At 34.2% G+C, this 1,107,618-nt stretch overlaps 19 protein-coding genes, 4 long non-coding RNA genes and 2 other non-coding genes across 58 annotated transcripts; 10 read left to right on the top strand and 15 right to left on the bottom strand.

Moving 5' to 3' along the window:
• Positions 1-83,045: 83,045 nt before the first annotated feature.
• On the bottom strand, positions 83,046-151,968 carry Asta-r1 (allatostatin A receptor 1). 5 transcript variants are annotated; one of them, XR_012992624.1, is made up of 8 exons: positions 150,531-151,968; positions 145,793-146,767; positions 143,206-143,335; positions 138,350-138,610; positions 135,924-136,172; positions 100,337-101,134; positions 99,921-100,086; positions 83,046-83,107 (listed from the first exon to the last, which is right to left on the bottom strand). XR_012992624.1 is itself a non-coding variant. In XM_076315635.1 (6 exons), the coding sequence occupies exons 2-5, from the start codon at positions 146,230-146,232 to the stop codon at positions 135,924-135,926; spliced, it is 1,080 nt and encodes a 359-aa protein (XP_076171750.1). In that variant the 5' UTR covers positions 146,233-146,767; positions 150,531-151,968; the 3' UTR covers positions 100,301-101,134. The 5 variants fall into 5 exon arrangements, 1 of the variants encoding a protein (XP_076171750.1); XR_012992623.1 differs by lacking the exon at positions 83,046-83,107 and having other exon boundaries at positions 99,192-100,086; XR_012992625.1 differs by lacking the exon at positions 83,046-83,107 and having other exon boundaries at positions 99,192-100,086; positions 100,474-101,134.
• A 4,515-nt stretch (positions 151,969-156,483) lies between these two features.
• LOC143148872 (uncharacterized) lies at positions 156,484-173,627 on the bottom strand. 6 transcript variants are annotated; one of them, XM_076315655.1, is made up of 5 exons: positions 173,495-173,627; positions 171,819-171,903; positions 167,022-167,153; positions 165,135-165,227; positions 156,484-157,758 (listed from the first exon to the last, which is right to left on the bottom strand). In XM_076315655.1, the coding sequence occupies exons 2-5, from the start codon at positions 171,898-171,900 to the stop codon at positions 156,623-156,625; spliced, it is 1,443 nt and encodes a 480-aa protein (XP_076171770.1). In that variant the 5' UTR covers positions 171,901-171,903; positions 173,495-173,627; the 3' UTR covers positions 156,484-156,622. The 6 variants fall into 6 exon arrangements, with proteins under 6 accessions (XP_076171770.1, XP_076171769.1, XP_076171772.1 ...); XM_076315654.1 differs by lacking the exon at positions 173,495-173,627 and adding an exon at positions 173,274-173,331; XM_076315657.1 differs by lacking the exon at positions 173,495-173,627 and adding an exon at positions 173,067-173,172.
• A 2,540-nt stretch (positions 173,628-176,167) lies between these two features.
• LOC143149366 (uncharacterized) lies at positions 176,168-177,322 on the bottom strand. The gene is made up of 2 exons (XR_012992759.1): positions 177,042-177,322; positions 176,168-176,968 (listed from the first exon to the last, which is right to left on the bottom strand). It is a non-coding gene; the product is annotated as an uncharacterized LOC143149366 (long non-coding RNA).
• A 259-nt stretch (positions 177,323-177,581) lies between these two features.
• Stg-1 (stargazin related protein STG-1) lies at positions 177,582-238,435 on the top strand. 3 transcript variants are annotated; one of them, XM_076316458.1, is made up of 9 exons: positions 177,582-177,700; positions 204,158-206,059; positions 222,752-222,844; positions 224,738-224,881; positions 226,199-226,287; positions 226,729-226,884; positions 231,566-231,778; positions 232,535-232,710; positions 234,566-238,435. In XM_076316458.1, exons 2-8 carry the CDS (start codon positions 205,720-205,722, stop codon positions 232,697-232,699), a joined length of 1,200 nt encoding a protein of 399 aa, XP_076172573.1. In that variant the 5' UTR covers positions 177,582-177,700; positions 204,158-205,719; the 3' UTR covers positions 232,700-232,710; positions 234,566-238,435. The 3 variants fall into 3 exon arrangements, with proteins under 3 accessions (XP_076172573.1, XP_076172576.1, XP_076172575.1); XM_076316460.1 differs by lacking the exon at positions 177,582-177,700 and adding an exon at positions 201,913-202,009; XM_076316461.1 differs by lacking the exon at positions 226,729-226,884.
• A 28,161-nt stretch (positions 238,436-266,596) lies between these two features.
• LOC143149543 (uridine phosphorylase 1-like) lies at positions 266,597-276,663 on the top strand. 2 transcript variants are annotated; one of them, XR_012992819.1, is made up of 7 exons: positions 266,597-266,912; positions 270,728-270,851; positions 272,760-272,921; positions 274,136-274,321; positions 275,365-275,697; positions 276,010-276,217; positions 276,326-276,663. XR_012992819.1 is itself a non-coding variant. In XM_076317042.1 (6 exons), exons 1-6 carry the CDS (start codon positions 266,815-266,817, stop codon positions 276,097-276,099), a joined length of 993 nt encoding a protein of 330 aa, XP_076173157.1. In that variant the 5' UTR covers positions 266,597-266,814; the 3' UTR covers positions 276,100-276,313. The 2 variants fall into 2 exon arrangements, 1 of the variants encoding a protein (XP_076173157.1); XM_076317042.1 differs by lacking the exon at positions 276,326-276,663 and having other exon boundaries at positions 276,010-276,313.
• An 8,478-nt stretch (positions 276,664-285,141) lies between these two features.
• On the bottom strand, positions 285,142-428,433 carry LOC143149542 (uncharacterized). 6 transcript variants are annotated; one of them, XM_076317034.1, is made up of 6 exons: positions 428,153-428,433; positions 355,245-355,447; positions 346,287-346,535; positions 308,830-309,043; positions 302,218-302,352; positions 285,142-295,758 (listed from the first exon to the last, which is right to left on the bottom strand). In XM_076317034.1, exons 1-6 carry the CDS (start codon positions 428,284-428,286, stop codon positions 295,554-295,556), a joined length of 1,140 nt encoding a protein of 379 aa, XP_076173149.1. In that variant the 5' UTR covers positions 428,287-428,433; the 3' UTR covers positions 285,142-295,553. The 6 variants fall into 6 exon arrangements, with proteins under 6 accessions (XP_076173149.1, XP_076173150.1, XP_076173155.1 ...); XM_076317035.1 differs by having other exon boundaries at positions 302,218-302,349; XM_076317040.1 differs by having other exon boundaries at positions 428,149-428,249.
• Trnap-ugg (transfer RNA proline (anticodon UGG)) lies at positions 356,118-356,189 on the bottom strand. Its single transcript has one exon. It is a non-coding gene; the product is annotated as a tRNA-Pro (tRNA).
• On the bottom strand, positions 356,489-356,560 carry Trnap-ugg (transfer RNA proline (anticodon UGG)). Its single transcript has one exon. It is a non-coding gene; the product is annotated as a tRNA-Pro (tRNA).
• A 1,741-nt stretch (positions 428,434-430,174) lies between the features above and the next one.
• LOC143149283 (uncharacterized) lies at positions 430,175-431,670 on the top strand. The gene is made up of 3 exons (XR_012992739.1): positions 430,175-430,389; positions 431,000-431,250; positions 431,376-431,670. It is a non-coding gene; the product is annotated as an uncharacterized LOC143149283 (long non-coding RNA).
• On the bottom strand, positions 430,614-435,643 carry LOC143149281 (uncharacterized). The gene is made up of 3 exons (XM_076316504.1): positions 434,894-435,643; positions 432,838-433,036; positions 430,614-432,169 (listed from the first exon to the last, which is right to left on the bottom strand). Exons 2-3 carry the CDS (start codon positions 433,006-433,008, stop codon positions 431,822-431,824), a joined length of 519 nt encoding a protein of 172 aa, XP_076172619.1. The 5' UTR covers positions 433,009-433,036; positions 434,894-435,643; the 3' UTR covers positions 430,614-431,821.
• Positions 435,644-435,774: 131 nt separating this feature from the next.
• Usp1 (ubiquitin specific protease 1) lies at positions 435,775-442,007 on the bottom strand. Of its 6 annotated transcripts, none has more exons than XM_076316500.1 (8): positions 441,950-442,007; positions 438,833-438,963; positions 438,264-438,443; positions 437,940-438,178; positions 437,621-437,850; positions 437,044-437,558; positions 436,785-436,977; positions 435,775-436,701 (listed from the first exon to the last, which is right to left on the bottom strand). In XM_076316500.1, exons 2-8 carry the CDS (start codon positions 438,870-438,872, stop codon positions 436,143-436,145), a joined length of 1,956 nt encoding a protein of 651 aa, XP_076172615.1. In that variant the 5' UTR covers positions 438,873-438,963; positions 441,950-442,007; the 3' UTR covers positions 435,775-436,142. The 6 variants fall into 6 exon arrangements, with proteins under 6 accessions (XP_076172615.1, XP_076172613.1, XP_076172614.1 ...); XM_076316498.1 differs by lacking the exon at positions 441,950-442,007 and adding an exon at positions 440,396-440,574; XM_076316499.1 differs by lacking the exon at positions 441,950-442,007 and adding an exon at positions 440,405-440,574.
• Positions 442,008-449,050: 7,043 nt separating this feature from the next.
• LOC143149273 (uncharacterized) lies at positions 449,051-449,896 on the bottom strand. The gene is made up of 2 exons (XR_012992734.1): positions 449,787-449,896; positions 449,051-449,238 (listed from the first exon to the last, which is right to left on the bottom strand). It is a non-coding gene; the product is annotated as an uncharacterized LOC143149273 (long non-coding RNA).
• A 352-nt stretch (positions 449,897-450,248) lies between these two features.
• Positions 450,249-451,286, top strand: LOC143149272 (uncharacterized). Its single transcript, XM_076316489.1, has 3 exons — positions 450,249-450,452; positions 450,536-450,717; positions 450,792-451,286. The coding sequence occupies exons 1-3, from the start codon at positions 450,276-450,278 to the stop codon at positions 451,087-451,089; spliced, it is 657 nt and encodes a 218-aa protein (XP_076172604.1). The 5' UTR covers positions 450,249-450,275; the 3' UTR covers positions 451,090-451,286.
• Positions 451,287-451,358: 72 nt separating this feature from the next.
• Rpp21 (ribonuclease P protein subunit Rpp21) lies at positions 451,359-453,472 on the top strand. 2 transcript variants are annotated; one of them, XM_076316273.1, is made up of 4 exons: positions 451,359-451,570; positions 451,961-452,069; positions 452,151-452,242; positions 452,341-453,472. In XM_076316273.1, exons 2-4 carry the CDS (start codon positions 451,965-451,967, stop codon positions 452,636-452,638), a joined length of 495 nt encoding a protein of 164 aa, XP_076172388.1. In that variant the 5' UTR covers positions 451,359-451,570; positions 451,961-451,964; the 3' UTR covers positions 452,639-453,472. The 2 variants fall into 2 exon arrangements, with proteins under 2 accessions (XP_076172388.1, XP_076172390.1); XM_076316275.1 differs by having other exon boundaries at positions 451,361-451,925; positions 452,008-452,069.
• Cad87a (cadherin 87A) lies at positions 452,641-903,327 on the bottom strand. 2 transcript variants are annotated; one of them, XM_076316271.1, is made up of 30 exons: positions 903,202-903,327; positions 902,651-902,784; positions 840,461-840,523; positions 746,663-746,698; positions 647,680-647,735; positions 512,181-512,398; positions 487,123-487,380; positions 473,063-473,197; positions 469,447-469,639; positions 464,974-465,284; positions 463,461-463,619; positions 463,175-463,362; positions 461,655-461,817; positions 460,451-460,895; positions 460,043-460,234; positions 459,683-459,936; positions 459,476-459,608; positions 458,390-458,605; positions 458,016-458,315; positions 457,684-457,928; positions 457,297-457,590; positions 457,031-457,228; positions 456,290-456,512; positions 455,672-456,216; positions 455,430-455,605; positions 455,220-455,355; positions 455,028-455,152; positions 454,475-454,576; positions 454,187-454,400; positions 452,641-454,107 (listed from the first exon to the last, which is right to left on the bottom strand). In XM_076316271.1, exons 2-30 carry the CDS (start codon positions 902,689-902,691, stop codon positions 453,991-453,993), a joined length of 5,736 nt encoding a protein of 1,911 aa, XP_076172386.1. In that variant the 5' UTR covers positions 902,692-902,784; positions 903,202-903,327; the 3' UTR covers positions 452,641-453,990. The 2 variants fall into 2 exon arrangements, with proteins under 2 accessions (XP_076172386.1, XP_076172387.1); XM_076316272.1 differs by lacking the exon at positions 840,461-840,523.
• A 489-nt stretch (positions 903,328-903,816) lies between these two features.
• On the bottom strand, positions 903,817-909,884 carry His2av (Histone H2A variant). The gene is made up of 5 exons (XM_076316420.1): positions 909,742-909,884; positions 909,519-909,596; positions 908,078-908,191; positions 907,323-907,452; positions 903,817-906,546 (listed from the first exon to the last, which is right to left on the bottom strand). Exons 1-5 carry the CDS (start codon positions 909,742-909,744, stop codon positions 906,485-906,487), a joined length of 387 nt encoding a protein of 128 aa, XP_076172535.1. The 5' UTR covers positions 909,745-909,884; the 3' UTR covers positions 903,817-906,484.
• Positions 909,885-910,921: 1,037 nt separating this feature from the next.
• Positions 910,922-926,133, bottom strand: Sparc (secreted protein, acidic, cysteine-rich). The gene is made up of 6 exons (XM_076316170.1): positions 925,978-926,133; positions 917,203-917,285; positions 916,740-916,961; positions 915,117-915,335; positions 912,579-912,929; positions 910,922-911,485 (listed from the first exon to the last, which is right to left on the bottom strand). Exons 2-6 carry the CDS (start codon positions 917,275-917,277, stop codon positions 911,429-911,431), a joined length of 924 nt encoding a protein of 307 aa, XP_076172285.1. The 5' UTR covers positions 917,278-917,285; positions 925,978-926,133; the 3' UTR covers positions 910,922-911,428.
• A 6,785-nt stretch (positions 926,134-932,918) lies between these two features.
• On the bottom strand, positions 932,919-939,067 carry Rin (ras GTPase-activating protein-binding protein 2). 2 transcript variants are annotated; one of them, XM_076316391.1, is made up of 9 exons: positions 938,850-939,067; positions 937,513-937,627; positions 937,252-937,432; positions 936,751-937,125; positions 936,202-936,684; positions 935,876-936,056; positions 935,263-935,519; positions 935,013-935,178; positions 932,919-934,902 (listed from the first exon to the last, which is right to left on the bottom strand). In XM_076316391.1, exons 2-9 carry the CDS (start codon positions 937,608-937,610, stop codon positions 934,757-934,759), a joined length of 1,887 nt encoding a protein of 628 aa, XP_076172506.1. In that variant the 5' UTR covers positions 937,611-937,627; positions 938,850-939,067; the 3' UTR covers positions 932,919-934,756. The 2 variants fall into 2 exon arrangements, with proteins under 2 accessions (XP_076172506.1, XP_076172505.1); XM_076316390.1 differs by having other exon boundaries at positions 937,513-937,695; positions 938,850-939,066.
• A 1,002-nt stretch (positions 939,068-940,069) lies between these two features.
• On the bottom strand, positions 940,070-952,292 carry Sqd (RNA-binding protein squid). 8 transcript variants are annotated; one of them, XM_076315840.1, is made up of 10 exons: positions 952,030-952,291; positions 948,686-948,721; positions 948,318-948,358; positions 947,997-948,124; positions 947,645-947,791; positions 947,427-947,558; positions 947,069-947,336; positions 944,233-944,304; positions 942,332-942,447; positions 942,011-942,151 (listed from the first exon to the last, which is right to left on the bottom strand). In XM_076315840.1, the coding sequence occupies exons 1-9, from the start codon at positions 952,152-952,154 to the stop codon at positions 942,380-942,382; spliced, it is 1,017 nt and encodes a 338-aa protein (XP_076171955.1). In that variant the 5' UTR covers positions 952,155-952,291; the 3' UTR covers positions 942,011-942,151; positions 942,332-942,379. The 8 variants fall into 8 exon arrangements, with proteins under 8 accessions (XP_076171953.1, XP_076171954.1, XP_076171956.1 ...); XM_076315842.1 differs by having other exon boundaries at positions 947,111-947,336; XM_076315838.1 differs by lacking the exon at positions 942,332-942,447 and having other exon boundaries at positions 940,070-942,151; positions 952,030-952,292.
• A 1,603-nt stretch (positions 952,293-953,895) lies between these two features.
• On the top strand, positions 953,896-962,255 carry LOC143148972 (uncharacterized). The gene is given in 11 exon segments (XM_076315836.1): positions 953,896-954,034; positions 954,371-954,517; positions 955,088-955,266; positions 955,420-955,626; positions 955,760-955,981; positions 956,198-956,390; positions 956,516-956,726; positions 956,825-957,131; positions 957,333-957,478; positions 957,548-957,764; positions 962,040-962,255. Coding segments are annotated over 11 exon segments (2,184 nt in total).
• Positions 962,256-967,392: 5,137 nt separating this feature from the next.
• LOC143149613 (uncharacterized) lies at positions 967,393-976,421 on the top strand. Its single transcript, XM_076317181.1, has 3 exons — positions 967,393-967,496; positions 969,500-969,785; positions 976,286-976,421. Exons 2-3 carry the CDS (start codon positions 969,519-969,521, stop codon positions 976,349-976,351), a joined length of 333 nt encoding a protein of 110 aa, XP_076173296.1. The 5' UTR covers positions 967,393-967,496; positions 969,500-969,518; the 3' UTR covers positions 976,352-976,421.
• A 4,563-nt stretch (positions 976,422-980,984) lies between these two features.
• Positions 980,985-999,655, top strand: Cht (choline transporter). Of its 2 annotated transcripts, none has more exons than XM_076316298.1 (7): positions 980,985-981,284; positions 982,080-982,401; positions 983,435-983,805; positions 985,592-985,896; positions 989,156-989,435; positions 992,940-993,157; positions 994,118-999,655. In XM_076316298.1, the coding sequence occupies exons 3-7, from the start codon at positions 983,532-983,534 to the stop codon at positions 994,832-994,834; spliced, it is 1,794 nt and encodes a 597-aa protein (XP_076172413.1). In that variant the 5' UTR covers positions 980,985-981,284; positions 982,080-982,401; positions 983,435-983,531; the 3' UTR covers positions 994,835-999,655. The 2 variants fall into 2 exon arrangements, with proteins under 2 accessions (XP_076172413.1, XP_076172414.1); XM_076316299.1 differs by having other exon boundaries at positions 982,038-982,401.
• A 2,917-nt stretch (positions 999,656-1,002,572) lies between these two features.
• LOC143149088 (uncharacterized) lies at positions 1,002,573-1,007,560 on the bottom strand. Its single transcript, XM_076316161.1, has 3 exons — positions 1,007,234-1,007,560; positions 1,003,618-1,004,323; positions 1,002,573-1,003,050 (listed from the first exon to the last, which is right to left on the bottom strand). Exons 1-3 carry the CDS (start codon positions 1,007,313-1,007,315, stop codon positions 1,002,720-1,002,722), a joined length of 1,119 nt encoding a protein of 372 aa, XP_076172276.1. The 5' UTR covers positions 1,007,316-1,007,560; the 3' UTR covers positions 1,002,573-1,002,719.
• Positions 1,007,561-1,055,423: 47,863 nt separating this feature from the next.
• LOC143148821 (uncharacterized) lies at positions 1,055,424-1,068,993 on the top strand. Its single transcript, XR_012992610.1, has 4 exons — positions 1,055,424-1,055,838; positions 1,058,266-1,058,454; positions 1,067,073-1,067,116; positions 1,067,206-1,068,993. It is a non-coding gene; the product is annotated as an uncharacterized LOC143148821 (long non-coding RNA).
• An 18-nt stretch (positions 1,068,994-1,069,011) lies between these two features.
• Positions 1,069,012-1,080,228, top strand: Vacht (Vesicular acetylcholine transporter). Its single transcript, XM_076315523.1, has 3 exons — positions 1,069,012-1,069,130; positions 1,070,327-1,070,516; positions 1,071,655-1,080,228. The coding sequence occupies exon 3, from the start codon at positions 1,071,814-1,071,816 to the stop codon at positions 1,073,575-1,073,577; it is 1,764 nt and encodes a 587-aa protein (XP_076171638.1). The 5' UTR covers positions 1,069,012-1,069,130; positions 1,070,327-1,070,516; positions 1,071,655-1,071,813; the 3' UTR covers positions 1,073,578-1,080,228.
• The last annotated feature ends 27,390 nt before the right edge of the window (positions 1,080,229-1,107,618 follow it).

Here is a 1,107,618-nt window from a genome sequence, read left to right as displayed (position 1 = left end):
GTCATTAGATACTGTACATGTACTTTATCTATGATAATACTTTTTACTTGTCCTTCGTGTGAAATTGCTGCCGATAAGTGCCTTTCAAATTTCTATTCTAGTTCTTGGAGTAATTTACATAGAATTTAATGAGCGAAGTTTCTGAGGAAATGTTAGACTACGTTGTTGTTAACATGTTTCTTGGTCATTTTGTTTACGTGTACATACCAGAAGCATCGTCCTTCGCTAATTTTGACCGTGAAACGTAGCACATAGTTGATACCAACATTGTTTAACAAGGATGTACGCACATTATGGAAATTGTTATCCATTATTCGTGCACCCTCCTGCCAGTGTGAATTTCGTCGAATTGGATCCACGTACTGATGCATGATTTGAATTACTAATAATGATTCAGAGAATCAGAATATATGGAACCATTGATAACTTCCGACGGGTCATAGCCCTTGAAATCAATGATTGAATTATCAAGCGTATAAAATATGAAATAAATGTTACAAATTGTGTTTCACGTGTACTTTGAGTATTATTAATATTTTTTAAAAGTACAGTGTTTTAATATTCGAAAAGTTCTACGTTACATTGATATACTTCATGGAACTAAGTGTTTTTTAAATACATGTATAATTCTATTTATTAATATTTATCTAACAGATTTTCACGAGAACGAAAATTGAGTTACATTTTTGACAATGGAGAATAAAGCTCAATTTTCGTTTAAAATTGAACTCTTATACTCGATGTATCTCTATTCACTTGAAACCCTAGCAATGTGCCTTAATTATTGAATATATTTTATATGCTTCATTGTTATGATAATTTTTTACGTTATTCTTAAACTTATTGGTAACGAGAAGAACTTTTTCATAGACTTATTAGTATGATGTTCTTCATCATTCAACTGCAGTTTTCTTACTTTTATCGTGTGGACGGTAACTGAAAACAGTTCACGTATTTGATATGCTGAAACATTTCCTGCATAGATTACGTTAATTACGAACACTGTCCGGAATGTTTATTGCTGGTCCTATTTCGTTCCATTATACCGGTGTGTAAAATGTATTATTGCTCGTTGTGCATCATTGCTACTAATTCACTGTTACGAATTATATGTACGAGACGATTGCTTTCAGCAAAAGCTGTGAAAAGTTTTTCGAAATATTGAAATACTTAGATAATTAAATCTAGTGGGAAGTGATTTATTGTATAATGAGGTATAATTTAACACCGATTTAGACTGACATCGGAAAATTAATGTTGATTGTCGATCGTTTATATAAGTGTTACAAGAATGATAAAAAATAGAAAAAACTCCTAGTTAGATTTTTGATTCCAGAGGAATTCTTGGGGATTGATTTAAAAGTCGATTAGCGGTGAATGTTACATAAAAAACTACGAGTGATTTACCGCAGGTAATGTTATTTATTCGCGGCAACCTTTCAACGAAACATTTCTACAACGCTGTGAGAAATCGAGACGGAAAAATCGATATAATTGATGTTTGGCTTATTCGAAAAACTGTAAATTGCAAATTTAGCATAATTTCGTTTGCATTCCTGGCGAAAGCCTGTTATAATGGAGTAACAAAATAAGCTTGTAATAAATTATGCGCAGCTAAATAACATGAAGCCGTCTTCGACAAAGCCTAGACTAAACCTTGTCGAGAAATGTGATCCTACATTAATTACTTGGTTTTCTACAACAACGGAACCATGTTACATAATATCGACACACGAAAGATTTTAAAGTATGGATTCAGTTGAATAATTTATGCTTTATCGTTACAGGAATTTGTGCCTTATTTTATAAAAAATTATATATTATAAGTGACATTTTGCAAATAACTATTTCTTTCACTCAGTTTCAGTCTCGTGTAAAAAGGATTTAATTCGCTCCTTGCATCCAGTCACTTTATTTGCTACATTATAAAATTGGTAAACGCACCTTTAACAGTAATTTACCTATCAGTACTTACAATTTCAATCTTACGTAAGGTAAATTGCTCTTAATCACGGTTTTCAAGCCGCTTACGTAAAGCGAATCATTTTTATGAACCTGAACATACACACGATTAATACAAGGCTCACGATGTCTTTAAGTTTGTTTCACAATTTCCAGTACGAGACAAACGGCGTAGCTATTATTATTAGAAGTATGTTATCTAAAATAAAATCGTAATTTCGTTATGAAAACTTAGAAAGATGATCGAGATGAAATTAATATGAATTCATAGATCGATGTATCTATTTCTGCATTGGTCGATGAATCTATTCCTGCTGCAACCAAGAATTGAAACTGTTCTAGAATTAACTGTTTCGTACTGTTATTCATTAAAGATACTTGGTGAACCAGTTACGAAGAATCGATATAGTTTCACAATTGTCATAGATAGAAAAGTTTTTCTTATATGTCGGTACCGGTTATGAATTCAATATCGATAATATTTTAAATGGTTATAAAATGGCTCTGATTTTTGCTCAAGTTCTTCAGTTTAAGTATTAAGAGAAAGGTGTGATTCCTTTGAAAGGATATTAATGACCTTGAAAACTTTGAAACAACGATCTTAAGAATAATGATCATTCTATCCTCAATAGAACTAAGTCCTCAATAAAACTAAGTAATTTTCAATTTGGTAATTTTTCGTGAATTCTAATCGAATGCAAAGTAAACCTCAAATATGCTCCAACCTGAACAAAGGAGTAGTAACAAAATACATAAGAAAATACAAATATGAATATACCTATAACATCTGTTAGGTAATTAACTTTGATCATTGAATGAATTGTGCTCCTTAAACAAAGATCGTTACATTGTTAAAATCTTATTTGTAATTCTTATTCGACTCGATTACAGTTCATGTCTTTTTATATGCAGCATATTTTTCACTCAGTGTATAAGGTACTTACTAACTCTTTCAGGTACCATGTACATCGATTCTACTCAAATTTTCTTTATGCCATTGAAATTCTATATACCATAACGGTTACCATGATTTTTCCGGAATTTACACTAATTTAATAAAAATATGTTTCGAACGAAAGATATTCAACACTTCAATGGCAATAAGTTGCAACAGTAAGTATTTCAAAGAATCTATTATTCGATTAAATATTCTTCATGAAAATACAGATTTCTTCTTTAAAATTATAAAAACGCTGAAGCAGTTTTCCTTTGAGAGCCACTGAATTTCATAAAAATAAACCAATGTTCCATATTCGCTTTTAATTTCTTCAAGAAATGGCTTAAACTGGCAACGGTTGAGCTTTTCTAATCGTATTAAATTAATGGCTGAAAGAACTGTTTTTATCACATTCAGAAATTTACGAGATCTAACACAAAAATTTTTCTAATGCATCAAATGGTGAAAAGAAATGAAACCTTTTTCTCTCAAGTCGAGGGATTTTAGTTCCAATTTGTCTTTAGCAATTAGCTTCACCTTGTGTCCGACCATTACTGGAGACTCATCTGTTATTATACTTTCAAGCTCAGTGCAAAAAGGGTTAAATTTCTGCACGGATGCTTTTAGTTCATTAAAAATATCGTGGAAAGTAATTGTAGTTTTCAATCTTCGAAGACAAAGTATTTGTTCCGTAATAATAAAGGTCCTATCGATTTAATGAATGATAATTGTTAACTGAGCTGTATTTTGTATATTGGTGCTTTCGTCGAGAACCAACGAAAATTAAGTAAAAGAATTATGTGTCACGTAATTGTTCTTCGGGACAAGTTAATATTACTGAACACTTTTTGTTTCTCTAGATACAACTTTTCAACAACAAAGGATAAGTGTTCCTTGATAAATTCTCTATCAGAATAGCTTTTAAAATGTTTGCCAATTTTCTTAACTACAACAAAACTTGCGAGCACTAGAATAAGAAAATCTTACTAGATTAAGAAAATTGTTGGATCAACTTTTGTATCATCACTTTTGTAATACCTCCTTGAATTTTAACATATTTAGGATGCTTTGTATCGCAGTAGTCCTTAAGATTATATCCTTTACACACAGAAATAGTTTCGCAGAAAATTAAACACAGAGATTCCTTCTCTAATTCAATAAACAAGTAATTTCTCCATCGATCGTGAAGCACTTAAACTTATAATGTAAACGCACAAAGACTCAGCTAGCTAGTTGAAGTTTGCAAATGGGCTCAGATCTTACTTCACGATTGCTTTTGCCGGAATACTTTCTCACGAACAATCGAAATTAATTTGTTTCCACAAATGAAGTAGTGTCTATAGTGGTTGAAATGGTAACTTTTGCAACATACGTACACACATTTGTCTAAAGATATTTGTAAAACGTATGTACATACGAGTTCATCGTTTAATTCGTTGCATGAATTGTTTGTTCAAGTTGTGGTTCATATGTGATCTAAATATTCCTCAGTAGATTTTGCATGAAAGTATTCATATTCACTATGACCTTAGTGATCTATTTGAATAATATCCTTGACGAATGGTTACCTAACGTGCGAACACACATTAATACGTTTATCATCTCACATAATCTTCTCACCTTGTATAGTTCGCTAGAAAACAAAACAATGATCCTCAATTGGTGTCCTCGGTTGACGTCCGTTCCTCTCGTCATAATTATCCATGTGTAAACTAGAAATGGTACTCGACAGACTGCCGTTTATCGTGCTTAAAACTGTAACGAAAGTATCAGGATTTCCAATTTGAGTGCACACGATGGTGTGGTAATGCATGGGAATGAAAGGAAATGCGTGTGGTTTGAAGAAAATGTAAAGTGTTTGGGATAGACGAGCGAGTGAAGTATTTCTGAGGCATGAAAGAAAAGTGCTTGAAGTGAATGGCGGTGTATCCGAACTGAGGTGCGAAAGACGAGCAATTGAAATGGCGCCAGACTGAGGAATTTTGGATGAACGTGACCAGATGTATGGAGTGAGAAAAAAGCGCTTTTTGGATCACTTGTTGTTGGAAACTAGACGAAACTTGTCGTGTCGTATAAGAAAAGAGTTGCGTAGCCACACAACTCTTATATATACAAATTGTATCTTATTATACAAATAATATTGTACTTATTTCATACAATAGTAATTTCTACAATAGTATTGGTTTAACCTTTAAATGACAAAATAGATTGTAGTCAATTCAATTGTCATAGAAATACGTGGTCATGATAATTGTCTATTTATGGATACAGAGCCACATCTTTCAATTTCACGAACTGACATGTGAAATGCATTTCTCGGTGTCATAACCAGATGTATATTCGCCATCACATTGTATGGTATCGTCACACCGTCATTAAACATACAGGACAGTTCTTCTTAGGTAAATGGGAGGACTTTTTGATCTTAGGATGTCTTTTGGGATTCAATACTTGTCGAGGACATATCTGTACCATACTTCTGCGCCATATTATTTCACATTATTTCATAATTAAATGAGGTTTCTTAGCTGAATCGATATCTCATCGTTCTCTGTATCTTCTTCGTTTCATTACCATTTCATGGCATATCAGTTCGATTCCTGATGCCAAGTGAGCAACATCACGAATTTTTTTCTCTCTTCGGGGCAACATTTGTGTATGTGCACGACGAGTCTCTTACCTCAGTGTCCTCTTGTGTATCCTTTATTAGAAGTGTACTCAAACTGTGAAACTATTTAATGTGTGAAACTACAACTCATTTCTAAGTTGGGATGAGCTCTGTCTCACTCCCAACTCATCTACCGGTAGATCTATCACAGTCTTCTACAAGTCACCAAATCATAATGACAACAAATGTACTAAACAACTACTCCCACTTCCATGGCAAAATGAATCGCTCCACGGACAATTAACAGCCAAGGGCAAAAGAAGCCCAGAGCAAGCCTCACGAAATGTCAAGCAAAAGGTACTCATAACAAATACCATATTGGTATCAAACAGATTTATCACGTTAGAAACATTGGAAGTACCTGAAACTACTGAATAATAATCTGTCGTTAAATTTCCGACCCTTTCGTCTATTTCCCTTGATGATGTTCTGGACATACAAACCATGACCAATGCACTGGCACTAATAGTTAAAACGAATGAATATAACCTAAAGGATAATAACGACAAAGTAAAAATAATACGAAAATCCCCAGAAACTTATAGAAATATAATAAAAATTTTCAAAACTTTAAACTCAAGATTCCATATATATCAGTTCAAACAGGAAAGATCATACAGAGTTGTCTTAAAGCAACTATACATTCTTTGTGTATAACAACAAAGTAAAAATAATACGAAAATCCCCAGAAGCTTATAGAAATATAGTAAAAATTTTCAAAACTTTAAACTCAAGATTCCATATATATCAGTTCAAACAGGAAAGATCATACAGAGTTGTCTTAAAGCAACTATACATTCTTTGTGTATAACAACAAAGTAAAAATAATACGAAAATCCCCAGAAGCTTATAGAAATATAGTAAAAATTTTCAAAACTTTAAACTCAAGATTCCATATATATCAGTTCAAACAAGAAAGGTCATATAGAGTTGTCTTAAAGCAACTATACATTCTTTTTCAGTTTGGGGAATAAGTTCGTAGCAGGTGGGGATTTCAATGCCAAAAACACTGTCTGGGGATCAAGGATAATGACAACAAGAGGCAGAGAACCCTTAAAAAGCATGCAAGCACATAACTTAGAACACGTTAATACTGGAGAAGCCACCTACTGACCTACGAATTTAAATAGTTTTATGTTAATATTACTATTATTGTTCATGGCAGAGCGCGTGTCGCTTTTGTTCCAGTTTGATAATTGTCACAGTGGTTACCATGACAGTAGAAGTCCAGAATGAATGTATAAAATAAGACCTTAATTTAATACATCCGCGAAAAATTGAACATTATCTATATAAAACATTTTTCGAAGTGACTTGCAAGTAAACACAATGTCTGAGTGTTCGTGATAGGATCAACTTGATGGAAAGAAAGAGAGTAAGGTTTCCCTACCTTTTATAGGCTGAGACCCTCTTTCGAAAACGGTAATTTTTTGCGACTCACTCGCTTCTAATATTATACATATTTCAAAAGGAAAGGTAGGTTGAATAAAAAATATCGCATTACTGTTTTTAAATTTGTTATCGAGTACACTTACGGTAATATGAACATTTATCAATCGGATACTGTGTAAAACTCTCTTAGCGAACATTTAAAATACTTTCATATATTAATATTGAACGTCATCCATCCATAGTTCGCGACTCATGCTTTTGGAATGGTATACAATATTACATCGAAGTAAACATGCATACCGAAATACGTCAATAATTTTCGATCGTCAAACTATATTTTAAAAAATTTCTCACAAATTGGCTACACGCAGAAATTTTTCCACAAAAAAAAATATAAAATTTTCCGATTACAAGTTAGATAAAAGAATACATTTGCTCGGAGTACTTTCGACGTATAGATTGAGTCGTGTCGCTGGGAGTTTATCGCACGCTAAAGAGCTTTCGCGATAAACCCCCCCCACTCCCCTGTGCAAGTACTTACAACTTCTCGCTTCGTGGAACGAAATATTCGCGTGCGAAATCACCGTTAAAAAGTTCCTAACTTCTAATGTCCACGTTCGGTCTATATATCCAACCTTTCATTACCGGCTCCATGAAATCTGATAAAGTTGGTACAGCCTTCGAATTTTATGACATGTTTGGGGAGGGGGGCACTTTCTTACTTAACTTTGATCGTAGACATTAGTAATGTATTTTATGATGATTGATAATATTGATACAAAGGGACAGCTAACAGTCTCGGTAAAAATTTTAACGTTACGTCTCATTTTTCACGACTGATTCAAAATTTAGATTGAAATAATAGAAAGAGAATTAATTTATTCAATACTCAATGGCTTTAAGAATATATAAGTATTGTCGAATTATATCATATTTCATATCACATATCGGACCTTTTCCTTGAATCCCCTATTCGTAATTTTCTTCTCATTTTCAGTATTTTTAATTCTAGATTTAGTGAAATTATTAGATTCGAATTTAGAACTTGATGATGGCAATTATGCGAAGATCTTTTACAATTTAACCGTTACTTTGGTCATTTAAAAGTCGTGTATGTACGTAACTCATTGAACGAACAGTTGATTTGAAATTCAATCCCCTTGAAAAGTGAAATGAAGGTGACTTTTTATCGAATATCGACACAAAATCGCGTGTTTTCTTAGTACAATAAAAACAGACATTTTGTATTCAGTGAATCAAACGTTACATTTATTATAGGTGATCACGAAGCGCCGCAATTTTATAAAATAAAATTCAATTTCATGGGAAGAGACGAATAGTTATGATCACCAACGTCATGCTGTATTTCGAATATCGTCGTGGGATTTCACATATCTCCAGTGCTGCAATTCGCGTTAGATTTTTACAGTAAAAAATCTGTTTCAGTAAAAGTACTATAGAAATTGAATATAAACTTTATGTTAGACATGACTCAAATAAAATGTAGATTTTTAGACGTTGATACTAAATATCCGCGAAACATAAATGGAAAGATTTACATACTATTTTCAATTTTTGTTTACATAGAAAAAATTAACGATGCAATAATATTCGGACTACGAATATTTTCTTTGATATATCGTAGCGAAAGAAACATTTTGGTTACAAAGTCTTGTAAAACATTTCACACCACCTGTGGCACACAATTAATGTTTGACGTTGCAGAAGCACCGCAGCAGAATCATTTATCACTTATGATTTAGTGTCTCTATGTAACAATACTCTTATTCTAATGGAGACATACTTCGGTTGAAACAGTTATCCTATAATTCTCTCTATTATTTTGTATTTAATTGCTGCTACCTTACCAAATGAGTCAAATTTTAATTGTAAATATAACATTGTCGTAAAACTGTAGAAAAAGTACACTTAAAATTTTAGGAATCGAAGAAAGCCATTGTAAATTTTAATTGTTGGTATTTGTTATTTTGTAATTTACGTAAAATCGTAATTCTACAAATGTTACATACAGCTTTCAAGCAAATAATCCGCCATTGCCAACGAGTCATCTCATTTGAAATATTTGAATCTTGAATTGACGTTGTTCGATTAAAAATACTAATTTACCGTTTTAATCGGAGCAAATTGAATCGTTAACGAAAATTTTTACATTCTGAGTCGAATTGTTTTCCATGAAATCGTTTTTTGTAAGCGAATTTGTGTATCGAAATTCATTCAACTTTCAATATCCAAGTTATACATGTCAGGGACAATTGACGTTGCTTCCATTTCAATGCAGTACACTTTCGGTACACGTTATCAAATGACATTCGATGAATAACGATTACAGAGGCCATCGACGCGATATATTCTGCTCGTGCCACTACCAGGAAATACTTCAACTAGAGAATCACGCTTGTAGTCGAGGTTCCTTTCTAGATTGTGAAATGGAAGATATTCGCTGAAGGGACATGGCACTTTCGACATGGATTTCCAAGCTTTCCGTTCTGAGCGTTGCAGTTGCCACGAAGCATCTTCCTGGAAGTGACGTATTTGTTAAAATCGAAATTCTAATCAGCTTAAATTAGTTCAAAGGATGAGATTTAGTCATGTTCAATGCCCGTGTCGTATGATGTTGCACCATCCTGATGACATTAGCCGATTCGAAGCTAGAATTTTGATTCTAAATCTAGATCACGAACACGTTTATCGAGTGAATAACAGAAATTTTAATAAATATAAGTACACCTTCGCACAAACTCATATCATTTTACTTGTAATTTCGGATAGAACAATCTTTCTAGAAGAAGAATTCTGATTTTACAAAGGATTGAAACATTAAGGAAAACACAGACTGTTATGTTTGAATAGATACATTCCAACTGCAAATTCACTGTTTCGTAATACGTCTTGAACAGAATTTAGAATATCAGAAAAATGTGAATTATTTAATTTTATCTCATATAGTAGTTGTTCCTCTGCCATATTTGTAAAACTCACTTTTGTTTCTATCTTTTTATTCCTTTCTTTTAACACCACATTTTGAAAATTTTTTAAACCTACTAGAACTTCCTCGGCAAATAAACTAACTCTTGTATCAAGTGTAGTGAAATTCTCTGGAATTAGAAAATCATTTTTTTCTTCGTGTGTATAAAAAACACGTGCGTTGTATGGAACAAAAATGGAACAACATTTTTCAAATGTTTTTATATACATATATAATATATATTAAGACATTCTTCTCTACTTAGTCTTTTCAAGATGCAATTTGATTGACATCCAAAAATACATGTACTAGAAATAATACTACGATTAGTATTTGAAGTCACAGATGAATTTCCTGCTGCCCTTTGTCCGATGTTTTCTTCAACAACGTTAACACTTTGTGTCGACGAACTAGGATGTTTTACTTTAATTTGATAGCATACTTTGGAATACCACAGTTTGTCAGACCAGTGATAATTCTTATGTGCTAGTTTCTTGAGTGCCTTAATGTTCTCTAAACGATAGGCTAACGAAAATATAAAACTGTTCGTACAAAAAATAATGGAATATTACATTTAAAAGATACAAAAGAACATCTTGAAGGAACCGCATCGCCCATGATAATTTATCTAGTCGAACACGTACAATGACAATCTTAATTTTCCGCTCTCTTTATTATTCTCACTCAATACTTTTATTTCGAATGTGTTCTAAATGTTCCCAAAATGTCTGCTGCGGTAAAATCTGTATGCTCAAGAATGTTCCAGCTACTTTATACGATCCCAACGAGCTTCACTCGCATGCGGATCAGCGGAGATTCGACAATACCTGAAATGCAAACTCCCGATCCAATCCCTTCTTCCGAAACGGAAGTGATTTCCATCGAACGAACGCCGCACATACCGCGGAAGTCTTCTCGCTTTTCCGGCATAGTGCCTAGGAACCGTTTCAGAGTGTCGTCGTGGAAATGAGATCTCTCGTCGATCAAGGTGAATGTCTACAAAATGGAAGCCGACATCGAAGGCGGATACGACAAACCGTAGTAATTAACAGATGTCTCGATTGCAAGTACCATCGGTTCTCTACAAATTGTGGTCTGGACGCGCGTATGACACAGATACTGAAAAGCGGACGTAGATGAACTCTGCGGTAAATCTAACTATATGGTTTCAGCGGTTAGAATTTCACGTACAGCAATGTAGTTTCGTACAGTACTCCGCAAGTATCGTGTCTAGGTGGTTGTCGTTAGTTTCAAACAATTTTCTCGTATTCTGCAACCCAGCGTTTCCCGACGTTCAAGCTCCAATCCACTGGATCTAATGGCGTTACTAACGAGCACCAGCTTGCCACGAAGAGTACAGTTAAGATATTGATACTGCGCGCAAGGATAAGGCAAATAAATATATTTTTCGTTCATTCATTTGTCCCTCAACTTTGAAGAAGCTCTCTCAGAATCTCTCATTTTCCGATTTCGATGATAAGTCTACAACATTAGACTCACTCTTCCTTACACGAGGTTCAATACGTGATCTTAATAATATGTTTCACTCTGAATTCAAATGTGCAAAACCTTTTTTTTCTTCCATCGCGTAAAGTTCTTGAGTGGTAGACAGTTTAATATTCAATAACCCACATAATCCCATGTATTTACAACGTGTGAAATGTTACCTAAAATGAAATACTTGTTGATTTCAGGAATATTTCGTTTCGAGTGCTTAGCAGTAATCAGCCAGTATATGAATACTTTATTTACCCTGCTATTGTTCTTTCACTTAGAAAATGTAAAATTTTCAAAATGGAGTTGCATAAAAAGTATACGCGACAGGAAAAAATAAATTTGTACTTGTATTTGGATTCAGCGGCAAACATTATATAAGAATCTGTGTAAATATTCGTTGTAACAAAAATCGTGTTCATATAGTTATTTATCCACGAGTTCGCAGATATTCTCCAAAATAACATCTAGTAGTACAATGTTGGCGTTGATACTTGTATAAAATCGTAGTATAGTTGGAAAGAGGTGATTCCTCGTGGAAAAATAAGCCAAAAATAGAATAGAATTTTTTCATACGAGGTTTCGTTTTCGAGATAATCGAGTGTCTATATTTGTTAAGTACGCGTAGACGTAACTAAACTCGATTATAGAGTAAATAATGCGGCAAATTCTATCAATTTATCGATTTCAATAATATAGAAACTATGGAAAATATTGCTTTTGGTATCATAGATAAATTTTTGTCCAGCGAATTAAAGAAGCATGACAACAGCTTCGAATGCCTGTGAGATATTGTGTTCTAATTGGAAATGATATTGATCATCTTTAGAATAAATTATTTCTTTAATGTAACTCCACAAATAAACATTTAAAGCAGCTGAAATCTGGTGATCTTAGAAGCCAAGCACCTGTTCCAATTCAACAGTTCTACTACTGGTTTTTATAACACGATAAATTTTATAATTATTAATCTCATAGTTGTACAAAACAATTTTCATTCAACGATGTTTGCTTCTCTTATTTTTCGTTTGCTTTCGATCTACTTTATTCTCTCATTAGAAAATGTTACTTTTCATTTCAGGGAAATAACTTAGTTTTCAATGTTTTTATTATTTCATGTTTATTTCCATGGTCTGCATTTCTTTACTCTCTTTTTGAAAAATGTTACCTGCCACCATTGACAGGTTTCAAGAGCACCGTAGCATGTAACTATGCACCATTATTTGAAATATCATCTATGCTCGTTCGTTACGATAGAGCTGTACGATATGGATCAGCTTGGTCGTTTAATCTTCACGTGAGCGTGTAATGTTTGCGGATAATGCAAATTAGGCAACGCGATGTAGTTACGCATTACCTGCTGCTTCGATTCTCCAATACCGTTGCGCGCAACTTTTTGCCGTTTAATGAGCGAGGATTTTCATGTTACATTTTCCACGAGACAAAACACGAATTTCCCATGTACCCTGTTCCCACTCGGTGCACAGGTATATACAACTTCTGCAATTAATGGAAGTGGAACTGTTCTAATCGAGAAGTACGACCACATAGGTTCGAGTAAGTTCGTTTCGACAATAGAAGCTGAGCTCGACTTAAATTAGAGTTTTAATGAAACAAAGATCACAAAAGTAAAGAAGGTGTTTCCGATCAAATTCCATAAAGTAGTACGTTTAACTTTCGCGCGAACAAATATAGAATAAGAAATTTCAAGGAACAATTTGAAAGGAAAGAATACGTACGGAAGAAAATTATGTTTACAGGAACTGCTTTACAAAACGACTATATCCCTTTCAATCAAATTTTCACCTTTATTGCGATTCAAACAGAGTTCTAAACAAATTTTCCGTTTTACTTGAACTTTTAAATCATTCGTGATCGAAAGTATACGTAAGTCTTGAAACACAATTTGTGAATTGACGGGTTTCGTTAATTTTTACACAAGTAAGGTTAGTTTTTCGTGTAATAGAGTTTCATATATTCCTCGAAACGTTTCATTCGAATTAGACAGAAATGAACTATGAGGGCACCATTGGTTCTCCGTATTTTCTGCATATTCTTGTGCTTTAACAATGAAATATAATATTTTTTGACAATTTTATCGTTTCACACATTGTACGACAACGTACTACGATTCCCTGTTACATTTTATTAGCGTCGTATTCATTTATAATGTTGAAGTTCATTTCGACGATTCTCTAAGTTTTTTACGTCACTTTGGTACGCAGCAAACGAGCGAGTCACATATTTGGAAGATATTGTCTCACATATTGCCAAAAGTTGTGACGGGTATTTTCAAGCTACGAACTTATGGCATATAACACGAAAACACATTGAGAACACCTGTTTGGCAGATATGTACTGTCGCAATGATACACTTTTTGAACATTTACTTCTTGAACAGAAATGAAATATTTTTAACATCGTTTCGTAAAAAATGTTAAGTATAATTAGGAAGCCGAATGAAATTAAACTGCAAAAAGAGATGCGATGTACGAGCTGTATTTAAGTCTCAAAACTATTGGCCGCTTTTAGTATTGATTTCGCACGCGTCATAAACGACGGACTAATTCGATTAAGGTGAATTTCACGCCTCGACGGCTCTCGCTTATTTCATTATTTTCTAATACCATAGATGTGCACTGAAAAAGTACTTTTCCAACGGTCTAATTAATACGTCATATTTTCGACCGAATTGACGAACAAAGAAACTGGGAAAATACAAGATACGCAAACCATGAGAATAGAAAAAAAGATTACAAGGGTTACAATTAAATCATTAATCTGAAAAGAATCACAAAAATTGAATCTGTATTTCATTATATTTATCGAAATTTTATTTTTAAGAAATTAACGTTCTATTTTTATCTTTAAGCACAGAAATTTACCGAAAGGTATTTTGCCTTCTTTCGCGTTATCGATACAAAAATATTTTGCAACTGATTGTAAATTTATAGAAAATGTATACAATCTATGAGTTTGACACTTGATGCCTCTACAGCTGAAAGAAAATTTCGCCCGTAGATTTTTTAACGCTATCAGAATTTATCGCGCTACGTTTCGATGGAAACAAAGCGATCGAAACATCTGTTTGCGACAGGGTGCATCGAAGCGTCTCAAACAAGTGGAAATTAAGATCTCTTGACGGGATTATGAAACTAGCGTGCAGATGCAAGTGACTGCACTTTACTCCACGGAAATACGTCAATTTACAATTTTTACTTCCACCGTCGTTTCAATAATGCGTGAATTGAGAATTACGATCCAACGTGATTAAAGTCTGGCGACGAACCAAGAGAAATCCTGAGAATCTTCGAAGACGGTTCCCGGTTTAATAAATGTACATCGTCCAGGCATATAATGTTCCCGATCGGAGAAATTGTTGACAGAAGTTTTCCCTGCGTTTCAGAGGAACACTAAAATCGAAACTTTTGCTTGCCTCGAACAAACTTCAATTTCGGAGTTTCAACGAGGTTTCCGTCGAACAATGACATTTCCGCCGAATTTTAACAGTCAATTGGGTATTGCGTGGAAAATAAATTTTTATTAGATACGTATATCGCGTGATTTCATTCGAAGTCCTTTGTGCTCGTTCGAGGCGTTCAATGACAATTCACGAAACCGTAGATTTATGAAAGCACGAATTCATTTTCGCGGCGTGTACGGTCGTCATCGTTATCGACGAAATATCACTCGTTTTTAATGGCGAAGGGAGATTTTTGGGTTACACGGTTAAAGCTAAATTGACGTTGTTCCGACGACACGATAAATTCCTCGCCTCGTTCTGAGTATAACATTGTTGCAAATATTTTCTATCCATTATGGAAAATTGCTCGACATTGTTTCGAAGACAGCAGGCTACTTGTATTACATTGTTGCATTATGATATTTATAAGTTTCACGGTAGATACGCTTTATTTAAACATTAAAATAATCGAACGAGAAGTTTATCCTTGACCAGTGAATCAATTTGGTTGAAAATGTATGAAGTTCAACGATTACTACATACAAATATAATATACGGAATGAATATATCAATAATCAAATTTTTTAATACGAAATTAAAAATTATAGTCGTCGTATGATGGTATAAATTAATATTTACGAAAGATGATCTAAAATCATAATAAGTATTATGCATCAAAATTGAAGAAAATACTTTGTTCAGCTTCGAACTAGTTTCAAACAAGTTCTTCGTGGAACTTTGAAAGGAGGCATCGCTCGTACCATTAATTGAAATTCTCGCATAATTAATTCGCATGGTATTTATTACAACAGTAGATCCTTATCATTATGCTTACACTATACATATCCTTTGACAATATCTTCAATGATCAAAGCAGAATTACGAATTACAGAAGAAATACTACTCCCGAACAGGAATTACATCATTCGAATGATTGTACAATGGAAATCCGATATACTCGAAACATGTATTAAATGTTTAAAGAAACTAACGGATACCTTGATATTTTATATTTCTAGGTGATCAAATATCGACAGCCATTTGTATTTTATAAAACTGATTAGTAAAGATCATCGTTATTAGTTACGCAATATTCCGAGGTTTTTAATTGTTATTTGCTTTAGTTTTCAAGTATTAAATGTTTCTATAAATATTTTCTATAAATGGTACAAGAATATTTTATATTTCATATCGAATTGGTAACGAATATTAATGTCTAATTTCAATGTCAAATAAGAAAGTTAAAGAAATATATTATTGTAGTTGGTATTCCTTCTTGATGGACAAATATATGATTATACTTACTTTACATAAAATTAAAAATAATTAATTAATGAAACGTTCTTCGTTATTCCATATCCGGATCAAAATGTCCAGTACTAAAATCGAATAAAATATTTGTTACTAACTCAGCTACTGAATACGAAATGCTAATTCATTCGACGATTACCGTTGAAGCAATTGCACGATGTCCTGTATTTAGAATAGACGTATTCTATATTTTACAACAACGAAGCCAACTAAAAGTATTCTACATACAATTGCACAGCCACGGAATACAATACGAGAATACTTTAAACATTCAACTACAAATAGTATACGAGATAGAAAGGTATTCATTATTCAAGTACTGTACATGTCGTTCTGTTCTTGAGAAAATCTAGCCAAAGGAGCTTTGACAGGTGGCTTCTCGTGTGTATCTGAACGTAATCTTGTCACTCCATCGAGCGAAGACACCAGACCGCTGTAAATTATCCTTTTATAGCACATACCCTCTACTGTCTACCAACTCTGTAAATCTATAAGATCTTCTAAATAGTACATGAGCTTTACGACTCAACGCCTCGTTCTAAGATATCTACTGGCACGGAGAGAAACGAGAAGCAGATAAGAAGTTCACGCGGCAGGAGTCCTTTTCATCCTTACCTTCGACCTTCTTTTCATATGCAACGAAGAAAGCAGCTCGGGATGCAACGGTGCACAGTATTCAGGCGGGCTGCCAAGCGCGGCAAGTTTTATCGTTCCAAGCTACTTTAATTTTCAAACGGTTAGACTCTCTTTATCGTTTCTTATTTCCTTTTTCCTAATGAGCGTAATCTGTTTGTTCCACTCGATGTATCTCGCGACGGAGTTTTCGTTACAACTGACGATTAAGTCTCGAAGAAATTCGGAACATCCCTTCCTGTATTTGTCCTGACATTTGCACCAGAAGAAACAAGTTGTACCGTGGGTCGTGTGAAATCTAGTGAACGTAATTACGAATGATTAATTATCACGATCGGTGCGAAAGCAATAATATTTGCGACGATTATGATTGATTAAACATCCAACTATGATTAATCTCAACAAGTTAATGAACTTCTCGCTATAAACATCGTTTGGTAAGTGTCTATCTTTAATCAATTAAACGAAGCGAACGGATTGTTAATTATCGAATAATTCGTCGAATATTACAGTTCGCTTGTAGCGCGACTCTCGTTTCGCAGATTACATTCGATAATATATGCGACTTCGTCGTTTCAACAAAGGGCATATTTACAATGTGTGTGTTAAATAATACCGTTACAATGTTGTTGCATAAAGTTTAATCGATATGTTTAAAACTACGTTAAAACATATTGTACAATATCTTTCCCAATCTCGATAAAACGATTTAGCATTTATCACGTCGCTTTCTTACTTCTTACTTTTCGATTAAAAATGTAATTAACGTCAAACGAACTCGAATTGTACGCATGTTCGACACATAATTTGAATTATCGTCTAATAGGAAAGAAGCTACGCCAGTGTCGAAGAGGCTCGATTTATTTTTTATTCATCCACGCGTTCTATGTTACCGAAGAATATACTTTCCTACGTCTCTGGTTCTTGTTTATTCATAATGAACTGGAAACAATAGGACAAGGCGATACATTAGAACCAGGCGGTTTGCCAATTTCAGAAGCGGTGCCGTTCTGACGTCGAATACGATGGCGCCATTGTTTGACAGTCGACAGCCAGGCCATATTTCTACCAGCAATTTTCAACTCCTCCCAAATTTCCTACTTCTTACTCCTTTTTCAAGTATGAACATAAATCACCGTTGCGCTTTTTCAGTCGCCATTACCTTTTCGTTTTTTTTGCTGCTAACGAACTATATTGATCCCTAGGACAATGTAATTTTTTTATCTTTTTAATTACACGACACACGTACGCGGTATAACGAAAACTCATTACGTGGGTGAAGAAATTTTTCAATAAACAATTCTTAAATATGGTTATATTCGCGCACAAGTCGGAAACAATTAAGTACGTTTTTAAAACGAAAATCCTTTTTCCAACATTCTCTCGTGTAATAGTTTCTGGGAATTTGAAGAAAAATATTTCAATTATTTTTATTTTTACGATCATTATAACGAGCGGGACAAATGTTCCGTTAGTAGACTGGAGTAAAATAATACTAAAGCTTCTTTAATTAAAACCAGTGTGTCTCTCGGCACCGTTATCGCTCCCTATTTATTCAGTTCTACACAGAGTTATTTCCAGAAAATAATCAATTATTAAAAACAAGTTGTTCGTTCAAATTTAAAATCTTGAAATTTCTAATTATTACATTCCCAAATTTTATTCAGCACTCCATAGTTTGGAGAAACGTAAAATAATCCGCTTTGTATCAGGATATAAAGCATATAAGCAGGGAACGTAACGTTCTTATTTCACAAATCGATCCTTTTTATCTCAAGTTGAAATTATAGTTTGCACAAAGAGTGTAAATGGAATTCATCGAGAATGATTATACGTCGACGAGTGTATTATCGTTAGCGGGTTTTCCCGATGAAAACGAGACTACTTATGTTACAATAGAGCCGGTGAATAGAGAAAATAATAGATTATAGAGAAACAAAAAGCGTTCAATTTGTTCTCTGGGTGACGAGAATCATCTTCGATACAACCAAAGCTTCGTGAAAATATTCACCTTGCGTTACAGCATGACTATTTGTCCCGAACGAGAGTCAAGACAACGAACGTTTGTACATATCGCACGGGCGATATTGTACGAATCGAATCGTTTCATATCTTGTTGCGTTGTAACATGACACGTAACGAAACGTAAACGTGGCGTATACATTTTGCAAGCACACGACCGGTTGATATTTTCTCCCAAGTGATCTCAAGTATCTGCGAAAAGAAAATCAAAGTATCTCAAGTATCTACGAGAAGAAAATCAAAGTATCTGTGAAAAGAAAATCAAAGTATCTCAAGTATCTGGGAAAAGAAAATCAAAGTATCTCAAGTACCTGGGAAAAGAAAATCAAAGTATCTCAAGTATCTGCGAAAAGAAAATCAAAGTATCTCAAGTATCTGGTAAAAGAAAATCAAAGTATCTCAAGTATCTGTGAAAAGAAAATCAAAGTATCTCAAGCATCTGCGAAAAGAAAATCAAAGTATCTCAAGTATCTGCGAAAAGAAAATCAAAGTATCTCAAGTATCTGCGAAAAGAAAATCAAAGTATCTCAAGTATCTGGTAAAAGAAAATCAAAGTATCTCAAGTATCTGCGAAAAGAAAATCAAAGTATCTCAAGGATCTGCGAAAAGAACATCAAAGTATCTCAAGTATCTGCGAAAAGAAAATCAAAGTATCTCAAGTATCTGGGAAAAGAAAATCAAAGTATCTCAAGTATCTGCGAAAAGAAAATCAAAGTATCTCAAGTATCTGCGAAAAGAAAATCAAAGTATCTCAAGTATCTGCGAAAAGAGAATCAAAGGGACAATGTCGTTATTCGTCCGAATTAAAAAAAAAAAAGGCAAATTGTGTACGCTCTGAAAACATACGATAACAGAGAACTTGCGTTTACAGTTTACATTTTTTTAATGTAAATCATCGCCGAACGATCTTGAAACACTTGTTAATATCGCTCCAGTCTCGTTCAATCTCAAATTGCACGCTAGGTTAACAATACAGCCCGCGATAGCAACTTTGTAGTGCGTGTTAAAAATTTTTACCGCGTATCTTGAACACCGAGAAACACGTGAGTGGTTGTTACACGTTAGCTTTCGTATCGTTATTCCAGGAGGAGATAATAATAAAAAGACCACGTCGAGATTTTCTGTATTGCTTCGCGCGGCAAACTGTATTACTCCGTTACGAAATAGAAAAAGGATCGTAACGAAAGTTGCTCAGCGCGTAAAGGGAACGAGAAAAATTAAAACGGATCTTGTCTTCGATTGAAACGAACACAAATTTTGGAAAGTGCACGACAAACACGTTTTCCTTTTCATCGTGAATACATTGCCCTCGACGGTGGTACAGTTGTTGAGTACTGTGTTACATTTATCGATGTTGACGTGTTCATTTATATTGGACAGTAAAAGAGCCGCGTTCCTCTCGATAGTTTTGATACTGTTTCAGCACTGAATCTGAAAATATCAATTTTTCGCGAATTCGACGTGTTGGTGACACTTTGCTCTTGTATTTCATGGTTCGTGCACGTTGCCGTGGTATAATCGTGAATTTCCATGTTGTTGGAAATACCGTGGATGTTAACGATCGTCTGTATTGGTACGGGTAACTTATCGATAAGTTTCGATTTATCGGTTGCATCGTCAATAAAACGGTACTGCAAAATAAAGTAAGAGAAATAAAGTAAATAAAATACTCTGCTACCCCTTATTGAATGGCTCACCATCTAGGGCATCATATTGTAGTAGAATCTCGATTGTTGCAGCTTTTGTGCAGTTCTGCAATGATCGAGTTTCCTGCAATAATCAAGGTGACCAATTCAGGAGAAAGTTCCACTTACACGGTATATCTCCACTATCTATGGCCGATATGTCTAAGCTAAGCTCCAGAGCTCAGGTATCTTCATCCACTGTGTCTTGCTATTATGAAACTGCAACGAAAACCGATGCTATTCTATACATTGCACACCAGAAATAAACAAATATTTATTCGAATTAAAGACGACGAATAAAATAGACGTATAACGATTTATTCGCGATGTTTATTCGATCGAATGGGTAAATTAATTATCTTTTTGAAACATTTCATTTTATAATACAAATTCTACAAAAAGAGTTGTTTATTCTTTATTAGTTATTCGAAAACTTTATCTACATAAAAATTGTAGACGTACAATACACGTACAATACCAAAGTTTTCTGTAGAAATTAATGTATGGTTTTTTATTTTACGGAGAAACGCGCAACCGGATTTCGTTAATTTCTTTGTTTCTCGACAATAGTCGAAAAGAAACGAGCCGTGTTCCTCTTTATTTATGAACTTGCATGACCTGTGGGCATTGCTACTAGTTACTTCATCCCTCTCGAGAAAGAAAGATCAGTTCTGGTAGGAATTGCCTTTGTTTAACTATAATTAGTAACAATGAGAAAGCCAAAAGATTTCATTCGACTCTCCAAAGTAGTATGTATTTATATTTGTTTAGTCAGACAGTTTAATTTTTATAAACTATAACGTTCTGGTTCTTTTCCAGGAATTTATGATTTAGATTAAGAAACACATACACGACACAATTAAAAAGGAATATTTTATTTATAGTAAAACAACTTCGTTGAAATGGATAAAAAACAAGTCAACATGTGTTAAAATAAACAACGGTGAAAATGCCAGTAAAGATGCAAATTGAACAACGGAAATTCTAATTTCAAGAACGAACAGATAGAGAAATACTTATATTTGGAGTTACGAATTACGTAACTCCAAAGAAATATATACTCCAAAGAAGTATACTATTCTAAAGAATCCTAACAAACCTTTTCGTTTTTTCTGTATGTAATTCAGTGTAATTGAATTTAAGGAACTAATTGAAATTAGTTTGTAACGAAGGCAATGAGTAAAATTAACTAATTGTAAGAAGATTTCCCAGCTGGTTCGGTTAATTGCATGAAATTTATTCTGTGTATATTCGTTGTGAAGATAATAAGTTGGCGTGAAAATTCTATTTTTCTCGTTTTACGACATGTGATAAAATTGTCTCTCTTTTTTCACTGCATCTTACATTTTACGTTACTACAGTTATAATTATTGAATAGAATTGTTTAACTATACTAATAAGTAGAAAGATTACGATAATTCAGATACAAATGTGCCATCGATGAGTTACGTTTGTTCGCGTACAATATTATATTCAAGTTTCAAATGTCATTTCCCCTGTTCGTGGATCTCAGTCATTTGACATTGTTAAGGTCCACGGATGTTCAACATTGCACCAAAACGGGCAATATATTTTCACTTGAATAAGGGAACCTGTATTCATTGAGCCAGTGAGACAGCAATTTATTAAGGACAAGGCGCTGTGCATTTAAATATTCTGGAATGAATAAGCGAATGGAACGAAACAAGAGATTGAACGTGTCGTATTAAACTTGGCTTAAATAGATTTTTCAATTATGAAAAAAAATTCAGGATAAAGTATTTATATCGAGTTACTACTACATTTTATATTGGTAGTGGTTAATGTATTTACACTTCCAACAAACTTCTCCGAAGAAACGAAGTTGTTAAACGAACGAAATCAGATGATTATTCCGGTAATAGACTTCGAAAGGTTTAGAAACACTGAAACATCGATCGACGCTAATTAATTGCAAACTGTGCATTCTAAATAAATTTCAAGCATAGAACGTTATCAATTATAGTAGAAACTGGGTGAAAATTAAACTCGTGTTCAAAATTGTGTTCATACGTATCTATAAATATATTTTGATGTAAATTTACTGTACTTTGGCACGAAGACGTTCTCGTGCGTTTCGCAAGCATTGAACTCGACAAACAAGTCGAATAGAAGAACGAGAAGAATCCGTTGTAAAATCTCATTCAATGAGAGATCAAGATTCAGAACTAGACGAAGGAGCATCCTCGGAAAGTGCTTGGGAATTTTCATCACTGGCTGATCATTTCCATCTGTCGTTTCATTCGTTGGACGACGAACGAGACGATAAGAGGAACTGTTTCAAGTAAAAAGTGTTCATTAAGTTCGACTTTAATTACTGTTGCTGCGAGTTAAGTTAACAAGTGCTAGTTGTTAAAGCCGCTTGAAATTCTCGTTGCCGTCAGTATTGTCTAAAGCTTCATTTTATAATTGTTATTGCTTCAGCGAGTTATTCTTCTGTTTTCGTACAGAATTATGCTTTCGGTTGGTCTCAATAAACGTCCATCGTACAAAGGAACATAGATTAATTCCATCTTTGAAACTGCAACGAAGCCACTCCGGATGACCTATTTTTATTTCAGAAACTTTGCAATTCTCGGAGACGTATTCGGTGAAGAATTCATGTTTCCTGACGTTAGAGAACGTGTTATTGAATACGGTAGAGTGTTCGTTAGTCGAACCTCTGTTACCCGAAGGCGCTACTATCCTAACATTTTACTATTCGATGGTTCTGTTATTCGAACGGAGCACGTCCCCGTAGAATTTCCTTCTTCCTTTTCAAACACTCTTCTATGTATAATATAATAAAGCCCACACGCATTGCAATTTATAGTACGAGAAATCGTACGATTTATTTGATACGACTGTTTGAACTATAATCGTAACGCGTGAAAGGATTGCCGTACGACTGACTTCATTTATGGCATTAAAAAGGATCAAGTAGGTAATTTAAAGTAAACAAATGTTCAATCCCGGATAGTTAAATATATGAAAAAGTGTGTAATTTAACAGGGTTAAAGAAATCAATTTCTTATATCTTTCCTTCACTTTCTATTATAGATGTTTATATTATTATATTTAAATCAAAATATAAAATGCTCAATCTCAAAAAAGCGAACATCCTATTATTCGAAAATTTTTAACAGTACGGATAATGGACATTTTATTGTATTCTAAAAAAACTCGTTATACGTTCGACGAGACAAGGTCGTTTCTTGTGAAATCGAGTACTCGCAGATTTTGCAGGTAGTTGGTAATCCTGATTTCGTAACTCGATTTTCACACGAATGGATCTACCTTCACGAATGACTGAACTATTTAGGCGGAACGGTAATCATATTAACCATTTCATAACATACAGGGGCAAATGAAATTGCAATTGAAAACGTCTGCATCGTTGCCTGATGTTCGATTAAATCCACAGAGCCAAATGAAAGCAACAAACTAATTTTTCTGAGTCTCGAAGCGATACGATTTTCTATCGCCGTGTGGAAACACACGCAATTTAGATACAAATTTGCCAAATATATGAAAAAATAAAAACGATGAATCTGCCAAGTGAATTAATGTTATAATTTATTTTTTAATGTCTGCTACAAGAGTAGTTTAAATTTAATTTAATTTGGCAATTAACGATATGACCACAGTGATACATATTTTTGAGATTACGTTTTATAACGTTTGTTATAAAAGAAAGCTCGTTTGGACCCTGAGAAAATGTTATACTTGTAACATTTTCAACGAGTACGAGTTCCTTTTAATTTTTCCTACTCAATTCTTCTTTCGCTTAAAATATTTCTCTTGAGTGTGTAAATGATTATTGGAACTTAATTACCGATAGATATAATTTGCTTATTACATTAAACAATTTTTAGAAAACTTAATTATCAAATTCTTCGAAACTACAAAGTTCACATTATAAAATCTAAAATTAAAGGTGATATCTTATTATTACTGTATATTTTGATGTATATTGACGCATCGCATTATTTTACTGGATTAAATACAAGATGAGACACTAATACGTAAATTAAAGAATATTTCTGCCCAACAAATTTCAAGGTACGTACGTTTAATTCAAGCCTGTATCCTTTTGGAGGGAAAATGTAATCGAACACCATAAATTCTATCCGTATTTCCCACGAACAGTGATTTATAGCTGACCTAAATCTACGCATGGCCCTTAATCTACATCCGCGATTCTTTAGAGGTGCTATTAAGAACATTTTCCTTAAATCATATATTTCAGAGAGCGCCATTTTATGGGATCGTAAAATTAACTTCACCCTTGACAATTTCCAGAACACGGGAATATATTACTTCTATCGAAAATATAGAATAATCGCTCGCAGACAGCTGACAACAATAGGCTGAAAATCTTGACTGTGATACATCGTTGTATTTTTTACTTTAAAATACATTGTTAATTACTAATCTAATTTTATAACATATTTTGTGAAACTTCAGTTAAGATTGTTCGAAGATAATGTAAATTATATTGCCGACGTATTTGTAAACTGTTTTGTTGGGTAGCTAAATTATAGATGCAAGGGGTGCAACTTTTCTACCTTCGTGCTGTAATAGCATAATTTGACAGTCGTAACAACAGTAATTATAATGCTGCAGAGAACCTATTTCAAGACCAAGCGGCAAATCCTAATTTTGCTCCAGGTCCGTTTCAAACTTATCTGGAGCATCCATTGCATTCAGAAACGAGAAACTAACAATAAGATGGCATTTACAGAACATAAGCAACATTGCTACGCAAATCGAAGGAGATAACCCATATTTTTGAAAGAAGAACAAATTCTTGATCATTTTTGAAAATTTACTACATGAGAACCATAAATAGTGTGAACTGAAAATAAATAACTGAATTAGTCTTGCTATGAATAGCGGCATCATAAGTAATTTACAATTAAGAATTGAAGACTATTACGATTTATACAGATTGAAAATAGGGATAAATTATGATACTTAGGTGGACCTGAAATAACGGAATGAATAACTTTTAATCGTTATTTCAAGAAAATGTAACAAAATAATTTGAAACGATAAGTAAGACTTTTGGAAACGATATATTCAAAGACATTTATTAAACTAACTCTAACAAACGGAGTAAATCGCTAATAACCATAAGAAGTCCATGCGACTTTAAATATGTACAAAGAGAAGGAAATAGACGAATACAGCAAAGAATAATATTTATTCAAATGCAAAGAAATAGAATAAATTAAATTTAGATACGAAAGTTGCAAAATTTTGTGTAAATAATTTCGTCAATAAAAATGCAGTCATTTCTAATCACTTTGTAAAGCGCTGTAATTCAAGGGAACTAGAAAGGAACTAGTAAGGAAGAAAATTAAAATTGTTAAGTTTACATTACATACTAATTACTCTTTTCGAGTAAATTTATTTTTTTTAGTTTATTCCATTTATACTTGTAAATTTCTCGTCTCCTTCTAATGCAAATTAGGGTGTAGAATATTTTCATTTCATCGTTTCACTTGTTCATAAATTTATATTTGCAGACGTGATCAGATTAGTATAATCGCTCTGTGTTTGTTCTACCTGGATGTATTACGCGTGGTGGGATTACGAAGATCCTTTCTAGTGTAATGTCTGTCATGTTGTAAGTTTTAGTTGCTTTACTCCATTGTAGAATAGCCTTGAGAAGTTGGTACGAATTCACGTTTGTTTAAGAAAGTATTACAGTACACTGGTTTATTTGACGTAGCTACTAGGTAGCATTTGAGCTGAGCAATTCCATCTAATTTTAAGAGGGATAGCTTTATTTAAGAGTGGATCCGGTTTTAAAAACTCTCGATTCAAGCTTGTTCTATTACGAATCGTATCCACTGCTTTAACATCTTTAATTATTCGCTAATGAATAGATAATGAAAACGTCCATTTTTGAGATTATTATTCATTTCTAAAAGTCGATCAGTATCTTCTGTTGAGCTCCCCAATTATCTCTCGTTGCCCTCAATCTTATGCAATCCCTATGGCGACGCAAGCCAGAACTTTCCTGCTACATTATTAAATTTTCCGCTACAGATAATTGAAAAAGCTATTATTCGCGTTCAATCGCTCTACACGTTGGGCGTTTCGGTTTCTCCTGACAAGGATACCGTTCGAAAATCTTCAAAAGAGACTAGCTCTTATCCTTTTTCCGCTACCTTCCCGCGTGTTGGTCGAAACACGCCACGAAGATTGGTTCTCCGAGAACAAAAGCAGCCGACAACAGCTGCCAACAGCAACGAGAAATCTATAGCCGAGAAAGCACGAAAGAATTAAGAAACACGAGATTGTACGATACCATTAACGTAAAATGCGTTTCCCTCCAACCAAGATTTGATCTTGCCAATTGTACATGTCAGCGCAGGAATACGAATTTTAGAAGATACTGCGCAGCAAGTCACTTTGCATTCGATGTAATCCCTTTTCTTTTTCTATTCGAATTAAATTAAAAGGTAATAAGACAGTAATGAACATTTAAGCAAGAAGCAGTGTCGAGTTTTTGCCCTCTTTACTCTCCTTTCGATCGCTGGGTCAACCTCCACTCAACTGAACTCATGCTGGTATTGATTTAGGTCTGACGTCTATAGAGATTATGGTGTCTATGTTTATATTTCCGTCTCTGTATGCTCTGCAGGACACTTGGTCTAAAAAAAGAAAAAAGGATCTAGCGTCGTTCGTTATAAATCGTTTGTAATAAATGTATCGGGTAAATAGAACTTCGAGGGAAACTTGGTACGTTATTTATTTGAATCAACGTTTCGACCTCTTGTGTATTTAGGATCTCGTTTAGTAAACAGTGATAATATAGAAAGGAATTGAGGTGTATAACGTATTAACGTAAATTAAATTCTTATCTTATTCCAAGGAGTATTGTTCGAATGTGTACAGTGTGAATTGAGAATACAAATGGCCAAAAAAATATTGAAAAAATACTTATCAAATTGGTATACCATTAAATAAAATAGTTTGTTTACAATTGTCAAGTTTGTACAATTAGTATAAATTGCTTAAAATAATAGAATTGTGGAGAAAAATCAAAAATAAAAATAAAGAAGATAAGAAATGTTCATCCAACGACCACAATTCATCGCATAATCGTGTGAACACTGTAACAAAGTTTCTCAATCTATTATTCTGAAATAGTTAATGAATGTGACTTTATCTGGCATTAATATATAGTGAATAAAAGCAGAGCATGTAATCGAAAGAACATTCATTTGGATACAAATACAGTTGAAGTATAAACGGACGGATTACATTCTAGGAAGCGAGAGAATTGTATTCCAATTAATCTGTGAAATCTCTTATGCGATCGAATGCAATTTCGTACATACAACCGGAATTGAGAACGAGCGAAAGTAGAGTCCAAGAATAATGCAATAATCGCAGCCAAATTTGAATTTGAATATTAAATCGATGAAATTTTCTTCGATTGAATCTGCTTGCACGCTAAGTACAAAATTAAAAGGATTCATATTTTTATGTTATTAGACAAGCAAGAACGAAGAAAAAATATTATTATAATACTTACGATAAATCTATAAATCTTACATCTACAGATACGAATTCGCAATTCTACGATATTTTGCAATAAAAGTACCGAAATCTGAGAAGGAATGTTTTTTATTTAATATTACCAATTTATACAAGCAAGCTGCCTAATTTTTAAATCAAATTTACCACGAAGAGTGTATAAGATTTCAAAGTTTATAAAATGCTGGATGTGAAACTTTCTCATCGGTGCACAGTGTGGAAGGTTTCGTTTTATTAGCTGAAAGTGTTAAGCACTTGTGGTTGCCGGAAATTAACTCTGGTTCGCGCGAACAGGAGAAAAAGGGGCAAAGCTAATTACACTTTGGTTGTTTTGGCAGAGTTTACCACTACACGTGTTGGTTGTTTGTTTCCACATACCATCCATGTTTGTTTAATTTTGTATGTTCGGTTTAAACGAAATTTAAATTTTTTACTTAACACCGTGCAGTTTTAAATTCAATTTTTGAAGAGGGTCAGCAAAATGACCAAAACGTAATTTCCGACCCTTTCTCCCATTTCTGTTTCCTCTTATACGTTTCGGCCATAATTAACATCCAACGACCACAATTCATCGTATAATCGTGTGAACATTGTAACAAAGTTTCTCAATATATCATTCTAAAATAGTTAATGAATGTGACTTTATCTGGCATTAATACATAGTGAATAAAAGCAGAGCACGTAATCGAAAGAATATTCATTTGGATACAAATACAGTCGTTCTGAACAAAAAATATTATATACATCTAGAGATCTATTTCGTTTCTATAATCAATTACATCGAAAATAAGATATTGAGCATACTTATGGTAAAACAATAATTCTAACGTACGTACTTTATTATTCTTCCGATTTTATACCAAATTTACAGATACTTTTCAAAATGTCGACCAGCATTTGCCGACACAATATCAACTGTCTACATAATGAATTATGTTACGAAGATAAACACTGTTTACGTTGGTTTCAAAAGCAGGAATAAATGTTTCCAAATGTTGAATGCAACGTTTGTGCATATTTCGTCCACGTTTAAGTCTTTATTTGACACAAAATATACGTATAGTGTACATGATGTTGTTTGTTCAGAATGATCTGTTGAACACGTAGGCTAAGTTTGTTCAGTATCCCATCAGACCCTTTCTAAACCCCAAATGCATCGAGTGTGCTCATAATTAACAGACATTGATATTCGGCATGATTTTACACGTATTGCAAATAAAAGCTGTAAATGTAAATGAAGAGAGATTCATCTATATTTATGTGTGTATCGAATATTAATTTGGAATAAATAAATTGAAGGCGATACACAGTGCAGTCACATGCGTATTATAAATAAAAGCTGCAAACGTAATCGAAGAGATGTTTACGTAGAAATATATGTATAAGTATTAATTGGTCGAGTATTGATTTATAATAAATATACGGAAATTGATATTCCACCGATATTACAAGTCTTACGAATAGAAATTTCAAACCGTAAATGCAGAACCATGTGTCCAAAATATGCAAAATAATTTTTATTCGATTACACTTTCATACGATACTCCTTGTGAATTTAACAAATAGATAATAAGAGAACATGTTACGAAGGAAAAAGAGAAAGAATAATTGTTACGTCAATAACATCTATACAGTGTTGAAGATTCTACCAATTATTTCGTGCACTAAAGGCCTCCATTGTTCATGAGAAACGAAGCTTATTTTATTTCACAATTTTATTGCCACCTCGTGACGCGCACTTTTAACTGCTGACATTTTTGTTGAAAACGTAAAATGTATTTTTTACGGGCTCCACGAAATGGAGGTAAGTGAAACGCGTTTCATTCGTAAAAAAAAAACTGTTTTCCTTTATCTTGGCTTGTTGACATTACGAAACGCACGAAAGAAACGATGTATGAAATAAATTTGATCAGGCCCTGATACAGTGCCTTCGTAACTGCAATATGCGATTTGAAAAATGTCAAACTGGCCGGCTTCGAAGCATCGTAAAATTTGTCCAATTTTTGTCGCGCCGATTGGATTCCAACATGTTCCCGACGTTTCGTCCGAGTAAATTACATTGTTCCGTGTTACACAAAAGTTTCTCAATTGATCGAAATTTACAGCTTGGTCAGCCACGCGCCTAAAACTTTCCGTCTCGATTCTCCGAACTAAGCATTTTTGCGCTGTTTCTGTGAAATTTATCGGCCAGTTTCCGCAACAACGAAAAACCATTCATCCTTCGAGAATTTGATAAAGTTCAGCATTCGATCTGTTTTCGTAAACCGCTGCCAAGATTGGCATTCGTTGCTGGTCGTTGTTTGCATTCTAAAGAGGAAAACAAACAAGCTCGCAGCGTCGTCGGTTTTCTTAAACTTTACCTTATATCGAAGCCTTCGCCACGAAAATTAAATTCAATCGTGTAGTTGAATGTCAGATTTAATCTTCGTTTTCATTCAAAAGAATCGACGTTAAAATTAATACGTACAATAACAGAGTTTAATTAAAAGCCTTGACTTCGGTTCCACGATTACAAATACGAATAAGGATAATTTAATGAACGTAAGAGGAAAATAATCCTGGAAAATGTGCTCTTTTGCTACCTGTACTTACCTCTCTACACGATTACCATATTCCGCTATCAACAAAGAACAAGTTTCGTAAAATTGTTGCGAGTTCTATATTTGTCCTCTATAACCGTGTTCCTGATAATCTTTCCCACCTCTTTGTTTTGAAACGCAGAGCTTGGAAACACAAGAGAGAAATTTTCCTATCCTGTCTACACGTATGTACACATTATCGTTTCCACGGACTCGCAGTGGACTCATTCTCGTTTCCCCATCCGGCTAATTGTACTTTAGACACTTGCACTCGGTGTACGTATCGATCATTTTTACACGAGTTCAAGTGTATCCTATTCAAAGTCGATCTAGCACGTGCGAGCAGTTGCTTCGAATTCTTGTACGATTGTTCGCTGGTTGGTTTAATCTTAAAGCGTTATTCCTTTTCGTTATACATTCAAAGTAAAAAATGTCCGAAACTTGTACTTTTAATTTTATAATACAACGATAAGATTCAGAAAATACAGAAGCATCCAGTTGCGTGTATTATAATAGATTTGATTGTAAAAGAAAACAACATATATACTGCGAGAACGCAGTGAGTTGAAAAGATTCGGTAAGGTTACGAGTAATTATAAGAAATAAAATAAATAAAGAAGTAAGTGAAAAATAACGTGTAATTGATACGTTCGATGGTTGGAGTGAATAAGTCTAAGATTTCTGTGGGTAGAAATATTGGAGGGTGTGGATTGATTATTGACAAAAAGGTTTCCAATTTGGAATAAGTGACGGTTTCATATATATTTCATATGGATAGTTTTCTGCGAGGAAAAATTTCCAATAAACAAGTCCATGAAAATATCAAATTAATTGATAAAAAAACGGTTACTTGTTTCATCGAAGTATTTTTATTGCAACAATAACGTACAAATATAGGAAATATACATGTTACGTTTGAAGAACTATTAATATTGCAAACGGTATGTTTACAATAGGATATTTTTTGAAAATATTTATTGTTCGAAGCCAATAAAATTCATTAAACCAACGTAAACTTTTATTCGTGCAACTGTGAATATTTGTGTTGATATTTGCTATATAATTCCCTCGATTAAAATTGAATATTTTTAAATCGTTATTAATAATGTGTCCAAAGAAAACGAAAACAAATGTCAGCATTAGAGAATTAGTAATCAAAAATGAAGATGTGATGTGGTAGTGATTGTTAAAAAGAAGTAAATCTACTATCTGTAACGTTGTAACAAAATTAAAAATCGAAAATTCCGTCCTGGTCGGTCAAGGCGACTAATCGTAAAAGAAAAGAAATGTAATTATCCGTGTAGTAAAAAATATTGTTTATACCTATTGTTTGATATTCTTCAAACATAATCTGTAGAAATCTACCACTTGTATGATACCGCAATTGAATTATTTTAAAAATTATAATATAATTTGACTGCAAACGCAAAAAATTTGAAATTTATTTTTAGATTAACAGCTATAACGTAAAATTTTAATTCGAAAATATGAACAGTTCATATTAGTCATTGCTCTAACGATTTTGCTCGCAATATACAAGCAGATTAAATGGAAAGTAATACTTGACTTTAGTTCAAATTAGTTTATTGTTATCATCGAAACGGGCAAAGTAAAAAAAATTGTTTCGTTCAGTGATTGTTTTTCTCTACGATTCGATTTTGACAATTAAAGAATATCCAAACGTAATAATAAGCAGATGTTCATAATGGTGAATGAAGATCTACTTCAAGCAGCAAACTTCTGTTGACTTTGAACCTCGAAAGTTCGGGAGATGAAGGCTTAAGCTAGCATTACGAAGTTCGCGATTCTAGCCACCGTGTCGGATGCAAGTTGTTGTCAGAGATTATGAGAATCTAATGCACTGAACTAAGTTTAAGATGAATGCGCATTGATCGTTAAAGTATACTACGCAAATATAGAGTTCTACATACGGTTCAGTTTTTCATAGGAATGTATCGATGGAGAAACCGACAAATATTATAGCTTTGGTGTTACTACTTTGTTATATACACAATTGTTAATTTTCAAAGATGACATCTCAAGATTAAAATATCGAAGATATAGTAATTTAGATGACATACGAAATTTGTTAACGAAATCTGTTTTATATAAATATTGGTAATATGTAGAATCTACCTTGTTAATTAAGTAGCTCTTTACGGTATAAATTTCATAAATTTTATGGCTTTTAGTATAATACCTATAATTTCATAACAAATTTATAAAGAATAACAGAAGATATGTATCAAAGAAACTAACATAATCACGTATTTATTATGTTAATATCGGTACACAAAAATTACTGTTGCTAAAATTAAAAAGTTCTCTTCGTTATAACGTATCGAATTTAGTCCTCTTTCAGAACGTATTGGAATTTCGTGTTAATTAAACGATGGAATGAAATTGGTACATACTTCAATAATGTTCAAGTCGTTCTCGTCTCGTCTCTGCTATCTCTTTCTTCTTTTACTTCTCTCGTTGTCAATAGACACATCAATGAAGTAACAATCTCTAACTGTACATCCATCGCATCGTTTCCAATGCTTTCAATTAATTTCAATTGGAGTGTTCCTTTTTTAATAATAACGAGAATATTACATTTTGCTACCGAGCTTTACAGAAATACGTATTTCGAAATTCTAGTTCAATTTTTTATATTTCTGAGTATTTAATATTGAGAGACATTTAGTTAGCGTCGTACGCATGACAAAAAAAAAGTAGTCAAAGTGAAGGCTAACTATTTGCACGATACAAAATATCGTTTTGAATAAAATATCCTCTTGACAATATACCTCCTTCCTGAAAAAAATTTTTGACAAGAAACTATTGTATTATATTTTCAAATAAAAGGAACTTTCGAACCTAATTGTGTATAAAATTAAATTTATTTTACTATAATTGTAAACCGAATATCAGATAAAAATTATTCTACACGATATGTACTACACGATAGCAGGAATAAATGTTAATTTCCCAATTTATCTTAAGAATGTGAAATATAGAGAATAACGCAATAATGAAAATAATAGGATTAAATTCATACCGACATTTACGTTTCACATTTTGTACGACAAATAAACGTTGCAGTCATAAGTTTTTAATCCCGGTTAAATAATTGTACTGAAAAAGAGATCAACTTTAACTAGCAGTAATAAACTACACGAAGGATATTCGCTAATCCCTTAGAAATTTCAAAGTACATTTATAAATTAACTGTACCGAATACGTTCGTATCGAGTACTTGTTTGCTCGTTGAAATACTGAGTCTTCCCCAAGCAATTTCAATTTAGTCCGAAAATAAATTATGGTCGCACAATACTGTGGGGAATTCATAGCGAAAAATAGAAAGTGTGGTGTATAAATTATGCATTTGAAGAAAGGAAATGTGGAAAGTCGAAAATATGAAAAGTTGTTAGTGTGAAATAATTTAGAAAATTTAGAATAATTTATTGACTATACTTGTCGATATTATAAATAACTAACGATCGATTATAAGTTTTAAATAAGCCATTTTTATTATTAACGTTTTGACTCATACATTTTGAACTGTCTTCAAAATAAAAAAACTGCATAATCTATAAATATGAAATTAAGTACTATAAACATTTGAGAGGAATAGTGAGAGTGAGAAAATAATATGGGAATAGGAAAGAAATTGGAAAATACAATAATAGTAAAGATAGGTGAAATATAGAATATTTGAATTGATAGATATCGATAAAATAACAACATATACAATTTAATTTATAACATTACATTACAGTCTAATTCGAATACACGGTCTAATTGTTACTAGAAAAGAAAACAATCAAAAAACTTCTATTATAACATCTACATTATATTAAATTGTTGTTTTTGTTTTACCAAATAAGACACTTGTTTATGAAAATAGTTATCTGGATATGTAGATTGTTGGCATTGGTAAAACCTTCCACGTGCAAGGGAACAATAGATTGTTCGCGAGAGTGTAATCGAAAATTTAAAAGCTGTTACGCGGGTAATGAAAATGTTTGCTATGTCGCGAATTATAGTCACCGAAAATTGTACTTTCTGATTCAGTAATATCAACAAACAAAGTGGCAACCGGAAAGATACGAAACTCTTCTTTGCAATAATAACACTTACCGAGTTTTTTCGTTTTACAAAAACGAAAAACAATATTGGTCAAATAAAATTTCATATGATTATCATGTATTTAATATTTCTGTATCTTACTGAAAAATTGAAATTCGTCCAGATCTCAGCATAGAAAATTAAATAATTTACCTGTTATGAATTCAATCAAAGAGGAAATGAACAATTTATTAATTAAATTATAAAACATGTAGAATTTATAACTCCTTGCGTAATATCTCCAACTTTCTTATGAAACATGATGTTATGAAGAGTGCATATGTATTTAGGAGAGCTTATCCTCTACCGAAAGCTGTTTCATAGTGTGAAACATGCACTCCAGAAATTTATTTTTTGTTAGATGAAATTTTACAATTCCAACAGGAATCCTGCAAATATGTACTTGAAAAAACAGAAATCTGAGATCAGTCTGGAATCGAGGGGGTATCCTCTATTTACTAACAAAGAACATGCTCAAAGTGTTCCCTACCAATTTTGACGAATCTTTGGAGATTTGTACAGTGGCCAAAAATAGGGGATTGTATTTTTTTTTTTTAGCGACGGTAAGTCAAGCTTATAGAAAAAAACTACCCTCCAAATATTTAGCCTTCTGATGCTATCTTTAAAACTGTTGGACATATAGGGAAGTCTTTTACACAAAATTTGTATAGTTTTCGACTGGCCATAGCATGGTGCAGATATAAATGAACAAAATATTAATAAGAAAGTAAAAAGATTATTTGTAAACATTGTCGTCCATATTACACTTATAATGTTGACTACTATCTATCGCCTAAAAGAGATTTCTAAAAATTATTTCATAATTATTTTATATTTTTAATCGTCGATATTTACAGTATGCAGTATACATAGGTACTAGATAAAGATACTTGGCGTTAATTATAAATTTTAAATAAAGACAGTTCGCTGTATTGTCTTTTTAAATATTCTGAACATATAAGATGACTTTTCTACTCTTTTATTAATTTCTTTCACCAATATTATTTTCCATTAAAAGTTTAAGAACTTGTTAAAAAAAGATTTCCTTGTATCTCCAATAATTTTGAAGGTAGCATTAGGGGATAAAACTTTGAGGGTACTTTTAACCCCTTAAAGTTGAGTTGCGTCGCTAAAAAAATATCTATCCCTTCTTTTTGGCCACTCTACAAACCTGAAAAGTTTCATCAAAATCGGAGTGGGACGTGAGGGGCACTTCGCGGATATTCCTTGTAAGTACAAAACACGGTTTGAAGGGATGGAACTGAATTTTCCGTGCAAAGCTGGCGCTTTAATAAATTTATGCAAATATTGTTGAAGTTGGCTAATTCATCCAATATACGGATACATTGACTCTTGGAAGACCGATAATCCAAACATTCCTTACGTTCCTTCGTCTTCAATGTATACGTCGCCAGAATCTGTAGACGGTCTTGGCTCCAAGTAATTGTTAACCTAAGCTCTTTATCGTGTTGTTACAAGATATTTTCCGCAAGAAAACGTACTTGCACGAATGTGTGGCTTTACATTCGCGAAGCTGTACGTTTCAATGTTTATACTATATCGATCCAGCAATACTTTGAGAAATTCAGTATTAGTTTATTCTGCTTTTTACAAATGGATAAATGTTAAGAGGGAATTTTACAATGTTTCTAGAACAAATAGAAACTAAACTATTATTTATCTCACTAATTTTAAGTAATTATTTTTAATATGGAATAATCTGCAAATATTACAGTACAAGCAAGTTGTAAGTTAACAATTACGTTAAATACTAATATTATTAACTGCAAGGATTAGAAGTACGTTTAAAAGTGATCGTCAAAAAATATAATAATGTAAATTTTCAAGCACGAGATGAAAAATTTAACTGTCCAATTCAATGATTGTGGTAAATTATTCTGTTTACTAATTAAATATTGATATAATTTGATATATTTATAGTTATGCTCGTACGTGTTCGCTGGAATTATTTTACAAGCAGCGAATACGTGTCTACTTTCCGTTTGTTTATCACCGTATTGTATGCAGCATCCTTTGTATCATTTCCGTCATTATCTGAGCGCAGAAGAGTAATCCTGTGCTTTCATTATAGTTGCTCGTTTACAGTTCATTATGAACATCCTCCAATGTGAAATTCAGTGTTGCTTAAGTTTGTCATAAGCTTGGCTATTCGTTATTACACATCCAACCATGCGTCTCAAATCCAAAAAAATTATTAACTAATGTTTAATTAATGTTATGTTATAAAAAGCTCTTCGTCTTCAACACAATGCAATAGTACGACATAATATTAACAACAGTAAGGCGAAACAACTGCGTAAAATATATACGATTGTTTAGAACAGGGGTTTTCAACTTTTCTTTTTCGCAAATTATAAAATTGTAAAATAAATTTTATTGACGCTTCAATTTATGTGACATGAGAAGAAAATAAATTAGAAAGGTGTGATCAAGCAATATACAAATATATACATTTAAGGTATGATCAAGCAATATACAAATATATACATTTAAGGTATGATCAAGCAATATACAAATATATACATTTAAGGTGTGAATACTCTACGAAGAAAGTCTTCTATACAAGCGTATTGGGTCAGACGTTAGTCAACCTTCGTAAGGTACAATAAAATGACTCGATACTGTCCTCATTCTACTTACATGGAGTACCACATTCCCCTTAATTCGAGACTGTTCTCTTTCTTTTTCCCTCGATGCACTGTGCGTAACAATACACTTACAAATTCATATAATAATGAATGAAAGAAATTGATTTTATCAATAAAATGTACAGAACGTAACTTTAACTATTTTCAATATATTCGTTGATACTGCTTTATTTTTTAAATTGATTAATCAAATCGTGTGCCATTAATGACCAGGACGCAACGCAGATCATGTTATTTTTAATTCTTATTAAATTTGAAAATTACGTTTCGTCATAAGATATGGCCTTGAAAATTCTAAGAAACTTTTTTTGTTTCTCCTACGTCAATCGGATGATTTTGTAATTTACTTTAAAATTTCAAGCAAGACATTAAAGAAACATTGATTTCTTAAATTTTCATTTCTTTTCAAAATTCTATAATGTTCGTTTCAATGTCTGCGGTGCTTATGTTTCATGAAATGTTTCATTTAGAAAAAAATATTTCTTGAAATCTTTCACGAATTCCACGGATAAAATACTTCATTTAATGCGTGAGTCATACACTGTTGACATTCACTAATTTTTTCAACTGCAACGAAATGTTACTCCTGCCGTAATATTCCACTATTCAAAATCTAATACATACGTATCACATTTTATCAGTCCACACCTTCCAAATAAATATTTACTTTGCGATAAACGTTACATACTATATGGAAGTCACTACTTGTAATCTCATTTTCTAAATTACTTCTTAAAAATAAATAAACTGGGAATCTATCTATAATAAGTAAATTTCAAAATTTAAAATTGTTCAATTTTATCGAAGGAAATCATTTCCTCAGAAACCACGTTCAAGTAAGTTAATATACTAGATTAAAATTTTCTTTTTTTGAGAGAGGAGAATGAATGGTCCACACGTGATTAATACTACCCGTATTACCCTTGTCTCTGACCTCCATTACACCCTCGGTTATCCAGTAATAAGATTTTCCAGCAAACTACAATCCATTTATAGCTTGACCCTTATAGCCACTAAAAATTTTTCATTTTCTTTCGGTTTTCTCTTGTGATAGACCTTTTTCTCGAATAAATTGCGGATCCTTTTATATTGTACAGAATTCCTTGAACGCGGTACAACCGAAATTCCAACATTTAGAAACCTAAACCACGCACACACGAATATTCAAAGACTGTTCCATTGGTAACAATGATACTGTGAGCTCAAAGAGGTCCCTCTTGGACGATGGATAACGCGTGTTATTTCCCGCAGTGAAGCGTGATCAAAAGACACTGCAGTACCTGTATTCCCGTTTCGATTTGTCGCTACGACTGAAATCAATGAAAAAAGTTGATACGGCTCGGAATGCTTCTTGGCATGTTCGATTATCGACGTGGAAATGAGGGTGATTCAGAAGGGACACTCTCTTTTGAGATAACTAAAACTATTTGCTTCATAGCAAATAAATGAACTTGGGAATTCTTCGACTCGATGTCTGATCATTCTGTGCTTGAATCTTCGAATCACAAGATTAACAAACTTGACCAAAGTGACAATAATATTTTTCAAATTTAATGAAAGTCTTTACATTTTGAGTTTCTTAATCGCTGGAAAGATTAATATTATCATTGCTGGTACTGTAGTAATTTAAAAATTCTCATTTTGCAAGTCAGACTCTATGTACAATAGCTTTCAATTATCCGTAATTTATGTAATGTAAATTTATTACAACAATATTACTAAATTTCTACCAGAACACTTAAGAGACAGAAATATATAATTATTTGTTGATGGAAAGTGTGTTCTTAGAGAATAAGACTTGTATAATTTTCATCTTCCTCGCGTGTCGTTTCAACATGTATGTTGTAAATCATTTTTCTACAGATCAATTGAATTCAATTTATCTATCGATTGATATGTATTCGATTCCGTTTTGTTTTCCTTTCATCGACATTGATTGAGAACGCGATCAAGCAATGGAATTGGATTAAGAGTTGTTCCGTGTATTTGACACATGAAAATGCTACAGTATATAAACAGAACATATGAAGTTCTGCTCAATACAAGTTTTACTCCTTTTTTAGAGATAAAACATCGAAGTAACGTCTTTTATAAATTAAAATTGTTTTGGAGACAAAATCTTCTTTTATAAATAGAATTCCATATAAATGTGATTGGTATAAATTTAATTGACAATGTAATGCGTTATATAGTGGGAATTTCTTTTGTTTCATATCAAATGTTATTGCATGATTCTGAAAATATAGTGGAGAGTTGCACAACTGGCGACTCAGTAGCCACACTTGGCTATTACGTTTATTTCATTTGCTTTATACGTAACTCATGGTAGGCTCGACTTCAGTGGTGGGGATGTTACTTTGGCTACTGTGACCAGACCGAGTTACATAGCTCTGATATAGTGCGACCAGTCTAGTACTCCCCAGAGTTGTTATGGGTTAGTTTACGCAGCAAAAGGTCTCCTAGAGAATTAACAATATGTACTCCGTACATAATTTCCGTCCGAGTTAGTGAGTACAATGAATAAAAACTATTGGGTTGTTTGGAAAGTCATTTCGTTGTTTTTGGTGACAATGAAATACGATTTTTTTAGAGTGTATAAACATTTTATCAAATTATATACTCTCCATTTTGGAAAACGAAATGATTTTCGTTTGAAAACATTTGAATAGTTCCAAATTATTTTCTATTCACTTTTTGAATTCATGGAAATTTCTCAAGTAATACGTTGAAAAAAAGAATCAAACATTTGCTAATTATTCAAAAAAACCGTTCAAATGACAAGAATAACGAAACTAGAATCATTGTTTGAAGAAAAATATTCGATGGAATATACATAAAAGGAAAAATTAAGAAAATATCGATCGATGTCAAAATGTTAAAGTTTAAATATCGCTATACACAACCTAGAATTTAATATATAATTACACATAACTAATAATTTGTTAATTTTATATAAGATTCATATTTGATGTTAAAAATGTGTCTCAAGTGGTCACTAATGTATTTTCAACTATTAAATAAATAAATTTTAAAATTGATAAATTTAAGTAATTCTATTTGTTATAAGCAATACGTATTTCGGCATTTGATCCAATTTCTTTATTTTATCAATGCCAAACGAAAGCTATTGGAAATAAACAAACGAATACAGATTCCCTTTTCAAGTCACACCATTTGGAGTCACATAGAAATTTATGGGACTCCGATCTATACCGAATCATTGGATTCGAAGCATATCGTTCACACTTAATTCAATGTAATCACTCATCGAGCCCAATTAAATTCAATCGTTCAGGTTCTACATTCAATTAGGTTTTACTAGAGCTTCGTTTGAACCCTCGAGCGTTCCTTCCATTCCGATTGTAGTGCCACGTCCTCGGTCAAGCATAAATCTTTGTTTCGCCAGGGAAAAATTGTTTTCCCTCGTCGAGATCCAGCTTTCTTCTACAGTGTTATCTTCCCTCCTTAATTTCGCGTCATTGCTTTTTTCACATGCTTTCATCCCGTCGTCTATCTGGCTCCCATGTTCCTGGTGCCATTGATCTTGTTAACCGCGCAACGAAGTCTTGTTTGACCTAGTGTGAGCGAAAAATTAGACTTTCCCCCCCTTTTTTGACACCAAACATTGATCCGTTCATCCCTCCGTGTCCTTCCTACGATCTTTTATTTCCTTGGTATTCACTTATCTTGCCCCTTTTCCAACGACAACGAACCATTTCTCCTGTCCGTTCTTTCATTCTGCGCCCCTGCCGCCCACTCCTACATTCACTCGTTTCCTTTGCAGAGACCGATTGTAGTTGCGCAATCCGACTTTAGTGGCTAAGAGTGGCAATCGAAACCACGATCGGAGATAAAGCGTTTAAAATTAAACGTGTCGTTTCTCGCGGTTCGTGGAAACCGAGATACTCTGTTGGTTTTAACTCGGTTGGTATATTAGTTCGTGCAGAAAATGGGGGAACGTAAACAGTTGATCCGGAAAATGGGAAAACTCGTTCTTTCTTTCACTTTTGTTGCATTCGATACACTCTGTGTAGGAAAGGCCTTACCGAAATAGCACGGTTCTATAAAGTGTAGAATAATATTAAGTTTGCATAAATATTCAATCTTTTAACTGTTCTGCTCGAGTATAACACAGCACGAATAATAATAGTATTCTAGATGCTCGAGTTAAAGAAAATACCAGTCGTATAAACTGTTTTATCATTATTATATATATATATTGTACTGTAAGTACAATTATTAAAGAATGAATTGTAAAGTTATTTCGGCACAAAAGTTTTTCCTGTCATTGATTGATACAGCGGTGAAAAAGTTAAACAGCTCCATTTTTCGCAAAATTTTTGCTGGCGAAAAAACTTTCGTTTATTACAAATAATTTCCCGTGAAATATTCTTTTCAGAACTCGATACAAATGGAAATCCGATGAAGGGAAATCCAGTAATTATAATGGGTCTGGCTATGTCATAGCAAACGGTTATTCTCTTTCTCGTTAATAACAATGGCCACGTTCCTTCTTTTACTTTTTTTTATTAATTTAATTTTGAGCCATTATTTTCTATATTTAGTGTCTAATTTTCCAATAGCAGTTCACAACCATTGATATCCCTCTAGTTTGATCGTAGATAAACTATATTATTGTACCATGGAATGTAAACCAAAATTCGGAACACCTGGTATCCCCTGTCTTTATTTAAGCCAATATTGTTCTCTCGTGTGGGTAAAATGCACTTTTGATATCCTGATATCAGTTCCTTCAAAAACGGATCAATCTCGCATCGCTTCAATGAAGCGTGGCAACTTAAAATTCAATTCACCCAATTCTTTTTCGTACGGAATCCAAACATCGCATTTGTTTATCGTTCGAAACTTTTTCGAATACAAGTAATCCAATTTTTCAGAAATTTTTAATATTCTGACCATATATCGCGACGAATACCGCAAAATACTTTCAATGTACGATTATCATTGATCTAAGTCGATGTTTCAAGCGAAACTCAGTAGCTCGAAACTTCAACCATTTCGAAATCTGTACATTAACGCACAACGTACATTGGAATCATTAGCGAATATACAACTTTAATAGTGGTTTAATGTATTCCTCGATATATTATTGTCTGGTACGTTTTAAATACCGCTAAAGATTCTGATATTTCTGCAAACTTAATTACATTTTCCCAATATGTTCTCTTTACGGATAAATTAGGTTGTTCTTGGTGTATTCTTTTCTACCTCGAGCGTATCTCTGTCATAATTCTATAATAATTATGTGTCTCTTTGATATGTTTGAGTTGTATACGTCGACGTCGCGTATGATATCAGAGCTGTTATTTCAAATCCGCGAGATGTGTCAGTGTGACGTGTTCTGATTTTATCCCAGTTATTATGACTCGTAAGTTAATACGACTTTCCACATCACAGAAATTGTTCATCCTGTATTCCATTTTTACTCGTATATTCAACTTGTTCATTACTGTCTGGAAACGTATTACACGCGGAGCGGAGAGTTCGGGGCTCTGCAGTCGATGCAAGTTTTGCTACGTACGTTTCAATTTTGTTTCACCGTCCGTGCTGCATTTTCGCCTTTCTCGAAATGAAATCTACCAAGAAGAATCGATTCATCGAGCCAAATGTTCTTCGTACAAGGAAACACGGTCCGAAATGGAAGCAACCTACATCGAAAGGACTGTTACGAATTCACCACCGCGTACGTTGCTCTATTTACAAGCAGGAAGTTCAAGGGGTATTTCGTACGAATCACTGCTATACCTAAAGAACCAGAACTGACGGTTAGTAGACACCACGTTTTACAAGAACTTCTTGTAAATTGAGGGAAGCGTCGTTCACGACAGGGCCGAATTCAGACGTTTCTTTCGCCAGGAAAATCATACGACGCTCGTAGTTATTTTCTTCCCCGTGTTCTCGTGTTTCTCGTTTGCGTAAAATATTTAAAAGCCACGAGACAGGAGTTTCCTCCCTCGTTTCGGTGCGAACGTGTCGTGAGTAACCCATCGCAGTTTTCAGAATATTTCTAAAGCAAAATCTATACGGGCTGTTTAATTAGGAGACTTTCTTCGCAAACGAAATTTGAGAATTCTTTCTACAAAAGCCTATGAATTGTAAATACTCGGCTAGATGCAGTGAATGAAATTTTCTCTAACTCTGAAATAATCGAGGTTAAGTTAATAATAGTAACAGAGTCTTTGCATCGTTTGGTACATATATTTATTTTTATAATTACAGATTAATTTCCATTCTTTTCTCTTCTTTTCTTCGCCCAATACTTATCCAATGTTACTTTTTTCATATAATCTTGGCGCAATAAAAACGATTTATTATTATTATTATTATTAATCACACGATTAATCATTACTCTAGATATTGTTGTACATGTTAATTACAGGACAATTAACAAGCCGTTTGGAATTGTTCTCAAGAATTTGAAAAGATGTAATTTTTATTTCTTTACAATGTTTATTCGAAACATTATAGTCTGTGTCGCTAATTTCTGTATGAATGTTTAACTAAATTTCAAAAGTTGAGTCTCCGATATGTACTTAAGAAAATTACTAATACAAAATGAGATTAACGCATATTCTGGAAAATAATACAAGCAGTCAACTCACTGGATATTTTATATTTCTGAGGGTGAAATATTCAGAATATAAGAATTGCATGGAATATTAAAGAATACAATGAAAGAATTATAATTGTAAAAATATTTATTCTACGAAATTTTCGTACGAATTCTGGCTGTGTCGTTGGGACACGCTATTAAAAACGGAAAATCCAGTAAAAGATTGCACTTTTAACATTGAGCGGCTGAAGTTTCTCGTATTGAAACGGGCATGGATACTGCCTGTTTAGAAGAGTTGAAAATATTCAAAAAAAAAAAAAAAGAAAAAGCGAGAGGAATTTCGCTCCGTGTCCATGGGATAAGCGCAAAATTATTAAAATGGTCTCTCTCTCTCTCTTTCTGTTGCCATTGAGGAGAGTCCCTGTAGTGTTATCTCTCTTTTTCGGTTTCCTATTTGTGTTTTTAGTTTTAATGATAAATACGTCGTTGCGTATAGTCGAACCGCGTGCATGTCGAAGCATTAATTAAATTCCAGCGATGCTGTGGAACAGTTCTTGGATCGTGGGGAAAATAAAAGTAAGGCGTAACATACCAAGAAGTTCCATATTTCAGGATGAGTTGCTTGCATATTTCATAATAAAGGAGATCCTATTTTTGCGAAAGTGTTGAAGAATTCAGAAGGCCAGTCGCTTTATTGCACGAATGACTTTGACAATGAACAAGATCCTGAATTATTTACAAGCTTCAATATGTTTTGAGATTGCCATTCGACGACAATATTGTTACAGTAAGTACGTAGTATTTCTTTCATCCCCGATAATATTCTGATTTTACAAATTCGATCAGAAACGTGAGTAATAATATGTTTTTCGAGGCAAACTATGTAAAAAATACAGAGATATTTTTTTTTTAAATTGATTTTTTCGATACAAACTAATCTTAGAGATGTACTTGGTATAATTTGCTAAGATTTGTTTATATCGAAGAAACCAATTTTTTTATTCATGTCGAACAAAATGTAGAACGAATTTGTTTTAAAATTTTTGAAGGCTACTTGCTCAACACTCTAATGATGTTAAGAAATTAATATTACGATTTGGTACACGGTTTTACAATAATGTAGCTAATTGTAAGACAAGCTCAGAGATAGAGATTAAAATTTTCATAGATTTAATTATTTTACTATATATATATCAATTGTTTTAAATTATATATTTTTCGTAAATATTTAACCTGATCGGACAACATTCGGTACTACTTTAAGCAATGTCGTCTGTTTATATAATTTCGCGATAGGAAAACATATTTTTCCAAAAAAGTACATTATTAACTTCAAAAACTTGGAGCCACGTTTGATGAATCTACGATTTCCGAAAATTATATTCACCGTGTTGAATGAATGCTATCTATCAAAAACAGAAACGATTATATAATTATCAAAACAAAAGATAAAGTCTTTCAAGTATTTGACACGCGTTTCGAAGAATCTCATCAAATTTACACACCCAATTCGAGATGAATATTATTATGAAAATTTGTTTTTTCAGTGGGATCTTCGAGACTCGAATATTTTTTGTAGGAACGACTTCTCTGAAACTTATGATAAGTGATTCAGATTTATACTTTCGATGAGTCAATTTCATTATGAAAAGCGTGAAAAATAAGAATAGGTGTTTACGGAACACGGTGACGATAGTCTTGCTTTGTTTTCCGAAATTCGTAGCACAAGTAGTTCCCGAAATCACAATAGAAAGCAAGCACAATCGAGTTAATCAAGTAATTGATATTTCACAAAAGGCTACCGATCAATACTCTCTAACCATTGGTGTACAACACGAAAACGTTCAGTCTTACAAACAAAAGTATGTCAAATTCTTGAGAAACTAATCGATTTTTATCAAAATAAACCTACCAAAAGTATTAAGTCTATAAACTTTTATCAAAATAAACCTAACAAAAGTACTATACATACAAACTTTGACCGCAGAAATTTGTTCTTTTCTTAAAAGGACGCCTCCCAGAAATGTATACACGCCTGAAATAAGTGCTTCCTCAAATGTATAATTACTCAATTTTACTTACTCCTGAGATAAGTGTTTCCTAAAATGTAAATCATCTGGTTTTTCTAATCCCGAGAAAAATAATTTGTCCCTGAGGAGGTTAATAATACGAACGAAAGAGTATCCGCTTCGAGTAAAAATAAAGGTGCCCTTATTTTATCCACAATGATGTACCAATAGTACCTACAAGCCGTGATGAAATTTTTCCACTCGCGCGGCGGAACGTCTCCCAGAAGGACTAAACATCACAATAGGATGTTATCATTGAAGCCTCACTTGTGCCCCAGCGATTGCTTGCCCCTTCCTCTTTCCTGGCCTTCGTCGGGCCGCTGCAATTTTACGATGTACGTGGCTCGCATTCCAGGGTCTGGCGTTTGCCAACTAAATTTATCGTCGCATAGACCGACCGTAAATGGGAAAAGATGGACTTTAATTGGAAATATTACCCCAGAGATTTTTCGATTCGACTCACTTTTTACGATCAACGTTTCCGTAAAATCCAAACTTTTTATACGATGGATACCGTCGTGAAAAATTATTCCATATTCGTATCGTCTCGACACGATCAATTTTTTGACGAAATAACGTAAAGTATATCCGAGACGGGTAAATTACCCGAAATAGAGTACAAGGAAGCGAACAGTAGGACAATTAATCCTCACTATCGGGTACACTCCAAATTGTTACACGTTCCGTCGCGAAGACGCCCTGCTATGTAATTAATTAACGATTAACTTTTGGACCAACTGATTAATTTCGAAAAGTCTGTTTGATGTATTGTTCGTTTTGCGGTAATAGCAAGAAACTACCGATGACTCACTATTCACTAATGAATAATGCGTTGTCACAACCTGCTGCTCCTACTAAATGAATAAAAAATTAAATACATATTTTAGAAGCTTTTTCATTAATGACACCATACATCTTTAATATTCTTATCAGGGACCGATCTACTACTGGTAACTACTAAAGCTTCGGCTTTTGGCCCCAAGAATTCGTTATTTGTTAATTTTTAATTTAACTACCACTCAGAAGCGTAGATAAATTTGTTTACTTTGAAAAATAGTTTAATGCGATTCGTATAAATAATCTTCTGATTTTGATTTAATCTAGGTGAATTTATTAGATTGAATGAAAAAGCGAAATTTTGTATTAAATAATTTAATAGTCTCGGATACATTTCTGTTGATAATTAATCCCAGGCACAAATTAAATAGATTAAGGGTATATTTTTTAGCATTAATACTTAAAGGTTACTAAGGAATAAAGTAATAGAATTTTTTAAATTTGATCATTCTCGTAAATTGGTTTATTTGTGTTTTGAAAATCAATTTGGTGGATTTGGCGTATTTGAAATAGAAACAAGGAAACTTAGAAGGTATCCTTGGAAGACACGACTGGTTCGAATTATTGGAACGCTGTTATTTCAGTAAAACAAACTTTCTTACTTACACTTCAGTACTCATAAGACCCGAAGATGGAACAAAGTTTAAATGTAAATTTGTCGCGCTCTGGAGCAAAATATTTTCATTCTGAACTCGCCTAAAATCTTCCTGGCTTTTCAGTCAATTCGTTCGATATCATTGCAGTAACTCCCGTTTCGCTGCGGGATTATTTGCAGAGTCATCCCCGCTATTGTTATTATTCATACAACACAAGCAACCTGTTGACTCGTGCGATCAGACCAAAGTGTACAATTTTATAAAAGATAGATTTACAGATCCTTTGCTACAGTTTCATTAATTTTGAAATTTACATTAATTTTACTAACAAGAGATGTTATCAGATGGGTAATTAGTCTTGTCTTCCTATTTCGACAATGGGTATTAAATATTTTTTTATTCACTCCTCTTGAAGTTCAAATTGCGTTTAGGTATGGTACAATTATAAAATTGTATTAGACGCGTTTATATTTGTAACATAATTCGTGCTCTACAAAGTATACTTAGTCTGTTTTAATGTAATTAAAAAATAGTCAATCTATATCAGCCAATAGCACACAATGTTTTTTAATGGAACTCTAAGAAGAGAGGGAAAACTAAGAAGACGTTCTTAAAAAAAATGAAATCTTTTCTGGCAAAGAATTTAGATACCATGAAACTATACATTGCCAAGATCACATTTCTGTAATAATATTTCTTACAATGATAAAATATACACGGCAATATAAACAAATATTCTCTTATTTAAAAGAGTCTTAACTTTATAACCTTTAATTTTTAAATTCAAATGTCTTTTTAAGTTCTTCCCTTACCTAGTTAGTACATTAATGTATCTACTATTCGATGTTTCTTTGCTATATTTTTATTAAATATTACAAGTTCTATAAAGTTTCCCTAAAAGGGGTCCACATTCTAGGCCGAAGCTTCGACATAAAAAGAGAAGACGTTCAAGGTACTCTTCTGACAGCCTAAAATGTCGACGTTGATCCCGTTCTACGATAGAAAGTCATAAAAGTAGGTGGTCGAACTGTTATTCACGCTATTCTCGACTCTACAGCCCTCTTTTCCTTTATGTTTTTCGCGCCCGTGAAGTACAAACGTGACTCTTTATTTCCGGGTCAATACCCCGCGCTAATAATGCTCGCTGATCGTAATTTATTTATTCCACCGATTACCGATCCAAGTGCGAGTGTGATCGTTTAACTATAAATATTGGAGGAGCGCGAATCACTTCGCGCAACAAAGCTGTCAACGGGGCTGAAACAAGTCAAGAGAAAAATTACTATGGAGACGAGATCAACAAACGAAGGGACACAATAAAGAAAAAGAAGATGGAAGAAAAGTGAACGGGACGAAGAAGTGAAAGGCGGACTGCTGCGTTTCGCCCCCTTATGAAGTACTTTATTATTGCAATGGTACCGCCAGCGAAATTGTAATTACAGTTTTAATGAGATTTTCTTAAAGGCATCGAAGATTTCCTCTTGCCCCTCCCTACCACCAACGAGTTCTATTCCACGCGAAACGTTTACAATTTCTCATCTAAAAGTATAAACAACTGAGGGAACGGTCAGCTAAATGAATGGTCGGTTTAACTGACGATTGAAGATGTCAATGGAACGCTCCGTTCTGTGATTAATTAACAAAAGAATGTCGCTGAGGTGTCACCTGAATGATCAGTTACGCAATGTGTCGTATCGTAACAGTTGATTTATGGAACCAATGGTTGCAGTTACTCGTGTTTATAATCCATTGCCAAGAAGGTTACTGATTAGTCTTAGCGCACATTACAACTATTGAATCTATTTAACTCGCATTAAACACGGTTAATATTATGAGCAACAAACCGTTAATCAAATATTAATTTTTCTATGTTTATTTTAATTAAAATTTGTTCAATTCCTGGTGATAGAATAATCCTGCCATTTACCAGATTGACTAAACTGTCGATCAACAGAAGATAGATAGTAGCTAATCGATAAGGTAGACTTTAGAAAGCTATTTGTCGCTTTCTCTAAATGTTTTCAAAATACATACTTCATAAGTTTGCAGAATGTTCTGTACCGAATGGTTCCCGTTGTTTGAGGACAAACACTTTGCTCTATATTGAACAGATATACACAAGTAATCAATTATCCACTTATTAAATCATGTTCCATACCATCAAACATGTTCATTCCCCATCTCAGAAGCAACTTGCAATTCATACGATCGACAATCAAAATTCTTTTAAAAATTAAAAATCAGTTACACTTAAACCGTCAACGAATAAAATTTCTGTATATTTCTAGCATATAATGTATAGGAGGACCTGCGAGGTAGCCAAACAAATTTTTCAAAATATTCGACACGTAATTAAAATGCGGTGCATATACAATTGGTGCCTATCAATATTGGTAACATTAAAAGTAATATAATGCACTATAACGAAACAATAATTTTTCTGTAATTAATTATTTTTTTGTAATTCTTCTCGAAATGAAATAATGCCGCTATTACATATTGAACAATTCAGGTTGAGCTTTATAGTGCTCATGAAACCTCTACAGTAATCTATCTATGCATAAATAACTAGCACATACATTACACATTCGGTTTCAAAACTATCCGTATATCTCAATAACTAGACACATAGTGTAAATACATAACTCTATTGGTCCAGAATCACCTGACAAATACAGAGATAAAGTTTCTTCCACGTGCACACCTTGTATATTAAAGTGTAGTATAGTTTACATTTATTGAACATATAATATAAATTCTCGAAGCTTACAAAGTATTAAAACCTTTAAAAAAAATGTGTATACAACAGAATAGTTGATTCTCTGATTGTTTCGTACAGTCTTTATGAAATCACAGGAAAATGAACTGTATTGTTGAAACGATTAGAGATATTGAAAATCGTTCGAGCAAAATTGAAGGGATTTTAATGTTCTACCTTCTTACATCAGCATTATCTACTTCTATATCTGCATTTCCAAAGTACAGTTTATAGTCTTCTCTTTCTCAACAATTATTTTCGAAATGAATTTTGGAAATTAAAAATAAAGACTATCGAACAAACACCATTGAAATTTTTCGTCTATACGTATTTATTCGTGTTTCAAATAATTATGAAAACAAAAATGTCAAACAATTATTTCCAATATTGTATGAGCGAAAGACCGTAATGCGTAGTGTGTTTCGAAATTTCTGCTTGACTGGCAACATTGATTGGGTTCTTTCTAGTTATTCGGATCAATTGATCCGAGTATTTTTTTTAACACACGTGAATGATGGACCAGAATAAATACCGTAGAATAATGTTTAACGAAATGGAAACGTTTGAAAATATAAAATTCGATTATCAGTATTAATTGTGCAACCTTCACCAATCATAAAAAGGGAATATTGTAGACAGCAACATAGACCTAGACCAAATAACATGTACTTTACCGGTTCAGTAGTTTCTAAGACATTGCTCCCACCAGATTGAGAATCATCGATTTGAGAGAAAGTTTTTCGTACAGTTACAAGGTGACTAACGATCGATGTACGGCACTTATCCTCAATCTGCTACATTCAGTCGAAGGGCATCGAAATCAATGTTTCTCTGATACATTTTCCAAATAAGTGCGCTAATGGCGAAGAAAATAAAAAGAGAGTTAAAGATAAACTTCTATAAACTTTAGAGCTATGAAACATTCTAACTTACAAGTTGATAAACGAAGCTTTGCGACTATTACATTTCATGATCAAATATTTGTTTTAACTTTGAAATGAATGCCACCATAAAATTTGTAAATACTCGCAGCATGCACAGTGCACTTCATTAAATTCAATAAACAAAATATACCCAATATAAATTTTTCTTGTATGTTTCTACATACATAGATACTCTCACCTGATATTATATAATTTTGACTTAAGAAACGATCTTATACATAGAAATAACGTAACGTATAACTGTGTCAATTTATGAAACTCTCTTTAACACTTTACGACTATATTTTCAAGATCTTAAAACCTTCAAAAATGTAGAGATTTAAAAATCAAGTTTTTGCACCTTCTAAATCAGAATATCGCTTTAATGTACAAATTTCTACAGTATATATATATATATATATAAATACTGTAGCATGTATTATATAATCGGAATTGAAACTGGAACGGTCGTTCACGTACAAATAGCGAGGCTTTCAAAAGCTTGTCAGCTTTATAACGCATTTGCATTTAAACCGCTTTGGGACGTCGTGTTAAGACAGGAAAGGATAATGATAGGCCTCACTTCGCGTCCTTTTTTAGTGAACAGCATTTCGGTGCAACTGTTTCCCATTACGTAGTTTCATGTGCTCTGTGATATCGGGACCAACACTTGTAACGCCATTCGACAAAAATGCCGAGAAAGTATTTTATACAAAATGGAAGCAAGAATACATTTTTTCTAAATCAAATCATTGTAGTACAATATTTAAAACGCAGATGTTGGCACATTGAAAGGAAAAATGAAGTTGATTTATAAATATTTTTGTTCAAGGTATATTTTTACGATTAAAGAAGTTATTTGAATATCTTTTTACTAAGAATTCTCTTTTAGTAAAAATACTACTCAAGTTATTGATTTCGACCAGAATTCTGCGAAGAATAAAAAATATAGAACTACAAAATTAATACATCGTGCAAGTCACGTACGTAGATTTCGTAGACTGCCGGTAATGTAAAAATAAAATGATACAGTCCGCTACAATAAAAAAATATCGCTCTATTTCTCGAATCTTCCTCGACAAGTTTTATACTTTAGAAGAATATAACTTGTAGATCAACCACTGTGAGAAGTCGTCCACGAATCTACACTGTTTGAACGTTAAAAAATATTATTCGTATTCAATATTCACAATATTGTAAAAATTGTAGAAATGATAACCGAGGTTTGTTGCACAAATCTTGAAGATTTTTAAGTATATACAGTTTTAAAAATACTCAAAATGCATAGCATATGTGAAAAACAATGGCTGCAAAAATGCTGTAACTTCAGAGACAGTCGTATTATGCAATGCAACCGGAACTTACTGAAGTAGAAATGCATGTAACGACGAAAATAAAAGCTAGAAAGCACGAAAGGTGCAGCCCCGAATGTAGGTCTACGATAGTGGTACCTGCATTTTAAGAGAACGAAATTTAAATAAATTTTACGTTCAACAACTTTCTACAGTTTGCACTAAACTTCCGTACTTTAATTACCAGCGATAGTATAAGCCACATTCTGTTCTATAAATCCAAACGAAAGCAATGTAGCTTGAAGTGTAAAGTACTTACTACGTTAATTTCAACAGACAATTCGAATTCAAGCGGACATCAAATTTATAGTTCTGCTGGTTGTAAGAAAATTTTGTTACTACGTTTTAATGTGAAGTTATTTGAAGTACGATATTAAACACCAGCCCTGCACTATGAAACTTTGTTAATCAGAGCAATGATTGAAATTCTTAACGTATTATTAAAGAAGTATACTTCCTTAATGAAACGAGAAAACAATATGAATTCAAAAATGTTGATATTAATCTCTGTTTAATAACGTTAAACGTGTCAATATTTTGTTAGTACAATTTTGATAGTATACTATCGATTATAATAATTAATGTAGTATTGATTACAATCGGTGCTCGAATCTGAAATATTTGACAGTATATATACTGTTTATAACTTTTTAATAATTGTAAATAGGCAAAATCGTTTAGGTTCTTTTTAGGAATTCTCAAACATTTAATTACACAATTCTTTGACAAATTTTATTTATTATTTTTCTTCATTTTCTACTAAAAGCTTAAAACATTTTTAAATAAAATTAAAGTAGAAATTAGTCTTTGATTACTAAAGCAATTAACGTTTACTAAAATCGACTTTTCAAGACTTTAACTTTTTAACCCAAGTTAAAGCCTCTCTTCAGAATAACTTTGTATTGTATTCTATGTATAATTAAAAATTTGTCTTTATAATATATAAATTAGAATTATATTTATAATTAGAGGTTGCAGCAATATATTTTTTACATATTAATAAGTACTATTAATATTACAGTTTACATTATATATAATGGACATTTCTTGTCAGGAAAGATTTATTTTTTCTTATTTCATCATTTGTTTACGTTCAGCTGTAATAACAAAAAAAGGAATTGAACTTTAATTACACGTTAATAAATTTTAAATATTCTAGGAAGAAAGTAAAACGATTGTATCCTTTGCACAAAATTAGAGAAAGTGATGTTAGACCGACTACCTGAATATTTTTCATTTTTTTACAGAAGGACATTGTAATAAAATCTTTGAAAATCATTTCCGTCAACTTAATTTTGATCTCTGATCTAACGTATTGTCAGAATGTATAAAGATCTACTCTGCACAGAAATATAACTGCTGTATCGTGTTTTTCGTATCGAAGAACACCCAGTGCAATTACATAATATCATTGTATATATGTATATTTGAATGTCTCAAAGATTTCTCTCAAACGGTCGCATTGTAAACAATGTGATCATTAATATTCAATAGCTATTATCGCGAATAATTTATAGACAGACAATAGTGTAGCTGGTAATTATTCTAAAACACCGTCGAGTATTGTCGAATTATGAGAGCTTACGAATAGCCAGGTTGAATTTCAATGAATTGCTCGCAGATGGCAATAAAGGATACATTGTTCTCCTTTGAAATGTCGATTTTCGATTTCATCGTTGCTTTGTACCGAGGTATGAAAGTTCAGTTCCACCATTAATTCATTACTGCAAAACAATAAATGTATTCCAGTAATTGACACAATTATTATCGATACAATTGGCCAAATTGTTGATACATAGATGGAACGAATTCGATATTTACAATGAACGACTCTAAATTGAAATACTATTAATTGTGTTAAAAGAATATTCCGTATCACGCAATATTACTCTCAATTAATGTCTAACACAATAATATTTTAATTTAAAATTACCTTTTAACTATTTACAATCCGCACAAAATTCTACAAAAATGTAATAGAAGCTTTTAAAATCCGCTCGAATGCAATAAAAATTCATTTGTCCGCTATTTTCTGCAGCGGTGACGTGGTTTTGAACGGACATACATCCACTGTGACACTCGTCTAACACTGGCAGAATATTAAAATAATATAGTTTCAAAAATGGGTCGCGATTGGCGCAGTTTTTTAAACTGACATAGGAGGAGGATAGAGAACTGGATAAATCGAATTGCTGCAATCCAGTCTGAATTTTATACAGGACAATAAAAAAGATTTCTATGTGTCGCCGTAAATGCATAGAATGAAAACTGCAATTTGAAAAAGCATAACCGAACTTAAAGAGATTTTTACGTGGTAGTGTGTAAAATTAAATTTGCGAAAGAGAAATAAAAAAATTCTATTTCTTAGGTTCTCCAATTAATATTTCGCAAACATCAATTTTTCTTTTTAAGTTTATCAAAATTAAAGAAGAATTTAACATCGCCATAGAACATTTATTCACCACTGAAATCGCAGTAGTTCAATCGAGCAGCTTCACAAAATGATACAAGCACCTCGGAAAACTTTACTGGTGCTATAACATAATTCGAATTAGAGTTCTCTAATACGACAGAGAATAAGGCGATGAAGTCCTAATAGTACTTCCAACTAATTCCTTTCAACTAAGTAACTACCTACCCTTGAAATTAATAGCTTGTTCCTCAGACTGCGAGATTCTATTATCGAAACTGTATATACGTAGATGAAAATTTTTACGTAAATAAGGTACTTATTTCGAAACTCGTCTGTAGAACAATTATTTCAATACATTTCATTTTAACGTATCGGCTTTGCTCCCTTCATTCGCGTGTAATTAACGAAACTCTTTTTAAAAAACAATTTTCAGAATATGACATTAGAAGCCAAATGATACATTTATTTCGAACATCATCTGTCGAAAAATTGTTTACAATACGTTTAATTCTAAGATACCACCTTTGTTTTCCTCGTACTCGTTTATACAACGAAACACCTCTTTTAACGAGAATTTGCGAAACATGACATTATCATAAAGTAAAAAAGTACGAGAGCTGGAAAAACGTTATTCTTATGTACAAGGTGTATCGTAAAATGTGGAATCTACTTCCGGTTTAGATGGAGAGGGGAGGGATTGGGGGGAGGGGGAACATAAAACGAACGAAAAAAGGTCATATAAACATATGCCCTGTTTATCTTGTCTCCAAGCTGTAGGCATTTTTATACTCCAGTAATTGCAGCTGCTTATCTTTATAGAAAGTGCTCGAAATGTTCACCTACAGCTCGAATGCAAGCCTACAATAGTCGTGTCCTAAAGTTCCTCAATTTTTCAAATATTTCAGTTATCTGTCGGAATTGCTGGCAGCCTCCTCGTACACTTTGCCAAGGTATCTTAACACTGAAAATGGATGTCGAGTAAACAATTATTTCCAAGTGCCTCTGCAAAATAAAAGTTCAGAGACCGAGCAGGTCAAACTGTAGGCCATGTACAATGGCCTTTTATAAGGAAACCGTTCGTTCGAGAAATATCTACCTACTCGGTTAAAATATAGCGGTGCTCGATCTTGCATAAAACACATGCAACGTATAACATCCAGCTGGACTTATTCCAATAAATCTTTCCATTGATTACTCAAGAAATTAAAATAAAAATGACCTATTAATATTTCATTGAAAAGAACACGAAGTTATCGAGCATCGATTTAGTTATATTAATTCAGCTTTTAATTAAGAATTCTCGGCGTAGAAAAATGGCTAAATCTCGAAGGCAAAGTCAAATAAAGCACATGTATGTAAAAACTTTTTTCAATGTTTTTATACTTCCAATTTGTCGCTGAAATCGATTCCACGTGTTACGACACACCATGTGTATAGGTTATATTATAGGTTATCTGTGGAAAAATAGCTAGCAATACATTTAGTTTTAACACATTGACTCTCCTCTTTTCGTTCGAATTAAAATAATGAAGCTATCTTCAATGTGAAATTTTAGAAAACGTGGAATCACCATTTCTTTTTTATTTTAAAGTATTTTAAAGCACCGGTTTTTATTTTACTACTTTTCGGCACAAGTTAGCGAAGAACGTAAAGTGGACTTCATTCACGACTTATGACCCTTATCTGAGGTTCTCAGATTCTCTCTACCTTGATTTCTTTTTTTACGATCAGCGCTTGTCAATCAAATTTTATTTTATCTAGGCGATCAGCTGAATATATTTTCGATCTCCCTTGTATGTATATCTATTTATATCTCACTCGTATGTTGGCATTTTTATTTTTTATGGGTGATCGTTTTTAGGAATCGGATCGATTTTATTATTTTATGATACTCGTTTCTCAAATAAATTTTTATATCATTTCAATACATTCACGAATCGCTTATAGTCTTTGAGAACACCGATAAAGCAAATAATTTAACCAAACGTTTCAATTCAAAGTGCAGATCCTCTTCAGGAGGAAAAGGTCTTTATTAAAAAAATATGTCGATTCCAATTATAATCACTAACATCTAAGAAATCAACGAAAAAACCAAGGAGCACTTTTCTACAAATTATTGGCTACTAAACAATTATTAGATACTTTTATATCAACTTTTAAAGCAGTACAGTGCTGTAAGCAACGTTTCAATTGAAAGGAAATGTTTATAAAGTTATTACTTATAATATTCTTGTAGAAATTATGCTATACAGGCTTACACTTTATTAGTGTTAGATTAAAATTTTCATTTTCAAAAATATTACATTTTTTATATACTTTTTTACGAAAAATTACTTCCTTCCTTGAATTACCATTAAGTACTTTATATTTTATTTAACAGGGACATAATTTACCGATTTCTATCAATACAAGTATGATTGAATTCAATTTCAACCGATATTTATTTTCTTGGTACTCGATAGAGAAGACAAGAGAATATCGTTGAAATATAAAAGAAAATTTAACCAACCATGGAAAATTTCTATTTCTCATTCTTTTTTTTTCGTATTTACATATATCATGTCTTGTACGAAAACAACTTCGTATCTGTTTCTATAATTATAAATATTTACATGTACCTGTTTACGAATTCTGAATAAAAATGAACTCATTTGCGGCACCCTATCGTATTTCTACTTTAATAACACGTCTTTAATCTCTGTGTAAGTTAATCGTCACGGAAATATTTGTTATTTTTTCCATGGAATTTTGATATGAAAAATAAAAACATTCCTAGAATTCTTTCAGTTTCGTCACTGTTTTACGTAATTATGCGCATAATATTAGCGATGTTCCAATCCAATTTTGCCTCTAAATTCTAAGCTTAAAATGACATTCGCGCAGGCGGTAATTATTCAACAAGAATTTCCGCGATGCCATTCTAGCGTTCAACCGGTGCAATGGGGACAAAGTGCGGTCGCCGAGATCGACGAATTCTCAAAGTTTGAAACGTATTCACGAAGTTCGATGAATTAATTGAGAACATGGTCCAGACTTCATTATTGCGCGACTTTTACCATGCCAGTTAAGAGAGGTTAGCACACGGAGTGCCTCTTAAAATTCGAAACCGCATTCATGGTTAAAAATTAACGAATCATCTCTCAATAGAAATTCTGTCATTTGTTATCTTCCCTAACGATCCGATAAGATTGAAACATTCGCGACGAATGCGCGATATTATTTACGATGTAAATTATAGATCGTTACTTCGAAAGCCTTTAAGTTCTGCAACGCTTTTATACATATTTGAACAAAATGTTCTACTTGTGCAAGCACACTGTTAAGTGGGTAACTATTGTCTTTCACGCGCCTAATTGCGTTACTGAATATCACAATTTCCCTGGAGAGTTTAGTAGGATTAATGACCGAAATTGTTAACACGACATTATGTATTATTATGTGGCTCCATATAGTAGAAACTATTCTCTTTGGTAAGTTATATGTTACGTTGTACCGAGGTACATTAATTATTGTTGTTAATATTTTATATTATCGGCCAAAAGTTTGGGTACGTGTATTAATATGTGAAATACTTCTTAATATTTATTAGGAATGTAATACGAATGTTGTATTACTCTTTGTTTACATACATAGACACAAAAAATTATTAATATTTTCGAAACAATAAAAATTTGTCGATACAAACTGTTGCATAATACTGAAAGACTGTAGTCATCCGTCTAGAAAACAGTATTAATGTTAAAACTACAAGAGAATGAAACTCGATACTTTGCTTATCGGACAAATATACACTCGTCAATTTCGTGCCTGAGAAGATGGTCTCTGAACGAATAGGTTCAGCCATAACTTCCATGCAATCTCGGCGCGCGTACCATATAGAGATCGCAATATATATCGGTAAACCAGTTTATTGTGGAAGTGTTGGCAGTAATTACGGTTTCCAGCGAAATTTGCACCGAAAATTCGCCATTTTTATACAAGTATAAACTAATATATGTATAAGTAATTTTGTTAGAAAAAAATAATACGGAATATATTTCCTGTGCGTACACCTAAATCGATATTAATCGAAAATTCTGTTGAATTACGAATAATTATAAACTAACTAAATTTGGAATTTCTAATATCGTACATAGTCTCTCAGATATTGATCTGAAATTTAAATTACACCTAATATTCAAAGGCCACAGTATGCTGGTCGAAACTTAACAATAAACATTCCATTTAAACTCTCACCGTTAACATAAATGACCGTTAATTTACTCTGCACGATTATTGCTCGATTCCCTCTTCCTGACGCGAAAAAGTATTTCTAACAGTTTTCCCTTTGTTCTCGTAAGCAATCCGGGCGAAATCAAAATTCCCATCCAGCCTTGCGAAATCTCGGATAACCAGAACTCCCCCAGAAACTTGGAAACTTTTCGAGCTCCGTATTCGAGTATGTTTCCCCGATGGTCGCGAAAACTTATCTCTTTGAATTTTCTTTCTCTTCCATTTTCCATCCGTTTGTCTTCTTATCGCCCACCCTCCTTGTTCCTCTCTTTTTCTACCACAATTCCCTCGTACCTCCAATCTTTCAATCCCTTTGTCACCTCTGCTATGCTCCCCCTTGTCTTCGCCCCAACCCCTCTTTACCATTTGCGACTGCACTCCATGAATTTCCCATTGACCACCGACGACGATTCACGTGCAACTCAAATACTCCAGATCGTCCTGAACCAGCATCCCCCTCGTTTCTATTCTGTCGTTTATTCTTCGAAACTTCCATTTCCATATCTGCCAATCCAAGCTCGTGGATAAGAGAGAGAGACCACCGCGCGTAGTCCATGTTCCAACTAATCTCGCTAATCCCAACGACGTTCGGGCATCAACTAAAGCTTCGAGCTTTTATCCCTGAACACTTTCTTTCGTCCCCCTCGTGTCGTCGAGAAACGTCGCCCTAAATGACATGCAACTTGTCTCCGGGTCGAAAAATGTTTCCCGATACACGACTCAGTGAATTGAATTCGTTGTTTTTTTAACATTCTGAAATTGGATATTGTTTCAAGGAAAGGCAACCTCTTGGTTATATCTAGAAAGACTTCTGTGGTCTTCACCGACGTTATACGATTTTAGGTTATTTCTAAATGCGCAAGTATTGATCTTTGCAACGGGATATCGACTATTATTATTAAAACGTCGATTGACAATAGGAACAAAATAATTTGTCAATTATATTCAACCTTTTCACAGTTCAGTTCGTCAGAGACTAGGACCAGGCGTCGAGTACCGAAGTGTCTCCAGTGGTTCTTAACCTTTTTAAGCTCATGACACAGTTTAGAAGATGATTCTTACCAGGTTCGCTACCGTCGTTCTGTTGTAAAACTATTAACAGTTATGTAAACACGTCCCGTTACTTTGAAAAACAATTTCGTATAATTTTGATCAACGGGTATGTAATCTCTATTCCCAAATGAAACGTATTCATCCATCATATTTCCAAAGTATTTTTTATGGCTTGATAAATTATCAAGAGAGTGGGGGCATATTGTGCCTAATTTCAAGAAACAACTTTATTAACATTTATTTTTTCATACGTTTGAACTCAAAATATTTGGCTGATGTTTAAAGTATTGTCGATATCTTATCTATAACAGTTGGTATGATCTTTAAGACATGAGAAAGTTAAATTTTATCTCTCCGAAAGAGCACAGTTTGTCTTTCTTCTGTGTTATACGTTTGTTAATGGTTTCTAATGCCTCTGTTTACTGTTCCCAGTACAGCACTAAATTTTAATTCTTGAAAGTTTCACAATACCTCGTGGTACATTCATTCTTGCTTTAAAGCTCTATACCTCTTTCGAATGTTAGATTATATTATATTGCGCGCTATAATGAGAATCAATGGTATAAAACATTTGAAATAGAGGGAAGTAAATTATTCCACGTACATCTATTAAACCGTGCGGTTAGAATGCGATAAAAATTAAGAACTTACTGTATTATATGTTTAATTTCAATTGTTTCTTACAAACTATTAGGTATTTTTCTAGGATTTCGTAAATAGTTATTATCAGTTGAAGGGAAAGACGAGAAAACTCTTCAATTTTTTGATTGTATGAATAAACATTTACCGATAGAAATAATAACAATTTTCTCTACATTTCGACCAAAAGGAGCTGCTTTCGAAAAACGAAACTATATATGTATTTATGATTCTATGAAAAATTCTTCAGAACAAAGTTGAGGTTAGAAAAATATTAATAAAATTATAGAATTCTTTTGTAAATAAATAAAATTATCCATGGACTCTTGTCACAGATTAAAATAAAGTGGTGAGCCAAAATCTAAAATTTCAAACATAATTCCTATCCTTAGGATATTTATAAGTTATTTACTGTTTCTTTCATTATTTAGAATTATATTAATTTTATTTAATGTATATTTATTAAATAAAGTACGTCAACTTCTAAACAATTATTAAACTGCACAAACTTTAGAATATTTTTAACATTTTTAATTTTTTACTCTGATTTTACAAATTATACAGGGGTGTTAATTATCAAAGATATGGTACACCTGTGTATTTTAAATCAAGAGTATCTGCATTATCCAATTAAATAGCGTCGAGTTCTCTCAGTGTTATTCAATTAGAATTTGGAGGAATGCTAATGAACATGTTAGGTTATTTTATTTTCACCGTTTGTGTGTTTTAAATAAATACACGATACGAAATAAAATATTACCTCTGGAACTAAAATAAAAATGAAATTTGTGTATGTTCATATTTAAATAATGAAATATATTTTCACCGTTAGTAAAATGCAAGATACTTTTGGTGTAGTATTACAGAATAATAGAGACTTGTTTCCCTTTGAATGTTATCATTTCTCGAATGTAACGATATCTTTATAACAAAGAAAGAAGTAATTTATACATTTCATAAACGATTCTTACCATTATATACTCCAATTGATTTTATCTAAAAAATCTTTTACTCAAAATATAGTTAAACAAGTTTTTGAGCGCTTAATTAACCGATGTTCGAAATTTCGACAGCATAGCGAGGATTCCGCATTATGCTAATTAACCTAGAACAAGAAGATCAACAAATGTTAACATGCATGAAGATAGAATTATTTTGACGTCGGTAATTAGGTATGTTTACAATATTTTCTCAGCTGCAATGGGGAGAAACTAAATTTACAGTGTTTGTTCATCCTTCCCTCGAATATAAATGATTAGGTAATTCATAGAGAAAACTCTATAAATAATTTTAAGATCAATCTCGTTATTCCTTTTATTGCAATGGTGAATTGACACACATTTTCAAACATGATGGTTGGAAACTAGAATTTAACTATTTAAGGATGAATAATACTACTTAAAGTTGATAAAAAGTGGACACGTAACATTTTATTAAATATATTCTTTAATCATTTTTTCCAATCACCCTATATGTAATAATATAATTTAGATGTTTACAGAACTTATTCTGTGAAATTAAGAATCATTTTCAAATATAATGGCCGTTGAACATTTCTATAAGAGTATAAGTAACTTTGACTAATAAGTGAACAATTCAATCATTGTCGCTATATAAAATGGTAATGTCACTTTGTAGCATTATTGCAACATTTATAATTTTATACCGTTAGGACATCTTAGTTTACCAAAAAAAAAAGAAACGATTACCTACAAGATCAAGATGTTAACAGCTTTTACTTGAATTTCTTAGTCATAAATAAAAGTAAAATAACAGGAACATTAATTTTCGTATTGATTCTATATTAATAACAGGAGTTTATTAATCTCCCATCACAAGTCCTATTTGATTACAAAGGTTTTAAAGCGATATAAACATATCTCTTTTTCGCTTCAAACAATTGATATCCGCGTTTAAGAAGACCTCCACGAGCGTGCTGCGTTCCTGGCAACGCCAGCAAATCCAATATGAGCACATAACGAAAGTTGGTGGCAGTGTGTACTATACATTGTATATTATACAAACGCAAGAGACTGTTTTCGTCGCCAAAATGTACAGTGTCTACACTCGAGCCAAAGAGACGAGTCAGCGGATGTAAACAAATATAAACGATCGACGCATGGGTAAGCAAAAACAAACTTATGGTTTGTCGTCTTCTGTTACACGAACACCAAACAAACGTTTGATTTTCTTGACTGACACGTCTTCTTGGACCGAGTATAAGTATGTATTTACCTATTAGTTCGAAACTTGAAACGCATTGTTTGCAAAAATTATATATAAATGTTACCAGAAAACTATAAATCCGAAACCAAATGCAAAAATGCAGAAATCAATCATGGAACATGAAACATGACATACATTATTAGTATCGATGATACTAGAGACAACTAATACCACAAAGAATAGTTAACAATTACTTACACGAAGCAAAAAGTAATCCGAGATAAAAGCGCATAAATTAAATGCAGAAAAGTAATAAATTCTGTAATAATACAACTGAAACTTAAGTTATAGAGAATACCTCAATGAAATATTATTAACCATTATTTATTTCCAACGAAAATGTTAGCGAAAATTAGATGCAAAGGTTGCTCAGAGTCCATATTTCAAAATGCAATTTTAAAATTTTATAAATTAGACGCAAGAAATGAATGAACTATTAAGTTTTCACTGGCACAGCGATCTAATTCATTTTAAAAGACAAGAGTTTCAAGCGAGAAAGTATATCTTTCTCACTTTATTAGCTCACTATTTCTGTCTAAAAGGAACTCCATTATTGTGCTGCGTTCTTATTAACATCACAGCGGATTTATTAGGAGTACATAATCATAGTTAGTACATCATGTATCTGTCTTTCATTCACAATCGCCTTTCTTCGTCTAAGGCCTCTACTATCCTTTTATGTACCTGTTACTGGAAGACTGATTTGAATAAGAGAACGTAAAAATAGTAAGTAGACCAGTTCTCTGTCCTGTATTCCAGATATTCTCTCTTCGTCTAGAACCTCCATCGACATTCTGTGTTGCTATTAATAAAGAAGCAGAATTCACGGGAGAGCATAACTAAAGTAAGCAGTAGTATCTTTTCTTTCTCTTCCTTATTCCCTTTCTTTCTTTACGACGAAGACCTCCAGTATCATTCTACATTGCTGTTACAGATAGCTGTTTTTCGCCGAAAATATTCAGATGGCAGGCCGGTATGCGAGATAAATTCAGGCTGGTTTCTAAATAAATAAACACTTTAAAAACATTTTTGATAACTACATCCAGCCTGAGTAAATACATAAAAATATATACTATATATTTATATAGGGTAATCGTTAAAATAATTTATCAGTCTATAGTATTTCGATTTTATTTATCTCATTTGAGAAAACATCTTTTATCTAATTTATTTAACATAACATATTAACACATATTTGATACTTCGTTTTAAATTACATAATCGCGTTCATAATTGTAGAAATTGTGTTCAATTTTCGAAAATTACTATCAACAAGAATTTTGTAATATATCTTACCAAACATAAATGTGTCATTAATATTTATAGATTGACAAGTTAAAGAAATATACGATACATAATGAGATAAATTTAACGTACGTTATGAGAATAGTGTATAATGATTATAAATTATGACTAATTTAAACAGAGTGTATGCAAGCTTATTAATTTATATATGATGTATTATACATACAGATGTGGAATTCATAATAAGTGAAAACATACTAATTTATTTTACATACATGTCATATATTTCTATGCATTTCTAATATTGCTACATAATAATAGTTTTCAAACCATTTCATTTACAATTACTAACTTTTGTAGTCGACACAAGCAATTTATTATTAATAAAAATTTTCGATCAATAGTTTATCGTCATCTACAACACACAGTAAACAAAATATAATCTGAATTTTATAACAAATTTTTGTTATGCAAATGTAAAACATGTGATGTATATTTTAATGTTAATAATTGAAAGTTATCTGAAATTATTATACTTACGTTTTTTTCTTCATTTCTTAAAGAAATATTTAGATACATATTTGAATTATTGTGTTTCGCGTGTGACCATAAATTATTGCTTTAAAACGGTTAATAATAATAATAATTGCTAGAAAATTTAGAAATTTTTTTGCATTAAAAAATCATGAATTCTTAATATTTTTCATAATATGATTGTACAATATTCAACTTGCGGTTTGCAAACATTTGGTAAACTTGGACTGTAAAATGACTTGCGTTAATGGCTCTTAATTACGAGCAGGAATTTTAGCGATGACACGATTTAATGTACACTTAAATTTATACTTAAAACACGATCATTCAGAAGTAATTCAAACAGCAGAGAAACGAATAACTACATTTATTAAAAGACATTAATATTTATAAAATGTTTTAAAAGAATATTCAAGACTTGGTTATGTGTTAGTCATCCTACGTTAGAAAATTGACTCTGTCAAATCTGAAACTAATTTTCGGTGTTGATAATGCAAGTTTCCTTTCTCTATTCATCGATTGAAGCATAAAAAAAAAATGATGTTACATAGTTTTATTTCTATGTCTGTAAAAGGTGTTCCAACAGTACTTGTCCTCTTTCCATTTGTAATTTACTTGGTACATTCTGTGCGCGACTTTTCAGCTGTAAATACAGCGTCACCCGTTACCATAAATACTATGTACATCCGTGCCTCAGGAACCCTGCGTCATCTTAGCTTCTGTGTTCACTACAAAACTTCCTAAACCTTGACCCAGCCCATTGCGCTTTCTCCTACTTTCAAAATTCTAAAAATCTAGTATATTTCCCCAGCTCAGTAGTATCGGATTATTTTCAAACTGTAAATTTGGACTGATTCCTTTTCAAATAATAATTCGGTACCAATTTATTTCTATATGGACATTCAAGCACTAAGTACATGCTCATTTCTAAGTTCACGTTCAGCATGTGTACTGTTTTCAATCACTATGTATCGTTACTACAATATTTAGATCCGTTTCTACATTCGAGCCTTAAGAACCTTTTCCCTAGCCTATTACAACCTCTTCTAGTTCCAAAATCCATCAAATCCAATGCAACTTAACAGTTCAGTAGTACCAGTTTATTTTCAAATTGTATGTCGATACCAGTTTATTTTCAAACTTTACATCAATATAAAAAGTTTATATTAACATAGTTCTGGAATCGCTTCGTTTTCAAGTTACAGTAGTGTAAAGTTACTTGCAACTACTGTTGTAGATGAAGAAAAGAAAAGAAAGAAAAGTAACGTTGTTTCCAATCTATGTTCAAAAGATACAAAGTTCAAATTATAATTTAAAATTCTTAAAACGTGGTTTGTACTGTATACGTTTATGTACCTGAAAAGAATCAAAGTAACACGATTGAAACATCCCGACGCTTCGGAAAATTGAAAGAAAATAATGTATATACATCGATATCGGTTCATTTCTCGATCAACATTGAAACACCAAATCAGTACCAGTGTGGTTCCCAATCTTCGTATTTTTATTATTTTAAATTCGAGATCAACCAGCCTTTTCTCGCGTAACCGTTTGCAAATTTCTTTGAAATACAAGTATGTATATTTAACTAGAAAGAACAAGTGCGATCTTAGCCACAGTACATGCCATGGCAACGGTCGAATAATGCTGAAAGTCGGCCGCGACAACATAGTTGCGTTGTTTAACAAGATACGTGGTGTTGTGGAGGAACAGTTATCACGACTCGTGTCCCAAAAAGTCTAAAGATAGACCTAGGCCAAGGGGTCAGAGGTCAAGATCTTAGTAAGATATAATTTAGTTCACTAATATATACGTTTGTTGTTGTTATTGTTGTTAAAGTTGGCGTTCAAATTTATGAAAACTCTCTACCTCATTCCTCGTACAAATTCCATTATTCGTTTCTAGATCCGCTTTGCATCTTTCTAGCGCAGAATAGCATCCTTTTTCAAAAATTCCTGGCTTTGTTCGAATCCTTTGACAATCCAAGCGTATTTTATTCACTGAATCAGAAACTATAGTAATCTATTTTCTCTTGCCAGCTTCCAATGTTAGCCAAGCATCGGTTCGTTCGCGTACTCTAATTGTCCAATACCGATAAATCGTATACATCTAACAATTAACAGCCTTAGTTCTTAAAATACAATTACCGACTAATAATAAGTCGTTTTTCATACGATTATTTTACACGTAGCTCGAATGCTGCTACAAATGGTATACTAAAATTTTCCACCTATTAGTGATGACTAATCATTATATTTTTTTCCTACAATTGTTATACGGACGATCATTCGATTTCCTATGAAATAAAATTACAAAAGCTCTTGTAACAAACATTGATTTCGTGTTTTTTACATTACAATTTAAAACAAAATGTTTGTCGTTTCTCTGGTAAATTATTTTTGTTCTTGTCAGCTGGCCTGATTTTCACATTTGACGATTGAATAATACGCAAAATGTAAAAACACTTCAGCTTGAAATTCATGCTAAAAGGGGTTTCTAGTGTTCGAAGCCCGGTTATTCGGAGCGTAATAAAAATTTTCGGACATTTGGCTATTTCCACTTTGTCATTTTATACGTTTGTTTATGGCGGGGAATAAAATATTTAGGATATATACTGCATTAAAACAATCGTGTCTAATTAACAAAAGTAAACAATTTAATTCTTTAATTTATAGTGTGTTAATCAGAGCATATGATTTTGACATTATATCAATATTTGGATACTACTTAAAACTCCTAATTGATGTAATAGTTTCTATAAATAAACAGTATTTTAATGTTACAACGAGTATCCTTTCCAACAAATAAGTTTCTCTAGACTTTGAGCCACGTTACAAATAATTTTTTTTAAACGTTCTATTTTATTAATCACATTCCTGTTATAATCATTATAAAGACGTTTCCTTTAAAATTATTAAATTGTTTTCCAATTTTTCGGTTCAATTCCTTTCATAAATTTCTTAGTGGATTCACGTTCGAAGATTGGATTGTTGGATTTAAAAGCTTTAGACGGAATAAGTATTCTTGTACAATACAGATTGTACCTATGGGTTCATTATCCTGCTAAAGCTTAAATGAATTATAAACCCCCATATTTATTGCATTTTCACTTAAATTAAATTTAAATCCCATTTTACTTTAAAAGCTTTAAAGATACATTTTTGTCCAATACAATGAATAGTGCACAATTGCTTTTTAAGTTTAATGTCTAACCTGTAAATTTAAAAATATATCTAAGATATAGTTAATAACTAAGAAAACGACCTCTCGAATAGATAACCCATTATTTTTAAATTTACTTCCATTGAATAAATGATGAATAAATGGTTGGCGATTGATTTATTACTTAATTTCCGGTTATTTCTTTTCCCCCTCAATGGCTCAAATATAAATATGCAAAGCTAATTTAAAAATGTGAAATTGTTCGAATCGATTTTGTCTATTACTTTTCAATTTACTACTATTGAATAAATAACTAATAAGCACTGAATTTTCTTCCATAACGAGAAGAATTCTCCAATATAAATATGCAGATCTAAGTTAAAAATGTTTAAGTATACACGAGATATATAGTCAGTAACCAGAAAAACAATTCTTTTTATCGATTCTCTGAGATTTCATTTCTTAACGAATCGATGTTAGTAATTTCGATTCAGAATTAAGTTTTTTATAAGAATCGAACATCCGTATTACGTAACGTAGAATTTTGTAAGGTTGCATCGATCGTTTTACAAGGAAACAAATCGTAAATGTTCTTACTACAATTTCGAAGTGATCCTTGTATAATTCTGCATCCGGGGGCCGAGAACTGTCGATTGTACGAGGCCAAGTCGAGTTTAAGGCATTCGACCAGCTACTAATGATTGCACGATCAAGATGCAACGTCATTTCCAGCAGGAGAATGATTCGATCCACTATTCGTGAATCAGGAAGGTTATAACGAGCGACAATCAGCGACTGCTTCATCGTTGCACATTCACGCGCTCCAAACGGAAGAACGATTTCGTTGTTAACAGGATTTAGCGAATTTTCGAAGCTTGAAAATTATACGCCATTGTTCGTATTTTGTAATCGGGGATCACGCGCACTTGCCGTTTAATATTTTCACGGGAAACGTGATATCGTGTCGCGAACCTGACGAAAATTTGATCCCACTGCCTGCAGATTTATAACAAAATGTTTTGCATTTCGGTAAAACGCGTTTTACATGAAATTTCTGCCCCACCTATTGCACTTTCCATGACCGACAAAACTTTACAATGTACTTTTCCATTAGACGCGGTAATGACATATTTTTTTTTATTCAAAATATGCAGAATACCCGCACACCAGCGAACAAAAGTATTCGATCACGCGTCTGGAACAATTATTTATTTTCAATTACTAAAAAAATGTGGACAACGTCTTTGAATTTTAATATATTCTTTACATGTAACACCGGTAATTACGGTCGTACAAGCAGTTGTGTATTTTTATTCATTGACGTCAGAACAAAAATATATATTCTTGTAAACGTTCTCGATCCTAAAATATTTAAAGTACCTAATATTATGTATTTATTTAAATATTACAAATTTTGTAAGTGACATTTTCACGTATAGTTCGAAATAATAAAAATGCTTAAGTGGGCAGAGTTCGCGAGACCCTATGCATAAATGTACATTAATTTTTCAAAAATACTGATATTTTACAACGGTATTTTATACACTTGCTCTTTTATCATTACGCAGATGTAACGAGTAATCGAGATAGTACGGTCGAACTGCCTTTTAATTTTCATCTTTAAACTCGCGTGTATTTTTTTTTAAAGAGATTTACTGTTAAATGGCGCTAATTACAGAGTTCCAATTTATCTCAAATTATTTGGGTCGATTGAATGCTTTGGATTCAGATACGCTGCGTAAATTGGACTCGTCGCGTTACTGTTTTAATCGAACGTGAAAATCCTAGCAAATCTCGAGGCGTTGGAAAGGATCAAGGATCGCAAACTTTCCCAAGTTGTCGTAACATTATCGGCTTTAACTTCTGCTTGAAGCTTTCGCAAGCACGGCGGTTTGCTTCATTGGAACTTTGTCGACTGATATCGATGCGATAAGAAATACTCTTTCTTTGTCGAAAGTCGATCCTCGCAACGATCTCAAATATTGTTTTTACATTATTCCGTCCGAAGAAGTAGGGGAATATGTTTTCAAAAACAACGCCTTATGCATGAAAAGTCAAAGAATTTCTGAGATATTAAATGAATTTTCCAGGCACACTTCCATGTATATTGAACGAATCAATTTAAAATTTTAAACCTTCGGAAAAGGTATTCGACGCGTATTAGCATTTTTATGTTGGTGGCCGTCTTCAAAATACAAAGGATAAATTTGTTTAAAAAAGCGTTTCAAATTTTAAGAACCGTATAACTAATATTACAATATAGGAGATAAAATAAAAATTAAAAATGGTCAAATTGTACCTAGGTTTACGAAAAGGAAACATTAATCTAGTAAGTACATACCTGATAAATAAAAGAATAATGTTAAATAACCATGAAAAGAAAAGAAATTTTTTGTTTGTATCATATTTTCTTGAAAAATACAATGACAACAAATTCCTTCCTATGACGAACTATATTACCTTCTTTAATTTTCCATATAAATGCAAACGACGTAACAATAACATCATTGTCGACAATAAAATATCCTGCATCGATCAAATTCGTATAAAATATTAAAAATGAATTACGACCCCATAAATAAAATTTCGTACTTACGTTGGATAGAATACTTGGATAGAATAAACTAATTTTTTATATTCTTTTTTGTATCTTTTATTTAGATTAATATCACTTATCGCAAAAAATAAGAAACCAATAGCCAATACTTATGAATAATATACGTATATACATATGTATATATTTATTCGGATTATCGTCGTGAATTGTTAATTTTACAGTCTCACGAACATTGTCCATGAATCTTTCAGTTTTTATTTAACCCTCGTAGATCGAAAGGCACGAAGTTTGATAAAAAGATGAATCGCGATGTTTGATAAAAAGATTAGGCCGATTCGAGTGAAACATTCATAACAAACAAGGGGAAGTTTTTCCTTGTTACTTACTATAGAAAACCATTTTCAGCTATCCCAACAACTGCTCGTTTCCCCGACGTTTGGAGAATTATAGATCGAAAGAGGAAATAAGAGGTTGTCATCCATCCGACAATACTTATTCCTGTCACGTACTCTTATTGACTGGTTGAAACAGCCAATTTTCTTACACGATAGCATCTGTTATGTATTTTTTATTCAAAATACACGATATATTTTATGCAGAAGCAATTAATTAAATCAAATTTTCATCGTCTTTCATACTTCAATTAACTTAAAAAACTAAATGTATTTTAACAAATTTAACGTAGGAGAATTGACCAAGTTGTCACTGTCAATAACAATTTGCTATGCATACATAAAGTTTTACGAATTTTTCAATCACGACACTGGCGTTTTATTTTTCTAAACTTATTATTTGGAACTATTATTTTAAATTTTAAACAAACTTTTATTTGTGCTTATTATGCAAGATTATGCAAAGAAGATTGAAAATGCTATTTTTGAATCTATCGTTAAAAGAGAGTCTTCGGTTCAGTATACCGAGAATCAGTAATATGATTGAAATATCGTACAATCGAGGAACTTTATATCTACCTGAAAATAAATAATTGCAGCGTTTTTGAAGAAGCAAAGAGAAAATATGATTTTGATATTTATATACACTTCTTTCTTCCTTTTCTTTACTCTTTTTTAAACTTCTGAAATTTGTCTGTTAAAATTTGAAACTTCTTGAATGCATCAAAGTCTGCTTAATAATTATAATGAATACCAAACTAGAAATAAGCCTCTCAAAAGACGTAACAGTACTATAGGAAACAATATGGGACATTCCTATCCTCTTGAATCTAAATAATCCTCTCTCTGCAAAATATGACACGTAACAGCGATAGTGACGTGTAATCTAAAACTATATTACATTTGATGTGATGATAACATCGTTGTATTGCAATATAATGAACTGGAACGAATACGTCACAATACCTTCCAACAATAAAAATGTGATTTATGTATACAATGAATAAGATTTCATATAATTTTTTCTTCTGTAAAGAAAATAAAGAAAGAGTTTATTTAACTTTTTCATAGAATTTAATTTTTTTTTTAAATTGACACCAAATATTCTTTTAAATTTTTACAAACACTTTATATACGAGAAAAAATAAGTAATTGTAATTATTCATGGCGCAATTTTGCTCAAAATAGAATCAGATCTCCAGATGAGAACATAAAATTTAATATAAAGTTTCATTGAAATTCATTCAGTCATTTAAGTTCAACCGTGTGACGAGATAAATATATGTATGTGCATATGCATATTAAAACCAAATTTCTCGAATTTTTTATTTTGCATAGATTACATTCTTGACAATCACTTATTATAGTCGTTATTTTTTACTATCCATAAAATATTTTACAAACGATTAAAGTTCAAATTCTTCGCATTATAGATGTTCGATGAGAAGCAAAAATAGTTAAAAATACGATTGCATTAAAACTGGGACCTTTAATTTTTAAGTAAAAAGGTTCTCATAATGTTTGAAATCTTAAGAATATCATTGTAAACTATAACGGGGCAAATTTTTAGCAAAATTGTCAAAGTTATAGAATTCTATACAGTCTGTGACTGTACGTCAAACTTTGAACCCATTTTTCCCGAAAAAATATTTTCATGCTCCTTGTCGTAATATCTTGGGAACTAAGAGACCGATTAACTTGAAATATTCTCCATTTGTAAGGTATATATCCCTCTATCGCCCGTACAAAAATCAACTCGATATCTCTCAAGTTTCTTTTTACCGCTTCAAAAAGTCATAAAATTTTATGCAAAAACTGAACTCTTTTAAAACGCTGTAATGTCTTGTAATTTTCACTTTCTTTTTATTTATTCCAATATGAACTATAACCATACTTACCGAGATTAAAATGATATTTGATTTTACGTGTTCAAACAGGTGCGTCCAATTGTTTTTTTCTAAAAAATCTCAAAAATTATTTAATATTTAGAGCCGAAAACTGGACAAACTACTTAAACTAGTTATGATCTTCCTGAGCCAACAGAAGAATTAATTTCCAAAATTTCCGTTTGACAATGAGACAAAAGTTTTAGTTACTTTGCATTGTATAGAATAATAATATCTATTCGACGGAAAATGAATTAATACTTAGCAAATTAATATTTACGATTTCTTTTCTACAAGTTTTCAGTCAAAGCCTTGCTTCTCGTTCCTTCCATAGTTATACTTATTTTCGTTTAATATTTTTATCAATTATCAGAATATTCGTTATAATCTTTTCTATAGTATTCAATTTTTCCAATAATAAATAAACATATTTCCATTATTTCTCCATTACTACAGAGCATAAATCTTTAATAATTGGCGGACAAAACGTAATTTTTTGTTAAATATAACCATTTATCCAGTAAAAACGAAAGATCAACACAGCAATGGTAAAAGAAGGAAAACTTGATACACTGTTTTTCACATGAATATTCTTTCGCACCAGTTACTCGTTTCGCGTTTGCTTTGTCAATTACACTGAGGGGAACAATATGTACAATCTACGATTCAATGCGAGCAATTTAAATTTAATGTCAATTTTATATTGAATGTTATTATCTACAATGCGAAATTTCTACGACAATGTTGCCGAATGCCATTTGTTTAACTGAGCATTTACAAGAGTCGCTGATTTCAAAACAAACAATCTATGTATATTTTCTCGGTAAAAAAGTTCATTTAACAACCATATTAATAATATCAATATGTACCGTTCAAAGGCTCTAATAATTCTGATGTATTCAAAAATGTGCCATTCCTAAGTTATAGTGTTTCACTTGAAATGGAAAGTTATTTAAATGTATCGTTCATAGGCTGCGGTGTTCTGATGTATTCTAATGTGTTGACTGTAAATGAATTCTAATGTTTATTCATCAAACTCGGTTCGACCTGATCAAATTCAAATTCTCTACCACTATATGTCGAGGAAAATGTATTTAGGTGGGTGGATGTTAAAACCAATGAAAATTAAAACGGTTTCACAATTATGTAACACCTGCAAAGTGAAATGCATTCGTTCTGGAAAAAACTTACGAAGGAGCGTTGCACTGGAAGCCCACTGTTCGAGGAAACTGTCCGGTAACATTGCCATAACTCTTTTCCTCGTGTGTGGGCCTATGATGTGACAAGTAACGTTGAGAATGAGAAACTTAGTTGATATTTTTCAATTGTACCCGAGTCCTTAAAAATAGAGACAAATTCTGTACGCTCCAACGATGACCTCAAAAACAACACGGTACTCATCGACATAGCATAAAACCAGCCATGTGGCCTTAACATCGTTAATGTTTTCGTATAGGCTTTGTAATCAGCACAACCATACGGTTAATGGTATTTGGTCAACGGTAATTGTTACACAGACGATCAACAAATTGACCAAAATAACTTAAAACCGTGGTACGTGGCGCGGTTTATTTTTGTGTTTTCGAAATAATAATCGGATAAATACAATTTCAGCTACGTAAACGCGTGGAGAGTTACAGATAATTATTAATTAGTCGGGGGTGGGTGCGTGGTAAATCGAGCAACACTGCTTTCCACAATCTTTCTCCAATATTATTTACAAGATAATCAATTTCCAGCAACGACGAAGGTAAATATTACGTTTTAATATCTCCGAAGCGATATACCGAGTAGGTTAAGAGCGCTTGAAATGTGTTTGTTTAAACTGTTTACTGGCAACATTTTGTATAACTGTACCATTTTCTGTATACAGAAATGGCCTCTGAATCTTTTGCTCGAAAGTGTTTTAATAAAGCTATCTTAGACTAGAAACGGTGATGGAAAACCTCGTTCGAAGCAAAATTGTTTAATAGAAGGAAAATGAATGTAGAAATTTATTTCTTGGTATATATACGTATATTGTTACCACACTTTAATATGTTTTCTTTTCTACCATGTCGAGTATTGCTTGATAATTATAATACGTTATAACTATTTATTATAAAGTAAACTATTCGAAAATTGAATTATGCCAGCCACAGAAACGGGGACAATATTTTCTGACTGCAATACACCGATCATTAAAACACAGCGGCTACATTGCTCCGAATTCCCGTACACGAATCATTTACTGCAGTGGCTTTCACAGTCAACCGTTAGAAAATATTGGACTGTTCGAAACCGTACGATCGAATAAGAAGACTTGCGCCGTAGTGCTGTTTACGTTCAGACACGTCACAATACGAACAGAAATTCCAATAAATTGGCCGTTAATAATTACGCGATATAAGCAATTATTAACGCGATGGAGAATTATTGGTGACAAATGTCTCTTATGTAAAATGAATGCATTTTCCATCGTAGAATATTGAAGCTCGTAGACTACGTGTCGTGCAATTTTCTTTGATTTCAGACCAGATCGAAATTTGTGGGCTACGTGTCGTGGAATTTTCATTGATTTGAAATCAAATCGAAACTTTGCGTTTCGTTTCTAAGATGGAAGGAGGATATGGTGCGAAATTCGATCCTTGCCTCGTTCGAAACCACGACGAAATGGAAGAAAATATATTACCTGGACGAGGTGTCTTCTCGCAATGACAATCGGAGACTGAATAAAATTGGATAAATGATCAAGGCGGTCGTCACGGGACGCAATTTGTGTGTAATGATCCTTACACAGTCGGTAACTGTGTTGACGTTTTAACGTTGCACGCTTTATCTTCTCTTATGTAATCTCTCAGTCCGAGTGACGCGTCGTGTAGGGCACATTTCAAGGTCGTTTGCGTCTCTTCGATCACATTACTTATGGCACGTTACGACTGCTATAGAATATTTCGATAGAATATATGCCACAACAGTATCGCATAAATTACGCCATTCCGAGCTATGCTCGAACCCTACTCTTCTTTAGAAGAGAACTATTTCGAAAATTCCTCAAAGACTCCCCGAGGTAATTCAATTAATGGAAAACCTCGTTTGAAGCAAAATTGTTTAATAGAAGGATATTGAATATAGAAATTTGTTTCTTGGTATATATACGTATATTGTTATCACACATTAATATGTTTTCTTTTCTACCGTGTCGAGTATTGCTTGATAATTATAATACGTTATAACTATTTCATTTCGCATTTCCAGAACAATGTTGTAGTAATATTATTTTGATGTTTCATCCATTCATTAGGCTCCGTTCAAGAATAGAAGTATCGTAAAATTTGTAATGCAGCGTGTTTCTTTTAAAAATGCTTCCTATATCGTTGTCATATTTCTTTTCATTGTACATTATTGTCAATCACGTCTTAAATGGCATAGTAATGTCTTTAGAATTTTTTATCAAGTAATAAAGAATGCGCTATCAAAATCGCGCATAAAATATACAAATGATCACGTATATTTTTAATGTTACAATTTTTATCTGTAAAAATATGCCGCTCTGGAAGCCTGCAAAGTTTCATAGAAATTATGGGAGACACTTCACGGATGTTCCGTGTGAAATCGATGCCCGCGTTAAATTTGAAAAAATCGATTTGACAGTCTTCGTGTTGAACATGTTTTATAAAGGTTTCAGAGACAAAAGTAATTGTCTGAGTTAAGTTCAGGCTGGTATTAGAACTGGAGACATTATTAAGGAAGTGCTGCACCTCGGATTTCTAATAATTACATCTTGAAAACTCAGACTGGTGATGAAATCGTTTGTGCTCTGAAACACTCATGTACCTGTCCTCTTTAACACACTTCACGGTCATTAAAATCGGTGAAATCATTAGTAATATGTGTAATTAACGGTTTTCAATTTATCTTACGACGAATTCATTCATCACCATTGAAAACTCTGTAATGATAAGGAAATTTAATAAATAATAACGAAGAATCGTGCGAATAAAGTATAATGTCGAAACAAGAAAGACAATGATCGACACACATATATTGTAAATCTTTCAAAAACGGAAACAAATTTCGGTTTTAACATTCTCGATTACCGATAACATCGTTGTTTAAACTATGTGTACGTTGATCATCGTCTCTCTCCTATTAATGCTTGCGAAGTATAATGTGCCAAGAGAGAGCACATTAGCCTTGAGATTTAAATGCTCGATAGAACTTTTGCGAGCAATTAATATTCAAACAGTTCTGCGTCGCCCTCGGATTCTAAATTAACCAAAGGAAAAACCTCGTGGAAAAATTTTCGAACGAGATGCATATGTGTAAATCCCCGACACGATTCCAAGGATTACCCGTGTAACTATAATGAAACCACGAAAATTCTGAAACTGGAAGGACAATCTTGCTGAACGTGTGGCGCGTTGGGGGTGGTCTCCTCTTGCGAGTAACGCCAGATATGAAGCAGGTGGATCTCGTTCCGTCGAATGATACCAGGCCGTGGTGGAAGCCGGTATTATACCAGTCGGCGACCATAACCTTTCACTGCACCGCTCAACTCTTAAGCGTTTTACGCTTTTTTTTTTTTTTTCTTTTTTACAATCCACGTTTCTTCATCTCTGACAAAATGGGGAAACTCATATAAAGCAGGGTCGACGCCGCATCTCGAACCGTTCCCGCGATGATGGACGTCGAAATTGACGTGCCCTCCTTCGATTTAACTTAGCGATGAAATCTCTCGACAACCAGTTCGCCGTGAATCACGCGACCCCGTCCTTTGACCCGTTTTTCTCAACGAAGGATGCAAGCATCCCGTTGAAAGTGTCCTCTGTGTTCCGCCTGTGAACGAAATGTTACCAAAGCGGAAAGTATTTCATTTAAATTTCTGTCGTTGTACAATGAGAAATAAATTATCAAGAAACTGCTTTCCTTTGAAATGTACGTAGAGAATGTTTCGAAAACTCTGTAACAAGAAATCCTCCGCGATGCTCCACTAACTTTATGTTAAACTTAATCGAATTAAAAATTGAACATTTCGAATCTTTCGCGATGGAATAAATTATAGTATAACTTCGTATTTCAAGGATAAGTGAAATTTGTATTAATCCCAACCTGATATACTGACAGATGCAGGAAAGTATAGCGAGGTACGATCGATCCATTTGATTACATACGAAGGAGAAACAGAGAAGGAGAAACAAGGGAAATCAAACGGTTTACGGCCAGACACAATCTGTAATCAACATAAGAGAAAAAAGCATTCCTTTCCAGATTATTTTGGAAAAGAATTGTCCAAATTAGTAGGACGTTTAGAAAAGTGTGCCAAGTTAATAAAAATTTTAATAACAATTATATTTCAATTGAAATTAAAATTACGATTAATTAAATTATTCATAGGTACAAAAATTGAACGTTTGTTTTCTTTTGCTCTTAATTATCGATAGTAATATATAGTTCTATATTTCGAACTTCAGATTTCCGTCCTTTTTAGAAATACATTAATCTTGAAAATAAAATTAATTTCAAATTAAAGACGAAAAGAAACAAAATAGGTACACGATAATTAAACAGAATATTTACTTTTGAGAATATTAAAAACGTAATGTAAAGAATAATTAATATACAATTTTTTTTAACAAATTATTAGTCAATTCAAAGAATTTATAATAATAAGTATATTATTATAATAGATATGTCATTAATTTACGAAATTATATAATAATCAGTACTTGATGAATTTATGGTTTCGCGAAAAAGTTATAAAATCATTTTACTAAGATTACGATTAATTGCTATCATACTGATTACCATATTTAAACTTCGATACTGTACATGTTTTTAGAGAAGAACTTTAAATCTTTTTTCCTATGTAGCACGAAATATCTCTTTATACCGTGAAGTTTAATCAAACAATTATGACAATTAAAATAAAAACACTCGCAACAAATAAGAAGAGATTCTTTTTTATTGCGAGAGAATGTCAGTTTCGACCCTTGATATTGTACAAAACTTTGCGACGAACTTTTTTGTAAGAGAGTTAGCGAGACACTCGGTACACAGGGAAAATCAAACAAGGATTGAGACTCTGATAGAAAAAAGCACAATTGACAATTTACTTAGCGACTGAAAAACTCATTTTGTCGTGTACAAAGTGTCTATAAATATTTACACAAAAATTAGGTAACTTCATTATTTTTAATCGATAAATAACAAATTAAAGGAAATTATTTCAAAGATCACCGTAACTGGTATCTACTATAACTCCAGAATTGTATTGCATAAGTCTAGGAGAATAATTACGCTTCCAATAAATTGCATAACATTCGCTTCCTGGTTTGGAACTTTGGTGTAAAAGAGTTTTACAAAAATAAATTAACGTTTCTTCTAGAGTTTCCTGGTGAATTCGTCAATAAGGTTGACCCAAAAAAATATTGCAACAGACCTCACCAAGTTCTGACCACTCTGAGCTTCGAGTATTTAAGTAAAATCTTTAGTACAGTATAAATGTGTGTCATTTGAAATAATTGATAAACAAGACAACAGAAGCATATTCCTGAATCCGATGATCAAAAAGGAAAACTTTGTTTATTTTTGAAGATCACGTTAAGGTCATATTGAATAAATATAAAATATCATATTCATTTCTAATGAATTTAAAATGTCAAACAATTGATTCATTTGTTGATGTTTCTGTCCTTACATGGCGCCGACGCAAAAGTGTAGTGTTCTAGTTAAAAAATTACTAGATGACCTTGATAAGACTTGAAACAATTCTAAAAGAAAAGTGTTCGTGAAAAATAACGACGATCTTATTACAGTTTTCTTATATCTCCTACCGTTTGAAAATTATTTTAAACGACATATTTTCTTTAGTGTACCTGCGCACATAACTTGCAAAGAGTTTATGTTCACGAGTAGCTGTATAATACAAAATATTATTATACAGGTTCGCGATTAAAGAATAATTTTCTGTGTTACATTTACGATTGTTAAATGCACAATAACTTTCAAGCGGAGAAAGAATTTCAGTTCCAAGTTTACCAGTAGTACAAACGTATATTAGGGTTGACTTCCCCTACGTAACATTACCGTCTGTGATGGAACGTCGAGTACCGTCGAGGAAAATATTTTGTCGTCAGAAACGTCCAAGATTATTTCTCGTTATGAGCAACAATACTGTTAATAAACGTTGCCTTTGCAGCACGAAAGAAATATTCTCCAAAAACATTCTTGTAATATCGTATCGTTCCGAATAGAAAGAAAAGATCAAAATACAAGGTCATTAATTACGGACCCGTCGAAAACAAAAGAGACATAAAAAATTTCATTCAGACAATGTATCCGTTACGAAATGGCGCATAGTAATAACGTTTGCAACATTACGAGTGATTAATTATGTGGTGTGTTTAACAGAAATTACAAACAATGTATAACCACGGTAGAAACGATTTATCTTTCCGAGCACGAAGTTAATAATTCAGTGAAACGCAGCGTTTTTCCAAATATTTTTAACACACTTCAACTTTATCCGTTCATGAAAGTCCATATCTTGCGACATTTTGATAAATTAATGTAGAATAAAATACATCTGTAGGACTGCTACGTGAAATAATACAATTACGTCGGTGATTTTTTGATCATCGAAATTCTGGCAGTAATTTGCAGCGTGGTAATTACGAAATAACAAACTTCGTTTAAATCCGTATCAAGTTAACGCTTACAATGTTTAAAAGCTGTATCACCATAATTTAGATCACGTATCAGTTGCTTCGTAATAAAGTTACTCGTATCCCAGCCACGCGAATTTAATAAAAACGCATAAACAACACCCGAGGCGTATGTGTTACTTGAGCAAAAACCTAATTTTCGCTGCTTCATTCGCCACGCGCTTAAAGTCTACTATACGCTTGCCCTACCGCCACTTAAGTGGAGAATTAGGAAAATTGTCGTCAGGATTACCGCGCAAGAGTCTCAAAATGTACTTCTAAATAATAGGGTTAATACTGAAGAAGTTAGCGAAAAGGCTCGTGAGATTTCCAGGTTCGTAATATTCTACGACACACGCGAAACACTGTATTTTAGCATCATCCTGCAGAAAGTTAAATAAACAGAATATTATTTTCACGAAGAAGTATTATCGACAAGTACTTTTTTGTTGTAAACAACGTTTAAGGGCGTGTCAACGACCGAGGTTGTAAGCGTTTATTGAAACATTAATAGTGGTTCTTGATACACGTTTTACTACCATTTCATATTTTCATAAAATTTTCGTTGCACGGAATTTCCAACGACATCTTTCAAAAATATCGTATTCAACCTGAATGAAGCTGCAAAAGAAACATGTGCTTCACCGCTGAACGACCAACCCCTTGAAAGTATTTTCCAGCGTCCTCCAAAGACACTAAATTCAAACTACTGAATCAGTGGAACGATGAATGAAGAAAATTTCGCATCCTCATTTGCTTTAGAAATAAACGAAAAATTTTTCGGTACAAGTAAAAGTAAAACCATCTCTAATTATTATATATAGTAATAATTGTTTAAATTACGTATATATATTTAACATATATATGTTATTTACATAAAATAATAGATTGATCGTTTATACAAATATAAGTATTATTCATATTTGATGACTTCGAATATATCACAAAATAGAAATGCAAGATCGAACGTCATTTAAAAAAAAATAAAATATTCTAACCCTTAATACCTGCAGGCAATTACTGTGGACAATATATGTAATACATTGCAAGGAGAATAAATACCAGTAGATAGCAACACTAGTTTATTAATCGATGTAAAGTTAGAATTTACATATGTATTTTGACACAATTCGCAAATTTTTCTTACCGTGTTAGGATATTAAAAGCACGTATAAATTAACGAAGGTATGAAATATTCTCTTATTGTGCTTTGCATCTTAAAATAGTTACCTTACGAAGAAATATCTAACAAAAAAGATAAATGTATCTTACAAATAGACTTTGTTACCCCGTACGGCCAACTTTGAACAAGTATTACGATCATTAGTAATACTCGTAATATGACTTTATGGAATTATGGATTTAGTATATCCTCGTAAAATGGATTTATGGAAATACTTTCAGTCCTTTTAAAGCTTTCACAGTGACTTGTAATCAAAATTAAAGCATTCGAAGGCAATCGCGAAAATTACGTTTGTTCACTCAGATTGGCGATTCGTTATAGTATGTGTCGTCGTTAATCACCACCTAAGCACAATTCGTGCAATGTTAGATATGCTTTTTAAATATTTAAAAAGATATCAATAGCGTCCCAATACGGCTAAATTTCGAATATCAATTTTTGCGAATATTTGTACGACAATCGCAGTTCGTACATCGTGAAGCGTGTTCGTTGATCAATATATTTTAATAAATAGAAGTTTATGGCTAATAAACATTTATTATGAATATATAGGCGCGAGTTTTCTATTTTTACTGGAAGTTCTTTATTGCCTTGAGTTGTGGCGGATATTAAACTCCACCTTTGATACATAAGGCTTTGCAGCCGTTCCTTTTACAGCTTGCAATTACCGGTGCATACGAAACGACACGTCCCTTCGACTTGCACAGATGCCACTGTGCACACACTTGCACTTTTCTCGCCTACATGCAAATACGTCGTTTAGTTTTAAGCATTCTATTCCAGTATTATTCCTTGCCAAACTTTCAGATTTCTTCCCCCAAACTTTCACGTCCGTTTCATACCCCTGACGTTAACAATGTACCACTTTCTTTACATTTTACCTAACATTTAAAATTACAACGTATTCACAATCGAAATTGAACAAAGTAATTCTAACCATGTTTCTTCTTTACTTCATTTTTACTTTTATTGCATCTTTTCGTAATAAAATTTTGTTGAAATTTATTTGGATTACTATACTTCTCTTTCTTATAGGTTAAAATAAATAAATAAATAATACAAATATTACGTACGTGTTGTGTCACGATATAGATAATTTTATCCATTGTAGAAACTGTAATATATCCAATGTACGAGTTGTTGCCAGAAGAAACGCGTAGAATCATAATTTATTGCACAACTTAGTATATGAAATCTATAGTAACTCGCATTAATATTCGGACATCGTGCTGCTCGAGAACTTTTTCATCGTTTATCATAGTATTACCGCTATGAATTACTGTTATCTAAAATAATAAAGTAATTATTATAGTTAGTAGAAACGTAAATTTTAATTATTTGCGGCATATCATTTTTTGCATAACAAACAATGTACTACATTATATCAAAATTCGATGTCGAGAAAATATTCAGACACCACAGTTTAGCTGCAGAAATAAATTATTAGAGTACATTGGCTATGACGCTAGTACAAATTGTTTGTAAACATAACGACGTTTAATACATCGCGAAAACTCATTATCAGTGGTGCAGATAAATCCGGCATTAGTAGAAATTGTATTTATGTAAATGGAACGAAAAGGGAAAAGTACATCGTTTGAAAAAGAACAACTCGTACCAAGAAAGAGCCAAATTATTAAATTTAAGCGAGGCTATTGTTGCGGACAATATGCAATATTATTCTATTAATGTTGTTGAAAAACGAAAGAAAGCCAGGTGATATTTAACGGAGTAAAGAAAGAAGCAAATTAAAGTATAATAAAGGGGAAAAGTTCTCGAATGTACCAGAATAAAAAGTCATTACTTTTAGATCGTTATCTAGATTAGGTCCGTGTTAGCTCTCAAATTCGATTCTAACGAGTAAATAATTATTGTTACTTGAACATCGGATTTAATCTAACCCAGATTTAACCCTCTAATAAAAGGCCATTTGCGAGGCTGGTAATAAAATTAAATTGCTAAATATCCATTTACAATATTTCTCAATGGTTTAATTTCAATCGCGATAAACCTCAAAGAAGAACAACCACGTGAACTCGTGCCCTGTACGACTGACCGTAAATACTTTTGGATTATAACGTTCCAGCCCCGTGGACTAAAATGTTTGGGAACCGCTGGGGGTACACATTTTCTTAATCCAACAGCGATAAATGTTCCCTCGCTTTATTTAAGCGGCGGTTACGGTTTACCAACTCGGGGAATCGATTAAAACGAAATCGTGAACGGAACGCTCAATAGGAAACAGCTTAAAATAATTAGACGGAAGAGGCGCGATTCCACACCCTCTTTATTACCGTCCTAAATACAATATATCAGTCCCAGATGCACCGAAACTCGTAATCGTATGCGCGCGCGAGACGTAAGAAGAACCAACATAAATACACCACCGTATATGTAATCGTTCCCAAGGGGTGAGGTCCGTTGTTTTCTCTTTCCGTTCCAGAAGCTCGCTTGTTGCTTCTCAACCCCGAATGCCCGCATTCAGTCGTGTCCTGGTCTCCTTCTCCCTTTGTTGTTGCCAAGGACAGAGTTCATCGATCTCTTGACAGAACATAAAAGTCCTACATTGGCGGAGAAAGAGCTCGGGAGGGGATGGCATTCTTCTTCTCCGCGGGAAAAACGCTTCCGGGTATTTCAATGCTGCTCTGTGCACGGTCTCCGCTCTTATCGTCCGTCTTGAGGATATGCGTTGTTATTGCCAAAACGGTCCCCCTCCAACCCGCCGCGTTCGTTTCGTTCTCCATTTTGCCGCGAAAAGGGAGTTCGATAAATTCGAGCCAATCGCGATCGATGAATTCCGCGACCCGCTGTTACGACACAACAAGGCTTCCCACTCGCTGTATTATCCAGCGAGATTTTATGGGCCAGTGTGTCATTATGATTTAACATTCGATAGCACTGGGATTTTTACGATACAGCGCGTCATTACGCTGCAATCATTGTGATATAGCGCGTTATACGGTGTCGCTGTACCGAGTTCTCCGATACAGTAGGTTAGCACTGTATGAAATAAGGTGGGATCACTATTATCCGTATTGATAGAGAAGATTTTTTAAATAGGCGGGAACACTTTTTTGAATAGTGGAACATTTGCTTTTATGAAATCGATCGTTACCTGTTTCTGGCACGATAACATAAATCAGTGTAGCGGATAAATAAAAGTAGCCGTATTTGCATCGGTTACCGTTTAGTAAAAAATCAAAGGTAACGATGTGGACTTTTATCTTCGTCGAACGATGAATAGCACGTGTGTTTTATTTTTTCTTTTTCTTTTCCTTTACGTGTAAAATTTATGTGGAAAGATACGAAAGCTTTAAAATACATTGATCAATATTTTATACGAGCGAAATTTAGTAACAGCTGATTTATTTCGTATCGGTGACTTTTATGCGAAACATTAAACTTTGTGTTTGGATTTTTTATATGTAAATTCTCGTCAGACAATGAATAGCACGTGTTTTTTTTTTTATTTCCGGGCATATTTTTATAGAAAAAGGTAGAAAAACTTGAAAGTAACACGAACCAATGTTGTCTGTAAACGGCATTTAATTACTTTATTTTGTATGAGAGATTTTTATGTAAAAAACTAAACGTAACGTTTTCACCGAGCTTCCTTTTTTCCCTTCATGTATAGTTTAATAAGAGAAAGTTTTCTCAACTACTGTTGCTATTTAATGTTAATAAATTGCTATTTAATCCATAAGTTGTCGATGAGAATAAAGTGGCTCAATTTTATTCACACACCACATTAATAACATATTGTGTAATACATTGATAAAATGTTTTAAGAGAAAAATATTATAATAAGAAAATGAAAATATCGCCGAAAACAAATCTGTTATATGCTTCAAAAACTCTTAATAAAAATAATGATAACCGTAGCTTCTTGCCATTGTTACATTTTTCAATTTCTGAATTAATTTCTATTTTACTCCTATATTTGGATCTACATAATTCTCCGTCGATCCACGACAAAATACAACAAAATGAATACAATTAGTTTGTAAGTAACTTCATACATAGAATACAAAATCAAAAAGAAACAATATCGTTCGATCCTCTCTTTTGACTAAATTAAAGAAATGAAATCTATGGGTCATAATTTTTTTTCGTAAATCATATTATTTCTTCGATACAATTAGTTGTATTACAGTTTTTTTTATGCCACGAATCATCTAAGCCCTTTTTCCAAATGTATACAAAATTTGGAATCAACATAATACATCTTTGACACTGCTGTCACTGATTTCATCTCAACTATTCACTTCTTGGCCATTATTGAACATCTTTTTATGTTTTCATTAAATTTTCATACATTTTCGCATATAATTGGTCCGCTTACGGCATTCTTTCGTTTCTGCATCGAACAAATTACTAAAATACAACAATACTAAATTATTCTCCGCCACTAAAGTTTATCGACTTGTTGAAGTATGGTAATGGGAGATAAAGTATCTACTGTTTCCATTTATTCTAAACAGTTTTCAACAGTATGCTTCCGTTTTCTTTATACCGGTAATGATCGATTTTGCAACAATATATTTTTACGTCATATTTTTCTTTAATTGTCAATGGTACGTGTTTCTGCTTTGTAGACTTTACGATATATCACTACGTTAAACGTAGTGTGTCAATTTCACTTTGTACATTTACATCGAGTATTGTAACAAGAAATATACTCTTCGTATAATATGTTTATGCAACAGAATGTTCATGTATTAAAACGTTCGTATAACAAACGTTCATATAACGAAGGTTCTCCTTTACTAACGTTTTAATAGGAGCGATATCCTACAAGGCACTATGTTGGCACAATACGTTCGAGCAGAGTATTCCGATGAAGCACTCGGATAACGAACGATCGGATAACGAAGGTTCTACTGTTCTCAATGTATACCTGCCACCTTTCCAAAGAAATGTTACAGATCGTTTCTCTAGCTCCGAATTTACAATTTAATGATTACCGTTATATTCAACGATAAGCTACAATTCCAAATTACTCTACAAGAAATTGGTATTCATTCTTATTCTAATACAGAATAGAAGTACACGCATCGTAAAATGTTGCACTTACTCGAGACACTGCACAACTCTATTGTGTTCTTCGTTCTCGTTGTTTCCAAACAAGTCCAGTGAAAATGTCAATAGGATTAAAACTATTTTGTTTGTATCTCGATCTCGGTACTCCACGTTGTACCAATGCAAATACCGTCCTCATGAAATGGGAGATAAAGGGATTGCATTTGGCGAAACGGCCGTACCCTAAGTAATTCGATATCCGTTTACTCGGGTACTCTTTTCGTTCTAATTAAACAAGTGTACATTAATTTGTAAATTTTAGTGCCATTCCAAACAGCCATGCTCGGAAATGATACTTGTCGGCACTCGCCGAAAGAGACATATGTTTACGTAACATATTCTTAGTATATCCTTAGAAAGGAATAATGGTGTTTTAAAAAAAATATTTGAGGACATCGTGCTTTTTAATAAATAATATATGAATCACAATAATTAGTAAGTTTCGAATTTTTTTGGTTCCCTTTGGAACATCCTGTAAAAGAATACAAAGATAAATAATGTTACTGGGAGAAACTGTGTAGAAACACTGATTTACAATAATTAAGAATTTTGAGTTTGCATTTATTATACTGAAATGAATATTTAATTTCGGCATTATTGGTTAGATTTGAAACGCAGTCACTGATAAAGTGACCGCATTCGTGGTGTCTAGCGCTTAAAATTCGTAATATAAATTTACATTTAAAATAATCATGTGCATAATTGTAAAGCAAATCGATTTTCTTTTTTTTTATACTTTTTCAAAAATTTGATGTGTTTATAAATCGCATTATTTCTCTGAGATCCGTAACCCTGGCCATTGATGTTGCATAATCTAGTGCGATGAATACAATTTCAACACGTACATTGACCTATTAAAAACAAACATAAAATATGAAATATCTCGTAAAGTATTATATCTTTACGATGTTCATATCTTAACAGTTTTATATGCAAAATGACGAGAAGAATCGATTTATGTAAAAATAGCGCATACTTTATTTGCATTTTGGCACTAATCAAAAACATTATATCATCAAAAAATAATTTCGCATGGAATATTCAACATTTTTCTCAATGAATTTTTCGTATTTTCATTTAGAAAAGAGGTACAGCTTGACATAATTTCTGAAATAATTTTCTAGATCTACTCGAACCCTGTACGCTGAAATTTCAAAGGCTTTTTCTGTCGAAATGATATTTTTTAAATTCATTGACGTAATAACTCGATAGACCCCACAAACGAAATTTGACGCATATATATAAAATAAATGCCCTATTATTGTCCGAACAAAAAGTAATTTGAAATCGGTAAACGGTATTTTAACTATATGCAAAGCGTTAATTAATATTTCAATCAATATTTGAGAATTTTTTTACTTATTTTGCTTCAAAGGGTAGCCATATTTATATCAATCCTTTCATTTAGTTTGATTATAATAAAAATTATCGTGTGTAATTATCGTGAAATTTATTATTTCCACAAAATCAATCTTTAAAACTGAAAACATTTTAATAGCTTGGAGAAACGCACATGAATATAAGTACAAAGTTTAAAATTGATATGTCTAGTAATTATTCCAAAATAATTACAAGTGTCTCCCGAGATTTAGAGCTTCAAATTAATTAGACACCTTAATCGTTTCGTAACAAAAAAGTTTTAATAAACGGTTCGAAATTTCACAATGTCATAGTGTGTACAATTTTTGCAATTAACTTGCTTCATCCGCATCTTCTTCGGATGACTGTCCATTTCCGAAGTAATTATTCAGAAAACCGTACAGAGAGTGGAAGAGAAATGGAGAAATTATGAAACTGTTACTACTAGAGGACTAATTACTACGCGTTAAGTACACATTCCCGCGTAATGGTGGAAAATGACTGCTTTAAGTACTTTTTCAAAAGGTAACATTGTTACAGAACGTGTATGTTGGGTTTTACAATGGCTGAAAGTGTCAATATATACACGTATACGTACCGAGTGCCTGTTTTATCTGAACACGTATTTGTATAGCAATAGAACAGAGTGGTTTGTTTTAACAGCGATACAACGATATTGATAAAAGGCAATTCTTCCGAATTTTACGAGCTTCCATAAATCGAAATAATTTAGTGCTGCGGATCTCTGAATATGTTTCAACGAAAGCTATCGTATTAAGAATATAAAAATATAGTACTGTCGTTTAAAAAAATTAATTCGGCTTTGAAATCTCCTCTACCACTCCTATGGAAAAATTATTCATATCTTAACAGTTATAGAAAATATCCTCTTTGAGGATATCCTCCCATTTATAGAAAAATGTTTTCTTGACACCTTCGATTCCTCATGAAATATTTCATCATATTCCGATAAAATAGACACCTTGTATGCAGTAGATCTTTGTATACCGCCGGGTATACGTTCCATAGTATAGGAAATCGCGTTACACGGGTCCTCATTGTACTCTATATACTTGTTCGTATATGGACTTCCAGATTGTGTAAAGGCCGGATATACCTACATAGAACGATTTAAAAGTTCCACACTCTTACGTTTGCAGGTAAATATTTTGGTCATTCAAGGTCACTTTGATAGGATATATTTACTAGAAAAAGATCCAATGTTGTTCTCCTAAGTGTAATTTCGATTATAATATGTCTTTGCAGGATGATAACATATCGATTCCTGATGGTATGTGCAAAATATTAGGTATAATTATTCGATAATTTTAAAGATATATACGATTAAAATTGTACACCGTTGGTAATATGCTACAAATTGAAGCAGTGTTATCGAAGTAGCTTTTGGTATTGCAGCCCTGGAATCTGTTGCGCCGCAAATCCTCGACACGTGAATGCATTTGGAAACACTAATGTACCATAGAATGAACTCTACGCTAGGGTACAGGCATTTGGTACGTATACGTTATCGTTTCCCAAAAACACATTATACTCGATGTTAACCATTTGAGATCCTTCCTTTGTTAGTACACAACTTGGCAGTATTGTCAGTGCGTCACAGATGCGTCAAGACTTCCGATTTGATCAAACGCGAGTCATCGATGATGCATTAGCAATGGTACCGCCTTTGGCGCACTGACAGAACTGACAAGTTTTGCATCGTTTTGTGTACAAAAGTGTCATTCGTTTGAGTAATTGCGGCGCGTTGACACTAGCACGTACTATTTGAAATGTGAACTATCCTGCCGTAATACGATTCCCAAGGAAAGATGATGATGCATCAGCTGCAATCGAACGTTTCGACACTTAGGACGATTCTTCAACTTCACACGACACAATGAAACAATGGATGAAATTGTTTCGTGCATGGAGTGAATTGTTCGAAGATTATCTTCGCAACGATCGTTCATAATCTGGAACGACAGGGATAGCAATAGCATTTACGGAGTAAGAAACTATCGAATGGTAGACGATTCACGATCAAGAAGATCATCGTGAGAATTGATCAGTCTAAAACAACTGTTTCAAGAATCATCCGCAAACAATCTACATCCGAATAAAGTAAGAGTTAAATGAACAGTGAAAGTTCCTTTGTCAGTTAAAAGGACGCAGCGATTCGATCAAGGAGTGTTCAAAAACTTCGTAAAGGCTGGCGAACTGAAATTTTAGAGTCAATTGTAACCGAGAGACTGAATCTTCGTCCTTTATTGTAATCCTCTTTTAAAACGAGAGTCTACAGAATTACGTCGACCTAGCGAGGCCCCTCCAAGAAAGCCGAAGTCGGTCATCCATGAATAAAGTAATGGCGATCATTTTTTGGAGATCATGTGATGTTTTTTTTTTTTTTTTTGAAATGCATAATTTCAATCGATTTCATGGAAAAGAGTACTACATGAACGGTGAATATTACATTAACTTACGTTTACCGAGCCAACTATGTTCATTCATAGAAGAGAAAGGAGGGAAACTCACTGAGGGCTTTGCCACTTCCGTGACAATACATCGGTTCGTACGGTACGTATTACAAAGGGAACAATAAAGTAATATAAATTTATCGAGCCTGCTTTACACGGCTAAACTCAGACACGAGAGATTATTTGTTCTCGAAATGAAGAATCAGCCTTTGGCGCGGAAAATTTCCAAAATGACAAAACGCCGAAATCGATCGTGTTGAATCATTTCGAAAACAGAGATAAACAATCGCGATATTTTACGATTGTTTAATTTTTCAATATGAATAATATAATACAACGTTAAAAGATTTTAAACAGAGATTCTTTTTGGCAGGAGAAAAGTCGTATTAGGAAATTTGTCCCATAATTGTTACACTCAAGAAATGATTGCAGAAGAACAAAAAGACGCTCGACCCCTTTGCGAAGAGACACGTGGTGAAAGTAAGAAAAGTCGACACAACTTTATAAAAAATGTATAAATATTTTTTCACCGGTGTACAAATGTATTATAACAAATGTATTGAAGAGGACTATAGTATGTAGGGCATACTTTTCGACATAGTAAAAGACCTTGCATGGTTAGGCTGGGAACTTACTGGAGCTTATAGTGTCCGTATCGTGTAACAATGTTACGTTTCAGAAGAATATCTACAGCAGTCATTTTCCACCATTGAGCGCGGATAAATCCTCGATGAACAAGTTTTGCTCCCGTATTACACGTTCGTGGTCTCCCCATTTTGTTGGGCATCTTGAACAATTCCTTGAAGAAAACAACATAGGTGAATTGTATTCGCTGTAACATTCTGACTTTTAGACGCGTTTAGTACAATTTTCCGATGATATTTCGATCCAATCACCGTTCGTTCCTGCTCCTAAAAAATGTACAAATACTATATAGTTAATACACCAAATGTTTCTTTTTGGTTAGATACCCAAAATAATAATCGTAAATATTCTTTAGCGTAATATAAATATCAAAAGAAGATATTTATTCAAGCGTATTCATTTTTTATTTGCACACGTTTCGATCTGTTTGATTTTGAGTCTTCATCGCTACGAACAAAATTGTTATTATTCTGAAATGTAATGGAAACAAATGCCGACGGTATGGAATGTTACAAAACTTCGTGGAAATTTCAATTCCGAAGATGCATAAGGCATTAAAAGATGCGACATATTTGAAAATACTTATGTGTACAGGAAAAAGTAATTACGAGTCGCTGCACTCGAATTAAAGTTCAACATTTTAAAAGTGTACAGGGTTGAGTCTTGAGGAAGTTTCACGGAATTCTCGGCTGCGAATAAAATAAAATGCAAGTCATTGTACTAAATAGAGGGAGCCGTGGAACAAAATAATTCGAAACGTTCGTGAAGGAACAGTGAACCACGTGCTTGTGGTTCATAGATACATATCTTCTTTGTAGTACCACGAATGACCATTTTCGAACATCGTCATTTTCAAGGTTGCAATTTCTCCTTCGAGAGAGAGAGAGAGAGAGAGGAAAAATTTCATTCGCTTTGACCTTGCTATTTCGAGCTTACTATTTCTGGTTGCGCCATAATCAATGTAGCCTTGTCCACTGTTAATGCATGCGGTTTCTAGGCGCCCTACTAAGCCCGACAGTCACTCAGGCAAAATCGTCAGAAGACAACGTGATTAATAGCATTAGCCGTATATGCATGCGCGAAAAAATTGAGTAACGTGTAAACCGATAAAATGCACGTAAGTGTTTACGTGAGATATCTACTTATTAACCCCTAAACGGTTCGTTATAAATGATGCGTTATGGTCAACAAAATGTTTATTTCTTCTTACGCATCGATGAAAAAGATTGTTGTTAACCATCGCGTACGAGGACAATGGCATATCTTCGGATAAATAAATGATTTGAGTGAAAATTAAATTAGAATAAGTAAATCAGTTTTGTCATTATAGTATACACTTTTTTTTCATCATGAATTTCCACACGCATATACCTTTTTGTTCAGATTTAATTCGTATTCCTCCAATACTTTGTTTAACGAGGACTACAGGCGTTGTTCGAGGCTTCGCGTAAACATTTAAAAAAAGAAATCATTAATTTACCTTATATCCTTAAAAGGTCGCTAATTTGTTTGGAAATAGTGTCAAAATAAAATTGCTTTATTATATAAATGTAATGTCAAAAATATTCTTCGATTTTAGAAAAGTTTCTTGTCGGTATAAAGTTTTTTATACAATTTGTTGGTGGGTGCAACAAGGATTGAAAACAGTTATGATATTGGTTCCGGTTCTCGAAACAGTTACAAACAATCGAAATAATGCTTTAACTGTTGTGAGTGGAAAAAGGTTCCGGCCGGTATCGATTCTGGTTACAGCTTGTTAGTAGATCGGTTCTTTTCGATTCTGAAACGGTTTTATACCGGTTCTGAAGAGGTTCTCTATATCGGTTCAATAGTGTTTCGTCGCACATTGAACCAATTTGATAAGAGTGATCAATTTTTATATTTTCGTCCACAATATTTATGGGGGTATTAAATCTTCGTTCGCGAATTAAAGTTGAAACTTTCAACTCGAAGCAATTCCGAAAATTATTGTTGACAACTTGCATGAAGATAAATTGGTAATAATTGTATCTTTAAATTATAAATAGATATTTTAAAACAGGGACTTATATAACTTATGTTCCGCTCGAATGACTAATTATGTGCTTTGATGATCGGTTCTCCGAAGTATTTCGAACGATCGTGTATTCCAATAGCAATCTTATAAACAAACAAAGAGAGGTTTTCGAATGCACGCAAACGTGCAATTCAATTTTACTTTTAATAGAAAAATAATTCTATAGACATAAATAAGCCTGGAAAGATTATTTTCGACATTGAAATTATAATGACGTTATGAAGATAAGCAACAATAATGACGAACTGTAAAACTTTGTTAATAAACAATTTGTATCATTTATTCAGAATATATAACTGATGCGTATTGGAATGGTATCGATATCTCAATAATAGTATCAATGCAGTATATAGTATTATTACATATTACTACGTATTTATCTTCTTCCATTTCATTTCTACTCCCTATTTCTCACTTTTACTGTTCGTGCAACAGCTGCTCGGAATCGTATGTGGTTATAATGTAATATATACTATACATTGAAAAGTGATGGAGATGGATCCTGCACAACCAATATAGAACCGTTTCAGCAGAAAAAAGAACCGATATACTAACAGACTGCGAACTGCAACTGGAATCAATATCGACTAGATCCTTCTTCCACTTGTAACGGTTAAAGGATCATTTTGGTTCTTCGTAATTGTTTCAGTTAGAACATTTATAATATAACAGTTATCGACAGTTATTCCCGGAACCTTCCCAATCTTTGGTTTCTAATCAATTTACGATATAAATTAAATAATTAAAATTTTATTGCCATACTTTTATTAAATGTTAGAAGCTACATACAGTTATTCCAAAGAGGAGTTTCAACTTAGTTCGAAACTTATTAGTACAAAATAAATATGTCAATGTTCTCATGAGCGAACAAATTTACTACAATTCCATTCTATTTCTCATATAAAATTTAAAATGCAAGAAAGATAGACGATTGTAATTATAAGCATCACGGATCTTCGAGGTAAATTCTGAGTTAAATAAAAATTTGTTGCATACTGCCATTCGATTCGAAACATTGATTTCAAGATTGCATACTTTGTGTGTGAAACGTTTATCCTTCAAGGGAAAGAGGTCTTTACTCGTCGATAATGACGAGTTTCCAGAATACAGACTCTCGCATCAGTATTCCGATAGCAGTATATTGTTGATCCTACGCTTCGGAACAACTCGTACGGTTTACCGCAATGCTTCAAAATTCTCACGGCGGTATCCTTATAATGGATGAGACGACGTTCTCCGCTCAAACCTGTGGCTTTAGAATACCCAAACCCGGGCTGAATATTGACAGGATCGCAGATTTCGTATCTACTCTATTCACTCATTTCGTTCATGAGTTACAGATATTCAGGATTTCTGTTACTGGTAATTGCTGGACATATGCAAATATTTCTATAGATAATAATCTTTTTATTTAAATTTTTCTGAAACGCGTGTAAATTTGTTTCAACGAATAGAAAGAAAATTAGGGAGCAGAATATACAAACGCGAAATTAACATCCTCGAATTGGTTACACAATATACAACACTCGCAGAACGTAGTGCATATAGATTTAGACCATAATTTCAATTTTTTAAATGTTGAAACAACAGAAACGGAAAATAACGATTACAGAAGGTTGTTTCGTGAATCGTTTCACATAATAAAGAATAACATGGTTAATAACAGCAGATTACAGCAATGCAGATATGCAATTTAGTTTCTTTGTCGCATATAATCGCGCTACAATTTTGATTGAATATAATAGTTCACAATTGCCACTACTTTGCACACTGATTTTCAAGATGTCGTTTAAAAAAGATCACATTGAATGATTTGAACGTGATTATTTCATGGATTTTGACATTATTTTTTAACAATTTCTCGCTATTCCGGGACCATATAATAAATCTTTCATTACATCAAAAACGTTTCATTGTTGCGATCTGGCTTCAAGGCGAGTAGTTCTTACCTCCATTGAAACGTTCAAGTGACGTCTCTCCGCAGCACTGAAGCGCCTCTGATCTTTATACTTGGTGAAATCTTTTACGTCTAGCACAATAGTGAGTCCTGGTACTTTCATAAACTTTAATATTAAGTAGAAACTTTCGCTAAAAGTTGCTCTTCCTGTATGAAAAGCTATTTCTAAAGTTTTTAAACGCCACTATGTACAATATATATTTACTTCGATACAATTTACCAAACGATAACAGTAAAGGTTTCGTTGTGCATCCGTCCCAATAAATCATGCTTTTAAATATTTTTGTAAATCGGATTTGAGATTTATTACGCAGCTTTTAGATCTCTTCCCAAATACTATACCAGTATTTTCTAAACTGTGTCCCGTGAAACATTAGTGTTCAGTACAATGTAAACAATTATTTCGTGCAAAATATAAATATATGTATTGAAAAATTTATATCTCGTATACAATACAACTTCTCTTAAAAAATAAATAAAATGTATTATACTTTGAGCACATTTGTACGTTTTTCATATTAAAAAACCAAACAATCAAAAATGAATCCTAGTATTTGGGAATATATTATGAGTAGAAAACTATTTACAACATTTATGGTGATGCTAATATTTAAGATTAAAGCACTCTATTTTCGGGACACGTTCTAAAAATTGTACACTAACTAAAAATGAAAAATTGAAAAAAGCGATCTTTCGAGCACTTTCAAAGGTGAAAGTTCCCTTAAATTACAGATTTTAAGAAAAATTTATGTTTAAGACAAAGTTCGAAATTATAGATTTTTATCCAAACGTCAACGATCAAGTTAGAAGCTTAAAACGGTTGAAAATTTACGAGCGAATATAAAACGTGAGAAACAAAGCTGAGAAGGGATCGCAGCTTTTCATGAATGGCTAACGGTATTGTTTATAACGGACGGGGAAAATCTGTTGTGCTATCATGGTAGCATTAACCCTTTGACTGCAACGCACTTTAACCCAGAACCATCGGTATTGTGCGACGCGATATTCGTATGACAATTACTGGTCAGTATCGCGAATGTATAATAGTTTGCGTAAACGCGTAAGGTACTCACTTATGAATTAAATATAAGGTAATAAAGTTTGAGATTGGTGATAAAATACACTTAACGCATAATAGTAAAAATAGTGTAATTTATTTAAGAAATAAAATTCAAACGATACGTTGTAAAACATGAATCAATACGCAAACCTACGTCACAATCTTTAAATCGATATCTACTTTCCTGTCGAATTTTATGTTTTGTACATACAATACATTTTCGAGTTTGATTCTTTTTTTTCGAATTCGAATTAAGATATGTCGATAAAAAATACCTTTTAGTGAGACGCACTAGATTATTTCCACTTTTTGCCGTGAGTTATATTTGAAGCCTGTAAACATGTTTTATATATTTGTGTTATCAAATTTAGGTCGCAAAATGTATTTGTTTATACAAATTAAATGCATTCCAGCCGTTTATATCTAATAAGTGGAAAAAATATTTCTTATACTTTTTCTCATTTTTTCTTAGAGACTCAATGGTATGTAAGTATATAATAGTAATAACCGTATAAATGTTATCTAAGATACTCGTAAAACAATTATAATATTGCATACACGTTGGTTTTCTTTATCGATAATTTCGTTTGGTAAAGAATTCTATTTGTACCTAGGATATCAGCAGAATGAGACTTCCTTTTTTCTTACAATTTTAAACATATATAATACATGTTTCCTCGACCGAAATGATACTTTATTTTTTTTTTGTAATTTTGATTCTTTTTAATTGTATTCTAAGCAAATGTCTTGTTTAAACAAGGTGCGGAAAACAAAATTGGACTTGAATGTCAGTTGTCGATATATAAACTATGATCTTTTCCAAAATAATTTTTCATCAAAGTCATCGTTATATTACTCGATATACATAAATCTCCTTAACGTAGCGAAATTTCAGTTTAAGAATCTGAATGTACAATAATATCTAAAATATAATCCGTTTTACAGTCACATGCAACAAAACTTTTTCAAATCGACTGCATTTGCCCGGAATCAACCGTTTACATTTGTTTAACGACTATTTTGCACCTCGAATTTTTTGCATCGAAATATATTTTCGGATTAATTATTCCGAGTAGCCCGACGAATATTCGAAAATAATGCTACTGTCCTAAATTAATGATCATTTATTCGTTTACTAAATGTTTACGATTTTGAAAATTTAAAATCAGAACTTGGTAAGCAAAAAATACATTTTTTTCCTCGTTAAAAAAAGATAACTAATGACATTCTTTTCTTCAGATAAGAAGGAGAATACCGTATTTGAGAAATCTTGTTCCTCATCTTCACCAATAATACTTACAGATACTAGTTTTCTTTTCTTCTGTCCTCAAACTCACGGCCCGATTACAACGGCAGCCAAATCTAGACTGACATCGAAAGAATTGTCGATATTCACTTGTTTATTCGGTTGCTATGCGAGATTTAATGAGAAAAATTGATTGGTTATATATATATATATATATATAAATAAAAATTAACGGACCTGTGAAGCTCGTATATATATACATATTTGGTATAAATTATATTTATGACCCCGAAACAGCGTACAAATACGTTTTTCGTATATATTAATGGCACTGAGGCAGCGTATACGTACACCTGTCGTATGTATTAATGGCTCTAAGACATCGTATATATACATCGTTCGTACATATTAATGATCCTGAGGCGGCGTATATATACACCTTTCGTATATATTAGCGGCCCAGAGACAGCTTATGTATACATATACCCTTTTCACAGTCAAAGTGTTAATATTCGGTAGCTTCGATGCAGATTCAATCGTACATTATATTTTCCCGCTGCGACTGTGCAAGGCTAATCTCAGCAACTGTAATAACTTGGCTTAACTGTCTGGGTAGCGATCGAAGCACCCCTTCATGCCGCGAACAATGGATGAAAGCTCGGAAGCTGAAGATTAACTGACTAATGACGTTTTTTTGCGCACGAGTTGGCTTTATTAAGGTGATTATTGGAGCTCGGTCTTAATACCCATCATTACGTGTACTACTCGCGGTAGCCGTGGTTCTCTTTTCCAGAACATTAGCCAGCACGAGAAATGATTTGATTCTCTAACGTCGGTACATCATTAGTCTTTTTCTCGAACGTCAACGTATCACAGTTCAGTCTACTCGTCCATAGGGTTTCCGTATGGATATTACTTTCGACTAACGATGCTACACCCTGGGACACTGAGAAATGGAACTGTTATTCGTGTTCAACCGTCTCACCGGATACGATCCAGTAGAGGGGGAGATGGCCAAACCATCCGCATTATGTAGAAAGCAGCCCATAAAACGGAAGCTTTTGCCGAATCACGGGCAAAATGAATTCTGGCTGCAAATTAAGGGTTGGATAGAATAATCCATGACGTGCATATTCTGGTCCTTCGAATGCGCACTGTAATACATTCAATGTCAACGGAGAAACGTGTGTTTCGTATTCGTAAGTCGACATTTGGGATAAAATTATCCACGTTCACATAATAGAGTAAAAATGCATTTCGGATGGAATTTAAATGACACTAAATTTCAATTTACGGCGTAAATGGTAAAATAAACGAACAAAAATGTGTCTTTTGTACTTTCGAACCGACATTCGGGATAGTTACGTTCTTATAATGGGTGATAATGGATTTCGGATGCGAGTTAAACAATATTTGATAAACATACAACATAAATGACAAATTATATGAATAAAAACACGAGTTTGCCGATATTAAAAGAATAGCGAGGGCATATTTATTTATAATTTAACGTTTTCGTTTTATATACAGATAGCCCTCTTCGAGAGAACACGCTGTGTTCACGCTTTAACTAAAAATATAAAATATGTGTTTCGGCCATAATGTTCGATAACTTTTTATTTCAATCCCGCAAACATAAATACCAATCATTATTACGGCATGAATATAACACTTTAAACGAAAATTCGTGATCAAGTTCTATTTGAAAGGGAGAAAAGTGTTCGCATAAAAATTAAATATAATAGCGTTGACAAATTGCAAATGTTACAGGAAATATTGTTCAAGAGAAATAGCATACACTTGGCGCGTAAAAAGAGGGACGAAGCTATTTCGGAAGTTGTTGAAAACTAATGGAAGCCCAGGGTTTATACTTTCAAATTCGTCGACTGAAATAATAAGCATAGATATTCGTACTCGGTCTAAAATAAAATGTGTATCCAAGAAAACAAACTTCACGTGCTGCACATCATCATTCATTGACTTACAGCACTCTCCTCGCCAAGAATTTTTTAAAAGACGCGCTCCTTCGTGAATAATAATTTAAAGGTAAGACCTACTTCCAACAGTGAATTGTAAGAAGTGATAAAAATAAATCCTCGTGAAATATTAAGTTAAAACGACAGTGTTATTCCCCAGACCGCAGTGAAATGGAACTGTCGTTCGCACTTAAAGAGTCCATTTCGTTGATCTTACTTGTGCAACGATGATGCTTAATAAACGTACCTCTCAACCTTCCTCCTTTGACAAACACGCCCGGTATGGAAATTTTTAAATTAAAAATTTCCTTCTTGTTATAAAGTAACAGAGTTATTTAGTCTCAAAGAAGGCTTGAGCGTTGCTCTGAATATATTATACCAACAGAAAATACAATTTTCTCATCGTAAAAGACCTGAAAGAAAATAAATTTCCATGTATCGACTGTTCATCGTGTCAATTACTTATCTCGTAAACGGAATGAAACTGTTTCTCCATGCACGACTGATCGAGGAATTCTTTTTTCCAAATAATATTCGAACTTAAATACACTTTCTGGTGAATAAAATTCAGTTTCGAGATTTTCAAGAAACCACCCGCGAAATATGAACGCGAAAGAATCTCAAAGCTGGTAATTACATTAGCGTCTTTATTGATATACGTACTTTACAATTTTCATTTGGACAATTTCCCAAGGAATCTCGAGTTTTCTTAACCCTAACGATCTTAAACCTACGGCGGTTTCGCTGGAAAAGAAACTCTCGTATCGTAAAGAAAATCATTTTCGAAACGTGTACTTTACCCGCAATGCCTTGATTCCACGAAATAGGCAGGGGCTCATCTGCCGTGATCCGTAAACTCCCAAAGTGCTCCTTCGACATTACATGGCGGCAACAAATTTATAATTTAAACATTAAAATTCTCGGCCGTAATAAGCTCTTTCGTTTTCTTTTTCTTTTTCATTTTTTTTTTTCTTTTACAATCGTTGAACAAACAATAAGCTGTTGCTCGGTCCTAAATCTAGGTTAGTAACCACACTTTAATCTATTTACTTTGATTTTATAATTTCTTCGTTTTTCGTTACCTCGCAGGCGCTATGTACACGGTCCTTTTTACAGTGCACGCGTAAGTCCCACGTAGTTCACGACTGTATAAAATTTCACCTTCGCGCGTGCGACCAAAACTCTTGATTTTCAATTCGTGGAGCATTCGTTACGTTCAGCTGCACTAGACATCGATGTCACGCTCGATTAATTACCGTTCGTATACGCTAATTAGGAAGATCGCACATCATTGTTCGGTATAACTGTTTTACGAAACGATTGTTGCACTTCGATGACAGAAGCACGCTCGAAGTAGTACAACCCTCTCGTGAAACGTCGAAAATCGACGGTATTCCTTAATTTATAATAATTAGCACGACGTGTTTTATTGGACGAATTAGCCGCCGAAGGATTCGTAACCTGAAACAGTAAACACATACAAACACATATAGAAGAAAATGAAATTACTTTAATCAGAATTTCTTTAACATAAAACACGCCTCATTTATTAATAAGTTCGATCATCAATGGATTTTATCAATGGCTTTTTTCTACGATAACAGATACACTCTAATAACACATTAAATATCAAATATTCTTTTTTTCAAAATTGATATGCATTTTCTGTATGTTGTATTTAAAAAATACTCTATTCAAGAGGAAAAATTATTTTTTCACAAATAACATTCTTTTCCAAGGTTAAAACGTGTTCTATAGATAGAACACTGGCACTTGGAAGAATCTAATAATATCGAGACAATTGCATATCATACAGTGTAAAACAACAAACAAAAGCACTGCAAACTTATATACTTATCAAATAAACTATTGCTAAATATAATATTACTTTCATTCACTGACAGACATATTATAAAGATGGTTACGAAAATATTACAGTGCACTTTATTTGAATCTCAACTTTACAGTTTAGAAGTCATATGATATACAAATAAATTTTAATACCATTAAAAACATGTTTTTCAAATGCTCTTTAAATAGAACAATACGTACTAAATGACAGACGACTAATTATATTTACCACTTAAATAAATCAAATTTGTCACGCCCTAAAAAATATCTCTACTTTTGTACCAACAGAAATGTATGATTAACTGCACAGATTACATTTTTCCATTAAATTATTCTCGAGAGGTTCCAATTTACAGAAAATACTTTAACCTGGGTTTCATTGCTCGGTAAAAATATACCAATACGTTCAAATAGGATATATTAAAAATTATAAATATTATTTGACTACAATTTTAAATAACAAAATATATCCATGTAGAATTTGATTACAATTTTCATCAACAGAAATTAAATAATGAAATCAATAAGTGTTAAAACGTTATTGTATATTTAAAACCCTTCGAATTAAATATTGAAAAAAAAAAAAATGAATTTAATTACGCTGCATTATCGTAAATGTCACATATGAAATCTCCTTTATTATGCAATAAAGCACTGTATTGTCTTTATGTTTTAGAAGGGGTGAAAAGAGAATTAAAAATAATGCTTTCAGTTGTTGCAATTATACGCTCGCAGAACGCATAAACAAGTAAACAATAATCGGCTTCGGTAACTGTTGCGTCCATAAACTCTTCCTCGCTTTAAACTTCAATTTAAATAAACGAAAACATAACTTTTAAATAGACAACTTTAGGTAAAAGTAAGTGCGATTCAAATATTGATGTTAAACATTGTTTAAACTGAATATAAAAGTACATACTTTCCTGCGTACACGTTGTTTTAGAAACATTTAACCGTATAGCAATTATCAAAAATCGATTCCCTTATTTCTCAATAATTTGATTTCATTTCTTTGCTCAAAATTAATATTTCTTCTTCGGTTAATATTTGTAAACTGATTTGTATTTCTTATATTGTAATTTTATCTTATTAAGTATTTGACCATTACATGCTCTTATGAAAATTTTTCCACCTATAATGAATGGTAAATAATTATAGAAATTAATATTGATACAAAGTAAATGTAATTAATTGATGCAAATTAAATGTAGACATGAATGGGTGCCGTAGAAAGAAATAACAAAATAAAATACATATTATAATATTCTTTATTAAAATATTATAATATTTCATTTTGTTATTTCTTTCTATGACATCTATTGATGGCTACATTTAGTTTAGATAAATATTAATTTTTACAATTATCAACATTCATTATATACAGAAATAATCATTTCTTGTGAACAATTCAAGTGTAAGTAGAAAAACTCGTTTGTAAATAGTATTTTTATAAACGTTGACCATTTTATTGACCTCAGTTAAATCATTTATATGTTCAAAATAAAAATTTTTCCGAAATTTTCCACGCAACTCATTCAGTTTTATCAATGTATTTAATTTTGACTCTTAGTAATTTTATGAAAATATGAACTCATCGAATCAGAGCAATAGCTAGCTTGTGTCGACAAAAAAGCTTTCCACTGATAAATAACCAAAATAAAGTTCTGTTAGTATTACGTGACCCAATATCCAAACTGTGTTTACTCGTGAGTCTAAAACATAAAAAATAAAATTTCTGAAACGTGAACTGATAGAATATATTGATTTTTGTATTCGAAGAATACGCGAAAATCGTAACGTAAACATAGTTCGTTTAACATAAGACTATAAAAACTAGAATTATGAAAAGAAAAAAAAAAAAAAAAAAAAAAGAAAACGACGTAAGGAAACACGCAAGGACCAGTGTAACTACAAAATTGTTCTCTGTACATAATTTCTCATCGTTTTCCTTCGTAAAAAAGAAATCGAAAACATCTGCTCGGATCGTTTTAAAATAAGACGTTGCAACTATTCCGAGTTATTATTGCTGCCTGTCGCCCGGAAATAATTTGAACAGACCTGGCCGTACTAAAAATAACCAGCACGTTGGATTTTAACGAGGGATGGTGAGCGATTGAAATTTTTAAGCGGCCATCTCGTACGACGTATTACGAAAGTACATAGGCCGCAAGTGTCGGGCAAAAGTGGGCAGACTCGATGATGGGTACACAGATCGATGACGGGAAAGTGCAAGAAAGATAACCACCTAAGGGAGAGAAGCTAAAGAATCGAAAAGAGTGGAAGCGGGGAGACTACGCCGAGAGATACGGGAAGAAAGACAGTGTAAGGGTGTGTGTGTGTGTGTGTGTGTGTGTGTGTGCGTGCACGACACAGTCCCCTCTTACTCGTCGAGTGAAGTTTTCCACCGGTTTCACGGCTCGGCCTACTTTGGTAAGCCTCCTAACCCAGAACTATAACCGTGGAAACATCGCGAAATTTCGGTCGGATGACACAGGGACGTTCTCGCGTCCGAGCTGTAAATATTTTTCAATTAAGGGGCCCGTTCAGTTTCGAGGTAAGAGATATCGATCTTCTCTCTTGCATCGTTTTCTTTCAAAGATTTCGTCGTTAGGAGCATTGTCGTGGGGGTATTACAGCGAAATTCGATAAATTGGCGATGTTATAGAACACTGAATTGATCTCGAGAGTTCAATACTCTTACAGGTTCTAACATTGTACGTCAAACTTTAAAACCGTTTCACTCGGAACGACAGTTTCCAAACTGATGTAATAGCTTGGAAACCAATAGACCAATTTACTTGAAATTTAACCGGCGTGTATAAAGTAAATGTCTATAAATTCGATATCTGTAAAAGTATTTTCTTCTTTTATCGCTTGAAGTAGCTACAAATTTCGTACAAGAACAAAAGTTTCCTTTTCCTCTACATACTGCCATTTTACAATTTTCGGATTTGTTTACTCATTTCGGCTCGCAAACTATAACCATATTTATGAACCATACGAATTTTGTTTAGGATATCTAGAACATGAGATATCGTGATCACCATGGACATAATTTGTTTTTGTAAACATCGTGTGCAACAGTTTATTATTTCGATGAAAAGAAATTTTGTAATTAACAAATTCTTCTTGCTTAGGAAGACGTAAATACCTTTAAGTACAATGTTTGAAAATTACGTGTCCAATTGTTTCGTTAAAAAAATCTCAAATAGCATTTTATTTTTAAAACTCCGAACTAAGCAGACCTCTTAAGGGGTTAGGCTACCTCGTTCACGTCAAAACAGAGTGTTTTCATAAATTTGTTATAACAGTATTATACGTCCGATTAAAATAAATGTTGCCTTTATGAATGAAATATATAATAAGCTTTTAAAAAATAATTTTTTTTTCATTTATATTAAACGTGAATAAACAAAGTGACATTGTTTTCATTCGTCGCGTGGGCGGCTTGCACGGTACAATGACGTTTTTAATTCCAGGTTCCATCGTTATTTGAAAATTAGAAGTTAAACAAGATTATTATCCTTTAAAGTTTTTCCTACCGTGTGACGGAAACAATTTTTGAAATTCAAAAATTTGTGCTAACTATGTCATTTAAGATAAAACAAGCTATTTTCACCAACAATTTTATTTATGTTTCAAAAACTAATTGTAAAAGGGAAAATGAACATAGCAGAACAGATAACATCCATTACTAAGATTTTTTCAGTGATAGCGGTAGTATATTATTTTTGAGAATCCTGTGCTTTTATACAAAAAAAAAAAAAAGAAATTTCGATTTTTTTTACCATAAAGGTAGCACATCCCTTTAATGTCGTCGTTTATTTGTCGACTATGCCCTAAATAAGAAAATCACGCAAAACACACTTAACTTTCAAATTAGTTTATATCAAAAATATAGTAAATCGTTCGGAGTAACTCAGTGTAAAGATCCATTTCGGAAACGTGAACCCCTGTTGATATACGATGATGCTCGAGCGAATATTTCATGGGTAAATTGAGGATTTGTAATTAAAGCGATCAAGTAGTTCCACCGTTATCAGTCCTTATGTGATATATAACCGAAGCAAACTTTGATACATACATTGAAACGATAATTAGTCACATGTTCCGTGTTAAATTAGCAGCAGGCTTATATTAAGCTCTAAAGTTAGCTTAAAATCTTATCATTTTTTGTTTATCAACGTAAAAAATAAAGTAGAATCTCCATTATCCGAACTGACAGAGAAACACAACTGTTCGATTAAGGAAATTTTGGAATAACGGAATACGTACTGTTTTTCCTATCATTGATCATTTTTGTAGGATTTCTTAAAGGTGAAAGATGTATCAGAAATATTAATTCTACTAAGACACGAGTAATGACAAATAACAACGTTGCACCTCGAGTAAACTTCTCCAGGTACTTTAAAATCGTAATCAACTGCGCGTTACTCTTTAGCCCGCGACGTAACGTCCTCGTCTCAAGTCACACTACAATTGACCACACCCTAAGACACGCTGGACTCGACAACCTCTATCCAGGGACATGCTATTACAACCACCAAAAACGAGTGAACCCTCGTTCAGGGCGATGACCCTTTTTATACCCCAGAATTTGGGGTCTACGTGACTTATGTCACACGTGTTGGAGATGCTGAAGGTGTAGATTGGCCGTGATAGCTCGTTCAGGTGATTGTCAGACGACAACCAGACGATGGGCCTCTATTGTGTCCGAGTCTGGGACCTAACCCAGACCTAACGACCAGTTATGATCTCGCACTGCAAGTCCCTGCAAAATTTTATAACATACCTACTTACATGAAATACCATGTTTGTTATTCCTCGAACCATTTAACCATTTAACCTCTTTTTCTGACACTATGAATGCTTCGAAAATTGATACTGAAGATATTCTAACCAAAGTTCCTCGATATCGTATAATTTTTATTCTTCGGTGTATTAATCGTCGTTAGATTGTTTTAGTGTCATTGTTGGTAAGAAATTTTTCCAATAAATCATTTGAGATGGTTGTAGAAGAACGCTTCTGTAAGCGAAGAAACATTGTACGAGAACATACTCGGTTCTGATAACAAACGTGGCGCTAAATAATTCTCACGTTCGAAAAGATACGATAAAATAAATAGATAAAATGAAATAAAAAGTGTAATTTGTAGTGGCTCGTTTAGATTATTACACGCGGAACTATTATTGTCTTCCTACGTGAATGAATATAGATTACGACGTGAAAAAGCAAACAACAAAAAGGTAGTTACGTGAGTGTAGTCGAGAGTGAACCAAAAGTCTGAACTAATTCTACCGGAAACGACGGCAAAAGCAAGGCAAACGTCCATTCTATTTTTAGGTATCACCGATGACTCATTCCATGACCCGATTGAGTACAAGCACTTTCCATTAACCGTCACCCTACTTTTCCCATTTAGTGTTAATTCCATGTGAATTCGTTTACTAGTTCCACAAGCTGAACCACCTCGGTGTGTTTCCTTTCGATGGGTTCTGTCTACCCCAACTAAAGACGCTTTCACGGATGAAATCTTACGACGATTACGGGGCAACTGAAAGTAATTCGAAGCGAATCAATATTAGGAAGATGTTAGTTTTCAGCACTAATTCGCTCTGGTTTTAAGTTACACGCGGTTTGTCTTTTCCAAGACGTTTATAAAAAGGTAGAAGTACCAGGTAAGAAATATTTTTATTTTTGAATTCGAGATCATTCAAAAGGAAATTCCATCGTACCAATATTTTCTTTTTAGTCACGAAATTGATAAATATTTTGAATCAATATTGATTTTAAGTCTTGATTATTTCAAGTAAAATAATTCGTCTTAGTAATCACCTTCAATATTTAAACATTTACGAAATAATTTCCTTGGACGAAGATTTTATCTCCTCCCTATATAAAGAAATTTTTTTTTTCGTGGAATAAATCTAATGTATAATCGAAGTATTCCCAGCTATAATATTATTCTTTAATAAATGATATAATATAGAATCGATTACGTATTCTGTATCTTTTATCCCGTAAACCACATCTGCAAGTTAAATTCAAATGATATACGATGGCTGATGGAGGGTGACAGCAACACAGGTTGGCAATGCTGATAATAGGCAACCAGAAGATAAATGTTGTGTCTACATACAGTCGAAGGTGTACAGAAGCATTCTACACCAATACTAACTAATGGCATTGGTGTGATACCCCAAATATGTGAATTATTAGTCATATGTTTGTGTTTCAGAAGTTTAACTTAGCATTGATCATTTTGCACAATTTCTACCTTCCAGAGATTTTACGGTCGCATTTAAACTTTACTTCTTTCAATGCGTAATAATTATTAAAGAAATTAAATTCTGCTGAAATAAAATGTTTATTCATTAACCAGAAAGAGTAAATTCTATTCTTGACGTTGTGTTACAAATTAATGCAGTTGAGAGCATAAATTTCAAACATATTTTAGCCCGGGGGTTAATTTACCCTTTGTTACCGCGTCTCAAGTCCCAAGTGTACAATTATTTTATAACAGTGAAAAATATAAAAAGCCATTTTTCGATCAAATCAACATCGATCGTTACACCGTCGTATTGTAAGCAAACATACGTAAAATTGAAAAAAAAAAAAAAATGTTGGCCAGTCGCAACAAAATCTCTTTGGTATTGAAACTCCAAAAATAAAGAGAAAGAGTAGGTATACGAGTGACAAAACTTAATTAATTAATAAAAACAAAAAATACCTGGTTCAATGTTTCTTGACAATATACTAATACACATATTTAATTTCTCTTTCAATGAATAAATAACTTTCCGTTATGAACAAGTCCAATTTTCCACTTTTGAACAGTTTCACCTGCAACAAAAGTACTTAACTTCACTAAAAAGTTTGATTAACCGGATAAATTACATCTGGCACTTGTAAAGAGAGCATTACTATGGAAATAATGGAACTGAATTATGGAATAAAAAAGTTTCGAAACCATTTTTCGAACTTCAGTAGTACGTTTTCAATCGTGTTGGTACTTCTCTTTCGAAATCGTGACATAAATTTCCCTGCAAGTATATTACATCTAATTTTCGACTATTTAGAGAAACCATTTCAATTCCTTTTCACGGCAGCTCGCGTTCGTTCCATTTAACGAAAGCGATCTCTTTGGAATGTAAATGCACCTCCTGCATTCCGAATTTTACGGTCTAAAATGTTGCAAACCTACAGGCATTGTAAATCACCATAACCATAAACAACCCCGAGGCAAACTGTTTCTCGAGTACTTGTCCCACTGCTTAATGCGAAGCGATCAACTTGAAAATAACCCGATAAGGATTCCATCGTTGGATATTTTTTGATATATTACGAACATAATTTTAATGTTTTGTCCACCAGAAACGATACGGTGGTAAATTTATTAAAGCATAATTTAACTGCTACAAGATATATTTAAATATGAAGCATAAATCGTAAAGCTATGTGTACTTCGTTCGATAAATATATGATATTGCGTAACAGGAAAATAACTCTTATCATTTGTTGATATTTTAAATATTAAATATTAATTGATCAAGAATTTCATTTTAAATCTAATATATTTTTAGACAAATAATAAATTTCTTTTAGGTATATTTTTCCTTTATTTACTTTTCCCTCTCTTTGTTCTTTCTCCTTCTATCACTTTTTCTAAGTTTTTAATTAAATAAACTCCTAAGCTTCTCTTCGTCACATGCATAATTCAACAATTATGAACATTTGCGCTTATACCTCGTATTCATCCTCGTTTATATTTAAATTTGTTATTCTATATCATTTTTTTTACTTTTGACTAATATTTTATTTTTCTTCCATTCACGTAATAATCTTTTCTTACACACATTTGTATTTCGTTTATACTGTTACTCGTTAAATTCAATTTTTACGTTATATTTATACAATTACATTTATATTATTTCTTGTAACATATTGTACCTGGAGAGAATCCTACGAAGAGAATTTAAACATTGTTGCCATCGAATCAAATTTCAATATGATTTGCAATTCTTGTTGTTCTAAAATATCAACAAGAAAATATATTAAATTATAATTATTTATGACCTATTTGATTCACTTCGAAAAATTGTTTAAGAAAAAACATGCGAAATAGTTGTATCCCATTCAATTAAGTAACTAATACCTTGTGATACTTTACAATTTAGTAGAATGCAATAATAAATAAACCTTCGTTCTTACAACCAATAAAATATTAATTTATTTCAAAAATTCCTATCAAGAATTAAGAACCAATTAATAAAATCAACTTCGTGTTTCATATCTTCCAATTGAAGTCGCGCAGATTTCTACAAGACAACAAATGGATCAACGTAATCAATATCCGAGAAAAGATTTGAAGAAATGTAAAAGTTGGAAATATTCAATTAATCGAAAGCATCGCAATCTCGAGATCGAAGGAAAAAGTTCAACTCGTTAAAAGGACATTAAAAACAGCTTCAGCGTGAACCACTTCCAGTTCTTGTTTAATTTAATTCCACGTGTACACGCGAATAAAGTCATTACGTTCTACTTGCATGGAGAATTGATTTATAGAACAAGTCGTTTCACAAATGACAGGGAAGATGTGAAGTGGTACAGTTTACACAGATTATGAGTTCGGACTAAAAATCGAACCAACGAGGACGTTGACATCGATGTACTCTGAAACGAGTACATCAACAGAGAATGGTTAATTAAATTTCCGTTCGCGTCAATCTTTGCAGAATGCATCGACCTGATTAAGATCTGCTTGCAAGAGAATACAGTTGTCTCTGTCCAACGATAGTGGTCGTCGTTGAATTTACAATAACAATATTCTCACCCCTGCAAAACGGGCAATGATTAGAGAAATCTTGAAAACTTCTGGCGTCTTGGTGCTTCGTTTTGTGCGTTGTAAAAATAAATGTAAACGAATACACGTTTCACCCGAGAAACAAATTCAAAGACAAGGAAACTCGGGAAAGGAAAATGTTTTCACGGAAAATTAAACGGAGTTGGGTTCCACGAGTTTAATTAATTCGTATTATTATTTTTTTTTTTTTTTCTTTACTTTGGTGCAGTTGATAAATATTTGTTCGTGCTAACACGTTCAATTTATTCGAAAAAATCAAGGACAACCCCATGCCATTGACAATATGTCCCGAATGTATCACCGCGCACGTATCTCGAATAAACCAATTCAGACCGTATAATATAATTTAAAGCCGTCAAACGGCAAACATTTTTCTCGACTTGAAATTTATCACGTGCATCGTCCCTACGATTTCTGGTACGTGTGATACGTGTGCGATTCAGTGAAGGATTCTTACATATCAAATCCTACGTGAGCTCAATATTCGAGTGAATTCAGGTATCTCTAACACCTTGTCAGTTCAAATTCTACGAGACACCAGATACCGAACAACACGCCGTACATTCAATAATTCCATGAACGGAAAACACGGTTTAACAATTGAAATTTGTTTTATCAAACATCTGATAATTAAAAACCTGTATTTCGTTCAGTTTGACATCTCACTTTGTAAAACAGAAATTCCTACCGTCGTGTAAAATTTAATCTGTATACATTCAATTAATACAATATCAAAGAACGATTTGATACAGCGCAATACGTTTTATGTTTTTGAAAATAATTGATAAAAATAATTGAACGCGGAGATATATTCCAATGTCCAGTGTACCGATAAACAAGACCGTTTCACGAAAAAAGAATTTATTTTTCCGCGTATTGTTAACATCAGAATAAATATTGTTTTGTTAACGATTGAACAATGTGAAGAGAACGAATCATATTATTTCGATGATTCGTACCGTGTTGTAGTTTCTTAACAAGACACGTGGCTAGGAGCTTCATGCTGCGGGCACCAAAAGACAATATCGTTCTTGAGACCGTCGTAAAGTCTCTACAGTTTGCATATATAGTTTTTAAAAACTCAAGAACAGTTAGAAAATCTCTACTTCTTCGGGCAAACGAATTATTTTGGTAAATTTGTTTATTATTCTGTATTAAAGCCACATGGCCGAGTTTACACTGCGTCGATGAGAACACAGATGTCGTTTCTAAGACCGTTGATGGAATATTTCAAATTTGTCTATATCTTCAAAGTCTTGGCTAGGGCTGGGAAATATTAGTTAAGTTCCTTGAAAGAAAATACTCCAGTTGTAGCTGCTTTCGACTTTTTAGGTGTTTCTAGGTAATAAGAAAACCGCCTGGATTTTCATTGGTTTTAACACATCCCTATCTAAATAATACATGTTCTTCCATGGATGGTGGGAGGTAGCATGAACTTGGTCACATCGAACTTGAGTTTGGTATAAAATATTTAGAATACTCTTGAATTATTACAGTCTACGAACGACACATTTGAATACACTGACAGCCTCCGAGCGGCACATCAGAATACATCAGAATATCACAGCTTACGAACGACACACATTTGAATTCTCTTAGAAGCTACGAACAGGTTAGATACACTGGAATACGTCAGAACCCCTTCAGAATGCCTTTTATCGACACGGATTTTTCTTCGTTATTATTAAATATAGCTGTTAAATTAGCTATTTTACAGATAAAACATAACCAGAGTATTGGATTTTAAAACAGCGACTGAAGGAATTTAATTGTAACTGTAATTCCTTTATAAACACTCGTCACAACAACCTGGAAACCTCGAAGAATAGAGATTCTGACAATTTGCATTGGTAACTGTAACTGCAATATCACAATTTTAAGTGAATTGATACAAAGCCCCAACGAGCCGTATTTGCATCGAAATGAACTACTTGCACTAACAATTTACATTTCCAAAGTGTAGTTAGCGAACAAATTATCTTAGGATTGAAACAATTGAATTGGAACACTTGTCTTTATTTTTTTCTTCTAATTTTACTATATTTGGAAACATTAACGAAAAACAAGAAAACGCATGAAAAATCAAGATTAATCGATTGGCGTCTATTTTCAATTTTGAAAAACGATTCAAAGTTTTTTTTATCAAATTTTGGTCTTTTGGTATCTACGAAACAGACTTGGCAACAAGTGTTTAAAAAGAATGAGATAATATTCATTAAGCAAACAAATTTTTGTTTAATGTACCTACGCCTTTTTTTTTAATAGTTGCATCTTCTTCATCGCGACGTAAAAATAATTGTTTTCTTTTCAATGCTAGTACATTTGCTTATAAAATGACAGTGTAAATATTGGTGTTAATGTGACTGAAAAATAGTTTTTAATACTGTTGACTGTTGTAAAATAATTGTATGTCTGCGATTCGATGTAAAAAGACCAAAAGACAAACTGTTCCTCGGTCAAAATGAGTTTGACGTATCTATCATGAATAACGCAAAGAACAGTAATGGATTATTGCACAATAGAGGCATACGTTTTAGGCTCCAATTTATCCAAGAATCTCCAAAATCAATAAAAATAGTTGGTATTTCATTTCACAATGTTAAATCACAGATTAGGTTTATTTACATACGAAATTATTTAAGAAATAACGTTGACCGGATCAATTAAAATAATTTATCAATCATGTTTATTGAAAGCGAAATTAACCAACAATTAAATTATAGAAATATTATTGATAAATTTTTTGTTAAAAAAACATAAAAAAAAGTACCACTGGGAAAATAACTACACTTTATTGCTTCGAACGTAAATCTAGTTGCCTTATTATACAAGTAACAAGTTTAAATTGAAATTCGTGCCCAGCATTTACTCGTTTAAATTTCAATATTTTAGATCAAATGGATAATCCACTATCGTGCGACTGTATTTCTCTTCTCGAAAAATGTGAAGTGATACAATTTATTTACAATCATTAATCAATCATTCATATTCCTCAAATTTCTATAATGGTTTTCCATCTGTCTACCAAGTTTAAAATCCCTCCTTTATAAATCCTTCACTTTGATAAGAAAAATTCCATCAAACACCTGCTGACTGCGTCAACATTTTGTAACTCCTTTCCAGCGAAATGAGTTTGCAAACTTCTGAATAAATAATAATTCGGCGAAGACATGTCTGAAAAGTGAGAAAAATGAATCATTCGTAAATACCCGTTCTAATTGAGCAATATGTTTCAATGTTTGATTTGCCACATACAACCGAGAAATTTGTACAATGTTAACTGTAATCGTTCCAGCTACTGATAATAAACTTCTATATCGATTAAAATAGAAAATAGGGGAGGGGGGATGTCTTTGGTCGATTCACGCCCTGCAATGGATTTTAATTAATTTTCTTTATTACGAAACCAATTTCTTGCTTGTCGCAAAATAAATACAAAATTTCCAAAGATACGACTCTGTGCACTTATTCGTTAATTACAAAATTCCAATACCCACGTAATTACCCTGCGTTAAATGAAAATACTTACCAGTTTCAAGGAAACTAAGCACCCGCATAAATACACACATGCACGTATATTTATGTAAGTTTACTCGATCCAGGTTCGTCCAAGGTGGATCCTAGCGAATTATGCGCTCCGTGGAGCATGTACGCGCAGCTTCTACCATTTTCTCCGATGAATTTGTACACACACATACAAGTGACGTAAGCAAAGAAAAAAAAAGTTAGAATACAATCTTCCACGTGCTACGCCTTGTTTTCACTTCACTCAAACTTTTATAAAATGTATACGATGTCGTAAAAATGAAACCTGTTACGGGATGTACTTTTATCCTGCCTCTTTTCTTTTTCTTTTTAAACGACGAACGAAACTGGCTCACCTAATTCATCCACGATGAAAGACACGCCACTCTGAAGTTGGACACAATTAATTGTACGCGTCTCTGGATTTTATGCAACTTGTACTCGCAGAGAACATAGATCAATTGAAAATCTTCGTTTTAAAAAATATTAGTAATATTTTAAGAAATATTAGTTTCTATTCATTTTTTTTTTTTCTTTCATCAGCTAATATTCATGAATTTACCGAATTTTCACGAAAATAAGACAGTGAAGGAAACTCGGGCCAAACGAATGGACAAAATTAAAAATATAATGCAACGAAACTAAAGATCCATTCGTACGAATATATCTGACATTTCCTTGAGCGCCAAAGCATATCTGCACTGGATTAAACGAATCAATGCTTAAGCACGATTACCTAACAACTGTAAAGGAATAATTTTCAGGTGGATTAGTTTTAAAGTAGAAAGAACGCAATTTAATACCAGGATAATACTAAATATCGTTTATAAATATATATCTGCTATGCATTTTCGTTTTCGCTTCCAATGAGAACGCATGAAGTGGCTCAGGACGTAATCCGTAAAAAGCACTACGAAAATGAACGAAGCAAGAGACGACAAAGTAAAAGGATGAATACTCAAACGGCAACACTCAAAGAAACATGAAAAAGGTCGTATTAATAGAAGGGTCCCAAAAATAGATGATGAAAAATGAACGAAAATTCTATGCGTAAATTTATCATTCTGAAGAACAAGCTAATATCCGCTCAAAAATATTCATCGCATACAAAATGGTTCCATTTCCATGGAAAGAAGATCTGCGGATTGGAAATTACTACTGAATAACCTCAGTTCTCTGAAAGTGATCTATTTGTATAAAATGAAAATGTTATTGTTACACTCGAGAAGACTACTATAGTCAAATTATCGAATTTTGATCGATCCAACTATTCATCTACCGGTGAACACTGAACATTTCATCAGTTGTAAATTTTGCTTCGTTGATTCTGACAATTTACAATAAAATCTCGGCATCCAATTCTTTGTCCAGATTGAGTATTGATCAATGTTTAGAAATAATAAACCAATAATTTTGTTCTACTCTGCTCTTGGAAATTATTTTTCGAATTTATTTCTCAAAACTTTGGACCTACATTGGTCTTCTTAAAAAAATGGATCGAGATTAAAAAGAGTATCGTTTCTGTGTGCTTCGAGAAAACGTTGCTCTTCAATTACTCCTAAAAGAGTCCAAGTAACATGAACGAAACTTTAAGTGTATTTGAATAATTATTTACCGATTAACTTACGCAACTAATGATATTTTCATTCGAAAAATATTCATACTTCGGTAACATTAATTCACCATTTATACGAATTTGTTGTACGTCCAGAAACTTCTAAACTATATCCGTAGAATAATAAAGATTTAGAGTTTGGATTAACGGAAGAAAGTTAGCAGCTATATCGATAGACTAACAGAGATTCAACGTTAAGATCAGTAGAAGAAAATTAGCAGAACCGATAAAACAAACGACCCAGATTCCTTCGTAGTTTATATAGATACAAAGATAATTAACAAATTTAATTATATTTCGCATATCCGACTTACAATTTCCGCGTATTGTAAAATGATCTCTCTCCAGGTTGAGCCACTTACGTGCCACTCTGTAGAATTTTATCTACGTTTCTTCACAAATTTAGTAATAAATATATGTCAGTGGGAAAAGCCAATCTAACTTCGTGAGACTATAAACCCGGATGTTTACACAAAATAAGTGACTCTTCCTACTTTTTTCATTTCTGCATTAACTGGAAGGTTTCATTAAATAAAAACTGATATCTCGTCGCTGCACTACTCCAAGGATTAATGGCCTCAGCAGTGTTAATCTTCTCTGTGTGTTATTCCTTCCGTTGCCTTGCTCGCTTTCTTTATTAATGAAAACATCCATCGGATTGAAATTGATGTCAAACCATTTTGTTACATTATACCTTAACACCGTAATACCCGTAATTTAAAAGACAAACGCTTTTTCCTCCTCGTTTTATACATACTCCACACACAGTAAAATTAGAAGGATTCATTTTCGTAGCTGGAAATAATTTGGTAATCTAGAGATGTCTACATCACCGTAGGAAACCGACAAATCCCTCGTATATTCAACGAACAGTAGTATCGACGATGATAATACCGTAACGATGATCTTCGTAATAATAGAACAGCAATACAGAACTAGAAAAATAATCGTTTCTTTAATTTCATAGGAGATCGATCGTTTGTAAAATTATAAATAAATGTTCGATTACGATTTATTAAAGAAATATTTAGAAGCCTTCCGCTCGCATATTCAATTTCAAACCGCAGCGAAACATGCTGAAAACTAGGAATCGGGACATTGTGGAGGAAAGTTAGTTTTGAGTCCAAGTATGCAATGAAACATCCGCGGTGTTTCCGTCCGTTTGTTATTGCAGCACCATTCAGCAAATGCTCCGCGGTCGTAGTAAAAATAAACCATAAAAAGTAAGACGTTTGTTTTAGAAGACGCAACTTTACTATTTCCGTGAAATGCGTTTCCTACGCCTCGTCTAACTCGAAGATTACGTTGTATTCTTTTTTTTTTTACGAGAGCTGAGTTAACATAGATCTACGAGTAATATGCGAGGAATTGGACGCACAGGGTACACGTTCAGCGACTTCAGCATGCAAAACAACAAAAACGGAAATAGCATCGGAGCTTCGTACGAAAGTTTCAGGCATTAAAAACATTACGGGGATAATATCATTTTCTTGCTCGCAAGTTTTGCAGGATACTTTGCGATATGCTCGCTCGAAGTCGAAAGAAAAAATAAGAAAAATAAAACGAAACTTTGACTCGTATGACTTAAATAAAGTAACGCATAGAGCTTTCGTTAACCTAAGAATATTTCCGTTCACCTTATCTCACAACTTTCCATCCTGTGTCGAGTTGCTTTTCTCCGTTTTAACGAGTTCGATATTTCCTTATTATATAAACTTTTTTTATTTTAAATATCTCTACAACGCGTGGAAATTTAAAATGATATTCCATTTGAAAATGATAATTTAAGCAGTCGGTGTAAAGCCAGTCGAAATAAGTACAAATTTCCTAGATAATTAATCTTGAACTAGAAATAGGAGTCCAACAAATGCCAAGGATTTCCTTAATTAAAACAGCACAATTCGTACCTCTGCCAGACGTCGCTTAATATACATCTGCAGTTCTACTGGAAGCAAGTCTTTAAAACAGGAAATCGTTCAGAATTAAATAAATTGCCTATTCACCAACGAAACTGGATGTAAGACACCTAACTTTGTTTTGTTCGGTATAGATTTACTAACGATTTAATTTGCTTCGACAATCTCGAGATACAAGTTGAGGTCTAATTGAAAAACACGCAAACATTTTAACGGTGGAACTTAACAATCTATTCATCACCTATATACTATAAGTATAAGGTTATACTTATACTTAACTACTCACTAAGAAACATTCAATTACGGTCGGTCTAAAGTATCGTGCGTATATGGTCGAGCAACAATTACGATTTATTATACAAGTCTCGGAATAATTGTAATCTGTCGCTAGAAATTTGTTGTTACGGACAACTGACTTGTTAGGGTATTTCTTGGGTAAATTGTTACGAAAGTAGCCATAATCGAAACAATCGAATACATGTATGATGCCAAGTCCGGCAAAAAATAGTATACGTAACTGGATTTCTGGTAATTAGCGAATCAGAAAGTAGGTCGTGGAGTGTTAATTTAATAGCTAGACGGCCTGTTAATTAGCAAACTTCTGAAGAATACGATAAAATGAAGGTGACAAAGTTAATTGGAAACGAAATGTAAGCATTCGCTGTTGATTGCTATTCTGTACATGAACGACTATTTCGTAATAAATGAATGTATCTACTAATTGAAACTATAGTTTTAATTTCTCGATGTCTCACGCTAATTACTATGTCATACTCAATAATTACTTTAGTAATGGACACTACTAATTAATTAAAACACCAATGAGACTTCTTTGTCATGGAGTAATATTGGAGTTGCTGACAAACAAGAAAAATACTGTACAATAAGGGAATATTTGCGAATGAAAAGAAAGCTAATAAAAAACGTTGCGAAATTGTTTCCAATTAGATGATCGATTGCACTAAACTGAGTAGTTTCCAGAATGAAAATTCCAGTAATATTAAACACGTAAACTCGAGCGCAAGTAATCGTGTTTGTCATTGATCATTGGATTGATCGATCGGGTTGACACAAAAGAGATATTGTTGAGAAAAAGGGAAATGAGTGTCGGTGTCGTCACATTCGCGCGTAATTTCGCAAACTGTAATCAATACCGTCTAAACACGAACACCGAGAGTAATCTTTAACAATATTGTCCCTCGACAAACAGAGAAGTGACTCGTGTTTAATGAATTATTAGTTTCTCGTATTGTGCACCTTCAACTATATACAAGCACGTACACGCATTAAAATCGAATTACGAGTACGAAATGAAATTTCACGTGCACGTAATTGAATCCCTTGAACTAAATTTTACTTTGCAATGGCGCTAATTGGGTATACATTTCGTGCAATAATGTGCGGAAACGTAAAATTTCTCGCTTTGTGAACGGCTCCGACATTTTTAAAAAGGTCGTAATACATTCGTCATTAAAAAAGAACGTCTGTCGGGCCGGGCACGTTTGAAGTCAAATGTTTACGATTCTTACTAAATTTTCCCCCCTTTGCTTCGTGAGTTCGCGATATCGATCAGTGACACGTTTCAGATTGCCGGATGCGGGTTTGATTAAAGTGCGTTGTCTGTTCAACGGTGTAATTTCGGTAAAGGCGCGAAACTCATAAAATTCGAATGACCGAATCGTAAAGCTTTATCGACAATTTAAAGAAGCTATAGCAAAGCACTGATCCTTTTCTACTCCTCAACTTTCGCGGGGACTTTACGCCTTACGATCGTGGTGTCTATGACACATAAAATGTAGTAGTAGTACTGATACAAAGTAGGAGTATTAAACTTACAGGACTTTCGACGTTAGTTACTAATAAACTACACGGTAACCTACAGTTGACCTCCGATATAATGCACACCAGGGAATCGACAAATTTTCCTCGTTATAACTGTTATTAATGAATCATCTATATCGGCGGTGAATTAAATTAGTCTTTTATGTTTTACACTCTCAGAACATTGATAAAGAATTGATAGAAACTATTTGAAAGAAAGTTTAATACGATTACATAGATAATAACGCCATCAACACCACCGTCAATAATAATAATAATAATAATAAAAAATAAAAAAAAATAATAATAAAAGTAATAAGTACGTTTTTATTATACACATTAAAGTTTCCCAAAATTTGTACGTTTTATCCATGTAGTAGACTAGGTATAAAAGTAACCAATACGGGAATATGCGTAAATTAAAATCATTTTTTACCATGACTTTTTACTCCGTACAATCATGATCTCGCTATACCTGCGTTCGTTATAATTGAATTCGATCGCACATTTGACTTTACAGTTTGTTAGATTCGAACTATACAAAGCTAAGTAATAAAAGTTTCTTTTGCAGACTTGTTATATTTTCTCTTATCAGGTTAGATATTTAAGAATACAATATTTCGTTATACAACAATCTCCAGTTATTTGAAATAATTGTTCCCCGGTTGGACAAGATGGAGCCATTTCCATCACAGTTTATGTTTCTTCGATATAAACAACTAAACATACAACAGTAATAAGAGAGGCTATGAACGAACAGCATCAAAAGCTCGAGATAACAATTAATAGTAATTGACTTGGTAAAAACATTATCTAATAATTTACATATATTTGTAATTCAGTTACGTAACTGAAATTTGAATATGAGATAAAATGTTAATGTTATACAGACAAAATTCATTTTCTTGTGAATATTTAGTTTCATGGTAGAATAACTTTAATCGCTGTATGGTTGATCGGTGAACCAAGCGGTTATTCAAGAAAGTGGCACGAAACTTTTATCCATGCACTAGGTAAACTGCGCGATAGGACCAAAGAAATGGATACGTAAAGAGCAAGTGCTGAGTTTGAATGTTTTGTCATGTGAAAAGTTATTTCGGGATTGAGACGATAAATTTTGGCAACCCGAAGAATGTAAACACAGAAGCGAATGCGAAACTTCCTACATTCTTCTATGATTTATGCGACTGCTCTACCCTACATGACACCAAGGAATAGAGATGTATTCCGGAAGCAACTAGGACATACAATTTTCACAAAATCGCACTCTCTGCATTTTCTACTGGAAAAATTTACGTAATTTAAGTAGTAAATCACAGCAACGAATTTTACCCGTAAAAATGAACAATAAATTCTTCGTTCTTTACGATTGGATATCGCAGAAATTTTTGTCGAAGTATTCAAAACAATTATTAAAGGGAATAACAGTACAACGTCGAAAAGTAAGATCGTTGTAATTTATTATTTACGCCTGCTACTTTTTTTTCTTATAATTACGCGATATAAATAAATCCCTACGAGAGGAAGACATAAAAAGAAAAAAGAACAAATAGTATCTCCGTCGAAATCGATCGTCCACGATTTATGGCTGTCAAGTTTTTAGCCATTCGGAGCATGTTAAAAATAAGTATTTCTGGCAGTATAATCCCGCAACAGTGTCGCTATCGTCCGGTTCTGGTATTTTGTAGAATAATAATTCATAACATGGATTCCATTTTTGACATCAAATTTCTTCTATCCTTTAACGAAAAATAAAAACGGATAAAAACCGATGAAAAAGAGAGGAAAAACGTTGAGCGGTGATAAATGATATATCCGAAAATATACAATAAAAATTTGTGTTTGGTTTCAAAAATGACAACCTCCGCGCTTGATCATTTTAACGCACAATCGAAGATACCGTGCAATTTGATTATTCTATCGAATTTTAAAATAAATTTTCGAGAACGTATTTTTACGTAATTGAACTATTCAAAAGGATGAGAAATGTATCGTCAATTTCTCGCGATTAGCCTCTCTTAGGTATTCAAGTGTGTAAATGTTAATTATCAATTACCGTTAGGGTGTATTAAGCAATGTACATTGTGAACTGTTTGTTGAATATTTGACCTATTAATTCGTTTGCAAATCTGACTTGCGTAAATTCGAAACGTGTTGCTCGCCACCTGACGGCGACACGGAACCGAATTCGTTAAATACAAACAAGCTACCAGTGGCTGTATTCGTTTCAGCATACCCTGAAATTCAACATTCCACAAAGTTTCAGAATTATTTAGCTGAAAACGAAGCGCCGTAGAACTGGAATACCTAGTCGTTTATTGGAGGGAGGAGAACGGCACAGTTATCTGTGTTAGTCGAAGCTCGGTAATGGTTCCATAACGCAGAAAGTTTACGTTTCGCAGCATCGGTAAAGCATGAAAACGGAAATGCACGAATAGAGAAGAACCTGAGAGGGGATTTTGCGGCAATTTATCGATATTGTGATATGCCCCGCGAGCAATCGCATACAAAATGTCACTGGCTGATGTTACTTCGTTACAGATCCAATAATGGCCGACGATACCGGATGGATTACAGTTTACGATTATGATCGACCGCGGATTGATTTTACTCTAGGAGGTTGCTCTAGAGAATTTCACAGATCTTAAACATCTCGACCTACATTTTTCAAGAATAATTAAATATCAGCGTGACGTTAGTGTTCTTAAAATACATTTCGACCCCTAGTTCGAAATAGGTCTAAATCAGGAATCGAAACATTAATGTAAAATAAACTTTTCAAGAATAATGACATATCACCGTGGTGTTGGTATTCTTAAAATAAATTTCGACACCTGGTTCGAAATGGATCTGAATTAGGGATTGAAACATTAATATAAAATGAACTACGGACGTTCGGAATGTATGTATTTATCGCAATATTTACTTGTCTTTAACGCGACAAGCAACGTACACGTTTCTATTTCCACGGTAATATGTGACATATAAATCGACTTAATGAATTAACGAATCAACTTGATAAATTTGATTTCCTCTTATTTGAAAACGGATTTAATAATTGTTCAGAGCGAGGTAAAGAATTCTTTGTTAGAAAGGAAATTTCGCTACTTGCCTCTAATCGAGAGAACTGAGACTCAATGGATTAAGAAATCCTTTCGTTTCTCCTCGCTTCTTATTAAATCTTATTTGAAGCAATGAGAGACTCGGCTCGCAATTTAAGATTAAAATGATCGCAAGATGGTACGTTGTATTAAACATCCTTACGTTTTTACACTGCTCGTTGTGTCGTTTAAACATTCGAAGGAACAAACGAAATGTGTGTGTTGTCGACTCCCCGATACGGAGAACGAACTGTATTTGGAGCAGCAAAATTATGTCAGAGTAATTACAGGCTTGTCAATTGAAGCTAATATAAATTCGAGATAGGACAGTAATTTCATTTATGTTATCGCGTGAAGTTTTTTAAATTCTTCGCGGAAATGAATGATATATGCGAAGCGTATCTTTTCTAACTCGCTAATGTAAGAAACGTACCCATATTTAAAGCAGGAGAATTATGTCAGGGTAATTTCCGCGTTATTAATTAAAGTCAACGTTCGTAGAAGCCCCTGTCTAACAGCACGCGAAGTTAAATGTTCCGTATGCGTGTTTACCAGCTACGGGAAAAGAGAGCGGGAGATAAGGCAAGGAACGAGTCTCTTTTCTCGGTGTCGTGTAACTAAGCCCGAACCCAAATCCGTACTGTCTTACTACTTCCTGTGACAAATTTTCCCCCAGCGGTTAAAAATAACGGTATTACGCCCCGAACGTCAGCATGCAACACGATAGCATCACCGATTTTACTTCCCGCGTATTTGAATGGAACGGTTACAAACTCGCCGAGCATTCGCAAACTTGAGAGATTTTGAAAGAATTTGTAAAAAATACCGCAATCTTAGAAATAATTTAGAAATTATTTGAAGCATAATAGAAATTATATATATATAGAGAATAATAATATATAGATATAATAATATATATAGAACAAGGAAAAAGACGTTAAGTAAATACTGTTACGAACCAAATCGTAATTTGGATGCATTTCGTTCTACAATTTTACGATATATTCGATTAAAATCTCTCGAATAAATTAAAAATATCAATTGATTGAAAAATTTCTGAACAAGAGAGCCAATGCTTTGCAAATAAATAATTTTCGAACGCAACATTGCGCGAGGGGAGCACTCAAATCCGTGTCATAAATAAGCAAATCGAGTCGGAGCCATCATCATAGAAATAACTCGAGAGAAATTAAAGTGGCGAAGATTTCGTGTCGTGTTGTTCGAGGCGTCTATTTATTTTTTCTCCCTTTTCTTTTTTACAATGTTTTTTCTGTTTCAACTTGATCTCTCTTCGACAACTTCGATGGCCGTTTCGCTCGGGGAAAGAAGATCAAAGAATAATAGCTCCTTCTTGCTTCGCGAAAATGCTTTTAAGCAGTCGATAAAACCACCGAAACGCAAATAATTCATACGATATCTGCGATTAAACGAGAAGTTACGTTGTGTTCGCAGAAGATTACCAGCGATCTGGTATATTGCGTGGTAAAAATGTTACACAGTAGCGGAGAAAAATATAAACGCGCTAAAAGCGCAAAGAACGTTAACGATACCCAGTTAGTCTATCGATACTAACCGATACGACGATCCAATGTTCGACATTATCATCGGCAAAAACATCAAACAGATATTTTAACGAAGCATTTCAATTTCAAGATCGTGCAAAACAAGCACCTTGAAATAACATTTTAAAACCCGTGGCTTTAATCTACATTCCGTAATATATTGAAAAGAATTATTCAAAGCTGTCCTTTTAAAAGTAAATTGCCACCTTTATCTACCGATTGGTACGAATAAAAAATTATATTGAACCTATCCTGAAATATTTTACATTTAAATATAAATGATACGTTAAAACGTATAAATATTTAACATCGCGATTGAAAATTCCGGCCATTTTTTAATTGCTCGGCAAACTCATTAATACTTCATACGTCAATCTCCGATCAAGTTTGTCCACTATCCTGTTTCGATAGTAATTATCTATCCTGCGTTCGTATTAATAACAATTCTATCGATCGTAATGCAAGTAACATCGAGTATCTTCGTACCTTAGCTCTGTAGCAAAAACGATTAGTTTATAAAATCGTACATAGTGTATCGGGACAATATCTATGTAAATACGGTCGTGAAGTGGCAGGATAGTCGGTTGAATATTTGTTCATCGATTTCGTGCGAACGTTTTCCTTCCAAACGTGGAATGGAACAACATCGCAATAAACTGCGAGGGACCGAAATTTCTCCCGAACGAAAAGGAAAGCAATCGGAAAGAGATAAGGCGCGAATAGGTGCATTCCGTTTCTCTCGCGATCTTTTCGTGAAAAGTCCAAGCTTCCAGCGAACAGTACTTCTAAAATTAGCACCATTCTCCCTCCGGTTTCATCCCTCTTCACCAAGGCTTATTATCTTCTTCCGTAGACTGAAAAGCAGGATTGCAGAGGTTGACCTGGTATCCCGCAATGTTCCCTCCGCCGTCCATAAGGACTGATACTCCTGCTTTCGCATTCTGCTCATCGTGGGCGATCAATCACAAAGATTTGATAAGTTCTGATAAAGAAATGGCAATACTGCTTCCTCGACTGTATTTCATTTTTACAAACCCTTTGGACGCTGATGATATACGATGTATATTAGTTTCGAGGGTTGAAAGAAATCGATTTAGGCCCCGGAAATCAAGAAATTGTGTATTCATGGTATGCGAATGTGTTCGATAAGTCTTTTCGGTTGGCATATTTCTCCGTCCACGTTTTTACATCGCGAACGAAATAACGTACAATAAGAAGTTTTCGTTCTTGTTGAAAGAGAAAATTCATTCGAGCGAATGGTCTGCGGAAGAATAAAAAGGTAGATAAAATTATGGAGTTCATCGATTTCAACGGAAACAGAACGGAATGACGATTAGGCAATTGTTAACAATGTTCTTGTATTTCCTTGCTTCTGTCAAAGAAATAGCCATGTAATGTGATTCTGGTAAAAAATTAACCGAAATACAAAATTCAGCCTGTTTATCGATCACCGTTTGTCAGAAATTTGCGATAACACAAAAGAGAGGGCTGTGTCGTCTACTTGAAACTTTTCGCCGACCTAGAAGAAGACACATACTCTTCTGCCTTCATACTTCATTTTCCCTTTTGTTTCTGTGCACATTTAGGTTGCCCTACAATTCGCGTCTAACAAGAAGCAAATCGTTTTGTTTTTGTCCATCGGTGTAAAACAAAATTCCGTAACAGAAACCTCTTCGTGCTTGATAGGCCGAAATATTCCATTGTTTCTTTTAAATACAAATTAGATTTTACGTGTAGGAAAAATTGTAGAGGAACTCTATTTTGATCAATTTTGTTTACGCCAATGAACAGATCGATTTTATATTCTTACCGCGAAAACAATGCATTATCCACGAAACGACTAGTAACATTGAATAATGCAAATTTATTCAAATAAAGAACAACCGCGCGTTATTGAAAAATAGAGATATCGTGCATTTACAAAAATCGATAAAGCCCTTGCAATTACCCGTCACTTTATTTATCTACGATATATGGTGACTGAATTTCTTTTAAGCCGACGTATAATACGTGGAACAGAAATTTTGCACTAATGCACTTACTACTTGATTTAATTACTACGCAAACAAGGTGCGACAACAACCACGTTGGTGTTAAAATCTCATCAGCGTCTCGTCTACCTATTATCCTCTTCAACGCACATTCAACGACTCGTTTAATCTTCTCCCTGCGTATTTAAAAAAATTTAGAGAACATTGAGTGCCATCTAATAGCTCGAGAGTAACTCGTTAAATACGAGTCACAGTTATTCGAATTGTACGTAGAAATAAATCCATATTAACGCGCACTTCCTACAAAATTCTCCAATTCGTTGAACGATCAGAAACCTAAGTTTTCATAGGATCATGACGTGGAAATTTTCGAACAATTTTTCACTTAGAGTCTTGACAAAAGCTACGGTGGCGGATCACGATCTTTTCACGAGCCATGAGGTTGTACGAGAAGTAATATGTCAATTTTTATGCAGAAGGAAATAGAAGAGAGCATAAGGTCCCAGAGCAATTTTCAGATACGATCCCTAATCGCAACAGACATGTGTGCTCGTACACATTATTCGCGAGGATTCAAACGCAAGGAAGTTCTCCGAGGTACACTTCACTCTCACAAATCGTTCTGCACGCTCGCTACAATTTAAACGGAGAGAAAAATCTCGGAACGAATTTAAATATCGCGCACTGGTCGAAAAACCTGCACCCGGCGTGTAAGTTCTTCAATAGTACGAATCCCTTTGGTATTTCAAAAAAACAATCACGGTTCAATTTACGCACTTTTAACGTAATCTGATTTCGAATCTCTGTTCTCATCCTGATATACAGCGCGGCCTCGTTCCTTTTACCACCTTGGTAAACGCGATCCGATTTCCAACCGTTTCCACTTTCCGTGCCAAGAATTCTTCCCGTTGCTGTGTGAAACCCGGTGCAAACATTTGAAAATACTTGTTTAAGGGTAATATTGCATAGACACTTTCATTGAATGCGGAAAATTGCGCGTCTCTCGTTGAATATCGTATCTTAGGGCACTGTATCCTTACGAGGGGAATAAACTCGAAATAACGAAACCGCAGATCAGATTTTACGCGCGCGTTTCCCGTCGTATATCTCTCGACACATTTACCCTTCTGCATTTACAGTTCTATATTCCGAATACATTGTTCGTAGGATTTCATTTTTCATCGATATCTGTCTTATAATACATTCTCTATCCTTCTGTTCTTAACATACTCATTAATATAGAACTGTACACATAAGAAGAATTATAAATTTATTACGATTATAAATTCTTCGCGTGTAATTCTATAATTTCATATCAAATTTCTAGTTCATTTTTTTTATAGTTCATTACGATCATAAACTTGTCCTGTACGATTCTATATTAATAAGAATTCTGATTAAGAATACAAGTATACGGAATGTGAAGCAGATAGCGATGCAGAAATATAATTGAAACGTTAATCGATTTTAAACATCTTGCGACTCGTTGACATTTTTATTTCAATTTCGTATCAGAAATGAATATCTGAAACGAAAGGCGTACATCGTTTAAATTCATCGATCGATCGAGAATGTCAGAGGTAGATGGTTAAATGATTAATAATGAATTTCTTACGAACTTGTATTTAAAAATGTTTCTCATTAAGATGGAATCGTTGATCCTTTCAATTGCATTACCCCCGTTATATTTGTACATCTTCGTCGTTTTATCAGTATGCGGGACAGGTACTTATTTTCCTTTTAGACGCGTTAAATGAGTCAATATACTTCGGACATTTCTTCATTTTCCTTCGAAGTTAGACACCCCATAAGCGTGTATGGTCTAATGAAAAAAGTTTCGAAGCCTTTGATTCAGGGAAGCTGCATTAACATCGATAACACTGACGCGACAAATACAAGGAATATATATCCAATTTCATATCCGTGCGTACCGTCTGTGAATCCAAGCTTATTAAAATCGTGATCAGACATCTTGACGATAAAACCAGTTTAACGAATCCGATTAAAATTTAAACCGACACGAATTCGAGTAAGTTTGTTAGTGAAGGAATAGATCATTATACCTTATGGTACTTACTCGAAGAACAAAGAACTCTTATCAAAAATGTTACATCCAGCCTAGCTGGAAAAATAAACTGAATCTCGTGTATAAGGAACGAGGGAAATAACAGGTGTTCGCATTATATTGTAGTTAGGTATACCGTCATATTTTATATCTGGTACATTAATAAATACAATAAATACATCCGTTATTTCTGCCGCTCCACCCATGCTTTTTTCCCCCATCTCTTGCACATGAGAGATGTAATTTATTTTTCTGGCCACGATGGTTACGTCCGATCTTATTATCTCGTTCACGCGCTAATTATTCCGTTGTGTTTCTCACGAATGACTGACAAAAGGGAATAAGATTCGTACTTGAAAACTAAAATAGAATAAAATCACGAGGACATTTCAATAAATTTTATTCCGAAAAATTACAGATCTCTGCTCGAAAGGAACATTCATACACGTTTGGTTCACCGATTACGTACTCGATGAAACACGCGATAATAATCGCGAATTAAAAAAAATTCTATTATTTAGAATCGAAGAAGAACAAAAAAATACGAATTAGAGGCCAAGAATCGAAATTACGAATAAATATTATCCGTTAAAAATACGTAAAACTTGAATACGATGCAGAATGGAACACGAAGGCGTTCTCTTTGGAACAATTTAAAAGTTTTCACACGCGTATATTGTAGGAGGAACATGCTGACCGGCAAGATGTTTTACTCTTGCACGAAGCAATTTGCGAAATATCCGCAGAGAAAATTTCACACATTTGTTTATCGAGCAAGAACACTTTCTCGCACGGACGATTCTGTCACGTGTTAAAATAGCGGCCGTCCATGTTCACGAGAATGTATGATACTATATAGAAGACTTAGGGTATTAGACGTCTGTCACCGTGTCGACAAAGTTGTTCGCAAAATACGAAACGTGTAAGCAAAAAATCAATCGAGTGGAGGTCGACTTCTAAGTCAATACAGCCCCCATCGAGAAATAACGTCTCCCTGTCAATCACGGTAACGCATACATGTCTACAATATTTTTAGAAAACTAAACCATAGCAAAATGATAGGAAACAAGCAAAAACATCATAATTCCATTTTCTATTCTTCGATCTCAATACGCTTTATCTGGATTCCCTTTTTCGAAAAACTTTTCGCGTTAGGCACGGTTGAAAGAATGCAAAAGCGTAGTACGGAAAAAAATCCAATGCTCACCTCTGAACCAGTAGGAAAAATAGAAAATTCTATAGCCCGAATCACACGGACAACAAAAACCTATTTGTTTTTTTTTTTATATTTCATATAACTCGATTATTCGATACCTTTCTCGTTCGCTCGAGCAGAAGGGCTCCATAACATTGGTAATAACTTTTTTACAGGTTAAAATTTGTTAATAGAATGTAGTAGATTTATAGTTTGATATACGTATTTGGATGATGAATAAACATTTGATAATTGCCTTCTTTCTTGGTTATTTATATATGAATTAATTAATATTCGACTTGAGCAAAATGGGATCGGACTATAAATACTGCTATGAGAAAACGTCACATGTTAATCTCGTGTACTTCCCTGTGCAATCTCTCCTGGTTTTCATTGAGTTTCCGATCGGTCACCTTATTACAATAGAGGGTTAATTCGTCTGTGAAAGAGCGATAAGTACGGTAATTTGTGTTTTCAAGTAACAAAATCGGGACTATCAATTCACTCGAATGCAGGCTATCAACCAATTTCTATCCCGAATTGAGATCGAGCGAGATAAAGCAACAACGAACGAAGCTCGTATTACGTATATACGTATTGGTGTGTTGATTACTAATACAAAATAAAAATTTGTATATTTGTCATAGTATCTTGACGAAAGTATTACCAATGAATTTACGTTGTTTTCCCGATGAAAACGAATCCAAACACGACTTTGTTCGAAGATGCATGTATTTACGAAATTCAGAAGTGATTCGTTCGATTCACAAACACGATCTTAATCGAATTATTCTTAATTGTATTTATTAATTTAACGACGATATGAAAAATTACGAAGACGCAACGCCAAATTTATTAATTTTCATTAGTAAGTGGAATTTGATCGAGTACGCGATAACGATTACTCGCACTGGGTAAACGTAAACAGTAAGAGGGATCGTTGCGTTGTAAATTTATTGCTCGAAGTCGGGAATTACTGTACATGTAAGACGAAGTATATACTTGGAAAGAACGTACCGAGGCACTTGAATCGCACTCAAGTGACACAGAAAGCGATACCCTGGAGGAAACAAACGGTCAACGGTGTTTCTCGCTAAACAGAGTCGTACAGGCTAGCAACCCTCTTGGTGTGCCCAAACCCTTACCGTACTAACGTCCAAAAAGAATACAGAGTTAGTCCCTTGGATTTTGACATCCGGTGGTAAAGTGCGTTATCGTTTTCACCCCTTACTGTTTTTACGGCCGCGCTATGTTTCTTTCACCAAGCGTACGTGTTGCGCGTGTAAGTTGCTTCATCGGGCCACTTTGTATGACCCGAAAGGCAAGAGATCGGTAAAAGTTTTATAACGAGGGAGACAAAACGCTTATGCCAGGTGTCCACTTGAGAATTTTGCCCCCGAGAGTCGCTATCGACAATAAGAGCCCTTTCACACGAGTATACGAAAGAGCCTCTATACTGACAGTTAACATTCATATGCCTCGCTCCAGTGTGTCCGTGTGAAGGGACCCTTACTCTCAATGCAGTGTCCACTAGAGAGTCCTACTCTCGGAAGCGACTCTCGAGAGGAAAACTCTCCCGTGGACACCAGACCTTAGACTCGGATCTGTAACGACGAGAGGAGAGCAAAGCTTCCTGGTGGACATTGGACATTAGAATCGGATTTGTGACGACAGGAGAGCAAAACTCTCCAGCGGCCCATTGGATATTAGAATGGAACCTGTGACGACAGAAAGAGAGGAAAACTTCCTAGTAGTTATCAGAGATTAGAATTCGAATCTATAACGAGAGGGGGGAGGTAGTGATTGCTAGGTACAGATGATTCTAATATTATCGCTACTTGTCGAATGAGAAGACTAACGTTCCAACGTTATACAAGCGTCTCGGAATATCGTCGAGAAATGTTAACGCCCCCGCTTCCCTTTCAATTTCGTCCAGCCGTGTACCATCCACCCTTTTCTTATCCTGCAAAACCTCCGGGAGCAGTTCACTCAGATGTTGCGAGCGCTTGTGATTTATGTGTATACCTATTCCACGGTCTCCCGGTAGTCAAGCTTTTACAATGTAAGTTACGTTGCGTGGTGCCAGCAAGGATGAAGACTGTGAGCGAAGGATCTGGACAGTGAGTGAAAAAAAAAAGGAACCGAGTCGTTTCAGTTTATATCCACGGCAGGTGAAACAAAGCTTCTACGTTTCGCTAGCCTCCAATGAGCGCGAACGATGCTTTTGGTGCCTGCGAGTTCGTGGATATCTCACAGTAGGGGATCGATATGGACGGAACTAAAAAGAGATTTTCATCGAAAGCATTCAAACGAAACCGGGGTATATCTGGTTTATCTTTGTCGAGGCTGTGTTCAACGACTGAATTCCACTGTAGATCGTACGAGTTTACGTACGCTTTGATTAAAATATTGATCGACGATAGATAATACGTTACGTGGCTCAAAGACAAGGACTTTTTCAAGGATCGTACGAATGCGCGAAAAGTAATACACGAAACGGATACAAGAATAGGAAGTAACGGAGAATAAGACGGTAAACATGAAAAAGAATGGAAAGAAGGTAGAGAGGTGAAACTAGTTCACGTGGGTTTGCTGCCAGATGACTGCAGTGAGATATATGCATACGCGCCAGCTGACTAGTTGCTGAACGGTGACACTTGCTAGTGGAAAACAAGATGGTTCTCGGTAATGGTCAAATAATTGTGAAATAGATTATACGCGATTAACAGAGATTTTCAAATACTTATTTAATATACAGAGTGCATTTAACGTTACCGTTCCAAAAATCTTCGTTTACTTCGAAAATACGAAGAAACGTCTAAGGAAGTAAATATTCGATTTAGAGAGGGAAATATTATAATTGGCAAATCATTTTTCTCGGGATTATACTTTTCAGGATTAGTCATTCACGTTTCTTTATATAGTCTTTGAGTATGAAATTTTAAAACGCTATAGCGAAATATTTGTGACAGACACTTCGAAAACAATTGGTATTTGTTGAAGATCTCTCAAAAGTCAAATTATACATTGTTCATTCACCATCGATATTTCAAACGTATACAAAAAATAGTGGTATTATTTAAAAGAAAAAGCTCCCAAATCACGTAAAGTATGACTTTAATAACCGTAAAAAAAATTATTTGTCCATCGTAGTATTTATTCCTATGGACTAAACAATTTCTTCTTTAGACATTTCTATGTATCGTAGGAAAAACAAATGATTTTTAAAGTGATAACATTAGATGCTTCGCCTTCTAGTATTAAAAGAAAAAGTCGTGATGCAATTGTACTAATATTTGTTTGTCAATACACTGGAGATAGTTAACTGTAAGAAAATACAGAGAATATGTGTCCTGATGGAAACAACGATAATTGTTTTTTTACACTTTATATCTACATTTTTATAGTACTGTAATTTATATTTTTTACTACTTTAATGAGTGTGATCATTTCAAAATATTTTTTATTTTAACTTATAATTCATACCCGTAATATTATCGAAACGCTGGTAATGTCCATAACATTGGATTGCTCGGAAAGTTCGTGTCGATTTTCGATAGGTGACATTAGGGCAATTTTGAATATATCAGAACGATTGCAAACAATTGACACGCGCGGGCGCGCACACACACACATATTCTAAAAGGTGATATTTCAAGTATCTTCAGAAAAAAGTTTGATTAGGATAGATTAATTTTTGTAAGTTTTATATACTTTTTAATATAGAAGGAAACAAAGTGCATTATAGGCATTTGATGCTTTCCTTTTACCGGAAAAGGAAAAATGTCACACAAGCAGCAAAAAATATATATGCTGTTTACGATGAAGGTGCTGTATCTGAAAGAACTATGAGGAAGTGGTTTGCTAGGTTTAAAACTGATGATTTCAACCTTGATGATCAAGAACACCCGAGTAGACACTTCACCACTGATGAAAATCAGATCAAATCATTGATCAAGATTAATCCACGCTATACGAAACGTGCATTACCAAAAATGTTAAAAATATAAAAAACTACCATCCACAAGTATTTTATGAAGCTTGGATACGTAAATCGTTTTCATGCATGAGTTCCCCACAATTTAACGGAAAACAATCCGATGGACCTGCATTTCTATTTACAACTCACTCTATAAACGCAATTTTAAAATATTTACTTGGTGTAGAAATTGTTAAAAAAGAAGCGTGTGTAGCAAATAAATCGGAAAGAATTATTGAAAAATTAGTCCAATGTCCGAAAGGGAACGTTGTGATATAACGGAATTAACGTGTCAATGTAAACTAGCGAACATTAGAAAGCAAACAGACGGTGACATCGAAATGATAAACCATGGAGACTGGAACATGATTTCACGTAAATGGAATGGATTTCCGAGTAAGTGATGCGCGTGCATGAAAACCATTAACGCTTGAATTACAAAACTCAATTGCGATCTTAATTCCTATTTTAGCCTATTCTTCGTCTTCTTCTAAAATTAACAATCTGCAGTGTATTAATAAATTTCCATACAACGGTGAAAAAATTTCTGAGATTGTGAATCCTACGTTTATTGATCGATTTGTTTCTCTTCTGCAGAATGTTAATTATTATGTTCAAGGTATAAAAAGGTAAGCAACGAAAGACTTTTATAAATAACACTTTGTCAAAACATACCTCGACAAGTTTCCTCTTGAAACGTTTGGTTAAGACTGTTTTTCTAGAAGAATAAATCTTTCAATTCAGGTAGTAAAACAAAATCGACAATGGCAAAAGCTTCTCCGATTGCAGCGAAAATGGAACTATGCGTTTAAACTTCGGGGATGAGTTTTATTTTTGTTTGAAATAAATAAAAGTGATATTATTTATTCCATTAATTCTGCGGCGCTATCGCTGTGTTACATCATTGGAAAATCTAATTGGGAATATTTATTAATAATTTAGTGTCCTGTTACAATACATAAAGTGACGTAAAAATGAAACGTACACGTATAAACCAGTATACTCAAATAGATTAAAAATATGTTAAAACACAGCAAATATCGTCTAAATTTTAAACAATAAAAGGAACACGCAATAGATTCAGTAACGCTCAAGATACTTAATAGTTAATGATAATTGACTGACAAAAAAATTCAGCAGAAAAAACATTTTCGCAACTAATACCAATTCCGAACATTGTAAAACTTTCAAATCACGAATTAATAAACAAGAACGATACCTTGAATCACAATTTCTTCGAACTTTTACCGAAATTGAGCAAAAACGTGAAAAACTTGTGTCGAGTCTAATAATTTGCACACCCTCTACCTCGGAAGGACGCTTTGAAGTATGATCGTTAAACTACGGGACAAATGAAGTTCACTTCGTCAAATGCGCAAATTTTTAATTTTATTTTCATTCAACTAACTGTTACATACGTATGAAGAAAGTTAATTTTTTTTCAAATTCGTAACGGACGAATTTATCGAGTATTTTGCAACACGATAAAAGTATATTGTAGGATATATTCTGATCCTCGTGTAGGATGAGTTATGCTAGGGCAACTACGAAATCGGATGAGATGCATACAGAGTGGGAGATGAATTTCGAAGGAAATGTCAATTATTGCATTCCCTCGATATTATTTATCGGTACGATTGCAAAGGATATCGACGAAACGCCCAGAGGCAATAGTTCGACGTAAAACCGCTACACACGTTCATCATATGGGGACGGAAAATGTAGGAAATTGCACTCGCAGTGAACGAGGAGTGTAATTTACACGAACCAGAGAGCGAGGCCACTGTAACAGAGACGTTCCTATGAGCGCAGCCTCGATGGCCTTGGATTTCCAACTTGAGGATCTACGCCTACAGCGACACAAGTAGCGCCTGAAGAAGCGAGTAAAAAGGAAATGTGTTTTCAAAGCCCCCTGGCTCATCCGGGAAACAAAGGAAGTTTTTTCGCAGGTCGAAGAGCGAATACGGTAAAAGATGCGTTTCGTTCTCTCGCTATTATGAAGAGCTAATTGTCTCCGAAGTAATGAAACCTATCCCGAATTTCTGACCAAGAACAATAGTGTATTGATTACAACGAATTTCAAATTGATCACGCCGCGCGTGAACCTTGCGACAAGGTTCTATCTCAGTTAGTTCTTCAACTTGATTGAGTAATTTTTATAAATAAGGGAAACTTATTGCGACGAAAATTAGAGAACCCGAACATATGAATATGAATCGTACGGTTCGTGGTTCTGTTACGAAACGAATGATTTAAATTAGGAATGTAAGTATGAAACGTCGAAGAAAGGAAATTCTACGATATTTGGCAGACTCGTTTAAGAGACAGAATTTCGTTGCAAAGAAAAGTGTTTACTGTAAAGATCTAACAAGAGCAGACAAGTGTCTTTGGATTACTAATTGTCTTGCTCTAATTTGCCCTGATTGTCTTTCAAATAATTAATCGATTGTTGCTCTTGAAATCTTCAAAGGAATTACGAAAGTCGAAACTATGGATATACGCTAACACGATTACTTCATAATTCAAATAGTTAATTCATAATTTATAAAACGAATACATAAACAATATCGTACATTCGGGTTTAAATACTCGCTAACTACTTTTATTGCACACTTTAAATTCCACTGTACCTAATGTGTTTTATCGAATGTAGTGAAAATAAAAAAAAAAGAAACCATTTGACGAAATGGTAGTACGTTACGTTATAGAGAGAAGAAATAAAGCTTAAAAGTTCCGACTATGAAAATGGAAAAGATATGACTCACCTATAGAATGTCACCAGTACTGGCAGCTCTCGTGGTTCTCGTCAATGGTCCCAACTGTCTGTTTTGATCCGGCCGAGGCTTGCAATATATAATTTTCCGAAAAGCTTTCCGGAAACTGTCACTGAGGAAGGCGTAGAGAATAGGATTGACGCAGCTGTTCGTGTACGCCAGAATGTGACTCGCAATTTGCACCATTATCGTTGCCGACGTCAAAGGATACACGTTCAATGACTTTGTTACCAGGATTACCTTAAAAAAAAAAAATACAGAGAAAATGTTGGATTTGATCAAGTTTAAATACACGAAGTTAATAATGTACTGAACTTAAGAGACATAGAAATTTTTGAAGCTTTCCAATTAAGTGTTCGAATTTAGAACTGAGATTAAACACAGTTATAAAATAAAAATTAAAAAAGAAAGAAACAAATGAAGTTCAGTTAATAACAAACTGTTGCTGTCGACGAAAGAGGAAGAAGTAATTCGATCACTCCGAAATTTTTCACATTTTACTCAAGCTATCCTATTATTCCTTGTAAATATTTAATTCATAGTTATTTTGAGTGACATTGTTCATAACTCGAATTCGATGTATACAAAATTTTCGTTTGTAAAGCGAAAAATCCGGAAAAATACAGTTTCCTACAGCGTTTGATACATGGTCAATAATTTTTCAAAAGCAAATATTTTCCAGAGAAAATTCGATAAACTCGGTAGCTTGCGGGTACTTTGCAACACGTCAGAACACAATACACTCGATATGAAACAGGAAATAGGAAACAGATGAATTGCGAGCGGAATTCACTGTATACCACTTTTGGATAGCAGAATCAAAAACTGTACCAATCGAAACGGTTATGACATTATATTGCACGAGCAAATACTTTTGCGACTTCGTTTAACCGTTGAACGCGTATATTTTCCAACACCGTGCACGAGATTATCTACTCAAAGGAACCGAAATGTTTAAACGCGCACTTTTAATTTCTTCATACAAATGTTTCCTACTTAACGTCAGTCTATAAATTCTTGTGAATTAATGGATCCCTTTAAATTGCTATGCGTGCTTGCTGTTCGTAAATTGGATTCCATATTAGTCAAGAGTCGCTTAATTTAGCGGATTACTCGAAGCCCTTTTATAAAGTTAGCAAAAGAAAGACACGAAGAATTATCAATGAATAACAGATGATAACGAACACGAACATTTTCGAATTCGCTTTCAATCTAACGTCTTTTAAAAGAAGAAAAAGTAAAAAAACTATTGCGGTACATTTACAAACAGTATACAATCATTCGGACGATCATTAATGAATATCAAGCTCGAGAAGAATAACTTTTAACGAAACGTTATTACGCCTAGTCACGCCTAATTTTAATACGAATAGCATTATTCGTCGATCGATAATACCTCATTCCCGTATTACGTATTATCCACGAACAGAGATGTGCATAATTTCATTCAAATAATAGATGATGAATAAATACTCTGTGTAACTATTTATTTGTAACGAATTTAAAACAATTTTATTCGTTCGTTAAATAACGCATCGAAATTGGTTCATCGTTCTCATTCGTTGTTCGAAATTTTCATCTAAATATGAATTTTATCCATGCCACGAAACACCGAATTCCACCGAAAAATGTCCGCGTGATCGAGTCTTTTTCCATTAGGATTTGAACAAATTAAATCTACTTCAAATAATAAAAATATGCAACGTATAATATTGTTCTCGATAAACACGCATCTTCTCAATACTATTTCATTCGTATTACGTCTTTGCTTTTAAGTATTCACCCATAGTCGCTAATAACCACCTAGTGCAGCTTGATAACAAAATAAAAAACGGTAAAAACCAACTGAAATGTTTGAATGCCGAATAAAACGCTTCTTTCCAATTTGAAATCAATTGTACTACCTTACTATGATAAAACGATCTCGACAAATTGGAACGAATTAAAGTGCCCAATGAATATGATGAAAACTTTTATTTAAAAAATAATGGAGATCGAGGGAAGTAGATTTTATATACCATTAACAGGTCCACAGTCCGCATCTATAAACACGAATATTACCGTGAATCTCCCTTCTTTTCTGAATCGTAGCCATTATTATCCCTGCCTTTATAATCCCGGAGCTTTCGGTTTAATCGTACAAGTGATATTTGTTGAATTGAACATTGTCTCGGGTCAGTGGATTGTCAATGTGTTTAAAAACTCATTATCTAATTCAATATAGATTTTCACTATACTCAATGTGATAAGATGGACTACGACACTTTGTATAAAAAATTCGATAATTGAACAAAAATTGTAAGCTTTCAAGTGGAGCTCGAAATATCACAGTAGAGATACAAATATGGTAATTACATTTCGGATCAGCGCATAGCTTGAAACTTTTTTAGTGTTATAAGATACAGTGTTATGCTAACCTGTATAGGACACCAACAAAATGCGAAAACGCCAACGACGACGAGCACCAGCCTCGTGACGCGTCTTCTTCCGCGTCGACTTTCGGCGCTGACACGGGCGGCGCGCCACAGTCGGACGAGCATACAAATGTAAAAGAAGCATATCAGCATCAATGGCAGCAAGTAGCTCATCAGGAAAAACGACATTTGGAAGACCGGCCAATCATATTGCGGTAGGATTCGACAAGCCGTCAGGTTCTCCGACGACGAGCCGTCCATGTCCTGAAATTAAGGTGAGTCTACATATATAAAGGAGCGGTTCTTGACAGAAGTTTCGCTAAAAAGTAAACAATTCGCGAATGTCTATTGTTTGACGTTAATCGATTCACACATAGTACGAAAAATTGACGTTTGAATGAAACGTGACAATACTTAGAATTACACAGTGGCGTGAAAAAAGTTTCAAGACAGTTACTCTACTAGGTTTACTTTAGAGGGAGAAGCTACGATGTATGTTGGACAATATAAAATACAACGAGAGTAAAAAAATAAAGTATGATCAGAGAATATCATCTTCGTTTAGAAGAAATATTTTCTTCCCTCGTAATAGAGATAGAAAAATTCATGTTTTCAGTTATCCGGGGAAAGTCGAGTTTCGTTCTAGAAATCGAGTTGAATGAAACTAATGAAAATTAATACTATTTATGTTGCTTTGTACCATCGTGGGAGCATTGTCGATCGATTGGTGAGATTTTCTCGGCGACAGTGGGCCCAAACACTACTTCAGTAGTTCATAGTAACTCATGAGAGGAAGAAAAATTCAGTGTATTGCCCGATTCGTTATATTTATCTTCGTGGACTTCGATATCGGAAACGTATCTAACCGCATTGAATAACACTTTCAAAGAGACGATTCATTCTCATGAATGGAACTGATAGCTCTTAATAGTAATCGTTACGTTGAGAAGTGTTGTTGCGGGATATATGTATCTTCTCAAAGCAACATCTGGTCCCTTATCCCTAAAGATAAATATCCGTTTCTGGTTCATGTTATACTATACGTACAATCTCTTTTGTCTACCTCGGAGAGTCGTTATTTTCAACTATGAAAATAGTGAGATACAAATATAGAAACAGGCATACGGATGACCATCCATAATTCTGTAAGGATGAGAGTTACGAACTATATATGCTCCAAATTTCAATAAAACGATAAAGAAGTTATTTGCCTTTTCGTTAAATAAGTTTCTTCTTTTAAATAAATAGACTAAATACATACACTATAAAAATACAGTTCCGTCGGTTCAACAAAATTCCCTTTTTTTTTCTCATATTTTCTTAATTCTATGTACATATTACAAAGATTTTAACAAATAGCACACTGAAAATTATAAGATTTATGTAGTATAGATCAACAAGTTGAATAAGATCTCTAGGACCGGAAACTCTTACCTGACCCCTCTACCTTCCATAGTCCTACTTCTTTTAAACATTATCAGATAAGACCTGATAGATCGGCTATAAGGCTAGGCGACAGTCTTATCGCTCGGTTTCATCTTAACCACTATTTCTGTACGTTCAAGCCACACCTGCGAAGATCTCGATGAATTTGCCAAAAAAACTTGATTAATCCATCGATAATACTCCCACGAAGATACAATGACATACATAACAATTTGGATTTTGAAGAATCATAAAAAGTGGTAGATGTAATTTTCATTTCTTTGTTCGGTAGTTTCTTACTACGTTAATTATATTTTTTTCTTTTTTAAATTAGATTCCCACCTTTAGATATCAAAGATAACGTCAAACAGTTGGTGAACTAACGTTAAACAGAAATTTATTACCACTAAAAGCAACGTTATTAATTTCATTGCACTTAATCGAACAAAAATCAATTCAATTATCCTCGAATTATTGCAATTGTCCAGAAACTTTTACGTGTTACTATAATTCTATCTGGCAATTGTTACCGACAACAATCAAGAACGTGGTACAAATTTCTTGGTCAACGAGTTTTGTATTATTAATCGTTTGATTACATGCGATTGCATATTCAGTGGCTTACTAAATGCAAATCATTATTTAGAATTCTATATCGATGCATCAATTGCTACGTATTGCGCTCAGGGAACTAAAACATAATAGAGGTATAGTCATTAACTGATTGCAGAGTGAGTTAGAAATGATGTCTGTACTATGCTTGTTAAGAGAATCTAGGATAATTTCGTAATACAAACCAATGAGCATTATATTTAGGGATATTCAATAACATTTGTGTAAAATGTATACTGGAGCAGCTTCATAAATGATCATATTTGTCACGTTATTGATAACCGTATGTATTAATTGTGTACCAATTATAAGGATACTAATCAACACCAATTGGACGCATTCAAATAATAAATATTAATGTATTTTACATTTTGGTGTAAAGTGTAAAAAGAACGTTTCTACATAAATTCTACATGATGCATAAATTAAAATTATTTTCAAATTAGAGAAGAAGGTAAAGAGTATTTATTTTAAACCGTAACGTCAATGGAAATAGAACATTTAGGTATTTTTTTTACGATCGAAGAAGAAGTCTACGTTAAATCTACTTTAAAAATTTTTCAAAAATTTGTGCCAAAAAATTCAACAATTACGTGTCTCTAGACTACTTAATACTTCGTAACTGAAACGATGTTTATAATACATTTTACAAAACAAAAATATTAAATTTTCTTACACGATAATTTGAAAAACCTGAATATTAAGTATCAACTAATTATTTGAAAATAAAAGAAGCTATTCTTTAAGCAGAAAGAAATGAATCACTGAGATGTAAAAGTGTTTCAATTTCGATAATTCTTACGATTGTAAAAAGGCAAGGCCATCATGACATAACAGCTTTATATTTACGAAATTTTTGACGGTAAATATTCGAGTATGAACGATTACAGTTGCTTGGCTGGCTTCGTTCATTCCATTCGAAAGTAATTACAGTGAGAACACTCATTGGGGAATTACTGGCTAGATGGCATTGGTAGATTTTCCTTCTATCGACTACAATTTTGCCGTATCATTACCGGAATACAGTTTGAAAAAGATTGAATTGGCTAGTTATAAAGCTTTATAATAACTCATATCAAAGCATAAAGACTAAACTGAAGCAGCATACACCAAGTAAATAATTTTTGCAGCCTCACTTGGTTCGAATAACATACGTACGACTACATGCACTCACAGCCAAAAATATAATATTAAATATGAGAAAGAACATACAATATCATTCTACAATTAATTGGTAATACTAAGAAAATAGTAATTTTCTCAAACAAACAAATACAATTTTAAAGAAGTGTATATTGTACACGTATAATTACGTGTCGATCGTTTGCTCTGGAATCATGTTAAGATTTTTATAAACTATCATTCAATGAAACGTAATTTAAAATATAAGTATACATGGTTAAGACTGCAATTTTCTTGTTTATTTTATTTTATTTACGTAAAAGCAAATCTAAAAATTAACAATAATTTTAGTTGTTCTTTTACATAAGATTTGTATTTTTCGAGAAAACACTTCTACATTATACGAGGTATTATTAAAACGTTTTCGAAAGTGGACGACGTCTTCTAAACATTTCATTTGGTTATCTTCAATTAAAGGCTAGTATCCCAACTAAATAAATAGTATCTATGCGGAACGTAAAATCCAATGCGCATTGTTTGAAAAATCGTGAAAAATACAAAGTACTTATGTTCACGCACTAGAAACTCTAGATCAGAGGTCGGTAACTTTTCTGAACCTTGACTCAGATATGATAGACGATACTTTTGATTACACAACAAATTAAAAAAATTAGAATCATCTACGAAACTAATAACATTAATAAAAGTTTGTCGAAATATTTATTCCTCAATTAAAAATAACGGTGAACAATCTTTCTTAATTCTACTTAATGATTTTGTTTATATTATATTTGATTGTTTATTTTAACTAAACATTGTTCGTAATATTTAGCTCTACATTAGTAATTTTCAAGCGAACATAATCGTTCGAATATTCTACGGTAAGACCATTTCAAAAATTGTTAATTATATATTTCATTTGTGGAAATGTTTGATCCGATTGTCGATTGCTCCAAACTAATAGTTAAACAGTTAAGCGAGAATTTACGGTTGTTATTACTGTATTTCAATAAAACAGGAACCAAATAATTGCATTCCACACGGCATTCCACGGTTAATTGTTATAAAATTAACATTTGTTTGTCTGTGCTGTAAAAACTGTAGACAATAATTTAAGTAGTCTCATATTGTGACCAGTGGTGTGCGTTTTGTGTCATAAGTATTTTTTTTGGTACCAGTAAGTTCAAAAAACGAGCAAAATTTCGAACAGTGCACTTTTCGGGCAATCAAGTTCTTAATCATTTTATGCTACCGAAATCCACTCGTTGAGAGTATCAATGCAATCGATAACGAATAACTGGATTGAAGGAGTCAATCAAAAGAACTAGGCGTACTAGCTGGACAGAATTTTTCGCGTCCATGCGATGTAGCCAGGCAAATCGAATCAGCCTGTGCATAAAAAGAAACTGAAAACATCCTATCTGAAGTATTGAATCCAATTCCGGTGACCGATAACAGAAGAAAATTAAAAACTGAAATCGGTGGGCGTACAACGAACTATACAATTGAATGAATACTATTAGCAGAATATAAATTTTGTTGTTGAATTCTTAATTGGTATAAACTTGTAAACGTTAACTCGACCGATACAGTTGAGATTGTTGAGGAATATAATGGAGAAAATTTAGCAATCAGAGTGCTGTAACATGTATCGTAGAATTCGAGGATGATTAATTTGCAATCATTTGCAAATGACTTACCTCGCCATGAACGACGAGGGCAGGTGTAGAGATCGCGAAGATCATCGCCCATGCGATGCAAATAGCGAGGATCGCGTGATTTTCAGTTCTCCATGACCTCGATGTGACTGGATGAACCACTGCCAAATACCTGAAGCAATTAAAATGCAATTTTTATCTGAATGGTCTCGGGGTTACGAGCAGTAACAAGCGACGTATGTTTCACGATTGATCGATTACTAAATTTCCAAAATATTCTGTTAATTCTGCTGTTTTAATTGCGCGATGTAACTAACAAAAGTATAATGAAGATAAATTCCTGCTCTTAAGGTCTCTTTTAATAAAGATGAACTGCCGTTGAAGTTGCATGGATCTCATTCTTATACCAAAACGGTAGAACGCGCTGCAATTCATGAAGGGTCTACCATTCCTTTGTACTATGATTATTCAATTGTATTCAACCGAAGTTAATTTGAAGACTAACCTCTTTTTCTTTTAGGTGCAACAAAAGGGTTTGCAAATCTCTCGCTTATTCACAGAAGAAGTATTTTCTGTATTGAACAGTCTAACAAAAGTTGGTACACGAAATATTGAAATTAGACTGTATCTTAAATCACTTAGATGATAGTGTAATTAGTTTTATTGTCAAGAGAGCAGTAAAACACGAAAAAAATTATAAGGAAAGTTTCGAGCATTAAAATACAATTGCTTTAACGATTAATATTACTTGTAACATTTTCGGAACTGGTTACGAAACATGTAAAACATCATGTTCCGATCAATATCAAGTATGTTTCTTTTCCAAATGTTTTATGTATTATGTACCAAGCAACATAAATGAACAATCGTTCATGCTAATTGACTTGGAGAAACGCCAATGGGTTAAATCATACAGGTTACTAGAGACTCACGATCGACCTAGTTCTTAATTGCAAGCTTATAGCACAAAAAAAAACTATAGTAAACATAAACGAATATGTATACTTCATTAATTGACGAAACTTGTAACGAGTTTTCGAACAAATTTTTGATTGAATATAATATTCCTACTATGTTTCACAAAATGAAAAATGTGCTTGCAGTCACAGAATTTTTTAGTCCATTTAAAATACCATATTTATTACCAGATCTCACCAATAAGCGAAAAACTTTCATTTTTAATCGTACGAATAGTATATTTTTCTCGAAAGAACGAAGAATTTTCCCAATAATTATTTTTCAACATCTTCGACTTTCATTTAGAAAAAATTATTAACCCTTTTTTCATACAAATGGGAGTTAATGGATATCGGTAATTTATCTGTAGCTCAAGCTTGGATAATATACACAAATGTTCCGTGTGGAATTCTTTTTTTAACAAATGAAACTTGATGAAGAAAAAAAAATCAAAATTCTTCGCGCGTTCCGCAGACGAGCGTAAACAAAGCTTTGTAAATAAATCAATATTACTGCAATTCTAGAATCTGGTGCTTGCAGCTCACGGAGAAATACCGTTAGCGATCATTCGGAGCGTTGAAATGTAATAAAATAAAAAAAACTTGGAATGCAATGTGACGCGAAGAAAATTCTGCTACGGAATAGAAAATGGGCGAATCGCACGTTTCGAAAGAGAATCAAGATTCTTTCGTACGTATGACATTTACAGTCGCAGCACGTGATTCTGCAGCTGGCATTACTGCGCCATGCGGTACATGGAAATGTAACCGGAAATACTGCTGATATTTATGGGGCAAGAATGGGTTACATCTTCACACGTTACACCAAGAATTGAGTTTTGCTATATGGCATCTTCCTTTAAGTACGTACCAACAAACTACAGGTTATCGCTGCACCACCAAATATAAAATCAAATATATATAATTTACTTATGAAGATACTCCTAGTATTTCGTAAATACGAAACAGGTACATTTCGTCGATACCCTTTTTTCTCAAATAAGGCAATTACTTCGCCATTAGAATCAACTGTATAATTCTACGAGTCGTTACATTAATTCTGTTTATTAAATTTACACAAAATACGATAGTTCATTATCCGAATGCATTCCCCTGTGTTGTGTAATAAACTATAATTATTCTCGCGTATTAATATGTACGCAGCCATAATTTCCAGGAAGTCCAAAGTGATAGTTGAATATTAAATTACCAACTTATGCCAATACTTGGTAGCATATTTCGTTTAGAAATATTCTCACCGATGCGTTTCGTGTAAGACTTTTAAACATAATGAAATATTGAAAAATGTAAATATAGTACACTTTATACACAGACGGAACACAGAACTGTAATTGATAATCCAGGGAAAGATTAAAATTAATATTTTATGAAAAACACGTACGAATATAATGCTTGCTCAACATTTCAAATAAATAAGCATTTCGATCTACGAAATGGTCGTTTATTTATTGACAATTTCAATTTGATAAACATGAAATTACAACCATTTTTTATCTATCTCCGAACATCTTCGGATATTAACAACTATCTATCGTACGTAATGAAATATGAAAACGTTTTATTCCGGTCATGTTTAAATTATCAATGAGTGGTTGACTGCTCGATAGATCAAAATACTTGTTTATTGAATACTTTAGAAAATTTAAACTCACCTGTCAAGGCTCATGAGGACCAAAGTGTAAACACTGGCATAGGCAGTGACGATGATAAGGTACTGAACGATTTTGCACCAGATGTTACCAAAGGGCCAGAAAGGTAGGACGAAATCCGTCGCGGTAAATGGAATACAGAAAATGACGAACAGCAGATCAGCCACGGCTAGATTGATGATCAGGATGTTTGTCGTTGATCTCATGCCAGGGTTTGCAGCGACAACGGTAACCACCAGACAATTCCCGACAAATCCAAGGATACCGATCATACCGAAAAATATTGGCACCACCACCACTACGATTCTCTCCACTTGTTGTCGATCGAAACTGTATTCAACGTCTTCGACATCTTTCTCTGTATCGTTGTTGCGCATCGAATTCGAAGTTTCCGTAAAATTTGTGACAACGTTGTCCCAAGTGATCTCCATCTCTTGAAGCATTATGTATCACAAAAGATAATAAACTAATTTGAAGTTTAGACCGTAGGAAAACTCTTTTACTGTATTCTTATGATTTCTACGGATGCATATCCAACGTCATTTTTCCATGTTTTTTAGGGACGTGTTCGTTTTATTATTCCAATTGTTTCAATAAAACTTGAGCAATTTCATGTTTCAACAATGAAGCTACGAAAGCATGAAAGTTTTTTTATCCCTCTACTTATTTTCGTAACTGTGTCGGATTTATGTAACAATTTGTATTCTTCTAGGTCATTTAAATATTTCAGATGTTTCTTACATACACGTCCACGAGTCAAATCATTTTTTAATGCTTTCCGCTTCCATCGTTTGACCTCTTAGCATCTTATTAAATAAATCGTACGTTTTCGAAAATGGGCTTTCCTTCAAGTTCATCGTATGCATATTTTTTAAAAGAAATTAATCTTCTTCTTTATTCCTGCGGTTCCAAAGCTATGTTGATTTTTCTTATTCCAGGCAGAGACCAAGTTTAATCTTCTATTCGCTGTTCACATACCTGAAAATGCAAACATTTTCCGTTAAGTGGAATTAAGCATACATCGAATTACTTGTCTTACGAAAACGTTTCTGATAAAATCTTAGATCAGAATTAAAATGTAAATTGAATCGAGACATTAAACATTTTTTAGTAAAATATTCTTCACCGAGAGTATAGAGAATAATTGAAATAATGCAATGTACGAACAAATTCTAACATTGCAAACGGAATACACGCTACAATTTGAACAATGTTTGATAACACGAACCATTTGCAATTAATTCAATTTTCAAAGCCACAATTGCCCCGATCTCTTAAATTAAACAAAATTTTTTAAATATTCAAATATTCGTACAATTGATTGACAAATCATTTTATCTGCAATTCTTATTTCATTATTGGCCGTTTAAAAAGTGATTTGTTTAAAGATTTAAATCAAGTTATATATTTGTAAAAGCATACATACAAGTATAAACTCGAGCCGTTTGAACAATATTCAAAATTTAACAACTCGAACAAATACGACGAAATCACAATGCAATTTCGCATCGGTTGCGGTTGCAGTGCAACTGATTTTACGTAAAGTGGCGATCGAAGCAAACACATTCAAGTCAATGGGAGTGGTTCCCTTGGAAGCGAAATGATCGCGCGATATTGCTGATATTGTAGGGTGAAATAAAGATCAGTTCCGAGTTAAATGGAATGTGGTAGCACGAGTAAAGGGAATGTGAACAGTGTCGAATAACATTTACTTATTGTTAGTCGCAGGCCTTAGAAAGGGAGACTGGAACGTCTGAACTAATACGATTTCCGATTCCTTCTACGACTTATCTTTCTTTCTTCCTACAATAGTTCGTATTGGGTTTGTCTTTGATCGCGCACTATTACGCGAAATGACACTTAATAATATATTTACATAATTATAACAAGAGATTGTACTCTTTTGGCTCGAATTGTATAAAATGGAATGTGACTAAACCAAATTTTATCGATTTTGAAAGCGATACGTTATATTTAATATCAATGTTTCAGTCGAAAATTAAGACTCTCTTCGGAATAATTTCGTATAATCTTAATCAACATATGTATCATTAATAAAAATAATCATTAGGTAAGGAAAGAACAAACGAAAAAATAAACACTTACGAATTATAATTGAAGCTCATAGCGGTAAGACTTTATTAAATCAGAAAATATTTTTCACTTGTAGTTTATATCGTATTATTGCAAGGAATATTATTACAATAATGCGATACTAATATTCATAAAATTATGATTCTCTTAGTATCCTTTCAAACAATTTTTCGTAATCAGTATATTTTGAATTCAAAAGGTTAACTGACATCATTTACTCAATATTTTCATTTTTTATTAATCATGATTTACTTCAATATAAAATTTTTTGGTACATAAAGTTCCTCGTCAATATCTATAATACCGATAGAGCAGGTAAATCTGTTATGTATTACTATGATTGAATACCAAACCGCTCCAAATCGCTCGTATGTCGTCGGAACAAAACACCACTCATGTGTTCACACGAAATCGCTAGCACAGTGACCGCAGCCATATGCGGCTGAATCGTTTAGTTACCTTTAGTAACTGACTAGTAGCTTAAATTTCCCAGAACCATAAAACTTTCGAAAAAACTAAAATTAGACACAACTATAATTACACATTCTTTGTGTATAGAAACTGCTGTTCTATTATTGTCATAGATTTTTACGCACATCAATCAAAAGGTTAAATTAGTTATTCAGATCAATGAAGATACCTATTGGATATAAATGTAACTCAAGGACTCACTGTAGTTTATAGAAATAAGATATTAAAAGAAATCACATTTTTGCACTAATTTAAATATTTACAACACGTAGTAACGTGAAAAATATCATACTGCAAAACATAGATTTAGCTAGAATAGAAAATGAAAATTATTGTCGTATAATCTTAACGAATATCTAGTATGTTCTGTGGCATAAATAATATTTTTCACTCCTTGTATATATTAAGCAACTGAAATTTTCTCGATTCCGTGTAATTATTACAGTAGGTATCGTACACCTCTCTAAAAATTCACAAGTGTTTCCACAAAAATTGAAAGAAACAGAAACTGACCCGTTTTGGGTCATGTTTGACTGGTCGCGGTGCCTTATCGAAATTCAGGTCACGTTAAGAGCACGTGCGATCTCCACTTCTGTCTCCATTAAAAGAGTGCTCTATTTAATCCTCATTCTCACTTAAGAAAAACTAAATAATATAAATTTAATGAATTCACGCTCTAGATATCATTAGTTAAAACTAATTATATAATATGCAATTTGAAGATTAAATATCACAAAGCAATAGAAAATCTACGACAAAGCAGACACTTACTTTATACGCAACATGTAACGTCAAGCTCGAGAAGACACTAGAGCGACGTTTTCGTCGTAATGGAAATTATGATAACACGAAGATAGTAACGATTGTTGTCATTTAAAAAATTTTAACACGATCATTAATATTATATTTAGCGAAGAATGAAATCTCAGCAATACAAAAGTTTTACAATGACAAGGACTATTTAAAAGTTGTTTTTGTAACTTCAAGTTATAAGATTTCTATAATTTCTTCCTACTATTATCCATCATTTTACCATCCATTGTATACACATAATGCGAAGAATTTTCTTTTGCATCGAATACGGAATATTCTATCTATTGAAATTTATATTCAAAAAAACCAGTGATATCCTAAAACATATTTCAATTTCTAGTGAATAACGATGAAGTAACTATCTACTGCAAGAAAACATAATGTACCGGGTTGAAATGTAAAGAACTTCCCTCTTTCAATTTATTCGCTTTTTTCGTGTAATAAATCGCTTCGCACCACTCACTCTCTTTTTCTTTCTTGTACTTTTCTCTTCTTCTCGAATCACGATTAAATAATCCAGTCTTGACAGAATAGAAAAGTAATGTAAAGTCGAAAAATTACAACTCCACGTTATTCAATAGTTCTACCCTTCTTCTCTACGATTGTCACAGATTGTGCAGAAAAATGTTGAAGCTATAATTCTATTTAAATTCAAAGAACGTAATAGAATAAATGCATCTAATTTTATATCGGTCACCGACGTTTTCAATTTACTTCAGTAATACGATTATCGACAATTCGATAAAAGTATTATACTTTTTATTTCCGGTAAAGCAGATACTTTCAATTTATTGGTATCGGCAACACAGTAATTATTATTTTCGACGCGACAACGCAATAAAGCTGCAAACAAATAACGGTAGTGTTCGCGACAGAAGTGAAAAGTTCAAACGAGAAGTTAACATTGTGATCGTAGCAATTGAGTTTTCGAAAAGTTATAAACAACTTTGTTTTCATTTTATAGGTTGATGTTAACAAAGCAGTTACATTTTTCATTACACCGTCGAGTACTCGAGCTATGAAGTTAACTCGGACACCTGCAGTGATGATTTGTTCCTCAAGAATTTAAATATAAAATAAAATTATTACTATTGTGAAAAGAAGAAAATCCAAGACATTGTGTAAAATCGTAAAATTCTCTATCGTTTCGTATTATAATATGAACGAAAAGTATTACCAAAAGTTTCCATTAAATTTCAAAGTAACGAATGTCGTTTATCTTAACGTCGTTGGGGGAAAAATCGTGTTTCAAAAGTCAGTTCAGAAGCCGACAGATCGGTGGTGCGACATGTGACTTCGCACGACAAGTTACGGCATTTCGTCTGGCCATTAATAAAATTTATAACGATCTTCATTAAATTACCTCGGTCCTCACGTGCTGATATCGAGGGGCTTTAACGATCCTCCGCCCTTCCTTTTAGCGGATTAAGGCTGATAAGGCGTAACTGATGCAGATAGATCGATTCATGATTGGTGGCTCAACCGCTGCTAATTGCTGTCGGTCTCGCTCGGCAAATATGTTCTTGATGAATATCGTTGAAACACTTTTACCGTTGATAACATGACGAAGCGAAAACATTCAAGCGCTTGATTTTTCACACCAAACCGTAGCACGCCGTTTTCACACCCGAGTATAGCACTTTATCGCGTTATCCCATCACAGGCTACTTTATAAACAAAGACCAAACATTTCAGTGATTTATTTTAACGTTGATCCGTTTCAACGTAAACGCTTATTAACTTAAATAGGATCGTGGCTAACCCTCTCCCTTCGAGGAAAAGAAAAGGCAGAAAAAAGAAAAGAACACAACTTTGGTTTATCAAGCGCGTTAAACACAAGAATATAAAACAGCTAGCATTCGGCCTCGCACTTTTATAGGTCAGCGTTACTTGATCGTTCTTGCGTTACGGACGATGGATATTAAACTTAAAAGCCCGTGATGTTTCCTTCTACGCTCTCACCGACCAACTTTTAACGACGGTTGAATACGTACATCAATACGCGAACCGGATATTTTGCTTTGAAGCGAAAATTATTGTACTCTAGTTTACACATTGACATATTAATCATGGAGATGTATCAACGTGTATTTTCTCGTTGCAAGAATCAGAGACGTTTGACTTGTGGTCGAGGTTTGTAGGAATCATATTGTCCCGTAACTTTAAACGAGGTACAATTCTTTTCGTGAAATCGTTAAAGAAACAACGTATCGAACGGTAATACACAGTGAGATCCAAATATAAAAGAGTATTGCTAAAAATATGAGGTAATAGGTGCGGTACAAGAAAACACGTGTTCGGGTAGCATCGAACTTAACAACGATCAAGGATTAAAATTAAAACTGCATCCGATCTCGTACAGGTAAAGTTTCGTAGCCCACGTCACTAAAATTGATATGTCGAATTGTTTATTGCAATTCACACGATTGCCTATTTTCTATCTACAATTTTTTTTTTTTTTTTTATTCTACTTCAACTCTATTCGTCACGATTTCGGACGCGCCAAAGATATCATCGTTCCTTTCTATCACAATTGTCCGAAGTGAAATTTTCAATTCACTTTTGTCGTGACCGGTACGCGTACACGATGAACCGAAGACCGCAAGATAGATACGCAACCCACGGTGGATGCGGCACGACTGTACGGATCGCAGAAACAGAGACGAAGAAGTATCGCCTTCGAGTTTACCCGAAATAGGGATGCGGGATTATTCTTTGAGGCAGGGTGCAGGTGGCATCTAGCACCCTTCGTAGAGCTCGACAAACTTATCGATCTTCTCTCTCGGCCGCTAAAATCGAGACGCGACTATACCTTCGAATAGTAACGTACAAACTTTTCTCAAATCGAATGTAAAAGAATATCAATTGAGAAATAAGTATGCAAAATAGGATAAATGTTAAACTCGAACAATTAATTCTTGAAATTGCCAAACATTCGTTTAAAAGTACATTGAAATTAATATCTTCTTCGTATGAAGTACCTATGCACGCACGAGTACATGTGCAGTTAATGTTCACTTTGATGTATTCGTGTTGCAATTTTAAGACATTTCAGGTTTCCCCTCTATGGATATTAAAAATTGGCATCGCTGTCTCTAAATGAATTCTTAAAATTTGTTGTTCACCGTTAAGTTTGTGAACTGATATTGCGGTGGTTGATACACGTAACAGAATCAATATAACGATACAACAGACGAGGTGTAGGAAAGAGATTCAACGGAACATTCCATCACATGACTCGGGATATTAAAATCACAGACAGTGTATAAAATGGACGCTGCAGGAAATGTATGCATTTTTTTGCATCATACTAATCGGGGGCTAACAAGCCCTCTTACCATTTCTGTATCGCTTCCAACGTTATCGATTCGAACTAGAATAAGCTATTAAGAGCACTGTTAATTTAACAAAAATCAAAATTAATTGCTTCCATGGCAATAGGATTAACAGATAACACAGACCTTGGGAAATAAAGGTATGGGAAATTAGGGTAATAAACTTACTCCTGCGTATCATTTGTGGTTCTATCGAACCGATAAGTCACAGAAAATATTATAACAATAAATTTCATCCATTTCCAAAGGCGAAGCATGGAACATTTTAACAACACCAAACTAAAAATATTTTCAAAGTTACAACTCCTCCGACAACTTACTAATATTTTCCAAGTTCTATTTACTCTGAGATCCACTTCTGGGAATATTTATGTTCTTTTTAAAGCGAGAAATGCTCAAATAATACTTGGAAGTTTAACATTTCTTTCTATGCTTCATGATTTATAATCGTATAAAAGAAAAGCAACAACAAAATTAGAATTTTTCCCCGATGTTACAAATAAATTTATTCAAACAGATTAGATTCATATTCTTACAATTCTTTAAAATATTTAACGTTGTTACGCGTTAAAAAAATTTTCTTTGTCATAATGCTACATTTACTCATATCTATTAAGAAATTATTCCAAGTTCAACACCTCTTTGTCGGGAGTAATATCGATTACCGTGTCCAACCATAAGGAAAAGTTTCTGGGAGCAGAGAACCAAAGAAAGATACACAGATAAAATCAAAGTTTCATCGATCTCCCTTTCGATGCATTATAATCTAGATTTCTGCCTTGTTAGAATAGAAAGAATCAACTCATCTCGTTTAGTTCTTCCAAACAATTGCATTATCAAATAAAAGACACGTTGTAAACCGTAGAATTGATCCTAGAGGCAATTGCGTTTTCTCTTAGAAATGGATGCACTAGAGAACAGTAACTGACGTTTAGACCAGCTACTCGACCAATCGGATACCAGCTGGCTGATACTAGCTAGGTAGCTTGTACAACAAGCAATAGTGACAAGCAGTGGTAACACCGTTTGTCAGCATTGGTGAGCACTCCCCAATTCGGAATTGTACTTGTTTTCTCCTATTTATTTCACTTAATTGTTGGTTTCTACGTAACCATATACAACCGGCAACTAAGTTTATTTGTTTATTGTTATGAATGTTTTCTCACTCCTTAGTTATGTATTAAGAACTAAGAGGCTTTATAATAACATAATGCTTGTAATTTTTAATCGCTTACTGCAATTCAAGTCCTTATTCCTTGAAATTGTATGACTCTTTATTTTAGTTTATATAAAATTATTGTTCAATCGCTTGCTATTTTTACTTTCTAATTATTTATGGACTTCGACCAACTCTTTAGCTAGATGTGACATTGAACGAAGATGATTTATTATAATATGTTTTGATTCACTGTCTAATATTCCAATTTTAGTAGAGGCTATTCTGTGCAATCGTTTACTTTCATTATTTTCATCATTCACTGTGCATCATATTAAGTATGTTTACCTAAACTTAAGCTTTGTTTTAGGCTCGTCGCGAAGACGTGGAACGAAGACATTGCATTTACCACAAGATCTTTAGTTTTAAGCTCGGTCCAAGCCATTTTTAAAGCCACCGTGTACAAATTTATACCAAACAATTATCGAATAAGTAACTTCTTCTTTATTCGCTTACTCGTTTTACGATCACCGCTGTGTGTTGTAAATAATCGGCCATGTAACTGGTCCAACTTTCTTCTAAAGAAAGATAATTCGAAAATTGCCAAAATTAGGCAAACCCTCTCTATTATCAAACGTCCTAAGTCGTTTCAACGCTTATGTGACTCACAACAAGTTGCGAAAATATGGCGTGCCTGCTTTGGTAACATCGATCATTTTGCTTTGTAATCGGGTTCGGTAAGAGAAAACGGACCTAAACCAACTATACGGTTCGCGTCCTGTCTTTCCCAATTTTGCCCATTTTTTTTTGATAATGTAATTGCTTGACCGAATTGAACGAAGAGATCGAGGGAACTTTGATTCCTTCTATCTTCACAATTTAATAATCTCGATTGTAATGAATGTAAAGGGAGATCGATGAAACTTCGATTCCATCTTCAAGGGTCGACTGAAAAGTAACACACTCGTGTATAATTCGAGAATAAAATAACGTAGAAAACGACACAAGTCACCAGTATGTAACTACACTCGTTCTGTACGAACCTGTGAAACGTCGTTTCGGTTACATTAATCGTTCATAATTAGTCTAATTCACAATAATGATGAATAGGGACGCGATGTTGTCACGAAGAAAAGAAAAAGTAGTGATTGAATTTTTAATCGCTGAAAATGTTAATTCAGTAAACATTCATCGTTGTTTACAAGTCATTTATAGCAATGAAACTATTGTCCGAAGAAAACAATGTCGAACTTTTTGTAGACCTAAAAATGAACATAGAAACATTAAGGAAATTGAGAAGACGTGTATATAATTCAATATAATTTTACACACATGATATTGCATTGTTAATGTTATATCAAAATTATGATTTTATAATTAATATTTATATAAATACACACAATTTTAAATATATATATATATATATATATATATATATATATATATATATATATATATTGTAATATTATAATATATTGTATCGTAATATTTGTTTTCCTTCCTTTATGCAATCTTAAATGACGAGGCAAAGAAAGAGATATTAAAGTTCTAAGTGTTATTTATATAATTCTTCCTTTAGAATATAAAATATAACGTAGGGTCTGAGAACAGATGGAACATAGCAAATCTTAATAAACTGTTAGAATAAGTATGACTAAGAATATTTATAGTTCCATGTTGCTAAATTATCCGAAGTTTCCTACAGTTACTATCTTTATCGACTTCAATAGTTCAGTTGGATATAGTTCTCAGAAACACCGTTCTTAAACGGAGAGGTCACTCGAAAACCACTTATATTTTACGAAGTCGGTATTTCAGATCGTCTATCATAAATCTTATCTGTAGAGTTGAACATTATTCGAACAAAAATTTGCGGATAATACTTCACTTAAAATTTTATATCAATGGTGTTGGCAAAGTTCGACACTCGATGCAGCACAATATTTTTAATTTATTTATAATGATTATATTTTAATAGTGTCTAAGACCTAAGAGCTAAGTCCTCCAGGAACTATAAATTACTTTATGCGAAAATAAAACTCATAAGAAGGATAAGTAATACGATACATTAAGTATTAGAACAATTTGAAAAGACGTAAGAAATTTCTTTGAATTTTGTGATTCGAGCGTAAAATTTATTCCTATCGTATCAAGCATTAAATTCCCAATTTCTAATAAATACCATTCATCAAATTTTCGATCATAATTTGATCAACTTTGTAAATTCACTACATTCATTTTATACTCTGGTTATCAACCGAGAACTAAAAGCCAATTATGCGATATAATATTTAAATTTCGATTAAAATATAAAATAAGAAAATATTACTGAGTTCAAAAATTCTCCTAAAATTGAAACTTCTTTTGTAAATTAGAATTCGAGATTGTCCCGTATTTATAGATACTTGCAGTTTCATAGCAACGATGGATCAGCTATTAAACGCACCTAGAATAGTTTAGTTAATTACACAGGGACTGATACATGAACGATGTGCCATGGACACTCCTTGCATGATAATTAAATACCAGGGGAATATGACTCTAACAAGTATCTCCCACGCAAGTGTCACGTAAAGTGAAATTTCGCCAATGCTTTCAAGGCTTATTATTTTATCCATTACTGACAGCATTACAAACCATTAATAAATAATACTCAACAAACTTTATACCAATCGATATATTTCGTTAAAATCAATGGTATAGAATTCCGACTATTAAAAATAATATTATATTACAATAATAGCATACACATAATTAAACTGAAAATAAAACTGTAGAATGTGCACTACAATAAACAATAGAAAGTAAATGTCGTTAAACACATATTGGGTAAAACACAAGCTTTATTAAAAAGTTTATTTTCATAATTACAAATTAGTGTCATTATAAATGGCGACTGATACAAGAAAGCAATATTAATTATTCAAATATACTATAACTGACGGTTGCATTACACTAATTAGATTAATGTCTTCCAGTAACTTTATCTACAATCGCTTGAGTCAAAACTCTACCAGCAAGAGATTTAGCGAAGTCGGTTATTTGATCAATGGAATTGGTTTTTTTAGTGGTACTCCGATACCCTCCTTGTGGATATTCCTGTGGATAACCTTGAGGATATTGAGGATATTGACCATTGTACGGGTTGTACTGATAACCATATGGATATCCTTGAGGATTACTAGAAGGGTAGCCACCAGGGTAGCCACCAGGGTTGCCACTAGGGTAGCCACCAGGATAGCCACTTGATCCTGAAGGATAACCAGATCCTGACGGATATCCAGAACCTGACGGATATCCAGAAGAACTTCTCGACGGGTATCCAGAATTACTTCTTGACTGGCTTCCAGTCTCTGATGGATATCCGGAAGAGCTGGCTGGATTTCTAGATTCGATCGAATACCCAGAACTTCTTGAGACATATTCTGATTGCGTCGGATAACCAGAGTATCCGGTTTGTGTCGGATTACCGGAGCTTCTTGAAGGGTATCCCGATTGTGTTGGATAACCGGAGTTTCCTGAAGGGTATCCTGATTGTGTCGGATAACCGGAAGAACTACTCGAAGGATATCCAGAACTACTTCTTGACGGGCTTCCAGCCTCTGATGGATATCCGGAAGAGCTGGCTGGATTTCTAGATTCGGTTGAATATCCAGAACTTCTTGAGGGATATTCTGATTGCGTTGGATAACCAGGGTATCCTGATTGTGTCGGATAACCGGAGCTTCTTGAAGGGTATCCCGATTGTGACGGATAACCGGAGCTTCTTGAAGGGTATCCTGATTGTGTCGGATAACCGGAAGAACTACTCGAAGGATATCCGGAATTACTTCTTGTCGGAGTTCCAGACTCTGATGGATATCCTGATGCACTACTGCTGGAAGGATAACCGGAACTAGACGGATAGCCAGAGGAACTGTCTCCAGATCTTTGTTGACTTCCTGAGAATGGATCAGAGCTTCCCAACTGAGGATATCCACTACCAGACCGGCGTCCTGATTTAGTCGATTCAGGTGTCGCGGATTCCGTGCCATCGTTGCTCTGTCGCCTTGCGACTATCTTGTTGTTTCCACCATCAAACTCTGCTAACAATGTGGTATCTATCTCTTAATTGGTTAAAAATATTCATAACTTGATGCCCCCATGCCATGCTGAGTCCAACTTATTTTTACCACGTTTCGTGTTTCCACGTATATTAGTTTCTTCCCATAGCAGCTATTGCTTTAGCAAGTTATATTGGCGCAATTGTGTGAATTATTGCTCATGTCTTGATTACCAAATTATTACAATAGCGTGTTATTAAGCCATTTACATATAACACCATTGTCGTTACATTTGTTGATATAATTAATAATGATTGAATGCTTTTTGATGCGTTACTTGAGAAAGGCGTGCTAAATAGCAATTTATAATTTAGTCGTGCAATTTTCACATTTTCGTATTTATTACTGTTAATATTAAAGTAATGTTTGGTGATACGCAGTTTCGATCAATAATTGGATGTTGATGTTTTAGCTACGTGTACAGATCTAAAAAATTCGAATATCCGTTTGTAATTTTATTTTTGATCTTTTCAACCTTGTAACGTAAGTGCTATTTTATAAAATGAGGTATTTGTTGGAATCTAATGAATTACCAGTAACATAGTCAAATTGCTGAGAATTAAAATATATTTAATACACTGTATTTATACTACATGTAAAAACATTTTAAGTACTCGTTAAGAATTACGTATGTAATATAATATATCTATATGTAAAAGTAATGTTATACAAATATATATATAAGGCAATTAATGACATGGCACGAATAAAGAAGAACCCACAGTTATCAACAGTTAAATAAGACATTTACAAAACTACATCTATTGTAATTAAAATATTTCCTACCATTTTAGAATTGTATCAGCGAATTGAAAATTATACAAATATGTTTCCAATAGTATAACGTATTTAAACGTTTATTTTCTATGATATCTCCGTATGCTGTTTCGTATTTCACGATAACTGTAGTTTCCATAAAATAAAATCTGGTCCCAAGGTAAAAGTTAAGTAAAAGGTACAGAACTTGTAAAATTTTGCCGAATTCACAAATTAACCGGAGAATCTCCAGACTCTACTGCCTCGATCATCGACATATGTATGGGAAGTGTAATAACCACTACCACCCGGTTGCATACGACTCCTAGGAGTAGTTACATCACGCGATCCATAATTATGATCATTTCCGAACAACCGATCAAAAATAGAACCGCTTCCAATGGTGTTCCTTGGCCCCGCGTGACCGGTGCTCTGATCTCTTTTTCCAAATCCAGTGCTCGTAGCTTTCGGTCGTGGGGGTAGATGTGGTGGGGCATGTTTCGGTCGTTGTGTAGAATCTGCTGTCAAATTGAAGACTGGTAGTCAAAAACTAACACACGAACAAACGCAAAGTAGACTTAACGCGCGCAGAAAACATTTTGTTTGAGGAAACGGATTGGTTAAGAATACCCATAAAAAATATAATTTATCCACCGACTACGTTTTAATCACAGTTTTTATTAAGATTAAAGCTTATCAAAATAATTTGTTAGTTGATATTACATGCTATTATCATTATAAATATTTTGGTCATTCTTTTAAAGCATGCATCGTAATTGATGTTAGTTCTCTGCGTTACACGTTTCTATTTTGAACTTCCACTCTTCAATTTATACTCCTTCATATTATACAATGTTGCTTATTGTTAAAGTTTTATGCTACGAAAATGTATATCATAGATCATAAGGAAATTACATGCTACGCAACGTAGTTTTAGATAAAGGAATAACTATAATTAAAATTTTAATATTATTAGCAGATACAAAATTATAACGGTAATAAAATTAATCCATTTATGCCTGGCGTTCTATTTCGCCTTTAAAAAGTATTCCTTCTATTAACAAACAAATTTTTTCCATGAAAAACGACTCAGCGTCGCATTTGCACGCATATGATATCTTTTTGGACAACAAAGTAATCGATCTTTAAAAAATACAAAAAGAAATTTTCATTTGAAGCACAAATGGATTCATAAATATAATAAATAACGGCAAATATTCTGTAAAATATGTACAAAAATATGAATGAAAACCTATTAATGTTAAACTGAAATATAAAAAAGAAAATATTAAGGAAATGATAAAGCGACGTGTAGGATGATTGAAAATGTTGCTATTAAGAAAACAACTTTACTTGTCGCTTAAGAACTGTGACCTAGAAATTACATCTTTCTACGTCATTTATCAAAGTAGATAAGAAAGGTCAGTGTTCGACACGATAACGAGATCAATGGATGTGCGTCGATTATGCTTTGAAGAAATTAATTGTAAGTAAAGCATGTTTCCAGCTTACGGGAGCCACATGTAACGAGAAATGACAGGTATTAGAGTAAACCCGTGAATTAGTAGAAACAATATTATTTTTATTCCAAGTCAACAATTCATACGTGTATAATGGTACAATCACAATCATCGCATATATGTATATGTGGGCGCGCGCGTGTGTGTGTATCTACACACACACACACATATATTTATTAAATATAATTTGATATTAGACACATATACATATATGTATATACATCTCGGTGCAGAAATAAGTTTATATTATTACATAAATAAATTTATATGCATGCATATACATATATCGCCGGCACTAAGGTTAGGGAAAATCATTTATCGGACGGCAATAAATGTTTCGTTCGTAACGAAAACATGTTATCAATACGTAGTTGTGCACCAGCTAAAATAGAGCATAAAAGACATATGTGACATATTTGGTGACACTGTTCATTGATTCGAAGAAATTTAACAAGTTTTTCATTCATTAAACCCGCAATATCAGGTACCAAATTAATCCATTTAGTAGAATTATTCCACTTGAGGAATCGGTCTCAGCTTGGATGTTCGTATACATAAATACGTATACCTTCTTGATTCATACTAACTTTGAACCTTCCACTCGTTCTCTTCCAACAATCGTGTTGAACGTTTACACAATTCGATCATGAAATAACGAGTTGAACAAGCAGATTTGAATAATTTAAATTTGATTCAAAATATTTTGTTCGAAATTTCTAATTTTAATTTATAGGAGTTCTTCCTAATACTACATTGCCTAGATGTTTTATTTACATAGCTGCACAACTAATTGGATCTAATCGCAGTCATATAATTTCCTAAATCAGACCTAACTCAAACCTGGTAACCATTTTTATTATTTTGTCTTTTTGTAGTATTACTGCAATCGATAATCAAATTTATTAAATAACATTTAAGCAGCTAAGAGTCTACTGTAGAAATTTGTGACTTACAATATCATCAAGCAACGATTAAGTCAAATGAAATGATGTATCAAAATAAAAGTAGCTTGCACCTCAAATAGCATGATTTTGACACTAAACCTACCGACATTTCAGTTTACTTATTCCTACCGCAAATGACCGGCCTTTAAAACAACGTATATTTCTTAATATAGAATAAAGATAATAGTCAGTTTGACAGCAAAAAATATAGTTTCTATTATTTAGAAGTAAATAATGTACATTTTATTAGTTTTCACTGCATTTGTAGCAAATAGGCTTCTCGATTGCATATTTTCCACATACGTATTTTTTACATTTTACTCTTTTTGATATTTGGCAGCAGTTCTTTTCTCAATTGAAATAAAAGTTCTTGTCTCAGAACTCCTGTGGTTTCTTTATACAAAATTGAAGCATTGAACTTGACTAAGTGGTTCATTTGACCGGTCGTGGTAGGTTTAGTGTTAATCAGTCGAGTACACGTCAACACTAACCATCGTTTTGAAAATCTTACATTCTCCGACTGATTAACATAGACATTGTTTCCTATTGTCGTTTATCGTAAATGCGTTACGTAAAGGCATATAATGTGCTAAGGGACGTATTGCTGGAAGACTCGTAATAAATTAATTAAAATATAACGTTACAATTACAATTTTAACGATTTCCTGTTAAAAATTCTATCTAAAAAAAAAAAAAAACACATTTCAAATACCTGTAACAATGCTCATTGCGTATTGTTGTTTAATATTATAGTTTCAAATATAAAACAAACATAATTGTGAATAATACTATCATTGAAAAACAGACAAATTTATAAAATAAATGAAAGGTAATTGTTCTCACGGTAACATCTTAATATTAATGAGTATATCGGTCTTTATTTTGTTAACTGGTAAATAATAAAATTGAATAAAAGAAACGGAACCAGGTCTACCTAACACAGTAATTCCACGAATCCCTTCATATGACATCTTAGTTGTATTATCTCCAGCAGTTTACTTTTAGACAAAGAGTATCAAAAATACATTGATAAAAACAGCGGGGATTAAATTAATTCACTACAAAGTCGAAAGTACTGAACAAATGCTAATTTAACACACGGAATTTCAATTGTTGATACATTACTTGATAACGTGGCTCCAAATTTCTTGCAATCGCCGGAGAAACAAAATGAAAAATGATCATCTATCTTGGTTTTATTGCACGTACAAATATGTAACGATATTGCTAAAATTACTATACCGAAACGTTCCTCGGGGATTGAAATGTGACAAACAAGTGACTATCGTGCAATGTTCTTCCGTTATTCGAGAGCGTCAAATATTCAGTTAGCAAAGAATTGAAGCCTGACACTCATAATCACGATCTACTGGCAACAATCACAACGAGGCTCATCAAACAAACGGAAATTAAAGATGCAGACTGAGCAACAGCGGTGTTCCTACGATAAGTGTATACGTTATCGTGATGCATGCGATTCTGAGTAGGATAAACTTGGTAAGGATAATGCTGCTGTCCAGGATATTGTTGCGGATATCCTGGTGCGGCTGGATATCCAGCAGGCTGCGCGGGATACGCAGGATAGTTCTGTCCAGGATATCCAGGCATAGGCATCCTGTTCTGCGTCGGGTATGGCGGATATCCTAAGTCTTGTTGTCGATTTCCGTGGTTTGACGAAGGATAAGGCGGATATCCGCTGTTAGAGCCGGTGTTACTGGGATACGGTGGATAACCCAAATTGCTGCCGGAATTCACTTGACGATATCCTCCTGCTGGATCAGCAGGTTCAGGGGGTGCATTAGCATTCGCGTAAGGGTTCGAATTGCTAGCACTGTTGCTGGTCTTATCGTGAATTACATCGGTGCGGGTACGTTGTCCATTTACGTAAGAAATGCCCGCCGATTCGTACCCTGAAAATATTGCCCTCTTCTACGTCGTTTTTCATCTCGGATACAATTCGAATATCAGGAGAGGGATTAAACAAAAGAGAAATCAAGGGAACGAAAAATTTGCGGAAAATATAACACCTTTTAATCTACAATGGACACCTCCTTTACAAGTACGATCGGATTAAAGTCAATTGGCCTCTATAGGTTACATTCCAATTGTGAATCAAATGGTAATTCTTGTTTTAACACCGTATCATCTTGTTCGTCTGCTTAAAAGACTATAGATAACTCCTTAGCAGGCTAGAGAGACTGGTTGATTTTCATCCGAATATCACTACATACATATAGGCTAAAAACCTTTCAGGGAAAATTGGAGTCATTTTAAAGTGACTCGTTTTAGTGGAGTTAGCTTAATGGAGGTGCTGCGGGAAGTACTAAAAATTGTGCAGTTATTTCTTCCTGTGTTACAAATGCAAAAATTATTGAAAAGCGTTAAAGTGAACGTTAAGAGAATACACCCATGCTACATGCAATTGCCAGTGTGTTACTAAAATGCCGAAAACGAAATTGGACACAATTCGTTTTAGTAATATTATTTCATATCGCGTATGTAGATACGTTCAAACTAAGAAATTCGTTAATGTGCTTCCAATTTTTCTTAACTTCAAATGAATAGAGATAACACAATAGGATTTGAACAATATCATATGATTAATAATAATTTAAAAAATTGAAGAATACGAAAACGTAAAAATCTGTAACCAAGTTATTACGTAGAAACTTTCCCCGTAAATACAGAATATTTGTAAAACAAATTCCTGTTAAAGAACATTTTGGATTAAAACTGCATGGTAACGTAAACTTAATTCTTTACTGCATAAAGCACTTCTACAATGTCAATTTCCTTCCTGCTAGAGCAACACACTTTTTCTTTCGTACTGGCAGAATGCTAAAGGTTTATACGTTCGAGAGCAATTTCTTCAAAGTCCCATAACACTGCGTGAGTGTACGCGTATCTACACGTTTACGTGCAGAGGGTGACGATAATGGAAAGGTCGTGTTCGAAAAAGTTGAGGCTAGAAAAAATCTGCTATGCAGGTTCTTGGGGTTCTCGACATCACATTACAGCCCACTTTACACCTACCAATACGCCTCAAAATTACAAAATAATATCTCGATGTATCTTTGTCATTAAATTCTATCACGCTGCAGAGTTCTACTCTGTCCATAATTCGATGTCAATCAAATGTAATGGAAAATAATAAAAAAAGCAAGATCGTATTAATTTAGTAATGGCTCAATGAGAACAAATAATTACATTTGGCATAATACTAACATTGTTTATCAAATTATATGGAAGTTTTGAAATATCAACTAAAGAGAGTGTGTCGAAACAATTTGACTAATAAATCTCATATTTGTTTGTTTCATAGATCAATCCGTATTTCTACAAAGAAACATTTCATGGAAATAATACGAAACGAGTACGACATATAAGATTAACTACACCGGAAATGCGTACTCAACATGATTTTCAGGTTCGTACACTAGTGGACAACGTGTTATTGCTCAAATTGTATTCAACCCTTTTATGTGCGAAACTGAAGTAAAAAATTTACAGATGGAATACTTCCATCGTTAAAAGAAATCGCATTACATAATAATCAAAATAACAAATTAAGAAATAAATTATACTCGGAAAAACAATTTTACTAGAATTATAAAACAGTTAAAAGGCAACGAAGTATAAAGCTACTTTTTATGCAACAACACAAAAGATACAAACGATCAAAATAGCTTAAAATTCCATTTTTAAATATGGAACTAAAAAATTGGTTCAAGCAATTTTTACGATTTCTATATACACGGATAAGTTTTTTAATTAGATAATCATCTTAAAACTCGTTAATTCAATATATTTAATGTATTTTCTGTTGTGCCAAATATCGCAAGTTATATTCGGTCACGATCAATCATACGCAAATGAAATCGATATGGTTTTCCCCGATAATTATTAAACGATTAAATATCGAATACTTGTCAGCAAAATTTCAGACTAAATGCATTGGCAACTTATTTGAAGCGTATACAGTGATTTCTGTCGCTATTGTACGATCCTTCGAATCAACCATATGAATCAGTTCCATGCATTTTGCTCGCTGACATTCAGCCGTGCTTTTCAATTTTTGTGCTGGTCGAACAACATGCACACACAATCGACCGCAGTGCCATCATATAGGACATATGAGAATTTAAAAACTCACCAATTGCGGTTGATTTCTTCACGCATGTTGGCATACCATTTTCAGTTTTGCAATATTCATTTTCACCGCAAACAATGCTGGCACAGTTAGCTTCTGTAAATGAGACACATTAAATGTATGCGTATACAGAATAATTCATATAAACTTTTGTTTTGCAAATTATAAAAAGATCAATCTCACGAAAAATATCGATTTCGAAGAGAAACATAATATAAATAGAAATGAGTGTTTCTTAGACTCAAATGATAAACAAATGTTAAAGTCAATTTGTTTTCTCGGAATGGAATCTGGACACTGCCAGGTGAGTGCTAACTCCTACACAAACAACTAAGTGACTTCAAATCCTACATAGTAAAATATATAGCATTGAAAAACAGAATTGACTTTGGGATCTCTAACACCTCCAGCTACAACCTAGATTCTTCCCTCCTTTAAATTAAATACTTTTCGCATAGATTGTTTCGTCATATTTTCCAACTTTCACGATGAAAAAAATAAACGTACCAATATGGTGAAACCAGATTGGAATCAATAGACCATGAAACTACATAAACATATCGTACAATCATAATAAATTTCAAAAGTCGTGGTTGTTAAATACATGTGTAAAATACGATAAAATTTATTAAACACGTATTCGGATGCAACTGCAAATACTACCATTATTTGATTTCAATTGTAGCGGGGCAGATGAACGCGATAATTGACCTAATTTGTTTTGCATTTATTGAAATGTTAACGCACTATTTATTGACATTATCGATCACAAAGCACATAATTTCATATGCGGTTAGTCGTCAACGTACGCACATTGGATTAACATTTAATGAGTTCATAATTGATAGAAGGATTATATAGGAATCAATAATTTGTGCATTGCAAGGGAGGGAGTAGGAAATATCTCACAATACAATCTCCGATCAAAACATAATAAATTGCAAATAACTACCAATGAATCATACATTTTGCTTGTGCGTAGATCAATGTTTTCCAAAGCAGGGGGCCTTACAGAGGACACAACACTATCCAAGAGGAGCGCGAAAAGAAAATTTTAATACAAAAAATCTCTTTCTAGTAATATACTTATTGTAGAACTTTGACATCTCGTTCTAGTAATATACTTATCAGCGGTATTTTAAATACACCACTTATCTCATTTAATAAATGTGTACGTTCCTATATTTCAGTCCAAGAAAAGTATAAAAATACATTACTTGGATTTTCGTGAGTTTTCATTTTGTATCACATTATTTACAAATATGTAATTTATTGAATAATAAATTCATTTTTTAATGCGAGAATTTTTCAAGTATTTAATTTGGTCGGAAGGTTTCTTTAAACGATCTTTTATATTCGACAATTCGATCAATTAAAATCAATCGAAACAACCTAATTTTGAATTAATTAAAATAATTATCAACAAAAATTCTTTGTCTATATATCTCTGGCGCAGAAAATCCTCTTTTTTGGGAGAGGAGATGCCTTCCAAAGAGTATGAAAACTTTTGGTACAGATCAATAACTGTGACAGTACATTGTACAGTGCAAAGCTTTAGACTGTTATCGACGAAACATTAATGGATTAAAGCCAGCAGCATCTTATATGGATGTATTTATGAACAAAAATTATTTCTCAATCTGTATACATTGCGAGAAATTTCTAATTTGCAAATAGCTAGCACAACGTACCGAATTCCACCCTGAAACTTAAAACTCTCGTTTGATGCCACGTTTGATGTTATGTATAATTGTACACAGTTAACAAAACGGATCTCTATCCTGAAAATTGGCAAACGATTATCATTTCTTCCCGTCTCGTACCTAGCATCCATTCTTGATTGAGATGGTGTATGAAATATATTTATGGAAAGGTCAACCGCATTCTTACCGCCTGGATGAGCTTTCGCACAAGTCGGATAACGGCCGCAGTTATCTTCTTGGTTGATCGAGCAAGGATCCTCGGCCATCACACAGACCTCATCCCTTCTGCAACCGATGTCCTTGCATGTCCTCCCATATTCTGTGGACAGAGAGTAATTTCTTGCAAGTTCTCGTTTAGTGGCGAAAGTTCGAGTAGTAAGCCATGATCTCGCGATTGGATATGGTTCATTAAAACTTCGCTTCGGGAGAGGAACGTGTCATAAATGGAATTTATATCGAAGCCTCCGATGTTCGCGATAGTGCGAGTCATTTGGATACTTTAATTTCGGCCAGCACGAAGAATCGACGAGAACGATGCGTACTTCGGCAAAGTACTTCCATTAAATATTTACACGATCGTGGATCCATACTGAAGTATAAAGTGTACGCGAGCGTACTTCCTGAACTTTTGTACGACATTAATGTTTCAAAATGTTATATAGCCGCAACACAGAACTACGATATTTTTCTATTGCGTTAGAAATAAAATGACGGTCACGGTACTATTGTTTCCGATGCGATAAACGTTATTTCGTTCCGAACAAACATGAAATTCTTTGGTGCATACATTTTATTTATCTTACGACAAATTTACATCGATATATATATATCAAGTTTGGCTTTTAGAACACGTACGTGTATGCGAAGTTGACCGTGTAACGTGAAACTATTAAACGGAGTAAGTATACTTACATTCAAGTGACTTCAACTCAATATTCTGCATCCCGGGCCAAGTTTCGCCCAAAACTTCAGACAGAAACTGTGTAACTAAGCCTAACGTAATTAAATTTACGTGAACCTGCTGTTTAGTGGCTGAAATGCAACTCGGTAACCAACCAAATACGATCCTTGACCGCAATTAGTGATCTAAGCATACTCGTATGTTCAAATTACAGTTTAGATGGTATCCAATGTCACGAGGAAAGATGTAAAATTTACAAATCATAAGATCACTCTGCAAAAATAACTAGCTTCCTCAAACTCATAAAATTCTAGATTCTACTTGAAATTGATTTAACGAAAAATGAAAAACATTGTAAATCTACAAGACGATATGAAATACTTTGTACAATACGAACAATTTAAATCTTAAAGTGTAATTAAGCCGAGAAACTAATCAAGACTAAATTTTTTATAAAACGATTATAGATATTGCTTCAATGGCGTAACAACCCCAATATTATTTTTGAGAATAATAACATTTTCTTTCGTATAGAACAATCTTAAAAAATTGCACAATTTCATTGCAGCTATTTTGCTACATAATAAGTATACGCTTCAAATTAAAGCTTCTTGCAGCAAAAATGCAACGTCTATTGTGCATTTACCCGATGTTATCCAACCGAGCCTCGTGTCAGTGTAACGCCACTAATCGTAATTCTATTCGAGCACCACAGTGTCATCCCCATATAACCCCATCGATTCTCAATTATCCAACCAGCCAGAGAAGGAGAAAGCCGCGAGGTAGAGAAGAGAGGAACAGAGAGAAGCAGCTGCCGAGTTAACGCCCAGGTTCGTGTTACCCATAACTGCCTACGTGTTGGAAGGGTATGGAGGAAAGGAAGGGAAGGGTGTGGTGAAGAGGAGGAAATATTAAAACTAGGCTAACGATTCTCGCCAAAATTGTCTTTATGCGTTCATCACGTTCAAGAAGAAAAGGATTAAAGGAACGATAAGGACAATAGTGGTATTGAACTGACGAAAGAAAATTTTCAGAGGGTATCTAATCTTGCATTACACTTGTATGTTTTAAATACTTTCACTGAATAATATAATGTACATTAACCGGATGAGGTATCACATATTTGGTCAAAATGTAAATACATGTGCAAATTAGATTTACAAAATAATATATTAATCGTGAGCCCACTATCTTGTGTAAGAAGTTCCTGTTATTTATATGCTAATAGGTGATCTGTACATCGGAACCATATTAAATGAAGAACAGAGTTACTATAAGGATATCGCGATTCCATAGGGGACATCGCCTACTTCTTTGAACTTGATGTATTCACTTAAATTTATTTTTGAATATAGATGAATGATGTAACTCACGCTACAAACGAACGTGTTTAAATATTCGTTTTTCAATTTTATATTATACTATACATAAAGTTTTGTACGCTTTAACAAGAATTTCAATAAATGAGTATGAATAGATTAATATACTTTCAGAAGTATCAATTGTTTTTTTTAAATTTTTATACTCCTTTTTAAACATCCCTCTTCCAAGATTCCTTTTATATAAAAATATAAGTGCTTGTAATAATCGAAGATCAATGCAAACATAGTAACACATGTTTTTAGTATCTTCTTGTATGAAAATAAAATAAATATACGATTATAGTCGTTACACTTTATATGGTCATTGATTCTACACTTGCAATTAAGGTCAGGCAATTAATGATACGCAATTAATCATACATACTACGGCCCTGTTTAATAATTCTATATCGGCAATACAGAATCATTGGTAAACAAATCAATCAAATGAAGGAAATAAGCCTAAGGCATCGCAATAAACACGTCCAGATATAATTATTCTTTTAATTATACTACGATGATCGCGGTGGTATTAAAATCTTCACAAATTAGGCAATTTTCGTTAATTACATGAAAAAATTCTGTGCATACTTGGAAAACGGTTCATTATAAGTTGTAACATTATAAAGAATTTAAACTTCATATACTGTCCCCCACGATTACTTAATCATAATAACGAATTTGCTCGCTCAACAGTAATGGGAAATATATTCACATTATCAGCTATTAATTTTCCTTTATTCTCAACATATAATTTTCAACGTGTACCATTCAACGCATTAATTTAACAAAATATTCTATCTCGAGAATTCTTGAACTTCAATCTCATTTTATTGAGTTGCATTTCTTTCAAGCGACATCAAATTTGTTATGAAAACAAGCGAGGAAAAAATTATAAAATAATTTAAGAATCACTTTGGATGCTATATTTAATCTCCACCGTTTTCACGGTAGCTTAGGCGACTGTTTTATAGTCTAGGGATAGGCAAAAAATTAAGTTTTTCAAGTTCGATACAGCAAGTTTTACGAGCTCAGGTAATTAATTCTCGAAGTTTTGATTACATTTCGAACCTGCGACCTTCCTCTCGTTCAACGAAATGATCTCGTAGTTTTTCTTATAAAGGCTAGTGTCAGCACTAATGTTAATGTATGTAAACTTAATACGATTCAAACGAAAGATTGGTCTTAACTACATATGTATCACATGGAAGTAAAATACCTCCAATCTTTCATTTTGCATTAATATATCACGCTTCCTCGAAATTAAAAGATAAACTCTCATTAAGTTCTGAAAAGAAAATGGCCTACTATTTTATTTGTGTTTACATTTCCATTTACCCGTCACCAAATTATTTTTAATATTAGAAATAAATTTTGTCACTAAAGCACAAAATTTCATCAAAATTTCAACGTCTACAAACTTTTTATGATTCATAGGATAAATGAAAAATGTTAAAAGTGAGAATAATTTTAAAAGAAAACCGCGCAAAAATATTACTACAGCAGATAAATTAAAATTCACGTTTGTGGCTTTCTCAACGACGAAGTAGAATTTCAAATTCTTCAAAATTTGGAATCATACATAGAAATTGAACTTTCAACAATTATCCTCAAACAAAAACCGTGGGCAAGAGTTACAGCGCGTAAGAGAGAAACAAAAACGGAGACGGGCAGTTTTATTGCTGTTGCGCAAAACTGGCGAATAAATCGCATGATAGCACGAAAAGGGTGGAGATATAATTGTTAACTCAGTGAAAACGATTAACGAGATTCCACTGCTGGTAAAGCGAATTTGAATACGTCTGAAAAAGGTATCTTTCTGCAGCCTTCGACAAACGCTGATTACATAAAACCGCCACTTAAAGGCAATTCTCGAAAAATCCCTATTATTACTCGTTAACTTACAGCTTTAGTAAATTTGTTTCCTAGTTTCGTTTTTGCTATTGCAAAACTCGACCATTTCGAAAAATTGTTTAACTTCGTATATATTTAATTTTATACCGTATATATTTAATTTCATAACAAACTTATTGCTATGTAATTGAAAAAGTCTGAAGATCGCAAAAAATACGTATTATACATATAATACAACTTTTTGTTCTTTGATCACGCTTATGATATAAGGGAAGAATATTATTACAGAGCAAAAATTGAAAATTGATATTTTTTAATTATGCAGTAACTTTAGATCGAATTCAAATAATTAAAATTTTCGAATATCAAGTGTGTTATTTAAAATTAAGATCACGACAATTAAAGAAACAGGAAAATTAAATACACAAATATGTAATAGGGAATAATAGGGAAACACCTTTATGTTGCAGTGTCTGGTATCCACCACATTCCTTCTTAAATCGTTCGATTTCCATCGCGGCTTCCTTTTCCCTGTTTAACAAGATTAGAAAGCGGAAGAGGACAAAGGCGACGATTACGGCGAAGGTCGATGTAATTATATCGATTGAGTCGGAGATTAAAACTGAACATTTGTTTCCATTAAGTCCAATTAAACCTAATCAAACCAAGCGATAGTCCGGAGCTATTTCATAGTCGATTCTGAATGTCACAATTTTAACCAGAATTATAATACTGTAAACATTGGTTTTGCGTAACTAGTTGAATTGACCTTTATAAGTATAAATTTTAACAATTTCTTCGTAAGAATTTTTTAAATTAACACATGGATCAAATTTGTTTAAATGTCAATTATTGTTTCGTCACTTACTTGTATAAGACGTTGCATTCGGTATCGAAGAAATAACCAAGATCGTCCCTAAGAGGACACCCAGTGCAGAGCTGGAAAACATTTTCTGGAACAGAAAAATTTTCATTAGTATTTACATTCATTTATAGTGTTTAGTGTAATTTTTATTTCCGATTTCATTTTCCCGACTAATTTATTACAGTTTTCCTGATTTGTTTTTAACACGGGTATTTATCAGTATTCAAAAATATTAAAGTCTCGAAATCGCAAATTATTATTCAATTTACATATAGAATTGCATTATTTAATATATAAATAATAATATACACGATACTGCATTTCAAACTATGGAACTGGAACAATCGTATTCGTAAAGTTTCACAGTATCAATTTCTCAGTAAATGACATACAGAGGAAAATAAATGTCGCATAAAATATTTCTATCTACGAGCTCTCACTTACAGCAATCATGCACTTTGAGATCATAAAAATCCAATATTTGCGTCGTAGTGAAAAAATACAATGATAACACGTATATACACAACGGAATATAATTCTGATTACAACATTCAGAAATTCGTAAATGTCGCAAATAAAATCATACTTATAATCATATAATACATTAATTCAAATATTACTGCCTAAAGAATATTAAATTTAACGTTTTTGTAAACAAATTTAATAACTTATAACTGGTAGCATCTTGTTTTTATCGACAAAATTAAAATTAAGAAACGATAAAAGAAAGTGAGTAAAAAAATTCTTAAAATATGTCCGAAATTAATGTGAATGGATGATAGAAATATTCGTCCGCAATTTGAGATCTTGACAAACATTTAGAATTCAAGTATCGATCGCGACCCTACCATCTCGTTTTCTCCAAATATAGTATCGATATAATTTTAACAGGTGAAACAACACAGAGAATTCTTTTTAGAATTTCCAATTTGTAAAAGCAACAAACGAGAAAAACCATTTATAGTATGAATTTATACAAACAATAAAATATTTCAAATTTTAATTCCGTAATAGTAAAAATAGAAATAAAACAGAATAAAATGAAGGAAAATACATACAAACTTAATATGTAAAATTACAAAGCAGATTAAAAATTCCTTAAACAATTCTAGATAAAATTAACGAAAATCAATAATACACACAACAAGTAGATGTCTGAGGCTAATGTCTAGAATGTTCAAATTGGAAACATTATTTCCAATTTCATTCACTAAACTTAATTCGTCGAATAATTGAAATGAAAGGTAGTACGGTATTTTAAATTTGGGCGCCAATTTCGATGTTGAATCAGCCAGTCATGCAGTATCCTTTCTCATTCGTCCTCGTCTTGTATTTCCTAACCTCACTTGTCAGTCCTACCCGTGGAACGGTTGTATCTAATCTCATATGCGCCAAATAAAAGCAACCGACGGATTTATTCTGCATGAAACGTACTTGTGATTGAACTAGTTTTCTAACCTTACAAATCATCAGCAGCCAGTAGCATTTATGACATTGAAATTACATGTTTCAATTGAATGACCTTGGCAAGCACCACATAGATAGAAATTTCAAACTGCGTCGTTCGTTGCAACGCGTGACAACGTTTCGCCTTTACTGTCTTATACGTGAATATTCTAAATATACCTTCGTATATATATAAACTAATAATATTACGTTCATGTACACTATAAGCTTACCTACGAAATTTCGCTCACGCACAACGTAAAAACACCCACTCCACTACGTAGTCAGTACAATACTGAACACTTCACAAAATTCAATCGTTACTAACCTGACGTTGCTGCAAGTCAAAGAGAAACAGGCGATGAAGTTGTACGCGAAAGAAAGAGCGGGAGAAGTATCGAGAAGGAGAACGACATGGTACGATATGACGTAAAAGGAAACAGAATACAGCGTTGAGTGCATATAATCTCTTTACCAACCACAAAAGAAGCAAAATATAATCTCTCTCGAGGCAGAAGTAATTCCCACTTTCGGGTGAAGCTTCGAAAAATAATGATTGACGTATGATGACATATCTGGTAAGGTCTCAATCGTACGAGTTATTATAAAAGTTTAAGTACTATTCGAAAGTTGAAATTTTAAAATCTTTGAAAGCTTCAAACTTTTAAAAACCCTCGAACTTTTAACGATTTAAAAAGTTTCAAATAATTATTTATATAATATATATTCTTAACTGTATTGAAAATTTTGCTCTTATTTTTTTCATACTTGTGCCCATTGTTTTTCTATCCTTGTTTCGAGTGTAGATGAACCGAATTTTAAGCGTAAAATATTTTAAACAACTTTGGACGAAAAATCAATATCTGTGCAAAATCTTTAGGTAACTCCGATAGTTTTACAGCACTTATAAAACTGAATAAGGTTTAAGCAAAATTTTTAAGCCATCAAAGCTCATTATTTATTCTTAAGTTCCTCTCGTAAAATTAAAATTTTTTCTTTTGAATCGACAAAGTTAAAGTCCCGCGCTCATTGCATTTATTCCAGTTTTCAACTATAACTAGTTTAGTCTCTCCTTGTTTTCCGTTTTAATAATGGAAATGCAAAAGCGGTAGAGTAATTGTTCTTAATAAAAAAGAAACTTTATCGATATTAGTAACTCGTCAAACTTAGCCTACGGCGCGTATTCCCAGAATGCAAATACCGTCATATGAAAAATGATTCGCAGCTTTTAGAAATTCAATTAATTTAAACACTCATTTCCGTTGCTTGTGCTCAAGAACCGATTGGAATATAAAGAAATACTTGTGACCAATTCAATGTATACGTTGAGTCATAAAACTCTGCATTGCAATTCTGTGATGTCACATTCTTGTTGTGACGTCGTACGATAGGAAAACAAAATTCTATTGAATTATTTATAAAGAAAGAACACTAGTTTAGAAATTATTTTGCTTCGCTGTGAAAATTCTGTAGTGACACATTAGTAATATTATATTGTTTACAATTACATTAATTAAAATATTTATTAAAAAATATTTATTATTTTAAAAAATGTATAATAGCAAAAAATGGTTCGTGTTGTCGTTTTCAAACAAAAAGAACTCAAAGCAAATTCTTTTGTTAGGCTGAGAAAAACGATGATACACTATTTTAATATTGACAAAGTTATATTATTAATCATTTTTGTCTCCGTTCAGCCATCTATAAAGTTATGATTTTTAATTTTGAAAATAGTGGGAATATTCATTACTTTTCATCTACTAGAAGGGCCATTGAAATTAATTTTATATCAAAGTTTGTTCGTGTCACGTGTGCAACGTACTATTTTATTGCATATTTTCGTGCTCGCATGGAAATGATAGGTATTACTGTACAAAAAATTTATCTTCGACCGAACTGTGCACATTTGTAACCAAATATTTCAGAAAATCAAATTCGTCGAATAAAATTCATTTTCCTTTTATGAAATAGCTAAACTCATCGAAGCAGAGTTTCTGCGACGGTTTGTAACGTAGTAAAAACAAAAATGTGTATTTACCATGTAACACGCAAGTAACTTTGTACGAAATTAAACGAAAAAGACACGTATGTACATGTATTTAGTTTTACATTTATCAGTGTTTAAAAGTTTTAAATTCTGATTAAAAAATATTCGTTTCGAAATATTTGCCCGGAAAAAGTTTTTTATTAATGTTCTTTTTACATCTCGTATTCGTATGTTGACCTATCATACCGTCCTCGTGATTTCACACGGCTGCTTACAAAGAGAAGCTTCATGGACGAGTATTCGCAAACATCTCACGTGTCAGACCGTGTTTATCTTGACGGATAATCCATGACTACCTGCTTATTTTTTCCCTTTTATGTTGTACGTCAACAAATTTTATAAATATTCACACCTTATCATCGCAAAATAAAACTAACGAAATAAAGAATTTCATCGTTTGATGTGCTTAACGTGTCACTGCTACTATTTCCAATAATTGATTTTACACTTTTATTAATATTTCGTACTACAACTACGGCTGAGAAGTTCTTAATTGGTAAAACGAAGAAGTTAAAGTTAAAAAGCGTAGTTAAAAGAACTTAGGAAAATTAAGAGAACGATTAGCGCAGGTCGTCAGAGTTAATGAAATCAGATATACCTATGTAAAGTGTAATGTGTAAAACAATGAAGTATGAGCACCATTATGGTATTGTTTTTACACTTCTTGGGAAAACGTAGAAAAATTTCATTCAAGTCGCACATGCCCAAAAATTGTAAATCGATATATTTCAATTTACTGTTCGATGATACGTGAAAATGTTCCTGATTTCACGGTTTAATACAATCTGTTATTAGCATGCTCGTGTTATGTACGGAGTAGCGATTAAAAATTCTTACGAAAAATATCAGAAATGGATTCACGTCAGCCTATCATCCGACTGTCCACTCCGTTTCCAAACTTGCACCTTCAATTGATGCAGTCACGTAACCGAGAAATCTCATCGACAGAGAGTTCCGTCAAACCTTCACGTGTCGGAACCTTTCATCCTCGTAGAAGGCCCCCGTACGTTAGCACAGGCTTTTCGTGCTTTCAATGGCAGGATGTTCGATCTGGAGACTGCGCAAAGGTCTTCGTGGTTCGACATTGGGGATAGAAACCTCGAACGGAGGGAACCTGGGGAGGAAGTTTCGTAGAGACGCTTTTGCAGGATGAACGCTTGGTGATGGTTACTCTCACAGTCACGCGCACTGGGGTCATTTCCCTTCCCCGTTCCTTTTCCATATAGACGCTCACGCATACTACCGATATATTACATCTCCTTTGTCTTTTTTCACACGTATTTCATATCACATAGCATATTACACATCGTCCCGTGTACACGCACGAGTGCGTAAAAGCTACGAGTCGTCACCTTATTTTGCTCCCTTCGAACCTATCTTAGAGGAATTACCAACAGCACTTGAAACTGCCATCGCTTCTTGATCCTCTTTTCAACGCATCTCGTTTAAACTTCTCTGGTTTGATCCTTTCCTTTTGCATACACTACAACGTCGACCTAGCCGGTTTCCCATTTATCATCAAAGTGGACGCGTACGTGAGAAATTGTATCTCCAACAACCTCTCCGCCATAAAAGTTTGGCTTGTTTGTTTCCTCCAAACATACTGCACGCTGTACACCAACGCGTAGAATGGTCATAACCGTCCTCGAGCCACACGTGTCTTCATAAAAATGATGTAAGCTTGCATATATGGAAATAATTCCCAACTCCTGGCCTCTTTCAACGTTACTTACTTTAATAGCTTAAACTTCACCATTTCCGTATATCCGTACAACGGTGATCTTCACGACCGTGGGCAAACAAGTGTTCGCTCTTTTTCTTTTCCTTTGTATTGTTCACTCGTGGAAAGCACCAATGCACTCCGAAGGACCCGTTATCCCCTGTGGTTCTTTCTCCCGATATCCGTGCGTTTCTCCCGCGTGAATGCGCGCGCGTCTCACCGCGATTTCGAGAGGGTGCTGCGCGGCCGACGGGCGTCGACCGGTAGTCGAATTCGTAGCTTCCTCCAGGCAGGTACGCTCGTTCCTCGCGCGACGAACTGACGCTCTTTCCTCCGCGATCCTTTAAAAGCTCTGGGAGGACTGCCAGCCGAGAGTGGGGGTGTGCACACCGTTTTCTTCTCGGCCGAGCTTTCAGTGTTGCTTCTCGGTACACGAGTTCGCGTTAACGATCGAGGAAGCGCGGTACTGCGAGTGTCGCAGCGCCGTGTGGACTCTGCTGCAGTCAGTGATCGTGGAGGGTGCTGAGAGCAAAGGGGTGAGAGAAAAGGGATGATCGTAGGTGCGCGCGCGAGAGAGCATCTTACGGTTCCTCGTGAAGAGACTGTTTCCTTGGGAAGGAACTAAGGACAACGTAGGGACAGCGTAGGGACTCGTCGAGTGGAACTTCACAGGTATGTTTGAAGAAGCCTGCTTTTAGCAACCGGAGGCAAAGCTTCGATCGTCGATTGTCCGTGTTGGTCTTTTCCCAACGTTTCGCTTTCTTCGTGAATTTTTTTTCACCCATCCGAATGAAACGCGTGTATACTTTGTTAACGGAAAGGTTAGAATTACATCGACCGCTGTACTTGCACTTGTTTTTCGCGGTTTGTTTTCTTACGAACTTTTTAGCCACCGCACACTGTTACAGTGAACGCCGGCTGAATAAATATGGCTTTGTGCTTAAACGTTCCTAGAGGACTTTTAACGTTTCACGGAATAGTGCTGAAGTGGATTTTGAATTTTTGGTTTCCTCTTCTAAGCCGCTGGAATCTTAAATCAAGCGAACCGTTAAAGAGGCTTGATTTTTAATTATTTACTTTCCGTTTCACCGTTCTGCTTTCGATGCGTTTTTCTTAAGTTTTCAAGGGACAACTTCCCATAGCTGGTTGCCGTTAAGGTACACTAAATCAAACCGGCTGTGTCGATAATTTTAACGTGATATATAAGCCCCATGATATACTGCAAATGGATTTTCGTCGAGGTATTTCAGTTGGTATTATCGGAACGTTACGGACATTCAAAACTTGGCAATTGTTGAAGTTTGGTTTGCGATGCCACTCACAGGTGGTTCCTTCTTTTTCTTACGAACCCTTCATTCTGCGCTTTTTCAAGTAGAAAGAAAGTTTTGTATTTCAAAATTTGTACGCAGATAACGTACCTTCGGGGACGAATTTTCGAAACTTGGTTCAATAGAAAGAAATTGAGCAAAATTATAATTTTAAGTAGTGAATTTGTAATATTACGAGGAACATGGGAAATAAAAAATAAAATATATAAATAGAATATTTTAAGAATGACGTTCATAACTGAGGTCAAATATTTGAAAAATGTTTAAAAACTCCTTAACCTCGTTTTTTTTTTAAATCACACCCAGCTAGAAAATATTGTGCGTTCAAATTGTGCACGTGAAAAGAATATCGTGATAAATGTTCTTAATGGTAACAAAATATTCATACGAGAGTTTTATCAACTGATTGTATGTTCGGTGTTGTAATATTCTTCGGTTCGTTAGTCGAAAATTTAACGCGTGTAAAATATAAACGGTCGCTACAAATAAATCGCGAATCGATCAAATAGTAAACAGAATAATAAACAGTTATCAGTAATTTAAGCTGCCTTTAATTTGAATGAATACGTAATTTACGTTAAGGAGTAAATATACTTTCGTGTTTTGTAAAATATTAGGAGATATCATAATTTTATTAATTTAAAGAACGACGGGATGAACAATCAGGATTTACTGTTCGCTAAAGCTGAGTTAAATCAAGATACTGTGAATAAATAAGGAGTATGCTTAATCTGGAACAGCTACGTGAACATTCTTCGCTCAAAATTTACACCTGGAACTAAGATCGTTAAAATATTTTTTTCACGGAATAAATTCTCAAAAGTAAAACGCACAAGACACACTTTAAAATCTTTGCTAATGACTATAAAGTAATATTATTTTTATTTTTAGATAATCTTTTTCTTCTTTTAAATAATGTATGCGATGTTTTATAAATTTTTATAAATTGTATGTATTACTACGATTCGATGTATGCTTGATTCTATCGATTACTATTTTACGAAAAATTGAAGATACAATCTGGGTGTTACACATAGTAAATTGAACGTTTAGAAATCATTAATTTGCATATCGTGCAGTCACGGTCCAATTGACGTGTCCCAGCTTGTAGAATATATCCGTTGTTTCAATTTGTTTGAAAAGTACGAGATTTGAAGGGAGTACTTCGTATCTATGTCATTCGCAATCGTACCTTTGAAATTGTAAAATTCTCATTTTGCTTCGCTGTACTCCTTTTTATAGCGTTTTTTATTTGAAACTTCTCATTAAACTACCGCGTGTTCGTAGTGCTCCATATGTCCTCTGTTGAAATACACGAAATGATTTCTTAAAGATACAGTTATAATTGTTTAAATTACGAAAGAATAGATTTTGCAGCGTTCAAATTAAAGCGTATCGATTATATGGTTATAATTGTTGCACGATATTCGTCGAAGATCATGATATTATTTTGTAAAAATAGCTAGTGATTAATATTATATCAAAAACCATGAAATTTATCAAAATTGACATTGCATGAAATTTCCATAAAAAAATGCAATTATTTATATTATTTCACTCGAACCATCGGAATATAATAAAATTAAAGGAAGCTTAATTTATAATTTATTCCTAACCGAGCGAAATTATTTCTTATCTCTATGTAGAATTATTTACATTTTACCCGACAAATTTATTGGCAATAATGCCTTCCATTTCGTTTCCATACTTTGCGCACTTCAGAGACGTTTAATTGCCACTGCAGTGCGCAAGAACTACTCGCCATAGCAGTAAAAAGAGGTCGAGATTTTTTTGTGTAAAAACTTTCACCGCGATCAAAATGGCATTTCGATTCCACGTGATCAAATTTAAATGATTATCAGTGGTAAAAGGAGAAGAAGTTGATATAAAATCAATGAATGAAAATGGAATGCATCCCAACATAATACAAATTTAATTAATATTCCTGTACATAAACGTAAAGCAACGAAAAAGAAACATAGGATAAAAGTGAAATAAAAATATGTTTTATTAATTTTACTGGTCTTTCGCCATCCGATATTAAATTAAAGTAAATACATCCTGTGTACTTACTTCGTTTACTTTTTATACTTTTAGCAAAAATATAAATTCAGTATAAACGTGAAAATACACAAAACCTTTTAAACTGTTATTTATTGTATTCTTAAATTCAATATATTTTCTGAATTAAATATGAACTGAAAGGCAGATATTGCATACAGAGATAAATCGAAGTAAAAAGAGTCGAATGTTAATTCGAAAACAATAAAACATAAATCTCTTTTGTAGCTCGACTAAAAATTTCGACTATCTCTCACAAAGACGGATTGTACTGAGAATTCAACGCTTTGTGTCAATTCAAAGAATGAGATAAAAAGGACAAAATTACTTCATTTATCTGCGTCTGCAGATTGCAACCTAACGTAATATCAGTTTGAAACATTTACACGAGTCGCCAAATTGCTTATACATGTACTTGTACGCGGAACCATATTGCACACGTGTGTACACGTTCGTACATACATACACGTAAGTACAAACAGCAACCAGAAAGTCTGCTGCGCTTTTAGTCCAGGAAAATCGCAAACCGCAGCTCTCATTATTCCATTTGCTGTCGGAAAGTTATTTGTACCCTCAAAATTAGAACTGCCGTCGGAAATAGAATTTATTCTCTTTTTGTCGTTTGCTGTCACCGCGAATAACAATTGTAGGAATGCAGAAATGTTCTTCGTAAAGAATGTTATGGTATACGCACGAAATGGCATTGAAGAACGGTGAAACACAATAGGAAAGTGGAATAGCGGAATAGGACCCTTCAGACAATAGGGAAATATTGAGATGTCGGAAGTTTTAAATGTAGTATAACAAACACTATACGTACATATAAACGTAAAAAAAGCGGAAAACAAGTTGTGAACTATTTTTCATCAAATCAAAAAGAAATTGTCATGTACCTATATTGCGTAAACATACAACACGTGATCTAGTTTACTCTTTGTTTTTATATATTATTAAAAACATTACAAAACTATATGAACGTGTTAAATATATGGGGAGGGGGCATTAGAGATTGTTAATTATGAATGTAGAAGATAATCGAATTTAAACGCTAAATAAAAATGCACGACGTACGAGTTTTCAAACGATTAAATTTCAAAAGCCTCTGTCAGATTCCAAGACGAAAGTGTATTAGATCTATTTTTGAAAAATGTTTCCACCAAGAAATAGTAGAATTGAGATAGTACATCATCTGTTCCTTCGTAACTTGTTCCCTTATGATTGATATAGCAAGAAAATGACAAAAAGGAATCGAATGTAGCGCGAGTTGGAAGACTTCCCTCACAATTTGATTTAATGTGGAATACCTGGCGTTTCCATTCAAGGATATAGAACTCTGAGGCAAAGAGAATTATCCAAACCTTGTGAATTCAAAGGCAGATTCGTGCATATCAAATTCTCCTACCCTTAAGAACTTCTCGGTAACCCCGTCCTATCGTGCAATCAACAGTATTATTTATCGACGTAAAATCAGCGTGTAGGTTGCTTTGAGATATTTGCATGGTATACATAGTATAACCATTTTGATCAGTAGTGATATAATTGTAATGATTTCATAAAGCTGTAACATCGTAATAGACACAAGAACGTTTCTTATAGTGCTTATTAATAACACAACCTATAGACAGAAGGAACGTTTCTTATATTGCTTATTAATAACACAAACTATAGACAGAAGGAACGTTTCTTATATTGCTTATTAATAACACAAACTATAGACAGAAGGAATATTTCTTATACTGCTTATTAATAATAGAAACCATAGACACAAGAACGTTTCTTATACTGTTTATTAATAATACAAACTATAGTCTCATTATTTTTGGTTTAAAAAGCCACACCTACAATACAAGTATACGAGTGAACAGTTTTTATCCCCAGGTGTCTTGGGTGTTTCTCCTTCCCCAGCTATTAATTGTAGAAGAAGTCCGGGATTCTGGGTAATGTCTCCGTTGAGTGCAGGTTTATAACGGACCCTCGGACAACATCGTTGTCTTCATCAGGGCGCCCGTAGAATCGACTTTTTTTCAGGTTTTAGCACGGTCACGAAAAACAAACAGAATCAGTTGATGAACTATTGCAGTGTATCAGTTCGTCGGCAATATCAAACAATTAGGATACAGGTGAATACATCTGATATGATAAAAATGGAATTTTACGTTAATGGCAATTAAAACCATACTATTATGTCGATTAAATAAACGTACGAAAATAATGATTAAATTGTTGTTAATTCACGTATCAAACTCAATAATTGCAAACGTAGCATCGCTTTGGCGCAGATACTATCTCATTAAGGTGTATCAGGAAACGAAATAACTAATCGAACTGTAAATTTGGCTATATTTGCTGAACCTCACCCTTTCACCTTTTTTCTGCAGAATACAATAATCTCATAATTTATTCTGTCACCGAAGAGAAATGATTAAAATATGATTGAAGTTATTAAAATATATATATTACAAATATCATCGACGAAGAATGAAATAAATGTTGAAAATCCATAAACATAAGTAATAGAAGAAATTTTATATCATGATAGCACAATATCAAATTTTGGATATGAAAAGATTATTTTAATAAAAAGTAGCAAATAATATTGGCAAAATATAAAATAAACCACACAAAAGAAACTCATGTAAAAAGCGTATTCAATAAATGTAAAATACATATCATGTAAAATACACATTTATCCAATTATTTTCAAAATTGAACATAAACTGATGAATTCAATAAATGTAAAAGCGGTCGATTCTCGCACTAAATTCGCACATAAAGGAACTAACCACGTCGAAAACTAATTAAGACAAGTCGTTAGTAACCATTAGTAGTTGATAGGACTATAAATATATATAATAGACAAAATGGTATTTATACCAGCCCATACATTTAACATTATCGTTCATATAACCACTGCGCCGAAGTATGTTTTTCTCTGTCGTTGCTTTTTGCGCGATTAAGAGGGAAGTGCTACTTCTCCAGTCGGTCTCTCACTCTAGGCACAAACTGAGGTTTTTGTCCCTTTGTCAACTCGCAATATATTCATTAATGGATTTTCGATACGTAATGTCGCACTGCAGATCATTTGTAATTTGTAATCTCACTTCAAAAAAATGTGGAGAGTTTGCCCCTTAATCGCATACAAATCGCCTATCTTAGTCACTTCTCCCGATTTTTTTTTAAGAATTTTTTCAAGAACGTGTCGTGAATTACAAAAGTGATTGTTCATATTCTTGTACTCCTTTATCTTCGTTACTCGATTTTAATATTCTAAGTTGGATTTTGAATACAACATTGTAATCTTTCGTAATTGAATAAGATCAAAAGATAATTGGGAGATTTGAATACCAAAATGTACAAGCGACAATTATTTCTTGAGCACTGCTGAACACGTTTTGTCTTTATTATTAGAAAAGTGCAAAGTGTCCTCAATATTTTCTCTTTGTCTCTTTCGATGTATCGAAAGTACGAAGATGCACTGAAATTGTTCGAAAAATTTTCACCATCGAGCTTACAACTCATTCACCAGCAACTGTTTAGTTTTAAATGCATAACACTCTCTATATTCATGACGATGTTACTTAGAACTGATTGAGCTAATAATTGGAATAATTTAAAGAGTAGAACAATCACACGTTGTATTGGATAGTATTTCTGCATGTTAACAACAAGGCACACGTAACGAGTCAAAATATTAATTAAAACGCATGGGGACGCAAAGAAAAAAGGAAATTTTTGTATTGATAAAATAAAATCAGCTATCCTCTGGTTTGATTTGTCTTAAATGGTGTCTACGAGACTAAGCCAAACCATATCGCGCAAAACTAATTTAAGTTCACCAGACGCGAAGTTGTATGTTCTAACGGAACCAGCGACACAATGCACACACCCTCTGTTCCACTCGATTTATGTTTCGTTTCTAATTGCTTATTGGAGTTTCTTAACTGTTGATAGTACGGCAAGAACCAGTTAACACGTTGAATTGTAACACGAAGACGTGTTACGAATAATGTTAATTATTCCTTTCATGGACTATGCGAATTTGCGGAACGGTTTCTACGAAAATCTGAAATTGCGATACAGTTATTTCCTTCGAATCTCGGAATTAATTAATTCGAATCGTTAAAACGATCGTTCGTCGAATGGAAATTAATAATACTCGTGGGAGTTAAATATTTGTCTATTTTCCTAATTTAAAATATAATAAAAAATAGAGAATAAGTTTCAGTATATTTTTTGTCTCCAATTCTAGAGGTATTATTGCAAGCATTCGGAGAGTTCATTTCAGAAAATTGCTTTGATTTGTTCCCTCGGGTTTTATGTTTCTCAAATCTGCTGTGCCTGAAGTTACGTTGAACTTCATAGCGCGAGAAAAGCTAGAAAATGGTAGAAAAAATCTTTGTATGCGATAAATATTGCGGTAGCTATGAAATATGCTGAGCATTATTCTAGCTGGTAGTATTCACCCCACAACGTTCCACGTGAACAATTTTCCACGCTGCGATACTTAACGCGAACATCATTCTATGGGCCTGCACATTCTACGACGTGTTTAACATGTATACACCCTGCGACATACTTTGCATATCGCAGGTCTTTTAATATTCACGGTACCTACCTGTAGTTCTAATATAGTCCACTCTACATTTATCACGCGCATACATACACGGTGAACCACTAATTTTTTGTTTCGTTTATCACCTCAAAAATGCTAAGACGAGTTCAGAAATTATGTTTCTTACCTTCGAAACTAAGAAGAGAAATGTTTAAGAAGAATGTTACTTCACATTACACATTGTATGGTTAATACTAATCATTATTGATATCCGGTGCATGGCATTGCTTATAAAAAAGGATTTGAGAGAAGATTATTTGGAAACTGGTCTATTTTACATAATTTATTATAAATATCGTTGGTCAATTCTAATGCATTTCTACAGTTGGTGAATAAGTTAATACTTAGTCCTTTCGATTACATTAAAAAGTCTTCTTAGCGTCGATAGAATATTTTTATACACTCCTAAAATAAGAGTCCATAGTTACCGTAATCGATCTATGAAATGAAATATGCGATCCAGAACTTAATAACGTGCTGTTATAGCGTACTAGGCTAAATAACTATTCGACAAGGTATTTCGAAACAGAATAAAATGATTCGAAATACGTGTTTAACGCAGAATTTGAGTTCTTTTTCACTAAATATTTTGTCCGGATAATAAAAAGAATTCATTTTAATCTGCTTTTCGAATTTGCCTTTATATCTGCAAAAGGACAAACTAAAATAATGTACAGGATTAAATTCAGAAAGCTGAAACCGACGTAAAAAATTGAAAAAAAAACGAGTTATAAAAATGTACTATAAGTAACTTATAAGCCCTTCTGAATTAATCATTTACAGAGTGGGGAAAAAGTGGTAGTATAATCGAAAAAAAGGATAACATTTTTCCGTGTAGAAATAAATCGAAAATTTACAATAAAATTTATATTGTACATGAGGCCTCATTTTCATAAAAATCTAGTTTGAAAATTTGTAAAGTATAGTTGTGGAATAACAATTTGATACAATTACTACGTTTGTTTACACGTATGTGCATGATCGAATTTATTTATGGGATACCGGTTCGCAACTAGTAAGTGTCAATAAAATACGAGGCACTATCAACAATCTTGAAGAACTTAAACAAAAGAATTTTGAAGAATTTCAAGACTTAAAAGTTCAATGGATATTACCGAGAGTCCATGCACCAATAATACGACAAGTACAACTGAGGACATAATAGAGGACGGTGCAAGAACCAGTCCGAATAATTTCTCATTTACTAAGTTAATTAATTTTAAAGCGTATCTTGTATTTGATTAACCTTGTCAATTCATTCAAACAAAAAGAAATTACAAATCATATCGAAAAACAATAAGAAAGTTATTGAATTCCATAAGAATACAAAGCTACTAAATAAACTCTAACAATTCAAGAAAATTTGTTAATAATCATTAGTAACGTATTCCGTTATAAATTTATACAACTAAAAAAGGATTTTATTAATCCCTATCAATCACGAAACCATATACATGTAAACAAATATAATTGTATACATGTGTATAGACAAATACAACTGTTGAGAGAGTCATTCGAACAACTATGTCATAATTAACACAGTAGACTGTCGACAAAACTCTTTAAATACAATCAAACCTACCAATATATATCCATAAACAAACTCTGTATACTAGCAAATTGCGATTACAATGTTGCAAAGGATTAAGTTGCAAAAGTTTCGCCATTAACCGATTAAACAAACCAATCCTGCGTAAAGCTGGTCCATAAGCTTCTGATACACACACGTATTCGATGAATTTCCAAAATGAATTTTTGTTTAAATATAACCTCGTATAAGCAAATTTTATTCTAAACTTTCAATGTGTTTTTATGCAAAGCTTTTTCACTCTACTACAATTCCTGTCTAACTCTGTGTAGAAGCAGAATGTGCTGCAATTTATAGAAATTATTGAAAAAGTTAGTTACAATTAATAACAAACAAAAACCTACAAGAATTTATAAAATTACTTTTCTCGTTTTAGCATAAAACATTATTTATAACACTCCTGTACTTTTCAAGCGTGGTGGAAATATGTCAATAAAAGGTTGAGCAAGGAGAACTAGGACTTGTACCATCTGATCATAGATAATGAAGGTATACTGTGTAAGTGGAGTACCTTCTCATTGGATTGGTTACCTCGATTATGGTATCTACCTCGATCGTTGCACGAATTTTCAACTTTGTTTTCCTGTAATAATTAAAGTTCTACCGCAAATGAATAATTCTGCACGTAATATGAAGATAAAAAACAATATTAATATCAAGCATTACAACCATACACAATTATATTTTTTCTTGTATACTATTTACAAACTTTCCCTAAAATTTTCATTGCCTGGAAAATTCACTTTATATTTCTATTTTAAAGTTGACAACTCATATTACTTACTCATATTTTGGTACCTTTTTTACTATTCTATTGTTTTGCGATTATAGAGATCATTATACTTTCCTTCGAAACGAAAGATTTGTACTATAAATTCATATTTTTAAAATATGATTACAATTGTTTATTCCTAGATCGTCTACTTTATTTCTGAAGACGATCTTAACTTTGTGAATCAAAACGGAAAATACAAATGCTTGACGACTGCTAGAATTGTCTTCCTTTTTCTTCTTTTTGCTGAACACGTCTCACAAAATAATACATTATTAATAATCACACTTTTGATGCAAATACCTACCCCTATACGTTCCATCGACGCCATGATCCATGAGATACACCGAGAATAGAAGTAGTCGATTTTACCCATAAGAAGGATTGGATTCGAAACACCGTATCCTTCCTCGCGCAGACCCTCCTTTCGTTTCTAAGTAAATCGAGCAGAATGAGGGTATTTTAATATATATATAAAATGTTATATATATATATAGGAATTTGTGAACCCCTGCCGCCCTTTCGCCGCGCACAGAACACTCTCCGCCTTCGTTTCGCAGTTGAATTTCAATTTATTAAAATGCCAGATCCCTCTTGAGCAGGGCTCGGTGATCCTTTTTAACGTCGCCGCTTCGCTTTCCTCTTTATATCGCTTTCCGGAAGCTGGCACGAAACGCCGTGGCCACGCCGGCTCGAATGTCTGAATATAAACAGCGACGCTTTACAATTCATGACCCATGAACAGAACCACGACTGTTCTCTGTTTCTTCGTCGTCTTACCAGTGGAACATTGAGCTTCCTGACCTCTCTTTTCGCCGTGAAAAAGACTACATACGCGATTATTCTCGACCATGGTCCCGTGATTTGTAAGGCCCTTTAAGAGTTTGACATGGCAGTCGTTAGCAGCAAATTGAAATCTGTAGAGTTCTTTGAACCCTTTGATAGTTCTCCTACGATGTTTCTTCTAATAGTCCACGCGACTTCTGTAATTTCGAAGTTCCTACGTTTACTTTCGAGAGTCAGCGATTCAACGAACTAACTGTAACGGAAATGTTATTCCCACGATTCAGAATGAACGGAAAGATCAAAGAAAAGGGGATTCGATGCGGCAAACATTCAAAGTTAATTAAAATTTCGGCTTGATCTTTTACAATACTGACTCTCGCCATATTGCGATTCCACGATGTTTATTGTAATCGTTCTTTCCGCAGTATAGTACTGATGAAAAAGTTCGAAATGTTTCATTGCGTGAAATTGCGCTCGTTAACTTCCGCGGAACTCACAGTTGTTGTTACATTGTTTGGCAAAAGTCCTTCAAACTGGCCCATTCAGAAAGTTTTTCGTTTCTTTGCTTTCGCATAGAACTCCGTACGTGCACGAGCATGATTATCAGCGCCGAGAATGTTGGCCCTTAGGAAACAGCCTCGAACTCGAGAACCTTTCGACGACCAAACGAGCTACTTGAATGCAGACGACCTTTGCCGAACGCTACATCGACGGATACAAATTTAAGTGCAAGTCAATGACTCGATTTTTGAAACGTTTCTATAGATATCTTCCTACTGTTCCATGACTGTCATAGTCGTGGTCTATTCGTTACATTTTTCAACAAAATTCAAACATTAATATCCGTACCCGAACATTAGACTTCTTTGCAAACGCAGAGCACTTTTACACAAACTGCGTCGCAAGTTATTTTCTTTCAAAAAATATACTTTACGTTTTCTGATAAGATATTACCAAAATTGTGCGACACATACCACAAGTCGTTTGGAATTTACATTTTTCGCATAAGATTATTCTCGAAACACGAACATCTTCACAATTCGTTGGCTAATGTTCTATCATCCTATATTGCTTACAGAGTAACAAAAACGAAGTTGTCTCAGAAACAAAAATGGTAAGACAGATGATTGCGTTCCTGTGCGAGCCGTGCTATTCGTCTCCGGCTTTCTCTAGACATCTTGCAACAAAACTGTCGCAGACACGACAGTGAAATAGTGACCTTAGAAAATTTCGTTACAAACAGTAATACAGCTTATTCTGTGGAACGAAGTCTATAGATTGCTGTGGATTGAACAAGTTCCATTTTTAAATCATTTTTTCCATTTAGTTCAACATTGATTTTCTTAAAAAGTTATTTCCACGATGTGCGTCATGGAAGGCAATTTGTAAAATAATATGTAATCACAAGTTGAAATAAAAATATAAAAAAGTTGACCCATTAAAAGCAATTGAAGTCGTAAGAAGTTATTTGATAAACGTTTTCGATCGAAAGTTTACGGCCATCTGTAAAATGCCAACGAAGGAGTAGGTTTAAAACATATTTGGAAAATCAATTCTTTTGAGATTTCCTTCTCGCTATATAACATTTTTCAGAGTTTCACAATTTTACCATATATAAAACTGTACATAATATTCGCTTATCGATATCAAACTCGTGAGTTCTATAAACGATTTTTCTTTCTCTATTCCCTTTTTTTTTTTTTGTTTTTCATGATTTATTACAGTGTTTCTTTTTCGAGATTATTGTTCGAGTTATTCTTTAAAGTTTATCGATTCGTAGTAGAACACAAACTTTAAATAAGTTTCTAAAAAAGGAAGTTTACTCGGATCGTTTACTTGTCTTACAGGGATCTCGATAAATTTTCGGCCTTTTCTCTCTCACAGAAATTTCCTATGTGGGGACACACACGATTATAAATGGTGGGGACACCGACCCTTGGGGGTTGACCTCAACGCCTGTCGGGTCGCTTGCAGAATCTTTCGACGACCAAAAATATCACTTGAATACAAAAGCTGTACGAAAATATGAATCTAAACGAGTGTTGTTTAGAAATAGCAAATTACATAAATTCTTAAGTTTTGAACAATATAATTAAACCATATTTGTATACCCACGTTTACGTTTTACTTGGCGACACTATATTTTACGAACTTTGTTCGCCGTTAATATAAAATTACGAAAAAGTAGAATCTAATTTTGTAATTTCGTACTTTATCCTTCTCTTAGTGGATCACTGAGCTTCAGCAGTTCGATGAACCGCTTTCCATGACAAAAATTCTATATATTTTATTGCATATTGTAAGTTAACTTCTGTTACAAAAAGAAAGTATAACTTTGTGTATAAATTCTCCGTTCCGTATCTGAAGTGTTCCATATTACAAAAGTTTGACGAATTTGTATACACAAAGTCATAATTTGTAATTGTATCGCAAATACAAACGCGGGTAATAAAATTGTAGAGATATCGATGAATATTTTATATTGGAAAAGATATTATATATACGTAAGGAGGATTTGAAAATTCAGACTACTGTTAATTGGATAAATTTGATAAATCAATACCGAATAATAAATTTAAATGTAAAAGACGTATAAATGGTAATAATTAGTTATTTTAAAATACAATACACAAAGTTTGAGAAATGATGAATCTTTGATACTTTTGTTTAAATGGTCCTCGAAATTCAAAAATCAGAAGTGTTTTAACGTATTGAAAATTTGTACCAGCGTTGCATCGTAGAAAACTGAATTCGATAAGTTCCAATTTTGGTTCTCTGATCTTGAAATTATAGCACTGATGTTCATTTGACGATATTGAAAAGCGTCTTTAAAATATTGGAGAGTCACGTTGTAGCTCAGCTGCACGAAACGATCGACCACGGGGTAAAGGTCTGGCATCGTGCCGCACTCCCGATATTTTTCATTAAAAGGAAAAAGAGGGAGTAAGAAAAAGGAAAACGCAAAGTACTCGGCCAAGTTGAAGCAAAATGGCGTAAAAACGGATCTCTGTCAATTCAACGATGCTGAAAGAAATATTACGTTGCCAAATGGATCGTCTGATCGTTATATTTTTTCTTCGCTAATTCGAATTATCGAAATTCGAATTTTAGAACAATATAAGATTGTGTATGTTATTTATCAACATTAAAAAGTTTTATTGATTTCACAATTTCAGTTGTTTGTGTTCGTAACGAATTGTGATGATTTTAAAGATTTTTACAATTTACCTTATTTATAATTCTTTGTCCTTAAGCAAAATTTGTATCTTAACGCTATTGAACATTTGAAATAATGGCACATTTTTCAAAAACTACGTCAAAGATGTTGATACGAATATTGTTACAAAAATCATCGTGCAAGTGTCGAACGGATTATCGAGAAATATTTCAATTTGTGATTCTTTCTCTTGAAACATTTACTATTCTCGTCACGATGTATAATTATATCCACAATATTCTGTTTGGGTTGCCTTCCTTTGATAGAAGCATTCTAACGAAATTTCGTAGAAATGTCGAAAACGGGTCGAAGAGATGGGACTGAGTCTCTTTTAGTCTATGTAACAGTTAATAAAAGAGTGGCAAAAGGTGGCAGTGAACGACCTCTCACTTGAGGAAGGATGGATGCTTTCAGCTTCCTTTAGTAAAAATCAATTTCGCCAACGGCTACTTATAATCCGATTAATTAAAAGCTAGTCGAAAGGGATATAACGCGGGACGCTGGAAACCTGAAATACGAAATATCATGTGGCGTATTATGAAATAAAAAGGCTAGGTGACTCTTATGGGCTTTGGAAATGTGGCATAATTTAATGAATGTAAAATCCATCTATTGTTAAAACTTTTCCACGCGGTGTAAAGTTTTAAAGTATTGTGTAGGAAATTACGTTTCAATTACGTATAGCGGTGTTTAAATAGGTAAATAATTTACACAGAATCGATAGGTAAACTTTGTACCATGTCCATCCTGGAATATGTACAATTTGTACGATAGTCACACATATAAACAGATCAGTATCTCTGTAATTAAAATTCTGGCTACTGCTAAGAATAAGTAAATATTTTTGGAGAGGTTCATACTTTCTCTCGGATTTTCTTTTTAAAATGGTCTTAATTACATATGTATATATATTCAATACTTAATTTTTGGCACATACAGATAATGTCGAAACGTTAAGAAAGCGCCTTATTTGATGTAGAGTATGTTTTATACGCCGTGTGTAAAGCTATTATAAGGGTAAATACGTGGCTAATGGAATACGAGATAAGAGACACAAGGGAATTATTGTACAAAGAGGAAGGGGAAATTGAATTCTACTTAATACATGTTAAAGTACAAAACATGAACTACTTTACTCATAGCTTATTGTTCATGTGATATATGGTGTCCATACCTTCATTTTTAAGAATAATTTTGAAAACGTCTGAAATTCAAAACCAATACTTTGTTTTTCGATTTTATAGTTTCATGTTACTTCAGTTATTTAAGGAATATCTGTTTTACAATCTATCTGCAACACGAACAGTGTTGCTTACATAAGTACTTACGTCTTCTAATAAATTCAGCTTGAAATTTCTTGCTTTAATCACTTGAATGTGTGCGTTTTCTAGAGTTGGTTAAAATTTCAATTTCCTTCTACGAAGCAAAGGAATGTTTCTTCAAATATACTGCCACCAAAGCAAAAGCTTCCAGCATCGTTTAAATTATTTCGTTCTCATAGCTCCATTCGTACATTATTTAATCCAAACGTAGTCTTGCACATGATTATTTTCTTGCAGAAATGTACTGAACATAATTCTCCTGTTACCTTAGCAGAGTTTAATTTGAATATTGGAATCAAACAGTCGCCCTTTGAATCAAAAACGTTCGCTCAAATTTCCATATCTCCGATTCTTCTCCACCATCGATTTGTTCGAAACCCATTAAAGAAACCTAACCTTATGGAGTAAAAAGTGAGGGTCATATACAGAATATATTTGCAAGATTGAATTAAAGATATTAACTCTTTCCCTATAACGTTTGCATATCTTTTAATAATAATTCCCAAATATTTGCATTTCTTTTTATAAATTCCGTTATTAACTCGTGGTATTAACTAATATTTATTGTGGTTATTAAACTTCCAACCAAAAGAGTAACATCGTGTTAAATATGACATAATTTTATTCCATTAAAAGAATAATTTAATTCAAGATTTAGTGCCGACATTCTTTCTTCTCCATAAAGTATCAAAACGCCGTTTTCAGTCTACTAATGAGGCAGCCAATCACTATCAGTCATAACTTCATTAAACCGCCTTTGTTTGCCGATTCATTTCCCACAGATTTTACGAATCAGCGGAATTATTTGCACGTTACTTTATTATCTCTACGTTTCCTTTTCATTATTTGTGTTTAACGAGGCTTCTTGCTCGCGGCTCTGTTCAAACAATCATCGATCGATGCTATTGAAAATTAATTACAACTTAATTATCATTAGAATTTTCAACTGCTTTCCTGGTGGTATCAATCGTTAACTAATTTTGTTATTTTTCTGTGAATTTTCGACTTTGACACCTGCACACGTTCTATATCTCATATGGAAAATCAAATACTTATAAGAAACGATAAGAAGGAAAATAAATTGATCATTACGTATATCTTCAAGTATACATAATTCAATTCCTCAAAAAACGTGTCACAACATTGGCAAAGAATTATAAATTGAAAACCTGTAGTCGGTCCAACGACTGATAAATAATAAAGTAATCTAACTCCGTTCAATAAATAATAAAATTAATCTAATTTTTAAAAAAGTGACGGAAAATTACAAACCTAAAACAAATCGTACAATATTAAGTACAACATGTAGCTTTTTATGAATTTTCTCCGGTTGTAATATTTATGAATTATTTGAGATAATTGGATCCTGATAGAAGTAAAAATAATATTTCTCTATTGGAATTTTTTAAATTTTATTTATCGTGATACAAAAATAAAATTTATTAAAAATTTGTATTCATTTAAATTTGGATTGTGGTCCAAAGAAGGCAACCTTATCAAATAATGAAAAACGTATAGATGAACTTCTAGACTAATTTTAAAATGAAAACAGCATCTTATAGTTGAACGAATGGACTTCTTAAGGAGAAAATGCAATAATTACCTATTAAGAGATTGAATACTTGTTTAAATATATTTGAATATATTGTAACAAATATATTGTTAAATATATTCAATAAATAGATTGAATACCTTATTTAAATATATGATATCACTAACTCTCACCTTTGAATAATACATGCAGAAACGAATTAATTAGTCTCGTCGTGTATTTATTGGAGAAATTTTCCCTGAATCTGAAATTACAACAGGCAACTTACCCTTATACTGTAAATCTATCTCCCGAGCTATTACACAATTTGTACGATATTTAAAAACGCATTTCCGAGATGTCTCGTTGAAATAAGATAATATTGCGAATTTGTCAGAAATGTAACGCCTTCTCATGGAACAGTTAACGTTAAAATATTCTTCCGGTGGACCATGACTACTTGTTTCGGTAATCGTAATGAGTAATGGAAAAATCAATTACAATCAGACTCGAATGACGTGACTGTAGTGATACCGCTTCCGCGATTACTTGTTCTTTAACCGCATGCTTCGAAAGTGAGCAGCTCCGCTTGCACTTGCCGCAGTTCCGCTTCATCGTTGCTTCATTATCCGTACTTAACGAAGCTTTTCTGCAAAGCACCACGATCGATTCGAACCAGTTTCTCGTGGAAAAATAGACCATCAAGCCTCTCGGAGGATATATTCCCTCGTTCCTAATTTAAACGTGTGTATCAAGGGAAAGAAACTGTATATTCGGTAATATCTCTACGCTGTAACAAACGTATAGAATTAAATAAATGTCTTTTGCATATTTTGGGTCAAGCGTACACCTCCATAATTTCTACTCTTATAATGTATTACCTTAATAGGAATTCTCTTTATGAGTTTTGTTTAGCAATAGTAATTGCCATGAAATATTAAACTATCTTCTTATCTCAGAACATTATACAATAATATCGCAATCTTTATGTTCGTACCATTGCATTTAGGATAGTTGAATAAGTTTTATCTATTTCAGCGTGTACTCGTAGAAAATATAAATATAGATGTAAATAGATTAAATGAAAATATTGGAAAAATAACACGATAAAATACCATACGAACAATTTCGTGTTCGTAAAGTTGCAAAGATGAAAAGAAAATCTAAACGTAGCACTTAGTGTGTTTAACTTTAAATATTCGTAAAGAAATGCAAACAAAATGTTTGGAAATGGACACATCAGAACGAAGTTTATTTCTTTTTGTGAACCCTGCCAATTTTGAACTTTCAAGTGCACGTCGCTAAAAAGAAGTTTGAGAAATGCCACTTTAAACTACGTGATGAGAGCAGAGAAGAAGCATTTGCATCTCAAACGGCTCAGATTAAGAAGTTGAATCATTCCCATGATGCATCACAGTACAGGAGTTTCTTACTGTGTGACCAAATGTTCTTCGCAAAGTAAGTGGCACAAAACTTGCATAGAATACTCAGCATGAAAAGAACCTTTTAGAGAGTTCTGACAAATTCTAACCGTGGACCCTTCAAAAGTATTAGACGTTACTGAAATATCTTACACGATCAATTGGACGAATCGTTCATTTCTGTTATCTAAGTTTCATTTTATCACTTTGTTTCACTTTTTTTAATTTTCTTCTCAGTGAAAAAATCAGTTTATATTCATACTCAATTCATAATAATGACGACTGAAAAGTGTATTATTATGAATTCTTATTATAACATTATGGAGGATTGGAATTAAGTAAGTCTCCTTTTTGTAAATTAGTTTTGTAGAATAGGTATACGGTAGAAACTATTTCGACAAAAGAGGTCAACGAAAACATAAACCTATAATATATTATGACATAACGTTTGTGATAAATCTTTCTGATACTTCGATATTATTGATGACAAACTACGTATAGTTGTCAATGAACTTCTAACATATCACTCAAAATGGAAGCATATTTTATGCATTGCAATGCTTATTTGTTTTGAATACACCACTATTCGTATCCATGGAAAAAGTGCTTTCTTTTCCGTGAAGCACGTAGAGCAAATAAAACACGACAACGTGATATAAGAAACACGAATCTTCGTATACCTTTCAATATTGTATGTCCGAAATTATTGATGTTTTCATTCATACATTGTCATCTGTCTAAAATAAAATATAAAATATTCTCATAAATTTAATATATATTTAAACCAAATTCATTATAAAAATCTGTAATAATATTAAAAAATAAATATGAACTTTAATTAATATGACGCAAATAATGTACCGAAATTCGTAAATATTTTCAAATATACTTGTTAGAGATCAAAAAAAAAATTCTCCGAAATTTGAGTTTGAATCGTGGAATGAAATACTTCACAATGAAGAAATAAAAGAAAAATAACTGTTCCATGGAATAAACATGGCCAATTGCTATATATTAATTTTATTCGTCACCTTTTATTCGATTCAAATTTTTATCCACCTCTGTTTTTATCCAACTATATTATTTGGCATGTAATCGACTAAATTTCTTAGAATCGAATTAATAAAAAGGATGGCATTTTTTAAAGGATAGTTCAGCAATGAAGTCGTGTTATCATTTTAACCCCTTAACCCACACGACCGTGACATTTCCGGGTACACTTGATCATTGCAGTCACGGAAAACATCAGAGCTAGAGTTTCATTTCATGATACTATATGTTGTATTAAAAATCGAATCACTCTTCGATCATAGAGTGTACAGCAGCTTTTCTCTTGACAGTTTTCTCCTTTTCGTATAGTTTAGAATTTTATTTCGTCGATGTTATTATCAGTATTGTTACTTTTAGTTATTAATATTATATTAATTAATTCTTTTAGAAGATATGTCCACAATAATAAAATATGAACAATAACGTACTTCTTTATAAGCATATAATACACAATTAAATAAGTGCTTTTGCAAAGACTATGTCGAGGGGATTTTGTATTGTATTTTAAAATATACCATACATAATTAAACGTTTAATATTCGTGGGATCGGTAAAATTAATAATTTTTGTATGCTCACTTTTTCTCTACACCATTAATATGGTAAAAATACTTTAAACACAACTACGAATGGAAAACCCGTGTTACAATATTTCTAGATCATACTAGAATGGAAACAAATTTATCATTTTTGGCTGATGAAGTGGAAGAACTCCATACGTTAAGAGGTTAATCACCTGTTGAGCCGCAATACCTAGTCCCAGCATTCCAAATATGGTAACAGTTTTATTAATGGTGTGCGTACTTTGGCACAGTAACGCTAAATATGTCTCTGTCCATGCTGAAACCTTTTTAATTTGTATAGAATGGTTATGGAAACAGTTATTTTCAAACATATGTAGTTTAAATCAATTCATCATGGAAATTGACATCCTTCATAAGCCATGGTTCCTTGACACACTTTATTTTCATACATCTCATTTCAAATACTTGATGTCCTCTCTACAAAACTCTATTAACTTTAAACAATAAAGACAATAAATGAAAAAATAAAAAACCAAATAACATTATTTTGCAGTATAAACTGTTATGTCAACATTTTGCGAACTTCTATAATAAGATAATTCAGAATAATATGGATTTTAATACTTTATACGTAGCGGCAGGAAATGTTTTCTTCTTTATTTTTGTGCCTGCCATAAGCGTTAACAGTATTATAGCAACGTATGAACGTTGTTTTCTTGCTACTTGTCGTTCAGCTCGTATTTAAAGTACGAATCTCTTACTGTCCCTGTTTCCAAGGTAGAATTATTTTTCCTCGGGCATTATTTACGCACAATTATGGTACATTTATGGAAATGGATCGTATTATATGCACGTAAACAATGGAGAGATTTCCTCATATTTTTATCTTGCTTTTACAGAATACAGTATTCTTGCACTTTAATTCGGATTTTCTTTAATATAGTGACTGAAGTCGTTAAATAATAAATCTAAAATAAAAATTTCACATTCCTGTGATATTTACTTCATTTTTCAAGATAAACTCGAGTATTCCCACATTACTCCGAGTTTCACTATCGAAATTTACGGCACATAAGCGGTCGTACAAACGGATAGCATCGTACAACATTTTGCACAGGACTCAAGGGAGGTAGAAACGCACCTCTCCGTAGCTTCTTACGAAAATGCCATCATCTGGTTTTGCAACTTCGTCTTACAGCCAACTCTTCTAACTCGGAAGAGTCACTCGAGTATCAAGCATCCACTCGAAAAGTAGAAACCAAAGTCACATGTTGCGACACGAACCTCTGCAGCCAACCTAGCAGTTCCATTGCACGTTCCATGATATTCCGATAAAACCGCAATGTGCATTCGCACCCCGTAAGCAGACACCGACGTTACTGCACATTGCCACGAAGCACATCGAATTACTTCGGAAATTTTCCCGGGACGAAAATAATTCTTAAACGAAATTACAGCCCGACACGCGTTTCCATCCAATTGGTTAAATTTCGTACATTACACATATCTGTGCAGATGACACTCCACGTGTAACAATCAAGAAATGAAACCGGTATGCCGTGTACATGTCAGTTAAATGCAACGTGTGATGGACGAAAGAAAATCAATGATGGATGTAGAATTATTATGGCCTGAAACTATCAATTCGATTTGAGGAGCCATTTCTTTTTGAAATGATTTACAAAAGGCAAACGCCATTGCTATGAAAATATATTTATCCTATTACTTACGACCAGAATGCGCAATATGCAATAATTTTACGAATTATCAAAACAATGAGATAGCGAAAGGTTGCATGTACAACAGACTCGTTTGGGGAAAAATTCTCAACGAAAAAGTCTGCGAAGATATCGAACTATTCGATAAATAATTCTATCTTTTCATTTAATTTGACAAATGCACCTATGTTGTTAGGAATAAATTTTCAAATATTAAGCTTCAAATAAATTTGAGAAAACATTTGAAGGTTATTTATACGAATCGTACCATTCTTCACGAACAGAAATAATTCTTCTTCTGTACTTCTAAATAGTATTACAATTAAAGTAAAAAATAAGTACCTTTTGAAGATCCCTTTTAAGCTGATACTCCATTAGTTTCATGGTAATTGCGACACAACGATGATAATAAACATCGAACGCGAGTGAAGAGAAGAGAGATAAAATTAAAGAAAAAGTGACTTTTGGAAGATTATTTGTGATTGCGGAAAAAAAAAAATTTTACATAAGGTTGATTCAGAACATAGAAGCTATTTTATAGCGAGAACTCGTATCTAAGTATTTCTGGATTCATTCATCGTTGATTTTAACGAGCGTCTGTGTCGTTAACAATAGATTTAGAACATTCGTCTGAATTATTGAAGAAGCACGTACAGACTTAATTAGGCCAGCCTTATTGATTCGACGTTTAATCTTTTATATCGATACAGTTGAAACGAAGATAAACAGAGAGCCACTTTAACCGTTTTCTCCTTTTAATACTGGAAGAATTCTGCTTCTACGGAATCGAATTTTGCGACCAGAAATGGCCACCAGTAATTCAAGTAGCAAGAATTCGAGTCTTAATCAATAGACGTACTTCATTTAATGAAAATTATGAAGATTTTAAATGGGACTCTTAATTAGGTTAAATAAAGTAGCTTAACTTTTGAATGGTGATGATTCAGTTAATTCTGATTCAGAATAATATCTTACTCTAATTGCATACATACATAATTTTTCATATTACTATTAGACGAGAACAAACAAGCATTTCAAACTATATTTGAAAATATAGTTGATAATTTTAATTTATTTATTAATATTTTTAATTTAAAATATGATTAGCTACTGATACATTTCTTTCGTTTTTGGTCGACTTTGGTTTGGTTGTGTGTACAATATTCGAAGCATCTAAAAGCTATTGTATGTTCAGCGTTCTTATTTCATTTGACACAAATATAAGAAATTCTATTCATCGTTTAAAATTTATCTTCTCCTATAACTTAATATTAAATTCTTCAAAACATTCTTCGATCTCTAAGTTTAATTCTTTTTTCCGAAGTTCATTAGTTTTTAGATGTAAAATTTTCTCAACATTTTTCGAAGTTTAATCAGAACATTCATAACCATCATAATATTCCAGCTGTTTCAGATTGCAAAATTAAATTTCTAATCTTCTTGTTCTTCCAGATATTTTTGTAAAATATTAATTTTTAAAAGCAATTTTTGGTTAGTAGTTAGATTGACAAATTATTACTCTTTTTGAGACGAAACACTGTATAGAGTACTGTATTCAATACGGTATTCGAAGTAAATATCGGATCTGGAATATTTAAATGTTCTTTGTTCTATAATTTTCATATTAAATAGCTCGTCTTTCTATATTTTCTTCAGCGAATATTCACTGTTTACCAATTTTTCAAACACTCGTACTCTATAATAAAGATAATAAAAACCGTAAATAACTTTAACTATTTCAGACACAGCTTTTCCCCACAAAGCACTACGTTATCTTGTTCGATGTTCTACACGTTACCGCTATAAAGACTTTTAAATATTTGACTTGACATCTCTAGTGACCCAGCTATCTCTACGCTAAAGCTAAACACTAAACTCTTTACTTACCGAATAAAGCTATGAACTTTAATAAGCTTGTAGAAAAATCTTCGATAAAAGCTTGGCTTTTACATGAAGTATTTTAATATTGCATACTTTTAATGAAATTTTTCACTCTACTTTAAGCTTACAAAAAGATCCAGGATAAAAGTCCACAGATAAAAGGTATAAAGTCAGGTTTGTAGCTTTGTGAATTCGTACAGAAACGTTGTAATTCTTCTGTCCCATTTATCATTTTTGTAGAAAATCTTAGAAAAATGGTAACTTCGGTTTCAAGATATTACTTTACGTTAACGAAAACTGTATCCTAAAAATTTAGTTTTCAGTGTATTTAAAAAATGTCCATAAAAAGTGATCACAGCTCGTTTTCCAGGGGGACTATCTTTCCTATCTCCGGAGACTCGAATCGAAATACCACAGAATCTTTGATGTTAGCTTTCGTTGAACGTCAATTCTACGATTTTTTCTTTTGTCTCGATCGACTTCTGCCACAGTTGAATCGAAAGATCCGGCCATGCCAGTCTGGGCTTCGATAATCCTCGCGGGATAAGAGTCCGGGTTAAGGGTGGGTGGTATGGGGTGGGTAACGCCTGATAAAAAGTCGCGACCCGTGGAACCTTTGAGAGGGCTCATCGTGGCGAGTTCACGGATTACGCTAATAGGAACTCGGTGGAATTTATACCAGCGCCGGATTAAAAGTTCAATTTCTGTTCGTAGCCCCAGCAAGACCGAAACGTCGATTCAATTACGATTAAAGGATTAACAAGATGCGTGAGGAGGCACGGTCCCCTTTCTTTGTATCTCTCTTTTTCGCCCAGCTGCCCCTTTTTCTCGCCTGAAAGCTAGAATATGCCCCGTCGAGGATCCTCCAGCACTGCCGAGTCGACTAACTCAAGAGGGCATGATAATCCAACGAGGCTTTGACACTTGACTATCGCGAGGGACCTCTCACGGAGTTTTGCATGTTTCGTTGTAAATTTGCGACGCAAGTTTCACTCGATGTTTCGATCGTTTTGTTTTATTGTTTATAGCGCATCGAATGGAGTTGTACAGATTTCGATCAGTGTGTCAGAGATCGTTGGATATGCGAAAGACGGTCAGAAAGATCTCCGTACGCTGATATACTTTCAATATTTTAATCTTCCATAGTATAAACGATATAGATGGTAATAAAGTACGTACGTATATATTATTTTTAATTGTTCGGGTACACTACAAAAGTTATACCAAATTTGATCTTAATACGATGTTTTCCAATAAAGTTTCTCCGATATTTGTAACTTCGTTGAAAATTTTTAGCGGAATTTTCGCTCAATGATTCAAGAGTTTTATGTGTTTGTTTACGATGCATCGAATGAGAGAAATTTCAATTGGCGTGTCAAGATGTATTTACACTCTGTTAAAAAAGTTTTCATACATTATACTTTCAATATTTTAATCGTGTGTAACATAAATGATATATTAAAATTTGATTTCAATTATCTGTGGACGCTACCAGAGTTATAACAAATTTTATTTTGATTCATTTGCAAATTTATCCCGTTTCTGTTAAGTTTATCTCAGTAATGAATTTAGAAAACACAACGTTCTGTGTTTAAACATTTAAAAGCAATCACGGACATCTGCATTTGAAACTTTGTACCATAAATTTTGTATTTCTCCTTTTATTTCACTCTTTACCTACTCTTTACTTAAAAATCATTTTTGGCAACATTTTTATTTTATCTTTGTTACAATTTATCGCCTTTTTATGAAGTATTATAGTAAATGTTATTCTCTATAGACCTTCGTGCCGGCGGCGTGCAATCTAGCATTTTTTTATATTGATATAAAATAAAAATTCAAACAAGTAGTGTTATTCGTAATATAAATACGCATCGCGTGAACCTAAATCCTATTTAAAAACTATAAAGTTAATAGCAATACGCGGTTCTGGAATTTCTCTCGATTCGACTCTCAGTTTTCAGTCCACTTGAAATACTTTTCGCAGCATGCAAATACTTACTTTCGTAAATAAATTGTAAAGTTACGAAAAGGAATTGTCGCTTCGAAAAATTGTAAGAACCATTCAAAATTCTAACTCTTCGGTGCAATACCTTTTAGAAAAATAAAGAGAAATCCAATCTATCCAAAACCATACGAAGGTTGTTCTCCAAAATTAGTGTCACGTCATAAACGATTATGATACGTTAGAGACAATAAAGCGTGAACCCAAAACAAGTGTACCGCATATAATCGCAAGGGATTACAATCTAAAAGTAGCATCTGAAACGGTTAGTAATGTAATCAAAAGAGTAGGTAACGATGGTCGCCTAACCAGTAAATACACGCGATCGGTTCAACTCAAAAAAAACGAAATCTAAAGTTCGCTAAATCACGTGTTCATCAAGGATTACACCTTCTGAAATATTATATTATATTCAGTGATGAATGTAAATTTAACATTTCGAATTCAGTGGAGGAAACTAGAGTTTGAAAGAAGCCAAAAACACAAATGGAGTGCCATTTAGGTCCTACAGTGAATTATGAAGGTAACGGGCATCCTAGCCTGAAGTTGTCTAACAAGTACGGTTGGAGTGAGGTATTCAAACGTTATGGATGGCATTATGAATCGAGAAGTTTCTTTGAAAGAAAATTTAAATCAATGGTGCGGGAAAATTAAATTTTGAAGCGTCACCTATCTTTCAACGAAATAATAAACGTAAATATATGATAAAATAGATAAAGGACGAATTATTAAATAATAAGTGAGACTGAGACGAACAGTATATCATTTGAAATGAAGGAGGTTTAAAATTTGAAATACCATTCGAGTGAAAAAATACACGGTTAATCGTTGGTAGAAAAATTCGTTACTATGGTACAAAATGGGATGCAAGAGACTATTAAAACGAAAGGAAGATCGAGTTGCTCGTTAATTACAGAAATTTCGTTAATAAAAGTAATAATGTTAATAAAATGCATTTCATTGCATTTTCGTCATATTATTCTTCTAAATGAATCTAAATGAATATGTAGACGAATATAAATTATTTTTACTTTTTCCGATAATAAAAATAAGTATCATTTTTTTTCAATCACTTTTTCATTAAATTCACAAGACGCTAAATAAATGCCAATAAGGTGTAAGGGGACTTTCTCAACCGACTGTGGATAAAATTGCTCGAGGGATTCGATTCATATTCAAGAATTTATTCACGGTTATCTCAGCGTTGAAATGTTTATGAATTTCGACGATACGTCTTAAATTCAAGAACTGTTTCATCTAACAATGCCAAGCGTAATTCATAAATTTTAACCAGACCGACGCTTTCTGTTGCAGAGTTTCAGAAAGGACTAGTACCATCGTGACGAACTTCGAACTTCGAACTGTAAACTTCGAAGTGCGACCCTTGACGAAGCAGACTACGAGCAGCTTATCGAAGATACGGCAACTAATGTGTTCGTAACAAATGGAGAAAGCTCTTTACCTTTAGCACTTAACGCAATATTTGAAACTTAAATTCGGATCTAGAATTCTCGTTACAAATTACTGTAAACTCACGTTGAAAAATGATAAACGAATCTTCCGTTGAGAAAGAAACCGATGGATCGTTGCTAATATCGATACACAAATTCCAAAAGTTTCTTTCGATATTCACGTGTTCATTTTTCTCAAGCTTTTAAAATATGACAAAAGCATTGTCAGCGGTTTCATCGATACAGCGATAAATTACAGTTGCTAAAACGTTCGCGCGACAAGAGTCTATTGAAAGGCAGTGACTTGCTTCACTCTCAAGTGGTTCGTTTAAGAATCTCGGTTCCCAAATCCTTCATCAACCATTCAGAAGCTGCTAGACTCAAAAGCCTATTCTTTATCAGCAACTCCGCTTATACCAGTCATTCGAAGCTTCGTGAATCAGGTTTTTTTTCATACCTTCTCGAATAAAAGAAGAAGAGAGAAAAGGTAGGAAAACGAAATTCCAGCTCGCACATTCCCACGTGAAGACTCCGCTGGAAATAAATTGTTGCTATTACTTCCGCTTGATTATCGATGAAAAGCGTTAACGGGTGAATCCAGCACGAACCAATTTCCGATATCGACTTCGTTTCGAACTTTCATCCATAACTTTGAAAATAACAACCTACGAAAGAAGCTTGAAATAAAGAAAAAAACGACCATTTGTCTTTCTTCTGGTGTCGACCAAACGCTCCAATTTATCAATCGTTCGAGTCTACGAGATCGTAGATGGCAAAATTAGAAACTTCATCGTGAGACATTGTCAACTGAAAGTATTCCCAGGAATTTTCGAGGCGACGAATATATTGTACAAGTCCTACTGTTGTTCGTTTTTAAAGTACAGCGCTGTGATTTCAACATTCATATCGATTTAATCGTGATAATTTATCGAAACGAAGAACTCTGATGTGCCGTTAAAATCGAATATTTGAAAAAGAAATATTTAAAAAAGGAATATTTGAAAAAGGAATATCTGAAAAAGGAATATTTGAAAAAGGAATATTTGAAAAAGGAATATCTGAAAAAGGAATATTTGAAAAAGGAATATTTGAAAAAGGAATATTTGAAAAAGGAATATTTGAAAAAGAAATATTTGAAATAATAATCTCTTAAAGTTTCTCAAGATTGAGACAAGGTTTCTCAAAATTATAATAATGTACACTTGCCGGAAAGATTCAATTATGTCGATGAAATGAAAACAAACGAGGCCTAATACAGAAGGTCCTGAAGATAAGTGCGTCGTCAGACTTCTATTTGCATTTTCTAAGTGTTAATATCGAGAGGAGGAATTGAAGCAGTACTAGTTTCAAAAGTACTCGTGAGATCAGAACGAAAGCTACCAAAGGATAAGATAAACTTCTTTTTACTTTTGCTGGGATGCCCCCATGACAAGAGGGAGGCACGTGGTGATGTCTTGTTGTTGCTGGTGCTGCGACGAGCTTGGCGGTGCCAGTTCTTCAAGTGCTGGTGCTGGAGGTGTTGTTACTGGTGCATCTGGAGGCAGTGTTGTTGTTGGCAGTGACGCCAATAACGCCGGCGGTGGTGGGCTTGGTATCGCTTCCGGTCTTTCTGCGATGCTATCATTGGTAGTCGTCACTGTGGCCATCAGCACAGGAGAGTGGCTCCTCACGGAAGAGCGACTACCGAAAACCTCTTCGAACACTTCCGTGGAACCTGACAGCAAAGTCACCTACAGTGGCCTGTGGAGAGTCTGCGTTGCTATAAGTACGTAATTTCTCGTTTAACTTGAGTATCTTTAAATTGGATTTCAACCCTTTCACAGTTCACTTCACCAGAGACAGGAGCAAAGTGCACGTGAACTGTTTTAAGTACCATAGACATGGGATGGTTTATTCTGCATGTACCATTTCTCTTTTCTCTCTAACATATTAGGTTCTCTCGTAAGTAATGGCGCATGTACCAACAATCAGCGATGTTTATAACATAAAGTGTATAGTATTCAACTTCCTACTTACGTAATTAACTTTCAAATCGTCCGTGTGTCGTAAAAATGAGAGCATTCCAAATCTCGGAGGAACACGTACGAAAGCTTATGGTATTCAACTTTCAATATGGGTTCGTTTTTCATTATTTTCTTTGAAAATGTTAATTTTAAAAGGCGTTACTAAAACTGGAAAGATGATGTTCAAGTATCACGAATAAATTTTATTTGGTTGAAGAACAAATACGAATGACCAAAACTCAATAATTAATACTTTACTCTAAAACATAAAAACTCGTATATTAATTCATTTTCGTAGCTTCCTTTTTAGAGAAAGAAGGCAGGGATTATATTTTCCGATACTTCATTACATAGATTTATGAATTTGAAGAAAGTATAAATATAAACCTGAAACGCTGCGTAAAACAGGGAGAGTATTTTAGTATTAACAGAATCCGTAATACGATCCATTTCTCAAAGCAGGATACAACATTCCTTTTAATTACTGAAATCAGCTTATAGCGTAATCAGCTTAGAAAGTTCAAGGAAAACAACAGTAATAGAAGTTATAAAGATTATCTTCAAGCGAAACTGCTGAAACTACTTTACCATCGTACGATAGTCGTGATTTCTTTCTCTTACAAAAACAGAAAGGAACACGAATGGTTTTAATGAAAATTTAATTTAAACGACTTTTTAATTGGTATTGATTGCTGCGTTTACAAGATATGGAATATATTACATAATTTTATAATTTTATATAAAATGTGATTTTTTAAACATTCTGCTGGTTTGCGTTAATACAGCAGAACCTCCATTATTCGAATGTTGTGTTATTAAAGTAAAGCTTTGTGAATTCTTCTTTATAAAAACATTCTGACATAACTGTCAAGATTATTCTCGAGTCTAATAATTTAGAATTAAATTAAGAACATTCTCGTGTGAAAATGACATCAAAGTGGAATTTTGTACTACCAACTGTTGAACCGTAACAAAGCGACGAGTGTGTTGTAAAATTAATAAGAATGTATAATATTGGAAGAACTACAATTCTTGGTATTCAAAATATCTTTCACGATCCTGAACGGGGGTTTACAGAATTGTTTATTTAGGGTTTAAGAATTGTTCATTTTCTATTTTATGAACAAACGTTTGTCAGAATAGAAATTCTCAATTTCCTACTGTAATTATAAACATCACCGTTTTTGGTAAATCTTAGTATTACATCTCTAATATTGTCTAAAAAAGAAATCGAGTTCTGAATTCAATACCAATACAGATTCTGACCTAATGGGTGCAAATTGAATAAATTATAGAGAAATAGCTATCATTGTCGATTATTTGATATGCAATAAGATAAGAAGCATACTTCCCGTTTTCAATTGTCCCGCCTTCCTCTCAAAGGATTTTTAAGTTCACCACAATGCTATGAAAAAGCATTACTGAGCATTTTCGCGAAACTCGCGATTTTGTAATAAACTATCCACTTCTACAGTGTTCAGTGTGTTCGAAAAATGATCTCGAAATAAATGCGACAACAGAAACAATAACGGAAATTGAAAAACTCATAGAGAAACGATTTCCCGCGATCGTAGAATGTTGTTTGGGATCTTCGACGGGAGTGCATCATCTAAGCACTTCCACCAATGAAATCGTGTCTAAGGAAATCTAATTCGACGTCGTTGGAGCTTTTTGCCGAGGCGTGAACCGCGTCAAAGGGTAAAAGCGGCGAACACACGTGTGTGCGTTAAAGCTCATTGACCAAAACGAACCACCACTTTGAGAACCGGAGAGGTCTCATAAAGTTCGTACCCCTTTCGTCCAAATGCAATTGTAGAAAATTATGCAGAGTGAGATCTTCTATGACTTTCATCCGTTACATGATTTATTATTCGACGTATTTAGTATTTGATGTATATCGCACATTAATTGAAGCAATTAACGAAATTAATGCAGGAGATAAATTGCATTTAAATATATTCTCAAACGCAGCAAATATGTATTGCGCGTCCTAAAGTTAAACGCCATTTGCAACCAACTCTAAGAAAACACCGAGATAATCACAAATCGTGAGATAATTCATGGGGTGATATTGTTTATAAAATGCTTCTCAATAGTATTCGATTCGTGTCACTTTAGCCCTTGAAACAGTGGTTTACAAATTTTTCAAAATCACCCCTTTAAAAAAAGAAGAGAAAATTTGACGCCCAAAATACTTGTATTAATATAATAGTATGATTCAATTATTCGCATTCTTTTAGATTAGAAACTTTCTGCCGTACACCCTCAATTAAATTATAAAATAACCCCTAAGAGACCCTGGTCTAAAGCCATTGTTGCTAATAACCATCCAGGGGCAGTTAATGGAAGGCTAAACATATATATATATGTATATATATATATATATATATATATATATATATATATATATATATATATATATATTTTCCTACAATGAAATTCAAATTTGGACAGGTATTTTGTTGTGCCTAATTTTACAATAAATGTTAGCACGTTCGTTAATTCAGCAATTATTGTTTCGTAATTATTGACAATTCTCGAAACGACGATGAATTACATTGTTAACAGTTGACCCACAGTTTTTAACGGAAATCAGTTTTTGTTAAATGACGAGAATTAGTTTGCTTCTTCAGAAGAAACAAGAACCATTTGTTGCGAACATCTGAAAAATATCCTGTAATATGTACTTCTAAAGAACTTCGGACCTCTTTGAAAGAACGTTTTGTCCGGCGAGTAGAGCCATGAAAGGGAATACTACCTGTTCTAATTAACAGTTCATACGTAGTTAAATTGTGATTAGCTTTTTCCAACAGATAGATAAATAATTCTAGACAATTATCTACATTATCACTTTTAATAATATGAATTTGCTATTTTGGATACACTGTTATTAATTAATTAGTTCTAAAACAAAGGTAAATTGAAATTGATTGGAAAGCTAAATTTTATTTATAGAAATTTTCACGTGGAGATGTGTGTGTGCTTTTTATACATTCTTCTTATTTTCCTTTATTCGGTAATTAATTTTCCTACTTCATTGTTCCTATATATTTAATTTTGTACAATAAAAGTAAAGTGCTTAATATTCCCGTTAATGTTATCTGTGTGGACGTCAGACCCATCCGGTCAGATGATTAAATTCAAATCTGCATAGAGACGTGTTTCATTATTATCGATGGCACTCGTTGAAATCAATATTATTTTCGTATTCGTGTTACGTTAACCACTGTCCGCAAATAAATAACAATTATTAAATAATACACCATCTTATGATATGAAAATCTATACCTTGTCGATTGATATAGTTTTAGGATTGAACAATTTAAAAATATTGTATTGCATTGTGATTACAATTTTAATATTGAAAATAAAATTGTTCACAATTGTTTAAGATCAAAACAAAACAAAACGGAGATCAACAACTTTAAAATAGGTACCGAGTAAAAAGTATTTTTTTAAATAATATTAATCTATCTATATATACTGTTATATAATTATCCTGGTTTTACCATTCATTTTTAATTTGTTGCGGCAACGAATTCAGATTCAAATAATGGATTACATTACGTGTATTAATTACCATTACCAAGTAATTGCCCGACATTTATAAAAATTTAAAATACGGAAACAATTAACAGAATATGGATTTAATTTTCAAATGTCCACATCCCCTCGACATGGGAATTAACTTCTGATTTCTGACTCTCTCGGGTACCGCGTACTCCAAGGTTTTCTACCTGTTCACAAACACTACCAATAACCTTTCCTGATATTATTGTACACCACTGTTCACTGTGCACATATTTTATATACAGCGGTTCTTCGAATCTTAAAACTTCAATTTCTTAATTACGATTCATTTTCGATTGTTGCAATTAATTGAAAGTTATAATAGTAAACGATGAAAACGACATACAATGTTGCAAATATAATTTGGCACCTTTGTATTTTGTTTCACCTTAAGAGAGTTCTGTCTACTAATTAATATTAAAATAACTCGAATGGTTACTAAAATAAAAATATATCTGAGTCCCTAATGCGGTAGCACGTTGAAAAGTGCATTTTTGTGAATAAGATAAGAAATCATTAACCAAGTTTGAAATGTGAAAAAAAAAGTAACTGATCTTCAAATTATCGTAATTGTTTAATTACGAAATAATTCATTGTGATACTAGATCCTGTAACATACAGCAATTTGAAGAATAATTAAGATACTACTGGTATTAAAGGCATTTGAAGATGAAAAACACCATTTCGAAATGTTAATCGCTGATTATAATGAAACTTTCGTGGATTTATATAACAGTTAAAAATATTAAACACGCATGATTTTTTATCAGTCAAGGTCCATGTTGAAGGGGTGAAAATAGTCCTCGAACATCTTCGGCTCAATATCGTGTAAACTAGAATGTTTAGTCAAAACATTCTAGTTGCAAAATTTTGTGATTTTAAAATTCGAATGTAACTATAAAAAGAATTGAAACATTTTTTCAAGATACTGAACCAAATAATTTAATCATCTCCAACTTTAAAGATTGTGTTTAATCTTTCAACATAAATCCTGGCCGATAAAAAATCATACGTGTCGAATATCTTTGATTATTCCACAAATCCACAAAGTTTCATTACAATCAGCGATTAACACTTCAGCATGATCCCTTGACAGATACAAACAGTGCAAATAGCAGATTCTAATAATAATTAAATTCTTCTTAAAACTACTCCCAACTCAGAATTTATGCCATTTCGTGAGAGAGTGTGAACGATCCTGAAATAAAATATTCCAGATTGATCAAAATTTTTAAAACACAGATTTATCATTTCAACGACTCCGGATATCGCCTTCCATTTCACAGTTCTGACTACTTTGCATAGCCGTCTATGAACTTTTCTTAATACTTAACCGACAAGAGTTACGAGATCCCCGAGGTAACGTTATAGTAACTAAAGAGTTAGTGCGTAGAATTCTCATGGCCGAACACGAACGTCTGTTTCTGCTGACATCTGCCCTTCTAGGCCCTTTGACTTTCATTGTGCTGTAGCTGCACGAGAAGTTGGCTGGCGTCCTATAAGCTAAACTGTTGCAACGTGCAGTCTTTGAAATGATGTCATAGTACTGCGCGTCCTCACACACCTAGTTAAATTTGTCCGAGTGAAGTGTTAAGCTGTACTGGTACATACTTACATTCGTAGAAAAAGACTAAACTAATTGAATAGACGTGTACTTTGAAAGGGAAAGTGCTAAGTTGTTTAATAAATTTTACCGTTTTTTCCATTGTAAAAAAATACTATGACACTTCAACTTTGAACAACTGTAAGTATACGAACGAGTCGACAGATCTACATGAACCATCTTTAGAAAAATAAAGCAATGAACGTAATAGTTCCATTTCTTATCGAACGACAAAACCTATCGAGCAACCTATTACCACGAGATTGGCAGTTATGGGGTTACTTGACCATGAGAGAGGAAAGGGAAGATTCCTGCCTACATGCGTTGCACTAGAACGTTCAGATAAGGCTCAATGGCGACGTGGGAATTTCCCGAAGTGCAGCCAACGTGCCAACCAGAACTGCAGCAGTGTCGCTTCTTTATTACTGCATCGGTTATATACTATTTTTCCAAATCGTCGTTCTTCCCAATTAATTTTGCGCCTTAACTTAAACCGACACAGTGAAATCGTCCACTCGTATCACTTTACGCAGACACATTGTCACTGTTTCGTTAAATTGGGTACATGTAAAGATCTAACGCGTAACGAGAAACGCGAACGAAACAAAACACAATAAAATGAGATGCAAAACGACGTATCTGACAATGAGATGCGAACTCTATCGTTGCGTCTCACTTTGTTGTGTTTTGTTTCGTTCGGGTTTCTTGTTACAGGTTGGACTTCTATTTACACGTGCCAAATTAATCAATAGTAACATCTCCATAAGAATGTAACAGTCACGTCGCAAGTGATGCAAGTGGACGATTTTTCTTACGCCATTTTAGCTTATAAGACCAAACTTCTCGTGCGCCTACGATACTCACGAAATTGTAACTTGAACTACTTATTTGACAAACTAAGGAATAATTATTTCCACAGCGGTATTCGAAGGGAAACTGAAAATCTTTTACATATATCTTCGAAATATTTGCGATTAACTATGGTGTTTCGTTCATTGTTCTCTGCCTTATCTTTCTTATCACTATTTGTTAAACAAAGTTTAGTGTATATTATAATAATTCAAGAATTATCGTAGTTCGTGTGTTTTTTAATATTTTAATTAAACTTTCCCGCTTTTTACCATCGTTAGAGATAAAATATTCAGAAAATGAATGCACAGGTAAAATAAAAAGACCTTGAAGGATAACGCCAGTGGTACTGAAAGCTCGTTTGAATTTTACGAGCTTTAAGAAAGATTTTCAGTTTCTGTAAATTTCAATGATGAAATGCAACAATGTCGCGAGAAAGGGAATTAACAACCATTAAATCTTACGGTAAATTAAACAAGAAATCGACCGAAACAAAGAAATTGCTTTCCATTGAATTTTAATGCATTTAAATTACATCGTTACTTTCTTTCTCGACGTTGTCGTGACAAATGAAGATTTTATAAAACTATCGGCGAAAATTATGTAACACCCAATTTTTATAATAATTACAGATCCTACGTAAATTACAAAAGAGTGTCAATTCATAGTTATTATAACAATAACTTTAAAAATAAAACGTTTGCATACGTATACAGATTTCTGCAAAGAAATTCCGGTTCATCAAATTCTAAGAAATCGATATCTTACTAGCTAATGTCTCATTTTGAATTTAACGTTTTTTATGCAAAATGTACTAATAATTCTTCACAGGAAGTGAAGTACAATTAAAGAAAGTTTCTTTCTTCCTAATTTAGAAAAACATGCTGTTTCTAACTTCACCTTGAATTACAAGTGTCACATAGTCAAGAATGCTCAAAGGATAATGAGTTTTCGAATAAAAAGAAAAATATCTCTGCGTTGTTATACGAAGCATGTAACACAGAAAACAATGCAAAAGTTTCGTTACAATTTAAAATATCTCGATACTTAAGATTTTTGTCGTTATCTGATACACATGCCGCTACATAACACAGTATATAATCTTAAGTAAAGTTTAATCAGTTTAACAATATATACACGCACACTTTATCCCCAATATTCGAGAACATACACCATTTGAACCCTTAGCATCTTGTATTTTTCTATCGTGGTCGACAAGAATTAACAAATTTCCAAAGAGGTCTCGGATCCGCACCTCTCCTTTAACTAAATTGATAAATTTTAACAAAAGTAACGCGTTCGAAATGAAACCTTTAAGAGGTTACGCTTATACTGTTATCGTTTCTTTCGGAGAAGCCGAAATGAAATATGTGCTCGTATCAATCGCGCAATTTCACTATTCCGCGCCACGGGCACGTGTACTTTTATGTAGAAGAATATTTCTCGCGAAACAAACACGAATCGTCACGGATTCCTGCTGCAAACACTTCTCATCCTTCCCTTTATCCGGCCATCAGCAACCGAGATTTGCCCTCCGCAGAGACGAGGGCAGAAAGCATTTAACTGGTAATATTCGCGAAGCGTTCTGTGATTCCGGTCCAGGCTCTGTGGATGGGAATGACGCTGTGGGATGGGACCCTGGTCTGAAGGAGACGAGCACAGTGGGTAGGAAATGACTCGTTACCGAGGGCACCGGAAACCGCTCTCCTTCTGCTGCCGCCATCAGTTGGTCTCCAGTCGTTCCACGCCTACCAGGAACGATGCCCCTGGCTATGCCAGCAGATAAAGAAAAAACGAGTAGCAGAATTGCCGATGGGGGAGACTTCGTCCTCGTTCAACCACCGGATAACTTCTTATCGCGGTCGAAGGGACTCGAATTTTGCGGACTGAAACAAGAACGAAGAGAGACAGATAGAGTAAATTGCGTGTGGAAGGTGACGATTCGCTGGACAAGATCGTTCGTTGTCTTTTTTTTCTTTTTTTTTTCCACAGTTTTGATTAGCGCATGTTTCACGAATGTCCCTGACACGGATGTTTTAGCAACCATATCTAGTTTGTAAACACTAATGTCCAATGTCCTAGCCAATTCTTTGACTATAAATCTCACGAGGCGACTTTTCCCCGACAATGTTTGTCCTTCCTAGGGTTATTTTTTCGATGTTATTCTTGGAAGGGTAGTACAGGGGCTCGTTTGGAATCCTATTTCTTTCGGTCTTTTTGTAACGCGAATCGTAAATAAGAATGTAAGACATCGTGAGAAATAGTCGGCAGAAGAAACCGTAAGAAGCTGTTCGGTAACAATGTTTTCGTAACGATTAATCTTTCAATAAGCTCGACACTTCTGATACATTGAAAAACGATACAGAGGAAAATTGTAATTACGATTCTTTCGCTGACAGTAAACGGTGTAATTATTACTTAATTTTTTAATTGCGTTTGCCACCTTCTTAGAGAAAATCTTAAAATTACCGAGAGCCCTAGAATTTTGTGCCGATCTTACCACGAAATATAATGATTTTCAGTGAAAACTTTCACAAAGGATTTATGATAAATTCTGTTAATCTTAGTACTTTCCATACGCCTCAGTACACAATTTTGCAACTTGTTGCGGAAGTCTGCCAAGTCTTTTTGTTCCCTTGTACTTAAGAAGGTTGCCAGAGCGTTTATCACTACTTTCCTTGCTAAAGTGATCAAACTTGGTAGATCCAAGTTAGATAGTTATGTATTAATGTTTTGTGTAAAAACTATTCCATTAATTTTCCCTGCTAATTATGTAAACTCATAATATCGATATATGTACATATTATGAATTAAGTACGTTTTAATGTTTCTTTTGTATATTATATACTTTCTACAAAAGTTAGTTTCTAAGGTTTTCAAGCAACTAAGATTGCAACATTGTCAAGACATATACAGTTTAAATGCCCAATGAAAACTATCAAGCGTATTTCTAATAGGTAACATGTGTAAATATTAATGAATGTAATTTGTTGACAATCTCGCTGACAGTATCACCGAATTATCTTATTAAAACTGTATAAATATAGATATTCGATAATTAGTTTAGACGTTATCTGTAGTATGTCATAGATATCTGATAGATCACTGTGACGTGTCCACTAATGGCTACTGATAAAAAATCGTCGTATCAAAATGTGCAACATTTTCTAATTAATATGTTTCCAACCATTTGTATTTCTTTTACGTTGCGAAATATTGATTTCGTTCCTGGCGTTTATTTGTCTCTAAACTCAATCTTATCAATAATCGATCGACTAACTAAAGATACCCACTTTAATCTCATTTCGTTCGCAAGGAGAAATAAATATGATATAAACGAAACAAGTCCGGTTTTAAACAAGCGTACATTTAAAATTATGTTTCGATACTCCGTTTTAGTATTATCGGAGTTTTATAAATTGAAAGAATAAATTTTAAATAATTTTTTAAATTAAATTTCATTTAAATTAAACGAACTAACTTGTATTTGGGTGAAAAACAGTATTGGTTGTATCAAACGTAATAAATCAAACTGTAATTTAACAATAAAAAATCGTCCTACAAAATTTAGATCACCGAAAAATAATTTACCTTATACAATATTGATAGAATGATAAAACAATTATAACTCGGAAAACCATTGTTCTTCTGTTCAATTTTCCACAAAGTACTTTAAATACAGATAAAAAACTTGAAGGTATTTTAAACAACGCAATAATATAATAGAATCGTAGAAAAGTATTTCTAAAAATTCACCTACTTCATCGTAGGTGCACTATAGGCATATTACTCTTCGATATCAAAACGAGAACTGCAGATAAATACGAATCGCTGACATGAAAACTCGTGGGCTGTGACAAATGTTTTCGAACATTTAATAGAACACCCATGCCAGGCTAGTGTCTTCGTAACATATCTAGGTAGCTTGACCCTTTTGTACCAATTAGCCATGCTGATGTTAAATAATGTCACACCGGAGAAACGGGCCGTGCAATGAAGCTGCCTTTCCTCTCGTAGTTGTAAATTGGATGATCCTATTTCGTTGTAAACTTCACCTCTTGCCAAGCCCTCGTGTAACTCACTGTGAATCCTCGTACCTTCTTTAAAAGACCATCGGAAAATCGAAACGTCGCAACCCCTGAATAAGGCGAAGAAGACTCTCTGGTTTCTCTTTTATCCTTTTTGCAAACTCGAGGCGACTGAGAAATGAAAATTCTTTTAATTAAAATGCTTAGGATACGCTCGCCAATTATGATCGTAGATTGAAAAAGTTTTGCTTCCTTCGAGAAACTTCCAGAACTCCACTCGTTGTCGGTTATCCAAGATTTGTTACTTTTCTGTGTATGTCGAGAAGTCGCGTGACGTGCAGCGGCTAACTACGTAACCAGTTCTGAATTGCTCGAAAAGTTCTCACAATAAATGTCATCTTTAAAGTTTAACTGGACGCAGCGATAATTCAAGTGGATTTATCAATAGAGGAGAAACAATGTAATTATACAGACGTATGGTGTAAGAATTACAGAAGGGTATCCAAAGTTTTAGCGAGTTATTTGTAGTTCTACATTGAAACTTCGAAGCTTCGAGAGATTGTTAGAATGCTCTTTGAATTATATAACACAGGAAATTGGATTTGGCGATGACAGTATCGAGTGAATTATTTCTCTAGCTTTTGTTTCGATGTCCTGTGTGTTGCATTTCCTCCATCAACGATGATAAATAATAATTATGACACAGTACACGGAAAATTTGAACTAAACAGACCATCGTTGCGCATTATACGGATAATGTGAACATATTGTAAATGAAAAAGTATACAAAATACAGGGAAATATTGGCAAAATGTAAGATACTAAATTTACCATTAGCGTAAATTTTTCGCGAATTTTCATAACTGTCAGGGCACCTTGTAGTAATTTTAATTATATCCGTGGTTCATCGGTTCTCCTTTATACGTTTGGTTTATGGATTAGTACCAACGATTTAGTGCACTAATTAAACGGAAATTGTGTTCAAATTTTCGGTGATAATATTTATCATACCACCCGTTAACCTTTAAAATATAGTAAATTTAATGCCCGTACAGCCCATAAACAGTTTGAATATTTGACAACATAATTATGCAAGAGAAAATTGAGAAATATGGAACACAAGTAAAATTCACAAGTTACGAGAGTAGAATTCTCAAGTGAGCAACTTTAATTCTTCATTACCGAGACTTCGCCCTTCCTGGGAAAAAAACGTTTTCGTAAACTTGCGCAAATAAATCTCAAATCAAGACAGAACCAATGCGACGTTTACATGTTACACAACATACACTACAGGTCAAAAGTTCACTACAATTACTAGGAGAACACCTCTATTATTTTAATCTTCTTTTAGACATGAACAATACGGATTATTTGATTACCGTTCCCTGTCTGTGCACCCTTTGTTTTGTTTATAACTGTTGGTATAATGAGGTTGTTGGTATAATTACCTTCCAAAACATATAATCAACGTCAAAAGAAGACTCCTGTGGAAGCTGATAATGAATATTAGAAGATCATTAATCGAGATATGATCGAAAGATTAATTCAAAGGATGCCTCGAAGTGTTCAAACGATAAAGAAGTCCAAAGCAGAATATTATGACGAAAAGCCATTTAAGAAAACATGTGGGCAAAATTATTTCACAACGTGGATTTGTGTGTGAACTGTATATATCCTTACCAAAGTAGAGTAAGATCTCTAAATAATGAAAAACAATAATTTTCTATCGATATCTTTTGAAGGATAATCGCCTAACTCTGTGTAACATACTTCTTACATAGTGGACCCAAACTTTTGGCCAGGATTGGAAAGAGCAATTTCAATCTAAAGACTGCTATCCGGATGCTCGTGAAATATTTTCTACTCGGATATCTCATGAGTACCACGTACCCGATTTCAGCTAATACCCCTAATATCCAATAGTTTCAGAGGTAACGTGAGCACGCTGCAACTTTGAAGTGGATTCCGCTCCTTAAACTTGAGTTACCGCGGTTAAAAGAATACTTATCTCTTATTTTTGGCCGCTCTACATACCTGCGAAGTTTCCTCAAAATCGAGAAGTACTTCGCAGATGTTCCTTGCAAGTGTACTGGTTTGGTGTGTATATTCAGTCCGGATTTGTATGCGAGCGAATGCAAGGAACCCTGAACAACGATTGAAGTACGATGTATAGTTCACGATAACTCCTCAGCTGAAACTTTGGAAGATAGTTCTATCCCCTAAATTTGACTTACCACGGTTACCAAAATACGCAACCTTTATTTTTACTCGATCCACGAATCGGTAAAATTTCATCAAAATTGAAATTTTTTTTTCACAAATTCATATATTACTAATCTCAGAAATAACAAATTTTTTAATGCGTTTAGGTTGTTGCAGTATTAGTGATATGTAACGAAAGAAATAATTCAAATTTTGTTAACGGTGTAAAGTCAGCAATGTTTTTCTTTCCTCTTGAAAAATTAGATTCTTGGCACGTACATTGTTCTCTCTAAAGACTCTTCAATTAACACTCGAGGATACAAGCACGACGCAACGCGTAACTTGATTCTACAAAATAAAACAATTCTAAGGAATGATGTTAAGACGAGCAATTACTCTCCTCTTTAAATCAAAGTAACGAGGTAAAGATCACTTCGTATGATTATTGTTGTAACGAGATTATACGTTTTGAGTCAAGCTGAGCTAGATAATAAGTAGGTATTATATTTAATACTAAAATTACACAACACTTGAACTATGTACGATACTACGTAGAATGACTAAAATACGTTATCACTATTTCACGGTAGAGATGTTCTTAAACCATCTGGCTGTAGTTTCGCGAGGGCGTGACGTGTTTCTGGAGAAAATGCAGACGAGAGGGAAAATGTTGACTTTCCTTGGCATTTTGGCATTCTCAACCGCACTTGGTCTAATAGACAAACGTAAACCCGTGATTACGGCCAGCTTTCACACTCGTGGTCTTTAGTCGTCCAAGAATATCAAATGTCACTATTTTGGAGATTAGCTAACCACACACTGACACTCTTTCCGCGAAGTAAACGGATTCCGTATGGAAAGAACGCTAGTTAACGCGATATAAAAACGTTGGCTCGTAACACCATTGATCGGTGATTGCAAACTGTAAAAGTATCTACTCAATAGTAAACCAGGAGTGTTTGAAAAATTAGTACTCTCGAGAATAGGTACTTAAGACCCTTGATGTCTGTCTCTAGCAGTCGCAAGGATGTTTACTCTTGGTTCACTTTCGCTGCTCGAGCTTAACGAACAATTCCATCGGCCCGGTGATCAAAATTTCCACGATCCTAAGATTTCAGGACTCGTAAGTTTTCGTTCGTAGAGGTAAGAAGAGCTTCGCTATTCCCTCGCGGTGCACTCGCGTGTCGCGGAATCGAGAAAGCAACGAAATGGGATGTTGCCAAAGGATCGCGTACATCCGGTTCCACGGTCACGGCTCAACAACGACCGCGGTGCAGCGTTGCACCGCGATGCACACCAACGATAAGCTATTATTTCTGTTATGCCTCTGCTAGTGGGTACATCGACAACGAACCTGGAATATCGATTCCCAACTGTCGAAGGGAGGCAATACGGCCGACTTCCGGCGCGAACCGGAAATGACTGTTCCACGCCTGCCAACCCAATTCCCCGTTCCCCATTTACCGGGCTATGGACCCCGCCAGCTTGCCACGCAACTGTAAAAGCCAACGGTTTCGTATTCCCTCGTGGCTGGTTTTGAGAAACGCTTTGACTCCAGAACACGCCACCTGGAGGTTTCTCCGAAATTCTGAATACAAATGGAATTTCCATCCCGGGCCAGCACCGCGAGCTTCGATCGCTAATCGCGATGTCACCTTTTGCTGTTACAGAGCGTGTAACGGTTGGAATTTAACGACGCTCCACCGATGGTAAATACACTGGAAACACGCTCGCGTTTTACCACCTATTTCCGTTTAATTTCGCGTTCATAGCGCGGAATGTTCGACGATTTTCCCCGCGCGGCGGGATTATTCAGTTTGCGGTGGGTACCCTTTAATTCCGTCACGAGGTTTCGAATACATTATTAATCGATTTTTTTGTTGCGCGAGAAAACAACGTAATTCTGGTCCCGTCAGTGTTGCAACAAACGCGGAATCGTATAATTTTCCAGACGTAATTAATCGTAAGTGAAATAAATATGTTACCGGAAATAAATAGACCGGTTCGAACCTCGGGAAACGAACGACTCGGGGCAAACGTTCGCAGAATTATTTTGACCCGTAGTGGAAATTTTACTGTACGTAGATTTTGAGAAGATATCGTACGGTCTGAGTTCAAATAAATACACAAGCAATTGTTCGCTCAGCGACTCGACGTATCAAATAGATAAGATATTTCTATATCTTTTGTCTCTTTCGAGTAGATTCTTATCCATATTTGAACAGAGTGCAACAACGTCTGCGGCTGGATTGTAATGATTCTGTGTCCGTTCGAGGATTGAATAACTACGATGACGTTCGATATCATGACCGATTATATCGATAAACTTATAAATAGTTCGATGAAATCAACTTTCTTGGTGGTATTAGAACGAAAACCGATTTGACGTTTCATTCGCGTAGAAACGCAATGCGAAGTACACGAGTTGTTCGAGAGTGGCATCGATCCTGTTCAATCGAATCGTATAAAACAGAATCGTTGCGGCGAACGTGAGACTAATAACCCAGCGTCAGAGGCGTTCAAAGTTCACAGGTCACGGGTTACCTTTCTTTGCTAGATCCGTTTCAATTAAATTTCATCCTGCGAGCGAGACGAAAAAGGTTGTAAGCTTCAACGATAACAAGAACGGTCGGATAGTTTACTGGTTCGGAACATACAAATTGCATTCGTCCACGGTTTCCGCTTTTGATTTTGAATTCGTGTAATATTTCCTCGGCGATAACTTTTGAAGCAATTTCTGTTTTCACGTAGTCAGATTGCCGGGGAGAAGATTACATTTCCAATTCCTTATTAAACTTTCTTCGTAAGACTTCCCCTTGTAATTAAGTAAAAACGCAGCTATATTCCGGATTATTTTAAATAAACGACAACGCACCGAATACCGAAACAAATTCGATATACGTTACACTCGTGAAGTAAAAAATATATCGTATACGTGGATCTTGGTGAAATTATACGAACGATGTATATTCTTTTCTTTCAACGATTTTAATTCGCTATTCGGATATTATCGGTTTCTCGAGTTTCTCGAATAAACTCGATATCGGTTTGATATCAAGTATCAATTTTTACAAAATACAAAGGGTTTATTCCGTCTCGTCGGAGAATCGAATAAATTATTACATTTGCCGAAATAGTATAGAATGCAACCATTCGTATTAAATATTCGTATCCATACGTTTCCCATTAAATTTAACTGATTCCATTACCGTAGGTATAATAATTCATTTAGTCACAGTTTTAACAAAGCTTGTTCAGCGAATTTGCGTTCTGGAAAAGAAAAACCAAAAGGTCTAGCGAAACAAAGATATTTTATTCGAATTAAAAAGCAACTGAACGGACATTTAATAATTACAAACGGTATTGTTTTTAAAATTAAATCTTTGTTAAAGACGTTTGTATTCCGTTACATAAAATGATACTTAAATTTCAAATACAGACTCACAGTTTCTTACGAAGGCCTTAATTATCGAATAGTTAAAGTAGCGATACACAAAATCAATTTACTCAACAATCATCTAGCTTCGTAAATTTTACTTAAATCGCGTTGAATTCAGTTTCAATAAATTGTTGTTTCCGTACATTGCGTTCAATTTCGTAATCCTTATTCATCGATCGTGTATGATTAATTTCTCATGTAACACGTGTCGAACGTTACATTTGATAAGATATATTTGATCCAATCGAGTCGAATCTGACCAAGAAACATTTGCTTTTTCGTGCCGGATTTGACACTATGCATTGTATACCTTGCATTTCGTCAAACAAGAAGAAACCCCAAGAAATAAATATCTATCCATTCTTATCTCGACCAATATCGAATAATTGCCGTTGAGAATTCATATTTTCTCGTATCGACAAACGAAGTTGGACAAATAGTTCAACCATTACCTTCGTAATTACTAAAACGTCTACCGTTACGCGTTTTCTGCGACACGTATACAGAATGCAGCGATCCGTAGCATAGCTAACGACCGTTCGTACCTCGGTGACGTGGTAAAGGTAAAAGAACGATAAAGACGTACCAGAGAGCAAGAGAAATGCGCTCATCCGTGTCAAATTGAACCTGAACACATAACCGAAAACAGGAACGAATTTACTTGGCCATCGGGCAATTTCCCGCTCAATATGCTTCGGAAATTTGCATATCGCGACGACGCGATGGTACCAGCGTACGAATCACTTTCTTTTGTCTTGTGCAGGCTCCCGCATGGAATACGAGTGCTCGAGCATCGACTATTTTCCGAACGAGGAGTACAGTCCGGATCCCAGCGATTCAACGATGGCAATACCATGTGAGTACCATGAAAAACGCACCGTGAGACAGATGGAATGAGAAACGTGTGCCTCTGAAGGGGGTTGATTAGGTGTCCTCTGTCTGGTACTGAACCGGAGTATGACACGTCCGTAAAATATTCGGCGGAAAAATGCTTTCAGCTGGGAGAATGCACCTCCCATGATAAACTGGATCCGACAATTTGTCTATCCCGATTTTTCCCCCTTTCTCGCACTTTTTTCCTTTCTCCTTTTTCGCCAGACTTCGAAAGGAATCCTCCAAATGATATGAAATTGGTGGAAAATTCTTTACACGATTTTTAAGCGTTATCGAAAACACGAATTTTTATCCCGCACCTTTAGACGAAACGTAGAAAACCGAAAGTTTTTTTTTATTAAAGAATGTACAAAATGACGAACGAGATTATATTATAGAAAACACTATTAAATATTTGATAAATATTTTATAGTTGTCTATAGGTATATACTCTTCTAAATAATGTTTTAAAAATAGGAACCTCTTATAAATAATGCTTTAAGCGACAGGAATAAAATTCGTTCAATTTTTATGACTTGTGAATCACTGTTGATTTTAGGCTGTCTGTACTTTCAGCTTTTACAATTTGGGATCTAACTGCGCTTTGCAGGCAGAAGCAACGTATATCGCTATGGTACAACTGTGCCTGGAAAGCATATCGAAGTTTGAACTAACATTGTATATAGCTTATGGTATCTCTCATAGGCGTATGAAAAAATTAATGTTTTTATTTCTGCTCATATTTTCCAGATACAATCCAATCTCTAATTACTTTGAATTTCTCCGGCGTCGTCCAATAAACTATAGTCTCCTCGCCTTTTGATTATATTGCTCTGTTATATCTCTGAGGAATTTAATTATGAATATTTGTTTAACAACTAATGTAGAAACTAAACGTACACGTGCATATCTGCTAATATCCTCGGTGAAACTGAAATTGTAGCTTTGAAAGTAAATATCTTGGGTAGTACAAATATTCATCGATGCTTTCTTAGATACAGTCATTGAAATTAGTAAACACGTGTATCAAGAGATTAACTTTCATAATAAGAACTTGATCGAGTGATAATAATTGTAAAATCAATTGAAAATTGTACCTGAGAGAAATCTTTATATATGAACTACAAAAAGGCAAGCAAGTACTATGTAAGAACAAAGTAAATATCTTTCTACAAGCTAACTCGAGCTCTTTATAAAGGTTAATTTCTTTGTTCACGAGTCAATTAATTCCAGGAAAGACGATTGTAACGATTACAGTAAAATAAGTTTGCCTTTTACAGATATCTTTTATTACATACGTAGTTCCTCCTGATTTTTTTTTTTGAGTTAACGATTTGCATATATATATAGTACTTGTAAAATATTAATACATTTTCGCCTTACTAATCACCAACAAAGTTTGATCATTTTCTTTTTCTTTGCAAGTATCTTTACTCTCTCTATCCCTAAGAAAGGAAATAAAATACTTGGAAAGACATACAGGTTGGATTACATCTATAGATTAATTTTCATTATTTTTGTATACCCAAAGAGAAAATACCCCATTTTATGATCAAAGTAATAGCAATTATATTTTGTTGAAAATCAGAAGTTTCTCTAGTCGGTCAAAAATTGAAATCTTCGTGCTGTATTATTATTGATTACGTTAAATCCTGAAACACCTTATTTCTTACTCGCGGCCTCGTTTCGCAAGGCGCGCCCCGCCCAAAGGATTAAATATCTGTCGAGAATAATTTTTGATGCCTATTATTATCGAGTATCTATCGCAATCGTTTTAAATTCCTCTTTAACCGAAGAGTTTCGAAAGGCAAAGAAAAAAATTCGGCCAGAAGTTCTCCCATTTCTCGAGCCTTTCATACCTATATTTTTTACGCAGATGCAGTTACCAAGTCGGCGATGTTCTTCTTTGCTGCGACATCGCTGCTGGTGGTGGCCGAAGTTTGCTACTTCACTGCTCACGTTACTCACCCGAGACACAGACTCTGCGTCTTTGTCGCCGGAGTGGTCTTCATAGTTTCCGGTGAGTAATAAAGTACACCGGTTGATATTATACGCAATACTTTATGTACACCACTCTTCTAAAAAAGGGGTTATGAATACCAGAACAACAAAAACTATGAGGACCTGTGATGCCCCTGTTTGTTCGTTTACGTAACGATAGAAATATACGTGATAGAGGCAAGCATAAAAACGAATGGAATCGTTGTGAAACTTTGTTTTATGCCCATGGTTATCGTAAAGTCACTGTTACAAGATTTTTCACGTTTCGTGAAGAACTCGAGTTGTTCTACTTCGTTTAATATAACTCGCGTCGGTGAATAACGGTATGAAAAGCTGTAAACTATAATTTTATCGGTGCATCGCTTGTACGTAAAAGTATCATTGATCGTTTCTATGTAAAAGTATCATTCTTATTGAGGTTAAAATTTGATATATTTTTCACGAGAAGTTGTTTTTGTTTTCTTAAACCTATCCCGAATCAAACATATCAGTACCAAATACTATATTCATTTAATCCCTTATATTTAGTTAGCTTTAGACAATTTTCCATAAAGTAGACTATCTATTTATTTTAAACATTGATCCAAAATAATACCAGAGATTTAATTTATCGATATAACGTTCTAAAATTCGTTATATTTACTTTTAATTTTGTCATTGGAAATTGATCGGTCTCGTGTAACAACTTTATTTTCGTGAAATACACATTACCTTGCGTCAACTTTTTAGCGTTTATTGATATAAAGTAGTCATTAAATTACCAGAGAGTCGACATTTAATATGTAAAGAGCTTGTTTAAACGTTTCGTTTTATTGAAACCGTGTATCTACGTTATAATTGTAACGCATATTTTTCCTGTACCACTGTACCAACCTTTTTAATCATTTTCATTTCTTCTATAATTTATTATTTGATATCCGAAATGGAGAATAACAGAAATTCATTCATTTGTTTTCGCTGTTAATAAATATTATTCCAATCGTGACTACAGTTTAAAGAGCTTTACAATGTTACATTTACGATGAACATATATTATAATCGTTGACAAAAACGATTGTTTATTTTATTCGCTCATATAAAGAATAGATTTATAATTTTACGAATCGAGATTACAACATTTTTGACAAACACATTTTCTGAAAACGAATCGATTAATATTTTATGCGACAACTAACCTTGTAGCTTGATTCCATAGAAAGGTGGATTAAAGTTTAAACAATCGCGTCACCGTTGCTCGATCGATTATTATTAAGCTGGTCAGTCTCCGTGAAATTGTCACGAGACTGTTGAGGAGAGATAAGGGTTCAGTTATTAAATCGGTTTCCTTCCCTTTCAGGTTTGTTAATGCTGGTGGGAATGGTGATGTACATATCTGTGTTCAAAGCTGAAGTTGGTAGTAAACTTAGACCAAGATCGTCATTTCAGGTCAGTTAAATGTTACTATTTTTATAGTTAACGATCGACTTAATTGTCCTATACCCGTTACGAAATTTGGATATCTTTAATATTTCTCGGACTACGATGCACGAAAAATGTTCAGAAAACGTACATGTGCAAAGAACGTCGTTTTTTCGTTGAATTTTTAATAAACGGCCACGTAAGGTTGTAAACGGTATCCAAATAAAACAAGATACCAGCAGATAAAATAAAGAAAGTGATACGACATTTATTACGGTAATTTTTAATCCGTATACTTTCATATAAATTGTGAAATTCAACTGTAAAATTTCACAGCCGAATATATAACCGACGAAAGTATGATACGAAATTCTTGATCTCATATTTTCTTCGGTAGCTTTTAGATTACTTCTTATCTGTAGCGGGCTTGTACGAATGAATATCTTCGCAGCAATCTTGCGATTTCAGGGACCACCCTTCACCTACAGGTACGGATTCTCATTTCTGCTGTACGTGAGTGGCTTCATCACGACCGAGGTCGCTGGCACTTACGCCATTTTCTTGTATATTTCTTGGCACCAGAGAGAACTGGTACGAAGAGATTCCAGGCGAAAAAATTACGGGGTTGGTAGTATTAGCTTCTTTTCCACGACTTCGTAGGATCGGCTCGACCGTACTAAGAAACTTGGACAGAATTAACATCCGCTTAAAAGTTTTCATTATACCAATTGGAAATCGTTAGTCTTTATTTGGCAGAATATCAAAATGATGGAAATAACTTTGGTCCAAGTGGTTCGTTTCGAGTATTATACAAATCGGAATTTTATCTAATGGTAAAATACTATAACATTCACAATCGTATTCGTTGTGCATCTTCCTTTCTATAATCTGTAACTTTCAATTATAATTATTGTTTGCACATGGTTAAGTCATAACTGCATTTTAATTAATCGTTAGAACGTCCTAGAAAAGTTTCCTTTTCCTGTTTAATAATTTACTCCATTCTGTTCTTGCTGTACATAAAATTCTTGAGATTCTTAAAAGTTTTGGAAAAGATAATTTATTCTCTAAAAAATTCCATTACAATCTCGGGATTTCCACTGCAAGATAAAATCCCTGTGTAAATAAACTTCCTACTTATTGTTAGTTAAATATTCAAGTGATTAAGTCTCTCGTGTACGAACTGCAAATTTGGACTTGAAGTTTATCTTTATATTCGAAGTTTTGGGTGCGGGAAGTTCCTCCATAACACTTCTGTCATTCTCGAGTGATATTCTGCGCTAATTACTCTGTTTAAAATTCATTCGCTGTTCGTTGTATATACTTAAAAATTCCATGAATGAATTTTTCGAAAGAACGTGACAAATTCCATTACCAAAACCATTTAATAAATTTGTTCTATTAGAATATCTCGTAGGAAATATTCTGCCCATGTTGGCTTAATTAATAAAAACCCCTATCTGCATATAATTTCGTAAAAACCGTATAAATTTCTATTTATAATGAAAAGATAACAAATTTTCCATCCCAACCATCGTTCTACTATATTAGTCTAAATTTGACAAACACTCTCTAACTCTGAAATAAAATATAATCGAAACATTAATAATAACGTTGATTGTACGAGCAAAGATCTAAAATACAATTCAGGAGTATTTCCTTCGAATCGTTTTCGCACGATTTTCACGAGCACAAGTTGCGTGGAAGAACCAGTCCGGAAACATTGAAATCCTTCGTTCTTCGCTTCTGCGCAATGCTTTTCACAATCGTGCTATCGAACCTTACACCGGCTATTAGCTAATACAATGTAAATTCCACGACTCGTTCTAACTGGATTACTGTCTAACGACTAGACTTAAGTTACATTTAATTGGTAAACAGACACCGAATGAAAACGAAACGAGATACGAAGTAGAAACAAGTGTTGGCTCTCGGTCCCCAAGTACTCGAGATCTCATTCGCGCAATGCCATCGTGCTCTGAAACAAGTGACACTCTTGACTTGACGTTCCTAGGTAGTTTCGCCGCGTAAGGCGAATACTTAAAGCATCGGGTTCTCTTTATGACGGTGCTTCGAAAATTTCGTACGAGGCACGCTCGAAGGCAAAAGCACACATATCCAAGAGCACCTAATTTGCCAAATTGCTCTGGAAGCGCGGAACAGTGTCAATCTAATACCGCGAGTAATTGGCATCATACTACACGCATCCACGAGTAACTAACAAAGACATAGTGTCCAAAACCTGCAGTATAATCGCATTAAGGATAATCTGTTGCTACATACTTACCTCTACTACGATTGAACCTCGAGCCACCTGCTCAGACGATCAGATTTTCATAACGAAATCTGACAATCTTAATAGAACTAGATATTTTCAGCCGCAAGAGCTAATCCTATACCCCGTCCGCGTAACAGTGGAGTATCGAAATGTTGAAAGAATTCTACTGCGAAATGATAACGATGAAAATAGAACATTTGGGAAACGAATCGAGGGATCGTAACATACTAAAATATGCAAAGTACATGCAAAATGGACAATATCAAGAGCAATCGTAACGACCTATTGATTATACATATCTGTTGAATGTTTTCTACCAATTCTTTGCGGTCAACTTCGACGACATCAAAATGGGACAGTTTAAAATTAAATAAACCCTGTCACCTATTTCACCATGGTCAATCCATGATCAATGGATATCTCCAATATCTCCAATATCCAAGACAGACTCGATCGCAATCTCAAATGACTCATTCTCGCTCATTCGGGTGTGGAAATTGTGCACTTTGTGTCACTAGTGTATTTCGATACAATCTGAACTCATTACCGATACAGCTTGGTTACTGAGAAAAGTAAAAAGAAAGAAACTGACATACGAAGACACGATACAGGAAAATGGTACAGATTTTTCTGTAGGTTTTTAATTTTAATGAAAAAATCATTCTGGTTGGTCTCTGTCCTTTTTGACCTTACCGAACGAGTAAAAACATATATTGGGGGTCCCAAGGGACTTCGGTACGATAAGAATGAAGAGAGAAGCAATTTGAGAATATACCAAAGATTCGAGTAAACTTAAGGAAAGAACTATGCGTTGCTTCAGATCCTGCCTTAAAACACGCTTGTTGGTTGAAAACTCTCTCGGTTAGAAGGGAAAATATCGAAAATCGATGAAAGAAAACCACTGGAAGGGTTGAGCTATTCCTTCGACCGAGCCTCGATTCTTAATAAATTAAGAACGAAAATTTCGATCATTTGTTCACAGAGATTCTGTTACGAAACAGAGGAGTACATCGTTCTAATGCATTGTTCGAACGATCGTTGTAGTTTTTTTAATGCGTTTAATAATCAAGCTTTGTTACGGTACGTGTATATCATATTTATATAGTATCACATGTTGCAAATCATTCAACTAAACCCCACGACGTTAAATTTTACGTGAAAGCAGCAATACGTCGCGGATAAAATCACTTCCGCGGTAAAATCTCTGTACGCGTGGTTCGTGCTGCAAAAAACTGTGTACCGAGATGAATAAAGGAGCAGGATGAACACTGGGTCGACAAAAATGAAAAATAAACAGATACTAAATACAGAGTGCAAACACGAAAGATGCACGAGAAAAGCAGAGAACGAAAACACGAAGGAAAGGGGGAAAGAACAATTCACGCTCTACAATAATCCATAATCCACCGTGTGTTAGCCTACAGCTTAGAGTTTCGTTCATCCTCGCTACGTCGTTCGAAGTGCAATACCTTCCATTTTTCAAAAGATTCGAAGTGAAATAGGTCAGCCATTCATCGATCATTTATCTTTTCTTCGCAACTTCACCGGTACCTGCAAGAAACATCTGCGAAGTGCCTCTTACCTTGCCCTCCCCCTTCCATCGATTATTGTAAAACTTTGCAAGATCGTAGAGTGATCAGAAATAAGAGATACGTAGATATCTGTTTTAGCCAAAATTTGATCGATGATGTCTTGAAAGCTATTGAAGGTACAAGGAAGCTTTTAAAACAAATTGTTTATGATCTAAGATGGAAAATATTATTGGTGAAAACAATGAATGAAAAAGTAAAGAAATCACCTTTATCAAGCAAGTTCTCAATATTTTTGAAAAGACGGCATAGGAAACCGTATTTATTTTAAATTCACACTTAGTCGTATGTATTTTTTGTATATTTTGTATCTGTATGATGGCAATTAGAAACATAAAATGAGTAATTGTAGAAATCTTCTTTAAATGATAGAGTGTACTTTTGCATCATATTATAGCGCGTTATTTTCCGTCCGAATTTTCTATGCAATAATTTTGAAAACAACATGAAACTTTTGAGGGTAGTTTCACCGTTAAATTCGAGTTATTCGTCGTTAAAAGAAAATACGTATCTCGTATTTTTGACCGCTCTACAAACTTGCTAAATTTCATAAAAATCTAAGGAGGACACCTTACGGATGTTGCTTGTCGGTATATCAATTTTTTACAGGTAGAATTATAATTTAGTGCAACTTTCACGCGTACTAATAATAATTTCATTATTAATATCGTTACGACGCGCTTTTATTATTAATTCTAAGGTTGAATGCAAATTTTTACCGGAAAAGTAAATTACAATCAAATGTTTCAAATACAAATCCAGAATAATATTTATATTTGAAAAGTGATAGATTTTCTCGTTTAAGTAAAGAACTTGAAGAATGTAAGCATTTCTTAAATAAATAATTCAATCATTACTTACTTAAACTGTGAGAGTATTGTTAATATTTTGTGGAAAAAACGATAACAATGTTAACGGAACGAAGGTTAGAATTTCCTGTTATAAAGCGCACACGTGATAATTATGCAGATTGGGGTTTACTGTATCTTTTATGCATTTAACCTAGTGCCTCCTGCTACAATAAACCTTCAGCGTTTCCCACATTATACGCAATTTTGAATACAAAACCGTTATGATGTTCATCTAAGTGGTTAAGAAAAGTCGTTTTAACATTACGTAATATTGTTTTTCACGATAGACACGTATGAATAACATGCGATTAATTCTTGAAATTTTAGTAATTACAGAATTATTAATTTTCACGAAAACGTAGAGAAATTTTAAAAAATTAACCAGTTTTATTAGTATAGGTACGTAATGCACAGAATAAATAGGTTTGTTCGTAAAATGTGAGCACACTTACCTGTATCGTAAAAATTGATTATTTAATAACGAAATACGAATTTTCAAATCACCTGTCTGCGTTTCACATTTAAACGTCTCTTGTTTCGTCTAAAGAAACTTCAACTTGTTCTGTATCTACAACATTTACTTTCAGGGTGTGTATCATTTGGACAATCATCACGTACACCATGCAAATCATGCGACCATTGGCCACAGTGGTTTCCTTTGCGAAAGGCATCAAAAGAGATATTTCTTCGGCAGGGATTCAGTGGATCACGTCGACTTCGACGAATTCCTGCCTCCTCTTCCAAATTTGGATTATCATGATTATTCCAGACAATTTCCTAGGGACCTTACCACTCAAACGGTAAAAAATCCCCTTTCTGTATGAAAATTCGAAGCTTAAATTTTCAATTCGATCAAACTATTTGCCGTGTTATTCCTTGCGATAGAATTGCTAATTAATATAAAGTAGAAAAGAATTGAGCAATATTTTTCGTTAGTCGCATAAATCAACGGTGTCCATGTATCCATGAATAAACTTTAGTCTGAAAAAGAATATTGCTAACCTTTTAGTGACAATAATATTAAATAAGAGAAAAGAAAATGATCAGAAGAGAGTATAGTTTCAAATGAACGCATAACGTAAATTATGACTCTTTACTCGGATAATCGTTATTCGCGGTAAAAAGTAGTTAAATAATATTTTTTTCATCTATTCGGAACATTACAACACTTCGTTTTGAAATGTACTTATCGGAGCATAGAAATTAACAACGAATATCATGTTTTGATTTTATACATAAGATAAATTTTGCAAAGCTTCCTTTTCTCAAGATTATTCTCTTAAATGTAAACTCACGTGATCTAAGATAATATTATTATTTTGTTTACGGTTTAGGTTTCTCTTCTGAATAACTTTGCCTTACCTTTGGACACTTTAACATCTCGTTTAGAGTTTTCTAAGTATCGTAATGCACTCTACGCCGATTACGTTCAACAAAACCCTTAGAATTGAAAAGATCGTTTAACGCGCGCCGATGAATTAATTGTAATTAAATGAACATCGACAAAGTTTCCATCGAGATGAATTTCGGTTCAAGTTTGCGATTCCATTTTACAGGTCAGTACGACGGCCGATGTTTTACAGGAAGAAGAAGAAGAATACAGTCCAGGTGTTCAACCTGAGTTCGTAACTTTCGACCTTGACGAACCCTTACCACCACCGCCGCCAATCAGAGGTAGCGAATGGACTTTCGGTACATTGAGGAAAACAACTCCTGTCTGATACACCGTCAGGTACAACATTTACTTATACTTTTTATTTCCTTTACCGTGTGTATTTTGACCGGAAACTTAATCGTACAGTCAACAGTTTATGACCGGAAACTTAATCGTACAGTCAACAGTTTATGACCGGAAACTTAATCGTACAGTCAACAGTTTATAATCCGTACCAAGATCTGACATCACACGATACTGATGAAAAAGCTACATTATTACAAATCTCGGAAAAGTTATCATTGCAGATATTCATAACTTGGCAACAGAACAGAACTGGTGTTTCAAAAATAATACCGTCTCTTACTACTATACAGTTAGCTTCAAACCAAGCATACTTGATCTTTCTTCTATTTTTCGTAACTTATTACAATTAATTTCGATTTATCAAAGATAATTAATTTTAAACAATCGAGTTGACATTCTCTTTCCCTCGTCTTTCTTCTTGCCTTTTCTTTCCGTCTTTGTTGATCCCTCAACGTCGGTGCAACTTTTCGTAGCATTTTTAATTTACACTTTTGTAACCTTTACGATATATATCTTCGATCTGTATAAAAAATCTGTGTTTATCGTCCGTTAAACAGTGTTCCTTGTGAGGGCAAAATGAGCTGGTGTACATCCAGTTTATCTCAGAAAGACACGTTGTTTGAAAACTGTAGTAGCATGTTTGTCAAGAATTCACGATACGTTGCGCCTGATTGCCAGTCTAGTAAAATAACAGATTCTAGTAGCTGATTGCCTACAATGTTCCTCTATATGAGAGTCGTTATGTATTCAATGAAAACTGATGTTGGCGATTCATCTGAATAATGCCGTAAGGGATTTCCTCTGCCCGTACGTGGTTGTTACGAAAATTTGCAACATCTTTCCTTGCAAGCACTGCTCCGTCGGCGAGAAAAAGTATACGAAATAAACTGTGTATTTATTGCACGCTGTTCAGCATAGTAACGGGTTGTAAGGCTGTCAAACTGTCTGTAATATACTGTGTGATGACGCGAATGCATTATCTCTACTACGAATGTAACAGAGTATGATCGAAATACGCTCAGAAAGAATACTAGTTTCTCTGGTACTGTGATTCGAACATACTAGGTTGTTCAAGAAGTTTTTTCGTTCTATAAGTACTTATTGAACAGTACTAGGTTGTTCAATAAGTTTTGTCGTTCGATAAGTACTTACTGAACTGGACTAGGTTGTTCAATAAGTTTTGTCGTTCTATAAGTACTCATTGAACAGTACTATATTGTTCAATAAGTTTTGTCGTTCGATAAGTACCTATTGAACAGTACTAGATTGTTCAATAAGTCTTGACGTTCGATAAGTACTTATTGAACAGTACTAAGTTGTTATCGAACGACAAAACTTATTGAACAACCTATTATTTGTAACTTATAAACAGAGATCTCTATTTCGCGTTGAATAGTATAGTACTAGTACTGCTACAATCCCTTGCAAAATGTAATGTTTTTGTAGTACAAGTGTTCAAAGATTGTACGAGTTTGTCGTGCAAAAACTTAACAGTTGCAGGTGGTCTTTTAAAAAATTGAGCTTTTAATATTTAAAATTTAAATTGTTCGACAAAACTTACCAAACAACCTAATACTGTTCAATAAGGTTTGTCGTTCGATAAAACTTATTGAACATTATAGTACCAGGTCGCTCAACAAATTTTATCAACAAATTTTATGAGATCTCTATTTCACGTTTAACAGTGTAGTGCTAGGTTGCTCGACAAGTTTTATCGAACGACAAAACTTATCGAACAACCTATTAGTTTTAGGAATAGAGCGTAACTAACTTTTCGATTTCGTGTACAACGTGTACCACGGTAGAATGAATATTTTCTTCTTTTTTTCCTTTTTTTCTTGCGCAGGTATGCGAGGCTGGTGCAAAGCATTGAAAGCGACGAAGAGGACGAAGCGGAAACCGAAGAGGACCATGACATAGCCGGCGATTAAACAAATCGATTCGCTTTTTAATGAGATAGCTTGCAACACGATCGCAAATATTTCATCGTTCAAATTCATCGCGAGCCCGTGCAGAAGCAGACGAAGCTCGAAATGAAAGGAGCGGGAATCGATCGATGCGATATCGAAACCTCGATTTGAAAAACAATTTATCGCAGTTTCTAAGAAACTGTTTCACGGAGAATAATTCAGTTCTCGTAAAAACGTGAGAAATAAGTGCATAAAGGAACTGAGCAAGTCGACGAACGACGAAGTGTGACAGTTTCGTTTAACGTGCTCGTAAGTTTTTATCGTGGTGAACGCGAAAGACATTCTAGGGTTTACGATGGTGACTCATTAAACGTGAAACTTGCAATTGTTCGAACCTACGGGCAATCAATGATCGAAGAAATTGTTGAAAAAGTTGCTCGAAGAATATACGAAAACCTCGGTAGGCTTCATCGACTTCGTCCAAAAGCATAATCGGCTGAATCGTTTGCCAGCCACGATCGTTGATTACGCGTGTACAAGGAGAGTATAATAACTTTGTTGAAACAAGCCGTCCCTTCGTCGTAAAATATGTAAAGGAAACGATAGAAATTCTTCAAACAAGACGAACGATATGAATTCAAGATGACGCGCGTAGCATATAAACGAGCTTAAATAATTAATTTATTTGTTCAAGAAGTGGACTGATCGTTGAATTGATTCATATTTTTGAGACGGTTATTGATATCCCATTGTTCGCACAACGTGTAAAAATTGTTTACGCGCGACTTGAAAACGAAATGAAAAATTTTAACGACGAATAATGTTTCTTTGAACTTGCGTAAAAGATGTTTATATCATTTTATATCCTGATTGTTAATACGATAGAGATTTCCTAGTTAACGTTATTCGTATTTGTTGCCGTCACCTTCGAGCAACAAAGACTTTCAAAAGACTGCGACATAAATCTGCCAAGAATTTATTTGAAACAAATCGAGACTGGAAATCGATTGATCTATTATTGCGTAAATACCAATGTATTTATTGACAATTACAATAACTGTCATACGCGTAACGTTTTAATCTTAATACAATGGAAACCGATAAAAATTCAAATTCCTACATACTGGATCTTCTATTTAAATTAAGATTCCTCTGATACAATTATAGCACGGTGACAACCGTTCTCTAGAAAATATTCTTTTCTCTCCGTTACAATATCGTTCTCTTTTTTTCTCGACGAATACCTACCATTTTGTCTTTCACGAAAGCTATTACAGCAACATTTCGATAAGTTTCGATAAGAAACTTTCGAATAGAAAAATTTCACACGCAAAAAATAAATTTTTCACCGATTAATTTCAACAACTTTACGAACGTACAACTAGCTAACTTCAATTCTCGAACAAAAAGACTATGAGATCCAGATTAAAATTAATATAAATTTGTCGAGTATCAGATCCATCCTATTCGAAAAGCGAACACTTTTCATATTCCTAAACGGAATACAACAATTGATATACAATTACAAATTATGTATGCATGTGCTATCATATGTTACCGGATACTTACTAACTTTTCACCTCCATTTTCTAAAAATTTCTTTCTCCGCGCACTTTTGTCGAATTCTTTCGAATTCGCATTACCGAACAAATCAAGGAAGAAATGCCTTCGAACGCGATAAAAACGTTTGCGGTAGACTTGAGTCGAAATTAACAGAACACCGAGCGAGAAAGTCCTCGAGACTGAGAACAAGGAATTGCCAATGATTTTTGACGTATATACTAGCTTGTTCCATAAGTTTTGTCGTTCGATAAAACTTATCGAACAGCGCTAGGTTGTTCAATAAGTTTCATCGAACGACAAAACTTATTGAACAATCTATTAGCATAAAATGATATATATCGACTGTATCATGAACGTGTTCATAGTCGAACTAATTAAATGGAATTTTATCCTATTCACTGTACAAAATGCATGACGATACCAATGTTATATATATATGAGAAGTTTTAACAGGAATAACATAGTCGATAAGTTTTTTATACTATAGTCAATTTTCCACCGAGATTTTGGGAGTCACAGTTTATATACCAACTTAGCGATCAATGATAAATGAAAGTTATCGCGGTCATCGATTAATTGCGAGTCAATCTAAAACTAAGCAAAGAAATACAATTGAAAGTCTGATCAAAGAAATGCACACGCGGCGTGGATGTCTTCGTTGCCAATTTTTTAACCAGAATGGATCGCATCGGTGTGGCTTTTTATTCTAATGTTGGATATTGTTACAAATTTTGACGCTGCCGATTATGCGTCCCATTTACAACTGACACCTTTTGTAATGTAATCTAGTGTAATTGCGCGAGACACGATTTTGACAAATCCGTGCTGTTTCTTTACTTTTAAAGAATAACTCTCGACAGGCATCGCGACGGTCGTATAACGTTAACCTGTTCTTCGAACTCTAAACTAAAACGTGTAGTTTTATCGATCGATACAATATTAAAAATAATATTTAAGAAAATTGCCCAATATTAATATTGAACGGTAGGATACAAACTAGAAGCTTTATTTTTTTCGCGTATTTTCGAAATCGCTCAATATTTTTAACGTATAGATTTTATAGCAATCACGAAACAGATCGATATTCTTTTGAAAAATAATTCAATCGATGTAACGTGCTTATATTTGAAAAGAGAATGTATTTAAATTATATTTTGGCTTGTAGATTGCGTCACGTGTTTATTTGAATTCTGATTCTTTTGCGAAGATACATTCCAAGTAGAAATCGAAAGTTTTTATTTTGGTTGCTCGTTACATTTGCAAAATTGTTTATCTTCGTTCAAAGGATGTTACAAACAATCCAAAGAGAGCCAAATTTTAACACTAAACATTCGGTGTGGCTAGTTTGATTTTTTCTCGGATATTTTCGAAATGGTTTCGTACATCTTATACGAATACTTCATAAAGAAATGATCGAGGAGGAATAAGGTGGCATTTGTTATTACGATATTTTAATTCATATTTATATGGCCGTCGCAATGCGTAATAACGGTATTATTCTCAGAGTACTCTCGTATTTGTTTGAAAATTTCGACAAATACTTGTAAATAAATCCACCATTTGCAATGGAATTTATCATAAGGTATGAGACCCATTGACGAGGAATGTTTGTTTTGTATTATATATTTGTAACGCTCAAAATTGTATCGTTAATTATGAGACACCAGTAATTCGTGGTAGTCCTCGAAACGAATAAAAAAGGTCGAGCAATTTTCGCTCGTCTAAGTGTAAAAAAGATGGATTAATATAATGCATATAGTATTCGGCCTCAGTGTAGGAAGGGAAAAAATGTTTCTCGAAACGTTGCCATTGTTTATAAAGTAATCCATGTTCATTAGCACGTAATTAAAATTTATCGTTTATGTATTCGATGGTGATAAGCTTGTCCCAAATTTACAGTTTGTACAATAAAGATTCTTCGAGTTGAACATGACGTAACGTTACATGAATCGTATATTCGAACAGAGGGAATTTTATTTAACATATCTATATTTTTCTATAAGACCCTGGAACAATACAAGTTTACATCTTCGTTCGTCGTTAATTTAACATCGGAAAAGTGCTTTTTAAGAAGTCTCTCGATTCTTTCTAACTTTCTGTAATTTACGAGTGTGACGTTCAATATACTTTTTATATTTCGTTTGTAAATAAACAAATGTTACATGAAGTACTTAATATGTCTGTAAAAGAAATTGTAAACAAGTTTGTATTGGAATTAATAATAAAGGACAAATTTTTTTATTCTTTTTTTTTATTTTTATTTTATTGCGCAGACTAGGCAAACTTAGTTCTATCTTTAAATAAGAAGGAAAAATGATGTTTTTGTAGATATGATTTACGCATAATATACTAATTTTTTATTCTTAACTCTGTGCAGAAGCATAAATCCAAAAATTATTTAATTCTTAGTTCAAAATTTAAATAATCCGAAAAAGCCATGTGGCGTCATCTACAGCAAAATGTCCAAGTTTGTCGAGAAATAGTTCGTCGTCGAAGTGGCAGATGGCGACTTTATACTTTTTTTCTCTTTTCTTTTTCATCTTGGCCCATATTACTGTGGTCGACACAAAGTAACGAAAAATTTGTCTGTAAAAAAAAAAACAGAATTGACTTCTGGAATGACGACTTATCTCATTATTATCTCCCAAGTTTCTACTTCTAAAGGAAAAAACAAGCGTTCAGATTCCTAAAACCGTTTGAGTGTGTTCAAGGAAGTATTCAAAGAAAGTATTCCGTTATGTGCTTGGTCCCTGCGCAAAGTCCTGATATAGATTCGATTTTCAATCATTTTCAATGATGTAACTAAAAGTAAACTTAGTTTCAAGTTTTACCGTTTATAGCGTTTTCTTTAAATTTTATTTATTCTAAGATTATCGAATGCATAATGATTTCTTTGTACGAGCAAAAGTATGATTTATTATTCTTCTAAACACAACAATTATAGCCAAAATTGTAAATTTTTATTAATTGTAGTTATTAGTTAAATGTTCGAGATGGCGTTTGGCAACTTTTAGAATTTGATCGAGATTCGAAGTAAGAGATGATTTCTGACATGTTCAATCTCACAAAACAATTTCTTTGAGAACAAAGAATATTTCAGCCATGTGATATTTTATATTATCATGCACACGAAGATATTGTTAATAATTATTTCAGCCATCATCCGATGACGATTATTGATAACTACGTTTAATAAAGATTTATAATTTTGGCTATATTTGTGTCCAGGAGAATAATAAATCGTACTTTTGCTCGTGCAAAGAAATAATTTTTCATTCAATAATCGAAGAATACAAAAATGTCAGAAAACGCTATAAACGGTAGAAATTAAAACTAAGTTTACCCTTAGTTACATGATTGAAAATGATTGAAATTCGAATCTGTTGCGCAGGGACCAAGCACATAATGGAATACGTTCTTTGAATACACCAGATAAAGTATTTTTAAAGCGTTAATAATATCAGCCACAACATGCTGAATGAAACATTGTCTAGCCTACATATGCTGAAATATTCTAGAGTTAAACTACATTTGTTATTACGTTTCATTAATATATTCAAACTTTCAAACATTGGCTATGTTCCAATATTCTTTATAGTCGCATACCTCGTCCATGGCCAGACAAATAGTATTAACCCGTATATGGTCAGACATGTGGATATGCGAGTGTATTGACAGCAAGTAGAAATGCGGTTATATGGTCAGAAAATTAGCCATGAAGAAAACAGTGCGTAAATTATTGACCATATTGCTGGTTAGAGTAAACATTTGCCCTTGCAATAAGTGCAAGACCATTAAAATGAGATAATTTTTAACAAAGTTACAACCATTTTATGAAACCCTTGCATTTTCAGTCCTTGCTGTTCCTTCGTTACTCGAGCACTGTAGCAATGCAGAATTCAAACAGGCACAACTTTGTTAATACTGAACGCAGACTATTGTTGCAATAATCAAATTAGAGCTTAAACTTTTCGCTTCGTTTCCATTGTGCGCTATCTTATTGTGGCCTACGAACAAGTAAGGAAATCGCCACTTGAAAAGAGTGTTCTTAAATTCTAAAAGTTGCCTGCTTTCTAGGTGATGTTTTGCCCATAAAACAAAAAGTTAGTAAATTATCGGCCAGATTGGCGAATACAGTAATCATTTTCCGATCATTTGTTGAATGATTGTTCCGATCATTCAATTGAACCATTTCGGTAATTAATTACTGAAAACTAACTAATGATATATGATGCCTAAATAAGATGCACATTGTTCGATCAATATTGGGAACATGCATAAATGTTAGTAACAATCGTGGAAATGAACAAACATTTACTAAAACCGTTCGCCTTCGCAGATTTCGCAATATCATGACGTTTATTTATCATAATTATCAACAATTGTCGTAGGACCATAGTTTAAACAAATATTAAGAATGTCCTAGTATAAATAACGGCTTGAAAGCCATCAATTTCTTGACATATTCTTTAGATCGAACAAAGACAATCGAAGTAACCATGCGATAAAATAAATGAATGTTTCTCTACATATCGAAATTACAGTTTGTATGTATGCAAATATATTCTGACCGCGCAATTCCAAACCTTTGTGGCGTGGTAAGTACATGTGTTGCCATCTATTGGAGAAAGGATTAAACTACACTTAAGGGGTGAAAACACCTGGCGGAAAAACGCTCAAGTTTGTCGAGGAATTGTTCTGATTTCCACAAATAGATGGCGCGACAAGCACAATTTACCGACATAAGAGATAAGTATATCCTTTTGTATGATATTCCCTACCGTGCGATAAAATAAATAAATACTTTTGTACAAACTTTTGTATGTTTCATCTTTCGAATAAATGTAAAATTAAACCTTCCACGGTATATTCTAGCGTTCCTTTATACATTTAAAAAAATCTTTAATACCTCGAAATCAAGGCTTCACGTATCGATTATCAACTCACAAGTGTTTATCACGACGATTTTTCTATATAGAAAAGCGATTAATCAAATTTCAGCACTTTTGAGTATAAAATACAACTTTTACGCGTATTGTGTAAATTATGAGAATTAAATAAATGTTAAATTATTGGACTAATGCACAATTATTACTTTTCATTCTTTTGAACATTACTAAACAAGTTTTTGTATTGAATCTCGATCAAAATCAATTTCTAAAAGTATAATTATTTATAATGCATAAATAAGATATACATTGTTCGATTAATATTGGGAACATGCATAAATGTTAACAGAAATCGCGAAAATTAACAAACCTGTTCTCCAATAGAGAACAACCCATATAATTACCACGCTACAAATGTTTGGAATTGCGCGTTCAGAATATATTTGCATGCATACAAACAATAATTTCGATATGTAGAGAAATATTCATTTACTTTATCGCGCGGTAGGGAATGGCTTTCGAAAGGAGACACTTATCCGTAATGTCGATAAATAATGCTTGTGGAGCCATCTATTGATGAAAGTCAGAACAATTCCTCGACAAACTTGAGCGTTTCTCCGCCAGGTGTTTTCACCCCTTAACTGTAGTTTAACCCTTTCTCCAATAGATGGCAATCCATCTAATTACCACGTTACAGGGATTTGTAATTGCGGGTTCAGAATATATTTGCATACATACAAACTATAATTCCGATATGTAGAGAAATTTTCATTTATTTTATCGTACGGTTTCTTCGATTGTATTTGTTCGATCTAACCAAATATTTCAAGAAATTGATGGTTTTCTAGCCATTATTTATACCGGAACATTGTCAAAAATTGTTTAATCTACGGTCCAACGACGGTTGTTAATAATTATGATAAATAAACGTCAAGATATTGCGAAATCTGCGAAAGCGAACGGTTTCGGTGAATGTTTGTTCATTTCCGTCATTGTTACTAACATTGATGTATGTTCCCAATATTAATCGAACAATGTGCATCCTATTTATGCATTGAAAATGATTAAGTACCTCATAGAAATTAATTTGGATCGAGATTCAAAGTAAAACGTGTTTCGTAAAGTTTTAAAGCAGGGAAAGTAACAATTGTTCATTAAATACATTAATTTAACATTTGCTTAATTCTTATAATTTGCACAATACGCGTAGTACTTGCATTTTTTATTTAAAAGCGCTGAAATTCAATTAATCGCTTTTCTAGATACAACAATCATAGCGATGAACGCTTGCGAATCGATCATCGATACGTGTAGCCTTGAGAATGTCAGTTTGATCTCAACGAAAAATTCCATCGCTAGCAATGTATATTTCGACGAAATGATATTTTAAGCCTTTATTTATACTAGGACATTGTTAATAATTATTTAAAGATATATCAATGTAACATTTGATTAATACTTGGAAAATCGAAATGCATGCCTCCTTGGCGAAAGTGTTCTCCTCATACCAAAGGTTGAAATTCAAACATAAATTTTAGAAAATGTTCGATTTTGGGACTCTTCGTGTCAGGAGTATACGATATGCGAGGAAGTGCCACGATTTCGCGGATTTTTAGAAATGACGTCAAATTCTAAGAATTTCCGCGAATTGAGATTTTGTGGGATTTTCGAAGGAATTTCTGAACTTTTACTAGATCTTTCGTTGATTTTTGGCTTTGGTAAGTGGAGGACATGATACTCGAGAAGGTATTTCTATTCCGGGGATTTTTGGAAATGTCGTCAAATTCCAAAGGTTTCTGCGAATTAAGATTTTGCGTGATTTCCGATTGAATTACTGAACATTGACCAAATTTTTCGACGATTTTGGAACTTTGGTAATTTAGCAATGTGGTAGGATCCAGTTAAGGAATGGGGGGCAAATAATGGCTAAGAAGAAGCTTTTGTTGTTACTAAAAATGACTTTATTGAAAGATATCAATACATCGGTGATACAATCTCATTCTTTCGTTTAATTAACATTCTCAAGCATTCATACGCACTATAAAAATGTTACTTTTCAAGGTATTTAACTTTTTCTTATCTTAAATAACCATTCGAAATTCGCAGCCAATTAGCTCGATATTACTCACAGCGAGTAATACCGATTACCAGGTCTCACCACGTGGAGGTTGCTGCGAGCGGAGACCCGGAGAGAGATAGATGGAATCAAAGTTCCATCGATCTCCCTCGATACGCGATACAAACAAAGATACTAAACCAAAGAGATGGAAGGAATCAATGTTCCTTCGATCTCCTCGTTTAGTTCTGCCAAGCAATTACATTATGGAAAAATTAGGCAAAATTGGGAAAGACGCGACACGAACCGTGCAGTTGGTCCTACTAGGTCTATCCCGTTTCCCCTCCGTGGTTCCGATTCCAGAGAAAACGAACGACGCCTACCACTCCCCTAGAGGAGTGCCCCGTTTCTCCATCTTTACGACGAGAGGGTCTTATTTTGGAGGCTTTCGCAGGGACCGGCAAAAATGCCTGCTCCTGTGCTCGCAACATGCCCCCTCTGGAAGCGGACACACCGGAAGAGACGGCGATAGACCGTTCGGACTACTTACACGGCCGGCCACTTGCTTGTACAAGAAGCAGTGGTGACCGGACCGAGGAACGAGGAAGCGAGCAAAATTAAGCTAAAGATTGGATAATTGCTTGGCAGATCACAGCCTTAAAACTAACTTATTCTAACTGCAGAGATAGAAGGAATCAATGTTCCTTCGATCTCCTCGTTAAATTCTGCCGAGCAATTACATTATGGAAAAATTAGGCAAAATTGGGAAATACGCGACACGAACCGTGCAGTTGGTCCTACTAGGTCGGTCCCGTTTCCCCTCAGTGGGCCCGATTAAAGAGGAAATGCACGACGCCGTCCACTCATATAGAGTGCCCCGTTTCTCCCAACTCCGCGTCAGGAACCACGCAAAGCGTGGACCTGACTCACGAAGGATGACGAAGAGAGGGTCTTGTGGCACAAGGGCTTCCACAGGGACCGGTGCGAACACCTGCCCCTGTGTTCGCAGCATATTCTCTCTCAAAGCGGACGCACCAGAAGAGACGGCGATCGAGCGTTCGGTCCACCTCCACGGCCGGTCACTTGCTTATGCAACAAGCAGAGGTGGCCGGACTGAGATACGAGCAAGCGAGCAAAAAGAAGCTAAAGATTGGATAATTGCTCGGCAGATCACAGATATTCGTACATGGTGACCTTAAAACTAACTTAGTCTATACTTAGAATTAACAGTCCCGCGGAGGATGCAATACATCAGTCCTCTTCGTTCTTCGTTCCTCGTTTTCCGATACATTTAAGAGAATGTATCTAAGAGAAACCTAAGAGAAACCTAAAGTCAAGGCATAATAGAAAATAGAAATAAATTTCGTTAGTGGAAAAAAAATAAACATGGAAAAACAAGTAGAAATTAAAATCAGAGAACGAATGAAATGAATTAGACAAAGAAACAATTAAAAAAAAAAGAAAGGATTGAGAGAGTGGTCGCCAGTACTGACCACCGCCTACCGGCGGCCAGTACCGGTTACCAAGGTGGGGGGTCCCCCTTCCGTAAACCTAAAACGAAGAGATCCGTCCACCTCGGAGGCTCCAGGAAGAATGAAATTTTAAACAACCGGCGGCTCCTTATATACTTACCGCAAGGTCACTTACCAGTGACTTACCGTTACTTCCATTGTCTTTGTTCGATCTAATCGAATATTTCAACAAATTGATGGCTTTTTAGCCATTATTTATACTAGAACATTGTTAATAATTGTTTAATCTACGGTCCTACGACGGTTGTTAATAAACATGATAAATAAACATCAAGATATTGCGAAACTTGCGAAGGCGAACGGTTTCGATGCATGTTTGTTCATTTCCGCGATTGTTACTAACATTTATGCATGTTCCCAATATTGATCGAACAATGTGCGTCTTATTTATGTATTGCAATTAATTAAAAAACTTATCGAAATTGATTTTGATCGAGACTCAATGTTAAAACGTGTTTCGTAAAGTTTTTAAGCATGGAGAGTAACAATTGTTCATTAAATACAATAATTTAATATTTCTTTAATTCTTATAATTTACACAATACGCGTAGAAGTTGTGTTTTTTACATAAAAGTGCCGAAATTCAATTAATCGCTTTTTTAAATAGAAAAATCATCGCGATGAAGACTTGTGAATCGATAATCGATACCTGTAGCCTTGAAAATGTCAGTTGGATCTCAGCGAAAAATTCCTTCGCGGACAAAGAATATTTCAACGGAATGATATTTCAAGCCATTATTTGTACTAGGACATTATTAATAATTGTCTAATGTATGGTCCTACGATGGTTGTTAATAAATATGATAAGTAAACATCAAAATATTGCGAAACCTTCGAAGAAGAACGATTTCGGTGAATGTTTGGTCATTTCCGCGATTGTTACTAACATTCATTCATGTTCCCAATATTCATCGAACAATGTGCATTTAATTTATGCACTACAAATGATTAAGTAACTTATAGAAATTGATTTTGATCGAGATTCGAAGTAAAAACGTGTTTCGTAATGTTTTAAAGCATGGAAATTAATAATTATCTATTTGGTACATTAGTTTAACATTTGTTTAATTCTTATAATTTACACAATACGCGTAGAAGTTGTATTTTTTACTTAAAAGCGCCGAAATTCAATTAATCGCTTTTCTAAATAGAAATATCATCGTGATGAACACTCGTGAATCGATAAACAATGTGTGTAGTATTGACAATGTCGGTTGGATTTAAATGAAAAATTCCATCGCGAACAAAGAATACATCAACGAAATTATATTTTAAGCCATCATTTATACTAGGACATTGTTAATAATTGTTTAATCTGCGATCCTACGACGATTGTTAATAAATATGATAAAGAAACACCAAGATATTGCGAAATGTGCGAAAGTTACTAACATTTATGCATGTTCCCAAAATTGATCGAACAATGTGCGTCTTATTTATGTATTGCAATTAATTAAGAAACTTATCGAAATTGATTTTGATCGAGACTCAATGTTAAAACGTGTTTCGTAAAGTTTTAATACACGCAAAGTAACAATTGTTCATTAAATACATTAATTTAACATTTGTTTAATTCTTATAATTTACACAATACGCGTAGAAGGGGTATTTGTTACACAAAAGTGCCAAAATTCAATTAATCGCTGTTCTGGATAGAAAAATCATCACGATGAATAATTGGGAATCGATAATCGATACGTGTAGCCTTGAGAATGTCAGTTGGAACTCAATGAAAAATTCCTTCCCGAACAAAGAATATTTCAACGAAATGATTTTTGAAGTCATTATTTATAACAGGGCATTGTTAATAATTGTTTAAGCTATGGTCCTACGGCGGTTGTTAAAAATTATGATAAATAAATATCTAGATATTTTGAAATCTGTAAAGGCGAACGCTTTCAGAAAATTTTTGTTTGTTCACGCGATTATTCTTAACATTTACGCACATTCCAAATGTTAATATTAGAATTTGCATCTTTTTCGTGCATTATAAATCATTAATAACTTTACAAATATTAATTTCGATCGAAAATCGAGAAACATATAAATATAATGTTTTACTTTAATCTTCGTTCAAATTTAATTTCTATAGGCAAATGAATTATTTACGAGTTAGAAATACGATGCATTCTGTAACATAAATCTTCGAAACATGCATAAATGTTAATAACAATCGTGTGGATAAACAAAAATTTACTGAAACCGTTCGGCTTCGAAGATTTCGCAATATCTTGACGTATATTTATCATAACTATTAAAAACCGTCGTAGGACCATAGTTTAAACAATTATTAACAATGTTCTAGTATAAATAATGGCTTAAAATATCATTTTATAGAAATATTCGATTAGATCGAACAAAGCCAATCGAAGAAACCGTGCGATAAAATAAATGAATATTTTTCTACATATCGAAATTATAGTTTGTATGCATGCATATATGGTCTGAACGCTCAGTGACACACATATGTCACACGGCAATGAAGTGAGTTGCCATCTACTGGAGAATTGGTAAACTACACTTAAGGGGTGAAAACACCTGGTGGAAAAACGCTCAAGTTTGTCGAGGAATTGTTCTGATTTCCACAAATAGATGGCGCGACAAGCACAATTTACCGACATAAGAGATAAGTATATCCATTTGTATGATATTCCCTACCGTGCGATAAAATAAATAAATACTTTTGTACAAACTTTTGTATGTTTCATCTTTCGAATAAATGTAAAATTAAACCTTCCACGGTATATTCTAGCCTTCCTTTATACATTAAAAAAAATCTTTAATACCTCGAAATGAAGGCTTCACGTATCGATTATCGACTCACAAGTGTCTATCACGATGATGTTTCTATATAGAAAAGCGATTAATCGAATTTCAGCACATTTCAGTAAAAAATACAACTTCTACGCGTATTGTGTAAATTATGAGAATTAAATAAATGGTAAATTATCGCACTAAATAGACAATTATTACTTCCGGTGCTTTAAAATTTTACGAAACAAGTTTTTACTTTGAATCTCGATCAAAATCAATTTCTATAAGTTACTTAATCATTTATAATGCATAAATAACATACATATTGTTCGATTAATTTTGGGAACACGCATAAATGTTAGTAACAATCGCGAAAATTAACAAACATGTTCTCCAATAGATGACAACCCATATAATTGCCACGTTACAAATGGTTGGAATTGCGCGTTCAGAATATATTTGCATGCATACAAACAATAATTTCGATATGTAGAGAAATATTCATTTACTTTATCGCGCGGTAGGGAATGGCTTTCGAAAGGAGATACTTATCCGTAATGTCGGTAAATAATGCTTGTGGAGCCATCTATTGATGAAAGTCAGAACAATTCCTCGACAAACTTGAGCGTTTCTCCGCCAGGTGTTTTCACCCCTTAACTGTAGTTTAACCCTTTCTCCAATAGATGGGAACCCATGTAATTACCACGTTACAGGGATTTGTAACAGCGGGTTCAGAATATATTTGCATACATACAAACTATATTTCCGATATCTAGAGAAATATTCATTTATTTTATCGCACGATTTCTTCGATTGTATTTCTTCGATCTAACCAAATATTTCAAGAATTTGATGGCTTTATAGCCATTATTTATACCGGAACATTGTCAAAAATTGTTTAATCTACGGTCCAACGACGGTTGTTAATAATTATGATAAATAAACGTCAAGATATTGCGAAGTCTGCGACGGCGAACAGTTTCGGTGAATGTTTGTTCATTTCCGCGATTATTACTAACATTTATGCATGTTCCCAATATTGATCGAACAATGTGCGTCTTATTTATGTATTGCAATTAATTAAAAAACTTATCGAAATTGATTTTGATCGAGACTCAATGTTAAAACGTGTTTCGTAAAGTTTTTAAGCATGGAGAGTAACAATTGTTCATTAAATACAATAATTTAATATTTCTTTAATTCTTATAATTTACACAATACGCGTAGAAGTTGTGTTTTTTACATAAAAGTGCCGAAATTCAATTAATCGCTTTTTTAAATAGAAAAATCATCGCGATGAAGACTTGTGAATCGATAATCGATACCTGTAGCCTTGAAAATGTCAGTTGGATCTCAGCGAAAAATTCCTTCGCGGACAAACAATATTTCAACGGAATGATATTTTAAGCCATTATTTGTGCTAGGACATTATTAATAATTGTCTAATGTATGGTCCTACGATGGTTGTTAATAAATATGATAAGTAAACATCAAAATATTGCGAAACCTTCGAAGAAGAACGATTTCGGTGAATGTTTGGTCATTTCCGCGATTGTTACTAACATTCATGCATGTTCCCAATATTGATCGAACAATGTGCATCCTATTTAGGCATCATAAATCATTAGTTAGTTTTCAGAAATTAATTGTGATCGGAAATGAATGTAAAATATTTGTATTCATATATTTCTCGATTTGCAATCAAAATTTATGTTCATAAGGAAATTATTCATTTACAATGCAAAAGAAAATGCATTTTGTAAAATTAATATTCCCAACTTTTATTTTGCAAACCATTAATTAGTTTACAAATATTAATTTTCATAAAGAATCGAGAAATATATGTATACCAAACTGTTAGTTAAATTTTCCGATAAAATTTAATTTTCATACTGTAACATAAAAGTTCGGAACGTGCAAAAATGTTTATAACAATCGCCGAGAGACATAAACATTCGCTAAAGCAATTCGCCTTCGCAGACTTCGCAATATCTGTATGTTTGTTTATCATAATTATTAACAACAGTCGTAGGACCATATTCTATACAATTATTAACAATGTCCTAGTAGAAATAATGGCTTAAAATATCATTCCGTTGAAATATTCTTTGTCCGCGAAGGAATTTTTCGCTGAGATCCAACTGACATTTTCAAGGCTACAAGTATCGATTATCGATTCATAAGTCTTCATCGCGATGATTTTTCTATTTAAAAAAGCGATTAATTGAATTTCGGCACTTTTATGTAGAAAGCACAACTTCTACGCGTATTGTGTAAATTATAAGAATTAAAGAAATATTAAATTATTGTATTTAATGAATAATTGTTACTCTCCATACTTAAAAACTTTACGAAACACGTTTTAACATCGAGTATCGATCAAAATCAATTTCTATAAGTTTCTTAATTAATTGCAATACATAAATAAGATGCACATTGTTCGATCAATATTGGGAACATGCATAAATGTTAGTAATAATCGCGGAAATGAACAAACCTTCACCGAAACTGTTCGCCGTCGCAGACTTCGCAATATCTTGACGTTTATTTATCATAATTATTAACAACCGTCGTTGGACCGTAGATTAAACAATTTTTGACAATGTTCCGGTATAAATAATGGCTATAAAGCCATCAAATTCTTGAAATATTTGGTTAGATCGAAGAAATACAATCGAAGAAATCGTGCGATAAAATAAATGAATATTTCTCTAGATAGCGGAAATATAGTTTGTATGTATGCAAATATATTCTGAACCCGCTGTTACAAATCCCTGTAACGTGGTAATTACATGGGTTCCCATCTATTGGAGAAAGGGTTAAACTACAGTTAAGGGGTGAAAACACCTGGCGGAGAAACGCTCAAGTTTGTCGAGGAATTGTTCTGACTTTCATCAATAGATGGCTCCACAAGCATTATTTACCGACATTACGGATAAGTATCTCCTTTCGAAAGCCATTCCCTACCGCGCGATAAAGTAAATGAATATTTCTCTACATATCGAAATTATTGTTTGTATGCATGCAAATATATTCTGAACGCGCAATTCCAACCATTTGTAACGTGGCAATTATATGGGTTGTCATCTATTGGAGAATATGTTTGTTAATTTTCGCGATTGTTACTAACATTTATGCGTGTTCCCAAAATTAATCGAACAATATGTATGTTATTTATGCATTATAAATGATTAAGTAACTTATAGAAATTGATTTTGATCGAGATTCAAAGTAAAAACTTGTTTCGTAAAATTTTAAAGCACCGGAAGTAATAATTGTCTATTTAGTGCGATAATTTACCATTTATTTAATTCTCATAATTTACACAATACGCGTAGAAGTTGTATTTTTTACTGAAAAGTGCTGAAATTCGATTAATCGCTTTTCTATATAGAAACATCATCGTGATAGACACTTGTGAGTCGATAATCGATACGTGAAGCCTTCATTTCGAGGTATTAAAGATTTTTTTTAATGTATAAAGGAAGGCTAGAATATACCGTGGAAGGTTTAATTTTACATTTATTCGAAAGATGAAACATACAAAAGTTTGTACAATAGTATTTATTTATTTTATCGCACGATAGGGAATATCATACAAATGGATATACTTATCTCTTATGTCGGTAAATTGTGCTTGTCGCGCCATCTATTTGTGGAAATCAGAACAATTCCTCGACAAACTTGAGCGTTTTTCCACCAGGTGTTTTCACCCCTTAAGTGTAGTTTACCAATTCTCCAGTAGATGGCAACTCACTTCATTGCCGTGTGACATATGTGTGTCACTGAGCGTTCAGACCATATATGCATGCATACAAACTATAATTTCGATATGTAGAAAAATATTCATTTATTTTATCGCACGGTTTCTTCGATTGGCTTTGTTCGATCTAATCGAATATTTCTATAAAATGATATTTTAAGCCATTATTTATACTAGAACATTGTTAATAATTGTTTAAACTATGGTCCTACGACGGTTTTTAATAGTTATGATAAATATACGTCAAGATATTGCGAAATCTTCGAAGCCGAACGGTTTCAGTAAATTTTTGTTTATCCACACGATTGTTATTAACATTTATGCATGTTTCGAAGATTTATGTTACAGAATGCATCGTATTTCTAACTCGTAAATAATTCATTTGCCTATAGAAATTAAATTTGAACGAAGATTAAAGTAAAACATTATATTTATATGTTTCTCGATTTTCGATCGAAATTAATATTTGTAAAGTTATTAATGATTTATAATGCACGAAAAAGATGCAAATTCTAATATTAACATTTGGAATGTGCGTAAATGTTAAGAATAATCGCGTGAACAAACAAAAATTTTCTGAAAGCGTTCGCCTTTACAGATTTCAAAATATCTAGATATTTATTTATCATAATTTTTAACAACCGCCGTAGGACCATAGCTTAAACAATTATTAACAATGCCCTGTTATAAATAATGACTTCAAAAATCATTTCGTTGAAATATTCTTTGTTCGGGAAGGAATTTTTCATTGAGTTCCAACTGACATTCTCAAGGCTACACGTATCGATTATCGATTCCCAATTATTCATCGTGATGATTTTTCTATCCAGAACAGCGATTAATTGAATTTTGGCACTTTTGTGTAACAAATACCCCTTCTACGCGTATTGTGTAAATTATAAGAATTAAACAAATGTTAAATTAATGTATTTAATGAACAATTGTTACTTTGCGTGTATTAAAACTTTACGAAACACGTTTTAACATTGAGTCTCGATCAAAATCAATTTCGATAAGTTTCTTAATTAATTGCAATACATAAATAAGACGCACATTGTTCGATCAATTTTGGGAACATGCATAAATGTTAGTAACTTTCGCACATTTCGCAATATCTTGGTGTTTCTTTATCATATTTATTAACAATCGTCGTAGGATCGCAGATTAAACAATTATTAACAATGTCCTAGTATAAATAATGGCTTAAAATATAATTTCGTTGATGTATTCTTTGTTCGCGATGGAATTTTTCATTTAAATCCAACCGACATTGTCAATGCTGCACACATTGTTTATCGATTCACGAGTGTTCATCACGACGATATTTCTATTTAGAAAAGCGATTAATTGAGTTTCGGCGCTTTTAAGTAAAAAATACAACTTCTACGCGTATTGTGTAAATTATAAGAATTAAACAAATGTTAAACTAATGTACCAAATAGATAATTATTAATTTCCATGCTTTAAAACATTACGAAACACGTTTTTACTTCGAATCTCGATCAAAATCAATTTCTATAAGTTACTTAATCATTTGTAGTGCATAAATTAAATGCACATTGTTCGATGAATATTGGGAACATGAATGAATGTTAGTAACAATCGCGGAAATGACCAAACATTCACCGAAATCGTTCTTCTTCGAAGGTTTCGCAATATTTTGATGTTTACTTATCATATTTATTAACAACCATCGTAGGACCATACATTAGACAATTATTAATAATGTCCTAGTACAAATAATGGCTTGAAATATCATTCCGTTGAAATATTCTTTGTCCGCGAAGGAATTTTTCGCTGAGATCCAACTGACATTTTCAAGGCTACAGGTATCGATTATCGATTCACAAGTCTTCATCGCGATGATTTTTCTATTTAAAAAAGCGATTAATTGAATTTCGGCACTTTTATGTAAAAAACACAACTTCTACGCGTATTGTGTAAATTATAAGAATTAAAGAAATATTAAATTATTGTATTTAATGAACAATTGTTACTCTCCATGCTTAAAAACTTTACGAAACACGTTTTAACATTGAGTCTCGATCAAAATCAATTTCGATAAGTTTTTTAATTAATTGCAATACATAAATAAGACGCACATTGTTCGATCAATATTGGGAACATGCATAAATGTTAGTAACAATCGCGGAAATGAACAAACATGCATCGAAACCGTTCGCCTTCGCAAGTTTCGCAATATCTTGATGTTTATTTATCATGTTTATTAACAACCGTCGTAGGACCGTAGATTAAACAATTATTAACAATGTTCTAGTATAAATAATGGCTAAAAAGCCATCAATTTGTTGAAATATTCGATTAGATCGAACAAAGACAATGGAAGTAACGGTAAGTCACTGGTAAGTGACCTTGCGGTAAGTATATAAGGAGCCGCCGGTTGTTTAAAATTTCATTCTTCCTGGAGCCTCCGAGGTGGACGGATCTCTTCGTTTTAGGTTTACGGAAGGGGGACCCCCCACCTTGGTAACCGGTACTGGCCGCCGGTAGGCGGTGGTCAGTACTGGCGACCACTCTCTCAATCCTTTCTTTTTTTTTTAATTGTTTCTTTGTCTAATTCATTTCATTCGTTCTCTGATTTTAATTTCTACTTGTTTTTCCATGTTTATTTTTTTTCCACTAACGAAATTTATTTCTATTTTCTATTATGCCTTGACTTTAGGTTTCTCTTAGGTTTCTCTTAGATACATTCTCTTAAATGTATCGGAAAACGAGGAACGAAGAACGAAGAGGACTGATGTATTGCATCCTCCGCGGGACTGTTAATTCTAAGTATAGACTAAGTTAGTTTTAAGGTCACCATGTACGAATATCTGTGATCTGCCGAGCAATTATCCAATCTTTAGCTTCTTTTTGCTCGCTTGCTCGTATCTCAGTCCGGCCACCTCTGCTTGTTGCATAAGCAAGTGACCGGCCGTGGAGGTGGACCGAACGCTCGATCGCCGTCTCTTCTGGTGCGTCCGCTTTGAGAGAGAATATGCTGCGAACACAGGGGCAGGTGTTCGCACCGGTCCCTGTGGAAGCCCTTGTGCCACAAGACCCTCTCTTCGTCATCCTTCGTGAGTCAGGTCCACGCTTTGCGTGGTTCCTGACGCGGAGTTGGGAGAAACGGGGCACTCTATATGAGTGGACGGCGTCGTGCATTTCCTCTTTAATCGGGCCCACTGAGGGGAAACGGGACCGACCTAGTAGGACCAACTGCACGGTTCGTGTCGCGTATTTCCCAATTTTGCCTAATTTTTCCATAATGTAATTGCTCGGCAGAATTTAACGAGGAGATCGAAGGAACATTGATTCCTTCTATCTCTGCAGTTAGAATAAGTTAGTTTTAAGGCTGTGATCTGCCAAGCAATTATCCAATCTTTAGCTTAATTTTGCTCGCTTCCTCGTTCCTCGGTCCGGTCACCACTGCTTCTTGTACAAGCAAGTGGCCGGCCGTGTAAGTAGTCCGAACGGTCTATCGCCGTCTCTTCCGGTGTGTCCGCTTCCAGAGGGGGCATGTTGCGAGCACAGGAGCAGGCATTTTTGCCGGTCCCTGCGAAAGCCTCCAAAATAAGACCCTCTCGTCGTAAAGATGGAGAAACGGGGCACTCCTCTAGGGGAGTGGTAGGCGTCGTTCGTTTTCTCTGGAATCGGAACCACGGAGGGGAAACGGGATAGACCTAGTAGGACCAACTGCACGGTTCGTGTCGCGTCTTTCCCAATTTTGCCTAATTTTTCCATAATGTAATTGCTTGGCAGAACTAAACGAGGAGATCGAAGGAACATTGATTCCTTCCATCTCTTTGGTTTAGTATCTTTGTTTGTATCGCGTATCGAGGGAGATCGATGGAACTTTGATTCCATCTATCTCTCTCCGGGTCTCCGCTCGCAGCAACCTCCACGTGGTGAGACCTGGTAATCGGTATTACTCGCTGTGAGTAATATCGAGCTAATTGGCTGCGAATTTCGAATGGTTATTTAAGATAAGAAAAAGTTAAATACCTTGAAAAGTAACATTTTTATAGTGCGTATGAATGCTTGAGAATGTTAATTAAACGAAAGAATGAGATTGTATCACCGATGTATTGATATCTTTCAATAAAGTCATTTTTAGTAACAACAAAAGCTTCTTCTTAGCCATTATTTGCCCCCCATTCCTTAACTGGATCCTACCACATTGCTAAATTACCAAAGTTCCAAAATCGTCGAAAAATTTGGTCAATGTTCAGTAATTCAATCGGAAATCACGCAAAATCTTAATTCGCAGAAACTTTTGGAATTTGACGACATTTCCAAAAATCCCCGGAATAGAAATACCTTCTCGAGTATCATGTCCTCCACTTACCAAAGCCAAAAATCAACGAAAGATCTAGCAAAAGTTCAGAAATTCCTTCGAAAATCCCACAAAATCTCAATTCGCGGAAATTCTTAGAATTTGACGTCATTTCTAAAAATCCGCGAAATCGTGGCACTTCCTCGCATATCGTATACTCCTGACACGAAGAGTCCCAAAATCGAACATTTTCTAAAATTTATGTCTGAATTTCAACCTTTGGTATGAGGAGAACACTTTCGCCAAGGAGGCATGCATCTCGATTTTCCAAGTATTAATCAAATGTTACATTGATATATCTTATAGACAGTTATTACTTTTCATATTTTAAAACTTTAAGAATCATCTCTTTACTTCGAAGCTCGATCAAAATTAATTTCTATAAGTTTCTTAATCATTTGTGATGCATAAATAAGATGCACATTGTTCGATTAATATTGGGAACATGCATGAATGTTAGTAAAACTCGCGGAAATGAATAAACATTCACCGAAACTATTCGCCTTCGCAGATTTTGCAATATCTTGACGTTTATTTATCATAATTATTAACAATTGTCGTAGGACCATAGTTTAAATAATTATTAACAATGTCCTAGTATAAATAAAGGCTTAAAATATCATTTCGTCGAAATATACATTGCTCGCGATGGAATTTTTCGTTGAGATCAAACTGACATTCTCAAGGCTACACGTATCGATGATCGATTCACAAGCGTTCATCGCTATGATTGTTGTATCTAGAAAAGCGATTAATTGAATTTCAGCGCTTTTAAATAAAAAATGCAAGTACTACGCGTATTGTGCAAATTATAAGAATTAAGCAAATGTTAAATTAATGTATTTAATAAACAATTGTTACTTTCCCTGCTTTAAAACTTTACGAAACACGTTTTACTTTGAATCTCGATCCAAATTAATTTCTATGAGGTACTTAATCAGTTTCAATGCATAAATAGGATGCACATTGTTCGATTAATATTGGGAACATACATCAATGTTAGTAACAATGGCGGAAATGAACAAACATTCACCGAAACCGTTCGCTTTCGCAGATTTCGCAATATCTTGACGTTTATTTATCATAATTATTAACAACCGTCGTTGGACCGTAGATTAAACAATTTTTGACAATGTTCCGGTATAAATAATGGCTAGAAAACCATCAATTTCTTGAAATATTTGGTTAGATCGAACAAATACAATCGAAGAAACCGTACGATAAAATAAATGAAAATTTCTCTACATATCGGAATTATAGTTTGTATGTATGCAAATATATTCTGAACCCGCAATTACAAATCCCTGTAACGTGGTAATTAGATGGGTTGCCATCTATTGGAGAAAGGGTTAAACTACACTTAAGGGGTGAAAACACCTGGCGGTGAAACGCTCAAGTTTGTCGAGGAATTGTTCTAACTTTCATCAATAGATGGCTCCATAAGCATTATTTACCGACATTACGGATAAGTATCTCCTTTCGAAAGCCATTCCCTACCGCGCGATAAAGTAAATGAATATTTCTCTACATATCGAAATTATTGTTTGTATGCATGCAAATATATTCTGAACGCGCAATTCCAAACATTTGTAGCGTGGTAATTATATGGGTTGTTCTCTATTGGAGAACAGGTTTGTTAATTTTCGCGATTTCTGTTAACATTTATGCATGTTCCCAATATTAATCGAACAATGTATATCTTATTTATGCATTATAAATAATTATACTTATAGAAATTGATTTTGATCGAGATTCACTGCAAAAACTTGTTTAGTAAAGTTTAAAAGAATGAAAAGTAATAATTGTGCATTAGTCCAATAATTTAACATTTATTTAATTCTCATAATTTACACAATACGCGTAAAAGTTGTATTTTATACTCAAAAGTGCTGAAATTCGATTAATCGCTTTTCTATATAGAAAAATCGTCGCGATAAACACTTGTGAGTTGATAATCGATACGTGAAGCCTTGATTTCGAGGTATTAAAGATTTTTTTAAATGTATAAAGGAACGCTAGAATATACCATGGAAGGTTTTATTTTACATTTATTCGAAAGATGAAACATACAAAAGTTTGTACAAAAGTATTTATTTATTTTATCGCACGGTAGGGAATATCATACAAATGGATATACTTATCTCTAATGTCGGTAAATTGTGCTTGTCGCGCCATCTATTTGTGGAAATCAGAACAATTCGTCGACAAACTTGAGCGTTTTTCCGCCAGGTGTTTTCACCCCTTAAGTGTAGTTTACCAATTCTCCAGTAGATGGCAACTCACTTTATTGCCGTGTGACATATGTGTGTCATTGAGCGTTCAGAATATATATGCATGCAACTACTATAATTTCGATATGTAGAGAAATATTCATTTATTTTTCGCACGGTTACTTCGATTGGCTTTGTTCGATCTAACGAATATTTCAAGAATTTGATGGCTTTCAAGCCGTAATTTATACTAGGTCATTGTTAATATTTGTTTAAACTATAATCCTACGACAATTGTTGATATTTATGATAAATAAACATCATGATATTGCAAAATCTGCGAAGGCGAACGGTTTTAGTAAAGGTTTGTTCATTTCCGCGTTTGTTACTAACATTTATCAATGTTCCCAATATTAATCGAACAATGTGCATCTTATTTATATATTAAAAATGATCGATTCGCCGATAGCAATTAATTTTGATCGAGCTTCGAGGTATAAACGTATTTCTTCATGTTTCAAATCATGGAAAGTAACAATTGTTTATTAGATACATTAATTTAACATTTGTTTAATTCTTATAATTTGCACAATACGCGTAGAAGTTACATTTTTCACTTAAATGCGCCGAAATTCAATTAATCGCTTTTCTAGATAGAAAAATCATCGTGATGAACACTTGTGAATCGATTACTCGCAGCAACCTCCACGTGGTGAGGCCTGCTAATCGGTATTACTCACGACGGAAAATAATTCTTCGTCGCGGGTAGTACCCAGCTAATAGGCTGCGAGTTTCGAATAATTTTTATCATTTAAATGATGAGTTCTTAGACTACTTACTTAAATTATAAGAAATATTTCTATATAGCAACGTACGTATGGAACTTTCGTGATGCATCAGAATGTATGATACTTAAAATATTACGATGAAAGTAACAATATGATAGTAACTGGATGAAATATGTATATTACATTAAATAAATCAAGCATATTGAGAGTATCTCAAACGTTTTTTTAATTTCAACTCCCTTGTCCATTTCCTACATTGCTATGTATATCTTCACCAATAATAGAATGACATTATATCCAAGAAAATGCGAAATAATAATCCCTCCTCGAGTATCACTTGCTCCTGATACCAAAATTCCAAAATCGACGAAAAATTTTAGGAAATGTGCAGAAATTCTTACGAAACTCCTGCAAAAGTACAATTCGCGGAAATTTTTGGAGTTTGACGTCATTTCTAAGAATCCACGGATTAAGAATACCTCCTCGTCTATCATGTTCTGATGTTCTGTGATACCAGAGTCGCAAAATCGAACATTTTCTAAAATTATTTCCCGATTTTCAGGCTTTAGTATCCGGAAGAATATGATCGTTGAGGAAGTAATCATTTTTCGCGGATTGTTGGAAATGATATAATTACTAAGAAATTCTGTGAGTTGCAACTTGCAAATCAGTTCCTTTGACTTATAATTCAGAATCACATAGAGAGAGTGGAAGCAAAGTAGGAAACGAAAAAAAGGTACTCCGTACCGTATATACCGTATAACGTATAACATATAATGTATACCGTATATTTTCCTGAACCGGATGACTAAATCTACAAACGCGCAAAGTTTTAACTGAATCAATGACCCGAAGGATTTGTACTCTTCTTGTAAGGTGCCTAAGAATGGAAATTCCAGGAAAACAAGTGGATCAATGGATTGTGCTTTATACAAATGATACTCGTGATTTTTTCGTGAAAAGCGATTTACTTTTTTGTGTTATTATTTTTTGAGTGCAATTGAAATCTTTAGTGATCAACTGCATAACTTCTATGATTTGTACATTTTTTTCGCATGGATACATTTGTCTGATTCGAATACATATGAATTCAGTCGAGCATTTTTCACTCATTCTGAGCGTTTTGCTTTCACTTGCTTGTTCCTATTTCTTACATAAAACTTCCCAAATATTATTACTTACATAGATGACAGCTTTTCCGTTGTCGCATAATATGTAATAACACAATATAAATACGGATAATTCATCCCATACGTGTACTTTATCTTTGTCAGTTGTGAGATAAGGCAAGCAGCTGATAATGTGAGTCTTACTCACTGTAGCTGTATTTCACTCACTCTTGGTAAATTCTATTCGAATTCCTCGTTGAGCACCACTTGCGAGGCTGTCCTTCAATATGAGATCGATTCTTGGAATAGAAGCACTCCTATTCCCGAGAACTGTTACAGTTTCTGCTGAAGTTAGCAGCCATTTTTGAATTCTTGTTTAATGAGAAAAATGTCTGATATTATTATTATTATTATAAATAGCTGAGGTAAAGGTATCGGATTACAAGTATGAGTTGTATAAAATTTTAGAACAGTATTCAGTCTATATTTCAGATACTGTTCATTCTAATAATCTTAACTTTCTGTTGTAATCTTATCTTACATTTTTGTTACTTTCGTGGCACACCCATCGACTTGTGATTATCTTGCATTTTATTGTGAGTCACCTCAACATTATCTATCTAAAATAAATGCACTTACCGGGATCAAGTATCATTATTTTATCGCGATTAATATTTTTCACTCTAATTCTTTAATCATTTCGAGGTGAGAAGAAAGCACAGTTGTGTTTAAATCCATACGTATTGCTGCTATTGGCTGAAGACAATGATAAAGATCGATGGCAGTTATTTTAATTCGCAGAAGCATTAATGTAGTCTTTGAATGAACGATTCGTTCATAGGCTAACGTACACTGCCAGCCCACTGCTAGGTAACGGTCTGTTAGGTTAGAGGCATATACTATAAGCGTTGAAACGACATGCGTCGCTTTCAAGGTACCATGTTATGTGCGTTAATTTTACATCGGTACATATCTAGTGTCGCAAAAGGAGATCCAGAACGAAGATGCGAGCTCATCGGCAAGGGCTGCGAGAGGCCCCGTAGTCAGTCACACCTCTGCTTTCTCTGAAGGGAAAACTGGTCCCTTCCCCTAAGAATATAAGGTAAAGGCTGCGCCGGCGGCAGACGATGAGATTGAGTCTCACAACCGCCTTTTTATGCGGTGTTTTGGAAAGAAAGGCGGTTTGACAGTATACCTTTACACTCCGGCACTGTGATACGGATGGAGGGAGAAGAGGCATTTCATTCCTGACGAAGAAATTAGATTTGCTTGGATTTCGTTCTACATGGACGGCGAAGGGGCATCAAATGTAATGCTGTTTATAGTTACTAGTTCCCCCCTCCCAAAATCGCATGGGTACAGTTATTGTAGGAGTTTTAGTGGGTAGGCATCACATTCGGTATCTCCAGGTGCGGAGAATCCTAGACTACACCTCGATTCCATCCGAAAAGGGTCAGGAGAGACTTTAAAAAATTTCCCCCACAGAAAAAAGATCTCGCATGAAAGTGCCGAAACAGAATGATTTCTTTACTATTTATTACCGCTTCAAATGGCACTATTTATTACCGCTTTCTCGATAACTGTCCAGGTATGGTCTGAACTCGCAGACCATACACCCCACACTATTGTATTTCATCAATTTTTTTGATTGAACGGTACATGTAAAGTTGGGTCTCGGTTCTAAATTCCACAACGAAACACGGTAACACACTATGAGTTACAAAAGTTTTGATTAAATGCGTTATAAGTATTTTATTCTCATTACGAGGTTATTAAACCAGGTCTTAAACTAATGCAATGTCTTGCAAGATAAGTATGTGGAAATCTTATTTATATTTTGTGCACTACCTTCACATTATCTTGAGTCAGTGCCAGAACTGTTGTCCACCACTGATTCCCTTCTAATTAACGAATGAATTTTGCACTATATATCTGATACGCAATACCTTAATGCGTTGTGAAAATCGGTTTAATGTGTTTACTACAAATGAACATTGTTTCTTCAAACTAAATTGGGAATTAAAAGAGTACGTGTTCTAAATTTACGCTTCAAAAAAATGAAAAAATAGATGCCAGTGAAACATATTCGAGACACTATATAAATGTCTAATAGGATTATTAATAGAGATTAAATACGTTTGTAAAATACACGTCAACGGTGGTTTTCAAAACTTGTAAAAGGTGTTCTTCAATGTTATAGCAAAGTACAGTTTGGTCGATCGAGAAGAGAAATTTTGTAAAAATTTTTGGTTGAGAGGAAAGACAGGTTACTGTCTAATCATTGAATGTACGCATGCAGTGATGGAATTTTTATACTCGATGCAACAAAACGAGTCAGTAGATGTAAACAAATGTATGTGATCGACGCATGGGGGAGACAAAATCAAACTCACAGTCTGGCGCCTTCTATTAAATAATTGCCACACTAATATTTATTTTTCTATATTGATTCGTCTTGTTGGACCGAGTATAGTTTGCGCATTTTTACAATACCACGGTGTAAAAAAGAGAGACGGACCGACTGCATTCAGATTCTTATAATTTTAAAGACTAGGATGAGAAATAATTTGTTAAGTGAGTCGAGTGTTCTGGTTATCATAATCGGTGAAGGTTGAATCGTTATATGTGTAAGCGTCGTTTGTTCATGCAATCATCATTGTTCATGCACTTTATCATTGCGGACACTTCGGAATAATTTTGTGTTATCACATATTGAGTGCGTAAGTTTTGTGTTGCATTGACCAAAAACGGTGCCACAGTTGATTTCAAATAACAAAAAATTATACTTAAGAATGGTAGAGGATGTTGTGTGCGAGGATGCTATACTAAGCAAACAGGATACTTTTTTAAAGTCTGAACTTTTAGGACATAATGTAAATGAAAAATCATATAATCGCGAAAAACCTTTTAACCCAAGTTATACGAAAAATGAAAACGCTGTGCGTGATGCTGTTGGAAATATTTATGTAATATACAGTCTACTTGTGCCATAAAGCACAAGAGAGTATTTATAAGAATCGCGGGGATACTGGAATTAATTCAATGAAAACGTGGTGACTTATCTACTTTCACAAATTCAATTAATGAATTTGTGAATGAGTTGTTTCAATTAAATTCAGTGAATTTAAAAAAATTCTTTTTCTAAATACACGTCTATTCCCTAAGAACGAGTCTCGCGCAATCTTCGTAATCGTGTTCGCGTAATTGAACTATTCTTACAGATTAGAACGTTGTTGTACCAATTTCCGCAGACAAAATTTAATTGTGATCGCCATACGATTAGATTATTCTACAAAAATTACGAGTGCACGCTCGTTGTATATGTATGCAGTTGATCTTTCGCATTGACTGTTCGGTGCGACAACAATAAAATGAGATTTGTGAATGCACGCTGTAATCAAGTTTGATTGCTATTTCAGCGAATACACAAGCGCGGTTCCTTTTTTTTTTTCTTTTACGTAATTTTCGACATACTTCGTTAGCTTTTGAAAACTTCTCTTCGCTTTACAGTTGGATAGAATCTACGTAATGTACCACTGTCGTCGGGAGGAGGACAGCATTTTCCTCGCAACGAAAAACGCAACAACTCGTTTAAACGATTCCTCGGAGTATATTGATTGTCGTATCTAAAATTCCGGTATGGAATGTTGAATGCATTTGGAAGTGTGATGTGCGTCGTTTCCCAGTATGATAATTCGGTGGTATCTTCTTTAAAATCGCTCGAACCGAACCGTTTGAGAAATTTATGTATTTCAACATCTGGCAAGAGGTCGAAGAATGGTCCGGATCTTACGATAAACGAATTAAATTCGATACTTCTGTGGTAGACGAATTGTCAGCGAATGTACCGTACGTTTACTCGAATCGTATCGATTCTCCCGCCATGTTGTAAAGGCTTGGTAACGGTGGCCAATATGCACGACAAATAATACCGTCTTCCTAATGTACGATATTCAATTGACGTTTCTTATTCGCAATGGTTTTGGTTCAAAGAAGAAAAAAACGTTCTTCTTTCTCTCGATTGGAATTACCGCCGCGAAATTCAACAAGGAAAGCAAGGGATATAAGTATATACGAAGCGTTCGTTGCAAAACATTGCGCAATGCTTCGGCGTATAAACTAACAACAGAGACGAACAAAACGAGTGCATTTGTATTGGGTCGTTTCATACGTCTTCGTATATTTTTGTTCGGGTAAATTGTATTTGAAGAAGTATACGCATAGTCGTTTTCTTGTACGATTTTTTGCCATCGTTGTATCAATTCTTCGATACCTTTTTTTTATAGAGAGCAGTCTGAAGGTTATCTCTAAAATTTAGAATAGTTAGAGAGTATATAAGAAACAATTGAATACTTTATTACAAAACATTGTTATAACGCCCATAAAGAATTTAATACTTTTGTCAAATTTAAGAATATGAATGTCAGTTTGATGCATTTCAATAAATTCATTAACTACAACATAAGTTGCTCTTCTTTCTATACATTGTTCCTATTCCCTTCCTGATCCTGAATATTAAGTCAAAAGATTTGCAAGTTTCAACAGGCGGAATTTTTTGAAAATAATGTCATTTCGAAGAATCGAAATGAATAAGTCCTCAGCGACAATGTTCTCTTGATACCAAAGTCTGAAATTCGGGCATAAATTTTAGAAAATGATCGATTTTGGGAGTCTTGGTCTCAGGAGTATACGATATGCGAGGAAGTGGCACGATTTCGCGGATTTTTAGAAATGACGTCAAATTCCAAGAATTTCCAGGAATTGAGATTTTGCGGGATTTTCGAACGAATTTCTGAACTTATGCTAGATTTTTCGTCGATTTTGGGCTTTGGTAATAGGAAAACATGATACTCGAGAAGGTATTCTTATTCTGGAGATTTTTGGAAATGACATCAAATTCCAACAATTTGCGCTAATTGAGATTTTGATAGATTTTCGATTGAATTTTTGAACTTTAGCCAAATTTTTCGACAATTTTAGAACTTTGGTAATTTAAGAAATTGGAGGCAAATAATGGCTAAAAAGAAGCTTTTGTTGTTACTAAAAACGAATTTATTGAAAGACATCAATACATCGGTGATACAATGTTCCCAATATTAATCGAACAATGTGCATCTTATTTATATATTAAAAATGATCGATTCGCTTATAGCAATTAATTTTGATCGAGCTTCGAGGTACAAACGTATTTCTTCATGTTTTAAATCATGGTAAGTAACAATTGTTTATTAGATACATTAATTTACCATTTGTTTAATTCTTATAATGTACACAATACGCGTAGAAGTTGCATTTTTCACTTAAATGCGCCGAAATTCAATTAATCACTTTTCTAGATAGAAAAATCATCGTGATGAACACTTGTGAATCGATTGCTCGCAGCAACCTCCACGTGGTGAGACCTGGTAATCGGTATTGTTCGCGACAATACTAATAATACAGTATTATTTGAAAATTATTCGGACTGGAGAAACGATGGGTTGAAACGGACAGCGTAAGGATATGGCGACCGATAGACTTCAAAATGTAGACTTCTTTATTCGAGAGCTTGGTATGTTTGTATACGTGTTATATTAAAAAATAGTACGGACTGAAAAGTTTCACACGGTTAGTTTTCCGAGTAAGTCTTATCGAGAGGGCGTTCGCCGAATTCGAGCTTGGGAATCGGAATGCACTGTTCCGAGTGGTTCAAGGTAACGAATATATTCGTAGAAATTAGATATTGGGGAATTCGTCACACTGACTACTCTATTCCTTCGCGACAGGACGCGCTTTGACGACTGTTCTTGATTGCCAATAATTGCCAATGATGCACAAACGCTCTTCTTTCGTACTTTACTATATATCCTCGCATGTATTCATTCCCTTTCATTCTAATTCTCAATCTCTCTCACTCTATGCATCTGGTCACGTACGCTGAAAATTTCCTAGTACGGCACAATTTAAGAGTGTATCTTTCTAATCAGAGTATAGTATTAGTTAATAGTCCGTTTTGAAGCCAGTGGATTTACGTAATATGATCGTTGATTTATGTAATATTGACTATAGTGTGGTATTTCACATTTCATTAGAAGTATTGCGAGCTCCCGAAGTAATTCCAAAATACTACCAAGGTAGTAATTTGGAATCTACACTTTTGATGTTCGAATACTATGCGTGTCTCACAGCTAGATACCATGAACTCAGATTGGTTTAAGCATAATTTTATACATCGATAATTTATTTTCAAATGTTTCTTTACCACGCCTTTCCCCAATAAAAATAGTTCTTTTGAGTTGTTCGTATTTGGATTTAATGTGTATCTTGCACGTTAATATTCTATGAAATATGCATTCAAAATATTTTACTGACATGGAATGTTTAGCAATTCGAAAATTCAAAAAATGTTGCTGCACAAATGTATATTAGTCGATAGGTTAATATGAAATAAATTATAATTGAAACGGAAAAGTAGAGTTCCCAAGTGTAAAATCCCTGAAACGGATACATCGAAAGTAGATTGACAGCCGTTTACGAAGTAATTGTCATTATCGATGCGTTTGAAATTTTCTGCCGAAATTCCACAAAACACTATTATAACAATCGAACTTTTTTTATTACAAGTCACGGATGATAATTTATTTATAAATTTCATACTTTTAGCGATTAGCTTAATGATTTATCCATTTTTATAAAAGGTTTAAGTATACAAGTGTCAGTATACTGCAAAACTCTTAGTGTTTTAGCACTTTTTAATTTATAATTCTCTATTATAAAAACCGAGATTAAGTTCAAAACGGAACTTTCGACGCGTTCAATCACATTGCCACAGAGCATGTGCCTGTTACGTTGATTAAGCGCTCTTGCCGACAACATCAAACTGCAAGATGGCATAAATAAGCGTTTACACAATCAACGAACGGCGTGGTGGGGACACAACAGTGGAGACTCTATCCGCCAAGCGTTTAAAGGTTCCGCAATATAGTATGAATTTTATTCAGTCACCGGTACTGGTCATTATCGTTCAGTGTGATATCTAAAGAGTTTGGAAAGGTAACCAATCAGTCGAATTTACATGTGGTATTTCGGTAACTTCATTGAATAGAAACAATCTTTGACGATCGCTCGAAGTTTTATTTCCTCGCTAGAACACGCTACCAGTGACGCTTTGTTTCGCGGAATAAACAAGACCTTTTGTCCAGAAAAATGCCTATTTGTAAGTGTGAAAACCGATTGCTAGAGAAGAATCACGTGTGCCAGTTAAAGTCCTCTGTCAAAAATAATGAACACGAAAAAGAGACAAGGTATGTATGCTTAGTTATATTTTTCCTTTTTCGTACGGCGCAGGGGGGGGGGGGGGCTAACGAGGAGTGTGCAAGTCTATTGAGTAGTTGCCTTTATAATGCTGCATTTTCTTGAACCGGATGACTAAATCTACAAACGCGCAAAGTTTTAACTGAATCAATGACCCGAAGGATTTGTACTCTTCTTGTAAGCTGCCTAAGCTTCGATTTTATACAAATGATACTCGACTTTTTTTCGCGAAAAGCAATTTACTTTTTTTGTGTTATTACTTTTTGAGTACAATTGAAATCTTTAATGATCAACTGCATGACTTCAACGATTTGTACAGTTTTTTTCGCAAGGATGCATCTGTCCGGTTCAATCGAGCATTTTTGCCTCATTCTGAGCGTTTTGCTTTCACTTGCTTGTTCCTATTTTTTACATAAAACTTCACAAATATTATTACTTAGATAGATGACAGCTTTTCTGCTATCGCATGATATGTAATAACCAATATAAATACGAATAATTTATTCCATACGTGTACCTTATCTTTGTCGGTTGTGAGATAAGGCAAGCAGCTGATAATGTCTTACTCACTGTAGCTGTATCTCACTCACTCTCGGTAAATGCTATTCACATTCCTCGTTATGCAGCACGTGCGACACTGTCCTTCAATATGAGATTGATTCTTGGAATGAAAACACTACTATTCCCGAGAACTGTTACAGTTTCTGCTGAAGTTAACAGCTATTTTTGAATTTTTGTTTAATGAAAAATATGTCTGATATTATTATTATTATTATTATAGATAGCTGAGGTAAAGGTATCGGATTACAAGTATGAGTTATATAAAATTTTAAAACAGTATTCAGTCTGTATTTCAAATACTGTTCGTTCTAATAATCTTAGCTTTCTTTTGTAATCTTATCTTACATTTTTGTTATAAAATAAATGCACGTACTAGGATCATACGCATTGCTGCTATTGGCTGAAGACAATAGATATAGATCGATAGCAGTTATTTTAATTCGCAGAAGTATTAATGTAATCTTTGAATGAACGATTCGTTCATAGGCTCGTACGCAGTTAACTAAATAAGCCCAGGTAACGGACGATTTGGTTAGAGGCACATAAGCGATGAAACGACTTGCGTCGCTTTCAAGGTAACATATTATACGCGTCAATTTTACATCGGTAAATTTATGCGAAAACGAACGTTGTTGGAATGAATCAACGAACGTTTTTCATTGGTTACGGAAAAATACAGACATTTATTGAATTAATATATTTAGTATACAATGAGGAAAAAAATATAACGTAATATTGATACAGAATTACTTATTTGTTCAGTACAAATAAAAGAAGTAAGTCGTTAAGGAAATCCAAACAATGTGAAATTCATATGAATAACATTTTTAATTACAAACCTAAATAAAAGAAACAAGATTGTGCGAATACAATCTAATATAATTTGAATATAGTTATTACTAACCTTACTATACGGTATATTCAAAACTAACAACAACAACGACGACGACAACGACAACAACAATAATAATGGTAGTATCATTGAATTACTAGAATACTATTAATTCTACGAATACAATTAATGTGTAAATATGAATATATGTGTTAAGCAATAATAATTGTTATAAACAATATACACAAAATTGTTGATATAAAAGTTTTTGTGTAATGAATCGGGAAAAAATTTACTTTCACAATTAAAAAATTGAAAAGTACGTATCGTACAATAATTCTGTGATTCAATTACATATCGGTTAATAATTTGGAAATAATTGGTAAAATATCTTGATACTTTATACTTTGTAACGTTATCCACTTCGTCCGATGCAAAATCTCAATAAAAATACAGACCTACATCACAGCTCTTTCTGTACCTGTGATATGTTTTATTATATTTACGATAAACTATTTAATCTGTAGGTTAATTTCGATTACCTAATTTTCCGTGTAGTTTTGTTTCGTCATGATAGTAATCATTGTGTCTGTCTGATTCGTATTATCAGATTATCTGATACGCAATACCTTAATGCGTTGTGAAAATCGGTTTAATGTGTTTACTACAAATGAACATTGTTTCTTCAAACTAAATTGGGAATTAAAAGAGTACGTGTTCTAAATTTACGCTTCAAAAAAATGAAAAAATAGATGCCAGTGAAACATATTCGAGACACTATATAAATGTCTAATAGGATTATTAATAGAGATTAAATACGTTTGTAAAATACACGTCAACGGTGGTTTTCAAAACTTGTAAAAGGTGTTCTTCAATGTTACAGCAAAGTACAGTTTGGTCGATCGAGAAGAGAAATTTTGTAAAAATTTTTGGTTGAGAGGAAAGACAGGTTACTGTCTAATCATTGAATGTACGCATGCAGTGATGGAATTTTTATACTCGATGCAACAAAACGAGTCAGTAGATGTAAACAAATGTATGTGATCGACGCATGGGGGAGACAAAATCAAACTCACAGTCTGGCGCCTTCTATTAAATAATTGCCACACGAATATTTATTTTTCTTTATTGATTCGTCTTGTTGGACCGAGTATAGTTTGCGCATTTTTACAATACCACGGTGTAAAAAAGAGAGACGGACCGACTGCATTCAGATTCTTATAATTTTAAAGGCTAGGATGAGAAATAATTTGTTAAGTGAGTCGAGTGTTCTGGTTGTCATAATCGGTGAATGAAATCGACCAAAAACGGTGCTACAGTTGATTTTAAATAATAAAAAATTATACTTAAGAATGGGTAGAGGATGGTGTGTGCGAGCATGCTATAATAAGCAAACAGGATTCTTTTTTAAAGTCTGAACTTTTAGGACATAAATGAAAAATCATATAATCGCGAAAAACCTTTTAACGCATATTATGCGAAAAGTGAAAACGCTGTACGTGATGTTGTTGGAAATATTTATGTAATGCAAATATTATTAATCCTTTAGAGGCCAGAGTTTGTCCTAGTCATATTTAAAATTTATGCTTAGATTTTCAGGCTTTATATTTTTAATTATTTTTATGTTTCATTTCAATACTAGTTTAAGAACGCAGTACTTAGAAAAGAGAATGTGTCTTTTAAACTATACCTTAAATTTATTCGGTTACAGCTATAATAAACAGCTAAAATATAAGGAATATGTAAAAAAAAGTTGCCTTACAAATAAAATAAAAATTAAGAAAGTTTTGCCATTGCATTAGTATTGTGATTTGTTTCCTCATACAGATATTCGTTAGCGAGGGGGACATCCCTCTAATAGTAGGGATAAACATTTTAATTGAATAATAGAGATCTCTCTCACACATTAAAAGTAGTTACCGTACTAATATTCGATTATTTAATTGGCTTAATATGAACCTTATTTAAACTGTTAACTGTAAATGTTTTTACAATAATCTCAAAGTGTAAACTCAATTTTCATGTTCAATATATTTTTTTACTAAATCATAGTTGATAAAAGAATCTGGAAAAGTATGCGTAGCATCTTCAAACATTCTAAATTGGGATTACTATAAAAGTTTTGATAAATGAGATACAGAAATAGAGTCATTGCTAGATAGTGTAAAGAAAGAATATAAAAACTAAAAAAATATTCGAGTTCTCGAAATATTTAAAATTTTTGGACAAATAAAAGTTCATTCTTTCTCTTTAGTTCTATTTGATCAAATTTGTCGTACAGCTTATTTTGCAAATTGGAACAACATTTAGTATAGGCAAGAGTTATTCAAATTATTCATTTCTTCGTATAAAAGATAAGACGTGATATTCTTTCTATCAATAACGTCTTAGTTGCGTTTCTTATGTTTCTAGATACCCAGATGGATCTGTGCGTCTGCGAAATCCTAACATTGAACTCAGTGCTCAAGATGTACTGTATCATTTAGCTCTAGGCAGTGGCTCTCATAACCTCGTGGAAATGTTCGGTGACGTAAAGGTAAATGAAAGTAGTACATTCTTTACGTGCCTTAATCTTTCTCACACGATTCTCTGCTACGAATCTCTTTTACCGATATTTCTTGCATACCCAGCGTTGTATGTATTACCTTGCCTATTGAAAAAACGAGATTTTATTGATACATTAAACTGTAATTAGTTAAATTGTAATTCTGACTAAATTTTCTTACAAATTTAGGCCTAGCTTGTATTAATATGTTCATTTTCGATTGACATTTTGCTGCACGTACGTTTCATTTGCTTATTCCAGTGAACACGTAAATGTTTGCATTATCTGCGAGTGACGTATTGTAGTCGCAAGGCAAATTGTTAAGCTTCACAAGATGATGTGCAACGTAACGTGAGAGAGTAAACTTGAAATTCCGTCAATGATGTATTTCACGGCCGTATTTACAATTGACATTGCACAAATTATGAGTAGAGGGGAAAATGTTGTAATCGAAACCAGTTGATGTTTACATATGTTTACTAGATAGATTCATAAATAATATTAGCAGTGTTCAGAAAGTAACGACCTATTAAACATATCTATCCATTACATTATAACATTATACATGCAGTAAAAGACAAAGAAAATAGCTAAAATTACTGATTTCTGCTGTTATCAGTTTTTAGGTGCTAGTTTTATTTTACGTGAGTTATATTCATCCCTTCAATTTATCCGATAAAAAAAAAATGCATATTAATCATTACAGCAAAATGTACACTTTCCAAATTTTAATCAAAAATTAAAAGGAAACGTTTGATTTACAAGGTATAACCTATAATTCGAACCATATTTCACGCGAATGTATGCCGTGAAATAGAACAATGTTACAGTTAATTATGATACATTTTCTTCTATACGTGAGGGGTTTGTTAATCAACAAATATTTATCTTCAAATTTTTGCTTTACCGGGCGAAATTACTTTCCTGCATTTCTGAATTTCTTCTTGCAAAAATTTGATTTGAATAAACGCTCTAGACAATCAGTTTGAATAAATATTTAATGACTCTAAAATCAGCGGAACAAGCCAGGTTCGTTTCCACATTATGTATAAATTATGTTCGATTAATTGTGTAACAATGCGTGGTATTATGTTACGCATTAAATATTTGTTGGATACGTATTTTTCCTAGCTCTTTTTATGCTATCAACGAATTTGTGCTTCCAATATACTCCAATATTTCACCATTAGAGAAAGTAGTGTTTTGTGACCCAAATAAAATAGTACTCTAAAATCGGTATGTGTTTCTCAAATACACAAAGCTGGTAATCCTAGAAATATTATTTTGTATTGTATAGACTTCAACTGTGTGTTTTATTCATGGAAAGAGCAATTCCGCCGTTGCAATTTTCAAAGAAGATTGAAAATCAAGAGACTTCGAGAGTACTTTTTAGTTTTATTCGATGCGCTCGACCGTTCAACCGTTTTAGTGATAGGAAAAGTTCCTTTCTTTAATTTCACAATTTATTGTGCAATAATTACATCTCAAAGGTACAGAAGATACGAAAATTTGTTTGGGGCAAAAGTTATTCGATATCAAACCGTCAGATCGTGCTGTGATTTATTTGTCGTTTCAGTAACCCTCAAATAACTTGTAAAGGTCAATTTAGAATTTTTTAATTGAAACCTATATTTTCTACTACATATTGTTGTAGCTGACATCGAAGCACACTCATTGTACTACCTAAACGTTATCAAATGGGGTATATTTACAAATAATAGACGAGAGGTAGTATCGTTTATCTATTGTTTCTTAATACTTCGCTTTGTGTTTTAAACGTTAGTCGCAAAAAATGAAGAAACTTATAAAATATTACGATTTGCCTAACGCATTTTCAGCAGTGACAAAAACGATGGATAGTGGAGTAAGCCTTACACAGATATATATTCTTTTTTCCAGTTTGTGTGTATGGGTGGAACACAAAAACGTATGCAACAGTTTGCTAATTACATAAGTCAGGAAATGGATGTGAAACTACCGGTTGGAACGACTCTTCGTGATATTAGTCAGGATTCAAACCGATATTCCATGTATAAGGTCGGACCGGTACTTTCCATTAGTGTAAGTATATTATATTTAAAAAAAATGTTGTGGTTCAAGTATTTTACAGCAATATTTTCCAAATTGTGTGTCGTGCGATTTGAACAAGTATCCCATGAAAATGGTAGTAAACAATCCTCTCTATGTATATTTTAATCTCATGTTCTTTTTTCTTTCTTATAAAATATACATGAACATTAATTATATATATGTCCACTTAAAAATTCGCATAATATGTAAATAAACGTAAGTGATTCGTAAATATATTGTTAGATCAAAAGTGTTTCATGTCTAATAAACTTTTTTTCTATTTCTCATTATTGATTGATCTGTCACTGTTTTTATATGACTAATGACTACGTGTACACTAAGTCCTTGACTTGTGTCAGTAATTTGTTCCAAATCTTTCTGCATTCGTTGAATTATATAAATAGGTTAAGGAGAACGTTACATAATAATGCTTGTTTAAATTTAAATAAATCGATTGTTGATGTTGAAATTGTCGCGAAACATGTGGCGATTTTATTCTAAGAACTAGAATAAACTCTCGAGCTCAAGTTTCATAGCCCTTGACAAGAAAAGAGAATAAATATAGTGATTGTAAGCGAGACAAAAATAATATGCGAGGTAAGGATGGTCGATCGCGAACATTTCAAAGGAACATTACACGCATTATGGTGAATTGTTTAATTAAAAAAATAAAAGATACATTTTTCCACTCGATCTTTATAATAATGGTATCACAATGGATTGGTGAGGTTCTCCCGATTAAAATGAGTCCAAACAGAACGTGAATTTTATTCATAATGATTTAAATACCCTGGGTAGCGAAAATAATAGAATAGTGGTAAAATTTCGCCAATTAATGTGGTGTTTGGACTTGTCGGATTTTTACCGACAATATATTACCAATTTTTTTATGCAATTATTATAAAAATCAAGTTTGCTTGATTTATCTTCTTAAGTTTTAATTTTTGAACGCGTCAAAGTGTCCTAACCCCTTAAACAATACTAATACTCTCATTCTGCAAGAAACAAATGTCAAGTGCCTAAAACTCTACTTAAACATCTTGCTAACCTAGAAGCATCGTATCTTAAAAAGCTAAAAAGCATTGAAATGGTTAAGAAAAACATGAACTGGCTATTCGATAAGAACTCCTAGTTGTAAATTCAACACATTCTTAATATTCATGCGATGTTTAAACGAGCACCGAACGATCAAGTTTCCTGTTTAGCATGGAATTGGCATCGCATCGCTTGGAGTTCTTCTCCATGAAATTATGAAGCTGATGTACCACGCAAAAGTGAAGGATCCGGTATTTTTTAGAATCGGCACTTGCGGTGGAATCGGCCTTGAAAGCGGTACCGTCGTAATTTCCGAAGAAGTAGTCGATGGAATGCTGAAACCTTACTTCGAATTGGTAAGAAATTCTTATTGAAATTGTGAAACATCTAAATGTCATGAGGATATCAATCGTTTCTTTAATTTTATATCTGTTAAAATGGCTGATAAGCACTGATAAGCAAAGGCAATTCATGTACCATAGGTACATGATGGAATTCTTGTACCATATTCTAGAATAGCAGAATAGGAATAATATTATTTTAATCTGTAATTGGTACAACTAAAGAAAAACTTGTGCCTGCCATATCAATAAAACCACAGTTTATTATTTCTGAAATAAAGGTATTTAAGTTGTAGGCATCAACTTACAAGAAGCAGTAAGGTGTATTTGATAAATGATTTATAAGTTGCATAATTTTTAAAATATAAAATGCTATTGCTATTCTAACTCTTAAAATATAATTCTTAAAGAAAATACATTTACTATCTAATATGTAACATTTCTACAAGTACAAATTATCATATATGCGTATGGGAAGAAGAATATTTTCGAAAGTAAAATTTACTGGAATAAAATTTAATACTTTGAAGTCAAATATAAGAAATCCTATTTTAATTATTGTTCATTTTGGCAAATACAAAATGTATATTTATTTTATCAAATTGTTCGATAAAAATTTATTCAATCGAAATGTTTAACGTTATTCCTCAACGAATAAAATGATTCAGCTGTTTAAAGTAATTGCTTTCCAATTATGAAACAAGATTGTATATTTATATGTGTTCTGGTTCAAAGATGTAAACACATTTAAAAAAAGTTAACTCCTTTTTGCACTATGCATGTAATTAGATGAACAATAATTTTTATATCTAATCATAGATCTTTTAAGTACAAAAATTTATAAGCTAACCAACGCGGATAAAGTGTATCAATCTGTTATTTATTAAACTCTCGTAATCGTCGTTTCTTCTCCAATAACTTAATAGAATATGCAAATAATACTTCGAATATTAATAATGTATATTCAAATGATAAAGGTTCCATTAGCTGACAATGTGCTAATAAAGCTTGTCAATGTATTAAGTCAAATCCTTTCTAATAAATAAGTTTATTTTTAGCCTGTTCTTGGTAAATTGGTAAGAAGGCCTGCCAAACTTGATCAACAACTTGCTCGCAAAATAAAGGCACTTGCGAATCCTGATGATCCTTATGATACTGTAATCGGTAAAACATTGTGTGCTAACGACTTCTATGAAGGCCAAGGTCGGCTGGACGGCGCATTTTGCGAGTATTCTGAAAATGATAAAATGGAGTACCTGAACAAGTTGTATGAAGCCGGTATAAGAAATATAGAGATGGAAAGCGTCCTGTTGGCAGCTTTCACACATCACGCTGGGATTCAGTCTGCTATTGTCTGTGTGACATTACTAGACCGTCTCAAAGGCGACCAGGTAATTACTCTGCGAACAAATAAATTTATGCGATTAAAATTATAGGAACAGATTCATAAGCTTATTTTTGTTTGCGTAAATGTTTGTCTTCTTACGCAGAATAATATAATCACTCGTATACGATTGACATTATTATATATTTCTAATAATCCATACGGACACACATGCGTATCGATCGCTGATTCAACTCAAATTCTGCTGTTTGTTTATCGATTTACCGAAAACAGTCGCTAATTCGCTGCTTGAATTTCCACGATTCGGCCGCGAAAATCCGTTCCTAGATTAATTTTTAATCTGTTACTATGTTCGTAGGTAGAGACACCGAAGGAAATTTTGAAGAAGTGGGAACAGCGACCGCAAGAGTTGGTCGCTCGTTACATAACCAAAGAAATTTCTAATTAGAAGGGCACCTCCTCCACAAATTTCATAAATCTAGCCTAATAATAAATCGCAAGAAATAAACTATACATATTATACGTTATACCATATTCATTATACATTATTCGTTATATGCTATAAGGTATGCGTTATACACTTTATATATTAACACTTTATGTTATGTTTAATATGTTTATTTTAATATATTTGAATAAATAGATGCTAATACTAACTGCAATATTTTTTGTAGATACTGTATTAATATTGTATTCACAGTACACGAGTGTCTAAAATATAAAAGGTATATTTTGTCAGTAGCTCAGAAACAAATTTAGTAGCTTGCAGATTTATCGAAGAAGCAACAGAACGATTGAACAATACATACAAGTTAGTTCCTCTTGTCGCCCACACGTTCATTGTATAATTTAGCGAAGAACTTTTCCGTGTAATGGCAGCAAGTCTCCAGGCGGCAAACATTTTCTAGTCGATATACCGTGCGACCATAGAGCACAAGAGTGTATTTATAAGAATTGCGGTGATACTGTAATTAATTCAATAAAAACGTTGTGACTTATCTACTTTCACAAATTCCAAATGTATTTGCAAACATAAATAATATTTATTAAACGAGAACATCGCAACTGTACATAAATTAGTGCATTAAGTAAATTGAAGTTCAAATTACGTGAAATATAATAGTTTAGTGTCAAAAGTTCGCATTGCTGTTGTTAAACTGATATTCTGGAATTCGGGTAGTATTCTACCGCATGTTGTACTTGAGTGTTAAAAATAAGAAATTCAGGACTTTCAAGGGAAATAGTACTCATCGAATGGAGGAAAAACATCCTAAGAAACGTGAATTGGAAAATTAACATTTTCGGGATTACAAATAATTTTCTGTTTCGGTCGAAGCGCGCTATTTTCTCGTCTGGTAGTCAATCGCAATATGAAAATAACGTATTACCTTACTATTTCTTTTGTTGATGTTTTCGAAAGGTTTTCTGTGTTCTCCTTCCACTTCTACAACTCTTTCAAAAATTTCTGGCTTCTTTCGCTCTGTATGCCATACTTTTAAGGTAGTATCCCCTTAGAAAGAAATCAAGAGGATTTCAATTGGATAACCGAGGAGAACCACCGAAATTCTGATTTAAGTATTATCGAACACTGAGTGCAAAACGAGCTGGAGCATACTCGTATATGAACTATAAACTATTATATATTGCACCTAATGCCCGATTTTGTGAACAAAATCGAAGTAGCGAAGTAGCTGTTTCCAACTTATCGTATTTATGCCGTGAAAAATATTCTCTCGACTCGCAGAATAATACTTTGGTAAAACTTGAGAAATGTTGAAGTTGGATTATCTCGCCGACTGTGCTTCCCGAAAAACAAATTAATGTTATCAAGATCATTGGAAGTATAAATGATGAAGTTGGATTGTATATAGGTATGTATTTGGTCACACTTGACCGTGGTACTATTTCTTAGTTGTATACAGAATGTGTTACATGTGTCGGTATACTATACCTTTTATTAAAAAGTCCAATGGTGTAATTCCATACACAACTCTGTTTTTAGTCCAATGATGGGTGTATTTAAACTCGTGTAGTCCCCTTCCCGCCTCTGATCTTTTCACCACTGCTTGTGAATAAAGAGAAATGGAGAGAAGTGGTGTACGAAAGGAATACTCGGTTTAAGGATGCAAAAGATGCACGTTTATTCGGTAAAATAATGTACAAATAAATAAGTGTGTGTTGGGGATGAATACAATACGCTTCATCAGTCGTTCTCATTGTTCTTTTTTTTTTTTTTTTTTTACATCGGTGCGCATACACGGTTGCTATGCGTAATGAGTCTCACAAGGATCGAGTATCGTTTCTGTTTCCTACGCTCTCTCGTTCTCTTATGGACTCGTATCGGCGTTTACTTTTACAAACGAAACTAGAGTACATGCGTAGAAAATTTGTGGAACCGACGTCGTCCATCGAACACGAACACGAAAATCGACAACAAATCATTGTGAACCGACGGACTAACATTCGCGAAAACCCCGCGCTATCGAAGAATTCGGACATACGATCTCCCTTTGCGGGGAGTAGAGTCAGCTTTGCTTTGCTATTGGTCGGAACGACGTCTCTTGAATAAAAGGGGTGACGAAAGGAGCGTAATATTTGTTTTTTTGTCCTTACTATATTGGAGCTTTAGTCATGTATAGCGATAACCATTAATATATGCATACGTAGATGTTTTTTCGACACAGATACCGAGTATAGAGCACACTATTTTCTTTTTAAATCGATCATGAGCAATGAACGGTAATAATAACGGTAAATAACGATAATCATAGCGATAACAATGACAGTAACTAATCGGTAATGATTATTAACGTTAACGATTACAGTAACTGGTGTAACACTAAGCTAAGTGGATCTTTCAAACGATAGGGAGAACCTCGAACGCAAGATCCTACATCTTCGATACGTGGAACGTTTGCTCGATCGTTCTAAGAAACAGAGCGGCCCTCGTTGTGGAGTCATTTACCGTCGAGATGCCTCCGTTTACGACCGAAACTCACAATCTAAAATGTGCCCCATTCACTATATCGTTGGTTAATTTACCAGCTACGCGCTATCGAAAAAATAGGCCGTATTCGTTAACCTCTATCCAATCTATGTAGTATAAAAAGAACCGTGAAAGTACAAAGACAACGTCACTGTCGATGTAAGAAATCGTTAATGCTCGGTTAATTGCATGATCGATGACTGTGCACGGCCATTGCGATGGTGTAATAACGGTAGTTGAAAAATTCGCCGAGAGAAATGTGAGATCGTTTTGTCGTATTTCCGATCCAAACGGAAGTCCTCGGTTTTCGGAGTTAGCAGACCCAGGCCATAACACGAACCGTTCAGATCGTTAATTTCCATACAAATTGATTCAGACCAGATACGTAATTCGTATACAAACGGATTTCAAAAGATCGATTCGTAAGCGTTTCGGGAACATTTTATGTTTACGATTGTTCCTTTCCGAATGGAGAACGATATTAATATTAAGCATTCTTTTTTTATTTCTTAAAAGGCTCGCTCGACACTTTTCGCTTCGCTTAATAACACATTGAAGACAGGTTGACGCCAATTGGTGTCTCGGGACCGCACGTGCATGCGGTATCCTTAAAAAACGTTAACTACCATAGAATACCCGATTAGTAAATATGCTCTCCACAAGCATATCGAAATGTATACTATAAAAGCAAAGCCTACTTGTATCGACAAATATATTATTTTCATAAAAAGAGTGGATAAAACGGATCAATACTTCGTCGAACAGACAAACGATAACAAAAAATGGCGTTTTTTATACTGACTTGTGCATTGTTCAACTCATTCCTAGTATGTAAACAGATAAACGCAACGAAGAAAAGTATCAAGATTTTTACTTTAGTTGGTAAAAAATTGGGTAAGTGACGATTCTGAAGCAGAAGAAGAAGATACAGTTCAAATTGCACAAAATGGAACGTCTACATTTAGTAGACGTGCTGCTTATGGCGATCCAGTAGGAAGATTGTCTGGGAATATGCCGCAGTATATTGTAGAATAAATTGTCACCATTGAAAAGTAAAAATATCCAAAGAGAAAATGCCGTGTATGTACTGCAAACGAAAGTAGAGGCGACTCGAGATATATTTGTAAATTTTACTCAGTACCTTTACATCGAGGAAATTGCCTTCAAACATATCGCAATGAAAAACGTTACGAGAAGTATCTTCAAATGTGCTCGTTGACTTTTCATAAAATATTTTACTGTTTAAATACTATACACTCTTTTGAATCGTATCAATTATTTATGAAATAATTTAAAAAATACGTGAGAATTCAGGATGTATGCTTGTCAAAGCATACCGTCATTAACGTGTTAACATTACAACTTTTCAATCAAAAATTCAACAATTTTTTATAAAATGTGTAATATTTTATGTTGAAGACTTGTAATAACATCATTTTCAAAGTATTCGTACATTTATTATTTGTAATAATGTGCCTTCGAAAGCATATGGTCCTAAATGTGTTGAAAAGCTCGAATTCGAGAACATCTGATCATTCCTGAAAAGAGGATAACCATTTTTTTTTGCCGCAGCATTCCAGTTTTAATTTTATAAGGCTTTCCTCTCTTTGTCATATACGCATTGATCATTGTCGGGAAAAATGCAATCTATTCGGTGATTAACAATTTCGATTACTGTATAATCGAGTCAGTGAACAATGATTATAATTATCCAGTAGTCAATAATTTCGAATAATGCGAATAACTAAAATAATCCAAGAAAATGCGATTATTGGTCACAATTTACTTGATAAGTAATCGACGATAAGTTGATAATAAATAAGCTACGGTAATCCTTCGTCGAACGATAACAAATTGCCGATTCATAGTTAACAGATTATAAATGTTATTTATTATTGCCGATTAATTGCGATTACTTTTATAAAGCAATTGAAAATGCTGAAAGTCAAATACATTTTTGGATATTAATCCGAAGATTGAAAAAGCAACGAAGCAGAGACTTCAACGGTTATTAACAATTATTTCTCAACGATGTATAAGTTTATACGTACTTGTTATGGAATCAATGACACTAATAAGTTGCAGCTTATTTGATGTACTTATTATTTCAAATTAATCGATGTTTCAATTATTTTTAAATAGAATTGCTATAAATGAAAAATTGAAATGTTACATCCAATTATTATTTGGACATCTTCGACAAATGTTGATGCGTTTAACGAAACCCTTTAAGTTTGACGCGCCGAAGAACCTTGTTTCCCTAAATTTTACAGATTCGATAACAATTTAAGTAGTAGCAGTATAAATGTAAAAAAATCTGAACGTTTATGCAATATTTTATCGTTTTACACAAGTATGTACAGAGTGGTCCGTAATTCGTGATACAATGAAAAGAATAGAATATTCTTCGTGCAAAAGTAAGGCTGATAACAGAAACTAAGATATTTTTCTACGAGAGTTTGCTTCTCTAAAAATTGATTTCGACCAATCGTATCTGTGTTTCCATTCGTCTTGTATTTACGAAGAACGATAAAGCCACGAAATACAAGTTCTTATATGACACTTATTTACAATACTATATTTATTGTTCCGATCGTTTAGCTGTTCGAAAACTTGTATGATCTATTTTTTTTTCAAACACAGATCATCGAGATACAACGAGAAGCGAGTTGTGACGTAACGTCTCTAAATGCAAACAATAGCAGACAAACATCTATAACGATAGGAATATGGTTATGAAATTCGAGTCAGACACTTCTTTATTACACTTTCTAATACCAATTTTGTAGAAAAAGCAGCTTCCGTGTGGAACGAATACAAATGAGTATCCGTCCGATTTTTAATTGTAGTACGAATCACGCAACACCAGGTATTACTCTTACAAGTAGAGAAACAAAAGTGCAAACGCCTTTTCTGAAACTCTAGAGTTTGGCGAACTATTTAAAAAGCACTGACTCTTTGGACATAACTGGCCACTTGTGTTTGAGATAAAAATCTCAAGGTCTTACGTCGATAAAACATTAATATATCTATAGGCTTAAAGATCTTAGTGAAAGAAGCAGGAAAATTGTACACCATTTTTTTCTACGGTCCACATTTATGACTAAAAATGTTCTTCTATACTCGTACTGCCAATTCATAGTTTCAATACAGCATTCCCTGTATAAACGCATCAAAGGGGATTCAATTTGTACAGTTATCCGAAGAAGGTACACCTATACCTTCGTGGCCCTATTGCATACCTATGAAACCATAGTGATCCGTTTAGGAGTCCATGCCCATGGTCCAAATAGTAACCCATTCGCGCTAATTGTCTAATTAGAGACCAGTGATTCCTTTAGTGGTTCAACTATATAGTTGAATTTTTAATAGTCCACTTTAGCATCTATAGGCCCCTAACGTCACTGCAGTAAATTCTTGATTTACACGGATTCGAAGATATGCGATTATGCTTCCACTTATGACCTTCTACATATTTTATATGCACGTGCAATAGTTACATATTAAACAATGTTTTCCTTTCTTCGATTTTTCTTTTTGGCAAACGAGTGTGCTGCACGTGTCTATTTTATTTCAATTAACTTTTGAAACAAAGATTGCCCGCCAAATGTGTCGTAGACGAAGGAAAGATCAGTCTGAGAAAAATGACAAGATGTATGGAATCAGACATTTCTCCTTACTTACGGTACCACCATTCAAGATTCACCTCTTTCTTTTTAGAATAAATTCTATTTATACGATTTAAATTACAAACGTTTTAACTTAAAAACTTCGTAACGAAATAATCGCATTAGTCGAGGACTCGTATTATTCAGGCAGATAGGATATCCATAGTGGTTAGGCTAACATTCTACGGGCTTATGAGTGTCCACCTTAACAGCCCTTATTGTGCATAAGAAAATCCTAGTGACGTTACGTTAGTGGTGTTACGTTGACTCGTTATTTAATCGAAATGTAATACCTAATTCATCGTTGAAGAGATCAAGCCTCTGTCAGCTATTCGGAGAACAATGTACTTGCAACTTACAAGGGTTAACTACCGTTTGACGTAAATAAAAATGCATTTTTAAGCACAAACTCTTGTTTCGAAAAAGAATAATGTAAGCCATTTTTGCTCGTTCAAGCGAGGAATGCAAGTCTATCTAGAGTGACCAGTTACGTTTCAATGGATGTGTTCCTTAAACTCGTCGAATCATATACACCATTGACTCAGAGATGGGAAAAATGTTTACCTAGAAAAAACCTAATTATTATTAAAATGAATTATTATTAAAAGTAACAATAATTTTCGATAAAAGTTTTTAATAACAAATAAAAGATTGCCTTTTCGTCCGTTACTCGTCCAATAAAAATTAGAATTTTAATTACAGAATAAAATCGTTAGACGTTGAATTTATTCGCCATTTTTTATTCGAATAAAATTTTGCTCGTCTCTATTCCGGCTCCCTCCTTAACGCGCAGTACCCTTCCAACTTTGTACAGAAGACACTTTTCGCACGGATACGAAAAATATTCAATACAAGAAGAAGATTTTCGAAAGGACGTTCAATTACGATAGATCTTTTGAAATCGCTTTGCCTATATTTTTTTTTATTTGAATTAAATAACGAAATTTTACGGCTACGCGTAAGAAAAGAAATGTGTAGACAGACGGATAAGTACACATATACACACATGCATACATAAATATATAAATACACACCTATATACATAGGTATATAGGTATGTATATATATATATATATATATACATGTATATACATAGGTATATAGGTATGTATGTATCGTGTGACGCGCGCGAAAATCAGGGACGATTTCGACTGGCGTCATATACATATAAAGTATTATATAATAATACAACTACCATATATTTATGTGAATACATACATATATTATATGTATACGTAACTTGCTTGTATCGTTTAATCAGCCTCTTTCATCGTCAGCTATAAAACCGATGTCTAGATGAAATACGCGTAATTAGTATCGTGTGTATATAAGAGATGCGACTGATCAAATGGTGAATCTCGTTCGGTCTAATATCGTAGCTACGAGGATCTCGAAATGCGTGTTCGTATCGAACGTGTCGACCGTGATCCCATCGATCGCCCACGGATTTCGCCGATATAATGTATTCTCTTCTCGCATCCTTAAGTGATAATTTTAATCGCTTAAATCGTAAACTTCTTATAACTCGCCTTACGTTTCTACGTTTTCTTCTATCACAATTATTCATTTTCTAAAAACGAAAGGAGAAACGCGATTCGTATTCGTGTACCGTGGGAAACTTAAATCGGTTTCAACAGAGACGTTTAAAGTCGTCGCCCACTTGACAGCATTGGACCAGCAACGTTTAATTGTTCACGCGTTGTTACTGTTTGTCGTACACTTAACGTATCGCATTAGCAACACATCAACGTACCGTAAAATCCGTACCATTCCGCGAAAAGAAAGAAACGTGACAGAGTTTACTACCGAAGAACTGGCTTTAATATCATTATGACTCGATAAAAATGAGAATAATGAAAGAGGAAAAAGAAGGTATCGGAGACACAGGAATCTACAATATTAAGAAAATTTGGGGGCGAGTTTCATAGAATATAATCAATTACTGAACGACGAAGAAAATTTTGATCAGTATTTCTGTGCGTCTTTCGTAGGGTACAAAATTTTACTGGAAAAGATTGAATATTTGATAAAATGGGAAAACACTAGATTTAAAGAAGCGATAAATATCAATTTATTTTTGAATGTTTAAAAATTACAAATTAGTCTAACTGTTTATAGTATAGGATAATGGAGATGACGTTTTTTCTTCTATTTCTTTGATCTTAATATTATACAGGATGAATAACTGAAAACATTTTCTTCTTTGCGTATGTAATATTGTAGGGCGTAAATTGTTTTACCGTGGCCGCCAATAGGTGTGACCGACATAGGAACAGAACGCGACCAGCATGCGATTGTCACCTCACCGGTAAAACGTTCTCGTTGAGAATCTCGTTGCTGTTGTGAGGTATCAACCGACATTGACCAAATTTTTCCCTTGTAACGCACCACAACAATCCATACTTCAATGATGACAGTATCTAAATGACGTCAACTGAACTTCGCCCTAGTCCAATCTCATCTACCGTACCTAAACCCCACCAACAAGACAAGAAGAGTGTCAGGTGAAAGTTGTTTGATTTTGAGTTTGAATTTTTGTTGGTGGAGCCATAGTGGAGATATGACGGTTAAACTTGTTTTTTTAAATGGGATGATATTGTTTTTGATTTATATTCTGATAGAGCCTTTCAAGACGAATACAATTACTTATAAATAAAGATCATTCAAGATTAGATACTTTTCTTTCTATTATTACAAGTAAGCAGGTTACTCTGGTGGCCTGTTTTAGGTGCTTCACCCTGTATATGGTTTTGTCTCATTGGTTGGGTTTAGGTACGGTAGCTGAGAGTGAGCTAGGGTGAAGTTTGGCTCGACGTCATTTAGACACTGTCATCCCTGGACTATGGGTTGTTTCGGTGCGTTACAAAGACTAAGTTCGGTCGATGTCCTATATATAACCACATGCGAATAAAGAGCCAGTTTAATTCTTAATAGCAAGTACTGCGCGCCAAGCTTTCACTCCGTCTTTATATTTTTACCTTCAAAATGTTATTCTACGGAATTTCTTAGTCGAGTATGCGGTGTTACGCGTTTACCCAGGACCGAACCGTGACACTGTCGAGGCGATGCAGAGCAGCGTCGATGCTGTGCTATTACGGATAAGTGGACGCATCTAATACATTTAACCCTCCGAGTACTGAATTTCGCAGACATTTCACTGATTAAATATATTTGTTCTTGTTGGAGACTCGAGCTCATGCGTATATCCAACATATTGACGATCAATAGAGACTCAAGCTCCTCGCGAACATTACATCTCTTAAGGTTGAAACATTCATCGCTGTATGTCCATTCCTATAGTCCACCCAAGGAGAAGAGATACCAATGTTTAGATTAATGTCTGCGCGATCTGTTAAATGGTTTGCAGCTATTGGTCAATTTTCTTAAACTCCAGAAACTACTTTTACTCGATTATAGAGGACTCTTTGAACGGTTTGAAAGAACGTTCGGAATTTACACTGCGTGTCTTCTTTCGAGCCACTTGCTTCGATTCGAATCGTTTGATTTCCTTCAAGTTGCTCGATTTATTCGAACGATTCGATCTTTCTTAAAGGAACTCAAGATTATTCGGTTGGTGGTGGTGGTGGTCGTAGTAGTAATGGTTGCAATAGTGAGTAGTAGTTGTAGTTCAAATAGCAATTTAGAATAAATTTTTATTTAAAAAGAATTACTTTTTCTAACTTATTTCATTAACCCATTGCCAGTCCCGCAATTCTGACGAAATCGCTCCACAAAATACTTACCAGTATTTTTTTCATAAATTGGTTGGTTATGTTATTCTGATGATAAAAAAAAGTGATTTGAAGTGGTAAATAAGTATTTTTTGTTGTAACAAATGAGAAAAAATTATATGTAAATATTTACATAACATTTTATATTAATACAAATTATAAATATGACTGAAAAATTTAATTCAGTGTAGTAATGGGACGTATAGTTTTGATGTAAATACTATATATTTCCTTGTAAGCCCGTGATTGTCACGGGTTAATTAATCAGAGAGCACCAGGATCGTCCGTGATAATCACCGACAGGATTGGCAATGGGTTAATCCCGTTATTATTCTACGTTTATCATATATTTTTGTAAGAAGTGATCGTTCGAAAAAATGGTTCCTTTATTATATGTGCCGTTGATTGTACAAGTAATTTAATTGTGAATCAAATCATTTAAATTACAAAAAAAGAAAAATGAAGAAAAATGTTTTACGTAATTATCGGGTCCGAGTACTGTGAAGTCGGCCTTGATCTGATCATGGGCTCATCACGTGCATTCGTCGCGTTCGGTATCTCATTTCGCTGGTCGAACTGTACTAGGTTGTTCAATAAGTTTTGTCGTTCGATAAAACGACAAAGACTAGTCAGACTTGGTATTATCTTGAGAAACCTTACGGGTCAAACGTGACTCTGGCGCAACACTCGGGGAGTTAAATTGTGTAATGGAATGTTAAAACATCGACGTTGATCTGATGCTGTGTGTATGCTGTGCTGTTAAGTGGACAACTACCTTACCCATAATTTCGATCCACGAAATGTACGTCGTTCTTGTTCGATTCCAGAACAAAGGAATGCATCGATTCGATAGGCTTCCGACGCGCGACGTGTCGACGATGTTCATTCGATTCGAGTAATAGAAAAATGGTGATGATGATGGCGGTGGCAATAATGGTGGTCACTTCGTGTCAATATTATTTAGTTTCGGTCCGTCTGCAAACGATACGAGAACGTTCGGACGATTTCACGGAGACAGGATGGTTTTCGTTTCGTGACTATCCCTAAAAATAACAACGTTATTTTTGAGCTTCCGATGTGTAGCATCTTCGACGAGGAATAACTCTTAAATAATTAATAAGACGTTCTCTCTCCCTTATAAAGACCGCCATCCGATCGACAATGTCCGATTTGGATGAAACTTGGCACCCAAATGACCCGTCGAAAGAGTATTAGACTCAAATTTTCTTATATGCCAATGTTCGTATTCAAAGGGGTGCAGCAACCCTCAAACTCGCGGACGAAATATCTCGATAACCAGTGGAAATGAAAAAATTCATCGAATATGAAAAATGTTTGATGTTTAACGAGGAATTGCAAGATCTTGATTAACATTTCACCGAGTCGTAGATGTCGCCATCACGATCAATCATATATTTATTAAAAAAGCTTTGCCCATGTGATGTAATGAAAATCTTTAAACTCGTTGAAAGATTTTTTTTCAAACATTCGACGTATTTTTCATGTCCACAATATTGCTTACAAAGTCGAGGGTAGTTCTCATTCCTCGAACGCAAATACCAGTCGATCAAAAATTACGCGCTTAATATTTTTTTCAATGCTCCATCGGCGTGCCAAGTTGTATCAAAATTGAACGTTGCCGATCGAGCGATATTCCTTGTTAGTTCGACGTATTCGTCGGTCGCTGTTTGTCGGATGACTCCAAGTGTGTTAGCGACCGATAAACGCCTTGTGAGCTTCGTGTATCGCTAAAGAAATACAGTCGAACTCGGTTGCAACGAGTACTGAGAGACAAACAAAATTTTCTCATTATCACGTTACATCGGTGATAAGATTTAAAAAAATTCTTAATTATTCCTAAAAACCAAAAGAAATAGCGTAATTAACAAGGAGAGTGCAAGATCTTCGGATCACCGATTTTGTTAAAATTTTGCAGAATGGTAGACTTGGTGCCCTATTGGTGAAGCTATATGATTATGTGGCCCATTACTCAATAATTCTTTTAGATATTTATAACTGCAAATTTATCATTCTTTAAATGTACTTCTATTCGGAGTCAGTTAGTCACGAAATTATTCGTACACTCTATTATAAGGAAATTCTCCTAATCTATGAATCTGATTTTAATAAAAGTTTATACACACGTAGAGGATAATAGTACATATATGGAGTAATTTTTTTGTCTATAGAACATCTTTCGTGTTATTTTTTTAATGTAATTTTTCTTGGCACTTTTTTGCCACAGAACGACAGGGCAATAGAGCCGAACATTTTTCATATGAAAAGTTTTATTATATTTCGAAAAATCGAAAAGAAAATGGGACTGTAAAGGCTGATTTCAACTGATTTCGTACGTTTAGAGAGTTTACAACGATTTTCGTTTTCTCTGTAACTTCGCAATTGTGCGAGATGAAAAATTGTTGAATTTTCGGAGACTGATTTCATTCTCTCCAGAATATTTTTGTATTGACTAAGAAAGGTGCGTCATATGCAACTCAGTATGCAACACAGTATATGCTTTACACGTATATAAATTTTCATTAAAATCAGATACAGTTTGAAGGACTTTCTTATTATATAGCGTACGAATACCTTCGTGAGGTACTGTAAATACGAGGTCGTTGCAAGTGAATTCGATCGTGTTCGTCGCGTCTTTTGGCACACGGTTTTGCGTAGACAAGAACGCGTCCATTGCGAATGTAACTTAAATCACGCAGAGAGCATTTAGGTCGATGACCGATATTCTTCCTTCGATCGGACGCTTTCGAACGTCGAAACGTTTCTATTTTACACTGCTTCGTACGCTTGTTCTTTCTTTCACCATGATTCCTACGAGTGAGTTACACGCGAGTATGTATACTAGACCGTTACGATTAATGTAAATATATTGTCGGATATATCAGAAACCAGTGTCCTCCTGTAGTAATACGTTTGCGGTATTGAATCCGATTTTACGCATAATTGTTCGACCCGCGCGTTTCTACGGAAGAGTAAACACAGTTACGCGCTTGCTTCGTACAAATTAAATATAATCGTGGAGTTTATATAAATACAGTAATTATCGTTGAAAGAAACGTTTAATCTTGTTTCAGCCTTACACGTAAACATTTTCGCACATAACGAGACTTAATCTCGATTTTTAAATGATTCCTTGGAACTTATTTCTTTGAAGCTTTATTGTACGTTCCGTCCTCTGTGCTTCGTCCGAATATATTTCTAATCGCGATTGAATGGAACATAAACTTTTATACGGTCCTCTTGCAACCGAGGGGCCGAATTGAGGGGGTATTGCGGTCTAGAATTTAAGAAAAGTCTATTTCTTTTTATTTCATTTTCTTAAAGAGTACAACTTTGAGAATATGTGTGCAAAACCATTTGCTTCGATTCGTGAAAATGCCGATGATATGAATGCATTCCTGCTACGTGTGAAATTGATAAAAGAAACTTTAAATTCGTTTTTTCCAAAACGATATCTCAAAATCTAGTTGACCAATTGATTTCATATTTGGAGATAATCTTCAGTAGATATGCCTTTATCGCTGGAACCAGAGATTCTTAACAATATTGAGTTTCACAATTTCTTTCAACATGCTAAATACAAAATAAAGCTGAAAAGTAGACATTCAAAATCTAAAGTTTCGCCATTTTTTTATTTATCGAGATTTTGACTTCTTCCTAGTTCTTGCTGTAACTATATCCTTCTTAATGAAGTTACTTTCTCACCTCCCGTTTCTGACAAGCGGATTAGCTGGAATCGTGGAAGCCAATGGAGCGTCTTTTTTAGAAGAGCAATCATTTTTAACATTGTTAATAAAAAAAATACTTCATGTACTTATAAGATGGATCAACATATTTGGGAAATTTCGCTACAAAATAGTCTACCTACCATTAAAAAGAAATTGTAAAAGGAAGCGAAAAAATGACAGTCTAGATAACAATACCCCTTTAAGAATCGTTGATCGGTGACCGAATAATTTAGCGCGTGAAAGTTTGTCGCTTGTAAGGAAACAATTTTCCTTGACCAACGATCGTCATATGCAATAGTTCGATTGATGTTAATGGTACGATCCATCGTGAACCGCAAACGTTTTACTTCAGTACCGCAAGATAATCTCGGTGTAACGGTTCTGACGATCGTTTTCTCATTCGACGTTTCGTCTTAGCTACGTATTTACAGGACTAGAGTCTTATTTAAAACCTCGTGTGCCTGCTCGAGTACCATTCAAACTTCGCCGCTATGGAAATTTGAGTTAAACCGTCCGTTTAACCCGCGAAATACTTGTTGCACGATGAACTGTGGGCAAATCGAAGCGATCCGGATGAGAGTTGTGAAAGCTGGTACGATACCATAGTCATCGAGCAGGCAGTGAATTCTGAGCATAATACATGTTACCTTAAGTTTAGTATCTTAACGACTATGTGTAATTAGCGCCCACGATAATCCGCGATTTGAAGCTCATCGTTCGACGAGTTACCTTCGTTATATCGATCGAGCGTTGTTTCACGGAGCACCATCGAACTGATTTACAATGAATTCTAATAGTCTTTTTTTCTCGATTAATTCCACTAACGCGTTTTAACAATTACCGTGGGCAAAGATCGTGGCTAGATCTAATCAGACCGTGGAATTTTATAACTCGTCTAAAACGACAAACAAAAAGGAACAAAAATCGTTTATCTTTCCTCGAGAAATGCCTTCTACCGTTTCGAAGTCTGTGTCTGTCGTGGAAATTGTGGTCGCTCCGACCCTCCTAACGAGTTTCTGAGCACATTTTGCTTTCTTCGCGCCTTATTTCTTGTTTCCTTTTTTTAAATACACACGTATTCACTAAGAACGAGTCCCGCGCAATCTTCGTAATCGTGTTCGCGTAATTGAACTATTCTTACAGATTAGAACGTTATTGTACCAATTTCCATAGACGAAATTCATTTCTGATCGCCGTACGATTAGACTATTCTACGAAAATTACGAGTGCACGCTCGTCGTATTAGTATGTGGTTGATCTTTCGCATTGACTGTTCGGGGCGACAACAATGAAATGAGATTTATGAATGCACGCGGTAATCAAATTCGATTGATGTTTCCGCGAATACACAAGCGCGGTTCCTTTTTTTTCTTTTTTTTCATTTTCGTTTTCTTTTACGTAATTTTCGACATACTCCGTTAGCTTTTGAAAACTTCTCGTCGCTTTACAGTTGGAAAGAATCTACGTAATGTACCACTGTCGTCGGGAGGAGGACAGCATTTTCCTCGCAACGAAGAACGCAACAACTCGTTTAAACGATTCCTCGGAGTATATTGATTGTCGTATCTAAGATTCCGGTATGGAATGTTGAATGCATTTGGAAGTATGATGTCCGTCGTTTCACGGTATGATAATTCGGTGGTATCTTCTTTAAAATCGCTCGAACCGAACCATTTGAGAAATTTATGTATTTCAATGTCTGCCAAGAGGTCGAAGAATGGTCCGGGTCTTACGATAAACGAATTAGATTCGATACTTCTGTGGTAGACGGATTGTCAGCGAATGTACCGTACGTTTACTCGAATCGTATCGATTCTCCCGCCATGTTGTGAAGGCTTGGTAACGGTGGCCAATATGCACGACAAATAATACCGTCTTCCTAATGTACGATATTCAATTGACGTTTCTTATTCGCAATCGTTTCCGTTCAAAGAAGAAAAAAACGTTCTTCTTTCTCTCGATTGGAATTACCGCCGCGAAATTCAACAAGGAAAGCGAGGGATATAAGTATGTACGAAGCGTTCGTTGCAAAACATCGCGCAATGCTTCGGCGTATAAACTAACAACAGAGTCGAACAAAACGAGTGCATTTGTATTGGGTCGTTTCATAAGTCTTCGTATATTTTTGTTCGAGTAAATTGTATTTGAAGAAATGTACGCATAGTCGTTTTCTTGTACGATTTGTTGCCATCGTTGTATCAATTTTTCGATACTTCATTCATAGAAAGCAGTCTCAAGTTATGATCTAAAAATTCATGTACATCTTACAACAAGTCGGTGGTCTCTAAAGTTTCTCAAAGGTACCCTAACCCACCCCTTTCACAGAAAATGGAGAGAAATTCTGCCCCAAATATTTCCAGACAAAGAATATTTTTTATCTTTATTGCGGTCAATTTGAAATTAAGTTCGGTTACGATTTGAAGAACTTTTCGCTCGCTGAATATATAAAAGATTATTCAAAAAGTGCCTCTATCCGAATTAAATGGTTTCAAAACGATCGTACTGATGAATTATATTTAATGCATCGTACAAGGTAAAAAATTCGATGCAAAACACAAAGTTACAAAAATGTGTGTAACGGTGGCATTTATCGAGCGAGATAAGGTATATATTTAAGATGTATAACCTCTTCAAGTACACATGTATACGTTTGATTTTTTATTTATTTTAAATTCTGTAACATGGTGTCAACTGCTAATAATACTTGCCAATAATGTAACGCGACAATATCGTCGCAAGGTTCAATTAATAACGATTATAATTTTAGTTTACATTCTACGAAGCAATTCATCCCTGAAGAGGTTAAAACGATACAAAAATACATTCCTAGAGTCGTTAAAATGAATGTTCGAGCTATCCACATTTTTCTCCCTGAAAAATGTTCTTTCCCGTCCTCTAGGTATCCCACCACCATCTTTGGAAAGCGCTGATTTTAAATTCGTCGAGGATTTTTAGTCTTGAAGTTGTATCAATTTCGAAATAAATGCTACCGTAAGTTTTGTCGATACTTGCAATAGTCCGAGTATTATACCCTTTATCGAATTCGAAAAGCAGGGTAATACGAAAAATATCGAGCATCTTGTTCGAGCTGATTTCAACGATCGTTACAAGAAGACCGAATATAAACCTGGTAGGCCTTACGTATATTTATTTACATGGGGCTAACTCGGCAAGTTTTCACGGATAAATACACGGAGACTTGTAAAACGACCTAACGCTTAGAAGCTCAGCACGATGGATTGGTCGATCTCCTCTATTTTCGTCCCAGTTTTCCATCTAAACAACACACGACCCGATCGGGGGAAATAGTCGAGATTTAATCGCGATCATTCTGCTTCTGGTCTCGGGGCTTCCATTTCAACCCTTTCGATACTAACGGTGATTATAGTCAGCTGTCGCTATACATCTGCTGCATCCTACGGGTGACTATAGTCATACATCACTATATATACTCACTATATCCTACGGGTGATTATAGTCACCGATCACTATGCATTCGCTATATCCTACGGATGATTATAGTTACCCATCACTATACATTCGCAGTATCCTATCGATGACTATACTTACCCATCGTCACACGCTTGTTGTATCTTATGAATGACTACAGTTACTCGTTCAAATTTTACATTGATTCGCAACTTTATTGGAACATAGCATAACTCATTATCTCCGCGATTACCGATTTTGTTTAGAAGCATATGTTCTCGTCTTAAATACCGGGTACAATAGCAGTGTATTTGCGATCAATTTCACCGTATCGAAAGGGTTAAAGCGTTAGCGGATTTTCGTGCAGTAAAAGCCGCATAAATTTGGGCCAACTATTAATATCGGTAGATATTAACGGTAAAGCGCGACCCTCTTTTTCATTTGGCGCACTGCTTAAAACACCGCAGAATCCCGAGAAACCTTGCGAAACATCTTGCAAACGCTCTTCTGTAATCGACGGGGACACTTTAAGCTTCGGTGAAGTTCGGTGAAGAAAACTTATTCTTCGTACACGCAGGTGGTTGCGTATACGCCATCTCGGACACCGACTCTGCCAATAAGGTTAAATAAATCCGTTTAACACGTTCCGTGTCACATCTACCATCGATGGTATACGTTAAACTTTCCATTCAGGCCTTGTGACATATTTATTACTAATATATTTAGCAGTAAATATATCGGTAATTGGTATATTTATTTAATGCGCTAAAACCATATATAACAAGTTTAAGACTGTAAAATGTATATCCACCAAACGAATCAGGCATTATGAAAAATACAGTATAGAATAAAGCACGTTAAAACAAGGAATGCATGAGAAGAATTTGTTCAGACAATTGCTGCAAAATGTCACTACTCTTGTAGTTTGTTGTCTTTTAACAGATGAAAGAATAAACTAATGAAAGTTAATAAAAGGAGCTTGTTTTCCAGCAGAGACAAAAGAAAAAGACTAAAAAACAGATGAGAAATAAAAAAAATTGTTATATCCGTACATTTATCTATTCCCTCTTTTGTTAAATATTTTATTTTCCTCTTTTTTTACTCGATAAATTCGAACACGGTAGGTTCTATTTACTAACCGAAAAATTAAAACTAATTATAGCGCCACATGTACCATGAATGGCACACGATGTGATAACTACTTTATAAAAATTAATTACTTGTGCATTGATAATATATCAATCTTTAGTAAAAACATCAAATGGCCTGAATGAAAAATCGAGCAAAAACGACTCGTTACGGAACGTGTTAATAGTGTTTGTCTGTTTTTTTTCATCGATTGGTTTGCATCTCTGGTGCAGCTAACGGAGTCGGTGTCAACAGAGCCGCGACTCGAAAAGGAAAATACCTTCGATCGACGTACATTTGTAAGAGACCAAGAGGCACAGGATGTCTATTTCTCTCTCTCTCTCTCTCTCTCTCTCTCTCTCTCTCTCTTTCGCGCGTGGTAGAATCGAATTTCTCATTTTACACGGAATCGCGCAAGATTTCACCAACCACTCGCAACTGGGAGACGCAACGCTACGACAAACACGAGTCCTATGCGTATTCGTCAACGCTGTGTTATTCGACACGGAGAAACGCATTCGAGAGATTACAAAACACTTTGTTCCCCGATGAGCGTAACCGCGGTTCTCCCAAAAATTTCCAACGCGAGTGTCGCGTGTTCACGGTTTAAGGTACTTTTGGTTCCATCTTCATCCGCGGCGCGTGCGCAATGACAGACTAAAAGTGTTTCCCGTGAGATAGCACGGGACGAATCGGCCGAGGTTCTAAGGCAATTACAACTCGACGAATCGTTCCTGTCTCGATCGCCGCCCCACCAACGCGAATTATCCGCCAGTCGATAATTGAATCTCTGCCAATAGCGTGAATCAACTCGGCCCGTTGGCCCGTGTGTTTCCCTAAGTTCAATCTGGATGCCTGCAGTCGCGCAATCGGGAATCCTGCTTCGACGACGGAAAGCTGACTGCCAAGAATGATGAACACCCCTCGTAATTGCGTGCAATTACCGGTCGCTGTAGCCACGGCAGAACGAAGGGGTTGTTCTCGGTTGCTAGTTCTAGTTTCGGCTAGAAAAGTTGCAACGCCGTGACCGATACTCGTCGCCTTGAAACTCGAGGACCGATTGCCCGACGAGAGTCGTCCAGGTTTGGTAACCTATAGGTCTGTTCGTCGCGCAATTGATCTCTGCCCTTCCCTTCGCTTCCTCCTTCGTCGTCTTCCTAAATAGAGGGCGGTTCTTTATCGCAGCGATGCACAAAACCGTGCTGCTGTTGGGGTCATCCGCTCGTGTGCTCCGGAAGTAGTATGCTGACCGATTTGCGATTCGCTGACCCGTTTGTGATGTTTGTTGCGTTCGTCGTCGCGAGGGCTGACGGTTGTCGATGCAACGGCGCCACGACCCGTACTTCCGGTCTTGGGGAAGCCTCCCTGAGCGGGCTACCTACGTTCACCAGGTTCTCCGGATTCGTCAGTGCCGATGGTCTGGAAAGAGAAATGTTTCATTTTTAGTGTGAAGTCGAAACGATGATAAGTCAATAATACTCTCCTTGGTCTAAAGTCTTTTCTCATTTACGTATTTGGTAACATGCCAATTGTTGACGGGGAAATATGTTTGAACCAACTCGTGTACAGGATCGTCATTACTGAATTCTCATAAATGATCATTTGTGAGGGCTTGGTCCAATGAGTAAGGAGGATAAGGTAAAACGAACCATCTTAATTCTAACAGTTTCTCTTTGGTGATTCTTCTCGTATGTAGTGCTGTCATAAGGAAGCACGACGCACAATCATCGTTCAAAGATGATGGAAAATATCCTTCAATTTGCTTATTTACCGCACCGTTCCGACTACTTAATCTCGAGATATTTGCGTCTGAGGATAATAAAAATTTCCGAAACATTCGGTAATTAAAATTCCTACTTAAGTAATAAGAATGAAATTTAACCAATTTAAGCACATGGAGGAAAACACTGACTCGACTAATAACAATTGTGAGAATTGTAGCCAATTAGGTAACACTGTTTCGATCGTTCGCAATAGTTTTCGATCTATCGTATTTCTTGACGTTCAGATTACTGAATTGTGGACATTGTTTTTGCAAAGGCTTACCATCAAGGGTTTATGGTGTAGCTATGTGTTTCGAGTCTGCCAGAGAGAATTAAATGGCTACGGACTGGGTCTGTCAACGATAATTAGAAAATGTAATTGCTCTGCCATAAACCGTTTCGCTTTAGTCTCACGGCGGGCTTTTAGTACGGTTGGACTCGTAAGTCTTAGCGAGGGTATCGTTGTGGAAGTTTCCAGGTGCTGGGAATTGCCAAACCAGGTCTGTGCATTTTGAACACTCTGGCAGTGTCGCGACATCTTCTAGGTTCAATCGTGGCGGACATTTAGTTAGCCCCGGCATTATCTTGGGTCCTTCGTGATTCGTCATTTACTCGTTGCCTCCCATCCTTAATTTGGAGGAGTAGAGAACACCGAGGTGATATCGCCCTTAGTTTAGTTTTGTATCGCGGTTCGACCCAAGTATTAATTTACGACACGATTCGACTCAGGTTTTATTGGGTTGTTCGGAAAGTCATTTCATTTTCCAAAATGGAGAATATATAATTCAATAAAATGTTTATACACTCTAAAAAAATCGTGTTTCATTTTCATCAAAAAAAAACGAAATGACTTTCCGAACCACCTAATAATAAACTCAAAGTAGAGTATGCGAACCTCGATTAAGCACAGTTTGTAAGACGATCTGCATCCAATTAGGGATATTTTAAGGATAATTTTAATAATGTACGAAATATATGCACGAGTTGATATAAAAATTCATCACGTTGATCGCGTGTAAAATGAACAGGTACTTATTTTCAGTTCGTATTAGAATCGTTAACCCAGTACAAAAACCCTTCTAATGCAAAAACAAAATTTTTAATCGAAACAACTGTATTTCTTCAAAGTGTCGTCATATTGTTACTTCTAACTTTTGTCAATTTATTTTATTCTAAATCAAAGTCACACTCGTAAAATAATAATCTACGTTATAAGTAATATTGCCTGAAATATTTTCACAATCATTGTAAAATCAAGATGATAAAATTATTGTTTTCATACTAAAGTGTGAATACCATCCCCACAATCTTTGTTTGTGTAACAATATTGGTATTTCTAAACTTAAATAATAGTTTCATTAATAAAACTTAAAAGTATAGTTTCATTAAAATTCATTAAACTGTTTAAACGTGTTCGTGTCGACAGATATATATATTATACGTACAGTTCGAGTTAGTAAAATCACCCTATATAATGTGTAGATGGTATGCACTGTGCCTTATCTTCTGTCATTTTTACGAAACATGAGAGCATGTAAGCTGTGTTATCATTTCATCGTGCATGATATTATTTTGACATATTGAATGTCATTAGTAATCGACGCAATAATCGCACGCTGCTGTTAACGATAACTCAAACATTTCGTGGTATTGTTATGTCCTCCCTCGAGCAGGTACCCTGACCCTTCCTCTAAAATACTTTGTACAGAAATGTTCAGTTATGGCCTATCCTTGGTCAGAGAATTACCTATTTTACCATGAGTATCGCATACACATCCCGTTACGAAGCAATGTTTCCGTGTTCGCATTCGAAAGAACCAAAAATGTCGTATTTAGCGGCTGCTAAGTACATGAAAAAGTCAAAAACATTTGTTAGCAAGTGAGTGAATGATATTTGGAGATAAAAAAAACGTCGATGACCTGCCAGATCGTGGCATTGGACCAAAAACGTTGAAAAAAGAAAACAGACCGATACAAGGGACATTCGAGAAAAATCTATCTTTACTTGGTGGGCAAGTAATTGTACGTAAAAAAGGTCTCGGTTTATCATGTGAAACCATAAAAAGACGTTTATTGGCCAATAGATGAAATTTCGTAACACATTTTAAAAAATCGCGACTGTGCGAGAAACCTGTTGAAAAAAGATACACTTGGGTAAAAACAAATTTGAACCGTGATTGGGGCAATGTTATTTTTTCCGACAAGGCTTCTTTTTGCCCACGTCCTTTGGTAACTCGTACCTGGTGCACTCCTGCAAACACTCATGCAATGGATCGTTAAACACTCGTTAAAGTTGCACGTTTGGGGTTGTTTCCGAAACAGAGATTCGGAACTTTAGACATGTTTACGGACAACCTGAATACTGCCAAAATGGTTAGAATCGACCGGAGGACCAATATACCAGAAACCAATCGTCAGATGCAAATTCGATCGAAAATGTTCGGATTATTATAAAATCTCAGCTCCGAGGAAAGAATCTACATAGTTGAGCAGCTTTTCCAATAAATTCGATTCGTGTGGAGATCTATGTTCCAAAATTGTGCAATTGAAACTTGTAGAAAGTGTGCCTCGGAGATATCAATTAATTATTGATAAGGAGGGCGATTCGACACTATATTAATAGTAAAAGAATTTAATCTATATCACGAAGAAGGTGTGTATTATTTTTCGATTCAATATCTCAAATAGTTTTCGAATTTTGCCGTACACGCTCTTGTTAGATAGAATGTAAGTGCTGTTTGTATTCACCTGACTAGACATATGTCATTGATTTCGCAATAGTAAACGGCGCGACGCAACACTCTAGAATTCACGTGCCAGACTCGTATACAGGAAGCACACGCGTTAACTAAACGCATGAGAGTTCGATTGGCGGTCTGAATATGCAACAGCAATGCCTTGCAACTTGCATTCTAGATAGGTCAATATTCTTCTACACGCTTTGTACTTCGAGCTTTGTGTCGATCGTCGATATGCCCGCGTATCGCATTGCACTTTAAACATTCACAAAACCATGAATATTAATAAGCAACGAATGCGTACTATGGAATATCGATGCTCGGAGCTTTGTTAACATTTTTCAGACTAGTCTGTGTTAACGCGCGGAATATGAAATATCAGCCTGTCTCGTAAGCACTGTGATTTCTCTATGTATCTTAAGCACGAAGAAATCAAATAAAAACGGTCATTTTTAATCATCGATATGTTGAGTATTGTTTTTTTTACCATCATATTTCATTTATTAAGAAACTTTCGTAACGCTTCTTTAAAAAATTCTGTACTTTCGAACCAGGAAGTTTATCCAGTTACGAGGTTAAGTGTTCCGTATCGTTGAACTTTGTATTGATTGAAAAACTAAAATTAAACTTTGTTTGAAAAGTATAATTAACAATATCGGTTCAGAGTTATATTTTTTACATTTTACAGTGCTGTTTCAACTGTGTAAAATCGATCGTTATCACGGTCGAAGAAAATTTCTCTGTGATTCGTTAAAAACAGCTGTTTCCTCGCTACAGCGTTATTCAGTATCGTCTGGAGTTAGAATTGTTGTACAGAACTCATTTTTCATCGCTGGAAACAATGTAGCCTAGAAACGGATGACTATATAGTTCAGTAGCCTTCCGAATGGAGCAGAAATGTTCATGCGGAACCCATTTCTTAACTCGATCCTTGTTCAATCTTTGATAAGCCTCGATGCACATTACTGCCAGTGGAATGTAATCTTTCCGGTATTTCCTCTGTGAATAAACGTGTATCTACTGCAATTAGTCTTTAATTCTTCTTTACTGAGCTCGAATATTCGATCTGAACTTGACACATCGAAAAACTCGAAAATATCTTATATTTTTCTTAGGAAAACCTTCATTGATTCTTTCTTAGGACAACAATATGTTCATCGTACATTCTACAAATATTTTTAACCATATCTGTAGCTGTATTGCTCTTTTTCATACAGTATAGAATGCTTAAAATGACTTTTGTGTACGTTCATTATTTATTTCGTTTTAAATAAAACGCAAAGTAAACACGAATTCTTCAGATGCTCGATATAGACCGACGAAAGAACAGTTTTTTAAAAACACATCAAGAAGTTTCTATAGATTCGCAGTTCTATGCATTAAATGAATATGACTGCTGTATAGGCAAAGATTTTACACATAAGAAAAGAGGCAACTTCGAGATGACGAGAAAGAAGAGACGCAACAGTGATTCGCTGAATAGTATCAGTTTATAATAACAAATAACGATTACAGTTGTCACAACTACAAAAAAATTTTACAAGATAAAATATATATATTATCATCTGATCTCTACTTCTCTTTTTCACTTTTTTAATTATATATTTATTTTCAATAAAACGAATGCGTTTCCAAGCTTTGAATACCTTTGGAAACTAAGATGTGCATGAAAATATGTATTAGCATATTGTTGACAGATTTGGAGAAAAGGTGTTTCGTTTTTTTTTTTTTTTTTTAAATCACAGAACTTGTCCAGCATCTTCTAGATACATTTTTAGAAATGATGAAGATACAAATTTCAATTTTGTTACTTCTCCAATTTCATATTGAAAAAAACTTTGAATAGTGAATGAAGACAGTAATATTATTCCATTTGTTTTTTTAATTATTAGGTGAAAATAAAAGGCACGAAATGTGTTCACTCATTATTGTACGAAATTATAACACGTTGTTTTCATCCATGTAGTGTCGCTGTTTTAGAATCGTGCAAATAATGAACAGATAATTATGTTCTCTTTCTAATGGAATACCCTCGTGCATACTACTCAAAACGTAGTATAATTTCCTATTATTCTAGTTTCATTTACTAAGTATTGTAGGTATGAGATCAATATTTGTGTGACTGGGTGTGAATAAAAAGTGTTTTGAGACAGAACAAACGGCATCGAGCGGATGTTTATAAATTACAGTAAGATATCAATTTTGAGAGTGTGCATGGATCATTGGGAACGCGTCTTGAGTTTCTAGGCTGAAAGAACGAATTAATCGAAGAAAAAGGCTTTGTTAAGTGTAGATGGATCGTGGTCAGAAAATCGAGACGTGTGGATTGTAGATGAACAAGGGAGTTTCATTTTTAAACATTATTATTATCAACAAAGAGGTGCTATGTCGTTAACCTGCCTAAATGCTTAACATTCCTCAACACTATGATCTGTCTACATATGTAATATTAACATGATTGCTCGACATTTAAAATATATTTTTACCCTGTTTCTGAAAATGAATAAACACTCCAAAGTAATTGAATAGTTTTCTTAACTCAAACAAAATAACCTGTGCTTCATAAATAATACATGATAAATATAGAGCGCATTAATTCTGCTATTTTTGACGAAAAAGAACGAATAACTACGATTATCCAAGAATTTTTTAATTTTTGAGGTATTCACAATGGATACATTGTTTTATTTTCTTTTTTGTTTTGAAGGTCTAGATGAACAGTTATTATATGTCGACTCACATATAACGTACAACACTAGACAAAAAGTATTCGTTGAAACGAATCAATATAATCGTAGTAAAAATTATACAACAGTTTATAAAATTATAAGTGTTTTACTTATTTATATTCTTTATTTTGTAAATAAACGAAAAAATGTATCATGTTCATAGCTTGTTTAAATAAAATCAATTATTTTACTCTATATCTTTCACTCAGTAATAAAAGTGCTTTCTGTCTCTATTGTGTAAATAACATTCTCTACAGTCATGCCCAATAAACATTTGATCGAATAATCTTGCTAGGACTTGTGCATCTGTAAACTTGTAAAAATAGGAAAAAGTCTATTTCCGGTTAAGTTTTTACGAAAAACGTAGTCCTTTGTAAAGCAAAACGATTAAAAAGTTTAACGCAAAGAAAGTTTAAAGAGACTTGTCCCATGGTTTCGAAGAACAAATGGAATTCCGAAAAAACTATTTTTGAAATTTCTTGATAGGCCAAAGAAAACTCGTCGCGTGTAAACTTCTTATGGGCCTTCCGCAATTTTATTACGGTATTTTATAGATTCCCTCAACCGATATTTTGTGCGAAACCTCTTTCATTTAAATGATATTTGCTCGACACGAAAGAATGCAACAAATAGAGAAAAATTACCCACGTGTGTTGCGGGGGTGGCGTAGGCGTTCTTGATAGAGGAAAACTGGCGACTTCTCTCGTTACCGACAGCGATCGAATCGATCCGAATGTTTGGTCCGGCGATAAATTAGCACCAACACTTTGCACCATCCCGCTACTGAAACAGAGCAATCCATCGACATCAATTAAATTCATAGGACATACAATTTTGCGAAACATTTGTTATATTACGTATGTTTATAGTTAACTTATAAATTTGTCTTTGCACATATACACATAATTTATCTATTGCATTAATTTTGCACCCCAATGTGCTTTATTACACTCAACTATTAATAACGAGGCTTTTAGTTTTACATATATACGTTGCTCCGTATACTGTAGGGCACGATTTAGAATTTTAGCATCTTTCTTGTGGCTAATTTTCTAATCTTCCGTTATTTTTTCATCGTCCGGTCCATTTTGAACAGAAGCGATTACAGTACTCCTAGGACTACTGGAAAAGTTCGAGTTCGTTTCAATTATCCGAAAAAAGTCGAGTTTTTGTTTTTCAGAATGAAGAACCAGGAGTATACTCTCTGACAAGAAGAATGAACGAGACAAACCGAGAGTGAAAGAGATAAAGCAATAGCGAGTGATAAAGCAATAGACACTCGTATTATCAGCATTCGACGGCTCGTAATTGAGAACGATGAAACGTGCTGAATCTAATAAAAATTTATCTCAAGAAAGAAATTTATTTGAAATTTATTTTACTTCAAAATATACGAGCTTTGCGACACCATTTATAGTATGACATTCGAGAAAGTAATTTCAAACTTTTCTGTTTCCTACAATGCCATTTATGAAGGATTTTAGGTAAACGTAGACAGGAGGATTGCAGTTTCTTCTTATAGAAAGATTGCGTAGATCGTTTGATCTCTAATTTTAGCTAACCAATCGTAAAATACCTGAAACAGTCGTTCGAATGATCTCGAAAAGTAACACCAGGTATGGATCGATATCCCTTCCATGGGAGGCAGGTAGGAATTTCTGTAGCCATTCCCATTTGGATGCGATGGAAGGGAAAATACTTGGACGAAGTGGATAGTTATCGATATATAGCGGCAAAACCGAGCATTTCGAGATACCGAGTTATGAATTATTCAAAGCGAGGTGGCGCGGCAGGATGTCAAAGTTGTAGCTGACAAACCGGCTTCCCCTTCGCCGCTAATGCATTTTCTCTCGCCGAATTGACGAAGTTTCCGCGAAGAAAAGTTTCCGCGGACTTGTTAAACTAATGCGTTTCCTCTACCGTCTAATGACGTATCGATGCAGAATCGTTAACAAAACTTTTAATTGCGAATGAATTTACTTCCCTGTAGTACACACGGTAGAGATTCGCTTGTCCGAACTTGACTTCTGATGAATAATTTAACACACACACACAGAGACACAACGTACAACATACGTATATAACGTAAAATACAAAATTATAAAAATATATGTACCGGAGTAATATTTCAGTTCAGTTTTTCGTGCTGATGTACGCTTTTCGCTGCGCTATTTATTATTATGACTATTATTTTTTCACAATTTTCTTCGAATACTCTCTTATTTAGACATTTTTCTAGATCTGCAGAAATCGTTGGGGAATTTTTTCAAGGACAATTATAATTTCTCGATGAATTCTTCCTTCGAAATTTCGATTTCTAATTTTCTACTGCTATTTATATTTGCATATGAAAATTTTATACCGAAAATTTTAATCTTGATTAAAATGGAAAACAGTTTAAAAATGTGGAATAAAATCAAATAATACGATTGAAATAAAATCACCCGTTGTTTTATTTAATATTATACTGCATATTTGGAATTCATACCTTGAACTGATAAATCCCCAAAGTTTATACATGAATGACTTTTAATGCAAGATACTTTTCTTACGCCTCATTAAACACAGTGTGTTTCATAACACGAGGGACGTATGTTATTGGAACAGGGGGCCCAGAAAAACAATGAAAAAGTTCATACAAACATGTATCCTATTTGACCTTGTTCCTGAGTTGTTGCCATTTTTGTACACCAGTAGTATACGAGTATATGTTTGCTTCTTTTTTGTTTACCTTCGCAGGAATTGCTCGAAATGGCCAGTGTCGGCCCAAATGCAAACTGTTGCTATTCACCGGACATGCAATAGTTAAATTTTCATAACACTCATCATTAGATTGAAAAACGCGTTATTCATCGATCAGGGTATCAATAACAGTTCAGTACAAATGTATAGGCAGGAATAATTGAGGATAATCTAATCAGACTTGTTTTTTTTTTTCAATGGAATGTTAAGAGATTGATCTTATGTCAATTTCTCGAGTAATCAATTGAATGAACAGATTGGAAGAAGTTCCACCCGATGTTCTATAGCATATGGGGTTTAGGCATGACGATGCGTTATCACATTTTAGCCGAGTTGTCAGATAGTTGTTTAAGGAATCGTTTCTTAACAAATGGATGAGTTTTACATGATCTGTTGCTTAGTCTGTTCGTTACCAAGACTTAAATCCAGGTAGCCACTTTGAACACTTCCTACAAAGATACACACCTGCACAGTAGATAATGGAATATTGACATAACTCAATGACGAGGTCGAATAGGGCACTTGTTTATATGAAACGTGTTAATTCCATACGTTATGACACATTTTGTATATGCTTTTCTAGTTTGGTAATAAAATCTTTATGAAAGTGTAAAGCAAATCGATATTTTTTCTTATTTTTAAGTCTTAAAAGCATTACCCTGAGAAGATTATGGTGACATTTTAAAAATTGGCAATATTATTGAATGGTCTAATACTGTAAGTCAAATACGGGCACCACGTTTCTTTTTTTAAATTATATTTTACAAGTTGATCGACGTAACATATAAACGCTTTTCTTTCTCACTTGAAGGAACTACAAAATTTGGTGAATAAAATTACTTTTCTTTTAGGTACTTTATTCTAAAAAATTATCGAGTTTATATATTTAATTTGTTTCAGACGATACATTCATGTACGATAAGAAAATTTTTGATTGTTTGCGTAGAATTACCAGAAGAACTGTTATCGTGTCAATCAGGGATATTTTTTTTTTTCTTTCTTCTTGTACAAATAATATTTTACAAATATTCACAAATTGATTCAACAAATATTTATTGTCTACATATTTTATGAATATAGAAAATAAGTGTAATGGACGATTATAAATAAGAGCTTTAATATTTCTAAATCGTACTAAATAACTCTAAGTATCAAGGTACAATATTCTACTTATTTCGCGTGTTACTTTTAAAATACGAATAACATTTTTCTTGGTATTTTGTACAGTAGCAAAATACAGAATAGAAATCAAATTAAGAGCAAAACTCGATGATCTTCTCGATTAAGTAAAGAAATTAAAATTCTAATTTATAGAGCTTTAAATATTTCGTCGTAGTAACGTTCAAAGGTTGTACAGAAATACAACGAGAAAATTTAAATTCGATAAAATTGTATGCAAGAGCAGCTTGAAATAGACTGTAGACTAACGATCTACGGGATATCGACGGACTCTTTTACGTGGCTATGTCTCCTTATCTGCGGTTGGATATAGCTCCGTATAAAGTATAAATGAGACACTAGGTCTATTTTTAGTAGTAATGCCTTTTAGGACTGATTATTTCGACCATCATTTCCGTAAAAAATAAATGAAACGATTTCAAGTGTTTTTGTTGGAAAGAAACTTCGTAGATGGATAATTAATTAACATGATTTTATTCGCAATTGAATCCCAAAAATAGTGTTTTACAATCCCCTTTATTACAAACAGTAAGTACTGTAAATAGAAAAATACTTCTATTTTCAAAGATCAAATATTGCATAGCAATATTTTACACAATTTAAATTATAATTCTAGTATATAAGCACTAAAGATACAGTAGCTGTATCTCAAGAATAGAAACTTTGCAAAATCATATTCGTTAGAGTTATTTTCTTTCTTTTGAGGTAGAAAATATGTTTATAAATTTAATGACATTACTTCTAAGTTATCCTATATGTGCAGAAAATCACATCAAATTACTTAAATTTCTAACTCGTTATAGTATTGTTCAGATTAGTCTGTATATAGTATGCAATGATTACATTTAACCAAAAATATTTTTTTATTGTTTACGAGGATACGGTATATATATGTAAGAAATCTTCAATTTTTCCGATTCAGTTCTTTACCTCGAAAATTGAGGAAATCGAATAAAAAATTTAATATTTATTCAATACTGGCAGTCATAAATATAAAATCAGATCTGGTTAACTTTAAAACACGTTGTGATGAAGGTTTAGTAACAATGTTGCGGAAGTAGAAATTTTTGCTCTAAAAGAATGAAATACACATGTACTAAATAAATATTTGTTTAAAATTTTGTGGGAAACGTTGAAGTGTTTTCAGAATTTTTTACCCAATAATTTGTAACTTCGAACCAAATTAATTTTTGTCGCTTTAAATATTTCTTTTGAAAAAAATATCGTGTAGAATAAATCTTGAAAGAAGCAGCACATCACCTAGACCAGAAGTGCACTTTAAATTATCGAAGAATAATCTAATTTGCACTCAGTGCTTTGAAACCTTGAAAAAAACTTTGTTAAGCCCCTGAAAGTTTCTGCGGCTTGTCACAGCGCCATCGAATTAATATTTAATATCGAAACGCAATCGATTCTCCTAAAATAGTGCTCAACACTGTTAATGGAAATTTAAATAAACTAGTTCATACAGCGCGAGTTAACTTTGTTCCGAAAATGTTATTGTCTTCCTTTAAAGTCTATCCGAAATGTTCATTTTTAGCACTCTTATTCACGCGTGCATGTTTTATCAATGCCTGTGCCTGGAACCAACACAATCGACGTGGCCTGAAAAATTTGTAAAGCGTTCGAAAATAATAGAATAAAATAAATTTAGTTGCAAAACCAATTTCAAAACATGAAGTATGGAAACAGAACACATCAAAGTTTGCGTACGCATAATATTATACAACGTGACTGTTGTGAAAAGTGTTACTCGAAGGGTTCTAAAACCATTCTTCTACGCAAAGTAGGGTAAAGTGGAATGGCCATGTTAAAACATTTCATTGTCGATTATAGCTCAGTGCGTTCGTTTTCTTGTGAGTATCAAAGTGAAAATATTAAACTTTTTATAAAAATAAACATTTTGCACTGTGCGAAGTGGAATACATATATGTAAAGAAAAATTAAAATGTTTCATTTAGTACAGATACATTGTTAAGGCGCAAAAATAATTTAGGTATAAGTAACTCTGTAGAATCAAATTTGAATGCCACGTGTGAATCATTACCGTCAACTTTCAAGAGGTTCAATGTGAAAAACTTCAACCTTCCACTTCCACAGGTGGTAAAACACAACCGTTAACATAACATAACCGTTAATTTCGTTAAACGTCATTTTGACGTCGTGTTCATATAAGAGCTCGAATTGAATATCGAAGAACGAGTTAAAGGAACAAGAAAAGTCAAACAATTTGAAATGAAAAGTAGAAAACGATATCGAAAAAACACAAAGAAGAAAACAGTAAAGGAAGAACGTCTCAATGACCGATGCTTATTTTACAATAAGTTATTCAGTGACTCCACAGCACAGAAGGACTGAATACAATGCGTTAATTGTAAGGATTGGCTCAATGAAGACTGCACTAGTGTAGAAATTAACAAACTCGTCTATCTACCTCTAGATTTCATTTTAATTTAATGCTTTCCTTATTACATTTTTTGTTATACGTATTATTTACATTCTTCCTGTTTTATACAAATTTTCATCATTTTTTCTATTTTCCATATTATTATTGTATATAAATTTGAGTTTCCACTGAAAAAGAAAGTAAAATATTCCACTTTACCCTACCATTTTTCCAAAAGCGATATATCAGTAATTCCAGAAAACCTTAGTTTTTTCATGTATTAAATATTTTTTTTAACTTCAAATCTCATTTTCGTAAAGTTAAAGGTCCACTTAAGACTCCTGTACAGGAAAGTAATTTTTTTTATCTTCGTTTTGTTGGCAGTAAAATTAAAAAAGAAATCGTTCCACTATACCCTACTTTTCTCTACATAGGTAACATAAATAATAAAAAATGTACTTCCTTGGCAAAGTTAACTGAATAATAACTTTACAGAACAATATTTGAACAAAACAAAATGACATTTTTAAATGACATCATAATTTTTAAAACGAAACTGCGCAAATTTTTATTACAGACAAATCTCATCTATAATAATCCTTATTCTAGATTTATGGAGACAATACGATTCTAGTACATATTCAAACAGTAATATAACTTCTATAAAAAGTTTGAAAACGCATTAAGGAAACTAAATTTCAAAAAAGTTTCAGCCTGAATATATTATTAGCCGTGGTGCGCTGATAATTATGCCGCAACTTGTTCGCGTGTTATTTCAGTGCTCTGAAGCATAGGCTGTTGTATAAATAGTGCTATAACAGAATCTCGTGGCTAAGTAAAGGGTAGACGTACAAATTAAATCTCAAAATTCAAACATTCTAATGAAAGAATCAAATCTGTGCCAAGATTGAAACTATTAAACGGTTTTGGGGAGAATGTAAATAAGATCTTACCTGACTGAACCCGAAGTAACTAAGAACGGCATAGGCGTTGGGCATGGACTCAGGGGCGAACTGCTCACCGAACTACGAGTGCTGCTTAACACAGAGTGTGGACATTGCGGTGGACCGACATGAGCACCGCCAGATGCGTTTCCACCTTTACTCGAGGAACGTCCTTTCAGGCAGGGGATTTTCGACCAACCACTAACATCCTTGCCCGACATACCTGCGAACAAACATGTTCATTAGTTGTGACTGTTGCAGCCATTTAGATATTAGGACTAGAGCAACAGAACTTCATTAATCCTCGAAAAATGAACTGCGCGACACTCGCCCGGATAACCGATATTGAATCATATGTGACCTGTAGTAAAACTATACACTTACGTATATATGTTATTGTAGTTAACGTTACGTAGAGTGTTTTCTTTAACACGAGCATCTAAAATATCTCCGTTTCTTTGAAGAACACGAAAAACGTCAAAAGAGAATATCGTTCATTTTCAAACGATCGATATTTAGATGAGCAAAATTTAGACTAAAAAATGAAGTAGTGGTAAGTTGCGTCTATTAGTCTGTTTGGAAGAATAAATGATCCTCTTGGTCGGTCGCCTGAAGTGGTCGTCAAGACATTTAGAGACAATTGGTGATGATGTCCTGATTCAATAATGATTGGAGGTTTTCGTCCAATCAGACACGGCTGTTATGAAAGTTTATAATACTATCTCTGATAAAGGCAGCCTTATCGGTTAATAAATGTGTGATATACAAAAACACGGATTTGCTGTACATTTTGTGAGAATCTATTGGCAAAACATTACTCTAGAAATGACACGGATACAATCATTCATGAAGAACTTTCCAAACAATGGAAGCACTAATCTGTATCTATGTATACGTCTGTGTATACAGGATAAGTCTTGTAACGTGACAACTTCAAATAACTAAATTATTTGTTTTAATAACTTAAACAAATGGAATGACTGATATTCGGAAAAAGCATTAAATTCTGCATGAAAAAGTATTACAGGTATCAAATAAAGTTCAAAATTAATCATTCCTGAGATTCTCTCAAAGTAAATTTTATTTTAAGCAATGTTCAAGCTATTGCCAAACAAGAACTACTCTCAGATCGTTCAATGCATTTGAGGAACATAAACAGTTTCAAAGATCTTGTTCGACTTGAGTTCATCAAATTTTGCACTTTTCTATACACTTTAATTAATTACGCGAAAAGAAATCGGAACTTCGAAATCCGACCTTTCCTGAAATCTACTCCGATTCGTTTGGAAAATAACTATCAAATTTTATAAATTTACGTGGAACCATTTTTAATTTATATCGATACAGATGTCTTTCTCCCTCACTCATTTCATTATTATTATATAGATATTCGACAAATGACGATACAATTTGTTCTGGTATTAATTACATCTTTATCATTATCGTGGTAATGCGTGAGAATGAAAGGGATTGCGTGTGGTCCGGAGAGAATCTGAAGTGTTTGGAATAGACGAATCAAGAATAGACGAGTTTGGAATAGAAGTGTGAAAGAAGAGCGATTGAGTTAGCGCCGTACTGGAAAATTTTTGGGGTACGTGACCAGACGCATGGAGCGAGAAAGATCAAGAATTAGAATGAAAGGGAATGAATGCGTGTGAGGATAAAAGGTGCAAGAGAAGAGGGTTCAGGGTGGCAGTAATTGTTGGAAAATTGTCGAAGCGTGTTGTGTCGCGTAAAATAAGAATAGCGTAGTCAGCATAGTCAGCGTGGTTAGCGTAGTTATTAATTGTATGCTTTGTTAGTGTTTCGTTCCTCCTACTACCTCATTCAATACACGTATATCCTAGAACTTTGTTCACCCTTATTTTGTAACCACCAGCACTAGATAATTCCTACATTATTAGATCTAATTTTCTATTAACATTACATGTATGTCTGGAAAAAGTATCGCAGAAAAAAGAACCGACTTCTCTGTGGCTGTGTAAATAATACGTCTACAATAAATGATTAACGCACTGATGATGCATTATTCTTGTTTCTATCGGGTTGAATCGAGTGCAAAAGAGTAGCTTCGTGCCAACAATTGAGAATATAAATCTGCATCGGCTGGTTTCATAAATGGTCTCTCAGGCACTTTATAGGCCGTTTATACATTATTCATCAGAAGTATCGCGTGGTGCTTGTTAATCTTACAGCACCGTTCTCCGTTGCGCGGAATGCCTGCTAATAAAATTCCGCTGGCAAATTAAAATTTCTTAAACGTCGGAAGCGGAAGCTTCGAATACGACCGAGCGACCTTGACCATAGAAGATTTTCGTGTTGCAGCATACGAAATGCTGGGTCATCGTGATGAACGATAGCAAAAGTGGTTTCTTACTTTACCGCGAAAGCTGCACTTATCCTTCACAAAGGCCACAACCAAGTTTCCCGCGGAACATAGAAGTGGAAGTGGAGTTTTAATGGCGCGGCAAGCGTTTCTCTTTTCGTACCTTTGAGCACGCAAGGATTGTGAAAAAATTTTTAATTACTTCAATGGGGGGAATTTGCGTGATACTCCGTCCGCGTTGGACACTGTATTTAGCAGATTAATTGTTGCAGTCTTCCCTAGTTAAAAATATCCTACCTTCAATTATACGTATGTATCGCCTTCCGCTAACTTGAAGTCTCGCGAGGTGGCACAGGGGCAAAAAGGGTTCGGACCGCCCATCCCCACCCGAGCCTTACTTTCTGAACCTTTGCCACGCACTCTGCCATAGTAGTAGGAATAAACTTCAAATACGTTAAATGTAAATATAAATATAAATATCAAACTCGGAGACTATAAACTACGATGTTTCATTTGTGCTCATATTTAATGCATAAAACGTCCGTTGTATCCTACAAGAGTTATTTAATGTAAAAAAAAATATGTGATGTTAACAGTTTTTCTATAGGTGGAATAATGAAGACGGAGTCTTCAGGAGTATAAATTAATTTTCCTTAATGGAATCAAATATTTTGTACGATACAATTCGACTTAACTCTAGTTATTTTTCTCAAAAAAGTAATAAGCCACGTTTCCCAAGAAAACGATATTCCAAAGGTATTAAAATTTGACATTCCTATCACCACATACAAGGTGTACATCAACACATGAAAGATATAACATTCATAAAAAAAAATTTTTTATATCTAAATTTGTAGCTGATCAGAAACTGATTTTTTTATCAGACTATTGGAAGTGTCTGAAAAATCGTGGCGACAGTTATGTGCCGCAGACGGCATATAATTTCTTTGGAAATAAATGAAAAATTCATTTTTATTTATTTTTAAATTATATTCTTATTAAATCATTTTTGTTCCTAAGCAGAATTTGATTTACTTCTACTACTAATTATATAACCCTATATGCTTTCCTAGCATATTGTAAAAAACTAGCAAAAATTGTTGTCTTATGTTAGATGTAAGTATTTTATAATAGTAATATGTTGTATCTACATCAATGAGGCTCTGCCCGCCGTGTGTTTCTCATTATCTCTTTCTATCTCGCTACCTTTTTTGTCAGTCAATTCACACGTGTCTGTAATTGCCGCGACGAATAGCGAACTAAAATTGAATGTGTGCGTGAGAATAAGTATAGCCCTTCCATTTTTGTCACATTCTTGCAACGGGACTTCAAATCAGCAGTAAAGAATATTTCAACCTCTAATTCGATAGTATCATGCCCGTCATTTAAGAAAAATATTCTGCAAAAGGTGCTTACGATTTTAAGATACGTATTTAGATTTGTCGTAAACTGTTGATTCAATTTTTTTAATATAATTCATGAAAGGTGTAATAATTTGAGTGTACATATTGCTTGTCATACTCAAATATTGTAACAACTGCAGTTCCATCGAGTTTAGTTTACATTAAATATATAAATAAACGTTTTGATTTAGGTCTTCTTCCATATACGTAAATATGAGTGATTATATCTAGAAATATACAAGGAACACAATTGCACAAAAAACACAACATATGTATTATACATTAATAACATTAATAATAATTAATAACAGAAACTCGAATATGGTAAAGTAATATTATAGAATAAAATGGACGCTCTTGTGGTATATTTCATGTTTTGCTACAACGATACAGTGTACAATTAAAAGTTTCGTACTAGACATTTTCACATTAATTTGTATCCTATGTCCTTGTATAATTTAATTATTTGTATAATTTTATGTGGCTGGGATCATGAATGCTTTATTAAAAACTTAATAATGAAACTATGAAATATGAAGAAAACGATAACAAATTTCATTTGAACGTGATAAAAACGGAGTAAGAATAAATAAATGATGTTTAGGTTATCTGTTACAAGCTATATTTACTGTTTTGAAACGGTTCGGAACGATTACTGTTGTTTACGATATAAGAAATCATTCTATTTCAATATACTTGGGTACATGTAATTTAAATCAAATATGTAAAATATTGGACACATAATCAGAATTGATTCTCAAAATATTATGATACGCATTTTATACAAATTTTTCATTAAATTGATAATCTATTATAAAATTCGTAACTTTCGTAAATATAATGGAGCAGATGACAGTTATTATTTTATAGCACTTGTCGTGTCCACATTATACATGTTAGAATTAATTCTCAAACGCAATTATAGATATATGTAGTAAATGATAGTTTAATCCTTGAGTCGATAATTTATAATAGAATTTAAATATCGCGTTACCGATGTTAAAGTATTATTCTTATTTTATCAGTACTTGTGCATATGTTACACGAATCAAAATTCGTGCACAAACATAATGATATACGTCATTTAGCGTGCCGCGGCGTTTTGTAATCGTCTCTAATTAATAAAGTTCCATACTCTTACGCAGAGCAACTAAGCGATCATTAATTATAGTTCTCGCAACTTCCTAATATGTTTTATGGAGAAGAAAAGCAATTATGAAAAACTGTACCTGTCAGTTTTTGCTTTTAATGTGAAATTTTTTACACACATAGACTTAACTGCACATCAAAAACTTATTTAGTTTTACGATTCTTTTCAGTGGACAATTATCATTTGCACGTTGTATAAATATTATTTGTAATTCTACGTGTGATCGTGTATTATAGCGTTCAATTTTTTAATATGCCATGATCGTGTTCCTACTAAAGTCGTAAGCTCCAGACTTTCCATGGAATTTATAGGTGATGATACATATCGTCTTATCGTAATATTCATTCTCTTGCTGATCGTAACACGTCTATGACACATCTGGCAGTAGAGATTGTACTTTCCAGGTATTAAAGAAAGCCGATTATGTCTTCAGTGACGAACGAAAGTGCAAAGATGTACAATAATAATGTTCTTACCTTTATTCTAGTTTGTTTAAAAACTAATGACTTAATGTAACTATACCTACCAGTTCCGAGACATGTGTTCATTAACACCTTTTTATTTCTTTTAACGAGTTCCATTAATTATAAATATTGAAGAACTGAATAAATACTGCATGTCTAGATTGCGCGATTAATCGATCCATTATCGTGTCGCTATTAATTCTACAAAAAGGATGGCTACTGATATTAATGATAAAATCGTCATAAAAGGTCATATTTATTGTTAAGAAATTAAATATCCCGGCGCAATCTTACATTAATTACTTGATCAGTATCAATAAGTGACACCACGTGTGTGTAGATACGTAAGTGTGTTCATTTCAGTTCTCGCATCTGAGTCTCAGTTGTTTTCGAATTTGTGCAATCTCTTAGTAACCAAAGATTTGTTGATTTCTTTTTTTTATCGTTTCCTTTTATGATTCTGGGGTATATAACTCTCCTTGTGTGGATGTTAACGCTTCAATTTGATCTTTTCTTAATTTTTTCGATATCATTTTGACCTCTTTGGTAGAACTCTCTGTGGCGCACTCTACCAAGCTCAACCGCTGATCGTCTTCGGATAAAGCCCACTAGCGCACGTTGACTCCGCTCTCAATATCTATTGTCTACATTATTTTCAATAATGACCTGGCACCATCATTAAATACACTTACAGCAATATTTGAAGCAATTTCAACTATAGTTGAGCCACTATGAACTTCTTTCGGTATTATTTTCCAGATCAATTTATTCCGATTCAGATCTTCATATATAAAGGTTTTATTACTGTCAGAACCTCAGAAATAAGTGCCTTTTTCGTATCATGTTTATAGGTGCTCATAATCTTCTCTGCTTTAGTTTTCTGCCAAGTACATCGCGAATCAATGATTTCAGAACAAAATGTGTGTTAAGGATTTTCATCCGTTGAACTGCAGTGGTAAAATGTATTTCAAATTGCATTTTTCATTTTCTAAACTGAGTCACAATTTTTTCGTGTAGCCAGACCATAATAAATAGGTAATTTAATCTTTACACATTGTCTTGTACCAATACATTTTTGGACATGACCAATACACTCTTTTTCGTTTATTTGAAATTTTGATCATACGCCGAAGCATTGATGAGTACTTTGTATGTTTTAGAGTCACTATACTCAATGTAATTTGAGTAGATAACCCCTATAACGTTCTTGTGATCTCATAAACGTTTCTTTTAGTGCGTCGACCTCCATTTTTTCTGTAGATCCTTCATACTTGATAGGGCAGGTTTTTTCATGTTCCAGTTTCTAATCTTCATACTCGGTCATACCAGTTCTTGATACCATCCAATGAGATTTGATTGCCGAAAAAAGAGAAGTAAATCCGCGTTTCTTCCAAGTCTCGTTCCCAGAAATTGTTAGACGCATATTATCGTTACCATTATTTTGTGCTATCAATCTTTGCTCTTCTTTTGCAGAATTTCTAAATGAAGTTATACATTATTACATCGTATATGCTTTGTGCAAATGGAATTGCTAAGTCCATTATGCTACAAAACTTTTCAGCGCCATTTAGACCAACACCCAGTAGCCTCGTTGCATAAATAAAATGTCCATTTATTTGGTAGGCAGAATCAATATACGGACACGACGGAATCAAAACAGGATTATAACCATTGCAAATAATTATTATTTTGAAACTCAGTCTACGAGTGCTTTTACATTTAAACTTCACATTTAATCATCACATTTTGTACATTTCACGTATTGTGAAATTATTGTAAACACTGTATTATATTAAGAATTTTGTACCTAATAGTTTTATGTGCGGATACAAGGACATCCTCCGCTATTTTTAATTTCTTCACGGAAAAGCTCGTACTCGTTTCTTCTTTCTCAACTTCATATCGATTCTTAGGTGGTTTTTTCTTCTCGCACCTATCCTTTCGATACTCTCCAGAACAACGTAAATCGCGAGATTTTTTCATTTTGATTTTTCTAACTACAATGATTAAACTGCTTCAAAATTCTAGGATACACCAAACGGAACAAACTGTTCATCACGAGTGACAAAATGGAAATGAGAATATCTTGAAACATGAAAATATCATGATCATCTGACAAGTATAAAATCAGTGGGAAAACCTCTAGATATCAATCGATGGGAAAACTCTAGACAAACCCCTCCTTCTTGTCCTAAAATAACATCGTTTATTTTACGAATCTTTAAATAAAATTCGAACAATATATAGTTTAAATATCGTACAACTAAATAAGCATATTTTTGAAAAATCAGTGAACCTTGGTTCGAAACAGGAAGGGTCTATCGCAATAAAAGTAAATAACCAAGCTGCTATAGTAATGTCAACAAACCCAGAGTTTCATAAGAGGGCGAAACACAGGTGCACGTTCGCATCGTATTCGACAAGAACAAAAAGCTGGAAATGTCAATGTTACCTATGTAAATCAGGCTACGGATTTATTTCGAAAATCTTTGGCCTGGTTTGTGTATCACGATGTCTATAGCAGACAAAGATAACGACTGGAACAAGAGAAGCTATTAAGGAATCAAATGTCCTATCGTAAACTTACATTAGTTACTTAATAGATATCAATAGGTGGCACCACGTGTATATACGTGTTTGTGTTGGTTCTCACTTGTTTTAAAATGTGCAATTTCTTAGTACACAAGACTTGTTTATTTATTTTTCACCGTTTTTCTTTTTTATTGTTGTAATCAGTGTAAATATTAATACTGATTTATTTATAAGATTCGTGTACCTCATTACGCGAATAAAATAAAACATTCATATTCTTATTTTTGTAATTTACGAAGAGTAAGGTATTTATCGCAAAAATGTTACAGCGTTAGTTATATGGTTACTTTTTCGTCCAAAACAATTTAACCAGAAACTTTTGAATATGCCAGCTTATGGATCCAGTACACAATAACATTTGAAATGAGCAGCGTTTGTACGTGCGTTTATACAGCGCAAGATTTTCACTTTTTTAGAGAACTTTTTCACTTTTTTACTCCGTGTAAGTTTTTAAGAAAGTTTTCGTTTTGTTCTATTGGAAGAAGGGTTTGCGGACAGACAAGAAAGAAAGAAAAAAAAAAAGACGAAACGGGGTAAACGACTGTTCAGAGAATAAGTCGATATTGTACCATCGAGGCGGATCGGCCGCACAATAAGAACCAAAGAAGTACGATGAAAGTTGCGAGTATTGGAAAACCGCTGCAGGCAGACCCGACGAAATCCTAGAATGAGGATTTCTTCGATACAAACAAAACTAAGATGCAACGGTCTACTGTGCTTTTCTCCTTGAACTTCCTACACTCCAATAAGTTTATTCTATCACAGAACCGGACAGCCTGATAGGAAGGGAATCCGTTTCCGAGTGATTCACAAATACCTTTGTTTCGCAATGGTGTTCCATTAAGATTTCAATTACATTTCAAGCAATTATGTTGTCGTAGAAAAAGCAATTTTCGCCGTTATTGTGTCTGAAAGACTTTTAAATAAAAAATTAAAGTAAGGAGATTACTGTAAAGAGATATCACTCAAACAGACATTCCATTTAATTAAATGTCTGGCGAATAGCTCTGCCAGTTAATCGTTGCAAGTTATTACTAAAAATGGATAAAAATGGAAAGAATCACAAACTAGAGAGAAAATGAATTACAGAAGGTTATAAGAAAAATTGTATTGGGTTGGAAGGAAAGTCCTTGCATTTTATCCGACAGAAATTTGAGCTATATTTTTTTGAAGAATAAGTATTTATTTAATACTTTTTGCTATGTACACGTATTTGCTGTCTGCTAATGACCAGCATGCTTTGTAATTTCTTGAGCTTTAGATCAATATTTATTTGTACAGAGGTATTAAATTCTTCGAGAGTTCGGAATGTTTTCAATAATAATTTCAGAGTGCTAGGATTAGGGTCCCATACATACGATGGGTGATCAAAGATTTTGAAATCTAATTACTTAATTAACGTAATACAAGGCCAAGTATTATTCTGGTAAAAGAGAATTTCTTTAAATATTGAGATTTGTCATCATTTGTCTGCAATAATAAGATAATTCATGGCTAACAGTAAACATCGGAATTGATCGTTTGTTTAAGTTGGAGATACTCGTAATGAATTATTTCTCGCATGTCCCACCAAACACAGCTCATTATATTTTTTTAATAGAAAGCTTTTATCAACGTGGGTTCTCGTGTTTTACTTATTGTAGCTGACATTTTCGAAAAAACGTTATCATTATATATCTGTTTTTCGTCGCACGTTACAAATTATTACAAAATTTTCTCGTTGACAAGCATGAAGTGAAATACATAATACTCGTCGTGCGCGATCGTCTTAAATATACATTCGATCAATTAACATTTATTTTAATTTCTGTAGGACAGAATTACTTTAAAACATTGGGATAATTAGCTACAAAAAAAGAACAGAAGATTAATTAATTTTTTTATGATACAATTTTAAGACCATATTTTGTACCAACCAAGATTTTTCTGTTACGAAAGTTTGTGTTATACGCTCTTCAATTAAATATAACTTTAATAGAATATAAAATCGAATACAGAATGTTACATCACCATCCCTTACGTAACTAAACGTTACTGACAAAGAATTTGAAAAGTGGGCGAATGAAATTGAACGTTACATCATCGCTGGATAACCAACATTTGGTGGAGAAAATTTTTCGATCTTAATAAAAAGCTACGCGACATTTAACTACTTATGCGTTGAAAGCAAACCTGACCCATTTCTTTCGAGACGTTTGCAACGTCGCTTTCGTTGCACTAATCGTCTTTCGTCCTTAGCTCTACTCCTGTTTCGCGTTCTTCGACAAGAATACCGACAAATAAATATTATGCACACGAATGTTCACCTTTTGTATATAACACATTTTATATAATCTAAAGTGTATCTAACATATTTGCTTATGCAAATGTAAAGAATACTATTCGATGTGTATTTTATCGCATTATCTAAGGTATTTCTACACTGTTTAATGTAAATTTATTATTTCATACTACTAACCATATTGTGTTTAACTTTTTCACTGCTAAATTAATCAGTGATAGAAGAAACTTCTGTATTCAATTTCACATTTTATCTTTTAATAATTGTACTTATGAATATACATAAAGATTTACTAAAAAAAAAACTTAAAAATTTTACAGAATTCTATAAAAAAATGTATATACTTGATATTTTTTTTTCAGTATACTTAAACGTGGCAATTGAAAGACAATATTGCATACAAACATAAGTCTGCAAATAGTCCAAGTTGCAAACATTTAAGGTTGTAGTGGAAAGGCTTCAGCATGTAAATAAACTGTCATACGAACATTATTAGAGCCCAATGTACCTGAGCAAATATTTGAGTAAATATTTGAGTAATGTTTTATAATTTAAATCGTGTAAAAATTATTTAACATTAGTCGGGTGATAATTTGAGAATCATTGTGAATTGTTTCACATCTAGTATCTAAAGAATAGCGTAGCAACGTTCAACATAGCCAAAACTTCTTCAAGATTCTATTATGTACAAAAACGCTTCGACTCAATGACAAAGCATTCGTAGACCTATTTTTTCATGGCACTGTTTTTAATTAATACACTGACAATTCGTATGTACCTGTCACGGAAGTTTGCGGTGTTCTGTCTGCGAGGTTTGAATACGCTCTCAATATTGACATTAATTGCTACTGATTTGTTATATTCACAAAGTAGAAACATATATCTTGGAGAGTGACTGACGAAATCTGTGATCTTGTAAGTGTACTACAATCGACTAAAAAAGCTTGGAAGTATTCAAAGAATTGAAAACAAAGAAAGATGTTTGTATACGACTCCAGTTTTTCTATCGAGGTTTAAAATAAAAGATCTTTTGCACAAAATTATTACGAGGAATGAAAATTGGATAATGTACAATAATCCAAAAAGAAGAAAATCGTATGTTTATCCGAACAAAGTATCTATGTATATCTACCATAAAACTAAATATCCATAATAAAAAAATGTTACTCTGCATTTAATGGGGTATGAAAGGAATTATGTACCATAAACTGCTCAAGTCAGGAGAAACCATCAATATGGAACATTACCAAAGTCAACTTATTGACTTTCTTAAGACTGACTTAAGACTTTAAGATTGACTTAAGACAAAAAATCATTTACTAGTGAAGGGACTAAATAAATAATTCTATTAGACGATAGCACACGACCACATGTGGCGAAAACAACCATAGAAACAATACACTCACTAGTTTGGAAAGCTCTCCCTTGTGCAGTTTATTCATTTTTTTTTTTCAGATTTAATCCTTTTCAGTATTTTATTTGTTTCATTCCCTTCAGCATCAATCAGATTCCTACTTTCGAAAATCTGAAGATGTCGAAAGAAACATTTGAATATATAAAGTAAAAAACTTTTAAAAATTAATGTTTACATAATCATTTTCCATTCGTATAATATAAATTTGTTAAGATAATATGGAATTCGAATATTCCCTCTTATGCAACTGGCCATAGGATTAAAATTTGTAATGAAATAATCCTACTATTGTATGAAAATCTTTGTATAATTAAAATGTTATAATGAAATTTTCTTTATTATCAATCCTCCATAGCGAAGGGATAAAAACGACCTGAAAGTTGGGATTAAAAAATCTATCTGATACAATATCTCGAAAACTCTCAAGCATAAAAAAAATATTTAAATGTAAAAGTCAAATATTTTAAACATTGAATTCAATTATCTAACCAACTTTTAGACAAATCTATTCGTTTAATTAATAATTTAAATATAAGTAGTAAAAGCTAACGCAAGACATTAAAGATGTTGGAATACTAGTTTACCATATGTTTTTCAACAGTGTTTATTAAGAGAGATTGAAAAGTATTTGACAGTTTAATGAAAATGAGATGCTACTGAAAGAAAATGAAATATGTGAACAGATGAAACGCAATAAACTACAGTTTGACCAATCTTGTGGAACAAATCTTCTAACCATATATCCAATACCCTAAAGTACAATCTGAGTTCACGTACATGTCTTTCAATAAAATTCTTCTACTCTGCCCACTTGCACCACCTACGTGCATTGTTGGATAGATTTCACTGACGTTCTAATCGTGCCAAAGTTGTCACGCATTGAAACCATACTATCGATAAATTTCCATACATTTATTGTTCATTCGTAAATTAAATTTACAAGTATGTAACTGCTTGAATATAAATACGATACTATTAGTTCCTATTCTGATACTTCTGTTAAGGATATTTTAATGTCTGAAGTACAAATTCAAATTTTAGAACCTAAATTGTACTTGAAAGAAACAAATTATTGTTTTACCGTTGAACAAATTTATGATGTATTGTATTTTTTCCAGTATTATGGGTTTGTATTGACCTCTATCGATATCATATACATATATTCTTATGGTACTTTTAATAATTCTTTTTTCGTACGTATAAAAATATAACTTTATACAAAAGTGACTCTGTAATTGCTAGGAAAAAATAATTAGAAAGTACTTTCTTCAATATTGTAAAAAGTAATAAGAATTTCCAACTGAACATAGCAGCAAAACGTAGGTGACCTAATTAAATTAAAGCTAAAATGCTTCTGAAAATGCTTTTTTTAAATCCTGCTCTTTAAAATCTCCCACCCGTCTATATAAAAATTGCAATTTTTCAGTATTACACCTCACAATATCTTAGTTTCCTTCTTTCTTCCTAATTTATTAAAAGTAGGAGTATGTAACTTCATATTTATTTATTTATTTACTTCAGAAAAATTATGTTGAATGTTACAGTACATCCTTTCGTTACAAAATTTGTACATGTGCGTTTGTATCGTATTTACAAATAACTTTTCTTGCAATTTAACGCTGCATATTTAACATCAAATTATTAAAAGAGCGAGAGAATTCCCAAAACAATGTTCACCTAGTTTCAAGTGAACAGATTAAATTTATCTTACACCGTATGATAATACATATATCCACACTTTTTACAAAAGTTTATTCATTATTCTTTTGTTTATATAGTTATGTTATTTCTTTCAATGACAGTATGAATTATTAATCAAGTATACAAATCTTTTGATTTGATCAATTTCCTAGTACTTTCTCCAAATTAAATCATTTTGGAGCATTGAGCTAACATTTTAAACACGAACACAAGTGACACGATTAAATGTCGTATGTTCAATCTAAACATATTTAATAAAAATGTTGTTACCATTCATTCTACAATACTATCATTTTTTAAACAAATTTTGTATTGCGTGTAGTTATAAACATATTCTGTACAATTCCAAACTGCTTCTCACTTCTTTCGTAACGCACTTGCAATATTGCTTCGTTCGATTGTATATTACGTACATTTTATTTTATTTTCCAGAAGAAAAAAAATAACTTATCGATAAAACGTATAATAACGTATCGATAAAATTGTATGTAAAAATATTTACTTGTGAATAATATAACTACAAAGAAATCTTTAACATATAATTTGTACAATAGTATCGGGTTTCGCGGCAATGTGGAATAAGTGACGTTAATCAAGGGTAATCTGCGTCATCGTCATTGTTCCTATACTATCGGACAAACAAGAGGTACCAGATACCTCAGAAGGGATTAAGGATCAAGGAAAACCATGGATCCGGACGAATGGCGGAGAGATATCGTAAGATCGAGGGCAACAGATGTCATGGACCCCAATGGCAGTGCACGTCCTAGTTTACCAGGCACGTACAGTCAGGTACAGCGGTGTCGTCCATAGAGACTTCATTCTCTTGCGCCGGTCCCGTTTAATGATTTATAATTTCCAAGTGGCTTTATTCAATTCTTTACCTCCATCTGACACAATTTGTATCTTATTTGAAACACTGATCCTTATCAAGGTGAAAAAAGAAACGAGTAGCACCGAATTGTAAATCATTTTTGCTGTCGTCAACTGATAGCCACCCTTGTACTCCACACGATTATTAACAGAGTACACTTTTCACTATTCAAATTCTTCGCTAATTGTAAACTAATTCTTCGTTACAGAAACGTGACATTCTACTTTTTAAATATTGTTTCATTTATATTAATTTTCTCAACGACATTATATTCTTTACCAACCACGTTAAATATATTAGAAAAATTTAAGTAAAGATTATCCTGATTGGTTTCCTCGAGCAAACACAGTAAGCGTAATGTTAATTATTTATTAACTAGTATGACGTTTCGATTATAAGGGAGTATTATGCTTCTTAGATCTAATAGGATTTAAATAACATCAAGAATTCGAAAGAATAAGAAGAACGTTAAATCAATTAAATAGTTGCGAAAATTAAGCAAGTCTAATTTTTCTTAATTTAATCCTAAACTTACATATAATCGATAGATACCAATATACATAATTATAGAAGAATATGTGATACGATATAAGTCATGAATATAGTCGAATAGAACAAAATTAATTTTGAACTTGATGATCTAAAAAAGAAAAAAAAAAAATACGTGATACATTAGGTCATAAAAATATACTATAAATGAACGGAAATAATATCTTTGTAAAGAAACTAAACAAAAGCGGTCAGAATGAAAAGTCTTACGATCATTCATGGTCTTCATAGTTATAAAACCTAAAGAATTAAATGCCTCTCATAGATAACAACTAATGTATGTTACAGGGCAGCACAAATGACATTTATAACAATAGATAAAATCATACGAGCAATAACAATATAAACAATGTTACCTCAAACTGAAAAGTTTAAAATGTGAGATTCAATTGTTATACGAAAAGGAAACAAAATATTTCCGCCTTATAGATGACTTAAGAAAACTGAAAATATGAATTATAGTAATTGGTTATTATTAAAGTCATACGAGAAAATTTCGTGATTCGATTAATGCTACGATAGTTTCAATAAAATTGATTCTTTAATCAAATAATCCTAGAGTACATTTAAAAACAATTTTGTAGCAATTAATCAACAGAAGTAACAGTTTATACTAATATAATTATGTAATACAAACCGTCTTTTCACTATAAATAGATAGAATAAAAAGTTAAATACAATATATTAATATTTTTGTAGACAATCGCCAGAATTTACATACCCTGCCAAGTGCATTCGATTAAGTGTGACAAGTAAGTAAACAATTACAACCTAAATGATGATCGAGTAAATAAATCGTATATTGTTCACATGTAACATTTTTACAAAACAGTGTTTAGTCTCACGAAATTATCTGGGTTTCTCCTATACGATCGTTAGCCTAAAGTCATCAAGGAACCTGTTCTTGTAAACATAAAAACAATTGAAAAATTCTGAAAGTAAAGAGAATTCAACAGAAAAATGTGTCAGTAAAATAAGGATTATGGATAATAAAAATTTAAAGTATAATATGGAAAAGTTCCTTGCTAAAAATTATTACGTAGTTTATATTGGTCCGATAATAATAAACGAATGCGCCTCCTTATAATGAAGCATGCATTAAAAACAAAATAAGAATAGAATAGTTTGAGGCAAGAGAAACAGAATACTATATAATATAGCTACGCTTCAAGCCTTGTAACGCTTTATAAACAATTTTTTCCAAAACATAGTAATTGTTCTACTATCTAAACATTATTCTTATTCAAACAGAAGTTCTTTAACTTGCAAATTCTTATTTAACTCTAGGTTAGTTGGAATAGTAAATATTTTATAAATATCACATTTTGTTAGCATGTAGAAAATTGAATTTGTTTTTCTATTTCGGTCAACAACGAACTGGAACATCATCTATGTTAAATTTCTTCTAACATTTCATGATTTCATAATTAACTCATAAATCGTTCAATATTTTTCTGATTTATACCTCTATGCGTAATCTATTTTCAACAATTCTTACCTTTCTTCTATATAAAATTATACTTTTGCTTCATTTTAACAACTCTATATTTAACTGTATTATCGATTTCTTCTTATCGACAAAATGCAGTTTATAGGGATCTGTGTAGTAATCGTTTTTTAAATTTCTTCATAAATCATGGTATGTATAATTTATATCTCATCGGATTTATTATTTACGGCGCGGGATGGAACATATCGCAGAAAATTTGTATTTTTTAAAAATGCACACAATTTCAAACTGTTATCCACATGATTTTCGCTTCCAAATTTTGTATTTTCAAATTACGATTTCAACGTGTTTTTAGCCGTATTGCGAGTAATTGCATACAGTTTCGTTGACTGAAATTGAATGTGTGTCAACGACGGAATGAAATCAGGGATTATTAATCTGATCTTGACCTCAAACAAGTACCGTGGCAAATGAGAGCGAGCGCGAAACGATGCTTAAGCAGCTGTTTTATTGATCGACGATTCTAACATGACGACAGAACGTGAATAACGAGGCTTGGGAACGTATCAGGAAGGATTCGCTAATCCTTTCGCTGCAGTAAGGCTTCGGTAAAATGCGCTTGGTTTCTGCAAAACATTCAACCATATGTTTGTGCCTTTGTAGAAGTGCAATGTTGGCATATCGCGTCATGCAGATCTTCGGTAATTTAATGTAAAAAGATAAAGGCATAAATGGCAAGGAAATACATCAATATGAGAAATAATAGCTTGCAATGAATAGAATCGATGAAAAATTATGGAAATAAAAAATTTGTAATGATAATACTTCGTGCGTATATCCTGAGTCGTTTGAAAAGAATTGTTGAATTTAGCACTGTTTTAATAGTGAATCTTTTAAAGTTTTGTTTTATAATAGATCAATCTGTACTTTAATTCTGAACTCCAAGGATCATTCAGAATCAACAGGATTTTTTTCGTAATTATTTAATTTAATCAAATTTTTGTTGCACGTTCAAATCTTGCATTTCGCGAGTGTTCTTCAAGCTTCCTTGTAAATTCATTTACATATCTATTACACTGATAAATAAATAGACAGAAACATGCGAAACAGATGTTATGCACGTTTCTAGTAAAATCGTACTTTTGAGATTTTTATTGTAAATATTTGGCAACATTATCACCCAAATTCGAAAATTTGCATTTAGTTTGCAATGTGTCGCACTTAATTGCCAAGATAACTATTCCACTATGAGAATACATTGGCAAATAAAGTTCTCTTAGAATTTTAAGTGCTTAGTTTATTATCACCGCAGGAACTATCTAAATAGCATCGAACACGCAACTAAAGATACAGAAGTATAATTATCTAACATCGAACCAACTATTGAGAAACTGAATCTAAGTACAGGGTGATTCATAAATACGTACCAATACTTCAAAAAATGAATCTACACACTGAATAGAAATGTTATAAGAAAATATTATCATGAGTATGTGTTTGGACGTACACACTATCAGGTCACTTTGTAAGTTTCGATTATTTCTCTGTACAAACTTTTAACAGGATGCATACATAAACATAGTTTCGCTAGTTCAAAGTGCAAGGTGTTCAATCAATTCTTTACATTCAATCGGTCATATTCAATCGTCAAAGTTGATTTAAAAGAGATTGTTGATATTTATTAGTCAAAAAATGAACGTAAGAAAATTAATATTGTGCACAATGTGTTTGTTAAATTTGATAAAGAAGAATACGATACATAAATTATTGTGGATATCAACAAAATCTATAATAGCATTTACTTTGAAGCTGAAACAATTTTTTAAAAAACACAAACTTCAACTTTTAACTTGAATATAATAAGACTAACACCTGATATGTTCTAAAGAATAAACTAATTGACTTTACGGAAGATGCATCGATAAATGAATTTAGAAATGGAAAACAATTGTATGATAAATACACATTCGTATGAAACGAGAATTAAAATTTATAAAAGTTAGAAATACTTTTGTTGGTTGATCTCATAACAGACATATAGATAGACCCATTCAACAATATCTTACATGCAAGAAGTAATGTGATTTTATTTTTTTATATAAATGTACGTACTAGAGTGTTGTTCAAAATAATTCAATATTTAATTTACAATATTCAAAAACGAGACTATATTAATGCGTTTGCTTTCTACGTATTACACCTCACTGTAATCGCAAATCGCTTCAATTTTATTGCTCATCGATTGTAGCCAGAAGACAACCTACCTACTCAATATTTTTATTATTAACAATTTCAAATGATATGGTGTATCTACACTTTGCTTGAGGCATTGTTAAAACTTTAAGTGTCGCAAATGCGCATTTCGTACTATTGCTGTTTCGCGAGAAATAGTGTCTATTGTTTTCGAAATGTCTGCGAGAATACCTCCAGGTCGGATTTTATCCTGTGAAGAGTTGTTTGGGGAGTTTTCTGAAAAGGTTTCGCGGCGTTGTCTGAAGGAGTCTCCCGACGTAAAACTTTTTACGCTTCCATAATTAGTCGACACGTTTCAGAGTTTGCTATGGAGGAAGATTTTTAACGATACACAAGTTGTTTTCGGTTGGGAAATTTCCGTATTAATACATTGCTTTTCATGGTTGAAAAAATCATACTATAAGTAGTCACATCAGAGAGGCATGAAACTGATGAAGATGTTTGTTTTAAAGGACGATTAGGTATCAACGTTTTTTTTCAGTTGAGTGATATTGCATTTATCGATGTGAAGACACTTGTTCTTCGAAGGAACATACATTTATCCATGCAATATTTTTCACGATTAAAAAATAAAGTTTATTAGGTTGGTGTTTTCATTTTCTTTGCATATTTCTTATCCTTCGATCGTGTAATTATCTTTACTGATAGAAATAGTATACAGCATATTTTATAATAGAATTAATTCGTTTCAAAGCGTTACAAATCTTTCGAAGTATTCCGAAATCTGAGAATTTCAAAAGCTTATCAGCAACTCTTCGATAATAGTACTTTTAGTACTTTTGATGGAATACAATATTTTTAAAATGTAACATACTCCGTGATGTGAAAATTGAATTTTTTTTGTGAATTTTATTGCAACTGCATCAGTAGATTCTTTCAAATAAACACTTTACTGTTTACCACTGGATAACATTTACCATATTAGACTAATATCACTCTTTCATGATACAATATTGCATTTTTATTCTTGAGAAGTAACTATGTTCAACTGCAAACACATTTGACAAAAACGAATTATTCTTTTGGATAAACTTGACGTGTAGTTAATCTAGTTATTTTCAACCTTTCAAATCCATCATATTATGGCTATAATTACGTGTCTCATTGTCATTGTACAATTCAATCATTGTCAGGTAACGTTTATAACGATGTTATAGTTTTACTTGATATGCTTCACTTTCCTTTAAAAAAAGGAAAATCATATACGTTAAGCAAATATTTCAAGAACATATATGGTTCACAAGTATAGGTACAAATTAATCGAATAATACAACTTATGAAAAGAAATAAGAAAATATTAATAAGCATAGATACTAGATCAACTAATTATTGATGAGATTCGACCTTTTTGTTTATAAGACAATAGTCTTTCGTCTCATTATGCATTCTGTAGACTAAAGAGTCTAAGAGGAGAAGAAATAATAAGATAAGATTGGAGGCAATAGTGGATTGGTTATAGGAAGAATGATGAAATAACAGAATGTTTAAGAAGAGTGGATAGAATAAAAGGGGAGAATAAAAAGTAAGTAAATACGAAGTGAAACCAACGGTAGATATTTATGAAAAGTACGATAAGCTATGGTTTAGAAAAAGAAATAGGATATAGCGAGGACGTGATTTTGTAGGAGACAAGAGATGTAAACATTCATTATATATAATGAATAATAAGATGTGTGCATGTGAGTTGTATGCATACATATGTACAGGGTGTTCCACTTAAGTTGATCCAAGAAAATATCTGGTAGACAACTAATTAAAAAAAAGATGGAAAATGTCTTTCATGATTTTGAAAAGTTTTTTATTTTGGAATTCTATTCTATGTAAAAATATGCATAACTTTTGTCTTAAACATTGTTCCTCTAATGTTTATTTTTTAATATATTTAGAGAAACATCTACAAAATTGTTAAAGTATTATATTAATTTTTTACATTTATTACATTAATACATTACTGCATCCGTAACAATACAATGCAAATTTTGTTACAGGAACTTTTGATACTTCAACAGTGGTTCTATCAAATAATTAAGACATTGCCTATAATTCTGTCTCACCCGATATGTCACCAACCTTTCTGCACGGATCTCTATACAATGATTCATCGATGTTTGCATAATTCTGTCTATTACACATTTGATGTTTAATTTTATTACGGATCGTTACCTATATAGAAAGGCATCTTCATTGTTCATCTAATCTCTAATTACTAAATTTTGCACGAGGTTGAATTAACAGTTACGCTACATCTTGTTTCCGCGAGCAATAACTCGATGTTAACAAGATCCCTAGCTGCTTCTTGAGAAACAGAATCTACGAGTACACCTGCACTGCAAATATCCCTGAATCTCGCTTCAAAGCCTGTTATCACGACTTCGCCGAGCTTTATCCTGCAAATTATCATTATCCGATTTACAAATCACGTTTATTCCGCATCGACGATACGTGCTGCACGCAGATCGACCAGATCGTGTCGAGAATCAGTCGGATCTTTAAAATTCAATTGCCCTTTAACCGGAATATCCCCACTCGTGTAGAATAATGCGCTAATATCCGAGAACGATATCCGAACAACGGTTCGCTAGAGCAATTCCGAATACGAATGAATTTTTATTTCTGCCAATTTTTAAAAAAGTTAAAAGTAGACGAAAGAATATTGATCAGACCAGTGATTCTCAAAGGGATTGCATTAAGTTTCTTTAGGGTTTCAAAAACTCATGATTGCGATACGAATAATATTATCAAAATATTATAATAATACTATACAATATAGAGAAACATATATATATATATAATATTCACATTGCACGAATGTTCGATTGAATTTCAAAGCAATTTAAAAGCTCAGACTAGATGAGGAAATACTAAACAAAATTTGTATAATAATAGTAGACATTAAAAAGAAATTTTTACAGTTTTGGGAAAAGGTCAAATTAATTTCATTAGATTTCTTGTTTCTTATTAGATTGAATGTGACTTTAGTCGAATATTCTTTCTTCTTTACCTACTATCGAAAACTTGTAATTATTTGTGTTTTGTAGATATACTGTGAAGAAAAGTACCTTTTCCTCATTCCTAATAATGTTACAACTGACTATTCAAAACCTTGCGAAATAGTTTGCATCAACCATAAGAATTCCACAATACAGTGTCAATATATGTGATATATTTGTTACGTTATTATATTTTTATATTCTATATTACATCTTTTGTATCTTGGTAGTTTATTGTATGTTTCGTATTAATGTGTTTTAGTGCATAACATTGCACATCATAAAACAATTGCATTATTATTCTTTTTCATTTTACACTTACAATATTACTTTTCCAAATAAAAAATTAGTATATTATTATTTGTAACAACTAACAGGAACGATGAGGTTGAGGAACGATGGGGGGTACAAACAAACAAAATTTATATTAAAAAGTTGAATTAATTTTTGTTAATTATTATATTGTTGTTGGAAGAAAAGGTCGTACCAATTATATAGAACTGGATTTTTCTTTCCAAATATAGATAAGTATTTGAAAATACAAGTGCCTACAATTTACTATTTTTCATGAACAAAAGTACTGTTTTACATAATCAATAGATATCCGTCTCATTATCGTTTTATCAGATTAAAGATAACATAAAGTAAAACGCAAAAGTTGTCCTTAAATTGTTACATTTACAATCAAGTAATATTCTCCTTGCCTCAACATTTCAGATCGTCGAAAGTAAACATTTTGCTATATTATTTCAGCCGTATTAGTCGAATGTAATCCACGAACCCTTCACACAGCAGGATATATTGTACTTACATTTACTAAACTTCGAATCAACAGTACCACCACCGTATAATATAATTAACTTATACGACTAAAGTTCGAGTCGTCGAAAAAACTGATTCGCCCTTGTAGGTCATTAAGACAATTAATCTAATCCAACATTTTAAACACTCTCGAAAGTTTGCAAGACTTTCGATCGAAATAGTTTGAATCCCGGCACTACGAACCAAAGCTGAGCAAAATTCTTATCTAGATACAAATTTTCAGTAACCAATAAAAAATACACAACTTTTTATTCATTACTGGTAAACGAAACAGTAAAATTCAACTTATAAGATGATATTATATCTCCTGTTAAACGAACAGAAATTTATCTGAGTATATTTTCTTCTTTTATAGTCGATACGTTGATTTAATATTTTATGCAGAGAGACATAACATGGGACAAGTATTATTGGAAAGCATATCTTTCAGAAACAATACTATCTGATCAATTATCTAACTATCTTTAAAATTGTCTGTCAACGATGACTCCAATTGGTGTATATTGAAGTTAAAGATACTATGTATACGTTTTACTGTACTTTGACTATGTTGTTCCAATTCATAATATTTTATTTCGATAAAAATTTTGCCCAAAGTATCCATCCTTTCAGGGAAATCAAAATCTAACCACAGCTGCAGTGTGATTATTGAAACTTTCTTATCACATGTTGATAAAATAACTCATTTGTACGATGTGTACGAACATTTTCAGGTCAAACAAGTTTCTCAAAAAAGAAAAACGAGTACCTCAATTAGTCATTCTTAAATATCGACAAAGACAGTTTTTGAGCTAAGTTCTAGGACCTTGCGTGTCACGTGTCGTTCTATACGTTTTTTTACAACAGTTCAATATACTTGTTATCGCTTACGATACAAGGAATTTTATCGGACGTGGTCTAAGTCATTTCCTTTGGGGAAAAAGAGGAGCACGACACGTTTTATCGAAATGATGCTCACGTGGGGGGAAAAATATCACCATACACTCTGAAAATGTTGTTGTGGAGGTAGGGAGGGGTGGAGGAGCAGGAAGAGGAGAAGACATCGCGTTTCATTGACGCGTCAAGCGAGGCAAAAGAGAACACTCTGAAAAATGAGATTTCTGAAAAGAGAAAAGGAAGACAGACGTCGGGCTCGCGTTGCAACGAAGAAAAAAAGCATCGAGCCTTGTAGCCCACGGTTTCGTCCTTGGGACGCGTTGTCTTTTTTTAAATTCAAATAGACTCGGAGGAACACTGCGCGCAGAGATGAATACAACGCCCGTGCGAAAGAATGCAATCCATTCGGATCGAAATTAAAAGAGTGGAACTGAATCTGTACACCACTCGGGGGCTTGCCTTGACCGTAAAGCGGGACTCGTCTCAAATATTCTACGACCGTGTGTTATTAAATGTGCGATCGAATTCAATCCTGGAACGGAGACGGGAAACTAGCTGAATCGGTTATTCGAGAAATCTCTCATGGACGTTGGCTCTAAGCAGCTCGAGTTCGCTGCGAATTCGCGTTCCGTGGAAACACGCAAGATCGAAATGTATTGTAGAAGAATTCCTCGGGTTCAGGTATCCAGAAGGCACTGGTGAGCTTGTTTTGTATATCGAGCATCGTAATTCCATCAATATTATTGGTGTCCTAGATAATGTATTATTCATATCGAGTTCTCGAAAGTTTTTCTATGAAATATTTTGTTGAAGTACTGCGCAACACATTTCCTAGATTCCTGAAGAAGTCTTAAAATTTCGTGACAAAGCGTTGAGAATTTGTGCAATAAATGAATTGCTCAAAACAGTCCAGTAAATATTGTGTTTCTTATCGTTGTTGCATTTTAACGCAAACCGGTACGAAGAGAAATGTTATTTTATTTATGAAAAAATATTTTATTGTACAAAAAATATCGTAACTGTAACAAAAAGTAATATCAAATACGATGATGTATTTCTGTTTCTCATTCAATGTCTTTATTGTTTACATATGTATGTAAAGGTGTACCTACATATGTGTAAGATAAGCATAAGTAAAATGTACCGACAATTGTACAAATAGTCGAGGTATAATTAAGGTGTTGTTAATTTTTTGGCATTGAAAGGCTGCATATTTCAAGTATAAACAATTTTGACAAAATCATAAAGATAATTATCCAATTACCTAATAATTACCTAAATATAAATTAATGCTTTTCGAGGAATCTCATAAACAAGCAAATGACTTCTTAGATTATGCTGTTTATTTTGCGCACAACAGAACAAAGGTTAAATCGATAAGAACAATTAAGACCTTTAAAAATAACGGTGGTAAAATTTTAATTAATTAAAAAAACTTCACTTGAGAATGTATCTTCTTCTCATAAGCAAAAAAGACACCTAATTGAAAAAAGTATTTGAAGAGGCTGTAGATTCCCTATCCCTGGTCTATGGTCTTCTACAATACCATGCCTCTACCATGTTTCAACTTCTACTAGTTTTTTTCGTGCAAAAAATTTAACACATTCACATTTGACATCATCAGCGTCGTTGAACTATTTTCTGCTTAGAAAATACGCCACCGCGAGACGAAGTGATAATCAACGAACAAAGTATGAACTAACGATTGGGTGAATTATATTTAGTTTGAATTATAGACACGAAAGTATCGAAACGAAAATAAATAATGAAAACACAAACGAGTACACTTTTTCGTAATCGGTAGAATAAAAGCTTTCACGAAAATATGATATCGAGGGCAATCTCACTGTATTACTCACAATGATAACATATAAAAAAAGTATAATTAAATTTCTGGAAGTATACAAATTTTTCATAATATATAAAAGTAAACTTTCCAATAATGTACAGTTTAAAAACGGTCAGAATGCGAAGCAACTAAAATAATGTAATATTTTCTGGAATCCCAATAAGAACCAAAGTTACCTGTTTTTAATTATTACGTGAAGATATTATGTATCTAACCGATGACACTACGGATTCGGGTTGGTTTGTAAACAAAGTATACGCAATAAGTTGAAATTGAATTTCTTCAGGGACGAATTATTTTATCCAAAATGAAATGATCGATAACCGAAGTGTGTGACCCTTGGTATTTCAATCAAGGATCTGTGGCCTGTGATCACAAAGCAAACCAAAACATCGAACTTAATTAATGAAACAATTGAAATACCAACAGTAATGTTCTAAAGAGGTTTTGACTCTTGATCATAGATTATCATTGCAAAGACGTTCAAGATGATCAAACAATTAAATATTTTAAATGTTTAAAAATCTCATGCACTGTATGATTACAAAATGAAACTACTTGTATTACAACCACGTCTGTGTATAATCGAAACTGTAAATTGAATTTTGCTTGCAACCCAATATCTTTGGGAAATTTTGATCGTGAACATAACCGTAACAGAATATTACCCATGGAATAATGAGAGAGTAATTCCGTATCGTGAATCTAGTGTAAAGATCATCACTTGAAAAATTGCTGTACTTCGATAAACAAGAAGAAATTCTTTCTCGATTCGATAACAAGGAACCGTTCCAAACAGTTAATCGCCGATTTTACTTATCAGATTTGATGATGATCAAAAATATTTAACACGTGTTTCTTTTTACTTGCCAAGGTTAATTAAATAAAGTAATATTAATATACTATAGGTAATATTAAATAAAGTAATACAAGCTGTGTACATTTATTTATACATATTTCAGTCGAATATACCTATTCTATTTTTCCTAACGAAATAGTAATTTATTGAAGAATTATACGAATCAAAAGTTTTCAATGAAAGAAAATACGTATTCGTGGCGTCGCTGTAATATCTGAAACTATAATAAAAGGTAGAAAAAATCCACTTTTTTTGAACATGTAAACTAAAAACCCCCCTTAAGAAATCACACGTGTTATAGTTTAAATTGTGATTAAACATAGGTCAAACTGCACGCGTAAATAGACGAGTGTTTTCTTTTTCCGAAAGAATAAATTACACATTATCGCTTTCAAAATTAAAACACGATATGTTTGATAAATATTCAACAAATTTAACAGAATATCACTTATTTTCTATTATATAATGAGTAAAATATTGCAGCTATACAATTTTATTGATATTCTGGTTTCATTAAATGCGTCCTTAATTTCTTGTAGCAAATAAACAGACATTATTTATAACTCTGCAATTTGTCGTTAGTCACACATAGTTTGCCCATACGTATCAATAATTATGAATTAATGGATTCGACGAAATTGCAACAATTAAACAGCTGTAAATTTACCGAAATATACAATATACAATGTTGTTCCCGATAAGATTGCAGAAAAATATCATCATTATGTTACATTAAAACAGACATCGTTCGTTTGTGAATTCGGCCATCAATTCAAGGGTAGGAAAATACTAGGGTGTAATTCTAATAATCTCGTTAAACTTATTGTATGTAATTAATTGTGCAGAGGGTTTGAAAATTAAATGGGACAAATACATCAATAGTTTACCTGGATAGAGCGAACTAATATCCCACATTCGCTTCCTATTGGCACGATCACTGCTGATCTGCAAAACATAACCTGCGGAAACTTAACGAGCCTTGGCCTTGCTCCCCTGACATGATCAGAAGATTCTATCGTTGGCAGACTTTTGATTTAAGGGGGTCAATGTTGCTTTCGTTGCATGTTCTTAAAGTTTTGAGTTTAAAAGGTACGCCTTTGCAAAACTATGTGAACGTTGAAAAAGTTGAAGATATAGGTACTTAGAATAAAATGGCGCGCAGATACAAAGAACTGAAATAGATATTATTCAAATAATTGAGTATTCGAATATAAAATATCTTGAATAAAAATAAAATTGAAGAAATAACGATGAACGTAAAGAGCTTGATTTACTAGAGTCCACGTCGCACTATTGAAATAGTACAAATATCCAGATACTTCATTCGTGCACAAAATGTTAGAACATTCGAGTATTTAAATGGTATTCAAATTATATTCATGGAATATTTACATCACTGAATTGTTCAAATACTCGAATAAAGGAAAATTCAACAAATAGTCACAGCCCTTGTTCGATATAGAAGTTTTTCAAGGAAGAAGTAAGCATACTTTTTGGCCCTGAAAAAGCTGGTTAGTCGCAAATATCAGAAATTGTTTGCTAAATATATAAAACTCTGCAGCAAAACTGAAAATACATTTTCTCAAATTGACGATTTTTAAACTGACGACCATGATATAGCTCAAAAGCTAGTTAACCGCTCGACTTCAAATTTTGACTACGTGTGATGTAAAGATTAAATTTTCTTTTTAATGTTGGTGTTTTAAATTTATTTTACTTTAAACTGAAGCTATACTCCTGTAGAGTAGTAACGTGTCTGTATTTTTCGTTTCCAATTAGTGGATGATGTACAAATAGGGTCACCGATTACGATGACATTTTCGATTCGACACGGATACATTACTAATAACTCACGTATTATTAAAGTAAATTGCAATTAAAAAATTCCAGTAATATCTTCATACCTACATTAATCAACACAAAATGTTTCAGTATTATATATTGTGTATTTTCGTACACGAGAGCATTCCAGGAGTATACTGATCTAGACGATAAAAAAGAAAAAACGAAAACCATTGAATACAAATCCAAAGTATCAAAAGCTTGCATAGATATTTATTCATGCTTCGACTAATTGTAAACTAAATTTCAAATGATTATTTTGAATATTCTATATACTAGAGAAAAATATTCTACATTCAGCCCTTCGCATGGATAAATTGCAGCACTTACTCAGCGATGTAATTATAATACATTCTACTTCAATGTTCACAAGATGAGAGTAATATTACTGTTATAACTGTAATCTTTTCCGCTTGTTACATAAAAAATACAAATTATAATCTAAAATTTTCGTTATTATATTCTAAATATATTCGTTAATATATTCTAAAATTTTGTTTTGGTTTAGATCATACATTACGAATTTGACTCGTAATTTGGACCAAATGGATTAATTGACGAATGTTACCCACAATTAATTCCAATTTTGTTTTAAATATATACATGTCTAGTTATCGTACAGACGATAACATAGAATATCGTTTAATAAAATGACGGCTTTTCAAAGTGTAAAATTAAATTTTCAGTGGTAATGTTACAACTTCCAGAAGCAATAAAAGGACTGTAGATACTGGCGTAATTGTGGTTCACATAATAGTGAACCATTTAGTTTATACGTATGAAAATGTGCATATCGGTCGAATTGGTAGTTCTTGTTGTTATAGTATGTATAATATATAACCAATGGTCACGTAAAGTTGATAAATTCTTACACAGAGACTTACAATCTCCTTTATCCTAGGTAATTTCATTCTTAGATTTCTTAAAGAAAAGGTCATGACTGCACTTATCTGTTAGCCTTGTCTTTAACCTTTAGCTGCCAGAATTAATTACCATCCATAAGACCTCAAGGACGATAAGAGAGAAATAAACGAAGAAAGAGAAAGAAAATATATTTTTCGATGCAATTTATATACACATATTTGTAACATATATATTTTGTTATTTAATAAATGAGAAACAAAATATCCATACGCGTGACGGTTCATACGCGATCGGTTTTGTAGCTAAGGGTTAAAGAGGAGGAATATTTTCGACAAATTTGGTACGCGTTTGAAAAAAGAACAAACAAAGTCAAATAAGAAATTATTCACAAGGACTAATGTATATTCCACTAACCTTCAACCGATAAGGTAAAATAATTATTAATTGTAACAAATAAATGTGTGAAATATACACTTTACCTAACTATTGTAAATATTATAAGCAACTACGAATAGACATTCTGTAATAATAAATTAAAAAATTATAAAACTATAAACTGCAAAAACAGAGTAGAATATTTTTATGCGAGTAGTATATTCAATGTACTACTTTTTTAACATTCGCCGTTTTTATAATTTATAGTCAAAGTTCAAGAACAAATTGAAGATGCACCCTGTTATAAACACGACCCATTAACTTTTTCTTAACTAAAAATAATATATCGATCAACGTCATCTATCAATCTGGTGAAAATGTTTTCGTGTCATATTATTTTATTCGAAATAAACATCAGTATTATATTATTAAAAAATTCAATTATGAATACTTATTCACTATTTTATACGCCAGTTTATCTTCAGAACTTAAAAGAACATTACATATCGCTAAATCAAAACTTAATGTATCATTCACAATTTTCGCGCCACGTATTCCAATTTCCAATCTATATGATTTTAAAAACGTGATGTTATAATAAGTATCTACAATATCAAAAAGTTTACAGTTCTGCTAATGCACGTTATTTATACCAAACGCGCGAATAACTTTGAGAAAGAAACCCAGGACCTTCGATCCTACATGGTAAATCTGCGTTAAGTATTTCACCGTGTAAATCCTCACAGGGGACACAATCACACGGTGAGAAATTGAATTCAGTGCTTTGCAATTCAGATAAATCGTCGTGATGGACACATAGAGGAAAGCACGTGCAACATCAAACTCTGGTATTGCAGTCTGCAAACGTACAATGACTCGCACAATTATTGGTCGGTGCTAGCAAGAGCTTCGCGGATAAATGTGAAATGTAGAAGTACGGAAAGTATTCATATTTCTTTCTTGGCATAGTTACTTTGTATTTTATGCAGGTAGAATCCGAAAGAATTACATTTTATTCGAATGTGGAAAGAAGAAGACACAGTGTCTTCTCAGAAATTTAAATGTCACAAAGAGAACCACACACTTTGGAATAAATCGTGTTAAAATGTTTAAAAAACTGTTTCATCTCCATTGTTTAGTATTTAGTTAAATATCTTATTTGTTTTAATAATTTCAATGACCCGTTTGGCACTGAATCCATTAGCTCTACATGTTGTTAAGCTCAATATTATGTAATTGTGTTCGTAATTTATATTAAAATACTTGATAAATTGGCTTTGTATTTCACTGAATATTTTCGTATCGGAACATTAGGCTTATCTTAGATTACTTTCATTAGGTTGAAATGTGATGCATTTTATTTTAATAATATTTTAATAATCCTATTAATTTTAATATTCTTCCGAATCACTGATAAATTTTCTTCAAGCTTAATAGATACCGAGTCTTGGAATTTTATATACTATTGAGAAAAGTTTAACGTTTACCAATATCCTTGTAATAATGAGAACATTGTATCGTTGCTAATCACCTGCGTCAATTTTGATTACCTATTTCTCTTATAAATAATAGTCATAAGTAACTTTCTCTTGGCAATGCTACTATTGACACCGCCTTTTAGCGAAGTACGTAACACTTTTTTCGTAGAAGATACATTTTCGCAATTGAAAAACATCTCTCGATATGGCAATGATTTTTACTTTTTGTATCCTTTATTGTATAAGACTTTCTCCGGAAAGATCACTGCATTACAAAATTAGCTTATGAAAAAAAAACAAAGTTGTTTTGAATATATAATAAAATAAAATTCACATTTAGAAAGGTGGTTGGTCATTATAGGTAAAATTGTAACGGAATTAAACTTTACTGCAATTTAATAAATCTCGGCAAACTGAGATTTACTAAGTTGCAATAAAGCTAAATCTAGGAAAAAGTGAGATTTATTAAAATGCAGTAAAGCTGCATAAGCTAACCCAGGCCTCCATAAAGTTCACAGCTGTTTTCCTCTTAACGTCCAAGGGGTCTTTCTAAATACAAAATAAACTTTTAACGTTGGCCACAAAAATGTATATATATAAGAAACAGTTAAAATGCTTGAAAATAAAATATTTATACAATTATTGAATTAAAATCTGATATATTTACTTTGTAATACTTCAAACAATACTTCAAATCAAACAAATACTGAAAATGTATTTGTATCATTTTTTTAATGTTTAACAACCATCTCTTCGTATACTTTCTTGCCGAATATTAATGAAATTTATTGTTAGAAATGTAGTGCATACATAACTGATGTGAATAAATAAAAAATAATAATAGTGGCAAAAGGTTACTTATTTAATTTTCTTTTGCGAATATTTACTAATTGTCTTACTTCTTACTAATTGTCAACTTAACCATATAATTTGTGGTTTATAATTATCGTACGTTGAAACAAAATTAATCCTAGTACATGATTTCTCGATTTACACCGACAAATCTTGAAACATAATCATTTAAAAAAATCATCGGTTATCCGATTTCCATTTGATATAGTTTTTGCATGTTCATCACTGAAAAACTTTGCAACCTTATAAAATACTGAATAAAAATATCAAACGTTTATTTTACTTCAAATCTATTCAGATATTGTTTTTTGTGGTATCTCGAAAAGTTAGTTAACACAGTTAAGACAGTGTCTAGTTAACGCAGAAAATTGTTACGATGGCGTTCTACGTGTATTTTTCTTTATCTCAACAAATTACTTACGAACGTATTACGGACGGAATTGACAAACAACGCAACAAATTTTCAAGAATTTTTGTTTCCACTTAATGGTCTGGCTGCCTTTTCTTGGCTAGGTTTTTTAAAATTTTAAACTATACTACTCCCTAGGCTCCAAATGTTTAATGCAGCTTCCGTGCACGATTCGGTGGTTTTAAGAAATGTATAGTCGGACCTTGCAGTTTACACCTGACCTACATTTCAACGGTAGGTCGAGATCGTTGCATTACTTCAATTCAATTATATTTTATAAATAAACATTTTTACGAAACTTTCAACTACGACTGAATTGCGTGAGTATAAACTAAATCAAAAGGATTTGTTTGTTTCTCTAGTTTATAAAAGCAACTTCTGTTTTACCGAAGTGTATCATTACTCCACGTTTCGAGTATTGAATTTGTTTTCTTTTAGGAAAAAATAATTGCTTAAAGATAAATAATACCGTAATTAAATTACAGATACGAAATATAAGATAACCTTGTAACCTAATCATGTGTTTTAAGTAACATATAACAAGGTAATTAAACAAAAATATGCCGCAATTTAATTAGAGATACAAAATATAAGATAACCTTGAATGTTAACAATGTATCTTGGGTAACATATAATACAAAATAATTATATACCCAGACAAGTGATCATCTTTTAAGCTTATTTTATTTTTCTTTTTATGAAATTATTTTTGCCCATGGAGAACCAAATTCTTCAATCGGTCATTTAAATGTCCTTACGATAATATGGTAATAAGTAGTGTATACAAGATATTCGTTAAATAATTTTATATCTAAATATCTCGAGAACAACCCATTTTTGGAAAAATACGACTGTCCTATTTATTTTTTATTTGTTGAGAGGTTTCAAATATATTTGGTGGCCAACTTTGTTTTTGTTAAATAGAGTCATACGTTCATTTTTCAAATACACTTGAAAACACTGAACAAATAGAAAATAAATAGTGCAGTTGTATTCCCTCCTTAAAACCGAGGAATTTTTGTATTTAACATTTTTCCCGAAAATGTGTCCTACTCGAGATATTGAAATATAAAGTTTTCAAATAAATACTCCGTATATAAAAGTACAATATTCTAAATTTATAAGTTTATAAAATCCTTGAAATATTTTCGATGGGTTTACCGACCAAATACAAAAGAAAGGGTTTTCATCGTGTATAAGAATATTGTAATGGAAATGAACATATACATTTGCAAAAAAGAATGATACGAAAAAAATCGTCGAACCTTTTCAAAGTGTCAAATTATTTTCATAAATCGAGTGTTTGTCACCTATCGTACAAGAAGATACGAACGGATACTTTTTCTAGTCATTGTTAAATAATTGGGGAAAGAAATGGTTAAATTTGCCAATCTATGTGGGAAACACCTGCGCACAAACGGATCGAAGTTTCTGTTTCGGTCTTGGATACAGAAGGAGAAGCTGCAGGAGTCGTAACACGTCCAACTGACCGACGGGATAATTTGATAGACTCGTATTAGCCTGAATTCCTACAATCCAGTTAGCTACCCTAACCCTGATCCCAGCCTCGTCCTGAATTTGGAGCAACTGACATAAATTGGCGTACTCTGTGATAACTCAACGTTTCGGATAGGTTTCCTAAGACACATCGAATCAACATCTCACAGTAGAAAACTGTCAAATGTCTCCAAGAAAATTGTACTGTTTCAATTTAATCGAATTATCAAGAATCACAGCTTGGTAGACACAATGCGACAAATCTTGTTAATCAAATAAGAATCACAGAAAAAATAAATAGCTCCGTTCGTCTGTGAATTGTAGGATTATAAATGGCTATATAAGATTTCTTTGTATCCGAGAACGATGTGCAATATACAGTGCGTCTTCAAAATCATGGTACAACCGGCCGGATAGTGATTCTACGTGCAAAAATAATTCGAAGATAATAGAACAATATTTTTTCATTTAAGGTTCTGTTTCCGAAGAAAAATGAGTTTGAAAATCCGTCAGATACTCGACTATTAACTGTAAGTTTTGACTTGTATTTTTGTTTCTTCTTGTATTTGTATTTGTAAATATAAGAAATGTTATTATTTGTATTCCGTTATTGTTTCTAGCGCTCTTACTGTCGATTTGTACTATTAGACACTTTTGTGGCTTCACAATGTCTACATACACAAATTGAGAATATATGTAGACATACTTCTTTGTCTAGAGGCATGCAGTAGTAATGGATCTGCTGCAAATCGCTTGTACTGCTTGAAGGTAATTTTTTTTACCAGTTGTCTGTAACGATGTACGTGGTAGGTGACAAATGCGTGTAAGCAATGAAAATTAAGTTTTGAATAGCGTGACTAATAATCTTGAATCAAGCACAAGAATTATTTCTTCACTGCATGGTATTGCAAGAACAGTTCGTCATGTACTACGAGATAATAAAATGCATCCTTACCATGCACAGAGAGTGTAATAACATAAATGCAGCGACCACATGACGAACGAATGGCTTTTTGTCATTGTCGTTTCCATAACACCGTAACAATCAGTATTTTTTAATGTGTATTTTATGGACAGATGAATCCACATTTGCACACGATGAAATCTTTAACATGCATAATGCTCATTGGTGGTCAAATTCTAATCTTCGTATTGTTACTCGAACAATTCATTTTCAAGATAGATGGAACATTATTGTTTCAACAGGAATCATTGGAACCGATATTTTCTTCTGTTTTCTTCCAAATCGCTCGAATGAAAGATACTATCTCAATTTTCTATCCAATAAATTTTCTTCTGTATTAAGCAATGTACCTTTGTCTACAATATACACTTTAATTTTTCAACGAAACGAACTACTGCATTATACTCGATAAATTGAAAACTTTCTAAATGATCGATATGAGTGCCGGATTGGTCACAATGGTACCACAAATTGACCAGCTTGATCGCCCAATTTGTCATGCATTAATTTTTTTTATGATGTACTATTAAACAAACAATTTATTATAAGAAGTACATAACAATTTAATACAACTAGTAGAGCTGTGTATGCAGCAGCACGGTCAACATTTTGAACATATGTTACTACATTTATAAAATGATTTTAAAAAATATTAGTTTTAACATATGCACAAAAACATTGATTTTGCGAATATTTTCAATCTTGAAAGGTCAATTTCAGACAATTTTTGTTCATTTATATCCGTAATTTATTATATAATTATATGAAATATAGATTACTTATACAAAAAGGAAAATAAGTATTAGAATATTATTCCTTTTGGGTCAAATACGTTCACTAAATTTAATATGTTTAGAATAAACATTTTACAATGAACAAACATGATAAATGTAGAAATTTGTAGCTAGCTATTGATTATAGTAGATTGACCACACCTCGGATACAATAATATTTTGAATACACTGTACTGTATAAATTGTCCAAATTGGAATTCATTCACTATAACCCGAACGTTCGATGTATTTAAATAATAGACTTTCATGTGCCGCACCAATTAAAATATTTTGATTTCTAAACTGAAACTGCATTTGTTTAAATTCGATATTTTGTGTTTCCTTGTCGGTCCGTCACAATACAAATATGAACACATATATATATATAAATTTAAATGATTCAAACGAAACAAAGTCACTAACGTTTCGACTGTACAATAACACTTCTAATAATATTTTTATAACATATCTTCTGTTTTCTGTACATCAGAATAGCAACAATTATAAACTATTGCCTAGAAATTGTTCGATAAAAATGATCTTTTATTGAGTATTTTTTTAAGTGTTATCTTTAATTGCGTAAAGTGGTCAAGAAGCAAACTTTCATAATAATTATTATCCGTTTCTATTATTTTAACATTTTCAAAATCAAAATTATACTCTAAATCTGAAGTATAAAACTGAATTATTATATACAATTCATTTTATTGTTCATGTTTGTCTTCTAAGTATTCTCCAACCCTTTCAGAACATTACTATCTAATCGAGCCGTAACATTATACGTTCCATATGCTTGTTCGTTTGTAAAATGTGAATGAAAATGGTATGTTTTTGCAACAAAATTCGATCAAATAGAATTAAAAAGCGTTAGAATACCATCTATGCGAATGTCGCTCTTTTAATAAAAACAGAGTAAATTTGCGTTATTCGTAACAAAATAACGTTCAATTATTATAACTTGATGTATCGATCTCACGTTAATTAGTTTTACACATAACTTTTTCTCTGTTCAATTATCGTAAGTGGTTCAAAACTCAAATATACCGTTAGGTTGAATCCAGTATATGAAAACAATCAACAGCAATTGTACGATAGCAGAGTGCGAGTTGCACGGAAAAATGTTATTTTTTGTTCCGATAACATTCACCGAATCACAATTGGGTCTGATAGGAAAATATAAATGGAATATACATTTGAAGCTTCCATTTGAAACAAATCGAGTATCGTACGGTTCGTAGTATTCGTACATTACAGCTGAACTTTAATCGGCGTCGTTTCACGCAGCAAGGCAGATATCATAATAGAAAGAGCATTAGATTTGTTAATAATAATAGAATTGGGTCTACCATAGTCATTAAACACAACAATTAAAACCAGATTAGGTTAGAGTGATAATATGAACAATATCCGAAACTACCACTATGCAACAAGCGATTAAAACCGCCAATAACGATCGTAATGAAAAGGGTATGTATCTTACCGATATAGGAGAAATATAATCCGTACCGTTAATAACCTAAATGACAAACTACGAAGCCTCGTTTACGTTACAAGTAAATGAAAAATTTCCCGGTACGAATATAAAACCATGGCGAAACCGTACTCGGGAAAAGAAAACAATTAAATAGGCTTGAAATTGGTCACACGAGTTTCACACATTCTTATTCAATTTTCAGAATAAATCCTCTAATTAGGCATGTATTCAATAGTCCACTAATAATGAAACACAGTTACCTTTAACTCCATCGACTACTCGAAATAAACTCAAATTGGAGCGAACTCAAGAAGGAAATTTCAAAATTCATGATTAATCGTTGATAAGATTTTTCAGGCTGGCAAAAGTAGTAGTATTTTTTACCGAAAGTAAGTTTCTTTGGGCTTACTAATTAAAATAAACTGAATTTATGAAATACTTTCTTTTTAATAAACAATCACCTGCCGTTCTCCTTAGTAAAAATTGACTTCAAATTATTCGATTTATAGTGATTAGATTCTAGTACGAAATTTCACCATACTGCTATGAAATAAAAATTTTATTGTATTATTGCAGTCCATACTTCAGCGAATCTTGCAAACAGATTGTATTCGTATATTCGATATTAAAAATGTCAAAGTATAGTAAATACGCTCTACAAACTGATATTAAAATCTTCGTTTATTCGCGTCATACTTTCGTAGAAAAACGAGGATTCCACTTCAAGGGATGAGATTACCTTTCGAAGCTGTATCCTTCCAGTGCAGTGTTAAAAAATATAATTATACAGGAGTTTTTCAAAGAACTGTATTCTCGGTGGGAAATAACCCGGTACTCGCACCGATAAAAAATATTACCAAAATGTAACAAAAAAATTCGTGTTGACAAGAAAATAAGATACTAATCCGAATTCGTTTCAAACTGACATTGTATATATGTTGAAAATCGATAAGAATTTATTAATTACATCATTACGAGCTTGTGATTTCGCTAAAATTCAATGATTCGCTACAAAGTAAGACAAAACCCACAAGTGAAACGTTCTTTCATGTCGTGTTAAGCATTAATAAACGAGCACAACTCACCGAGCATCTTGACACCCTGAACAGGACTCAGGGGGTAAAAATCCCCGTGAAGAGGGCAATGGAAACCGACCCTGCGCTCCCTTCTTCTCGCCCTTCTAGTGAGCATGCACAGTAACACGCCAAGGGCGAGCATAAGGGCACCGACCACAATGCATATTGGCCCCAGGATCCGGGAGTTCCCCGTGAACGCGATTCTGGCTGCATACGAATCCTTGTCTTCGTCCTCGCCAGGTCCGCGATAGGAGGCAGCTGTAACGAACAGACAGACGAAACGAAAATTAATCCTACGCTCGTAGCCATTTTCTCGCCGACGGCCTCTTTATCGCGGTAATTTTTCCCTTCTTGCCGCTTCGAAACCCTCGCTTTTTCACAATGCACGCGCACCAGCGAGGAAACATTTAGCGCAAAAGCCCCTCCCCCTGCATTAAACGAGACCTCGTTTATGCGACGAGGGAATTTTCAAGCCAACCGAAAAACTTGCTTTTTAACGAAGATTCGTAATTCGACCACTTCTCGCCGCTTTCTTGCGGAAATGCAGCGTTTTCGGCGTTGCATTATAAATATTCCAAAATTTAATCTCCGAGAGTGCTTGTAGCTACATTTACGGTTCGTGGTTGCACGCATCATATTGAATTTGCTGTAGATACCCCTGCTCGAAAAAAAGAGTAATCGAAAGGAGAGAGTGAGAAAGAGATTTTTAATTAAATAAGTGAAGTGGAAAAGATGAGGTGAACTTGTCTCACTGTATCGGTTCGTAGTTATTGTACAGGAATTCATTAATTTTCCAAGAGAAAAATTACACGTAATTGCCTGTTCTTGGAATTCTATAAATTGTAAAACGAAAATAATTATAAATAGAAAGAATTTAATGTTTAATATACTTTTTGAAAAAGTACAACAATATGAAAATTGAATAAACTGAGAAAGATAGCTATTACTTTTCTAGCAGTAGCTTACAGAAAAATTAATTACGATAATATTTACATTAGTGATTTATAGTGATTTGGTTATTGCAACGTTTTACTTCTATTCTTTTAACTCTCTTTGGATAGAAATACATGCCAGAAAAGATATTTATAAATACACTATATAAATATACACGGGTAAATAACAGTATTGAACTGAATATAAATAAAAATAGATATGTTGTTGTGAGAGAACAGCAAGTATCAAAATAGAAATTTATGTATAAAGTAGAAGAAAGTGAAAATTCCGAAAATATCAGTTTCGAAAAGAAAGGAAAGAAAAAAACTTAATCGCAAAAGCTTACTGTTTGAATAACAAATAATCAATAATTGAAAAATTCAGTGTCTAAATAGTTCTAGTAACCACGGTAATATTTAATAACAGAATATGATAATTATTTTTATGATTTTTCAAACGGATTATTCTACTATGATATAGAGCATTAAAAATTACAATAAGTCAAGTCTAAAATGTGAAAAAAGTTTGCGAAAAGTAAAAGTAATAATGAATGAATTGGAAGTTAGAAAGTTAATAGTTACCTTGTATCAGAACTTGTACAAAAACTTGAAATAAATGGCCACAAAATGAATAACTTGTTTTAGAAGTGTAAAAACACGAGGCAAATAATCATAAATCTAAGAATATAAAACAAATTCTCGTATAATAATACGATAATCGCGTGCGAATACAAAAATCGAAAGATGAAAAGAGTAAAATGAAGCAGAGGTCTGACAGGTCTGCCACATTAAAATTAATCGTCTCATTGTTCTAAATCTTGTAATAAAAAAAGAATCGAGGAAAGAACTAGTTTCACTATTTAATGAAATTTATGAATCAATAATATCTATACACTTTCCAAAAGAGCTTATTTATTAAATAATATAGGTACATTTTTCAAAATAGGAATATAATAAAATTCAAAACATTGTAATATAAGATAATTAAATATTAACAAATGAATAAATAACAATAATTAGTTCATACGTATAAAAATCTACAGTAGTATCACACAAAAGGTGCACGATTACTGATCATATATAGTCGTATAATCATACATATACATATACTATATAATCCAACAAATAAAAATTTTGTCATGTTTTGTAATATTTACTGGGCAATTTTTATAAAGTTTCTTATTCCAATTATGAATTTAGAATTCCTCTAGCGCCCTTAATTTTGTAAAAACTTAAAAACGGAAAGCATTAGAAAGTTTGAGCAACCGACTAAAAAGGAGCCAGCCAACGTATCAAATTTTTATACATTATCTTTACATTTTTATAGAAAAGTCGTTCTCTAGAAAAATTTGCTACAAAGTATCAGATTCTGTAGGCATTTCTAAAAAGAAACCCATTCAGAAAATATGCTCCAATGATTTTTAACTCAAATAGGTCGAGAGTACAAAAATTCGCACGTCGAGCTCTTTTTTAAACTTTGATAAGCATTTCCAAATATTAAATACCATCGGGTTTAATGCAAATATATGTTCGAAAAACTCTCTTTTATCTTTTGAAGTTAAATAAAATTTTCATAGTGTTTTTAGTTTTCACGTACTTCCTCATTTTTTACAAAACCGTACGTTTCTACAAAAACTTATGTTTTTATGGAAAACCGAAAATGATAAATTCTGCTTTCAAATTCGCATACGAAACGAAAAACTCTAAATATCGTCAAATGAATATCTGCTATAATACAAAAACTGTACAGAGTGGTCCGTAATTGGTACAAATGAGGCCAAGGAGATTTTATGGCCCAAAGTAAGACGAAAATCAAGAATGACAAAATTGCATCGGAGACATCCTTGAAAATTAGTTGAGTACGCGTGCACTTAACTAATAATTGACGTTATTGATTTCATTACAGACCACTGATATTGCCATCTTTGTACACGAGTATCAGTAGTCACGTAATAATGTTCCAATGCAATTTCGTTATTCTGGATATTCGCTTATTTTCAAGTCATAAACACCCCATGTTTCCATTTATGCTATGAATCATGGTCCACCTTGTATAAAAAGAAATCTTTACGCAACGCTTACACTACAAGTTTTTATTCTAAAATCTATTTCACTATCTTTCTTCAAACCGTTATCGAGCCAAACACGATCAATATTCCGTTTTGTTGTATTCTTGGCTATAATTATACTCATACTTTACACGAGATTGAGCCATTATTTCGTTTCGAATCGATAAAATTGAAAAAATCAGGTACACGAGAAACGTGTACGTTTCATCGAAGTAATTCGGTGCATATATTTCTTTGGTAAATCAATGGTACGTGTAAATAAGTGTGCAAAGTTTGAAGAAGAAACTATTATCATCAGCGTGAGAGATAAAAATTCTCGTAATAAAAAAATCGTCATATTTTGTCCCACCAACGTTCTGGAGTAAAAGATCCCCAATTAAGACAACAGAGGAAAAAGTGTACCTGAGCGCTATTCTTCGTGAAAACACAAAAATGATCAACGCGCGATTTTGATAAATCCATGGACCGACGCCAAGTGGAAATCTCAAAATCCCAGGGATAAAGAGTTTCTAGAGTCACTGAAAATCTTCACCGGGTGTCTGCGAAGTCTGCTTCTCGTTCGTCCAAGATGAACGTGCGATTGCCTCGATTTCGTGATTCGTTTGGAGAAGCTCACGAGACTCAGATCGGGCTCGAAACGCGGAAGAAAGTGCATGAAATCTTACTTCTCCCGGTAAGAGAATAACGAAGAGACCCCGTCTCCTCTCAACGCGGTGAGAGTCACAGTAATCTGCACTTTACCTTTCGTATTTTTCCGAAGGATGTCTGAGGATACTGATTACGTCTTAGAAGCATGTGGGAGAGTTTTAAAGAAAGTTTCCTGCGAGATACAGGAGAAAGTCATTCTCCTCGCGATCTTTATAAGGGAAGAATCTTGAGAGAATGGCGCGATTTAAGAGATTCGTACGTAACGTCTCGTTCTCGATTTCATTGTCCGCGATATCGAGACGAGAATCCTCTCGCGTAGGCGAGCGAACTGTATTCGATGCAATAAGATGCTACTTTAGCTCGAGAACTAATTCGTCGATGAAACGATTCCTTTTTGTAAACTGAATACTTTTTATAACTTTTATAACCGCTCTAATAGGAATTCTACCGCGAACATAATTTCCTCCTTAGAAGTTCCCAAGCCCTTTGAATTGAAATTGTTAGTATCGATCATTATTTGCGGAAAAACTTGATTGTTTCAAAGATCGATTGGAAGAAATTTTCATTAACGCGATGAATAATGGACTTACGTATTAGCTTGTTGCTTACAACACGCTACTTAGAAATTTGTATTTAATCGGAAAATGAATTGACGTATGGATCATTATAAATCGTGTTTTAACCTTTGTACAATGTCCTGAAGAGGTAACAAATTACAATGACAAAACGTAAATAAGAAACGAAATGCTCGAGATAGTTCAACGAAAATTATGTTTTTTATTATTAATGTATTTCTTAACACTCGTTAGAACGAAATAATATTTTATTGTATTTGTAAACAATTCTTATTACTATTGAGTTGCACGAATCTCATCCGCGGATTTCATAAGGAATATTAAACCTGGACACTTTTAAAATACTATTTTAAGCAATATGTTGTTCTTTTTCATTTTTGAAGCACAAGTTCATTACTTTATTGCCAAAAGTCATTTAGAAAATAATAATTGTGCATCTGAAATAATGAAACGTTAATACTCTTAGAAATAACAGATGTGTTCTCGAACCTTATAATAGAAGATATTACAAATCTGTTTACGTCACTGAAATACATACATTATGATTCAAAGAATAAGAAATTAGTGTAAGAAGTATACTGCATTTATATTTTACACGTTCATCGTGTATAAGTACTCGTAACTTCATCGTAATGATACATAGAAATCACAAATTTCTATATAACGTTAAAAGTCAATGGCGATATTTTAATTTCAAAAACATTGCTACAAAGACGTTCACTGTATCTGACGAGACAACACGATCTATACGGATTACGTATTTTAACGCGTTTCTAACGCCAATCGTTTAAAACTATACTGATGTTATCGGAAATAAATAAAAATAATATTATATATACCTTACCGATTACTGATTTCGTTTAAATCTCTAAATATACACCAGAAATAACGTAGAATATAGGAAAAAGAATTCTATCCGTTAAATGTTAGAAAATATTGAAAAAACCGATGTTCAGTATAGCCAGCAGAAAGGAATGTACACAAATGTAATCTTTTTCAGTGTGAGATTTCGTGAAAAATGGCAGCGACCTTTTCTATACGTTGGTATACAAAAGTTCACGGAGAGATTAAATATCAACAAGTTCGCGGTGTATTGAAAATTTTGAAATTGTCCAATGCACGATTTAACATGGAGCAGCTCGTTCACGAGCGAAGAAGGAGCAAATGACAGGGAACGAAAGGGAAATGGGCTACAGGACCGGTCCCATCGAGAGAGCCGGAGGCAAGAAAAAGAATGGCGACGAAGGTTGGGAAGGACTGACCGGTTTTGATAAATCGGTTGGTAACAACGGTCCAGACCCGTATCCGAGAAACCGTGGCCAACAAGTAAACGGCCAGCTGTTGCCTGTTGGTGAACAGCCGAGCCTTGCCTTTCTTTCGTCGCATTTCTTTTCTCTCTGCATTTTCTTCTTCGGCATCGTGACATAAACGCTACATTGCCATCGTCGAGTTCGATCACCTCGAAAAATAGTGCTTCTCAAATGGTTCAACGTAACGAGCACAGCAGAACAACCGGTTGATGTTTCGAGATAAACGTTATATGGGCTCTACGTTTCACGAATTTCATCATCATTATTCTTGGTGTACATAAGAGGTACACGTTGAATATCGAAGAACCTTCCTCGTTGATAAGTTTCTACGTCTAGCTGAGTTTATTTCCAATTTTCGTTAACTTTTTCAGGGACGAATCATTTTTCCTTCGAAAGTTTTCAAAATACTCGTATGTCATTTATATCGACCCGTGACATTTAACTATTTTTTGACGATTTTGACGTGTCGCATTACTGGAATAGAGAATTGGTAACATTTCGGATATTTTACTCGTATTTTCTATTCGATACTAATTTCTGCGCAAATTAATATAGAAAATTGTAACTCAATTTTAGAAATACTTGTTACTAGGTACGCGTTACATCTTTTACCAATATGTTTATTCTTAAGCTTGAGTTTAAACCTTTTTATAATATAGTGCAAAATATAGTACGACCTGAACAATCGGTTCTCCAAATCGTATATATCGGTTTTCAGATCCTCCCTGGATAGTAGTAAGTTTGTAAATGAAAATAATAAAAGGTATGGCGAAGAGAAATTATTTTACCAATATACGTATATATCATCGATAAATTGCTCATCGAAACGTTAATTTTGTAGATGTATCGTGATTATTTGAAAACTTACGATCAAATTGGGAGACAGATTAAGAGGATATTGCGTCGTGACATCGATCGAAGGTGTATCGATTGCAAACTAACAAGTAGACGACTACGTATGTATGTAAGTGGTAGTTACTTCATCGAGATTTGTAACAGCATTGCAAAGGAATCGCAAACGTTAACGGCTAAAACAGACGCAGAATACACAATCTTGGTCAACCTTCGATTTCTTGTGCACAAAATTTATCGAACAATCGTTAACTGTTCTCTCTAAACAAGTTTCTTATTTAAGCGTTGTATACATGAATCGTCCTAGCGACTTCCTAGAAATCGATTTCACTTCGTATAACTTTGTCATTCAAGTATTTACTGTCAGCTCAGCTTAGAACAAGGCTTCTTATTTGGTACAACTAATCGAATTCCACGAACACGTCAGAGGCTTCCGTCAGATGAGTATAGAATGTTAAACTGCAAATAGACAATAGTTTTTATTATCTTGAAACGCGTGTTTCTTGTTTTACGCGGGTTCCACTCGACGCTATCTAATATTTAATAGCTTTTCATCGTAATTAATTAATCTTTCCGCTAAATTATCGAGAATCATCTGTTTAAATTAAACGAACAATGGTTTCAGATTACTTTTCTTGGCAGTTTTAAAATTTCTTACAATAATAGAAATTTTATTATCTAAGTTTTCAATACTGGATAATTGTTTCCAAAAATAATAATCTCTGTTCCACAGTACGTACTTCCTAATCCATTAAGTATGGCGAAATATTATTTAAAATATAGTCTTTTAATATTATTCTACCATTTCATGCAGTATTGTGTACTGCATGATATATGGTTTGAATTACAATTAAAACAGAAAGTCACTGAACGTTCAAACTGTTCGTAATAAATTTTCAATTCGCGCACTGCACTAATCGCCAATTGGTTTACTGGAATCTCGTCAGACTGACGAGATATACCGAAAATTACATTTTACACGCCCCAATGTCTCTGGAAGGATTTACTCGCGCCATCTGCTCGTCGAAGGGATAAATTGTTCTATTATCTATTTCGATGCACTTTGTAACGTTGAAAATGGAGAAACATATTCTCGTATACCAAGTGTTAAGAAAAATTTAATATATTTTTTTCCTAAAACTTCAAACAACTTTCTTCCCATGAAAGTTTCAACTTTTTTTTCCTTTCTTTTTTTTACCAAGTATCTAGATTCGAAATTGAATTTTATATGAAATATATTAAATGTAAATCAAAATAACAAAAGCGAATTAACAGTTTTCTCTGCAAATACTTCCTTCTATGTTTTAATATATTTTACAAATAATATATTTTTAAAAATAAAAAATATGCATTTCGGGAAATAAACATTATCCGCAAATCAAAATTAAATAGATGTAAATTTAGATAAACAGCTCCACTTTTTGATCGCGTATACAATTATTTTTTTAAACCGTTCATCCCATTTCATGTATCCTTCTATTAATTAATTATTCGTTCGAACAAAATGCGCTGTGTGTCTTCATTTACAAATAATAAATTTTCAAATTTTACGAAATAGTCGTTACTTCATCAGAATAGCTTATTAAAAGAAAAATGTAAAGAAAACGAATTATAAAATAAGCAACAACACTATCTAAAAATCCAAATAAAATAAATAATAATGTCATTAACATGAAAAGTGTTAATGCTTATATTAATATTTATTCATAGTAAAAACGATTAAGAGTCTATCATTTTAATCATCTTCAGTACAAAATTAAATTTTTTACAAGAAACCTAAAACAAAATATATGGAAGACAAATTATTATATAGAGGAAAGTGCTACTTACTTAAAAAGTTGTCAAAAATAAAGAGTAAAATGTATAAAAATTGTATACGGTTGTCTAGATAAGAATTACCGGTAGTATACCCAGATTAAAAAGTATAAAAATAACTAAGCACAAAAATAAATTTGACAACGGTAAAAATAATATTATATAACTAATTTGCCATATGATTCGTACTGTTCCTATTTTTCTGAAAGCATGTAGTGCAAATAAAATTCTAGGAAGATTTCGAAAGACATAATAATGTAGAAAAATTTAAATTTACATCGAAAATAAGTAAAAAAATAAAAAAATAGTATCGATAACTTTACTCTTTCGCGCATCAAGTACCTACTCTCTATCGTATCGCTTCTTTACATACTACTTGTGTATTCATCGATATTACCGAATGATTAACATTGAAAAAGCAAATATTTTATTACTTGAATACACTTTTCTTCGAACTATCGTGGACCAGATAATAGAGGCTTCACTGAATTATCATGTGAGTATTATGTATTCCCCTAACTATATTCCATTGTTTCTTACCTGAAACAATTCTTATCGAAGCAAGTTATACACGAACAGTTTGCGTTATTATCGCATCCGTCTCGACGTTTACTCGATACGAAAACATTTGCATAATAGCATTAACAAGCGCCAAGGACCCTTTGTTCCTTATTTCGTTCCAATATTAGCAGACAATTGCGACAGAGCACAATGGTGTCAATACAGAATATATGTAGGCAGAAACAATAAGGAGGAAGATACAAACCAGTGAGCACAGCGCCGACGAGCATAAAGAGGAACCCAAATGCCGGAAGAGCAATCTGGCAGTTCGCAGCTATTACAACCCCCGCTACCATGAGGCCACCCTCGATCTTCTCCACCCTTAAGCGTGATATGGGGGTCGGACATTTTAATTTCGCACCGAGTCCACCGCTCAACGTACCCTCCTCGGCCGCCATGGTGTTCGGCCTAAAATGATAGATAAGAAAATAATATATTTAGTTGATTAGTTTTAACCGATATGTAGATATGTGAAACAATGCTTAAATATTTCTCAAGAGAGGGAAGAAGAATATTGGATATTCATAACTGGAAAATTCAAAATCGTTAAATTATACCATATTTTGTAACATTTAATAATGATAAATATATATTTTATAATATTCTATTTTATTCGAGGGACATGAAATATCTAATTGTCCTCTTAAGCAACGAACTTATCAGTGTGAATGTATAAGACTGGCGCAAGAAAATGATTTACTATAACAGTATTGTGTAGGATAAATAAAATATCCCTTTTTGTATTTTAATACAAATACATGCAATACACGTTTCTACGAAACAATTCGAAACAATTATAAATAATTTTCTATAAATGTTTTGAACGAAATGAGATTTGCTACAAGTTTGAAATCAAAAGATAGCAGAGGCAAATATTTATTATCACAAAGTCGTTAAGATACTTATGAATACGCATAAATTAAACATAGGTATATAATATTATAAAATGGACAATACTTATTATTTCTAAGCATTACCATTATATTTTTACAAAAACTTTACATTGAAAATATATACTTTGAATAATAATGATAAAATATTCATGAAACAATTAGGTAAAGAAAGAAAAAATAAAAGTGGGCTCAGCCGGGATTTGAACCCGGGACCTCTCGCACCCAAAGCGAGAATCATACCCCTAGACCACTGAGCCGCTTACGTCTTCCATTGCTTCATGAGCAATCACAAATGTTTATTGATATAACACTTATTTACAAATATTTATTTGTATACTTTGTTTAATTCGATGAAAACAATTAATTGATGTACGAATATGTAATTGACAACTATAAAAGACAAAAATATTTTATTTATTTTTTCTTTTTTCATTAATAACACCTCCATGATGTGCTTATTTATTTAAAAAAAAATGTTCTAAAAATTAAAAATACGATATCTATTATTGTTAGAAAGTACTTACATAATATTTTTTTTATAACCAAAAAAAACCCAGGGCTCAGCCGGGATTTGAACCCGGGACCTCTCGCACCCAAAGCGAGAATCATGCCCCTAGACCACTGAGCCGCTGATTTAAAGTGAGCAAAACTATAATGATATGTATCTAGCCTCAATTTTATCACAATAAAATATAATTTTTTTTTATTTACATATTTAAAAGTGTATTGAAGTAATACTTTGAGTAATTAACGAACAATATTTCACAAAATACATTTTTACAAATATCTTATACTACCATAGCCAATAATTATTATTAAACTTCTAAAGAAAACGCATATACATACGTATTTGTAAGTACTTGTTATATACATATTAATGTAATACTTAGTGCGCTTTGTGCATTTAATCAATTCCACCTTTCAATAATATTTGGGACAATAAAATTTACATTTTAGTATTTCCATCTGCTAGAAACAATGTAAAAACGACGTTGTTAATTTACTTTATGAACAACTAAAACAATGAATACAAAAAATAACACATGAGTCTCAATGAAAAATCCTAACTATTATATGAGTATTATATAGACATAGTATTGTATTATAATGATTTCCAAGTAATGAAAATTAATTATTAAAAGGAAATTGTCCCTGCTTTAAAATTTTTTAAGCTGGTTTCAAGAACTTTTCTGTCCTTCACAGAACTTTGATATAATTTCGTGTCATATTAAATGTAATAGTGTTTCATATGAATAACAGTTAACTGTAATACATTATAATGCTTAAGAAATGGAGATATACATACAACTTTCTACACATATAACATATTTACTGCTTAATACTTCCGGGTATAAACCGTGTTCTTTTGGAAAAGTATTACGACGTTCTGCTAGCATTGCGTCTAGCTTTACCAGGTCAGATGATACACCAACACTGGTGTCTGTCTTTTGCAGTTATCATCTATTTAAGATACCAATGCTCGTGTCACGGACTACTAACTACAGAGTTTCAATTCGTCACTGTTATCGTTATACTTTACGCAATTCATTTGCTAATACTACTGAAACATCAAAGTAATTATTTATAAGTTTCGTTAATTTTCCTTTAAAAGTGTATTTATAGTCACTGAAAATATTCACAACGGCAGTCAACTTTTGTAGCGTGTGTCTGCAAGATTAAAAATATTCTATTATACTCCACATTTTCCACCTTCAACAAGTAATTATAAATTAATGCATTAATGGTTACTTATCTGTTTGCATTATCTGTTCTGCTTAGTAATTTATATTTTGGACGTTACCAAATATATTATGGATGCACAAATCAATAACATTGTATACTATTCAATCGCAAAATTGAAGAATTTTCTATACGATAAAAGTGTTAAATATTTCACGTTCCATAACGTACAGTAACTCAATAACATGACGTTCTAACAGTATTAATAAAAGTGAAACGTATGAATGGAAATATTTCGGGGGAACAATGAAAACAATATACTCGTAAATAAGAAGTACTTTTATCCATGAGTACAATGGTGAACAATGGATCATTACTTTGTATTTGCTTTAATGGTGAATACGAAACTGTATGTATATACATACATATGTACTGTTATAAATTATAGTAAATCTCTTGACGCAGACATATGTACGTCATAGACTACCTTGAAGAGTATGAAACATAACATAATCAATCTAATGGAATAACAAATATGTTTCAATAATTTAACGATTCAACTTGATTTATCGATCACTTTTTTAACATTAGTCAAAGAAACATGACATTGCCATTGTACAATTTTTACAACCTGACGTACAATATGAATATTTTGGAAATTCATGCATTTTCTTAGTATACGATATGCAAACAAAAAGAATTAAAATCATGTTAGTACTTTTTTAAAGATGGCATACCGATATTGAATTAAAGAGATTTAAATATTATTATATACGTTAACATTAATTGTGTTAAATACTCGTTTCTTCTTTCATTTTTTTAATACCTCATTGTACATTTCGGTACGAGAATCATTGGAGCGAAGAGGCTAAAATTTTACGAAAACGTTTCTAAAAACTAGAAAAGCAATACACGATATTAAATCTTTTAATGTTCAAGAATTTATTTTAAATTCTTACTGAATGTAATCGTAGAACATAAGATATTTATGAAACCATTTGTTCCTACAAAAGATCGTGTTCCATCTTATGTAATGATATCCCACATAATTACGTAACTAAATGCGTAACTGAATCGTATTAATTACACAATACTGTAATGAATGAAAATCCATTTACTGCTGCTCAAACGTCTTAAAACGTCAGCTGTTTTTAACAGGACTCTAGTGATTAACACGAACTTATGGGACGACCTAATAGAACGAACATATGTATTCTAACGGAATATCAAAAATACAAAGAAACAAGAAAAAAGACTCAACCAATCAAGAACTATCCAACAGCAACGTAACACAGAATCACACAACAAAACATTACGAATTCTAGAAGAAACATTATAAACCTCGTATAATTAACCGATTCAACGATTCACCAATCTCAAGGAACTAATTCATATATCCCATAGTATGTCATTACAAAATGACTTGAAATAAAACAGAATGAAAGAAAAATTTCACTCATCTTTACCTCGGACTATGTTGGAAGAAGTCGAGCATGTTTGGCTGGAAAAAGTAGGCCTCGAATTTGAAGATTTATACTTTCGAAATCAACACGCGCAATTGTGTCTACAAGACAAAGACGGCAGTGGAAAATAGCGTGAAATTGTTAAATGTTCGTTGGCTAGAAGTGCAGTGTTTACGGGTCCGAGTAATTGAATCGGCCTAACGTTGCATAGCCGTGCCTGCTCATTCTATCGTCAAGCCAGAGACGACTATGGTACATCTTTGTGGAGGAAAGTTAATTAGCGCAGATGCCCTTTGCGGGCCACCGAGCCGACAAACTGCGCATTCCATCGGTCTCGCTAGTTCCGACGGTTGATTAATCATGTCGAAAGTCAACCTTCCATAGCATTACGAAATTGTAGTTAACCAACAGTCTAAACAGATTTAAAATTATTTTGACAAATCGCGTTGAAATAACCAATGTTGTATCAAACGTCGTGCACGTTTAAGGATGAATTCTAGTCCAGAACTTTGGAAAAATCGATTTTTTTTTTTTGCGTGTGTTTATTTATAGTTAATCTTTCGATATTCCGGCTAAAAATTGTAGCATACTTACTCCAGTGAGGCTCTTCGACTCCAAATGTATTGTAGATAAATCCATGTCTACCGAACCACACCAGTCGCTTATACGATTTATTAGAAACTGTCGATAAATATTATTTATTTACTAATTCAATAATTGAGACTGTTATAAAAAGTACTTCCACTAAAAGAGTTGCAAATAGTAAGAAACACGGGAACACAGTGCTCTGGAACCAAGAATGTGCCAAACTCATCTACCTTAGAAAAGCATCTTTTAAAATGTGAAGTTACTCGCGTAGCCTAATCGATTAACCCGAATGTAGATGCATCGTGTATTTGGACCAATGTTGAATTCAACGGAGGTAGCGTCTCGGATCGTATAAGTAAAACAGAGGACGCAATCAACAAGACTAGCTCCTGTTGGATTCCTACTAACCTGCATACCTGATTTCCTTATTCAGTTAATTGCAAAAGAAACCAGTTACTTAGTTTCTCATTTGACCTTTACAAATTTAATCTAGCCCTTAATAGTTGTAGCATTATGACCACGCCAATATCTGATCAAAATTGTACACTACTTTATATTATAATTAAACTTATTTAATTTGATCTACTCGATGAAATTTTTTTGAACAACACATTTCTTTCTTCCCGAAAGGACAGTGTTCTTTATCGACGAGAGGATACTATTCCTAGTATCCTAAACTTGATTCTCTTCGATTTTCCTTGACTTCCAAAGAAACTATTTTGATCTACTTCAACGAAAGCAAGATTTGCCCTAGGTACTTGCTCTATTAAAATTAAAAATTGTATAATTAAATCAAATGCCTCGATCCACTTTTTTGAAACCTTTTTGAAGCCAGCTTAAATTCAATGACCGTGTTAAAAATATCCGTAACAAATATTTTAATAGACTGAATATCTTGAAATTTATAAACTATATAAGATAGGGAGCTAAAATGTTACAATGCCCATATTGGTTACCCTGTAAAACAGGTCATTCGTTTGCTCATTGATTACAAGTTTTTCATTTATTTTCCTAAATTTGAGCATCATATACTAAGAATTAAAAGAATTCGGTTTGCAGCTTTACGTACCACATTAAGATACAGAAACAGTACCCCTAATAATGTTCTCTTAGAGGAGTCCAAATACTATTTGCTTCGATAAAGAGTCAAATTCTTATGTAACAAGTTCTTTATTAAAAATCTATCGAACAGATAATCAATTCTGTATAGTCTAATAGACACGTTTTCTAGGACCTTTAGTCGGAAAGACTTAAGAGAAAAATCACACACTGTACTCTCAAGTTAAATTGATGTTCATATCTGAAAACAACTGTACTCTTTCAATTAATCGTTTAATCAATTATAATGTACTGCGTTTCGTGATTGAAGTAAGCACTGATATAAGCTGGACCTTCTTAAGAACTCGTACGATTTTAATATAGCTTTTCTAGATTATTTTTCAATAGGTATTCCTAATTCTATCTCGTTGTTTACCGATGGCAGCAAAAATAAGAAGGTCCGTAATTTTTGGGGCAGTTTGCCCTTCAACGGATTCAAACTATTCATTCTTATTAGGTTTACATAACCATTTATCAGTTTTTTCATCGGAATACATAGCAATCAAAAGTACCATTGCTTTTAAACAATCTAAGCGTTGAGTAGTAAACTTTCTATTGGATATTCAAAAACTTGTAAAATTCGATCTTAAGGACAAAAAACAACTTCTCTTTTCCTGGATTCCTTCCCGTATTCTAATAACATTCATTGAAAAAGTGGATGCCTCGATAAAAAAGGCGTCGATACTCGAATTATCTCCTAATATCCGTTTCTCCTTTTCCGAGTTCACTCATAGTTTTCGAAAACAAGTCAAAGTTAATAAGGAGAGACAGATTTCAACGCGTCCACTTCATTATAAGTGTATCACCTTTCGGTGAAATTACACACCGTATAAAACTAATCGCAAACGACAATTCCTTAATAGAAAGATTTATCTGAATCGTTTAAAATTATTTTCCACGTACTGTGTAAAACATTCGTAGATTCGTGTGCCACAAATATTATTCGCTGTATCTTATTAACGAGAAGTCCTGCTCTTTGCTTTTCCAGCCTAAAAAGTTTCGCGGAAAAGTTAGTGGGATAAGATGGAGTATCATTGTTCGCTGAGATACGAATGTACCTGGTTTCATTACGTTCTCGTGTGGAGCTTGTTTCGCAAGGAAACCAAAATCCGTTATGAAAACGGACGAGAAGCGAACGCAAAGAACGTCCGTATCGCGGAAAAATTTCGTCGAGTTTCACACAGTGTACCCCGACGAACCAGTGCCGCGACGATCAACAATGTGGCATTCGTGTCGAAGAGCTTGAAAAGAGCAGGGGCGTCGGTTTTGCGCGACGGAGTTAAGCTCTCGAGCTTTGAGCTTCCGTCGCCCAATTAACGTCGACCAACCTACCCGCTCTTCATTAAGCAAGCCGACCTCTTGCTCCGCATAATGAAAAGGGTACCTCGTTAAATCCACGTCGATGTATGAAAGGAAAAAAAAAAAAAGGAACAAAAACAGAACGAAAATCCTTCCCGATACGCTTGTATAGTTACAGGTAAACAAATACCACAATTTTTTTGTGTGGACAACCATTATGCGGTTTGCGTCGAGAAAATCTCCGCCATTCACTGAATCCTCCTATTTGCAATATCTTTTAAAGAAAAGATAGAGCGGCGCTTTCTAAACTTTTCGAAAGGCGCTTCCTTCAAAAATGAGAGATAACTTCTCTACATCCGTGCTTCTAAAAAAACAAAATTTGTACGTTAATTGCAGTCGATTGAGAATTAAGTTTTCGTTATCGATCCTGACTGATTGAATTTTTATACCCGTTGAATATAAAAATGATTTCAAGACAGGACTGAAATTAAATAAAGCCACTACGTATTAGACACGAACGATGAATAATATCTTCTCTGATCCTCTAGTGTTAATAACTTGGGTAATACGATGTACGTGTCTGTATATTGAACTGATTCTCGTGAAAGATGTACGTGGCGCATACTTTTCAAAAGTCACGATGTATGTATGTACATGTTCACAATACATGTTGAAATTGACTTTGCGTTAGATGGATAATTTCACGTGTACACACTAATTACGAGTTTACCGTACTATTACTATTCAACCTCAAATTTTTCGTAGAAATTATTATACTCGAGACTGGTCTATGTGTAAAAAGATATTTTTATACTAATTGAAATTTTTCGCAATTTTCAAGAAACGAAAGTGAAATTGAGTAAACGCTACTCAATAAAACGAGTCTTTTTTTCCTGTAAATAATCTAAATTATCTTTCAAAAATTCGCCGAAGAACGAACCAATATCGGACTTATGTATTCAGTACTCACCCAAAACACTTCCTCGATTTTACCTCGCTGATGTCTACATTCAAGTTTACAAAAATACGCAAAACTTACTTTCGCATAAAATAAACAACCCTTGCACAGTACACAGTACTGTTTTCTTTAAACGCGACACTTTAATTATTGTACCTCGTATTGTATGTTCAAACGTGGAAAAATATATGCTCCCAACAAACTTCAATAATACGCATTCTTCTGCACTTGCAAAATCCACACACGGCCCAATACCTATTCATTCGATAAGCAGTCTTTGAAAACGTAAATCATAAAACGCGCGAGAATAACGAGCATGGTAACAATTAACAGCCAAAGTGTCCACGATTGAAAATACACTACTGCAAAAATAAAATATCTGTATCTATAAAACATAAACTAAAATACGATCGCGAACACTTGGATGCAACCACATACTGGTGAAGAACTGTAAAAGCTGATACGTGGAAACCACGAACGTCAAGAATTTGCACAGGTTTCGTAACTAGACGGATCTACATAGTTACGAACCAACGATGCTCGATCCTCTCATACATGACACAATAATTCAGGATTCAACGGAAATGCGCTATTTTCTACAGTAGCTCCAAAAAATATTCGTACACTATACTATAAGGAAATTCTTTTTAGATTCGTACATTATATTATAAGGCAATTCTTCTTACATTCATCTGTAATATTGATGCTAATGAAAGTTCGTGTGCATGTAGAGCACAATAATGTATAGAGAAATGTTTCTTGTCCACGGGAAATTTCTTTAAGCAAGTCTCGAAAGTTTTAATGTTCTTTTTTAATTTTTTAATGCAACAGAATGACAAAATACTAAGAGTTGAAAATTTTTCATATGAAAAGTTTCCATTTCGCACTATTACGAGATTGTATTTGAAAAATCGAAGAGAAATCGATTTCAGACGATCGAAGAGCTTGCAAAGACTATCATTTTCTTTATAACTTTGTAACCGTGCGAAATACGATAAAAATTTTCTTAGAAAAAATCTGTTCAGCTTTTAGTGCTCTCTCGTTCAACTGTGAAAAACTTCTCCCAGACAAATTCTATTAAAAGAAACGAAGAAACGTTGCATTTTCAAATTTTAATTTCATCCTCTTGAGAACATTTTTTGTCGACAAAAAAAAAATTGTATCATTTGCGGCCCAGTGTGCTTTACACGCACACAAACTTTCATTAAAATCAGACTCGTAGGGTTAAGGGAATTTCTTTAGAATATAGTGTACGAATACTTTTTTAATCCACTGTGTATTTAACTATACAGGTTTTCCGTTCTGAAGAAACTTGTATAGCCAACCTCGTAAAGAGAAAGAAAAGGGGAAAAAAAAAGTAAACACAATTTGAACTGTCGTGCATACGGGACGACATGAAAAATATAACGGCTCGATAGATGAATTGCGATCGACATGACCTCATTCTAAAGATCTCGACGAGATAACCCATGTATACTCGACTCTTGGCTCGCTCTTTGCCCCATTTACCCGGATGTGTCGGTCGCCGGGGAGGAAGTGGGGTAACGGGTATAACAATTGAAGCAACAAGAACGAGTACCACTTATTCTCGGACCGTCGCTATAAATAAATTTCGACGGCGGTGACTTAATTTATCAAAATCATTCCTATGTTCAATCGGAACGTTGCTATCAGTTGATCAAGATTTATACATAAATATGGAGCGTGTTCCACTTAATATACGGAAAGTATTACAAGTTATTATTACAACTTATTCTCTAAATAACTGGAAAACCTCCGATCCGCAGTGGTTCAGTTATCCGGGGAAGGTGAAGTTATTGTTCGAGCAATTGATCACTTTTACCTTGGCCTGGGATCGAGTTACGAATAAGCGAGATAAAATAACAACGAACCAGTCTTGCATTACGTACGCTCGGTGACCGAAACTGCAAAATAACTTGTCTCGATTGTCAAGATATTATTCGATTTTAGGAACCATTTTATCTTTTGTTTGTTAGGGTTATAGGTCTGTAGCTGTCTGGCTTGGTGTTGCTCTTATTTGATTTGGGGATGAGGATTACTGTGGCTTCTTTCCATCTGTCAGGAAACACGTGTTGAGTCTGTATGCAGTTGTAGATAGGTAGGAAGTAGTCTATCGCGATTGTTGGTAGTTTCTTAAAGAGTAAGTTTGGTATGTTATTCAGTCCAGGTGATGAGTTCTTCTATAGTTATTTTTTACATACTATAGGGTCTGTGTGGGTGATTTTTTCATAGTTATGTGGAATGGGGTAGTGCTCTATGTTTCTATTATTGGTAACTATTTCTTTTGTACTGGCTATTTGGCTGATTCTAGAAATTTAATTTCCGTTAAGACATTTCATCTTTTACCAGACCCTTTCTGTGGAAATTTGGTCGGTTACAGTAGATGTGTATACTTGCCATGATTTTCTGTTTTGGTTTGTTTGATTATTCTTCTAAATTTTGCTCGTTGTATTTGAAATCGATAAGGTTCTTGATAGTTGGCTGTTCTTTTTGTATCGTTAAATGCCTGATGATTTTCCTTTCTAGTAGTTTAACATTCGTCATTCGACCATGATGTATTTTATTTTCTAAGGGATCTTGTCTTTGTTGGTCCGAAGGCTTCTTATACTGCTGTAATAATGATTTGTTCTAGTGATTCTATAACTTGGTTAATATAATTTAGGTCTATTTCATGAATTATTTTCTGTTGTAGCATATTGATGACGATTAATGGGTATTTGAATCAGTCCATTCTTTTAAGAGCCTATTTCGGCGTAGGTTTATTTGGAAGGGGGTCGATGTAGTCGTCATAGATGATTTTGATTGGGAATTAATCACTGTCGTACAGATCCTCTATGGTATTTCACTCCATGTATTGAGCCAGTTTACTACTGTTAATGATCAAGTTCATTGAACCAAATCTTCCGCCACTGATGTTAAACATTACTCCAAGTCTGTCAAACATGCCTCTAAGTCTTTGTAACATTTTAATACACAACGTAAACAATTTTTAGAAAAATATATTCTACCCCTAGACTATTTAGCAGAGGATGCATTGTTTATTAGAATAAACAACATATTAAATTTTTCTATTGATGATCTATGTACTTAATGCTCACATTACTAAGTTAAAAAGATTTATATCTTTATTTAACTTAAAATTTTGCGTTAAGATTGCGCTATTTACTGGTATTTGTATAATGAATAATATCATCTTAGGAATTTCATTATTATGTATTATCACAAAATTATACACTCTATGAATATGTAGTTGATTTGAGTAAATCTAGCGGAACAGGCAATTACAACAATCTAAGTCTTGGTTTACTAACTATGTATAAGGAAGCTCAACTGTACGTATTTATTTCAATCGTTTAAGAATAAAAGCAAAAGCTTAGTATCGTAAACCTATTTAAATTGTAAGTTTTCTCTACCGTCTAAATTCACAAAAGAATTGGTATCTACATTCAATGGCTCATAAATTACTGACAATTGTTCACCATAATGGATTCTCCATGAAACGTGTAATCACTAAAGAATTAAAATTAATTAGTAGAATGACAAAATTAAATTTTATTTTCATGTAACTATTTGTATTGAGTATGAATGTAATCGTATTATAATATCGACAAAATAAAACTATTGAAAATTCTTTGATTATAATTTTTTTGCTGTACGAATATTCTTGTCCATCCCTGTATATTTAGCCAGGGATCAATGAATAAAGATACAAGTTCATACTTATGCAGAAATAAGGTAACTACTGAGCTAAAATAGATTAAGAATAATCTTGTAAGGTCAAGGTCTATTGAATCTTGAATTCTAAAGTAGTGATGGTCGTCGAGGTGTGCTTTTCATAAAATGCAGAAATTTAAATTACTAATCTTGTTATATGATAGAGGAAAAGATAGGATTATGAGATACGGTAGAAATAGGGGACGTCAAAATGTTGAATTATATACAATATAAAAATATGTAATAACGAATGGAACGAAGTACTATTTAGTCGATTTCTGCGACACTTAGTAAAAACTGTCGTCATTTGCCGTCATTTATTTGTTTACCAAACGTTTCGTATTTCTGACGCGACGCAGTTATTTTGTGCGTGTCCATTCCAGTGCAACTTTCTGTTGTTTATCCAGTGTTTTTTAAAGCAGAAAAGGAGATAAGTTACTCTGTATCGATCGTAGTTTAAGAATATTAAAAGAACTTTGAGGTCACAAAAATGTGAAATGTTGACCTGGTACTAATACGAGACATTTGATTGCTAGGAATATGAGAATGTCTCATAGTACTACCACATTATAAAAAATGTTGCTATAACTATACAATAAATTCTTTAATCACTTTTTTAGATGCCACGAACAAAATTAAATAAAATGAATAAAAAGTAAACAAAAAATTATAAGGAGATGATATGATTAAGGCTATTCAAGCTGTTAAATTGAAAGAACTTGGTTACTTGAAAGCAGCGAAAAAGTATAACGTTCCTCGATCAATTCTTGACTAGAATGTGCATAAAAGTGGATGATGAAAACACAGTTGAAAGCATAGTTCATACTGAATTAGGGCGAAACACCGTTGTTGGAGATGAACTGGAATATCAATTGGACGATTATGTTTTACAAATGAAATCTAAATTCTTTAGCCTTACTTCGAATAATATCAAACTAATGGCTTATCAATTAACTACCAGGAATAACATCCAGCATTCCTTCAATAATATTATAATGTGGTAGAAGAGGCTGGATTGGTCATTCTCTGTCACGTTACGTGGACAAAATTTCATTAAGAAAACCGACAGATACATCCATAGCTAGAACTCTTGGCTTTACAAAAGAAAATGTCAACGCTTCCTTCAATCTTCTTGATCAGGAGTGCAACAAACATAATTATGTTGCTGTTCGAATTTATAATGTTGACGAGACGGGACTTACTGTGATACAGTCTAAAATAACAAAAATTCTTGGTCTAAATGGAAAAAGACAAGTAGCAAGTTAAACAGCAGCAGTTGAAAAATAATTTTTTAGAAATCGTGCAACTGATATTCATATATCTGAAATGATACAATTATATGTACCACGAAGAGAATATTGTATTGTTTCCTGCACCAGATTGAAATCGTTACGAATGCCATTTACGTAACAACTGTAAGTTTCACTCTTATTTGTGTTTCGCCAAGCGAAACATTTTAAGCAGGGATTTAACATCAGAATTACTTCGATATCAGTCATTTTTCGTTTAAATTATACCGAAAGCGTTTATGATTCCAAAAACTACAAAACCGTAAAAATATGGAAATTGAAATCAATATCGATATTTTCTTTATTTGCATCGTCTCAATATGATAAACATTATGTAACATTTCAAAATATTTACTTAATGTAGATAATACAGATAGTGCGTTATGGGTGCAAACTCTTATCAACAGAATTAGAACAAAGTTTATAAAAATTATACGGAAGAAATGTGTTATAAAAGCGTATTAAAATATTTAGAAAATACAATATATTTGTATTTAATTAAGCCACAATTTAGTTTTTAATTACGCGTACACGCTTTGAAATCACAAACATGCTGAATTAATATTAAAAAAAAAAAAAGACAAAATTAATTCAATGATAAATAACATAAAGCATCAAAAGAAATTCCTTGCACGAAGAATTTCCCAATTCATTTTATTTGTAATTTATTTACTCTTTATTGATTTTACCTACACTCATCTTTACAAATTGAAGTATAATTTTCTAAAATTGATCATTCGTACCAGTTAAAAAAATTTTAATAAAATTTCCTGAGAAGGTTTAGAATTTTTATTAGTAATACCAATCGAAACGAAAAGTCTGGTTTTACTAGAATTGATTTAATTAAACAAAAATTCGAAAGTTCGATTCAAAAAAATAATTGAAAATTGATGAATACTTTTTTTATTACCAAATAATTTTACTGCCTTTTAAAATACTTATATTCGATGCCTTTTAAGTTCAAAATTTCCATCAATTCCTCAATTAAGGAAAAAGGAAATAACGTTGCACACGGATCAGCCGAAAATATTTCTTAACTTTCACAAATTTTAAATTACATTGATGCATGTATATTGACACGTGCACAATTCGATGCAGTCGACTTTTGAACGAAAGAAAAAACAAATATTGCGCATAAATCGCCTACAAATTACATTGCTAATAATGTAAGCGATCTTGCGCCTAATGGGATTACACAATAAGTATGATTAATGGAGACACATAAGACCTTATGTATTCTCGTTAATAATATGGTCGTAGTTAGATCACCGCAAATTTTCATTCAGAATACAAATAATCATCAATTTGTTTCATTCCGTTTGCAATAATACTTGCTCATGTAACAAGCAATAAAAGTACATCACATTTTTAACACACTACAATGGAATTTTCAATATCTGAAATATAATAAAAGGAAAGTCACTTCTTTTTACGTTGATTGCAATCCTTTATATTGTAGAAATAATAGTATAAAGAACCGATTTTTGTTTACACATGTATTTCCAATATATTTCTACCTGCCACACTGATATTAACAAATTTTTTAAAACATATAATGGAAAAAAGAAAAAACACTGTAAATTGTGCCTGCGTATCACGAATCACTAATTTCTGTTGTAATTCCATTTAATTTTAAGTATATACGGGCTATCCATGAAGATGTATTCCTTACCCCTGTTTTGAAATCTCGCGGGCACAGGGAAAAAGAGGGATCGGACCGCGCATCCCCACCCAAGTTGCTCATTCTGAGCCTTAGCCACAGTCTCTGCCATAGTAGTAGGAATAGATTTTAATTGTGTCCCTACTTCAATATATATATATATACATATATGTGTGATGTATTGACGTATTGAGTCGAAAAACATCTGTTTTATTTCATAAGAGTTATTTAATATAAAAAATAACATTATGTAATATTCATTATGTAAGAGAACAATGTTCCAAAGGTATTAAAATTTGGCATTCTTATTACAGCATATAAGGAATATAGAGCGAGCAGAACAATAAAAATCAAAAAATTCAGTCTTTTCTTAAAAAAAAGTTTACATCTGTTTAAGAACGCAATGAATACATTTTGTCCATATATCAACACATGAACGCTATTATAATTATCTAAATTTGTAGCTGACCAGAAACTGACTAATTTTTGTCTGAAACATTTTATCATCAGACTACTGGAAGTGCCTGAAAAATCGTGGCGACAGTTGTCTTCTTTTGAAATGAATGAAAATTTATTTTGATTTATTTCTATATTATATTTTTATTCAATTATTTTTATTCCTAAAAAGAATTTTTTTAATTTCTACTAGTAATCGTATAATCAATGTTTTCCCAGCATATTGTAAAAAACCAGCAAAAATTGTTGTCCTGTATTATGTATAACTAATGTATAATAGTAATGTGTTAGAACTACGCCAATAGGGATCTACCGATCGCGTGTTTCTCATTATCTCTCTCTATCTCGCTACCTTTTTCATCACACAGTCCACGTGTCTGTAACTGCCGCAACGAATAGTGGACTAGAATTGATTGTGTGTGTGAGAATAGGTGGACCTGCGTTGATATAATATATACATAAATTTTCATATTTTTTTCATTCATTATTCTTATTATTATTCGTATTATATTTTGTAAAAATAATCAATTATACACAATCTTATGTGAGTTTACGTTAGGGTTCGAATGGACCTAGAACCACCATTTGTGTAGTCGCCCTTCGAATGTTAAATGGACATACTGAACCACACTGTATTTAATTTTGAAACCATATAATTAGGGAAACGTTTGAAGTTGAAGTTTAAGCAAAACCGGAAGAAATATTAATCGGGTGAATTATCTTTTCGATTGTATCGCGTACTTCGATGCAAGGTTGTTCTTTGAAATAGAAAAACTTTTCCTTGTTCCCATAAACGGTGAAAGAAGGAAAAAAATCAACGTGCACCGAGAAATAGATTTATGTTGGATTTCAAACTGTCGCCAACGTTTTTTTTCTTTCACAGACAAAGCGTTTAATCCCATTCGGTGCAATGTGGAATAAAATACACGTCAGTGCTATCAAGAAATCAGCTATATTACGAGAAACACTATTATTCAGTTCAAAGGGAATGTTCTATGCATTAGGCAATTTTCTATGAATCATTGTTTCTATTTATAGAGAATGTAATTTTCTCTATTCAGAAAAAGCAATCTCTAAAGCAATGACAATGAGAATATATATCTCTTTCTTTGAAGTTAATCGCGTTAAGATTAAAGTTATTTAACCAACGAAAGAATAGAAATGTTTGTAATAGAATGTTTAAAAAGATTTTTTGTCACGGGTAATTATTAACAGGATTTTCGAAATGTAGCATAGTTTTATATAATTTTTAAATAAATCATATACCTGTGAAATTACTCTGTCTATTAATAATGCCACTTTAACACGTACTGCTGAATAGTTGTTAATGCTTTGCGGTCGTATATCGCGCTAATATGGTCAAAGTAATTTGTAAAAATATATTTTCTCTATAAAAAATATTAAAATGATGGAGACAACTACTCTTTGGAAAGTTAAAAGTTTTTATAATAAATTCATAATATTTCGTTTTTCAGCGAAACAAAATCAACGATTTTATATATATATATATATATATATATATATATATATATATATATATATATACAAACATTGTTTATTGTTTATTGTTTGAAATATGATTTCGTATCTACTATTTATTGTTATTTTCAGTACATATGTAACATCTTCTTTTTCGAGCCATTATAATATATTTGTTTGTTTTTCTAGTTCCGATGCAGCATCATTGCATATTTGAAATACTACTTCTTCACTGTATAGATACTGAACGAAAGAACATTTTCAAATAGTATTTTCTAGCAAAGGAAATATTGTAATTTACTAAACAGATTAAAAATGAATTTCTGCTTAAATCTTTTAATTTATATTACCGTTCCTTTTTAACGGGGCTATATAGGAACTTCTACGAATGAATCTACAGTTTTAAGACTCTCTACCCAGAAAGGATTCTGAATCATTTGTTCAGACCTTCCGACACGTAGAATTAATTAATTACGTCGTTTCTCAAACAACCGGTCCATTTGTGACATCTAACGATGGAGTTGTAACGATGGGCGCTGGTTGGTGTATTGTGCCATAAGGGGGAGATGATTTTAATGGCTTCACGAAATGGAGTTATTCCCGGCGTGACAACCGTGCCATTATGCTTTCTTGCGCAAAAGAGCGAAAAACTAATTAACCTGAGTGCTGTTTCTTTGTAATTCTGTAGCTGTCTAAGAAAATTCGTTGAATATTGCGGAACACAGAGGCCTTGTAAGTACTTAAAGAAAAATTTTTTCAGTATTCGTAAACATTTCGAATAACTCAAAACAACCAAAGAAGAGTTGACACTTTTGCCAGGAACTTTAAGACAAATTTTCGAGCGTAAAAATGCAGTCATCCATAATAGGGGAAAGATATCATCAAGTATTCTATTGAAATTATAAATTTTTTTTGTGAAATTTCCATAAATTTCGTTAACTCGGTTTACATAATAAGGAAGAGTTAACAACGTCCTTATTAACAATAAGGACAGTTAACAAATATCCTTATTAAAGAAATTCTTTACGATTATGTCTACGAAAATGTTTCCTGTTACTTTAAGTAATCGAAATGTGATTAGAATTGCGATTCCGCCTCGTAAATATAAACAACGTATGGCAATGTCTCCAAGTAATAATGAATATCACATTATTAATGGAAACATCGATAGAAATAGAAATTTCTCATTGTTTTCTCATAATTACCTCAATATTATTCATTCATACAGAATAACATAATTATGTATACATAGTATAAGACATAGTAAACATAATAATTAAAATTTCTCTGAGGAAGTTGACGAACTTTACCATAAAAAGTGAAAAAGTTAACAGTTCCAAGGAAATATGTAGTTAAGAATGCCCTTGGAAGAAAGTTGTATATTGATCGAAAAATGAGGAAGTTTCTTTGAAACAAAATAAAGTACTCGGGTTGAAAACTTGTTTCTGTATTTGAAAGAAGAACGTTATTAAAAATAAGTAAAATCTAACAATTATTTGAATCCTTTTTATTCGTGAACATTTAACAATAACAAAATGTATTTTAGTTAAGAACGTAACGAAATAGAATAATGTGTACAAAGTCAGAAAAGTAATACGTGTTGCAATTGTATGCAAAATACGCGTGAATTAAAGTTATATGCTATAAAAATCTATTTCAAATCCAATATCAAAATTGGTAAGAAACATTTATCCATTCGTATCATATTACGATTTTATCTATCAATACTTTCCTGTGTATTCAAGATTAATTAAAATTCAAATTCTAGGAAAATATACACCAAACAGGATTGGTTAGTACGTTATTATAATTTCATATTTACTCATTATTGTAGTTCCATGGAATTTTATCGATTTTCTCGTGTAAACACTAAGGTGTATTTACCGGAGATCGAGCAGAATCCAATATGAACGAGAAAAACAAATGTATAATAAAGTATAAGCGTCGCGTCAGTGCGCACCTATACATGTATTAAAAAAATTACAATTATATTACTAACAATACCCGAAACTTCTTGCATAGTATTACTCGTAATAATCTATAATATGAGAACGTATCACTGCAATAACATTTTTTTAACGCTCAGCGGATACGCAGTTGCAAGAGGAATGAAAGAAACACTGTTTCGAAGGCAGATAAAACTATAAAGCTGATATATTGACAGTGTTGAATCAGCACACTATAAAATTGCACGGTTTCCAAACACAACCATATCCGTTCCTCGGTCGTTAAGTCCCGATTGCAAAATTCCCGATACTGGAACACATTTATCTCTCAGTCACGCGAATGACCGCGAAACAAAGGCAACGACACGTCGAAAGAATAATACGCCCAGTAAAACGAATCTAACAATAAGTAAAATGACCTTGCACAAAGAATCGTGAGCGCAGCAGGTCGACGACCGGTTAGTACGGCTCGCAAGATGCAACAAGGAACGCCTTTCTACAGCCTTGACTGCAACCTCCATTACGTTGCTGCCAGCTTCGTCGTCACGTGTAAACGTGCACCGAATGACGTATCACTGTCGCTCTCCGACATCATGCACGCATACGAACCTAACCCAGACCGTTATTGCATGGATAGATATTTTTATAATCGGTCACAAGGCAATCGCGATCCATAAGTACCTCGTATATACCGACACGGTGGATACGCTTCCCTTAATTGTGAAGCGTGTGTACGTTCGCACGCCTCGTTACGTTCGTTAACCTGCAATCGATGCACCTGATACCGCGACGTTCAAGAGAATTTTGTCTTCGCTCGCGCTCACGTGTTCGAGGACAAAAAATTGAAATAAACTTCAATGAACGCTTAAAGGAATATACAGTAGAACGTCGATTATACGAAACGTCGATTATCCTGAATATCGATAATCCGAATGACCAATTATCTGAATACACAACGAGTCACTTATATATGTACATATTTCAGCTACGCGTTTAACGATGTCTATGTTATGGAATACGCATTCTAGCTTCTTCAAAGGCTCGAGTTTAGTATCCTGTCTGAATTTAATGCGTTCGTGCGTATAGATTTTACTCGTACGATAAGCGTTGAGAGAAAACTATTGGTGTTGAAATTAGAACATAATTTGGACATTATTGAACGTTTAAAAATAAGGTGAAAGAGCTTCTGATTTAGCAAAAGAATATATATGGTGGGAGATTCACGATTGGCAACATTAATAGCAGTGATACAAAATCGTTAAACTTTCAACAGAAATTGGATAATAAAAGTTTAAAAACAACAAATAACGAGGCATTGGAGTACCAATACCAGGTCCATTGATTCAAGAAAAAGCTTTTGAATTGAATGTAAAATTAGGTGGGTATCTAAGAACGTTTAATTTTTGATGTTGTATTTTCCTTATTATTAGGTATGTATTCGCTTACGTATAAATCGTTCAGGCTAAAGAAATTGCTTAATTTCTAATCGATTTATGACATAATTAAGAATTTGATTCTTTCAGACCGATTATCCGAAAAATCGATTATCGAGATAAATTTGTCTCCCAATTAAGTCGAATGATCGTTTCTCTACTGTATACACTCTACTATATTACGTAAAACATGTTGAATTCGATTTTAATTCTTTTCACAAGAAAGGTTAAACGACTCAAAAATCTCAAAACATTAAAAATTTTACAAAATGTGTCCATGAGGTAAAAACAATTCCTCGAAAGAATTTCGAACGTTTGCATTATCGTGTCCAAAACGGTAAACGACATAGAAAACAAATTAAGTCTAAAGTTTTATAGTTTTTAAACTCTACGAAATTTTTTTCAGTCATGATCAATTATAATTCCGTCATCCTTAGCACTTTTTCTTATTATATCCACAAGTTCTTATTCATGACTTTATAACATTTACTATATTTATTAAAACACTTTCAGTAGTATACAAGTTTACAAAATGTTTATCGAAGACTTCCGCGTAACAATTGAAAATTGTATTACTTGTATTAGACTGTATTAGAAAATAAAAGTGAGCATTTCTTTTATATAAAAACTGTTAATAAAAAGTTCTCCTTGCCTGATTGCGATTCTCGCTCATCAGTCATAGGTCATACGTCATCAGTCATTGCGTGATTGACCTCGTGAATTTGATTTTATGTAACGTAATGATAACAAATATTTTTACCCAGGATATACTCGTAGCACGTGCTCTGGAAAATAGTACTGTTTACGAAAATTGAAATATTCTGTAACATTTTACTGATAATGCACTTGCAATATTTTTATTCCATCCTTATTTATTATTCAATATTCATAACACTAAAGCTTTCGTAAATTGAAGTCTTTTGTAAAATAAAAAACACAAAATACATTATAAAACAGAGTTACAGCAAGCCTTATTTAAGCCTTTACGTGGATACATCGTACGTGTGTGATTACTGAATTTTTTTCAAACGAAGGGCCAATTTTGTTCGCTTAAAAATTTTTACAATACACGTCATTTATATAATGGTAAAAAATTTTTAAGAGGATATATATATCGAAGTTATCGATTGTAGAATGTATGCATAAAATTTTCATCGGTATAGAATTACCTTGTACATTCATTCGTGAAATGATCACCTAGTGGCATAAGGTAAAAACGCCGAAAATGAAATAATGACTGATAATGAGAAAATGACGGTTCGGTGAGACGAGATTGCCATTATCTCATTCTTCATCCTTTCTGACGACGTGTTCATGGATGGAACGGTCACAAAACAGAAAATTGCTAGCGTTGCACCAACCGTACAATATTCTAATGCACCGTCATCTTCTAACGCATCATGCTAGCGCCGCTCTCTCCCTTATTTACGAAACAACTGTACAAAACGTAATTCGCCTACATCAACAAAATTTCACAGCTTATTAAAAAGATAAAAATAATATTAAACCGATTGAGAGAAATTTTATGTTTCTGAATGGTTCCACGTGCATTTAATAATAAGGATTATGTTTCACAATCTATGTTATTTGATAATTTGATCATTCGTTTTTCACGGTTCGCGATACCTCGCGTTTAAAAATGTTTTAAAACACAAATGATTTTAATTAAATCAATACGTTCGTGCTGCAAAGAAATACGAGTAGCTCCTGAATTGGCAACAATTTCACGAATGTGTAAAATATCAGCTTCTTAATGTACAACGTCGTACAAATGAACGAGCGCAAATGTACTCTGTGAAGCGATGAATGATTCCATTACGAAATACCATCAAAATACAATTTTTCATATTTGTCATTGTAGATTCATAAGGACACTATCGGTAGATCGGCGAGACTTTTCCGATAAAAGTACATCCAAACACGACCGTATTTGACCTAAAGCTTTTCAGAAACAATTGGAATGACTACAATTATAAATACTCCAAATGAGGTCGTATTTGGACTCACTGAGTAGAAAAGAAAATCCACGATCCTCGTCAACGTCGACTCCTGAATTCGGCCTGTATGGTCAAAGCGTCATTCAACACTGGCATTTAGCAACGAAACGAAGTGCCTGTCCACACGCGAACGAATGACGTGGACGGATGTCGAACTGAATTGGCGCAATGACCATAACCAGGGCCTAATGCGGCAATGGATGTGCGACCTTTTCCTTGTCGTTTAAAAGAATGAAACCGAGCGGAACATTATACGATGCTTCGTTGTACGTAAAGAAACTGCAAGTGCATGAAAAGCGTGGTGAAAATAATAACAAACATTAAGAAAATAACTGTACGCGTATGTGAATACACACTATTTTTGATAAAAATACGAAACAAACAACGTAATCGAAGATAGGTGACGATTACCGAAAATTTACCCCGTGTATGAAATAAGTTTTGATAAATGTAGAAAAACTAAACTGATATTTTAAATTTCACTGAGAAATCGAATAGAAGGATACGTTCATAACACATTAGTGATTTTATAAGAAGATGATTATTCGAAATCAAATTTTGAAGTATCGTTTGAATTGGTAATACATTTAGTCAAATTTGAACAATGGTTAGAAATTCCTGGCAAGAATAAGAAAATTTCCCATGTACAAAATTTATACACGATTTGTGTACGATTTTTTTACATAAATAGTTTCCTTTTTTCTTTTTTAGTTTTTCTTGTTTTCGTAAAACAAGAAAATATAGAACTGTTTGTAAAAATATATTTCCAAACGTAAATCTCGTTTCTTTTATTATTCTCGAAACAACACATTTTGTCGAATTTGTTCATGGTTCAAAGGAATAACATTTGTCGATTGAATAATGTAAATACTAAGAATTTGAGAAACATGAAAAATATATACAGAATTTAAACACGAAACAAACCTCTTAATTATCTCTCTTAGTTATAACAATACGAAAATATATTTCATATCTCATTTGAACGGTTTTAAAGGCTGATGTATGTTGCAACAAATTTTTGTTTTCGATATCAAATTTTTAAAACTCTTACGAGCATTGTTGTACTTGGTATTAATACAATTCTAGCATTGCATACCTAAATAATATCGAGCGCTACTATTATCCCAGAAATCATTGGAACAGTATCATAACTCTGTTATTGGTCATTTTAAACGATGTATCGCCAAGGGCGACATTATTTTATCCATTTATTATGAAAAATCGGTGATTCATGATTTATATTCTATTATACATCATTTTAGTGACATATTATTGGCATAACAGAATGTATAGTAAAGTCAAGCTGTTGCAATAATCTGTAAAAAGATATGTAACAAAAATATCGGTGAAATTTTTATTGCAACATATTTATGCTTTAAAACAATTTTAATTACTCCTGAAATATTGTTTCGTATCGTCACAACTTAACATAAAATATGCGACAGAATGATAAAATGAAATTTATAATAAACATGGTTCGGTACTTCGAAACGCCAGTTTGTTTCATTCATTTGTTAACTGAAATTGCTCAACTGACGAGAAATAAATCTCTTTTTTTTATTTTAATTATTGTTTCATTTCTTTAGCCTAACTTAACAATCTTACTAGTATGTTAGAAACATGTATCAAAAATATATTCTTCAATTTCAGATTCTTAAATAAAATTACAAATAATCGCCCATATTTTCCACCTTGTATGAAAGAATGAAATACATTTTTCTTCATTATGCTTTATAATTGAGCTACTCATTAATAACACGAAACGTGAAGTTGGAACACTGTTTAAAAATTACACAAATCTTTCACAGATGAAAATTCAGATTTCATTATTCAGAAAATCTTATTCATCGTACTATTATTATGATATAATTGCATTGTAATAATTTTACATTATATGAATATTAACAAACACTCAAAAAAAACAAATACTTAAGCAGAACTTAACAAATAGCAAAATAATTGAAAAAAAATCTATAAGAGTACATTTGTATGAACATAGAAGAAAGTAAGCGTTAAGTGAAAAAACAGATGTTTACACATATAATCAATCGAACAAAGGAAGAAAGTCAATTGTAACCGGAATGGATGCCTGCTACTCTCTTCACTCGTTTAGATCCCGTTGTACGAGTAGCAGCATGTCGAGAATAATAAGGTCATAGCAATATACCCTGTCGCGACCTTGTCTCTCCACTTCCACTACCGCACTGTCGTTACATTTTTCTAGTTCACTGACCAGTACATCTCTCCAAATAGATATCTGCGTTATCGATTAGCCGAATTTAACTCGTACAACTGTTATTTCATCATTGACACGCAATATATTAATAAGAATTATATTTTTATTGTTCCCCAACTTTTTACGAATACATAACTCTTTTTCGTTTCTCTATTTAAATGATTCGCTCAATTAGAAAGAAGAATATTCACAGTTAAACCCTTTTCTAAATTTTAAGGGACGAGTAGCTGAAAATATTACAATGAACGATTTCGTAGTGAGATATCTAAGATTAATAGCAATTATAACGAAACATTGATAGTGTAATGCGTGAATGTTAATTTAAAAATAAATATACCCCTTTCACGTGACATAATTGTGATACCCAGAGGAAAACGAGTGACAAAATCCTTAATTCAAACACTAAAACACGTTACTATACATACTCCTAAATGCTTGGAAATTAATAACAAAATACTTTTTCTTGTAAATGCTTTCTTTCGTTTACGTTTTCCTCTCAAATTTCCTCATCCGTATACCTGGATTCTAGAAATTTATATTCGACTGTTTCTATTTTCGTATTGTTTGTATCATCCATCCAACGTCTCAACAAGTTTTTCCATTGGATAAATAAGAATCGTATGTATCGTTCTCTGTATGTCTCTGCATATCCTCTTTTGGAAAAATGCACCGAGCCCTTTAAATACTCCCCTAACGCTACAGCATAACTTGTCGCGACACAGTCTTTGCCCATCCTTTTGGAATATTCTACTTTTATTAAATTTGATAAATAACTAAAAACAATTAATAGAACTTAAATGTTAAAAGACGCGTTAAAGTGACTGGAAGTGCGAGAATGCTTCTTTAAGATTTACTTTAATTTTGTCTATGTTTTAAATTAATGTGTATTAGAATTTTCGCATGACCTGCAGTGTCATTGAAATTCTAAATGCGTAGCAAGACAAAGTGGTGATAAGACTTCATCAGAGCTTTGCTGTATCGTTTCCAGATAATTTCCTTGTTGCTCGCATACCTCTTTAATAATGCTCTCCTTACTCTCGAGTCTATAAAAGTACACGGTACTCTGTCACGGAGATTCGTTGATGGCGTACGTGAATGAATATTGATAAAAATTACACATACGTAGCATCGCATGATGTTCATATATAGCTATCCAATGCCAAATTAGCTGCGCATACGCGCGAGTGGAAGGGTACGTTAAACTAACGTCACAGATCTTTAACTTTTAATTGCTTTCCAAGTTACCTCAGCGTTTCACGGAAGGAAAGAAATTTTCTCTAGCAATTTAGAATGTAAAAAATTTCGTTTCTTTGAGCACAGTTTATTTTGAAATTAAACTTCTACAATTAAGATAGGCTATGGTGAATCGGAACACTTTCCGTTCGATGGTAAAAAAATTGGTCAAAATATTAAATATCTAATTTTTTTTATTATAAATAATTTACGAATCTTTTCTCTGCAAATACGAAACGAAAGATCAAGAAATATCCGATTCGCCTTAAATTTTAAAGCGAAGTGGATGATCCGAAGATGTCTGAAAAAGTAACAATTTTCGTAATAAAATCTTTGAAATCGACTTAAGAAAATATAATTTAACGATAATGAGGTCAACTGGTACCACTTGGCACATAGATAGCAAATGTATTGTCTCTTTTTACCGCCTCTAACATCACAATTCTAGTAGCACCATTCTTCACAGATAATGCACTATATCCAATCTTCTGAAGGTGGATAGACACATTTTTCACCACAGTAAATATATATAAGTATTTACACGAATTAGAAAACACATCGGTAGTTATATTTCAAAGAATACGTGAAGAATGGTATCACGATAGAGTGGCGAGTAAAAAAATCTTGTACCTCAAATCGATAGAGAAAAAAGTTTACAATTTACTAAAAGATATGTAAATTACGAGTAAAATTTGTAGAAAAATTTTCATTTTTCGATAAAAGAAAACAAACTGCATGGACAAAGCCCAATACAGAACATCATGTTCGCAACACGTGTCCCACAATAAAATACGGAGGCTCGATGATGTTATGCAGATACATGAACAATGAACAATGAACAATGAACAATGTACAATGTACAATGTACAAAATGAAATATTGAAATATTTTACAAAAAAAAATTAAACAATCGATAGAAAAGTTATAAATACCGCGTGTATACTACTTTCATCAATGGTCCGAAATATGTATTGTATTTAGCGAAAAAATTGTTACTGTCTGATGTACCAAAATTATTAAAAACCCCTCCCTAATTACCCAATCGAACATGTCTGGGTAGAATAGAAATCAACATCCTTAAATCCTAATTTTACAAATATAGAATAATTAAAATTAAAATTACGCGAAGAATGAGAAAATACTTCGCTTTATTTCATTCAAAACTTCATCAAATACAACAAAATATTTATATTTAATTATTCGAATGTATCTACATATTTGTAAGCTTGTGTGTAACTTTTTCCTGTAACAAAATCCATCTTAAATTATTACACTGGATACTACTTTGGTTGTGCATTTACCTATCTGCATTAATTTATTATTTGAGTGCTCATAATTCTTAATTCTTATCTTAGTTCATAATAATATCTATTCTTTACTTTCATGTTCGAATATATAGGCTGTGCGAGAATGTGATTATCAAACTTTAATTGTATGCGGTACTCGTCACTGTAAATGAAAGAACACGAAGTGTAAAAATCATTCGTTATGAAGTTATAAAACGTCCTGGAGTTAAACCCACTGGACTTTCATTCCTTATAATCATTCACAGAGTACCATGAATCATTCACAGTACAACAGGTAAAATGTAAAAAGAATTGAAACTGCGGAAATAAAAGGAATATGTTCAAGAAAATTTGAATTACTAAGACATTTTTCGAAGAAACTGACTAACATATTCGCTGCAGTAAACCGCACATACTATATCGAGTATACATTATAGACAAAGGTAACATTTAACTGGAGAAAACGTTGCCTAATTCGAAAAAAAAAACATTTTTTAAGCTGTTACTTTGTTTGTTATAACAAACACCGCATAAGTCGAAATGTGCATCTTTGCACATTCTGAATAATATTAAAAATAAAAATATTTACAGACACCAAAATATTTTTGTTTAGAAGCCATAAATAATAATTTCATTGAATTTAGCAACGCCGACCACAGGTAAATCCAAGAGTCATTTTTTGAAGGTGATAGAAAACGGAAGAGACATTTGTACAAAAATTTAATCTTAAAAATCTCTATTGTAACAACGAACATAATTATACCACTGACTTGTATGTTTCTTCGGTAAAAAAAAGAGAATAATATTAGAATATTATAAAGTATATGCATGTAATTAATATAATAATTGCATTTGATTAATATTACAATTAATAATTATTGTATTATAATTTTATAATATCGTAAGAATCAATATTTTCTTGCTATTGATGGGTGAAACGTCTTTCAGATGATTTGGACAAAATCCCGAACTTTAAGTAGTATGTAATCCTGTGACACAAAAATGGGGATAACACGCGGAAATAGAAAGGATTAGAACGCTCGAGGGAAAAGTACAAAATGAGATACTTTTCAAATAACTGCAGACATTCGAAAACGTAACAAGATAATAATCGTTTCCTTCCACAGTGCATGGAATTAACAAAAAAAATAAGACACGTCACTTACATTACCAAAACTGACAATTGTCAGTTAACTTTTCAACGTATGTGTACTAAATATTTTCTTTTTATTGTTAATTTCATACTATACGCTCTCCAAGTCCTGAACTTGTTTTTAACGCTTTTAGATGTAAACAATATATTAAATTCGTAATATTCTAAATCACCGACAAAGTTATTCAAGATCTACACATACAAAAATGCTTTTAATAAAAATGTTCTGTTCTTTATCAAAGTATTTCAAAATTCTCGAAGATATGACCAATCTTGTGATTGAACTATTAGTGTGATTAAACTATTGAACTTGGTTTACCGATTCGTTTGCAACATTGATCAATAGTTGTCAGCTAAATAAAAAATAACGACTCGTACATTTTTTCGAGAAAGTAAACTTTATGTATAACGATTCGAAGCAAACGTGAAGCTTTTTACTTTTCAGAAAAGTAAGTATAATGAGACAACTGCATGCATTATGCTTATCTATTGGCAGTTTCGACATACACATTCCTGCGAGTATGATTATTAATGTGATCATCATTCCTCGAAAATTTTTCATATCGTTACATATAGAAAGAAAGAAATGACAAATGTCAAGATAATCTCTCCTTTTTTTGCAATATGTATAAAAATGTTTACCAAAGTTAGAACGTTATTTCTTACGAAATTTATTCGTGCATGTAAACAGTGGTTCATAATGATATTACTGAAGTGAAATAAATGGCGAAAAATAAAAATATTAAATCGATAATTAAAAATACAGGTGAAACTTAAATAATAAATACGAATGAATGTGTATTCTGACAAATTTATGGCCTAGTGTGCAAAATCAAAATATGAAATGTGTTAGATAATAATAACAAATACTTTTTAAATTTTCGGTGGACGAAAATACAGAACACAAAATAGTATCATACTTAATGGGAATCATCACTTATTGACGCTATCATTGCTGATTATTAGCACGATTTTTGCAATTGTATTTGAAATTCGTAAAGTATTAAAGACCATTCTTATAAAGAACTGCGTTATTTAATAACAACTTTATTATAATTAAATTTTTTAACAAGTTTTGTCAATAATATCAAACAGTATGATTTTTTAGAGTCCTTTTTATAAAAAATTTATAAATTTTCAACAAAAATTCAAGAATACTTGGATATGTTGCGTTTTGCAATAATAATTCTTTAACGGCGATACCGTTGACACCTAAAATAAATACCCCTACTTCACTATTGAGATCCATTAATTCTTTCCGTATGAGGAGAAAGTCACTAGCCTGTGGCACCAACCAAGAACCCTTTCCTTCCGGTAGACATCTTGATTGGCGCCTATGGTGGTGACTTTCTCCTCAAACGGAAAGAATTAGTGGTCAGCATGGGTAACCCAGGGATATTCATCTCAGACGCAAATAATACCTGCTAAAACAAATCGGTAATGAATGAAATTCTCAATTTTAAGATGTATTTTAAATAATAATTGTTCGATGTTTACAGTAGCTCCTAAACAAGTTTGTGATTCAAATACAATACTTTTTCATCATTTGTATTTTAGTAGGAAAAAATGGTTGTATTCCTCTTATTACCGACTGTTCTGTTTCCTTTTTCATTACATTCGATGCACAAGAGATTACAAATCTCTCAAAAAAAGTAATTTCTAGAGTTTCATTCAGAATATTCTTATCAATTCACCGCGTTGTATATTACTCGCGAAAAACATTTCAATTCAGTTCCGAATAGAACCAGTTTACGATACTAGATAAAACACCACAAGATACAAAACAAAGAGGGAAACGTACCGGGTACAGTTATCGCTGGAAAACTGCGACTTCTCAGTGTGAAACGGCGTGCCGAACGTCATAACCGAACAGGTAGGCAATCGCTCTTGTCGTTGCTGAGAATTCTTGCTGATCCTGAACCGTTTATTGTTACCGGCTGAGTAACCACGGCCGCTAAAGAGTTCGGCTAGTCAGCTGATCGCACGATGTTTCATTGCTTCGCTAGTAAGCATTATAGCTGGAATTTTCGTGGAATCGCTCCCCTCGTTCGAGGCGCAGCTACTAGACCACCCAACCGACGTTCGAATCACAAACGGCTCGAGAAACTGTAAGCTCGAACTGGCGTCCAACGATCAGTCGCGTTCTTTATTCGCGTTTCACGTTTGTATCGCTAAGCGAACCCCACAGGCTCGAACTTGAACGTGCCTTCCTGCCGAACTGTTTTCCCAACACAACAGGTCGTTCTACGTGCCTCTCATACAATCGTGTGTCTCTGGCAGCACGATCACACTTATTCCGTTTGGTGGCGCTATATCACAGGTATTTTTCGCACATTGAACCAACGAACCGTTCACAATAAACGTTCAAAGATTTGTACACAATCACAGCATCCAATGATAGAGAAGACGGGTAGGTAAATGATCGATCGTTACGATCAAATGCGACAGAGATGTCACGAGGTTCGATGCAGCGTCTGCACTACTGTCACGAGTAACGGTATCGAGGCGCGGTCGGTAAATACAAATCACGCACGGAAATTTAACGAAGCGACACTCGATGAACGCAGTAAGTGCAACGACCTGTCACTCGATCTTTTTCCTTTCCACGCGTTGCGTCTTGTAGTGTTCGTCCGACATTCGATATTCAACAATTCGTTGTTGAATTACGCGACAAAGGAAACAGCGGAGCGAAAACGTGTGTGCTCGAGCATCGGTTACGATATGCAGCGATTGTGCGACTGTGTAAAAACTAAGAGTATTCGATGAAAACCGATCACGGCCGAGACGAACCGAAAGGTACGAACCAACTCCCGTCACGTCTAGCATCCGACTGGCTCCGAGTAAAGCCGGCCTACGAACGCGGGGAACGTTACCACCCCCGTGACCCCTCACCACGCACCCTGGACGCGCCATCGCACTACATACTACGGACCGTGTCACTATCCTCAACCCTCTGTAACAGTATCTCGGCACCGATATCGGACGTATTTCAAACACGCATCAAGTAGCTCCTTTCCAGTTTCTTCGCGTTTCTCGTATCCCTTTGAGAGGGTCACCCTTTTCTCCGCTTTTGGAGAACGGGTTCGCGTGACGAGAAATTGTACGGCATCGGTTTCGTTGCTTTTTAACACGTTCTAGGTCACCTATTTTTATTTCCTCCAACCTTCCACAGAAGCCTCTGTACGTCGCGAGTAATTATTAAGTCTTAAATCTGCAACGATCTCGCTACATATGTAGCTACCGTGGATGACACTAAAAATCGTCCACCACCTTTGCCTTTCTATTGTCCTTCATATTCTAATTTATAAGTGCGATACTTTTGCTTAGTTTTACAATGTAAACATTTTCATCCATACTGTTTCTTGCTTGAAATTTGTTGGCAATATCAATGAGGAATTGAGGTATGTACATATATAATTATAGCTATGAAAATCAGCTTACGCTAAAAGTCGTATATCTATATAATGTTTGGGAATTTCCTAAACTAATATGCGTGTAGTGAATTGTATTTGTGTATTTCTCGTTTAATAAATATTATAATACTTCATTCAGTATCATTATTTCACTTTTAAAATGTTTGGTAAACATCAAAAGAAGCAAAAAACAATGGAAAAATGGAACCTAATAATTTTTCTTTAGAATTGAAACAAAAATTTCAACGTGGAATAACAAAAATTTTAAATAGAAATAAGACTACTCTGCAAAATATGTTTAACAGATACAAGAGTCTTAGATGAATTGAAACAAAGTAAGATGAACATTTGTATTGATCAAAATGAAAGATACTGTATTTTATATCAATTTTTTTCAAAAAAAGATTCAAGAGAAAGAATTCCGAAGGTTTCTGCAGATATTGAAAAGTATGTAAACGAAAAGATTCATGTAGAAAATATCGTGAAAGTATTGCGAGTTAACAATTATCATATTCAAAAAGCATAAAGCAAATCCTACATACATAGGTACGAAAAACATATGGATTTTTCATTTTAAAAATTTCATTGTAATGTTTACAAACGAAAAGAAATTTAATATATACTGTGCCTCATTTAAATTGTTCATAATAATACAGCATTTCATTCTGTAGCCCTTACCATGTATTTTACTGATTGACTCAATTTTTTATATCAGATTATAATGTAATTGTTAAATGTTTACTGGGACAAAACGAAACACCCCTACTCCACTAACGTAAAGTAAGACGTTATATACCTATGTAGGTAGGGAAAAAAGAAAATATTTTTTAATATGTATTTATTCTTTCGTGTAATTATTAATTTGTAGAATAAAATTTTAGAAACTTAGATAAAAATGACAACTTACACAGAAGAAAATTAAATGTCATCATCTTTTAAATCCTTCGAAATCGTATTATCCACGATCAAATAAGTTCTGATTTGTCTACTAGTTACGAACAAAATTGAGTTCAACAAGTTAAGTGGTCCATCCTGTATATATAAAGCGTATACAAAAAAAAATAATCAAACCAATTGGTTTCTTTTTACAATTAATATTTAAGCTTCATTATTATGTACCTATTAATTATGTATGTAGAAGAGTAATATTTTATCAGGATTGTAAATACGTACAAATCCGTATTTAATAAGTTTACGTATTAAACAGGTTGTAATGTGTTTTCGTTGCAACATGTTTTCCTAAATGTACCTGCTTTGTTTTGAAGTAAATAGTACATTTGATATTCTATCTGGTTGTGTTGATAATGGTGATATTAACAGCATTAAACGTATTGAAACTTATATATGTACATATATGTATGTTATATCTTCATGGATATCACTGTAACATCGCATAAAATCGTCACGGCATACAATACATTTAACCGCTATTAAAAATAGTTATTGCTTTATGAAATTACAGCAAAAATGGGATTTACGTTTGTATATCATTAAATATTTAATGAGTACCAGACTGATGCATCTGATAAACATATTTTAATCGCTTGAGGCACGATATGAATCCTTTTGATACGTTATTCACAATTTTCTATTCTTTTATAATGTGTACTTTTTTTTATGTATACCCGGTATAAAGTTTATCGTCGTATTATTTGCATCCAAGAGGTTATTAGTGACAATAGTTCAACTCATTTGCGGACGCACTCGCTCCCGCGCGAATGAAATACTAATGAGAAGCATTGTATTTTTCAAAAACAATTTGTTCTTATATTGGGATTCAAAATATTTAATGCGTTTAGAAATAGTAATTGGCAAAATTGTTTTGAAAAGTAAACATCTTTACGTATAAGTCAGATGCGACCAATCCCAAATCCGTTTAATATTGTCTTCCCTTTCCGAGTATTTTATTTACTTATATTAATTATACGTTTATTTCTCCAGCACAAGAGGCGCGAAATTTTTCCATTGATCGTTTCAGTGATTCAGAAGTTAGTATTGCAGTATTTTTGGAGGTCACAAGACGATATTTTTGAAAATTGATTCACTTTCAATAGATTCAACATGTTATTCAGGAAATAATAATAAAAGGATCTATTGAACGATCTAGTTTTCGTAGTTGATCAGGCTGAATTTTATACATTTTTAAAAAGATCGTTCAAAATAATGACTTATACATTTTTATTTTAACCGATTTAAATTGATCGGTCGAGTCAACCATATTTCTTTGAAAATGTGGCTAAAGGAATTGCAAAGTAATAAAAGACGTGCACTCATGTAGACTGCATGCATGATGCGCGGCATAAAAACGAAGCAAATGTATGATGTAGCCGCAGGTTACGTAAACTTCTAATATAACGCAGGTGGTACTTCTAAATCAGAATACTGTTCTATGGATTTGAACGCAGCAGTAGATATATGAGAGAAAACAACGTGGTCTTTCAGCGTCCTTTATTTAATTGTTTGCGAAACCAAAACAGCAACTTCATCTGTTACGTACTTCTTTTTACAGCAATAATATTAACCTCGGTCAATTTACGAGTAACAAAAAGTAAAAACCTGTATTAAATTTATGTTAAATAAAAGAAGATAAAGTTGAAACAAAAGTAACTCTATTTAGAATTACGATATTTAATAGAAGAAATACAATTTCTTGAGAAACAGTAAGAGAAATAGAAGAAACGTTAACAATCACAAAATTTCTTTATTTTTCGGCCTCTGTAAATGCACTTAGTAAGTCGTTTCCATCTATTTTCATGAAGGTTATACATAATATCTTCAGGATACGAATTGTAAGCTCGACGTATTTTTTTCAGCATATCCTACGATTGAATGTCTAACAATATACGTACATACGCACATGTATTGATTGAGCTCGAGGAGCATCTCAAATTGTCATGTATATCCGTAATATATCAAGCACGTAAAATGGTCACATATATTTTAAGAAAAGAAATATCGCATAACGTTAGAAAACTTATTGATGATGCAATCCATATCGTCTATCGAGTATCCCACGTCAGATCATTACTTCCAGTCCCTCGGTGTAGTCCCTCGGAGTCTGACCTACCCCGAGATAGGAAGATATTTCTGAAACGAGTGAATTAACGATCGATAAAGTGGTTGGAGGGTTGAAAGATCGAGTGATTACAAAAGCCACGGAAAGGAAAGAGGATCAAAACTGTTCGTCTGTGACACCAATTCTCGACGTCTTCTTTCTTTAACAAAGCTGAGCATAGTTTATATATGGAATATTTCGTGTTCTAACATAACGTGCGTAAGGCCGATTAATTAACGAAATACAATACAACTTCCTGTCTTAATATACTGACTTTTTCCTTTCTCTTATATGCACAGCGCCTGCTTCGTTTGATTATTCACACACCCGAAACTTCAAACTGCTTTATAGTAAAGTTTCAATGAATGTAGTTATGTGTGAAATATTATTAACAAAGAAGAAAATAAATTTTATGGAAATTTCAATGTACAGGCAAACAAATAAATAATTATTATAATAAACCTCTTTGGAAAATTCCACACTGTATCCGTGATTTTCGAAAAATAGAAAAAAATGGCACCGATAGTCCCCGACTAATATTATTCAGGACAGACTTCATCCAATTTTATTTTCACAGAATAACGAACATGTTTTAGAAATTCTCTAGCAGGTTCAATCATTTGTATATTTCTTTATTTTTATTTATACACTTAACGACTAACGACGTATCAAAGAGGAACATCAAAAACATAATATAGTACAGGAACATTGCATTCTGTAAAAACAAGATGAAAGAGCGAAGTCTTTTCTACAGCCAAATCGGGCTTAATTCGTATTAAAACATTCAAATTTCTTTCAAAATTAAAGATAGTCGATCGAGTTAAAAGAAACATTGTTAAAATTAATTTAATCCAATCTATAGTTAAAATGGTGTAAAGTTCCCGAATATTATGGGAATTCTTCGAAACTGAATCTTGTATCTCTACTGTTCCCAATATGACATGTATATTTAACAACACTTAGAATTCGTGCTCACGCAATAACATATAACATATAATGCTATTATTGGTCTGATAAGATTGTTGATCTAATTCGAGCATCCACGCTACTCCCTTCGTGACGCAGGAGGCTAAAAATACTAATAATATTATTCTTGACGAAAGAATGACTGAAGAATCAATTCTCCTTTTATGTCTGATTCAATATAATATTGATAAAGGAAGGATATAGGAATGTATGAACGTTTTAAAAGTGTATAGAGAGAGCAGAGACGCTGATAAATGAGAGAATGTACAATTCGAAGTGGACTGACTAAAAATAAAGGTGAAATTCATCGTTAAACATACCTACTTAGAAATCCCACTCTCTGCAGTTGAACCCATCTACCTTTTGCATTACCAGATTTCGATGATTTAATTTTTCTGATTTAACATAAAAATGAATAAAGATAAAGTTCCCATCGATAGCAAAACCTCAAGACTTCCCTTAAAGAACAATACAAGATTATACAGAGTGAGTTACATAACTTGTTCACCACGAATAATATCTGAAGTATGTGTTCTACAAAAAATATTTTACACCGAAATTCCACAGTATCGAAAAAAACATATGATGCTGAAACGATTGTTTAAAATAACATACTTTTTTTTTATGAATTATCAAGATAACCTTGAATTTTTGTAACGAAATATGTATGTACTTTTTTTAATAAGAATTTAAAAGAGCAATGTATTTTCTATAAGAAAGAATCAACCTTTATTTGTTATAAACTTAATATTTAACTTTAGAGATATTTGCAAAAACATTGTTCGTGTTCGAAATGGTGCTTGTTGATTTCTTTCTTGTAATCGTATTCTTCGTCGTCACGTTCCGAATGTACTGGAATTTATCTGCATGTGTTTAGGAAAAGAAAGCCGAAAATAACAAAAACCGATTGCCAAACGAAACACACTGACCTCGAAACAACACGTGTAAAAAGAACTGCGGTACTTTGTCAAAGTGAATTTCACATTAAACGGAAGAAATTAGAAATGAAGTTTAATGACCTTGAAAAATTATATATGATCCTTGTTTACGGTGCTTGTGATGAAATCGCTAAAAGAAAGCTAAAGTTCATTACGTTCAAAAGTTTACTGAAAGAAATCAACCGCTACCACGAATTTTTTTTAAATTATGCCACTCTTTATGTAACCGTGATAGCTATTACATAAAATGGGAAACTGATGACTAATAAAGAAAAGAACATTGCTGTTTTAACAGCAATAAAATTAAACCTACATGCTAACACACGACAAATTTTACAAGGTTTGGGTATACAAAGTTACCGAAATATATTCCGAATTCTTCATGAAAACAAATACCATCCGTACCAAGTGTCTCTTCGGGAGTTACACAGAATCCATTTCATAACTCGCCTACGATATTATCAGTAGCTTTCAAGTAAAATAAACGATAACTCATTCTCCCTACGAAACATCCTATTCACCGATGAGGCAACCAATATGTGATGAGGCAAAAATTTACCAATTAATCGGTTTGACGTTTTAAAAATAACGCGAAATTCAAATCGACTGCTGATGATTATATGCGAGGATCTTTTTAATTGTAAACTTGAGTACTTACAATTTTCGGTTACTACTGATGTTCAATTTCCATTCCCACGTATTAATCGCAATTTGCATAGAATGCAGTTATTAAGATTTGTGTGTAAATCTATAGGAACCATTACTCGGTTACTCCAAATGTACAAGTAGTGTGCAATCGATGAAAATTACATTCGCGATCAAAATAAATCGTTTTATGATAATTTCTTATGTGCAGCAGATTTAACACTTATTAAAACTTATAAGGCCGATTTGGATAACAAACATAATACACACGTTCATTACGAATACTTTTTAACAATATATATTCATTATATATGTTTCTGACGTATAGGTATAAAATAAGAAAAAAAAGTTTTTCCAGTAACACCCCAGTAACTCGTATAATAAATTGAGCCCTTCAACTATTTATAAATAACGTTTCTTATGCAGCAAGTATCCCTAACTGTAACAAGCATTAAAACTGCTTCTTTCTCGCTTACTTTCGTTATGTTTATTCTCTTTTATTGTTAAGGACCTCGAGATAATTTCTGGAATAAAATCGCCATCTGCTACACGATAATTTTAATACCAATCTTCAGTTTACTTAAATTTAAGTTCTTTTTAAACCATTGTCAAAACAGAGAGTCATGCAACCTTTACATGTAAATTTCGTAGAAGACCTGTTTGTTATACACCCAAAAAGTCAGTAAATTTAATTCTAATTAAATTATTTAAATTTGAACATATTTTTGTTTTTTTATTGCTATATTTTATATCGTATTACTGGCCATCGAAAAAATACGTAACATTAAATTCAAATAAAAAAAAATATATTCACCTATATCAAAATACAGACTTTCCGTGTATGGTTCTTCAAAAACGCTTCAGATTTCATGTAGTAAAACTGCTGGTTGCCCCGTGTACACCTAGTTTCATATTCTTAAACCCGATATTAGTATTTCCCTTACTGTGGGCATAGGTACACTTTTCAACAACAAAAGAAAATTAATATCGTTGAAATTTGATCACGTCACGACTTTGGTCAAAAATTATGTTCCAACCTCCGGTATGTAGCTTTGCAACATCTGCTGCACCCAAAATGCATCGGAAAATATCACAGAAGATCGTCATCAAAATTCGTCTAGTTTATAATCTTTAATTATTACCAATTCAATATGTAATTGAAAAAGTATATTCTTGTTTGCTCTCTTTAGATCAATGAATCAGTTGGGAGTAAACAAAATAGTTTTTCATTGATTATGAATACCATTATATATTTGCTAAGTATTTATTAACCAGTACCTTTTTATACGATTATGCTTTTTCTCAATTCTCATTTATTCGTATTAGTGAATTATATCAAAATGTATATAGCGATATTTTTCGGTTGTGCCTTCATAATATTATACTTGTAGAAAGCAAAATAGAAATATACTATTAATGTTTTCTTACAAGTGTTTTCCAGGTTGGTATGAACTATACTTACTCATAATATATACTCCCTCGTTGCTTTTATTTTTGTGATTAATACTTGAAAATACGCAGTAATTTATTGACAAAATTATAAGAATATAATAATCGTAACACATTATTAACCATTTTGTCATACTTCAAGGTATCCTTTTTTGCGTCATAATAATAATTAGAGTTTCCTATTTATAATACAAAAAAAATTAACTGGCCACTCGTGTCTAATGGGATGGTTCTTAAATTTTAACTTTTAATTTTTGTTTACTTTAACCCTTTAATTATGCCACCTAGTAAAAAAATTATATGTGCAAAATTTTAGATTAACTGGTCAATAAGAACGCGTGCCGCATCGATGTCAAAGTTTCAAAATTATAACAATTTTATGTCAATTTTGGACATGCTTGTATCTCGTTATTTTAAAAATGTGCGACCATTTCTTTTAATAAAAATACAATTTCATAAATATATATTAAAAGCATGGTGTATTGCTTCCCACAATATATATATATATATATATACCTGTATTAGCTACCTGAGATACGAAGCGCATTCTTTTAGGGATTCTATCAAGTACCCTTCTCCTTTCTCTGTTTAGAAAGGTCTTTTTACTATTGTAAAGGGAGTCCTACTTGACCATCCTTAGTAACAGTAAGCGTTTCTGGTTTAATTCGTGCTGAAAGTTCAAGGTGTGTGTTTCATAGAACGATGTTCAAAGAGAGAGAATTAATATAGAAGAAATGGAAACTAGAAGGGCTGATAGAATATATCTGTTAGACCATTACGAAAGTCAAATTATTGGGACCAAGCTTCCTAGTAATGCTCAAGTTTTGCGAATATTATTTTATAATTTACAGAAAGTACAATTAGACCTTCGATCGAGTGCTGTAATTGTGATAAAAGAAGTTGTCTTTTGATAACAAAATTAATACAAGCAGAACGAACTTTGATTGACTCTTTTTAAAAATTTGTAACTTTTGTAAGATTTAATTATTATTATTTTTTTTTTTTTGCTCATCATACAAAATTTTATGAAAATTTTACATCATACCAAGTTGATCCACCCTGTAGAATTGTATCAGAATTGGCAACAAGAATGGAAGAGAAAAATGAAGACAAGGTTCAATGATTGCAGCAAATAAAAGTTTAATGAAAAAGAAGCCACGAAAAACATTTCAAATAAAAAGACTAGAGTCACGATAGCAAGAAATTATTGCAATAGCAAAATGGTAGAAGGTAGATATATTTCTCAAATATATTTTTAATTCCGAATGTGTTTTAAACCATTTGCAGGTTTAATGTAATTTTTTTTCGTATATTACAGGTTTTATACAACTCGAGTCAACCTTATCTAAGGATGAATAAGAAATTTCCATGCAATTCACACTCGAAGATCGTATCATAGATGTGCCTGATTTTTTTGACGAAGCGTGATCGAGTCAACTAAAAAGGTCGAGAGGAAGGCAACAAGTTATGAATGCAAAACTTGTCACCATATTAGATAACTCTAAAGTAAGTGATCGAGATGCAATTTGCATCATACATCCTATTGCTAAAGCATTACAAAATAATTTCAATGATTTGATTGTTAATCGGTCTTCGATTCAATGTTACCGCTCCATCAATTGCGAGCAAAGAAGACTAAAAAATTACTTGAATCGTTTCAAGAAAATTTGCCAAAAATTATAATTGTTCGCTAAGATAGGAAACTGCTGCCGCATTAACTGGTAAAGGATCAGTTGAAAGATTACCTGTAAGTAATCATTACGTTCAAAAAGAAAAACTGCCAGGAATTGCTGCTATTGAAAGATGCATTGGAAAAGTCGTATTATAATTATTAGAAAATTAGAAAATGACAGATAGGGTTACTCGAGCAAGCTTTATTATATTTTCTGTACCGATATCGTGTATACAAAGTAATTTTTTAAGAAGTGAAGTAAACTTCAAAACACTTCACTTTTTTAAAATTCTATCACTTATATTATTATTATATTCAAAAATGGAGATAAAATTCACTAAATTTTGCGCGTGTTCTTTCTTTTCCTTTGAGTACTCGGTAAATTTTACCACTCTCATGAATGGAAAAAAAATTAAGAATAGAATATCATCGAAACGTTGATATACCTTAAACGAGAATGGGATAGTAAATAGGGGTAAAGAAAATATAGAATATCGATAAATGAAGATCGGTCCATCGAGTATGGTAACGAGAGCGTAAAGACTCGTCGGACTAACAATTTCCACATTTCCACAATAAATAGGAAAACCGAAATAATACCGATATTTATTTCGATTTTTGGTAATAATCGGTTTCGATGTAACATCAGTTTCCATGTAAATAGCTCTGTTGCTATAATACCAGTATTAAGTATCTGATTAGTGTGTGGCAACATACCTGTCAAAAGTCAGACTTTTTTTCATGTAGATTGAAAGTACAAAACAGTTATGATAAACCAAAAGAAGACGTTATCACGTCATCCAGCAACACTCGTACATCGTTGCTTATAAATATATAAAACTGACGTAGTTCATACTACGTCAATGGCTAAATATCAGTTATAACATAAGACCCAGTAGGTAGAAACGTATGTATATGATGATACTACATCATTGTACGCAAAAATGTTAAACATTCAAATTTATTTAGTTCTAAAGACTAGTTTTATGTCTACTTGTAGACATAACAATAAAAATTAATAACTTAAACTAGCTTAAACCGAATATCTACACAAATTTAAAATCTTTTCTTTTGAAGTACTAACACGAGATTGGTTAAAAAAAAATAGAAACATATGTATAAAAAACAATACTTCCTTATTTACGTTGACTACAACAGTGATTAAAATCGATCCATTCTCTCATAAATAATTTAAGAAATAAATATTAAATATTTGTATTTGCTTTTATTTGAAATTAAAATTACGAAGACAGAAATTACATCTACACAATCTACACAAATTTAAAATCTTTTCTTTTGAAGTACTAACACGAGATTGGTTCAAAAAAATAGAAACATATGTATAAGAAACAATACTTTCTTATTTACGTTGACTTGACACAACAGTGACTAAAACCGATCTCATAAATAACTTAAGAAATAAATATTGAATGTCTGCATTTGCTTTTATTTGAAATTAAAATTACGAAGACAGAAATTACATTGTTTGATTTGAATAGTTCCATGTAACTTTACACGTGCCACGCAATCTTTAGTGCTGCATACAACAACAAAACTGTTAAACCGTCGTATTTTACGTTTTACGTGTACTTGCTAGATACGCCGAGCAATCAATAAGGTACGGAATACCAGTGTAAAAAGAATTTTCTGCAAGCTCACTCAAATGCAAAATAAAACGCAGTATAATTCCCATGATACGTAAAATCGTCCCTGTAAAAGGCAAAGGGACGCGCTCGGCGATACACGAAAACTTTTCGCGGCCTTCGAGTGTATCTCGTGGGTGTTAAAATCTTCGATCGAACTTGCTGACCGAGATGTTACAAGGACTATTTTGCAGCTGCAGCCGTGGGCCACGCGTACTCCCGTATAACGTTACAAACGTCAGAAAGAAGTAGCACGAGTATAACAATCTGTTAATTCTATTTTTAAAGTATTGGACTTTGTAATACACAACAATCAGCAACAAGATTCTCTGCTGAAAATGTAATCTGCTTGTTAAAATTTTCATAAAACTGTAACTTCGTGAAATTAGAGTAATGTTTTGAGCAAAAAACACATCTGGTAATAACTTTTTTTTTTAATCTTTGTTTCTTGTTAACGAGTTGTAAATTGCAAGAAGTTTTACTACGAAAGATCTATTTTCTTTTATTTTGTAGCAAATTTCAACGAGTACTTTTACATCCTCTTATTATGAAAAAATCCACCCGCTACAAAGCGTCAACTTTGTTCCTTCGAAACATAGCGCATTAAAATTCTTTTAATAAAATTGAAAATTCGCTGGCTTAATAGAAATGATTATTTTCTTTTTACATTTCGTTTTCTAGCACCGTAGATGCTTTTAAAGGAGATCAAAGGAACGGAATATCTTAAAAGGAGTACCGATCGATACAGCGTTCCTTCCTATTTGAAATATGCAAAATGATGTAAAAATTTCTCGAAAAATAGTCCTGTCGTTCGATTAAAAAATCACCGCAAGCAGTGTTTTCGAAAATAGAAACGTGTTTTGTACTATAAGAAGTGTAGGAAAGAAAATTTTGAATGTAAAAAAAAGTATAGATAACTTAAACATCTATTTCAATTATAATCAATTTGTTACGTATAAAATGCGTGAAGTTTCTTACAATTTGATGACTGAAAAATAGAAACGAGTATGTCGCAATACTTTCTGTCACATCATGTTAACCCTAAACGACACCAGGTCACCGTTGACCCAGAATTTGTGCGTAGCGAAGAAGCGACAATGTCTGCAAACCCTACTCGCTCTTATCTCTGTAACATAAACAACTGACTGCGTGGAGAGTTCAAACGCCTCCAGCTGGCAGTATTCAGTATAACAGCGAAAAGAAACGATCGAGTAAATATGTTGGCTTTTTATGAATTTTCACAACGAGAAGAAAATCATAACGATGAGATGTCATCGGATGGAGAAAGGGATGCAAGTATCGGTAACAATGAACCTAAATTGCAAGATTCTGAAAAAGATGTAATCCTCTGCAGAAGAAAATGATAGTAATGATGAGCGGGATGAAATTATTTCTGGCCGTAAATAGAAGTATATTGCTCCTAAATATAGTGATCCACTACATAATATCTCTCAGGATGCTAGTTTGTCTGAAATCAGTCAGATTGTACAAACGGAGGAGGACTGCTTCAAATTATTTATAAATCATGAGATTATAGATATTATCATTATACGAATCAAGAAGCTGATGAACATTATAATGAACAATCTAATGGAACGTGGAAACCTGTAAACAAAACAGAAATATATATGTACGTTTATTGGTCTTCTACTCATAACTGGTCATTTTATAGAAGCCCGAGAAAGTAAAAATCATTTATGGAGACGCAATCCGGCTTTGTCACGTTCTGTTTATTCCGCTATAGTGTCTCGAACTAGATTTAGCGAAATTTTATGATTTTTACGGTTTGACGATGGAAATACAAGGACAAAAAGAAAATTGAGGAATAAACTAGCACCAATTCAGCAAATAACAAATATTTTTCAAGAAGTCTGTAAAAAATCTTATGAAAGTTTCCACAAAGCGATAATAGATAAATGGATGATAATAGATGTCCTTTTAAAATGTTCATGCCTAATAAGCCTGAGCAATATAGGTTGAAAATATGAGCACTTTTTGATGCACAAACCAATTGCTGCTGTAAGTTATTTTTTAATATTTATTTCAATTTTGTTGTATTTTTAGATAATTTTGACATTTATTTAGAAAAAGTGGTATTTGCCTTTTTCTAATGCTTTTTGGAAGCATTCTGAACGTACAATAACAACAGACAACTCTTTCACTGACATCAGCTTAGCTGAAATTTTATTACAAGACAAAATATATATATAGTGGGTACTATGCGGAAAAAGAGAAATGATTTGTCGAAATCATTGGTTCAAACACACTCACGTCCAAAATACTCTTCAAGTTTTTTATTTACTAAAAAACTAACATTAGTTTCGTATGCACCGAGACTCCGCAAATGTGTTGTATTCTTATCAATCATTCACAAACAACATTCCATTTCTGAGCCGGAAAATAATTATAAACCCCACATAATAAATTATTATAATTCCACAAAGAATGGAGTTGACGTATTGGACAAATTAGTTTGTGAATATTCGTGTCGGAGAGCCACAAGACACTGGCCTCTATATTTGTTTATGCATTATATTGATTTAGCTGCTTATAATGCATTAATCATATGGGCAATAAAAAATCCGGACTGGGAAAGAAGAAATCCCAGGAAGTCCAAAAGAAAGGTATTTCTGTAAATTTTGGCTGAAGCGTTATACAAAAATAATATATTGTATTGTTCGGAAAGTCATTTCGTTTTTTTTAGTGAAAATGAAACACGATTTTTTTAGAGTGTATAAACATTTTATTAAATTATATATTCTCCATTTTGGTAAACGAAATGACTTTTCGAACAACCTAATAGAATAACGAGCTAGCGATTTTGAAAACAGACATCTAAAGTTGCAAAAACATACACCTTGGCCATTGAAACTATAGCAGAAAACTCAAGCGACGAAAGCAATCATCGTCGACTGAATCGCGAAAAAAATCCAGATGCTATATCCGTATAGACAACGATAATAAATATGCTACCAAATGTGCCAAATGTTCGCGATTTATATGCAAAGAACGTGCGATAAAACATAATCATCTTGTATGTACGCAGTGCACGTAAATAAAAAATATACTGCTGGTGGTCCAGACAACCAATCTCTTTCGATCTTCATTGGTGCCAGAGCTTGTGACTTTCTGTTCGTACGGAAAAACGTACTGGATCTCGACAACAGTTTTCTTCTTCGACGCCAATGATACATACGTATTTATGTATATGCGTTGTATATACATACATGCATCTGTATATTGAAAAACATTACTTTTTTTTAATAGTAAAATCGTGATTACGGAGTCTTGAAATATGTTTCCTGCAAACGACATTTCTCCGAAATTGTTCACGGCTACAATCCTTACTTACAAATCGGAAAGTAAAAAGTGCTACTAGATAACACTTATAAAATACCAAATGGCAAATCAAAGTTGAATTCGAATATATATTTTCTTATGTGAAATTAAATTGGGATATAATGCAGTGACGACTGTTCGTAATAAGAGAAGTGGTGGTAGTATTTGTACTATTTTTCAAATGCTTTAAATACTACGATAGAAAACTTTTTGGCTCTGGTTTTATGCCTGTTATATCTATTGGCAATACCAAGACAGTAGACAATCACCATATTGTTTTTTTTCTATCTTGTAGCTCGGGTTTAAAGTAAGGATCTGTTGGTTTCACTGCTCCTAAGGTAGAATTGGTTATTTTTGTTTCAATATTACTTGCACACAATTTTGATACCATCAAAATAATGAAATCGCCAAGCAGACCTTTTAACATCGGAAGTAACAACTATTTATTGATACATTGTTCGTTAATCTAGGTACAGGGAACTCTATGAAAATTTTCATTTTCTTAAGAGCCCCATGTTTCATTAAGAAAAGCCCATTTGGAAGAAAATGAACACCAATATTTTATATTGGAAACATGTGAACGCATTTTGTATTCCTATATTTAACCATCTTTATTATTGATAAGAAATTATTTAAGAAATAGCGTTGACCAGATCTATCAAAATAATTTATCAATAATATTTATTGAAAATAATATTACTCGACAAGATTATGAAAATATTATTAATAAATTTACTGTTTCAACGAACAGAACAGTACCATTGTAAAGAATTACATTTTACACATTTTTGCGTTGTTGGCTTTGTTCTAATTCTTTTATCATAGATTTACAAAATTAAAATTCGTGTCTCGTTTAAATATTAACATTTTAAAATGTTAAGCGGGTCCCAAAACTTTGTTTGCGCTTTCACACATGTCGCATGTGCGTGCGGGTACTTATGTGTGTGGCGTGCATGTCGTTACATACACGTAGCATTCATTTGATGTATACATCGCATGTTTTACATAAGGCTCGTGTGCATTGTGCATATACAATATATGAACCATGATAGCATATAACAATTGAAACTTTAACAAAGTTTCGGTGGAAAAATGTAAAAAAAAGTTTGACGACGTACACATGTAACAACTACGAACCGATCACTGTAAATATGAATCGTACACAAGTTACAAAATATTATAAAGAATATTGTGCAAATTTACCACTGATCTTCCTTAATATTTTACTTCTCAAATTTAATATCTATATTATTCTGTTTCTTCAGTTCTCACTTTTTTCTTTTAGTCCTACAAAAGGAGGTATAATTTGATGACCGGAAAAATTTAACATAAATATTTGCGCTGCACTGCTCGTAGAATGAGTTTTACCATGATCAGATGCAGCCACAATTACCTGCTCGTAATAAAACTTTTTATTTTATTACTCATTAAGAATAATGGTTCTTTTCTACCTCTTACATATCATTATTAATGATTCCATTATTACTAAATATTATGATCGAATAAAGTATCCTCAGATATTTTTAACATTTTAATTTTAAATCGAATTTCCATTGGATTTTTATTGTAATGAAAATATCATAATATGTTATATTACAGTACCTCAGAAAATATTGCATGATTTTAGACACTTTGCCTCTTGTTCTATTTAGAGCATTTTTCGACATAATGTAAATTTTACTTTGGCAAATAATATCAAGTAATTGTACTACTGCATTGTCGGAAAATATACATTACTTTTCTTTGCATTTCCATTATTCGTTTCCTTACGAGTTATTTAAACTAACTGCTTATTACTCGATACATAGAACTGATGCTACATAATTCATTTATTTTCTTCATTGTCATACATTAATGTTCTAGACCTATTTCGTCTATTACCGTGTAAATACTTAAATAAATCGATTAATTAATGCATAGCTCCATTCGACATGCAATGGTCCCAATTGCGATTCACCTATGCAAAATGTAATTATACCTTAGGTACAAAGTATTAGGATTTGATACAGCTCTTTAGAATAATTAAAAATAGCTTAGAATAAACACATTATTTGAAAAGTAGTAGTTTCGGAGATTTTTAACTTTTTAATTTGTAAGTTCTAGTTCTTTATGTAACTAGATCGCAATAATAAACCACAATTCTCAGCAAATATTTTAAATGATGACTACTCGTTTAAATATAGGTACTACACCAAATGTAAACAGAAATAATTCACAATAAGATATGTCCATTCCGAGGTCATCACCTAATTGTTGACACTCTGGAGATATCTGTCATTTCGCAGTAAGTATAGCCGTATAAAGAACGCCTAACTTACGAATTAACAAACTGAATAAATACAGTACCAAATAAAAGTATTGACACAGGCAATGTTTTATAATACATTCAAGATTGATTATCTTGAACGAACTAACAATCAAGAAAAAGTGATAATCTTTGTTTTTATAATCTATATTTCTGTAAATTTTGGCTGAAGCGTTATACAAAAATAATAAATATTATAATAATAATAAGATTATCACTTTTTCTTGATTGTTAGTTCGTTTAGTTAATCGCTTAAACGATCAAATAAGATATAAAAATAACGATCAGTGATTTCCTTATTTTTATCTCAAAATAACAATGAACGTTTCTTGAAGAAATACAATATATTACATTCCATCTCTCGCATGTAAATCAAAAACGAAAAACGAATACATCAGGGGGAGTAAGATCTGGCAATCTTGGTGGCCAAAGACTTTCAGAGATTACTCGCTCGTCGAAATAACTCTGTATTTCTCTCGTGCTTATATTAGATATACAAGTTACTCGATCTTGGTGAAAGTAACTTTACGTCAATTCGTCACCTCTTAATCGATTTACGAATTCGTTGAATACGTCCAAGTAGATTTCAGTGGTAATTGTTTTGTCAAACAAACTACGAGACAAAGTGTACCACGCTCCAATTTTCTTCGAATGTAATAATTGTGTGGAAAAACCCTATATGAATTTTGTTCTACCCATACACACGTGTTTTACAGATTCATGTACCCCCTTAGAACTTGTTAGATGAAATTTTCCTCGTCGAGAAGTTTTTTACAACTCTTTGACACGAGAAATGAAGAAGATTAATTACTCGTGAAAGTCGTCTTAATGACTTTAATGGAAATACCACTAATCCGCGTGCGAATCACCAAGTTTACCAATTCTTTGTATTTTTTTAACAATTTCTGGATGTAAGATTTTTAAGATAAATTTGTATCATTGTATGTATGTAATCGGGCACACGCTGTTCAATTGAGTAAATGTGTATGTGCGTGTCCGCTAATAAATTCGAATCGATTTCCAATAAGTGTAAGCTCGATAAAGGTCGATTCTAAACTAATCATTATTATTTTTGCACTGTTGATCATACATCTCGCATACAGCCGTCACCGTAACGATAATCACAATGTTAGTATCAGGTGAATTGCGGCTACTACTTTTGGGGCCTCTCGAGACAATCATCCGATATAATCCATTAACAAATAACATATAGGGTTGGGTACATAAAGCTTATATACGTACTGACATACATGTATATATAGATATACTTAGAGTTACTCCCACTGCGAACGTTTAATATCAATAAAACAAAAAATGTTTCTTCTTAATACTTTCCATTTACTTTTATTCAATATTGTTTATTACATCACGCTACTTCTATTTATAGAGCAGTTGTGTTTGCCATTTATTTAGAAACACGAAAAAGCTAAAAAAAAATACAATTAACCATAAAAACCATAAAATCACTCTTATTCCTCCACAAAAGAATAAACACACATATTTTCATTCCAAAATACAATCAATTAACATTTTATTTAATAATCTTTGTGCTTAATTTTCTCGTTATATCGTTACTAATATTACTCTACTCCAGAATGAATTTTTCCTTCAGTTGATTTATGTTATATTTCATGTTTTCGCAATCTTATTTTTAGTTTTGCCCATCAATTTTTCATTCGATTGTAACACTACGTCAGCATGACCCACTTTGTATATTACATGTTTGAAATGATTATCATTATACGTTGAAAATAAAAATTCCTTGGAAGTTTTAAGTTTCTCGAACTTCTTTTTAATTTTCTTTCAATATATTCAAGTATTGTGCATTTTTCAATCAATTACAATGTCGTCGACAAACGCAAATTCTCCAAATGCAAAAACAGTCGTATAAATCCAAATCGTCATCTCTCCCAAAGTTCAAGATCATTTCTTGAAAACTCTTTTGCAAATTTTGTTCTGCTCGTTTGATTTATTTTATCTGTATTTCCTTCCATCTCTCGCCACATTCTTTATCAGAATAATTGTAATTTCTTACTTTTCTGAATTCTCTCGCAATTGCGACGGAGATCGGACCAGATTCTCAACACTCGATTGATTTTTGAACCCTTTCTACCACTTCGTAAAATGAAACGGTTTTTCTAAGAATTCAATATTATCATATACAACATCATATGAATTTAACATTATCTTTCTTTCCTCAGTTGTTGTTTCCTTCAATTATACGGAGATTATCACTTTTTCTTGATTGTTAGTTCGTTTAGTTAATCCCTTAAACGATGAAATAAGATATAAAAATAACGATCAGTGATTTCCTTATTTTTATCTCAAAAATAACAATGAGTGTTTCTCGAAGAAATAACAATATGTTACATTTGTATTCATTCGCAAAATGCTTGGAAAATATATTTTACTTATTATTTCTTCATCGTTTTATTTATATCACTGGCTCTTGTTAATAAATAAACGATGACTTGGAATTCGTAAAATATGAGTTTATAGATCAATTAACTCTAGTTAACCCTAGTTCCGGTAAAATACCACTAGGAAGAAACAATAACATGTACTTATATCCATCTAGAGAATGCTTAGTTAGTAAATATATTTTGCTCATTATTTCTTCACCGCTTTATTTATATTACGGATTCTTGTTAATAAAGAGACGATGAATCAAGATACGCGAAATATGAGTTTATGAATGGATTAACTCCAGTTAACTCCAATTATTAACTACCGTCACAAGCATTATATTCTAAAAATCATGTTGCATCAATACTTTCTACCAGCACTAATATGTTTTTTTTTTTTTTTTCAAGATTGACCAACATCCTCGTTCCAATAGCTACGTCCTATCCTACTTGTAACGGTAGCTTCGAAACTTTATTATCACAGACATATCTCCTGTTCGCTGCAGTTTTTAACAGCAAGCTGTCTAATATTTTCCTGACCCACTGTACCTCCATACATGCTCTTTCCAATGCATTCTGTGCATCTCGTCCCTTGTGCGCGCACAAGTGTTCCGAGCGAGATCCCTATGTTCCAAACCCAGTTAGCTCAGTTCTGCGACGCAACAGACCAAAAGGAAAATTCTCTTCAAGCTGTCGTGCAACTAGTACATTCGTAATTGTCGTCTGGAACGTGGTGCCTCCGCTGTCGATGCAAATGTTTGGCCGCGACAAACTGGGTCGACACAGCAGCGTCGGTCCACAAAATCATCCACGTAGCTTTCGATTGTCCTGCTTTTTACCAGCGAGCACGAGGAAGTTCCGATAGGCGGACCAGGGCCTCTGTGGCCACACCAACAAAGAGAATTCGGCCTATCGAAAGCTGGCTACGTGCCGAGAGAGTCGAGGAACACAGGATGCAGTTTCGACCGAGAACGCCCGGAGTGCATTACAGCAGGAACGATGTGTGTCTGCATCGGTGCACTACATCATACGCCAAGTTTCTCTCATGGCGGGATGGTAGCCACTGAGTGATGAAAACCCGAAGGAGATATGGATGATGTTACACATTCGTAGATCTTGGAAAAGATTTCATTTCAACAACATTTTAAACGAGCTTGAAAGCGTGTTTCACCAATATTTTTCGACTTCCTTGAAATACTCTGCTACTGCGTGTAAGATACTGGAAACAAGACATTTCGTTGAAACAAAATACTACTTTCAAACTTTCGAAAGTAGCGATTGGTCTGATACGTGTTTCGATACCATCGATACATTTACGTTACAAATTTATACACGTGCATATACATTTGGATTGAAAAAGTACTCGCGCGATATATTATAAGGATATAGTTATGTCTATAAGTAATTTACAGAAGATAATAATAGAATATAGAAAAAGGAAAGATTACTAATCACAAGAAACATCAGAATATTTAATCATCTTAAGAATGTCCAACGTTCTAAGAATCGTCATTGGGACAGAAACCGAAATTGAAATTGATATTGATCGATGACGTATATCAATTTTAAAACGATCTTGCCATGTTATATAATTGGAATATTTATTTGAAATTTTAGTGGTTATTTACACGGTATAATATTTCAAATACTTTGTAAACCAAATGTAAATGCATCTATGTGCCAGTATCCCTGAAGAGATTAAGCGTTACGGAGAAACGTTCCACACCACCGAGATGACAAACCAGACTAAAATAGCTAGGCGACAACAGCTGACAGAACAAGAGGATATTTCTTAGAAGGAAGTAAGTTTATTATATGGCTTTGGAGTAGCTGATTAGTTGCGAGTGTAACTTATTAACTAAAAAAATCGATACAAACTTTAAGTACGGTATTCTCAGATCCACGTGTTTGAAATTGGCATACAGAAAATTGGAAAAACGATAAAACAAATCAACTTCGTTCTTTCATATTATCAAAGAAAATACATTCACAGGATACCGAACCTAATTAAAATTAATAAGTAAGAAACAGATATTTTTTAACTCCAAAAATTTCGAAAGATAATTATAAAATTGTCATCACTCTTTTTTTGTGAGAATAGTTATACGAAGAAATTCGTACTTAATATAATTTAACTTTAATTGGTCATGTCCCAAAGTGTTAAAATCCACACTGTAACAATATGTTTCTCTCACCACATTACGCGCTATAGTGTACAAACGAGATTATAATATCGATTTTTAAATTATTAATAAAAACATGTATAAAATTTAAGAAAGATTCGAATTATACTGTTATATATACATATTTATGGTATTTCTCTTGGATACTGAACGAGAGGGTATTGAATCTGATTAGTTACATATAAATCCACTATTGTAATACTATATATAAGTACATTGTATCTGAATTTATGGATTCGAAATGAAATTTTAAAACCCCAAAAATGTCGAATTTTAAATGACTTTCAAATTGTCTGGAAACTATTATAAAATAGGTTTGAAAGCCTTAAATGTTTTTAAAGTCTTCGAAGACTTAACTGTCGTGAAAACATTTAAAGTTTCGACAATCTTGACACTGCTTGTTAATACCTATCGATAGTGAAAAATTTGCTCGTTCGTTATACAGCTAGCTGCATAAAATTTAATCTACATAATTGAACGACATTATTGCCAATATAATCTTGTTTTTACATTTCTTATAAATATTTCTAACTTTTGTTTACCGTATTACTAAGGTTTGTAATACTTTCAAAACGTTCAAAATAATTTACCAAACTTTCAATCAGAACAGTTTTGCAATAGGTTTGGACATTTCTGAAGTATCATTCTTTGACTGAAGGTATCTTGAAATGGTTTGAATACAATCACCAATTCGAAGAGCGAGCCTAGGATCTCTATTTCCTTGATAAAAGCAAAACAAATACATTCCGTGTATCCTGTATGTCATAAACTCAAAGCACTCCCAGTTAGCATGTTCGTGCCTCGAACAGAAAAATTCTCAACAGATAAATCGATCGATACTCGTCAGACTTACACTCGAGACGTTAAAAGGGAAGGTAACAATAACCAATATTGTGAAGTTCGATTATCGCTGAAGAATTTAGTTTTTCCTATGTAGAATGATATGAAGCTTGTCCGCAGTATCCTTGAACTTTCGTTTCATCGCTCGACAAGCAGTTGCAAATGTTCTAAAACTTCGAAATGTGCAGTCACGCAAGGCACGACGACCAGTCTTTGTGGATCGTTCACGTTTAATGTGTAGTTTTGTGAGAAAATATCGAGCAGTGTATTCTTATAACCGAATGAAAACATTAAACAAAGAAATGCGACCATCTGTTAATGCTTTGTCTCGCGTTATCGTGGTTTAAACTTGACGAATATTTTCAATCGAATTGATACCAAACTTCGTTCATGATATAAACGCGTCAAATGAACTTTCGTATTCTGTAATTTCTATATAGAGTATGTGTATGTGTATGTATTCGTTACATCAATTTCTGTTCTACGATATGTAAATAAATATGCAATACAAATTATTACACTAATATAAACCTGCTACATGTTAGTAGCAATCTAAAATATGGATAATTTTTAATAGTATTTTATCGGATATGAAACACGTAGAAAATTTGTTACGCGTTGTTTGTTATTACTTTGATTAACGACGACTGATCAACAGTTCAATTCGTATAATTTTATTAAATGGAAATTTATACACGCTATTAAAGTAAAACCTCGATTACTCAAAAACTATTTAACCGATCCTTTGAACATCCAATCAATTTTTTCATCGTAAATCTGTTTTAAATAATACAAATGTATAAACATTTTATAAAAATTTGAATAGAACCGTTAGTTTAAAAAAAGACACGGAATAAGCTACTTTCAAAGACAGAAACGACTCGTATGAAGTAACAATGACATAATGTAGAAAATGGAGAAAATGCTTAAAGCTTTAAATTATCGAAGAAATGATAGGAAGTTGTAACAAAAATTAAGAGTTTGCATGAGTTCTAATCTGAATTGAATTTTTTGAATCGTGGTAAATTAAACATTTGTTGTTTCAGATAGTCATGCAAACTGAAATAAAATAATAAAAACAAAAAATAGATGTATACATAAATTGAAGTCATTCGATTAAAACAAATTCAATAAAAACCTCGAACACTGTTAAAATACATTTTCTACTTTATTTCTATCGAAAAGGATTGTGAAAGGGAAATTGTCAATATATTGTCGAAATAATCAAAAGATGTATAAAAAGTAGTTAAATATTTCGAGGATAGTAATTTAATTTAAAACCATTTTAAAAAATGTTCAAGTGTCAAGAAGAGTGATACAATATAGGTTTTAAAAATATTAGCTTATTAAATATTGGGAAGACTAATTATATCGATCGTTGTGATTCTAAAAACTGGCGTCTAACTACGATTTCTCCAGGAAAACAGACGCAGAGGAAATGTTGTGAATTCAGCAAGTGACGTTTTCTAGAAATAGACTGCGGACCTCCCAGAAAGACACGAAGAGATTTAAATCGTCACATCTGCTGGAACAGTTTCGTAAAAGAGAAAATCGAGTCGTTAAAAAAGTACATCGGCGTCTGATAAAGGAGGATGTTAAAAATGCCCATTTTTGGTACCGCCTGAAAATGTAAAATTAATGCAAGATATTTTGGAGTGTCTCCCATGGAACAAACGTTATCACTTTCCCGAGAAACGATGGGAAAATTGTCAAAAATGTACTCAAACTATCGATATAATAATAATCGAACTTATGTACGTGTATTTTACATTTCGTCGTCTTCTTCTTCGAACTATCCTCGAAATATTTAACTACTTTTTATACGTCCTTTGATTACTTCGACAATATATTGACATTTTGTAATGAATTTCGATTAATCAACTTGTTCAATTGTTAGTGATTTCCAAGTTTCCACCACAGAGTATCGACAGCTACGATCCGCAAGAAAAATATCACATTCTAACAATCTTAGTCGACAATATCAAAGTGTCTTAGAAATAATTAATAAGAATCGTTAATTAAAATTAATAAGTCTTATTGATTAATAAATCAACGAATTAATGAATTAAAGGTAGTAATCGAACAAATCAATACTACATTCGAATAAATAGAAATTGTGAAGAATCAAAGGAAAGAAATATTGTAATTAAAATAATCAAATTTGTTTTCTTTTTTGGCTCTGAGATCTAGCTCTTGTTTATATCTCAACCTCTCACCATCACAACGTATCGGGAATGTATTTATGATAAGGATCGTATGCTATAGTTTATACATTGCTAAAATGCCACCCTTTGCAGATGCACCTCGGAAACCGTTAACAGTTGAATAGACTAATCATCCGGGACTCATTACGAAAAATCGTTACACTGTAGAAATAATTAATGAACGTGTAAAAAGTCGTTGTAAGTATTTTAATGAAAGTATCCAAAACACTACGGTATTAATTCGTACACGTGTGAGAAAAATTGTGAAAAATTTATCAGCTATCGTATACTACTACCATTTTCACCGAGAAAAAGATTTCGCATCAACTGTATAACTATTTCATTTGTATTTTCAAATTATTATTACTACTACTTTTCTTTCGTACTCGTTCAGAATAATATTTTTTTAATGATATTAGATCCAATATTCGCATCGTATTTTAAATATAGTAAACAGTGTCTTTGAATCATAACACAGATAAAGTAAATATTATAAATAAAAATCAAACGATTCGTTGTAAATGGAACGAAACAAAATGGAATCAAAGTATATTCAATAAGAATGTACACGTCGAACATTATTTACATGACACGAAGACACATACGCTGACGAATTAAATTCTCGACTGAACGCTGGGTTAGCCTTAAAACTTTCCAGATTGGTAACAAAGTTACATACTTATATACATATGTATGCACTGTACAATATTATATGGCTGGGACTATTCGAGTAATATAATAATCGAATATTTTATACGAATTAAATTTTATATAATTATTACGAATTAAATTCTCGACTGAACGCTGGGTTAGCCTTAAAACTTTCCAGATTGGTAACAAGGTTACATACTTATATACATATGTATGCACTGTACAATATTATATGGCTGGGATTATTCGAGTAATATAATAATCGAATATTTTATACGAATTAAATTTTATATAATTATTACGAATTAAATTCTCGACTGAACGCTGGGTTAGCATTAAAACTTTCCAGATTGGTAACAAGGTTACATACTTATATACATATCTATGCACTGTACAATATTATATGGCTGAGACTATTCGAGTAATATAATAATCGAATATCTTATAGGTCGATGCTATGAATAAATTTCGAATATTTAACAACTCGAATATTTGAGTATTCGAATATTCGTGTAATTATTTCAATATCATTGTTCGAAAATGATGATTCAGACAGAACGATGAAGTCGAAGAACTATGATTTATACGTAGATCACATCACACTCTGTAAACATGTACACAGTACGAGTATCCGCATACTCATTCGATGCACAAATAATTCAACAACGATACTAAATAATCAAACACTCGAATAATATTCGAATTTTGTTCGAACATTCGAATACAGAGAAATCGGAGAAGCAGTCTCAGGGCGCAGATTTACTCGCGGCGTGTCTCTAAAGCGGTCTCTTAAACGGTCCAAAAACTGACAATACATTTTCTGTGATGCAACAAATCATTTGGCTATAACTCTGGAGAGGCGAACGTTGAGATGGAAGTAGTAGACGGATGTATGCATTTGACGGGAATCACAGTCTATTTTCGATGCCTGCCACGGATTTGGAGCATGGACATTGAAATAAATTGCGTTCGATCGCGGTCTGATTTCTTCCCCCAACAGTCGAAACCCGATTTTACACGATATTCACAATTTTATCTCGAATTATCTCGTATCGTTAACAGGCGCGTTGCGAAATAAATATAATGATTACTGGCAGGAGATTAATGAGTTCCCTGTTACGAATTCCTCGTCGTTGCCGAAAGTAACTTTAACGATAATTATTGGCGCGCGTTACGTGAACCGATATATAGAACGTTGACTTAATTTTAGCATTCGTCGGTATGTAGATCCTCGAAAATATTAGCGCCGGATCTTTCGAAATTATAAAACGCGTGTCAGAATTCCGGCTAAACGGTGATCAAGCGAATTCCGTTGGAAGAACTGATCGTCACTTCTGGACTGTACGACGCGATATCTTAATCACAAAACACTCGTAAATTTCCTGAACGAAGAACCGCGTCGTTCGCACTGAATTTATTACTCGCATTTTTGTGCACTTTCATTTTCCAGATAAATTTCAATTGAAAACATTGGTCCGAACAATCTTTTACTTTATTAAATTTTTACAAAGGAGAATGACCGTTTAAATATCACATTATACTATTATATATAATATTATATTCATAACCACGAATATGTTAAACGGGTAGCAAGTTTCTTAACCGATTCGGTTTCAAAGTTGAAGTAAGAAATATAGTTATCGTTGGGTTTAAGAATAGAATCACAGAGATGATAAGATTTCATAGTTTTGTATTAGATTCGATACAAACTGTTCTTCCAAAAATCATGATTCAACCCGGTTGGCAAAGAATGAAACGAATCGCGTACAAAATCAACGAAATTTTCGGGAAATACAAAAATAGATAAAACGCGTCGTCTCTTCGAAATCGTGATTCGTTGTACGAACATTTTTCTTTCATCCGAGCGTTCTTAATTTTCCTAGTACGAGACCAAGTTTTCTTTTATGCTCCTGGATTCTTGCGTTGAATCTTCTTCGTAGGTTCAAGTATTTTTCACAACGGCACTACACTTTGCGTGACAATCCTACGAACCAACCGGAGTCCAATAGAGTCTCAGTATCATCGTTTACGTATTTAAAAGTCTTCACCGGTTCATTGCGAAGGGACCATCGCCCACCACGGTCCAAACTTCAAAATTGATCCACTTAATGATTATGTAAAAGAAAAGCAAACGATTGATCGTGCAAACGACATCGAGAACGTTGCTCTCGGTGGACGCGCCGAATAAGAGATCCCGAAGAACCGGCTCATCGACCAAGAAACCTTGCCTCCATGTTTCATGATCAACATTCGTATTGTCGTTCGTATCAGGAACTCGGTTTCTCTGGTCCTTCAGCGAACCTGTCAATTCCTGCACCCAATTCTCGATCGTTTGGAAAATCGAATAGAACTCGCCCATGATTCTTTACGATCAACACGCGATAATTAGTCGAAAAGCTACCATCGGCACAACCGACGAATAACTGATCCCGTTGGTTCCTCGCTACGCGATGGTTCCTGGTGTGAATGCCAACTTTTATGTACCTTAGCTTGTTACCTAACTGTTCTAGAATCGTCATCGGTTAAAAGTGCCTGCTTCATTGCGAAACTGGCATGCACAATGTATATATTGACACGGCGCTTGTCAATTCTAACATTCAATGAACATTTGGTGCAATTTCTCGCGGAACTGTTGAATGTAGAATACACTTGCAATGAAACATTACTCAGGCTCGAAACAGGTGGTTACTTTGTTCTGCGAACGTTGAGACATCGTCGTCCCGCCAATGTTGATCGAATAACAGTTTTTATGGGAACTCCTTGTTATTCAAATTCTGTTCGAAGATAGAGATAAGAAATATCGGAATATCGTTGTAGACGAAATAACAGGTATTTCCAAATACCGATTTGGTATTAAACGAAATAATGATTTAAGAAGTTCCGTTTAGTACATGAACTCGGTAACATCGATTTTATATAGAAACGAATAAAAAGATGCAGAATACAATTTTTTTGCATGGTATCACTTGATTATACAAAATGCCCCGTTTACGTTGTCACGACGAAATATCTTCTAGACGACTAATTAAAAAACGAAAAGGTGGAACGTGTCTTTCACGATTTTTCAAGGTCATAAACGTTTTCAAGATCATTTCGAGGTTACCAATTCTTTTCTTCTTTTATCATAAACCTATATTTCTTTTTATTCGCGTAGAATCGTATTCTACGTAAAAATATACATCTACAACATTGTCTGAAACATTTCCTTGTAACATTTTTATTTTTTAATATTTAGAGAAATATCCACAAAATTGTTACAGTATCAACACTCATAAGGGCCCACTCACACAGTGTCACTCGATTTCGAAAATCGTTTCTATGAACTTCTCAGTGTAAGGATCAGTGATACAGTGTACGTGTTTGAAAATAATAAAAGCGTCCAGTATTGATTAAAATCACGGATTAATAGACACTAGTTTAGACCGTTCATTTTCCAGTAACATCATTGTTTATTTAGGACGTAGGCTGTAGACAGCGTCAAACATAATCAGTGCATACATTATCGTTCGATAAAAATGAATTTCCATTATTTCAATTGGAAAATGTGACCACATTGATCACATTGCTCTAATAAGAAATTCAGTTCTATTCAAAGTCACTTTGCATAGTTTGGCAGCCATTCCACATAGTTTTTGCATAGAAACAAACTAATTTGAATTCCATGTTGTAAAAAACATACTTATCATTGTTATATATTGCATCCAGTAAAACTAAAATTTATCGTTTGTTAGTATAAGATTCCAAAATAAATGATTAAGACATAGAGTGTGTCTCACAAACTTCGTCCACCTGAACGTTTCGTCATTTCAAACAAGATAAAGCTAATCAGTATTTCATGGTGAATAAATAATGAAATCTTTGCTATGAAATATACAGGATGAGATACAAAAAAACAAATGATGTACATGAAACAGTTCAATTTATATGGGCATTCATTTTCCGCATCTGCTTAATATTAAATTCCTATTACTATTACAGTAGTATCATTAATAATTTCAGAGAATAGTTATTAATCTTCCAACAATCTTGTTGCATTTAACATAAAGTTACTCAGGTAATAATACTGTATTAAAATAATCTTCTACTCTGTTACAATTAATTTTAGAAATATAGAAGAATTTATCGTGTTTTTATAAAAATCTTGTTAAAACAATTTTATGTTCTACTAATGATTAAAACTACTTAATCGTATCAAACTACACTGTACGTAGATTATAAATAATCGAACTCCAAATTACACTGTACAAATATTTTTTAATAAAAAACAATGAATCTCACTAAATAGTGCATAAACCTGCACTATAAGAGATGAAAAAATATATTTTTGTATTCTAATGATTCGAATTCGGTATAAATGTTTATTTTGGGCGAGTAAAATTTCTATTCTATACTAATAATCTTAAATTTTCTTCCGAGTAAATTTCTCTTGAATATTCCCGCACTAGAGATAATTATTTCAAGTAAAGTAAGACGTATTCAATGTAAATACGTTGAAAATAAAGGTAGAACGCAGCTCGTCGAATAATGCGACCAAATTAAAACTATTTTAACCTCGAAACGAGAAGACGATCAAACAATTTCTCAACATTCGGGAGAAAACGTTTTCCAATAGAAGCCTTATTTCCAAGTAATGAGATGACTGAAGATAACCCAATGTCCTCTTTTCACCTGCAGCGCGTTCAATTGATTGAACAGCTCCACTTATAATTGAAGTTAGTAAACGCATCTTCGTTACTAGTTTATCGATCTGTAAATTCTCTTATCGATATATGGATAGGCACTAACAGATATATTAAAAGAAGAACTTCCTTGAGAAAATAAAATCATATTGGATTTCAATCACGGCACTATTAACGAGGTAATTCTTCATTAAAAGGATTTGCTTCAAGTCATTTGAATACAGAGCGCTTTAAAATTATCGATGCAATCTTATCTGGTTAATGGAATTCATGAAAAGAAATGAGAAAGATTTTACCGAACATGTTCGCAAATTAATCGCTTTTTAGAAATTCAACTTTGTAATTTGCAGTTGGCGAAGCATTTAAAACAGGCCACCTGAATAATTTACCAAGAATTGACGATAGAAAAAAATACATCGATGTTACTTGGTTTCCAGAGAGGCAAAATCTGATGTAAATATAATAGTTTATTTCTTTTGTAGGTGAATATGTATCTACAGGAGATGTGAATGTTAACTTTGCATAATTAAGCTTAACTTCATTTTAATTTTTTAAATGCAACGATAAATTTGTTTCTTCAATTGCATTCTATTAATAGTAGTACCTCTTGCATTTTAAAACGCAGTGGCGTATAGTTAAAGATCATTCAAGGTCATTAAAGGGTCAACTAAGATAAAAAATAAAATATTTCTGTGATTATAGGTGTATATTTAGATAAGTACACTTATGTTGTACATTTCATATTTACCTGTATTCATGTATGAACAATTTTCTAATCGTGTCGGATTTAAAATTGTTTACCATCGTAGTTGATCTTCAACGACCTTAAATAACCTTTAACCATAGAACATTATACGCGTCTCTACTACCTTAAAACGCTCTACTAAGAAGTAAGAAAAGAAATATATAATTGCACTTATAAAAACGAAGTGGACTTTCGTATCTTTTCCGACACATTTTATTCTATTGTTAAATTAGGGAAATTATTTAGATGATCTGTTTTAAATACCTCCTCGAGTACAGAATGAGTGAGATAGCCAACGGGCTATTGATAACGATCAATACCTCAGGAACGATAACCATGGTGCAGAGTAAAAAAATTGGGAATTTCTTTTCGTATTTGATAAAAATTTAACTTCTTAAAAAAAACTTGAGAAAAAAGCGTAGTTTAAAAGACAAATTTATTAACAGAACAGAAACATTTCGCCAACAAATTATAACAATGATAGAAAAAGGATTTAATTTCATAAGAAATTTCATCGCAGACTTGCTGACAAATCGTTTCGGGCGTTGACACCGGGTCATACCTATAAATAAAAGGGCCAACAGGGTGCATTCTAGGATCTCGAATGCTCCTAAAATAGCGAGACTGTCGACGGGACAAAACGGAACATCTACACATCGCGTCATTGCGCGCTATAGGGAATCATCCCACCAGAGAACAACAAAATGTTTCATATCAATATACATTTTATGTACTAAGATAATCTTGTTGATGAATATACACGTCAAACTTCCTATGACATTTCCAATATAAATATGATCAACCTCGCTCTGCTCCACGCGTGGGCAAAAATTGAACGTGCAAATAATCGAACACGAAATCTAATTCTTTCCACAAATTTATTTTTTATTTCTAACATTTTAGGAAATCTGACTACATGAATCACGATAGACTGACGAAAACTGTCATGTAACAGGAAACAGTACGCACCTTTGCAATACACGAAATGCATAATTTAATACAATGGAGTTAGAAATCTGCGAGTCAAACGAGCTGAAATCCCTTTCGTTCTTTCGGAGTTCTAATGGTTTAAATTTCACGCGATATATTTTGCAATAGATAAATTACTCAACTGTGTCTGAGATATAAAATAATGGTTAAAAAAAGTTTATATTGTTGAAAGTCCTAATGCACAATGATCTGTTTTATTTTCCAAACTGAAGTCGATAAAGTATTGTATATAATTTGTTATGTCGCATGAATTACTGAATTTAGAACCTCTTTTATTTTGTTTTGTACTCTGTTGTTTTCAAATATCAATATTTAACAAGTATTTATAGTAATAAATACAGTAATCCATTTTTAATTTTAATTCATATACATTCAAAAAGATTTTCATGTCATAAGGAACTTTTACCTCGTTGAAAATTTTTTACAGACCAAATGGACATATTTTTACGCATTTCTTGTAGACATACCTTTTTTTCAATAAATTTACACTACTTTCATAATGAACAGTTCTTATATTCATTGTCAAGACCTTGACCGTAACTTTCAAAATTGCTCCTACTTCAAAAGAATTCTACATGTTAACCCTTCGAAAGAGGTGTCTGTATTATATGTGGCTATGTACATAACCCGTAGTCGTTCTTTCTATGAATAGAGCAGACTTTGAATGCAGCAGGGCTGGTTCATGGTTACTAGCGAAATATTTGTTACCCCAAGGCTGTCAAATGGTATAAACTTGCAAGGACAAACATTTTCAGGTAACAATGAAGTTCAAAAAGCAGATACAGATTTTGAAATCAAAAAATATCACAACTATATAAAATTCTTAATTACATTTAATAAAATCCTCAAACCTTTTGCAATAAATCAACTGCCATGTTAAGTAATCGATTGCAATAATAAATTTTTATGTAATTAATTCTTATTAATTGAATGAGAAGGAAGATCCGAAATTGTACCATGCTTCACCATTATTGTATTTTAATATTACATATAAAAAATAGAAAAAACTATAACATTTATATATCGTTTAATAATCATGATAATAATTACTGTAATTCAAATAACCCTATGTAGGTATGTAAAATAAAAATAGAATTGTAAGTGTCTTACAAATGTAAATATTACTCTATTTTGTTTTTCTTTCTTTTCTATAAATAACATCAGTCATTTTTCTATTCGACCGATAAGAAAGCCATTTCAATTTTTACCGTCCCAATATTTAATTATTTATTTAGAATTTTTCCAACTTATCTTTGAATAATGATTATTTTAAGAAATATACGATATATATAAAGTATATAACAAAATAATGTAAGCCCAATGCCCCAAAATTTACATGCAAAAGAAAATGTTTATTTAATGAAATTTATATTTAATACATACGATGTGGCAAAGTAAGTTTATAAATAAATTTGGCAAATGATATCGAATAACCTCGTCTGATAAATGTAGGTCATTATTTTGGTCTTTTCTGAAACTACAATACAAATGAAACTTTTAAATGTCTAAAACGACTTTATCTAGAAAAAGATCATGTACTCTGTATGATGTCTCTTACTAAACGCTACTACTTTTATTTGAACCTTTTTTTGTTGCTCTCCTATGAATTATTTTGGCAATATTCGTATGAATTAAAAAAAAATGGAGCACTCTTTATTATAATGTATCTTACCATGTATTATTGTCTATATAATTACTAGTACGCCATATATATTTATGTTCACTTACACTTCATTCACTTACGCTCAAATATATTTCAAAAATTATATATAAGTAATTGTATTTATATCATTTTCATAGATAATCATGTATAATTATAAAAAATGAAATTGAGTTATGCATAAAAATATACGATAATGCATAATGGATCGCCGACACATAACATACAAGTACAGACAATCCTCGCTAAAAGTTCGCATTATTGCCTCTTTAAAAATTAAATGTAACATTTTCAGAAAATGTATAAAAACTCTCTAGTATCACTTCGAATATTATACTTTTATGCTAAATTCGTATATCCAGGGCGTTGATGTGCATACATTTTATATATTATTAGATGTTAATCATATGCAATCTAATAATGAACTCGAACATTAATGTATTTACAATTTTTTATGTTATAACTGTCATGTACTTGTATTGTCCTGCGACGTTTCTGTTCCTGCTGTATGTTCCATACCCAGAGTTGAACATTACTCGAATAAATCTTATTTACGTAACTTTTCGAATAACTTTCGAATAAAATTTTATTCGAATAATATTTCAGCACTGTTCAACAGTACAAGATTTTTAATATATTTGTGATGATTGTTTCAATACAATGCCTACCTTGTTGAATCACCTATAATAGGTCTTCAAGTCCTCCGAAAACTGTAAACTATGCTACGCGAGAATGAAACTGATAAGAAGCCTAGGTAATACGATGCGGATTAAGTATTTGAACAATTTGAAAAGACGTCAAGTACCCATATATGTATGTAGATACCTAGAGTGCAATTATTACAATTTTAAGTAAAATTCTTCATTCCAGCGAAAAGACACTTTTAAAATCCAAAATTATGAACAAATAACATTGGATTATTATATCAAAGTAAATGTAAAAGTAAGAATACATATGTTATTATATGAGAATAAATCTAAAATACGAAAAAAAAATTTAGTATGTAATACAAACTCCAAAACCAGAAAAATTTTAAATTTGAAACTTATAAACTACATGAATTAACTGTAATATTTTCCAATGTAATGTAAGTAATTACTCGCTGTTTTAATCAGTTTTATGTATACTGTGCTGATATATTAATTAAAAAACTATTGCAATTGTCATTACAATTGTCAAATAGAAATACTTGCTTTATTCCAATAAAAAGGAACCGTATATATACCATGTACAATCATATACAGACGTTCTGTTCTTGCTTGCAGTAACCAAAATTACATAATTTTGTCGCTGTCAATTTGTCGCTATCTGCATATCTTTAGCAAATGCCGAAACCCTTTGGTAAATCTAAAGCTAGTTCGGTTCGGTATTGCATGTCAATGTCGCATGTCATGTCACCATCGCCTGACGTCATATTTATTAATCGTTGAACTTCTTCGAATAAAGAGTAATTTTTTCTCGAATAAAATTGTTATTCGTTATTCGCGAATAAGTCTGGGTGATTTATTCTTTATTTATTATTCGTCATTCGAGAATAGTTTGCTCAACTCTATTCAAACACATGTTTGATTACATCGTTTTACACCGTGTGTTGACTAATTGAGTTAACTATATTGATTTTAATTTTTTTTAATTTTCCTATTCTTACGAGTACTGTGTTTTACGTTTTAAAATTTTCACCTCTAATACTTATCTTTTTATTTACTATGAGGATGTGCTCCGACAATGTTTGTAAGATTCAATGACTAATAAATGTAACAATTCTGTAAGTTCTACTTTTACGTTTTCGATTATTTTATTCCAAAATATGCTTCTTTATCATTTACTTTATACGTATCTAAACATACAACTATTTCTTTCGAACTCTAATTTTTAAATTGTTTATATTTAATATAATCGTAATATAATTTATAGAGAGGATCCATACGATTGAAACGTAGAAATGTAACGTAGATTACTCTTATTTGCTGAACAAGCAAAATCACCTTAAATAAATGTAAAATAATGTAGATAAATTTATGTATTACTATCTAAGCGCAAAAGAACAAATTTTTACTTTCAATCACACTCAAATGTTTTTAATCCCATTACCTAGAATGTCCGATTATTTTAGAAATGCTGCATACAAGTTAAAAATAATATTTTCTATATGAATTAGAATTTCGTTCCTGACTCTCCTCGCAAAGATGTATTCTAACATTCCGCCGTAACATCGTAATTAATTTCCAGCAAGTAACGAAACGAATCGAATGCTATACGCAAAGTTAGACCACGCGATTCGCACGATTAGATCGAACGACAACGTTCGGAAGCAACTAATTTCAAGCAATGTTTAAACGCAGAATGTGCGTCAAAGAATTAATACAATACAACTCGAAAGGGTTGAGATGATTCCTGCGGCCACTTCTTCCGTCCGCCGATCCTATCCAATTCTCTCGAGCATTGCAAGGCGATGGAAGACGGAGGTTGAGGAACCCTTGTTCCTTGCTCGTCACGGTAGGATATTCTGCCCGAGGACAGACGAAGAGAAAAGAGGGGGTTGAACAGGAGCTAGAAAGGAGGAACCGTGGTGGGGAGAACTGGGAGAAGGCACGGGAGGGAGGAGAGGGGAGGCCGCCGCTCGAAGATAATATGACACAGGGTGGGGATAAAAGGAAAGATCAAGGAAAGAGACGTATGCGCGCATAGAAAGAGGACGCGACCAGAGCCAGGTATACGGAGACGGACGGTGGAAAAGATGAGGAAAGAAATTAGATAAGGAGAGAAAAATGGAGTGCAGAGGAGAAAATAAGGGACAATGAAAAGGGACGAAGGGCAGAGGAAAGGAACGAGTGAGCGAGCGAGGTAAAGAGACAGGAGTTTGACGTGGTGAACAGGGGAGGGGTGGGATGCGAGGAAGAACGTAGAGAGAGCAAAGTGTAGATTGCATGACGGGGAGAAGGAAGATGGAGAACTGCTGGCTGCTGCAGATCGATAGAACGGAGCTGCGTGATACTCGGTTTTCCACACAGAAAACCAATAGTCGCGATGAAACGTCGTGAATAAGATAAATACGTGGATTACGTTGATGAACACACTTCAAGTAAATTACAAGCACGTTTCGAGGTCTGTGACGGCACTAAGTGAGTCACGTATTACGGCCAAACGCAGCATAAAATGATTTTTATGCGCCAAATATAAGCTTACTGGCGAGCTCTTACTGGAAACTGTTGCACCGCGAGATCCGCATTAACTCTGACATCACGGTACACACGCAATTATTGTTTGTTTTACCGAGTCCGAGTCTGTTACGTTTCCTTAAACACAGCAATATCCCTGCAATTCATTTACTTTCGTCTCTGTCTGAAGTTTTATAGGTTTAGCTATAAATCTCCTACTACATATTAAGTGATGGTAGATGTGTTATTCAGGATGGTACAAATGTTACAAGACTTTTCTACGAAATAATTAAAAGTGACAGGTTGAATTCTACGACTTTCTGTTTAACAAAACTGTCTGTACATTTCTCGTCGATTAACAGCTTGCGTCAAACGGGAAAAACATTTTCTAAAAAGCTTTTTTCGTATATTTCATTTCATTTTACAGTTAAAACAGTATGACGACAAATATTTTTCTTAAATCTAAAACTTCTGAAACCTCAACAGGACCTATGCATTTCTAAATTATTTATAGCCTCCTTTTCTTTCTTCAATTTTTAACTTCTGTTTACTTTAATCATAATTTACGTCAAAAACAAGGGAAACACGAACTGTAAATATTATAATGTGCTGACCTGATGAATTACTAATTGTATTTCCAATTTATTGGAGTAAATATTACTCTGGAAGAATGGAACGTAGAAACATATGCCAATAAAAATTATATTGTTTTTAACATGCCTTTCAGAAAAATTTGTTATTTCCTTCATGTAAAATTAGCATACGTATGTAAAATAGTCGATTATCTTTATTACACGATCGTTTGTAAAGTTTCTATTCTTTCTGTACTTTTATTTATGCAAAGCGGACATATACGAAAATTGTTTACAAATGGTATTTTTTTTTTCATAAATACTAAAAGTTGAACCTGATAAAATTGAGATTCTAGAGGAATCCTACATGATCCCAAAGGTTAATCTTAGATCGAAGGGAGTACATTTGGAGAACAAAAGAAATCACAAGAAATATTTTATACTTCTGACATCATTTTATTAAATAGATAAAATAGAGTGCATGAAATTACAAGCGCCTACTTATGTACATGAAAACATTTAATGACAAAGATATCATTTGAAATTTATAAAAGTATTATCATCAGATCGCCAAAGCTTTTCTAATAAAAATACGTCAAAATATGACCTCGTGCAGATTATTGTTAATTATAAGTTATTCAAATCGTTTTTTTGAAAACGTTCAACTATGTGTGATTAAAAATAATCCGAATAGGGTCATGATTGAGCTTACTTTCATCAGAAATACAGCACAAATTCACTCGATAATACAATACTTTCACGGCGTTACTGGTATATTGAAGTAGGTATATTAAAAGTTTATTAAAAAGAATAAATGTTGCATGAAATTCTTTCTATGAATACATTTTGTATATACAGGGTGAACGCGATCATCCTATATTATTCTATTATTAGTAAACCGATTGAAATCTTTTTTATGCGACACAACATAGTTTAAAACATGCTTTAGGATGATTATAGTACACTTTTTATCTGTTCTTTATTTCTCAAAATTGTTAAATACACCTTCAGTTTTTTATAGATAGACCTACCATTTTGTTTTACACCCATCTTTTAACGAATGTTTATTATTAAATATTTTTTCTCCATCGGAACTGGAAAAACAGCATAAAAATATCCGAGTGAAAAGACTTTTGTATAATTTCATTATCTAGATACTATAAGGTTTGCTATAATTTTGTTATAGAGTTTATAAAAAAGCTCTAACAACGCCACAGAGAATTGTAAATGTATGCTTGACTATAAGTACAAATGTCGTAGGAAGAACTAAACAGTCATTTATTTTCTGTCAACGCGAGCGTTTGCAACTAATGATTACCATTTTAATCATCGTTTCAACTAAGGTAAAGGATATTTCTTTTACTCTTTCTTCAGTCCAGAAGAAATATTTGTTAGAATACTCACCGATGTTCGTTTTAACATCCGTTAAAAGATGGATATAAACAAACTTTTATTTTTAAACGTTATACATATAACTATAAACACTTATTTATAAAAAATGAAAGGTCACTTTGAAAACTTTGGGAAAAAAACTGATAAAAAGTGTATTATAATTTTTCCAAAGAACTCTTTGCCTCTTTGAAGCATAGTTGCTAAACATGTGAGATGATACAAAATAACTAAAACTAAATTAATTAAATATTTAATTATGAGATGGAATATTGACAATCTGACCATGGAACTTCTGTGAAATTTATTTAATTTTTCGTGGTGGGTTGAAAAATATCCCTATATTCATGTACATATCAGAATATTAAAACTACGAGACATTTCTTAACCCACTATGCTCCGAATAGTTAAACCACGTTAGTTCACACACGAAATTTCTATCGATCCACTAACAACAGAATAATTTAACGTAACCACGTTACACGGTTCACCCTGTGTACACATTTCGCAGTCAAAAGATTAATAAATCCCATCTATCAAAGAAAAGGAGAAATCTTTTTGTTCGACCTAATGATTCCTAAACCGGTAAAGAGCATTTTTTAAAATTAACATGCAGACTAAGAAAGAACCTAGATAAATAACTACAAATAAGAGCAACCATGAAAACTAGGAAGTGAAAATCGCCTGAAAATAACATACTCGAAGCGAATCTCACAATTATCAATAACAGAATATGTAAGCGAAGCTAATTTATAACAAGATGTGGAATAAAATTTCATCCTTCAACGAAAATTATGTATGCACGTATTTTTCATTAGATCTTTATGATAATAGTTTTTGAGGAAAAAAGTGGTAAAAAAAAGTAAGGTCCTTAGAGGTTAGGCGAGCGTAAAGCGTGAAGAACGAGCATGGGTGACCGGTCGCTAAGAGATCCAAGTATGTGATAGAAGCAAGTAAGACAAAAAGGGGTAAGATCGTAAAGACAGATACTATTGGAAATGATCGGAAAGGTATGGAATATATACGGTACGGACAGAAAATATAGGGATCGAAAATATGAGCCAAGAAATGGAAAATAGGGCGAGATAGTGGTCGAAGAAGGGAGAAGGAAAAATGAAATAATTATACATATTGAAACGTTATTACTAAAGGATTCTTAAAATTTTGCTGACGAAAATCGCGTCACAACACGACATACTTGAAGGGACGTATATTTGCGAAATTCAGAAATGATTCATTTTACATACAATTAAAAATAATTCAAACAAAGTCGTGTATGGATTCAACTTCATCGGAAAAACTACGTCGCCCCATTAATAATACTCTCAGGAAAATATAATGAAACGTTTAAAACCTTTTATTTAGCATTAATGCTAGCTGTTGCACCATCTCAATTCAAACTCGAGATAATAAGTGCTACGTAAACCGCTTTCAAATCAACTGGTGGCCCTGATTTTGTCACTCGAAGACAGGAATTACTATATATAGCTACAGTCGTACTGAATTCACGAACTCTTTACAGTATTAGTTAATCTATAATACAATACAATATGTGTAATCGTACGAAATACTATTGTCCTTTAAATTATCAAGATACTTTTTTCTCTAGATATTATTAACCATTTAACTTCTTACACGTAAATCTGAAACAACATGCACATAAATAAATTTCGTACAAACTTATTAAAAAAATCTTTAAACATTCATATTTAATATGACTTTCTTTTTTTTCTTAATATTTGTTTGATTGATACGACTTCTTGCTACGTTGTTCCTCCTATTGGACAATTACATTACATTTGTGCCATAAAACCCACAAAGTTTACGTTTAAATTCGTAACTACGACGTTAAAAAGATTTATCGTGAATGAAGCCAAGCGTAACGAGCTCCCACGTAACGAACATTACTGCGATAAACTATCTTTCCGTCCTGCAAAAAAGAATACAGGAGTCCTTCTAATTAGGGACTAATGTAAAATATCTTGCGGCCTTGGATATCGTACGAGTTCCCGTGTGGGGAACGCACAGTTCCGGAGCCAATTATGCCACTGAAGACATGGTGTAAAGTAACCAGCCCAGAATCATTGGTCTCCATGAAATACACTACATACATATACATAACACACACTTATAATCAACATAAAAGTATTTTATCTCTACTATTGCGCAATACAACTAAAAATGCAATATTTTATAAAGTAATAACAAAAGCACAACGTTTGTGAATATCCACTTGGATAAAAGAAATCTCACAATGAAAATCGTCCATCTACGTTCGTTTCAAGGAAATTAAACGCTAAGATTGTCATTGCTGTTTGCTTTTACCCGCATTTGTTCGATTTAGTAGAATTGTTAAATTTTCAGTATACCGGATATGAATTCATTTCGTACATAATTTTCCATTGTTTACAGTAAATAACATCACTGAATTCTAACTTATAGTCAGAATTCATAGGTCTGATTTATAGGTCATGCCACATTTCTATTATTGATTATTTCTAAATTCAATTTTTGTAATCTCGTGGTTAAGATTTACCTCGATTTCAATGATAAATAAATAGCTTTCGTTTTCTCACTGTCGTTCGCTTTTTTTCTCGATAAAGTACTGTAATGAAAATATACTGACTTGATAATTAACATTAAAAAATAATTGACTAGATATGCGTTTAGGTAATCCTCAAATTCTAGGGGTGAATCATTTTTAATACTCTCTGTTACACATTTTAAAACGTATTACCATACTCTTTACATTTAAATCAATAACAATATTAATAAAATATAAAATTGGTCGTAGAAATATCATATTTCCAAAGACATTTTATACACAAAAATAGGAAGGCAAGGATGATGAATAATATTTAGTCCAAGTTATTGTATGTTCAAAACTGTTTAGATTATTGACTTATCTTCTTCTACACATTTAACGAAAAACATTAAACACTCGATAACAGATTCACTATAATAACCTTGCATGTTGTAAAGTTGCATGTTTTCGAGCATTTACGATGTTTAATTGTTAGTTTTCTTTCTTTGCAGAATCTTGATTTACATGCTGCCACAATTATAACAGTTTCAATTTATTATTCATTTCTTTTAGAAAATTCACTTTATTATACAATAGAGAAATTACTGCTTTAAATAATTTACATATATTACCGGTAATGAGTTCTCTCAATTTTCATAAAAGTAACTTTATCAAAGCAACAAAATATGAACTCTTTTAATATTATTCTGCTCATCGTAAATTAAATATTTTTACCAATAGTATTATATTCCTTCACTTGGAAGGAATACGGTACACAAAAATTCCAAAAATATATAATTATACAATCTTTCGACGAGAAAATAGTTCATCCAAAAGTATTTTTATTACTGCAGTCATATTGTTGCCACGATTATTTTCGTTTGTTTCGTTTATTAATATTAACGCGATCATTAATAACCCAATCAATCGTACGTAGTGTCCACTACCCGCATTATTTCCATGTAATTGTCGTGTCCTTTACAAAATACACGTTTAATATTAAAAGCACTATCAATATCAATCAATAATCTACGATATAAATTCATTCATTTCCATTCCATTCGAATGACGCGAGTACATTTGACGCAATCGCTTTGTCGGAACGTGTAATAGGAATTAAAGGCCGTAGATGTCGTAATGCGATTCACCACCCATACGGTGACGCAAAAGAAACTCCCCGATACAGCCTACAATCAATGACGTCATGTTCGGTCAGAGTTCACCGGTCAGTGACCTCTGTTCGTTCCAGTCACCTGGCTGGCAGCACTGACAAAAGGCTTGCCGTGGCTAATATTTCAGCTGCACGACATTTCGTGGAGATCAGTTTCACTGCGCAAACGTACCGATTAAATCAACCATACCACCTCGTAATTGTGTACAAAAAGCAACCCGATACTCCACATACCGAGTGCTACAACATTATATTAGAACCATCTATGCATTGACTCGTGAACTGTCCTAATCCTTTCGTCCTTGTTACACCTATTGCAACATCGATACCGATTGCTGCGAAGGATCGCATTATAGAGTTGTCGATACGCACCGAGTTTCTTCTGACCACTATACACACTGACCACTTAAACGAACACACAAACATCGTCCACGTAAACACGGGTTTTATTATCGATCAACACGCGATTGCACGTAATGTTCACTTCGAACAATCGAAATATCACACGACAGTATATATGTATATAGGTACATTCTCGAAGGAAAGTGTCATCGACCATGAAATTCTCGAGGTAAGAAAGCGAAAAAAGCATGACAGTCCGAACTGTGAAACGTGATGTTCATCTACTTACTTACTTGCTGCCGGCGTTCCCTAGCTGACAAGACGATGACGATTCGTCGCTGTCATTGTCGTCAGCTTCTTCTGTCGGGGGTTGCGCTGCGGCATGGCTCCTGTCGCCGGTCTCCAGGTCAGCGACGAGAGTGTACATCGACAACTTTTAGTTGATCACGGAACCTCGCTTCCTGGACGACATTGCAGTCGTGCCCGCGAATACAACGTGCTAATCACTTTACGCGTGTTGTTCCTCGTGTCACACCGTGAAAATGTAATCGGTTAGATCCGCGAAGAGGGCCAATTTCGTTCACGAACCCCTGTACATACACCCGATCACAAGTAGCGCCCTCCCGCCATCAAACTAAGTGATTGTGTACAAATATACGCCGGTGGCACCACCTTGTGCTCGTTCACCGAAAATTCTCAGACCGTTATAAGCGATCGATGCGTGCACCCATGCAAGTTGTACGTTAATGCAAAGAAATGCTTCGATCGTGTTCTCGCAATAAAATGGGAAGCGTACTTAATTTAGAACTACGATTTGTTGCCGAATAGCTTTAATTGCTACCTTTAAATTTCATTAACATCAGTTATATCGGAAATAGTGGGTAAAATTTTAAATCCATCGTATCGAATATATAGTTAATAAATACACAAGAAAAACGATACAATAAGTAAAAACAAATACATTAATTTATTCAACCTAGAAAGGTCAGTGAATAGAATCGATAGTCACTACACTCGTAGAACACATTAATCGCGCACGATAGTATGCATGCCAGTGCATAATTATATTGCAAACATTAATGGAAAAGTACTATTTGAAACAATCGAGTTTTAGTAAATCTGTTATGAATATATGTATGTATTTAATTTGCGGTTTTTTTTTCTGGAATACAAATTTCAATCTCGTACAAACAATCTTTCAACATCGTAATTATACGAAATTGTAAATAATAAATAAACGAGTAACAATTTTTCCCTTTTCACCTTTTTAAAATTCATAACAATATGTATGCATTTGACAAAATTTATCATCAAAACTTGACGACATATGTTTGTGATATATTTTCCTCGACAACCTAAATAAGGTTCGTTACAAACAACTAAATAGAGGTAATTGTGGTTAACGATAGAAGAAAAATGATCGTGCACAAGATACGTTAGCAAGATATACCTCGTAGACACAATACATATTTTTGAATGGCGCAGCGACCTCCACTGCCTCCCAGGCAAAGAAAATTATCGTTGCTCCAGTTGGGTGTACGCCAGCAAATGTAGCTCCTTTTTAAGTTTGCCCTTCGAGCGTAGCCTTGACTTTCAGGCCGTGAAGCGTGTACCGGTAGGTATCTTTAGCAGGTACCCTGCACCTGGTCCCTAAGACGTGGTAATTGGAACATCTAGATACAGCTTTTTACGTTTGTCCATGTTTGTTCTCTAGCTCTAAAAATATCTACGGAAATTAATTGACACGCTACGTTTGAACCTTCATTTTATGATAACAAATATTAGTGATCACTTCAAACTTCAAAGTAATAACAACTATTGTTTTAATTACAATTGTTTTTACATTACAAAAATTTCAAATAATTCTCTTCATGGTTTAGTACATTACGTGAACTTACATTAGTAAATACAATCGAACTCGATTATAATAAGTACGGATATAGAGAGATCACAGCTTTAACGAGCAATAAGTCATAATAATTTTAATTTATTCGTACTCCCATATAATAATGTTTCTTATTTATAACAAGTGTACCAAATGGATATACAAATTTTAGAAGATTTTAAAAACAGTAAAGTAAATTCTTTAAAAGATATATCAATCTCCAGATTTATAGTAAAAAATTTGATTGGAATTATTTTTATTATTAATAAATATTGTTTGCAAGCGTACGAATTTAAAATTACAAAATAATTATAAATAATTGTGTTTAATGTTAAACGTATTATAGTTTACACCATACCTATTAATATAGATAATATTTGATTATGTAATCACATAATTATTCTTTAAATGTATCTTTTTAGCAAATTAGCGAGAATCGAACAAAATAAGAAGTATATTTACCTCTACACCGATATCGCGAGTAAAGATTATAACGAGAATTTATCGATCCTTTGATGCTCATTATAACTAAATTCGACTATGTATACGTAATTGAGGTAGAATTGACTCTTGTAAAATTTAAAGGATATGATTCGTGTTACCTGAAATCATGTTATACGAGCCGCGTAGTCCGTACATATTAAGGTACGTTCTTTAGTGTAATAAATGAAAGCTTTCTAAAATATAATAGAGATAAATTACTTTTTACATCATTCTGAAACGAATAAGAAAGAAAAGTAAATGTCGTGTAAAAATCTTTTACACAATTGGGAATCAGACAAATATTAAAATGCAAGAAATGTCCACTATAGTTTTCTTTTAATTTGTCCATTTTTGTTCGACAAAAATTAAAAATTAAATTACACATATAGTATAACAATATTGAAGTATAATTACTCGTGTAATTACTCGTGAAAAAGAAATTTCAAAGTTAACAGTAAAGATATATTTTGTATTTTCCATAAATTTATAACCTAAACTGAACAAACATAGGTGTACAACAATTAAAGAGTAGACAAACCTTCATTGTACGCAAAAAGTATTGTGCATTAGTTGCATAAAGTAATGACAATATAACATACAATGGTATTCGCTCCAAACATTGTTTTGCTTAAAATTTGACATTCGTTCTACATCTATGATGGCTTATACAACCTCGCATTACACTCGTACTTAACATAAATTGTGATACAAAAGTATTATAATCGTAAAACTTGTAGAATTTGTATGACATTATATTCTTTGTCAAACACAGGTATTTCCAATACAAAAATTATGTCACGCGTTCCGAACGCACTTTAAAATATTATGTCAACTTCTTTTGTTCAACGTTGATCACCTCCGATGAAACATCGTTCAACATATACGTTTTATCTCTCCGTAAGGACACTTCGTTAAATATTTTTATAGAAATCAGTAACTATATACGCTTCATTGCAATGCAGATCAAACGTTAAGCAATGAGCAATGAAATCACGAAAATTATGATGTGTTTTACAGAAGCACGTAAGTATGCTTCGAGGTAGACATGTTGTGAATTTTATTTATAAGTCAAAATAAATATAATACAATAACTGTTCTACACGATATGTAAAATATCGATTACAAATCTAATTTCGTTTGTATTCTAGTGCCATTGATTTTTAAGTAAAAGTGATTACAATTGATTTGAATAAAACACATTTACTTAAACCTGATTAACGTACTTATTAATGTAAACATACGTATTAAATTGATGTGCATCACCATCAAGTGGTTATGTAGATGAAAGGTATCTATCAAAACTACTTAAAAAAAAACTAGTCGAAGGAAAAGGTACTAGCAACGCGATATTGAAAAACATATTTATCGGCAAATGAAATTAAATTCATCGACTGTGATAGAATCGTTGGTAATCAGTAATTTTCATTGTTACCAGATCGCACGCTAGACATTGTCACGTATTTCATCGCATTTTTAGAACTTCTTGAATATTTAGCTCTACAGAAATGCATTTTTTTGACTGATTCTTAAGTTTCAAAAGGTGGCTATCAATCTGTCAGCGTGAATGTTATTACAAAGGCAGTGCAGTATGCAACTACTTCTCTTTCTTACGCTCCGAATCGACTGTTTGCTTGGTCATTTTTGCATTCAAATCTATTTTATCGATGCATTCACTTTTAGAATTATTATCATCTTGTTCTTCTGTATTATTCGCACTCTCCTCTTTTGTTTCCTCGTCCTCCAGAAGGTAGTCCCAGTCATACGACTTGTCACCACTGTCACGCACCTTGCTCAATTCCTTTTTCAACATTTCCAGACATTCTCTACGTTCCTTCCATTTCTCTGCCTGTACGGGATCTATCTTTATATCTTCGCCGCGTGTTTCTTGTTCAGATTTTTCTTTCTCCTCGCACTCCAATATATATTTTTCATAATTCTCGACCTATGGCAAAATGAACTTTTGATACATTTTCCACAATTCTATACGTTTAAAAATCCCCAATGCTCAAAATCATAAATCCTCGTCAAAAAATTGTCAATTCTTTCATTCAAGTTTACCAACTCATGTTTTTTTTTTAATGGAATGTAAGTAGAAATCTTCATTGAAATATTAAAATTAAAAATATAAATAATTTACTGAATTAAATAATATGAATTAATAATTTTAAAGTGATCCACTAGAAACAGAACATCTAATTATTTCAATTAAGTACTTGAAGATACAAAAAAATGCACATGCTAAAATATTAATTACAAAAATAATTCACTTTTTTAGAGTAATCAAGTTTATCAATATTCTTACAAATGGAACCATATTATGTCTCGTATACTATCATGCATATTCGGTTGCAGTATGTCTTACTTTTATAATCATTATTAATACCGTTTTTATAGTCAATGATGAAGGTTTCTAAAAGGAATTCCTTAAATTTTAATTTGTAGGAAATTCCAAATACACAGCTTTGTAATTTAATCGAATTAAATTTTTCTCAAACATAACTTATTGAACTTAAAAAATTTAATCAGCTTTGCAGTATCTTTAGTACGGAAATCTTATTTCTAATACTGTAACGATGCATAATATAATGATCTTATAAAATATATAAATACCTTATCTTGCAACATACGCTGCACATCATTTTGCCTTTTCAGGTGACGTGGTAGCCAAAAACATGCCTGAATGAGTCGTAAGAATATCCAAAGAGCTCCAGCAAGAGCCAAATATGAACAGGCAGTGAACACCATACTTACAAAATCGACCGATATCTGTTGATGCTTCATATTGATAATTTATTATTTTTAACAATATCTGTAATCAACAAACCAGAGTAAAATCATGTGCAATCTGAATTCGATTAGAACGTTAAACATGAACAATTACTTTATATCTATTAATATCTTAAACTAAATTTTAACGGATGCATATCATGTTTGATTAATCTTATTTTAATGCCATGATAATTTAATTGAATGACCTTTCAGTTCACGTTCAGACGACAGCTATTATAACAAAATTTTTCGCGTTAGATTGCGTAGAGACAAGGATACTTCAAATTCGTGAAGTTTTTCTCTTTAACGGGAATCATATATTTTTCAATATGCTTAATTGTAGCCCACGTTCAGATGAGTTCATTGACCATAGTCACTTAAGGTCAATCAAGCTCACGGATAAGAAAAAAGTATTTCTGATGATTTGCGAAAATTTACTATGGACAATGAATTCATTTGTATGTAAACTAAAAAATAAAAATGATCTGCATTAAAAAATACATGATTCTATTTAACAAAGAACCTTCTTTAAAAACCCTTTTATATTGTAACATATAAAAAAGTACATTTGATCATAATATATATACAAAAGAATATATATATATATATATTTTTTAAAGTTTGTCAAATTAATAGAAGTATAAGACTTTTCGGAAAATACTGTTATATGCTAAAACGGGACTAGTCGGAGATGGTATGGATTAAGTATTAAATTATAGCAACTACAAAATAAATTAATGTACGTAGTAACTGCTATCATAAATACATATATTTATAATTACTGAAATAACAATAAACGACCAACATACGAATTGTATTTCTAATATAATTTCTTCAAAATTTATTTATATAATGAATATTATATAAATATATAATACGTAATGTTCTATAAATTTATGGAATAAATGTATAAATCTTGTATTACATTTATATTTATCTAGCTCGAGGATTGTTAAAAATGAAATATAAGTGAAGCAACCAGTGAACATTGTGAATAGTGAATTAATAATTTGATTAAAACAAATTACCATAGAGTGTGACAATATAGTGTGCATATAATAAATATCAATAGTATTGTGACATTCATTTACTCGTCGACGATACTCTGTGAGCGTATTGATTGCACTTGCTTCCTTACAACGATAAAATGTGTATTATGCATTGTGATTCTGTGCTTCCACCACTTTTACCACAAATTTTTCATTAGGAATATATGACAAGTTATGTGGATAACGAACGTTAATTCGAATTTTTTACGAGATTGCAAGCGATTTTCGAAGATACAAAGTATTTTACACCAAAATATACACCTTTGATAAAGTTCTTATATTACACTCACCATAAATTGACGTTAAATATCTATTGTTGAGTAAATCTCAGGTACGTGGTTTACTCGGAAATTATGTAAATGAAGAGAAGAATTAATTCGTGTAATGATAATCACATGATAAAAAAAAATCTATATTTATATATATAATTTCTAATATTGCGGTAGCATTTGAAAATCTTACGTATTGTAATTAATTATTAGAAATTTAAAACAAATTTTCAAGTAACAGAATACGTAATATTTAAAACATATAACCAAATATATATTTGCTAAATATTTATTAATATAATCGGAAACTTCATTTTAATGTTTCTGAAATACCTAATAATAAACACATTTTTCTTTCGTAATACTCAATGAAACAGTTTAATTGTCATATATTTATATTTAATTTACAATTTGCAACGTCTAATAATTAATAGAAAATAAATATTAAAAATATACATTCGTGTTGTAACATACGTTAATGTTCTAGTTTCGTTTGAATTTCCTTGTTCGCAGCGCGCAAATTTGATTTCTTATGAGATTGTTGAAATTTTTAACTTTTTGTTTATTCAATTAACTTACCTTTTTAAAGAAATAGTGGTGCTATCATATCCAAAGTGGAAAAAACTACTTAGAAGAAATAGAACCTGAATGTGAAGCAAATAGAAAAGTAGAAGAAACTGCAATATGTCAGGCTGACAGGTGAAACACGACTATTCACTACTGACCCCTATCGAAACAATCGATATATGGATATAGCCACGTATGATTAAACTGACATCCTAACATCTTGCAAATATTTCAACGCGAACAGGATTATCCGTATAATTACTTATTCACCGTTTTCTGTCCTGTTCCGCTTTGCTATTATTCAGTAACAGCTTTTTCGCTTCTTTTCACTTATTTTTCAAATATATAAATGTGTATTCTACACTACGTATAATAATAACTAATCTTCGCATATGTAACAATGCTTTAATAATGTTAAATTACGATTAAAAAAAAATTTATGTTAGATTTACATTCTCAACTTAAAAACTTTAAATAACATTTAATTCTTGGGTCGTTACATTTTTTAAAATTACTATCTTCTCGAATACCATTGCTCTGAATAACCTGAGAATATGTACATATACCACTTTGTGAAGTTTTACTCCTCTTTCGAAACTTAGAAATTAGTAACATAAAAACAAAAGTAAGGAAATATACATATCATTTAATACAGCCAAAAAAATATAAAAAATATGCAAGAGATTGAATATTACAATTTTTTTGTTCGAACATTATTATAAATTATAGGTAATATAAAATAATACACATTAAACAAAGAAACAATGCCATTAATGAAAATGTATAATGATGACAGCTATGACATAAACTTACATTATTATCATAAATATCATATTTATGCTTTCAGTTAAATACGAAAATATCTACAAGCTAAAAAGAATAAGAAAATAAAATGAAGAATACACACTTTTATTTTTACAGAGATAAGTTAAAAATAAAATACTCCACGACCAACTAACATTAATCATCTAAATACAAATTGACACTTTGTGATACTGATAGCAAGACTTGATTAGCATCATCATTTAAATTGAACAACTTACTGCATATCACTTAACTACCAAATTCTAATCTTTAACGAGTTTCCAATATATAATTTATTTTCTAGGAAATTATACACGCTCATCTAAGCCCAGTAGAGTACATACAGAGTAAACAGATTTGGAATGTGTGTGACATCACAGAGCAATCATTAATAGTGAAGAGGCCTAATGTATTTTTAGTTTTGATATTTAATACATTTTTATGAGGAGAATAATGCTTATGTCATGGACCTCACATAAAACAAGAGATAAGGAGTAGCAGAATTTCGCGGATTTGGCGCTAATTTATCTTCCAATTCTCGTAATGGAATTACATGTACTGCTTCATCATCACATTCCAACCAAGTACTAGAATGTTTGTGACGTCGAATGCCACAACAATCCATACTACGACAACCGAGCCTTATTAACTGTTCCTTAGTTTCACTAGCACTTGGTTTACTTCTGAAGTACTTTAATATACCGGACGTTTTATCCGATGAAGATGAATTTGTACTTGTACTGCTACTACTCTGACCAGAAGTTTGTCGCTTACTATCTCGATCACATTGGAAATACTCCGCAAATGCAGATTCATCAGGTAAACGGGTATAAGCAACATAGTGACCAGCTGTCATTGTTGCACCTTGGTGCATAATTACAGAATAGAGTTTATACACGTGTCGAGATTCTGATCTGCCACCTGTAGTTCCACGAGATTGATCATTGTTGCATTCTTCACAAAAACATTGTAAGGTTAATGGTGTTGGCATGTGATTATTAATTTTTTCCATCGACCTAATGTAATACAATACATACTTTTTTGTATAAAAATTTTGTTTATTCAATTCAATAAGATAAAAGAGGATACATAATCTTACCCTGCTGCGGTAGAAAATCTTTTCAACTGCAGTATAAGAAGTCTTGGTAAAGATGGAAAACATACAGCCCTTCGAGCTTCATTATATTGAAGACAACTAGCACACCAATATTTATCTCTGCCCCAAAGAAGTTCACTAGTAACTACCGCACGTTTATATACTTCACTACTATCCATTGATCTTCCTTCTTCATCTAGAAATAATTTTACCCACATTCTAATTATTGCTGATCATTTAATGTAAACATAATTAACATTACCTGTTTCGTTTGATCGGTCAATATCAATAGGCACACATATATCGCAAAATGTTTCTTTCCTTTCTGTAACATGTTCACATTCAAGGCATGTGGTTTGCAAAAGACTAACTCCTTCAAAATCTTCAGAAATAAAGCACTTTTTGCTCTCTGGTCTACGACTACTAATATCTCCGTTACTTTCCAAAGATTCAGCATGACCGTTTTCATATGGTCTGGAAGATGCTGATACACCATTTAAATTCGAATGTACAAGACACAATGAACTTCCTAGTGTTGTTATCTTTTTCTTTTTTCTAGATTTGCAAATGCTTCTCTTATTAGAATTATTACTTTCTGTATGCATATCTGCTAAATGTTCTGTAGAAAAGTCTACTAATCCACCATTATTTTGTCCAAATTGACTTTCTCTATGCCTGACCAACAACTGAAATGTTTCCCTGATGTTATCAAGTAAACACACTAGAAGTTCATGAGCATCTTGCTGTTGATTTCCTTCAAAGATAGGATTGACATCTCTAAAAAGGAGGGAAATTACAATACATATAGGTCCAATTCTTGCTTTCACTATAATATATACCTAAGAGCTTGTAAAAATGCATCTGGCTGATATGGTTCACTGTTTTCTCTTGCTTCGGATGCACGTAATGCTATAAACAATTCATGTAATTTTTCAGTAGCTATTTGTATTCTATGTTTACTGTTATCTCCAGTAGGTCCAGCCAGAGCTAATAAATCTTTGCTACTCCAACTACGACTACCACTTGAAGTAAGTGACACACCAGTTCTACCCAAAGATGATGATTTTATCTGCCATAAAAAGAATATAACTTAAAATACTTTCACTTCTTTATATAAAATTATGAAAAATCACTTTTCTTGGATAAAGTAAAACTTACTTTAGTTTGGAATTGTTTATCATTTATATTAGATAAATCAGTAGCTAAATGGTGCAAATTATGTAGGAAGGATGGTGCAAATCGTAAAGTATATATCACACTGTTTAAGAAACATGTATTTCCTAAATTACACAAAGTAGCTATTTTTAATCCTTCTGTACCATTATTTGATACGTCGTAACTTCCATCTTGATGATTGTTTAGCTGATTGCGATAGCCATTCAACATTTTGCTTGTACCTTTATAATCAATAAGTGTAAAATCTATAACTTTATATTAATGTAATAAAAGGTTACAATTTATTAAATAATAATATTTACATACTATATGTAAAAGTTTCTCTGTTCAGAAGGCTCTCTTTAACTAATATCTGAGGAACCTGAGAGATGTTGGTAGAAATTGTACGTTCACGACCAGAAAGGGATAAGCAAAATTTCTTTCTAGGAGGAACTGAACGTTTATCCGCGTCTTCTTCTGTATCTAATACTGTCATTTTCTGTTGACCTGAAAGAACAATAAACTTTAATAAACCAGTGTTAATGTGAAACAGAAATTTGTTTTCATATAAAATCACTTTAATTTTATACGTATAATTCGGTAATATTATTTTACTTGTAATGACTTTCCATTCATATTAATTTACGTACATATTAATTCGTATCCATTGCTCTAATTTACACTATATAAATATAAAGGTTGATTTCGAAATTCGTTTACTCACGTATTGTTCGGTAGGGAAGTCATGGAACAAATGAGTTTGTTATTAACCTTAGTTGATAAAAAATATCCGTATGTACAATCAAACCACAAAATGTTCTTTAAATAACGTGAACTACATTTCTACTGATGTCACACGAAACAGTTTTGTTTAACAATATTGCAGTAGGCATTACCCGTTGCACCTAATATCATAAATTCCTGAATCGCGTTCATGTGCGGTTACAATTTCACATTTATATAGCTTTTCCTTTACTGTCACACTGCCGTCATAGCGTTCCCCTGGAATCCGCTACGAGCATTACGCCTGAAAATGGACGTTGGGTATGAGAAGTGTATAACAAATACCGTATATTTAATAGGTCAAAAATACTTTTACGTTAGTTTAAATCTGAATTAATTTAAGAATACTTCTCCGACATTACAAAATCTTGTCAATTGACAAGTAATCTGATTTGTGTTACAACTACATGTGTAGGCACATATTTCTGCGAGAAATAAACTCAACATTTTTCATATATTTTAATACTTGTATATCATTCAATTTTATTATTTCATTTTACATTTACTTATATATTTTTGTACAATTAAAAATTCTGTGAAGTAAAAGTTTTTAAATATTTGAAAATCTTTAAATGACGACGAAACTTCAAGCAACGAAATCGTTATAAGTGTTTGTTTTTATTAATGATTTTACTTTAATTGCTTAGATATTGATTAAAGTATCAAAACGCGTAAAAATTATATCCTATTTTTGGTTTACTCTAATAATACATATAATTAGATTATACTTTATAGTGTTTTCATTTTTAATATACAAGTGCTTGACAATATAACATAAAATTAATGAAAAAGTTTATAAAGTATATTTTCTTTATAAACTGTATATCTAATACATTTTTTGTTTTTCCTTATAATTCAATATGTATACTTTAAACTTTTTTGCACAGAACCAATAGCATTTTACATAATATATAATGTTCTCATATATAGTTACCTACAAAAGTAACATTCATATATGGTGTATAACATATGAAGTAGGCAAATATTTTTGTAGATAACGTAAACTTTAATTAATATATTTTAAGTTAGAATTTATTCAATTTGGGAATTATATAATGAATTTAAAAATTGTGGGAGACGAATGGAACAAGATAAGCATAAATTTCATCGGAAGAACTTGTTTAATTTATGTATAACAAATTAAAATTTATAATGAGATCAAATGGACGTCTAACAAATTATTAATTTATTCTACTTAAGTTTGTGCAGAATAAATACTGACTTAGGGTGGATACTTTTGGTTCTATCGTTTTGTTATTACCACAGATAATACTTCTTTAGATACACTGTGTACATTCTTTTAATAGAATGCAACCTTAATTAAAGTACATATATTAATTAAAGCTTATATCAAAGTGAATTAAAACTGATTTAAAATTAAAATTTTAAATTGTTTAAATATGTAAAATATATGTATTGGATAAGTAGATACTTTTGGAAGTAATTTATATGAGCCTTGCCAAAAAACTTAGACGTTATCCCACAGAAAGACATTAAAGCAATGTTGTAATATTCTAAATAAAATTTCTATTAAAATGTTTAATTTAATGGATTGTTGTTATAAAGTTTAAGGACATTCTTATGATACAGGTATACGAAAATATGTTCATGTAAAATAAAAAGCTCATATTCTTTAATGTCTTTTTTGTAGGTAGATGATGCAAGAAACAAATTACCATTCATACTTAATCAAATATTTTTTAGTAACTGACGAAAGAAGCATTCTAAGTTTTGCAGTATTTGTACTCTACATTTCTACATCGTACGTATAAGTCTTTTTTAAGTTTTAATTTTTCCTAGCGAAAACCAGTGGAGATAATGATAATATCCTATTTCTACACTCATAGATATGTATTTACGATGTAGTTTTAATGGCTATCTTTATCACTGCTCTGGCGCCATCTATCTGTTCTTCCATTCAAACGCGCCAATTTAACTGACTTCAGTTTCGATTGAAACAGTCATAAATTATAACAATGAATTATTATATTATATATATGATTTGTATTTTGTGTTATTTTATTTTTTATAGTATTTTATGACAACTATATATCTTCCATAATATTATTCTTAAATCCCATTTATTGTCAGATCTCTATTCTGTAATATTTACCTTTTGGTCTTATGATCAAATAACACTTGGTACTTAGTTTGGTATAATTTAGGGTCATTTAAGGGAAGGAAGTAAGATAGAAAACAAAGAAATCTATTCGCAATACTAGAAATGAATTTATTGAAACAGATTAGAATTACACTGTGTGTTAAAATTTGAAACTACTTTTTTTTTTATTATACTTCATAGCATAATTATTGAAAGGTGACTATAACAGTGGTATTATTTCAATTCACATATAGAAATAAGCAATACGGATTACTTTACTACCGTTTTTAAACTATGTACTTTTTGTTTTATTTATAAATAATAGTGCAAGCAGTTAATTCTCCCAAAGCATGTATTGAACGATTGAGAAATATCAATGTTGGAAAAACATTCGTGGAAACGGTTAAATGAAAATTGGAGAAATATTACTTGAAATATGATCGAAATATTAATTCAAAGGATGCCTAGAATTTACCATTAATAGATGGTAAATGTTCTAAATAATAACTAAAATTTTATTTATTTAATTCATAAAATAAAATACACGTGTATACAATAAATATCGAAGAATGTAATGTCACTATAATTGTATTCAGAATTTTAAATAAGTTGTGGTTATTATAAGCTTGCTGAAATTCTGTACACCATACTCCATACAGCGTAAACCGACTTTGGTAAACAGAATATAAATATATCATTCTAATTATTTGAGATGCAAGTAACAGGAAAAACTTCTTATTCAATCTCTTAAGTGTTTTCCGAAAAATATATTCGTACAAGATTTATCGTGATTTTTGTAGATTTAACTATATGGAGGAAAAAAACGAGAAAAAATGAGTGGAGAAAAGGTATTTTTTTAACGGATAAAAGTATAATCATTTCCGTCATTTTTTACATAGATATAGCTAAAAGACCACTCTTTAATGCTATATCGGTAGATTTGAACTGATCTCTATTGATATAAAAATATAGTATCCAGTTTTTATGCTCAAATTTAGTCCGTGGATTTAAGAATATATATCGCTTAAATTTCATTAATTTTCAATCAGGTTAAATATTTAATTTATTTTTACTGTTTTGATGGATCTAAACTACTGTGGGTCGGGACGCTTGCCATATTCAAACATACTTTCCTCGGATGTACAAATCGTAGTCCAAACGTAGTCATCAGCCATCGCCAACCACTAAGACTTTTTAGTTTCACTCTCCCTCTTCCAAGACCAAATCTACTCTGAAACTCCGTCACAAATTTATCAATAGCAGGCTATAATTTGATTATCCAACCTCGACTCTTTTCAAATACATGTTGCCACTAACAATCAGAACTGACAGTAAGCTGTATGTGAGTCCGTGAGCAAATTCAGCGGGGGAAGCCCTGACAAGACGGTCGCCACTTCATAGGATACGGTTCTATAATCATTGGCTCCCCTCAACGTCATCACGGCGGTTAGGTCGCCCACCCAATCCCTCAGGAGCTCCAACTTGCTATGCTTACTGTACAGGTCTGTCAAACCCAAAGTATACCTGATGCCAATCATACTGGCAACGACCCATTCTGAATTTCTTCTCTGGTTTTGTGAATGGTATGTGGTGACAGGAGGACCAGGGGCCTTGGTTTTGAGAATGTAACTCTATAAATTCCCAACAGGAGGTACAGAGTTCACGTCACATGCCTTTGAAGATTATTATAACATCGAAAATATACAACGTGTAAAGATAATGACGGATATATCACGAGGAAATTGGCAAGTGGAACGTGTCAATAGGAATAAATAAATATTTCTGTACAAACTTTTATATGTATCATCTTTCGAATAAATGTAAAATTAAACGAAATCAGCATAATGTAATTTCTCTGCATTCCAGCCTTCCTTTAAACATTTCAAAAAATCTTTGATACCTTAAAATCAAGACTACACATATCGATTATCGACTCACAAGTGTTTATCAGGATGACTTTTCTATATAGAAAAGCGATTAATTGAATTTCGGCGCTTTTAAGTAAAAAATACAACTTCTAGGCGTATTGTGTAAATTATAAGAATTAGACAAATCTTAAACTAATGTACCAAACAGACAATTATTAGTTTCCTTGCTTTAAAACTTTACGAAACACGTTTTTACTTCGAATCTCGATCAAAATCAATTTCTATAAGTTACTTAATCATTTGTAATGCATAAATAAGATGCACATTCTTCGATTAATATTGGCAACATGCATAAATGTTAGTAACAATCGCGGAAATGAACAAACATCCATCGAAACCGTTCGCCGTCGCAGCCTTCGCAATATCTTGACGTTTATTTATCATAATTATTAACAACCGTCGTTGGACCGTAGATTAAACAATTTTTGACAATGTTCCGGTATAAATAATGGCTATAAAGCCATCAATTTCTTGAAATATTTGGTTAGATCGAAGAAATGCAATCGAAGAAATCGTGCGATAAAATAAATGAATATTTCTCTATATATCGGAATTATAGTTTGTATGTATGCAAATATATTCTGAACCCGCAATTACAAATCCCTGTAACGTGGTAATTACATGGGTTGCCATCTATTGGAGAAAGGGTTAAACTACACTTAAGGGGTGAAAACACCTGGCGGAGAAACGCTCAAGTTTGTCGAGGAATTGTTCTAACTTTCATCAATAGATGGCTCCACAAGCATTATTTACCGACATTACGGATAAGTATCTCCTTTCGAAAGCCACTCCCTACCGCGCGATAAAGTAAATGAATATTTCTCTACATATCGAAATTATTGTTTGTATGCATACAAATATATTCTGAACGCGCAATTCCAACCATTTGTAACGTGGCAATTATATGGGTTGTCATCTATCGGAGAACATGTTTGTTAATTTTCGCGATTGTTACTAACATTTATGCATGTTCCCAAAATTAATCGAACAATATGTATGTTATTTATGCATTATAAATGATTAAGTAACTTATAGAAATTGATTTTGATCGAGATTCAAAGTAAAAACTTGTTTCGTAAAATTTTAAAGCACCGGAAGTAATAATTGTCTATTTAGTGCGATAATTTACCATTTATTTAATTCTCATAATTTACACAATACGCGTAGAAGTTGTATTTTTTACTCAAAAGTGCTGAAATTCGATTAATCGCTTTTCTATATAGAAACATCATCGTGATAAACACTTGTGAGTCAATAATCGATACGTGAAGCCTTCATTTCGAGGATTAAAGATTTTTTTTAATGTATAAAGGAAGGCTAGAATATACCGTGGAAGGTTTAATTTTACATTTATTCGAAAGATGAAACATACAAAAGTTTGTACAAAAATATTTATTTATTTTATCGCACGGTAGGGAATATCATACAAATGGATATACTTATCTCTTATGTCGGTAAATTGTGCTTGTCGCGCCATCTATTTGTGGAAATCAGAACAATTCCTCGACAAACTTGAGCGTTTTTCCACCAGGTGTTTTCACCCCTTAAGTGTAGTTTACTAATTCTCCAGTAGATGGCAACTCACTTCATTGCCGTGTGACATATGTGTGTTACTGAGCGTTCAGACCATATATGCATGCATACAAACTATAATTTCGATATGTAGAGAAATATTCATTTATTTTATCGCACGGTTTCTTCGATTGTCTTTGTTCGATCTAATCGAATATTTCTATAAAATGATATTTTAAGCCATTATTTATACTAGAACATTGTTAATAATTGTTTAAACTATGGTCCTACGACGGTTTTTAATAGTTATGATAAACATACGTCAAGATATTGCGAAATCTTCGAAGCCGAACGGTTTCAGTAAATTTTTGTTTATCCACGCGATTGTTATTAACATTTATGCATGTTTCGAAGATTTATGTTACAGAATGCATCGTATTTCTACATCGTAAATAATTCATTTGCCTATAGAAATTAAATTTGAACGAAGATTAAAGTAAAACTTTATATTTATATGTTTCTCGATTTTCGATCGAAATTAATATTTGTAAAGTTATTAATGATTTATAATGCACGAACAAGATGCAAATTCTAATATTAACATTTGGAATGTGCGTAAATGTTAAGAACAATCGCGTGAACAAACAAAAATTTACTGAAAGCGTTCGCCTTTACAGATTTCAAAATATCTTGATATTTATTTATCATAATTTTCAACAACCGCCGTAGGACCATAGCTTAAACAATTATTAACAATGCCCTGTTATAAATAATGACTTAAAAAATTATTTCGTTGAAATATTCTTTGTTCGGGAAGGAATTTTTCTTTGAGATCCAACTGACATTCTCAAGGCTACACGTATCGATTATCGATTCACAAGTGTTCGTCACGATGATTTTTCTATTTAGAAAAGCGATTAATTGAATTTCGGCGATTTTAAGTAAAAAATACCACTTCTACGCGTATTGTGTAAATTATAAGAATTAAAGAAATATTAAATTATTGTATTTAATGAACAATTGTTACTCTCCATGCTTAAAAACTTTACGAAACACGTTTTAACATCGAGTATCGATCAAAATCAATTTCTATAAGTTTCTTAATTAATTGCAATACATAAATAAGATGCACATTGTTCGATCAATATTGGGAACATACATAAATGTTAGTAACAATCGCGGAAATGAACAAACATTCACCGAAACCGTTCGCCTTCGCAAGTTTCGCAATATCTTGATATTTATTTATCATAATTATTAAGAACCGTCGTAGGACCGTAGATTAAACAATTATTAACAATGTTCTAATATAAATAATGGCTAAAAAGCCATCAATTTGTTGAAATATTCGATTAGATCGAACAAAGACAATGGAAATAACGGTAAGTCACTGGTAAGTGACCTTGCGGTAGGTATATAAGGAGCCGCCGGTTGTTTAAAATTTCATTCTTCCTGGAGCCTCCGAGGTGGACGGATCTCTTCGTTTTAGGTTTACGGAAGGGGGACCCCCCACCTTGGTAACCGGTACTGGCCGCCGGTAGGCGGTGGTCAGTACTGGCGACCACTCTGTCAATCCTTTCTTTTTTTTTTAATTGTTTCTTTGTCTAATTCATTTCATTTGTTCTCTGATTTTAATTTCTACTTGTTTTTCCATGTTTATTTTTTTTCCACTAACGAAATTCATTTCTATTTTCTATTATGCCTTGACTTTAGATTTCTCTTAGGTTTCTCTTAGATACATTCTCTTAAATGTATCGGAAAACGAAGAACGAAGAACGAAGAGGACTGATGTATTGCATCCTCCGCGGGACTGTTAATTCTAAGTATAGACTAAGTTAGTTTTAAGGTCACCATGTACGAATATCTGTGATCTGCCGAGCAATTATCCAATCTTTAGCTTCTTTTTGCTCGCTTGCTCGTATCTCAGTCCGGTCACCTCTGCTTGTTGCATAAGCAAGTGACCGGCCGTGGAGGTGGACCGAACGCTCGATCGCCGTCTCTTCTGGTGCGTCCGCTTTGAGAGAGAATATGCTGCGAACACAGGGGCAGGTGTTCGCACCGGTCCCTGTGGAAGCCCTTGTGCCACAAGACCCTCTCTTTGTCATCCTTCGTGAGTCAGGTCCACGCTTTGCGTGGTTCCTGACGCGGAGTTGGGAGAAACGGGGCACTCTATATGAGTGGACGGCGTCGTGCATTTCCTCTTTAATCGGGCCCACTGAGGGGAAACGGGACCGACCTAGTAGGACCAACTGCACGGTTCGTGTCGCGTCTTTCCCAATTTTGCCTAATTTTTCCATAATGTAATTGCTCGGCAGAATTAAACGAGGAGATCGAAGGAACATTGATTCCTTCTATCTCTGCAGTTAGAATAAGTTACTTTTAAGGCTGTGATCTGCCAAGCAGTTATCCAATCTTTAGCTTAATTTTGCTCGCTTCCTCGTTCCTCGGTCCGGTCACCACTGCTTCTTGTACAAGCAAGTGGCCGGCCGTGTAAGTAGTCCGAACGGTCTATCGCCGTCTCTTCCGGTGTGTCCGCTTCCAGAGGGGGCATGTTGCGAGCACAGGAGCAGGCATTTTTGCCGGTCCCTGCGAAAGCCTCCAAAATAAGACCCTCTCGTCGTAAAGATGGAGAAACGGGGCACTCCTCTAGGGGAGTGGTAGGCGTCGTTCGTTTTCTCTGGAATCGGAACCACGGAGGGGAAACGGGATAGACCTAGTAGGACCAACTGCACGGTTCGTGTCGCGTCTTTCCCAATTTTGCCTAATTTTTCCATAATGTAATTGCTTGGCAGAACTAAACGAGGAGATCGAAGGAACATTGATTCCTTCCATCTCTTTGGTTTAGTATCTTCGTTTGTATCGTGTATCGAGGGAGATCGATGGAACTTTGATTCCATCTATCTCCCTCCGGGTCTCCGCTCGCAGCAACCTCCACGTGGTGAGACCTGGTAATCGGTATTACTCGCGACGAACGATAATTCGTCGTCGCAGCTAGTACCGAGCTAATTGGCTGCGAATTTAGATTAGTTAGTTATTATATAAGAAACAATTGAATACTTTAAGGAACAACATTTTTACAATGCGTATGAAAGTTTGAGTATGATAATGAAGCGAAAGAATGTAATTGTATCTGTGATGTAAGGATGTGTTTGAAATAAATTCATTTTGTGTAACAACAGAAGACTTCTTGTTGCCTATTATTTGCTTCTATTTCCTTAATCCGATCCTATCATATCGCTGAAAATACCTAAAACAACACCTCCTCGACTATCATGTTCTTCTGATACTAAAAGCAAAAAATAAGCGAAAAAATTTTAGCAAAAGTACAGAAATTTGTTCGATATTCCCGCAAAACCACAATTCGCGGAAATTCTTGGAATTTAACGTCATTTCTAAGACTCCGTGAAATCGTGCCACTTCCTCGCATATCATGTGTTCCTGATATCAATGTCTCGAAATCGATAAAAAATTTTAGCAAAATTTCAGAAATTGATTCGAAAATCTCGCAAAATTTCAATTAGCAGAAATTCTTGAAATTTGACGTCACTTCCAAAAATCCCCGGAATAAGAATACCTTCTCGTGTATCGTGTTCTCCGGTTACCAAATCCGACAATCGACGAAAAATCTAGCAAAAGTTTAGAAATTTGTACGAAAATCCCGCAAAATCTCAATTTGCGAAAATTCTTGGAATTTTACATCATTCCCAAAATCCCAGGAATAAAAATACCTTCACGAGTACCATGTTCTCCTGTTACCAAAGCCCAAAATCGACGATAAAATTCTAACAAAAGTTCGGGCATTCATTCGAAAATCTCGCAATTTTCGCAAATTTCGCAATATCTTGACGTTTGTTTGACGAAATATCATTTCGTTGAAATATTCTTTGTTCGTGATGGAATTTTTCATTGTGGTTCAACCGGCATTGTCAAGGCTACACGTATCGATTATGCATTCACAAGTGTTCGTCACGAAGATTTTTCTATCTAGAAAAGCGATTAATTGAATTTCCGCGCTTTTGCGAAAATTATAAGAATTGAAAAATGTTAAATTAATCTATCTAATAAACAATTGTTACTTTCAATGCTTTGAAACATTGAGAAACATGTTTATACCCAAAGCTCGATCAAAATTAATTGTTCTGGGCGAATCGATCATTTTTAATGCAAAAATGTTAATAACAATTACGGAAATAAACAAACATTTAGCGGAACCGTTTGCCTCCGCAGACTTCGCAATATCTTGATGTTTATATATCATAATTATTAAGAACCGTCGTAGGACCGTAGATTAAACAATTATTAAAAATGTTCTAGTATAAATAATGGCTTGAGAGCCATCAATTTCTTGAAATATTCGTTAGAACAAACGAAGACAATTGAAGAAACCGTGCGATAGAATAAATGAATATTTCTCTACATATCGAAATTACATGGATGGCCATCTATTGGAGAAAGTGTTAAACTACACTTAAGGTGTGAAAACACCTGGTGGAGAAACGCTCAAGTTTGTCGAAGAATTGTTCTAATTTCCACCAATAGATGACGCCACGAGCATAATTTATCGACATTATAGATAAGTAATTCCATTTGTATGATATTCCCTACCGTGCAAGAGGATGCTAATTCCACTGCTAACTTAGCTTTCTCAAGTAAAAGTATATTTTAACTTACCTTTAACTTAAAAGTAAGTTATATATATATATATACTTAGTAAATAAAAAGTAGGTACTGTTGATTTATTGAGTACAGAATTTAATTCATAATGGGCTTTAAAGTGTTAGTCTCAAATCTATAGGTATTTACTTCAATGTTCTATTTATCAAGTCTGGATTGCTACATGCTACTATCCATTTTAGGCAACATTCTGTCTACGTCTTGATGTTGAGAAGAGTTTGCATTCTCTTGTTTCCTAATCTGCTTATTCTAAACAGAATAAAATTGTTTCCTATTCCTGAATGGTTATCCCATGTTATATTTTCTGCAAACAAACAATGTATATATTATAAAAATAATTTATAATCTTAGTTTCATAAAAGTAAATATACCAATACTATGAGTATATTATATTGTTTATAATTTATATCATAGAAAAATAATAGAACATTATACTATACTACAATACAATTTTCAGAATACGATTAAAATGATTAAATAATACCACCACAAAGATTATTCACTTTGTACAAACGTGTTGTACCTTTTTCAATGCTTTCTTACAGTTATTATACTTCATTTATTCATGATTAAAAAAGTATTTAAAAATAAACACTTCCTTACGTTTCCAATTTCTTAAAGAGTTTGAATTTTAACGTTTCAAACTATAATTTCGAGTTGGTGGTCCTAAATTTCATTGATATTCAAATATATCGTATTAGTAATCACTGATGCATTCTAAATACGAGTGTGTCTACTAGCGTTACCTATTGTTGCTAGACGAACTAAACTGTAGCCTTTAATCACTAAATTAATCGCCACTCAATTAAATTATGGGATATCTGAATCAACTTTAATGAAGTAAGTACTTACGCCTCCAATATGTGCAATATGTGCTGCAACAAACGATTTATGTTAGAGGACCTCTCTCTAGTTTGAATCTCTCTGACATGACTCTCTATTTGAAATGTATTTTATGCAAAATACCATCTTAAAAATATCAATCTCTTTTATAAAGAACTTTTGTACTTTTTATATATTATGACGATTAATAATATATACAGGAAAAGTGAAATTAGAATATTACCAATTTTTTAGTAAATTATAAATATTTATTAACAAAATTGTTTTAGGTAAAAATTATTTAAATATATTTTAGTTTAATTATAGTTTTATTTATCTTTTAAGTTTTATGGGTAAAAAAATACAAGTTTTGCAAATAATTATGAAGTTAGTTACATATTTGGGGAATTTTATGTATAATATTGGCTGAAATGATTACAGTTATTTTAAAAGCAGTTACTTAGCGTTTAAATATCCAAGCTATACAAAAAAACAGGAATTTGATACTCGTATTGTATAATGTGCTCAAACTATTTTGAGAAGCTCAATTTTAAAGCACGGCAGCTTGACGATGGTATTGAAAAATTATCTAAGATATGGGAATTGCCACAGGTTTTAGTTGGATGCTTCACAGAATATACTGAAGAAACAGATTCTCACCTTAAAGCACTATGGAATACTATAGAAAAGACACAGGTTTTTAACATGAATCAATTTATTGAATTTTATTAATTATATTTTATTATTATTTAATATCCTTTTATGTTTTATCATATTAGAATGGTATAGAGGAAGTTTTATCGAGCACAAAAGAAGAATTTAAGTCACCACATTCAGCATCCATGAAAGAGGTTCTTCGAGAAACACAGAAGCAATATGAGTTATTGAAAGAACAGAGTGATAGCTTAGAGTCTGTTTTAGCAGAATATGGATATTGTTATGAAAGTAATATCCCAGATCAGTAAGTTTTTATTTTGTTACAATTTTACATAAAGGTATTTATTATTTTAATAACGTACTATTTGTCTTTTACAGAACAAATGTAAGTAATAGTAATTTGTCTAATGAGTACTCTTATAAAGAAATGAAAAATTTGGAAGACGAGGTTAATACTGATCTGAGTTCGAACTGTGAAGAAAAACAAAAGCAATTACCATCACCAGCTAATAGCAGTTATATATCACATTCAATTACAACACCTATAATTAATAGTTTAGCATCATTTTCAGCAGATACTCCTATGCTGTATAAAAATTATATATGTACTCCATCAAGGGAACGTCCAGAGGAACCAGTTTATTCCAGATACTTTTACGATTTATTGAAGAAATGAATTTGAAAGTTACATAATTGTCACCTGTACTATTTCAAATTTATATATTTTTTATAATTGTTATCATTGAATGTTTTTTGATAGATGAGTATATTATATTTTAATACAAAATTTGGATAAGAGAAAATCTTTTCATTAAATATTATAAAATAAGTAAAAAGTACATTGATTAATTTAGTAAAGGTATATTAATTAATTTTATAACTTTGGATGACAGAACAATAGTAATGGAAAAATATTACTAGTAAACGAGAATATTGTACCACCATCAATCTCAACATTTATACTAAGACTGAAAAATGCAATTAGAAATGTCACAAGTCAATGAAAAGCATACAAAAGAGATATACTAACAAATATTTCACAACTATATAAATAAAATAACATATTGACCTTTTATTGATATTTAAAAACAGTATAAGATAAATCTTTAGTAACCAGCATATAGTAAAGACCAGCGGAAAATTTAAAATGACCATAGGTAAGTTCGCGATTAGTGATTGGTCTATTTCTCTTAGGACCTATTATGTTACAACGAATGAACGAATATGTACGCTTATATCGAATATCGATATGTATGTAAACTAGTATCGATATTGGAAAAATTGTCACGTTAAATATCGATTCAAAATACGATGTATAACAATACAAGATAACCTGTATCTACATCAATATTAGATGTTAAAATAGTTTCGAATCAATCTTATTATATATAAGTTCTAAAAATTTAGCTTTTTATGTGATTAGCTAATTTTTATGATAACAAAATTATACCTTAAAAGAACTTTCGGCAAATAACAATCAGAATTTTGAATTGAATTTAATCATAATTATGAGTAAGTACAAAATTGTAATTTTTGATATTTTTAAGACACATGGAATATACGTATTTAAATATATATTTTACAATTACTCTAGATACAGATACAAAATTATGTCAAGGCAAAGACATTTTTGAAAGAATGAATTATCTGTATCAGGTAATCATATTTCTTGACAGTTTTTTATATTCTACTATTGTAATTACTAATATAAATAGATTGAAACAAATTTCTATTCAGGCAAGCCACCTAATGGCATTAAAAAATAGAGTAGCAGCATCATATTATGGTAACACAATGATAGGATGCGCAAAGAAATCAGTTTTACGAATGTAAGTTTTATAAATTAAAATAGTACTTTTACTTAAACAATCAATATTGCTTTACGAATGTAAGTACTATTTTAATTCATATATTCCTTGTTTTTTAGAGAATCTGATATCAAAAAGACAATTTGTAAATGCTGTCAGTGTCCACTAATACCTGGTGAAACAGCAAAAGTACGATTAGTTTCAAAACCTATAAAAGCAATAAAATGGACATGTTTGACATGTTTGAGTATTAAAAAATATCCTACAAATAAAGGCTATAAATTATGGACTGATCAGCCCAATTCAGTAATTGAAACTTTTAATTATGCACCAAAAATAAAAAATAGTAATTCTAATTCTAAGACAGAAAACAAACATTTGGATAAAGGTGTATGCAAAAGTAATAAAAAAGATTAAATGTACACAGATTTGGATATTTATTTTCACTTGATGTAAGATGTGATGAATGTCAACGTACGAATATTTTTTTTATCAATGGCTTACATAAAATATGTTACAATAAATTTATAATCAATAAACAGATATTTTTACGAACTGGAATATTTATAACCATCTAATAATATCATGATACTGATATTAGTTTTACATTAAATGCTCATAGACATAACATGATCATCATTAAGTTATTGTTTTTGGAGTACATGATATATTGTATGGTGAGAGCCATTCGCAATAAATTTTGCAGACCCCAATGCACACGTGTTTTGCTGAGGACGGTTTAAGTGATGAGAAGTGATGTGGCCTTTGCAAATAACGCAGAATGATTATGTTCTCACATAATATTGAAATTTGATGCGAATGGCTCCATTTAACTAGCTATGATATGACTATATCCGCCCATCGCCAATGAGTCGTACGAAATCTCAAATGCAAGTTAATCATCACGTACATACGTGGGCGTAATCAAATCACAGATTATTCGGATAAAATCAGTCATTTAACCCTAACTTAAATAAATATAACATATATGGTAAAGAATAGTTGTACGTGAACGTATGATATATGTCGATATCTCGATCAAATTTTTTTTCTTATTACAAGTATCGTTAAGAATATGAGCTTGTTCTTTACCTACAACACTTTGTTGTGTTAATGCCATAATATGACATTCATTTGTTCATGTAGAAAGTAATGACACTATAAGTACGTTCTTTTTTTTCACTTGTAAAACGTACGCAAGTTATATAAATACTAAACTAGTGAGGAAGTAATAAAAAAAACTGCGCTGGACGGAGTCTACACATTCACTTATATACATATATCTGTCGTGCCAAGCTTCGGTCGTTAAGCTATTTCACAGTGTCTATTATCTAGCATTTTTGATTTTCCTAATAGTGAATCTAACAATTAGTTAGATGAAACCACAAGGTTGGCAACGCACACATATACACATGCACACACCAGCTACAGGGAAATATTTATTCCAATAATATTGACTGTCATTCATCATTACTCTTCATTTTATATTCTTCATTGTTGCAGAAGAGTTCAAACTGAAATAGCAAAAGGTGCACAGTTAGGGTAGAACTTTTTGAGTAATTCGGGATATTTCTCGCTCTTCTTATACACGCGTCTACTCGCAGACAAACCTAACGATATTATCAGATTATTGTCGAAAAGGTGTGTGCATGCGAGTATTTTTTTTTTCTTGAAGGCGCGTGCAACAGTTAGAGCTGTGAATAAAGAGCTACAATGTATGGTGATGAAGTTATACATTGATTGAATAAGGGATTGGCGTGAAACTTAATTTATACTAATCCTGAAACAAATTGGGGTTGGCCATCACGATCAAGTGTAAGTTGTGGCATTACATTTGAGGATGGCTGAAAGGTAGATCCTTGGAAACCCATGGCTGATTCATAAAGCTGTAAAACAACGTATAATGTAAGGACATGATCTTTAAAATAGATTTGATGGTTTAGTGTAATAAATTTGGTCACATACATTGTGATTTCCTGGAAGTGTTGTATAATCTGGTGTAGTTGGACGGTGCCTGTTAGTAGGCAGTGGACGTTGTATAGTAGCATAAGTATTATCTTGAGATGTGTCGCCCATACCAACACTTACACCACTTCCCCGTCTTTCTGTCCCTAGGCCGCCTTCAGGTTCGCTAAATACTTGCATTGTTAACTCTTGTTCTTCGTATAGTTTGAGTTTCCTAGAATCGTTACAGTAGCGATATATTGTATCATGTAGTAGCATGTTTATCTAAAGGGTTATACTTTAACTTACTGTTCAATCCATAAAGGATTTTCTGTTGTATTTAACTCATCGATAATTTGTTTCTTTATTAGGCCATCTTTTTTGCGTATATCATTTGGCACAGTAATTACCCTAAAATGTCACATAAAATAATGTATTTAAAATGTACAATAGTACATATTAAAAAATTAAAGTACAGTAGTGGTCGTTTTAACGACTGCTATCGGGACCAGAACGGAAGGGTGAATTCTACGAATTTTACGAATTTAACTGAAAAGAGGAAAGGGGACGAGTGTAAACAAGATACAGGTAACTGACACGTATTAATAAATTCCAGCGTCAGTTGTCTCTGTATATCAGAAATACGAGGTTCCCTACTACCGTTTCGAATCAGCTTTTATGCCATTGGCTGGAACAAGAGTAGTAGAGCGGAACCAGATCTGAAGATTTGGTTCTTCCTCCACTCTGTGACTCTCTCTAATCACTGTATGGTAGCAGGTAACGTCTTGCTCGACGCTTAAAGGTGGGCATAATGACGGACGCTAAAGCGAGCAACTACTGTACGTATGTTTTTAAAACTTACCAATGACGCAAACAACAACAAACTACTGTTACTGTAACTGCACCAACTAATAAGACTACTAATAAAGCTATTAAAGCTGCCAGTGCAGGATCAAAAGGTTCCTCCTGTACTCCAGCATAAGCAGGCTGAAGAAATTTTATTGTTATTGATCAGTTTTATGTCATTATATTTCTGGACATGGAAGATACTTACCACAACATTTTCAATAGCAAAACCTGCATAATAATCTTTTAAGAAATCATACTTTGCATCGATAACTTTAAGTACTTGCGGTACAGGAGCAATGGTTTGAGTTTTTGGTTCCACAACATGTAAATACATATCACACCTATAAAATATATTTAAATATTATGTTCTACATATTATGTTAAAAACGTAATCCTTTTAGAAATACGGTCTTACCATTCTCTACGAATGTGACCTGATGCATCTACGTGATACCGGATGTCATCAACAACAACTCTGTTTTGTGTTGCATTCGATAATTCTGATACAATCTCATCACGTTCGCGATTTACTTCCTCGGGAGGTCGTGATAGGATAACTCTTATTAACTGTGAAGGCTCAAATACCCAAACCTTTAAAAAAATACAAAATAAAGAATTTAACAATTAAACGTACACGAAAATATCTATAAAACTTACATGCACTCTCGTCATGGCGTATCTCTCTGGAATAGCAGTTTCTTTTGCTATAACTTCAACAATAAATCTGTCTTGATTATATTCGGCCATATATCCACTTGTGACGAGTTTACCATCTTGAGTTACATTGAAAGGACTCGGAACTATAGAGCCGCTAGGTTTTTCTGATCCATATTTGTAGAGATTTGCACTGGTAACGTAGTAATGAAGTGTACCATTATCACCGACGTCTAAATCTGATGCAGTCACTTTTGTTACGAAATCGTTAACGTTTGCCATCGAATTGACACCAGCGTAATAGTCATTACGTTCAAAAATGGGTGGGTTATCATTTTCATCTAGAATGGTTATTGTTACATTTACATGTCCATGATTTATATTTTGCGTTAATGGACGACCTGCATCTATGGGATTTATATAAATATCAGGATCATTGGAAGCTAGAATCGACAAAATGTATTTGTCTCTGTTTTCACGATCAAATGATTTATTTGCATAAATACTGCCATCGGATTTATCCATGTAAAAAGCATAATCTTCGTTTCCTGAAAAATATTTTCGTATAAAAACAGATTCTGTAACATTTTTCAATAGTCTTGAATTGACGTTGCTATTTACCAGCTTCTATATAGTAATATACTTTGGCGTGTCTGCCTTCATCTTTGTCTTCCGCGGTTACTTTTCCTACAAAGTAACCTTTCGGACGATTTTCTGATAAGTGAAAATGATATTCGTCATAAAATTGCGGCGCATTGTCGTTTGTATCAACCAACTGTACCGTAAGGAGTCGCAAAGTTTCGTATGCCGTAGGAGTACCGTGGTCAGTAGCTACGAGTACAAGCTGAAACAAATTAACAATAAAGAGATGTTAGTCTCAAAAGAATACTAAATAAATCAAAATAATATCTTGATATATTATATTCAAATAATTGTTATGATGTAAAATATGATAAATAATATAATATAACAATTAATATAAGTATTTTACTCATTCTCACTAATTCAGATATAGATAGACATTGTACACTGTGCTATTAGTCTATTTCAATACACTTTCAATTATTTTATCGAAAGAAGCAAAAAGAAAGAAACTGACATGCCAGAACATGATACACAAAGATCGTTTAGATCTTTCCCGACGTTTTTAGTTTTATTGTAAAAATCATTTTAGTTGACTTTTTTCTTTTTTCGTCCCTATCGATCGAAATTAGTAATAAAACATTTATAACAAAAATATAAAAAATTCCAAAGAATATATATTTGATAGATATGGAATGATATAAAAAAAAAACATATATTGGAGTCCCTGAAGGACCTTACCTCGATATGATAAAGGTAAAATATATAGTCGCAATTTACCTCGAATTTACTCTTTGCTTCACGATCGAGAATAATTTTCGATCTTAATTCGCCTGTTTCTTGATCTACCAAAAATTCTTCCGTCTCTTGAGTATTTCGATTTCCAACTTTCAAGTGATAACTCACGCGTCCATTTTCACCAGGATCTCTATCGATCGCTTTCACCGTTAATATCAAATAATTTGGCACACCCGCGTTCTGAAACAGTTTTATTCAATGTTTTTATAATAAATAATTTTCAATAAATTAATTACTTTCTTACGTACTTCGGGAACTTCAACAGTAGCGTTTGTTAATTCGGGTATAACAAACTGAGGTTTGTGTTGATTCACTGGCGTTACTCGTATATCAACGGAGCACTTATCCGAGTGCGGCCCATTACCAGCACCATCTCTTGCTTTTACTTTAATACTGTAAGAGCCAGCTCTACCAAGAAGTGCTGTACCAGGATATAAAATTCCCGTTTCACGATTTAAGGAAAACGATTCGTTCTCGTTTCCATAAACTATAGTGTACCAAACTTCTCCATTAATTCCTTCGTCATCATCTACAGCTCTTACCTTGTAACGAAGACATTGTGTATCAGTATCTTTTGATATTTGATTTCAAAAAGTTTTTAGTAACTTTGAGGTACTTTTATGAAATTTAGTTACCTGCAAAATTGGTGCAGGAGGATTTACAGGTAAGTTTTCAGCAACAGAAGCTCTGTATCTGTGTTGGGAAAATATTGGTCGATTGTCATTAACGTCGATAAGTTTTATGAGTACTGGGACAGTGGTACTTCGACGAGAATTTATATGAGCCCCATCACTGGCCATTACTGTTATAGATATTTCTGGTGTCATTTCTCTGTCAAGAACGGCCGCACCGCCAACAGTAATTTCCCCAGTTTCGTGTCCTGTAATTTTATACGAATGAATATTTGCAAAACAAAGGTCAAAGAAGGTGAATTTATTTAATTTTGTGAGAGAATTCGTAAAGTTACCAATATTGAAGTCAGCAGCATGGTCACCGATAAGGCTGTAACTAACTTCTCCGAATAGACCTTCGTCGCCGTCAATTGCTTTCACTGTAGTAACGTGAGTGCCTGGGGGCGAGTTTTCTTTTACAGATGCATTGTATAATTCTTTTTCGAATTTAGGATCTTGGTCGTTAACATTTATTACAGTGACTGTTACTTTCGCAGCTGCGGACAATTGAGGAACTCCAGAATCATAGGCAACTACTGTGAACTCCAATTGTTTTGTTTCTTCGTAATCGATAACTTGACTAGTTCGTACAATTCCTATAAAGTATAGAAATTTTACTAAATTTTTCTCATTTCGCTTTCTTCAACAAAAAATAGGAAACGCGAATAACCTGTAATGTTGTCTATAGTGAAATAGGGACTCGGAGGTTCAATCGCGTATCCTGCTATGTTGCTATCCGTGTCTACTGCTGTAAACGCCCCCACAACAGCCCCTGTGGGTTGTTCCTCCTGCATTTCTATTAAATATCGTGGATTTTCTCTGGTCCATGGTTTCAAAAATTCCGGAGCCATATGATTTACATCGATAATTGTGACTACCAGTGTACCTGTTTGAAATTAGAGGAAGATATTAAATATCAATAATATTGCTTCCTCGATACCGTACTATTTTTAGAAATACACTTTTTTCATAAGATGGTCGAATGTTGGCCAATGTGTATAATATACAGTGTGAGGCATTTAAAACTGTTCACACGAAAAATTTGTTCACGTTTAGTAATGGACAAATCTTGCTGGTTTTCAACCAGAATAAAATCCAAGGTCGTTTCGTAAAGCGTTGTGTTTCGTAGATGGTTGTATAAATTAGAGATACGAAGGCAACTTGGTTTTTTTGAATGAAACGATATGTGTTCTTGCTTACCTTCTAATCGAGTTTTTAAGATGCGTACAATGACATATGGTCGAAGGTTAACTAGTGATCACAAAATGTAAACAAACGTGTTCAGTCTTATATCAGATAGCATCAAAACGAATAGCAATTGAACTCTCTTTGCAGAATCTTCATTAATCAATTATTTGAAGTTTGACTTACGTCATCCTGAAAGTAATCCCTTTCTAGATTGATACATCGATCTCAATGTTTCAATGATTCAAACGTTTTGTTGGTAATCATTTTCTCCAAGCGTGTTAAGCATCTCCTCTACCGATTCGCTGTGTACTTTTCCAAGTATCGAAATGCTGTTTCCTGAGCTTTAGTTTCATTGAAGAGAATAAAAAACAATTTGGCACAAGGGACCAAATTAGGTAATATTTCGTTTGAAATCGAGCAAGATTCGTCGAAAGAATTTGTGTCGTAACGTAAAAGAGACTTTTATCCGATAAAGATTATCATAAAATTGCTGATAATTGGTCATGTGAAAAACCTCCGTATATTCTATAAATTAATTTAATTGTTAATTGTATTTTTCATTTGGTACCTCTTCCTTGTTGCAATGTGGGTGCTGTTGTATCGCTAACAACGACAGTGATGCTCACGGTTGCTGCACTGTCACGATCTAACGGTCTAACGACCGACACTTGGCCAGTTGCACGATCGACCGCAAAAAAGTCCTGCAAATATGATCAATATTCGGTTACAAAAGTACTTGATAACGAAGACGAAAGAACAAAGCATTCGAATATACTTTGAAGGATTTGCTGTCGTTGACCCTTTGACCGTTTCTATCGATCGCGGTAATCGGCTCAGAAATGGCAAAATTTAATGCGTTCAAGTTAGCACTGTCCGGATCCGTAGCTTTTAGCGATGTAAAGACAGTGCCAATAGGTGTATCTTCCGTGACTTCGGCTCGTTGAGTTTCCGGTGTAAAGTACGGAGCCTTGTCGTTACTGTTCTCAACGTTTATCATCAAGGTTGTTGTTCCAGTTAAACTAGGGGTTCCTAAAGAGAATGAAATTATGATTATCAATTATCGATGATTACAATTTTTATGTAATTCCGAACACGGTGAAGTGAAACGAGGTGAAGGTATACATGTACTGTATACCTTTATCGAGTGCTATTACTTCCACGTGGTACGTATTTTTGTTATCGTAGTCCAATTTTCTGAATACCGTTACCACGCCTGTCGTTTCGTTAATAGTGAAGTCGTCGAAAGCTCCTTTTTGTATTCTATAAATCAGGTCCGCGTTAATTCCCGTGTCAGCGTCAGTCGCTGTGACTTCCGCTACGACCGTTCCTAAACGAACAATATAATAATCCGCAGATGTAACGGTAGACGTAAGAGACGTTCCTTACTAACCGTATATTGGGTTGTTCGGAAAGTCATTTCGTTTTCCAAAATGGAGTATATATAATTGAATAAAATGTTTATTTTCACAAAACAAAAAAGGAAACGAAACGACTTTCCGAGCAACCTAATAATTGCAATAATTTAATTGAAAAAATTACGTACCAATCGGTGATATTTCTGTTATGCTAGCAGCGTACAAATCATGGGGAAAGATCGGCGCATTATTATTGACATCGCGAATCGTAATGTTGACAACCGCAGAATCGACAAATATCCCATCGTTCGCTTGTATAACCAGCGCGATCCAATCATGGGTCGAATTTGTTAAATCGACCGGGCCTTTATTTTTAATCGTGATTTCGCCAGAATCTTGATCTATAGCGAAGAATCCTATTTCATTGCCGCCTACTATCGTGTACGTAATTTTCGACGTTTTATCTTTGTCCCTGGCCTGTACTTTTAGCTCGGGTTCAAATTTCTCGGCCCCTTCGTCTATCACGGCGCGGTATTTATCTTGCAAAAATCGTGGCGGACTGTCATTGGCGTCCGATAAACTAATACGCAACGAGACGCTCGTTGTTTGTCCTTGTCCGTCATTGTCGGTCGCCTAACGAAAAAGAAAACAAGTGATTAAAGTAGATTGTAATTTCACCAAACTTAATTTTCACGATTAGCTGTCTCTTAGAGTTCATATTGAAAAGTATGTAAAAAGTATATAAAAAGTAAGGGTGTACGTAGAGTGAGTTTGGAAACTGTGCCGGTCGATACCTCTTTTCTGAGTGGATGCAGAGAAAATTGATAAAGCGAAAAGTGCAACTGTCCTTCTTATAAAATGGACGCATATACATTCTTTTGACAAATTCCAGTTTAAAATTTTAAACGCGTTTCATTTTCAGATCACTTCAATAACCTCTTTAACCGTCATGCGTTCTTCCGTTTGGCTGTAGATTCAAGGTATTCGGATAAAAGATATCGCGCATGTATGGAACTCGCGTTCTTAACTTTATAATACAATGCGAGGATTGACGAAATACAAAAGCATCTGTTACAAAAGCTTTAATGACAGAAAAAGAATACGTTATAAGAACGCAATGGGTCGAAGGAACCCAGGGAACGCATCAAGGTTTACGCATCCATAAACAGAACGAAAACGATCGATTTATGTAGAAAATCTATACGATTTCAATTAGAAAAAGAAAGGTACAATTGTATTTGGCACGTGCGTTATAATATTTGCAGAAGATCTGGGTGTTGAAATACGAAAGGTTTACTCCATCAATTTCACTCTATCCCCAACCAAAGAAAGAAGGACGAGACTTTCAGTTTCTAGACTCTCACTCTGCATACAAATGCAAAAGTCACCCACTTTGTACGTGAGGAAATATTCCGTTTGTTCTTCGTAATCTAAGCAAGGCGATACACCCGGTGATGGGCAAGAAGCCACCGCAATAGTCCCGCTTTTCTTGTCTACGGAAAAATGTTGAGCTCCTTGTCCGAGTAATTGGTAAGCGATTCCAGCTGTACCGAATCTGGAGCACAATTCGTTGAGAAAAATGTTATCACCGAATCGAATTTGAAAGAATGACTATATACAGTCTGTCTAACAAGACCGTGTACGACAAAACTCGAAAACTATTTGGGATATTGAGTTGAACAAAAATACACATATTCTTCATGATATGGACTAAGACGCTTTATTATTAATACGGTGTCCAATCGCCCTCACTATCAATAATTAATTGACATCTCCGAGGTATACTTTCTACTAGTTCCGTTGCATAATTTTGGGACAAAGATCTCCACACCGGTCGAATTTGTCGGAACAGTTGCTCAACTGTGTAAATTTCCTTTCTCCTAAGCTTGAATTTTATAATAGCTCAAACATTTTCGATCGGATTTGCATCTGGCGATTGTGAAGGCCAATCAAGCACATCGACACCATTTTCTTCCTTCCACGCAGTGCACAGTCGGCTTCGATGCTTCGGGTCGTTGTCTTCTTGTAATAACCAATTTTCATTTCTCCTAGTAAACCACCTTTGGGCAGCCGGTAATAAAGCCCTCTGGTAGATTTTAACCATTTTGGCAGCATTCAGGTTGTCTGTAAACATGTGTAAAGTCCGGAATCTCTGTTTCGAGAAACAACCCCAAACGTGCACCTTTACCGAATGTTCAACGGTCCGTTGCACGAGTTTGTTTGCAGGAGTATACCAGGTACGAGTTACCGAAGAACGTGCCCAAAAAGAATCCTCGTCGGAAAAAATGACGTTGTCCCAATCGCGGTCCGAATTTGCTCTCGCCCAAACGAGTCTTTTTTCGACACGTTTGTCGCAGAGTAACGGTTTTTTAAACGTGCTACGAAATTTCACATTATTGGCCAATAAACGTCTTCCTATGGTTTCGCATGATACATTCGCACCTTTTTTACGTAAGATTACTTGCCCCCAAAGTAAGGATAGACCAGGATTTTTCTCGAATGTCCGTAGTATCAGTTTGTCTTCCTTTTTCGATGTCTTTGGTGTAATGCCACGATCTGGCAGGTCATCCACGTTTTTTACCTCCGAATATCGATCCACCCACTTACTAACAAATGTTTTCGACTTTTTCGTGTACTTAGCAGTCGCTGAGTATGACATTTCTGGTCCTTTCGGATGCGAACACAGAAACACTGCTTCGTAACGTGACGTGTATGCGACACTCGTAATGTGTAACTCTCAAAATATGTAATGCTCTGACCAAGAATAGGCGATAACTGAGTATTTTTGTACAATGCATCTTAGAGGAAGGGTCAGGGTACCTGCCCGAGTGGCAATTTCCCAGCTAACAATTCATAGGAAAAAGTTTTGCCGTACACGCTCTTGTTAGACAGACTGTAAGCAATTGTCTCACCGTCCGCTGTCGCGGTCTTTGGCAGTGATCGTTATAATTGGCGTGCCCGGCGGTGCAGTTTCCAGTACCACGGCTGTATAAGAGGGTCTACCGAAAGAAGGTGAATTATCGTTTGCATCCGTAATGGTGACAGTTACGGTCGCGGTGGAAGAAAGCTTGGGATTTGTGTGAACCTCTCTCGCCACAACCTGCAAAGAAAATCAACGGAATATAATTTTTACCGTTTTGAGTTACAGTAACTGGAACGGGAATACACAGTTCGCGAACGCAGGGTCTGTTAGTTTACCAAGATGATGAATTTGCGTTGATTCGGATTCTCGTAATCGAGCGAGCCATTTGCGACACGAATGTTCACGGAAGTGCTTCCAGTTGCCATAGTCGGTTCGATGGTAAATGCGCCATCCGTGATGTCTTCCAGGCGCAAAGAAAATACCGAGTTCAGGCCCTGTAACGGCGCAATATTATAAATTTTCGAAAGTACGTTGCAATTATGTATAAACTTTCACGTTGCGTTACGTCTTCGACATCCGAGAATCGCGTATACATCCGAGAATCGTGAACCAAGGTAGAAGTATTGTTTTATTAGATTTTCACTGAACGAAACTTTGTCAAATAATTTTAAAAAGCGCGGGTCGGTAGTGAATTCTTGACAAATTGCTTTTATATACCGTACTGTGGTACGTAATTCAATTTGGATCAAACGATGGAGTGAAATACTTAATTCGGATGGGATGTATTTAATTTAACGATTTTAGTGCAACAATTTCAATAGTCATCGTGCTGCGAAGAGAATCGATGTTACAATTGTTATCCTTGCTCTTTATTTTGGCTAGATGTTTGAGTTATTATTTACAGTATCGACGACCTTACCGATTTCAATGATCTTGATACACGTTAAAGGGAAAGATTTACAAATGTCCCAGAGCGATGAATAAAGGTTTATTGGTAATTATCAATTATTCTTTTCTTTTTCGGTAATATATGTTCAAAACGAAGAGTGAGCGACCTATAATCGAGGATATTTGATGACCTTTCCGTTCGAACATAAGTACATCAAGGTCATTGAACTCGACATGGTCGTTAGTGTTGTAAATAATTATCGAAATATGAGAAACTGTTATTTATGTTTTTAAGTACGATTAATTTGTTTTTAAAATATAAGGAGCGTTTATTATCGATACGACGCTTTTATAAAATTTGTTATTTTTAACAAATAACTTAATAACTTTGTTATTTTTTGTTCGATACAAAGTTGCTCTTCTCGATGACAGAAAGTCATACAATAAAATTTTATTCTACCATTTCGATATGTTTCTATAGAGAATTATCATCCCTCTTGCTAATTACACTACAATTACCGGAACACTGTATAATCAATTAAAGCAGATACTTCTAGAAGATTTACAAATTCTAAAAGTAGAGATAGATAACATTTTTATCTAGACAAAAGTTTTGAACAACGAACAAAAGGTGAACACCTTTTTATTCGTTACTCGTTGAATAAAAATAAGAATTCGAATTGTAGAACGAACTATATCACAATCGATAAATAAAAATGTAACTGCCCGAACGAATCAACGTCTCGACGAATGAATCAATCGTTGCATGTACGTTACTTTGATCGAAAACAAGTTTTACCCATTTGCAAAATCTGTGTTGTACTTTCTCGATAAATAATCTTGTAACGTGGAGATCGTATAATAGAACCGTAACCGTATTTTAATTGAGGACGAAACGAAGAATCAAAGAATTGAAAGTGGAGAGGACGACGAGTTTGAGAAGAATTTTGATAAACTTACAACGTCAGGATCCTTGACAGTCATGTCCAAATGGGGCAGAGGTGTACCATTCGGCACGTTTTCCGGAATTTCGATATTAAACTCGCGACGATTAAAGGCAGGCGGCTCATCGTTGACATCTTTTATCGTGACCGTTGCCTCCGCCGTTGAGACTGTCGTGTCGTCGTTACCTGGCATGCCATCGATCAATTCTCGCGCTCTTACCGTCAGTGTGAGTACTCCGGTCGAATCCTTTAACGCTTCTCTATTGAGTGGTTTCGCCGTTCTCAGCTCGCCGGTTTCGTCGTCCAGTAAGAAATAGTCGAATGGGTCTGGGGAGAAATTTTTTTCTTACGAAACTAGTTTACAATTTTGGAATTATATTCGTGGTAATGCAGGAGAATGAAAGGGATTGCACGCGGTTTGAAGAGAATTCGAAGTGTTTGGAATAGACGAGCGGACGAAGTGTGAAAGAAAAGCGATTGAGATAACGCCACACTGGGAAATTTTCGGCGTACGTGACCAGACGCATGGAGTGAAAGAGATTAAGAATTAGAATGAACGAGAATGAATGCGTGTGAGAATGTCGTGAAAATTGTCAAAGCGTGTCACGTAAAGAAAGAATAGCGTAGTTAGTATAATTATTAATTGTGTGCTTTGTCGATGTTTTGTTGCTACTACTACCTCATTCGATACACGTATATCCTAGAACTTTGTTCACTCTTATTTTATAACCACCGGTACTGAATAAATTCCTATATATTTAATCTATTGCGTGGCTTGTATGGCTTCAAATTAGACAATTTCTGGCAACACCTTTAACGCATTATCCATTACTTGATAAAATACAACAATTGTAGCAAATACAAACAAAATTTAAGTTTTATTTGCAAGGTCGACGACTGTCCATATTTTGTTTATTTTGGTAAGCGTTACTTGTTGTTATCTTCCATGTATAAATTCGCGAATCGCTATTATTTGTAATTCAATTGACACAAAAAATAAAATGTCTCAGCAATGTGCCTATAAGGTAAAAAGGGTTGCGAAACAGTGGGAGATAGTAAAATTATTCACGAGTAAATATATCATCAGTTGACGAATTTTAGTTTCGCTAAAGAATGTTCGAACGTGTTAATTTTTTCTTCATCGTCGTGCTTCGATCGTCCCTGGTCTTTCAATGGCTGCAACATTTTAACGATATTAATTTTTAATATCGGGTGACGATCTGCATTTTTTTGTAGTACACGTTCAACTATTGCCCTAATGGTTTTCTTTTTGCTGGCAGCGTAAGGGTATACTTTTTAGATGTTCAATGATATCTGCAATCGACTTTATCGACTCGCAAGGAACATCTGCGAAGTGTCCTATCGAAACTCGAGTCTAAGGGATGAAACTTCCCCATCTTGAAAACTGTTGGAGATACGAGTAAGTTTTTTCAACAAATTCTTTATGGTTTTTATCGGAAAAGCACGACGTACCTATCGATAAAAAAATTAATAAGAAAGTGAGAAGCTATTTTTTGCAAAACTTTCCGATACGTCCAAGTAGCTTTCAAGGTAGCATTAGAGAGGTGACAAATTGGACGGTAGTTTTATCCTTTGGATTTAAATCCCAGAGCTACAAAAATACGTGTTTCTTATTTTTGGCTACCCAAAAAATACGTCAAGTTTCACTAAAATCGGCGTCGAACACTTTGTGTATGTTCCTTCTTTGTTGAAGCTTATATCGATATTTATAATTTTGTTAAAGCTTGTACCGTTGTTTCTAATTTTGTTATTATTGCGTGGAGAATCCGAAAGTTAGCTCGAATAAATACCAACTTTTCGGCTACATTTTTGTGGAAAGTGAAACTAATATAGTGAGACAGATATGCACGAAATATGTAACGTGCATTTGTATGTACTATGTAATTAAAATATGCAAAATTCATTCAAAATACCGTTACATGTTTTCGTTACTACGTACGATAAAACGTGTTTTGATTTTAATCCTGTTTTCCTATTTGTATCTTATCAAAATATTTACATATATATATATAATCGCATACACATGCGTTGCCTAATGATAACGCCGATAACTCCAAAGCATTCAATGCGTTAATTGGGGAGAGTTAATTTGCAAAATCCAGTCTAGCAACTCTTAAGCTCTTGTGTTGAACTATCGTATCCTATATATGGACACTATGATTCTCAAACGTTGTCAATTATAATTACAATAGTAAGGACTGATTTTTATTTAATGTTACAATTGAACACAATTATGTTCTTACGTTACGATTATAGTACAATTTAAATCGGTTGAAAGCGAACAAAAAAAAAAAAAGAACATTTAAGAGGTGCAACAGGGGGACAAATGTTGTATTTGCATGCACTAATATGATAGTGCTTTCAACATTTGTAGCTTTTTTATAAGGTCTCCAATAATAAAACTATTGCTATACAGTAATCTTGCAACATTTGCATAAATAATTTATTTATAGAATTAAAATTCATAATTTTTATTTAATATGATATTTGATGTATTGTAGTATAGAATTGCGTTACTATCGCGTTACTATCGGTTTGTTTTTTGAAGAGGGTTCGAGAACGAACGAAACGTTGAGAAATAAATAAAATTATTACTTTCGAAAAGTGCTTTTTATATTAAAAAACTTACACAATGATTTTATATTATTTTTACAAAGACTAGAAGCGAAATAAATATAAACACGGAACAAGTCTGTCACGCGTGGTCGTTAGTTAAAAGCCAACATATGGGGTTAACCACTTTTCCGGCGTATTTTTTCCGGTAGCTAGTTTAAATGAACATAACATTTTTTTCTTTTATTTTTTTGAACATTTAGAGGTAGTTATTTCTTCATTTTAATTTTTATTATTCTATCCGTGCATTAGCGTTAGTATTAAGCATAGTTTCACTCGATTGTATAATTGCTAGAGTTCATTCGAGGGTGAACGTTATGTGGTTAGATTGTAACGATGGAAATGATATGGAATCAATACTATCGATACCAACTCGTACATCGTAATCTAGTACCCATCGAATAGTATTAAATTTGGTACTTCCACGAAGCTAACGATATATGTTTGATAATTCCACGAAAGCAGCGATGAACATTTGATGCTTCCTCGAAAGTATCGTTAAATTTATGTATCGTGCGTGACCGTTTTGATGATATTTGGAAGGAATTCGGGAAGAGTGGGGAGTGCCCGCCTCGTTTCATACCTATTTTTCGTTGTAGCGTTACGATTGGCGGAAGTTCTCACACATACTGATAAGAGTGCTGACAAAGAAAAGAAATGAGATACGTCGAGACAAGTGAAACGGTGCAAAGCGAGCGGTGGATTTTAAAACATTGACGTAGATTCGGATCCAAGTGGAATACTATTATTAACGCATTATAAAATTTCTTTACTGTTTATTAGATATAATATGCAATAATAGAAAATCTAACTTTTGTTAATTTTATAAAATTCTTTTGACGAGGAACAAATTATTTTGAATGAACATTTTGAGTTCGAAGACAGTAATGGAACATAAATGTTGTAAAATAGTTTACACAATGCGTAAATAAATAAATATATCAGTAATATAATATAATGGAACAAATTAAAAACACGTAACATGATATATAATAATATTGAAACTTTTACTTAAAATGTTTAAAGAAGCCATCTAAGTTTCTTTGGAATATGAAAAACGCGTCTATTATAAATTATTTGTATTGCATTCACAATTGAAAGTTAATCCAACGCGTTTTTTCAATGAGTTCAAGAGGTATTCAATTTTATGATTATAATGATTTCATTTCTGCTCGGAATGCATCGCTAACTGTCGTCTTTCAGCTTGAAAAATTTTCACAGCTATTTCGAAAATTAAGGCTAAGCGGCAATTATTGTTCAGATAAAAATTGTTCATTTTGCGGATTTTATAAATTTTCAGATTTTTACCAAAAACCAGCAAAAACACATTAGTTTCCCAAGCTCCAGCGATCTGTATTTCCTGTTAATGCTAAAATACAGTATTTGTTTAAAAAACAGGGAAAACAAGTTGATTTGGGGGAAAGTAACTAAAGTAAACTTTCACACTAAATATATAAATGAATAAATAAATAGAAATATAAAGAAAATAATCACATAAGAAACTCTAGTAGGATCCCCGTATTCGCTGCTTTTGCAATAAGCAATTGAACGAAACCTCTACAAATACAGGGATCCTACCACTATGTTAATAGTGACCGTCAGGAACCGAAACGTAGCTCTTGCCTCTGTCCCGTTTTACATATCATCTTGTCTGTCACGCATGATACCTAGTCCTACCGTAAATTCTGTTACTTCAGAAGTTACTTAAAAAACATAACCAATCGAAAATTGCTAGATAGGTACCGAGTACTCGATACCTTTACACACTCTACAAAGTACTTTGATATCGAAATGTTCGAGTATCGTCGATACTGGATATTAAATGGTCAGAGAACGAGATACAGTTTTGACTTACTGGTGACCAATTCGTAGATCATTTTCCGTGGCATTCCTCGGTCGCCGTCCCTGGCTTTGATAGTCATGACCAAGGTTCCAATGGGATCGTCTTCGCGCACCACACCCGTTAGTGAGTCCAGAAATTCCGGCGGGCTGTTCTGTATGTCCGCCACTTTGATTTCTACCCCCGTGGTTTCATTGTTCAGTCCGTCCTGTGAAGAAAATTCATGTCTGCAAAAAGGCATTCGTGACCCGACCTCGGGTCACCTTTCTCACTATTGCGAGCTAGGTGGCATTTAAAGCGTAGTCATTTAAATCCCGCCCACCCTCAACGCGCGCTTTTTAAATTTTAACGAAAGCTTAAATTCTAACGAAAGCTTGGCCACCGATTTAAACAAATTACGTTCCAAAGGAACTCTGAAAGATGACACCGATCCTTTACAGGCGGGGAAAATAAGTATAATTTGTTGTTTTGAAGCGGGTTGGCTTATCGTGTCGACACAAATGCCGCTATTATGGTAATTTGATTGGTAAAACACATACGAAACTTGGGTTACTTGTCAATGCCCAAAAGATGGGTTCAATCCCGATTAAAATTCAATTTGTATAAATAGTATAAATAAATCTCGTTTAAAATGTTCTGGATATTCGAGTTAAAGAAACACCGAGTATGCGAGCTCTTTGGTTGTTGTTGACAATGTTGGAAGATTTCTTAATTCTTTATTCGATCTTTACATATACCTGTAGATTTAATTATTACAATCTAAAGTAGAGATTAATTCAACGGTGAAAAGTTAAAAGAATCTCTGCGTTTTGTCATAGAGCGTTGCGTTTTTTACTATCCTTTATCGGTGCAATTTGCGATTAATTGCAGGAAGTCTTTTGTACGAATAGAAATTTTTGTAAATAAAATACACGATTTGTCGCAAAAATAACCGAACGTGTTGAAAATAGCGCAACACGGACGATTTACACTTTACAGTGTTGTACTTTCACTTTACAACACTTTACATGTCTCATAATTTCACAAGTTATTGAATTTTTTAATCCATTCAATTTCTAAATAGCGTTGCCCGTAGCAGGTGATCTTAAGAAACGATGCTACGATAACTGAAAGATCAGTGTCGTACGTGTATGTACGTATGTATATGTATATGACACGGCAGTTAAAGTGTCAAAGTGAGATTTCCTATTAGCATCAGCTGTGTGCGTTTAACGTACGCTTGTATACTGATGCAATGGAGATGCATGCTTCTATCACCGTTTTTCAATGTACGCGATTGCATTGGATGTGTGCATCTGACAGATGCTTGCTCCAAGAGCAGTCTAAACGTCACGCTGCGATCTGTCGGTCAGAACTAGAGCCAAAGGTTTCGTTTCATAATACATAATTCGTAGATACGTACGTCACAGCCTTTTGATGATGATTATTTATTTATCAATAACGAATAAACCGAGTGTTACAAACTACCGAATATTATACAACATATTTATCAATATTTATTTATAACTGTTGTAATTATAGTTTGTAATTTTTTTTACAATCGAAATGTATTATTTTAATACATTTATATATATTATATATATTATAATACATTCATATATTCTGAATTTTTGTCGGTAGACAAAAATTCTAGTAGTTCACTTCTAGCGAACTTCTAGTAGTTCTTTAATTATTTGTAATCTATATTCGTATAGTTGTGTTATTTGATTTCTGCAAAAATGTATTGCTAATAAATAAGAATTTAGTAACATAATCCGAAGAAAATGAATTGTCAATTTTTTATATTAGTGTAAGATTTTGCTTCTGATAGGAAAGTATGCCAATATTTGATCTTAGCGATCGATACTTAAATCGCGATATAAATTTTAGTTAATGTAACATAAGAAATAGTTGCTTTTTTATTTTATTTCTTCTTGACGTATATTTCGCCATTGGATTAGGAAATTTTATCGATATGTAATAAACATCCCTTTTATCACATCATTTTCTCAACATAACTTCATTTGAATATATTAACTTCGATTCTCTCTTTGAAAGTTTAAAATCAATCACATCTTTTTACGATCTTTACGTAGTATATTCGAACAAAATGTTTCTCTTTGTAATAATTCTTTGCAAATTGCAATTTTTCTTTTAATAATCCAAATATTTCTTTTGTCATATGTCTTTGAACTTTCTGCTTATCCCGAGCTTCGCAATACACGTTCACTTTGATAACTGTACCATCGGATTCAGTTAGCATGTACGACTTTACATATCAATGTTTCTAGCGAAAAATTAATTTTATTGACAATGTTTGATACAAATACGAAGCGGTTTTATTTAAAAGTATCTATGAAATAATTATATCCTTTGTTTTTAGTCAGTTGTTTGTAACCCAAGCACGTTCTATAAGTTAAAAGTTCTACTTTGATATTGCGATTATAAAAAAAAAACACCGAGCGTTTATTTATATTCAGTACGTTTTCGATCTCAAATGTGGGTCGTTTACAGTAAAATACATTCTACAAATTAATAATCATAATGCAATTAAATGATAAGTAATTGGAATGTAAACAATTTGGACGAAATTAATAATCTTGAAATTAAGTTGTAACAAATGTAGCTAATTTAAAAAAGTGCATATGGAACATGATTTTTTTTTCATATATGTGATACACTAAACAGTCGTTATTGATTTAATATTTACAATCCTACTCTATTTGCATAATAATATTTATTGTAGTTATTTATAACTACTTTACATTTGAAGCTTTCTCTTAGTTATTATTATGTTATGTTTATTATTTCGTATAGTAGAATGTATTTTACCGTAGAAGAACTACACGGAGAGTCAAAATGTTCTGAATACAAATAAATGTTCAGTGGTTACATACATAAAAAGTGGTTTTGATTAGTTCTAGATTTCCCTACCACTATTGTTTAGTAGAAAATGTCAAAAATTGATCAGCCGGTTGGCTGATCAATGGTCGACTTGTTCTACTGAATTGCAGGAGTCGGACAGATGAGAAACATTTTTATCCAGATACAAGTTTCGGATAACGAATAACGAATCAATAACTTTTGATCCGTTACTTGTTGAATAAAAATTGGAAACTAAATTATGTAATAAAATGTTTTATAGTAAATAAATAAAAGTTCAATTATCTGATCGAATAAATGTCGCGAATAAATAGCTTAAATAAGAACCAATTATTTAGTTTTTACTTCAATACTACTTTCTAGACAAATAGAAGCAACAATATTGTATAACAATGAATGTTTTTTACTCTGACGAAGTTCACGGATAATAATTGTTAAGAAAATTCACAGCGATAAAATGTTTAAATCCAAATACAATTATAATTTTCATCTCAAATTATATTTAAATAATATCTAATTACTGTGCAAGTTTTCAGCAAAACGTACCTACTAAAAAGGTGAATTTATTTGAAAGATCAGAGGGTGTTGCAAATTTTTTTACAAAATAGTAATTGGTCCTGATCGCTCCTGTCGCGGTTATTTCCGCAATCTGCCGCGTATCCGGATTCATGATAAACTCGATGTTATGTATATTGGGCGTCTTATCATGGATAGACGATGTGCGTTCTCCTGACAGCATAATTAAAATCAATTTTCAAGCTCTACTCACGCTCGCTTTCAGCAGTAGTTGGTAAAAGGGTCTCTCCCTGTAGTCGAGTGGCTGCCGTAACACCAGGGCACCCACGTACGCGTTCTGGCTTTTCTCCATGTTAACGATACCGAATTTTTCACAGGCGTCGAGAAACTGCAACAAAATCATAATATTGACCATAGGTCGACTTCGAGACATTCAATGTTCTGGTATAATACTTTCGGGTTAATTCTTCGGTGATCGATACTTTTTGTCGCCGTTCAATTGAATAAACACGATGGTATAGGAGTTTAATTGATAGCGTCAGATTGTGTATTTAATTGTGTGTGTATTGAAATGGAGTTAAACGAGTCGTTATGAAAGTAGTATACGTTCATTTGTGTTTCCCAAAAATATTGATAAGCGCTAACCGATTCGTTAGATGCTTTTGGGTTAGATTTATACTTAACAATTTGTAAATTTATCAGAACAACGACTCGCACTATATTTACTTATTTTCAGATCTCGGATCATATATTGCAACAAATCAATGCTACATGTTTTTTATTTAATCTCGACATTCTTCTTATTTTTTGACCGTTACATAAATTCAAATATTTTCATTTTTGACTACTATCACTGTTACAGTGATCAAGGTTTTTGAAATAATCATAATGTACAGGCCATCTTCATAACCATAATTTCTTGATAACAACAATTATGTTCGCGGACTTGCACTTCTTTCATTATAAATAATTTTCTCAAGTTGTTTAGCAACTAAACTTAAACCAACCTTATCACGAGGAATTTTTTATATCCTTGAAAGTGAAATTTTTTTATGAAAATAATTCAAATTTTTCAAACATTACTTGTAGATATTCTTTGTCCATTTCTTTAAAATGGTTCACTATCAAAATGAACGGCTCAAACAATGACAAGCATTTTGTTAATTCATTTCTAAGATGATACAATCAGTATTTGCATGAATTTATAAAATTTTCGATGTACAGCTTTTTAAAAAAAGAATTTCGAAATCGTAACAGCAATAAGTATCATACACATCCAAGATCTGCTAAGACAGTAAATAATTACTGTTACAGGAATGCGTCTTATATTCTTGTAGTACATAAGAAGTCATTTTTTTGGTATTAAAAAGCGTACTGTTGCGTTTCGTCTTGTACTTGCAAGTAGACTATTCGATAAGGCTTCTCTAGCAAAGATCCTGTTTTAAACGTAAAAGGTAACAATTGGAAATAAATACGAAACCATTTAAAGAAAAATAACTGTAGGCAACAATCTTTAATCGTGACAATTATCAATAAGATCGAAAAAATCAAAATTTTGTTTATTTTAAATTCGAGTATTAGTTTTATATTAAATTTCAACTTTTCTTTTTCTCTATTCAATTTTTTTCATTCAAATGGTCACTGTTAGGACCTTTTGACCAAATACGAAATTGGTCCCAAAAGTGGGATATTTAGGAAAAGCCTTATCGAAGAATCCACTAGAAAAATTACTTATGTGCTAATTGTGAATTATTATTAACGAAAGTTTTATACTGTCAAAATCCTAATACCCTTTCTTTGTCATTTTGCAATTAGTATTAGCATTATGACGAAACATTGTGGATTCCATTCTAAAACCGGCAATATTATGTTAATAATAAGAAATAATATTGCAATAATTGAAATAAAAGATTCAATATTTTATAGTATGCAGGGGTGGTTAAGAAGTTAAAGTCTTTTTCTAAATAGTCTTCTGAAACTACAATCTGCTTTGGATGATAAGTGGTACATAATGCAGCGACGGTGTTTATAAATGATTTTTTTACTTCCTTACTAAATTGTCGACCGATGGTAGTTATACCGTGTTATTCTCTGTCATAAATCATGTAGAATTTGTTAAAAATTCTTGCTTGTGCATCTCATAGTTTTGAAGATTCGCATCAGAAAGTTGAAGCTCAGGAGGGTAGTTTTTTTACGCTTTAAACTCGACTTACAGTAGCTAAAAAATATGCGTATCCTTTATTTTTGGCGGCTCTACAAACCCGCCAAGTTTCTTCAAAGTCAGGATAGAGGAAAACAACTTTGCAGATGTTCTTTGTTAGTAAAAAAAGGATTCTCGTATGCAACCATTCCGGCATTAGTAAAAGTAGTATGAATTACTTCAAGAAAATATGCTTCTCTACGATACAGTTAAGTTGATGTGTAATTTTTATTTAATTAACCTTTCCATGTAATCACCATTTTCTTGGTACCCCAAGAGTTTCTGCTTAGATCAATGGAACACATAGCAACGATTTTGTTTCTACGTCTTTTTTTTCCATTATCTTCTAGCCTTTCTACATCAAGAGCTTTCACACGAGATTCGAGCGAGAAATAATAATCGAGGATGAAATATGCCCACAAGTCGGTATGATACGAATGTAATTTTTTTACTATTTTGAAAGTTATCGAAGTGCTTCCTAATATGCCTTATGTTACTCAGTGCGATTCGAAGTAATTGTTTTTCTAGAGCAATTTAGCGAAAGATGCTTTCTAATATCGCTCCACTTTACGTCGAAGGAAATTAATCTCGAGTGAATAGTAAAAATAAATCAGTCGAATTAAAACATGAATAACTTTAATTTAAATGTTGAAATAACTGAGGTTGAAATGTTACAAGGTTGACAGAGGTACTTAGTGGTTGTCGGTCAAGACAAACCCTTTTTAATTACTGGTCACGTCGGCTACGACTATGTTTTCTTACTGTATTGTTTAGAAGGTTCTTTGGATTTAACTAAATAGCATTGAAGCTATTAACGTAAATTGCTCTTTTCTTCTTAAAGAAAAGTTTTGCTGTTTCCACGAATTGTGCGCTGTTACGCTGTACTAGTAGGATCATTGGGTTATTAGTTTACGAATTGGAAAATATTTCACACATTTTCAGTTCTGAAATACATTAAGTTTCTTTACTATCGCTGAATATCAATTAAGTGATATTCAGTTATAATTTGTTATAATCCAACGAATAGTAAAATAATATCGAAGATTCGAATGATTCGGAAACAGAAGTCATCCATGAATCCCTCGAAAATTTTGTAGCCACAGATGTACAATGTGGAATCAACAACCACTGTTTCATCACTAAATCTTAGATTGCAATATTATTCGGCAAAGAAGTATTCATGGCACGCGTGCATTTATTGCAATATTGCCCATTCGTGATGCATTTAAGTGCATTTTCTCTAATGAAATAATCGATATTGTTATAAAACATATCAATACAAAGACAACTAGTAGTAACAACTCTACAAAATGATCAAAGACTTGGAAAAACATTACTATAGAGTAATTCCATACTTTTATAGCCAAGTATGGGTTTGAGAACAACAAATGATAAAGTAGCTCCGTGTATGCGACGTATGGATCATATCAAATTCTAATTTAGTAAAACTATATAAGCATTCTGCAAGTTTAACAATATCTACTGTTTTCATTAATAGTTTTTCGGTTACAAGAACAGAATTTATGTAATGTATGTATGTATTATATTCCTTCAGAGCTAATTAAATATGGCATAAAAATGTGATGGATAGGCGATTCCAGTAATTATTATTCACTGTCTGGTAAAATTTACATTGGAAAAATTATGGATGAACGAGAGAAAAATCCAGGAGAACGAATTGTAAAGTAATAAATGAATAAATAAACAAATTCCAATTAAGTATTTTGTATTCTATATAATTTATTCATAAAATATTCCAATACTTTTATCTATAGTTCACTTAACTACAGTTTTTACTTCAGCAATTTTCACTACATGGGTACCCATTGGTTTGTATTTTTCGTAGATTTAAGGACGATTTTTGATAGAGTGGACAGACGAATGTCGTGGAAAATACCAAAAAGAAAAGGAGTTAGAAAAAGCATAATAAAAAGAGTGAATGATGTATACGAAGATATCAAAAGTGTAGTAAAAGTAGGGGAGATAAGGACGAACAGGATAAGGGTAACAAAAGGAGTCAGACAGGGCTGTCCTTTAAGTTTTCTTTTATTTATTTTTTTAATATAAGACCTAGAAGAGATAATAAAGAGAGGGTAAGAACGGAGGAACAAAGATCGGTCTGAGAAGATGGTACACGTCAGCTTATGTAGATGACATGGCTGTAATAGCAGAAGAAGAGAAAGAGACGGAGAAAATTTAAAAAGGGCTGGAAATATGCATAGAAGAGAAGAGATTAGAATTAAACATTGGTGAGTCAAAGATGATAGCTTTCGAGAATAGGAGTAACAGAAGAAAAAGAAAATGATTGTGGAATGAGAAGCAAGTAGAGGAAGTGAAGACCTTTGAATATTTGAGATATACGTTCCAGAAGAACGAGAAGAATAAGAGTTGTGTAAAGAAAGTTGCGGGAAAAGTGATGGCAATGTTGAGGAAAATGCGGAGAATTTAAGGAAAATTACTTAGGGGAAACATTAGAAGAAGAATGATGATGCTAAATGTACTTGTGAACAGTATAATGATGTATGATGCAGAAGTATATGGGTGGAAAGAATGTAAGGAATTGAACACAATACAGGGAAGATATGTAAAATGGACGTTAGGACTCGATAAATGTATACCAAGATATATGGTAAAAGAGGTGATGACAATGGGAAAGATCAGAATGGAAGCTACAGAAAGAGCAATGAGATACGAAGAAGAAACGAAGGGTAAAAATACAGGTACGATGAAGAGAGAAATTAAACGAGAAATAGAGAAAATGGAATGGGAGAATGGATTCTGGGAATTAAGATACGAGAGGGAAGAAGAAGCGAGAGGTGGATGGAGGAAGGAGATGACGAAGCACGAAGACAGAGCGAGATGGAGAAGAATTAAAGAATCGAGATCTTTTAAATAATACACGTGGAAAGTGACAGAGATTTTGTCAAAATGTCTGGAAAACAAGGATAGGAGATCAAAAGAGTCACCAGGATGAGGTACGGAAATGAATTCAGAGGTGATAAATTTTGAAAGGAAGAGAGAAATAAAGTATGTGGAATAAATTGTGCAGGAAAGAAGTAGAGACAGAGAAACATGTATTGAAAAATTACAGGTAGAAAAGGGAAGGTAGCGTAGCTGAGGTAATAAACGAGGAAGGGCTAGGATAGAAAGCTGTAAAAGCAACAAAAGAAATTAGGAGGAGGAACGCAGCAGAAGAAGACAAAAGAATGTTAATCAAACTGAAGATTATGGGGTAGTACAGAAAATTAAAGACGTTAAATATTGAATAAAATGTATGGTCACGTGAAGTTAAATAAGAAAGTAGTAATAACTTGAGCTTTTAAGAATAATAAGTTCCTACGATATTAGTGTAATGAGTTAGTATAATATAATAAGTTGTAGAATACATGTATTTATATTTATAAAGTTGTTTTTATGTTGTTATTCGCATGTACATATATATTTGAAGTCAGCCAACTTCAGAAGAGAGGGTAAATAAAGAATTTACTAATACTACTAGAGCCCTTATTTAATCATTATAAGCAGTATTCTGATTCATTGATTAAGTTAAATACAATTACATATTTAGATAATAATTATATTTAATTACGTTGCGCCAGTATTTACTGAATGGTAATTAAAATTTAATCTTGCTTAATTGTTAAAGATTTAATATTAAATCCAGTTGAATCCAATAATATGATGCCGCGTACAATCTATTATTAGTCTTCGAAATGGAGGGGAGTTTTGCGTGGTACGGTAATCTACTAAATCGAATATTTCAGATTTATAATATTTTGAATTAATTGATATTTTTACAAAATTTTACAGTGAGCATTTTACGACGTACAGTGTGCTAAAACATCCAAAGCGCAGTCAAAATTAATAACAGTAAAAACAAGTTAAAGGTGGTTCGAAAAATGGCGCACACTGAAGTTCTTAGGGTTGAAAATTACGAAAATTCGAGTCTTTGATTACGAAAATGTCAGATTAAAGTTTCAATTAACCGTTCACGAGTAAACAAACGTTTTCGTTTACAAAATAACAAAGCGCGTAATTTAGTTGTAACATATTAATATTATTGGTGTATACACACAATGATGTTAGCAAAGGAGGAAATAATGTACCATTCGACCGAGAAAAGAAGGTACAGCGTGTTGACATCCCCCCTCTAGTGTTAGCTGCTACTAATCGAAGCGAGAATGAATTTTTAGGTAAGGTGCATTGGCGTAGGCTCCCAATAAAAGCGTCAAGTATTCATAAACAGAATAATTTGCTTGCGATTTAGATACTAGCGCTGATTCGATAAGTTGCTCGTAATGAAAAAATGGATACAACTTAATATGCGTAATAATCATTAATATTTTGAAAATTATTTGTAGCGAAAAGAACTAATTTATATTTTTTGTATTTATTAAAAATAATATAAATCTGCTTATACTCATTTATGTCAAGATAAACTCTATATAATTACAATTTACACAAAAACAAGTCATGTTAGTATTAAAACAAGTATAACTTTTATGTTTTCTTACATTACAAATTTTCCGGAGAGCTGTTTCATAGAACGAAATCATTCCTACGATATTAATCGTAATCAAACGAAATCATTCCTACGGTATTAATCGTAATCAAACGAAATCATTTCTACGATATTAATCGTAATCAAACGGAATCATTCCTACAATATTCTGTTTCTTAATAGCTAACATTTTGATCAGAAGACTGCGCCAATGCCGCAGTCACCGTCTTTGGCCAATGGCGATTCGTGCTTGCGATCGTAAGAACGGTAATAGACTACGACAGAAGTGGGGATGATATAAACACGCTGTTCCTTCTTGTCACAGTCGAATGATATCTATTTTTGCACACCATTCATCTTGTATTAAAATGTATTGTTTCATTATTATTAAGTGTATCGAAATAAAATCCATTATTGTAATTATATTCACGAAAAATACATTTTGTTAATGAAATATTATAAATATAATAAAATGATCTAGAGAATAACAAACGATAGCGTTTTAATACAAGTAGAATATACCTCCATCTGAGGATACGTCAAATTGACGTCAAGTCACCATTATTGATAGGGAGTCAATTTGACGTCACGTTACCACCAGTGCTATAAAAATAGTGCTCAGGTTAAAGTTCGCCACTGTAAAGTCTGTGAGCCATTAGTTAAAGGGTTTTACAGTTTTATTGGTTGACTAACGGCTCCCTGAATTTATCGAGTGAATATGACGCAAAGGGGTATGGGGTTATACCTGCTAATATTCCGACCGCATCTTTCGGGTCCTCGCGCGGAACTGGCAAGGGTAGATAATTTCCATGTATCCCGGTGATAAACGTATTGGATATTTTTCGAACAAAATGCCCGGATATGGCTGCTATTTTTCTCGCGATTTGATCGCTTAAAAGCTGCGCGCGGTATGCTCGGTTACGACCCCAAAAGACGATATAAACGGTTTTACGGGACGTATATTTCGAAAACCGGCGTGCTATCGAACTCTGTGCAAACATGGAAGTTGACACATTTGAAATAGCTTCGCTTCTTAGGAGATTCTGCACCGCCATGATAGTCCAGCATTACAGGAATTGATACGAGTTCTGAATAAATACAGTCCGTGTGACTAAATATTTACAATGATGCCTAATTTTATGGATATACTTCAGTAACTTTGACAAAAAGTTATCCGAAACATGAAAGTGGTAATCGAGAACGAGAAATTTTAATATCATCAACGATGTGTGAACACTTTAAATGTTTCCAACCGCAAAATTTGTCTGACAAAATCAGTCTTGCGAATTAGATCAACCTTAGGTAAAATTTTATCCAAATAAATTAACGTGTAACAATTTATTTGTTATGCTTATTCGCCAGGAAATGAAAAAAAATGTAAGAAAGACTACTACATATTGTCCTAATTATCCAAAATTACCTCAAATGTGTTCGAACTGTTTTGGCGAATGCCATGCTACGTGATATAATGTTACATTTTATTTTAAATATAAATTTATACATAGTATATATATATTTTTTATTTTTTTATTTTTATTTTATTTTATACGTATACTTTTATTTCTTTTGTATATTTTCTATATTTTATATTTACATGCACTAATTTCATTAAATACTTCTGTTGCAAATTAAATTTTTATAAATTATTTGTAAAATACTATTTAACTGGACGAAGAAGAACGTCATCCATTTGTGTGTTGACAGCACCTCACGGAAGCATGCCTGTCAGCCAGATATGAGTGACGTGGCGACGAACGTGTTAAATAGTATTAGGTCGTCTCCTAAGTTCGTGACATTTATTTTTCTATCGTATAAAGTAGTATTTTAATCTTATCTGTGAAGCTTACGAAAATATGTAATCGCCCTCTCTTTGCACCTGTTCTCGCTTTTTAGGCAACGACATAATTTAATTAGTATACAATTTCTTTGGTTTCTTATCAAAATATTTTTGTAAAGTATTTTCTATTGCGTTCACATTCTCAAATTTCTTTCCAGCTAAATAACGTAACGATCGAAACAGATAGAGGACCGATGGTGCAATGTCCAGAGAACAAGATGGATGTGATAAAATTTCCCAACCAAATTCGGGTAATTGTCTTTGTTCATGTTGTGTAACATATGGTCCGGCGTTATCGTCATGGAAAATCACATTACCAAGATTCATAAGTTTTGTTTTCCTGAAATTTTTCCCTTGAATTTTTCAAATTGAACGTAATACAGATCAGTATTAATTGTGTAATTTTGTGGAAGCAGCTAGAAAGACAGAATTGCTTGGAAACCACACTATACAGAAAGAACTTTGGGAGGGTGTAAACAAAGTTTTGCAACTCGTTCTGTTGCAACTCGTTCTGTTGACGATTGCATTTCGTACCCATACGTCCAGCTTTGGCATCGTTCCCATTTTCTTCAAATGTCTATGTACGCATAATTCTGACACGTTTAGCATTTGCGACATTTCTTGCACTGACAAATTTCTCGTTTCGATCACCAGATTATGAATTCTGTCTTCGTTCGTCTCAACTGGACGTTCGGCTCGTGGTGCATCTTCCGGATTAAAATTTCCCTTCGGAAATCGATCAAATCGCTTCCTGCGCGTACGAGTCGATGAAATACCTTCCCCATAAACGACACAAATGTTATTTGCTGCACTTGTCGCCATATTCCTTCTTCGGAACTCGTGTAACACGAGATGAACACGCATTTCACTCATTATTTTATCAGACATTCGATATATGATTTTTGTAACTTTACGATCCGCGGATTTCAAATGCCTTCTACAGACTAAACTGAAGCGTAAAAGTTTACTCATTTAATTTCTTCTATCTTTGTATGTTTATAAAACGTAATACAAGAAGTATGAATACACTGCGACACGAACTTATGAGACGTTCTAATAGTTTAAGAAATAAGATACAAACGATCCCAAGCTTTGAAACAACTTATTTTGGAGTATAAACGACGCGAGCTTAGCCGTATACCTACCTGGGTACTGTAACGCATCGGTCCTTGGTTGAGGGTCTTTCATTGTTCAAAGCGTGTAGAGCCAATTTTATGGGTTCTAACGGTACAAGGGTCGACCATTGTGTCTTCCTCTCTTTTTGTAAATTTGATTTCAACGTTTCAGTTAATAGAACCGCGAAATTCTTGTAGCCGGTCTGGTTTTGCCAGCGCAGCAGTGAATATCGTTTCGATAGAGAGATTTGCGTTCCGTGAAAAGTAATCGTTATGGACAAGGCGAAAGGGATAAATAAATAAGGTTCACGAGTATCAACTACTTGTGTAAGCAGGCCACGACAAGGAAGCACCTACAGAATCCCCGTGAAGTTGAAGGTAAAAACTGAGTGGTGATGTAATGGAAAAATCCATAAAGTGGTGTGCCGAAGCCAACTACCCCTATCACACCCATAGGCACTTTAAAATGAAAAGTTATGTAAAAGGATGCCGTCGGAAAGTTAAACAAAGCATTTTTTTGTTTTTTTTTCTAACATTGTTTATTGTACTTTATATTGTGCTAAAATAAACCGAAAAAATTTATGTCACACAAATATGTACTTTTCTTTATCGTATTGTAAGCCAGGACAAAACGCACTCCTTTCCTCTTCTATCTCTATTAATCCTCTCTTTTCCTTTCTCAGTCGCCATACTTGGATGTTTTTTATTTTTATTCGGTACATTGAAAATTTCTTACTTTTCTTAAAATTTGTATCCTTTTGAAAATTATTACTTTCTGATTGGTTTACGGTGTCCGTGGTGACAAATTTACAATTTCAATTAAAACAGGCAGCCTGGAGTGAAACTTGCAACAAAAGATCGTAAAAGATCTTCTAAGTGTCAGTAAACGAGACGAACCAATAAAATAGGTAGGTAAGCATTTATATTTATTAAATTTATTAAGTTGTAGAAAAATCATTCGATTTTATATGTAAAACTTTAAGATTCATCAGCCACGTTTTCTCGTTATCCAATCGAGCACGTCTGTGACTGGAATTACTTTTTACTTATTGGAACAATTTTGGATCGCGGTAACAAAAAAATTCCGAGGTCAAAAGGTAAGGATCGATCTAGTATACAATGATTTACTCGTAAGGTATACAAAAGCTTGGGTGTTTGGTGCTATTACGTTATTAGCTATAAAGCAATATTTGTCTACTACCAAAGAACCATTCGGAGCATGCTGAACACACAATAATGTTAGATCTGGCCCGTGGGGTAGTTTGCTGATTCTTGGATTAGAAGAAGAAGAAGAATAAGAAAGTTCCACCAATTCGCGCTTCCAGTAAGGATAAATTCCAGTTCGTTACTAAGAGAACAAGGAGATTACTCGGATATTATTGCAGAAGTTAAAGGAATTTTCAACTGTAGGTTTCTTTCGGAATATTATTCCCTACAGCACTGTTTGCTGCGCGTAAGCGAGCTTATTAGACAAGTGGTGCGGATAATTTAATGGAAAACTGTGAATTACGAAGTGTTGCCCCGACATTCTTACCAAGTTAAAACAAACAAGAACGTTTACTGGTCCTTTATATCCACCAGGTGTTCCACCATCTTACGTTTTATACCGTTGAACGATTGCCACGAGGAAACGCTAACAGGCATTGTTTAATAAGCTACCTATTGAGCATTATCGGTGTTCCTCTTAAACTTGAGCGGAGCGTTTAAAACTCTTAATTAACAACGTCGAGGGATCGAAGTGAAGCAGAAAAAATTTATACATATTATGAACGCAGACCGACCGAACACAGAAATGTTGTATTGTTTATAAAGGAGCCCATCTCCGGGAGATCTCTGTCTATATATATAATAAAGAACACTTTAAAATGTTGGTCTATAATACCGCAAACAATCTGTATAAGGTGTTTAAGAAATTTAAATTTGAGAAAGATAAGTTTAACGCTTAGAGAAATACGATTTCTCTTCGAGTTCTCCAGACGTTTCAATTATATAATAATTTCACTTCTAATAAGTGCGACTGTACAGTTGTTCGTGCTCATTCTCAATACTCGCGTAACACATTCAAAATATTTCTTTAATTGAGCAAATAACCAAGAAATATTACTTGGTAAAATTACTAAATAACTAAGTAGTATCACATAGTTGTGACTTGAATGATATGGCGAATGGAACAGAAGTAATATATCCTTTTCACATCTTTCTTTGACAAATAAGATACTGAATATTAATAAAACATTAATATTGGTCGAAGCTATTATACGAAGGATGTTTCTGTTATTGTCCAACATAATATTTACTATATCGATTCTATTTGTTGAGATGATAAAATGATACCAAGATATTGCACATATAAGAGGAAAGGTGTACTTTGTTCCGTTGTCTTGGTTTTCACATGAGAAAATTAGCAAGAATCAGAGGACCAACTCAAATGCTACTCGCAACAATTACAATCACCAACATTTGTTGGATTTCGTTTTGAAATATCTTTACTCATAATTTCATATATCAATATAACATTGCTTTTCGATGCTATTGATAAGCATCGGACGTCCAGATAGAAAATAATAAAATATAAAGCTCGCGGTGTGTTTTAATCCGAAACGATACTTTTAAAGGCACTTTCGTATGTACGTCGTGTGACAAAAATCGATTTTCATCAAACTAATCGTCGAAGGGTAAACCGAAACATGTAAATACGCGTGCAACGGTTTTTCGGGGTGGAAAACTATTTGGAAATGTTGATTCATAATAAAAGTTTCGATAACATCGTATCGAAGTTCTAAAAGTTGGCAATGGTTGTATAATTTTAAGTCACGGAGGGCGTCAGAGAATATGCAGCGTATTAAACAGTAAACCATCCAGAGGTTAATTTCGCAGACGCGACTGCAAGGGAACTTGGATTCATCTTGTGGCAATTAATCTTTCTCCTCGGACATCGAGAACGTGCACGAAAGGAGGAGATTAGCAACGAATTTCGTCATACATTAATTAAAAGGCGTATACACTTTTAATGGATTCGAACGGGGGGATAAAAATTTAATCTCGGTTAAAATGATCCTTTGGCAATGTTAATTTTTAATAAAGCAACGTCGATCGGACAGTACTCCCACTTGGTTCTTACTGAAAAGAAAGGGTAACTGCGATGTAGACGATTTAATGAAATCCGAGGAATTATGAAAGAGTTCGGTACTCTGTTAGATGTCAGGAACAAAGATGTACATTTTATCCTAGGTCTGCATTTGCTAGGAGCACACGAAGGATATTCTTGCATCTTTCATCTCGGGCTGCACGATAAATTCGGGGTAATAGACCTTTCTGGTGCAAGTTTAAGCAACCACATTGCCAGAGGGAAGGTGATGTATAAAATATCATCGCGTTAGTAATCAGCAATGCGGTAGGATTAATAAATTTCCTCGATCGCGTTCCCTTCGACATGGATTAATACGTAATGCAACAACAGTGGGTTTTCAAGGCGGATTATTGAATAACTTTTCGTCGGTGCTGATTATAATTGTATTCGTTGGTAAAAATACACGTCCGAAAGTTCTTGCCACACTTGTTGCAGAAACGATCGAATCGTGTCAAAATTGTGTCAAAGGAAATAAATAAATGCTTTTATATAGAGACAATTTAAATATTATTTATTTTTAATGTTCCAACCCTAGTTGCGCATCCTTTTTAAATATGTAATTATAATATTTTATTAAAAGATACTATTTACCTATTGACAAACATGGATTTAAATTCTACAATAATTTTAAAGGAAATAAATTGTACATCCGGTTTACATTACGTAGAGGGCAGTCAATATCGTTAAACGATATTAACATGATGGTAATATGTAAATGTACGTCCTGAAAAGTTTACACGTTTGAATCAAATTCGTTGTTACTATAACGGAACAATAAAATTATAAATCTAGATGTGCATAAAATTTGAACAACAGTACATTAAAATTTCAAGCAATAGTCTACGGAAACTAAAGTTTGTTTTAACTCCGGTTCAAATTTATTTTAACAATATTCATCAGAACAGTTTAATTCCAAATGTTTAATTACGTGCGAATCGATGTTTCGGAGCACGAGCGCAAGTGGCCGAAAGCTTGTAGAATTTGTAAAACAAATATTATACACAGCAAATTACTTTTGGAGATTAATTATTTGACGAAACGAAATTTAAGAGAAAATCTAGCAAAAGAGGATAAATCATATTTATTTCTATTAAAAATTATCTATTTCTTGGTTAGTAAAATTTTATTCTTTCTTTTATTATGAAAACTACTTCTATCTTATAAGAGCTTCGGAAAATTCACCTGGGAATTGCGATTGAGAAAGGTACTTAGAAGAGACAGTGGATATTTTATAATTACAAGTGCTTTATTGTATTTCTACAATAATTTCACTATTGCCTGCATGAGTATTCATCGAGATATTTAAATAATAATTAACGTAATTCATTACTATCGTGTTTGAGGCATCTATAATAAAAACAATATATATCTTAAAAATTGTTTGAAAGCTTTTGTAAGTCAGGTTTCGGTACCAGCAATTCGACTTTCAATAAGAAGAAATAGTGAGAATAAAGGAAAGTTCGATCTGGAAGTCGACCAGCAATACGTTTCCATGCGATATTAGCGGTCTAACGAGTATTAATGACTCACCTGTGGCTGGGGGACGCAGGTTAGATCTATGATGTCGCCCAACAGGTCAGGGTCCATTACTCTAATACCCGGAAGAATTGTGGAGCCAACTGGAAGGTCCTCCGCGGCTACTGTCTCGTACGGTACGCCCAGAAAGTGCGGAGGATTATCATTTTCGTCGAGAACAATTACGAATGCATCGACACCGACGATGTTCGGTTGCTGACCCTCGGGTACTTCGTCTTCTAACGTAACACGGAAGCGTATTGTCTCATTTTCCTGAAACAGACAAGAAACGTCTAGAGCAGTGCTCGCCAACCTTGAAAGTTATAGTAGCTACTATAAAAATCTCGTAATAATTGGTGCACACATACAAATGTAAATGACAAATAAGAGAAATATGACAAAATGACAGAATTGGAGTTGCGAGCAAGGAATTGCATTAAAATGAAAGAGCTCTACTTCTATAAAATATATGTATTTAAAGAAAGGGCCTTGTTGTTCAAGGACGAGCAAATCTTCCTCCCTTCCCTCCTATGAATTTGTTTAAAATTTTCCACATATGTAGATCTATATATGCGGTTGCTTTTAATCCCCGTTGTTATTTTTTCAAGTGCTATGAAAATCAAAATGAATTAATAACTTTTTATCGTTAGAATTATTTTTATAGCCTTCACTTTGGAAACTATTGGTGTATATTGTAGTGAGTCTGTATCGTAAACGATCGAAATTACCGCACAAATTTATAGTTTAATATTTTGACGATATTATTGTAACGGTGTAAGTAATCTTCAAAGATACACTGTTACAATAGGTATGCATAAAGTTTCAGTGGAATTGTTTTGGAATTTTGATGGTGCAGATGAAAATGATCATTACAGAAAAAGAAATATATAATTTTATTAATTTAAAGAATCTACGGGATATTAATTATGAAATGTATAAAATTTTAAGTATCTTCGATAAATGGAAAAGAAAAATTCACTCTTCTAGCTAAGTTCATCGAATTACTTTCAAACGCATCTTCTCTCGATTTGATTTTCTACTTTTAGAATTTTTTACAGTAAAATATTATAAATAACCAAATATGGGGTAAGTATAGTGTTCAGGTAATACGATTGAAATATATTTTGCTGTAACGAGAAAGTGCTTCAAACCGGAGTAATGTCCACGAATAATCCTAGATGATCAGCATTAATTAGAAGAAAAATAAGAGCAGAGAAAACTCCAAACTGGCGGCTTGTTCCAGAGTAACATCTCGTTTGAGAAGTTTCAAAGTTCAACGAACAGACTTTTTTCACCCGTGCATAAAAAACAGCGTCTTCAAACTTGTCTTGCGTTAAACACTATTTGTGTTTAAGTTTTCGTGGCTCCATAAAGACTTTCCGAAGAAGTCTCCGTCGTGGCCAAGTAAATCGCATTTTCTTTTCTCGGCAGTAGAAAAATATGAGAAATAAAAAGAAAAAGTATGAAAAGGAATCTGTTCTCCTACCATAGAATTTTTGTGGTAAACATCTGTAAGTATATTAATTTGATTTACAAGTACGGGTAATAAAGCGAGTAACTTCTTCAATCTGCGTTCAGAAATATATGCAAATAAAATGGTGAATGTCGGTAATGAAAACGTGTCTCTAATTACTAGAGCAAAGCAAATGTGATTTTATTTAAGAGAATATTATATTCAATGTTTTGATTAGCTATAACGTCTGCAATATAGTATAAATATGAGAAGGTTATAGAATAGGAAAAATAAATTATATAAAAATAAAATAAATTATAGATGACAATTCCATAATACAATGCTAATATTACAATAATGTTGACAAAAGCATTTTTATGACTATCCCAAAAGTTGATTGAACAGCTAGAAAACATTACGAAGAAGGAATTATTAAAATTAGTAAAAGGGTTACTTTGAGTTTGAGTATCATAAAGAGGAGCTTTATATCTAGATATAAATTTCGAATAACGAATACAGAATAAATAACTCTTTATGCGTTACACGTTGAATAAAAATAAATATTTGACTGTCCAAAATGAATAAACATTGCAAATACGATACTACAAATCGTTATAGTACAATGGTTTTATTCGATTAAAATTTTGCCCATCTCTGATCAAAACTTTGAATATAATATTCTTTCAAACAAAATTGCGTTTCTTTTTGCTCTAATGACCAAGTATACGTGATTTCATTATTGACATTATTCGTAAAATGTACGAGAAATCCACATGGTCGCGTTTGACTCTGAAAAATACTAAACACTGAATAATATGTCGTAGAACGTTCTTATCACGTAAGAAAGCTTTGGTCATAAATATCCGTTGGAAAATTATGCCCCGAAAGTATTATCGAAAGCAAATTTACTAAGAACTTAAACGACCTGTTCAAGTTTCAAACTTCCATTCCGCGACCATATAGAGAACGATATCCGCTTGAAGAGTCAAGATCGGTTCGTGAACGATCGATCTCGTAAAAGAGAAGCTACGTAACTCTGGTTTCTCACGTAGGAGCTTGAGCACGTTCGCGACCAAATCCAAAGGCTTCTTTGAGGGACAGTAAAACTTCTGTAGTAACTTCGTACCACCGAACGTGCACCGTACTTCTTCGTGTATGCGTAGCGACCAAGTCAGAACGACAATGGCTTTGGACGAAGTGAATCTCAAGTGACGTCGACCTAATTGTGCACGATCGTACGTGCAAGTACAACATGGAGCAAATAACGCGACGTGGGGAACGAAAATCGATCGAAAAAAATTCCGAACGTAGTTGGATAAATAATCCAACTCTTCTATTTGTAATTATTCGTCGCTACTTGGAGCAGCCTTATCATATTGTGTTTACTTATCGATAAAGTAATACCAATCAACGTAAGTAATCACTTTGTCTTTAAGGTCTGTGTTTACTTATTAATAGAGTAATACCAAACAACGTAAGTAACCATTTGATCTTTAAGGATACTTCAACAGTACCTTTGCCAGGGCGTTCTTCGGTCTATCCAAATTTTTTACGAGTCTTTCAGACCAGGATCTTCAACTTTAACCATAGCTTACAATCGAGTAGATTCGAATTTGGGTTACTAAAGGGTCAGTCTTCAATTTAAAAGGAACGCTTGAATGTTGCGTAGCCACTTTTATGTTGCTTTTGTTTCGCGAACTGGAGTCTTGGGAAATTCAATTTTGTCCTTTGAAGAAAGTTATATTCAGAAAGTTATATTCATTTTACTACTTTCTTCTAGCACGTTTTTTTTTTTGATAGACTTTGTTCCTGCTTTTAAAGTTTTTCTCTAAGAAACGAAGACGCTTTGGTCCTCTGGCAGGACTAATTTCAATCCACTTAGGAACGATTATAAACTGTGGTCAGAGTCGGAGAATATAGTCTTTAAAACTTTTTTATGCAACAATTTGAAATTAATTGAAATCATCCTGCAGTAATATTCAATCGGAGAGTATTAAATATTCTTAACAGTTAACATCTAACAAAGTAGATAACGATATTAATAATGGTGCGGATTTTGAACCGTTAGAAGTTGTTAACCTGTACAAGTTGCAAAATACCAGGTGCTTATTCTTCTTTCATACTTGTGTTAATCGATATTTATCAAAATTGTTTACTAACAAGTATTATGTTTTAACGATTCGAATGTGCCATAGTTTATATTCAATGCGTCATAATCCTTTATTTAGTTTCGTTTTTGGCACACGTTTCACATTCCTGTATTTACGCAAACCTTTCATTCACATTCCTCGTAATCCTTTCAGAGAATTAAATACAAAAATAGCACCTAGAATTTAGATACTGCGTTCGATCGGGTTGTATTAATCGATCAATGGTTCTTTAAACAGTTCTGAATAAATAATTACATCCACGATCTAAAATACATTAGGAAATACCATCGTACAGATTCATAACTATACATTTTCTACATGTATACAAAATGCGTACTCGTGTACACATGTACAATAGATTGCAAAATTATCGATTCGAAAATATTACGTATACGTATGTTAACACCAGGTCTCAAAGGATTAACCTAATTCTTCGCTAATTCCACAACGATAACAATGCATTAACAATACGTTAATGCATCACTTTTCGAACGATCATTAGCAAAAACCGTGATTTTTCGGTTTCGTATTTGTTAGATTAAAAACATTTCGAATAGAAGCTCTTTAATTATGCATATTTAAATGCGATACCGCGCACCGTGAGCTCTTATGGCTGCGAAACGTCCAACGTAATAAATTTTTACATTAGTCTCAGTTCCATTTACAGATTCCATTAACGTAGATCCGCTAAAATGAGTGCAATTCATTTTTTCGCGAGGAAACTGACGCATCGTTTTGCTCGTATCTCTCTTCGCTGTTTAAACAAACCAAAATTTATACAAACGAGAGGAAAAAAAAACGGAGGTGGCGGGAAAGGGGGAAATTCGGTTGTTTCTCGTTTCCAACCCCAGAACGGAACAGGAAGCGAAGAGAGACAGACCGTGCAATTCAACATAACGACTGCAATTTACTACGAGGTCAAGGATCCAAATACGCGGTACGGTCTTATCATGCGTGTCACGGTGCTGGACAACCCCGCCTCTCATAATACACGAACAATTCGCGACCACGGTAATTTTGACTCGACGAACCAGAAGAATTTCCGGTAATTGTGGATAAAGGGACACACCTCACCGATTTTTTATGAAATTTAAATATAATATAAAAATTAAACTTACACGACAACTTCCTTCTGTTCGTATTAATCGTCGCTCGGTTTTAGTTCTCGAGATTTTTCCAAAGAGTTGTCGATGTAGAATACTATTAGAAAATAGTATTTTAAAGAAATGTCACTATTAAAATTAACTCTGGCTGTACCTACCGTCTATTGCAGTATACCGCGCGGGAGAGATGCATTTGTCAAAAAGTTCAAGATCGTATGAGATCGGTGTTGATCGGGGGTATCTTACTATATTCTCTGGTCGGGTAGATTAGAGTGTCTAAGTTCACTCATTATAAGTACTTTAGTAATTTAGTATAAGTAACTTTTGTAATTTTAATCTTCTATTAGAATTTTTATTTTTACATTAAAGTGTAATTTGTTCAAATTTTCTTCTCCATGTGTGGAAAATAATGATAATAATAACAATAACTATAACAATAATTATTATTAAATGCTAAAAAAGTTACTAATTTTTAAAAACAGTCAGTCATAGCTGGTCCATTTTGTACATTTTGATTGTCGGTTGTCGCGATGTGTTTACGAAAACTAGACGAGCGCCAGTCCTTCGTTTATGCACACGCTGCCATGAATATGCAGGTAATAGGTAGAATTTATTATGTAGTAGCAGCAGTTTTTCGTGAAAATTTTGAAATGAAAGATCGAGCGAGAGCTATGCATTATACAGTGGCTCAAAAAAGTATTCGTACGGTTTATTAAAAGAAAATTCTTTTTACCTATAAGACTGATTTTGTACAGTATAATAGTGCATATATAGAAAAATACTTTTCTCCACAGGAGATTTCCTTAAGTAGATGAAATCAGGTCTCGAAGATTTTAATATCTTTTTTACTTTTTCTATGCAATTTTTCTTGAGACTTTTTTTGCAATAGAACGATAGAGCACTAAAACCTGAACATTTCTCACACGAAAAGTTTTACTCCATTTTACACTATTACAAAGTTGTATTTAAAAAATCGAAGAGAAAGTGGCACTGTAAATGCTGGTTTCGGTCGATTCTTGCAACGACTTTCATTTTCTTTATCGCTTCGTAATCGTACGAGATACAACAAATGTGTCCTTACAAAAAATGTTCAGTTCTTAATGCTTCATCGTTCCACTGTGAAAAAAATCCCCTCGAAGAAATTAAATATTAAAAAAAAGCAAGAAATGTTGAGTTTTCAGGTCTTGATTTTATCCTCTCGAGGACATTTTTCGTCGACAAAGAAATTATGTCACATGGGGCCCAGTGTGCTTTACACGTGCACGGACTTTCTTGTATTTTATGGGAATTTCCTCGTTTCGAGCCACTGTAAGTTGTTCAAAATCTTCGTCCCGATAGCATATTTAAATTTTGTCACAATCGGTGTACACCTTTTATGTACAATTACTGAACTTCCTTTTCCGTCTGGGTACACAACCACGTTTCGTTGTGTTTCTTCGCAAGTGTACGTGTGTACTCAGTGGTCGTGTCTGGGGCCAACCTCGGAGGGTTTCCTACTTCTCGCCGGAAGTGGTACAGTCACGCGACTCTTTTCCATTCCTCTCCGTCACACTTCTCCGTTCCTTTTCCCTTTGGACCCCTTCCCTTCTCCTATTCCAGCTCCTATTCCTCCTCTATCCGTCTCTTGCGATCCTTTCCGTTTCACATTCTCCAACGTTCCCTTTTTCCTCTTTGATTCTCATCGATCCTCTTTTCTCCTTCGCAGGATTGTCCCGTCTTCCTCCCGCCGGGTCTTTCCCTTGTCTCGTGTATTCTCTCTTTCCTGTTACCTCTTTCCAGAGGTCCTCCTCGCGATTCCAGATAATTCTCGTCTCATTTCAGAGTTTTCTGTCGGCTGCAGACGCAGAAACGGAACGGCGCGTAGCCCCTTTCGCAGGACACAATGCAGAGGCTACGTTCTCGGTTCGGTTCGTTCCCGGTTTAGGGACGCGGACAGCGTCCCACCACCTTCACGGCCATCGTGTATCGCGGGTACGTGGACTGAATCGCGATCTCGCGGACAAAAGCTCGACGGGCCGTGCTTTGCTCGTTTTTGCGCTTTTATTTCGACGGCACGGTCACGATACGAGCAGCCCGTGTACGAGCAGCGAACAGTCTCCACGATCGGCCGACTTCTGCTACGATGGAGTTTATCGGCACTGTCGCGACGAGGCGTTGGTCGTGCACGACGAAATTTCGGCGAATTGCACCGTGATATCGGCCGATTATTACACCGGTACCCGATGTCTGTACTAACAAGAAGATCAAGCTGCATCAATCACCTGACGGTATACTTTTCGTTCCGGCCGCGTCAGACGTATAATTGAAAAAATTATATTCTTCTATCGATAAGTTTTGAAGATCATAAAAGAGTGTACTTGAATATTATTTAACGAAAAACAATTTTAACGAGTATTATTAAAACAGGGTACACATAAAAATGGTCGTTCTTTGCAGGTGCCACAGAATTTTGTAACTTGTTTTTTCAACTTTCTGGCTATATCTCGTCCAAATGCTACATTTTCTTCGTAGCATTTTTTACAATATCTTCAAACGTTAGACACTCTTCAAGTTTTTCGTTGCAGTTTATGACGAGATAGTTGAGGTATATTTATATTTCACAATACGTAGTACGGGTTGCGATAAATATATTCAACGAATACATCTGAAGTATTAAATGCAGTTCTATCGCAAGCTTAAACAGATCTTTGGCCACCAGCCGGCAGCATATCGGTGAAGTCGGTTACCGCGGCCTAAACGGAAAGGAAGATAAAACAGGCACGGCGCTTAACGTGTTAAAAAAAAAGAATTAAAAACGAATAAAAAAAATACATTTCAGTCGTGACTGAAAACAAAACAAAAATAAATGTAAAAACTATTGATTATCCGATGTCAAATAAATGTATAAATAAAGGCACAATTTATGTGCAAAAAATAAAATTATTTCAATCAAGAACTAATGAATTTGAATAAATGAGAAGAAAAAATATATTAAAAAATGCTAAAACTCGACACCTTACCGCTCAACTTAGAAAGTACTATAACTATTCTGTAATTATGCACAATGATGAAACTTTAACGATAAATAATTAGAAAACTGGATAAACTCTTATAAGTAATCTAAGTAAATGTACAAGTGTCATCTAGATTAGTGCAACGAAAGTCTTGCGTTTATCTTGTAAGTTAATATACTCGGTCGAGCAGGTCTTTTATTTTTACAAAAAATTTTCCCGCACTCGGTAACCACAGTTCGGTTAATCACCGTGTTCTTCGACATCCGTTTCGACGTTCCTATTGGTTATCATTAATAAGTAAATGGGAAACGCAACGAGGTTTCGATAGTGTTGTGTTTCGTAATGTTGCTCCGCTACCGTGATCCATCTATACAGGAACGACACGTTGCGGCTTCCATCATCAGCTTATCGAGAACCGTCATCACCGGATCACGTAATTAATGGCAACTATAATGAGAACGTCATGGTTCATCGGCGAATTTCCCATCAATGTATCGAACGCCATGCAAAGGGAATTATATACGGTTCGGGCAAATGCCAACCACGTTTGTGAATATTTTTCGTCCCTCACCAACGGCGATCTCATCAATACGATTGCGTAGGTGCATGCGCAGAGAATCTATAAATTGTCCTGTAAACGTGGAACGGTTATTTGCGTTGTGAAATGGTTACGGTTACGGTTACGGTTACGATTACGCAAGCGGTGCCATACATTGGCACGTTTGGCTATTATTAATACATTATACCCGGCTTTATAATTAAATATCGTTTGCTCCGGAATTTGTTTACTTTTGACCTTACACAAATATCGTAGTCGAGAACCATTCGGACGAAGACAATGCCTGAACTGGCAATACGCGCACAAAACGTTAATTTAATTTTTACAACGTTCGCCCTGAACAGGCTAAGTAATTTACTTTTTTTTAAAACACTCATCTTATTGATCTTAACGGACCACTTGAAATTTTCCTTAAATCAAATATACATATATTATCGTTTTGTTTCGAATTGGTTATTTAAACGATTCACTGGTACTTTTTCGAATGTTCTGCGAATACTTGGTGTTCCGTGTTGTCCAGGTTATCGAAGAAAAGTGTCGAATAAGGAGAATATAAATATTCAGGATGTAGCGAGTAATGTAAACATCGCTGTAAAAGTAAGCCCTGAATACAAAAATAGCTAGAGCATGTACATGTATATATGTAGTTTAATAAAAAATATTGAGTTGTAAAGAATAATTATCTCGTTTTTTCGGCTTAGTGGCGTGTTATCGTTTTTTTGACTCTTTGTAAACATTCTCACACACACACACACATTTCTTACACGTCGCTTGGCAGGTGATACTTCCGCAGCCATTTAAAATAAATATTTTTCGCTATTCGTGGGTTCTAATATCTTTTGTATAATTATAAACTCGTTGGATACATTATGATCTTTTTTGAGCGCATTCCGACTAATCAACGTTCTTTGTGTAATCGGCTCTCATCGTCGTTGATTACTCGTTTGGGAATAATTTCATTTGTATCGCGTATCAGCAGCATTTTTCGATTTGTCCACGTTGCATCTAAATATCGAGCTTGTTGACCATCCCAAGTTCAACGTAGATGCAACTCATGACTGATGGAATGGCGGTCACTATCGATAGTTTTGATTTTGTACGTATCTGTAGTGACAGGTTGACGTGAAATGGATATTTGATATTAAGATTTTTCTTTACGAAAATAAAGAACCATTTTTTTATATGTATTGTCTACAGCATCGGTTCTATATACGGCGTAAATTTCTTGATAATTTAGTAACCCGTTTTTGCCTTATACTTGGAGTATTTTACAATTAATTCCTACAAGGAAATTATAAACAAAAGCGTTGGCGTTAACAATTAATATGGGTGTAACCTTAAAAGTTACAGTTGTATGTAATATATTGATATTGATTTAAGTTACATAATAAATCTGCTCGCCAGATTTAACGGAGTGAACCATTCTTTAATCGAGAAAAATGGGTTGGATGGATTAAGTTAGCAGCCAGAGGGTTTTTGTGACACGATAGTTGTTTTATGTGGCGTTGGCTAAATTGTGATATTTCTTGCTTAACTAGGGGCATTGATAGATCTCGATGAATTATTTTGTTTGAAACGTTCCACGGATCGTTACATATGTTTCGCAGAGTGACAGATTGGAATCTTCGTAATATTTCAATGTTTGAATTGCTGGCTGCACTCCATAAATGTGTGCCATAAGTCCAGATTGGTTTAAGGATAACTTTATATATAATTTGCTTTCAAGCATCAGCGTTTGCCTATCATCCAGTATAGTTCTTTTACCTTCAGTTTCAGCTGTTTACATTTAGTTTTTATGTGTTTTTCCCACGTTAGCCTTCTGTTAAGTATCAGTCCTAAATACTCTGCAGAATCATTTCAAGGAATATCGATGTTATTTAATTTAACCGGTGAGTATGAATTTTTGCGTAGGGTGTAAACGATATGATTTGATTCAGATCCATTCACTTGGATGTTTCATTTAGTAAGCCAAATTATAATATTATTTAGGTGATTTTGCAGGTTTCTGGAAACTTGAGCGGGGTCTTTACGAGAGGTCAGCATTACTGTATCGTCTACGAACATGGCTGTTACTACATTTTGTGAAATTGGGACGTTTACAGTGTATAACAAATATAAAATAGGTCCAAGTATACTTCCTTGTGGCATGCCTGAGTGAATTTCATATTCAGAAGTAGGTATGTCTTGAAACTTAATTTTGAATTTTCTGTTGATTAGATATGATTGGAGAATATGATAAGAAGTATGTGGGAGCGAATTCTTTAATTTATAAAAAAGACCAATATGTCAGATATTGCTTGTTTGATATCAAGCAACCCGGCTGAATCATATCTTTTTTCTTCCGAGTCTTGTCTTGTGTAGTCAATTAGCCTGTGGAATTGTTGCAAGGCTGTATGCTTGTTTCTAAAGCCGAATTGGTGTTCTGATTTCAGATAATTTAGAAGTAATTTTTCGAATAGTTTTGATAATGTTGATAGGACATTAATAGGACGGTACGAGGATATTTCGTGTTCGAGCTTGCCGGGTTTGCTTACAAATTTTCCATTGTATAGAGAAGTAACCAAGTTGCATTATTACATTAAATGTAGAACTTGACAGGGAAAGACATTTCTTTGGTAGATCTTTAACCATCTTGCCAGTGATGAGGTCATGAACAGGAGCTTTTGTTGACTTCAGGTTGATGTTCATTGATCTGATTTGATGATACATAAACGGTTTGGCGTCACAAATCGTAAATGCAGGATATAGAAAAAGCAGAAAATGATAAAAATTACACAAAAGATGCTATAACCGAGTACTTACTGTAATATTAAAATAAAATGAAATATTTCCTAGAGAATTGAGCTTTTGGTGTCCCCACATGTTTTAAAAATAATGTAACCGTCTTTTTGCGTAAATCGATTCTTTAGCATTTATTTTCACGATAGGTATCGAGATAGGTCATTGAAAACTCAGAACTCGAGGTGAAAGAATAATTGTACTTTGCAATAGCACAGATATTTTTGGACAAAAAGTTGTATCGTATAATAATACAGTTAAACTACACTAAATACTTTTCTACGATTTCATCGTATTTTCGCTTAAAACGAAGTTATAGACTAGATTCAATTACCAGAATGTAATTAAACGTAATCGAAAAGCGATGTTTTGTTATCAAATTGAGAAAATGGGACGAACATACAACCTAGTATGTGTAACAGGAATGGATCATTTACAAAGAGAATTTTTGTTTAGGGTTTAACGTTACGTTTCCATTGAACGACATCCACTTACGAACTACTTTCTGAATAGTAATTAGCACATATATTCCCAAAGTACCCAGACAGTTGAATTACAAAGATTACCCTATATCGAGAAGTATTAAATCAGTCCGAGTGTCTTCTTTTTTGTTCGCTAACTTCAATGAATAACAAATAAACGATTGGATGTATTTTTATCGAAGATGTTGTTCAACTGTTGCTAACATATCTTCACCGATGCAAAACAAATCATTTCTGCAGATATCGTGCAAATAGGTCATCGACGAAACATTCATCGCTTCTGGGTCGTTCTGTTTTCTTCTAGACCGTTGTGTAGTTCGTAATGATAAACGGCAGTTTTTTCATTTATGTCCTAATTGGGTCGAAACCGTGTTATCTCGTTTCGTATTATGTAGGTCGAGAGCTTCATCCACCTACTTTTTTCAAGTGGCTTGAATAATACGAACAATTTTTCTTCGGTAACTGGCCTGGTTTAGGCCAACAAGCAAATTTGGTATGGGATGGTAGGTCATGCACGAGGAAAATACTCATTATCATATTTTTCGGCATTGCAACATTGTATTTAATCGTTTGACGTTTGCTGTATTGTTCAGTGTCGGCTACAACATTCTCCGGGTGATCGACAAAATTTTTCTCTGGATGACTGAAATGAATTTATTCCTCTGCTGTAAAAGTAAATGCAGATTACAAAAAGAAGAAAAGTTTCGAACAAACGCGCGTACAACTTTATACTTTTTTCGAATTACATCTGTTACAAATGTTGTTAATTATCTCATGCGTGACGCGTGATCTTGATGGTCATTCGCTAAGCTTTGGTTCCAAAAGGGACACAATTCGATGTAAATTGAGTTTTTGTGTATATGGATCTGATCTGATATCGATATCTTTTTCATTTACTTTTTAATACAACGTTTTTATAATAACACGCACAACGATTAAACTGCAATAATGTTTATTTAGTATTCATAGAAACGTGTGCCCTGGCAGTGTCTCATATTGAAGTGATTATCGAAGACTAGTAAACTATGTTGCGTTATTAGCCGAAGTTGCTGATTGTTAAATGAAGAGCTTGGAACACCTAGTAGCTACTGTAACGCGAACGACAAATATTTTTAAAGTTAGCTGAAACAAAATTATTTGTGGCTAAGTAACCGCCCAACTTTTATAAACGATCCTCGAGCGAATTTTGATCTAGGATATGAAATATTTTTACTGCGTGAAAAAATATGTCCATAGATATAAAGTTTGGTAACTCTTACCATGTAATATATTTACTACTAGATTTTGTTCGACCACATTTTCAGTCTTCATTCACTTCAGTTAACCGATAAGAAAAACCTGATGAGAAATCTCACGGTTCATAAACCGCGCACTAAACTACGTTCTTTGGAGTCTTATCTACCCTCCAAACCCTTGGAATTATTTGACACGATGCTTGAAAAGGCTTATCGTAAATAGATACAAAAGACGACGTCGATCGGTGTAGTTCCGAAAGTGCACACTAGTGCACACACTTGACGACGATCGATGAACAGCGAGTGTGTAAGAGTGCACTATAAATAATAAATGATGTTCTTTCAAAATGTATTTTATTATTAAGGACTTTAAGAATTATATTTCTTATAAGGAATCTAAGAAAGATAGAAAAAATTATTCTTATATAATGTTGATATCGAACGGACTTGATATTATATTTTGAAGAATTAACTTTCTTTTAGATTATTTGAAATTACTGAAAGCATTTCAAATGGATACAGATTATTGTCTCATTTTTATTTTAACATTGTCAGTCATGAAAAATGCGTTCGAATGTCATCTTGTCACCTGTTCCACTTGAATCGTCGTACTTTTGAAAAGTTAGAAATAAAAGTAAGAAATAGTACAAAATGTATTATTTTACGATACCATGAAAAAGTACATGTTTGATTTTGAACGAAATATGTATAATACTACGTAAACGAACAGTATTATAACTGTAAGTAATATAATCCTTTTAACTTGTGGAAATGATTCAGGAATATAAAAGTTTTCATTAACCTGAAAGAGTAGAGTTTGTGGACAAATATGTATATTAGAACGTCAAATTGAATGCTAGAATAAATACATATAACACTGTACTTTGGAAGAATCTCTAACGCGTAATGGGGTAGAGATAACGCTGGACAAAGCGAAAATAGTAATTGTATAATTCAACGTAACTTTGTAATTCTATGATTCGAGGGATTAGAATAGCTACGATACTGAAATCGTTGGTAATCACCGGTTCGGTTACAGCTTATGTAAATTTACATTAATTAGTCTCTAAGTTGAAATATATTGTAAATTTAACGTGGATACTTGGAAAATATCGTACATAGTCGAAACATTAACGATTTCTGGTAATTTACACAACGTGTTTATTTAACGTATATAGATTTATAGACGAGACATCAGTTTTTAATTTTTGTTCTTTTAACACTTTTACGTTCTAGTTGTGCCGAGTTTTATCACGATCGAGGTATTCTCCTCGTTTTCCAGTCAAGCTTTTCACGCTCGTACTTTCAATTCCTCGAACGTGTAAATAGTAGTTGAAGATGCGTACTCGAAACCGTGAAACAATAGACGATCCGTTACAAAGCTCAGGTCGAACTTTTATATCGCAGTGACCCCGATAACTGAGATTAACGATCCTTTTTTCCTCGTTGGTGCCCAGCCAAGTCGTGGCGACGTTAATTATTTAGAACACCCAGGACGTTGTAAAATTATTTGTAAATGGAGACTACTTATAAAATCTAGAAAGATAAGCACGGTAATTTCTTCTTTCGAGTGGTCATTTTTATGGCGGATTCGAGCAACGAATTCATCCCTTATTGGCCTCAGCTCGGGATTAAAAACGCTATCTATCCCGATTTTGTCACTTGAAAGCAGATTTTTAGTTAAATGATTATTGATCGATTAATTTAGATTTTATTCTTCGAGTTATAACGTTCAGCAAACACCGTGAGATGATCTTTTAGATTTTGCTGGATCTATAAATTTATTTGTATACGAAAAACGTTGTCATAAAATATACCAGCCCAGATATAGATACCTAATATCCGGTATTATACCAGATAAGCTTCATGAATTTATGACATTACGGATATTGTTTTTGGTAACGGAATCGCGAAGATCTCACGACACCAGTTGCATTTTAATTTACCAGTTGCATTATGATATATCTTTTCTCTTCATATCCTTTTGTCGGATTGACCTGTGATACCAATCGTCGAATAAGAATGAAATAATATTAATTATTTGTTAGAAACCTTCCAGTAGTTCTTCCTTTCGACTATATACTCGATCCTTGGTTGCCCCGTATGTATGGAACTCGTGTTTTTAATTTCATTACACAATGAGAGATCTACAGAAATACAAAAGCATCCAGTCGTATTTTTACATTACGAATAGCTTTAATTGTAAAAGAATAATATATTACGAGGTCGCGACGAGTGGGAAAAGACTCGAGATTGAAGCAAATAGATCAAGATTAAATCTTTAGCAGACAGTGATTAGCAGTATCGAAGTAAGAAGTATAATTCGTGCAACAGATGATAATTTATCGCGACTTCGAATCAGAGATCTGAACGAACAGCGGACAGAGCTAACAATTGTTTTTCACGTATTCAGCTCTCCCTTGGTTGATTTCGCTTTGTTTATAAATCATAGACGAAACCAATTTGGTACTCTTTTGCATTTACGTCGCGGAAAGATGAAAATTTATGAATCCTTTATGCCGTCAAGTTGCTGTTTTTTCATTACATTCCGGCGTAGTCGCGAAACAGTGTCCACCCTGTTCATCAACACGAGGGATCGGTTTTCATTGTTTAGCACCGGGGCGCAATATTGGATAGCTTTGTGGTAAAATTATTTAACGCTTGCCTGGTTCTATCCTCGCCCAATGTAAACAATACTTGACGATTCCCACTGCAATCTAGTGGACAAAGGGCGGCTGACTCTTGGTGCGCTTTTATTGCGAGTTTGGTGGGCAATAGACCATTGGCTATGAACGAACCACCTCACTTTCTGCTTCTCTTTTGACTTTGTACGATACGCCTCGGCAAACGAACAACAGCGTTATTTAACACGGATGTCGGGTAATTGCGTATACAGATTTCCAGAGAAAACACAAAGCGTGGAAATATTTTAGGATTCTCTGCCATTGAAAACGTAACTTTCCTTTGATCTATACGAGCTAAACATCAGTAGCTGCTGAAATTACTTAAACAAAAGTATGAGGCTAATAAGCTACGAAATTGTCGCTGCGACAGCAGTCGTAAAATCCGTAGTCCAATAACACAGGGGATCTGAACCGTAAAAGAACCTAAGAACCACCTCCGGTTCTTTGTTGGAACAGACGACGGAAGAGAGTTATCCATAAACAATAGAATCCAATGTCAACGTATAACGTGATAATAGAACCGAAGGGGAGTGAATGTTAACAGTTTTCAGTGCCGAACAAAAATTTTATCTAAGCAAAAAATATCGAGTCAAGTTGACGGAGTTTGGTAAGGTTTCAGGGAAAAAAGTGTAAAAATTTTGTAAGAAATGATAATTTCAAAATTCAGGAAGTAACGTATTAGAAAATAAAGGGAGAACAAATTAATAACGAATGTATTTTAATATTTTTTGACAATCGTACCGATAATGTTTGTTTGAAATTATTAGGAAAAATCGAAAAGTCGGTTACCTTTTATAAAGAGTATTTACAAATAAGGAACGTTATAATTTGGCTATAGCTCATAAATTGTGTGAAACATTATTTATAATAACATAATTATTTATAAAATGTCAGTTCCCGTCAATAAAAAGTATATCGCTCAATCTTGAATACGTAAGTTCGAATCCCATACATTCATTGTACTTGTTCAATTTCTATACTTTATTTATTCGTAGGTATTCTGTTAAACTGTGGTCGAAATGTCGAATACTACGTGAAAATCCATTTTTTATACATATTCCTACGTATTGAATAAAATCAAGTAAGCGCAATCAATGTTGCTGTCAATAAACGCGTACGGGCTCCCGTGTTTTTATCGGGGCTGGGAAAAATCAATTTGAGACGTCCCGTCGTTTCGATCCGTTCTTAACGAGAGGTGAAAAAAAAAAATTCTCGGTTTTGCATAGAGGCGGACGAACAATTAACTATCGATGGCCAATTACTTTCAGGCCGCGGGACACGGACCAACGTAATTGCGTTAGCTTCCGGATTTACATGGAAAAATCACGAGCACGGGAAAAGAAAGATACAAGAAGGAGATATATTTTCGAGCAATCGTGGAAGTTTACGAGCGTCGTTGGTCCACGGTTCGTTTAACGAGGCAGAACCGATAGAACAAGATCCAATCGCCTTCAGTTGCCGATTCGCGGCCCGATTCTCGCTTTGCCGACAAATACAGAAGCCGATCGAGCATCCGCTTCGACGAGTCCCGAATTTTGACCCTTGATCTCCTCGGTTCGTCGCTCTCTTCCATCTTCCAACTCCGTCTCGCGTTCCGAGTTCGCGTCCATTGAAATTCGCTTTCGGTTCCGGAATTAGTTGAAAAGTCGCGGGAGGGAGGGCCAATCGTCAAAAATGAATCGAAAATTAAAAAGAAAAAAGAATTAGCGTCTCTTCACCTTTTACAAAATGCGACCCAGAGTGAACAGCAGTCCGTAAAATTGTAAATGGCAAATACGAAGAGATGAAACAATGATACTGCTTGTATTATTTGAAACAAAGTATACCGATTATTTTAATCGACGAGATACGTAATATCGGTAACCTTAAAATTTGTATTCAATTTAAATGTAATTTAGATTTTCAATTAGTTTTGACTCCGCCACCGCGATGGATTGAAAAGTACCGTTCGAAACATTAACCTTAGAAAGATCTAAAAACAAAAAAGAAGAGAGAGAGCTACGATCGAAACGTGCCTGAAATGGGAAAACCGATCCATATTCTTTCCCTGTTCGCCATTCTCATTTATACGAACCTGACTGCCCCACCCCTCTCGGGCTAGGTCTGCATAAACGTGATGAAATTTATGGCCAAAATGCATCGAATCGTTCCGGAAACAAAGACGAGGAAAGCCGCTCCCACCGCGGCCAAATTCTCCAGAACGATAATTAATTATACCTGTTCGTCGTTTTTGGACTGCACTACCCAGATGGACTTCGCAGCCGTCCCCGTCACTCTGTGCCCGAGAAATTCGTGATTTATTTCCTACCCGCGAACAGCTCCCTTTCTCTCTTTTCGCCCATATTGTTCCTCGATCGCGCGAGTAACGACCAGCCCCGCGTAATCGTTTTAGTATCCGGGTTCCGATGATTCGTTCGCGAGGGCGTCCTTCGGCCAGACATTTTGACGAGAATTAATCAATCCCGTCGTTTCAAAACGGGCCTTGGCGGAAATCAACGAAACCTCTTTCGTACTGTTATACCAAACCGTAATCATGCTACGATACCTACCGCGTTGCATTCTTAGGATTAATCTCTGTTCCCATGCGAGCCAATTCATAGAAGTCAGATAACGTAAGTCAGCCAAAACACTTCTTAGACCAGCCTACGTGACTCCCTGTGGGAACCTCATGCTGGGATCGAATTCTTTCTTTGTGATCGAACGATACAAAGACCCGTCGAAGACCACGAGGGTCACTCTTCTAAGTCATGTCCAAGTGCTAAGTACGTCCGTGAAATTCTTGTCAGTCGGTCTATTTTAATAAAACCTCAGTAAAGTGCCAAGGGATCGTTGAATTCTACACGAGTGTTCCTTCAACCCTTCCCTCCTGCATAAGAGTACGCAGCCGCTTCAAATTTGTTCACATTCGTGGATGTATTAGGTCATCCAAAAATTTCGTGCCCCTTTTCACGCTGAAGAACAAGCGAATATTTTGAACTTATAATCATTATATACGAAAATACATAATCTTCTTTTCTTTCTACCACTTCTTTCCATTTTGTAGGTAAAGTTGTCATTCCATCGGTGTAAAACTTCTTGGGGGTTTTCTTTTTATTAAAAAATATGAGTTTTATTAACCCTTTCCACTCGAGAGGCGATCCTCGATCGCCATTTAATTCGATGTACTTTCTCCAATTTGGAAAATCATCGTGGTTTGGAATTGGAATTAAAGTTCAATCACTACTTTCTTGTAAGATGTAAACATATGTATACGAAATGTTGAAATGAAAGTGTTCCGTTTTAAATTAATTACACGATTTGAAGGATTTCATCGAGGTGCTGGTTTCTGGTAGCGGAAAAGCTTCGAGTGCAAAGGATTAACTTTTTGCTCGCTGAAAAGTGTTGCAATTCTTGAGAAAAGTGATAATTGGATGGCGCAATATCTGGAGAGACTTGTATAGCAACGAGTAACGAAAATGAATTTTTAGATCCGTCATGATCTTTTCTTTGTCGTTCTTAAAATTTTCAAACTCAGATGTTACGCACTCGAAGGTCGTCTTTAGACTGTCCTCGAATAGTTCTGGAAGTAGAATGTGCATCCTATCGTTATTAGTTTGGAGAACATGTCACGAAGGATGTTTATGTTACGCAACACGAACATCTCGGATGACTTAGTAACATTAGGTCGTGTAAGAAGTTCGTTTGCATTTCTTTACAAGAATATTAAATGATGACAATATTATATAGAACCTACATAAATCGATTTTAATGAAATTGGAAGTGGAAAGGATGAAAAGGTCCATTTTCCTTTAAATGTCGTCATTTTTACAATTTTTCGAATTTTTAAAATTATGTATGTTAATGATAGAGTTAATAATATTGCTCAAGTTTGGATTTTTAAATATTGTTGAAACTGAAATCACCAAGGTTATGATATCGTGCGCGTCGCTGATAAGATCAGTGTCATTTTATTTGCTCAAAGCTTACTATATAGTTTATTTGTAGTGAAACATTTATTTTAACCAAGTGCATAATATCGTTATAAAAATATATAACTATGGATAGTTATTTCTTTCTCGTTGATTTTTGCATACAAATATATATATATTTTGTATGTTACGATTCGTTCAAAATAATCTGCTTTATATAATATATGGGCGAAGTTTGTTAACTATGGTGGACAGGAGGAGTAAAGATAGAATCTTTGTGTTTCAAAACTTTGCAGTTTGCAAAATCAATTTATTTGTCAACATACTGCTAAAAATTGTATTGTTTTCTGTACAGATGATTGAAATTTGTTACATCTAAGAATTATCATTTAGGTCGAATGTTGATGCATTTAATAAAAAAATTCTTCGTAACGCCGATAAATCTTACAATTATGCTCGCAAGATCGATACCATTGAGTTAATTTAAAATATTGACAAGCAAAAATTACTATCGATTTGATTTATCGGATGACATGTTGATAAGACCAAGTACATTTATTAACCGTACAGGTAACCATAACAAGCTGTGGTTCTATGGTTGCCGGTATATCCAAAAAAGATTCTTCAAATCGAGTTAATTAAACGCAGGATTTCTACGGGTGTTTTTAACATTTAACATTATCCGATTTTCCCAAGGTATATTTGAGTTTCTGGTGTGCTACCAGTTTCTACGTCTACGTGGTGTTCGTGTAAAATGCAAAAACGTGGAATTTCTTCTTCCCTCTCGTCATAAACCTTCTTCCGTTTCTGAATCCGTGTCTATCCAGTGGGCAGCCATTCGCGTAATACGCAAAAATGAACGTGTGGTCGACGAAACGTTATACTGTCAACTAAATCCTCATAAGATAAGAAAGAGAGGCAATATTATTGTTGAAGCGGCGATAAAGCTTCGTTAAACTGTCGTGGAAACCAACGTTGGTACTGAGCAGTATGTTGCGTGTAGAATTATGATGAACGTGCGTGGCAATCGTGTTGCTTTAAATTGTACGGGAAGAATTTATGTTCAGGTTACGTGTAAATCAGCTTGGGGTTCCCGAAAGAGTTATTTTCACGGTTAATATCGTCATAACATGCTGCATAAATCTTCAAATCCTGTCATCTTGACATACAAAACGAAAATTGGGAGCCGGCTTAAAATAAGCATAATGTAATGTTACACGAGGATTGTGCATAGTCTAATCTTTAAAAATTGTGATTTTTCATGAAATCTTGAAATTTTGACTTTGAACTTGAAACTTTTAACTTCTGTAATCTTCGTATTCGAATAAAAGTATAGAAATTGAGGAAAATAGGCATGCATGCTTATATATCACAAAGGAATATTCAAATCAATCAGATTTTTGAAAAAGCAGATATTAATAGTCAAACTTGTATAAATATTTATTCGATAAAAACGTGACTATTATTTATAAACATGACAAGAACGAAAGTATAAGGTGAAATCAATTTTTTATTATTACATATTTCAATTTCAATAATATTTTAAAATACTGGGTTTTCGATATAGACACCTCGATCGCGTTATATTCGAGGAATATTTGCAAGAAATATTTATTCTTCGGTCAATTAATTAAACAAGAGACAACGTACACAGAATTATTGTTCAAAATTTACACTTTTAATGTGTCTATGAAACATTTTGATTAAATGTATCGTCAGAAAAAAATGTCCAAAGGTAAGTTTTTTTTCAGTTTAATAACTGGTGTTTTATTTTAAGAAAATCATTCTACAGGAAGTCGAAAGAAATGAGTTTTGGAACAACTTATTTTTTTCCTTGAGTGTAAGATTTCAAGTATATTTTCTACCCAGTTCCATGAGGAAACTTGAAAAACTAACGAAGATATGAATTTCTTGTGGGAGCATCACGGCTCAACGATCAAAGGCGAGAAACCTTATCGCTTGAAAATTTTAACCTTACAGTGTACAATATTTATTTTACAGACTGAAAAATTGATCATGTCACGAAAAATAAGGGGAAAACAAGATATGTACATTTTTGGTAATTTTACGGTGTATAATGCATTTTTTTTGGCAACTGGAATTATAGAATTATCGAATCGTAAGTAATTGCAAAGTAAAAATATTCTCGTAACATAACCTTTACGATTCGATGTACTGGTTAAAAACTGCTTATAAACAGGGATAATTAAAATAATGTAAAACAATTATATTTTTGCTCATTTTTTTATCCGATACTTTTGTTCTGAACTCTCTCCAAAAATTGAGAACGCAGTTTTGTTAAAATTCGTCAGAATGAAAATAGAAAGAAAGAAGTCTATAATTTAAGAATATAATCAAATTTTTTATTTCGGGTAAATTATTATGGAGATATACTGTCAATCAGCCATTTTGGGAGGCCAGATGTGTATTTACGTCGCTGCGATGTAATTAGAAATTTCACAAATAGTATGTCGTATTATATGTATGAAATTATGTGTCACCATAGTGATGTGTTCTATTTTCAAATATGTACTGCTTCAATTGAACAAATTTTTAATAGAAATTCAGAAGCGAAGCTATCATTTTGGTCGATTTGATTTTTCTAAAATTATTCGTACAAAATTGGACTCGATAAAAGTAGTCGAAAATTGAATAATAGAGTTGTTATACGATAATGTATTGCTACAAAAAATGTTCTATGAATTCGTCCATCCAGAACTGAGAAAATTGGAAAAATATACAAAGCTATTCTTTCCTTTGATTAGAACAAGATCTTGCAATGTTTTCTTTCCTATGGAATCCTAAAAGTGTATATTATTAATAAACTGTACACTTCTTCCTATCGTGCTTAATGCACTTTGTTTTTCTATAACGGTGTCCCTCCTCAGATTAGAACAAAATTATGATCGTGGCAAATGACTGCGTGATTGTGAAATACATTTATTATACGTAAACACTTGTCACTCGGCCGTGATACAGAGAGAACGAACTCGCAGGACGCATGATATTGCATAGATAACAACAGAAGTGACGTCATCGGAAACAATACATACTAATCACACGCTATATGTTACATGCCGATGAATAGCCATTACTCTCCAACAGAAACAAATACGGACAAACTGAGTGTCTACAACACGACTCCGTGTTTTCGCGTCATAGATCGCGACAAAATAAATGCTCGATCTCTGGGACTATTGGCAAACGTTGACGATAGTAAAACCGACTCGAGAAGTCGCAAACATGGAAATTAATCCCGTCAGCTGCACCATTTTACAGAATGCAACCGCACACGGATTTTGGTCCGTTTACCCATCCGGACCAATCGGCATTGATTTAATCCAACCAAATAGGCTCACCGTGGATATTCGCTTCGTATTGTTCGTGTCTGCGTTAATTCAGCAATGTGCGTAATAGCCGGCAGCATTAGGCCGCTTATCCGACGCCCCTTTGACAGAGTGGCGTCGCGTCGCTTTCCACGCTTCAAAGTAGTACTCTCTCCTATAGAGCAGCGTGTCCGAACTTAATTACGTGGTCAACCTACCGTTTAACACCTCGCCCTATGCAAGAATTTCTCCGCGTCGTCATATCGATGATAAGAGACACGGTTAATGGAATTGTCGCTTTCTCTCGTGGTGGTCTGTGCTTCTGCTTCAAGTGTATGCAAATTTCGAGCGCTGACAGAGGAGACGTCGGTCCTGTTCGCTCGTTTCGTTCCGCGCGTTGTTAGGGGAAACGACGCACCGTGAAAGCTACCCCGAATCGCCCCTTGAGAAAATCAGTGTTACAGGTCTTTCTGATTTTTCCCAAGTTATTTTCTTTCTTTTTTTTTTGCACAGAATAGTGTAAGAAACTGTTGTGTAATAAAGGTGAGTAAAATTTTAGGATATATGTGTACTAAATAATAGCAATTGTGTTCACAAGGGTTCCAATAAAGATTGCGAAAATCAGTGTTACATCTTCAGATCTTTGTGATTTTTCGCAAGTTTCTTTCTTTTTTTTTTTTGCAGAGAATAGTGTAAGAAACTGTTGTGTAATAAAGGTGAGTAAAATTTTAGGATATATGCGTACTGAATAATAGGAATTGTGTTCACAAGGGTTCCAATAAAGATTGCGAAAATCAGTGTTACATCTTCAGATCTTTGTGATTTTTCGCAAGTTTCTTTCTTTTTTTTTTTTTGCAGAGAATAGTGTAAGAAACTGTTGTGAAATAAAGGTGAGTAAAATTTTAGGACATGTGTCTACTAAATAATAGCGATAGTGAATTGTGTGCACAGGGGTTTCAATAAAAATTGCACCGTGTCATACCCAAAAACTATGACTCCAACGATAAATTAATGGCGTTGGAGAACTTTTGAAGCAATGAATCGTTAATAAAGGTAGACCCAATTAAAATATAACTTTAACTAATTTTTTTTGTCTATTTTGTCGTGATGTTACAAAGTTGTATTAGGCTCTAATCTAGCTCAGATGGATATGTCACGACGAAGACTCGCTAAGGGTGGAGTCATGGTTTGTTTTTAGTAAATTGGACTTTCATTGATCTCGACTTCATCCTGTCCGTTCCCGAAGGCGTTACTTTTATCACCCAGGGAAAGGCCCAGTGAATTTAATAGCCTGGGAAAACTAGACATTGTGGGTGTCCAGTGCTGATTCGGGGACTCACAAATTAAGCTACGCTCCTGGTCTCGGCGTCTGTTTATTGTCGCCTCTGACGCGTGCTCAACAATTATTTACAAGACGCTGCAACTTGACACCCATTCTGATCATTTCCAAATACCCGCTTGCATATTCCATTGAGGACAGGACAAATAGAATAACAGCAACACAGACACAAATTATAACTACGTTAGCTACACAAACTCTCGCTAGGTCCGACTCGACCTGTTTCGACTAATTTTCAACCAATAATGCATCAATCTCTCGTAGCCTATATTCTCAGACGCATTCATTCTCTTTCATTCTAATTTTTAATCTTTCTCACTCGATCCATTTGGTCACGTTACCAACATTAATGTTCCTAAAAGCCGCTAGATTCTTAAATTTGATTACAAACTTCTCTATTCGAAGTTCTAAGTATCTATGGTGGACGACATTTATGCAAATTATCAACGAAATATATTCTAATTTCTTTTTTTCTTTACAAAGTAATCATTCGGAACACGTCAGAACGATTATTTTCAAAATTATTTCGTGAAATGCGACAACGTAATTGTATATTAAAAACGAAGTAACCGTGAAACAAGGTTATATGTTTTTATGTTATCTGACTTGTTATGAAATATAATGTCAATAGATAAATAATTATTCGAAGTTATTCTGTTCAGATTATTCAATTATATATCTGTATTGGAATTCTGTACGCGCAATTTTTGTAACGAAAATTAAAGTATTTCGGTTTGCCTTCAATTTATTTGCAAAAATTTGAGAATTGTGTTACTTTTGATACGGTAGATTTATATTAAAGAAAAAAGATTAGATTTATATAGTAAAAATAAAAAAAAGGGTGACTCGTCGAATGACAATATCGTCAAAGTTGATTTTAGCACAGAGAACTTACGCTCGTCGTTTCCATTCAAGAGGTTAACAAGCATGACATTGAACCGATTTCATCGCTACTCAAAAGTATCGGTAATCGATTTATAAGCAACAGTCTCTTCGTGACTCGTTCGTCCGAACAAGGTTCGTTTACAAGAGAAGAAATAAGAAAACAAGAGAACACGCTTACCTCGCGATTCAGCGGCTTCGCCAATGTGATGACGCCAGTGCGTGGATTTACGACGAAATAGTCCGTGAGTTGTATACCATATTTCACCGGCGATCCTTCGGGATCGTAACCCTTAAGGACGAAAACTTCCGTACCGACTTTGGTTGATTCTAGGAGCGGTAGTCCCGCAGGGTATCCCGCGGCTTCTAGGATAGGTGGTTCGTTTACATTGTTGGCGCCTGAAACAACAGATAAACCATTCTTATTTTCAAAAGTTCGCCGGGAACTCGTGTTTACGTTACGTTTACGTTAAATATATAATACATACGTATACATCAAACGTACGGGACAGAGATGAAATAATACTCTGAGCTTCTCTTTACTTAGGACGCTAAGAGTTCTAGAGCAGTGAAATCTCCATTATCCGATTTACTTCGGAGGTATAATTGCTCGAACGAAACAGCGTAAGTGACGTTGTAAATTTACAAAAATATCATTTCTAAGCAACGAAATAAACATATCGTTAGTATGTATATAGTTATTTCTAAGCAACGAAATAAACATATCGTTAGTATGTATATAGTTATTTCTAAGCAACGAAATAAACATATCGGTAGTATTATCGGTATACGAAAATCCATATACCTGGTATTTTCCTACAATTATTGTTACGATAATTTATTATATATTTTCATTCCTCTGTTCTTGTAACGGATTTTCAAACGTAGCTGAAAGATATCGGTATAATAGCGGTGTCTCGTGTTTCGGGTGTAAGTTCTCGAATCAGACTGCCATGTTTACGAAACCTTTTACGAGTAAATGCGGTGAGACGCGTCGATTGGAGATTCATAAAAGCACCGAAGCGTCAGGAAGCATCATTGGCGTTAATTAAAGGCGTCGCGCCTCGACAGGACGCCGATCGTCCCTACAGTCTGTTTCATAAGAGTGTCGACGCGATATATGTGAAAAAATTAATTTTTGTCGCGAACATTTTTTACACAGATCCCAATTGGGTATATTTAAAAAACTAACGGACATGTTTTCTACCAACTTTTGGGTTTACCACACAGATAGAGACCTCTACATTTTTCAATTCATCGAATTACTGCTTTAAGCGTCAAAATACATTGCCATCGAAGTTTATACTTTATTTTCGATCAAACATTTTTAACTAGATTAATATTCGGAGACTAGGATTGCCAGTCCAACGCATTGATACGAGTACCATTTTTCACTTGCCTTTTTGAAGAAAATCCTCTTGAAGAATTAAGAAATTACAATCCAACAAGTACAATTTAATAATTTTTACAACATTCGAACTATCTGTGAATACGTATAAAGTGTCGAAACCACGAATATTAAAATAGTACCCAACATGCACTTTCTGTGGGTATTTAGCACGTCATTGGATAACACAATTTTTACAAGCAGACTAAATTTGTTTAAGAAGAATCCAAGTCCAAAAAAATGATTCGTCGTTAAATACAACATTATTTGTTGTTAACATTTCCGTGAGTCCACTTGAAAGTCCTTTCTTAAAAAAAAAAATGAAGAATCACTCCATTTTCCTTTTTGATACTAGTTCGTTTTGAACCTCGATTAGGGAGGTCATGGATGCATTTAGTGGCTTTATACCGTTCTAACCACTTATTAACAAATTCACGGAACTTGTGTAAATATTCCGTTGTATTTCGACACTCATTTTCGGAGACTTTCGGTGATAATGAGAGAAGACCATTTCAAATCGTTTCGAATACGTTGTACTTATCTCGTAAAGAAGTTTATATTTTCGATACGCGTTGGTCTAAAGTCTTTTAGTGCCAACTGAGTCTCAATTAGGCACTGCAAGTGTATACACTCCATGAGAAAATAATAAGATACCTCCTGATTTTTCAACGATGTATTTAAATACTTTGTATAGAGATATGTAAGCAGTGTGTACCGTCCTTACTAATGTACGAGAAAGTGGTCACTCTCTCCACTGTTTTTCGAGAAATATATCTGTTTATGTAAAAAACAGATGCGGCAAAATGATAGGACACGATGAAGAAAATTTTCGTTCAGAACGTGTCTATATAGATGTGCAGGTGTGTACGAGTAGATTTCAATGAAATTTCATATCGAACGATAAATATTTTATTTTCGTCTCAATACCCGATTAGATTTTCAGTAAAATCGGCCCATGGATATAATAACGATTGTCTCTTGCAATGTTTTTCATCAATCAGATATATGTTTGATCGTGAAAAATTGTTTTGAACTTTTCGAATACATATTAAAGAGAATTGAATTTTTGCATAAAAAGTTTAATAAAAGAAACATGAAAATTTAATTGAATCGAAAGTGTATTATTTGAATCATATCAGTGTATACTTGTTATATATTCGCAGTCCGTCCTTCATTAAATATCGAGTTTCAGAGATATCGCAACCATGCATTTATGAAACAGACTGTATCTCCGACTGTGGATGCTGCGTATCGATTTTAATAATTAACAGCGCGTAAAGCGAAACAGATTATGATTGATCTGTGCGTGGCATCGACATCGATTTTTACGTACTGATATTCGCGGACCTGTCGATAATCAATTTCGGTTGAGAAATACTGGGTCTATCAATCCTGCAATCCTTTTCCGCGAACGTTCAATCGACGCCACGATTCACGTCGTGAATAATGAGATTAGAATGATCTCGGGCCGTGTTTCGTGGAACGACCAAACATCGGTACACGACGCGCGAGTTCGAGAATGCAAATAAACTACGATGAACCGAGACGAATTCTTCAAGTAGTCCAAAATTGTGTTCATCAGAATTTTCGATTTTCACATTTCGACCTGTCCAAAACGAATGCATCGTAATCGAGAACATAAAGAAAGAAACACATTTTTAAGATCTCCTGATCACGTTTTGGCTATAAAAAAAATTTTCGTTCAGAACGTGTCTATATAGATGTGCGAGTGTGTACGAGTAGATTTCAATGAAATTTTATATCTAACGATAAATTTTTTATTTTCATCTCAATACCCGATTAGATTTTCAGTAAAATCGACCCATGCATATAATAACGATTGTCTCTTGCAATGTTTTTCATCTATCCGATATATGTTCGATCGTGAAAAATTGTTTTGAACTTTTTAAATACATATTGAAGAGAATTGAATTTTTGCATGAAAAAGTTTAATAAATCCTTTCTCTAATTTGCTGTGCCAAAGGAATCAAAAAATTGGAATATGTCGTAATACTTTCCGATCAAAAAAATATACACGAATTATGAAAGCATTTATCTAAATGACACGAATAGAACTTATTTATAGTTTTTTATATTCTCCCTCATGTTATGTATTTATTTCGTATTACATTTACACAATTGTATATATGTTGCATATATGAGAATCGAAACGTTGTGTTAAGAATTCAATTATCAATATGGTTTGTGATTTTTGTTGCACTAAAATACAATAAGGTAGGAATGGTCACCTTTATTTTTACGCAAAACACTTTAAATGTAACTTTAGAAGTGGATATTGTAAGTTTATTCTGCATAATTATTGCTGCACAAATTGTTCTGAAACGTAGGAGATGTCGAAATTATTTCATCATTGGTAACTTTATGAACCAGTAGGGTTCCAAACATTTGGCAAAGAGACGTAGCAAAAGCAAATAACTTAATTTTAACTAAAATGAACAATTAGACAAACTCAGACTGTGGAACTCAGAGTGTGGTAAACAAATTTAAGGAAAATGTGAACCTTTTTTTCCTTTCTTTCTTCAGTGCCATTTCCACGAATCCATCAATACGATGCAGAGTAATTCATTGTCAAAGTTTAGCAAACCACAGGCAACACGTATGTGGCGCACGCACACACATTGTTTCAGATATTCATCGAATATTACGTAAATAAAGTTACTTTTTAATTTTCTTTACAATTACTCGTACATGTCGAAGTGAATACTTCATCGTGTAAAAGACATCAATGGAAGTAAAAGAATGTCAAAATGTGTTTAAAGTTATTTTAACTACAAACTATTGAATATTTCAGTATTCAACATTTTTTGGTCACACGGTATTCGTAGTAGTTTTTTCCAATTTTGTACACTTATTTGTACATATTTCAAGAAAGTATTGTATGTGTTTTCAAATTCTATTTAAAACATGAAATTCTGTACCTTCGTTTTTAGTACGAGAATAGCTACCGTCCAGTTATATAGCCGAAACTATGAAAAGGAAAAAAGAATTTGAAAATTGTTGGAACAACGACACGATAATGGAATACAGTGAAATTTTATAGAAAGAAATAAAACGTTTGAACGAGAAAAAAAGATAGAAACAGCGATAACATTTTTTAGATCTTTCGTTAGATCGTTACGATTACGGTACTTTATCGATGCTTCGTTTTACGTATAACTTAAGATAATCTGATGGGGGTCGTATTTGGACTCATTTTAACCAGGAAAACCACGCTAATTCTATTCGATAACACTCTCGCAAAGATACGACGAAAAATATAAAAATGTCGAGTCTCGTTAAAAGAATCAATGGTGTCGAAGAAACTGAAACTTAAATCGAAAGAACAATTCTGCCTTGAAAAATTGCCGTGTTTTGCAAGATCGGTGCAAGTGATCACCCTAAAAAAAAAAGATGGACAAAGCAGAGAAAGCTTCTCGCGCGTAGGTTCCCCGATCTGTTAATTCGCCGGGAACGAGGCTTGCTTCGTAAGTCTGAAAAGTCATCAAACTGTTCGAGAGTTGGAAATGTAGCTTCGTCATTGCGGTCTTGCCAGAACTTTCGAAACTCGGCCAAACTATACCGAATCTAATAAATACATCAAGCTTTAACGTCGAGACTAGTTGCCTCTTCGAGTGCGGGTCTCGCGGAACTCTTAGCGCTCTTCTTCTTGTTTTCCGCCCTCTTCCCTTTCACCCTCTCTCTTTCTCCCTTGCTGCGAGGATCGCGGAAAACAACAAGAAATTCTAACCGTATACAAGGACATCTGTGGTTTTCCTCGTATGGTTCCGGTCGTTGTCGCGGAACAACGAACGTCGGGAGACAACGATAATCGTTAAAGCGTCCCGGATCGCGTTTCTTGCAGGACTCCGTTGTCGAGGATTCACGCCGGTTGCACAGAATTTTTCTCATTTCAAACCGCGGAACCATGTAACCGTTGATTACTACTTTTTTTCATTATTTTTGAAAGAGAATTGAGACTATACTTGTCATTCTTTCCCCCAAGCTTTGGTAAAGTTACCACTTGATTCGTTGCTATTACAGTGGACCGAAAAAGTATTCGTGCAATATATTATGAGGAAATTCTCCTGACTGACAAGTTTGGTTTCAATGAAAGTAGATGTGCAATGAAAGAACATACCGGGTTGTATATGACGTAATTGTTATTGTCGAGAAACAAGTGTTCTCGAGAGCATAAAATCAAGACCCGAGAGAAAATTCAATATTTCTTCATTTTTTTTAATAGCGACACTCATAATGTGTAACTCTCAAAATATGTAATGCTCTGACCAAGAATAGGCGATAACTGAGTATTTTTGTACAAAGCATCTTAGAGGAAGGGTCAGGGTACCTGCCCGAGTGGCAATTTCCCTGCTAACAATTCATAGCAAAAAGTTTTGCCATACACGCTCTTTTTAGACAGACTGTAACTACGAAATTACATGTCGGGGCATTCCTCGCTTGATCTGCTCGTAGGTTGGATACCATAAGTTCTAGCGTCAGGCCAGGTGATTATCCATGCTGTTGCTATGCAATCCACCGTTGGCCAGCGTCAGTGCTGTCCGATCACTCCTACCAGAGTGTTTGGGCAGAGGTATTCTCATCTACTGAAAGGTTTGTACCGAAAGGTGCAAGTGTTGTCCAGACATGGTTGCTTCGGACAGTACCTGCACCGTATAGGAAAGGAAGCATGGACGCGCTGCTGACATTTTCCTGGCGACCAAGACACGGTGCAGCATACTTTGGATATGTGCCCTGTTCGAGCGGGTGAGCGCCGTATCCTGGTGGAGATAATCGAGGGCGGCTGCTCTCGTTGAGAAAAAGAGAAACTGGATGGTCTCCTTCTACGAATATGTAATGTCTTCCGGAACAGAGATGCGAGCTCGTCGTCGGGTTGGCGTCTTCCTCCAAGGGATATAAGATAAAGGCTACGCTGATGTCGGACCGAGGATGAACCTTTTATCACCATGCTGCGTGAAAGTGGGACTCACGCGTTGAGTCCTTTGTGCGCTCCCCTTGGAAAGAAGGGCGGTGAAGCAACGTGGCTTCTCCTTCTGAGGAAGATGCAGCCCACGCGTGGTCATTGCGTCACAGGGGAGGGGGCAGTGGATATTATGCTGTTTATAGTTCCGAGTATCTCTCTAAAATCGTACGAGTATGGTTACCGTGAAGATTTTAGAGAGTAGGCTCCGCACTCGAAGATGCTGGGTGCGAGGAATAACACACTACTCTCGTCCTCTTCCTGAAGGCTCGGATGAGTTTGGAAGATTAGTTTTGCACGTTATGTATGGTGAATTAGAACAAAAATTGAAAAATTCTGTTCGAAATTGCGCAACAAAGAATGGCAGAAGTAATCTGTTCAGTATATGTATCTAGAGATTCATAAATTCCGTTAAATGATTCAACATATACTTGCGTGCAGTCTGTTTCTAGATCGTATTAGCATAATCTTGGATGTTTATATTTATTTACCAAGCTTGAAATATGCTTTTCCCAAGCTGTTACCTGCCTCGCTTTTCAGAAATTCATTTCTCCTGATTTAAAGCGGAACACCACCTTGACGGGTTTAGAAAATCCATTATTTTCTTTTACATGTTTAAATATTTCGATATCCTAAGAAAACTTTCCCGAAATGTTGAGGTAACATTCGAAACAATAACGTAGCTCTAAAATATTTCGTGAAGTATATCTTAACGTTCAAATAAATCGCTCAAATCTGTTTTGTGTTATTGAATTAATGCCATACGGTCAATACGTAAATAAAATGAAAAAATAATGTATCAATTGCGTTAAAAAACGAGTGTTTCGATGTTACTTGAATGCAAAAAGAGAACTGTGGGTATTGGTGATCAAAGAAATAGATTCTCGCGAAAGTAATCGATAATTTGTGAATTTATTCTTGTGTAACTGTTTTAAAGTAACAATTTAATAAATAATAATTTTATTTCTCTATTACATATTCGTAGATACAATATTTATATTACTAATAGGTTGTCGATGTCTTCCCAATGAGAATACGTTCGAATATCATTTCGTACAAACTACTTTTAACTATACGTAATTCTCGTCCCTCCTGAATCCTGAATCTATGTGAATCGAATTGAGAAGTTTGAACGAGGTCGTATTTGGACTCACGGGGATTATTCTACGTTTTTCATTTGTCCCCGTTTTAGTTTTCTTTTTTTCTTTTTCTTTCATTTTCTTCTCTCGCACTCTACTTCGTACAGTCACTTGCTCGTATACATTTCGCTGGCATTACAATGCCTTCCATCGGAGAATGGCACATGCCTCGAAATATCAGTTTCTGGCAGAAGAGTATCGTTGTCACAACTTGAGACAACTTTGTCGTCTAGATAAAAGATGCTGGTAACGTTACCCTCGTGTGTAGTACAAACGTCTATTTATCGTCTATTTGTCGTTCAACTTAGATACGATACCGATATTAAGAAGAATATTACATACGCGTTAATTGTAACAGAAACAAAGTTGCAAAGTTTTCTTCCTTTGCAAGCTTTGAAATTGATACAAATTTCTTCGATACTGTTTAGAAATAGTTCTAATTTGTAAAACCTTCAATTTAACGATGCAAAATTCTGTAACCTGGTAGAAAATGTAATCTCAATTACAGAATATTATTCCAATGAATTATTTTAAGTATTATTTAAGAATAAAATTCCAATAAACTGTCAGTTATATTACATTATCTGTTTCGTTTCATATTACAGACTGTACGAGGTAATCTAAAAATTATTTGTATTCGGAGATGCATCCTGTTAAAAAGGTACTCCGAATACAATGTAAAAATTGAAAAAAATTAAACGAAACGATTGGTCGCAAAGTAAAGGAACTGATCAAATTGCATTGATTTTGTTAGAAAATCGACGGTATAATCTTATTACAAGACCTACGGTACAATCTTCGATACAGTGTTTGACGTTTATGAAAAGAGCATTAAAATTTAATGCGAAACGGAACGGAGATGCCAACGAAAACCTTGAAAACCAACAAAACGGCTGCGGGATCTTTCTTTCCTTCGCTAACGTTTCCATAATTGATATCCACGGAAGGAACCCAGAAACCAAATGGAATTATTGATGACCAACTGGCTCTTTCTATCGAACTAAATCGTGAAACACGAAATTGAAAAATCAAGTTTAAGAAGTAGTCATAAAAGTTAATAGTGTAGTCTTAGTTTACAAAGTGTTGAAATTCTTACAGGGATAATGTTATCAATACGAATATCGAATAACATTATTCTTTCGTATTTTTGAACGATGTTATATCATTCCTACAATACGAATAGTTTTTTTAACAGTAGGTACATCCAAATATTTCTTTTTCCTCAAAATTTGGGTCATAATATTTCTTTTTCATAGTTGTTTCACAGTTGAATTTTTGTTGTATTTCGCACGATTACAAAGTTACAAAGAAAATGAAAGTCATTGCAAGTTCTGCAGTGTCATTTTCTTTTCGATTTTTTAAATACAAAAATTGTAACGATGCGAAATAGAGCAAAACTTTTCATATGAAAAATGTTTCATATGAATACGTTCATGTGAAAATATTTCTCTATATATGCTCTACACGCACACAAACATTCATTAAAATTGGTTTTACAGGTAAGAATTTCCTTATAATATTCAAAAAAAATACTTTTTGGAGCCAGTGTAGGTGTTTCTTACAAACTAAATCAACTTGTTCAAGTAACAAGTAATTTCATGTGTAACAAGGAATTACCTAGGAAGTTTCAAATGCATTGTAAAGAGGCTACTTCTCAGAAATCATATTTAAATATTATCAATAAATATCTGTTAAAAGAACAATTCTTTATTAATATTTGTCTTAAGGTATTACAATATAATTTATTTGCCGAACAAATGGAATCGTTAAGTGAAAAGTGTTTCAAATATAATGAAAATCGAAGATATATCAAATCAAATCAAAGCTAACATGTTATACGTGTTATATTAGTGAAATTTGTCTCAGTGTTTCATTCTTAATTATTGTCGAGAATTTGTATTTATAAAATATAAAATACTTTTTACGTTACGAGAAACTATTTACATATCTATCAAAGATTAAGAAATGAAATTCTAAAGAGAAGGTAGATTAAACGTTACATACATGGAACAAATACGAAGTCGAAATTTCAAATTATTCTCTTGCAACGCCTATAATTTATTAGTTAGCGAACACTGCCTATTTCATTCGCGTTAGGATTGCTCTCTCATCATCGACATCGCGCACTTCAGACAAAATTTTTAATACTCGACGACAAGTAATATCAAAGCTTTTTTATTTGCCGCCGGAAGTAACTCATTTCGAGGTTCCCAGTCAAAGGAGAGGCAAGACTCATTTTCTCGTGCATCAATCTGTTTCCAGAAGATGTAATATTCTCGTCTTCTTTTTTCTTCTCGTGAACATCTTAGACTGTCTTATTCGCAATTCCCTTATTTAAAGATACCAATGTGTATTTAATTACCTCCGTTCTTTCAAGACTTTTTGCAATTGTCAATAGGAATCGCGAACAATTGTAACAAAAATTACACAGAAAACAGGAATTGAAATGTGATAAAAGCAGAAGAACAAATTCGTTGAACTAATGGATAAGAATTTTGTGACGTATTGGTTTACGTGGACGACGATGCTTTATCTTAAAATACAATCGACGCTGTGCAATAAATGAGAAAATAATTACATTATTGCAACCTGGGGACGAACTTACACGGATTTTCGAATTTTATTCATTGTTGTCCTGGAACGACCACTCTATAGGTATTTATGTCGTTGCAAATTGTATGTGATTTTGCTGTATATCTTTATCCATGATACTGTTAATTTGTTAAAAGTATGACACGTTGCGTTGAATACTATTTGTTGAATTTTGTGACTCTACTAATTGGAATTTTGTCTTAAAGTTGGTGTAACATTCAGAGAATTCGACGCATTTAAGGATAATATATTTAATTGTAATTTATCTATTGCATTTGTCGCAAATTCGAGGATTTGTTTTGGAAATTGAGCACAAATGTACGAGATTGGCATGGTTAATTCTAAATGTATTTAATATTGTAAAGCTAATTTTGATTGTTATAATTTAGCGCAAAACTGGCAATGTATTCGTCCACGCTTCAATAATAATACTATAGCAGAAAGAGAGTGGAGCCAATTATTGACGATTGGCAAGTACCATAAGAAGCGTGCGATATTTCAAGAACGTAAGGTATTGTTACTGACTTGAGAAGTGTCTTCGTCAAGAATTTTTCAAGTATTCGTGGCCAAAGAAAAAAATCTTGTTTCGTGTAAAAGAAAAAGTTAATTCTTACCGAACGCAACAGCTGACGGTGCATCTCGCGTCTTGATCGCGCGGCAACTTGCATATCGTTGCTTGCACGTAACGAAACGGACGTCTTTTCAAAACGCGTGGTAACTGGAGATGAAAAATGGATCGTGTACGAAAATCTCTAAAAGAAACGAACTTGGACCGAAAGAGAAAATCCAGCAGAACGAGTTGCAAAACGTGGTTCAAATCCTCGGGAAATTCTTCTTTTTGTACAGTGAAACTACTAAGGAATTTTGTTCTTCGAACTGCTTCCACAAATTCGAACAATCAACAACGACCTGTATTGTGTTCAGCTTGAAAAAAGAAACAATTCCAAGAAAACGTACAAAACTTGTAAATAGTGATAATGTGATTTTCCATGACATCACCGGACCACATGTTGCACAAAATGTACAAAAAGAAACAGATTTACATGAATTTGATCAGGAAATTTGATCCCGTCTGTTTCGATGGTTACAATATTATTTAACTGCCAGGAAATTTGACAATGCGAAGGCAATTGAGAAAATGCTTTACAAAAATATTTTGATAATAAACCAAAGAAATTTGATACCAACGGGATTACGTCGTTTGCGTAAAAGTGAAGAGGGCGATTACATTTTTTCGTAAGTTTCATAAACGAGATTAAAATATTACTTTATACGATGGACAAGTGAACGGCACGAACCACGGGATGATCTAATATTAAATGGCCCCATCGGAAGGTGGTAGATTTCGACCCAGCAATTATTTCCCTGGCTCACCGTTCGGACAATATAACGCACTCCGGTCTACGAACAATCAGATAACTCGACAAGAAATAAGATTTCATGAATTCCTCCTATCCGAGGATCTTGAGTTACGAGCGCATCCGTCAGCATCCGGAAATTGAATTCGCTGGAAGTGGAAGTATAAAAATAAATCTTAAACGCGGGAACTCGGGGAAACCTGGCCCAGACAAAGGAACGCTGCTTAAAGGGTAAGACGAAGTACGTTATGAGATAAGGGAAAGAAGCTATTAGGAATTGATTCTGTCTGGCAGTCAAAGGCTTTCAGCGATTTTCCCGAAAGATGGTGGAGGCGTACGAACGGCCGGATCAAAGGGAACAGCGGACTTTTGACGGGAAAAGATAGTCATTAGCTTCAATGGTGTCGCGTAAAACGTGCTGGGAATCGTCCCGGCACTGACGGGGCCATCGATTCAAAGGAAAATGCGATACATGCTCGAGGGAGGCCGGAAAATCGTTTTATCGTCTTTGATAATGCAGCGGCCGGCTGACCGGTGTAAGCGTATCGAAATTCTATCGACGCGCAAAGAATTGAAAGTGACGGCACGGTTTTATCCTATCCGAGCCGCTTACTGCAAGGTGGAAACAATTTTCGTGATGCGAAGAATTAACGGGTTTCCTTCGGCTGACACGAGTTTATCGTTCCCGCTGTCGATTCTACCCCGAACAGTGTATTCGATAGAGGTTTCACCAACGATAGCGACGAACGAGAGAGCTTGAAAACCAGGATCGAGTGAAAATGACAACAAAGCTGGCACATTTATCGGATAACTTCAAACGAATGTTTAGGAAGACGAAACATCGTCGATAGACTCGAAACTAACGCATTTACGATATTTAATGTTTTCGTTTAATTTTGTCGATCCTCTTCGGAAAGCCACCGTTCATTCTTAGACTGAAATATCGCACGATACAACTGAAAATTATTTAACCCTTTCATCGATGAAAAATGAAATTTATCAGCTGTCGGGAAAGTTTCTACCTTTTCAATAAAGGAGTAAAATTCTGTCGAACTGTCCATCAAAATTGAAAACTTTACACAACCGGTATTTTTCTTCAACTTGGACTTCTTGGAATAATATTATTAGCTACGTTAAATATTGTTATTATAATACTTATTATTTTAGAAGGTTAGGACTATAACCACACGTGTATACAAATTTTAATACCATTAATCATCGCGCTGATATTACATATAACAATGACACAAGTTGCATCATTTCCGGTACAATTTTAACAGAATTTCAACTATTGAAATATTACAAGGTTACGCACATATTATGAGTACGACGTATCGTTGTCGATAACGTTTTATTTAAATCATACAAGTATGAATTATTTGGACAACTTTCTTTATCTGGAAAATTATTATAGAACGATTTACGTAAATAATCATTGTTCATTTTTATGAAAATTCGACTGCAAAAAATACAAATTTATTCAAATAACGTAGAATTGTAGATACTCGAATATTTACTCGTGTGTTCGTTTTGTTTGAAAAGTGTGAGTTTTGTATTTCTTAGATGCTTGTCATATTCGAAATATAATACATATTATAGCACGTATGGTCCGAGCAAGTTTAGTTTATTCAATTATTCTACCCTTAAGGATTTCTTTTTCAATTCGTATTCGTGTTTTCCTTTTTTTGTTCAATGTCAATTTCGATTTGGAATTCATAAAGCGTATAAAGGACTGACATTATCATAATTCTGTATAAATTGCACAAGTTTCGAATATAATTGAATACGGATGAATGAAAATTGCTCTTGCTTAACCGAATAATCAAATTTGTTTGCACCGGGAGACGAATACCTGTTATTTTGCAAACAGCCGAACCGTACCGTGTCAATTTCAGAAATGAATAATTAATCAGTTCGTTTGGATATTTAATATGTTTCGCAACAAATCAATTGAAAGTACTAAATATAATTTTACATCACAGATAGAAACCACAAATATTTCAATATTTCATTCATAAGAGTTCATTTATATACAGACGATATCGAATGCCATTATTATTAAAATTAATTTTAATCGTAATAATTTAGTACGAAACTGTCAGAGCATATTCCATGTGTAATAATAATACAGTCTGTATTAATGATAATACGTCTTTATTGTATCAGGATTGTATACAAACAAAATAAAGTATAAAAGTAAAAATAAGTATATATTACGGTATAAAGGCGAGGTGCTGTATAAGTTGTTAATAACTTAACGTCGGAAACAATGCAATAAGAACACATAGATACATTTATATAATTATATATATGAGTATAAATACTGCAAGAATATTGAAAGGATATAATTTTGGTTCAGATAAGAGCAATAATATGAAATAATTCTACATTTATGATATTAATTTCACTTCAGTATATTACAATTCTCTACGCAAATGCTGATTAATTTTAGTTGAAAATTATAATTTATACAATCGTAACATATCCTGAAGAGAAATAATTGATACTGTCGAAAGGTTGGTACAAAAAAGGAATTATTCCGTATTATTGTTTTTATAATTTAAATATTGAACGAAGCGCAAAAGACCAAGATTTCACAGTTTTAGTTACAAATACATTAGCATATTAACAAAAAAGGGAAACAGACCAGACAGAAGAAAGTTGGTTTAAAATATGAAATTCGAATAGTAAAGATTAAACCAGAGAAAATTTTTTGTACAAATTGGCTATATTCTCATTTTCTTAAATCTTACGATTCGTCTCTGCTATTAAAAATTCGCTTTTGTTTAAACTGAAATCAGTTTTAATAGATACTTCCATGTTGCACTGTATATACACATTCAAAAGTTCGTTTTTATTCAATGAACAACTGTAAAATCAACAATTTTCAAAATATTGAAAAATATAGCTTTAAATATATAACTAAAGACTTTAACAGATTCATGTTTCAGTAAAGTTTGAAATGTCGATCGTTAATTTTTCTCATTCTTGCCAGTTCTTTCACGGGTTTTATTAAATACGCGAAACAGAATCTGGTAATAAATAACCTTCCGTGACGTGTCCGGAAATAAAAAGTTTCTTGACATAAACGAATAAATGTACGAACGAATAATCGATCTTACGTTTGTGCCATATTAAATCCCATATTTTGATTTATGATGTGTTGTACGGCCTTGAGAAAGCATGCTTTTAATCAGAAAGTTATTTCATTTTTTGAAGCGTAACATTTCTTATTCAGGGTTACACAGCAGTACGCAGAAAGGAAAGAAAAATCAGTGTGTTGTATGAAAAGTACAATTAACTAACGCGAACAATAATATATGTTCAGTACTGTTCAGCGTTGTTTCGATAATCGAGAACTCTAACTTTATTAATTCCACTTTTTAATTTAATTTCTGAAAATGTAATTAAATCGGTTCAATCGATTGGTTCAAACATTTGTGACAACGGTTGTTCGAAAAGTCATTTCGTTTTTTTTGGTGAAAATGAAACACGATTTTTTTTAGAGTGTATAAACAGTTTATCAAATTATATATTCACCATTTTGGAAAACGAAATGTCGTTCCGAGCAACCCAGTATTGTATAGTGTACAAAACTGGTACCGGAACTTGCGGAAAACGGTCACTGATCGTTTTCCCTTTGATGGCGAGTATGGAAGGTACCGCCACACATTTTACTTTATATAACGTTTTAGATTCAATTTATCGAGCTGTCTTCAAAATAAAAAAGATTTCCTACACACCTACAACGTAATATTTGAAAATCGACTTAATGAAAAGAAGACAATACTTATAAAAGAGGTAAATACAAATATAATAGATATTGGTTTACGCAAATTTCCATGGATTAGTATTCTTGGTAATTATTTAGGAAAGTGGAGGGGATCTCACTGATTTCGACAAGTTTTGAATATGTTGTAGAAATCAATATTTTGAACTCCTATGCACATAACTGCGGTTGTATCGGCCTTAGTTTCCGAGATTTTGACAAGAAACTATTGCTATTACTACAACGAATACTGCCTGTAGCTGAATACGTGTTTGTGACAGAGTTGTGTAAGCGTTGAGTCGTTGATTGTTTACGATTTCTATAGATACATCGAGGCGGTCGGTCATAGACGTTTATAACTGGTATACTTAAAAACTGGCTCGAAACTAGTCCATTAAATTGGTTACTAGGTAGAATAGTTAAGTTTAAGGAAGGTTTGGTTTAAATTTGTTTATTCCGGGCGCTTCGAGGTGGTCGACTACTCGATCGAGTTATTAGATACACCCGTTTGACTGTTGGTCGTCATGTTGTTGTTACAGATAAGGAGTGAACGTGAGATAACGCGTACAGAATCAAAAACGTGTACGTGTAGACAGAATTCAATGACGTGATTAATCAAATATTAGATTGTTCGGAAAGTAATTTCGTTTTCCAAAATGGAGAATATATAATTTAATAAAATGTTTATACACTCTAAAAAAATCGTGTTTCATTTTCACCAAAAAAAAAAAAAAAAAAACGAAATGATTTTCCGAACAACCCAATAGTAACAGCGATCTTTTGGAGGAAAAATTTAACTAAGTTTACTATGTTTACTATGTAAAATTTTACTAAGTAATAATAACTAAGTCTACTGCTTAATGACAGTTATACATATGTACCTGTAGGAAAAAGTTATCGAAAATGTTGATTTCTACAACATATTTAAAAATCGTCGAAATCAGTGAGACTCCCCTTTTTTAAACAATTACCGTACCCTTTTATGAGTGCTTTTCTCTTTTTATTAACTCAACTCTGAAATATTATGTTCCGGGTGTGCAACGAACTCTTTTTATACCAAATATGGTCCGAAAAATCGAGTAAAAAATGTTATATGTATATCAACCTTCCGGATCTCGTTTATTATATTTAATTTCACCGTATGTAACTTTTAATTTTAATTTAATTCCCTCTATCATTTCTAAGTATTCTACCGTTTATTCTTTCAACATTATATATTGCTTTTTAATTGTTTTTGAGGATTATACGGAACCTGAAAAAGATCGTGCATCCTCGTGATAAAAACGTTTTTAACAAAGAATTAATCCCAAACGTTATACGCTCGATAAAATAAAATCGTATACAATTCTCTCGCAAAATTTACAATATATTGTATACTCGCATGAACGAAAGAAAGGAACAACACTCTGCTCGATACAGTAATAAGTTTAGATATTAGTCATTGGAGGTGTTGATATAACGTTTCACGATTTTACAGTTCCATTTTAGAGATCGTGCAGTCACATTCGAGTTGCATTTCTGTTCTGTACATTTTCTACCTACTTTCTGGACTGCAGCAGAATATTGCATAAAACAGAAGACGGGTACGTATATTCTTAAACTCGATGGCCACGGGTGACGCAAATATACGAGCATTTATGTGCTGATGTATCGCGCGAGCTTTTAAGGAAATTGCATTAACAAGTCTAAAATAATTTCCCGACCGACAGCGCCGATAGAAAGGGGTGGTTTCGGCGCGTACCTACTTTTCCGCGAGGTTTCGTTCTATCCTTATTTCCCCTGCCGTCTCGTTTTTCCCCTCGCTTCTTTTCACGCTCGAATCTCGTTGAAGCACTTTGTTTGATGGTGAAGACGCCGCGAACATGTCGCCGAAAATCCGATTTCTTCCGCCGGCAGACAGCTTGGAAAGAGTCATCGTGTACTTTTCCGTTTGTTTTACTTTTCTTGCGAAAGAATTTTTCGCTAAAAGTACCAACGTTTATTAAGCTCGCGACGCGGATTTCACTTCTTTCCTATTTTCAACGTTTACGGTTTTCGTGCACTTTCGCGATGATATAAATTCAAATAGTTCATTCATGGTTAGGCACCGAGCTCTTTACAAAGAACTCTTAATGAAATATTTTGTTCAGAGACTTTATGAAAATTATAAAACGAACTTTCAATTTTCACTTCCTGGAACTCGCATGGAGCCTCAACGATAACTCAGTCAGTTACTAATAAGTTATCGAAGCAAAATGAAATGGTGTTTCTGTTTTTTATGTTATCATTGTAAAACTGCTTTAATCGATTAGATGTGATTCTTACGCTGAAAATGATATCAAATGCAATCCTATAAAAATTATTTTGAGTTAGACTGAAATAAATACAGTTTATGTAAGAAGAGTATGTTGCATATTACTTATTGATCTAATTTTTCGCAATCCAATTTATATTTATTTATTAAATAGGTAATCTTTATGAAAATTGAATAACAAAATTGTAATTATTTTACAATATTCTAATTAAAAGAAAACAATTACTTTTAAATAAATAAGCGTTACACAAATAAGGGAACACATTTTCATTATTCTAATGAATTGTGTTATGATAAAATTGATCGTTTCATTTAAAAAGACAGAATCGTTGTTTTAACTCTTTCGATAGAGTGAGTGACTGTAATGATTTTTCGTTGATAAATTTGATTGTTTTTCTTGACATAATTCAGTATATATAACAATTATTTGTGTAGGAATTAAGTACTGATTATTATGAAATAAAGGTGAATAAATTTTTAGGATATACGTGTATGGAATGAGGTAGTAGTAGGAACAAAACATTAACAAAGCACTCAAATTATAACTACGCTGCCTACACTATTTTTATTTCAAGCGACACGACACGTTTCGACTATTTTCGAACAATGACTGCTCTCAAACACTCTTCTCTCGCACCTTATATTCTCACACGCATTCATTTCCTTTCATTCTAATTCTTAACTTTCCTCACTCCATGCATCTGGTCACGTTCGTCCAAAATTTCCCAGTCTGGCACGATCTCAATTGCTCGTCTTTCATGCCTCGAAAACACTTCACTCGCTCGTCTATTTCGAACACTTCAGATTTTCTCCAGACCACATGCAATTCCTTTCATTCTCACACATTATCACATTAGTACACAATCACTTATATTTTTAATTCTTGCTGCATTTATTTAAAGTTTACCGAATATTAGTAAATAATAATAATAAGTAATAATAAGTAATAATAAGTAATAATAAGTAATAATAAGTAATAATAGTAATAGTAATAATAAGTAATAATAAGTAATAATAAGTAATAATAGTAATAGTAATAATACGTTTTCATTGTACTAAGATTGTATACATTGAAAAGCAAAAAAATAGTAATATATTATTGAGGAAAGAAAAAGTGAAAAGAAATAAACGAAAATAAATAATTAATGTATAAAAGTATCTGAAACTCGATAATAAGGCGAGATGCAGCTGTATGCTGGTATTAATCAAACATTGGAAATGCCATATATCGATTCCTTATTATACTGAACAAGAACAGGCCGTATAGCATACAATCAGTTCGACCGTAGTGAAATAGTTACATTTTCTCTGCCATGTATCCATAAACAACCTATGGTCATCATATTATCATTCTTCAAAACAATATAACTTTTGTTGCAAGTATTTGAAGTAGAGAGAGAGAAGAGAAGAGAAGAGAAGAGGAGAGAAGAGAAGAGAAGAGAAGAGAAGAGAAGAGAAGAGAAGAGAAGAGAAGAGAAGAGAAGAGAAGAGAAGAGAAGAGACGAGACGAGACGAGAAGAGAAGAGAAGAGAAGAGAAGAGAAGAGAAGAGAAGAGAAGAGAAGAGAAGAGAAGAGAAGAGAAGAGAAGAGAAGAGAAGAGAAGAGAAGAGAAGAGAAGAGAAGAGAAGAGAAGAGAAGAGAAGAGAAGAGAAGAGCCAAGCTAGGACGGGAAAGAATCGAAGTTTAATGGGAATTCCCAGCAGTGCACGAATTTGCATGGCAAATGGGTAATTAACTGGTAGATATGATCATGAGATGCACGGGCTTCCCAGTGTAATCATTACTCTATAGAGCACTATATAGACGATGGAAACTGATTTTTCAAATATGTATTGAATTAACAGGAGTGCAGAAATTATAATCGAGTTTGAATAATTGCTAATACAAGGCTGTAATTCGCATCGGTTTACGTTTCAATGTAGAAACGAAAATAAATCAATAGTAATATTGTTGCTAATACTCAAATTTGTTTTACATGCAATTAGTCATCGTAACGAGACAATGAGTGGTCTATTAATTTCAGAATATTGGCTACGTAATAATTATTTCATAATGAATGTTTAACGCTATTGCCGTTAATTTTCATAACGCGAAAGAATATATTGCATAAATTTTGCAATCTCGACAAGCTGTCTGTAATATTACACAATTGTTGATTCGCATAATGAACGGAGAATACCATATTAATTTTTAAAGACTGGTAAAACAGAAATAATAATTTTACGATACAGAATAATGTTAAAAAGCTGCAATTTCGAATTTTGATGTTAGTGTAAAATTTTCACAGACTCCTTATTCACAGGTTCTATAGAATTTAGCAAACGTAATTACTTATTTCTTATTCGATTGGATAGTTACGAATGTTACGATAGTATTAAATATTGTGAGTACAATTTCAGAGTAATGGGGGATTTTTTAATTTAAACAACAAATTTGTATCGTTTTAATAGTATTGTCCTGGAAAGCAAAAAAAAAAACTATAATACTTTTTCTAAGAAATTAAAACTTTTATTATAGTTAACGTAGCCAAACTTTTTTTCATAGTTAATATGTTTCAACGTTACCTATAGTACGCATACGAGAAGATTGCATCTGATTAAAATTTAAAACGAAGCACTTTTCAATCTTTATAGAAGTGAAACTCGTTCATATTACATATTTTTATAACAAATTTTATACATATTTTTATAAGAATTTTACTCTTTCGTATTAAAAAAATATTATTTACGTACAATGTAAAATATATGGAGTCATAAGTGATTTCTGTGTCTTTCGTACTCGCATTATTTTTTTTTTTTAAAAGTCACATAACAACTTCATCTAAAATATATTCCCCGTTATTAAATATAAATGTTTCCCCTTATTTGGTAACTTGTCAATTCCTGATGCAACAAAATGAGCTTATTTGATGAAAAAACGTTCCAACGAACTCTTATACATAATTGTCTTTATTAAATTTTTGTCCATTTGGAGAATTTTGAAGGGATTGAAATAAATGATAAATAATGATAAACACACTTTTTTCGAATTCTTGTCACACGTGGTCTAGCATTGCCGTACAAAAGCACGTAATTCTCTTACGATGAGCAAGTACTGATCGTTTTGTTTTGCAATATTTCTCATTAGGCATCAGAAACTCATAATGAATTATTCCTGCGGTAGAATGGTTATCATAGAGTATGCAATGATGCAGATGAGAGATCTCTGCAAAGTGAGAGATATTTATACGGAAGGATGATTATGACGCGTGTGTATGAAAAACGTTGCATACAGAAATTAAAATTCGTGGTGTGAAATGACTGTAGCGAAGTATAATCTGTGTGGTTTGTATATGCAATGGCTTGGAGAGCGGTTAGCGAAAAAGAGAAAGGAGCAACGAGAGAATACAGGTGTTAGAGAAAGAGAGAGAGAGAGTAGAGTAGAGTACAGAGAGAGAGTGATGGAAAGTTATTGTCGCGGTTAAAAACGAGTTCTATCATTATTAATAATTGTATCATTTCACTTTTAAGTATATTGGTCCATTATCCATATACTCACAATTCCTTTTTGATTCCATCATACGTAAAGAAGAATTTTCTTTTTATGAAGGATGGTCTTGGATTTTGGCTCTGGTTAATGTTTTTTATCTAACTTTCGTATACGATCCACTTTTCATCTCCCGTAATCAGTTATTCAAAAATGGTTCATTTCTGTTCATAAACAGGAGCGAAGTGTCTGGTATAAGAATTCATACGTAAGTCCAGTTTGTTGATTTTTTCTAGTTTTTCCAAGCATCGATAAATGGTAGATTGAGATGTTTTCAGCTTATTTGTTCATTCTCCGATTGTTTGACGCGGGTTTTGTTTTACTAGAACTTTCGAAATATTGTCATCGGTGTGCGTTGACCCTCTCGACTTAGGCTTAGAAACTTGGCAAACCAATTCCACATTGTAGGTCCTACTACTACACCTTCACCGATAACGTTACATATTTTTTTTGTGTAGTCGCACTATTACCATTTCGAAACTGTCGCAACATTATGCGGCGAATATGCTGTTTCAATTTCCCCATTTCAGTTACACAAACAATTGTACTGGCTTGTTACACTCAAACTCTCCAAAATAAAGCACAATGGCGAGAAGGAACAGTTCAAAGGTCATTTGAAAATCGCCAAGAAGTTTATGATCTATCATCTGAACCGATAATTACTTATGACTCAATTCGATAGAAATTGCCTTTCTAAATATTCTTTAAAGAAACACAAGAGTTTACACACTACTTTTATATCACTCCATTTATATCAAGAAATTTTCACTGCCTCGATGAAGTTCTCGGAGAGGGATTATTAATAATTTACGTATAATTATAATTTTCATCGCAAATTGTATGTGAGTAATTAATTTAAATAAAAGTTAAGATCCATTGAAAATTGCTTCAACCTATCAGCGGTTCGAAACCATCGGAGGAAGAAAGCCTCGGAGAACAAGAGCAACATTTGTCGCGTCTTCAACGGACAGTATTTCCGATAAATGTAAACACGTAGATGAGTATTCGCTTTTTCACGAATTTCAGGCTTCTTTTCACGCGTGCGTAATACGACAGGACTACATACGCCGTGGAACAAGTTCCTGTGCGCCCGAAGTTGTTCGCCATAGTTATACCAGCAAAGTTTCGATCACTGGAAGCTAACTTTGACCGCTCACACGCGTATGTGCACACGAACGTGAAAGTTCCCGTGGCAACCATGAGTCTGCGGTACAAGTAGTTAGACATTGTGTGCGTGTACCCGTCGCAAATTGAGACAATTTCGGAATACTGCGGCCTTGTCCATGGCGAACCTAAACATGATTATTTCATCGTTCATCGAGGGATATCGTGGCAATGGAACGACAACGGACACAATTCGGTGATATTATAACGCGAATTGTAACGAGATCGGGTGTACCCTAATTAATCTCTTCGGAGGATACGCGTGCGTTCGGTTTTGAGACATTTCAAATACTGTAACGTTAACAGGTTGCGGTGTGATGGGTTCGGAACAATAATTCTACCTATATCGGTTGATTTTCGAGCCTCGCTAATTCGTATGTACGGGCGATGGAATGATTTTTTGAAAATTAAAATTTAATTTTGAATAATTGAACGTCAAAATTGGGTAGTCTTTTTGGCGATTCGAGTATTTACTTCCATTGAAATTAAATAATTTAAGGGTGCATCGCGCAGAGATATACCGTGTTGCAGTACGGGATCAACGATGACACTTTTCCTTCGAAATGTGATGGAAATACTTCATTTTTTTACATCGTTAAACTGTGTGCTATTTTAATCTCCTGTCAAACCATTTTACACAAATATGTTTCTCTAATGCGAGTATTCACCCGATCATTTTTGAAGAAAAACGACTTATGTTTTGCTGTGCCAAACGTATACGTTAAGGTAGAGAAGACGCTTCACACTTGACTTTAAGGATTGCAGTTGTGAATAAATATCCATAATTAAATTGGGTATTATGGATCAGCAGCTGTTTGAGTTTTAGTTTACTTCAAACGAAATAACTGAATATGTGAAAACACTCCTGATTCGAAAAATTGTTTCTTTTATTCTGACGAGAAGAGGGAGGAAAGAAGAGTAAATTAGAAATTATAAGAAATAATGTAGTTATCTAAACGAGAACCAAGAACGATGAACTCAGTTATATAGTAAAAATATAATATGAAATATGTTATATTTGTGCGATTATGAACACAGTTACATTATAAGTGGTGTAAATATTAATAGAAGAAAATACCGAAAAATTTGAATTTCAAATCTATGTTGATTGTTTTTACTTTTTCTAGTGTATGTTTTACGTTTCTGAAATATTGAATCTTTTCTTAAAAGCCTGTATATTTCTTGAAAATTGAAAGTGAACGAATTATTTGCTTGGCTCCTATAGAATACTTACAAATTAATGATTGTTAGTTGATTCAATTATTCTGTTAGCCATGTTAAAGACTGTTAGCCTTATTTTCAAGACTTCATAAATTTAAATCGTAAGCAATATTCTAAGATTTGCGAAATCTTTAGACCACACTTATTATTAGCTTTAGAGACTGTGCAGGTTTAAAAGTGCTCGGATAACTACGTTACTCTCTTACGTCTTTAGAGTTGAGACGTTCTCTCAGCGTTAAGGTATTCTCCAAAAAGTGGTTTATAAATTCTAATTAAATTTAACTTCAAAAAGTAACAAATACTGCTTCCTTTACGCGGAGTTTGCCTTAAGAAGAAATTTGAAACCGAGAGTCAGTGTTTTGTGATCAATTTACAACTTCGTCTTCTTCAAATGAAGGTAAGTTATCTCAATTAGTATTTGGCTTCGATCAGTTTGTAAAATTATACTATTGTTCAGAAAAATTAATAACTAAAGAAAATTCATTTCGTAAACCAATATCCGTTATTGTACATTAACAGAGATAATAAAAATTCGTTTCACCTTACGGAAGTAACTCCTCTCTTTTTCACTATTCTTTATTATTGTTGTCAGCATTGTTTTAATAAGTTTATGCAATTTTTCGTCTCGACGCTATCGTATTTGTTGATTCTGTTATAAATATTTCACAGACTCAGTTTTCGACTTCTTAAGTTTTCTAATAAATTCATTCCATACTTAGTTTAATAGGTGATTCGATTATATTTCTTTGCATATTTTATTGTTTCTGAAGATCTACAGATATCGATGGAGAATGTTGTTCTAAATTCTAAGGAATTAATCATAAAATAAAATTTCAGGTGTTAAGTCTAACCTTATGAATAGGAATTTAGAATTAGAATTTTTTGACAAAAAGTCTTAATTTCTTATGTAAATGTAACGATAAGTGAAAAAAGAATTTCGTTGCAATTTTATTACTTGGAATCTTTGATAGTATTTTTTTCTCATTAATTTATCGAGAAAAGGGCAGTTAGTTAGTAAACACACTTTAAGCCTTGCTTAACAACATGAGCTCATTGTTTTTAAGAAAATGTTTGAAACAGGATGCAAGGAGAAAACTTCACCCTCGAGAAGCGAGTAGTTTACATATAGCACCGGTATTTCATGTTTTACGACTAAACGCAAGATCTTGTATAATGAAAGTTTGTAGTCTGATATTCATTCAATTAAGATGTAAGTTTAACGCACTAAGAAATAAAGTTTGAAAGTTTTAGCAAAGAGGACACCCTTGTTTGATAATAATTTTAATTTTCAGATCGATGAATTTTACCGAACAATTTTTATAGGAGATTAACAATATTGTAAAAGTGCTAGTACAGAGAATGAAGTTTAGATGTAAATATACTATTTCAAAGAAGTGTTAAGTATTATTTACAAATATGCATATTTCTGATTATATAATGTATCGCTTTTGGTGTTTAAATGAATCGAAGTTTAAATTTTAGCAAACGTCAATGTTTTCCTTTATTTGTCTTTATGCATCGTCGATTGGAAATGATAAAAGCGTGATTGTGATTCCATTCGTTCGTAGCAGGATGAAAATCGAACATTGTATAAGGTATACATAAACAAAATATATATGGAATTACTCTGAATCTTGTTCCTACGTTACATGGATTAACGAAATAAAATATTCCAATCAGTTCTGCAAATTAGCATGGACCTAAGCGATACGAAAAAAACATTGTATCATTGAAAAGATAAAATGTAGTAAATTGAAATTTGTCTAAAAATGTTCATGCTTATGATGCGTGACTACATTACAATTTAAATACGTAAATATTTGTTATTTCTAAAGAATATTGTAATATCCTTATATTATAATTTTACTGGGTGTTTCAATCAAATATCTAGACACTAAGGATCGAAATAACAAATGCGAAACTAGTTAAATTTCTTTCTGCCAGATTCGTTATTGAGTTATAACTATAACTTATTGAAGGGAGAATTGGCACGAGGACTTTAATTTTAATTTCTCGAAGTTTTACGTCGCTTTCGCGAATCAATAAAAAAGAGTCTGCGAGTTCATAATGGAAAAACTTTTCAGATGAAAGCTGATGGACAAGTTTCATTCAGAATCAACGAACGTCATTTTCATTTTACCATAAACACACTAAGATTAATAAATTGAACCCGATCTAATAGGAGGAGGTTCTAGCTTTCAGTTTTATGCTGAGTTATTAAGTATTTTCAAACAAAATATAATATATATATATATATTTTGTGTGTGTGTATTAATTTATATTTCAATTTATGTTTTAATTTATTAAACTTCAACGACAAATATCCAGTTCGTATAGTGTAATAATGCTTTAAGTTAATCAGTAAGAGCAATTGAAAATGAAAATTTATTCTTATAACATACGTTACCAATTTTTCTCACTAATCATCCTTGCAAGTCCATTAAATTATTTACTAAACAATAATTAATCTAATAAATCAATATTTCTATTTCTATTTTATTCTTATATTTATAATCGAAAATTAATGGAATCAAGATTTTTATTTTAACGTTCAGTGCCTTAACAAAAATTGGAACACACTTTTCAAAATTTATCCTTATTATTTTATCTTCTGCTGTAAATACTTTCTATTTTTCGCCACTTTTTCTAGCTAACATTGTTGTTTATTAATAAAAGTAATGCAGAATGCTAAAGAGAAACCACTTTAACAATACATCGCTGATCACAGCTTAAATCTTTGTCGATTTCATTTCTGCACTGTGTTCCTTTTTTCCTATATATTCTTTTCCCACGTTTCTTTCGTTTTTCAGAAGTACGCGCAGCACTCCTGTTAAAATTGAACTCTGGGAAGTCGTTAAAGGAAATATTGCGCATATAAAACCTTGAAGCTTAATTTGTTTTAAGCGTAAACCGATAACAAAATCCCACTGGATACCTCCATGCGCATTATCGTCCGATACTGGCGATATTGATAGCACTCATTGTTCCGCCTGAAATGCGTGCTTCAAAGATTCTATTAGGACGATAGGAAAATAACCAGTTCGATATTATCGTGCTTGCTGGCTCACGAAGCTTCCCCGCATTCTCCTCTTATCAGACCTTTCTCGAATCAAATCTATTCGCCTTTACGGTTACCATCTGCAATTTATCGGGAGAAATTGACGAAACAGACAGACGAGACACGGTCGTTTCGTAAGTAAATATTTTCACCAAATCGAATCGATGAATCTGTAATTGTACAGAGCAAATCACGTGGAAGGTTTTGTCCATAAAATCAGGTTTTTATCTTATTACCAGTCTTCCCGGGAGCACCGATTCAATGAATTATTCTGCGATCGTAAATCACAGAATATCGAGTATACACAAAACCGATGTTTCCAGCAGCAAGAAAGGTTTCGCGAAATACATTACGGCCTCCGACCAGCATGACATACATGGTAATAGATTTATGGGCGATGCAAATGACACAGCGAACGATCGGGTAGAGAGAAGCTAGATAAATTTTACGTGTAAAATTGTTTTCTTCGCTGAAGAAATTAATGGCGAAAAATTGAATTATTCGTAACGGGGATTATTCCGTTCCGACAAACGCGAGCAAGCGTTCATACGGGAATGATTTAAATTCGATAAGTGTTAACGAGTTCGTCCACGAACCCGCAATTTTACCCTATACATTGGTGCACGTAATTTGAATTATTTCTCAAAAACTTTCAACTACGCGTAATTAAAAACAGTCCGGAAAAGATGGTCAAACTATTGGCAACGATTCCAGAAAGCTGATATTTCATCCAATATACAAATTCTTATTTTTATCGATACACATTCAACAGTCGTTATTAACAAAGTCGATGTTTCGAAGTCATTGACAATTACCATTCCTCTAACAACGGAATCACTTTTTAAAGGATTAAGCTTCTTCGACTGTAATTTGTACGAATTGAATTGACTTGTAGAGGCGGGCATTGTACGCATTTTTGAAAAGAGAAAAAACTGATCGTGTTTTCTCGTCGACCAATTCGTATACGTTGGTCAAAGTTAGTCCCGACGGAGTCACGGGACTTCGGAACAAACGTGCACTCAGGGAACGTCGCGGAATTATGCGACGGATGCGGTAGGCAATGCACATATTGTCGAGGAAGTTATACAATCGAGCCACAGCTGCGCCATCGTTTGTCCAGAGAGACAATGACATTGTTGACGCCGCAGTTGAAATTAATGTCGTTAATGCCGTGATTTCTGCAACGACGTTCGTTGTCCAATGAATATCTATCGGGTTCGGTCGACGCAAAATTCAAGATCGGCGTTGCATTAGCGGTTGAATTAAAGCTACTGTTGCACGTGTCGTCTTTTACAAGTGAACGTATTATTATATCAATTGAATCGCATCGACTTCTTTGGAAATGCAATAGGATAAAGCGTCAATGATGGATAAAGTTCACGAATATTAGATATTTCAAGTCAAAATGGTCAATGGTTCTTTATACTAATGTATCGAAAATGTACTAAAGAATACGTTCAAATCGTTTTATTAGAAGAAAAATTTGTTTTTGCACCGTTGAGGACAAATGCCACACAGAGAATCTCTAATTGGGCACGTTCTGGTTTCACAATTAAACAATTATCCATAACTGGACAGATATCCATAAGTAGGAGTTTACCTTACGATTTGAACGAGTGAACGGATCTGGGAAATTATTAAATCTTCCCCTAGTTTTCCTTTTTTCTGTTTATTCGAGATTAGGTTAGAAACAATGCGTTAGTACGTCGCCTCTTTTGCACAGTTGTTTGCATATTTACTTATGTTTATATTTACTGCGTTCTATGTACGTCTCTATATAGGTGTACATACCATAAAGGTGTGAAATAAATAAATAAATAAATACTACCAACGCTGTAGATTTTCTCTACCGCTTTACCTACTCAATTGTACACATACACAGTCTATTTTCTAGTTAAAAATCTAAACTAGAGATTCTGTGCTATAGAAGTACATTTTCATCTATTAAGGAAACGTTTCACGTACAAGTATCTTACCAAACAGCATTAAAATCAGCAAAACTGTACAATAAATGCGTATCTGTTACTTTTGCATTCGTGAAGTCTGTCATTAACGTTATTGCAGAACTGTATTAGAAATTAACACACGCATTGCTCTTATCTGGAAAACACAGACCAAAGTAGTTTGTACAGTATTGCAAAAGTGTTTGTACGCTGTTGGTAACGTTAAACACGAGGTATACATTGTAGATGACAAACAGTCGAGTTTGATCCGTTAAGTTAAAAATAACTGAGGCATAAAAATACTTGTATCTCGAAAATAAGGTCAAATGTGACAAATGTTGCGTAACTTTTTTTTTTTCCGTTATTTTTGTGCGATGATTTTACCCCCTGTAAAGTAATAGCAGTAGCGATACTTGTAAGAGTACTTGTAATTCGAGAATAGTTCGCTGTTGCTATATCCGTTCGCTCTCGATGTATCTTTTTCACTTTCGTCGTTCAATGGTACACACGAGGTTAGGCTTCTGTCCGAAATAATAATGGCTACCTACCACGTTTCCGAGTGTCTTGGCGGTCACGATTTTATCAGTTGAAAGCGGGAGTTATTCTATTTGGAAAATGACAGAAACTTTAACAAACAAAGTCGCGAACCCTTATCTCCTGAATAGCACGGAAGAAAGAGTTACAGTTTGTTCGATGGATTTCTGCGATCGAAGAAACCCAAAGAAACCAATAGAATCGCAAATAAATTTCCCGCCATGAATTGCAACACGTTTGCACGAAATTGACATATCACAATCAATAGCGTTTCAGATTTTGGAACGAGTTATCCTTTATTACCGAACGTGTATTCAATGCCAAGTAAGGAAGTAAATAAACAAATGTGCGGTGAAACGTAAGGTGAGAATTGTAGTACACCTTTTTGTTGTAAAAGCGTACGAAAAATTGACCGGAAGAAGTTTAAAAAGAAAACGTCCCTCAAACTTAGTAACCGAATAGTAAAATATTAGATTGTTCGGAAAGTCATTTTGTTTTTCAAAATGGAGAATATATAATTTTATAAAATGTTTATACACTCTAAAAGAATCGTGTTTCATTTTCACCAAAACAAAAAAAACCAAATGACTTTCCGAACAACTCAATACATAGAACGAATCTTTATGAATACGGTTAATTGTCTAGAAACGATATTTTCCTCTATTTTCAGCAGAACGTAACTACAAATTGTAGAAACACTCTTGAGCCCTCGCTAAACGTATGTTGATCGTGTCGTTTGGCGACGCGTTGTAAATTCATTCAGCTCTGTAGCACGTCGTGTACCAACACGAATAATACACTGTCTTCCACGACTTAATGTAACAACACCGTGTTGAGATTGAAAGTAGGACCGAGCTTTGTTGTATTACTACAATACATTTATGTTTCTTTTGACGCGAATATCTGGAATATCTCAGTTGACCAGACACATGGAGTGAGAGAGATTAAAAATCAGAATGAAAGGGAATGAATGCGTGTGAGGATATAAAGTGCGAGAGAAGAGTGTTTAGGAGGGCAGTCATTGTTGGAAAATTGTCGAAGCGTGTTGTGTCTCGTAAAGAAAGAATAGCGTAGACAGCGTAGTCAACGTAGTTATTAATTGTGTGTCTGTTAATGTTTTGTTCCTTCTACTACCTCATTCAATACACGTACATCGTAGAACTTTATTCACCCTTATTTTATAACCACCGCCGCTAAATAAATTCTTACAATACAATTTTCGAATATTTGTTTCTTCTCCACTCTACAACTACCAGAAAGAATGCGTTCCTCATCGTAGTCCTTGTTACGAGTTCGATGAAAGTAACAATTACTTTCGAGACGAGGAAACAATCCAAGCAAAAACTATTCGCGGTGCTGTACTCAAGAAAGGAAAAAAGAACCAGCGCGACACGATGCTCGGCAACGTACATACTTCGTGCGAGGAGTATGAGAGGGTTCTCTCGTTTGCTACTTTTAGGTTTATGAAACTGTAGGTCTATGAAACCTCCCACAGTCGTCACTGGGAGGAAACTCGACTGCCTACCGTTACCTCCGACTTCTCGTACTAATTCCGATCTGTATCTAATAGGTTGCTCGATAAATTTTATCATTCGATTAGAAATGGAGCTATTAGATTCGTCGTTTCATTTTTCTAAAGATGGTACTACTATTTGATGAACGTGTGCGAAGTTTCGTGTAGATCCGTCGATTCGTTCGTATGTTTACAGTTGTTCGAACGATGAAGTGTCATAGTATTTCATTACAATAGAAAAAACCACAAAACTTATCGAACAACCTAGTACACGATCCTTTACCGACTACTCAATGTCCTGGTGAACTTATAAAGCAGGATCTACCAGAATGCTTTATCGACGAGTTCACTGGCTAGCAGAGCTAGCGAAAACAAACCGCGCAGCTCGATGTGACGGGACAAACTCCAAACGGTCACTTATCGGTGAAGGATTCGAGTCGCACTCGAATCCTGATTCGTCCAAGTTAAATATAGCGAGGATTGGTGAAAGTCGCGACGATCACCTAATCCAAACTAAGAACTTTACTTGAAAATTATTCGTACTGGAGAAACGATGGGTTGAAACGGACAACGTAGCGACAGGTAGACTTCAAAATGTAGAATGGTTTATTCGAGAGCTTGGTGGGTTTATATACGTATTGTTATCTTAAAGAACGTAACTGTAGGTCCAAGTTAAATATAGCGAGGATTGGTGAGAATCGCGACGATCACCTAATCCAAACTAAGAACTTTACTTGAAAATTATTGGTACTGGAGAAACGGACAACGTAGCGACAGGTAGACTTCAAAATGTAGAATGGTTTATTCGAGAGCTTGGTGGGTTTATATACGTATTGTTATCTTAAAGAATGTTCTACGGTGCTATGTGAAGTACGGGCTGAAAAGTTTCACACGGTTAGTTCTCGGAGTAAGTCTTATCGAGAGGGCGTTGGTCGAATTCGAGCTTGGGAATCGGGATGCACTGTTCCGGGTGGTCCGAGGTGACGAAGTCATTCGTAGAAATGAAATATCGAGAGTCGTCACACCGACGTAGTTGTCCAAAGTGTGGAAGCAAATAAGAATTGGCCAGCGAGAAACAGTCCGTCGAAAGACAAGACGACGATTCAAACGAAGTATGGACTTTAATGGGAATCGCAACGCCATGGATTCTTCACGGCGAAGGAGGTTTTCAGGGCGAGGAATCGTGCCAAGCGGATCGTCGCGCGGATGGTAGCGAGGGCCGCCAAGTACTCTCGGGGGTACCATTTTACGGAATTAATCGCACCCAGTTACAAAAGAAACTCCGTCCTGTTCGACTATTGTGCGCCTCTCCAACTTGGAAATAATTAGTTCAAGCACCGGAACGCTTCCACCCTCTTCCAACCTTTTCACATGTAACGCACCCTTCCCGCTCGGACAAACCATCGGGGGGAACCCTTAGGCGCTTTTTGGGAAGATGAATTATCGGTCGGTTATAGCAGATACTCCTTCGAAGAAGTTTCGAGACGCGTGCCATTCAACAAGATCGAAACCTGTACTCCACGGAACTCCAACGTTAACAATACGCCGCGCCGTTATCGGCACGAAGATGGAGAGTTAAAAAAGGAAGCCCCATCGTAAGGGAAGGAAAGTTACGTACTCGAGTTGAAATGAGCAACAGCGCCGGCAACTTCCTCGTGGCTTAAACGCAGGCTTCGGTTTCGAACATGTTCTTGCGCCAGAAGAGAAATTGTCACTATTCGACGACGAGGGAACTCGGAAATGGGGGTTGGTAGTAATTCGAGGAGGATATTTTCCGAAATACCTCCATCTACGTGATTCGTGGAAATGGGTGAAATGTTTCACTTGGTGTCGAATCATTTATATCACGATCAGCAAACACGGAAAGATAATAATTATACACCGAAGTCTGGACACTTGGCTGATATATTCAAAATCAAGCGTTTAATATATTTTTCGTGTACAATTTAAAACGCTATTGGTTGTTTGCTCGTTACACGTCTCTGATATGATTCTTTGGCTTGTACTGCTCAATTCTTTTCGTCACCTTGCGTCGACTACGTTAGAAAACAAAAATATCTATAACTAAATTATTACCGCTGCAGTACTATTCCAGAGATCAAAGTACGTAAAAATCTGTAAAGAAATTACAGGCGGACGGAGAAGGTATCGTTGAGCTCAGAAGTCAAAAAAATTTTTAAATTATACCATTTCTTCGTTATAAAATGTTTACAAAATATTATCTGTAGTCTCTTGTATCTTTGAGACTGCGTTCCAATTGAAGATCGTACAGCGACAAATCTGGTCGATCGAAAGAAAGAAAGGATAAAAAAGATATCGCGCAAAACTAACCCAATTATGTCGTCCATATAGAATGGATATACTATGTAGTATAATCCACTTTTAAAAAATATTCTTCGTATTGGTACTAAATTTTCTTAGATAAGAAAATCTAGCGATAGTTTCGTCTTACGTTATCATTAAACTTAATAACCTTAAAAGATAAACAAATATTTTCACTTTAGATATAAATTGGTCAAATAAAAACTTAGCGATATCGAAAGACGTTGTAACTTCGTCACTTGTGAAATATAGTATAATCAAAGAAGATGTAACCTGACGCTAACATGAGAAAATTGAAAAAATAAAAACAAAGGAATCAACGAATTGAAGCATTTTTTCACATGTTCTTTCTTCGTATCAACGTAGATTCGTTTGATTTTTACGCAATGTTCAACAATTGTGGACAAGTTTTCTTCAAAAGAATCTATTTTACATTTAATCTCGATCGATGTCTGCTTCTGATGATATTTTGAAGAAATTTTACAAGATTTTAATTATCGAGCTACGAAACTGAAACTCTTGAGATATTATGCATAGTCAGGCTATTCTCATGGCATGCTAACGAAGGACGCTTCCGAGAACGAGAAATTGTAATTTCAATGAAATCGGATTACAGCTATCGTACGAAAGGAGCTATTCAATGATTCAGAAACTACAAACCGAGAGTATCGAAAGACTAGCTCTGCGCCATGCAGAGAAATATTATCTGTAATACGTTGGAGAACGTAATTCCTGCTTCGCTATTATCGAATGTGACTGCATCGCGATTGCACTCTAGTTGATATTCACCGTGTTAACAGAGAGGCGTATGTAACTCGAGAATCGGGAGAAGCTAATTTTTAGGATTTTTTCAACGACGAAACTGCATTTCTAATAAAACTGTTCCAACGTGTGCCACAAAGAGTATACACTTAGAAAAATAGTTTCGATAATTTTCATTAAAAAACGTGAACGCACGTAGGAACCGTGTTAAATTCCAGTGAAATTCGTGTGATAATTTTTGCACCGAATTTCAAGCGACGGGATCAAGGTACGTTCATGGAATTGAATTTTATTCGTTAATCAAAAGCCTGGTAATAATATTGTTTCGCCTCGTAAAAACATTCCCTTGTAATAACGCTTGACGTGTAACGGTAGCTTTAAAAATTCCAAGAACAAAGAGTAATATCACATGCAACCAATAAAACCTAGAACAATAAGATTTGAAATTGCCCAACTGTGTAGACGTAAATAATTAATTTCTTTGCGCGCGAACGTCAAGTAAATTGTACGGCAAAGTATACGATCGAACAAACGTCAGGTTCCATAATTTTGCGCCAAATTCGAGCAACTTTGTAACGAACAATGCCATGCAACGAGTTCATTAATGTTAGTTTCGTTACTCGACGAATAAAATGCACAACGCACACAGGTACCGATCCATATCGCTTTCGGACATAATTAAATCTCTCGTCTAACGCGGTGGGAATTTTGTCTTGTTAAAAATGTACGAACATAGATCTTTGAGGGGATGATTACATTTCGGGGTCAAATGCATCCGAGACATTCCAGAGGAATCATTATTTTAACGGCGCGTTAATGAGAATAAAGGCGAAGACAATGGTGCTCGCGAAAGATTTAAATCGGAAAGGCTGGGCACGTTGAATATTAAGACAGACATTTGTTCCTCGCATTTCGCGTTATTCAGCAAACGGGGTAAAACCGTTGCAAACTTTACGCTTCGCTCACTGCGTATTTTGTTTCGAGGAAAGAAGCTTTCCGCGGGTGCTTTCGTTTTATCTGTTATTAAAACGAAGCATCTCTCAGATACGAGGGCTTTAAAAGCGACCAAAACCCTTAATGAAACAGTCACGACGATGAAACATGTTTTGTGCATTTCTTTTTTTTTTACTCTATTAGAAACAGTGGATTTGCAAATATTGAGTTTGGATATTTTGAAGTTTCAGGGGAAAAAGTAGTGCTATTGCTCCGTGAAAACAACAAAATATTACGTTTTATTAATTTTTCTCGCGTATAATGATTCACGGGGAAAAGAAATCGATTAAATTAATGTAACATTAATTACATTTTGACTAACGTGTTACGATAGGATGACGGGCATTATTGCATAGAAACAAATCGATGATGCGATGTGTTTATACGCATTCTATTATATTTACTACATATTTGAAATCGCTGAAAGCGATTCATGTTGCTTCTATCGGTACTAGTAACTATTGGTTAGTTGTATGTATAATCTAACTCCATTTTTCAGTGATGTCGGTTTTGCATCGATAAATATGACCATCATTTTGAAACGAAGTAGTAACGGTAAGAAATTAATAAAAGTTACATCTATCATCTTCAGCGAAGCTATCCAGTAAACATGTTTATGTGCATAAACTTTTTAATGAAGCGTTTATTCGACTTTTTCTTGTTTCTACTCAAAAAATATTCTGGCACTAGTTGGCCGTTAAATCCTTGGGATACTTTCTATAGAGGGTGGGGTATTTAATAGGAAGCACTTAAATATTTCCCTTAACGAGTTTATGTAAAGATAGAAAACATTCTTTCTCAAGTTAATTTTTGCATCAAATTTTCTGACCATTCATATTTTTTTTGTAACGAAACTATACACTTTTCCCTATGGTTTCCCTATAGAGAGCAAAACGTCAAGTTCGACCGTCTGCAACAATGTATCCTTTTGCACTTACGATGTTTTTTTAATGTTTAGGAACAGGGAAAATCTTTCCCCTATTAGGTGAACCATAATTTTGGGAAATAGAATACAGTGGCGATGTAAAGATGTAAGTGTGCAGAAAGGAATCGAATTTGTTCCCTGAGAACACGTTAATCCAATTGTTTTCTTTCGAAATGAATGACAATCCTGTGTGTAAATAAAAACGAACCAATGCCCCGAAGACCGTTTCGATGGTGTCTCAGTTTCACATATACAGAATCGCTCCCACAACGAAGGCGCAACACGATACCTGTACATTTGAACGAGATAGAAGGGTAAACACTTCATGCAGGGACACGGTATATTTGCAATTTTCAACGAGGAGGAGTCCCTCTGGACTTTTCTGACTGGCCTGCTCCATTTACGTTGGTAGCCATTTCGTTCGCGGTTCTCGAAGTTAAATCAAATAGCATAATTTAAGTAACGCTGCAATCTCAAATGGATGGGTCTCAACAGGTCGCAATATTTCACGACTGCCCTATACAGCTACTGCATCAGGAAAATATAAAGTGGAATTTCTGACGAAGTAATTCCAAGATTAAAATATAGAACTCAACGAACACACAGCTTAGATGTATATAATGAACTTCTGCAATAACAAAGGATAGTAGATCCCGAATCGATGTCAAATTAGACACTTTTGATAAATGGAACTTGCAAAGATTTTTTTAACGTAATTGAGTTTACTACTCTATAATAATAGTAATAACAATAGTAATAATAATAATAATAATAATACGAGTGACAAACCAGACTAAGAAAAAGGTTGATAACGTAAGAAAGCGAATGAGAAGATTAATATAATTTGCGAAAGGAAACCAATCAGAATCTAACAAAATAATATACAAATAACATCAATAATTTATAAGTGGAAAGAAATCTTGGATATAATTAACAGTTTTCTTTTAAATGCAAGAACATATGTACATACATATCTATTTGTGTATGCAGATAATTGTAGTATGCATTTCTTAACAACAGCTATCGCACTGTAACGTGTCACTGTACACTGTAAAATTGTATTTTGTATTGATAAAAACTGAAGTATATATAATTGCAATAATTAGAGGTTGTGATACTCGTCAAAGAAAATTATTCGAAAGTTAACCAATCTAACTAAAAGTAAAAAAGAAAAGTTCGTGTCGTGGGATGTGAATTTCAGAATTTCCGCTTATAAACTAGTCGTTCGCTGCACTCGCTCGATTCATCTTGTAAACCCGTTAAACGCAAAGGACTTTTATGCATAAACTCGTAATTGCTTTTTAAAAATATGTATCGCAGCGAAATATTCCACGTAATATCAGCATTCAACGTTTGATCCGAAGTTGAGCTCGTTATTTAGCTATGAAATGTCCTTAACAAATGCAAATAATAGAAACACAATTCAAGTCGTCGAGACGATTACGAAATTCTTAATTCGCCGAATGCAATTAAAAATACAAATATATAACGGTAGTCTCGTTCAATCCGATCTCGTTTTCGCAATCGATAAACGATGGTGTTTTCCTTCTCCCGATTTCGATCCAACTTTTTCCTACACGTTGGAAACAGTTCTCCGCAATTTATAGTTGGAGAATTCTGTTTTCTCAGCCTTTTATTAACGAGTCGAACGAGAAAATAAAGCCAATTAAAACTGGACTAGACCAGCTACCCGACAAAGCAGTTTAGCGTCGATACTTTTCCAATGTAATTACCGTTCTTCGTTTCGGGGGGTTACGAGATTTAATGTAAATATTTACGAACATCGACGTCGTTACCGACCAACGATAGCCTACCACCGAATTCAGGGGATTTGCATTGAAAGCCGCGTCTCGAAATTAATCCGTGTGCATAGTTTCGACGGGGAGTAACGAAAGAGAGGTAAACAGGGAGTAACGGATTGCAACTATTCAGAGCCCAGACAATTTTCGTGTCCGCGGGCTGGGTTATTAATTCCTGGGGACTTAAATACTCGTGGAAAAAGCCCCTGGCTGCGGCGCATGGAGTCCTGCATCTTTCAAGATGCTTGACACCGTCCGCCGAGGTCGAGTGATACTGAACAATCAGCCGACGTGATTTTCACACCGAGGCCACTGTAACCAACTGTCAGGCTAATCCGTAGCTTCCAGATGGACGTTGAAGTTCACGAAAGTGACGAAGGTAGTTGAACACAGCAACGTATTGCTCTACAGAGAGAGTGCAACTTTGCCCGGAGAGTTTCGTACACAGTGACTGAAAAAAGTATCCTTCAGACTGTATTATAAGGAAATTACCCTAACTTACAAGTCTGATTTTAACAACGGTTAAAATGACATAATTTTTTTCTGTCGACGAAAAATTTTCCTTAGAAGATAAAATCAAGATCTGAAAATTGAACATTTCTTTACCTTCTTTCGTATTTCAATATTAAGCTTCTTAAACTGTAACGAACCATTATAACGATTAAAATCTATTTCAGATTTTGCAGATATGTGCCTTTGCCTCCCCCTAAAGTAAATATTTATCTATCATATTTTGATAGTTAAATTTCACACGAAACTTGGCTCGGTAATTACTGCAGTTCGTAATCAATTATTAAAGTCCAACGATCGAGTTTAAACAACATGCACTTAATGGATTGGTGTACTATTTTATTATAAATAGATGACTGAATTGTTTTCGCAATAGATGGCTGGATGTTCCACAAGAACGGTTTCCGAGCGAGTGTTTCAGCGCAAGTTGTTGAAAGATTGTCTGTGCAATACAGTGGTTCCAAAAAATATTCGTACATTATATTATAAAGAAATTCTTCTTACCTGAGAGACTGATTTTAATGATAGTTTGTGCCTTTCGAAGCGGTGAGTGAAAAGCAAATTCGGTACATATCTCGGAAACTATAACTAAATTTTTGAAGAAAGGTTTAAATAGCAAAATTGTGTGTGTTTTAAAGCGCGAGTTTAACTGTGTAAACAATTTTTTACTTCTTTTCGAGACATTGGATCGAATATGTTTTCCACTCACAACTTTGAGGATTCGTATCATTTGTTCAAAATTAACCGTTTTACGCAAAGTTTCATTAAAATAATGATCTGTTGTAAGCTAGTATACGAAAGTGTTTGTATATGGTCGATGAGTCCTTGATATCTCGAATTTGTTGCTCATTCTGTTCTATAAAAGTTAAATTACTCAAATTCAGTTCGATTCGATAATTATATTCTATTTCGAATACTTTCTGCGCAGGTAAGTGTTACAGACTCCTGGAGTACAAAAATGGTTCGGATACAAGAAATTTACAAATTGATACGATCTATTAATTTGTAAATAATTCATAGCCAAAACGTTCGAATAGTAGTTTAGTACTTAATCAAAATTGCAAATGTGTTTATTTCGAAAGCGATTTAAGCTTATTTTCGGTCAACAAAAACATTATGTTATTTGGATAATGCTTAAAGGAAGAACCGTATAATTAATTTGTGTATGTATAAAGAGTTAATGCAATATCGATTTCAAGAAATGCGGCTCAACTCTTGGTTCGTTAAAAATCATACATCGTTTTTTTTTATTCGATGTTCTGCAAATGTCAAATTATCAAATTATTTAAAAAAATTAAATAATAAATAAAACGAAAGAACTTTCTACAACAAGCAGATACATTGATTACGAGGTACTGTTGCGAAAACAAACCGACCGGAGGTCTTTTTTTTTTTTATTGTGGATGGAGCGGTAACCATCTATGAAAATTTTAATTCTAGTTTGTCGATGGCATGGTGCGTGCACATGACGCTGAGGTTTGCAACCAGACAATTGCAACGATCAATCGTACGTGACTATAAAATACGAAAATACCTCGCACAACAGTGCGATATCTCCTCCCAAAAGTATTGTATTTCGAAAGGATTCAGAAAAAAATTGTTTACTGTTGCATTATATGAAATATAATTTGTTTCCTTACAGAAATTGGTAATATCGAACTTCTTAATTGTGTCCGAATTTGATCGATTTTATCGAAATAAAGTTAATACGCTTTTAAAACTTATATTCAAAAGTTTTTTCAATCATTGGGATAGAATTTCCGTACCTATTCAATTCACAGTTACAAAAAGTATTGGTTTCGGAATGCGATAACGCATAAAAATTCGATGAAAAGCATCTGTTCACTGAATCAATGAATTCAACGCACAAAGCGATAAGTATAATAAAAATTGATATTATATATGATGGTATTGACTTGAACAAAATTATCAACGAATAATGGAATCGAATTTCGAAATCCACGAAAATAAGGAATAAATATAGATAAATCATAGATAATTATAATATAATAAATTTATAGAACAAAGGTCGTTTCTAAGACCAAACCCAGAACGAATCAATTGTTAATTATATCGGGGGACAATAAGCAAAATGCTCACTTCTTTAAAGAAAGAATTGAGCTACTAAATAAACTCTAGCAAAAGTAGTTAAAAAGTTGTGTGATAAAACAAAAGAAATTAAAGGAAGAATAGAATTTACGATGTGGAAGCGACCATTCTGTTGTTATAAAAAAAAAAACTAGTTTTATGCATCTATTTGCACTTTGTTTTAATTTGCACATTTCCCACCAGGAAATTCCCAAATGCTAATTAACATTTGAAAATCTTGAAGTTTCTTCCAACTTTCGGTAACAACTAATGTACTATAAACAAATTTTACCCTAGACTTTGGATATATCTGCATTGCATATCTGTCTTCCCGAAATTAGAGACGCGCACAATATGCTCGTACTGCTTATTTGCATACTTTATGCAAGAAATTTGCGAATGTACATATAGTAAAATTGAAAGAATCACCCAAACAATTCCCATAGATATTCTCGTGCCTCCATTTGTATACCATAGACATTCAAGAACATTTCAGAGGAAAGAATTGCTATGGAATGTATATTTAATAAAATATTTTGAAAAATTTGTACACTGAGGGTAGAATTTTTGAAACATTTAAACACAACCAATTGGATCTGAAACATTAAAGTTGAAACTCTTACTTCTTATGCACACACGGAAAATCTTTGAATTTATGTATATAACATTTGAATGTTATAAATTTATTTCTGTTTAAATAAATTACAGAAATCAATCTTTTTTTGTCTATCAAAAAATGTTTTGTCAGTATCGTTAGATAGTCTGCAGTAGTGTTTCTTTTTTGGTAGTAGAAGCAATTTGATCTGATATGGAAATTCTTCTTTCTTGAATGCAATACTTATTCGTTCAACTTGGTTTTATTTATTGGGAAAAACCACCTCTAGGAATTTTAACCGACATTTATTGTGTAATAACGTTTCTGTCTCGAAATCGGGTAACATTTGTGTAAATATTTTTCATGTATTTTCAATAAAGAGAGAAGTAATGCTTATGTACAGAATAATGCATGGTAAACAGAACACTTAATTATACCGTTTGGATAGAAAGATATGGAGGATAAATTCTCACAGAATAAATAATAGTTCTCGAGCGTATTTTGGCATCTAGTGACTATATTAGAAATACAAGCAAAACTATTTAACTTGTTGTTATCTATTTGTTGTACCGTTGTTACAGTCGATTAATTTTAATTGCGAATAATATCTTTTATTTTCTAAATAATCGTTTCCATAAACTTGACGAGAGCCAAATATTGAACTATACATTGCGAATTAATACTGTAAAGAGTTTGCGAGGATGACGCATATTAAGTTATACTACTTTAGAGAGCATTACACGTTACATAATAGAGTAATTATTTGATAAGATCGTACACAATTATTCAAATACGACAGTATTTGCGTACAAAATTCTATTGTATACAAAACGAAGATCTCGTGTTTTGTTATGGTTTTTACGAAACTTATAAAATGACAAAACATCATTATTTGTAAGTCGTACGAAATGGTAGTGTCTGACCAAAACTTGCGAATTCTACTAAGTCGCATTCAAACCTATATTTTTTCAGTTCATCAAAAATGAAAGTATACTGTATTAAAAATTGATTTTGTACTCTTCTTCGATACACAAGTGAAGTTACTATTGTCGAACGAAATAAAAAATCCAAAATGCATGCATTGTACTTAACACGGTCGATATAATACCGTACACAATTTCTTGCAATTAATCCAATTGTCGCAAATACTACAGAAGTATTACGTAAAAACTCTAAGCACCGCATCTAAAACCACACTCGCCACACAATTACCAAATACACCGTAAAAATATGGCACAAGCTATGCTCACCACTAAAATATTAAATACCTTACACGCACCACAAAAATACCACTAGAACATACGTACATACATACCATAGATCGTATACACTACACAGAACATGCAATGTACACATCGTACAAATGCTAGTTAAATATCACACGCGTGCGCATCGCAAATATACATACGCATATGTGCGTAAAAGATAGGCTTATTATTTGTACAGCGATACTATTACTATAATTGAACACAGAAACACAAAATGAGATTATACGGTTCAAATATAAAACATCGATACCCAAATTCTGCTGAATTTCTTTATTAGAGTTAATAAGGCAATGCAATATATAATAATGGTACATTATTATTTTCACGAATTGAACAGATATTAACATTTATTAATGAACAATAATTAAATATTTAACGGTTCACGCTTTATTTTAAAGCAAGGAAGAATACATAATCTTTCGTTACTATCATTGCTGTAACCTCGCAAGTACGGATGGACGAGGTTATTATTGTCCCCCATAAATGTGCCAACCTTCGTTTTCGAAAATTTGGCAAGTAGCTAACTGTCGATCGAAACAACCAGCACCATAAACCAAGACTCCACACGACATCTCGTTGATGTCCAATGCACACGTTAATTACTAGTTTTAGTAATTGAACCAAGACCAACGAATCCAGTGAAAATGTCCGCCCTCGAGACCTCCATTAAGCAAACCTACCGATCGCGAGAAAAAATACTGCACTCCGTTAAATCGAATTGCAGTAAAAAGAGCGACGTCACGAAGGTACATCCTGGTACTTCGAGCAGGATCTAACCGGTTGGATCATTTCGAAGTTATTCGTTACATTTTGGTCCTTCGAATCGGATTCCACATCTTGGATCCAACGACGACAACGCTCTACAATTGCAAATATATTACCTCACTAAAGCAACTACAATTTCGAACGTGAGAAAAATGAATAATTAAAACATCTCTATTTCTCTCTCTCATCACGATTATACAATAGAGCCTAATACAATTTTGTAACATCACGATCGCAGAAAAGGTCGTGACAAAACTTTGTACAGTCAAGACTACAACAAGATCTCGTACAATCCAGAAAAATACCGTTAAAGTTATATTTCGATCTGTTATAGATTTATTAACAATTCATTGCTTCGAAACCTCACCAACGCTATTAATTTATCTTTGAGAGCGTTGCCTTTGGGTATATACAAGATTACCTGCTACTCGCATACCGTACAATTTTCATTGGAATCCATGCGATCATAATACACCGACGGTCGCCAATTTTTTCCACTACCTCGATTACTTCGCCACGTGTCTAGTGAAGGTGAAACGCTTCTCGGGTACACCTTGTTTGTTCCATACGGGTTTAACATTCATTGCACTATGGTAATCCATTCTGGTGTTCGCATCGAAAAGAAGCTCGAGGACCGTTCGATCCCGGTTCGTCGTAAAAAGGTAGGAATCACCTTATTCGGGAGAATATTTTCCCGCTAGTGTCCATATTTGCCCGTACTCGTCTTATGCAAATGCGTAGGATGCGCAGCACGGCGTTGAAACCCTGCGCTGATTAGATTTTTCAGGATGGAGCTGTAATTACCACGGTGGGCGTTGGTAATGAAGCGACAGGCGAAATTGAACGTGACTCTATTCGAAAGAAATCGATGAGCCGCACAGTCAAAGCTAGGCTAAGCGACAAAAAGAATCTCGCAGGGATCCTTCCTTTGCACCGTAAAATTAACGCAACGCGAAAGAAACGGTCCCGTAAGTCGGCAATAATTTAAAAGCTTTCTTCCGATGACTCCTGTGGCCGAACTGGGAAAAGAGAGAGAGACAGAGAGAAATGGAAGAGGAGAACGACACTTTTTCCTCGTCCCCTCTTCACGCGAGCTTTCGGCTCCGTGCTTCTCCAGACTCGATCGGTTCCAACCCGACCAAGGACCTTTAATTGCCTCTCCAGAAACACTACCCTCCCCTATTTTCAACGAAATCGGCGACGTCTGCATTTCTGAGACCGCTCGGCCAACGAAATTGAACCTCCTCGTGGTTTATCATCGGCATAAGAGAGACTATCGACATAAGAACTCGTAGAGATTCTGTTCTCGTATCGCGTGGATATTCGCGCGCGAATTCATCGAAGAACCGATGATCGTTCAGCTCGTTTCAAACATATTTGCTAATACGTCGAACGAACTTTGTTACGAATACAAACACCGAAGGAAACAAAGGACCAATGATAGAAGATGGAGAATTTCGAATCTCTCGGTCAATGTATCGTGCGAGTTTAAGCGTTAATTTACAGTCTACCGTTTCGTGTAGAACTTTTTTACAACGATTGAATAAAGGTCATTTTCTAGTTGTGATATTTTTCCCTTCGATACAGTTGGTGTGCAATCTGTGTTTCAAAAGTTAATCTGAAACACAGGTTTCTAAAGACAGATTTGAAAACTTTTTTTTATATCTAACACAATATCTATAAATGGCGATATATAAAAAAAAATTTATATATATACACACATATATATATATATATATATATATATACACATATATGCGCAACTTGTGGCTTCCCTGTATCTCGTTTTAAAATTTCAGTCACTATTGAATAAAAAGTGTATCGAGTTCAGTTTCTATTGCTTCTAGATATATCGTCGAATTCGTTTTTTCACAGAAAAAAAAAAATGACTGTGGCTTTGAAATAGAAGATAGCCAGAGGATGTGCACGAAATATATTGTACAACATACGATAGAATTTTTCCCGATAGTTTTCTCAATTTTTCAGAGGTTATTTTTACGATACGTAATTCAGCGTTATCCTGTTGTTAGATAACACATTTTCTATTTACCAAACTCAGTCATTCTTGTTTCAAAGCGACGCTCAAATTAACCGGTTAGCTTCGGTAAATATCTGCTATAAGGAGTATGTGATTATCCCACCGTATAAACAACGTAGTCTCTGTTGGATGCAACCCTTGTTTTATAGTATGTGTCGGTAGTTTCTTAATTTTATGCTTAACGTTGTTATAATTCTAAATTTTGTTAAATCGATGAAACGTTGTATCAAAAAAGGTTAAAACGAAATATCGAAACGTTTATAAAATACGATAATATTTTCGTAAAGACTGTTCTTGTTTGGTTTTCCAATTCACAAGTGTTGGAATTTTATTAATTGTGCAATTCTTCTTCGTTGTAGCGTGAGTTGTCGAATTAACGTAGTAAATAGTACTGTACATCCGTAATAGTGGGTAGTATGTTCCGCGTGAGTCAACATTTATGTAAATACGATAAATTTAATTTTAATTTCAAAACTTAATCGAAGTTAAATAGGTCTACATATTCGTCTTTATGAAAAGAAAAATTAAAAGAAGAAAGACTAATCGAGATGTAAATATGGAAAATATGTATATGGATATCACTGGGACTGCAACTGCAAATCGTTAATTACATATTATAATTGTTTTGCAATTGTCACGTATTGTTGCACAATAGGTGCAATATTTTTATAAACGAAATAAGAGTATTTGTGGTTCTCTAGAGAGGATGTAACAGCAAATGGAAATAAAAAATAATTATAATGCATGAAACAATTTTCTTTCGAAATAATGTTTTCTACTTAACGAAACAGACATTGTATTATACTGTGAACAAGACATTTTTATTTTGAAATATTAAGTTTGCAGAATCGCCCAGTTAACGAGAGCTAAATTCCAAAATATTGGTTATGCGAGCGAAAAACACAATCCGCGTTAATATCGAGAGAACAATTTCAAATAGATATTATCGAGTTCTATCTGCGTACATGAACCGTAAAGTTTTAATGTGTGTCAAAATTTTCATTCGACAAATGAAGAATACAATATTTTCGCTCGAAATAAAACCGTACGAGGATGCGTTAAATGTTTAGTTTCACAGTTCGTTTCAGCGAGTATAAAGTTTATTTGAATTTTCAGCAAATTTTTGAACGTTTTCATGGATTCGTTGAAAATACATTTCAGAGACAGATCTTTAATTACGTTTATCTCGAAACATTGACTTCCAACAAAATGAGAATTATTCCGATAATTAATTTAGAAGAAAAACGTATCAGAAATTGCAAAATTCCTGTAATCATTTTGGAAGGAAAACAGAATAAAGTAAAATAATAGGTACGATATTGATTCAATGTGGTATATTCTTTCGTTTTATTAATTAAAATATCGTCAACTTTGTATCTTCTGCTTTTTATTCGGAACACTTCACAAATTTTGGGTATAATTTCAAGTGTGAATTTAGCACTCAAGCGAAAAGAATAAAAAGGTGCGTTTCTACTGTCTGATTTTATTTTAGATTTACATACATCGTTAGAAAGAACATGGCTCAAGTGTTCTTTACTTCTGTCGATTTTGATGAAACTATGCATGTATGTCCAGTGGTAAAAAAATAAAGGGTACCTATATTTTTACTCCCCCAATACTATCTCGGAAATTATTGTAGAAAAGTTTTTAATACAATTTCAATACAATTTTAATAGAAAATAACATCGATAAAAGATATTATAAACTTTTAGACAAGAAACGATAATATGGATCAAGTGCACTAATGTCTACACCGTGTCATTTTTCATCAAAAACCGTATGGGATTTCTTTAAAAGACTTTCTCGTACATCCGATAGTGTTGAAAATAACATCAGAATGTTGAAAGTTTGGAGAGTAGTTTTATCCTTTAAACTCGAGTTATCTACCGGTGTTAGAAGATACGTGTCCCTTATTTTTGGGGATCTGCAAACTTTTATCAAGAACTTTGCGGATGTTTCTTGCGAGTGTTCCTTAGTGCGAGTATTTCTGCCTCACTTTGATTTTGTGATAATCTCATAATAATCTCTAGTTCTTCCTCCATCGAGTATAAATAGAAATTTTCGTTAGTTCCAACGTGCGAGGGAGGTTTCTAATTGCTGGAAGAAAAGTTGAGAACGTTGAAAAATTCGGTGACTCGGTGTAAGTAGGTACGTTTAACAGAGGTCTTCGGTTCGGTTGGGATTTAATTGTAAACGTGTAGAAAAGCATAAAAAATTCGTTGAAAAAAACTCCTTTGTATTTCCAATAATTTTCAAGATGGTATTTAAACATCGTTACCGCTGTTGAACAAAATTCATATCTTATTTTTAGCCGTTTCACGAACCCGCGAAGTTTTATGAAAATCGGGGAGAAACACTTTGCGAAAGCTTCGTTAGTGACGCGGATTAAACGTTAATACGATTAATTCTATACAGATTGTCTCATCCGGAATTATATTGTTCAGACATTATATTTACATGTAAACTTTCAAACAGCCCTAACAGAGGGATTCTGAGGGGTTGTGTACCCCATATATTTTACAACTTGAACAAGCGAACATTCTTCATTTATTTCTGCTTCCTGGAGTATTTTCATAAACATTCCATGGGAACACCCTTTTACTCCGTACAATTTAAAGCCACCCTTATAACCAATTGACTTCAAGAATATTTCGCGCACTATTTCACAACACCCACACTCTCTGGACCTACTCTTAACTCTATTATATTTAACACAAGTACCGAACAAGATTTGTATATTTTCCATTCACGTTCGGGTTGTCCTCAACATTCCTCCAAATTATTATTTAAACAAAAGACACGTTCAATACTTCGATTGTGGTATAATTGTTTTACAGTATTTACAATGTCAAGAAAGTTAATTTGAACAAAAGAATTATAATTATTTGATGGAACTATGCAAAATTTAGCAGCAAAAATATTTACTTTCAGGTGTTTCATAAGTACATCAACTTCAAACATAAAGTATAATACTTTATTTCTATTACTTCTTTCTTAAAGGCACCATGATAGGTAGAAATATTTTTTTTAAATATAGGAGTATTATTAAATTTATTCGTTTATATTTTTTAATACCGGAGGATTACTTATTTCCATCGTTTTTAATATCGGAGAGTTATTTATTTTACATCTATATTGTACAAGTTGTAAATGCAGAAAATAAATCACGAAAGGAAAAACCCCAATTAAATACGAAGTAAATAGAACTAAATTAAAATATCAAAAATAACGATGGTTCGTGTTTGTAAAATAAAACTTTAATGCCGTTCAACCATCGTTCTTTTATTAAAAGGTTTTCAACTTTGTGTTACAGTCATCTTCAGTAACACATTGTAGTAGAAAAATCTACAAGAATAGGATATAGTTGGATATAATTAATTAAGTTGAAAGGAGAAATGTGCAAAGAAATCAGTTGTCTACTCTCAAAATGTAACACGTACGATACAACTATACTAGCTTCCTTTTGGTTGTAGCAAAGAAAGTAACTTGACTGGTAGTTTTATGGTTAGAATTGGTATGATCGTTAAGAAGATAACTCTCGAGGAACATGTGGCCAGAATTTAAATAACACGAGAGAAGTTGTTAGACCGAATCCAAATGTTACTTAAGTTTAAGGCCCGAAAGTAGGACGACCCCTTTATTCCTACAACGAATTCTCGGAGTACCAAGCCGAGTCGTGTTCGAGCAACCGAAACTCGTATCAACAAGGTGGGTTTTGTTTTCAAAAATTTCGTGTACCTGACCGACATTTGTATTCGGAACTTCTATTCCGGGTTCTTCTTCAGACTCTCGTATAAAGCCAACTTTATCCACGGTGATGTAAGCGAGTGACTATCACGAGTCGACGAGACGCGACGTGTAAAATATAGATATTTGCACTCAATGCTCAGGATCTCGTTTATAATCTTGTTGACTATTTGTGAATTTAGATGGTCTGTTCTCTTGAAAAAAAAAACATTTCTAGTAGGTGCTTTGTGAAGTAATCCGTGTAACTATTGAGTTGTTCGGAAAGTCATTTCGTATTCCAAAATGGAGAATATATAATTTAATAAAATGTTTATATATTCTAAAAAAATCGTGTTTCATTTTCACCAAAAAAAAATGAAATGACTTTCCGTACAATCCAATAGTATAATATCAAAGTGGTGCTAACTCGAGAGCAAGGATAGATAAGTTAAATGTGTATACAAACTATGTTTGAAACATTTTGGGCATACAAACTTTTTTTAAAAACGTTTCTGTTTTTGTGATATTTCTATGGAAACATATTTTTACCATTAGGAACTTTTTTTAAAAACTGTTTTCGTGGAACATGTATTTGAGCTTTTGTTTAATAAAAGTGATGGATACGGTCAGTTTAGAATTTTGGTAGACAATGTTTTACAAGATAAATAAAACTGTACTGTATTTACAGTAAATACATAGATGTTAATTCTATTTGACGGTATGATATCATTATATATTATATTATATACAATATAAAAACGTGTTACTAATATATTTATTTTCTAAGAAAGGTATAACCCAATGTACAATTAAGGTATTGAACCAAAAAGAGAACATATCGAAAATAACGTTCAAATAATTTTTGTTCGTTATTTAATGGAAGTCAAATATATAAAAATTCTATAATATAGTATACATATATACGATACGTTGTAAATACTACTATTAGTAGATACATTGTATTTGTACATACAAATATTAGTCACTTTCTGGTATACGTTTTTTTATTGTGTGTAAATATTAATAGAACATAAGGAAGGGAAGATCCTAATTTCAATTATTATGGCGACATACATGTACAAGTATTATGTATATGTTTCCTTTGTTTTTGAAGATTTTTTTTATCATTTTATCATATATAATTCTAAATTAGTAACATATTTTCGTTTATATTAGTTATATATTAGTTAAACACATTAGTTATATTTATTCTACTTGTTTATTTTACGTTTTGAATTCCTCTTTTTGCAAACACTCATCTTTACCAAACTTATATCGCCTTAGGTGGAAAACTCTGTTGCATCTAATGTGCACGTGATGAGCACGTGATCAAATCAGGGTCGATTTCACGACACTGGAACCCAATGATCGCGTAGGATATTTTTTCTAAACTTCATTTTTACTTTTTATAATTTAGATTATTCGATGTACAGTTAAATTATTGGTACAATCAACGGTGCATATAATAAAGAAACTATGTTTTCGAACAATCACTTTTTAAACAAATATGCCATAAATATAGGATAATAACGGGGGATTAATGGAATAAGTTAGAAAAAGTCATTTGTTTTTATTAAAAGTTTATTCTGAATCGCTGTTTGAACTACTGTTACTAGTATTATCACGACCACCACCACCAACCGAATAATGTCGAGTTCCTTTAAAAAAGATCGAACCGTTCGAATAAATCGAGCAACTTGAGAGAAATCAAACGATTCGAGCCAAGTGGTTCGAAAGAAGACGTGCAGTGTAAATTCCGAACGTTCTTTCAAACCGTTCAAAGAGCCCTCTACAATTGAGTAAGAGTCGTTTCTGGAGTTGAAGAAAATAGACCAATAGCTGCAGACCATTTAACTGATCACGCAGGCATTAATGTAAACTTAGATATCTCGTCTCTTATCTCGTTTACATCTCTTTGGATGGACTATAGTGTGTTTGTGAAGCGCGCAATTGAAACTTAAACTATCGTCAGATATAAATTTTACTATCGTTTCGAAAGTGAAACGTTTTCCAACACTGAAGAAAGCGTGGATAAGAATTTCTTCAACCGAAGCTGAAGTTACACACACGCTATAGGGTGGGCCAATTTTGTCCGATTGTTTCTAAAAATTTGTAACTTTTGTAGGGTTCAATTATTATTATTATTTTTTTTTCTAGATTATAAAGAACTTTACGAAAATTTATAATGGCTATTTATACGCGTTTTACATCAGTCGTTCGAAGTTGGCCCAACCTGTATAAAATATACTCTAAAATTACTGCTCGGAGAACAATAAAATTCAATTTTATTTCCTACGTTATTATCGTTTCCAGAAACAATGGTTGTAGCTCTGTTATTTCTGGACATCTTGGAACAGCCAGTCCTCGATTACCATTGGAATTCGATTCCCTTCGACGACGAGGGTACGACGCTCCTTAATTTTTCGTTAAAAAACTTTCCTACGAACGAACAGACGAGGCTTAATTTTCGCGGAAGAAATTTCAATGCTGCTTTGTGCTCGTTGCGTGGGTGGCACGTAGAAGAGAGACGCGGGACCGAGGGAACAGAATGAGAAAATAAACGGGACGGAAAGAAAGATCGAGAAAAGGGGGAGGTTATACAAAGAAGCAGACAGGAAGACAACGGCGGAAAAGTTTCGCGCTTAACGCGAAATCTTTGGAGAAACGGGCTGGAAAATTCTTTTGGATTTCGTGACTTTTATGGGGCAGGGGAACGTAGGTACCGACGACGTCGGCGACAACGACGACAGCGATAGTTGGAAAGGCGTAAAAGGGTGCTAAACGGGAATGAGAATGGGCATGGCCTATCGCAGTGCTCGACCATTTCGACCTTGACTCACGGACTCGTTTCATTTGTCTTTCTTACCGGGAAGCGGTTTAATTATCTTCTTCTGTGTTTTTGACTCCAAAAAAACGATTTCGAGAGTTTGAACCGTGATCGAGTTTCGACGATAAAAAAGTAAAAGACGCGAATTGGTTGTTTTCGAGCTGAAATGTTTCCTTTATTTTTACAGTGGGCGTAGGAAGTATTCGTAGACCGGTCAATTTCAAATAAAAATTCGCGAAATTCGTTTGTGCGTACTTTTGGAAATCTCTTGAGTAGATGCAGTGCTAAAGAAAATTTTGCATAATTTACAAAATTAACAAGAAAAAACGAAAAATCGGCGGAAGTGTACGAGCAATAAGTATTTGTACGGTTTCTATTTCGAGCTGCTTTAAAAAATGTTTAACTTTAAAAAAAGTAAAAGACGCGAATTGGTTGTTTTCGAGCTGAAATGTTTTCTTTACTTTTACAGTGGGCGTAGGAAGTATTCGTAGACCGGTCAATTTCAAATAAAAATTCGCGAAATTCGTTTGTGCGTACTTTTGGAAATCTCTTGAGTAGATGCAGTGCTAAAGAAAGTTTTGCATAATTTACAAAATTAACAAGAAAAAACGAAAAATCGGCGGAAGTGTACGAGCAATAAGTATTCGTACGGTTTCTATTTAGAACTGTTTACAAAAGAATTTATAATGTAAACATATTTCACTGTTGATTCGTAACTATTATTAACGTCGTAAGTATCTTTGGATAAGTTATCGGCACCAGATGTGTTCAAAACTTTACAGTATTCAAAATTATCGTTGAAAAATGGAACGAAAACGTGTGGAAACTTCGATAGAAGAAAGAAACATTATTATTATTAATTTACATAATCATTGTGAAGGTTTATCAGAAATTTCGCAAAATATAAGCAGACCTCGATCTACTATACAAAGTATAATTGATAGGTATGGACAAAAACCAGGCTGCAAAACAACTCAAGAAGTGGACGTCCACGGAAACTTAATTGGTATATTGGAGTTATTATTAGAACGATAAGGCAAAATTAAAAAACAAGAGGAATAAAAATAAAAGACGCGAATCGGTCGTTTTCGTGCTGAAACGTTTTCTTTTCTTTTGTATAGTTTTGTTTTGCATCGCATCGACTACTTGATCATTAGCGACAAGATTCGATCTATATTTTTTCTTTTTACACTACTTTGAATAAATTCTGTATCTGTATTCAAATTGAATGTTCGCCTTTATGATTCGGATCTTCTGCACTCGTACAGTAGGTGGTTAATCGTTATCCGAATGTTTTCTTTATAAAGAAAATATAAATTTTCTTTATATGTTTTCTCCAAGTTTTAGTCGAGTCATTGTTCTTTTTCCTTTTCTATTCAAGTTGCAGCACTGGTTGATTGAAATTTTGTATCACATCGTGAATTTTTGTGCTTTGGAGCTTAGTTCATATTTTGTTCTGTTCTCGAGAATTGTATAAGATTAATTTATTAAAATTTTTAACATCGATTTCGGTTGAAAAATAAATAAATTACATAGTTCTTTCACTCAGATTCGAAGATATAAGTTTTGATTGCTACGAATGAACTCTAGTCTTAGTTCATACATATTTACGTTCATACACATTGCATTATATACATGTCTTAAAAACATAAAATCAGATTCGAAGATACAGGCGAAGATATAAACGTTAAGTGCACTGTTACAGAATCCCGTACAAAATTAATTATTGGACCAAACTTGATTGGGATGCTTCTAGTAAATATTTGTTTTAATACTCTGAAACTCTGAATTTAATTCGTAGTTTATCATTTTATGGAAAACTCTTTGCGTTATACAAATTTCATTATTCTTAACAAGATGTTCCTGAAAAAAGTTCAAAGTTCTGTATTTCAGGAAAAGTACTATGTTCAGATCCGATACAGTGAGTTTCCTTGTAAAGTCAATCCATGTAGATAGAAGTTCGCTGGCACCTGGCCCGAATTTTTCAATATACCTAAAGAAACTTGTATTGTGTTCCATGAAACTTTTACTATTTGGATTATTTCTTCCATAAATGGTTATTATAAATTTGCACAATTGTACAATAATTTTGACATTTACACACAAAATATATGTATTTTCTTAATTATATTTCGAAATTTATAATAAGCATTGATGGAAGAAATACATCAAATAGTTTCATGGAATATAATAAAAGTTTGCTCAGTTATATCGACGAAAAATGGGGGAGAAACGTTAATGAACTTTCATCTACACGAATTGACCTTAGAAGGAATTTCATTGAATCGAGTTCGAGAACAATATTTTTCCAGAAATACAGAAGTCTGTAAATTTGTCCAAAACATTTTCATAAAAATAATAAAAGTTTTATAACCCAAAGAGAGCCACGTAACAAAGGCCGAAATGTAGTTTTCCGCAAGATAATGAAATAGGAATTAGATTGCTTTTTACGAGGAACGAAATTAAATTTCATGGTTACGTTAATTTCTTTCTACGTGAAAACCAGGTGCAAGAAACAATCATTGGTACGAATGCATAGAACCATCTAAATTCCGATTATTCCGATCACGTAACGTAAACGACAGTTGATCGTCTTTCGTAAGTTACGAAAACAACACAATCGTTTCCGTACAAAGCTGTTGCATCTACTCGATTTTCCAACGAAAAGCAGTGTTAAGAGGAAATGCCGGAGGCACGTAACAGATGAGAAGGCGAGACGGACAAAAGAAGATTAGGGAGATGGGTGGAAGGTTAGATGTTCAGCCCTTACGACGTCTAACATGAAGGATTTAGTCGACCCATGTTGCGAAAATCCTCTCTCCGATAAGAGCATTTTCATAGATTTCGCGAAAGCCGATGACGTCATCATAGAGCCGCACGAAACAATAAAATTTTCATTTTTTGTCTATTTATTAAAACACGATACGTACAGTTTAAGAATACGAGTTGCATTCTTCTCTTTAGATGCGTTCAATCGTGTATGATAATTTCGCGATGTTTTTCGTCTGTTCTGCGTAAAAATATTATCAAGGAAATTGAGATGTAGATGGAGAACCGGCTATAATGTAAAAGAAACAAAAAGAACCAGTATACGTCGTTAAAATAGAATTGACGTACTTGAAGGAGGAACGAGAGGAAAATCTTCCTAATGATCACTCGACTAATATCTGTAGAATCTAGAAGACCTTCCTCTGCAGATAAATTAATATCGTGATCTCGAAAAATGATATTCTTTGCGCGCCTATTGTTTAGGAAGAACTTGCATTTTCCAGATAGAAGCATTAATTTTTATTTATTTATTGTATCTTATATTATATTTACTTGATTCGTATCCTTTTGTAATTCTCGATTACGAGTGAACGAAAGATTTGTTATTAATGTTTACTGTTTTTTATTTTCAATATCGATTATACCGTGGAAAATAAAAAGAAAGGGTATATCATTGGTAAACCGATATTGTTTGAAAATTTTACCGAATTACCGGTAAGTAATTGAAAATGGCAATAAATTGGAAATCTCGAGCCACAATCATTTACAATTCAATATTTGTTAGCTGGAATACCATTTACTACAGATCACAATACATTTATAGTAACTATATTTAATGTAGCATCCTTTTAAAATGTACAGAATTGGTCAATTGAATATTCTAAATAATACGTTTTACATAATGTATTAACGGTCTATGAAGTTCAGACTTCATTTGCTCATACGGTCATAAAATAGAAAATTGTCGCTGTCATATGTACATATGTATACGCATATATGTGTACAGGGCATTTGTCTCACGAGAATTGACGTTTCATACACGTGTACAATGATCTCGCTATGGATTATTATACTCCTATTGGTTTTCCTGTGTATAAATATAACCATTATTGTGTTTCATTTTTTGTTCTATCCGTTATCTTGCTTACTACCGGTTCAAACAATCAGTATCAACAAAGCTATTGTTGTAGCATAATACAGTAACTGTGAATACAGACACATGATACGTCCAAGCAAATACGTGGAGTAACAATGAAACGAATTTTCAAATAAATCGGATTTTCTGGAAAACAAAACATTAAACGCAATAAAATCACCCGCATTATTACCTATATTCATCACCTGTATTGTCAATTTCTTTAATATCCCTCAACTGGTGAGTCTGTATCGAGAATAATATTTTTGTCTAATTTTACGTAATAATTAAATACATACAAATTTTGAAAAGTCAAACGCATTTTATTTTAAGAGCCACCTTTGAGGGAACCTTTCTAGCCTTTTTTAAATCGAGAATTCAGGTTGCTTCCGAGTATTTCAAAACTTGTCATATTATAAAATAGAAGAATTTGGGTAGAAATGTGATTTTCAGTTTTTGCTCTTTAATAATCCCCACTTTCGTATCGAGATACAGAGTTGTAACTTGGCACAAGTACGTTTGTTTTATAGACTATCGAATGACCGATCACAAGTTGAATTTCGTTTAGATTGGATAGTACTTTACTTAGTACTCGATTTCGTTTCGATAGTACTTTAGATATTACTATTCGGCTATATCCTTTTGAAAAAGGAACACTCACTCGCTAAAAATATATTGTGACTGGACGATATAAAATACCATTGGTATTCCGTCTTGGGCAAATATGTATATATACTGGTTTTAAAGAATTTTCCAATAGAGTGAATAATATATTACAATACGACAAGGTTTAAGAAGTTTCCTTGGACACGTACGACACAGTGTTTACAGGAATGAGACGCAGTTTTTATAACTAGGAAATCACGCGTAGATTAAACAGATGCAATGCAATAATATTATTAAAAAAAAAAATGACAGTAAAAGAGAGGAACCGATATCAATTGTTATTAAACTTTGTTAAAGGGAACTTTTCAACCGAGAACGGTATTATGTGTTTGGTTGGATAAGTGTAGCGTTTTTTGTTTTAAATTACTAACACGAGTGTCAAATTAAACGGTTACCGCAGTTTACTTCCTAGAAGTTATTACCTATTGTAAATAACAGCACAAACTATAATACATACCTTGTCTCTTACGATATTGTTACGAAAGAGGTAGATTTGTTAGCAATTGAATACTTTTATCCATCTCTATCTTATTTGTTCGAGAGACACAATGAAAGTAAGAAATAGCGAGAGTGAGTGAGAAACAATAAGAACAAATGAGAAATAAAATCCTTTCGAGCAGTTTCAGAGAATGGTGGGGATAAACACTACAACTTGAAAGAAATCATGACATCGTAAAGAATACATATGTACGTGAACCGGTTTTTTTTTTTCAATTTACAAGGAGAAAAAAATTTTGTACAATGTACTTCGTCGGTTTTAATAAACTATTAAATAGTCAATATAAACAGTGAGGCGAAAGAACGCGCAATCGAAGTTAGACGGTTAAAATAGCTACGTGATATAGCGATATTTACCCCTCGATGACTTTGCGTGATTAGTATGTTTCCACTTTAGAACCTATTTAAATCATAGATGCAGATGTCTATTACGGTGAATTTGAAACATTGAGTGCCAGCGTTGGTAGAAGAACGACCAACATTGGTAAACCGAAAACAGTTGCATTTCATCGTCATAATGCACGTTAGCGTTGCGCAGGCAACGTTCCAGAAAATTATGGAGCTTACCTGGGAAATTGTCTCATCCTTCTCGCTCTCTACATATTATCCTATGCAGACAAATGTAGTTCCGTAGCTAATGAAATCATTCGATGGGAAATAACTTAAACTAAATACTACGTCGAAAGAGAGCAACATTTCAATGCTTTGTATAAAAATCGAAACCGAACCCACTGTTTTTTTGTCTGTAAGATGATCTACCTTGCAGACAATGCAGGAAAATACATCATTGATCAAACAAAAGTGAATAAATTCGTTTTCTTTTCAATACGCTTTTAACATAAATTGGTCCATGTTTTAACAATTCCCTATTTATGGAACACCAAGGTGATCGTCATCCACGGTGTTTTTATAAAAGGTCTTGTCAGTCGAAAATGTATGAAAGATGATCATTAATTGCCAATACTAGATTTCGTGGCAGGGAACAACAATGTTCTTGATCTGTATCATTGATACAATTCGACTTCCGGTAAAACCGAAGTCGTTTGTCTTTAATTTTGCAGAAAGAGTTGTGCTTGCAAAAGGGGAGCTGTGAAAAACAACGCTACAAGAAGGAAAGCAAGATATAAATCTGGATAGAGTGTAATTAGATTCATCATTCACTGAGCGCTCAAAGTAATGATTAATTATTGCAACTGTCAAATAACTAGTAATTAATGCGATTAATAAATAGCGAAAATGATCGACGATTTTATCCTTTATTATTAATTACGGAATTACCATGTTTACGAACGCGAACGATACAATAAATTAATAGAATGCTAAAGAATATTGAGGATTTATTATAAAGTTTATATTCATTGTCTCGACGATAATACTGTAACTACACCGATTGTATTCAACGAATCGAACGAGATGAAGAATAGCCGTTTCTCGCTAATAAATACTGGAATAATTTATCCTTTTATTTGATAAGTTATTAAGGATTACCAGTGCAGTTTATAAATACTTATTATCCGAATTACAATTATTTCATTAAATAGACAGTAAGAGAAATTTTTGCATCGCAAAAATCTCACAAAATTGATGTAGAACGAAAGGAATATTCAAAATGTTAAAAAGCACCAGAGTAATGAAAATCTTGGCTAGGATTTAAATTCATTCTTCCTTAGATGACCTGTTCGATTCGTCGCTGAAATTTTTTGGTCGTAACTGTGATACTTAGCGGATACTCGTTGATATCAATTCAGTTCTTGAATAAATTCAACAAAAGTAAGAAAAAAATAATTATGCATTCTGTTGGACAGTTACGAGGTAGTACTGAAATTTCTTGCGTTTGAATCGGAATGATTCGGCTTTTTATTAAATTGGATTAATCAGTCGAAAAATACGATTCATCGATTTATTCATTCACGAATAGATAAGGAAATAAATAAAACGATTTTGCATAAATTGCATACAATGTACATCAAGTTGGACTTCTTCCAATAGGACATTCAATTCATTAACAAGAAATCGATACAAGATTGACTCTTTGATCCCTCATCAAGAAAAATAGCTACATACATACATATAACCAAAGTTATTCTCATCAAATTATAATTTTACTCTTTTCGACACTCTATCGTGTTTAATTTTTATCTTACTCTTTACACTTTTTTGATTTTCATACCTACGAAAGAATGCTCGAAACGAATTGTACATATTGAATCGCTTATTATTAGACATTTTACTATGATAACCACATTCGTTACACCATGACCTACAAGACTTTAAGTTACTCACTTCTTATTTTCTCTATCTTTTCTCGTATTATAATCATTATTTTTCTTTCAATACAGTTTCTAGTATTCGAAAAAGGGCCGTTACCGATACACGACTATACTCAATATGTGCTTGATCGACGCAAGCACACATAATCCAAGTTATTCGTTACGAAGTTATATTAGCTCGGTTTACGATTAAGTACGCATTACTCGAATGCCAAAATCGTTGTAACTCGCGAACAAAGTAATATAAGACCAATGTTCTTTGTTCACCACTGAAGTGATTCGTATATACTACGAAATACGAGTATATCTTATAAATATACATTTCACACTAGCGCTCAGACTTACATTCCTGTTGGACAGCTATCGTTAATAAAAGTTCACCGTGTTTCCGAGTAATATTTTTCTTTGCTAAACAAGTCTTCGACTCCACGCAGCATTGATTTCAGAATGAACGTCAGCCAGAGCTTCACCCGTTACATCATTTCGAAATTAATTCCACTCTCGGACGAATTCCTTTCAAATACGGACACCACGATCTTTGAAAGGCTACGCAAAGATTGACAGGAGGCAAAAATGAACAGTTAAAAGTTCTGCAATCGAGCTACCCTTTCTGTCCAAGGTTCACGCGTTTGTTCTTTCCCAGGAGGCTGTAGAACGGAGGAGGGGAGGTGGAGGAAGTACACAACGACAGGGTAAGAAATTCGGCTGTAGGGGCAGAGTTGACAAAAACAAGAGGCAAGCGTATAGATATCACGAGCGTCTGGCACAAACGGCTCGTGAAAACGAGTTGAGAAACTCCTTCTATGGGACTTTCGAAGCTGTTTCCACGGATAGGACGCCGACAGGCAGCCTGAAGGGGTGCGAAATGAGGGTAACGAAGCCTGTAACCGAATTTCAAATCGGTCGCCTCGCGACAATCCTTCCGGCGTAGCGTGGAATCCCATTCTGCCAAAGTGGAGCGGGAGATTATGTATTGAACCATCCCCGTGTCTCGGGAAGAAGTGACACTGATTGCCCGAGTTTCGTGCAGCGTAGTCGCGATCGGATTACGCGGAATGGATAGAACTTCATAATCTCGTCGCCCGACGACTCGTGTTCATCGAATTTCATGCTATGATTCTAATTTCCATCAACAGCTCGCGATTAAGAGGGCGCCATTAAATTCTGCCCGTTTCTTCGACCGGATCCTATCCCGCGGCGTTTCACAATCGGCCTCGTTATTAGTCTCGTTAATGAATCCTTTCGTAGCGTTTAAAGTCAAAATCCTGTTCATTGCTAATTGTCGAACTTTTCTAGAAAAAATCACGATCCAAGACACGACGAAGCTACCGTACCTGCGGCCACGGAACTTTCTCGACTGTTTCGCGATCCTCGAAAAGTCGAGGGACATTGCAAAACCGTCGCGGAAACTTTGAACATTTTTTAAAGTGCGACGTGACTGTTGCATGTCGCGAGAAATGACGTTTCGTCGCGTATCTTCGTGTCGTGAAAATAGCACACGAATAATGCGTGATCGCCAATTCACGGTACGGTTTTTGCACGATTATTGGAGTCATCAAAGGAGAAAGTAAAGTGTTAATGGCTTTTGATTATAAGATATTTGCCTTACATCTTTTCTGTTGGCAGTGGATTTCATTTATTCTTTTCTTAGAGCTGTCTCTTTAACCTACCAAGCCTTTTAACAAAATATTTTTATTCTAAGTTAATCTTTCATCGCACCGATTCTCGCTCGGACGTTAGCGTCATCGAATTCTGAATTCACGAACCGAAATACTATATCCCATTGTTCGACTCGTTGTATTATTCGTACTCCTATTTGAAAAACCTTGAACACACAAGTTCTACAGAAGAGACAATTTTTTCTCGTTCTATTCTCGATAACCTAAATAACTTCGATAAAAATCGCATCCAAATCGACGATCTTACCAATTAGTTTCCACATTGTTACTGTATCAGACATTTTATCGTTGTATCTGTACCTATTTCTTTCGATATCAATATTTCAGAATTGAACGTTGGTTGTTTATTTCAGGCTATCGAGTATCTGCAAATCACTGTGTGTTTCGTCTTACAAAACAAAGTATATATTTTCTAATGTATCGATTGCCACATCGATTACTGTTAAATTTTAAGGAAAGATATTCAGTACGAAATTTAAATAAAATAACGTCATATCGAAATCCAATAAACGTTCGAAAGAGTGGCACCTGGAGAAAGTTTTGATCGAATTGGTAAAAATAAAGATCTTGAGTTACAAGTATAAATTATGGAAAAATCTGGGACAGAGCCCAAGAAAAGTTTCGTGAAATCTGCTTGGCAGGCAACGAGTCGAAATTATCCACATAAAAATGTGCACGAATTTCTGGATCGACCTAATATTTTTATCTATATGCATCTCATTGTAAAAGAAAAATATTTCATCGTTCGTTATGGTAACTTTTTGTTTCAACTCCACAAAGCTTATCGTCCAACGATTTCTTCGAACCATTGTAAGAACTATTATGGAAACATAAAACCCAACGTCAACAGTTTTTCTATAATAAATACAGTAGGTATCGTTTTGAAAAGAACGAAGCACATACTCTATTCAAGATAAAAAATTTATACCCACCGTATAGAGTTTTATGTCCTGTTATTTGTTGTATAACTTTTGATTATAAATCTTTATTGGGCAATCTCCACCGAAGAACTATGTCCACGGATTCCTGCAGAATATATAAGTATGCGATTTACGAATATACAGAGTGTTCGACTTAACTTTGTCACCTTAAATGTCCATCATTCATTTTTCGTTTATTGGGATAAATATCATAGGAAAGCGTTACTTGTTTGATAAAAGCAAATATTATGATATGGATATTGTTTTAAATTGGACTAGGTTCTTTGTATTATCGCGAGGAAAAATTCAAAAATGCGCACCTACAAATGAAATTAATGAAAAAACCTACGATAGAGGTAATTACAATTAACGAAACAAATGAATTTTAACGAATGCTGTTACAAAGTCAAAATGCTGTTTGACACGTTTCTACTCATCGATTCTAAGATTTTCAACATTCATATGCTTCTCACTTACTCTTTAATCGTAACTTTGCGTTTCTCTCGAAGGTGACGAGATACAACAAACGACGAGATACTATTGGGTTGTTCGGAAAGTGATTTCGTTTTCCAAAATGGAGAATATATAATTTAATAAAACGTTTATACGCTCTAAAAAAATCGTGTTTCATTTTCACAAAAAAAAAAAAAAAAAAAAACGAAATGACTTTCCGAACAATCCAATAGTTTACTATTCTATGTGTTTACACTTCTATGTCTTCTGTATACCTCGAACACCAAGAAAAGAAAATATTACGTTTTCACCGACATCTTTTCCATCGTTAAAAACCAAACGAGACATTCAAAGTGAACAAGTTAGGTGAGACACCCTGTATACTGTTTGACTCACGTCACGGGGAAGTTTTAAAACCGCGTTTGCACCATCTGCTTGAACGACGCTCGCGTTCTTTCAAGACATAGGGGAGACAGGATTCCGTGTCGTGCATGAGATTCAATGTCGAACGTTTCAAAACACGTCTGCGCAGTTTGTGGAGTTCGCAGTTGGAAGTCATTGAGCGAGGCTCGAAGGGAAACGAAATAAAAGAGGCGCAACGTCGTGGAACGGTCTGGAACATCGGCTGCATCGAAGGTCTGCTAACGCGAATCAAACGAACCTGAAACGTTTTGCGACTATGGCGTTCGGTTAGAAGCGTTCTAAACGTCAGAACGTGCTCGTGTGTTGCTTGCACGTGACACGGATTGCTTTTAAGGGTGTATTCTAGAATGTAACATTTTTCACCTTTCTTCGCACTATTGTGGAATTAAAAAAAAAAAAACTATAAACCATTTTGTGTATGCTTTGTGGCACGCTTATTTGCCAACATTTAAACTGTACGAAATTATTTTTTTGAACTAAGAATAATAAAAATTACACGAACTGTGCTTCGCTGAAAAAAGTATTGTAAAGAAAAGTGTCTTGCTGGTGTGCAAGATTCCGAGCGTTTCTTCGATCTGATTGTGAAACGAACAAACAAAATGGTATCTTGTTTTGAATATGACTATGGTACGAACCGTCAGAAATGAAAAATCTTGATAATTAAAGAAACGGCGACACTTTGAAGTTTAAATATCGTTTTCTTTGTTCTTTTCTTTTCGGAGTCTGTAACATTTTAAGAAAACATAAAAGGATGAATATTTTTTAAAAATCGTACATCACGCGATAACAGCAGCTCTGATGAAGGTTCTGTGCAAATTTGAAGTTAATCGGTGAATTATAACTCGAGATACCGAGATACTTCTTGTGCAAGAAATAAGCTTTTGAGAGAAACATGTCTAAAGTTTTACTTATCATGTACAACTATCAGTTGTGCTCTTTAAACGGCTGTAACTTCGTAAATATTACGAATTCAAACAAATCCTGTCGACATATTTTCGAGGTCCCACATACTTTAAGGGAAAGCAATAAGAAACGAATCGATTTATTTAAATTCTAGACAGGGATACCCCTTATGGCGGTTGGTAAATTTGACGCGACAACAGCCAGCAAAACGACAACACCAACCATCGACGCGACAAAGCGGAGATCTATGGCTAGGTGGGAAATTTTTTTAGCGAGTTTAGTCAACACCCGTTCCGCGAAGACGCTTTTAAGAATCAAGTGCACTTCTCGAAGAAACAACTACCTTCGATAAAAGTTTCCGCCGAGTAGTTAATTACGCGAACGGCGCAAGTGGGAAATAAATTGCAGCAGTTTAGAGCGCACCGTTTGCTACGAACATTTCCATTCAATTAATTTAATGGAACTGGTGACAAGCAACAATTAGTCTTTTAATAAACTTTCGAAATTAACCGTCCGACGCTGCAAAAGAGGAGACTTCCGTTTTTCTGTAGCCGACGTGTACCGCTTTCGATTAATGGCTCGTTATTGTGCGAGCGTTAAACAATTTTATAAATTGACTGGCGTACATTTAACGACACCGTTAGCGTTATTTGCCTACTCGCTTCTCTCTTGACATAAATTTTTTAAAAAACGAATTTGTACTTTGTTGTACAACATTGTATTTTAAATGCACGCATTGAACATCTAACGGTATAAATTGTAACAATTTCAATGTTTTGAGTATTATTGGATGAAATTTCTTAGAAACTTGTTAACACACTAGCTTTACGTGTTTACTATTATATTGTGAACAAATGTAATTTTAAGACGTTAACTTTGTTTAAAACGTAAACTTTTTCACGAGTAAGTGCTCTACGTTTTCTATTTATTTTTAATTGTTACGTTAAATATATTACTTCTTCGAGAGCAACATACGTGGCGTAAAATGAATGCGATTGTAGCGAGAAGATGTACCGTAAAAGTTGCAGCACACTAATTGTAAAACGACAACATTGTTTTTTTCATTAGTGCATATTTGGGACGTTCTTACTTTGAGACATTAAAAGCTGTCGATTCTATTGGCAGATTTCGTTCAAGATATTGGTAGAACTATAGTTGCAGGACTCACAGCTTCTGATATTCTATGTCCCTCTTAACATTAAAAATGTGCAATGTGCTTGCAATGTGCTCAATTATCCGATGATCCGATAGTTGCTCCTATACTTATACTATATATCATTAACGTTATCTTAATAGTTACTACGTTACAGTGTGTGCAAGATGTACCGTAAAAGTTGCAGCACATTAATTGTAAAACGACAACTTACTCGTCAAGAAATTTACCTTTTAAACAAAGTTTACGTCTTAAAATTACATTTGTTCACAATATAATAGTAAACACCAACAACAAAGCTACCATGATAACAAGTTTCTAAGAAATTTCATCCAATAATACTTAAAACATTGAAATTGTTACAATTTATAGTGTTGGATGTTCAATGCATGTATTCAACATTATACATACATTTTATTTTGCCTAGTAAATCGATTAATCAAATTTTTACGTTATAAGTGCGTTCTAACCCCACTGCGCCATCACGTTTCAAGTTTACACGTATCCAAGAATCGACGAGGAAACATGTGACAGTATTTTCTTTTGGAACGTTCTACACGTATTTAGATGGGAATAGCGGAAGCTCTGATCGCAAACCATTTTCGATTTGATGTCAGAGCTTCTCTGTTGAAATCAGTGAAGCATCGAACACGTACGCATTACGTTCAGTTCAATTATTTTAGGAAACGCTTTGATAAAGTATTGTGCGGATTTGAAATTTCTTTCAAATCAAGTCTGTATTTTCATTGCTACCGAATTCTATTTCAACCGTTTGAGCGTCACGGGTCTTTGTTGTTTCCCGATTAAAAATTAATATCAAGCGGCGCGATGGCGCTTGTTCCATTTTATGTCGAAAAATACCAAGCAATAGTAATGGTTGTTTATAAAAATAAATAAGTGTACGCTTAAAATTTTGTCTTAATTTGCCGAAGACTAAACGGTGATCGTAAAGATATGCATCGACAAAAACCAAGCGTATTGTTGTTATCGACTTTAGAGCCTGATGCGATGGTAATTTTGGCAAATGGTTAATTTTCTTTTCTACTTCGATAATTATATACGATTTACGTGGTTAATTCGTTCTGGAGCTTCTTACGGTAGTTGAATTGTATACATTTTGGTATTGTAGGGAAAAAGAAAATTCCGAGTTCAAAATAATATTTTGCTAATAATAAAAAAAACTGTGAACCGAATTCAGTGATTTTTGCTTATTTACAGATCCCTCGAAGGCTGACTAAACCGTATAATTCAACGTGATTAGCAATTTCTGTTTAGAACTAAATTTTTCTTTTCCCTAGACTAGATTTGATATGTAACTTTCGTTACGACAATCGGTTAAAGATGAAGAGATCCATATGTATTTCTTTGCGGAAAGAAGAATTGAAGAAAGTTTTATTTAATATTGTTAATACGCATACATGTATAAAATGTACGAAAACACACACGTGAGGGCAGAACCGTGTATCTACGAACCAACGTAACGCAAGAATTCATTATACTTTAAATATTGAATCTTACAAATAATTTTATACGTCTAAAGAATCGTAATAATCTAGGGATTGATACGTATATTGGTCAACACTGTAAGATGAACGTTGTTGTCTTCTAATTGTAAACATTGTCGAACTGCAGTTGATATCGGATCTACATCCAACGTGATCTTAAACGAACGAAATTATCGTGCATATCTCTTTAATTAAATCCTCGAGAAATAGAATCCTTCTGTTATGTGGAATATTTTATTTTATCAAATTTTGGTATAAAGATTTAGGCAAACGTTCGAAGTAATCTTGAAAACTTGTTAAAAAGAATAATATAGAAAGAAAGTTACTAAAGTGCTTTATACGTTGAAATTTTTGTAGACATTCTCGAATACAAAGCGTAGAAGTTATTCACGGTAGTTGCGTTAAGTGCCTCGCCGTACATACAAGTGTTTAGCATATGCTAAAGAGATACAAGTATTTAGCGTATGCTAAAAAGGTACACTCTTACATAGAGAGATATACTTTATACCGAAGAAAATATATATATATTCTCATTCATTAATAATTTAAATTATAGTCAAATGTATCTAACCCATATAATATTAGGTAATTCAGCTAACTAGTTTAAAAAAAAGTTCTTTTGCAGTTACAAGTACGATTTGTTATTTGCTAGAAAATCGGCCCGTTCGCTCGTCGAAGAACATGTAGATTTATGGGCCCGGAAGTCTTAAAAGGATCAGGAATTAACCATATGCCACACTGTTGCTTTCGCTCAACTTGTACTCGATTATTTCAAGCTAGATGATAAAGTTACTCGATCGAATGAAAATAGAAAAATATACGAACTTCGTTCTATCCACATACACAGTCTTCGGAAAGAAAATACGATGTTTGAAAGAAAGAAGTCAGCCAACCTGAGTTATTCTCCGAGTCTGCCACAAGTCGTTACGAGATATCATTAGTCACAGTCAAATCCACAGAGACTCAGAATCTTTATGAATCCAATCATTTGTGTCTACATCTGTACTGCAGGGAGCTGGAAATATTCACCTGGATTAAAAGGAATGTAGCACCAAATGTAAGGAGAATGTAGGTTACGAGCATCGAGTAATTTTTGCTTAGTCACGGCTCTTCGAAAATCGACTAAAACATCTAACTAGATACGATTTGTAATTTCAGCCAGTTGACATATTCCCAATTTCCATGGTATTATACATACTTGTAAATATAACACGAAAATAATAGAAAATTTCGCCATTTGAAGATTTAACGATTTACTATTATTTCATTATTTTATTATTTGTACTTTTATATATTCCCAATTTCCATGGTACATACTTGTAAATATAACACGAAAATAATAGAAAATTTCGCCATTTGAAGATTTAACGATTTACTACTATTTCATTATTTTATTATTTGTACTTTTATATGTACATTTATATGTACTTTTATACACAAATGTACTTTTATACAGAATCCCTTTGGAGACTTACAAATGTGTATCACTATTTATTGTATCCAAATTATGAATTAACTGTACGCTTGGAGAATTATTTCCGAGGATAATGTCACTAAATATAAAAGGTGTCCTATGCAACAGAGACAAGCTACAGTCTGTCTCACAAAAGCGTGTCGCTGATATTTTTGTAAATATGATTATTTTCGTAAAAACTTTATATAAACCAAGTATACATATAAAAAACTAATACGCTCTTACTTTAATAGCGAGTCCAATCTCCTCCATTAGCAATAATAACTTTGACATCTCCTTGACATGCTTCCTGACACCAATTTGTCTGCTTATGATACGTGTAGCGATCTCCATATTTGATTAATCCGGTGTATTAGGGTTCTTAATTCTAATATACGTTTCCATTTAAGTTTTTGCTTCATTAAGAACCACATATTTTCGATTGGATTTGCATCTGGGGACTCGGATTGTTAATCCAACACGGTAATGCAGTTTGCCGCTTTCCACTTCCTGCAGATGTGACTTCTGTATTTTGGATCGTTATCTTCTTGCAAAATCCATGTGTTTTCGGTTTGAGTGAACCAACGTTTCACAGATGTAAGGAGCTCCCTTCGATGCAATTTTAACATTCGCGCAACGAAACTGTTGGATTTTTAGCAAAAAGTCCGAGGATCTATCTTCTCTGGTGTCGACAGTTCCCTTTAAACTACGATTTGAAAAATCATCGACACTTTTCGTTTTCTTGCATCGATTTAACCACTTCTTAACAAATTCTGGTGACTTGTGCAAGTATTTTGCAGCACTTGCAAAACTCATTTCTGGCCCTTTTGGGCGATTAAACAGGCAAACCGCCTCAAACCGTTTTGCGTATGCAACACTCGTCTCGGAAAGATTTATTCTCGACAACAATAGAAACGAATCTAAAAGAAATTTAGCCAACAAGTATACAAGAAGACCGTATCTGTTTAGATTATCACAGTTTCCACTTCGGTGAGTGTTAAGTTTCAAAGATATCGTCAACACGTTCTTATGGTACAGACTGTGTGTCTTTAAAACGTTCGTGGATAGAAAAACAAATGTCACAGAGCAAAATTAAGTGATTTAGAATGCAGCATGTTTCGATATTAATTGTATGCATTAATGATGTTGAATATTCAGCTTCTAATTGAACGGGACACATTTATTATTTTGTTGAGTAATCGCGCTTTACGTTTCGTCGACGTGACACGGTTAATCGGCATCGTTTCGATGCCTCAGGTACTTCAATCGCGTTTCGTAATATCAGTGCGCCGCTTCAAATATTGATCTGCTTAATAGTCGGACAACAGAATTGCGAATATCGATCGTCATCGTTAACCGTACAGGCTGAAGGCTCAACGATCATCGATTTATTTCTTTCTTCCATTTTTGTTTACACTTCGTTGCACAGCGAACGAGCTCAACTTCCATATTCAATTTACAAATACCGATTGATTACGTGCACCTGTAGCCGTATGTGTGAACGCGTTCAATTGTTGAGATGTACAGAGTGGAACGAACGTCACGATACAACGAAGAGTGTGTTGAAGATTGTTAGGACCATTTAAGGACATGTTTTATGATACGAATGATTGTAATGTGCCATTTTCCAGAAATTTCTTTGAGTTTGTTAGGATCCTTGTTGATTGTTAGGACCATTTAAGGACATGTTTTATGATACGAATGATTGTAATGTGCCATTTTCCAGAAATTTCTTTGAGTTTGTTAGGATCCTTGTTGATTGTTAGGACCATTTAAGGACATGTTTTATGATACGAATGATTGTAATGTGCCATTTTCCAGAAATTTCTTTGAGTTTGTTAGGATCCTTGTTGATTGTTAGGACCATTTAAGGACATGTTTTATGATACGAATGATTGTAATATGCCATTTTCCAGAAATTTCTTTGAGTTTGTTAGGACCATTGTTGATTGTTAGGACCATTTAAGGACATGTTTTATGATACGAATGATTGTAATGTGCCATTTTCCAGAAATTTCTTTGAGTTTGTTAGGACCATTGTTGATTGTTAGGACCATTTAAGGACATGTTTTATGATACGAATGATTGTAATGTGCCATTTTCCAGAAATTTCTTTGAGTTTGTTAGGATCCTTGTTGATTGTTAGGACCATTTAAGGACATGTTTTATGATACGAATGATTGTAATGTGCCATTTTCCAGAAATTTGTAGAGAACATGTTAATAAATCGCTGAATTAAAAGAAGAACCAAAGAACCAGACATTGCTTTATTGTTGACACGTGTTGGATGAAATAATGTTATAAATTGGATCTGAAAGATACTGCCACCGAGTAACCGTCATAACTTGGACCTGATCGGCGAATTATATTGTAGCTTAGTTGCAGGTGGATGTTCAAGGATCTCAGATGAATACAAAGAAGAAAAAATAGACATTTATTTTCTTCTTACGTATCTGTATATAACTCGATAAGAAACTAGCCAATAAAGCAATAGTGATATTAAAAATACAAAATTCACACAGTGAAGACTATTTATTGTATCACGATAACCCAATCTTGTTTAAAACGAGGAGCTAGTTACGTGCTAAAAGATGGTCCTTGAATATTTAGTCAAGACTTACGATTTAAGCTAAAATTTTTTATATTTTTTTATAATTTAAGATACACGACTTATTAAAAGGTTGAGTGTTTTTATTCTAGGCCCTTTCTAGTTAGCTGAGGCCATTCGTTGAAAATATTGTTCGATGGCTGTACATTCATTTTAACTCATAGTTAATCTGTTCTACAAACTGGTTTTAATCCTTTCTTCCATGTTAATTATCAGAACAATATTCACTTTGAAGCATTTCTTAGCTTTTACACTCGAATCGTCCTCTTCACTCTCAAAACACTTTTTCTACAAGTTCACTTTCGAAAGACTTCATGAAGACTTTAATCAGTTTTAGAAAAATTTTCGCAAGAATCAAACACCATTGATTAACACCTGAAAGTAAAATACATCCATTCTATCTTAAAGCTAAGTTACTTTGGGAAAGGTGCAGCAATAAATAAAGATGAGCGTGTGATGCACATTTCGTCGAACCTTCACAGATGACACCATAAACTGTCACTGGCAAGTGACACTTCCTAAAATTTGCTATCCTTAATTTAGAATACACCATTTCGCGTTTACATAAGAGACAAAATCTCTTCATCGATCAGATTATGCGTGTAACTGTTTTTGTAAATGCTACATGTAACCACTAATCACATCGATACGATGTTGTCATACGGAAATCTTGATTATCGAATATCAATTGACACAAAATATTGACATTCAGTTTCCATGTGTATAGTATGTCTTGTGTCAAAGTTCTCTATAAATCTATTATAAAGTGGAGCATCGATTATCGAAAATAATACACAGACAAAACGTTTCCAATAAATGCAATTTCGTATAATCTATAAATGGGAATGAACATAAAGAGGTTAAACATTTGATGTGAAAGTTTCCCAATTTTTTAAATATGGATTTCAGGCATTTGTCAGATTCATCGATAGCCTTCTCGTATATGTTGGCGAAGTATTTTAACACTGGTCGTGGCTGATGTATAAATAAATGTTTTTTAGTGGTTCCAAAAATAAAAATCTAGTGAATTTACATCCGAGGAACGAGCAGAGCAGGGAATAGGACTTGTTCCATCTGGATGTTACAAAAATCGGTCGTTTGAAAACTGTTAGGGAACTTGACTGAAATTCGCCAGTACACCACTGTTTAATAAAACTTCTTCAAATTTATTTTTCAACAAATTTTTAAGATATCTACATATTTTTTTATTTGATCAAAGAATACAATAATAATAAGTAAAGTTTTGAGTTATGAAGCACTGTATATAAACAGATTAGTAGAATCGGTTACTTTAGTTACTTTTTCGTTATTTTTGTGTCTGTAATCCACCGATCGAGTGATCTCCACATATTACAAATGCATTTTGTATACATCTCACGATCGATCGTTCCAAATGTCCCAAGGTCTAACGTCTGCTGTCGACTGGAGAGTTTTATACGTCGTAGTATTTATTTTTTAAGAGCTCGGTTTGGACTACACGATAAGAGCTCGATGCCCTCCCCGTTGTACGAAGTTAGGGTAAGTTAGAGGGACCGAAAGCGAGAAACAACCACTCAAAATCGTATCTCTTTGAGTCTCAGGACCAGCGCGAGTTCTAATGAATAAACACTCTAGTGGACACAGCACCGAGAGCAAGGTTCTTTCACACGAACACGCGGGAGCCTACCATACGAGTGTCACGGCAAATCGCTGCACAAAGGCTCTCCCTCTTGCTCGTGTGAAAGAGCGTTTATTCTCGATAGCGACTCTCGGGGGGTAAAATTTTCAAGTATGCACTCTAGCGTAAGGTAGGGTCTACTAGGTAGCCTTATATCTTCCTTCTACCCCATAATCCCGAAAGCCTTAAACTTTCTCATAATTACGACCAGATTGTTTAACAAAAGTTTGTTCTTACATTCTCCGATATGAAAAATAAATCGTCTCTCGAGCACAAATCTCAACACAGAGCGTAATTCAATTTCCATGCGGCGGTATAGTATTGGTGCCATCTTCACAAACACACAATGTGTTGGTCAGCTTCACAAACCGTCGTTCTAATGACACGCTCAACAAGTTTCGTTCTGGTAATTTGCTGAAACCGCGTGCAACCATCGTGGAATAGTGCACAAATCGACTATTGTAATTTAAATTAAATCATCGACGATCCAATTCACGGATCTCTTTACTAGGACATCCATTGCTATCTCTCTCGCTTTATTTTCCAGTTAGAGTACAATTTTCGATCTACCGTATATCGGGTGAGGTATTTACAGAGGACTAAATAAATGATTTATTTATTTACGTGTACACTGCTGTTACAGTGTTCAAAATGTTGGCCTCGAAACTAGATGCATGGTCCAATTAAAGTAATTCGACACGAACGGTACAGTACATTGTCCATATTACCGAATCTGTTAAAATTAACGAATATATTGTTTCGTTTCAAAATTGGAATTGATTTTCGCATTTTTTCTACCTCTTCGCCTATGAAAAAAAAAAAAAAAGATGATCGACATCGGATTGTATCCTTTGAAACCGGACGAAATCGGTTCGATGCATATTTTTCCATGGCTAAGAGAAGCGAGGTTTTAAATGCTTCACCCGGTATAGAAAAATGCGGCAGAGTAATTTTCTGGGATCGCACACAACTTCCTCTGGTTGTTCGAGGTTCGATCAATCGCACGGTATCGAGGGGCACTCGAAAGCCCGGATAACGGCACTCTTTAACATTCGACTGTGTTGGCAACGATGCTGGATAGAACAGAAAATACGCAATGATCAAATAAGTAGCTTTATCGTGTATATTTTACTTATTTCTATATAAATGGACGACGATATTTTCGGTTCTCTTAGGTATGATCGGAGAGAAAACAAAGAACTTTTTCACGCGTGATAAATGAATGCCTGATGAAAATATAAAAGTATAAAAACGAAAAAGACGAAAGGTCATTTTCGGTAATAATTGTCGCTTAATAAAATTTAATAACGAAATTATTCGCCTAAAGAGATGTTTCTTTAAATGATTGTGGTAGATCGATAACGTAACGAGTACGTGCAGGGTCCTATCGATAATATCTTTACGAATAGTCAAAAATGAATGACTAATATTTAAGAAACAATGAAAGTTCAGAGGGTAGAGGAGAAAAGGAATAAAATCAAAATGCAAAGAATTAACGTACTAAGTTATTTGGAAAAGGTACAGCACGAAACACAAAATAAGAAGGGAAATCAAAATAATAAAATATATACCTAGAAAGAGTGTTAAATAAAATTTAATCTGTGGTTTACACGTGTAAGTTGTTGTTTCATTGGCATGGGAAGATAAAATTCCAAAGAAAATTGCAGTTAATATTTAATACTTGATAGGAAATCATTTATGGAAAAATAAGCCGCATTTTAAACTTATTGTAGCTTAAATGCAATATGTTTCCGTAAAACAAACACATTAATTGCAGAGTCCAAATTGAAACTTTAGCGAATATTTAATACCCCAAAGTGTAATGTAATTTCTATTGGAAAGATATTCTCACCCAAAATTTTCACATGACGTAAGCAGAGAAAGAAATGAGATATTAAAATTAACAAATATGCATCGGTTAATTTTAAAAATTAATTATAATTAGTATGGATAATTACACGGCCTGATTTTGATTTTGCATAGAAAAACTATGAAGGTGGCTACCGGGAAGTGACAATCGCGTAACGTATTTTTAATTTTCAATAAATTGTAAAAATAAATAAGTCGATTAATAAGAAAGTAAATTGTAAAATTATTTCAGAACAGAGGCTGTTCTTACCTCAGATTAACACAGCGGGTAAAACACCGATTTGATTGTTATGTTTTTCAATATGACGAGCGATTAATTGTATTATTACATCAATAATATTTATACACGTATAACGTTGACGGTACGTATCATCGTAGCTTTTAGCTTTTCTTTCGATTATTTTACACTGCGAATATTCCCGTGTTGGAGTTGCCGAAGTCGAGCTTTACGGTTTAAACCGGGTTCGGTACGGAATAATTCTTCAAGAGGTGAGGATGAGGAGAAGGTGGATGTAGGTGAAGCGGATTCGAGTACACGCCAATTTGGACGTAAAGCATGTCGAAGCTTGTGCAAGAGACTTGGATAAATGTACGAAAGCGTCCGAGAAAGTATGGTGGAACACAATGGGTTGTTACTTAGCAAATTAATGACGGGGCTTTCGGAGCGGATCGATTGTTTTTTCGCGATAAGCGATCGGACTTGCGCGGCCCGACATTCACCGTGGAATATTTTATAGAGCTTTCAATGGATACAATGCGGCCATGGTCCTGATGCCCGCCTCCAGCCAACAACGAGAATCGAAAATCAACTGGCGTGCATATGCACACTTTGTAAATTGTTCCCGTGCAACCACTCGTGATAAATCCTTCGCATACATTTGTAATAACCGCCGCGCGACAATAGCGATTCATCGTATTATCTTACGAGTTGTAACTGTACTAGACGTGAACTGTTATTTGCGAATGTCTTATTGGAATTTACTGCGGCGCGCATTATTGAGAATAATTGGGCACATTGAAATAGAAACCGTTTCAAGCGAAGGTTAATAGCCGATGCAACGCGTGTATATACACCCGGTAAATTGAAAGCTTGACCGATGATGCAGTCGGTTACACATCCTGATTTCTATGTTTTCAAGTATACTTTATTCCGATTTATTGGAAATCCATCATTGTAAATGAGAATGCCGTTCCACGTTGCGTATGAATGAATTGAAAATGTAAATAGAGGCACGTAAACGACGATGTTCTTGTTTCGTACGTTTAATTAACATTTCGACCAACGTTTGTTATTCTCTTTGAACGTGATACAGTTTCATCACGATAACTAAAGAAATTATCGCAATGAAACTTTAAGGTACGTAGGAAGGCATTGTCTTACATAGACGGTTTGTCGCAAAAATGTAAGAATAAAAGAAACTGGTGACGACGTCTATACGAAACTTAAGTCATCGAGAAATCCTTCGTTGCTATTTTCTTCAAGTTTTATGACAGTTTCTTGAACTTTTTCGTGTACCGATCGAAAAAATGAGCTTCGAGCGAAGAGCCACTGATCAAATTTTGTTTTAAACTCGGTAAAAGCTTTACAGAAATTAGTCGATTGTTACGGAAAGTGTACGGTGATAATTGTTTATCGCATACCCAAGTGTACCAGTGATATAAACGATTTAAGCCGAGTCGGAAAAATATTAACGACGATAACCGCTCAGGCCGGCCAAGAACAGAAATCACCGAAGAAAATATCCAAAAGGTGCGCGAAGCAATATGAAATCAACAAAAATCTTCGATACGACTGTTGAAAAATGAACTGGGATTATCAAAAGACTCAATTCACCGTATTTGAAGAGTTTGTTAAAACGAATTCGTCGTATTCGTCCTCAATTTCGTGAATCTGACAGTTGAGCCCTGTTGCACGATAATGCACCAGCTTACCGTGTTACAGGTGTAACTGCTTTTTTAGCACAAAAACAAATAATTATATTGCACTACTCGCCATATTTGCCGGATTTCGAACCGTGTGATCATTTTTTGTTTCCATGACTTGAAATAACCATGAAAGGAAAGAATCACGATGACATTCCAGACGTTCCAAACGCCGTGACAAACATTTTCAAAGACATTCCACAAAAGGATATAGAACATTCGTTTAATAAATTACTTGACCGTAAAAATAGTTATATCGCTACAAAAGGAACGTATATTGAATAAAATAAAACATTTTTGCTCAAAAGACGTTCGTGTTGCGCTATGTTTGATCGCGTGGCATCTTGACGTTGTCAGTGTCACGGTGAAATTTCTTTGGTACCTAAAAATCAAGAAGTATTGTCGTTGTACGAGTAAGAAGCAGATGATTTCTAAGAGAACCGTAGTTTCATAAGATGAACTGTCTACTGGTGTTGGTTTAGAATGTCACCGTAGTGCGTTCGGACGAGTATAACGAGATTTGTAAGTTTCAAAAGACGAAGCCGTAACGTATTCTGGAATAATGAAGATTTACTTGGTGACGTTAGAACAGAGTTCAGAGATTCAACGCAGAGCTTGGTTGGTAATTAACTGGCTGCTTCATTTATCGTATGATCTTGTATACACATTGGTATCGAAGGTTTCTATGGAATTCGGTCGTTAACCGAAATACGGTTCTTAACTTATGAGTTATCACTGGGTTTACACCAGCATGGTCTTGTCGGTAGGTTTCTTCGTTTCCATGTGTCGAAGTAAACTTTAGTTTCTTTGCTTTCTTTTGTACTTTCACTTTTCAATGACATTTTCCAAACTTTTCTACCCTATTGCTTTCTCTGCTTTCCTTCCATTCTCTCCACATTCTTTTCCGTTTCTGTTTTCTATCTTTTTCTATTCTGTATCGGTTCTTGTCTTTTCCCGCCAATTTTAAGGACGCGTTATTCGACACCACGAGGAGATGAGAATTCAGCACAGTTCATTCCAGTTCGAATTTCGAAGCAGTTTATCAGTGCCGTATTCACGCGTGTAGAATCAAGACAAACAAAGTACGCGATTAATAAAATCGGAGTACTTGTAAGAAGAGAAGGTTTGGTTCCTTTTGCATTGCCATTTTCCACACTTCGGGGTTATTTTTCTATTTTTACTGTTAATTTATAGCGTCGATGATTGTAAGATTTAAATACTATGTCGTTCTAAAATGGAATTCAGAGTCTTGGAAACAAATAAAGAGATAACATTCGTCTAATGGAAAGTTTGTATATTTCTACCAAAAATTGATACATATTAATTATTTGAAAATTGATCAGTAAAATACGAATCACGGGAATATTTCGCGACAGCTAAATGGAAACGGTGGAGTTAAATGAGAAAGAGTTAAGTAAGTTGCAGGTTGTGACTTGATTATGAGCGAAGCTAACTTTATTTAATTTTAAATCAGTCCCCTCGACCAAACGTTTACTCTCACTGTAAGGTTTCGAAAACTGTGTTATTTACTCGAGTGTCTGTCACACTTGAGACCGGTCGGATAAATAAATAAAACAAGAAATTGTCGAGTTCGCGTTCGCTCCTCGAGCGACCTACGGGAGAACGTGATTGCAATTGAACAAGAACGATTTAACATCCACTTTAATGATTATTTTCGTCACTCTTCTTATTTCAGCTGGTACTATTTATATTATTACATCTTCGTAAAAGTAACTACCGAACACTATACAGAATAGCTTTACTAAATGGAACCATATAAATATCTGGCTTATGTTTCGTTTCATGAAAAAACTTCCAAGGATAAAGTTTCACTGTTTTGTTACAAGGACTACTATAATCTATAATTACAGAAACAATTTTTTCTCAGGGTTATTTTTTACAAGCATTCAAAGTCATCGAAATTTTTTTATATACATAACATAAACAAAATTTAACGACCAGAACAATTATACTGTCCTTAACATTCATTCTCAAGACATTGACATTGAAAGATATTTCAACTTTTCTAAACATTACAGTAACAATATTTATCCATACATATCCATACTATTCGTAAACACTGACTGTTATCGAAAGGGATAACCAAAGATATTTACTTTTACATTCCATTTGCAATACCAAAAGGCTAATAAATGCTCAGAATGGTGACCGTCGACTTCAATGCACACTTGAAATCTTTTATTAATTCTTCGTGTATATTAGCGGAGCGCTATAATTGGAACCTTGTAACAATATTGTGTCTATTAGGAAGTATAAAGTGTTTTTTAAATGTTTCTGTAACGTCAGGGTTGTGCCTGGAATGACTGTGCGAGATGGTAATTCCGCTTTCGTGGTTGGCTCCAATCTTCTGCTCTCGTATAAGCAATATGTGGTTAATTGCTATATCATTGTCGGAGGTGGTACAGCAAGAGGTAGTTGCTTCCTTTATAAGTTTAATTTCGTTGGTAATGTTGTAGTAACTGATCCTTCGTTGTGTCGTTGTTGTTAGCTTTAGTATTTATGCAATAGAAAAGTTGACGATTACTTCTGTGTAGGTTGGCTATGTGTGTACTTTGTCACGTTGCGTATCACTGCTTTTGTTTCCCATTCTTTCGTACGTGTCGTCCCGGTCACGTGTGTCGCGAAAGTGTGGCAGAGAGCGTTAAATATTGCGTTAATTTGTTCTCTTGTAATTCATATTTTCGTTTATCGTGCTGCGAAGGGCGTGTTGGCAGTTTGTTTGGTGGTTGGTAAATTTTCACCGTAATTAACTCTGTTAATAAACGTTGCGATATTAAATAGTAATATTAATGACTATATTAAAAAGTCAAGCTATAACTCTTAGTTACTATGACTATAGCTACTACTACATTATAATATACAATTACCATAGCCGTAGTTACTCTAACAGTGTGGCTCTTGGTCAGAATAACTATAGTTACTATTACATTGTAACTCTTGGCTGTATAATATTCAACTATAATTATTGTTAAAGTTTTCAAAGACTCGAGGATCCTTGGAAGATATTGCTTTCATTGTACGTACACAGCGAAAAGAATTATGGGAACGTCACAGGACGGTTTTTTCGAACAAAGGGCTTCCTGTGCAGTGCCCCTTCGTGACTTACAGAACGATTGCCTTCGCTCTCGTAGGGGCTACATAATAAGAAGAAAACCGTCCCAATTCATTGGTCAACGTGTATCAATATACCCTCGTCTACATAAATTCATGTTTCTGGGGATGAGACACGTTTCAATTCGAGCATACCCTTTCAGTTTACGAACAATGTATCGGAACACCGTGAATCGTTCCAATCTACGAACAGTACGTTCGAACACTCTTGGATTTAAAGATCTACGAACTGCACTTAAATTATCATTAGCCTCTGAAAGAAAGGCACTCGCCACTTAGAAGCCTTTGTAGACTTTTCTTTGTTATTGCAAGGATTGTCTTCATTTCCTATCTCGCTTGCTTCTTCTTCCTTCATCGTCACACTTAGAACCGGTTACAGTATCGCAACGTTACATTGAATATATTCTTACACGCAATGCGCTACACGCAAAAGCTTGCATCGCTTAACTTTCGTCCCCGAGTGTACGTTAAAACTCTTCGGTAGTAGGATGCACCCAAGATACCCGCAAACATGAGCAAATCGACGCTTATTGGCCACGTAAAAACCCCAAGGAGGCCCGTTACCATCGTCGAACACAACCCAGTGTCTCTAACGATAAGAAGGAAAGGGCAGCGAATGTGAAACTTGAACGACACCGATACCAACGATGTTTTTATTCATTGGTGGGCCTCGAATATTATGTTTTGCGTGATACGTGCTTCCCGGTTGGCGTTTATGGGCTTTCGGTACCAGTCGCTTATTAAAATCGTACGCCTGGACTGATCGTGGCGTCGTTTAACGGGTCGATGTATCCACGCGTAGAGGCGAGCATGAATGCAAAAATACTCGTCTCGGTGCACACGCGTGTTTACGCGTTTCCGATTTCCCCGCTCGTCCGTGATTTTTCGAAATTCGCGTACACACACACATACATACACTTCGCCAGTAGAAATCGCAATTTGTCATCCGGCTAGGCGCACGGTTCCTTCCGGTTCACGCTTCGTGTCTGCCGTTGACTCTCGTCGTGACAGTTTTTCGACAGGCTCGTTTTTAACAGTTTCCACATGAACTAACGCCGGTGCGTTTTCCTGTTACAAAGCGCCACGGTTTCGAGTTTTGACAAGGACTTCCTAGCAACGTGAGTCGAGCTGTGCGACTTTTAGCAAACGAGCAAGCAATGGGTATTTATCGAACGTCTCTCGTGTATTATAACGGATCGTCTATGCAAGCGTTTCGTATGTATTCGTTTAAACGCATTGTAAATTTTCGAAATTTAATTACCATCGTTATTAAAAAATTCGCACGAACTTTGATCTTGCGTCACGAATCTATCGATGCCTGTGTCGTAAAAATCAGTCGATTTATTTTCGAAACCTTGTCGAGCGTCAATTATTATATTTTTTTTATTATTGAAACGAATGGTGCAATAAAGTCTTTCGATACTCGCGATCACCTGCGTAGCATTTTTCATCCTTACAAAATTCGAAAACAAGGATGAATTTGCCTTACGGCGATTTTTCATCGATAAATGTTGACAGTCTTGCTCCAGCTCGCTTCAACGACGAGTAAAGGATTTTGTGATTTCTTCTTGTAGGATTATGTTCATACACGATAAACTAATACTCGTGGCAGTACTTTCGTCGGTGAAAAATTATCGATGGAATAATTAATTTCAAGTTAACGTATCGTGTATCGAATTGCATAAGCCTAAATTACTTTTGGTTCGTATATCTCCCTACAACGTATAGCGTTCTATTGGTACATATTTCGCAATTCGTATTCATCAAACGTTGACTCGAGAGTGATCACATTACGAGCATTTTTGTCATTTTTGTTCGGTGAAACGGGCGTTGAATCTATTCTGCTCGGTACACTTTTATTGCCTTATTGCCGATTCAACAATTAACGAATCTATTATCACATTTTTCATTCGGTGAGAAAATCGAACTTGGCTGGTTGTGGCACATATCACGGATAAATCTCTTAATTGGTCGCAATTAGTCGTATTACAGAAAACAGAAAATAAAGCACGATCGCTTGCATTACAGAACGAAGCGTGACCATTGCGTTGTGCAATAAAATGTTTCCTCATGTTGTAAGCTTAGGCGAGACAATTATAAAACAATGTGTAAACGGTAAAATTCTGTCAATTGGAAAGAATCTACTTTGTCAGCTGATAACACGATAGATACGTATACTTTACCGCTGACTCGAAGTCCCGTGGCAAGAATGCAAGAAAAGTGAAAGAGGTACACCTATTCTCACGCACACATTCAAATCTAGTTCAATAGATAAATCCTTTAGACACGTGTGAACTGATTGACGAAGAAGGTAGCGCGATAGAGAGAAATAATGAGAAACACGCGGCAGGCAAATCCCTATTGCCATAGATGTAATATATTACTATTACACAATAGTTATATCTAATACAGGACAACAGTTTTCGCTAGCTTTCTACAATATGCCAGGAAAGCATTGGTTATATAATTACCAGTAGCAGTAAGTATAATTCTTTTCAAGAACAAAAATAATTTAACAGAAATTTAATGTAGAAATAAATAGAGTGAATTTTCATTCGTTTCGAAAGAAGTTACATACAGTGTGTGACACATAACTGTCGCCACGATTTTTCAGGTACTTGTAATAGTCTGATGAAAAACTGTTTTAGACAGAAGATAATCAGTTTCTGATTCGCTACAAATGTAGATATAAAAAAATTTTTCTTGGTAAATATTATAACAGCTTCCATGTGTCGATGTACGAATAAAATGTATCCATTGCTTGCTTAAAAAGATGTATATTTTTCTTGAAGAAGAAACTTCATTTTCTGATTTTCATTATTCTGTTCGCCCTGTATTTTTCATGCGCGGTAATAGTAATGTTAAATTTGAATGCCTTTGGAAATACCATTGTTCTCTTAGGAAACATGGTTTAATATTTTTTATTTTTTTTGGAAAATGACTAGAATTAAGTCGGATTGTATCGTACGAAATATTTGATTCCATTAAGGAAAATTCTATTTCAAAATCATTTTTATTACTTCACCTATAGAAAAACGGTCAATATTACATAATATTCTTTTTTATATTAAATCACTCTTATGAGACAAAACAGACGCTTTATGCATTAAATATAAGCATAAATGAAACCTGAGAAGTTTATAGCCTCCAAGCTCTATATTTGTATACACATTGAGATAGGGACGTAATTGAAATCTATTCCTTCTACTATGGTAGAGTGCGGGGCTAAGGTTCAGAACGTGCAGATAGGGATGGGTGGTCTGAACCCTTTTGGCCCTTATACCGTCCCGCGAGACTTCAAGTCAGCTGAAGACGATACGTGCCTGTAATAGTGACAAGTAAATCTAATTACCACAAATGTTTTGCCTACCATCCGAGACGTTTAATCTGCAAAGAAAATTATATTTTACAGCATTGTGAGATCCCTCTCGGAAAAGTTTTTAATTTTATTCAAATTATCAACGTAACAACGTAACGAACATTCTTTTCACATCTGTTCTAAGTCCTTTTAAAATTTGATTCCAATACTTTTCAAGTTGACCGATCGCATAAGGATAAGGTGTGTCAGTTTTCTTCGTCAACAGACTCGAATTCGATACCCAGCATTTTTTAATATATTTTTTCTTTTAAAAAGTAAGCGATTTTTATCTCGGTCGGAGGTCCAATCATGCATGCACCGTCAGACGATAAATTTGAACGAAGTACACTGACAAGGAGAACACAAGACCTTCGTTGCACCGATCTAGATAAGGCTTTGTTTACTTGTATCTACATTCACTTACCTTGATTTATTCTGCATAGCTTCTGTAAAGCTTGATTTATTCTAATTGTTTACAGTCAAAGGCTCATTATTGTGTATAATTACAGAATAGTTACAATATTTTTCAAGTTGACCGATGGCATAAGGATAATGCTATGCAAATGGATAAATGGCATTTTTCTTCGAACGAGGAATCGATTCCGAAGAAGAGTCGAATATTTTCATCAACACACTGCATATAAGGATCGAAATACTAATTAACTTATTATGTCCATGACAAGGTGTGTCAAGTTTTCTTCGCCAATAGACTCGAATTCGATATCCAGCATTTTTTAATATATTTTTTCTTTTCATTTATTCAAATTAATTAGATCTTTGATTAAAATAATTTTATTTTTTACATAAAATATGGTACTTGTTGTTGCGTGTACAAAAGAAAGTACCATTGTTGTACATAAATTGTGAGTCTTTTTATTTATATATTTATTTGATATCGTGTAATAAATCATTTTTACGAAGCGTCGAATTGCAAACTGATATAGGACTTCCATTTTTCTTCGAACGAGGAATCGATTCCGAAGAAGAGTCGAATATTTTCATCAACACACTGCATATAAGGATCGAAATACTAATTAACTAATTAAATACTAATTAGTTAAACAAAATACAACAAAAACAAACAAAATAAACAAAATACTAATTAAATTACGTCCATGACAAGGTTTGCTAAAAACGATTTGCTTTGCTAAGTTCGTTAGCAAACCCAGAACGAGACACAAATTTCCTTTATCTTTCTTGTAATAGAAAATATAAACTATACAGCTAGAAGTTGTAAAAAGAAGAGATTATGGCGTATCTAGTGTACCGTATTCGAATGGAACTCATTAACATTAGAACTACCGATAGACTCCAGTATATTATGGTGTTCCTCAAATGTATTTCAGGAAAATCAATGATCGAAGAATTTATGAAATTGATTATATTTATAGAATAAAAAAAGTTATAACGTCTTTCGAAAATATGCTACGGAATTTAATGTAAATTTCTTCGTAAAAGCAGTTGACACCAGTCATTTTGACTGATTGGTAAATCTAGCGTTAATGAAATATCAGAAAAAAGAATCGCCTACAATTTCAAAACAAACGCAGGAACGACGCACGATTCGCATAAAATGTAAAAAAAAAAGTAAAAAAAAAAAAAAACAATTCGAGGCGTGAATTTGACGCGCAACGTAGCACGATACATCGAGATTAACAATTCATATTTTGCACGGACGAAAACGTGGGGTGAGATGTCATTTCGCACGAATCAACTTGGAATTGTTGTACTTGTTACCTGGTATCGGTTTTGCGCAATTTATCGCGACCAATGACGTCACGTAATCCAACACACATAATTTACGTGACGCACGCGATCCAGGAACGAAGAGCTCTCGAGATATTATTTTGATATTTCGATGCTGTCCGATGACGTGGGAAACTAGTTCTCTGAAAACTGCAACATCGTCGATACCGTCGTGTGTTGTCGCCGAAGGGATTTTGGTGATTGATTTCGATAAAAAGAGAGAAATGGGATCGATTCGGAACATTGGGCCATTTAGAAAGCAATCGAAATTTTGCGAATGCCGCGGAGGACCAAAGAGATGGAAACAGAAGAAATGTAATAGGATAGAGTAAAAGGAAAAACGGAAAGGCATAAGAAAACGAAAAAGAGATATTTCGGAGAACACCGGGAAAGAAGATATTGCTGTGTTTCTACAAGAAACCCAAGAAATTTCGCGTTAACGACAACGCAATTCCGCGAAGCAATTTTACAAAGGTAGTTCCTCCTAACAACCTTAGTTTTACGTTCACACCCGTTCAACGTTAGCAAGTTATTATTCCAAGTTAGTACACGGAAAGTTTTTCGTTTGGCATCGGTGGAGATGTTCTCTTACGAGTTTTCAAGTTGAATCGACGGAAAGTAAATATTTGTCGATGGAACGTACGATACTTGAAAAATAAATTATACGCGAGAATATTTATAAGGTTGCGCATGCACGGTCTGACCGAATAATACGCAGAAACGGACACGCCCTGATTCTTTATGAAAAAACTAAGAAAGAAAATGTAGAATAAACTTTTTTGATTTTCGACTTAGATTTCGAGAGAATCGAGTTTCAAAATCCACTCTGTACGCATAGTCTTATGGCTAAGCTATGGTTCATCGAGCGACGTATAACGCGTACAGTGTATCTACAAGCCATTAGATTTACGAAAAAACACAAGAAAAGATTTGCACCGATGAAAATTTCATTCCACCAATTAGAGTACTTCTGGAACTGTTATCATCGTTGTCGAATATGTATTGCAGATAACTGGACTTGTCCAGTTATGTATTTTGGTTTTTTAATTCCTCGAACACGTGATTAATTTGCAAATATTAGTTGATCTTGACTCTCAATATTTTCACAATAAGCTTTGCAAACATTTATAAACACTATACATGTTACACGTTGTTTGAAGAAACTTAGCTTACGAGCGTACGTATCGAATTTTCAAACTCGATTTTTTCGAATACTGAACCGAAAACGAACAAATTTTATTCTCTATGTTTTTCTTGATTCTTTTCAGAAGGAATCATGCCATTTCGGCTTCTGTGCGTTATTCGGCCGGACCTTGTATAAAAGGATTTAAATTAATATAATGTATAGTTTTGCTATATATTGTACGTTGTTACTATTGGAATTTATGTTAGAGTCAACAGAGGATGCAAACAATTTCCAAAGTTTTTGATACATTGATTCGTTAATATTTACCTGCAGCTGCCCTTCAAAAATAGTTGCGTGATAAATTACTCGTTAAAAGATCGAATTTTTTCAACGATAAAAATTTACACGAATTCATCTAAAATAGCTGACACAATTACGATGAAAATTTATACTTAATTTTTATATTCTCATTTGAAGAACCGATCCAATTTTGAGCAAACCTTATCCATGTACAACGACGGTTATCTTTTATAAATTTTGATGTTTTCGATATATTCTCGTTATTTTTTCTATTCGTCATTGTACCTTCATGAGAGTATTATCATTGGATAGGTGAGTTTTTCCTGTTGAAGATAAGTTGAAATACGACCTAATACAGACTATTTTTAATTATAAGTAAGTATATTTATTTCCAAAAATGAAGTTCTTCGGAAATGATTCGTAAACCCTCGTAAATCGTTGGTAATTGGTAATACTCCCGTGAAGATATAACGAAAAGCATACAAATCATTATTTTGCATTAGTGGATGACACGCTAATACTCGTGCTGTAACGATTTAATATTTCGGCTACTGGTTTGCACGTAATGCGAGATTCACTGTTGCTTTAACTCGCTCACACTTGGTGTATCGCTTTCACACTTCTCTCTCTTCGGTCCCAAGTTCGTGACTTTTATCGAGGAGTTATTGTACTCTGGACGATACCATAACTCAGCAGTGGTGAAATTCTAACATACGTATGTGTGATTTATACCGGTAATGCTTGCCTCGCGCGTTTGGCGACATTGAGAAAGCTGAAAATTTCTTGCGTAGAAAATATTTCTTAGCCGGTGCGGACTGAAATAAATGAAGACATGAAATAACGTACTAGTCCTGGTAAAAAAATTAACTGGTAGAAAAAACAAACAGCGCAACATATAACAAATCATAAGTTAAGCATCAAGTCTCCCGATGTATAATATTTGAATTTTATATACGGATTCGGTGATTATCATTTTGTACTCGCACATCTTTATAATGTCAGTTAAGTTCGATAGAAATCTGCCGTTGTATCAAGTAATACTTAATTCTTAAATTAAGTCTCTTTTTTTATAACGAAAAACAACACGAGAAACTTACATATTCGATTCAATCGAAACACTGTAAATTTTTACCACTCATCGTGAATAATCGATCACAAGTAGATTCGTTTAAAGATTATTTCCATTTTCGATTGACAATGAAAGTAATTCGAGGAATAACTAAATAAATATGGCATTTTTAAAATTTTCTATGCAGACACGAACGTTGAAGAAGTTGTGTAGCGGAATTCAATATTCACGATTGAAAAATCTGAACCGACGGGTAGTCTCGTAAGTTAACCAAAGACTTCTCAGAGAAGTTATGAAATTTTCCCGTTAAGAAAAGATGATGGTATCTTTAAGCGTTACTCTTGAGCTAATAATAATCTTAAGCGATTATCGTGTCACCAAAATTAAAACAAATCGATTAAAACCTGTTACAACGTTTCAAGCTGTTCCTTAACTGGCACAAAGTTCGAAAACAAGAATCAGCTTTGTATCGTGAGCAGCAAAAATCTCGTTCAACTGTAACAACAAACGCGGTATTAAAGTTAATTTTTATCAATGGAAAATTGTCTTCGATTCGACTGGATGTTGCGCGTGAAAGTTTTACAAGAGAATTTTGTACCTGTCAAAGCCAATCCCTTGGGTAGTCCGTCAACTTTGCGCTTTATCGATTGTAGCGACAGTATATTATTCCCCTGTGGCCCTGGTCCTCTGTCAACGCGAACTAAGAAGGCAATTTTCAGGGTTTTGTATTCAAAACGTGGTAAAGTTTCGAGTTTCATACGTGTGAAGATACGATGTGTTCCACATTAAATTTATCACCAGATTTCTCAATTTATTCGTATCGACAAATTGTTTATTCAAATATATTCTAATAGATATTCGACGAAATGCTGATTTTCTATTTTAATGGGGCAATAGAAACAATAATTCCGAAAATACTTTCATTACTTCGACAATACCGTCAATTTCTTTTATAAAAAGAGAATCAAATTTCTAATGCTACGATTACAATCGATTTATTTGCTAAAAAATATTCCCCATTCGTTGTTTTGCTGAAAATTATAATGGAAGGCACTTCAAAATCTGAAGTAATCGTTCTTCGATGAAAGCAATATGAAAACACCAAAATTTAACAGTTTTCTTCCGTACGAAACATTTCTTTTCATCATTAGGAACTATCTTATTAAAGTAATGTCATAAAAAAATCTAGCAAAGAATATTTCTATTTAAAGAAAAACTAAGGTGACTTTGTCTAATCTTGAATGCAGTTCATTTACAGATAATTGTATTCGTCTTGAAAAGCTCTATCAGAATATAAATAAAAAACAATATCATCCTATTTAAAAAAAACAAGTTTGATCTTCGTATCTCGTTTATGCCTTCACCAATAAAGAAACTATTGGTACCATATCCTGTGCCCCTCAAAATCAAACAACTTTAGCATGACACTTTCCTTTCTATTATTATAAGGAAGCAAGTTGTTCAGATGCCCTGTTTTAGGTGCCTCGCTCTGTATACTGATACAATACAATACTTTATGTATATTCCATACTTGTAAGCTGAGATGAACCTCAACTGAGATTTCAATAGCTCAACAAAAAAACAAAAAAAAAAGAAAATGACACATATTTCTTGAGAAACAATTTTGAATCCGTACAAAGCCTCGAATAATGATACTCGTTGTTGTTTCGGAGCGAGTTAAGCAGTTTATAATTTGCTCTATCGAATAAAACCAGACAAGTCCGTTCGATTTTTAACATGAGCGCGGATCATGTGTCGATAGGACCAAAGCGTTTTAAATTCCCACGAATAAAGGTCTATATACGCAATCTATGTTTGCTCGGTCGTCCTAGATCCGTGGCGGGTACCTCGGTGTTCATTATTTGCGGACAGAATCACTATCTGCGAGGGACGCTGCTAAATTGTTCGTACGAAAAAAAGAATTAAACGATATGACATATTGACAGCTACTGACGTCCACGTATTGAAAAAAAAAAAAAAAAGTAAAATGTATGGATACCGTGCTTCATTCGATATTTTGATGGCTCACATTGGATTCACTCAGAATGCAAAGTACTTATTGTTAGAGGTGTACGAGGTACCACAAATGAACAGTTACATGGATATACGGTATGACAAATTAATTTTGATGTTCAGAGGTATAAAAAGAAACGAGAAAAATTCAGGAGATTATTTTCAATACGTTTTACATTCATATCTGTATTACTTGGAGATTACATCTTGCAAAGCTTTCCATACTATTACAGAATATGTAACATAATGAATATTGGATATTCAAGTTTCCTTGTAGACTACGACAGGTTCGAATTTCTCCCTTCCGGTCACACAAATTATGTGTAATAGATTTTTCAATTGTCTTTGGAATATATAGTATAAAGTTCAAGTCGGCCAAAAAGAAATAAATTAACGAATAATTCGTTTCTCAACTTCGTAAATTACATTCTTGTTTATTAGATGCCTTTTGCAATTTACTCTGTTTCTTAATTCAGCTTATCTTTTCATGTCGTCGAATTTCTAACGAATCTTCGAGAAATATTCGCTGTATTACAATGGCAATTTTCTCTTCTACGTAACCGATTTTCTACTTCTGAAAGAATCAGAAATCTAATTAATTCCACAAACTAGTTTAACTTTCATTCAGGTTCCAATCTGCTTGCCAAATTTAAGGGGATTTTTAAGACGTAACCCAATTCTTCACAGAGCGTAAAAAGAATGTCCACAAAATTTACAAAGCTGAGCTTGCAGTTAGAAAAGTAAAAATAATTAATTTAATTCCGTTCTTTATGTAAAGTAGTTGCGCAAGGATTGAAGGATTAACAGAAAACATTACAGTGGTGTGCAGAAGTATTTTTGCACGCTAAAAATTATGCGTTAAATATTTCTTAATTCAGCTAGTTTACTTAGGATGCTTGAAACAATTTCAGATTAAGTGGGTGTTTCGATCGAAACGGTCATTTTTAAACAGACAAAAAAGAACTATCGAGCGCAAATCATTGAGATTTTATAGAGATATTCATTCGTGTTCCAATTAATATCAAAACAAATTTAAAATAGTTATTTCGAATATCTGACTTGTTGGATTGCAACGCGAATCGTGTTTTAAAAATTCTAGCTAGCCTATCTAGATTTAATAGGTACTGAATATTCAAATATCTTCTCAAATTAATAGTTTATTGAGTTTGCTCAAGATACAAAATAAATGAATAAAACATAAGTTCTTTTCATGTTTGAACAATGTAGCAAATCTTTTCTCTTCGGGAAAAACGCAATGTTATAATCGATCAAGAAATATATATATAAAATTGTTACAAAGACCTAGATAAATTTAAAAATGCCAGTGAAAACGAAGAAGAAATAAATTCTTGTCTCATTTTCATCTATATTCTTTAACCTGTATTTCTATACATCCATATTTCTATTTTTAAACGTATTCTGTAACGAAACAATGATCGATCCTTTGTAATAATTTTATTTTCAATTTTCCATTAAATTGTAACGTAACATTTCTCCCGAAAGGAGCCCGCGTATAAGTTCAAAATGTCGAGATATCGATAAACGAATTATAACTCGAACATCAAGAAAACTGACATTCCGTTTAGTCGATCCAAATTTGAAGAACGTGTAACAATAAAAAAATCGGTTTATTCGTTTCTCTGGAGCGAAATACTTTTCTATAATTAGAGACGAGGAAAAAGCGAGACACCACCTTTGTGAATATTACATAGTTCTGCTCGTGTTCAAGCAACGCCAGAGGCAACTGAAACGAAGAAACACTTCGGATCCTGCATGCGCGCATTCATCAGGAGCTTCCTGTACAGTATTTCGCGTTGTGTAACCGTTTTGCATAACCATCTCGTAGCATTCGTTCGCGCGCAGGTTGCACGGTAAATTGAACAAAGAAAGCCGAATAACCGCGCAACACATTTCCCGTTCTCGTTCCGAAACAGAGGCTGATGACCAGGTTCGCGTCACGAACACCAACCCAAGCACCATTCATTTGCCATTAAAAGGAGCTTGGGAAAGATACATTGCCAAAGCGATTGCCTCTGACGTTCGACTGCTCTCCCACTCGGCGAATTCGTCGATTCCCCTAACTCCCTATCAGGGCTTCCGCTTGAGTAAAATTCGAGCGGCCAGCAGGCCGCAACGAAAAGAGCAGCGACCCCTTTTAGCACGGTCGTTATATCAGCAATTCATCCCGGTCGAGCAGCATGGCACCCATGACTGCCCTTGCCAGGTTTTCAGCAGCTATACTTAGCGCCAAATCTATTGGCCGGTCGGAGACACTTTCACGACGGTGAGTGACATCACATTTCACCTTGCGAATACGATCTTGCGGTATCGCTGCGAGCCAAGGTTTCCCCGAGTTTCGATCGAGACGGTCGTTTTTAAACAGACGAGAAGGAACTATCCAGCGCAAATCATTTGAGATTTTATAGAGATATTCATTCGTGTTCCGATTAACATCGAAACGAATTTAAAGTAATTATCTTGAATGTCTGATGTGTTAGATCGCAACGCGTTTTGATAGAGGTAAACATTTTGTCCGAAGAGAAACACGAGTTTACGTGTGAGTAGAAGTAGGTGTAAATATATTTCGAACGTTTCGATATTGTACGGTTTGGACACTTTGAGTTTAGTAGCATTAAAGGAAGAACGTGTGTGCATTAAGTTTGCACAAAGGTGATGAAGAAAGGAAATACGAAAGTACGTGTGCAGGAGGAAAGGAGCAATTTTTTTTCGAAGATTAACGAAAAAGAAGGAAAGCACGGGAATGTAAATAAAATATTTAATATCTTAAAATTGGTAGTGCATATAGTAGAATGAAAATATATCACGTACTTTATTTGAATTTCTTTGAAAGGAGGAGGATTTATCAGCGAAGAGAAATAATATAAATTAATAATAACATAGAGAGAGGGCAGAGACAGCCTTATTCAAGTAAAATATTTTACATATGCATTTGTGGCTCAAGAAAGTACTCGCACGTTATATTTTTAAAGAAATTCTTCTTACCTGTAAGACTGGTTTTGATGAAAATTTGTGTGCGTGTAGAGCATAATAGTGCATAATAATGGATGCATAGAGATGTTGTTTTGTCCACAGGAAATTTCTTTAAGAAGGTGAGATCGAGACAAAGTCTCGAAGGTTTTAGTGTTTTTTTTATATTGTTTAATGCAATTTTTCTTGGGTCTCTGTTGCAAGAAAATGATAGAGTACTAAGAGCTGAACACTTTTCATACGAAAAAGTTTTGCTCTGTTTCGCACTACTAAGAAGTTTTATTTCAAAAATCGATTTCATACGATCGGAGAGCTCGCAACGACTTTCATTTTCTTTATAATTTCATCGTATCGTTCAACTGTGAAAAAAGTCATAAGGGAACTTCCTTATAACATAGTGTGCGAATTATTTTTTCCATCCATTGTATGCTTCGATGTATCTATAGAAAATCTTTCCAACTGAAGAATGACACCCATTCTAACCTGTCACTGATCAACAACTCCACATGCTTCATATGTTTTTCCACGTGCTTTTCAACTTTCATTGTTGAAACAGTCGCATCCAACGTTAGTTGCATAAATTATCCTACGATAGGTCGTTAGGTCTGTGGTCTCTGTTACGTGGACGAGCGCGTTTCGACGTGTACTGAGTGTGGTTCAACCTCCGTAATGGGGGCCATAGACGTAACGATTTATTCTACGATGAGTCGTACGACAAGTTGGAACGATAGTCGTACGATAGCTCTATACTATCATCCAGCATAGCCACCTTGTACGACAGACCGTACGACAATCTCATACATTTTACAATCATCGTTCAACGATAGTAGTATAAATTATTGTACGAAAAATCGTCATGTCTGTGGCCCCTAAGTTCTTTGATTGTTAAATCGTCCCATTTGTCTGTACTCTTATTACCCTTCCATAATTTGAAAGATCGAGAGATCGATTTTCATATAGTAATGAAAATGATAAATTTTGCACTCTTTATTACATGTTTATAAAAGAATTTATTAACAAACGGCGACGTTTTTCTGGCAAATGTGAGTTCAAACATGACCTCAATCGGAGTATTATAAATTATGTAAAACAATGCTCCGAATTCTGTACGTATCTTCGAATGAGGTCATATTTGGACTGCGGCTAGGATTGTTTTAATAATTTTATATTTCAATATTTTATATATAAGTTTCAAATGTTACAGATAAACTTCAAATATTTCAGTGGGTACGCGAATATCATTATTCGAATATTTCGATATTTGATTGTATAACGATTTCGAACATAATTCGATAATTATTATACAAATATTATAATTTAATACATACATGTTTATGGAAGTATATGTTGAACGACACGATTTTAAAAGTACTACGAATATTTCATCGGTGCATATTTTACTACCAGTTGTGTCTATCCGAGATAATGTTTAAGGCATGTCAAAAAACAAATATACAAAAAGTATATTCGAATAAGAGTAAGAATTCGAAAAATTAAAAAGCGACAAAAAAACAAATAATCGGTAGAAATTTCTTACATTAGTTTAATTACACCATAATACACGATAATCGTAATTCATTGTTTAGATAGTTAAACAAACTTCAAAATCGATTTTCTCGTAAACAAAAATCCGTATGAAAAAATGTTTTACCAAATTTTTTTTTTTGTTTTCTTTTTTCTCACGTAGATCGCTTCCTTCCGAATGTACTATGATTCTATATAGAAGTCTTCGAATTGCACGGTTATGCTCCCACTAATATCCTTATACCTATTTTGTATATGTTTCTGTGTACTTACATATCGAGTAAAATTTTCTTCTTTTCAACTTGTCTCTTCACAAAGATGTACACGTGGCTTTTTTTAACGTCAATTAAGTTTTCTTCTTTAAAATACAAGTATCAGCCAATTGGCTCGACCGGTCAATAGATTTGGCGTCGATTTGACGTTACTGTTCGTTCGACAGAAACTGAGAGCCTAAAGATGGAGCTAAAGCTCAGCGTCATCCTGAATAAACGTTATCTGTCTTGAAATCGAAGATAAGTTAACAACGATCCGTCAGATCCGCGACTAAACTAGCCATTTGGCGACCATAGATCGCGATATTGTCGCTCGAAGTGCTCGATTCGTCATTCGAAGTATGCCGTCTTAAAGACCAATGTTTAGTTTATTAAATATCTAGACGAGTTATTCCAGAGTAACCAAATTATGTTAAATTATTTTCCGAGTCTCTTACGATCTGACAGATCTCTCTTCGTTCTTATAATTCTTTTCTCCGACGTTTCCTTGTTACCTATACTATATCAATGAATTCTAATTTTCTTTTTGTTTTCAATTGTAGGTAAGGAATATTATAAATATTCGCTACGATATTCTCAACTTTGTACACGCACACGTATTATATACTCGTAATACTTGAATGTTCCGCACACAAAGACAAATTCTCATATACTTTTTATTTATAAAAAGATTGTTCATTTTTAATTATACTTTTATCTAATTCTTTATCGGTGTGCATGTTTGTCACTTGCACACCACCATGTTCTTACTTTAAATCGCTATGATATTTTAAAAAGCCTATCACATTAGGCTCGAAACGTAAACCAAATGTATGCTTGATCGACTCTTGATGCATCAAATTACTTTTCTTTACAAGCATAGATTTAAATCGTTAGTTAAGAGATGCACGAATATTTCATCTGACGAATAGCATGTTTCAAACGTCCGTGTGATAAATTTGGGCTTTGAAACGTTTTCACAGGATTATTTACATTTAAAATCGGAAATCGAGAACTCGGGTGACACACGCTCCTTCGTAATGGATAGGGATAAGCAGGGGATATACTATACATAGGTATTGCGCGCACCCTTTCATGACGGTGCTCTACAAATCACCACTGGCGTTTATAAAGAGCACCGAACCGACTGCATTCGGTGAAAAGTAATTTAAATACTAGTAAGGCGGGTATTCAGTTGGAAAATGGCTTTGCGGTTGCACGCAAGTGGAAACAGTCAGAAACCTTTTAAGGGCACACGGGCTGTTCGTTTCGCGTATTCTACTTAACGTTTTACTTACGTCTCATGTTGCGAAACTAGAAGCTCGAAATTATGCGTCTTCAAGAGGTCCTCTCACGAGAGATACTTCCTACGGAGCTACTACCTTCACCTAATTTCACACGTCTATCGGCACGTAGCCATCTATAAAAATTCTATTTTATCATTAATTTTGTTATCATCGAGCTTCTTTTTGAAAATTCTTTGATTTCTTGCACATAATTTAGCAATATAATTGTAATGTGTATTTTGTTTTTTGTCCGCCCACTTTATAATACATATTATTTGATTCGTTTTCGATCACCTGTAGAAGCTTCTTAAATCTGGAAATAATTTCTACGTGTGTTAACGATATGGTCAATTTTTATCTAGATTACTTTGTTTTCATTCTGTAAAATTATAATTTTACATAATATTTAGCAATTTCGATTGAAAAATATCCAACCGGAAAGGGTTAAAATTGATCGTGGAGATTTATAAAGAGGGAAGAGTCTTATTAGAATGCAAATAGAAACGCGAACGAAAAGTCGGATATAATTGAATTTTGACGGTACGAACAGCTTGTGTAATATAACTCCGAACGAAGTAAATTTACACCATTAAAACTTTTCAATAGAAATGACTGATAACAATGATTGTGTCAAAAATTGAAATTCTTAAATTGTACTGACTATTAAACGTAGAATTTCATGGTATGTAACGTATGACACATTGTACTCTCCTGTTAGTGAGGAAAATGTAATTGTTTAATATTTTACTGTCTGCTGATTATATTGTAACGAAGAATATAGATTGGCGTTTAATTTATACAAATACAATCGGTAATAAATTACAAGAATACACTTATAAAAAGGAAATCTCAACTATGTAAACCAGCTGAAGTAAAAATTATACGGTGTACATTTCATATTTGTTAAAATTCAATTTAATCATGGTAAAATATCGGAATTACGACGAAATAATGAAATGCGAAAGACATTTCGAAAAGATTTATTATAAAAGTTGATCGACGGGGAGATATATTATTTACTCAAATATGGGGTAGTAGAGATTGGGAAGCGTTTAAAATAGATAAAAGCAGCGATGGCAAAATGGAGACCGCCTCTGCGTGCAAGGAAAGCACCTGCGTCAGCGTTAGGCGAGGAATGCGGGTGATGAATTATCGTGTTTTAATAATCTGCAAGAAACGATCGCTGAATCGGCTGTAGAAGCGAGCAGGAAAAAAAAAGTGATATATTGCATTGTCAGTACCGTTTAGGAGGAACAGATATTGGGTGAAATATTTTGGTGTAATGCGGGTTTACCTGGGTTGTTTATCACAGAATCCAAAAAAAAAAAAAAAACATTGAATATTTACTTATTCTCCCGAAGAAGACTTCAAACAGTTTCGAACAACTATTCTCGATACATTTTAACAGAGTGTGAATAAAGTACAAAATGCAAATTTTCAAGATTCACGTATCTTATTCTATAATACGTAATATTGAGTATGTAGTAGATTAACCTCAATAATAAGATGTTACAACATTCCTTAAAAATAATACTTCACAGAGACATTCGGACATTTCCATTTCAGGCTTAATGGTTCCTTTTTGAGATCGCTCAAACTATAAATCATGATGTACAATGTTCATAATAACTGCACAGTATTCAAAATGTACAGGGAAATGATTCACATTATCCATTGGTCGTCGACAGTTTCATCTTTCGAGATATTAACCACTATATAGTATACGTAGTCGTTTGAAGAACTATAGATTTGTGAATTAGAAGGGCACAATATTCTTGAAACTATTATTAGCTAACTACTATTGTTATTCGTGTATTTTTTAATTATTTTTAACGAGTAATTCACTCCTTCCGTTTTGTATCGTGTTTATCTACAGCCTAAATACTTTTCTACCTGAAATTGAATGTAATAGTAAATTAATATAATAAAATGTATCGGTGTATATCCATAAAAAAGCTAAATACATTAAATTTACATTCGTATTCTTATTATAATTTACATCTGTTTAATTTTTATGTATGCAGGTTGGAATCTTGATGCGATACCAGCAAACCGAAACTCTATATCAAACAATGTTTTGTTACGAAACTCTACTATACACAGCCCAGAGTATACGTTACACATTCAACGGTAACTTTCTCTCGTCTGTGACTGGTGAGTGTTCTTTGAGTACTTTGCTTAATTCGACTTTAATATTTGCACATTATTGGAATTACATTTTACTCGTTGTTACAAGAGCTTTAAGCGCAAGTGTTATATATCATTATTTAATTCGCCAGACGAAACAAAAATTATCGTTGATCTCTCTTTATCGTACGAATTCCTGAAAAAAATTTTATCATTTTATTCTTTTTAATTTAGAATACCGAGTGTAGAAAGTTACATGGTCCATTTCGACTAAATAAATAAATCAAAGTACGTGCATACGAAAGCTCTGTAGTAATAGATAATTATTACAATTGTAAATATTAGTAGTTTTTATTGATCTTCAAAGAAATGATGAATGAAATAAGAAACACGTTTACTGAAATCGTTTACGTAACCCGAATAGTAAACATTTCGTGTTGGCTTTAACAATCGATTCTGTGGAGGACTTGCACAATTTAGGATACTACTTAGTGCATTAATATACAATTGGGAAGTGTTCCAAAGAACAAAGTCAAAACTAAAGTAATTAATATGAATCTGCATCTTCATGGAAATTAGTGATACGTTCAACTTCGCTCCGAGCACTTCGCTAAGTTTAGACATCCTCCTGTTCTTACTTTAGTTTCGAAGCTGTTTAAAAATATTTGAAATTCGGGACAATTTGGGCAACCACTTGCCAATTTAAAGTGCTTGACCGTCGCGGCGTTGGAGATCACTATTTATTGCAGAACGAAAGATTGAAACGCTATTCAGATAGTATAATTCACTTTACCGAGGGATAACATGTACATACGGCAAACTCTGCACTATATGCAAGGTTTCAGAGATAAGGTTGATTCTCACTAGCAGCGCTCAAGGGATGCGACACTCGAGTGACAATCAAGCTACGCTGACAGACACGGGACCAGTACACGCTCAACTGTATAGCGAGAAGTGGGCATATAGTTAGATATGAACCATAGTTTGTTCAGTTCCTCGTGTCTTGGTTTCATATTTAAAATGATAATGTAGAGGCTTGCAGCTGCGTTTTATGGCGGGACCGTGCTTCGAGTTTGTTAGAGAAATTGTCCACATGGCTACGGCAAGGGCCTGTCACCGTGGGTCAGTTTATTTGTTGTTCGACTCGAGGCACGGAGCAAGTGATGGCTATTTCCCGTCATAAAACACTGCAGGCACTTGGACAGGGACCCTCTGCACAGCCTGGCACGCGAGGCCCTGGCGCGGCCTTGTTGCGTCATTCGGGATGCTGGAAAATTCCAGCCCAGGCCTGCAGGGGTTTGGACACCCTGTCTACGTCACGACGCCCCCACCTAAGCCCCATAGCGATGGGCATGTCTTAGATTCGGCGGGACTAGGACCCGTCGTAATTGGTCAGGCATTCGTCGCCACCCACCCTAAATTCAAGGGAGTAGGGCGAACCGAGGCAACGTTTGCACTGACCCGAGAAATCTTAGACTAGTGCACAGAATACCACCAAGACAATAGAGCCAAGGATCTACGACTAGAGTGTACAGAGTACAGCCAAGGGTTTACAGCCAGAGCGTACAGAGTACAGCTAAGAGATCACTGTTAGAGTTTTGGCCTGAACGCACGGATTGACGTGTGAAGCTTCCTGCGTTAGTTCCCATAAAGAACTTGCACTCCTCGAGGGAATTACCAGCAATCCCTCGAGCCTCCACGGAATCTTGGACCTTCGAGGAAGTTCGGCAGCCGGCTTGTGCATCCAGTGAGGCGCCGTGTGTGAGGACAACGCTCAACACCCCCCTGGACGTGAGAGCAGCAAGCGGCGGAGACCTCGAAGGCGGCATTACAACCTCCATCGGTTCAGCCTAGCGGACAACGATCAACAACAGTTAGTCCTTCCAATGGGAAGGTGGTCCTTTGAGTAATCTATAGTCGGCACCCATCGTGCAAACACACTCAATGCTCGAAAGATCCTCGAGATCTACCACGAGCAGCTACAGATAACGATGTTCAAAAATTTTTCCAATAAGGATTCAGCGGAAAGAAAAAATAAAAGAAGGTGTACACTTCGTTCTTCGATTCGAAGAAAATAAATGGGGAAAATTTTCAATACTCTTTTTCTATAAATAATAGACAATAGAATAAGATTCGGTCAATACCTAGAGACTAAAGTTTTATTGTCAAGAACCGAAGACGATTAAAAAATATATCAAATATCATAAGTTATTATATTAAAGAAAAGATGAATTAATGAATAAAAATTATTATCATTAATTATCATTTGTATTGTCGAAAAGGTCCAGAAGATACTTGGTAGGAACGATTATAACTCGAGACGAAATACGTACGTTAAAGTAATTTCTATTGTTGAGTGACAAAATAAGGAACGTCGGTTCACTTAAAAGTGATTTTTATCTCACGCAGAGATCGAGTATCGTGTGAACTGTCCATCGAGGATAATGAATGGGGTATTCACTCAGAGTAAGCAAGATGAAGCTAGAGCTAGCGAGTTTCGCATTACATACGGTAAATTGCTCCAACTTCAAAGCGATATTGCCCGCGTATCGATGAGTCACTAATACGAAATGAAAATTTGGATGTTTCTCGTTCTAATTTTCAGACAACAGTATCAACGGGCTGGTCAAGGTATTTCGACGAACACGAATCCATCACACGACCTTATGTCTATTATTTCTAATTATACGTTATTCAAATCGTTTTTTTTAACTGTATTACGTAGATTTTAAAATAGTCCAAATATAGCCGTATTTGAATGCATTTTTAATGCAATTAAAATCCTTACCAATAGATTAGTAACACGTATGTTATGATTGATTTCTAAATATTCACGGGATTGGTACACGAAGAGGAATATAAAATGTAAAGTTAGTTAATGCTCAGCGTGAATCTCCGAACAGAGATATTTCCACGTTCAAATTAATTTTGAAACATAGTTACAGAGATAATGAACTTTGAAACTTATGGATATCGTTGGATCACTGTGTACACAAGCACTTCTCAGAAAGTACATTACAGCAAGTTACGATATGTTGTCATTTAAAGAACTAATTTTGTTAGACGGTATCCTCGATCTCGAGCTCTAACAACCTCCGAGAGAGATAGATAAATTTCGATCGCTGTTATCTCTTTGGTTAACTGAGTTAATATTCATTAAGGAAAAGAGTGAGAACGAGTGAGATACAGTTAGCAGTTCTAGGAAGTAGTGGAAATAAGTTTGTGACTACCTGACGGAGAGAAGTCGTGACAACTTGACAGAAAGTATGTACACGTGTAATACACAACAACTTAGAGAAGCTACTCGAGGTCCAGACTGTGGTGGTTTCATATTCAAAATGATAATGATGATTTCCATAGTGGTCCAAGACTGGTAGGTTGAGTGGTGAAGACCAGACCGAACAATGAGGTATAAAGTCACACATCAAGTGTCATCTGATTGAAAGAAGTAAAACTATGGAACAACGACAAGGACTGAATTTTTACATTTACTATGTCGTAAACTACTTTAGCTAGGAGGCTGCTATATTCAGCGTTTAACGTTCTAGCATTAACAATAGTAAGTAAGTAACAATAGTAAGTAAGTAAGTCAGTCTAGTAGTGACAATAGTGTAATAAATTGAAAGAAAAGACGAAGAATAATGGATTGTGGGATTCGATCTGTAATATCGTGAAAATATTATTATTGAAAAACTGAAGGAGAAAAGAACTTTAGACTTGTGTTGTGTTATTAGTAAAAATGTAACGAAGAGGAAAACGTTGATATTCCTTCCATAACGTCGATGGTTAATCGACTGTTGTTTTCTTGGTATCGATTAACTTTCGTTTATTGTAATTTACACATGTACTCCGACTCTCTGACGATTTATTCAACATGGAAATAAATGTATGGGAAATAATTCGTAAATAAATTTTACAATTATATAAGACAGCAATGTCGTTACAAGATTTATAAATATCATCAGTCGAATTAGTTTGTATTTTTGTTCATTTAAACTAATATAATTCGTCATTAAAGAGATTAAGGGCACTGAAGTGAATTGAGTTCATAAATCGGATAAAATTGTTACGTTGTTTTCGAGAATACCGGATTCAATATGCTCGAGTTATGTATCATAGACTTCTTTCTGTGAATCTAATTTGAAAATCTTGAATCTGTCGAAATATGTAAACTTCATCTGTTATTAATGAAGTGTTCTCATTTTGCTTTTGCGTAATTACTTTTCAAGTATCAAAGTTTTATGCTGTTCCAAAACAAGGTTTTCTTTGCACCCTTGCATTGTCATTTCTCTCGTAACTCCTAATTGGGAATCTTCAACAAATATGATACTTATACAATACAATTACGAATATTAATTGAGGTATCTGCAAATAACATTAAAAAATAAATATCAAAAACCCGTAATTAAGACAGATACATTGATATTGAAAGAAGCATTTACGAAATGTGTTAAGTTATGTTCTTGTATGTTAAACATCTTTCGATATAATGTATTTAATTTTTACTTTACTCTAGACAACTTGAACTCGTGATGAAAATAAATTGACTAGACGAAAGTTCCAAGGAGTGTACCTATAAACTTCCTTTTTATTGGCAAGCTTTTACAATCTGTAATATCATAAATCATATGTATGCTTACATCGAAGATCGAAACTCGATTCGTTCGTTCACTCGGTTGAATATTTTACTAATAAAACAGGATACTAATATAAAAGAGATCGATCTCACCGAAGCATTTAATCAGGAAATGAAGTAACGAAACGAGAATTTTTATAAAATTATCGTTTAAAAATTGTAAATGTTCATAACTTGTTATGTAAATAGGGTTATAACAGTATGCAATAGTAACAAGTCGATTTATCGAACGAAGATAATACAAAGCTACAATATTTTCTGCTTCAAGTAACGTAACATTTTAAAGTTGGAGAAATGAAGTACTATATTTGCATGCGTGAAATATATACTTTATCTAATTTTAAAATGTTACATTACACTAGGAAATTACCGAATAGAAAGACAATTTGAGCGTCAATAAAGTTTTATATTATAGATTGCAATGTCTTGTACGAAATTAACTTTCTACATCAGTTTTACAAGTAACTTTATCTATTTTTATACTATTGACTTGTGCCACTACTCAACCATTTGTGTAATTAATTTCTTTACTTTTTATTGCTGCATCACTAAAATATTAACTCTTAACGTGTTCAAGGGAGGCTAAAATTTTAAAGGAAATCAGTCGTGGGCCTGTATTAATAAAATTTGATCAACTTGCTTCCGAGCAGCTTATATAATTCTACTCTTGTAAAGCGAGCACGCATTGTCGATAAACTACTAACCGCACGTGACCAACTCTGTTTTTGCTCGTTCAACTTATACATCCAGGCAAAGTTTCTTAGCAAACACGAACTGAGATGAGAACGATATGCATACACATACGTTTTCGCGAGACACTACCTCGGGAATAAACAGCCACCTTGTAACGAGGGTTTTTCGGCCAAAATAGCTAACTATTCGATGCAATTCTAATTAACTAAACTCGACGCAGCGGTTTGATTCCGCCTGTCAGAGCTACATCGATGTCAGCCTGGGAATCTATCACGGTAAAACATTGCTCGACCGTTTGTAAAATGAAAATTTTTTTCGAACGAATGAGATTAACTTGATTAATCCATTGCGTCTGTCGGAAATGCAATCTGGATTTCGTTCCCTTGTGTGTCCGGTGCAAATACAATGAAATATTGGCCCTTGGAAAACATCGGTATTTCCATTCCCATTATCGAAGTTCATAGAACTATTCGAACGAGATATTCACGTTTCATGCGTCACACAAAATTCCACACTCGACGTGTTCTTGTTCGAGGCAAAAATTGATCTTCACCCGAAAATAAAAAGATCACAGCAGAAGCAAGCATAAATTATTTAATTCGGGCAGCTACTTACTTTCTCGTTCTCTTCTACTTTGCGTTGAAATTTTTTATCTTATACTTGTAATTTCGTAATAACATTTTTACCAATACACCGACCCTCTTTAAGATATAAAATATGTACCTATGTAACTAAAGCTAATACATAAATGTATAATAATTTACATAATAATGTTCGAAATATGAAAAAGGCAATTGAATCTACATTCTTCAGACACTTAGAATGAATCGTGTCGTAATAAGTAATATTTCTTTAGCTTCTTTCATCGCATTACAATTATACCTTTTTACGTGTACTGTGTATTCGTATTAATAAAAACGTGTGAAATGTTATTATTTCTATATGCTCTTTCTTTATTTTTAATTCAGATCGACATAAGTTATTGTATTCCAAGATTGAAAGATGACTGATAAGGCGTAAATTAATCAGAAAAAGGGACGATTTATTGCCGGTGCAGCAATAAGGAAGTGAGCCTGCCGCACATTTGGCTGACATGTTGGCGGACACGTTGGGCCTTACCTAAGCGTCCGGGTGAAACACATGTGGGTGAAAATCCTCCCTTTCCATTGCTGTGGTTAGGTGGCCCGAGCTCACCCCATGACTACCAATCCCGTGCCATTTTTCCCCGCTCTGCTACCTTTCACACCGGCAATCAGGATTACGACGAGAAAAACTAACAAATACAGAGATTCAAACATACCTGTATACCGTAACCGTCTGAGCATTTAGTTCAGTCTATTCCTAAAAACACCAGTATCTACATTACGTATAAGTACTCTGTAACAATTCACTCGCATAAATTCAATTAGACGTGCGAGGACGCGCTGCGCTACGATATCGTTTCAAGGACTATTGCAACTAATGCAGGACTAATGCAGGACTAATGCAGAAAAGGTAAACTTTTTATCGTTGCAACGAAATTACGTGTTGTCGATTCAGGACCGATCGATATATCGTTAATTGTATTCAATAACGCAATTATAACACGAACTATTAGTTTAATATTTTATTAATTAAACTAAACTTAATTTCTACGGTTCTACCGATTTGTACCATGTATTTGAAAACTTTTTCTGGAGCGTTCAAAACTGTACGGGCCCTGAAAAAGGTGGGAAACCAGATACAGTTGTAAATTAAATCGAATACCATTGCACAAAGGTGAATGCTTCACCAGACGTCATCCTCCGAAGTATTATTCAAGTTTGTGAAATAAATAATAATCGATCGATTTAATTTTATCCATATATTGAATAATAGTTAAAATGTAAGAAGGCTTGCACAACGAATAGACGTAAAAGAAATTTACTTTGTAAATGTGAATTAAAAAAGTGCATACGTGTATGATATTTGTAAAGTTTTCTTCGAGCATTCAAAATTATCAATTCGGACGCAACCGCTGCACCGATTCTTCTATCCAGTCTTTATCAGAAAATTGTTACATTTTGTTTACCATGGAACCTCGTCCAGAGCCATTACAGGATGATATTACGTTTTAACGAGTTTCTCAGCACGTGCATCGTAACTCTTCACTGGCCGAGTCGGGAAGAAGTTCCGAAGAACCGAGGTACACGCATACGTTTCAAAAACACGGAGGTGGCTGCGCAGCACGGCTCGCGTTTCGACGTCGTATTTCACCATGAAAATCTGACGTGTACCCAGTGTTCTCGCGACAACAATTTTTCTAAACACTGGCCGTTATCGTTACTGCGACTTTTATTCGCCTCGATCGACGATTGGTTACGTTATTGTCGGCCATGATCCTCCAGCAGGGCGGTGATCCCATCGCCCAAGAACACGGGGAAAACGTTGAACGAGGTTTACGAGATCGTATAAACGAGTCGAGAGAACAAAGTCGATAGGTATACAGGCGCATTGAATTCACGGGAGCTCTTCGTCATCTCGGCGGTTATTATCCGATAAGCTTCGATAAGTTTCAGGATCGATTTTTGAACGTCAGCCCTGCCGTGAAGACTACGTGGGAAAACGAGACGACAGGGGATGTTTTTACCCCTCTTTTCATTTTCATCGCTGGTCCGCCGGAGGCTCGAGGATATCTGCCGTGTCAATTCGATTACGATCAACAACTCTATTCGTGACGAACGCGCTACTGTTTCCGCTCGATTTGAATCCCATCGTCTGGCCCGAGGCCCGAGTGAACTGTTCTCATCGAGCGGACCGATACGGTCGTTTCAACGAACGTTTATTTATTAAATACCCGGCGCTCGCGCGAACGCTGGCGATCTTTCGAGTCGCTTTCCGTGAAAAAACTTTTACCCGTGGCGAAACGGCGACCTTTTATATCATCGATACGGAAAGTTCTTATCGAGATCGAATCGATAAAAGTTCCGAACCGGGACCGGAGTTCGAATGTAAATTCGGATAGAAACTGGATTGGATGCATCAATTTGTATATGAAAGAATAACTCGTTCGAAAGAAACTTCGGCATTCGGGAACAAAAGTCGTTAGCGAAATAAGAACGCAGGAAACAAGTTTCGATGCAATTCACCGTGCGTGTCTACCCCTTTTTTTCTTCGTTTCCTTATTTATATGCGCGTAGTTGTATCCGCGTTTGTGTATCGGGACAAAAGCTTCTTGGATAGATCGTTGCACATCGAAATTTTAACATCGGTCTATTTCATTGTTCGAATTGAATACGCAATGGGAAATTGCTTAAATTTCTATCTATTCTAAAATAATTGTTGCACGATGGTCGATGAGAATGTCGAAGTTGGTTTATTTTCATTGCTCCTCTCGAAGGAGAAATTAATGTTATCGGGATCGTTGGAAACGTATATGATGTAATTTTATCGACCGAGACGTGTATTTGATCGCATTTGACCGTCGAAAGAAGTTTGAAAATTGAATGTTTGATACGGATTACTTATCGTGGAATGTATGTTGACTGAACGAATTCTAATCACGCAAGGTCGGATTTTTCGTGGGTGTTCGCTACTTACAGGGGTCTTGTGTGAGCTCGTATTGGTAAATTGATTTGTCGAAGAAGTGGACACGTGATTTGTCGAGGAAGTGGTTGTACGTGATTGGGTTAATTCTGCGTAGAAGAAGGGAAAACATGGAGTAGACATTTTTCGGTATGTATGCTGCTACAATAATAATTTTTAACTTTTAGATCATCTTCGTTTAAAAAAATATATTGGTTACGAATATGCGTGATTCAACATTTATACAGACAACATTTCGTATCCCTACTATTTATGATTCTATGAGAAAACTCTTCGGAACATAGTTGCACCGTTTGAAGGGGCACGTGTAACGGTAATATTATTATTTTTCCATGATTACTTTTTTACGAGAAATTAAGTCATACTATATTCTATTCTTCGGCATCGAAAAACAAATCCAACCACCTTGTAAACCATGAAATTTACATTAGTACACGTCTTTGCGTTATCAAACGGTTAATGTTTGGTGGATTTGTACGGAAAAGTTTCGTTTTCGTGAAATTATCATTTTAAACGAATATACCGTTGCACGAGTCAAATACAGTTGACGTTTTAAGTGCAGTGTCTCACGATCCGCGTACAAGTACACGAGCAAGAAAGTAATTTCGTAAGACAAGTATTTTACGAAGTATTCACGTCTACAAATTTTTGTAGAGCACGAACAAAAAAATCCAAGGATATAAACTATTCTGTTCCAATCGTTCAATTTCAAGAATTTTCATTTTACTTACACGATCCACAGTTACATGTTGCGTTGAAAATTATGGTAATTCGCGTTAATAGAACAATCTGGTCTACGTATGACCAGATTGTTTGGATCTCACCAAAAATTCAACAAGTATTTTTCTTCTCCTTCGTCGAAAAAAATTCCATCGATGTCGTTTGAACTTGCATCGAAAACTGCACGGAGCTGCATACTTGAATCATATTTGATGATTTTGGTTAATGTTGCTTTCTTTTCTAAAGTTCTTTTTACGGATGAAGTTTCCTTTACTTCCTTTTCCTCCTTCCTTTACTTTATTTCTTTTACAATCTCAAACAGGTAAATTTACATAATACGCATTACTGGTTTGTTGACGATTAAAGTAGAGAAACAAAGACCTTGAATTATTAACATAGAGCGCAGTATTATGCGCAATGCAATCGTAGGTTCGTACTGTATACAAGGAACACTTACAGGACAAAAGTTGCCGAGTGTTTTAACAAATATACCATTAAATGTTGCGCAAAGCATATGGTTTCGGTTCAATGGTTGCCCAGTTCACTATTTTAAAGTATTAAGGGCACAACTTGATACTCAATTTCTTCAACGTTAAATTGGACCAGATCTGTACAAGCTACGCTTCGGAGCTTAGAGAGCTTCTCCCATTCCACCTCCATCAACCTGATACAAAGTCGTTAACTGCTGACACGCGTCCAATACGGTTAATGCTAGCTCTTTTTCATTTGTTTCTCTTCCTCTAAACTGTCCCTATCTCTTACGATTGATGACAATGGTGGGAGATTAAACGACACGAGAGCCCCTTTTCGTGAACAGGTCTGGATCGAACGAAGGGGAACAGTGAAATTACGTACCTTGCTCGTTCTCCAGATCTTACTCTAGTGAATTTCCAACTATGGGGAACATTAAAAAATTCAACATGTGTCTCGATTACGATACAAGAGTTGGAAAATGTACAGAATCATTCATAACGAGACCAGATTGTTCTACTAACGCGAATTACCATAATTTTCAACGCAACGTGTAACTTTGGATCGTGTAAGTAAAATGAAAATTCTTGAAATTGAACGATTGGAACAGAATAGTTTACATCGTTCGATTTTTTTTATTCGTGCTCTATAAAAATATCGAAATAATAGGATCTTACTTAAAGGAATACAAATGATCTTAAATTCTTACGAAAAAATGTTCTTGAAGAAGGAATAATGTTACCGTTACACGTGCACTATAGAACAGGGCAATTTTGTTTCGAAGAATTTTGCATGGAACCATAAACTTTACTTTCTTCTCGAAAATGTCGCTTGAATAAAAGAGAGAAATTCCGCGCTCGAAAATTGACAAGAATTTTATGTTAGATTTATTTCAATTATTGAAAAGTAAGTCGCTTTTATTGATTTCGATCGATCGAGGTTTTGATTAGTCAAATAGAAAAAATTATTCGGAAAAGGCCTCTGGCACGTTAAATACTCGTAAAACAAATGTAGCAAGAAACATTGATAGATCTCATGGATCAATACGAGATAGAATTTTAAATAATTTATTTTATACAAAACAATTCGTCTCTTAAGAAGTTAAAATAATACGAGAAAAATATACTCTTACTTTAGTTGTTAAAGCCCCATGATTAAATGTGTTAAATGACTGCACGGGGTTCATCGGGGACCCCAGTCTCGTTATTTCGTTAATAACTCATTGACTGAATTGAATTAATATTTGCCAGTTTAAGTAATCTCCCTTAACCTCTCACATCCTATGCTGTGGCTACATGTTACATTCAAAGTTATTTTAAATTGAACGAAATTAAACAATTTAGGTCTGCGATCGGTTAAAGATCCTGTGATACTTTACGTATTTAACACGTTATGCGTCGATTCGAACAAGCAAAATTATAAATGATATCGTTAAAGGACAAAGTAAGTACACACGAAGTTTTTTACTTACTTATTTATCAAACGCACATGTAAGAATTTACATACTTTTTATTTTGGTCACTATTTTTCTTCCGTAGAGTCTGTCAAATTATTGTTTCTAGTAAATAATATTCGTTAATCCGTAATTTAACAAATGAACATATTAATACTAATATAATACACCAATAGCGTATCCCATAGAGAAATTGAATACTCTACATAGAGAAACGATTGCGTGATCGACTAAACGTTATTAAAAATAGATTAAATTGTCTAAATTTACGAGGCATCGACTACTTTGGACAATACCGTGTTCAAGATATCAATTTGAATTTGATTTATGATATGGACACCATGTTCCGTCGTCAAACGGGAGAATTACAACACCATTTACGATAACGATTTATGTTTCGTGTCACCTGTTGAATAATCCCGAACGGTCACTCTCGCGAACAGTAAGTTCTTCTCGTAAACAATGACCGACCTGGTTTATGGAATTTATCGGTCTCAGTAAACTCGGGGTGATCTCGTTGCCTGCCCTCTCTCTTTCAGGCATCTGTGTACGTGTAAGCAGCACCGAAGAAGATGACATAGGGGGTCACCCAATCAACCGTAAAGAAGCGAACCAACTGAATTAGTTTCACCCACACAGAGCGCGAAGAGACCGAATTCCATAAAGAGCAAACCAGTCAACCCTCACGAGTCAGTTTTCGCGATAAAGTAAATACGATCACCTCTAGTTTGCAACTCCTCAGTTTTACACACAAGTCTGTACATTATAATAAGTAAAAAAATAATCGAATCGTAATATATTCATTTCATTCGTTCCTCTTTACCGACACTTCGATATTATACCATGTTGTTAACTTTAATATATCGATTTACGTCGCTCATTTTGAAAAATTGTTCAACCTTCTTAAAATTTCTCCGATACTGACGATCATGTGCCCTTCAGGGTTTTACTTCCTCGTCCTTCGTAGCGGTCGACGTATCGTAAACCCACTACGTGTCGCTCGTTGGGTAATTGCCTCGTCCAATATTCTAGTCAAAGCACCCTTTTATATTGTAGTTCGAGCACGCCCAAATGCAACAAAGTAGGTGGGAATGGATAAATTGCTGATTTATCCATCTCGTCGCCACTCATCTTCGTATTCGTATACAGTGCGTAACGAAAATATTCGAACACTAGAGTATCCATGGATTTGTTTCTTTATATTTTAATTATTCATGCGTTAAATCAATTTATTCTTTTTTCATGTGATAAGTTATTTATAATTGTTACGGTAGAATATGATATTAAAACGGGTTTTTCTTTATGTACTAAAAGTAGACTTATTTATTAGGAGATTAATTTTATAGACGAAGAATTCTCGTATAAAACTAAACTAATCCTTATTACTGTCTATAAGTCGTTATCGTTTTCTTTGCACGAGCAAAGAGAAACGAGCACCAAAATGTTTATCCTAATGACACCACAAATTTAACAACTGAACAGGTATGTCATTATTGCGTTACAAAAATATTCAGAGACTTGCAAGTTTTTGTAAATTATTCTATGTGTAAGTACACCTAGACAAAATATAGATCAGAACATTAGAACAACAGTATGGACTTTGAACTTTCACGTAATACAAACATCAAGCAAGGTAGACTTAGGGGTTGGTCGATACTATCTCGATTCAAGTGTTAGTTCCAATCCGTGTCTTGAAAACAATGAAAATTATTCAGGTGTCATTTTAGATGAACATGCTGGAATCTAATTCAGGATTTATTAGGCTGACTAACGATTCACTATTAGAACCAAAATAAACCTCGGTTTCTTTTTCATTTTCTCCATATCATACCGCAAAATTCGTTCAGTCTTGTTTTACATAAATAAAGAGAAATATGCTACGTTGATACTTTATTTGAATAAAGTTAAGAAAAAAATAAAATTCACTTCTTTCGTTTTTATCTCTTCCCAATCTTTTTCACACTTTGTAAGTAAAGAGAAATTGTACGTATTGTTAATTTTTGTTGCAGTTACGTCGATTCCTTAGCTCGGAAAGATGTCGTCGGATGCTGCAGTTTATAGGACGAGATAAACAATAAGTGTTGCTACGTTTCACAGTGCGACACGAGACCGTCTTTACAAAGGCACCGAATACTCGTGAATACGCAAAATAGTTCGGTGAAGGCGTGTAACGATTCGTGAATAGTAGAAACTCGCTTGAATCGACTTGCATTTGACGAAGCGAACACGAGTTAGAGTACCGAAACAACTACATCGGTGCGCTCGACTAATTTCCTTGAAGGCTCTTTACCGAAACGAACAATGCTCAGAGGAGAAAGGATGGTGTGTTAGAAAAGTACGGTGCTCCGACAATTCAATTTCAATGCACCTTCGGATAAAGAAAGGCCAATACGCGGTTGCATTGTCTGCGAAAAACCGTTCGAGCTCATAGGTCGACTGCGTGGACAACAATGAGTGGCATTGCTTTCGTCCGACAACGAACGTTTTCACGCACATCTCTTTGGGAACAAAAATTTCGTTTCATTATTAAACACCGACTGCGGAAACGGCTTCAGAACAACCCACGCGTTTTTCACTCTCCTTTGTTCCCGACCTTTTTTCCGGAACATTTCCACGTGACGCTAATTTTCCAAAATTTCGTAAAACAGAACGAACCCACATTCCCTGTGGTACCGTATTTACGGGATAACTGAAACAAAATTATCCGCACTATTATTTATGTTTATTCAGTGTACACCATCCATCGATTAATTTATTTCATTTAACTGATCGCCATTGCAGACAAGCTTTATTACAATTAAAAAGCTATTTCATTCTAGGTTTTGAGCGTTCTTCGGTATACAAAGAAACGAGAATGATAAATCTAAAGAAAATGTTACAGAGGAGAAAGAATTTGGTTTAGATTGTCCACATTATAACTATATCTTTGATTTTAAACACGATTTTAAAGATTCTTCATAAGGAAAATAATTACTTTAAACTTTTTCTTTTTGAAACTTTCTCTCGTTAAAAATACTGTTTAAGGTTCATTTATTTTCAATTAGAAAGTAATAGCACAACGGATCGATAAAGTATTTAATTTCAGTTGCTATTATGCAATGATGTAATATTAAATAGTATGTTTGTATTGAAAATGAATCTTAATTATATTGTATTGTATATTCCATTGTAAATATACTTGCACATTATTTATAGATACAAAATTAGTTTATTTCATACACTGTTATACATTTATCATAAACTTTTGCTAGTCCAATTTTTGGAGCTTCTGTATTGTATACATACTTTTCTTGATTATTTCTAACATTTTTATTAGATTTATCATTTCCTTATACGTCGAAGAGAATCCAAAACCAAAGATCGAAAACCTTTTAATTAAGCTTACTTGGACTACAATGATGAATTATTGCATTCATTTATTAACAAAATATACTAAATATATAAAGCCTTTAAAATATTTCTAACTTTATCAATTTAAATTAAATTTACTTTTAAGAAAATTTACTATCGTTATTATATAATAATTTATTTTTCGACTTGTTCAGCAGGAGGGAAGGTTCCGATGAAACTCGTGTGGGACCGAATATCACGATAAAATCTAAAATTCGTACACTTGTCATTCTATTTTTATAAAAGTATTATCAACTAAATAGCGAGGTTTTCCCGATGAGAATAAGTCTGAACATAATCTCCTTTGGACTACTTTTAATTAATACATTATTCGAATCGTTTCTAAAAATGATCCAATTCGGAACGATATTTGGGCCGATTTTTATCGGAAGAAAGCTCACAGATCCATTAACGATACTCTCGTAAAAAGATAATAAAAATTATAATAGTTTCAATTTTCATTAATATGTAGATTACTTGTACAAATCGAGAACCTTGTCGCGAAACACGGTTAATACGTAAATATATTTCGGTGTATCGTAAAATCTTCAACTTCCTCCGGCTAACTGAAACGTTCAGTCCCCGAATTTGTTCGGATATCCGTTGGGTACTGGACTCCGTGAACGTTAACCAATTTTGCGATCATCGGGCAGGTTTCGTGCCTTTAAAATTCGCGCGTGAATGATATTCTGACGTGCTCGGAGCACCCCTTCTTCGGCCAGGATTATTAAATTCCTTTCTGCATTACGTTTCAAGAGAGATGAATGTAATCTTCCCGCTTTTCTCCGTTCCCTCCTTCTCCACCTTCTTTTCTCGATGCAGAGGAGCCGCGTGCGCCAGGTAATAAATACTTCCGGACAAATTGCTTCGGTCATTTGACATCTCCTGTCGCTCCGGTGCAACGACCTAATAACAATCAAGTCTCGGAATGTGCGGCATGTAAATCCATCGTCTGCTTCCTGCACCGAACCGACACGCCGACCCTCGACCGCGTCTCGCCACCCTCACCCCCCCTCCTCCATCGTCGATAAATGGAAACTTAGCTCCTCTAGATATTGGAAAACCCACGGTAATAGCGAGGCTGTGCTTAAGGAATGGACGAGAAACGAGAGAAGGAACATTTTCCGCGCGACAATTCCGCAATTCCTGGATTCGTCCTCTTATCCGACAATAATGGAAGGCAAGGTTCTCGCAGGCGCCATCGATCCACCGATCGATAGCCAGCCACCGGCTTCTGACGGTAAATTCCAGACGGACAACCCCATTGGGTTAGGTATATACGCGCGTACCTACATGTACCTTCCACTACTGTCAATGGGGTTCTCATTCTGTACATAGCGACCATGTGTTCGGAGACATGCATAGCTGGATCGACGTCCTCGTCGATCCAGCTTCGAGCTACTTCCGTAGCCGACGTGTAAACAATTAATACACGCAATTCGGAGCGATGGATTGCGCACCCTGATTTAACCTTCAAGTGGTAGCCACTATTTTCATAGCACTAGCGCTAACGTAATGTTAATTTCACTTCCAATCGATAACGGTGACTCGACGTCACATCGTGTCCGTGTCGATTAACGGTGACTCGACGTCTTTAAAAATCTGTGGCTAGAAGAATAATTTGAATTCGTTACTTGCATTTCAATGCATTCTTTGAGTTTACAATCTCAACTAGGTTCAAAGCAGTGGTGACTTGTTGAATTCACTTTGTATCGGTGATAGTTACACGACGTCGATTTGACGCATATTTAGATGGAAGGATCTTCTACCTGTATCAAGCTCAAAGTTGAAACAGTTTCTGACGAAATCACTAGTCGTTGCGACAGCTATAAAAAAAGAAATAGACTTAGTCATCCTAATGACCTAGCAAAAGAAACTATACGAAACTGGTCTGTCTCGCAGACTGCATAGGAAACACCCAAAGGATCTTCTATCCTAACGGTATCAGCCTTCAACGGATGTTATCCATGGGGATAACTTCTACGCGTTAATTAACCAAACCCGATACTACAATTTACCGAATGTCCTTGCTGGACAAATTGTAAAGACTCTTGAAAGAAAGAAAAAAAAAAACTTGTATCAAGACTATTATTTGTTATTCTCTAGATAATTTAATTATACTTATAATATTTTATAAACGAAATCTATTGTATTTTTTGTAAATACAAATACAATAATGAATTTTATTTCGATACGCTTAGCAATAATGAAACAATACATTTTAATGCAAGATTTTTAAGACGTCAAGTCACCATTATTAATAAGGAGTTAGTTTGACTTCAAGTCATCTCTATCAATACGGAGTCAATCTGACGTACATCACCACTTTAAGGTTAAGATTTTAACAATAGTTTCAAATGTTTTTTCATCTAATGTATCGTAACAGTGATAAACGTGTTACATTGCGATCGACGTGTTTCTTAGAACGAAAGATGCAAGGAGACGTTATAAAATGATAAAGAGCAAGAACTGTTAGAGAAATGATATTAAAAATAAGAAAAATTACAATAATAAAGCTTTCTCTTTTAATAGCCAAACAAGCTTCTCCTTTGTTTTGTAATAATACGAACATATATTTCTACATATCGTGCATCGGTAAAAAAACATTCGGTCGTGTACCTGTTTGTTTTTTTATTCTAATTGTACGAAAAAAAGTCGAGTAATATCGACCATCCTACTGTTATGACCTCTTTTTGTTAGACAGTTCAGAACAGAACTTTTTTAGCTTTTAAAACATGCCTTACAATTAGACATTGTTCGGAACAAAACTAAGCCATGTTTTAAAAAATGGTTAAAATCTAAATTCAATTGTAGGTGAGAAAGAAAGTTTAAATTACATGTTGGAAGCGGTATATTTTAAAAAATAGTGTTTCCGTAAAAATTTAATTAATTAAAAATAAATCCGATATATTATTGCCGTTGTAAAATCGTATGGTGTCGACAAACAATCCTTTTTCTTACTTCATACATATTCCAAATTCTACACATTATGATTACGTCTGACATTAACAGTTGAAAATAAAACACTGCCTATAAAATTGCATAAAACTAAAGAATTCATGGCAATAGTCACATATATTAATGTGGAATAATATGGCAAATCGAGTTTAGGATTTTCTTACTTTTTATAACTGTTGAACTTGTGGTTCTTCTCGTGTTAAAGTAAATTTGTGTTTAAATGACAAATAATTCAATGGTTCTATCGAAGACTAGGGATTTTACAGAAACTGCATTTTGTATTTAATAATAATCGAACAATGTTCGTCGTTGAATCGAAAAATATGACGAAATCAAAACAATTGGAGGAATAGCTATTTCCTATGGGTAAACGTTCGAATATTGTCGAGATAACAGGAATATTTCCATTTGTCGACGTTGGAATAAAAAAGCATGACGTAGCAAGTCCAGTGAGATATGTAGAACACCAAATGTTTCCTTTCTCTTAAATTCATAATCTAGATTAGATACGGAAAGTTCTAAATAGCCAATACCGTTAGTATAACGCCCGTAATGTTAGTTACATTCGAAACCTTCGATCATCGTAGTTGCTCTGAATCAAATAAATGAAAATTTTCCATTCGAAAAAACGTTCAACCAAAATAACAAGTTTGTATTGTTCCTCACCGATGCCAGTTTTAATACTGAAATTCGTTTTTGTGAATATTAATATTTATTAAATTTATTATATTAACACTATTTATTAAAGTAGTGTATTTGTTTAGTATTAATTTATCTTTTGAACAAGTTACATGAAAATAAGTCGGAAAGAAGCGAAAGACTCTTTTCATTTTGCAGTGATATTCATGGTACAGTAATATATTTTTTTCTTTAAATAACGTCTAAAATCCGATCAATTATTAAAACCATTCACGACTATATAAATATTAATAGTGGTTAGGCGTACTTTTTACACGTCATTAAGAATTTTGATATTTTTAAAAATGTTTAACTTTCGAGCCAACTTTTGACTCAACGAACTTTCGAATGTCTACTATACTTTGAATGTCAATCATTTAGAATGTCTACTATACACAGGTACGTTATATAGTAGACATTTAGGCTGCAAATGTTGTACAATATCCTTATTAAATGTACAATACAACAAATTGAATAAAAATTGTACAAATTCGTTACTCCGTTCAGTTATTCGAAAATCTACTATTTTTTAATGTTAGAACAAGCCGAAAATTGGATTACATTTTCCTGATATTCGCACATCGTCATGTTTTCTTTCGTTTCGAGCGAATTTCTGACATTCAATAATTAGTGATTTATTGATAGACTCAAGTTACAATGTTATCCTGGTTATTGTGTTTAGGAGTTAATTTTAGAAGAGTTTTTCAACTCACAGAAATTAAGAATATTCCATTGCATGTTTTCCATATTAAATTTCATTTTCGTTCACAAATTAATTCAATGTGTTTATCAAGATCTGAAATTGTATTGCATATAAATAGAACACTAGTCTGGAAATGCGTATGAAAATTTAATCGTTAATTAGAGATATTTAAAAAAAAAACAAGTGTAAAATATATTAATTATATTACAGCGATTCAAAACGTATGCTGTACATTATGATCTTTCTCTTTGCCATTTAATGTTTCTCATATTATTCGGAACGTTTATACGTAATTTTTCTTTTCAAACGCATTTCAACGTTAGTTACATTTCATTATTGTTTCTTGTAAACGATTTAAGTTTTAGACGACATTGATATACTCTACATTAGTCTTCGAATGAAAAGCATATCTTTCTTTATACTGTTTCATTGTTATCCATTAATTCTATGTTTACATACACATAATATAAAAGATTACACGTATTTAAAAACCTTGATGCAAGTGCATACTAACCGCATCTAAGGTATGCGACAGCAGATTGTTGTGGCATGTACTTCAATGAATCCCCAGGAATGCCAGTATGCTGCGCGTTCCACATCGCACCAACTAAGCGATTGTCGTGTAGAATGAAGGAAACTCCTCGATATGCAGTGATAATCGCAGGTCAGATGAACAATGCCTTGAGGATAAAGTCTGTCTGAAGATTAAACGTACGAGTAGTGAACATTGAAGTTGTCAAGAACTGCGGTACAACATCAAGAATTTTCCACCGTCTTGAAAAGTGCACGCCATACGTACAATAGGGAATTAAATAGAAAATCCCACTAGTAAATCAAAAGTAGATAAAAATACACGTAAACGTTAACGATGAAAAAATCATGGATTATTATTCGAGAAAGATGTTTCAATGTTCGTTTATTTATTTCTTCGTGTATTTGTTTCTTTATATGTCGTATATTGAACATTAAAATGGAAAGAAAACGAAACAGAAAAAGAGAAAGAGAATACGGATGTATTACAAAAACTTTTTACATTAGCTTAACAATTCAATTTCTAAATGATAAAATAGAGCCAGAAAGAAATCAACTAGGTTCCAATAAAAGTTAACAGTTACGCGTATGAGATTAATATAATTTGAGTAGTAAAAATTAGACAAATAGCGATTAGGAAAGAAGTCTGCACATATGTAAAGATTGTGTTTGGTACGTAAAGATTTATATGCTCTAGGAGTTGTGGAGAGCAAACATGTCATTGTTGAGCTTAAAATGTCATTGAATGGATTAACAAGGAAGAGCATATCGTTAAAACTTTGGGATTCTAGCGATTTTATTTTTAGTAAATCGATAATCGATCTGTAATCATGATTAATACGTTATGTACAAAGTCCAAATTTTTAAGCAACGAATCTCAGAAATCTACGCTGCAGTCTCTCCAGTAGCAGGTTATATGTACAATATTTGATAAAACAACGTGATCGATTAACGGATGCATATTCTAAGCGAGAAAATCCCGGAGAAAATAGAGTATTTCAAAAATACATTTTTCAAATTAATGGCGTAACGTCTAATAAATCTCAGCGATATATAAGAATTGCTTATAATGTGTTAACAGCGAGACGAAAAGTCTAAAAGTGGTGTAAACGACACTTCTAATATGTTCGAGACTTCTATTCTAATATGTTCTAGAATAAACGAGTAAATTCGAATAAGAAAAGAAGAATAATGGTGAGTTTGAGAGCAAATCGAAAGACGTTTACACATTTCCTGTTATCGCACTAAAGATGTGTGCGAAACAGAGACAACGCTACTAGAAACATTGATCAAATTACGCGCGTACTTTCGACAAACAGAACTAGTCACCGTACAGTAGCTGCAGTGAAAATGGGATTGACGCAAACACGCTGCAACAACATTCGTTTGAATTTGAAACTTCGAAGAGTGAAAATATTGAGACGTACTTTCGAAGAGGTTTCAATGGCTATGATCGAAACGTCAAGATCATCAAGTCACGGTAAAACTGAATCTCATTGCTGGTTTCGTTCTAAACGATCATTTGCATTCCCAATACGGCTTTCAACTAAACATATTCAGCTACCGCTCTCCGACTACGAACATCGTCGAACCTAATCTACGTTAATGTGCAAATCTCCTCCGCTACGATCCTCTGCAAAATCCTAAGCGTCATCCTCATCAGGAGTACGCGCGTAATCGTTGTCGCCCTTCAGACGCAATCGCGAAGCGAATATGAATTCGAACTAAAATGGAATATTACGGTCGACGGGGTGGATAGATATCCAGAGAGATGAGCGCAGTGGCAGAGGATCGGCGGAGGATCAAACACGGACGGGCACAAACGGGGCACAAACGGGGCTGGAATCGGCTGGAAACTGGGAACAGACGTGGAATCGTAACAAAGATAGAATAGGCTGTCTAGAGCGAGTGCGAACGGTAGACAGAGATGCAAAGGGTGGTAGAAGGCTGAGCGCAAATTACTTGAGGTTTCCGGCAACTGGCGCTAATTGAATTCCCCGATGAATCGAACTCTGTATAGTGCAGCCGAGCGGAATATTGGCTCTTTTCAACGGCGTTTCAAATGGACGGTCATTGGCGCGACCATCGGACCATCCGATCCCGCTTTACCCAGCCAACCCTTCGGTGTTCCAACCTTTTGAACGAAGAGACGCGGTCTCGGTTAGACACGTTACCTGAACAGGATCATCGCGATACGTTTCGTTTGCGAATCCGCGTTTCGCGTATGTTTGTATACGCATGGAATTTACGAATAATTAAAGTATCGAGGACGCGGGCGACTCTGTATCGTGTAAACGATCGTAGGTTTAAATACGAGGGGACAATTGAAACAAATCGAAGCATAATTTCACTTTTAACAGTGACGCACTGATCCAAGGTAAGAAAGATTGTATTAATTTTAACCTTCGAGTGGTGACCATTATTTTCGTAACACTAATGATACGTATGTTCAGACGAAGGTGTATTCTACTCGTATTAAGACTTTATCATTTGTTATCCTCTGGATGATTTCTTTTATATTTATAATGTCTCATAAACAAAATCTATTTTTTGCGAATAAAATTACAATAACGAATTTTATCTCGATACGTTTATGAATAATGAAACAATACATTTTAATACAACATTTTTAAGACGTCAAGTCACTGTTATTGTAGCGATACGGAGTCAATTTGATGTACATCATCACTAGTGTTAGGAGCCGATTTCACTTATGTCACCATTCTAGAGTTAAATGTATACGATTGAAAGAAATAACAGCAAGAAAAAGTGTAACGTGCGTAAGAATTACACATATTTGCTTTAAAATTAAAGCAGACAAAGTGGATAGTTACGCTTAGCAATGATGTAATGTGTATTCGGAAGTCATAAATCTAGATACGTTGTAACGTATCAATGGATCAAGGAACTCGTTGCTTTCGGAACGAAATAAAATGACATACACAAAGTCAAGACTAATTACTTTTAACAATATTACGTGAAAGTATGCATATGCAGACGTATGCACGGAATAAGATTGATTGATTTGCGAGTTTTTAGTCATAAATACTACCGTCATCCATTTCTACAAACACTATGTCATTCGTGTTCTACGAATCCTGAAACTTGCCAGACCTTATTCCGTTCTATCCCTCCTTCTGCTGCTTGAAAAATCCTTCAACGACATTTCATAAATTTTCTTAAAAGAATACGAACACTCTGGTCCACATATGTATGTTTCGCGAAAAAAATAATTATTTTACCATTTTACAATACCCCCTATTGCACTTCTCACAACAACGCGTCGAACCATTTATTCTACATAATTTTTATACCGCAACATTGAAATTCTTTCTCACAATGAATCACTCTATACTTTGTAAATAAACGAAAATATTTATTATTGTGTTAATATTTTATCGAAATAAGTTAATTCTTCCATTCTGTTTATTTTACTCGTGTTTTTCCAACTTCTAATACATATTGCTACGTTGCGTGGCTTCCTCGGTGATTATTTCTTTTAAACAACAATAAACACTTTACTCGTGCTTCACCGACGAAACTACATAAAATAGTTCATTCTAGTATAAATAAGTTTCTTCCCAGCTAGTTTTGTCTGTCGACCAAATTGAAATTCGAATCAACGTTGTTGATTCAATTTTCCTCTGTCTTTTTGTTCACACAAGGAAAGTCTCCAAACTTTACCGTACCTGGGATTGCAAAATAAGCACAATCCGCTACACATACGTTTTGTTATCTACACATATTATCGTGTTTGCGAATGAGTACATTGTCGACGAGTAAATTGTACATTTGTCGAACAATTAGCAGCCTTGCGAATCTTGCGTTAGCTAAACACCTACACTTGTTCAAAAAAGTATTCGTACGCTATATTACAAGGAAATTAACTCGAAATAATTAATTCTCTATTAGCGTTGAGCTTGCGTTACCTTAAACGGCCTTCGTTTATAAATAATTACATTCGTCTCGAAAGGCTCTATCGGAATATGAATTAAAATTAATATTATCCCATTTAAGAAAACAAGTTTGACCTTCGTATCTCCTCTGTGCCTCGACCGTCAAAAAAAAAAAAAAAAAAAACTATCGATATCGTATTACGTCACCCTGTCCACGTTATTGCAAAAGGTCGAGTGTTGGTTCGAAACCAGGGCCAAAATTCTCGAAAACGCGAGACATCTCTTCTAAATGTACGGACACGTTTCCTGGAGTCGTTTCAAGGTATACAGACGCAATGACCCCCTTAAATTTCCTTTCCATAGAGCGACGCATAATTTGAATACCCCCCAGCCGGGTTATGCGGATTTGCATCGCGCGAACTGCGATCGCGGAGCCAAACAGAGGGCCAACTGTCGCGAATGGTTCTCACGGTCGCGTCTGTGGCATAGCAGATAAAGGGCCGGTGGTGGATAATTACCTTCCCTTTGGCCAGTAGCGGGCGTAATCCTTGTTGGGGTTACGAACAGAGGGTGCACGTGGAGGGGGGAGGGGTAGGGGGGAGGGGACGACCGTGTTGGCCCGTGTATCTCGGTTCCTTCGTCCATTGCCCGGTTATTTCGCCTTCGTTCTACCGGCTACGGCGCTGGCTCGTCTCTGTTTCTTCTTGCCGCGACGCTTCGCGGCTTTACGAAATTAAATGAACGTGGGCTCCGTCGAAAGGATCGCTTTGATGTCAGGGTCCGCGGACGAAAGTAATTTATTTTCCGCGGACACGGCTGGTAGCAGCCCAGGCAACAACTAGTGGCATGTTCTTTGATTACATGCGTTGGACATGTTAATTTGCGCCGGCCGGTTCTGTCCAGTGTCAAATTCAAAGCGGGACCCCTGTCGTCGGCACAAACACCGACTAGATTTCTACGCGCGTACATATTTTCAACAGTTTTTCGCTCGTTGACTCCCGGACGATCACGGGGCACAGCTTTCGCGTAAAACTTTCATCGCCCGGAACACGGTTTTTAGCGACACCCAACACCGGAGCGCCAACTAACGGTTCAGTTCCGTGGGAAATAATGAATCGCTCCGTTTTTATTCGCGAACGCGCGAATACTTTGAATTGCGTTCACACGAGTCCCGATCCACCGTGTGCGCGTGGCTGGTACTCTTGTGCGCACTCAAAGACTCCGACGATAAATTAACGGCTTTCGAGAGGTTTCCAAGCAGCGAGTTGTTAATAAATATTGTAGCTGCTCGTGGTAGATCTCGAGGATCTTTCGAGCATTGAATGTGTTTGCACGATGGGTGCCGACTATAGATTACTCGAAGGACCACCTTCCCATTGGAAGGACTAACTGTTGTTGATCGTTGTCCGCTAGGCTGGACCGATGGAGGTTGTAATGCCGCCTTCGAGGTCTCCGCCGCTTGCTGCTCTCACGTCCAGGGGGGTGTTGAGCGTTGTCCTCGCACACGGCGCCTCACTGGATGCACAAGCCGGCTGCCGAACTTCCTCGAAGGTCCAAGATTCCGTGGAGGCTCGAGGGATTGCTGGTAATTCCCTCGAGGAGTGCAAGTTCCTTATGGGAACTAACGCAGGAAGCTTCACACGTCAATCCGTGCGTTCAGGCCAAAACTCTAACCGTGATCTCTTAGCTGTACTCTGTACGCTTTGGCTGTAAACCCTTGGCGATACTCTGTACACTCTAGTCGTAGATCCTTGGCTCTATTGTCTTGGTGGTATTCTGTGCACTAATCTAAGATTTCTCGGGTCAGTGCAAACGTCACCTCGGTTCGCCCTACTCCCTTGAATTAAGGGTGGGTGGCGACGAATGCCTGACCAATTACGACGGGTCCTAGTCCCGCCGAATCTAGGACATGCCCATCGCTATGGGGCTTAGGTGGGGGCGTCGCGACGTAGACAGGGTGTCCAAACCCCTGCAGGCCTGGGCTGGAATTTTCCAGCATCCCGAATGACGCAACAAGCGGCGCTAGGGCCTCGCGTGCCAGGCGATGCAGAGGGTCCCTGTCCAAGTGCCTGCAGTGTTTTATGACGGGAAATAGCCATCACTTGCTCCGTGCCTCGAGTCGAACAACAAATAAACTGACCCTCGGTGACAGGCCCGTGCCGTAGCCATGTGGACAATTTCTCTAACAAACTCGAAGCACGGTCCCGCCATAAAACGCAGCTGCAAGCCTCTACAAATATGGAGTAGATTAAAATATAATTTTAACTACGTTTTTGTATGTTGTACAAGATCCTGCGATCGCGATGGTACCCAATTGTTTTAGGGTCTCTTGTGCGATCCTGATGTTACGAAGTTGTAATAGACTTTCTTGCGCGATCTCTTGTGCGATCATAATGTTACAAGTTACATTAAGTTCTCTTGTACGCTCTCTTGTGCGATCGTGATGTTATAAAGTTACATTAGGCCCTCTTGCGCGATTTCTTGTACGATCGTGATGGTACAAAGTTACATTAGGCTCTCTTATGCGATCCTGATGGTACAAAGTTACGATAGGCTCTCTTGTGCGATCTCTTATACGATACAACAAAGTTGTATTAGGCTCTGATCTCGCTCGGACGGATACGTCGCACAGTGGTTCAAAATGGCCATAATCCGGAGAAAATACGATACTTTCAATATGGAAGCATTGATTTACACAAACATTGGTATATCCGAATGTTTTCAACGTCGCTGATTACGAATTTGAGATAATCATTGCTGGAAACAAAATGGTTGACCCAATTTGTTGAGTGTATATTTTAAATAATTGTCATATTTACGTTAGTATACAGGAAATGTCGAATTTATTTATTACCAATGAGAAGTTAGAATTCGTGAAAATAATAAATATTCAACAAAATTAAATCATAATTTGGACTGGTCAATTGAGAGTTTTAAGAGGTTTACGGTAGACTAAGGGAACACTAAAACATGTTGTTAACTCTGAGAAAATAATTATTTGTTTTTTAGTTAGTTAAATAAATAGTAACAGTATGGCTCATTGTCCATACTATTGAAGCGTTAATGGTGACAATTGTCAGAAAAAAAAATTCTATCACCAAACCCACAAGTTTATGCAGCAGCTGGAACCTTTTTACAATAATTATATTCTTCAAGCTTCATTGAACAATCAGAATCGAGTCTGACATTGACGCTAGTTGTCACGAAAAAGTTAGACCTAATTAAAGTCAATTAAAAATTCACTTTTGTTCAATCTGTTTTGTACTGAAAACAATAACAATATTCCTAATGTAACGTATGTTGCATATTTCCTTTATATATGTATGTAAATAAATTATTACAACTTTCCTGTATTAAATTTTTTCAGTTACTTGCAATCTTAATATTATGCCTTCTGCTTAAAGTACCACCTATTCTAGACTCCAACTACAACATTATAGTTTTCGCGTAAGTTTAAGATATTTTTCGAAAATTTTTATACGTTTTGATACGTCAACTATCCTACTATGAAATTCTATTAAGAAGTAACTCCTTTCTTTGCAGTGAAAAAATTGGAATTTTTTCCAGCTTTGAACTAATATGGGTCGTGAAGAAGGATAACAAAAAGCAAAACAATCTAAGTAAAATTTGTGAAGGAGATGGACGATTGTCGAGCAAGTGAATTGGATTTGAAGGGAGTGTAGGTAGGTCATTAAAGAGGAACTGTCAAGGAAGAAGTTTGAAGGTGATCTCGTAGATCTTGTATCTTTTCTTGTAAGTTAAACTCGTATAGCTTCTAACTGATGAATGAGTCGGAGTTAATAAGAACAAATTCGAGGCTGATCGATGTGTATAGGAAAATATAAATATTGAAGGAAGAATGGTCAAGGAAAAAGAAATGCAAGTGAGAAGAATAAGGAAAAAATGTTTTTCCTTCCACACCACCAGTTAAGATTACGCGAAAAATTGTGCAGGAAGACGAAATGACAGAGAAATTCAAACATACCTTCAAACAGTACACACCTATTCAATTAGTCCAGTCTCTTCTTACAAATACAAATATATATACATTACGTATCGGTTTAACTTAATAACTCACTTGCACAAGTTTAACTGAATAAGTGTGTGACGATGCGCAGCACTACCATACCATTTCAAAAACTGCACATCGGAACAGTATAAACGTCCTTTTCTTTATACATGTACACTCATTATGTTATACTATAACGAACTAAACGAAACAAACTTCTTGTCAATATGTAATGCTTTTCGACTCGATGTAAAGACGTCCAAAATAATTTAAGCAAAATATGTTTAATTTTACTGAATATTTTACTATCGTTAAACACAATATTTGATGTTTACGAGTAAACATAAGATATAACTGTAATACAATCTAAATAAATATGCAATAAAGAAAGTATGTTTTATTATAAAAAAATGAATTCAAGATTATTCGGTAACGTGAAGTATTTTTAAGTTAGTTTTCTTCTCCGATTTACATCATTTCTTAATGTCAATTCATTTTTAGTCCGCGGTTACTAAGTATACGAAGACTTCTGGACAGGAGGTTATATCAAAGTGGTGTCGAAAGAAAATCTGTAAAATTAATTAGGAAAAACGAATGTCGTTGTAAATAAGAGCAGTAAAAGCAAGGGGAATCGAGAAACGTTCCTTGCAAGTATTTTAATCGAAGTGCATGGCGAATGAGAAAGTAAGAAACGTTACGGAAATTGAACAACTTTTTCTTCAAAGTTGGATGGCATGCAGCGAGTCAAACTTGGAAACGAGTCTCTGTGAAACTTAAAAATACATTGAGAAGTTCTTTGATGTTACCAAAGGAAATATGCTTTATACTCCTCTCTCGATTATACCTGTGTAAGCTTTTCGCGTTCATATAACTGCAGCTTTACCGCGAAGTGTATTCGATCTCCTTTTTCTCGGTGACAGCGTCAATTTGATTGAAAAATAATGCAACGATGAATGATAAGGAAGTTTTATAACATTGAATTAGACTGTCTAAATTTAAAAGTCTTCATCGTACCAACAACTGTATATATGTTCCATGATTTAACGACTATAAATATAGTCGAATAAATACTTCGTTAAAAAGCTATAACAAGTCTATGATATTCGTGTAATGTATTTACGCGCATTGTGTTTACTAAATATTCGAAATAGTTGAAGGTAGTTCATGTCGCTTTTATAAGTACTGGTAATTATCAGTTAGTTGTGCAACTAACTCCAGTTTTCAACGATATCAGTCTTGTGTCTACAAATATGACCATTATTTTGAAACGGAGTAGTCACAGTAAGTAATTAATAAAAGTTACATCTATCGTCTTCAATGATATCCAGTAGTAAACACAACGCGTATAAATAGATTATTACACAAATATCATCGACTTATTCTTACGCTATAATATATTAATTGTAAAAGGAAGTTCATACTTTTGTTATAACTTATTAACGAAGCGTTTATTTGATTATGTTCATAGGACATTTTTTTTATTATTTCTACTCAAAAAACATTTTGTCGATGTTAAATTCTGAGACAGTAAAATTTAGCGTTTAAATTCTTAGTCTAATAACAATGCAGTAATTTGGTCGATAAACTGCACTTTTGCAATGTGGTATATTATACGAATTTAAATAAGTAAATAACGCATCTTAGTAAAATTGATGAGTGATGATTTGAGCATCAAGAGATGATTATATCCAAAAAGACCATAAGACTATGGTGCTCTCCTTAACATAGTGAAAAAAACACCACTTTTAACATCGAGCGAGATTGGAAAGAAAGTTATATATGACTCAATAAACAATTTTTAATCTTATAAATAATATCATGTTAATCGATTTGTTGATATATATTTTTGGTAGTTGCCACACAAGTTGAGCGAACAAAATTATGCGATAAATCTAATAAAAGTACACGTATACCATGTACGTTAATCCAGTTTTACAGGCGCATACGACTTCCAAAGCAATATGCTGCTCGAATAATTATATTTTCAGGTAGAATTAAAGACATTTAAAGTTACGTAATAATTTATTAACTTAAAAGCAGTTTTCATTTGGAATTGTTCTAAAATGCATACGATTTTCTTGAACAAGAAATAAATTGTATTTGCTTGTTCATCAATCTGTGATAATCAACAATAATTATTTAAAATAAAATTATGAATATTATGTTTTCGTTCATATCTGTACAGAGCATATACATTTTATTAAGATTATATCCAATTATACGTTTACATAAATTCTAGCTACTGTTTTTCATATATAAACTATGGCTTAATTAATTTCATATTTCAGCTACACAATTTTAATTTTACATTGTAGATTCGACATTCAATAAAATTGGAAAATTTATTTCAAAATTTTCCGAAATATTAAGGCAACACAATCATTTTTCAGAGTATACGCAACAATTACAGTTTATTTGAGTGGAATACGTATTAACCATTTAACCCTGGCCCAGTAGACTTTGGGTCCACTTGGACCGATACAATGTTTATGTTTACGTATGCCGCGGAACATAGTTGTGGCTAGCGTCGCGATATTATCCCCATTCTAACGTGAAACAAATTTATAATATTGCGAGTAATTGTACTTTGATAATGAATCAAGAAATCAAGCAGTTGTTTAATAGTGTTTTCGATAACCTAGTGGACGATGAAGACTTACACTTTGTAAGATGCAGTCTGTGCATCGGTAATGATAATAAATATACGTAGAAATGCGAAAATTGCCAGATATACATATGCAATACACATGCGATAAAAAGAAATTATATTTTATGCATTACTTGTGATAATAAACAATGATAAATAATTTAAAGTAATGTAACGAAAATCTTCGATCAAACCTTTTATATTCAAATATTAGTAATGAAATTCAAACTTGGGTCAGAACGACCCTGAGTCTGCCGCTCGTGATCGTAAACAGCGAGGGTTAATGGTGTAAATAAATAAATAATGAAATTTTCGAAAATGGAACACTATCGTAAAGCATAACATGTTCTAAATTGTATACGATGCAAAGAAGACCTTTTCAATATAAAAGTTGCATAGCATTGAAAAGAATAATTATGTATTAATGATAATTTTGCTATTACATTGCAAATACATAGTATGTTGGTGTTAAAACTCCGAAAATTTGTAAATTGTAATTAAGAAAGGATTGTAACACATTTCTCTCGAATATAATTATTATGGACATATTAATAATAATAGTTATCAATAATATATATTATTGATAATCTATTGTAAATATTAATTATTTTAAAATATTAACTGCTAACGCGAGTACATTAACATGACCAAGGAATTGATAATAAATAATGTTAATTATTTTATGTACCCCAACTATTTATTCCCGGTTTAAATTAATACATAGGTACAGATGTATGTTGCGTTATGATTACAGACTTTTGACGTCCGGTTAATGAATTTTCTTTAGATAGAAATTTTCAAAATAGAATTGTCAAAAAAGAACAACTTCAATTTGAAACGTAACGTGTTATCTTACTGTCTGACTATACGTGGATTTAAACTACTCGACAATCCTGCTTGTCAGACACAGAACTTCAAATTTACCTGATTTTACATGCAGATGAATTCTACTATTTCTGTAAATGCAAATTAACAATTCTAGAGAATATTCGAGCGTGTTGGTCGAACGAGTTCAGTTATTATTATTAATATACACGTAGCCACGCAAATATTGTAGAATTGGAACTTTCTGAAATTTCAAACGTAATCTCTTCTGGATTTAAAAGTGGATTTAATTGGCAAAGATTTCGGCGTATATGATTTACCCAAAATATATTTCCAAGGAACCTCTCAAAATAATAAGAATTTAAATGCACAATTTGCTCCGAAACAAACACACGTTGTGGATCTAGAATAATTGAAATTCTTTATAATATCCTATACTTTTAATGAAGATTTTGATTTAATTTTACAAATAACGATGGATATAATTATGGTCAACATCGTGTAGTAATTAGAAAAAGACAAAAATAGTTCCGAGCTTTGTGGAACAGTTTGAAAATGAATTTTTTTAAATTATAGAGGGTATATTCTATCTACCTGACATCGTTAATTAATCGCAAATTGAAATAAAATTAAAAAATAAGCTCTTTTTTTCTTCCACAACTTTAAGAATTTTTTCCAAACCAGCATTTTTTGCTATAATAGCATGGATAAACTTGTCACAAGAAATACGTTTACTTTTTCATCAGCTCAAAACGTTGAACATTTCCATTATTTAACTGGCTTATTAACAGGCTTAAGAGAAAGAAATAAGCCCCAAAAATTGCATATCTCTAAAATTAAAGTAACGTAATGTTCTCAATTTTTTTCATGACAGATAAGGAATTTTGTAAATATTATTAATTTGGATTAATAACCTTCATTTTTGTCTGTTAAATTAGCGGTTTACTTGAAATAAGTTTCTCTTCCTTATTATGTTTTCAATTAAGAAAAACAGCAGAAAAATATTTCGGCAAACTAATATATATATCTCATTAAACTATTGTACATTATACAAGATATATTTTATTAATTTTTGTCCTGTCGAAATTCCCAAAATTAACGAATTTATAACTGTTTAAAGGAGGCAACACCATGGGTTTTGTATCTGAGTACCTTTAAAACTTTAAATACATTTTTTTTTATAGGTATTAGAACTAAATAAAAATCTTTCCTTCCTCTTAATTCTTCGAACTTCAAGGTACCACTACCTTTTTAACTATTTATTTTTCTTTTTCAATTCAACTGCGTACGATAGCCAAACGTATACTAATTAAGAATCTTATTGGCTCTTTTATTTCGAATAAACAAATTATGAAAGACGTTTGAAAATGCTTTGTAAACGACACGCGTGTGGAGAATCACCTTGACGAACATTTGTAACCAGACTTTACGTTTGCAAATAGATTTGTTAAAGGGTTTATAATATTTTTGTGGGCAAAAGAAATAGAATAATAAGAAATACAGTGGTTCAAAAAAAAGTATTCGCACATTATATTATAAGGAAATTCATTTTACCTCTAATACTGATTTTAATGAAAAATTATGTACACGTGGAGCATAATATTGTATATATGAAGAAATTGTTTTGTTCGCAGGAAATTTGTTTAAGAAGGTGAAGTTATCAAGTTCTTTTTTTTAATGCAACTTTTCTGAGGACTTTTTTGCAATCTATTTAAACGATAGATTATTAAGAGTTGAACATTTTTCCTGTGAAAATTTTTTACTCTCCTTCGCATCACTTAGAAATTGTATTTGAAAAATTGAAAAGAAATCGATTTCATATGATTGGAGAACTTGCAACGACTTTCATATTCTTTACAACTTAACTCGTGCGAGATACATCAAAAATTTTCTTATAAAAAATGTTCAGTTCCTGGTGCTCTATCTTTAACTATGAAGAAAATCTCCCAAAAAGAGTCTATTAAAAAAATGAACAAATGTTTAATTCTCGGATTTTGAATTTATCCACTCGAGAATATTTTTTGTCGACTCTTGAATTTCTAATACTGTCCAAAGATGATACAATAAAACTCATCTCTGTTAGGCATATGCATGTATGAATATCTTTCTAAAATCTTCTAGAACGTTCTAGAAGATTCTATTCCACGGATACGTGATGTTTATTAAATAAAATAAGAGTTGCTAAAAGCCGATCTCTTGCAGAACGCACGCGAAAGATATACCATCCGGAATATTTATAAAGTTTGATTTATTGATAAAACAGAAACTATGATTTAACAGCACCCGTAACCGAAAATTCCAATATCGATCGAATAATTATGTCATATACGGTCTGGTATGCTTCACATGCATACAAACTTCCATTAAAATTAGTCCTACAGCTCGAGGGGATTTCCTTGTAACATATTATACGAATACTATTTCGATCCACCGTATAGAGAAACAACTGAAGAAAGACGTTTCAGGGTAAATGACCCTCTTAGGTTATAATGTAAAAATGCCTAGAGTGTTTCGTGAAAACCGGGTATAACGTGCAGACGTTTCAGGGCGTTTGTAACGCGGTGAGAAAACCGCGCGTCAGAACCGTGAGCCGTACAAGACAATCGGGCTTGGTTTCGCGAAGACAAATTATTCGGCAGGATCGCAGCCCGACGCGCTTACGCGAAGCGGCGATTATTAACGGGTTGAACCGGCGCGTTGAACGAACAAAAGGGTGGGGAGGGGGAGGGGCCACGGAGGTCTAATGAGAGAAACGCAGGAAATGGGAGAAGAAATAATGGGCAGGAGAACGAGAGGAAACGGAAATGGATACAGTGACGGAGACGCGAACCAGCGGCGACGAAGGCGATGAAAGAGAGCAGAAGAAAAGAAGGGGGTTGGGAATGGATGGATGGGGAGGGATGGAGACTTTTCAAGCGATCAAATGTGATCGAACAGACGCGAATGCCGCGTATTATTGAGCGAGCGACGCATTATCCAGTAATACGGCCGACTGCATCCGGCATTATCGGAAACTCGTTGCTCTACCTCGACGAGGCCGTATTTAACGGGATCCTGAATGAATCTCCCGGGCAGAAGCTACGTTCAGGAGCGAAATGACAGTATGCAAACCGGGTGACCGATGGAAATTCAACGAACACGCAACGATCGGCTCGACATAGGAGGAACTCGGATAATTTCGTGCCACGGTTAATACTGCGATCGTTCGAATGAATCCAATTCATCGTATAACATCAGCCTATATAACGTTTAGAATGTTGAACCGTTGCGTCGATACGTTGGTTACGAAAGCATATTTTTTTCGAAAATATTCGATCAATTTATGCCTCGATGTTTCGGCCGTTTGCTGGCCCTGTGCACGTGGACGCGAACTAAAATTACAACGTAATTCTATAACGTAACATTGTGTGAAATATTGCGAGGAAACACGTAATAAATAACACACGAGGAAAGATATCTTAATCGTTTTAATTAACATTTTTAAATTCTACGAACATTAAGATTCTGTTTGCGATTCATTTGTCTGTGTTATTCCGAATTACAAGATTAGTAATTAATTTGTAGTTAACTTTCTAAAAGCTTCAAATTTATAAACGTGGACCAGTGATTAGATCGGTCGTTGGACAGTGTGTATTGTTCATTTCGTATTTTGAAATATCGACAAAACTTCATTTATGTCGCACATTAGCAAAACAAAAAATGTAATTTGTTATTTCAATTCTGTTATATTGGCGTACTATATAAATGTGAGTAATTCTCATCACTATTTACAGTAGATGTACATAGATTTACGAATACGTATGTAGAAAAAGTTTCAAACCGAATCAATTCATTCGATTCCTGAGGTAGACGTAAACTAAAGGTAGAAACGTAGGTATTTTTTTTTAAATCTTCATTATTGTATTGTGCATTCTGGAAACTCATTTTGTCGATTGATATCCAATATAGCAAAGAATCTACTCTTTTATTTTCTGCGAAAAGAGAAAACTGTGAAATGTTCGTTTTTTAATAAAATTTTTAACAATACGAACATTATGGACCTTGATTATTTTTATCGTCAAGAATGAAAAACAAAATATCAAACACAAATCTCTATAAGGCGTCTGGAAATTAAAATGGACAATCGACAATATTAAAAAACTGATAAAGGATCCTGGCTTATTGTCAAGAATAACTTTACATTGGTTTAGGTCGATACAATTTTGTAATAATTGGCATTGTGGATTGTTTCGTTTGTTTGTTTAATTTTTATGAAATCTTAATTATTGCAAAGATAACGAAAATAAAATTTTTAAGACGGCGATTTAGTGAGGTAAATAAACAGAGGAAAGATTTACATATAAAATTTGAACACTGTGGCGCAAACACTGTTGCGTGAAAATATTTACTAGGATTTGCATAATGGCCTCAAAATGTTCAGTATCAACCTTCGCGTAGACATTATCACGAAATTATACACACCTTGACTATGTAGTTCATTTGGCTGAACGTGACAAGGAAATAGACAATTACAACAATCTAAGCGGTAGCGTGGCAGACGAACATTATATTGTTCGTGTGTAATACAGGTTAAGTATACTTATTGTTTCAAACTTTTCGAAACAGAAGTAACAATGTTCTTAACATCGCGAAATGATCCGACGTTTCCCTATAAACGCGTGCACGGAAAATCGATACGTGGCTATAAATATTACCTAAGTTGAAAACTTACAAATTATTCAAATAATCGATTAACGTCGATCTACGTATTTCTTATGGACATAAATAGTTACAAATGTTTAAATACGGTAAATCAAAATTGGTCCATCCTGTACTAGATCGTGAATTATTAGAACGCGATTGATTCGTATTTGCAACTAGGTAAATTTTGTCGTTCGCGTTGATTAGACGTATCGCAGCCGGTTAAACGAGCCCGGTAAACAAACCCGGTGACAAAATCGCGCGATCGGATCGGCCGTTTTATTAGTCTTTTTTATGGGAATATTGCGAAAAGAAGAAGCGTTCGCAAAGCGAAAACGAGTCGCGATTCGGTTTACGGGTCGTTCAAAAGGGAGCAGCAATTGGGGAAGAAAAAAAGACGGCGTCGAGGAAAAGTTGGGTCCTGTTAAAAAAAAAAAAAAGAATCGTAATGCGAACGACAAGCTGTCCCGTTAAACCATCTACCCAATGGTGTTCGCGTCTCGCGAAAATCAACGGTGAATGCATTCGTGCCTGAATGGAACGCGAACCTCTTAAAATATTAAAGCCGTCGTAATTAAACTCGGTACGGCCGGTTGATTTTGGATTATGAACGGATTTAAGAACGGTCGTCGCGTTACAGGGGCGTGCTCTTAGCGGCAGATAGAGCGAGGTGGTTGGCTGAAAGACCCAATACCAGGGAAACAGAATCCTCAAGGAGAGACGCGCGAAAGGCAAACACCAACGCGCGCCGACTAAAGTAACGGAATTAAGGGGGACGAGGGTGACGGCGCCGGATATAGGAGGAAAAACGCGGATAAAGCGTGGGAGTGGCGGGAGGGAACCTGAGGGGAGGGGAGAGGGAGAGGGAGATGGAAACTCGAGGTGAAAAAAGGGAAAACGGAAGAGGACAACGTCTCTCCTTCCGGTGGAAAACCGTTTCACGGTTTCGTCGAGATACGCGGCATTCTAAGAAGGGGAAAAAAGAGGAAGAGGCATCCAACGGGGAGAGTGGCAAGACGATTCCGTGGAAGCTTTCTGTTTCCCCTATCGGAAAAGGGAAACGCCTTCCCCCTCTTTCATCCAATCTCGACCCCTCCTTTGAACAACGTTTGTTCTCCCCTGATAACAAAAATTGAACATTATTCGAAGAACTCGGAATTGATACGAGGGTTGCTCGAATATAAACGACACTATTTTTCATAAAGGATCGTATCTTTAATCGTGTATTAAAAATCGCAGAATGATTTACTATAATATATTGTGTACACACATGTTCCCATAGGGTCCGGCAGAGTTAATTTAATTTTCTACAACGAAATGAGAAATTATACAACGAGATAAGTAAACAATACTTAATACAAGTTTCTTCTAAACAATTAACATTAATTGAATTCTTAAGTAAAATAACACGTATTAAGTTACAATGGACGTACAATACAAATACGTGAATCAATGAATAGCGATAACTATTTGAAAAATCAGTGAAAAATTATACAATACGAAAAAATTGAATAAGTTACTAGTCTGGCTGTGCTGTTCGGATGAATTTTCATTCGATAAGAACTTTTTCGGCTAAGAATTCTGCTTAATACCGCTCGCCGGATGGTAACATTTAAACGGGCGTTTTCAGCGAACGACCGATTAAATGGTACGAAGAACGAGTAACGCGTTAGCACTCTGGGGCAATACGCGGCGCGTATGTTTGAGGAGAAAAACGAACCGGCGTGGTATATGGGATGAAGAGCGAGCAAGAGTATCTAGGAGAAAGCTAGCGGCGTGGGGCGTTCAAACCAAAAGCTCCGACAATTTTGTAAGTGGGTCGTAAGCGGCATTTCGAGCGTAAAGCTCGAAATACGAGCGAGTATGCTGCATTGTGTATGTATGCGCGCCAGGGAACAGCCATATTTGCAGAGCGGCTTTGAGGTTACCCCTGAGTGGTATCTGGAAGACAATCCTGTACCATCGGCGCTAATCGATGCAGTCATTATCATTTTGGGTCGATGGAGCTCGGTATTTTGCCATCTTGGACTACCAATAGTGCTTGCCTGAATAGGCAGACTCTCTGGATAAGATCGAGTTTTCGAAAAACAATGTTTAGCGATGTTTCTGATGGAATCGCCGGAAACATGTTTGCGCAAGTATTTATCTCTGACGCGCGTTATTCTGTACTTTGTACGTACTTGTAAAATTCTTAGATGACTTGTGTTTTATTCTTAGAATTTTTCTCCGTTTGGTTTATTTTTCTTCCGGATTAACTCAAAATTTATGCGACCGATTTTGATCGATCTTCGACTATTCTATTGTATTGTAATATCAGGGAACGGAGTAAGATATTTATGACAATACTCTTACTCGATACGAGTAAGTAAATAAAACAACATTATTTACAAACAATAAGTAAATAAAATTCAGTTGTATCGGTTATCGTATCGCGAAAAAACGATAGGGAGAATCGCTATGAAATTTAAAATGTATATTTTACCTGAAAATATAAGTTACATGACAGCGTATTTTTGTATAAATTTGTTACCATATCGCAAGAAAATGGTTGTTTCAATTGCGATTAAACTTGAAGTACATCTATAGGATGACTCGACTTAAAATATAAACTTCGTGACATCGCAAAATTCTTACCTGGTGGGATCTTGTGGAGTTCCGCAAAAATGGTTGTGTATGTCTTGCTTATAATTGCTTTTACCACAAAAAAAGAATGTATAAATAAAAACGGAATAAAATTTGAAAACGTTTATGTACTGATGCATTTTTTATAAAATCAATCGTAACCCAGATATCAACACGATTTTTTCAATTTTTAATATGGCCCTAAACGAATTTTTAATTTATCTCCTAGGTTTAGTCACTCGAACGAGTAATCAAAACAAGTTACATATATGCTTTATCGATTCGAATCTAAGAAATAAAAGCAAAACCATTGTACATTGAGAGATCTAAGATAATATTAACATTTCCAAAAAAATATTTTGTATTTCGAATAACGTCGGGTAATTTAGCTAGTTGTTACAATAAATCAGGAAAGTGTCCCGACAGTCTCGAAATTAGTTTTTAGAAGACTTAACAAAGATTAAAGTTATATTTCCTGTGGATACAAAAATATAGCGAGATCTTGATTAACCAATTCCATCGAGATCATTTTTATAGAACGTGTTTCTATTTTTATTTTATTCTTTTTTCTAATTACCAACAGTCAATTTACCTACGCCACAATCAAGGGACATTGATCTTAACGATTCACCCGAATCAATTCTTCAATAGAGTTCTTCCTCTTTTTTCGAACGAAATAGTCGCTTTTTCCATTTTGCGATTCATTTTTACTTTTTAGGAAATATATTCACTTACAGTGTTATGTTACTCGTCACGTTATATCAGCTAACCGAAGCTCGGATAATCAAGACCCCGGTTAATTAAGATTGTCGATAATCGAACCCTGGTTAATCGGCGATCCGTTGTAATATTATTTAAGAAAAGCTTATATAAAATATTATATAATATATTGTATAAAAATATTATCTAATATATTATATAAAAATATTATATAATAGTATATTAATAGTGTTAAAATATTATATTAATAGTATAATATTCTTAAATAAATTTAATTTTTATTCTATTTTCTTAAATAAATTTTAATTTTATAAACCTATTATTTGTACAAATGTTGTAATGTTGTTCTATAATAATGAACGTATTGCAGTTAGTATCAAAATCTATAAACATTAAATATTTCAAACGCAAGCAACGAAAGTAGTCGTTGAGTAATTGAGGAATAATTATGATATTTTGAAATTGTTGTGTGCATATTCTCAAAGAAATCGCGGAATTAATTTCCTGGTAAATCTAAACGTTCAATCGTTAGGGATTCGTTGGAGCAGAACATCGACAAGTAAGGAGAATTGTAGGAAGACACTCACCCATGCATGTGTCCAGAAGACAAATTGCCAGCAGCACAGTAAACTTCTTGAGAAACCTGAAAGCAGAACGAATGTGCTTATTATTGATTGAGTCTTGCCGGCGACAAGGAACGAATGAGACGCAGAGAGAGAGTGAGAGAGAGAGAGAGAGAGAGAGAGAGAGAGAGAGAGAGAGAGAGAGACTCCGAATTATCATCCGATTCGAAGTTTAATTAACTGGTTGCTTTGGAAAGCTGTTTACGGTCTCTACCTCCAACTTTGTAGGAGCTCGGCAAATTATTGAAAATAAATATTATTGTTAGGACATTTCAACGCTTGAGTTTACGATACGGTCGACTGAAATACGCTATTTCTAAGGAACATCTACTCGGAATACTCAGCCACCATTCGACTAATTTAGCAAGGGATTAAGACTCTGGAAGTTGCTTAATTATCGCATATTCTATACCCTTGTCGAACAAGTGCATCTCTAGAGTCTTGCAGTTTTAATCTAAATAGCGGTTGATGTATCGGGAAGAAAATTTTTTTTTAATTTCGGTTCCACCATTTTTTCTTTCTACTGGTACGTCCTAGATATTTTTGAATAATAACACGTTTCTCGCATCGGATTGGCATGGTTGTGTTTGAAGTAAGAGAGTGTGCGAGACTTCGAAAATTGAAAATTAATTTGTCATCGATTTATGAGTTTGAAGTTTTAAAAATAATATACAACGGGCAACGTGTCGAAATTTCTATTTTTGAGAAAATTACAAACCAGCCAAGGGTTTAACACAAACGTATACACGGTTGTTTGTTGCACTATGAAACTTTAAATTGTGTTTTTTTGCGAAACTTTGCTTTTTAAAACGGTGTGCATCGTAACTGTAAAACCATTTAACCGATTAGCTTCAAGTATGATACAAATATTGTTTACAACGTATCGAATCACGAATGACTTTTTCCATTCAGTGCATTATTTATTAGAAAAAAAGGAAGCAATCAATTTTGGAAGAAAAATTGATATTTTTACAGAATAAAGAATATTCACCGTGTAGCATATGCATGGGTGTACGGAAGTGACAATGTTCAATATTTTTTTTTGCGTACAACATGTCAAAATATTCATCAAATGTTTTCGTAGGTATGTAGTTCAAATAAATAGTATTAAAAACAAACACAACATTCTACAGATTTCTATACTTTTTGATTACCACTAAAATTGTTTTTGCTGAACAGAGCTACGTTGAATCCTAAACATTAAATGGTAAAAGAATTATCCTCTGTACCAAGTACATTTTTATTAGTACGTTTCATAATTTACATATTAATAAACAATATCGTTATGTATTAAAATATAACTTGAGATTTTCACGATATTTCATAGTTACGTGAGGACATCACATATACCTCGTTATTTAAACATTTAAACAAACATGGTATACATACACCAATCGAATTTTAATCCAATTATTCGAAAGAACTAAACGAGGAAAAATCTGGTCACCACACGCGCGCGTAAAGCGGATTAGTTTTTGTCCAACGTCAAAAATTCCATAGAAACGGCCAATTAATGAAAAATTGTTTGTTACCGAGAATTACAATTAGTGAACAACAGAACGAGAGTGCGATGCGCGTTTCATCGGGTTTAAATTCCTTAAATAGGACCGTATGTAAATATCTCGAGACAAAATGCTCCGCGCAATAAAGAATTAGTTAAATAAATAAGATATAACCAGTTTCTGCAGCATACAGTGGTACAAATTCCAAAAGACGAGATTAAAAGTCGTCGCGCTAATACTTCATTATTTTATATTGATAAAAATAGAAGCCAAAGAGGACTCTTGGATTCCAGAATTTAATTATCAGGGATAAATTTCATATTAGATTAACTTTAACTTCCATAGGCTCCCATAGGTTTTATTATATTTTAAAATTTACTTGATGTTATTTCGTAATTCGTTTATGTTACTGAAAATTAGTTATATCGTACAAATTTTACAAATTAGTAAAAACAGTATTTGCACGAGTAAAATAAATGTAAGCGCCAGAAGATAATTTATTGTTATGTAAGCAAATAAAATTGAATACTTTAACATATTACATTTTATTTAAGTCGTATAAGTATACGAAGAAAGAAAGTGTTATAAACAAGAAGAATTCGAAAAAATTTCTTTACGAATCGATACGTTTTAAGACAATCTGATCAGATCAGGACTATTAAAAAACAATTACATTTTAACGCGCATATGCGTTTTAACCAGTTTTTCTTGAAATTGCTGGTTGAATTTTAATAAAACATAATCTTTTTAGTTTGATATTCTTCTCTTAAAACCTGGTTATATTTTGAGCAAAATCGATCCGTGAATAGTGGTGATCACTCTTATAGTTTTTTTATTTTTTTTACTACAGATATATTCATTATTTGTAAAACTTAGAAGAAAAATGTTTTACATAAAATTCAAAAAGGATTAATTGTTCCTAAAAGAATTACGTAAACATTTTCTCTATTCTTTCTAATAAAGAAAACTTTAAATAAAATTTTATTAGTTGCTTGCTTGATCCACAATTTTTTCCTTGGAATGTACTATAACGTTTCTGTCTCTGTTAACTAACAATTGGTACAAACATGTTGGAAGTTTCATAGTTTGCAAATTTTTCATAGAAAAGCAAAATTTCACACTTGATAAGATAAGATTTAATTAATAGTTACTTTTCTTATTGAATATGATACACATAAAAAGGAATTCGATCTTATAGGTAATATCTATAATCGGTAGAATATTTTCAGGCCTCTACGATTAAGTGGAAAATTTGATTTCTTTGTACATTTTAGATTATGCAGTTGAATCACCGTGCAGATCACGTGCATTACTTTTTTATTACAAGTATAATAATTATAACTATTTAGGTAGGAATAAACAATTATTCAATTTTATAAGTATCCAATCGATAGTATATAATTATACAAAATGTTCAATTTCTTATGGCTAAGTGAAGAATTTGATTTCTTTGCGCATTTCGGACTACTTAGTCGAGCCACTGTGCAGGGTCACGTACGCGAAGCACCAGAATTGTGACGAGAATTTCGAGGACGATTTTATCTCTGCCGTTGTCCGCCATTTCCTCGCTGCTTGATGCAGCAATTAGAGACAACGTTCGCGCCGGCTGTATCAGAAACCGCGGTACGCAAGACGCGTCGAGGTGTCTCGGCCATTAAATGGCGTGTAAGCAGAACGAAATTCATACACTACCGAATGTATATGCGAAACGAGGCACGTGCGCCTGGCATATGCACCTTACCAGACCGTGGATCCGCTACGCGATGGTGGACATCATAGATGCACTGGCTGTAACCGTGCATGCACAAGGTTCAACGCGCGTCTACGTCTAGGTACCTCGTGTCGTCGTCATTAACCACGTGGAAACAGTTCGCTTCCTATTACGGAATATTCCGTTGTAATCTGCACCAACGTTGTGGTACAGTATTGCGTTACTCGTGATTTCTCGCGTGAATTCTGACTTCCAAATACCATTTGTACGAACGTGAACATAGAATGTAGTCGAAGTGCTTACATTTAACTTACAGTCTTCCTTTGTAACAGTTCTCTGAGAAATTATACAAATTTTAGTAGTTTACGAGAAATTTTCCAATGTTTCGGATGACGCAGCAATTGTAAACAACGGTAACTTTCTTCTGCATGTAAATAGTCGGAGTGCGACCTTTAGCTATAGGGTAAACATCTTTTTCTTAAGTTTTATTTCTAAATTATTACACTAAGTGTGTAAATGAGCTGTGCTGTATTAGAATTATTGTTCTTAAATTTTAACGATTTTACGTCAGTTTCAATGTAATTGTGCTTCACTGATTTAGAAGGAGTAGTGAACATTTGTCAATAAAAATATAATTTCTTTGATGTATAATAATAATATTTGTTTATAATTTTCAAATATCGATGCAAAATGTTCTGTATACCCAACTACAGAAAAATCATTTATTCTAAATTAAAATATTATATATTTCTTCAATATGAGTACGTCTTTTGTTAATCCTTTACGTTTTGATGGTATTTTGTAGTGACGAATTAAAATGCTATGGTAAACCTTAAATTCTCAAAATTTGACGACAATTTCCAAAAATTGTAATAAAAATTACGGTAAAAAAATAACAATAACATAATTCAATACTTAAAGGGGCAAGGTAGATGTATTTCTACCAGAATATCAACGTAGGTATTCTAATATTTGTGACATCTACATTGAATTTGGTAAAAAAATTACGGCTTTCAGCAAAAAAAAAAATTGTCTTTACCGATATTAGTATAGTTTTCTATTTTTGTAAAATAAATTTTTCAATTGAAATTTTTAATCGATTATGATCTCAATTTTTGATCATAGGTTTCTTTGTATCAAGAAATATATCTGCATCAAAGAAAGATGGTGCTGTACATTCTGGGGTCAAATACCACAGATACACACTAAATTTATATAGATCTACTTGACTTACAATCTCATCAATTTCTTTAGATTTGTGAAGTTGCTGCAAAAATCGTGAATCTTAATTAAGAACCTTTGCAGCAATTGAGTCGTTTCGATATACAATTGGCCATATTATATACAAATCCTTAATTCCTATAATTTCCTCAATACTTACTGAAAATTCTTCGCGAACTAAATATATTTTTAATATATAAATCATTTTAACCATTCATCTAGCTAATGGAAAGCTTTGGAAATATGAAATAAATTTTCTTTAGACAATACCACACCAAGGAAAGCGATCATTAACTTCAAGAATTCTAGGCAATTATCTCTTAAATGCTTCTGTTGTACGGTATTCAAACAGAAGTTCAATTTGCCCTTCCATTTCCTGCAGCTTTCCACGAACCTAAATAATATCTTTACGCTTGATCGAAAATTAGATTAGATACTTTTCAATCCAACTTTTGAATTTTGTTGAACATGAGTATTTCAGGTGCTGACGAATTTAATAATTTATCTACAGATATGCTTCTTAAAACTAATTCATACATGTGATGACATCAGGAAAAATACAGTGAATCGCATTTAAGCATTTGTTAAAAAGTAATACAACAAATGGCTTGAACTCAATCTGCTAATTCTTAATAGTCATTGGTACATTTTTTTATTACAGGAATTTTTATTTTTAGAATGATTTAAAAATTTTAATTTAATATGCCACGAGTTCCCGTTGTCTCAAATTTTGTATATATTATTTTCTCATTTAGTGTCATAATTTAGGAGGATAGCCCAAAAAAGAATCAAAAGTTAGTAGTAAGGACCATCCTAATGTTAGATATTAAAATGTTCGAGAAAATACAGCACATTTCAACATTTTAATTTTTTGAGCCATGACAAGGATAAAATATAATTAGTGCCGAGTTTCACATTAACGTCATGCTCATTTCCAAATGTCTTTCACTTATTGTCAGTTGCATTTTAAACGAGTGAATAGGTTATATTTGAACGATCACCTATACAATATGCGTTTAAACAATGATCAAGCTCGTATATAAAGTGGAACAACATTACAGTAGCACTAGATATATTTTAATTACATATTATTCTTGCAGAGATTTATTTATTACGGCCAATTAGTAAATTATTAAATTATCGTATGATGGAAAGAAACAAAAGTACAAAGAAAAAATAAGTACACAGTTGAAAGGGATCGAGTATTTTAAAAAGTCTAACCGATTAAAAGGCAATAAATAGATTTCTTTCCGGAATCACGACAACATTAAAAATTCTGTTTAATGACAGATATGTAATTTTATCAAATGCTTATCCGTTATCTAGGAGTTCATAAATTGAACCAAAAATAAGTTTATCCATTGCTTAAGATTACATACATTAATTTACATTCTATTAAAAAATGTTAATGTCTGCAAAAGTTATAGCCAATCATCTGAAGTTACCTAGCATAAACTGCTAGGAAAGATATTTGATAATTATCTGAAATATAAAAGAATAGGGAAATTTCGTAATCTGCATTAGTATCGTTATCGTTAAGCTTATGGATGTTCTTAAACTTTCATTTTTTCAATCTTTTGTAATTGGTTCAAATTTGAACCTTCATCTGTTTCTTCTATATTTCTGTATTCCTTCTATCCAAATGCGAAATATTTTTCGAAAAAAAAAAACAATTGCATGCTTAACGACTGGGACACTAATCCAAATTATAAAACTTTTCCGTGTTTCAATTTCAAATAATTTAGTCGAAATGATACCACGTGATTGGCAATAATTTAAAAAGAAAAAGTTTTCAAAAGATACTTTATTTGTCACTGTCCTATCCATTGACCATTTAGAGAGCTTTCCGTGAAGAAAACAAGTAAATATTAAGTGCAAGTGTAGAAGTGCACAATGTTTCCTTAAAATGTATACCAAGATCTTATGTAGAGAACCAATTAATAGATCTTGTTGCACCACAATGTTAATTTCTACAAATAAGACCAACGTTGATGACGTAGCAATGTAACTGATGGTAATAGTCGTCACCACAATGAAACGGATACGGTGATATTATGGATGCAGAAGGCGATGTTTGCCATTAAATCGTACGCGTAAACCTTGTACATACGTATCACAGGAGACACCTCCAAATTAGCCGACGTTGAACGTAATGGTTACACTGGACTCCTCGTAGCCAACAAGCACATTTATCTTGACGGTATCGTTAGAAAATACGAGCAACTGATTTACGTTGTAAATTGCAATTTAATCATTTTCGAAGGAGTGGTCCATGCCACTGCAATTGAAATGGCAACAATTGGTATCAATGTATATAACCTCTTGTGTTTAATCGATTTAATTGAACTGGAACAATGAAATGTGACTTTTGTCGAAATGGGTTGTTTCCTTAGGGCATTTTCGTCTACCATGGAAATTGTCCATAGTTACTTTCGAATTATGAACAAAAATGCAAATATTATATATGATAATTATGACAACGATGATTAGATAGGCAACAATGCGTGTAAGGTAATGTATTTAAAGAGTTATATCTCATTCTCGGATAAAAGAATTGCAATCATCGATGAAGAAAGTTTGTCTTACGTCATCTGTATACACAGTAACTATTTCTCGCAACAGTGACCGACCAGGTTTATGGAGTTGGCGGTTTGCGCAAGGTGCAAAGTGTTAACACTTTTTATAGACTCTATTACCCTCTCTTACAGAACCTGTCAACGTTTCCATGAAAAAGGTTTCCAATTCATCTTCAGTTTAAACACGGAAATAGTAAGTCTACAAACGGAAAATAAAACATGTAACGTAACAAATTTATTATATTATATAGTAAATGTTGTAAATATACGGCAAACAGGAAAGAAATAATGCAAGAAAAAGCAATAGATATATACGAGAATTAGAAGAAACAGATTTTAGAAATGTTCATGATTTATTACGTTCTGCTAATGTTACACTAACAATAAGTATGTTAATAAACGGAGATTGACAGCTACCAATTGTCGACAAAACAACTAACAAACTGTTTGGGAGTTGCTCTTGAGGTTTGAAAGAGATACGACGTTTTATTCCTTGTGATAACGATATAATAATAAATCTAAACACATGAATTTATAATTTAGTTTCAATAATTTTATGTACATAATCACAGCTCCAGATTAAGCAGATATAAATTAATAGATATCCGTTAATGTCGTTTCGTATTGAATACAACACTTACGTTGCACGTACATATTTATCTTGACTTCTTGCACTAGGAATTGTGTATCGAGATGTTTTTATATCTGATATTACCAAATTAATCAAACGAAAATCACAGACTCACGAACTGGTAGTGTGTTTCTACTTTTGTGATAAATTATTATTTTAAGAGTTGAAAGAAGATATGGTATGGTAATGTGTAATATAAATATAATTTATACGTGTTGTAACCAAATTAAATATATTTAAACAATAAGAAGTGAGTATCTTTGTAGTGTACTCTCGAGTGTGTATATTGTGTTTAATGTGTGCTTGGTAATGTCTGAATGTGTTCTGTCGACATGTATTGGATGTAATCTTGTCATTAACATTAAGAATTTTATATTGGTGTGCTTACAATTTTTTAATTGTTGAAATTTTCAAAAGTGGTTTCAATGTTCTCAATGTCGAATCGTTATGTGTAATAATGTGCCGTGAAATAGAAATAACTTGTAGTTGCATAATATGAGTAACTCAATTACGTTCTTACAACTTCTACTGGCTAGTAATGACTAAGTTTGATCACAGAATGAATAATAATCTATATAATACTTCGAAAGGTTTGTTCGAGTAAAAACAATTAAATGGAATACTTCTTTTTACGATTAATTTTTCTAACGTATTTGTCAAGGTGAACATAATTTTCCAAATATAGAAAAAGATATAAGAAATAGACCGATGACAATTACATAGAATAATGATAAATAAACTAGATTACTAATGAGGCATATAAACACATTCAAACGGTTCAAAGTAGAATCTTCAATCTATTATGACTTCATTGAACACGATATTTTCTTCGAATAGAAATCATAGGTTTATCTTGCAAAGCTTATTTAACAAAAAAACAACCATATTTTTAATCCTAGTACTAAATTATAAACTACATGACTCGTTATTACAAGTGACATTTGTATATTCTTTAGAAGAATCGTTCATCTACAAAAAGCCAAAATACGTTTGAACTTATTTTCATCAGACTAGACTCCACAATTTATCGATAATATTCTCATGAAGATCATATATAATCAATATCATATATAAAATTTCAATTTTTATTAGTAGATAAAATTTGATCCCGCTTGTGTATTTTATCGTTTTCGCCCCGATCATTGGACGCACAGGTGGACCAATAATTTGCGTTGAAAGAACATGAACGATGAAAGAATGTTCTGAAACTTTTTTCGAGTTAAAAATTCGACGTTTCATAAAATCAATATTATTGTATTGAATACTGCGGATATGTATTTAGAAAGAAAGACGAGTTCTGCATTAAAAGGAATGTAATACTATGGGTAAAAGAATATGGACTGGGACGTGTAATTGTTGTTTAGTGGCAAGCCTCACGAAGGCTGACTAAAACGTTTAACCCTCTACTATTCGTAATTAGTTGCAAGACGTTATTTGGGGCAGTATGTTTTTCCTTTCAAAGAAAAATTAACAAACTTGTCATGGCTTCTCCGTTCTAGAAAACACAATAGATTACAGTACATCAGTTCTTATTAGCCTGGGGTAATTAAGCAAACCTTAATTAAAGTTTATTCAGAAATCTCGATTAAGGTACTGGCTTCTTTAAACCACAAACTAATAACTCCACTTTAAAATACAAAGTTTCATATTTTCCAAAAATTCCGTATTATATCGTAAGCTCAGTCCCATTTACTGTTTCGAATGGTTAACATTTAAAATATGTTAAGTCGGTTAAATGTAATTTACGACGTTGGGAATTGTTCAACCACTGGAACGAATAAACGCTCAGTGTCCTTCGCGATGAATAATGTTACACGTTTTTAAGAATTGACCGTATACTTTCAATCCGTAGCAGAAAATACTAAACTTCATCCTTCGATATCGTACCAAATCACGATAATCCATAAGGCCATCGCACCCCAATTTTCTTTTTCTAATGATTTCCACGACCTTTATCTCGATGATGGATGGCCTGCGGTCGCTTTGATTCCGGTATACGATAATACGAGGCATTGCGAAATGGAAACCACGGCACGCAGTATAGCTGCATAGAGCAGCGTTCACTGTACTGTCAAAACGCATGTTGAGGTCACCACATTCCAATGGCGTCAGTGCGTGTATAGTATGTACCGCAGAACGTCTCTCCGATACATTGAACATACTATATGCTTATACATTATACGTAATGAAATCGGTAAATGGCTGGCGGCCAATTACACGATTCTGAACATCCCTTCTGCGCTAGCGTTATTAAAATAATAGCTCTCGCGTGTAACAGAAGTGATTTATATTTGTATTGTATCCTCCCACGGAGATAATGGAATTTTATGATCTTACGCGTGCGCAGAAATTGAATTTAATTTACACAAGTGTAATCTCCGACTTTAAAATCAAAGGGAGCGCGATGTGCACGACAAAGAAGACAAATTTAAGAAATGTTTTTCGATTCGATCGAATAGACGGTGAACTATTGATTACAAATTTATTAATCGAGCAATGAAAATGAACGAAATAGTAAATTGGACGGAAATTTCAAATAACGAATAGGAGATAAAGAACTTTTAATCCGTCGTTTGTTTCGTAAAAATTACTGTTTCAATTGCAAAATGAAATTATGTTTCACGTTGAACGACTAAACGTTTGCACGAATAACCGTTCAATGGGATAAATGCTAAGAATAAATTCTTATACGATGTGTTCATTGACTATCTATTGTATTATTCGAATAAAAGGTTGCTACCCACTTTACGCTCTATGATGGCAAAAATTGCGGTCATTTTTCAAATTACCATCGTGGGTGGTTGGTGATTGTCACTACCTTTCTCGAGAAAGTTTTTCAGTCGTATCTTTCTCAATGATGAGAGAAGACGTATTGAATCTGTACACAAATGTCAGGCGCGAGCGAATAATGTCAAGATCTGCATGCTGATTTTTTCGCAATTAAAAATTCGTTCAACGCGTTTGGTACGTGCAGTATGGCTTTCATGTGGTATGTGAAAAATTGAATCATCATTTAAATCGACAGTAACAATTCCAGTTCTAAAAATCAATTTATTTCTACATACAAGTTGTAATTTCTTCGAACAGAATAAACCACTCACCTAAGATTGTAATCTAAATTTAGATATTTAGAAGTTCATAAATTTGAATTGTACACCGAACCTTACACTAGACTTTTCACTTGTTGCGAATTTCAATTACTGTACATCGTTGCTAATGAAACTGAAATTGATCGCAACCGCAAATAATATTTTAATCGATCGAGTAATCAATTCCACGGACACATTATGAAAGGAATGAATAAATGATTGGATCCAAAATATTATCCATAGAATCATATACGCACACCTGTAGCAAGTAGTAGAATAATATTCAAATCGTATACGAACTGCTACTATTTCAAAAATTAAATCATCTTGTTAAACGGTAATTCATCAATTCTGTGAAATGACCATACTATAATCGAATGAAAACAATGGTAGGTGTATAGGTGCCATCGACAAAGCAAACAACGTTTGTCATTAAGTCGCATACGAATGTAATGGGCAGTATGGGCACACGCAACTATCGAAACACCCAGCTAACGCCCTCGCGTTTGTCATAGGATGACCGATAAATAGACACACGTTCATTAGTTGCCACTCTATATCGTTGCTAGATTCACGCCGCTTTACAAAGGAGAATTGAGAATGAATTTAACGTCTGCAGCGTCACGATACACTGCAGTAGGGTGTACTGTCCCTCATTATCATGCTGGCAGAGATACTGAGCCTCATTTCCTGCCTTTCGGCAATAATTTGATGATGCGGATTAACGTCGCCCCATGCTCAATATCCTCAATGTATTTCATGTTGTCTATACAGAGTGTCGCCGAAATAAGGATTCACGTTTTCGAGTCATTTTTTACTTTGTTACGGGATGATATTAAAAAAGACAACAGAATACTCTTCGACGTAAAAAAATGTATTCTAAGTCTGGAACAAATAAGATTTTGTTTAATTTTATCGTTATTGGAAACGGAATAGAGAAAAAGTTTATTGAGCATTTCTATGTCGGAAAAACTAATAGACTACAAAAGGTGTGTAACAACTGTTATTAATCATGAAGTAGATCTTGAAATGGAAAATGTTAAAAAGTGTTTTAAATCAATTTTAAAGGAAATTAAATTTTGCATGACAAGTTTACGAAACTGTTTCTCCGGTTTGTTTAATAAATCAAAAATTAAGCGAAATCTTATTTAATGGATACTTGAACCACATTTTCTTTCTCGAAAAGTATTGCGATGTAATTGTTTACGTTAATTCTCCGTAATCTATTTAATAAAACGATTTCTGGAGTTTGGTTCTTCGATGGCTGGGTATACTTGTATGATTGGTGAAAATTGTAGGATTTTTATTTAAAGGTCAGGGCTATCGGAAATATTAATTCTTCGCAATACTGGGACCCAATGATTACGTAGAACATTTTTTCTAAACTTCGTTGTTATTTTTTTGTAATTCAAATTATTTGACTTACAATTAAATGACTTGTATAACCAACGGCACACAAAATAAAGAAACTATGTTTTCGAGCAATCACTTCTTAAAGAAATATAAGATAAATATAGAATAATAACGAAATACATGAAATAAGTTGAACAAAATAATTGTTTGTCATTGAAAGTTTATTTTTAATCGTTGTTTAAACTATTACTACTACGACCACCACCATCAACCGAATAATGTTCGGTTCGTTTAAAAAAGATCGAACCGTTCGAATAAACCGAGCAATTTGAGGGAAATCGAACGGTTTAAATTGAGTCAAGCGCCACGACAAAAGACATGCACTGTCAATTCCAAAAGTTCTTTCAAACCATTCAGTTTATTCTGACCAGAAAGAAAACCTTTCTATAATTGAGCGAGAGTCGTTCCTGGAGCTCAAGAAAATAGCCCAATAACTACAAACCATTTAACTGATCGCGCAGGCGTTAATGTAAACATTGATATCTCATTTCTTTGGATGGAGTATAGATACTGCATAATCGTAAACAACTATACCGTATCTAGAGTAGACCTTCTCTAGATACTTTCCGATCGAATACATCCTACGACAAGCTAGACTCAAAGATCAATCACAGGTGATCTCACACGCGCTTCTCTCGCATCCTATATTCCTACACGATGCTTTCTCACACCATGCATTTAGTCAGGTTCACCCAAAATTCACCCAGTCTGGCGCCATCTTAATTGCTCATCTTTCGCAACTCAATTCGAGCATCCCGCCGTTCAGTTCAAACGTTCCTCTTTCACGCCTCAGAAACACTTCATTCGCTCGTCTATCCCAAACATTTCGCATACTCTCCGGACCACACGCATTTCCTTTGGTCCCCGCGCATTATCACACTTGGCCATTCTGCACTATGTCAGCGTTACGGAAAACCCGTTTAACCCATCGTCTAGACTTATTGTCGCACCTCGGGCCGTTACGACCCTCTGCAAAAGGTCGCTCGAATCTACGCTCGCCCCCATGCTTTTTCTCTCACACACACACATACGCATACATACACCATTCGCTAGCACCCTTCGAAATAATCTACTCGTCTTTGTTTTATTTTTTTAAACCTATCAACATTCCGTACATTTCTCAGAAGAGAATCGAATTTGAACAATAGTTGGTGCGATCGGATAAGTCAAGTAAACAAGACAAGCTTGCAAAATATCCATTCTAAAGTCAAACTTTCACAAACGTGATTTCCGTTAGGACAATTGTATTTCAGTATCCACTAATGGCGACTCAACAATGACTTGGAATATAAAAAGATTTCTATCCTTCGAGCGAGAAAACCTCTTTAATAATTACACGTTGCATCCAGTGCTCGTAAACGCTTATGGAGAATAGCTGAGATAAAAACAGATTGGAAAAGGTCATTAAACGAATAATAATTAGGCATGATTAATTACGTACAAGCCCGTTCTATGAAACGAAATGCAAATTTTTCGAAAAATAATAATAGTAATTATTACTATTATTAAACACTGTACAACCAGTGACTGCCTTTCAACCTAACCTCGGTATTGGAACTGAATACCTACAGACAATTACGATTTGTCAGTCTTTTCGTTTGTTACGACTGTCTCAACTAACTTGAAAGTTCAAAATAAATCAGAAAGTTTGGTACAAGGAAAATATAATTAAACATTTATCGAATCGTCTAACGAAGACTCTTTGGGCACAACGTCTAAATAAAGATTCCAATACGTGTCTGTTGATTTTATTTAAATTTCTCTAAAAGATGAGAACCATGAAATTATAAATAAGGTTTTATCTGTACGAAACTCCATTTTTAACGCTCGAAGCAATAAAATGGAACAATTCGTCGATACTTTGAAACGTTAAAACTGAGATGTGCCCGAGTTTGCCACGTTCCCTTATCTCCTATAAATGATACCTATTTGATTCGCATACATTTATATAGCATAGACAGTAAATTTTAATAATATAAGATTTATTTTCAATTTATATATATTTTTATTTCTTTGTAATACTGCACTGTACGTGGACATCGTTCTACAAATCTGTCGTGAGATAAAGAAATTGACAGCCATTGATCAAAAATCATACGATGATAGGGCAGTAGCAATTTGTTGAAAACGCGAAAAAGAATTTGGTATAAATCAACTCGTTTTATCGAATAGGTGTAGAGTACACACGGTGATATCGGTAAATGACCACGCGTTAATTAATTGACACTGAACACCAGGGCTACATTAGCACCGGCGCATAAGAGGGTACACTTGATGTGGTCGATGTCACTTGGTCTTCGTGTAATAGTGGTGTTTCGTCCCGATATGAAAGCTAACTTCTCTCCTAGATGGACATGTTTAATAAGGTATGCGTTAATTGCATCAACTATTAACGTTGCAGCTACCCGAGCAACGCGAATTGGATTAATAATGCGGACAGTGTCGTGCCGTCGAACTTCTATCCGCACCTAAATCATTCATTAGAGAAGGGGAACCGCACAGAACTGTATCAATTATCGATTCCAGGAATTGAAGATGTTTAACTATTGAATTCGTTTGACGTTACCCGCGGAATGTTATTGGCTATTCTCGAGTGCTTCTAGAGTCACAAAAAGTAACCCAGGCGAAGGGTAATAATCTTCAGGAGTGCACGTATGCATAAAATTCACACACATTGTCATTTATTAATCATCGGAAAGTTCTTAAGCTTTATTTAACGAATTAATACAGAGGAATACGTTAAAATACTTTCTGTTGAAAGAAAGAAAGGGTGATTTAAGTATACAACGAATAAAATTTCATTCAATTCTCTCCTCTGCAGAGAATTTAATTCTCTTTAAGATTTATTTGAAACGTTTTCAAAGCATTTTACAAATAACGAATATGCGAATGAAAAATCGAAAAGCTCCAAGAGATAATTATTTTGCTTAAAATTGAAATATATTTGTACATATTTAACTGAAATATAAAGTTTCGTTAAAATCCATTCAGCCGTTAAGACATGTTTTTGTGTTAATATATATACACGTGTAGTTTAAGGAAAATACCTCTTCCTTCGTAGACAAAACGTAATCAGGGGATCATGTAACGTATCGTTCCATAGAAAATATTTTAGAGAAATTTTTCTCGTGTATAATACTTCCTTTTTTCAAGGGTTGAAAAATGAATAACTAAATCTGTTCCCTTCAAGGAGCCATAATCGCGAGGCAACAGCATATACGTTAATTATTCCAACGAATGCGTTTGAAATTAAATGCAAAAGGTACCTCTTATTAAACGAAGCAGAACTTTAATTGCACAATAAAATTCGTGAAGGACAACAAAAAAATTCCAATGATCGCTGAAGATAAGCTCGACAACTGCCATATTATAAAAGAGGTAACAGCGTCCTGTGCTCTAATTAGCCTGCTTACCAGTAGTTAGCAACAATTGTCGACAATAATTAACTTTATATATCTTTTTTATAATCGCCTTTACGGTAAACTAGCATTAAAAGTTCGACTGCTAATTTACAGAATCTATTATTCCACAAATGAAAATGTAGAGAACGGAAAATTGTACATTCGGGGCATTTTCTTTTTAAACGTTTGTATTACACAATTGCAGAAGATAATTTTAAAAAGAAGAAGAGTGAATATCGCCGCTTCGTATCATCGTTCCTCGAGTACGTGTTTGACAAGTTTTTAATGTATAATATACATAGGTATGTACGCTTAAAGCGTGGCAGAGCATCAACTCGTTTTCGTTTCGATATTAGGTAACCGATACACGAAACTATTACACGAAACATTTTTCCTCGATCTTTTCACTCGCATCTTTTAAATTATCTGTGAACTTACCCGAGAAGTTCAATTCGTTCGAATAATGCACAGGAATATACACATTGTACTAAAAATGAATTTCTATATACACGGCGACTGCTGAAATCACACTAACGTACACCAACATAATGTCCAAATAATCGTTAATTCAATACTACTCACACCGATTGAGTGAATATTTAATCAGTTGTGTAGCTATCTTCGCTTCGATCGATTTCACTCGTTATTTGTTCTCACCTCGATTTTCGTTCGAGTGCTCCTAAGGACGTTGCTTGTGCAATTTAATCTCAATACTATTTCAAATTTTTATCGAGTAAAATGTGTACTCTTGTATCCGATATTCCTTTTCAACGATGAGCAATTACTACCGTGAAAATTGCTGGGACATTAAATAAAGTAACGTTGAGTTGCGTTTGTAATTTGGCCATTTTACGAAAATACGAGTCAATTACGACAATTACGTATCTGATTTATTCTTCCAATTCTGACGTACACGTCAAACTTTACAAGAGGTTGCAATTAAAAATTATTTGAAAGTATTTATTTGCAATATTTTTATAAAAGTGTACATAATTTTGAAATGCTTTTGAAAATCAAGGACATTTCAAAAGCTGGGTTTACGATATGGACGGATATTTTTTATGGCCATAAACTGTAAATGTCCGTGCATTAATTCGCTAATTAATTACAGGAGTAAGGCACTGGAAGCTCTTTCATCGTCCAATGTCCACGTTTTTGCCATATACGTGCACCTCTTGCATTTCATTGTCCTCAATAGCGATTAACGTATTACAAGCCTACGACACGATATTTGCAATCACTGAGTATAAAATGAGCGTCATTTGTGATTTTGAAAGACTTCGCTACGATAGACAACTTAGATTTCAATTCGCTAATAATGTTATCACCTCCTTGACCCCTTGATGACAACAAAAAACGAATGACGAGAACTCAACTGCGTTTACGTAACAATATTTGAGAAATATTATTTTAAGTTCTTCTATAATATGTTGGAGAGCAAGTTATGCATTACTATTTAATTCTTACAGTCATTTACATTTGTATGCTGAACGTATTTAGATGCAATCGGTTGACATATTTTCCAGACTGCGAATCTGAATTGAGATTATGGTTAATTAAATTTCAAATAAGATGTGACTAACTCTTATTCGAAAACTTCATACTCTTTCTAGATTTAATCTATCTTCTTTTCGTAACTTCTATTCTTTATTACTCGAAGCTATAACTATGGCTAACGAAACAATTATATTGAAATGGTGGGTTGGAAATCGTGGTACAGCCGGGAAATGGATGATTCTATGTGAAAAAGAAAGCAAGAACAAAATTTAATATAACATTTTCTCATCCGGTGCTTTGTTTTCGAGAAAATCGATTTCGAAGTTTGTTCAACTACGCAAACGATGAAATACGATCTGGTTATCGTGTATTTTATTATCAATTGTACCTGTTCGAGACAATGTCAATTGATAATGGTATGGTTCATGTAATATAAAGTATTTCTATCGATTATTCGTCTTTTATTCTTTGGTAATTTACAAGTATTGTTGAAAATCTCCTCGTCGTCGTACACGTAATTGTGCTCAACGAAGTAATGATGTTTGAACTGAATGTAATGTATTGTCGATTTTTAAACTTTCGAATTCTTCGACAATTATTTGTTTAAAATATCTAGTGTTTGGAATATCCTCTTTGATACTTCTTAAACACTATACCGGACAGAAACAACTGGTAGTAGAATATACGATAACCAAATCATATTTCATTGTTTGTGTAATTGAGCAAACTTCAAAATCGACTTTCTCGAAAATAAAGCAGCGGATGAGAAAATATTATATTTCTTATTTTTGTAAGTAAAATCACCTCCTGCTCGTGTTTACTACGTTCTCCGACCTATTATGTATAAATTGTAGTTGAGTGCACGATCGAGCTAACGAAATACACAGTCTCTGTTAGAACATTGCTGTTTTTGTTGGTACAAGGACAGTCCAATTAGCCAATTGCATGGATCCATGTTTTTTACCAACACTAGTGACACGTGAAAAAACCTAGAATTTGTATAAAATACAGAGCTCGACGACAAGTGTTTAACGCGCGATATTGTAGAATGTGGCAGATACAATCAGACATAGGGTGATTTCTTGCGCGAAAATAAATCAAAAACGTAGAATAACATTTTCTTACACGAGCCTTTGTTTTCGAGAAAATCGATTTTGAAAATTCGTCGGGCTGACAGGTTCGTTTATTGCTTATTTATAATTGTGTCGGTATTTATATACATCGCAGCGTCGATGTATATAAATTATATACAGTGTCACATTATCTGTTTGTCAATATTTCTATCTTCTAACTAGGTAGAACCAATTAAAACTTAATAATACTGTCATTAACCATTGAAGGACCGAGTTACGGACCGTCACATTAATAATTTGGGGGGTCGGCGGTAAACGGTGATCGAAAATAAGTCTTTTATAATTAATAGTAGCTCTTGTATGTTAGGAAAGAAATAATACGAACAAAAGAGTAGGAATTAATTTTTTTAATAAATTTTGCTTGATAAAATAATATTCTACAACGCTGAAACAACTTTATTTCAATTTATTCGGAACGATATATGACGCTTACAAATTGTATATGTATCTAACATTATATTTGTAAAAAGGTGCTACAAATGTATAATAGAAGCGACATATATACATTTGTAGCATCTTCTTCTTTTAATCAATTTTTCATCATTCATTAGTTTTGTTTTCAATTTCTTCCCTCTATTATATTCCCTTTTATATTTTCTATGGTATTTATAAAACGTTTTTGTAATCCAGTCAAAATTTCAATCTTTTGTCAATGATTTGCTTTTTGATTCATTTATTGGCTAAATTTTGTAAGAAAATTGTTTACCTGTTACATCATCTGTTTCAAAAGTATTCCAATTTAAAAGTGATGTTATAAATACACACACGTTTACAGCAAGAGTATCTACCAATCTATAAAACTTTGATAGAGGCCACCTTTGATTTTCAAGTTGACACGAATAGGCTTTTCCCTATTGCTTTCTTCTTTTTATTAATTTTTTAACTCAAAACTGTTGAATTTCCAATACTATCTAAAATATGCATGCATGTGTATATATAGAATGTTTTTCTAGAATCTTCTAGAAGATCCTATCCCACGGATACGTGATGTTTATTAAACAAAATACGAGTTTGTTTGTTACCATGACCTAACAACGACAGTCATGGTCCAGACAGTTAGTTCAAAAGCTGATCTCGTACAGAATGCACGCAAAAGATATATCTTCCATAATATTAATAAAGTTTGATTTATTAATAAAATAGAAATACAGAGCTATTATTTAATCGCATCCATAACCCAAAATTCCAATAAAAATGAAGAATATATAATTTAATGAAATGTTTATACACTCTACAAAATTCGTGTTTCATTTTCACCAAAAGAAGAAATGACTTTCCAAACAACCTAATACACTTCAACTGAATATAAATTTAGATTATTTTATCCAATCTTAAAGTTACCGATATTATCTATCTTATTAATTAAAATAATTGGTATACTTTATTTCAAGTAATATAAGCAGTATCATCTTTTTTATCTCTTCATATTTGCCATTTACTATTGTACGATGGATCGTAAAAAGCTGTCTGCTACTCTCAAGTTGAGTCGCAATTTGAAAAGATAGAGAAACACTGATTTAGAAACGCCAATGCAAATGGAAATAATGAGCAATGGGCAGACACGTTTGCCAAGTTGCATTTGATCAAACGCGTGTCCAACGAAATTTCAATATTGATTTTTCAGTAGAGAAAGTTTCATATGAAAAAAGTTTATTTTACATTTCCGATTTATTTTTGTACAAAGAGTGGATACATCATATTGTTGGTTGTATCAACCATTCTCTCTCTCTCCCTCTCTTCTCCCCTCCCCCTCTCTCTATTTAACAATTTCGCGTAAATAACAGCCGGAACCATCCAATTTTCAATGTTATACGCTACAAAGGATGATCATGTTTGTAAATAGATTTTTTTGCAAAATATGTGGAAATAATCTAATATTTGTTTGAACAATAGCTATACAACGTGCAGATCTTTTATTTTTTTAACAAAATAAGAAAACATGTTTTAGATAACACCTTTGAAAAATACGCGCGAAAATGTTTAGTTAGATACTACATATTGGACAATAACGCTACACACAGAAGAAAAACTGTTTCGACACATTTCATGACATGTTTAAAAAACACGATTATATACACAAGTGTCTCACTGAATTTAGCAATCTTAAATAGCTACAATACGTCTGTAGATTAGCGAAGAAAATTAATTTTAACAAGTGCTCAAAACAATGCCCTTCAACTTCATTACGAAAAAACCTCCTAGAACAGCATGTGTTAATATTAATCAGAATCGTTTATTTTCGCCTATAAACACATATCAGATTTGATAGGAATCATTTTAAGCATTTGGTAGAATAAATTTTCATCGCTAATCTCTCTATCGCTTATTTCATTAATCACATTTATTCCCATACGTTTCTGCATGTTTACTATTTAAGGTCGTATGAAGGTCGCTGGTAGCGGGTACTATGATATTATAATCTTCTACTTTTATTTATGATAGCGGGTAGTATCATAAACTAATCATTGGATTAATCTTGACTGTTCAAACTATGACTACACAATGATAAAAATATATAATCTTATTTTCTACAAAATAGCGATGACCTTGAAATCTCAAAAAATATGACTTTGAGAAAAATTGTCGCTTCTCGTAATATTTGCAAGTAAAATATTTTAGATAGAATACCCCGTATATTATCATGACACATTTCCATTGCTTTAGATCAACTGCCCCCCCCAAAAAAATTGATACATCAAATATTCGACTATAAGTGTCCTCTTTCCATCTAAATGTCAACTACTTATTTTTACATCAAAATGAAGCTTCCGCACAGTAAAATTGTTAGGAATTCTATAAGAAATTCAGTCATTTGATAATATTAGAAATATGGTATCTCTTCCGTAAAAGTCACAAAAGTTGCATTGTTTGAAACGAATACGTGTCGACAGAAAGGCTTTAATTGTGTACGAACGTTTCATTCTATTTTGAATTTTACACTATCCAAATGTAGCCTTGGGTCCAAGACTTACTGGTAAACAAAATTTCCTTATAATATAGCATACGAAGACTTTTCAAAGAGAAAAATTCGTAATGGAATTACGTAGGTGTGGAAGTGTGTTTGGCAAATCTTCTGGTCGAACTTGTTTGAAAATAAAACTGTAATTTGTAAGCAACAGCTGTTGTGGTAATGAGTTCCGGAAAGAAGGATTCGCTGACTGTCTGGATAGCTTAATTGGTTAAAGCAGTCGTTCGACGAGGGAAGAATTCTGGTTCGAGTCCCAGATCGGCAATCTTATCAAGTTCATTTTGTCTTGCAAACAAAACACAATACTTTAAGTTTCACAAACGTTTAAGTCCGTAGCAGCTGTACAATTTTCGAATCTCTGCAATTCTCAAGAACACAAATCCAACAATAGATTTCCCCTTTGCCAAACAATGACAGATCTATTACTTCTGAACGAAATAATCACTTCTAAACCTGTGGCTTGCATGTTCTTTATAATTAACCTTCCTAGACTCGCGTGTAGGTTCTATAGACCGTCGAAAACGTAATTCGCTCATTTTTCAGAAATCGTTAATTCTGCGGCATCTGAAAGAGACAGTAATTCAAAATCCATGCTACAATGCTAATTGTTTCAAGAGAACTATACGAATCGACAAAAAGTGTTAAATTTATTACCTTTAATTTATAATTATTGAACAAAATATTGCGACTAAGTAAGATTAAGATTCGATGTCAAACAAAAATAAAAAGAAAACGATTAAAATAATATTTATCATAAATTCAGTTAGACTTCTCGGTTAAGAGATTTGTGAAACGATTGAAACGTCCATTGCAAATAATAGTACTAGGCTGAAAGCATGTATAAACAATATACAAGATAAAGTATTACACATCCTGCATATACAAAGATTAAAGTATTTTTAAAATAACAATGTTTCGGTACAATTATCGATTAAAAATTTGGCAACTTGAAAATTCAAATGAAATTTGAAAAATCTTTTCAAAAAAATTGGCAGTCCTCATATGATACTGAAAAAGAAGTTTAATTCAAAGAATTTTGATATTCTACAATAAGGTGAGAAAGAGTTTTCGAAGAAAAAAAGTAATGTCCGAAAGAATTGATTTTTATGAAAATTCTTTATCGCCATTGTAAATACATAGAATATGAAAAACTATGAAACTTTGAACGAACCTTTTCTCCGTATAATACAACTCACGTTTTTTTTAAAGAGGTTTCTAACCTTAGAATCGTCGAAACAAAAAACAATTGCTTTATTAGGATCGCTGGAACTGCGTTTCTTCAAAGTTTAAAATCTATTTTAATTTTCGAGTCGTCAAACTTCCGTTAACTTAAATCGCATTTGAAATTAAAACTATGTGCTACCTCTAACCTAATTAAATGCCTTTCCTGTTGGTATTTAATTATTAAGGTAAACCTGTTTCATATTCACACAGAAATAGTCGTATCAATATTAAATCTCTGTGCGATGCAAAGAAACGTAATCAACTTTTTAACATAAAACCGCACCACTATAATTTCTCATATAAATGAGACGTACTTAACTCTTTTAATATCAACGGAGTGATACATTAGCCTTCACCTTATCCGCGAAAACTATCGTGTTTACCATTATTTTCACTCTTAGAAACTATTAGTGCGGGACGAAAGAAAATATAAGGTCCAGAAAAGTTAATTCGAAGCTGGTACATTTAATAAAATTATATCTCGAGTTTGGACTGAAAATGATACGACAGTTTCGCGCTACGTAAGCTGCTGGTAAAATTGCTAAAATGAACACACGAAGGTTAGAGTAAATTTGCAGAATTTGTTAAAAGTCTCGTTGTACAGTGGCTCAACAAGTATTCGTACGTTATACTATATTGTAAGCAGATTCCCTTAACCTACAAGTCTGATTTTAATAGGTGTTTTTACGCATGTAAAATATACCGAGCCGCATATGACATAATTTTTCTGTCGATAAAAAATGTTTTCGAGGGGATAAAATCAAGTCTGGAAAATTCAACATTGCTTCACTTTTTAATACAATTTTTGGTGGGGAACTTTTTTCACTGAAGAACGATAAAGCACTAAAAACCGAATATTTTTTGTAAGTCGTTGCAGGCTCTCCAATCGTATAAAATCGATTTCTCTTCGATTTTTCAAATACGACTTCGTAATAGTGCGAAATCGAATAAAGTCTTTCACATGAAAAATATAAAAATAATTCAACTCTCACTCAGTGCTCTATCATTTTGTTACAAAAGAGTTTCAAGAAAAATTGCATTAAAAAGAGTAAAAAAACATTAAAACCTTCGAGACTCGACTTCATCTTCTTGAAAAAATTTCCTCTAGACAACCAAATTTCTCTATAAGTGCTCTACATGCGCGCAAACTTTCATTGAAATCAGTCTTATTGGTAAACAAAATTTCCTTATAATATAGCATACGAATACCTTCTTGAGCCATTGTACGTCGTTTTTTCCAGTATAATTTGAGTTTCTACCAGGTGCAAACGATGCATATATATTCTCGGAAATGATATGTTTTTGTGTTTGAATGAGTCGTTTAAACATAACGACCGTATGCCGTGATTGCGCACAAGAGGCGCCAAAGCTCGAGCTTACTTATCAAAACCACCGTTCCTAACAGTGGTGCGTTAGGCTACAGGTTACGTTAGCCTACTCGTACTACGAAGTAGATAGACTTAATAAAGCTCTGCATGGACTGTTCGTATTTTACTGGTCGTATCTTAAGCTATGGCTAAGCTCGGCGTTTATTGTTCTTGTTCCGTGCAAGTGTGAATAAATTGTTTACGAACGGACAGATCCTTGAAGACGACCGATGGATGGACGTGTAATAACTGTCTTGTACAAAACGTGTTGCTATCGAATCGAAATTTCTCGTTATTCGATTAATCCGTGGGGGTAATAATCTCTGTGCGAAATTTATTTCACAATTCAATTTTTAACAATCATACTTGCAAATAAATATATATGGTATATACGGACGAGTGGTACTATCGGACAGGTGGTGATTTTACACGCGAGAATTAGTCGAAAAGAAGGAATAACATTTTTCGGTTCGAAGTTTCGTTTACGAGGAAATTGAATTTAAAAGTGAGTAAATAATACGTTTGTTATTATTAGGTAAGACTTAGCTGCCGAGTTTGAAAATTTGTAATTGATACATTTTTCATTCTAGTATCGTCTAGTTTCGTTCAAGTATTCGCTATCGGGTAATATTATACTTAATCGTTACAGACGTACTTCCGTTACGAGGACCGAACGTTTTCATTGTGTCAGCGTATTCGCGACCGCTGTAGCGAGACATTGTTACAATTCGACCGTACAAACAATACGAGTCGTCGGTAGCCGTACGGCCGAAGACAGAATGTAAATATTACGGAGGACAACGAATACGAAAGTAAACGAAAATGGTCGCGCTACAAGTTTCAAACTCGCTTTTCTCGTAAAGGAAACTTCAAACGGAAAAATGTTATTTCTTTTTCCTCGACTTATTTTCGCACGTAGAATTACCACCTGCCCAATGGTGCAACTCGTCCGGTAACACTCTGTGTGTGCGCGTGTGTAACAATTAAATATCGTAAAGAAGTAAACAATTGAACAGAATTGTCCAGAAAAATCAAACGGTTTATTACCTGCTGCGTTTATACTCGATTTCAGCAGTTAAAAGGTTAATGATATCATAAATCGTAATATTGTTACTAGAGTTTATTGAACACTTACTAAGATTTTACAACGAGTAAAAATATACTTCCAAGTAAAAGATAAGCATTTCCGAAGAAGGATTATTATTAGAAATAGAAAATAAATTTTGGTGTAATGTTAAAACCAATTCCATTCCTTTTTTGTGTCATTTTCAATATATAAATGTATTTTATAGTTATGTAATTGTAGTATCTATAATTATAGATACAAATATGAAATGAAAGACTTGTAATTTACTCTAGTATTATATTTTACGTATTAACAATTACACGATATCATTATTGTTTCTATTAAAGAACGTTAAAAGTTATTTCTACGAAAACTATTCCTGTTTAAATATTATCGCCGATTCGATAAGTTTCTCGTAATGAAAAAATGAATATAATTTAATATTGCGTAATAATCATTAATATTTTGAAAATTATTTACAGCGTAAAGAATTAATTTGTATTTATTAAAATTAATATAATTTCACTTATACCAGCATGACTTGTTTTCGTAAAAATTGTAATTATGTAGAAATAAGTATAAGCAGATTCGTATTATTTTTAATAAATATAAATCAGTTCTTTTCGTTATAAATAATTTTCAAAATATTAATGATTATTACGCGCATTAAATTGTATTCATTTTTTCGTTACGAGTAGCTTATCGAATCAGCGGTAGTATCTAAACCGTAAGCAAATTATTCTGTTTATGAATATTTGTCGTTTCTATTGGGAACCTACTCCGATGCACTTTATCTACGAATTCGTTCTCACTCGGACTTGAGATCACTATCAAGACGGTGGTCTTCGGTTAATAGTAGCCAATATCAGTAATAGTAGAGAACTCAGCGGACTAAAATTAGAGCGGGAATGTCAACAGCCTGTGCCTTCTTTTCGTGGACGAATAATACTTCGTAGATCGTAGCTGTAAAATGTTCCAATGAAAACTCTAAAATATCGAAAAAGTACTTACTCACTAGCCCTTACTCAATAGTTTCTAAGAAACTAGTTCGTAACACTTTTCTTGGTCCACCCTGTACACGCAGACCTGAACGAAGCTATAAATAAGAAAAGAGAAGTATACGCACGTCACCGATAGAAATCTCACATCGTCGATTAGGGGTCGACTAAACGTTTGTATGTGAACACGTGCTAGCACTCCGATCGAGGAGGGCGTATAAATTCTGACGTGTTAATTACATCACCCTTACGATTGCATTAGCATTGCTGTGCATAGGAGACAAGAGACATACACGTTTGCATGTTGGCAATGGGAGGTGCATAGTATTAGCGTGTTCTTACCGCGCAGTGTTTCACCTGTGGAACGAATGTCTCGATATAACTTTGATAATTGCATAAATTGCTGTTGCTAATTGCGAAATTTGCCCGACGCTGGAATAAATGGTTCGAGTCATTCGTGAAACATCGTGTGCTAATGCTGACGATAAAAAAGACCGGGTGAATTGGTCGTTTATCGATTCCACATTACGAAACTAACGAACAACCGTGATAACAACGTTACAGAATCGGCGAAAGGAAAGTAGATACGGTGAGGGTAAAAATAGGAACTTAATACCGGTGTAATCTCGACACAGGTATTACGCTAACGAACCTACTGTTGCGTATTAATCGGCGAGAAATGTCGAAGTTAGATTGTTTCGTCTACCGTGCTTCCCGAAGAACAAATTAACACCTTGCCGTACTTTGACGAGTTTGATTCGCGATAACAATTTCGGACCAAACACGAATATCACGAGTCAGACTCGTTGAAACATATGCGAGCCAAACCTGAACATCACGAGTCTGACTCGTGGAATGCAGATCAGGCTATATATACTAAAAATAGTATATATGGGGAAAATAATGATCGAAACATTTGAAACCTGAACAATTGCCGCAGTAAACGATCTAATTGAATTTTTTATTTACAATATGCTATTTATTTTAAGGCATCGTATCATTACATTCCTTCTGAGGAAATCACACTTGATGACCCTCAGAAAAAACTGTAATTTCTATTAAAGTATTATTCATGTCTGAAATATAGCTATGAAACTGTTATTTGTTATCTATTACGTAGAATTTATAGTATTATTATTTATATTTTAAAGTATCGATGGTTTATGTGTTGTTTGTTTTGGTGTAATATAAAATTTAGTAATATAAAAAAAAATATATTTATATATTTATATTAATTTATAACAATTCTGAGTATATCTATCGCTGGAATTAATATAGAGATGGTCGTTAAAACTCTTTCAGAATAAGCGGCATCATTGAAACTGCTACGAGACTCTCTAATTTCGTTTGCGAACTTGATTCAAATGAAATGGTACGTGACGGTGATACGATAGCCCAGCGAGTGGATGAACAGATCATTATGTCACCTAGAAATAATTTTATTTTGTAGAAAAAGATTCAAAGAATACGCTCATACTTTTCACATTTATAAAAGTCAGCATTTCATCTAAAAATTTCAAGAACAGAGATTTGTTTATAATTTTCACATCGCAAAACCAACTTTTCCAACCAACAGAAAATTTATTCCGAAAAGTAATTTCTTCTCGATGAAAACAGTAGTAACTCGATACGATTGATAATGTCGCGGCTAAAAAATCATCTGCACAGTCCGATTATGTTCAAATAGATAAATATCGCGACAAAATTCAATGTCCTGCATTTTTTAAATAAATTCGACAGTAACAAAAAAAAAAAACAATGATTTAAAATCCTTCCTAATTTTGATGGAGGAGGACTGCATCCATCGTGTTTCTACATTATGTCTGAAAATATGTCGTTATTCAAATCATATTCTATTCTTCTCAATTAAATTTCATACAATTTCGAAAATCATATTCGTAGTTGAAGAGTCTTGTTCGAGCTTAAAACTGCGTGCCTACTTTGCAGCAACGCGCACAACGACGTACCCGGGCAACTAAAATAAATCAAATCGCAAACAACACGGGGACCTATAACACAGCACCTGTTAATTGCACCATCGGGTTTAACCGGAATTAATTCCGAGACAGCGTTAGTCTCGTCGTAAACGGGCGACAGCACGCCGAGGGGAGTCTAGCAACTCTGAGCACGAGCGGGGCACGTTTCACTGTAAGTAACTACCGCAAGATACGAACATCTCCGTGTTGATTGCATAAATTATTAACGTTACTGTTGCTGGACTAACGCGGGATTACCGTAACGCCGACTACACACGCTTCTCCTGAAACGAAACGTGAAACTTTGTAAATATCTTCTCATCGTAACAATGATGCCGAGTGTTACACGTACATTTTAATAAATGCTCCAAAAGACCGCAATCTTTTTTAGTTTCTTACTCCCAAGCAGTACTGGGTCTCTTATAAATTATACTATCGTCTCGATTTATTACTTATCATTCGTAAGAAACATGTACCGATGTAAAACTAATGGTTTGGTTTCGTGTTTGAAAGTTCAAAAATATATTCTTATCGTAACGATGACGTTAGTATTTTACGTACATTCCAATGAAAGATCACAATTTCTTTTATAGGTTATTCCCATGCTGCAGTGGGTGCCCGATAAATCATACCGTTATCGTGATTTATCATTTATTATTTGTAATAAATATTCGATACAATAAAAATGATACTTTGGTTCCATTCTGGGTAATAAAAACGCGATGTGCAGAAACAAATCGTTTCGTTCTTATCACAAACAATATTATTCTGTAGAAATTTAAAAAGGTAACAAATTCTACACGAGTAGATGATTATTTAATGCGGTGGAAGTGAAGTAGCATCGATCTGATTGAAGATAGCGCTATCGAGATACCACGGTCGTAACTGGGTCTGACAACGTTAACGTTAATTGTATACTTTGAAAGTAATTATATCTTTGTACTTAAATGATAAAAATTGTAGGAGATTCTGATCGAAATAAGTATTACTACATTTGGAACGTTTTCGATAAATTGATGACCTCAGATAACCGTAATATGGTTCCTGTTGAATCGGTGGAAAGTATAAAAATGTCCCAGATATAACATAATAAAACTTGTAATGAAATTTACACAGAAAGAAACGGACGAATGTATAGAACCACGTGTCCGTTGATGTTTTTCTTTCGATTCGCAGTGTTTCAAAATTGTACCCTTAAATAAAATATACGAAATACGTAATTACGTCTTGCGAAATAATTTCTTCGTTCAACTTACTTTTATCGCGCAGAAAAATGTCCTGCGCCTGCAAAATAGGAACGAATAACTGGGAATATCTTCCCTGAACAACTTTCCTGGACGCTTAATTTTAAGAACACCTTGTATACGTACACGCGCGCGAACGTAGCAAGCGCGATTCGTGTCGCGGAGTAGTTTCGCCATGCTTCCACGATGAGGATACCCGGAGCGAAACGGGTTGCTTCAGCTGCTACTCTGAATGTTGACGATTCTTTTCAGAGTTTGAACGACACCGGAAAAGGGCCCGGTATAATTTAGTCTCGATTACGCGCTCTGCCTTGTTTACAGACGCGAGCCAGGTACACGCTGTAATTTCCGTAGCAACGCCGGGCCGAAAGCTGCTTTTCAGCATAAAAATCCGTCTAGCTCGAGAGCGGGTGAAGAGAGAAGTGTTCTGGCTGCCTTTTAGCGAGTACGCATTATTTTTCTCATTTTTCTTTTTATTATTTCAACGAAATCGTCAAGGAGAAACGTCTAACCAGAGACAAGTGTAATAGCAAGACTGTGCAGAGGATGTCGTCACTGGATCCAACGCGAAGGAACAAATTGATGAATCCGATTCGAAGGAACAAAATGGTACGTATGAATGTTGAATTGATCAACGTGACTTCGTTCGTTTGCAACGAAATCGTCAAGGAGAAACGTTTAACCAGAGACAAGTGTAATAGCAAGACTGTGCAGAGGATGTCGTCACTGGATCCAACGCGAAGGAACAAATTGATGAATCCAATTCGAAGGAACAAAATGGTACGTATGAATGTTGAATTGATCAACGTGCCTTCGTTCGTTTTCAACGAAATCGTCAAGGAGAAACGTCTAACCAGAGACAAGTGTAATAGCAAGACTGTGCAGAGGATGTCGTCACTGGATCCAACGCGAAGGAACAAATTGATGAATCCGATTCGAAGGAACAAAATGGTACGTATGAATGTTGAATTGATCAACGTGCCTTCGTCATTTTGGACCTTCGAGTCGGATTACGATACCGACTATCTCGTTCGGCAGTCAGCTGCTCGCCGGGTTTCCAAAAACAAAAGTTGGCACATTCCTGAGGGGAAACAATAACCTTGTCCCTCCGCACTATTCAGAAGCAAGAAGATTAAACACTGCTCACGAGCTGAACAATGCAAGGGGCAAGGAGATGCGGTCGCTCGCTCCACCTTCTATCGCTTGTTCTACCTACTCCCTCAAGTTTTTAGGTTCTTAGCAATCGGACTACATAGTAGAAGGATTCTCAGATAACAGAAGATGAGTTAAAAGTTTAGTAGATACGGAAAATTATAAATATCTTTGATACAGAGATTCGGATAGGACGATATCTAACTTTATTTTAATTTGTAACATTGATTATTATACAATGTTAAACATTATTGAACAATGAAAATTAATTTGTTTTTATTTAGGAAATTTTCAATATCTTTATCTGTATTATATCATTTTTGAATGCAGAAAAAGCGACTGGCTTTAGGTATCGATACAGTATAGAACAGTAACTCAACACTCTTAGAGATAAGAGATCTCTTTCGTTAAGATCGTCTACAAAGTAGATACATTTCATTTTCTTAACTTTAAATAAACAATGATTCCTTGGAGCTTGTAATGCACGAAGAAAAGGATCAAAACCTTCGGAGTAATCTTCTTGAGAATATTGTTGGGCGGATTGAACTTGTTCATTTTCCTCTTTAAAGACTTAAAATCTCTTTAAAGAGTAAAAATTTTAGTAACAACTCTCGGTATAGATTAACGTATAGGCGAAATATGTGATAGAAAAGGCAGTAAAAGATCGGTAAAAAAATCCGGTGAGCTCTAGTTGTTTAAACTTTCCCAAGTCCATTAACCAGGTATTCCAAATACATTAAGCGCGGGGACATAACAATGGTTAATATTCCTGAGTTTATGTCTACGCCAATGTCATTCACTGTTGTTGTATCTCACTCTGTCACATTTTGTTTCCTTCGTTTGTTACGCGATAAGCATAAGACGTATTCAATTTAACCAATAATAATCAAGAGTATGAAAATTATCCATCCACGAAAAGAAAGCACAGAATATTTAACCCTTCATAAAAAATTAATACAATTTAATATGCGTAATAATCATCAATGTTTTGAAAATTATTTACAGCGGAAAGAACTAATTTGCATTTATTAAAAATAATATAACTCCGCTTATACTAATTTCTATCTAAATATATAATTACAATTTACACAAAAACAATTCATACTAAAATTAAAACAAACATAACCTTTACATTTTCGAACATTACAAATCATAAAAGTTACACTCGTTTTAATATTAGCATGACTTGTTTTTGTGTAATATTATTTTTAATGAATACAAATTAGTTCCTTTCGCTGTAAATAATTTTCAAAATATTAAAGATCATTATGCATATTAAATTATATTCATTTTTCATTACGAGAAACTTATCGAATCAGCGATAGTATATAAACAGGAACGAAATCATTCTGTTTATTAATAATTAATATTTTGATCAGAAGACTATACCAATGCCGTAGTATTCTCTCTCATTTGGTCTGGCTACGGTCGTCGTTGATCTTTGTTGTCGTCTTCGGCCAATGGCGAGCCTTGCTTACGATCGTAGGAGCGGCAATGGACTACGTGAGAAACGAGGATGTAAACACGCTGTGCCTTCTTTTCGTGAACGGATAATAAAAGCCACCGATTCTCCTTGCCCCTAGCGTCGTTCAGTTTCTTTGTAAAGTTCCATCTTCTCGTATCCCAACACTACATGTGACTCTATAGACCGCAAGATGAATTTGCAGGTAGATGCGTGCACTCGGCGCGTCGTTTCGAGGATTGATCGCGAAGTTAAATTTTTCACGCTAAACACGCTCACTTGGCTCGAAAGGGGAGGATAAACAAATACCGAATGAAAGAACCGATGAACGTTGCAAATACACAGCCAGCGGCACTTAATAATCGGATTAGTATTTTCGCGTTGGTAATCCAACTACTCTCTTTTTCTCACGATAATTCACTGGGTCCCCGTCGAACCGTAGCTGGCTTGCATTAATCAGCGTCCGAGTAAAGAGCGTTCGTAGTCCCGTGGCCTCGGTTCAAGGAAGGATCGACTTTATCAACGACTTTATCAGGATAATCGAATGGAGTCGGCCAACCGAACTCCCCAGTAGAATGCATCGTCCTGACGAAGTGCCGGGCTATCGAGCGACGAGCCTGACGAAGTGACTATTTCCGTGCCTGTACTTTACCGTCGTAAATCACAATCGACAGACCCACCAATTCGGTGCCCGTAAAAATTGCTCCTTTCACAGTGGCTACGAGCATTGTTTGCGCTTCACGACGGGAACAGTGATAGATAGCGTTTTGCCGCGCAAGACCTCCACCGACCAATTAAACCGAGACGTCAGTTATGAACGACAATCTGTTTGACATTGATCGTGGAAACGAAATATCACGTTTGCAGTTCTATTATTTTACGTCGAGGAAACTTTCAACAGATCTATTCGATGGATGAAATTGATAAATTTGTTCGTAAACAATTCCTTTTTATCTGTATTCTCTCCTCTTTACGTCGCATTTCATACAAGAGGTAGTTAACTCTGGTGCATTCTTTGGGTCTTTTTCGACCCTTTACATTCACCCAATACATTGCTTCTCTGTAATTAAAGCTGTTGGAATAGACACGACTGCGCGATCCTGTATTTCCTTAGTCCTAATTTCCTATTATTTTGCAAACTTAACACGAGTTTTAATTCATTCGGGGCACTTTTTTATCGAGAAATTTTGAGCATATAATCGAACGAAAGAACGATTCCAGGTAGTTTTGTATTAATCGACGTTGTGCAAAGCAAATATCACATCTGTTTCGCCTATTGGTTAAGTTTCGTGTGGAATTTTGAACGTATAAAATAGAGTTAAATGTATCATCGAAGCAAATAGATATTTTCAGTTTCTTATAATTAGTAGAACAAAACGTAGGATATTTTAATAACTAAAATCCAGCCGTCATAAATGTCTAAAAGAACGTATTTCGTTAAAGTTTCGAATTCATAATAAATTCTTTTCAGGAAAAAGCATATCACTTTTTTCAAGGGAAAAGAATGTAATTAAATAGTCCTATATTTAAATATTTCCTGTGATTCGCATAGTAGCCTTAAGACTTCGAATATCGAGCGTAGATATGTTAGTACGGAATTATACAAACCCTAGTTTATTTAAATAAGCGCGACAAGGAAAAGATAAATTACAACCTGAGCAATAGACAAGTACAACAACGTGAACAGCTGAACATTATTGTGTTGTGTCAAAGCTTATCTATCCATATTTATTTCATTTTTTGAGTCAAAACAGTCTCTTCTATGTAACATTTTATACTCCAGTTAACAGAAGCTGATAAAACTCTTTCCTCCAAAGACTCTCTTTGTTTTAAATTATGATACATTAAGATTAACTTACGTTTCGTTCTTGAAATACGACGTCAACTTCACCGGACTAAATTTAATACAAAACCCCTTATTTACAACTTACGCTAAGTTATTACATACATGCTTGAAAATAAATGAATATCTCGTGAAGAAGAACTTTGAATGCGTAGAGTGGAGAAACTCTGCACTCGACCTTATTCTACCGTTAAATATATAAATATGCATACGGTATCTTTTTACGAATGAAACCTTTTTTGAAGCGGATATACATATATTGAGCACAGGTATTTCGCAATAATTGAAAGAAATGTAAATGCAGAAATTACTATTTAATTAAAAATTCCGATGTGAGAAGACATATTCCATATTAATTATTTTTTTCCAACTGAATTAAGAAGAAAAATTCAAAGTACAAAAAGCATGTTATCAGATTTAATCGGATTTGTAACAGACACAGAACTTATATCATCGGGCTCAATATTTTATCGACGTATCTTTAATTATTTAATATATGCACTTTTCCCTGTGAAGTTGTTGTTTTCCTCCATTGAAATGTTTTAAACTTAGAACGAAACTAAAACAGTATTTCATCGTGTCATTATGATTTTACAATGATAAAGAATAATTTACTCCATACCGAGTGAGTCACCTGATATTAGAATTTTATACATTTCTGTTATTTTTATTCGTAAAAAATATATCTACTTTTAAATATATCTAAAAATTAGATTCTGGCTGTGCAATGAAGACACTACAGAATTTAATACGATTACCATAATCGGTTTGTTTCGTCTCTACGACATCTGTAGCAGATAATAAAAGGAGAAAGACGAGCATGGTATCACTGGCATAATTGTCTCGAGTTGCCATTAAGTACACCAGTTCGCTTTTAAGATTCCCAGCAGCTATGTCTTTTTACCGCATTACACGCTTCAGAAAGTCGTTAAAATAGTATTAAAAGTGGACTTACTATTCTTTCTCTTTTTTTCATACGCGAGTCGAGTTTATTGGACTTTTCCCGCCGTTTCACGTGAATTCGGCACTGTGGAAATCTCATTGTCAGTGCTATATACAGCGGCTTAAAAAAGTATTCGTACGCTATATTATAAGGAAATTCTTCTTACCTCTAAGATTGATTTTAATGAAAGTTTGTATGTACGTACATATAGCATAATAGTGCGTGTATAGAGACAATTTTTTGTCCACAGAACATTTCTTTAGGAACGTGAAATTATCAAGTTTCGAAGGTTTTAGTGGTTCTTTTTTTATTTTTCTAACGCAACTTTTCTTGGGACCTTTTTGCAACAGAATAACAAAACACTAAGATCTAAACTTTTTTCATATGAAAAGTTTTGCTCAGTTTTGTACCATTACGAAGTTGTATTTGACAAATCGATTTCATACGATTGGAAAATTTGCAATGATTTTCATTTTCTGTATGACTTCGTAATCGTGCAAGATACAACAAAACGTTTCTTACAAAAATGTTCAGTTTTTAATACACTATTGTAGAACTGTGAAAAGAATCTCCCCAAAGAAATCTTATTAAAAGAATAAAAAAATATCGAATTTGATGACTGATGACTGACATATGAAACTGAGAGTTGATTTGAGCCCACTGATATCTTTATATTTACGATTTGTCTTTGCATGGACAAATGAAAATTCATAAATGTGTTGTCAGTTTGTTTGATTACGTTTGACTCGTTGAATTAACTTGTCTCAGTGCAGTGATCAGTATGTCACGGAAAAAAAAAACACGTTTGTAAAATCTAAAATTTCGTAACTGTATCGAGACTATCAATCTAAATACAATGTAAATACTATACAATTGTTAAACCTTGAGTACCAAAGAAGGAGGAGATTCTTTAATACATAAACTTTGCTCTAGATTCTAGGGTACTCAAACATATAGAAATTTCAAAATGTAGTGTATTGTTACGATGGTTAAAAGAATACGTTTTTTTTTTTTTTTTCATCCAAGAATAGGATCTCTTTTGTGGCTTAAAAGAATTCGTGTATTTCGGAATTAGTATAAGTATTTTTCTCGCTTCAAAATACGTATATTCACTTTCAAAGAGTAACTAGATTAAGAATTCAAGACTTATAACAAAGGAATTGACATCGCATGAAAACGCAGAGTAATGCAACTTCAATGTTCTCGTTAGCTCACCATTTATATCTTATTTTTTTTCAAACATGCAACGTACTTTCCCGTTGGAACATTCATGATCGTGATTCAACTCCTAACTCGAATTAGGTCTCTCAGAAAACTGCATTGTTTCCCTGTTGCCTCGCGTAATAAAATTCTGCGAACGAAATTTATATTGTTTTCAGGAGCTTCATACTTTCCGAAAATTCATTTATAAATTATGATTACCTTATGTATAATTGTAGTTGAGAAACTTTTAAGACGTTTAATAGAAATCGAAGTTTCCAAATATAATCCATCATTTTTTAAATGTAAAATTGCATTTAAAATTACAGAAGAGATCCTATCCTTTAGATGAGGAGCTTTATACTTTTCGAAAATTCATTTATAAATTATAATTACCTTATATATAATTGTAGTCGAGAAACGTTTAAGACGGTTAATGGAAATCGAAGTTTCCAAATATAATCCATCATTTTTTAAATGTAAAATTGCATTTAAAATTACAGAAGAGATCCTATCCTTTAGATGAGGAGCTTTATACTTTTCGAAAATTCATTTATAAATTATGATTACCTTATATATAATTGTAGTTGAGAAACTTTAAGACGTTTAATGGAAATCGAAGTTTCCAAATATAATCCATCATTTTTTAAATGTAAAATTGCATTTAAGACTACAAAAGAGATCCTATCCTTTAGATGGAATACTCTTAGGATATGTTCAAGGGAAGGTACACTTATCGAGATATATAGTACGTATGTCATTTTTCTTTAATACTCGAAACTTTATCAGTTATAAAATACTCAGTTGAGCTAAAAAAATTCAGAGATGTTCTTCAATGACACGCTGGTTACTACACCTGAAAATGTTGATTCAATGAATGACCTGCATAACTAAGCAATTTGACAAAATATTGCTTGGTCTGCAGAGAATGTATGCGAAGCAGACTGTAAATACAAACATAGCATCAGTCAACCTAAGTCAACTTTCAGTGCAAATGTTTATTTCGATGTGATCGTGTTACATGTGTTCTATAAAATGATCGTTATGTCTAATATCCATTGGTGGCTTGTAACGATGAAAGTGAATACATTGTAAAATATATCGCTTAATTAAATTCCATCCTGGCGTTGACCGACCGAAGGAAATGGACTTGAAAACAAAAGTTCCCCGAAGGGAATAAAACATATAAAAAGTGTTCTTAAACTAATTTATATCTGTCGTACGTCAATCATTTGCTTACCAAAGAAATATAATTTTTATTAAGTTTCAAAATTACTACAGAATAGTAAGAGACGGCCGCAAGTGAGAATAAACCTTATTACATTCAGTTTGAGATGAAAATCGCTACCTACTCCGCTTTAAAGTGAATCGACAGTCTCAATTTTGTGACTCGAAAGCGAGAATTACTGCATTAAAAACTCGAATTATAGTACACTCATATTATTATTCATACTATTTATTATTACTATCTATTATAGACGTACGTAAGATGAAATCTGATTGGTAGAATGGACGTTGTCATTCTTATTCTACCAGTCGGAAAGTTTATAACATAACATCGTGCAGTTTATAACATTATAGTCAGAGCAATGCAATGCTTTATCGAAATTGGGTGTAATAAAAGCTTCCCCTGCGAGAAATTCTGCTGTATTTACATTTTGCTCGTGCAACAAGACACTAACCCTGATTTAAGCCAGACCTAATCTAAATGTAATCGTTATTTTACGCCTCGAAATCCTCGTTAATTTTGTTACAATCATTATTTACATTAATAGCGATCTCACCGATTTCAATGGCTTTTAATCCTTTCGCTAGGATACGTCACTGTAGTAGCATCCGGTTGATCAATTACCTGGGACGATACACCACTTTAGTGGTTTTCCGCTAACAGATTGGGTTGTTTTGGTTTATTATTCCGTCTGCACACCTAATTTAGTTTACTACCACCATCGAGTCGTCTTCTACGTGTCCACAATTAATTCGTAAATCCAAAGCATCTGGCCCTAGTTAAAGTCCTTAGCAATGGAACTCAAAGACTGTATCGTACACCGAGTCATCAAACTTTTTAATCCTCAGTCTTCGAGCTTCTGCTTATAAATTTTTCTGAAAATCAGCACATTCTTCATCTGACTTAACCAGCATTACTCGCTGGAATTGTAAACATTTACTATTTATTTCTTTGGTGCAACAAGAATTTTAAAACCGATTGTTACAAGACTAGTTGACTATGCCACAAAGGAAGTAGATTCTGGAAAATATAATATGAGAAATACTCACTCAACAGGAAGAAACATTCGGTCCACTTCTAGACTCAAAACTCTCATTTCAACTAAATATACACAACACTGTGTTACCCATACACACAAGATTCATATTTACGAGTTTATAAATCGAATATACATAACATACTTCTTTTATATTTTTAATTCCTGTTCTATTTGTTTTCAATCTACCGTATGCAAATAAATGCTATAAATTTATTGGTTATCATTCCATACTAACGCCGATATGGTGAATTATGTAGTCTGGTGCAACACGCGTCATTGATATGGGTAACGATAGAGCTACCTGGCCAGTGTGGCCGAAAAGTAACAAAATGGCAGTGATTTGGAAATGTATCGAATTCTTCGTAAAAACTTTCCAATTTAATGCTTTAAAAAATCTAATTTTTAAAATATCGTGTTTTCCGTAGTTTGAGTAAAAAAAGAGACATTTTATTTGTGTACCAAATTTCAAGTCGATCCGTTTATTAGTTTTTGTAAAATCTTGTCAATCATCTTGAAAAATACGGTTTCGAGGAAAACGCGTTTAAATCATCGTTGATCAATTGTGACAGAATTTCTATAATTTTGTCCTTAGTATTTGCATTGTGGAACCTCTCATCCACCTATTTTTTCAATGTAGGTACTCTTCGTATTGCTTTTCTCGTTTTTGCCATCTTACTTTCAACAAAGCTTGAAAAGTCTTACTATTGCCACTTCCAAACCTAGCACACTCAATGCCCACACAGTAAAACGCTTAAGCATATGTAATTTTACAATTACATGTTAATAACATCATCTAGGAGTATATTTTTTAAAATTTAACGTATGAAAGAAAAATGCAAAAGGGAAGATAAAGGCGATTTTTCTAGAGCGTTAGACTAGAATATACTTTCTTTAAAAAAGAAAGATCCATGATTATTTCGGAACGTAATATGTATTCCCTCGTTCAGAATGGGTGATAATTTTTTGTCATCGACCAAAGAGGCAATGATTCTAAGAAAGGCAGAAGTGAATAGAAAAAGATAGAAAGAATCGCGAAACAGGATAGAGATACAGTTGACAGAAAACGATTAATTGTTTTATAACAGTACGTTTTCTTCCTGATTCACGGATTATGCTACTGATTATCGAATCTCTAATTTTAATGTTTTTATTTCGTCGCGTAACTGCCTTCAACTGTTTTCGACACTGATCAATTATTTCAAAATACACGGTTGTACGATTGAATCGAGCCGTAGAATTCATCGTTCTTACTAGTTAAAAACTTTCGTCAGTTTCCTAATTTTTCGGGTAAAACATTCGTAGAATTCTTCTTTCAGAATTGAATTTGAAACGATTTTTTTTTCATTATTTATTAAAAACGATACGACAATGTTGGTACCAATGAAACGTCTATGTAATTTTTCATAGAGTTTACAAAAGGATAGTACAAAAATGGTACAAGCCATTTGAAGAAGACGACAAATCGGTAGAAGACGTGACAAAAGTAGATGTTAATCGTAGATTGGTGAACTTTACGTGGTGCGTGTTTACGTAGACTTCCCTCTATGTGGCCAAACTGACACTGTAGATGTCTATTGTGAATAAATCGAGACAGTTTGCACGAAACTCACGGAAATGTTGCACTCAACAACAGGAAAGGTGCACTTCTGTTGCACGACAACGCCCGACCTCGTGTCGCTTCCGTAACCCGTCAACAGATAAACAATGTCTGATGGGAAGTTTTACTGTATCCTACCTGTAGTCCATGCCTCTCTCCTCGAGAGTGCCAGCTAATTGTATGTATAACAAACTTCTTAACGACTAAGCGTTTTAAAAACGATAACGATGTTCAATCAGTCATTGATGAATTTTTTTAGCAAAGAAACTCAAGATTTTCACATTTCTAAACTGTACAAGCTTGTAGTACTTTGTAAAAAGTTGTGGAATTGACTTTTTAACTGCTGTGCTCAATTATATTTAAACACGATTAACAATATTCACTTAAATCGCACTTGTATCATTCAGGCTAATCATATTATACTCTTACTCTTCCGAATGAAATAATGTTTGGAAGGAGTTGTTCGAAGTTTGTAGCATTAATTCACACTACATTTTCTTTGTTTTTATATTTGATACTTAATTACTGTAATCCTCGCGAATTTTTTTATAAATGACTACTTTTCGTATCCTTTGCCTGGAACAACGAATTCATCAATAGCAATAATCGTTACTTCCTTATAGCGTTAAATGTTTCTGCATAAACTCGAGTCAGAAGTTCAAAAAGATCGGAGTAGTCAAAAAAGCACTCAGAATGATAACTCAAACGCGAAACAATACGCAACCAAGAGCTCACGAGAAGAAAATATTCCCAAGAACCAACAATTTAGTGACGTTCCGACACACACGCTCCTATATTGACAATTCGATCAAATAGTGCAACACAGATTGCACTCTCTTCGCACACAAGGAGAGAAATTTCGCTTCTAGTCAGGCGACAAATTTCAAATATTACTCGTGCAAGATATTAAATGTCACTTGTAAATAGCTGAATGGTATCAGTTATACAATCGAACAGTATCGAATGGGGTAAACGTTTATACAAAGCTCCTATCTTATTTGCGTTTGTTAAACTCATCCTGCTGCTATACATGTGCATATATGTTTATTGAGAGATTTCCAAATACAATAAATTGCCCTTTTCATTTTCGACTCTCTCACTGTACAAATATTTAGTAATCATTTTTGAACTTCTAGTTGAATACTAGAAGCTTTCGAATCTAAAGCAATGTGCATTTAATTTCAAAGCTAACGATCAACGAAACTTTTATATCTTTGATATAATTATTAAAATTATGGTAAGGGCAATATATATTTCATATTTGGTCAACTGTGTAAGTACTTTAAATTTGTTGTTATCGACAACATTGTAATCGTTATTTTAGACTTAACGAACCAATCAAAAGTAAAACAAACAAGCTATCACGACAAAATTGAAAATATGCTTCGATGATATCTGTAGTCGAACATGTCATCGTAAATTGATGATTTGTTTTGGGTTAGGTCTGAGTAATTCTCGAAACACACTTTTTGGTGATTGTCTGCACGATCATTTTATTAAGTCTCGATGTTTTTTCACGAAATTTAGTGGACATCTAGCTGTTAAGGTTATCTTCGACACATTAGCTTCTCGTATTATAAAATGAACTATAATACCTAGAACTTTCTGTTATCGTTCAAAATGACGGTTGTTAAAAAACCGATCTTATGCCTCTTGAACGTATAACTTCCAAGAGATTATTTTGTCCATAACATATACAAATTTCATTCACTGAAATTTTCTAACTTTCCGCGTTTCAACATCCGTGAAGAATGTCTACCTGACGTGGAGCTAGATTCGTATCAATTTAACGTAATCAAAACTCGAAAGTAAGTGGACTCTGTGCAATGACATCCGGCTGATATTCATCCCTAGATTACTTTACAGAAGATCAAGTTAGCGTGCAATAAGACATTACGAGAATCCCGTTCCCAGTGTATCCTTTCATTTCATTTTCGCGAGAGCAACGAGAAACGCCAAAGTGGCTTTGAATTGCCCGTAAATCTAGATCCAGTTCCAGTAAATAAATACGGTGTCCAATTCCAAAAGAGTCGTAGAACGCGAACATTTCCGCGACACGATTCATTGTTGAATTCCTGATACCTGGTTTCCTTTACCTTGCCGAAACAAAAGCCAGGCGTATAAAAAGAAAGAAAACGAACGAGTAGACGCTCCGTTGACGATCGAATGTATAATAATACACGCGATATAGTTCTACTTCTACTTCTACCGTACCGGAATGTCGCGCGTGTCAAACGTGTTCATAAATCATGTCGAATCTGTACTTTCGAAACGAAAAAAAAAAAAAAAAAAAAAGAAAAACCGGGGGAGGTACCTATCAACCCGTGCACAACGACACGTGTCGCGCAATAAAATCTGAATGCGGGAGCCATTCGTTTTTACAGCGGCGCATTTCCAGAAAATGGCCATTCACGCGCGAAAGGATGCGCTTGCTCAAAAATACAATATGATTTATTTCCTCAGCGTCGAACGTAATTTCTACCATAGCCCCGTTGGTTTTAAAGGGTAACGACGTACCGAACCGTGCCCGCCACTCGCTTCGTAGAATCTTGCACGTGCTCGTGTACGATTGTGAACTTCGGTGGACCGAAGCAAAGGGAGCCTCCTTCGAGACTCTATCTCGATTCAGTTTCCCTAAGAACCGTAAGATATATTATACCGACACTTTTTCCTCCGCGAAGTAGACAAGGAAAAGGGAACAACGGCGAACGGGATTAGAGTACTCTCGAGATGTAAACGCTGCTGATTCTTATCGTGAAAAGCAGTAACTCTACTTTACGGCTAACCCGTATAAATAGCGATTAATAGGTTCAATTTATCGTGAAGCCTTGGATGATTTATTGTTTGTATTACGCTCGAAGGTACAGTGGCTCCGACAAGTATTCCTACGCTATATTAGAAGTAAATTCTTCCTGCTTGTAACACTAATTTTAACGAACGTTTGGGTGTATGTAAAGCGTACTGGGTCGCATACGATATAATTTTTTTTTGTTTGGCAAAAAATGTTCTCGAGAGGATAAGATCAAGACTTGAAAATTGAACATCTTTTGGTTTTTTTAATAGAAGTTTTTGGAACGACTTGTTTCCAGTTATTTGTGCCTCGTAAGTAAAAAATGAAAATATGTATTATATATCGTTTTGTAAATAATGAATATTCCTTGCAAGGATAATTAACTGCTTTCGTAGAAGATAAATTACTGTAATTTGTAACACCTATATGCAGATATCTGTGTAGAACTTCGTATTTTATTTATTTTCTTTTTCTTAACGTAGTTATTATATTATATTCTACTTTTCTTTCTTTCGTCTCTTTTTTCTTTTCTTATTCTACATTACTTTGCTGCATTTGCATTACGTTGTCCTTAGATTAGGTTAATAACTGCATACATATAGCTGTACTCCGCCTTCTACACATTAATCTTTTATTTGTTCCATTTAGTCCTAATAGAATAAATACGTTTTACTATTATTATGATTATTAATTATTGCTATTATTTTCACTATTATTATTACTATTGCTACTATTATTGTTGTTGTATAACTTGCTGTTTGTACTGTACAGTAAAAATCCGATACTGAAGAAAGCTTCATAATGTGGTCTAACTGATTGTTAAATAATGAATAGTAAATAATCTTATGTACGACGGATGATAGACATTTTGAAATAATCAATTGATTTTCTTAAAAATATAGTGCCGTTTGCAATTTCTAGAACACAAAACACGCGAATTAGAGAAAACATTCATTTTTGGAAGAAAAATAACTATTGCTCCCCAATGTGTAAACTTATATTTAAGTATACGATTATTGAATCATCCGTAAAAAGATGGTATACGTTTTCACTCATAAATTGTATTTAACGAGGAATCATGTTTGGAATAAATACAGTAAGGTTTAATAACGATACATAAACAATGTCACAGCTGATTACAAAAATGAAAGACATTTTTGTTTTACCCTTTTCTACCTCACATATTACAATATGTAAAATATGATTCGCTTACACGAGTACATTCAAAATTGTAAATTGGAAGCTTCAACGAACGTATAAACAGCGAGCTGCCTTTAATTTTAAATTAATGAATATTTTTCCAGTACAGTTTTCAAATACCCGCTGTAATTTTCAATGTGAGAGTGAACTCTCCACGTATTAAGCTGAAATAACTTCATTAACTCCTCCACTTATGCGCAGAATTGGAAATTAATATCTAACCATACGGTTTATTAATTAAAACCTACTACTGAGTTTTCAACTTATGTCATTTTTAATTTATATTTTCGGAGCAAATCATCAATAGTTATAAAGATTAAATTACTTTTGGAACTAAATAAGCGAGTCCCCGTTTCCATAGCAATACTTCTACACTCGTAACCACAAAATGTATACGTTCGTTAAAAACCTTTGTTCATATTCCTGCGAGGAGTATACGCTGCGAGCACTTCAGCAACAAACCACTCTGTTTAGTTATTGTGTTGAAAAGTCATTGAATTTCGACAGTGTTGCGCCACAAATGTAGATTCATAAAGCCAACGAATGAGCTATTCATGCTTTAGAAATTGGAACTTCGTTTGTAGCCCCATGCGCTGAAGATACCCAATTAGACAGCAGTTTGCTAGCTTTACCCGTATGTTTCGTGAATTTACAACTAGTGAGATCACTTGTAAAGGACACGCGAACTTTCTATGCACGTCGAACAAAAAAGCTGTTCTGCACTTAAAAGTATCCCTTAGGTGAGAGATGCATTGCCTTGATTGAAAGAACTCACTTGAACTTCAGATATTGCACTGTTAGAACCGGGTCAATGGTGACCCATAGAAAAACGTTTAGATTTTTGTAAACATTCTGACTAAACTTGGGATTATTTTTATTTATATCCGACATGGGACTATCACCCATTTTAATGAATTTTAACAAACATAAAACGGTCAAAAATATTTGAAACGTATATCTTTAATGTTTCTTCATCGACGTGTAATTTAATTGAATTAGCTTTAGGCAATGGGATGCTCCTTTGTTGTAAATCATCCAAAAGTTTTCAATAAGGAGTCGCTAAGCGTCTTAACAAACTGTCAAACTTTCCATGGCGTAGCTCTGAAGAATATTTTTTAGTGAAATTTTTATCTTGACGGTCAAATTTATTGCCTCTTACGTATCGTTTCAAGTTAAATATTAAACTGTTTAGTCGATTTTTTTTTTCAAATTATTGCTTTCCAAATTTAAGTTTCATATATTTATAAATTCAATCACATTTTTATTCAAAATCTTTTCTCTGATTTATTGTAAAAACGTCATCTGTATTTTCCAATTCTTCGCCATCGTGTTGTCGAAAGATTATCACAATGTTTGTATTGTATTATACACATTAAAACATTCTTATAGTACCGTGCAATACATTATTATAATACGTCAACATACTACATCTTACATCAACTAGCTCGAATGATTCTAATTTAGCGTGAAAACAGTGACGAATCTCGACAAGGATTGTCCCTACTTCGTCACGACATTACGTTTAAAGGAATCAAGAAAATTTATGTTACAAATAAAATGTTCAATTCTACCAAAGTCACTTTTGTTACAACTTATCATTCTACAAGAAACAACGATCGGACAATAGGGAAATTACGGTTGTGTACAGACGTACATTTTTTATGTTCATCGATTGTACAACGCCAACAATGTCTTTCTGCATTAACTTTATCCGCGTATAAATAACTGAACAGAAAAAATATTGGTTACTGTTGAAATTTATTTATTAGAATTCATTTCATCGAAAAGTGCGCTCTCCATTCAGTTCCAAACGAATGTCACCCTTTCGTTTCAAAAATTATTTACACTCTAAATAAGATACAAAGCGGGTTTTATCCTGGGAGATGAAATGTTCTTTATCATCGAAATGAAATATTGTAGCTTATGGAAATGTACCAGGTTTTTCCGTGTCGTTGACTCGAGAGGTGACAACATTAAGAGAAATCTCACGAAAAATGCGAATTCTGCGCCGACCAGATAAATTGACGTGCAATTTAACAAGCCCGATCTCATCTTTATGCGAATAAACTTAATTATTCCGCGGTTTCGTCCCCGTCTGAGTCGAGGTTCGAATTTTGTGGCCGTGAAGAATGATACGAGTGGCTGGCCAACCACCGTCGCCCTCCGCGCGACGCCTGTTAATTAGCGAAGTTTCATTTCGGCCGGCTTAATTGAGCGCGACGTACACTCGACGACTGCTGTTTAAAACAGTCTAGCCGTTCTCCTTTTAAGGAACTCTCCTCTTTCTACCTATAAGAAAGCTTAGTACCCATTTCTTTCTTTTTTCACTTCTATTTGATAATTTAAAAATGAAACTCCTTCGTAAAACGTTTGCATCATATTCGAAAACGTACCTGTCGCGTATAAGAGCGTAACTGTAATATCTCTGTAGCTGCTCGTGGTAGATCTCGAGGATCTTTCGAGCATTGAGTGTGTTTGCACGATGGGTGCCGACTATAGATTACTCGAAAGACCACCTTCCCGTTGGAAAGACTAACTGTTGTTGATCGTTGTCCGCTAGGCTGGACCGATGGAGGTTGTAATGCCGCCTTCGAGGTCTCCGCCGCTTGCTGCTCTCACGTCCAGGGGGGTGTTGAGCGTTGTCCTCGCACACGGCGCCTCACTGGATGCACAAGCCGGCTGCCGAACTTCCTCGAAGGTCCAAGATTCCGTGGAGGCTCGAGGGATTGCTGGTAATTCCCTCGAGGAGTGCAAGTTCTTTATGGGAACTAACGCAGGAAGCTTCACACGTCAATCCGTGCGTTCAGGCCAAAACTCTAACCGTGATCTCTTAGCTGTACTCTGTACGCTCTGGCTGTAAACCCTTGGCGATACTCTGTACACTCTAGTCGTGGACCCTTGGCTCTATTGTCTTGGTGGTATTCTGTGCACTAGTCTAAGATTTCTCGGGTCAGTGCAAACGTCGCCTCGGTTCGCCCTACTCCCTTGAATTAAGGGTGGGTGGCGACGAATGCCTGACCAATTACGACGGGTCCTAGTCCCGCCGAATCTAAGACATGCCCATCGCTATGGGGCTTAGGTGGGGGCGTCGCGACGTAGACAGGGTGTCCAAACCCCTGCAGGCCTGGGCTGGAATTTTCCAGCATCCCGAATGACGCAACAAGGCCGCGCCAGGGCCTCGCGTGCCAGGCTGTACAGAGGGTCCCTGTCCAAGTGCCTGCAGTGTTTTATGACGGGAAATAGCCATCACTTGCTCCGTGCCTCGAGTCGAACAACAAATAAACTGACCCACGGTGACAGGTCCTTGCCGTAGCCATGTGGACAATTTCTCTAACAAACTCGAAGCACGGTCCCGCCATAAACCGCAGCTGCAAGCCTCTACAATCTCAAAGAACAATCTGTCGCAGAAAAGGTTTTATTTGAATGAAAAGTATATTTAGGGGAGGGAGGGAGTGCACGCGCGCGCGCTCGCGACAAGCAAGCTTCTTTAGACAAGGAAATTATTCATTTGAAAAGATATGGATAATATAAAATCTGTTTCTGTTAATAGATACGTACATTGATCATCGATGTTTTACAACTGTAGGAGTACATTTTTCTATAATCATTTTAAACCTATCACTTCTTCCGAGCGCAAAAATATTCTGTTTCCTTTTAAGAGTACGCCTTTCAACTAATTTTAAAAACTACTGATTGGAGTGGTACTAAAAAATCAGTTTTCCTGAATTTTCTTCACGCGAAAATTCCCGAAAATTCAACATTTTTCATTTTTTTTTTTAATACAATTCTTTCGGTGTCTTTTTTTTACAGTTAAGCAATTTTTGTTGTATCTTTCACAATTACGAAAGTATAAAGAAAATGAAAATTATTGCAAACTCTCGAATCGTGTGAAATCGATTTTTCAAATACAACTTCGTAATAGTGCGAAACAGAACAAAACTTTTCATATGAAAAATGTACAAATGTTCAGCCTTTAGTGTTCTATCATTCTATTGCAAAAAAGTCCCAAGAAAAGTTGCATTACAAAAATAAAAAAAAAAGAAAACACAAAAACCTTCGAAACTCGATAACTTCATCTTCTCAAAGGAATTTCCTGTAGACGAAAAAATTTCTCTATACATGCACTATTACGCTCTACGTGTACACAAATTTTCACTAAAATCAGTGTTACGCGTAAGAAGAATTTCCTTATAATACAGCGTATGAATACTTTTTTGAGCCACTGTATTTATTATCTGTAAGGGTCGCTTTGAAATCGTGTACCGGAAATAGCCAAGTTTTACGGTATCATAAATCCGTATGTAGAGATATTTAACCGAAACATATGATGTTCTCGCGTATCGTTCTCACCATCGAAAAAGGATTCGAATACAAGCGACACGCATTGGATATCACGGTTCGCAATGTTAGCTGGCTTCGGGTGCAACGTACACCTTGTCAGATTTAAAATTGGTCTGAATAGGCGGCTGGCCTTACACGGTAGAAGGAAAAAGCATTGGGCGCGAAAAGTGAATTGTGGGTAAAAGCTCTCTGACTTTGCTTGCACGGGACCAGTGATACGTTTTGAATTTGCTGGCACGTTTTTCACCGTCGTGAATGTTTCGTTCGTATCACGTATTTGGATGTGGTTCTAAGTGAACCAAAAATGATGAAGATTACAAGCTGTACTCTAATATTCAAATCGTCAAATTTTGCTTAATACTTTCATTGTCGCGTTAAGTTTCGTTTTTCTATATCGAATCGTTTATAATCTGAAACGTAATATTTTTAAATGAGTTATTGTTTAAAATGAGACACGATATTGCAAGAATATTAAATTTACATAGATTCGTATGCACTTCAAACTGAGATCTATCCATAATGGAGAGTACTTTATTGGTTAAATTTCGTATGATTTTTAACTGCAAAAAATTCATCTTACAATCATTTAATTATTGATTTGGACAGGTTGAAGAACTTCGAATAGGAAATATTTAATTCGAATAAACATTGTTGCTTACGTAAAGAGAGGAGAATATTTCGAGGAATTGCACAAATGAATATTAAGATTATAAGCATACGGTAAATTTGTTGTGTTAAATTTGTTTCGTGTAGCATGGAATAATTGACACGCATTGCACGTCTATTTAATTTTGCACGATTGATAGGAGAAGAAAAATAATTTTGTACGCAATGCACAAATAAAATCGCATTTAAAAATATAACAAAAAAGATTCTTTGAGAACGCAAGCTCTAAACAATTTAAAAAGTATGTATAAGTCTAATATATTTCAATATTGGTGATGTTACGTCACATACTGTATAAAAGATTCTGAAATATAGAATATTAACGGAATGAATAAATATAATACAATATTTTCAAGCTATATTCAGTATTTATTATAACACGGAACAATAATACGAATGGACCACCATTTTAAATACAAAAATAATTTTCTCACTGACAAATGGAAAGTTCTCAACTTTGGTAAAAATTTAAGACAGTAATAAATTTTGTACGAAATTCATTCAATATATTGAATCATATCAAGTTGTAAGATATACAATTTCCTTTGTCTCTCTTATAACGTTCTATCGGTAACTATACTTTTGCAACAGACAAGATGAATTCATGTTTTAATTGAACACATTTATGACTAACTTTTGCTTTTTAATTCCTCCTACTAGTTTTTTCTTATATAGAACATTTTTATTTTATAACTTTTCTTTTATTTCGTGGAATAACACTTTTATCAAAATAGTTTGAAAAATATACCGTATGTTCCGCAACGAGTAGTTCAACCGAGAAACAAGCGATTCTACGTGCAAAATAAATCGAAAATGTAGAATAATATTTTCATGCTCGGGGCGTTGTTTCCGAGAAAATCGATTTTGAAAATATGTGGGTTACGCGGGCGCTTGACTGATAAGTCTCGCCTCGTGAATTCCTCTATATGTTCGTATCGTGATATAAATAATATTTTAATACTAAAATAGTATTTTCTGTTATAAAGTTTTACGTAAATAAACAAATGTAACAGAAATAAATACTTGCTCAAAACTTCAAATAAACAAATATTTTTAGTCTCTCAAGCAGTCGTTTAATCATTGACTATTCGAACTTATTAAAACGATTGAAATAATTTTATATAATAATTTTAGATAATAATATTTAAATAATCAATGAATAAACGATTGCTTGATAGACTAAAGATCTTTGTTTATTATAAATTACAACTTCCAGACATTATATGCGAACGTGATAAATATTTACAACAGAATCCCTTAAATTGAACCGTTACAAAACACATGCGCGCTTCGAACATTTTTAAAGTCGATTTACTCGAATTCGAAGGGACGTGTAAAAAGAAATGTCATTCTATGTTTTCCATTTATTTTTACACATACACGTGTATAATCACTTTCTCAGTTGTACCTACCACTCTATATGGGACCCTGCACAATTATGTAAATTATGCTTCGGTTGACCATTGTCATAGCCCTATAGAACCAATTCAATAACATGCTGGTTAATACAGATACGTTTCAATTTGGAAACACGTTGAGGTTTGAAACTGACATCAAAATAAGTTGCCATTGGTTGTATTAACCAATATATACCTACTTGTTGATATTTCTCATAATATCGATACAATTCGAACACCAAGTATCGTTAAAATCAACAGCGAAACAACGAAATAGATTATTATCAGAGTTACAGATTATTTGAAACGATTTCGAATAAATTTGTCGATTTTTCAATCTTCAAAACCAATCTTCTATGTTTGTACGACTTTTTTGTCTTAATTAAAATTGGTATTATAATCGATAAAGAAAAGCAAGTCGACTTGGTAATAAAACAGTGGAGTAAATAATTTTTTTAAAGCAGTTACTATCAAGTTACTACAAATGAAAATGTACCATAGTAATTAATTCTTAGAATACGAAATTTTGATCATTTACGAAAGCATTGTTTCAATAAATTATTATTTTTATTAATATATTTGTTACACGTGTTTCATTCTTTCTAATTTTAAAGAATTATCAATCTTGTTCGACATTCAGACTGAGCGTCAAATGTTGCCATTACTCTTTTTATTTTTAACGAGTTGTAAATGTGCTTATACTTAATGTAATTGAGGAATTGAGTAGAAAAACAACTTCAGCCGGATTAAGATTAAAAAACGGAGGGATAAAAACGAATGAAATAATTCGTTCATTCATTTTATGTTATTTTCGTTATTGGTTTTATGTAAGTAGCTTTATCATTTAACAACAAACAAGAACTAAAACGCAGTTATTTTACGGGTTAAATAACAACATAATCAAATTTGTTTTTGTAATTATAGGACACTTTCATTGAGAAGTAAGAAAGTTTAAGAAAAATCGTTTATGTTTAGTTTTTTTTATGAAAAATTTGTATTTCCTAAGATTGGAAAAGATTATTTCACTTAACAAATGTATGCATTGGATTGTAAATACTATTTATATTTTACTGGAATTTCTTCATTTTCTTCATCCGATATTCCGTTCTATATTTTCAGTGTTTACAAACTGCAAAATAGATTTCATATCCTTTTTTCTTTTCATATTCGTGTCTATACAACTGAGAAAAGTGTTAATGTAAAATTTTTTATGCAAAGAATCGAAAAATGGAGAGGACTGCTATTATACTCACTGTAAGCCGAAATTTCATTGTTTTATAAATATTTAAATTTTACAAATTCTTGAATCGTAAATTTAGTATTTTCGAGCTTCGAAATTTTCTGAAATAAATCTTCGAGCGAAATATTCCAATCTCTTAATAAGTAATTGTGTAATTTTCCATCGAATGGTTTAGAATTTTCTTTTGAGTTTCTTATAATATTAATATACTTAAAAAGTGTGGTGTTTGGGTAAATTCTATCTGTTTTGGAATTAAAGCGTAATTTTAGAATGAAACACATTTTAAGAGTATCTTCCAGAATTCCATATACTTTTATCTATACGTTACATATAAGAAATCAAATAATACGATTATGATGAAATCCGGGCAAACAACTCGATTAATTAAAAGTTAAAATAGATATCGATATAACGGTCAATTATTACTGTCGTGTATCTCGATGAACTTCGAATCGTTCGGAGGTATTACTTAGATTGTTCGCTACAAGTGTATCAATTTGAAATATAAATGAATCAGGATATCGATACACCTGACGTTTCCATTACAAACAGTGATCGATCAATTAGATAAATTGAAACATTTGTGCGAAGCTTATGAGCCTTGACGCGGATCGTATAATACGTCTGGAGTTAAGGGAGCTCACAGAGTAATGCCTCACGGGGGAATCAGGATTGATAGATCCCTGCGACCTCCGCGTTACACTACTTAATTAATGCCCACTGAGCTTAAAATCGCGTCCACTTCGGACGAGTAACCTCGACGAATGCGGGAATTTCTCAGAATCGTCGGTCTGTGTCCTCGTAATATTTCCATGAACGTGCTAGCAAAGAACTCACCGCAGCACACACGTTGCCAGTAGACTCGAAGAGAATTGTATTACTCTTACAACCGTGGAAAAGTATCCCGATTTAATTAAGGCGGATTAATTAACGGTCATCCGTCGAAATTGAGAATTGTTCGTACTTTATATCTAGCCGAAGTAATGAATTTCATGAAAGGATCCTCTCTTGCCTTGAAACTTCATTGTTACGAGGTATTCCATTTTAAAGTTACACTGTGGTACTCACGTTTGATTGTATATTTAGATTTATATAATACTCAAACAGGTACGCAGAATGTTCCAAGTTGTGCGTCCACTTCTATTAAAATGGAGAGGAATGGTTTTTATGGAAACCCAAAAGATGCTGGGAAGTAATTCAATTGTGATCTACCGAAACGATTATTGTTTAAGCTTTTAGTGCCGATAGAAAATGGGATATTCGTAACGGAAGTTGAGTTTTTTAAATGTAACACGATATTGTGTGGCATATTCGGTGTTTACGTTAACAAAAAATGTGAACGTTTCATCTGAAACAATTTTCAAGGAAATTGTTACGAGAATTGTCTCGAGTATCCTCTTCGTAGCGATTGTCAACTATTCATATGGAAAGTGTAGTTAAAGTCTTAGGGATCACCCTGTATATCTCAGGTTTATAATAATTAGAATTTCGTACATTGGTAAGCAAGAACGGCAACCATTATTTTTGCTGCAGGATATTTATAAATTTATCCACTTTAACATACATCAAAGCAATTAAAATCGGTGAAGACGTTAATATTGTAAATAATTGCCAGAAAAATACATAAATTCATACTTTGTAAATTCAGCACAGTTATTCAGAATTAATTCGTAGTAATACCAAAAAAGACATAAATCCGTTATTTTTAAATTCAATACAGTTATTCAGAATTTTTCGTAATAATAACAGGGTAACGTTATCCAAATTCAACAAAAATTTAATCCTTATTGTACATAACTGTCCACTGCATTTTATTTGGCAGCTCTTTCGCTAAGATTACTCGACATGAAAACACTTGGTAGTTTCAAAGAAACCTGCACATAATTTTACAATACACGTTAATTGTTTATATTATTATGTTTCAAATATATCAACTTTAAAACTTATATAGTAAATTAAAATTTCTACGACGAGCTCTATTAGTTTCAAGTTCTTGTCAAATACATAAAATAATTCTCTATTTAGGAAATTATTCTAATTTTTGTATACAATATTATTTTATGTACCTGAAGAGAATTTGAACCAATAGAGGTAGAAATGTTGTAAAAACGACCCACGTTCCTCTTTTCCTGTTCTGGACACTCCAAGCAACTGTTTAGAACATGGTATTCATGATAAAACAAAACAAGGAACAATCTCACAACTATTATTATTGAATCACCATATGGTAAAATTGCAATATTACGTCAGAGGTGACGTAGAACATACGGGGGTTAATATTCATCGTATTTTCTGCAATGCAAGTTTTTTGTAGCGAACATTTAATTTGCAAAAATAAGAAGAACAGTGGGATTGGTTAACCGTTCAAAATAAAGTTTATTCGGAACGATGTTGGACGACTCAGGAATTTTCTCACTCGTGGATTTACTTGAACAGAAGTACCACGATGATGGTAATTAGCGACCATTTCAAATTCTCTCTCAACTTTTAGCGATAAAACTCACGATGAACTTTAATTTCAGAACGATCGGTTATTTACTTTACCAAAGGCTTGAAATTAATACGGGAATATTTGTAAAAGAGCGCGCATTCATTTCCAGGTAATTTAATCCCTGGAGATACGGCGAATAATAAAGGCAATTGCGGGCTAATATTAAACGTTATTGCCGGTATAATTGCGATCCTATTTACTCGAAGCTCGGAACAAACAGATAACGACATTTACAAATGTAACATATCGATCTATTAGCGACTTCTTCATTACGAAAATGACAATTTAAAGAAAAACGATTTTATTCAATTATTTCAGTTCTAGACGAGTTGACACAATGAAATATCTCGTAGACAATTAATTAAAAAAAAAAAAAAAAAATGGGACATGTCTTTCATGATTTTCGAAAGGGATTCAAATGTCATTGTTAGTCTTCCAATGCTTATGTGTTTTCAGGATCATTTGGAGATCACCTTGTGTTTTCCTCTTTTCATTCCTTTCTTCTCCTTTCCTCGTAAATTACAAATATATATTTTTTACTTTGGAATCCTATTCTACGTAAAACATATACAACATTTGTCTGAAACATTTGTTCGTGAACCTTTATTTCTTGAGATATTTAGAGAAATACCGAAATATTTCTACCCACTTAATGTTTGTATATGGCATTTGTTTTGATTTCGTGGAAGCTTGTTAGCTTGTAAAAACACTTATCGATAGCTTGTATCTCATCGAAGAGCTACAAATAAAAACAGAAGTATTCGCATCAGTTCAGAAGATATTGCACCATTAGCCACATTTACACAGCTATTACTTTATTTTTAATTAAATGTGGAACATTACAGTTACAGACAAAATTCAAATGATATTTATTTACAGTAAATGAAAACGAAATATATAGGAAGCTGTTAAATTGTACATTTTACGATGTCCTAACTATTTTTGTTGAAACATAGAAGCTAAGTACTAATTGCGACATCAACCATGTTCGTGTGTAAATATGTATTCCTTGGTATGTACATACGTCACAACTCTCACTTTAGCGGTGGCAGTAATAACGATCACAAATTTCTTCTTATTATTATATCCTGTGCAAGTGTCTGAAATACAGTTATATTCCAAAAACCTATATATCACCACGTATTGATTTTCGACATAGGAAAAACAACAATGTTGTTTTATTCCATTCAAGTTGACACAACGAAATAGGATAGTGTTCTACCAGGACCCGTGAAGCATACCAATAAATAAATAAATAAAATTTATATGTAGTATCATAAATTATGGGCTTGAATGTCAGGTGTGTGAAAGAAAGAGAGAGCGTGAGAATAAGTATAGTGTGGTATCGAAATTTTCCGTTCCCACTCGGGCCTGTTTCGAGTGCAGGCCTAGAGGATACATTGCGTGCGAATGAACCTGCGTTAGGTTAAACCGTTTGGCGTCGATCTGTCGCCAGGTTTCCCGAAGGACACGAGCGACCCTTTACAGAGGGTCGTGCGAAGCGATCGAGCGTGGAAACACGCGAGAGCGAAAGGAAATGCGCGTGGTCTGGAGAAAATGAAGAGTGTTTGGAAAAGACGAACCATCGAGATGGTCGAACGTGACTAGATGTCTGAAGTGAGAGAGATTGGGGATTAGAACGAAAGGGAATGAATGCGCGTAAGGATACAGGGTACGAAAGAAGCGTGTTCGGGAGAGTTAGAGTACGAGAAGGGACTTGTAAAGAACTACTAAGAGAGGAGAGTTGGAAAGACGCAGTAAGACGAGAGACTTGTAAAGACGCAGACGGGCACTAAGATGTAATGAGGGCACTAAGGCGATTACTTTAATTTTACAAAGACGAATACATGTAAAAATAATGGGTAAATGGGTAAAATTTCATAGAAATTCAACGAGTAAAGATGTTACAGAAGAAAAAGAAAATTAGAACGAACGAGAGTCACTTACATTGTGTGTGAACTATTATGATGGAACACGAACAAACTATCATCGAAATAAAGAAATTTCTATCACGAATGTGGAATCGTGGCGTTCTGGATTCAATTGAATGAAACAATCATGGCGTATCGTATTCGTAGAATAACAGTGCAGTTTAATCGTAATCGATCTATCTTTAGTAAACAGAGAAACCTATTGTAATACCACCTATTCGAATACTACAATTATAACACTATGATACTATACTAATGTATTTATATATATTCATCGTCACCACCGCAACAACAATAGGAACCTGCGACCCTAGGCAGAGGGTTGTAACCAACGAAAGAGAACCAGACCCACCGTCTGTTTATCGTCCCAGTGATCACCCTAAAAGACAAGTGCACTCGGCCTACGCCTCTCGCATCCCCTCAGACAACCATGACCTACTGACCTAGGTCACGTAGGCCCAGAATCGGGGATATAAAGTGTACCATAACGTTAAACGGAGAACTGTTACACGGTGTGTCGCAATAGCCTTGCGCATGTGTTCTCGTAATAATAATCATTGTAATTTTTACACAGACACATCCAAATTAAATATGTTTCGGTTCTATTCACGCGATTAAACCGCACTTTTATTCTACGAATACGATACGCCATGATTGTTTCATTCAATTGAATTCAAAACGCCACGATTCCACATTCGCGATACAAATTTCTTTATTTTGATAACAGTTTGTTCGTATTTCACTATAATTGTTCACGCTCAATATAAGTGACTCTCGTTCGTTCCAATTTTCTTTTTCCTCCGTAACATCTTTACTCGCGCGATCTATATAGGATTTTACCCATTTACCCATTATTTTTACATGTATTTGTTTTTGTAAATATTCCACGGTGGTTATTACCCGTTTCGTATGATTTGAAGTAGTTAGAGGATAGGACCACCGAAAATAGATAATTCCGTGGCGCTCTCAATGTTTATAAACACCAACGCAAGTAGAAACATCGAGTAATGGTCAGACCCGTTAGTTACATCTTATTAAATCGTTTGCGTGCTCGACAAATTTTTATACTCGATTGTGTCGTAAACGAAGCCTCGAACGAAAAATTGTTATATTATACATTCAATGTATTTTTATACGAAGAATTGTTCCTTTTTCGATTGCACTGCAATTTTCACTCCATCTTGTGTATAAGTCTCGTTTATGTTCATCAGTTGGATTTTTTCTACTTCTCTGTATCAAATTATTTCAATTGTCGTGTTATTAATTTTGTTGGCGTAGATCACTCCTTAGTGTATTTGCAAATTTATTGCAAAGAGCACTATTTCCGCGTACAAATTAATCTAATGGTTCCGCATTAAGGTTGAATTACGCGTGAGAATTAATAGAGTTGGTTTGTGTTTGACTCAAATGTCTGCTCATTTGAAGTGTATATGGAACTGCATTCGTGTGTAATAAGTGTGAAGTAAGAGTCGTGTTTTGTATTGCCAAGGCAGTCATCTAAAACAAAGAAACAAAGAATTCTTTAAAACTAGATACTGCTATCGATCATGTCGACAAAAATGGCAGTTATGATCTAACTAACGACAAGGTTCAAGACCCTTACGTCGTATTGTAAATGTATTTACATTGGCCAACGTACGAAGTCACTCAATACCATTTAGTATACATTACAATCTAAAAGTAGACGAATTGAAAACTTTTTTGGTATCGATGAACAAAATATATGTTCCTATTACAAAAGAATGCTTATTTCTATTTTTTACGATTTCTGTTCAAACCTAAGCATTTTATGTTTAAGAACTTTTGTTTCTCTGTTCTTATCTTTTCTTTAAAAAGTTTTGCAAATCTTTTGACTCCTGAAATTTGTACACAACAATCTTAGATACTTGGAAAAACGAACTTTGATCCATAGACCGATTTCCTTGAACAAAGGAACACAAGACAAACTCATCGAGCTCGTAAACATTCTACAATTAGGAAACAGCTGTAAATCGTCATCAGTATATTTTCTGTTCTCACCTACGCATGTAAACTTCCGGTATTGAAAACAGAACTGAATCTAGGAATACTATCCAACTCTTTAACCTTTCGAGGAAAAACAAGTTCACTCTTTGAATTGTGCATACTTTAAAACGAGCTTAACTTCTTTTAAAATACTGGAAAATATGTGGAAATTTAAATTTAAGTTATTTTAAATATTATCACACAAAAGTAACCATTAACATAGTAAATAAATAATTTTCATCAAATTTCCCAATTGTATAACACACTACGATTGTCGCAAGATTAATGGATATCATAGATCGATATCGGTTCGAAGTTTTGTTCATTTGAAACAAAGTAATTCGTCCATGAAGAGGCTAACTTTTATTGCACACAGAACTTCGAATAAGAATGATTTTAATATCGGTACCGTACGGACTTAAACTCTCCGAACACCTGTATCTTTAATGTAAATTTCTTTCTTTAACAATTCGTTACTATTAATAAATGTTATCGTGTTTCAAAATAAAATTTTTTATTTGCTGAATATTCAGGTCCACGGAATCCGTGGGAGCTTCCACAAATTATACGGTAGAAGCAGGAAAAATACGCCACGGAATTTCCATTTCATCCTTGCATCAACGAATAATTAATAGCGTTTTATGGATGAGAAGTTCAGTCCGCATTCTGATGAATTCAACACGACGCGGCACGGTAAGCCTGGATAGATAGCATACGCGCGGAATTACCGCATCTCGGTGCAATATGCAACACCTTTCACTCGCCAGTCACATAGCAATTTCAGACAAAGTATGAAAATCATACGGTACTTCTTAGTAATTACCACCGGGTAACCAAATTCGAATTTATAAGCAGACCGCGAACTCGTGTTACGTGACTACAAAACATCTAATGAACTATACATGTACATTAGGATAAATCTTAACTATACTTGGTGAAAATGTTATCGCGAAAATATAATTTATTCATCACTTGTTTCCACTTGCATTTTAATTTACACCTTTATCTCTTCCACCCTTACATTGAAAGCATTCAAGCTCACCAGTAGAGTATCCTTAAAATGTTTCGCCAAGTAGTTTAGGAACACTCGATAGAATACCTAGAAAATTCGATCGCATTCTAATTGTTCGACATTGAAAATTTTAACAATCGAATGTATCTAGTAATATAGTCGCTCGTTCGTTAAAACAACTAACTGTCTTAGTATTTTTAATTTACACCTTTATCTCTTCAACCCTTACATTGAAAACATTCAAGCTCACCAGTAGAGTATCCTTAAAATGTTTCGCCAAGTAGTTTAGGAACACTCGATAGAATACCTAGAAAATTCGATCGCATTCTAATTGTTCGACATTGAAAATTTTAACAATCGAATGTATCTAGTAATATAGTCGCTCGTTCGTTAAAAGAACTAATTGTTTTAGTATTTTTAATTTACACCTTTATCTCTTCAACCCTTACATTGAAAGCATTCAAGCTCACCAGTAGAGTATCCTTAAAATGTTTCGCCAAGTAGTTTAGGAACACTCGATAGAATACCTAGAAAATTCGATCGCATTCTAATTGTTCGACATTGAAAATTTTAACAATCGAATGTATCTAGTAATATACTCGCTTGTTTGTTAAAACAACTAACTGTCTTAGTACTGCTTCGGAATTTTAGATATTGATACACGTAAAGCTAAATAAACGAGATCATATCGATTGAAGAAATAGTCACAGTTTAGGAAAGTTCATCGATTTCCGTTTTTTAAATAAAGCTCAAAATATTTCCAAGCATCGAAAATAAAAATTGTGTATTTCACAATTTGCACCGCATTCGCAAACTGAAGACAATGAAATATCAAGAGAGAAAAGTATAAAGTATTATCAGCTATTAAATCTTGCTAGTAATTCACGATAATTAATTATCGTGGAAACAATGGCTAATTGTTTGATAACAATAAATTTGAAGAGAAATACATTAACGTGAGCGTTACTCGAACCACAAATTACAGCTGCTTATTGTATGACAAACAATGGGAAACTGTAGCGTTGAATTGACGTATAATCGACACGGAGTCGGTAGACGCGTGAGAAACACGTTAAACGAAAGCTAGTTGCAATGAAGGATGCGATGGTCGATAATGTACAATCGACTGTTCGTTCCCTGAACTGTGAAGTTAACAAATACACCAGGACTTCGATTACTTTTCTTGTGTAACAGTTCGAACATTGTCCGAAGAAAAGGACATTTAAGATTCCGAGACGATCACACGTGCATCAATCGCGATAACGGTGCACAGTGCAAAAACACAAACTAAGTTACACGAAATTACAAAGAATCTTATAAGAATAAATTCGTTAGAACCTGCACAAGAATTATTGATTTATAACTAGTATATCAAAATTAATTAACGCTATATACAACGGAGGCGTAACGGAGCTGAAACTTATAGGAGCCACAACTCATTGTTAGCGAATATTTTAAGGACTATCGATCGAGCTCCAGATTTAATTGCAAACAAAAGGCGTTCAAAATTAACCTTTGTGGTTTATTTTCAAATCTACGTGACCAGTCATAACTTGATTCAAGTTATGAACCGAATTATAGGGTATACTGCGTTTCTTTCTAACCAGTGTTTTCATTGCTTTAAACAGTTTACAAAAACAGTTTGCGGTCGTCCTTGACAATCGACCAACATTTCTTTAACAATACCAACCCTCGTTAAGGAAGTCATCGTGCAGTAAGGGACAATTCGTGCCTCCTTGCAACCGAATCTTTCGTATTTTAAAACAATCGCTTTGTTTGGAGTTGCTCTTTCTCGCCCAAAGGAGAAACCTTTTTTTAAGCCATTTTATAATTTCACGAGCAAAATGGTGATCGAGATGCAATTAAACACAGGTACCAGTTTTGGAGCATTTGTCAACTTTAAAATATAATGCCACTTTCAAGTGAAATACGAGAAGTTTGACATATTGGTCGCTTAATTATGCCAAATTAACATCTTGCATATTTGTTACCGGCTATAACCAGCCAATAAAGATTCAAAAAACTCTTTATTTCTTTTCCACTTTTGGGTTTCAAATATTCAAAGAAAATAAATTAAATAATGAACGAAGAGAGAACATTCGAATTAACTGCAAAGTACACGAAAGCTGACAAAGAATCTATTTTAAATCACAAAAATTAATAGAACCTAATTTGTTTGAAATATATAAACATTTCGTACAAATTTCTTTGATATGAAATGATAATTTGATTCCTCAAACATGATATAAAAAAGGTCCCATTTAACAATCGTATTAACTGCAAAAATATGATACCTATCGAATAAACGAATAAACGAAAAAAAAATACCAAATAAACGAAATACCGTTAATTCGATTTTGACGATATTAAGCAATAATATTCTTTGTCATATTGTATATTCTATGACGTACGACTTTTTTTTATAATTGTTTCCTGAAATGTAACAAAAACATGGTTGGTGAAAATACTTTGTGTTTTTTGAAATGTCAGAAAGTTTTTACAATGTTTTGAATTTTGTAAATTTCATAACGTTTTTGAAAGGATAATAAAATTATTGTACTTCTATTGTCAAAAATTTACGAAAATACCCTCTGTTTTGATGCCACAGTCGAGGTGGTATATCCTCTTAAAATTTATTAACATCCTCTCTTCTTTGAGAAATATCTAATTAGCGTTTTAGTACAGTTTTATGCAATTTCTAAATTCCTTTTCGTTTCTATTGACACTATTTCTCCAGGATATAACGTTTCAATGATCCTATACATTTGAATTGTCTTCTTGCTGTGTAAACAGTTCCGTGTTTTCTATGCATTAGATTTGAAAAATGAACAATTCAATCCAATACTGTCATATTTTCCAAAGAGAAGAAATTTTGTAAAAAATGATTTGCCACGTACAATAAGTACGACATGCTTTTCCATTCGTTCGTATATCTATTTAACGATATTATAAAAATTCGACATCGGACCCATATTATCATATTCTCGTTTGTCGACGACTTAAAAATAACTTTCGTCTCTTTCAGATTATGTAAGTAATAATTCCATTCATCCGTGTAATCCAAATTAAACTTGTTTTCGTCCTTTTCGTCTATTTTTCCATATTCGATGAATTCCAAATGTTTAATAAAACAGCAAAGAACCGTGTGTCGAGTAAAACAATTCGAGGAGGTTAATGTTGCAAATATTTAGTACCCAAGGTATTCTCACATTGGTTCGTTTATGGTTCTCTGCCACCGTGTGTGCAAAATGTCGGAATACTGCTCTAATTTCACGAACTGCAACCGAAGAAGCCAAAGGATAGAAAATTTCACGGGATGGGATCGAATACGAAGCTTCCGTCTGGCCAAGCATTCGCAGCGATCTCGGCAATTATCGAGATCCCAGTTAGCATGGTCTGCCCTGTCAGAAGTGAAAACAATGGCCAGACCACGACGATGATATACATAGATACACGGAAAGGTCTGTCATGCCTGCGGCTGACATTCGTCCTACAGATAACCGGCTTCCGTTTCGAGAGTTTCCTGTCGCTCGACGAATGACGCATAATCCACCTTGAAATGAGGGCGTCGAGTCTTCCTGCAGACAGGATGCCGAAGCGAATCCGGCAATACAAGCGAGGATTTGTGATCTCTTGGTCCGAGACGTTTGTTCCAAGTACGAAAGCTAAGCCCAAAAAGAAATACGATCTCCCGTGGCAAGGATACTCCTCGCTAACATCCAACACCTCACAAGGAATACACGATGGGAGACCGTATTCGAGGTATCGAAACTATCGTCGTAGCTTACGTAACAAATGGTAAGAAACATGGACGCCTCGAAAAAATCTCCGTAGGTAAAAATTGTGTCGGATAATAATTCGAGTCAACGAGAAATGGAAAATAATTAATGTTGAATGATTAATATGTTCGAACGATAAAAGAATTCGAGAAAATTTACCTTATTTTACTTAAACGTACGACGAGTAACGCGAGACCAAAAATATTTTCGTACATATCGTTATACGTGTTAATCAATTATTACGCGTTACTAATATTCCACCGAGTATGCGAACGAACGGAGATGGGCAATTGTTAGTTATCGACAACTCGAGATGTCAAAAAGACACGATATCTTATCCTTTGTTCGTTAATTTATTTATACCGTATGATAATCTCACATGGTGGCCGAAGTAATTCGTGTGGTTACGAGATAAGTTTTATTCGTGATACTTGTGTAATTAAATATAGACGTTCGGTGCAGAATTTATGTAATAACGAGTGTCACGTCCCTATCAGTTTGGATAATACAAGTAATATGCTTCAGTACTCCTGCGACGAATTTCTATTTTTTCTATATCTTCTTGTTTATTCTTGATTTGCTACAGGCTACCTTTCAACTGCCTTAAATTTCCAGTTGATCATTCCTGGTTAATCATTTCTAGTAAAGCGAGACAGTTACTTATTTCCAAAGACACGGACGGAGAAGCACTTAATTACCAGTCCTGTTTCGTCGAAATTGCTTCTCAGAAATCATTGCTATCGAATTTCTCAAAGTATAGCGTGTGACGTTCCATTGTGCACAGATGTGATAATACTCATTTTGTACACCTGTGCACAATAGAACATCGCACGCTCTTTATGCAATAGCATGCACGCTTGAGGTGCGTTTTTATACGTGAACGATAAGGGCTTCTTTCTCATACACCATTTATGAGGTTCGTTCAATTTTAACTCGACCAATCACGGTATTCTATTTACGTGCTCGGAGATGTATTAACCAACCGTTTAAAAGCTTAAGCTTCTCTCAGAATATAAAATAAACAGTCAGAATTGAATAGAATTAAACGAGACCGCAGGTATCGTTTCCTATATTGCGTTACACATTATTTGCTTTTTCGTCGTTTTAATTTTTCTATAAAAATCGCCGTTGAAGTCCAAAGCGAGAAACTCGTTGATCCACCGTGTGTACATACCATTTACGGTGTATTGTTCAAATAATCGTTACAATTGACTCGAAATTAAAATCAAATTGAAGAAAAAAGTGTCTGGATTTACTATTAAACCGTAATATTCGTATGTTTTATTTAACTGGTCAGGCAGAAATATTTTAGTGGATCATTGACGATACAATGTATTGTTTAATTTAGAGGACGACATTATGTAGTGTAAGTTTAATAATTCTGTGTTAGTAATAAGTATCATCTTCGTCACTGTTATTTGTTTAGCGCGAGCGACACTTTGACTCGTGTGGATGGATAATCACAAGTTAGAAGCCACGTGGAATTGTATATTTTACCTATTGAAAAATTTCAATTTTCATGTTTATTCACAGATCCAATCTGTCGAGAGTTGATCGAAAATTAATTTCTAATTAATAACAATCGTAACGAAGCATCTTCGCCAGCCAAACAATTCGACTCGTCATGCGTCATTATTCGACTCTTTCAATTTATTTCACGTATATGATTATTAAGAGTTAAATGTGAAATGTGTTTTCGACGCTTCCAATTTATTTCATTCTAGTTACCATTAATAGTTCAATAAAGGCATTATGTTCCTCATTTTTAGTAAAGTATAAGCTTGATATTTTATCTATTAATATTGACAACACTGTGATCACGACTTAAGTAAAGACGCAATAAAAATTGTAAACAAAGAACGGTATCGTTTACAGCAAAAATGAAGAATTTTAATGTGAAATTAATATATGCAATGATCGTGGTAATTGAGTTTTCAACAAGTTGTGCACAAGTTTGTATTACTTTTGTAAATGGCTTTACAAATGTTAAAAAATGGTTTTTATGGTTTCTATTAGACTGTCGAAGACTCAAATATTGATACGACGATGACTGGGACACCTACACCTACACTTGAATCCCTAAATATTAATGACTTGATGCTTAAAAATCTTAACATAAAATAAATTACCCTAATATTCTAATGTAAGCAAAAAATAATACTCGAAATTTTCTATTATCGTTTAAATTGACCATTGTTGATAAATTTGTCGATAATTGGGACAATTACCTTATCCTTTGTGTTTATTATTTCTTTGTTTATCTTTTTCTAAAATATAGAATAGTCGATGTTAAATTATTAACGCACAAAGTTTGCGTGTACAATTTTTGTCCATTTTTTCATAAAAACGGTACAATTGTACGTTAAAATATAAAAACAGTATTGACCAAAAGAAATCATCTACTTCACAGTGTCAATTGTTAGAGTACTTTTGCAACGTAATTGGGATAATACAGGTATCATAAGTATACTTCTTGAAATATTCTCTAATTTTCTAGGAGCAAAGTATCACCAACGTGTCAAAAAGGAAAATTATCTTTGAAGAATTTGAAACGTTGTGCACTAATGAATCTAAGAGTAAAGTTACATATTATTTGAAGAGTAATGTGCCCCGGATGAAGATTCGATCCAAAAACAGGTGACGGATTTTCGTGAAATTATAAATTCTTCCAAGTAGGAAGAAACGCGGGACATCATCGTGGTGTACACGCACAGACGAATCCAATTCGAAGGAAGAATATTAAAAGTCTGTAGTACGTCACGTTGACATATCGACTCGTCGGCAGTGCCGTCACGTTTCGGCGCAACACACGCTGCACAAAACAGCAGACGCGTGGGGTGAGATTCGAGTCTGTTTCCGGAAGCGGGTTCTGTGTCTGGCCGAAATGTATCCGGAGTCATAGGTTCAATCCGGCGATTCAATCTCCAGAAAAATTCCACTTCTCGACATTTAATATCCAGATAAAAAGCTTGGCGCTACGAATGGAAGTGTCCCCGCGCATATGTGGAACCTGGTATTGGTCAATTCAATTCATCATTGAAAGTTCAATACCGGGACTTGGTACGCCATTGGACATGTGCAACAGTAACTGTGATTACCGCGAAGAGTCGTCTGTAGAGTGGTACATAATCGATATAATAAACGAAAAAATAGTAAACGAAATCGACGTAACGAAAAGGTGTTCGATTTCTTGGTATTCGTTACAAACAATTAGTTATTCAACAACATTACGACGTTTCGACTCTGTTTTCTCGAGCTATTTCAAAAACACTGTAAATTATAGGAGGGACCGTGATTAAGAAAAATGTCACTAACCATGTACGGATTACGTAGAACAATTAACCACACGTTTGTAATATAATTGAACGAAAATTTCAGCACAATATACTCGGCAGTAATTTTCATTACAAACGCGTAGTACAAGGAGATCGTGAACTATTTAAGAATTCTGTGCAATGCTGATGGTCGACTCGTCTAGAAGTTATACATACATGTATATATATAAAGCAAAACTGAGAAATTTACAAGGGATAAAATATACAGGATGTGTTAACCAAACGATCTGCTCACGTCTCTCTTATGGTTGACAATAGAAGAAATTGAAGTGTTTAAGAATACCTAACTTCCTATAACATTGCTTTTCTAAAGTGCAACTGTATCGTTTATTTTTAATGGAATTATGTTTCTTTTCTTCGCATGAATCAATTCTCTGCGTTATTCTGCGTATGAAAATTACAGGATAAGATATTCGAAACATATGTAAATTACGAAGAGTTTTAAACGAAAGACATATCGAAATGGTTAAAAAAATTGGTACAGTAGCCGTCAAATGTTTGCAACCATTTGTCGCTAGAATATTTGAATACAACACTTGAATACACGACATACTTGATAAAAAATTTTGAAATATTTTACAAATCATTCATTTTTCAAATATCTTAACTACACTTATTAAACGTAGAACAACGCATATAATTAATTGAAGTATTTAATTAAAAAAAAAAAGCAGTGCAATTATATTTTACAAGTGCTTTCTTTATTACCTCCATCTGATCTGACAAACTCTATATAATATATTTTGTCACTCGCCAATTTTTTAGAATGTAACGTATTAATTAACATATAAATTACTAAATAAGACCCCGGGTGGAAAAAAGTTTTTTCTAACGTTTGAAAGTATTTAAAATTTTGAAAATATAATAGCCAGTATATTTAATACAGGAATTAAGAAATCAGTTCCAGGATTGTACAAGTTTCAAGAAAATCGCTTTTGAAATTGATCAAATTTATTAGCATCCTCCGAAATAATCTCCTTGAGATATTACACGCTTCTGTGGTCGTTCGTAAAGTTGTTGGAAATATTTGTCGATTTCACTCGCGTGTAATACCAATAGTTTCTTTGGTACGCTTCTTTCAATGCCCTCCATATCTTTACATCTCCTCCGTTTCAGTGTGGACTTAACTTTGTGAAGTAGAAAAATGTCTGGTAGGGATAAATCAGATGGATATAAGGGTAAATATAATTCTGGAATTCCTTTATTTGTCAAAAGCTGCTTTACCGATACCGCACAGTGAGGTCCCATGTTGTCGCGCAAAAGGAACCAGCTTCCGCTTTCGTGAAGTTGATATTTCGCTCAACGAATTCTGTACAATAAACGAGACGATACTTCTACACGATATTCCCGATTCACTGTTTGACGTGATGGAACGAACTCTTTGCGAATGATACCCTGGTTGCACAAATACTGTTGGGGAATAAGAATAATAGAGAACTGGGAGAACTCTATTTATATCTATTTAATTATTTATTAACACAAAGATTAACATTACTCGTCACACACGTGTACACACTATTCACATGCCCCGACTATCAGTCATAATAGATTATTACCAACTTAAATCTATAACCTAATTTAAACTAATTTTCAAAGTCGATCGACATTTTGGGAGTGGGCTCGAAATCAAGTACAAATAAATAAGAATTTTTTCCTCCAGTTCCCTGACCGGTGAGATTACCTGATCTAACATCGTCAAGTTATTTTTTACGTGGCTAGCTTAAAAAAAAAAAAAACATCACGATCTATTTACCAATATTGAAATTATGAAAGAGTGTATTACAGTTGCCTGTCGAAGAATCAGGAGACAAAATTAATGATCTTTCATTCAATCGTTTTCTAAATGCATTAATAAGTGTTTAGAAGCTACAGGTTACCATTTTGAACATTTATTATTATGGTCTTGTACCAAAAAATTACACTGTATTGTTATGAATGTATTAATGTATTAATATAATGAATGTAAAAAATTAATGTAACACTGTAACAATTTTGTACATGTTTAGCTAGTTGACGTGGAAATGGCTCCTTTCAAAATTATGATAGATGTATCCCATCTTTGTTTTCTATAATAATTAGTTGTTTACGAAAAATTTCAGACCGTGTACATCATCCATGCAAAAATCATAACCATTATCTGAACAAATTTACACTAGTAAACCTAAGCCAGACCGTGAAACAAACCAGATTGAACGAGTTGTAAAAGATTTGATTGCTGCTTATAAAAGGTCACGTAAAAACATTACCATGAATAACTTTTTTACAACTCTTCCCTTAGTAAAAGCTTTATTATCTTGGAAGTTGACGATCATAGACACAATAAAGAGAAATAAAAAGTACATTCCCAAAGAAATCCCTTCATCCCTGACACGCGAACTGTAAAAATGTTACGCTTTGCTCGTATATGTCGAAAAAGGGAAATATTCTGCTATTGTCATCGATGTACACTACCAATATAATTTCTGGGCTGAAAAGAAAATTGGAAATTGATGCTAGAAAGAAACAAAATATGGTGCACACAGGATGACCAAATATTAAAGTATAGCACATGAAAAGGAACCATTAGATGGCCACTACTTTCGTGAAATCTTTGATGTCGACGCTCTTTCCTCCTACCTTATTTATATTTTATATAATAATACGTTACAGAAAAAAAAACAAATAATTGTCGTATATTTTTACAGTAATTAAGAGAAGAATTTTGTATTTCAACTATTCAAAATTGAGCCTCCAGTGTACAAATAACGCAACATTTTTCAAGAAAATTAACACTAAAGAGGTACGCGTATACTAATATACATTTCTTCTACAAGTGATTCCGCGTAACAACGAGGTGCAGATGGACGAAAAAAGGATTGTAGAGTCTTGTCGCATATGTGAAGTACATTCTGCTAAAAAACGTAGAAAAATGAGAAAAAGCTCGACAGTTCCTCGTTAACCACCTACCTCCACGGACTTACGGGTCTAATTCACTGGCTTGACATTCATCTACCTTGGTTCGTTATTTCTTTGACAAATCTTAGAGCCGGATTTGGCACGAAACACAAATAGATGTGAAAGGGTTTTACAGAATGTAAAAAATTATTAAAAGAAGCCGTGTTGCTAGCCGCTCGCACAAGGATTAGTCGATAAATTTTCCATCTACCGGGTAATTTTTGAATATAGTACTTGTGACACTTTTTCCGTTGACGATGTATATTCTGTTCAGAATCCATTACTGAGTGAAATTTCTCTCTCCCTCAACTCTTCCTCTCTCAAACATTAAAGTGCACGAAAAAAATTAGAGGCAGTGAACACGTGAACTATACTACATCCCCATAAAAGGGTATTTTTGTCTAGAATGCGATTTTCTCGACTTTTTTCGGGATGTGAAAAAAAACTATAAACCATGTTTGGCTGAAAAAACTATTGTAAAGAAAAGTGTTTTGCTGGTGTTCAAGATTCAGACCGTTCCTTCGATCTGAAATAAACAAATCGTGTTTTGTATAAATATGACTACGGTGTGAACCATCAGAAATGAAAAATCTTGACAATTAAAGAAATGGCGACATTTTTAAGTTTAAACATCGTTTCTTTCGCTTTTTTTTTTCATTTTTTTTTGTTTGTTTTTGGAGTTTATAGCACGTGAAACAGTAATTCATACGATAACCACACGTCTGCTGGAGATTCTGTACAAATTTCAAGTTAATCGGTGAAATATAATTTAAGACAATGTGCACTTCTGGGTTCAGGAAATGAAGATTTGAGAAAAATACGTTTAAAGTTTTTCTTATCAGTGTGCTACAACTGTTAATTTCGTAAATATTTCGAATTCAAACAAATCCTGTTGCAGACATATTTTCGACGTCGATTTACTTTAAAGGAAAGCACTAAGAAGAGATCAATTTTTTTAAAATTCTGGACAAAAATATCCCCTTAATACGTTCGTTAACATGTATGTATCGCTCAGCATCACATATGTGTAACGGAAATTGAATTTCAATTTTCAACAAAAGAAATGAATAAAGTTTTTATCTGCTTACATCGAATGCTTCTATATAATGTGAACAATGACAGAACGCTAGTCCGGTGTCACGACAGATTTTTCTTACGCACTTTATCTCTTTAAATAATTCGCTGTTGTCGGTATATACGATTTATTCTTGGCTCGAGCAATGCATTTTTACTTTACTCAGCGACTTTTCTCGAACGTTGTATATAAGCAAAGCCAGTCGCTTCACAGCAAACATAAACACACAAACACGATGCATCCTTGACTCCAGCCGAAATGTATACATTGTATTTACGATTGTTTCGCTAACTTCGAGTGTCTCGAATCCGTCGGTATCAAAGAATATCATAAAAATATATTAATACGGAACAATATAACTTCGCAAATGTTTCTATCTCCAATATCTTCTTATTATTTCATAAAATTCTCATTTCCCGATACGTCGCATATACGCGTCAATTGGTCCGCAGTATGATGCGATCTATTCGCAATTCAACGTTACACATCCGTGACGCACAATACAGAATGAACCGAATCGATACTTTGATAACGTATATGTGAAAACTTCCGCGAAATTACACAAAATTTCGGAAATTTGAACGCTGGGCTGCGAACAGCGACTTTCTCCCTTGTTAAGGCGTAACCCATCTAGCCTGGCCGACAACTCTTCGTTACCCAGTAGCAAGTTACACCGTTGCTTTTTACGTTTTTCTCCGCACCCCTTCGGCCAGCACTCGGCCGGATATAACACACTACAATCAGCAACGCGGTACGTCGTGGAAACAAGCAGCGCGAAGTGTTTACTCGTTAAATCCGCGAACGGGCTCGCGGTGGCGATTGCGAAATTTCGGAGACCGAAAACCTAAGCGCAGCCCACCGTTACTCACCGAGGTAACCAGTTTCCGATTCGAGTACTTCCTGGAATTTCCAGAACCGGGGATATTCGGTGCTTTGTCCGTTCTCTCGTTTCTCTTCGCTTCGATCGCGACGTTTCTCCCTTCGCGCACTCTAGGGCTCCGGTATTCAACCCCCTACCGGTTCCCCGACCACTCGCCGATTTCGCACGCACGAATTTAATCTACAGGGAATTTCCGGCCGGTGCACGCGCACCTGCATTCCACGGATGGATGCCTATATCAGATATCGTGAATGCATATTTGAACCGGCGCGCATAGTAGACCGATTACGGCGTTCGATCGACGCGAACCCCTTTGAAGCTATTCGATCAAAATACAATTATCCGCCTCTCATTATCGACGACACGACCCAAACTCGACCGTGAAGCGACCAGATTCGTCGCGACCGAAAACTACGATCTGATTATAACGCACGAGAAACGCGAGAATTATGAAAGAGACGAACGTGGACGTTTCGCGAGAAAGAGAACGCGGTAAAAAGGGACGACTTCAATGACGATTTTCGTCCTTTTCGTGAATTGCGTTGAATTGGGTTGAAATTTCTCTAACCTCTTTTCGTACCATTTAGTACGGAAGAGGGCAGAGTGAAGCGCGAGAAGAGTTGCAATACCAGCCGAAATGTGGACACCGGTGATGTAGCCATACCGATCTAATTCTTTTTTCTTTTTTATGTAACGGGTATCTCAGCTAAAGGAAGTCACCTAAATATCTGCTTTACTTTTCACGGTACGACAAATATTTGTGATATAATTTAAATGGTATCGAAATTGGAATACCATAGAAGAAAAATTTGTTCAGTATTTTCAAAGTCATGGTTATTCTTTATCGGAGAAACTTCTTTTTTTATTTCATCTTGTAACGACCGAAAAAATACATTTGAATATATCTGAATCGTGATCTTCGAGTCACCTCGAATACCAAATATGTGATAAAATTGTAGGATAATATCAGGATTACGTATAGCTTCTCTTATGCACCATTTCACTTTACCATAAATGTATATCAGTTCAATCCTCTCTTGCTTCGAATAATAAGTAATTGTGATGCGTTTACGTATTATTAACGAGCTCTTGGCGATCAACTAAAAAGCAGATCTTGTTCGTAACAGTTGATAAACATATCATTCGTTGCTGTTTAACCGTTATCTCTCCCATCAAAATATTTTTTAGTCTATATGTCCCGATCTTCGTTTCACGAGTCAGCCTCGTGATATTCACGTTTGGCTCGCATTTCGTTCCACGATATTCGTGGACTGAATATCTCATGATATTCGTGTTTGGTCCAAAATTGTTATCACGAGTCACACTCGTCAAAGTACGGTAAGGGATTAACGCTAGAACTAACAGCGATGAAAGTGTACCTATTTATATTGGATCACGCACGTAAATACCTTTGAAATTAATTTATCGATACAATTGAATCTCTTCTCCGATAATTGTTACAAAAATTGCGCCAAAAGTACCGTTAATGATCGAGCGAGTTTAACAAAGAAGGTTGAAATAGGATAAATTTACCGTTTGGATAATTACAATGTTAAGGGAGCTTTTACGTTAAATGTTCGTTCGTTGCATTTTCTGAAAGCGTGATCACTTTAGGGTATAAGATTCGAATTTTATTTAAAAATTAGTCAAATTGACGGAGTCACGAGGAGGAGAACGAACACTGGTACACAACTGCTTGTCGTTTATTAACCGTTGTGGTATATCTGCTTGTCGGTCTGTATGTTGTGGACAAGTTGTATTTTTTTCAAATTACTCCGAACCTCCACATTAAATTTATCGCTGCAAAGGAGAGAAGGAATAGGAAACGAACTGAAACCGTGTTTAAAATTTTTAAATCGTTGCTCATCCGTGAAAATGAGTTCGGGCAACTCGACCATTTCGGTTGCTCAATTCACAATTTTATAAATTTCAGTACAAACTAAACGACACTTTACTCGAGACAGATTTCAGTATCAAAAAGCGTATGAACGAGTCACGAAACGCTCGCAATTACCATATTCGAACCTTAAACAAAAAAAGGAATGAAAATAATAAATCGGATTCTGATGCAAACAAGACAGTATATATATATATATATATAAGAAGATCAATTAGTATTTTTTTTTATGTCTCGAGAATCTCGAGATACTACTTATAGCATAGAAACTGAATATAACGAATCGGTAGCTACTGATTCTAAGAAAATAATGTACAATGTATTAATGTTTAGAATGAAAATCATGAAACTAATTGAAAATATTAGAAGATCATTAGACATCAGGTCTGATCAGGTTAGACATCATTTCTATTAAAATATAAATACGTGTAAACCATATCAGGAAAATCTATCTTTTCAATTATCTAAAATAATCCCAATCTAGTCAGAAAATCTTACCATAGCGAAACCACACCTTCGTAATACAAATTATTATATCTCATTATTATAAAATTAGCATGTATTATTACTAATACTCTGTTTTAAATTATCCTTCTTCTACTTACCTTAAATATAATTTTCTTTCGTGTAAAGTAAATTGATTCTAATAGAAACAATATTTTGTTTCAATTACCCTAAAGTAACATCTAGCATTTCTTGAGGTGGTATTACGTTTCTCGTGTTTATATTTTTACGGATTATACCACGGTCTATCTTCTCTAATAAATCATCAAACGATGACCGTAACATACGAAAGTAATTGAAAAATGTTTCTCCGTCACCGAATTGCTTTTTCGACTTACGTTTTCTTTTCTTTTGTAGTTTTAATCAAATATGAAAGAAAATTGCTACATCCACATCGTCCATCTTATTCGTACAAATACTTATCGTGAATCGATGCGAGAAACTTGCGAACCTTAAAACCAATCCGTGTGTAAGCCCAATTGGAGCTCTCATTGTGTCCAATAGTAATAATGTTCAATTAATAGGAATCCATTTAGTGTCATATAAGTTGGACATTCTTGTTTTCGATTCCTTAATTAGTTAGGTTTTATAAAAAATTAAATATAATTCAAATGGCTACAAAAAGTGAAAAAAGTTTTGTTCGTGATTCGAACAACCATGTATTAGAAAAGTGAAATCTTTTCTTTATAAGGACTCCGAAAAGGTTGATGTAGGAAGTTGCCTCTGGTGAGTAAAATTTTTTATTAGCTAAAATTGCTGTTTGGCACACTGTGATATGGTTGGCATCTTAATAGTCCTGCGTACTTTGGTCGTGCTACCATCAAGCATCTTGACACGCAATGTTGAGTCGCGTGACGAAAAGAAGAGTGGATAGCACGAACTTGGTCATTTGTTCAAACAAAGAGGCATACATCGCATTGTAAATTCGCAAAATTATTCAGCCAGCAATAATATTTCTTATTTTGCTCTTGTACGTACCAAAGATAAATGGCTATATGTTGTTTATTATAAATACTGTGTAAAATATTTCACTCTAAAGTACTGTGGTTAAAATACAGTTTTAAAATTATATATGCACCAACTGATAGGAAACTTTTGACAGTCCAGTTGAATGTCCTCAACGTTCTCAAAAAACTTCGTTTATTTGAAAAATACGTTTCACCTTCTAAATGTGGCCCGTTTTAAATGAAAATTCTTCTCTATATTTCTGATCGTACGAATGTGTGCTTTCATGAAAGTTTAAATTTTATTTACAACGTGCGCACCGAACTATAGTGCAATGTACCTTAAGTTTCCACTACGCTACAATGAAATGCTGCTTTTTTCTGTGTTAAATTTGTGACTAAATACGAGTGATTCTAATATTCGGTAATTACTACGACCTATAGAAAGTGAAAATGTATATTCTCACTCTCTGTAGATAGATACGCATTAAAATGAATCAATCCTAACGCATAGAGATGTTCCAGTTTCGATTCACACACGTACTACTATATATCTGGAAGTATTCGAATAATCCGCTGGTCATAGTTTCGATATCCCGTTACCTATGCCTCCATTCTATATTCTAATTGTCGAGTAATAAACAGAGTTAGCCACTGGCAATATCGTTCCCGGTTACAGTGTGCGCACACTCACACGAGAAACAAGATGCATTAACACGTAACTAGGCAGTACGGCTGGTTCGTTTCGATGTAAATACAACATGGACAACGAGCCGTCAGAGATGCATAAAGGTAGGTGCAAGTGATACGTAGATACACATGCATACAGAGTATATTGGAAACTAATGAATAGATGAAAGTAACGGAAAGAATTTTTATGAACCTATATCTTATTTGACATTGTTCTCGAGTAATAAGTATTCTTTTAATTCTTATCAACTGAATTAGCGTAACTGCCACTATCCACGAGGGCACCTTACAGCTGTGCCTCTGGGAATATTTATGATATTTTCAGGGACGAATCTAGAGGTCGTACGATGATATTTCTGAAAATATTTTGTTGTAACGAGTTTTCTTTTTATGAATAATTGGTATTTGAAATATAAAATTCTTCAACTTTAATTGTTTCACAAAGAAAAAAATTCTGATAATCTTGAATTGTACTTTGAACTTTTTCGGGTCATAGGGGAATTGAAAATTTAAACCTTTCACTTACAAAGTAGGTACTTTATGCACTAATCAAACACACTGCCACAATTTCACTTCTACATTCACCTCTCCAAATAAAAAGTTGGATGAAATATCCAACATGAAACAAATCCTGTAAATTAAAACGGTCGGATTTTTATTAAATGTTCCTTTCGTACAGTATACGAAACATTTAAATACCTCAATCTATTTACTTCAATCCATAATTCTCTAATTACTTCCAACAGAGTATCGTAAATGTACTTTTTATTACAAAAAACTACTATCTCTGTATAAAATCAATAAAATCTGTTTTAATTTTTTAGGTTTAAATATATAATGTAACATAACAAATACATAATATTTGTATTCATTACAAACAAAATGGACTTTACGAGAAAATGGAATGAAACTTTCCATAGTTTATTTAACTGTAAATTTAAAATTTAAAAATGACAGCTCCAAAATCTATTCCATTTCAGATACATGTACAAGAGAAAACACATCTGTACCTGTGTAAGTGAAAATAATGGAAATGTAAAATTTTATTTTATAATGTACTGAGTCCGATAGCTAGTAATGTATTGAGTCTTATACGTATTGATAAATCAGGGTTCCATTTAGTTGATTAAGAGGGCATCTATAATTGCATGTTCAAAATTACATATATCGTTAATTTTTTGTAACAATTCTGATATTTTAAGGACATTCATACGCGATTTGATGGATTAGATTAGGTCTAGGTTGTGTCGATTAAATCAATATCAATCGGATATATTGAATAAGAACAAAATTTATGATTTTTTTGTGAAAAATAGGTCAAGCCGAAATTATATTTAATACCTTGATAATATAAAAGAAAAATAGGTTATCCAACTAAACATGATAGGATAATTGACAAGATATCTCTATAATAGTTTATCGAAATAAAAGTAAACAAAGATATCTTTGCATTGCAAACTTATCGCAATGATACATCAGGACAAATTAAAAAAAAAACATGTAGGATTTTAATTTTTTACGCAAGTTTTAAACAACTTATATCGCATATGTTTAAGTAAAGATATTTTATGTGTCTATTTGTATAGTATTCCAAGGGCATTCGCATGTTGTTAAAACCACCATAGATCAATGTCTTCCTTTTTAAATTATATGAAAAAATATTACCCCAATAGCATTTATCATTTTCACAAGAGAATTACTCTTTTGACGAATAACAAAATCATAAAATGAAGTGAGCTGACAATTAACCTCTTCATGGACGAATTATTTTATTTAAAATAAGCATAAATTCAAACTGATATTCACCTACGACATCTATTAAATTTTACAACGATGATTGTGTACTATTACAAAATTTAATCATGAATCTTGATTCGCAGTTTTAGTGGTTACTTTCATCTTATAATATTTAAAGTAATTTCAAAATGTTGTCTACAGGAATTTTTTCTACAGCTTGGAAAACTATCTTAATTGCACCTTGTTTTAAATCTGGCAATCTGCTCGACGTTAGAGACGATAGACTGATATGCATTATCAGTACTACACCTAAATTATTCAAGAGCTTAATTGTAGACATTATTAAGCCCTCTGTTGCGAGACTTGTGTGTACTTAGCAACATGGTTTCATATCCGTATTATCTACTATAACGAACCTTTCTGTCTATTATAATTTTGTCTCAACTAGTCTTGAGCATGGTAACCGGATAGACATTGTTCTCACCTACTTTAAGAAGGCATTCGAAACTGTTGCTCCCAACATTCTTGCATCGAAACTGTCATTGATGAGTATTTATGACCTTTTACTATCTTCGTTCAAGAGCTATGTAACTGAACCGTATAGAGATTATTCGCGTACTCATTGTCAGACACAATTCATATGGTTTCTAGCGTTCCACGAGAATTTCATCTAGATCCTTTTTTATTTATGCTATTTATTAATGATTTAACTAAATTAATCCGGTATAGCGCATTCCTGTTATTTTTCGACGATCTAACTAATCTTCAAAGAGATACAGAATTCATTGGATTGTATTTTAATGGAATGTAACTTGGAGCATTGGAGTGAGATCAATTGTTCGGTATTCGACGAGAAAAAATGCTCTTTTACGCGATCATCACGGACTGTGTCTTGTGGAATACGAATACATATCTAGCGACGTCTATCAGATTCCGGAAGTTTCTGACCTGGATGTTTATTACACGTCACAATTAAACTTCTTCATTCGTTACTACCGAATCGTTAGTAACGCGTACAGAAAACTAGGATTTGTTAAGTGATGTATATTCAACTTTACCAATCCTCAAATCACCGATCTGTTATACTGTACTCTAGTTATGCCACATTTGGCATTTGTCACTTTTATCGCCAATTGGTTAAGATACAAAGAGCTCATTGATTGAATGTAGCTCAATTTTCTCAGATTTGCAACTTTTAAACTTGAGCCAGAGAATGTCTGTTACTTACTACGAGATCGTGTAGATTCATACGGACATTTTTCCGATAAACCGTATATGTAGCACTACGAATTCATAGTATATTCTTATAGTAGATTTTTTGTACATGTGCTTGCATGTTATGTAAACATTTCGCATTTATGCTTGTGTACACTAATAGCGATCTATTCCATTTATCGTTACATGTAATCTTCATCAATGAAAATGATTATATGTAAACAAACAAACAAACAAAATGAAACGTACATATACCTATGTATGTGCAGGCATTCCTGAAGAAATTTAAGTACCCTTTAATAGTAAGTTTAAACAATCATTTCTAAGCAAGTAGCTGAAGCTTAGAATTTTTGTTCCCACCTGACCCATTATAATGTATCATAATCAAATTTGTTGCACCTTGTGTAACATTTTATTTTCGTTTATCTTCAAAATTAAAATTTTCAGATAATAGAGTTTCTCGCTGTTAACAGATAAGATGACTCTTGAAGAAATCCATATCTTTGTTGTTTTTACGAATGGAACACAGTGGAAAATATTCTTGAAGATTACCACCGCTTGAACGAACAAGATTTGTTTAAAAATCAAATTTTTCAGCTTCTTATACCGACCTAACTCTTTAATCCAAGGACTTGAGTAGCCAAAGACGACCACGTATTAGCGAAGCTAATGCTCGATTACACGTTTGGCATTTGTCAAAGAATACGTAAATAAGTCACGAAACTTATGCAAAAATATCGTATTCAGTGACGAGTGAAAATTTGAACTTCGTTCACAGTATATGAAAATATATGCTAGAGACAACACGGTGAATGTCCTAGAGCCTACAATTCAAAGGTTATTCAAAGGTTGACTCGCATAATGGCGAATGTATATTAATTTGGGGCTGTTTCTCTTAATTCGGCGCAGGTAATTTACATTTCATTAAAAGCACATTGACGGAGGGAGAATATATAAATTATTCTACAAAGAAAGTTACAAAACTTTGTTGAAAAGATGGGGATTTGAAACTTTTTTTATATTGCAATAAGATAAGGACCCTTAACGTATGTACGTGCAAAATTGCAAAAGAATTTTTCTGTGAAAATAGTACTAAAAAAAATTTTCATTCGCTTCCAATAAATGTTGGAGATTCTTATATGAGGTATAATTTAATTGATGTGTAAGAACAAAAATTATAACATTTCGTCCCAGATCTGCTGTTTAATAGAACTCATCAGTAAGGCTTAGCAGATCCTATCTTAGAAGCGCCTAGATGGCATATTAATAAGATCTGTCTCGCTACTGAGATTGATCTAAAATCTCCACATAAAGACTGTTCCAACCAAGACTATTTCCAACTAATAGGCGCGTCAAAGGCAGGATTTGCTAAGCTTTATTGATGAGTCTTACTATGCAGCAGATTTGGGACGAAACGGCGCAATTTTTGCAGTTAAAGACCAACCAAATTTCTCTCTCTCATACACGAAAAGTAATATTCTACTATCACCATGGCTTCCTTTAAGTCCTAATTATAATCCAATTGTACATTCATCGAATCATTTACACGAAAGCGTAACTGGACCTTTAAGGAACAAATAATAAAAAAATACGTAATAAATACACGTATTAGACAAAATTATTAAAAGTTTGGTCTAAAATGCATAAAAACGCAATTACCAAAGTTATTGAATGTATGTTAAAAAGACACGTAATAGAACGTAATACAAAATGGTAATATAAAAACTTTCAATAGGATATAAAGAAATATATTGAACGTGTTTATAAATTTATCTTTGTTACTTTTAAATTTTGTCAATTAATCAACTTACAGTTTACTTTCTGAACACGGATAGTAATAGTTATTTACTGTTTTGTAACTCATCGATCACTTTTTGTTAATTTTCGTAAAATATATGATTCTCTATGTACTATTAATACTATTAATCAATCTGTCCAATATTCAATAATGAAAGATACATTTTTCCAGGGATATCGATCAAGTTGGAATATGTTCAGTCCCAGGTAAAATAAAAAGAGGATTTCAAAATTGTTTAAAAATGCAGCCCCTCGAAGTTGACATTTTTCATAGAATTTTACTAAAACTGCCTTTAACAATAATTCTTATCCCTGCAACTGTTAAACATACGAAATTCGATTTTCTTTTACTTCAATAGTAATGTATTGTTCCTTTTAATTCATTATTGTTTTATTAAAAAAAATCATTTCAAACTGTAAATATATAAACAATATTTCCATTTTGCAGATTTAATCCTCGGTTCAAGTTTTGAACAAATTTAAACAAATATTTTCATGTTCTGTGCGTTTTCATCGTTCGATTACGCTTTTTTAATTCATGGACATTCGAAAAGTGTGATCACGGCAGATTAACAAACACCGCAAAACCTATAATTCAATGCTTGTGGATTATTCCACATCCTATGATAAGGATCAGACATCACGCGCGAAATATTTCGCTTCTTGATGCAAGTGAGATAAGCGGATGTTGAATGTTTGAATTTATTATTCGTGTTATTCGAATGTTTGAAATTATTATTCAGGAGTTTGTTTAATGAATGTGTAAAAACTGGTGGCCGCTGATGCGCGGAAAAATTTGCCAGTGACATGTGTCAATACGACCGCGTTTATGATTTAATAATAGGTGCCCAAAAGACTGATAATGAGATTGATATAATAAAAACGATAAAATCATCGTTTGAAGAGTCTTACATACCCTTCGTTGCGCGGATTTAACAGATAAATAAACGAAAAATGATAATCAGGAATGAAAATAAACTATAAATTATGAATCTTTTTAATTTAAATTAAAATTAAATGTGGCTTGTAGAGTAAATCGAACTTGAAATATTCTTAAATCGATTTCAATAATCCCTTAGTCTTTCGAGTATTTATTCGTCAAAGCATTTTCAACCATAATTTTGTATCATTATTGTAGATTTTGTATCATTAAAGATGACCAAAATTATGGTCAGAAGCAATTTGCTGATTAAATGTTAGAAAAAAAAAGAAGAAGGGATCGTATGAAACGATAGGAGAAAACCTCTACTTCATATCGAATAGTGAGAGAATTACTAGACAGTATTTACTCGAGAGTAAATTATCAACGTGTAACGAAAAAATTGTTCCGGTAATCGTACCGTACACCTTATTTGCGCTCGAAACTCATAATGGCGTGATAAATTAGCGGCTTTGCGTCAAATGTGTTCAGTTTGTTAAGTACAGTTTTTTTGTCAACCGCGAATATCGGATAATTAACGGGTTGTAAATGGTCCATAATCGTGCATTATGGAGAACGTTTGAAGGTACTTAAAGGAGCAACCAATTTAATTACTGTTGATTGTGTTAGCAGTATTACAGCAGTAGATTTCATTTAAGAATTTAATCCGATATACTTGTAATACTACTGTGACGAAATTATGTACTCATCAGCTGCACTGTTTTTATATTTACGAAAGAAGCTTTTAGGATTTGCACACTCTTTTACAAATTCTTATCCCTTTCAATTAGTTTGAAGTTTTTAGTTATTGACTTTTCTTTTTTTACCTAGGAAGACACGTTGCTACGTGAAATTCCGCATATTACCGAAATTGAAATATTCTTAAATCGATTTAAATAATCCCTTAGTCTTTTGAGTATTTATTCAGCAAAGCATTTTCAATCATAATTTTGTATTATTATTATAGATTTCGTGAAATGGTAATAGAAACCAAAATGGGAATAATTATTTAAAATAATTCTTTGCAACGTGCTGATTGTATTTATAGGTTACTGTATTATTCTTTGGATGAATCGTGAAATTGGGTGGATTATAATACGTACGTTTGAGTGCTGATACCTAAATAAAGAAAGTTTGAAGCACGATATTTACCAATAACCAAGGCCTACTGCACCTCGTAGTGAAAGTTGTCTAAGAGAAAATTGTTATTAACATTTGATCTGAGCCAAAAAGCGATAGGTCGTCCAACTGAATATCTGTTGTGTATAAGTGACTAAATTTATGGTACCGATAATAAGTGACCGTGGTACAAGATTCCAGAAAGGAACAGAACTCAAAACAGAGGGTTGAAAACATTTTGATAAAAATAAAGCTTGAGATGTCTGTGTATCTACAAAATGAATTCTAACGACTGATACAAGAAAATATGAAAAATAGGTTATTATCTATAAACAAAACCGATTAAATTCAACGCGTAGTGCATTTCAATTCAGTGTAACGAAGTTTAGGAACAGTAGCTGTAAGAATGAAATAGATTTGTCGAAACATCGTGTATCTTTGACATAATAATAGTAAAATATTGATTTTTGTGTGTATTTCTTCTCGTATAGTAAGAAGTTTATAATCGTGTTATAACATTGAACAAAAACCAATTCATTTCGGATAAATAAGAGGTACAATTAAAAGCAACAAGCATTATATAAATTATTACCAACATTAAATCGAATTAAAATATTTATTATGTTAACTAGCATCAAACACACTCTACTACGTAATCATCCTAAAACATACACTATTTTCTTTTACTCCGTAACAGTGGCTACGGCTAATCTTAAAATGTTCAGCACGTTACAAAGTTATACCAAGTGTCCGGTAACTGGTGGTTCGAACGTCAATGTGGTTATTTAACGGGAAAAATTCATCAAAAATAGAAAATAAAATTGTTTCATTCGGAGGCCGGCATACGAGAAATTTCAGAACCATAATCTCGTAATTATCATCGGTCGTGTTTCGGCATTTGAGTGCACACAAATGGTCGCCGTGAGCCAAACACCCATGGTCCGCGTTCTGCATTAACAAGATAATTAAAATCGAATTTTAGGCGGGTGTGTTATGCACCCAGCCGAGCATGATTATCGAAATTACCGAAGTTCGTTCCGGATCGGGTGAATCTCTAAATAGTGGCGAAATTATGTTTTGAAATTTATTGGTAGAACAAGATCTATAAGAGCCGACATTTTCCAGCAATGCAATGCCGTGCACACGTGCACAATGGCGGATAGCTAAATACACCCCCTTCCACCCTGAAAGGTTATTGCGTTCGACGATGCATCGACGCCGCGTACCAACTGAAATCCATTAATTTCGTGTTACCATTTCCAGCTCACAGAAGTCTCGCCGCGATCCAACCCGTAACATTATTCAACGACGAAGCCTTTCTTACGAAACCGTGACTTTAATTAAATTTTGACCGGCCATGGCAGATCGATATTACGTATCTGAAATTTCAATCGCATTTCCAACGGTTCCATGCGACGAATGCGTAATTGTATTTTATTCGCTGAAACAAATTCAACGCCATTGGACGATTCGTATTACTCGATTCTTGACCGAACAATATACACCGAAAATTCTCTTTCAATTTGCATTCAGTGGCGGGCACATACATAAATTGAGACAAGTACTTCCTACAATTTAACTGGAATTATTTTCAACTCGTCGATATAAGATACGTCTTTATACGATACAAGTTCCGGGCTTTTTAACTCTTTCAAACACAATTGCTAAATGTGTGAAACGATACGAAGTAACTAAAACTAAAAAATGGATTCGTTAAATATTTAAGTATAAAATAGAATATTAACGAGTTCTTGTATGGTCTTATCGAGCAACTTGTATGGAGTTATTTTAATTTTTCACGGTGGATTGAAAAATACCCCATCATGAATATTAAGGTACTAAAAAAGTGGGACATTTCTTAAGCTACTATGCTTCAAAGAGTTCAAACAGGCTGCCCAAATAAGTTGACTACTTTTGGCGATAAAAAAATAATGCAATTTTGTTTTTCCAAATGTAACGATACTTACATACTTACATGTAACGATAATTTTATTTTTTCAAATGTACTTAAGACGTGTACAGAACAATTGGGATAGAAAATAATTTACTTCGAAGAATCGACTTCGACGATTTACTTATTTACATATACACTGCTAATACAAGTGTTTAAAATGTTGGTCGTGAGCATCGATGCGTCCTATAATTCGAGCAATTTAATGTAGACAATGCTGCTCATTGTACATATCGTCAAAGCAGATATCATCGAGAAATCCTTCAGCGTATAAACGCATTGCTCTTCTCATTATCATGATTTGGCGACGTTCGCCATAAATAAAAATCATATCAACTTTTTCCACTTTTGTATAATCCGAGTCAAACACCCTGTGCGTGTGTGTGCACGCGCGCGCATGCATAACTCTGTTCGTGATCTCTGGATCAATGCAATGATAAGCGAAAGCTTTTAAACTCATGAACGCTATGAACCAAATATTACACACGCGCGCGCAAATACCGGAAACTAATTATAGTATCCACGGATAGAAATAAATATGAAGCAAATAATATGATTGAATGTCTGTTTAAATTCTACGATCCGCATAGCAATTAGAAGAGCGATATACCAATAACCAGGGAAAACATGAAAGTGTTTGAACGGTTCTTTGAAATAAATTATTTTTCATCGTGGTTGACTTGAAAGTGTTCGAACGGTTCTTTGAAATAAATTATTTTCCATCGTAATTGACTTTCAACGACCTCAAATGAGCTTTAATCGTAAGTCATTACACGTATCTTAAAACGCTTTACACTAGTGCTGATAGAAACACATGTGATTTCATTTAAAAAAAAAAAAAAAGAAAGTTTATCTTTGCGTCCCTTTTATGTACATTTCCGTCTAGAAACAAAATTTCGATATCAGATTATGTTTCCCTTGAAATCATGCAAAATTGGTATCATGTATTTTCTCATTCGGTATGTGTTACACAGTTAATTAAAGTTGTAATTTTGTGGATAATTGTTTCGATAACACAATAATATTAATTTAAAAGTAAATTCATAAATAAATAAATTGGAACTTGGTATCATGTATTTTCTCATTCGGTATGTGTTACACAGTTAATTAAAGTTGTAATTTTGTAGATAATTGGTTCGGTAACACAATAATATTATTTTAAAAGTAAATTCGTAAATAAATAATTTGGAATGTAATTTAAGATCAACGTATCAAGACGAGTGCATTCTTCGAAAAACGTATATACTAAATTACTTATCGATCATCTGCTTTAGGGTCATCTTCAAATTTTTAATATAATTATATTGACTAAAGGAATGTCAAAATGATTATAACTCAAAATTTGTTGTTCTTCTGTTTTGATATCCCTTCCATGTATAATATTATACTGGCATTCTAAAAATGATTTTAAAAGAAACAATCAAAACTTGTTTATTTCATATAATTTACTAATGTCAGTGTCATCTCGGATAACAAAGATTTCACAAAGAAATAATTATTTTGAAAATATTACAGAAGTCGCGGAGAAAATTTATTATGTGTAAAATCAAAAGTAACAGAACATTAAAACAGACATGTATACTTTATCTATATCATAAGTAAATTCTATAAAGATTCATAAATATTGCAAGATGTACGTGAAAATTATTTATTTATGTCTCTAGAGAGGATGTGGTCAACCACAATTCTTATATATTCTTGACGATTACTACTGCGTGCTATACTATGCTAAACTTAATTACTAACAATAGGTTCATCTTCGTCATTTGCATATTAAATTTTACTATTTAAAACTTTTCGATTAAGCAAAATAATTTTGAACGGACCATTCAATTAAGATATTTATAATAGTTTAAAATGTCTTAATCCATAATGTGTTGTTCAATCGTAATGATACATACGGTTGCATAAATAATATACGTTTGTACATCGCGAATAAACATATCTGCAGAAAAAACAAATACGTGAAAATTGAGCTACAAAATGCAGTTACACGATTCGCAATCGTACTCTTCTTTTTCTCTGGTAAATATGTACGACCTACTATTTGTTAGCAGATATGACCGTATTTGTCGGATCGTACAGCATTGTATTCTGTACGAAAAAAAATATGAAAAATAAAAATTAAACGTCGTGCGCGATGTAGAAAATATTTTGTAAACGGACAAAATAACATTACAATATTTTAGCAACTGTAACGTGCAACGAAGACATTCTTCAATAACAGAGACATGTTTGATCCAATCATATCTGTTTACATGCAATGCATCTGACGTTTTCATGGATTGGATTTTTATTTTTTTAACGCAAAGTATTTGAGCGAGATATTTTCATCGAAAAAATTTATCGAAAAACTCAGCGTTTAAAAAATAATGAATTGACAAAAAAATGACAATAATAACATTAAGAAAGATGATCTTCAACGTCTATCAAATTAGTTAATAAACATATTAAGAATTATGGTTAAAATTGTGGTTAAAATCCATATTTGAACAGCAACGTTAATATAACTTTTCTTTGCTGAGATTAGAGGAAGAATTTCAGACAACACAAAACTTCATTTGTCGAGACCATTAAAAGGGGGAAAAAATTACCTCTACTTGTTAAAAAAAAAAAAAAAAAGGAAGAGAAACATTTTTATAAACGTATTTGGACATACAGCCACAACATACCAAACAGAACGAAATAAAACTGTACAAAACTATTAACTCAATATACTCTGCGGTTGAAGTGGAACAACAAAAGAAACAAAAATGGAAATAATTCTTCTTTGTAATACAAGTTGGTGTCAATCCATTTGGTATGTAAAAAATTAAAAATAAGTCAAAAAAAATTATTCGAAGTATCTTGAACGATATTTCCAACATTAATCACCAAAGTAATATCATCTATTGTTCTAGATTTAAATGGTAGTTAACAAAGGCGTAAAAGAAGAAATGAAAAACTAAAGCGATTGAAAGTTATGTGACAACTGAAATTTGTTGCATACTTTTATCAATATTATTTTTTACTTTCATTCATTACCTTTCATTCTAGTTTTGCCAAAAGCAAAAAAGTAGCATAAGTTTATTGGATTTTTCGTTTGGAATGATATTTTTACCTGAAAATCAAATAATAACATTTTGTTTAAAACCCATTCAATGGATAAAATGAATTTATTATAGAATAGTGTTAAATAAATCTCAAAAAGACTCGTATGATTCCACCGATTGTTTTTCATTTTTACTTTTGTGCGTTTCTCCGATAAACAATATACAAAAAGATTTAATTAATTGTTTAGAAAACAGTTTTAAAATATACAGAAAAATAATTTAATTCTACTGTCTGGGTTTCATTGAAAATTCTTTCACCGAGGAGGACCATGTGAAAGTGACGTATCAGAAATACTGCATTAATTAATGAATTCATTAAAATCGTATAATGATTTGCCCGAGCCACGAAATGAATACGCAATTTTATACTCTGATCGAACTTCGCCTGTCGTCTACTCCTCTTTTTTTTAATTTCCGTCCGCGTGATCCCTACGTTCCATTTGTACAAGCGCATCCCATTTCCCGTAAAGATCCTCGATGTCGTCGATCGACTCGATCGTCCTGAGAGTGTATCTTTTACCTCTTTCGACAACACAACGACGACGTCAACGAAGCGAACAAGAACGAGAGGAACGAGAGCCACGGTGACGACGGCGACGACGACAACGACAACGACGACGACGACGACAACGACGACGACGACGACGATAACAGGGATCACGTCCCGTGTCGAGCTTGTGAGAAACAGCCATATCGATCGGCCATTGCGCATGGAGCTCGCGAGAGTTTCAAATCATCGTGGTCGAACAAGCTTGGCCAAGACCATCTTCCTTCCTTCCGCTCCCCTCTCTCTTCTCTTCTCTTCTCTAGATACTCATCACCCCTAATACCCCTCCCCCTCCAATTCTCTCTTTTCCTAACTCTTTTGTTAGCGAGGAAGGAAAGTTGCGACAGGGTTAGCCGGTTTAACAATGCGCCAAACTCCCCGAGACTCATTGTGCGTTATTGCAAAACTTTTCCGTCCAACAACCTCCGACCGCTCTTCCTCCCCTAAACCCTTTCGGTGCATTACAAGAGGCGGCGAAGGCGGCAACAGCGACGACGACACTCCTCGAAGCGAGAGTTATTAGCTTTCAGTTCTAACGGCGACGTGAGAGAGCGCGATAGACTCTCCCCACACCTACCGTACCGCACCTCACTGCACTGTATCACGCCACACCACACCACACCACGTCGCACACCACACTACACCACACCACGTCAAACACCACACTACGCCACGTCACACACCACACTACACCACATCACATCACACCACACTACGTCACATCACACCACACTACGTCACATCACACCATACTACGCCACACCACACCACACCACACCACACCACACCACTCTACGTCACACACCACACCACACTACACCACGTCACACACCACACTACACCACATCACATCACACCACACTACGCCACACCATACCACACCACATCATATCACACCACACTACGTCACATCACACCACACCACACCACACCACTCTACGTCACGTCATGCCACAACACATCACACCACACCACATCACGCCACACTACGCCACGTCATGCCACATCACACCACACCACGCCACGCCACACCTACTACGTCAAGCTACATCACACCATGGCACGCCAAGCCAAGTCAAGTTACGCCGTGTCAGGGCTCCCGCGTTGCGTCGTTAGCTGACGATTTCCGGCTTGATGCTCGCGTTTTCACCGTTTCGGAAGAGGAACGCTTGCCGGCTCGTTTCTCGCCGGAAATGACTTCACGAGTGGCGAGAGAAACTTACCGATAGGAAGAGGAAAGTAACACGTGGCTAAATTTATAAAATATAATTATGCGTCGGTCGATAGAAAATGATGCTAATGGTGGGTGAAGAGTTTAGGAAGATATTTCGTTCACGTAACAGTTAGCATCGCTCCGATTCCAATGCGAGTTTCCGATTATTTTTTGTGTATATATATAAGAGTAGTTTGTCCAATAGGGAAATAAAGGGTTAGAAAATCTAATATGACCGATGCAGATAAAGTGGTTGATAAAAGCGTTTACCAGCGATCTAAATTGGGAGCAAAGTCGAACATCTTTATTAACATTCGTATAAAGACGACAAAGTAAGCTATTCTTATAAAAAAATTCAAAACCAGCCGGCATTATTTCTATTTGACATCGACATTGCACACATATTGAAAACTGATAACAAAAAATGGTTGATTTGTGAATTCATAACAAAAATTGTCCACCGTCTTGTTTGTATAAAAATGTTCGTTAAAATATTTTATCGGCGCGTGCACCGTGTTACATTCCACCAAAAATCGTAAAACATTTGTCTGAAATACTTTCTTGCATCTCGTGATAATTTTCAAAACGTGTTACGAAAATACGTAACATTTATTTGCGTACGCTGTACAAATTTTCAGCGTTATCGAAATCAGTATTGAATAGTTCGCGAATGGTCGTTGTAAATTGCATTTCCTATGCGTTAAATTATCGCGTCACGACGCACAGAACATCGAAAATGGAAATTTTAAATATGTAAAGTATTTTTTGCAATTATTTAGAAATGCTTGCCACGTAAGCAACAACTGAAATAAACACGGGGAATTGACGGAAAATATGAGATGCAAGGATCGATTTCAAAGTTCAATGAAATCATGAGTAACGAGGATTTAACGGTATCCGAGAGCAACGGCGTGCGCACTGAAGTAAAATGATTTGTTCAACAATGTGGAATAAGTGACAGGAATACCAGGGAAACGAACGAACGAACGAACGAACGAAGAATGAGGGCGAAAGATATCATTGGGAGCCAACACGCGGACAAAATATTTTCGAGCTCGTGTTTGCACGTTATACTGCGAAAGCGTATAACCGAATGAGAAAAACAGTCGATGAGGTACGCGTCAGCGATCAGCAAATATTTCCAAGTTTCGCAGAAAAATAAAGCGATAAATATCCACCTCTGGCGTTTGCTTCTTATTTGGCCAATTCTGTTTCACAATTTCATAACGTGTTCGTTAAACAGGAACGAAACTGTTTATTAGTTCCGGCATGGAAATTAAAATCACGATGTAAACAATGAACGTGCAACGAGGTTGCGTAACAACAGCTCCTTTATTATTTCGAGGAATTAACAATTCGAATATTGTATTTACCGGAAAAATATACACTCTAATTACAATTTCGAAGGCCGACTTTCTTCTTATACGACAATTCGGATAGAGATGAACCAGGCAAGTATTGCATTTCTATTACTTCGTCATAGGGAAACTTGGCCAAAAATCGAGTTTGTAATTTCTGGCGCGGTGAAATAATTATTTTCCGTGCGTCGAATTGACTCCTAACGCTAGTGGTTAATATTATAAATATAATAAGATTACGAGTAGAATATACCTCCGTCTACGGATACGTCAGATTGACGTTAAGTGACCATTATGAGGGGTCAATTCGATGTCACGTTACCACAAGTGTTAAGAAAATAGTGGTCATCGCGTGAAGGTTAATGACACGTAGATATATATCTAACCTACAACGGTGATGTTGGAGTCAACTGCAATGGCGCCGATAGATGATCCCTCTATTTCACGCGATTCGAGATAGATGAATAACGCTACCACATACTTGGTAGCGATACAAGTGAAAATAATTTCGAAAGCTGGAACAAAAATCGGTGCGTCGATTGTGACGAAGATTGCAACGAAACAAACGGAACGTGTTTGCTCTTGCTGGCGTATGCGCGATTTCGCAAGCCAGCAGTTATCGACCGCTGTCACGTACACTTACAAGTGATCTTATTCTTTCAGTCGCTACGTCACAATCCGCACAATTTATTCAGTTTTGATAGATTTTAGTCTTACGATGTATTGTCACAATCGTATTACTAATCGGTCGAATACCGTGAAAATTAAATTTTACAAATCCCATATATTATAATAGGAAAAAAATATCATTCCCAAGTTAAGAACAATCTGGTATCACCAATGAAGGGAATGAGGACAGAATTGAGTAACTTATATTTAGTTGGATACCTTCGAAGGTTAATTAATTTCCAGAAGCAATCTTTCTTTCTTCCTATAATATAATATATTTGGTATACAATTTGAGTTTCAAAAGTTAATTAAAGTTAAACTCATACGTACACTTTGATGAAAAGAACGATCGAAAGAAAGAAACGTTATCTAATGTTTAAATACATACAAAATATGCATAAAAACACAAGTGGATACACAGTAATTTTATAGAGTACTACATTTATTTTTGTTGTTTAAAAAAAAAGGGGGGGATTAAATACAGCTGTATTCATTAATGTGCGATGGAGTTGTAGCCCAGTTGTAAATAGTAACGAAATTGTAAGAAACGTCGGTGAAAACGTCGACTCCCTCGTATAACACGGTTCAACGCGAATGATAACTACGAATGGGAATTTTTCATTATAAGACATTCCACTTGTGGAAATATGGATGAGAATTGCATTCCCTTTATCGCGCGCCCGAGGAAAACTGAGACGGCGCCTCGATATTCACGCTCGATCGAAAACTCCCGTCATTTAAGGTGTCTGCGAATTGTCAGAAATGTCATTTCGAGATATAGTTTCTGTATAGTTACGAGGCGAGTCAATGTAACGTGTTAACGATTCAACACCTCGAATTACTATTCTTGATGTTAGAAACATCATATAACAATATTCTCCATCTAGCAAAGTACATCGAACAATTTTTATCATTTCTAGGTCAGAAACGTCATTTCGCGATGTAGTTCGTGTAACTATAGAAGGCGAATATAACTTAACATCTCGAGTTACTACTGTTGATGTTAGAAATAATATATTTTCTATTTAACGAGGTACATCGAATACTTTTGAAGATTTCTAAATCAGATGAGAATTACTAGTTGGACTTTTCGGAGCGAACATAGCTGTATAAGTTAGTCGAACATTAAAATTTAATATTTCTGCTATATTTTTAAATCTCTTCGGGAATCTGAATTTTACCGCAACTAAAATTAAGGTACATTCACTTCACTATATACAATATAATGGAATAAAACATATAAGATATGTACACGTGAAATAGAATCCATTATGTTTGTAGTACCACGTGAATCGTTACAAGTATACGTGAGTAACATGAAATTTTAATATCATATTAACGTAACGATTCATTACGAATAAAGAATTGATAATACGTACTTTTGTAACGATCCACGTGGTACTCTAATTTATTTCCTTATGATAAATTATTATATCTGTAAACTCTATGAATGCCTACACTATATTGCTTCGAAGATAATCCTCTCAACTCTGCATTTGTTCAAGTTAAATAGCATACCGCAGAAAATTAGACACAATGCTACCAAGATTTAAGCTAAGTCCTCAAATTGCATAGATTCATAGATATGTACACGGTTATGCCCCCACTTATGTCCTTACAGATATTTGTACTCATCTGTATTTAGATATTAAATCAAGTTTTCTGTTCTTTAATGTTTCTTCTTATAAAGGAGTGTATATCGATCTGTTTCACTTTAATTTGGTTTTAAAGCTAAGATTGCACATCAAATATATTACATGGATAGAAACAACTCAGATCTAGAAATATTTGCAAGTTGTATTAGGTCAGGTATTTTATTCGACCTCCGTAAGACCTGTGAGTCCAGTGACTAAGCAAAAATAAATCAAACTGTCCACATTTTAACCTAAGACTGATCTTTCTTTTACTACAATACATTGTCTTTATATGACACCATAATACGTGGAAAACCTTTGAACAAATTAATCGGACATATTGTATCAATGAAATTTCAGATTAATGTCAATGTCGCGGTATTATAAAACAGTGAATAACTTTGCATCAGCAGAATTATTCATTGTGCGCAAAAAGAATATCATATTTCATTTTAAAAAGGTCAAGGTGACCATTAAAATTTGTTAAATAAAAACTTACTTTCGATTATTCGACGTATTCCACTGGAAAAGAATGTAATTTTCTTCGGATATTTTTTGTAATGTCAAAATTTAAACATTTATTTAAGAGGTTTTTTTTCACTTTCCGGATAAAATAAATTGATTTCTTTACATTCTTTATAAATTTCAAACTATTCTTTAAAAATATATACCATAAATTTTAGTATAAAATTTGAAAATTGTATTGACATGTAAAACTTTAACGTACACATGTGTTGGACGATGGTTAAACTATGTAGGGTTAGAATCAATACTGTTAACTATCGATGATATTCGAACAATTCGATGTCAAATTACTTAATAGAAAGTATTGAAAGTTATCGAAATCTCGAGTATTTTGTATCAATTTTCAAAACAATTTTTTTGTAATGAATATTCGATGTCTATACCGTATGATTCCGAGTAAGTATCAATGCTATTAGAAATGTATCAAAAATAGAGAATGATACGAACATAAACACAATTACATTGAAGAAAGAAATTTTTGCAATTAAAATTTAAAACTGTATGGATCTCAAAAGTGTACACAAGTGGATCTCAAAATTCTAACACAATTTTCTAAAGCCCCACCATTTTGGTACGTATGTGCATACATATGTGTACATAAACTCAATGGTATATACATTCGGTAAAGCATTAAACGAGGATCAATAATTTCGTTAAGTATCAAATATGTATCGATACATATCGTAGAATATCAAATGCAATACCTGCATGTTTAATACTACTCTATATTAGCTTATAATTTACGGGTTGTGGTATTTATACCAAGTATTGATATTTTATTATTCTCATCACCAGGTTGAACTCTGTTATCTATAATTTATTACGACTATTTATCGTTATTCCCGATATTGGAATAATTACAGTCGTCTTAACGAACAATACTCATAGACATATTCAAAATATTATTGATATTGACAAAATATTTTTGTTCAATGGATCGACTGGAAGTAGACAAAATTTGTTTCCTTGTTTATGGAATAATTTGTTTTATTCTTTTACCAACGACGTTTCGGGTCTTGTTTTGTAAAGATCTTGAGCCTTTCTACAAATTCATCGTTCTTGTTTGAAAAAACCTATATAAGATACAATAAGGAACAGATAAAAAGCAAGGAAGAAGAGAAAAAAGAAATTGATAAGACAAAAGGAAAATAAATTTATGTGAACGATTTACTCATTCAGAATAAAAAAAAAATAATATGAATATACATTCTATATATGTATATACTCATTTAGCTTTTATGGAAACTTGAAGATGTAACTGAATGTGAACGCTACAATGTAACATGGTAAAGTAAGAAACATCGTGACAACAAAGTCTTACAAACGTTAAGAAATTCACAAATACCAAGATTTATTTATCGCAAATATTTGAGTTCGACGATACCTATTACTAATTATATCCGTAACAGTGATCAGTATTTAATAATACTCGGATTTTAGTACTTCCCTCTTTTTACAACAGAAGTATAATGTAAACTAAAAATAAAATTCAATACCGAAAGCCACGTTCCAATAAATTCTCTTCGTCAATAATTTTTCATGGAATTTCTGTCAATAACGTAATTAATGTTCGATGGTACTGGTGGAAAGTTACATTATAATCATTACGCATTGGCAGTCCGTGTTCGTCCTGATCTCAATTGCAAATGATAATTACGATATTGTAAATCAATGTGATAAATGTCTCAGAAAAGAAAGAGAAATACAACCAATTCAGGCGATACCAGTATATGCGCATAATGCATAGTATGTACGTAAATGTATTTTTCCTCGTTAGATGTATTCTATTATCAAATTTTCACACAGTTCATCAATATTGCAAAGTAAACGATATTTCAATGTTTCCCTCGTTTTTCCCGATTTATTCAAATTTTGTGATTCCAATTCTTGGATGTCTAATATAATTCTTGGATAATTTTATTCGCTTGTATTTATATACTTGAATTTTATGAATAATTTTCTTCTACGTTTTCATACAAAGAAAGCATAATTTCCTTTTCCAGATTAAACCAGCAACGGTAGGTACATGTTTATTAAAAAAATTTGTTTCTCGCGGAGATTTAGGTTTCTTGATTGAACATTACTCGCATCTTTAATTATAATACGGTACAAGTCGGCGATGATATTATATCTGATGATATTATATCTGGTGTAATACAGTAACGAAAACAGAGATAATAAAGCACCATTTTACGTAACGTATATCGAACATACCTTAGACCTACGCCACAAAAGTATCGATAGATGGGTCTCACTTGCAACAGCATGCATGTATGGATGCACTTGGTATCAATTTTCGATATCGATACTTGCAACGAGCACTTTATCGATACCAACAACATATAAATGGTGTAGACGTCGATACTGTTGTAAATATATAAAAAATAAGAAATAAAATAATATTAAATTATCGTCTCCAATGACTACTCAGGTGCAGTTGATGCAAAGCTAAATATACGTATAAAGAATGTCTAATCTTACACGAAATAAGCAATTGCAAATAGTCACAATTTCAAGTAATTACTTTTATCGTCATAATTTTGTAGTTACCCGAATTTGTATACGTTCCATTGTATCGCTTGTTTCGAAATAATTAAACATTGTTTGTTATTTTTAATATATTTACAATAGTATCGATGGCTACTCGGTATAACAGTACAAAGTATCGATATAGAAAACTGATACCGAGTAACTTAAATCGTGATACCTTTTAATACTTCGTACTTTAGTATCGAATTATTTGAATATCATCAATATACAATCGTTCCAGTCCGATCCGTTATTATATTCTTTTAGCAAGTTAAACGAAGCAGATTTTCATTCGACAATCTTTTCTTTCGTTTGAAACCTAGTCACGTTTCATACCGTTGAATTTTACATCCGATACTTCTACCGTGTAAAATGTATACGATTGGAGTGACACATTTTAACATTTGGTCAGATGAAATTTTAAATCAAATTATTCGGAGATTTTCTAGGTAAATGAGAAAAAATTCATTTGAAAATTTCAGAATTAATATTTCCGTTGTTTTGAATCCGAATTAATTACAAATTTAAGGACTTTCGACATCCGTTTAATCGGAGCGCCATTCAATGCATATAATAGCATGTGACTTCGTGACGCCAACTAAAAAATGTATTATCTTCCTTCGCAAACATACGGGAGAGACCTAGTTCGTGAATCAATTTCAAAAAGGTAACCTCTATGTAAAAATAAGATAAAATTTTGTTAATGTTGGCGATGATTCAATTGTTTATATCGATCTAACTGACTATTGTACTTGTCTCTTAATTTTTCTTTGTGAAATTCTTTTCAACTCTTTTTTAACTGTTTCAAAATGTTATTAATACAGCATGACCTAGTTGAATGATACAGAAAACCATTTCCAGTAGTCAAATCAAATTCTGAACATGCCATAACGACGTTATAGGTACTGTAAAATAAGAAACTTATCTAAACTTAGAATAGAATAGAAGAAGAGGTAAAAATGTGAGATGGAATAATAATAAGAGATATCAAAGCTTTAAGCACTGGTTGCAGGAATATTTAAAACTTACATGATATAATGTTTCTGACATATTTCCATAAGAGTGGACCGTGTTCATTTGCAGTCTCCTGCTTAATGGATTTCTGTTATTAATGGTGAAAAGTGAAGTTCGTATTCGATTAGAATTTACAACCGTGTATTCTTTCACGATTCGTAATGGAGTAAAAAACGTAAAGTATTCTGTAATAATTTCAGTTTCGAAACTTCTATACGGTAAAAAGTAAAGTAGCAACTTGGTTCCAACATGAGACATTTAACACAAGATAGCCTTATTTTTTGATCACATTTGCACATTTATCGATAGAAAATAAAACACGTACGAATCATTACTTCGTATACGAAGAACAAAGTTGGAAAAAAGAAACCGAGGCCAATAAGTGCCAACTGTGATTGCAGTGAGAAGAGCAGAACACGTGTACACGTATTTATATATAAATATATATAAATATGTGTTACTTAAATGCCAGTAGAACTTTTCACGCAGTTTCGCGTAACTTTTTTTTTTGTAAAACGATACCATCCCGTATTACCGTCTCATTTTGATTTTCTTTAGAAGAAATTCAAAATTTCACAAAACCCGCGACATTCGTGCAGCACATTTCGCACGAAATTTTCCCTGTTTTTCGTCTTATTCTCTCATCTACGACTATAAATCCCTAGGTAGAGAAACAAAATGGAGCTTCTTCTCTATCGTTGAAATAATTGCGTACGGTACGGTATATACGAAACTCGTCGAGCAATCAACGTGGCCACCGGTGGCGTGTTACTTAAACGATACGCGGTATTATAAGCAGCAGAAATCAAGTTTGCTTCAATGTTACGAGTAGAATCGCATTTAATCCTCGTGCGATCGTGTAGCTCGCACGAACACAGGAATGCTGAAAATTTCCCCATGGACTGCCGTCGAGTGATTATTGCTTTCATAAAATGTGTGCCAGACCGCTATAACCATGGCGCGGACGAAAGTGTAACAGCCGTAAGACTCGAGGTGCATAGAAGTTCAGTTTTACACATAGATACCATTCGTTGCAACAACCACTACCGTGAATGAAAGATGCATGCAAATTTAACCATTGTGCTCGCTGAAAAATTCTATGCATTCGCGAATGGCTGTACAGCTTCGAGTTCCTTCGAGGGGACGTCTTTATTAAAAATTTTTTTATCGATTCCACGAGACTGCTTGTTTCGGAAAAGTCACCGCGGCCCGTTTTTCTTCCCGTTGAATTATGCACGGTCGTTATACGGTGATCGCTGTTTTTTTCCTATTGCTCGTAACTCCCTGCAAACACCTATCGCGAATAAACGAACGCAGCGCCAACGAATGCGCTGGAAATTTAATTACGAAATTTTATGACGTGCGGGTTGTTTGACGAAATTTCGCGTGCGCATAACGACAGATTAAGTGTCAAAGGAAAAGCGAACATATTAAATTCCCGGGGCTACTGGTCATTACCGATTACGCAAAAATCAAAAGGTGTGAACGATCGAAATGATATACTTACGAATCAAGTCAAGCTTTTAACAACTCATTGAAATGGTCATTATAGTGACCGCTGTAAAAATCACTTGCTTTGTAAAAGAAAAGCTTCAAAGAAACAAGACACATTTTAAGGATTTTCATCCAATGCATTTCGACCCCAAATTTGCAGAATTTATTTCTATTCGTTACTTTAAATATAAATTATTGCTATATTTATACAAGGCCAGCATTTCTCGAAAAAAAAACCATAGAAAGAAAAACTCAATACGATTAATAGTTTCGAAGATAGGCAAAATTCGCAAATCGGCAAAATGATTACTCAGACCGTTCCTAATTTCAATTGAGCTACAATATATTTCAGTTTCATCGAGATTTATTTGTATAGTCCCCTTTCGAAAAATAGGCAAAAAGTTCTGTATTTTTTAAACGCGTGCGATACTAGAAAAATAATGATTCGATCTTCCTCTAATTTTACAGAGACCGCATCGTATTTCGATATCATGGATCGCCCCGTCATCAAGCGCTAAAAGTGATCGATTTGGCACGGAATGACCCCATTATCAGCGAATCAGAATAGCATCTAAACTTTTCAAATTTATCGATAAATCAATAAGATGATTTTCTTCCTCGATTTGTAACGAGAAATATTGTAATACAAAAATGTCTGTAACTCGGAAACAGGCTCGACAAGGACTAATGTTTTTATGCACTTCTAAACTTTTCAAATTTATCGAAAAATCAATAAGATGATTTTCTTCCTCGATTTGTAACGAGAAATATTGTAATACAAAAATGTCTGTAACTCGGAAACAGGCTCGACAAGGACTAATGTTTTTATGCACTTCTAAACTTTTCAAATTTATCGAAAAATCAATAAGATGATTTTCTTCCTCGATTTGTAACGAGAAATATTGTAATATAAAACTGTTTGTAACTCAGAAACAGACTCGACAAGGACTAATGTTTTTATGCACTTCTTCCATTATTTTTGTATCCCGAATTCATCGTTACAATCGAGTTCTTTACTAATGATAACCAGTAAAAGTAATCACTCGAATGTACGTATTCCTTGATACAATTTTAAACGTTAACGACACGTTACAAATTTGTTAATTATATGGAATTATTGCAAAAACAGAAACTACGATAAGAATTTACTGTGCGAAGGAACTGTTGCGTAATACAACATTACCGTTACGTAGAATGCATTGCGTTCTGCATGTTCGCACGCATGTTATTTACATATATATATTTACATTGAATCACGTGCACGTGTGAAGTGAAAAGTATATCGACGTGATTTCTTGAATTTGTGAAATAGACGACATTGTTGGGATCCTGTTAACCATTCCGTACCAAATCGCAGAAAAAAGTCATGTCCGATTTCATGCTTTTTTATCGAACTAACAACATTCATTAACAATTGGAAGAAATGGATTCGCTAACAGTTGAAAACTTTACCTTGACGTTTCAAATATATTAAACTTTAAAGCTGAGAGAAATATTTGATTCTTATTTGTAAAATACACTTAATTATTATTTTTGCATTACCTCATGTTCTGTAGAGCAACTCCCCCTCGTTTCGACCTGGAAAAAAAACAAAATATTAAAGATTATACATATATTGTACCGTTTCGATTTATTTTCACGAAATGTTAATATGTATTTGTTTTATTTTTTTTTGTTTGCACCACTTGATTTCTATTATTATCCTGGATAGAAAGATAATCATCTAAGATAAAAGAAAATGTATATTCTATAATATATTTTGTCGTTTATGTATAAAAATATTCTAACAAATTATTTGCTAAGTATACCATTTTATTGAATCATTTTTTCCTTTGGTGTTCAAAATATGAATTTATTTATGTGTTTTAAACGGCAAATTAAAACAAATAATTTCACTTGAAATGTTTCAGTAATAATAAGACGAACGTGACGAATCGTGACCAAACGTATATTTATAAATGTATTTGTGATAACCGGACGTTCTTGATGTAAAAAGTAGAATATCTTAAATGTGATGAGCATTTTTTATTATACTCGTACATAACGTTTAATAATAGGTTTATATTACACGTAATATAATGAGTACAGGGTAAAAATACACAACTGAATTAAAAAAAGGGTAATTAAATTCTATAGGTGCATAGATGTACCTTCAGGTTTTTCAGTTTCCAATTTTTGTTTTGCCTTATTCTCTTAAATTTGAGCATTTAATGAGAAAATGGTATGTATAAAATTTCAGAATGATTGAACAATAGGAACTTGTGCCGCACTTGAGTTGAGTTCTAAAATTATTATAGGTGATTTCGCGTGAATGCATGTTTTTAAATAAAAGTGCAATATCTAGGATACACATTAATAATATTTGCGTATTACTACCAATAATGTGTACAAAATCTTTGAATTTTGCATTAAGTTTATCATCTAATGCATATCTCTCTGCGAGTCAGCTGTCTGAAATATAAAACCCAGTCACCTATCCAACGATCCTTCCAGATAAGTTTCGCCTTGTGGAAGGATTAGATCTTTGTACCGTTACGAAGAAAACTTTACCCGATTGCTAATTGCAATACCAAGCGTCTCTTACTTAGTCATCGTTGAGAGTTCAAAGTGTGCATTTCGTAGAGCATTATTCAAAGAGAAAGTGAATTTGTACAAAAATAAAGACCAGGAATTCTGATCAAATATATTCTTTGATACATGAAAAAAAGTCACATTATTATCGAAACAAAGGTACATTGTACTTACTGTACTTACTTCACAGTAATGGATAAGTATTACGTGTATTGTTTTACAATGTACGGAAAGTGAAATTGAATCTTGAGACGAGTACCGCGATCGTGATCGAGGAAGTGACATGGTCGAACTTACAAAACATTATAAAACTAGCAGTGCCATCAAACTTGGGGTAAGCTGCAACAGTTTCATAAACGTCGAAACGAATTGCAAAGAACAGAAGAAGTGGGAATTTTTTGATTCTTTAGACTTTTGATTCTTTTTGACATAACTCGTAACGATGCGTGAGCTATAATTATGATTGAAGAAGACAGATCTTTTCCCTTAAATCAGGAAAATAGGGAAGGCCGGGATCAATAATTGGGATGGACAGAAGTTTAATGAGAAAGGAGCAGAGGAAAACCAGTCGAGAAGAAGTAGAAGAGCTATGGAAACAGCGATTTGAAACGATGGTGGATGTGAAAGGTACAGTAGATTCGCTAAAGTAAATTTTTATTCCAATTCGTTCGTAGATTTGTGGTAAATCGTGTTGCGTCACCGCTACCGTGGCCAATGAGAAAATGAGAACGCATAGTGTAAATTTTATAAGAACCAGACATCCGAATGTTTGTTCCGGGTAAGCCCAGAAACTTGGCTGTTTCTCTCACCTTTCGTTCTCTATAACACAACGATCGGAGACGAACACATAAATGCTTAAATAAAAATAAAACTATTAAAATTTATGCATTTAATAGTTTTATTTTACGAATGCAATTAAGATAACTAAATATTGCAAGAGATATGGTTTCAATACATTGTTTGCTCAACGGGTCGTCCGTTCAGGTCGAAAGACACAACAGACCAAACAAAATCGGAATACAAACATTTTTTGTGTTATAAAAGAAAACAACTTTCATCTCCATCCACCGATGAACCGAGAAATTTTGCTTCCAAAGGTTATTCTGGAGACGATTATGATCACCTCGACAAATTCGGAAACAATTATGATTGTGAGACCGATTGTAATTTTAAATTAAATGCAAAACAAGCGACCGCGATGCAGTTCGTATTATTGTAGCCATTAGAAAATAATTTGGGAGAATTTTTATGCATGTATTTAACTAATTTATGTATTGAAACTTGATTTAATGCTCAAAATTCTGCAATGACACTACATCAGGAATTGCGATTTTTGCAGAAATTGTATGAATACAAAAATACTGATTAAATCATTGTCCAAATGAAACTACACAAATGGGGGAGGGGGAGAATTTCTGGTACCTTGCATCAACGAATGCAGCTTCATGTTTCATTAATACATTGTTATCATTAAATACAAAAAAGCATCTAGAGAATGGTTTAGAAAGTTCACGAATTAAATATCTCACTAAAAAAATTATTATGGAAAACATGGAAGATTATATTAAGGTTGGATTAGAAACTTCATTTCAGAAGAGAGCCGACAATTTTTCAATAGACTCGATATACCTACAAATTTATTACAGAAAGAGTCATTAATGTGGATAAACATATGATGATGAATCGATGAATCGTATACAGTAGGTTTAAAAATAGTGTAAAATTTTAAAGTCGTCAATGAGTTCGCAGAACTAGGCTTAAAGCTTATATCCGAATACAATAATTTATTAACTAAAGACAACGAAAACAAAGAGGACACTTTGCAGATACTGTGAAAGATATGTAAATATGTAATACGTATGCTACTTTTATAATAACAAGATTTTGTAGTTAGTTATATAAATATAAGAAAGGAAACCGTAATAATCGATGTCTGTAAATAAACAATATTGAATAAATTATGATTCCTATAACTCCGTACAGCACTTTAGATTCCATCACTGTAGTATACTATGTTTCGAGGTAATTCATTGATCTTGTTTCTACATCTTAGAATAAACACCCAAATATTATTAATATATATCTAAAAAATTGCACTTTTATTCTTAAAAGATATCACAATACAATTATATCCTCAATTGACGCGAACGTTAAATACTCTATAAATATTATAGAACACGTAATACAATACAGTGCATTAAATAACTCATCGAATCTATGAAAAGAATGTTTCAAATTACTTTAATTTAACTGTCGATAACTCTGATCAATAATAAGTAACGAATTACACCTGACATCTAATTATATATAAAATGTCCCCTGACTGTTGACTGTCTGTGTTAATATTTCGTTAATATCAAATCACCGATTATATCTAAAGTCCAATTAGTATTGTATTAGTTGCAATAGCAAACAGCTTTGAATTTGTACGAAATCATTCAACTGTACGAATGCACATACATATATACATACGCAGGATGTCTTTGAGTGCATCGAACGGTACGTTACTGCGTGACCGGAACTCGATTACGCATTCTTCTAAATACAGAACGAAAAGCCGTTAAGTCTTTTCTCGTCACACCGATATCAATGGCGCTCAATAGTCATCGGTATTAAAATAACTGGCGACTAAAAACTCCTTTTGTCTATTATAGGCATTATTCAACGAATAAATGCACGAGTCCCACTAACGGTAAAAAAAATTCATTCTTTCAAAAAAACTTGCCTCGTTCTTGTGGTATATTATCTATCTCGATAATAAAACGTTTGTTTCGGTGCACTGTTCGTTATATTATTTTTCTAGTAAAAATTATTTGTCAAAGTTTTCGAAATAATTCTAAACGTATCTTCTGCTTCGACGCAGGCTAATTTATGATCGTCAACTGGTGTACGGACTGTTGGATCTGCAGTCTAATATTTTCAAACGCGTTCGTGCAACGAAATTCGATCAAAACAAAATAACCAGGCCGATGTCTGACGTTTTACCATACACTCTATAACATGTCTTCAGACATGTTATAGTATATTCAAAGCTTTCGCTTACCGGAATAAAATTTCAAAGAATCGATGAAGCATAAAATCAACATGATTTACTCTTCGCCTCAAAGAAGCTCGAAGTCTTGAAAAGAACGATTCTGAAGCAAATACAAATAATAATTACCTTCGCACCCAACTACCAAACATCAAATATTGTACGTAGTTGAGCAAACGTATAGAGCCGGTGGATATAAATTTAAAAATAATAAAATTAAGAAAAAGAGAGGGATTGAAAATTTGCAAACGTCTTACAATTTAAGGTGTCTTGCAATTTAAACGAGGAGCGAAAGAAAATGTTTAGTCCAAAAACACGTGAAGAACTGAAATATTTCTTTTCACCGATACATTGATTATCGAAATTCAACACTTGCGAAAGTATTTTTCTTTTTTTTTTCTTATCATTTTGAATCTACCATTTATCTCGAATGTAGACATTTTTTTTACTTTTTAAGGTGGGCATCGAAAAGTTTGGAAACCGATGGTCTACAGACCACCCGATTGCTTATCTTTAATACTTATCGAAGAAACACTGCTGTTGGCAATTAGAACCACAACACTCTTTAACACCGTTGAAGTTTCATACCTCAAAAGAACCTTTCCTTTCTTTTTTATTTTACGAAATCCTTTGAGTCTTGCTACTACGTAGAACACTTTTAAACACCGAAGTAAGTACTTTCGCAGCGGTTTTGCGTTCGCCCGATTCTCATTTAATTGGGGTTATGTAAATTCATTCATTATGCAAAGTCTGAAGTTTTCTTGCGTTCATCGTCGGTTCCTCGTTAAATCTCCGACACAGTTTCGCTCCTCACTGGGAAATATCTGAAGAAAGTATCGATTATGCAACGTCCTATGTCGAGTTTCTAATTTTACTTCCCTCGGAATAAAAATACGAAACGAACTTTAAATTTCGTTCGCATTTTAAATATGTCTGGTAACCGAACACGTAAAAATCTCTAGTCCTCCAGAATTAAAAGTGACTTTTCTACGCATTGACTGTATAATAAAATTACTTAAAATACGTATTACTCGCACAAGTTCTTAAAAAAATTATTTTCTCAACTACGATTACGGCAATTCGTGTTTATTTGGTTCAACTGTGTTCATTTATAACTGACAATACTAATTTTCGATAACTTACGATTACAGACGACAATTAAAATGTTCAACGATAGTAACATTTATTTCGAGGAATAAAAGCGTAACAGTTCAACTACGTATTTAATCACGATTATTTAATTAACAGCACTGCTTGTAATTATCGCATTTTACTCGCAAATAATTTCAAAGTTAATAGCCAAATGTCGATCAAACTTTGAAAATTTCGTAATATATTTACTGAAATACTGAAATAGCCTGTTACATTATGTGCAACTAGCGAGAAACATTTTTAAATCAATATTTTATTTTCAATTTAAAAGTTCTCAGCATATTTATCAAACAAGAAGGTAAGCTATTTTTATCCTAAATTTCTAATCTGCCGCAATTATTTTTGTTTAACGCTGGTATTGTATAAAAGCTGATAATAATTAATAACAGAAAATAGTTAGCTTCCCCCTATACTTAATTTCATTGCACTATATCCCGGGTAATTGATCGAATCTTTCAATGTGATTTGCATGAAATAGATATTTCAAGATGAATACTTAAAAAACGAAACAGAATACTTAAAAATCGTTTCGTTACAATTTCGAGTTGTTGAAGCGTAAACTTCTATATGAATATTCAGACATTTTTTTAAAAATAGAGCTTCGCGTAAAAAAAATTTATTTCACATTTTCCATTTATTTATTCATGCAAAGCCATCGTTTTTTTTTTTTTTTTTTTAAATCGCTTGTACCATCAGTCACAGAATACCCAGTAACACAAATTCCATCCTTGACACGGTACTCAAATTTCATGATTGAAATTATATCCGATCTCAAACGTGTGAAAAAGTTTCGTATTAATCGATTGGGCGTCAGTTTAACGGGGTAAAATTTATGAAGTATTAGATCGAAATGAAATCAAGTTTTCAATTTCATTGAAACAACGCCATTAATGTATCCGGTACAACGAAGTAGGAAAACATGCTGGGATCGAGAAAGTGGATAATGAAAATGACATAGACGACTATATCTTCGAAAATAAGAGAAAAATTCTTTTTCCATCAACAAGCGAAGAAAATACGAGATGAAATTCAATTTTCATAAATTTTATATCGCATCTTTACATATCCGTCAAAGAATACTTTGTATACGAAAATCATAACTAAATAATTCATTTTACATCTCGAAATAAAAAGAAAAACCGTAAAATCTATCTCTATTCTTTGTATATTTAAATATAATTTTTGATTTTCATTCGCGGAACTTTTACAAAACCAATCTACCATGTAAATCAAAGGTTAGGTACATAACAATGGAGCAGACAACTTGAAGCTTGAAGCTTGCAGTCGATAATGAATAAATAAAATGTTTAGTCTTATTGAACTTTACTCACGCCGAGTCACGTGCAGAATCGTAAGAAACGAAGATCAAATTGTTCAATATCAGACCTTGCAAGATGTAATTGTTTTCGGATTTAATGCCAGTTTATTACTTTTGGTAAACGTAAACTGTCAAATCTCTACTGCACAGAAGAACATAAAATACTATGCAAACGATTACTTTGGAGCGTTGATTAAATTCTTTTAAAGAGCCATTCTGGTTCAGTACTTTCGAAAAATCAATTTTTTCTGCATTTTTCTCTAGAGTCTTAAAAATATTCCCCTATAAAATTTTATGAAAATTCGTTAAAATAGTGGAGCTATAAGCGCTTCACTACATAGATGTCGATGATGGTAGTTTCAAAGTTTGTTACAGGTAAAACCATAAATATATGATGGATGTATCTACCGTTGTTACGGGGAAAAAAATCATCAAATTTCTATCGGTAAAATTCTCTCAAAATAACAATAAGAGTTTAAATGCGAGAATTTGTCAATTCGCTCCGAAACAATTTGTGTATTGAAATATACAATATTTTAAATTGTGATTTCTTGTCTTGATCCACATATACAAAATCAGGAACCTTTAACAAAGTATATAATATGGATTTGACAAATCTTGATAAACAAACAAAAACAGAACGAAACATTGTTTCGAAAAAATTATATATGACCAATTATACGTTTTTCTAGATTTCGATCTTAATTTTAAGCATTCTTCGATAAATAATACTGTAATCTGTACAGAAAATTATACAAAAAATTAACATAAAATTTGACAAGGTCTAAGAGTTACAATATTCCAATATGCTACGTAAAACTGAAAATTGTAATCATCGTATAGTAATGAACGATAATAAAAATCAAAAATATCAAAAATATATAATATAGAAATTCCAAATGTAAAACTCTCGCAGAATATAAATAAGAGGGTTGCAATTTTTCAATTAGTTTGCCACGCATTTGCAAAAATCCTTTGTTTTTCATTGCCGGAGCAATAATAACGAGAACAGGTAAGAAATATATAGATAAGATTCACGGTATAGGACACATTATGCCAATTAGCATACATACATACATGTATTAGCAATATATATATATATATATTAATATAATATATATATATTTCATTAAACTACAATCACAGAGGATATATACCTACTAATTGTCATTCTTACTCAATTATTTATTCAGAAAAGAAGAAAAATTAATAAAAAATGTTCGATTTTCGACCAAAAATATTATCGCGATCCACGGAAAACAACGCGAACGTTCCCGCCATATGGTGAAATCGAACGTCGACTCAGCTGGTCGAGATAATCGGTCTTATTGTTACTAAGAGAATTTCCCCGTCAGTTCGGAACTCGAAACTTTCGTCGACGGTAAAGTTTCACCAACGACGATTTCAGCCTCGTATCTTCTACGTAGCTGGTGGAAATACCCCGGCGTTCGAACATTCGTGGAAAGTCTTTGGAGGAACAGCTGTATGGGATCGGTGGATAGAGTCGAAGTAAACCACGAGAAAGCTGAAAGGTGACACACGGGGGGTTGGTGAAACAGAAGCGAGAGAAACGAAAGGAGACCCGGGAAAGCATTTTCAGGTCCTCGAGAAAATTCGTTATCGAGAATCGAAAAGTTCCACGAGAACGTGCGCGCGTATCTAAATGAAGTGGGTACACGTTAATACATGCCCAATGGTGTGGCCAATCCCCAACTCTCCCCGCAGGCTTAGCGTAGCTCCGAAACTGATGAGAAAGTGGAGAATTTCAACGAACAAAGAGAGAGAGAGAGAGAGAGAGAGAGAGAGAGAGAGAGAGAGAGAGAGCTCTACCTGTTTTTGGAGTTGAAATTTTATCCGAATTGGATCAATATTCTCGTGTTTCACGGGATTCGACCAAGATTTAAGGAGAACTTACAGAAACTATTTTTAGATCGATGAATGAAATCAGAAATACACTCTCGTGAATTGCATAAAAGACCCCGAATTTGAAAACTCGTTACAGAGTGAATCCATCGAGTTACATACACTTATTTATATTCTCACGAACGTAAAGTTTAAGTTTTCTGGATCGATATTAAAATTCCAGTAAGAGGTAATTATAAAGAAACATGCACGGGAACTCTTTTTTCGTGATATTTATGGATTCAAAATCTTTGCTATATAGTCTTTGTACTTTTTTTACGAAACAAAGTAAGATAACTCACCTCGTGAACATTTAAGTAAAATTTTGTAAAAACTCACTGAATTAGTTTATTCATACAGAAACATGATTAGCGTAACGTATTTGTTTTCCATTACCAAAAGCAAGCCAGTTATTCGGCTTCTGTTTTAAATAACTCACTCGGTGTAAGTACGTACTTGTATTTAAGTATCGGTATGCACTTAATCGTACAAAATTTGTTCGTTCTTCGGTTTCTTTGATGTTCTCGTTAACCGGAAAGCTCAGTTTCCTATCGTTTCGCAAAATGGACAGAGAAAAGGTGAACAGGAGAAACAAAATAATAAAATCAATTCTATTCTGAAAACGAAACAAAGGTGCGTTTACTCTCGATGAGTTGTGCGGGAGACTCATTAATTAAGACAATTCAACGATAGGAGTCTCGGTACGCGAGATGAAAATAATTAACGAGAGTAATAAATGCTCGAGCAACACGTACAATAAGACGAATTCATTAGGAACAAAAGAATTTACGCTCGAAGAATTCCTAACAAACGCCGTGGATAAGTAAAATACGCATCACGCGGTACAATGCGATACTAACTATTCTTTCGAAGAATAAAGTATCTAACTCTCGTGAGAAATCAATGGATTATTATTATCGATGTAGATACACTTTGAAAAGTTTCGAAATAATGAGTCTATTTTGCGTTGTTGCTTACGTAACAACTAGTTCCTTGATCCTCACAATGCCAACAGTTTAGGCGATTATGAGAGAAACCACGCCTGGGTCTAAACAGACCCCTAATTTGATCTTGCTTCCGCAAATATTTCGAACAAAAATTCGATTATTTGATCGTATCCTGCTTAATTTTTAAGAAAAGTTGTACCGACGGTATAGTCGAACGATGCAAAAATTACTCTTGAATTTAAATCAGTTGACATTATTTTCATGTATTGAATATTGGTATATTAATATAACTGTAATAACTGAACTGAATAACTGTAACGTCCTACGATACAATTCATTTGTTAAATGTTCTTTTCATTCTCATATTCTCGTTTAGTATAGGGTGCTCGCTGAAATATTGTACATTGAAAAAAATATTCATACGCTTGCACAAACATTTTGTGCATTTATATGTATACTCTTGACAAGACGCCTGTGAGTTTTGTAACTGTGCAGAATGGGAAAGAACATGTTCGTGCTACGAAACGGTGTATCGTATTATACGATTGCAACAATGCCGAAAGAAATGCGCCCGGGGACTTTGAAAAATACAGGGAGAAAATTTGAAGAATGTGTCGACAACGATAGTGAATAAGTGAAAATTCTTTAAAGACGAAACACATTCTTCAACACGATATATATTGTGTCGTTGGATCTCGTTCTATGTATAAAATTACATTTTACCAATTATTCTACTATCGCTGAAATCGACCATATATACAAAAATGAAAGGCAATACCACAATACAGAGAAGTTGAAAAAATCCATTATTGCAGAATGGAAAAATTTTTAACGACTTTTTATACGTCGTTTGATTACTTCGATGATACATTGATATTTTGTAATGGATTTCGATTAATCAACTTGTTCAACTGTTCATGGTTTCCAAGTTTCCACCACAGAGTATCGAAAGCCACGATCCGTAAGGTTCAAAATATCTTAATCGACAGTATTGAAGCGTCTTAGAAATAATTAATAAGAATCATTGATCGAGATTAATCAATTATACCGACTGATGAATCAACGAACACATGAATTAAGGGTAGAAATCGAACAAAGTGGAAGTATATAATCATTGTTGCATTGGATTGAATGGAAATTGTGAAGAATCAAAGGAGAGTTGTTTTAATTAAATGAATCAGATCTGTTTCCTTTTTTAGCTCTGAGATTTAACTCTTGTTTATATCTCAACCTCTCATCTTTACGACGTATCGTGGATGTGTTTATAGTGAGAGTCGTATGCTGCAGTTTATACATTGTTAAAACGTCATTCCTTGCAGATGCATCTCGAAGACCGTTAACAATTGAACAAGCTAATCAGTCGCGACTCGTTACGAAAAATCATTACATTGTAAAAACAATTAGTGGACGTATAAAAAATCGTTTTAAGTATATTGATAAAAGCATCCAAAATACTACCTTACCTACTTTATTCCACGACTTTCAAATAGCTTGTGCCATTTTAAATGCAACATTTACATCACCATCTACATCTGTCCTTGATCATCTAATTGCAAACAGAATTTTACAATATTTGAACAAAATCAATCATTTATCGCAACTGATTCAAGCGGAAAACATAAATGTAAAGCGAGCACAATTCCAACGTATAGAAGTTACAGAATTAAAGTTTTTATCCAGATCAAGTTACAAATATCTATGCTTATACGCATGCGGAGCATATCAAATGAAATAAGTACTTAATTATTACACGAAGTGGTTATTACGCAAATTAACCCCATTTTACTGGAAACGAAACTGCATTCGCGATATTCAAGCTGTTTATAATACTTTGTAGGTATATGTATCAATTGATAAAAGTAAACCCATAATGGAAGCCATACTTGCACACTCGTGTGGATGCGAAGTCGGAGAAAGCATTGTTGAGTGCTGTTCCTATGTAACAATGATTATATGGTACGTTGGATTAACTCGATTTCAAGTTTCAATTCATCTGCCCGCTGAGTTTCTGGCAAATTATTCCAAAGATGGTTCAATGTCCGGAGAAGAAGACGACGAAATGTAAAATTATCACGATATTCATACTTTGAATGCATTTTTAACAACTTTCCCACCGTTTCTCGGGAAAGTAACATTTTTTGTTCGTTGGGAGATATTCTGAAAGATTCTACTTGAATTTTTCATTTCCAGACGATGCCAAAAATGGGCATTTTTTACCACCCTTCTTTACCTATTTGTGTTGTTCAAAATGGAAGTTAAAGGGACGATTCGATTTTAAATCAAATTTCTTTCTTTTGCATCGTGACACTTTTGTGTTATTTTTCGAAAATAAATAAATCCAAGCTATCCAACGAATTAAATACAGCACGCATGTACTATCATATTGTCCCAAATTGTATCGGTAAATAGAATAAAATGCATATTCGGCACGTACTGTACTTTACGAGTATCGAAGAGACTCTATAATCGTTTGAACAATGCATAGAATTTATGAATTTTATGGACAAGATACAGTTAAAGCTCGAACGTGTCAAATGTGATTTCAAAAATTTCGATCGGGAGATTTTCATTTAGATGATGCATCGCACTCTGGGCGGCCGAAGGCAATAGGCGAATATGATTTACAGGCGGTGATTGCCACAAATCATCGTTGCTCACTACTAGAGAGTTCGCAATTAAGATTAATGTGTTCCAAATATGCATCGATGAATCGCTTCATCGTTGTAAAACATTTGCAAAACTCGACGTGTGGAGTCCGCTCCCATTGATAAAAAAAATATAATACTACGAAACATCGAACATTGATTTTGACGAACATGTGCACAAATATTCGTTGTTTTATCCTAAATGCTATGCTCTACTTTGTTGCCAATACTTCTCGACTTTAAACGAGAACAATTCCTTGCATCGAAATTTATTTATGGGTATATAATGTTTAAATTACAAAAGATACCGAAAAAAGATTTCGAATAAAATTTATACTGTTTCTAGAGGCTTAAAAATGAATAGGTTATTAATAATATTAATCTACAAGCCTCCAGAGACTGTACAATCTTTATTCCAAACACTTTTCAATATCTTTTGTAATTTCAGAATTAAGTAGACATAAATAAAGTGGGTAGCATGGTTCATAGGTTAGCGTCCGATAATTTTCCATCTTTTTTGCTAGTGAAATAAACCGATCGAATCGATCGTTAAAGTGTGTCTTTAAAAATCGTCGAGGGACGAAATTTTTGAAAGAAATAGTTACCTGTGCATAATTCGTCGCAAACTGTTACAATTAACTAAGATTACACGTTCCTAAATTTATAGTCGACCGTTGACACGATACCTAAAATGCCTAAAAAATAAAACCGCGCAAAAGGGGTGGCCTCGTCAACAGAGGAGCAAGTGGCTGTTATCGAAACAATGTTCGATCGCATGCGAGATTTACGACTCGAGAAAAATTGACGAGTTAAATTGGGAAATTATCGGATATCAATTTAGCATCGTTCGATTACCATTTATTCGGATCGGTGGAGAACCATTTAAATGGAAAAAGATTCGAAAGCTCCAAAGAGGTCAAAAACGCTATTCACGAATATTTAAAGTAACATGAACGAAATTTCAATAGGAAGGGGATCGAGGGTCTCTTGAAACGTTGAGAAAGAATAACAGGGAGTAACGGAAATATATTATTGATCGAACGATTCAATTTCTGTAAAATGTAACGATGTTTAATAAGAAAAAAAGGCGCGAGAAATTCTCGCTCGACCGACCCAATATATAAAGTCACACGGGTGGAAAAAAAAAAAACATTTCCATCTTCGTACGAACTTTCCGAGTACTTCGTTCCCGTGGATCGTTTCTAGCAAAAAATTCATAGCTTCTCGAGAGTAATTTATTCTTCTGTGGCATTAACGATACCGGGAGCCGTGATTTTCCAATAAGGTATAAACGAAGATAACACTTTACGCTGATGCTCGACGTCGCGATAGAGACCGGTAGCACTTCATGTTATATTCAAACCCGGGATCATCATTTCAAAGAAACCGGGGCCAAGCACTAAGGCGGACGTGAAAAATAACCATGGCCTTTGTTCCTTTTTAACGAAATACACACACGCGCAGGGAGAGAGAGAGAGAGGAGAAGAGAGAGAGAAGAGAGAAGAGAGAAGAGAGGAGAGAGGAAGAGAAGAGAAGAGAAGAGAAGAGAAGAGAGACAAGAGACAAGAGAGAAGAGAGAAGAGAGAAGAGAGAAGAGAGAAGAGAGAAGAGAAGAGAAGAAAAGAGAAGAGAGACAAGAGAGAAGAGAGAAGAGAGAAGAGAGAAGAGAGAAGAGAGAAGAGAGAAGAGAGAAGAGAGAAGAGAGAAGAGAGAAGAGAGAAGAGAGAAGAGAGAAGAGAGAAGAGAGAAGAGAGAAGAGAGAAGAGAGAAGAGAGAAGAGAGAAGAGAGAAGAGAGAAGAGAGAAGAGAGAAGAGAGAAGAGAGAAGAGAGAAGAGAGAAGAGAGAAGAGAGAAGAGAGAAGAGAGAAGAGAGAGAACGTTACAAATATCTAGCCTCGTGAAAAAGGGGGTTTGGAATAGAAAGAAATAATCATATCGAGCGAACTCGTGACGATTTCTTTGATTGTCAATGATCCTCCCTTCGAATCAGGCGAAATAAAAGGTAACGAGGGGTATCGGATTCAGGATCATCCGCCGTTCGACGAATATCGTATTTTGTCCCGTGTTACGTAACACCTGGTGCAATTTTCTCGGGCACTACACACGCAGGACGTGCTTAACATTCGAGATAGGGAACGAGAATCGCGTAACATGAACTCGCATGACCGATACACGTGAATTTAACAGCGAGAACGGGGGAGGCCAATTGGTGTCTTTCAGTTTCCAACCTTTGATGTCGAGAGACTGTACGTTCGTGCGGTGTCCCGTAAAAAATGTTAACTATAAAACGCGTTTTCAATAACACGTTTGATGAAACATATCGAAATGGTACTGTAAAAAAACACAGCTTACTTGTATCGATAAATGTAACACTTTCACGAGGGGAGTGGATCAATATTCGTCCTATTGTTCAATACTTCGTAAAACAATCAAGTGATCGAAGAAGATGATTGTTTATTTCAAATGTAGTCCAAATTGCACAACATGGAATGTCTAATGTGCCAGACGCGCTCCTTATGGCGATCCAGTAGGAAACTTTAGAACAATTTTAGAAGAAATTGTTAGAGCTAAAAAACAAAAATATCCAAAGAGAAAATGTCGCGTATGTATTGCAAACAAAGGACGGGCGACACACGATATATTTGTAAATTTTGCTCGGTAACTCTTCGTCGTGGAAATTGTTTTTAAGAATATCGCACCAAGAAATTGATATTTAATCAAATATAATATTAGGTTGCTCGGAAAGTCATTTCGTTTTCCAAAATGGAGAATATATAATTTAATAAAATGTTCATACGCTCTAAAAAAATCGTGTTTCATTTTCACCAAAGAAAACGATATGACTTTCCAAACAACCAATACTTTACTCATTAAACGCTGTACACTCATTTGAATCTTCTCAATTGTTAATTAAATAATTAAAAAAATACGCGAGAATTCGGGCTACATACTCATCAGAGCGTACCGTCCTCGGTGCGTTAACACTGTAACTTCTCAATAAAAAAATTCAATGATTTTTCACAAAGTGTGCAATATTTTATATCAAAGACTTGTAACAACATCGTTTCCAAACTATTCGCGCGTTCGTTGTTTCAATCATTTCAAATACAGCTCCCAGGGTCGTGTGTCCTCGAAAGCATGCGTTTCTCAATGTGTTAATCCGGTGATCACCGTTTCGGTAAGGAAAGAACACTCGAGGTCGGGGCCATGATTCGGAGATGAGTTGCTTTTTCCCCGTGAAGGGGAAAAGAAGGAGGAGACAAAAACGGAACCGAGTGGTAAAGAGGGCGAGCAAAAAGGTTGGGATAATAACGACGTTGCTACTAATAAAAAGCAGCCCGATGATGCGGAGTGCGAGGGAAATGACGCCATTGCACTCGAGACAGAGAACGTACGAAGCGAACGCTGCTGGAGCGCAACGTAACACAGCACGAAGAAAATCGTGCCCCGCTTGCGCGAACGTAACGGGAGCTGAAAGCGGCGATAGAGACGAAAATTTACGACAACTCGTGCCAATAGTTGTCCGTGGCACTTGCTTAAAATTCGTGCGAGATTGGAGAGCCGGGCTCGTCTCCTCGCCAAAGGCGCAAACGCTTATCGTTCAATTGCGAACGAGACGCGTTGAAATTCTACCGAGTGGACAAAGAATGCTATTTAAATTAAACGCTCGCCTCTTCGCGGACCCTCCACCTTCCGCGTCTATACCGGAAACCGGATCTGCTTTCTTCCTTATTACTCTTCAACTTTAACAAGCAGAACGCGAAACTTATGTTGCACCGACCTGGATAAGGTATTGCACACTTGTACGTTTACTCGGCTTGATTTATTATGTATAGCATTGCAAAATTATTAAAGTATCGCCATTGTACATAATTACGGAACAATTGGAGTAATTTTCAAGTTGAGCAGAGGCGTAAGGGTAGGTGTGGTCGTCGGTCTTCTGTGCCAACCGAGTTCGATTCCTAACATTTTTTAATATATTTCTTCCTTTCATTTATTATTCACGTTAGTTAGATCTTGGATTTAAACGATGAATGAATTGTATTTTTTACATAAAATATGACACTTATCGTTACATATAAAAGAGTAAATAACATACCATTGTTGTACATAAATTGCGTTCCAATTTGTATGTTTATTTCATATCGTGTACTAAATAGCTTTTAAATTCATTTCCGTTTTATTTATAAGATTGGATCATTAATTCTGTGTATTATGTAATTAAATGTATCTTCTTTCTTTCATTCGGTTTTAATCATTTTCGAGCAATCTTGTAAGTTTAATAACTTTCCAATTTTTTTGTATATTTACAACGATAAGTACAATACTTTACTTTAAAAGAAAACAATTCATTCGTCATTTTAATCCAAGATCTAATTACAACGGTGATACTTTAACTATAAATTATTATAAAACAATCGAGTATCTATTCTTATAGTGCTGTACGTAATAAATCTGAATAGGTAAATGTACAAGTACGCAAAACCTCGTTCAGATCGGTGCAACGATCTTGAGTTCTCCCCGTGAGTTATCTCTCGCGCATCGATTTCGTGTCTTCTCATTTTTTCTTCTTCGTGCCAGCAACGAGACGAAGGACAACCCTTCCGACAACGAAAGCAACGGTCGCGAAACAATCCGCGTTCCTTGCACTTCGTTCTCATTCACTTTCATTACCGGCGAGGCGTCGCATCCGCGGTTCCTTGGTAACCACCAGTCTCGTAGATTGCGAAATTCTTGCGCGACGAATTACTCAGCGAACGCACCACTCACCCCCGCGGGGTGACTACTTGCCGGGATACGATGAAAGAAGGGCTAAACACGGATTACGGATCGAGTTGAAGAACATATTTTGCGACCACCGATACGAATCCGTGTCGGGGTTAGCTCGAACAAGAGAGAAGGTAATGGAGAAACCGACAGATACAATAGCTCGCGAAATTACTCGTGCGCTACATTATAAGAAAATTCCCCGGACCTGTACCTCTGATTTTAATGAAAGTTTCCGCGCGTATAAAGCATACCGAACTGCACATGACACACTCTTTTTGTCAACGAAACATATAGTACTCTCGACGGTATGAAATCAAGCCCGAAAATTCAACACTTTTTCACTCTTTTAATGAATTTTTTCCAAGGCTCTTTTCGACAGAGTATTAAAAATTGAATTGACAGTGTTTGCGAGAAGATTTTTTCTCTATCCGGTACAATTGCGAAATCAGAAAGGAAGTCGTGGCATTCTGTCTGAAATTCGTCCGAAATTGGCTGAAATCAGCCTTTTACGGTGCCATTGTCTCTTCGATTTTTCAAATACAACTTCGTAGTGGTGCGAAATAGAACGAAACTTTTCGTCCGAAAAATGTTTAGAGGGCTCACTCTTCCGAGAGAAATTACATTAAAAAAATGAAAGAATCATTAAAAGCTTCCTGATTTAATTTCAAATTCTTGAAGAAATTTTCCGTGGACAAAGAATTGCTCCATACCTGCACTATTATGCTTTATATGCGCGCAAACTTTTGTTAACATCGAACTTACAAGCTCAGGGAATTTCCTTATAATATTATGTACGAATACTTTCGCGAGCAACTGTAATACATTTTCTTTCAAATTGACGCGGAAATTTCAAAGGCGTCTTACAACTTTTCAGAGATTATTTTACAATTCAACGAACGAGCACACGTTCCGTAGTTAAGAGATACGGAATTTTTGATATTTTGAAAATTGAATATTCATATGTAAATTTGTTTCGTGTATCGTTCTCGAAAAGCAACGATTAAAAAGTTTCTACTAAATAACTTGAAGTATCGTTCTATCAAAGCGATCTATTGGATAAAGCAGTATCATTTCATAGAGATCATTAAATACTACATGCATGTGTGTTTGTTTATCGGTTCCATTTGTGTCTTGTATTTATTAGATTTCAGTCGACAGAAAACACGATTATAAAAAGTTACGACGGAGATACAATCTATTGTAATTGATTACAGTGACGTGAACCAAACCGAATTTCTTCCCATCTCCAATAATTTCCGAAAAATTTAACTAAATAGATACATCAGTCGGATGATTCGAGCCGATTTATAATATTTTTCAATTACGGGTAATCGAATGGAATTTTCAATCAATATCGAGGTTTAACGGTAATTTATCTGTATTCCCTTTTATTTTCAAGATTGCTATGGATATGAAAATAAGTAACGATAAATATTAAAACTAAAAATTGTATACGCGTATTATCTGGCATTAAACAAAAATATAAACAAATACGTACTGTTAACACGCCACGTCCAATATAAAATATACCGACTTAATTGAATCGATTTCATAAACATGAACAATTAAATATTTTCGAACTCGTTCAATTAAATTAGAGCGTAAATAACAAATTAATCGTGTCGCGGAGAAGACTCTTCAGATTTTACATCAGTTGATCGATTGGTCGTTAAAAAATCGTACACAACTTGTACGTACACCTATATTTTTTCTCGAATACTTAATTTTCCTCAACGACACTCGTATATTTTATTCGACGCGCCAGTCGTTGTACAGTACCGCCAAACAAACAATCGATTAACCGTTTGAAAATAACAAAGAGCGCGTTTAAGCTTTCGCGTTTAGGCACAATCGTACGTGGTTCATCGAAGGTGCATTCGCGGAAGAAATATTTTCTATATTATTTATTCGCGATAAAATTATTAATGCAACGCAATACAAAGTATAATATTATATTTCAAGCGTCATTGACCGATATAACAAACGGTGGATTTTATTATTGAAAATTGTCTAAAATTTTTCGTCACTTTGCCAAGTCTGCGTAGTAGGAACTCTGCGCATCTACATTGCGCAGCTGGAGAAACGCCATCTAGTATTTCAGCCGCGTGACAACTAAAAACGTAACCTAAAGGAGAAGGGCCTGCGTTTGAAATGTCACGCTTCCCTCAAATGGCACGAATCCGTGCTATCGAATATACTGTGGGGAGAAAGAAAAAGATCGGTTTCTGGTTAGGGGTATGTGACAGCACGAGTAAAGCTGCGTGTTCACGTGACATTATGTCGCGACTTTTATTGCCGTGACAGTAAACGGCACGACATTTGTCGTGGTAAAAGCCGAAAGTCGTGTTGTCGTGAAGTTCCAATCAGTGTCGCGATTTCTATGTCCCGAAATCGAGCCACGTTTCATTTTTCGTGCGATTTCCAAGACACTACCACGAGCCTCCAAAGTGAAAAATACGCGATTGCATCGCTGTGATATTTTTCCAACGGTGTTCCACTGTTTGTGCGCAAATTTTTATAATCTATAAATACGTTGTATGTTTTCAAAAAAAAAAATAGAACAGCAAAGAATATTTAATTACAGAAACTTTTCGAGCCTTTTTCAACCAGTTCGCTTGCCAGTGTTATTAACGCTCTTGTGTATTTTCGTACCAAATCGATTTTCGTACGTACGTACATGCATACATGCACGTTTTTACATTTTCTATTAATTTTTTTCGCTCTGCATGCAAACAATTTCCTCTACGATACAAAGTACCGTTAAAATCGCGATGTCCTATACCGCGTACATATATGTATGGTGATAAATGGCATCACAAAAAGTGCGTGAAAACACCGGCGAAAAGCATCGCACTGCCACGGCTTCAAAATGCCACGACTTTAATATCGCGTGACCACGCAACTTAGAAGGGCTCTTCGTGTAATCTAGATCACCGTCTTGATCCAAATTTTAATGAATAATAACACGTTCAACGCATAAATCTCATAATTCAATATTTTTCATGGAAATTATTTTCAATGTTTTCGTACTTATCGCGCAGACAATATGTTAGGGTATATACACGTATAATTGTAAATAAAAAAAAGAATAATTAAAAACTAAACCCGAACATCTGAAATATTTCGCCCGTTTTTCATTTTGAAAAAGGTATCAAAGGAGGACGTATTGGATTAGTTCGTAGGAACAAAATATGAGAAACGAATTTTTTTCGGAGTTATATTTTTCAAGATTTCAAGGTCATTGAAGTTATAAATTAGTATATTTTTAATCGTTCCAAGTGTCATCGATGAAAAATGGTCCAATATCATCAATAAGGATCCCAAAGCATTCGTTCACGCTCTATTGACGCTGATGTAGAATTTGTCGAAGTCATTTTGGGTTTTCAGTACACCAATAATCTATATTATGTGTACTCGGTTACAGTTATGTGTATTCAATTACAGTTATGTGTATTCTTTGTATACATTACACGCTAGCATATCATTTACGCGAAAAGTGCTGCAACTTTAAACATAATTTTCTCGAAAGGTATTGAACGGTGAGATCTATGCGTTTACTATGTTATTATTCACTATATTCGTTAACTGTGTGCAAAATTTGAACCCAATCGGTAGTTTATACTACGCGAAGATCCTTTATTAGACGGTACGAGTAATTTTTACTTGCTCGCAGGCCTTACGAAAGCTGTCCAACCTAATACGACCCGCAATTCGTTTCACGATAAATTTTATGTTCCCCATACCGTATAAACCAATTGCATTAACTTGTACACCACCATTTACGGACTCGTGCACAGACGTGAAACCGTGAAATAAAACTTGGAATTATCTATGGCAACAGACACGCGGTCGTAGCTCCTGGAAATTCTTGTTGTTTCCCAATTAAAAGAGTATACGCATATTTATATCGATCTATTATTTTCCCCTCGTTGTGAATAAATTCGAAAATAATGGTAAAACGAATAAATGTACACGAAGAAGTAATCGAACGTATGTAATACGGAAATACAAATATACCGAATGAAACGAAATTCATAACACAACCGAGAAGGAATTAATTCTCACTACAAATATGTATAATGTTTTCAAAACAAAAATCGAATTTAAAAATTCGTCGGATGAATTTGCAGTTCAATAGAAATGAATTGTATTTCTCTCCTCCTATAATTTTGTGTTCATAAATATTTACAGCGATAGAAATATAGGACAAATGATGCAATTCGTTCTCATTGGTTACGTACGTACGAATGTAACAATTTACTACTGCTAATTTATTACCAATTTATAAGCTTTTAATACAATACAAGCATACATAAACATATTCCTAAGAATTTAATCACCGAGGGCCTGAAAAGTATTACAGGCCTTGAAATATTGTTGTATCATTTTTATTAGCACATTTTAGCGAATTATTCCTACTACGCAATGAATCGTTAATGCACGTATATTATCGGAATAGCAAGGAAGCCAACAAAACTGTCTTATCGCAGTATTCGAGAAATTTTATTTTAAACTTCTCTCTAATGTGTTATCCAGAACTTTACGCGCCATTGTGTACGTTCACTTTCTATATTGATTATTACTTAATTTTTACAATTATTTACATTTGTGTAGTGACCATACACAAATAAATCGATCCAAAGAATGCGTCTGAGAAACGATTACTGGTTAATTAAATTTTCTTCTCACATACTCTTCTCTACTTCACGTAGTCATGGCTCCGATTAGCGAAATAATTAGATGAGAAGACTTTCAAAGTCTCTCCGTGGTATTGCGAATAAAATACAATATAATACATTACGTAAACACTATTAGTCACATTCTTGAGTTAATGAAATACACGGTCCTTGTTAAAACAACGCTGTTTATGGCAGCGTAGGAATAGTACAAGCAGCCAGTTTCGCGTAAATTTCTGTAACGATTACGAAAGAAGAAATATTTTGAAAATACACGTGGAATTTTGGATGCAAAACGAGACAGAATACGAGCCTGAATAACTTGCTTCTTTGTAATAATAGGAAGAAAAGTGTCAAATGAAAGTTATTTGATTTCGAGGGGTACATAGTATGCTGGCAATAGTTTCTTTTGGTAGAAACATAAAGGAAATATGAAGGTTAAACTTGTTTTCTTTTTAAATGGAATGACATTGTGTTTTGTTTAAATTCTCATGGAGCCTTTCACAACGAATAGAGTAACCTGTAAACAAAGGTTATTCAAGGTGATATATATAATATTTCATAAACAAAATGTATGTGTGTATATACATATATATAAATATGAAATCTAACAGGCCAGTGTAACTAAGAGTCAAGTTGACTGACGTATGTAAATAATTTCTGGGATGGTCGACATTTTGAAATATCGAAAAATATTATCGATTCGGTGGTACGGTTAGGATAATTGTATCCCTTTAAGAATTGGAGTTTCAAATTGACAGATTGGTTACGCGTTAACAAAGAATTGTTAATAGCGCTCGCATTGTAACAGATGCCGATACAAAGAGACTAACACGTGGTCTCCTCTTACTGCCATAGCCGCGTCTCAATTGCTGCGCTCGTTGACACCAACGACGTCAAATTCGAGACGAGAGCCACAGAGAATTAGACATTCCATCTAGTGTAGTAGTGAGGTAGAACAGACACATCCCAATGCACGAGTACCGTGTGCAAGTGAGCTCGGTACTTCAGACAGCTTCGAGGAAAGGCTCACCATTCGCCTCCTTTTTCGCTCTCGACACTGCTAGAGTCCAAATTGCTGGCAAAGGGCATACGATCTCGACTGACGGCTATTTTACTTTAATATACATATGCTGCTAATGCATTGTAAAAAATGTTCACTCGCAGCTTAACGCAAGCGCGCGTAAGCCACGCAATTTTTACAAAATCTCAAGGGAAATACTTTCGAGCGTTTTAGTCTTGGGCTAACAATGGACATCGCTTAAGTGTAAACCGCCGATTTCAATGAAACTTACATATAATGCTGTTCTTAGAAAAATATTTGACACGTAGTTTTTTTTATCTGCTATTATCCATATCTAGGGGATGAAATCGGTTTCCAAAGTTAGGTGAGAAAAACACGTTTCCCTTGATATTTCGAAAATGACTGGACTAGAAAAAAGTTGTTTAAACAAAAATTGCGTGCTTTTGAATAATCGATTTAAGCTTCCAAACAGTTTGCAAAATATCAATTTTTTTATATAATATGTTAAAAAATGTACACTTTTTATACTTTTTTTTATACAGTTCATTGTTTCGCATCTGTATAAAATTAACGTTGGTACAATAAAATCAGCTACAATGCGGAATATGAATTTTTGGAGCGTACGCGAACAATTGTAAACATATACGATGTAGTAGCTGTTTATATTACGGACACGTATTGTTAATTAATCCGAAACTACGTTAGAAAATGCCTGGAAACTCTCTATAACGATTGTTAAATATTTCTCACATTTGTTTTACTTCTAGAAGTGTGCTAATTCAAAAAAGTGCTAACTTTATTGGGTGTTTCATTGAGTCTTTCAAACTATTTTGAAATTTACGTAATTTTCATTATATCTTCGTGATAATATTACCAATGAATTGATGAGATTTTCCCAGGGAAAATAAGTCCAAACACGATCCCGTTCGAACTATTTTTGAATTATGTTACCAAATTGATTCTGAAAATCTTCCAATTGTGTATAATTAAAAGTGGTTCGAATGTGGTCGCGTTAGGATCCATTCTCATCAGGAAAATCTCAAAATTTCATCCATGGTACTCTCATAAATATATAACCAACGGTATAAATATTTTTATTTCGCATTAGTGGCTGATATACAAATGAATATCCAGCGTCGCTGTAAAGTTTCGATCAAATCCCGAATAACGAATGTTTGTCATTCGGGATTCGGCAAATACTAAATCTGTGGAATCGGCTTAATGCAACACTCATACGTTGTTGTTCTATCTCTCTTGCTCTCTACGTATCCTGTTCTCTCTTTGCGTCGAATGATAGTACTCGAAGCTGGATCTCAACGCGAGATAAAAATCTCTACCTACCCCGCTTTAAAGTTAGCCAACGATCCAGATTTTCTAAAAATTGGCGCAAAGAAAATTCATACTTAATTTAATCAAGGAAGACATGTCACTCAGAATGTTCATACAGAACGAGTACTTACAAATAAGCCAATTGACTTTCATGGAAGAAGTATCAATAAATAAACACGACCTCTGTATAAATGGCAAAATTGTATTTGTGTACGTATGCGTGTTCTCCTTGAATTAAATTTACGTAGATTTCAAAAACGCGGATAAATGATCAAAAACGTTATTCTCCTTATAGTACATAAAATTGTCCTGAGAACGCTAAAAACGTATATTAATTTTAAAATCCAAACAATTACGTGTAAAATAACAAATACGCTACGGTTTTAAACACTGTTTCACTTCCAACTTGATCGATCACTTTGTCGAATGATATTGGATTACTGTTGTGACACATTACATAAAAATACATTTGGAACTGTTAATAAAATCTTAACCTCAGTGACACCAGTGGAGCTGTACGTCAGATTGACTCCGTATCGCTACAATAATAATGACTTGACGCCAAATTGACTCCATACCAATATAGGTGACTTAATTCCTTAAAAAATCTTGTATTAAAATGTATTGTTTCATTATTGTTAAGCGTATCGAAATAAAATTCATTATTGTAATTGCATTTATGAAAAATACATTTTGTTCATGAAATATTCGAAATATAATAAAATTATGTAGGGAATAACAAATAATAGTGTCTTAATACAAGTAGAACCTAAGGATACAAATTGACGTCACGTCACTACTAGCGATACGAAGTCAAATTGACGTCAAGTCGTCATTATTGATAGGAAGCCAATTTATCAAGTCATCATTATTCATAGGAAGTCAATTTATCAAGTCATCATTATTTATAGAAATTTGACATCGAGTCACCATTATTGATTGGAAGTGAATTTTCGCGTTACCACTAATGCTATGAAAATAGTGATCACCACTTGAAGGTTAATCGTATTACGTTAACATCGTTATCAGCTTAAACTTTGAAAACGAAAGAAATTATTTTTAAACACGGGTATATTTTGTTCCATTCGAAAAGATATTCGGAAATTCTGCCGTCCTTCCGCGACTGCCAGAGTGTCGAGTTCCTTACTAATGAAGACAATGACATTCCATAATTGAAACGCTCCGAGGTATACTGGAACAGACAGCGAAAGAACGGACAAGTGGAAGGTAAAGAACGATCTTTTAAAATCACATCCCCGCAAGTGAATATAGAACGTAAGTAATTATAGCTAACAAGCTTCGCTTTCGTCAGAGGAACCTTATTTCTGAGTTCCTGATGAAGAGTGGACATACCATCCCTAAAGTCCATTTGCGGTATTTACAGCTACGGGATCCAATAAATCGAAAACCCTATCTAGAACAAGGACTTGAAGGAGGTAAAGGACAACTTCTTGAACTCGGTTCAATGCGAAGGAAACAAACGCGGACTGGATTCGTCCAATATTGAAGTTGCAGATGGCCAGTTTACGGATTCTCGGCTGGAAATAGCCGACCTGCAGATAAGCGATTGACCTTTTCGCTATTTATACGGCCAAGATCCGGCGAATCGAACGCATTGTACAGGAGAAAGAATTAAAGATCGGCCACTCGGAGCGTGAGCTCCCCCACGGATCCGGATCACCGGGTATTTACGGCTCTAGATTCCCGGTCAACGGTTTTCGGTATTCTCCGCAGGATAGCTTCCTTGGAATTGGATCAGCAGGATCCGCTCGATCCAACAACCGCTATATACGTGAAGTTTTTCGTAACACTTGTACCAACGTCTGCAGGAATACAACTCGACAACCCGAAAATCGCCTTGAAAAGAAAATAGACACGAAGCTGCGTTGTCAACGATTCCAAGATAGAACTTTTCAATACTCCCTATGGAGAAAAGTTTGAAGCAAACACCTCGCGAAATGACACCTAACGAAGCCTGACATTATATAGAATCGTTTCGTAAATATTCGAGTGTATTTTTCTAATTCGATTGACAAGTATCGTGAGTTATTATAAAATATACTACAAATCTGCTTAATTATAGATGAACCTCGCAATACACATTGAAATTTCACTTAATTACCGGTGAAAATGGAGACAAAGTTTATTTAAATTTTTTATGTAACATTTAATTCTATTTAAGGTTTATCTAAGGCATCGCAAAAGAATTTTGCAAATAATGTGCAAACACGTATATGTGCATCAAGAAAATCAAAAAAATTGTAGGGGTAACCATAATGATCCGTGCATCGATTTTACTCAACATTGAACGAGCTCTTAAGATAACAACACTTAAAAATAAAGTTTCGTTGAAATCAACCATTTACGCGCAATTGCGTCAACATTTTATGCCTTTCTGCAAAAAAATATTTTCAAAATTTGTTCCGATTATTACGGTTCCCTTCTTTACAAGTTGAAAGTGGAAAAGTTTCATCGTGGTATGCATCAAAGAATTATAAAACTATTATCAGTTGAAATTAACTCTCTTCGATAGTTACTATTAGATTTCATCATTCCCCTGCTGTATCCGTTTATTATCTCCCATCTGTAACTTTCAAACGTAAAAGGAAACGAAGACGTGAAATAACAAAAGCGGACAAAAATTGTAAAAGTTAAAATAATCTCAGAAAAGTGAGTTTATTCGCGTTACTTACGATGCCGCGTAACTTTATGTTAATTCAACAAACAGAATAAATTCAAACTTTTTCTACTATCTGGACTACGACTATATCGTAGCTACATTTCAGGGAATATAATAGAACAGGCAAAGCTGTTACAGAAAGTGCAGTGAAATTCTTTTTGTCGGTGGTTGCGAGTTGCACATTTTCTATGTTCTTCGCGAAGTAAGTTCGACTTAGAAATCGTATTCGCATCGAAAGAAATTTCGAACTTCCGTATTCGTTTCTACTTTTCTTGATTTTGCAAAACTTACACCGTATCTATCTTATTTTATACATATAATCTCGCAAATCGCTTAAATATTCAGACACATGACTAAATATACAAATATAAGGAGTAGAAATTATTACATCGACATGTTCACTGTCGCATCTACGTACATGTATATACAGAATAAACTATGTAAATTGTATCACCTAACTATCACCAGTATTTATGGATACGCCAAGAAGCTGTTCAGATGATAGTAAACTGTTCGAAGGAGCAGACAAAATAATAAAAAAGAAATTTCTCCAAACATCATTTTTACGAGCTTTCAAAGTCACTGATATCTTTTTCAATGGAATTTTTTCTCCGTTCTTATAAAAAATAAAATAATAAACTCCACGTCTATAGTGACATTTTATTCCGATCACTTAAACTGATATTTCACTACGAAGATAATTACGTAACTCCAGATGTAAACATAGCTACTATCGAGGATAATAACAGAAAATATTTACATTTACGTTTCATTGACAATACTATCAGAGAACATTAATTGTTTTCCTATTAAAACATTCTCAGTTAATAGAAAGATAGTTCTTTTATTCTTTGTAAGAATAGAAAATAGAAGATTCTATTTATATCGATGAGCTCAAAATCTCTTGATAATAACATTCAGTGAACTTCCTTTTCTATTATTTTGTTTTCCCCTTTGAACAATTTACTATACTGTAAACTTCCTTCGTAGCTCATTGGTAGATTCAGCGTCAATGGTGGGGATGTTATTTCGACTATTACCGTCAGCCTAAGTTACATAACTCTGTTCTAAACAATTTGTTTGTTCACATACCAGCGATACTTTGTTAAATCCTCGTTACATGCTGGACATCCTCGCAATTTTTCTATCTTGCTCGAAATTTACAAATTATAACTGAATAGTCCACTTTCCTTTTCTTTTTCGTAGCGCCAAATATGAAAATTTAATACAATTATAACTGACTTCTACTGTCAAATTTGAAAACCCACGAAAATAGCCACCGCAGCGAACGTGTTAATAGACTTTTCCTCCGACGAACGAAAAGTTTTAAAAAGCGCTACGAGTCTACCAAAGGATACGTGTCAAGTGTGATCTGACATTATTTTTCATGATAAAATGAAGAAATATGTTTGACCTCGTTTCTCAAGGGGTTAAGAATACCGTAAAACTGTAAGTATATCATTAAAGTATAGAAACTGTGTTTACGCGTATTATTGTTTCTACGCTACACGATCACTATGTATATTTTTGCTTGGTACGTAAAGAATGAATTTAAATGAAATAGCGATCCGTACGAGAGTTTAAATATAAACTTTCAGTCTTAACTAGATGCCTGACAAATTGTTCTGTCTTGTCGGTATAAAAACTTCCACTTTGTAACCTTTTACGTGTTCTTTCTCCACTCGGAAATCCTTGGCGGGAATTCGAAGGTACCAGGTTTACGCGTATAACAAGTTATCGCGCGTTTGACAACTTTGGGGTTCTTCGCGCTTTTCACTCAGTTTCTGAGTGCTGTTAGATAGAACGATTTAAACAATGTTTTAGGGTTGTTCAGGGAGTCGTCGAAATACGTGCTCCAGCCTGGTGACCCGTTACTGACAGGTGTGCTGTTTTCGTTGCAACAAGTTTATGATCATGTTGTATCTGATCGAAAAAGACATACATACATATACGTATACGTATGTCTTTAGAAAAAGACATACATACAATTGTATACATATACGTATACAATTAATGAAACTCGACAATAGAATTATTTTTTAATTCGTAAGTAGGTTTCTGTTTGCGACTTATGAACTTATACATTTGCAATTTTTGTATTTAACTTGCGAACATACCGACGTACTAATAAAAACAACTAAACGTCTAGAAAAAGTATCGTAACTATTGCAATTGAAATTATTTTTGATTTTTTGTGCAATCAGTCCGCCCGAGACCCAAATACTGTAGTCGAAAATGTTTTTCGTACATAAATAAACGTAATCAAGTTCGAGAAGACTTTACGTTGTCTTTAATTTGAACAAATCTTGCGGATGAACCTAAAACGCCTCTGCGACGTTCAAGGCAAATGAAAAGACATGAAAAACTTAAGGGAGACAAAAACTTGAGCACTTAACGTATTAACTGAAAAGTTCCATCTCATCTTTCTTACTCCACGGACATGAAAGTGATTACCATATTTTTCTACAGAAGTATCTAATGCGAACAGAATCTTTAATCTTAGAATGATTTTTGCCGAGATTAACCTCTGGGGTTATTTAAGATGCCTTTAAAACTCACGTTTTATCAAGTTTGAACGAAATGATTTTGTAGTATTTACGAACGGGAAATAATGCTATTCGTGAATGCACAAACGTTCGTGTGATAAACTTAATCGACTGTTTTACCAAAGTCATGCTTCGTGTACAGAACAGAAAGTTTTTCTGAAAAGTTATTGCAATAGATTATTATGTACTCGTACGACTGCCGTAAATATGCTTACATACATTGGGTACATTGTATTGGGTAATTTTCTTTGTACAAAACTGTACGAGTTCAACGAAAATGAAGCCAACAAAATTACGTTCGATCAATTTGCATCAAAACCCAAAATCCATAATTGTATTCAAAACGTGGTAATAAATTGACGTATCTTTTCCACCAAAGAAAAATACATATTCGATTGAACAAATCCCAATTGAAATTAATAAAGGTTTATTTTCGTTTATAAAATTTTGAAATGGCACCAGTAAATATGGAATTTTTTTTATCCATTGAAACAAAGAACGATTTTGTTACCGTTTTGAACCTCCAAAAGGTGATCGTTGGACACAATTTACTGACAATCAATTTCACGATAAATAAACTATAAACGAGTGCACTGTCCCGGAAAAAGAAACAAATTGTTTATTTATTCCATGCAAACGTTATTTGTGCGAACAAAACAATAGAATAACACGAGGAATGTAAATAACGAGCCTATTAATCAAGATCGCCTAAACGGTGCCAAAATTGATTCTTCTTCCAGAAAAATAAACTTCTTTACAGTCTATTCGATATAAAATTAATAACTGGTGTACAAATAATACCCAAAGATGACAATTTGTATTAAATCGTCTTGTGTGTTAATTTTTATTAATATTATTTTAAAAACCAATTAATCGTCCTTCCTTCTACGAATAAACGTTTTGATAAAATTCCCACGGTTCAATCGGGTATGAAGAATCGTACACCGAAAATGTTCGATCGACGACTCTCATTATTCCAGAAAACACAAGGGTCGAAGAAAGGAGTGAAATTCTTCGTTAGGCGAGCGTAGTTGGAGGACCTTCGGTTCTCCATTGATCTCGGCTGATCCATTGCTTTTCTTCACTACTCAAAGGAAGCGGTCGACGAATCAAACGCAATCGTACTTTCTCATCCGCTGCGAATTACTCGCATAAAGTCCGCCATAGTTATCGAAGTTCCCCGGATCTCCAAACTTTTCTCTCCGCTTCTTAACGACCAGCAGTTTATATCGAAAGCAACGCCGACACGGCTGCCTTTTATCAGACATTTCTCACGTTTCTGCCATTTATTACGACCTTGTACACCTTCGCCATTGTTAAGGAGCATTCTGCATGCGAAAGCGATAGCAGTACCAGTACATCGATAATGATAGGAAGGGAAGGGCGTCAGATTTACCCCTTAATAAGGTGCCGGCCATATTTCAAACGTCCCGGCGTTTTGTTACCGGGAAAAGTGAGACCATTACAGCGCCAACTTATACGATGGCTGTTTTCATCAACGTCTCTCGGTGAGAAAAAAAAGGAAGAGAAGGAAAAAAAATGCGCATAATAGAAATCATAAATCATCTACCAGTTGGCGCCAGTATGATACATCAATTAAGCGAAATGAAAGCAGTCCCGGGTATATTGTAAAGCGAACGCGGCGTGGAAAAGACTATAATACTTTGTTATCCCGTAAATTATTTAGAGGATAGGTGGAAACTATGCGAGAAAGGAAACTAATTTCGTTATGGTACAGTGAATGCTAATGCGGGTAAACGATGAGTGAAAGGCCATATTTAAGACTTACTTTAAAAGTTTGACAAATTTTAACTAGACCGCGGATAACGAATGAAATTTACGCAAGCTTGGAAGTTGAAATCGTTCTACGTTGTTTGTTAATTCTCGTAATTTGATTTTACAGTATATACCATTTCGTTCAACTTTGGCGAGGGATAAATTAAAAAAATATTTTCTATTAATTATTTGGAGAAAATATCGCGTGAAATTGAAAATAATTATACAAAGTTACCAATGTAATTTTCAGTATCAAAATATTGCGACGAGTAATATCCTATCCTCGAGTTCACAATTTTCGAGATTTTCGTATTATCCGATTTCTTTTTAAATAGAACGACACATTTTCATTATCGTAATATTTTAACCGACAAGATAATTTATTCAACAATGCACGATACGTTGCCATACCCATAATCGCGTTGGAAAGCTCGAAGTGACAACCCCATCCACTTTATTACTATCGATCTGTTATCTATTTTTACGACAATCTACAATTTGTAAACACAGGTGACAGAATCGATGCCAATACAAACATTTGAGAATAAAGCGTCGCAGCTTAAATTCGGAGTTTCTGCGTACAACTTGCAGAAGATTCGGTGCTGAAAAAATTCTGTATTATGAGAAACCACGATGAGAGAATCCAACCACATAGATACATTGTATCTACGCAAGAAGATATCGTGGAAAAAAAATTGCCCTTCTCAACGTATGTTTGATGGGATGGTTCAAGCATTTTGTCAAAGAGATAACTTCTCGCCTTGAGAAATGTATAGAGATGTGGACGGTCGTCACTTTGAACACCTCTTACGCATTGAACTGACAGCGTATATACACGACAGTTATTTATTACAATTTATTACTTTTCCTATCAATTGCCAAGCTCGAAAATATGTTGAAATGTGTGAATATGTGAAATATGTTAAAATGTGTGAATATGTGAAATATGTTAAAATGTGTGAATATGTGAAATATGTTAAAATGTGTGAATGCGTGAAATATGTTAAAATGTGTGAATATGTGAAATATGTTAAAATTTGTGAATATGTGAAATATGTTGATATGTTAAACGACTGTTGTGCCTAGGTCATTTAAAGATTACTGTGTGTATCGTACGTGATTGAATTTGTTTTTGGGTCCGCAATTCCACGGTAATGAAAATGTACAGTTCGATTTTCAAAAAAATGCAAATCATCTTGAAATCTCAAAAAGTGACAAATCAGAATGAAGAATTTAGCTTGCAATAATGCTTGGAAACTTTTCCGTGTTGTATAATTACATTTATGTATGCACAATACACTTTAGTGTACCAAAACGAGCGATACAATTGTACAAGGGATGATTCTACGTGCAAAAATAAATTGAAAATTCACCGCGCATGCGTGCGATCGAATACAATTTGGCTAACATGCCTTACCCAGTGTCCATTACCACTATTTATGTTACTGTCTGTAAATACTAACGATAGTAAGATATTATCTGTTTAGCAGGTTGTAACGAGTCAGAAGATAGTATAATCAACGGAGAACAGATAATACCGTACCACCTTCAATGTTTACAATCACAAATACAGATAGAAACGATGATTAATGAGCAGACAAGTTAGCCAAGACGTACTAGCAAGGAACATACTAGATGTGTCTCTTCCTCGAGTTTGACAAAACTTTCAGAATCGTAGGGCGACCAGAAATTCGTGTTTTGTTTAGTTGTACCGATTCAGTTTCAAGAGGTGAAACTAACCTTCTAAACTTTCAAGCAACCCCCCTCCTCGTTACTTTATTACCGATTTCCTTCATCGGTTCAACCATATTACTTTCCACCAAAAACTTGAAAAACTTGACTCTGTAACAGTTTTCAAAATAACATTTGGTAATTGCATTCTTTAAACTTCAGTTACCAGAACTAACGGGAAATGTACATTGTTTCAATTTCTTTTTTGACGCGTCAAAATCGAGTGCCAGAGACACATTTCATATGTTTCCCGTCGTTCGAATTTTCAAACTCAATTTTCCCGAAAACAAATCCCAGCACAGTACAATTTTGTTCGACATTTTATTTTTATAATTAGAATCATTCTCTGTTCATTAATACCACCTGTTTCATTGAACACTGTACAATACTCGATTTCTACGAAGGGGATGATATTTATATAAATACTATAAATGAATAAAAAACCAGAATCAAGTTGACAAAACAAATTATAACATTTGTGAAACTTGCAAAGAACAACGATCTCCGAATTATTTAAAGTTTATCGATAGGAGAATACAATTTTTTAAATTGTGTATCGCCGGTCAACAGCGACCGACGCGGCCAGAACGAAAAGTATACTGACGGTCACCGGTGACCGACATGGCCCTTAACGGGTTAATTTATCATTGGAAACGTAGTTTTTGGCTACGCGCAAGAGTACCACCGTCTACGCTCACACGGTGCAATCTTTATCGAAACCCGTGTGAACACGCTCCAAAAGATCTCCTCCAATCCCGACACAGAATCTCTACGAAAAGTAATACCGAAACTAATCGATAAAGCTAAGTCAATAAGACGCATCTACAAACTACGGTCCTGTTTCATAGTGGCCAGCTTCGCGAAACCCAGGAATCCTGTTCGCCCGAAAATCCATGGAATATTAGGGGACCGAGAAGGATAGAGAGAAACGAGGCAGATTCTGTCCTGTTACTCCGATAATGGGGATCGTCCAAGGATCGCCTATAACCTGCACCCTCTAGAAGTCGGTTTTGCGGTCATTATCCCCCGAGGTCGGCCGGATATGTGGGATATGGTACTCGATACGACAACTGCGTGACGTGATAAAACGTCGACAATGCGCTTCGGCCGAAAGCTTTTACGAGCACCCGCGAACGTTCCACCGCGGTGAGCCAATTGTCAGATTATGGGGAATTTCGATCGGTCGGTGGTTATCCCTACCATCGAAATTACGTCGCGAAGGGTACATCGCCTACGAGCGGCCAGCGTGCAGCTAAGCCGCCATTACTGCGCCAACGTGCCAGTGCATACCGTTTATGTACAGATACGGTGTAATTTAACACTGCGCGGGACCACCGCTAAAAGGTATCACAGCGCGGTGGAAACTCCAACTATCGAGAAGATAGCCGAATCGAGATACAGAGATGGTAGCACAAATGAAATTCAATTTCGATGGAACGATATTGTTCCACGAAAAGCAATTACTCTATTAGGTTAAGGGAACCGAATTAACCGTAGTACGCGTATCCGTTATTTTTGCAATTTAAAAACTCCACAGTTTATCGAATTCACTGTCCGTGATTGGAACTTATTTACGTATCGTTTCAACTTTCTCGACTCCTGCACTCGAACGTACTCTTCTCTTGTACGCCCGGATGTACAAATTTTTCGATTCCCATTGATTCCACTTTTATATTTAATTTTTACATAAATTTACGAATGCCGCTCCAGATGAATAAATTGCGAAGTCAATTCAGCACAGAGACTGTTTCTACGGCGGATCAATTCAACAACGAAAAGGATAATTTCATTTTTTTTTTTTTTTTAATGATCTTTACGTGCTGCAAAGATTTTTATAGCGTTTCTAAATATACAGGGTATTTACCGAGGATAAGTGCTCTTTCAAGTAACGCTTAAAATCCTGATTTTATGAGATAAAAGTATAGGAATAATCTTTTCCATTTTCTCGGTAGAATCTGACGGGTTGAAAGTTACAATTCTTTTTTTTTTTTAAACAAGGTCGATTTAATTTTTTCATACGACGCTACTGTAAAGTCTTTGCTAATATTTCTTTAGGCAAAGAAACACTATGGATTCGATGATATGCGATACAATAATGTTCAAGGTCACACGAGATCACTGGAAAAGATATTTACGGTGTTTGAATTCCTTCGGGAAGCCATATTTAATATAAAAAATACTTTACTTATTTTCTGTATAAATTCAAACTTTACAAAGTAGCAACGGTAATCGCTATACTATTACCTAACTTGAAAGAATAATCAAAATAAAGGATCTTTTTTTTGGTCGAGTTATAATCAATTATTGTTGTTGTAGATTATATGTAATTTCATACTACTTGCACATTAATCGCGCAAGATTAATTCGTCGTGCGACGCGTACCAAGTGTTGCACTTGACGAGAAACAAAATGTTTACGTCAGAGAATATTATTTAAAGTTATCTCAGTTCTCTGTCTCTCTAGGAACATTCGTTAGATCGATGCATAACGCTTTACGCGGTTTTACACGAGCAGCGATTAGTTTCATAGTTTTGCTTCCAAATTATCGAACAAATCGCAAGTAAAATTTGTACTTATCTTGAAACCAACTTGACGTTAAAAAAGACTCGAATCGTCTTGAAAATCTTCACAGTGTTTGATACAATTTTGACACTGTTCATCGGTATCTTTATAACGCGATAAAATTTCCTCGTGTTCCGTTATACAGCTAGATCAAAATACACTGTTACCGATACAATTTTGTTCCCAGATTCCTTGAAGTTTTGTTTAGCTCCGTTTACTAATATCACTGACAATTTCAAGACAATCGAGACTTTCAAGACTCCCAAGAATTTGTAAGATTTACGATCGCAACAGTTTTCCAAAACGTCTTGGCATTTCTTGAATTTCATTCGTTGACTCCTGATGCCTTGAAATAATCTGAATTCCATCGCTATACACAGAATTCATCGTTCGTTCCGAAATTGTCGAATTCTTCGTTTACACAGCGATCATTTTAACTGGGGTAACGGGGTTTTTCTCGCGTGTCTGAACGACTGTTTCTTGAATTAATAGAGTAATTTTCTGCACTTGAAAGCGCCACGCTATTTATTTCCCTGGTTTTTGTTTCGAATACCAATTCGTGTATCAAACATTCCTGAACATCGTTGGTATTCTGAGTGCGTGGACTTACGAATCGCCACGAATTCTTACAAATCGCGCCCTTGGAATCACCAAACCTACATATAGCCAATTTTAAGGAATCTGTCGTGTTGTCGAACTTCTACTGAAAGACTTGAAAATGGGTCACCACCCATGTCACTTCAAGACAGGAGAAAAATCCACGAATAACTAGCCAAGTAAAAACGCTTTCAAACGTTTGTCAACCACACCTTGCCTTTTCCGACTCTTTGGTAAACTGCATTGTGGACAATTGCTGAAACAGTTGCTAACTATTTACGAAATATTTAACGCTAATCCCCACTTCGCTACAGTAAACAAAATCGACGAATCGAGAAACATCAACCGGTCGATAGTGTGTGCATCGATTAATTTCATAAATGGAAATTCTTTAAACAACTCGATACGCAAGATTTATTTACAAACAAGAACACCGAACAATGAAACAACGTAAAAATTAATTTCTCTTTCAAGAGGGATCGGGTCAGAAACAAAGGAACAATGAAAAAGGGATTATCGTTTCGAAAGATAAAATTGATTTGTTTTCAAGCCTTTAGGCTCTTGCCAAAACCGATTGCTTTTTTATCAACTCGATACAATTTTAAGGCAATATTGGCAACGTTCCACACATCTTTGTATAAAAGAGCTCCCACTTTTAGACTTGCAAGTGGAATGCATTTCTTCGGGCAACAAAAGTGCATCGAGTGCGGAACACGGAGTGTACGAATCCATATTTACTCTAATGAACGAATTTTAATGAAGCAACGTGGAGATGGCGAAGCGCCGACGAATGAAAAATAATTAATTCCTTCGTTTTGACCGTTTGAAAGATACGTAAGAATAAAAATTCTGGCACAGCTCTGCGGTCATTTTTACCATTCGTCTCCAGTTACCGTTCATACGTAATGATATCAGCAGATTTCGAAAAATAAAGTCCACGTGCCACAACTCTAAAGTACATTACGCTCGTAAAGTTCGCGGAGTACAGGTTGGGTCAACTTTGACCGACTGCTTTCAAAAATTTGTACCTTTTGTCGGGTTTAATTATTATTTTCTCTCTTGCGAATTACAAAGAATTTTACGAGATTTTATAATTGCTACATACCCAGTGCAAAAACGGGTTGAAATTATTGTTAATTCGTTACAATAGTTATATGTATTTTACATCAGTCGGTGAAACAAATTGACCTACCCTGTAAAAAGCTACAAGCTTTATAATGGCTACATACCCAGTGCAAAAATGGGTTAAAATTATTGTTAATTCGTTACAATAGTTATATGTATTTTACATCAGTCGGTGAAACAAATTGACCTACCCTGTAAAAAGCTACAAGCTTTATAATGGCTACATACCCAGTGCAAAAATGGGTTAAAATTATTGTTAATTCGTTACAATAGTTATATGTATTTTGCATCAGTCGGTGAAACAAATTGACCTACCCTGTAAAAAGCTACAAACTCAAATTACGCGGTCTCGAATTATACTTACACATGTCCTTGGTACATATTTCGTATACATAAACGTATTTACATATTAAATAAAGTTTTTATTTCATAATGTCGTACGTGTAGATCTGTTCCACTTTGATTAACTTTGAAAACTATGATCGTACGCCAAATGTATTGTAAGGAGAAAGGAAATTCGGTCCTAGAAAAGAATTACGATTTGTATTGTGTCGGAGATTTTAGTTCACGTTAGTTAATAAGACCTGTAATTAAACAATAATTGCTCGACAGTGTTCAGGTTGTTTTTAAATCGGTATCGATCTTGCATTCTTTTTACAACGCGTAACATTTAAATGTTATGTATACAAACACCGTGTCTTCCTGTCTTAAATTGACAAAACAGTTTATTGTTCACGATCATGTGATACAAAGAGTTTAACATAATAGTTCTAAGAAGTTCTAAGAAAATCTTCTGCATCTTACATGCAAAAAGAAAGATTCGTAGTGGTATCAATTGTTAGTCGTATCGAATTAGACGTTTTAAGGGTGAATTAAGGTCTAGAATTTTAAAAAATTCTAGTCTTGTTTCAGTTTAATTTCTTAAAGTGTATAACTTTGAAAATATACCTGCAAAACCATTTGCTTTGATTCGTGAAAATGTCGATAATATAGAGGTTCGAATATACATTCCTGTTACATGTAAAATTGATAAGAGGAACTTTAAACGCGTTTTTCTTAAAACGTTATTTTTTAAACTGACTTCCACGATATCTCAAGATCAAGATATGCCTTTATCGTCGAAACTGGAGATTCTTAAAAACATTGAAATTTATTATTTCTTTTAACGTGCCAAACACACAAAATAAAGCTGAAAAATATAACATTCAAAATTTAAAGTTTCATCATTTTTATTTATCGAGATTTTAACTTCTCCTTAGTCCCTTCTATAACTGTACGTAGCTTCCTAATGAAGCTCCTTTCTCACCCTCTGTTTCTGATCAGTGGATCGATTGGAATCGTAAAAAGCTAATAGAGTATTGTTTTAGAAGAGTCGTTAAACAAAAAGCTATAACTCTGATAATTTTTAATACTTCTGGATGAAAGAAACACTGTACGTACGTACAAGATGAACACGAAATAGCCTACCTACGATTAAAAACAAAAATCATAAAAGTAACCGAAAAAATCACACTTCACACAACAATGACCCCTTAATTGACCTTTGAAGGGCCTGTGACTGGACAAAAAGCACTCGCCATTGTTCGTATTCCCTTTACCAATGAAAAACTCGGTTATCGTTACGTGTTTGCGATTATGTCATCTATGTTGTAATAACAATCGCGCCAACAGAATCCCCGTTCACAGGGGAAGTACACCGGATGGAGAAATATTATCACTCTCTACGACCGTTGGCTCAGGGTCAACCACCAGATTATGAGAACTCATGTTGGTGGTCGTTCCCCTTCGAAAACGATTCAACCGTGCGAGTTCCTACTTAAATGGGCACTCTTGCAACCACACTGACGTACACCAATATACACAAATAATCGTCAATTCGCAGCTATCCACGTCGGTTGAGTGAACATTTAATCAACTGTATAGTTTTGCATCGATCGATTTCGCTCGTTATTTGTTTCCACGTCGCGTTTCATTTGACGAGTACGCACACCAAATAATATTGTTTGTAATACAATTTAATCTCAACGTTAGTTCACATTTACACCGTGTAAAACATGCAGAATATATTTGGCTTGTATCGAATAGTCTTTTACTGCGATAAATTATTATCGTACCGTCGAAACTGCCGCGAGATTAGAGGAAGTTCTCGATCGCGAAAAAAGAAGCTTCGAACTAGTGGTTCGTAATTCGTAATGGGCTGCGTTGCAGAGTGCATTTACAATTACACCGTTTTACAAATACACAAGTAGACTTTCCACGTTGCAACTTTTACAAAAACGAAAAAGAGTCCAAAATTAGTTTCGTTCGAGGCTGTTGCACATCTGGTCCAGTTTTTCTTTCTTTACGATGCACGTATCGAACTTTGCGAGAGATTGTTAAAAAAAACGATGCGAAAGCTGCAATATCTTTACGACAGTATTGCAATCATTTTAAAACGTTTCCAAGAGCAACGTGTTACGACATTTTAAAAGCTGAGTTCAAAACACGGACGCTTTTCGAATACAATATTTTCGAGAAACATCCACCGGATTATTCACATATTGGACGACTAATTAAGAGATGGATTACGGATTGCAAGTCGCTCTTTGTACAAAATTTCCACATTTCAGCTAAACACGTGCACTTCTAGAGTCTTACTGCCTCATCGCTCGGTAGTAATTGCTACATCGTAAACTCATGGCGCGAAACTTGTCAGCGAGCTCGCTAAATGTGCAACCCCTTCCTCTCACAAAATTCTTCTATGCCCACCGCAGCGTAATTCGACGTTCCAGATGCATCGAGTTCCACGAAAGTTGAGATTACGAAGGACATCTTCGCTAACAATTAACTCCGAGTATCTATAATTATACACTTTATGGATTATTATGATTTTGAAATTATTTGCAAATAATAGAGCTCAGAATGAGCCAATCTGTCCTTCAATGAGTGTCTCTATGAAAAAGTCAATTTTTGTATTACTCGATTATGTCGTTGTATATAATATGAAATATATTCTGTAAAAATTTGACGAAGTAATAGTTAAAATTCTACGAGTATGCACGGTAAGCTATCGACAATATCTTGCTCGCTTTTTCGAGATTTTTTTTTAAATAATAAAAGAGTTACGTACTAGATTATAATGCATCGGACCTGGATTAGACACATACAAAGTGCTATAATTTAGGTTCAAGAAAAATTTGATTTACTATACAAACAATTACGTATGAAACAATTTCTATTTATTGTTCATCCAAGTACAAAAATAATACTTATCCTTGTGCACAAGGGTGGTATTTGTCATAAAAGGAAACAAAGTATAGCGTAAAAGAAAATTTAACATAACGTATAAAAACAGATCCATTACACAAACGTTTGTTTTTTAATATTTCAACAGGAATGCAAGCTTTATTCGCGTTTTGGAAAATTTCTCTTTCACGTCCTCTCTGGATAGTATTCTCTCTTTGACTCTATCGTGTAGTTTTGAAGATTTTTAATAAAATTCTTTATTCGATGATGAAGATAAACGTCGGACTATTTTGTATAAACGAACGAAGAGAAAAGTGTAAAAAAATTATATTCAGGGAGGAGAATTGAACTCGGTTAGGTCGCGACGAAGTTTTATACCTAACTCTTGAACCGCGACATTATTTTTTCATTGTTGTTAATTCAATGTTATTCAAAAACCTCCACGTGATTTAAATTACAAGTTGGTCATAGGACTCTACCCTGTAAATGTATCTCAAGAACAAATCAGCCAGGTGCGAGTTTTTTTAACTGATTATTATAAAAATATACTGACACGGAGTTTTATTTTCCAAAATATCGATTTTAAAAATTCCTTGAATACACGTGCAATTGAATACACTTGGCTAAAACGTTTGTCCATTAGTCACTATTTCTACTTGTATTGGTGATTGTAAACACTGACGGTGACGCGATGTTATCTGTTTTAATTGATTCTACGTAATTGAAATGTAGCAAGATTAATGGAAAACATGACGCAATCGCCAATATTTACAAACAGCAACGTAAGTAGAAATAATGAACAATGGACAGACACGTCAGATAAGCTCTAATCAATCGTAAACGAACTCCGTTTCGAAAAAAAAAGTTCGCGTTAACAAATTTTATTCTCCTTTTATGATTACAAAATAGTAATAGTAATACTAATTGATCGAAGTAAAGAATAAGAAGAAGAATAACAATTTGAAATCGACAAACAGTTATAGTAGTACCCGTAATAATATCTACAAATTCATACAACATTTGTCAACAATAGCCTACCTATACAAAAGACAGCACTACTGAAAGCAGCAAGAATAATCAGAAAAACACAAAAGTGAAGAAAAATATAGGGAAACCCACAAATATGTGAAACCAAAATAAAACATTAAATAATAATAATAATAATGATAATACAAAATAACATCACGATACTGGAAAATAATAAAGTATACATTTGTACAAAAGAAGAAAGTTAGAAAAAGCTGGACCTAGATTCCGTTAATTTGTATAGTTATTCTCACTCACGAGTCACGCCGTCGTGTAAAAGCATTTCATGATGACTCATCGGTGGATCGCGTTGACAAATAAAAACATTACTAGATGACCCACCGATGGGTCACATCATCCTGAACCGTCGTTAAGTTAGATTTAGACATCATCGATCACGAAACAAAATACAGAGGGACACTGGTGAGAACGTGACACGTTTCTCGTACTCTGAAATACAAGTGCATAATTCAATCGACGAAAAAACGTCAAATCAGCCGCACAGATATAAAATAATTTAACAAGTCGTATTATTTAAATTGCTCGAAATACACGCCGGAATGACCGAGCGTAACACCCGTGTAAATGTTGAGAGCATCAATGTTGTGCACAAAGCTTCGTATAAAATTTTCTCTCTAGAGACTAGTAACACGATCGGGGACAGGCAATCAATAGCTTCGATGTGTTTAAACTACACACACACACACATTTATATTGTTTTCTATAATTACTAGGAAATGCGCGTAATAATTCAATACTTTGAGTCTGAATATTGATTTCCCTCCGTTTCATTTAAATTGCATAACAACGGGGAAAATTACTGTTCTCGTTTTCACCACCTCAATTTGTCCATTATTTCATATGTAAAATAAGACAAAAATTATGCGAGACGATATACACCGATACGCAAAATGCAAATCAAATTAATAGAATCGTGTATGGAATAAATATCGGAGGAAACTTAATAACATTGACAAATATGTACACCTCGTACAAAAAGTAGGTTACATGAAATAAATTTGATGAATTGATTTAATAATTTTGTGCTACAAATCGGTACTGTTAACTGGTAGACACCCTTGTACGGCTTCGTCACCCAGTACACTTTGCACTGTGTGTTCAGTGGAGTCTTATGTATTATATATTCCTGTATTATGGTAATAGAAGAGTGGGAAAGCTGTCTAAGCTTCGGAGCTTATGTTGGACAACGTTGCGCTGTATAAGTGGAAAGCAGTACAATTTAAACGTTCTATACAAAAAAGTGTGGAAAAATTAACAAACTACACGTGCTTACAATATTTATCTCTGTGATAATTTATATTTCTCTAAATATCTCTATAATTTATCTCTAATATTAAATATCTTTGATAGGAAGTGTACAATAGCAAATGCAGCATAGAAAAATCGAGGGAGCAAAATATAGTAGATTTCATATGTTTGATAAAGCAACCAAGTTTAAAAACAGTACAGATAAATAGAAATTGATGACTGGAGCAAAGTATGAAAATTTCGAAGAAATGAACAAGTATTGGCTGGGTGGAGGTGAAAAATCGTGTGGAATATGTAATTTTGAATACGATACGTTGAAACATTTAGTGGAAGAGTGACATAGGACGAGGAATAATAAAGTAAGGTTGAAGGAAGTATCGAATGATAGGAAAAACATAGAAATAATCGCAACAATTGAGAAAAGAAAAGATAAAAAAGAAAAGAAATAATAACTACAAAGCTAAATAAAAGCAAAATAGATATTTAAGAAGAATAGAGGAAACAATGGTTTATAACCTAGAGATTTTCTTGGATAATGGCCCAGGAAATATAGTGAGGTAATACGAGTGATTTTGTACGAGTTAGGAAATGTAAATATAGAGTCCATTTTATATGATCCCGAATTCATCTTATAACTGAGAAGAAAAAATTATTAATAAACTATTAAATACTACTACTTCGATAAGAATTTCATGTGAAGTGTAATTTTCAAAATTGTACACTTTGATAAGAAAGTAAAAGTAAAATTAAATCAATAATATAGAATATAATTTTCTATATATAAATAAACATATACGGATAGAATGAATCAAAATTTTACCGTCCTTCTGTACAAAAGCGTTAAATTTTACCATAAATAGATAGAAATGGAACTTGGAAATTAGTGCAAAAATATTTACTAAACTTTGCATAATTGTCAATCTTGGCGTGACCGTATTATCACAATATTATACACACCGTACATAATTTATTTCAGTAAGCGCAATAAGGGAACAAATTACAAAACTGTAATTTGTTATTACAAAAAAGTCGTGTGAAAGCATACAAAAACCTAAATGATGGCACAGTAGATGAAACTTAAGTTGCTCGAATACAATGCAAGTAATTTACTTTGATTTCTTTAAATTTAAAAAGCAAACGATACCTATATCGACATTTTAACAATTTACATTCTTTCGTTTCTTCGTGGCAATGGGTTCGGTATTTCGAGAAATCGATTCTGATTGTAATTCAATTTTAATTCACAACCTACTGAAGCAACTGAATAAAATCGTTAGCCAGCTGCTAAAGATTTTACTTGAAAAGTCTTATATCAGAATCTGATGAATCCTAGTCGGGTCTAAAGCAATGTAACCTGAACGATCAGGTTTATTTGAACGATCGATCTTTATTTTTGAAACAGTCGAGCATGGTTGTGCTCGTTAAATTTTCATAACAGCCACTTTATTGTATCGAACAATTTTAATCGGTAACGTCGAGCGACGGAGTTGTATTTTTCTCGTCGCGTGGCATGCCAAAACTGTACTTTGGTTAACCATCGAAATAACAAAACCTTACGAAACGGTTGAGAAAAAAATTCTCACGATTCATTTTTCCAATGGCTAAACTAAAAAGAATCCATTAATGTCTCAGTCTTGGGGATTTCCCGCCATTTAATGCTTACTTTAGGAACTGTATCTTTGCTCTCCAGAAAGAATATCGCGATAGCACTCGGTGTCTCTCGCAACACGCGTAAAAGCACGACGTACACTCGATTCGGAAGAACTCAAACAGTGATACATTTACAGACGACGAAGTCTTTTTCGTTCCCTTTCTCTGTTTTTCCTTACTCCTCGTCTTCCATCCGCTCACCCTCCAACCTTCTCCACCCTTTCTCTTCCCGTTTCTCTTCCCCTTTCTCATTCCCAGCTGAAGTTTCCATTTTCGCCGTTTTACCATTTCGTGGCATTATTCGGAGTGTATTGTATTACCCGGCAAAACGGCCGTTCCCGTTTTCTCAAAAGGACTTCGTTGAATGTTCCGCGACTATTTCAAGCGATAACCATCAGATCCAAAGCCGAGGCACCGTGTGTATTCATCTACCTGCATTTCTTGCATTTCTGTTTACCTTATGTTATATGTGCGCAACTACACGCAGTGAACGTGTGCACGTGCGAACGTACTTCCAGCAAAAGACGTTTAGGTCCTATGTAAATGCAGCGTATACTCGACGACCGTGGATACACGTATTTATAGTTAAATACGTGCAACGTATAAATGATTTATCGTGCTGCGTCTAAAGGAGCCCCGAGTGTCGAAGAATGCGTAATGTTGCGTTCAATGTGCCAAATTAGTCGTCACGATCGACGTTGATCATAATCTGGGCTTTTCGGACAGCTGCGAAACATTTGCGAGACGATCGAGGAACTTTTTCAGACGTTCAATTTTTATTAACGCTAGAACCACCCGACGGATTCCAGTGTGTTAAAGCGTTGTTCGTGTGTCCTTCAGAAAAATCTATGATCGAGGAAAAGGAGGAACTTATGAAATTGATTGTATGTGTAGAATAAGAAAAATCGTAACGTCTTTTGAAAATATGCTGTGGAATTTAAAGGAAATTTCTTTGTACAAGCAGTGGCAATCAGTCATTTTGACTGGTAAATCTAGTGTTAATATATGACCGGAATCGTAGCTTGACCCTTCGAACTCGAGAGGAGACTCTCAATTACCACTCAATTCAGTGTACTTCTTCCAATCCGGGAAAATTTTCTGACTTGAAATTCAAATTGGAATTTAGATATTACACTCTTTTAAGATGTAAACATATATAAAGTATTGAAATGAAAATGTTCCATTTCGTATTAATTTTGCGATTTAAGAGATTTCATCGAGGTGCCAAAACACTTCGAGTGCAAAGGGTTAATTTATGAGTCCCCAAATCTAGAGTTTTCCCAAGCTATCTATCGACTTCACTTGCTCTCTCCTTGGTGACAAAAGTAACGCTTTCGAGAACCATCGAACCAAAGTCGAGACCAACGAAATATCAAATTTCTATAAACAAATCGTGACTCCAACCTTAGCGTAATCGTCCGAACGAGATTAGAGTCTAATACAACTGTGCAACAACACGATCGCACAAGAGATCGTAACACAATTTTGTACAATCAAGATAACAACAAGATCGCGTAAAACCAACAAAAATACAGTTGAAGTTATATTTCATTCTGGTACACATTTATTAATAATTCATTGCTTCGAAACCTCTCCAACGTTATTAATTTATCGTTGAAGACGTAATCTTTGAATATGCACAAAAGTACCAGCTACGCTTCAATCTTTATTGAAACCCTTGCGATCACAATCCACTTTTCGTTAAGATACAGCTAGTTGAAACAAACTGCGATATACTCGCGTATTATAACAATCTGTTGTTCACGTATTACAACGAACCGAATATACAAAGAATGTGTCACACGATTATTCGATGAAACTTCACCAGCTCGCGGTATGATTAAAAATAAAAAGAGAATGTTACGCGAACGTGCTCCGGAAAACGCTTTGTTGAAAAACTGCGATAAAAATTCGAAACGCACAATTTGATCGAATATCGAGTCAACGGGTAAGACAAACATCATCGATCCATTTCTGTTTTTCATTCCACTTAACAAGTTCGTTATCGTTTCGTTCGCGCTTTATATAGTACTTTCGCGAGGACTTTTTAATCTAGCATTTTTCGGGGAAAAAACATTTCAGTCTTTTATTTAACGTAACACGTTCCTTTCAAATTTGATTGAAAAATTTTCCAACGGTCTCCATCGATGAATCGAATCCAAAAACAATCAAAATATAATGGAAAAATTCCGTATGTTTCGAGCCAGTATTAAAATATAAGTCTCTATCGACGAATCGATAACAAATTAAAATATAACAATACAGTCTGCACCTAATCGGTCAGCGAGGAAAATAACGTTTTCGTTCCAGAGATAGACCCTTTTTTATCTCAAGTTTGGATCGAGACACGAGTCTGCTGTCCAACGAGAAAAGCAGTCTCGGATTATCTGCTTTCGGTGGCTCGCAACAGAAATCGATGAACCACGCGTGGAAGATAAGTAAAATTAAAATTTTTATATTTCTCGTTAATACTTTCGTACGAATATCATCGATATCGAGAGACAAGATTCTCTCAACGAAAATAAATCTAAACACGACTTCTTTCGGACTAGTTTCAATTATAAATACAGTACTGTCTAACGGATTATCATCAGATTGTCATTCCTTGCCATTTTCTAATACTGCTCGCGCGGAACATTTAGTATTATTCCGTATTTTTATTTCTATCTCTTAGTTTTTGTGTATTCGCAAAGCTGACACCTCGATGTGTAATATCAGGTACAAGTAAGAATATATAAAATCTATCGTAAACTATCGAGATGCGTTACCTTCTACAAAAATATGTTAAAACTATTCGCAGTTGTATATATGTGTACGAAACCGAGCAAGTTGGAATAGTAACAGCAATCAAATTTCATCGACTTGTCTCTCGAATTGTTACAGATCAGTCTTGAGTCTACTATTATGCTGTACTTGAAAGTTTTCCAAAAGTAATTCGAATAATTAAAAATAAGACAAATAAGATTGTATTTTGACTTATCATTATCGGGAAAACTTGGCCAAATCATGGATAATAGCCTCGTGAAGATATATCTATATTTTTTTAAAAATATAAGAAATTTTTGATATCATCAATGTAATTGAATGCAATTAAATGTAATTAAATATATATTAACGAGAGACAGTGGCATTTTTGAAACTGCCATTTACGCCCCCATTTGTACTTATTGTAGTTATACGTTACTAAACCTGTTCGTTATTTTTGTGTACCTTTATATGTGTAATTTTTATTTTATTGTGTTTCGAATTTAGTACATGATAATATATACGTCCTAGAGAGAAAAATCAGTTACAGATAGTGTCCTTAGCTTTAAGATCAAGAGACAGAATCTCCTCATCTTTTGAATAGAACGAACACCAGAGATTTCTCAACCTTTCGATCGAACAAACCTTGAACTATGATCGTTTTCTGAACCGTTTTTATATTTCTACTCCTTTTTCTATTTTATTTTGTTTCGTTGTACTCGAACTATAAATTTCGTAATTCGTTAAATTTTCAAGTTCAAGTAAACGAACTTTGTTATCGTTTAAAAAAAATTCCGTATGTTTCGAACAAGTATTAAAACTACATACACGCTTAGAAGAATACTGTCCCTACATCTAGCGTCTGATATGTACATGTAAAGTATAAATGTTTCTCATAGAAAGTACTTACTCAAAGACGTTAAGCTTGAAACGTTAAATTGACGAATATATTACACGAATGAAGATCGAAATGCATAAACATTCACGAGGTATTGCGAAATTTGTATTTACTTTGCCCACTCCAATTATTTAATTTCTACTTCGTTTGTCTACATTTAGCGCTCGTTCTTTCGTTCACCCGTTCGTTCGAATAAAATTGCGAAAATTTTAACGCATTCAATACTTAGAGAAACATTAATTTAATAAAGCGTGGGACTGACAGAAATTCATGAAACACTTTGAAGTTTGGAAGCGGGGAAATTTACACTGTGGAATTCTAAGTATGGGAAACGCAATGAACAAATTATAGGGTACGCACGTGTGGCATTTCGAATAACCGAGCTAGCCTCGCTTCCGAAGTTACACGGGGAACAAGCTCGCATTGTACTCTCACTGTTTCGACTTTACGACATTAGTGTATTAAATACACGTGTAAGCCTATGCAGAATATTCAGATACCAAACAGCAAAGTACCGGTAAATATTTGAACACGAAATGGGGCACAAAGCGTAGTCCGATCGAAGGGCAATCAATTTTTTGTAAGAAAAAAAAAGGTGAACGAAAACGGCGAAGTAAAATCTATTTAAACGGGATCTCGACCCGAACAAAGTTCAGTTTTAATATTCGTGGAATATGCGTGCACTCGTTCGTACAAATTAGAAATAGCACGACAGGTACGTACCGTTCGTTTATTTATTCAAGGGATTAATAATTACAAACTTTACTATTGCGCAATTCCCTGAAAATACTGTCACCGTTACGAGTAACATTAACCATAATAATATAGTTCATTTTGAATCTTTAGTTCCTCGGATTGTTGTGTAAGAAAATAGTTAATTCTTATAATTTATCCAAAATATTTCACGATTTTTTTATTAACCCATTCCTCGTAACCCGTCTCAATCTTATGTGACTTTATGCGCGACAAGATCTTGATCAAAGATCTCGATATTTATTTAACGTAGCGTATATATTTACACATTAACATTCTTCTGTGGAACCAGTCGCGAATACAAAATTTCAATCGATAGAATAGATTTCGATATCTTGTAATATATGTTCAAAATTGATTTAAAACTACTTCTAACCAAAATTGTAAAACTGTATACAATGTACCATGCTTTCGTGATTTTAATACGAAAATTTTGCACTAATTAATATTTTTCGAACGAGTAAGTAACATTTGCATAAAATATCGATTTGGTAGCGTACAAACAACGATCGAAATTAATCGTTAATTACGCAAACAATTTTGAAAGAAAATGGTAACTGAAATAAAATAATTCACCGGAGTAATGAAAAAAAGTATTACATGTTGATTCGCGAATACCTTTTCATACCGTCGACGCGTTCATTAATCATTTGAGAGAAATGACATTGTCCGCGCAGCAAGAAGGCGAAGAATGAGACTGAAATTTCAAAGAAACGAGATAAAAGCATCCTTTCTACGAGAAAATGTTATTCACGGGCACTTATTACAAAATTTATGAAAACAAAGCAGCAGCCCGTCACTGCACGCTAAAGGTGAAATCGCGCGCCATTCCCCCTGTTTTCAATTTTTCTCGAATGTAAGACATTCCCGATGAAATTGAATAATAAAGCCCGTCGGGGACCGCGAAACGTTTTCGCCTCGTTGAAAAAGTTTCCTCTTCAACTTCGAAGAAAAATTTCCACCGACTTTGCAAGCCGGCACCGCGTCGCATATGCACGAAACAATGCTTTTATCTCCATTGCATCGTGCTAAGCTCAAAAACGCTTCGAGTGTCTTACGACGTTGCACTGTGTAAACGGAATCGTGCAACGAAACTGCTGAAATAAACTATTCATGATACTACCAAGGAAATTGAAAGTAAACGTTACGAAGGATCGTTTGCTTTGACTAAATTTATTTTCCGTAATAAAAAACCAACGGATTTCTTGTCGACGTAATAAATAGAGAAACGACACAAAGGTAGCTATACAAACAGCTTGGACGGGTTGTTTTGTATACGTTTCGTCTTTTCAATTTCGTATCATTTTCGAGTTAAACCTGAAAATTGTAAACCTATAGGCAAATAGAAACAGAGCAAACATACAAAAAAGAGGAATGAATGAAAGGGTTATATTCGTAATGATAAAGATGGAAAGGTAAATGGAATAGCGATAAGTATATAATTTATAAAGGTACCGTGTAACTCGGGCTGACCACAATAGCCAAAATAACATCACCACTGATACCACGCCTACCATGAGCTACGAACGAAGGAAGTGGAATAAACGCAATGTACAAACATGGCTACTGGGCTACCAGTTGTCCAACCCCCGATATACAATAATTTAATCGAAATGTAGAATAGTGATCGTACAATGAAAGAGAAATAGTAATATTAAAATGCTATTATTTAGCAAGAATTATTTTTTTAGAGTCGCTTTCTTGTTTCACGGAAACCGTGTTATCGAGGAATGCAAAGGGTATGTAAAACGCAAAAAGGAGGAAGAAATTGTACAGAAAACAGTTTAAAGAGTTAATAAAATATATAGGACAAGAATTATATAATTTATCTAATGCTCTGTTCGAGGTGTCTTGGATCGTGAGAGTAAGGGATACAGCTCTCGTTCTCTTTCATATGCAAAATCGATAGTTGGACAGCATTTATCCGTCCTGGATAATATTTATACATTATATTTATACATCGTATAATACGATATCGTATAACGATATTCCCTGGCATGCGGTAAGCGCGATGCAGCTCGATCCGTCCAAAATCTGGTTATTATTAACTGTTCGAAGAATAATGGGTTAAACAATGTTCGATATTTTTAATACCCTGATACGCGTGATGGGATATTTTTCAATCCGCTATGAAAAATTGAAATAACTGCAAACAAGTTGCATGGTGAAACTGTTAATATTCTATCTCATAATTGAATATCTAATTAATCTATTTTTTAGTTTTAATTATTTTGTAGCATTTCACACGTTTAGCAAGTGTGCCTTAAAGAGTTAAACGATGCCTGTGCAATGTACTGTATTTGAAAAAGGAGTTCAGAAATAAATAAATCACTGGCCTCGATAAACAAACTACACAATTACATACAAAACTAGATAGTTTCTAAGTCTTCGTTTCTGTTTTTAACTTGCGAAGAACATTTTATAGCAACCTAAAATAAAAGTCTCTTGTTTGTAATTGTGGAAATCCAGAAGATTTTAAGAATAAAACCACTCTCCAAAGATTCCCTCGCTTATTGTTTTAGTGCTGTCTTGAAAACTATTCAAGGAACACTTTTGACGTAAAATAACACGGTGTCGCATTGGTAAAAAGAAATTAACAAGGAATGTTATTACTTATAACTTATAATATAATATATAAATTATTCAGATATGCAAATATATATTTACGTGTCGCCACAATTAAAATGTAAAGAATAGGGCTCGTATCATATGTCATGTAATAGAATCCTAGAAAATAATTTCAACAAATAATTTTTTCGCTGTCCTTAATATTGCATTTTCGCTCGTCGTTCAATATTACACATTCTTAAGAAAAAAATATTCCAATGTTACTCCAATTTTAAAGTATCATTAAAACGAATAATGAGATCCATTGTATATATATATATATATATATATAATTCTAGTACTCGTTATCGTCCATTGGAATTAGATATTTTAATTTCGGTACGCAACCATAATGCAGAAAATTAATGTACAGTAATATATAATATTTGCAGAGATCTCAAAATCACTTGCCACGACCAATTACTTGGTCGATTTTTCACGGCGCGAATTTTACCGATAAGAAAGTACAGCACTGCGGCGTGAATAAATTCGCATTTATCTCACCATGGCCGTTTTACTAGACACATAAAATGGCAATTTGCAACGTCGGAGAACAGTATAAGAGAACGACGAGAATGACGATGGCGTCGGGTTACCCCGTGTTTCGTACGAGGAAGCAGCGTTATTATGAATTGCAGATGTAAAAAAAAAAAAAAAAAAAACACGATGCGCTCTGTCTTATATTCCGAAAACAAATTCGCTGGATTTGGAGCTTTACGCGTGCACACGCGACGCGAACGGATGACAGGTAGGAAAGTGCATGCTTCCTGCCAGGAACATAATTGTACCTGTGCAATTGAAACAAACGAAGAATGATGGAAGACGATTCTTGTGTTATGTTGTCGCGCACACACAACAGAAGCAACATCATCGGAAACGGTGTGCATACGTCGAGATGTCAACGTGCAGTGATCCTTTCGTAATGTAGCAAACAACAACTCTGGAAATTGATAACGCGCGTATTTTTTTTTTTTTCTTTTTACGAAAAGTTCACTTTACTGTCCCGAAAATCCTTTTCGCTATAAATAATTTTTTAAAATATGAATGGATATTACGCATATTAAATTATATTCATTTTTTCATTACGAAACTTACCGAATCGGCGATAATATTTAAACAGGAACGAAATTATTTTGTTTCTCAATAACCAATGGATTTCGACAGAAATGGGGCTGTAAACAAGTTGTGCCTTTTTTTCGTGGACGGATGATACTTTTATAACATTCTTAACATGAACATTGTTAAAGATAAATCGCATTGACACGAACGTATAGACACGTATCTCTTTGTTGACTTCACTGTTGAGAAACTCTTGAAAGTATTTTTGTATATACTTAACGTCTTACATAGTATTTATAGAAAAATTATAATCATGGCGATTTGTAATCGCAAGAAGAATAGAGTTATTTCTATTAGTAGATTCACGTTTCGTGACCCAAAACGAACATCTTCTTCGGTAATATACTCTTGTATAGATTATAATGTTTTATTGTATTCTATTAATGTTCCATATGGATATTTCAATAAGTCATATACGATTCGTTGAGAAGATACGGGAAAATGTGATTGAGATTTACTTAAATATAAAATCAAGTAAAAAAGATTACGAGTATAAACATATGTCACGAAAAGGAAATGTGAATAAAAAGTGTCTTGTTTACAAAATACAGTATTGAATATTACGAAACACGACCCTTTCTTCCGAATTAACTTTTAGATATTCCAATCTTAAGTTAGGTGGAAAGAACTTTTCATTTTTAACCGATAAGTATTATTTTCAATTTCCTAAGGTAATTGTTTGGGCGTTGCATAGCTTCAGTATACAACTGTCAAAAAAATTCCAAATTTAGCCGACTGACAAGTATTAAATATAAAACGTGAAACACGAAAGTTTTCGAAGCCCTTGGATATTTAATCCACTAAACTCGCCCAGTTTTACTTGTCAATCATATTTTCGTTTAATCCGAGGTTTATGAAATTCTCTTAACCTTTTGACTGCTAGAAAACAGTGCTGAATAAATTTCAATCACAGTGACAACTGAGGATTACGTTTCAAACGAATATACGTTACTCGCTCGTGGTGATTGATGATTTAATGAATCATAAATCGTTCATGATAATTGACTATTACAGTAATCGCTTGTGATGGTGGTTGGTTAAATTCCTGATTATTTTTTAGAAATATCGAGTCGAAAAATCGAAAATTTCTTTCCTACGTGTTCAACGAATCTAGGCACTTGAAAATATGTCCGCGAACATTTACTTTGAAATTAGAGAAAATAATAAAGGAGGACGTTAGATAACTCAAAGATTATTGTCCGCTCAAATTAGGCACATTTCCAAATGCTCAGATACATACGTGACGCGTACATTTATCGTTCGTCTGACGAATGTTACGCAATGTTACATAAATAAATATTTGTAGGGGAAGTAACGAAATACGGTTCCGAGGAAATGCGAAGAGTGTTTGGGATAGACGAGCGGGTGAAGTATTTTCGAGGCGTGGAAGAAGAGCGTTTGAACTGAACGGCGGGGTATTTGAACCAAGGTGCGAAAGATGAGCAATTGAGATGGCGCCAGACTGAGGAATTTTTGGTGAACGTGACCAGATGCATGGAGTGAGAAAGGTTAAGGATTAGAATGAAAGGGAATGAATGCGTGTGAGAATATAGAGTGCGAGGGAACCGCGATTAAGACACTTGGAAATTTGTCGAAGTGAGTCGAAGTCGAAGAAAGTCCAGCGAGAGTTACCGTGAGCGAGCCTTTTCTTTTTAAATAAACATAGTAACGATATTAAAGAAGTTTCTTTACTTTTCGAACCTCTAAACCTTAGTCACGTGGGATTTAATAAAGATAATCCCTACATATTTGTCCAAATAAAACGTTATTCCTTATTTGGATGAAAATGCACTCAATCGTGGTGCATAGTGCATTCGAATTATCTGACACGCACTCGAAAAGGTTCTATAACTTTGTTATTTCTCCAACGTTGAAAATAAATCGTCAGAGATAAATATATTCTTGAATGGTTACATTTTTTGAAAGCGGAAAGAAACAAAAATTTTCGTAATTTTCGAAATTTCTATGGTAACTCGAAACCGTCGAAGAATAACCATTAATTTAACCAAAGATAATCTTAAGCGATTAAGTTAATCGTCAGTAGTCGTGAGCGATTTACGAGTAATTGAATCGTCAATCGTCGTGAACGATAAATTTCAGTAATCGAATTAGTTCGGAAGAATTAGTCGATTAATGTTCAACTTGCTCCAGCACTTAAAAGCTTTTAGCGAAGCAGTACACAAGTGAAGCAGTTTCACAAATATCACGAAAAAATATTACCACGAAGGTTTCGCACATGGCAGATATGAATTTTAGATCATACTATAGGAAACATTTATGAACAATCGCTGAAGAACATAAACACGTTAACGACAAAATAAAAGACTTCCATTATAATAAAATGTGGAAATACTTAGTGAGATGACAGAAAATTATAATACGATCCTTTTTTTATTATTATTCGACCTATTCTTGCAATCGATTCTACAAGAAAAATTTGAAGTATATTAAATAGCAAAACTTGATGTTTATTTTTCAATGAATTCTACTAGCCTGTACCTATAATTCTGAAATACCTTGTGTATGGGTTTCAGAAGAGAATTATTATATTAGAGTATCCGAGAATTCGGTACATAGAATATATTTCTCCTTTCGATAGCTAATTGAAAATTGTAACAATTATAACGGCTAGAGTAATTGCATAAAGCATTACGTGTAACACCGTTTAAGCTCTATCGAAGTATAAATTCACTTCTAAAGTGGAAAAGAAGACGTTTGGGTTCAGCCTTTGTTCGCTCCTGTGGAGCGATTAATATTTTAAGAGTCGTTGAAATTGCGTTTAAAAACAACAAACTATGAAACTTTTCAATGGCTATCCACCGCGTCTGTGTCGCATAAATTGAAATAAAATTTATACCGGAACCCATAATTCTTCGTCTGTACGGTAAAATTATCAAGTATCAAGCCTTAATTAATCGAATACTCCAGGCTCGTATAACAGGTCACGCGCTATTAACTACACTTCACAAATTGGTTTTTGAACGCGATTAAAGTTGGGCAAATGCAATTGAAAGATCAAGGGAACTGAATTTTCAGTAACACTCGAGCACCGTCGATGCCAATACTTCATCGCGATACACAAAACAGTCTTCGAGTAAACAAAATGATTCAAGTAGAGTTGAAGGAAACAGTTAAAATAATACTATGTAAGACATTGAGTGTATACAAAAATATTTTCTAGAGTTTCTCAACAGTGAAGTCAACAAAGAGATACGTGTCTATACGTTCGTGTCAATGCGATTTATCTTCAACAATGTTCATGTTAAGAATGTTACAAAAGTATTATTCGTCCACGAAAAGAAGGTACAGCGTGTTTGCAGCTCCACTTCTGTCGAAGTCCATTGGTTATTAAGAAACAAAATAATTTCGTTTCTGTTTAAATATTATCGCCGATTCGATAAGTTTCTCGTAATGAAAAAATGAATATAATTTAATATGCGTAGTAATCATTAATATTTTGAAAATTATTTATAGCGAAAAGAACTAATTTATATCCATTAAAAATAATATAACTCCTCTTGTATTCATTTATATCTAGATAAATTCTATATAAATACAATTTACGGAAAAACAAGTGATACTAAAATTAAAACAAGCGTAATTATAACTTTACATTTCTTTACATTATAAATTCTCTAAAGTTAGTGCCGTTTGAATCGGTTGAATTATAGGAATCCGATATAGCTGACTCTAATTATACATTGAAATTACAAATTAACTTTGTAATTTCAGTGCCGCTTTCTCGACTCAGTATTAAATTTATTACAATACGAGTTGCAATAATTGGGATGCATGGACGCAGAAAATGCGGCTGTTTCGTTTAAACTGACGACGAGGAACGACTCGAAGTTGCATCTCCATGAAACAGCTCCTCGAAAAATGTGTAATAGAAGAAACCATAAAAGTTATACTCGTTTTGATACTAACGCAACTTGTTTTTGTGTACATCGTAATTTTATACAGTTTATCTTAATAGTTTATTTTGATAGCAAAATGAGTATAACCGGACTGATATTATTTTTAATGAATACAAATCAGTTCTTTTCGCTATAAATAATTTTCAAAATATTAATGATTATTAAGTATATTAAATTATATTCATTTTTTCATTATGAGCAACTTGTCGAATCGGAGGTAGTACCTAAACCGTGAGCAAATTATTCTGTTTATGAATATTTAACGCTTTCATTGGGAACCTACGCTGATGCATCTTACATACGAAAATATACATCGTCTTCGACCAATAGCGGCTAACGCCTGTGATGGTGGGGGATTCAGCGGACTAGAGTGGGGATGTCAACACGCTATGCCTTCTTTTCATGGGCGAATAATACAAGTACGTATATTGCTTCCAATTCGCGACATATACTATAAACACTACAATCCAAACAAGTATAATTTACTTTAAATAAATATTTCAACCCTTAACTCTTTCTGTTTCGAAGATTCTGTTCGATATTAACTTTAGGATAAATATTGAATAACTTTAAGATAGGTTTTAGATAAATAGTGTCAATTGGCAACTTACGTCGTTTCATGCTTAAAACGAATCGTTAGTTACATTGTTGTAACAGTTGACATCGAGATAACAGTAAAATTACTTCCGTTGCATCAGTTCTTGTATGGATAATTGAAAATTTTTAAATACGTATTGCATTTTATTTTATTCTATTTTTGAATTATAAGAGATAAAGGAGAAGAGGATTAAATATCTACAGTATTCGAACAATTTTTAACTTTCTATATTTTTTCATAAAATCTTTCCAATGATGCCATACGACGCCACATGATACTTACAATTTTAAATGAATATGAAATTATCGGGATGTTTTAAAATGCTGGAACGATTCACTTGAAATGTAAAATTACTGGAATCTTCTTTCGAATTTGATTCGACCTAATAAAGTTCAAAATGGTAGCATATTAAGATCAATGAAAAGTGTAACGGTTCGCTCGTTGTGTAACGTTTACAAAATCGAATGTAATCGATCTGCAAGAAGACTAGAAAGGGATGTTGTACAGGAAATCCTTTGTCCGAGGAAACCGTCCTTTGATATTGCCATAAGTCTTTTCGCTTCGTGTAAGCCTACGATGCGTTACGTACCGTTGAAAGTGATACGGTTGGACTCTTTCTCTAACATCGGTTTCAAAAGCGATACAATTCTAAATGTCACAGCGTAAATATCTTATATATAATCATTGTGAAATTCTCTCATCCAAGACCATTCGTAGGACAACACATCCTATGTAAGAATTTGTCTCTATCAACTACGGAGACATGGTAACATATAGTTCTTTTACAAACAAAAATATCGATAATTTAGTCTTGCAATTTGACGCTAAAAGCGAATAACTTCTGCCAAAAATATGTATGTATTTATTGTACATACATCGTTCCATAAATATTACATATTTCGTGTTCGAAAAATGTGCTGGAAAGATAAAATCGGTCCGAAATAAACAAGAATTAAAAAAAAAACATAAAAAATCCTCTTGTGTATAATTATGGAGTTTCCCCTATCGAACCACTTTGATCCGATATTCGAGCTTCAATTTTAAAGTTACTTTCACAAGTACACCTAGCGAAAACTCTTAATCTGTTTTACAGTTTGCTTGTTCTCAATACGGTACACTTTGAATATTCATCGGCGTTGCGTTTCAATGACAAAAAAAAAAAAAGAACAACACTCTACTTTATAAATCAAACGACAGCACTGTGTATCTGTAGACGCAACACAGAAACCAACGATTTCATTGGGATAATTTTTAACGGATATGAAATTATCGGGATACTTTAAAAGCTGGAACGATTCAGTTGAAATGTAAAATTACTGGAATCTTCTTTCGAATTTGATTCGACCTAATAAAGTTCAAGATGGTAGCATATTAAGATCAATGAAAAGTGTAACGGTTCGCTCGTTGTGTAACGTTTACAAAATCGAATGTAATCGATCTGCAAGAAGACTAGAAAGGGATGTTGTACAGGAAATCCTTTGTCCGAGGAATACGCAACCTGGATCACAAATTTTAGAAGAAGCAACAGCTTCGTATGCCAACCAGATCGAGCCCTCAGAAATCGATCATTTTAACCACGGCGCGAGTTAAATACGTATGTGCTGAGAAAGCATTATAGTTACTGACCGCGTGTATTCGCGATAGTGAGTTGATATCGAGGACGGGAGACACCAATTGGCTTCTTTCAGTTTTCAACCTGAAATAAGGTTACCTGTTGATGACCAGTTGGTGGTCAGTTTTTAACCTGAAATAAGGTTAAAATGCGGTATCCTCTAAAAAATTTTAACTACTATAAAATACCCGATTGGTACATATGATTTCGACAATTCATGATGCTAACACGTTTGATAAAACGTAACGAAATGGTAGTATAAAAACAAAGCCTACTTGTATCGACAAATTTAAAAGTTTGATGAAGGGAGTAGATAGAGCAGATCAATATTTGCCCTACTGTTCAATATTTCGTAAAACAATTAAATAGTCGAAGAAGATGATTTTGTACTTCAATTGGTCAAAAATTGAACAAGTGATGATTCTGAAACAGAAGAAGAAGATGTGTGTACGCAGTTCAAATTGCACAACACTCAACGTCTACGTGTACCAAACGTGCTCCTTATGACGATTCAGTGGAAAGATTGTAGAACAATATGTTAACACTAAAAAGTAAAAATATTCCAACGGAGTAGTGTCTCTCCATCGGGAAGATTGCTTTCAAACATATCGCACTGAAAAAAGCTTACTAAAAGTGTCTTGAAATATGCTCGTTGATTTTTAATAAAATATTTCACTCGTCAAATGCTACACACTCTTTCGAATCTTCTTAATCGTTTATTAAATAATTTTAAAAACTCGTGAGAATTCAGGCTATACGTTCATCAGAGCGTACCGTCGTCGATGTGTTAACGTTATAACTTTTCAATGAAAACTTCAATAATTTTTTATGCAGTTCCCAAAGTATTCGGGCATTCATTATTTCGAATAATGTTCAGCTCCCAGGGCCATGTGCTCTCGAGAGCACGCGGTCCTTAATGTGTTAACAGAGGTCGTTTTCAAAGAAACATACGAACTCTCTCTCTCTCTCTCTCTCTCTCTCTATTTCTCTCTTTCTCTCTCTCTTTGCTCAACTAGTCGAACTCCCAGCCTTGCAGCTCGCGAAGAGACGCGAAAATCGATTCCGGCGGCTTGCAAGAGGAGAGGAGAGGCAAAGAGAAGAGACGGACAGCTCCTCTCTGTCGTCTCTCTTCCATACGATATCGCAACTCGTACCTGTCCGTTGCAACAAGGACTGAAGCACATTGTCATGGTCCACCGAAAATCCCAAAATGGTAACTTCGTTCGAGGTTTAGCCTCGATGTCGCCAAGCAATCCGTGACGTAAGCCTATTACGTGTTTTAATTGCATCCATTAGCGATGCCCCTCGCACCCTCTTAATCCTGCACTCCATTGTCCTCGCTCACCCTCCTCTTACGCTCCCACTTTCTGTCATAAGAGAAGGCTGACATCGGGGGTGCTTTAGTTTTTAAAACTGAATTGTTCGCTACAGTGCACTCTGTTGTTCACAGACTTAGGCGAGAAATTAAGAGCGGGACTCGGTCAAATCTCTTATTATTTGAACTCACAGAGAGACTTCGGTTAAGGAAATTTTCAGACAACAGAGTATTTACCTTCCTGGCAATGATGTTTGCATATATGAGATAAAATTTTTAAAAATCGACAGAGACGAAGAAACAATATAAACAAATGATTTTGTAAAAAGTTCACCAATCCTACATCTTTTCAGATGCTAGGCCTCGAACAATTCAAGCCCTTTTTTAATCGTCACAAGTATTCTTCTCAGGCCTCAAACAATTCAAACCCTTTTTTAATCGCCGCAAGTATTTAGAAGATTCTTAATCAAATATCTTTAATCCTAGTAATCGTAGCTTTCGTGATTAAAGTTATCATTATTCTTTATGGAATAATGTTTCGATAAAAAAGGGGATCTTCTATAAGGAGGACATAGTTTATTAGGGTAATGGATCATTTGAACCGTAAAACACTTAGATGATTGGACATTAGAATAGCAAAGGTTTGTATGTATAACTTTTACTGCACTTAATTTCAACTTTACAAACAACACGCACACGTTCGTATACAAAAGATCGAATTGTACCTTTAAAACAATTAAAGATAGTACATTCAAACACGAAAAGATTATAGACGTCACTAATACTTATGTTACTTTTGTGCACTTTTTGCACCGTTACCATTGAAAAGTGCAACTACACTTTGTTTTTTTAAAACAAAACTCCAATATTTCTGGATGCCTCGATCGATGTACTTTTCCTACAAAAAGTACTTCTTTACAGCCCTTGGATTCTATTTTTAAAACAGGGAAACTTCTTAAACAAATTCATTGTGGTCCGTGAGGAAAAATAATACGATGCACGTGGCTATAAAAAAACATTCATAAAGAACTGAAAAAATGTCAGAAATCAACGTTTTGGTAAAAATAAAACAGTGAGACTTTTATTTGCATTCTTTCTTTGTAATCTGAATCGACAAGTATCTTTCATTAAGTTATTCTAGAGCAACTATTAGTTCGCATCGAACAACACGACGTGCAAGATAAACAAAAGATAAAATAAAATCAATTCGAAAAATTGTTCTCCTAAATACTAAATATACCTCACAAATAAGTAAACATTTTTAGATTAGACCTGCATGTTTATATTTATGAGATTATAAATGAAAAAAGTAACAAGAATTTAAATGGTACATTATTAATCATCGTTTATCAGCCGTGTATTAAATTGTAGTGAGTTTAAAAATAGAAAAATGTTTGCAAATGGTCCAATGATGTTCGGTTAGTTTTGAAAATGAACACCTTGAGATCCCCGGCACCTAACAAGGTACAAATAATTCATTGAGAATATGCACTGAGAAAATCAAGAACGAAACAAACAAAGAGGAAAAGGGATTTTCTAAAAAAAAGACCAATCGAGAAACGAACTTCCATACCCTTCGTTTCGTAGGAAATTGTAGCGTTTCGAGTTTCAATGTTCTCTTTCGTTCACATTTCAGGGTTTAACATTTCTCTTTTATACGAGCTCAGGAACTCGTTAACACGGAACATCAACTGTCTTCCATTTTGCCACTGCTCGAATTCACGTCCCTCGGCTTTGAATATTCAGCGGATTAAATTGATATTTTGTAAGCCGATGTAAGAATGTAGTCTCTTCACTTTGAATGTATATATTATGAACAAGAACCGCGGAATCAAGTACAAGGCCGCGCGCATACCTGATTTAATATTCATGAGATAATCGACTCACAACAACGGTCAGCGATGCTGCATCGTGGGAAAGATATGCATAATTCAAAAATGAAAAATAGGTAATTCACACGATTAATGTGAGTTCAATGGCCAACAATTCGAGAGATCGAGAGTTATCGTTTACACGAGAGATGTAAAGATGGAATTTTACAAGTACAGAATACCAGGAACAAACATACTGCCAATTATGTGTACAGCGGTTACAAGCAAAAGTATTTTTATTCGGCATGAAGCATTTCAAGCTTAACAAACTTTTATAGAAATAACGTATGAGTAATTATAATTTTACTCTTATTTAATTACTTTCTTCGTTAATTTAACTACCTTGCAAACATTAAATGTTAAACTTAATTTCTGGATATTTTCAACTCTTTCGAGACAGTAGCAGCTTTCCTACTTCATTTTCTTTTAATTAATATTAGTACTTTTTCACATTATTTGGTCAATTATATTAATAATCAATTATTTGATTCTTGCAATAAGAATAGAAAGAAAAACACGCTCCGGAGCAATCGATACTAAAGTTTTTGTGCAAGTTTTTCATTCGAGAGAAAGTCGTTATACGTAACGAAAAATAAAATTGACTTCACCGATACGGAGACAAGGAACTTTTAAAAGTTTCAATACTGTTACAATTTTAATGAATTATCTTCGCATGCATCTATCACCACTTACCATGATTCCTCCTTTGTGCTTTCAAGGACTATCGTGTAACTTTCTCGATACTACATCCGCACAAAGCATAGTACAGTTTCTCGTCAGAGTAGCTCGAATTAACTTGAATAACGCGCAATTTATAGTTTCAAAGTTATGAAAAATTGAAAGTTGACCGAAAATTTATTACCCAGCTTTAGATTACCTTCCCGGGACAAAAAATGTATGGATGAAACTGAGATAACTGTGTAAGAAAAAAATAACTCACGTACAGTTAAGCACGAAAGTGATTCTACAAAGTGAGTTCTTTTCTTTGGCGAGTCTCTTGCGTTAGGAAAAGTTCTACGACGAGTGTTTCAATTTAAGCGTATTAAAACACAATTCCAAAGCAAACGTACACGAATGAAAATTTCAAAAACAACGATTCAATCCGCTGCCAACGAATAATCGGAAAATAATCCTTTCTGATTGTACACGAATAAAAGTTTCAAAAACAACGATTCAATCCATTGCTAACGAATAACCGGAAAATAATCTTTTCTAATTGCCAGTAGTTCAACGTAAATTACATTCAGGGCTTTCATTAATTTGTTTTGCAAACATTGAACAAATCATTCTTTTAACGTAATATCACAATAAATTAATAGACTCTTCTGTGGGTAAGTTTAGGTTCTCGAAGGAAATCCTTCGTTTAAATTTACTCAGGGAATACTTTTATGGATAATATTTACGCGTATACTTTAAGGAATGTTATTGAAAATTTATACAAGTGTTTGTTCCAAACTTTAAACACGTTTATCTTGTATCCATACCCAGGAAAAATGTTCTATCAATATCTATGAAATCCATGAAAGTCGAGGATCATAAGAATAAGTTTCAAATAAATTATTCTCAAAATATTTTACAACTGAACTGAAACAATCGTTTCGACGACAAGAAATTGCATACAATATTAATTGTAATAAAGTAATTACTATCTCCATCGCCCTGCAAATAATTTACAAAAATACATATAAAGTTATACGTAATAACTGTAAACAGCGTTGTGCAACGATTAAAATAGCAAATGCAACATAACTTGCACTCATAAATTACCTATAGATAATGTAAAACTTTCTAACTCTGGAGCAGGGTAAATATATCTAGGTAACATATAAACCGATTGCAGATACGTAAACTGATTCATAAACGATTTCTAAAATGAACATAATATCGAACCCATAATTCTCGAAAATCGAAAAAGAAAACCAAAAAGTGTAATATAAAAGTATAACTGTGTATTGAAATTTCTTTTATTTTTTCGTGACGTAACCTTTTAAAACAGGTTTCAAAATTGATGAAAGAAGGAAATTTTAGAGAATAAACATAAATCCAAAATATTGTGAAATAAATGTACGGATGTCTTAAAATATTGAAGTGTTTGATGGAGTACTAAAAATTTCATGAAAATGATACATTGGTTTTTCAACAAATTTAAACAAACACAACCATTGAAATGTAATGTTTACGAAAATATGTAGGATCTTTCACTAGCATTAATTTTACATGCAAAAATTAGGAAAAACATTCGTACGCTGTATCATAAGGAAATTCCCTTAACCTGCAAATTTGATTTGAATGAAAATTTGTGCGCATGTGAAGCATACTGAGCCGCATATGACATAAATATTTCGTCGACAAAAAAATGTTCTCGAGAGGATAAAATCAAGACCTGAAGATTCAACATTTCTTCATTCTTTTACGACGATTTTTTTCGAGAACTTTCTTCACAGTAGAACGATAGGGCACTAAAAACTGAACAGATTTTATAAGAAAATTTTGGTTGCATCTCACCCGATTACGAAGTTATAAAGAAAATGCAAGTCGTTGCACTCGTATGAAATCGATTTTTCAAATACAATTTCGTAATGAAGCAAAACTTTTCGTACAAAAATATTCAGCTCTAGTGCTTTATCGTTTTGTTATAATATTGTCCCAAAAGAAGTTGCATCAATACAAATAAAAAGAGAAAACATTAAAACCTTCGAGGCTTGATTTCATCTTCTTAAAGAAATTTCCTGTAAACAAAATGTTTCTCTATATATCCACTATTATGCTCTACATGCACACAATCTTTCATTAAAGTCAGTTTTACAGGCAAGAAGAATTTCCTTGTACACAATACAGTGTACGAATATTATCTCGAACCACTGTACTGGTACGATAAATGTCGAATACACGAAAATCGACTTACGTACACCGATTTCACGGGTCAAACAGCAGGGTGCATAACATACTAATACGCATAGAATTCTCGAGCCGTGATATGCAAGTGGAAGTATAAATGGGAGTATAAATCGATAGAAAAAAAAAGGAATAATCTCGCGCTTATAGGATCTTAGATCCGGGTAACGGTCGCGTTTATGCACTTTATGGTGCAATATTCCCGAACGCGGAGCCATGTGTTGCTCGGAACGTAAATCCACGTGTACCGACATCGGAATCTTTACCGCGAGTGTGAGTATAAAAAATGTGGCATCCACGGTAAGTAATCGCAACGTATTTCGTGGAGCGTGGCCAGTCAGCGGGAAAACTGGAAAACCGCTCATATGTGCATTCCTCGTGCTTTTCACGTAAGGCAACGTCACCTATCTCGTGAAACATTTTTTACTTATGTACTGTGCAGAAGCATTTGAAAACAATCAGGACCTAATAAATATGCGCACGGAACTCTCAAGTCCGATAAAAATCGTTACGCGTTACGTTTAACTTTAAATTGAACTTAACGCGAACGATTTTCAACCGGTTTATCAGAAAACGGAGAAAGTAATTACTTTCTAAAGTTCGTATTTTCTACGATCGTCATACTTATGCATCACCGCATCAAATATTATACTTGTTACAGTTATTAATCGCAACAGTTATGTAACAATGTAAAAAACAATAATTTCGTTAAATGGGTAACTAAATACAGTCGTAATTACATTAAAGGTACTAAAATATAATCGTATTTTAATAATATCGATACGTGACTCGTTAGATTTTACTCGCTCCTTGCGCCGTGAGTTTGATTTCACGTTGCCAGGTTAGTTTGAAATTATTTACACAAAATTCAATATCGGACTTTACATATTTATTCCTACGTTCTTCGAATGGTAATTCATTAATCGTAACATTGAACACCGTATAAAGAAGTAAAATGAATAATTACTTTCGAAAAGGGAAATAATAAACCAAATGAAGAACAAAAATATCTATGAAATTTTTCCAATTAATTACACAAGCAACACATTTACATACTTTCTATATTTTGTACCTATATACGTGGAACGGTTATTTATTTAGAAATGACAACGAATATTGTCAATACATAACGTTGTTTCGTGACATTCTGCCAATGGTAATAATAAATAGACTGGCAATTCGTTATTAAGCCAGCTTGCGATTATTATCTACAGGAAATCTAGTTGATTACACCCATGGGTCTCCATTATATCGACATCATTACACTCCTGAAACTCGTACATTGTTACGCGCTGAAACTCAGACTCCCTAGGCTGATATAGGGCAGATCGTGTACTCGATGTTATCTTGTTTCGTCGATGTACATTATAGTCTTTAATGTTCGCGCGAGCACTTACACTCGCATCATTGCTGCGAGGAAAGCAAAATGATGAACGTTCAGTTTCGTTTATTTCTCTCGACAAGTAATCAACGATGTACCTACATCACCGGTAAAAATTCTCTCACTCGATGTTCCCCAACCTGATAAATTATTATATAAAATGTCCATTATCAAATGTATCGTTATAAATATGCAATACTAGATTGTTCGGTGCACTTACAGTGCAAACTGGACTTTAGACGATGTTGTTCGATAAGTTTTATCGTTTCTCCCATCGTAAAAAAATACTACGACACTTCAACGTTCGAACAACTGTAAATATACGAACGAGTCGACAGATCTAGGTGAAACTTCACACACGTTCATCGAACATTGGTATCATCTTTAGAAAAATAAAACGACGAAGCTAACAGCGCCATTTCTTATCGAACGACAAAACTTATCGAGCAACCTGTTATACCTATTCGTGTATGATGGATGATTTTCATTTCATTTTCAGATTTTTATTCCCATTTCGTGCATATGTGGAATGTAATTTAGGTAGCGAAAATAGTGAAAAAATTTGATACAAAAATAAACTCCGTTTAAACTTATTGCCAAGTTATAAGCAGTACTCTCGTCATTTTTTCGCGAACTGAACTAATATAACTCATACCGAATTGTATGTTCAATGACGTCTTCCTATTATTGAATCTCTTTGATTATTTTATTCCATTAATTTAATTTGTTCTATCGATACAAGCACCGGTTATTTATGCAACTTTTTCTGTGTTATAAATGATAATGAATAAATATTTAAACCAGGAAATGACTGCATCTGATGTATGGACCTGCTGAATGCAATTCAGTCGAAGCAAGACGTTCGTATGCAGGTCGTTACCCCAATAGACGTCCGACGAATGAGAAAACATTCCAGAAAGTACGCTAACGCCTCTTAGATACAGGTTCGTTTAAAAAACGAGCGTTAGGCAGCGACGGACCAATCAATAACAGAAGTGTTAATAGTGGATAGGGGATCCTAAATCACGTTAGAAAAAATTATAGCAACAGGACCCAAAGAACAGCAGCGATAGAAAATGTTGGATACGTAACACTGGGAGGAGTTTTACGAGATAGAGTTATCGGGTTGTTAGGAAAGTCGTTTCGTTTTCCAAAATGGATAATTTATAATTGAATAAAGTGTTTGTATACTTTAAAAAAAATCGTGTTTCATTTTCACCAAAAAAAAAAAGAAATGACTTAGTCCCAAATAGTCAATTCTCATAATACTCGTTGTTGGGTTGAAAAAGAAATTCACATGCCATTCTTTAATCGAATCATCAATGACAATTCAGTGTAAATGTATGGACAGTTGAAAGTAACCATTTTGAGCACATCCTGTGTAGGCAAACAACTGCACATTACTGGACATGTTTAAATGAACATTTTTCATTGCTTTTGTGCCCCCAATCAACAGCGAAAATAACTTCCACGTGTTATAATACAATCTATGTACATAACAATACTGTTTCGGTTACTACAGGGTCATTTTTTAAAACGTATCACTATGCAGACATCCAACGGATGTTTCAAAGTATGGTCTTTGAAGAATTCTATTCGTGTATAAATATTGTCGATTATATAACGTTTGGTCAGCTTTGTGATTCCAATACGAAATTAATGGAAGAATATATGCAACAAGTTAATATTACCGGCAAGATTTCGTAATGATAAAAGACACTAATCTTTCGACAATCCAACTAGTTTTTTAAAGAAGGAATAATATAAGTTCTAGTAAAATACCTAATTACCCATTGAAAAAACAAAGAAGAAAGATTGGCTTAAAAATCGATGAAAATTACACTTTGATCAAATTAATGAAAATAAGAGTACTGTATTATAAGTATAAATTATGGAAAGAACAAGAGTAATGTCAAGTCGAAACCTTGCTAACACCATGAAAGTATGTATCGTTTAAAAATGCTCCACGAAGATGAACCTGGGTGAACAATAATAATTTTAAATATATATTACTAATTTTAATAGAAACATTTACCAGTACATGTACACAGATCTTAAAGCTTTCATTAATTCAAATGATTTTTATTCGAAAATTCAAATCTAAAAATAACAATTTCAATATTTAATAGTTCAAAAATAATACAGACGTCAATATCTATAGGAGAAGACTGCAAAATGGATCGAGAGTCAACAACTGGGATAAAATAAACGAGAGGAAGCAAAGAGGGAAACAGTGTAAGTGAAAGTGGACACTTTATAGTCAGACGCACTTGAACGGACAGTGATGAGGTTTAATATATGTCTCCTCGTAAGTTTTAACGTACACATTACCGTGAAAATGATTTGATGCGAAAGTTACATCGGATTAATAAAAAAATTCAAAAGTCTAGATACAAATTTAGCATCAATTCTATTTAAGATTCTTAAGTGACATCCTCGTGCATAGTCTTACGAGGAATTTGAAATTTTCTTTTTTATATTCATGTTCGGAAACCCTTTAGTGCGTTGAAAGTTAGAAACAAATTGTTTCGTGGATATCTGATCGTTAAAATTCTCCGTAACAAGCTTTTTGTCTCTCTAAGTCAACGAGATTCAAAGTCGTACGTAATAAAATTAAACACAGTAATGAACTGTACGAATGGTGAACCTAGCGAACTTGAACTAAACTTCATTGCGAGAAATTAATTCTACAAACTGTACAACTGCATAACTTTAATAACCCTTTCAATCCTAGTTTTTTTTTTTACTTATCCCCTCCTCCCTAACCTTTTCAGTAAGTGTGTCACTTGATAAAAAAAATAACGGGTGCAAAATTTTATAGTGACTGGACAACGGACACTCGTGCCCCATTTGAATCAAAGATTTGAAATTTCTATTATTTGTATCAATTTTAATATAAATATGCTCCATCGTTTCAGAGGAAGTACTAAATATTTTTTAATGTAAGATATAACATCTTACATAATATTATCCAAACTTAATTTCTAATTATATATTACAATAAAACTAATTGACACACATTTATAAAATATTACATATTGGTTAACGCAAGTCTTTTATTAAGATTGATTTGTTCGCATCGGGACGATAACATCGTCAAGAATCTTCTAATATTTATAAAATGAATTGTTTACTTCATTCATTTTTCGTTAATAAACTATATTCAGTGATAAGTTTCACGCCTTGTTCTGCACTGTCGTTAACTACTTTTAAATACCTTATTATTTCTAACACACCTCATGTTTCATCGTTTTACCAAACTGAAAGGTATCTTTGTAAACAAAAATCATTATTTCAATAATTGAACCTTCTCTTCCTTTTTCCCTTTGATTTAGGAGAAAAAGCCTATCCACTTCAATTTTGATTGTACAAGACGGGCCAACTTGAACTGACTCATGTGGAATGCATATAAATAAATATTAACCCGTTCTTGCACTGGGTATGTAGCCTTTATAAATTTTCATGAAATTCTTTATAATCTGCATAAAAAATAATAATAATAATAATTAAACCCTATAAAAGTTACAAATTTTTGAAAAGAGTCAATCGAAATTGGCCCACCCTATATTTAACGCATCTTGATGAGCGATGTCAAAAAGATGGTCCATTTTAGTCAAGAAATTCTTCCTCTTTCTCTTTTTCGCGATTCACTTTGACGTTTGTTGGAACTGTCGCCAATTCTACATAGAGATACAATCCAATTAACTTTGTTGTACCGTTATATGTTTGTCTTTGAGAAATGTGCCTTTCTCTGCCTTCTCCCGAAAGACTTTAACTTCTTTTATCACAATTCCAGCACTCGTGTAATCTTATTTTCCGCAACTTATCAAACAATACTTGCAAAACTTGAACATTATTATAAATCTTCGTTCCAATAAATTGACCTTCGTCACAAGTTAACAGATACGTTCTCTCAGCACTTCTAGTTTCCATTTCTTCTGTATTAATTCACTCTCTCTTTGAACACCGTTCTACGTAACATACACCTCGAACTTTCAGCACGAACTAAACCAGAAACGCTTGCTGTTACTAAGGACGATCAAGTACGACTCCCTTTACAATGGTAAAGAGACCTTTCCAGAGGAAGAAAGGAGAGAGTTACTTGATAGGATCCCTAAAGGAATGCGTTTCGTACCTCAGGTAACCGACACAGGTAACGATATGGTTCAGACGCTGCGATACTACCTTGATACTAGACAAAATTTAAACATACGAAATATGTGCATTGTGGGAAGCTGTGCACACAGATTCTCTTGATATGCATTTATGATATTTTATTTTTATTAAATTTAAAAATATGATGCACACTGTGGGAAACTATACACAGATGCTCTTAATATATATTTAAGAGATTGTATTTTTATTAAAAGAAATAATCGCACATTTCTAAACTAACGAAATACAAGCATATCCAAAACCTTGATACTAGACAAAATTTAAAAATACGAAATATGTGCATTGTGGGAAGCTGTGCACACAGATTCTCTTGATATACATTTATGATATTTTATTTTTATTAAATTTAAAAATATAATGCACACTGTGGGAAACTATACACAGATGCTCTTAATATATATTTAAGAGATTGTATTTTTATTGAAAGAAATAATCGTACATTTCTAAACTAACGAAATACAAGCATATCCAAAACCTTGATACTAGACAAAATTTAAAAATACGAAATATGTGCATTGTGGGAAGCTGTGCACACAGATTCTCTTGATATACATTTATGATATTTTCTTTTTATTAAATTTAAAAATATGATGCACACTGTGGGAAGCTACGACACAGATGCTCTTAATATATATTTAAGAGATTGTATTTTTATTGAAAGAAATAATCGTACATTTCTAAACTAACGAAATACAAGCATATCCAAAATCGACATAAAATCGTTACAATTTTGAAACTTTAACACCGATACGACACAATTCTCATTGTCCAATAATTCTAAAATTATGCGCGCATCATTTTTTTCATCAAGTGGCACAATTTAACCCTTTGGACTCGAAAGGAGACCCTCGGTCGCCACCTAATTCAGTGTACTATTTCCTACCCGGGAAAACTTCGTGGTTCGGAATTCAAATTCGAATTGAAATATTACGTTTCTGTAGAGTGTAAAAGTATGTATATCGAAGTATATAAAAATGTTCCATTCCAGACTAATTTTACGACTTGAAGGATTTTTTCGTGACGTCGGTTTCCGGTAGCAAAGAAGTAAGAAGATCGAAAGTTAAAAATGGAGGATCACCCTAAAGTACACTCATACGAAGAAAAATTTCTTCGAGTATTAATCGAAACGCGATCATAGTCTTGAAACGTGTTTCCTCGGAGGAAACATTATGAAATTGTTATCGATTACAATACTTCCTTACGACAAGGAAAGCATTACGAATTGTCAAATACAAACGAATTACCGATCGTGTCAATTGTGTCCCGATCAACCACCATCTCGTAGTTTCGTCTGTCGCTCGTCACCGTGTGCGATTTACTCCGACACGTTTCACGCAAAAGAACAATTGTTCATCGATCACGTCCAGCTGCCGCCGTAACGTGAAAAATATACCCTCACCCCTCTCGTTCAATGCCTCTATCGTTTCATCGCCAAATATATTTTCCGTATCAGTCTCGAGGGCTGCTTGTCGCCGTGGGGTGCGAGAGCCCGGAAGCTCCGCGCAATGCAAACTCGGTTGCCGATCAAATTCTCGGAGATTTTCTCGAACGACCGTGCATGGAATTAAATCGAACGACAGAAACCCGGCGAGCAACGCACTCCTTTTGTCTGGAATTTTCATCGTAGCGTGGTAATGTTTCATTGCACACGCCCGCCATGTAAAACAAAGAGCACTTTCCTCTTTTTTCTCACTAGACTCGACAGACAGATATACAGGGTATATCGTTTCAGCGGTAGATCGGGAACATAAAAAGAATACCTCACTTGGCCTTGTTCTCAAGTTAGTCGTTTTTGTACTCCAGTAATGGGCGGATGCTCAGCTTTGTAGTATATACTCGCAATATCTTAATATTGTACAAACTTGGCCTGCATATTTATTACTCTTTAACTTATCGCGTTTGAATGTTTGGATGACACGTGGACAAAACTCTTTTAATCGTTTTTATTTTACCTCTTTCTTACTGTTGCTTTTAAAACTCGTTTTATTATTAATTCTTCTTACGGTTATAAATTTTTGTTTCGTATTTCGCGTTAAATGTGAGGTTTATATTATACATTACATTCTACCGAAGAGGATACGAATCTTGGAGATATTTTTGTTTACTCTTTGAATAATTCCATTTGTAAAATAGAATAGTCAACGAGGTCAAGAAATACGAGATCGATGGATATTTAATAGAATAATCGACAGTTCCAGCTCACAAATTGCTACAACTTGAGAACAAGAAAATCAACTGGGACAAATATTTCTGCAAACTTTTTTCATTGTTCTTTCGTCCTCGATCCACCATTGAAATGGGTCTCGTATATTTCAATACACCCTGTATATTTCACGGGATCCGAAAGAACGGACACGCGAGCCAGAAAGACTCGAGTAGCAAGGGTTGGTTGACTTTCCATGCGGAGCTTGTGCCAAACTAGGAGAAAGATCAGTTTTCAACCACCAGGAAGAAAACAGCCAGTGGATATATAAAAAAAAAAGAGGGAACAGGGTTGGGTGGTGAAACAGAAAATATGGTGGGGGCGGGGAATACGGGGAAGAAGACGTAAAAAGGTAAAGAGAAAACTCGCTCGAAAGAAGGGAAGGAAAAAGGTAAAACAAACAAAAATGAGGAAAAAGTAGAGAAGAAAGTAAACGTGGCGTGGAGGACGTGGCTAAGGAAGAGGAAAACAAAAGCTAAGGGGAGGGTAAGGAGAAAAAAATATATATATATATATATATATATATATATATATATATATATATATAAGAGCGGGAGTCTGAGAAACAACTATGAGCGAAGAAGAGGAAAGAGGATGAGTGATGAGCGATGAAGCCACCTCGAGTTTCGGGGTATCGCAAAGAGCGAATTTCTACTGCCATTCCTGTCACTTCCGGACGCAGAAACTCTGCCCAGAGTTCTCTCTTTAAGCGGGCAGCAGATGTTCTCTACGACATTCGTGCACACCAGAACTTCTCTTCGAGGAGGGAAATGTGCTTAACTAGCCGTCACCACCCGATGCTGTTCGCCATTTCGGTTCTCTCGATTTCCCTCTGACCCTAAACAAATGCTACATCTTCAAACGTAGCCAGTTTGGAAACGACCGTAACTAAATCTTCCCGACCAGCACCCTTACATTTTAATATTCACGTCTTATTCGCGAAATGCTAAGTACGTAACTATCGCTGCTAATAACGTGATCGATCCAATGGCACAGCAATGGGTAAATAACCACACGTGTCGATTCACAAGCATTGTATCATGGTATCAGACTGCTATCGAAATAACTTGTCACCGATACTAGTAACACGTGCTTGTTGATATTTTTCTGTAGTATCGACGCAATCGAAATATCAAGCACCATTGAGATTTCAACGAAACAACCATACAGTTGGTGTGCAATCAGAATATTCGAAAAGCTTGAAACAAATCTTTCTCCATCGATACAGAATCATACGAATATTTCGAATTATTTTTGACGTTACGTATTCGTGAAAATTTTCATGTTTCAAAACCAATCCCTTAATTTTGTGTAAATTATTGGTCGCGATTAAAGCTGATACCTTTATTGATGAAAAACGAAGACAAATTTTCTTAAATAGGTACTATACTATAAAATTAAAGACGAAATACAGGTAGAAATATATATCCATAGTATAAGATGATATAAAATAATAATAATAAGATATAAAATTCGTCGAATATTAACTTTAGAAAATTATTATACGATGTTCGAATTAATTGTCGTATATACGTAATTGAGCATGTCTCGGTTAGGTTTGTACACAATTTATGATTTTTAGTTTGTATCTATTTTATTCCAAAAAATGTTCAATATTAGGTACAACTGACTTGTAAACTTTTTTCGAATGCGATAAACTAATAACTGTTAAGAAACGTTCGATTATACACGTACCATCATTACTCCAGAACATACAGAAGGTGTAAAACATTCGTTCGTTCATCGTATTCGAGAATACAATGATTGACGATAATTATTCCGAAATGAAATAGGTACATATGTACAATACTAGCAGCGAAACGTGATTTTTCTTGTTCAAAGTCGTGTGAAAGTTATCACGAGGAGCTGTTATTTTGGAATGCGGTGAACTCGAAGCTTTAGTTGACCCGTCACTAAGAACTGTAACATAACTTGACTACAAGTGGATTACAGGGTTGAATATTCCCTGTGCTTAGTCTCTGGTCACCTGATCCGGTCGATGAGGTCGGTTCATCGTTGTACCAGTGGTTGATCCATATCGCGGAATAAAGCTTTAGCTTACTAAGTGAAATGCAGTTAATCAACTTGGGTACTGTCCACATAGAGACAGTGGACGTATAGAAAGGGTTGCACCGACCAGCGTGAATACACGGAGCTTGTAACCCGGTATCGCGCTAGAAGTTCGTGCTACAAGTGCGGATGTGCTGATTAGGTGTATTCAAATCCCGATATTCAAAGAGAGATTGTACACCCAATTCTAGACAAAAGCCTCGCTAAAGCTGAGATACGTTCACTTGCAACAGAAGATCGATGTATTCTACGCGATTGAATCTTTTTTTTTAACCTCTTTGAGAGCTCTGGCACTTACGCGTACGTCTAGTTTTTATGATACTTTAAATATTGCAACATGAAAATAATCAGTAAAATTGTGAATAGATAATCAAGATTAAATTCCCAAATAATATCTGTATTATTGCAGCGCCACAAGGTTTATAGATATTATAGATCAATATCGTTTCAAACTTTTGCTCGTTCGTTCAAAGAAAATAATCTGTACTTGAGAAAATTAATGAAAGTGTAACGCTTCAATTAACATATCGACGATCTTATTATTGAAGTTATATTGAATCAATTATCGAAGTCTCGTAAATAATAATCGTGAAATGAAACGCGACTTACACTTTAAATATCTGATACTTTAATATGATACTTTAAATATCATAGTATCAGCTCTGCACCAGAATATAGTAATTGCAGATTCGATAGTCTTTACATCAATCGACAGTCAAAATATGGAGGTACTTTTCGATTAGTCTGTTTTTCCTTTCAATATTTTCCGTCCTGTTTCTTTATCTTCGCATTCCCTTTTCCTGATTTTTCATGACATGCACCTTACATGACTTCCATGACTCCTTTCTACAGTTTCTACAGTTTCTACAGTTTCTACAGTTTCTACAGTTTCTACAATTTCTACAGTTTCTACAGTTTCTACAGTTTCTACAATTTCTACAGTTTCTACAGTTTCTACAGGCAATCTGAACTGTACCGATCATTCCCAATTTTCTTCTTAGTAGCCACGACTCCTCCGCTCAATTAAAACCATCGACAGTTTAGTTCACGAGCAAAGATACAAAATTTAGCGAGATCCTCTACCCTCGCGTTTATCCATTCACAAGTTTTACTTGAATTTATGGCAGCACGTCCCATACTCGCCACTAGAGGGAAACTCGATCGCTGACCGTTTCCCGCAAGTTCCAGCACCATCTCCGTTCTACAGATATACGATCCGTGACCGACTACTTAATGTCCTGACGTATAAGGCAGGGCTTGCATCGATAATTATGTTTCTTATATTTTTGAAGAAACATAATTTTTTGTTTATTATTACTTTTTGTTCACTCATACGAATGTATAATACAATAAGTTTCCGACTCGATAAACCAGGATGCCTTACCGATGAGTCCACTAGCAGACCCGGAATGAAACACTCTACCTTCCTTTTTTCCTATTTTCACTCACTCATTTTTCCTCAATCGAAACTTGTATTTTTATTCAAATCCTCGTCGAGATCCTCGACCCCTGTTTCGTAGCAATTTGAAACAAAAACGATGCATTTAAAGGAAGAGATTATAATTTTTCTAACAAACGTGATCGGTAGATGCAAGACGAAGATGAAACTATGCTATTGATCGGGATTTTTTAAGTTTAACAATGGAACCGGTAAAAGTGATGGAGCATTTATGACTTCCAGGCTTGCAAAATGACGCAACGGAAGCCTGAACCAAATCTATTGTTCGAGATTCTCTCAAAGGAGACCGGATGTCGCTACGAAGGGCCGAAAGTTTGACCTACAAGTTGGGAGGCATTTGTCAGAGTGTTCCTGTGCAAATTCCGAATCGAATTAATCTTCGACAATCTATAAACAAAATTTCGAAAGCACTAATAACCATTCATTAATTTAATGAATTTATTATCCCGTTACACCACCAATATTTGTTATGTATTTATAACTGTTGAAAGACATTGTTGCGTCGTACTTTAATTTTATTACGCCAGTGGACATGGGTAATTCCCTTTTAAACTAATCGATACTAAAAATCTCACGAATAAAATTTACTTATATATTTTCTGTGAACTATTATTTCTTTTTCCTGTATTTGTAAATAACAACGGTATAAGTAACAAAGTTAAACTGTGATAAATTGCATTTATTCTATTTTACGAAAATTCCTTCATTCCATTAATTGCGGAATTCTTCAGGACGTTCCCAAAATGTTGCAAGCTTATAAATATATATGTATATGTCTAATTATGAGTGTTTAGACCGATTGAACCACATTTTGATTCATTTGTTATGCCTGCGACTTTACAGACGTAACTTTAAGGAGATATGGATCAACTTTTAATCGAGTAATATTATACATATAAGTACATATTCAATAGGAAGTTCACCGAATTGCAAATTATGAGTGAAAAAAAAAGTAATAATAAACAAAAAATTATCTTTCTTCAAAAATATAAGAAACATAATTATTGATACAAGTCATAAGCATAAAAACGTAAATTAATATTAATGCAACAATTAATAATATTGGGTTGTTCGGAAAATCCATTTCGTTTTTTCTTGGTGAAAATGAAACACGATTTTTTTAGAGTGTATAAACATTTTACTAAATTATATATTCTCCATTTTGGAAAACGAAATGACTTTCCGAACAACCCAATACATCTATCGAAACGAAACAGAACTTTTATCATGGAGATAAAAATGCGATCCTATAAATTCTACGTACAACTCCAACTGTAACAGAAATTTTAAAAATTGCTGGCCATTCTACTGTTCCTACAGCTTCACATGAAAAATGACTTCTCTACAGCGAGACATTCTCGTACACTGTTACAACATGCAGTTACAAGATTCTTTTCCACGACACCTACCTAAAAAGAATTTCACTCTCAGGTGGGAGATATGTAATTTTAACTAAGTGTTGTCACTCTACGTTAAAACTTCTTCTAATTCAAGATTACGAATTAATTTAAATTAATAACCACTCTCTATCTGTTACCCCAAAACCCTAGTTAAGAGATCTTAAATAGTTGGCTAAAAAAACCATTTTATTCGAGATCGTTAAGAGACGACAAATAACCTCATCGCGGTGTTTAAATAATTATTAAATGCGTTCAGAAAATCGTAAACAATCATTTATGATTCGCTCTCGCTACGACAGCAACGTGTATCTCGATATTTCTTCATCCTTTTCTTCTATTTGTCGAATGACAAAAAAAACTCAGATTACTATGAATTATAACTGCGAAACGAATTTATGTGTCATCCATCTCGTATAAAGGAGGAAATTTTGTTTTTTATTTCGTAATTTGTATCTTATTCTTATTGCTATTTATCGTGCATAATAAAATTATAAGCACTATTTCACAACTGCAATATTATTTCTTAACACAATTTTATTTATTTCTTAATTTATTTATCTATGTATAAGCCTTGTTCCTAGTTTAATCGTTTCATTTATTTTAAAAGTATATTAAATTGTTTATCGTATCCAAAGCAACTATTTTATTCTAAACAGTGAAAATGACTATAAATTAGATGACTTAAACGGTTTGAGACACAAGAAAAACATTGTAATTCTATGCTGCTAATTATGTTGAAACATATACGTAATTTATTAGTCAAAATGTACAGGACCTAAAAGTTATTGAAATAATTATTTCTTCGACGTATATAGGCATATTTTACGCAATATTTCTATATGCAATGTATCTATCATTTTTCAAAATAATAATTACAGAAATCATGGTCTTCCAAGTATACTTTCGTTCGTTGACAAATGATACAATGGTACTCAAATCGTTAACACTTTTGGCCTATTTTTCAGGTCATCTTTAGAGGAAAAAAACACATTACCTTCAACGAAAAAAGTGTACGACACAATAATAATATCAGTTGAAACAATTATAAAAATTCTAATTTAGAAATTTCATAACATTCGAACGATATTCAAAATTAAACAAGCACCGTGGTCGTTTATATTTCTATTATTTTTTCATATCTATTAACCGCCTGAAGCGTAGAATAATCATTGTCAGAGACGCGAGGATTCTCTTACTCGCATCTTCCTAATCGCTACTGTTCAATTAATATACCTGCTCGATCAAGTACGAAAGTTTGAAACTGTAGTATCGGATTTTCCTAGAAGGCACGAGTATCCTTTACAGGGGGTCTTGGGCGACGACCAAGCGTGAGAATGCATGGGGATGAAAGGAAATACATGTGGTTCGAAGAAAGTGAAGAGTGTTTGGGAAAGACGAACGATTAGGATGGCCGAACGTGACCGAATGTCTCAAGTGAGAGAGACTGGGGATTGGAATGAAAGAGAATGAATGGGAATGACTATATAGAGCGCGAGTAACACAGTATGAGAGAGTATGACAAAGTATGACGACGAGAGTATGTTCGAAGAGTGTGTCGCGGACAGTATGACTGAAAAGACGATAAGACGGGACAATTAAAAGACGTACCAAGCGAAACTAACCACCGACACTACGTCTAACACTATTATCACTGTAATTTATAATAAACATATACATATATCCATAAACCACGCACGAGTACGATAGTTATTTGGGGGCTCGTACGGGGATCAATCACTGAAAGATCTCTTCTCAAGTGATTTGAAGAGAGAAAAAACAACGAAACTGAACGATAAATATTGCTCGTCGCGAACCATTTCGAACAATACGAACGTCGCAACGAAAATGGTTCCTCACGACAGACGCATACCTCGCGTTAAAAAAGTTTATACACATTAAACGTATCCGAGCGTAGAAAATACGACGGGAAACACTATTCACCACATTACATAGCACTTGCGTTGTCGACTCTCGTATTCTAAGATCGTAAACAAATGCTCTCCACGGGCAACCCTTCTTCAAGCTTAATCAAGTTTCCTCGTAACTAGAGGTTACGGGCGTACACACACTTCGAACGCACGGAATTGAGTGCAGCTTTGCGAAAACCGTTCTTTTTTTACGAAAACACTTTCCATACATCTAACGTGCGAATGGCGCGCATAAACATGTCGCGAGCCGTAAGTTAAGTGCCCGCTTCGTCGTGGATGAAAGGTGGCCAGGAGCACACGTTCGTCATAAAAGTTTCACAATTTTACAAATTACATTCCCATTCATACGTACTTCTCGCTTGGCGCTTTATGAAGCGTGTGTAGCAATAGCGGGCGATATCGTGCATGAAAAAACCGCGTTCATGAATACTCGCTTCTTCTTCTCGCGCAGCACGCGTCTGAGGGAGGAACGTCAACAAATTGACAGAAGCTTGGCTCGTGTTCCAGTATTTTACAAATACTTCTATTTATATTCGTACGTTTCTTCATTTTTACTTTGTTTCCTCGCGTTGTATTTATATTTTTCGTATTTCAGTTTTATAGATGTATTATATATTTACCGACGAGAACTCGAACTTTTAGAATCGAAAGGTTTCAAATGTACTGTTCAAACGTTGCTTCTGTCCGATTAATTTATCACGTTTCTTGGAATTTTCAACCAACAATTAACTGGTAGGGACGGGGAGTACACACATTCACATTCTGTATCCTCGAAGTATGAAAGAATTCCTAATAAACGTCGATTCGCGGATCTTCCGTTTTCAAAATCCTCTCACTTTTAAATTATTGCTTTCTCCGTAGTAATTGAAATACTTTGTCACTTTCTAGTTGCGCTGCACTCGTTGTTTATCCGATTCTGAAATTTTTGAAAAGTATGTGTCGAGACCAGGTCACTCGGACTTATTGATACAATTGTAAAGAACGTAATAAAGAAAAATAATTGATCTTAAAAAGAAAGAGAAAATTTGTTCGAAAGATTAATGAAAAAGAAGAAAAACGTGAAAACGTAAAATGAGTATTTCGTTAAGACGAAAATTACTTAGAATATCCAAGTTGAAATTTGAAAAATGAAAAATCACCACGGTCAACTTTAATTAACATCGAAGTTACGATAATAAAATATTAAAAAATGAAGAATATTTACAGGAGAATGAAACTATCTTTAATGTTTCACTTAAATTTCCCTTGGTCTGGGAACATAAAAAAAGGTAGGTGACATAATTTACAGAAATTTCGCCACCTGCAGACAGAGTCTATTCGAACTTGAAAACGTAAACACCTCACACTCGCTCTTTAGTTTAAAATAAAGTTATTGTTTCGTAGTACATCGCGTGCAAAGATCTGTTTTACTCGTCACGTTCAACAACTCGTGCAAAGTTAGTTCGACTTGTGAGGCACGCAGTGAAAATTTCTAAAGCAATTTGACAACTCAAATATTACGCGATGCTAACCGTTCCTACGGTTTCCCCTAACTTGCTAAACGTACAGCCTACTATGACCGAAATGGCTTTATCTCGAAAACTAAAGATTCATCAGAATTTTCTCCTCAATTACGATATATATATAAAATGAAATTGAAGAGTCTGTGACACACTCGTTCTATATTTTCTTTTGCACTTGTATAATACATTACCGTGCACGGAAACAGTATTGTAATATTGACAAATAATATAAAATTTACGAAAATTTACGAAAACGTTTAATTTGTCTACGCCAGATTTTGATACGATGTAAACAATTTGAAAATTGTTGTCCCATCCATTTTCTACAATCACTCGACACTTAATTTTAAATATAAAACGTTAAAATATCAAAATTAATACAAATATACGTGAATGTAATATACACATGTTTGTGCCAATATATCAATTAACACGTATACTACAATATTTCTTCTTAAATCACGTTGAACCCCTTGATGAGTTTCCAAATTAAAGAAAATTAGACAAATGTAAAATCTTCCTCAAAAGAAAAGCACAATTGTCGACAATCATAGAATAATGATCAAAATGTGTATAATATTTAAACCGGAGAGAATATATTAAACAATGCGTTCATAAATTCGCATTAGCCATTAAAACAAAATATTCTATTGTTAATTAATAAATAACTTGGCGTAACGCTTAAATTCGTACAATAACGTTGACTCGAATTTTTATTTAACGTGCTAAAACTGTTCCGGCGCAAAAGTGAACTCATGCACGAATTAAACAACGAATTTATACAGTTGGCAGTACTAATAAATTTGATCAGTTTTCGTGCAAGGTAAGAGCACCGTTGTCATTGTGTTAAAAAAAAACATTTAATGTTGCAAACGGTGCACGCTTTCAGTCAATGCAGTATGTACACTAGCTTTAATCTCGGTTTAAGCCACGATGGGAACTTCCAGAGCTAAGTGATAATGCCTGAGACCGAAGAATTAAAGCTTTGCAACCACAATACAGAGAAACCTGTTCACCGACACGCGTGCATGAGATCGCAGTGGTGTCCTAATACTCTGATAGAACATTTTTAGCCTACTTACGACTTATTAAATACTACACTACTTACGACTATTTAAATACAAACTTTTTACTCACATTACAATGTCTCATACAGAGAAAATTCAACACAAGCGAAACTTTCTGACCACGAGAAAGTTATATTCGGTGTTTCCTCGAACTTGAACACCTAGAATACCTCCATCATTTGCGGTGACACGAAAAATGTCAAAGATGAATATTGTTCGTTTCGAACGAGCAAATATTTTCATCGTCAAACTATTTCTTCAAGATTATATTTTTACGAAATTTTAGAGTTACTTTAACAATGAAAAAAAAAGTCAAGTTTATTCGAGGCGAAAGAACTGTGCACAATTTACACGTTTTAGGGCAAATATGCAACTACTTGATTTATTCGTACATCTATTTTACGTTTAAAATTATTACCGTTAATTTCTGGCTGATATCTTGTACAGATAATTCACGTGCACATGTCATAATCACTTATTTATCTAATTCGATAATATATTCAAATGTATGGAATACCTTTATAAATAAAATAGGTACACATATTTACACCGAAACTCGTAATTTGTGTACAGTCCATTTTTCCTTTAAAATGTGAATTTTACCGTTCAAAGGTTATTCGAATGTTAATAGATTCTTTGCGATTAAATTTGTGCTTTTATATGCTTCGTTGGTGTGTTAAAAAATATATATCGCCTCATTTTCAGAAAATATTTTTAATCTTAAAACCTCGTAAAAATATAACTTCGTACAACATTTTTTGATCATCGGAATATTTGCTCCTCTGAGACGGATAATCTTCTGCTTTGACTCTTTTCCGCATTATTAGATGTTGCATTTAAATGCTCGGGTCAGAGGGAACATTTGGTACAGGTATACGTTCATCTGGCAATTATAGAAAAGCAACAGAACACGATTCATAGAAAAATTATAATAAAGCCCTTTGATAAGAGAATGTACTACTCTGAATACCAAAATACTTTGTACCCGTAGCACCGCTTCGAGATAAGTCAAACTTACTAACAGGCCATTGCACGAAACGATGAATATGTTACGAAAAAAAGGATTCTGGTTTCTCTTCGTCTAATCCTTAATTTCCTCCCCGTAAAATGTGCATTCAAAAGCTATACCCCAGAGATTCGCAAAGTTTCCACTTCAATGAAATTACTTTAATTTATTCATGGTTTATAAATATTCAGAACTCCCAAACGTACCAAAGTATCCCTAATTACCTGGCACCAAATCTGGAAAATTCGTGTTCCTTAGTCCCCTTGGATATTTTTCAACAGCATTAAATTCGTTGCAAATCGAGCGAAACGAAAGAAAAGGAATTAACTCCTAATTATCTTTCAAAGAAAAGAGATTAAGAATCGAATTAAAAATCCTGTCAATATGAAGTCGAAGTTACGCGTACTTAAATTTTATATTTATTATCGAAAAAGTCTGATGTTTCCGTTCTGAGTCTAATGATGAAGCGTTTTCCAAAATGGTGCGACTTCTAGGTGGAATAATCTGTAGAAAGATGTAGATAACATAAACATTTGTTTCTACTAATGAATTGATCAACAGAGTTACAAATTGTATCACTTTAGGGTAGAAATGTTTTCTAGGGTACCTTCTAAAAAGTTTGGAAACCACTGGTTCGAGTCTAAACTTTACGCTCCCATCAGAATGCATATGGTCTGTATGCATATGCATATAGTCTTCATCGACTGAATCAAGAATGCATATGAATATGATAAAAAATTGTTTTTAGAATAAAACTTATGTTGGTTCGGTTAATAGAGAAATGTTGAAAATTGAAAATTGAGGACAAAATTATAAATTGTTCTTGAACGTGATACAAATGAAACAAAATTCGAATTATCGTGTCATTTAGGTAACGGTAGAATAACGTCCAATGGTATAAATTAGGTGTGATTAATTGAGATATAACACAGAAAACGGAAAAGAAATATAAACTAACGATTTGGCCTAGCATTATATAAATAAAAGTCTTCGGTGATGTCAGATCGAACCATAAATTGTTAACATTTCTTTTCCATTGTTTGTCCAATCTGAACTAATCACACTTAATTTATACCAAAGAAATTGTCGATAATATCGATGTTACATAATCACAAACAACGGAGACACAGCTCAATGTTGATGATCACGCCATAAGGGAGATTTTTTATTTTATTTTGCATAATAGGGAATAACTTCAAAAATTAATTGTAGCTTTTTTTTTTATTGTATTAAATACATATTTTCGGCATTATTCTAATTATTTATAACGCTTGCTACATTTATATATATATGTTTATCTCGGTAGAGAAATTTATTACGTAGACGACCAACATTATGACAACAAAGGGAAAGTCAACCATTTGAACAATACCTGTAAATTTGATACAAAATCAAACGTAGATTAAAGAAAATACGTCGAAATAATAGTCATTACTGTAAAAGTGCCTAATAACTTATTTTCAATATGATTGCCCAACGAAATCAAATAGATTCAAAGTTATTTAGAAGAACCCACTGGACATGCAGCAAAACTTTTTGAATTCCTCATTGAACAATCCGTTTATAGTTTCTAATAAAAGTAGTGCAAAACATTCGCGAAAATCTACTATTAGTTTTGAAATATAAATATTACTGTTCGTTACAACTTGACGATTTAGCAGAGATTAAAATTTGATTGCGAATTAAATCAAATTAATACAATTTATAACGCAAAAGACACTTTTCACATTTATACTATATAGGAAATGAAGAAATTGATATCAAAGCTCAATTAAATGAATAATTTCCCAATAACTGTGTAACGGCAGCTTCATTTTCATTTTATTTTCATTCTATATTTGTCATTACGATTACACAGAAGTGATACGAACAGTCGCATATCCTCTTTCTAAAGGACTAATCGACTATTCAATAATATACAAGTATTATTTTCAAATTGTATAGTATATAGGCGTACTTACGTTCTATCGAATGTTAGAATGATAGAATTCTTATCGAATTTATTCAAATCTGTAATCAAGACTAAAAATGATTCTGCTAGAATTCTGCTAGCACTCAAAGTCATCTATATCGTTTAAATATTCATAGCGATAAAATACATACATTGAAACGTAATTCTTCTTCGTTTTATATATACGGATAATTGTTGAATAATGTATACGTTACACGATACAAGCGTATACAAGAAATATTAAACGCAGAATTACACCCCCAGAAAACAACCAACTGCAAATTAATCTACGTAATACGTTCATTTGGTCCAACATTCGACGGCTGAAAACATCCAACAATAGACTCGATCATAACCGATTCTTTGCTTCTCCGTCTTGGTTAAGAACACGCTCAATTTCTTTCATTGTTCATCGATGCAAAAATGAGACCGTTTCAGACCTAATTGAAATCGACTGTAATTTCTTAAGGCTGTCGTAATGCTCGCGGATGTTGACGGTAGTCATTAACGCGACGTTCTCCTGGTAATTGAACTTTCGCACCAATCGAATGTATCACCGAGGAATTGATAGGAGTCATCCAACCGGATGTCGCGGCGTATCATCGAGGGAAATGAACCGTAATCGAAAAAAGAAACTCGACCGCCATTTCTGAGATCTCGCGGTCCACAGGAAACAAAGAAAATCACTCGTATCTACGACACGCTCCGTAGTCGGAGTGCCCTTTGCTGAATTTCCCCGGAGAAAATCACCTTACCCTCCAACTTCAATCCTGGTTCCTGTAGACAGGAATGAAATATCTATTTGCATACGAGTCCAGATCTTGCCGCAGTCTCCGAACTCCCGGTAAGGTAAATAACGATCTGAAATTCGCGCTACGCAATCGATGATAGAAACCACGTCCCGCAAAACTTTTCGTCCCGTGCTCGTATCGTACCGAACTATTTATAATAGAAACATTCTATCCAGTCGATGCTCGAATCGCTCGACAAGTTCGTGAAAACAGAGGAAAAACGAACAAGATCCCATCCCCGTTTCTCTTTTGCTTGTCCTGATCGACCCGAAAACGTAATTGGATAAGTTTTACACGGGAGGAGACGACTCATTACCTCTTTTTTTTTTATTATGTGCGTTCGACGATTGAAAAATCGAACGTCGATAGAATTCAATTAATTTTTCGACGAGCAGCGCTCGGTGTGTACAGCATCCCGTTTCGCGGAACGATTTTGATGGGAAATTAAGTTTCTTCGAGTAACTCGTTCAAACGCGATGGCTCCGAAAAGTATTCGCGCGCTATATTACAAGGGGATTCTTCTTAGCCGCAAGACCGATTTTAATGAAAAATTTCGTGCACGTGGTGTACAATAGCAGCATATGAAACACTTTTATCCAGAGGAAATTTCTTTAAGAATTAATTAACAGCCCTGACGGGATAAAGGCTGAAACCTCCGCTTTCCGTGTTTAGATTTATTCTATTTGCGCCGTTCGCGCTAAGGTAAGTGTGAAAACGTGAAAAGCGGAATTACCTAAATCCGCTGCGAGAATGGTCCCTCTGTCGTTCACGTGGTTTCGGAAATTCGGAAACAAAAGTGTGACGAAGAACGGAATGGATTCTGAGAACGCGTGTGGATTTCTAAACGCGTTTGCCAACTCGTGGTACGAGAGTGTGGAATATTTAAAAGTGCAAATGAACGATTAATCAGAGGTGAGTATAGAAAGTTGAGATCAGGGAGTGGTTGAGAAAGGATCGTAGAACTGAGAGCCACAGTGATCCAAAGATAAAGAATCGCCAAAGAGATGACTTACTTTTCTCTTAAATCTACACTTTATTATTATTTTCAAAGAATTCCTTTATTCTTCTACCTGTCTGTCGATCAAACGTTTATCCACGATATATATTTTAGAGAAAATATGAAAAGAAACTTTATCCCGGTACTCCCATAAATAGTCACACTACTCGCCAGAGGGAGAAATCGTCCAATTTCGGAACACTGTTCCAGAATATGCGTGCTAATGGCGCAATGGAAGGGAAGCCGCCATACTATCGGAAACCAAGAGCTTAGGGTGAGTTAGTAAGAAGCTTAAGGAACATACAAGCTCCCAATTGTCAGTCAGTTCTAATAAAGTTATAATCAGAAACTATCGCGCTTCGATGAGTTTAGTCATATTCAAGAGGCAATCGAGATCCATCGATATTTTGTCTTATACGATCAGGCTTACACGGTTCCATCGATCGAATCTTTGTTACCATTTCTTACCTAAAGCTATTGGCGCGCGTATCGCATTCCTTAAAAAGTAAACGATATTGTACGTAGGTGAACGAACTGACGCATCAGGTGTAAATGACAAGTGTTTGGAACATTGCAAAACTGATCGAACGATCGGCTATTCGATATTTGTGACTGTGCGATGCAATTTAACCATGTAGTGTATCACTGTTCGATCATGCTGCGCGATTGTTATCGAGACCCGTAAGTAAATTATTTGTCCAAGAGAGTCGCTTACAGTCGTTCGTAATGCAAAATCATCGATCTTCGATCGTTGGCATCGTAGTAATACAATTATAGCGGTTATTTATCAGCAAAGTATCGCGTCCCGCTATTTCAATATTGGCGCTAAAAACACACTGAAAGATATTCATTTATGTTACACTCTCCGTCCGTATTTCTTTTTCGAAACAATGTAGTAATTACGTTCATCGTGCCCGAGAGTAAATATTAAAACGCTTCCTATTGAATTAAGGAGATAAAAACAATGCTGCTTGAAGTTTATGCAACAACGCTATTCTGTACCAGTCGCAGGTAAACCGACGATATATTATATGGCGTATCTGTTCGACCTAATTATACATTGCTCTTAAAATGTTCGTACAACGGTCGCAATTACGTTCGCGCAACGTTCGCAAATCCCATAGAAGAATGAATTATGATGCTCGCTGTCCGCGAAATGCAAAGCTTCCCAATCAATGAGAACAACGCGTTCATTATCAAACAAAGGAAGCGAACCATAATTCCATGGATCTCTTTTGCATCGAGACGAGAAGGTGGAAAGATACATCGAACCGGATCCAAAAGCACAGACCTTGGGAAGTAGGATAGATCGGATCAGTGTTACACGTCAATACGCTATAAGAACTTGCTCTATTGTATTTCGAACTGTTATTGTATAACGTACAAATCCACGAGTTCAATTATTATACACAGCGTTCCGTAAACGCATCTTAACGTCGAGGTGATATAACAAGATAAACGTTTCGATTGATTCGGGGATATTATTGCTCGCGACACGTCGCAATTCGTTCCTTGACAACCAATTAAATTATGCTTCGGTTTAGCGGAGTATCCGTAACCAATAGGCGTAGTCAGCCGATACTGTTGGTTGTAAATCTCTCAGCTGTCAATCGCGCGGTAACGCACACTACATTTCGATCAGTCGATCGAATAACCTGCTTACACAGATGTCGAGCCCAGAGAATCAAGTTCAGAAGGGAGCTCCGAATCGATCGTTTGTAAAATCTGATTCGATCATTGATAAAATCTCATGCTTTTGGGAAAATTTTTAACTCGTATCGAGCTTTTCAACGAAGAACGGATGATCTTTAGAAAGACACTTGCGTTTATTCGCCGCAGGGAAGAAAAACGTTCGAGACAAGATGGTTAAAAATTGCGCGGCACCGATAAAAGAACAAACCCGATCCTAAGGCTCCATCGATACAAGCAAGACGAAAGGGAAAAATTAATAACGAGAAAAACAGCGATACACCAATTTAATCGTTCGTGTACGTGCCAGTATTAGCATTGATCTCGAATTTTCATCGTGCATCGTCCACCGTCGTCAAAGAGTTAATAAGTAAATAAAAGAATTGCTCGCAAGTTCCTACAGCTTTGTAAACTCCTCTCGTACAATGATACACCTTTAAAAAGTTCCATCGGCTTTCCAACTTTGGACGTTCACGGAAATATATGTTTGCGCGAAAACTTGCATTTTCTATTTTTAACGGAAATGAGTATAAGTCGCTAAAAATTGCTATAAACAACGTTGTTGAACGAAAGTTTACGCGACAAAACGTTACTTGCCAAATCCATGAAACCGTGCGACGATAATACTATTGTATAATACTCGTAGTAAATGGGCGATGTCTACAAAATTATTCTCTTAAATGTTATACAAATATTTTAACTCGGTCTTTTCATAATTCTGGTACAGTGAATCTTAAATAAAATGAAATCCTCTCGTAAAATTATCGGCACAATAAATCTTAATAATGTTGCGGACGAAAGTATACCATTGGAAACGAAAAACGAAACACGTCGTATACTGTTTGTGTATCGCGTTTTCATTCGTATTTTCGATTCGTCTTGACTCGTGAGCCATTTTTCCTGAACGCATCGCAAATAAAAATATCACTCCGAAGAAACCAATGGTCGATGGAAAATGTTCTATAGCAAATGTCCTCTAGGCAGAAAATAAGAACAAATATCTTAATAAGAGAGTTCGTATCACGAACGCATGACAAATTTATATCTGCTTTTCACCGAGTTATTTTACACGAATAGATTGTAACCGTAATATCTAGGAAGCATTATGATAAATTTAATACTCAAAAACGATAAGTCCGTACAAACGTACGTACGTGTGTTTGACTTAAGGTTGTTTTCAACTCATCGAGAACTTTGTATTTTAATATCGTGTAACTGTTTACATTCACAGAAGTAAATGTCTACAAACTTTCATCAGGATGCGAAATAGTGATTTCGAAGACCAGTTGCGAAGAAAAGCAAAGCCGGTATATGTTTATATATACTATATAAACATCTAATCGTTCAACGTCCTGAGTTTCCGCATTTATCCTTAAAGTGTCACCTAGATATCGAACTTAGGGAAATGCGATTTAAAATGGAACAGAAAAATAAAGATATGAAATAGCATTTAATTGTTTCTTTTATTTTTCGGAACCATATATGAAAATAATCAAAGTATCGATTCTCCCCGAAATACGTCGTTACATAATAGATCGGTTGTAGTAAAGTACTGTTTCTCTTTCACTAATTAAAACGTTACATTGTGTAAAGATCTACAATCTAGGCCCCACTAACTACTACCACGATGAGTATTTTACAAAAATAACGCAACGAGTATTGCGTGATAAATGTTTGAAATTAAATATTCGCGAGGACTCGCTGCAAAGGTTCTTACACCCTTTGACGAATCAACGATCCCAAACCTTCGAAAAGCGGTTACCAAGTTGTTGTCCTTAGAATGTGTCTTCTGAGGTGACAAACTACGCGTCACCGTAGACACATATGTATACATCTATCTGTTGAGCTTGTCTAATTCCATTTGTACCGTAGGTTTATCTAAGAACGTTGCTGCAACAATTAAGGCTACGTGTAATCAACCAGTTTGCTATGCTGAACCTTAATCAATGCACCAAAGTAAATAATTTAAATACAATTTCGCGCCAAATGGCACAGTAAGTAGATATTTAGTCGTCCGTATTGTTATTTGTGTAATGAAGTCAATTTGCGAGATTAGTTGTGAAATATTAACGAACAGAGTAAAGGATTGACGGTCGAAAAGCATTCTAATAACATCTGAGCTACTTTTAAACACGGTGGACGAAGTATATATAATATTACGATCTAAAGTTTGTCTAATAGAAACATCCACGTAGAAACGTGGAACCACGAATAATAAAACGTAAGAATCGTTTATCGCACGTACGTAATTAATGCAAACGATGTACTCGGTCAAGGTAGGCATCGATTGAGCGAATCTACGACTTTACGAAATCAAATATTTAGAACAATTACTAAGCAGAATCTGTACAGTCTAAAATTAATAGAAGATGTACTGACAAAAATAAGATAAAAATGGATGCTTTTCTAAAACTGCGAAACGTACATACACGTGTACGCGTATCGCAGAGGTAATAATAGTGTTCGGGAAAGAAAGTAAATCGATCAAATTGTTTGCACACATTCGAGTGGTATCAACGCTTATAAACGCGGACTGTAAACGCGTTGATCTCAATTTAGGTAAGTGTCGTTCTTGAACGTGTCACTTAGGTGGCAAGTCGTAAATTCATTCCGACACTGTGCCGCGTTTCATAGGGTACACACACTAATGCCCTATCTCTATTACAAATTAATGCAATACAGCCGCATTGAAAGTAACAAGAGGAGTTTACAATTGGAGTAAGTGCTTTTTGAGACCAACCTCGAATTGTGGAGACCGATGACTATAAACAAACTGTTGAACGTTGACGATATCTACAATTCCCGTGTAACCTATTGAACATTGGAAACTCAGCGATATCGAATCCGAGTTGATTCTTCGTGCAATGAAAACCTGTGAACGAACAGTTCTCGTAGGATAACAATTTAGGTTCTATAGTTCGGTTAAAAAGTAGTCCACGACTTTGTGGTTCTTTTTGCGAGCTGTACAATATTACACGACAAGTTTTGTTACGAATTGCAGGTCGTACTGGGTTAGACGTTTCAGTCGATCCTCGAAAGATCCGCGATTAAGCAAACATTACTCGACAGTGCCCACATTTCCCTCGCAGATCTTTTTCCCAACAATAACGTACAAGAATTGAGACAGTTTTTTATCGGAATCTTCCTATTATAACTGTTCTATATTTTAAAACGACTTTTTCCAACAATGATAGTTGCAAACCACCTTTGTGTGTGTGCGCGCGCACGCGTGTGTAATGACGCTGGAAAATAATCCATACATCGCACAGAAGCTTAAAAGACTGCGGAAAACACTGAAAGACCAAGTGAGAATTTTATTGGTAGGCACTCTTAACAAAATAGTATCCAGGAAAATGTCTTACTAGGACTGAGACTACTTATCGATATATTTTCCTGTATACGAATACTCGAACACTTCGATGAATGAAATATTTGGCAAATATAATTTGACTTACATATTTTATGCGTATATATTGGGATAATGGTCTAGCCCTAGTAGACTCCAAATTGAATTCTTTAAATCAATTGATCTCATTTCTATTTTTCGAATAATAGTATTCGTATAATGCTATTCAAATATTCAAGTTTACTCAAATTTACATGTAAAAGGCCGATCACCGTTACAGAAGAAACTGTATGAATTATTTCTTGCAGACACTCTCATTTATAAATCTTATTGTTACAGGTAAGTAACGGCTATCGTAAATAATATATAGCTTAAAGCACCGATACGCGACACGAAAAAATATCAAGTATCAATGTTAATGGCACGTCGTAAAACTTTCAACGCGAAACATGGGAGAGGTGCAAGCGGGAAATTACGTTTAGTATTAATCTAAGCTTATCTACACACGCGAACTAATTTCGTTTGGTATATTCGGCTTTGCGTCGAATTGCATTTCAAAGTATAGAGGAAGGAGGAATTGATTAGGCTGCATCGAACCCCTATAAAACTTCTTCGTAAAATACCGAATGTATCAGCTTGCGCAGAAAGTGAAATTTATCGCGTATCGTAAAACACGAACAGAGGGTCCTGAAATAATACCGATGCAAAGAACAACAACGTCGCTACACTACCCTACGAGTACAATGATACCGCGATAAATCTACGACGATAAAAAAAAAGAAAGGATTACGTAGGTAGTGCAACGTTAACAATAGCTAAACTGACTCCGTACTCGATGAAAAGACATTTTACGGATCTGCGATCGAAGCAGTTTCAAATAATCACAAAGCGGTGACGTGCGTCAAATTAACTAACTCTCTATCACTAGTGGTGACTTGAAATCAATTCAACTTCGTATCAATCAACGTATTAATATCGTATTAAAGTGTATTCGTTATTGCGATTGCATTCGCAAAAAATACATTTTGTTTATGAAATATTATAAGTATAATAAAATTACGTAAAGAATTACAAATAATAACGTCTTGATACAAGTAGAATATATCTCCATCTAAGGATTCGTGGACTTCGTGTCGCTTGTAGTGACGTAAATTTGACGTCACGTTACTACCAGTACTGTGAAAATAGTGGTCACCACTCGAAGGTTAATACATATTATTTCTACGTTTCGAAAAAAACGCGTGTTAATTTTTTCATCATCGCCCGCGTACACAAGGTAGCCACGTGAAAAGTAAATACATAAATTACCTCCCTTGCTATTTAAAATACGGAAGAATGGTCACGTCTCGGGTTGAATGATTTCATCGGACGAACGAGGTCGAGGATCGTATTTTTCAAAAGATTCTTCTTCGTAGAATAATAAAAATCGTCAATAATTGGTCGAACATGACCGTTGCATACCGAATTATTGCTCCTAACTCTTGACTACTATTATTAAAACCAAAACAACGGTTACTCCGGTGGATAGTAACTCGAACTATATTGTAGCTCTTGATGTTCAACCTGTCCCTTTGATTTTATAATGATTAAATAAATAGCTTAAAAATGCGAAAATTCATTGTCAATTTCAATAACCGCGTAATGAGTTTTAAACATTTTCGTTAAGACGGGATTTTCGTTTGCACGAAATATTTTTGGAGTAATTAAGGGTTGAAGAACTATTGTAATAAAGGACCTGAAGTAACTTTGAGAAAAATAATAAGAGAGATACGCATTCCACGCAAACTATTGCTAAACTACCTGCCAGACTATTCTCAAACATTTTTTCGTTGACCTTAGATTTTTCAATAAATCCCAAGAATATTTTGTCACCGATTACTACACTTTTAATTGAGAAATTCGAGTAATCCACAATACTCTTACGAAAATGGATACATAAAAAAGAATATCAAAAATTGCGAGCTGTCGAATGCTGGTAATGCGACCCTCGTTAGTTCTTGCTCTATCTCGCTCGCTCTTAGCCAATCCTACCTGGAGATAAGAAGGATTCATGGAATAAAAACTCTACTTTCCCCAATTATACGAAATGGGACTCCTGTATAATTTTTTTACACATTTTTGGAAAAACTTTGGTATGATGATAACTTAGGTATGTTAAAGTTTAACCGTCGTTGAAACTGGGAGGCTGAAATTTTGCGAAATTCTCCTGTATATCGGCGTACTTAATGTACAATTTAACGTGAATTAATATTGTTATGAAAAGGGCCATAAAGTGCAAATTAGTGTGAAACCATTAGTCTACATTTTACAACAAAATACTTAAACCGTTCCCAAACTATAACTAAATTATATACTCGCAACCGGTACCGGAAAACCAGCGAATATTATAATTCAATGTTATTTAATAATATTAGTCATTATTGGGTCATGGAACACACGAGGTGAAAAGATAAAGCTATTACGTTCTAAAATAAAGCTTCAAATATAATTACCGGATAAATGAATTTCCTTGTTCACCTCTCTGTACCTCAAAAGAGCTCCAACAAACTCGTTGCCTGAAAAATAGTTACATCCATCATTTATAAAATTGACCGGCGGAACAACGTGAACACTTTACGAAACTAACGATAAAGATGAGCATACAGTTTCGATTAAAAATCATTTTCTTCGATAGCTGCACCGAAACTTTGCAAGTTATCGATCGCAAGAAAGGAAACCACCGTAGGAAACGAAACTTTCCAAGAAGATGAAAGAAATATACACGCAATAAGATCAAATCGGATAACTCCGATTGTTTTCGCGTGCTTTCTTTTACACGAAAGTTCAATTCGTTCTAATATTATGTACACACCCAAAAAAGTATTTCGATTACGAATTTGATTTGGAAATTTGATACACGATGAAATTAATTTCTTCCACAGATTTTACATTTCTCTTTTGGTAACGACGGATTCTCTCAACGTGAAGTCGTGACAATCGTTGCTTGCTCGACAGTTAAACTCTTTTTCTTTCTGAAATACGATTATTGATAACAAACACGTGTGTGTGTGTGCGCGCGCGCGTGTAATTATTAACGAGGGATACATTGAATATAAGTTATTAGTAAATTGAATCGTTTCGATTAATAGATATTTCATTCATAACTATCGTGAAAACTATTTATCAACAGACTCAAATTCGACGAGTAGCGATTGTTTTGTAATTCTTTCAAAGGTATATATTGCCAATTAATATTAACCAACATACAGAAAATAATGAGGACAAAAATATACTGTCGTATATAATCGTATATAAATTAGCAAAAGTTGACGTACTCGAGGGTAAACTCCACGTACTGGATTAATAAGAACAATTGACCTTTCGGGTCGAATTCCATTCTTGGTATCCATAATGAAGACGTGACATCTTTCAAAATAAGAAAATATAATTAAGCATTGAACGAGTTATTAAAATCACATTCGTGGCTCCAAATTCAATCTTTTTAAATATCTTCTTAAATAGAAATGTTAATAAAAGTCCAATACAATCTCCGAAGAAGTATGTTAGTACTTTCTACTTCCAATACGAATCCGCGTTTAATTTATATGTACAATACCGAAAATATCTTAACCATCAACGGTTCCAAGACCTCGCCCGATACGAGTTACAAAATTATCAAAGAAAACACTGTAGTCTGTAGTTTAAAAATTATATTAGACGATAACGTTACCGTCTGTTGCAACAAACTCTATACCTTGAAGCAAACCATCGAAATACCGACAAAAGAACACGGTTCAAAATATACTTTTTTTTTTGTGATCGAAAAAATGCAAACCAATCCCTTTAAAACATTTTATTAATAACGAAGATAGCATTCCGAAATGTCAATATCGTCCGTGTTGAATGTTAAAAAAAATGATATCGAAATACGTTACGTGAAATTTTTAATCTAACGCGCGACTTTTATTATATCCAATGTTTGGAAGTTTGAAATTGTTGTTGCGATTTTAACTACGACAAACTTACCGATAACTTTTTTTCACGTAAATACAAAGCAATGCTACAACGTACACTACCGGCCAAAAGTTCGGAGTCACTACGAGTTTTAAGGAAAACGGGATATATTAAAGAAAAGTTACACACTTTTACAGGAAATGAGGATATTTTCTTTATAAAAACGTCTAGTAAATAGAACTTCTCATATTCTTTTTCGTTTGTTTCCCCCCATAAAGAAATAGTTACTTTTCTTAAATCGCTTTTCCATTTAAAAAGCCACTTCTACTCCTAACGACTGCCTTAGCATATTCTAGGGATACTTGCTACGAGTTTTTTAATTGTTTCTAATTTTATATTCTTTCACGCTTCTTGTAGTATTTGCCAAAAATGTCTCTTCGATTTTGGCCTGTGGAATCAACTCCACGTTCAATTGGGTTCGAATCTGGTGACTGTGATGGTCATCTCGTGTTCTTTTTGCAACATGAAACCTTTACCAAAACCTTACCCTTCTTTATCGAAACGTCTAGTAAATAGAACTTTTCACATTCTTTTTCGTTTTTTCCCCCCATAAAGAAATAGTTACTTTTCTTAAATCGCTTTTCCATTTAAAAAGCCACCTCTACTCCTAACGACTGCCTTAGCATATCCTAGGGATCCTTGCTACGAGTTTTTTAATTGTTTCTAATTTCATATTCTTTCACGCTTCTTGTAGTATTTGCCAAAAATGTCTCTTCGATTTTGGCCTGTGGAATCAACTCCACGTTCAATTGGGTTCGAATCTGGTGACTGTGATGGTCATCTCGTGTTCTTTTTGCAACATGAAACCTTTACCAAAACCTTACCCTTCTTTATCGAAACGTCTAGTAAATAGAACTTTTCACATTCTTTTTCGTTCTTTTCCCCCCATAAAGAAATAGTTACTTTTCTTAAATCGCTTTTCCATTTAAAAAGCCACCTCTACTCCTAACGACTGCCTTAGCATATCCTAGGGATCCTTGCTACGAGTTTTTTAATTGTTTCTAATTTCATATTCTTTCACGCTTCTTGTAGTATTTGCCAAAAATGTCTCTTCGATTTTGGCCTGTGGAATCAACTCCACGTTCAATTGGGTTCGAATCTGGTGACTGTGATGGTCATCTCGTGTTCTGCAGACCCTCCTCTCTTTCTTTTCGCAACATGAAACCTTTACACAATTTATACGAGTGCTTAGAGTTGTTAACCTGCTGCATAATAAAATCTCTGCCTAATAAATGGCAATACGATGGTATGGCATGTTGCTCAAGTATCTGATATAGTTCTCCTACTCCAACCATTGAAAAACATTCCCACATCGTAACTGAACCTCCACTATGTTTGACAGTCGGTATAATACATTCTGCCGATATTTTTTGACCTACAGATCGACGGACAAATGTTGTTCGGCGCGACCCAAATACTTCAAACTTTTATTCGTTAGTCCAGAGGACTCTGATCCAGTGTTCGAATGTACAATTTTTGCGACTTTTTGCCCAATCCAACCATATTTCGCAATTTTTTAACGATAGCAATGTTTCGTTGTAGGTTTCTCGACAGCCATGTGACGATTTAAACCACGAGCTCTTAGTCGTTTTTTCACAAGTCGTCAGAGATACTGGAATCGAGTTACTATAATCAAGGTATGCACGAATTCGTGGGACCGTTAATCGTCCGTGCCGATTGCAAATAATCTGTGTTCTAATATTAGGTTGTTCGGCAAGTCATTTCGTTTTTTCTGGTGAAAATGAAACACGATTTTTTCAGAGTGTACAAACATTTTATTAAATTTGATCGACTTCCGTTCCATGTGGCTTTCAGATGGAAAATGATCGACCGATCATTAACGAAAGTCGATTGGTCCGTAGGAGTACTCGGAATTGAACCATTTTTTTTTTGTAAATAGTCGAAGCAAAGTGGATTGCAGCTACTGGTGGAAAAGCTTGGAAAAATATGTTTATTAGAAATATTAAGTTCAGCCTGGGTCTTCCTAATAGTGATTTGTCCTTTGAACTCCTTTGTACGATATCTTCAATTTGCTTGCAATATACCAGAAAGAACAACCTCCTTTTCTAAGCGTGAGAACAACACTCTTAGTTTTAACACTAATCTGTATCGTTTTTAATCTTTGAGGTACAATTTTAACTGCCAATTTCATTTGAATGCCTTCGTGAACGAAAATGATAACCACGTATGAAAAATGTGGCTTTTATGTCTTTTCTCAACGTCAACCAATCGACGTCTAATATTGATAACGCTAAACTCTCGTTGGATAAACAAGTGATCGAGAGGTTGGTGTTTAAATTTACTTTAGATTAGGATTATAATCTCTAGAATAGTATCGTCGATGCAACGATACAATTGAATGTCTTCAAATTTATAGATTCTCGTTAATGTCTACAACAGCAGTGCATCGATGCATCATATACGAGAACATTCGATTTTGCTAGAAATCTGCGAGCGATTGTAAAACTTTTGTGTAGTAGTGTAAGTACGCGCGAAGTATCGGCAAATGTAACAACGTTGCTCGCGCAACGGCCACGTATCGACTGCGGGTTCAATTTTCTTTTAATTTCGCATACTCGTTCCGCAATATTTGTTCGAGTTCCCTCTTGAGGACAGAACGCCGCGCAAGGGCCCATCTCGTTTAAGAGTTCGTAATTGGACGGTAATCCTAGCCCGTTTTGCGACTTTCATCGTCGCTCGTGTCCCATTGTACCGATTTTAGATCATGCGCGCGTACTTCTTGCCGAAGTAATCAACGATATTTCGAGCGACGCGCCCGTTCGTGCGTGCACAAAGTTTTAACCAGCGGGTAGGGACGAAATTTGCAACAAGCTTCGCGCAACTTGTGAAGTATCGACTCGAAAATCTCGGCTGTTCGACGGCCGTTATTTCCCCGGATAGAAAGCAGAAAGTGTAAACGAAAGTAAGCGATGTTGCGGATACCTCGTAAAAAGAGCTCCAGGATAATAAATGTACATCGGTACGCCGTAATTCCGGCAATCGCGTTGTTCGAGCGAACGACACCGAACTGGGACAAATTGTTTGTTATACGTCGCGTACGAAGATTTGTGCGCCAGCATCTTCCGGCAAAAAAATCCTCTTACGTAGATAACATCGAAAGTTTAAGGGATTCGTGGGCGAAAACGCGTGGATTACGATAGAACCCGTGCCTACTTAAACCTTCTCTCCTCTTTCCCTCCCACCTGGCCCTCTCTCTCTCTCTTTCTCTCGCTCCCTCGTTCATTTCCTCCTCTGTATAGTCCGATCGTATCTTTCTAATTCCCTTCTCGCTGTAAGTATCCTATTAGCCGAAACTGATCATTAACGAAAGTCGATTGGTCCGCAGGAGTAATCGGAATTGAACCGATTTTGTTTGTAAATAGTCGAGAAGCAAAGTAGATTGCAGTTACCGGCGGAAAAGCTTCGAAAAATATGTTCAGTGGAAATATTACGTAGAGACGAGGAAATGCAACGGGATCCACCGTAAATAATGCATTGTAAAATAACGTCGCGATCCAGGTCTCGTGTTGGGTCACGAAATTATCCCCACCATCTGTCACTCTTTCTCGTTATCGTCTCGATGTATGAAAATTACCAGAGAGCGAACAAAGTTTAGTTACCTCTCCCTCGTACTGTCACTCTTCGGTCTCGGGTCTGTGACATTATGCGAAATTGTACCGTAGCTGATTTCTTCCTAACAATTCTGCAAAATTGTACACCAATAAATATTACTTGTGCGAACTAACTAAATGTTGCTACGTTCTTAAAAATTTCGTAACAAAAATTCTTATAATTTCTTTCCGTTTGTGTTTAAACTGTGATTGCAAGATACGAAATTATTGATTTGTTTTTACAAAAACCATTCGCGAAATTAAAAACGAAATATTAAAGCGCACGTATTCGATTTGTACGAAAAAACAACGTTGAATCGACAAACATTCGACACTACCGCGCAAGAATGAACGGAAATAAATTCTGAAAGTATTTTTATTCTTATTAAGATTCAATGGTTTGTTAATATATCTACGCATTCGTGTCGCATGTGTGCAATTTCTAATATTAAATCTTTCATTAAAATTCATCGTATACCTGTCTATTATTGTAAGGTTGAAGCGAGCTGAGCTAATCGAGATGCGATAAAAAGTGAACGTACAGTGAGAAAATTATTAGTATGTATAATTCTAAGAAGAGTTCACACGTGATCTCATCCCACGTACACGCGCGAGGACAAACTGTACAATAAAATGTTAAAAACAATCGAAGATGGGTGAGACGTAATTTTCAACAAATATACCAAGATGTTTTCTTGGCAAGATGGTTCAATGATTTACAAATAACGGTGTAAAAAATAAAAACGATATTCTAACTGATTTCTACAGAGGATGTGCAAGAAGAAATTATTTCTTTTTTATATTTCAAGATTATTTTTTTTTTGTTACATTAATAAAAGTTAATATATAATCTTTCAATTCTGACAAGAAATTTTCACGGTAACCTCCGCTCCTTGCCACTCCCCTAATTTTGATGAAACTCTAATCGTGAATAGTATCGTCGAACTAAATATATTAATCTCAAGAGTGATTATATTGAACAATAAGAAGAAATGCAAAATAATTCTTTTTATAAAAGTTCGCAAACCTTTTAAACACGCAAACGCAGTAATATCCACGTAATGAATTCCTGTTCGTACTGAAAAATATTACTTGGCAATATCAATTTTATGCCAGAATTTCATATCTTGCAATTACAGTTTGTACACAAACGGAAAGAAATTATAACAATTTTTCTTACGAAATTTTTAAGAACGTAGCAACATTTCGTTAGTTCGCGCAAATAATATTTATTCGAGATAATATCACGTGTTTTTGTTCTCCACAGCACAGAACAAACAGTTTCCCTGTAATGCAAATAAATGTCGTTTGAATTGCTTCCTCTCGAACGTATCTAACAGAAAAACTCGTTCGATTCTTGTTTGTTTTTTGCTGATAGATCGTCCAACTCTTTGTTCAACGCGTTGCACCACTCTCTACTTTATTCGTTTTCTGTACTTTTCAATTTTCTGCCTTAATTGTCAAAAATTTGTTCCACGAACGAATCTAGTCTTATACAATGGGGAACTGTTATTCTTTCGACACTATTTCCCCGATTTCGAGTTTCTCCAGAGTAAAGAACATAATAGATCAACATTTCGATAAGCCTACTACGAACGATTTTATCTTGTCTTTATAAAGTTTTTTACCATTCGGTGCTTTCAACTTCGTGAATTCATCGAATATCTTGCTGGTTTTAATCAGTAAACTATGTTCCACGAACTCAGTTTCAAAGGATGCCTTAGGTCGAGTATTTAGTAGAAATATTAGACTGGGGATTTTATGCATGAAATTTCAAACGAAATAAAAGAGATTACATCTTTCGGATAAATGGGAGGTCGATGATCAAGGTTACAACAGTAAAATAAAAAAAATACTCACACATAGTGGATCAAGAAAGTATTCGTAGACCATTTTATAAGGAAATTCTCCTAACTTCCAAGTTTGATTTTAATGAAAGCTTGTTTGCACGTAAACAAAAATGTTCTCAAGAGGATAAAATCAAGATACGAAAATTAGACATTTCTTCATTTTTTAATACAATTTCTTTGAAGGGCTTTTCTCACAATTGAACGACAGAATGCTAAGAACTGGCATACATTTTTTGTAAGAAAATTTTTCTTGTATGATGTACGATTACAAAGCTATAAAGAAAATAAAAGTGGTTGCAAGCTGTTCGATCGTACGAAATCGATTTCTCTTCGATTTTTCAAATACAGCTTCGTAATAGGGCAAAACTTTTCATATGAAAAGTGTTCAGTCATTAGTGTTCTATTATTCTGTTGCAAAAAAGTTTCAAGAGAAATGGTATTAAAAGAATAAAAAAGAAAACAATGAAAACCTTTGAGACTTGACTTAAATGAAGACTAATCTCGAGACTGAATTTCTTAAAGAAATTTCCTGTGGACGAAACAATTTCTCTATATATACGCTATTATGCTGTATATCCGCACAAACTTTCATTAAAATCAACCTTGCAGGTGAGAAAAATTTTCTCATAATATAGCGTACGAATACTTTTGGAGCTACTGTATATAAATTTATATTTAGACTTGTATTTACACATATTTTACATACTATATATCAATTTCGTTGAATTAAAACTATGTTTAGCTATATTTTTGTTTTATTGTTGTAGATAATAACCGACCGACTTGAGTTTCGATCAAACTAATTGATAGCAGCACACCTGATAACGAGAAATAATAAGAACATATCCGACCATCGAATAAAATCACACTGTGCGCAATATTTTCACGTAGCCGTGTCAAAGAAGCGAAACGATAAAAAAAAATGGTTACTCTTAAGAGAGAAGTCAATTACAGTGACGAAGTTCGAAGACACGTAACGCCAAGAATAAAGTAGAAAGCTATTACTCTGAAAAGTTTTCTTTTCTTGGCTGCCAGGTATTACTTTCCCAAAGTGACAAGAATCGAATACTCGTTTCCCGCTTTCCGCTGAACTCGCGCGCGTTCGAAAATTTGTACACATCCCGCGGACGATATTCGCCCCGCGAGTAGCGTAACAATGTTAAACGGGATAATAATAAAAAACATGGAAGCGCGATTTCTATCGCGTTCCTTTCGTCCCGGCGGCGATATTGTACCGCCGAAGACCGAGAGATTAAATTTGCTTTTCACTTTCCGCGAATTAAAATCCATTCTCATAAGCGCCGCCCCGTAACTCCGGCGTGACGTTTAACTTCGAACAAAACAGCGAATCGTAACTTTTGATTAAGACGTCCGACGAATTAAGTCTTTCGCCGCGAGTGGAGCGAGCGAGAAAACCAGGGAAAAGGGAAGTGTCGGGAGAGAAAGGAGAGAGAGAGAAGAAAAAAAAGAAAATTTACGTTCCAACGACGGTTGCGGGCAGGACCAGAGGGGCCCGAGGAAAAGTGGAAGACCGGGCAGAAGGAACGAAACTTGTGAAACTTTGTCTCGTTCTCTCCGCCGTGTCGGTGAAAATTCTACTGTCGCGAGCGCCACGGAAAACCGGTTTTCTCACTTCTCGAGTCTGCACTTGTTACAGCCAGACTAACTGACTTTCTGACCGTGCGATTGAAAGCTAACCCACGAATGACGTTCCCTCCCTTTTCTTACCGTCGAAGCTAAACGACCGCGCATTCGCGTTTAACATTTTCTCAGCTCGAATAGTATCGAGCTGGTAACATAATACGAAATAATATAATAATAAAAATAATAAAAATGATAGGCCATGGTAACTTAACACTAAACGTACCGGCATTTTTCTATACCTAATCTTACCATAGGGGGTCATTTGACCCCTTATGAAATAAACGTAGATTTTTCGTAAAAAATTCTTTATTTATTAAAGGAAATCATTTGCAACATCGTTTCTGATTTCGTACAAAATGAAACACATATTTTTATCGTTAGAAACAAAACAATCGACCAATTACATTTTTTACACAGGATGGGTTTTTCTCCTTCCTTCATTTCCCACGAACAAATTTTTTACAAATTATGCAAGTTTGTGTTGTTTTATCGCCTGCGCACAATCTTATTTGACATTTTTTCCTGGATTGAGAATTATTATTGGAGCTGCTCGATACTCCTTCTCGTCCATTTTCCTTTTCTTCTTCGCAAAATTCGAGGTACTCTGTAACAAGCTCGTCTGCTAATTGTAACAGGAAAGATTGCCTCGATAGCTCCAAACCAGTTGTTTCCTGATAGAGTATCCACGAATTGATTCCAGCCAGATAGAAAATATTGAAAAATACCTGTACAGGCCATCTATTGCACTTCGATTTTACGCTATACTTTCGCGCCATTTGGTCAACTATATCGACGCCAAATATGCTTTTATTATAGTAACTGATCGTCTCGGGTGTCTTCTTTCCATTGTTCTTGATTTTTACGGTTTTACGTTTGGTACTCGATATCGCTACTTTTTTTCTTGGTTTTCATTTATAAATCGTTAGCGTACAGTCGTTCGATTTGTACGTCATTGTTGAAAGAAGTTTCGAATTATCTTTCGTTGTTTTTGCAAGTGCGGGCAATTCCCTCCTGTTCGCACGCATTGTTCCCATTAACGTTGTCCTTTTCGCCGATAATTTTCCAGCCAAAGATGAAGTCGTAAAAAAATTCTCGGTTGTAATATTTCTTCCACAGTTGGTGAAAGCTTCGACTAATTTCATCGCGACAAATTCGCTGAGCGGTATTGACGTCAGTCTGGTTTCATCGCGTCCCAAGTACGAATTCAGAACTAAGATTCCAGTTGGAAAACTGCTAAAAAATACGTAAACTTCGTACGGGGTCAAATGACCCCCCGTGGTACGTAAAGAAGGTAAAGAATTTTTGTCGATAAAAAATAAGCTACGAGAACAACGGAAAGTGGGAAATTGAATAATCGGATGATATAAGAATTTACAGAAAGTCAAATGACCGACAGGAATAACGATAAATGTACGAATTTAAAGTAAATTTTCAAAAGGGGTCATTTGACCCCGCTTGATACGTTTAGTGTTAAACGGGGTATTGCGGTCTAAAATTTGAAAAACAATGGACTTTCTTAAAGTCCATCAGTTCGATCGTTGTACAGAGGTTCGAATGTAAATTCTTGCTAGGTGTGAAATTGACGAGAGATACTCTAAACGCGTTTTTCGCGAAACGTTACGATTTCAATTGGTTTCCATGATATCTCAGGATCTAATTGGTCGATTGACTTCGTATTTCGAGTAAAGCTTCGGTAGACGCGTCTTTATCGCCGGAAATGGTTTACGATAATGATAGAAGTCGCAGAAAACAAAGGAGGTTGTGCGTACATACACATGTGTGTATACGTGTACGTATATCTATAGTGTTCAGGCGTGCTATCATTTTGTCCGTGCTGTGTTCCATATTTACATTTCTCGTAAGAAAACCGATTGACCTTTCATCGATCCAAGTTATCTTCACATGTTCGTACAAGGTATTCATTACACGCAAATCGTGACTTTTATCTTATCACAATTATAACGCGAGAAATGAAACATTGCACGGGAGTGTACGTATCAACTATTTAACTGCGTTGTTTAGATTTGTACGAACGAGCAAACGTAACACCTAAACACGATACTCGTATTTATTTTTTGTTTTGCAAAAAATGCAACACGAATAGGCAATGTTCGTATAACGTGTATACAAGTTGTACGGTAATGAAACTTTTTCAGGAAAACAAATGGAGTACTATATTAAAAATCTTTTCCGTACCTCGCACACTTAATATCAATTATGATGCAGTTCTCTTTTTATCCCAACTAAAACGTTAACATTTCGAAGACAGGAATAATATTTGAATTAATATTACCAATCTTTTACAAGCTTCAAATAATTATCCTTGAACGATTTATCTTTTCTATGTTAAGAAATCGTCAAATTATTAATCCTAATGCGTACAATTTCCACTTCGCAGTACTTATGAAATTGATTTTTATACTTTTGACAAATAGTTCCTTTCATTGCAAACGATACAATTGTACTGCTCATCGCAACGATGTATTATTGTCGAACAAATTAAGAATCTGAACGTATTATTGCGAATTTTTCGAACGCAGGAATAAGTACGAAATGTAATTTTTAAAACTCTTCGTAATAACGTACTAGCACTCATCAAAGGGAAATTGGAAAATGATGAAAAGTTTCACTGTTTATCGTTTTATATTTAATATAAATATTGATTCGTGCGTGCACCATTAAACACTTACGTAACGTGTTGACTTTTCAATGAATCGTCAAACATAAAACTACTGGCCATACGTGACTCAATATATATTTGTAAAACTGAGTCGTTGCAAATATGCATTATGGTACACTGTGAAGTTAAAAATGAAATATAATATCATCGATCTGCTATCCTATTAAAAAGAAATTGTTCACTGGCTCCGATTTATCGACAACAAAACGATCCGATGTTCTTTTATGGGCACTTTCTGAACAACTGCAATGATTTTCAGAGTCGTAAAATCTATACAACAAAACTGCGCGCCTAAAAATGTAAAAAAACAACGACGACGACGACGACGACCATGTGTCACATCTCTCTTGAACGAGTTAAATGATGCCTAAACGCATTTATAACGGCAATTTAGAGCCGCCATAGGCTCCATTTATTAATGACGTAATGATGTATTTTTCGCATCGTTCGTACCATATTTGCTGAAACATAAGTACCTTGAATCTTTCGTCGTATAAACACAACCAATACGAACGACTGCAAAAGCATGAAAAAAGTATTTCTTAAATATTCATCCTCCTCTCGGCGCAACTCGACGATGTTCCAGAAATGGAATAATTGAAAAATGTCGAGGAGTAAAAGAATACGAATTCTTCCATTAAGTGCTAAAAGTGTAACACTAAAATGAAATATTCTACGGTAGAATCAGAGATTAAGAAAGAAGAATCTTCGTAAAAGTTACAAGAACAATATGCAGCGTCAGAAAAAAATGTAGAAAAGGAATTTACAATTTTTATTTATTTTCTTCTCGTGGCTTTCTTCGCCGTAACAAAACAAAATATAAATTTACGAAGACGTGACACATTGTAAAAGAAACAAAATGATAAAACTAGGTTCGACAAGCTGCTGTACGTTATTATACAACCGAGGTGTAATATCGCTGAAAAATGATTTAGATTTATCATTTGTACAAACAGTATCAGGCCATTGATAAATTTTAAAAGTTGATGCTAGAATCTTTCCAATGTTGCGCAATAATTCATTCCGTTGTTGTAAAAAAGCATCGTAACTTCTCCGGAGCAGCTTGTGTTATAAGACAACTTTCGATTTCCAGCACAAGTGGCTTCTGTAGGAATTTAACAACCAGAGCAAACGTTATGCTACATTCTTTAGGAGTGAACTCAACACTTTGGTCTAGTAAGTCATATCGACCGAATCCAATAGGATCTGTGGATTCTGTCGAGATTTCCCATCACTTTCGTTTTCGTTTAGGATTACCTAAGCACACGAACGCTTCTACATCCGATTTTTACGATCACATAAATGGGTAACTAACTTTAAGGGGTATTTGTGTTCTAGGTTCATTTTTCTTACATCTTTTATAAATATAATATCCGAAACGTGCGTTTTAGATATTGTCCTGGTATTAAAATTACGAAGAAAATTACAAACTCTTCGAAACACATAAGCGTGAAGTTCCATTCACCATTTTTTAGATTCATTTCTTTTTAGACTTGTAATCGTAGCGTGTAAATAGCATTTTATGCTTTTATGTGTGCATTCCTGGCGTAGATATGAATAGAAATTCTCTACACACGTTTCATAAATATTTCTTCGTAGTAGATATGAAAAGATATTAAAATGACGAAAAATTGTTGGAAAATGTCTTGAGAAATCAGTACTCGTGTAATTCGCCGCCATTCTCTTGTGTTTCGTTTTGTTTTTAATCATTCTGATATGTACTATAAAAACTACTTTACAGATTAAAAATCATTTCTTTCTGATTACCAAAATGGATACTATCGTGGCAACCATGGAACAATACAAATGTTAACGTGGCTAATGATTCAGCTTATAACTCTTAACATATTAATGTTTACGTTATATAAAAATGTATTTATCTTTATCAAAAATGTATAAATATATAAACAAAATTATGAATTGAAATACGTTGTAATTTTTTCAAAAAAAGAAAGAGAGAGAGAAAACTTGTACTGCTGTGTGAAATTCCTTTTTCTTATTTTCTTATTTTATTATTATTATTATTATTATTATTATTATTATTATTATTATTATTGTTGTTGTTGTTGTTGTTTTCCTTGCATTAAAGTTACAATTTCATTTTTTTCCGTAATCGTAATTGATACGGTTTAGAACCTTTTTAATCTATAGCCGTTATAACATCTTATAATTGTTAAGATATGAAGCTCGATTTCTAATTTCGTTTTGAACTACGTACACCAAAATGAAAAGTCTAAAAAGAATGACGAGAATTGTAACAATAACATACATGTACTACAAAAGTATAATATTAGTTCCGCAAGTTCAATATAAAACCAGAATTTTCCAATAATTTAGAGAATTTTTTTATTTTTTACAAGTTCAATCTTCGATTAAAAAATCTGACAAAGTTCCCTAATATCTATCCAACGCGTATTCTTCTCTGGTAAAAGTAATATCCTGTAAAAATGACGTCGATGGTTTATCTTCTTCTTTGATTTTTTAGTACATTCTTCAATGAAATTTAGCGCACGAATAAGAATTTGCGATACTAGAAACACAGACACACATAATCGGACAAAAGAGTGGTCAAAAGAACTAGCATCTCGTGAAGAGAAATTGACTCAGCGATCCGCATAATGCGATTCAGGGTGTCTTCTGTATGTTGGCAAAATCGCAACGAAAGAGGTATTTTACAAGAAGCAAACAATTTAACAAGATTTTGCTTTCGTCTTCTCGTACGTAGAGACGATTACAAGTGGGATTACCGAAACACGCGAACATGGTTACATCGTTCCTTAGAATACCTCGGGAAATTTGTCTTTTAGGGTAAGTGTGGGACTTAAGGTTGAAATTCCAGGGTTATGTGTAGTATATATTCGTAGCAACGCGACTGCAGAATAGAACCTCGTACCACGAACAAATTCACTGGGTTCAAAATTTCATTAAGCTATCCGGATATTCGCGGAAATTCGCTAAACTAAATGATGCGAGTGCAACACTTTAACGGAAGTCGTTAAAAAATCCAGAATACCTATTCTCGTACTCGGTCGTACGCTCCTGTCCACAAGTTACTCGACACTGTGTCGAGAAGTACACAATTATTGATACAATTATTAATAACGAGATTCTTTGTATTAAATTTATATGAAGTTCAGGAGTAATTTCTGTCCAAACTTCTAACTGCTTTCACGAGTATTTCTTTAATTTTGATGTACATTTTCCTAATTCTTCTGTCAAATTTATCCCGATATAATTTCTCAATCGAGTTGAAATCAGGTGATTCAATTTCGATTTAATTTGATAATCTGAATTGCATTACTCGGATCTTCTGACTCCTTTAAATATTCTTTACAAATTTTCAAGGTATACTTAGGATCGTTACATTGCATAAATAGAAATTTTCGTTCTATTAATCATTTTCCAGACAGGAAAATGTTCAAATATTGTTTCTTGTTCAATATTCTTGAAATTTCTGCCAAACACCGGTTAGATTTACACCGAGACACCCTCGCATCGTTACAGATTGGCTCCATGTTTTACAAATGGAATAATACAATAAAGTATTATATTTAATATATTTCCATTGTATTAAGTAAGTTGTTTTTGTGGTAATACGGTTATCATAGAGTACGTAACGATCAAGTATGAAAGTGAACGATATTTGTATGAAAGGATGAGTGTGATATATGAAAAACATTACGTACAGGAATTAAAGTTCGTGTTATGAAATGAGTCTAACGAGGTATAGTTCGCGTGATTTGTGTATCCTATGGCTTGGAGAGCTAGTAGCAATGGAGAAGAAAGTATTATATGTGAACAGTCGACACGAAAGTAGCAACGAGAACACAGGTGTTAGAGAGAGAGAGAGAGAATATTTCAGATAATTATTTAAACACTGCAGAAAAAAGAGAGGGTCAGCTGTTTGGATGACTCTTAAATACATTGTAGAAATAAAATTAAGTTTGGAGCAGTTTCCTAATTCGAACCTAATCCATTAAATTACTTACCAAGTAGAATAGTAAGGTTTGAGTGATGTTCGGGTCAGTTTTTTTATACATATAGCTACTCAAGTTGAGTTTTTAAGTACAGTTTGACCCGTTATATAGGTCAATTGTTTATAGAAACTGTAGACAATCGGCTATCCAACGTTTACGCACACATTGCCACGGACGCGTAACATAAGCGACATCCATTGTAGTAATAATTGTAGAAACTAAGATCAGGTGACTATTATATGTTGTATGTATAGGAAAAAGTTGTACAAAATGATTCTTATACATACGTATCTATTTGAAAGTGAACGAAACCGGTGAGACCCTCCCCTTTCTAAACAATTACCGAATATCGTCATTATAAATATCGATTCGAACATAACGTCAAATGCGTAGAATCATTTCTGTTTGGACTATAGAGGTAGTGAAGACGATCAAATTTATTTAGAAAATTGTATTGTAATCAACTTGTACGAAATAAAGAAATGTTCAGTGATCTATGGACCAGAGTGTACGTATCGCAAGGGATTAAAACTTCCACGGTTTTAAATATCGAGCATGTAGTTCGAGATTTTGCAACTAGGACTGACCAAACACTCTCGCGAGGAGTGTTCCATATACGTTCGTGGATCGTTCTGATATCCTTGTCAAATCTCTTTAACGATATCTCGAATAGAGCTGACTCTTCTACGAATTTATGTACACATATAGTTAAGTATTATATTATTAAGTATAATGAAAATAAAAAATACCGGTATTTACTTCAGTATAACAATAGCAACGATTAAATATGTATATCTGTAAAGTCGACTTAGTTCGAATAGCAATAACGGGTACATTCATTGTAAATGATCTGCAAATTAGTAAACAAGGAATAAAAAGTCGTATCTCTTTGGATTCTCGAGAACGATTCCCAAACAGGTCGTTAGTTATCTTGTCGGCAATTAATAACTGCCCATCTCAATTTATTGACAAATTCAATGGAATATTGTTAACAACTTATAACAAATCATTAACACGTGTACAATATGCATTCGATTACGTATTACATTATTAAGGATAATAATAGTAACGAATACGTGTATTCGGTTAAAAATTACAAACAACGTAAATTAATGTTATTTACAATGCAATACAATGACAACTATACAGAGAGAGGGTGTGATTTCTGGCATGATAAAAAGCAGAAAAAATACAATGTTGCCTGAGAAGTTGTGACAATGTTATCAGTTGTGTTAATTGTATTGCATCTCAGTCACTCTCCCTATCCTTCGTTTTCATTCTGTATATACAGAGTGAGTCCCCATCAATTAAGTACCACCTGAGATGAATTATTATCGATTTTACAAAAACTGTCTTACACGAAATGGATTGTACTTGATAAATAGAGCTCGTCGAACAAAATCTTTGCACTTTTTCTGTGGAAAAGAAACAATTCGTCCACTTCTAACGAAGCAATGTCCATAAGTGTAAATTCGTCTGGTCATTAAGGTTTTAGGCAATGATTGAGGCTGAAATACCGAAGCCAGCAATTATGGTTTTACGGGCACACGGTTAATAGTTTACGAGGGTATTCCGTGTTCAAGTTTTAGCGCTCACTTATCTGTTAAAGTACAAGGACAGTTTTCAAACGTGGCTTTACCGTGTCGATAGTCCTTAGATCGTAAGTTTTGATCCCCCGTCACGGTTTTTCTGATAATGTACATACCCACGTACACATCTAAATTTGTTTTTGCTCCCAGTTCCCTTTTATCACGCAACGCTCCTGTTAATTACACTTGAGAATAAAAATTGAATATTTTTCTAAATAAATATTCCATTTAATTAATACCTACTTTCTAACGAACACGTAAGTACATTGTGTAGCAAAAATGTTGTTATACAACTCCTATTCGAATTAAAGAGAAGTAGTGTACGTAATTGTAAAAATAGAGTTTTTATTAAATGTTCGATACTGTTTCATATTGCGTGTACGTATTGGGTTGTTTGGAAAATCATTTCGTTTCTTTTGGTGAAAATGAAACACGATTTTTTAAGAGTGTATAAACATTTTATTCAATTATATAGTACATTCTCCATTTTGAAAAACGAAATGACTTTCCGGGCAACCTAATATTTCGTACTCGTAGACGTGCATATGTATGTTTCTACTGTAATCAAACTGTTCACCCTTATCGAGTAAATAACTTGATATAGAATTGTGTAAAAAAAAAGAACAAAATAATCGTAAATAATAGAAAAGTTAGGTAAAAATAGTCACGTGAACTAGTAGAATATATAGAGGGTATCCGTTTCATCTGGAAACGGTAGAATATCTCACGATGGATTAAAGCTATCGACAAAATGCACTCAACAAAATTATTTGCACGGTAGAACTATGTTCCTCTCCATACCAAGCAACCTTTTTAAGAACATTTTTTTGTACCTTTGCTTCCTCGTGAAACATTCCACGTAAGCAATCACTTTTGCTTAAAAATAATGCTTACACTTTAGCAGATAAAGGACTGCCTAAAACTACATTGTAGGTCAACTTGGAGTGACTATTTTTAAAAATTATTTTCTTTTCTTTTTGCGGATTGTATAGATTGGAAAAAAAATCTAACCAATTGCATTTTCGTGCAAAAATGAAAATTCTAATAAAAGATTAAATTTGCGAAAGTTAGGTGCAGTTCACATCGGTCAGTTCAAGTTGGCCCACCCTGTACAATTACTGATTTCGATATGTTACAGTTTTCAAGATTCATCGGTGTGGAAAACCTTATCGACAATTTGCGCCTAAGAGCTTTCCCTTATGAAATCGTCGCTATAGTCCGCGTTAAACGTTCCGACAGCTCAAGGCCACTTTCCCGTCTCCGCGTGACGTCACGAGTCATCTCCTTTTTTTTCTAACAACAATCCGCTACAATCGTCGACTTTCTTCGATTACACGAGCAGCCACGTTTAAACTTGTAGGAGTGTAGCGCAACTTCCGTCTACCTCTCACGGTGAATGAAACCTATTTGCCTTTCTCATTTCTGGATTTACGTTCTCGTTCTTGGTTTCGCCTGTGCGCGTTCGGTGGTCGATAACCGAGGACGATTAGGTGCAACGGGATATGGGATTTCATCCACTATGTACTGAAAATTTAAGTGTCTATATTTATCGGTATACTCCTATGAGAGTATGAGAGTATTATCCATACATTGGCAAGATTTACTCGATGCAAATGAGACCGAAGAACGCGACCTCGTTAAAACTAGCTCTAATTATACATACGTATTTAGCGCGCGTATTTACATAATTCAAAAGTGTTTCAAAATGCGTTATCATGAAATATAAGCTTAACGAGATCGTATTTGGTGCGCGTATTTTCAGTATACAGAGGCGAATCGAACGATGTAGATACATTTTAAATAAAACAACCCTAATGAGATAATGCACCAAATACCATCGAAACGGTATCTCTTGATTATTTGCTTATAAACTGTTCCACGATAGAAGTAGAATATTAATATTTCGATTATACACGACACGGTAAACACGATCATCTTCAACTTTCTACAAATTGTTATCGTTATCGCTTATTCTCTCGCGTTGGAAATATGAATCCTTATTCCCTCGCATTAGAAACGCGAGATTGATATTAAAACGCTTCGTTTTAATCGCCAATTAATTTTCCCAATATGAAAGATCGCCACACGCAACTAACCACACTCGTGTATGTTCCACTGACCATAACCCTATTCTGAAAGAATGTTATTCGGATAAACGGGTAGGCAGGCTTGCTCTATAGATACTTTTGAATTCGTTCCATTGAGCGGGCACGATGCTTTCAATCTAGAACATTCGTGATAACTATTCGCGCACAAAACGGTTCTCCCCCGGTAGAACTTGCATTTAATGCTTCACACCGATCCGCCAGTTTAAATTTCATTACGACGATTATGCGTGGTAAGCTATAATCCTCCAAGAGGATAAGGCATTTCTCACTGTGCCTAGCAGCCGGCGCTGTACCGACAGTCTCTTGCTATTTAGCCCACGGAAATTTAGTGGACCAAGTGATATTACCAACTCGAGGATTATTTAGAGCCGTACGACCGCAAGGCCCCGCAAATTCTGGTGAACGGACTGCAATGCACTGCAGGTGCTACAGGAGCGAGGAGTAACATATTTACAGACGTACGTTGGGAATCGATGTAGCTACGTTCGAAATGAAATTTTGATACTTCGATGTCTCGACCTATTGTAAATTTCACCAGTACTCCATCGTGCTCTCCCTTCACGCGACAATTTGAGAACAAAGTATCGCGGATTACCCCATTAGGGACCCCGTTCCTTTATCGAACACGAAATAAAAAATTACAAATATTTTTCATATTCAATTTTAGTCACTTATTACCTGATTCGTCGCGAATTCTTGGACAATTTTAACGCATTCCTGATTCTAAAATTTAACGAATACCAAACCGACAGACTTTAGTAAAATCGAAGGAAGAGGCAGTGAATCGATTTATTAATATTGACAGAGAAGACGGAACTAACAATTAAATTGAAAGAACGAGAGTATTTGTTTTTATTACTGGAATTAGAAAACGTCGTAGGGTAGTTGAAACCTTTACGTTCTGGGGTTTTACAGCATCTTCTTTTGAAACGTGTTACAAAATTCGACGTTTTCTTCATTCATCGATTGGCCAATTGAAGATACATATTTAGTGTAATCTTAAATGTACGATAACATCAAGATAAGTCGTCTAATCTTCTAATGACGCTAGCTACGATATTGATGAAAAACCGCGAGAATTTTTGTACAAATTGTTAAAACCCATCGTGGTTGATGAACAAGACAAAAGACTGACTGTATTCGATACAATTTTGTTGTATACGACGTACTTGAAATACTGATACAATTTAAGAACTAAAGAAGGCAATGGTCATAGTAAACTATATTTCGTATAAATTGTTCTCCTGTGTTGATAAAAGTAAAGTCCTTGTTCTTAAACAATTATATTCTTAAACATCTATTAACAGATCATTTACCTTGCAGCTCCACGATAGCAAAGAAAATTACATCCAACGAAAACGAATTGAACAATATTTCCCAAGTGAATTCTAAAATTCGGAAACGCTAATACATTCTTTCGTAATTAACTGACTGATTAAATCCTCGTCAAATTCGGCCATACTAATTACACATACACATACGTCTATTTGAAGTTGTTTATATTTAAATAATAATTATAGGGGAAACAATGTATGCAGGTATTGGCAATTAGTTTGTCGTATTTCCTTGCAAATCTTTCGACTCTCGATCAAAAACTTTTCTTCGATCTCGTTAATAATTTCGACGATACGAGCGCGAATCGATTAAAATGGAACAGCAAGAATTCAAACAAAATACGAAAAGCGTGATGCCAGTTTTCTCTTTCGTGTCGGCAGCAATAAAATATTCAAACATTGAAGTAGATAAAAAATGAAACGTCACGAATTCCCTGCGTCATAAAAGTGTAACTCTCAGCGTTGCCGCGGCAACACTCGACGTTCGAAATGGTAAAATGTATACTAAAGCGAGAGGATTAAATTTGTTCAGCTCATAAACATATGTATTCAGTCGTAAATTTATAACAAGCTCGGTTTTAGTTTACGAGTCACGCCTGCACTCTCCTAAAACACATAAGATTAAAGGAACGGAGGACCACGTGGATCATTTTGTTACTGAATATTCCTCGTACGATAATAATTACAGTTTTTAAACTAACATTCACGATTGCATTTCTAAAATTAATCGAGCTGCTTCTACACACCAGCTTCACAGTTCTTGAACAAGATGAACTAAAATAAACGTTTGAAAATGTGAAACTTAATTATATTACACGTAACCAAATAAATTAATCAACCTTACCCGGAATATACAATACATTGTTGATACAGGATGGATCAACTTCGACTGACTGTTTTTAAAAATTTCTAACTTTTGTAGAGTTCAATTGCTATTTTTTTCTTTCAGATTATACGGATCGAAAGAATTTTCACGAATTACATTCTCATGTAAAAAAGAATTCTAATAGAAAATTAAAATTACTAAAGTTGTATGCATTTTACACCAATCGGTTCAAGTTGACCCACCCTGTATATCTGTATTAGTGAAAATCGATGCGAGTCAGAAACGACTCCGGTACAGAACTGCGAAATCCAGTACTCGGAGGATTAACAACATTGAAAAGAAAGCATGTGTTGCTCTCGTCTCGGTTACTATCGATTCTACTGAAAATTGATCAAGAATAAAATGATCTCCTTTAATTTATACTCCCACCAAAATGTTTACAATCCTTTAAAATGTAGAAACGTTAAGGCGATGTAACATTCGACTTGAAAACGATAAATATCATTTATATGTCGATCGTGGGACAAATACAAATATTCGTATGAAATCGAACACAAAAGTACTTCTTTTCTGATCGTCGACACGATTTGAAACGAACGACTCGTTACAGCTGTATTTACATTAAAATTTCACGTTTTAGCAGAGGCTGAACGTACACCGTGTTCTCGTGCAATTGATATAAACTTGGTTTAAGGCAAAGGTAGAAATTGGCAGAGATATTTCTCGGCGACGATGTTTCGTGAACTAGAAATTCGCGTTCATTCGCCTGTAAAGCGATATCGTAGACGCACCGTTCCTTGCGTTTTCTTTACATCCACCACCCCTCGCCCCCTTACCCCCCCTCCTCCTACGAACTCTTTCAATACGAGAAATCAGGATGAAGGAAATGAGTAAAAAAGAACAAAATCCCGGAATATCTCAGCTCTAATGAAAATTCAATCAATTAGAAAATGTTCCTTCGAGAGATACTCTGGTAACACTGGGTTAAGAATCTAGAAAATTTGCGCTCAAATTACGAAGACGAAGTTCATAAAATGACCAAAGACACAAAGATTCGAGTATTCAATAGCTATAAAGTTTACTGAAGTTTATTGTTAACTTCTATTTTATTTTCTCAATCATCGTTGCATTTGTTAGCAAAGGGTATGAAAAGAATGTTCTTCAACATTCTGTGTTGAATGTTTTAACAATTTGTCCGAGTGAAACAAGTTCCCATGAATTGAGTACATGTTTAAGTACACGTATCGTAGGGGACACATTAGTATCTTTAGTCCATCTTTAGCGATAGAAAAGAATTTACTTTAACCATAGGTGTTATCGTACGTGTTTTAAAGTTTTCCAACTATGTAAAAACTTCAAACACGTTTTTCTCGGAACAATGTTTTTCCAATTGAAAAATGATATCTGAGAAATTATTGGACTTGTACTATTACATTCGGATAAAGCTTTTCATTCGATGTATTTTTGTCTTACTTGTTTCGATTCGGATAATATTAATTATTCGTATACATTTAAGAAAAACTTGAATAGGTTGATTCGGATAATTAGGAAGGGCCTGTTCAGAGTCACCAATTTAACAGAAATTTCGAAATACGATCTCTAATGTATAAAACATTGGAAATAATTACTTGTAATTTTTTCCATTCATCGAAACACGAACAAATATCAAGTATTACAAAACCTTCGAGGTTTTCATTCGATAATTTTTGTCCGCTTAATTCGTAAAGATGAAAAAAAACATAAATGTCTAATTTATCGCTAAACGAGAACTGAAATTTCATTGTAAATTGAGTCTATAATAATACAAACAATAAGTTTCACACTTTATACGTAAGATTCTCATCTTGGTAGAATAAAAAACGTTGCAAGATAACAGTCTCGAAAGTGATATGAAAATTATTTCAACAAACATTTATTTTTGCTCGTAAAACGTTTAACGTAACACCAATAACGCAAATAATTATTTATCGCACATTTGTCTCAAATCGATTACGAAATCGTGTCCGAAGACGATCGTTGTAGATCGAAAAGTTCATAAATTTTTCATACGGTCGACGAATAAAAATGTAATTACTCGGGCGTATTTATCGATGTTATAAAAATTAATTATGAGCGAGAGTGTATTTAGCCGACGTTATTTTAACGTACAGAGGCGAAGTAGTGGCTTCAGTTTCGGTGTTAATCGCTTAACAAATCGATTCGAACACCAACCGGTAACTTGTAACGTTATTTTAACTCCATTAACCGAAAATTGCATTATAATTTCCGAGTCACCTCAGCTGAACACGCATCGTGCATAATCTCGCTATTTGTAGTTTAAGCGAACCTTGTGTAACTACACTGGAAGAAATTGATGGAGACGTTCTAAAATGTGACATTTCGTGAACTCGAAATTTTCCTTCACCAGCACCTACCAAGGAGATTCACATAAGTACCTATGTATGTACATATGAACATATATACACATAGAAGCCATGTCACCGATCGACTTTTATCTGAAACTTTAAGAAATGCAAAATCTTTTATTTACACACGTCCCTGTGTTATTAACATAATCTTTAATCTACGATTAAACCATACTCTTAGTATATAAACTGTATTATAAAAGATTCTCGAAAACCTTAAATATAATACATCACGTGCTACGACTATGTACTGTGATGATTTTAAATACAAAAATTGTACACGCAGAAACGTTTCAGGGATGAAAGTTAACTTTATTCTTGTAAATGCAATGTCCGGTTTTGAATGACAGAATTGAATAGAGTGGTAAATTTTGAGGAAAAATCTATTCTACAATTATTAAGGTACACCTATTCTAAAATGAATCAATTCCAAAGTATTGAGCTACTAAAATAATAAAAGTCGTGACCTTTGAACCGGTTTGTTGCGTGCATAGACTCGTTGCTTTCAGTGTAAACAAACAGTAGATAATGTTTTAATGTTACTTATGAAGCTAAATATTTCATAATGGAAATGGACTTGATAATTTTCTACTCGAAATTCATTTTTCTATCGAATTAAAGAATCAAGTTGACCTACAAAGAACCTTGCCATTTATACTTACAAAACAACTATGCCCAGAACAAGGTGTCCCCCAACCCAATGAAAAGAATATTTTTGTCTGAATAGTATTTTGTATTATCCCTTCGTGTTCCTAAAAGAAAAAAATCAATTACTTCGTGTGAATTATCCAGTAGACGTTACCATCCGTAATGTTTGAAACGAAACATTTTTTTTATATACTTTTCAGAAACTAAAATGATTGAAATAAAAATGTTCGCTTATTGTCAACCGATACAGAATGCACCATACGTCGCGATGATTCTAAATAATTCCGCTGTTTTTGATACTACAAGAAAGTGTCTCGGAGGAATACAGTTTGTTTCAAAGGGACAAGTATTGCGATAAACAACCCTTTTTTCAAGGTCAGGTTTACCATAGATTTTAAGATCGTCGACTCTCTTTTAAATTTCTAAAATGACAAATTTTCATTACTGTGCTATTTCAGCTGATTTCAAAATAATACTGTGGTAATGCGTGAGAACGTAAGGAAATGCAACTGCACTTGTATGCAGTCCGGAGAAAATCTGACGTGTTTGGAACAAACGAGCGAGTAAAGTTTTTCCGAGGCGTGAAAGAAGAGCGTTTGAACGAAACAACAGTGTTCAAATTATGTTACGAAAGAAAATTAATCGAGATGGCAGCAGACTGAGGAATTTTTGGTGAACGTGACCAGACGAATGGAGTGAGAAATGTTAATAATTAGAATGAAAAGAAATGAACGCGTGTGAGAGTATAGGATGCGAGAGGGGGCGATGGAAACACTATTTTGTTGGAGATACGTCGAAACGAATCGTGTCGAATGAAAAGAGAGTTTGCTTAACCAGCGTAATTATAATTTATACGTGTTGCCGTTATTTTGTTTCCACTATTTTATTCAATACACGTATATCCCGAAACTCTATTCACTTTTTATTTTACACAACAGTATTCTTACAATACAATATATATATATATATATATATATATATAAGATATATTGATCTTCGAATGATCATTAGTGGAAAATATGTTAAAAAATTCAAATTAACGACCAACGTAAAAAGTGTAATTAAACCAACAACGTCGTAATTAAAATCAAAATCAACTGCACTTAATAACGCAATAAAAAGTATAAAGCAGCGTACAACAAAATCTTTGGATTGTAATGGTAGAACGATCAAACGTCCACTGAGATAAATCGTAAAACATGAAATATTTCGCAAAACACGCACCTACCACGTTTTCAATAGTCACGGATTGATACTTTGAAAAAAAGACAGTGTACACAGTGCTTGGCAAAGGAAGTTTGTTTTAGATCAATCGCTCAGCTTGAATTTCACTTTGCGCAACGATAACTTTGAAGAGACATCGCTACACTTTGATCCCTACTCGGTGCCAAATTGTATCAAATACAACCGATAATTAATTTCTTTTGTAAATTCACCGTGCTATTATTTTGCACAAAGCCAATCACTTTGTCACGGGCAACATGGGTAGTGATTTCTCCCAAAGCTGAGCAAATAGTGAAACGTAAAAAAAGGTTTTAACTTCGAAACAAAATCATATCGGACACGTGTTTGTATAAATCGTTTCCGTTGTTTTCGGCTTCCGAATTCATCCCTGAAATACCCCTTGGGTATTAGAGAACACTCTTTGTAACGTACATATATATACACATATGTATTACTGCGAAAAAAAAAAAAAAATGAAACATTACCTGCAAGCTAAGGGGAAAGGGGAATTAACCGTTTGTTAAACCCATTCTCCCTACTTTTTAGGTTCTTGGTAATCGAACTGCACAATAGTAGAATTTATTATAATAAAATTTTTAAATATCTCTAATACACAGATTCGGATAGAACGATATTAAATTTTACTTTAACTTGTAACATGATTATTGCACGATATTAAACATTATTAAACAATGAAAACTGACTCTTTTATTTAGGAAATTTCCAATATCCTTACTTACATTGTATCGTTTCTTTAGGTACGAATACAGTTTAGAATAACACGTGACCCTACACTCTTATCTATAAAAAAATCTCTCTAAAAACAGATGCATTTCTCTTTCTGTACTTTAAGTAAACAATGATTCTTTGCAACTTGCAATGCTCGAAGAAACAGATAAAAATTTAGCTTTCAGTGCAATCTTCTCGAGAACATTGTTGGGCGAATTGAACTGTTCCATTTCTATTTTCCTCTTTAAAGTCTTAATAATGTATATAACACGGTAAAAATTTTAATAACGACTCTCAGTACAAATGATGGATGTACAGGCGAAATATATGATAAAAAAAGGCATTAAAAAATCGGTAAATAAATCCAGTGACCTACAATTGTTAAAACTTTCCCAATCTCGTTAACCAGGCATCCCAAATTCAAAGTTCGATCGAGTTCAAAATGATAACAATAGTTAATATTCCGAGTATATGTCTACGCCAATGTCATTCAGTGTTGTTGTATCTGTCGCGTTTTGTTTCGTTCGTTTTCATTGTTACGTGACGAGCAAGTAGACGTGTAACCAATAACCAACCGTTAAACCAATAATAACCAAAAATCTAAAAAGTGAAATATGGAACGTACGACCGATTCACTTTCTTTCTTCATTTTTCCGATAGTGTTTCATTTTCTCATAACCCAATAGTACATCGAATGCAAACAGGTCTAACCCTCTCCAGAATTTTTCTCTCCTAATTTTACCGATGACTTTGACAGGGCTACGAGGAATACCGTAACCGGAAGTGGTAGATCAGAAACGTGACGTATCGATGTCACGTTTTATTCAGCTGGTTCCATTTACCCAAAGCAACTTGGAGCAATATTCGGTTCGTCCGGTACACGACACGCCATTCAAAAGTTCAACGAACTACGCAAGTAAACGTAGCAATGAATTATTCGAGCACACATATTTTACCAACAAGTTCGTCGTAGCACTGGTGACCTTCTTCACCTTTACATACTTGTTGGAACTTTCGGTCGTGTCGTAGGACGAGTATTCGTAACGAGCAAATCTTACGAAAGGCCAACTTCAAAAATGATACAGCGACGTAATTGATTTTGTTTCAAACTGACCGGATAGTAGAATTCGACGAATATTATTTGTTCGCGGTAAGATATTTACGTGCAAGATTAATATCGAACAGCTCGTAACGTGTGTAAATGCATGGGCTATTCGTTCAATGAATTACTTTATTTGGAATAAATAAAAGCTTTAATCCATATTGACCGATGATGCTTATGAATACGATACAGACGTGTTACATAATTGAGAAATTTAATTACGAAGATTCATAGGTGCCAGTATTCTTGAAAAGGTTGAGAAACTAGAGAATTGAAAACATTTATGGCACCATTTGGTGAAAGGCTGATAACCTCGAAGAATGATAACTCTGAAAGAAATTTTATTACCTTCTTTGGTATTCTGAAAAGCAAGAAAAAGTCATTCGAGCGTATAGACCGCGCGCCGAAAGTATGCGTCTGGCGTCGCGACGCCCGTGGATTGTATAAAAAATAACCAAGCATCTGGCTCGGTTTCTAGCAACGTCTGTGTACGTACAACTTATTATTAATTGTACAATAATATACAACGTGTACTGTTGTATACGTAGAAATCTGGAAAGGAGTATTTAACAATGTATCGATGTATACGATTGATTAATCGTCAAATACGTACTCTCGATATACAGAGTATACAGTTTTATTATCGTGTAATTTTAAGAAATAAAATTTCTATTCAACCATTAGAAATTTGTCAAGCAGTCGTACGAAAGCGAATCATTAAAAATATGTATATAAATAGATAATATTCCAATTAGATTCTGATCGAATGTCATTGGATTTATTATAATAATAATATCAAAACGGTTTTTTCGACGCAAAATTTACCCAGTTTCGAGAAAAATATCAGAAGAGATGACATCTTCCTTAAAAATATAGAAAATTATAAGAATTAAGAACGTCGATATTTTTTTCAATGAAATCAGATACCTTTTTATACGGCCCTGTAGCTTCTGGAATAATAATGACAGTATATTGTAGTTTTCAAAAACAGTCGAGACATTGCCAATTAGTGCGATTATTTCAAACGTCTGCTATAGATTTTGAAACATGTATCTTTGAAATCACATCTAAGAATAACCAGTGCAATCATTCGTGCTTTCAAGTCACAAAATCGAAGATGGATTGAAAGTTTAAATAGACAGCAATATTTATCCGGAGTTATGCGTCGCGAATACCATCCATCTTGAAAAGTGAACGAGATACATCGACAGTGAACGAAACTGAACAGCGAGCATTATATACAATGACTCGGTGGACGTAACTTCGAAGTGAAACAAATAAAAATATCGGTACGTCAACTACTAATGCAAACTAAAAATTTGTATATTTTTGATTATACCTTTACGAAACTATTTTCACCGAAATGTCAAATTTTAGCAGAATAAAAATGATTTTAAACACAATTTTATTCGTAGACGTGGTAGACGTATTTACGAGATGCGGAAGTAATTCGTTTTGGGTACAATTGAAAAAAAAATAATCTAAAAACGATTGTTGGGCATACTTTTATTGAAAAAGTCCGATCGATTCGTTCGAAAGTCAATTCCGTAATTCCATGTGTATTTTATCGCTATTGCTAGGCACCGTTAACTGCTTAAGTTGCCTGGTTGGTCGCATTGAATAAACATCAACAGTGGAAGAGATGATTCCATTGCTCGAATCCAAAAAAAAAACAAAAATTGTCACTTGCATGCGGGAATTACCGTGCCATCGTAGCAGCTTCACCGTATATTTATTACTTTTACGACGTGTGAAATTAATATTCTAAAAAAAGATTATATTTCGTACAGTTACGAGGCAACGACGCGTAAAAATGTGCGATTTTATATTAAAAGGATATAAGGCAAGTTTTAAACACTTTAAACACAGAAAGAGATTGCGTGACTGCGTACGATGATGATAATAATTATCATTATTATTATAAGTGCGTACGGTTCGATTAAAATTTATACGACTACGCAAGTATAGCCTTATATGAGCATGCAATTATTACTTCCATTTGAAGAATGTATGAATAGGTTTCCAAATTTAACGATCATTCGTGGAAAATTCATGGAAATTCAGAAGTATTTACGAAAGAGTTTTTCCTGTATAAGCGGATTAGATATTAATTTTCATTCTTCCGTAAAAATATTGTCCATGGCTTCAACGTGAAATGTCGTTCGTCACGAATGAAAAAATTAAATTAAAACGTCTGTTGTAAAAAGAAAAAAGGAAAAAAAAAACAAAATTGAACAAATTGAAATTAATGCAATTTTCAACGCGATGTTTTTCATCGCGACCATTTTAAACGTGCGAGATTCACAAAATATGCCGTAACGACAATCCGGTGAATGAAAGTTATGCACAATCATTCGCGTTTACTTCATCGACGTAAAATGAATTCACGATTTCTACAACAGATCCGTAGTACCGTTACTTAATTGATGTAATTAAATGCTCAAGAATGCGATAACAACGCTAACGCTATCCGGTAGTTGGATAGTTTAACACACACGCGCACACATACACGGAAAAGATTCGAGCAGAGAATATCCGTTAATGAGGAAAAAACACGCGCTCGTAACGTCGTGAACAAGTAAAGAGTGAAATACGTCCGCGGGGAAAGGAATCGAAATTAAAATTTAATAATCTGCCCATTCTAATCGTTAATTTACGGACACGCGTCAGGTACGGCATAAATTAAACGTTTCCCGTCTGTTTCCTACACAGTTACAGTTTATAATGGGGAAAATAGCGAGTCAACCACTTGCATCGCTTTTAAATGGTTTCTGTCACAGAATTTCAACGTGACTGATCGCAACTCCGAGCACCAGCCCTCTACCCGCCATTTGTGAAATTTATATGCGCAACAGCCATCCGCGTGAGCCGATGGAAGTATTTTTAGGAAGTGACACGCCCGACGAACTCAAAATTCGCCCCGGTGTCGTGTGCACAAGCCACGTGCATTCAGAAACGTTATCCCCGCGATACCGGGTTTCCCGGCTCCTAAACGCGAATTTCGAGGACAGGACGCGAGCACGCGAGAGAAAATGGAAGGATGTGAAGGTAGTCGAAGTAAGGACGCCTGTACAGAAAGCGGAGGATCAGAAACGTGACATATCGGAGTCACGTGCCGTGCATTCATAGCTCGTAGCTTTTCATTTATCCCATATAATGGAGGGATAGCGAACTGCCAGCTGACACGTGCCAATGCTACGGAAACGTAGCTTCAACCTAAAAGAACAAAAGGTAACCTGCCGCGAAAGCGATCGGTTCCGTTCATAAACAATACAACAATTATCCAGGGATACGTTCAATTGTACGTTCGATCGGTTGTCAACTAACAACAGCTTTGTAAACGTTGTACCTACGTGTTTGGGAAAGTTGCGTCCTTATTAGCTTGCGGATTCTTTTTTTTTGTTTTAAAGGAACTATCGGATACGAGGATTTCAAATTATGTTTCTTCGTGCAGCAGGAATTTTACTTTCTCCGGTACATATGATCAATTTTATCGATATTATGTATCGTTACACGCAAATGTGTAGATAGAAATTTGTCTTGGCGAGAAATGAAAAAGGTTCGAGTCCGTTTAGAAGACCAACAATTCAGTTTTGGCGATACGTGTTCCGCAGCAGTTTAATACAAGGTGATTCAGAAATGTCTACGGTTGTGTAATAGTTGTCGCTGACTTATCAATTCTATGCGTTAGAGATATTTATTTTTGACGACAGAAAAGAACGCTCGAGTTGGAAATTATTTTATTCCACAGGGAGTTATTTTTTTTTTTCGTTTCAGGTGGAGCGCGAATCTACGAACCAATCTGAGTAAAAAATGTTGTAAGAACCTGCGTGTCCTGTATACCTTGGTTATAGATGATCGAAGAAAATGTTCAGAGTTCCAGGTATAGTTTCAAATCCATTTTGTATCCTTTCTCACTGATGGTGTATAGTTGAGAACTGAAAATATGACTCTTGATTTAAGAGAATGTAATACCAACTTCTTTTTATTGCTAACAGCAGACAGAAGGCAGATTGAAACGTTCGACTCGATACGATTTCTTCCAGAGGTCAACTTCCTAGCTCCGTACAGTACATTGTTGATTTTCGTTGAATACCCGATAAATTTTAAACGGCCCCGAAATAAAGATATCGAAGGACGAAGGAGCATTTTGATCATTTTCTTCGATCGTCCAGAAATTTTCTATACTCGAAGTGAGAACTCTCGTCGTCCTTTTGTCACATACTGCTGTAAAAATATTACAATAAACGCTACAATGTTATTTGTTTGTACGACCTGTTGTATTTAAAGAACACTTAAATTCGCATCTGATAGGTACGTAAAAATGCAAATTTTTAAACCATTGCGCTCGTACCTTGAAAAGTTATATATTTTTTTTTCATAACTACTCTTTCATGACACTGGACGACCTTGAACGACCTTGGAACCGTAAGTCATTGTATTCGTCTTATAAACTTTTATTAGAAAGTACAGTGAATCAAAGTATAGATATATCGCTCTGTTCGAAAAAGATAAACGACTTTGAAATCTTCTCGACGTTTCCATCTGAAACGAAAAAAAAATAACTCCCTATGGAATAAAATAATTTCCAACTCGAACGTTCTTTTCTGTCGTCAAAAATAAATATCTCTAACGCATAGAATTGATAAGTTAGCGACAACTATTACATAACCATAGAGCGATGACGTGCGTCAAACTGACACCTACGTCGGAATGACTCCGTATCGATACAATGGTAACGACTTGAAGTCAAATTGACTCCGTATCAATAACGGTGACTTGAAGTCAAATGAACTCCGTATCGATTAACGGTGACTTAACGTCTAAATGTTGCATTAAAATGTATCGTTTCATTATCGTTGAGCGTATCGAAATAAAATACGTTATTGTAATTCTGTTCGCAAGAAATACATTTCTTTCGTGAAATATTCTAAATATAATCAAATTATCCAAAGAATGACAAAGAATAGCGTCAACAAGTAGAATATACCTTCGTCTGGAGATACGTCAAATTGACACCATTATCATCGTGTCAAGTCACCATTATTGATAGGGAGTCAATCCGACGTTACGTTACCACTAGTGCTAGGACAATAATGGTCACCGTTCGAACGTTAAATTATTAAACATTTTCCTCCGCTCGGTAAGAATTGTATCCGTAGATTGGCCAGTGTATTTGTATAAAAATACAAAAGTCGCAACGAGACAATGCTGTACTGTAACTGAATTCAGTTCCATGAGATTGCACGTACGTGCAATACACAGACGCTTCGTCTCTCGACGAAACAACGCGACCAGACAAGAAGAAAAACGCAACTTTCTACCACGATTCGCAACACTTCTCGATCCATGAGGTTGTTTGTATCGCGGCACGCTCGATTCTTCTCGCGAACAAAACCTACTTCCCGCAAACGATCCCAATGTTTCTACGTGCAACATTGTCAACTCGACAACTGCCCCCGCTGTAATCACTTCGTCGTTTCCATCCCGTTAATAATTTCTTCGCAGTGCGCAAACGAACGCGATATTACCGTCCAATTAAACGCTGTTTAATTAAAACGTTCCTTCCATCTGTGTTTACTCCATTTCGGTCAGTAACGCGGAAACAAAGAGTGATTTTATTTGAAAAACCGAACACTCGCATTGTCCCGAAAAACGAGATTTATATCGGCGTTAATCGACGCGATTAAAGGGCGCAGATTTTAGCGTCGAAACTGAAAGTAACGAGCTCGAGACAGTGTCCGAGTCTCGTTGTAAACGATCCGTCCAACGAAGCAATAAAACCACGCTGTTTACTTGGAAACCGGTGAATGTGAGGTGAACGAGACCGATTTCCCCCAAGGAATCTGGGCTAAAATTCACGACGCTGTAGAAATTTCATTCTTAGTATGTATAGCGAATATACATACCAAAATTTTAAATATTAGAGACTTCAATTATCACACTTATCTCGTGAGGTTCGTTTCAGTAGGCTCGGATGTATATATACAGCTCCGTGTAAACGAAAGGTGACTTTACACGATACTTTTGCGTTGCAAAGTGAACGTAGACACTATCGGTGCGGACTACAAAATTACGACGATTGCAACGATACGATAATTCGCGATTTTAAGGCGTGTTCCGCCAGTTTGAAATTTTATTGTAATTTTTCCGCAATTAGAATTCGATGTAGATATTTTTTTGTATAACGATCGATTACACCGTTACCTTAATTTTTCAACAGTTTCTTCACCCTTTGAACTCGAGGGGAGACCCTCGGTCACCGTACACTTTAGTGTACTTGTTCCAATTCGGGAAAATTTCGTTACTTGAAATTGAAATTGGAAATTAGGTATTACGCTCTTTTAAGATGTAAACATATGCACGTCGAGTATTGAAACAAAAATGTTCCATTGCGTATTAATTTTTCCGATTTGAAAGACTTCATCGAGGCGTCAGTTTCAGGTAGCAAAAACGCTTCGAGTGCAAAGGGTTAATATCCGTATGAAAGAATGTTCGGCTTGTAACGATGGCTCGCAAAAGTGCTCAATTTCAAACCAACGAAGAAAAAGTTTACGGAAATAAACATTTACTGTACAATTTTCCGCGTGCCATTCACTTTCCATTGCTGGTATAGAGTACTCGTCCAACGTGCTGCTTATTTCTTCATTTGTTTGTAAACGAAGAACCAACGTGAAACAAGAAATGTATTTATCTTTTTAATATTTTGTAATTATTTCAATGTTTGAAACCCGTAACGAATCTTGCAGATATTATTGGAAGGACGTATATGTTTCCAGAAATCTAAATTACCAAGAAAATATTACGTATTATTAAGTGTTTTTAGAAACATTCCTTTTTCTACTCTTTATTTACTTGGAAATAAATTCTAGTACCGTATTATCGGATAATAAATAACGAGCCATCGATAATGTCATATTTTATATAAAAAAAAAAGAAACATGTACACTTAAACGCACGATAAACACATCGACATAGAATTCTACAAATAGACAATTAAGATACTTTTGTACATAGAAAATTCCGTTATTAATCAAGTTATAGTAAATGTACGAGGAAGATATATTACGTTGGAGTAATAAAATTAATTTGCAACGACTTTGAGAATTATTTCGCCAGTACTTCTTTCTATCAAATATTACACCCATAGAGTTGGAGTTTGCACCGCTTCGAACATTTAACACTCTCGATATTAATTTATCATTCTCGAGTGTCGGATGCCGATTAAAAAAATAAAAAGAAAATCTCCGACAAAGTAACTGTGTTCCTTTGACAGTGACTTCATATCGCGAATGTATGTAAATCGTACGATAATCGTACCGGGCCAGAAAGAACAATGAACTCTTCCCAGCACAATGAACGGTCTCCACAATTGTATCGTAGCATTTCGAGAATCTGAACTCTCCCAGACCAGTATGAATAGAAGCGAAATCTTGTACGTTGCGCAACCGAGGTTTACAGATGCGGCAGAACGCTTCCGTTGCTCCTGCTTTTAAAAAACGAGAGTCGAAGTTAATGAGAAAGATTGTGCATTTGTCTTCGTCTCTGTCCGCCATTGATCAATTTCACCACAAAAGCCTCGTATGAACGGCTATTGTATCTTTGATAAAAAAATATTAAAAAAAAAACAATCGAGGCGTCGTTGCCTTAACGTTTTGACGCATCTCTATGCCAACGAACAAGTTTCACGTTAAATACACTTTTCGTCTTCAGGCTACGGACTCAAAATTCTGTTAGAGGGTAACAACTTCAAAGGTCAAATTGACAAGGGAACACGTTGACTGACACAGTGACGTTGAACAAAATGGTTATCAACGCCACTTTTTGCACGTGTGCCAGCTACATGGCCGTTACACCACTTTCGAACCTATAATGAGGAAAAGTATTGGACAATTTTCAAAAAAACCTTTTCTCACAAAAGTATACATTTTAAAACCTTCTGGTCACGTTTCGATTATTGGAATAAACATTCCTCGAATGTACTCACGTAGACATGTACGTATGTATATTTCACATTTATACTCTCGCTTCAAGATCTGATTGAAATTCGCGAAAAATCGACCCACGAACGATAATTGTAGCAGTTCTTGGGTTTTCAAGTACATATATTCGTTATTCGTGAAAGCGTTTAAGAATGTTTCAAATAAAGCTTAAGGAGAATTAAATTTTACATAAAAGAGTTAAACTTTTTCTCTATCTTCTCGAAGAAAGGAAAAAATTAAATGAAGTATTATTCAGCGCATACTTGAGGCATATTTTTCATCGTAAAATGTTATGACATCTCTGTTCATTTTTATTCTTTCTCCAAAACACCCACTATCCACTATTTGCAACGCTAAGGACAAGTTCACCTTTACGAACCAACTGGAACGACGTAAAGCGACATCGATCCTGTCAAAGTGTCACTGACTCGGGACAAAACTGCGACACCACGGCAGGCAAGTGTATAAAATATGATCGGAATACGCATATTTGCTCGTACCGAGGTCTCCGTGCGAAACTCGTTCTCTTTTCTAAACATTGGAAACAAGAGTGAGAATAGTAAGAGCGACTAAGAAACAGTGAAAGCGAATCAGATACGGTTAATCCATTTGCATCAGGAAGCGAAATGTTTCGCGCGCAACGTTTGGGCCATATCATTGGATCTAGAATAATTCGCAAACGCTAAGTTACCTACATCAACGAATGCGTACCAATTAGCACCCGTGGCAGCGATTTGAAAAAAGCGATATTGTCAATAATACGGGCCAATTACCGACCGAGTATCAACGTCACGGATAATTCGAAACATAGTTAAATTACTGACCCTGATGAACATTGAAAAGCTTGCAGATTACTCCACTCACTCGGTAATATGGATAACTTAACGTATTCCTCAACGCTTTTTGCTACAAATAAATATAATATGTATAATACATATGCCATGATCAGTTCTAACATGCTTTCGTTGACCGTAATACGCGTTTATAGATTTCACTGTGTTCTATATTTTAATGTAACATTGATACGACGTAGTTGGCACAAAAATATTCAATGTGTACTATTCTATAGATAGAATAAATTCGACTATTCGTTAAAATATTTTCGCAGCGAAACTTGTATCTTGAACACACTTGGAATTTAATACGATACGATAATAATGAAAATGCAATATCACACGTAACGAACATTTTCACGGGAGATTTCTATATTGTGATCAGCCTTGCATCTACAACGGTGCCAAGCGCATAAAATTAAAACAGATGAAATTCGACTGCTACCCTGATCATCGACACTAATACACTTTGATGTGCGTGCCAATTTCGACATTATTCTATCTACTCTTGAACTTATACCGTAAATCTCTTCTTTGTAACAACGAATGATGAAATTTTGTTTACAAAACGTTACAGTATACATATATCGTGGATGAAAATGAAGAACTTTGATAGCGAATGAAATACAATTAACACGGTGAGGACCATAACAATGAACTTTCGCAGAAGATATTATTTATACGATTTACTTGAAATTTAAATTCTATGTTCTCTATTGGTACACACACGAATCTTTTTGTTTCTTTAATATCGAGGAAAACTTTAGAAATGACTAATTTTGTCTGCAAAATTGCAATTTATTTCTTTAGATATATATCGTTCTTAAACAAAAGAATATTTTTTAAATTTTCGTACATACAAAGATAGCGACATTCATTTACTTTTTAAAAATTCAAATTTTATTTATATCGGATCATTAAGATCAGCATTCTAAAGAAGACGTTCATATTTTTTACATATATTGCGTTAACATTTGTTTATGAAAATTATCAAGAGTATGTAGTTTAAATGATATGCATACTTTTCGTGTACGTATGAAACATTGTTATTAGGTATTATCCTGTATCGTAAGTAACAATACTGAATTGCTAGCCCTTTGTTTGGTCTTCAAGATGGTGTTTCCCCTTAAACTTAAGTAAAAGAGTCACGCCTCGAATCTTTATCGGAAAATCATTTTCCTATCGAAGACCAAGCGGAGTCAGTATATTCGTGTTTAGTTTCAAAACCCCTTTTTGCTGTCTCGGATAACTTTTGAATAAAGATTCAGATAAAAGAATAAGATAAAGAAAAATATCTTTATTCATGGAACAAATCCGCATTAAATAAATCCATTCATCCCTTGTCCATGGTAAAAAGGTAGGTAGTCAACTTATTCGGAGTATTATATTTATAATAATCAATAGAGATAAAGTACCTGTTAGACGTACATTTATTTAAATCGTTCTTTTTCTTAAATATTGCTTAATCGCTACTATTCTCACTTTCTCTTATTCTTGCTTACTATCACTTGTTTTCAGCTTCCCCTCACATGCGAATAAACTAGATACAAAAGTATTTATCGTCTACCATATTTACACGTATTTATTTCATACATTATAGTACGTTATTCATTAGTTAGTATATTACATTATTCATACGTTATAGTAGCTCATCTATCGTGACGAAGTTCGAATTGCAACTTGTCACAAAACAAAGATCAATACTATAAGCTCTTTTGAACTTCTGTATTTAAAACGTTCAAATCTTTCAAGATTTTCAAACAAACTATCGAAGTCGTTCAAGTCATTTAAATCGTTCAAAATGTTTCAAATGTTCGTGTCGATCAAATTGATCAAATAAGACACCGACCTTCCATTTGTTGACATAATTTTAGTCGTCTGCGCAATGAATTGTTTATGTTTGCTTCAAGAGGAGGGATAACCAATAAAGAAGACACATCTTGTACGAACGTGGCATTCAGTGCACATTTTAGTCTCGATTTGACGCGAAATAGAACTATGAGTACATGTGCCATTTTTTACTCCAAATTACATGTTGAACACTAGATCGAACACCTTGTACAATTGAACGAAACACATAGAATTAGATTGCACAGAGCTAGGTTGCTCGATTACATATCCAATTTTCATATATTTCAATTTATATTATTTTCACCAAGGCAGATAAAATCGGTGAATAAAATTAATAAATAGAAATATGTGGACGAAATAATTAAGAATCAATCTGTAAAATCAGTCTACACCTTGAAACACTTGCTTCCCAACTCGCAAGACTTTCTCTTTTAGATACTATACTCGAGATAGAAGAAAGGTCTTTCAAGGTCACATCTCTAACTGTGAACACGCTTGGCACGATCTCTTCCGTCATTCCAGGTTGCCTCTCTATTTGAGCAACGAAGATTTGCAATTTCCGTGTATCGAATGCGATAGAAAGAAACGAAGAGACGAGAAATGAAACGATTGTAAATAACCAAACGATGTGATAATGATCACCGCGCTCAATTAGCGATTTTCAATGTTCAAAATTTTCTACGCCCAATATAATAGTTTATCTGAAATATTTGCCCTCTTACGTTTACGTTCTAATAGATTTAAATAAAAAAATTAAATAAAAAGTTCTTTCGCAAGAAAAAGAAATATCGCTAATGATTACGATATATACAATTGTAGGTAAAGTAAAGAATGTCGCTAGAAATTCATTGGAAATACAATGAAACGAAACAACAAAGAGTTTCGTTGCTTAGTTTTCTATCCATTTACGTTAAAAATTCTCTTCGTCGCCATTAATGCTCAAACAATGTTTGCATTTACAACAGTAACAAGTAATTGCAAAAACGTGAGGTACTGTCTGGTAAACTCATTTAAGAAGACACATATATCGCATACTTTTATATTGCATTAGAAAATTGTAACGAATATTACCGAATAGCTTGAAATCTGGATATTTAAATAAATTTTCTAGGTCACCCTTGAAACAATCGTGTTTTGCATTTATAATACCGTTAATAATTCATACGTTCTAAATTTATCCATACATTTTTTATCAATACACGTTTATTAATATTTATCGATAATGTTATCGTTAGAAATATTTCTGAGTCGAACATTCTTGAGAACCAAGATGCTGATCAATACGCTATAAACATCACCTTTTTAATCCAAATCCTAACTAAAGGGTTGCAAAATTCTTATCGAAATTAAAATGTCGAATAACGAATAAAAGTATTTAAAAATAAATACCTACAACTTTTGGTCCGTTATTTGTTCAATAAAAATTGCGAACTTATAAAATTAAATTATATTTCACATTGGAAAAATGAAACCTACTCGAGTAACTATTCGATCGAATAAACGCTACGAATAAATCACCATACGGTATTTTAATTTGTCATTTTCTCATTGCTGAAATAAAATTCTGCCTATTTCTAAATCTAACACACTTGTATTACGTTTTCCAGTACCACTGGATCACTGTCTACCTAACTGTCACAGACTTGGATCGTGACACGACAGTTAGAAAAGATGGTAGGTGTTCCAAGAATTCATCACCAATATCTACTTTCGATTCGGTCGACTTTTAGAACGTCGAAGACAAGACTGTGAAAGAATAAGAGCGAGTGAGAAATAGGTGAAAGTAGGTGAAAAACAGTGAAACGAATGAGATACAATGAAAGTAGTGGGGGATAATTATGCAACATTTAAAGAGGCAGAAACCACGACAGTTAGAGAGGCACCATTATACACGATGTACCTCTTAGAATAAAGATTACCAACTATAGGTTACAATTACGGTTGTATTTCACCCATACGAACACAAATTGTTCTAAAATACTAAGTTTCTTGACTAGATCGAAAAAACTGAAGAATTTACTTCCAAACCAAAATAATTTAAAAAACAAATTTGTCGTACCAGAAAACTTTCCGCACTGTTCTTGAATATTTTTCTTCGATATATTTTACTTTCATAATTATTTTATTCCGACGTTTGGGTCCGTTTCACATTTTTGTACTTAGTTACGGTGATTTATTAGACAGATTCCGTAACAATAATAACGTACCTAATTCGTGCCAAAACTAAATATGTATTTCAAATATGTTGTGAAACTTGAACAAGCTGTTAAGAAGAACGAGGAATTACCTGTTTCTCGTTTATACTGTAATTCACGCTTCGACTACGTGTTAAGAACTACCACGACGAAAAGCTTATTTTCTAGATGAAGACATTCAACGTAGCCTCATAAAGGTGAATACAAATTGTCGAGTGTCTGACTTTTCCACGAAACGAGATGCAATTTGAACAAAAATAACCGAAATCAGTTTTTCCGCAACACGAGCTCGCCGGACCGTAAAACAGGGAGAACGTTAATCGATTGATGAAACCATTAACTGTAACGATGCTTTCTACTAAACAGTTGAATTCTCTTCCAGGTTCGTATTGGTTCGAACGCATCGTATAACGGCGGATAGGTTGTTCCCGGCCCTTTTCCAATTCCACCTACGAACAATATCGCCCCGGCGATTGATAACAAAACGAAAACAACCGCGCAACAGACTTCCCGGAAATTCGCTTACACGCTCGTCACGAGATAATGTTACTGGAAATTGATTTTTAAATATATTTCCCACACGTGCTAAGAAAATGATAACACTGTCAATTTCAAGCTGTAATTTCGTTTACTTTTATCAAATCGATCGAGTCGAAGTTTCAGATGATAAATTAGTTCTTGTAAAAGTATATCTTCGATGTTACGTTTTCCTACGTAACGGATAAACTATTTAAAGTAGCTATAAATAACGCAATTTTTCGAGTAATCCGTTTATCGAAAAATCAATTTACGTTTACTTTTATCAAATCGATCGAGTCGAAGTTTCAGATGATAAATTAGTTCTTCTAAAAGTATATCTCCGAAGTTACGTTTTCGTACGTAATGGATAAACTACTTAAAGTAGCTATAAATAACGCAATTTTTCGAGTAATCCGTTTATCGAAAAATCAATTTACGTTTACTTTTATCAAATCGATCGAATTGAAGTTTCAGATGATAAATTAGTTCTTGTAAAAGTATATCTTCGATGTTACGTTTTCGTACGTAACGGATAAACTATTTAAAGTAGCTATAAATAACGCAATTTTTCGAGTAATCCGTTTATCGAAAAATCAATTTACGTTTACTTTTATCAAATCGATCGAGTCGAAGTTTCAGATGATAAATTAGTTCTTGTAAAAGTATATCTTCGATGTTACGTTTTCGTACGTAACGGATAAACTATTTAAAGTAGCTATAAATAACGCAATTTTTCGAGTAATCCGTTTATCGAAAAATCAATTTACGTTTACTTTTATCAAATCGATCGAGTCGAAGTTTCAGATGATAAATTAGTTCTTGTAAAAGTATATCTTCGATGTTACGTTTTCGTACGTAACGGATAAACTATTTAAAGTAGCTATAAATAACGCAATTTTTTCGAGTAATCCGTTTATCGAAAAATCAATTTACGTAGCTTTCGTTTGTCAATAGCTACTGTCAATATTGGTTATAAAGTATAATAATACATACAGTATAACAATTTCGTTCGATTTCAGGTAACAATGACTGCACTGTACGTAAAAGGTAATCACGAAACCTACTAAAATAATAAATGAACTTTGTACAGGTGTATAAATCGATGTATAATGAAAAGTTTAGATAAAAGGAACTTAAAAACAAATCCAACATAAACTATTGTAATCAACTGTCAATTTGGAGCTCACAGTGGTACAACACGATGCTTTATTTTAGAACAAAGGGTACAAAGATCTGTAATAAAAACCGTTTTAATATCTAAAAAAAAAAAAAGTGGAATTATAGATTGTACGTGCATCGTTGCATTTGTGATCGAAATGAGTTCACATATACGTAGATTTGGTTATACCGTTCAATTCTTTCCGTCATCATATTTCTCTATTTTCAATGAAGGTGTGACCTGTACCAACTAGTCTAATTCGGTTAAAAAACGGAAACAGTGGAACAAGAATCGGATGATACCAGTTAAACTACTGAGTGAAAGAATATGTCTTGGGTCATGAGTTATAAAACGGTGGCAAAACATTTTACTGTCCCTAAAGGACCTCTTGAACTCTGCCCCATAGTGAACAATGGGTTAAGTGTATAAAATGTTAGCAACGGGCCCACGGAGTCTGCTGTACCGAAGAAATAGAATTTATATGCTCAATGTGGAAAGACAAAAAGAAATAAAATTCGGAGAGAAGCAAACTGAGTCTCATATTAGAGTCGCGTACAATTTGCGTATAAAATTATTGGTTAGGAAAGTTATAGAAACATAAATGTTTCGCATTGTATTTGAAATTTCTTAAAAAATTATTCGCTACACTTGTGGAAATATTCGAAGTTTCATCATCGCGTAACAAATATTTTCGAAACTGATTCTTTATGTACTTCACGATAGATATCTCGTCAAGTATTCAGTTTTTATTCTCTATTTATTATTCAAATTAGACGATTATTCATCATTCCTAATTTATCATTTTACATACACATAATAGCCGGGGACTTCGTTATTAAAATGATTATTTAAATATATGCATAAATTATTATGCAAACAGCCGTTTAATTAAACAAGTCGATTAATTGAAATATTTATTCGTCGGCCACGAATAAATCACTGCTACTTATTTATATCGAATAGTGAATTTTCGGTAGAATTCTCCGCCCTTTTGCTTACGAGCAAATAATCCGCACAGTTGTATTTCGCAATAATTATGAGGTAAATAGAAAACTAAAATTGTTAGAAATACTGCGAATCTACTTCAGTGACGCTCACAACTTAAAAAGTGAAAAGTATTAGAGCCGTTTTTTTACTCAATATCTCGATACATTTCTTCTACGCTAAATGATAAAATTTAAAATTATACTATTTCTTAATGTTTTATTGTTGCATATGCATGAATTCTACGTTATATAATTTTGTTTTAATAAAAAACATATAAGGAAATTTATAATGGAATATGGTAACGTAGTAAATATCTGTGCCTGCTTTGCTCATTACATTTTAATCCGATAAAATCCTAATTACTCCAATTACCCGATTTCTCTTATACTTTCACATGATATCTACATATATGATACATATATTTAACGAGTCCTGAAAAACGGATGAAAAATTAAAAAAATTTGATAATAATAAATTTGATTCAACGATACAGATAAAATATTCCAAATATAACTTTTTAACAAGACCAAGTTAGTAATGATTACTCTATTTGTAACGAAACGAATTACAACCGAATAGCAATATAAATATACATATATCATTTACATATTCCTATGAGCCGTTATTTTACTTTTATTATGATTTTTTAACCGTACGATGACTACAAGATTATTTCAATTTGCAATATTCATTTACAAATACTCAATAATGATAGCCAATATTATGTAACTCCTAGTGTTTGATTTGCCAATTTAATTTCTACTCTTTCTTTCTTTTCCACATTAATTTAAAAATACTACTTGATGTTTACATGCAAGGAAGTTTTACACAATAACACTGATAAATTAAAATTTTTAGAGGTACCTACCTAGTTGTAATACACTGGTGCCTCTTTAACTGTCATGGTTTCCACCTCACTAACAGTGTGTAGTTATTACCACAACTTTTCCACACTCTCTTTTGTTGAAAGCTAAATCAAAATCATTTACCGCGTTTCCTTTGTTGTGTGTTCGAAGGAATCGGTTGTTAGTAGCGTTGCCATACTTTTCTCTGTTTACTAACCACACGTGGTTTATTTCTTCTAAACCAAATACAGAAATATAACTCAGTATTACTTATCAATAAGAAACACACACACACATATATATGTATAAAAACATAATATATATATATATATATATATATATATCTGCATTTTTGTTTTCCCATGTTAACCTGTATTTTTACAATTTTCATTGTCTCTCAGTCTTGTCTCCAATATACTCAGAGACAAGCAAATCAAAGATGAATAGTAACAGTGAATTTGTGGATCACCTACTTCCCTCTCTAACTGTCACGACTAACTATCGAAGCCATTACTACAAAACCAAGAACATAAAAACTGTTGCAAGGATCGTATAGAGAGACACGAAGACTTCTCACCGATAAAATGACATTGGTGACTACTTCTGAGTCATGAAATTGTATTTGAAATCAGGAACATGTTCTAATTGAAAGTTGGAACATGCTCCATGCTATACACGATGTTTCGATAACTTTTGTACTTCTCGACGTATATAGAATTACGACCAAAGTATAAACGAATGTGAAAATAATACAATACACTTCTATTATCAGAAATGTTACACACGCTACCTTCGATTCTGATCTCACTTTCTGTAACAATTACGTGTTTAAAAAAAAAGTAAAAATTATAGTTTCAACATAAATCTTACAAAAATGGTGAATTTTCATAGTTTTTAATTTGTACACGATGTGTATAGGTATTCACATTTATTTGAATATTCTGTTTTTCTCTTATGTTACAAATAACCAACACGATGCACTTTTTGTATAATTCATTAACGAAAACACATCCCGATATTAAAAAAAATTGTTTACGCTTTCGATGAAAAATTTGTTCGAATTTTACATATATACGTTCGATGAATAAAATTAATATACGTACGTAATTAAATAGAACGTATCGCAATATTTTTAAAGCGAGGATTTTATTTGTAAATATAGTTTCGTTAAGGTCTTTTCGTTATTTTTCCTTTGTATTTCCTGTTATTTATATTATATTATCGAAATATATTTAATTTATATTTTTATAAAGAACCGATGGAACAACCGGAACATTAAACAGCTAAAGTTAACCGTTACTACTCCAAAAATTGCTCTTAAAGCTAAGTATGTTGCAGCTGAATTTTTATTTCGTACTTAAAACGAATTCTGATCAACCTTCTTCCTTTCTTTTAACATCGATTTCGAATCTACAAAGGCAGTTCAATAAATAAAGTCCAAACACGAAAAAGCATACTGTATAGATCCAGAAGAAACATAAAACTAAATCATTTAGTTTATTTTATAGAATACTCTGCTTATTTATCAAAATGGTTCCAGGGAAATGGATCATTAGACTTTTAGTATTAGTAGCCCAAATGTATACAAAACAAAGTGATTAACTTAACACTTTGCGAATGTGTGTCTACGGACAGTTGCCTAAGCGTTTTTACCATTTGAACGTGTAGTGACATATAGTCACCTGAAACTTCGTAAAGTTTATACTACATACAGTGACTCTTGAAAGTATTCGTACGCTATATTATAAAGAAATTCTTTTTACGGTAAGATTGATTTTAATGAACGTTTGTTCACTTAATCCATAATAATGCACATATAAAAAGTATCTTTCTCCATAGGAAATTTCTTTAAAAAGGATTTTAATCTTCTTCTTCACTTTTTTTGATGCAACTTTTCTTGAAACGAAATGATAGAGCACTAAGAATTGAACATTTTTCGTGTGAAAAATTTTGCTCCATGTTGCACTATTACAAAGTTTTATTTGAAAAATCGATTTCACGCAATTAGAGCCGTTTCTTGCAACGACTTCCATTTTCTTTACAACTTTGTAATCGTGCGAGATACAACAAAAATTTTCAGTTTTCAGTGCTCTATCGTTTAACTGTGAAAAAAGTCCCCTAAAAAATTTATACCAAAGTAATGAAGAAATGTTCAAGTTTCAAGCCTTAATTTTATCCTCTCGAGAAGATTTTTTGTCAACCAAAAAATTATGTCACATGTGCAGATAAACTTTCGTTAAAATCAGACTTGTAGGTTAGGGGAATTTTCTTACAATATAGTCTACGAATACTTTTTTGAACCACTGTAGGTACCCAGCGATTATGTACTCTGAAACAATTATGCATACCTGGAAGTACAAAATCTCTATACAGAAAAACGCACGATGTTCCACTCGTCGTAATAACTAAACCAAATGCATTCATACATTACAATAAATATATGAATGATGTGAGCAAATCCGACCAATACGAAAATGTAAAGTAGTATATACAAATAGTATATACAAATAGAAATAAATCCGATATTACGACGATATTTGTATCGATAGAACAGGCCTACATATAGGCGATTGTTTCGAAAGATATCACACACAACTATAACATTAGAAATATTACTAATAAATACTTTTTTTAAAATACTACCAATACAAACTATTATAAAGTTTGTTATATGTAATTAAATTAATTATTATGGCCAAATTTGTAAGCGTATACCCTTTCTTCTCCTCAGGCTCGAAAACTGAGAAAGTCCTATTCGCAAAGGGTTAACAATAAAGAAATTATAGAAACGAATAATATATAACATAAAGTGTCTCGCTTAACTCGACCACATTGAACATCTCCGTTGCTTTCGACAATACGAAGAAATATCCGAGTAAGAAAATATTTATTTTCACAAATGTTGCCTGAAAGAGGCAATTATTTACGCCCGATAAGCCCTTTTCACAGGTGTACACTTACAAATTTAGCAATAACAATTAATTCAATTACATATAACAAACTTTACAATAGTTTGTATCGGTAGTAATAAAAAAAAAAGGATTTACTGGTAATACTTTTGACGTTCGTCCGTTTCGAAATTTCCATCTTGTCGACGTTTTCATGGCGAGTGCGCTTAAAATAACCTTAAGCTGTGTAAAATCAGCGGATAAAGAAAGACAGAAACGGGTCATTGAATATTGAAACGAGTGAAAATGTTCGTCCCGTGTCTGACTCCGTAAATAAAAAGAAAAGATCCTTTCGCCATGGGAATAAAGACAGCCGATAGAAGAAGGGAATAAATGTCTCCCTATCGAGAACGGTTATATCGAGAAACGGTCCAAGCTGTACCTTACGTTGAATAAATATTTCCCAAGTTACCAGCAGTTGGATATCTATCTATTGAACAACACACACACACACACACACACACGCGTGTCTCCCTTTAAAAAATTCACGTCTACGGCTACGGTGCGCAACCATGCCGCAAACGATAATCCGTTCTTTGAAAGCCACTTTCAAACGACGCCTGCCTATTTTCTCTATCCAGGCTGCAAAGTGTCTCTCCATATTGTATGTCCTGCAAAATGGTGCATCTGCATTCGATCCTTTTACGGTGCTCGCAACCCGCGCCCTATCAAGGACGCTTAAGCGCCAGGCGGGACTTGTTTGGGCAAGTTGCACGCGGCACACGCGATCCTAGAGACGAAGATACGTGTGTGAATAACGCAACCGCACGCGCTACCACGTCAAGGTGTGCTAGACAATTAAACGTGTACGTTCACGTGCCGGGGATGGTGCACTCGGTGGATGTCAGCGCACGTACGCATACCTAGAAACCATATCTCGTCTTTCCATGCTCGGTACAGACAATATACCACCGTGTGGCCAACGTCAGGCTAAACCGTTACCTCGATCCTCCGGTTGTACAGTTGCTGGAAGAAATATAGCAAAGTACTCGAGACACACTCGAGTGGTATATTGAGCGAAACCCTTGTTAGGTACTAGCCGACGAATTGTGGTTTTTTCTCTCAAACGAGAGCTGTTGTTTGTTGACTACGGAACCGTTCTTAATGGATCTGGGTTAGGCTCATTTCTATTCATCGTCACGGAACGTTCGTTCGCTTCATATTTTGAAGGAAAAATTTTCTTGAAAACATTCTATCGTGGAAGTTTCACAGGGGAAATGGTAAAACGTATTTGGACACGTTATGGTGTTAACTACCAAGTTCTGTACACGTGCACGGTATCGAAGTTTCGATTGCTGCGTGGTCGTCTTTCAAGGCATGATATTCGAATACGAATGACACTAGCAGAAATTCAAGGAACCTTTACCAGTATGGCCGATGTAGACACTTTTTAACTCGATCGATGTGCAGGTACGTACATTCCATTGTCCGTTAAATTTCCGTTCCAATGTGCTATACGAATCTTTTTTAAACAGTATATTTGTATTCGGATAAAACTTTCGAACATCGAATAAAAGCAAACAACTTTGTATCGGTTACTCGTTAAATAGAAATTAAAGTTTCAATTGTAGAAGGAAATATTTCGTTATGAACAAATACAAATTTATTGGTCCAGTCCAATAAATTATTATAAGTTCGTTTTATTCGTCATTTTTTATTCGAATGAAATTTTATCCGCCCATTCTACGACGTAATACCGATAAGAACAATACTATCGCATTTGTTTGCACACATCGGTAGAACATCGTAAACTATCCATAACGTCTGCCCTTCTTGAGCTGTTCAGCAGAGATGGAGGAATTTTTATCTAGTTACAAATTTCGAATAAAAAATGAACAACTTTGCGTTCTTACGAAAACGACTCTACAGATTAAAAGTAATTTTGAATTTTTTGTTCAGACCAACCAGATTGGATGGTATCCTGTGCATCTCGGATCGATAGATACAGCCTACTCTTTTCATATAACAATTTGTAGATCTCCTTTAGAGACAAGTAAATATATCGACAGAACTATAGATTAAAATATTTTGCAGTTCCTTAAAAAAAATTACAAAAATTACCTATTCTTAATCTTCATAGGCAAATATCTCTTAAACCTTTAACTGCAGTTTTGCGTCCCTAAAAATGACGCTGAGTATCAACAAAGGCTTATATTAAAACAGAAGAACTACAAGGAGAATCTTTTCAATTCGTGTACTTATACCAAGTGTTGTGTAACGATAAAAAATGAATTATTAAGAAAGCGATAGCTTTGGAAGAATTTATTCAATATAATAGTATTATATAACAACACGAAATTAGCTGCAAGATTCTTGCGTAGAATGCAACGAGCAAGTGCTTCCAACATCTCAAACAATACATTCCGAATTTGGAACCTCGAACTGATACAATTTACAAAATTAAATTGGTACTTCGTTTATCGTGTGGTTTTGTCTATGAGAACTGTCATTTTTTAAACCGAAATTTGTCTATATTTTCAAGCACAGAGTGAAGCTGAACGTAGGTGCGAAAATATCAATTTACTTTTTCAGTACTTGATACATCGTACACTCGCACGCAGCGAAAAGACTTGCGCGAATGTTACAGGACGGTTTCCTCGAACAAAGGACTTCCTGTGCAACGTCCATTCTACAGAAAGTAAGGAAACCGCCACAAATCACGAATGGTACGAAGAAGCATGAACTTGGTCAGATTGAGCCACGTTTGATGAAAAAAATTAAAATACCCTCGCAGCCTTCGAAAAACACATCGCTACACTCTACTAACGACAGATTAGAATGTCGTTAGATAAAATATATTTCATCGTTATTGTTAAATATAGTCGTTGAATAAACTTCTTTTATTGAGAAAATATATACAGAGCGTAGATTGTCTTCTAAATCAGTCGACCAGATTTTAACTTAATCTAGCTCAAAATGAAACATTGATTGAAATATTGAAAGTATACTTGTGCTTATAGGATTCCATACAAATGTTTCAAAGACTAAATTTTATTTAAGTTTCGAAGACACTTTCTTCAATTTTTCATTTATAAAAGAACATTAACGATTATTGATTCTTATTGATCAATCAGTTTCTAAGAAATGTCAAAGTATTGTGAAAATTGTGAAACTTAGTCTTTGGTGGACACGATTGTCACGTCTACGGTTGAGAGTTAAAATCACAGCGCCAGATAAGAATCAATCCTGATAGTCCCTAGACTCTTGACAGCGCAAACAAGACGCTGTCATTACTTCGCTATAATTCTCTCTCCTTTTACACAGAATTCCAAAAACCTTTAAAGCTACTCGAATTTTATGACTAAAAGAGGGAGAGTTCTTAACTGGCAAAAAGTATTTGCAATTGTAAAAATTTAAAAATTATATATAAAAAATGTTTAAAAATTATATATGAAAATTGTTTAAAAATTATATATGAAAATTGTTTAAAAATTATCTATAAAAATTGTTTAAAAATTATATATGAAAATTGTTTAAAAATTATATATGAAAATTGTTTAAAAATTATATATGAAAATTGTTTAAAAATTATATATAAAAATTGTTTAAAAATTATGTATAAAAATTGTTTAAAAATTATATATAAAAATTGTTTAAAAATTATGTATGAAAATTGTTTAAAAATTATATATGAAAATTGTTTAAAAATTATCTATAAAAATTGTTTAAAAATTATATATGAAAGGACTTCTTTTCATCCTTACGGCGAGTAGAACACGCACCTAAAGTCTTGCCACCCAGTTTTCAAACATTCTGTGTATACTTATATAAATATATTTGACCAAGCATGCCTATCTGTAGATACAACGCGAAGAGACAACCTACGCTTTCCCTCCTTTTCTGGATCTCTTTTTCTCTCTCCTTGTGTTTTCCTTTCGCATTTGATCGTTCGTTCTCATTCTTTGTCCAGGGCCACGTATGGCTTTTAAACCACGTAACAAAATTTATTATAGATCTCTGTTAATTGGGCGCGCACAAACTTCGTTACGTGTAATCCTCGTTAATAGCATTGTCCCGATACAACCTGCCCTTGAAGCGATGGAAAGAGTACTCTAATAAATACCATCCAATCGAAAATCTTCGAGTTCTATCAAACCTGGCAGACACGTTGTACGGGAAATATTTATAAAATTAACAAAGGCAAAAAGAATATAATTCGTCTAACTTTTTTTATAGAAAGATTAATTTTCTTTTTTTGAATTTATCGAAAATCTATTGGACAAAATACCAAAAGAAAAAACTACAAAAGATAACCATTGTTATTCATGAATCGATTTTACTCACAACTGAAACAAGCCTTGAAAAAAGAAACATAGAATTTAACCAAAATCCAATAAACCGTTTAAACGAAATTGTGTTAACAAACATTCGCATTATATGTTGCATTCGCACATTTAAAGCAGAAATTTTTGTTCAATAATCAAAGTGTGACCACGAAATCTTAAAATATTTCTTATCGCAGTTGAAAATATTTTCGAAATTTTTCTTCGTTATATTTTCCTTACTTAGAGTTCGGAAAATATAAATAACACGCTTGGCTAGAGAGGTACCATCTATACAACTTTATATCACTAAACTTGACGAAATTGCTGTTCGTAAGAAACCAAACTTTTTCCATGTACAGCATTTTTGTTTCTATCTTCATTAATTTTCAAGAAAGTTAAGTAAATGCGTATTTCATTCACAGCTTTAAGGATAAAAGAAATACGTGTTTAATATTTTTCAATGTGCGTCTATATATTCATTTAGATGTACCAAGGTTCGTAAAAAATGGAGAGTAGCGATTAGATGATGCTCCTTATAAAAAACCTAGAACGCGTGGATGCATCCGGACGAAGAACAGATGAGATTTATCTCACGAGTCGAGCGAAACTTGGAAGCAACACTTTTTCAATACGGTACATTCCACTAATTAGTATCCATACGCAATGCTAATACTGCATAATCTATCCTGTCTGAACAGGGAACGATTGTGTTTCGTTTAAGTTCAATATACCTGTATAGAATTAGAAACGAGTATTTATGAGGAAATTATTATTGTAATATTAACGTAATATTAACGAGGAACGATGAAAAGTACTATTGTAAAATCGCGTAAAATAAATGATGCACAGTCGAAGCACAGTATCAAAAACATTATTCATCGTATTCTTCAATTTTTCAACAAGGTATCGCTTTTCTAAAATTCTTTACAAAAAAATAATTCTCACTTTGTGAGAAACATTACGTTTACAATCGTAAACATTTCTCTAATTAAATAATGCGTTACGCAAACAATTGTTCGTAACGTCGATAACAGTATTCGTCGAACGTTTCTATAAATACATATAAATCTTTAGAAATTCAAAAATAATTTTTACGAATTTAAATTACTTCGTATCTCTGTTAATTTATTATTTCGCAACGTATTAATTCGTTACCATAAATTCTGACCGTCTGTTTCTCACATTAAATTAAAAAGTATCTATGTATTGTACGATGCATATTTTAATTTGCGACTCGTACTGAATTTAGAATTCGTTAACACTTACACGACTAAAAAGTCAATGGACAGATTAATGCAAAAAATTAATGCACCTACGTCACTTGGCGAAGACAAATAGTTACCTCGTTACTTTGAGAGTGATTGTACGAAATCACTTCGAGCAACTGGAATCCCTTATCTCGTGAGAACATCGTGATTTTTGATTGTTCTTGTTAATAAGAGAGTTTACGATGAAAAATTACAATGCGTCACGAGAGGTCGGATTCGATACGTTATAGAATTCGTAATGAAGCGTGGACGTCGGTGCTTTAGGGAAGAGTATGATAGATATGATACGAAACCAGTGAAACAGATGTACGAGTATCCGGAAAGTGATTTATCACTCGCTGGTAAGGAAGAACTTCGATGTAAGACGACGTAACGCTGACCGTAACATTTTTCTCAACTTCGTATATGTGCATGTGCGTATAGTGTGTCTCCATTGAAAAGACACTACCTGTACCGCGAGATAAGATATAAAATTCTCGTATTAAGAATTAAAAGAACAACCTTCTATCTTTGCAAACAAACAATTCTCGTAATAATACGTAATCCTAATAAAAGGTATACTTTTATCACGATTGTACGTTATTCTAATATTATTTACTCGACAGGGTACGAACTTGTACTTCTATTCATTATTTGTATTTGATGATCTTTTTATCGTTCAACGTTGTTGTTTATTCAGTAGATTTCAGAAAAATGTTCACACGACTTTTACCGAAAATTGAAAAATCTTTGTACGTATCTCCACAAATAAATAATTATGAACTTAACGATATACAGTCGCAACAAACGATATATATATATACATATACGATGTTGTTTATTTAACAAGGTGTCGACCTTTATATATTGGCAAATTATTTATATCCATTTTCTTACGCATTGACCTTTTTGTTGTATTAATAGATTTCAGAGAAATCCCCGTAATATATTGTGTATGTAATAATAAATTTATTTTAATTTTCACGCTAGTCACGCCTCGCACATTTTACAAAGCCACGCGAGATAGAGCGGAAGAGCGCATGCATACATCAGTATTGCTGACTCTAACCTTACCAACAACGTAACTATAAAATTTAGTGAATTCAACTAAAATACAAATTTACTTTTCTCAAAATTTTTTAGAACACTGTTTTTAAAAGTTGCGTTTGCGTTACTTGTGTGTAGTCTGATTAGAAAAAGAAAAGATGATATCGTCGTAGATAAAATCGAAATTATCGTAATAGGATTGAAAATTCACGGCTGAAATTTTACCAAATAGTTTAACATTCTCACAGACGAAAATATTTCTTTATATGCACTGTTATGCTCGCGCGATTACATAATTGCAAAGAAAATGAAAGTCGTTGCAAGCTCTCCGATCGTGCAAATCGATAAGTGCAATACAACTTCGTAATAGTGCAACCTAGGGTAACACTTTTTGTAAGAAAAATCAGCTCTTAGTGCTCTATCGTTCCGTTGCGAAAAGTTCCAAGAAAAATTGCATTAAAAAAAGAAAAAGAACGTTAAAACTTTCGAAACTTGATTTCACCTTCTTAAAGAAATTTCTGATGGACAAAAATATTTTCCTATATATACACTATTATGCTCTACGTGCACGCGAACTTTCATTGAAATCAGTTTTACAGGTGAGAAGAATTTCTTTATAATATAGCGTACGAATGCTTTTCGGAGCCATTGCACGCGTTTGGCGCAAAGATCGATCTTTCGTTTCTAAAGGACATCTGATATTATATTATCGCGTAAGAAACTTTGGTGGGAATCTACTAGAAAATCCTACGGTTTCATCGTACAAGCCGGCCCATAGACTCTTCTATGCGACCGCATGGTCGATGACCCAGAGGATGTGCTAACGGATCGTGCTGTGCCGCTGAATCGAGAACCCGCGAAGGCGACTTGCTCGTAAATGTCTTTGAAAAACGTGATAAACTGTGTCCACCTGTCCAGAGTAAAGTCCACGTGCCTCCAGACGGCTTTAATTTTCGGACAAAAGTGACCTGTGAATGATGAATGCGCTCGATCCCAATGCCAGACCCCTTCGGATTCGAAGAACAAAGAACCACAGCGTTCGACCCGAATATTGGAAAACGTGTGTCCTCCGAGTGTATGATCTTCGAGTTTTTTGTTTTCTCGATATTCAGATATTAACCGTTTCGACAATTGGAGAACTCGAACCGTTCAGATACGATGCAACGAAATGGAAATCTTTCGAGTTAACCGAGAAACGTTAACACGTCGGCTACCACGCGTCACGTAAGTACCTACGTGTGATGCATGCGTGACACGTTGATTCTCGTGAGAGATCAACGTCACACGTGTCGCAGCGGCAATTTTCTATTTCATATCCGTAAAAACAAATGAACAACTATAGACCAGTGTCGTCGTTCACTGGCCACGCTCACAATATGTGCGACACATTGCGAAATATACAGTTCGCGCATTGATCAGGTACATTTCACTTGTATGTACATAGTTCGAAAGCGTCCACTTTGTTCAATCAAATTATCACAAATATAACACGGAAACGAACGTGTTAACCAGTCACGGATTTTTCAATGTGTCCGTTTCCTAATGTTTCTTATAGTTTGCGAGATATATTTGTATATTTGAAAGCTAAAAAGAATACATATCTATCACTGAATCGAATTGGGATTAAACGATTAGAATCATTGGTAGAGATTACTTCTGGTATTGTTCAGAATTTCGTATCGCGTAAACTAACGATGAATGAAATTACTACTGCGAAAACGCAATTTATGTACCAAAAGATACATTTACTCCTCAAAGTACTACATAAATGTGAGTACGACTAGAATTCAGATCAAACGATTAGAATCATTGGAAGAGATTAATTCTGGTATTGATCAGAATTTCGTATCGCGTAAACTAACGATGAATGAAATTATTATTGCGAAAACACAATTTATATACGAAAAGATACATTTACTCCTCAAAGTACTACATAAATGCGAGTACGACTAGTTTCATTTTAGGAGTTGTTTCAGTTGCCTCTTTACGAGGCTCATTGTCTGACAATCATCTACTGATTCTACGAAGAGTCTTTTTGTAAAACGAAATTTTTGAACCATCTGGCTATTGAATCCAGTTTATTTCAACAACAAGTGTGAGAGTACAGTGTGGAAAGATACATATTTGCATAAATTCAATTTTACTACAATAAACCTTATATTGCAAACGTATCGAACCATCGGGGTGGTTCACGGTTGATGACTCTTCGTAAACTTTCTGCGTATAATGTTTTATGTAAATGCTCAATGGTGCATACATGAATCAATATTTGCTTAAAATAACAATCATTTTTAAAATATTTTTCTTGTATTATATTTCTGGTGCCATTTTTCTTTAAATAAACAGAATTCTAGTGAAATTTTTTCTAATCTGCTCGTTATGGAGTTAACGCAATGTTAAGAGAAAAATTAATTAAATGCAGAAGCACGTGTTAACGCATTCGCATAGAACCGCTAGGATATTAAACTTGCTAAAGTTGGCGCCGTATAATGTGACCGTTCAAGGCCACTTGCCCGTCTATATTACCTCTCTTACGGTATCGCAACGAACTTCAACATTGTCCAAATATGATAGCGGTCGTTTTTGGGCTTATAGCAGATTCTTCTTTCGCACGTATTTGTTTCGTCGGACGTATTTTCTTACTAGATTGAAAACAAACAATGATGTGGACTAGAGAAAAAAGAAATACATCGACAAAGTAACCATTGGTTTATCCCTATTAAAACGAAAAGGAGTGACTTTTATCAAAAAAAAAAAAAAAAATCCGAAAGTTTTTATCAACTAATTCGAATGTTCTCTATCGAATGATAACAGTTCAAATTTTTGGTACCGACGAAAGATATTCATACCGGAAGTAGATTTTATTGATGGAGACGCGGTATTTTTTATAACATATTCGGCTTCAACGTGAAAAATATGAAGTTTCCCGGAAATGTCTACGTTGACCACAAAACGATTATTGAAGTATAAATTTCTCCAAACAATTCAATCGTTTAAGGCCGATGAAATTCTTCGAGCAATCGATTCCTTTCAAAACAAATTTTGTATCTTGCAGAACAATGGTCCGTTTGAACACTTACGTTAAATTTCTTTTATTAAAATTTGCAAAATTATTTCAAATCGTACGAGTCAATATTAAATCCATTATGTTTATTAGATATATTGTGAAACAATTTCTGTATCAAATTCGTATTGATGTATTTATTTATTTACGAAAAAGCATTATCCTATAATTTTTGTCATTAAATTAAAAATGTGTAAATATTTGGTATTTTTCTTTGTTATAATTCTAAATTGCAATATACAATCATTTTAATTTCATAATTTAACTTTAATTTCCAAATAAGAGTATTTTTTTATTTGATAAACTTGAATTCATGATTTAGATAAACAATTTCTTTTCAAAATTTTTGAGAAAACTGTTTGAAACAAAACTGTCATATTTTTTTACGTAGAATCCGAATATGCAATAGAGAATATCGTATATTATGTTTAAAAAAAACTTGAATCCCGGTATGAATACCTCATTCTCGGTCGGTACTGGAAATTTAAATAATTCGATAGGTTGTATTCGAATCTTTTCCTTGAAAAACACTCTCCTTCATTTTAATGGAGATGAACGCGCGATTTGAAACACTTTATATTGAGGATTTATTCTCAATGGGTTTAAGTGGTGAAATATTTAACCCCGACCTTAACTTCTTTAGGAAAGAAAAAGTGTTTTATTTGAAAACAAAAAAGAAGAAAAAGAGACTGTTTGAAGCATTCGCTAGAAATAAACCCAGAGTCGATCAAACACAACTGCATCTAAAGCAAGATTTGCTAGGTCAGCCTTACTAATAAGTCCACCAGCAATGCTGGCTACCAAAAGCCAACCGATGTATGTATTTATAATATCCTTCAGTAATGTTCCAAACCATGACGCACCATTACGTTGAATGATGCAAATGTATTAAAGTGGATTATGTCCAAGCAATTACGTTTGAATATGGTTAATTTTAGGCAAATATTTTTATCCCAATTTTGCAAAACACAGAATCACACGTGCAAAACTAGCAGAGCGGAGGATTATAAATCAACAAACAAATACCTGTACCCTTTTCTCTTCTATAGATCGTAAAGCAAAAAGGATCGTTTTTTCCCGGAAAAATTGTTTCAGTAATTGTTTGTGTATAAACAATGGTGAATGAATAGATTCTAATTTGCTCCTAAACATTAACTTCAACTTCAGGGATTAAAAGTTTGAAAATGAAGCTTCAGCTCTCCAATTCACGCGTGTAACGTATCAAATGAATGAAAGTTGTGAAAGTATCGCATTTTTTTTTTTAATTTCATTTTTATTTTGATCGTTGAAAGAGCGATTGAGAAACGAGCATTTCACCGGTATGCAACGATCGAGTAATTTTATGTAACAACCAATTCGATTTCCCTTTGACGCGATTATATCAACTAACTTCTAATGTAGTTGTATACACGTCGAAATCATACTCGTTCAGTTGCAATTCCTTCGTAATTGCAACAATCAAGTGCCTATTTCAGTTATACAATCGGAGCGACACTTCTGTTTGATTACAGCAACAAATTGCGATGGATTTACGGACGTCTTAATGTTGACAAAATTCATACGATCAACGATTGCTCGCTGATCAAAAGCACACTATTTTAAGTTGACAATTTCACGAATACTCGCAATTAACTAGCAACGAAATCGGACGACACGAAGAAAATTATAAAAGTATCCAAAAAGAGGCGTTACTTTTTTTTATACAACGCATTTCTCATCGAAATAATTACAATCTTTATATCAATCGAAAGTACAAATATCACCGTTAATTATACCACTATTCCTAATAGAAGACGAGCTATTTTATAACACAAAAGAATTCAACAAAAGTTAAGTTCAGTAGACCAAGAAAATATGGAATCGTATCGTTAGCCTCCAAATTATCATGTTCATTGCACATTGCTCGAGAAATTTTTATTCGATTCGATCGGAGTAATTTACTCCAAATGGAACATTTCTTTAAAAAAGTTTTTCTAATACCGTATCTCTCCACGATTTAACGACGCTACGTATTATTCTATTAATTTAGCTGAAAAACGCAAAATATTTGTAAAATAATTTCTCATCGGTGAGATCTATCGATGCAAGACAACTTTGTACAATTTAACAACTCCTAGAGTCCTTCGAAACAATTGAAACTGTGCAAACCTTCATCGACAGAAGAAACTGTACGCCAAATTTACACAAAGCTACCAGAGCTCGAATTAACATTACACGATGCTACGTTATAAACAAAATGCGTTGTAAACAAGCTTCTGTCTACAGATGTAGTCTCTTCTATAGATCGTGAAGCAAAAAGGATTGTTTTTCCTGGAAAAATTGTTTCAGTAACTACCACATCGGTCTGAAATGCAAAGGTTAAACAACATTTCTATTGATAAATTCTGTATAAAATGCAACAACAGAACCTTTCTAAATAGCAATAGTTGCTTTTAGCACAGACATAGCCATAGGATTGTCACAAATTTAATCCTAATCCTTTCAATTGCAAAGAAATAACATTTAATCGTGCAGTCTACTATTTTAGAAACAATTTTCGTGCGAACAAAAAATTATCTTTCCACTTTGATATTTTCGTTGAAAAATATCAATTTCCATATCGTGAAAATGAATTATTTTGTTCAACGTTACCCTTGTACAAAACAAAACAGAGAAACTCTGTTTAGGTTGTAATTTTTATCTATTGCGGTCAATTTTAAAATTTCTTTTTAATTTGACGTTACGTAGTATCATTGTTGGCCACGCAAAAATATACGAAGGTGTATCAATAATACCTATATATATATATATAAAGTTCTAGTTCGATTCGAATTAAGTAACAGACCCGATTACACTGTTGGAAGTATTAACTTTAATTAAATTGATTAAAATTTATACACATTTTTTTCACCGTAGAGCATATTTAAAAAACTGCTGACTTCACGTTCGACAACTTGAGAACTACTCTACGAAACAACGACTTCAGTGGACAATTGCTCACCTACGCATTTATTTACGTTAACTTTACGATTTTTCTTTTTAATGGTAGACAGGCTATTTTGTAGCAAGATTTTTCAAATATGTTTACCCATCTTACGAATACATACAGTATTTTTTTCATCGAGAAATATTAAAAATTATTGGAATTACTCTACTAAAAATGATACAACAGAGACAATGAAAAAGTATCTTCATTAGGAAGGATACAGTTATAGCAGGAACCATAGAGGAGTCAAAATCACGATAAATTAAAAAATAGCGAAACTTTCGATTCTGAATTTATATTCTTCGGCTTTATTTTGTATTTAGCAGGTTAAAAGAAACCAATTTCGAAAATAACGTTCGGTGAAAAACGCGTTCGAAGTTTCTCATCTAAATGTTCACACGTATCCGGAACGTATATATTCAAACCTCTGTATCATCGATATTTTCACGAATCGAAGCGAATGACTTTTCCCGCATATTTTCCAAATCGTAGCTTCAGGAAAATGAAATAAAAAAGAAGAATCGATTTCTTTGAAATTCTAGGTGACAATAGCCACTTAATCGTGGGGATACGTTAATAAATAGAACGATATCATCGCATAAATACAACGATACGTGTAACTGCGAATTTCCAATAGAGAAAGACAATATCGAGCTCGCGAAACGAATGCCGCTCCATCGGTGAACCGCTACGGAAATCAGCACGAGCGAAACGTTCGCGAGAAGGTATACTCGGTCGCGATTAGGCTTTGTCCAGCGCGTGTTAAACGACGAAGAAATATTCGCCGCATTTACAAATGAAATTCCTAAACTGGATTTCGTTCTAAGAACGATTCCGTGTTCATTCCTGTATGAACGTGGCGTGCAGAGATCCTTACCGCACGGGATAAACTTTCACCGCCAACATTTGCCGCCGCCTCGATGACGTTGCCGATCAACCGACCTTGCGTTCCAAGTACATACCGGTATTTAGATTACAGAAAACATTTCTACCCGGGTCGCGACGCGCGCAAAAAAAAACCCACCGGGATGTACAGTGACTGAAAAAAGTATTCGAACGCTACACTCTAAGGAAATTCTCACACGTAAGACTGATTTTCATGAAAGTTTCTACGCAACTGGAGCACAATTTTACATACACGGAAAAATATATTTGTTCATTGGTAATTTCTTTAAGAAGGTGAAATCAAGTTTTAATGTTCTTTTTAATTTTTTAGTGCAACTCTTCCTGGAACGTTCTCGCAACAGAACGATAGAGACTTTCGTTTTCTTCGCAACTATGTAAATTTTCTTTGAAAAATATACACCTTTCGAAGTCTACCGAAAAAATTGTACCGAAAAAGTAAAGATACGTTGAATCTTCAGATCTTGATTTTATTTACATGAACGCAGACTTTCATTAGAATCAGACTTTTAGGTTAAGGGAATTTCCTTAGAGTACAGTGTGCAAACACTTTTTCGATCCACTGTACGATTTAAGTACACTTGACGCAACAGTAACTGTAACAAAGTAGCTGGTTCCAATTACTACCACGGACTCTTGTTTTGCCCGTTTCGAGAGATTCAATGTACGATCTGAGCGACAACAATATTGGACAAAACTAAGCGAGTGGAATCTTTTTCAGTGGCGAAGTTCCTCGCTCTGGAATTATTGTTTCTAATTCGAAGGAACACGATCTAGCAGCGCATAGAAACGATAAGAAATACTTTATCAACGACAACGTGACCAGAACAAAATGACCGAGCGATGAATACGAAATTTATCGGTGGTAATTTAAAAAGTACTCCAAAACACGTGCCCAAATGCTTAAAGCTCTCGATAGTAACGCCGAATACAAAGAAATACTCGAATACCCAATTCTCCGATACTCGTGGTATTAAACATCGACGAAGATTTCGGGAAACGAATTTAAAAACGGTGGCGCAACAATATAAATCGGTAACTATGTAGAAAAGGTGGGGGTAAAGCATTCGATATCGAACAAGGTAGAAATTTATATGAAAAACAAACAAGCTTTTGTAAACAATCAGAAATATTATGTGTACACTGCTGCAATGTATCCTGTAGCTTTGTTTTGACTTCCGTGATCTCTAATATCCTACGGAAATGCGATCAAGTAAACATTGACCAAATCGATAAATACTATATGTAATCAAAAGCGCGTATGCGTATTGTACGCGTATTGATTTGCTTAAATTGATTGTTTCCGTGTAAAGAAAGAGACAAAAATTCGGATCTACCACTCTGCTCAATATTATCGTAGATAGTAGAGAATAAACTATTCGATGAAAACTATTCGCGAATATTCATTTTTTTAATGCAATATCGCGTCGTTGAAATCATCGATTAAAGTATATTTAAACATTTTGAATATTTACCGAGCGAAACGTGATTGGTTTTGAAAATTTCTTGCGAAATTATGACAAACCAAACGTAACCAAAAATGCTACATACTTTCTACGGTGATTAAGTGTACTTGTACACTTGTCTTGTAGCCGTGATTATCGAGTGTACCAATATTCGTAAACTGACTTTTCGAAATAAGATTATTTCAAAACATCGATCGAACCTTTCCGTCAAAATGCAAAATATAACGCAGAAATGATCACTCTCGGCTTTTATTGCACCCGTGAAAAGATCAAAGTCGTGTGCCATAATTGAATAGCCGGTATTTAATATTCGGAAAGGTACGGTCGTAAAAATGTAAAAACCAAACATCGGTGCTGTTCATTGACCTTCGAACGTTGAAGCAACTAGTGTTCAAACACGTACACACTCCGTACGTATAATTAGTCTTCCGGGATCAATGATAATTCCGAGTGACACCGACTTAACGAAACGATATAAAAAGCGCAAGTATTTTCGTTGCATCGATGAGTCTGACGCTTCCGTAGATACATATTTCTAAAGAACGTGACGCTGGTAAATTGGAAACGAAACCATCCAACACGAAGATCTTCCTTTCACCGTAACACGCCAATGTAATAAGTTGGCTAACAGCTTAATCAAGTAAAAGCATTGTCACGCAAAGATTCTAGAGGCAGAAGTGACTTACCAGGCACGAACAGAAACTCGTTCCGCGTGTCTGCTCGTCATCTTCGAGGAATCTTCAGCCAGGTGTTCTATGTGGGAAGTTATGCCGAGAAGGAAGTCATACCGTTGACTCTTGCCACGAAACCAAGCTGACCGCTTCGAAACAGAAGATGATACTTTTATAATTACGAATCACCGCTTCTTGGATAAATCGTTTCCCCTCCCTTCGGTCTTCGCGCGCGTAAAAATTCGGCTCGAAGGCGTAAACACCGGCAACAGCGCAACGTGAGTGAAACGGAAACAGGTCCTCTCGCACTGATTTCCCGCGATCGAAATTCCGAGTCCCACGGAGAATTAGATATTTAAAAGCATACGACAAGATCTTGACCGTACAAGTACACTGCTTGACAGTACCCACGCGTTCTGTCACCGGTGTGCACTATCTCCCGGCCCTCTCACGACGAATCCGAGGACGATCCGTCGAGAGATCCTGTCCCCCGCGCAAAGTCAATAAACGGGCTCTCTCGTTCTTGATTACGAATGGAATTTATGTATCAAGCGAGTGATGCTCACATTTACAATTATACCCACGACACAAGTCGCCCAACCAACCGTGCTCGTGAAAGGCGACTGAGCTTCTGACCGGCTTAGTGGGGAGCTCTTCCTTGCTGCTATCTCGCTTCCGCACAAACGCAAGGAGCTACACCGTACCCCACTATGACCAGACTCGACGAAAAGCCGCAAGGTTTTGAACGAGCCATGGGATTGGTTCCTGGTGGGGGGAACTGGAATAGTGGTAGGAGACCGCTCCCACTATGATGGCAGCACTGAACACGTGAATACCGATATACAAAATTGAAGAAAACAAGAAAAACGGCTATGAAATTATCTACGTACGTGTGTATATATATACAATGTTCCTCGTCGAGCTCTACTATTGTAATTTGTAAATAACGTCGTCTTAATTGCATCTGTATTAACATTTCAAAAATATTATCGTTCCTTAGAAGTGAATTTACAAAATTTATTTTCACAAGGTAACGATTATCGGTAGAAAAGAAAATTTAATTTATTTCTAAACACTATTTATAAAGATCCCACTAGACAATTTAACGATTCGTTTCATTTACTTTACTTATAACTCGAATCCTAAGGTAATGTTTATCTTTAATTACACAGCTGTAGTCTACCACAGAAAGTATATTTCTAAATCGTATGTTTACATGTAATACGAAATGACATTACGCAGTTCATGTACAATGATACATTTACAAAAATCATTCGTTGTATTACAGCCTTTTAACTATACATTAATTTTTAAGTCATACTAATTTAACGATTTTTAAAGAAGGCACAAAATACAAATTAGTATACATTTTTTTCTCGAGTTTCATCAATTTTTTTAGTGACTGAACGCTGTTCAATAGTAAAACTTTTCTTTATTATGAAAATGAACGTTTTACACATAGCTGGTACTTAATATACGGTATAATACCGTAGGTACAGTGAAAATTATACTAAATGACACAAGTAACAACATTTTTAATGAAGAATAAAATGAAAAATTGTATGAACAAAAATAAAACAAGAATTACTTTTCTTAAAAACACATACTGCTTGTACGTTTCAGACTGGTTCAACTTTTTCTACTATGGTTTTTACAATAAGTGAACATTATTACTAGAAGAGAGATTATGTTTTACATCAAAAATTTTCCGATGCCGAAATATATTTCATTTTACCTTTACAAGAGTAAAAGCTTATCGTGTTTCAAAGATTCCAGTCTCATAATTTTCAGTACACTATGGAATAAACTGCAACATCTGCATTTATAAGTTCAAGTCGATTAAATAATAAAGTCCACTAATTATATTTCGTAAGTAACATCAACTTTCACAACGTTAGTAGAAATGTTTATGGAACACTATAGTTCCTAAAGTATTCTTACACAGGGTGGAGAATTTAAAAGAAAATTATTGACTTGAATAAATCCATTGTACTAGAATTTATAGAAAAACATCAAAAGTGTGCTCAGTTTAAAAAGAGAAATATATCGCTCCTGAGTTTTTAAAAACATTGGTAAGGTTTCTTTTATCACGTTTACTGCCACGCGGCCCGTATGCGGGTGACACGTAAGTTTATATTTCTAAACTTTTACATGTTATTACCGTTACGAGTAACGCTATACAGTACCAAATACGCGATTTCCATGGCGTCTCCATGGCGAAACATGGAATACTGGCGTGGCAATAAATGAATTAAATAGAACCATATGCTCTTGATACTTGACTTAAGGAAAACTCAACACGTCCACGAATCATTTATACTGTGTACTATTTGTCAGTACGTTCGTATTCGAGTGTACGCAGCAAATAGGAACGTATTCCTTCCAGTTGTACTTCGTGAATTTCGATAAAAATAGTAGAAAAATTACAGAAATATTCTCTTAGTATGTAACGAAGATTCAATGAAGTATGGTTCACACGCAAAATACATTACGGGCATCATATGTGCCCCATAACGCAGTGAACGTATTAAAGACAAACGCAACGATTATGTAGTTATTTATCTACCGTTTACTTAAACATCACAAGATATTTAATATGACACGCATAAAAATATAAATACCTTGATAGTAATTGCGTATAAAGTGGCAATAAAGATACCGCGTACATGAACAGATTTTTCGTATCAAATATTTCATGATGCGTGTAAAGAGCAATAAATATACGTCACTGAATTTGTCTTTATTTTTTCTTTAGTTCAAGTATTAATAGAAATTTTGTATACAAAGATTTTATGAATGAGCTACCCATTGCCATACTTTTTTTAAAACTAAGCAACTGTCGATATAGTTACTTTTCCGTACACTCGTATGCAATAGACATATACAAGTATATATTTTTAAGTGCTCCACCCTGTATACTTACATTAATGTTATGAAGACTGAAAACTTTAAAAATTTAATCAAAAATATTTGGCGAAACAAATTTTTAGAATATAAATTTTCCAAAATTAAAAATTTACTCTAAAGATATTTATACACATTATCCATTACTGTAAGACAGTTAAGAGTATTTAATAACAAGAATGATTACGTATTTATTTTTACTTGTATCCATATTCGTAGAGTATTAGACATCTAGATGCGAGTAAAAATTTTAAACGTTAAATATTGAAAGTAGAAGAAATTTTTGAAATAAAAACTACCTAATACTTGCATGTGTTACGCATCATTTCGGAACAACAGTTATGCTATTTTCGAATAGCAAATTTTAAGAAAACAGCGTTAGTAACACGCAATAATTTAAAAAAGAGACAAAGTTAAACACCATCGATTTAGTAAGGGAACAAAAGAGAAACTTTAACGCTATAAACAGTTTGATACATCCAAGTCCTTAAATACTCCAACTTTCAAAATATTTAGTATTCGCTTACTGTACCAAGGATTCTGCAGCCTTGAACAAGCCATGCTACAACGCATCGCTTGTCAAATAATTGCAGCGTAGCGTACACTAAAATTTGTCTTTATTTCGGACCTATATTATTACTTTCCCTTTCTGAATGCCAATTGCGTGGTGAAAATTTGTCTTTTCTTTAATTCTCATTACCTATATTAAATTATATCAATATTTGTTTTATTTATATATCTATATATATATCTATATATATCCATATATCTGTGTGTGTGTGCATATATATACATACACACACACACACATATATATGTATATATATATCACGCCAGTCTCGCCATCAATTTAGTAACATAGGTACACTTTGTCAACAATCACTCTGCTGCTTTCGCATCTGCTTTGCCTACATAGCTTGAAATGTCCTTGAATGATTCACTAAATTATGCTGGCTTTTGCGAACCCTTCTTTCCAATCAACGATTTGTGGATATGTGGAATAACACCTATAAGGAAATAAAATAACATGAAAACTAAAATACCATAACCAGATAAACAAAACGCAATAAATTATATTTTATATCGTAGCACATCTTCCGTATTTGTTGTAACTGTATTATACACATACACATGTTAATAAAATTCTCGTGGTTAAGTATATTATTGCTCAAATCATTAATCTCTTGTTGCCACTCTATGCTTTCTCATACTGGCATTGGTAAGAAATACAATCCTATGCAACTTGTTGCTTACACTCACCATATGCCCATATAAACATCAATGCAATAAAGTAGATTACGTATTTTATTAACTCAAAAACATGTCACTCTACAATGTAGTAATACCAGATAATTTGACAAAATTTTCAGTAAATAACAATAATAATTATCAAAGAGATAATTATCAGAGAAAAATATTTTCGAAAGTATCATACAACAGATTGCAAAATCACAATATATTGCAAAATGAAACTTAAAATAAGATTCGTTAAATGCTCCTATACAACAGTTTAGATGCTTATATGCTCGTAAATGCCACAATTGAATTGTCTTTATGTGTCTACCAGCAGCAAGAGATTAATGACTTCAGGTTTTATAGTATTTGTATAATTTCAATTATTATACATCAAATTCAAATGCTAATCGTTAATAAAAAGATATAATTGATTTGATTTGACGTAATAGAAAGTTTATACAATTCTCAATATATGTAAAATATTGAAAAAAATGTAGATATTTTCAGAATTTTATGAAAATTCAACATAGACCATTATTTAACATACCTCCTCCTGCAATAGTTGCTTTAATAAGACTATCTAATTCTTCATCACCACGAATAGCAAGCTGAAGATGCCTTGGTGTAATACGTTTGACCTTCAAATCTTTTGATGCATTCCCTGCCAGTTCGAGTACCTGAATTGAATAAAATGTTTTATTGTACATGTATTTTAACATTATATATATATAGTAATATTAACGCGAAAAGCTCTAAAATATCATTTATAGATATATATAAGTACCATGATATTAAACAATACTAAACATGAAAATTTATAACTGTAGATAGAAATATATTTCATTTGATAAAATTTACGTTTTTTTTGTCAATATATAAATACTTTTCAGAAACAAAAACTCAGAATAAATAACTTAGGGCAACATCTGTCAATAATTAATATTTGTACCATATGTCTGTGTGATTGTATTTTGTTAGTCTATATGAAAATAATAAATAAATAAATATATACATAGTATGTTTATATATATATAACATAAAAAATGGTTTAAAAATAAAAAAACATGTTGCACCTTATTCGTCTACGGTTGACGAAAAGGCGGGAAACGTCGGCCATGATACTTGGCGTTAGTGATTCCGCCATTAGTCGCTAGTGATGCCAACGCATATAGTTCTGGTTACAACGACTGATCTTCCTATTGTGCGTATTTGCCCTTGTTCCGCCACCACCCCTTACTCTCACTCTCTCACTCTCTATTTTATCAACACTTTTTTCTTTCTCACACACACATTCTCACTCACCTCAGCAGTGAGGTATTCCAAGATAGCTGCACTGTATACTGCCGCCGTAGCACCGACTCGACCATGACTTGTGGTTCTGTTTTTCAAATGCCTATGAATTCTACCAACAGGAAACTGGAAAATAATAAAACAAACGTGATACGTCTGATATACGTAAAATTGATTATATCGAAAGGTAATATTGGTTTCATGGCAAGGTAAATATTTACAGGTTAGAACGCATCAATATAATATCTGTTCAAATAACATAAGGTCACACGCGTCAGCAGCTTTTCATGCAAGAAATATCGAACGAAGAGCAATGACACGATTTTTCGTAATACTCTATATTTACAGTATTTTTCCGACTACGATTTTTTGTACAATTATGTTGTATCCGATTGTCCCGGAAAAAAACAAACCTCATTCGCACATGGAACAGCATACGTAACTCGGTCCCCTTTTAACGCTACGGATATCGAGCGGTATACGATGATTCGACTTTCTCGAGCTTTCCAGCTTTAGTTGGTGGTTTCGTCATTCAATAGTGCACGCCCTATATTTCATTTATTTATGATTAAAACAACAATCGATTCTCTCATATTGTTATAAATTATAAGACTCCGAAGATGATTTTCATTGAATCCGCTGATACTTTAAATGTACGAAAAAATTATTTTACGAAGTGTTATCATTATGTTTGCATCTGTTATCGTTTACATTGAAATAAACACATGCGTAATGACACATTAAAAATTTAATAAATTATACAAAGAAACTGTTTCATTAATTGAATGTTTAAACAAATCACAAAACATTATACAATATACATAAATAAACAGTGCATATATTGTTTTCGGTAAAGTTTCAATGACAGGTAAACATAACTGAATACAAAAGTAACACTACACAAGAAACTAAGTTATATTTTCTGTCACTTTAAATTGTCCTAATGCAATTGACATAATACAATAAAAATGTAAACAATTATCAGAACAACAATTCAAGCTAAACATTTTTTCATCAATTGTAGAACAAAGTATTTTAATTTAAAACAATAATAGCTGAATTGAAAGATATGAGGAGGGGGGCGTACAACAGACTCAACCGTCTCGTTTGAAAACTTCCGAACTTAGACGTAAACCACCATAACTTTAATTCAAAAAATAATATATTTCCCTGAAATTTTCTCCAACTTTTCATCGCGGTATACATGTATTAAAGTTAAACGAATCTAATTCACGCTTTTTATTTGCTTAAAATTTAATACACCTTCGTAAAAATGAATTGTTGATTAGTTATCTAAAAACACCCCGATTTTTCGCGCCAACCATGATGATTTAACCTGTTTACCTTTAAAACCTATTAAAATAAACATATACGCGTGCATTATCAAAAAATAATAATGATACAACTATATTCTACGCGTTTGAATTAGTTAAGCAGTAAGTAATAAACTCACCTGCAAGCCGGCCCTCGCCGAACGAGAGACCGCTTTCGCCTTCGCTTTACCAGAGTCCTTGCCCGCCTTTCCGCCAGCCTGTTCGGAAACAAAAATCACGGTTAATTTGCAAGATACGGCCACAAAACTTTGCCAGTAGACAGTACGGACATCGTAGAAGACGGTGATGCAGTTACGAGACACGGATGGCTAAAGGATCCGCTGAAAACTTGCGGATACTCACCATTATGCGACAAGAGCCTTTGCGGTTCACTACACGACAGACTTACGAGGAGCACAGACGACGCCGTCTAAGCCCGGTCCCGCCAAATACGCTTGGCGCTGTCGGCGTGTCCCGCGGTCGTCCCACGTGACTAAAATACACCAATTACAGAAGCTCGATGAAATGCCTCTTCGCCATCTATCGGTTTTGATTCGATATTACAACTTCGGTGAAAAGCAACCTCTATCTCATATCGCTTAAACATTGCATCGTGTACCCTGGGTAATTTTCCATGCTACCTAAAGTAACTGTATTATTATTCACGTCGTCTGTCTACCGTTTATTTCCAGCTTATCAAACGCATCGTAAGGTTTTTCATAACTTTACATATAACAATAGCTTATTCCACATTTTTTGTTGAACATACACATGTACACGATGTTTAATACATTTTTTTTTTTAATAAGATGCGGTTTATGTCAGAGCTCGAGTGTATTTTAATAAGTGCAAATTTAATAGAGACGAAAGAAGAAAGCAATCTGCTTATCGAATGGCATCGGAATTTCTTTTCATCCTGTGTTTTGCTGGTAGTTGTACGACTAGTAATGCTAAAACAATGTATATTTTAAGCGAATAATATTTACGACTTTAATTACATTTTTACTTGATAAAACGAATATAATTTTTTAATAGAGATAATAATACGCACGATTACTTAATTGTACTTTGCACGCAATAATATATCACGTAATGATGTTACTTTTTAAAGAACACGTTATAATACTAATGAATTATTGCCGGTGAATTTCAAAATAATCGACTGTTTCTTTTTTTCCCACGTTCCTATTAATCGAAATAGGAAATGAAGTAACACTGTAACAGTATATATATTATATATACTATATTTTATTGTTATATATATATATATATATATATATATGTAACAATAAAATTGCTTAAAGTATTTTATGAACGTATTAACATACAGTACTGTTTGTTAAATAACAGTGATATTAAATAAATTCTTCATGAAAACGTAAGAAAGAATAATGCAAATATTTAAACCTCCATTATCCAGGAAATGATAAAGAAAGTTATTTCTGTAATACGAAAAATATATATATGTTATATATATTATTAGAATCGAATTCAACAGTTGATATTGCGAAGCATGATAATTGATTAGCATTGTGCAGATGAATGAAAGTGTATCACTCTTTATTGATAAAAAGGCAGTCACATAATAAATTTATACAAAAGGTGTATACATATGTATATATAGAGAAAATACGTACGTTGTTGCTACGGGGATAATATTAAGATTATAGTATAAGGAAAGAAAACGAGCAGGTATGTCATGTTTCTATTAGAACCATTATATGGCAAACAGTTGGCAGCTTATTAAAAAGATATTATGGAATTATCGCGTGTAGTCTCTAACGTACACATCTCTATATTATTAGAGAGCGCTGTCTAAAACAGCGGTTGGCACGGCCATGATGGGTTGTAATATCGACGAGTCTGTGCGCAGACATGCGCGTTGTTCACTGTGCAACGGTTTACTTGCAATTTTTCCCGCCATTTTTCTCATTCCTCGCCCTTTCGTCTGCACTGTACAGCGTGTGTTTACTCTCTCGCTTTCTTCTCTCTTTCGTTCGTTTATCTAGCCGCATCCACTACCGCATGTCGTTTGAAATTGTCGTAGTTGTTATTGGTCGAAGTTCGTTGCTTCGGCGAGTTCGTCACACTTCTCATCCAAATCGTCCTATGATTGTTGAAATCAATATTATTTCATATCTGCTTTAACGTGATACATTTTGAATATATGGATGAATAATATTATATTTATAGAATTGTGAAGCAGCTACGAACATATATATATATATATTTTAACTTTGCAGTTAGTAACAATGATACCTTGAACACGTTGAAGAGTAAAATTTTGATTCAATGTACTTTATCCGAATCAGAATATTCGGAACAATTTTTGGAGAATACACAAATTTTTCATAAATTTTGTACCGATAAGTAAATGAAAATCATTTCGGGTAAAGTAGGACTTAAACGGAACAGTAAAATTAAAGAAAAATGTGTTTATGCTCTAGAAGGACTGATCGAGAAATTCACAAATTTTCACGAAACAGAGAAATTACAATATTCGGAATTTGAAAGAAACGTTCAATAAACTTGAAATGCATTTAAAAAAAGTGAAGGCAGGTGCACAGAATCCGTAGAAAAATGTATTTCGCAGCGAGTAGTTTGCTTTTATCGTACGGGAAATAGTATTTTTTGATTGAAAATTGTCGAGTGAAGATTTTTTAATCACTTTCGAAGTGGAAAGAACGAAAGAATTCTAATTTCGTTTGTTTTTTAAATTTGTCGACTGTTTTGAAACGTAAATTACTTAGAGTCAAAATTAAACATTTTGCGGTTTATGTATTTTCTTACAATCAAAATAGTGCATCGAATTTGGCTCCAAATTTTCTGATTCAAAGTACTTTCAGTCCTAACTCGGACCATATTTACTATTGAGTAAAGAATTTTTGTATGTAATTTCTATAAATATTTTAACAATCTAATCTCGCAAACTTGAAATCGTATATCTACTACTACGGTATCTATTACCGTAGATACGATTTTTAAAAATGAAATTAAATAACGTTTCGACACACAATTCTCGTAGCGTCTATTTCGACTTCGGAGAGTCGTTGACAACCAACAAATTGTAGAAAAAAATGAGTTTTATCGTGCTTAGCAGAAAAAAGAACACGGAACCTTGCGCTTTTGTCCGAAAATATCGACTCGTTCGTAAGTATTTAAAATTATATTATTCATCTGTAAGCATCGAGAATAGTTACCTCGTCGAGTTGCAAGCATTTACCCCATTCGATAAGGGTAATTTTATGGTCGTTGTTAATATCGCACGAGTCGAGGAATGGTGCGATGCAGTGCTCGAGAGCCATCAAGGGTGCTTTAATAGGGAAAAGTTCGTGCCTAGAGACAGCCCTGTCGTGAGGGTGACCATCTAAATCGCACCATTTCCAAATGGCAGCGTTGGTCCAACGTAACGTGTGATTTGTTTCCGCTTCGCGTTGCATTTTCAAGTAGTGTGACGGCAATTCTTGACGATCGGCCAGGTCTCTCATAATGTTAAAAAGCCAATCGCGCATACGCCTTGGGAAGTCAGCCATGTCTTCCTCTTTGCACATCTACGAGCAAGATAAACGTACAATAAAATTTCAGCAATGTTACTTTCTAAAAGTATGTGTACTTAAAGAGGCATTACGGTCTAGAATTTCAACAAAAATTGATTTTCTTTTTATTTTATTTTCATACAGTGTTTGACTTTCATAATATGCAAAACCATTTGCTTCGATCCGTGAAAATGCCGATAACACAGAGGTTTGAATGTACGTTTCTACTACGTGTGAAATTGGTAAGAGAAACTTTAAATAGTTTTTTTTTTAAATTAGATTCTATAAAATCTCAAGATCTAGTTGACCAATTCACTTCATATCTGGAGAGAATCTTCAATAGGTATGCCTTTATCACAGGAACAAGGAATTTTTAAAAATATCCAGTTCTACTACTTCTTTTAACGTGTTAAACACAAAATAAAGCTGAAGAATATAAATTCAGGATTTAGAGTTTCGTCATTTTTTTGTTTATCGATATTTTGACTTCTCCCTAGTTCCTGCTATAACTACATCCTTCCTAACGAAGATACTTTCCCACCCTCTGTTTCCGATTAGCGGATTGGCTGGAATCGTGGAAACCAATGCAGCGTCTGTTTTAGAAGAGCCATTAAACAAGAAGTTATAACTCCACCAATCTTTAATATTTCTGGACGAAAAAAATACTATATGTACTTGTAACTGTAAGATGGGTAAACGTATCTAGAAAATTTCGTTACGAAATAGCCTGCCATTAAAAAAAAATCATAAAAGAAACCGAAAAATGACTGTCTAGACAGCAATACTCTCTTAATTGTTCCACAATTCAAATTTTGATTATAAAGTCAATAGCGTTCTTGTTCGGTGCACGCTCTTTTTTTATTTTAACTACATCCCATAATAGATACTCGTTGTTATATACAGAGCATCTCGCAACGAGCGATACAACCAAGAAGAACGCATCATATTGAAGAAAATTAATTTTGAAACCGCTTGTATCTGTCGTGTATGTCTCTAATGCGTACAACTAATAATTTGTAACCAGAAATACTACCTTTTATAATTAGTTCAGTACATTTAGTACGATAAGAGAATTTGGAGAAAGCCACGAGGTTAAGAGTTCTTAGCGAAGCGCGCGCGTAGGCTACTTATTTTCAAAATCAATTTTCTTCGTAACAAAATCTCATGTAAAAAAAAATATTCCTCCAGATGTTTGCACCTGGAATCAGGTTTCTGACAATTACACCGGTCATTGCGACCCGTCCTGTATAATTTTGTAATACTGTTCATGAAATTTGTGTATTGGAAAAAAAAACCGTCCACTTTTAGCAATCTACCTTTATATGGGAATAACTGCTATAAGAAGAATTTTAAGATTTGTTGCTTTACAACAAAGGATGCGGGAGGAAGTCTACTATGAGTCTGTATACGTCATGTTTAAGAAACGGATAAAAAATTACACCGAAATCAACATTCAAACTACATAACGCGCTTGTAATCAGATAGATAATTAGCTTATCTTAAATTATGTTTAAGTTTATTTGAAAAAAATGCACCACAACACGGTTTTCTAATCGTTAAGTGCAAAAAGCATCTATGTTAATAACGCAGGTGGAACATATACCTACATACGTGCATACATAAACTTCATATTTCGTAATTTATAACCATCTTATTCCTTTACAATTTAAATTATTCAATTTATTTCCACGCAATGTGCCTACGTGTACCGCGTCTTCTAGATTGCTTCGCAACCATTATGTAAGTTTGTTGGTTTCCTTTCCCTCTTAATTAACTTTGCTCGCATTATGTTCTCTGTACTACTCTTCTAATTTGTATTTTACGTTCAGGGGTGTATCGCAACGATTATACAAATTTTTATCAATTCTAAAGATTGTTTCGAAATCGGTGAATATTTGATTCAATGTTCGTTAAATCCTCTAAGGAGTCTACTCCTCTAATTATCTACTTTATATTGAAATGGTTTCCAGCGAAATATTTCTGTATATAATATAGAAAAGGTAAGATGTACTTTCGGTTGCGAATAAAGTATTCCATTCTATCGCTCGGTGATAACTAAAAGAGGTCGTCACCAACGAAGCTCGTCAAATTTTACGAGAAACGTAGCCAATTATACGGTATACGATGCCAGCGCGAACACCATGAATTTGTTATTTCGATATTATAGCTCGGATCATTAACGAAATTGTGGTGAATACTTACAGGCATCTGTCGGCATTCGCCATAGTATTCTATGTGAACGTGTTTATAGTCGGGTCCCATGCACCTGATGTCATCGGTGTCGCAGAAACAACGAGCTTGGTAAACATGGCAGTCGCTACCAAACGTTTCGTTGTAATTGGTGCAAACCTTTCGTCTACGGTCGCTTTCTTCGTCGCATACTTCCACGCAAATGCATTCGGCAGTGTCATCGTCAACGGCCTGAAATTATTGTACTTCTCGGAACGAATTCTCTCATTTCGAATGAAACGCGCCGAGTGAGCGTTACGTCGAAAGAGGCCATTTGCGTTCTCGCGCAACGAATCCAAGGACTCGAGCGAGAGGAACGATCTATAACGATTTACATATACGAGCTCTCCGGAAAGTTCGCACCGATTTTTGGCCGATAGTATCAAGACGGAACGACAGAGGAGAATCGACGCGGATGCATATTCTAAAAGATGATATTTCAGGCATCTTTAGGGAAAATTTTTGTAAGTTTTCTACACTTTTCAATATGAAAGGAAAAGCTTTTACTGGAAAAGCAAAAGTGCCACACAAACAGCAACAAGATACGTCCTGTTTATGGCGAAGGTGCTAGAGCTGAAAGAACTGTACAGAGGTGGTTCGCTAGGTTTAAAGTTGGTGATCTCGACCTCGATAATCAAGAACGTCCGAGTGGACGCTCCCCCATTGATAAAGATCGGATCAAATCACTGATCGAGAATAGTCCACGTTATACGACACGTGAATTAACAGAAATGTTACAAATATCAAAAACCACCATCCGCGAAACATTTTGCGAAGCTTGGATACGTACACCATTTTGATGTACAGGTTTCTCACAATTTAATGGAAAAAAATCTGACGATCCTTATTTCCATTCGCAACTCGCTCTTTGAACGCGACGAGGAGGCTCAATTTTTGAAGCAAGTAGTCACGAGAGGTGAAAAATGGATTATTTGTAATAATGTTGAACGAAAAAGATCCTGGTGAAAGCGAACGAGACAACCTTTAGCGACCCCAAAAGCTGGTCTTCGCACGAAGAAAGTCGTGCTTTGTATCTGACGAAACTGAAAAGGAATTCTATATTATGAGCTTCTACCGAACAACCAGACGATAAATTCGGAAAAGTGTAGCTGACAATTTGACGAGTTAAAGATAGCGATTGAACAAAAGCGTTCAGAGCTAGCGAATCGGAAAGGAGTCACGTTTCATCGGGACAATGCGCGACTCGTGCGTCTTTCATTACTCGACGAAAGTTGTTGGAACTTGTTTAGAACGTCCTGCCCCACTCGCCGTATTTACCAGACATTCTACCTTCAGATTTTCACTTATTTAGGTCTTTAAAAAATCTCCTCAATGGCAAACATTTTGGTCGATGCAAAGAATCACATTAAAAAGCTTTTCGCCGAAGGACGGTGTCTTCAAGTTGCACGAAAGATGGAGAAAGCTCGTGAAACAAAATGGCAACTGTATAATTCGATAAATGTATACCGAAGTAGAAATGTGTTGTGTTTGAATGGTTTTTTTTTTTTTTAAATCAGCACGAACATTCCGGAGAATAACTAGATTTTGGAATCGGCATCGTTTCACGATAAATCGGGCTATTCAGTCGTTTCGAACCTTGCAAACTCGTCCTGCGCCACAGTGTTTATCCATGCACGGGTCCATACGGAGCAAACTCTGACGCTTCGATCCAACCTCGTTTCTGCCATCTTCGCCGGTGACCTCAGCGTCCTCCGCTGTCTCCTCGGCCATTTCGTCAGTCTCGAGCATGTGCATGACCTCATCTTGAACGCTGGCTTCCGTTGTCGTGGTTGTACGACGACGTAGTTTTCTTCGTCGCTAAAAATCGATAATCGCAACAGCCTTTACAGAGCAGTACCGTGTACATACCTTTCGAATAAGCGTTACTCGTCGCCGATGGTATCGGTTCGTGCAAATTAAACTGCGCCGTAATCCTAATGGAAAGAAAACGGCGCGGTGGTGTACCGAATTATCGGTGTTTACCAAGTAACAATGTTCAACGCTGCGATACGTGCACATATATGTATGTACACGTGTATTTACTGTCTGGTTAGCCTACCTGTTGTGCCGAAACGTCCATCAAAAGGGTCAGCAACAGCAACCCGAATAAAAGGAGCTGCAGTTTCGTCCGCATTGCGATTTCTGTGACAGATAAAATCTGATTTTAACACTGGATTTACCAACCGGTAAAAATTTCAAAAGTTAATTACGTATGTTTATTGGTTAATGTTAGTCCTTCTCGTACAATGTTTCCCTTCTTTGTCATACGATGTACAATTTGTTTGTCTTTCTTCTTTTATGTATACATTTTCGATAAAGGGCTTCGGTTCATTTGTAAATAAATAAATGAATGAATAATAATAATAATAATAATAATAATAATAATAATAATAAAATGACTGTTTTCAACTGATTACACAAAGAAATTTACTCCAAAAGGCGTTACAACTTTTTCTATTTTATACACATAAACAATTACACGAGTTTCTCTTCTCCTTCGGAATCATCGATTTTCCCGAGACACGTGCGAGGCACGTCTTAATGTACCGGAATCTTTCGGTAGTTTTAACTTCAAACCACGGCGGCGCGTGTTTTTTTCATCCTAGACGCAAGAGCATGAGCGGACGCGTTGGCGTTATCTTAGCAGATGTCCAGTTATGCGCGTCGACATTTTATAAACTTCCTCCGCGACGGGAGTTTGTTATTTCAACGCGATTCAACTGGGTCGTTCAATTGGAGATCGTTTGCCGCGAACGATTCGTACTCGTCGCGGTTTAATTTTAAAAATACAGTACAGTAACGTAACCGTGCACGAACGACCGATTCCGTTTGGGTCAACGTGACCAGCGATAAATCTCGGAGACCTTAATAGGAGCAACGAAGCGATAACCCAGATACTTGGAAATCACAATTCTTTACGAACGTTCGTAACAACTCGAACGCGTACACCGAGCACGCAATTCGCTTCCCTGGTACCCTAACCGTGCGTAAGTACTTCTTACGACAAATGCGGGATGATAATATCTATTTATACGTTGCCTTTACCGCTTTCAATTAACGAACAGAAACGAAGGCCACCGTTGAACTCATCAACGGAACGTGAACGCCCACGCGTGATTCGAAGGATGCCTTGTTTCCAATTGTCATGAATTTCGAGTGACATTTTCCAGCAACGAGTACGCTCCGATGCGTTACGACGTAAAGAACAATTTGTGCAATGTTTTATGTATTCGCAAACCGTAACTGAAACTTTGGCAACTATTAACCTTCGAAAGAGAATCCTAACGGATAAGCGATCGTCATTTTTCTTAATCGTTCGTCAGAAAGCACATACGATATGTGTGCACGTACAGCGAGTTTAAGAACCTTTGCCTCGTATTCTGTACACGTAGACGATTCTCGCAGTGTAAGCGTTCGTTTTCGAGATAATGGCAAGTATTCGAATTAAATATTTTTATTACGCTCTTTGGAAATATTCTAACAACTTTGTGTCGATTACGAGCCAATTTTCTCTTCGGAATGAAATATTTTCCATGTATAAATTTATTTTGCACAAAATATCGTAACGCTCGGCCAAATGTATATATATTAAACGGCGACAAGCGTTTGACGTAGACGCGGGCTGACGTAATAGAAATAGTCATTTCGTTTTGCTCCGTTTAAATGTCGCAACACGATTTCGATCGCGAGATCAAATCGTTCGTTTATCCGTGCAATAAGTCGAAGAACCTCTTCGTGGCTCTCGTCTATAAATACAGTGAAAAGTAAACACCGTGCTGTCACAATATTCGATCATTGAGAGATAAAAATTAGTTAAGGAATTAGATAAGCCCGACGTATAAGAATAATAACGACATTGTACGAAGAATATTACGACACACGAAATACGATTTGATTTCCACGAAAGGAACAACTTGATAAATGGATTTAGAGACCAGAGAGTATTGTACAAGAAGATGGCCACTTTACGATCGATTAATATTTTCGGCGAGACGAGTTGTCGATGAAAATGTAAACGACTCGGTTTAAAATAATCACCATGGGTTTCGTAGCATTTTTGTTAAATGTGTATAATTACGTAAATTTCAAAGACCTTTGAAAAGCTATCTCAGCGATAGAGCATCTCGAAACAGAGCATCTTTCCTCGATAATTTACAAAATTGGAACGTAGACCCCTAACTTTTTGCGACCAACTTGCTAAATATATCTTGTTTGGGGTTTATACGTAAAGGCTTCATTGGTTTTGATTACATTCGTAGCCTGAAATTACTGCGGAACGTTAAGCAGAGACCTTCAACTACGCCATCATTACACAATTCGCGTCAGTCACCGTTTTACATTTTCATTGAGTTGTAAAAAAATCTTCGCAAATTGTGTTCTTAAAAAACGGAGCACGCTTCGTCGCGTACGTATTCGAGAATGTTTTTCCAAGAAAACTAAAAATGAAAAAAGTAAGAGCACGAATTTATAAAATAACCAAATTGACGAAAACTCGCAGAAATTGAATATCTGAAATAAAATTACATGTAGTTTTTTGCGCAGCCGATGGTAAAAACGTACATAACAAAGCAAAACTTTGTAACAAAGTTACACACAGAGTATAGTGGGACATATTCCGACACAAACATTAACAAGTTCCTCTTACAAAAAGGAATTAGTTAACTTTCTTTCTTTATTCTTTTCTTTATCGATGTTTTACTCAAAGACGGTGTTTCTATCGACCAAGTCATCGAATAAACATTTATCGTCGTTAAGATTCAAATTCGTGGTTTATTTATACAAAAATGGAGACTCGTATGCGAGTCGATTCACGAACATCGTCTACGTTGTTACTAACATTTCCACCTACATTGTTGGAGTGAACTACGCTTTCTAAATACCACAATAAGTGTCACATTAATTTTTAAACGTACAACGATATCTGTTTTACAATACGTTACGACGACGACAGATTTCCGCGAAATAATTTCACCGTGTTTTCCAACCAATTTTAAACATTGTCGAGCGTAGGAGGACTCCGACGAAACTCGAAACGTAACTAACGATTTCGACGATATACGAGTCTCTGCTTACTATTGTTTCTTTGTTCGCACGAAGTAACTAACGACGAAACGTTTCAACGAGATACTCGTTCCTCGAAGGTGCGTGTAACTCTAGAAGAGCGTGCGTTGCTTTTCACGGGGTTACTAAAGCGTCTCGATTTAAAATTCCCAAAGAGTTTGGAACGACGTGACACGTTTCCGCGTTGAGGAGAAATTGTTGTTCCAAAAAATGACGAACTCAAGGGGTTATTGCTATCTAGACCGCCATTTTTTCGGTTCTTTTACGATTTCTTTCTTTAATGGTACTTTGTAGCGAAATTTTACAGATATGTTTATCCATCTTACAAGCACATACAGTACTATACTATATATACAATATAGGAGAAAAGCGTGTACCGTATAAGAACTCTACCGACTTTATAATCAAAATTTGAATTGTGGAACAATTAAGTGAGTATTGTCTAGACAGTCATTTTTCGGTTTCTTTTATAATTTTTTTTTAATGGCAGGCTATTTCGTAACGAAATTTTCTAGATACGTTTATCCATCTTACAGTTACAAGTACATATAGAATTTGTTTCGTCCAGAAATATTAAAGATTGGTGGAGTTATAACTTCTTGTTTAATGGCTCTTCTGAAACAGATGCTGCATTGGTTTCCACGATTCCAGCCGATCCGCTAATCGGAAACAGAGGGTGGGAAAGTATCTTCGTTAGGAAGGATATAGTTACAGCAGGAACTAGGGAGAAGTCGAAATATCGATAAACAAAAAAATGACGAAACTTTAAATTCTGAATTTATATTCTTCAGCTTTCTTTTGTATTCAACACGTTAAAAGAAGTAGTAAAACTCGATAGTTTAAAAAATACCTGTTCCTGTGCTAAAAGCATACCTATTGAAGATTCTCTCCAAGTATGAAGTGAATTGGTCAGCTGGATCTTGAAATATCGTGGAAGCCAATTAAAAAAAAAGAAAAGCAACGGTTTGAGAAAAACGCATTTAAAGTTTCTCTTGTCAATTTCACACGTAGCAGGAACGTACATTCGAGCCTCTGTTATCGGCATTTTCACGAATCGAAGCAAACGGTTTTGCACACGTATCATCGAAGTCGAACACTTTAAGAAAATGAAAGAAAAAAAGAAAAGAAAGAAATTAATCCTTTTGAAATTCTAGACAGCAATACCCCGTTAACGTCGCGATCGTTCGAAGAAATTTTCCATCGTTCCGGTATGTCCGTCGAGCTGACACAGGATCGTTGTCGGAGCAACGCGTCGCGTCGGTTCCAAGTACTATGTCCCGGCGTACCACACACCGAACGGCAATGAGTACAGTTTACGGGGCGCGGACGGCCCTGTTTTTATCGTTCCTACGATCGGCGCCCACGAGATCGCATAATCGTCGTCGCGTAAAATTTCAAGAACCGGCGTCGTTCCGCTACGCGTTCCGAGAGACGATTCGCGAACGTGAATCGCCGAGTTTCACGCCGCCACGGTCCACTATCGTAGGCGCGGTATCTCGGTGGTGATACGCGGCGAGCATCTGGCTCGTTCACGAGATATCTATGTATACCTTCGCGACGAGGACGACACGAAGGGTGTTGCGCGACGTGGATCCCGGCTTCTGCGTAATCGTTGCAATTCGTTCAAGGTGCGCTCGATTACTGTTCACGGATATTAACGTTGAAACTTTTTACCGCTGATCTTTGCGAAAGTAATCCGAGTATCGCGTGTCGCGACACTACGAGAATTCGAGCAGTCGCGATCGAAAATCTTACTTAACAAATTTTGTCACCTTTAACGAACTGGAATTCAAAATATTTTTCGCAAGAATTATTTATTAATATTATTATTATTACTATTATTACTATTATTATTATTATTACTACTACTACTATTATTATTATTATTACTACTATTACTACTACTACTATTATTATTATTATTATTACTACTATTATTACTACTACTACTACTACTATTATTATTATTATTACTACTATTACTACTACTATTATTATTATTATTATTATTACTACTACTATTATTATTATTATTATTATTTATAAACGAACTATCGCTTTATCAAAAGTGTATATATAAAATAAAATGAAAATAATGTATACGTAAAATAAATGGTTCGCGTAAAATAAGAAAAACAAACAAATTATGCAATATACAACAAAAAAGGGACGTGGACATAGACACATTGTACGAGAAGGATTAACATTGATCAATTAACATGTGTAATTGGCTTTTGAAATTGTGTAAAAATTCGCAGAAAAAATGTATACTAAGAGATAATATCTCTTCATAGAGATATCTGTAAAGAGTATTAGAGTTAGTAATAATATGATTCAATGGATTCTTTAATCCATATGTAGATTCGAAAGCTGTAGACGGAAACTTGCTCTAGATCTTAGCACACGTTGCAGTAATGTAGAAATTGATTTGCACAAGAAGAAGCAATCAATGTAATTATTAATTAAATTGAAAATAGAAATATGGTCAGCTATTATTCTACGTGCAGACCACGTATACAAGTTGGTCATATTTATTACTTTAGAGTAATCGTGATGAATAATTGACATTCGATGTACGCATAAAACTGTAGAAATTTATGTTGTACTTTCTCGAGTATGACTTCGTGATTAAAACTTTTCGGGGGCAATAATAATAATGATAAAATAGTTCTGAAATATTTTAATAAATACTGTAGATAAATACAGTGGATTCTCTTTTTTTGTCATTCCTGCTAGATTTAAGTTTTCAATTGTTCCGTGTTATGCATTCTCGTGACTAATCTTTCTTTCTTTTTTCTTTACACCTTAAAGGGTTCATCCCGTAAATAATTAATAATATTATCGAACGCGTTCGGTGTAGAGCTGTTATTAACTTAATCTTGAAAACGATCTAAAGGAAAAGAAAGAAATAATAATAAAAAAGTGGATTTCAATGTTTTCGAAGAATACGATATGTATGATTGTTTTATCAAAATATTTTTCTGGTAGGTAGAAACGAATATAAAGCGATTCCTGTTGTGCACGATCTGGCGAATTTAACGAATATCGATAAATTTGTTTTAAAGCCGAAACAACCTTTCCAACAATTTTGACGGAAATTTTCCAACTTTGCATCGAAACTAACGCTCCATGCTTTTTCAATTAATATAATAATTAATATACCGATCTATTTTCGCGCAAAATGTTTCGATAAATTGATTCACCGATAGAAAGAAATGCTAAATATACGAAGCTTGTTGTTCCACAGGCGATCGGAATATCATTCACTCGAACGATAAAACGAAAAATTTCGATAGTTTAATATCTTACGATTGAACGATCGTGAATTAATGAACGTGCAACGAACTTGGATTTGAAACTGAAACCTATGCAATCTACTGTTACGATACGAGCGTGTACAGAGGCCAAACTTAGATTAGAGTTTGAAACAATGATTCCAAAAATGTACAACGAGTATGTATTATTTTTAATAAGGTCAGGGCATCCGAAACATATTGCAAGAATATTAGGTGAATGAACGTTGCTCGTAGATTGCGTTTTGTATTTTATCGACACCTCCTCGATCACAGAATCTCAATTCCATCGAACTACTAGAAGGTGGTAACTTGAAAATGTCGTATCGCGTCGAAGTTGCATTAAATTCAATCCGGTTGAGAAGAAAATTATCGATTTCTTTCTCAAGATCCGTTTATCGTTTACAAAAATTGCGCAACGTTCGAATAAATTCGAGTATTGCTGTGAAATAGGTTAAATGGATTTTAATGGGACAGTGTATCGCGTAAATTCGCGATAAAGATTCGTACAATGTCTCGTAGATTACAGCAAGTTGTTCAACGAGTAGTAATGCGTTGTGTGGTAAAATGGCTGCTAAATATTCGTAACGAATGTTTCTTTTTCTCGTTTAAACTAAAAATTCTATTTTCACGAAGAATCGTAAAATAAATATCCTTTTTCGCTCAGTTTGATTAATTTCAATATATCGAGATAAAATCGGCGAAATTCTGGGTCACGCAAACAATCCAACCAGTTATTGGTTATCGATACATTTGTACTAGGCGATGTTTAATAATAATCGAACAAATTTCCTAGAACGCTTGAATTCTGGACAGAAGTTTCGATTACAATTATTGGTACGTATGTATTATCTAACGATAACCTATACAACTCGACGAAGATAATCTATGCAAGGTCGAAATAAATAAATTAACCAATAGTTCGATTTTCATGCGTCTGTTCACGTTCGATGCGAACGAAACGATAATATTTATTAATGTAAAACGATCCGAACTGCAACTTCCTCGAGTGTAATTCGCTTTTTAAACGTTATTGCGTAAGAATACATACGAAACGACATCGAATACGTACTCAGATAGCAATAATTATTTTTCGTTGAGAGGATGTTCAATTTCCGCTCTAAAGAGGACAGCTTCCGAGGAATACGCGACAAGATAAGTTAGTTGTGACACAACGCCCACTATTGAATGCTTTTACCGAGCGTATTCGCATTCCCGTTCATTGTAGATCCAATAAAGTACATTTATTAATTAATTGAAGAAACGAATTTGTGGCTTCGGCTTTGGTAACTTCCTCGTCGGTAATCTTAACTGAACGATCAGTAAGATGATCTTCCGCGTGGTGACCGAATAACCACGCGACGACGCCTTCCGATGAAAATTTTCTAAATAGTTCAATTGTTCGCGTGCAATTCGTTAACTGGTTCTCCGTTCACCCTCCAAATTGTTCGTTTCGATTGAACGAAACTCGAAACGTGCGAATTTATGAAATAAATTTGCAGAGCGTACGTGAAAAGTAATCGAAAAAAATGAGGAAAAGAGGTAAAGACGAAATTGAGTTAGTGAAATTGAAGTACACGCTGGTACGTCGTTCTTAATTGCGTGTAACGCGTATGTATGTCGGTAAAAACGCGAATGATTTGAACGAGAAATGGAATTTGCAAAATATTATTCACCGAATTGTTCGATTCTTTTGATCGGATTAGTTACACCGAATAAATTTCCTCGAAGATGGATTCCACGGAGTAATATTTCACCGACCGGTGCAAAGCTCACGAGAACGAATTCGTACGTGTTCAATGTATCGATGCGCCGTTTAAAATTATGGAAAATTATTAGCTACGTAAAAACGTACATATATATTTTCTATTTCATTTTAAACGTCGCGTAAACTCGCACCGCTTACCGAGATCGTTGGCTCGACCGTACGAGTTATTAATATTAATTTCTTTCGGAAACGGTATCGCTTAACATTAACCACGCGAGAACTTTTTGCGTGAAATTAACGCCTATCGGGCAGAGATAGGTATACCGCGTAGAGAATTCTAAAAATAGAAAACTTTCGAGAGAATGTATTCCGATATTGTATTTGTCTCGTTAAACGGACAAAAGTCGGTGGAAACGTGGGAAGAAACCTCACCTGCCCAGTGAACTTAACGATGTCAATAACGAAACATTGTTCTCGTTCGAGAATAAAATCCGGACGAATGTATTTCTATCCGTCGTCGAGGAACGAAAACGAAAAACGAAAATATTTACTATTCCCTCTTAGGATCGTCGTGGTGGTTTCTTTAAAAAAAAAGAAGAAAAAAGAAAAGAAAAGGATGAAAACGGGATTGCGCGCGATACCGAGCGTGCAAGCCCCGGAGTTCACGGCGAGTTATTTTCGAAAGGGCGTTTAATCGTGACGGTTACCATATGCATATGCCCATACGGTGCTCGCGCGAAGGCGCACACCTGTCCACGGTGCAGTTACGTACCTCGAGCCGATTCTCTTTTGGCGATTCGTCCCCTCCCCTGGTTTTTGGCCTCTCGAGATCGTCCTTTCTCCGGACGTTTTCGGGAACGCTCAAAAGAGCCCTCCAAATCGGTTGCTGGACCGGTACTGACTGAGCGCAGCGCTGAGCGTACCCGCTCCGTGCTCGCTGAGAGCAACCAGAGATGATCTCATCGTTTTTCTTTCGTCCAACACCCCGTTTGATCTTTCTGCCATATGCACTGGTTCTCGATCCTCTTGTCGCTTCACCAGCGAGACCCCGCGATCAATTACGCAACGCGGGTACGCGTACACGCGCCTTCGACGTTCTTTTTCGATTAACACGTTGACACATCGAGGACCGCGTGCTCGCGAGGGCACTTGGCCATGGGTGCCCCGCACCATTCGACAACAATAAATGCGCGAATATTTTCGAATTTCTGTCGTTTCGAGTACTTGACATCAAATTTTCCAACACTTTCTACAAAATTAGCGAATCTTTCATCGAAAGGTTGCAACGTTCACGCACCGATCACGGTACTCGTCCATGGATGCTCTGATAAGCGTACAGCCTGAATTCTCGCGTATTTTTTGAATTATTTGATATGCGATTAAGAAGATTGAAAAGAACGCGTAGCGTTCAACGTGTGATATATTTTATCAAAAATCAATGAGCGAGTAATTTTTAGTAACCTTTCGCTAAAACTTTTAGTAGCCTTTCTTCAATGCGACGTGCTTGAAAACAATCTCTCCGATGAAGAGGTGCTAGGTAAAATTTACAAATACATCGTGTGTCGTCCCTTCGTTTCTTTGCGGTACATGCGCGGCATTTTCTCTTTGGATACTTTTATTTTTTAGCGTTAACATATTGTTCTACGTACTTCCACTGGATCGCCGTAAGGAGCACATTTGGTATATGTAGACGTTCCAAGTTGTGCAATTTGAACTACATATATACGTCTTCTTCTTCGTCTGCTTCAGAATCGTCAGTTGCCCAATTTTTGGCCAATTGAAGTAAAAAATCATCTTCTTCGATTTTTTTTACGAAATACTGAATAATAGAACAAATATTCATCTGCTCTATCCATTCCCTTCGTCAAAGTATCATATTCGTCGATACAAGTAGGCTTTGTTTTTATAATACCATCTTAATATATTCTATCAGATGTGTTATGAATTGTCGTAATCGTATGTACTAGTCGAGCATCTTATGGTAGTTAAACTATTTTACAAGATACCGTATGAACTGAAAGTTTCCTCAACATCGACAGGAAAATATTTAAAAAACGAGCCAACGATCTCACAGAATCGTCCAGAAAAGCTAAATAATTCGCGTAGGTACCCATGGTGTCTTTAACTCGAGCACCTGGAACTAATTTGAATAGAATAATATCGTTGACTCGGACCAGTCAACAATACCGAAACGATAGAATCGTCGTCAATATAATTGATAATATTATTACTCCCTATGAAAACTGTTTTACACAATGTAGTGGATTTTTTACAAATGCTACGAGAAAGATACGAATTGCAAACTTGGACGCTGTGGTCACACTTACCAGAGCCAGTTTGCTAATTTCGGATCAAAAGTCTATTTTCTTTTTTCTGCGTTCCCTTAAAGATTACTTGTCGAGGTAATCTCGATAATTGGCAATGTTCAAGGGCTCTGAAATAAAGGTGCTCCACCCATACATTTTTCGATGTGGTGCGTGCAATATTGCAAAATATTATCACACGGCCCATCGACTTGAAACTTGGATAAATTGCACAAATGATATTTAAAGAAAAGTGTTCTCCAAAGTGATGGACAATCCTTTTCAATTAATACATTCATCGATCGAGTTTAACTTTCAAGAGTATATTTTGCCTGCGTCGTTTTAATCCTGCGACTTATCTCGGGCGCCATTTTCTTTTCTTTCTTTTTCTTCGAGGCGGTTATTAACAAATACTATCGGTTAAACTCATTTGAGAAAAATAAACGAATACGTATTTAACATCTCACAGCTCAATGAATAAACTAATCGAGATTAATAATCTATTTGAATTTTATCTGTCGGATTAACGGTCGAGTCAGATTCTTTTTTCTTGTGTTTCGAATTAAGAAAAACAACCTACAAATTTTGGCCTGAAATAACAAGGCTGCTCTTTTGAGCTTCAATTTCGGTTATTATCCATTCTATCAAAAATTTGTCCGCAACTAAAACTTGTTTTATAGGTTTAAAAGCAGCGGTAGACGGGACATCTTAGCATAGTAATTCGAGTGACAAAATCGGGACCGTTTAATTCGCTCAAAAGTGGAAGAGTTAGCGATTAGGCTATATCGAGCTCACTCGAGAGACCCAGTTATGCGTGAACCATCTGACAACGCGAACGAATAGGATTCACCGAGAGCGAGTGAGACAGACGAACAGCGAGCGAGCCTCGCATTATATGCACTCGTTGAAATTTCAAATGATACCAGCCATTGAAGCAAAATGATAATTGTTATATCTTCCATTACACCTTTACCAAAGCATTATCCTTAATGAATGCAATAATTAAAAAATAAGGCGCACGTATTTACGAAATTCGAGAGCGGTTCGTTTACATACGTATGATTAAGAATAATTAAAATACAGTCACATTTGTACTTTCATCGTGCAAACCTCGTCGATTCATTGGTAATATTGTCGAATGAAATTCATTTTTTTTTTATCGTATACATAATTTTCTATGCCAAAAATATATAAAACGTCCAACCGAAGAGTGTCGATTAAAATTACACACGACTTGATAATGTGACAAAACAAAGTTTCAAAAATTATTAATTCAAACTTATGGAAACGCACGAAAGTAATTTTTTTTATCTTCTATTCTGTTGAAAAAATTCGGTAATTAATTTCCTTCCACCGCCCTTCTCGTAAATGTATCGATTCAAGGAAAATTATTCAAAAGTTCTAATCATCTCTGATCAAATTCATTTAATATTGGTATAAATGAAAAAGTATCAAATATCTAGGTACATCAACAGTATTGTGTCAATTCGGAATAAACTAGTAACAATACAGGTCGTAAAAATTTACAATCGTTTGGAATATAAATTTCTCCATCGACTCTTAGATTAAGTGTAAATAATAGTTAGTCGAGTGAATATAAAATAAACAACTCTTAAAGCAAACATCTTTCCTAAAGTTTCATACAACGCATAAATCTCACGGATGAATGAAAAAGTTCAAATGTGCGACATAAATGCGTAGTAATTCCAATAAATAAAGGTTCCGTTTATTAAACCTAATTATCTCGAAGACTATATAAAGCTCTCTTACGAGAGTTACTGGACCATGCTGGACAATTGCAGCAATTCAAGAAAATAGGGAGGGGACTAGTGAAACTGTACGGAAACGCATTCTTTAATAAAATGCGAACGCATTTGCTGGAATTAAATATACCACATTCTCGTAATATAAAATAACAAAACAATGTCCACTAATCGGTACTTTCACCTTCTTTCAATTACAACATCACTTAACGTTATTCTTACAATCGACTAAATAATGGTTCTCGTAAATGTAGGTTATTTTACAATGTGAGTAATAATGCAGCCGTTGTAAAATTACTCGAAACTTGAATCGAACTTCGCACGAAACGTAATGCCGCTTGATCCTTCGTTCGGTTTTATTCGCAAAACTTTGAGAAATGTTTAATCCTGTCAACGAACTAAAACACAAACGCGCAAATCCGTTAAATGTAATTTATCCAAGTACGTCTACAGTAGAACCTCGACACATGGAAGTGAACCTCATTCGTTGCATTGTATTGACACGTGGAAGGGATGGTCACTTAGCAACAAGTACCGTATCTACCGTTCCAGACAAAGGATCGTTGATAAGAGACCGCCGATTACACGAGAGATCGAGCACAGGTAGTGGGGATATATCGTGTGCGTTAAACTCTCATTGGATTGGTTACCCCGACAATTGCACGAATCTTGAAATTTGCCGGGAATCCCAATTTCCTGCAATTATCCAAGTTCTACTGTACCATAAGTTTTTGATTAACCGAAACGCTACACGTATTGTATGTGTTTCATAAAAAGTGTCTGGTACAGGGTTTTTCAAGTCTAGGCAATACAAACTGTTACAGATCTTCCAATTGTTCAATAATTACATCTAAATCACAATTGTAACAAAATAGTAACCATCCATGATTGTGACATTATTTGTCTCGTACATTTATTCAGCAAAGAGAATAACTTACTCGATGAAACCTTCATTTAATAGAACTATGTACAAGAATTTATGCATTTACACAAAATAAAGGTTTTTTATGTTAGTAGATCGAAATATAAACACTGTATAATTCTTAGAAAAATTATTAAATGTTTGTCTTTTAATTTTAAATCGCTCGAATTCTTCCAGTAAAAAAGATTCGAGAAAAACGCAAAATATTCTTTCGTTACTTTTTTCACCTCTTTGTTTACGCCTAAATAAATTTGTCCACAAGCGTATTCACCGATAAAAACACGTATGTATGTGTACATCGTATAAACGGGTAATACGTATAATACGCGTTTGTGTGTATGTGTGTGTGTGTAATTTATATATATTTATTTATATATATATATATATATATATATATATATATATATATATATATATATATATATATATATATATATAAAAGTAATTTATATCAATGGAATTTAATTGTTAAGAAAAGAAATTACTTTCTATTCAAAATGTACGAACGTTTATAGCTTATTCAAGAGAATTAAAAGTATTATTCAAAACAGTCGTAAGTGACAATATTTATTGGACATTATTACTATATTTGATTACTCGTGTACTCGTAGAATATACATATTAATTAACTAAGATTGATAAATCAAATACATTTTCTTGAAACTTTAAAGAAATGGTAATACTCAGATAAATAAAAAGATACTAATAGGAATTGGTAGTAAGGTAGGTATATTATACTAAATGCAAAAAGTTACAATACATTTGACGTTTGTTTTTTTTTTTTTTTCATTTTCCTTTGACATTATTTGTTGTTGTTGTTGTTGTTGTAGTAATAACGTTCTCCATGGTTGTACACACAAACTGGCCTAGTAGACCAAAATAAAAATGTATACTACAAAAATTCACAACTCATTAATCGCCATCTTCTAATTATTATATTGTTATAATTATTTGTGTTTTTTCGTATTCCTTTCTTCGTTCATTATATTTATATTTTTATTATTATTATTATTAATATTAATATTATTATTATTATTATTATTAAAAATAGTTACTTAAAAACGAAAACATTCACACTAAAAATTTGCAGCTTTCGTTCAAGTATAAAGGGGCAATCTCGCGTAACTATGGCTTCTGAACACTTTATTTTGAACACAGTTGCATGACCAGCACGTTGGCAAATAACTATTGATTGAAACAAAATTATATAAAAATAGTACGCATGCGTTACAAGATTAACGCGTTGCAATTTTTTTTCTTCTTTTAACCGGAAAACAAGGTATACATAGAACTCGGAACGCTATTATTCGTACGTTTCGAAACATCGTGCACGAGAATGCATCGGTGATGTTTGAACCGCTGCGACGTACAATTTACCATTTCGCGATGATTTTGGTCATAAAATTTGTTGCACGAGTGACTAATATTTTCGATAGTGAGTGTATTGCGTAAAATGCACTCGAGAATTACAAACAACTCGACCAACGAACCACGCGAAATTGCCACTTTATCTACGACTGAGATCAAGCAGCTTCATCGCTATAATACAAAAGCAACGTTTTAGAAACACCAAATTTTATTACACAAAACTTGCACAGAGTGAAATCGCTACTTAACTAAGATACTTTAAGAACGGTGCGTATCGGATAGTACAACGAATACCGGACGTTGGACCAGCGATGACTCTGCTACATCCCAGACACATCAATTGTAACGCATTCGATTACGAACTATTGCGGATGTTTTAACGTACATTACGCAACGATTTTATGGATCGATTAGAAACGTAAATAATTACTTTTCACACGTTCTCAGCCTTAATGTCGTAGCATCTAGCGATTTAGTCGCCGTGCACTTTATAAGTTCCTATTTCTCTGCCGAATTTCGAATTAGTAAATTTACCATCATCGACATATTCTTATCACCTCTGCTTAATCACCGCTATGAAAAAAAAAAAAGAAAAGAAAAGAAAATAGCAGTGTCCATTTGTTTCTCTGTATTTTCATCCGTGCACTTGAATTAGGACGAGGTGACCATACGAAATGGCACATAAACTATCGTATGCGGGACGAACGTTTCGAGATGATGGTAAGTAATTTCATTTCGATTTGCACTTGTAGTTTCTTTTTTACATTGTTTCAATGTTAGCTTGAAAACTTTGTTCCGATCGATCGATAAATTTTAATGCGACAAATTTCGACAAATGATGTGTTTCGATTAAAAGAAACATGAAGCAACTAGACCGGGAAAAAGAGTATTCACTCTGTCTCTAATAATCGCAGGACTCATCTTGCGAACTGTAAATAGAAATTTGGAAATATTATTTCTGGTGCTCTCCCAACCCAAACCTCTATAACTCTTCTCTTTTCTTCGTTTCATTTGCCCTTGCGCCTTTATGTATATGGACACACGTCGAAAGTACAAATAGGAAAATACTATTTATAAACGATGATGATAATATGTATTGGTGAACATACGGGAATAAAAATCTTTCTCAATTCCATTCAATGATGTACAATAAGTGCACGTGCTGAATTTACACTTTCTAAGAAAAAGTTTAAACTGGACAGTAAATGTAAATTTACTAAATTGCTGCTATTGCTTCGTACGAACGAAACTATTCTTTCGTACGTAAACGTGTATATGTATGTAGATTGAAAGTGCGCCTGATTAGCATATGAAAACTAACAAGATGTTTAGAAAAGTATATATCGAGGAAGAAGAGTCAGCTGGAAAAAGTTTAATATTTTCATATACAACATTTATCACTGTCGACTGGTTCTGCTTAATGTTTGAAGACTTTCTATTTACGTATGTATAATAATTACAAGAATAACGCTAGTTACATTAGTAAGGGAGGAAAGTTTCCGTTTCATCAATATACATTGCTAGTACTCAGAGAAATGTTTGTAAATAGGTTTTGCACAAAGAATGCTCAAAGACAAGCTAAAATTTTTGTGTTGTAACGGTACTAGGCCTGCCTCTCTCTCTCTCTCACGCACACACGCATACACACACATACATACGGACACGCTCACACGCACGCGCGTACTCGCTCTCCCTCCCCTCCCTTTCTTTCTTCCTTTTAGCAACGCACTGCGAGTTCTGCGATCACTAGAGACTATCAAGCTACCAAACGCAAAACCATCCATGCGTAACTGAACCAACGAAATCCGAATTTTGAAACATATTTGTTCATTCGATCTGATTAAAAACGGAATAAAGGAGAATAAGAAACGAAAGACCGGCAGAAAAAATTCGACGCAAAGAAAATAGTAAATAAGAAATTGGTAAATATCAACGTAAGAAAAGAAAGCAAAAGAGCCTATATGAAAAGGTGCATCAAGAAGAGGAACAGAAAATCGAAAAGAATCAGCAGATTAGAACAAAGTAGAGCGTAAGCGACACGCGGATGAATTAGGAAACGGCGAGACCAGCTGCAGTCTAAGGGTATTGTCCCACTACCAATCGATACCGGTCGATTGATAATTGGCCATGTTTCGTGAGAAAAATTGACTGTGTCTTTTTGTATGCGACCACAGAACAGCCGCAGTTCTCTACTCGTTAACCAACACCAACCAACTACCACCTATAAACATTTTTGCCGACTTTCTACATGTAGGTGGAACGTTTCATCGGCAGTCAATGAATTAACTCGAGAGCATATGAAATGTACGACGATATTTTATAATTAAGACGGTTCGTATACTCTCGTTTTAATTTCGTTTAGTTTGGCTCGTGACTTATTTATACGACAGCGGAATTCGCACCGCACGTGTCTCCTTACTGCGATTGGCAAACGGAGAAAATTAAAAGAGCGACGTGTGACTTTCACGACATTCATCCAAAAGAAAAACAAAATGTATGTACTGAACATACTAGTCCGACATATACATATTGTGTACGTTTTCAACACTGTCCTTTGTTTTTATATGCCGCACACGTGTTCCGATGATGTTTTTTTCTTCGTCCTTTTGTTCTAGGTATCTTCCGCACTTCACCACAACTTGGCAACAATTTTCCTTCTTGGATGTTTACTTCTAAGAAACGTGGGCCACGTATCAGGAAACAAAACACGCCCATATTTCTAAAGGGGGGATGATATCACGCGTCGCTCTGCTATACATATACGTATATATGCAAGTGGTTGTAGTTCTGTTTTCATTATGAAGTCTTGTAGGTTGCCTGACGTCGATGTATGAAGGACGAACTCGTAGTATTTACTTCATCAAATATCCAACGAACTGAGTTGAACGTTTAATGAATTGGTTCGCTACATCATTATCCTTATCCACGAACACGACGAACTTAGCTTAAATGCGATAACCCAATCATTTTACTCGAGTTCGTGTTCCATACAGTTTGAGCTGCGTCATCTATATTTGTTGCTTGACGAACGATGCAAGCGTTATTTAAGCGTAAAAAGATAGCGCCTTTAATCACGTCGGGTGGCATACGAGATAGTCTTGGATTTTGTGTTTGGAAATGAGGATGGTAGTTATATACCGATGACTTGTTTGAGAAGAAAGAAATCGGGGACTGCCTTTAACATTGCTTCAAGTATTAACGACGATTTTGGTAGCTCGGATTGCTTGGACCAGGCTGTCGCATGCCACCACCTCCCTTTCCACCATCACCACCTCGTGAAAATCCTCCCCGTCCACCTCTCGTGCCGTGTTGTCCACCTCTCATTATACTTCCAGGTCCACCTATGAAGCATCGTAATACAATTTATAAGACTTCAAATTTGATCGAATTTCAGTGTTAAGCAGTTGATTTTTATTTATTCTTAAAATACACTTTTCTAAATATTACTTACCAGGACCTCGTTGTTGTTGTTGCTGTTGCTGCCCTCCCATTGCTCTCATATTACCATCATTCGAATTCAACCGCCCACCGCTGCCGTCCATGGACATTCTAGGCCTGACCTTTTTTTCTTCAACATTCAATTTTTGCCCGTTTGCTCCAGGAGGATAATATATTGCCTAAATTCGAAAAATAAAAAATACAATTTACATAAATTTACTTCTGCTAAGAGAAATTCGTATTATAATCAAACAAAAATTAACCTGCTGTAACACTTTGCCAACAACTTGTTGGTCTTCGAAGGTGATGAATCCATAGTTAGGCACTTTTGTTGTATTGTTTCCTTGTGGCCCTTTGCACCTATCGTTCGATTTACTGTGTATACGCAATTCCACTACTCTACCATAAGGTTCAAATAATTGTCGCAAATCATCCTCGGACGCATTGTGAGGCAAATTTCCAAGAAATAGTTGGTGAGCATCATTGTATTGACTTTGTCTCGTACCACGGCGATCACCGTCTACAAAAATTATTACTCCGCGTTATTAAAAATGTTAATAGCATAAAATGGAAAGTATAGAATATTATTTTGTATTATTAATAATTTACAATAAATGTATCCAAACTGAAGTCCAGAGTCTAAGCACCTTTTCCTATTATGATCTGTCACCATGGTACAACAATACAAACATCTTCCGCAAAATGAAGGTATCGTCTTTTGTTTTATGAACGAAATGCCCCAGAGAAGCGAAAATAATTGTTTTTCGCAAAACTTCATTAATTTTTATACTTTTCGCTAACGGCACGACAAAATCAGACGAGTTGTGTGAGATGTTTCGACCGTGGACATCCCTAATACACAATAACCACGTTTACCTCGTTGTATTGCTCCCCCTCTTGAAGTTCGTTGTTGATGTTGCTGTTGCTGTGGTTGTTGATTCCCAACTCTGTGAGTTTGTTGTTGAGATGTGGAAACATTAGACGATGGACAAAGTGCCGGTCCACTGTTAGTTGGATGCAGTGGTCTGTCGTCTAAACGTAAACTTGTCATTGGAGGCTAAAAATAAAAATATCATGTATTTTATAGTATGTTTTCAATTATTATAAAAATTATAGTGCACACTAATGTATATATTGTATAAAATGTAAAATAAACAATATTTTGAAAAGTGAAAAAATCACTGCAATCGTAAAATATGTACCGGTGACATAGACAACTTGGGAGCTTGAGGACTAGTTGCGCCAGTGGTACTTGGAAAGGATTTCACAAGATTGGCATACGTTTTCGGCCCGCTACTGGTCACATTTGCGTTCGACACTTGATGTTCTGGTTCAGACTCTTGCACAGAAGCAGTAAATGTTTCAGCTTCGGGTTGTTCACGGATCTCATTTGCCTGAGCTTGTGGTTCGTTCTCTGTTTGCGGTTGCTGTTCAGTTGTACTGTCCAGTTCCGTTTCTTGTACAAACTGTGTTTGCGATGTAGGTTCAGTTATGTATTGGTGCTGTTGCGCAAGCGGTGGAGGCGGTGGCTGTTGTTGCTGCTGCTGCTGTTGCTGCTGTTGTTGTTGCTGCTGCTGCTGCTGTTGCTGCTGCTGCTGCTGCTGCTGCTGCTGTGGTTGTTGACTGATTAGAGAGGTTTCTTCATGAACCGATCCATTTAAAACTTGCTGCATTACTGGATGTACCTAAAACAATAACTTTAACTAGTATAATGTTTTATTCGAATATTTTAATTATAGTACAAAACTAACATGAGGCTGTTGCGGTGGCGGAGCATAATACATTTGCTGTTGTTGTTGAAGTACAGGTTGTTGTGCAGGAATAAGTGGTGGTTGAGCTTGTGGTTCAGTAGTTGCAGCTGGTACTGAGAGTTGCTGCCCTTGATTTTGATGTTCATCCTCTTCTGGCTCAGAACGTCCTCCCTCTTCTCCTTCCCTCTCACTGGACTCACCTACTCCCCCTTCTACACCACCTACATCTGCTTCCTCCTCATCAGGAAAAATCAAATCTTGATAACGGAATATATCATTATGTACATAATACGTTTTTGGTGCTTGTATTGCCAATACAAATGTTTGTGTGAAACGACGCATTGGTTGCCCAGCATTAGATAGTTCCCCAGACACCTAAAAATAATTAGAATCAAAAGAAAATAAATTTGAAATAGTATCTACTTTTACTAATACGTTTATTCGTTAATTATGTATGTAAATTTATAATGAAATCTTTCTTTTATTAATATTGATACTTACTTGCACAACAACACCGTTTTCCAAAGTAAGTTGCGAATCAACTTGACTTATCTTAGCATGACAATCCCGAAAGTTTAGTTGTTGAATTTTCTGATGTATTTGCTTTTGACCAATTGCTGGAGTGGATTCCCTATTAGAATCTAATCCTCCATGTACAAAGGAAGAATGCTGATTGTAGAACCTATAATATTCATATAAATAGAATTGTACCAATATACTATTCATAAAAATGATTAACTTTTAAACATTAAATAACATTACCTGTGGAGGTGCGCAGGGGCCTGATTAAGTAAAGTATAATATTGTCGGACAAATTCACGACCGACATTTTGTGGAGAAGGGGATGCCTCCATGACCATTTTCTTACTCCTAACGTCTAAAATAATATTTTGCTTAAACAGCAATGGGAAATTCACGTGGTAAATGTTAAAATTAAAAAAATGTCTGCAACAAAAAAAAACACACTTATAGTACACATAGCTACAAGTACCATGATAATATTTAGTTAGATAAACTATATCCTTTCTTGTGCAAAATTAACAATAATAATTTCTTAATTGTATTACAGAAAATTAATAAATATTTAAATTGTTAATATAATTTAAATCCATTGAGAAATGTATAAAAAATATTATGCTCAAATATGTAAAAATACAAAATATATGTATAACTATATTATAATGAATATATTTTATCATATATGTATGCAGGAAAAGAAACAATGAATAATACAAAAAATTAGTAATATAAAGAAACAAATATTCCACATAATCAGGTGAAAACTACAGATATGCACATCATCTACGTGGCTATCTGTGGCTATCACATGAGAGTGATGTGCTTAATATTAAAATATTCTTACTATAAAATATAATTGTACAAAGTTTTAAATTAAACTTAAAATCTCATATATTTTTTATTTGCGAATCGACTCATTGCTACACTACGATATTTCATGGAGATTAATTCATTGCTTACAGTAAATATATATGTATGTATATACACCAATATACATCGACACTTGTGTCGTTTACACACGAACGGTAAACACAATATAATCTTGAAACGTGCAATCTCATTATACGTGTATTAAAGTTTCGTTCGTTTCGAAAAATTTTCTATTAAACTACGATAAGTTGCATGGATACACACGTTACGAAGAAACATGTGCTCACACGAATATAGAATTTAGAGGAATTCGTCTTGGAAAGCAGTTGCTTGAAAACAAGAAAATTGTCGATCATCCCTGAACTCGTGTACTGTACAAGGAACAGTGAGGTCGAGGACAAGGGGGCCGCCCGGTTGCATGAGCAAGCATGGCGATTTTTCTTGATCTCAGAAACGGTAACGCTAATCTCCCCAATGTAAGATTTCCGCGGAATACTTCGGTAAATAACGTTTAACACAAATATTAAAGTATTTGTTAAATCAAACAGTAATCTGTAAACGTTAAATATCGTTGTGATTTGTAAACGATAAGCCGGGTTCTTCACAATTTCATATCATGCTTGCTTTCCTGGTTAGTTCTGAGGTGTTCCCTCCGAGAAGTCGAATGAAAGAACATCGGCAAAGCCGATCTTATGGCGTTCAACACTCACCCGATGAAATCACTTATGCGCGACACAATCCACTGCTTTTCCGGAGAAAACGAGAAGCTGCTACGAAAACAGAAAGTTTGCACGAACAACAACAGTTCACAATAATGTTAATTATAAAAACAGTTCAATGTATGAGTCCTCCAAGCACCTTGATGTCAGCACATGCAGCGGAACTTGCACAGAAGCACCGGTCATATAAAGATGAACGACTCGCTCACAGAAGTCAAGTGTTCACCCAAGCTTTGCGGATTTTACAGAAACTACATCATCAATCGAACAAATTCCAGGAACGCATTTTCTCGCGGTATAGTACATCGTCGATTGGCTGATTAGTTCATCGCGTATAAAATCGTCCAATTATAAGAAAGCTAAGGCTGAAGAAGCTCTGCATAGGCGAATATGTGATGAACTCAATAATATACTATATCCTATTATAACTTATTTGTTATTGGATAACTTATCGAATAACGTACTTTCGAATTATTTATTCATTATAGGATATATTTTGAAAATTATTTTACATGTGAAAATTATTCGTAATATTTATCTTAATTTATGATAAATACATATGTAAGAAATCATAATTGAAATAACTGTATTTATAATAATGTAACAATTCACAAATATTTTTTAATTTGATGATGAAAGAACTATTGTGATTATTTACTTTTCTAGATTATCAATAACAAATATATCTTGAACTTGTATGAAATATACTATACAATTATCATTTTGAATTCTAGGTTAAGTTATTAAATCTTATTTCTGATAACTATTCTACCTCTGTAGAAATACAAAATAATTAGTCGATAATTGAAATACAAGTATAATACTATTTCATTTACTAATATGACTTTTTCATATCGCAGTTAAGATATTTTGTATAGTTTTAATATTCTCGATTATACTCGTAAAACTTGATTGTCATGCTTAACATTAAAAATTACGTTAATATTAAGTTTACTTCATAATAGTATCTCCATGTTATTCTTTTAATGTAATTACTCATTAATAATTAGTAATTTTGAGGTATTAAAATTTATTAAATAAAGCATCCATAGAAATAGTTCGATTAAATAACAATGCAGAATTCAGTAAAATTGTTTAAATCGAATTGATACTTTTTTTTATCGATAAAAGGTAATTAAGTCTTATATTCGTACATTGTACGTATATACACAGGGGGGACATGTAACACAATTAATTGAATTACAATGGGCAATGGTAAAATTTATACTTTTATTTAGAAGCTTAAGTTCTCCTTTTATTTCAATATTTTTTTAGATTTACACATACAACACATTAGAGAAATTAAAATGATAAAAGTTTTTAAACATTAGTTTCATACTTGCGCTTTTATTATATACGCATTGTTCTCAGGATAGTTAAATTTACAGTGATGAGCATACTCTGCACTTGTAAACAAGATTACAGGTTTTAAACATTTATTATAAGAATATTGCTTTGCAATATAATAAAAAAAAAAGTATGTGAAACAAATTTTCCAGTAGAACAAAATCAAGCGTGGACATTCTTAGTGATGTTTCATCATTTAAAAATTTTATATTTTCTATTACAATTTATACAATTTTATTCAATACTTATCCGCAAATTTTCTAATATATTTAAAAATATTTTTATTAAAATGTTGAAGTATGAGATTATATCGAAACACAAGTTGTGTCTATATAAATATTTTTGTTACTTCAACAAGTATCACATGCAAAACTCGTTTTATATTTTTCTCTTGGCACAAATCACCAAGTAAATATGAAAATTAATTTCGTTTAACTAGTGAGTAATATAGTAACACAATTATTGCACTAAAGTGTACTGCAATACTGTATAATAAATTGTAAACAAAATTATCGACTTAAAAATAACCTGAAACTTTTTATGAAAAATGTAACTATAAAAGTAGAATTTAATTTTTTTAAATTGTTCCTTCTAAACTTAGAATATCAAAATTTTACATACTATTACTGAAATTTCGATTGTGAAATTAAAAGGCAACACTTTTTCTCTAATTTTTTTAATGTAATACTTTTATGACATGGAACAGTGTTGAATTTGAGAAAAATACAATATTTCCTTTTACTTTAAAAACCTTATTACGATGTTCTTTGTCTAGAATGAAATTGACGATATATAAATATAATGTACATGTGTATTCTTGAGTGTAGAGTAAAAACTGAAATACCTAGGTCGATGCATGTACTGTAGTAGAATCAGCAAAGTATTGTTTGCAATACAAATTCATTAAACCTCCGTGTCAGTCTTATTTAAATCTAGTATATATCGACGTTCATCACTATGTTTTAAAGAAGTATTGTGTACATATCGTTTTTCAAAAAATTAAATTATTAGGATTGGTTAACACAAATACAAACATACGCGAGATATATTATGTACACAACATGAATTTATTTTATCCTATTTTTCTTACCAATAAGGAAGCAATAATCTTTTTACTTCATTTTATACCGCCCACAATCATTATAAACAACTCGGTACTTCTCATTTTTGTCTTAACGTAGCCGTGTAAAAAGTACATTGCCTGCTTACTCTTCTATAGTGGGTTTCATCTTATTAAGTTTAGTTTTATAGACAAATTAAAATAATCTTATTGTTAAAAATAGGGATAACGTTGTTCTTCAACAGTCCCAAGCGGTGAATGAGAAAACTTGATTCTTCCTAATATCTGCATTTAAATTATCTCCTATCATCTTTTGCTTTCCCATTTGCACAAATATGTTATTACGCCACAATATTTCATCGTAAGGTATGTAATGTCGATTTAGTCATCCATACGTTTGGAATTACCATTGTATTGTGTTTATATAGTCAACATACAACGTTAATGTGTTTACAAACGTACTACGATACGACAATGCCGCCTTACGTTGAATGACGTAACGTACGAGCAGTAAAAAAAATTAATGATAAATAAGATGAAATGAGAGACCAATGAGAAATATGAAGTATTTTTCACTTTGTACAAAAGGGTAAACGAGAGATGGAAGAAAGCATCGTGTGTCTATATGTATATATATATATATATGTGTGTGTGTACATACATACATATACACACACACATATATGTTTGCTTTTGTTGTTTTCGGTAATACAGATGTATTGCTAAACGCAAGATGTGAAAAGCTATTACAGTTTTTGTCGTGATTCCTGATGATTCATTTTATTTTGCGGCAGTAATCTGCGTTGTTGAAATTCTTGTTGAAAGAGACGTGGTTTAATGGAATGATGATTTAACGAGTTATGAGATTTGTTGTAGGACAGGAAACCTAGAAAGAAAGTACACATTAAAATATTAAATTTTACATTAAATATCGTATTTTTCTCGCGTCTAAATTATGTTGTTACATAAAACAAGTAATTATGTTTAATGTAAATGATATTGGACAAGGAAGAAAAAGGTTGTTGATATTGAAGTTATAGATGTCAGGAAAGTTATGATGACTCACCAGCGGTTACAATGCGAATTGCATTGCGGTCGCAATGAATGATTTCCATTAATAGGGTTGGTGCCTTTGGTTCTGACGACCACCTCCCCTCTGCTTTCCGCCGTAGCCTGAGCCTCCTGAAACAATACCCATAACGTACGTTAGTCCAGCAACTTCGTTATTCCCCTTCTCCTTCCCACCGGTTTTATTGAAAATTAGAAAAGACCACAAAAAGGTCGATTTATGGAAATTAACGCACGCACACTTCTATCAATAACAGAATAAAGTATGAAATAATATGAAAATACAGACTAACGTAATGGATATAAAACTATGAAGAATCTACATAGAGGCTACAGGCTAAGGTAGTAAGCTGCAGGCTGCGTTCTGATTCATACTCTCCTTTTCTCCTTACACATTTCTGGGATCTTCGTATGCTGGAATACTAAGAGATTGTTGTATCGAATACATATTTAAGAAAACTTTCAAATTACTTAAACAATCTAGAATAACCTTAAATAAGTCTTTATTTTAATCTTAGATTAATATTTTTTACACACTGTTAGAACAGTATGATTTGATATACTACTAATAAGAATAATTTAAATTATTTCTACAGAATAACCAGAAATGTTTAAGGTTAAGGATGTGTAAGTGAAACAAAGATGAGATGGATTTAACGGTGTGATGTAAAATATAATTTTAGCGATACTGATCCAATTTTTGATTTTCTATCAAATGCGTACCAGTTTACACAGATGATAAATTTTGACAAAATTGAACTTAACATGCAAAAGAATAGTTGCCGTAATTAATTTTTAAGAATAGTTAATAATTAATTATAAACATCAATAAAAACGAAAATTTGAATTAGATTTTCTGTAATTATGAAGAAAATAATTAAACGAAATAGTAATAAATATTAAAACGGTAACAATTAGTACTTGCAAGCATTATAGAAAATGAATAGAAAAAATATTTTCTTTAACCAAACATTTTAATATTATTTAACAAACACCCGAATAAAATATTTCTTATATATTACGATCTCTCTCCCTCGCTCGCTCTCGCAAATTTTATTAGCGAAATAAATTTTGCATTTTATTTTAAACAAAAATACGAATGCAAAATAATTTCAATTTTCAACTATGGAATAGTAGCATGATATATTTATCGTGGATATACTTTTGATATTAATTATTTATATATTTTTTGCAAATAAAATATGACTTTCTCTAATTCTTAATTTATTTGTTAGAGTATACATTACGAATGTTTACTCAATCACTTATTAAAGTAATACTTATTACTAAGAATATGTCAAACTTACAATCTACAGTTTAAATAAATATGTTATGTAAATAATTAGATTAACATTCTCAAACACAACTACGAAAGCAGTATATTAAGTAACTATATATAAGAGTATTTTTTTCTTATGTGCTTTTCAAAACGCGAGATACGCATGATATAGTTTTTATTTGTTATTTGGTTAAAGAAAATGAGAAAGTAGCGGCACTTCGCAAATGATTTAAAAAAACAAAATATGCTGAGTACCATCTACAAAAATAGGTAAAATAGATGAAAACATTTGTATATAAATGGAAGAAAAATGAATATTTCTATGCACTTATTAATGCGCATAATTAGGTAAGTGTTGAAAATCCATATTATCCTTAACAGTATCGTAAGTATGAAAGTAGTAAAATATAAATTCCATATGCTCACACGTACATGTACACACATACTTAGAGAAAATAAGAAGGAAATGATGACGGAGGATAAAGGCAAACAAGATGGGAAACAAAGTAATGACTGACGAAGAATAATTTATGAAATGAATGACTTTAGAAATCGGACATATGCTAATAAAGTGGGACGGTCGGGGAAATACAAAATAGAGAAGGAACGCTAATGCGTACCTTTACCGCGTGCACCACCGCGCCCACCACTGTAGCCACCATCGTAACTACCACCGCCATAGCCATAGCCGTCTGCGTTTCATGGAACACACGGTACAAGAGACAGTGGGGTCAGTATTAACATGTACCGATAACTGTACTTTTATTTCTATGGTAAAATATTACTATGATAACAATACCAATTATCGCAGGTGCGTAAATCCGCGTTAGTCATGTTTAAAGAAAAATCTTGTCAACTTTAAACTTTATCATTAAACACTTATTGAAAATGTATATCCAAAATGTAACATTAAATCTTTATATTACATAATACAATTATTTTAACAATAATGTGACAAGATAATCTTGTCTTCCAAAGGGTTCATTGTTTGCACATTTAATATGTAATATAACATAAGTGCAGAGGCTGTTCATAAATCTTTTTAATTAATCATCGGAATACTACTTGAATAAATTATTCATTGAAATGTTAACAAGAAATGACATGCACTTAAAATTTTAATATTACGGCGAAAAATTTCAATGTATTGATTATAATGATTCGCCAAAGTCCCAGGGAAAGGAAGTGTGTGCAGGGTCGAACACGTAAATATATAACCGTAGCAATTGTAATTTACTATTACGTTACGTTATTCAAAATAAAATATTGATACTTCTACATGGCGTATGTATCATGAAATAATTGTATCATAAGTACATCATAATTTGAGACGTTTTGGAACTCTAGGTTGATTCATTTTCAATGACTTGTTCGTTTATTTTCGTAAACAAAATAAAAATCATGCTAAAAACAATGGAAAGCAATTAACGAAAGAAACAGATTGAACACAATACTGCAAGTGTTGATAATTTATTATTGTTGAAGGAGTGTGTTAACTTCTTATGAATGAGGTGGTTACGTGAAATTTTGGAAGTATGTAAAAACATGCATATCAGGATAAGTGGCAGGACATGAAAGCAAGGATTGAAGGTTTAATATACCATTTCATACGACATATCGTCCTGTGTAGTTTTGCTTTAATGTTTTCTACACATCATAAATTCACATATAATTATGTTACAGTGACTGCGTGCATTTGAAGTCAGCGAGTCTGCAGAATTTACAAGGACCGAAAATGAATTAATTTATTCCACGGATTCACTGACATCAATCAGTGAACGTATGAAATACTAATACTTTTGTGTTAAGAAATTTTGTTTCATTGCGTGTATTGGATAAATGATGAAGATCGTTAAAAAATGTTAATTTGTTTAAACAGAAGATAAAATAATTTTACGCGCAGAATTAGTTGTGTACATTGAATCTAAATACAGAAGAAAACTGGACCGTTTCCAATATGGCATATTAAACTGTAATACGATGTTCATTTTCTTCACACATTCACTGTTACATATTATATGATATCCTGTTTTTTTGAATTTATTGTTAATGTTAATTTCATTCGCATGTATGTGTGTATATATATGTATATATAAGTTAAATATTCATAAGGCATCAAAGAATATAACTTAGCAAATTGCTATAATAAATAGGTAGTTGGTCACAGCTCAAAAACAGCCAACCCTCTGGAAGTAGGGATTTACTCTTCGGATTATGCTGAACTTTTATTACGATTTTAAAAGTTTTCTACTATATATATGAAAAAAAGTATAGTAGTATACTCTGGGGCAAAGTAACATAATCCGAATGTAGTTTCTACGTATTTGAGCTGCTGGTTTACTTTGTTGAAATAATTTCAACATTGAATAGTATTCAACTTGAATTTGGAAATATTAAGATTTGCAAAATATTTTTAACCACAATTATAAAGACTAATGCGTTATTGGTTTGAAATGAATTTAGTCTATAACGTGGATAGTTTAAAAAATTAAAAGTACCGCTGATCCGCCTGCAAACCAGCGCTCACCCTGCAGCGTCAGTTATAATTAATATCACACATATTTTATCATTTTGTATGATACATACAAACAATACCAATTTTAGTCATTCCATCAACGTACTACCAGATTGGTAGTACTATAAAGAGGCAGACGATTTGGATTTATGTAATAGGAATTGAAATTATATGTAAAACGATTTTTACTCAAAGCAAACCAATAGGGACGCAGGTAATAGGAACCTTGGGCCAGATAATTTCACAAAATTTTCATCGCGAGTTTCTTGCCACACATATATGTGCTTTAGATGATAGACTTGTTACAGAATGGATTTTATCTAATCGGATACTGTATTAAAATATTTGGTTTCTTTGAACTGATAAGTTCTGTGCCGCCATTTTTTCATATTTATATTTATGAACTTTGTATAGCATTTACAAAAGTAACATGCTTCTGTGGTATAACAGGTATTTATTACCTTCAAAATGAAACTGTTTCGTTTATAGTTTTTGTTATACTTAAAACTATTGTTTAAACATTTAAATGTTGCACTTCAATTACAACACGTTGTTCATTCAGAACAAGATATCCGATTAAACAAAATGTGTTTCAAACCAATTTCATATATTCAACAGTAAAGATATCTGAAGATATATGTGACAAAATGTTCGGTATTTGACCAAAGGCATTCGTAATTTCTAAGTCCTGCATAACTCTCTAAATTACGGCATTAAAAATGAATGAAATATATAGAGGAAGACTAGACAGGTTGAACATAAAAGATAAAACTTATAATAATTTTAAAGTTATGATATCGTCTGCCGAATACACTGGGACGGTAGTAGCAGACAATCTTCTGCTATTGATTATTATGAAAAGGAAAAAACCAAATTCTTCGAAATGATCCTACACAGCGATAAGCGCGTGTAAGTTCTTTAATAATAATCAATAAAATTACCGTATCCACTGTAGTCGTAACCACCATAGCCGCCGTACCCACCGCCGTAATAATCGTAGCCTCCTCCGTAGCCATCATAGCCGCCTTGACCGTAACCGCCGCCGTATCCACCTCCGTATCCTCCTCCGTATCCACCTTGACCCCAGCCTCCTTGACCACCAAATCCGCGTCCTCTACCGCCCCTTCCGCCGCGACCACCCCGTCCACCAGCACCGCCACGCATACCTCCCATACCATCTGGTTTAGGTGTAGCTTTCTTCACGTCCACCTATACAGAAGATTTAACAACAGTTTTAATACAATATCAAAAATACTTTTGATAATATTTAATTGTTTTATTTATACTTTCTAAACGTACCTCTTTACCATTGATTGTTTGTTTAGGAGTTTTCAATAATTCATTTACTACTTGTTCGGATTCAAAAGTAATGAAGCAGAACCCTTTCCTTTGGTTCTTTGTCTTGTCAAATGGCATTTCTACTTCGACAATCTAAAACAAGAGTATGATTTTTCATTTCACTTTTTACAGAAGATATGTAAGTACATGTAATGTTAAATAATTAGAAAGGAACTTACAGTTCCAAATTGGGAGAAGAAATTTTTTATATCATCATCTGATAGTTCTGTTGAAAGACCACCAACAAAAATTTTACCATGTCTGGCTTTCGCTTTTTTAGGATCAACTTTTTTATTATTGATTACATGGTCTCCAGCTGCCATAATCTGAAATTACAAATAATTTTTAGCAACTTCATTATAAAAGTTATATCTTCATAAATTTATTTTATGTTAACTCAGCAAAAGAAATGTCTTCAAGGAACTCAGTAGCAGAACTGACAATTAAACAATATCATCATACTAATAAAATAAATAAATATTCTACTTATTTAATTTTTAAATTAAATTAATTTCAACTGTATTACTCTACCTTGTCTAACGATTCAGCTTTCGCAAAAACAATGAAAGCAAACCCTCGCGATCGGCCCGTGTTAGGATCTGTTTTCACATTAATGCTTTCTATATCTCCATACGTGCCGAAGTGATCTCGTAATTCCTCTGAAAATTAATACACTTAATTAAAAATAATGAAGTTGTAAATTTCCATTATACTCGATTTCATTATGATAAAAAAACTCAGTTCATAACTGTCAATGTCTCATGTGACAAAGTCATCTGAAGGTGTCCTAAGAAAAACATCATTGTTTGAAAATAAAATTTAACTATTCTTAAAGAGAAGAAAAATACTCACTATCTGTAGTTTCCCAGCTTAATCCACCAACAAATAATTTCCTATAAACAATAAAAATAATTGTTGAATAAAAATAAATTTCTAATTGTGAAGGTATACAGTATCAAATATTGAAAAAGCAACATAGAATTTTTTATAATAAGACTTTTGTTAATAGTCAATTTTTGAAAGTTTTATAATTGTACAAGACGTGTGTAGAATGAGAATAGTAAAATCTACTATATATTGATATTCTTCTTTTAAGATTATGATTCATTATTATTATTTTCATGTAACGTGTACACAATTTATTTATTGTATTTTTGAAATACTCACTGGGCATGCATGGTTTCAAAAACAAAAAAGAAGATAATAAAAATGAAATGTACCTATCATTCAATGAATCCTGGTTACCTCCGGTTGACCTGCAAAGCAATGTAATGCATTTTATTATAATGGTCTTTGAAATTTATATTATTATAAGGACTAAGGTTGAAGCAAAAATTTAAGTTTTGTTATAAATCATTTCCATTTATATTTGAAAAAGGAGTTTGACTTGACCCCTGGAAAAATTAGAATAGAGTTAAAATATTAAAATTTAGTATCAACAATATACAAGAAATATAATAGACCGGCAGTATATCATTTGGAAAAGGGGCACTGGATATATTTTTAAAGACATTTTGGTAAGGAATTTTATTTAATAGGTATTATATGTAATTTATTAAAAGCTTCTTACGAATATAAATATAATTATATACTCATGTATAAATGTATTCTACAGTTGATTAAGTGACCTACATTAATGTCTACTTTAAAATTTGGAAGAATATCTTTGTGAAAGTAAAATTATCTTAATTTGATAGTTACGATATTAATAAAAACATGAGAATACCATTCCTAGAATAAATGAACTCACTGATACAAGATTATCATACAAAAGATACGTATTTATCCTTAATAAGAAACATAGGATTATGAGAAACAACCATGAGAAGACTGCTTTGCACACCACATAGACCTTGATTTGAACTTCAGATAAATGTGCTTGTCAACAAAAATTAAAGGAAAAAACTTGCAAAAAAGTATATGTAAAAATTAACGCAATGAGAGAGCAAAGTACTTTTCATGACGTTCATGTGAACCCGAACAATAGTTACAACTCCAGTTGACATACAGCTGCTCCTAAAGGAAATAAGATTTAACTGTTCCAAGTTGAACTCTGACTGCTGATTGGCCCAAAGAATTGGCATATGGTAGATAGACTGCAACTCTATTAAAAAGCTAAAAAAATTGTTTCCACATTACAAGTTAATGATGGTCACTTCTTGATACTTTTTAAATATCTATATGCACACAATATTGGACGTTTATTTATATTTATGTATATATATGTATATATATGTTATATGTATTTCTCTCTCTCTCTTTGTTTAGTCATCAGCAAAATATTATTATGTTTCAAGTCCTGATATACTTTTCAGCCTTTTCATATACAAATATAATGAGCTGCAATATTTTTCACTTTTCTGGCAGTGTGATGATAGTTGTCTGTACTTAGATTGATCTTTTCATATATCATCTAGGGCTGGTGATAAATACCGTAGGCACCAGTCACTCGCCGGTAATCAGTTGTTGGTCGGGTCACGGTTAGCCGGTTGCGAGCCGCCCGCCATAATCGCACTGGGTCGTTTGCCACCTGCAGACCAAGCCACATAAACTGGGTTAATGGCATTCCGACCTATTGGAGTTTTTCGCATTGGCCCTAGTGACTCTGTGCTTTGATCACGCCCAAACAGCTTTGACATCGGATCAGAAATTACTCTACGCGTGACCCAGCAGGCAAGTGTGTGTCTGTGCGAGACTTATTGATCTGACGAAATTGACTCGACTTCCAGTGCTTGTGTTGTGACGAAACATGACGGACTTGAACTTGACGTAGACTTCTCACAATAATTCAGACTCAGAAGTCAATCACAAGGCTTCACGTTTCAGTTCACAGATCCCAGGTAAGCGTACATATTGTCAATCGTAAACAATTGACTAACCAGAATTCTGCTGCAATGAATGAATGAGGAAGACTCAGCTGGCCAAAAATGCATTTCAAAGTTTATGCTCTATAAAAATATTACAATTATTATTTCCGCAATGTGTATAAATTTTATCATTGATGAAATCACAACTTCTTTTCATGAATTACAAAACTAGAATAGAATTAACTAGGTAGGAGAGCAGAAATGAGGAGTTTACACAAAATTACAAAATTTTAAACAGATAAACTTATACCTCGCAACAACAGCACATATAAAGTTATGATTAATACTTATTCTTATATGTATATAAATATCTTATCTTAATTTTGCAAAAAACAACATGCAACATTTATTTTTATTTTTTTTTTTTTTTTTTTTTATATTAATTTCTCGTAATAAATAATAGAATGCCAGCCTTCAGTTATTTGCTTTTGTTACTTTATACATAGATATCACGTCCTTTAACACGCACATTGGTTGTTCCATAGTGGGTAAGAGGAAGCACTCCTCCAAATTCTTATTATACCTTGTACGTGATACTAGTTACAAACACACACACGCACACACGCATACTAATTTTTGTATTTAATACTCGACATGACGTTTTTTCACAATAACAATAAAAAAGTGTTGAATGCATTTTCATTCAATTTGAAGGTTACATCTTCTTTCCCAATATCATTTTAAATAGTTCTACAAGTTACAATCTAAAAATAGCTTACCCATATTGCAAAAACATACCCCAAACTATGTAAAAGTTTGTGACAATCCAAAGCTGTAGGGATACAAGGAAAAAAAAGTCAAATCTTTTTGGTATAAAACCCAAAATGCTGTGATAATGAAAAGAGAATAAGAACGAATGTAGTGCGATATTACAAAATATTTACATCGACTGTGTTCCGTACATCAACATCGACATCGGACTAAACTCGTCGGTGGGCAAATCGTCCAGCTCGAGATCTCGTTACGCTGAAAAAGGGGAAAGGCAAGGTGCTGTCCCACCAGCCACCAAAAATTCTTATAATCTATGAATACTTCTAGTAAATATCACGGCGTTACTAAATAATGAAACATTGCGCATTACCCTCCCTGAATAATCTACATATTTATTACATTTACGTAAAATATTATTTAATAAATATCCTGATTTATCGCATGAATGCGTGAATTTGTGCGTGGGAAAACTCGAGGACGTGATACGATGTAATCGTAACGAAAGATAAAAGACGAGCCCAAGCAAAGCATGTCAAAATTATACGTAAAATATCTTGATCATCAGAATTGATGATCACCATTTTCTCTTTACTGCTTTACAACAATGCGTGGGCGCGCCCTTTCTCAACTTGCGGCCGGCATTTCTACTTGCTTGACCGACTCACTTCCTTTCACTATTGTTTATAGATTGCCCCGAAAAAGATTAATACCTAGGGATTTTCCATACTGCAGCAATTGAAAATAAGTTAATTGTAATACTTGAAATACCCGTTTTGTGATCGATGGAAATGGATTACAATTTTTGGAACCTCGCGCATCCGCCATTTTGTCATTCACGATAATCATATCGCACAAAGCATTTCTTATACGTAAGCTTTATTGTAAATTCACGCGCGTTCAAAGTTTCAAGTAAATCGAAATCGATAATTTTGTAAAATAACGTTTGATTTAAGTGAAAAATAGAGATCAAGGACAGAATAGGTTACCTGTCCTCCTGCGACTCTTGGCCATTTTCTGCGGCGTCCCCGCCGCCGTTCTCTGCTTCACCGTTCTGCTCGAAGTTTTGATCGGCGATATCTTCGCTGAAGTCCTTGTTCTCCTGATCAGCCATAATTTATTATACTTTTTGTTTTTTTTAAAGAAAACACAAAACACAATTATAAATCGTGCTTTTAAGAATATTTAAATACACTGCACGAGCTAACAACACTCTCACGTCCGTACTGATCGGCCGCCGAATGGAGAAGGAAGAGGTACGACTTGCGCTCAGTTTGACTCAGGAGATTTCGCGCAAAGCATCATGGAATCTCTTTTACCTCCCCTAATATGTCTCTGAGCCAATCAGATTTCATCACTCAGTAACGTAACTTTGGAACCTTGTGCCCGGCTCCATAGTAACATTTTACGCTATTGAAAAACGTTTACATTCGCAATATAATTTATACAATATAAGAAAAATTATAGTCTTCTTAAACCATTTCTTTACATTATTTAAATTGTAACATTTAGTTTCCTGAATTTATACGACACGAGATGAAATAAAAAAGGAATTATATTATTAATGGAACTGATTTCAACAATTAATTAATATTATTGATATTATTTTTAATATCTTTTTAGCAATTCTCATGTTTACTTTCAGTAGAAACTGAAAATTGTGTACTTTGTTAGTGTAGAATAAACATAATTTTAAACCCTAATTCATAAAGAGAGTTTTGTTTCTACTCAATGAATGAAGCGCCACCAAAGTTTCAACGCATTGATACGTCCCTATTACACCAATCGATGCTGTCGGACATTCCATGATGTTAAGGGGGAACAGTGGATATAATGGCATGCACACGAAAATTTTAGCTGGGCGTGGGGAATGGAGCGAAAACGAAGAGCCAATGAGGATAGCGACAAATGTTGAGTAGTACATATCAGCCAATAGGAATTCGTTGAAGACTGGCTCCATTCAGTAGCATCAGTTCCCAGAATGCTACGCGGGTAATTTCTAAGAAATCAATAAAATATTGCGTACAAACTTATTTTAGTTTATTTATATGTATTTTCTTACAGTTAAAAATTTTAGTTTTTTTCGTGTAATTATCGCCTCTTATTTCATTGCATAAGTAAGAAACAAACAATTCGATTTTCGCGTTATTGTCCAATAAAGCGGGAAACGTTTATCGTTGATTCAGCATTCTCATTGCAGGCATGTAATAGACGCTACGGTTTGGCGCTAGTATCGACATAGATGTCGCCACATTTTGGACGATAAATGGTTATTTGTAGAATATTGTTAGGATTTATGTACCGATTGTTACATATTTTAATTTATAATTGAATACTTTATAAACTTATCGTCCAGACTCTAGTACAAATTTTGTTTGCTTGAAGTTTATAGTTCAAGAACAGTTCTAAATTTCGAGGAATTTGTATTAAAGTATATTATCCGTCACCAGAAATAAAAATAAAAATTTATCATTAATTACTGCCACTCGTTCTATCCAATCTAAACTGCAATTTATACATTTATTTATGAAATATTCTTTTCAAATAATTTTCGTTATAATTTTTAATTATAAATACAGGTATTAATCAACATATTCGCCAATAGTGATATTTCACGTTTATGGCAAAATTTTACGTTTGTTTTCTGTTTGTGAATAGAAGACACTCCATGTATTTTATAAATTTATAGGTATTTTTACAGTAAAATTTTTAGAGTGAAATATTTTGAGTTTGTCGTGTGACGGAAATGCCTGAGGAACAGAAGGTAAAGTTGTTTCCCCCACACTTTCTAAAATAGGATGTCGAGGGGGAAATATGGTGTACGTGTATTCCGACTGCCCCTTGATAACCAATGTATGCTCTGCTCATAGATTTTAAGGCTACATGATGTTTGGCGTACTTGCAACAAAATACGAGCAGCAATATTTCGCGTGGGTTTTAACCTGTGGGATTATTATAAACCCCTAGATCCTGGCAATAATTGTTTAATTTCAGGTACTACTACGTGAATTGTATACGTACACAAAATTATTCACGATTTTCATACTCGTAACTACATACAATATAAATGTTGTACAATATCGTACATCTAATAAGTTTAAAAATGCATATAACTGTATTAAAGGCTACTTTACAAATATGTGTACCTACTACGAATGTTAATGTTTTTCTGATTTATCATGGATTCTAGTACTGTACTGATTTTTATTCTGTATTCAATGTTTTCTATTTTATCGTTGTATGGATTATTGTGTATTTAGTATATTATGTTAATGGAATATTTATTATAAGTTTGAGCACGCATTATGTAATATTGTTATTAATACGCAGAATCGAAGTTTCTTTCCGTGTTGGCTGGCCCGTTGAAAGATAAAATTGGTTTATCTAACAAAGAAATTTGCGATTTAGCCGATTATTTTCGTGTTCAAGATGGCAGAATCTTTTACACCCAGTTTTGCACAATTATTCACGATAGCGGTATGAATACTTTTCTACTAGAATTTTTTAAGTAAAACGTCGATATAATCTTAACACGAATCGTACGTGTATATTACTTATACATAGGTATACGAACAACGTTGCTGCAATATTTTCTATATTACATTTTAATTATCTACAAACATATTTATAGTATGAATTTATATAGAATTTTCTCAATAAATTTATAACTTTATGTAATCAATAAGGGTGTGGAACAAACTGGATCGATGAAAATTTTGTTCAATATTTTACAAATGGTACCAATCTTCCATATTCTTTGCTTTTTTTTTCTTTTTTATAAAACGAGATAGTTTTTATTGTTTATTGGAAAACGTATAAATTTCCGAAACGTCCGAAATAGTTGGTGGACAATTTTGACGCCACCAACGTGTCTAGAAAGAAAGGAATTTGTAGTTGACCGGTATACCTGACCCAGTACCGTTAAGTCAACTGTTACAATCCTCTCCCAAATATTTGTCCCGTGGTCGCTGCGCGCAGTTTTCTAGTAAAGTTACGTACAGGAACCCGAAAAATGCATCTACAGAGAAATTGCTGTTTTCTCCACAGTTCCTAAATTCGATAAGAACAAACCGCTTGTAACCGGTTTGGAATGGGAAGATCCGGAACACGTAAATCGGCTAAGTGCAACCGAATATCGAAAATTATGTCTTATCATTACTCAAATAGCTGTTCTTGTCAACAAAAGGAGACTCGTACTAAGACCGTATTTTCAAGATTACGAGTTGGTGCGTTTGAAGTTACATTACAATATTAAAATTGTCACGCGACACGTTTGGAACGGCAGTATTAAAACGATTCAATTTCCAAATTTTCCTGCTTGCTCTATTTACTATTCGTTACTATACAACTTGTCATTGGTTTTTCATTCTTATTTATAGATTGCCAAAAATGCTGGATGTGTAACCTACTCACATTTCGGACGAATCTTGAAATATTTAGGCATCGTCCTCGCTTCCGAAGAATTTTGTTTACTTATAAAGAGATTCGCGAAAGACTCATATACGATAAATTATGTGACATTTTTACAAGCGATCGACGAAGTTCAATCTTACTTGGACAAGCACGGAATGTTGTCCCTTGACGGAGTAACGTTGATTATCGATTAAAATCACCGTTGTTCATTTTAACATAATTTGTTACTTCGTATTACTCGTTTATTAATTCGTGATGACGGCTGAGTAAAATCATGGTAAAATTTTTTAACGATGCTTTTCACAGGAAATACTCGATCAGTTTCCTGGTCGGATAATCACGGCGGAACTACCGAAACTTCCTCGACCGGAAATCGGTAAAATCATACCTAGCATGGTATTTAAACAACAAACCGTGTTTCATCCAGTGATGGAAAGGCCTAAAGATTTAATGCCTCTGACGGAAGTTATTAAACGTGTACAAAGACACATTCTTGAAACACGAATACGAATTTCCGATTTTTACAAGGTAGATTTCATATTTGATTTAACTCGATTTAAATTAATTACGCAGACTTTTCATCGCACGTTCTCTTCCTGAAAAATTCTAATATTGAATAGAGTAAGGCCGTGTTGCTAATTTACAAAATTTCTTCGTACTTTGTTTGCAATTTCGATGTAGTTTAATAACGGAATATAAGATACTCAATCAGGAATCAATCGGTACGATTAATTACCGTTTTAGATCTTCGATCCTTTAAATGCCGGAAAAGTGACGATTTCACAATTTAAGAGAGGGTTAGATGGCCTCCAAATTTCTGGCTTGGGACGTCTGTACTTGGCGGAACCGGAAATCGACGCTCTCGTTGCTCTTTACAAAGATCCAAATGATCGAGATCGTGTCTGTTGGCGTACATTTGCAGACGATATCGATCAAGGTACTTTTTCGCGCAAAAGATTTCTCACGTGTCCAAAATAAATCCATCTTCGATATTTTTCGATACGATGGGCCACCTTCGTAAAGTTTATACAGTTTCGTGCACGTTTCGTATTTCACTTTCAGTGTTTACCGTCAAGGAGCTGGAGAAACTGCCCAATTTGAGAATTGAATCACCACCGAAGGAAATAGCGGAGTTAAGTCGAAAAGGAGCGTCGAATTGGCAATGCGAATGGAAAAACGTTCGAGATCTTTGCGAAGAAGTGTTACAAAAAACTCGTTATCGTGTCAGTGAAAGGAGAATATTTATAAAGCAATTTTTTAAGGATTACGATCGGTACACGCTTTTGATTCACGCTACGATATAATCGAAATTGTGAACTTTTCTAACAAATTCAAAATTACGGACTCTGCGTCCCCTTTATCATCTTTCAGACATAACAGTGGGCACGTGACACGATCTCAATTGCGTCAAGTTTTAACGACGGTGGCCGTGTTACTGTCTTCGGAAGAGGAATTCGCGTTAGAGCAAAGATACAACGATGATTTAGGTTTTAATTACATTATGTTTCTGGAAGAGTTAGAAGCGCGTCCGATTGAAAGACCTCTATACGACTTCGTATTGGAGGAGAAGAAAGTGCTCAATGCCGAGAGATTGCAACCGGAAGCCGATGCCGTCGAGACAAATATCGTTTTAATTTTAGCGAAAATCAAGGCGAAAGTCGTACGTGAAAGAGTTAAGGTAAAACATTAAACGTCCGGGAGTTGAAATTTTTCATTCGTACACATAATATTACGTATATTAAGGATAATTATATACAATTATATATAATTATATGTATATTAAGGATATTATTCTCGTTTAGAATATACGAGATCCTTTGCATTTATCGCTTCCTTTTAATTTTACAATCTCCTTTTATCCCTATTCTCTTTCACGAAGGTTATCGAATTTATGCGCCAATACGACACTCATAAACAGCTCGTTATTAAAAGGTCAGAATTTATACGAGGTCTCGATCAGTTGCGCTGTAATTTGACTTGTACAGAAATGGCCACGATTATCAAAGTTTTCCAAGCACCTTTCAGGTACAAAAGTGTCGATAGCTGACCGAAAGTTGGAATAACATTTTTTTGGTTCAATTCTGGATTTTATAGATCCAATTACGTGGATTACGTCAGATTCGCGAACACGATCGAGGAGGCTATTACTACGGGAAATTTAGAACGAGCCCCACTTTTGGTGCCTGTGCAACATGTGCCCTCGGAAGCCTCTCCTAAAACGTTCTTGGATTTCGATGAGAGGCACACGGTTACGATGGCAATGGAAAAGCTGTCCAGAACACAGGAACCGAATCTCAAAGAGTTGTTCAAGGTCAGCGATCACTATCAAAACGTACCGTTCGAAATAATTCGAGTGAATCCCGTACCCACTTATCCGATCATTTTTTATACATACATACGGGCTTCTGTTTTCGAAATAATCGATTTTACGTAAGATGTTGGGACACTATCTACAAGATGCGCTCAATCCCCTCCAAGAAATCCTACTTTTAGGTTCTTAGCGGCCATAATGCATATGTAGTGGTAGAATCTCCATATCTGCGGGATAACGAGATACACATATATTTCGTAAATATACAAAACCGCGAACGTTTTCAGATAGCAAGTTTTACACTGCCAAAAATAACGGGACTCTCTTATTCAGAGTTCGATGAATGATTAGAATAAAGGAACGATGTCTCAAAGATTTCTCGCAATATCCAAAGCAACAGTTTTATCGGGATAATCTTTCTCCGAACTCGTCGAATGAATTTAATTTTTCATTTTCATTTTCATGTTCCCAGATTAGGAATAATTCCTAGACCGATATTAAATATTAGCTTTAAGGTGTACTTTTACCGCGGTGATAAGATACAGGAATATATTTACTATTTTATATACATACATATATAATGGTTTCGCACAAGAGAAGCACAGACCATGGCAAAAAGAAAAAAAATATGTCTACACAAATGTGACTCAGTGTCGTTGTATCTAACCCTGTCGTTATCTATTTCGTTTGTCTTCGTTACGCGATGGATTTCTAGATGCGACCGAGTCAGCCAATAATAACGAATTTTTAATTTACGTGCTCTCTTTGAATTTAAATTGTATCGATTTCAAAATCGTCAAGTTTCAAATGACATCCATCGAACGAGATACAGTAACGTTCCGTTACACGGCAATAATATCATCGTATAAATAAGTTGCCAAATTCGAGCAAAGTCTTTTCAAAGAGTGTACTAGTTTTATCTTTTTTCATTAATTATTCTATTCTTTTCTTTTCGTTCCTTCTCGAAGCGTCCTGTTTGCTTTTACGTAAAATCAGCCCTAATATCGAACAAATGTTAAAAGTAATACGACACGTTTTTACAGTTTATTTATTTCAAAGCTGTCGATTAATCGATCCTGCAATTTGAATGAATGAAATAAGAATAATTCGATGAATTGAGATGCAATCAATGAATCCAAATAAGTGCAATTTGGACCTAGTTGAGATTGTAAACTCAAAGAATTTGAATGCAAGTAACGAATCGAAATTATTCTTCTAGCCTTCTTTTTTTTTTAAAGATGTCGAGTCACCATTAATCGATACAGAGTCTTTTCAACTTCGAATCATAGTCAAGTCACTACTATTGCAAAAACTGATAGTTTGACATCAGTCGCTATGTCATATCTGACATAGTCAATTAGTCGTATCTCACTATGTCATATCTGACATAGTCAACGTACATTACCACCAGCGTTAGAAGTCAATTCGACGTGCGTTACCATTCTAATGTTAAATACAGAATCGACTGTTTATTTACATTACTTGTTTCTATATCGCGGAATAATTTGATCTGTACAATGTTTGGATGATTTCTGCATAAAATCTTTCTCGAAGTCTCCAAGGAAAAGGATGTTCCTCCATAACCCATTAATTAGCCCTAGCACGGGAGACGTTGACACAAATACGGGAAATTGTTACAAAATTGAGGTGGTTGTATTGTTTTTCGCACGTGGTGGTCAGGTACTCACTCGAAACAATAAACGCTGACCTTCGTTGTTTGACGTTCGTTACTCAGGATTCGTAACGCACCTTTTTTTTATCAAATTCTAGGGATGTAATCTCAAAGGTAAACATTTCCAGATCGCACAGTTTTCTGACCTTCGAAAGCAGTATGTTTGTACCCAACGCCTTGTAAATCCTATATACTATGTCAGATATTTTCGTAATTTTACTTGGACATTGTAACTTTGCTCACAATCTTGTTTCGGTAACTTAAACACAACGCGTTCATTTTATTCGTTAACAACGTAGATTGAAAACGTTCGGACACTTTCGTTCGCCACTGTACGCATAAAAACGTATAATTCCTTCCAATTGGAATTCAACGAAATTACAATCTCAACTTCTTTCGAATCGAATGTATCTATTTAATAAATTCACAGGATTCGTCGCCTACTTAACGAGAAACGGACGTTAGAATAACACATGTAAGTGTCAACGAATCGGATTATTCTGCTCGAAATATTATTCAAGCTGTTAGAAATATTCAACGAGCCGAAAAAATACGTTTCTGGAAAGAACTCGAGGGAGTACGATTACACACGAGTCACACGTGAAAACCGAGCGATGCGTAATACCTGTTATGTATCACTGAAGGGACGCTCACGTTCGAGCGGTGCTTATATACGTGCCAAATTCAACGCTCAATGAACGTAAGAGGAACATCTCCTACGAGATAGATGCTCGAGTCAGTGTGAATGCTCGCGTTTAATCGCAGAACTGTTGTAGCGAACGTGACAACGATGGAAAGAGTGGCAGATGTTGTTAGCGAACAGTCGATGTTAGTTTTAAGGACTGTCTTCGTATCAGGGCGGAAGGATCGTTCGTTGAGCGGTCAAAGGTTCGGCTATTTTTACTTTTGGGTTTTCTGTTCAGGTCAAAACGAAGAATTGCAAAGGGCACTTTCGTCGTTCACACCAACTTAGATTGCTGTACATTTTTTCGTTACGATTTCTTTGTATTCTTGTACGTACACTCACTATACTAGTTGATACACGAGATACCTTATTATAATAAATTGTACGTTACAATCTGAGCTTTACAACAAAGACAGTGTCGTGCAATAACGATTGCTGTTCGTTAACACCAGGTTTACGGGACACGTAATTTTGACGCGTTTCTATCGACGAGGAAAATGACGAATACCGTTTACATTTTTCTTCGGTCACTTGCACCGACTTTTATCCATTCAACGAGACAAATATGTATCGAAATTCATTTTCTTCGAAGCTTTCTAATTTTATAATTCTCTATACGGTATATTTTCTTCTCGATACGCGTCAATTTGACGCAAGAAATGTCCGTAAACGTAGCGTTAATGATCCAAATCCAAGTGTTGCGATAGGTTGCTCGATAAGTTTCGTCGTTCGATAAGAAATCGAGTTATCAGGTTCGTCGTTTTATTTTTCGATAGATGCTACTACTGTTTCATGAACATGTGCGAAGTTTCGTGTAGATTCGTCGATTCGTTCGTATATTTACAGTTGTTCGAACGTTGAAGTGTCGTGGTATTTTTTCACGTTGGAAAACACGATCAAACTGATCGAACAACATCGTCTAAAGTCCAGTTTGCACTGCAAGTGGAGTTGTAAGAAATCTTTGAAATCCCCCTTCTTGTCTTGGGTGTAGTCTTGGCTTTGCGTTGCACGATACCTGTCTGCACCTGTTCCCAGATTAGGCGAAGGTTTAGAAAGAAGAATTTTACTTTGCTTCGAGATTCTCACAATTAACGGAATCTCACTTTGCACCTCGTCTCGTTTCGAATATCCGAGATTGTCTCATCTCACATTTCGAAATTCCATAATCGGGACCTCGAACTTTACAGTCGAATAATTGCACAATTTTATCGCGCGCAGAATCGTGTTAAAAAAATTTGACATTACACCGTGTCTATATAATTCTAAACGATATTGTAGTTTTCGTTTCACCTGCACAAGGTTGCTATTATCTTCGTTCATTTTCAATTGTTGTCTATTTTAGTCCACGTATCGTCCAGTTGTATGAATAATCGCAGCTTGGAAACCGTTCTCTCCGATATTCAATTAGGTACCATCGGGATATTTTTACAAAGATTGAGAATGAAATAAGACACTGAAAACGATAAACAGGAAATGATGTTGCATAGATATAAATTGGACAAACACGAGTGAAATTAACGGCTCGTAGAATACGCAAACTTTCGAACTCCAAATTCTAATTTTTATATCTACTCAGACATCGTAAACGCAGACTTTCAAATTGCAAATTCTCAGAAACCTCGCGAAAAGAATTTTTATCTTCTACCTTCGATTTATCTTTTAGAAGAAATCATTTATTTTTCCGACTTTATTACGAATTACGCTCCACCCGTATTTAATACTGTTTGTAGCGAACTTTTAGTTTTCACGATAAGAGTAATTGTTATCGAAGGGCACGATTTTCCAATCGCTTTGAACAATATAGGGTCAATGATAATTACGAATTTTACACGCGACAAGTTTTCAAACGAAAGCTTTGCATTCGTATGGAAAATAAATTATTCCTTTCTTTATCGATATTGTTCTTCTTCAATTACAGGATTACGATAAGGATCATAGCGGCACGGTCTCAAAAGTGTGCTTTATCAAAGCTCTTTGCGTCAGACGTATGTTACAATTGCTCAGTAACAGAGAACTGGAAACTGTGCACAAATGTTTCTCAATTGAAAAAGGTGGACGCTTGGAAATCGATTATCGAGCATTCCTTCAAGCTTTGTACCTAATGCGAGAGAACAGCAAACATCTACCCTTCTAAACTGTTTAATCGGTGCAATAAGTAACGAAACAAAATAGTTTAGATAAATGTACGTGCAGGGTGTACAAAAGAGTGTCAAGTCCAACTACATTATCGAAATAATTTAGAAATATAATTAAAACGCAAATTTATAGTTTCGAATACTCTAACTTTCCCATTTTGCACGCATATGTATGTATATTATCATTCAGGTACAAAATTCAATCACATCTTCTGTTTCAAATAGAATTTGACACTCTTTAACAAACCAATTAACACGGTTTCTTATTTTCCGTATAAAGTGTTGGAGTGTTTTCACAAAACAAAAACCATTCTACTAAACCGATTAGTATTAATTAATAAGCGTATGCGTACATTGACCTTTACGTGAAAATATTTCTTTGTAAAAAGAACGATTAGTTTAGTCGCTGTATTTGTCATTTGTTGTACACTTTATTTTTTCGCAATTATCTTAACATCGCTTTGTAGCAAACAAAGAACTACATCGCTTAATATACTAAAAGACATGGTATACTTACTAAAAAAAAAAAGACCGGTGCGATTGCTTTTTACAGCTGTTCGAATGCCAATAAATGGATAAAATCAATGTTTCCTTAATATAGTTTTAGCAATGTATACCAGCCACGAATCGTAAGGACACCTTATGTACTTGACCAAAATTCCATTTAATGTGTTTCGTACCAGTGTATTAGATATTTATACATGTCTCTATTGCATCTGTATAAATGCATTTATTGTAAAATTAAAATAAATTTCCACAAAGCGTACTCGAATCTATTTTTAGTTAATTTAAATGGTAGATAAATTTGAAATCGTTTCGAAAGTTTATTCAAGGTTCTGGCAATTGCACAAGCGTCTAGTTCAGTTACAGGATACCGATTTTAACATCGTCAGGGATCCTCGTGTTCTACCTGGAATGGTAAAACGCTTCGAAGCGTTTTACGTATCATTTTTCCTTTCGGTGTGCACCTGCGCCCATCGTGCACGGTAACAAAAGATCCTTAGCCCTCTGGATGCGATTCTTTCGATATTTGGTACGCCGTGGTCGAAAGACTTTTGACTCTTGTTCAGTGATGGTTCTTTTCTCTACGAATTACAAAACCTGTCCGGTCAGGTTTTTTTTTTTAGATGTAGTATATCCGTAGATCAGTTACCTTGATTTCGTGCAAACTTTTTCGCGGAGTGATAGTTCTCCACGAGAAATTTGACCGTTATAAAGAAGCGGGGATCTCGCTAGGTTCTAGTTACGTGCATCATTTTGTGGCATTCGTACGGTAAGTGTCGATACACCATAAGTCTAGAGTCACGTATTCGATTCTTTGCGCTCGAGGGACGACCGAGAGTCGCCAACTCGTGCACCGGAGTTTCTCTAATTTTTCTAATTGCCAAGAAAAGCTTTCTTCGCGGCTTGAGATATAAAAAAAAGTGTCTTGTAAAATATACTAAATATCACGATAAGATAAGATCCAAGTTTATTCTACGATTTGTTCTTACATTCGATCTAGAAGATTTCGTCGAGGTTTTCAGTTTCTCGTGCAGAAAGACGTATTTGTTCAAGTTTCGGTCGAAGGAGTCAGTACGAAATAGACTTAACGATTTTCTTTACTGTGTATTTTTAAATATATTTGTCGCTTATGTGTTAATTTTAATTCAATTGACATTGCTACGATGAATATTTATACAGTAAGGTATCTGATCTCTTCAAAAAACTTATTTTACATCTGTGACACCCTCGACCGTGAACGTAATAATGAATGTGATATTGTCTATGTAAATATCGAATTATTTATTCAATTCAGAGCAGTCTCAATACTTTTTTATTCAGGATTTATTGATAGATTAAATTCCTACAAAAAATTAGATATTCCGTTTAAGCCGTTAAAGGTAAATTTGGAAATTCGCTAAAAAGATTAAGATAGGAAAAATAATTAGATTAATAAGTGTCCCTCTTAAAATCATGAAGCTTCGGTAATATTTTTTCGTACGACTTATATTTAACAAGTTAGTCAAGATAGTCATGTTAAGTGTCTCACCTGATATATTTTTAGCTTTACCATTCAGTGACATCTGACGGAAGTATTCGGAAACAATACGAATTGAGAGCGTCCATTTTATTAACCTTTCATTTTGGCTGGTAACAGTTTACAAAGTGTAAAATGATCAGATTTTTATTTCTCTTATGTGTTTTGAAAATAAAAATAAAAAATTTAAATTCACGATGAAATTATTAACTTTCTTCTTATGGTCAACATCGGTTGGAAACAATTTAAAAACATTTCACATAGAGTTATATTTTCTCTGTGTTGTCTTTCTGACTCTATTTAATTCTTTTAGTAGAGTTTCCAACATTTGTAAAAGTTTGAACATTTTTGGGGGATTTCAATAATGGAAAAAGAAAAGCATGTCACTATTCACATAATACTTATATTAACATTACAACTTGTACATTTAAAAGAACGTTTATAAAAGTTCACACATTTGTTGTTCAACCTAGATGAAGTAAATGTTTGTGAGCATAAGATGTGACGTCACAGTGACGTTATTACTGTTCTTGTAATATAAGCGATTACAGCGTCAAAGTGAACGGTATAAACAATGTTTGCACGCATTTATAGCTCGTAAGAGTAAACACCGAACGCACTTATGGTTCAAGATTCTACAAAGTGCACCATGCAATAGTTACCTAACTTACCCACATTTGTACCAAATAGTACCAACATTGACCGACAGATGGCTCGATGTACTCTAAAATGATGATTTTGCTATTTGGCAATTTTCGATTTAAAATAGGTTCAAGGTGCCATATATCTGTAAAATACTTAAAATTAAAATCAATAATGCATTGAGAATATATACATGGAGAAGTGTTTAATGATATAGTATCCATTATTAATGGATAATAAAAACCAATCGATAATAAAAAGAAATTATACGTATTTTTTGAGTGTTAACATAATTTGGGGACGTTTATTAAATTTTAATAAGTTTTAGAAGCTAATTTACATCCTTATCTATAGCAATTTGTAAAATAAAAAGATTTTAAATACGAATACATTCAATGAATGTGACCATTCTCAAAAGCCGCTTGTTTGTTTAAAAATCTAAAGAAGAGAGAAACAACCTTTCTATGTTACAATTGAAACAATCTTAAGAATAATTTCAATCAAAGTTAAAGAAATTATTAACTTGGTGACTGTCGCGTGGTTCCCCAGCAACTGGCGCCATCTTACAGAACTGACTTATAACTTCAACAATAATAAATCATTTATTAAAACATAATTTATTGCATCGTTTATGTAATAAGAAAACTTATAATGCAGTGTAACGGAATATACGTTTCATTTATCAATTGTTTACTTGTGATTATTATTATACATTTTGGTAGAGGTTGAAGTTGAAGAGTTTGTAAAATTGTATTAATTCTGATCGATGAAAAGATAAAAAAGTATCTGGTAAAAAGTACTAAATTACGAAAACGTACCTAGAATAACCAGGTGTCCATCGAATGTTGACCTTGATGACAAAGGGTTAACGTCTATTGTTATAAACGCACAAGTATTATAGTACACAAGTGACCACTAAAATTGTAAATAAATATCGTAATTAAACTTCTCAATAATATAATACACATCATCGCAAGATCGGTAGATATTATGGGTCAATACAGTGTGAATTTTGCTTCACTTCAAATAAAATGATCCATCTTTAAAACGATTAACCATAGACAGATGATTCTTCTTATCTTTCTACTCAAACCGTCTATATCGTCACTTTCGTATAAATAATAATATCGTGATATTAAATCATTGTTTAGAATAACTGATTTCATAATTTTCGCTTCCTCCATATTACGTCCAGTTAACTGTATAATTTAAAGATTTCTCTCAAGGTTTCATTTTTCAAAATTATATTTCCTTTAAAACAGGACAGCATACTTTCATAATCGTAAATTATAACTGATAAAATGAAAGAGTCAGCTGTGGTATGATACGTCGACCTTCGAATAACCACCTGAGAAGTTATTTTTATAAAATTAATATTTAACGTGTTTACCTTGTTCCAGAAAGGTTGTAATAAACATTAAAAGTCATTGAATTCTAATCAAGTCCAATGAATTCTATACAAGCATTGCAAGCTCTCGTTCAGGAAAATCGTCGATTAATGCACTTTTAGCCTGGAAACACAGGTAGCAGGAGAAATCATCTTGAATAATAAAACGGTTTAACATTTGGGAATACTTTACGATGATACGAGGTATCTTACAAAAATTGTTCACACATGTACCAAAAGTACATACTTCAAACGTCGTAATTTGTAACAATTTGCATAAAAAACTGTTAATATACATAAAAGATCCTCGTCTCTATACAGTGCTGTTAGCTTCACCTGGTCGTACAATGACTTGGGTTTCTTTAATCCTAATGGTTCGATATAACTAAACAGAATTAGAATTTTTTAAGAATTAAAGGAACTTTGTTCGAGGAAGTGTTGTTTGAAATGTGAAATTTGCAGAAAACGTCAAATGAAAATTGACTTTTCGAAGCCATCGAGACGGTGTGCCTTCTTAAAAATGGACTTCGTACGGAAAGCTTTTTAAATGATTTTTCGAAGCCATGATCTGGTTCGATCTTGAGAATAAGTGGAGTTTTCACCGTATCGTTTGCCACTACCAGTGAAATATTTCATTTCGGGACATTCTCTCGTCTAGTTCGATCTAAAGCGGAGACATTTAGATTCGAATGTTCCCGGTGAGAATCAACAACCACTGTACAGTTCAAGAGTAACGAAACGTGTAAGGTGGCTTTGAAATAATCGTGGTCCGCTCAGAGGATACGATTGAGAATCAATCGCAGAACGTTGAAAGGACTTTGTTCCACGTCGTGTTTCGTTCTTGGATTATCTGAAATATTTTTCATCGTCATCGTCCACGGTATGTTCAAATTCGCCTATGCATGCACAGAGGACGTGGAGGTAATTAAGTGGAGAAGCGAAGCTCTCGAGGTTGTGGAAAAGACGCGACCGGAGAGCCGCGGAGGTCACGGCTCGTGACCCACTTTGTCCATCGACAACTGCTTCCTACTTGAGGAACACCTTGTTCTTTCCTCGTTGAACGTAGCGAACGTAGGCAAGGCTCAGTGTGCAGAAATATTACCTTATAAAAATCGTGTCGAGCGCTAATCGGTCATCGGTGGAGAGCTCTGTGGCTGTCATTGAGAACCACGCACGAAAGCCAAGCGCACGGTAACCTCAATGAAAATGTACACGATTTACAACTTTGATCCATGTAAACGGATATCTTGCAAACTGTTGGTCGTTACTCGACACTTATTCCAACGAAAGTTACTCTCCGTTCGACGGTTTCTTTTTTTCATTTTCTATCGAGCAATCGAAACCTCGGTTGAGGTTTATCTCTGCTTACAAGTACCAAGTGTACGTAAAGTATAGTAGTATCGGTATTGCGTACAGTATATACCGTGTGCGTTAAAGTTACGGTTGGTATGTACATATTTCTGACAGAGTTCGGTAACGTTATCTAACTAAATGTGTAAATTGCATTCTCTGAAAAAGGTGAGAAGACGCGAACACGCTCAAATGTTTCATTTCGCGATTGTGTCAACGATGTGTCGACTAGGATGTTTCTATAATACATTCAGTGATAATTGCAATTTAATTTCACGCATATTTTAAATTAGTTTTAACCTTTGACAGTTGTAGAGTTCACGTTGACATACTACACGATGTATGTATGTTTTCCTCGCGTATATACTTCGCGTTATTGGTAATATTGACGCAACTGAGAGAAACATTTAAAATGATAATTCTGTTTCAACGTTGATCACGATTTTGTTCTCTATAAACCTACGTTTGTCGATTTCGCCTGTTCGGCTTTGTTTGAAAACAATTTGTACGTTGTAACGATTTAGGTTTTTGGATTAACTCTTTCATCTACAATATCGTGCGAGACTCGTGGCAAGGAAATCGAGCCAATCATGGGCGAGGCTTGGCTGGATTCGTACGTTCGAATGTATTTTCTTAAAAATATTAGAGAATTTTCTTACATAATGTCTCGGAAAAGAAAATTTAACGTTCACGAGAACAGTGAGAGATGCGACCGATCTTGCTGTTGATTATGACACGCGTTATCGGAACTTAAATCGTAGTGAAAGGGGTTAATGGCGTATAGTTTGGTAGCGTTGCAAGCAGCGACAGTTACAAATGAAAATAATTGTTTCGAGGCACGTCTTGTAATTTGATCCTCGATGTTAAAGCGTGCACGGGAACAACGACTCGGGAGACGCGAGAATAATAGGGACAGTGAAATTATTTAAGGTCCGTAGCTCGCTTTACCTAGGGGATAATTAAAGGAATGTTTTCTTCTTCTTGTTCGATGCTAATTGTAAGCAAGTAATGGCAATTAATTAACTGTGTCAACTAGGATGTTCTTCTGGCATTGTAATTGAACTAACATGGAGCAATTGTACACGAACAAGGTAAAAAAGTGACGAGTTCATGATATAAGGAAAATTTGTCGGTTAATTATATTTCTAATTAAGAGTTACGCAGAGTCTGCACGATTCAAGTGTACCACGCAAATACAACGTGATTCTACGCGTGGAGAATTCCTATGTAGTTAAGTATCTCGTTAGAATTTAGTACTCACGCTCGCTAGATTATACCCGGTGTTAATTATAGTAGTCGGCGCTAGATATTTCTCAGAGCGAGCTCTTTTCCCATGTCCTTTCGCCAATTTTACACAAACTCTCACACATGGACATTTTCGTACGTTTATAATGACTCGCGATTTAACGACCGTGTTGTAGATCACGCGCGTAAACATTGATATAATTAGCGATAGCCTTTGGGAAATAGACCTATTTTCCAAGTATCTGTAGTAACGATATAACAATATTGTTCGTCCGATGTGTACCGATTTTTGTAACACAGGAACAGCGAACGGAGAAGTTCTGTTAAGAAATCAAATTGCGATTCATCTTTTTGTCGAAATTTGCTCGTTGTTTGTAAAAATTGAAAAAAAAAGAAATGGCAACGATACGCAATGTTAACGAACCTTGGATAAAATATTATCATTTCGCAAAAATATTCCTTTCGCCGAACAAGAGCTTACGAAATAAGTACTTTTATCCGAATCCATACGAAACGTTGCTATCGATGCATTTTAAAACGTTCATTTTCAGCTTCGAGTTCATTCGATTTAAATGTATGTTTCTCTCTCTTGTTCGCAGAGTTCAAAGTAACTTCAAAATGAAATTGCTTTTTGCTCTCTATTGCATTTACTTGATTATTGGGTTTGACATCGCCGATGGGAACATACCACTACCGCAACCAGGTGACTCTCAAAGTAATCTCTCGTCAAATTGTCAGATTCCAAAATGTCCGACGATAAAAATCTTGGACGGCGAAGAGAGAGTAATTACTTTACCGTATCCACTGGATTGCTTGCAGTACGTTGAATGCAAAGGATCGGAATCTCGTATACTTCCTTGTCCACCCGATGAAGTCTTTGACAAGGTAAGGCCTGGAGTTTATTTAAATCTCGAACGATCGCGATTGGCTAATCGGAGACTCGGGATTAACAAGACCGTTGTAACTCTATCGCTTATGATTTTTCACTTTTTGAGACAAAAATTTGACTTTTCTTGCACAAGTACAATATATTCGATTATTTGAAATATTGTACTTTAACGTTGGATACAAATTGGATCGAATATCTTGTTATCGGATGTAAAATGACGTAGTAACGGCGTGTGTGCAAATGGGACAGTTTATTTATTGTACATATTATGAAACATCACGAGCAGAAAATAGACTGGACAAGAAGACACCACACTGTAAAGAAAATAATTAACAAAAATGGATAACATTTTTATAGAAATGAAAGTTTCGAATTACGAACGAAAGATTAATAGTTTTTTATACGTTATTCGTTGAATGAAAATTAGAATTTGAATTGTGAAAGCGAATGAATATTGCAAATAAATCGTTATTCGTTGATTTTATCCGTCATCTTTGATTCGAATTAAATTTGATTTATTTCTAATAATTAATAATTAATTTATATAATATTTAAAGAATAGAATGTTTCAATTTTTTCACAGTATCGAACTGCGTTTCATTCGAATATACTTCTCGTTGTAGGTCAGCCTAAAGATTTTCGATTACGTTTAAATTAGGTCAATAGGCAAGCCGTTAAAAATAATATCTCTTGAAAGAAAAGTACTGCTTTACTGTTTCGGCGATATAAATCGTTAAGGGCCCTGTTGAAATTTATAATTATCGTTTTTGGTTAATGCGTGTAGCATATCTTTTTGCATATTGTACTTATATATTTCTTACCGTACGTACGGTTTGGGCTTTATATTTATTAATATAAATTTTATATTTTATATTTATTGAGCTTCGATTGAAAATTTGTGTGCCAAGATCGTTATGCAACTACCTTTAGTGTAATGATAGTTTACGAATAACGTTTCCGTTCTCAAATTACAGAAACAGTGATCCAATATCTGGTCCATCTAACAATGAAAGATCCTTGTAGTAGATCCTTCAAGTGTCTCGATAAATAATGCTGTAGGATTTCTCCTCAACGGTTCGGATGTGTCGGAAATATTTATACAACACACGGTTACTACGGGACAATAACGTTATCCCGAATAGACAGAACTTTTCGGGATGTTTTGCAACGTAATCTATGAAACCGTATCTAGAGTAGGCAACATTTCTCTGGATACTTCGCAATTCGTACGCTAACCTCAACGTTCTTCGCCAGTCACGCGCTCTCGCAACAACCGTCCCGTTCAGGTTGTCACGGGAAAATTCACAAAATGTAAAATAAAGGAAAATACGTTCAAAGGTTTCTAAAAATGATTATTTGAAAATCTTATTAAATAGTAGCAAAAGTTACCGGGTAATAAAATGACAAATCTGCTTAATTCAAGGAGTGTTTTCCTGTAAATTGTTCAAGACCTTCTAGAGTATAGGGGAATTTATATAAAAACGATAAACAGAAGATCGGGGGTTGCTTTCATCCTTTTAAAGTGTGTTCGAACAATGAAAATACAGTATAGTAGAACGACAACGAGAGACGTATGTCTTACATTTTGAGAATTCGACCGAGTGGTGGTCACGGTAACAACTAACATTTCCGAGTGATTTTCCTCGGTGTTTGTAGATTTTTCCGAGGATAGAGGTGACGATGACCTTAGTCCTAGTCACGGGTTGACTAGGATGTTTTCTGGACTTTGAAAATGGCGAGTAAGAGAAAATGACTAAATTATTTTGAACGCGGTGGCTATGTGTATTTCCTGAGCTATTTCCATTGCTATCAGCAATGGTCTGTAAATGAGGGCCTCTTCACAAGGGCAACGGTCTTATACTCTCCAGTTTGGGGCCTCGCGACTCGTGTCCCCCGTTTTGAGGTGATCGAGGGTGTAGGTCGATGATGGACTGGCTCAAGTGGTTGCCAGGTGGCAACCAGTCGATGGGCCCCTACCATGTCCGGGTCGCGGGAAATTCCGCGGTCCCATCGACTACGCACGTGTCGGTACGACCCTTGACCAGTCTCGACCCCCCATAGAGGATCGCTCGTACCCTCGCTCGGCGTACTCTCTCTTACACGCACATACATACATTGTCGTTCTACTATACTGTATTTTCATTGTTCGAACACGCTTTAAAGGGATAAAAGCAACCCCCGACCTTCTATTTATCGTTTTTATATAAATTCCTCTAGACTCTAGAAGGTCCGGAACAATTTACAGGAAAACATTCCTTTATTTAGGAAGATTTATCATTTTATTACCCGGTAACTTTAAATACTATTTAATTAGATTTTCAAATAATCATTTTTAAAAACCTTTGAACGTATTTTATTTTATTTTACATTTTTATGACACGAGGCTAATTGTTAGTAAGGTTATCTTTTGAGAGTAAAGTTATTACTTTTTAAAGTTATTAAATTCCTCTAGACTCTAGAAGGTTCGGAACAATTTACAGGAAAACATTCCTTTATTTAGGAAGATTTATCATTTTATTACCCGGTAACTTTAAATACTATTTAATTACATTTTCAAATAATAATTTTTAAAAACCTTTGAACGTATTTTATTTTATTTTACATTTTTATGACACGAGGCTAATTGTTAGTAAGGTTATCTTTTGAGAGTAAAGTTATTACTTTTTAAAGTTATTAAATTCCTCTAGACTCTAGAAGGTTCGGAACGATTTACAGGAAAACATTCCTTCGTTTAAGCAGATTTGGCATTTTATTACCCGGTAATTTTTATTACTATTTAATAAGATTTTCAAATAATCATTTTTAAAACCCTTTGAACGTATTTTGTTTTACTTTACATTTTTATGACACAAGAGTCAAGTTTTGAGAGTAAAGTTATTGATTTAAGAAATATTTATACGATTGGAGCTCGACTGAAATATGCTAAACATGCTATCGTTCGAATAACTATGAATTGTATTATGTACGTGCATACTTGTTTACTCCCTTCATGAATTACCTTGAATTGATCGGTTCATTTAGTTTTGTTGATTTTCCACAACATGGTTGTATTGCATCGTTCTTACCGAACTGTAACGATTAATTATGGACGTAGAATAAAGTATACAGTTATAAAGAAATAAAACTATATACAAGAATAACTAAAACTTATCGTGTTAGATAAAACGATAAAGTGAAAAAGAAATAATGAATAATTATACAGATTGTTTCGTAATAAATGTTATAACTGTAAAAGCAATGACTCTATCTGGAAAAAAGTAAAAAATGTGCAACAAAAGACTGTTACTAACGTGTCAATTGCTACAGCAAAAATTTTCAAGCAACATTTTATATATTGGTCATTTATATATATGTATTTTAATATTGTCTTTGAATATGCGGGTTGTTTGTAATAAACGTCTTTAAAAAGCGTTGAAACGTTATGTTGTTTAAACAATTTATTTATTCAAAGTCGACGAACTCAAAGTACAATTATGAATAACCAACGAAGATGTTATTTTTAAGTGTACAATAAACTTTCTTTGTACGAAACTTGACTTTGAAACCTGGTATGGCACGTGTGTATTTGATAACTTTAACGAACATCGTTGTAACTTATTTACGTTTGTGTTTGTGTTTAGGAAGTTTGCCAATATCATGATTTGTTGCGAATCAATCTTACCGGTTTACTTTTATCTAGAATACAAAGCTTCGGTTTCAACCATTTTATCAATGCCACTGGATAAAACGGTCAAGAGTATGATGGAGTACAATGAATTGGAAGATAGTTATTTCGAACCATTTATTCGACATCGTGCTCGCGTTTGTTGATTGAACTGAATCCTAGAAAAAAAAAAAAGCAGATTCTGCAGAAGTATCTGTATCGTGGAGAGAAAGAGGGATCGGTTTGGATTAAAAGAAACGTATAGTGTTGAGTAATTTTTGCTCATAATTAATACAAGTTTAAAACTTTTCGTTAACTTATTGGTTAAAATCGGTGACACAAAATGTAATTGATACTTTCTCTACAATGTGAAGAATTAATAAGCATTAGTTTTGTTTCATAATGTCAATTTGTTCTTGTTTCGAATGTAAGAAGTGTTTCTTTTTCCCCACAGTGTAAGCATAGATTTACGTGTACACAAGGATCCATTAAATTTTACCATCCGGGAAGATTATGGTACACCAAATATATCCCCTTCTCTGTTTGGACAAGCTTCTAGCTGTCGTGTGGCTGAACCGTTAGATGGCGTGCAATCATTGTACTTTGAGAATGAATTCCAATATTTCTAATCTAAAGACCAAGTGTTTATGAAATAGGAACAATACCCTATTAATAGCTCTGTGCCATTTAAAGTTTATAATAGATTATCGTTCCAAGGATTAAACTGTTATGTACTAGGTACGCATCATTGGATTTTGATAATAAATTTCGATATATTTAACCTATATACTATGGTCGCAGGAATCGTTGTAAAATGACAACACTCTGTAAAGTTTAAAACAGATTATCGATCCAAGGATTAGATTGTTCGCCATTAAATACATACTATTGCGTTTTGAGAATAAATTTCGGCACATGTAATCCGAACATGTCGAATTTTACAAAGTCGATAGTATAATACTTCAACTTTTATATTTTTATTAATTCAATGAGATTTGTATTAAATACGTTGTGTGACCAATATTTTGAGTATTTTGTACAAAGCATATATGTCCATGAATATATTAAAATGTAATGATACGTACTTAATCGATAATAATTCGTTTATTAGATTGATAATTAATTCCAAAGTTTAAAAAGCGCCATCTAGCGTTTTAGCTGTGCAACAACAAAACGTTTCTCCAGAAAGAATAGGGGGCGCTTGGCGTGCCGTACTTCCCTCAAACTGCAAGAATTAATATACGTGTACTATATGAGATCAGGTTTCATCCATGTTGAATCTCCAGCGGATAAGGACTAATGAATCGCATCGCTTGTCGCGATTGAAATTTTCTTTCTCGACAACTAGACACTAGCGATATACGTACAATATTTATTAAAAACATGGGGTCTTATTTGATTATTATCTTCAAGTTGCTTGTATTATTCGATAATGTAAATTTCGAAATTCGAAGTAATTTGATTTTTTTGGTGCGATAGAGCACTTTCGTTCCATTTTATTGTGGAAGCGATATCTTTTTTTACTCTATTTTCGGGGCCAACGAATAAACAGAATCAGGTATCAACTTATAGTATTAAAACCAAGAAAAGTTGAATCGTATCGCTATTACTATCGAAAAAATTGCACATTTTTTCAGTGTTCGTACATTCTGGTTATTATTAATTTTCTCTGATTAAAAGTAGTTATCCGAGAACGGGTTTCAACGATGAGGATATTTCAATAAAAAAGTATTTTCAATAAGTCAGAATTATTAACAACTGACTGATTTCGAATTTTGACTGCAATATACATATTCGTTTGATCAAACAGACAATTTAACTTTGATGAAAAGATTTTGTGATTTAGGTATGGAACGCGACCCACTTTTGTAACTAAATCTTTTAAAAAATGTTCTTAGCGTTCGAAGAATTAAACGAGCAGAATATCCTGAAAGATGCTCATTGGAATTTATTACAAACAACACGGTCGAGTATACGACAGTTACGAGTCATTTTTTACAATATATCCCTGTACACATTTTCTCAATATCACTGTTCCTCCAGTTACACCATCTGTTAAAAAATATCCTGTATATCTATAATACAGTACAAATGTGTATAGTGCATATATAATTAATAAACGTTAGAGCACTGTGTATTCAAAGATTGCCTTGTGGGAAGTTAAATGACATTATCGAATGTTTTTCAAAATTACTAGAAAATATGCAAAGCACTATTTTTCATTAAATTAATTTTTGATCAAAATATCTTGAAATTATAGGATAATTCTTCTAGCAAGCATGCTGCGTTTAAGGCGTTCTGTTATTACCAGTTGCAATAACGATTGAACGACACGTCAATTTACGCGACGAATTGTGTGAATAATAACGCGTAATAAGGACGACTGTATATTGTTCGTACAAAGGGTTGCAAGTCGATCGTATCCTGAAACAGAACACCTCTTTGGTGATGTACGCGAACCTCGTGTACGGCACGAGGCACGAGGCACTCGGACTAAGAGCCATGAACTCGAACCACCCTTGATACCCGTGGAACCTAGTTCCATCGTATCCAGTTACGACGTTTCAGGGTGCACGTGCCTATTGTCGTCGGGTGCTTCACCTGACACGTGGCAATTTTCAATTCACCAGTTCGTATGACGTGGACTGCTTGACTTTTTGATGTGACACTTGACAGAGAATCTAACATCGCTTGAACCCGCTTTATCTGAGTGCGTCTGCTGTTGTTTCCTATTCAATTAAAATACACGATCGAACATGGTTCGTAATTGAATCTCACGAAATAAAAGTTTCATTTCGAGAGTCGAATCTCCGAATTGACGTTAATGTTCAATTTTGTTTTTCTTTGTTTCAGAATACATTTACCTGTGGCCCGCGAAGCAGAGTGCGCTGCGTACCCTGTTATGAAGAAGCGCCATGAACCTGTACCGTTCAGTAGCCACTTCTGTATCTTGGTTACATTTAGCAAAATATGGATAGTTTACGATGCGGTATACCGTAGTTGCAAATAAAATGAAATTTTCGTCGTCGAAATTAAAACTCGCCCCTCCTGTCATTGCTACTCATTGATATACCTTCATTAAGAATAGAATCGGTTCGACTGTGTTGCTTTGTTCGCATTGCAAATGTTTACTTTGTAGCGTGTAGTTCCATGTTCAAAGACGCTTTTAATAAAATCGAGTTCTCAATGTTGAGGGTAGCTTGGGGATGGAGGCTGGATATAAAAGCAAAGGTACAGTTTCTGGATTCGAAATAGTGGGTCAAGTGATATCGACCATGCAGGAGCAGAAGAGGTATAGGAAGGTTTGGTTTCGCGAGTCACTCCTGCAAGCATCTTTGTCTATCTTCAACGAGCGACTATATTTACTTTACCACATTGTGTCGTTCACCAGTGGAGCTAAGGTAGATCAACCGTATTTGTCCACACCTTCTGTTGGCCTGTGGCAAACGTGGTAGCGGCGCAATTCGTTGCTCAATCGTTAATAGATATTCACGTTATCCAGTTTTTTTTCATTTCGGACGTCAGCATAGTTAATGTCTCGGCGTATGGACTTACACAAATGAACGTATTTAAGGTGGTGAACTACTATGTGAAACGCGAAAGTCGTACGTCAATCGAAACGAAGATTTGGAATGTGAAAAATAATATTTATTCTATATTATGTATGCGCATAAGTATAGCTTGAGATAGAAAATATTTCTAATATTATATACTACGAAAATTTGATTTTCTCAATATCCACTTGCTATAATCCCGTTTCACAAATTGGAGTCCGTGTACTTCAGGGCCACAGTAAACTTGTTTTAAATAATATTTTAATAATTTTAACAACTGCGGAATAAAAAAATTGCTTCTCGTGGTATTTTGTTTTTGTTAAAGATATACATTAAACATGTTTCTTAACGTTTATAATAAATATAAGAAAAGAAATGCTCGAAAGTTTGGAACAGTTGACATTTTACCTTTCATTCTGCTTCTGTTAAAGAAATGAAAGATAAACATTTTTAACAGTATGAAGAATTTTTTAATATCGTTCGATAAAAGACAAAATAATTTGTTATTAATTAATATTAAATAAATACTCCAAGAACCATATTTATTCTAGAGCACTGCTTTGATAAACAACGTATAAAATGTTTAAATTTTTTAACAGTAGATATTGCTAGTTAGAAAATGGTTTTAAAATATTTATTTAAATTTACTCTATACGAGGTTTGTCGAAAGTTTCACCTTCTCGAGGGAGTCCGGACGAAGATGAGGTTTCAAAAACGCTGCTGTAATCAATTTCTTAAGAAATGTTAAAGAAAGGAAAACAGGGGATCCAAATTCGTTAACCGAGTGCTTTGGACATTGAATTTGATTATCATCTATTTTAGATTCTGTCAAAATTTTTTGACAATGAAAAATTCAATCGAGTTCAGGTAATAAAATTGTCTCCAATTGTTACAATTGTTTACAATGAAAAATATATTATTCTCATTTTACAATGTTGTTTCGTAGAGTATAAACATTTTTTCTGAAATGTGTTAGTATACTGTCGGTCTTTCTAGAACGTGAGAGATATATAGATGCGAGCGTAACACTGGAGAAATTTTTTCATACGAAAATACTTGTCTTTTCATTCCTTTCGTTCGATGACGAATGTCCTGCTACCTGTGAATAATAAATTGACACAATTTGATATACGATGTGCTGTTATTGTTGTTACAGTCTTTGAAATGATTGTTTATAACCATTTGGAACTTCAAATACCAGTGTATCATCAATTACTTCGTTTCTCACGAAAGATTCTAGCGTTGCATAATTTTACAACATGACATATCAATTTATAACATAACAACGCTTTTATATTTTACGTTTATTTCTTATCCCAATTAAAGCTAAGACATTTTTAATAACTCTAATCGCATACACGTATTTAATTAATTTTAAACGGTTTTGTAGTTACGACTAATTAGGTCACGTGTATATAAAATTAACTTACATAGTAACAAAAGAGAAACATACTTGTTCGTACACTAAAGATGAACATTAGATAAATTTTGTTCCGTCTTTCATTATATTAAATGACACTGCGATTCAGTACGTAACATGCACCTGGAGTGCTGATACTTATAATTATATTAATGCGTTAACTCGTATGTGTAACTATGAATGTAATTCTCAGGACGAGGATTATGCGTTATGAAATGATTCACTTAACAGATGATACGCTTGCTCGCATTCATCGACGAATTCAGTTTCTGCTCTACTGGGGTTTACTCGATGATCATATGTATGTATATGTTCAATCTCATTTGGAGAACCTGTGCACTTTGTCGCGCACCTATTACCTACGCAACCATATTCTATAGCGCTGACGCACGAGTAAATAGTAATTATTTATACCTAAAATGAAACCATATTGTTTGCAGCCTTCTCGAATAATAAATTTCCAACATTTTCATCTGTAACGTATTGTTCTTCTTCGGTACACAAATAGATTAATAGTAACGTAATTATAGTGTAAAACGTTATTTACACGAAATAAAATAGTTAACTATATAATGTTAATAATATCTGTAATTAAGTTTCTTCGAATAAAAATCTAAAATAATTGTTTAGAAGCTGTAGGCAGAGTTCATACTTCCTATATATGGATAAAAATACTACACAATGCTTTGTATAAAAGGTATTAAATTTTTATCAGGAATTGGCTTCTCTTGGAACAAAATTATTTTAAACGTTTGAAATTCAATTTTATTCGACACATGCGTGTGTTTTAGAATTTACCGGTGCAATGTATTTTAGAACACATAACCTAGTTATATAATATAAAAAGACTATGTTTCTTCAATTCTTTTGTGGCCACAAACAAAATATTCTTTTAAATAACACTACCTAAAGAACATTTTGACGAAGGCTTTTCCGCGTACACTCTCTTCAGATCGTATATTTGATGAATTTGCAGTTGCTTTAATCATTTAACGAAGATCCGGGATAAAATATTTATCAAATGTGGTTGGAACGTGTTCGATGTACCAGAAAACTCTTTTGCGTCGAGCATTGCAACTCTTCAATTTCTGTGCCGTTTCTTTCAAATCATAGTCGAATTTAATCTTTAGCTGTTAAATTCTTTTTGAAAATGTTCTGCTAATACCATGCCTAATAATGTTTTCATTCTTTTGTACGTTTAAACAATTTTGTTACTGTTTTTTATTCGCTACGTTAGAACCAAATGTATATGACCTATTTTAAGAACAGAGAAACCGGTATACACATATGTGTATCTCAGCCTTAAATTTAGGAAATGTAATAACAAGAGACAGAGACTACTACACGTAGACTATAACGTTCGAGTAACGGCTTAAAAATCGTTCAAAGTATAATTCTAAAATGTACCAACGAACGAGAGCAATTAAAATTGTTCAGTGTTACACGAATAGTACTTTAGAGGTATGTACATACGTCAGGCTGTACATTACTGTGGTGGTGCGTGGGAACGTAACGAAATGCGTGTGTTCCCGAGAAAATGTGAAATGTTTAAGAGAGACGAGCGAGTAAAATGTTTGCTTCTTTCACGAGGTGTGAAAGAAAAGCGTTTGAACGGAACAACAGGGTGTTCGAACTGAAGTGTGAAAGACGAGCAATCGAGACGAGGCGCCATACTGTGGAATTTTGGTTGAACGTGACCAAATGCTTCTCGAGTGAGAAAGATTAAGAATTAGAAGGAAAAAGACGGTACACGTGTGAGAATGTAGGGTACGAGAGAAACGCGATCGACGTACTATTGGTCGAAGATTGGTCGAAGCGGATCGAGTCGAATCTAGCGAAAGTTTGCGTGGCCATCCTAGTTACAGTTTGTGCGTGTTGCTGTTATTTTATTTCTATTATTCAGTACACGTACATCCTAAAACTCTGTTCACCTTTGTTTCGCAACAAGATTCTTAGATTACTGTAACGTGGTAACCCTAAAGTTTGCCGACTAATCCTCAGGAATTATATTTATTTCCGATCGAGGGCAATTTCCTTTAGAAATTCAACGAACCTGAAAGCCTTCATCGTTGGTTGAATATAATTTACTCGTTTTCATTGACCTGAACGATACGGAGTGGAAATCCGTTGGATGGTACTCTTGTACTGTCTTAAATACAGTCTACCTGAATCTCTAATTAGTTCAATTTACTTGGAAGCATATACTAAGATACCTGTCCGTGGACGTATGGCATCTGGATTCCCGTTCATACGCGCGAAGCTCGGGGAGCTCGTGCCAGCCGTGGTATTTTAAGCGCAGACTCGCGGCTTTTCACTCAGTCCACGCCTCCCGCTTCAACCCTGTCGGGGGTTCAAGAGGAGCGAGGACGTGGAGAGGAGAGTGGAGGTGGGCGGTAAAGAGAGATGCTCCGAAAGGAGAGAACGGAGAGAGCGAGGCGGCAGCAACACGAGGGGGTAGGACGCACCCCCGTGACTCGGTATGACGTCACGGGGGTTGAATCAATATCACGGAGCCGTCCCTCCATCGGTCCTCGACTGCGAGAAAGACACCGAGTGTTCAGTACGGGGTGGCCTCCACGACCGTTAAGGACGCTTAGGGCACGTCGTTCTGACGAGGACAAGGAGAACGGTCACGGGTAGTATCGTACTCGTCACTCTCGATATTTTTCCGGCACATATTTTCATCTACGATTCAATTTCGAATCTTCCTTTCTCGACCGGTTGCGTTCGTCACCGTTCGTTAGAACGTGTTTACGCGAGAATGATTCGCGCGCGAAAGTGATCATCGAGAACGAACCGGACGTCGCTTCGATCACGGAAACGCGTGTGAGTGGTGGAATGAAGTTCGAGGATTGAAAACATCGTCCAGGCTTGATCTGTAAGTAGATTTTTCTAGCCTGGATCTTTCGGTAGCCTGTTTCGCGAATAAGTTTTTTTTTTTGTGGATTTCGTTGATGGCTTTGAAGATAGAGTATCGCGCGCGCGCGTGTGTGTGTGCGTGCGTGCGTGCGTGCGTGCGTGCGTGTGGTGTGTAGATGTCAATGTTTAGTCTTGTTTCGTCCGTTGCTGTTGTTATTCGATAATGTAAATGCGTGACACTGCTACCGTACTGTGAAATGTAGTTTAGTTTATCGATCGCGCCACACGTGAATCAGGTACAGTTGTATTCCGCGATCGCGAACATCTGTTTCGGAGGGCAATGAAAAAGGCAACATGTTGGAGAAAGCGATTCGTTCGTCGAATTTGTTGTTTGAAAAAAAAAAAAAAAAACAAAGAGAAATCATTCGTTTCGAAAAAGTAATACCCGATTCCTTCAATGATTACGTAAGACGCATTTCTATGCTACACCCGGCGATTGTATTTCACCTGAACGACATAAACAAAGTTGAACGAAGATCGTTGACCACGCAGGAATACGAATATCGATAACCATCGATAAACGTTCACGTCTAAATTTGAAAAAAGAATCCCAAATGCCGAGACACGGTTCAATTGCAACACGTTCACGATCGCGTCGTGTTAAGTTACGATCGAATCCAACGACCGAGGGCCTTATTAAGCGACTGCGACCCTCGACGAGACGATTCGAAAGTATTTCCGTTCTCCAGACCCGCTGTCGTTCGTTTCTTAGGAAATACGCACACTTCTGGAAGGATGCACGTCGCTCTTTCAGGTGAAGGACCGTACTGATCCGCACGATCGGTACTGGGAAACGTGGGCGAAGGAGAAAATCGAGGAGGAAGCAAAGGTAGCAGCAGGCTCGGTGAGTTGGGTGAAAATCGATGGCCATCAGCGCCCATGGGCGGCCTCGCGTTTAGAACAAGGAATAGCCCCTCCCAGAAGACCTCGCTCCGGTGGGGTGACTGCTGCCCCCCGAATCCCAATCCTCCGTCGTCGTCGGTCATCTGGAAGGACCGTCATCAGGACATGCCGCCGGTACCCGTGTGAGGCTGTCCCCCGCTATTGCGTGATTGTACACCGCGGGGTCTTCAGAGGTATCATGAACTTGTTGTTATTACCCTATAGAGAAAGAATCTTCTGTAACCGTTCGCGTTTCACCGCGCATGCTTCTTACGCTTCTTGCAACTACTGGAACTACCAATTGTAACCGATCTGTTCCGTACTATGGAGAATTTATAGTCGGTCGAACGTACTCTTCGCCGAGATTCCTAGCCGAACGTTTGCATAGTTTTCCCATTGTTTGCAAATGTTTTCTTAAGCACGACTCCCGAATTAATTACACCTTTACCCTTAATTCGCATCACGATCTTCACTGGTGACAGATGCTCGGTTCACATTGAACGGCAACGAAACTCCCATTATATCGACTTGTTGTTGCGACGATCGAATGGACGTTAGAAATCAAGCCCGATACGCATTTTCGTTTCTCAAATACGAATCGATAGTTGCTTCGATAACGTACCAACTTTGAAAATTTCATCGGTAGTATCTTCATCGCGCTAATTAAACAGTGCGAACGTTTCGATTTTCTTTGCCAATTCCATTCAATGGTGAGGCCTTGAACCTTCGTGCTTTGTTTACGCGCGGTGTGATATTTTTGTTTTTTCTTTTTTTTTTATGTCAGTACGGCTATGTGTTCCTTGTACAAGAGCTGGGTACCGCGAAGGGTAAAGCGGGACTAATGGGATTAGAGGGTGAATTCAGCCCAGCCAGGCGATTTAAATGCCTTCTGGGTAGGAACATAGAATTCACACTTAATTGCGCGCATTAGGTGCGAGCGAATCGACCGCAGCGTTAATCGAGTAGAAAAGCAAAATGAAACTTATACAAGGCGATTGAATTTCGAAAAAAAAAAAACGTAAATTCTTCGTAGTTTTCAACGGCGATTAACGTCCCAGCGAGCGAATCAATCAATGGAACAAAGAATGAGAATTTCCCAAGCTAAAGTCTTAACGATCAAGTTATTTTGATAACGCGGTAGTAGCTCTTTCTTCGTTTGTGTTCTTTGTATTATACTTTATCGGTACCTTTGATGCTTCAGGGGCAATGTTTCTTGTCTGCACACAGGTATCCGAACTTGTCGAGATCCGATCGGCCGCCGAACCTCTCGGACTTGCGTCTCCGTCAGTTCGAGTTCACGCAAGTGGACCCGTACTCACCGAAGATGATCAACATTGCCGGTATTATCTCAATCGTCCTATTCTACGTGCTGATCCTAGGCGTAGGAATATGGGCGGCCAGGAAGAAAGAAGCCGGGAACGACTCCGAGGAAGAAGTCATGCTAGCGGGTCGCTCAATTGGACTGTTCGTTGGAATATTTACGATGACGGCGACTTGGGTCGGCGGTGGTTATATCAACGGTACCGCCGAAGCGATCTACACGAGAGGACTCGTTTGGTGTCAGGCGCCATTCGGATATGCCCTCAGCCTTGTTTTTGGTAAGCTTTCCGACGCCTTTTCCTCTTTCTTTATTTTCATTTTCATCGATCGCGTTGCCATTTTATTTCATCTACTTGGGAATTTTATTTACAATATTTACTTCCAATTTATTTACCTCCAAGGGTGTTTCACTCTTTCATCGAGGAACAATTTATATCGAATTTAAACCGTTTTATTACCGATAAACTTTCGAAACAAACGAGTTTTTACACAATTTTAAATATTCTTTCGATCTTTTTCATTATCATTGTACAATTTATCAGCAACTATCATCGATCAAAATGTTACATCGGTTTTGGATTAACGTTCAACGTTCTACGTTACTTATAATAGTCGCTTAGTAATTGTTTCGTTATTAATTTCAACTGCTAAATTGAAATTATGTTCAACTGTTTTGTTTTTTTTTTTTTTTAATAATTATTCTTTTAATTCTGGTTATTTGTAGATAATACAAATAAAATCTTCAATGGCCAATTCATAGAATTCCATTAAATAAGGTTTTTTCTATTACTCTTATACTAACCGATTAAATTTTCCTAATATTATAATATTATATTTGTGATAATATTTTCTGTGAATTTTTGTATTACTTTTTATGTAATTGTGTTTTGCCGTTGACATCGAAAGCTTGTATAAAATTTGAATACATTTTAATGACATATACTTGTGAGAAAAGATAAATAAAGTTAAAATATTAACGTATTTTATATAACGATGCTTAAGACGAAAGTTATTTAAGAATACAAATTTCCATTCAATTAACAATTTAACAGCTGAAAATAATTAATATGTACATATAAACATATTTGAAATAAAGAATAAAGTTCAAGTTTGAATAGGCGCCTTTTCTTTCGTTATAATTAAACGTGTTGGTTCGATAAACTATCAGTGAAGAACATTAACAAGGTTTTATTTCTTGGACATTAGAAATCTTATACTCGTTCGAAAACTTTGCATTCTTGCGACGTAGCATAAACTGGTAGTAGAGTTGTCATAACAAAACCACTTAGACGCAACTTTTTAAGTAAAATTCCTTGTAGTCTCGAGAAAAGATAAACTCACATATATTCATTCATTGAAATTGTAGTATAAGCAAGATGTTGTAATGAAGTTTCTAAATGATTGTATCGAATAATGTGTGTACGCTAACAAAGAATACTCAATTTAGATTTGTTTTTCTTTCTTCGGCTCTTTGATATTAACAAATAATTGTAAAAAGGTTTTCCTTATTTAGCTAAGAGCAAATGATTCGGATCAAACACAGTCACATTTTAATTTCTCTGGAATTATGTTGGAGATATCTTAAAAATAAGACAAATTTGAAATTGGGCAACTATATAAATAATAAAAATATAACGAACCATATTTAGGTATTTACATACAAATACGAAATATAAAGAATGAAATTCGCATATCGTATAAGTAGATAAGTTATTGAGTTTTAACCGCTCGATGTTTAACAGTTTCATTTTTTATGTTCTAAAATATGATTCATCGTCTTTCGTTATTGATAAATTTTTATCGTAGATCCATTTAATTTTTGATTTCTTTTATTTGTAAGATATTTGAAACATGATTCTCGAACGAGACAGTACTACGTACAATCGAAATGTTGAAATATAATTTTGTTCGAGTTGAATCATTATTTGTCCTTATTGGTTCTTATGGACCGAGTAAGAAAGATCCCTTAACGATTTAACAAAGGAACCCTGGTTTATAGCCCTGGTTCGTACGGATAATATTTTAGTAATAAGAAATACCGTGTGGTTGATTGTTTTGTTCCAGGTGGTATATTCTTCGCAAACAAAATGCGGGAACAGGGGTACATCACGATGTTAGATCCTCTTCAAGATGCGTTTGGTGAACGCATGGGAGGTCTTTTGTTTCTTCCTGCCCTTTGTGGCGAGGTCTTCTGGGCTGCGGGTATTTTAGCAGCTCTAGGTGCTACATTAGCAGTCATCATCGATATGAACCAGGGTGCATCTGTTATTTTGAGCGCCTGTATCGCAGTTTTTTACACTCTCTTCGGAGGTCTTTATTCTGTTGCTTATACTGACGTTATTCAGCTTTTTTGCATCTTCATCGGGCTGGTAAGTTGAAAAACCTTTCTGCGTAATGTTAACGTACATTTCTGACTTTCGATCTCAGACTGAGATTGATTTTTAATAGTTGTTTACAACACGTTCTCTTTGTTACTTTAAAACTGATACAAAGTGGAATGTTTCTTTTCAAGAATTTATTGTATATATTTATTGTACTGTATTGTGGATTTATTGAAGCTAGAAAGAGTATAATTTAATTCGTGGCAAGTATTCAACGCGATTAATTAAATTTGTTAGCGTCGTGTAACGATTTGGTTAAAAAAAGAATACTCGAAACTTTCAATCATATTTTCGATGATTACATTTCTTTTGATATATTATTACCAAGTTTGTAACACAAATGTATTTTTCTAACAAGAAAAATAGTTATATTATATTGTGCGTATAAACCTATTGCTTTATATCAATGAACGGAGTAGCTTGACAAGATTTCGCATTATTTTCGTTTTGTTAAATTGCTCAATTAAATTGCCGAATCCTGTGGCGAAGGTAGCTTTACCAGATCGATATTAGGGCTTAGGCACTGCAAGTATTTATATTACCAAATTTGTCAGATGCTATGTAGGCAGTGACCTACTTTGCTCAAGAACATTGTCAGACTATTATTCCTTACAAACTTCATCAGATTAAGATCATTCTAAGAAGCAACGAAGGATTATTTGTAGCCTACTTTTGACACATGAAAATCTATTTTTGATACTCTATAAGGTGCAAATATTTTTTATACTTTAGTTTTGTTAATATTCCTCGAAATGTGCATCTTATACGTTTTACAGTAATATTAAATATATAAACTCCTAGTTCAAGAGATAAATAATAAATGATACAGTTTATTACAATTATGGTGATAATTTATTAAACGAAGATTGTTCAGGTATATTTTAGATAGCATACTGACAAAAATAATTATACAAAATTTTACATTTTACATTTTCTAGTTAAATATTGCTCATGAAAAACCAGCGATTCTTTTATTTTTCAATGTTTCTAATATATACTTTTCTTTAATTGTATTTCTTCGTTTCTTATTGCTTATTTCCCGATTAGCGTATTTGTATTATTCAATATTACAAATCTCATTTTTTTAAATTTCTAAAGTTCTTTATTGACAGATATACTTTTCGGTGTAAATGTGGGCGTAAATATTTATGTTTCGTTGATTGTAAAATCGCCTTTGATGGTTATCCATTTACTTTTATTAATAGCGATAAAATCAGACCTTCTATGAGATAATTATTCAGCAACGATGTACTATAAGCCAATGAATTGCAACATTGGTTACAAGTCAAGGATACTATTGACTGTATTTCTATCTGCAAATAATTATTTTACTTAAAAAGGAATCCTCTCAACGCTAGTTGTGCAGATTAGTCGTTTTATCGCGTTCCCTTTGAATTCCCATGTAATTCTCGATAATAAGACTATTACAGTATAATCTTTATCTCCAGGCACGAAATATCAAGTGGATCAAATATAATTCAATTTACATTCCTTGGAAAATACGTGAATCGTATTAAAGGTCCTTATATATTTTCAACAATTATAATGCATGTGCATTAGATTATAACGTTTAACAACAAGCAACAATTATAACGTTTAGCTATTTTAAAACAGCGTTTTAAACATAAACCATCGAAGAATTTAACAAATATTTATTCAAGTTTCAATTAAGTGCAACGGGAAATTTAAACGATCAACTTCAATATTCTACGAGATAAAGATTGTCATAGACATTGTGTTTCGAAATTTCTGCACTGCAATTTGGTTTTTGTTAATTATCCGAGTCCACCGTTTCAAACTTTTTCAAATTTATTTTTGATTGGCTATCGTCTCAGCTAGAATGAATGATATGAAATATTTCGAAAGATCGTGGAAGTAAATCGTGGAGTCGTAAAAACTTAAAATTCAATTTTTAGTGATACTTTTGCAATTTTTTGAGTCGTAAACAATGTATTTAGAGACCTCTAGATCGGAATATTTCTTAATAAAAGTTTTTCAAGTATGAAAACTTTTATTGATACTTATTCTCTAATCAGAATATTTTTGGTCTCTCCAATACTATGTGGGTAAGGTGAGAATAGATCGAAAGTATGGAATACCACTTTTTCATAAGAGGCTTTGTTTTCGAGAAAATTGATTTTAAACATTTGTCGGGGACACGTGCGATCTTGTACAACTTGGCGGACATGTCTGTCTATTATTCATTACTTCCACTTGTGTTGGTGTTCGTAACCATTAACAACGATATCGTATTATCTGTTTTGTTATACCTATTTTATATCTGATGTTTTTGTTGCTTTCACTTTCTTTCCTTAGCTTTTGTATGCAGAATCTATTTCTTTTGTACCCAATGAGAATCTAAAATAATAAAGAAATCGAAACGTCGTATAAACATTCTCCAACATTAAATAGCCTGAAAATTTCATAATTTGTAATTATAACAGTGTATTATTGATAAGATAGAAGAATAAACAGTTACATATGTGTTTTTATTTAATTTTTTCCCCTTATTGTGTATGGTTACGATACTTTTCCTTTAATTGAAAATGACTCAAAATATCTTAAATAAATAAATAAATAAATAGCTTGCCTAAGACTGACGTCGTATTCATTTTTTTTAGATATTTTAATCGGTTTTAACATGGATAGAAAACAATAAAGTCGACGGAAGATAAATACCATACGATCATTAATATTTACAAACGCAAACATAAATAAAAATAATGAGTAATGGACAGGGGCGTTAGTTATGTTGTACTCAATCGTACTTAAAAATAAAAGCTCGTTTGCACTAAAAATCATTGAAGTAAGTTGTATACGTTAAAACCTTTGAAGAAATTTATGAAAGGAAAAGTTCCAATACGTATGTATGTATCCCAAAATTGGTATTTAAACTGTTCATGTTTAATGTGGTGTGAGTTGACATTTTTCCATAAATATCAATCGATTTGCTTAACGCGTTTGTAATATTATAATCATCACACGCGATTTTATCCATTTTAATTGTTCACACCTGAGCGATAAATGCGTTGGCTGAGTTGTGCTAAATCGCGTACGTGTCCAACGAATTTTTAAAATAATTTTCCTCGGAAAGCAAAGCTTATTTAAAAAAAGAATGTATTTTACGTTTTCGATTTATTTCCACCAAATAATTCAAACTTCACCCACCTTGTATATGCTATTATAAAAGAAATTAAACGTTATTTGACACGCAGTTGCCGAAGAAACAGTGTTATTTCTATTATAGTGGATGTGTATTCCTTTCGCCTGGTCGAATCCGAAGGTAGAATCCCTTAGTTCCATGGATGTGGATTGGATCGGTGAAGTGGAGCCGGAGGAATATTGGTCTTACGTAGATTACGGGCTCTTGTTGATATTCGGTGGCATTCCGTGGCAAGTGTACTTTCAACGGGTCTTGTCTTCGAAAACGGCAGGAAGAGCCCAAGTGTTGAGTTATGTGGCTGCGATAGGTTGTATCCTGATGGCTATTCCGCCTGTCTTGATCGGAGCAATCGCCAAAGCAACGCGTAAGTGTCAATGTTCCATGTTTATATTTCAATATGTAGTATCGGTATTTAATTGCTTAGAATATTTCGATTTATTTTCATTTGAAGCACACCTTTGTCTGTAAAGTATCAGTGTCGTTTAAACGAAGTTTTTCTTCGCGCATCTATACGTTGCGTATAGCGAACTACGCTACATTGTTCGCTATCTACAGACAACGTTCTTTCTACGTATTTTTATCTTGTCCTTGGATTACTTATTTATACAACCCTCCTTGTTGTGCAAAATATATAAGGAAGGTTATTCGTATTATGAATATTATAAACCTCTCTTTCTATAAACTTTACTATATATCATACTCGTTTGGTAAATTTTGTTACCGTACTCACATTTTCATTAGAAGAAAATATAGTTTAAGCATATAATAAATAAGATTACATTGATTGTTTTCTTTGATAGAGCAGGTAGAAAAATGGTAAAACAAATTTTACAAGTAACGAATATGTATCAGAAAGGCACAGAGAACTAAAAAGAGCGAGTGTCGATTTTTAGTAAAATAAAACTAGATTTTGAGACGAGAACCTAAAGTTAGAGATAAAAATTCCATTAAGATCGGACATATGCGTACAAACATTCAGTGCAAAATGTTTTTTTTTAATAGACAACACGTGATTAGAAATGTGCATCTTTGTGATTGAACTAGTATATTTTCAAAAGTCGCGTCGATTTAAAATTGCTTTCAAAAAATGTTTTCAAAATTTCTTGATTAAAATACTTTGCTTGCCTATGGGTTCGAAAGTAAAAGATATACTCGGTCAAGAAAAAGAATTCGTAACGAAACAGTTTGAATCCGAACATTTGTTCCTTTCGTGAAATGACTAAAATTATTTACTCGAACCGCTTAAATGTTCCAAGGCACCCGTAATAAGGAGCTCTAATTTCACTGTAGTGATAATAAATTCGACATCGTTTTTGTGCCTTTTTCTACACGCTGTTTCTCCTTGTTTGGCTCAAGAGGACAGAAACATGTTTCATGGGTCCCCGAAGCTAAAGGGGATTGAATTAGACCCGGTTTGCTCCGTATCCACCCCTCTCCCTCAGCCACAACATTCGTAGGCTACTTGACATTTCGTACTATTGCAGAGAGAGAACTGCTGGTATTTACAAGGTTCCAGGGCTAAGAGAGTCGGTGCTCTAACGGAAGGGTGTGTGGGCGAAGGGTGCCTTGATATCCCACAGCGTGTACAATAGCGTGGGATTTTGTCATATGGCGTTCTCGTTGCGAGGGCGAGGGTAGTAATGCGACTCGTCCAGTAACACGGAATACAATAGAATCACCGGAACTAATGCGATACACCGTATCGGTATCTTGTGTATTTTTATTCCGGTAAAAAAAGACAAACAAGTTCTTGCTGAACACACGCGTCAAGGACAGCGTTTCCCAAGCTTCTTTAGACACCCCAGCCCCGAGGGGTCCGGGGCATCTTTTAGAAGATTTCTTCACATTAAAAAGAAAGAAAAGAAAAAAACTTCTTTGGACACGGAACACTTTTTATCTCACCGTATCGCGATACATATACGGAACAATGGCATTCCTTTGCTGCTACCTGGTTCTTAAATCAAAAAGCGTATAATTGAACCTCGAATGAGCTTCACTTTTACACACGAAATAAATGAAAAGTGCACGTTTACAAATATACAAATCGGTCAGAGCGGAAGTTTTATTATACACAATACGAGAAAAGTTATACATATATGTTTCACAGCAACGCAAATTATGATTTTTAAAAGGATTATTGGCTCTTCGTAGATACAATTAGTAGATTATTAATTTTTTTTTATACGAGTATTTCAATTTATGGAGTCCGCATAAAACCGACGAAAATAAAAAAGTTTTCTGTGTTACTATACTAATAATCGAAGTAAATAATGTTACATATATTATACACTGGAAACACTGGTAACGTCGAACTTTTCATAAATGATTTGTAACGCTTATTTCTAATAATGTTTATTACTCGATATATCCTTGGTATTGCTATGTAATGTTTATCATCACATTTTGTTGTATCTCCGTGTTGTGTCTTTTAATTTTATTCGTGGTCCTTTTGCCGGATAAATAAATATCGATGGCTCTATCAATGTTATCATTTCCATTATGCGTGCTGGCTTCAAATAGCATACTTTTTTTTCTTTTTTATCTACATAGATTTGGTACATTCTTTTACACACAATGTACTATTCATATTATAATTTTGTTTGGACAAATCGTAATCTTTGTACTACAATTATTACAATTCATTTCACTATTTTTTTATTTTCAAATTTTTTACGAGCGCTTATAAAAATCAGTCTTTGAAACGCAAAAATTGTTCTAATTTACTCGTCAAGATTATATCGTGTTTTACTTTATTCTAATACGAGAGCACGAATCATTTAATAATATTTAATATATGTATCTTACTTTATCTTTAACTTATGAAAGTTTTAACGATATGAAAAGCTTCTGGCCACGTACACTGGTACTTTTCAGACAGTTGAAATTAAGATGTATCATTTACACAGTACATATTTACTTTGGGGGAGGAGGGAGAGTACGTGTTTAATCTTTTTTCTTGTTTTGAACGTCATTGACACAAATTTCTAATGTGTACTCACATACGGTAGTCCCCGGTAATACACAATGGAATGGAGTTGACTCGATAACATACAAACGGAATAAATAATATTTTTGTTCCACGAATCGACCTATCGACCTAGATTTATCTCGATCTGTAATCGAGTCTTGTACGTTTCTTCGTACGAAGAAAGTGAATGGGATTCACAGAAAAAATTTTGCATTACGTGCATTACGAACCACTAACGCAAAATTACAATTTTTCATGACATCGTTATGAAACTATTACTAATGGATTGATAAAGTTTTTTCGATGAAAATAAGTTCAACCGAGTTTGACCGCATTCTGTTTTTAATTACAAGTCGTGCAAATCATTTCTCAAAGTTTTCTATCACGTATAGTTAAAAATAACCCGAAATATGTTGTGTTTCAATTTATTTTCATCAGCTCAATCTCACGTTTGTTTTCCAAATCACTCTGTGCTCAAACACAACACCAGATTTTTCATCCATTAATAGTTTGCACAACTCTTTCTCTCCAGTTTGATTTATTTCTCCAATTTATTTCATCCGTTTCATATTTAATTGTTTGCATTTGTTTCTATAATATCTTCGAGATTGGATTTAAATTACTCCAAATTATTCTTCATATTATTTACAATACACGTACACTTTATTTGTGTGCTCAATAAAGATGTTTAATAATGATAACAATAACAATAATAATAATAATATTCATAAGTTTAATTTTTATTAGAGCACACAGCGGTAGGAATGATTCCATTGATTCATGTAACCGGGGACTATCGTTCAGAGTAACGATATTTTATAAACGATTTGCATCGAATATATGCAATTTCCATGTATCATACATTTGTAGTAACGGTAAGATTTTTAAACTCTGTTGTAGCTTGGAACGAAACGGGATACACCGGTCCTTATCCTTTAACCGTGGATCAAACAAGCATGATTCTACCAATGGTTTTGCAGTATTTGACACCAGATTTCGTTTCCTTTTTCGGGTTAGGCGCAGTATCGGCAGCAGTGATGTCTTCGGCAGATAGTAGCATCCTTTCGGCTAGCTCCATGTTCGCCAGAAACGTGTATAAATTGATCTTCCGTCAGAGGGTAAGTTCTTCGACTTTACGTAGAACGTCGTTGCTTTATTTTTAACTCCGTGTCATATCATACATCCGATCGTTCAACGTTTCGACCACTATCGCTTCTGACTTTGATCGATATCGTGTATCGCACGGGACGGATCATCGTTACCATCATAATCATTTTCAAATTGTCATTACCATTACCATTACCATCGTCATCATTGTAGATTGAATTATTGGACGATTTCGATCGGTGTCGCGTCTGACTTGGTTTGAAATTGTGTGCCGCACGGCGAATCATCATCGGCATCATGATCATTTCCGTTATTATCGTTACCATTACCATCGTCATCATTGTATGTTCTTCGAACTGGGACGTGTAAGCGCAAGCGAGATCGTTTAAGAGCTAATACGAACCATCGTTCGAGTCTCCATTTTTCATTGCTGGTTCGTAGTCAAAGTGAACGCAAATAGCAGACTTCAAGACAAACAAGTAACCGTACCTCGATAAGCAGGAACGTTTCAGGTAATCTCCGTCAGAACGACATAACGATCGTGGAATTTGAAAGTTCTGTTTCCGCAATTGGTCCGTGCAGCTTCTTTTAACCGTTCTACTTTACACGTGTACGAATATGGTTCGTGTGTCGCCGGAAGAGATTACTCCTCACGATATGAATACACATACATACATACATACATAGCTGCGGTAGTCCTTTGTTCCAGCATTCGTTTCGTTGTCGCTTCTCGAAGTAAAGTAACCATATCGAATGTACCCACACTCCGTAAAATGTCGTCCGACTGCATAAAATCGCATCGTTTGTATTCACGTAACGACGCCTCGCTATTATCGTCATCACGTTCCATGTCTCTTCGTATACGCTTGAAATCTTCACTTTATCACGCGTCCACATTCTCAAACGATACAGCCGATCGTAGAATCGAATCGACGTCTGTGCTCTCTACTACCCATTTCCCCCTTGAACAGGCGTCGGAAATGGAGATCATCTGGGTGATGAGAGTGGGAATAGGCGTAGTCGGCGTATTGAGCACGGTGATGGCGTTGACGATACCTTCGATCTACGGGCTTTGGTCCATGTGCTCGGACCTGGTCTACGTGATCCTCTTCCCACAGCTATTGATGGTGGTCCACTTCAAAGAATACTGCAACACTTACGGCAGTCTGTCCGCTTACATAATAGCTTTCCTGGTGAGGATCAGCGGCGGTGAACCGTTGATGGGTCTACCCGCGTTGATCCACTATCCGGGATACGACGAGGAAACAAACACCCAGGCGTTTCCCTTCAGAACCATGGCGATGTTGATGTCGTTGGTAACATTGATATGCGTGTCGTATGGTACGCAAGTTGCCTTCCTCACCGGTAGATTGGCACCTGGCTACGATATCTTCAAGTGTGTCGTTAATATACCGGAAGACGTCGAAAGGGTCGGGCCAGACCCGGCAGAAGGTGAACAAATGGCTGTCCTGGCTGCCGGTGCCGGTAGGCTATACGGTAGCAAGGACGAATCGAACGGACGAGTCAATCCTGCACTCGAGCCGGACTACGATATGGATCCGGGATACAAGGTTACCGGGGCTCCGGAAGGTGTCGTCGGTGGAGGCGGCGGAGGTGGAGCCGGTGTACAGCTGGTGCCCCATGGACCGAACGTGCCACGACAGTCACAATCCAGCACCGCGTTCTAATTCCTGGTTCCGTAATCGGATGCTGTGACCAACAATAAACGCGGCGGTGTAGGTCCGTGTTTCGTTGTCGTTTACCATTTCGTTCGATCGTTTATTTTTTACTCTATTTCTCTCCAACGTACCTCTCACTTTCTCCCCGTTTAGAAATCACTATGGACCGGAAGGATATTTTTTCTAGATAGGTGTCGTCAACCTATCGGTGTACAAAGTTCACACTATACAACAAACGACAAGAACCATTCCAAGGTGTCGCGTCCTATCGATACAGCCTTGCGATGATACGGTTCTTGTCGCTTGCACGGTCTTTCTTAAAATTAACTTTTCTTTTACATCTTTTACGTTACGTTTGAAACATTCTGCTTCGTTTTTATCATTTCTTTCGATGTTATTTCAATTTTTCCTCCTCGCTCAGCGTCCCCGAAGCTCCGAGGCGAGCACGCGTTCAGATCCGTGTCGTGTTCCGATCCGTGTTTTTCGTTCGTCAACTTTCAATGACGCCGAAACCAACAAGCTCGAACGAACACAACGCGGCACCGAACCGAGAGTGCGAGAGTGCATTATGAAAAATCGAAGCTTCCCGGACCGTTGGGCGAGGCCGTTCCTGCCTGTACCGCCAATTAGGCCTAGTAAAATGATATTCATATATAATTATATATGTGCGCGTACATGTATAATTATACATAACTATACGATATATTTAGAGTTTATCGAGCCGCTTGAGAGAACCAACGTCTCGATGCACCGACCGATCCGTCCCCGTTGCCACCGAGTGTTTCGGAACGCGTCGTGAGAGATTCAGAGGGAACGATGGAGCTGAATCGATTGTTATGCCTCGTTCATTAGATATTAATACAGAACGAGCGGCTGCCAGCCGCGTTCAGAATAGAGTTTACGGGCGAACGTTGCGCACGAAGATTTTAGAACAAATCGAATTAGGCGGATCACGTCATCGTTTGTCAGCCTTCTTCCATGCAGTGTGTCCCCGCATCCTGTACGTTCACGAGATCGATGTTGGGTGCGAGCAAAACGAAAAAAAAAAAAAAAAAAAAAAAACAAAAAAACGAAAAAAAAACAATGAGAGAAAAATGATAAAACGCTTTTGTACTCGCGATCGAATCGATTGTTCTTCCCTTCCTTGATCTGACCGGGTGTCGAACGATAAACGAAGTTAGATGTTAGAAGTTAGCTTCGCAGTCGTTTGTCGAGTCGTTCGGGATTTTTCTGCAACTCGCGCACAAGAAGTTGTAAACGCGTTTGAACTTTCTTCGAGGATGGTAATTCGCGCGCAAACACGCGAGAACCAACACTTTCCCGTTTTAATTGACGTTGTAAATATGCCCATCGTAAGCAAGTTCCTTAACGTGTGTGCAGTTATCGAGTGCAACGGACACTTTGGGTTCCACAGGTGCGTGTCAATGGTACGTGTATCGCGGAATGCTAGTCCATTCATAAGGCGATGCGTGAGTCAATGGAGTATCATTCAGACGGATCGGCCGTGGCACAGATTCGTTGTGTTTATTATACGGTATATATACATATGTATATATACTATATATTATAAAGTGTATGATATAATCGGTATCAAAACGAGACGAATGCTTTACCGTTACCAAAGTGGAACATCAGATCTCTCTATACATATACAATGTACACATTATACATACACACGAGAAGACTAATACCGTAGTTGTTAACATCGCAGATACGAATTATCGCCACCATTGTTAATTTTGAGAATCGATTTATCCTATTGTTTAAACGTAGTTATCACGTTGTCCGCGATGATCGCGCGTTAATGCCTATGTAGTAGTGTTATTGCTCATCCGTAGTTGCTCATTCCATTGTTTATAGCCAAAAAAGAAAAAGAAGAAAAAAAAAAAATGGAAAAAGAAAAAACGACGAAAAGGTAACGGAAAATACAGCGTTCGCGTATGTGATTGTTAAGCGAGTAATTCCTGCTCAACGTCCGAATTTCACGGTGTTTCCCCGCGAGCCCGAATTCTTCATCGTCTATCGAAAGTTCCGTTCGAAAAACCGCGAAGGACGCGACAGAGAACGTAATTGAAGAAACCTACGAAGAAAACTACGCCTCCTCCACCTCCTCCTACCGTTTTCGTTAATATTTATTCATGGGATACTCGCGCGGTATCTCGAGATACCGAAAGTTGCAGATTTTACCATGCGAAGCGTAAAGGTCCATTTATACACAACCGTGCCGTGTCCGAATGTTAATACCTTTTAATTTATATACGATCGGAGGAGGTCTGGGATGTACCGACACGCCAATCAGTGTAGAATTTCACGTTGTAAAGTGTAGAGCCTGTAGCAAAATGCCGTTTCCGATTGAACGTTTAGCTCTAATGACAATACGTTCGAACGAAGAAGAAGAAGAAGAAGAAGAAGAAGAAGAAGAAGAAGAAGAAGAAGTAGAAGAAGAAGAAGAAGAAAAAAGTAAAACATCAACGAAAGAAAAGACGGTTCAGTGTACATCCGTTATGGCAAAAGCACGATAAAAAAGGAGAATTCAATATTTATAAAGAATTGATAGACCATAAACGAAAATTTTACGAATACTTCAGGATGACACAATACTCTTTCAATGTCACGCTGGATAAAAACACGTTCGATCGGTTTCTCATCGTTCGTTTCCAACGTAACTCGATGTCGCGTACTGAATCAATGAACCGATCCAATTGAACTGCTTTTTGTTACTAACTGTGAAGTGCGCGTTCAAACACGTTTATACAAACCCGTGCTAGGTGCGTGTTGCTCCGTGGCCAGTCCGGGAAACCGAGAAAATGGCCAACTCTCGTCTAATGACGGATACGGTACGGGTTATGTGCTAACCGTTCGATATAAAATTGTAGTAAAAGATTCTACAGTTGTGTATAAATGGACCTTTATTTTTTCGTTAGCGAATGCACGTTGGAAGCTCGGTTCGTTGCTAGATTTCTACAATCCTTCGATCTTTCCGTGTACGAATCGAATCGAACGTTGCACCGAACGAAAGCGACCCCCCATGGTTTCGGTTGAATTTATCGTTATCGTGTCCCGTTCCTCTCTCCGAAGAACGATAATAAGATATTCGGCCGCGAAACGAAACGCCATCGTTTTCCACGAAAGTTCAATAATGGAGAGGTCAATTCGTTCAACCTGCCAATTTGGAATGATCTTCTTTCTCGCGACGCAATAGACGAAGAAAGCGACGACGGAGGACGTTTCCGGTCGGAAGTAGCTTTTTAGCGCGCGCAACAGCATACGGGACGTGTCGCTTGTTAAGCGGGGTGCTTCGCGCGACGACGAAGGTGAAATTATGTCTAGACGGTTGACAGAGAGGAGAGAATGTTCCCAGCGCATCACGGTGCAGTACACACACACACACACACACACACACGTACACACAAGCGCATCTTCCATGTATTTTCATTTGGCTGTTTTCAACGGATAGAAGACTTTCACTCGGGTATTAAACCTCCAACAAGACGGCTGGTCGAAGCGTGTTGCTCGCGGACAACGAACAGGAACAACAATTATTGTTATTACATTTCCAGCAAGGCCACTTTACAGCAGGTAACCGCGGGCAGCCATCTCCCTTTTACGACGAGAAACTGAATTAGACGACCGTAAAATGTTTCTTTGTCAGCGACCGAAATTGCACGTTACGAAGATTGAAGGAACAATTAGTCAGGCAAGAGATAGTGAAATTAAAGATTCCGGGTTCGTTGTATTTGATCGGCTCGAAGCTCGTTGCTCGATGAGAGATATCATCGAGCACGATACGTCATCGAATAATCGAAAATACATATACAGGGTGGCCACTGAAAGACCGGATGTAACGAAGCAAAAATAACTTTAGAGACACGTGTTTCTTTAAGTTTCTATTATTCTGTTTGGAAATGTAATTAATGGACTTTTTTTTAATATTGTCTGGGGAAAGTAACATCCCTCGAGTGACCACCATCTTCTCGCTCACAAATACAGGCTCTTTCCACAGCATTTTCCATGACCGTACTCAAGGTTTCAGAACGTAAACGTCAGATTTCGGCTCGAATGTTTTTCTTAAGTTTTTGAATTGTTCGAGGTTTATGTACGTAATCCCGTTCTTTCAAGAAATCCCACGAAAAAATGTCTGGTGCAGTTAAACCAGGTGAACACGGACACCGAACAAATATTTTCTCCGAGTTTCAATAATTCATCTTTCACTGGAGTAGAAAGACTCGGTGAACTTTACTTGTTGTTGGGCATACGTAGCCATTTTGATCTCCAAGGAATACTCTATAACGTATAAAATAAGAAAATAAAAAAAATTGAAAATGAACAAATTATAACTTTTGCAAACCCTTCAGTCTTTCAGTGGCTACGTACAAATAACCGTATTTTGTATAAATAACCGTAATTCCATAGAATTACGAGGTCGATATAATCAATTCGAAAATATTCTTTTAAACGATATTTTCGTAAGAGGGAATATCGGTCTTCAAAGTTGTTACCGTTGATATTTCATAGAACTTTTTTACATTTTTACCGATAACGATCGCAAGCCAAGAGTATGCTTTGAACCCCGAAATTGATTTGACTAATCGTCGAGCGACACGAAAGAGAAGATCTTCCTCGACGGGTTAACACGGACTCCAAAATCCATTACCGGTTTGTTCGACCAATTAAATTTCGTTAAAAGTAGTGTCCGTACACTGCACAAAGGGGAATAAGAAACTCGTAATACGTAGATGGATGCTGTTTTGTAGATGCGTCGGTACAGTACAAACCTGACACATTGTAGCGGCATAAATGTTAACAATAAAATGACCATGGTCACTAACATATCAAGTAACGTTGCATCGTAATCAACGATTACAAAACGAGAAACCTATACATATCATGATGCGTGTTACACACACATATATATATATATATATATATATATATATATATATATATGTATGTATGTATGCATGTATATACGTATGTATGTATATAGGTAAGTATGTACGTACGTACGTACGTACGTATGTATGTATGTATGTATGTATGTGTGTACGTACGTATGTACGTATGTATGTATGTATGTGTGTACGTGCGTATGTACGTATGTAGGTATGTATGTATATATATGTACATGCATACATGCGCGCACACACACAGACACACACACACGTATATATATGTTAGGTATATTAGAGTATAAGATAAAGAAGTAAACAGGAAGGGAGCATAATTACGAATGAAACAAAAAAATGAAAATACGAAAAATAATGTGTATATACATCCTATACATATATACATATATGCGTTTATCCTCTCGCAAAAGCGATCGATGGGTTCGTAACTCGGTCGAATTAGAGGGACTCGTTTTATTTTTCGTGAACAACGGGTGTTCTTCTAATTCTTCTCGCTCGAGTCTATTGTCCGATTTGTCAGCGATTTGGCCGGAGGAAAGATACGAGACTCGCGTCCGTATTATGAGCGAAAAAACGAGAAACGTGTACGAATGATGGGCTGCCTGAACGCCGAACGCAAAAGGTTGGTTGGTTAATCGCGAACTCCCTAATAAATTCCAGTGTTACAGGAACCTGATTGTTCTTCGACCACTCGCCTGCTTTAAAATCGCGTGTACCTACTGTTGTTGTAACCTTCGTCCTATCTCGCAAGCCCGGGACGTCTACCTATCGTAGAGTATTATTATGTGTAAAGACAAAGAAAATGCCCGATGTACCCCGTAAGAGTATATCCATGTATATGTATTACGAAAGCGTTACCGGTACTGTATTACACGACATACTATACGTGTATAATTGAGAAACTGAACGCGATATTGATTGTAAATGTTAAAAATAAACAGCGTACAAAAAAGGAAACCAAGCCTCGACGGTCTGTTATTTCAGCGACTCTCTCGACGATCGAAGCGGGGATGGATGTTTGTCGATATCGTTCGAAAACCAGAGTCGTTATAGTAATCGCGCGTATGACCAGAAATTTTCATTTTAGCGATCGGTCAGAGCTTCGATCGTTGATTTTCTGGAACGATTACGTTCCTGCTTTCCGAGAAAAACGAGCCCAACAATTATTCCCTAGAAATACGTTACATTACCGACCCCGAGCATACACAATATTGCCTTATTATAAGTCCGTTTGGGGAACAGGCATGACTTACAATGAAACAGTCCTCTATTTTGTAATTTTTCTGTTCTTTTCCTAACGAGCGAGATGGCACATGACGGCGGCAAACTATAAAGAGTTACTTGAGTTTCAACGGCTTTGATTGTATAGGATAGAAGAAAATAAATATCGTTTCTTTTTAAGAACAGGTTATTTAAATTTAAAAAGATTGAATAAATTGTACTATTACAATGTACTATCGCAATTGAGTGTATTGTTATAGTTAAATTATTGTTAAATTGTCACGGGCTGGAAAAGAACCTCATTAACGATAGAAGATTGATATTTTTAATAAGCGGGAGGATCTATCCCCAATTTAATAGAACAGTGTCAAATGTGTATAGAAACAGTTCGATGCATTCAATGTAAGGAAAGTAAATTAAGAAGCTATACAGCTAAAGGAATCCGTGAATTAAAACTGAAAAAAGGACACGCAGTTTTGAAGATTTGGAATACCAGACGCCTTCAGACGTGGTTTTTAGAACAACGCGCAATGAGAGATCCACTCACGGATTTATTCTTACAGGAGAAAGTATTGAGAATAGAAAATGAACGTCGTCTTCGTTCAATGCCAGTAGAGAATGGTTAATAAAATTTGAAGATCGTTACAATATAAGATTAGTTATCAAAGTCGCCAAAAACTCGAGCAAACTTTATGGTTCGCCGCTGTCGCGTCATTCGCATTCTATCGCACTTTCCTTGGCAACTCTGGAAACAGTGGAGGGGATAAAGAGACTATTTGCAACGCAACACGAATGACGATCCATAACGAGACCATACTGTACATAGATATGTTTGAAGAAGGGGCGGTAAACGAGTCAGGACGCACGATTTTCTGGCACAGGTGTGACGACGTATCCGCAGTAGTCACTTGTATCTATACACGTTTTTAGCTAGGTTACAACAGAAATAGCGAGAGATTTCACTTATTTATATCTTGCTGCCATTCGAGTCGGGTGAATCGATAAATCGACCGACTGCCTACGATGTTGCCCAACTAACCTTACATCGAGCCTCATCATCGATTTACTTTTATAGTTACCTAATAGTCTTTATCCTGGCATCGAAGGGTAGGTCGTGTCGTAATGAACTCTATCTCCATGATTATGTTTCTTTGTTTTTTTCAGCGTAGCGGTTTTATTAGTACAAAAAGCATTTTTTACAAAATAAATAAGTTACAAGCTCTGAACGAGGAATGAACTTTTTTTTGTCTCTCTTCCCTTCCCTCGTTTTTCCTCGCTTTCTTTCAGCGGTTTCCGCAGACGAAATTTCTTCCTTCCGATTCGACGATGATTATTAATAACGACAGACGCCTTCCTGAGAGCGAGTAGAATAAAAAAGAATCAGCATAGCTTCGTCCCCCTCCCTTCTTTCACGTTTCTCCGCGTCCTCTTCATCTGCCGGTTCGCGGGAATGCGTCTGCCTTGGTACACGCGTTGAAGTTTCCTTCGAACAGCAGCCAACGCGGCCGCGTTTTTGTTAAACTTTTAACGGGAATTCTGGATGCTTCGGGAATGATGTCGAATTCGCGCGAGCGACCTTCGATTCCGCTTCGTGCATCTTTCCTCCGTCAGATCGACAGTTCTTAGCCTTCCGAATAATTTGATCGTGTTTGGATCGCAGCGTGGAGGTTTCCGAGTCACTCGAGTTCCTTAACTTCGTCCGATGATGCTCGCTGACGGGTGAAACAAGCTCGAAGGTCCGCGCGCGGGGTGGACAGTTGTTGCGATTAATATTGATAACCTCCGTTGCTAGCATAGCTTTGACCACCTCCGCCGTTTCCACCCCCACCGCCGGAGTAACCACCACCGCCTCCTCCAGAATAACCACCTCCGCCTCCTCCAGAGTAGCCACCTCCACCTCCGCCTCCTCCAGAGTAGCCACCGTTACCACCTCCTCCAGAGTAGCCACCACCGTTTCCTCCAGAGTAGCCACCTCCGTTTCCACCGGAGTAGCCGCCACCGCCGCCTCCAGAGTAGCCACCACCGTTTCCTCCGGAGTAACCACCACCTCCGTTTCCTCCAGAGTAACCACCTCCGCCTCCGGAATATCCGCCAGAGCTGAAACGGGGTTGTGACGAACGATATGAATTCGTTGTCACCGAGTAGTATCGTACATTCTCGAAAGGATTTTTAACAGAGAAGAAGAAGAAGAAGAAGAAGAAGAAGAAAAAGAAAAACTTTTTGAACAAAGGATCGGTTATACGACGCTTTTGTTCTTCAACGATACAAATGTTCGAATAAGTACACCGAGTACACTGTGCTCGTTCCAATTTGAACGTAGTATAAGCAAGGAGTGAGGAACCTTTCGATACCGGAAAGTCGCGAGTCGCTTCACGGATTCCTTCCAAGGCTGCACTTTTAGCGCGCGGTCAATTTTGCCAAAAATTCTAACGAGACGCTTATTTGAACATAAATTAATCGTTTCCTAGAAACTCGAGCCGAGCGAAGAAACGTGTGATACAATTTTGCAACTTTCCGTGCGTGGAACGAGTATCGATCGATGTATGTAGTAATAATTCATAGACGAAGGAGATCGATAGTTGTCAAAGTATGTACCAGGATCGCAGGTTCCCCATCCCTGGCTGAATCTACTCGAGTAAAGTAAAAATATCGTAGATTTTTTACCCTCCGAAACTGCCACCACCGGTGCTAGGTGTACCGTAACTCGAAGATGGTCTTCCGAATCCGCCACCGCCACCGGTTGGCGCACCATAGCTACTGGACGGGCCCCCACCGCCGGAGCCCGGTGCTCCGTAAGAAGAGGATGGCCTTCCACCCCCGTTTCCACGCGACGGTGCGCCGTAGCTCGACGAAGGGGATCCGCCGGAATAGCTGCCGCCACCACCACCTCCGTTGGAAGGAGCGCCATAACTGCTGGAAGGTCTTCCACCGCCGAATCCACCACCGCCGGACGGTGCACCGTAACTACTCGAGGGTCTGCCGCCTCCGTTGGAGGGTGCTCCATAGCTGCTGGATGGTCTTCCACCGGATGGAGCCCCATAGCTGCCGGACGGTGCGCCACCGCCAAATCCACCACCGCCGCCGCCGTTACCGCCGCCACCGCCGAAGCCAGGGGCACCGTAACTAGAGGATGGTGAACCACCTCCACCGCCTCCGTTATATCCTCCGCCACCTCCGCCAAAACCGCCACCGCCACCGGTAGGTGCTCCGTAGCTAGAAGACGGACGACCACCGCCGCCACCGCTAGGTGCACCGTAAGAAGAGGACGGGGATCCACCATTGTAGCCTCCGCTTCCGCCTCCTCCTCCGCCACCTAGATTCGGTGTGCCATAGCTCGTTGATGGTGGTAAGTAGCTACCCGAGACTGGTGCTGCAAAGGTACATACGTACATGTAATGTGTTTCTTAGGTTTTACAATTTTTTAAGAGCTCCCGATAATGTCAACTGTATAGCAGAGAAACGTGAATATGTTACAATTTTTTTTTTATATATATATTGTACATACTCGTATCGATCGGATACCGTTTTAAACATTCCAGATTTCAACCGATACTGTTTGCACGATCTTTGAAACGATAAATCGTTTACTTAAATCTTGCGCTTAATTTATAAATTTGCCATCTAGAGGTTAATTTTTGAACAACAGTCGCGACACTCTCTCTCGGTAGTCTGACGTATTTATTTTCAGTTGCGTTTACCTTGACTTTTATAATTACAATTGTAACTTTAAATTTATGACAATTTACATTGACTTACCGCGATGATAAAATTCAAAGTACGTTCGTTTTGTGACCCACTTTTAAAATTGATTTTCTTTCCTTTTTTTCCCTCCGATGTTTATATCGAATATTATATTGTAGTACCCGTAATAAACTCTTGGAAATTTTGTAATAATTTCTCTTCTTTCTGTGTACAGTTTTGCGAATCCGCATTTCGTTTTCGGGTTAAAGTGGTATTGATCGACACGGTGTGCAAACGAGGACGAAAATTGTATTAATGTTTTGCCTTGTAAGCTTTTCCAAGTTCATAATGTGGTGCAGTATAACGTTAACAAGATCAACGGACGTTCCATTTCCTTGTCCCTGTCTTCGACGTTACTCTTCGAAAGTGTGGGAAATCCTTAAATGACTACGCTTTCGTGATTACTCTACGCGACCGTAGTTTGCAACTTTGCACAGTCTTTCCTTTGCCTTCTCGTTAAATCCATCGAAATACCCCCCTACCTTCGACATCGCGGAGGTCAAGAGCCACAATCTATCCGCATTGTTTTTAATCAGTTCGTAACCGAATTTTCCCTCGATTGTTCTTTATTGCGATCGCACGAATACCAGGAATAGTTTTTACAATCGAATACCTAACGCATCACGATGTGCTTCCTGTTTTCCACAATTTTAACGAGATAAATAAAACAATGTTACACGCAAGCTGTACCTGTCCAATTATATCCATAATTGACTTTTACTCTCAAATTCCTTTTCTCTTCGTACAATATTTTACCGAAACGCTCATCAAAATGATAGTAAATAGTAGATAATTCATTTTGCTAGTTATTCTTCGTTTGCAAATTTTCAAAGTAAAATATCGAAACTAGTATAAACATTCACCGAACTTTGATCGATAAATTTACATAAATATTCTTTCTGTTTTCAATGCGCGGTCTTCCGTTTTACAAAGCTGTTCGTAATTTTTTCTAAACAATTTTTATCGTAATACGCTATTACACTCGGGATAAGCGAGTGAATCTAATTACGTATTAATGTGGGTTCCAGTACTAAAATTCTCGTTAGCCATTGCACAATGAATTATTTCTAGCGTAATTTCTTACGTAAAGTGAAATTTTGATATTTAATTGGTCAAAGAAGGAAGTACTTACGCGGCCGCTGAGAACTCCATTAAAACCAGTTTAATTCTTCTTCGATAAACTTAGGCAAGCACATTACCGTGAAATCGTAAGTAGATCGTAACGATTTCAATCGAGAAACTTGATTGCTTCGTGCTTCGGTCAACTAATTGCAAACTTATCGGACTGTGCGTGGTATCAAAGTAGCAATTGCATCGAAAGTTTCGTCATCGTAGAAAGTGGTTGCTTTGAAAATATCGACGCGTTTCGAATACTTGGTCGATGACGTTAAATCACATTGTCCGACAAGTTCTACACACGTTGACACTCGCTTTCTTTTTCATCTCGCCTCATTGTGTGTGCGCGCATCTTGCACTCCGTGAGTGCCTTGTAATTGGTTCATCGCGCGCAAATTTTACAACCATTTAGAAAATAGTCGCTTTCAAATCCTTTCTATTCACCTGTAGCCTACTTTATCCGCCGAAGGAAGTTAACTCGCGTTGGAACTCGAGTACGAATCATTTTTCGCGAAATATCTTAATGTAAAATCGACAAGTAGAGGAATTTTTTGCTTCGCGTTTAATCGCGTCGGTGATTTCATTTTTATCGATAGTACCGACTGTTTAGCCACGGTGTTTCGTTTCACGACGAATTCATTCCGTACACGTTCCGGATCAGAGGATACGAATTTGATTTGCACAACGGACTCGCTGCTAAATTTTTCTACGAAGAATTTATCTACGAGGTTCCGTCGTTTGAATATTTTATTTCCCCCTGGTTCCTCGTATCGCCATGGGACGATTTCTATCTTTTCGTGGCCTGATTTTTCAATTCTACGACCAATTTTCATTCAACGGCGGACGTATACCGTTAAAGTGAAACTTATCCTAGAGCGATCGCGTGAAATTCATCCTGCTTAATTTGCGAGAGTACAAAGTGATAGTTCCGCTGCGACTGTAAAAGCGGCGCCTTATCCCAGGTCATCGGTGTCACGATTTACCCCGAATTACCTTTTGCAACTTTCTATCTCGTTGATGAATCTCGCCTTTCTATAGTTTTCGGTAAATTTTTCTCGAGACTGCAATATCGAGCGATATCCTATCGATCCGCTCGGAACGACGATCGAAAGATAACCTAACAACGCACGGTGGTTCTATCGCAAAGAGTTCCTGGGATTCTCTTAAGGTTTGTCTCCGATCGTTAAAGTATACTTTAGTACTTGCCCTTCTATTCACCGGGGTTTCGTTTGTCTCGAAGTCATTGGCCCAGAAAACGGACGGTTCTCGCCGTGAATTGAAAACTATCGATTCGAATATATTTTCGAAAGGCTTTGTTCGTTCCGAATTCAAGGTAGCAGATATCCAAATGGTTTCGTCCGTTTTCATCGAGTTACTTACTCCTTGAAGGGATGAAAACTGTAATTTCTAGGGATTTCCTTACCCTCGGCGTGAATGGGCTGAAGAAGCAGCACCGTGGCGAGCACGGTCGCTGCCAGGGGGGCCCAGTATTTTATGGGCCTCATGGTCCCCGACGTGAACGGTCGACGAAGCTTCGAAGTGCAGCCGATGCTGAGTCACATGCACGAACTGTCCTTCCACCCCGAGAGGACGTTCTCGGTACGATCACACGTGTTACGTAGGATGAGCTTTACAGAAGAAACGAAATCAACTGTACGATTAAAGTGGTCACGCGGAGGCGATGTGGCCTGCTCGACGCATCCGTGAGATTTCGTCTAACGTGCTTCAAACATCGTCGATCTCGCTTATATAGTTGGCCGTCTTTCGGAGAAAGTCTTCGCGGGAGTGCAAGAGGATGCTACCAGGCGAGCAAGACATCTTGGTGAACGTGGGGGGGCAAGTGTGGGGTGAAAGACAAAAGCGGGGGAATCACCCAGGAGGGGATCTCGGAATCTCGGATCTCGGATCTCGGATCTCGGATCTCGGATCTCGGGCAGAGAATCGAAGGGAGATACACCACGGTTGACCCTGGTCTCTTAGGTTGTTTTTTTTTTTTCTCTCTCTCGTCGAAGCCGGCTCGTTTGTCTTTTTACGCGTCCCTTATTCATTTTTCTCTCCTCTCGCGTCACGAACTTTACGCTCTCGTTATGATAAATTACGGTAAACGCGGCCTTGATGTCATAACCGATGGAAGAACGATCGAGGAGGATGACGACGATGGTAACAATCACCCGAGGCGCGGACTTGGTTATTTACCATGCGCGAGTTATTCGACGTTTCGTCATTTTATAAAACATTTATGTAGATTATTTATTGCGTCCTTTCGTAACAATTGAACTCGTCGGACGTGAACTTTTCAAAGCGTGTCCTTTCTGTTGACAACCCTCTTCTTGTTGCTTCTTTTTTTTTTTTCTTCAACGACAAGCTTGGATCTGTCTAGGAAGAAGAATGGTTGACCAGTTTGACCCAACACGGTTAAATAACCACGGTGCAAATGCACGTTTTTATTCGCGAACGAAACGACCTATTGAGAATTCAACGCGTACACCATTAAAGTTTAACAATACTATAATTTGTACATATCGCAAACTATATATGTGACTTTTGGCACAACACGGTATGTGAAATATACGTGTGATGAAGTATAAAAAGTTAATAATGTTTCATCTCATTTACAAGTTCGAAAACATTTATGTATTTTAGTTCAAGAAATCCTTTACTGGACACGTGGTATATGTCACGGAATATCTTTTGTGTAAGTCGTTATTATGTATTATGTGTTATTGTGTAGGTCTGCTATATATGTGTGATAAAATATAAAAAGTTAACAATGTTTCATCTCATTTACAAGTTCGAAAACATTTATGTATTTTAGTTCAAGAAATCCTTTACTGGACACGTGGTATATGTCACGGAATACCTTTTGTGTAAGTCGTTATTAACATCAATGTACGACAACGAGTTCGGGGCTTCGCTCTCGCTCAAACTTTTGTCGCTTATTTATCGAAGTCGTGCCACGACTATACATATAGGAACACCAAAACTTCCTTCGCAATGGCCACCGTGCAAGAAAGCGCTAGATAGCATTCGTAATAGAACGCTCTGCATTTTGAATTACAAAATTAATAGCACGTTGCGTAACTTTGTACCCCGATGATTGTTGCGTCAAGCATCGTAGAAAAAGCTAATTATACGATATTTTATATCTTAATTAATAGCGGTATGTAATTCATTACGATATGGTAGCTCGTGATAATTATGGAGTACGTTAAATATAAGAAAACTTTATCGAAATTATCCTTTTAACGTAAAATTAAGCATACAATACGAGATAATTTATTACGAAAAACCTGTGCAGCGAAGGTTTCGTTCGAACATAGTGACATAATCACTCGTTTAGATCATGTATATAGATTTATATTATGATTCTTTATATACTACGATCAGGACAGCCAAATAAAGTATTTACTAAACAGTTAGAACCGTGAATAACGTTTCGACCTTTGAAATATGTTGAAAATCTAACAATGTTTAGCAATCTTTATCGTACAATTATCTTCGTTGTAACATAAAAATTTTCTATTTGTTATTGCGTGTTTAAGTGTCGGAGAAATATATTTACAATGAGCGTAGAAAGTATTCGTGTATCGATCAATTTCGAATAAAACATCGTGAAATGAAATTATCTCATAAACAATAAGTTTGTACATATTTTCGAAAATTTCTAGAAAATTTGCATAATTTGCGAAATTAACAAGAGAAAACAAAAAAGAAAAAAATCGGCAGAAATATAAAAGCAGTAAATTTTCGTACAGTTTCTATTTCGAACTGTTTACAAGAGAATTAGTAATCTAAACATATTTTACTGTTGCTTCATAACTATTATTAACGTCGTCAATATGTGACGTCCTCAAAATGGAACAAAAATATATGGAGACTACGATAGAAGAAAGAAAGGTTATTATTAATTTCCATAATCATCGCAAAAGTTTATCAGAAATTTCGCCTATTATAAGCAGACCTCGATCTACTTTACAAAATAGAATTTATAGTTACGGACAAAGAAATAGGTTGCAAAATAACTCAAGCAGTGGACGTTCACAGAAACTTGATCGGTATATTAGACGAGTTATTATTAGAATGATGCGGCAAAATTAAAAAATAGGTGCGATAAAAATAGTCGATTATCTGAAAAATAATTTAAGCATTAATGTATCTGTTAGTACTGTACGTGGTTTTTTACGAAGCCAGGGGTATTATGTCATAAAACCCAGCTAATCGTATATCTTTTTTACCTTGATAAATTACTATTACAAAAATTAATGATGAACTAATTTGAAGAAAATAATTAAAAATTTATTAAATTTATTCTTACAAAAGTTAATATAAAACAATTTAAAAAATTTTTTTAAAAATTAGACGAACTATTTAAAAAATTCATAATAATAAACATAATAATATACTATTAAGAAAATGTATTATATGTAAAACATTAAATAAAATATTAATTCATTCAAGACGTAAATCAAAATTTTTATTAATATTGAAATTAATATAAAATTTCTTATACCTAATAATATTAATTTAAAATTTAACGAGTACATAAAATATATTAAAACTTAATAATATAAATATCAGCAATCGAATTAAGTGTATAAAATAAATTTGTTGATTTTCATAAATATCATTTATACCGATAACGAGTGGCCCGTAACAAGTACTTTGTATCCGTAACGAATAGAAAGGAGTGATTGTTGAAATTCTACGCTTCGTGTATACGCAAACGTTGTCGATGCTCGTATACTCGTGTCAATTCGCTTATTTTACAATTGTCTTTACTTAATTTCGCTACACGTTGCGGTTTGATGTATCGAGCGATTAATTTAAATTGCCAGACGACAGAAGAGTGGTAGTTACACCACGTTTTTACGCAACCGACAAAGCATCATCGAAAGCCATAGTCCCGCTAAATTAGGATCAAGCGCTTACAGACTGAATGAGTGCGCACGACTAGTGTTGCTACTTAAGCAAGCCACTTGTCCGGAACACGTTTCGCTCTGACCCATTGCGTTATACGGAGCACGGATGACGACGCGCATGATTTCTAGGCCGAGGACAGGATCCTGGCTGCATCTACGAAGACTACGTAGCCGTTCGCGAAAACGACGCTATAGCCGATCGTATGCACCAGATGCAGCTGGATGCTGGAAGGAGTACCGTGCAATCTAGCAAATCGACGTATTATTGTCGATCGTTCGTACGTTTCACCCCTCTTACCCGATCATCGTGTCGATGATCTACAGCGGGCGATTGCATCGCCACGGTGTAAATTTATTCGCCCGGTTAGACGCTGCAAATTGGAAGGGTGGTATGATATATTGCCCCTATTGCGCAATCTTATCAACGACACATTCGGCGACCGAGCGAGCGATTACTCCATATTTTGCTTTTTTAATTTGCTCGCCCGTGGAAGTAAGTAAACGCTTGTGGGAATTGTGCACAGCGGCGCAATCTCATTCACCGACTCGATCTCGTTCCGAGATCTTCAGATTTTCTATCTCCCAGATCTCTGGAGGATGTAAAATCGTTCGAAGGATCTGCCATTTTTTTTTTTTTCCCGCCGCGTCGTCTCGTATCGATATACACCGGTGTTCACGAAACACTTCCAACACCTAGCGCGCTGCTCACTGATTGCTGAAAGGACGTTGCTAAATCGACGATTTATTATTACCCGTGTAGCAATAAGGTGGCTAGTGCTGGCGCGCCACAGTTGCTTGGATGCATTTCGTACGACAACTTCCCGGTAATAGTTGGCCCATATTCGATTGCGTTTATCGAGTCACCATTGATTAGTCGCGAAACCAAAGGTATCGATTCAAGTTTTTGAAAATGTTCTACAACAACATTCTTGCGTTTTCGAAACGCAAAATAAACCTTTAGGAGTATCTTTTGAACGGTCACACTCTTTAAGTAGTTGTTCTTTTTACAAAAAGATTTAACATTCGAAACGTTATCATGTAAACTATGAAACTTATGAAACGTAAATTGTGAAACGTTATCAGCGTAAACTTTAATTCATCAATATAGCACGTCATAGCAAATGTAGGATATAAATATCTTCTCAGAATATTTTGAGATTCGTACGAATTGAAAGTTGTGTTAGATTTTTAAGAGAATGTATCGATTGAATAAAAACGGTTCGCAAAAGTGTAATGTTAATTGATTTAAAACCAACGACTCGAGACACTTTTCTAAACTCATTGATTTTTCTAGACCCAAACGAGGTATACAGAGATGTTGAAACTATTAATACAAGAAAGTACAAATACCTATAGATGCCGTACTGAATATACGGTATATGTAACACTTATACCTGTACAAAGGTGTTACAAGTTGGGTGACACAAGACCTAAACCTACATACAGATAGTATGTATAGCGATAGATAACGACTAGTCGATTGAAATTATGTATACGTGACTTAACTTTTTCGTTTTACTTTTGTCTTAAAATTAAAATTTTTTTAACAAAGGTGGACCATAAACATTACAGACATATTACGAATCGTACAAATTTGTTTTCAACAAATGCTTCATTATATACAAATCGGTATACGTGTAATAGAAAAGTTATTGAGAAATATGAGAGACGATGTTTTTCAAACGTTCTATGCCCAAATATGCATATATACCATACGTTTCAGAAATTTCAACTATAAGAATATTATTTCCCAATAATATTGGAATTCTATGTCTGCTTGAGGAGAAACGTTGTATCTCCTCTTTTTAAGACAATGACTTTATCAAGAAGAAGATCATAACGATAATTGCCCACTATTTTAACGAACGTACTACCAAAAATAAATATCGATTTTAAGAATTACAAATAAAAGAAACTAACCAGGTGTCTGGTTCATTAATTAACGTGGTTGTTAATTACGAATAAATAAATTGTGACTAACTTTGTTATTAGTAACGCCTTTATTGGAGGTACTTATTGTTAATGGCATTGAAAACATAAAAGGAAAATATGAAAAGCGGAAACAGGAGTAGTGTAGTGTGCATAGGAAGCGAAGTGTAACTAAAGTGCTGTTTTGAAACCTGACCCGAGTATAACATTAAGCGTATCGTACTTTATACAAGCATATTGATAGAAATAATACGTAGGTATGTAATTGTATTATTTTTCAGTTAGAAGTTTAGGGAAATTACGAGAAAATTTTGTCTGTCGTGTTGTTAGATATTAACATACGAAAATATCGGCAATTTATACGATATCGGTGAAATTAATTCAATGTATGCAGATTAACTGAAACGAAAGATTGAAAATGATTCGGAAATATAACGCTTCTTTGAAACGTTTATCATAAATAATTGTAACGTTGGTAAATTTCTGTATAACATTAATGTCTCCAGGAACAATGCGAAATAATAAGTACATTGGTGCCTCGATTATTTGGACACCCATAAACAGAATGCTCGATTATTCGAATAGTGTTGTTTAACAACGAAGAAAGGAAAATACACAAAAAGGTTTTTGTCCGTCTATTTGCGATACACAACCTCTATGACATATACACATCCTTTATCACAATTTTAAAGCAAGATTTATCAATTATCTAATTCACTTCAGTACAATTCTTAATTAATATATTTTAACCGAGGATGCATTCGATTAATCAATTACCGCACAGTTTATGTAAAAGAATATTTTTTAACTATAGGAGAAAAGTACTCGGCCAATACAGTATCTATTTCGTATAAACTCAATTAAAATGATTACACCTATTATGCATATATCGAACTAGTTTTTTCGAACATTCATTCTTATCTCGTTTCACTCGTGTACCACAATGTTTAGATAAACTGTGTATATTTTCCTAATTGAATGTATCCTAAATGAAAGTACCTATGTCAAGTAGAATTTATACTAAAGTGAATTGGAATTGGTAATTCTAACTATGAAAATGATTAAATACGTAAAATATGTTAGAATTAAGCATACTAGAAATTTGATGTAGTAGAAATTGATTATAAAAGAACACATTACAAAGTGATTTTATATATGAAAAATATGTGGAACCTTCAAGGTTAAACAAAACTAATGTACCGTGCTCTAGAAATTCCAACGAAACTTGTTTCGAATCGACACATTGTAATTAAGCGGTACACGACGAAACAGTCGATTATTTTTCATATTAAAAAAGAAATATACAGAGTCTTTGGAGTGTCCCCGAGGATGTCCCCGATATTTGTTCGAACCTTTGGTAAAATGTTGAAATATTCTCTAATGCGTCGATGCACGTGTTACTTTATAGTACTACCGACCAGAGTATAGTTGTTCCAAAGTTCACAAATATTGTAGTTCGTGTCTAGCAAGGGCTTTAGGGAATCGTCGCAACTTTGGATCGTCGTTCCCCAGGGAGGGGAATCGTGGCGTTTAACGTGTTAAACAACGCCGTCGGAGTCCGCTCGCGTACGTTCGAACGTTACGCGAATCCTCCGTAGCGAACACGGTCGTAAAGATTTCACGTTGAACGATCGCAGCTACCGAAACGCGAATCGTTAACGAGTGTCTCTTTCGGTCGATCGCTCGCGGTGATTTACGTCAGCGGAACAATGCGATTCGCAGTGCCAAGGGAATTCTGCGGACTCGGATAGGACTCGTGTGTTCCAGGGAAAAGTGACGAGATCGCAGTGTACTCGTTTTCGGCGCGGCGAGGCGCGATTTCCATTGCACGCGGCAGATGAGCAGGGACGCTAGAAAGAAGGGAGATGGAAAGGAGGATAGATTAACGTGGGGTAGGAAAAAGCGAAAGTCATGTCAGACCAATCGGAGCCGAGGCAGACGGAGTATTGTGCGCATCTTTGCCCCAGATAATTAATATCCGTGGTCGTTTTCTGCAGCCGTGCGGCGCATCGCGGCGGCGGCGGCGGCGGCGGCGGCGGCGGTGGTGGCGTCTCCGCACCGTCGATTGCCACATTTTCCCGTCGAGTTAATTGATTAAAGGGATTATTATTACGACGCCGAAGCAGGATGCGCCGTTGGCCGGTTTACGGCCGATTTCCTCGCCGCGTGTTGCAACGCGCAACACAATTTTTCCACCCTTTTGTCTCGCTCGAAGACAAATATCTTTTTCGACGCGCAATCGTCCGACACTCCCGGAAACTCTGCAAACGCACCGCTCTCGTGGGTCGATTTTTATCCTAGTGTTCGTCTTATTGACACACTGTGCGTGCTTTCGAAGGCACATGGCGCTGGGAGCCGCGCATTGTTCAAAATATCGTGATAATATTACAAGTCTTTGACATAAAACACATTTTTTATCGAAATGTTGTTATGTTAACAGATTGATGACGGTGTGCTCTGGTAGGCATATAGTTTGGATTCTCATCTATTTTTTTGAATTATTTAATAAACGATTGATAGGATTCTAAAGAGTGTACGGTATTTAACGAGTAAAATATTTGATCAAAAATCAATGAGCATATTTGAAGTTACTTCTGGTACCTAACGTTTCTTTTAATACGATGTGCTTGCGATAATGTGAAAACAATCTTCTCGATGTAGTGGTACTAAAAAAAATTTACAAACATATCGCGTGTCGCACCTCTTTTTGCTTGCAGTACATACACGCCATTTTTTCTTTGGATATTTTTGTTTTTTAGTACTAACATTTTGTTTTATAATACACTGCCGCATATTCCCAAACAATCTCCTTGCTGGATCGCCATAAGGAGTCATAAGGTACATGTAGACGTTCCATGTTGTACAATTTGAACTACAATTTCTTTTGCTTCAGAATTGTCACTTGCCCAATTTTTCGCCAACTAGCGTTTTACTTTTTATATACTACGAATGAATCCAGCAATGCACAATTTATTGTCCAAAGTGCCACTTTCTTTAACCACTTGATTATTTTACAAATAATGTATTGAATAGTATTGAATAGTAGGGCAAATATTAACCTGCCCTATCCATTTGCTCTTCTTTCATGAAAGTATTATATTTATCGATACAAGTAAGCTTTGTTTTTATACTACCATTTCAATATGTTTTAACAAATGTGCTAGCATCATGAATTGTCAAAATCATATGTACTGCCAAGTGGTGTCTCCCGTTCTGAATGTGTTAAAACTTTTCACTTCTCAATAGATATGTTCTTTCTTCTCGTTGCTGTTTGAACAAGAATAAATATAGAAATTGGTTTCTTCGAGTTTTCCAGCAAAACAGAAACTTTGCAAATTAACGCTTTGTGACAAAGATATAATCAAAAATAGATACTTAATGTTTTACCAAGTTTCGGTATTTTAGTCATTTCCTTTTTTTGCACTGTTTTATAATTGGAAATGACTGTTTATAAACATAGATCTATCCGATATTCTTGTAACTAGGCAAACCGTAAGATAAATATTATCGAGCTGTGATATAGCCGATGTGTTGAAAAAAAAAAAATAATAAAAAGTAATAGTGACTGTTTTTCATTATTTATTTATATCTCTATAACAAAGTGTTAATTTGCAAACTTCCTGGAACATTTTTCTTTTCTTCTTTTGACCCCTAGATTAAACAGTTCGGAAAAGACCCGGGACAACTTGTATATATAAAATTGTATAACTTTTATATGCATTTTTTAAGTATTTAGCACTCAGCACTACAGAGAAGATTATTATGAAGATTGCCCTTGAAAGAAAAAAAAAGAACACACCTCTTCCACATCATTACGTAAAGTCAAATGGAAAGGCAGCACAAGAAAATGTTATTTTGTTCTTCTTACTCATAAATCCAGAGTAACATTTATCGACAAATAAAAATGCAGCGATATGTTGCTACTATACAAATAAAATATTTCCTCCTATTTTCTAAAATTTTGTTTATTAACGTTCTATAAAAGTGTAAAATACAAACGTTCGAATATTAAACGCATCGATTATTAATTTGTATTGCAACGATACATTGGGAATAATTGTGTATCTCATTTTGTAAAGCTTAAATTCTATTTGTTTCTTCGCAGAAACTTTGATTTCCTGTTTGCACAATTGAAAAAAAAAAAAAACAATATAATGCAATACACTTGTACACGTGTATTAGAAATATCTACTGTTTTAATGTAGGTTTGGGCTTTCAATCGTGAAAGCGCTCGTGTATTCGATAAAGAGATACCGAATCTGTGGAGCAACTAGTATGATGTCATGCAACGAGAACTCGGATAAAAAATCTGATATCGTAACATGGATGTAGTTGCACCAATGAAAATGTAGCTGCAAGTACTGAAAATTGGCGAAGTAATTTTCTTGCCTGCCGTGTTTTATCTTTTTAAAGTATCAGTTCTTCTCGACAAGTGAAAACCTTATGCAACGTGTACATTTTTTTTTTAGATGAGTTTAAAAACAGATTCTTGTTTCAAAACGGTCGGAGTAACGCAATTTTCTAAATGTATTGCTTTATGAGGTCGAACTTTGTGATTCGTTACTCGTAACTATTATTACGTTGCGTATGTGTTTTTCATTTGCAAACTGATGTCAGCAAAATTTACCGATACTTAGGTATACATTGGTTTTACAGATTACGAATAATTGTTCATATCTAAAAAAAAAAACGAAAACTTTATGGTAAATATCGATGAATTCTTGCTTCGAAAATAAACGACTAACGAGAGTATTTTGTTTGGAAATAATTGGCGAGAATTTTGCATTAAATAGAAGCAGAAATGAAAGCAATCGACGAACGTACAGTGTTGCTTGTTTAATGAACAGTAGCGAACGGAAAAGTTTTATTCGTAAATTGAATAAAAATGTTCAATTATCTTCTTTTATTATTTCTGATGAACCGTTTAAATGCCAGAGGAGTTTCTATTAAAAATTCCATTAATTCGTTCGATTGGAAACGAAGGTATGTTCAATTAAATTAGATGTACATATTACTCAACTTGTATTGAAATTACGCAAGGAAATTAAATTTGATGCAACTCCGAACTTCCTGTTATTAGACGAAAACATTATTAAATATATCATCACGTTCTTTACTCTTTTATTTTCATGGAAGTAGTGTACATCGTAGAAAGTAATATTTTACAGAATCATTATTATGATTCATTTCCTTCTATTGAAACGGGAGCATAGATATATCAGCGGTCACTTCCGCATTAAAAATTGCTGTCTATTGAAAAACGTAGCTTCAAAAATGCAAAATATTCGAAACTATAAAATTGATTTATTCTTTTATTATCGATTAACCTCTCTACTAAAATTGGGTCGCTTTGAAAAGTCAACCAATATTTTTCAAGATCCACAAATGCCTGGAAAGTTTTTAGCGAAAACTTATGCCATTTATTTTTGTCAATTCTACAATACTCTCGCTACTTTTCAACTTCGTTACCTCGTGCTTCTACGTATAATTAGTATTACACATTTCCGCTTCTATGCATTATGTGTGAACGTGTGATTGTCGATTTTGTAAACATTTCTAACGATCAGAATTTATTTTCACCGTTACACGAGAACGTTTCAATGAAAGAAGAAATATTCTATAAGGAGATTTTTCTTTCGGATAACGCAATGTTCAAAGGTATTGAAGCGTTTCGATAACAGAGTTTTGGTTAATGGAGTTTCTATTCCATTTAAAAACAAGAATGAGAACAATTGGTGTGTAGTAACATCGTAATAAATTTAGAAAATATGTAAGACAGGAGCAACCATTTATCTAAAAGAGGCGTCTGGTATAAAGAAAGATGGTTTACTCGTTCAAATACAGGAATGACTTGATTGTATAATTAATATACTCGATGCTTTGAAGTATAGTTCTATTTAAGGATTCAAAACATACCGTTTCTTACGCCATTATCATCCGTTCTAACAATTTTTGAATAATAGTACTATATCTCTGTCACCAACAACTATTTATTGGTAATTATAGCTATTTACAGAAGTAATTCTTTGTTTTTCTTTTTGTAGTTTTATTAACATTTTTCCAACCTCTGTTACATTTTAATGTTCGACCTAGGTATAAAATTCACTCCAAATTCAAGACAGTTATAATAATGCACATTAATTGAGAATAGTATTTAAGAGAAATTGTGTAAGTAAATTCTTTTTCATTCACCAATGACTTGTTTTCCCGCATGCTTTTAATTTATGCTTTTTCATTCGTATTATTCTTTACCTGCATTGTTTCTTTGTGTTTGTATTTTATTTTTACATTTACTTTTATTCTCGGCTTTTTAGCTTCCATATAATATCTTTATTTTTTGTAACTTTCTGCTTGGAATAAAGTTTATTACAGTAAAAGCAATAACTTTGGTTCCAGTCGTAACAGGTCATTTATCGTTACTTTTGAATGTTTTCGACCAACAATTTGTGGTCACCTTCGGAATCATCGAATAAAAATAATCTAAATTCATAAAAGAGAGAAACATAAGTTACATAGCGAGGGATATAATATTATTTTATTTTTTAAGAATCTTAAATTTGGTTTTTAAGTTTATACGTATCTAGACACTTAATTATTGTGTTTAGTAATTTCTCTCTATGCATTTTATGCTCATCACTTTTGTTAATTTACATTGTTCTTTGAAGATGGTTGCAAACTTTTGCGATCGAAATGTTCGAGAGAAATATAATAATAATTGGCTAGATACGACCGTGATTACTATTATTAATTTTAATTATTGTTGTTGGTAAATGTTTGCTCGTATAACCAAAGAATGGATTCCTTTTTCGTGATTTTCGTGTATGCAATTACATCATCGCTTGTCAGGAGACGTAATGTGTTACGAACTGTTAAGTACACAGTCATTATTATTGCCAACGTGTATAGTAGTTGCCATCGTGATCTGGAGTTCTACCTTTCTGTATTCTCTTCTCGTACGTTGGTGATGGTTGTCAGAACAATCGAGTGTGTATAACAATGTGTTTCCTTGGATAATGATTGCGTTACTTTTCCTGATGTTTTACTAATTTTGACGTATTCTTTAAATTATGAAGTATTTCTACCGTTCATGCATTTATTTCACATCGAAATAATAAAACATGTTTGAAATAATATTTTAACGTTTTCGACATACAACGGGACAATATTTGAAAACAAAAAGGTTAATACTATGTTTGGTAAAACATTTCAAGCATACACAAAATTAATACACGATGTGTACATAGCAAAAATAAAATAAAGAAAATTGAGAGAACACAGTTTGAATATTTCCTTTTTAAATAACTGCACAGAAAGAAAGAAAAATAGAAGATTGCTACTGATTTGTATAAATAGATTATTTATCAAAGTGTACTTTGTATGAGATTACTTTTTAAAATATTTCTAAAATTTCCTAGTGTACATTTTCCTTCAATTGCATAAAAGTTTAAATAGCATAAATCCTGCTCATTGGCCGTCGATGGCACCATTTTTTAATATTAACCGGCCTGGAAATTTATTTTTCGGAACTTATATCGTATTGTATACCGTATAAGCCACGGTTTTTCACCGTTTTGTTGAAACCATATTTTTCAAGTATAAGTCAACCATTTTGGTACTCTAATAACTGTTAACGAATTTATATTGTCATCTTCAAACAAATACGGATCAATAATACCTTTTATTCATTTTCCGTACCAAAATGTCACTTTATGTGGAAAGAATGGTCATTCGTGAATTCTCAAGGGATTTTCAACATACCAATAACGAATATATTGACTACATTTTTGATTTTCGAACTATCGTAGCTAAAACACTCCACGAACTAAATGCTGTTTAAACTAAATTTTCTTCCTCGCCAGGCAAGAGATTTACCTATATATACTTTTTTAAATTTATTCTGGCTTTTAAACGATGAAATATACAGGAAAAGGACATATATTTTGTCATGTTTATCCAGTACAAACAGATTTCCAATGCTGATAACTTTTGTTTCTTTTCTCGTTACTGCATGGTATAATGGAAGTTGTTGAATTAATTTATTTCTCGAAGCTTGTGTTCGCCACGATGTTTATTTATGATACAAAATTCATATTAAACAAGTATTATAAATTACAAATTGTGTTGTCTCGCGATATTTTAATTTTATTCGTGGTGTATGCATATTAGGTATTGTACTTGTTTATAGATTTATATTTGTGGCAGACAGAATAGTAGTAGCCTTTATACTTTTGAAAATGATCTGTTCTTGGTTCGAAAACGTTAAAATATATTTCAAAGATGATTTGTTACTTTATTTACATGTAAATGCTCGAACGACCAAGAGCGCATTCTAATTAATGTTTATGTATCTGTATTATCAATGTGTCGTTCCTTTGTTATGCATACGTATGTATGTCAGCAATGAATCAGTGACTTTTTCTACGATATTCACAATGGGGGATAATTTACTTTTGTATCGCATGCATTCCTGGGATACGGATGTGAGAAAGTTAATTCAGCCGTTTTCATAGATTCAAGGTCTCCTCGGGGTTATTAAAAAAAATGTTTTATAATCACAGCGTGTGGTCCCAAGAATTAACTGTGAAAATTTCCAAGGTGATACTTTTACCGCGCGATTCGTCATGTAGTTTAACCTTTTCGTTTATGAAGTAAGAAATTACAATTCACGCGAAGCAACGGTTGCATTAGGAAAGAACAAATTACTCTGTTAGAGTTTATAATTAGTAGACGAACAAGGAGAAGCTTCTTATCAGAGTATATACTTTTAATGTGCCCAGTGAGAAAACGATGGATTTTTGTATAGTCTGAGAAATAAATTAAAACGTGGCTTTACAAGTATCTCATTTCTCGCAGTTGCATGTTATGTTTCATTCATGTTCTCGTGTTAATATAAAATGGTAGAATATGATTGTCCATCTGGAAAGAAGTTTCATTTCCAGTAGGTATAATTTTTCAAACGACCGGTATTTATATTTTATTTTGCGTTCTTCGATTATGCCATTTATTCGATTTAATTGTAACAATTTTTCCAACGTGTACATTACGATAAGAATTTACCACCCCGATACTACTGTGACGTGACACAAGGTAAGTTTCAAATTAATTTGATTGCTTTCGTTAGGTGTTTTGACAAAATTTTCCATTGCCTTTACGCAATGGTAAATTGCGATTACTTGTATTGTGTGATTATCCGTGAGTTTTTTTTATTATTTCTATATTTCTGTTTATCATCAGCGTAGATATACCAACATATTTTACATTATTTTTCTTCCATACATAATACAAATCCATCTAATTCGAATCTGATAGAATTTAAGTCACGTGCACCTTTGCGACATTGTCACGTTTTGAATTCAGTGAAAAATTGTTTCGAAAAAATATTAAAAAATTGTTTTCGAAAAAGTACGTATTCATATATCGAAGAGAGCTTTCTTTCGTTTTATTTCTCTTTTCATAGAGGAGTACGTGTATGAATCTGTGAATATATTATACTGCCTGAATGTATTCTAGAGAGAAAGAAAAATTCAGGAATTGTCAATCGTACCGAGTCAGACATTTTAGTCTCCCTTGGAGAAGCCTGGTGCTAAGCAAACATTACTCGACACTATTCATATTCTCTCCTATCGGTAGTCACATTACTTTTAACCTTGATCTTTTTTCTTTCTGCGTTACATTGTATTTATACAATTCGATTTACGAAAGCTCTGGAACAAATTAATCGTGTAAATCGAGTATTTGGTGCATATCTCGTAAAATTTCGTTACACGAGGTATACATCTCCAACTGTCATTCCAATCCAATTATTCTTTCATAGAGAACACAAATAATAAAGAAACTTCAATTTTCGATAAAAAGTCCTCAATTTTTTCCTTGAGAGTATATCGTTGTCTGGGCTGTCATTTTTTCATTTCCTTTTATAATTTTTTTCTTTAATGGTAGGTAGTTATTTTGTATCGAAGTTATAGCTCGTTGTTTAATGGCTCTTCTAAAAAAGATGCTCCATCAGAAACAGAGCCTGAGAAAGTATCTTCATTAGTAAGGATATAGTTACAGCAAGACCTAGGGAGAAGTCAAAATCTCGATAAATAAAAAAATGGCGAAATTTTAAACTCTGAATTCATATTTTTCAGTTTTACTTTGTGTTCAGCGTGTTAAAAAAAGATAGTAAAATTCAATATTTTTAAAAATCCCTAATTCCGGCTATAAAGGCGTATCTACCGAAGATTCTCTCCAGATATGAAGCGAATCGGTGAATTAGATCATGGAAGCCAGTCTAAAAACTAACCATTTGAGAAAAACGCATTTAAAGTTGCTCCTGTTAATTTCCCACGTAGAAGAAATGTATATTGAAAATTTTACATCATCGTAATTCTCACGAATCGAAGTAAATGATTTTGCACAGATACATTGAAATTCGTACACTTTAAGCAAATGCGATGAAAGAAAGTCGATTTTGTTGAAATTCCAGACCGCGATATCCCCTTAAACGTTTCAAGCAGCATCATATCCGTTTCTCCGCGGATCTTTTCGTAATCGTAAACGGTCAAGGGATGCGAGAGAAGTTACAATCGACGTCAATTAATCCAAAAGGTCAGCGTCCCGGCATAATAGCCATGCCGTTCCGATCTTCGAAACGAAAACCATCAGAATGATTTATTCCGGCCGATGAGCCAAGTAACTTGAAATCGCTCGATGCAGGTTGGACCTTCCCTCCAATCCCGATTCCATTCCACCCACGCGTGCTCCCTCCATTCTTTTGAACGTGCTCGAACTGTGTACGCCGAGGTGAGGGTTACGTCACGACCGGGACGCGATGTCATCGACAGACGGCAACCTTGTAATTAAATGTCCACCTGAAACGTACCGCGTCTCTCGTTCGATCGATGGCAATTTCCATGTTGCGCGGGTCGCCGTGAGTACACGCGGTGCATCGGGAACGCGTGCGTGCCCCAACCACGTTCCAACACACGTTACGTGCTCCACGCGGTGTTCCGGTTTCGCTTATACCTTTTATTTCGCATTAATGGACGCTTTCGCAACCGATGCTGCGATGTGCCGTATTTCCTACAAATTAAAGCTACGAGCGAACCTAAGAAGCTCTTCGGATCCACAAGTATAGGATAGATCGATTTCTCTTCCTTTAGATCTTCCTCGAGTTTTCGAAGACGAATTTCGACTCCTCTGAATGATACTGTTTTTTTGGAAAATAGTAGGGGATACATTAGGTTCTTTACTTTTGATCGAAAAGTATTTTGCTGGGCTGTAGTTATAGATATCGATCAAATTATGACATATCGTACACGAATTGATATACATAAGTGAACGGTAATATATTCCTCGATCGATGTGTACGTATTGTACACGTATAAAAATAAAGTATGTAAAAGCATCATTTATGTAAATTAATCGAAATCATTAACCTCGTTTTACATATTTTATCATGCGAATAATTTTGTCGAAAGCATAAAAAATATTAGGGGAATAATTTAAGAATAATAAAGTTTCTGAAATAATTTGAATTTCATCATAAATTAACATGAATAAGTGTTGCTAATTTTACCGGTAAGTTATTAATAATTTACAATAATAGATTAATTTTTATAAAATTGAAGTAATTTATTTTTGAACAGATTAAAAATTCTAATAACTGTGGTCTAATAACAGAGCATATTTTAACAAATTATTTGAAATGTTCTTTTGTAGATTTAAAATATTTCTGATAGATTGACAGGTTAATGCGTCTCAAAAATACAGTGCTACCTTAAAACGTTTACTATAAATAAATCTTATTACTTGCAAACTTCTGAATAAAATTATTATCGTTAGGAATTTTGTAAAATAAGTATACGGTATTGAAATATCGAATGGTTTTAGTTCTTTACAGATGTATTTTCAACGAATGTTAAAAATAACTCGGACTACTTTTGTCACATTCGGCCCGAATAAAAAGTCTTGAAAATTTCTCTTGCCACTGAACGTATTAAAAACAGGTATATTTAGGTATGCTTGGCTTGTAAAAATAAAAATTGTACGTCATTTTAATTGTGACAATCACTGAATTTCTTATATAGTTTTCGACCTCTGGATCTTCGGTAAAAGAAACAGAACGATACAATCCAAAAGCAAAAATAATTGAAAATTTCACAATTAGCATATCCATGTATATGTGTTTATTAACATATTCATCGATATGAAAGAATATTACAAAATTGCGTCTTTAAGACAAACAAGCTATTGGTATTTGAAATTTCCTGAAATTATCTTGTTTAAAAATCTAATCTAATCCAGACTAATTCTTTTAATTAAATTTTGGACGTAGATAATATTCAAATTACGATATTTGTTAGCACGTTCAACTACAAAATAGAAGTTATATCGTGACGCAAAAAAGATTACAGTGTCCACGATGCTGATCCAAATTAATTCCTTCAAAGTAATTATTTTCCTTTGAAGTCGTACGGTTATACGATTAAAAATAATTTTAATATTTCGTCAGCCAATTCACACGGTAGGTAGATACGTATTTCCACGTTGTACGGAGATTTCGACGACTGTGTCTCTCCCTTACGATATATACCTACTATTTCTATCTGCTTTGACGCAAACTGCTCGGCTGATGGCGCGGATCGTCATTAAATGATGCTATAGTTCAAATATATATTTAGAACGTACTCTATAGAGTGATACGGAAATAGTACTCGTATGTCGAGACGTCGAGGAAAGCTATACCTGGTAAGCTGTGAAATAAAAGTGATGGAATTTCCATAATATCTATATTAACATCGTTATACTCTTCCCGAGTCCGATTTATTCATAGCCGAAGGTATACCTATAGAAACGAAGAAGAAAACCGAACGTATATCTGACTCGTCCGAGTTAAACGATCGATATGGAGATTCCAAGGGAACGGACGCTCTTCTGTATTCCGTTCTTTTTGCAATTGCTACGATGAACCCGAGAAATTTATTTAGTAGTAAAAGTGATTGTACCGATGAGTTACACGTAATATTACCCATACGTATACATAGAATAATAAGAAACACGTTCTCTCATGTTCGATACCATCATTAAAGAAATTATTTCTTGTAACAATTATAGCGTATTATTCTGTACATAAATATTCATTGCTATTAGTGGATCGGCAATTTGAACGGGATCAGCCTGCGTTACCGATTTTAAAGAGATAATGAGATCAGAGGAGAAAGGAAATTTCCCTGGCACGAATGGCGTCGCTTCTTCGTGAACTGATACGTTTATTGCAGCTTTTTGCAACTACTGTGTACTGTGGAGAGGTAAGGTGTTGGCACATCATCTGCTGCTGAAACAGCATAGGGGAAAAGGGAATTGTCCGCTAGCTTCAACCAATCCCCACCAAGAAATTCTACGTTTAGGTCTTTAGCGGTCGTAATGCATAGTAATAGAATTTTTATATCAGCTGGGCTACGAGATAAGTCCATTTCGTAAATATGTATACAAAATCACGAATATGGCATCTTATTACAATTGACAAAATGTAAATGTAATGTCATGTGATTACTAAACATTGAAAATGAAACTTTTTTATGTAGAATGTTTTCAGTATCACGATTTGAAATCACATCTCTAAAAGAGTACACACTTAAAAATAAAAAATCTCTTTATTAACAGTTCGTAGAATAATTAGGATAAATGGACAACTTCTAAAGATTATGTTTCGATTTATCGAAAAAGACGTTTAGGTCTTTAACAGTCGTAATGCATAGTAATAGAATTTTTATATCAGCTGGGCTACGAGATAAGTCCATTTCGTAAATATGTATACAAAATCACGAATATGGCATCTTATTACAATTGACAAAATGTAAATGTAATGTGATATGATTACTAAACATTGATAATGAAACTTTTTTATGTAGAATGTTTTCAGTATCACGATTTGAAATCATATCTCTAAAAGAGTACACACTTAAAAATAAAAAATCTCTTTATTAACAGTTCGAAGAATAATTAGGATAAATGGACAACTTCTAAAGATTATGTTTCGATTTATCGAAAAAGACGTTTAGGTCTTTAACAGTCGTAATGCATAGTAATAGAATTTTTATATCAGCTGGGCTACGAGATAAGTCCATTTCGTAAATATGTATACAAAATCACGAATATGGAATCTTATTACAATTGACAAAATGTAAATGTAATGTCATGTGATTACTAAACATTGAAAATGAAACTTTTTTATGTAGAATGTTTTCAGTATCACGATTTGAAATCATATCTCTAAAAGAGTACACACTTAAAAATAAAAAATCTCTTTATTAACAGTTCGAAGAATAATTAGGATAAATGGACAACTTCTAAAGATTACGTTTCGATTTATCGTTCGACTGTGAATAAGGTCCGTAAAAAAAATTGTATTAAAAGAATGAAGAAATGTTGAATTTTCGGATCTTGATTTTATCTTCTCGTGAATATTTTTTGACGAGCAAAAAATTGTGTCATATACGCCTCGGTATATTTTACATGCATAGAAACTTTCGTTAAAATCGGTCTTCCAGGTTAGGGGAATTTCCCTATGATGTAGTGCACGAATATTTTTTCGATCCACTGTAGATTCGCTAAACAAAGAAGTTATATTAACCGATACACGGAAGATCCCTCGAGGTATTCACTACAGACAGAAACAATAGTGTGTTGTAACGAAATCGCCTCTGACACAAATACCTCCGCGAAATTGTTCCGCTAGGAAAAAGAGTAGCATTGGTAATCTTACGCAGAGCACGTGCAATTTTTCAAGAATGTATGCTGAACAACGACTAGTGACGTGACAGGGAGCATGACGCGCGTTGATCAACCTCATTAAAGAAGATATTCATGCGCTCCGCCAATTCATATTGTGTAATTAACAACCACGAGCGTCACAACTGTGCAAGTGCCGTGAATCTTGTAAAATGTACAATACGATCTATCATTTTCCATTGTGAATCGTGTGTGTCACGATTTGTCAGAAATGATATTATTTATTTCTCATTCTACAACGAAGGAACGCTTGATCAGAAGTTTTGAAAGAATTATTTTTAAACGATTACGTATATACGTATTTACGTACACGTGTATATTTATTAACACAATTGCTTTATTACATTTCTCACAATGGCTCTTTTATAAGTATTTATATTTTAAATAATGTTAACAAATGTAATTATTTTGTATTCATATTATTAGTTTCCTAATTCAAATTTAAAGAATATTTTTTTATAGATTTGACCTGTATAGAATTTTTAGTTTGATTAATTTTATTAATAGTTTTTTCTTTCAAAATAAATTGTGCCAATGAATGATTCTTCTCATATTGTCTGGTTTTTCTGGTTCGCAAAAGTGTTTTCAGACTAGTTTTTGGATCTAATTTAATTTATTTAAACGATTGAATAGATTTCGATGAAATTTGATACTCAAGTTGTAAAAATTTATCTTAAGATCTTAATCGACTTCTAGCAAAATCGCTTCATTGGACAATGTTGCTCTTCTCTTGTAATTTTTAATTTTGTCAATACGTATGCCCGTTATTTGAAAAATTTTTAAAAATCGTTTCAATAATTTTTAAAGAGAATTAAATTTCACATAAAAAAGTCAATTAAACCTTTTCTCTGTTTTCTGTCACGAAGAAACAATTATTTGTTATATGCTCGAGCCACATTTTCTCGAATTAAAATAATATTAAAGTTACGTGTCGGAAAGTATTATTTATCGTAAAATCTTTTAACGAGTAATACATACTTATTTGCCGCGGTTATTACTTCCGTAATACATAATAGTCTTCACGCTGATAATATCACTTATGTCAATTGAGTGCTTAAATCGCTTCAATGTATCTTAGAAACATTTTTCTCAGATCTTATCGTTCATTTCCGAACAACATAAGACGACAAGAAAACACGAGAGTATTCTTAATTGCGAAACGTGAAACCATTTGGTTGCACACTTTCTGTTAATTCTCAGTCAATGTATAAGAAGCGCTCTTAGGCTTACTACGTACACAGATCGCGAAAACAAATCTGTCAAATGTGTATACGTTGAGTCATGCCAGCAACGCAAACGAAGAAACGTATTATTAAATTATATTAGCTGTAATCGAGTTTGGATCACGTTGCTTCCTGTTATTTTTAAGTCGTCTATCGAAATAAAGCAAACTGCACTAATGCATCATTGGAAAACTCTGTTTGCACCGATTGCGAAAATATATCCTGCATTTATTTGTTTCATTCGTTTCGTTTGTTTTGAGAACAAGCTGCGAAAAACTCGAAGTTTTGGTGCTTCCGCTCCTTTATTGTGAACGTAACAGTAATTTTTATAATTAAAAATTTTATTCACCGTGGGCATAGTTCAGATGTTCCTCTTTCGAGCGATGACGCACTTTTTTAACGAGAGGTGATTCAACAATGTCGATGCCATCGAACGCGAATCTGCCGAGTTTTTTGCAATTAGAGAACAAGCACGGTATTGCGAAAGACTACGATTGCTTTCAGAACAATGACAGAAGCCTGTAAATCGTCAAACGTGATACTATTTTTTGTGGTAATTACGGTTTACTAAATTAAAGTTTCTCAATGCGCAATATTTTTCGTCACACTTCAATAGAAAGCACAAGTACAGCCTTCGAACAATGTAAAATTTTACCTTGCGTTGTGAAGAATATAGTGAATAAACAAATGTCACTGTTCGAAATATCGAGTTTCTTTCATAGGAAAGTATCGAATTACCAGAGATTCCTTAACCTGGAATGTTTACAGCCATTGCACAACTACCATTGCTCGGCTTCCAGAGTCGAAACTTGCTAGTTTCCAAAATATTTGCAAAGAATTATTGATACTATGATATTGAAAATAAACCTATAAGCTTCCAGAGTCGAAACTTGCTAGTTTCCAAAATATTTGCAAAGAATTATTGATACTATGATATTGAAAATAAACCTATAAAAAAGATACCTTCTCGTGGATTTGGGAACAACGAATAAAAATACACTTTAGTGACGTTTAAAACTTCAATCTTATGCTAACCTAGTCTAATCTAACCTAATTCAACCCAACCTAATTTAATCTACTTTAACTTAATCTATCCTTAAATTACAGGAATGTAGAATAATTAGAATAAGGGGCTGGATTAAGTTAGTATTGTACAATAGTATACACTACGGAACATATTTCCAAGTATAACTTTGAAACTAAAGTTGGGCAGTGGTAACACGTATAGAAAAAAGTTATTCACAATGATGACCTTGACAACATATTTCAAAGTTATCGGACTCACTGAGCAAAGTGAATTTCTAAATAATTACATGTGTATCTATTTACCGATTCTAATAATAAGTGAAAAATCCACGCATGGTTTTTTACTTTCTACAGTGAAGATATTCGCGCATCGATGGTCGAAGATCGAATAGAGAAGATATCCTTATGCGGGGTATTGTTGCTTCGAATCAACAAAAATGTATTATTACCTAATTTGCAATAATTAGCAATTTTATGTAACAGGATACGTTACTTCAACACAGGTATTTCAGAAGCGTTAAGGATTTCCAGTGCACAGTGATTCATGTTCAGAAGTTTCTTCAATTACGAGCGGACAGCAAATGATTACTAATCTTGCCACATTAAGGAGGTGTTATATGAATTAGAGCAGTGTTTCTCAACCATATTTCGCTCGTGGACCAATTCTCTATTCTGTTTATCCCTGTACTCCCCATTCTTCATAATTGCTGCTGGTAATAATCATAGAATTTTAATTGTTTATTTATAACAGTAATGACAAATTAAATCATTATTAACGTAAAATAAAAAATGAATCGTAATATACTAATTATGTATACCTATACTTATCATATTGTGTGATATAATACAATAAAAGATACTAATAGGGAATATATAATATATGTTGTGTGTGTGTTTTTTTTACTGTAAAAGTAACGTTTATAGAGATATCTTGTATTTTATGGTTGACGTTTGCCTACAACTTTCCTTTCCAGCAAGACATTTGCTATGTTATGCAATACACGTGTGATGTAAATATTCCCTGATAAAATCCAAAGTGTGTCAGAAATTTCGATCGGATTCGATAATCGATGAAACATCTACTGAAAAACTGTTTTCAGTACGAAATCATTTAGGTCAAGAACGAAATCATTTAGGTCGTTGAATTCGTCAACAATAGATATTTAAAATTAACAGTGTGATATTTTTATTAGCGATTTATTATACCGTATGTTTCTACTATAGGTCATTTATTGTACTGTTATTAAATTTATTGAAACATTTAAGATACATTTTCATATTTGTTACACAAATGATTTGTGTTTAAAAAAAATATGTGTACAAAGTATAGTATTTTAACAACGGTTTTATTAATCAATATAATTCTATTATAAACTTACTTCGTAAATGAACAAAAATTATACCTCAAAGAGCAAATTACATCTTAAACTTCCATGAAGTTATATTGGAAAGTGTCATAGGAACAAGTATTGATGTATGTGTGCGAATGTAATGGGCGAACACATTAATATTCATCAAAGATAGTGTCAAGAAAAAAGTGTACAAAGTAAACATTGTCGGTGCAAAGTTTATCACCGATTTATGCATTTATTTATGAACTTGTTTATTACATATTCTTTTTAATCGTAAAAATATTATATTTATGAATGTATTTATAAGCGAAAGTTCGAGTAACCTTGTTTAAGTGTACTCGTTGAAAAATCATTACCTGTCAAACTTGTACCTTGGGTAAATAATAAACCAAGGGCATTAAATAAATCAACTGTAGTAATTAATAAGAGCAATTGGCAACATTAAACAAAAAAGACAATTCATTAATCTACTTTGCGATTTTGTATACTTGAAAGATGAAGGAGTTAATAAATATGGTACATAAATATTTAAAAAATAATGGTATAATTGTGTCAAAGAAGAATCTGTTTGCCACTGTTCTCAACAATGATGAAATATAATAAATAATGAGATTGGATTACATTTAGATTAATTGTTATTTTTATCAATTAATAATTGTCATGAAATTTCTATTTTTTAACGAGAGAAAAACGTGACATATTTATTCCACCGAGATGATTTATCTTTCATTCAATTGTAACGAGGCTACATTTGTTACGATTAAACTTTACCGGGCTAGAGGTTTAGCCTAGTTTAATAATGATGGAAAATTTGTCGTAAGCGTACATAACTTCAGTAATTGGGCCATCAAAACAATTTGAAAATTTGAACGAAAATTTGTTCCATCGAAGAGCAATCAGATATATAATTGTTCAAAGTTTACAGTTACAAAGTAAAATAGTATGCTTAAATCATAATTACAAGATAGTCGATATGATTGTTATATCACCCGCGAAAAGAAATTGGGGAAGAGAACTTCCGTTGCTCTACTTTATGATTGTAAAAAGTATAGTGAAAGATGAAAGTACCGATAAAGTCAAACAATTGTAATCAAACGATTGTGTTCGACAATGAATAAGTAGGTTTTTTAAATTTAATAGACGAAGAAAAAATGTAAGCTTCGTAATCTACTAATCAATTTCAATAAAAGTTCATATTGGAATAATAATCGTCACGGACAAAAATATTCGTACAATAACACAAAAATGTTTGTGAACGACTAAAAACTCATTTTATATAAGAATATAAAATGGTGAATCTTTGGTTATTCGGTACTCTCATCTTGATATTTATTTATCAATTCTTTTATTTATCTTCCGAGAAGCTGAACACGTTTGTTCTAATTGGTATGTATAAATTTAAATTGATTCAATCGAATATCTTTTGAAACAAATCCTCTGCCGAATCCTCCACAAAATGGAACTTCTGCTGTATAAAGTTCTCCAATATATCACGGAGTAGAATCGTGCCTTTGTGCCAAACGTACACAAACCCAATGTTTCCTTAACTTTCTCCGCTTTGTACTACATCGCGATGCACCCTTGAATTAATCGAAAATCGCGTGCTATCGATTGCGCGACACTTCCTCGCGATCAGAGACGAAACGTATGCCTTTGCTACCAAAAAATATTCGACCAACGAATAATTTACCAATCTGTATTTTGTTTCCAACCGAATATTGAATAAAAGTAACCGTGAAGTAATTTTATTCAGCTTCAACATCTAATGCGGAACACGCAGGTGTTTCGTAAGTATCTCATCGATAAATATTAAATACAGTGGTGCTTAATAATATCATTGTAAGCAGAGAATTTATTCGACTTCAGTACTCGGTGTATTTTTATCTAGATGACAAGCTACGAATACGATGTATACTTCATTCGTCGATCAAATTGAATGCAAATATTCTTGTTGCAATCAACTGTAAATGTAGTTTATCTGTCAATTTTACGGGTATTCGGAGAGATAGGTATATATCGTGTAGAATTTTGAAATTACAGAATTGAAAGAGAAATAGATTTTAGTATATATTCGTATCGTTCAATTGATAGCAGTCGGCACAAATTGGAAGAAAATAATGGTAATAGTTTTTTTTTAAATTTTGCTCACGGAATCGGATATCCGTGAAAGTGACGGGTCCCGTGGACCTAGCGTTACGAAGAAATTGTTAGAAAACAAAATCCAATTCGATCATTTACCGACGATGCACGCACAAATTGCCGCCGGGCGAATTTCATAATCGTGACGTTGGGTTAGATCGATGCAAGGGAGGTCGTCGGCGTCGTGCACCCGGCTGCATCAGCGTGTTCATGTTCCCAGTGAAAGGAGAGGCGCGTGGGCGTGGCGTAAAGGGGTGGAGGGCGTGGTTAAGCGCGATCAATAAAACCACCCCCTCTAGAGTACTTGATGCCGGAGGCGCGGAGGTGAGTTCGCGGGGCTGAAAGGCGAACAGAGCACCTCCGAAAAGTGGTTTCGATGGTGGTGGCAGTGTCAGAGCAGGGGGCCTGTGCGGGTGCATGGACTCTGCCAAACTACATCGATCCCTCCAGCCTTCCCCCTTTACGCTACGATCTCCACGGTCTCTCGTCAAAAGTACCATGGCCCCTGGAATAACGTAGGAGATTTCATTCGTAGCACGCAGTCACGTGAACGTCGCACACGCAGTTTCTTCTAAGACCGACGAATCTGGACCGTGAAAGCTTCATTCGTGGAAACCTAGCGTTTATTCCTATTTCGGTGTTGTAATCTACAGTGGATCAAAAAAAGTATTCGTAGAATATATTATAAGGAAATTCCGCTAACCTACAAGTCCGATTTTGATAAAAGTTCGTGGGCGTGTAAAGCGTACTGGGTCGCATACATCATTTTTTTTGTCGACAAAAAATATTCTCGAGAGGATAAAATCAAGACCTGAAAATTCAATATTTCTTGATTTTTTTGATATTACAATTCCGGGGGATATTGCAAATCTTTTTCCACAGTTGAGCGACAGAGTATTAAAAATTGAAAATTTTTGTTGTATTTCACACGATTACGAAATTACAAAGAAAATGAAGGTCGTTGTAAACTCTCCAATCCCTTCGATTTTTCAAATACAACCTCGTAATAGTGCGAAATGGAGCAAAACTTTTCAGACGAAAAATGTTCAGCTCTTAGTGTTCTGCCATTCTGTTGTAAAAAGGTACCAAGAAAAGGTGTGCATTAAAAAAATTAAGAAAAACAAACACACCTTTGAGATTTGATTTCACTTTCTTAAAGAAATTTCCTGTGGACAAAAGAATTTCTCTATGTAGGCACTATTGTGCTCTACATACACATAAATTTTTAATAAAATCAGTCCTAGAGGTAAGTAGAATTTTATAGTGTACGAATACTCATTGGAGACACTGTATACAGATTCTTGGACGATTATTCGTTGTAAAATAAATCGAAATCGCGGAAGAGAATTTTTTCCTACGAGGCTTCATTTTCCAGAAAATCGATTTTAAAGATTCGTTCGGTAATAGAAAGTCTTTAAACAAACGCGAAGCTGAGGAATTTACGAGTTTTTAGTAATTACAACGTATATTTTTGGTACAAAGTGTATTATTATTAAAGAACGTGTTTTGTGAATCGTCGTACTTAATTGCAAGAATGTGGAACAGGCAACAACAATACAATCGAATAAGGAATTGTGAAAATAAATTTTTACCGATACAGAAGAAGATAACATGCGACGTAAATTTTATTTAAAAGTCATTCTGTAAACCTTTTTTGTAAATATTTATAATTTATGTGTACAATATATTTAATTTCTTGTATATATAATACAAAAATCTGCTCTCGGCACTTTGTAATTTCTTCAGCTCATCCGTTTTTCGTCTGCTTTACCATTTTCTCATTTTTTAAAATGAGTTGAACGAATAATGTTATACTATCGTCAATGTTTGCAAACATCGACACAAGTAGAAATAATGAATAATGGACAGATACGTTAGTTGAGTCAACTGTGATGTGAGTTTGAAAACGATTGTTTAGAGAAAAAAGCCTGTCGCGAAAAAAATTGTACTCCACGTTATTTATTTATTTTTACACAAAGTATTATTCCTTATTCGGTTGTACCAGTCGTTCTATAAAACCCCATGTGTACGCAGATTCGTAGATACGCGATTGTGTTCACATTTATTATCTCATACGTATTTTGTACGCGTGGATAAATTTAAATATTAAACGAAGTTATCATTTCTTCAATTTTTCTTTTCATAAAGAAATATATGCAAATATAGTATTAATCGATACTGTATACGTTTCCAATACTCGTAGTATCAAATTCTCGTTGGTCAATCTTTTTTACTCTCTACAATTGATATCGATACAATTCAATTTGCGGGGAAGATTAAAAAACAAATTAACCGTTGTACACATGTATACATTGTGAGAAGTGAGAAAGAAAGATCAATTTTGCGTTAAAGGGAATGCGATGCCATGAATATGGTGCACATATAAGCCTTCAGGAAGTAGCAAGTAAATTTTCTTTTGTTAATTGTGGACCTTACGAACACTAACTAAAACATTTGAGCCAGCACGATTTGAAATTTATTCCCCGAATGTTTTTTCCTTCCTGAAGTTACGTTTCTTTATTGTGACTATTTACTTAACAACGGTAATGATTACTGTACAGTCAGTCTTTCGAGGAATAATAATAATAGGAAGTATTTTCTAGTAACATACTTTTACTGTTGTTTTACCAATTATTTATAATAACCTTCTTCAGAATCAAACTGACTCACTTGTGACCAATACGGATATTTTGGTAACTAATGTTATTAATATTCTTTCCTTTAATGAAATTTAAAAATTTTCATAAACATTGTGATAACACTTATTCTTATACTGAATACGAGGAACGTACATATATGTATATATTAAGTCGTTTTTTCTGTTGTTTTACCAATTATTTATAATAACCTTCTTCAGAATCAAGCTGACTCACTTGTGACCAATACGGATATTTTGGTAACTAATGTTATTAAGATTCTTTCCTTTAATGAAATTTAAAAATTTTCATAAATATTGTGATAACACTTATTCGTATACTGACTACGAGGAACGTACATACATGTATATATGAATTCGTATCACATTTACTGTATCGCTAAATTTATCGTAGCAGACATCTTTCTTCGTCCGATGAATATCGCGATTACATCTATTTTCACATTCCATTAGATTTGTAATAAGTGTGATCTGCATTCATCATCTTCTTTGATGTCGTTACATGATATTTTCCCATCAAAATTCAAAGAAGCCGTATAATAGAACAATATTATACGAATTGGACATACATTTTGGATGAGTGTAGGATACTTCCTTTCTCACAGCACACTGGATGTGTACTGTTATAAAACGTGTTTCCATAAAGTAAGTTCACATGTTTATTCCTTTAATGTTGGACACGAATTTGATCAATCTTGATCCGACAAGATCCAATTTTAGAAGTGTAACGATTAAATGAAAAATGAGGCTCGATCATGGGGAATAGAAAATTGCTATGTGGAAGTGGAAAATCATGTGTGAAGTATCTTTCTTTTTAATATATTTCTTTCATCGAACACGTGAAATGTATGTGAGTTGTGAACGTTCTGCGCGCTCGTATGGTGTTCGTAAAAAGGAACTTTAATCGAAGGTGCGCTAAAAATCGTACCGTGCAACTTTTTGTTCTATCGGGCTTCGAGGAGACCCCGTTTTCTACGAAATAAATTTTCTTGCTGTCGTAGTACGTGGAATGAAATTAAAATTGTTAAAATCCCACGCGCCATCGAAGTCGTGCGGTAAAGTATATCGTTATTTTGATCTGAAAGCTTCTCACGATTTTTCGTGTTCTTGGCCTTCGTGGCCGTCTATTACGTGCAAAAGGCAGTAGCGCACGCGACATTGTTGATTCTCGTGGTGCGAAACAGAGAAAATGTTTCACGTTGCATATCGTGGAAATTTTCATTTCAACGCCTCTGTTCGCCTGACACGTATCTATGTTAATTTTCGCTTCCGTAATTAAAAATCTGTATATATTCGGTATCTAAAAATACGCCGTACTCGTATACGTATATTTTTGAAAATTCCCAACGACTATGTGTGTACACATGTATCTTTGAAAATGTTCAATGACTATGTATGCATACACACATTCTTGAAAATGGCTAATGATATTCATAGATCGTGACAGTTATCGTGCAATGGACGCCTAGTTGTTACAGTAGTCTTAAATGTGCAAAATTATGAAATTTTTATCGTTGCCGTAGAGATGTGTAAATTTGATATAATAATATTCTATTAGGTATCTATCCACCGAACAAGCTTTGCTTTTCTAGGTGTTTTCAACCAGAGAAGAAAGAGAAGTAATATACATAATGTACTACGTGTATTAATTTATGCGAAGATAAAACGTTTATGTTCACATAAGGTAACGTATATACATTAATTTATTATTATATACATATATGCTAAAATTAGAATAACGGAACTATTAGAAAAACTAGAACTATCAGAACTAAACCATAAGAAATTGTATTATTTACAGTATTTTTAAGTACACAAGCTGAACTTGCGATACACTGCTATTTCGGAGTAACAATAACAATGTTTGTTTTGGTTGGAATATTTAACATTTTGGAAACTTACCCTTCGACCAAGAAAACGCTTTTGAAACAATTGAACGAGCTCCGAACGTAATGATTTTTTGCACATTGATCATTGATACGACTGTTTGCACGATAATTGTAAAATGTGAGGGTTTGTACAACCTATCGTACGATACGGCTGTGTTGAATGAGAGTAAGGCGCTGCTATATAGGCGGAATCACCTAACTAGTCCACCACGAATAACTTTCAAACTATGTGTTCTAGAGAAAATATTTTATAAAGGAGTAGTACAGTATCGAAGAGAACATACGACGTTGAAACGATTGTTCAAAATAACGTATTTGTTTACGAGTTATCTTGACATAATTTTTTTAATAGAACGCTGCAGTCTTTTGTATCAAAATTTACGAGTTTTGTATAAAAATCTTCCTGGTACGTAATTATCGTTGTAGAGATCGACTAAAATTGAACGGGTTTGTACGTACTCCTTTATGGAAAGAGAAATTTAAGAAAACAAAACTGTATTTAATATCAAAATATGTACATACATGCGAAAAAAAACTATCGATTGCAACTCGAAGAACGTATTTACACTTTATTGTTGAATACAATCAAACTTCACTACGGTAAGGCACACGCGAGAACACATGAAGCGTTCGACACAGAACACATACAGACCGCATTGTAATACAACGCGTATATTTATGTGTTGTTCTGTTAATACATTCAGTTTCTCACGATTCATGTTCAACAAATTATTACGATACACAAGCATACCGGATTCATTACTTTTCAATTAGCTCTTGGGATATTTATTTATCGTAAGATCAGCGGTATACGGCGATGTGGATTATCTGTCATCTCATCGCGAATCCATTCTGGATCGTGTTCGGTAAAAATATAATTGTATTAAATACACAGCGCTTATTGCCGATGTTAATTTCTTTTCCCGATTTATCCAAAACCGTGATACTCTGATTGTTTTGTGCAACGCGCCGTGATTGCCAAGCGATTATGACACTCTATAATTATATTACTATTAACGTCAAGAAATGGATATCGCGGGTCTGAATAATGTGCGAAGGTTGCACCTTTCACAAAGTCAATTGTCTGGACTTTGAAAGATGGCATTATATTCTCGCGGACGTCATCCGATGGGGAAATACACGTGTCTTCAATTAATGTCTTCCTTCTTCACGAAGAATCATTTATTTTCGTCGACGATGTTGAATTATTTATATCGTGTTTAAAGGAAGATTTCTTGAAAGTGAAACGGCACGGTACAATGTTTTATCCGTTAATTGTCATCTCTTGAAAGTAATTCGGTACTCGTTCATTGTGTTTAATGCAAATTGCTTCTTTGTCCACGTTTGATCTATGAAAGTTTTTCGCGACAGTGACATTTTCAACTGTTTTCAGTCAGTGAAAATGTTACACTTTCTTGAAAAATTCTACGTACTTTTCAGATTTTCCGAGAACAACCAATATTGACTGCTGACTGTACTTCTCCGTAACGAGAATCTTGATATCGCTTTCTTTTTTTATTTTCGCGCAACAGTAGCTCATAAATAGGGTCTATTTATGACTCGGATTAACGAATCGTTTAATAAACGGTTTTCTCCTTTCTACTGTTAACCAATAGTGTTACGCTTCATCGCCTGCATTTCGAAATAACACATCCACAAATAAGCATTCAAAATTCTCAACAGGCAACCGTGATTATTGTATAACAAGCGAATAAATCACCAAGCGGAACACGAGTAAAAGTATTCCATATGCATTAGGGTTTACCCGGTGCGGAAAATTAAAACGTCGCTTTGAATCGATAAAGCTTTCATAATTTCACGTACCTGTCACATATTTTGGTAAGTTCGTATCAGATTCTTGTAACATTGGTTCGTCGAGAAAAGATCAATTCCTTTAAAAAAAAAATAATTTCACGGTTCGTAAAGTATCTAGTTTAGAATCAATTTGTTTCCACAAGAATGTAACGATTGCAACGATTAACCAGATATTTACTACAAAGCGTGTAATTTTGATAAAAGTACGCAATCTTGATTAACGTGAATTTGAAGAATAAATGAAAATAGGCACCGTGTTTCGTCGTGTGAAATTCAAAATCAAGTTTCTTCAAATCATATTTCTTGAGATTTTGTTTCTCGGAGAATAAGAACCATGTTTCGTCGAGCAGAAGTTCAAGAATCAAAATTAGCGAATATGTGTATGCCGATGGAACATAGATGTGCAAGATACAAGGTAGAAACGAAGAGGACAATATTATATATTTATACATACCGATGGGTATGGCTTAAATTGTACCTACTTAGGCATGTGTACGTACGTGATATGGATTTATATGACCATGACTCTATGACCGAATCGATTTCCTTTGGCCTCAAATCAACGCGTTTCATATAAGAATAACATTGTTCTTATTCGTTTATCGATCTCCTTTTATCTGTTCTCCCCTGGTTACGATTGCAGAATGGAAGCACCAAAGGAGCTTTGTGTCAACTGATGGTTTTTGTTTTATGAAAAAGAATATGTTTTTCAAGTTGCAATTACAAAAGAAAGGAAGAAATGTTCAAAGAGAACGCAATGTTAAATATTTCGTGCACAATGGCGAACATATCCTCCTGTTCTAGAGTTATTGACATGTAGTTCTTAATTGTGGAAAAAATCTAATTTATCTAATTTAGACTCTTAGCTTCTACGATATTTTTGTACTATAATTATATTTGGAAATATAATGAATTGTTGCTTTTCATTGAACGTCGAAAGATACCGGAACAGAAACTCGAACGATCGTGGATTCTCGTCACGTGAACACTTTGATACTTTGAGACTCATGACTCAATCCAAAGAAAAAGGGAAGCTCGAAACGGGAGAAAGACAACAAGCGAGGCGAAGAATTTTTATTTCACGATACGCCTAAGAACGTTTCACTATAGTATTTGTTATACTTTGGAAGAAACGAGACACTGTATTTCATTTTGACATTTTTATCTTCGTAAGGTATTGTAAGTATCGGTTGTATTTCGGTTTACTGATCGAATTATTCTATGTACTTAATTACACTTAAGAGAACTGTAATACATGTTATTTGGTATCTAAACAAGAAACAATTTTTGAAGCGTTATAAAATAAGGTAATGTATTTAATTCTTTACGATACCTTAAGTGAAAGATTAAAATAAACAATTTTCATGTCGAGAAAATTTAAAAGAAAATCAATAGAGAAGATTCGAGTTTACGATCATCTAAAAGGAAATACAAATATAATTTATTAATATATCTCCATCGTTGCAAATTGTGGTACAAATATTTAGTAAACTAGTAAATATTTGTAGTAATTTCATCGATAACATTTTACTAGATTTATCAAAAGAATAATACATATTTTAGGCGGTGATTCTTTACTGTAATTTAGTCAAATAAAATTTATATCGTTTTTTATTTGAAGTACCGTCTTTACAACTAACTTAAATTACATACGTTTTGAAGTATATTACATAGTATTAGGAAGGGTGAATCGATTGCATGAATTTTAACAAAAAGTTTAAAGAAGTTATAGTACCTATATAAAGAGTGAACGTTCACGAATATTATAAGCAATTAGACAATTTCTACTCAATGGAATAATCAAAAAACTTGATATTGATTTGAAAATGTTCGTACAACTTTCATTGTGCAAATATCGTGATAAGAAGTATAAGTATTCCAATTTTCAGGCGTTGATTTTATGTTCCTGGAAATAATTTGGATATCGATCAAAGCAAAGATAACGTATCGCTAATCTACCAGAGAGTGATTCTAGAAACTGGGTCGGGCTATAATTCTTTTCGAAACGAAGATAAAGAAAATTGGCCGTGGAGAATGTTACACGATTCATGAAGGTTCTACGTCTCTGTAAAAATATTTTTGCTAAAACATGCACCGATATATCTGCAAAGTTCTACCGTACATTTTTGTGATAAAAGTGTAGAATAAAATTTGTTCGTACGAGGCTTCGTTTCCTTGTAGATTTGTTACAAAACTGTTTTAGTAAATCGAAATTCAGTATGAATTCTGATATATTTGTTTAAAGAAATTGATTATTCTCAACATTCTATAAAATCGTTTTTGTCTCTAAAATGCAATTTCAAACATATTTAATTTCCAAATATTTCTCAACGTTAATACGTTCATATATAGAACGGTGCATACATGTATATTTAATTTTTAAATTATATGACGTATCGTAATATGAAAGTCACCATTGCAATTGTAACTAAGTATTAATAATTCAAACATCGTCGCAAAATTGATGAATGTCGTGGATCAATATTATGTTGAATCTTTTTTTTCTATTATTTATGTAATTATTACCCATTAATTTTGCTGTTGCATAATTTATACAATTATCGTATGCATATCAAATTTGTAGAATTAATTTACCGAACAGGGTCCGCATTCGGGATCGAAAACTTTATATTTCATAAATGTTCAATGATTAAAAACACAAACGATTGTTATTTTCGTAACATAACATTAGTATTCGGTAACAAGATACTTATTTTGAATTTTCGTTTCTTTCGTAAAAAACAATTCGTCTTTTCAGAGCTTAAAGGAATAATATACAATACCACGGTAAGGTAAATCTCACGAAATAACTCAACGTTCCCTTTTGTTCATTTTCTTCATTTGCATTTGTAACAAAAAAAAACGTCATAATTTGATACAATTTTCACAATTACCCTTTGTACAGTTTCCGCGTATTCCCAAGTTTCATGGTTTTCAGTATTTTCAAGTCGAGGAACTCTCGCGAGTCCACGCGCCGTTCCTGAAATACTGGCAAGCCGATCGATCGAACAGTGCACGAACTTTTATCCTGCTGGCGTACATGTGTAGCATGTGTAATGATAGCGACCCGGAGGTAAGTATACGTACATGTTTATCGTATAATTGATTTTCTAACCACTCGTCCGTCTCGATGTGCATAGTCCTGTCACGTGTACCACTATTTTCTTTTGATCCTTCAATTTCAGTAGGTATCATATCCGTTTCAAGAGAGCATCAATTTTTGAAAGGTCTCCTTGGTTTGCAAACCTAGCACGTCGATTTTCAACAACACGTTCGTCATCACCTTGCATTCTGAGAGCCGTACATACACGGACTGTGTAAATCCTAAACAATTTTACTCAATATGGGGCATGGTTTTAATCAGGCTCAAGGAAAAAGTAACGAAAAGAATAGGTTCTCTAAACGATATGTAACACGGTTTATTTTTTATTTATACGGAATGATCTAAAACAATTGTCACCGTTAGATAATCCTATCGGGTCTATTCCTATTTTCTGACGTACAGATGAATTTTTGAGGAAATCTCGATCGTAGAAGTCACATGTGTCAGCACCTTAATCGTTCTTATGTTATTACCGATATTTCGAGATTGTGGAGAAATATCGTTTGTGTATTTGGAATAAGGTCGCCTATTTGAATTCACCGTGTGTTATACCTAACGTTCGTTTTAAGTTGATATATCAAGTAGATTAAATAGTACTTCTAAGTAACGAGGTATCTGGACCATGTTTGTTATACCCGAAGTTAGTCCAGTCCTGTCCTATTTTCGAACGCTTGTGTTCGGCGTCCTACTTTGATGTTTAAACGTCCTACTTTGATGAGTCGTTGATAGTCAAGAATCAAAGCCGAGAAAACGTTAATTAAACCACCTCTGTCTGTTTTATAGAAATTGCGTAGTTCTCGTTAATTACATTCTCGCTTTAAACTTTCTTGACTTTTCATGGAAATTGTATTTATTGAAAATTGCAATCATATCGCGGAAATATCTAATTAATAAACAAGCTGTACAAATCCTGACGGATGTTAAACTATTTTTCAATACGTTTCATCGCAAAATGTTGATAATATATTTAAGATTGTATCATGTATCTTGGATACTAGTTCCATTTTTAACGAATAACAAGTGAACCGAAGACCGAAATAGATGTTCTGTAAAAATTATTAAAACAAACTTACTTGTAATTGTAAATTATCAAGAGAATTTAATTTACATATTTTTGAAAATATAAAAACCGACGAACCGGTAACCCGCTTTTACAATTGGATTGCGATACAAATTGGAGTATCGTAAATCCGTGATATTTGTTAATTTGTTTGGTACGTATTAAAATTGAGATTTTATAACACACCATCTGTGATGTAGTCAGACAAAACGGAACTTGACGTTATCGATTTTTGTTTTTCGTTCTTCTTAGTACGAATAAAAAAAGTAGTATGTAATACGAACAAGAACCTCTAAATTATTATTATCTTATCTATTATTTTCACTGTCAATAATTTCTTCTAAATTTACAGCCATGTTTAGATTCCATATCATACTTGATACGTTATCCAAGTATTTCAATCGTATGCGTAGCTACACACTGTAAATGCATGATAATGGTATTTAATTCGAACTGAGTAAATATCGCATACAATTATTACAAACTGGCCCACCGAATAAAAGTAATACACTACTAGGGTAAATTTTATTTGAAATTCACAATTTTTCTTTTTTTATTCTACATATAATACTTACCTTAAATTTTACTCATAGGAAGGAGTAATTAATAACACTGTGGAGTAAATAAAAGTTTGCTCTGTACATATATTAGACTGTATTATAATAATTTACAAAATTGTAACTTTAATTTACAATTTTAATTTTATAATCTCGTGTTTATACATGTAACCTACTACGTACAATTATTCTATGAATACAAAATTGTACACTTTGGACTTTTCAATTATAAACAGTAATAATACTAGAATATTCGTATTCTAATGACAATTTTTTTGTAATAATGATTTATAATTAACTATTTGTAGCACGAAGAGCACCAAAGACAAATCAGGCCGAAAACGTTAAAGTCTCAAATATAATGCTTGGTTAACATAAATATTTACCTAAATTTATTTACTAGCTTCATTTATTTAATTCGTTGTTCCAATAATGTAAAGTTCACGTAAATTTTTGTAGTCTATTTTAACATTTGTTCCTACAAGATAGAATACGAAAATTTCTTCTTTCATAGAAACCATTGAGTTGGAAAATGGTAAAAGTTTTCCGATTTTGATGTAGAAATATTCAACAGTAGTTGCACGCAATGCATTGAAAAATGCAACGAGCGATATTCCGTTCTCCGTATAACGTAAATCGAATGGTTATTCACACGTACTCTCAATGCTCAGTTGTCTGCATTTTATTTTTACCTTCAGTGTTTGCGAATGGGCAACAAAAAAAAAATATTTCACTTATTTCATTATAGAGAATGTGTCGTTTCTTCAGGTTTTCGTTTCTCGTATAATTTTGTTGTCACTTTGACAAATCAACAGCTGTTGAGTTCGTTCTATGCACGTAACATATTATTTAAAAGACATCATATTTTGTAACCAAATTTTCTACACCTTAATTTGATTTCTATAATACGTAAATATCGTTTCGGTTTTTGATTATTTAATTTTTGGTAAAATTAAATAAAATTTAGTCTAGACGTAGACACGTACTTTTACAATATCTAATCATATCATGAAACATAACAAAAAATTCTTTCTAGCTAGAACATAAGTCTTTTCTTTCAGATCGATGGTCGAATTTCAAAAGTATTGAGTTGCAACGTAAATTAGTTCGGTTGAACTTAATATACAAGTGTTCTTACTTTTGCAGGAGTTGCGATGAATAGCAGTGCTATGTTTAAACTAAATATTTGTGATTTTATCGTTACGACAGTTGGATTCTGTAACTATGAGATAAATAAACGAATTGTAGAAGAGAAACGTGATCCTTCGGAAAAAAATGTTATCATTTTAATGTAGATAGAAATCGATTCCGTGCGTCTCGTAACGATCGAACGATTTCCGAGCGTCTTGTACGAAAACGAAACGTTGACTCGATTGTTCGTAGAAACTCGTCGACGATCGTGCGCATAATTGCATTTTGTGAAAAGCAAAGCGACGCTCGTCATTGACCTCGGCCTTCGGTGTTGTACCAGGTTGCGGTCATTAACTCAGTTATGTCACTTTGAACTTACGTGTTATTTCATTTATGAATGCGTTATGGTAATGCGACGAACGTTTCGTATGATTCAACGCAATGTTTGGTCGTTGTAATCTCGTGATTCGTTTACTCGGTTGAGAGCTCGCTCGTGGTTCACGAGTACAGAACGAGGCAATTAAAAGGAATTGTTGCCTAGAGTGAACCAAAAGGAGGACTGTCTACCTGCACGTGCGTTTGAGCGAGAAAATGAGAGTCGAAGAACGGAATAAACGTTAAACGAAGAGCGAGAATAGCGGCGAACCACCACGGTTAAACTGTTACGAATTGAAGTCTCCAGGAAACGGCGAGCGTCTCTCAGCACTACACTTTTCAGGTAAAAGGGAAGTCGAGTACAAATAAACGTCGGAACGAATCCAGAGACATTTCGCTTCTTTCGAGTAAATTTTCATTTAATTTTCAAAGTAAAGAAATTTGATTTCCAGTTTCTTCAGCTTTGTTAATTTCACCGTTTGTTCTGTTTCCGTGTGCCACGTTATTAGCTTTCTTTAATTTTACGAACGAATAGGATTTAAATTTATATTTTGTTAATGCCCTCGAAAGCGTTATACATTTCGTAGATGCGCGTTATAGATGGCTTAATCAAACTCGAAAAACATTCTTGACAATTTCGTTTATAAGGATATCAAACGAATTCACGTATGTATATTGTACAATATTTTTGGGCAAAAAGGATAGCGCGTTTTAAAATACAGTTGTAGGGTTTCTCCAATCACTGACTTATTCTATAATTATTATTATTATAGATATAAATTTAATTTCTGTAAGTTCTTGTGTTATTTTAACGCAGAAAATTATTTGTAGAAATTTATACTTTAAATTTTCGATAAAAATGGAAGATTTTCTTTTTTTCGCATAAGAATTTATTCTATGGGTAATTAGTTATTTTCGTGTCTTCTGTGGGGCTGATACCACAAACGAATTTATCGACGAAGCCAGATATCTGTAAGAGACGCAAATAATAATTAAATTTCGAAGGTCTATTTTTAAAGGTAGAAAAGTCACTGGTACAGTCTTTTAAAGAATTATATATTATTTACTATATAGCGTTGGACGAAACCAAGACAAATATTTTAAGTACTTCGCCTGAGCCATCGACAGTATGTTAAATAATAAAAAATATGTTAGGTTTTCTGTCATAAATATTACTATATAGTATTACTACAAGATAAATCTACCTTTTACTTTAGTACATTCTTTTGATAACATAAATTGATTTTTAACGGAATATACATATATAATACATAATTGTAACATCGATTGTGTACCTAAGAAAAATATCTGTATCACTTACCAACATCTAATACGTTTTGCGTATAATTTATAAATAAAGAGTACGAAAATAACGAACGACGTACAACGTTCTTGTCTGCAGTTTACGTAGTAGTATTCTAGTTTATTGGTAATTTTTGTCTCCTGGCTACACGATTCTTGGTACGTTGTACATGTGCCATCTTATCCTATATTTACAACTTACATTTCATACGTAATAACACCCTCGCCTTAATATTACTACCTACTTCCTCAGTATGGTAGAACGTCCTATTTTTTCGAAAATTCTGTTTCTCAAACAGTGTTGTCTCTCTATTAGTAAGAATAACGGAGACTCTACGGTATCTATCTTTTGCATTTTGTATTTATCATTTCCTTTCCTCTTCCATTTTCTCTACTTTTTTCATTCATTATGTTACTTTCTCATTTTCGAACATTTTCTTGAGCAAGATAATTTTACCATCGATTAAATACGTAAACTCAACATTCCGTTCATACTTGTTGGATCCGTACTGAAGTTTAATTTAAATTATAGTATCGCGTGCTTTAAAAGGATATTCTTTTATTGGCTAAGTTATATTACCAATTCTTGAATTGGTTGTCATTATTTATGCAATTGACGTTTAAAACACTACCTCTTTGAATAAAGTATCGAGCATCTGGACACCATTGAGATCGTTACGACATACGATCGATATTACCGACTAATAATTTCTTTCCTTAACGAGGAATAAATAACTGAAGAAAAATGATTGACTTTATCGTTGGAGCGTAAGGATATTACAGTTTACGTAATGTATTTTTTTGTTATGTTACCTGTTCCGAAAGATGTTTTTAATTTTGATCGACACCCTGTACGCACGACCCACGAAAGGCCATAATAAAAACCTTCATTCGTTGCAATATTTGTCAGGTTCTCTAGCTGCTCCCATAAAACAGACAATGGACACAAGCTGTGCACAATGAAGATCTTAACGTCCTGACTTAATTAACTTTTACTTTACGATCCTCGGTAAAATTACAAAGGGACCTCGCACCTATTGCATCAGAAAAATGGCGCCGACTAATAAATCTTGTATTTCAAACTCCTTATTCTTAATGCTAGGTCACGTGGTTCTATATCGAGGGAATCCAGTGAAAAATGCATCATGAACGTTGCTCCGCGATCAAGGATAATCGATCCGAATTTAAATCGTCTGTTAACCGTTTACAAAACCGGTCGTTCGAAACTACCGTGTTTCGTTAATTCGATAATACGAAAACACACTGTTAGTCGCGGATCTAGACTTATCGATTTCTCGTGTTGATTATCTCGCAAAAAGTACGATTAGTCTCTACGAAAGTAAATATTATTATCGCGAAAATATATTTATCTTCCTAAAAGAAGTGAGTTTCGTCTCCAATGAAACAAGATTTCGAAGATTATTCGAAATTATTTGGTAAAAGATTTCTTCGATAAATATCTAATCTTCAATTCGATAAAAACCATCAATATCTCGATAAGTTTTAAAGGAAATTAAAAGAAAATTAGCTCACTTGTACCGAATCATTTCCCAAGAATAAAAGAGAAATTGAATTCTATATTTCTAAATAGTACCGCAGTTCAATTAAAATATCAATAAATAAAGGGCCCTTGGGGTGTCCGAAGTTGAAGCTATGGATTAATTACACGATAGATTCGCCCTGCTTACTGGATTGCATCGAAACGATGGGCAACTGTTCGTCATCCGACTAATGGACTTTACGTAAGCGCGTACATTGTCGGTGTAAACATAGATGATCTGCGAGCAAGTGATCGTTGCGAATGACAAGAAGACGAATGTAATGAGAATCCCGTTTGTAAAATGGGACGCGCGGTAACGAAGGGCGGAAACAACCTGACAGGAGAAAGAAGAAAAGAAAACGAACCAAAGGAAGAAATCGCGCGGGAAACTATAGAAGTTTGTAACGCGTGGCTGTCAGTGGCAGCATGCCACGACACGTTTCCTTCCGCGAAACTAAAATAAATTATTGTTTCCGTGTATTCGTTGCTCGCCGGGGTGCCACCAACCCCGCTGCTTCTCTTTTCATGTCACCTCCGCGTACCAGTCGACCCCTGTTATCCACGACAGCGCACCTAATATAATATTCTAGGCAATTACAGTGTTTGCGGATCAAACAGAGGGACTCGTTTTGTCTCCTCCGTAACTTGCTACCCCCACCGCGCAGCGTAGAACTCCCTGTCGTGGATAGCAAGGGGGCGGTGAGAATCACGCGGGTGGCAGACGCAGAGACCAGGGGTTGTCGGGTACAGCTCGACGATTTTCTCGTTCCTTTTTCGATGAACTTGCCCACCGACGTTGCTTCAGAAAGCGATTTCTCTCCTATTTCCATCTTCATCTTTGTTTTTGTCTCGCGTATTTTCCAATCCTTGGCGTGATTGTGAACCACGGGTAAGAAGGTACGCAATTTTCAAGACCGAAAATAAACGGACGTTCGAAGACCTTTCTTACGATTTTCTTTTATTTCGAATTTTGCGTTACAGTTTTAGGAAAGAAGCTTGAATACGAAAATATGAGAAAGATACAGAATTAATGGAATTGTAATCGTAGAAGTGGTGTTTCTACAGTCTTCGTAATTTTTAACATTAAATTGATCTTTTTTGTTTAAAGGGGATACTATCGGTGTATCGTAAGGCACGTAAATGTTTTTTGTTATTTAATGTTTAGAGATTATATATATCCTTTATCGATCTTGGATTTAGAATTTTATATTAGTTGTTATTATTTCTTCAGGCTATCACTCTTTCTTGACGGTTAATACATTATGCATTATGGTTATATGATATGACGTGTATGCGTGTGTGTGTCGAGAATGTATACAGTTTACTTTTCACGATAATTTTGTTTTTTGACTTTATGTTACCTGAAACGTATTGTGTTATTTTGTATTTTGTCAGGGTTTAAATTGCTGTAAGTTTTTTAATCATTCTTGACGTTTGAAACTTCTAACAAATTACTTGAACAATAAGTACAATTGCTCGCTATTTTCTATATTGTAATCACTAAAATGAATTTACTTTAGTGATCTGTTGAAAATATAACCATATAATCTGAATAGAGAAACGTCGACGTAGAAACTATAATGTTTTTTTTTTAAATAATAACATATTTTCATCAATTGCTTATAATAATTTTACAATTTACCACAATTAGAAAAGATGTAACATAAATTAAAAAATTCATTTCACGTTTATACTTAAATCACGTCCAGATTCGTGGAAATATTTAATTTATTTGCTCATCGTTATCACAATTTTCAATGAGTTATTCGTTACTTACTGTTGAGCTTTTAAATAAAAAATTGTATTACGAAAATTCTCTCTGGTAATTAATTAAGAAATTCTTTCTTCCTAATGTTTTGTCTTTGATTCGATAAAAGGTATTGTAGATTTGATCAAGGGGATCAATACTTACTTTGTGGAAGACATACTTTTTGTATTAATGACTAATAGGATAAATAGCGTCGCGGCGGTTTCGAATCCTACGATTTCTTAGAAAGTCACCTTGGCTCTGTAATTTAAATGGTAAAATTTACAAGTCAAATGCAGCCGATACTCCGGAGTGTAAATTGCAGTTATCGCGATTGCAACTCAGAAAGCATTCCGAACAACACACACTTCACTCGATGATTCTATATCTAGCTATTCTACCGAGACTACCAAAGGTTTCACTATTTAACTCGATAAAATTATTGGAAAGTGATTTATATAATTTATTCCAACTGAACTGTTTAATAGAGGGTAAAGTTTTCAAAGGCAGGTCGTAGTGTTTCATTTCCTTTCCTTAGCCTTAAATCTGTTGTATTTTCAAAGTCTTTGTACAGTTATAAAATTATCACGAAAGAAGAAAGATGGAAGGGTCGTAAATATATAATATATCAATCGAAAAGAACTTTCTTTATTTCAAACCAAGACCGAAATATTAACATACTGAACGGCGAGAATTGATAATCTCCAATTTTAACGAAACTTGACACATACAAGTTTAAACGATACGTGTTTAAACGGATAATTGAAAATCATTAAACCGATATTTCTTTTCATCGACTAATTTTCAAATTCAAAGAGTGAAACCTATCCTCGAAACTGAGGATGAAACATGTCGTAATCCCAAATTTTACATTCTTCATCGTTTATTTTCCATAAAGTAAGTTTTTGTTTTCTCTCGTCTTCTGAACTATATTTCCCTTCTTCTCCCATTTTTGCTACAGAATATTATCGAAGAGTTGAAAATTTAATTCTTTAATTAACTTAACCGTGATTTAATTCCAAACATTTTCCAATATCTTTCTGAAAAATTGTTTCCTTTAATTAAAAGACAAGACCGTACAATTATCTCTCATCCCCATTGTAAGTTGCGACTACAGAGAACAGTTTCGTTCCCTTTCCGTTTAATTTCTTTTCCCTGCAACCATTTTCTCCATTTGTTCTTATTGAAAATATTCCTTCCCGGTTTGTCTTTCACGGAAAATTTGTATAATTTCAGTTTTGCATAGCTTTTACTTCCATGTTTGAACGCTTTTTATCGTCTCTGAGGAAACGATTAAAAGCTTTTCCTCGCAAAATGTGCTCCGAAGCTCTGGCAGTGACGTTAAAGAGAAAAGAAAAATGAATAAAGTGAGAGAGAGGAAACACACACACACACACAGAGAGAGAGAATGGGTGTCCAGAGAGTGACACCAAAATCGAATCGACCTTTCGTTGGAGAATTACTCGCTGGTTGTTCTCACGTGCAACCACCGTGAATTTTTCGCGTTCTCTGGTTTTACGTCGGTTCAGTTTTTTTTTTTTTTAACGGTACACGAGGTGAACATAGCGCGCGTTCCAGTTTTTAATTGCACTACGAGGAAACGCCGCCGCGGGCGGCAGACGTTGGACCTGTATTGCACGATTTATATTCTCCTGTTGCGCCTTCCCAACTCTGCCAGATCTAATGCTAGTCTTACCTAATCCAGTTCCCATGTGTTTCGCTCTTCTACGCTGAAAACGAAACGTTCCGTCTTGCGATTATTTTTCCTTCCTCCTATTCAGTTCTATTCCATTATACTACAGGCAATAGCCAGTTTGAAAGAGTAATCTTTCAAATTTCCTGTTAACAGTTCACATCTATGATGGTGCATACCTACTTCCACTCATTGTCTATTTTAGTACCTTTTGTACAGAACGTATCGAAATAGGTAGGTATAAACCTCAGAGGTGAGTTCGATGTACGAAAAGAGTGAAAAATATTCGTATAAATGTGTGTCCTGCTCGACCATGTTTACAAATTATGTACAGACAATTTTCAATTTCGACAATTCTCGTTGCAAACTGGTGAAGAGTCCTCGTAGATACTTTTTAGGATTGAAAATGCTATAAAGGACTTGGAGAAGTTATACAAGATCCTAATTGACGTTTTTTCATTGACAATCTTGTGCTGTTTGCTATCGTTTCTTCTAAATTCAATTATAGGAAGATTCATGTCAAATTAAGCGAGATGAAACAACTCGTAACAATTTATGTTTCTTTTAACGTTTTCAAATCTTCTTCTCAAGGTTTCATTTATTATAATTTTGTTAGAAAAATGGAAAAAATAAATTGTGTAACTTGTTTGTCGATGAATTGTATGTGTGTTGCAATAAAATTTATCGACTTACTTACAATGTTTGCAATTGGTGTACAGTACGCAATGGTTCCCAAGAGAATTATTTTTTTTATTACTCGTTTGTCGTGTATATGTATGTATATTAAAATCGTTAGAGTCCTTGTATTTGAATATTAATAATTATGGTTGTGCATATTAATATGTGCATATCTACAAGTAAACATAACTACCAGGCTATGTCACATTATTTATCGTTAAATCATTGATTCTAAATCATTGACTTTACAGAGTCATGGAAATTATAACTAATTTTAAGGTCGAATTTTTTTGATCAAAATAAACAACCATTGAAACTGATATTGACCAAGATATGTATCAATTTTCCGACTATTAAGTCACATTCCATTATTTGAAAGTGTAACGATGGCTATTTATTCCAATTTTAATGCTTCTTAACATTTTACAATGTTATACGTACCTGTATTGTGAAAGAAATTAAATATTATCAATATTAAATATTAATTTTTGCTTTACACGAGATAATTTGAAGGATTCTAAGGAAGTATTTTTATCTCAATTAAAGAAGTCTTTGTCATTCGTATCCATTGTTTAAAAATCGTAACGAATAAAGATTAATTAACAATGGTACGAACTACGTTTGTGTTCGTGACTTAAATGGTTCATAGAATATTGCGAAAGTGTTTAGAAACACTTTGTAAGTGAACATTGAAAAAACTGAAGAAGGTAAATGACAAAATGGATTCGTTTATCGAAACGAAACAAATACCTGCAACTCGAAAACAAAGTCAAGCAAGATAAATAGTTTCGTTAGTTTTATGCGTCGAATTCACCCATGAAATTGAGTTCACATGATTTATTACACTCTACGTAACAAGAATAGGCGTAGCAAAAATTTCCCATTAACTTTTCAAATAAAATCTCGACTTTTGCTATTTCAAAGAAGAAACGTTTTTCAAGACCGACACGCACAATGCTTGCTTTGAAACTTTAATTCTCACGAAACGAGCGAATTCGTCCACGTTGTTCCATTACAATTTACCCTTTTCAAGAGTTGCAAGAATGTTCTGCATTACTATGTCACTACGGTACAAACGTACTCTAATATGTTCGTGTACATTTGAATTCCATTTCACTCTGACCATAAATGTAGAAGCTATGAATTACAGAAATCTCAAGTACTATGTAATGTGCACTCACAAGCGAAATAATTTCCATATTTCACGATTAATAGGTGAGTTTCTAAGACACGGGTTTCTCGTACAATATGACTTCACCGTGCATACTTAATGAACCATTATACGATATATACTATATTCATCTCGAGTGCATAGCTTGAGCATTACATACAGTCGGATTGTCATTATTCGAAATAACAGGGATAGTGTTCGCATTTGGGAAAACAGAACACTTGCATCTCTCACGTTGAACATTCTATATATTGCAGGTAAGATAACATAAATAAAAATAATTTTATCAAAAATTTACAGGTTGTTAAATCACTCAAGTTTTTTAGCATATCAAAATATAGCACACTCAACTTATCGTTGATATGTTTAAATATGCTAAACAGGCAAAAAATTACGTTCTTTTTATACTTTGGACAATCTAAGCTCATTTTCTAACGTCACAGACCTATCAAAGATTATATATATATATATATACACATACAAAAGGGTACGATTATAAACATTCAAACTGTCTTCATTAAAAATCTTTGATAGGTCTATGACGTTAGAAAATGTATATATATATATATTTTTTTTTTTCTCGGGTGTTATATATATATATATATATATATATATATATATATATATCTTGATATATTATGTATATCTTGTTATATATAAATTTTGTTATATATATATTTCTTGCTCTATGATATATACTGAATTTCTTTGAAAAATACAATTTTCTACACATCCAAAGTGTTGTAATTGATGAAAGAAATCATGTACCCATTAGCATATATATATGCTAATCTTACAGTTATTTCATCTACTATATGGTGTGCATTATCTCGTGTTTTAGTTTTATAGTTAGTACTCCACGTTTTCCTTTTAATGTTATTAAATGTAAACTATTGTATTTTATAGAGAGAAAGAGAAATCAGTCTTGAAAGCATTTGAATGTCGTGTTGCGCTAGATATTATAATAAATCTGCTCTAATGTCCAACCACTTGAAGTTAGAAACTTGTTAATTTTCAACGAAGGACTTTATTCGGAATTAAAAATTGAACATTAAATAAATATTAACGAGCGAATTTCATCCGAAACTGAAAATTAATTTAGATACATATGTTTCTTGCTCTATGATATATACTGAATTTCCTTGAAAAATACAATTTTCTATACATCCAAAGTGTTGTAATTGATGAAAGAAACCCATTAGCATGTTAACGTATCTAGATGGTGTTTCGAAGGTACATAGATAGCCCGATAGTGTTTGGCTTTCTAAAGTTTCATGACTTGATAAAGGGTTGAACGTATCCTTGACATAAGCTGTGCGCTATCCCGGTTGAACCCTAAACTATGGTTGGCGATTATTTACTTACGTAGTTATCGACTGGCAAATAACAATGTTTAGAAAACGTAAGAGTACGGTTAAAGCATGGATCTCTGTTCCTAAAAGATCTGGCCACTGAGTGGGGAAGGCAGGGATGCCTTCTGGTAAGAGAACTATGAGAAACCACATACCTCACTTACCAAAGAACATTCAAATCGAAACGTGCTCTCCAACAAATAAGAACAATTTCAACATCGGACATGGAAGGTGGCAATCTTTGCATCTGAGTAAAAGAAAAAAACTGTTCGATGTTATTACGCATCGTTGCTAACATTGTTCGTGTTTGGTGCATCTGCGTTGATCCGACGAACTGTACAGTAATTAAATTTTCATTGATCTGTTCACTCTCGACCATCTTGTTCGTTAGATGTTGGATAAAGTTTGGATAAATGTAGCGGTGTATCTTGTGGCAGTAATTAATGTGTCGTCGCTTCGTTCGGTGAGAATTGTTGTCTTTGAATTTATCAGAAGTGAGTCGTCGGAAAAAATGATGGAAAACGCTAAGAATCGTTCGTGTTTCGTAACGCGTGCTTCGAGGGGTTCTGCAAACGAGTGTTGCCACGAATCGAAAGGTCAGTATTTGGGTGAAATTTTGCGTGAACTTGTGTCTGGTTTCTTTCTGGAGAAATGTGAACGACTGATATGTCGTAACACATTTCGAACGAAACGTAACAACGAAACGAACAGAGCGTTCTAACAGGCAGCACGTACTCTGAAAACGTTGCTGTACACGCGATAAACTAGGCCATTTGCGGATTAATTGCTCCAAGAAGTATTGTAGAAACCGTTCGTTAACTGCAATATATAATCTTCTTTGGTACGTTTCTTTCGTCGTATCAAAATTTCCTCTTTGTATCTTTCTAAGTAAAAAAGTAATCCTTTTTTCCATTGTTCATTTTGCGCTAATATTCTGACATTCAGCTACCAAAGTACCGACGATACTGCCCTCGAAACTTGTTTATCGGTCAGTAATAGGCATTGAACGTTTAGCCTTTGATGGGGAATAATATTTTCCAAATATTAACCGTACAAGCGGTAACAGGTTGAATATTTGAGCGACGAAATATTTTCCAGTAGTATAAATGCTTAAGGGTGTTCCCCGATCGCATTGAAAATACCACCGCTCGTGAAAACGCGGTGGGTGCAAAAATTCAACAGGATTACCTTCCCTTGGCCCTATCCTTCCTAACGAGATTTTGCGAGAGATTTGGCGCTGTGTTGTCCCATTCAGGACCGAAGTCAACTCGATCGCACGGAACCGAATTACACGGGCCGTTCGTTCGACATTTCGGACTGTATTGGTTCTTTCTTCTTTTCCTCTGGTTTCTCGCAACCGTCCTCGTCGAGATACGGAAGTTTCGAGATACGGAACGCCACTTGACGTCCACGCGCATTTATTCCAAATTAAATCGTACAGCAATTGATGTCACTGACATACTTCAAACTCGCGAGAACGGTTTCTATAATATTACCCTTCAGCTGAACTAGTTTTCGCAATTCAAGTATTTACTTCGAACTCGATATAAATATGCAGAATGCGACTTTAACAACCCTCCGTCGTGAAAATTCGATCGATATAGAAGCGATGCACGATTCTTTCCACTGTCTTTTTTGTTCCTTTTTTATATTGCGTATATTTACGTACATGTATATATTGTATGTATTTTTATTTATACAAAAAGATAGCGTGTGTGTGTGTATTGTAAGACAAAGGCTAATAGGAACGGTTTGTGGAAAAAATTTGGACTTCTAGGTTATTGTTCGACAATACTTTATTGACTGATCGTTACAGACTGTTCGTTGGTCGTTTTTGTTTCCACGAGTTATTCTTACTTATGAATACTTGCTTACGATATATATGTACGTGTGCGAGTGTGTGCGCGCGCGTGTATGCGTGTATTTTTATTATACTTTGAAATTAACTTTAGGAACAATACGTTGCACGCTTTGCGCAATCGAGACGTTAAATAAATGAAATAAATAAAGGCGAAGATTCAAGAGATACTACTCTAGAATTTTATAAATTAAATCGTAAACTGGTTCCTCCTTAGTCAATTGTTGGTGCATTAATTCTAGTCTACAAAAGTTCAAGAAAAGAAGATTTGTCAACACGTTGCTTGTGTGGTTTCATGTAAAATAATGCAGACAACTCACTGTGCTTGTAATAACTTCAAAGAATGCAAGAAACAGAGAATCACGGATTTAATGTTAACCTTCAAGTGACGATCACTATTTTCATAGCACTAATGGTAATGTGACGTCAAATTGATTTCGTATCATCAGTGATGACGACATCAAATTGTTAGTAACGTTAGTAGTGACACGATGTCAATTTAACGTATCCCTAGATGTAGGTATATTTTACTTGTTGACGCTGTTATTTGTCATCCTTTAGATAATTTTATTATATTTATAATATTTCGTAAACAAAATGTATTTCTTGCGAATACAATTACAATAATGAATTTTATTTTGTATACGCTTAGCAATAATGGAAATACATTTCAATAGAAGATTTTTTAAGATGTCAAGTCACCATTAATTGGTACGGAGTCAATTTGACTTCATGCCACTACTACTGATAGGGAGTCAATTTGACGTCAAGCCATTACTATTGTAGCGATATGGAGTCAAGTTGACATATATTACTGGTAGTGTTAGCAGTCAATTTGACATACGTCACCAGTCTAAGGTTAAATTATCCCTGTAGGCGGACGAGACGGTGCTCGAATGACGATTGGGGATTGTAAATGTTACCCAAAGTGGTGAAAATTCTTATAATCGTAGTGGAGGAACGAGAAAGGAAATATTGAATGTAGAAAGATATCGACAATTTAAATAATTCATTCTTTTCGTTTATAAATGTATCAACCATCGGAGTTTAAAACTGTAAGAGTATATTTTTCTTGCACCGTTTTAGACCCACCATTTACATCGGGCATCTTCCAGAGAGATTGGAAATCACTGGATTTAATGGCTTTGTTTATACCTCTTTGCAGGGATTTCACGATACTTTCCACTTATTCCTTGTATAATCAACATCGACAGAGACGCGAACCTTTTATAAACATACTTCTCATGTATTCGACGGATGCCTAAATACAACGCACTCCCGACTCTGTGGAAAGCAAATGGAACGTTTATCCAACTTAAGTGTTGTGTCCTGGATCTCGTCATCGACTGAAAAGGTACATTGATTCTAATGAGTTTATTATTAAACGTCCATGTACGTACTTGTTTCTGGGTTTTCTTGGACTTTGACAAACAAATTTGTTGTAAAACATTTACCCCTGTTTTACTTTCATCGATAATTATTTAAACAAAAAAGGGTTCAGTTGGTATGTTATCCTCAATGACAAACAACTTCTTATACTTGTCTTCTTATACATTATGTATAGATACTTTTTAGCCATAAGTTACTTTTATAATTTCTCAGTCTCATATATTTACATAAACATATTTACCTTTTAATAAATTAATAAATTAATCTTTAAGTTATCTCTCATATTATTATTTGTTTTATATTGATTGTTTGTTATAGTGCTTCTAAATAGGACTGAAGTCCTTCAACACTTAAGTGTTTCTGAAGAGCAAAGTCTTTATTATATTTCATGTAAACATTAAACAATAAATACCGTTACCATACTAGTTACAGAAAAAATGATTATAGAACTCTAATTTCAGAAATGATTTTTATAAAAAAATACGCGTAATACGTGTACTATATTCTACATAAAAATGTGTGTAACTTTTCTTCTGAAACATCTCTGTGTAAAATCTCCAGTTTTTCAAATATTTAGAGAATGATCTATAAGATCATATAACACCGCTAGAATATATCTATAAAATGATTATTTACTTGCTAGAATTCAAGAAGATTCGATACGTCTCTTCATCTAATGTTCATATTTTGTATTTATTTTGATCTTACTGAAGCTTCTTCACTTGTACGTAAACATAGTTAGTGACAGTTCTCTAAAAAGGTGATAAAACCTCGAAATGACCTTGAAAACACTGACAAATTAAAGAACTAATAATGCCATTTGAATCCCCTCTCAAAATCGTGGAAAACGTGTTCCACTTTTCTTTTTTTAATTAACTGTTTACGAGATATTTCGTTGTGGCAACTTAAACGAGATACCTTGTTAAACAAAAAAATCAATCTATCTTGATGACACTTGTTAAAATTATTTAACACACTCAATCCTCATTAGATGTATGTACTGAACAGACAAGATCAAGTATCCTGTAACTTGCTTATGATTGTACAGACTAATCCATCAAACGTGATATTTCAGTTCGAAGATCAAGTTGACGTGTAATGCCTATTAATTATCTTCCGTTGGCAACCATTAATCTTGAACTACACCTTGTGTAGATTTTACATAAACTGTTGTTTTTGTTTCACGAGACATTAAGAAATTAATAGAAAATGTCCTACTCCATTCAGGAGATTAATAGATCTTATTAGTTCACTTGAAGTATTTCTATGTACGAAAACATTGTTACAATATGCGGTAAGTACCTTCGTACGACTTCCTTAAATTATTTGCACTTAAGAATTTTCAAGATATTTAATCCGAATAAATTTCCAATACAACGTACAATTAGTGCTTTAAAGAACCATTTTAACTTTAATATCGTAAAAAACTGTTTCAAAAAATTGTTCATACATTTCGTACTTCTTAGTAGTTTAAAACCACGACCTAACTTTTTAAGCAATGTGATATCTTTTTTAAAATAATCGTATAAAATAACCTTGAAATAATCATTATGGAAATTTCTATCGGAGCTATAAGAAGATTTGTAGCTGCAGCTGCTAAAATTACAGCTTCTGGCACATGCAACTTCGACGCTGTTTCCTTATCTCACCGCAAGAGGATTTCGTTCACGATTTCGGTTATAAAACCCTCGAGCCAACGTTGTAAACGAAGAAAGGGTAACAAAGGGTGCTCTTCTTCGTTAGTTCTCGCTGCCTATAAACATTTCCTATTCGATGGAAAACCAGTACAGTTAAATTTCCATTGGCAGCTACAGTTCGCGTCGTTCGACCGTTGTTGGAAGATTTACATTAATTTGTTCCTGTAGCCAACCGAATCCTTTAGGAATTATACTCAAATAATACTGCTAGGTACGTGGGCCAGATTGCTACATTGTATCGCTTAAATGAATATTCTGTATCTACAGTCTTGTTGAATTCCGAAGTAACGAAGTCGATTATCTTGTTACAAGACTGGAGCAAGATAAGACTTTACGCGTGGGAAGATCTACGTGTTCCGATGTTCCTTACCAGGCTGATGTATCAGGCGGAATATCAGAGTGAACATCTCCCGGTTCGCCAAATAGTGTGCAATCGTTACAGAAAGACGTTGAAAGTTTTCGTTACTTAATCGAGCGATTCTCTGGAAACCTCTAGAAATCTAGAAAAATCATCTTCGATGATCGCCATTGGACCAAAGTTACGAACGTTACGGTTGGTAGGAGAAAATGATTCTCTACCATGTGCCAGTCGTAGACGGAACAAAAAATGATCCTCTTTCTCAGGTTTGAATTTAGGTACTGGAATAAATCGAGATACAGTTCTCTTCCAAGTGAAAATAAAAATACACGATCGAAGAACAAGTTCTTTCGAGTATCAATTTATTCGATTGTATATTTGTTCGAACAGTTTCGTATTTGCTTAATTTATTGAATAATATTCTAAGTCTGCGTATATTGAGCACGTTATTAATGGTAAACAGGTTTCGGTTTTTAAATTCGAGACGTCGAATTTCAAAAAGACACATAACGTTATTTACATTGATTCTTAAAATAGTAATCAAATCTAATACTTTACGTAAATCAAAGTTCGAATTTACTTCGAATGAATACGAACGATGACAACAATTTTATTCGAACAATAATCTAGTTTATCTATAGAACGCTTCGATTCAAAAGAATTTGATTAATTTTAATAAATGGTACCGTCGTTCCAATAATTAAATGTAGTATTTGAAAAATAATAACGTAACTTTAGCTTCGTATACAGTAACGGTAGGAACGTTTTTAATAATTTTTTAACCAACAGAACGAACAAAAGGATCTATCCTAACGTAAACAGCCATCTGCCACGTTATCTACAACATTCTTGTCTATAAGTCTGCTTATAATGTACATAAGTGTAAATTGTTGAATAGTTCACTTTTAAAATTATTAGGGAATTAGTCGCATAGTTAAGGTCTGATCACGTTGCTCCTTCTACAATATGTTACGTTTTCGTCAATTTGTTTCATTCTGTTACGGTGAATAAGTCGTTAAATACAAAAAGTAGCTCCATTCTGTGGCAAAAATATTCAATACCGTAAGCTTCTAGCATGCTACGTAAGCAAAGTATCGCAACATTAATTAAACGCTACCTTTTATCACGGCCAGTATCCGATTAAATTTTCAATACGAACAAATGCACACGATGCTCCCAATTACTTTGCACAGTATACAATACGTTACCTTTCCTCGGAAAAGAAGCTTCGTACGAGAGGACGTTACTCGCCATTAACGTTGTTTCGACTTATCTTGGCACTTGGAACCACTACCATGATTGTCGTTGTAATCTATGTACACGTTTGCGTTTAGTAATCCCGATTCACGCGTGTGTATATCCTTCAGCCGTTCTCACGTCGTGAGCCCTGGCCTGCGAATCGTGACTGCCGATCCCAGGTTGTGTTTATCCAGAAAAACTAGAGCTGTCAGACGAACGAGCCATCCCGTTCGCGGTAACGGGGAGGCTTAATAGGAAGATCGGCCAAAGATCGCAGACATCGCTTGCTACGCGTCAAAAAGGCCTGTGGCTGCACGCAGATCGACTAATGTGAGAAATTCCGCGCCAAATGCAGGCGGGACGCATTCTGTGAGCTGCAACTTCCATGTTGTGTAATCGGGCCGATGCAAAGCAGAGAACGTTGTTAACGTCTCGTGATTGGTAAACGCGACTTGTGAATTCTGCGAAAAATACGAGCGGGCAACGTTGTCTAAGAGTACGTATGGAATGCGATTGTTGTGCAAATCAAGCAGGCATTTCGGCACTTGATGCCAGACGAAGACAAACTATGGAAGAATACTAATATTAACGGAAGAGAAGAATACTGATATTATTCTTCGAGGCAGTTAAATGTAACATCGATATCGTTAGATTCGTGTCATTTTATGAAGATACTTTAGCTTCTTCAATGACATTAAGTGTACGTTTAATTCTTTCAAGTTATTTAATGTTACATCTGGTACCGACATTATCTCTAAAATCGAGTTTCAAACAAAATAATTCGTTCCTAAGGAGATCGAAAGTTGCAAATATTACGCGACTTTAATTACGATTAGCGTAACTCAGAATACTCGATTTACAAAGTGGATTAGTTTTGTTAAAGTTTTGTGCGAGTAGTAGCTAATGTTTATGAACCGAATAGAGAGATATGTAGCTTCCAGAGTTTCGATCTTTGTTTCTCAATATAAATTGAACTTTTCAAATGATATTTCCTGATCTATATTAATCTATATATAGATTGGTAATAATTATAATATAAATATAATTATCTATATATAGATAATCTATATATTCCCTGATCTATATATAGAGTTTGATGGGCATTCCGTTTTATCTATGCACATAAAATCTGTTTTTGTTTTTGTTTTCCACTAGATTATATTAGGCAAGCGATATGTAATTTTATTTAGAATGACTTTCGGTTTTATTACGCTTATATTTTTCTTTCCTAACCTCTTAATAGTTATGCCGTTACGCTTTTTACCAAAGAACCTTCATTAAACTGTGAAGATATTTCAAGGAGATAGTCGTTTTGGTTACAAATTGAGTTAATGAACTTCAATTTGTACTGCTTTTTGTTTTATAGGATTTCTATTTACTTCACGCATTTGTGAAGAAACAGTGATTTCTGATACGATCAATCTCATTTTTCCGTAAGTTCTCTTCGTTATTTTCGATATTTCTTTTTCGCAATATTGTAGTTTAAAAATCTGCTGTTGCTCGTTTGTGAGAATACATTGTCATTGAAGACATCATTTTGAATATTTACGAAATCACCTAAGCCAATTTTGTATTTCTTTTTTTTTCAATTTCTTCAATTCTATCAAACTGCACCAATGAATTTGTTTCAGTATCAGTTACAGAACAAAACAAATGAAAATTAGTAATGTGTGTACAAAAACAGCAAATTATTTTTCAAAATTCTCAACATATTGACCTTGAAAAACAAATTCTTTTTACATTGCGTTTGTCGCTCCATCGTTGGCAATTTTTGGTATTTTCAAAACTGAAAAAGTTATTTAGGTGTACTCTTTTAAATGGACTATACTGCATGTTTTTAAATCAGTCGATATCCAGTATTTGGTCACTGTTACATAAATTACATAAATTAGTTTATAACTATTAAATCTCACATAGTCACAATAGGAAGTATAAATTTGGTATCTGCTTACCTACGTAATTAATATTTATAGATCTAGAATTCCATTGTCGAACAACCGTAGAACGTAGCCAATGTTTTCATAGAGTAGCAGGCTATTTGTGTTTATTCAATTTCAGTTTAATAGACACGGATAAACTAACATGTGACGTCAGGGAAGACAAACAATACGTGTTTTCGTTCCAGCTTTAGATACAATTGTGATTTAAAATGATATATTTATTGTAATAATAAGAGCTAGAATCTCGATGTATTGTATAGAGTCGTAAATGATTAGCTTCAAGTGTAAATTTGCAATGTCTGGCTACAGATGCAGTTCGTGTGTTAGCTACAGTTGCTGATAATCCAGGTGCGAGTACTCTTTCAATTTCTTACAATTCTAAAATATCTCAAATGAATGTTTAGCTAATTTCAAAGCGGTAAACGCTCCATTCATATATGTATAAAGTGTCTTTACACAAGAAATGATTTTCACGGAAATGATTTTTAAAATTGAGTGACATCTTACGAGTGGGAGATATTTTCAGCAAATATGCAAGAGTAAATCACAACTGTCTGTTAAAGTATCAGAAGAGAAATTTATTATCTGTGCATCAATAGTTTATTAAACATTAATAAATGTTTGGAAGCTAATGGTCACAATTTTGGGCATCTATTACGATGCTCTGTATTAAAAAATTACATTGTACTGTTATTAATTTAATAATGTATTAATGGAAATGTAAAAAATTAATATAATAATGTAACAATTTTGTAGATATTTCTTTGAATATCTTACAAAACAAAGTTTTTCCACAAACAAATGTTGAAGATGAAAATTATGTATATGTTTAAGTAGAGTAGGTTTGCAAAATGTAAGTTCATAATAAATAAGAAAGGTCATGTTTCATTATTTCTTTATAATTAGTCGACTACAAGATATTTCGTTCTATCAACTTCAATTGAACACTCTAATATTTCTAGATCACTGAGATTCATTTGTGACTATTTGATTTTTGAAATAAGACCGTGTACGGATAATTAATATAGTTAATTTTATTTTGTATATATCGAGTACAATTTTTTACGGAAAATTAAACAAAGTAGTTATTTAACAACACTGATACAACGGTTGCAGGACGATTCCAACAGTATGTATGTTATCTTAAAGTCGATATACAAAAATTAATCAAACGGTGATTTATTACTCGGAGTTGAGTTATTTGGATTTAAAATTTGAATTAAGTTAAATTGGTTTTCCTTAACATTTTTTCAAATTGAAAACCTCCATTATAAAAACGAACTTTACAATATAATAAAAAAATTGTCCACTTTCTGGTTTTCTTACCGAAGTTAATGTTTACTTCGACGTTGTATCAAGTTGGAAAATTTTAAAAGCATTCGCTTGGAGAGCGACCATAGACTCAAATAGCTTCTTCCAACGATAACTCTTCAGAGAGATCAACCACACTCTCCCATTACTGGAAACTTCAACGAATGTGCGCAGAGCGGTGTGTGGTAGAACGAATCGCCTCGCGGCGCGGGTCGTGTCCATCTACCCTATACGGAAATATGTTTCTATTCATTTTTAATATTCCCTGTAACGGGGCTTTCGATCCCTATCGTCAAAGTATTCTTTCGAGAGACTCAAATGCGTAGTGAAATAATTAAATTATTTCTTTCTTTCTATATACGTAGATCAAAATGATGAATATAATTATTGCGCATACATCTAAAAACTGTAACTAATGAACGGTTTAAATTCTGATTCTTTCTATTAGAAATATAGATAACCATAAATAACCAGAATCTGTGGTGTCACGTTAGAAATTTGTCAGAAGAGCTTCTTATAATTTAGTAACAATCAAAACACTAAGGTAGAATTTTAGAGAACATTCATCAGATACACGAATTTCAATCTTTTCTGAATTTATAAAATAATTTTAAATTGTTAGTAAACTTTTACTGATATCTTATTCTGTATTGCAATTATTACTTCTACAGTATATTCTATCATATTGGTAAGTACTTTATTTTTAATATACCTGAAGTAAAGGTATAATATTTTCTCCGAAAACGATACGATCTTTGAAACGAAATTTTTAATTTTGTTACTTGGGCAGTGTTCGAACTATATAATGCGAGTAAACTTTCTTTTTAATCAAATGCAAGTTCTTCATAATATTATTGTAAATGATTCGAATTCCATTTAATCTTCTTAGAATACAAAATAATGTTTTCAAATGCTACCTACAATTTTTTCACATTTCGAGCTGCTCATAATTGGGACACTGTCAAATTCGTGTCCAGTCCTTACGAAATTATTAATTAATTCCGGTAGTCAATATCGATTTAAACTACTCGAGAAGTTAAAATAGCCTCTCTTGCTATTCAATTCCCCCTACCACTCGCAAATCCAGCCAACCACCTCTGATCCGGATTCACCAATGGTTCTTCGGTTCAGGTTATTCTGGAGGTTAAAAAACTATTTAACAAAGAGGAAAGAATAAACTGCGATTTGCAAATGGAACGGAGAACAAATCAATTTTAATCATAGCGTTCGAAAAGTCATTAAATTCTTTACATTGCGATAAAAAGTGTAATTATTTAAATTTAAATATATACTATTTGCATTTGAGTCGGTTTAGTAATTTTTATTTAAAGTCGATTGTTCGGATTAACTGAGAAATTTAAAATGTAATTATATTTATTTCATAGAAATAGTACAAACTAAAAATAGTAGGTATAAAATATTGTTTTAATAATCCGTGCACAATTACCGCGCAAAAATTTAATATGAAAATTTTATGTGAAATTTCTGTTATTAAATCTGACATGAATAGGGAAGGTGTCAGCAGAAGTATTACATAAATTGCACTAACATCAATGTTAGTCGTATATATACATTAACAGTATGCAATTAGCAGTGTTAATGAAAATTGCTTAACGTTCACGTACTTTAATATGTAATATTTCTAATTGCACCGATTTTTCAGTTTTACATTTCAAATTGAAAAGTGATTCCTTGTACAACGTAAACGATTTATTTCTAAAAGTACTTTATATTAAGCAAAATAAACGTAAAGTAACCGATTATGTTAATACGCGGTGAAGTATGCCATTCAATAGTTATTTAACGAATTTCTTTATTTGAAAATAAATTAATTTGACAAGTAAAATGAACATGCAAAAAGAATTGAATTCTTACTTATAAAAATGATTTACAATGATCATATTTTGAACACTTTTAATTATTATTTATTCATATTTTTATAAAATTCCAACCGCGTTAACAGAGAGTTTATATTTATCGCATCAAATGTTACGATAAATCGAGTTTATTAAATATCGAATCTGTCTGACTGTTTCAGTTTTTCTACTGTTTGAAAAGACCTGCGTAATCAACATCACCCTCGTAAGTATTCGAAGCAATATCAAAATTTATAATCGTATCCTGGAATGTGGATGCTCATCGAAGGATGTAAATATGCTCTAATTTTGAAGTAACCGAGTGAGCTTGGGAGAAAATGGGAGGAGACTGCAGAACCGGGAGGACTAGTAACAAACTCTTACGGTTCGATTACATATTCTGAGGGGCAACATTACGTACTGTTAAGTAGATCGCCTAAAGCGTGAGAGCGTGACCGGATGGTGAGAATGAAGAAACAGATCGGAGCATCGGAATATCTGTGCATATCACTCAAGTCGGGACATGGAAGCACACGACCGAACGACGAATAGATCTTTTACCAGAACATCGTGTCGAACAATCCAGCCAGGACAATTACAAAATTGTAAGAGCAGAAGATAGGAATAATAATGTGTACGTATTTGTGAAAGTAGAGGGAGGACATTTGCAATTCGAGAATTTATATATATATATATATACATGTGTATGTTTCGAATTTCAATTTTAGCTATTACGTTTTCTCTACACGTGCATGTGAAAGTCATTACAAATTCTGATGATTCAACGTTTCCGAATATCTGCCATATATGTATAGAGATATTCTTGTAATACCTCTACACATTTACAATTGGTCTGAAAATAGAAAATCGCTTCGTGACTTATCCAATTGTACGTACAAAAGAATTAACACACGTCATCAAAATTAATTTGTATTACGCGGTCTGGGTTCGATCAGAGTAACGTAATTTTTGGGGTAGACGAGGGTATTGCGTTCGTAGCAATTCAATTAACCGTGAGATATTATAGATAAATCCTTTAGTACCTATTTGTCTTTCTTATTATCAGTATATTTACCGTTAATAGTAGCACTTACCGTTCCGTTGATAATAAAAACTATACAACGAATATACATTAAAATAGAAATTAGTGGAACCTTCTCAACAAATTTTTATAAATTGTGCTTTAACTTGGCTGGGGATAAAATTTCGTCCGAAATGTACAAAACGTACAAAACTTTGATATCTATCGGTCTTGTGACGATGTAACTAGAAACATTTATTCACAATTTTAGCGGTAATTCCACGTTGCGATACCTAAAATAGATTAAAATCGAAACGGTTAAGATGCCGACAACAAAGTAACGCAACGAACTAGAACGAGAAAAAGATTACCCAATAAGCAAATAGTTTTCGCTAAATTCGATTGCACCTGAAACTCGATGAACAATAATGAATTCATTCGGAGATGATTTGAATCCTGTCGGTGATTATAGCCGGAGAGTGTTCCTTTAATCTTGATTTTGAACACCGAGTCTCCGCGAGACATTGGAAAACGTCTATGAAAAAAGGAAGTATATCGAAAAAGAACCCACGATCAAAGCTCACCGAATTCGTCAACGCGACGAAACGAAAGATTATGCAAGCCTCTCGTACGCACAGTCATAGGTAGCTACACTTATCGCATACCTACGGCAGCACCGTACCTAAGCTCTACAACCTCCGCGGGAATCGAGATAAAGGCGGCAGGTAATGTTGAAGTGTTGCTAGTTGAAGAACACTGCCCGATGCGTTCACGACGGTCGAGAACCCCTTTTTCTCGACGCAGCCAGCAGCCCACAGTCGTACAGGTGAGGCTCATATCGACCTGCCGCCAGAAATACCGCGCAGCATCGACCGTCGTTGTTATACCTGGTGTGCTTCCTCTTCCCCCGGGGCCGTGCCACCCCCGGCGGAACGGTACAAGGGGCGAGAAGAGAGCAGCGGGGGATGCGGATAGTTTGTACGATGGTGGAGGGTTTGGGGGCTGACGCACGGCCTCGGTGCCGTGGCCAATCCCTGGATCCTGGAAACCGCGACTGCGCCCTGTTACAATTTCCTCCTCGGCTGCGGGGATCATGGGGACGGGCAGGGGGTGACGTACAACACGGTGGCGGGGAGGACTTCGAAGGCAGACGTTTCAAAGCCACCCCAACGGAGAGACACACCGAGACGCCCCTGCCATCGGGAGCCCTTCGGTCTCAGTAAGTATTCTGAATGACTCTCTATTTGCACATACCCTTTTTACAACGTACCCGTTACCCTTTGCCCCCTTCCTTCCCGACGTTTCGAACAGAACGATGCAAGGAGTAGTTTCTTCCAGGAGTGTTTCGTGATCTTCGATCGGTTGGTGTTGAGATCACTGTTAGGTTTCGTATTACGAAGGTATCCGTAGGTTGTCCATTTGTATCAATCGCTATCGGTTTACCCGGGATCGTTTGGTCAATGACATGACAGATACCATGCCCGCGAGATTAATTTCCGATTCATCGATTGTGAACTTTTCATCGTGTTCAATACTCCCTGAGTGTCCCGATCCTTTCAAGTGATGGTGCTACGTTCATGAACGAACGAACGAACGAACGAGAGTTTTCGAGCTCCGAGTGAACAATGACGTGGACGAATATTCTTAAAGAGACTAGTTCTTCCACGTTAATGCAGTTTCATTGACTGAGCAACACGGAATCGAAAGTTATATAACACGTTACGATGCACAGTGCGATCAAACGTAGGAACGTAGACCTAAGGACCGATTACGTAGCGATTTCGAGGGACTGATGTTTCTACTTGGGTAGAGAAGTCTTTCAGACGCGAAATAAAACTATAATGTAAAATTAAATCGATTCGACTGTGAGAGGTTACATCGTTACGCCGAGTGGTCCTGAAGTAAATAATACGTGACTACCAAATAACCGTACAACAACGTGGTAGAGGATGGGGAATTACCTTGGGAAGACACGCACATGTGTAATGTGCAATGTTCTTCAAATATAAGGTATAGAATGCATCAGACGTTATAGATAGACGTATAAGTCCTAAATATAGATTGTTCATTGGTAACGCGTGCATAAGATAATAGGGTAGGATAATTAGGGAAAATTGTGTCGGTACCGGAGAAGGAACGAACAAAAAAAAAGTTAATTGTTGATGCGGTATAGGCCGAGGGGAATACGCTAAAGACCGACAAATCTCCAATTACTTCACCGTGTGTAATTGTCAGGTATTTTCCATATCTTTCCATTCATCGCCATAATCCGATAATCTTGATTTAGCGAATTTGGCGTATGTTTCTACCAAACCTACCACTATTTCCATCGTGAAACTTCGTCCGTGACTCGAACCACTCTGTGACGTATTTTGGAAAACTGGTGACAAATTGGGTATGCATTTCTTGTTTCAGGTTAGAAATTCGACTGAAAAGGTGGAGGGCCCAGGGACGCGAGGAGCTAAGGAGTCGTTGAACGACTCGAAGGACGAGGACGCACCGGACGTTGCCACAACTCTGAGTAACTTGTTCTCCGGACTTCCAGCTTTGGCGGGTCCCCAACGCCTCGCCAACTCCCTCAGGCAGAAGTTCGTCAATAACTCCGGTAAGTTTACGAATTTTCTTCGGTCCACGGCGTTCCCCTCTTCGTGAAAATCTACGTGTCTATGGAGGCTCGTTACGATCGTTGACGAAGTTACGGTCCCCTGCACGCTCAGCAGTCACCGTAATTAATAAACGAGGGTGTCGACACGCACCGAACAACGTTTGGAGGGATGTCGGTTTACGAATGATCGTTTGACGCAAATAATTAATCCGTTCTACTCCGACGGATATATACAGCATTTAACGTCCCGCGCGAAACGTAACGTTTGTCAAGTATTTGAAAGAAAAGAAAAAGCTATACGTTTCGAATACATTCGAGCGATAACGTGTACTCGATCGACATTAGTTTTACTCGGCATTTGGACAATTATCATACTTTTGCACCACGTACAAGTTAGATGTGTTTCTTTCCTTTACGTTCAGTATTTTTCGGTGCCTACGAGTAACTAACGTCGAAGGGACGTTGCGAATCGAGCCTCCCTTCCGTATCGGAAAATACTTTCAGCTGTTTTCGTATCGTATCGAGCGAGACTCATTAAACAATTACCACGAAACCTATTTATAGAGTAAAGCCGTATCATCCAAGAATTCGACCTTCGCCCTTCGCCCTCGTTTCCTAGTTTTACTGCCGAGAACCCCGTGTTTTTATCTCTCGTAACACGATACGCAATACACGACATAGGTAGCTAGGTACCGATCGTGCCGCCTTATCGAGGGGGAGCCTCCACCCGGTGTTACGTTCACTTCTATAGCTACCAGAAGCAACCGAGGAATCAACTGCACGGTGCGTTGTTGATAGACGGAGTGAAAACCTTCATCGAACGAAGACGAGCTCGTCCGCGTCGTCGACGATAGCAAAAAGTCGGATTGGGTTTGGGATGAATCGGTAAGCGCCGATCAGGCCGGGTCAGGGCTCCCCTTTCTTTCGAAATTGTCTGAGAATCTTTCATTGGCTCGCGGTGCATAGCATTCCCGTAACGAAATTCAACCTGGTAAATCAGATCCCAGGAAAAAAACAAAACGGGAGAGGTAGCGGCCGAGTAAAGAAGGCAAATAAAAAAAAAAAAATGAAAAAAAATATGCATCGATCGTGTCAGGATTTCGGGAGCTAACCGTGCCAACTCGGTGATTTGTTGTAGGTTATCCCCGGCCCGGCCTGATGCGCGCCGCCCCAATCGCGACGATCTCTTCGTCACGGTCACTCCCAAGGTCGCACGAAGTGATCGCGTTTAGTTCCTCTTATTAAACCCTGGAAGACGATCCTGTTCTATTAAAGGCGGATACCAAAAGCGATCACCATGTCGACGACGATACCGATACTCAACATCGAGCTCGGCGAGCTCAAGGAGCTTATCTGGATGAAGTTACAGGAGCCGAAAGCTCAACGGAAGCTTGTTCTGGTTATTGTCTCGATAGCTCTGCTACTCGACAACATGCTCTACATGGTGATAGTGCCGATCATACCCGATTACTTAAAGTACGTCGGTGCATTCGGGGACGAAGATGACCAGGAGGCGAATACAACGATACCATCCCATCACGGTCAAGATTCAGCAACGGGAGTGTTGTTCGCATCGAAAGCTATCGTTCAACTGATGGTGAATCCATTCTCGGGTGCCCTGATCGACAGAATTGGCTACGACATACCCATGATGATAGGACTTTCCATAATGTTCGTGTCCACCGCTGTTTTCGCTTGTGGCAGAAGTTACGGTGTTTTGTTCTTCGCTAGAAGTCTTCAGGGAGTGGGTTCTGCGTTTGCGGATACCAGTGGTCTGGCCATGATAGCGGATCGTTACACGGAAGAGTCGGAGCGATCGAAAGCCCTCGGTATAGCGTTAGCCTTCATTAGTTTCGGGTGTCTGGTAGCTCCACCGTTTGGCGGTGCTCTGTATCAGTTCGCGGGCAAAGAGGTACCCTTTCTGATACTCGCTTTTATCAGTCTTGCCGACGGATTCATGCTTCTGCTGGTAATGAAACCGTTGAAAGAGCAACTGAAGGAGAGGCACGGAGATCAAACACCGTCGATACCCATTTGGCGACTATTGATGGATCCCTATATCGCAGTATGCGCGGGCGCCCTAATGATGTCGAACGTTGCTCTCGCTTTCCTCGAGCCCACCATTTCGTTATGGATGGAAGATAATATAACTCGCGACAACTGGAAAATGGGAATGATATGGTTACCGGCATTCTTCCCTCACGTATTCGGCGTGATGATAACAGTCAAGATGGCCAAACAGTATCCTCAACACCAGTGGTTGATGGCCGCTTGCGGTCTCGCACTGGAAGGCCTATGTTGTTTCATAATACCGTTCTGTACCTCTTACAAAGTCCTTATGATTCCGATATGCGGGATCTGCTTCGGTATAGCTCTGATCGACACAGCTTTGCTACCGACACTGGGTTACTTGGTGGACGTAAGATACGTTTCCGTCTACGGTAGCATTTACGCTATAGCCGACATCTCGTACAGCGTGGCATACGCGGTAGGACCTATAATAGCCGGTGGAGTCGTCGAGGCGATCGGTTTCACTGCTCTAAATATCGGCATAGCCTTCTCGAATTTGCTTTACGCGCCCGTCTTGGTCTACCTGAGGCACATTTACGACTTCAAGCCGTTCCAGGACGAGGCGGACGTTCTCATGCAGGATCCGCCCGACAAGGAGTACCAAACGTACGTGCTGCAAGAACAGAGGCCGTTTTCGGGCGATATAGGGAATCATCTGAACCAGACTCGCATGGAGACGAACATTGATCAAGCTTACGATCAGAATTACCAAGGTGGACAGGGTTACGAGCAGCCCGGATACGCGCAGAATATCAATGTTCCAGGGTACAATCAAGCACCCGGAGGGTACGAACAACCACCGATGTACGAGCAACCGACCAATTACAGTCAGCAGCCCGCTCAGGGTTACGCTCAGCAGAGATCTTACGGACAGGAACCGCAGCCAGGGGGGCAAATGGATGCCAATCCATTCAGGAGACCTCCTCCTCCTCCTAATGTCGAGCAGAGACCCGCAGGCGATAGCAATCCGTTCAGACAAGGAATGTATTAATGCAGTTTCTGAAACTACACCGGATAGATGTACATCTATCGAATATTCGTGGGCGTCGATAATCGAAAACACTCGTTCTCGATCCGTTACCTTCACACGATGCCACGTATATCTCACAGAACAGTCTTCGAGACAAGCTTCCAATTATTAAGAAAATTAACGTCGTGTATGCGCCGATCATCCTCTGGGAACTATGGCGAGCGGCGTTTGGTCTCTTTCGGTGATCGTTAAGTGCATCGATAACGTATCATCTTGTGATTATAAATTGTCGAAGGAGACTTCCAAAACGATTACTTCGATATTCTAGAGATTCACCTTACGAGAGTACATCGCGAGGTTGTACGCTTGAACCATTCTCAACGATGGTCTTGCCATCGGTTCAAGTGGTAGTGTCGAGGAACTTTGTTAATCGTAGAAATTAGTGTTTTACGTTCGAGGAGTAACCGATTCTTGATCGAAGCTGAGTACCGAAGAAGAAAAGAACGAAGACGAAACGAGGGAGAGAAATAGAATTAGTGTCGAACAATATCCAAGTTGTGAATAAACGCGGCCAACGTTTAGCGCGTTGATTGTCATGTCGGTCGGACCTCTGCGATTGGGAAAGTGGTTTCGAAATTTTCATAAACATTCGTCGATCATTTTTAACGACTTCCGGATACCCCCAAACGTTTATTTCCGCGTCCCCCAACGTCGCTGTCCGCTAGCAATCGGAAATTTAGAAGCATCACTTTTCAAAGAAATACACGTCTTCTGGAAACGCGTATCAAAAACTCGATAAACTCAGTCTCGGATCCCCGTTGCAACGGTGCGTCGTTGAATGAACAATAGAAGGTTACGAGGCGTTCAACGCGTTAGAAATAAGAAAGTCAACGGAATATTCGATATCGTGTCTACGGTCCAAAAAAAAAATTTGAAAAGAAGGTGCAATATATGCGCGAAAGTAGGAATAAAGAAGAGTTGGAATACATCGAAGTAAGAAACGTCACAGGAATAGAACAAAGGTGATAATATATTTACGCGAGAAGAAAGATAATAAGTATCGTCGTTAAAGGTGATCCCGGTGGATAGTTAGTTATCCGCGCGTTGTGAACGAGACTAAACGAAACAACAGAATTGCAACGGAGGCTTCCCCTCAGCAAGGACCTTCGCTCGCGAGTTGCCACTGGCGGATCTTTCGTTTTTATTCTCTTACGTTCGCATTACCCTGCTGAACCGAAGTATCATATCATTAATTAAGAAAAGAAAATTAGCTTCGAAACTATCGCGTAGGTAGTTGTATAGAAAACGTGTACGGCGACGAGGGAACGTGATTCTGTGGTTCTGCCTCGGCCGTGGTGTAACGATATGAACGATGTACGTTGCAACCATAAACGCGTAATACGATATATCATTGTTAATCAAGTTTATCTCCTATTGTTAACAAACAAACAGGTATTTTCATTAATACTTTGAATTAAACGTTAAACGGAGGGCATCGGGTTTAGATGGACATTGAAAGGTATTATATACTAGTTACGTTGTTTCGATGTACCCGGCATGTTGATTCGAAGTTTGCTAAGCAGTGATTAACGTAAAGGTCAGAAATTTTATACAGTTTGATATTTATAATTTATAATTTAACTGCGTACAAAGATCGAAGAGACTTACTTAGTTAGCGTTCCATTAGCACTTTTTTAGTATTCTGTCGACTACGATAGCGAAATAGGTATCTATCATATCCGAGACAAGTACGTGTATGGGATGCCACATATCTGTATTTTCATGAGCTTAGTTTTCTAAGTAGAGACGTTTCCGTTTCAAACTCAATGGTTTGTCTCGTCGTGGGAAGTCGTGCAATATTTAGGTAATACGTGAACCTACATTTCTATATGTATATACGCATATTTAATAATTATCGTGTGCCAGGGACTCGAAATTGAAGCTTCGCGAGCCCTTTCGGTACTATTCTATAAAGACCAGTTCTCATCGAGTTAGAATACTCGAATCGTTTCCACTGGTCCAAACTCCCATCGATCGCGCGTCAATGTTCGCCGATCGTTAAATTCGAAATTCGTTTCCGTTGTCGCGTAGTTCTCGATCGTTACGATCGTATTTGAAATCTCGGACCTAGAGACGACGAGGAAGAGAAAAAAACGATCGGAGAAAAAGATGTATTCGCGAGGCTCGATAAATTTTACGCTCTCGTCCGTTGCGCATGTTCGTACGTATCTACTCGTGTTTCGGCAGTTTTCGTCGAGCCGAGGTCACGACGAGCGAGGACCGACGAAAAGCGTGGCGTCGAATACACGGCGGCGGAAACACGGGTGATTTCGACGCTGCTCGTTCCTCGTGACCTTGAAAATCCTCGCGAGTGCTTTGAGTTTACAGTGCCTGAACATTCGAGTTCTTATCCCATCCCCAGTCATCGCGAACCGTACCAACACTCCTTACCTCAAAAATTGTGTATACTCGGCGCAAATTATCGTAGAGATTTTAGGTACGTACCTTAGGCATATCTTTACATCATAGGCGACGCAGATTCTGTTTCTTTGCGATAGTTAAGGAAACTTCTCCCTCGAGACGAGAGAGTTATACATACATTTATCCCTAATGGTAATTTCGTTTCTACGAGCTGGCCTCTACGAATAAAGATCTTAACGCTAACGATTTATAAAATGGCAACGCGTCACTTGCCGATGGTTATCGACGAACGGGGACTATTTCTCGTAAAAGTTGCCAGGACTTTTACGCGGACACGGTCGGTTTGAGATCACGCTGTAGATTTCTTTTTCGCGGTGGCGCTGTATATACGTTGCAATTATCGCAACAGGAAAATTTACAACGATAGAGTTTGTTGCGGTGAAGTATCGAAATGTTGTCCAACTGACTCGAGGGCAAACGATTGTGGAGAATAAACGTACACTAATTTCCATAAATTTGTCTCGAAACAATCTCCTTCTTTGTTATTGTATCTAATAAAGCATGTACGCAACGATGATACATGTAACGACGTGTTATCGATTCTGGTGAAGTTTATTTTTCGTAGAAATGAAATCAAATAAATATCCCTTATCGTTTGTCACAACATTCGTTTAAATTGTTTAATGCTATTTCGTATTGCCAATATGGAACAACATTCGTTTTGCATTATTCGCAAGATAACGCACAGTGGTCGGAAATCCCCGAAACTTGACTGAAATGTTAATCTCGTTTATTGTACGTCCAAACTTGTAAATAATCTGCCTAATACGTGGTGCCTTGTGCCTGGCCTCGAGTATTTCCTCGCGTATCGTAGTCCAAATATTTTATGTTTCTGTTTCTAGCTTCTTCGATTTCTTTGAAAAATTGTCCAATTGGCAACCATGTGACAAAAATAACATTTGCAGCGTAAATAAAAATCTTGCGCTCGGAAACTGGTGTCTTATACGAGTCGTACGATGAAACAAAGGGTTACGTAGTGTGAGAGAAACGATACATATCGAATGAATTTGCTTTTGCTTCGTAATCAGAGTTAAGTACTTTGAAATTACGGCAAAATGTGTAATAATATTTCATCGGTACTAATTATAAGAATGCTTCAGCTTTTCAGCGACGAATTATTTATTTATTCTTCGAAGCCTACTAAAATTCCAACTTTTGTTGACCAACGATATCTATTCATTTTCTTTAGGATATATATTTCTGAACATTAATTCACAGTTTTCGCGATCGTATCCATACTAGAGTATTTAAAAAAAAAAAAGCTTAAGAAGAAACCAGTATCTCTGAAAAAGTTTCAATTTTGTTTTCTTTTTTCTGTTTCTTCCAATCTCGTTGTACCTTTTCTTCTTACTCGTTTTTTCCCTTAAATTTCAATGTGGAAATTTACGAGTTTCGTAACTTAAATCTTAAATATTTCGTACTTGCATATTAACATTTGATTGTAATATTTATAAAGGAAGAAAAATTAGTTTTTGGAAATTAATTAATTAATTAGAAACGGGATCAACCTTAAATATTATCCAATACAAATAAGCTAATAACAGAAAAATTGAAAAGAAGTATAAGCTTATCTATTTTACGAATTAGGTTTCGATCGATCTGAATGCACTGTACGCAGCATCTGATTAAATATGATCGGGTACATACGACTGTACTGGACTTAAACGCTGAAAAATGATAGAAATAAAGAAGTTCGAGTGTCAAAATTGATCGTGACCGATAACTTGAATGATTTTACCCTGCCTTGAATGATTTTAACGTTTTGAAGTTCGTAAAAATGACATTTCGATTAGCTTTTGGGTATTTTCGACCACCTGGTGCTCACCACGGGACAATCTTTTGGTACTTTGTCGCAAACATCTTCCCATATAATTTAAGTTATCCTGTATATCGTAACGAGGTTATATAATATTATATTGCATTATCTACGTATCGTGTATATAATATACATATAATATTATATAGAAAATATATAATTATACATATAAATTCTATACGTACAGTTATATGCAGGGTATTACCGGGCGAGTGATACCATCGGGCAGATGGTGATTCTACGTGCGAAAATAAATCGTAAAAAAGGAGTAACGTTTTCCCGTTTGAAGCTTCGTTTACGAGGAAAGCGAATTTAAACACTGTAGCGCGACCATTTTCACTTACACTTTAATTATCGTTACCCGATAATAATAAAAATGTATCAACTACAAACTTTCAAACTCGACGGCTAAATAGTACCTAACGATAACAAACATATTATTTACACACCTTCAAACTCGATTTTCTCGTAAACGAAGCTTCGAACGGGAAAACGTTATTCCTTTTCTTTTCGAGTTATTTTCGCGCGTAGAATCACCACTTGCCCGATGATACCATTCGTTCGGTAACACCCTGTATATACGTAGAACACGACGAAGAAAGAAACATTCCTTCGCGTATGTCCCGGCATGACTGTGCGCCATTTGGAGCAAAAGATAACTATCGTGCAAGACGTTGCGTGTACCTATATCGCAAGTTGTATCACAATTATGTATACATACACGTATATACCTGTAACTGCGTAAATACATACATAATCGTAGCTTCTTTTGTCTCCTGTAAATACATTACACGTGCTCGTATACAAAAGAAAAATGGAATCGTGATCTTTCCCTTTTTTCCACACGAGGGACCTACATGTAACATATCGTCTGTGTGCGGTGACGGTGAGAGCGAATGGGAGCGCGATCTAAAATGAAAAACGCATGAACGGATAATAGAGAAAGAAGAAAAAAAGGCGAGAAGGGACGGAGAATAGGATGCGTTGTATTCGCAAAGCGAGGTTAACGTTGCATTTCGAGGAGTGCGAATAGACGCTTAGGTTTCTCGCGATATTTTTCTCAATTCTGTGTGTTCATTCCCCTGCCCCGTGAAACTGGCGTACAAAGGAGAGGAGAACGAGGACACAGAGGTCCTGGTTGAACGCTTGTCTGTGTTAACGATGGATTAATATCGTTGCGTTGTGTGGTACATTGGATTGATGCAAAAGTAATGGGAGTCCTTTATTTTTTGCCAATAGACAACAGACTTAGCCGCTGTTAATCGTTTCACAGTGATTACTTCAATTTGAACGGCGACGATCCCGGTTACGGTCTCTTGAAATTTTCGTCCCGCTGTATCGGACTGCTTTAAACTGTCACGAACTTGTACCGAAGGTTTCAGAATGGATAAGACAACTTACGTAAAAATGTTCGTTTCTTCTTCTCGATTTATTATCAGCGAATAACGAAGAAATCCATCATTGGATACGTATGTCGTTGCTCAAAGCCGAAACTTCTCTAAACTTGAATCTCGTATGTCCTAACGTAAAGTAAATAGCAAACGTGTATTATTGTAAGATTTCAATCTCATCGACAAACTTCTATTATCCTTGCGTCAATCTAATAAGAAGAATCTTCGAGGTTATTGTCTAACCCCGCGTAATGCATAGTGTTTACAGTCGTGTTTCGAGACTGTTCTAAAAGATGAAAAACAAAAAAAAAAAAATGAAAAAAAAAATGAAAAAAACCATAGCAATTGCAATACACTCGCACCTCCGCCATGCATATACACCAGAACGAAAAGCACCTGCACATGCTAACGAGTATATATACACGATACACGATACATTGACACACACGGTACACGAATATTATGTACACGGCGAAAAACGAAGATACATGCGAGAAGGTGACTCTACGTACACAGCGGGACACACATGTATGTATGTATATTTAAGGAAATCAAGTATCGAACTGCGTATGAACTTGAAACCTATGATACTGTAATGTTGTTGATCCGGTTATTAAACATGTCATTGTTACCGAAGAATATTGTGCGTTGTGCTCCTTAATACTGTCGGCAACCTTCAACTTCATTAGCTGCAGAACGAGTTCAGGGCTATCGTCTCGAGTGATTTCTTGTGTTAAATCATCGGCCGTGCGCGAGCAACGGCCGATCGATCGAATAAAAACAAAATTAATAGAAGGTTTGAGTTAATTTTTTTTCACAGACATCGACAATTGAGAGTATACTGGGACCAACTTTCGACGATGGAGATTGGACTTATCGACGAGATAATTTCATTGAGGACATTGCTCCAAGTTTAATTACTTCGAATTCGTTACACCAATATTGTTATTTAGCACCGATTATATTGCTGTTTTTGGGAACATTTATTAGCGTGCATTTCATTTTCTCGTAATTATTTTTTAATCTACAATTTATTCTACGAAAGATTCATTTTCACAATGGAGGAATTTTCATCCGTTCGAGTCATTTAAAAATTAAAACGAATTTAATGCGGATTTCCCTTTCAATTGTAAAAGCAACGCGATAAATATTTCGGTTTAGAATGAAAGTTCTGTTTAGAATAACTTTGCAGAATCTTCTAAAATTTAACAATAAAATCCTTCTATTATAACGTATAACATATATGAAAGTAAATATTAGATGAAGAAACTATCTATATTCATGGTGTGAGTTTTCAAAGATTTATTTCTTAAATAAATATTTATTTAGAAAAGAATGAAATTCAAATAGTAAAGTGCAACGTTCTACATTCGCGACTCGTGAGAGTTTCCACGTTTGTCATTACTTGTTCTTGCACCAATATCAACAGGGTTTTACATTTGAATAATTTGTATGTTTCTTTGACAAAATTCTCAAGTATATTCATTCATAAGAATGGAACATTGAGGAATTATTTTTTTAACAAAATGTGTACTATATCACAAGATAATTTTATTGTACGTTATTACGAAGCAGAGGTATAGAAATTACAAATTTAAACTTCTCGTCTACATATATTTTTACAAATACAAAATACCGAGTCGTTTGTTTGCAAACATTCAAAATTTGTTTGCGCAAAATTAAATACTAGAAAGAAACTACAAACACACCAGTAGAATCTACTTATTTCCGGTAAACATTCCATATAAATTGTACACGTGATCAACACAAATCTAAAGAAACCGTTCAAAACTATTTGATCATTTGTTACGGTATGTCACATGATCGAGGTAGGTTATATTTCGAATTTGATAAAAGATAAAAAAAACTGAAGAGGGTAAATTGAATGGTATGGTACTGTCTAGTTTTCTACTTGTCTTTTCATGTGTATCGTTGCATCCGAAAAATGAAAATTCAATTTTTTCCCCTATTTACTCGTATCAATTTTTCGTAACATTTTACATAAAAATATATCAGGGTAATATTTTGCTAGATATATCATATTCTTAATAAGTCGTGTACTGATTTCATTAAAAACGTTGTCTAAATGTTCCGTTTTTGCGCATTAGTAGTAAGAACTACGTACATCGTTTCTTCATATTTTTCATAACGGAATTAATGTGGTCATTGTTTATGTTTGAGCAATGTAATTTAATTCGTTCTTTCGCGTCTTCCCCGGAAATGCAGTGGTTCACAAAAGGATTCGTACGTTCTATTACACGGAAATTTTTCTAACCTGTAAGTCCGATTTTAACGAAAGTTTGTGCGCAGGTAGTGCACAATAATGCATATATGGAGCAATTTTTTGTTCATAGAAAATTTCTTTAAGAAGGTGAAATCAAGTCGCGAAGGTTACAAAGTTGTATTTGAAAAATCAAAGAGAAAATTCCACTATAGAGGATCATTTCGGTTGATTTCGTACGATTAGAGAGCTTTTCGACAACTTTCATTTGCTTTGAAAATGAAACTTTACAATCGTGCGAGATACAACAAAAATTTTCTTCGAAAAAATGTTCAACATTGAAAAATTGTCTAATTATATTGAAAGAATGAAGAAATGTTGAATTTTCGGATTTTGATTTTGTCCTCTCGAGAAAATCTTCTGTCGATCAAAAAATTACGTCATATACGGCTCAGTATGCTTTATATGCGCACAAATTTTCCTTAAAATCAAACTCGTGTGTTAGGGGGACTTCCTTATGATATGGTGTACGAATACTTTCGCTAGCCACTGTAAAATAGACGCGAACATATTTCACCTTCGAGGCAACCCCGTAAAAAGAAGTCAAAAAGGATTTAACTCCAAAGTCTGGTTTCTTTACATTTTCTCCAACTTGTGTTTACGAGATCAATCTAATCTGCTGTTGCGTTGGAACATCTTTAAAAGCGGTGACACTTTCGACCACATTGTTTGAAATATTTGCTTACGCGCGTCGCCCTAAAATATTCCCACGACTTCCGTCGATAACGAACAAAGCTTGATCGGTGTAAACCTCGAAAAATAGCGGCGCGCGCCGTATGGAATTCGGGCTTAATGAAAAAGCGAGTATAAAGCGCGCGGGCGGAAGGGGGAGGCGAGAAAGCATCGATGGGATGTCTGTGGGGCCCAGTGCCAACCTAACCCCATCAAAGTGTAATAATATTTATATTAGGGCGCGGCTGAGAGGGTAGGGACATCGTTGGGGTTCATGCAGGGGAACGAACTATTCGAAGGGTGGCAGACCAGCCCTGGATATTCTGGAAACTCCCCGATACGTTACGAGTGGTTTGCTCGTTCGCTATTCAAGATATCGATCTAACTGGTAATTAGGCTTAAATAATGTCGATACTCATTGTACGGGTTGCGTAATATCGATCGCAGCTCGTGTCGGAACCTGTCAACCTGTCGTGCTGTTTAATTCAGGGTGTTGTTTGAGATATGATCGCGTGTTGTCCTACATTAAAGTTATTCCCCCTCGCGTATACTTCTGAGACAAGGATATCGATCTGTTTCTATTTTTAACACCGGTTTACGACCGAGATTTCAGTTAAATTTCGTCAAATGAAGAAAACAACTCGAGGTACGTTCGAAAACTGTCCAACTGGAATTACGTTTGCGTCGTATAGCGATACGCTTAATGAGAACGATCAACGAGTAATTGGATACAGGAAATTGTAGCACATCTACGTCCGGTTGAAAGCAAGCTACACAGACTATCGTTGAGAATTTGGAATCTTCTACGAGAAGCTTATCTAATACTACTACTACTAAAAGTGATTTCCAAATTAAAACCTCGATCAAATTTTTTAATAGAAATATTCATTTCCAAACCGTATCACTCGGTTAACATATTCTCCATAAGTTCAGTTTTGTTACACGAACGAGGATTTGCTCTTGTTATACTACATTTATGCATGAGCTTCGCTTTGCAACGTCAAGTTTACGCCATAATGTACTCGGTCTTGTTATCGTTAATTACGTATTAAAATACTACGCTACGCGAAGATGTTCATAGTTTAACGTCACTGAAACTATGATAACGAATCACTGTATATTTTCGAAAATTATGCTACTACGGAAGAAGAAACATTTCGTGCTATTTACTCGTCGCGTTAAGAGGCGACAGACTTTGCACGTTTAAAAGCAGGCAAGGATCGTGACACAGTAATTTAAAAATTACTAGGTGTCCAATACAATTTGATCGAGAGTTAGACGATAGTGGTATTCGTATCGATTATTACTTTCTGTGGACAGTGCTAGGAAGGGTATACATATATTGTAGAAAGCGTAGCGAGTTCGTTTGTGGAGATTTCAACGAACTCTCCGATCGTATCAACTAACTTTCCGAAGATTTCAATGCACACGCTGTCGTCATCGAACTTCAAAGTTCGATTCAAGTACTTTTCTATACAGATTTAATTCGATAAAAATATACTTGCGTCTTTAAGAACTGTATCGCAATGCTAGTATTTTTTCAACGAGAAATATTTCGAGTATTTACATTGGTACATACGTATTTACTTCGAATCGGTGATCACAATTTATAATTTCGATAAGTTTCGTTACCATAAAATGTCTCTCGAACAGTTTTTTTCAATTTGGCGGACATACGAAAAGGATATGTTATATGTACATATCGTACATGTGTTGATTTTACATTATTATACGTTTTAGAAATTTATATGCAATTTACGAATACGTTAATCTCCAGTACGCAAGACGGAAATATTTCGTCGTCTTCCCTCGAACGATATCGCGTAAACTAAGATTGTAACAAACTTTTAATAGTTTAAATCATTATCGTATCAACGATTATCAAAATAGATTTACTAATCGTGTTAACGATCTCTGAAAACGATGACAACGCTAGACTAACAGTGTTGCGGGCAACACGAAGAGCGCTGGTAATCCCTAAATCCGATTATTCGCCTCATCGGTCCTCAACAACACCAACCTGCCACCCTCTGTGTTCAATCAATGTTTCTTTTGGCACCATCTTCTCCACCTATGATGCTCGTTTTTTCTGTTCCCTCTTTTTGACGATATTGTCCACTGGCAATTGATTCTGGAGTATCCGAATGCTTTTAAATTTAAGACAAACATCAGAGTGAATAAATATCAAATATTGATCTATATCGAAGTGTTTCACGTTGTTGAAAAAGAATTTTAAAAACATTCGGAAAGAGATATCAGAAAACGATTAATGGTAATTTAAAGAAAAAGAATCATACAAGTATTATAATATTTTACATTTGCAAAGATAGTGGAACAGATGGTCATAAATTCGAAGACATTTCAGAAAATTCTATTAAAGATGAATTAATCAAAATTAAATAATTTTATTGCAAACGAATATTAGAATTAACTTTTGTGTATACGATAGTTCTCCGTTAGAGATTATTTATTACGTAGACAATTTTAATTCTATACCGGGATTATCGATATTATTTGCAAATTTAAAGGAAAACAAACAATCGTTGAGTTTCTCATTGAAGTAAATTTTTTCCTCTTACTTTTTACGTTGCTTTCGTTGGCCAACGCACTGTGTTTGTTTAAAACAGGTCACATCACAATCGTTCTGTACGATACTCTTTAATTAGAAATTTTACGAACAAATCTTTCAAAGAGAGATCTCAGCTGAGTCGAAACATCAAAATGAAAAGTAATTTTAAAATACTCTTCGCATTATAAAAATTCCAAGTATTTATGCAAAATCTTCGCTATCTACGATGTAACAAGTTACGTATTCGATTCACATTCAATTTCATTGATTGAAAAGAACAATTTACACGAATTGTACAATTCATATATTTAAGTACTCGACACTTTGAATCATTTTAACGATTACAAGATGATTGAGATGTTTGTTAGAAAAAAGGACTTAGTTACTTCCTGACTCCATAATGCGTGTTTCTTTACAATACTATGATACTACTCGATGCATTTGTAGCGGTAAGAATTTAGTTACCGACATCGCGCCGGTAACTGAGTTTATTTAAACACTAAAGATACCTTTTTTTCCAACGTGGTCAACGAAGGAGACGAAAGAAAGACGCGGAGAATTTGGAGAATTTTTTTCAACGTTAGAAATAGAGTTAGAAATGAAAATATTAATTCGTCAAAGATTTTAGAGAGACGAGTGTGACTTTTCGATAAGGCAAGAACGGTATTGTAAAACCGTGTATAAGAAAAGATATTAAAGACTCTTCGCTCGGTTAAACCTGTGACGAAAACTATAGAACGTGCGTTGTATAAATTATTTTTTTCTTATACGTGTTACGAACCACGGAGACAAACTGTTCGACACCACGTGGGAAAATTAACCTATTTTCCACCACGCGTCAGACTACATTAATAACGAAGTAGCCCTACATAATTTCCGAAAGAAATAATAGAAATTTACAACGGTAGCCGGAACATTGAAAGATTGAATAAATTATTTAAATAAATCGATTTCTTTGCTCTAAATACGAAACAACAATTGACAAAGGTTTTGGTAGTTTTGATAAATTTAAAATAAATTCTGAATTAAAGAATAGGAAATACGAATGGTCGGTGACTCTCGTTTTGGAGCAATTTTTCCAAAATTAGAAAGAAAGTTAGAAATGAAAATATTAATTCGTCGATAAACGTATTTCGTGTTCTGAACGTGGTCTTCGTCAAAATTCTGGATCTATACTGTGCAACACTTTTGTTCCGTGAAGTTTCGATAAGATTTCAAAGGTTGCATCGATACAATTCTACGCATACAGTTGGCGCGTATTCTGATCACCGGCTTTGAATTACAGTTATCGTTGTGTCGCGATCGCGAGACCCACGAAAATTGGTAATTAATCTTAACGAGGCAACAGTGTCGACGGGGATCAAAAGCATCGCAGATAGAAGATTGAGAAGTTAAAATGCCTGGGACTCGATCTCGAATCACCGACACCCGACACAGATCTACACGACGCGCTTACATCTTTATGCCGTTCTTCGCACCCTCCTGGAATGCGTAACTGTCTTTTCGAATCTCGTCGAGAAGTCTCGAAGGGCCTGCTGTCAATTAATCGTGCCTGGCCAATCTCGAAGGGTCGCGATTCGCTCAAGGTGGAAAGGGCAACGACGACGAGGCGCTAGAACCTAATTCAGCTCGATGTAGTCTACCGCCCCCCGAGTTCCTTTCTAACGTCCGGCATCCCGTGAATCCGATTTGTCGGCTCGTTTGTCTTTGAGATACGTTCCTCTGATACGCTTCCTTGATTGTCGGATCACTCGCCCACAAGCGTGAGTTCCGTTGTTCGAAAAATTTTTGCACCACGTTGAACAAATATACTCAAATGAACATCGAATAAAGGTGTTCGAATGTATCCAATTTCTTTTAAATATATCGAAACTGATTGAGAATATTGCAACGAAACCGAACACACAAATTTTCAAATCGATCGAGAAATTGAACTTCATTTTATAAACGGTTATGGTTTACAGTAATTATCGTGAAATAAGCCGAAATTCTCCTAAGAGGTCGTAACATAACTGCTGACAAGAAAGCTTATTTAAAGTTTTATGGTTTTCGGTGTTCTACAATATGACAATATTTAAAGAAAATTCATTTTTTTTTTCAATTTCGAGGTCGTTATTATTTTGATCGAATGGGGTACCATTAGTCAGACGTCGAGGTAATCTTTCCTTCCGAGGTTCGTTTCCTGAATAATACAGTAATTATTTATTTATGTATTCTATTCTTCTTTTATTACAATTGTCTATTCAGGCTACGTGCTATTCTGCGATTGAAGAATGCTTGTTCGATATTTTATCGTGGACACATCGGCAGTTCGATTCTTCAGAAGAACGGTAAAGGGGAATAGGGGTTAGGCTAGCTTCCAATAATGACGGTTGCCTATCGCGTGATTTACCAAACGTAGGCTTATCGATGTGTCGTATGCTCAAAACGAAAAGGGGCTTGCAACGATTGTAAATAGAAGAAGGCTTCCATATATGACAAATTGTCAATGTAGCGTGCATGACTTACCATTCTTACATTTCTTTACGTGCATTGCTTTGCGTATTTCCTTCGTGGAAGATAAAATTATTTTCTCCAAAAATGAATCATTCAGCAGTGAATCGAATTAATCCTACGACTAAGTAATTGTAAATTCTACCATTTATTTTTAATAATTTTAATTAACTTCAATAACAATTATCGTACAAACCTTTTTCCAAAATCGTCGATTTCTTGTTTCGTTAAAGAAAGTTGCCTCTTAAAGGAATATAAGCGATAACAATATTGTTACAACAGTTTGTTACGATTGTATTTTTAAAAATATAATTCCTTGGAATCTTCCATCGCGAAATTGAGTTTTCAATGAAGTATGTAGATTTGCTCAACGAATTAACCCTACGTTGCAACGTGATACCATACTTGTTGATTCTTTATAAATTTTCTATATAGAACGTATTATGGAAATGATCCATAAATGTACATACTAATCGATCTTTGTTTAAAATGAAAATGATTAAAAAATTAAAAAAACATTTTTGGCATTACTTTTCTTTAGATACCTAGAACTTTGGTACCGTGTTAACAATTGCATACTGTAAAGTTCGCAATTTTGCGGCATCGATTACATTTTATGAAATTGTCGTTTGCTTTTATTGTATCGATTATTACGTTGGCAGTTTGTAATTTCCTATTAAGTTATAAATTTATTTCGATGATTTCGATATTGAATGCAGTAAAGGTAAATATGGAGAGGTATTCAGATTTAATCGTTAAAGTTCATTAGTCAAATTGCTTTCGTCGGAATTGAAGTAGTATTTCGATGCACAAAGGCCCTTAAGCGAGCGATTTTAACCTTCTAATATGAATAGCTTTCTGTGTTTTTCTCTGAAAGGCACGATCGAGTATTTCACTTTCTGTATAGTGCATTTAATTAGTTACAAACGAATCGTAATATCGCGAAAAGAAACGGCTCCCATCTGAGTCTTAATTTCGCAAAGTTTTCGCTAAAATGAATTTCGAAACCATACGTTTTAATTACTAATTAATTATTACCAGTTGCGTAGAATACAAAACTGGTTTATCCGAAATAACCACGCGATAAGAAATTTTCAGGGAAACTGAAATTTGCACATTAAATGGAAACAAAAAGTTATGTACCGACCGCTTAAAATGAATCAAATTTAAGGTGAACAGTTCGAAATTCATTAAGTAACCCAACAAGTTTGAAATATATTTTTTGAGTATTATTCCTTTTAAATTTCTGGAAGTAATTTCTTTCTCATTGAAATGGTTTTCTCGACATCGTGCCATTTTATCGATTTTAACGTTATCTTTTTTCGCTTATTTATACTATAAGACTAGGTTTTCCTGTTTCACTGTAACAAACGAATAAACTATAATATATCCAACGGGATTGAATTCAACCTTCAGTTTAACAGCTAATATTAAACGAAGTTATGTAACTTCTATGAATATGCAATTTATTAGATGTTTTCCAACTTTTAAGGAAGGGTAATTTAAATTTGAAATTTCGAAAAAGTTTTCTTACGAAAATACACGTTTTAAAAGCCTCTGGTCAAGGTTTGACGTTTAAGAAAGAAAATTTTTATTCGAATGCTCGTGTTTACCTATATGTGCCTGCATATGTATTATACACACTTTATTAACACAATTGCGATCAATGTCACGTGTTCAATATGTTTCAATGAAACTTTATAGAATTCTCTATTGTCACTCCAAGACCGATATGTAAAGATGATCAGTTTTCATTCATAGTTTTTCGTGGTTTTCTAGTATATATCTATTATTGACAACAACGTTAAAATGTGTTTAAAATAAATCTTAAAGAGAATTAAAATCTGTATAAAAAAAATTCTGTAAAACAACTCTGTATTCTGTCGCGAAGAAAAAATTAAATGAAATCTTATACATTGCATACTTGAAACGTACGTTTTAAAATTTTTTCCTTTCGAACAGATCCATAATTTATATCGTTTCGATACGTATATATTCTATCATTTTTGTTTTTCACTGGAGCTTGATCTTGCAATCGAGTTTATAATTCACGTACGCATATTTTCACCCTGATCTTGTTTTCAGAAACAAAAGTGAACGTAAATATTAATTTGGTGTATATCGTTCAAAAGTATGTAACCGAAAGAAAAAATCGAAATATCGTAAAGTGTGTTCGTGACAAGAAACGTGTTTGTGACAAGAAACGTGTTTGTGACAACAAGAAACGTGTTTGAGAACGTTGATTCGGAGAAACTTGCCAGAAACGATTTCGATTATTTTGGTAATAATCAGCCCAAACTCTACCGTAATTTCCAATTAGCGATATTATTATAGTATTACCGCGCGGTGTGCATATTTGAATGTATGCGCTTGTGTGATCCCGTCTGACGCGTGTCTATTATCCTATTTCTGCGATAAGCACGATAGCGAGAAGGGGTCGTCGCAGGTCCGATAATGACGGTCATGTATCGCACGATTTATCAAGCGCAAGCTTATCGATGTGTTGCGCACTCGAGAAGGAAAGGGGGGTGGCATTGTCTGCGGTCGCGGATGTGACAAATTGTCAGTCCACGAGAAGGGTGAGCTCTAGACACGTCGTTCTACGCCTACATCTGTTTCCGCGCTAATACCTTGTATAACTCTTATGGTCTAGTTGGGGGAAACTGTGTTGCCCATGACAGCATCGTGAGGGACAAACGCTCAACGGAGAATACTTTGGAGAAAAGAGGAGAGTTTACTCACCGAAGACATATAAAGCTGTAATGAAACGTCGCAGTACACATACGATGGTGCACGCGCGACTCGTTTGTTCTTTCTTCGGTTCGAATACTGTTTCACCTTCTATAACGCGATTTTATGTTAGATTTGGAGAAATTCTACTTCGAGCAACGAATAATGAATAAAACTAAACGGTAAGTACAGTGGCTCCAAAAAGTATTCGTATATTAATAAAGAAATTCTTCTTACCTGTATGACTGATTTTGATCAATGTTTCGTGCGCGCGTAGAGCATAATAGTGCATATATAGAAAACTTTTGTCCACAGAAACCAAGTCTCGAAGGTTGTAATATTTTCTTTTCGTTTCTTTAATGTAAATTTTCTTGGGAAAATTTTTCCAATAAAATGACAGAGCACCGAGAGTTGAATATTTTTCATACGAAAATATTTTTGTCTATTTTTCACCATTACCGATGAAAGTTTTATTTGAAAAATCGAAGAGAAATCGATTTCACACGATTGGAAAGCTTAGAGTTACTTTTCATTTTCTTTGTAACGTAACTGTAACTCGTGCGAGATACGAGAAAAATTTTCTTTCGGCACTCTATCGTTCGAGTGTAAAAAAATCCCCCGAAAAAGTTGTATCGACGAAATGAAGAAATATTGAATTTTATCCTCTCGGGACCACTTTTTGTCGACGAAAGAATTATCATATGCGGCCCGGTATGTTTTATATGCACAAAAATTTTCAATAAAATCAGACTCATAGGTTAGAGGAATTCCTTTATAATATAGTGCACGAATACTTTTGTCATCCACTGAATATAATCGGGATTTATCTCTTCCGGCAATGAGAACAATAGTTGTCGAGAAATTTTATTTATTTAGGAGTTAACTGCATTGTTTCTACATACTTTTACATCGTATATTGTATATTACTTTCCCGTAGCATTGAAATTTATCAAATCGATTTTTGTCCTTATTCATAATTGAATTTATTCGACAGAAATTTGATTTCTCGTCTGTTAAACTACAGTCGTGAATGCGTGTACAATAACACCATTTCTTACGTATGTATATTCGTACCATTTTCCATTTCGCGTGTGTGTATATTTAATACCTTTTAATAAACATTCGCTGTGTCGGTATCGATACAATATACGTATAGAATTGTTCGATATTGCGTAAAACGCTTTGAAACGAAGAAGAAGAAAAAAACAATTACCGGGACTGAATTAACAACTGTTTAAACGATAAAAGAGAAGAAGCAGTTGGCATTGTCGATACGGAAACAACTGAAGCGCGACAAAGGTTTCGTTCGAACCTCGTGAATACTTTTTTCACGGAAATTATCTGAATCGCTGTGCGACGAAGTTCTCCTTTGATTAAAATTTTCGATCGATGTTGTCGAGCGGGAAGACAGTTAACTCGCATCGCGAGTCCAGAACTTGCTCCCTGTCGAAGGAAGTTTAAGATAATTAAAGGTTTCGAGCGTGCTGCAGCGGGCAGAGTCTTCTAAACTTGCGAGTTTCCTTCGTTCGGTGTACGAAGCGCGCACCTTGGGCTGGGATGCTTTCGTGGCACTCGTGCGTCTGACGTTTCGAGAGGAAGTTCGCTGAACGCTTCCATAGCAGTATTTTGCGGGCCCGTGGAGACGCAGGAGAACCGGGACCGTTACCCCCTGAAGACAGAATCCACTTAGAGGTCGCGCAGTCTGCGCGAATATCCCCTCGAACGCGGCGACTCGCGTGCTCTATCTGACTCTAGCCCGCTCGAGGCTGGCCGCCCTCGAGCGAGCCAGCCACGAGGGAGAAGAAGAAAAGGGCGAAAAATTGGCGGGAGGGGGTTGATAGCGGCGAGCACGGTGGTCGAGACTTGGGGCTCCGTAACAAACGCGGATCGTGTAAGGGGTCGAGGAGATAAAACGAGATCGTGTCTCGGGGCCAGGAACGAGGGTGGAAGACAGAGGATGAAAGAAATTGGTACATCGCTCGGGAAGAATGAGTCGATGGACCGCAGACTCGAGACCGCGAGGACTCTCGCTCGGTTTGGAAACTTTCCCTTTCGTTCGCGAAACACGAAACACGAGACCGGCAAAGGGATAACGAGAGTCGCTAATTACTTTCGGACGATCGGTTTATTACGATTTCACGGGCGAATTTTATCAGAGAAACGTGACTGCTTGGAACGTTTAGGTTTCTTTTATTTTCGTGAGGATTGAAATTAGAAACTTTTGAACGCACGATTAAGGGACACGTGTAACGTGTGTCGAGCACGATGCCATGTATACCTCGAGTTCCCACGGATCTAAAGAGTTATTAGATAACGAACGAAACAGTTCTTTAATTTTAATTGTTAAATTAAAAAAATTAAAATTGTTAATTTTTGAATATAATTATCATTTAAATATATCTTTTAAAATTATAATTTTTGTTTTTAATTGTTCAATTTTAATGCTCCGACTCGCGGTGCCGAAGCTGTGCACATTTTTGCACGTTTTTGCTTCGTTGATCGATACTTGTATCAACTTTGTTCCATTTTTCTTGTTACAGGAATACGAAGTTTAAAACAAAAATTCGCGCCACGTATCTATTCATTCAAACGTTTCAATACTTTTCAATTTTTTCACGCTAGTTTCAAACCTTGTTTCCTTCTTGGATCGTACATATAAATAATCTGGCATCGATACACAAGTAATTATATATTTTATTCTTTGTGCGCATAGATAGTAATTAATCAAACTTACGATATTTAACATTCATTTCAATATCCCAAAATGTATTTTAATGTATTCCATTATACTGCGAAGGTTCGTCTGAACGAACTTCTATTTTTAATTTAGTAATTTCAACATCTGTAGTCTGTATAATTTGTATCGTTTCATAAATTTAGGCAATCTAGTAGCCAGGAAGAAATGGAACTTGTACATTTTTAAAAAAGTCATGTTTTATACTATTTTCTATTTTAATCATTAGTTGTGCCATTCTACCCACAATATTGAAAAATTAATCGAAAAAGTAACTGTCCTATTACCGAAACAGTATTCCTATCAGTTTAAATATCGCTCCTTTTAACGAATAAAAGAATTAAATTTTGCAGGATGCGCGTTTGAAAATGTTCATCTTTAAGGAACTGGACTGTGAAATTTTTACCAAGAGCTGACAGTTAATTTACGGGAAGAAAAGCTATTAAGGCATCTTGATTCACTGTCGTAATTACCAGACGGTGAATGAAAAACGTGAGAAATTATTTGTAAATTCGCGCGTACCGAGATCACAGGGGGTCGCAATTTCGGGCCACCGTAAGAGAAGGCATAGAAACGAAGAAAGAAGCACGAGGGTGCAAGGTGGGGGAAGAACAGAAAGTAGAACTCAAGTGAGATTTTCAGACAAAGGGTAGTGTTTGAGTGGTTGTTCACGGCATTGATGCCCTTTACCCTCCGTATCCACCGATAAGCGAAGGGGGTTATCTCCCTTCGAAACCCAAGGAAACACTTCGCCGCACGAACCGGAAACGCTGTCGTTTGACGCTTCCCGAACTTTCGGTGTCCACTTTCTCGGTTTCTGTAAACTGTCCGCTTAAGTCACTGGCGTGATTCGTGTCCGTTCGGTGAAATTTACAGAGATGTTGAACCAAACGCATCTTGTTTCGCGTTTTCGTTCATTTTTGGCACAACGGTAAGGAAATTGTGGCTAGTAATTCGTAAAGTCACATCTCGAAGATTGGTATTAACTATGCAGTGATAACGTTGGGCTTAAACGACCCAGCTTGATATTTAAATGGTATTAATCTTCAGTTTTACGAGCAATGCACTGTAAAATCTGTAAAATAGATTAGATTTTCTCTTTGTATTATATAATTATTATTATCTAAGAAGTGCCAGACTTGACAATGCTTCGTTTTGCATATCTAGTCAAATTTCACCGACAGACGAACGCGGAATTGACACTCGATGCAAGATCGTTTGGAAGCAGAGCTGTGACTAGTGGAATAATTTAATATTCGAATGCTACTGAAATTTGTTATTCAAATACCATTGGAATATTATTATTCAAATATCATATTCGAATATTATTATTCAAATATCATATTCGAAGGTTATAAATTGAATAAAAAACTAATCTACGGTTATTCGACGTTACAGTTAATCGATCGACGAATATACTTGGTTAATCGAGATTATTCGAAATTTTTATTAGTTAAATTAACTTTCGATTCATCGCCCGGTTAAAATGTTGTCTCTTTCTAGTTGAAATGAACAATAGTCCGAAGATAATCAATAATTTGTAGGTACGTATATAAACTCATACAAATATTTTTGTATATAAACGTTTCCATATAGAAGAGCAGATACGAGTAAATGACACGTTGAACAGATAATGATATACAATTATTACTTACGATGTAACATTTTTGCGATGTAATATTTTTCTTTGCCAAAGTAGAATGGCTGTGTAACTTTTCGAGGCACAGTTGCTAAACGTGTGAAATAATACGAAATAAATAAAACTAAAAAATAGATTAATTAGATACTTAATTCCGAAATGGGATATTAATAGTCTCATCGTGCAACTTGTGTGCACCGTGCATATTAGGGTATTAAAACGTTACGCCCCGTAGAGTTAAATAAGATTAAAGTTGAAAAAGAACGATGAATTAAACGAGAACGAAGTTAAAACGGAACGATGAATTTCAAAAATTTGTTTTACATTTTCAATATTCGAATGTAGAGAAATTCGACAAGTAGATGCAACCATATTTTGAAGTCTTGTTAAAAGTTGAACAGTTCTTGCCGCACAGGCTGCCGGTCTCCCTGATCTTTTCGCACCCACCGTAACTTTGTTCTTTATTATCCTCGTCTCGCAGCATGCCCTAGAATCCCCGCCTTATGAATAAAGTGAGAAGTTTTCGTTGCACACATGTACCCTCTGAACATCATCCACCAACCATTTCCACCAGTGATGCCATCAAGTTTTCTTCTCCTCGCGGTCTACCAGATGGAAAGTACAGCGTAGTATGGGGCACCATGTTGCGTTATGGGTATCAAGCCGCACATAAAACGGTATTAGCGCTTCCCCCATATGCTCGAGCCTCGCGGTTGAATTTACTCGAACAGATAGTAAGAGCAATAATCGTGAAACGGCCGTACACCTTAGGGCAGATTTAGATGGAGGCTACGTAACCAAGTTGATCGTACCGTTTCTTGCCACGGAGAGATAAGTCGATGAGTTTTTGTATTCGTTGAACGTCCTCGAACTGGTAGTCGTAATAAATCGTATCGCAAAAGGAAAAGAGACAGCTTCTTGGGAAAAATTAAATATAGAATACATGTACGTAGATATTTGCCCTTTACAGAGAAAAAAACATCAATCGATAGTTGAATACATTTGCGGAAACTCGATTTTCTCCATTACGTAGAAATACGTTTATTTAATTAATCCAATCGCGAACTTTGTGTCGTTGTGGTGAATAAAGACATTGCATAAAAAAAAGATAAAATATCTCATTTAAAGATCGTGTCTTGCTCTTTACATGCGTATCTTTACCAAAAGATTTTTGGTAGTTTTCATACGTATTATATAATTTTTACAAGTTCACTGAGACTTTATATAGAAAATATATATTTTTGTTAACAGTTAGCATTGCTTCTACTTCTTGATCTTAAATTTATCAATTTATAGAAAATAAATATTGTTACCGAAGAGAACGTGCACAAAGGTCGAAAATGTTGTACACGAGTTGCGTTTATTTGTGCACGTGCACCGATAACTTAATATACACTTTGAAATCCTGTTGCGATAGAGCCTCGATATTTTATTATCGGTTTATCCTACGTTTACCTCCTCTACCACGATCAAAATAAATTCTGTTCAGAATAATTTGATTGAAAATTGTCTTTGTACCTGTTAACAGTGCATAACAATATAGTCGACGTAATGTCGAAATGGAAATACGTTGTATTAACACAAAACGGTTAAAGAACTCGAAAGCAGGAAACGAACGAAAAAATTGGTTACAAATCGATCGTTGGTACAATAAACTAAAAACTCGTCATTGAAAATTATTTATAACGAGTTTACTTATTATCGAAAATAATCGTCGAGAAAAGGGTCTGTCTATTACCATTTAAATTTCCGAAGTAAAATTTAAAATATTCGTTTATTAAAATTTCGCATTTTACGTTATATTATGTAACTGTAATAATCGGTAGGGTAAAAATTTAGACACGTTTTATTTACGTATGTACACAAGGTGAGCCATAAAACGTGGTACAATTGAAGTAAGGAAGATTATAAAATAATATATAAAATAATTTTCTGTCGGAAGAAATGTCATTTTTCAGAAAAATAAATTTGAAAACCAAGTCAAGCACGCGTGCAGAGTTTGCTTATTCGCCATTAAATGTAAAAAGTTGTAAAAATATTCATATTGTCTATACTCCGCTTTTCCAATTTAACAAAAGAGAACGCGCTACGCGAGCTGTGACGAGTATTAACAAAATTTATAGCAGCGTGAATTCCGAAGCTGATACTACATTTTGAGAACCAAAAGCACCAACGACATATTATTATACGAACATAATTTTGTAAATGATCTTTCCTCGACCAAAGAAAGAACACCTTTTACATAGATAGTAGAGAACACGTATAGAAGAATTTCTCCAAAGAAACTTTCCTATATGCGAAAAAGATTCCTAACAGAAGAATTCTTAAAGAAGATTCTTAAAAGGAGAAGAAAATCGAAGAAGTCGGTTAAATTTTTGCGCTTCAGGCGTTCGTGGGAAAGAATCGAGGTTCCGTTGCGTTAAACAACTTGGCCGGATAGTGAAGTGCTAGATCCATCAAAGTTCAGGATCTCGTCAGAAGTTCCTCCAAGAACGATGCATCCTTTTAGCAGGGATTCGTTGCAGCGGACACGAACGAGCCCGTGTTAACCCTCGGAGAGCTTTTTATCGAGCGTAAAGGAAAATCGCGGACGTGATCGTGCAAAGGCGAATAAAGAGCTAGGGGGTTACGCCCCCTTAGATTTTCTTGCTGCCCGGGGCACCCCCAAAGCATTGGCTACCCCTGTCAGGCAATACTGGACCTGCAGGGTGGCCGCGGTAACGATGCGTCGTCAGTTAATCAAGCCATTTCGTTTCAGCGGGTCCGGAATGAGGATACGGCTTGAACGACCATCGATTTTCTTCTTACCGTCTTCTCCTAGAAATCCCACCACGATGCCAATTTCGATCGCTAGGGTGAGACTTTTTCCCCTTGAACCTCGTGACTTTCACGTCGCGGTGGAAACTCCTCTTAAAGATCTTCGCGTTCGACGTATCCGTCCATGGTTGTAAAATATACAATCGAGGCATTTTAACCCGCTGTTCAATTTCAATTTCGATAACGCGTGTCATAATCAACAGCAAGATCTGTTGCTTGTAGCTCTTTGTAATTTATTTCTTTTGCAATGCCTCTAAACCACTGTGCTTCTTACGGTTCAATTTCAATTATATCTTCTCCAATCAATCACGCAAATCGACATGCATCCATCTAATGTGGTGCAAGAAAATCAAGATCGGTTACAATTTTCACCGGTCTTGCGAACGTCGAATTTTCGTTCGAAGATATTACGTAAGGGTTTCTTTCCAATATTTTCTAGAACATACATTCGAACGATGGATTGTGGACGAGACTCGTTCATGGTTCTTGAGTTTGGCCCGAATTTCTTACCACGAGTCTCGCACGATATTGTAGACGAAAGCGTTAATGTCTTTATTCTGGACAAAATGGTTTTTCATTGCGTACAATTCAATGTACTAAATGAAATGGGAAACTTTTCAACGACTACAGAAATTCAAACTTCGTTATTCTAGGGAAATCATTTTTGACGATTAAATTTTGACAACGAAACCAATCATTTTTTGCTCAGTTACTTATTCGTTGGTAGAATTGATGGGGAAAAAAATTATTGGTTCAATTTTCCTGAAAAAGCACAATTGTACCATCTATCGAACATATTAAACTTAACGTTCCGTTCATATACGAAGGACCTCTTCAGGAGTCTGAATAATAAAATATTGAAAATCAATACACGTTATTTAATCACATAAGATGGAATTGGAGCTGGATATAAATACAGTGAATATAAGAACTGTATTATCTTATGAAAACATTAATTTGAATCAATGAACGAAAGAGTGAAATAAAAATGGGTATAAAAATTAATACTACCATTTCAGTAAAAATTTTAAGGAACATATAAGATTTTCTTTTTGCACAATTAAAGTATGCTCATAATTTATATGTATATACTACACTCCATTCACTCTTTTCTGGTAACACTGCCAATGCATAAAGCAATTAAATTATAAAATCGGTTTGCGTATAATTTTGATATTAAATAATAAAGCTAGATTAACATTCATTATCTATTCCCTGGATTAGAGTTTACTTAATAGCAGGTGTCTTAAAACGGTATATGCGCATATCGATACAACTACCTGAAACGATAGAAACTTATTTTTTTATATTTACTTATCTCTGGTTATTATTGTAATGTAAAATTTACCGTAGATACAGAGAGAGGGAGAGAGGGAAAGAGAGAGTAATTCTACGCGATTGTCTATAACTGTTACAGAAATTAAACGTTTTCAAATGTAGTGATTTTTAAATAAATCGTAAGTAAACTAGTTCAGTTTCCTTTCTTTTTGCTTTTGTAACGAACAAATACTATACATTTAATAATTGTACGACAATACATTTAACAATTAAACTAAGTTTCGGTCACAACATTACGTGACACGCTTCAAAAAAAGAACATATCTGAAATAAACTAGATCAAGTAGAAATATCAAACCATCACCGTGATATACGTAAATCCTTGAACGAGTATATTGAATTTTGAGTGACACAAGGTTGTTCAAATGGATCGTCTTCTAATTATTTTGTGTGACACAAGGTTGTTCAAATGGATCGTCTTCTAATTATTTTGTGTGACACAAGGTTATTCAAATGGATCGTCTTCTAATTATTTTGAATGGCGTAATATAACAGTTTACAGCGGACGTCTGTCGATTAAATTTTACCCCAAAAATCAGTTAACTTTCGAACACACGCTTGTTCTCGCTGCACTTTGTTTCGACGAGTTTAGAAAGTCGTGATTTAGTAATTTGCGTGCTGCCTTCGAAGTCGTATGCTAGGCAATGTTTAATTTATTCGTTAAAAGCGTATCCTTGTAGCCCACCGTAACTTGCATAATAAATCATTTTATGCCGATCTCGACACCAGAAGCGTGGAAACTATCTTATCATTTATCAATTTGCTAACATCGTACTGGTTACGTTCGTATAAATGGTCTTTCGGTTAATCAAACATCGCTGCTAGTAATTACGGAGTGCTTTTAGCACGAGAATCTTTAATCGCATAGAATGTAGGAACTTCAAAGAAACGACTACACAATATAGTACTATTCAAACTTCGGAACAAGTAGATTTCGTATGTAATTCCACTTAATCCTTCTCGTAATCGTTCTTTCACCATTGTTGTTCTGTAGTTCCTTGTAATTTATTTCTTTTACAATGCCTTTAAACCACCGTGCTTCTTACGGTTCAATTTCAACTATATCTTTTCCAATCAATCACGCAAATCAACATGCATCCATCTAATATGGTGCAAGAAAAATGGTAAATCAAGAAATCGTATTCAGAAAGAAAAATCAACAAAATCTTAATATGTATAATAATAGGAATTGTTTCTGTAAACTGCGATCTGCCTGTGACATTGTATTTTGTATTTACTGATGTTTTCTTGTTGACAAGTTTAAGAAATATTACGAGACTTCGACAAATTATCTCTCGAATGTTTATGGTTTGGATAAACATTGAAATTAGTGTCTAAAAACTTGATACATTAAAATTAGATATTGGAGCAGTCTAGATTTGTTTAATGGATTCCATTTAAACAGTTTAAATAAGATAAAGTTATTATATATTATAAATTTCCGTAAAAGTAGATTAATAAAAGTTTTTAAAAATGACTGTTTTATATAATACTTTTACAGTTGTTAGTTTCTAATCAAAATATTAGTTTTAAACGATTTACAAAGAATAAAAATAAAATTTCTTGTATAAGAAAAACAGATAGTTACTTTTATCATCAATACCAAGAAAGTTCTCAATTTTGTTTACTTTTATAGGAGCATATTGATTGCTATATTACCGATTTGTTATATTACCGAATGTAAAATTTCCGTTTATTTCACTTCCATCGCTCGAAATAAATATATCAATATGTTACATTATTGTGTAAATATATTATATAAATATCACAAGAGAGGATATCCTTTCTAAAGAGAATACAAATTTTCACAGAATGTTTAAAAATAACGGTTAACCGTTTCTTTCGATTTCTGGTTAGAATTTTTCACGTCGCGCTAATCTTGTTTTCCCACATGTCTGTCAAATAGTCGGAACTGTCTAATGATCTAGCGCGCAAACATCGCTGAATATAAATGCGTCTCCCGTTTGCACGTCGAATTAAACCGAAATAAATCATAAATATTAAACGAGGCTTTCAGTCGCGGGATTACGAGGGTTGCAGCCAACCCCTCGGACGACTCCCCGTTTCTCTTTCTCTCGTCTCTCATCCCGCGTTCCCCACTGCCGGAAATTGCGCAGGTCCTTCCTTCCTCTTTTCTAGACCAGCCGGACGATTTCAATGACAATGAAACTCGATAAAGGCATATCTCGTGCACTTTGTGTACGACCGCTGACCACTGGACGAGCCCTCGCTGACCTTAAGATGAAGTGGACCAACCACCTTGATCACAAGTACCCTTTCGTGTACTTCTCATCCTCGAAATCGCATGGAGTGTCCAAGTATCTCTTGACCGAAATATTTAAACGATTAAAAATTGTACGCGACCAAGATAAACAACGAGGGACCCAATTTGTACGTTAAAATTGAATATTATTCGAAGAAATTTGAAAAATATTTGTCCAACAGGAAATAATTATCCAAATAAAATTGACGTTACCTCGTTCCAAACCCGCGACGTGCGAACGTATTTGGAAATACTTAAAGTATCGTAGAATCAGCTCTATATCAGACTGGAGACACTGCAATTTCAACAATCATTACACCAGTTGGTGGTCATATATTAAGACGTGCTGTTCATTCATCCAGATGATGATTCCCTGCCTTGATCTTCTCACTAGCATTTTCCTTTCCTCGACCTTCTCCTTTTTTTTATATGCACCTTATATTGCTCCCACAACTCTTTCCCACTGTTTCTATATTTTCTTAAACATCCAATCCTCTACTGACCACTCCCAATTTTGTTCTCATTGGCTCCCACTCCTCCGCCAATTAGAAGCTACAAGAATTTTAGCTTATAAGCGAAGACACGAAATCTAAGAACAACTTAGACAGTTCTTCGATAACCACCTACCTTTGCGGACCTTCCAGATCATTCCTAACAGTTCCTCGCCAAAGATCAATGTTAACAGATTTTCAGAGATCATTCTTTACACTTATTGGACAATGATATACATACATTTACGTTACTTCCTCGGTAAGTTTTACTTAAATTATATTTCTGCTATTTGTGTTAAGTTTCCATAAACTGTTGTTAATGTACAATATATTACATACAATTTTATACATACTCCTTATTCATTGATTAATTTTACGTGTGCAGATTGAACAAGATATATTTGATCTTTCAAACTTGCAATCGTAATCGACGTAGAACACTGATAGAGAAAATTACACATTGACTACCATTTAGGCATCTTTTAGGTATTATATTTTTCCTTTACTTTGTTTTTGGATCTTTTTTTTCTATTACTCCGATAGAAATTGTAAAATTTTATTAACATACAACTGCTTACTACATGGTGTTTATTTTGGGAATTAGGAACTTTTAAAACGTATTTGAAAAATTAATCTCTTCGAGGTTTTTCTCATTATAAAATTATATCGTGCAATGTTTAGAAACTGTTACTCTTTATTGCATAATGCGACCAATTAGAAATTCAATAAAAACATTGGAGTCTCCGTAAAGTTTTGTCAACATCTAGTAACTCTGTAGATTCCTAGAAGTATAAATAATCGTTAAATAATTCTCTTTTGAAAGATAAAATGAAGTACGTACTACAAAGATTAACATACGCGTGTTCGTCTAGTTGTACTCGTGTCAATTTGAATAGATTGAAAATTTTATTAAAAATTTAATAAAAATGGTTAATTTATGGTGAAATATGATTAATTAAAAAATTAAAATTGAATTTAATAAATTTTATAAAATTTATAAATCACATGAGTAGTTATACGAGACAAATTTTCAAAATTTTCTCGAATTCGAAATCTCGTGCCAAAGCGTTTTATTCCATATTTTCGATTTATTTTTACACGACCATTTCCCTTTCCCCCTTTCCCTCTTTTCCATTCTCATACCAAACGTATTGTCAATGATAGCTATAAATTAACAAATATGTGTATCAGAGACCGTATAACATCGGTAAAAATGTGATACATACAAATCAGTGATCAGTATTAATGAATTCACGTTGGAGATTTCAATGCAACGCGTGTGCAAAAGCAATGCAACTGTCCTCTAGTTTCCATGCACATTTCGTATCTTCGAGCTAGAGAAATGGATGCACTCTCAAAAAATTCCCAACCTTGTCCGAATCACTCGACAAATATATTTTCTTCATCGAATCGAAATAGTTGGTCTATAACGTTGTAAAATTATAATGCAATAATAATTATTAACACGTTGACTGCCACGTTAGGTTTCCTTGTCTAAGGATATCGTCGAAATTTGTTCAAATTAAAGCACGAGAGATAGAAATATTCGATAGTTCGGTAAAGTATTTGTTACTTTATAGTGTATCTGGCAGTAACGTTATTTAAAAGTTTACAAATGTCAAAGTCCATACAGATAAGTTTGAAGCGCGAGTTGCTACCATGATAGTGCCGTTCGATGTATTAATTACACAATAGAACCTTGATTGTTCGAATCAATTGGTGAACACGATGTTCGAATAATTGAACAATTATATTTTCATGCAGAGAAGAATCATTTATCGGGGAATATTTTACCATCGAAGTAACATGAGAAACTTTGGACAAACATTTAGAAAATTTAACGATTCTGATTGCCTTGATTACTTTCATGCCTCGATCCCGAAGTAATCAGTTGCTATTCAATACTGTAAATAGGTCACAGGCTTTACTAGAAACCAAACATCGATCGCAATTGTGACGGGATTGATTATCCAACCGATATCGAGCGAGTATTTTTTATTCGGTTTAACGAATTCCGAACAATCTCTCGGTCTTGGACCAATTTTCAAACCCCTATATACACAATAGTATATTAATTCGCAATAACACAAAAAGTTCGTACACAAGTAGATAAACTGTAACGAACGTAAATCAGTTCTTGATCAACTACATACTACGTACTATTAAAAGCAGAAGATCCATCAACAAACGTCGATAAATTTCAACGATACTGCGACGGTTTTACAAGCGAAGGCGGTTCCATAGAATCGTCATCGTCATTGTTCCAGCGACAATGCCCGATAGAAATGCCTTCACCCTCGTATCCTGTTCCTTGCGATGGCTAGGGGAGTGAATTGCCCCCGGTATTAACTCGCGTAATTGAGATTTATTAATCCGGAGGCTTTTCGGTGGCCACGCTGTAAGCGTATCCTCTTTTTCGTAGCAGGCTTCATACTATAACTTTATTATCATTATGAGTTATGAATTTGTGGTTGCATTGGTTCGCGACAACGGCCAGGCGGCCACCCTTATCGTCCTATCAACTGTACCGAAATACGTGATACGAATTTTAAGAAAAGGTACATTTATTCAAGGTACATTCGTCAAGGTTTATTTGTCTTTCATAAAGATAAGAATGTACGCAGTGGATAGTGATAACGGAAACGAAACAATCTCTTGAATCGCAAAGGAGGGTAATCGAATCGAAGTTCTATGTACGTCAGGAGATATGAGATATGTATTACACAAATCATGAATAAAAAATGGAATGACATTTGGAAATTCGTGAAATGAATAATTATAAACAAAATCATAGACAACTTCGACTTTTGATTACAAGGAAATAATCCGAATGGAAGAGAGTAAACAACATTGAGATTTCTTGGAACAAGCTATAGACGAGTTATCCCTAATTATTTCATGGAAAAGACAGATTCATCTAATTGTAATACATACAGAAACTCATATTGGAAATATATACCAATTGATCTTGAGAAATATGAAAAACAGAGATCGACTTTCAGACCTAACTCATGTATAAAGGAACTACTATTCGTATCGAAAAATATTGTAATAAAAAGGTCATTGAATTCCTTAATACTGAACTATTAAATACGGTGTATCAATCATTGAAACACGTAGCTAATAATCGTTAGTGGTCAATGGGATTATACATATACATAATTAAGAAAGGAAGGAACTAATTTCAAAGGAATACAGTCACTGTTCTGTTTTACTTCAGTTGCACATCAGTCTTACTCCAGCTTTACTTTCTTCCATTTGAATTAAAATGTAAATTCATCATATTCTGATATATTATATTTAGGAATGGAATAATACTACATCTAATTATTTAAATTGAACTGGAACACGAAGTTTACGTATTTCTCTTGAAACTCTTTTGCAACAGAACGATAGAGCACTAAGAGCTAAATATTTTTCGTAGAAAAAGTTTCGCTCTATTTCGCACAATTACAAAGTTGTGTTTGAAAAATCGACGAGAAAATGGCATCGTAAAGGCTGATTTCAAACGACTACAAGAGAGCTCGCAAACGACTTTCGTTTCCTTTCTAACTTCGCAATTGTGCCAGATAGAGAAAACATTTTCTTACAAAACATGTTCAGTTTTAGCTCTGTCGCTCTACAGTGAAAAAAATTGTACCAAAAGAATGAAAAAATGTTGAATTTTTGGGACTCGATTTCATTCCCTCGAGAAAATGTTGCCCTTTACACGCAACCGAAAATTTCATTAAAGTCAGCCTTATAGATTAGGGGAATTCTCTTATAATATAGCATACGAATACTTAACGAGCCTAATTGGTAAAATTTCTAATTAACACTTTGTATATACAACTCTACATATATGCCCCATACGTTTACTACAGAAAATAAATAAAAACTTCGTTTAATTTTCAAGCAGTATACTTCACCACTATTAGAAGCAAGAGACGAGGGAAATCGAACCACTGACAAACGAAGCAACGATTTATAAAATTGATTAATTTCTTAATCACTTCTAAATTTCGTCGCAAGAGTAAGAAAACTCCTGGATCCAATTAAGCGAATCGTGTCCTTCGTCACGCGGAGTGTAGCTCTAACGATACAACCCTAGATTAAGCGATTAAATCTAGGAGATTAGCGACAGCGGTAGTGTACCGAATATCAAACGACGTTTCCGTGATTAAATCCGTTTTCATCGGCCGCCTTAATACACAAACGAGACGAAGCGATCAGTCATCTAGCCGTTTAATGAAAGTCGCGACCATAACTTAGGACGCTCGGGCTCAAGACATTGCCAAAGGAAACATCGGCAGAGTCGAAGGTGAAAGTTGAACGCTTAATTCAGCAATATGAAACTCCCCTGCGGCTTACCCTGTCGGAACTCCCCCAGTCGCGTTATTCTGCTTTCTTATTCGCATTATGCTGCACGGTCGCAAATATTCGTTGCGATAAAACGGCCGTTTCGTGTACACAGGGTGTTCATCGTAACCGAATTCAAGATTTTTCAATCACCACCAACAGATCGTAACAATAAAAATTTTTTCGATATTTTTTTCGTCGAAAAAACAGTATCGATTGTTCGTTTTAATCAAAATAATAACGTGTCATTTTAATCATATATTCGTAATAGTGAGACTGACAAGGAACATAAGCAAGATGCCCCTTTCCTCTTCGTTGACTTTGAAGGAGTGTAGAACGAATAAAAATGAGAAACGCGTATTTTTCTTTTTAGTTGTGGTAATTTAATTTTAAGGAATGAAACTAACTCTCCCGTGTTTCACTATCTAATGTTATTTTGGGAACTATTCGAGGTACGAGCAACATTTTAAAACAAATTCTTTATAGATGTTAACGGAACATAATATGCTAGGCAAATCAATATAAAAATTAATAAAAAAGTCATGAAGTCATTTTTACCATTTTCATTCTCATCACTTTGGCAATGGTGAACTGTTTTTATCTTAAATTTACGATTTAAAATAAACACAACTACCTTTATTTTATATCGATATTTTATACATATTAACAATCACAAACATCAAATGCGTAAATGTAAAAATCTTCCTTATACAACAAACAATAGTCATTTAGACATTCAGATTTTTCAGTTTTGTCGAAACATTAATTTAATATTAAGATTTTAATATTCGACAGAAGCACATGGACACAAACATGTTCGTAGATATAATCGAGATCCGTAATTATACGTGTTAAAAATATATTTTTCTTTAAATATCTGAAAAGTTTCTATCAAACATTTTTGTAGCGAACACAGAAGAAAGTGAGACAATTTTGAAGAGAACAGCTGAATCTTCCTTTCAAATTGAAAAATCTGAATAATAACAAAATTTAAATAAATATCCATACAAACAAAATTTGAATTTTTACTATCTTACATTCTCGTGATACAGCAATAATGGAAGACACGTTCATAATTCAAACATAATTTTGTTTGTTTTGCTCAACTAATAGGCTAAGTGAATAAAAACGTCAAGATATGTTATTATTTATATTATATTAACCAATGTTAATATTTCGGTCTTTATTAATCTACAAATATATCTCCAGTATTTCTCAAATACAAAAAAAATCACGTTTTTATTTATCTACTTTCATAGAAATAAGTTGATTGTAGTATAGCATCATGAATCACAATGCACATATACATGTATGTTGTTAGTGCACGAGTGTTGCTCATATGTATACACAGGCTCACGAAAGTATTCAAGAGATGGCATATTCCTAATTGAAATTGACACAATCGTACAGTATAGTAAATATTTTGAAATTGTCTTATATGTACTGCGTATGGGGAACATGTGAGAATACCATGTATAAATTTCATCGACATCGAATATCACATATCCGAGTTAAAAAGACTTTATTAGATTTAATAACATATCGTAGATCACAAGAGTATTCGAACTGTAAGGGCAATCGTCGTATTAATAACATTCCTAAGCAGCGGCGGATGTAAACAAACATTGCTCAGTTTATACACAGCTAATCCAAGAGGAACATTATTCAAAACTCGTGTCGCAATTTATTTGAGGTCAAATTTTTGCAAAATGAATCGGAAAAAGTTGAAAGCAAGTAAGTCGGAAAGAGAATTGACAGCAAAATAGTACAAAGAAGGAAAATCTATGATTGAAATTGCAAAACTTATATACAGTCCACAGATCGCAATATTCTTAAAAAATTTAATAACGAAGAAACCATTGCAAATAAACACTGCTGTGATCCTCCAAACAAGTTAACAGAGAGAGAAGAAAAGACAGTGATTCGGAAAATTAAAACAGATCCCTTTACTTGAGCATCAAAATTGGCGGCAATAGTGACAACGCAGTTTAAAAATGTTCATCCGGAAT

The sequence above is a fragment of the Ptiloglossa arizonensis genome, chromosome 7 (assembly GCF_051014685.1).
Source record: "Ptiloglossa arizonensis isolate GNS036 chromosome 7, iyPtiAriz1_principal, whole genome shotgun sequence".
Taxonomy (NCBI): Eukaryota; Metazoa; Arthropoda; class Insecta; order Hymenoptera; family Colletidae; genus Ptiloglossa; species Ptiloglossa arizonensis.
Note: the sequence above shows the minus strand (reverse complement) of the source record. Positions and strands in the feature narration are given on the sequence as shown.

Bases quoted from the DNA above. Each gene is read 5' to 3' on its own strand.
- Stg-1 (XM_076316458.1), top strand. From the start codon at position 205,720: ATGACAAGAGGGAGGCACGTGGTGATGTCTTGTTGTTGCTGGTGCTGC. The intron at 222,845-224,737 runs GTGAGTACCATG...TTTTTTACGCAG, and splicing joins TTCAACGATGGCAATACCAT to ATGCAGTTACCAAGTCGGCG. The intron at 224,882-226,198 runs GTGAGTAATAAA...CTTCCCTTTCAG, and splicing joins AGTGGTCTTCATAGTTTCCG to GTTTGTTAATGCTGGTGGGA.
- LOC143149088 (XM_076316161.1), bottom strand. From the start codon at position 1,007,315: ATGAGGCCCATAAAATACTGGGCCCCCCTGGCAGCGACCGTGCTCGCC. The intron at 1,004,324-1,007,233 runs GTAAGGAAATCC...GTACCTTTGCAG, and splicing joins TCAGCCCATTCACGCCGAGG to CACCAGTCTCGGGTAGCTAC. The intron at 1,003,051-1,003,617 runs GTAAAAAATCTA...ACCCCGTTTCAG, and splicing joins GGTGGTGGCAGTTTCGGAGG to CTCTGGCGGATATTCCGGAG.
- Usp1 (XM_076316500.1), bottom strand. From the start codon at position 438,872: ATGAACGCGATTCAGGAATTTATGATATTAGGTGCAACGG. The intron at 438,179-438,263 runs GTATGTAAATAT...TTGATTATAAAG, and splicing joins CAGAGAAACTTTTACATATA to GTACAAGCAAAATGTTGAAT. The intron at 436,978-437,043 runs GTAATGTTAATT...AATTATTTCTAG, and splicing joins TGACCGATCAAACGAAACAG to ATGAAGAAGGAAGATCAATG.
- LOC143149272 (XM_076316489.1), top strand. From the start codon at position 450,276: ATGTGCTCAAACTATTTTGAGAAGCTCAATTTTAAAGCACGGCAGCTT. The intron at 450,453-450,535 runs GTTTTTAACATG...TTATCATATTAG, and splicing joins ATACTATAGAAAAGACACAG to AATGGTATAGAGGAAGTTTT. The intron at 450,718-450,791 runs GTAAGTTTTTAT...TGTCTTTTACAG, and splicing joins GAAAGTAATATCCCAGATCA to AACAAATGTAAGTAATAGTA.
- LOC143149281 (XM_076316504.1), bottom strand. From the start codon at position 433,008: ATGAAGCATCAACAGATATCGGTCGATTTTGTAAGTATGGTGTTCACT. The intron at 432,170-432,837 runs GTATTTATATAT...ATTTTGCCATAG, and splicing joins AGCGTATGTTGCAAGATAAG to GTCGAGAATTATGAAAAATA.
- Sparc (XM_076316170.1), bottom strand. From the start codon at position 917,277: ATGCGGACGAAACTGCAGCTCCTTTTATTCGGGTTGCTGTTGCTGACC. The intron at 915,336-916,739 runs GTTCGAAACGAC...CAATAATTTCAG, and splicing joins GCGCAGGACGAGTTTGCAAG to GCCGTTGACGATGACACTGC. The intron at 911,486-912,578 runs GTAACTATTCTC...CAACAATCATAG, and splicing joins AATGCTTGCAACTCGACGAG to GACGATTTGGATGAGAAGTG.
- His2av (XM_076316420.1), bottom strand. The intron at 907,453-908,077 runs GTGAGTGAGAAT...TATTCAATTCAG, and splicing joins TGGAATACCTCACTGCTGAG to GTACTCGAACTGGCAGGGAA. The intron at 906,547-907,322 runs GTATGTTAAATA...ATTTCCTTATAG, and splicing joins AGCAACTATTGCAGGAGGAG to GTGTTATTCCACATATCCAC.
- LOC143149543 (XM_076317042.1), top strand. From the start codon at position 266,815: ATGCCTATTTGTAAGTGTGAAAACCGATTGCTAGAGAAGAATCACGTG. The intron at 270,852-272,759 runs GTAAATGAAAGT...TCTTTTTTCCAG, and splicing joins AAATGTTCGGTGACGTAAAG to TTTGTGTGTATGGGTGGAAC. The intron at 272,922-274,135 runs GTAAGTATATTA...TTTCCTGTTTAG, and splicing joins GACCGGTACTTTCCATTAGT to CATGGAATTGGCATCGCATC.
- LOC143148872 (XM_076315654.1), bottom strand. The intron at 165,228-167,021 runs GTAAGAATGCGG...TCTCATTTACAG, and splicing joins TGCGAAAGCTCATCCAGGCG to AAGCTAACTGTGCCAGCATT. The intron at 157,759-165,134 runs GTGAGTTTTTAA...ATTAAGAGATAG, and splicing joins GAAGAAATCAACCGCAATTG to ATACCACATTGTTAGCAGAG.
- Rpp21 (XM_076316273.1), top strand. From the start codon at position 451,965: ATGGAATATACGTATTTAAATATATATTTTACAATTACTCTAGATACA. The intron at 452,070-452,150 runs GTAATCATATTT...ATTTCTATTCAG, and splicing joins GAATGAATTATCTGTATCAG to GCAAGCCACCTAATGGCATT. The intron at 452,243-452,340 runs GTAAGTTTTATA...CTTGTTTTTTAG, and splicing joins AAGAAATCAGTTTTACGAAT to AGAATCTGATATCAAAAAGA.
- Asta-r1 (XM_076315635.1), bottom strand. From the start codon at position 146,232: ATGCTTCAAGAGATGGAGATCACTTGGGACAACGTTGTCACAAATTTT. The intron at 138,611-143,205 runs GTAAGTCATTTG...CCTTAATTTCAG, and splicing joins CCCTCGTCGTTCATGGCGAG to GACATGGACGGCTCGTCGTC. The intron at 136,173-138,349 runs GTTAGCATAACA...TTTTTTTTTAAG, and splicing joins TTTGTTGGTGTCCTATACAG to GTAATCCTGGTAACAAAGTC.
- Cad87a (XM_076316271.1), bottom strand. From the start codon at position 902,691: ATGACGAGCAGACACGCGGAACGAGTTTCTGTTCGTGCCTG. The intron at 460,235-460,450 runs GTACGTAATTTT...TTGTTCGTTTAG, and splicing joins AACAGAAATATCACCGATTG to GAACGGTCGTAGCGGAAGTC. The intron at 454,108-454,186 runs GTATGTGACCAA...GTTGTTTTACAG, and splicing joins CACTTCCAGGAAATCACAAT to CTTTATGAATCAGCCATGGG.
- Cht (XM_076316298.1), top strand. From the start codon at position 983,532: ATGATCAACATTGCCGGTATTATCTCAATCGTCCTATTCTACGTGCTG. The intron at 989,436-992,939 runs GTAAGTGTCAAT...ACTCTGTTGTAG, and splicing joins AGCAATCGCCAAAGCAACGC to CTTGGAACGAAACGGGATAC. The intron at 993,158-994,117 runs GTAAGTTCTTCG...CCCCTTGAACAG, and splicing joins AATTGATCTTCCGTCAGAGG to GCGTCGGAAATGGAGATCAT.
- Vacht (XM_076315523.1), top strand. From the start codon at position 1,071,814: ATGTCGACGACGATACCGATACTCAACATCGAGCTCGGCGAGCTCAAG.
- Sqd (XM_076315838.1), bottom strand. From the start codon at position 952,154: ATGGCTGATCAGGAGAACAAGGACTTCAGCGAAGATATCGCCGATCAA. The intron at 948,722-952,029 runs GTAACCTATTCT...ATTGCTTTGCAG, and splicing joins CAAGAGTCGCAGGAGGACAG to GTCAACCGGAGGTAACCAGG. The intron at 947,337-947,426 runs GTACGTTTAGAA...TCTTCTGTATAG, and splicing joins AAACAATCAATGGTAAAGAG to GTGGACGTGAAGAAAGCTAC.
- Rin (XM_076316391.1), bottom strand. From the start codon at position 937,610: ATGGTCATGGAGGCATCCCCTTCTCCACAAAATGTCGGTCGTGAATTT. The intron at 936,685-936,750 runs GTTAGTTTTGTA...TTATTGTTTTAG, and splicing joins CGCCACCGCAACAGCCTCAT to GTACATCCAGTAATGCAGCA. The intron at 935,520-935,875 runs GTAAACGTGGTT...TAATTTTTGTAG, and splicing joins AGGGGGAGCAATACAACGAG to ACGGTGATCGCCGTGGTACG.
- LOC143149542 (XM_076317034.1), bottom strand. From the start codon at position 428,286: ATGTACACTCTCGTCGCTGACCTGGAGACCGGCGACAGGAGCCATGCC. The intron at 309,044-346,286 runs GTGAGTTGTGCT...GTTTGTTCGCAG, and splicing joins TCAGGGTGTCAAGATGCTCG to GTATGTCGGGCAAGGATGTT. The intron at 295,759-302,217 runs GTGGGTAATTTT...TTCTCTTTCCAG, and splicing joins ACGCCACCCCCGCAACACAC to ACCATCGGCACTGACGAATC.
- LOC143149613 (XM_076317181.1), top strand. From the start codon at position 969,519: ATGAAATTGCTTTTTGCTCTCTATTGCATTTACTTGATTATTGGGTTT. The intron at 969,786-976,285 runs GTAAGGCCTGGA...TCTTTGTTTCAG, and splicing joins CCGATGAAGTCTTTGACAAG to AATACATTTACCTGTGGCCC.